This window comes from Budorcas taxicolor, chromosome 9, assembly GCF_023091745.1.
Source record: "Budorcas taxicolor isolate Tak-1 chromosome 9, Takin1.1, whole genome shotgun sequence".
Classification (NCBI taxonomy): domain Eukaryota; kingdom Metazoa; phylum Chordata; class Mammalia; order Artiodactyla; family Bovidae; genus Budorcas; species Budorcas taxicolor.
In genome coordinates this window covers 17710460-18863892 of record NC_068918.1, presented here as the reverse complement: position 1 = coordinate 18863892, position 1153433 = coordinate 17710460, and the positions used below count along the sequence as shown (strand labels likewise).

At 38.9% G+C, this 1153433-nt stretch overlaps 2 protein-coding genes, 1 non-coding gene and 1 pseudogene across 4 annotated transcripts; 2 read left to right on the top strand and 2 right to left on the bottom strand.

The window, feature by feature from the left end:
• The first annotated feature begins 253054 nt into the window (after window positions 1-253054).
• On the top strand, window positions 253055-897675 carry NKAIN2 (sodium/potassium transporting ATPase interacting 2). The gene is made up of 8 exons (XM_052646092.1): window positions 253055-253075; window positions 254037-254072; window positions 268965-269102; window positions 370169-370249; window positions 727524-727724; window positions 877161-877221; window positions 896962-897043; window positions 897651-897675. Exons 1-8 carry the CDS (start codon window positions 253055-253057, stop codon window positions 897673-897675), a joined length of 645 nt encoding a protein of 214 aa, XP_052502052.1.
• Window positions 897676-970266: 72591 nt separating this feature from the next.
• LOC128053573 (syncytin-A-like) lies at window positions 970267-973466 on the bottom strand (annotated as a pseudogene).
• Window positions 973467-1030605: 57139 nt separating this feature from the next.
• On the top strand, window positions 1030606-1149116 carry RNF217 (ring finger protein 217). Of its 2 annotated transcripts, XM_052645733.1 has the most exons (7): window positions 1030606-1031487; window positions 1108628-1108861; window positions 1123204-1123368; window positions 1142150-1142351; window positions 1146141-1146212; window positions 1147590-1147669; window positions 1148934-1149116. In XM_052645733.1, exons 1-6 carry the CDS (start codon window positions 1030606-1030608, stop codon window positions 1147661-1147663), a joined length of 1629 nt encoding a protein of 542 aa, XP_052501693.1. In that variant the 3' UTR covers window positions 1147664-1147669; window positions 1148934-1149116. The 2 variants fall into 2 exon arrangements, with proteins under 2 accessions (XP_052501693.1, XP_052501692.1); XM_052645732.1 differs by lacking the exon at window positions 1148934-1149116 and having other exon boundaries at window positions 1147590-1148299.
• TRNAG-GCC (transfer RNA glycine (anticodon GCC)) lies at window positions 1114814-1114885 on the bottom strand. The gene has a single exon. It is a non-coding gene; the product is annotated as a tRNA-Gly (tRNA).
• Window positions 1149117-1153433: the final 4317 nt, after the last annotated feature.

Below are 1153433 nucleotides of genomic sequence, written 5' to 3'. Positions count from 1 at the left end.
TATCAATCTCTGACCCTTTCAGTAAATATCCAATGTTTAACTTAATAGCTTAATGATATTTTGATATAGTATTATAGACTTGTGTGAGTTTAAATTGAAATAATTATGAAATCCACAAACGACTTAATAATTGGATCTGAAAATTGAAACTTGTTTTTGTGATCTCTATTTTTCCATTAAGTACAGGAAACATTAATTAGCAGGTGTTCTAATAACTACCCAGTTCCAAAGAGGGAAAAGAAGGGTATTTCACTTTTTTTCTCTGCAGGTTTTTAGGACTTTGGATTCAATAATAAGTCTAGTAAAACCAAATTTCAGTTGTGAGCTTATACCGATTAGAGTGAAGTTATCTTACAAGCAATCCTTTTACACATGTGTACAGTGTCCTAATCTACTAGTACAAATCATAATTCATAAAGAAATCACTTTCTTTATGAAGTGATTTAAAATAAAAATGACTCTGCCTATTTTAAATCAGTCATTTATCTGAGTGTTTTGGGGAAAAGTATACTATTTCACAAATTGTATTCCCAGAACACTGGTGTTCCACCCAGCAAGTATTCCCTAATGAATCAAGCTCTGTAAATGATTTAAGCAAAACAAGCTTCTTGGAGAGTCCTAATGCATATTAGCTCATTTAACACTCTGAATAGTTCTCCAACAAAGAAACTTTACATTTGCTTAACCCAGAGTTTCCCAAACCTCTCTGGATCACTTGATTGTGCGTTAGCCCCTTGACCATTTCATATGATAATAGGTTTCAGAGGAGGAGAATTCAAAGTAAATGATAAAGAATTCAGCTTACAAATTCATTTACTTTGTTTCCCCCTATTTGGTAGAGAAAAAAAATGCCCTTCAAATATAAGGGGGTATTTTATTTTTTTAGAGAACTTTTAGGTTTATAGCAAAATTGAGAGGCAAGGCAGAGCTTTCCCTGCTCCCTCCTTAATATGCAACCCTCCCCATCATCAGGCATCCCTCATTAGAGTAGTTACAGCTGGTTGAGATACCATAAGTATCCAAAGTCTGTAGCTTAGCTTAGAATTCACTCTTGGTGATATACTTTCTATGAGTTTGGACAAATGTATGAGTTGTTCGTTATTATGGTATCATAGGTTCTTCCCAGGTGGCATAGTGGTAAAGAAAATGTCTACCAGCACCGGAGACACAAGAGTCATGGGTTCAATCCGTGGATTGGGACGATCCCCTGGAGATGGAAATAGGAACCCACTCCAGTATTGCCTGGAAAATCCCCATGGACAGAGGAGCCTGGTGGGCTACGGTTAATAGAGTTGCAAAGAGTCAGACAGGACTGAGCACAGAACACAGGGTATTTTCATTGCACTAAAAGTAGAAAGATGTTTTTAATTCAACTTTGTTCCATGAACATAGCTTCCAAATAAAAACATATTTTATGCAGAGAGAGAAAGAGGAAAGGAAAGAAGAAATGGAGGTAAAAGTAAAGTGAGGGTCAGGTAGTCACTAAATCAGAAAATACATTTCAAACCCAGTCTCTAGCAGCACTTCTTAAGATCAGATCTCTGGACTAGCAGCAGGAGAATCACTGGGGATCTTGCTGAAAATTTAGAATCCCAGATCTACAGAATCAAACTCTGGGGATGTGCCCAATGAGCTGAGCTTTAATCTGTTGTCCAGGTGATTCTGGTGGGTGAACATGTGGAAGCTGGGAGAAGAGATTCCTCACCCTGAGCGTGGGAGTGTAGACTTTGAGATCTCAAGCTTCTCCTTGTGATGAGTGGGCTCTGCCACCTGATCTTTGAGGTGCTTGTTGAAAAGCTGTCAAGGAGTAGAGCAGGGTGATTCTGTGGTGTCTGTCATGATGATGAAGGGTGTATCAAGCGATTTAAAATGCCATCTGTGCTTACAAAAAGCGCCTATGTCCGACAAGAGCGCTAATATGACCAATCTTAGGTTCAGAGCAAAAGGTCAATATCTGTCCTTCTTCCACTTCCTCATGACATACTTTCTGGTTAACCCTGTACAATCTGGTTTCTGTCATGGAAGACCTTCAGATACATACAGTGTGTGAGTTGGGAGGTCTTTGCACTTGTCTTATGCCATATTTTGATTTTAGCAAGACTGAGAGTGCACCACTCAACAGTTAGATCCCTGTGTTCTCCTAACAGCAGGATATATTTGCAGCAACAGGGTATGTGGGTGTGGGGGTGGGTGTGTGTGTGTCTGTGTGTGTGTGTCTAAGTATCATCTCTAAATCCCATGGATTTGACCCTTTGCTGAAAGTTCATCTCAGCTTGTTTTTCATGTATGTACAGTGATGTGGGGAGAGTAAAATACAGATTGGAATAAAGTGTGGGGCGGGGGGAATCTAGTCTACAAATGTGTAATTAAAGGGCAAGTTTCACGATCTTAGTGGGGTAAAGGTGTTGTCACGTGTCCTGCAGTCTCACACTGAGGAAAGCAATATAGGAAATGAAGCTTCTTCCCCAGCAATCAGGCAGTGCTTTAAGAGGCTCTGCTGTAATTGCAGACACCCAGATTGTCATCCACTCTTAAAGACTCAGTGAATGATATTAGCTCTGGTACCCAAGGTATTTTGGTTAGAGACCAATTCCTTCCTTAAGCAGAGAGCAGGCCCAGTGTGTAAATTATCTGGCTAATTCTTGGCACTGGATTTAACAAAGGTAAAAGAGAGAGTGAAGACATTTGGTTAGTCTGTCTTTTAGCACCCAGCTAAATTTACTGTATTGCTATATAAAGGATCAGAGCAGTGGTCTTCCTAGGAAGGGGTGTTACTTCTCACTTTGGTAGACCCCCAGGACCCTTCTCCCAGACCTCAGGATCCCAGACCTGTGAATCCTCTCAGTGATATGGCCATGAATATCAGTCATCGATTATATTGCTTTAGTCTTGGGTATCCTTGATATCTTTGTAGGACTGGACATCAGACTTTCTGACACAGCTTGTCTCAATAGATTTCAGTGTCCTCTTCTGACCTTTCTGCCCCATTGGAGCACTTCTTTACCATCTGTCTGTGATTTATACATGCTTTTTTTTTTTGCTTTTAAAGGGGAATATTTCCTTAATTTAAGAATATTAAATATTAAGAATATCAAGCCACACTCTCCTAACTGTAGGAATAAAATTAATTTTGTGCCCTATACTGTCCTTATGTTTACCTCGTATTTTCATAAGCAAACCTGATTCTTCAATTGCTTCTTTTGCAGTTAGAGAAAATATCTTTTATAGCTTGTACTTTCATTGGCCAGTAATTAACACCATTTGTGCTGTTTTTCTGTTTTCCCATGTGCACACTAACACAATTTACATGTTTTAATAATATTCAGATGGGTATTCTACTAGTTTTGCCTAATATTATACATTGCTTGTTTTCTCATATATTGAAAAATCTCAGTGGTTGAAATCTTCACTGTCTCTATCATCCTCACCATATGGATGAATTTCAGTGTTAATTGATGCTCCTAATGATGTCTATGAAGTGCTGTGTGATCCTAAAGAACCTGCTAAATTATCAAAGAATAGATTGTATTTAATAATATCTGTGTTTTTACAATCTCTTTGTAAGTCATATTAAATGTACTAAGTTGCATATCTAAGTAGCATATTTGATAATTAAATGATACAACCATATACAATTAGAGACTCTGCCAAGTCCTCAGTTCCTATCGATGTTCAAAACATTTTGTGGATTTCTGTAGGTTTAATGACTACTTGGATTGTAAACACTTTAAAGATTTAACAACAATAAATTGTTTTTTTAAAAATATTAACACATTTTTGAAATCTTGAAATTCAATATGACTGATTTTCACTAAAGAAAATATCTAAAATTGATGTTTCCTTAAATTACCTCTAATTTTGCACTGACTGTAGAAAAGAAAATGGGACAGTCTCAAACTCTGTGGTACTTAATTCACTGTTACTTTGCAGAAAAAAAGAAACAGGTATATACAATTTAATAGATCTCTACTAATTAATTCCTGAACAAATAATGAATTTTCATTAATTTATGAAGACAAGAATACATAGGATAATAGATTGGTGCAAATGTAATTGCAATATTGGATAGTGAATTTTAAGTCATTATAACTAGGCTCAAACACGTCTTTATCAATCAAAATAGGAACCATTACAATCAACACATTTTTGCCATGAGAAATAAGTTTGTATATTACTATAGCATAAAAGTCTGTGCCTTGGGATTCGATGAAAAACATTTTCTGCCTCCTGCCAGTCGCGGAAGCATTTTCCCTGCAAAAGGTTGTTGAGATACTTGAAGTGGTAGTCAGTTGGTGAGAGGTCAGGTGAATATGGCGGGTGAGGTGAAACATCATAACTCAGTTCGTTTAACTTTTGAAGTATTGGTTGTGCGACGTGTGGTTGAGCGTTGTTGGACCCTTTCTGTTGACCAGTGCTGGCTGCAGGTGTTGCTGTTTTCTGTGCATCTTATTGATTTGCTGAGCATATTTCTCAGATGTAATGGTTTTGCTGGGATTCAGAAAGCTATGAGATGGTTGGATGGCATTACTGACTCGATGGACATGAGTTTGGGTAAACTTCAGGAGTTGGTGATGGACAGGGACGTCTGGTGTGCTGAGGTCCATGGAGTCACAAAGAGTCAGACACAACCGAGCAACTGAACTGAGAAAGCTGTAGTGTATCAGATGGGCAGCAGACCTCCAAGAAGTGACCATGACTGTTTTTTTGGTGCAAGTTTGGCTTTGGGAAGGGCTCTGGAGCTTATTCTCTGATCCACTGAGTTGGTAGCCATCAGTTGTCATATACAATCCACTTTTCATCGTACATCACAATCCGATCAAGAAATGGTTCATTGTGGTTGCCTAGAATAAGAGAAGATGATCCTTCTAAATGACAGTTATTTTAGATTTTCAGTTAGCTCATGAGGCACCCCCTTATTGTGCTTTTTCACCTTTCCAAATTGCTTCAAATGCTGAATGACCATAGAATGGCCGACGTTGAGTTCTTTGTCAGCTTTTCATGTAGTTGTAAGAGGTTCAGCTTCGATGATGCATTCAGTTGGTTGTTGTCAACTTCCAGTGGCCGGCCACTGTCATCCTCATCTTCAAGGCTCTCTTCTCCTTTGCAAAATTTCTTGAACCACCACTGCACTGTACATTTGTTAGCAGTTCCTGCGCCAGATGCGTTGTTGATGTTGTGAGTTGTACCCACTGCATTATGACCCATTTTGAACTCAAGTAAGAAAATCACTTGACTTTGCTTATAGTCTAACATCATTTCCATAGTCTACCATAAATATAAAACAAACATCAAGTAATAAGTGATTAGCGTAAAACATAAAGTGAGAAATGTACATTAAAATGATGTATAACATAACCACATTTATTTAAGATGATATTCCAATATTAAATGGCACAGTTCAGTAGTGCAAAACCATGATTACTTTTGCACCAACCTAATATATTTACATGGTAGGAACAGACAGATGTCTGAAACTTAGGAAAACATCAGCAGAAATGTCAAAAAAGATGTGCGAAATAGTCAGATTAACCTATGTGTACTTTTGTAGCTGAAAACAAAAATCTTTATGATGTTTTCAATCAATTTATGACAAAGTGAGATTTGTAAATCCAGGAAAATATATTGGAATAGTCATTCAAAATATTACAGAAAGAGGAAATTATTTACAGTTTATTTATTTTTTTAATTTACAGTTTTAGGACTTGAGTTTTGAGTGAAAAATTGATTGATTTTTTTCATCACTCCTTACACATTTTTAGAATTCCGATGGGCCCAACTTCCATTACAACTGCATCCACAAGCCCTTTTACTTCATGGCATGATAACATTCACTGAGGAGTATTGAAGGGATGTGAAGAAAGATGGAGGTGGGAAGGGAAAAATAGTATGATTGGCATGTATTTTCTGAGATGCAGGAAAGTGAAACTGAAGGGAGAAAGGATGTGTGATGAATGAAAACATTTGTATTATCTGGCATCTTGATGAAGAAATATAATGAAAAATTGACTATGTGAGTTGAGTTGCTGATTTAATCTTGATATGCTCATGAGGAGACCCTCCTTAGAAAAGGAAGTGACTCCTATAAAGATGAGTGTGTACATGCTAGTTGGATGGGGTGGGAGGATACATTCCAGGAGGGAACAATGCATGAGAAAAGCAAAGACATAGCAGCCTGTGTTTTATGGGAATTGGAAGCAGTTGAAATACCTCGATTTGGGAAGGTAAAGTAGGCATAGTGGTCATGCCCAGAAGCACCTGGACTCAGGTTAATAGTGGCTTTTACATGACATGGTATTGGAGGTATGCAGGAGATGTGAGTTCGATACCTGGGTTGGGAAGAACCCTTGAAGGAGAAATGGCAACCCACTCCAGTCTTCTTGCCTGTTAAATCCCATGGAGCCTGGTGGGCTACAGTCCTTAGGGCTGCAAAGAGCCAACAAAGGTCCATCTAATCAAAGCTATGGTTTTTCCAGTAGTCATGTATGGATGTGAGAGTTGGACTATAAAGAAAGCTGAGCACCAAAGAATTGATGCTTTTGAACTGTGGTGTTGGAGAAGGCTCTTGAGAGTCCCTTGGACTGCAAGGAGATCCAACCAGTCAATCCTAAAGATTAGTCCTGGGTGTTCATTGGAAGGACTGATGCTGAAGCTGAAACTCCAATACTTTGGCCACGTGATGTGAAGAACTGACTCATTGGAAAAGACCCTGATGCTGGGAAAGATTGAAGGCAGGAGGAGAAAGGATGGCATCACTGACTCAGTGGACATAAGTTTAAGTAAACTCCGGGAGTTGGTGATGGACAGGGAGGCCTGGAGTGCTGGAGTCCACGGGGTTGCAAAGAGTCAGACGTGAATGAGCAACTGAACTGAGCACAAAAGCAACAAACAACCTCATGGAGTTTGGATTTTCCAGTATTCAATGCGGAGCCAATGCAGGACTTTGAATAGGGGGGAAAATGTGGTCAGATTTTTGCTTGGAGACCATTTATTCTGATAGAATTATGTAGGGACGAGGAAGAGACCTGGGCTAGAGTTACAGCATTGAAAGTAATCATCTAGATGAGAGAAGAAGCTATTAGGGTGGCTGAGAACGGTTCCATTAATGTAGTAAATTAGAAGAGAGGCAAGACAGAGCTTGGAGATCACCTGATTTGTGTACAATTAAACAGTTAAATAGGCTTCTGTATAACTGATATAAAGACAGTGAGGAAGATTTAAATATTTCAGAAAAACTTTTCTGCACTGACTACTGTTAAGACAGTATCAGTAAACCTTCCTTTCTGACTGATCAATCTTTCCCTCTAGTAGGGGAAAATATGCCAGCATCTACACAAAACTGACAGTTACTTTTCAGAATGTGAAAGAGAATAAGATGCATTCTGGGCTCTAAATTGTAGGGGATATTTTTGAGTTTCTGTGATGTTTATCAATTAATTGAAAGTTATGTTCATGTTTGATATGAAGAATTGAAAAGTTCAGCTGTCAATAGGAAAATAAACAAAGGAAAAGCAATGTGTTTTAAGAGACACACGGAAACTGTTTAATGCTCTTAGGGTAATTTTCCTAAGTGTATCTCTCAATCACAGTAGGTCTCTATTCTGGACTTTATTGATCGTAAAAAGCTGAAACACTTAATGAACTGAGCATGACTTATAGTGTGAATTTAGCAAATGTTCTTGAAGAGCAGAAGTAGAATTTGTTTGAAAACGTATTTTTATTGTGCTTATTATTTAGGCCCTAGTTCCATTTATAAGATGAAAAAACTTTTAAAGCTCACTTAATTATATTCAATATTGACTTTTGAGTTGTCATGGCCTTGACAGTTTTTTAGTCAACTCTCATATTTTATTTTCATAACTATAGAAGTCCCAATATAAAATTGTATTTAAAATTAAAAGAAAGGACTTTTACATTGCTCATTTGAGTCATATGCTAATTCACACATGGCCCACCATAGTTTCTTGCATATAGCAGGTGTTACAAAATGAACAGTGAATGATTTTAAAAAGTAAGGCCTTCTGCATTCTCAACTGCAAACAATGTATGGGAATATTCCCCAATATATTCCCTAAAATACAAGAGAGGTTCAGGAGTTCCTATGACCGCTCCTCTCTGATTCTTCCAGATCTCTCCCAGGTATTTCAAAGCCCCACTGGGATTCAGAAGACCTACGGGATGTAGTCAATAAGTGTAGCTGCTTTATCTATCCATCAAAGCCTCCATCCATCCCTCAGTCAGAATATATTAAATAATATGCCAAACAGTGTGCTATATTGGGGCTCAAGAGTGAAGTGTTATCCTTGATTTCACTGAATATATGGATTTTTGGACCATTTATACATAGAAGCAGTGTAGCTATAAAGATGTTGAGTCTTGCCAGAGAAATTCATGGTGGTAGTTTACTAATGGAACATAGAACAAGGGGATTTCACTTAGTGTAACTGATCAGGGCAGGCTTCCCTGATAGCTCAGTTGGTTAAGGAATCTGCCTGCATTGCAGGAGACCCAGGTTTGATCCCTGGGTTGGGGAGATCCCCTGGAGAAGGAAACGGCTACCCACCCAATACTCTTGCCTGGAGAATCCCATGGACAGAGGAGACTGATGAGGTATAGTCCATGGAGCTGCAAAGGGTCAGATATGACTGAGTGACTTTCACTTTTCAACTGATCAGGGCACTGCTTGAGGTAGGTGTCTACAGAAGAAGGAAGATACATGATTTTGCCTTCAGCGAGGTTAAAGATCTTGGGTCACATCTCCTAGTTGCATGATCAAGCTGGTGAGTATCTGTATCACCCTACTCACTACATTAGGAAGGTACATGGGTCAGCCTGGTTTGGGGCTCAGTGAGTTTCCTTGAGAAACTCCACCAGACGAAGAGATTGACAAGCAAAGTCATTTGCGTTCTTTAGCCTGACTTGTTTCAGCCAGTGTGGTTAACTAAGTTAAATTACAGTCACTCTGTGTCCTTGTGCTTCACACAAAGAAGCCAAACTAAATTTATTTTCATAGTCATCTTTGTTCCTCAGTTTAGGTAGGGCTGTTCATCCACTTACACCCAATACTTAAATATACTTCATGAAAAAAAAAATTCAGTTTTTCCGATTTTTCTAAAAGTTGTGTTTCAAGTGACACAGAGTCTAAAAATTAATACCAGGGTTGTGTAAAATCAATTGTACCTATGAGTCAGCAAGACATTTTAGGAATTTTGGAGATGATTAAGGTCTTAAAATATTTATAGTTTTATCCTTTTTGTAGGGAGAAAGAGAAATACATGTGAGTCAAAATAACTTAAGGATATGCCTTTGAAGTAATCTGTTTTAACAGGTTAAGTTTATAGCACATAATACTTGTCAATAGAAATCCATTTTATTTTACAAGTAATTTAAATGAAGTGAATTCCTGTGGCTGAAGACTTGTGTTTTATACATGCATTTGAACAGATAATATTTTAATGATAGTTATGGTGAACTTTATAGACACTTTCTGTCTTCTGAAACACCCTGTCAGAGCCTCTCTGCATGCATTAGGGTTAATTAGATAATGTCTCCCAGGTGCTTAGAGCTTTTTGGAGAAAAGGAATGAAGCTTTGTGTTAAAATGATTATTAGTGACTTCAAAGACAGCTGTATGGGAGTTCAGAGAGAATAATTTTTTATTAATAGCAACTCATAAATGCCATTCAGAAATAGCATTGTGTGATGTTATAAATGGACATTTATTTATTAACAAGCCAGTCATCTTTTCCTTCTCCATTAGCTATTTTGGGGAAGAAACTTGGAGTTTGTGCTACTAAGACACTGAATGGGATGCTGTGAAGTGGACCAAAATTATTTGGTCACATTGGTTAAGTTCATTTAGGGGAACAGAATGACTTTAGCCTTGGCCTCCCTGGAAGCAGTGGTTTAGTGGCATTCAATAAAAGACTGAAAGAAGATAAAGCTTACATAAGTTAGCTTGTTACAGGTATAAGGGAAGTGGAAGTTGTGTCACTGAAGGAGAAAGTGCAAAACAGTCAAAAGTGGCCCATGACAATGTCACTCCCAGATCCTCCTGACTGCTTGGGGTGGGAAGCAGACAACCAGGTGGAACGGTGGTTGTAGTCCACATCGCTCTAAGGCATATTTAAAATGTGGCAGTAAAAACTATTTCAGTAATCTGTATAGTGCTTTGAACTTTACAGAACCTTCACACCTAATTTCAACATACAGAACAGCTCTGTGAAGGGGTACTGTTAGGTCAATTTTAAAGATGAATCTGAGCCTCAAATAATTTATATCTTTCCATATATAGGTGATTTGTAAGAGACTCAGGTGGGGTTGGAACCTAGCTTTTCTAATTCCAGTGGAGTGCTGCTGGGGTCCAGCCCTGGTGGATCCAAGGTAATTCGAAGCAGGGACGACATGGCGAGGAAAAACTTATTTATTTAGAAATATAAAGAGAGATTAGGAAGAAATAGTGTAGTAGGAAAATTTAGTGGAGAAAAGAGGCTGACTGAATAACTTGGTTTACGTGGAAAACCAATGAAGTTCCAGACAAGGAACTTGCACCATCTACGTTAGGCCACTGGTGCCCACTTGAATAGCAGAGGGTGCCCCACCTTAGGCTCCCTGTCTCATGGGTCTTAGAAGCCAGGGCAAGTAAGTAGACTCGGAGAGCCTCCACACCCCAGATGGGAATTCAGCCTGAAAATAGAGTAAAGAAGACACGGGGGAAACCAGTCTTTCCAGTGACTGGCCCATCCTCTATTGTCTGGAAAGGCCTTTTATACTTTTGATTTTACATAGAGATCAATGGATAATACAAAATTATGCAGCATCAGCAGCCCTGACTCTTATCGAGACCAGGCTTTCTCTCTGCATCCTAGTTGTATACACAAGTCTTAGGTGATTTACATCATCTTCTGGCCAGAAGGCCAATTAGCATTTTACAGCCCTTTTCTGATAAGGGTAATAGTGTTGTTCTTCCCAAAGTCTGGTGCCACTCTCAGAAAGCACTAAATAAAGTTAAATTCTTACATAGCAAGGACACAACAATTTATAACAAAGAAAAAGAAGTACAGTGATTTATAACAAATAGAAAGTTAATTAACTCAAAAGTCTAGTGTTGTTAACATCAAAACTACTATATTCCTATTTCTGCATCCCAATTACATTGATTAATATCCTCCCAGGTGCCTAAAAGATAAAGAATATGGAGGCCTGGTGGCAAACATTAACTCAACAAACTCTTCACCAAACTAATTCTTAACTCTAAAAGGCTCTATATCTTTAAGCTGTTTTAAGCTTCGTGCCTCTCACGGTTGGGGGGCTGTAAACAATTGCAAGTTGTAAAGTCCGGGCAGACCAGTCAGGTAAGTTAGAAAGCTATCAGAGGGGTTTAAACCGAGACATTCTTTTTATATGCAGGAGACTGTTAACTGTAGCCCTACGTTAATTCCTTTTAGAGGCAGAAGAGTGGAAAGCACAGTACAATAAGGCAGGGAGACTCTGGTTTTGGGGGGTAGATGTTCAGGAAGACCCAGGGGGAACCCCTGAAGCCAGATCACGCCTTTGTGTATGTCTGGCTTCCTTCCTCATGACCTTTGCCACGGGCGGGATTCCTCACGCTGGCTCCTGGCAGAGTGTTCATCCCAATGCTCTATAATAGGAGAGTCACTCACACTGGAACAAGTAGTAATGTGAGGCTTTTATCTAGCAACATTTTGTTGTTGTTCAGTTGCTAAGTGGGGTCCAGCTCTTCGCAACCCTATGGATGGCAGCATGCTAGGCTCCCCTTTCCTTCACTTTCTCCAAGAGTTTGCTCAAATTCTCGTTCATTGAGTTGATAATGCCATCCAACTATCTCATCCTCTGTCATCCCCTTCTCCTCTCCCCCTCAATCTTTCCCAGCATCAGGGTCTTTTCCAGGGAGCTGGCTCTCTTCATCAGGTGGCCAAAGTATTGGAGCTTCAGCATCAGTCCTTCCAATGAATATCTCAGGTTGATTCCCTCTAGGATTGATTGGTTTGATCTCCCTGCTGTCCAAGGGACTCTCAAGAGTCTTCTCCAGCACCAAAAATTAAAAGCATCAATTCTTCGGCACTCAGCCTTCTTTACGATCCAGTTCTCACATTAGTACATGACTACTGGATAAACCATAGCTTTGACTATACACACTTTTGTTCGCAAAGTGATGTCTTTATTTTTTAATATGCTGTCTAGGTTTGTCATAGCTTTCCTTTCAAGGTGTAAGCATATTTTAATTTAATGGCTACAGTCACCATCCACAGTGATTTAGTCATGCTTATTATCTGTTTATTTTCACCAACTTCCTCCTGATATTCATTTCCAAACCTGGAGTTTGCAAGAAAGCTTTACTTTCCAAGTGTAATCCATTACCTTTGAGACATATTGACTCGATGGTACCCCACTATTTTACTCTGAAAGTCATTCACAGAAAAAGGTTAAGTTATTTTATCTTGAAGATACCGCTGTGGCAAGTGTTAGATTATGTTTGTCTTGTGTTCTAAATGATTTACATCCTGTCACAAGATAGAAGATGCAATCAGGCTCTCTGAGGTAGTCCTTTTTCAGTGAAAAAAATTAATATTTCCCCCAGATGTATTTTCAGATGCTAAATGCTTTAAATATCAGTTTTATATAATGATAGGTAGCATTAGGTGGTGTATTCTCATTTTCACAGTTTAACTTGTATGAATATTTTGCCCTTTAGTGCATGAACTATTGTAGAAAAATAACCCTTAAATAAAAACTTGAAGCTGAATACAATTTCACAAAGAAAACATTATACACAAACCTATGCCACGGATGTTCACTTCAGGACCGTCTGTGACAGTGAAATGTCCACCCTCCATGTCATCCTTTGGTGAATGGAGTGGTAAAATGTGATAAATCATAATAACGTGCAACAGTAAAAAGAGACTCATGACAGCCAGATTTTGTCAGTATGCTTGGACGTTATATAAGTTTTAGTGAAAATAGAAAATTTCGCAAGAATATGTAAACTGCTAAACTCTGTAGTTTCAAAGATGTATACAAAAATACATATACCAAAAGCATATATAAAACAATATGCATATTTATAGGTAAATGTAAGTATACAAAGAAGGTGGTTTGGATGATACCAAGAACAGAAACTGTTTGTGGAACTGAGAATGCAGAGGTAAAGGAAAAGGAAGTGCTTATTTTAACATATGATGACATTGTGTCATTGAGTTTTTATTTGACTGAGTATACAGTGCTGTGTGTATAATTTGTGGGCAATACCCAAATCTAAACATGGATATTTGATTCATAAACAGTAAGGCTGAGTCTGTGTAACCATACTGATGGCCGCTTGGATAAGTATTTTTATCATCTGTTAAAACAAGTCTTTAACCAGAAAGTCGCAAGTCATAAGTATACTGATTTCAGAGAAAAGGGTTAATACTGTGTGTCTAACTCCCCAAACTACTTTATTTGTATTTGATTCTTACAGTCTATTTGTATTTGATGCTTGCAGTCAAATGACCCAGGTCCTTTGCCAGTACTTCACAAGTGTGAAAAAGCATGCCCTACTAAAAGAACAGTGTGGAGGAGCATAGATTATGTATAAAATGTCTAAGTGTTTTAACTTGAATGCTTTTTAATGTTAGAAAGCAAAAGTGCTTGGAGAGTGGAAACTAAATTTATTTGAACTGCTTATTGAATGATTAACCAAAAGAAATACAATTTCAATAAAGGATGGCCTAATACAAAAGTCACAGAAGTTATTAGAACATACTAATTAATAAAACACTTTTGCCTAAAAAATACAAAGATACCTGCTTTACAAGAGAAGCTGTAAAAAATTGATAAGCTGTTTACATGAGACATTGTAATAGATGGCAGACTATGGCAATTGTACAAAATGATCCACCAGAATGTATAGAGGCATCCAAGGAATGGAAAATATCATTTTCGGTTAACATGAGGATGAAGAAAGTCAGAAGACAAGTCCTACTGATAATAGAAGGCATGTGTGAGGTGGCCTTCATATCTGGGGCTTAACTCCTTTGATTAATCTCGGACTCCACTGGTCTGAATGTAGAAAAGAGAAAAGGCTAAACCAGGGAAGACTAGGAAATTAGGGAGACACATGAAAAAGAGATGAGGATGGGACAGGGGTTGGGGGAAGGTGGAGAGAGAGTGAGGGAGCAGGAGAAAGGACAGAAAGAAGAACTTGAAAGAAAGAGGTTTGGGAATGAGCAACAATGATTAGTGTCTTAAATTTAGCATCTGGGGCGCTGGCCAACATGTATATGATATCCAATAGCAGGTTAAAATGCCAAATCAGGGATCAATGCTGGTGGCTCATGTGAGGTGGAATAATGGTTGAAAGCCAGAGACTGAATCTTTTTAGTCCTAGCTCTTTTTTTTTTAAATCTCTGCTGTCAGCATTTCATTGGCCACTAAATATGCCTGTCCTAGACCAGAACTCTTGGCAATGAGCCATTTGCTGTACCTGCATAGGCGTAGGCAGGATTGTTACAGTGTTAAGTTCCTAAAGCCCTTATCAAAGACAGTTTATGATCCAGACAGTTCCCCAAGGACAGGCAGTGCTGTTATTTAAACAATGCTCACCACTTGATCCTTTGTGTGCTCTTAATGCATAATGAAGACCTGTTTTCTAAGGAGTGGATTCAGTCCACTTATTCATTAGCTTGTTTTTCATTTGAGAAGATGGTCTCCTGTCTATGGTAAGGATTGAAATACGTGCAGGGATGAGCTTATGAGGGTGTATCTTACTATAGGGCTTGAGGAGAAAAAATATGTCCAAGAATCATGAATGTTAACCTGGATTAATCTAGCAGTTACAAGATTCTAGGAACAGTGATTTTACTGTTAGGATTGTTATCCTTCCAGGTTTCAAAGTATGTAAAGATGAAGAAAACCACAGTGGGACTGATGCTTGCAAGTGTGAGAGTGTTGTAAGATGTTTCAGTGTGTTTAAAAGGAAAGAAAGTAGTGTAATTGATGCCATGAATAGAAATAGTATTGTTTTGACCAACCTAGATAGTATATTCAAAAGCAGAGACATTACTTTGCCAACTAAGGTCCGTCTAGCCAAGGCTATGGTTTTTCCTGTGGTCATGTATGGATGTGAGAGTTGGACTGTGAAGAAGGCTGAGTGCTGAAGAATTGATGCTTTTGAACTGTGGTGTTGGAGAAGACTCTTGAGAGTCCCTTGGACTGCAAGGAGATCCAACCAGTCCATTCTGAAGGAGACCAGCCCTGGGATTTCTTTGGAAGGAATGATGCTAAAGCTGAAACTTGAGTACTTTGGCCACCTCTTGTGAAGAGTTGACTCATTGGAAAAGACTCTGATGCTGGGAGGGATTGGGGGCAGGAGAAGGGGACAACAGAGGATGAGATGGCTGGATGGCATCACTGAGTCAATGGATGCGAGTCTGAGTGAACTCTGGGCGTTGGTGATGGACAGGGAGGCCTGGCGAGCTGTGATTCATGGGGTCGCAAAGAGTCGGACATGACTGAGCAACTGAACTGAACTGAAGGGAGCTTAGATATATTTGTCTGTCTTCACAAAAGTATTCTAAAGAGAAGTCAAACTTTGATAATTATTGGGATTTGGATAAAATCACGTCAAAGAAAGATGTAAAGATAAGTTTCAAGGCACTTTTGAGTCAAAGCTGGCTTTTCCTGTAATTTTACCTTGGTCTCTTAAAGAAAAGTTACAAAAAGAGCACAGATGAGAGATCAGTGAGAGATTTCTGCTCTGTCAGTGGACTGGTCTCTGGTAGAGGACACTGAGAGCATCAGGACAGAGTCAATGAAAATGAGTCCCTGGAAATGGTAGGGTTTGTGCCTAAGTGCTAACAACAGACAGAGAAACAGCATCGAGCTCGAGACCAAGGGGGCTTTGTAGTACAGGAGGAACATGGCCAGGCACACAGATTAATTTTATTAAACAGTGCTTGTTATAAATTGGTGACTGCTGCTGCTGCTGCTGCTGCTGCTAAGTCACTTCAGTTATGTCTGACTCTTCACAACCCCATGAACCGCAGCCTACCAGGCTCCTCCGTCCATGGGATTTTCCAAGCAAGAATACTGGAGTGGGGTGCCATTGCCTTCTCCAAATTGGTGACTGTGTTACAAGAATGTTCCTTGGTTCTTCTAATCATGTACTCAATGTTACTAGGATAAACAGTCCAGCTGCCACAGATAGCCTAGACATAGAAGTCTAAAATACCAGCATGGACTGCCTTTAGTCTTTTGGTGACATCTGGGAAACATTTCAGGTTGTGCTTTCTCTGCCCAAGACTTCTGGGAATACACTCTTTGAATTTTGGACAGTTTCCTCCCTCGCCCTCCCCTAGCCAAACGGTCAGAATGCCTGACTTCCTTTCTAAGCAAATATGATTCCCTATGACCCGGATCCCTGCTCACAGAGGTCAAGGAAGGAATAGGCTCTTGACTGCCAGTGGGCGCCTCCTGGAAACACACACTCACCCACACAACATACAGGGCTTTCCTTTCAGGCTCTGAGAAGTGGGGAGCAGGGGAGTGTGGAAAAGGGATCCTTACTGCATTCAGGACCCTGGTCCTTGGGTGAAGTGAGTGGCTCCATCACTGCCCTCCTTTATGCCTTAATTAGAAGAACCAGTGGTTTCCCTTCCTGTGTTGTTGTTCATCAGTTTTAATTTAAAATGTAAGATAGTAATCAAAGAATTTTCTTGATGGACTATTTCAATATAATTCAAAAGCAAATAATCTTTATTATATGTCATTGGACATTAGTTTTTTTTAGCTGGAATAAATAATTTACAAATTTAGTTTAAATTCAGGTGAAGTGTGTTTCAAATATGATTTCACCTGGATTATCTTGTGGTTGTTGTTTTAGTCATTAAGTGTTGTTTGACTCTTTTGCGACCCCATGGACTATAACCTGCCGGGCTCATCTGTCCATGGGATTTCCCAGGCAAGAATACTGGAGAGGGTTGCTAATTACTTCTCCAGTGATCTTCCCAACCCAGGGATTGAACACCTGTCTCTTATTCAGCAGACAGATTCTTTACCACTGAGCCAAATGAGGAGCCTTAGACTATTGTATATGTTGCCCATTTAAAAAATCCTGTCACCTGAACAGTTTACATAGGGAGGTGAATAAATAACTTGTCTCAATCTCACAAGGGTTTCAGTATGCTTTTTCCCCTTACAACTACATTTAGTTGCTATCTTATGAAATTCCAAAAAGCAGCATAAAAAGAATGCATAATTTAAAATATAACACATTGTGTCACTATCAAATGAATATGTTCTTTTCAGATACCAGCACTCTGGAAATCTTTTAAATAAAAAACAGTAATTGTATCACAGACTGAAAAACCTATAGTTTTTCAAGATTGCAGTTACAAATGGGCAGCTGACTTGGGATTTAGGTGGAGGATATTTAGTTGTTGTTCTAATTATCCACTGCTTTTTTACACCCAGAAAGACAATTCACCTTTGAATGAACCCGTCTCTCTAGTCCTCAGAGATTAGACATTTAGGAAAACTGGGAACAAGGGTCTCCTTAGTGTAGTCATGGGAGCTCTGGATGGAATCCCTGATTATTGGATAATTGTTCAACTCTAGAATAAGGCAGCCCAGTTGATCACTATGACCTTCACGCCTGGAACAATCTGAAAAATGTGGCAGTGTATAAGTCATGTTCTCTCATTTAGGCTGACTTAAAAAAAATGGCACTTTTGCTATTCTGCAGTTTGTTAAAATTAAAAATGTGAATCCTTTTCATCTATCTTAGAATATAAATGCCAGGAAAAGGGACATCCTAAAAACAAAAGCCATGAGAACATCCACAGTACTTTAAACCGTGTGATTGAATATGGCGAGGTTTGACTGCTATGGTTGAAACTGTCTGCCATTTTTCTCCTAACTCCTTTCCTGGTTAATACCTTTCTCCTCTCTGCATTCAGCAGAATAAGTATAGCATTTGCTATGCCCTGATTTTGCATGTCTGCTCTACTGGTTTCAGGTGAGCTGATACATTGCCCATGTTTCTGCAAGTACACAGCAGATCTTGTGTCTAAACACAGCCTTACTGTAGGTTTGGCTGAGCAATGCAGGATAATAAAAGTAATGAGCCCATTGAAATCCCTTTAGCTCTATGCTGAGGCCTGGAATCTGTCCTTTATTTTGTTGTGCCTTTAATTGAGGGTTTTTTTTTTAATTCTACACAGTAATTGGTACTCCAATTTTTTTCTCATGATAAAAAAATAATAAAGCTGTGTATCTTGTTTCCTGATGGCTAACAAGCATTGATAGTTTGTGATTTTATATAAAATTTTATTTTCATTCATTTCTTTTGATAAAATTGTCACACAAAGCTTAAAGAACCTCTGCGGTAGATAAAGGCCAGTTGTGACATTCGTGCGTGTGGAATATTGAAAACACCTCCTTCAACTCAGTGATGTTTCTCTCCCTCTTTTCAGTGCATAATACAGACTTTCCAAATATAGGTGAATAATAAATATGCGTCATCAATAATTAATAGGATTGCAACAAAACACAGTATCAGCATAATCCTCTTAAGACGTCGATGGGTACATGTTGCTGCTTTAAACACTGGCATGAAAGGCAGTGGTCTCTCTGATATGGATTTGCCATAGTAAATGGGTTTGTGTTACTGTATATATTTTGTTCTGCATACCCCGCTATCAATAATTGTCTTCATGCCTTTCAAAGGCAGCATAAGCAGGAAAAGAATAATTGCCACTCTTCGTGAAGCCAGCTTGTCGATGAGGTGGACATGATAATATTTTTAGCCTGCTGGCTGTCCATCTGTAAGCAGGTTCCTGGAGCTATCACTTCTCCTTTCTCTGGAAACTGTTATGGCTTTGTCTGCCCAAGGAAAATAATGAGATCCATCTATCAAGAAAAAAAAAACACCTTATACCTTCCAATTAATTTGTTTTCACCTATGTTTACCTATGTGGATTCAGTAAACGATCCATCATGTTATATGCATGTGGAAAAATACATTTTTCAAAAGGTTAAATCCATTAACCCTTTTGGTAACTAAATATATAGGCACCCCTTCCAGCTAAATCAGGGACTTGTAAAAATCAATCCTTTCTGAGAGCTCATAAACACTCGCTCTGTCTTTCCCATGTGTTCCCGGTGTTGATAAATCTGCAAGCTTAATGTGAACCAAACAGGTTGTACTTATTCATCCCTCCAAACTAAGTGTGTGTTTATCCTTAAATGCATCTTTGATTTTAATGCCATGCTTAACATTTTCAGAAATTGACATGAAGTGAGCAACTTAAATCAGCAGCTTCAACTTGATTTCTTAAAGTTGTTAACAACAATTTAGTGGAAAATGGTAGTGTATCTCAACAATCAAATTCATCTTCTCCTCCTCCCTTAAAAAGTATGTTTTTCCAAATAAAAGACACTAAAACAAAATGACTTGGGCAGTAATTTGTTCATAGGATTTTGCTGACATTTATAAACTATTTGAGTTTTACTGCTGCCTTATTGTTGGCAAGAAGCTTCAATAGTGAAAATGGTCCTGGAATTAAGTAACCTCCTTTGTTATCCATCTGTACTATCAAAACAGACAGTCACCATTAAATAAACACTTGCAAAATGCTTTAAAATCATGAAGGGTTTGGCAGCATGTCCTGAAAGCCCCCAATTCAAAGAACAACCTGTGTTCCAAAAATTCATTTGTAAAGAGAGTTGTTTGAAATATAGAACCACAAATCCTCAATATGGTGGCAAAATTCCTACCTTAAGGCATTAGGACTATGGTGTATCATAGATTTAAGAATGGAAGTAACTTATCTGGATCTTATTTAACTTGACACCGTTTTCTTACAGATACAAGGAAGTGAGAATTACGGATTTACTCATGAGACAGTTGCAAAGAAAAATACTGCTATCACTGTTATTTAACTGGTTGTTATAAGAGAAATACAATTAAATTAGATAATAGGTATATTTTACCTAGAAAGCTAGTGCTAAGGAGGAAAACTGATTTCTTTTTTAGGATTATAAAGGGAATATTTATGTTTAGAAAATTTTAGGAAACTAGAAATATTTGACTATAAAGGTTGAAAGGACTGTTCTTTGTTCTATGCAGTCTGATTTCTGGCTTCCCCCACACCCCCAGTCCTAGGAATATAAGTAGATTGTAATTATAATTTTGATAGACTATGGAAAAGAAGGCATGGACAAAGAAAGTGAAGGTGATTAGTGGATAAAAGGAGATAGAAACTAGGCAAGAAATAAAAAGATGATGGAGGAGAAATGTACATCAGGGGGGAGGAAATGAAAGTGCATTGTGATATTTAGCCATGTGGTTACCGATGTGGACCCTTCAGCTAAGCTTTCTGCCACTTCTTAGCATGGAGACTTTGGGTGGTGAGTTCCTTAGGCTTGCCTTTGTTTATAACTCTGTTTATTATTCAGTTCAGTTCAGTCGCTCAGTCGTGTCCGACTCTTTGCGACCCCATGAAATCGCAGCGCCCTGTCCATCACCATCTCCTGGAGTTCACTCAGACTCACGTCCATCAAGTCAGTGATGCCAGCCAGCCATCTCATCCTCTGTTGTCCCGGTCTCCTCCTGCCCCCAATCCCTCTGGGCATCAGAGTCTTTTCCAATGAGTCAACTCTTTGCATGAGGTGGTAGCCAAAGTACTGGAGCTTCAGCTTTAGCATCATTCCTTCCAAAGAAATCCCAGGGTTGATCTCCTTCAGAATGGACTGGTTGGATCTCCTTGCAGTCCAAGGGACTCTCAAGAGTCTTCTCCAACACCACAGTTCAAACGCATCAATTCTTCGGCGATCAGCTTTCTTCACAGTCCAACTCTTACATCCATACATGACGACAGGAAAAACCATAGCCTTGACTAGACGGATCTTAGTCGGCAAAGTAATAATGTCTTTGCTTTTGAATATACTATCTAGGTTGGTCATAACTTTTCGTCCAAAGAATAAGCGTCTTTTCATTTCATGGCTGCAGTCACCATCTGCAGTGATTTTGGAGGCCCCCAAAATAAAGTCTGACACTGTTTCCACTGTTTCCCCATCTATTTCCCACAAAGTGATGGACTGGATGCCATGATCTTCGTTTTCTGAATGTTGAGCTTCAAGCCAAATTTTTCACTCTCCTCTTTCACTTTCATCAAGAGGCTTTTTAGCTCCTCTTCACTTTCTGCCATAAGGGTGGTGTCATCTGCGTATCTGAGGTTATTGATATTTCTCCCGGCAATCTTGATTCCAGCTTGTGTTTCTTCCAGTCCAGTGTTTCTCATGATGTACTCTGCATAGAAGTTAAGTAAGCAGAGTGACAATATACAGCCTTGACGTACTCCTTTTCCTATTTGGAACCAGTCTTTTGTTCCATGTCCAGTTCTAACTGTTGCTTCCTGACGTGCATACAGATTTCTCAAGAGGCAGGTCAGGTGGTCTGGTATTCCCATCTCTTTCAGAATTTTCCACAGTTTATTGTGATCCACACAGTCAAAGTCTCTGGCATAGTCAATAAAGTAGAAATAGATGTTTTTCTGGAACTCTCTTGCTTTTTTGATGATCCAGCGGATGTTGGCAATTTGATCTCTGGTTCCTCTGCCTTTTCTAAAACCAGCTTGAACATCAGGAAGTTCACGGTTCACGTATTGCTGAAGCCTGGCTTGGAGAATTTTGAGCATTACTTTACTAGCATGTGAGATGAGTGCAATTGTGCAGTAGTTTGAGTATTCTTTGGCATTGCCTTTCTTTGGAATTGGAATGAAAACTGACCTTTTCCAGTCCTGTGGCCACTGCTGAGTTTTCCAATTTTGCTGGCATATTGAGTGCAGCATTTTCACAGCATCATCGTTCAGGATTTGAAATAGCTCAACTGGAATTCCATCACCTCCACTAGCTTTGTTCATAGTGATGCTTTCTAAGGCCCACTTGACTTCACATTCCAAGATGTCTGGCTCTAGATTAGTGATCACATCATCATGATTATCTGGGTCGTGAAGATCTCTTTTGTAGAGTTCTTCCGTGTATTCTTGCCACCTCTTCTTAATATCTTCTGCTTCTGTTAGGTCCATACCATTTCTGTCCTTTATTGAGCCCATCTTTGCATGAAATGTTCCCTTGGTATCTCTAATTTTCTTGAAGAGATCTCTAGTCTTTCTCATTCTGTTGTTTTCCTCTATTTCTTTGCATTGATTGCTAAAGAAGGCTTTCTTATCTTTTCTTGCTATTCTTTGGAACTCTGCATTCAGATGCTTATATCTTTCCTTTTCTCCTTTGCTTTTCGCTTCTCTTCTTTTCATAGCTATTTGTAAGGCCTCCCCAGAGAGCCATTTTGCTTTTTTGCATTTCTTTTCCATGGGGATGGTTTTGATCCCTGTCTCCTGTACAATGTCACAAACCTCATTCCATAGTTCATCAGGCACTCTATCTATCAGATCTAGGCCCTTAAATCTATTTCTCACTTCCACTGTATAATCATAAGGGATATGATTTAGGTCATACCTGAATGGTCTAGCAGTTTTCCCTACTTTCTTCAATTTGAGTCTGAATTTGGTAATAAGGAGTTCATGGTCTGAGCCACAGTCACACATTTACAGCTGGTATGTACCTCATAGGCTTGTTGTGATGACTGCCAGCACATAGTAGGCCCTCAATAAATGACAGTAAGGGTCACCATCTAATTTATAATCTTAAACAGGAGATTAGTGAACCCTTGGACTAAATTCACCCACCTGTTTTTATATGGCCCGTGAGCTAAAAATGGATTTTATATTTTTAAATAATTGGAAAAGTCAAAACTTATTTTATGATACTAAAACTGAACTTCATGTATAATTTTAATGTATCCATAAGTAAAGTTTTATTGGAATACAACCACCCCCGTTAGTTTATGTATTGTCTGTGGCTTGCTTTTGTGCTGTTGTGGCAGAGTTTCATTGCCCTCTGATCTACACAGCCAGAAATACTTGCACTTGGGCCCTTTACAGGAAAAGATTGACAACCCTGGTCTAAACCTAGACACTTTTCAGAGTAAATGAGGGTACTGTTAATAATAAGTTGGGGCAGCAGGCGTAAACTGAGCCAGCCAGTAAGTACAGTCCCCTTAATACATTTATTGTGTGCCATAGGAAATAAACATGAAAATTGTGAGTAGTGGAAAAAAAAAACTTGAAAGGAGATAGTATATTTTATGCAGGTTATTTCAACAAGGCTAAGTTATTAAAGTGTGAATCTTACTGTTTCTCTCCTTCTATTAAATCCATCAATTCTTCCAAGTAGAATATTATCCAAACTCAGTCTGTGCAAGGATTTATGTAATCTGGTCTCTACTTACCTCTTGGACATGTTAACTAAAATTTCAGAATGGGATATCTGATTGTAATAAAAGGGTGTTGATTTGGGATTTAAGACTAGTTTGGGAGACACAGATTTGAGAAGCACTTGAATCATGTTCCACCAGACTATGAAATGGAGATTTACAAAGGCAAAACCCTCAAAGCTGGTTAATAGTTCCATGGACTATTTATCAGGAATTATAGTTGAAGACGGCAAGAAGTATGGATGCATGTTAAGTAACGATTTCTTAAGGTCTGAAATGGTTGCATAGTTACAAAGAGGAGCAACCTATGTCTTCAACTTTTGAAGACATAAGGTTGCATCTTTGTTTTAAAAATGGCTGGGGTTAGGCACAGTTCACAGGAAGGTCAGGTTCTCAGTGGTGCAGGGGTATGTCTGAGATCAGGTCCTCAGTTGCCAGCAGACTTCATTTTTGTATGCTTGAACAATGATTGTTGCATTAGAATTTCAATTTGTCACCAGATGTTTTCCAACAGGTTCCCCCTTTGTTCACTGTACACTGGCCAGAGTCACTTTTCTCTTCCAATAAAATGATGAGTCAGTCACAATCTTAGGGCTTTCGCAATGCTCTCTGCCTGGAATACTGTCTCAAATTTTTGCAAATCTGGCCCTTCACCTGGCCATCTAACCTGACATCATCCTCCATTCCATAATTTCATTTCAGCTCCTCAGACAGACACTCACTGTCAGAAACCTGGGACAGGAGCTCCATGCTAGTAGGGATTTGTCCTGTCCTCCTGGCCTCTGTGGCCTGCTCCTGTGCCCTCCGCAGCTCCTGGCATACACTGGGCACTCTGTATGAAGGCATCCTTCTGGCCCTGCTTGCAGTGTTGCTACTGCTCCTGTGCTGAGCACATAAGTGGTTCCACCTGCTTCTTTTGCTCTTCCTGGTCTTTGGCTCTACATGAGTAGTTTGGAATTCACACAAGTTTAAGCCGAAGTCACTGGTTTAGATGCATTCTTTGGGCACAGAATACCTCTTTGATTGCTTTATTTTGGCCATTTTCATATCTTACTGTGTTATCTGTGCTAATTTATATATAGCTCTCATCAGCCCTTTTCTGTCATGGTATTTCCAGTTCAGTTCAGTTCAGTCGCTCAGTCGTGTCCGACTCTGCGACCCCATGAATCGCAGCACGCCAGGCCTCCCTGTCCATTACCAACTCCCAGAGTTCACTCAGACTCATGTCCATAGAGTCAGTGATGCCATCCAGCCATCTCATCCTCTGTTATCCCCTTCTCCTCCTGCCCCCAATCCCTCCCAGCATCAGAGTCTTTTCCAATGAGTCAACTCTTCCCATGAGGTGGCCAAAGTATTGGAGTTTCAGCTTTAGCATCATTCCTTCCAAAGAAATCCCAGGGCTGATCTCCTTCAGAATGGACTGGTTGGATCTCCTTGCAGTCCAAGGGACTCTCAAGAGTCTTCTCCAACACCATAGTTCAAAAGCATCAATTCTTCAGCACTCAGCTTTCTTCACAGTCCAACTCTCACATCCATACATGACCACAGGAAAAACCATAGCCTTGACTAGACAGACCTTTGTTGGCAAAGAAATGTCTCTGTTTTTGAATATGCTATCTAGGTTGGTCATAACTTTTCTTCCAAGGAGTGAACGTCTTTTAATTTCATGGCTGCAGTCATCATCTGCAGTGATTTTGGAGCCCCAAAAAATAAAGTCTGACACTGTTTCCCCATCTATTTCCCATGAAGTGATGGGACCAGATGCCATGATCTTAGTTTCCTGAATGTTGAGCTTTAAGCCAACTTTTTCACTCTCCTCTTTCACTTTCATCAAGAGGCTTTTTAGTTCCTCTTCACTTTCTGCCATAAGGGTGGTGTCATCTGCATGTCTGAGGTTATTGATACTTCTGGCAATCTTGATTCCAGCTTGTGCTTCTTCCAGTCCAGTGTTTCTCATGATGTGCTCTGCATAGAAGTTAAATAAGCAGCAGGGACAGCCCTTATTTGTTCATCATTTATATCCCTCACAGAGTAGAGAGAAGCCAGCACCTTATTTCTTGGTCTATGAAAGTTTCCAAGATTGGGATGTAAACTGCTTATAGGCAGAGGCTACAACTTTTCAACTGTATTTCTTTGTATCCATCACAATATTATCACAAGCAGGGGCATGTGTTCACGGATATATATATACATGAAGAGAATGGCTAACTCTCAGTTTACTCTCCTGCTGCTGCTGCTGCTAAGTCGCTTCAGTCGTGTCTGACTCTGTGCAACCCCATAGACGGTAGCCCACCAGGCTCCCCCGTCCCTGGGATTCTCCATGCAGGAACACTGGAGTGGGTTGCCATTTCCTTCTCCAATGCATGAAAGTGAAAAGAGAAAGTGAAGTCACTCAGTCGTGTCCGACGCTCAGCGACCCCATGGACTACAGCCTACCAGGCTTCTCCATCCATGGGATTTTCCAGGCGAGAGTACTGGAGTCGGGTGCCATTGCCTTCTCCATTACTCTCCTAGGCTAATGCAATAAGCATCAGTAAAAAGTCATAATAGATAATAGTATTGAAATAATGTGGCTTTCAGAGACTTTCTTTGACCCTGCTGACCCAGCCCTTGTGCCAATCACAAGTTTCTCTATATGCATTTTTTGTAGAGTTGGTGATCAGCTTGTAACTGTCTGAGTCATGGAAGTTAGCTTTACATCATAGAAGCCTCTATATGCAATTGAGCCTCACAGCAGTCAACTGTGGATTTTAAGAAAAAAGAGGGGGAAAATGTCCCCTGTTTCTTGATTTGCAAACTAGCCTCTGCACGCAGAGAGCTAAGGAGAGATCTGAGAAAGAGGGCGACCAGTCCACATTAGCAGGTGGCAGTTTCAATAAACAAGGGAATTTACTTGCAAGGCTTGTCTTGGGTAGCTGCAATGGGAGATCTCTGTATCCATCCATCAGAATCTTGAAACTGTATATAGGGGCCTTAACTGGGTTCAGTTCATATGGCATTCAGGTTGTGTGTGTGTGTGTGTGTGCATGCATGCACATGCTCAGCCGTGTCCAAATCTTTGCTACCCCGTGGACTATAGCCCACCAGCTCCTCTATCCATGTATTTTCCAGGCAAGAATACTAGAGTGGGTTGCCATTTCCTACTCCAGGGGGTCTTCCTGACCCATGTATCTAACCCACATCTCTTGCTCTGGCAGGCAGATTCTTTACCACTGTGCCATCAGGGAAGCCCAGGTGGTCTCTACAAAACATTATTTTTCTCAAGGCTATGTCCTTGAACAGTTTCTAAGGTGGGATTGGTGGGCAGAACATATGTTTCAACGACAAGGTTGGGGGTGAGGAGCCTCTGAATTGCTTGATTGTGCTCACAGGTCAACCAGAGATCCTCTTGATGATTTCCTTCAACACTGGCTTTCAACATTACCCCAAGTCCCTTCCCTTATTAAGGCTACATAGAAAAGAGGAAAAGCAGAGAGAAATGCACTTAGAATAGTGAGGTCTCCTCTAACTCAGGCAGAGGCGAGAAGAAAGCCTGTAGTTCATTTCCTAGACATCTAGAAGTACACCAAACTTTCCAGCTCCCCAAAGAGAACTGGACACCACTCACCAGAATGTAAGTTGCATGAGAGGAAGTATGTCTCCCTCATTTAACATATAATTTGTTATAACTCTAGTCCCTAAAACAATTGGGAAATCAATAAATATTTATTGCATTAAAGAATGGCTTTCCTTGCTGATTACTCATCTGGTTAAGTTTAGCAGACTGTGTAGGTAAAAATTAAAATTTTATCCTCAATGTTTAACTATAAAATTCTTCAATACTGAGTTTTAAAAATATGAAACTAAGCAATAGAAGAACCAGACAATATGAAACACAGGGTTCTCTCTGGGATGTTCAAATGCTTTGGCATGAAAATATCCATCCACTGAAAGCAAAATGTCATCCAGCAATGAAAAAATGTCGCAATACAGAAAAAACTTGCTAGAGAAAAAGAGCATTGCTATAATGATTAATGAAAATATGGCTTTTTTTATTGTAAGTCCATGCAGTTTAGGAGAAAGCTTTCAGCATATATAACATTTTGAAAATAAAAGTTCATGTGATTTGATTAAAGAGCTCCAACCTTTTAAAGATAGTAAATAATACAGTACTTAGAAAATTGCTTCAAATGTTTATTTCTCTGTTCACAAATTGCTACACCTTTTAGGTAGTGACACAACAAATCTGAATAACACACGCATCTTGAAGACTAGCAGAAATCCAATACTTTTTTTAATCCTAGAGATGAGGGCAGGGGGAAATAGTCTCAGTAGGTAATGACATTCTTGTAGATGTTATTATGGTTGGTTCTTAAATAGTTTAAAATGTTATTACATTTTCATTAACCTTCAGAGCTATTTTATGGGGAAGGTAGAAGCAAGACAGCCTTTCAAAACTTTTTCAAAAAGTCTTTAATCTTTCTCTGAAAAATTAGATAATGCAGGTGATTCTGTAGTGGGGGGGACTCCATTAACTGAGATGTAATTTAAATGAAGAAAACCTTTCTTACACTATTAATGTCTTTTATGAAAAGACAAGCAAGCTTGGTATTCAAAGAAAGTAAATGGAGAATTGTTTCAATATTCCTTCCCTTCCTACTCTTTGGATCCCTTTGTGTTTCAATAGTTTTTTTTTTTTTTTTTTTTTAAGGTGATTTAAGTGTTAGGAGATGTACTATCCCAAAACATGTGTACAGACTATTCATGTTCACACCACTTAGCAGCCTTCAGCAATAAGGGCTATTGCCAAAGAAGAAATCTATTGGAAAAATCTCAGAAGTAAGTTCATAAATACATAAAATATCAAAGATTGCTTTCAGATCTTTTACAAATAATATGCATTCAGTCAAAAAAAGATTTACAAATTTTGTGTGTAGTTAATCCAGGCCTTTAAAAAATATGTTCTTCACAATAATCACCCTGGTAAGGGAGGCAGGGCAAGTACTTTTATCACCATTCTCAAAGAAGCTCAGGGACCAGTCTGAGAAGGATCCACAAAGCTAGTAAATGGCAGAGCCATGTTCAAAAATGAAGTCTTCAGAGTCTGAATTCTTTGTATTGTTCCCCCTGTCTGACTGCCATGGAAATAAACATGCAGAAATAAACAAGGGGACACAGGTGAGAGTAAGCAAAGAACCAAATAAAAATCTATGTTGCCTGGAGAATACCAAAAACATACATCACCCCAATGTTCACTGCAATAGTATTTACAATAGCCAGGTCATGAAAGTAGCCTAAATATCCATCAGCAGATGAGTGGATAAAAAAGATGTAAGTACATGCATGCAATGGAACACTACTTCGTCATAAAAAGGAAGGGAATGATACCATTTGCTGAAACATGGATAGATCTAGAGATTGTCATACAGAGTGAAGTACCTCCAAAGGAGAAAAACAAAACCATAGAACACTGCTTACATATGAAGTCTAAAAAATTGATACAGGTGAACTTATTTGCAAAGCAGAAATAGAGACACAGATGTAGAGAACAGACTTACGGACACAGAGCGGTTAAGGAGGGGTTGAATGAACTGGGAGATTGGGATTAACATATATACATTGCTGCTGCTGCTGCTAAGTCGCTTCTGTCGTGTCCAACTCTGTGTGCCACCGTAGACGGCAGCCTACCAGACTCCCCCATCCCTGGGATCCTCCAGGCAAGAACACTGGAGTGGGTTGCCATTTCCTTCTCCAATGCATCAAAGTGAAAAGTGAAAGTGAAGTTGCTCAGTCGTGTCCGACTCTTAGCGACCCCATGGACTGCAGCCCACCAGGCTCCTCCAACCATGGGTTTCTCCAGGCAAGAGTACTGGAGTGGGGTGCCATTGCCTTCTCCGAACATATATACACTACTATGTATAAAGTAGATAGCTAATAAGAACATACAGTATAGTACAGGGAAGTCTACTTGGTGACGTAAATGGCAAGGAAAGCTAGAGAGAGAATATATGTATGCTGCTGCTGCTGCTAAGTCCCTTCTGCCATGTCTGACTTTGTGAGACGCCATAGATGGCAGCCCACCAGTCTCCTCCATCCCTGGGATTCTCCAGGCAAGGGTACTGGAGTGGGTTGCCAGTGCCTTCTCTGGAATATATGTATATGTATAACTGACTCACTTTGCTGTACAGCAGAAGCTAACACAACATTGTAACCAACTATATTTCAATAAAAATTAATTAAAAAATCAATTTGATTGGAATAATATGAAAAAAATAATAGAAAATGTTCTTCATTAGTTAATCAGAATTAAACTGAAGTAGGGCTAGAGACGAGAGTAGAGAAAATAAAGTATCAGTATATGTGTTTTGGGAAGATCTGCTGGACAAGGGACAGGCTACCCACTCCAGTATTCTTGGGCTTCCCTTATGGCTCAGCTGGTAAAGAATCCACCTGCAACGTGGGACACCTGGGTTCGATTCCTGGGTTGGGAAGATCCCCTGGAGAAGGGAAAGGCTACCCACTTGAGCATTCTGGCTTGGAGAACTCCATGGACTGTGTAGCCCGTGGGGTCATGAAGAAGTGGACACGGCTGAGCAACTTGCACTTTCACTTCACTTCACACATATGTGTTTCAGCATAAATAGTGCAGAGGCTGGAACACCTTTAGCAACAGAAAACGGTTACCCTTATACTACCAACCAAATAAAGCTACGGTTAAAATTTTAAAACCATTCTTTCCAACTTGTTACTCAAAATATTAATAGCTTTCTCCATTATCAGTTAAGTTCAATTGCTCAGTCGTGTCTAACTCTTTGCGACCCCATGAAACACAGCACTGCAGGCCTCCCTGTCCATCACCAACTCCTAGAGTCCACCCAAACCCATGTACATTGAGTCACTGATGCCATCCAGCCATCTCATCCTCTGTCGTCCCCTCCTCTTCCTGCCTCCAATCCCTTCCAGCATCAGGGTCTTTTCCAATGAGTCAACTCTTCGCATGAGGTGGCCAAAGTATTGGAGTTTCAGCTTCAGCATCAGTCCTTCCAAAGAATACCCAGGACTGATCTCCTTTAGGATGGACTGGTTGGATCTCCTTGTAGTCCAAGGGACTCTCAAGAGTCTTCTCCAACACCACGGTTCAAAAGCATCAATTCTTCGGCACTCAGCCTTCTTCACAGTCCAACTCTCACATCCATACATGACCACTGGAAAAACCATAGCCTTGACTAAATGGACCTTTGTTGACAAAGTAATGTCTCTGCTTTTGAATATGCTGTCTAGGTTGGTCATAACTTTCCTTCCAAGGAGTAAGCATGTTTTAATTTCATGGCTGCAATCACCATCTGCAATGATTTTGGAGCCCAAAAAAATAAAGTCTGACACTGTGTCCATTGTTTCCCCATCTATTTGCCATGAAGTGATGGGACCAGATGCCATGATCTTCGTTTTCTGAATGTTGAACTTTAAGCCAACTTTTTCACTCTCCTCTTTCACTTTCGTCAAGAGGCTTTTTAGTTCCTCTTCACTTTCTGCCATAAGGTTGGTGTCATCTGCATATCTGAGGTCACTGATATTTCTCCCAGCAATCTTGATTCCAGCTTGTGCTTCCTCCAGCCCAGCGTTTCTCATGATGTACTCTGCATAGAAGTTAAATAAGCAGGGTGGCAATATATAGCCTTGACGTACTCCTTTTCCTATTTGGAACCAGTCTGTTGTTCCATGTCCAGTTCTAACTATTGCTTCCTGACGTGCATACAGATTTCTCAAGAGGCAGGTCAGGTGGTCTGGTATTCCCAACTCTTTCAGAATTTTCCACAGTTTGTTGTGATCCACACAGTCAAAGGCTTCGGCATAGTCAATAAAGCAGAAATAGATGTTTTTCTGGAACTCTTGCTTTTTCGATGATCCAGCGGATGTTGGCAATTTGATCTCTGGTTCCTCTGCCTTTTCTAAAACCAGCTTGAACATCAGGAAGTTCACGGTTCACGTATTGCTGAAGCCTGGCTCGGAGAATTTTGAGCATTACTTTACTAGCGTGTAAGATGAGTACAATTGTGCAGTAGTTTGAGCATTCTTTGGCATTGCCTTTCTTTGGGATTGGAATGAAAACTGACCTTTTCCAGTCCTGTGGCCACTGCTGGGTTTTCCAATTTTGCTGCCATATTGAGTGCAGCATTTTCACAGCATCATGTTTCAGGATTTGAAACAGCTCAACTGGAATTCCATCACCTCCACTAGCTTTGTTCATAGTGATGCTTTCTAAGGCCCACTTGACTTCACATTCCAGGATGTCTGGCTCTAGGTGAGTTTCCATTATAGTGATAGTTAAATAAAAATAATAAACATACATGTGAAATTTGTTAAGCTTTTTTTTTTCAAATAAGATTGCGACAAAATGTTTCCATATTTTACATAGTCTTTAAGATCAAGACTTTAAGATCCTTTTAAAGTTTTAGTATATTCTTGTAATGGGAAACATATTATATATTGTTAGGCAGTCCTAGTGTAGGGCATTTCCTTTTTCCACATTTTATTTCTATTAAAAATACCTTGACAATGTGTAGCTTTGTGTCTATATGTTTGTATTGTTCCAAAATATTGTATATTTTCCTTAGGGTAGAATGAGTTTCAGGGGTGGCTTATTCTTAATGTTTCTCTCTATGGCTTTTGATACATAATCCCAATTCATATTCTAAAAGAACTTTTGTCATCAGCAATCTAGGATAGTTAACACTTATTGGGTTCTTATGTGCCAAGGACTCTTGTGAATAAACTTTTACATGAATTAGCATACTTAATTCTCACAACAGTCCTTAAGATATATGGTATTATTGTTCTCATTACACAAAAGAATTTGAAGAATTGAATTTGAAGAAATTGTACTCCTGAGATGTTAATTAACTTGCCCAAGGATCCAGTGTTAATAAGTAATAATAAGAATACTGGTTTCTATGTCTTCCTTGATATTGGGCAAAATATATTACAATCTATTTTTGCAAAGGTAATGGGCAAAATAATAGCGTTGTGTTGTTTGACTATCATTTATTTCCTTAGTGACAAGGCAACTAATTTTTTTCTTCCAGTTATCTTTCCTACTGGATTAGTCACTTATTTTGTGGGATTGTTGTGAAGAATAAAATTAACGTATATGAAGACTAGAGGGTGTCAAGCATGGTCATCGCTTTATTCAATGAACAGTGATTTCTAGTGCCAGTTTTAGCTAGCAACTGAGGGAAGTAGGACACAATTTCAGAACCATGTTATCTAGTTAACTATTTTTTTATATAACAGGTTTACTTATTAAAAGGAATTCAGTCTTAGTTTAGTATTTTATATACAATAGCTCCCAAAATTAAGATAATGTGTCAAGCGAAGGAAGCGAAGTTGCTCAGTTGTGTCTGACTCTTTGCGACCCTGTGGACTGTAGCCCACCAGGCTCCTCAATCCACGGAATTTTCCAGGCAAGAATACTGGAGTGGGTTGCCATTTTCTGCTCCAGGGATCTTCCCAACCCAGGGATCGAACCCGGGTCTCCCGCATTGCAGGCAGACACTTTACCATCCGACCCACTTACTGGAATAGAATAAAGTATTATAAACTTTTTTTGATCTTTCATCCCTAGCAATAAAATATATTTAGCACGTACTACAGATTTATTTGTAGTTTTTATACTGTGCTAGCATATTATATACTTATAAACACAAAAGGATTTATAATAAAGAGATTACATGTGAAATGCATAGAATTTCATATGTGAATTCATATTTTAAATCATTCTGTCTTTTCCAATGTCACAATATTTGTGTTGATAAAAATTATAAATATATTTTAAAAGAGCCATATTAGAAATGGTTATATATTATAAATTTTACCTCGTATTTGTATTCTCTCAAGCAAGAAACTCCTACCAGATTAATTATTGAAAATTACTTGCTTTTACTTGCTTTACCTTTATTGCTTTCAATCTGTGGGTCTCTTTTCTGAAGTAGTTGAGGCCATTTGAGTGTGGGGTTAGTTAAGCTGGAAAGTGAAATCTCCAAATTCATCTCTCCCAGCATTAGTGAATGGAAAGATGTCAAAATATTCTAGACTCTAGGAAACTCACTCTTCCCTCAAGATATCACTAGGAGGTGACATTTGACAGATGTACCAGTAAAATGATAATTTAGATATAGATATTTTAAATATAAGTGCATTTTTAAAAATGTTTTTATTTTTTATTTTTATTTATTTTTTTACTTTACAATACTGTATTCATTTTGCCATACATCAACATGAATCCACCATGGGTATACATAAGTTCCCACTCCTGAACCCCCCTCCCACCTCCCTCGCCATACCATCCCTCTGGGTTATCCCAGTGCACCAGCCCCAAGCATCCTGCATCCTACATCAAACCTAGACTGGCGATTCGTTTCTTATATGATATTATACATGTTTCAATGCCATTCTCCCAAATCATCCCACCTTCTCCCTCTCCCACAGAGTCAAAAAGTCTGTTCTGTGCATCTGCGTCTCTTTTGCTGTCTCGCATACAGGGTTATCGTTACCATCTTTCTAAATTCCATATATATGTATTTGTATACTGTATTGGTGTTTTTCTTTCTAGCTTACTTCACTCTGTATAAAAGTGGTCCACCTGGTCCTTGAACATATCACAGGCCAAGGTTTCAGTCTAATCTCTGGCATTTGGAAGATGTATATTACCTTGGCATGTTTTAAGCCTTAGTTTTCATATTTGTGCAGATGGGGGTCATGTGTGCTCACTTGCATCTGACTCTTTGACACCCCATGGACTGTAGCCCGCCAGGCTCCTCTGTCCATGGAACTTCCTAGGCAAGGAGACTGGGGCGGGTTGTCATTTCCTACTCCAGGGTATATTCCCAACGCAAGGATCAAACCCACATCTGCTGTGACTCCTGCATTGGCAGGCAGGTTCTTTACCTCTGAGCCACTGGGATGCCTAGCTTCCTCATGGGGCTACACAAAAACATTAAACTATATGAGTAGATTGTTTAGAGCAGAACCGAGGGCATAGTAAGTGCTCAGCCATCATTATTGTTGCCACAGGCAACGTAGCATGGGGTCAGACTGCCTGGGTTCAGATCCCTAACCCACAGGGAACACCTGTGAACCGGGAGCCCAGAACTTAACCTCTCAATGATTCATTTTCCACACCTATAAAGTGGCAATAATGATACCTACTCTACAGAGTTGTTTTGAGGGCAAATTTCAAGTAGAGTACTTAGAAATAACTGCCACCTGCCAGTCATTTAGTAAATGCTAACTACATGTTTTTTATTATATTACTAATGTTTTTAAAACCTCCAGTGTTACCAGCCTAGGAGGAAAAACATTCTTTTATGTGGTTTATCATAGTCTGTCTTCTCTCTCTTGAGTTACATACAGTGGTATTTGTGCTATTACACTTGGAACGTTGGTTGTGTCCAACTAGCGATCTCTGGGCATCAGTATGGAGGTCTGCTCATATCTTCAGTGCTGAGTAGCCCCTGGTCTTGAGTCATTTGTCCTCTTCAATGAATAGAAAAGTGACCCAGGTTTGGAAAGTGAACCAGAAAAATCCCACAGACTGACTTTGCTGCTGCTGCTAAGTCGCTTCAGTCATGTCCGACTCTGTGCAACCCCATAGATGGCAGCCCACCAGGCTCCCCTATTGCTGGGATTCTCCAGGCAAGAACACTAGAGTGGGTTGCCATTTCCTTCTCCAGTGCGTGAAAGTGAAGTCATGTCCGACGCTTCGCGACCTCATGGACTGCAGCATACCAGGCTCCTCCATCCATGGGATTTTCCAGGCAAGAGTACTGGAGTGGGGTGTCATTGCCTTCTCCCAGACTGACTTTAACGTATTCTTATTTTCAACCTTCCCTTAGACACTTTTGCTGAGGGAAGCATGTAGTATTTAAACATATGCCATTTAATAAAATAGCTGTATACCTTATTTCTTAAGATTAAACATATGAGCTTCAATAGGTATATGATTGGGGTGGCATAATCATTTGAATGGTGTGAGAGCTCAGGGTGGAGCCAAAGGCTTTACATGAGATTAAGAGGATGTCATTGGAAGGACTGATGTTGAGGCTGAAACTCCAATACTTTGGCTACCTGATGTGAAGCGCTGACTCATTGGAAAAGACCCAATCTTCCACAGCACACAGCCCCACACACTCGTATCTTTTACTGCTCTGCTGCTTCTTCACCTCTCATTGCCATCCGTCTCAGGTGGACATGCACACATACACACACATGAACCCTCAGACTGAGAAGCTCCGGGGAGTGTTCTGGGTCTGCTGAGATGACCAGTGTGCACACACACCAAGTACTTCTCTTGCTCTGGCCTCTGTCGTGGATATATTGCTAAATCGTTTCTGTCTGTCTTACATGTCATATTATACACAGTTGCCTATTTTTTCATTTGAAACCTATACTTTTAAGTTCTGAAATACTAAATGCAAAATTCAAAAAGTGTTCGTATTTTCTCTTGATACAACCAAGTCAATGTGTGTATGTATATATGAGGCTTCTTTGGTAGCTCAGTGGTAAAGAATCCGCGGGCCAGCGCAGGAGATGCAAGAGACAGATTTGATCCCTGGGTTGGGAAGATCCCCTGCAGAAGGAAACGGCAACCCACTCCAGTGTTCTTGCCTGGAAAATCTTGTGAAGAGAAACCTGGCTGGCTACAGTCCATGGGGTCACAAAGAGCTGGACATGACTGAGCATGTGTGTGTGTGTGTGTGTGTGTGTGTGTGTGTGTGTGTGTGTGTGTGTGTAATCTACATATACGCATGTCTGCATATATATAACTTCTTGAGCATTGTGAAAGTGAGTATGAGTGACTGTCTAGAGGGGAGGAGGACGGTGTAGGAAGCAAGGAAGAAGGAACTTCAGTAACAAAGGACTTAGCTCTAGACCTTTGCACCGTGTAGCGTCTCAGCTCTTTGTCTTCTCCAGGTCTGAGTACCCAGAAGTATGAAACAGTTGCCTCAGTGAGAACTATGTATAAGAGTGTGACCCTTTATTGTGTCTCTCACTTTCTAAGAATGTTATTTTTGAGTTTGGAGACCTTCAAATAATTATTTTTATTTTTCTCTGTCCTGAGCTGTGTTATCACCCTTTGGCTCTCCTCTGCCACTGCTGTATCTCCTCTCCTGTTTGGCTGTGGCTCTTGATTGCTCTGGCAGGAATATGTGCAGCTTTAGCTAATTAATTGCTTCGACAGAGCAGTAAAGTGTACTTACCTAGAGTGCACTTGCAGCAGGCACTATGGATTTATTAGCAAAGAGTTATGGATCTCGATTCATAGCTCATATATGCATATGCACATTTGAATTAGAATTTTTTATAAATAGTATGTTAATAACCCCTCAGCAATAACAGGTCTTAAGACCATTATGAATGTTGAGAACTAGATACAGAAAGGTTTAATTGTAAAAATGAAAGGATAACATATGATTTAGCCATATGTGTTTATATGTAAAACGATTGTTATTTAGCATGGGGTTTCTTTTTGCTTCTGTCACCACTTTAATAAGCAGGAAAGCATATCATCCTTTGAGTGCAGAGCACACTGTAAGGATCCTATCTCAAAACACACTGATGCAATCTTGAAAGTGCATTTCCACTGCACTCTATTTTTGTTGGTGTTAAAAGCAGCAAATAAACTCCCAACTTGAGAGCATCTTCAGTACAACATGCCCTTTATTTCTCCATACAAGCCAGATTTCTTGGCCCAGAAGAGAATGTCCTCTCTTTGGCCGATGTGAGAAGGTGATAGAGGCATCGTGTAACAGGCATTTTTCCATGACCATAATGTGGCAGGTTTTCTCCCTGTATTTTTAATCTGCTTTCTTGTCAGCTGTGCAGCTCCTTTCGGCCTCTTCCAAGTTCTTCTCTCTGGGGTCTCAGGCGGGCCGACAGAGCAGTTTGACTTCATTGTGACAGCTGGGAACAGACCCAGCATGGATACTATTATTTTTGAATCACAGCTCTCTCCCGCTCAAGCCTCTCTAAAGGGAAACATTAGGGTGGGTAGCATGATTCCTCACCACTTTGTGAAGACCATTTTCCCAAGTTTGTCTGTATTTTTGGCTCCTTTTTTTCCTGCCCTCCCTCTCCCATCCACAGTCTTTCCTTTTTTTTTTTTCAACCACAGTCCAGTTATGGGAAACCCTGATTCTCACCGTCCTTCATTCACTTGGATGTCCTCATTATAGCAACAGAACAGATGCTAGAAATAGAAGTCTGAGGATGAGATACCTAATTACCGAGTTACAATAAGAATCTCTAAAATGAAACAGAACACAAAGACACTTTGTACTGAGCTGTGTTTGTTGGACATTTACCCAAGTGAAGCTTTCATGCAGTTGTTTTTTGTATAGCAAAGCCTTGCATTTCTCTGTGTGGTGCAGTGGCAAAGTGTGCACACTTGATGTCAAATATCTGTTCTGCTGACTAGCTGCATTTCTTCTTCTTTTCTTTGACATGTACCTTCATATTAAAGTATACAACATAATGATTCGATATATGTATATATTTTGAAATGATTGCCAGAGTAAATTTAGTTAACATCCATCACTTTACATAGTTACCGACTATACCTTTTTTGTGATGAGAACCTTAAAATCTATTTTCTCAGCAGGAGTGTTAACTCTAGTCACCGTTCGGTACAGTAATTGCCAAAACTTGTATGTCTTGTGCCTGGAAGTTTTGCATCTTTGGTTTCTTCATCCACTTTCCCCACTGCCTCTGGCCACCTACCAATTTGTTCTATTTCTACAAGGAATTTATTTTTTACTCTTTGATTCCACATATACTTGAGTTCATACAGTGTGTGTCTTTCTCTGACTCATTTTACTTAGCATGATGCCCTTCAGGTTATCCATGTTGCTGCAAATGGCAGGATGCCCTTTCTCATGGCTGGGTAGTGTTTCTCTCTGTGTGTATTAGACACTTAGGTTCATATCTTCGGTCAGTCATGTCCAGCTCTTTGAAACCCCATGGACTGCAGCACGCCAGACTTCCCTGTCCATCACCAGCTCCTGGGGCTTGCTCAAACTCATGTCCATTAAGTTGGTGATGCCATCCAACCATCTCATCCTCTTACGTCCCCTACTCCTCCCACCTTCAATCTTTCCCAGCATCAGGGTCTTTCCCAATGAGTCAGTTCTTCAATAAGGCGGTCAAAGAATTGGAGTTTCAGCTTCAGCGTCAGTCCTTCCAATGAATATTTAGGACTGATTTCAAGATTGACTGGCTTGATCTCCTTGCAGTCCAAGGGACTCTCAAGAGTCTTCTCCAATGCCACAGTATGAAAGCATCAGTTCTTTGGTGCTTAGCTTTCTCTGTGGTCCAGCTCTCACATCCATACATTACTACTGGAAAAACCATAGCTTTGATTGGACAGACCTTTGTTGACAAAGTAATGTCTCTACTTTTTAATACACTGTCTAGATTTGTCATAGCTTTTCTTCCAAGGAGCAAGTGTGTTTTATTTTCATGGCTGCAGTCACCATCTACAGTGATTTCAGAGCCCAAGAAAATAAAATCTGTCACTGTTTTCATTGTTTCCCCATCTACTTGCCATGAAGTGATGGGACCAGATGCCATGATCTTAGTTTTCTGAATGTTGAGTTTTAAGCCAACTTTTTCACTCTCCTCTTTCACTTTCATCAAGAGGCTCTTCAGTTCCTCTTTGCTTTCTGCCATAAAGGTGGTGTCATCTTCATATCTGAGGTTGTTGATATTTCCACTGGCATTTTGATTCCAGCTTGTGTTTCATCCAGCCCAACATTTTGCATGATGTACTCTGCATATAAGTTAAAATAGCAGGGTGACAACATACAGCCTTGACATATTCCTTTTCCGATTTGGAACCAGTCTGTTGTTCCATGTCCAGTTCTAACTCTGGCTTCTTGACCTGCATACACAATTCTCTGGAGGAAGGTCAAGTGATCTGATATTCCCATCTCTTCAAGAATTTTCCAGAGTTTGTTGTGATCCACACAGTCAAAGGCTTTGCCATAGTCAATAAAGTAGAAGTAGATGTTTTTCTGGAACTCTCTTACTTTTTCTATGATCCACAGATGTTGGCAATTTAATGTCTGGTTCCTCTGCCTTTTCTTAATCAAGCTTGAACATCTGGAAGCTCTCTGTTGATATACTGCTGAAGCCTAGCTTGGAGAATTTTGAGCATTACTTTGCTACCGTGTGAGATGAGTGCAATTGTGAGGTAGTCTGAGCATTCTTTGTCGTTGCCTTTCCTTGGAACTGGAATGAAAACTGACCTTTTCCAGTCCTGTGCCCACTGCTGAGTTTTCCAAATTTGCTGGCATATTGAGTGCAGCACTTTTACAGGATTTGAATTTTGAAATCTCTTAAGTTTTGAAATAGGATTTGAAATATTTTAGGATTTGAAATAGCTCAACTAGAATTCTATCACCTCCACTAGCTTTGTTCATAATGATGCTTCCTAAGGCCCACTTGACTTCGCATTCCAGGATGTTTGGCTCTAGGTGAGTGATCACACCATCATGGTTATCTGGGACATTAAGATCTGTTTTGTATAGTTCTTCTGTGCATTCTTGCCACCTCTTCTTAATATCTTCTGCTTCTGTCAGGCCCATACCATTTCTGTCCTTTGTTGTGCTCATGTTTGCATGAAATGTTCCCTTGGTGTCTCTAATTTTCTTGAAGAGATCTCTAGTCTTTCCCATTCTATTGTTTTCCTCTATTTTCATTGTTCCCTTAGGAAGGCTCTCTTATCTCTCGTTGCTATTCTTGGGAACTCTACATTCAGATGGATATATCTTTCCTGTTCTTTTTTGCTTTTCGCTTCTCTTCTTTTCTTAGCTATTTGTAAGGCCTCCTTAGACAACCATTTTGCCTTTTCTGCATTTCTTTTTCTTGGCGATGCTCTTGATCACCACCTCCTATACAATATCACAAACCTCCATTAATAGTTCTTCAGGCATTCTATCAGATCTAATCCCTTGAATCTATTTGTAACTTCCACTGTATAATCAAAAGGGACTTGCTTTTCATTATATCTGAATAGCCTAGTGTTTTCCCTTACTTTCTTCAATTTAAGTCTGAATTTTGCAATAAGGAGTTCATGATCTGAGCCACCGTCAGTTCCTGGTCTTGGTTTTGCTGACCGTATAGAGCTTCTCCATCTTTGACTGCAAAGGCTATAATCAATTTGATTTTGGTATTGACCATCTGTTGATGACCATGTGTGGAGTCTTCTCTTGTGTTGTTGAAAGAGGGTGTTTGCTATGACCAGTGTGTTCTCTTGGCAAAACTCTGTTAGCTTTTTGCCCTGCTTCATTTTGTACTCCAAGGCCAATCTTGCCTATTACTCCAGGTATCTCTTGACTTCCTACTTTTGCATTCGAGTCCCCTATGATGAAAAGGACACCTTTTTTTTTTTTTTTTTTTGGTGTTAGTTCTAAAAGGTCTTATAGGTCTTCATAGAACTGTTCAACTTCAGCTTCTTCAACATTAGCTGTTGGGGCATAGACTTGGATTACTACGATACTGAATGGTTTGCCTAGGGAGATTATACCCAAGTACTGCATTTCAGTTGACCGTGAGGGCTACTTCATTTCTTCTAAGGGATTCTTGCCCACAGTAGTAGATATAATGGCCATCTGAATTAAAATCACCCATTCTGGTCCATTTTAGTTCACTGATTTCTAAAATGTCTATGTTCACTCTTGCCATCTCCTGTTTGACCACTTCCAATTTACCATGATTTATGGACCTAACATTCCAGGTTCCTATATTTTGTTCTTTGCAGCATCAAACTTTACTTCCATCACCGGTCACATCCACAGCTGGCTGCTGATTTTGCTTTGCCTCCATCTCCTCATTCTTCCTGGAGTCATTTCTCCACCCTTCTCCAGTAGCATATTGGGCCCCTACCAGCCTGAGGAGTTCATCTTTCAGCATCATATCTTTTTGCCTTTTCATACTGTTCATGGGGTTCTTAAGGTAAGAATACTAACGTGGTTTGCCATTCACTTCTCCAGTAGACCACATTTTGTCAGAACTCTTCACCATGACCTGTCTGTGTTGGGTACCCCTACATGAGCTAAGGTTCATGCCTTAGCTATTGTAAATATGTTTCAATTATTTTTTTTTTTGAGATAGTGATTTTGTTCTGTTTTTCAGCCATGTACCCTGAAGTAGAATTGCTGTATCACATGGTAGTTCAGTTTTTAATTTTTTGAGTAAACTCTGTAATGTTTTACATATATATTTCTTTTTGAAGGTGTTAATTCCTCATTTACCTTCAAAATGATAATAAAGTCCTACCTCACAAAGCTAGTATGTGGATTAAATTAAATCCATCCACTTACCCAAGTATTTATTGGGAACCTATTTTGTGACAGGCATACAAGAGTCAGATGTAATGATTAGGAACAAAAAAAATGTTTTGGGCAAAAAGATATGAGAGAACAGTAGCGATGTGTGCTCTACACTGTTCTGAATCCTTGTGTCCCAACTCATGCAATCCAGAATAATGCAGAACTTCAAGGCACAGGCATTATTCTCCTTAATCTATAAGGTGGTAAAACAGAGGCATATGGGGTCTTAGTGACTTAATCAAGATTATGCAGTTAGTAAGTGGAATTTTAGTATACAAACCTAAGCAGTCTGGCTCTACAACTCGACCTCTGAAACACTGTATTAATAATAAGGAAAATTATGCTAGAAGAAAATGAATAAGAAAGTAAGAGAAAGGAAGTTTCTTACAGCAGCACTTGAATTTGAGAGGATGGTGTAATTTCTAAGTTATATAGTAGGTGTTCAGTAAATTTTAGACTCTTTCCCTGATTTTCGGTAGGTTGAGTTTGGTAGGTTTTGAGCTTGAGTTTGAGATTCTATGCAACATTCCGTATGTCAACAAAACTAGAGTTGGCTGAGTTATTTTAAGTCTGTCTCAGCTGGTGAGCTGAGACCACTCAGTGAGTTTAACTTGCCTTCATTCATCACATTGGTGCCTGTATTGCACATTTCAGTCATGTACTCCAGGCCCATTCATGCTTCATCTTTGTTCATTTTGGGGGGTTCTTGAAGAGCCTGTAGGACTGGCAGGTCAATTAGTTGGTGGATATAGGCAATGATGAAGAATATTTTTCAGTCTGAGGAAACATTTTCTGGTTCACTGAGCTTTTGAACTTATTTTGAAGGATAACTTGATTTAATTATAACTTTGGAAGAGGAATAACATGAGCAAGTCACCTATTGTTTTCTGAGGGATAACTCAGGTGGCAGTCCAGAAAGGAAGAAAGATGGAAGCCTTCCCTGAGAAAGGGTCTTCTGAGAGATGAAAAGTGGGATGCTGGTTTCTCTTAACCATGTCATCTGGTCCCCAGAGTCTGGGGGTTAAGTGACACAACTTTGAAAATCATAGAGTCGAGTCAGTGATCAGTTAGTCACTTGCTCTTCCAACAACAACTCATTTATTTTAGCTCCTGTCAACCAAGACCACAACTTTTTGTTTGTTTGTTTCCTTTAAAATTTGGTTACATACAGGAAGCACTGCACTTTGAAAACAATATTGCTTATCTGTTTCTTACATCTCAGAGTTCTGAGGAAGCATTCTGCTTTTGACCGTCACCTCATCTGGCTCTATTTTACTGCATATGGAATTTCATCTTTACCACTTAGGTTCTATTATTGTCTTTAAAAAAAATATTTTACCTTAAAAATTTCTCACAGTCAGCCCAATTCCACGGAGCAGTGACCTGACAAAATTTTCACATATGAGCATATCTTCATTAGAATTGTTGGCTAAAAACTCCTGAGCTTCAGGAGAATTTTGAGTGTGAGGCTGTGATGCTGGCATCCTCCTTAATGAAGCTCATCCACCTGGGGCAACGGGCCAGGTAGTCCGGCTTCTGCAGTCACTCCAGTCAAGATCATGTGAAATCCACCTGGATCCTAGTCATTCAGGGAAGCGACTCCATTCCATTTTTATAACGGAGTGTGAATTTTCAATTGTGTGGACAGAAGGAAGACCGACTCTAGCACGAAAGCATCTCCTGGTGTCTGATTAGACAGGTGGTCTGCGGCACGTCCAGATTGAGTCTGTGGCTTGCTCAGTCCCAGCTTTCCTGTGGAGAGATGGCTCAGGTGTGGGGGAATAGAAGAGAGCCATGCGTAGAGGTGATGTTGCTATTTTTACTGAGCCCTGCTGGCCGATGCCTTCTGCCTCGACGAAGGGCGCCACGAATGGCTGTAGTACCGCGGAAGCCCACTAGGAGGCACCCTTCCCCTCCTGGGACTCATGCCAGATTCCAGATGGTCGCTTGTGAAACTGACCTGACTCCCTGCCCCACGAAGCTGTGACCAGTCATGGTTGCCTCTGTCAAATTTATAGCATTTTCTACGTATTAATGGGTGTTGATTCCTTGGTGAAAAAAAATGATATTGAGTTATTTTTAGTTTAACAATAAATCAGTTTCTACTTATATTTTACCTTCAGCCACACCATCGTGAGAACATGTCTTTCCTTTGAAGCTAAAAGTCTTCATCTGATCTCTGTCCTTTCACCTGTAGCAGCCACAAGGCTCACTGCTTTCCTTCAGCTTGGCCACGTATGGGCTTTCATTTTATTGACTTGTGTTGTCAAGGAGGGGAAATCTTACCCCTAACCCCTTCACATTCTTTTGTCTGGTCTAATAAATAAAGCGACACAAGAGACATTAACAGAAGGGGAAAAAAATGAATTTATGTGCATAGGGGTCTCTTAAAGATGGGACCCCAGAAGTGACCAAAGCAGGCTGTTTATATATTATTTTTCAACCAAGAAACAACTGTTTGTGAAGAGTTAACAAAGGGGCTTGTACCTGAGGTAACAGACTAATGAAGACATGTAACTAAGGTGGTTCATACCGCTTTTTTAGTCTTGAATTCTGTAACTCAGGCGATTCTGTCTTCCTGCTACAGAGACAATGCTTTCACATGGGAGAGTTATTTCCCACTTTGGGGGAAGACATGGGGGAGGGCGGGGGGAGTTCAGAATGTATTTTATGTGATTTTCCCCACCAGCCATTTCTCAAGTAACTTTAGTTTGAAATAATCAATATACCATTGTGGCATACATTGGAACGGCCTGTTCTGAGCCCTAACATTATATATACCGTTTTGATAACTAATGAACTTGTTTTTGTCCAGAGCATGACATCCGGTCCCTCATCCATCCCTAATTCTCCCATCCCATCATCTCTATTCTGGGCCCCAAAAGGGCCCCTGACCTGAACTGGAGACCGTGTGTAATCCTATATGTCATGCGTTGACCTCTAGCCTGTCCTAAACTCCTTGAACTTGTTTCCACTCCTGCTTTGTGTTGCTCAGACCTAGACAGGTTTCTTCATTCACGATCTGAGTGTGCTTCATATAGAGACACCACCAACCAGGAGGGATTGGTCCTCCTCCCATGCCCCACCCTAGCCTGCTGTTTTCAGCACTAAGAAACCTTGGCATTTGTCTCCTGGTTTCTTATCCCAAGTGGTGGACCTGGAATGGGTTAGCACTGGAGGAGGCTCTAGAGCCATGCTGCTCCAGCCTGGCTTCCAGCCTTGTCTCTTCCTCTCAGCCCAATCTGGGTGAATCACCCCCATGTTCAAACACCATGAATGACCATTAGAGATGTCATTTTCCTCTGGCGTTCACAAGTCTCCACAATGCCATCATTACCTTCTTCACTAGCCACATATACCCTTTCTTTTCCCACCTGCCCCTTATGTTTTCAGTGTGTCTCCTGCCTGAATGGCAAACACTGGCTCTATTAAAATGCCAGTAATTTCTAGATTTTCAAGGACTGTTTCAAAATATACCTATGAAATATCTCTATTCACCTAACAAAGTTTTACTTCTTCTTCATTTGACCTATAAACTACTATTGTCTCCAAGACTTTAGCCGCCTGATGCAAAGAGCTGGCTCATTGGAAAAGACCTTAATGCTAGGAAAGATTGAAGGCAGGAGGAGAAGGGGGTGACAGAGGATGAGATGGTTGGATGGCATCACTGACTCAATGGACATGAGTTTGAACAGACTCCAGGAGATGGTGAAGGACAGGGAAGCCTGATGTGCTGCTGTCCGTGGGGTCGCAAAGAGTTGGACATGTCGGAGCGACTGAACAACTACTGCCCTTGCACTCACCATAGGCTGCCTTGTTGTTCATTCATTTTGTTATCCACCCCTGCTTTTGCGGAGCAGACACTCTTGCCATACTTGGATCCCCATTAATTTGTAAAGTTCCTTAAGGTATGAGACAATGTCACTGTCATTTTTAGTCCATTTGTACTGACTGTCCTTAGTTAATTTCCCCTAGTAAGTGTGGAGAAGACAATGGCACCCCACTCCAGTACTCTTGCCTGGAAAATCCCATGGACGGAGGAGCCTGGTGGGCTACAGTCCATGGGGTCACTAAGAGTCGGACACGACTGAAGTGACTTAGCAGCAGTAAGTGTAGTCTGAAATGAGATATGCTCCAGGTGGGCTGCTGACTAGTCCTCTTGAAAACAACACTTGTGAGGGAATGTGGAGAGCAGGGCTGTGCAGAAGGAGAAGTGGAAAGCTTCAGCCGGGTCCACAAGGAGCTCTGAAGCTTGGACAATATACTGTTTTCCCCAGATTGAGGCAATGAGGCTGGACTTTCCTACCCCCGTGTGGGCCAGTCATTGGATGCAGCAGGCCTCCAGGAAGGAGAAAGCAGATCCCTTTCACCCACGTAGTTCCTAAGGGGGCCTTCACTCTTGGCTGTCAGCAGCCAACATGTCCAACAGCAGCTGGGGGAATGAGTGTTTTAGTCAGAGTCGGACACGACTGAAGCGACTTAGCAGCAGCAGCAGCAGCAGCGGCGGCGGCGGCGGCGGCGGCGGCGGCGGCGGCGGCTTCACAGGTGGCGCTAGTGGTAAAGAACCCGCTTGCCAATACTAGAGACATAAGAGGCACAGATTCAATCCTTGGGTCTGGAAGATCCCTTGAAGGAGGGCATGGCAGCCACTCCAGTATTCTTGCCTGAAGAATCCCATGGACAGAGGAGCCTGGTGGGCTACAGTCCCTGGGGTCACAAAGAGTCAGACACAGACACAACTGAGGCAACTTAGCACGCACGCATGTATGCGGGGGCCTTTGTAGCAAACAATAACAATCGCTGCGCTAGGATAGAACCTTGTGCATACAGAGCCAAGGATCAGTAAATATTTGCCAAATTGTGTTTAAAGTGATTCATAAAAGCCTCACATCTTCTAATAAAGTATATGTAAACAGCTACAGTAGTGGCGATTTTATTAATGCATCTAATTAGTGCAAGGGACAGTTTTGCTGAGCTGTGACTACTTGTTGAAATAACTCTAGGTCAGAGTTCTAAAAAGAGCCCCAGGCTTCTCTCCCAGGTTAGGAGCTGTAGCCAGCAGTTTTCAGGCTCTCACCTTCCCATGATAGGTATTTGAGCACCTATATTTTGTAAATTAAAGTCATTAATTTTATCTGCTTCACTTATATTGACAAGCTTCTGCCCTTCTGAGTTATTCTCAAGCTGGCTGATATAATGTGAATGAAAAAGAACAAATGCCCCTGAACTTCATAGCTCCAGAAGCTCTCGGACTTTATGAAGCAAACTTCATTTACACAAATTTGACCACGACCTACAGAGGCTGTAAAAAACCTCCTGTTACTCTGCCCTTCCTTCCCTCTCTCAAATAGTGATTTTCCTATGGGAAGTATTGTATCATTTTCCATGTAGAAGCAACAGTTCCTTGATTTCTAACTTAGGTCGCAAATCATACAGATACATCTACAGGGAAAGTGATACTTATTTCTACCATATGTTTTGATCTTTGCAGTGGCTATCCTGTTGCCTGTCTAACCGGATATCTGATTACACACCCCACTGGCACTGGTGTGCCCCACTCACCTATCCAGGGCAGGATCCAGATTTTGTGAGACTAAAAGACTAGAGAATTTGGGGTCCCTCTTTTTTTAAAAAAAGAATAAAAATCCATTTTATCTTTGATCATTTTATAAAACTTCTTGTGTTGGGGGTCTCCAAGAACTTCCAGGTTTGATGATATGCTAGAAGGACTTACAGCTTCACTGCTATGATTTATTATGGTGAAAGGATCCAAGGCGAAATCCAAGAAGGAGAAAGGTTCATGAGGCAAAATCCAAGGGAAACCAGGTGCAAACTTTCAAGAGTTCTCTCCCAGTAGAGTCACGCAGGACATGCTTAATTCTTCAAGGAACAGACTGTGACAAGTGGGAAGCATGCCCACCAGACAAGCTCCTTAGAGATTCAGTGCTGAGCTTTTTATTGGAAGCCGGTCATGTAGACATCCTCTGTCCAGCATGTACCCAAATCCCAAACTTGCAGGAGGAAAGCAAGTGTTCAGCACAAACTGTTTTGTTTCTATAAGGAATTTAGGTACAGTGAGTCACTCTTGTGTATGGGATGGTGGAAACCCTCCTGAAATCTGAGTTCCCAGATGTCAGCCAAAAGCCAACCTCGCAAGCAGGGCTTTCCAAGGAGAGGGGTCTCAGACCCACCAGGATAACTCTTTCTTGTACACATATAAACATTTGAACCCATTGGTAGGGTTCCTTCCAGGGTTTGGGGAAGGGCTGGTGCAAGAGAGGAGCCCTTGAAGCTGAAGCTGCATTATCTGCAGTGTAAGTGCTTGTCTGGTTTCAGCTTTACTTGAAATACTTTAAGTACCTAAACTCACCAAGTTCTTGCTCCGTGCTGGCCTTTGCATGTACTAGCATTTTATCCCGAATCACTGTTTCCCCTTTCTTCACCAAACTCCTGTTCCCTTTGGAGCTTTCAGTTTACGGGTCACCTTGTCCTGGAAGTTTGTAGACCCCATGTTCTGATTTACTTTGCCTTCCAGAGTGCCTTCCACAGTGAGCGAACTGTCCTCTCCTTAGCATAGTCCTTTGCATAGAGTAGGGCTTCCCTGGTGGTGCAGAGGGTAAAGCGTCTGCCTGCAATGTGGGAGACCTGGGTTCGATCCCTGGGTCAGGAAGATCCCCTGGAGAAGGAAATGGCAACCCACTCCAGTATTCTTGCCTGGAGAATCCCATGGGCAGAGGAGCTTGGTGGGCTACAGTCCACGGGTCAGACACGACTGAGCGACTTCACCTTGCATAGGGTATCGTAGTTACTTTATCACTTCCTTCGATGCCTTATGAGATTTTAGCTTCTTGAGAATAAAGCCTGTTTTTTGTTTTTTTTCATTTGTACTCCCATGCCTAGCACTGTACCTGGCATATAGTAGATTTATATTAATATTTGTTGAATGATATAGTTACTAATATTGATCATAGCAATGCAATCAGTCCTCCATTGGAGAGGTGTGTGTATATTTGGCTGTACTGGGTCTTCATTGCTGTGGGTTTTTTCTCGAGTTGTGACGAATAGGAGCTACTACTTTAGCTGCGGTGCACCAGCTTCTCTTGGTTGCTGAGCACAGGCTCTGGGGTGCGTGGACTCTGGTAGTTAAGATGTGAGGGCTCAGTTGCAGTTCCTGGGCTCTAGAGCACAGCCTCAATAGTTGCGGTGCCCAGACTCACAGACTTAGTTGCCCTACAGCATGTGGAATTGATGGATCAGGGATTGAACCCTGCATTGGCCGGTGAATTCTCTACCACTGAGACACTAGGGAAGTCCCCCTCCATTCGATATTAACCTAAATCTTTGGGTTAAATTTTGAGATGTATGTTCAACAGCAGTTCAGTGTAACTTCTAACTTCTGTCCTCAAGGCTCTAAACCTTTTGGAAAACCTCTAGGCACTCTTCCTTAGCAACAGATAATCAATTAGAAGCAAGAACAGAGTCAGGGGAGGGTTATAGGACCCATATAGACTTGCTAATGAAAAGCTTGGGTAGATATTTGTAACTTAAGTAGGCCATGGAAAGGAAGCCGCTTGATGTTTCTCTTTTTTGGTAACATTTATTCTTAATGTCTGTGCATATAAGCGTGATATCTTCATTGACATTAATCAGAGTTATGTTAATTTTATTAGATTTTCAGAAAGCTCTGAAGCCTGTTATTAAAATAGGCATTGCCAGCTTTGTTGTCATCCTTTTAAGACGCATTTCAACATCTGCTCTAAGTCTAGCAGACCTGCTGAGAATCCTATGACTCAAATATATGTCATGCGTTGCTTCTATAAAACTTAAGTGTGGTGATGGACTGGGAGGGCTGGCATGCTGCAGTCCATGGGGTCGCAAACTGGGCATGACTGAGCAACTGAACTGAACTGATGGCACTTTAAATCTGCCACTGTTGGCATATGGAATACATACACATACTTGTGTATTCATTCACATTCGTAAAAGACAGAGGTGGAAAGACAGACAGTTGCTTTGTTAGATACACCACAGGCAGACTCTGTGAGAGCTGCTGAGGATGGGGTTGCAGGTAGTAGTGTCTCTAACTCCCCAGATTTGCTGCCCCCAAACATTAGGACTGAAAATACATTTCTCGAATCTAGTGTTTATAGTTTCAGTTGGAAATGGTTCATCCTGAAAGGCTTTCTTACTGAAGGAGATGATGGAAAGATGGGGATTCAGGAGCAGCAGCACGAGAAAGTTCCCAGGAGCCGGGGTATTAGGAAGTTGAGGCAGTTGTCATGCATCTTAGCTGGAAGTGGTGCCTCCATCAAGGGGGGGCTGCGGTTATAAGCTGCCTGGCTGGAGAGGAATGGAAAGGAGAGTTGAGGTGGTTGACATTTCAGAGGGTCCTTTTCATCTGTGTTTGTTTCAAAGGCTTTTTCTGGTGGCATATTTACTGGATTGAAGGTCTCGCTAGGCTGTTTATGAGCAGATAACTAAACAAAAAAGAAAGGGAGAGGCGAAGGCAAATAAGTTAACCCACCCCATACTGCTCCCTGTATCGTATATGCTTTGGGCAGAACGTCCAAAGATGAAAAAATGGATCATTTAATGTAGTTGATGTTTGCAATATGGAATTAACAGATACTTTTCCTTTACAGATGTTTCTCGAGTACTTTAAGACCTCGCTTAGGTGGAGTTGTTCTCACATGTGAGATGGTAGTCCAGACAAACGAGCCTTCTGCCTTTAGGCCTGGCCCTTGAGATCTCTGTCAGTACAAGGGTAAATCTGGAATACAGAGATCTGAATTCACCCTTCGACTAGGCTCCAGCTTTGCAACGGCTAACAGCTTTGCAGCGTCATCCCACGCGCTTTGCACTCTTTCTCTTTTGGTGAGGTCCTTCTTAAATGGGGGATCACAAACCATATCTCTGATATGGTCATGCAAAGATTCAATGTGGTATGGGCCTAGTGGGCACCTTGTAACTATTTACTAATTGAGTGCCTTTAAAGCTCTTACCGCATAAGGCACTTAGTAAGTACAAAATTAATAGTAAGTTGTCTACTTTGTTAAATGGAGTGTACTTGAGACCTCTTAAGCCTTGATGACATGGAGCCATCATTTTGAGCGTCGGTTTCTGTTTTTGTGCTGTAACACAGTCAGGAGCCTTCTGTATTGCTAGAATACACTAGGACAATTTGTGTGAAGGCATAAGCATGCATGCACGCCCACACACACCCTGTGCTGTTTTCAATCTTTGAATCTTTCCAGTGATTATTCTGTCACACATGCATTTTTCTTTTGTCAAGGCCTTTGTATCCATCTTCTCATTCTTTCTATTTTGCTGCTTATAAGCCGCTTTTGGATCAGAAACCATGTAAGAGGCTTGGTAGAAATTTAGATCAGCTCAGCATGAGCAGTTTCAAAGGAAGGTTGAGCAGACCCTTGTAACTCAGGCTGTGCACGGTCCGTGCGATGCCTAGTGCATCTTCTCTGTGGCCTTTTAAAATAGATTCAAAACATCTCATTGATGCAGGAGCTAAGTGAAGTAAAATTACAGAGTTTGGTTTCCTTATTGCTAGTGTGATGAACGTCATATGCCATGTTTAAAAAGTCATAATTCAGTTACATTTCATTATAAAAGGAGTTTAATTATGGGACATAACTTAGCACTGAGACTAATTTTTATTTTGCATTTTTATCTATGTGGTCACCATTGCCCTGTCCTCTTTTTGCTTTAATTTATTTTTAACTGAAGGGTGATTGCTCTCCAGTGTTGTGTTGGTTTCTGCCAAGCATCTACACCAATCAGTATACAAGTGTGCCCTCCCTCTTGAGCCTTGCTCGCCGTCCTATCCTCTAGGTTGTTCCAGAGCCGCAGTTTGAGTTTTCCGAGTCACACGGCAAATCCCCACTGGCTGTCCGTTTCATGTCTGATAATGCGAGTCTCCATGCTGCTCCTTCCTTGCATCCCGCCCTCTCCTTCCTCCCCTGCTCCGATCGTGTCCGTACGTCTGTTCTCTTTGTCTGGGTCTCCATTGCTGCCCTGAAAATAGATTCATCAGCGTCATCTTTCAAATCCCATCTATATGTGTTAGCATATGATATTTGTTTTTCTCTTTCTGACTTAATTCACTCTGTATAATAGGTTCTGTGTTCGTCCACCTTGTTAGAACTGACTCAAATGTGTTCCTTTTGTTGGCTGGGTAATATTCCATTGTATATGTACCACAGCTACTTTATCCATTCATCTGTCAATGGACATGGAGGTTGCTTCCATGTGCTAGCTATTAGGAATAGTGCTGCAATGAACATTGGGGTACACGTGTCTTTTTCAATTTTGGTTGCCTCAGGGTATATGCCTAGGAGTGGGATTGCTGGGTCCTGTGGGGGTTTTATTCCTAGTTTTTCAAGGAATCTCCATACTGTCTTCCAAACTGGCTGTGTCAATTAACATTCCCACTAGCAATGCAAGAGGGTTCCCTTTTCTCCATGCTCTCTCCAGCATTTACTGTTTGTAGACATTTGATGATGACCATTCTGACTGGTTTGAGGTGATGTCTCATTGTAGTTTTGATTTGCATTTCTCTAATTATGAGTGATGTTGAGCATCTTTTCATGTGTTTATTAGCCATCTGTATGTCTTCTTTGGAGAAATGTCTATTTAGGTCTTTTTTCCACTTTTGGTTTGGGTTGTTTTTCTGGTATTGATTAGTATAAGCTACTTGTATATTTTGGAAATTAATCCTTTGTCAGTTGTTTCATTTACCATTATTTTATCCCATTCTGAGGATTGTCTTTTAACCTTGTTTATAGTTTCCTTTGCTGTGCAAATCTTTTAAATTTAATTAGGTCCCACTTGTTTCTTTTTGTTTTTATTTCCATTATTCTAGGAGGTGGCTCATAGAGGATCTTGCTGTAATTTATATCACTGTTCTGCCTATGTTTTCTTCTAAGAGTTTTATAGTTTCTGGTCTTAAATTTAGGTCTTTAATCCATTTTGAGTTTATCTTTGTGTATGGTGTTAGGAAGTGTTCTAATTTCATTCTCTTATACGTAGCTATCCAGTTTTCCCAGCACCACATCTTGAAGAGGCTGTCTTTGCCCCATTGTATATTCTTGCCTCTTTTGTCAAAAATAAGATACCCATAGATGCCCCATCTGGTTTATTGCTGTTGCCCCATCCTCTTAATTCCATTTCATAGGACGTATAATGTGAGAATATAATATATTGAAATAGAATAGAATAGAATATATATAGTTTGTTTCTTACTAAGTTTGTAAAGCAGTGACTTTTTAAAAGTTAAAATTTTAAAGTTTTGGGCTATGGGGCCAACCCTGAAGATGTGAAGCAACCATGCATTCCCATAGACAGCTAACCATTTTAGTATTTTTCTGCATGAATGGATTATTCTTTTCGTTATTAGACTTTTACACTTATTGCTTTTGATCATGATTTGGCCGAGCCAGAAATGATCTCTTAAGAATTCACTGCACAGTAGTGGAAGTTAAATCTATTTTTTAAATCAACAAGTACTTATTAAAATGTCATTCCCCTCCCAGAAACTATTGTTAACATGTCACTAATATTAACTCCTTGGAAGGAAAGTTATGACCAACCTAGATAGCATATTCAAAAGCAGAGACATTACTTTGCCGACTACGGTCCGTCTAGTCAAGGCTATGGCTTTTCCAGTGGTCATGTATAGATGTGAGAGTTGGACTGCGAAGAAGGCTGAGCACCGAAGAATTGATGCTTTTGAACTGTGATGTTGGAGAAGACTCTTGAGAGTCCCTTGGACTGCAAGGAGATCCAACCAGTCCATTCTAAAGGAGATCAGCCCTGGGATTTCTTTGGAAGGAAGGATGCTGAAGCTGAAACTCCAGTACTTTGGCCACCTCATGCAAAGAGTTGACTCATTGGAAAAGACTCTGATGCTGGGAGGGATTGGGGGCAGGAGGAAAAGGGGACGACAGAGGATGAGATGGCTGGATGGCATCACTAACTCGATGGACGTGAGTCTGAGTGAACTCCAGGAGTTGGTGATGGACGGGGAGTCGTGGAGTGCTGTGATTCACAGGGTCGCAGAGTCAGAGACGACTGAGTGACTGAACTAAACTGAACTGAACTGAATATTAACTCATTGAATCTTACAACCTTTGGGGGTAGATGCTACTGTTGAGCCCATTTTACAGACGAGAAACTTGCAGGACGGAGAAGTTAAGTAATTTGACCAAGGTCACACAGCTAATGGGCTTCCCTGGTGGCTCAGCTGGTAAAGAATCTGCCTGCAATGCAGGAGACCTCGGTTTGATCCCTGGCTTGGGAAGATCCCCTGGAGAAGGGAAAGGCTACCCACTTCAGTATTCTGGCCTGGAGAATTCCATGAACTGTATAGTCCACGGGGTTGCAAAGAGTCAGACACGACTGACTGGCTTTCGCTTCCACCACACAGCTAATAAATGTCAAACCCAGGTTTGAACACAGACAGTATAACACTATACACTTAATCAAATCTGAGAATTGAAGGGCTGTCTCTCAGGTGTTGTGATCTTAGTCTAAGGAAGTTCTTTTTTTTTTTTTTTTTTTAAGTTCCCATGATACTAAGTATTTTCACCAGGTTTGAAAGTAGTGTAATTAACTATGACACATTTAGTTAACAAACCAAAGATGACTATGTGGTATTTGCAGTTATGAACCAAGTGAAATGGAGAGTATAGGCTTAAATCTTGTGTTTCAAATATAATTAACCATTCATTTAAAAAAATCATTTCTTATTTGTGTTGTCATTTTTAACAACAGTGCATCCTGGATTATTTTCCTTCCTCCTCTTACTGTGTTAATTTCTCATTACTTGTCTTTTCCAGAAATTAACAGTGGGGGTAATCAAAATTGTTCAACTTCAAATTAGTCAATATTGACAGAACTTGGTGATGGAATTGGTGAAAGATTCTTCAGTATGAAGTAGATATGACTAGCAATTTTTAAATTTTGAATTCTATTCTGTCTTCCATGTGAAAATATAAATTAGAGTGTATTTTGCTCCCTGTGTGTATGTGTGTGTGTCAGGGGTGGGGGTATGTTTTCATCTTGAAAGTGTTTATAACTTTAGTTAGTAGTATGATCACTTGAAAAAACTGTATTCTAATTTTTCATGTAGCTGAAGCAGGATATGGCTTACTGATTTGTAACCATCCCCATTTCTCTCTGCTTAGCAATTCCTCTAAGTTGGCATATAAATAGATAACAGGCTGTGTCAGTTTAAAACTTCTTGTTCTGGGCATGCCATTTATTTTGCTAATCCTATACCACTGGAAAGTATTAACAAAAGCATAATTTACCCTGAATTGACAGCCTCTTGAGACACAGGAAACCTGCCTTTCTCCTGTCACTGGGAGAAGAAAATACTCAAGGCAAAATTAAAGGCAGTGGCCAGAGAGGAAATAATTAATATTCAGGTGGAAAGCACACACGCATGCAGTTTTGTCCTCAGCGAGAAATGGTAGTGGGGAGGAAGTATGGGATTACAGATCTAGAAGGGGAAGGAAGCTTGGGCATCAGAGTATTAAAGAGGTGTGAAACAGAGATTAACACCCACAGGAAACCTGCTTGAGAGAGAAGCTGGTCCAAGAGGTGTGTTCAGCAGTTCTCTGAGGAGTCAGGGCTCCAGGGCAGTTCCCTCCACTGGACATCTTATCTGAGTCAACCTAGGCTGATCTATTTTCCCATTTCTCCTTGGAGTTTTATTATCTACACATTGCAGGTACCATAAGATTTGGCGCAGGTATTTGCGAAATGCTTCAAGATCATTCATGAAAAGCTATCTTGTTCCTGGAAGTTTAGAAGCAAGTAGCTTGTCTCTTACAATTTCTTTTCGATCTGTCGGTCTCCATCCACTCAGGTTACACTATTCATTATTATTTTGATTAAACGTTTCTGATAGTGACATTTTTAAGAAATTTGAATATCACTTTTTATACCTATGCTTCTGATGATCAGTGCTTTTTAAAATGAAACTGAATATTACATTTTACTAAATTCTGCTTGTATATCTTAAATATTTGTTTTGTCAATTTCCAGTTTATATATGCAGGTAGACTGTTGGTAATGTTTGTTGTAATCTTCCAACAACTATAAAATACTTTCTTTGAATTTATATTGTACCGAAACTCATTATAACTACTAAAAGAAGAGGAAAAGGAAGAAAATAAACTGAAGATAATTAGCACTTGAACTTAACGGCTCTTCTTGATTGAACCTAGTTTTGCACAGGGGCACACAGACAGCAACTACCAAAACCATTTTACTTGGCCCATTAGAGCACAAATTTTTATCTACTTTTCCTCATTTATATAAATGAGAAAAAAATGTAAAATAAACATTCTGGGAATATGAGTTCTTAACATTTTTTTCTAATACCCTATTGTGAGGTATCTCATACTATCAGAAAGTTCAGAAAAATCAAGAGGCCTCATAGACTAAAATTTTTATCAAAAATCACCTTGCTGACATCAGTATAAATAACACCATAGTGTTAAAAATGGATTGCAGTGCAGTTGGTTTCAAAATTTTATTTATTCATTGGTATATCAAGTAAATTTTCTAGTCTTAAAAAATTATTTAGTCTAATATTAAAAAATTTGTACTGCATGTTGATGCTTCTGTGTGTTACTTCTACTCGGCAGCTCTATTTCAAAGATTTTTATATGCCAGAGCATTCTTGATGACTGAGAAATGTATTATATTTACCAATATAACTGCAGAAAATATAAGCTATGGTGTTTCTACATAGTAATGAAATCAATTTTATGTGTGATTGGTGGAATTAGACAAGATGCTCTGAAATAAGGTTATATTACTAGTTCACTAAAAGACCCTTATTTCATTTATATAGGTTTTACATAAGATTTGATTTGCTTTTATATAACACATTCTGCTTTTGCTTCTTATTAGAAATGAATGGTGTTATCTTTAGCATGTCTAAATATAGTCCTTATGTCTAGAATTTGGTAATTATTCATAAATCTGTTTCTTTTGCAGAAACATTTTACAAAAGAACCTAAGGGAAGGGGAAAATACTTTTAGTAAAATATGCTACATTTCAGTAAACTTGAGTTGAATTTTCTAGTAGAGTCATAGACTAAATCTTTATATTGTAGTGGTTACTGAATGCTGAGAATCAAAATTTTGACTCTTCAAGGCCAATTTGCAATGTGAAACCATAGGATCAGAATTTGCTTTAGAAAATCCAATCAAAATATGTCCCGTTGTCAGATGAAAAAATGTTGGATAATGTTACGATTATCTGATAATGTTGGATGATTTTTTTGTTGGATGAATGATGCTAAAGCTGAAACTCCAGTACTTTGGCCACCTCATGCAAAGAGTTGACTCATTGGAAAAGACTCTGATGCTGGGAGGGATTGGGGGCAGGAGGAGAAGGGGAAGACAGAGGATGAGATGGCTGGATGGCATCACTGACTGGATGGACATGAGTTTGAGTGAACTCCAGGAGAATGTGATGGACAGGGAGGCCTGGCGTGCGGAGATTCATGGGGTCGCAGAGAATCGGACACAACTGAGTGACTGAACTGAACTGACAATAACCAGTTGGATCAAATATAATTATTTTTGCGTTAAATACTTTTATTTTTTTTAATTGGCATATAATTGCTTTATAATACTGTGTTAGTTTCTGCTGTACAACACTGTGAATCAGCTATGTGTCTACATATATCCCCTCCCTCTTGAGCCTCCCTCCAACTGGCCCCCTCCCCTATCCCACCCCTCCAGGTCATCACAGAGCCCTGAACTGAACTCCCTGTGATATATAGCGGCTTCCCACGAGCTGTTTCACATATGGTAGTGTGTATATATGTCAGAGCTACTCTCTCAGTTTGCCCCACCCTCTCCTCCCCCATTCTGGGTGTATCAGTTCATTCTGGACATCTGTGTCTATTCCAGCCCTGCAGTTAGGTTCATCAGTACCATTTTTCTAGATTCCATATATATGCATTAATATAGGATATTTGTTTTTCTCTTTCTGACTTACTTCCCCCTGTATGACAGACTCTAGGTTCATCCCCATCACTACCCAATTTCATTCCTTTTAAATATTATTAACAGTTATCATTAACAATCTGACCTCTTCCACCTCGATAAGCTGTATAAGGATTGCAGCTAGACAGATACATCACACAGTTAAATATGATCCAGACCTTGGCTTCATGGGAGAGAATTAGCAGCAGTGTCTAGTGCAATTAAGGGTATGGAAAAAGAGTTTAGGCACTTGGAGAAACAGGGAAATAATCCAGCCTTAGACATCAGGGTGAACGTGAACGTGAAGTCACTTAGTCGTGTCCGACTCTTTGCGGCCCCACGGACACCAGGCTCCTCTGTCCATGGCATTTTCTAGGCAAGAGTGCTGGAGTGGGTTGCCATTTCCTTCTCCAGGAAATCTTCCCGACCCAGGGATCCAACCCAGGTCTCCTGCATGGTAGACAGACACTTTACTGTCTGAGCCACCAGGGAAGTCTTACCTGGAGGCTAGATATCAGGGTGGTAAGATGCAAACTGTGGCCTTGAGGGGTGAGAGAAAAAGGGAAGCTTGGGCTGGATTTTGGACTCTGACTGAGTGGCAAAGGACAGGATCCGAAACATTACTCAAACTCTGACATTATTGATTTTCTACTATATTCATATGCTAAATGCAGTGCAAATCAAAACATTATCCCATAAGACATTTACTAGGTCCTTTTCCCCCAGCTACTTCACAAGCTATTGACGTAAGTGTACAATTTAATTTCAGAATAATATAAATGCAAATACATCCTGTTGTATCTGATAAATTTACATAAAAGATATAATTGGTTCTAGTATGTATTTGTGTATAATTTAAATTGATAACTGTATGAGGTTTTGCTTGTTCATTTTTCCCTTATGGATTTCTTTTATTATTCATTTGTTGATAAATACAATGTTGGATAAAAAAAGCTATTTTATTAGAACTTAAAATGTTTAGAAGAATAAAACAAGTTCCATACCTGCTGCAAATACTTGCTCTTAGCAATGGCTGATATTAATAATTCATTAGAATTCTTCCAAGTTTAGGGATCCAGTGTCAGGAGTTTTTAGAATCCAAAAATTAAATGAATTCTTGTCAGCTAGCATATCTACTATATTTTCTATATTATTTGTATCTGAATAGGATCTTAACAAGATATAAATCAATCTGATTTTGTTGAAAATTGAAAAATTTATATCCACATACCTACACACCTCATTATACAACATATACAGCCCATATTAACAAGTAGTAAGTTATTTATACAAGTTAAGTTATTAATATAATTAGTTTTCATTTATTGTTATAATTAATAACTCTTATACCTTTCATATATATATATGAAATATATATCTTTCATATATATTCGCTATTTCATATATATCAAAGAGAAGATCTCCAAATGTGAAAAAAAAAATATTTGGAAGAAAGACTAGGTTTTTTTTAATTCCTAACAAATTCATACTAGAACATATAAACACTTGTATCCAAAAAGGAAGTTAATTTCATATATATTATATATGCTATTAACTAAACAATTCTTGCAAAACATATAATAGAGTTCCTGGCACAGAGTTATACTAAATAAGTGTTAACTGGTCTTTTATTGTTATCAGTCATCGTTACTTGTTTAAACATTAAAATGTCAGTAAATACTATAGAGAAGGAAATGGCAACCCTCTCCAGTATTCTTACCTAGAGAATCTCATGGACTAAGGAGCCTGGTGGGCTGCTGTCCACGGGGTCGCACAGAGTCGGACACGACTGAAGTGCCTTAGCATGCATGCATGCATTGGAGAAGGAAATGGCAGGCCACTCCAGTACTCTTGCTTGGAGAATCCCAGGGACGGGGGAGCCTGGCGGGCTGCTGTCTATGGGGGTCGCAGAGTCGGGCACGACGGAAGCGATTTAGCAGCAGCAGCAAATACTACATGTGTAAATATTTATATATGTATTTCAGTGGAAGACAATAATGGCTAATTTATTTTTCTCTATAGCCTATATTTTCCTAAATTTTCATGACATAAAATTTATTTTAGCACTGATTCTTTCATCAGTAAATACCCTTTGATTGTTGTTAATATGGATAAATTTCACATCAATCTAATAATGTTTATCAAAGCCTTTGACTCTTTCCTTCTTGTTCTAGGTCACATTCAAGTTGGGACCAGTTCTCAATTATCTGCAGCAATGAACGTAGTCTCTAAAATGAGAATATTTACAAAACTTCAGATCCTTTCTCAGCTGCGCTATGCTCAGTCACTCCAGTTCAGTTCAGTTCAGGCGCTGAGTCATGTCCGACTCTTTGTGACCCCATGAATCGCAGCATGCCAGGCCTCCCTGTCCATCACCATCTCCCAGAGTTCACTCAGACTTGCGTCCATCGCATCAGTGATGCCATCCAGCCATCTCATCCTGGGTCGTCCCCTTCTCTTCCTGCCCCCAATCCCTTCCAGCATCAGAGTCTTTTCCAATGAGTCAACTCTTCGCATGAGTTGACCGAAGTACTGGAGTTTCAGCTTTAGCATCATTCCTTCCACCTTAGAAAACATAATAAAGAGTTTGAATGTGATCCTGACAGCAGCAGGGATCCATTGAAGATTTTAAACAATGAAGGAATGAAGTTAGATTTTCCATTTAGGAAAGCCATTTTGGCTGCCATGGCATGGATCCCAGAAGGTAGATTACTATAGCCAATCTGCAGGAAAAATGAGGAAGGCAGAAATTAAAATAGTGACTATAAAGATACGTAAGAGAGCAGAAACATGGTAGCTGCTTATTGTTTTGTTGTTGTTGTTCAATCACTAAGTTTCGTCTGACTCTTTGTGACCCATGGACTGCAGCACACCAGGCTTCTCTGTCCTCCACTATCTCCTTGAGATTGCTCAAATTCATGTTCTTTGAGTTGGTGATGCTCTCTAACCATCTCATCCTCTGCCACCCCCTTCTTTTGCCATCAATCTTTCCCAGCATCAGTCTTTTCCAATGAGTCAGCCCTTTGCATCAGGTGGCCAAAGCATTGGAGCTTCAGCTTCAAATCAGTCCTTTTAATGAATATTCAGGGTTGATTTCCTTTAGGATTGATCTCATTGCAGTCCAAGGGACTCTCAAGGGTCTTCTCCAGCACCACACTCTAGAAGCACCAGCTCTTCGGCATTCATAATTGTTTATGGTCCAACTCTCATTTCCATACAGTACTACTGGAAAAACCATAGCTTTGACTATACGGATCTTTGTTGGCAAAGTGATATCTCTGGTTTTTAATACACTGTCTAGGTTTCGTCAAAGTTTTCCTTCCAGTGAACAACTGTCTTTGGATTTCATGGCTGCAGTCACCGTCCACAGTAGCTTGAGAGCCAACAAAACAAAATCTGCCGTTGTTTCCACTTTTCCCACTTCTATTTGCCATGAAAGGATGGTACTGGAAGCCATGATCTTAGTTTTCTGAATGTTGAGTTTTAGGCCAGCTTTTTCACTCTCCTCTTTGACCTTCATCAAGTCTCTTTGGTTCCTCTTCACTTTCTGCCATTAGGGTGATTTCACCCGTATATCTGAGGTTGTTGATATTCCTCCTGGCAATCTTGATTCCAACTTGTGATTCATCCAGCCTGGCATTTCATACGATGTACTCTGCATATACGTTAAATAAGCAGAGTGAGAATATACAGCCTCAACATACTCTTTTCCCAATTTTGAACCAGTCCATTTCTAACTGTTGCTTCTTGACCCACATACAGGTTTCCCAGGAGATAGGTAAGGTGATCTGGTATTCCCATCACTAAGAATTTTCCACACAAAGATTTTTGCCTGGTTGATGAAGCAGATTTTTTTTTTCCTGGAATTCATTTGCTTTCTCTATGATCCAACAACTAATATTGGCAATTTGATCTCTGGTTCCTATGCCTTTTCTAAACCCACCTTGTACATTTGAAGTTCTCGATTCCCAAACCACTGAAGCCTAACTTGAAGGATTTTGAGCATAACCTTACTAGCATGTGAAATGAGCACAACTGTACAGTACTTTGAACATTTTTTTGGCACTGCTCTTCTTTGGGATTGGAATGAAAACTGACCTTTTCCAGTCTGTGGCCACTGCTGAGTTTTTCAAATTTGCTGACATATTGAGTGCAGCACTTTGACAGCATCATCTTTTAGGATTTTCAGTAGCTCAAGTGTAATTTCATCACCTCGACTAGCTTTATTTATAATAATGCTTCCTAAGGCCCCTTCACTTCACACTCAGGGATATCTGGCGGTAAGTGGGTGACCACATCACTGTGGTTAAGCCAGTCATTAAGACCTTTCTTGTATAGTTCTTCTGTGGATTCTTGCCACCTCTTCTTGTCTAGAGTGAAGTAGATGTAGTGGGTTTAGATGAGCTCAGGTTTCTAGATTGAGTTGTGTAGAGGGTATATCCTATAGTAGAGAGGAAAAAGAATATTGAACATACTGGATCAGATGGAGGAAATGAATGCCCTCAATTTTGGATATTGTGGCTCTTATATCTCGGATCAAGATTGCATATTCTCTTGCACAACTTTTGTAGGTAGTATTTGTCTTATATTTCTACACAGTCTGATAGCTTTCCAAGTGCTTTCACTTGTGCCTCCTCATCTCCTCCTTGAGATTCTATGAGAAAAAGAGGAGCATTCACTCCCTATCCACTTGTAAAAATCAAGGCTCAGAGATCAAAACACATAGAAATTGGCATGTCTGGAATGAAAGTCAAAGTAATTGTACTGTAATCAACAAGAATATTTTTGCATCAAGAAAAGTTTACTTGAAGAGAATATAGCAAGATTTACACACATTTTCCCAATGTTCATAGAAAAAGAAATTTGCTAAAATTTTTGCTGAACTTGCTGAGAAACCCAAAGAGCATTTTTCACCAAAAAGCAGTGTGACAGCAGGTAAATGCTGTGATCAGAGTTCAAAATTTGTTAAAAGGAGACTCACACCAGGATCTGCTGTATCAATTTTCTCCATGCATTTTATAAGTGAATTAGAGATGCTGTAAATAGTGTATTTTATAGTGACCATCTGACACAGGGTCCTCCTCTATGATCAGAAAGCAAACTCAGGAAAAGGCTTAAAAAATAAGATTATGGTTACAGTTCAATAAGTTATATTCATTAGTTGGAAATCATATTTATGTGACAGTGGAGATTTTTAATGCAACTACAGAATTTAAAATCCACAAGTTTCCCATGGTTTACTTCTGACAGAACACTTGAGAATTATGATTTATGCTAAAGAGAAATAATCCTGAATTTGACCTTCAACAAAAATGTGTTAAATGACAAGCTAAGAAATAATTTATTAAATGATATACATGGTAAACATATTTACAGAATATATGTCTATTGCTGAACTGGCTGGAGGAGTAGGCAAGTTTGAAGAATAGGAGTGAGTGGCTTTGTGTATCTGGCAGGTGCATACTTGGGCCATAGTCTCAGATCTGCCCACGTCTGGCTTGGTATCCTTGGTGTGTGGTTTATTTTGTTGACCTCTACTCTTTATGTGTAAAGTAATGATAGTTATAAATATTGTGTATGGTTTTAAGAGAATTCAGTGCCAAAGGGCCAATATGTGTCAGGCACTACTTTAGGTGCCTTTAAGATGCTTAAAGGTACAAACAAGGATACCTGCTCTCCTGGAGGTTTTGTACATCAAGAATTCTACAAAGTGTCTAGCATGAATGCTTAATATGTTTTATTTGTGAATAGAGATTATGTTTAGCCAATCTGCTTTTCCTTTTATGGCGGGAAATGGTTATTTTATGTCCTCCAATGGAATTAATTTACATCTTCCAATTTTTTTTCTGGATGCAAGTACCAAACTAAAGGCGTTGTATTCTTTCTTCTAGGTAGTCTGCATTCATAACAAACACTCAGTGTCTTTGCATTTAAAGGGTAAAATAATTTTCAGACCCCCTCAGTTTTCAGATAGGATAAGAATTTTTATCATTATGGGTCAATAGTATTACGTTGGTGTAATCACCACTTCCAAATTTAGAGAAATATTTGCTCTCTAGACTCAATATTGCTCAAAAGACTCAATCAATTTTATTTTATTTATTTATTTTTATTTTTACTTTATTTTACCTTACAATACTGTATTGGTTTTGCCATACATTGACATGAATCTGCCATGGGTGTACATGAGTTCCCAAACATGAACCCCCCTCCCACCTCCCACCTCATATCATCTCTCTGGATCATCCCCTTGCACCAGCCCCAAGCATCCTGTATCCTGCATCGAACATAGACTGGTGATTCATTTCTTACATGATAGTGTACATGTTTCAATGCCATTCTCCCAAATCATCCCACCCTCTCCCTCTCCCTCTGAGTCCAAAAGTCTGCTCTACACATCTGTGTCTCTTGCTGTCTCGCGTATAGGGTCATCATTGCCATCTTTCTAAATTCCATATATATGTGTTAGTATACTGTATTGGTGTTTTTCTTTCTGGCTTACTTCACTCTGTATAATCGGCTCCAGTTTCATCCACCTCATTAGAACTGATTCAAATGTATTCTTTTTAATTGCTGAGTAATACTCCATTGTGTATATGTACCACAGCTTTCATATCCATTCATCTGCTGATGGACATCTAGGTTGTTTCCATGTCCTGGCTATTATAAACAGTGCTGCGATGAACATTGGGGTACATGTGTCTCTTTCAATTCTGGTTTCCTTGGTGTGTATGCCCAGCAGTGGGATTGCTGGGTCATAAGGGAGTTCTATTTGCAGTTTTTTAAGGAATCTCCACACTGTTCTCCATAGTGGCTGTACTAGTTTGCATTCCCAACAACAGTGTAAGAGGGTTCCCTTTTCTCCACACCATCTCCAGCATTTATTGCTTACAGACTTTTGGATCACAGCCATTTTGACTGGTGTGAAATGGTACCTCATTGTGGTTTTGATTTGCATTTCTCTGATAATGAGTGATGTTGAGCATCTTTTCATGTGTTTGTTAGCCATCCGTATGTCTTCTTTGGAGAAATGTCTATTTAGTTCTTTGGCCCATTTTTTGATTGGGTCGTTTATTTTTCTGGAATTGAGCTGCATAAGTTGCTTGTATATTTTTGAGATTAGTTGTTTGTCAGTTGCTTCATTTGCTATTATTTTCTCCCATTCAGAAGGCTGTCTTTTCAATCAATTTTAAATTACTGATCATCATAGGTATTTTCACATCTGTTCCACGTGTTGCCTTACCCCTCTCTAGCATGCAGCTCATGTAAAGATATCATGATAATGATTGGACTTTTGCTTTGAAAATCTGTGGAGTCAAATGGCAAAATATATAAATTTCACATGATTTTGGGGGGAATCTATATTCATGGGCATATTCCCTGATTTTCTGGAGAAGTCACTGGTATTAGACATGACAGTAAGGAGCTGGGGAGAGCTAAATAACTTCAAAACATACTGTAAACCATATGCCATTTTGGTATAAATATGCATTTTTTTTCTCCTTGTTTTGCTTCATGTGGATATTATAGATATTTTCCTTGTTTGTCTTTTACTGACTGTGCCTATTACCAAGTGTATGTAGCACAATTTAAGCTTTTTAAAGTAAATATAGGTGTATAGGTGCTGGACATCAGTACAGACAGATCCCATGGACATTAAAAGAATAACGAAGGGATACTGTAAACAACTCTGTACCCACAAATTTGATAACCTAGATGAAATGGACCAATTCCTTGAAAGACATAGTTTGCCAAAACTCACACAAAGAGAAAACAGACAACCTAAATAGGCATATATCTATAACAAAAATTGAATAAATAATTAATAACCCATCAAAACAGAAAGCATCAGGCCCAGGTGGGTTCACTGATGAATACTATAAAACACTGAAGGACAATGTTATTCTAATTCCCTACAGTCTCTTGAAAAGGTAGGAGCAGAGGGAATTCTTCCTAACTCATAATATGAGGCCAGCTTTACTCTAATACCAAAACCAAAGACATTATAAGAAAGCTATAGACTGATATCTTTCATGAACATAGATGTTAAAAATTTCAACAAAATACTAGGAAATCAAACCCAACAATATATTAAAAAAAATTACATGCCACAACCAAGTTGGATTTATTTCAGATATGCAAGAACATTTCAACATTTGAAAATCAGTTAATATAACCCATAAAATTAACAGGCAAAAGAAACACATAATCATATCAGTAGATGTAGTAAAAGCATTTAACAAATCCAACACTCATTCATGATTAAAAACTCTCAGCAAAAGAGGAACAGAGGGGAACTTCCTCAGCTTGATAAAGAACATCTACAAAATCCTTCCACTAATATTATACTTAATGGTGAAAAATTTGAAGCTTTCCCACTAAGCTCAGAACAAGGCCAAGATGCTCTCTCTCATCACTTCTAAACATCTTACTGGAAATTCTAATGAAGTGAGATAAGGGAAACAAAAAAGTGTACAGACTTGGAAGGAAGAAATAAGACAGTCTTATTTTCAGGTGACAGAATTGTCTGTGTAGAAAATTCAAAAGAAATGACCAAAATCCAAAAACCTCCTAGAACTTATTAGCAGTGGGTAGGGGAGGGAGGGATGAATAGGCATGGCACAGAGGATTTTCAGGGCAGTGAAACTGTTCTGCATGATACTGTAGTGGTAGATACATAGGATTATAAATTATCCAGATCGATAGAATGTCCAACACCAAGAGTGAACCCCAATATAAACCACAGACTTTGAGTGATAATGACATATGATTCATCAATACGAGTTCAGTGACTGTCACAAGTGTACCACTGTGGTTGGGGATGTTGATGATGGGAGTGATGGGGGAGGTGTACATGTGTTGGGGCAGTGGAGATATGGGAACTCTGGATTTTCAGTTCAGTTTTCCTGTGAATCTAAAACTCCTCTAAAGAATAATGTATTTATTTTAAAAAGCACAACTGCTTCTGTAATAGTAGTGGAAGAGTGCCATATAAAAATTCCATATGCTGTGTTTAACGAGTATCTTAGCCAAATCCGCATACCTTATTAGTCGCATTAGTCATGAAGAGTTGGCATGTGACTTCCTTTGGGGGAAATGCTTTAGTTACACAGCTGAGAATGTTAACACTCTTTGAAGATTTTATTATGGTGGAACTAGCTTCATTCTCCTATCCCAGTGGAATCCAAATCTGTGCAATTTAAGTATTTACCAGAGTTATTAGAGAGTGTTTATATTACGTGCATTTTAAGTTTCGCTTTCCAATTCCTTTCAGAATAAGCAGTGTATATTAGAGTCACATATCCTTAAAAGCAGTTGAAGTAAAGCAGGTGAGCCACATAAAGTTGCCAAAAGTCTCTGTGGCAAAAACATGTGTCCTGCAGAAAAATAAATTCAGTTATTTGTAAAGACAGTCTTTCAGATATGTCTGCTACAGATGGCAATTCAAAACACTGACAAGTAGCTCAACTTCAGGAAATGGGAAATTGACATTGATCACAGAACAATATTTATCAGTTTAATCACTTGTAAATCACCTACTACCAGTTTGGTTACTAAAGAGGTTTTCTTTCTTTGTTCCTAAAAAATGATTTAAGTCTCACCTGCTCAGTACAGTCATCTCTAGTCCCATTGTTTCCTGTAGCAAGTAATAGAACCTGATCAAAGCAGTTAATACAGAAAATACTCAATGATTTAAGCAGAATCCATAAGAAGAAAATGATATATTGATTGGCTACTTATGATAATAAGTTTACTTACATATGCTACATTATTTATTACCATTTTTTATTTATCAAAAGCATATTGTTATTGTTGAATTGCTCAGTCATGTCTGACTCCTTGGGACCCCACAGACTGTAGCCCTCCAGGGTCCTCTGTCCATGGAATTTCCCAGGCAAGAACACTAGTGTGTTGCCATTTCCTTCTCCAATCAAAAGCATATAGTTAGATTTAAATGGTAAAACCTTCTGAACTCACATGTATAATGTTCTTGAGTTTATAAAATTAACAAATACATACAAAATTACATTATTTATTTGTTTCATTAGCATTAGAAAAGTTTTTATATTTTAGTATAATGGTGGGAAATGTTGTCATAGATATTCCCTGTAGGACTTTTGCAAATACAGAACTTGAACCTTTTTAAAATATTTTCGATTTTGTCAAGAAATGTTAAATGTTTGAAGTAAGCTATGATATAATAATTTTCATTGAATATAAAACAAAATGAGTCACCATTGACTTCATTGATATATAGTATCTCTTTTGGGACTAATTTCTTTTGAAATTGACACTCAGATTAGCACTATACTTGATTAACTTTGGTACACAGTTGTAGCCTGCTTCTTCAGAATGGACTATCTATAATGATATGAATTACCTAGAAGTCACCTTGATTGTCAATGTCAATATAGAAGGACAGAGTTAATTTAAGACAGCATATATTATTTTTATTATAAAATTAATGGTGTACTTTATGTGTTGAATTTTAGCAGAATATATAGATTGATTTTTTTTTTTTGGAGGAGTGGGGATAAGTTCACATGAACTTAATTGGAATGAATGAAGTGATTGTCATACTTTCATAAGAAATGTGTAAACTCCCATCTCAAATGCAGAGTTTTGAAAAAATTCCCATGACATACTCCATGTTAATCTAATGAAATTTTTTAACTTATATATACTTATTGTACAATTGTGACGTTAGTGACAAAACTAATCAAATAAAGGTAGGATGTTATCACTCGGTTGTTACTTACAAAATGTATTCAGCAGGAGCTATATAACAAGTTAGGTCACTTCGTGGTTGTCTTCTTTTCCTTTTTCATTAATTCTACTCAACAGGCATTTACCAAGCACTAAATCTGAACAAGTCTCAGTTCTAACTTAGCAAATTAGTGAGTGGATCTTAGAGTTGTGGTCTGATATCTTGACTTCTTTTGCATTTGGTAACTCAGTTTGAGGATTCCTGCTGGCAGACAGTGATCTTTCTTGTTATGTGTCTTTATAATCTGTTCTTAGCTCTTCTTTCCTTTATCATTTTGCCCATGTCATTTCAGCCCAAACCTCATTTTCCACCATATTGAGAGCCCTCGTGCTCCACCAGTGTGTCATATATTCTTCCTGCTCTCTGTTCTTATTTTGGTGGTTCCCCCTTTCTAGAATATATCCTCTCTTGAGTATATTCTGTCTCCATACAACCAAATAAAGGCACAAGACAATCAAGGCAGAATTCTGCAAAGAATTCCTGAACACCAGCTGCCTGCCTTTCTTCCCTAGACCAAAGAGATTGGCCATTTATCAGGGTCCCCATATGACTTTAATTATATGCATTTAGCGCATTCTATGATCATAAAACATGTTAGCTATGTACTACTTGTCAGCCACTAGCTTCATCTTGGCTAATTCTCAATAACACCTTATGAAGTTAATACTCTTTAGCTTCTTTTTTATGCACTAGCAATATGAATTACACAGTTAGTCTAAATTCCCCAGACTTAGTCAACTCTTAAAGTGGCTGAGTCATCTTTCAAACCCAAGATTTTGCTTTCTGAATCAGCCCTTTTAACCGCTGTTCTCTTGTGTATCTGCAAGCTGTATTATAGGTAGTTACATATGTATATTCCCTTAACACCTTCCTTTCTCCACCTCAATATTGATTTTCTTAAGTTCAGAGACTGCATTTATATTCCTGGTGTTCAAACTATACTAACCAGTGTTTAATAGATGCTTTGTAAATACTTACAGAATGGTTGTCAAACAGGCAAGCTACAAGTGTGCCGGGTCTTATAAGGTTGCTTTCGTAATCTTGTTCTGAGAAGTTTATAGAAATTTTGCTTTTGCCTCTAGCTCTGCTAAGCATAACAGAAACATAAAACAGAAACTTAAGCTGCTAAAATTTTGATACAGGACAGAGAAGGAGGGTCAAAAGATCTTTAATCTGAAAAAAAGAAATAGCTTCAGGATATTAAATACTAGCAGCAAAAATTTAGCATGTGTGTGGTGGGGTATAAATTTTCTGACTGAAATAATTTTGGTATAATGGGATAATAGTTATAAGATGACATAGCACCTCTTGTGTAACTTTATAATGTAGCTTTCGCCCAGTTGCAGGTGGTCTGAGAATTGTCCATCAGGAAGCAGAAGACAGATTAAATGACCGTTGCTCCAGTGGTTGAACCAGAGCTTCCAAATCAACACCGCTCAAAATCTAAACTCTATTGTATATTTGGGCTTCCTTGGTGTCTCAGATGTTAAAGAATCTGCCTGTAATGTGGGAGACCAGGGTTTGATCCCTGGAGAAGGGAATGACTATCCACTCTTGTGAGCCAAGACCTGCCACTTACTAACTCTCCAAATTACTTATCTTCACCTCAGTGAAACCAGGGTAAAGATACAGCCTACTTCAGGGTTTTTTGTTAAGATAAAGTCATAGGACCCTCATAAAGTACTCAGCATATTGCCTGCACATATTACTTTCTAAACTATAATACTTAGCGTGCTGCTGCTGCTAAGTCACTTCAGTCGTGTCCAACTCTGTGCGACCCCATAGATGGCAGCCCACGAGGCTCCCCTGTCCCTGGAATTCTCCAGGCAAGAACACTGAAGTGGGTTGCCATTTCCTTCTCCAATGCATGAAAGTGAAAAGTGAAAGGGAAGATGCTCAGTTGTATCTGACACTTAGCGACCCCATGGACTGCAGCCCACCAGGCTCCTCCATCCGTGGGATTTTCCAGGCAAGAGTACTGGAGTGGGTTGCCATTGCCTTCTCTGAATACTTAGCGTATTTACCTGTAAAATATGAATAACAATATATACCTCATAGAGTTATTTGAAGAATTAAATGAGACAATGAACATAAGACATGTAAGACTATGCCTGGCATGTAAGCTGTAAACAAATGGTAGCTATAAACCATTATATTATCAGATAAACATTCATAAGTTCTTCCAATTGCACAGTCCTTTGAGTCATAACAATTTAATAGCCTATTACGTTTTAAATACAGTTTTGAACTGAAAATTAGTATAGCACATTACTATGAGTGTTGATATGGTTTATGTGTCCAAAACTAAAAATAAAAAGGCAAACAAATTGGATGTGAAATAAATATTAAATTGATTTTAAGTGAAATCTAAACAAAGCATTGTGAGGTCTAAGGAAGCTGTATGCTACATTAGAGTAACGAGACCACATTACAATACACGGGACCAAATGAGTAACCCCAAGCTATGAATTAGGAAGATTATTTTTCTTAAAAAAGCTTTTCAAGTTGTACACTTTATTTATTTTTTAATTTGCATTTTTTTTGTCACACGGAACATGAGATCTTAGTTTCCTGACCAGGAATCAAACCTCTGCCCCCTGCATTGGAAGTGCACAGTCTTAACCACAAGACCACCAAGGAAGTCCCAAATTAGGAAGATTATTATAGCAGGCACATAACACTTGCCTGAAAAATGTGAGATATGATAGCAGGAATCTTCCTTTAAGGATATAATCTAGTCTATCCATATGTGTGCATGCATCCGTATGTTTATCCCAAGGAATGTGAATGTTTAAGTGAAAGGGATGAGATTTGAAACTATATATGTTTTTAAATACATTATATATATCTACATATTAGTAGAACTACCTATATAGATAATGGGAAAACTGAGTTTTATATATATATACATACATATACACACACATACATGTGTATACATATATACACATTTATATATGCATATATACACATATACACATATATATACATGTATGCCTATAAATAAATATAGATAGATAGATAAATAGATATACACACATATTTATGTATGCTGTGCTGTGCTTAGTTGCCCAGTTGTATCTGACTCTCTGTGACCCCATGGACTGTAGCCTGCCAGGCTCCTCTGACCATGGAATTTTCCAGGCAACAATACTTGAGTGAGTTGCTGTACCCTCCTCCAGGGGATCTTCTTAACCCAGGGATGGAACCCAGGTCTCCCACATTGCAGGTAGATTCTTTGCCAGCTGAGCTCACAGGGAAGCCCATATTATATGTATGTATCAGTTCAGTTCAGTTCAGTCGCTCAGTCGTGTCCGACTCTTTGCGACCCCATGAATCACAGCATGCCAGGCCTCCCTGTTCATCACCATCTCTCGGAGTTCACTCAGACTCACGTCCATCGAGTCAGTGATGCCATCCAGCCATCTCATCCTCTGTCGTCCCCTTCTCCTCCTGCCCCCAATCCCTCCCAGCATCAGAGTCTTTTCCAATGAGTCAACTCTTCGCATGAGGTGGCCAAAGTACTGGAGCTTCAGCTTTAGCATCATTCCTTCCAAAGAAATCCCAGGGTTGATCTCCTTCAGAATGGACTGGTTGGATCTCCTTGCATTCCAAGGGACTCTCAAGAGTCTTCTCCAACACCACAGTTCAAAAGCATCAATTCTTCGGCGCTCAGCCTTCATGTGTATGTATATATGTATGTATGTCAGAGAAGGCAATGGCAACCCACTCCAGTATTCTTGCCTGGAGAATCCCATGGACGGAGGAGCCTGGTGGGCTGCAGTCCATGGGGTTGCTAAGAGTCGGACACGACTGAAGCGACTTAGCAGCAGCATGTAGGTATGTGTGTGTGTGTGTGTGTGTGTGTGTGTGTGTGTGTGTGTATAAAATTTCTGCATGTTGTTTTCCTATCAAAGGGGAGAATCTGAAACTGTCTTTTCTACAAATTGAATGTTTATAATAGAATGCCATTAAATTCTGAATCATTTATTGTATGCCAGTCATCTGCTGTCTTAGGGGGAGTGCCCCGCTGAGGCAGTTTCCCCCTGCTAAATGTCTTTCCACCCTGGAGCATCACCTCAGTAATCTGTTTAATATTAGATCGCTGACTCTCACAAGTAATGTTTACATCACTTATTTTCAGTGGCTCCTTTTTCATATGCATTGAAGTCTGTCTTTTCTGTCTTTGACACTTCCTCCGTCTCACTTGTTCTTTCCCATATCACAGCCAAATCTTAACATTTCTTCTCACCTTACACCTACTTCAGTCAATGATCTCATGTGTAAACTCCTTCAGGGCACCTTATTCCCTTCCACCTAACACTCTTCACATGTTTGCATTTTAATTTTACTAGTACTGTGTGCTTTGTTTTTCTTAAATGTCATAATCTTTTGCTTTTAAAAGAGTTAGCATACTTAGTCGCTCAGCTGAGTTTGGCTCTTTGCCACTTTGCATGTTGTGCCCACCAGGCTCCTCTGTCCATGGGATTCTGCAGGCGAGAATACTGGAGTGGGTTACCATTTCCTTCTCCAGGGGATCTTCTCAACCCAGAGACTGAACCCGTGTCTTCTGCGTTGCAAGCAGATTCTTTACTGGCTGAGCCAGCAGGAAAGCCCTGAAGAGTTTAGTCTTCATGTCTGCCTGCCACATGCCCTCTTACCTCAAGTGCTTTTTTGAAGGAATCAAAATAGGATTTACAAACTTTGAAGTTTGATTGCCCACATTTTACATTTATGTCTTGCCCAAGGTGAGAGAAATTGAAAAGACCATCTTTGTGGTTGGTTTCATCTCCAGACATAATGAGAACATGCAAAGATCATCAGAGGTTAGAAAATATATAAGGAACCATTTTCTGTAAAAGTACTTTAATGACTATTATAATTTACCATCTTTTATAATCCCTTTGCTGCTGATTTTCAAAAGACTTTAAAGACAGTATTAAAAGGAGTCCCTGCCACCCCCCCGGCCCCCACCCCCACCACCCCCGCCCGCCCGTGGTCTTTCCCTTCATGGAATACTATGTTAGGGTTTTGAAAGAATTGTATTACTATAAATTCTGCCACTGCATAACTATCTTATTCCAGCTTTACATTAATCAACTTTAGAGTGACCTTGAGTAAGTTTAATTAACCTCTTTTGGTCTCACATTTTTCCTGATGAGGTTGGATGATGTCTAAATTCCTTTCTAACTCTCATATCTTGAGCCTATTTACATAAAATTCTTTTCCACATGTGGAGTTAATTGCAGTCCTACCAGTCTGAACAATCTTGGTGTATCAGAGAAAGTTATTGAGAATTAGAAGAATTGAGAAAAACTCACCTGAATAGGGTTGATCTCAGTAGATATAAAACTGTTAACCATTTCCACATCATCAACCTCTATTGTCTTTAGCACTTTGGCTTGATTAAAGATCCCTGTCCCCCCACTGATTTTCTGCCTATTTAATCCACTTAAATTTGCATCATTTTGTTTTGCTTTATCATCACTGCTTGCAGCTTCCTGCCAGTATGAATTTTAAAGTCTTGTGGTTCCTAATTTTCATCTGCTTGATTCCCTCTGGATGTTTTTTAAAAGTTTCCTTGAAACCATTGAACTCCACTCCCTTCAAATCTACAAGTTCAAGTGTGATTCATTATACATGTTATGGAAATGTGGATGGATGTAAGGCTAGAAAAACACACTCTTGGTCCCAGGTCAAGAATAATTTGATAACATGAGCACAGCTTCAGATAAGCAGCTTATTGTTGTAATGATACTGCCCAAAAAATTAGGATAGATACAATTTTGTAAGTGTAGCACTCTAAAGCAAGGGTCCCTAACCTCTAGGATCTAATACCTGATGATCTGGGGTGGAACTGATGTAATAAAAATAGAAATAAAGCACACAATGAATGTAATATTCTTGAATTACCCCTGCTGTCTGTGGAAAAAATTGTCTTGCATGAAACCAGTCCCTGTTGCCAAACAGTTTGGGGATGGCTGCTCTCACGGCACACTACCTGGTTCACATTCAATATTCACTACTCGCAAGCTTTGTGACTTTGAGCAAGATGCTTAACCTCTGTCTCATAGGATTGTTGCTGCTGCTGCTGCTAAGTCGCTTTAGTCGTGTCCAACTCTGTGTGATCCCACAGACGGCAGCCCACCAGGCTCCCCCGTCCCTGGGATTCTCCAGACAAGAACACTGGAGTGGGTTGCCATTTCCTTCTCCAGTGCATGAAAGTGAAAAGTGAAAGGGAGGTCGCTCAGTCGTGTCCGACTCCTAGTGACCCCATGGACTGCAGCCCACCAGGCCCCTCCATCTCTGGGATTTTCCAGGCAAGAGTACTGGAGGGGGTGCCATTGCCTTCTCTGCATAGGATTGTTACAAAGGTTAAATAGTGACGTATGGTAAAGCAACTAAAGTTGCACCTTGTACATAGCACATCTTCTTCAACAAATGTTCACTTACTATTCTTAACAAATTCAGAGACTTTTAGAGTAGTTCTTTCTCAAATGGTAAAGAATCTGCCTGCATTGCAAGAGACCTGGGTTCAGTCCCTGGGTCGGGAAGAGTCCCTGGAGAAGAAATTAGCAACCCACTCCAGTATTCACGCCTGGAAAATTTCATGGATGCAGGAGCCTGGCAGGCTACAGTCCATGGGGCCACAAAGAGCTGGACATGACTGAGCGACTAATACTTTTATGTAGACAACATGGGAAAGATAGCATCCTTATTTCCCTAAGATTCAGAAATGTGCACTCTTTGGCATATCTGTCTAATATATGAGTTTAAATAAATGAAGGTTCATGTACATATTTTAAGCAAAATTTATAAAATGAGAATATTTATTATATTATTTTCCTTAGTCTATAGGTACCCTAAAGAATAGGGAGGTGCAAAACCATGTGAATCCCTGCCACCTCACTCCAGTTACATTGCAAAAAAAAAAGATAGATCAAAAGGAAAGAGCATGAAGGAAAAAGATTGTTTTTAGCATCATCTGTTTTCTAAGATTTGCTTTGCCTGAAAGAACAAAATTATAGAAATCAATATTCTTGTGATTTTAAGGGCCTGACTTTAACTGAGAAACAAGTCATTTGATATATGGAACTGGGTTTTTATCTTTCTCATGCTTCACTCTGTCTGGACAGAGCTGTAGATGATTTCAGCCCATCTCATTAAAGCTATGATGCAGGTTTGTCGCTTGGCGTGATCTACCAGCATAACCTAAAGAAATGTTTGCTTTCTCCTTTTGTGAATATTACGTTACTTTTTATTTCTACTAACGTTCTACGACTTAACGTTCTACTAGAGAACTAGAAATTTATTTTCTAGCTTTTTCATATACTCGAGGTTCTTTTCTTCATATATACTAAAAATTATTTGAGGATCTGAGCCTTATCTTGCATGTCCTTTGGGCTCAGTCACTTCAGTCACATCCAACTCTTTGGGACTCTATGGACTGTAGCCTGTCAGGCTCCTCTATCCATGGGATTCTCCAGGCAAGAATATAGGAGAGGGTTGCTGTGCCCTCCTCCAGGGGATCTTACCTGCCCAGGGATCAAACCCAGATCTCCAGTGTCTCCTGCATTGTAGGTAGATTCTTTACCTGCTGAGCCATCGTGGAAACCCACATATGCCTTTAAAACCTCTCTTATTTCTTCCCCAAATCCTATACTTTTTAGTTAACATTTAATTTTTTAAAAAATCGGCATAGTAATTATCTTTAATGTTTCTTATGTGTGTGGGCGTGTATGCACTCAGTTGTGTCTAACTCTTTGCAACCCCATGGACTATAGCCCGCCTGGTTCCTCTGTCCATGGAGTTTTCCAGGCAAAGATATTGGAGCAGGTTGCCATTTCCTCCTCCAGGAGATCTTCCTGACCCAGGCATCAAACCTACATTTCCTGCGTCTCCTGCATTGGCAGGAGGGTTCTTTACCACTGAGCCAACCAGAGTAAACTCTGTCTTTGCATTGATTCTCAGGACAGTCATGGGATTAAAAAGAAAGAAAGAAAGAAAATCTACAGGGCTCTACACGTCAGATAATCTTCCTTCCTTCCTAGCTAAGAGTGATGTCATATCACCTCAATATTTGAAACAGAGTCATAATAAACAAAACGTGTTGGCTAGATGATTCTGAGCTTTTTAACCTGCTTAGGTAATGTTGGCAGATTTATTTAATCTAATTTTATAGATATTGGGTGTTTTTCTTATTTTAGGCATACGCTTGTTAATAAGACTTATGCAGATCATGGGTTTCCCAGGTGGTGCTAGGAGTAAAGAACCTGCCTGTCAATGCAGAAGACAAAAGAGACGAGAGTTTGATCGCTCAGTGGGGAAGATCCCTTGGAGGAAGCCATAGCAACCCACTCCAGTATTCTTGCCTGGGAAAGTCCATGGACAGAGGAGCCTGGCAGGTCCATGAGGTCACAGCTGGACATGACTGAAGTGACTTAGCACACACATATGCATGCAAATCACAATATAGCAAGAGCCTACAATCTTGTAATGTATTTTGAATTCACATAAGTCTTAATAGTTCTGATTTTAAAAATTGTGCATTATTTACATGTAATTATTTTAAATTAAATGTTAGTATAATTATGTTATTATAAAAATGTGTATAGCACCTTTCAAAAGTATACATGAATAGAATCATTTAAGCAGAATGTACTCAAGTTACACTCAAATGTATGTTTCATTTTCTGCATAATTTTGATGAATATACTGGTGCTGCTGCTAAGTCACTTCAGTCGTGTCCAACTCTGTGTGACCCCATAGATGGCAGCCCACCAGGCTCCCCCGTCCCTGGGATTCTCCAGGCAAGAACACTGGACTAGACCTAGAGTTTTTCTGATAGTGTATTTCAGTTAGTAAGTATACAAACTTCTATTAGATAAACTCTATGTCTATATGTTAAATACCTCCCTGGGGCCTCTTTTTTAATTTTATTGCTTTGTAACATCATATGAAGTGATAATATTTTTCAACAAGCTGGTTTGCATTAAACATCAAGCTTACTCATTCCCCTGAGTCCTGTTAAATACACTGTTTTATTATAACAGCTGGGCTAATGGTTGAATATCAGAATCTAAAGTTACTTTATCTTGCTATCCATGTATGGATGTGATAGTGTCTATGTGTATATCCCTGGGCCCAGGGATGCCTTTGTTGTGATTGATTTGGGGGAATATCTTATTAACCTAAGAAAATCAGGTAAATTATTCCTCTGAGAGCAAGGAGTGAAGAGTGGCAAGCAAAACCGTAGGAAAATCTTGGAACAAGGAAACATTGATCTAATGAAGTGAATAATAGTTTTCACATGAATAAGTAATTGCAGCATGTAGTTACTACACCGTTTGATTGCACAGACTGAGGTAAAATTTTACAGCTACAGGATTTTCATTGCATTTCCTGTAATGTGATATTTTGCAAAATATTGTAGAGGACAGCCAAACATTATCAGTCAAATGGAATTGTTAAAGGATAGTCATTTCCTTCTCCCTTTATCTTGTTGAAATCTGGCCATTCTGTCTCCTAATTGGAAACATTTTTTCTCAAAGGAGCAGGCATCCGGAAACAATGCTGCCTTGATGTTTTGAGGCCAGAGTATAGGAATGCCTCTATGAACCTCCCTGCTCTGGGACTTTCACTTCTTACACTTATGTCTTTCTAATTCTCAGTCGTTTTTAGTTACAGTGAAACCCTGTGCTGTTCTACAGCTTCGATCATATTATTTCTGAAAATTCTTAGGAAAAATTTCTTAACCTTTTCAGGCTTATCCCATGTTCATCTTCCCCAGTAGTCCTTCAGTGGATTCCAGACTCAGCTGTAGATGCATTTTTTAACATTTCACTAATCTTGTTAAAATAATCTGTCATGTGTTTGCTTTCTTTACTAGGCTTTTTAGCCCAGCACCTAATACAGCAGTTTCTTATTCTTATTTAGACTTTCATAAATGTTTGTTGCTCTGAATGTGATTTAGGAAAATAAAGTTCCTGACAGGACAGCTAAATAATAAAGCATGTTTTTGTTACTAATACTTAGTTTATGCTTGAGATTGTAGAAGCCTTTAAGATCAAGGACAACAGAGAACTTTCAATGACGTTATCTTTAGTTTTTCTTGTAAAATATAAGTGATCGTTTAACTTAAACACCAACTGAAATAAATGTAAATTTCATATTTTTTCGATATTAAGCAATTGTTTTTCAAATTAGAATCTAGTAGGTATTTTTGCTATTTGCTGAAATTCAAGTTTATTCATAAGTGCCCCAATTGCTCAGTCTTTAGCTGTGTACAGTTGGCAAGTGTGTCTCTTTATACCAGACAGTGGGTAGTAATGCTAGGTGAGGCCAGCAGCCTGCCTGAACTTCAGAAAAAATGAGGAGTTGATAATCCTGCATGTGGAAATGCTGACACATAACTTATAGTCTTCTGCTTTAGACACTAATTTTTAAAACACTGGGCATGTTTTATTTGTATGAAGTTTATCCAAGACAACTATAGACTGAAAGAAGCCTTACTGCAGAAGGAACTCACCTAGTCTGGTTGGCAAGACGCGGAAAGTGGCTGAGCGGACCTTAAGCTGAGGTCTGACACCTGGGATATTATTTGGCACTTTCTCAATCCTGCTGAGGGATAGACTATACTGTATTCCACCACCTCCTCTCCTCCCCCCGCCCTGAGTTTGTTGCCTGGAAGTGAGAAATGAGTCATGGAGAGGGATGAGACCAAGGAGATTACGGAGCATATTAGCCTGTTGAAAGGAGAAGGGACTGTTGAGCAAAGTGAGGAGAAAGCGTACCCTGGAAAAGATGAATAGATTGTCTGTGTCGTTTCTATGTCGGTTATTTTCTATTTATATGCATTTGTTTGAGTTTCATCATTGTAATGCAAATTTAGAATTACACAACATAATTTCCCAGGTTACTTTATATGCAGTAAGTGTAAGCTCTTTGAGGGCAGGGACTATGCTTTATCCAAATTTCTTACACATGAGCAATGCCACAACAGATTCAACTGTTGTTCACAAAATAGTGTGTCCTTTGTGATTCCTGTTGGACTATAACACTGAGGAATATATAACACAATATATTTCTAGTTAGTCGTAACAGCATGGATTTCATGGGTTTCAGACAAAGTGCCTAGGAGGAAGGGTTCAGGATGGTCTTGTAAGACCTGGCAGTCCAGTTAATCCTTTAGTGAAGTTAAAGAAGATGAGTCTACGGAAAAAGAAATGTTCCCCCCTTAATTATTATTATGTTTGGAAATAATACATCCAGATCCTTTTGGTTTAAAATTTTTATTTTGTATTGGAGCATAGTCAACTAACAATGTTGTGCTAGTTTCAGATACACAGCAAATTGACTCAGTTATACGTACACATGTATCTCAATAGATAGGTCCTTATGTGTTAATTTTCAATACATGTCAATCCAAACCCCCAATCTACCACTTTCCGATGGGTAACCATAATTTCCCTGTCTAAGTCTGTGAGTCTGTTTTTGTTTTGGAAATGAGTTAATTTGTATCATCATTATTTTTAGATTCCACATATAAACATCATCATATAATACCTATCTTTTTGTCTGACTCATTTCACTTAGTAGGATAATATCCATGCCCATCTATGTTGCTGCAGATGGCATGATTTCCTTCTTTTTAATGGCTGAGTAATATTCCACTGTATATGTACCAAAACCTTATTCATTTATCTGTTGGTGGACATTTAAATTGCTTCCATGTCTTGGCTATTGCAGACAGTGAACACTGAATATTGAACATTGGGGTGCCTGTATCCTTTCAAGCCATGTTTTTCTCTGAATGTATGCTCAGGAGTGGGATTGTTGAATCGTATGGTAACTCTATTTTTAGTTTCTTAAGGAGCCTGCATACTGTTCTGTATCATGGCTATACCAGTACACATTCTTACCAACAATGTAGGAAGGCTCCCTTTTCTCCACACCCACTCCAGCACAGAGAAGATTGTTACAGATAAAAGATGAAACACCTGCCAAAGTCCTGCTTACCCTATTGCCTTGTCCTGTCATGAGAGCAAACAAAACTAAATGTGGTTTTTGTTTTTAGAAAGCTAGAGTATATACAAAATGATGCAGTAATAGTTGATTAAAAAACTAGGAAAAAAGTATGCTGCTTTGAAGAAAAACAGTCACATAATAAGCGATTTTGATTTATACTGCCATGGCCAGAGGCATGAGATAATGGAGCATCTATCTGTGGCACGCCCTTTAGAGATGTTATCCCATTTAATTCCTACAACAATGGGAAGTAGAGATATTATTGTTTTCTGCCTTTCTGATATTTAAAGATTAGAGATGTAAGGAATTTTAATATTTTATTCATGATCACACAGCTTCTAAATGTTAAAAGTTAAATTTGATTTTAGGTTGCCTAACTCCAAAGCCCAGGTAGCCCTTTAATCATCAAATTATACTCTCTTTAGGTGGAAAGAACCCCTCCTCCGCCTGAAAATCCATTGATTGGATTTGACACATTCCTCATTTATAGATAGCAAATTAAAGACATTGTTGAGCCTTTGCAGATTTTATTTTTATGAACATTAAAAGTTACCTTCTTTCTTACTCAACAAACAGTTGTATGGAAGTGATGCCATGAAGAAGCTAGTTCGAAGGGAATGAGATAGAAACAGTGGTTCTAGGAGAGGAGTGTGGAGAAGGAAACGGCAGCCCACTCCGGTGTTCTTGCCTGGAGAATCCCAGGGACGGGGGAGCCTGGTGGGCTGCCGTCTCTGGGGTCGCACGGAGTCGGACAGGACAGAAGCGACTTAGCAGCAGCAGCAGCAGCAGGAGAGGAGTGATAGTGGGCAGAATTTTGCCTCCCAGGAGACATCTGACAGTGTTTATTGACTGTCACAGTGTGGAGATGAGAGGGAGGGAAAGAGCAGAAAGGCAAGACGGAGAAGGTGCTGCTGGCATCTAGTGGGTAAAGCATCCTAAGATGCGTGTGTGTTGTCGCTAAGTTTCTTCAGTCATATCTGACTCTTTGCGACCCCATGGACTGTAGCCTGCCAGGCTCCTCTATCCGTGGGATTCTCCAGGCGAAAATACTGGAGTGGGCTGCCATGCCCTCTTCCGGGGGGTCTTGCCAACCTTGAGATGGAGCTGGAATCTTACATCTCCTGCGTTGGCAGGCAGGTTATTTACCTCTAGCGCCACCTGGAGAGGGGAAGGGCCCCTAAGATGCATGAGATGGGCCATAACAACAATGAATTATTCAGCTCAAAATGTCAATAGTCCTGATGTTGAAAACCCAGGTTAAAACCTTTGTATGGAACGTGCAGTTCCTAGATTCTTTTTTTGTCTGATTTGATTTGAATTTCTGCTGGGTGGAAAGATCAGTTGCTACCAGTATAGCCACCTTCCAGGATTCTAATAGTTCTCTAGAAGAGATGTCTTAATTTTTAAAGACCTTCATTCCTGTGATTGGATTTTAAATTAAGTGCATGGTAAAGAAGTGTTCTTTTACTTGTTAAAATTGAACATGGTTTATTCCTTAATGCAGAATTTTTTTCCTCATTCACTATCTGACAAAGGCGCTTATTGTTTCTCATAAGATTTCCTGATCCTTGAGACATAAAGGGATGCTTGAGTGCTTCCTTTGAATTAGCAGATTCTTGAGTGTATGCAGAACAAGTAATGAAGTTAGAAAGTAATTTAAATCTAAAAAGAACACTATTAATGAAGTTTATGTAGGAGGAAAATGGTTTGGAAGTTACTATCCTTTAGAAGAAATTAGTTTTATCATATTTGAAAAGCCAATACAGATATATAAAATTTATTTTTGCCTTCCAAATACATATGTGGAATTCCTCTCATTGATCTATATTGAATGTAACAAATGTTTCTGCAGTTCCAAAGGTTTATAAAGAGCCGACAGACATATATTTAACAACATCTTCTAATGGCAAAATAGCAGCAAATAGAATAGTTAATGTGAAATTTAATGTGATCTGTAAATAGAGGCAAAGCTCTTTAAGATGTGATTGTATCAATGTTGATATAAAAGAAGAGACTTTCTGTCATGTTTTACCTAATGTGCTGTTCCTAAAAAGTGACAATTAAAATCTCTTGCTGTTTTTTGCATGTTGACATCACAGCATGACAATTCACATTAGTTCCAGGAACCAGGAAACTCACTGCAGGCTTCTGACAGTTCCGGTGCCCCTTGGAATTCAGGCCCCTTCCTTGTCTTACAGAATTTTCCCTCTCTAAGCTCATTCACACCATCCCACCAAACACAGATATACACACACACTGTTCTCCAGCGTATTAATTGTGATTGTGCATTCTGCCCAGTGTCACAAAACTTCCCTGAGACAGAGGAGCACAAAGAAGCTGGCTGCCTACTTGGAATTTGGAGTGGGGGCAAAATATGGGAAGGAGACGACAAGGTTATTTCTGAATGAATATTTTAGAAATATTTCATAGGTGGTGAATTTACTGGTACAGTAGAATTGTTCATGTTGTTATCAGTTTTGTTTTTACACCATTGATTTTATAGTCCTACCTGATACCATCCAATTCTTGTATAATACCCCCAAAATGCAAAGTAAAGCCATGTGCGTGTATTTCAAAAAGCAACGAGTAGGCAATGCCAAGGTGTGAGAGAATTCATCTCATAATGATTGGCATTTTAGGGCCCTTAAGGGATGGTTCAGATAGTAAAGAATCTGCCTACAATGCGAGAGACCCAGGTTCAATCCCTGGGTTGAGGAGATCCCCTGGAGAAGGAAATGGCAACCCACTCCAGTATCCTTGCCTGGAGAATTTCTTGGAAAGAGGAGCCTGGCGGGCTACAATCCATAGGATCTCAGAGTCAGACACGACTGAGCAACTCACACTATTTTAAGACGGTCATCTAGACATTAATAAGACCAATGTAGCCATCAAGAAATATGAAGGAAAAATGATTATTACCGCTGAGAGTTAGTGAATCTCTGAAGTTCTGCCAAATGCCTGAGGAGAAGTACTGGAAGGATCTGGCCTCAAACTTAGACCCGGCCAGGATGTGTTGGTCACCATTCCATTTTAGGCCACAAGCTGGCAGAAGAAAGACTATCATTCAGGGATGAGGCCCCTTAAGAGCAAATCCTCCAGGAAGTCACAAACATCCAATTAGCTCTGTCTCTGCTGGCACAGTGTGTCAGAAACTCCTATGAATTTTGTGGTATGCTTTTTGACAAAGCATTTCTTTCTATCCACTTCACTTCGTTGCAACTAAGAATCAACCTGCCTTTTAGTTCATTGTGGTAGAGCTAAAAAGGGTACAAGTGCCCCGAGGTGAGGGCACTTGAGAATAGGACATGACCCAAGATGGGACTCAGTGTCCTGGGGCAGTAACTTTACTGAGTGGTGTGGTGGTGGGTGCCTGTATCAGAAAGTAAGTGACCAGCTTATGCTGGGTCAAGCTGACCTAAGCACAGGTGCCCAATGTGGACAGGTAAGTGGGGGTGGAAACCTACTCATCAAGGCAGGGCGAGGACTGAAGAAAGATGACGTGGCCACAGAGCCTTCAGCCACCATGGTCTTGGCACAGGTTCCGTGGGGCACACCTTCCTGAGTCCCACTTTCAGAAGCCGACAGTAACAAGATACTGGAATAGGCAGGGAGAGTGTTCAGAGGACGATTCTGCACTCAGGATGCAGTCAGGTACCAGACTTGTCCCAAGAGAACTGACCGTCTTAGTTCAGGATCCAGCTTCCTGAAATGTGCCAGGCAGACCCTCCCTAGAGAAGAGGTGACAGGTCGAGGGGAGAAGGAAGCAAGCTATCAGAACCCAAGGAATGGAGCTGATTAGGTACCGGATCAGAAAAACCCAACCCAGCAGAAGGGAGGGCTGCCAGTTCAGTGGTACAGGCCATCTGGGTCACCTGGACACTGGCTTCCAGGGTCCAGCTGGCCATGAAGAAGTCCAGCTCCAAGCTGGGTGCCAGTCATCATGGTTGAGAACTTCATGCCTGATTTTGGAAATCTCTGAGCTTATTCCAGGCCCCAGCTCCTATCAGAAATGAAGGGCCAGGAATTTGGCAGTGAACCTTTCAGGAGATGTTGGCTTTTCTTAGGAACTGGAAGTGATACAGTCTGAAAGGTGGATTAATGTGCGGTGCCTAAGGAAGACAGTTTGGAGTTGGGAGACTCTGTGAGAGCTGCAGGATGTCCCTGAGGGAAGACTGTGACTACAACCCTAGGCACTTCCTTACATCAGTTGGTGGGTTTAAGTTTTTGTTTTATATTCCTTTGTATTGATCCTTAGTGATGCTCAAATAAAGCATATATGACTTGGTGCACTGGACAGTTCTCTGAAGCATGTCCTTTTTTGTGAATATCTTCTGCCTCTTCGAAGATCCTTTTATAACTCTTCCACATTACATCGATTGCTTCCTTTTAAGAAAATCCTGTAATGCAACTGGAAAAATGTAATTGAGCATTGAAACAGTCCTTGCTTAATAAACACTAATTGTTTCAAATATGTAACTCTTGCTTTTCTAGATCACTGGAAAGGAAGGCGATCCTGTTGCTTTTGTTTTCTTATGAAAGCCTTTTTGGAAGGAGGGATTGTTTTTGTTTGCTTTTGCTTTTTTTTGTCAATTGATTATCTGCAGAATCCTCACGTTGCCGGAAACAATTATTAGACATGATACTGTGCTCTGAAAATAGTAGTTTGGAAAGGAAATTTCTAATTTTCTTTCTTTTTTCCTAAAATTTCTAATCCTAAAATTGTAAATGTGTACTCTTTGAAAAATGATGAAGATATATTATTTATCTATAAAGTAAAAAAAAAAAAAAACTGTAAAGGGTCAGTCAGTTCAGTCGCTCAGTCATGTCCGGCTCTTTGCGACCCCGTGAATCGCAGCACGCCAGGCCTCCCTGTCCATCATCAACTCCCGGAGTTCACTCAGACTCACGTCCATCGAGTCAGTGATGCCATCCAGCCATCTCATCCTCTGTCGTCCCCTTCTCCTCCTGCCCCCAATCCCTCCCAGCATCAGAGTCTTTTCCAATGAGTCAGTTCTTTGCGTGAGGTGGCCAAAGTACTGGAGTTTCAGCTTTAACATCACTCTCCCTGCCTATTCCAGGGCTGATCTCGTTCAGAATGGATTGGTGTAAAGGGTATGTCCTCAAAATTGCTCATGCACGGAACAGAACTAATTCAGATATCTAGACAGAACTAATTCAGATATCTAGATAGACTTAAATGAGAGAAGACTGGTCATTGCTTCTCATCCCACTTTAAGTACGGCTATGTAATGTAATCTGCACTGCAATCTGATTGCATGAAAATACATTGTGAATCCAAAGGATTTTCCTAAATATACCAATATGTGGGATTTGTTTTGAAGAGTTTATACATGTTCACATTCACTCTTCCGGAAAATTAATGGAAAGAGTGAGCTATGGAGCAGTCGTGTGCAGGATGAAGAGCTGCACCCTCCCTCATTGTCTTCTAGGGCCTATTAATTTAATATTTCATAGCATTTTACCATCAATATCTTTAGTATTATAAGCTAATTAAAAGTATCTGGGAGTGTTATTATAGAGCTAAAAAATATCTGACCTTGTAATTCTTGGAATTATTTTTCTAATAATGACTTCAAATTTGTTTCAATGGCAGCTGTTGTTAATACATGGAATCTTAGAATTATAGAAATCATTATATTTTAAAACAGTAGTCTCTGTGAGGCATAAAATATGGTTTCTTATTTTTAAAATGGTAAATAATGAAATAATAAAGGAAAAGGTAACCTAAGCGTCCTTCTTCTTCTCTCCAGAATTCCTAAACTCTGAGACTCTTCGCCCTTTGGCTCTCCTCTTTCCCTTCAGATGTAGTGATATCCAGCAGTGAAGGAATGCTTTCATTCTTGCCTGAGTTTAAGATTCATCGTCTTCATGGGAAAAAGCTTTACCAGTTTTTTAATGAAGCTGGAACTCTGATATGGTCGTTTCACCTGACCTGAGGTTTTCACAGGAGTCTTCTTTTTGTTGTCAGAGATAACGGTGATACGATATTTTGGTGTAATCAAGGTTAAAATTAAGCTCTCATTTGAAAAATTTTTCCTCAAAAATGCACATTTTTATTTTTCTATAAGTTTTCATTTTAATAATGAGATATTTTTCCAGTGATTATATATGGATTAGAGAATTATGACTGTTTTACATTTTATTCTTTAGGATATGTACTTTTTCTAAATTTCCAAAATTCACACACATATGTATGAATATAATATACATATTAAATGAATCCTAATAAAAATAAAGCAATGATTTCTAAAGGCATCAAAATAAAAGGAAGAAAATACAGTAGCGGAGTTTTGTGAGTGAAGGTAGTGCTCGTACTAAGGATCAACCTGAGAAATTCTGGTCTCAGTTCATTTCTTGTTCTTGCTTAGTTCCAATTATTGCCTAGCATTGATCTATACAAGCCAAGGGATGCCACTAGTACCTTTTCTGTTGTGAAAAGAACTGAATGGCCCGGGGCTGTGACACTTGTAGCTAACATGTAGGGCTAAACAACTCTACCTCCTCAAGACCCATTTAGGTGCACTGATAAAGACGGAGATGCTTCTGGCAGAGGAGGAGGCGTGACTTCTGTCCACAGTTGAAGTTTGGGTATATACAAACATATCCTATGACGTGTGATGAAAGCGAGCTTGCAGAGAAGCAAACACTCCCTGTAAAGAATGAAGCCTGTCCTGCTCAGCAGAGGTGTAGAGCTCTGTGTAGACACAGGTTCAGTGACCCAGACTAAGGCATAAGCAAAAAACAAAACAAAATGCACTTTCTGGGTATGAATCCACACAAACCTGCTCAGTCTTAGCATAGTGGGGGAACATTTTTCCCCCAGAAGGGCTCCTGTGGCACAGGTCTGTTAGCCCATTAACTCTGGGTCTAGTTGCTAGAGATCTGCACTTTACTGAGGGAGGAGGGACTCAAATAGAGCCATTGCTGACAGTGAAGGAGCCCTGACTTAACTAGAAGAGGATGATGGTAGGATCAGTGTTTTTACATAAACAATGATGATTATCCCTGCAGAGATAAGAGCCTACTATGCATCAGAGGTTCTCTGGCATTGTGGCTGACAAAGATCACCAAGATGCTAGTCAAGACTATAGTCTGCCCAGAAAGGTTGGCCAGAGGGAGGAATGCGGGAGAGACTTGACTCGGCCCTCTGGAGAGGCACGGGAACTTCTGTATTACAAGGTAGTAATGGTGCTTACTGAAGAGAAGGAAGGACTTCATGTGCTCACAGTCAAATTTCTTCAGTGTTAAAATTGGCAAGCAAATATTTAACACAAGTATAAACCCAATCACATGAAGAGTTGTTTAACTTATACAGTAATTTCATAGCATTTATTGTTTTCTTTTTTTGGCATTTTTAAAGCCAAGTTATCAGATTGCAGAGGGGGATTTATAAGGATAGAAAACATAAATCTGCTGTCTCCTTTACAATCACATATGATAGTAATAGCAAACGCTATTGAACCCTTTAGATTCAGTATCTCATTGTGTGATCTCCACAATCTATGAGGAAGGCATTATTTTATCTATATTTTATGAATGAGGAACTAAGGCAGAGGAAAGTTAAGTAACTTGCCCAAGATCCCACAGTTAGGAAAGCCTAGCAAAAGAATTGGAACCCAGTTAGCATGTGTTTAACCATCACATTAAGCTCACTACTGGGAGAAATATGAGACAGTAGAACCCATGTTATATGAGTATCTAATGGCTCATGGCTTTGAGCTTTAATAACAAATATACTGCCCTCCTTGAGAATGTTAAAGAGACTTACTTAAATCAAGATTCCATCTTAAGTTCGCTACTATCTAATATAGAGTTACCTTGACACAAGCTTTAATTGGTGGTTTCTGTTGGCAGGCCATTAATCCTATGACACCCTGGAATGAGCAGAAAGGTTGAAAGCTCTTTGAAAAAAAAATTTTTTTCTTCTTTAAGAGTTTGTGGTGTTGTTGTTGTTATAGTTGTTGAGGAAATTTATGTGCCTTTTATTGCAATGTGCTTTAATTAAAGACCAAATGAGACCAGTTATAGTTTGTATCTAAAGATCCTGAGAAAAAAACACTCATCTCCCTCACCTGAAAAGACCCTGATGATGGGATAGGTTGAGGGCAGGTGGAGAAGGGGACAACAGAGGATGAAATGGTTGGATAGCATCTCTGATGCGATGGACATGAGTTTGACCAAATTCCGGAAGTTGGTGATGGACAGGGAAGCCTGGTGTGTTGCAGTTCTTGGGGTCACAAAGAGTTGGACAGGACTGAGCGACTGAACTGAATGATGTCAACACGGCAACTGATAAATGTTTTGACTTTGTGTGTTGTACTACAGTAAAAATCGGATTTTGATAAAAACTTAGAGCATTGATTTTGTTATACTGGGAAAGGCAGAATGAGTGAAGCTTGGCAAATAAATCCAAAACCAATGTTAATTATTCTAATTAGGAGAAATTTCTCCGATGATCAGCTCTGTGACTATCCTTTGCTGCATCTCCATCTAGCTCAACATTTTAACAATAGAATGAGGACACTGGACAGAGAGTGATCACAGTTACAGATTTCTCCATTCACTCACTTATACATTAATTCACATTTACTGTGTACTTTCTATATGTTAGGTACTATTTTAGGCTGTGGAATATAACCGTGAATGAACAAAATGCTAAAATGTCATCACCTCCATAAAGTTTTACATTAAAATGTGGCATGGGAGGTTCAGAAAAACTCAAAGTAAACAAATAAACCATATGGTATATAAGTGATAGGTTCTATGAAAACACAGTGTAGGGAGTGGGATAGGAAGTGATGAGGACTTACAATATTACGTACAGAGGTCAAGTAGGACCTCCTGGAGTAACTGACACATGGTAAAAATTTCACAGCTAAAGGGAAAATACTCTGGTATGTGGGGAAAGAGAAGAAAGTGCAAAGACAAGCAACGTCAAGTGTGGCTAGATGTAATGGGGAACAGTCAGATGTGAGCTCAGGGAGCTATGAGGTGGAATCATCATTTGCAGAACCTCATCAATCAGGAAGGGATGTTGGCTTTACTTCTGAGTGGTAGAATCAAGGGAGGGTTTGGAGCACGGCTGCCACATGCCTTTGCTTGTTTCAGAAAAGCTATGATTCTGGCTCATAGGTAGAAAACATTGTAGGAACCATGGTGTAGAGCCGCAGAGACCAACGGCCCCAGTTCAGGCAAGAGGTTATGGTGGTAGTAATTATGATCCCTTTCAGTATCTGCAGCTTTATTTTTGAGGAAAAATTTAAACGCAATGTAGTACCTCTATCTTAACTGCATTATTTGGTAAGTTTTGTTGAATCTATACATTCGTACGAATAATAACCCAGTACAGTTGCAGGAGGTTACTGGGACTGCCATGCCTGCAGAGGCCGTTACTACCCTTTTTTGTCAATCCCCATATTGCCACAAGCAACCACTATTTCTTTCCCCATAGGTTAGTTTTGCCCATTCCTGTCTGTGTGTGTGTGTGTGTGTGTGTGTGTGTGTGTGTGTGCGCACATATGTGTGTGGGCGGAGGATACACTGTATGCTCACATATCTGGCTGCTTCTTTCAGCATCGTGTTTCCGAGGTGCATCTATATTTGTATGGATATTAGTAGTTCTGTCTTTTTATTGATGAGTGTTATTCCATTGCATGGAGAGGCCACGATTTGTTTATTCATACTCCTGTTGGTGGACATTTCAGTGTGTTCATAATTTGTGTTTACTGTGAATAAAGCTGCTAGAAATCTTGTATGATTATTTTTGTGGGCATGCTTTTCTTTCTTTTGGGTAAATAGTAGGAATATAATAGCTGGTACACAGGGTAAGTAAGTATTAGTTGCTCAGTCATGTCTGAATCTGTGTGACCCCACGGACTGTAGCCTGCCAGGCTCCTCTGTCCATGAGATTTCCCAGGCAAGAATACTGGAGTGGGTTGCCATTTCCTTCTCCAGGGGATCTTCCTGACCCAGGGACTGAACCCAAGTCTCCTACATTGCAGGCAGACTCTTTACCGTCTGAGGCACCAGGGAAGCCTCAAGGTAGGTATATATTTAACATTTTAAGAATCTTTACGTTTTTCTTTTTTTAAATTTATTTATTTTAATTGGAGGTTAATTACTTTACAATATTGTGTTGGTTTTGCCATACATCAGCAAGAATCCACCACAAGTATAATGTTTTAACATTTATACTCTCCTAAGCAATGTATTTCCAGGTACTCTGTATCCTTGTAATATGTTATCAGTCTTTTAATTTTAGTAATTGTAATAAATGTATAGGAGAATTTCATTGGAGTTTTAATTAGCATTTTCAAAGTTTTTTTTATGGAAGAATGAATAAGATTTCTGGATAATTTGGATGTGGTTATGAGAGAAAGAGTAGAAGAGAAGTGTAAGAATTTTTTAGCCTGATTAACTTAAAGTTGTATTGTCCATTTACTGAGGTGAGAAAGACTGAACTAAGAAATGGGAGGAGGGGCAAGAATATTGAAAATAGACTGGAATGTGTTATCCTATTAGATGAGTTCAAGTGGAGAGGTCAAGTGGAGAGTTTTTAAGTAGTTTTATTTGTTTATTAATTTTGGGCTGTCCTAGGTCTTCATTATTGGAGAAGGAAATGGCAACCCACTCCAGTGTTCTTGTCTGGAGGGTCCCGGGGACGGGGGAGCCTGGTGGGCTGCCGTCTCTGGGGTCACACAGAGTCGGACACGACTGAAGCGACTTAGCAGCAGCAGCAGCAGCGGCAGCGGCAGGTCTTCATTCCTGCACAGGCTTTTCTCTAGTTGCAACGACTGGGAGCCACTCTAGTTGTGATGTGGGGCTTATCGCAGTGGCCTCTCTTGTTGCAGAGCACCGCTCTAGGCATGTGAGCTTCCTGGATCTAGAGCACAGGCTCTGTTAGTTGGGACGCGCAGGCTTCGTTGCTCCAAGGCGCGTGGGATCTTCCTGGATCAGGGATTAAACCTGTGTCTCCTGCATTGGCAGGAAGAATCTTTACCACTGAGCCACCAGAAAAGTCAGTTCTGAGATTTTTAAACTCAGGGGAGATGTCTTTTGGGAGTCATCATGATTCTTGAGATTCTCACGATACCATGAGATTTCGTGGCATCGCTAGTGAGTAAGAGGAAGACAATAGATTTAGTCTAAGAGCTAAGCTGGGGTCCTCACAAACTAGATTCATTAGAATAAGCCAGCGAAGATTTTGAGGTGAGCTAGCTAGAGAGGAAAGAAGAAATGTATGAGAGTGTGGTGCTCCTAAACCCAGGAAAGGAGAGTTCTCAATAGAGAGGGAGTGATAAACTGTGCCCAGTGTTGTCTAAAGGAGTGATTATTGTTGCTAAGGTATTAGGTGGAGTAGGAGGTGGTGGTTAGAAAGCAAGATGCTCGAACCTGATAGTACTATATAGAATTCCAGTTCTAGGTTGTGGGGAATGATGGTTGAGACAATGATCTATTAGGATGAAGGACAGGATCACAGGAAGTAAGGAGTTGAAGGGACAGAAAGGCCAGTGTGTTTGGAAGCACACTGGAACAAATGATACACCATTTAGAAAAGTTGCATATATCAAACTAGAGTAATAGGCTAAATCTATCAACTTGTCAATTAACAATAAAAAAGAGGAAGTTCTAAATTTAGATCTAATATACTAGCTGCCCCAGGAAACTCATGATTTAACATTAGACCATAGATACAGAACATAATGGATTTAGTTGACTGTGTACTCAGTAAGGGTTTGCCAATTAGATTTTCAAGAATCTTTTCCAATAAAGTTTCTTGGAAACAATTTGCTAAAAAACTTTAATAATTTTCTGCTTAAAATAATAGCAGCCAAAAATAAGGAAGATGGTTCCAGTTTAAAATATGTAAGCAACATTTACATATGACATTCTTTCACATATTCTATGTAGAGCATATCAAAAGAAGAGGTCAGCATTATGAGAGAATTTCAAACCATGTCACATGATGACTGTGTTTACAGACATAGTTCCCTTAAGGAAAAGAAGTTAAGGAAAAACAAGTGAGAGGCATTTAATATTTTTCTTTGAAAATTAGTGAGGACAACATGTAGCAATACCCCTATTTGACACCAGTAAAAGAAAGTATATTTTCAGTAATTCATAGCATTGTTTCATTTGCAATGTGATCTTTGAACATTTTTGAAAATGAACAAACTAAAGTTAACCTTACAGAAAAGGCTTATATTGCATGGTTCTAAGACACCATCAGTTATATTATACCATTGTTTTATGCAGCAAGCTGCCAATGCAATTATAACATGACTTCACTTTTAAAACCCAGCTTGATTTCAGGGGCGTTAGAATCTGAAAAACATTTAATTTATATTGATGATATGCAGTAATTAAACACTACACTCCTTCAACTTCTGGTTTTTAATGATAGTGTTTTAGTGTTCTATGTATCTTTCAAATATCCCAAATTTGCATACAAATATATTACGGAAAGCATAGAATGTCAAGTTTTTGGTGTTCTATGGAACGTCAAATTTTTATACTATAGTCATATATGTATTAAACTTAAGAGTTGTGTTTTCCCTAACGTTTCCAACCATGTTTAGCTTTTAGAGATCAGTGACAAAATTCTTGCTGGAATGACTTCAATTATCCAGGCAAAATACTGTTCCTCACTTACTGCATTAAGGTCATTTCTTTTGATTATTAGTAAGAAAATGGAGATTCTGTAATGGGCATACCATGTATCCTTAATACTGCCATCTGTAGTATCTTCTGCAAGTTTGCACCAAGAAGCCCCTCTGGCTGTGTCTTAAAGCACTTTGAGTACTTCCTGCGCCTTCTGGTTTATGGATGCCTTTTGTCAGCACATTCCATCTTTATTAGATCTTCCTTGAGGTCATATTAGACTATCATGGGCACAGCAGGCTTCTAAGATGTTTGTGTAATGTTGATTAATATGGCATTGTCTTGTAACTTCTGTGGTAATGGTGCATTATCATTTAAAAAATAGCTGAATGAAGGGTGTTTTAACTTTAATTCAGGCTCTCTTCTGAGGAAACCTAAAATCTTGGCTGTAAAGAGACAGTTGGATGAACACTGCTTTTGTGTGAATAGCTAGAAGGAAGCTGGATTTGAGCCTTGAGTAATTTCAGTGGCGAATGAGGAAGTAGCATTTTAAGAAGGAGCTGTGAAGTAGATATTCCTCACCCTAAAATGTGTGGTAACTTGTAAGCTTGATGCTTTTCTAATTACAGAATGCCAACTATGTGTAACCATAGCAATTATATGTCCATGTTTAAAGATCAGACTGAAGGAAAATGATAAAGATCCAGGTATTATTTAATCTTATGACTTGCCACTTCTTATGAATGAAGTAGAAAATGACTTTTCTAAAAAAAAATTAGGATTTAAAAACAGACTTCCATCTGGAAGTATTCAGAAGGGTTTGTACAGAAGAATGTGGGTGCAGCAAGAAACTATTTTATTTCTTAAAGCGATGAAGTATACAAAATGCTTCTTTGGTGTGAACTACATATTTGCTTCCCTAATTCTTCACCTTTCCGTTATGATATACCAGTGGGAGATGGGCCTGGGTGAGTTAGTTGCTTTTCTCCAATACTGAATACAAATGAATGCAGTTTTGCTTCATGGAGAAAAACCTTTCATAGAAGTAATTCCCAGGGAGGTAGAGTGGGGAAAAAAATTAGTATCAATAGGTTTGTACACCTTAGTGAGACTTTCAGAATGAAGTTTAGCCATACTTCAGTTCAGTCGCTCAGTCGTGTCCGACTCTTTGCGACCCCATGAACTGCAGCATCCAAGGCCTCCCTGTCCATCGCCAACTCCTGGAGTCCACCCAAACCCATGTCCATTGAGTCACTGATGCCTTCCAACCATCTCATCCTCTACTGTCCCCTTCTCCTACCTTCAATCTTTCCCAACATCAGGGTCTTTTCAAATGAGTCAGCTCTTTGCATCAGGTGGCCAAAATATTGGAGTTTCAGCTTGAACATCAGTCCTTCCAATGAACACCCAGAACTGGTTTCCTTTAGGGTGGACTGGTTGGATCTCCTTGCAGTCCAAGGGACTCTCAAGAGTCTTCTCCAATACCACAGTTCAAAAGCATCAGTTCTTCGGTGCTCAGCTTTCTTCACAGTCCAACTCTCACATCCATACATGACTACTGGAAAAACCATAGCCTTGACTAGACAGACCTTTGTTGACAAAATAATGTCTCTGCTTTTTAATATGTTGTCTAAGTTGGTCATAACTTTCCTTCCAAGGAGTAAGCATCTTTTAATTTCATGGCTGCAGTCACCATCTGCAGTGATTTTGGAGCCCCCAAAAATGAAGTCTGACACTGTTCTCACTGTTTCCCATCTATTTCCCGTGAAGTGATGGGACCAGATGCCATGATCTTAATTTTCTGAATGATGAGCTTTAGGCCAACTTTTTCACTCTCTTCTTTCACTTTCATCAGGAGGGTCTTTAGTTCCTCTTCACTTTCTGCCATAACGGTGGTGTCATCTGCATATCTGAGGTTACTGATATTTCTCCTGGTAATCTCGATTCCAGCTTGTTTCCTCAAGCCCAGCATTTCTCATGATGTACTCTGCATATAAATTAAATAAGCAGGGTGACAGTATATAGCCTTGATGTACTCCTTTTCCTATTTGGAACCAGTCTGTTGTTCCATGTCCTCTTCTAACTGTTGCTTCCTGACCTGCATACAGATTTCTCAAGAGGCAGGTTAGGTGATCTGGCATTCCCATCTCTTTCAGAATTTTCCACAGTCGTGGTCTCTCTGAGGGATTTGATAGCATTTTCTCAATGCCTTGGATTGCCCAGGAAGCCAGCAGCAGGGTAGAATGGTCAGCACCAGTATTTTATTTGGCCATAAGATAAAAAGGTGACCTGAACATCTGCCCGTGTCCTACTCTATTCGCGTTTTAGTAGCATCGATATATTCCTGTATTGGTATCATCCCCCCATTCCACTTTCTACAGCTGCCATTACAACATGGATCCTGTCCTAAATCTCATTGGATATCTGTATAAAAATCCTTGAAACTATGAGGACGTGATGGTCATACTTAAGGAGATATTCTAACTCAGCAAGGGAATGTGATTCTCTTTCTCCTCAAGATACAACTGCAGAATTTTTCAGCTGAGGTCTTTGTGAGGTCAGGTTATTTTCTTTTTGAAAGTTTAAACTGAACCCTCATAGGAATAGATTCCTGTGACAGGAGGCCAAAGGAGCCAGCCTCTTGTCTTCAGGACTTTTTCCTGGTGGCTCAGATGGTAAATAATCTGCCTACGAGGCAGGAGACCTGAGGTTGGGAAGATCTTCTGGAAAAGGAAATGGAAATCCACTCCAGAATTGTTGGCTGGAGAATTCCATGGACAGAGGAGCCTGGTGGACTACAGCCCATGGGGTCACAAAGAGCTGGACAAGACTGAGAGACTAACACTTGTACTTTCAGTACTCTCATTATTTATGACAAACATTAATTTAAAAAAAGATGAGATATTGCTAAAATAATGATATATCCCAGTGACATAAAGTGAATAGAAATTGGAAAAAAAAAAAAGAAATAAAAAGGAAATGATAATAGAGAGCTAAAATGAAGCCCAGGGTATTTTTATAAAGTTGAAAGGAGTATTCAAGAATGTAAGTTAGAAGATTGCAGTTTTAGCTTACACATTTCTAGCTTCTAAAGGAAAGAAAAAAATTATTTACAAGATACGAAGTGGCCATGCTATTAATGCTAATTAATTTATCAAGAGGAAAAGATCTTGTGTTCCAACTATGTACATTGTTCTCACGGGGAGCACTGCGGTGAGGCTAACCTCCTCAACAAAACACCTTCAGTGAATACAGTAAGATATTATTGTAGGCATTTTTTTCATATTATCTACATTTAATATGAGCCTGTGGAAACATGGAACCTAGTAAAATGTAATTATATGAGGGTTGTAAAAAGTGATCTTAAGGACAAAGGGTTATGAAAGTCTGCTTTTGTTCCCAGTATAAAAAATCAGAAATCTGGAGCAGACGTTGGCAAACTTGTCCCTACAGGCCAGAGTAAATATTTTTGGTCATGTGTGTCCTCTGGTGTGCATCACAACTGATCAGTTCTGCTGTGCTCACATGAAACAACCACAGGTAATGTGTAAATGAATTGGTGTACCTGTGTATCAATAAAACTTGATTTACAAAATCAGGCAGTGAGCCAGATTGGGTTCTCAGATCACAGTTTGCCAACTCCAATCTGAAGAAATAAGGATTTTATTCATTTTGAAGTTTTCTTTGTATCTGTAATTCTTCAGAACTAAATTTTAATAAGCAGTAGAAAACAAGAATTAAAAGCTCAAATATATTTTTCAATTTGAGGACTGAAAATAAAAAAATTGATTACCATGTAAGGGTAATATTTGATACAGTCCCTCAACCAGAGTCTGGTTTGATATTTTCAAATGAAAAATAAGTCATTTAACCAGAGCTTCCTCACCTCTGAATAAGCGAAGTGGGATGAGGAGAAATAACCATCATCAACATTTTTTGCCCCAACTTCCACATTCTACCCCCCAAAATGAATGCTTTTAAATACTGTGCATGCAGGAATGGCCAGGTATGAATCTTGGCTCTTCTACCCGCCAGACCAGTGAACCTGAGCAAGTTATGTCACCTGTCTGTAACTTCATCTTATCAGAGAACTGGGCATAACAATTCCTTCTTTGCAGGGCTGCTGTGAGACAAACTACTTAGCCATTAGCTGAGTGATCCATATCCATTAATAGATGATAGTTTGGCCCCTGGAGTCTGTGCCGGAAGCCTCAAGCTGTTGGCCAGGGGGACTACATAAAACATATAGCCTGCTAGGCTCCTCTGTCCATGGGCTTTTCCAGGTAAGACTACTGGAGTGGGTAGCCATTCCCTTCACCAGGGGATCTTCCCCGACCCTGAGATTGTACTCCAGTCTCCCACATTGCAGGTGGATTCTTTATCATCTGAACCACCAAGGAAGCCCTATATAGAACTATAGGTCATGTAAAATTTGGGCTATATAAGCATCTGAGATGCCAATATGAGAGAATAGGACCATACATGAACATATGGATTTTAGGGAAAAGAAAAAGAGGAAGTAAAAAACCTCATCACCTCAAGCTTGCAGTGTTGAATGGAAGTGGCGTTGCTCCCACCTGCCCAGCCCACCTCCCTGGTGCTCAGGTTGGCCTCTGTGACATTCACAGGCCAGTTTGCCCCACTCCTTTTCTTTTGCAGTGCCCAGAAGGAATAGAAGTCCTCCTTGGTACCATGTCTGCAATTTTTTTTTTCTTTTCTATACTTGGTCCACTTGATTTTTTACATTATTTGCAGGGTTCTTGTCAGAACACCAGAGAGTAGTGGGTTAGAGAGTTTGTAAATCAAGATGTTAATAGGAGTTCTATGATAAAACAATTTCTGGTTAAATAAGCTTAGAGATGCTGAAAGAAGAAATGAAACCAGGTGTCTTTCCTTTGGGCCTCTCATTATCCTTTAATGTATTAATACTTCCAGGCTCCAAGATAGAAGTACATGCTACAGCTTTCTTGAATCAGTTTAAACAAAGAAAAAATGCAAGCAAGAATCCTTTAATTTTAATGCCTCATACATTTGTGGCCACTTCACCACTGACCACATTTCTCCAGTACAGTGTGATATGGGAAACACTGCCTTTACCATTCCAAAAGCCTCCACAGAATTTGTAATTTTAAGACAAACATTCTAGATGTATCTGTTGCAAATAGTATCTACTGATACTGTTTCTGGGAATATTGTTACCTGATTCCCTGATGATTGAGCCTATTTATAACATTGCTGGATAATAATAGTATTGATAGTGTAATAGTAGTATAGCAAAGACTAATTGAATACTTTTAGGCAGTGGTATTTTGTTGTTACTGGATTATCTCATATAATTGTCACAAAATACTGTGGTTTATCTTATCCCTATCCTACAAAGAATGGAAATGAAACAGAGAGGATAAATAAGTTGAAAGTCACACAGCTGCTAAGTGAGGCAATCTAAGATCCCACTCTAGCTACTGGACTCCACTGTGTTGGCTACATGCAGTGACAATTGGAAAACGTCTGCCCCAGATCATATCTAAATTAATAGATATTTGTTAATCTTAGATCATGTTTCTTTTAGTAAGTAACTGTGTATGAAAATTGAGAATAACACTAGCTTTTAAGCATAAAACTTCAATAAAAATAGAAAAATATGTTACTTTTAATTTTTTTTCCCAAGGTCATAGATCTTACTAATTCAGTAGGTTCATAGAATTGTGGTGAAACTTAATGAAGTCATGAAATACAACTACTTAACAGCTTTAAAATACTATATGATCTGACAAGGTCATTTCTAAAGACCCACCCATGGACTTCTTAAGACACAGATTTCTTATACCGATTCCTGTAGGTCCTGAGTAGCCCCATACTGCTCCCAATTTAAAGCAGTAAAAGCCAAGAAAGATCAACAAAAGCTACACATAAATTGATACTCCTGAATGAGGTGATAGAAATTTAATAGTGCTTAATAAAAAGACAGATATGCCTAAATTACCTTTGTCCTCATGTCATCACTAACCACCTTTCCCTGGAGTCTAGTGTATGGTTTTGCTCCAAGAGGTACAAACTTCCACTTTATTAGAAGCAAAAATATGACAGAGCATTGGAAAGAACAGTGGACCAACTATCATTGGACCCGAACCATGAGGTCCAACAATAGTTATTAAGTTAGAAGAAAACATTTGCTATTCAGTAAATTGGAAAACAAATACTCAAGATAATATATAATAAAACATTGTTAGTTCTAAGTGTGTGTGTGTATATATATATATACATGCCTTCTCCACACATATATATGTAAAAATATGCATATATACGTATTGCATTTCACTGATACCAAGATGCTATTGATTGTAACATACAGCATCAATATCAAAGCTTTTATCAGAAAATATAAACATTCTATCAAAAACGCAACATTTTATAAGATATATTCAGGTTTCAGGCATCATAAGAATTCAGATGTACCTTATGAAGGAGCCTGGCTGAGATGGAATTGATGGATTATTGACTGATCAGATGTGGAGGTTGGCAGGATGAGAAAAGTTGACATTGGTTCTAGTTGTCTGTAAGGGTAAGGGTTGGTGGATCTGGGTAGCTAATTCAAATCATAGCAAGGGTAAGGGTTGGTGGATCTGGGTAGCTAATTCAAATCATAGCACATTGAAGTTTATTATGACGTCCTTAAGTGTGAAGTTGAAAGTGTTGTTGTATTACTTGGGATTGCTTTTAAATGGATTACTGTGATATTGAATGGTTTGCTTTGGAAATGAACAGAGATCATTCTATAGTTTTTTCAGATTGCATCCAAGTACTGCACTTTGGACTCTTTTGTTGACCATGATGGCTACTCCATTTCTTTTAAGGGAGTCCTGCCCACAGTAGTAGATATACTGGTCATCTGAGTTAAATTCACCCATTCCAGTCCATTTTAGTTCGCTGATTCCTAGAATGTCGATGTTCACTCTTGCCATCTCTTATTTGACCACTTCCAATTTGCCTTGATTCATGGACCTAACATTCCAGGTTCCTATGCAATATTGCTCTTTACAGCATTGGACCTTGCTTCTATCACCAGTCACATCCACAACTGGGTATTGTTTTTGCTTTGGCTCCATCCCTTCATTCTTTCTGGAGTTATTTCTCCACTGACCTCCCGTAGCATATTGGATACCTACCGACCTGGGGAGTTCCTCTTTCAGTATCCTATCATTTTGTCTTTTCATACTGCTTATGGGGTTCTCAAGGCAAGAATACTGAAGTAGTTTGCCATTCCCTTCTCCAGTGGACCGTGGGAAATAGATGAGGAAACAGTGGAAACATTGTCAGACTTTATTTCTTGGGGCTCCAAAATCACTGCAGATGGTGATTGCAGCCATGAAATTAAAAGACGCTTACTCCTTGGAAGAAAAGTTATGACCAACCTAGATAGCATATTCAAAAGCAGAGACATTACTTTGCCAACAAAGGTCTGTCTAGTCAAGGCTATGATTTTTCCAGTGGTCATGTATGGATGTGAGAGTTGGACTGTGAAGAAGGCTGAGTGCCGAAGAATTGATGCTTTTGAACTGTGGTGTTGGAGAAGACTCTTGAGAGTCCCTTGGACTGCAAGGAGATCCAACCAGTCCACCCTAAAGGAGATCAGTCCTGGGTGTTCTTTGTAAGGAATGATGCTAAAGCTGAAACTCCAGTACTTTGGCTACCTCATGCTAAGAGTTGACTTACTGGGAAAGACTCTGATGCTGGGAGGGATTGGGGACAGGAGGAGAAGGGGATGACAGAGGATGAGATGGCTGGATGGCATCACCAACTTGATAGACATGAGTTTGAGTGAACTCTGGGGATTGGTGATAGACAGGGAGGCCTGGCGTGCTGCAGTTCATGGGGTTGCAAAGAGTCGGACACGACTGAGCCACTGAAATGAACTGAACTGAACCTTTAAATGGATCACCCTCTAATCATGCCTTATCTGTTGCTCTGGTATATTTAAAGGTACTGGTGGTGCATGGGCATCATTAGGTATCTCTTATTATATTGTCCTCCAAATATCTTAACTGTGAGTTTTTCAGAGTATTATTTTTCCTTTCATGTCTACTGGGTGATAACTATTTGAAGGTTTTATGACCATGCCTAAGTGCTCATGTTTCACTGATATTATTCCATTAATTCAAAACAGTTTCTTCAAGAAAATATTTTTCGTTTGTGTGCTAAGTCACTTAGTAGTGTCTGACGCTGCGTGACTCTGTGGAATGTAGCCCACCAGACTCCACTGTCCATGGGAATCTCTAGGCAAGGATACTGGAGTGGATTGCCATGCCCTCCTCCAGGGGATCTTCCTGACCAAGGGACTGAACCTGTGTCTGTTATGTCCCTTGCATTGGCAGGAAGGTTCTTTACCACTAGCATGACCTGGGAGGCCTTTTTTTTGGGGGGGGGGGGGGGGGAGCTTAAATGACACACATCTTTCTAGTTGTGAAGATAACTAGTAATCAAAGACAATTTGGAAAATGTTAGTTTAAAAAATGACTTGAAGACATCTATAATTGTACATCTGTGTGTGTGTGTGTGTGTGTGTGTGTGTGTGTGTGTGTGTGTGTGCACGTGCACTTAGTCGCTCAGTTGTGTCTGGCTCTTTGCAATCCCATGGACTATAGCTTGTCAGGCTCCTCTGTCCATGGGGATTCTCCAGGCAAGGATACTGGAGTGGGTTGCCATGCCCTCCTCCAGGGGATCTTCCCAACCCAGGCATCCAAACCAGGTCTCCTGCATTGCAGATAGATTCTTTACCATCTAAGCCACCAGGTTTCCCCAAGAATACTGGAGTGAGTAGCCTATCCCTTCTCTAGGGGATCTTCCTGACCCAGGAATCACACCAGGGTCTCTTGCCTTGCAGGCTGATTCTGAACTACCTGTGAAGCCCCCAATTATACCTCCACCTACCTATAAATACTTAATTTGAAATGTTTCTAGACTTTTATTTTTATAAATTCTTTCATGTATAATTGATACCAATTGTAGTTTTAATTCTTCCCCATTTAATATGGACATTGTGAGCATATCACTATTTTAAAAGCAGAGGTTTAGTCTTGGTAGATAAGAGAGCACATATTTAAGTTTGATTAAATTAAATATTTTATATAACAGAGTCATGTTTATTCATGTTATTTGATTGACTTCAGAGAGGGGGTTTTATAACATTTAGTTTAGTTTTTTTTTTGGGGGGGGAGCTGATGGCATATTTTTATTTATTTATTTATTCATTTTTTTACTTTATTTTACTTTACAATACTGTATTGGTTTTGCCATACATTGACATGAATCCACACGGGTATACATGCGTTCCCAAACATGAACGCCCCTCCCACCTCCCTCCCCATAACATCTCTCTGGGTCATCCCCGTGCACCAGCCCCAAGCATGCTGTATCCTGCATCAGACATAGACTGGCGATTCAATTCTTACATGATAGTATACATGTTTCAATGCCATTCTCCCAAATCATCCCACCCTCTCCCTCTCCCTCTGAGTCCAAAAGTCCGCTATACACATCTGTGTCTTTTTTGCTGTCTTGCATACAGGGTCATCATTGCCATCTTTCTAAATTCCATATGTATGTGTTAGTATACTGTATTGGTGTTTTTCTTTCTGGCTTACTTCACTCTGTATAATCGGCTCCAGTTTCATCCATCTCATCAGAACTGATTCAAATGTATTATTTTTAACTGCTGAGTAATACTCCATTGTGTATATGTACCACAGCTTTCTTATCCATTCATCTGCTGATGGACATCTAGGTTGTTTCCATGTCCTGGCTATTATAAACAGTGCTGCGATGAACAAAAGAATCAATATAGTGAAAATGAGTATACTACCCAAAGCAATTTACAAATTCAATGCAATCCCTATCAAGCTACCAGTGATATTTTTCATAGAACTAGAACAAATAATTTCAAGATTTGTATGGAAATACAAAAAACCTCCAATAGCCAAAGCAATCCTGAGAAAGAAGAGTGGAACTGGAGGAATCAACTTGCCTGACTTCAGGCTCTACTACAAAGCCACAGTCATCAAGACAGTATGGTACTGGCACAAAGACAGAAATATAGATCAATGGAACAAAATAGAAAGCCCAGAGATAAACCCACACACATATGGACACCTTATCTTTGACAAAGGAGGCAAGAATATACAATGGAGTAAAGACAATCTCTTTAACAAGTGGTGCTGGGAAAACTGGTCAACCACTTGTAAAAGAATGAAACTAGATCACTTTCTAACACCGCACATGAAAATAAACTCAAAATGGATTAAAGATCTAAATGTAAGACCAGAAATGATAAAACTCCTAAAGGAGAACATAGGCAAAACACTCTCCGGCATAAATCACAGCAGGATCCTCTATGATCCACCTCCCAGAATGCTGGAAATAAAAGCAAAAATAAACAAATGGGATCTAATTAAAATTAAAAGCTTCTGCACAACAAAGGAAAATATAAGCAAGGTGAAAAGACAGCCTTCTGAATGGGAGAAAATAATAGCAAATGAAACAACTGACAAACAACTAATCTTAAAAATGTACAAGCAATTCCTACAGCTCAACTCCAGAAAAATAAATGACCCAATCAAAAAATGGGCCAAAGAACTAAATAGACATTTCTCCAAAGAAGACATACGGATGGCTAACAAACACATGAAAAGATGCTCAACATAACTCATTATTAGAGAAATGCAAATCAAAACCACAATGAGGTACCACTTCACACCAGTCAGAATGTCTGCGATCCAAAAATCTGCAAGGAATAAATGCAGGAGAGGGTGTGGAGAAAAGGGAACCCTCCTACACTGTTTGTGGGAATGCAAACTAGTACAGCCACTATGGAGAACAGTGTGGAGATTCCTTAAAACCTGCAAATAGAACTGCCTTATGACCCAGCAATCCCACTGCTGGGCATACACACTGAGGAAACCAGAATATAACATTTAGTTTTAAGGAAAATCTGCTATATAAAAGCTCAGCAAGAGGAAAGGAGCCCTAATTATTATATCTCTAACCATCTGTATTTTGCAGTGTTACATAATACAGTGAGCTCAGGTGGTTCCAGACATGTATAAATTTGAACAAATTATACAAGTTGCAGTTGGCAATACCATAAATTCTATAATATTTCTGAGAAGCTAGTGACTCTTTATAATTTCAAATCATTGTCAGGTATCTCCTTAAACTTAACCTTTGCTGAAAAGTCTCTGGATCTTAAATATCAATAAGAATATTCCAAACTGATAAAATTCTTTAATTCCTAAGTTGACCATAATGAAAGAAGTTTTGATACCATCATAATTCATTATTCTCTTCCCAAAGTGTCTGATATCCACATTGATGTGAAAAATAGAATTGCATAGAACTTTTAGAAATGAATTTATAGTAATTTATAGTACTTATCATTGGGCTCATGATTTTAAACTCTATTTTGATAAATGTCAGATACTATATTTCAAAATAAGCTTTTTCTGAGTTTGACTATTTAGAGTTACACATAATATAAATGTAAACTGTTATCCACTGGCCTGGCTTGCTAGGGTGCCTTGAAATCAACTGCCTTTGACCATAAGATAAATGTGTTAAACGGTACTTTAAAATTCCTGGTGCTGGGCAAGGAACAGCTGCTCAGTAAACATATGACTGACTACCTACTGAAGGTTGTTCTAACAGACCTCTGAAGAATGGGGTATATAGAGCAAGGTGATGCAGTGGGGTAAAGAATTCGCCTGCCAATGTAGGAGACGCAAGAGACAAGGGTTTGATCCCTGGGGGGCAGGGGGACATGACCTGGAGTGGGAAATTGCAGCCTGCTCCAGTAGTCTTGCCTGGGAAATCCCATGGTCAGAGGAGGCTGGTGGGTTACAGTCCATGGGTGTCACTCACACAGGGTAGAAATAGAAAAGGCACTCAGGGCAACATGATTATGTTGGTGAGAGAGAAAGCAGCTGAAAAAGAATGAGGCAGACTCAGAAAGGAGCCAGAAAGAAATTCCATTATATTAAAAAATCTCATTTTTGTTTTTCCCAGAGATGGTCTTTTTAAAAATATTCTTTCCTTATGAATTTTCCATTTTCTCATATAGGCCCTACATTGATGTTCAGTCTCTTAGTCACGTCCGACTCTTTGTGACCCCATGGACTGCAGCACACCACGTTTCCCTGCCCTTCACTATCTCCCAGAATTTGCTCACAGTCACGTCCACTTAGCTAATAATGCCATTCAGCCATCTCATCCTCTGTCACCCATTCTCCTCTTGCCCTCAGTCTTTCTAGCATCAGGGTCTTTTCTGATGAGTCAGCTCTTCTTATCAGGTGGCCAAAGTATTGGAGCTTCAGCATCAGTATCAGTCTTCTAATGAATATTCAGGACTGATTTCCTTTAAGATTGACCGGTTTGATCTCCTTGCAGTCCAAGGGGCTCTCAAGGGTCTTCTCCAATACCACAGTTCAAAAGCATCAATTCTTCAATGCTCAGCTTTCTTTATGGTCCAACTCTCACATCCATACATGACTACTGGAAAAACCATAGCTTTAACTAGACAGAACTTTGTTGGCAAAGTAATGTCTCTGCTTTTTAATATGCTGTCTAGATTGGTAATAGCTTTTCTTTCAAGGAGCAAACATCTTTTAATTTCCTGGCTGCAGTCAACGTCTGCAGTGAAAATAAAGTCTATCACTGTTCTCATTTTTTTTTTTGCCCATCTATTTGCCATGAAGTTATGCAACCAGATGCTATGATCTTCGTTTTTTGAATGTTGAGTTTCAAACCAGCTTTTTCAGTCTCCTCTTTCACTTTCATCCAGAGGCTTTTTAGTTCCTCTTCACTTTCTGCCATAAGGGTGGTGTCATCTGCATATCTGAGGTTATTGATATTTCTCCCAGCAATCTTGATTCTAGCTTATGCCTCATCCAGTCTGGCATTTTGCATGATGTGCTCTGCTATAAGTTAAATAATCAAGGTGACAATATACAGCCTTGACATATTCCTTTCCTAATTTTTAACCAGTCTGTTGTTGCATGTCCAGTTCTAACTGTTGCTTCTTGACCTGCATATAGGTTTCTCAGGAGGCAGTTTAGGTGGTCTGGTATTCCTGTCTCTTTAAGAATTTTCCAGTTTTTTGTGATCCACACAGTCAAAGGCTTTAGCATAGTCAATAAAGCAGGATTGGATGTTGGCAATTTGCTCTCTGGTTCCTCTGCCTTTTCTAAATCCAGCTTGTATGTCTGGAAGTTCTCTTTTGAAGTACATTTGAAGCCTAGCTTGAAGGACTTTGAGCACTACATTGCTAGCATGTAGAATGTGTGCAATTGTGTGGTACTTTGAACATTCTTTGGCATTGCTCTTCTTTGGGATTGAAATGAAGACTGACCTTTTCCAGTCCTGTGGCCACTGCTGAGTTTTCCAAATTTGCTGGAATATTGGGTGCCTGCCTGCCACGTCGCTTCAGTCATGTCCAGTTCTTTGCGACCCCATGGACCATAGTCTACCACATTCCTCTATCCATGTGATTCTCCAGGCAAGAATACTGGAGGGGGTTTTCATTTCTTTCCCCAGAGGATCTTCCTGACCTAAGGATTGAGCCCACATCTTATTATATCTCGCTATTGCAGATGGGATTGTTGTAGCCACGCATTCCAGGAAACAAACTCGAAGAAGGATGATGCAGATAGTGAAGTGCAGTTTATTACACAGGAGGGCCCAAGGCAGAGTCTCCTCTTAGCCAAGGACTCTGACCAGTTTCTGTGAAAATCTTTTATACCCTATGTGTACAGTGCTCAAACCCATCTCCCCAAATTCCTTGAAACTTGCATAAACAAAGAAAGGTAGATACAATCACAATAGCTCCATCACTCATGTGTCATGTGCTTAAACAGTCAAACAATTGGTCATTAATCAAGAAGCCCAAGGTTACACTCTGATAAGCACAGAAAAAAAAATATGACCTGTCCAGAGACAGGGGTGATTAGTATATGTTTTCTCTTAGGTGATGAGTAACCTAGATGCGACACACAAGGTTCCTTTGTCCTTCAGGGGTCTTATCCTTCTGCTGGTGTGTCGTTTCCATTGCACTGAGCACAGGGTTCAGAATCCACAGAAAAGGCGGCCGCACGTGGCCAGCATTGAACAGGCCTAGGACGGAGTCCAGGCCCTAAAGTCTCCTCCTTCAGGATCTTTACCACTAGCACCATCTTGGAAACCCATGTTGAGCACAGTAGTTCCTTTTTCTTTTTCTTCTTTTTGAGCACAGCACATTAACAGCATCTTATTTTAGGATTTGAAATAGCTTAGCTGGAAATCCATCACCTCCACTAGCTTTGTTGGTTGCAATGCTTCCTAAGGCCCACTTGACTTCACACTCCATAATGTCTGGCTCTAGGTGAGTGATCACACCATGGTGGTTTTCTGGGTCATTAAGCCCTTATGTTGTACAATTCTTCTGTGTATTCTTGCCACCTCTCCTTATCTTCTCCCTCTGTTAGGTCCATACTGTTTCTGTCCTTTATCGCGTCCATCTTTGCATGAAATGTTCCCTTGTCATCTCTAATTTTCTTGAAAAGATCTCTAGTTTTCCCCATTCTATTGTTCTCCTCTGTTTCTTCTCATTGTTCACTTAAGAAGGCTTTCCCACCTCTCCATGCTATTCCTTGAAGCTCTGCATTCAGATCAGTATCTTTCCTTTTCTCCTTTGAGTTTTGCTTCTCTTTTCTCAGCTATTTGTAAGACCTCTTCAGACAATCATTTTGCCTTTTTGGTTTTCCCTTTTTGAGGAATGGTTTTGATCACTGCCTCCTGTACAGCGTTACAAACCTCCATCCATAGTTTTTCAGGCTCTCTGTCTATTAGATCTAATTCCTTGAATCTCTTTGTCACTTCCACTATACAACTCATAAGGGATTTGATTTAGGTTATACCTGAATGGCCTAGAGGTTTCCCCTCTATTCTTCAATTTAAGTCTGAATTTTGCAGTAAGGAATTTGCCCTACATATTTTGTGGAAATCAAGAGTTGTTTTTTTTTTTTTTTTGCACTCATGTGTATTTGTTGCATATTTACAATAAAATATCAGCCAGTCATTTCAGAGATTCTGTATCAGTTCATCAAGCAATTGATAAGACAAAATTATCTTAGATCTATTTCTGAAATTGGATGGGGCATATTAAAGGGAATAACTTCTTACTTTAGTTCTGATAATCACTTTGACATTGTGGTACTAGTTATGCTGTAAATTGAACTCATGGATTATATCCTATCTAATAGTTGGGGTTGGGCTCTTGAGCTTGTTATCCTTTTTTTGTGTGTAGCTGGGGCCTCAAAAACACTCAAAACTGAGAGGAGATGCCATTGTATTTTAAGACAAGATTGATCGCCCAATCAGTGTTAAGAGACACAGAGAGAGAAATCTAAGGCTTGACTTGGGTTAATTGGATTGTCTAGTTGTTATCACAATGCGGGACACTGATTCGTCAATATCACCGGCCACTCAGAGTGAACTGTCACAGCCCTCCCTATGCTCTGCTTTTCCACTGCATTTTACATTTAGTGGGTGAGGCTACGATGCTCTGATACCTGCTTGGCCTGAAAATGTTCATCATTTATTGATTTAAAAAAAAAATGGAATCTATTGTTCTCATCTTGATTTATTTCTAAGAAGGATGGATTTAATTAAAATATTACACAGGAAAAGGTGCTTTATTTTTGTTTATACCTGGGAAAAAAAAGATTTCACAGCATCTCCATTTGTCTATCACTATGTGCAGCTTCATTGTCTTTTCTTAATTCTAGTAGTCACCTCAATAAATCACTGGCTTTTAATGTCATTTATAAAGATTATATGTTATTGCATTTCCAGTTACAAAGCAGCATTAATGGGAAATTGTTAATGGAAACTTGAATCATCTAAATTATCTAGAATTTCAAAGTGACAAGTCTATTATTTATTGTGAATAATAATCCTACAGTTTAATATAGCTTCATTTTTTTTAAACAAATGATGATCATTCAGCCTGATTCTTTGCACAGTGCAGGAGAAGACAAATGTTAACCAAGATGGGAATGTAGATTTTCAAAGATGCCTTCTACTCCATTCTGCATATAGGCTCATTTCTTGCCTTGTGAATCATAAGAGAAAGCAGAATTAAAATAATTTTTAGTTTAGTGTCCTGATATCAGTTGTTTTCTTTATTTTCTTTATGCATCAGTGCATAAGTAACTGTTTTAGTTACTGTTGTTCTCCCAAGTTAAGATATGCGGGTGGTATTGGCTTTGCTGTGTCAGGAAGATGGAGGTTAATGGGTCTGGGCTTTTTCATCATTGTCTACAGTTTGCCGCTATCACCTTTTCCTCTCTGTACTGCCATCAATAATAGAGCTAATATCATGAGTCAATTTCTGCATTTATTCAAATATCAGATAATATGCACCTTGTATTGATCCCATTGTGTTACTAAAACATTCTTTTTCATTTATATTGATTTTTGGGACTAGAAGTCTGTACTTAGTGAACATCAACAGTAGTTAAGTCATCTCATCGTTTAGCTCTAACAGTGTGCTACCTGCTGGATTGTCAATTTTGAACATTTTCAAACATCAGAGACTATAGAAGATACAGATAAAGGTCTTTCCATAAAGAGACAAATTCTGTATAAAATACATTTGATTATTATAGGACCATTTTGCAACAGCTTTCTATGATTGAATCACAATTCAGTTTTCTCTGTGTGTATATACATGTGCACTCATACACGCTTTCAAGTGCATACTCTGTGTGGTTTATTTCATTTTGCTTGCCGGTTAGTATTGCCTACAGTGACCATTCCTCTGTTCCTCTTTATTCTCTTCTATAAATCTCAAATTACTCTTTAATATGTGTTTATGAGCTATCAATTTTTATCCCCTCCATATTTTAAGAAGGCAAACACAGTTAAGTCAAGATGACTAATGGGATGGTGGGGAGAAGCATGGGATGATAAAAATTAAATAGGGAACAAATGATTCCCCTTCAGAGCCATTCTTTTAAAATAGCCAGTTATTACTAATAAAAAGCAACATTATCAAACATTTCTTTTAATAACATTTTATAATAGAGATATGTATCCTCTGCTTTGTAAGGCACATGTTATCCATAGTATACTTTAGTAGGCCTTAAAAGTTTAAGAGAATCTTTAAATTCTAGGATCTTTTACAGAAAGGGGAGGAGTCTTACTTCATATGCTTTCAAAGGGTTAAATATAATTTGTTTTATCAAAAACACAAAAGATAATCATTAGTAAAAATCTACATCTTCATCACCTTCTAGGAGTGTTCTTTCATCTTCCCAGTCTCTTCTGATGATACTGGATTTTCAGAAGAATTCACATGTGGTGGCTCTTTTTCTCTCTTACCCCTGTCCTGCTAAGCCTCAGAAAAGGGTTGATATGATCCTTCTTTCATTGCCATTGGCTCTTTCAGACCTTTCTCCCTTCCTCTTCCACAAAGACATGCAGCTGTAGGTGACATCCTCATATTAAACCACCCATGAGCCTTTTTCTTCACCCCCAGGCCGCACACTCCCCCGTCGTCCATGCAGAGTTTAGTTTTTGGTTCAATGTCAGTCTCTTCAACACTGCTCTTGTAACTATTGGTGACTTCGGCATGAAGGTACAAGTGAAGTGAAAGGCACTCAGTCGTGTCCGACTCCTTGCAACCCCATGGACTATACAGTCCTTGGAATTCTCCAGGGCAGAAGACTGGAGTGGGTAGCCTTTCCCTTCTCCAGGGGATTTTCCCAACCCAGGAATCTAACTGGGGTCTCCTGCATTGAAGGCGGATTCTTTACCAACTGAGCTCTCAGGGAAGCCCATTTAGGTAGATCATCCACCCAGTTATTTAGCTTCACAGTTTGCTCTCACCCACCTACTTTCTTCCAATAATCTTGTCTCTATCCTAACCCAGCCTGTCACCCCAGGAACATATCATGCAACCGATCCAGATTCTCAATTCAGAATGGCCTCTTCTCCAGTCACAGTTCTCTCTTTCCACCGTGTTTCCTCCGGAACTCCATCTTCAAAAAGCTTCAGTCTCACTGGGAATCTGATCCTACCAGCTTTTCACTTCTCTCATCTTCCTCTTGTCCTCGCTTTACAGCAACGATGCCATAGTTCCCTGCTGCTGCTGCTGCTGCTGCTAAGTCTTCAGTCGTGTCCAACCCTGTGCGACCCCATGGATGGCAGCCCACCAGGCTGCCCCGTCCCTGGGATTCCCCAGGCAAGAACACTGGAGTGGGTTGCCATTTCCTTCTCTAATGCATGAAAGGGAAAAGTGACAGGGAAGTCACTCAGTCATGTCCAAATCTTCACAACACCATGGACCGGAGCCTACCAGGCTCTTCCGTCCATGGCATTTTCCAGGCAAGAGTACTGGAGTGGGGTGCCGTTGCCTTCTCCTGCCATAGTTCCCTAGCCCATTCTATTTCCTATTTATTAAAACAAAACAAAAAAACAAAGCAACTTAGGTTTCCTTGATCTTTTTTCATACCTCTACCATCTCCTCCTCTATCTACCCTCTTACCTAGCCAACTTGGTCCTTGCTTTTCTGAGAAAGCTGAATCTATCACAGATTTCCACAAGCTTCTATCACTGTATTTAAACACCTGTCTGTGGTTCATGTCTACCTACTATTCATGATTTGCCAATGCATTTATGGAAGGCTTTTCTCCAAATATCTGCTAGTACCAACCTTGCCTCTTCAAGGACACTGCTCCAGCAATCACTACCTGATCCTCCAACACAATGGAGCATATAATGCAATACATTTGTTCATGAGTTATTTTTTAAAAATCAAGATCACTTACCTACTATGAGAAATGATGCCAAGATCTATGTTTTTAAGTTAGAGGAATATATATTATCTATAGGAGATAATATGTGGGAAATTTTGGGCTTATACTTTTTTTTTTTTTTAGCATTAGTGGTGTGAGATCTAGTCACAAACGGCTTCAAAGAGGTAAGATTTGAGCTGGATATTGATGGATGGGGAGATTTGAATGAATGAAGCCACAATCATAACAGTATATCAGAGAAGAGATACCAAATGAGCAAGCGTGCAGACGTATGAATGAGTACAATGTAATCAAGGGCCAGAAAGGACATCGAACTAGAAGAAGAGCTCAGAAGGAGAAATGATAAGGAAGAAAGCTTGAATCCAACTTTGGAGTGGCCTTGAATTTCAGAATGAATACCAGATTAAAAGAGGAACAGCCACATGGAAATACCTACTCATTAATGTTGTATATTTTGTGCTGAGATTGGGTAATAGGGTACACTTAGATTTATATCTTCCCTAGTTTTCTACTTTATACCTTCCAACTGAGTTCATGTGTCATATTTTAGAACTGAGAATACAGACATCGCTGGCAGTTTGGTGAGCAGAGAGGAGAAGCCTGGGCTTCTCGAAGTTCTATTCACTCAGTACATGAGACGCATGAAGGACAGATGAAGCTGGCAAAGCAGGCTTTCGGATCCTTTCAGTTCAGTTTGCATTTCCATCTACCTGGGGTTCCAGGATGCCAAGAGGAAACAGCAGGCCCTTGAGAAAGGACTAAGCCCTCTAAGTAAGGAGGCCGACGGTTGTTGTTTCATGTGATGGCAGCATGGAGCTCTGATGGTCATTTTTCACTTAACCAAACAGGTTTCTATCTCCTCACCTCCTCTGACTCCATCATTAGCATGCAAATCTCACAGCCTCAGTGTCCAGTACAACTTCCTCTGATGATGAAAACAGTCTATAATACATATGGCTATGGAGCACTTGAAACGTGGCTCATGCAGCTAAGGAAGAAATCATTAAATTATTTAAATTTGAATTTAAATAGTCACTTGTAGCTGTTGGTTACTGAATATGATAGAGCAGGTAGAGAGCTAAGCTCTAGCTAATAGCCTTACAAGGACAGTTCATGTGCCTGACCTAATCTGAGAGCTTTACATATACTAACTCATTTAACCGCCATCAGAATCATAAGAAGTAAGCATTTTTATTTCCACCATTATAGAAATGAAAGAACTGGGCCAGAAGGAAGTTTAGCATAGGGAGGAAATGGCAAAGTCAGGATTTAAACCCTCGGCAGCGTATCCACTGTATTTTCTCTGCTTTCAACCCTAAGTTCATCTTGTTGTTCTTCAAGCTTTGCTCACATTCATTAGTTTGTGTGTGTGTAATAACTGTGTCTGTTTATCCATAAAATGTATCACTCATTCCTTGTGAGGCATTATATTCTTTTTGTTTTCCACTACCTCTAACATAGCACAGTAGTTTTCCACTACCACATAACATAACATTCTCTTATTGTGAGAATCAGTGGCTAGCTCCCTGGCCATCATGTCAGTCCTCCAAAGCAGTGCTTCTGAAACTTAAATGTGCACCAGAATCCCATGGAAAACAGGTGGTGGCTTCTGATTCAGGAGGCCCAGTGTAGGGCTTGAGAATCTGTAGTTTTAACAAATATCCAAATGATGCTGATGCTGTTCAATGGTCTAGTGGCCATGCTTGACCACTCACTGCTCTAAACCATGTCCAACTCTGCTGTTAGGTTAACTGACTTAAAGCATTAAGTCCCTGGTGAGTATTAAGTATTAAGCCACAGTCCCTGGTGGCTCAGATGGTAAAAAATCTGCCTGCAATGCAGGAGACCCAGGTTTGATCCTGGAGAAGGAAAATCTCCTGGAGAAGGAAATAGCAACCTGCTCCAGTATTTTTGCCTGGAGAATTTGACAGACAGGAGGAGCCTGGGCAGGCTACAGTCCATGGGGTCGCAAAGAGTCAGACGTGCCTGAACAACTACACTTTCACATTAACAGTTCTATTTTAAAAGTTCTTTTAGCAAAAAGCATAATCTTCCATCATTTTGTTTATATTGTGTGAATAGTATGTAGAGTCTCTCTTTTTGAGAGATGAAAAGCCAGCTGAAAATGCTGAAGGAGAGGGAAGAAGGAAGGGAAGAAAACGAGAGAAGTAAAAAGGAAAGAAAAGCAACCGTATAACTGAAAGGCCAGATGTAGGTCACATCACATCCTCTAGGATTCACACATACATCACCACCTGGAACCTAGGGACTGAACCCACATCTCTGGAGTCTCCTGCATTGGCAGGCAAGTTCCTTACCACTAGTGCCACCTGGGAAGCCCCTTTCCTCAACAGACCTAGTCAAGGTCCATTATTAGTTCTGACTGGCTCAGCTTTAGTAACATGCTCATCTTTCTAACTAGGGTGGCTAGGGGAAAGGAGTAGAACCTAGAGGGAGAGTGTGGGAGATTCTGTGAACCAAAACCGACTTTGGTAACGTTGGTAATACTGATTTTCTCACCTGAAAGACAGTGACCATATACTTTATCAGATAAACCTATCCATCATCCATGGTGTAGCTCAAAACCCTCCTCCATAAAACCTGTTATACCTCTGCCCGAAATTGTTTCCCCCCCTTTATTTATTGTGATGTCCTTGTCAAATCTCTCTCATGTGTATTAGATATAAAAATAACTTTATGTATTTAGTCTTTATTTCCTATTATATTTCTAGGTCTTTGTAAATAGGAATAGTATTAATGTATTACTGCATACTGTAGGTATGATACATGAATTAAATGTTTGTATTCATTTTCAGTTTTTGTAGAATACTGATTTCTGGTATGTAAGGGTAGGGCCCAGTGTCAATCTCCTTACCCATTTTCGCCTTCTTTGAATTATTATTTGAGGACAATAATCACTGACTTTATAGAGTGATTTTTTTTTTTTTTACAAAAAGATTAAGATTGAATATATTGAAATGTATAAAATGATTATCTGGTAGACAGACACAATGCAATGTGTGTGCTTCAGGTAATTGTGGTCCAAAAAAAAAAAAAAAAAAAAACTGATATAGGTGACCTTATCTGGGATGTGAAATCAGGATGATTTCCAAACTGCTAAACCATGCCACTTGTTCACTTAGGGATACTTGTGTACCAAGACTTACCAGTGTCCCATCTTGGCTTGATGTCTGTCCAGGTCTTATTACAGTTTGCTTAAGACCATCAGTATGATAAAGGCACACTAAGAACTGTACCAATTACGACTTTCCATTATTTTTATTTTTTTATTTTTATTTATTTATTTATTTTTTTACTTTCCATTATTTTTAGACTGTCTTAAATGTCTGAACCAGAATTCCATCAACTTTACCCTCCACAAGAAACTCTTATCTGAGTTGTTTGCAAATTATATCCTCCATCAAATTGTAAGTTGATAAAAATCAGAACTGCGTGAGGTATTTCTTACTGAAAAGCTAGTTTATGTTATTCAGTATCCCTTGTATAAGGATTCACATGATAAGTAACCTAGAAATCAAAAAGGCTGGGGAAAAATGGTCTGTCTTGAATAAACTGGTATAGATCTTTAATTTGGAAAATAAAACTTTCTATTACAGTTGGTGAAAAGTTCAAAAAATTAACATATAAATAAAATTACCAAATTACTGAGATATATAAATATCTTCCCGTTTATAATTTTTTATCAACTATTGAGGGTCTGTTTATAATTTTTTCTGAAAATTCCCTTGAGTGATTATTTTTACTTCATCCTTCCTTAAATAGACTGAAGAAACTAGAAGAGTAGAGAATATCATTATTTGGGAGGAGCAAGTGTTTCCATTCCCTTCCCTCCCTCTTGGAGAATATAAGTTGAAGTCCCAAGTAAAGTTCATTAAAATAAAATTTTTAGAGCCAAAAAATATGGTTTAATTTTAAGATCTACGTTTCATCAGATGACGGTTTCAAAAGTTAAGATCAATATACTATCTTAACACATATATGGAATTTAGAAAGATGATAACAACGATCCTATATGCAAGACAGCAAAAGAGACACAGATGTAAAGAACAGACTTTTGAACTGTGTAGAAGAGGAGGAAGATGCGATGGTTTGAGAGAATAGCATTGAAATATGTATATTAGCATATGTGAAAGAGATGACCAGTGCAAGTTGGATGCTTGAAGCAGGGCACTCAAAGGCGGTGTTCTGGGACAACCCAGAGGGATGGGATGGGGAGGGAGGTGGGAGGGGTGTTCAGAATGGGGGACGCATGTGCACCTGTGGGTGATTCATGTCAATGTGTGGCAAAAACCACCACAGTATTGTAAGGAAATTATCGTCCAATTAAACTAATTAGTTAATAAAAAAGTTACCCCAGCCACTAAATAAAATCTCATTAGCTTCCATTTTTTTTCACTGGAAAAAAACAGAATATGGGAGAAGATCAGCCGTGAGCTTCAGCCAACACTTCCTAGTTGATAGCCTAAGTAAAATTCACTGAAATAAGAAGTGGGAACTTTGGAAGGAAAGTGGCAATATGGAAATTCTTTAAACTGAAATTAATTCTTACAGCATTATAATGATGAAACATAGCAAAGCAGCATGTAACAGACATCAACCTTTACCCTTCAGATCTTCCTTTTGCATAGTCTAAAAAGTTTCTATGGTTTCAAGTATAATTTCTTTATTTTGGCACCAAGATTAATGTAAAATAAACTTACAATGTAAGTTGCAAAGTTGACGACAGTTCTCTGAATGGCTGAAAAGCATGAAGTCGTGATACACATCATAGTTATTCATCATTTGTAAAGTTGTTGACAATTCTTTTGGTGTGAGGGAGTTTGCTATCCATTATCAGGTGCTGGTAAAAACATTAAAAAGACATGACTTATGGAGTGGGTTTTATGAGCTGTGTCACTGAAGTGTTGTCTTCCATTTCAAGAATGATCCAAACAGTGTGCTTCCTTTTTCACTCCACCAGTTCCTGCCTAGAGTGGGTTGATGGACAGAACATTCAGGAATGAGTCTTTCTTTTCACTGACTAGTATTGTGACCTAGGGCCAGAACACTCTCTGGACTTTAATTAACTGGCTTCTAAAATGAGAATTTTGAGCTAGTTGGCCATTAAATTTGTATCCAGCTCTGGAAAAAGGGTGTTTATTTCTGTGTTATATTTTTATTATCCAAATAGTATGCATTCATTGGAGAAAAGGTTTTACATTACAAAAAACAAAATTTTAAAAAGGAAGTTTATCTGTAGTTCCATGCTTCAATACAAAATATTTTGATCCTATTATCATCCTTCTAGCTTGACCACAACCATAAAACATTTCTGTAATGAATTCGTTGCTGCCAACCAGAGCCTCATCTCTAGTCATTAAGAATATTTTTAACTGTATGGAGATATGAGTGTGACAGTTGAGCCTGAGACCTTTACTTGCTATAGCTTTTATTACAGAAAATAATAACCCTTCAGTTAGGACAAACCTTGTAGTGACCGCCACCATGAAAGATCATTGCCAATGTTGCACTGCTTTGACTGACCAAGGGATCCTTGAACTTTCAGCCACTAGGGAAGCTGGCTCCAGAATTTGTCACTGAGCTACAAGGAGGTATTAACCCTTATTGGATCAGAAACGGGAAAGAAATCAAGATATATGACTATAGTTTCCTGGAAACACTGAAGATTGCCTATGCTTATTTCAGGGATTTTTACAGTAAAAGAATATATGCACTAAATTTCTTGAACTGTTAGTTTAAAAAGTTTTGGCCAGTCAAACCCAAGCAAAACAAACAAACAATCCTCATAACCATTTATTTCATTTTGTAGTGGATTTGAATTTTAAAGTTATACAAAAATTCAAGTAGGAAAAAATAATATTAATTGTCAAGAAGCTCAATTTAGCTTATGAGTCCATTTTTCTACCCTGAAACCTTAATGTTGCCATTGATAGTAACTTAGTTGCTTCTGCTTTAAACATCCGTCAATTTTAGATTAACATGACCAGCTCATATCCCGCTTTCTTGCCCATTTTTTGCTACAACGTCCTGCCTCTTTTGGGAGATTCTGAGGTTAAGGAGAGTTTTACTAAATGGTGTAGGTATGGGAATGGGATTTCTAATTGACACATGGTTATCACATGGTCCACTGGAGAAGGGGATGGCAAACCACTTCAGTATTCTTGCCTTGAGAACCCCATGAACAGTATGAAAAGGCAAAATGATAGGACACTGAAAGATGAACTCCCCAGGTCAGTACGTGCCCAATATGCTACTGGAGATCAGTGGAGAAATAACTCCACAAAGAATGAAGAGATGGAGTCAAAGCAAAAACAACAACCAGTTGTAGATGAAACTGGTGATGGAAACAAGATTCGATGCTGTAAAGAGCAATATTGCATAGGAACCTGGAATGTTAGGTCCAAGAATCAAGGCAAACTGGAAGTGGTCAGAGATGGCAAGAGTGAACGTCGACATTTTAGGAATCAGCAAACTAATGTGGACAGAAATGGGTGAATTTAACTCAGATGACCATTATATCTACTACTGTGAGCAAGAATCCCTTAGAAGAAATGGAGTAGCCATCATAGTCAAGAAAAGAGTCAGAAATGCAGTACTTGGAAGCAATCTCAAAAATGACAGAATGATCTCTGTTTCCAAGGCAAACCATTCAGTATCATGGTAGTCCAGGTCTGTGCTCTGACCAGTAATGCTGAAGAACCTGAAGTTAAACAGTTCTGTGAAGACCAACAAGACTTTCTAGAACTAACAGACAAAAAAAGATGTCCTTTTCATTATAGGGGACTGAAATGCACAAGTGGGAAGTCAAGAAACATCTGGAGTAGCAGGCAAACTTGGCCTTGGAATACAAAATAAAGCAGGGCAAAGGCTAATAGAGTTTTGCCAAGAGAACGCACTGGTCATAGCAAACACCCTCTTCCAACAACACAAGAGAAGACTCTACACATGGACATCACCAGATGGTCAACAATGAAATCAGATTGATTGTATTCTTTGCAGCCAAAGAAGGAGAAACTCTATACAGTCAGCAAGAGCAAGACTGGGAGCTGACTGTGGCTCAGATCATGAACTCCTTATTGCCAAATTCAGACTTAAAATGAAGAAAGTAGGGAAAACCACTAGACTATTCAGGTATGACCTAAATCAAATCCCTAATGATCATACAGTGGAAGTGACAAATAGATTTAAGGGACAAGATCTGAAAGACAGAGTGCCTGATGAACTATGCACAGAGGTGCGTGATGTTGTACAGGAGACAAGAAGCAAGATCATCTCCAAGAAAAAGAAATGCAAAAAAGCAAAATGGCTCTCTGAGGAGGCCTTACAAATAGCTGTGAAAAGAAAAAGGCAACACAAAGGAGAAAAGAAAAGATATACTCATCTGAATGCAGAGTTCCAAAGAACAGCAAGGAGAAATAAGAAAGCCTTCTTCAGCGATCAATGCAAAGAAATAGAGGGGAACAATAGAATGGGAAAGAGAAGAGATCTCTTCAAGAAAAGTAGAGATACCAAGGGAACACTTCATGCAGAGATGGGCACAATAAAGGACAGAAATGGTATGAACCTAACAGAAGCAGAAGATATTAAGGAGTGGTGGCAAGAATACACAGAAGAACTATACAAAAAAGATCTTCATGATCCAGATAATCACTATGGTGTGATCACTCACCTAGAGCCAGACATCCTGGAATGTGAAGTCAAGTGGGCCTGAGAAAGCATCACTACGAACAAAGCTAGTGGAGGTGAAGGAATGCCAGTTGAGCTATTTAAAATCCTAAAAGATGATGCTGTGAAAGTGGTGTACTCAGTATGCCAGCAAATTTGGAAAACTCAGCAGTGGCCCCAGGACTGGAAAAGGTCAGTTTTCTTTCCAATCCCAAAGAAAGGCAATGCCAAAGAATGCTCAAACTACTACACGATTGCACTCATCTCATATTCTAGTAAAAATAATACTCAAAATTCTCCAAGCCAGGCTTCAACAATACATGAGCTGTGAACTTCCAGATGTTCAAGCTGGTTTTAGAAAAGGCAGAAGAACCAGAGATCAAATTGCCAATATCCACTGGATCATCAAAAAAGCAAGAGAGTTCCAGAATGGCATCTATTTCTGCTTATTGACTATGCCAAAGCCTTTGACTGTGTGGCTCACAATAAACTGTGGGAAATTCTGAAAGAGACGGGAATACCAGACCACCTGACCTGCCTGAGAAATCTGTATGCGTGTCAAGAAGCAACAGTTAGTACTGGACATGGAACAGACTGGTTCCAAATAGGAAAAGGAATATGTCAAGGCTGTATATTGTCACCCTGCTTATTTAACTTATATGTAGAGTACATCATGAGAAAGGCTGGGCTGGAAGAAGCACAAGCTGGAATCAAGATTGCCGGGAGAAATATCAGTAACCTCAGATATGCAGATAACACCACCCTGGATATACAGCCTTGATGTACTTCTTTTCCTATTTGGAACCAGTCTGTTGTTCTATGTCCAGTTCTAACTGTTGCTTCCTGACCTGCATATAGGTTTCTCAAGAGGCAAGTCAGGTGGTCTGGTATTCCCATCTCTTTCAGAATTTTCCACAGTTTATTGTGATCCACACAGTCAAAGGCTTTGGCATAGTCAAGAAAGCAGAAATAGATGTTTTTCTGGAACTCTCTTGCTTTTTCCATGATCCAGCGGATATTGGCTATTTGATCTCTGGTTCTTCTGCCTTTTCTAAAACCAGCTTGAACATCTGGAAGTTCACGGTTCATGTATTGCTGAAGCCTGGCTTGGAGAATTTTGAGCATTTCTTTACTAGCGTGTGAGGTGAGTGCAATTGTGCAGTAGTTTGAGCATTCTTTGGCATTGCCTTTCTTTGGGATTGGAATGAAAACTGACCTTTTCCAGTCCTGTGGCCACTGCTGAGTTTTCCAGATTTGCTGGCATATTGAGTGCAGTGCTTTCACAGCATCATCTTTCAGGTTTTGAAATAGCTCAACTGGCATTCCATCATCTCCACTAGCTTTGTTCATAGTGATGCTTTCTAAGGCCCACTTGACTTCACATTCCAGGATGTCTGGCTCCAGGTGAGTGATCACACCATCGTGATTATCTTGGTCTTGAAGATCTTAGATGATCATAAATCCCTTTCTACTGTTTTTTAAATGTAATTGTTTTAAGTCTTATAGGACTCAGAAATCAAACAAAAGCAAAACCTTTATTTTCTTTCAAGTTGTTTTCTTACATTGAAAACTGTGACATTCTGAAACATTTGTTGCTTCTAAGTACTTTCCCAAGTCCTTTATAAAGTAGAAAACCCCAAAGTGTTCTTACGTTATCAGATAATTCTAACTTTATCAGCTCTTTCTGAATGCAGTATAAATACTGAAAGAAGATGAGGGAAGGGAAGTATTAACTGAAAAACTGCATAGTTTTGTATATCAAAATGTTATGCCATTAGACTTAAATTTGCATGTTCAGTAAGTATTTGAAATATCTTTGTTTTAATTTTATTTTCATTAAGAATTAAATTTTTATGATTTTCAAGAATGGGAACTCAGTTTTTTTATGTTGTACCTGCTGCTGCTAAGTCACTTCAGTCGTGTCTGACTCCATGTGACCCCATAGACGGCAGCCCACTAGGCTCCTCTGTCTCTGGGATTTTCCAGGCAAGAACACTAGAGTGGGTTGCCATTTCCTTCTCCAGTGCATGAAAGTGAAAATCGAAAGCGAAGTTGCTCAGTCGTTCCTGACTCTTAGCGACCCCTTGGACTGCAGCCTACCAGGCTCCTCCTTCCATGAGATTTTCCAGGCAAGACTGCTGGAGTGGGGTGCCATTGCCTTCTCCTATGTTGTGCCTGCTAAGTCACTTCAGTCGTGTCCAACTTTGTGTGACCCCATAGATGGCATCCCACCAGGCTCTCTCGTCCCTGGGATTCTCCAGGCAAGAACACTGGAGTGGGTTGCCATTTCCTTCTCCAGTGCATGAAAGTGAAAAGTGAAAGCGAAGTCGCTCAGTTGTGTCCAACTCTTAGCGACTCCTTGGACTGCAGCCTACCAGGCTCCTCCATCCATGGGATTTTCCAGGCAAGAGTGCTGGAGTGGGGTGCCATTGCCTTCTCCAATGTTGTGCCTAAGGGAAAACAGATAATTTGTCTATTAGTTAGGGAATGCCTATATCCCTAAGTATAAAAAAAAAATTACCACTTGTAGAGTATACATTATTTTCTTAATTACTCTTTCTGCATTCTATAAGCATCATCACAATTACATAAAATTTTTTTCATTTTATTAAGAGATGGAGTTAGCTAAAGTGAATCAACAAATAAGGAAACAAGGGTTCAAATCCAGGTCTCTTGACTCCAAAATTCATGCACTTACCAACTTTGCTATATTTCAGGAAAATTGCTCAACCTCCTTAATCTCATTACAAACTTTCCATGGATCTTAGGAGCAAGGACAACGCAACACCTCACACCTTTAAAATCGCCACAGTACTTATCAAAGTTCTAAGCACAAAAATGAATATAAGTATGTGTGTTTCCAGAATGCACTGTTTTTAAGTTTAAAACATATACCCAACCACTCCTGATTAAAATACATTCTTCAGTTAAATAAATAGACTCAAATCTACATAGATGAATCTCACAAAAAGAATATTAATCCAAAATGCAAGTAAAATTTCTTTTGATTCACTTCAAAATTTTACTAGCATAATGAAATATACATTATTTAGGAATGCATACCTAACTTAAAAGAAAACTAGAAAATCTAGGAAGGATGATAAAATTCAAGAAAACGCTCTGGAGAAAAGAAAGAAATGTGATTGGGTGGAAAGAATTCAAAGATGTTAACATTTCATCTCTTCAATTAGATGATGGTTACAATGGTACTATTTATAGCCTTTAAATATCAAATATGTATTACATCTTTTCCTTGTTCCTAATGACCTATTTCACATTAAAAAGGACCATTGCCACCCAATTATTTGTCTGCTAGAAACATCTTTTGAGATTTTGTAGGATGATCATAGCTCTTGAGATGCACTAGCTATAGTTTAAATTTGGATTTCTCAACTTCAGTATTGCTGGTCTTTTGGACTGGACATGTTATTTTTATTGTTGTTGTTGTGGGAGGCGATGCTATACATTATGGTGTGCTTAGCAGCATCTTTACCCCCTGAATGTTCATAGTACCCCTCTTCTGAGTTTTGAAAACTGAAAATGTCTTCTAACATTGCCAAATGTACCTTGGTGGGGACCAGGAAAAATTCCCCTGGTTGAGAAGCACTGCTTCAAAGTCTTGGCTTCCCTGGTGATACTCATATTTTTCACTGACTTCAGTGCATTTGTACTGTACTTTCTCACGCTCTTCATTATGTGATCGTTACTTATTAGCACAGGATGGAACATGCTGGGAATTTTTAGAAAACATTCTTTCTAACCTTTTCCAGCACACTGTGTATTCAGGATACACTGGATAGTGTGACATTTGGATTCATCATTATGAGTGTTCAGGTCATCCTCACTAACCTGAGAACAGTAAGCAACAACAGTGATTGCACCTGTGGGTGGCTGCAGTTTCACTTTTGACCCAGGGTGCTGAAGGGTCACTTCTCAAGAACAAGCTCTACATGCATGAGCAAGTTGCAAATATGGAAGTGGAAGCAAAAAAAAAAAAAAAAAAAATACAAAGAATAATGATAGATTCAATGTCTGCCTAGAACAAAAGAGATAAAAAGACTAAAATAAATGCTTAGATGAAAGGTGTACCTTTCCCACAAGATTTTCAAAAGAACCTTGAGAGTTGATTACACAAACTCATGTGTTTTAAGATTTAATTAGGTAATGTCTAGGGAAAAAAAAAAAAGCTGAGCTCCTCAAAGAAAGAAGCTATCAAAGTGATTTTTTTTATTAACTCTGATAATTTTGCAACATCTTCAGCTGATGTGTATTTGCTGTTGAAGCTTGTTCATTTTGCCGCTACAAGTTAGTTATTTTAATCCTTCAGTTTAATTGGCCATTACTTGCACTAGTAAACCTATCACTAGGAAGATATTTTGAAGTAATAAAACACTTAAATTTCAGTTGTGTTTCTTTTTCATATAGAGGACATGGATATTTACATGTATAAAATCCTCCTCCTACCTCAGAATAAAAGCACATAACCCTATAATAACTATGCTGGACAGACCTTTTCTCCTCTCTGTAGTTTCTACTGTGATTTCCCCCCATATATTTGTTATGGTTACAGTATTTGATAACTGGCAACCCACTCCAGTGTGGGCTTCCCAGGTGGCGCAGTGGTAAAGAATCCACTTGCCAAATCAGAAGATGCAAGAGATATGGATTCGATCCCTGGGTTGGGAAGATTCCTTGGAGGAGGAAATGACAATCCACTCCAGTATTCTTGCCTGGAAAATCCCAAGGACCAGAGGAGCCTGGCAGGCTATAGTCCACTGGGTCACAAAAGTCAAGCATGACTGAGCATGCACACATACACAATATTTGATATAGATATTCTATAATCATTTATATTCAACTTTTAATTTCTGCTCTCTGAATAAGTATCCAGTCTCTCTCTCTCTATCTATCTATATATACACACATGTGAGTAAAGGTCATCATTTGTTCATTCATTTAGGTCTCATAAGGAGTTATGAAATTAATATTATACAAATTATATTTTTATGATTTGTAGAGAGGCACACAAATTACACTTGTGCATTTCAAAATGTATACATTTCCTTCACCTTCATTAACATTACATTGATAATTACAAATTAGTAGATAAAAATAAATTTCCACTGTTACCTAAATATAGATTTGATGGTGTATGAGTCTGAGAATTTTAAATTTATTTGTAAATGTCATTTGTAATTATTTTTCTGTGAAATCTCTATTTTTGCCCTCTACCCATATTTTTATTTTGTCAATGGCTTTATTGAGCTGAAATTGTTTTCGTATACTATTGAAATTAACCCTTTGTCAGGTGTTTCCCTTTGCTTGGGAAAAGTGGTAATTATTTCACTCCTCATGGCAACTTTATCAAGGAAATATTAATCCTATCCTGTTAAAAATGTGGAACCTGAGTGTTAACCTACATATGCTGCCAGAAACAAAGGAAGTCTACTTTGAATCTACACTTTGATGGGATACTGAATTACTTAGTAATATGTATGTCACCTTTTACTTTCTCAAGCCTGTTATCACCTTTAATTCTGAATTTGGGAAACAATATCATGTTGTGAAACAAATTTATTTTGGGGTGTCAAACTAAAGATGATATGTATCTCAGAATACTTTTCCTGAAAACTTTCCCTGTTTAGATTTCTCTTCATGGCCTTTTCATTATGGAGTAAGTAAAGAATAATCTGACTCCTAAAATAATTTAAATAAAGAAGTACACAGTGAGAACCAATCTGTTAGAAAATGAGAAATATAGTCTAGCACTTACTTAGCATAATTTCTCTAATGGAAACTTGATATCACCTCTCACAGAAGATCAATTATCCATTTATTTTTGACCAGAATTGAAGCAGAAGGGAAGGAGGGAGGAAAATCTTATCATTCATTATAACTAGCCAGAAGTAATAAAATTCATAAATATTCTTTTGATATTTACATGAATCATTTTTACCTGATTTTTAAAAAGTTTTTTATTGAGATATAATTTACATAGAGTATTGAAGACAAATCAGACTTTTACAGCTGGTCCATTTTTTCTCATATATCTTCCCATGTAACAACTTCCTACATCAATACTACTTTTCAGATCCCTCTTTAACCTTCTCATGTATATTGCTATTGGATATTTGCATTATTTTCAATATGGGGCTATGATGGAGACATATGCATTAATTTGTGATGGATTTCTGTGTAATTGGTGTTTTTGTTGTTGTTTAGTTGCTAAGTTGTATCCAACTCTGTGAACCCATGGACTGTAACCAACCAGGCTCCTCTGTCCATGGGATTTTCCAGGCAAGAGTACTGGAGTGGGTTGCCATTTCCTTCTCCAGGGGATTTTCCCTACAAGGGTAAATATATTTTGCTTTAGTAAATAATGCCAAAGAATTTCCCAAAGTTCACTGCCAACAGTTAATCATGGGATTGCCATGTGCACTGTGTTCTTTTGATTCTTACATTTGATGTTTATGCTCTTTACATTCCCCAGGTGGCTTTATACTTCCCTGGTGGCTCAAATGGTAAAGAATCCACCTGCAGTGCGGGAGAAGTAGGTTCAATCCCTGGGTTTGGAAGTGGATTCCATGGATAGAGGAGCCTGGCAGGTTACAGTCCATGGGGTCACATGGCTGAGTGACTCACTAGCCATTTGCACCCCATTCTTTTGATTCTTATGTTTGATGTTTATGCTCTTTACCTTTAAGTCATTCTAAATAGTGTGTCTTATCACACTATATTTTAATTTTTATTTCCTAAATGACTTATAATGTAAGCACTTTTAAATATACTATTTGGCATTCTGGATATTTCATATAGTATCTGATTAAGAGTTGCTAACTTAAAAACATGTTTGACTGCCTCCATATTGATTTCCAAGAATGATTAAATACATTTATATATGTGAGTCCTTTATATTTTGTCTTCTGTACTATTTGCCTTTTTTACATGATACCACTTAGATATTTTTTTAATTTTAATGAAATCTGATTAATTTGTTCTATTTATGAAATACTTGTTTACCCAAGGCCATCAAGATAGTTTCCTATAGTTTCTGCTGGAAGTTTCATTATTTTATCTTTCACATTTAGGTTTATGAACTGTCACATTATTTGTGTATGTATATGGTTCATTTCAAGGTAGAGTTTATTTTTTCCCAGATAATTGATCCAACAGTTTATTTTGAAAAGACCCTTTTGTTACTGAATTGCTGTGACAGTTCTGGGAAATTATAGGTGACTGTAAATGTAAAGGCCAACCTCTGATCTCTCTATTCTGTTCCAGTGGTCTAATTATTAATCTTTGCACCAAGACCGCATAACGTAATTAATATAACTTCTTGGTGAATCTTGAACTCTAGTAGTATAAGCCCCGCAGCTTTACAATGTAAAGAGATTTAAAGAAATCTCTTTAAAGATTTCTTCTCTGATAGGTAAACAATCTGCCTGCAATGCAGGAGACCCTGATTTGATTCCTGGGTAGGGAAGATCCGCTGGACAAGGGACAGGCTTCCCTGGTGGCTTGGCTGGTAAAGAATCTGCCTTCAGTGCGGGAGACCTGAGTTCGATCCTTGGATTGGGAAGACCCCCTGGAGAAGGAAAAGGCTATCCACCCCAATATTCCAACCTAGACAGTTCCACTGGACTGTATAGTCCAAAGAGTCAGAGAGTCCCTCCTAGTGACTTTCACTTTCACTTTAAAAATTTCAGTGGAACTCTAGGTACTTTGAATTTTCTCATTAATTTTAGAATTAGATTTTCAGTTTCCACATGAACAAGAACTGCAGCTACAAAATAAACAAAACAACTGACATTTTAATTGGGACTGCATTGAGTTTATACATCAGTTAAGAGAAAATTAACTTCTTACCATTATCCTGACTCATGAACATGCTCTATTTCTCTATTTTTGTTGTCTTTATTTTCCTGCAGTAATCATTTAGTAATTGTCATTTTTATACTCTTATAATATTCCATTGTACTTATTCCACAAACATTTGACACTTGTGTTATCTTTTATTTTGGTCTTTTCCCTTAATTTGCTGATGATTTGTTTCTGGAATATAAATATGTTCATTAGTTTTGTACTTTGACCTTGTTTCCAGTGAACTTGTTCACTTAGTTCTAATTGTTCATAGATTCTTTGGAAAATAAAATGTTTTGCTTTTTGTTTCAGATCCTTGCATTTTATATTTCTTTTTTTATTGCGCTGGCTAGAACCTTCAGCATGTTAAATAGATGTGGCTGTACTGCATATTCTTGTCTCATTTCCAACCTCAGAGGGAAAGCATTCAGTATTTCACCATTAAATACGGTATTACTTGTACATGTTTTAGTAGGTATATTCTATCATACTGAAGAAGCTCCTTTATATTCCTAGCATTTTAAAAGTTTTAGCATGATTAGGTATTAAATGTTATCAGATGATTTTTTGCACCTACTAAAATAATCATATGATTCTTCCTTTTTACTGTATTGATGTGATACTGTATCAATCAGTTATCTTGACTGATAATTTGTAAATCACATCCTTAACTGAAAAATCATCAAAGAGATTATAATATGCAAATAATATCTGTTAGATAATAGTTATAAAAAGCTAGAAAAATACTATTGTAAATTTCCATAAAATCCCCAGTGTTTTGTGACAGTGTTTTAGTCATGCAAGTATTAATTATTTGGGAGATAGTCATCTATGTGGGATTTTTAATCAGAACTGTAAATAATTTATATACAATACCTTGTCACATGGCAGGCCAGCAAAAAGTAGAAACTGTATAATGAGTTTCAGGCATAAGAAACGGTGGAAACTGCATGATGAGTTGTGAGGGCTGGCATTTTAAAACATACCGATTTTTCTAGATTAGAAGCCATTTGAATTTAAGCTGCAAGGGCATGACGTATTTTTGAAAATATGGACTTTACTTTTGCTTTTTGCTGCATTTGCATTGGCTAACCCAAATCCTAAGAGGGTGTCCAGAAGATTGCTCAAGAAAAGTACAGGGAATGACAGAATGAACAAATTGATGAAGGAAGTCCTTGAAAGGTATAATTGGGGAAATTAGGAAATGGCAACAATGTCTTATTCTAGATCAATGATGAAAGCATAGACATGTAATGTATGCTGTCTTTTTTGCTATGTTGTGTCAGAGAGGCAATTTTGGTATGATTTAACAATTGCATGACATGGAGATTAAATGGAAAAAAAAAACCAATTTGAAGGAAAGTGAAAAGCAGATTATGTTACTGCTTCTGAACTTGGGGAACTGATATATGAGGATAATAGAGAAGCAGGTAATTGATGTGTAGTGAATGAGAGATTATGAAATCTGGTATTTTAAAGTGTACAAGGTAATGAGCATAAATGAAAAGATAAAATGGCATGAACTCACTTCATATTACTGTATGTGCCTTTAGTTTTAAATTGCACCTTAAGGTCCCTTGCACAAGGCCCTAGTAACAATGAGAAGCCCAGAAATGCAAATATCGGGAAAGCAAGACAAAACTGATAGTAGGTCCCACTTTTCATAAACTTTACATCAACTATGATGGCCAAATGGAGTGAAGGGAGGTTGAGTTGCTTTAGGACAGAAATAAAAGGATGTTTTTGACAGTAGTGTATATTGTGAGCTAGGGGCTTGTATTTGAATACTAGAAGTATTTAATTCTAGGAATTTAGAGGGACTAGGATTGGGACCAGAGAAGGCGAAGTATGTCACTGGATACTGATGTTTGACTAAGGTATAAGGGAGAGAAACAAAGGGAAGGGACTTCATGTCAGTTCTTTCTAATTTATACATCTTTCTCTTTTCTTTTTGGAGTAGAGGAGGCAGGATTTAGAGTTGTTGTCCTTGATTCCTGAGCATATCAATATTTACTGAACACCTTCTCTGTACCAGAAACTGCTATAGATTCCAGGATTTTAGCAACGAGGAAGAGATACAAAGTCTCCTGTTTTTGAGAGACAAGAAAAAGTAAGAAATTCAAGATAAATACATGAGCAGGATAATTTCTGAGTGAAAGATGCTATAACAGGATTAACAGAGTGATGCCAGAGAGACTGACAGTTAAGGACTGCTTTAGTTTGGGTAATCAAGGGACGTTTTTCTGAAAATATGGCCTTTACAATGAAACACGAGTAGTCAACCATACAATGATTTGGGCAAAGAGTGTTCCAGGCAAAGCGAACAGTAAGTTCAAGAGCACTTAAGCATTGTTTAGGGACCAAAAGAAATCCATTGTATCTGGCAAAGCATGAAGTCAGCCAGTCAGCATGGAATGAATTTGTAAGATACAGACAGATCCCACAGGGCATTTAGAGTATTGGAAAGAGTTGGACTCCTAAGTTAAAGAGAAAATTGTTGGAAGGCTCTAATCCAGAAAGTGAAATAATGCCAGTTTATATTTTAGGAGGTATCTGACTACCTTGTGGAGAGTGCAGAAGTGGAAGTAGGGTACTTTAGGTAATCGTAATGGTGCGTGCGTCTGTGCTCAGTCATGTATAGCTATGCGACCCTATGGACTGTAGCCTGCCAGGCTCCTCTGTCCATGGGATTTTCCAGACAAGGATACTGGAGTGGATGCCATTTTCTCCTCCAGGGGATATTCCAGATCCAGGGATAGAATCCAAGACTCCTGTATCTGGCAGGTGGATTCTCTACTACTGAGCCACCTGATGAGACATAATGATGAATTGACTAAAGCAGTAACAAAGCATGCTGGTACTATTGTGATGTATATTAACAACTAGGAATTCAATTACCTATGAGGTAGGGTGGGAAGTGTTTACAAAAAGGAAAGTCTTTTTTTAATGACTGTGTATGTGTGTGTGTGTGTGTACACATGGGCTTCCCAGGTGGGACAGTGGTTAAAAAAAAAAAATTCACCTTCCAATGCAGGAGAGGCAAGAGATGTGGATTCAATCCCTGGATCAGGATGATTCCCTAGAGTAGGAAATGGCAACCTGCTCCAATAGTTTTACCTTGAAAATTCCATGGACAGAGGAGCATGGCATGCTAAGTCCATGAAGTCTCAAAGAGTCAGACAGAATTGGGAACTGAATACACACACACACACACACACACACACACACACACACACGTATATATCCCTGGTACAGATAGTTTGATTATATATTAAGAGTTTTAAAAGTAATTAAAAAAAATGAAAGAGCTAGCTTTGCTTTTACTTTTCTTGTGTGTGTAATACATTTTTGTCTGACATTGTTCATAAACGAAATAAGTAATCCTGCAAGAAATAAAAGTATTGTTTTCTTTTCAAGAGATTCGTGAAGTTGTTTTTACACTGACCTAGGGAGCCATTGTTGAAATTAAAAACCTCATTTTCTCATAACTGACGTCTCAGTGAAGGGCCAAGTGCTCCTGACATAAAATTAGATGAGTTTATTGAGCATTCTCCCTTTAGGGTCTTATTTATACCATTCTTGATTGTGTCTGTCTGCTTCTCAAACTTTCCCGTCAGTGGCCTTAAAATTCAGCCTCTTGAGATTTGTATTTATTGTATTTTTATGTTGATCTCTCTAATGAACATGAAATTAAACTAATCAGGATATGGGAGTTTGTTTCTTTTTACCTGTGATTTCCTTCTGGTAGTTACTTTTTATGTGAATGTGTATGACCTGCCTACCATTGTAAAGTGGGATAAACACTGAGAACACATTTAATTGGAGATGAAAGTGATCCATTTGTGTTCTCATTTACTCAGCCTGCCTACAATTTCGTGCAAAAGCTTGCACATCAAAATTCCTGCACATAATCCTGTATGAATAATCTATCTAGTTAATTTTCCTACTTTGTTAGTTTGCTAGGGTTTCCATAACAGAAACTAGAGACTGAGTGACTTCAACCACAGAGATTCATTTCCCAGCACCTTTGGAGGCTGTAACTTTCAGAGGCCAGCAGGCTTGGCTTCTCTCCTTGGCTTGCAGATGGCTACTCTTATGATGCCTCTTCACCTGGTCTTTTTTTCCTCTGAGCACAGGCATCCCTGGTGTCTCTGTGTGTCCTAATCTCTGTTGCATAAAGACAACAAGCCTCATTTAATTTAATCACCTCTTTAAAGGTGTAGTATTTAAATATGGTTGCACTCTGAAATACAGGGTTAAAGCTTTAGCAGATGAATTGCAGAGGGATACAATTTAGCCCATAATCCCACTGAAAATGGAATGAAACAAGTTGACATCGTAAAATCTCTAAAGTTCTAAAATCAGTAGGGTGAAGTTAGGCATTCAGCTTTAACAGAAAACAGTCACTATTTTGCTCTCTCCCTATCCACACACATAGAGCACCTCTGGATGTAACCCTAAGACTAGCCCATTTGACATTTAAATCTTTTCGACATATAAGAGCATGCAATACCCACGTGACTGGACAAGACAAAACTTAGTTTCACTGAGGATTTGTAGTCCAGAACCCTTTCTTACTTGGCAGATCCTTATATTACACTGAACTAGCTCATTAGATACAACTTTAATAGCTATTATAGTAAGTAATCAACACTGTCTTTGAAAGAAGCTTATGCTTTGGGGGTCATAGAGACCTGACCCCCATTTAGTTGATCTTAAGCATCAATTTGCTCATCTGTGTAATACAGTTATTAGTAGATACCTCATTGGGTTTTGATGGGGATTAATGGAGATGACATAGATGTCAATCCTGGCACACATGTGTATTCTTTTTCTTTTTTAATTTTTACTTTATTTCACTTTACAGTACTGTATTGGTTTTGCCATACATTGACATGAATCCACCATGGGTGTATACAAGCTCCCAATCCTGAATCCCCCTCCCACCTCCTACCCCATATCATCACTCTGGATCATCCCCATGCACCAGCCCCAAGCATCCTGTATCCTGTATCCTCTTCATAGATTTTAGGGCAATTAGGATGCAAAGATACGATACATTGCTATCTATTACTCACTCACTCACTCTTAATTTAGTTCCCCCTGTAGATGTTTCCATAATTTGTTTGCCCATTAAACTTAATAATCCAGAAGGATCTCATGTCTTCACTATGGGCTTCCCTGGTGGCTCAGACAGTAAAGAATCTTTCTGCAGTGCAGGAGACCTGGGTTCAATCCCTGGGTTGGGAAGATCCCCTGGAGAAGGGAATGGCTGCCCACGCCAGTATTCTTGCTTGGAAAATTCCGTGGTCAGAGGAGCCTGACAGGCTGCAGTCCATGGGGTCACAAAGAGTTGGACACAACTGAGCAAATGACACTTTCGTGTCTTTACTAGAAGATATAGCAAGATTTAGAGTAACAGAGGCCTTCAGAAGTTTGTTAAATTGGTCTTAAGTCCGCTGTGTACAAACAGTGGTGGATGAACATCCTCATATATTAATCATTCAGTGTCCAACCTGAAGAAAAAGTTTGATTGTTACAGGCAGTGATAAAATTGTTACAGGTTGGGTTTGAGGGACACTCAAACCCAAATCAACTAATATTTATAGTAGTGGCTTATACTGTGCATTGTTTTTGCCAGTTCTTAGAAATGCCTGCACTCAGAAAGTTGCACATATTTGGCAATTAAATGGATGGAAAAAACTGAGTCATGTCTAGTTTGGATAATGAACTCACCTGTTGGTCTTAGAATGATGACATCCTCAAAATTGAGGGACTAAGAAACAGAATTTGAAGTGAACTCAGAAAACTCAAGAGTAAGAGACTATATTTACTTCAGATTGTAGTTATTTGGACATTTCCAACAGCAAATCATGCCTGTGGAAGAAAAACATAAACAAATCTGGACCACGCGATATGCCTGAGCAGGCTCTGAAGCTGCAAATACTAAACCAGAGCCTTGATAATGGCGGGAGGGTGTTTTGTGGTCCTCGGCCAGCCAGTGTTTGCCTTCCCTCTATTCTCTCTTACTGCTTCATCTTGAAGCCATCATGGGAGTTGGGGCTTGGCAAAGATGCTCATTCTAACTAAGCAGTGAGTCTCATTTGGCAGGGGGAAGGGAACATAAACCCTAGATTGTGTATCCCATCAGAGTACAATCAGGAAAAGTGTCTTCCTTCAAGATAATATACCTAGTGGGAAATCCATTCAGTTGGGTGAGGTGATGTGCAGCGAAAATGGGACAGAGCTGTAGGGTAGGAAAAATAACCCCTCACTTTATCTGCACAGCAGGCTCTTCTCTTTCACTCTAAGCACTAGGAGCAGCAATCTATTCTCAATGCCACTCATGCTCAAGCCAAGACCCAATCGCTCCCAAGTGTACTTGCTGTATTGCAAGCTATCAAGAGGCTACAAGAGTAATTCTAGTGTAAAATATATTCAAGTTGTCTTTTAGAACAGCTATATTTGGGGATAATGCTATTTCTCACATGAAATGCATGCATCAGTACATGTTGCATGTATATGTGCATATATATTAAACTTGGCTTCTGAATACATTTCTAATTTATGTACAAGTTAAATGTTCATTTAAAACCAAAGTGTTTGTACATATCCTAGTCACCAGAATGACTATATTTGGTTAATTAAAACAAAGGATAGCAGTTTTATTTTGTTGATTCTAAACTAACAATACTAGGAATTGTTTCAGAAGAGAAATTTATAGAAGTATCTCTATTATGTATTAGAAATGTTCTTATGGGTGTTTCAGTCTGAAATTTCAAATTTATGATTCAAACTGCAACAAAATTTTAATTTGACCTATAAGGTATCTGCTTTCCCATGAGAGTTTCACGTGAACAGATAAAAGTTCCTTTTTTAAATTTCAAGTTCCAGTTGTTCTCTGATACAAGTGAGGCTGGCTTTCTTAAATTTAAAATTTCTATATATTGATTATTAATTGAACTCTTTATTCACAGTTTTAACTTACACTAAATGGGATTGTCTTTGAAAGGGCTGCTGAAAGTTGTTCTTATATTAAATTACAAATGATCACATTAATAGAAAATGAATCCAAAAGCAAGCGAACTTTATCTTTTAAAATGTCTGCTATTTTAATGACATTTTAAATGTATTTTAATGATAATACTCATGACATTAGGAATAGCAATGACACCAAGGTTTTCACTTTATAAATTGAAACCTAAAGTTTAAAGTAATTGAAATATTGAAAAGTAAGCATGCACAGGATATGTTTTATGCAAACACCAGCTTTCAGAACATATTGCTGTAATTTAGACTTTAAAATTCCTTGAAGTTTAAGAGGGACTTTGGTTTGTTGGGAAAGCCTTAGAAAATAAAAATCATATTTTAAATTTCTTTTATCTTGGGGGGTGGTCAGAGAGATCTGATGTTAGATCCTAGTTGTACAACTTACTTGATTTCAAGCAGGTCAGATAATGCTTTAGGCGTAGTGACACATTGATATTGGTCTAAGGTTATGGAGGGTTAGTTGAAATGACACTTATAAGGTACTGACAGACATAGTAAACTCACTGCAGGAATAAAGACGATTAGAATGGGATGGTGGAGAGCTGCTGTCTTTAATCTGATTTGTCACCCACTTATAATTCAACTTCTTTTGGATCTTTCTTTTATGACATCAAAAATTAGATACTCATTGAATGAGATTGTGTTAAACATGAATGGAGGATTTTGTTGCTTTTGTTGTTATTGTTCAGTCACTAAATCATGTCTGACTCTCTGACCCCATGAACAACAGCACTCCAGGCTCCTCTATCCTTCACCATCTCCTGGAATTTGCTCAGATGCATGTCCATTGAGTCAGTAATGATGTCTAACCATCTTATCCTCTATTGCCCCCTTCTCCTGTCCTCAGTCTTTCCCAGCATCAAGGTCTTTTCCAAAGAGCAGGCTCTTTCCATAAGATGGACAAAGTCTTGGAGCTTCAGCTTTAGCAACAGTCCTTCCAATGAGTATTTAGGGTTGATTTCCTTTAGGATTGACTAGTTTGATTTCCTTGCTGTCCAAGGGGTTCTCAAGAGTCTTCTACAGCACCACAATTTGAAAGCATCAATTCTTCAGTGCTCAGCCTTCTTTATGGACCAATTTTCCCATTGGTACATGACTACTAGGAAAAACCATGGATTTAAGTATACAGACCATTGTCTGAAAAGGGATGTCTCTGCTTTTTAATACTCTGTCTAGATTTGTCATAGCTTTCCTTCCAAGGAGCAAGTGTCTTTGGATATCATGGCTGCAGTCACCATCCACAGTGATTTGGGAGCCCAAGAAAGTAAAATCTGTCACTGTTTCCACTTTATCCCCATCTATTTGCCATGGAGTGATGGGACCAGATGCCATGATCTTAGTTTTGTTTTGTGTTTTGACTTTAAGCCAGCTTTTTCACTCGCCTCTTTCACCCTCATCAAGAGGCTCTTTAGTTCCTCCTCACTTTCTGCCATAAGGGTGGTGTCATCTGTATATCTGAGGTTATTGATATTTCTCACGGCAATCTTGATTCCAGCTTGTGATTCATCCAGCATGGCATTCTGCATGATGTGCTATGCATAGAAGTTAAATAAGCAGGGTGACAATGTTCAGCCTTGTTGTATTCCTTTCCTAGTTTTGAACCATCATTTGTTCCATGTCCAGTTCTAATTGTTGCTTCTTGACCTTCAAACAGGTTTCTCAGGAGACAGATAAGGTGGTCTGGTACTCCCATCTCTTTAAGAATTTTCCACAATTTTTTGTGCTCCACACAGTCAAAAACTTTAGGCAATAAAGCAGAAGTAGATGTGTTTTTTTGAAACTTCTTTGCTTTCCCCATGATCCAAAAATGTTGGCAATTGGGTCTCTGGTTCCTCTGCCTTTTCAACACCCAGTTTGTACATCTGGAATTTCTTGTATTGCTGAAGCCTAGCTTGAAGGATTTTGATGTTTTTACAACAAGAGGAACAGAAAAATGCTACAGATAAGGTAAAATATAGAGAAGTTGAACTGTGCATGTGTATTACATAAAAAGTAGAAATTATTCTGGATGCCAGCTGTAAATAATATCTCACTTTCCCACAATTATTCATACATTCTAGTTCCAGAGTGTTTATGACATTTGGAAGCCTAAAGTTCATTTCTGAGTAAAACAGGCGATGAATATTGATTACAAACTCAAAATCACTGTGGGCCAGATAGTTCACGTAAAGAAGTCCGCTGGAAGAAGCCATAGAAAGTAAAGGCCAAACCCTGGGCTAGCCATTGTCTGTGGCCTGCCAGTTTACAAGCTTCTGAGTGGCTTTTAGGAATCTAAGTAATGTAGTACCTTTTCTTAATAATCTGTTACATTTAATCAGCTAATATGGTAACACTTCCCTAGACATGAAATCCTTTTAGGCATAGTTCTAATGCATATGAAATTATTGTTTATGTAGGACTATTCTTAATCTAGTAGAAATTTCACTGTCCGAGGCTATGTTGCAGCTGCATACTGTCTAGATTATCCATTCAGTCACTCAGTCATGTCTGACTCTCTGCAAGCCTGTGAACTACCAGGCTTCCCTGTCTATCACCAACTCCCAGAGCTTGCTCAAACTCATGTCCATTGAGTCAGTGATGCTATCCAACCATCTCACCCACTATCATCCCTGTCTCCTCTGTCTAGGTTATAGTAGCCTGGTTTTCTGATTCCACCTGTGTTAAACAGTTGCTTCCTAAAATGTTGATCACATTTATATATCAAACAAGGCTTCCCTGGTGGCTCAGATGATAAAGAATCTGCCTGCAATGCGGGAAGCCTGGGTTCAATCCCTGGGTTGGGAAGTGCCCCTGGAGGAGGGCATGGCAACCCACTCCAGTATTCTTGCCTGGAGAATCCCCATGGACAGAGGAGCCTGGAGGGCTGCAGTCTATGGGGTCACAAAGAGTCGGACACAGCTGAGCGACTAAGCACATAGCACATACATCAGAGTATGCTGTCTTTGATCTTTACACTGTTAACATTGTAACACTGGTTGATGCTTAGAAATCACATATGTATTATACAAAATACTAATTAATCTGTTTAAATTAGAGTAGTTAGAATTTTGAGTCCTAAATATATTTAAAAAAAATAAAACAAGGAAATGATTCTCCCCTGTGCCCATCCAGGAAAGAAATGTACTATAGTTAGAAGTCCAGCTAAAATAAGTTTCTGGTAAACATGCTTGAAGTATAATGAACAGTGTTACTTGATATTTGTGAATCTAAAATGCATCCATAAGATATGTGTTAAACGCTCAGTTTTGCAAAAGGCCGACAAGAACGTCTCATTGCTATTCTTTTTATTTACTACTGTATATTTTTGTAAGTATAAAAGAGCCAAGAATTTTCACAACTATATTTCTAACTATGATACGCCAAAGATTTTCCATATGATTGTTTCTAAATAGCAAAATATTCTGATATAATAACTTTTCACATTTATAATGTGTTTAAATGGTAAGATACTTAATTGTCTTTTATGTTCAGTTTTTAAAGTTACTCTCATAAAGCTATGTTCTATATAACTACTATATCTAGTGAATTTTTTTTGAGGACCCATTACATTGAAGAAATTTGGTCATATTGAGGGTAATCTTAAAAGGAGAAACAAGTAATTAAAGGAATGGGAAGTAGAATCTGTGAGTGACGATGAAAGGGACAAAGAGTTTGGAGAGAGATGAAAATGATCCTCAGTTACAAGACAGCTTTAATACTAAACAGAAAAAAACAAAAAAGTCTCCACTTGTACAAATGATGAATTAAGGTAAAATGAGCTGGAAATCGAAGGGAAACAAATAGGATAACCAACTACTGTAAACAAACTCAGAATCACTAAGCATGAGTGACTCATTCTTTAGTCCTGCTTCTGCTTCTCTGACTCAAGCACCACCAGGCAGTACTTGGATTTTTTTTTTTTTCATTCCTTTCTACCTATACAAAATAATGGCTGTAAAAAGCTTTGTAAAGGGGTTTTCTGAAAACCCCCCCAAAGAGACGAAATAATAGAAAATGTTTTAACAGTTATTCTAGTGCATTTCTTTTCAGTACTTCCAATGAACTTTGCAAGTAAACTCTTGATACACATTCATGTTATACCATGAAATCAGAAACCCTAGGATAAAACAGTCTATGTCCCAGGGATACTACAGCAAACACACGGGATCACTCTAGATTTTAAACAAAATTTTCAAGGAAAATAGTTATGCTCAACACCTCTGAGAGGCCACCATCTCCAGAGTTCAGATTTAAACATAGGAACAGAATAATTCCTTTTGAAAATATTATGGTTTTGAGAAACTGGATTTTCAGTTGTCCTTGTGATAAAAGGGCTTCCCTGATAGCTCAGTTGGTAAAGAATCCACCTGCAATGCAGAAGACCCCGGTTTGATTCCTAGGTTGGGAAGATCCACTGGAAAAGGGCTAGGCTACCCATCCCAGTATTCTTGGGCTTCCCTGGTGGTTCAGCTGGTGAAGAATCCGCCTGCAATGTGGGAGACTGTGTTCCATCCCTGGGGTGGGAAGATCCCCTGGAGAAGGGAAAGGCTACCCACTCCAGTATTCTGGCTGGAGAATTCCATGGACTATACAGTCCTTGGGGTTGCAAAGAGTCGAACATGACTGAGCGACTTTCACTTAAATTCAGTGTGATGAAAAGCAAGTACCAAGGGAAAATGAGTGTGGAATGCACTATAATGCTGGTGTTGTCTAATCTGATTTCAAGGTTTAAGAAGTTACACAGCTCCCACCAGGCACACATATATTATTAGTGAACAGTTGTTGTTATTTAGGAACAAGGTAAAACATACTATTTTTTCTTTCATTCATGTGTGTGGTTTTTTTTTTCCCGAATGGCTGCCCATAATTATCTGTGATGTTAAGTTGTTAGGACATAACTTCTTCAACTGAATTGTTAGATATATTTTTTAATTTATGAGATGCAGTGAAAAAATTTATAAATCACAAAGGTCACTATGAAACCAGGAAATTGAGACTATTTAAATTTGCTTTTGTTTTAAAGATACAATGTACACCTTCTTCATAATTTGCCTACTTTAATCAAAAAGTAAGTTGAACTCACTTATCATCAATTGTGAAACAGTGTTAGATTTAAGGTGATGAATTAATTACTGTTCTAAATGAGTTCATGGTCATAATGTGCCCTTTCCCGGTCAGTTTGTAGAGTTTTGAAGGTGTCTCTTATTAATCATCATTAACGACTTGCAAACTCTGGATTCCTTTATTATTTCTTTAAGGCCAAGAACCTCATAAATGAAGAATAATACATCAGTGATAGTCCATGTCCTGTGTCCACAGCTCGTATCTTTATGCTATTGGCAAAAGAGCAGTTATTTTGGCCTTATAAACTCTTCAATAGTTGAAAATTCTTTAAAAAATGGGCTTTTAGATATATCAAGAAGCTTTGTTTAATATTTTTATTTTCAAGTTATGAATGGAATTTCCCTAGAGGAAAAACTAGAATCACTAACTATAGGTTTAATAAAATATTGCTAATAGGCAAGAATATTTAATTCTAAATTAAAATTTCCAATAGGGAAAAAATATGAAAGGATGCAATTCAACAGTTCATTCAGTCTGTTCTTTTGTTACATACTCCTAATAATGTTGGGGTGTTTGAAATTGTAAGCTAGTAAAATGTGGCCTCCAGCTCTCAAAGTCAGTTTGTGTGTTTTAACTTCAGTGATATGTTGCAGATTTATTTAGTTAATTTTGGCCTCCTGAAAGATTGCAGGGTAATATTAAAGTGCATGTGTCTATAGAGATGCCTTCCTAGGCATTTCTTTCTCTTTTGCGAATCATAGTTCTATATGGTGCTCGCAGGAAAATCAAGCATTTATTCTGCCTCAATTTCAAATTACTTGTCATTACATTTGATTTGGAGGTGAAGAGTTCAAATAGAAATGTAATTAGTATATGCCCTGTCTTATTTATGCAAATCAAACATTTAAAGATTTCGGTAATAACACATAAGATTGTATTATCTCATAGTCAGTCTAAGTCATTGTTGCCATGTATGCTGCCATAATTTTCTGTGAAACCTGATAGGGGAACTGGGAACCTAATTACCCAAAGTAGATCACAGGCAGCTGACTAGTACAGGTGCTGTCAGAATAATCCTGTTTTAAATTTCTCAAAGTGGTTCGACATTGTGGGTGTTGTGACTGCAATAGAATTATTTTAGCTTTCATTTATCCTAACTTAAATCAAGGTTCAGAATTACATAATAGTGTGGTTACGAATACAGTTGCATGTATACTGAATTTTAAAGAGAATTTTTTTCACTATATATGAAGTATTAAAAAATTAACATTATCTGTAACCCATTGATAATTATAATTTCTTACATAAAAATATTAAATACATATAACAGGGTAAGAGTCTGTTAAGTTTTTTAATTAATTAATTAATTTTAATGTGAGGCTTTACAATATTGTGATGATTTTTGCCATACGTTGACATGAACCAGCCATGGGTATACAATTTGTACACTCATGTACCTTTGTACACTTTGTACCTTAAGAATTGTATAGTTATTTATTATAAAACATTTTTGAATAATGTGGATTTCATAGATACTGCCTACTTGCTGACCAGTTAGATTTATTCAGATTTAAGTATTGTGAAATTAGCCCTGATTCAAACACTTTGAAATCAAAATGGAAAAAGTATTAACAGCTTCTTATAAATTTTATTCAGTGTGTTCAACGCAATTTCCTTTGTAGCCTTGTCATTTAAGGGTTGAAAGGTGGAGGGATTTCCTGGAAGAGTGGGGACTCAGCCAAATTAGTTTCAAAGTTTGAGCTTTTACCTTTTCTTCTTGAGTTACTGTTCTTCCTATAAAATCTCATTTGGTTTCTTTCCTCATTTCACTCAGATTTCCACTCAAATATGACCTTCTCCTACTTTATCATCTAATAGTTTCCACTCCTTTCTTTGCACCCCATCATTTTAAACTGCTTTATTGTTCCCTGATATAACTATTTGTTATGATTTAAATATTTTCTAGTTCTTGTTTATTTTCCTTTTGTGCAACTCTCCATAATCTCATAGGAACAAGAATTTTGTCTTGTTCAGTACACCTGGAACACTAGACTTTCTGAAATACTTTTTGAATGAATGCAAAAACGGGGGGATGCTCTGTCATTTCCATATATGCTCTCTTTACTTAGCCTAACTTGAATTTATCTCCATTAAGTAGAAAATGTGCAGGGAGAAATATCTCTGGTATGTGGCCGCAAAATGTCTGACCAGACAAAGCCATTGAATTTAATAGCTTGAGTTGGACAATGAAAGAACATTATAGAACATTTAGAACATTTATGAACATTATAGAACATTTTCTGTATCACATCTTGCTTACACAGTGAGCGGATTTTATCTTAAATGAGATCTGTGGGTTCTAGGATTCTATGAAATGCTTTGATATTTTCGTAAATAGAGTGAATTTGCCTGTAAAGAAGCCACAGATTATGAGCAATGTATGCATTTAGATCACAGGAATATGATTGCAAGAAAGCAATAAGAGTTTTAGTTCTATACCTTTAATATACCTAAGACTGTTAATGGGTTTCCATGGTGGTTCAGATGATAAAGAATCTGCTTGCAATGCAGGAGACCTGGGCTCAGTCCTTGGATTGAGAAGATCCACTGGATAAGGGAATGGCTACCCACTCCAGTGTTCTTGCCTGGAGATTTCCATGGACAGAGGAGCCTGGCTGGCAACAGTCCGTGGGGTTGCAAGAGTCGGACATGACTGAACCACTAACACTTACACTGTTTTTTCCCCCAGATTATTTATACCTAGCTAAACTAATTAAGTCACATATTTTGTCTCTTTCAATAAACCAAGCATTTGCTGATAGAACTAAGCACAATGAACTCATAAGTACTTCATAAGCTTCTCTTAACTCAAAGCTAAGCTTTGACAATGTTGAAGGAAATTTGGTGTAATTTCTTTGGAAGCTTTGTCAAATCTTAAAGAAAAATGCTATGTCAGACATATTTTTTTAAGGACTCTTGATTTATATCAGAAAGATAAAAATAATAAAATGACTACCACTAGATTAGAATTTTGCCGTTAAACGTAGGTCTTTCACATTTCCTACGACTTTATCTGTATCACTGATTATCATGCCTTTTTATAGGCATATTGTCTAGAAATTTTTGTTTATTCATTTATTTTATCTTGAGAGTTAATTCTGTTGTCAGAAGTCCACTGAGCTTTTCCCATGGACTCTGCTTTTTAGCATATCATTCCAATTTTAAAGTTTTAGCATAGGAGATTTTCATCTCTTCATTTTAGCCATGGTAATTTGAAGTGAAATGATGGGGGTTTGACATAAGAATAAAACAAAGGATTAGAAAGTTTATTTCCATAGTTTATTGAAGCCTTTCCTAGAGTAACTTTTTCCTTTTCCTAATAAGATGGATTTTTTTTTTCCAGGCAATTAGAACACTAAGATATTTGTCATAGTACTACTAATAAAACAATGTTAATTTTTTTTGACCAATGATAGGACCAATGTTACTCGAGAAATTGAACATACTTTTGGATTAGAGAACACAGATTTTAATATTTTCTGTTGAATACTTTAGTATGTACTGGGTTTTTAAAAATTGTGCTATGGAATCCATTAATGGATCTTGAAATTAATATACCAAAACCTATATTTTCTTAGGTGAAATAGAATGGAATGGAGAATATGATAGGAGACAATAGCATAGAGCAGAACACTGAAATAGGGTAAATAGAATATCCTGGTTGCTGCTGCTGCTAAGTCGCCTCAGTCATGTCTGACTCTGTGAGACCCCATAGACGGCACCCCACCAGGCTCCACCGCCCTTGGGATTCTCCAGGCAAGAACACTGGAGTGGGCTGCCATTTCCTTCTCCAGTGCATGAAAGTGAAAAGTGAAAGTGAAGTTGCTCAGTCTTGTCTGACTCTTCGCGATTCCATGGACTGCAGCCTACCAGGCTCCTCGGTCCATGGGATTTTCAAGGCAAGAGTGATGGAGTGGGTTGCCATTGCCTTCTCCGATCCTGGTTGCAGCCTACACCGTATTTTTTCTTGTGGGCAGGCGTCAAAACATTCAAAAGTCCATGAGAATCTGTACAAGTTTGTGGAATCATTGCTTGCTTTCCTTTTGGTACATTAGATTTGCCTTGAATTCAGTCCAAGTTTTTACTTGAGATTTGAAATGTATGTGTGTATAGCAATCTGTTTTTCACTTACTTGCTGGAGTTCAAAGCACTTATAAACATTGTCTTGATTTAAACATGCATAAGTCAGTTTCTGTTGTCTAATACGTAATATGGGAATGGTTTGAATGCAACAGAATTTGGCTGAACTTTGTCTTTATGTTACACACGTGAGCAAGATTGCTTCTTCTAAATACACTTTTGGAATTACCTCCACATACTCTCAAAACTTTTTGGTTAAATGATTAAGTGACAATTAATTTAGCTCAAACCATTAATTGATTTTATAACTAAGTTCAGTTCAGTTCAGTTCAGTCGCTCAGTCCTGTCCGACTGTTTGTGACCCCATGAATCGCAGCACGCCAGGCCTCCCTGTCCGTCACCAACTTCCGGAGTTCACTCAGATTCCCGTTCATCCAGTCAGTGATAACTAAAGTAGAATATTATTGGAACTTATGTAACATCTCCTCTAAAACTCTGTTTAAATTGATACCAGTCTAGTCCCACAGGACATATTTCCTGTTTTCTAATTGCGTGATGTAAAACACATATACAGTTGGGAATCTCTCGCTTTCATAAAAGCATGACTAGCCTATAAAATATAATAAATTAAACATTATTGGGTTGCTTCTTAATGTTATTTAACATCAACTGTGTTCTATGGATTCATTTTAACATGTATTATCATACATTACATTCATTTAGCATAACAGTTAGCATGCAAATGTTTATATTAGCATACACAATATAGTAAGTCCCCTATATAGGAACTTTCAAGTTGCAAACTTTCAAAGATATGAACAAGCTTTCCATGAACATCAGGCATGAGTGAAATTGCAGCTTGCCCTCTGTCTCCTTTTGCTAACAGTCCTTCAGCTCTGCCATCTCCCACCTCCTCTCTTTCCTCCAGTCAGGAACTCCTTTTGCCTCATCTTTTGATGCCAGCCCCTGTATGCCAATTGTTGTACTTTACAACTGTACTTGGCAAGGTACTATATTCTAAGGTTAAAAATGTTTTCTTGGTTTTGTTTTTATGTATTTGTGTGAAAAGGATTATAAACCTGGTGTAGTACAGTGGTATATAGCTGATTGTGTTAATTGGGTGCCTAGACTAATCATTCATATATAGGAGACTTAACGCATATGTTATGTATATTACATTTGATACATGACTTGGAGTTTCCCTGGAAATGCTTTTGTTTTTCACTCTCTAGTAACTTTAAGCTAATATTCTAATTGCAGTTATAAAGTGAGGTAAGCTAACCCTGCCTCAAGACCCCTGCTTACAAAGATTAAATGTCATAAAAAATTGAGCTAAGGTTTCTTTAACAAGAAGCAACAAAAAATGCTATGCATGCAAAACATCAAGTAGATTCTTAGCAAAATATTCATAGACCCTTTGGGAAAATTAAAATTGAAAGCTTCCAAGGGGCAAGGAGGGAGTTTATGTATGTCTAACTGCTAAAGAATCCTATTCTTTCTAAAATTATATTTACAGTTGAAAGTAAGTAAACATTGATTTTATAATAGTCATAGTATTGTTTCATCTTGTTTTCTCTGAAAGTATGGGAAAAGTTAAATAATTTGAATATTTATGATATTATATTTAAGTTTTCAAGATTAATGCAATAAAGTATAACAAGGAATATTAGCATCATAACTAATGGATGGTCCTCACTTTCCAGGTCTTTGAATTTCACCTGATAGTGACATCTTGATACCTACTGAGGTGATAGCTACTCCTGTGAATATAAGGGGTTACTGCTTACAGGTTTAAGAATTTGATTGTGTTTATATTTATTTCTAGCATGCAATAGAGATTTATCTGGTTAAGACAAAGAATGATTTATTGACATATTTATCCTTATTTCTACATTGCAGTATTGTTGCAGTCTACTCTGTGTTAAACAGAGAGAAGTTGAGTGTGTTTATAGAATTTAAAGAAATCTTTGATATGTGCAAAAGACATCTTTGCTGAATAAATAAAGTATGCTTTTAAAAGCTTCAGCAAAAGAGCTCCCACAAAGAAAGAGCTAATTAAAATCCTCAACTCATGGAATGTAAAAGAATCTTAGCTTTGGAAGGAAACTCAGGGACTGTCTATCCCAACTCTACAAAGATATTTTAGCTGAAAGAGTTAGTCAACATTTTAAACCAAACTTCATTAAGTACCTCTTTTAATCCAAGGTACACATCTAGATACAAGGGAAAAAAAGTAAAAAAAGATACACAGTCTATCTTATAGGAATATATTGATCAGAATAGGCTAGTAATATAAAAGACATCCCCATACTTTCAATGACTTAACACAGTACGTTTATTTTGTGTTATACCAGAGTAGGTGTAGTACTCTGCTCTATAGAACTGTTCTGGGATCCAGCATCCTTCTTGATCAGGAAGCACCCTTCTCTGATTCCATTCAGTCAGGGGATGGGCAAAGAGAATGAAGACAGGATTGTATTAGGAGATGTGTATGGGCCAAGTCTTCCATACTCTTCCCTGGTGGCTCAGACGGTAAAGCATCTGCCTACAATGTGGGAGACCTGGGTTCAAACCACGTGTCGGGAAGATCTCCTGGAGAAGGAAATGGCAACCCACTCCAGTATTCTTGCCTGGAAAATCCCATGGATGGAGGAGCCTGGTAGGCTACAGTCCATGGGGTCACAAAGAGTCAGACATGACTGAGCGACTTTACTCACATGGGCCAAGTCTAGAAGTAAGTAACACTTCTGCTCACATTTGATTGGCCAGAATACAGCCATATGTCCACACCAACGGGAAATGAAAGAAGAGATGTAGGCAAGTTTGGTGACCAGGTGGAAGAAAAAATGAATTTAGTGACAAATTAGTCTCTCCTACAAAGACTTTACAGATTATTAATACAGCTAAAAGATTATCCTTCTAGTTTCCTTTTAACCACTTACATGTCACCACTTAAATAAGAGTGAAGAGCCATGTATGTGTGATTTGCAATTAAATTTGAGGATTTTTAATAAGAATTCCAATTAGGAGAATGATTCTTCTCTTTGTGAGTATCTGTATCTGACTTATTAAAATAAGGGCATTGTCAGTTGAAGCAATAAATAGAAAATGTTTTAAAAGTGTCATTGTAACTTGGGTTATTAAAATATGTGGGCTGAATGGTTAACACAATTGATTTTCTTTGTACTTTGAATTCTATTAAGCAGCAGTTATTGCATGGTGCTCCTCTAATAGACATCTGTGAAGTGCTTGTATAAACCTATAGTTCACCCTGGGTGACAGATAATACACTCAGGTACTGGACAGCCCATCTATGAAGAAGCATCACCATTTGTAGAAAAAATAAAAATGTCATTGAGGCAAAGAATGTTTTAATTGCCGAAATCAATAGTAAGGCAGTTGAAATGATATTCCAAAACAAATTTGCATAGTTCATCTGTCGTAAGCTTAAACAGTTGAATTCTCCGAATGTGTTCAGAAGTTAAAACAAGCACTTAAAATACATGACTGGACTTACATATAGAAGGCTGTCTGTATCTAAAGGGAAAATGGCAATTGCATACCTTTGGGGTCTCATTGACCCCAAATGACCACCCACAGAGTAGGTACATATATTTTTGGTATATTGTTACCTTTATACAACGGCAAGTTAATAATAAGATTTATCCACAGGCCGGTAATCTTTCACTGTTTCCCTTCTGTTTATGGAACAAACTCTAAATTCATTAGCTTGTTTTTCCAGATTTCCTTCAATCTGGCCTCACTCAGTTTTCAACAGTGTTTTCCAATCTGCTGAATAAACTTGTTAGTCTACAAAACCTGTTCCTCCTGGTGTGAGTGTATATTCTAATTCTCACCTTCTCTCTCTCTCTCTTGTTTTTCACATGTGTAAATTTATGTTACCATAATCTGCTTTTAAAAATTTATCTTTGGTGCCAGGATTACTGCTTCATGTTCTTTTCTCACCAGAAATTCTACAGTTCATAGTTTGGGTTTCAGGACCAGCCAATCTTTAACAACTAGCTAAACTAGTTTTTGTTGTTGTTTTTTAATATATATTAAATTTAAAAAAATTATATATATGTGTGTGTGCATGTGTGTGTGTGTATAGATACATATATGCACACACATATATACACAGACACATACACACACATACGTATATGACTATGTTTTCTAAAAAAATCGATTGTTTTGCCTCTTCTATTTTGGATACCTTTCATTTCTTTTCTTGCTTCATTGTTTTGGCTATGATTTCCTGTACAATATCAAATAATAGAGATGAAAACAGACATCCTTTTCTTGTTTCTGGCCTTAGGGGGACACATGTAATGATTTTTTAAAAATGTGAACTGAAATGTTTTCCCTTCCTTATTCTAGATTCAGTGAAACTAAATAATACCTGTATAGGCAACAGTATAAGCATGATAATTTGGGAGCATGTTAATGCACAATCTAAAAACAAAATAGTGCATCTATGTCCTTTGGTATGATAGAAGAAAAATGACACTACATTATAATTTAACTAGAATTTGATTATTAGTGAGGTTGAGTATTTTTCATTTGTTTCCTGTATGTATTCTTGGTCAATTTATCATTCATATATTTGTGTATTTTTCAATTTTGTGCTTGTCTTTTTGCATTAGTATGCTCAATTTATTATTAAGACAAACTTTGTCTTGTATCATGTAAAGGTGTTTCCTAGTGTGAGTTACATTTTAGTTATTGTTTAAAAATGCTATTCTATATAGATTTTTAACTCTCTGGCATAAAGTTTATTCCTTGTTTTATTATTTTGACTCCACATTTTGTTTTAAGTGTTCTATCTTGGTAAACTAAAAAGTAAGTAATGTTAGATTGATCTCCCAAAATGGTTTTTTTTTTTATTTTTTTGAAATTTTACAAGCCTAAACCCAAATCTAGGAGAATTTTAGACAAATTACAATTTACTACATACACTGGCAGTGATATAATAAAAAACTGAAGCAAAACTAAACCAAATTGGTGACCTTTGGATATATTTAAATTTAAGAAGAATAGATAGAAATAATGTGAATTTCTTCTTGCATATGAAGTTTCCTAATAACGAAAAAATAAAGTATGGAGCATGAATTATGTAACCATGAATACAGAGTGTGGGCAGCTTCTGACTCAATGTGAATTCCCTAAGACTGATTTCCTTACTCCCTGGTGCGATGCTGCTGCAGCTCTGGAAGTGACTACCAATGGCATCAGATAATGTGGCTCCGACACTGATTTCAGACCCTCTGTTTAAAACAAAGAGGTATACCATGAACATATATCACATATCCCCTGATATACATCATTACAGGTATCTGAATAAAATGGGAAAGCTAATCCTTGCTTAGAGATCATTGCATATCAAGCATAATTTTAAACACGTCACATACATTGACGTTCATTGTCACATCATGCCTATGAAGCAGATGCCGTGAAATATCTCCATGCTGCGGATGAAGAAACTAAGGCATGGTATAGTTGAGTAACTTTCTCAAGGTCACAGAGCTAGTCCTTTAGAATGCCAGTATTCTTACCTAGGCAGTATGGCTCTAGACTTTTATGCTTTCCTGGTGACTGGTTAGTTTGGATTGGAAGAGTAATTTGGGAAATATTTTGAGCACAGTGTGCTCAGAAAAAAAGACCCAATTCTGGCTAGAATACAAAGAATGAATTCAAATTTTCAAATATGTTACAGAAGTAAGACCTTTAAATGACCTATACTGGGTATAATACTGTGTTTAATGAGGGAATGTGCATTTGCTTCAGATGCTGGTCATGGACCCAACACGTTTGGTACACCATACTAATACTATTGGGCTTCCCCAATAGTAGCCCAGTGGTAGAGAATCCACGTGCCAATTCAGGAGATGCAAGAAATGCGAGATTGATTCCCTGGGTTGAGAAGATCCCATGAAATACGAAGTGGAAACCCACTCCAGTATTCTTGCCTGCAAAACACCAGGGACAGAGGAACCTGGTGGACTGTAGTCCACGGGGTTGCAAAGAGAATTGACCGAGCATGCACACACACCCAACACATTAAAAGTGATTAAAATTAGCTAAGACGGTACGAATGTTAACTCAAAAATAAAAATAGCATAATAAAACAATAGGTTCCTAGATCAGGAATTCAAAATAAGACTTGTCTCAAATTATGATCAGATCTAAGCATAGCTCAGTAAGACCAGTGGGTTCACAGACACGAACATATCAAAAAGTGAATGGGGAAAATATCATTAATACAGGCTATGCCGACCTTGATTGTTTGTTTAAAACTAAACATTTTGTCTATCTATCCCACGTGCAAACAATGAGGAATTTGGAATCAGAAGTCAACTCCAATACAATGACATCAAATTAGCTAATGTCTTAAGGTGTTATGGCACCTTCCTTTCTTGGTGGGAACTGTGGACATAAAGGCATGCAAAAATAATTGACAGAAATGTAAAGCTCTATGAAACTTTAATGACTTTTGTAATTAAAGTTTAAATTGAGAACCAGAGAAGTTACAAGCGTGAAAAGGGGAAGGGAGTGGGGAAAGTATAAAGGCAGTGAAGAAAAGAGAGGGACCACAGGGAGAATGGATTGTTACTAAAGACATATTTTCTCCATTTCACAGATTACCCTAGGGTAGGCCCTGGATGTTGGGTCTTTTATCTGCAGTATTACTTCTGAGGGAAATTGTTACCATGACTATTATATTGGTTTCTTTTGTGAGAAGCAATGTACAAACATCAAAGAAGTTTTCTCTTAAAATATCAAAGTACTCTTCAACTGGAATCCTTCTTAAATAATGGATGACACTTGAAGATGTTAGTTGTCATTTTTAATAATTAACTATGTCTAATTTTGGCAGTAACTGAACTTTTATTTTCTGTAAGCGCTTGACACACTACTTGATTTAGAGGAGCAAGATATTTAAATAGTGCCCAGTGCTTAGAGTCACAAATTCTGATTAAAATTTTTCAGATAAATTTTTTATCCCTTTTATAGATAAATGGATAGATATGTATGGATATCCATTTATCTATGAAAGAAAAATAAAGTCCATCTGAAAAAATAGGGCAGTGGGAAATTTTTTTCAGATTTTTATTTTATACATATTTGATACATATTTTATATGTCCTTCCATAGTTAAATGGTTAGATTTGTATAGGTTCTTGGGTGGAAAATCCCATGGAGCGAGGAGCCTGGGGCTACAGTCCACGGGTTGCAAAGAGTCAGACACAACTAATGACTGAGCACATGTATAGGTAGGAGGTAGATAGGTTGTTAGACTGATTAATTGATAGATCAATCTAAATAAGATATAAATATATAACGACTGAAGTGACTTAGCAGCAGCAGCAGCAGCAGCAGCAGTGAATCATTTTATAATTGCAAATACTCTTTAAAGATCACTGTTTTCTGATGAATTACAAGAAATTACCTGCATTTGGTACCATGCTATACTTAAAAAGGAACTTCATCTTATTCAACTGTATATTCTTTGAAGTTATCAGTAAAATATTCTGAACATAGCTGATTCTCAATAAATATTTGGATTGCTATTTTTTACTGTTATTATCCAAATGATTTTTATGAAATGAAATTAGTTGTATTCCACATTTGGGAAATTTCAATTTTAGGTTGTTTGGCTTGATAAGAAGCCAATAAATTGCCCCAACTTTGCTCCCTGTAAGATCAGAAAGACTTGTCTTATCCATATTTTAATATTTTGAATTTGAACCTAATAGACCTGATTTAAAAATGACTCAGTTGGCAGGTGGTTATATATTTTATATAACACACGTTTTTAATGGACAGCTATGCCAGACACTGTTTTAAACACTTAAAAATTATTAGGAAAGTACAGATCAAACGAATACATGTATGGAAACATTTAGTTTATGAGAAGTTTGAAAATAGGCTCTATCATCTTAGTGTTTACAAAATAAACCTAATAGTAGATTGCATGGTATTTGTTACCACTATGAAATGTAGACATTCCTAGAATCAACGTGTTATATACGTAAAAGATAATTTTGCAAGATGAGGACTTATTCATTATTATTTTATCACCAGCCCACTAATTCATGACCTTTATCTGCCTTTGGAAAATATAGATTCAGATTTTTGAATGTTTATGCTTTGATTTCCCTATGGGACATGTCAATGTGAGAGTCTCCTGGTTAGATGTTCACATTGAAGTTAATCAATCAAAGATCCTACTTTTGCAGGTCTTGACATAAAAAGAGATGAAAAGGTTTATAATGATGGAGGGAGAAAGCAGATACCAGAACTTGAAATCTTAAGCAAAGTGAGAATTTAGGAGTACGGTAGTGGTGACACGTCAATGATCTTCAAATATGCACACACAGATATAAATATTTTCTTTATACATGTTACTAATTTAGTATTCATACTGGTTTATTCAATCAATCTATTATTAAACTGTTAACAGTAAAGCAACAAGTTGGCATAATTTATGTTAATGAGTCTCAGAAATTGGATCAGTTTAAGAGTAAGTTATTAGACAGAATAGTCTATGTATTGAGCATGTTAATTACATTTGAGAACTTAATCCTTAAATATATATGTCTTGCATGGCATAATTAACGGTTATGTTCTACAAAATAGCTCATTATTTTCTTGAGATATAAATTTAGTAATTGATGGATAATCATTAAGTTTCATATTAGTGTTTACTACAATTTCCATCTAAAGTTCCTTTTCTTAAACACTGCCTCTTTTTCATTAGAAGCTGTGAATTATTGATGTAGCATCTTTTGATGGTTTTCAAGAGTTCATTTTATATCCTTCCTAATTAACTGAGATGCTGAGTTTCATCTAGGAAGTTTCATGTCCTACAAGCTTTTTTGCATGACTATAAAATATCAGAATGTGGTAGATTATTTCATTTGCAGATTCATGTATCACATTAGAAAACCCTGTTACTTTGTCAAGATTGAAATTTTACACTGTCACCTTCAGTGCAGAAAATATTTTTTAAAGATGCATGTTTGATTGTCACTTAAAACTGCAGAAGTAGTGATGAATACAGACATCTGCCACCACACGTACAGATTGATAATGACTTTATTTGTACTTTGGCCTAATGCATATCCTGTCAGATCATCAAAACAAGAAGAAGAAGTGCATCAGACAAATAAGAAATGGCCAGATGCTCACAAAATGATGAAAAGTCACTGTCTTTTATCTTTTAATGCTCAAATGATGCAAAGAAGACACTATTTTATTTTGAATTTTAAAAAGAATATAACTTCTCAGATTTAACTGCTACTTCAGGGATATGTCAAACATCCTGGTCTCAAAAATATTTGCTTTTCTCCAGCTTCCATGCTCATTGTCTCCTCTTTACTGTCAACAAATGACGATATGTCTGTCTTGGAAACTGGAGGATTTCAAAGGTCCTCAAACCTTTCTTGGAGCCATTTCCCTACATTTGATTTTCCACCCATGCTTACTATTCTCAGACTCTTCCTTATGTCTTAGTCTATCAAATTCCTCCTGGCAACATTTTATTTTGTTTCTATGTCCTCCTAGGCCTCCTAATCAGCCATAATTAGCTTTGTTTTTACCACCGCTTGAAGGCTCCCTTGATCCACTGATCTTTCACCACTGGTGTCTTGGAGGAGAGCTCTGACTCTCTTGTGCTTCCTGTACTCTCCTTCCTGGAGAGAGCTTGCCCTGCTAGAGTGATGAGAGAAGCAATAAGACTACACTAATGGATTCAACATAAAAATCACTTATTTTATAATTACTTGATTAATTTCTGAAGGGAGAAATAGCTTATACAGGTCTGTACTTTAAACAGTTGAGTCTAAAGGAATGTCCTTTTAATTTGGGGGGAAAAAAATCTAAGCTCTGAAAAAACATCTTTTCTCAGTACCCAAAGGGATTGGGCAAACCTAAACTAAATTTTTGTTCAATACAGACTTTACTTAATGCTATTTCTTTAACAACTGTTGACCATGAATTTAAATGGACCATGCAGTAGACTGGGGACAAGGGAATTAATTAGTAGAAAGTTGAATTATTACACAATGTACATCTATTCCTGTCATTGGTTAGGAGAACAAATGAAAGCATTTTCTTCGTATTAAAAATAAAATTAAAATTTATAGCATACTAATTCCCCTGTCTTGAAATACATCATTTACTCTGTGTTTGTGTTCATTAGTTTCCAACATAACAATTTGAGTTTAAAACATATCTATGTTTGAGCTGTTTCAGGGCCCTTTGCCTTCTCAATGCAACTCACAGCAAAATGCTACTACATTTAATATCTTAAACTTGAATTGAACTCTTTCACATTACGGAGTTCTCAGATATATCATTATCCTACAATAGTTTTATGCAAGTAAATTATTCATTTCATTAGTGCTGCATCTAAAACAAAACATTTTCAATTTTCACATAATGTAGTTTAAAATGATGAGCTCTGGTTCTTTGGGGAGTTCTTTAAATTGTAGAAGTCATAGAAGTACTCTGTGTCAGCTACAAAACCCTTGGGATCTTAACAGAACAACGACAACAAAATCTGTATAGAAACATAAAAATAAATGCTGATACAAGGAATATCCTTTGTACTCAAAGAAAGATGGACTTTGTATAATGAACAATAAAAGATTGTAGCTAGTGTCTAATTTTCTTCTTCATTATGCTGTAACAAATCTGGAAAGTCTAATCTATATGCTTATTTCAATAACACATTGCTTAGAAAATTACTCTAGAAAATTCAAGAATGTAGCTATTCTTTCCCCTTGTTGTTGTTCAGTCACCCAGTCGTATCTAACTCTTTGTGACCCCATGGACTGCAGCACACCAGGCCCCCCTGTCCCTCCCCATCTCCTGGAGTTTTCCCAAGTTCATGTTCATTGCATTGATGATGCCATCTAGCCGTCTTATCCTCTGACACCCTCTCCTCCTTCTGCCCTCAGTCTTTCCAAGAATCAAGGACTTTTCCAATGAGCTGTGTGTTCACACCAGATGACCTAAATACTGGAGTGTCAGCTTCAGCATCAGTCCTTCCAGTGAATATTCAGGGTTGATCCTCCCTTAGCATTGACTGGCTTGATCTCCTTGCTGTCCAAGGGACTTTCGGCAATCTTCCCCAGCACTGCAGTTGGAAGGCATGTTCATTGGTGTTCTGCCTTCTTTATGGTCTAGACCTCACAACTGTACCCTGTGACCACTGGAAAGACCATAGCCTTGACTATACGGACATTTGTCAACAGAGTAATGTCTCTGCTTTTCAACGCACTGTAGGTTTGTCATAGCTTTCCTGCCAAGAAGCAATTATTTCCTGATTTCATGGCTGCAGTCACTGTCCTCAGTGATTTTGGAGCCCAAGAAGAGGAACTCTGTCACTACTTCCACCTTTTCCTCTTCTATTTGCCATGCAGTAATGGGGCCGGATGCCATGATCTTGGTTTTGTTTTATTTTATTTTTTTATGATTTAGTCTTACGCTGACTCTTTAACTCTTCTCCTCCACCCTCCTCAAGAGGCTCTTCAGTGCCTCTTCCCTTTCTGCCATTAGAGTGATATCATTCACATATCTGAGGTTGTTGATGTCTTTCCCACCTAACTTGCTTCCTCCTCGTAACTCAGCCAGCCCGGCATTTCTCATGATGTGCTCCGTGTATAGGTTAAACAAACAGGGTGACAGCAGACAGCCTTGTCGTACTCCTTTCTTATTTCCATAAGCACATTGCTTAGAAAATTACTCTAGAAAATGGAGGAATGCAGTAGTTCTTGGCCCTTAAAAGTCAAAGTGAAAGTGAAGTCGCTCAGTCGTGTCCGACTCTTTGGGACCCCAAGGACTGTAGCCTACCAGGCTCCTCCATCCACAGGATTTTCCAGGCAAGAGTACTTGAGTGGGTTGCCATTTCCTTCTCCAGGAGATCTTCCCGACCCAGGGATTGAACCCAGGTCTCCTGCATTGTAGGCAGACGCTTTACTGTCTGAGCCACCAGGGAAGTCTTGCCCCTAAATATGTTTCAAAAAATAAACATGCATGTGTATCAATGTACTTGTTCATATACAATTAATGATGGTTCGGAGTTTTACAGCTTTTTCTTTACATGGTTAGACGTATCCATTTGTTTACTGAAGCTTCTGTTGTTTAGAAATAAGTTTTGAGAGTTTCTTGCATGATAGTATTAGATATTTTATAGAAACAATAGCAACAATAAATAATTTAAGGAAAACACATGCTGTGCTGTGCTTAGGTGCTTACTGTGCCCAGCTTTTTGAGACCCCATGGACTGTAGCCTGCCAGGCTTCTCTATCCATGGGGGTTCTGCAGGCCAGAATATTGGAGTGGGTTGCCATGCCCTCCTTAAGGAAAACATGGAAAATCAAATGCAAATGGTAGCCTTTTTATTCTGTTGATGGTTTCCTTCACTATGCAGAAAAGCTTAAGTTTGATTAGGTTCCATTTGTTTATTTTTGCTTTTGTTTCCCTTGCCCAAGGAGACAGATGCAAAATACATACACACACACACACACACACACACACACACATATATATATATATAGCTAAGGTAAATGTCAAAGAGTGTACTGCCCATGTTTTCTTCTAGGAGTTGTATGATTTCAGGTCTTACATTTAGGTCTCTAATCCATTTTAAGTTTATTTTTATATGTGGTGTGAGAAAAAAATTCTAATTTCATTCTTTTATATGTAACTATCCAGTTTTCTCAATAACACTTATTTAAGAGACTGTATGTTCTCTATTATATACTCCTGCTTTCCTGGTGGCTCAGATAATAAAAAATTTGCCTGCAGTGCAGGAGACCCAGGTTTGATCCTTTGGTCTGGAAGAACCCCTGGAGAAGGGAATGGCTACTCACTCCAGTGTTCTTGCCTGGAAAATTCCATGGACAGAGGAGTCTGACAGGCTACAGTTCATGCCATCACAAAGAGTTGGACATGACTGAGCAACCAACATTTAACTTTATACTCTGGCTTGCTTTGTCAATTGACTATATGCGTGTGGATTTATTTCTGGGCTGTCCATTCTGATCCACTGATCTGAGTCTCTGGTTTTCTGCCAGTACCATCATGTTTTTGTTACTATAATTTTGTGGTATAGTCTGAAGTCAGGGACTCTGGTAGCTCAAGCTTTGTTCATTTTTCTCAGGATCGCTATTCAGGGCATTTTATAGTTCATAGTTCAGCAGCCCTGGGATTTCTTTGGAAGGAATGATGTTAAAGCTGAAACTCCAGTACTTTGGCCACCTCATGTGAAGAGTTGACTCATTGGAAAGGACTCTGATGCTGGGAGGGATTGGGGGCAGGAGGAGAAGGGGACGACCGAGGATGAGATGGCTGGATGGCATCACGGACTCAATGAACATGAATCTGAGTGGACTCCAGGAGTTGGTGATGGACAGGGAGGCCTGGCGTGCTGCGATTCATGGGGTCGCAAAGAGTCGGACGCAACACAAATGTTAGAATCGTTTCTTTTAGTTCTATGAATATACATATATGAAAAAAATGAAAGTGGCTCAGTCGTGTTCAACTCTTTGTGACCCCCATATATATATCTATATATACATATATATACACACACATGATGTTGCACATGTGTGTGTGTATATATATGTAAAGAAGATGTAGACACACAGGAATATTACTAAGCCACGAAAATGTAATACTGACATTTGTTATAACATAGGTGGTCCTGGAGGCTATTATTCTTAGTGAAATAAGTCAAAGAAAGAAAAACATTGTCTATCAGCACTTATATGTGGAACAGTAGTACAGTGTAGTACAGTGTTAGTTGCTCAATCATGTCCAACTTTTTGTGACCCTATGGACTACAGCTCACCAAGCTCCTCTGCCCATGAAATTCTCCAGGCAAGAATACTGGTGTGGATTGCCATTCCATTCTCCAGGGCATCTTCCTGACCCAGGGGTCGAGCCTGGGTCTCCCACACTGTAGGCAGATGCTTTATCGTCTGAGTCACCAGGGAAGCAATCTAAAAAATAAAATGAATGACTAGCAAAACAGAAAGAGAACACAGATGCAGAGAATAAAACTGTGGTTACCAGAGGGGAAGAGGTTGGGAGAAGAAAGAAATAGGAGAGGGAGATTAAAAAGTACACACTTCCAGTGAAAAATAAATGACTCCTGGATATGAAATGCACATTGTGGAGAATATAGTCAATAACCATGTAATAATGTCTTTTCATGGTGACATAACATAACTAGACTTATCCTAGTGATAATTTTGAACTGTTTAGAAATATCTAAACTCTGTATTGTGTAACAGGAACTGACGCAGTGTTGCAGCTCAATTATACTTCTTACATTTCAGTAAGAAAGAAATAGAAATAGAGATCAGATTTGTGGTTACTAGAAGTGGGGCAGCGGTGGGTGGGTGGGTGGAGAATAATTGGATAAAGGCAGTTAAAAGGTTTAAATTTCCAGTTGTAAAATAAATAAGTACTAGGAATATGCAATGTACAATGTAATAAATATAATTAACATTGCAGTATGTTATATATGAAAAATTTAAAGGAGTACATTCTGAGTTCTAATAAGGAAAAATACATTTTTATTTAATTTTCTATCTGTAGGAGATGATGAATATTCTCTATATATTTCATGAAATGGTTATCATATATCAGATCATTATTTTGTATACCTTAGATTTATGCATTGTTCTTTGTTATATCTTAGTGAAACTAGAAAAAATAATTCAGAAAATGATCTACTATGATCATTCTCTCTTTTTTCTTTATCCTTAAATATTATACTCTTACATTTATGGATAGGTAAAACCATCATATTACTTCATAAAGGATTATTTCATTTATAGTTCTTCTGTTTGTTGAAATTGCCACAGTCTGAATATGTAGGCAGGGCAGTTTATGATGAGACCAAAAAATTGCTTGTAGGAAAGTGAAGGAATATGAAAATAATGATCAAGAGTAATAATAATCCTATGAAAAAATATTGAAAGTTAAGTACAATCTGCACACTTTTCTTTATAACACAAATAAAAATAGATAGTTTGAAGCTGTGATTCCTCAAGTATAATCACTGTATCGTTCGCAGTAGAATCATTAATGGCATTTGCTTAAAAACTGAGGGTTTCTGGACTCTACCAGGTGCATGCTGATTAAGAATCTCTGGAGGCAGGGAACAGGAAACTGCATTTTTAACATTCTTTTCAAGGAAAGTTTGTGGATCACTTTTCAAAAGCATATTTTTGTGTACCAAACAGCTCAGTTGACCTTATATTTCTCTATCAACCATCTTACTGCCTACCCTCCATCCTTTTAAACCTCAATTTGCTGCTCATAGTACATGCTAGTGAAATCACTTACTATATCCCATGCAACAGTCATAATCAAGTTCAGTTTTCCTCTGTCCAAACTATGTTACTCCTTTTGACCCTCCTCGTAAGAATTTTCACTAAGCCATTTGGGATTCTTGCTCTGTAAAGGAATATCCACATGTCCTTTAACTATTTCCATGATTCTTTTAGTTACTTTCTTTCCTTGTGCTCAGTTGTGTATGACTCTTTGTGGCCCCTTGGACTGTAGCCCACCAGGCTCCTCTGTCACTGGAATTTTCCAGGAAGGGATATTGGAGGAGGTTGCCATTTCCTGCGTCAGCCGATCTTCCTGATGCAGGGATCGAACTCACGTCTATTGCATCTCCTGCCTTGACAGGCAGATTCTTTACCACTTGTACCACCTATCCAATAAGAATGAAAAAACATGATAAAATGATAAAACATTTGATCTAAAACATGCCCGAAATGAAATTGCATATTATTACCTGTCTCCTGTGTAATGGAACCAATAGATAATCATGGTTTTCTTTATCTCCCCACCGTAAGTTCTATAACCTTATTCTTCTACCACACTTCAAACAGCATACAAATAATCACTGAAGAAAATTTAAAATGCCTCATGATTATAAGGCTGAGAACTAAAAAAGTATCTTAAAACTCACTGATTTTACGTTTGGCCTGAATTTAGTCCTTTAGCGTTATATTAGGTTGAACCAGAAAAGCAAAACCAAGAGCCAGTGTATTAAGAGATTTATGGCAAATAATTGGCTCATCCACTTGGTCTCCTGGCTTGTTAAGTCCAGAATCTGTAGGCCATGATGTCAGGAAGGACAGACTAGAACTTGCGGGCACTGGCTGAAGCTAATGTCCACAAGGGAGATTCCTTTTCTCAGAGCATTCTCTGATTTAATCAAGGTAACTCAGATTATCTAAAATAATCTCCCAGCTCAAAGTCAACTGATCATAGATTTTAACCACATCTACACAGTAATTTCAGAGTAATGTCTTGATCAGTATTCGTTTAGTATCTTAGGACTATAGCCTAGCCAAGTTAACACATTTTTTTAAAAAATCCAAGCAATACATAAATTTTTACTTGACAGGGTACTTTCTGTATTGGTGTTTGTAGTAAATTGTTTATTAAATTGAAGTTTTTATGCATTTGCTATACCTGCTTAAGTTTATCTTTTTTCGGGAAACTGTTCCTCCAGAGAATACTATAAGCCCATAATATGCTGGCGAGCGTTATTGGTCAATAGTTTGATAGAATTTATAGCTCTGTTACCAGTCTTCTAATGGCTCTCTCCGAGTCATCAAAATCCATACTTAAATGCCATGTTCAATATAATTAAATATTTAACAGTTATAGGAAAGTCTCTTAAACTTTGTCCTGATTCTTCCTATAACAGCTTGATTAGGGGAAACACAAGTACTTACAAAGCACTCTGAACAGAACGTAAAAAGCATTATTTGTGAAATATTTATAATAATTTGAAGAAATGCTTTAACTAAATATCAGATTTCCAGGGTATCATTGATTCACATGACAGCCACATTATCATTTTTCTTGTCAGTGGAAAGTATTCACACTTAGGAATTCTTTTCATCAAGGTGCTTACAAGAAGGAGACAAAACAAATCCTACATACCAGCAGAAATCATGCAAGTAGAAAGACATGAAATTGTTGAGAGAAATATAATAAATTGCTAATATGTATCACATGATTATGATGTGGAAAATAGGAATGGCTTTTAAGGGGTTTGTTTCTGAACCAGCTGTGTCTTTTGACAATTTAAATAAATAGAAACACATAGAAAGGAACTCCATATTGGAGCAGATTCCTTTTGCTTGCTAATGCTGCAAAAACAATTGCTAACTGTGCAAATGTGGTTATCCTTTTTAAAAAAAGAACAGAAAGCACTTGACACAAAACTGTCCTGGGACAAATTAATAGTGGCAAAATGCCAGAAACAAGCATGCCTTTCCTCTCGTGGTAATTACTGCCCTTTTGAATGTTGCACATGGGGAGAGGGAAGCTTTTCATCATTGTTCTTCCAACTCATAGTAAAACAGAATGTCAGGAACACAATGAGCCTTCACATTATGGACACTTGGTACTTTGATGACTGTATTATCTTTCAGGGATGCTTCTTTTACAAAAACAGTGAGGCTCGGAGGGCATTTTTCCTAGAAGCAATAACTATGCTAAATGTATTAACTCCTGTTTCCTTATTCCCAAACTGCCTGGACAAACATACAGATACATACAAGTTTGTCTTTACTATTTTAACAGAGTAAGCGTCTGAGATCTTGGCTAGTAGGCCCACTGTGGGCTGTTCCTCTTGTGCCTGTTTATTCAAGGAGAACATCTCCAATTTATAAATTTAATGTTGAGTTAACAGACTCCCCTAGTCTTTCTAAGCTTCAGTTTCTTAGGGAAGAGGCTTAATTATTATCTATTGCAGGGTTATCCTGAGGTTCAGTGAGTTGAGGTATATAAAGCACTTTCTTGTTCAGTTGCTACGTCATATTTGACTCATTGCCACCCCACTGACCGCAGCAAGCCAGGCTTCTCTGGCCTCCACTGTCTGCTGTAGTTTGCTCAAATTCATGTCTGCTGAGTTAGTCATGCTATCTAACCATCTCATCCTCTTGATAGCTTACAGTGAATGGTGTTGTATTCCTGATCTCCAAAGAAGATTTAGCTTTGGGACCAGAGACCAGGCTTGATCACTCAAGAGCTTTTGTAGCAGAGTTTTATTAAAGGATGAAAGGGAAAGAGAAAGCTTCTGACATAGACATCAGAAGGGGGATGGAGAGTGCCCGCCTTGCTAGTTTAAGCAAGGGATCTATATACTTTTTAAATTAGTTGTTACAATAAATCAAAAGAATATCTCAAGGTTGTAAAGATCTTACTAGACCCACTCCCATAATTTACATTTTAAGATAACCAGATTAGCCAGAAGGTGAAAGAGAAACTGTCCTCAAGCAGGATACACTGTTGTTATATAATCCTTGCTGCTGCTACTGCTGCTAAATCGCTTCAGTCATGTCTGACTCTGTGCGACCCCAGAGACGGCAAACCACCAGGCTCCCCCGTCCCTGGGACTCTCCAGGCAAGAACACTGGAGTGGGTTGCCATTTCCTTCTCCATTAGTACAGAGTTTAAACTGAGCTGTTTAAACTGAGCTGTTTGTTGTGTAATCATCAGTTCTAGGCTTAAAGGAAAAAACATTTTGTGTGACTAAGACAAAGGAATGTAGAGAAAAAATGGACCTTTGTTCTTTCCTCTTCCTTGAGAATTCAAGACCCCTATCTCCTCTTCTAGAGCCCCAGACCCTTCTCTCCTCCTCCGGGACCCGGACTTCTTATCAACCTGCCTAGAACTTGACTCTCTCACTCTGCCACCCTCTTCTCCTCCTGCCTTCAATCTTTCCCAGCATCAGGGTCTTTTTCTAATGAGTCAGCTCTTCACAAAAGTAGCCAAAGTATTGGAGCTTTAGCTTCAGCATCAGTCCTTACCATGAATATTCAGGGTTGATTTCCTTTAGGATTGACTGGTTTGAGCTCCTTGCTGTCCAAGGGACTCTCAAGAGTCTTCTCCAGCACCATAAAGCACTTGGGGAATTATAAACCACAATCCAAGTGTTAATAATTGTGTTAGAGAATTTGAGACATTTGGTCCTGTATGAAAATATTTGGCATCTTGTAGACAAACCATTTAAATGATTGATTGTATTTCTCACTTGTCTTTGGAAAATTGACATCACATAACTATCTTGAACATACTGGAACATTTTGTCAAGTAGTAGCTAGTCTGGCGGGTTGTTCAAGGAAGACATTTGTGGGAAGAGTAAGTTCCTTTTATAATGGTCTTTATAAGTGACATTTTAAAACTTCCTCTTGCATTAAATATTTTTAGTATGCTGTGTTTTTTTGGAACTAAAACTTGTTAATAAACGTATACCCAGATTGCCAATAAGCATATACAGTGGTAAGTGATTCAGTGTAAAATTCAACCAGAAAATAACTATCTTGTCAGATGACAGGGCGAGAGACAAGAAAAATTACATGTAAGATTAAGACATTAATAGAGAGTTTATTTGTGACACTGCCTATCCTGCCAATTTCACTCCACTGCTTGTTAGATAAGTGATCTATTTTTTAAACTCATATTTTGTAGAGCAGTTTTAGGTTTACAACAAAATTGAGCAGAGAATAGAGATCTCATATACCCTCTTTTCTCTCAACATGAACAGCTTCCCAAACCATCAACAATCCCACACCACTGTTACAGTTAATGAACTGACACTGATGTATCCTTTTCACCCAAAGCCCACAATTTACATTAGGGTTCACCCTTGGGTGCTGTGCATTCTCTGTATACTAGAATTTATACATTGTTACAGTCTGATAGCATAGTTTTCACTGCCTTAAAATTCTCTGTGGTCTCCCTATTCCTTCCTCCGCCCTCCGCACATTGCTTGCAAACACTGGTCATCTTACTGTCTCTGTAGTTTTGCCGTTACCAAAACATCTTAGAGGTGGAATCATATTAGGCTTTTGGGATTCTGTTCCTGTTGAAATGGGTTTCTCTTACTTAGTGATATGCAGTTAAATGTCCTCCATGTCTTCACAGCTTGATAGCTTATTTATTTTTAGTGCTGATTAATATTTTGTTGTCTGGATGTACCTTGCCCACTGAAGGACATCATCTCTGTTTTAAGCTTTGGCGATTACAAATGAAACTCCTGTAAACATGGCAAGATTTTTGTGTGGATGTGAGTTTTCAGTATATTCTGATAAATACCATATCACCAGTTCATATTGTAAGACTATGTTTCATTTTGTAATAAACTGGCAAATTGTCTTCCAAAGTGACCATACCATTTTGCATTTCCATCAGCAGTAAATGAGAATTCCAGTTGCTTATCAGCATTTGGGATTGTCAGTGTTCTAAATTTTGGTATTTTTTAGTAGTTATGAATTGATATCTCACTGTTTTAGTTTTCATTTTCTAGATGGCATATAGTATAGAGCATCTTTTTATATTTGCCATCTGTATACCTTTTTCTGGTGAGGCAACTCTTAAGATCTTTGATGTTAAGTGTTAAGGATTCTTATATTTTCAATAACAGTCCTGATATGCCTTTTGCAAATATTATCTGCTAGTATGTGCCTTGTCTTTTAATTCCTTGACATTGTCTTTCACAGAACAGAATTTTTTTTTTTAATGTTATCAATTCTTTCTTTCATGGAGCATGTCTTTGGTCTTATATTTCAAAAGTCGTCACATATCCAAAGTCATCTAGGTGTTCTGCTATGTTATATTCTAGAAGATTTGTAGTTTTTGCATTTACATGTATGTTAACCCATTTTGAGTTAATTTTTGTGCGTGTGATAAGGTCTCTGTCTAGTTTTGTTTTTTTTCCCTCCCCCACTTTGGACTATTCCAGCATCATTTATTATGAAGACTATTTTCTTTCTATTGTATTTCCATTGTTTTTTTTGTCAAAGATCAGTTAACTGTAGTCTGTTTCCGGGCCCTCTATCATATTCCATTGATCTGCCTCTAAAGTTATGTAGTGCTGGTCCTCCAACTTTGTCCTTCTCCTTCATTATTATGTAGGCTACTCCAGATTTCTTGCCTCCTGATATGCTATGATCTGAATGTTTGTGTCTCCCTCAAATCTTTGTGTTGAAACCTAACCTCTAAGGTGATGGAATTAGAAGGTGGGGCATTTTACAGGCGATGAAGTCAACAGGGTACAGCCTTCGTGAGTGAGATTAGTGCCTTCATAAAAGAGACCCTCTTCTTGCTGCTTCTTACTATGTGAGGATGTGAGAAGTCTGTAACTCTGAAGAGCACACTCATCCATCTATGACAATAACCTGATCCTTGTCTAGTAGCCTCCAAACTGTGAGAAAAAAGTTTGTATTATTTGTAAGCCACCCATACCATAAAAACATTATAACCCCTTTGTTGACATGCACTAAACAATTTACTGGGATTTTTATGGCATCTGTATTGAATTTATTGATCAAGTTGGAGAGAACTAAATCTTGACAATATTGAATCTTCCTATCCATGAATAGGGAATATCTCTCCATTTATTCAATTATTTTTTTTAATTTCTTTCATCAGTGTTATTTTTTTATGCAGGTCTTGTAGTTGTGTCCATTTTTAAACTGTGTAAAAATTTAAAAAAAATAAATGTATAGCTAAGTTATTGCAAAAAGTCTTTCAAAATTAATTGTATAATCAAAGTTATATAAATCAATTATTTCACAAATTCTAAAACTATGCATAAAGTTACACCTTTCCTTGAAGATTCTGGTAAATGTATATAAAGTGAATTTTTGAATCTTTTAGTGTGTGTGCATGTGTGTGTGTGTTTGCCTTATGCCATATTTATTTATTGTTTCTCATCTAGTTCATTTCACCTGGTTTAATATATCATTGTCTTATATGATTAGTGTTTTTGGATGTTATTTGTAAAACTCTTTGCCTATCTCGAGGACACAGGCATTATCTTTCAGTCTGCGATGTATGTCTTGGTGTTGTTCATTTGCTAAGTTGTGTCTGACTCCCGGAGACCCCATGGTCTGCCGCATGCCAAGCTTCCCTGTCTTTCACTATCTCCTTGAGTCTGCTCAAACTCATGTTCCCTGAGTTGGTGCTGCCATCTAGCCATCTCATCCTCCTTTTGCCTTCAATCTTTCCCAGACTGCCTTCAGTCTTTTCTAATGAGTCGACTCTCTGCATCAGGTGGCCAAAGTATTGAAGCTTCATCATAAGTCTTTCCAATGAATATTCAGGGTTGATTTCCTTTAAGATTGAATGCCTTGATCCCCTTGCAGTCCAAGGGACTCTCAAAAGTCTTCTTTAACACCACAGTTCAAAAGCGTCAACTCTTTGACACTCAGCCTTCTTTATGGTCCGTCCAGCTCTCACATCCATACATGACTACTGGAAAAGCCATAGCTTTGACTATATGGACCTTTGTCAGCAAAGTGATGTCTTTGCTCTTTTAAATGATGTCTAGGTTTGTCATAACATTCTTTTCAAAGAGCAAGTGTCTTTTAATTTCATGGCTCCAGTCACTGTCTGTAGTAATTTTGGAGCCCAAGGAAAAAAATCTGTCACTGTTTCCACTTTTTCCCCTTTTATTTGCCATGAAATGATGGGACTTGATGCTGAGACCTTAATTTTTGAATGTTGAGTTTTAAACCAGCTTTTCTACTCTCCTCTTTCACCCTCATCAAGAGGCTCCTCTGTATATAAGTTAAATAAACAGGATGACAACATACAGCCTTGTTTATGCCTTTCCCAATTTTGAACCAGTCAATTGTTCCATGTCCAGTTCTAATTGTTGCTTCTTGACCTGCATACAGGTTTCTTAGGAGATAGGTAAGTTGGTCTGTGATACTCCCATCTTTTTAAGAATTTCCCACAATTCATTGTAATCCACACAAAGACTTTAGTGTAGTCAATGAAGCAGAAGTAGATGTTTTTCCGGAATTCACTTGCTTTCTCCATGATCCAACAAATATTGGTAATTTAATCTCTGGTTCCTCTGTCTTTTCTAAATCCATCATGTATACCTGAAAGTTCTGTGTTCAGGTACTGCTAATGCCTAGCTTGAAGAATTTTGAGCATAAACTTGATAGTATGTGAAATAAGCACAATTGTATGGTAGTCTGAACATTCTTTGGCATTGCCTTTCTTTGGGATTGGAATGAAAACTTACCTTTTCCAGTCCTGTGGCCACTGCTGAGTTTTCCAAATTTGCTGACCTATTGAATGCAGTACTTTAGCAGCAGCATCTTTTAGGATTTTAAATAGCTCAGCTGGATTTCCATCCTCTCATATATGGAATGTTTAGGGTTAAAGGTCAAAGTTCTCCCTCATTCCCCCATTGAATTATCTGGAGATTTTTATTGAAAATAAATCAACTGTATATGTATAGGTCTATTTCTTGGCTGTTTCTTCTTTTCTACTATCTTATGTTTATCCAAATGCCAACAGTAAGGTTTTAGTAAATCTCGAAATCAGGTAGGATGTCTCCTCATATATTTTTTGTTTTTTAAAATAGTATTGTTTATTAAAGGTCCTTTGGATTTTATATTAATTTAAAATTCTGATTGTTTACTTATTAAAAAAAAAATCCTGTGAATATTCTAATTGGAATTTCATTGAATCTAGAGGCTTCCAGTCCATGAGTGCAGTATAAATCTTTATTTATTTAGATCTTTTAAAATTTCTCTCAGAAATTATGTAATTTTCTGAGTTTGGTTATTTCACCTCTTTTGTTGAATTTATCATAAGTATTTTTAGTATTGTTATAAAAATTATATTTTTATTCAATTTTAAAATTTTCTATCAGTTTATAGAATGTAATTTTTTCCTATATATTACCTTTCCATTCTACAACCTAGCAAACATTAATTCCAGTTGTCAGTACTAAGAAGGATTTATGCTCCTTTATAGAGAAGATCATGTCACTGAAGAATAAAGTGTTGTGCCTTCTTTTTCAAAATTTATGCTTTTATTTCTCTTGCCTTACCACTCTGGCTAGAACCTCCAGTATATACTGAATTAACATTATGAGAGCAGACGCCGTTGTATCCAGCCCTGATATACATTCAGCCCATTACCATTATATTTGAGTTTAGCCCTTGGTCTTTTTTTAATATGTTTTTAAATACGGTTGATTTACCTTGTTGTGCCAGTCTCTGCTGTACAGCAAAGTGACTCAGTTATACAAATGTAGACCTTCTTATTTTAAATATTCTTTTTGTTATGGTTTATCACAGGATATTGAATATAGTTCCCTGTGCTACTCAGTAGGACTTTATTATTTATCCATCTTATGTATAATTGTTTGCATCTGCTAATCCCAAACTGCCAGTCTTACTCTCCCCAACTCCCCAAGGCCTTGGTCTTACAAATGGCTTTTATGAAATTCAGGAACTTCTTTGCTGAGATTTTTTGATGCATAGCTTTTAATTTTGTCAGATGCTTTTCTTGTGTCTATAACAATGAATATATTACTTTTCTATTTCATTCAGCTCTTTTGGTAAATTGCATTGATTTTTTTTTTTTTTTTTTTGTAGGGGGACAGTGCTTTAAGCCGACTTTGCATTCACACTATAAACCACACTCGGGCATGATGTATCGTCATTTTTTAGCATTGCTGGACTGTATTTAGCAATATTTTGTTGAGGATATTTCTATTTCGTAAGGAATATTGGACTATAATATTCTTTCCTTGTATTGTAATGTCTTAACAGGTACGGTGTCAAGATGAATATAGCATGACTCTCCTTTGTTTTCTGAAAGAGTTTGTGTAAGAATCATGTTGTTTTTTTCTTAAATATTCCATAGAATTTATAGGGGATATAATCTACAGCTTGAGTTTTATTTGTGTGAGGGTTTTGATTAAAAATTAAATTTTGGTCATATAGAGAGCTAATGAAATTTTCTTAGATATTTTCTTAAGTTGGAAACTTCTTAAATTGGAAATTTTCTTCAGTTAATTCTTAGCTTGGATAATTTGCATTCCCCCCACCCAGGTTATATTCCATTTTATCTAAGTTATCATATTTGTTGGCCTAAAGCTGTTGACAATATTTTTTATTATCCTTTTGATATCTGTAATATCTAAAGTAGATTCCCTCCTTTTTTGATATTTGTAATTTTTATTTTCTCTCTTACTAGGTGTTAATCAAATTCATTAATATTTCCAAAGGATTAACTTTTGCTATATTTCTCTATTGTTTGTCTGTTTTCTATTTATTTTTGCTCTTAATTGTTTATTTCTGTGTGTTTACCTTGGACTACTTTGTTCTTCTTTTGCTTTCTTCTTCAAGTGTTAAATTAGGCTTTTTTCTTTTTCCATTTTAGGCTTTTAATATTATAAACTTTCCTCTATTTAATACTGTGGATTCAAATACTTTAATGGTTTTCTGCATATTTTATCAGTGAGTTCTAATTAAATTCTGTTCTGAGCAAAGAAATATTTTGTCAGATATCAGTCTTTTGAAATTGTGCATTATTTTATGGTCAGGCTTATGCTCTATTTTGGTGAACAGTTTCTTTATGCTTGAAACTATCCTACTGTTGTTGCATGTAGTGTTCTATGAAGGTTAATTAGGGCAAGATGATTGATACTGTAGTTTAGATGTGATATATCCTTACTTATTTTTGTCTGTGTCTTCTGTCAGTGTCAGGGAGAGGTATTCTAATATCTCCATTTGTAATCATGATTTTTTTTCTATTTTTCTCATTAGTTCTATCAGGTTTTGCTTAATGCATTTTTGAAGCTCTATTCTTACTTAAATACATATTTAGTATTATGTCTTCATGATTAATTGCCACTTTTTCCCATTCTTTCTTCTTTCTTATTCTCTCATAATGTTTTTGTCTTGATTTTACTTAAATACAGTTTTAATATAGCCAGACCATGTTTTACACTTACTCTCTGCATTCTATACTACTTCCCCTTTTATTTCAACATATATGTTTCTTTATAGTTAATGTACATTTCTTGTCGAGAGCATAGTTTTATCTTTCTCTTTTATATACACTGGTGGTATTTGCCTTTTAATTAGAGTGTTGCTATATTTACGTTTAACTTAATGGTTGAAATTAAATCTGCCATCTTAGTATTTGACTTCCATATAGCCCTTCTCTTTTTTGTTTTTATTAGGTTGCTCCCTTCCTGCCATTTTTTGGGTTAATCAATATTTATTCTTATTTCATTTTATGTTCTCTATGTTGTAGGTCAAAAATGGCTTAAGTATTGATTAACGTTTTCATAACATACCATGTTATCTTCTTTTTATTTCTGTATGCACTATTACTAGCTTAATTTACAAGGTATTTCTTTTTTTCCCTTTTTTTTTTTTTTTTTTTTTTACTTTACAGTACTGTATTGGTTTTGCCATACATTAACATGAATCCACCACAGGTGTACATGAGTTCCCAACCCTGAACCCCCCTCCCACCACCCTCCCCATATCATCTCTCTGGGTCATCCCAGTGCACCAGCCCCAAGCATCCTGTATCCTGTATCGAACATAGACTGACGATTCATTTCTTAGATGATAGTATACATGTTTCAATGCCATTCTCCCAAATCATCCCACCCTCTCCCTCTCCCTCAGAGTCCAAAAGTCTGTTCTATACATCTGTGTCTCTTTTGCTGTCTCGCATACAGGGTTATCATTACCATCTTTCTAAATTCTATATATATGTGTTAGTATACTGTATTGGTGTTTTTCTTTCTGGCTTACTTCACTCTGTACAATCGGCTCCAGTTTCATCCACCTCATTAGAACTGATTCAAATGTATTCTTTTTAATGGAAGGAAAGAGAGAGTTAAGAATTACTTTCACATTTTTTATAAACTCTCATGCCACTTCCTAGAATAGGGTACACTGGAGCATGAGACGCAAGAATTCTTGGATTTAGTTTTGAACATATATAGCTTGAGATTCCTGTAAAATACTGAAAAGAATGTCAAGGAGTACCCTGAAAATAAGACTGGAGATTAGAAGTGAAAGTTTCATGTTATTTGTCTTAAAATATCATTGACTTTTTTTTTTTGAAACTTTATGTATACAAATACAAATAGATGGAATGCATTTGTATTATGTAGGTCATATTCTAAAATAATATTAAATATTTATAAAAATTAATGTATAATTAATACTAAATAAATATTTTCTATATTTATTCTTTTGAATAAATATATTTATTTCTATATTTATTTCTTCCTTTAAAAACATTTTCAAAGGTAAATCAACCTCTACAAATAAAATGCTCCTATTCTATAATGATCATAGAGAAAATCACTTCCATTTGCATTTTGTCTAATTTTGTGAGATCTCATTAAAATTAGAATACCCTTTCACAGAATGCACCTATTCTAAAGATTACTTTGTCATGTTTAAATGTGACAACTTGTATTATTTTCTTAAAAGTAGTTAACTTGATGAAGAGTATACAGGTTTGAATCTGTTTACAATGTGAAAGACATTCAGTTTTTTTTCTTCTCTCCTATTCAGTATCTTGCCTAAAAGATAGAGCAAATGTTCATTCAAACGCTTACTTGCTCAGCATTTGATTTAAGAATTCCTCATGCAAATACATATTTCTTGAAAAGAATCCTGAAGTTTTTCATTTGCTGAGTGAACTGAATCCCGAAAAGTTGAGTGATTTTTTTTTTTCCAGACAGTGAAGTCACTGATAGGATGAGACTTGGGTCAAACACGGTCTTCTCATTTTTCCTCTTCTATTTTATTTGCTGAACAGTTTCTCAATGGAGGTTACTTTTTGTATGATCTCAAAAGTTGTGACGCATCTGTGAGGTACTGAGTTGTATAGTTAATATTCCCTTTGTTAAATAACTTCAAACATCTGTTGTGGGTGTGCTTTATGTTCGTCTCCCTTTTCCGTCACTCTCACCCTCTTTTCCCACCTAATTTGCTACTTCCTATTTGCTTTAAAAACATTTATGTTAACCCTATCACCTCCAATATATAATATTCCTTTAATTTTGTATCATGTGTTCAGTGCTTAGTGAAGATATCTGCATATCTGTCATTGAAGATTATTCTGAATTTAAAGCTACTTTTCTCTAACAAACTGATGATTAAACCACATTCCCTGATTGGAGATTTCAGTTTTGTTTTATTCAAACATACTTTTGAAATACCAGCTTCTTCTCATTTATCAGGTGAAAAAATGAGGAGTTGTCATATAAATAAATTCTCCTTGAACAACAACACTTGACTGTCTTTCTGTATGTTAGCAAAATTATATGAGTTTTTGACAGTGTATTCAGTCAGGCAAAATCCACCACAGTCAAGGTAAGAAAAATATATTACCATCTTCCCCCAAAGTTCCTTTGTCCCCTTTGTAATCAGTACCCCTTCCTTTACCAATTTGGATGACCACCAATCAATTTTTTTTTGCATCTAGAGTTTTGCATTTCAGAATGACACCTGTGGTCTTCTATTTCTGGCTTTTTTCCACTTAGTACAATGCTTTTGAGACACACCATATTGCTATATTTATCAGCTCTTTCTTTTAATTAATGATGGCTAATGCATGGCTACTGACTTTTCTGTGGCTGTAGAAACTCAGCAGCTACTGATGTGTTTAGTATTTCTGTATGGGAATGGGCAGGTTTCAACATCTACCTGGCCACTAGCGTGGGGTGTTGAGTCACCCTGATCAGGAATTGCCTGGGTTGCCTGGGTTTGGTTTTGACATTGCTGTGTTTCCTGGTAGTACAGGAAATTCCTCTAGAGATGAATTTCCTCTAGGTTTGAAATTCTTCTAGAGATGGGTTATCTTTGACTTGTGCTTCAGATAAGAACTAGGATGATAGTGAGTTGTCCTCAGTATGAATTCTCCATCCTCAACGTTCTATCATCCTCATAAAGGCTGCACCACAGAGTCTGAGCTCCGTTAATGTTCTTATCTTTCCCCACCAGTAGATGGCTATTGCTTAGTACTCTATGATAGATCCATGGAGAAATGGGGGTTCTCTGATGTTCTGCCTCAGCTGTAGTTTGGAGGAGGCCTTGCACCCTGGGTTGCCAGTAGGGAAGTCTCAGGATGCCTACCACTCCTCCACTTGATGACCAAATTCTCCCTGCCTTGTATGTATCAGTTGTTGACCTTGACCTTGACCTTGAATAGGTGTTTATGTTCTTAGTGATGGGAGATACAAGCAATTATAGGATGTTAGGTCCAAGAGAATTTCCTGCCCTTGCCATAAGCCTAGTAGGCTTTGTTTTTCTACTCTTTGCCTAGCCACATGCTTCTTTGCTGCCTTTTGTGTAATACAGCTTTTTGCTTTGTATGGGAGAAGAGTCCAGAAAACGCTATGGCATTTGTGCTTGTACTCAGAGCTGTAATCTTCTCCACACTACCTGCCCCATGCACGGCATCTCTCTTTAGGCTGCTGCCCTGCCTCCAGTCTTCCTTCTTAGCATCAGTGAACACTACCACAGAGAGTATGCAGATGAAGTTGACTTATCCTTTTGTGTAGGCTCTGCAGTTGTTCCAAATGGATACACTAGGCCCAAACTTTTTGAGTGCCTTGTTAAAATTTTAGCGAATTTTTTTTTTTTTTAGTCTCATGGAGGCTCTTGCTTTATTTTCCATGTTCTTTGACTGGCAAGACAGTTTGTGAATCCTGTATCTCCTTGGAGGGGCTAGTCCCTCTTGGGAATTCAAATTTCTTGATTGCACAATAACTACAGCTTTCTAATGGATTCAAGAAAATATTTTTTGTAGAATATCTGGCCTAGTTTCCTTGTTTGGATAGTGGGGTCACTTTTGCAGCTCTCTATGTCCTAAGTAGGAATCTGCATCCTCCAGCTTGTATTATTTTATAATCTGCTTTTTACTTAAAATTTATTCTAAGTAATGTGTGATGTCCTACAATTTATTTCATCAATGTGCTATGTTTAGATTTATTTTTCAAAGCCTCCTACTAAAATTTTACTTAGATGGCAAGATTATACTTCGCACAAAATAGTAATAGTACTTCTAAAAAGTAGCTGGATGTAATCCTTGTTAACCAAAAAAAAAAAAAAAATAGCAAAGAAAGGGGAAAAAAATCCATTGCATTAGTTCAGAAGTTTCCTCCCAAATGAGTTGATACAGTGTGTTTTTTTTTCAAGAACTGTGAAAGGGGTAAGCCCTGGCTATAATCCCACATCTTTACCCTCTGCAGCAGATTTCTTATGTGAAATGCATAGAAAGATATCTGCTTCAAGGATAACCAGAGCTCAGGGATCCCATTCATTCTCACTCCTAAATTATACGATGCTGCTTTTCCTCCTTTGACATGTTCAAAGTGAAAAGTGTCACTGCCAGGCAAGCGTGAAGGCACAGTAGGTCCCAAAGGCTGTCTTGAAAAACCAACAGGAAGGCCTGGTCTTAATGCTACAAACAATAATGTAAGGAAAAGTATTAATTTGCATTTCTACATAAAGCATTTGCTTTTCTTAATTGTTTAAAGATCACATTTTGTAAAATTGTATAATATGGGATGAGGCTGTACCATTTTAGCATTTTGAATGCAATAACTAGAAAATAAATGATCTGAAAATTATCTTGGTGCTTGGAATATAATTAAGAAATAGGAGTTCTTTTAGATTTAATTACTAAGACACTATTTTAGCATAATGTACCAAAACATACTTCATAGTAATAGTGATGGTTCAACCAAAACAAATATGTGTTCAAGGAGAAGTAGTATCTTGAAAGAAATATTCCTCACATCAAATCTTGTATAAATATTATTGTTTTTAATATTCTGAAATCCACTTTTCAGTGATTTTTAAATTTTAATAAGGCTAGAATATATGAGAAGTTAGTTTTAAAAACTCAATAGAGACATGCTTCACCAATAGCCAAGATTTAAATGTTGCATGTTTTATACAAGCTCTATCAAGTTTTGATTATCCACATCCAGATGACAATTAGGTAAAGGAAATTAACTTGTCAGTGAACACTTACCTCCTCTTTATTTTTCCTTGCCTAAAGTAGCTTCTTGAGTAAGAAGCTCAAGAGAAAGCTTCTGAAACCATACCTGTAGTCATTTCCTTAAACTCAGGAATATATATTTTTTGTAAGAGAATAAATATGTAAATATTTCATAGCCATTCATCAGTTAGAAGAGAAATCCTATCTATCTCGGGTATGGAGTTAGTGCAGGAAATGTACTGCTCGAGGAAAGAGATTCCAGCTCTGTTTTGTTCAGTGTCTCTCATTCTCAGCAAGCCCTCCCATTTGAAGTCCTATTTTTTTTCTGTACTATTTTCAGATTTTACATTTGAACAGAACCCTCAAAATGCATTTTTAAAACAAGTGTATATGGTATTTCACCTCCTTTCCTTTAAAACGTGCTATATTTACATTGCTAACTGCTTGATCAGCATCTTAGATACATTTCATATATATATTTGCTTTTCTAAGAATTAAGAATTAAAGTATAAGAACAGCACAGTACATTGTGCCTCATCTTTTCTCAGTGAAGCTTGTCCAATTATTTGAGTGCACTGTACTTTGAAGTTCATAATCATTACCTTCTTTTCATTCTTACTTTCTAAAGTGAGGACCTGATTACTGCCATATGACTTGTGCAAATATTCCACTTTGCAATATGTGCTGCATATAAATGTGTGGTTTCTATAGTAGGGGGTAAAATGGGCAGCCTCCCTGCCATCTGTGTGCTAATTAACCAGTGTCGAACACAGCCTTGTCATAGGAAGAAGTCATCTTCGTTCCTACAGGGTGCAAATTATGTTGCCAAGAAGATCACAAGGACAGGGTCAAAGTTGGCTGTCAGCTGTGGTTCATGGTTTAGTGTGTGCTTTGAAAAGTTGCAGGAATTTTCAAATAAAAGACTCAAATGTACTTCTATGTGTATTTTGTACATCTATATAATAAAGTTGTAAGCATAAGTTATTTTTTAAAAAAAGAGCCTCTTTCCCCTACTCATTTATCCAAGAGATTTAAAACTGAGAACCTATACACCAAGCATTGTTTAAGATGTTGAGGATTCAGGGTGAACAAATTCCTAAAACAGGTGGTGCCTATGTTTATGTAAAAATGCCTTCCTTTATGTCTGCATATATACAAGTCTATGGAATTCCTTTTCTCTGCCCACATAGTGTTTCTTTTTATCTGTGCATATAGATAATATAGTATTAGAAGTGGTTCATATTGCTGGATACATACAGTGTTGCCAATATTTTGCTATTTCAAACAGTGCATAAATTGTTGTTCAGAGGCCAAGTCGTGTCTGACTCCTCACGACTTCATGAATGACGGCATGCCAGGCTTTCACTCTCTCTAGGAGTTGCCCCAAACTCATGTCCATTGAGTCAGTGATGCCATCCAACCATCTCATCCTCTGTCACTCACTTCTCCTGCCCTCAATCTTTCTCAGCACCAAGGTCTTTTCCAGTGAGTTGGCTCTTCTCATCAGGTGGACAAAGAATTGGAGCCTCAGCTTCCAATGAATATTCAGGATTGATTTCCTTTAGGATTGACAGGTTTGATCTCTTTGCAGTCCAAGGGACTCTCAAGAGTCTTCTCCAACACTACAGTTCAAAAGCATCAATTCTTCATCACTCAGCCTTCTTTATCATTCAACTGTCACATTCACACATCACTACTGGAAAAACCATAGCTTTGACTATACAGGCCTTTGTTGATGTCTCTGCTTTTTAATAGGTGGTCTATGTTTGTCATAGCTTCCCTTTCAAGGAGTAAGTGTCTTTTACTTTCATGGCTGCAGTCACCATCTACATTGATTTTGGAGCCCAGGAAAATAAAATCTGTCACTGTTTCTACTTTTTCCAGTTCTATTTGCCATGAAGTAATAGGACCAGATGCCATGATCTTAGTTGTTTGAACGCCGAATTTTAAGCCAGCTTTTTCACTCTCCTCTTTCATCCTCATTAAGAGGCTGTTTAGTTCCTCTTCACTTTCTGCCATTACAGTGGTGTCGTCTGTATAAACTGAGGTTGTTGATATTTCTTCTGGCAATTTGGTTCCATCTTGTGACTCACACAGCCTGGCATTTCACATGATGTACTCTGCATATAAGTGAAATAAGCAGGGTGACAATATACAGTCTTGACATACTCCTTTCCTAATTTTGAATTAGTCCATTGTCTCATGTCCAATTCTAACTGCTGCTTCTTGTCCTGCATACAGATAAGGTGGTCTAGTATTCCCATTTCTTTAAGAATTTTTCAGTTTGTTGTGATCCACACAGTCAAAGGCATTAGCATAGTCAATAAATCATAAGCAGATGTTTCTCTGGAATTCACCGTCTTTTTCTATGATCCAGCAGATGTCGGAAACTGGATCTCTGATTCCTCTGCCTTTTCCAAATCAAGCTCGTTCATCTAGAAGTTCTTAGTTCACACACTATTGAAGCCTAGCATGAAGGATTTTGAACATTACCTTGCTAGCATATGTAGTTGAAATGAGTGCCATTGTGTGGTAGTTTGAAAATTTTTTGGCATTGCCTTTCTTTGAGATTGGAATGGAAAATGACCTTTTTCCAGTCCTGTGGCAACTGCTGAGTTTTCCAATTTTGCTGGCATATTACGTGCAGCACTTTAACAGCATCATCTTTTAGGATTTGAAATGGCTCAGTTGGAGTTCCACCACCTTGACTAGCTTTGTTCATAATAATGCTTCCTAAGGCCCACTTGACTTTACACTCCAGGATATCTGGCTCTAGGGGAATGACCACACCATTGTGGTTATCTGGGCCACTAAAACCTTTTTTGTATGGTTCTTCTGTGCATTCTTGCCAACTCTTCTTAATATTGTCTTCTGTTAGATCCTTGCCCTTTCTGTCCTTTATTGAGCCCATCTTTGCATGAAATGTTCCCTTGGTATCTCCAATTTTCTTGAAGAGATCTCTAGTCTTTCCCATTCTATTGTTTTCCTCTATTTCTTTGCATTGATCACTTAAGAATGTTTTCTAATCTCTCCTGGCTATTCTCTGAAACTCTGCATTATCTTTCTCTTGTCTCCTTTGCATTTCACTTCTCTTCATTTCTCAGCTATTAGTAAGACCTCCTCAGACAACCACTCTACTTTTTTGCATTTCTTTTTCATGGAAATGATTTTGGGCACCATCTTCTGTACATTGTTACAAATCTCTATCCATAGTTCTTCAGGCAGTCTGTCTACCAGATCTAGTTCCTTGAATCTATTTGTCACCTCCACTGTGTAATCATAAGGGAGTTTATTTAGGTCACACTTGAATGGTCTAGTGGTTTTCCTTCAGTTCAGTTCAGTCGCTCAGTTGTGTCCGACTCTTCACGACCCCATGAATCGCAGCATGCAAGGCCTCCCTGTCACCAACACCCGGAGTTCACCCAGACTTACATCCATCGAGTTGGTGATGCCATCCAGCCATCTCATCCTCTGTCGTCCCCTTCTCCTCCTGCCCCCAATCCCTCCCAGCATCAGAGTCTTTTCCAATGAGTCAACTCTTCGCATGAGGTGGCCAAAGTACTGGAGTTTCAGCTTTAGCATCATTCCTCCCAAAGAAATCCCAGGGCTGATCTCCTTCAGAATGGACTGGTTGGATCTCCTTGCAGTCCAAGGGACTCTCAAGAGTCTTCTCCAACACCACAGTTCAAAAGCAGCAATTCTTCGGTGTTCAGCCTTCTTCACAGTCCAACTCTCACATCCGTACATGACCACTGGAAAAACCATAGCCTTGACTAGATGGACCTTAGTCGGCAAAGTAATGTCTCTGCTTTTGAATATGCCATCTAGGTTGGTCATAACTTTTCTTCCAAGGAGTAAGCGTCTTTTAATTTCATGGCTGCAATCAGCATCTGCAGTGATTTTGGAGCCCCCCAAAATAAAGTCTGACACTGTTTCCACTGTTTCCCTTACTTTCTTCAATTTGAGCCTGAATTTTGCAATACGAGTTTGATCATCTGAGCCACAGTCAACTCCCAGTCTTGTTTTTGCTGACTGTATAGAGCTTCTCCATCTTCAGCAGCAAAGGATATATTCAGTCTGGTTTTGGTATGGACCATCTGGTGATGTTCATGTATAGAGTTGTGTCTTGTGTTGTTGAAAGAGAGTGTTTTCTGTGACCAGTGTGTTCTCTTAGGCTAACTCTGTTAGCTTTTGCCCTGCTTCATTTTGTACTCCAAGGCCAAACTTTTTCCTGTTACTCCAGATATCTCTTGACTTCCAACTTTAGCATTCCAATTTCCTGTGATGAAAAGGATATCTTTTCTTGGTGTTAGTTTTAGAAGGTCTTGTAGGTCTTCATTAAACCATTTAACTTCAGCTTCTTCAGCATTAATAGCTGAGCCCTTGCCTTAGATTACTGTGGTGTAATGATGGACACGTGAATGTACATCCTCTTGGTAGGCCTCTTGCTGAAAATGAAAGAGGAGAGTGGAAAAGTTGGCGTAAAGCTCAACATTCAGAAAAGTAAGACCATGGAATCTGGTCCCATCACTTCATGGGGAAACAGTGAGAGACTTTATTTTGGGGGGCTCCAAAATCATTGCAGATGGGGACTGCAGCCATGAAATTAAAAGACGTGTGCTCCTTGAAAGGAAAGTTATGACCAATCTAGACAACATATTAAAAAGCAGAGACATTGCTTTCTCAACCAAGTCCATCTAGTCAAGGCTATGGTTTTTTCAGTAGTCATGTATGGATGTGAGAGTTGGACTATAAAGAAAGCTGAACACCGAAGAATTGATGCTTTTGAACTGTGGTGTTGGAGAAGACTATTGAAAGTCCCTTGGACTGCAGGGAGATCCAACCAGTCCATCCTAAAGGAGATCAGTCCTGGGTGTTCATTGGAAGGGCTGATGTTGAAGCTGAAATCCCAAAACTTTGGCCATCTGATGCAAAGAGCTGACTCATTTGAAAAGACTCTGATGCTGGGAAAGGTTGAAGGCAGGAGGAGAAGGGGACGACAGAGGATGAGATGGTTGGATGGCATCACCGACTCAATGGACATGAGTTTGGTTAAACTCTGGGAGTCGGTGATTGACAGGGAGGCCTGGCATGCATCCATGTGTCCATGGGGTTACAAAGAGTTGGACATGACTGAGCGACTGAACTGAACTGAATAAAAAGAGTGTTATTTTCTCTTAATAAAAATGCAAGAAGTATAACTGGGGAAAACTTCATTTTTTCATTTTAATACTGCCAAGTTGTCTTACCCAATTTACACTTCCATTAGCAACACAGGAAAAGCCTGTCCTTTGTCTCTACACTGAAGTTGATGTTCTAGGAGCAAAACTCTTCTTTCAGTTTACATTTCCCTCAGTAACTAATGAGGTTAAACATCTTTAATACATTTTTTCCAGTAAATTTTTTATTCTTATCCTTTTCTCATTGTATTTTTTTAATTTTCTAAATTAATTTTATTGTAGTATAGTTACTTTATAATGTGGCATTAGTTTCTACTCTACAAAAGAGTGAATCAGCTATATATATACATATATCCCCTCTTTGAATTTCCTTCCCATTAGGTCACCACAGAGCACTGAGTAGACTGCCCTGTGTTATACAGTAGGTTCTCATTAGTTATCTATTTTATGCATAATAAGCATAATGTATATATGTCGATCCCAATCTCCAAATTCATCCCACTCCACCTACCCCCATTGTTACCATGCATTTGTTCTCTATGTCTGTGTCTCTATTTCTGCTTTGGAAATATGATCATCTATGCCATTTTTTTTGATTCCACATATATGGGATATATGATATATATATACATATATTTTTTTTTTCTGACTTAGCTCACTCTGCATGACAGCCTCTAGGTCCATTCACACCTCTATAAATGACCCAATTTCATTCCTTTTATGGCTCAGTAATATTCCATTGCATGTATGTACCACTTCTTCTTTATGCATTTCTCTGTTGATGGCCATTTAGATTGTTTCCACGTCCTGGATATTATAAATAGTGCTACAGTGAACAAATGGGTGCGTGTGTCTTTTTGAGTTATGGTGTCTTCTTGGTATATGCTCAGTAGTGGGATTTCTGGGTCACATGGTAACTCTACTTTTAACTTTTTGAGGACCCCCCCCCCCCATTCTGTTCTCCATAGTGGCTGTATCAGTTTACATTCCCACCAACAGTGCATGAGAAGGATTCCCTTTTCTCTACACTGTCTTCAGGATTTATTATTCATAGATTTCTTGATGACAGCCATTCTGACTGATGTGAGGTGATACCTCATTGAAGTTTTGATTTGCATTTCTCTAATAATTAGTGGTGTTGAGCATCTTTTCACATGTTTGTTGGAAATTTGTATGCCTTCTTTGGAGAAATATCTATTTAGGTCTTCTGCCTATGTTTCAATTGGATTGTTATTTCATTAATATTGAACTGCATGAGCTATATATGTTGGAGATTAATCTTTTGTCAGTTCCTTCATTTGTTAATATTTTCTCCTATTCTGAGGGTTGTCTTTTCATCTTCTTTATGGTTTCCTTTGCTTTGCTAAAGTTTTCAGGCTTAATTAGGCCCCATTTATTTTTGTTTTCATTATTCTAAGAGGTGAGTCAAAAAAGAAAAACAGACTTTTTTGGGCTAATACATATTTTTAACTGGATCCTTTTTTTAGCATCTTATTTAATCTTAAGATTTCCATACCTTGGGAAAGGGTTAAAATATTACATTAAATATACATAGAAACATAATTACAATAAGCCTGTATTAATGGTTGTTTTGCTTTTTAACACTGGAATATAGATGAATCAAGTGCTGAACTACATAGAATTTACCTTAAAAAACAAAATATATGTAACTTTAAATGTAGTGACTCATGAATTAACTCTTGGTAAGAAAAATAATAAAGCTTAAACACTTTAAGGCATATATTAGTGTTAAAATTCAGGTCAGCTCCAATGATTTTAATTTGTAGGAATCCTAGCAGGAGAATTACTTAAGGGAAATTAGCTACCTATTGCTGGTAGCTATAATTTAAAAATGTAGTAATGTTTGACAATGGATTGTTAGCAAACATAGATGTATGCATATCTGTAATTTGTGCTGTCATTTGCCAATAGTAGTAAATAATTGAAAATGAAATATCACAATATTTTGCACATTATGTCAACATAATTACTCTCATAATTAAAACCTCAGAAGAATCAGAAGGATAACACTTTCCTCCTGTGGGCATACATAGGGCAACAATAGTATTCCTCACATATTTTCAAGCATGAGCTACAAAGATGGAGAATATAAAAGAAGGATCATCAAGTGGTAGCTAAGTGCTCTCCCCATATTGTTAGGTAATTTATTTTAACCAAAATGTTCTTAATTTAGAACTGAAAGTATTGACTTATTTTCTATGAATGGAAGAGAAGAATTACTTAAGACAGAATAACATATTATTTATTTTCTGTATGACAGTTGTCCTTTGGTACTTTTGTTGGAACAAATTTCCATTAACATTTGAGTTCTTAAAAGCATATTTTTATCAACAGATGCATTAGCTATAATTTTCGTACTACCCATAAGAAATATTTGAGGCTAGTTTTGCTCGTGGGCAAAGTGGCAATGAGTGGATATGACAGAAGAAACACTGAAACACGCTTTTCCATATGAATGTGTATTCCTGAAAAATATGAACCTTTTAACATGGAGGATCATTATTTTGGCTTAAGGAGCTCTAGAATGTCCCTGAAAAATGTTCTTATTTTTTGACATTTGATATTATGATAATTCCCAATATTACACTTTAATCCTTTAAGCTGATCACCCATTGATAAATTGCTTCATTCTAAAAAACTCACTTGAGATAGCCATTACTCTAACAAGCATCCTTCTTCCCAAGAGGTATAACTAAGTTGGCTTATAATCCTTAGAGGGCAGGGAAGGTTCAGTTCTCTTTTGCATGCAGTAGATTTAACAAAGACCATTTGGTATACCGAATCTTATTTAATGAGTGAATAAAGGAGCATATATCTGCTAAGCTATTAAATTGCCATTGTAACGTAGAGAAAAATCCTTGAGGGAACTGGATTTAAGAAAAGTTTTGGAGAGGAGCAAGGTCGTGAGGCAAGAAGCGGTAGTTTCGCAGCCGCCATTTCTTCCACCTCCGGTCTCTGTTGGGACAGAGCATCCGGAGGTTCACAACCTCTGTGATTCGTCGGAGCCACTATGAGGAGGGTCCAGGGAAGAATATACCATTTTCAGTGGAAAACAAGTGGAGGTTACTAGCTATGATGACTTTGTTCTTTGGGTCTGGATTTGCTGCACCTTTCTTTATCGTAAGACACCAACTGCTTAAAAAGTAATCCATGAGAAAGATAGGAAGAGGAGCATATTAAGAGGTGCAGTCTCTTAAAAGGATCAGTCCCTTGAACTCAGCATCCTAAATATGTTTGTAAATAAACTTATGGCATAAATCCTTAATGCCTCTTCTCTGAAATATGGAACATGATAATTGAACATGTGCTTACATTTTGTTTGGGTAATATTGCATTATTAGTTTCTTAATTAAATATGTATTTGATTTAAAAAAAAAAAGAAGGAAAAGTTTTGGGTGAAAGGTTTTATCCTGAGGGGAGAATATCCAGACTATGGAACTGGGCAGGCCTGCATTGGAATTTTGGTCCCATCATTTATTGGCTCTAAAATCTTAAGTCATTTAAGAACTCTGCATCTCAGTTTTGTCATTCTGCAGATTGGTGACAACTATGATGCTCTGCAAAATTGTTGGAAAAGTTTGAAACCTTGTTTTTACAGTGCCTGACAGTGCCTTCTTAGACACAATAGGCACTCAACAAATGATAACTCTTCTTTAATGAATGAAAAAGATATCCAGACCTAGCAAGGATCACAAGAGCTACAGGAAAAACTTATACATGGTTATATTTAGTGGTTATCTATAGTGTGGATTTTCTTACTGCTGAAGACATGGAGAGAATGAATTAATGGTAGTGATTTTGGCATCTACAAGAGGCATGGAGTAATATCGTGGTAGTATATCTGGAATAAAATTATGGGCATGCCATGTAGTTGTGGGCTTCCCAGGTGGTGCTAGTGGTAAAGAACCAGCTGCCAGTACAGGAGACCTAAGAGATGTGGGTTTAATCCCTGGGTGGAGAAGATCCTCTGGAGGTGGGCACAGCAATCCACTCAAGTATTCTTGCCTGTAGAATCCCATCAGCAGAGGAGCCTGGTGGGCTATGGTCCACAGGGTCACAAAGAGGCAGACATGACTGAAGCAACTTACAGCAGCCGATATTTTTGTTGGTTTGAGTTTTAAGTTAAGCTCCATCATGTAGTGTGTCATATCTGTTTAAGTGTTAAAAACAGAATATGAAAGTAGACTTTGCAGTCTGATTAAAAATTCCCCTTCCAACTCCACTTGTCTGGTATCTTGAGACATGTTAAAATGTATTTCCTATAGAATATGAATATTTAGAATTGTAAAGATTGCTAATTTGATTTGTTGAGGGATCATGTGGTGCTAGGTCATTATTCCTTAGTCTGGCCCTTCTATCCATGAGATTATCAGTGACATCCAATGCCTGATTCCCTAATAGAAAATAGATGAAGAGAGGAAAAACCATGTGTTGCCATTATAGGCTGTTGTCATTGAGAGTCAGAAAATCGTGTTATATGTTATTTCATGGGAGTATCAAAGAGGTCATTCAGTTCAGTTCAGTTGCTCAGTCGTGTCCGACTCTTTGCGACCCCATGAATCACAGCATGCCAGGCCTCCCTGTCCATCACCTACTCCCGGAGTTCACTTAGACTCACGTCCATCGAGTTGGTGATGCCATCTAGCCATCTCATCCTCTGTCGCCCCCTTCTCCTCCTGCCCCCAGTACCTCCCAGCATCAGAGTCTTTTCCAATGAGTCAACTCTTCACATGAGGTGGCCAAAGTACTGGAGTTTCAGCTTTAGCATCATTCCCTCCAAAGAAATCGCAGGGCTGATCTCCTTCAGAATGGACTGGTTGGATCTCCTTGCAGTCCAAGGGACTCTCAAGAGTCTTCTCCAACACCACAGTTCAAAAGCATCAATTCTTTGGCACTCAGCCTTCTTCACAGTCCAACTCTCACATCCATACATGACCACAGGAAAAACCATAGCCTTGACTAGAGGGACCTGAGTCAGCAAAGTAATGTCTCTGCTTTTGAATATGCTATCTAGGTTGGTCATAACTTTTCTTACAAGGAGTAAGCGTCTTTTAATTTCATGGCTGCAATCACCATCTGCAGTGATTTTGGAGCCCATAGGGTCCAAACTATAACCCCGCTAAAATTGAGGATCTCCAGGTGGCTCAGACGGTAAAGAATCTGCCTGCAATGCAGGAGCTGTTAAGTTAAAGTGAAAGTCGCTCAGTCGTGTCCGACTCTTTGCGACCCCATGGACTATACCTGGGTTCAATCCCTGAGGTGGGAAGATCCCCTGGAGAGGGAAATGGCAACCCGCTCAAGTATTCTTGCCTGGAGAATCCCATGGACAGAGGAGCCTGGTGGGCTATAGTCTATGAGGTTGCAAAGAGTAGGGCACAACTGAGCAACTGAGGACACACACAAAACTGTGTTCTCTGGGGGCTTTCAGGTGGCATTAAAAATATTAACTAGTAAATCATTGTATTTCTTTTTCTTCAGAAAATTTTAAGGCAAATTTTGCCCATCTAAGCCATGATAGGTAAATCTCATAATTGCACACAAGTAGAAAGGGCATTAAAACATAGACATGATATAGACTGGTTCAAAGAATACCTCATTTCCAAAGATACATCTGGAACTTTTCTATTACAGGGAGCATCCAAGATATTCCTGCTAACAGCAGTGAGGCAAGCATTTTCTGAAAAGGTCATAGTGAGAATTAGAAAAAGGATATGGTGTGAAGTCAGGGCATTTTATAATCACTCACGTTATGCCTTCTCTTTTTCTTTTTGAAGTACCAATTTACTGGGTTTGAGTACCATGAAAGATGAAATAGCCAAAAAGTAACAAATTAAGTCCACTTTAAAAATGGTAATAAGATCATTTAATAGATGTGTTAAAACCTCTAAAGGATTTTTCAGAAGGATCGCCTTACTTCTGAGTGAATCATAAACTCATAAGCAAGCATTCAACAGGAAATCAATACTGTTTTGTGTGTGCATACTATGGTAGCCTCAGCTCTAATACAAAGACAAATCCCACACAAACCATGTATTTAACTTTTGGCTTGTCATCCTTATCCTGCTGCTCTTATTATACCTAAACTAGAGGCTTCAACAATCCTGAGTCTGATTAAAGAGAAATCAGTTGCTGATGCACATGTTGTTTATATTTGTCTCAAGACAAATGAAGGCAAAAAGCTAAAACACAAGTTCTAAAGTAAGAGACACTTTGCATGTTGTAGAAGTTTACTGTAGGAAATCATTGAAATTTAGTGTAGGGAAAAATCAGGAAAAAAAACCACATAAAATAGCTTTATAGTAATTCATGATACGTTCGAGAAAAGATTTTAATACAGAAGGAAACAAATCGCACATATAAACAAATACTATTGAAGTTTCTATCTAGCCTCTTTTTCCATATCGATAATCTGCCCTCATTTGAAAGCACACACATCATGTAAATATTACCTTCAGTAGAATTTATAACATCATTTATGCCTTCCAAGGTTATAAGAGACCAATGTATAGAATAGGTTCATTTCAGTTCAGTCACTCAGTCATGTCCGACTCTTTGCGACCCCATGTACCACAGCACACCAGGCCGCCCTGTCCATCACCAACTCCAGGGTCCACCCAAACCCACGTCATTGAGTTGGTGATGCCATCCAACCATCTCATCCTCTGTCGTCCCCTTCTCCTCCTGCCCTCAATCTTTCCCAGCATCAGGGTCTTTTCCAAGGAGTCAGCTCTTCACATCAGGTGGCCAAAGTACTGGAGTTTCAGCTTCAACATCAGTCCTTCCAATGAACACGCAGGACTGATCTCCTTTAGGATGGACTGGTTGGATCTCCTTGCAGTCCAAGGGACTCTGAAGAGTCTTCTCCAATACCACAGTTCAAAAGCATCAGTTCTTCGGCACTCAGCTTTCTTCATAGTCCAACTCTCACATCCATACATGACCAGTGGAAAAACCATAGTCTTGACTAGATGGACCTTTGTTGACAAAGTAATGTCTCTGCTTTTTAATATGCTCTTTAGGTTGGTCATAACTTTCCTTCCAAGGAGTAAGCGTCTTTTAATTTCATGGCTGCAGTCACCGTCTGCAGTGATTTAGGAGCCCAAAAAAGTAAAATCAGCCACTGTTTCCACTGTTTCCCCATCTATTTGCCATGAAGTGATGGGACCAGATGCCATGGTCTTACTCTTCTGAATATTGAGCTATAAACCAACTTTTTCACTCTCCTCTTTTACTTTCATCAAGAGGCTTTTTAGTTCCTCTTCACTTTCTGCCATAAGGGTGGTGTCATCTGCATATCTGAGGTTATTGATATTTCTCCCAGCAATCTTGATTCCAGCTTGTGTTCCTTCCAGCCCAGCATTTCTCATGATGTACTCTGCATAGAAGTTAAATAAGCAGGGTGACAATATACAGCCTTGAGGTACTCCTCTTCCTATTTGGAATCAGTCTGTTGTTCCATGTCCAGTTCTAACTGTTGCTTCCTGACCTGCATACAGGTTTCTCAAGAGGCAGGTCAGGTGGTCTGGTATTCCCATCTCTTTCAGAATTTTCCAGTTTATTGTGTTCCACACAGTCAAAGGCTTTGGCATAGTCAATAAAGCAGAAATAAGTAGAGAGGAACATAAAAGCAAACAAATACATCAGCACTAAGTGAAGCCTGTTTGCCAGGAAGTGTAAATATCAGGTTATTTAATCTCTACAGCAGCCCAGTTATATGGATATTGTTAAGAAACATGAATGGGGAAAAAAAAGCAAAAAAATTATAAAAAATACCTGGTTATATATTAAAAATTTTATTAAAAGTCAAAGGCTTATAGATTGAGTCGAAAGATATTACCATTTATGCTATTTATACTTACATATTAAAGTAACATGTTATATATAAATTAGGAATATGTATATAGCAGATAAACATAAAATTAAGATTGGATTTGTTAATACCAGAATACATAGGATTCAAGTAGAACAGCATTAGGTGTCACAAAGAGGATACTTTTGTATTGACAAAGGAACCAACTACAGTGGAGAACAGTGAAGAATTTTCATACATATTAAAATATAATATTGTAATATATATTTAAAAATTGGATAGAAATGCAAGTCAAAATGCTCAGAAGTAGAGGGATTTTTATGCTCCACATTCAGACTTTTGAAAGATCAAGTTGACCAATTGGAAAAATAAACACTATAGAGCCTTTTGATGAAGTTGAAGGAGAGTGTAAAAGCTGGCTTAGAACTCAACATTCAAAAAAGTAAGATCATGGCATCTGGTCCTATCATTTCATGGCAAATAGATGGGGAAAATGTGGATACAGTGAAACATTTCATTTTCTTGGATTCCAAAATCAATGTAGACAGTGACTGTAGCCAGGAAATTAAAAGACTCTTGCTCCTTGAAAGAATAGCTATGACAAACCTAAGACAGTGTATTAAAAAACATACATATCATTTTGCCCACAAAGGTCTATTTAGTCAAAGCCATGGTTTTTCCAGTAGTCATGCATGGATGTGAGAGTTGGACAATAAAGAAGGCTGAGAACTGAAGAACTGATGCTTTTGAACTGTGGTGCTGGACAAGACTCTTGAGAGTCCCTTGGACTGCAAGATCAAACCAGTCAATCCTAAAGGACATCAAACCTGAATGGTCATTGGAAGGACTGATGTTGAAGCAGAAACTCCAATACTTTGGCCACCTGATGTGAAGAACTGACTCATTGAAAGACCGTGATGCTGGAAAAGATTGAGGGCAGGAGGACAAGGGGATGACAGAGGATGAGATGGTTGGATGGCATCACTGACTCAATGGATGTGAGTCTGAGCAAACTCAGGGGGATAGTGATGGACAGAGAAGCCTGGCGTGCTATATGTAGTTTATGAGGTCGCTTAGAGTCAGACATGATGGAGTGACTGAGCAACAACAATGAATAACTGTAATTATATAGTTAGTGAGCTTAATTATATAAATATATGTTAAGCTTTGTACTCTAAGTATGATCTTTTAAAGACTTTTCATGGAATAGTTGCAAAGATGTTTCTGTTCTTGAAACATAAGAAAATCTGAAAAGTTTCTGCAATGCCGAAACTATATAATTGCCTTCACTTTCAACCATAAATTAAAACTACAAATTTAAGAAGTAGATTTAAAATAAATATAACTAATAATTAAACATTTTTAAAATAATTAACATTTATCTTTGAGAATTATTAAAATTTAACAAATCTGTGATGTTAAACATTTTTGTATGTTAAGAATGGTGTTCAAATAGTCATATTTTTTTAAGTTTTAAGAGAATACAATCTAAATCAAAATTGGATATTTAAATTTTTCTATTAAATAGTTTAAAGCATAGAGTAGTCCAAATAATAACATTATCACAAATTCATCACTCAAGTTTCTGTAGTGATATTTTAATATAGTTGCTTCAAGTAACCTTATTTTTAAGAAATCAAAATTATAGATACATCTAAAACTGTCTCTTTAAGCTCTTTCTCTTCTCTCACTCCTCCATCGCTTAAGCAGAGTAGTATTGGTACACCATGAAACAGACTGAACATGAAGTCGCTCAGTCGTGTCCGACTCTTTGTGACCCCATGGACTGTAGCCTACAGGCTCCTCTGCCCATGGGATTTTCCAGGCAAAAATACTGAAGTGGGTTGCCATTTCCTTCTCCAGGAGATCTTCCCAACCCAGGGATTGAACCCAGGTCTCCCGCATTGTAGGCAGACCCTTTACCATCTGAGCCACCAGGGAAGTCCTCAACAGACTAGTTGATAGTTAATGTAACGTCTAGAAGTAAACCATTTATACACAAGGGCCAAGAATACGGAAGACCTTGGATTTTAAATCAGATGAACACTTTTAATAACTTGCTTTAGAGGCATGACTGACAAGAGGACTACGAAAAAGCAAAACACAGAATTTCCATTTGAGACCATAGTTCCAAAGAAATCAGGGCTTCTTCAGATTAGTTCGTTGCTGTTTAGTTGCTCAGTCATGCCCAACTCTGTGTGACCCCATGAACCACAGCACACCAGGCTTCCCTGTCCTTCAGTATCTCCTGGAGTTTGCTCAAACTCATGTCCATTGAGTTGATAATGCCATCCCACTATCTCATCCTCTGTTGCCCCCTTCTCTTTCTGCCTTCAATCTTTTCCAGCATCACGATCTTTTCTAATGAGTCAGATCTTCTCATCAGGTGGCCAAAGTATTGGAGTTTCAGCATCAGTCTTTCCAATGAATATTCAGGACTGATTTTCTTTAAGACTGACTGGTTTGATCCCCTCACTGTCCAAGGGACTCTCAAGAGTCTTCTCCAGCACTACAATTCGAAAACATCAGTTCTTTGGCTTTCAGACTTCTTTATGGTCCAAGTCTCACATCCATACATGACTACTGGAAAAACCATAGCTTTGACTAGATGGACCTTTGTCAGCAAAGTGATATCTCTGCTTTTAAATATGCTGTCCAGATTTTCCATAGCTTTTCTTCCAATGAACAAGTGTCTTTTAATTTCATGGCTGTAGTCACTGTCTGCTGTGATCTTTGGACACCCAAGAAAATTAAGTGCTTATTATTAAAGGTGGATAATAGGGATTCATGTTATACCTGTTGCTAAAAGCGGACCTGATCCTTGATCTTTTCCCCCCTTTATTTGGCATAAGTGGAAATATAAAGAATGGGAAAACTGTGTTAATAATGAGATGTGATGAAACTGTCAGAGTGCAGTTATTAATGAGGAAGTATTTCTAAAACCAGGTTGGATGTATAATATGACCTTGAAATACTTCATTATTAGAATGACCACATATTTCCATTATAAAAGTGAAATTTCTCCTGGACAAGGATAATCTGGAAATCATGAAGTTAAGATCTAGGTTATATCTAGTGCTTACCAATCAGAATTAATGTATAATATTCCGTAATCCTTCAGAAAGTAGAGTTCCTTAGCATTAACAGTATAATAATACAGACTGCTTGCTGAATCACTATAGGATATATTATAAAAGGGATTTTTAATAGTATTACCTCTACTTATATTAAGCATATAAAGCACATTTCCTCTATACCTAAAAAAAAGGCAAAAAATGACTATATGCCAAATTTTATCATTATTATGGCTTTGATTCATTATAGACAACAAAAACAAACAGACACAACCTAGTCAACCACTTTGCAGTTATACACTTCATTGCATTAGCTCAGGTGAATATTTTCCCAAAAGATATACTGAAACTATATAGACTATATAGACCAGATAACCATGCTGGAAGAAATTAGTTGTTAAGATGAATAGAACATGGACAGTACTGTGAAAATTGTCAGGGTTCATACTTGGTGATTTGCTTTTATAGAAATTTTCAGAATTGTAGTCGTCTGATTTTAAAATGTTGAAAGAAATTATAGGATACTCTGACATATTGTGCACTGTCCTGGGTCCTAAGAAACAAGGTTCCTTAATTGGCATCTCCATTTGCAAAGTCTTAAATAATTTTTATGTAATGCTCTGACAGTTATCTGTCTCATCCTTCAATGTCTAACTCCTAAATTTCAGAATACTTACTCTGTTGGTACTCTCCACTCCCATTATGCTTATCTCTCCAAAAAGTATCTTAAGTGTTTGGTGTTTTCACTAATTCATCCTTATCCTTTTACACAGTCATCAAAATGGACTGTTCCTCTCAATCCTAGAGTCTGCATATAAACTTATAAACTGAGCTGATCTTATGCACACTTGAGTGGCTACAGGGTTAACTTGTAACTCTTTTAAAGATTTTTAAAGGGGTTTCTTTGTGACATTATGTCTTAACTCAAGGACATAGATCTCACAATAAGAAAGTAACGAAGGAAGGCCATTAGAAAGATATCTTAGGGTTGAAGTCTTTGACAGTCTCTTGTACATAGCTCTCCTTGATACATGAATATGTCTAAATTTGCTCTACAAATTTGTTTATGTAATTAGGTATAACTGCTCTGATTAAGAAAAAGTGCCTTTAATGTCCCATACCTTTCTTTTTTTTAAAGAACAGAGTTAATGTTATTATCTATTAAATGCTTTAGTATGTGTGTAAATGCGTTCTACAAAGAAAACAAATGTTTGTGCTAAAACAAAATATTCATTGCTCCTCTAACTCCAATCTTCCTGGGGTAAATGGTCCTACATGGTTATAGTCTAGAAACCTTTCTGGAAACACACGCACACATTTGCCCAAGTGTGAACCTAAAATTCTTTTCCAACTACAATAATTAACAATACCTTTGGAATTGTGTCTGTGCACCTCCAGCACTCCTGAATGTAACAATTAAGTATGTTTTCTCTTTACTGTTCTCACACCCTTAAACACAAGTCCATGCCCAAGAAGTTATCCATATGCTGTGTTCATTGTATATTTGTTTCTTTTCATTTTTTAGTACAGTGCACTTTGATCTCATGGTATAAAAAACACAATCAGTTCAGTTCAGTCCCTCAGTCTTGTCCAACTCTTTGCGACCCCACGGACTGCAGCACACCAGGCTTCCCCTTCCATCACCAATTCCTAGAGCTCGCTCAAACTCATGTCCACCGAATCGGTGATGCCATCCAACCATCTCATCCTCTGTTGTCCCCTTCTCCTCCTGCCCTCAGTCTTTCACAATATATACAATAAGGATGTAGCAGTGGTCCCCAACCTTTTTGGCACCAGGGACTGATTTCCTAGAAGATAATTTTTCCATGGACCAGGAGTGGGAGGGAGATGGTTTCAGGATGATTCAAGTGCATTTCATTTATTGTGCACTTTATTTGAAATCAAATGCCACTGCCAATCTGCCATACAGGTCCATGGCCTGGAGATGGGGGACCCCTGATCTAGAGTATGAAACAAACATGAAAGTAGTTTTTTACTGAGGAAATGCAGCTCATTTTATAAACCATGACATTTTCCTGTTTAGAATACACCAAGTCTCAATTATGCCAAATTTAAGAGATTGTTCTTAAATATAATAAATTCTACCCATGTGTAATATGGTTGTGTTGTAGGGTTCCAGTAGAACTAAAAATTTTAAAACACTGCTTAGCATTATATTGTTTTTAGTTTCTTGTTTATCATTCTCTTTTTTCCTGAAACAGAATCATCACAATATCAGAAAAATTTTTTCTATGGATTCACATCCCCTACATTTTTGTCTTGTGAATCATGTTGCTACTTCTGCTCATAGTTTATATTTTTCTAACTTTTGTGTCTTCCCTTAGTTCTTTGTCTAATATACTCTCTTAAAGGGTCTAAGTGATGGGAAATGGAAATGAGCCACAAATATAGAATTAACTAAGCAAATACATGGAGAAGGTGATGGCACCCCACTCCAGTACTCTTGCCTGGAGAATCCCATGGATGGAGGAGCCTGGTGGGCTACAGTCCATGGGGTCTTGAAGAGTCGGACACGACTGAGCGACTTCCCTTTCAATTTGCACTTTCATGCATTGGAGAAGGAAATGGCAACCCACTCCAGTGTTCTTGCCTGGAGAATCCCAGGGATGGGAGAGCCTGGTGGGCTGCCGTCTGTGGGGCCGCACAGAGTCGGCCATGACTGAAGTGACTTAGCAGCAGCAGCAGCAAGCAAATACAGTCAATTGGCAAGACAAGCTTCTGTCCTCAAAAATGGTAGGGTCTCTACCTGATATTATGGTAATAGTTCCTTTATTACCATTAATCAGATAGTAATAAGATGGGATTAACATGTAAAATCTTTTCTCACAATTATGAAAAATGGTGAATTTGGAACTATTTCTCATGGCTTTGGCTTCTCTGACGACTCAGTGATAAAGAATCTGCCTGTCAGTGCGGGAAACCTGGGTTCCATCCCTGGGTCAAGAAAATATCCTGGAAAAGAAAATGGCAACCCAATCTAGTATTCTTGCCTGGGAAATTCCTTGGACAGAGGAGCCTAGTGGGCTACAGTCCATGGGATCACAAAAGAATTGGACATGACTTAGCAACTAAACAACTCTTGGATTGGTCAAATATGTGTGGTCAAGGAACACACTTTCAATTAAACAAAACATTTAACATAGCCTAGCTCACAACAGTGCTCCTAAAATGTTTTCTGATTAAACGAATAAGCAAATATTACTTTAAAATAATAAGGAACTTTGACATAAATTTGTTAAAAGGAATTTATTAGGAATTCTCAGTCTCATTAATTTTAAAGAGACTTAAACTTTAAGCGATTCTGTACTTGGAAAATGCTAACTAATTGGGGGAATTAATAAAGCATATGTTTCTAAAACATTGCACTCAGTTACACTAGATTCAGTTAATTGCATCCTTCTCTGTATTGCCATGCAGCATTTATATTTTTACTTGATTTAAAAGTGCTTCCTGAGTAGGGAGGGGCTCCATTTTATTTAAATTTTCTTTTTCCTGCCTGTATAGTGCTTGACAGACATTCTGTGCAAAAATATTTTAGGAATGAATGAGTAAATCAATTAAAAACTTTGACTTTTCTTAATTATATAATTTACCATTTTTCCTTTCTTTTTGGAAAGACATGTCAAGGACCACTTGTTTTACCCTTAATAAAAAAAACCCTTTTTTGTTTTGATTTTAGTAAAGTCAATACATGATTATTTGTTACCAAGACAGTAGGGTGAGCAACGTTGCTACTCTTATTGTTCAGCTGCTCAGTCATGTCCAACTCTTTGTGACTCCAGTGGACTGCAACACACCAGGCTTTCCTGTCCTTCGTTATCTTCCAGAGTTTGCTCAAACTCATGTCCATTGAGTCGATGATGCGATCTGGCCATCCTATCTTCTGTTATTCCATTCTCAGTCTTTCCCAACATCAGGGTCTTTTCCAATGAGTTGGCTCTTCACATCAGGTGACCAAAGTATTGGTGCTTTAGCATCAGTCCTTCCGATGAATATAAAAGGTTGATTACCTTTAGGATTGACTGGTTTGATCTCCTTGCAGTCCAAGGGACTCTCAAGAGTCTTCTCCAGCACCACAGTTCTAGAGCATCAATTATTCAGTGCCTTCTTTATGGTCCAACTCTCACATCTGTACATAACTACTGGAAAAACCATGGCTTTGACTATATGGACCTTTGTTGGCAAAGTGATGTTTCTGCTTTCTAATTCACTGTCTAGGTTTGTCATTGTTTTTCTTCCAAGGAGCAAGTGTCTTTTAATTTCCTGGCTTCAGTCACTGTCTGCAGTGATTTTAGAACCCAAGAAAATAAAGTCTGCCACTGTTTCCACATTTTCCCCATCTATTTGCCATGAAGTGATGGGACCATATTCCGTGATCTTAGTTTATTGAATGTTGAGTTTTAAGCCAGCTTTTTCACTCCTCTTTCACCTTCATCAAGAGGCTCTTTAGTTCCTCTTCACTTTCTGCATATCATCTGCATATCTGAAACTGCAGGTGGTATCATCTGCATATCTGAAACTATTGATATTTCTCCTAGCAATCTTGATTCCATTTTGTGCTTCATCCAGCCTGACATTTCACATGACTGCCTGTAAGTTATAAAGCAATGTGACCATACACATAATACAATACAAATAATCTACATGTTAGTTCCCTAATTTCAGTCATAAACAATGAATTATTAATCATATTAAATATAACAATTGTGTTATGTGCATTAGAAATCCATAATGTTGTTTTTCTATGGTTCATTGGTCTGTGAGCATTAGACTCGCTTTGGATGCTTACTTTTGGGTAATTTACTTAATTTATGGTTCAGTTTGGTTCAGTCACGCGACCCCATGAATCGCAGCATGCCAGGCCTCCCTGTCCATCACCATCTCCCTGAGTTCACTCAAACTCATGTCCATCGAGTTGGTGATGCCATCCAGCCATCTCATCCTCTGTCGTCCCCTCTTCCTCCTGCCCCCAATCCCTCAGAGCATCAAGGTCTTTTCCAATGAATCAACTCTTCACATGTGGTGGCCAAAGTATTGGAGTTTCAGCTTTAGCATCAGTCCTTCTGATGAACATGCAGGACTGATCTCCTTTAGAATGGACTGGTTGGATGTCCTCACAGTCCAAGGGACTCTCAAGAGTCTTCTCCAACACCACAGTTCAAAAGCATCAATTCTTCAGCGCTCAGCTTTCTTCACAGTCCTACTCTCACATCCATACATGACCACAGGAAAAACCATAGCCTTGACTAGACAGACCTTTGTTGGCAAAGTAATGTCTCTGCTTTTTAATATGCTATCTAAGTTGGTCATAATTTATGGTTAGAATACCAGAAAAACTTTTATAAACAGTTGTCTTGAAGGATGTTCCTGTATTAAATGTGGTGAGTACAATGTGGAAAACAGAAGTTCACGTTTTAGAGTGCGAAAGACTTGATTCAGATTTTCTCTCTATTATAGATTGCTTGCCGTGTGATCTGTTAGCTTGTTTAGGATCTCAGACTCAATTTTTTGGTCTGTAAAATATTTGAATATTAATAACACTTTCTGCATAAAATAGTTGTGTAGGTCCAAGATTTTTAGTCTAGCCCCTAAGTTGTATTAAATATTTAATATAACTCAGCTAATAGTACAGTTTGGTTCCTGTTAGTACATTCAGCTGTATTAGCAAATAGATGACATACATTCTTCAATAGAAATTTAGAATATCCATGTGATGCCAACTGACATAGTGAGATCTGAATAATAAAATACACGTTCCTATTTAGTGTAGTAGAAAGGTGAGTTATCAATAAGTTAGTCTTCATGTATTGATAGGTTTGTCTTGGTTATTTTGAGATTTAAACAGTCTTTCCAAAGACTTAGAGATGTGTATATGTGCATAACATGTAGAAAAGATGTTTATATAATTCCAATTAATAGATAATATCAATAACTCCAGATATATATCATGTTGTTTATGTTATACTACATGTAATTTATCCTACAGAATATTTAATTAAAATATGTATTTCTATTATCTTTTGGTGATTTCCTGAAGAATTATAGTTGAATGGATATTATTCCCCTACATGCATGGCAGAAATTATTTAGTATGGTTAGAATATGATACCATGATAAATAACACTATAATAATAGGAGTATTAGAGACTAATCAGTATTTATTGAATATTCCTTGATTCTTCCAAAAAAATCTCCTAATTTTGCCAATGAATGTCCTGTCTCACAAGATAACCTCTGAAATGGGGAATAAGTTTTTAAAAAATCTTTGAAAATAGTAAGTATTCAGAAAATGTTAAAGAACTAAAGTAGATTTAATGTTAAAGTCATTCATATCCATATATATATTTTTTAAATTGCTCTTTTCTTGACTTTATGTGGTCTCTTTTGGGATAAAAGAAATCATGGACACTTCAGAGAACTTGATATTTGCTGGATGCTATCACACACTGAGTTCAGCAGTGTAAAGGGTTTTATTGTGGTTTAGTTGCTAATTCATGTCCGACTCTAGCAACCTCATGGACAGCAGCCCACAAGCTTCCTCTGTCCATGAGATTTCCCCAGTAATACTGGAGTGGGTTGCCATTTCCTTCTCCAGGGGACCTCAATCTAGGCATTGAACCCTGGACTCCTATACTGCAGGTAGCCTCCTGTATTGCAAGCAGGTTCTTTTTTTTTTTCCATTTGGACTTTTTTTTTCAAATTAATTAATTTATTTTAATTGGAGACTAATTGCTTTACAGGACTGTAGTGGTTTTTGCCATACATTGACATGAACCAGCCATGGGTGTACATGTGTTGCCCATCCTGAACTCGCTTCCCACCTCTCTCCCCATCCCATCCCTCAGGGTTGTCCCAGTGCAACGGCTTTGAATGCCCTGTTTCATGCAGCAAACATGCACTGGTGATCTGTTTCACTTATTTTGATATACATGTCTCAGTGTTATTCTCTAAAATCATCCCACCCTCGCCTTCTCCCACAGAGTCCAAAAATCTGTTCTTTATATCTGTGTCTCTTTTGTATTTCAAATATGGAGTCAGCAGGCAGATTCTTTACCAACTGAGCTTTCAAGGAATCAAGACATTCTTAGTTAATTCACTTCAGTCTGAATTTAGCAATAAGGAGGTCATGATCTGAGGCACAGTCAGCTCCTGGTCTTGTTTTTGCCAACTGTATAGAGCTTCTCCATCTTTGGCTGCAAAGAATATAATCAGTCTGATTTTGGTGTTGACCATCTGGTGATGTCCATGTGTAGAGTCTTCTCTTGTGTTGTTGGAAGAGGGTGTTTGTTATGACCAGTGTGTTCTCTTGGCTAAACTCTACTAGCCTTTGCCCTGCTTTATTCTGTATTCCAGGGCCAAATTGGACTGTTACTCCAGGTATTTCTTGACTTCCTACTTTTGCATTCCAGTTCCCTATAATGAAAAGGACATTTTTGGGGCATTAGTTCTAGACATTCTTGTACATTTTCATAGAATGATTCAATTTCAGCTTCTTTAGCATTACTGGTTGGGGCATAGACTTGGATTACTGTGGTATTGTTGGTTTGCCTTGGAAACGAACAGAGATCATTCTGTCATTTTTGAGATTTCCATACAGTCAGGAAAAAAAAAAAAAAGACCGGGAGCTGACTGTGGCTCAGATCATGAACTCCTTATTGCCAAATCCAGATTTAAATTGAGGAAAGTAGGGAAAACCACTAGACCATTCAGGTATGACCTAAATCAAATCCCTTACGATTATACAGTGGAAGTGAGAAATAGATTCAAGGAATTAGATCTTACAGACAGAGTGCCTGAAGAACTATGGATGGAGCTTCATGACATTGTGTAGGAGGCAGAGATCAAGACAATCCCCAAGAAAAAGAAATGCAAAAGGACAAAATGGTTGCCTGAGGAGGCCTTACAAATAGCTGTGAAAAGAAGAGAAGCTAAAGGCAAAGGAGAAAAGGAGAGATATACCCATTTGAATGCAGAGTTCTAAAGAATAGTAAGGAGAGATAAGAAATGCTTCCTCAGTGACCAATGCAAATAAATAGAGGAAAACAATAGATGGGAAAGACTAGAGATCTCTTCAAGTAAACTAGATATACCAGGAGAACATTTCATCCAAAGATCAGCACTAATAAAGGACAGAAATGATATGGACCTAACAAAAGCAGAAGATATTAAGAAGTGGCAAGAATACACAGAAAAACTATACAAAAAAGATCTTAATGACCCAGTTAATCACAGTGGTGTAATTACTCACCTAGAGCCAAACATCCTGGAATGTGAAGTCAAGTGCGCCTTAGGAAGCATCACTACAAACAAAGCTAGTGGAGGTGATGGAATTCCAGTGGAGCTATTTCAAATCCTGAAAGGTGATGCTGTGAAAGTGCTACACTTAATATGCCAGCAAATTTGGAAAACTCAGCAGTGGCCACAGGACTGGAAAATGTCAGTTTTCATTCCAATCCCAAAGAAAGGCAATGCCAAAGAATGCTCAAACTACTGCACAATTGCACTCATCTCACACCCTAGCAAAGTAATGCTCAAAATTCTCCAAACCACGCTTCAACAGTACGTGAACCATGAACTTCCAGATGTTCAAGCTGCATTTAGAAAGGGCAGAGGAACCAGAGATCAAATTGCAAAAATCTGCTGGATTATCAAAAAAGCAAGAGAGCTCCAAAAAAATAATCTACTTCTGCTTTATTGACTATGCCAAAGCCTTTGACTGTTGCTCACAAAAAGCTGTGGAAATTTCTTCAAGAGATGAAAATACCAGACCACCTCACCCGCCTCCTGAGAAATGTGTATGCAAGTAAGGAAGCAACCGTTAGAAGTAGACATGAAATAACAAACTGGCTCCAAATCTGGAATGGAGTACCTCAAGGCTGTATATTGTCACCTTGCTTGTTTAACTTATATGCAGAGTACATCATGAGAAATGCTGGGCTGGATGGAGCACAAGCTGGAATCAAGATTACCAGGGGAAATATCAATAACCTCAGATATGCAGATGACACCACCCTTGTGGCAGAAATTGAAGAAGAACTAAACAGCCTCTTGATGAAAGTGAAAGAGGAGAGTGAAAAAGTTGGCTTAAAGCTCAACATTCAGAAAACAAAGATCATGGTATCTGGTCCCATCTCTTCGTGCAAAGAGATGGGGAAGCAATGGAAACAGTGAGAGGCTCTATTTATTTGGGCTCCGAAATCATTGCAGATGGTGACTGCAGCCACAAAATCAAAAGACTCTTACTCCTTGGAAGAAAAGTTATGACCAATCTAGACAAACTAAAGACCTATATATAGAAAACTATAAAACACTGATGAAAGAAATCAAAGAGGACACTAATAGATGGAGAAATATACCATGTTCATGGATCGGAAGAATCAATATAGTGAAAATGAGTATACTACCCAAAGAAATTTACAAATTCAATGCAATCCCTATCAAGCTACCAGCCATATTTTTCACAGAACTAGAACAAATAATTTCAAGATTTGTATGGAAATACAAAAAACCTCGAATTGCCAAAGCAATCTTGAGAAAGAAGAATGGAACTGGAGGAATCAACTTGCCTCACTTCAGGCTCTACTACAAAGCCACAGTCATCAAAACAGTATGGTACTGGCACAAAGACAGACATATAGATCAATGGAACAAAATAGAAAGCCCAGAGATAAATCCAAACACATATGGACACCTTATCTTTGACAAAGGAGGCAAGAATATACAATGGAGTAAAGACAATCTCTTTAACAAGTGGTGCTGGGAAAACTGGTCAACGACTTGTAAAAGAATGAAACTAGATCACTTTCTAACACCGCACACGAAAATAAACTCAAAATGGATTAAAGATCTAAATGTAAGACCAGAAACTATAAAACTCCTAGAGGAGAACATAGGCAAAACACTCTCAAACATAAATCACAGCAGGATCCTCTATGATCCACCTCCCAGAATCCTGGAAATAAAAGCAAAAATAAACAAATGGGATCTAATTAAAATTAAAAGCTTCTGCACAACAAAGGAAAATATCAGCAAGGTGAAAAGACAGCCTTCTGAATGGGAGCAAATAATAGCAAATGAAGCAACTGACAAACAACTAATCTCAAAAATATACAAGCAACTTATGCAGCTCAATTCCAGAAAAATAAACGACCCAATCAAAAAATGGACCAAAGAACTAAATAGACATTTCTCCAAAGAAGACATACGGATGGCTAACAAACACATGAAAAGATGCTCAACATCACTCATTATCAGAGAAATGCAAATCAAAACCACAATGAGGTACCACTTCACACCAGTCAGAATGGCTGCGATCCAAAAATCTGCAAGCAATAAATGCTGGAGAGGGTGTGGAGAAAAGGGAACCCTCCTACACTGTTGGTGGGAATGCAAACTAGTACAGCCACTATGGAGAACAGTGTGGAGATTCCTTAAAAAATTGCAAATAGAACTCCCTTATGACCCAGCAATCCCACTGCTGGGCATACACACCGAGGAAACCAGAATAGAAAGAGACACATGTACCCCAATGTTCATCGCAGCACTGTTTGTAATAGCCAGGACATGGAAACAACCTAGATGTCCATCAGCAGATGAATGGATAAGAAAGCTGTGGTACATATACACAATGGAGTATTACTCAGCCATTAAAAAGAATTCATTTGAATCAGTTCTGATGAGATGGATGAAACTGGAGCCGATTATACAGAGTGAAGTAAGCCAGAAAGAAAAACACCAATACAGTATACTAACACATATATATGGAATTTAGAAAGATGGCAATGACGACCCTGTATGCAAGACAGGAAAAAAGACGCAGCTGTGTATAATGGACTTTTGGACTCAGAGGGAGAGAGGGGGAGGGTGGGATGATATAGGAGAATGGCATTCTATCACGTATACTATCATGTAAGAATTGAATCACTAGTCTATGTCTGACGCAGGATACAGCATGCTTGGGGCTGGTGCATGGGGATGACCCACAGAGATGTTATGGGGAGGGAGGTGGGAGGGGGGTTCATGTTTGGGAACACATGTAAGAATTAAAGGTTTTAAAATTAAAAATAAAATAAAATAAAATAAAAATAAATTAAAAAAAAAAAAAAAGCAGACATTACCAACAAAGGTCCATCTCGTCAAACCTATGTTTTTTCCAGTAGTCATGTAACATGACTACACAGATGTCAGAGTTGGACTATAAAGAAAGCTGACCACTGAAGAATTGATGCTTTTGAACTGTGGTGTTGCAGAAGGCTCTTGAGAGTCCCTCGGACTGCAAGGAGTTTCAACCAATCAATCCTAAAGGAAATCAATCCTAAGTATTCTTTGGAAGGATCGATGCTGAACCTGAAACTCCAGTACTTTGGCCACCTGATGCTAAGAACTGACTCATTTAAAAAGATCCTGATGGAAGGATTGAAGGTGTGAGAAGAAGAGAGAGACAGAGGATGAGATGGTTAGATGGCATTCCCAATGCAATGGACGTGAGTTTGAGTAAACTCCAGGAAAAATAAGGGGATTGTTATTTGTCTTTGAATCTGTGATTGATCTTAGGTTTTTTGTCTGCACAGTGACCAAATATTACTATGGAAAATATAAAAACTTAATAAAATGTGAACTTGCTGAAAAAATGTTAAGTATACAAAGTTTCAGCATTTCTGATAATCAATTTGATATGTTCACTTTTCTTTAAATGGTTGGTATTCTTTAAATACCCTGTTACTCATGCTTAAAACATACTTAAGACAAAATGAACTTTCTTCTATTGTGGATTATTTTGTGTTCTTTTAACCTGGTTTTGTGAAATTAATGGTTTATTAATGGAAAATAGAATTTAGCCATTTGTTCTCAATAAGATATGAAAAATACACATGGGAACACAATGCTTTTAAAAAATAAATGTTGAATGGCTATTTAGACCTGGTCCATTTCTCTAGGGATATTTGCAGTAACTTGCCTAAACCATTCCTTCTAATCACTATCATTATGTGTAGTTTAATCACATTTTAAAAAATAACTATCTTTACTACTTTTATTTAAAAAGTAATATATGACTCTATTTTAAATTATTTTTAGTGATTTCACCTGAAACTACCAAATTAAGAGGATAAGGGAATGTTTTTAAAAGCAGTATACTGAGGCAAACATAAACAATAGTCGTTATAGAGAGTACAGTATAATTTGGTCAGTCTTGAATCATGTCTCAGTAATATTAATTAATGGAGCATTAGAGAGTTTTGTTTTATGACAGTCTTGTGGGGATGGGGAGGGGTGAGGGGAAGTTTCCTGGAAGCTACTGGGAGAACAGTATCAGAGTGAGACCCTATGGAGATCTGTTCAGTATCAGTGAACACAAATGTTATGTGTAACAAGCCATTTGTGTTCTCTCCAAGTCACGTTTTAGATCTCCTCAATTCTAAATCAGACTGCCTTGTCTTGTTGACTATTAAAATTTAGAATCCAAATACATTATTTTTAGAAAAATCTAGTATGAATATTGCTTCAAATTTTAACATTAGATTCTCTGCAAAAATCTTTTTCATATAATGAGAAGGATTGGGCCATGAATGTACATGGTCCTGGCAGTATTTAAAGTTATATTTAATTTTGTGATTGATTATTTTACTGAATACTCATTTGATTTCCTAATTATACTCAAAATCATGAAATTTAAACTTTAACTTTTCTTTAGTGTAGTAAAGATTTTAGGAATGGCATTCATGCAGAAAAGGAGAATGGAAATCAATTTATTAATAGCTCTCCTCTAGGCACACTCATGAAGAAAATTAAACTACTCAACATTTATATCAGTAGGTAACCATGCATATTTCTGTGCCTTTATTCATTTTCCTTGAAGTAATAATGCCTTCTGCCTATGGGGCTTCTGTCTTTGTATCCAAGTACTGCCTATCTTTTCAGATTCAGATCTTATAGCATATCAACTTTAATGATATGTTTAATGAGATCCCCAGCTGTTAATAATCACCTTCTGCTTTCTCACAGTATCTGTATCTCTTATGGCATGTATCAGTTTTTACTTTTCATTGTAGTAATTTATATACCTCTGTCCTTCCTCTGTTTTAGAATTCTTGTGGGCAGATTCTGTTTTAGAAGTCTACGTTGGGCACTCAGTATCTGTCAAGTAATTAAGTAAATCAATCAATGAGCTATACTAAAATTAAATTGTTTCAGGACTCAGTTAAATATAACTGTATACAAACATTTTTATTTTCCCTCATAAAACTCCATTAAAATTAGAGTAGAGAAATAAGAACCCTAACATTAACACCACACCCACTAGGATAAAGAGAATAAATATGAAAGGAAAGATTTCTAAAAGTTCTAAAGGTTTACATACAGTACATAATCTTGTAACTTCAGAGCCATTGGATCTTGAAAGCATCCGTAGGGAAAAAAACAAAGATTAAAACCGAAACCAGATGTGACTGGACATAAGAATAGAATTTAGTTTTTCTACTGGATATAACAAAAAGCATCACTAAACAAAAAATTTAAACTAAAGAAAAATTATTTTCAATACAGGATTTTATACCCAACTTAATCATCATTAAGAGAGTTTGATAAAGATCTTCTCACATGTTTAAGATCTGAATATCTTTACCCATACAGTGTTCTTTCTTAGGAAGCCAGTGGTGGATGTTTTCACCAAATCAGGCCCAATCACTTGAGATCAAGGAAGTAGATGGTCACCCCATTAGCTGATGAAAGACAGTCCCTAGACCACACCTGTAGTACTCATTCTAGATAGGAGCATGCCTGGGAGTTAGAGATGTTCAGAGATATGTGAAAGTTTGAAAAGATTTAGGGATGATAAACCAGTTAACTCTATGGGGAAGAAAAGCCTTCCAGGAAGAATTATACAGTCTGTCTTCAATATTCAATACTTCTGTATTTGGAAATTCACCTATCATTACAACTTATTTTAAGCCAAAATCAATACTCATACACATTTGAAGTCATTCACAGAGCAGCAAGTTTGAGTTGCTTGACATGCAGATCCCCATGTAAGTTCAAACAAGCTAACACTCTGACTTCCTCTTACTGCTCTCATAATTTAAATGTTTTCTCTGTCTATTTAATGCTATGTTCCTTGTTTGTTTTTTGCTCATTTTTTGTTTGAGATTTCACTGTTTCAAATGACCTCCAAATGTACTGCTGAATTGCTGTCTAGTTGTTCCTAAGTACAGAAAGTTTGGGCTGTGCTTTATGGAGAAAATGCAGATGTTAGATAAACTTCATTAAAGTATAAGCTCTAAGGCTGTTGGATGTGACTTCAGTGTTCATATTTCAACGGAACCTGTAATGGAAGCGCACATAAATAAGGTTCTAGACTGACTGACTGATGACTGTATTGTGATAAAAAGTGGCTAGAACCTAACCCTGTGTTCCACCTAGGAGCAATGGCTCAGTGTTCACTAATTCAGTGTTTTCAGCTACTTTGTAGAATGAAATTATGGTCAGTGGAAGGAATTGACTATATATTATTCCATTTTTGCCTGACAATGAATAATTTTTGTTAATAAATGTACAATTTGTAAATTTGTTATTAATATGACAAAAATGTTTCATGAAACAATAATGGTAAAGTGGTAGGAGTGAAGGCAAAGAGGAAATAAACAAGAAATAAATAGGCAATAAATAGATAGGAAATAAATTCCTAACATTGATATCTGTAAATATTAGTGTAAGCATATTCATTATAAACATGTGGCTAAATATCAGAAATAAAGACTTGAAAATGATGGTTTATGGGAGCAGAAAAGGATATGGGAAGAGTGAAGTAGGAGAATATGGTTTTTAACATACATTTTGATAATATGTGTAGTTTTAAATCACAGATAAGTATTTGCTTGAGAGAAATTAATATTTAAAAGAAAATAGTTTTAATGATATAATTAAAAGTACACAATGAAAGAACTTTAGAATTTAAGGTAATCCAGTTTAGTCCATGGTAGGTAGGAAAGAAAATGTGTGCAGGGATTTTCTTTGTTGTTTTGTTGTGTGATACTAAAAACCAACTGTAAGAAGCTACATGATTGCACTTTTAAAATTGAAGATTAAATATTGATAAAAATATATATTTCTGGGTTTCTTACATTTGCTTTGTTTATTTATCTAAAAGTATTTTAGACATTTGGTACTGTGAAAGCGTGACTAGTTAGATCACTTATCCTAGAATTCCAATTTACACATCCCACTGCATGAATAAATGATTCTACTGGATTTTGTCTTTCATTGTGTCACGTATTACAAAGCAACATTGCATCTTGGCAGAAAGTCTGCTGGCAGATGCAAAGCTCAAATTTACACGGAGATATTCCTGCCAATAGTTTCTAGATGTACATAAAACTAAATCAACTGAGCTTCACATAATAATGTTAGCACTATTTCTATGGAATAAGAGGAAAAAATAGCTTGGTTGAAAGTTTTGAAAGCTGAATTTTCAGAGAAACAAAAGGGAAAAGAGGAACTCTTCTAGTAAAAGATAATTGGCATAGAGAAATGTAAAACAAAAAATTGGAAAAGGCATTATTGACTTGCAGACTGTTCTAAAAATACCTCATTCAATAAGTACATCTTGCTAGTTGACACACAATTATGTTAATGCAGTTAGAGTTGAAGAGTAATTTAAATATAATTAGGGCTTAAAACATAAATGGCATAGAACGTGGAACTTGTTTTCCTATTTGTGCAGTTTTTTTACGCAAATGAAAAATAAAAATAAAAGTAATTTGTAAATGAAAATTCTTGCTATATTTTCTGTTTAGTTTGTATTCTTGCATGGATGATAAAGATGAAACAAATGAGTTTCATCTTGAATTTGTTCTCTAATAAAGGCACTTTTCAACAATTGGTTTTGCAAAAAGAATGAAAATTATTTCTTTATTCTTAATAAAACTACCTTGAAATACACATTTATTTTCATATAGTGTCCAGAGCTACATCTATAAACAACAAACTTATGAGAAAGGAGAAGTTTAGTCTACTACCAACAAATACCCATATAATGATATTAAAAATCAGTTTAATATTTATTTTCAGTTGATTTACTGACTGTTTTAGGGAGCTGACTTATTTTGACATAACCTGTGATCAATTTTAATATGACATAGATTGAATTAGTAAGATCTGTGAAAAATCATCTAGACAGACTTACTTTTGCTCTTGACAGTACAAAGAGATCAAATGTAACTCCTGGGGATAGGCATAAATTGGATAGACAAAGTGACCCTTTTCTATAATTGTTTCAGATTTTAAAAATAATATAAGGTCAGTTTATTAGCACATTCAGCAAACTTATTGAATATGCACTGCAATTCAAGAATCTGCTAGATGTGAAGGATGTAAGCAAGAGATAAATACATAAAAACATGAGAATACAGTGTTAATCTTGCTATGAAGTGGTACTGTGGGAACCTACAGGAAGGAGATAATGCCTGAGTCCTGAAGGTGGTCTTTCAAGTAGAGTACATTTCGAAGTTTTAGAAACACTACTGAAATGATTCAGGAGCAGGATACTCCTAATTATTCCTACATCCTACTTGCAACCTAAATTAAAAGACAAGAGATATATGAACAAGTTGCTGCTGCTGCTGCTGCTAAGTCGCTTCAGTCGTGTCCGACTCTGTGCGACCCCATAGACAGCAGCCCACCAGGCTCCCCCGTCCCTGGGATTCTCCAGGCAAGAACACTGGAGTGGGTTGCCATTTCCTTCTCCAATGCATGAAAGGGAAAAGTGAAAGTGAAGTCACTCAGTCATGTCTGACTCTTAGCGACCCCATGGACTGCAGCCTACCAGGCTCCTCTGTTCATGAGATTTTCCAGGCAAGATTATGGTGTGGGGTGCCATTGCCTTCTCTGATGAACAAGTTAAAGAACATAATAAATAAATGAGAGAATATGTAGAGTACATTTTAGACATAAAAGATAAAGGAATGCAAAAAAAAAGTGCTATCTTTTGTTTCCTGTAGCACTGTCTCATAAACATCTTTCCATGACTGTAAGTTTGCAGAGCACAAGGTTTAATTGCTTCCTACTCTATCATCTTACTTTGAATATACCCTCATGTATTTTTACCATTCCCTTTCTGTTAGTCATCTAAGTTATTTATAAAATGAGCTTCCCATGTGGTGCTAGTGGTAAAGAACCCCCCTGCTAGTGCAGGAGACATGTAACAGCCGTGGATTCAATCCCGGGGTTAGGAAAATCCCTTGTGGGAGGACAAAGCAACCCACTCCAGTCTTCTTGCCTGGAGAATTCCATGAACAGAGGAGTCTGGCAAGCTATAGACCATAGCGTTGCAAAGAGTTGCACATGACTGAAGCGACTTAGCACAGCACACACTAATATAAGTATTTTGTGGTGATCAACATATTTATATGTATGTACACGTATGATGCAGGTTCACCTCAGAGATATTGTAGATTTTGTTCTCGACCACTGCAATAAAGTAAAGACTGCAGCAAAGAGAGTGACACACGCTTGTTGGTTTCCCAATACCTATAAAAGTTAGTTTACACTATGTTCTAGTGTCTTAAGCGTGCAATGCCATAATGTCTAGGAAAATATGTATTAATACATACCTTAATTAAAATATTTCTAAAAAAGTGGTAACCATCAACGTATAGTTGCCACAAACCTTCAATTTGTTAAAAAAAAAGAAAAGAAAAAGCACAAATCTTCAAAGTATCTACAAAGCACAGTAAAACAAAATATGCCTGTGCATATCTTGTATAAATTCTTAATTTTTCCTAAAAACATAGAATTTTAATATCACCAAAAATATGGCATATTTAAGCCTCTTTGCATTAATGGACTAAATCTAGTAAGATTCAGTCCAGTTCAATTCAGTCACTCAGTCATGTCCGACTCTTTGCAACCCCATGAATCGCAGCACTCCAGGCCTCCCTGTCCATCACCAACTCCCAGAGTTCACTCAGACTCACGTCCATCGAGTTGCTGATGCCATACAGACATCTCATCCTCGGTCGTCCCCTTCTCCTCCTGCCCCCAATCCCTCCCAGCATCAGAGTCTTTTCCAATGAGTCAACTCTTTGCATGGGGTGGCCAAAGTACTGGAGTTTCAGCTTTAACATCATTCTTTCCAGAGAACACCCAGGGCTGATCTCCTTTAGAATGGACTGGTTGGATCTCCTTGCAGTCCATGGGACTCTCAAGAGTCTTCCCCAACACCACAGTTCAAAAGCATTAATTCTTCAGCACTCAGCTTTCTTCACAGTCCAACCCTCACATCCATACATGACCACAGGGAAAACCATACCCTTGACTAGATGGACCTTTGTTGGCAAAGTAATGTCTCTGCTTTTTAATTTACACCAGAACAACTAAATTTTGCCTGGCCCATAAATAATTATATGGATAGGTACCTTATGATGTATTTTTAAGTCCAGGAAGTTTTAATAAACCTGTTAGAAGATCTGAATTATGATGCAAGAGGGACAAGCAAAGACAAGTGCTTGTTACAGGGTGAATTATTTGCTGACAAGCTAATACATATGCAGTCATGATAGCAAGTTGTATCCTGCCAAAGTACAATAGTACTTACGTCTTTGAAACAGGCATTCCACCCTCATCAAATATGAAAAACATGCAAAGTGTAGAAGACTAGTTCTCCCTGATTGTTAAGGAACCTTTTTTGTTTTTAATAAGGAAAAGATGAATATACTCTAAAGGAATAAAACACTCTTATTTTATTTCCTTCTTTTATTAAATTCAGTTTTGCTCCATGTTAAAGGGGACAAGGTAAAGATTTCTGGAGGGCCCAGGATGGGGTGGGTTTGAATTCATGATTTACTAATGTCATTATCTCATTTCATTATTAGTTGCATTGGTCACTGAATATGTGTGTGTGTGTGTGTGTGTCTGTGTGTGTGTGTGTATATATATATATGTAACCACTTCAGTATTCTTGCCTGGAAAATCCCATGGACAGAGGAGCCTGGCAGGCTACAGTCCATGGGGTCACAGAGTCAAACACAACTGAACATTCATAAGAAAGGAAATAAATTTTCCTTATGGCTATTACATATTAGTTTGGGGAAAACAGACAATAAACTAGCTAAAAACTAAGTAAATTATTAACTAAATGCATAAATACATACACATATGTGTGTATGTATATATGTATATGTTTTCCAGGTGGTGCTAGTGGTAAAGAACCCACCTGCCAGTGCAGGAGACATAAGAGATGCAGGTTTGATCCCTGTGTCAGGAAGATCCCTTGAAGGAAGAAATGGCAACCCACTCTAGTATTCTGGCCTGGAGAATCCCATGGACAGAGGAGCCTGGTAGGCTATAGTCAATAGGGCTGCAAAGAATTGGACATGACTGAAGCAACTTAGCATGTGCATGCACACGCACACGCGCGCGCGCACACACACACACACACACACACACACACACATATAGTTGGTGGCATAGTGGTAAAGAATCTGCCTGCCAATATAGGATATGCCAGAAATGCAGGTCTGATCCCTGGGTTGGGAAGAGTCCCTGGCGCAGGAAATGGCAACCCACTCTGGTATTCTTGCCTGGAAAATTCCATGGACGGAGGAGCCTGGCAGGTTACAGACCATGGGGTGGCAAAGAGTTGGACATAACTGAGCACATATATGTACACTTGATAAGAGAAAATGGGTGGATGGTATTTAGTGTTATGGAGAAAAGGTAAAGAGTTGGATGTATTGATGGGAGTGAATGTAAATTTAAATTAAATAGTCAGGGAATGCCTGACTGTGAAAGAGACATTTGGTTAAAGACCTGAGGGGGAAAAGGGAATGAAGTGGATTAACACCAGGGCAAATAAAAATAGTGAGATGGCAGGACCAGGCAGAGAAGTCAGTGAGATCATCCAGAACTGAGCTCTGGTCAAGTTGATGAAGGAGAATCAGCATAGGAGGCAGATGAGGAGAGGCCAGTGAGGTGGGAAGAGACCCAGAGGAGTGAAGGGTCCAGAAAGCCAGCTGAAGATGGTGTGTCAAGGCAGAGTTGCTATGTCACTTGTTGTGAAGTCAAGTAAAATATAGACTAATTATTTTGGTGTGTGGCAATTATTAAATGATGGCAAGAGCACTTTTCGTTCTATGGTGGAAGGGGAAGTCCGACTGATACATTCAAAAGAGAGTAAGGAGGAAGAAATTGGAGACAGAGAATATGGAAAATTTTTAAAATTTTTATTTTATTATTGGAGAATAATTGTTTTATGATATTGTGTTAGCTGCTGCTGTGTAAGGAAATGAATCAGCTATACATACAAATAAGTCCCCTCTATCTTGAGCCCACCTCCCACCCCCTATCCCAACCCACTAGGTCATCACAGAGTGCCAAGCTGAGCTCTCTGCTATAGAGCAGCTGCCCGCGAGCTGGCTATGTTACACATGGTAATGTGTACATGTCAACACCACTCTCCCAATTTGTTGCACCCTCCCCTTCCCACTCTGTGTCCACATGTCCATCCTGCAGATAGGTTTCTCTGTACCCTTTTTCTAGATTTTACACACGCACACACACACACTCTCTATATTTGTGTGTCTCTTGGAATATTGTTTCAGAGAGAGAGTAATGATGTTGTGATTGGAGGGGAAAATGGTGACAAGAATGAGCATTGTTGTTTCATTTTGTATGAGAGATAAAGGTATATTTATGTGCTAATTGGAAAGGTCTAATAGAGAGGAAAATGATCGATGATGCAGGAGTCAGGGGAGGAATCACTAAATCAAGGTCCCAGAATACGTGAAATGGAGTAGAATCTAGGGTGCATATCTTTCAACCTTGGGTATCCTTTTCCTACCCTTCCTGAGCTCTTTTCTTTTGTCCCATTATTTACACAAGACAGTACCCTTGTAAAGGCTTGTACAAGAATTTCATTAAGTGTTTTTCTGTGATTTAATTCTACTTAGGCCTTGATGTTTATGAATAAATTGACATAAAACAATCTTCTATTTGGACCAGCCTGAGGGTTCTATACAACATTAAAGTTAGCTTTAGTTTCTTGTTTCTTTTGGCAACTTGTATGGGCAAATTGAACTCAGTATTGTATTTGTTTCCCCATTTGGACTCTGATGATTGTTTCTCTACTGAGATGTAGTTAGAACGTTGGCTTCCAGTGAATCATCAGCTGTCTTGGGATAATTACCACCTGTTAGTAGATGACACAGACACCGAAAATACTGAGATCTGTAGAGTAACACAGAATGCGAGTATCTACTACCTGTGTTTGTTCATATCTAGAAGAAAATGCAAAAGAAAAATGCTTAAAATGAGATGGTATATGGGGAGGATACAGTTTGGTTCATCTGAATTGAGTATAAATTTACAATTTTAGAAACATAAGATTTGGGGTTTTTTTGTTAATACTCTGTTCTATAAGAGTCAAGAATAAGACACTATTCTTGACTAACAAGAATAGTGTATTAGTCACTAATAGAGGGCTAACACTTCGTGTGTGTATATAAATACACACATACACACTACATGCATACATACATATATGTGCCTACATTAACACATGCATGTGTATTTATATTTTGAGTAAGGTTAATTTTTTTTAATTTTTATGATTATTTTTAGTTTAACTGTGATCCTTTGACAAATTTCAGTTCCAAAAATAAGTTGTGTAGGAAAAGTCACAATTTTACCAAACCTAGTCATACTTCATATGAATTACTTGACCTAAAGCCACTGTGGGAATGGTTCTGCTAATACACACACAAGACAAGTCATTTAAACATATATTGATTAATGAAGGCCACTTTTGTGTCTTTTTGAAATAACAGTTTAGGTAGCCTAAGACAATAGAATCCTCTGTCTGTAATGAGAATTACATATTTTCTCATTCTTGTGTTGTTTCTAAGTGCTAATAAGCAATGTTTAGCTCCCCAGAAATAGCCTAGATATATCTACTTGGAAGTAGTGTTCTGGAACAACAACAACAAAAATCATTGCAATTTTGATTCATGACCAGCATAGCAAGCAGTCTTTCAGATGCCTCCTTTTCAGCCCTGAATAAATATACCTAGAGAATGATTTTTGAATCCCTTTTCTGTCCAAAGGTTTTAAGGAATTTGTCTTTTCAAGTTATACAAAAAAATGTCCCTAAGACATTGATCACTGGCATTAATAGAAGTGGTGTTTTTCCCACTTTTCTGAAATCTTGATAAGCTTTCAATCCTTTCTGGATATTTAGTTTTGCACAAGTCCTTTTTAATATTTATGAATTTGTGAATGTTAGGTATAGTGTTTTAGGATGTGGACATTTCTTGAACAGGAATAAAGACTAACTTCAGAGTATAAGCCATTTTTCTCATTATACCCAGTCAAATACTACAGGCAAGTACTACATTGGGCCCTGAGGTAATTAAGAAAACAAAATCTTTCCCCCATGTATATGCACACCCAATAGTTAGAGCTACCAAATCATTCATTTATTCTTTCATTCTGTACATGTTTGTTGTGCATTCAATATGGACTTCTTTGTGTTGAGTTATTTATTCATAAAAATAGAGGTAAAATTAAAAGATACTCAACTAAAAAGTTTCCAATGCTTTGTCATGATAAAATTTCTCTTAATTAAAGCTTATAACTTTCAAAACTTTTTGTGTTTAGGAGGCCAGACTCCTCCAAAAGAATTGCTGAATTTACTTTAATGGTACTGTCTATTTTTTTAAGGATGGTATAAAACAGCAGCATCATTTTATTTCCATATCTATAAGTTTTCCTTTCCTAGTCATTTCTGATAGCATATCTGTATAACAGTTTCATTTTGTTTTGTTCTTGACCCTCTGAAATGCTAGAACTGTTTATAGTTTACTTGATAATTACTAACTGCTCCCATTTTCTAAAATAATCCAGTTTAAACATTATTTTTCCCCTACTATTCAAATAAAACCCTTTTGAATTATGATCAATTTTAACTAAAGGATCAGAAAGTAAGTTACTTTTTAATAACTTGTAATTTTGAACCTTAATGATATTACAAAGCATTTGATGTTGTCAAGAGTCATAATGTTTTTGCAATGAAGTTGCATGTGGAGAAATATTATATGTAAAATTTAAGATAATTATTGGTTATTTTCAAGTGTATATAACATCCCTATAAAATATAAGCCATCTACTAGTTTGTAGAGATTTTTTTTTTCCATTTCAGTTGAATAATTTCTTGTCCAGATGCCCAAATACCTCTGAGACAGAGGAAGAATTATGTCACACCATCCAGAAAAACCTTATCAAAACAAAGCTCTTTTCTCTGTGGTGTGCGGTATATAGTGTGATGAGTGGTTCTATTTTGCTGTTTGTACACTGGTCATTCTAGCAGAGGCTATTTATTAAGGAAACAGATGGGGAAACATCAGTTATATTTTGTGCCATCTTAACTATAAAATGTTTGGAGACTTGAAAAGCAGAACTAAAATAGCTGAAGATGTCAAAGAATAATTCAGGTATGAAAGAAGAGAATGGATATTCTCAATTCCAGTAGAGGCAGGATTTTTTTTCCCCCTACTATTGAGAGCTTTGGAATAACCTTCAATTTCTCTTTTTTCCTATGCAAGCTATTAGGTCCGTGGATATTTTGTGTTTTTTTTTTTTTTTTCCAAATTATTTTATATGAGCTTGACAGTTGAAGTCTTCCAGGACCTGTTTATTTGTTGAATATATTGGTAGGCTATAAAACAACCCCAAACCTAAGGTGTCTCTTAGCAGTAAGTCAGTGGAATTTGATATTATTTTCGGTCAGAGGCTTTCTTTTTGTTGTTGCTGTTCATAGCAATTTATGTAATATACAAATTTCCAAGAAGTATTGTTTCTTTAAAACAAGTTTATTTTCTGCATAAGTGCTTCAATTTTAAGCTTTGAACATGTGTTCTCTCACATTTTCAAGACCTGGGTCACCTAAAAATTCTATTGTGGAATCATTAACAACAGACAATGAAGTGAAGTGTTTGTTGCTCAGTCTTGTGCAACTCTTCGTGGCCCCATGGACTGTGGCCTGGCAGGCTCCTCTATACACGGAATTCTCCAGGCAAGAATACTGGAGTGGGTTGCCATTTTCTTCTCAGGGGATCTTCCCATCCCAGGGATCGAACCTGGGTCTCCTGCATTGCAGGCAGACTCTTTACCACTCTGAGCGAACGGGCTTCCCCATGTGGCACTACTGTTATCAAAGGCATGTTTTGATGGTATGTAATCTAATCGCAATTCTTAGATCTAATTCTTGCTCATATTGTTTTGAACCTCTGATGTTTCTCTTCTTCCTCTCCCTTCCCCTCCTCTTTGTATTCTATTTTATTAATTTTGGCTTGATGTTTTCCTGAATCTCTTTATTGGACAAACAGTTGTTTTAAGGTCCAGACTTTGGTAAGACAAAGGGCCTATCTCTTTACTTTGTTGACCATAAGAATATGTGATATCTTATTTTAACAAATATGAATTGTTTTCAGTAGTGTTAATAAATCTGCCAGGTAAGATGTTAGGAGGTATTTGGGGAGGAATTTCAATTTTATTTACCGTGTTATTACTTATGATGAATTTAGCACTTATACACAAGAGTCTTTTTTGTAAGAAGCACTTTACAAATATCTTTGAGTTCTGCCAGTGACCCCGTAAGAAATAGAGTATTTATAAACTCCATTTCACAGGTGAAGCTGCTGAAACCACACATTTTTATTCTTGTGTGTTTAACTCTTTGAAGGAAATGTCTCTTCAAACTGTAAAGATTCACCATTTCTTTTCTTCTGAAAGTCAAAAAACAGGCAAAAAGTACTCTGAATCTGGCAGCCTGAAGTCAAACCTCCTTTAAGTGTGTTTATGCCACTTAGAGGGAACAATCACATATTTCTTTTCAGATGTTTTCATGTTGATTATGAACTGATTTCCCCTGCATTTTAGATCCTGTGTAGCTGAGTGTTTTCCTATGAAATGGTTCATGTGTTTGACTTAAAAGAGGGCAGAACTGTAACTTCACTGTTTTGAAAACTATCCTAATACTGAAGCTGGCATTTACGGATACACACTTTCCTCCCAGATTTAGGTGCCTCTGTGTTTCTGTAAGCTTCATGACTAGTTTTTCTTTTAGTCTGCTTTTTATTGTAAAATACTTAGGATATTTGCAGATTCAGAAGCCCTTAAAGAAGGTATTAATACCAGTATTATCATTTTAGAAATAGAGAACATTCTTACTTCTAATAAATAGTCAAAAACCACCCAATTTTCCAAAGGGAAAATATTAGTCACTTACTCGTGTCCGACCCTTTGTGACTCCACGGACTCTGTCCTGCCAGGCTTCTCTGTCCATGGAATTCTCCAGGCAAGAACACTGGAGTAGGTAGCCATTTCCTTCTCTAGGGGGTCTACCTGGGATTGAGCACAGGTTTCCTACATTGCTGGCAGATTCTTTACCATCTGAACCACCAAGGAAGCCTTCAAAGATGCCACAAATTTCATTTGTTTCTGCTTTTCACAAACGACTTGCTGTTTTTTGGTACACTTAGTTTCTCATGCACTGATCTATCCCTGTAGTGACCAACCTAGACTTGATTATGATTTCCTAGGTCCTAGAAGATAATACCTTATAGTGCAAGGTAGGTGGACATATGGGCCAACATAGGATACACAAGTTATCCTGTGGTGGAAGGAGGCGAAGAAATGTTTATGAGACTGATCATGGTAGTGGCCAAATACCTGGCTCCCACTTTGCTCTAATCTTGCTGGTGATCTTCAATAAGCCTGTTATATAATCGACGGTCCTGTTGAGTGAGAGCTCATGCATTCATTCTAGAAAGCAACTCTTTTACCACTTTACCTTTGCGTTTGTTCTAGATCCACTGCCAGCCCTTACTATTTCACTGAAGTCACTCTTTAATATGCAACAAAATCATTTTACCATTAAATGGTATTTTATAACAAGTCAACACTGCAAAGAAACATACAAGAGAAAACTATAGTGTCTATATGGTGTTATTGTCTAATATTGTTTATTCTACAATGAACATCTTTTTCTCAAAAAACATAGAGAAAGACATTTTAATAAGCAAATCTCTGTATTACAAATTGAGTGACCATATAATACTATTAGTCAAGTAACAAATAGAGCACAATTGAAGGTATATTCGTTACATCATAGTGAGCACAGAGTCAGGAAAATGTATGCCATGTTAGGGAGGTATCCAGAATATTTCAACATATTTTATGTTCTAGCATAGTTCAGCTGAGAGTATTAAGGGTAGTAATCTTCTGATTACTCATAGTCAACAAAAAAGTCTGATATGCAGTTCTTGGATGCAGTCTCAAAAGCAGCAGAATGATCTCTGTTCATTTCCAAGGCAAACCATTCAATATTGCAGTAATTCAAGTCTATGCCCAAACCAGTAATGCTGAAGAATATGAAGTTGAATGGTTCTATGAAGACCTTCTAGAACTAACACTCAAAAAATATGTACTCCTCATTATAGGGGTTCAGTTCAGATCAGTCGCTCAGTTGTATCCGACTATTTGCGACCCCATGAACAGCAGCACGACAGGCCTCCCTGTCCATCACCAACTCCCAGAGTCCACCCAAACCCATGTCCATTGAGTCAGTGATGCCATTCAACCATCTCATCCTCTGTCATCCCCTTCTCCTTTTGCCCTCAATCTTTCCCAGCATCAGGATCTTTTCCAATGAGTCAGCTCTTCGTATCAGGTGGCCAAAGTATTGGAGGTTCAGCTTCAACATCAGTCCTTCCAATGAACACCCAGAACTGATCTCCTTTAGGATGGACTGCTTGGATCTCTTTGCAGTCCAATGGACTCTCAAGAGTCTTCTCCAACACCACAGTTCAAAAGCATCAATTCTTCGGTGCTCAGCTTTCTTCACAGTCCAACTCTCACAACCATACATGACCACTGGAAAAACCATAACCTTGACTAGATGGACCTTTGTTGACAAAGTAATGTCTCTGCTTTTCAATATGCTATCTAGGTTGGTCATAACTTTTTTCCAAGGAGTAAGCGTCTTTTAATTTCATGGCTGCAATCACCATCTGCAATGATTTTGCTACAGTCCATGGGGTTGCAAAGAGTCGTACAGGACTGAGCAGCTGAACAGAACTGAATTTTCTGATGGACAGATAAGACAGAATAAATTAACATAAGGTAAAAGAAATGGGGGAATGCAATTGTGACATAATAGCTCTTGAGAACAGGAAGCTATTCACTATCAAGCCCAGCAAACTGAAGATTCACTTTACATAGACTTCATAGTGTGTGAACTATCAAACATAGTCTTCATAGTATGTGGACTTTCTACCAGACAATCTCCTGTCTGGGGCCTCATTTCAAATATGTCATTAAGAAATTATCTCATAATATATAAAATCACAAAATTAGTTTTCTAATTATACATTGTCTTCATATTTTTCCAAGTATCTTCAAAGATATCTATAGATACATAGATACATGTAGATATATACACACATATATCTGGAGGGCATATTAGAAAATGCACAAACATTTATTAGTTCCTTAGTAGGCCCTACTTCTCTGTCTTCCCTCTTTTAATCTCCATAACTTGTTACAAAATAGCATTTTTGATAATCAAAATTATTTAGCTTTGCTATTTTAGGCAAATATGGTTCATGCAAGAGCTTTCCACCTCTTAAAAATTATCATTGTTCAGGAATTCTCTTCCCTTTCTGCCTGATTCCTCAGTGTAGCATTTAGACTTGCCAATTTTGAAGTCTTTAATTTCCAAGCTCTTCTTCTGGTTACGATTGATTAGACTTCTGTGGTTAGTAACTCAAGGCTGTTTCATCCTTAGGTTACTCAGTGACCTTACAAGATGACTTGGTCTGCAGTATTTGTTGGATGGACTAGAAAATGCCAAATAAATAAATGGTTATTAGTGGGAACTGAGGTTAAAAGGAAATATATAGAGAATAGCCATAATACAGCATACACCATGAAAAATCATGATAAGCCTACATTATAAAGAAGCCAGAACTGCAGACCAGCAGAATCTGAGAGATACAGTATGTCTATAAATTCACTGGAAAGAATAGTATGATCAAAATTAACAGAAAAGAACAGTTCCTTAGAGCACAATACAGAAAACATTATGTGATGATTAAAGGAGGAGACACTGATCTATAACCCAAGTCTGGTTAATAGTATTTTCCCTTCTTCTGATTAAATCTATGCATTTTCCTCTGAAATTTGCTTACATAAAATATTCCCCAGTACTACTATTTACGAATGTTATAATTCATGACATTGCAGGAATGTCATAATTTTTGAGGAATGATAATCATGTTTTGAGAAGACTGGAACTACTATTTTCTGGTATGTTTTGATGCTTTTAGGACTTACATCATTCCCATCATTGTACAAACTTAGGAAGCCATATAGACCCCTCCCCCTTGTAACTAATTTATGACAGTTGATGCTATATGGCACAAATAAGGAGATTACATTCTTTCCATGCTGATTCTTTAGAGAAGGAAATATGAGAAATAGACTAGGTGATTGCTTTGAATGGAAGAGGGCAGAAGTCTGAGTAACTAGGGTTCATGGTGAGAAGAAGTATTCAGTCTTAATAGTTGGAGGACTTACAAAGGCCCCTAGTATTAGCACAGATGTTCACATATAGAAATCTTTGTGTTATACATCACCTTGTAGCCTTTTATGTTGCTCCTCTAAATGATTCTTCTTGAGCTAATAATATAGGACAATGATGCCCTTTTAAGAGAAAATATAAGTTCTTTCTATATTTAATTTTAATCTTTGGAATTCTGTACAAATTATCATTACATAACATACCATTTTCTTCTCTAGCATTGAAACACAGTTGGCTAGATCAGTCGCCTCCTTGACAAGATCCATTGCCTCCTAGATACGCAGGTGTCCCAGCTCTGCAGTTCTGTCCCCTACAGTGAGTCCTGATGGTGACTGTGATGCTGCCAAGACAAGATGACAGAAATCTTGCCTGTGACCCGTCTTCCCTTTCCAGGGCTTTGGGAGGAGCTTAGGGATATGCTTGTTTCCTTTTATTTGTCTCTCTTTCCTCAGACTTCATGCTTACATGTAAGAACATTAGTGAAAACGGGTCCAAACATGCCATCTTCACTCTCTTCTTTTACAATATGATATGACTCTGTATAGGTTTTATTCTCCATATCCCAGGGCATTTGTAATCTATGACATTGTTATTTTAATGTGATGCCAGCTCTAAATACCTAGCTCCAAAAATTCTGAAATAACCTGATGAAATCTTCGAAAGCCTTTTTATCTATTTTTTGCTAAATTATGTATGCTTGTTATACTATGTTAACTTCCCCAGATCATTCTGATAGCATAGCCATTTGTCTTTAAACTGTTTTATTTATTAATCAACAAAGCTTTGCTTTGAATTGCTGGTTCTTAGTATCATTCATCTTTCCTTTGGTGTCTTAGGCTTTGCACATCATCTCTTTCTTCAGAGTTATCCTGAAATTTAGGTCATGTCTATATGTACTCAGAACTTCATGTGGCCAGCCTAACTCCCCCACTTTCTCTAGCCCTTCTACTCACATGGTTCCTTCCTCTCAGAAGTAGTTGTGTACTTACTTTTCAGCATCAGATTTGTTCAATCATTTCTGTTTCTCAAGCATCACTGAAGCTGATCGTGATACTCCAGTGCTATCATTCCCCACGTCTTAGTTCTTCCTCCCTTCACGCAAATCTTTTCTAAAATACTATTTCTTTCACAGTCCTTCTTCAGACAAGTAAGAATTCAACATGAACTTTATTAGTCATCTCTTTGGATTCAGCACAACACTAGCTGTACCCATAAAGTCACTAACCAGGAGGCACAGCTGGGAAAGAAAGAGTAATTCCAAATAAAACAATCATAGAGCTCCATTAGAGGTATATTATCAAGTACTCAATTCTGCTATGTATACCATATATTCCTTTAAAAAAGTGCTGTGTCCTCCTTCATCTATTCCTGTTTAACCAGTTACTCATTGTGACCCTAACCTTGCAGCCACCACACCATACAAACATAATGTATATTTCTAAATGTACTGATAACATTTTCATCACTTAATACTTCCTGCTCAATTTTGTTAGACATTTTTCTTCATCCTGCATCAATATGATCTGCCTGAGGCAGTAAACTTATGTGGGATCTCTTCATGTAAGCTTTACTAACTGTACATTTAGCTCAGTAGTCTCCATACGTTCCAAGACATAGTCTACAACTAACACAGAAGTTATAAACATTTTTCAGAATTTTATTGATTGAATGGAGAATGGTGAATTGCCAAGTTTTGACTACAAGTGCAGTCTGTGTTCTTGTATTTATTGCAAGCTTTAAGTATCATTAATTTCTAGTAGAGTGGTTCCTCAGTAGTGCCAGTCTTTCCATCATGAGACTAAATAAGGTAGAGTTGTAATGCTGGCTACCATTCAGATGGTGACAGGTGGCACGGAAAGCACACAATGGAATTTTCCATCTGTTCTTAACTTTCTATCCAAGGCTTAAAGGGCAGAGTGTACTTTGTTATATACTCATCAAACACTTTTCTTCATCTAAACACCACTTTATATATATACACATACATACACACACATACACACATACATACATACTTTAGCTTACAAGAGGCTTGCAAATCCTGAAGGTCAAAATCATATGTTCATTTTTCTTCACCTCTTTTGAGAAAGTACCCTGGTTTATCCCTTACAAAGAGCTGAATTCTGGCTTGGGCTTTTACACTTTATCTGAAGAAAATATCTCAGTTTCCGACAGCTTTACACAAAGCAGAGTGTATGTATCCATAAAGAGTAATACATTTAAGAAGATTGGTGTACTTCATACTAACCTACTTGTTAAAGGCATTAAAGATAATTTCACTTCAATATTAGTAATCGTTTTGTAAGTTTAGATTTTGATGATACTCATTATGGAAGCAAAATATGATACTAATAAAGAACTTAACTTATGATATATGGAGGACTGCCAGTTTTAATTTTAGCTTTCAAGGGGAAATATCTATTTTGGATGGAAATGGTGAGTTTTTGAATTAAAATTTTAGGGTTATTTTTTTTTCTATTTAATTTTCCTTGAGCCATTTTTTATATGGCCTCTTCTGTGCCATGATAATGCAGTAAAGTTTAAGGACCATAAAAGAGGCAGAAAATAAAATTGTTATAAAATTTTTGTAGGGAACATACCCTTCTTTTCCCTGAGTACTTAGGAAGTATGTTTGAATAGCAAATAGCTAAGAGTAATATTTTAATGTGGTTTATTGTAATGAATTTATCTGAGTGAATGGGTTAAATTTATTAATTCCATTTTTCTTGAACAATTAATAAATACTTAGTATAGATGAGGCACTGTACTATGTGCCATATAATGTGGAAATTTAAATATGCCCCTGTCTTTGAGGAACTTGCAGAGTTTCTAGAATGGAGGGATGAAGACAGAAATAACACGCATGGTGAAGGGAAGGTAGGTTTGGGTAAACTGTGCCCCAGTGTTTCCAAAACCTGGGCACCCAGAACGTTCACCCTGGGCTCTTAGCAAACTTACAGATATTTTGGTTTTGTCAAAGGCAGCTCTCATTCTAAAAGTCAAGGTTGCATGGGATTAGTTTTAAAAGGTGACCCAGAGGATGCTGAATAGAGCTCCATACAAAGGTTTTCAGAGATTCTGAATCTTAGGATGAGAAATTTAAAAAAAAAAAAAAAAAAAAAAAAAAAACTGTCTTTGATTTGTTAAACAATGGGGAGACAATAAAGGTTTTTGTAAAAGATAAACATTACCGGAAGAGTGCTTTTAGAAGATTCTCCTGATATGAGGAAAAATAGGTTTGTAGCATTGAAAATACAGTGGAAAAGAGGGACATTTGGAATGAACGTTAGACATGTCGAGTGCTTAGGGCTTGGCAACAAGTTGGGTGCATGGGAGAAAGGAAAATGGAGTATTTTTGACAACAATTTCTATTGGAAAAATAGTAATGTTTGAATTGGCAATAGAATAATAGATATGGGTAGTCAGTTGGCTACTGGGTTTAACCTAGAACCTAAAATTGGTTTTGCCTGTATGAATTTAAGACAGAGGTGCCTGTTAGGTACTTGTGATCACATCTCTGAGAATGAGAAATGAAAGATCTTTTGGATGATACACAAGTGTTTGCATTTAAAACTTAGAAACGTATGTGAGAGATGCTATAGAGAAACAATTTAAGAATGTTAATAACTTCTACAGTATGAGTCAGGAGAGAGTAATTTCTATATGGAGAGATATATTAGCCTAGTAGAATCAGTTTAGAAATGCATATGGTAGAGGCCAGTCTGTGCTATTTAGGGAACTGGGTGTAAGTGGCAATATGAAACACTGCAGAACAACTGAGAAAGGTGAGACTTGGGAAAGCTCAGACTCGCTGTGGCAAAAGTCAGTGATTTCTAGAATAAGGATACTTTGATTTGCAATCCCAGAACAGAACAAATTGCAATTGGTTAAGGAATGAGTGACTAGTTAATAGAGGCAGAGATGTATAAAGCATTTATTTTTTGTTTTATTTTATTGTGAAAAGGAACAGTAGAACAAAAATAAAATTCTAATGGGAGAAAACATAACTGAAAGAACTAAAAACAAGAAGGCTAGATGTGTAATAGTGTGTGTGTGCTTGTGTGCATGTGTGCGTGTGTGTGTGTGTGTGTGTGTGTGTGTGTGTAGACAGCTTTTTGGTGGAATATAGGAATGGCAAGATGGGAGTGATTCTTCTGCAGAAAAAAAACACTGAGTGAAGAAAGGAAATAAAAATACTAGGAAAGTGTGCCTAAAGTACATTAATCCTTATAGGGCTAGACTGATGGTATAGCAAATATCCTGAATGTATGGGGCAATAAAATAATATCACCCTGATATTTTGAGCTTGATTACTATCTAAAAAATAATGCTATTATAAGGGTAAGAAGCACAAAAGAGAGGTTGCATTGAGGAGAAAGATGATGTAATTTCTGGGTAGTAGGGTTTTTTAGGTGTCACAAGGATACCTATAAGATATGTCCAGCATACAATTGAATATATGTAGCTCAAGGGAACCAGCATGTTCACAGAGACTCATTTAACAGTCATTTGCAAAGAGGTGAGAGCTGAACTTAGGGAATATAATAAAACAAATGACAAAGTAGGGAAAAAGAGAGATGGAGAAAAGAAGTTCAGTGGTACTTATCAATTTCTGGCATCCAAGGACTAGCTAGATGGTTGGGCCAAAAAGAAATTGGGAAGGAGCAAGAAATAGAAAAATAGGAAAGCCTGGGAATGTATAAGACAGCTGAGAGAGGAGAGATTTCGAGGAGATGACAGTATTTAATTATAACAAAGCCAAGAAATTAAGAATAAAGGAAAATTTAAAATATATCTCATGGTTTTCATGTCATTGGATGCCTTTATGAGAGCTATTTTAATTAAGTAGAAAAAGGAAACAAAGCAAAGTTAGGTTGAAGGGTATCAGGCAAATAGTGAATGTGGAAGCTACTGAATAGACTATTTTTTTTTTTTTTTGAAGTTTTGATCATGGACAAATACAGGGTAAAATATTACAGGAAGGTTTTGAAATATAAAAGTATGTAAGCTGAAAAAGAGTTCAGAAATATAAAGAAAAATCGTTAATAATCCTACCCCTACAGTCATAATGCTCCATCACTACTAAGGGCTACATCTCCTGATATCTGTCATGTACATTTTCACTTTTTATTATGGTAGTGCTTCTTAACAGACAGTATTAAATAGATTTTACAAAAGAAGTTACCGTACAATGGAGGAATTTATAGTATTTTTCCCCATGGAAAGCTTTTTTAAAGACTAGGAAACATGAGAAGGAAAACTGAGAAGGAGAAATAGAAGATAAAAAGTGAAGAAAAGGACAGAGTTCCAGGAGCAGTTTGATGAAAGAGGTTCAAGGACAGAACTGGGTTTGCAAACAAGTGGAATATGTTCTGAAACAAAGGTAAAGGGGAGAAACTGGAGAGGAAGATGTTGGAATTGAGAAATATGAGGAATTTGGCAGTCAGGATATTGAGAGTGTCACCTGCATTGATCTTAAAATCAATAAGATTGTTTGCACCATGGCCTCCCGTAAATGTTGCAGTCATTTTATAATACTTGTTTGTGTGTGAAGAACTCCATGAATCCTTCAATCAAACTCTCAGCAATTATTGATTTGGCTCTTCCTACAATTACTCTGCTACTGAAGAACAGAATCCTAGATTATTGGATAAGGTGAATCTTTCAGTAATTCTAGCTTGACTGTTATTGCTTTTCTTCTCTAGTGCAGACTTTGTGCACACAGTAACCAAGTTATGTACAGGGAATTTTATGATCACTTGCCAGATTTTAGTGCCAAAATATTATTCATTTCACAAAACATTTTTTCATGTCTTTTGTGAGAATTAACAATATCTTGTTATTTACAGTAGTGAGAATATAAAAATAGCTTTAATATAACATAAACATAGCCAGTGCCTCCAAAACTTTTCTCCCATCGTCTTTATTATTTTGTGTGTGTGTGGCTCAGAGGGTAAAGCATCTGCCTGCATTGCAGGAGACCGGGGTTCGATCCCTGGGTTGGGAAGATCCCCTGGAGAAGGCAATGGCAACCCACTCCGGTATTCTTGCCTGGAAAATCCCATGGACGGAGGAGTCTGGCGAGCTACAGTCCATGGGGTCGCAAAGAGTTGGACACAACTAAATGACTTCACTTTCACTTTGTGTGTGTGTGTGAGATTACCTAACATCAGATTTGCCCTCTTAGCAAACATCTAAGTGTTTAGCACAATATTGTTAACCATGGGCTTTATGCAGTACAGCAGATCTCTAGGACTTAGTCATTACTAAAAGTTTATAACCTTTGACTAATATTCTCTACTTTCCTTCCTACCGCCAAGCCCATAACAACCACTGTCCCACTCTCCACGTGGATGAGTTTAACCATTTTAGATTCCTCATATAAGTGGTATGATGTAGCCTTTGTCCTCCTGTGTCTGGCTTATTTCACTTAAAGTAATGTCCTCCAGCAAGTGCCAGAATTGTCTTCTTTTATAAGGCTGAAAATATTCCATTATGTATATACATCACATTTAGTTTATCATCTGTACATAGACATTTAGGTTGCTTTCATGTCTTAATTCGGAGAAGGCAATGGCACCCCACTCCAGTACTCTTGCCTAGAGAATCCCAGGGGTGGGGGAGCCTGGTGGGCTGCCATCTATGGGGTCACACAGAGTCGGACACGACTGAAGCGACTTAGCAGCAGCAGCAGCATGTCTTAACTGTTGTGAATACTGCTGCAGTGAACACAGTAGTACAAATGTCTCTTTGAGATCTTGGTTTTAGTTTTTTTGGATATATATCCAGAAACATTGCATATAGACCCATTATACAAATTACAGAAACCAGAAATAAACCTATGCATTAATGACCAACTAATCCTTGGAGGAAAAGTTATGACCAATGTAGATAGCATATTGAAAAGCAGAGACATTACTTTGCCAACAAAGGTCCATCTAGTCAAGGCTATGGTTTTTCCTGTGGTCATGTATGGATGTGAGAGTTGGACTGTGAAGAAGGCTGAGCGCTGAAGAATTGCTGCTTTTGAACTGTGGTGTTGGAGAGGACTCTTGAGAGTCCCTTGGACTGCAAGGAGATCCAACCAGTCCATTCTGAAGGAGATAAGCCCTGGGATTTCTTTGGAGGGAATGATGCTGAAGCTGAAACTCCAGTACTTTGGCCACCTCATGCAAAGAGTTGACTCATTGGAAAAGACTCTGATGCTGGGAGGGGTTGGGGGCAGGAGGAGAAGGGGATGACAGAGGATGAGATGGCTGGATGGCATCACTGACTCGATGGACGTGAGTCTGAGTGAACTCCGGGGATGGACGTGAGTCTGAGAAAACTCCGGGATTTGGTGATGGACAGGGAGGCCTGGCATGCTGCGATACATGAGGTCGCAAAGAGTCAGATACGACTGAGCAACTGAACTGAACTGAACTGAATCTTCTTTAAGAGTGCCAAGAACACAGAGTAGAGGTAGTTTCTCTAGTAAATGGTACTGGGAAAAGAACATACCCACATGCCAAAGAACAAAGTTGGAAAGTTTATTTTACAACATACACAAAATTCAATTCAAAGTGGATTAAAGATTTGGATGCAAGAGCTTGAAACTATAAAACTTTAGGAGAAAAACTCCTTGAAATTAGTCTTAGCAATAATTTCTTGTATATGACACTTAATAGCACAGATAACAAAAGCAGAAAAAAGAAAAGTAGGACCATGTCAAAATAAAAAGTTCCTGCCCAATGAAGGAAATCATCAATAAAATGAAAAGTCGGCATATGAAATGGAAGAAAATCATTTCAGGCCATGTATGTAGAAAAGGGCTAGTACATAAAAAATATATGAGAAACTCCTACAACCTAATAAAGACAAGTAATTTTATTTTTAAAATAGGCAAAAACTGAATAGACATTTCTCCAAAAAAGACATGCAAAATATCCAACAAGTATATGAAAGTGTGTTTAACATCATTAATTATTACTAGTTATCGAAGGAATGCAAATCAAAATCACAAGATATCACTTCACCTGTTGGTGAGGATGTAAATTGGTATAGTCAATATGGAAAGCAGCATGGAGGATCCTCAAAAAATCAAAAATAGAACTGCTTGGTATTTTAAAAATCTACAACTTAACTATTCTCTATCCATTCCTGCTACATGTTTGCTCCATGCTCAAAATATGTTTTAATTAAAGTTGTACTTCTTCGGTGCATTAATTAGACAGAGATAAGCTAGGTATTTTCACTGTGGAAACATGACTCATGCTATTTCTCAGATGTTTGCTCTTGGTGAATTCTAGGGACATTTTCTTTCTTTCCTTTTTTGTTCATCTAAGTATGTTCTCTTTCGCTTTTAAACCTGATGGTATTTTGAGTGACACTTAATCCATGTGGTTTATTAGTTTAACTCTTACATATCCCATTTTATCACTTCAATATATTGTAAAAGTTCTTTGATTGAAAAGATACTAAGCAGCTTAGTGAGTATTTAAAGAGTCTCACTCTGGGAGAAATAAAACTTGGCGATTTATGCCATCTCTATAATTTTAGTGTTTTGACTTAATTTAGAACAGAATTTAGAATTCACAAGAGTGGTATATATATTTATTTATGGTTTCATTAGCTTCCAATCATGCAGTTTAGCTACTATGAGTCACTAGGCTGTTTTCATTTGTTAAAAATGAAGGAATTTGTATTATTCTCCAGCTTCAATTTGTGTTTTGCCCGGGTTGCAAGATTAACCAGGGTAAAAATTATTTCGATACTTCATTAATAGATATTCAGAAAACAATGAACTTCCCCTGAAATTGGAAGCTTTACTAAAATGTAATGCAATATTGTGTCAAGAGTTAGAAGACTATGTTTGCAGTTTTATGGTTGGGACTTTCCACTCAGATAGAGCTGAGTGTGAGTCCAATCTTTGTTGTTGACTAGTTTCGTAATCACGAGCATGCTTTGATTCATTACTGGACCTCGGTCAATCTTTGTGAAAGAGACGCAGGAGGAGTACCTCTCTCATAAATTGTCCTGAGGTGAATATGAGATAATACATTTACTTAACACAGAGTCCAACACATAGTGCTTAATGGAATGTTACTGATAGAACTTATAAAATCTGCTTAAAAGAGTACCTGGTAAATGCTCACAAAATAATAGTTGGTAAAGATCTCAGATTATGGAATGTCATTTCTCCACTGCATCCTGCATTCAGCTTTCCTCCTGAAACCATTTTGTTGTTGTTTTTTTGTGTCTGAAAACTGCCATTTCTCTATTTTAGTCATAGTCTCAGTTTTCATTGCAGTTCACTGGAGCCAATGAAATAGTGTTCCATTGTTTTGGAGTCTCTTATTTATCGTCTGTTCCTGATGCATTTCTTGTTCCACAGTGCCGCTAGGCCCATCATTTTAATGCATGTTTAAGAAGGCACATTCTTGTTTAAAAGCCACTGATGCCTCTCTGTTGTCTGTTGAATACAGCATATATGTTCACCGTGGTATTCGGTGTCACCCAGTCTGACACATACCAGCATCACCTATCCCTCCCCGGCCCCCATTTCTCAAGGACCAGGGACACTGGATCTCCTCCAGGTGTTCCTCCAAAACAGATGATTTTGCCCACTGCTGAGACTGGGCCCTGCCTGCTTCTACCATCTATAATTCACTAGCCCCCATCTCTGTGTTTCACAGCCTTGTTGTCTTTATGAGCTGATGTTCTGAGGGTCGTTCAACCTAGTCATCGTGGCCTCAACACTGCTTCCATAAAGGGATCCCTCTGTGGGGCAGTGCTGTGGATCTGGATTTAGGAGTCAGGACCTTACATGCTTACTGTTTAACAGAGGAAATTCTCTCTGCGCACTGGTTTTCTCAACTGTAAAAGACACTCTTTTCTCCCTTCTCACAAGATTGTTCTGGGGAAACATTTTTTTCTATTGCTGCTGTAATCAATTGTCACAAACTTACTGATTTAGAACAAGGTTTGTTATCTTATAGTATGGTAGATCAGAAGTTCAGCTGGGATTTCAGTGACCTAAAATCAAGGTTTGGCAGGGCTGTTTCTTTCTGGAGGATTAGGGGAACAGTCCATTTCTTTGCCTTTGCCATCTTCTAAAGGCCTCTCTGGGATCTTTGCACATAGCTTTACATTTCAGAATCAACAGGAGTGTCTTAGCATACCATCATCTCTCTCTGCCATCGTCTCATTCTGTCACATCTCTCTGACCTCAAATGGGTAAGGTTTTTCCAGTTTTAGAGACTCATGTGATTAGATTGAATCCGCTAGAATCCAGAGTAATCTCCCCATCTTGAGGTCCTTAATGTTAATTATATCTGCAGATCTTCTTTTGTGATAAAAGGCAGTATGTTCACAGATTCCAAGGATTGGGGCATGGACATTTTTGGAAGACATTATTCTATTCTACCTACCATAGGAGCAAAATTATGCATGGGTATGAGCAGTTATCAGTGACATAGTGAAGAGCCAAAATTTGCTTGAGAGGTTTATCTGTTCATCCTCTAAAATATCTGGCACTTCTTGCCACCTCACATGATTTTTCTTTTGAGGAATATGAAAGTTCAGAATTCTGTTTGTGTTTGTATGATTGTGCTTAGCCATTGAAAAGTTTTTATTTTTCCTCTGAAAATAATCTGAAAGATTTTAACTAATAGCCAGAGATGATAATGAATTGAAAAGGTAATTTTAATTATCTTATTTGCTTATTAACTTATATTCAACCTCATAAAGTAAAGAGTTTCATTTTGTTCTATTACTAAAAATAATTTGAGTGAGCAAGTGCTCAGATACGTATGATTGCTAGTTCAAGATATGGAAACACTTGGGGCTGTACTCATGTAAAGGGAGGGTTCTCCTGAAGGCTTGTGGAAGGTGAGTGGATGACGGCTGTTCTTTCTGTAAGAGTAGCCAAAGGAGGCTGTTGCTCCTGCTTTTAACTACAAGAATGCCTGAGGGTAGATTCTGAAATGTACATTTGTATGAAGGCTAGCTATTCCTTTTCCCATTGTGGGTTAAATTACAAATTAATGGGAAACTCACATAACTATGTTTTGTATGTATTCAATAGCCTGAATTTGATCACATTGGTTTTCCTTTCCTATAATGCATGCATCTTTAAAATAAGGAATTACCATAATAATTTTATTGAACGAAAAGTAAGAAGACTCTTCTAAGGTAAATTCAAGAAGTGTAAAGTGTTATTGAAATAATTAATGTACATAACATTTTAACAAAAATTAATTCTTTTTATGATACTAATTGTTTTTTAAATTATAGCCTTTGCTTCATTAGAAAGATGAAGAATTTTCTGTGAACATATGTAAGAGGGGGAAACAAAAAAGATGAACTCCAAAATACATTTTAGTTCATTGACCATTATGTTCACAAAATTCCAAGAGGGAGATTTTTTTCCCTTAGTATTTTGGTGCTCAAAATGATAGGTTAGGCTTTAAGTTTCATTTTTCCATCAATCTTCTCTTGACCCTAGTTTTTTCATTGGAGTGATCAGAAAAATGATTTTTAATTGACTTCCACATCTTTAATCCCTGGTGGCTCAAAGGTAAGGAATCCACCTGCAGTGCAGGAGACCCTGGTTTGAAAAGAGTCGGACACAACTGAGCGCCTTTCACTTTACCACTTTCCTTTCCACATCTTGGTACTTGGGCAGAGCTCATTTAGACCAGTTCTTGTACATGAATGTCTACTATTAAGCAGTTAATTAGTACATCTGTATTTTTTAAATAACTTGTGCTTTTTCAAGTACTTTGTTCATACAGTAATTTCAAAGGTGTGTTAAGTAATTATACTTATTACTTATAAGCACCAAGGATTTTGTTTCTTTTAAAGCATGCATTTATACCTCAAACGCTATCACAAATACTTAGTCCCTGTTGTACATTTATTATTAATTGAATATAAAGTGGCCTAACCTAGTGGCTCAATGGTAAAGAATCTACCTTCCAATGCAAGAGACACCAGTTTGATCCTTGGGTTGGGAGGATCCCCTGGAGAAGGAAATGGCAACTCATTTGAGTATTCTTGCCTGGAAAATCCCATAGACAGAGGAGCCTGGAAGGCTACAGTCCATGTGATTCCAAAAGAGTTGGACAAGACTAAACAACAACAACAATATATAAACAACTTTCTATCTATAATTCTATATGTGTCTTTTGTTCATAGTAGATTGAGGGGTGAGACTAGATTTAAGATATTCTAGCATAATTCTGCTGAACATCTAATAAGCACAACCAAATCTTAACTTACAATACATTGCTTGGCTCTTCAAGGTATGCTTTTTGTTATATGGGCTTGTGATCTAAGATCAATGTGGCAACATTGCACAAAGAAAGGGAAAAATGAAAGGAAATCTACTCCCATGCTAGACATTATATAACCTCAGAGCATAACTCTCCCTGCAAAGCATCCTATTCTATGTGAAGGTATTAGAAAATGAAGTGTGAATAACAGGCAAATTGATTAAATGTTCTGATGAGAAAATGAGGTACCAACTCAGGTTCTAAACTTCAGCAGATAGTGAAGGGATGGTGGTCTAGTTATTAAGGCAGGATATTGTGAAGAATAGAAGGTAAAATGGCCGAGCCCACTGATACACAGTTACTACTGTGTTTGAGTATCTATTGCATGGCTACTCATCCATCTATAAATGGATGAGTCTAATCTGAGAAAAATGTTTCAAACAAGAAGCAATAGTGCCAGGAGATGAGGTTTGCTTGACACTGAAGCACCTGCTCTTTCCTCTTTCAAAGTAAATGGATTTTGCAATGTAGAGGTCATTACAAAGAATCAAAGGATGTTCTTGAAACTCAAGATAGAAGAGGCTGCTGGTGGCACAAGACTCTTTTTAGGAGAGATGTGGGGTTAGATATAGAAGCACCATTGCAATGAATCAAAGCAAATGTTTTATGCATGTCTATCCATAGTCCAGGTTCTCTCACTAAGGAGATGGGATGAGGTTTCCATTTTCCGCTAGTATGATTGGTTTGATATCCTGAACAACTCTTCTTATTCATACAATAAGATGCTAGCTAGAAATATTTCTAAATATTTTTGAAATACACTGCTGGTACAATGCACATGTAGTCACACAAACGAAGTGAAGTGCATTAACATAAAATGGAACTTGTAAGCATGGGAGTTGCGTGAGCACCAAGATTGCTTTCATCCTGCAGGTTTATACAGAAAATAATGACCTGCAGTCTCTGAAGTCTGCATGAGGCACGGAGCATAGGAGTTAAGACCTAGAGCTGTACAGACATAGGGGAAGTAATAGGAGATCTCAACAAAAAGCTGAAGACCCAAAAGACCACTTTGCTATATGACAGTGAAGGGGAAACAAGCCCTGTTACGTAGCAGGTGATAACAAAGAAGCTTCCCTATCTCAGTCTTGAAGTAGGAAAAGGGAAACAGGTGCACTTTGAGAATCAAAACCACAAACTTTGTGTGGCTGAGAACTGTGATCACACAAAGCTTCATGTCACTTTCAAATCCAAATTACATGACCTATTTGAAGAGGGGAGCAAACTCTGAGGGGAAAATGTAATTTAAAAGTATCCTTGGTTTGGTGTCCCTGCCAGTCAACAAGAATAAAACATATAGTTCCTTCTGTAGAGATCCAGCTTTATCCAGGTTTCAAAGAATTTCTATAGATCCCCTTAAAGGAATAGGCAGTTTACAGAAAACACCAAGTAAGCAAAGCAACATAACTGAAAATGTACGGGAACAAACAAGAGAAGCAAATTGATAGAGACTTCAGATACTGGCAATAACAAAATATGAAATAGATATTGACTTTTCAAATGTTATTTTTGGCTGTGCTGGGTCTTCGTTACTGCTTAAGGGCTTTCTCTAGTTGCAGAGAGCAGGGCTGCTCTCTACTTGCAGTGTGAGGGCTCCCTGTTGTCTGGCTTCTCTTCTTGTTGAGCACAGGCTCTAGGGTGTGCTGGCTTCAGTAGCTGTGGCCCATGGGCTTGGTTGTGCTGTGGCATTTGGGATCTTCCTGGCACCCCACTCCAGTACTCTTGCCTGGAGAATCCCAGGGACAGGGGAGCCTGGTGGGCTGCAGTCCATGGGGTTGCTAAGAGTCGGACATGACTGAGCATCTTCACTTTCAGTTTTCACTTTCTTGCATTGGAGAAGGAAATGGCAACCCATTCCGATGTTCTTGCCTGGAGAATCCCATGGACGGAGGAGCCTGGTGGGCTGCCGTCTATGTGGTCGCACAGAGTTGGACACGACTGAAGTGACTTAGCAGCAGCAGCAGACCAGGATCGGAACCCGTGTCTTCTGCATGGGCAGGAGGATTCTTGATCACTGAGTCACCAGGGGAGCCCTGTTTTGACTTTTTTAACAAGAGAGAGGAAGCTATAAAGTACAACCAAGCAGACCAAAAAGGAGAAAAATTCAAATATAATAATTGGGGTTTAAACTGTAATAATGAATTACAGCAGCTTAGACAAAGATAAAGATATGAAATGGTGTCCAGGAATATTGTTTCAAAGTAATAATGCAAAATGAAGTCAAGAGATACAGGATGAAAAATAGGAAAGGAAGATGAAAAGAGAAGCAGGATCAAGTGAAAGCCTCTCTCCTATGATTGTTTCAGAGTTTTAAAGGCACTAATGGGGGGAAATGAATAAACTTTTAATAGAATGTTTGAAATACTTTTAATAGAATTTTTGAAATACTCTGATCCTAAAATCCACTATTCTAAAGAATTCCAATGTTAATAAACATATATTTCAACTAAATATGTCATAGTAAACCTACAGAATATAAGTACAAAGAGAAGCTCTTACAAACCTCCAGAAAAAAATCATATGATGTAAAAATAGTAATAACTGCAGTTCAGTTCAGTCACTCAGTCGTGTCCGACTCTTTGAACCCCATGAATTGCAGCACGCCAGGCCTCCCTGTCCATCACCAACTCCCTGAGTCCACTCAAACTCACGTTCATCAAGTCAGTGATGCCATCCAGCCATCTCATCCTCTGTTATCCCCTTCTCCTCCTGCCCTCAATCCGTCCCAGCATCAGAGTCTGCTCCAATGAGTCAACTCTTTGCATGAGGTGTCCAAAGTATTGGAGTTTCAGCTTTAGCATCAGTCCTTCCAATGAGCACCCAGGACTGATCTCCTTCAGAATGGACTGGTTGGATCTCCTTGCAGTCCAAGGGACTCTTGAGAGTCTTCTACAACTCCATAGTTCAAAAGCATCAATTCTTCAGTGCTCAGCTTTCTTCACGATCCAACTCTCACATCCATACATGACTACTGGAAAAACCATAGCCTTGACTAGACGGACATTTGTTGGCAAAGTAATGTCTCTGCTTTTTAATATGCTATCTAGGCTGGTCATAACTTTCCTTCCAAGAAGTAAGTATCTTTTAATTTCATGGCTGCAATCACCATCTGCAGTGATTTTGGAGACCCCAAAAATAAAGTCTGACACTGTTTCCACTGTTTCCCCATCTCTTTCCCATGAAGTGATGGGGCCAGATGCTATGATCTTAGTTTTCTGAATGTTGAGCTTTAAGCCAACTTTTTCACTCCCCTCTTACACTTTCATCAAGAGGCTTTTTAGTTCCTCTTCACTTTCTGCCATAAGGGTGGTGTCATCTGCATATCTGAGGTTATTGATATTTCTCCCGGCAATCTTGATTCCAGCTTGTGCTTCTTCCAGCCCAGTGTTTCTCGTGATATACTCTGCATAGAAGTTAAATAAGCAGGGTGACAATATACAGCCTTGATGTATTCCTTTTCCTATTTGGAACCAGTCTGTTGTTCCATGTCCAGTTCTAACTGTTGCTTCCTGACCTGCATATAGGTTTCTCAAGAGGCAGGTCAGGTGGTCTGGTATTTCCATCTCTTTCAGAATTTTCCACAGTTTATTGTGTTCCACACAGTCAAAGGCTTTGGCATAGTCAATAAAGCAGAAATAGATGTTTTTCTGGAAGTCTTTTGCTTTTTCAATGATCCAGCGGATGTTGGCAATTTGATCTCTAGTTCCTCTGCCTTTTCTAAAAACCAGCTTGAAGTGATGTTAAACTTTTCCATACAATAATGTAAACAAGAAGACAATGAAACTGTGCCTTCAGTCTACTGAGAAAGAATCATTATGTACCTATAATTCATTATCCACGAAAACTGTCTTGCTAGAATTAGGTCAAAATGAAGACCTTTTAAACAACCAAATGAGAGAATTTCTACTCACTCGGGGAAAGTGTGAAGGAGGTGCTTCAGATGGAAGGATTTTAATCACTATCATATGGTCTGAACTTTCAGAATAGTATGAATATGATATGTGTAAATATTGACTAAATTAATGCAATATTGCATAAACAAAAACTAGTACTATTCTCTAATTCATGAAGTGGGGAGAGTAAGAAAATGACAGAATTAGCACATTTGTTGGAACGAGGTGACAGGAGGTCTTGGTTACCTAAGGACTTGGCATCATCTGATGGAAGGTAAAGGTATTAATTAATTTTAAATGATGGCAAAAAAACTATGCATTATGAAACAGCAAAGGTAAGTTTTTAAAAGAATAAACTTTCTAAATAAAGAGAATTTAAAAATGGAATGGGGGAAACGCTAATTGTTTCCAAATAGGAACAATGATGAACTGTGGGTGCTATTTGAAAGACAGCAATGACGCACTGGTTTTCTTCTAGTGTATGTTGATTAGTCACTCTCTGAAATTTTCATTTCTCTCTGTATATTTTCTATAATATTTATTGTTCATGGACAGCTGTTATGTTATTAAGTGTTCTACTTTCACCTGAAGTAATTTCCCCAATCTAGAAAATCTTCACTCCTCATTTGTTATAATATAAAACAGATGTCAGAGGGCATCTCTCTGAGACGAACTTCCATCAATTGTTGAACCATTTTATAAAGATACTGCTTTTAGAAAATGGTGAAAGTCTTCTTATTTTTAGGGGACTGCAGAGTGTAGCAATGCTCTATATATTGATTTCTGCTTCTTCCTTTTCTTCTGTGGTGGGTTTTTATCTGTTTCCTTATAAAACACAAAACAGTGGGAGTTTTAAAAAATGAGAGGCTTTGACAAAAGTAGTTAGGGTGCAACGCAAGCTAATGATTATGAATGGGAAGAAGTCCTACAGAAAGAACTTGGAAGTATTTGTATATCACGCGTGTGTGTGTGCGTGCGTGCGTGCGCGCGTGCATGCGTGCGTGCATGCGCTCAGTTGTGTCTGACTCCTTACAGCCCCACAAACTGTAGCCCGCCAGGCTCCTCTGTCCATGGGATTATCCCAGGCAGGGATACTGGAGTGAGCTGCCTTTTCCTCCTCCAGGGGATTTTCCAGACCCAGAGACCAAACCCTCGGCTCCTCTGGCTCCTACATTGTTAGGCAGACTCTTTACCACTGAGTCACCTGGGAAGCATTTTATCTTGTTTCCTCATTAAATGGACATTGCAGTTCAATCCCATTTCCTGCTAAGCACTGCTTCTCTCTATCCTTAAATGTTGATATTTGAATGATTAAAAGTAGATAGTAAAATGTTGTGACAAAATAAGCACTGTAAGACAATAGTACAACCTAAAATAAGCCTCATCTCTTCATGAACATCCATCATCCCACTGTAGTCACCTCTATCTCTAGTCAGCTTTTGATTGTACTTAATATGATTGCTCGTTAGGTCCCCTGACTGCCTTCCTTCTCAGGTGAGTGGAATTCTCTCAAACGGAAGCCAGGTGATGAATTAGACCCCTTGGCTCTGATAGTGGACTAGTAGAGTCCAGCTGTCTAAACAGCTATTCCTGTTCACTGGAGTCATTGTGTGTTTCCCTCCAGGGTGATAATTGCTCAGACCACATTGTGGCTCAACAGTGCTTTGTCAGGGGAAGGAATTGCATATTTTAGTGTTGTGATAAAATGCAAGAAGGCATGCTACTGTAATGTGGTTGACCCCATCTTGTGTACAGCTATGAACATTTGTATTTATGACACCTATTTCGCACTTGTATATTTGGGAAATGGTGAAATGTTTATGTGCACATATACTAGAATTTGTGAATTTTCCATATTCTGTTAGAGAAAAAGGACACTTGTCTAATTTCAAACATTTGTTTGAACAGTGTCAACCTGAGGGGAAGGCAAAGTGATTGAATCCTCACTCTGCAAAGATAATATACATGTTAATTCATGCTGATATTTTGAACAAGGCACAGCTGCTAGATAACCACGTGATCCTTCTGTCTCACAGAGGGTGCTGCAATTTCATGCAGCCAGTCATGGAGCAATAGAAAGAAAGTTTCCATTTCAGAAATTCATAATGAATGGAAAATAAGGAAAAGGGCGACTCACTTATGAGTGCTAAAAGAAAGTCCATCACATTTGATGATCAAGATGTCCAGAGTTCTGTGTGTTTTTCATTGATACCCAAAGAATCTACATGGAACAGTATTTGCTCAAACTATCAAATCACAGCTATCACTGTAGCCATAGTCAGTCATAGGATGTTTGCATTAAAATTTACGTGTCCTTTACTTTAGAAATCCAGCAATCTCTCTTCTGTTTTCCCTTTATCTACCCATGTCACAAATAGCCCATGGTGCTGGTTTCTTTTGGACATCGTTTTCTTGTTCAGTCTGCCACTCTTCAAAGCCTTTAATACGCATAAAGGAGCATCTTTGGAAGCTCTTCTTCACTGAACAAATGGTATAGAAAAAAGTGTTCATTTCAGATATCTAATTAAGTTATCCTTTATAAGGGTACTTACACCTTGGAGTGTCAACAATGATACTCTGTTCTCAGCAAGCCCATTGGCAAGAAGGAAACTTTGGTCTTTAAGCTCTGAGTTGATCATTTGGGCAAAATATTTTGAAGGCAGTGAGATGTTGCTATGGTAAAAATCCAGAAGGTCTTCACCCACAGATACAGGTCACAGATTTGTCTTGGGAAAACTGCATTGGTTTCTGAAGAAGGGTAATTTTCTTCCACTTATTTCTGTGAAAAATGAAATAGCTTAGAGAGCCCGTTGCATGTCTACGTATAATTCATAGCCTGGTTAAAGAGTGCGAGGCACTTTGGTCAGTCTTAAATGTAACCAGCCACTTTGCCATTTCAGAGCCCATTTAAAGGTAACCCAGAAACCAGATGGAAACTGATAATCATTAACATTTTTGTGTAATTTCAACCCTAATACCAGAGAATTACAAAAGGAAAAAAAAAAAACCATAGAGTCCTAAATCGAACAGCTGCATACCAAAAACATTCCCCACCCCCACCAAGAGTTCAGCATGGATATTAAGAGTGTATCATCTTGGACTTCAGAAAACTTTGGTTGAAAAATCTCTCCTTTAATGTTTAGTCTTGTACAATTTACTTGAAATATCTGTGCCTCAGTTTCTTCCTCTAGACAACAGCTTAGTAGCGTGCATTTTAGGATTCTTTAGGAGTAAATTGAAGGTAAGTATTCCAAATTCCTGACACATTTTAAACACTAATAGCATTAGCAAACAGAATGTATGTGTGGATGTGTCAAGAGGATAGAATTCATCTTCACATAACTTTTGTCATAATGCCGTTCCTCCTGGGATAAGCGTGTCTCACTAGCATTCTTTTCTTGATGAAAGGTTGCATGAGAAACATACACAGCAGGGTATAAAAGCAACAGATTCTCTTAGAAATGAGCGATAAAATCTCGTGCCTGAGTTCTCCCATGCTTTTCTCTTAGGCCATAACTGAGTGGACTTCTTTTCCAAAGAATTATTTTCCATACGCCGATCAGGTTGGTCGTCCAGAAAATCCAGTTCATGATCAAGATGGAATTCTGAGCTCGTGTTTATTGCCTCAGTTACGCTATAGTCAACTAACCATAGGGACTAACACACTCTGTGAATCTCTGCCCTCAAGCCTGAGTTGCTCTTGCATACCCTTTTTGAAAATGCCCCATTGACAGAGACCTTAACTGATGGAGCCAGAGTCCAGGTCTGTGGTTGATGATTTGCTTTAGGAATCAGGCTGCCAGAACTTCCTTCAGCTCTTATGGTCTCAGTTTGGAACTCGCCTGGCATATCACCTAGAATTAATTTACTCATCCAGTATTTTCAAAACAGTGAGTTTACTCTTGGATGATACCAAGTTTAATTGAGATCTTCATGATTATAAAATTAGAAGTTATTAGGGTAACTGAAATTTCCTTAATTTTCCTGGGCCTTTAATGCCAGTCTCTTTGAGATAAATTGGGACAAAATGTGATTTATGTAAGGCCTAGAGAGTTCTCCTTTTATTTATTGGTTATGAGAGAAAATGATGTGCAATATTGTCAGTGTTAAAACCTAGCATTCACCTTAAAGCCCTTGCCTCTGTGAGCCTGACATAGGTTCACTCATTTAATTCTCAAACTGTCTTATGAAGCAGAGGCTGCTGTGATCATCTTCTTAAAGCTTATAAAAATCTAAGGATAGACAGAGGAATTAAAATGGTCGGTCACACAGTTGCTAAACAGCAAAGCTGGCAGCATATCCCCAGAGGCAGCCCTCACACAACTCTGCACATTTGCATATTTGCATTACTTAGTTGCTTCCCTGCTTCAAAAGGAAATGAGGGATCAGACCTTGTGACATGAGTTGGATCTTTATTCATTCTTTCATTTTTTTTGGTGGAAGCATCAGGTCAATGCAAAAATATCCAATGATTAAAGTCATGATTTTGTAAAAGGCTTTATTTTTTTTTTAGCTTCTTGTTTCATTGTATCCAGGGAACCATGGAAAACAAAATAATAACTCAAAACTAACAATATAAAATTAACAGACTGGAAGCTTATAGACATTAAGAACATAATCTTGAACCAGTTATACCTTTAAGCAAGCAACTTAACCTCTCTGGGCACCAATTTTCTCAACTGTAAACTAGAAAAAAAATAATAATTCCCCGTACATAGGATTGTTTCAAAATGGAAATGAAACCATGCAGATGCAGTAGGTATGAATCCCAGGAAGTGAAAGTGTTAGTCACTCAGTTGTGCCTCTGTCCATGGAATTCTCCAGGCAAGCTACGTGGGTAGTCATTCTGTTCTCCAGGGAATCATCCTGATCCAGGGATTAAACCCAAGTCTCCCCCATTGCGGGCAGATTCTTTACCGTCTGAGCCACCAGGGAAGCCCTAATCTTTCAGTTCAGTCACTCAGTTGTGTCCGACTCTTTGTGACCCCATGGACTGTCACACACCAGGCTTCCCTGTCCATTACCAACACCCGGAGTTTGCTCAAACTCATGTTTATCGAGTCAGTGATGCCATCCAACCATCTCATCCTCTGTTGTCCCCTTCTCCTCCTGCCTTCAGTCTTTCCTGGCGTCAGGGTCTTTTCCAGTGAGTCAGTTCTTCACATCCGGTGGCCAAAGTATTGGAGCTTCAGCATCAGTCCTTCCAGTGAGTATTCAGGACTGATTTCCTTTAGGATCAACTGATTTGATATCCTTGCTGTCCAAGGGACTCTCAAAAGTCTTCTCCAACACCGCAGTTCTAAAACATCAATTCTTTGGCACTCAGCTTTCTTTATAGTCCAGTTCTCACATCCATACATGACTACTGGACAAACCATAGCTTTGACTATATGGACCTTTGTTGGTAAGGTAACGCCTCTGCTTTTTTAATATGCTGTCTAGGTTTGTCATAGCTATTTTTCTAAGGAGCAAGTGTCTTTTAATTTCAAGGCTGAACTCACCATCTGCAGTGATTTTGGAGCCCAAGAAAATAAAGTCTGTCACTGATTCCATTGTTTCCCCATCTATTTGCCATGAAGTGATGGGACCAGATACCATAATCTTAGTTTTTCTGAATGTTGAGTTTTAAGCTGGCTTTTTCACTTTCATCAGGAGGCTCTTTAGTTCCTCTTCACTTCCTGCCATAAGCGTGGTGTCCTCTGCATATCTGAGGTTATTGATATTTCTCCCTGCAATCCTGATTTTAGATTGTGCTTCATCCAGCCCAGCATTTCCCATGATGTACTCTGCATATAAGTTAAATAAGCAAGGTGACAAGTATATCAAAAGACAAAACAAACCCAACAAAAACTTGAATTTCTGTTTTGAGTTTTTATTCTTCTCAACTAGTAGAAAATTTAATCATAGTCATTTGAGGAGTTCCCCCCCCCCCACCCCATGCATTCTAGCCAGGTTTGCAGTAAGTTTTGTGCATAGGATTATGGGCTAGTTTGCACTTTCTCAATTCTCTGTAAAGTACCTTGCAAACCTCGATGAACACTGAGCCTTTCATCCAGGTTAGGGCTCTTAAGCCCAACTACACGTGTTGTAGAGCCACTGGTGCGGGAATGGGGGTGGGGCAGAGAGGAAGGGTCACCTGCAGCCAGTGAGTCATCTGTTCACGCAGTGTACCCCTGAGACACCCATCATCCTTGTCCACCTGCCTCTTCAGGTCACCTTGTTCTTTCTGTCATTGCCTCTGCTAGTCTTAGTGTATTTCCCTTGTCATTGTGTGGCTTTCTCGCAGAGATTTCTCACATCCTGTGACTTCCCCCATCCTTGGATGAAAACACTTTCTAGTGGGTGGTGGTGGTGTATGTGTAGGGGAGTACATAGTCTCCCCAGTCTCCATGAACCCCCTGTCTTATCAGAATTTAACTTTTGAAAACAAAATCTCAACTCACTGCCTAATTTTAATCTTATCCTGAGGCAATGATGAAGGTACCCATTACCAAATGAATGGAGGAAGAAGGTGTTGAAAGAGGAAAATAAACTGAAGAAAGAAAAAAATGCAAAGAAGTATCTTAAAACATGCTATTAGTGAATATTGCTCAAAGAATTAGCCTAAATAGATCAATGCTCAGTAAATGATTGCTGTGGTTACTGCTACTTTTGCTGTCATTGTCATTGATAATAGGTATAAAACATGGGGAAAAAGAAAGCAGAGCCGCTAGACCAGAAGACGAAAACCATGTTCCCTTAAAATGAAACCTAAGGCAGAATGTGTGCTTAGTTGATCAGTTGTGTCCGACGCTGGGACCTAAGGACTCTAGCCCACCAGGCTCCTCAGTCCATGGGATTCTCCATGCAAGAATACTGGAGTGGGTTGCCTTTTCCTTCTCCAGGGGATCTCCTTGACCTAGGGATTGATTCTGTGTCTCCTGCATAGCAGGCCAAGTCTTGACCTGCTGAGTCACTGGGGAAGCTCCAAAATGCAGAGTGGGTCTGACCTAATGCTTCAAGGATAGCTTATGTCTGGAACACTGTTACAGGGATTTTTGACTATCCCACACCCATGCCTGAGGTGAGGTCTCCCTCTAGATACCTCTACCTTCTTCCTTTTTGCAATTCTTCAAGCTTATACTCAAAGACAGTTTTGTGGGTCCATTTTGTGGGTAAGACATCTGAATGCCAAGGGATTTCTGCTTTCTGACAAAGTACAGGATAGATTAGACTAATGGTTAATTAATCTTTAATTAGTCTTCATCAATTCTCATTGGTAACAATTTTGTTAAAGATAGCAAACCAAGTGATTAGTAATGATTACACAGCTAGTTAGAGATAGAACAGCATCCATAAATCACTATTGTAGCAAACAAGTATTCCTCCTGACTTCTGACACTTATTATTTCAAAAAAGTTTTATTTTCATTAGTGAGTTTTATTCAGTTTTCAGGAATATGTTTTGAACACGTGCAGTATATCAATCACTGTTTCAGGCAAAGAATGTATGCTAATAAACCAAAGAGAAAAATCCCACCCCTCATGGAACTTACATTCTGGTGAGGAAGAGAGGAAATAAGATAAAAAGGAGACATACAAAATATGTTAGAGAGTGGCAAGTGTGAAAGAGAGCTAATGAAGCAGAAGTGGGAAGTTTGGAACACATGGTAGGGGTGAAACTGTGAAGTTAGGCAAAGTGATCTTGCAGCTCTGAATTAGAAGATGGATTTTGAGTAAATGATTGAAGGAAGGAAGTGATTGAGTCAGGCAGAGAAGACAGAACACGTGAAAACACTGAGGCAGGAGAATCAGCACCGAGTCCAGTGTGCCTATAGCGCAGTGGGTTCGGGGAGAGTTCAGGACATGAAGTCAAAGAGGTAAGGAGTGGATAGTGAGCCAGATGATGGAGGGACTCAGGCCACTGCGTTTGTTCTCAGATGAAAAGCCAATGGAGAAATTTTGAGCAGAAGGTTGACATGACCTGGGTATATTTTAAGAGGATCACACTGGCTTTTGTCTTGAAAACAGACTGCAGGGGAACAAGGGCATGTAGAAATTCTCTAATTTATGAGCTATTACAGAGAACATTTTAATGTAGTGGAGATCCATTGAATTCCATTTCTATAAATTATCCTTTTATTTTACTGCAATCTGAGAATATGGTGAAGTGAAATTCTAACTGTACCTTTGTAACTACTCCCACTTAATACTCAGTGATTGTGTTGTGGGTAATGAGTGTGATATGCAGTTCTTGGCACTGAGAGGACTATACTGATGAACCCAAGAGGACTGCCCTCAAGAAATTCACATTTCAGAAGCCATGATAGAGCATGTCAACAGGCAGGCTTGTAGAACATTGCCAGAGAAGGAAAATTACAGGGATTGACTGCAGTGTTGTGGTTGTTTGGAACTCTGACAAAAACTCTCAGGCCCAAAATTTCACCTCCACGTATTGTAGATATAAGAAATATCCAAATCTGTGGCCCAACAGTCTTGTTGCATTTCTCTTGGCTTTCTTTTTTGCTGTTCACCCTCTCTCTTTCTTCATTGTGAGGAGAAATGAAGCATATTGACATCTATTGTTGACAGCAATAATTGTAGAGTGCCAGATCACTAAATTTGACTAACCATTTTCTATCCGGGATGATCAGAGCATGAACACTTTCAGCAGGGCTAGTTACAATGGCTTTACATCTTTGCACCTCTTAGACCATGATGGAGTTACATTAGTAACAACCTGTCTATCATAGTTATTACCAAATGGGTGGACTGCAGCTGTTAGATGGAAAATATTCCCCTTTATTAGTAATGCAGGGTTAAATGGCCATTTGAGGGGAGATAACCTTAATATCCATGGCCTTTTTTTCCTTCCTCTCTTAGCCTGCACTAAGTGTCCCTCTCCTGTGTTCATCTAATACCCTGTGAATAACTGGTAGTAGAAAATATCTAAATTAACTGGGAGGGAGCCCATGTTGTTTCACCAGCTCCTTTTGAGGGCAGGATATGTATGTTTCTTATCTGTGCATAGCCACCACAGAGCCTAACAAACAGAAAATAGTGTTCCATAAATATTTATTGAATTAAACTGTTGACTTGGATGCTAATATGGTACTTAAATGAGTTTCATATGGGAAACAAATTGCATTGGAATAAATGCTTTTGATAGCCAAATATTTTCCAGTTACCAGGCAATTATCACCCAAGGCTACATCAAATTCAACTCATCCTGGAGGAGCTCACAGTCCAATGAGGGGGAGAGACCTGAAAGCTCATCATTGGAACATAATGGGATGTGACCGTGATAAGTTTAGTCCAAGAAATAGCCCAGAGTAGAGCTGCTCAACTTTCTAGAGACTCACTAGAAAAGTTTGATCGATATCTTGAAAAGTGGCTGTTGCTTGTGTGGTAATGAGTAGGAAGTTCATTCCAACAAATGTACCTGGGACGTAGAAAGCTGTAGAGGAATGTGATAAAATGGATTGTCCATTCCTAAGATAATGTTTAGGCTGTATTTTTGAGTTTACTGGGCAAGTAGAATGAGAATTTCACTCGGAAGCCAAAGGGTATCATTAAATGGGAGAATGAATTTGATTGTATAGATTTAGTGAGAACAGATTGAAAGTTATAAAGAAATAATGTTATGATTGTGCTTTGGAAAGGTCATTTTGGTGATACAGAGGATGGCTTAGAAAAGACAGAATACGGAGAGACCAGTTACTAACAAGCTATGATGGGCTATCACACAGTGTGACACTGTGGTTGGAAAAGTGGACTCTGGATCTAAATATCTGGATTTCTCTGTGGTCTCCATGACTCTGTGCAAGTTACATAACTAGTCAGTGCTTCAGTTTTCTCATGTAATAGTGGGCATATAATGAATCTTACATATAGGGATGTTATAGGTATTAAATTAAGTAGAGTGCACAAAATGTAGTTACCTCTTAAAAAGTGTTATTTATTATCACATCCCATTCAAACACTGTAAAAACCCTGTAAGGGAAATGTGGTGCTTGTACCCATTTTACAGATATGGATACTAAGGATTCTAGAATTAGAGTTACAATAATGTTTCATTGCTGAATTTTATATGTTTGTGTATTAAGTATGTATAAAAGAGGTCATAAGCAATGGGTGAAATGAGAGTTTGCTATTAATGGATTTTTAATTTGATAAACTTACTAAAATCATGCAGTCATGAAACTCCCAGTCTCTCCAGGTTTGCTATGAGTTCAGGAGATTAGGAATTGAAGTGACCATATAGCATACGTAGAAAATAACATTTGGCACAGAAAGATGAAATATAGCCTATTTGTGTTGTTCAGTTACCAAGTCATACCTGACTCCTTGCAACCTCATGGACTGCAGCACACCAGGTTCCCCTGTCCTCCACAGTCTTCCAAAGTTTGCTCAAATTCACGTCCATTGAGTCAGTGATGCTTTCCAACCATCTCATCCTCTTTTGCCTTCAATTTTTCCTAGCATCAGGATTTTTTTTTCCAGTGAGTCAGCTCTACACATCAGGTTGCCAAAGTATTGGGGCTTCAGCATCAGTCCTTCCAATCCTTTCTAATCAGGATTGATTTCCTTTAGGATTGATCTCTTTAATCTTCTTGCTTTCCAAGGGACTCTCAAGAGTCTTCTCCAGCACCACAATATGCAGGCATCAGTTTCTTGGTGCTCAGCCTTGTTTATGATCCAACATTCACATCTGTACATAACTACTGGAAAAACCATAGCTTTAACTATATACTTACCTTTGTCAGCAATGTGATATCTCTGGTTTTTAATATGCTGTCTAGATTTGTCATAGCTTTCCTTCCAAAGAGCAAGCATCCTTGAATTTCATGGCTTCAGTCACTGTCCACAGTGATTTGGAGCCCAAGAAAATAAAGTCTGACACTCTTTCTACTTTTTCCCACCTATTTGCTATAAAGTGATGGAACCAGATGCCATTATCTTAGTTTTTTGAATGTTGAGTTTTAAGCCAGCTTTTTCACTCTCCTCTTTCACCCTCATTAAGGGGCTCTTTAGTTCCTCTGCCCTTTCTGCGTGGTATCATATGCATATCTGAGGTTGTTGATAATTCTCCCAGCAATCTTGATTCCAGCTTGTGATTCATCGAGCCTGGCATTTTACATGATGTACTCCACATGTAAGTTAAATAAATAAGGTGACGATATACAGCCTTGGCATACTCCTTTCCCAATTTGGAATCAGTCAGTTGTTCCATGTTGAGTTCTAACTGTTGCTTCTTAACCTGTATACATGTTTTTCAGGAGACAGGAACAGTGGTCTGGTACTCCCATCTCTAAGAATTTTCCACTGTTTGTTGTGATTCACACAATCAAAGCCCTTAATGTAGTCAGTGAAGCAGAGGTAGATTTTTTTTTTTCTGGAATTCTCTTGCTTTCTCCATAATCCCGTGAATGTTGGCAATTTGATTTCTGGTCCCTCTGCCTTTTTTAAACCTAGCTTGTACATCTGGAAGTTCTGTGTTCATGTACTGCTGAAGCCTAGCTTGACAGATTTTGAGCATAACCTTGCTAGTGTGTGAAATGAGTGCAGTTGAATGATAGTTTGAACATTTCTTGGCCTTGACTTTCTTTAAGGTTGGAATGAAAATCTACCATTTCCAGTCCTATGGACACTGCTGAGTTTTCCAAATTTGCTGGCGTATTTTGTACAACACATTAATTACAACATCTTTTAGGATTTTAAATAGCTCAGCTGGAATTCTATAACCTCCACTAGTTTTGTTCATGGTAATGCTTCTGAAGGCCCACATGACTTCACCGTTCAGATGTTCAGCTCTACATGAATGACCACACCATCATGGTTATCCAGATCATTAAAACCTTTTTTGTACAGTTCTTCTGAATAGTCTTGCCTTCTCTTCCTAATCTCTTCTGCTTCTGTTAGGTTCTTACTGTTTCTGTCCTTTGTCAAGCCCATCTTTGCATGAAATATCCCCTTTATATCTCCAATCTTTTGGTAGAGATCTCTAGTCTTTCCCATTCTATTGTTTTTCTTTATGTGTGTTATTCATTTAAGAAGGCCTTCTTATCTCTTCTTGCTATTCTCTAGAACTCTGCATTCAGTTGAGAATATCTTTCCCTTTCTCCCTTGCTTTCAGTTTCTCTTCTCTCAGCTAATTGTAAAGTCTCCTTAGACAACCCCTTTGCCTTCTTGCATTTCTTTTTCTTGGGGATGGTTTTGGTCACCACTTTCTGTACAGTGTTACAAACCTCCGTCCATAGTTCTTCAGGTTCTCTATCAAATCTAGTCCCGTGAATCTATTCATCACCTCCACTGTATAATCATAGATTTGATTCGGTCATACCTGGATGATTCATGGTCTTCCCTACTTTTTTTAAGCTTGAGTTTTGCAAAAAGAAGCTCATGATCTGAGCCACAGCTCCAGGTCTTGTTTTTGCTGTCTGTATAGCGCTTTTCCATCTTCGCCGTCAAAGAACATAATCAATCTGATTTCGGTATTGACCATCTGGTGATGCCCACGTGTTGAGTCATCTCTTTGGTTGTTGGAAAAGTGTGAGCACTTGTTCACTGGCTTTGCTCTGCAGAGACAACCCTCATCCCCCTGACTGAGCACTTGTGTTATACCTGTCCATTGAAATGGTGCTTTGTAGAGTCTTAGTTTCACAATATGGTTGTGTTCATACATTTTACAAAATGACTTTTCTTGTCAAAAAGTAAATACAATTCATCATGTGGTTAATTCCTAGCCTTCTATCAAACTAACAGCCCTGGTAAGAGCAACCTAACAACTGGTTTATAAATCATCTATCCTGCAAAGTGTGCTTGTTTTTTCATTTGTTTATAATAACAGGTGACAATACCATCTGCCAGCTTAACAAATGTTGTATATACCCCATGGTTCTTTTGAGATGTGTAACTCTTTATCATACTGGTCTTCAGATAAACACAGTAACACTCGGTCAATAATCAAATGCAAATTTGAGAAGCATCTGTGCTTGTCAAGTGGTCCATGGTGGGTGAGGTTTATTGTTTCTGATATGTACACAACAGAAAATGGCAATTTTGGAAGCAGCTATCAGTTGCATTCTCAGAAGTGTTTGGAAGGGGCTGATAACAACCTGTCTGAAGTGTACAGGATAAAGGAAATAGATCCCCTCATGAAGAGGACCCCACTACCTCTTAGTATTACTCATAGCCTTTGAAATTATAAGTTCAGCCTATTGCATTTCCCCAGATCATATGGGTTCAGGGCATCTGAGCTTCACAGAGTATAAATATCTTTAGGTTTTCACAAAACCAGTATATATGTGTAGCAGGGATAGGTGGGATGAGAAGCTTTTCAAAACTAGAAAATTTTCCATTAAATTATACATTCTAATTTATTCAGTAGCAACTTATTTAAACTCTCCTTTATGATTATAAATTTCAGTCTCTGGTATGAAGATACCACATCTCAGTAACCTCTCTTATATTCGCTGATACCACAGCCTCTGTCAGGGCCAAGTCTGAGAGAGCTCTTACTGAAGTCAAGCTCTAAAACATGATCTGGATACTGTGTACAATGATGGAAAATACACATCAAGCTTTGAATATCGATTAAAGATTATTAACTCTTACCCTGTATATTTCCAGAACCTAGTTTGATTTTTTGTGCAATCATAAATTCATTTTCTAATTTACAATAACACTAATATAGAAAAAAAAATCCATAGTTATTCCAACCAGCCATGTACTTCTGATGAAATTGCTCTGTAAAATAGATATAAAACCTCCTATATCACTAAATCTCAATTACACTGTGGAATGTGAAAACCAACAGAAGGCAGTAACCTCCGAATGAGATTGAACTCCAAGGAAAATGGAGGCTAAGAAGCAGATTGGGATGACTTAACATTTTTGTGCTTTTGAATGTTGATTGTTTGATTGTTGATTACTTTGTTGAAAGTAAATTGCTTTTACTTTTCATTTTCCTGCTTTATTGAAGTATGAATGACAAATAAAAAATTGTATATGTTTAAGGTGAATAGCATATTATTTTGATATAAGTATATGTTATACAATGATTACTACAGTCAAGCTATTTAAAATGTCTCTGGCATCACATTTGATCTCACATAGGTATCATTTTGTGAATTTTTGAATAGTCCCAGCATCAGAGTGTAGTGTTCATTTTCTGGTTGCTATTTTAAAAATGTATAATTTATATAATATTTTCCAATATTTAAAATTAGTAACGTTTGGACTTTTGTGTGGTAGCTCTACTACTGAGGTAAAAAACCCTGTTATATAGCCCTTAATATATTTAGAGTCTAGGTACATATTATGAGACAGTTATACCTTATAATTTGTGTGATCTATTTGTTGACAGAAGTCACTCCATAAGTATCGTTATTTTATATAGTCAAGTCCACACCCAAAATATGTGGGACATATAAATTGCATGTATATTATATATTAATGCATGGCCTTCCCTGGTGGCTCAGATGGTGAAGAATCCATCTACAGTGCTGACCTGGGTTTGATCCCTGGGTTGGGAAGATCCCCTGGAGAAGGAAATGGCAACCCACTCCAGTATTCTTGCCTGGAGAATCCCATGGAGGGAGGAGCCTGGTAGGCTACAGTCCATGGGGTCGCAAAGAGTCGGACATGACTGAGCGACTTCACTTCACTTGGTATTTACAAAACTACAGACACCTTTGATCATTTTATTGATAAAATTTAAAAAATTATCATTGTCTTAGATACATATGAATACAAGAACATTATTTTCTTATAGTTTGTTGCCAATACTATTATATACCAAATTAATTCAATGAGTTCCATGCAGGATTTCTAGCATATATCGTTACTGTAAATAAACACAATATTAGAGTATAATTCAAAGTTAGAACTTTCAGAAAGAATACAATGAAACAGTATCCTAAAATTGTCAACATATTTTAAAATAAGAAAACAGAGGAGAGTTCAGGCAATTTTGCTGCCTTTTATCGAAAGACCCATGATTATTGTCTTATAGAAAAGCCATCAGTGTAATTAGTAGATTCTGCTTTACTGACCAGGCTGCTTTCTAATTCCCACCATGGTATTGCTTGATTCTCTGTGCATTTACAGAACTATAATTACACCTGAAGGTTTAGACTTTGCTAGGCCAACAACACTCTTGAAACAACCCAAGATGGAAAAGTGGCAGGAGAGTGCAGCACCTTGGTGATATCATACCAGGAAAAGCTGCTCTGTCAATTAGCTGGTGAGATTGTAACTAATGGTGGGCTTGGCAGAGCTCAGCTGGAGACCAGGGACTGAGGTCTGGGGCCAACATTAAGTGTGGTTCTCAGTGAAGCAAATGAATTCAGAAAGAATTAAAAACCAAAACAAACAATAGCAACAACCCCAGAGACTAAAGGGTCAGTGTAGCAGGAAACAGCACTATTTTAAGAATTAGTTGTTTTTTGTCAGTTTGATTGTTGTTATATATATGTGTGTGTTGTGTGTGTGTGTGTGTATATATATAACTTGGATATTGTCTCTTGTTAAATGAGATAGATAGCTTTAGACTATTTTTCAACAATTTATAATACACATCAAATTCAACTGGACTTTTTTGCCTTTTCACCAATAACATTTGTACTACTTTGGGCAAACCTCTCCCCAAGACATGTGACTGGTTAAAACAGAGATAGATAAATATTAAAGGTGTCAAAGACTTTTGCACAAATCAAAGTTTCTTAAGCACTGTTTTGCATAGAGAGGTAATATAGGAGAGAGTGTATCAACTTCACTTATCAGATGTAGTTTCAAATTCCACAGCTGCTCTTTATTTTTCTTAAGCAACATATTTAACCTTCAGTTTAGTCAGTTACTCATCCATCAAATGGGGATTTTAATATCTTTCTTGTTTAGACAGTTAAATGAGATACAAACTAATAGTGTCTGATAGATGATATAAGCCAGCTTCTTCACTCTCCTCTTTCACCTTCATCAAGAGGCTCTTTAGTTCCCCTCTGCTTTCTGCCATGAGGGTGATGTCATCTGCATATCACAGATTATTAATATTTCTCTTGGTCATCTTGATTTCCACTTATGCTTCATCTAGCCAAACATTTCACATGATGTACTCTGCTTATAAGTTGAGTAAGAAGAATGACAATGTACAGCCTTGACATACTCCTTTCCCAATTTTGAACCAGTCAGTTGTTCCATGTGTAGTTCTAACTGTTGCTTCTTGACCTGCTTCAGTTTCTCAGGAGGCATGTCAGGTGGTCTGGTATTCTCATCTCTTTAAGAATTTTCCAATTTGTTGTGATCCACACAGTCAAAGGCTTTGGCATAGTCAATAAAGCAGAAATAGAAGTTTTTCTGAAACTCTCTTGCTTTTTCAATGATCCAGCGGATGTTGGCAATTTGATCTCTGGTTCCTCTGCCTTTTCTAAAACCAACTTGAACATCTGGAAGTTCACGGTTCACATATTGCTGAAGCCTGGCCTGGAGAATTTTGAGCATTACTTCACTAGCATGTGAGATGAGTGCAATTGTGCAGTAGTTTGAGCATTCTTTGGCATTGCCTTTCTTTGGGATTGGAATGAAAACTGACCTTTTCCAGTAACTATTAGGGAAATAAAAATCAAAACTACAAGTTATCGCCTGTTGAGATGACTGTTAAAAGGTTTGAAATACCAGTTGTTAGAATGGATGTGGGGAAAAGGGAACTATTACTGTTGTTGGGACTGCAAATTGGGCAGCCACTATCAAAAACTGTATGGAAATTCCTCAAAAAATTAAGAATAGAACTACAACGTGACTAGGCTTTTCCATTTCCACTCTTTATGATAAGAACAGGACAACAATAATTCAAAAGATTATATGCACCCCTGTTATTATCACAGCTTCATTTAAAATAGCCAGGAAATGGAAACAACCTAAGTGTCCATAGATAGAGGAATGGATAAAAAAGATGTGGTGGATATATGTGTGTGTGTGTGTGCATATACAATGTAGTACCACTCAGCCACAGAGAGGAATAAAATCCTGACATTTGCAACAACATGGATGGACCTTGAAAGTATTGATATCATGCTAATCAAAATAAGTCAGAGTTAGACAAAGATCAGATGATTTAACTCCTATATGAAATCTGAACAAAACAAATGATAAAATAAAAATAAATTTATAGATATAGAGAATATGTTAGTGGCTGCTAAAGGGGAAGAGGGTTGGTAGTAGGCAAAATGAGTGAAGGGCCATATATGGTTATGGATGATAACAGACTTAGGGCAGTGATCACTAGGTGCATGTAGAGGTGCCAAGTATAATACTGTACACCTGAAACATAGGGGGGAAAAAACAGTTTAACCTAATTATAAGGGGATTATATGAAGACAGCATGAATGTTTCAGCATTTCTTGAAATTTCCAACTATAGAAAAAGAAAATGCTTTTCAGAAAGCCTTGCCAACAAATAAATCTTTATGATACATTCTGAAAAGGTGAGAATTATTCTCAGAACTGGGTAAAACAATACAGCTCTAGCGCCTGATGGTTATTTCTGCTGAGATTGTAAAGCACTGAGCAAATGCATGTAGAGTTCTGATTAGTTATCTGTGGATCTGAGAAAATGAATTGATAGCTTTAAAAAGTTACAGCCATTTTCATGAAGGAAGGTAAGAATGTTTATTGTTTGCCTTTCTGGCTTTCCTTTGCTCCAAAGTATGAGATATTGGTCAAGGTTTATTTTTTCCTGAACAATATCAGGAACTAGGCTCTAGAGAATCACTTGAACATTCTCAACTATAATGTGATGCAGTGGATATGTTATTTATATTGTACCAAGAATTATCAGAAATATGTTGGGTTCCAGAATCATCAGATCAGTTTAGTTCATTCAGTCATGTTCAACTCTTTGCAACCTCATGGACTACAGCACACCAGGCTTCCCGGTCCATCATCAACTCCCGGAGCTTTGCTCACACTCATGTCCATCGAGTCAGTGATGCCATCCAACCGTCTCATCTTCTGTCATCCCCTGATCCTCCTGCCTTCAATCTTTCCAGCATCAGGGTACTTTCCAATGAGTCAACTCCTTGAGTCATGTGGCCAAAGTACTGGATCTTCAGCATCAGTCCTTCCAATGAAAAATCAGGATTGATTTCCTTTAGGATGAACTGGTTTGATCTCCTTGCAGTCCAGAATAATGACACAATATAACATTCTCTTTAGATATGGATTCAATTAAAACATTTTAAGGCAGTGACTTATAAAAGTGATACATATGTACCTGACACATTTCATCTTAACTCAAACTATAAAAACTCCTTTTGCTGTAAGACTAAGGATTCTTCTTTGTGTGTGGAATCAGTAGCTGACATTTTCTTTTTTACATTAAAAAATCTATACTTTATTTTTTATGGATTTTTATGTGTTGATTTCCTTACAGTAGAATAAGAACTTAAAGATATAAAATCATTTAGGAAAAGACTCCTTTAGATTTCATCATTGTTTTTTTCCAACTATCATTTAGAAATTTACTTTAATGTCTTTATGTGGACTTTATGTAGTCTTTCTAATATGTTAAATTTATTAATTTTTTAATGTATATTTTTGTACTCATTAACTGTATACATAATACTTGAGTTGCACAGTGATATACATTCGAAGTACAACTGATATAACCAGGTTTGAGTTTGTGTTTATGACAGGCACTCTATAAACACGTAAGTGATGGGAGCAAAAACACATGTAGCCACAACTTACATCATGCAATTCAACTAATCAGAACAAAAGCATGTGGGAGTAGCCCTAGAACCCTATTATTTATGACCGCATTTTACTGAAATTCTACTGCCTGACATTGAACTCAAGACATGAGTATAATATGCATATTTATAGTTAGTTCTGTACTTTGAAAAGCTCATAAATAAATTGGACCACTTAAAGAGATATAGCATCCCAAATTTATGTCCAGGTAATAGCAGCATTTCAGAGGTATTGTCTAGTTTATCCCCCGTTGCCAGTAGAATGAAACTATATCACTGGCAGAGAGATGACATAGCATTTCAGAAATATGGTTCCATGCTGAGGGCTACATTATGTGGGAACAAATACAAACAATGTGAATCAGGTAGTGTTTTGTATTATATACTCAGCTTATTCATGAACCCACTGAAATGATATGATGAGCTCATTACATTAAAGATTCTTGAAACAAAGCATAGTGAAGTATGTGTGTGTGTGTGTGTATATATATATATATGTTTATATCTACAAAAACATGCATGTAGCATATTTACCATCTGAGCCACCAAGGAAGCCCCTTATAAATATATACATATGTATTTTAGTATCACATGGAATGTGATATGATTATGGTCCAAAGCTTGGACTCGACAAATCATCTTTACTAATAGCCGTATGAACTTGGGCAAATTAACCTCTCTCTCTGCCTTGGTTTTCTCATCTTTAAAAGTGAACATAATATTATCTACCTCATTAGATAAGCTCCTGTGTGTAAAATACTTGGGATAGTGCTATGAATAGTATATGAAATATGTGTGCATACAGACAGGGAAACTATGCGTGTGATTTAGGAATGCCTGTAATGCTTTGAATTTTTAACTTTAAGGTATGAAATGCATTTCATAGCTTGACAGAATTTGTCATTTTAAGCCTGTACCAGTTATCTATGCTACATTAATGGAGTCTATGATAAAACTCCTAAAGCCAATAGAGAATATCGTGTCTTATTACATTCAACCATGGACAGCCACCGACACCTTCTGTCAATAGGAAAACAAATATTATGACTGCCTCTTATTCAGAACAGCATCTCCATATCTGTGTTGAATTCAATAAGATGGTTATTTTAAAGGGCACATGAAGACATGGTATTTACCATGCCAGAAATAGCAGACCTCATGACAAATTCTAAAATGTGCCTGTAGCTGTCTGCAGTGATATTCTCTTGTATTCCTACTAGCAATTTCTGATATAACCCACGGTGACTGCCAGTACATGGGAGTGATCTTGATAACATTTCTGCTTTCATTTCAACTCTTGATTGGCCTTTAGCAGCCAGAGTAAGTGAGGCTGTCATTCTATCTCCCATCCTTAGGAAATTGAATTTTATGAAAGAGACGTAACCTAGAGTTTGAGAGGTTTGATTGACATCTTCCATATGGCTGCCTCGCTGCAGTCAAAGAAACAGTGCCTTGAAGCCTCGGCTGCTGCCTTCCATAGAGTAGGAGAACAGCAAGCAGATGGGAGGGAAAGAGACAGGGAAGACACCAGAGTGCTGGACGCTGCGATATCTACTTCTGTTTCCTGAGACAGGAAGTGCAGTTACACCACCAATGCTGTTAAATATACGGCATCTGTTTAACAGGGAATGCTGATGACAGTAATTACAGTATATTAGTTCACTGCCTTAAATGGGGGTAAGGCCAGGAGGATTGGAGTGGCATTTTACCTTGTTCTAAATTCACAAAATAAAAATATTTACAAACATACACAAATACTTATTAGGACCAAACCTGAAAACTGCCTAGACGTTACTTCTCTGATAATGATATATTAGACATGTTTTTTTTGGACTCCTTATCTGCTTTTCAGAAAAAAAAAAGTGTGTTTGCATTTTTACCTTGTTGACAAATTTCAGATTCTCCAGATGGCAGCTTTAATATGTTTAATGTGATTGTGCTGTTAAAAAATAGCAATAGAGTTTTCTCTAGAGAAAGTCATTTGCTATGAAAGAGTGATATCATATGATACATGAAAATAAGAACATTGCAAGCTATTTTTGTTATTTGACTTTCTCTGAGCTCTTGATGAATAAAAAATCCATAGTAAAAAAATAAATGATACTGATGATGAATTTAGCAACTTATTCTACTCAAATCTGAAAGTCCCTTATTGAAATAGAGTCAACCCATCCTTCATTTGCTCTGTTGTGTATTGGTAATACTAGCCACCTTTTTTTTTAATGTTGTTTGTATATACTTGCTACATGAGCAATAGGGGGTTTGGCAATGGATCAGAACCAGATATATATCTCCACAGCAGGGATGTCATTTGAACACCTGGGCCCTCTTGAGAGTTTTGAGAATTTCTGTCTTAATAAGCATTTCAGATATTAGCATATCTCATGGTATAAGACTAATTCTGCCAGACAACATGAAGTCTGATTCGTCTCATTACCTGTTCCCAAACACACACCTCACTGGTACCTGAGACAATGCTTTGCATTGCTCAATACTTACATGATTTAAAAGTTTATGGTCAAGGTCTTCTACACAGTGGACATTACTATGTTATTAGTATTTAAACTATTTGTGCATTAGTTTCACCTTGAATCAGTTAAGACTTCGTTGTGGAGATACTAGAGATTCAAGGTCAAATAGTTACATTAAGCCATTAAGCTCCCTAATTCATACCTGTCAAGTACTTTGAGTGAGCTGTGAAAACTACCAAGAACAGCTGTCGTTTTGATGTATTCTGATTCTTCTGGGAAGTAGGGTTTCCAGTGAGGAAAATTATAGACTCAGTGGAAAAATCAAAACAATGATCCATCTACTCAGAGGACCTGGACTGTGATATTTTTAGCTTATTTCATATGAGCATAGGGAAACTTTAAATTTCATAAATGAGAGTTTGGCTACTAAGGTATGAAACCATTTCATAGCACAACTCCAGATAAATGTCATTTTGTTGTGACTTTGCCAGATTATTAGTCTGTTAACTGCATCGATAGGATAAAATTTGACCTTATTTTCAAAAGGTTCTGTCTTAATTGTAAACTCATCTGTAGACCATTACATAATTTGTAATGATAGAGTAATAATGATGGTGATTACATTGTGGGATAATCAATGACTGTGAGTTTTCAAACCATTGAGCTATATATAAAAATAGTTATAGTGTATTTTTTAATCTTTTATAGCCAAAACAGAAATCTCTCATGCTTACATGTTTAGAGCAGTATTTGTTAGTAAAGCAGAATTGGTGCCCCTAAAAATTTTAAAATCAAAATCATAGGTTCTAAATTTATATTGTTATAAATTGTTTGTGGTTATCAACATGAGCATTGATGTTAGAATGACTGGGGTTTGAGCCCAACTCTATAATCATGATCTTGAACATGGGATATATTTCCTAATCTGTACAATAAAGGTAATGATAGATAATCCTTGTAGAATGCATGATTTAAAATTAACCACTGACTTACTCACTGAAGTGCTTATCAGGTGGCATGGGATATAATAAATACTCAAAGAATTTTGAGTAATTATTGTAAAAATAGTGTTTAATTTGAAAAAATCCTGCTTCTAAAAATCAAATAATATTTAGTGTTTGTACACATGCACACATACTTTGACATAGGAGCACACCGATCAAGTGATCATCTGACTTAGTAAGCTCAATTCCCCAACAACCAAAAAAATTTTTCTGTGTTCTAGTGTTAACTTTTTGTACTACTTTTTTGTAAGACTGTTTTCTGTTTTTTTTTAAATCTAGTATAATATGCTAGTCATCAACTTGTCTTTTGATAGCATGAGTGTTCACTATAAAATGGTTATAAATTGCTATGCGGAATGAACAGCTGTGAGCAGTAATAAAGGATTCTGTTATCACAACAACTAGAATTTTAGCTAGCATACTTAGAATTATATATAAGTGGCATTGTTACACACAATAGCAGAGAAGGTCCTAAAATATGCTGTTTGATTCTTATGTAGGTCAATTAAATAACCCTATTAACTCAACCTCAGAAATAAGTGTCTCTGCATTTCAGTGAAGATTTGTTAAGAAATACCATGTATTGTGTTTCAGTAATGTTTGTAAGAAATGTAAACACTTGTTTTTATTTAGTTCCATTGAGCTTATGCCACGTCTTCACCAGAATTTGCTTGAAAATCATACTGTGATTAACTATATGGAGATAGTTTTTTTTTAAATACATGTTGATTCTTATCTCATCTGAAAAATGGGGAGAATGATGGAAAATGACAGAAGACTTGATGTTTCAAATCCTTCCTTTTTTAGCATAGTATTACAGAGATTGAGAGGAGGGCATAGGAGCCCACACCAGTATTCTTGCCTGGAGGATCCCCATGGACAGCAGAGCCTGGTGGGCTACAGTCTATGGGGTCGTAGAGTTGGACACAACTGAGCGACTAAGCACGGAACAGAAATTGAAGGCAAAAGGATCAGGGGGTAGCAGAGGATGAGAGGATTAGGTAGTCTTACAGACTCAGTGGACATGAATTTGAGCAAACTCTGGGAGATAGTGAAGGACAGAGGAGGCTGACTTGCTATAATCCATGGGGTCGCAAAGAGACGGACAACAACAAGACTACAGGAAAAGTGCTACAAAGGATTAGATACAATGGACTATTGAAATAGGCAGGAAAACATTCATTAAGAAAGATCCCTTTGAATAATCAAGGTTATTTATGACTGCCATGTTATTATTTGCACTGTGATCAATAGAATGAGAAATAGATGATCATTTCTAACCAAAAAATTCTACACAAGTGTTAGTCTGGAATAACATTTGTATTATAGTCCAGTATATAAACCTGTATTGTTGAAATACTAATCATAGCAGCTATTTTAGAAAACAGCCTAGGCATTTTAATGAGTATTCTATGTACTTTATTACTTTAATCTTCATGAAAATCCTAGGAGCTATGTAATACAATATCCCTAATCTATAGATTAAAAAAAACTGAGATTCATAGCAATTAGGTTACCTCTTGCGGTAACACAGCTAGTTAGAGTTCAAACTTGGCTTTCCAGTTCCAAAACTTGAATTCTGTACCACTATGACACGTTGATTTCTATTATAACCAGAGCCATTGGGGCCAGACATCTTTTGGTGATGTTTTTGTCATTTGTATTTGTGATTTAATTTTTTTCTTGCTTGTAAAGAAAGGCAATTAGGTGGAACGAGATAGAAAATACTTGTTTCAACTGAATTAAGATAAATTGCTATCTGTGAACCATTTATTATCAAACATCTTTCCATTTCATTTTACATCCTTTATTGAATACCAGTGTACACACCAATACACATGAACACCTACCTGCATATACAAATGTACACACATTCCCCCACACACTTGAATAATTTCAGTTACTTAAGAGTACCTAAAACTTCAGGTAAAGCTCTGTGCTTGGTTTTGTCCATATCTTACATGTGTAATCATTGCAGACCCTACTTTTAGTTTATTCTCTTCATTTCATATATGAATGAGGTCACTTGTTGAAATGAAAGAAATGTGCCTCTTCTATCACCTGCATGTAACATTTAAAAGATCACATAATGTTCTCACTTACCTTATCCATTTTGAACACAGAACCTTAAGTGGGGAGAGGGCGTCATCAGTCATAATTATATAGTTTTGCTTTATAATATTGATATTTTTATACAATATCACAAAGAATCCACCACCTCAACAATCTTATAAAGACCCAATACCTCTAGTCTTTACAGCCTTCTTGGGAATTGGCTTAAAAATGAGAGCAACTAATTTGTCTGATTCTGGAGGAGACAAATCTGAAACATGCTCAAAATTACGGTTCATTGTAGGAGACTTCAGGGGAGGGTAAGTAACCAGATTGTGGATGAGATCTAGCATGACAAGATGCAGCAAAGGGACAGAATAAACACAGACAGAATTAGCAGCTTTACCAACATAAGCAGACAGCAGTGACACAGAAAATTCTGCACCCGGGAGGCAGACACAGGAGAAACATAAATCCAAGGCAAGATCTCAGGGCAGGAGCTTCTTGCTGAAGGACCAGAATCCTATATGAATCAAGGAAACAGTACCAGACCTGTTTCCTCATTTCCTCTCGGGGTGTTTTATATTCTCTCTGCAGCAGGAAATTGTGGATAAAACTGGGAGCAATAAATTGGCCGTACTCTACTGGAATGCAGGAAGAAAATTTAGCAGCAATTCTGTTAACAAAATTTTGATAAATAGATAGCTATACTCTATGTCTGCTTGGAGGTTTATCTAAATTCCCACGGTCCTTATGGATGAAAGAGGAACTTTGAACCCATTCTGGGAACTGTTAAAGCCTATTTCAGTTTTCATCTTGATTTTCTCCCCTTTTTCCTACTCTTGATGCTAAAACAACAAGTTATCCTCTCCTGGAAAAAACTAAAATACTAATAATTTCTTTATTGAGTCCTGAATTTCCACAGTTTGTATGCTAACCAACTTTTGGCCGACTTTATTATTTCTTTGACATTGCAGATGAACTTTCATTGGAAGCACTTTATCTGCCTAACATCTGTGTTACCTTATTTATTTTACTCAGAGATTTGAGAGTTGAGATGATCTGAAATCTCAGGTTCCTTAAGGAGAGTAGAGATGCTTAAGGCAGATACGTACAAAGAGGAGAAAAGGATACTCGTGTATAAGTGCAATTTCAATTCAATTTCAGTTTATAATTTTGCTGTAGAAATTTAATTTGGTTGTTTCTAGCCTTTAACACCATTTTTTTTCCTCTAATAGAGGAACTCACGTTCTAACGTGATAGGAAAAAAAGCCTATTTTTCTATCAAAGGTCATGAATAAGTTTTATTTTAAATTATTTGTATAGCTGAAATTAAAATTTACAAATATAAGAAAATAATGTCAATATCTGGGAGAAAAATTTATTAAGAAATCTTTGTTATCATTAGCAAAATGCATTTGGAAGAAACTAGTTCCACACCCCACCAATTGAAAATAGCTAGCCCTAAGTGTACAATTTAAGTGTTAAAAATATATATTTTAATGTATCCATCGGTTTCCTCATAAAAAATTAAATGGAAATATCCAGCAAAGAAACAGAAACATTTTCCATTTGCCTTGCAAACACTGAAGCATATTTGTTTCAGACTGAATATTCTCCTATTAAGAGGTCAAACTTAGTTTAACAAACTATTAACATAAGGGAACCCAATTTTCTCATTTGTAAATTGACGTGGGTGGAATGAGTCTCTTCCAGCTTGAAAAGTCAGTTTATTTATCAGGAAGACATTGCACAGGTACTTTTTATGAACATTTATTGCCATTGAAATAAGATAAATATTACTTAATGGTAATTATCAGAAAGGTTTTTGAAAACTTTTCAGCATAAGCATACTTGATTAACAATACTATTAGAATTCACATTTAAAATCATGCAGAAGAGAAAAGTATTTTTCATGTCTATGTATTAGTACATACATACATGCCAAAGAATAACAGTTGTTATAATATTTGAAATTATACAACTAGAATTTGACCCACCATTTCCAATTTTATATATGTGGATATGTCAATACACATATACAGAGCTGTTTAATGCAACCTGTGTATGTTAAAGTCCAACATAATTTTAAAAACTATGAAAACGGAATGTCTAAATAAGGGTAAAATGAGGTAGAGCTATGAAAACAGAATGTGTTGATGTAAAGAAGCCTCTACAACACATTACTAAGTAGGAAGTGCAAGTGAAAGGTCATATTTACATTGCAATCTCATTTATATAAATAAAATGATAGAAAAGAATGTATGCACACACAGCAGATATTTGCCTGTATGCTGGCACCAACCTAACAATTTAGGAAAATCTATGAACTTTACCATTTTTCCCTAAGTTGACATAGGTTGCTTTTGGGAACATAGAATTGATTGGTTTCTTCAAAGTTTGTTAAGTGTCTAAATAAATGTTGAGCCTTACCTAGGTTTCAAGGCCAGTGCAATCTTCATAACAGGAGAATGAGAGAAAAAGAAAATTGAATTATACATCAGCTTGTAAATACAAAACTCTGAAATAAATTTGTATTTAACCCAAACTGAAAATGTGATAAAATCGTATTCCAATTCAATAAAGATTTTCCCAGGAAAAAAAATGTTAACTGAACCTGAGAAAACTTGTCAATATAATCAATCACATTGATGATCTAAAGGAAAAGACGAAAGTGATGATCTCAGATGCAGAGATAATAGTTGATAAAGAATAGCCCCAATTTATGTTTTTAAAAAGCCTCAAAAATAGTATTTGCATTTTTTGTGGCAATAAAAAAGTTTGTGCAAACTTTTTCTTTGTGAAAAGAAAAAAGTTATGCATTTATAATGGGTATTGTGCAGAAGCCAAATGACCAAACACCAGAATTTATATACAGCACAATAGACATAGGATCTGCCAACCCACTCCAGTGTTCTTGCCCTGGGAAATCCCATGAACAGAAGACAGAGGAGCCTGGCGGGCTACAGTCCATTGGGTTCCAAGAGTTGGAGACGACTTAGCGACTAAACCTCCACCACTACCAGGCAAACATGAAAGTTATTTATTCCCTAAAACATTTTTTAGATGAAAATGTCATACAGACACACAGACACACACACACACACACACCCCAATAATGTTTTTCAAGGCTATATGCATATATTTGTATGTCAGGTGTTTCAAAGAGTGTAAAGTAAGAAGAGTCCAGGGAACAAGAAAGGAGTAACATTGAGAGTGTGGGTTGAAGGAGACAATTTCAGTCAGTAGTCAGTCAGTTCAGTCACTCAGTCATGTACGACCCTTTGCAATCCCATGGACTGCAGGACGCCAGGCTTCCCTGTCCATCACCAACTCCCGGAGTTTATGCAAACTCGGGTCCATCACGTCAGTGATGCCATCCAACCATATCAGCCTCTGTTGTCCCCTTCTCCCACCTTCAGTCTTTCCCAGCATGAGGCTCTTTCCCAATGAGTCAGGTCTTCGCATCTGGTGGCCAAAGTACTGGAATTTCAGCTTCAGCATCAGTCCTTCCAATGAATATTCAGGACTGATTTCCTTAGAGATGGACTGGTTGGATCTCCTTGCAGTCCTAGGGATTCTCAAGAGTCTTCTCCAACACCACAGTTCAGAAGCATCAATTAAAATTTTTTTAAAAAGGCATCAATTCTTCAGTAGTCAGCTTTCTTGATAGTCCAAATCTCACATCCATCCATGACTACTGGAAAAACCATAGCTTTGACTAAACGGACCTTTATTGGTAAAGTGATGTCTCTGCTTTTTAATATGCTGTCTAGGTTGGTCATAGGTTTCCTTCCAAGGAGTAAGTGTCTTTTAATTTCATGGCTGCAGTCACCACCTACAGTGATTTTGGAGCCCCCCACGCCGGCCAAAAAACGTCTCTCACTGTTTCCATTGTTTTCCATCTATTTGCCATGAAGTAATGGGACTGGATGCCATGATCTTAGTTTTCTGAATGTTGGCTTTAAGCCACCTTTTTCACTCTCCTCTTTCACTTCATTAAGAGGCTCTTTAGTTCTTCTTCACTTTCTGCCATAAGGATGGTGTCATTTGCATATCTGAGGTTATTGACATTTCTCCCGGCAATCTTGATTCCTGCTTGTGCTTCTTCTAGCCCAGGATTTCTCATGATGTACTCAGCATATAAGTCAAATAATCAGGGTGACAATATGCAACCTAGACATACTCCTTTCCCGATCTGGAACAAATCTCTTGTTCCATGTCCAGTTCTAACTGTTGTTTCTTGACCTGCATACAGATTTCTCAGGAGGCAGGTCAGGCGGTCTGATATTCCCATCTCTTGAAGAATTTTCTATATTCTGTTGAATCCACACTGTCAAAGGCTTTGGTGTAGTCAATAAAGCAGAAGTAGATGTTTTTCTGGAAGTCTCTTGCTTTTTCGATGATCCAACAGATGTTGGCCATTTGATCTCTGGTTCCTCTGCCTTTTCTAAATCCAGCTTGAACATCTGGAAGTTCATGGTTCACATACTGTTGAAGCCTGGCTTGGAGAATTTTGAGCATTACTTTGCTAGTATGTGAGATGAGTGTAATTGTGTGGTAGTTTGAGCATTCTTTGGCATTGCCTTTCTTTGGGGTTGGAAAGAAAACTGACATTTTCCAGTCCTGTGGCCACTGCTGAGTTTTCCAAATTTGCTGGCACATTGAGTGCAGCACTTTCACAGCATAATCTTTAAGGATTTGGAATAGCTCAACTGGAATTCCATCACCTCTACTAGCTTTGTTCGTAGTGATGTTTCCTAAGGCCCATTTGACTTCACGTTCCAGGATGTCTGGCTCTAGGTGAGTGATCACACCATCGTGATTATCTGGGTCATGAAGATCTGTTTTGTACAGTTCTTCTGTGTATTCTTGCTACCTCTTCTTAGTATCTTCTTCTTCTGTTAGGTCCATATCATTTCTGTCCTTTATCGAGCCCATCTTTGCATGAAATGCTCCCTAGGTATCTCTAATTTTCTTGAAGAGATCTCTAGTCTTTCTCATTCTGTTGTTTTCCTCTATTTATTTGCATTGATCACTGAGGAAGGCTTTCTTATCTCTCCTTGGTATTCTTTGGGACTCCGCATTCGATGGATATATCTTTCCTTATCTACTTTGTCTTGTTTCCCTTCTTTATCAGCTACTTGTAAGGCCTCCTCAGACAACCATTTTGCCTTTTGCATTTCTTTTTCTTGGGGATGGTCTTGATCACTGCCTCCTGACAATGTCAGGAACCTCAGTCCGTAGTTCTTCAGGCACTCTGTCTATCAGATCTAATCCTTTGAATCTGTTTGTCACTTCCACTGATAATCATAAGGGACTTGATTTAGGTCATACCTAATGGTCTAGTGGTTTTCCCTACTTTCTTCAGTTTAAGTCTGAATTTGGCAATAAGGAGTTCATGATCTGAGCCACAGTCAGCTCCCGGTCTTGTTTTTGCTGACTCTATATATCTTCCCCATCTTTGGCTGCAAAGAATGGAATCAATCTGATTTCAATATTGAGCATCTGGTGATATCCATGTGTAGAGTCTTCTTAGAAAATAAAATAAGAAGGCGCTCTGCCTTGACCAATGATGAGAAATCTGATGTTGTAAGCTGATAGGCATGATCAAAGAAATTCTCTATGCTATTCTAAAATAAGGTGGAAAAGTCACATATATCTTGTACCCAGCATAGGCCTCCAACATAATATATGAAAGCATTTTCTTTTTGGACTAGGTGTAGAGAGTTCAAAAATAGAGACACCGCACTGGCCATGCCCATAGGCCTACATTCCTCTTGGACGATTTACCACTTCTGATACTATAGGAGAATCACTTAGACATAATACACCTTAGATTTCTTAGTCTGAAAAATAAGACAGTAATATTTATCTCTCTGGGTGTTGTGCAGATTCAGTGACGTGAAATATGACCAGGGACTAGTATGAATGCCTCACCTGTAGTAAGTGGTTTAAGGAATAGCACTCAGCCATAGAAAAGAATGAAATACTGCCATTTGTCGCAATGTAGATGGACCTAGAAATTATCATATTAAGTAAGCCAGACAAAGATATGATATTGCTTATGTGTGGAATCTGAAAAAGAGAGAGAGAGATACAGATGAACTTATTTACAAACAGAAAAAGACTCACAGACATAGAAAACAAATTTAGGTTATCAAAGGGGGTGAGGGAATAAATTAGGAGGTCAAGATGAACATACACACTAATAAATATAAAATAGATAATCAGCAAGGACCTATTGTATAGCACAGGGGATCATTCTCAATATTTTGTAATAACCTATACAGGAAAATAATATGTAAGAGAACATATATATCTTTGTGTATGTGTGTGCATAACTGAATCACTATGCTGTACACCTGAAATTAATGCAACATTAGAAATCAAGTATACTTAAACTTTAAAAAATTGAAAAAGAAAATATCCTCTTCCCTCTAGTGCCACAATTTCCCTGTAATTTCATAATTAATGCACTTCCTTTTGGAAGGAATTCTTAGGAAAGTCTGTACCCACTTTATAAATTGTTATTCCCTTTGTATGCACTGAAATCTTCAATTCTTTGGCCCTAGCTCTAAATAGTAGAACCTGTGATAGAGCTTCTTATGACGACTAAAGAGCCTATCAAAAAGAGGAGAAATACTATATAAGTGAAATACTGTAATAGCAGAAATGCTATATGTGAAAAACTGCACATTAGCTTGTTCAGTCTGCATAACCTCGTAAGTAATGTTTGATGGAACAATTAGTTCTGTCACAAAAAAGGCTGATAAATGTTGATGCAACTTCATTTTAGCTTTGCAGTCTTAGTGAGTATATTATCATCTATATATTTTTTATAATTAACAATGGTGCTTGCTCTTTTGTTCCATAATTGGAGCATTTATTGAGAGATTTCCCACTGTTTGAATGATGTGCTTCATCCTCTCTACTTTTTCCCTGCTGTGTCCCCACAGTTATGATGCTCAAAATTTATGGAGTTTAAATGCTTCTTGCTGCTGTTTCACATTTCTACTTACTGTTTATTCATAGGATAAGGATAAGAGAGTTCTGTGTTAGAAGGAGCTTTTATATAGACGATTAGCAATGCTGAGAACATCCACTTATCTTTTGGTAACATTGATGGATTCCAACAAGGCACATGTAATACTGCTTAACATCACAAATGGGCCTCTTCATAAGAAGTGTTGACTGCATGGAAACAGTTGAAGGAGTGTTTCATCAGGAGACATTTCAGAGTTTATGAAGCTTGGGTTATGTGCATATTCCATGACAGACTGTTAATCAATCAGAATATCATATTCCACTGCTGGGACTCTGGTAGGTATTTTGTATTTAGAATATGTAGGATAGAATATAAATCCGAGATCCTCCCTCTCTCTCTCTCTTTTTTTTTAATTCACTGCCAGGACTAAGTGAAACTTAAGATTTTCTTAGGCTGGACTATTACTGTTACAGCATAACATGGTACCTGGTGTGTCTTAGGAAATAGAGGTGTTATGCCAACAGTTGTCATGAGTTTATTTTCTCCTTCAATGCTTGATGAGAAAATGTGCTGCAGTTAAAGAAGTGCAGTGGGAATAATGATCATTCTAGAAGCCTTCAAACTAGGCTATAGGTATTTAATTTAAAACTAAATTGTCTGTTTGAAGAGTTAGGATGTCCTTTTGACAAGAAGTATTAAAGCAGAGTGATAAAGTATAGTTAGTGACTTAGGGGTTTTAAAATCATTTTCCTCTAAATGCTAGCTGAAAACCAATTGTTGAATATCTGTGCTTAACATCAGTTTTGTTTACAATGTTTTCAGTTCAGTTCAGTTCAGTTCAGTCGCTCAGTCGTGTCCGACTCTTTGCGACCCCATGAATCGCAGCACGCCAGGCCTCCCTGTCCATCACCATCTCCCGGAGTTCATTCAGACTCATGTCCATTGAGTCTGTGATGCCATCCATCCATCTCATCCTCTGTCATCCCCTTCTCCTCCTGCCCCCAATCCCTCCCAGCATCAGAATCTTTTCCAATGAGTCAACTCTTTGCATGAGGTGGCCAAAGTACTGGAGCTTCAGCTTTCGCATCATTCCTTCCAAAGAAATCCCAGGGTTGATCTCCTTCAGATGGACTGGTTGGATCTCCTTGCAGTCCAAGGGTATTTTAGTTTGTTATCATTCCACCTGAGGGTAGGCAGGAAACACAGCTGAGTTTAATTCACACCGTTCCCTTTGCTTTGGTAGATTTGAGGAGAGACTTGCTAGCCATTCCGGTTTCATTTGCTGATGTAAAACGGCACTTTTGGACGACTGGTCAGTCAGGGTTTTTGTTGTTGTTGTTGTTTGCTTTTTGGTGAGTTGGTTGGTTGATTGGTTTTGCTTTTCTCCTCCCATTGTTTAGTTTTTCACGTATGACTTAATTGTAAGTTTCAAAGCACAGATGAATATAGAAGGGTTTGAAATGCTTTGTGTCTTGTGTTTAAACAGTGATGCTTTATTTTTGTTTTCCATTGTTTGAAGTTTCTTTCAGGGCCTTCCTTTTTTCCTGGTTACTGTCAATAACTAGATATGATTTTTAAAAAGTCACATTTGATTTATAATCTAATCCTCTTAAGGTTAGAAGGATCCTAGACATTAGTCAAAGTCTTACATTTTACAAATAAGAAATCAGACCCCCAGAGAAAAGAAATGACTTCCTGGGGCACTACAGCTGTCTAGTGACAGATCAACATCCAAAGTCTGGTCTCTTGACTCGCTGAAGAGTTCTTTTTCCTCTCCATCAGCCCCATTTGTTCTATTCCCAACTTATACGATGACATCTGAGCATATTCTAACAACACACCCTTCATGTGGACGTCATTCCCCAAGCTTGCTGGTTGATGACTTCAAGTGTTTGACAGTGCATATGACAATATAATTTATCCTGTGACTGCACAGATGACATCCTGCGAATACTACTTGATGCCGCCACAAAATCATCCCTGAAAGGATTGCAGCTGTCTCTGGATTCGTAGCTCCCGTAGTCTTCCTTTGAAATATAACCCCCAAATGTCATTCTCACTGTTAAAGACAAATGCCAGATATGGTAACACAGTTATAGTTGCTAATTATCGTGTCAATGTGATTCTTTTTTTCTCTCATCATTGTGCTTATCTATATATCCTATTTTGCTATTCTAGGTTTGTGTGCTGGAGAGGCAAATATTTGACTTCCTTGGATATCAGTGGGCACCTATCCTGGCAAATTTTGTACATATTATTATCGTCATTCTTGGTTTATTTGGAACCATTCAATATAGACCTCGTTACATAACGGGAGTAAGTACCCTTCCTATTTTCTAAAAATTTTATTGAAATAGAGAAAAAATATGCAAACTATATATGTCTTGAAAATTATTTGTAAACTCTCTCTTTAAAGTACCCTGTGTTTGTTTATATAGTTTCATGCTATATCAAAGTAATTAAGGAACTGTCAAATTTAAAACACTTGGCAGTGAGTACCGATAAATGGTACTTTCTTAAAGTACCAATAAATGGTACTTTCAGCAAATATTCTTTTGTAAATACAAGGACAATAGAAAAGCTATGCGAAAAATTATAAAGTCATGTTTTCCAATCTAACAGATTCTAATGGGACTTTTTCCCATTTTAAATAATTATATTTTCTCAACTGAATAAAGGTAGTTTAGAATCAATACAAATGAACATGTAGTATTAATGTAAAACTGTTAATACATATTAGGGTGAATATTTGACATACTTGAAAGCCAGATCAATCTGGACCACTTTGTGTCTTTCACAATTCTTTTTTTGGCTTGGAAGAAGTATTTTGCATTCTCACTCGAGTTAAACTTACTTAACATAAAAGTGAAATCCAACTGTGTTGTAGTTGCTATGGGAACCATAACTTATGATTTTTTACTTTTGTGTGTATCTCAGATCTTAGCTATAGCTCTTCATTAATGTAGATTTTTTTTATTGCCATTATTTTTTTCAGCTTCTTCTGTTTTTTGACAAAGCAAAAAATGTATAGGATCTATATAAAATTGTAAAGCAAGCTTTTGATAAAGGCGTTTATATGAGACACTGTAGCTAAAGATCTGCCTTATTCAGTGCAAACCAGCAAGCCTTCTTGGGTCTTATGAAGCCTTGTTTACATAAAAGATGCCCTCCTGTTCCTTGTTCTCTCTGGCATCTGGAACCCAGATAAAGCTCATGGGTACTGAAACAGGCAATATGGTGGCATCTGGGACCAAGGGGTCCACTGGCTGGCTAAGGCTGAATTGGGAGCCCCATAGTCTTCTCTGGGAACACACCCAGATGAGCAAATGTCCTCTCTAAGGGTATGCTTCCATGTAAATCTTGTAATACTTTTTGCAAGATTACAAGTAGGATGTGTTCTGTTGCAGAGGGTTTTTCAGTGCATAAGATATGATAGTAGTGTTCACTGTCTTGTATAAATTGTAATTTGATCCGTTGTAAAGGAGGTGGTACAGTGCGTGGGAGTGGGTTTTCTGTAGTCGTAATTCCAGGGTTAACATCTGTAACCTACCAAATTCTGTGTGACTCTAGACAACATAACCTAACCAATCCTTAGTTTCTTACATTAACAGTGAAAGTAATGATTATATTGATTCAGTTCAGTTCCATTCAGTTGCTCAGTCATGTCCAACTCTTTGCGACCCCATGAACTGCAGCACACCAGGCCTCCCTGTCCATCACCAGCTCCCACAGCCCACCCAAACCCATGTCTAGGGAGTCAGTGATGCCATCCAACCATCTCATCCTCTGTCATCCCCTTCTCCTCCTGCCCTTAATCTTTCCCAGCTTCAGGGTCTTTTCCAGTGGGACAGCTCTTCGCATCAGGTGGCCACATTATTGGAGTTTCAGCTTCAACATCATTCCTTCCAAAGAACACCCAGGACTGATCTCCTTTAGGATGGACTGGTGGATCTCCTTGCAGTCCAAAGGACTCTCAAGAGTCTTCTCCAACATCATAGTTCAAAAGCACCAATTCTTTGGTGCTCAGCTTTCTTCATAGTCCAACTCTTACATCCATACACAACTACTGGAAAAACCGTATCCTTGACTAGATGGACCTTTGTTGGCAAAGTAATGTCTCTGCTTTTTAATATGCTGTCTAGGCTGGTCATAACTTTCCTTCCAAGGAGCAAGCATCTTTTAATTTCATGGTTGCAATCACCATCTGCAGTGATTTTGGAACCCAAAAAAATAAAGCCAGCCACATGCTTTAATTTAATTGTTACAGGCCATTACGTGAAACAGTCTCAATTTACCATTCCTCTTCCATTAGACTTTGAGGCTCCTTCATGATTTTATTCTAATAAATAGTGTTACTCTGAGTATCACCACCTAAGTATGTCATTTCCACTTGTGATAAAGTTCCTGGAATAAAAATCTAGATGTGGATCAAAATTTTTGTATGGCTTGAAAGTTTTTGGCTTCTTTGTTTTGAGGAGTGAGTGGGATATTATATTGGGTTGGCCCAAAAGTTCATAGGGTTTTTCTGTGCCATCTGCTTGACCAACTCAATATAAAACGATCTTGGCACAATGCTTGGTATTTAAAAGCTTAGCTTAAAAAAAAGTGTTTATTATCATTTGAAAGTAATACTGAGCTGTATAGACTAGTAAGAGCCTGTTGGGCAACTTGAAATAGAGTGTGGTAATCTAGGCTTCCCTGGTAGCTCAGAGGGTAATCTAAGTTACTGGCTGAACTCTCTACCACTTTTAAACTGCTACAGCCCTCAAAAATTTTTGTGAGATTTCTGTGTACCAAATTAAACTCATCTTCTTAAATTACATATGCACAAATCTTTTCAATATAGGATACAGTCTCTAGTGTTCCACAAGAGTTACAATGTCATGGCATGCCTTTAAGATTGTTAGAACTTTTATATAATTGAGAGGATCTCTGAAATCTTTCTGAAGTCTTAGCTGCATGTCTTAGCATTGCATCTTTGATTTGATCTTGACTTACAGACACCATTCTGAATTTGTTCTCTTTCTAGAGGCAACATCTTTACTTGAAAAGTCTTTTGCCAGCTGGAGATGCTGTAAATGTGCAATTTTTATTTTCCAACCTAGCAAGTCTTCAGTTAACAATGTACTGTCTAAATTGTACTTGAAAATGGGACTGTTCCTTTAGCTCATCTCTCATACTATCATGTTATGCATAGCTAAAAGATGACAAATAATGCTGTCAACTGTTTGCTTGGAAATCCCCTTAGCCAGATCCACAAGTCTGTAGATATATTTTCTATCTTCAAAGTTACTGCAGGCAGTATTTAGCCTTATTGTTCCCACAGTAATTGCCGTGAGTCTTCTTTTCTCCAGTCCTCAAAAGCCATTTCTTTACCGTTTTTCCTGTTTTCCCTGATAGTCTTCTCACTGTCCTTCTGGCCTCCATATGCCACCTTGTCTCAAAGTTAATGCTATGAATTTTAGGTTTGTGTTATAGTATCACTCAATTTCTGTACTAGTTACCTATTTCTATGTAATTTCTATATAACAAACCATTTCTATATATCAAATTAGTGGAATCTCATGGCTGTGATGCCATGTTGAAACTCAAAAGTTGATTCATGAAAATACAGAATTTGCCATAAAAATGGAATAAAGGATTTTCAGTTTGCCTAAAGATGATAAAAAGAATTTTAGTTAAATAAACTTGAATGGAATCACAGATGACAGAAATTCTGGTCAAAGAAGGATCTGGGTTTAGCAGGAAAATGCAAAATTGGCAACAAGCTGTAACTAACAACACGGTACTGCTGCAGTTTAGAAATATCCATAGTCTCTCTGTATTCTGGATATTGAGATATTAACGATGAAATTTCTTTTCCTTTCCCCTGAAAATGTAAGTTTTTATGATTTCTATATTTGTCACCTTACATCACAATATAAAACAACTCAATATAAAAATAAAGATAAGCACTTTCATTAGTTTACAGCTGAAACTTATTTATACTTTTGTACATTTTCTTCATCTATGTGCAACTGAAATGTATCTGATTATGCTTATCTCAAATATGTATATTAATTTTTATTTTAAGTGATATCAAATAATTTGGAATTCATATGGCTATTTCTTTGATTATGGTCCAGTCAAAGGTTTTAGCATAGTCAATGAAACAGAGATAGATGTTTTCTTCTGAAATTCCCTTGCTTTCTCTAGAATCCAGAAAACGTTGGCAATTTGGTCTCTAGTTCCTCTTCCTTTTCTAAACCCAGCTTGGACATCTGAACTTCTTGGTTTGCATAATGCTGAAGGCTAGCATGCAAGATTTTAAGCATGATCTTTTTTGCATGGGAGTTGAGTGTGATTGCCTGATGGTTAGCACATTGTTACTACTCTTCTTGGGAATTGGGATGAGGATTGACTTTGTCCAGTTCTGTGGCCACTGCTGGGTCTTCCAGATTTGCTGATATAATAGACACCTTGATGGCATCCAAGCTGGATGAGTTACAACCCAGAATCAAGATAGGCAGAAGAAACACCGACAACCTCAGATATGCAGATGATAGCACTCTAATGACAAAAAGTTAAGAGGAACTAAAGAGCCTCTTGATGAGAGTGAAGGAGGAGAGTGAAAGAGCTGGCTTAAGACTAAATATTAAAAAAAAAAAAAAAAAAAGATCATGGCATCTGGCCCCATTACTGCATGGCAAATAGAAGGGGAAAAGTGGAAGTAGTGACAGATTTCCTCTTCTTGGACTCCAAAATCACTGTGAATGGTGACTGCAGCCATGAAATCAGAAGATAATTGCTCCTTGGCAGGAAAGTGATGACAAACCTAGACAGTGTGTTGAAAAGCAGAAACATTACTCTGCTGACAAAGATCCATATAGTCAAGGCTATGGTTTCCCAGTGATCACGTATGGTTGTGAGATCTGGACCATAAAGACAGCAGAATGCCAAAGAATTGATGCCTTGGAACTGTGATGCTGGAGAAGACTCCTGAAAGTCTCTTGGACAGCAAGGAGATCACACCATTCAATCTTAAGGGAGATCAATTCTGAATATTCACTGGAAGAACTGATGCTGAAGCTGATGCTCCAGTATTTTGGTCATCTGATGCGAACAGACGACTCAGTGGAAAACTCCCTGATGCTGGGAAAAATTGAAGGAGAAGAATAAGAACGTGTCAGAGGAAAGATGGGTAGATGGCATCACCGATGCAATGAACACGAACTTGGGAAAACTCCAGGAGACGGTGATGGACAGGGAGGCCTGGTGTGCTGCAGTCCATGGGGTCTCAAAGAGTCAGACTTGACTGGGTGACTGAACAACAACAGCAATTTCATTGTTTATTTAACCCTTTACATATTATTATATATTATATAATATAATAAATATATTATGGTATGGTATATACTGGGGGCTTCCCTGGTGGCTCAATGGTAAAGAATCCACTTGCCAGTGTAGAAGATGCAGGTTTGATTCCTGGGTAGAGAAGATCCCTTGGAGAAGGAAATGGCAACCCACTCCAGTATTTTTGCCTGGGAAATCCCATGGACAGAGGAGTCTGGTGGGCAACAGGGACTGCAAAAGAGACACATGACTTAGCAACTAAACAACAAAAACAATGTTATATATTATTATACATTATACTGTTTTCATGTTTTTATGATAAATATTCCCCTATAATCATCTCCATAAAAAATACCCTCATCTTCATTTGTGATTTTGGTCCTTAAAAAAGATACCTAAATATAACTAAATAATATGAACAAGTTTAAATCTTTTAGTATATAGTTGACAATTATGCATCCAGAATCATTCTATTAAATTATCCTCCCACCAATGTAGAGCAGAGTGTTTGTCACTGCACCCTTCTAACCCTGGATACTACCTGTTCTCATATTTTTTTAACCTACTGAAAGAAAATGTGTCATTTTTATTGCATGTCTTATCTTACTGAATTGAACTTTTTCATATTTTTATTAGCCATTTTTATTTCCTTTTCAAGGGATTGTCTTGTTGTATTCATTGCTCATTTTTCTGTGGAGCCTTAGTGTTTATAATAACAATTTTTATATACGGATCACTTAGTAAAGATCCTTACCCTTTTAAATATCATACATTTTCATTTTGATATTTCTTGTTTTTCTCTTATTAAAATGAACTTTCCCTTTGTGATACCTTCTATTTATTTTTTTAAATTTCTTTTTAATTGGAGGCTAATTGCTTTACAATATTGTGTTGGTTTCTGCCATATAACTGTGAATCAGCCTTAAGTATACATGTATCCCCTTTCTCTTGAGCCTCCCTCCCATCCTACCCCCATCCCACCCCTCTAGGTTATCACAGAGTGTAATGATGTGTTCGTTACCTGTAGGCCTAATTTTGCTCAAACAAAAAGGCAGATGCCCAAAAATAGAGGCTAAGAAAAAAAGTGTCACTTTCCACATTTGCTATTTGTAGAGAGTTTCAACTTATTGATGGTACATATTATTCTATTAATCAAAAGCTTCCTCCCTCCTAAAATAAGCATGTGGGCATCCTTGAAACACTAAGCACAGTAGCAACAGATAAAATTTAGAGTATTGCTACTGAGTTTCATTTCCTTAACTAATTTTCTCTTTCATTAGAGCAAAGAAGAAAAATTTACAACAGTTAATTGGGACAAGAACTCATTAGTACCCTTTGAAGGCCTCTGGCATTTCAAAGAATATAATATGTTGAAGTAAAATTAAATGGATGATTTCAATTCCAAGCAAAGGACATTTGAAGCAAGAATCCATAAAAAGCATCTGTATTGCATAACTCCATAGCGTCAAGAGTCCCAAGGAAAAGCCCAGATTAACTTTGGTGGAATAATTCATACATAAATACATATAAATGGCTCCCATGAAAGAATTACCTTATGTCATAAATGAAATTGCCAAATACATCTTCATTTGGGCTAAAGACACTGGCAAGCAGAATATGATTTGAGATATCCAGTAGTTATTAGTTAATGACAAAAAAATGTTGATGAATTGCATGCTTTAAATTGTCTAAAATAATCTGAGGAGTATGTGGTTACTAACTGGGAAAGGCACAGCAATTTTTTTTGGTGATATTACCACAAGACATGTTGTCATAACTCTCATTATTTTTTCCTGTTTTTTTCTTTCTTCCCTCTCTTCTTTCATTCCTTCCTTTTCTTTCCTCTTTCCTTCTCCCTACCCCCCTTCCCTCCCTTTCTCTGTATTTAACCAAGTTATTTTGAAGGAAAGAAGAATACCTTGCAGAGTTTGGATCCACTGACTTGGTCAGTTAAACGCATCCCAATAGAAATGAATTCAAAATAGCTAAAAATCCATTATTCAGATTTCATAAAAACAACAGAAGAGAACAACATACCAAAATCACAGTAATAGGAATCATATATCTTCTTTTCTTACCATTTCCATTACCGTTCACAGATGCTACTAGATTGCTTCCTCTACAAATCCTACAAACCTCACATTAACTTTATAAATTTTCTGTTCAAACTCATGTAACTAGGAAATAGCAGAGTCAGGATATGGACCCATGCTCTTAGCCAAAGCCATACTCTTAACTACCATACTGAACTACCTTTTATGTGCACAGCTCAAAGGGCCATAATTTATCTGACAAATGAAAACAGGTTTTGTAAGATTTTGGCAAATCCAAAATCTGTCATGGCATTTGATGTTTGAAGAGCAGTTAGATTTTAAATTGCTCTCTGCAATTTTTATCATTCTTATATCAAGGTTAATGGTTTTTGCTATGTATTTAGTGAGGAAATAACCTTATGTCTCCAGAATTAAGAACACAAAACCCTAATGATGCACATTTTATTTTTGCAGAAGGATAGTATTATAGAGTATCCTTAATTTCCAGAAATAATGAATTAGAATGGTATTTAAAAATCATTTCTTGTGACAATCAACATTTGATAATGGTATGGATATGAGAGCTGGACTGTGAAGGAGGCTGAGCACCAAAGAATTGATGCTTTTGAAGTGTGGTGCTGGAGAAGACTCTTGAGAGTCCCTTGGACTGCAAGGAGATCCAACCAGTACATTCTGAAGGAGATCAACCCTGGGATTTCCTTGGAAGGAATGATGCTGAAGCTGAAACTCCAGTACTTTGGCCACCTCATGCGAAGAGTTGACTCATTGGAAAAGACTCTGATGCTGGGAGGGATTGGGGGCAGGACGAGAAGGGGACGACCGAGGATGAGATGGTTGGATGGCATCACAGACTCAATGGATGTGAGTCTGAGTGAACTCCAGGAGATGGTGATGGACAGGGAGGCCTGGCGTACTGCTATTCACGGGGTTGCAAAGAGTCGGACACAACTGAGCGGCTGAACTGAACTGAACTGCATTCATATATATATACACATATGTACATATATATGTATGTAAACATAATTTGTATATGATTTATAGTATATATTAATTAAGAACAAAATTATCTCCACATTTATTTGCAAGGAGCTTTAAATAGCTAGTGGGAGAATTCATTTCTATATAATTGAAAAAGTACCCTCATTATATACCAAAACATGCATGTATATATATTACTCTTCCTATAGAGGTTTTCTTTGACATCAGTTTAGGTTATAATAAGTAATCCAAATTAAACAAGTCAAGTGAGAAAAACTGGGATCAGTATCCTGTTTTGTTACCAAAATAATCAAGAGATTAAAATAGTATGTGATGTGATATAAAAGTTGCTCAGTTATGTCCAGCTCTTTGCATTATGGACAACAGTTATGTAGTTTACATTATGTACAATGACAATTATATACAACTCATGGATTGTAGCCTGCCAGGATCCCCTCTCCATGGAATTCTCCAGGCAAGAATACTGGAGTGGGTTGCCATTCCCTTCTCCAAGGGATCTTCCCAACCCAGGGATTGAACCTGGGTCTCCTGCGTTGCAGGCAGATTCTTTACTGTCTGAACCACCAGGGAAGTCCTTTAAAATAGTATGGTTACAGCTAATTTCAGGAAGCAGGAATATGATGTTTAGAAAGAGAAACCAATATTCATGAATTGTCATTCCTTGTTTTTTTTTTTTTTTAAATAATGAAGTTTTAGACTGTCATTAAACCTCTACTCATTCTTCTGAAATAATAAAGAATTCAATACTGCTTTCAGATTGCATATTAAAATTTTAGATGAATAATTTCACATTGTTGCTGAGTACTAAACTTTGGTTCGTCAATTTGAGACACTTTGTTTTTTCCTGCAATTATTATTTAACATATCAATACTGGTTTATCAATGAGTATTTCTTTGTGAATTGTGACACATCCTTCTCTCCTTTGAGGGAGAGCAGAGCATAAAAAGACATCAATGAGCCAGCTTCAGACAACATGTCATCTGTTTTGACTTCTTTGATTTTGCTTTTCCTTGAGCCAGTTTATTAAAAGAAAGGAAACCCGTGTCATCTGGGACAAGTCTTGAAGGCCACATGGAGTTATCAGAAAACAAAGCTAAGACCTATTTTATAAAAGCATTCTGTTTTGGCAGTTTGGGACATGTATAGACTCCTCAGAGGATGTGCAAAAGAAAATAGAAACTCAGTTTGTATTGGGGGGGGGCGGAAACTCCATGTTTTTGGAATTTACTATTTACTGATAATCAGCCATGATTTGGATTTTAAGTTTTTAAGGAGCTCAGATCCCCATGGAGACTATAACCAATAGCAATAAATGAGAAGTAAGTTCTGTGTCCTACTCCCAGGTCATGTGTTTCTTTCACTCTAGTAATATGACTGTCCTAAAAATTTGTGTACTCTATTTGGTCATTTCTAGGAAATTAATAATCTATGTTTAGGCAGTTGTTTTGAGTATTTGATTCATTTTTTGCAGGAAAAAATATCCAAAAGGAAATGTATTGCAGCTAAAGCATTAAAAATGCACACTTTCTGTTCAGGACAGAAAATCAATGTAGATTAGAGATGAAAAGACTTGAGATAGTAGTAAATTAACATTGCTTCTAATGACTTAGTAGTTGTGAAACTAAGTCTTTTCCCATAAGCCTGGGAGGGAGGAAAAAAACATCATTACAAGTTTTATGGATTTAGCCTCTAGTTCTAAAATAAACGTAATCATGCAACATGGTGAATGCAATTTATTCTCAAAAGGATGTATTCCCTTAGGGAATTGTGGGCCATTTATTCTACAAGAATATACTTGTGCTCACATTCTGTTGTTAGGCTGTGACTAAAGATTTATACAATGTGGCAAGTATAACTAATTACATTTTAACAGTCTAAATAATTCCTGTTCGTAAGTCATCAAATAATTTTTGGAAAAAAAATTCTGAGGAGAGATGTGAGATATTTCAGTTCAGTTCAGTTGCTCGGTTGTGTCTGACTCTTTGCAACACCATGGACTGCAGCACACCAGGCTTCCCTGTCCATCACCAACTCTCAGAGCTTGCTCAGGCTCATATCCATCGAGTCAGTGATGCCATCCAACCATCTCATCCTCTCGTCATCCCCTTCTCCTCCTGCCTTTAATCTTTCCCAGCATCAGGGTATTTTCTAATCAATCAGTTATTCTCATCAGGTGGTCAAAGTATTGGAGTTTCAGCTTCAGCATCAGTCCTTCCAAAGCATATTCAGGACTGATTTCCTTTAGGATTGACTGGTTTGGTCTCCTTGCAGTCCAAGGGACCCTCAAGAGTCTTGTCCAATACCACAGTTCAAAAGCATCAATTCTTCGACACTCTGCTTTCTTTACAGTACAGAATTCAGAAAACAAAATATAAAATTAGACTTATAATAAGATAAAAATCCTCTTCCTTGCCTTTCTCCAGCTGTTCCTAGTCTCTTTATAGTTCCTGAGTGGTCTATATATACACATGTCAGAGGGTCTGTAAAAGCAAAATCATTTTACTCTAATTTATTTTTGGATCACACTGTGTTGACAGTCCCCCTCCCAAATCTCCCCTTCCCACTGGAGTTTTTCTTTTATTCCTGAAAGTGAGAAAACAGGCTTAAAAAAAAAAAAAGTCCTATTTCCATTTCTTACTCATTCTGTTCATCTTTTGGAAACCCATTGCTTTCCTGTTTGAGTTTAGGCCATTTTCTTTTGACTTGACCATGATTTTATCAGCAACTCTTTTTTCAGGTTAGGCTCTTCTTCCCTGGAGATTTCCTGCTCTCCAGCCTAAATTGGTGGCTCTTCAGGCCTATTACACATCCATCTACCCTTCTCTGCACCCCCTGCGTTAGATTCACGCTTTCTTAGATCCTACCTATTTTCTCTCTAATATTCTTCACACAAATTTCTGAGAAAGCTTGTTCAGGAGATAAACTTTCTGAGTTTATTCTACCTTTACACTTGAGTGATAAGTTTACTAGAGGCAGAATTCACGGGTGAGAATCAATCTATCTTCCTTCGAGCACTGAAGTAATTTTCAATTGTATTCTAGGAAGCAAGGTTACTGATGGGAAGTCTGAATCAATCTGTTCTTCATTCTTTTGTAGATAACTTGAAAAAAAAAATCTTGCAATATTCATTTCATAAGGGTTGTCTTACCATTTCCAAAGGAGGTGTCTGAGTGTGGACCTAATTGAAAATTTTGTAGGCCTTTTTGATTTGAAAGCATGAATACCTTCAACTCTGAAGTGTTTATGTATCTATCATTTTGATGATTCTCTATGCTTTTGACCATTTGACTTTATCTTCAGATAATTTCATTTAACAGTTATATGTATTATAACTTTGTTTATTTACTTATTTTAAAAATATTGGGTTTTTTCCTCTAGAGGATTAAATGCTTCTGTGTTTCCAAAGGTGGTGGAGGGACTGTGCTTGTTTTCCAGCCCACTTTTACACTCACTCTTATACATACATTCCTTCCTCAAGTCTCCAGATCATAAAGAATTCTGCCTAGAAGTTAATCTTCCTCTGCATCTGTGGCTCACCCATACATACTGTGGACTGCCAGTTGCTCTGTTCTGCTAATTAATGAGCACTTAAATGTCCAGTCTTCCTTCTCTGGCAATTGATTGAAATAGCTTTATTTTGCTGCTCATAATTTTAGGGCTGTAGAGGTGGCATGCTGTTTGCCTTTTTGAATCAGAAATGGAACAGTAACGATTAAAGTCCATTAAAGGTGGTGCTAGTGGTAAAGAACCTGCCTGCCAAGGCAGGAGACATAAGAGACATGAGTTCAGTCCCTGGATCAGGAAGATCCCCTGGAGGAGGAAACAATATGCCATTCCATATTCTTGCCCAGAGAATCCCATGGGCAGAGGAGCCTGGTGGACTACAGTCCATGGGGTTGCAAAGACTTGGACACAATTGAAATGACTTAGCATGCACACACACACAACATATTTTACTTTGAAATTGTTTCCTTTTCTCAGGGAGATCTGAACAGGTGGCTTTGTTATACAAAGATATGGAAATGCAATGACTGTCGGAATTCCTTCACTCTTTAAAAAGTCCTTCACTGATTGTTTATTATATGGTAAGGACTATGCTATGTGTAAGTTATACCATAACAAACAAAGCCTCCAAATGTTTCCATTTTAAAGAGGGGAGAAGAAGCATGTAGCCATGGAAAAACAATGCTTATCATAAATTCTGTGAGAGATGTAAAGGATATCACAAGATTCCCAGAACAGATTCAATACATCAACCAGGGCCTGGAAAGATTCCGGAGATCCTTCATAGAGGAAATGACACATGAATTAACATTTAACATTTGAGTATGATGGGGAAGACAGGAAGAGGTGAGAATTTCAGGCAAAGATAACAGAAGTAAAAGCATAGAGGTGTTTAAAAATGTAATAGTATTTTTATTGATTTGTATTAGATCCACATGTCTGCTACACACAGGCTGGACTAGTTCAAAGTAAGGCTAACTTTGTAGCCTTTTTTCCCCCTCTGTCAGGCTCTCCCATCAGAAAGCTTCCATAAGCTTCTTATCCTCTCCATCAGAGGGCAGACAGACTGAAAACTGCAATCACAGAAAACTAACCAACCTAACCACATGGACCACAGTCTTGTCTAACTCAATGAAACTATAAGCCATGCCATGTAGGGCCATGCAGGACGGATGGGTCATGGTGAAGAGGTCTGACAAAATGTGGTCCACTGGAGAAGGGAATGGCAAACCACTTCAGCATTCTTGTCTAGAGAACCCCATGAATAGTATGAAAAGACAAAAAGACAGGACACTGAAAGATGAATTCCCCAGGTCGGTAGGTGCCCAATATGCCACTGGAGATCAGGGAGAAAAAACTCCAGAAAGAATGAAGAGATGAAGCTAAAGTAAAAACAACACCCAGTTGTGGATGTGACTGGTGATGGAAGTAAAGTCTGATGCTTTAAGAAGCACAATTGCATAAGAACCTGGAATTTTAGGTTCATGGATCAAGGCAAGTTGGAAGTGGTCAAACAGGAGACAGCAAGAGTGAACATCAACATTTTAGGAATCAGCAAACTAAAATGGATTGGAATGGGTGAATTTAACTCAGATGAGCATTATATCTACTACTGTAGGCAAGAATCCCTTCGAAGAAATGGAGTATCATCATAGTCAACAAAAGAGTCTGAAATGCAGTACTTGGATGCAGTCTCAAAAACAGCAGAATGATCTCTGTTTCCAAGGCATACCATTCAAGATCATGGTAATCCAAGTCTATGCCCCAACAGGGATGCTGAAGAAGCTGAAGCTGAATAGTTCTATGAAGACCTACAAGACCTTCTAGAACTAACACCCACAAAAGATGTCCTTTTCTTTATAGGGGACTGGAATGCAAAAGTAGGAAGTCAAGAAACACCTGGAATAACAGGGAAATTTGGCCTTGAAGTACAGAATTAAGCAGGGCAAAGGCTAACAGAGTTTTGCCAAGAGAACACACAGATCATAGCAAACATCCTCTTCCAACACAAGAGATGATTCTACACATGGCCATCACCAGATGGTCAACACCAAAATCAGATTTATTATATTCTTTGGAGCCAAAGATGGAGAAGCTGTATACAGTAAGCAAAAACAAGACCAGGAGCTGACTGTGGCTCAGAACATGAACTCTTTATTGTCAAATTCAGACTTAAATTGAAGAAAGTAGGGAAAACCACTAGACCATTCAGGTATGACCTAAATCAATCCCCTTACAATGATACAGTGGAATTGAAAAATAGATTCAAAGGATTAGATCTGATAGAGTGCATGATGAACTATGGACTGAGGTTCATAACACTGTATAGAAAACAGGGATTAAGACCATCCACAAGGAAAAGAAATGCAAAAAGGAAAAATGGCTGTCTGAGGAGTGCTTATAAATAGCTGTGAAAGAAAAGAAGCAAAAAGCAAAGGAGAAGAGGAACGATATACCCATTTGAATGCAACGTTCCAAAGAATAGCAAGGAGACATAAGAAAGACTTCCTCAGTGATCAGTGCAAAGAAATAGAGGAAAACAATAGAATGGGAAAGACTAGAGATCTCTTCAAGAAAATTAGAGATACCAAGGGAACATTTCATGCAAGATGGGCTCAATAAAGGACAGAAATGATATGAACCTGACAGAAGCAGAAGATATTAAGAAGAGGTGGCAAGAATACACAGAAGAACTGTACAAAAAAATATCTTCATGACCCAGATAATCACAATGGTGTGATCACTCACCTAGAGCCAGACATCCTGGAATGTGAAGTCAAGTGGGCCTTAGGAAGCATCACTATGAACAAAGCTAGTGGAGGTGATGGAATTCCAGTTGAGCTATTTCAAATCCTAAAAGATGATGCTGTGAAAGTGCTGCACTCAAAATGCCAGCAAATTTGGAAAACTCAATAGTGGCCACAGGACTGGAAAAGGTCAGTTTTTATCCCAATCCCAAACAAAGGCAATGCCAAAGAATGCTCAAACTACCACACAGTTGCACTCATCTCACATGGTAGTAAAGTACACCCCAAATTCTCCAAGCCAGGCTTCAACAGTATGTGAACCATGAAATTCCAGATTTTCAAGCTGGTTTCAGAAAAGGCAGAGGAACCAGAGATCAAATTGCCACATCTGCTGGATCATCAAAAAAGCAAGAGAGTTCCAGAAAAACATCTACTTTTGCTTTATTGACTATGCCAAAATCTTTGACTGTATGGATCACAAGAAACTGGAAGATTCTTAAAGCAATGGGAATACCAGACCACCTCATCTGCCTCTTCATAAACCTGTATACAGGTCAGGAAGCAACAGTTAGAACTGGACATGGAACAACAGACTGGTTCCAAATAGGAAAAGGGGTACATCAAGGCTGTATATTGTCACCCTGCTTGTTTAACTTTTATGCAGAGTTCAGTTCAGTTCAGTTCAGTCGCTCAGTCATGTCCGACTCTTTGCGACCCCATGAATCGCAGCACGCCAGGCCTCCCTGTCCATCAGTATCTCCCGGAGTTCACTCAGACTCACGACCATCGAGTCCGTGACGCCATCCAGCCATCTCATCCTCGGTCGTCCCCTTCTCCTCCTGCCCCCAATCTCTCCCAGCATCAGAGTCTTTTCCAATGAGTCAACTCTTCCCATGAGGTGGCCAAAGTACTGGAGCTTCAGCTTTAGCATCATTCCTTCCAAAGAAATCCCAGGGCTGATCTCCTTCAGAATGGACTGGTTGGATCTCTCTGCAGTCCAAGGGACCCTCAAGAGTCTTCTCCTACACCACAGTTCAAACACATCAATCTTCGGCACTCAGCCTTCTTCACAGTCCAACTCTCACATCCATACGTGACCACAGGAAAAACCAAAGCCTTGACTAGATGGACCTTAGTCGGCAAAGTAATGTCTGTGCTTTTGAATATGCTATCTAGGTGGTCATAACTTTTCTTCCAAGGAGTAACCATCTTTTAATTTCATGGCTGTAGTCACTATCTGCAGTGATTTTGGAGCCCCCCAAAATAAAGTCTGACAGTGTTTCCACTGTTTCCCCATCTATTTCCCATGAAGTGATGGGACCAGATGCCATGGTCTTTGTTTTCTGAATGTTGAGATTCAACCCAACTTTTTCAGATGCAGAGTACATCATGAGAAACGGTGGGCTGAATGAAGCACAAGCTGGAATTAAGATTGCCAGGAGAAATATCAATAATCTCAGATATGCAGATGACACCACCCTTATAGAAGAAAGTGAAGAAGAACTAAAGAGCCTCTTGAAGAAAGTGGAAGGGGAGAGTGAAAAGTTGGCTTAAAGCTCAACATCTAGAAAACTAAAATCATGGCATCTGGTCCCACTACTTCATGGCAAATAGATGGTGAAGCAGTGGAAACAGTGGCACACTTTATTTCTTCAGGCTCCAAAATCACCACAGATGGTGACTGCAGCCATGAAAGTAAAGGACGCTTAGTCTTTGGCAGGTAAGATATGACCAACCTAGCCAGCATATTCAAAAGCAGAGACATTGCTTTTCCAACAAAGGTCTGTCTAGTCCAGGCTATGGTTTTTCCAGTAGTCATGTATGGATGTGTGAGTTGTACTATAAAGAAAGCTGAGCACTGAAGAATTGATGCTTTTTAACTGTGGTGTTGGAGATGACTCTTGAGAATCCCTTGGACTGGAAGTCGATACAACTAGTACATCGTAAAGGAAATTAGTCCTGAGTATTCATTGGAAGGACTGATGTTGAAGCTGAAACTCCAATCCTTTGGCCACCTGACATGAAGAACTGACTCATTGGACAAGACCCTGATGTTGGGAAAAATTGAAGGTGGGGAGAGAAGGGGACGACAGAGGATGAGATGGTTATATGGCATCACCAACTCAATGGACATGAGATTGAGTAAATTCCCAGATGTGGTGATGGACAGGGAAGCCTGGCATGCTGCAGTCCATGGGGTCGCAGAGTCAGACATGACTGAGTGACTGGACTGAACTGAACATTTTAGATAGGGACCAGAATGTAAAGAAAATACTTGACCATCCTAAATTTTTATATAAGACATTCTCTGTATATTTAAGAGTTTTATATATGTAGGGGTCCTAAGTGGCTAGCAGCATGGCAGGGAAGAAGAAATTAAAAGATAAGTATGTTTCTAGATATTTTCAAGAAGAGGCTTGGAAGTGGTGGAGTCATTTCACAAGACAGTCATTAAAGTAAGATGAGTAATTTGGGGAAAAAATTTTTAAATTCAGTTCTAAACTTTCATTTTCTGATTTGTTATATGGATATTACCAAATATGGATGTCTCAGACCCTTTGTAAACTGTTTCCTAACAACTTGATACAACTTTTAGTTAAAAATAGTAAATATTCTGAAGTATGTAGATAACATGGTTTTATCATCCTAAAATAGAATATCTTTGTTGTTGTTTAGTCACCAAGTCATGTCCAACTCTTTTGAGAGCCCATGGACTGTAACCATCCAGGCTTCTCTGTCCATGGCATTTCCCAGGCAAAAATACTAGAGTGGGTTGCCATTTCCTTCTCCGGGGATCTTCCCAACCCAGGGATCGAACCTGCGTGTCCTGCATTGCAGGTGGATTCTTTACTGCTAAGCCACCAGAAGAGCCCGGAATGCCTTATTAAATACCGGGTAATTGGGTTTCCCAGGTGGCACTAGTGGTGAGGAACCCAATATTTTCAGTAGAGGGGAATTATGATTCTGCTGAACTCCTTTAGCCGGCCTGTGTGCCGTGGTGGGTGGTTTAGTCTGACTTATCCACTTCTGATATGATTCTAACCACCAGTTAACTGTCCATTAGAGTCTATGCACCTCCAGCTAGCCAGTATTTTATACTATCTACATGCCTACTGCTTTTCAGGAAAACCTCAATATCACTGCCACTCAATACCTACCAAGTGTTCGAATAAGAAAGCTGGTATTTATGGGGAATTGCTGAAGGAATAAGTGGTGCAAATATTCTGCCAAACCCTCTCTATCCTATCCTACACGAACAGGGCCTCATACCTGTGCTGGATCGGTTTAGAATTTTCAGTGTATTATTTCCTCCTGATTTGCATTTTAGCTATATGTCAATTAACCGACATTGAGTGATTTTATAAGAAACAAACTTATGACCTCTATTCATTGTCAAGGTTTCACAGCAAATATCTATCTCTTGTCTCTGTAGAGGAGGAAAACTTTTCCCTTCTTCCCTTCTAGGTTCTATGGCTAGTCTAATAATTAAATTGATGTAAGATAGATTAACAAGAGGAAACCAAATTTAATTTTCTATATGCAGAAATCCATTAAAATATGAGACTAAAAGAAGTGCCCAGAGCAAGCAGATTTTATGCCTTTTAGAGAAATAAATAACACATTTGTGAAGAATTGATAAGAGAAAGAAATTTTGGCTTGGAGTGGTAAATTAGTGAGAAAGTAACAAGGTTTATTTATACAGCCTTTTGGCTGTAAATTCCCTATCTCTGGTGATCAGATTATTTCTCTACATCTTGGAATAGGGATTACCTTCCACATGAGAGATTTATTTCCTGCTTTAAAGGGACAAAGGAGGGCTAGAATGCTTCTATTTCACCAGCCTTTCCTCAAATAACTTTAATTCACAATAATCAGTGTGCCAGACTTTCATATTGTGATCTCCTTCATCCAAATCCTGGGAATAGTAATGTTTTACTTATGTTATTAGGTTGTTTTTCCTTGAGATCCTGATAAACTTAAGCATTAGATACATATAATTTTAAGATTAAATATGTGACCTGTCAAAGATTTCCAAAACAAATACACAAAAAAGCTTTCTAGATCAAGTTTCTGATAAACTAATAAAAGTAATTCTTTTAGTATACATTTACTAACATTCTGTGCCAAACACTCTTCTAATCCCTGTTGATTCAACATTGAAAAGACCAAATTCAGGCTTTTATGGGCAAGACAGACAGTATACAGGTAGTGAGAAATAGGTCATAGAATGACATTACAATATGAAAGTTTGTCTCTCTGTCTCTCTCTTTTTTATGTGTGTGTGTGTGTGTGTGTGTGTGTGTGTGTGTGTGTGTAATTTGCTCAGTTGTATCCAACTCTTTCCAGGAGACCTTCTGACCCAGGGATCGAACCCAAGTCTCCTGCATTGCAGGCAGATTCTTTCTGGTATGAGCCACCGAGGAAGCCTATATATCTATTCCCTGGAGAAGGTAATGGCTACCCACTCCAGGATTCTTGCCTGGAAAATTCCATTGGCAGAGCAGCCTGGTGGGCTGCAGTCCCAGGGATCTTTTTGCCAGCTGCTGCAGATATGTGGTAGAAGCATAGTGTTAGTCGCTCAGTCATGTTTGACTCTGTGCAACCCCATGGACTGTAGCCTGCCAGGCTCCTCTGTCCATGGAATTCTCCAGGCAAGAATACTGTATCCTCCTCCAGGGGATCTTCCCAACCAAAGGATCGAGCCGAGGTCTCCTCCACTGGATTCTTACTACTGGACCACCAGGAAAGCTCTATTCTTTAAGGTTAACTTTAAAATTAATATATTCAATTAAAAAATTAAACCTGTTAGAACTATAATTGAAATTAACTTGATTTTATGTGAAACTTTATGAGATTAAGATCGCCGTTCAACAACTTGATATGCCTTTTCATTCTAATTTCTCTTGTATTAGTTTGATCAATATGATTTTGCAGGCTTTTTCATGTAGATTTAATACTTTCCTTGTGAAGTTTATTTCTGTATACTTTGTAGATTTTATAGCAATTGTGAATGGAATATTTTCCCCTTTCTAAGTACTTATTATTAAAATGGAGAAAATATGTTGCTTTTGTGTATTTATCTTGTTCAAATTTTCTTATTAATGAAGTTTTTCTAAAATCCTTTGGATTTTTTAGGTTATATCTTTAAAATAATAAACTTTTTTCATTTATGTGCAATAATAGTATTATATATTTTTATTGTATGCATAAGACTCTCTAATAGTTAAAAATATATGTGGCAATTATAGGAATCTCAGTCAAGTTCCTGAATTTTCATGTAAAGATTTTGGTGGCTTTGCATGCTTGCTCAGTCATGTCTGGATCTTTGGGACCCCCATGGACTGTAGCCTGCCAGGTTGTTCTGTCCATGAAGTTTTCCAGGCAAGAATACTGGAGGGGGTTGCCATTTCCCACACCAGGGTAAATATTTTAATATTTTGTTATTTATTTTATGATTGCTATTGGCATTTATTAAATAGTCTTTACCATATTTAAATTTTTGTTGTTTTTGTTCAATCACTAAGTCATGTACAGCTCTTTGAGACACCATGGACTACAGCACACCAGGCTCCCCGTCCTTCAGTGTTTCCCAGAGTTTGCGCAAATTCATGTCCATTGACTCAGTGATTCTATCTAACCATCTCATCCTCCGCTGCCCCCTTCTCCTTTTGCCTTCAGTCTTTTCCAGCATCAAGGTATTTTCCAATGAATTGGCTCTTTGTATTATGTGGCCAAAGAACTTAAATAGGTTCCTTCAATTATAAGAATGATAATGCACTTTGTTAAATGTTTTTAAACCTATATTAATATAGTAATATTACTTATTGTTTTAAATTTTGGATATATTCAGTTGAGTTGATAAGTGTTCTAATATTAACCCCATCTTCCTTTACTGGCTGCTAAATCACTTCAGTTGTCCGACTCTGTGCAACCCCATAGACGGCAGCCACCAGGCTCCCCCAGCCCTGGGACCCTCCAAACAAGAACACCAGAGTGGGTTGCCATTTCCTTCTTCAATGCATGCAAGTGAAAAGTGAAAGTGAAGTCACTCAGTCGTGTCTGACTCTTAGTGACCCCATGGACTGCAGCCTTCCAGGCTCCTCCGTCCATGGGATTTTCCAGGCAAGAGTACTGGAGTGGGGTGCCATTGTCTTCTCTGGTTCCTATACTAGACTATACCATATTTGTTTATAATATCTCATTCTTTGCTTCCATTACAAAATTCTAATATTTTTATTTCCGTATATCTTTACTCAAAAATGAGATTGATTCATAGCTTTTCAGTTATAGTATTTTGCAAGATATCCAAGCTTCATAAAATAAATAGCGGAGATTCCCTTCTGTGATCTGGAATAGCTCAAGCAGGATTGGAGCTATTAATGTTTCTAAGAGCACATCTATGAAATCATCTAATCCTAGTATTTTCATGAATGATAGCTATTTAATCATCTTTCCAATCAATTTTACAGTAATTGGTCTTTTCAAGTTTTCAATTTCTTACATGATTTTGGTAATCTAAATTTTGACAGAGCATCTATATTCTGAAGACTTTATTTTATGTTATTATCTTGGAATTCCAGTAATATTTGATTCATTTCTTTTTAAAATCTCTTCTCTATTCCTAGATTTATTTCTTTTCCCTGTTTTTTTTTTTTTAACTCCATCCATTATTACTTCAGAATCAAGAAAACAGCTCAAATCAGTGTCATTTCACTGTTGCTTTTGCTCTCCTCTCTTATCACAGTAATGAGAGGAGGCAGGATCTTGATGTAACCTGGGCATTGCCTCGAGGATGTTTACTAAATTTTATGGTAATAGTTGTGCCAAATTGATAAAGTAGCTTTATGACTTTCTTGCTCTGCGTTTTCTTAGTGTAGTTGGTGTGTCAAGTAACAATAGTAAACAGTTCCTTAAAAAGGGAAAAACAATGATGTAACTGAACAAAGGATTTCAATTTATTCAATTTTTAAATTCATTAATAATTTTCCTATTACTGAGTCAACCAAACTGAAGCTAAATGAAGAAATGGTCTCTGAGTGTAGCAATTATTTCAGAACTGCTTTTGTGTAGTATTCGCTATAGCATTTGTTTCAAAATAAATCTTTATTTGCAACAATATCACCAAATATTCTGGAGTTGACCCTTCAGTTATTTTGTGAACAGTTTTAGTTGTTGGGAGCTTTTTTGATTGCCCAGCTGTCTCCTTAATGGAATAGTTGTCGTTTTCTTGGTCATCTCTGTGCTGTGTTTGTAGACATCTTGTCAGTGGTTTTTGGAAACGTTGACTCATCTGGGGACTCCATGCACAAGAATATGTTATCTAAATTCCGCCATCAAACCTCTGTCTGCCTAGACCTGTCATTTTCTGAAATGCAATGGAATCAATTTTTCTGTCTTCTCTTTTTTTTCCTCTTAAAGGTACCACGTGTATTTAAGGAACTGTGTAACAGAAATGTTCACTGCACGTATGAAATTCATATAGTCTAGAATTCATTTTTATTGTATGGTGGTGTCATAGAGTGAAAAATTGGTATGTGTGTGCAGGAAGATGCCCCTTGGAAGTGAAGCTGCTGTTTTTTCACAGTCCAGTAAAATTTTAATTATCTTGTCATCATTTTGAAATGTTAGTGTTTGATGAAGGGCATAAATACTTTTATGTTTGGTTACTCAGCCATGCCCGACTCTTTGCGACCCCGTGGACTGCAGCCAGGTTTCCTGTCCTTCACCATCTCCCAGAGCTTGCTCAAACTCGTGTCCATTGAGTCAATAGTGCCATCCAACAATCTCATCCTCTGTTGTCCCCTTCTCCTCCTGCCTTCAATTTTTCCCAGCATCAGGATCTTTTCCAATGAGTTGGCTCTTCACATCAGGTGGCCAAAATATTGGAACTTCAGATTCAGCATCAGTCCTTCCAATGAATATCCAGGGTTGATTTCCTTAAGGACTGACTGGTTTGGTCTCTGCAGTCCAAGGGACTCTTGAGAGTCTTCTCCAATACCATAGTTGAAAGGCATCGATTCTACAGTGCTCAGCCTTCTTTATGGTCCAACTCTCACATCCATAGGTGACTACTGGAAAAATAATAGCTTTGACTCTACAGATCTTTGTCAGCAAAGTGATGTCTCTGCTTTTTAATACTCTGTCCAGGTTTGTCATAGCCTTGCTTCCAAAGAGCAAGATGCCATGATGTTAGTTTTCTGAATGTTGAGTTTAAAGCCAACTTTTTCACTCTCCTCTTTCACTCTCATCAAGAGGCTCTCTAGTTTCTCTTCACTTTCTGCCATTACCTGACCACTGAGTAAGAATGAAATAAACAGCCCGGTAGCTTTAAGTCAGTCTAGAGCAATGATATATCACTCCTGTGTATCAGTAAAGAGTGAGTGCTCATGCTATCTACTATGAAAATGAGATTTACTGATAAGAAAAGGTTAAAAAAATGTAACAGTCATTTTAGGAAGCCAATACATTTTTACTCAAGGGGAAAACTAGTATCATGTGAATGTCTTCCATTCCCCTGCAACTTTTTCTGCATTGGTGTTGAAAGTGAATGATTTCAGTGTGACAGATTGCACACTTGCTTTTGGATATCAGATACACCTATTCCCAAGGCATTATATCATTAAGACTTTTCTGCACCAAAAAAAAATATATTGAATTGGAAAAGGTTTCAAGAATGTTATTCCTTTCCCACCAGAGGCATTTTCCTGTTTGAGCTCACTTTCACTGTTACTAATTAAATAGTAAAAATAAACAGGACCTCAGGGAACATCCATCGTTTAACTGGTGATGTCTTCTCTCCTGTGCCATTGCCACGCATCTTGTTATGGTAAAAAGATTATCCGCTATTGTATTTATATAACCCTAACTCATTTTCAGCATGTAACATCACTGTTAATATGCAAAAAATAACATACTTATTTTTTTTTACATTTTTTAAAATTTAATCTTTCAGTGTTATTTAGATAATGCATCATCATTCCCCCCAACTACTTTTCTTTCACACTGATCACCTTGGGTTCAGATTTGTTTATGATTAAGTATTCATTCATGTTTTCATTTCTCTTTGTGTATCAGAGCATAATAAACTGAACTTCTTAGTGCTAGTTTTGTGTACAGAATAGAAATATTAATTTGAGGCTTATAAAGCAAGAAACAATGGCATAGAGTTGCTGTATGAAACAAAAGATCTTTAGTTTTCTTTTAAAATGTATTTGACCTTATTTGATAGTTCTTAAGTATACTTTATATTATTGTTTCCAATATTTTCCTTATTTTACCATTTTATGAAGCTAGGTATATATAAATAAATAACTAAATAGAAATTATTTATATCAGTTGGTAGGAATGCTGGAGAATTCAGATAGTCTCATGCAAAAACGAAACATGCAAAATTTTTGTTAACTGGTACAAAATTCTATAACTAAAAATTGCATGAGAATCAGGTTACATAAAAGAGATACACAAAATAATGGCAATGTTCTACAAAAATATAAGGATGAAGACTCTCAGAAAGATCACTTCAAATACCATTTTTCAAAAATTTTCTGATGTAACATCAATGTAATAGAGGGCAGTGAAATAATTTTTAATTGATATTTACTTTTGCTACAAATATTGGAAGGAATTAATTAAATTAGTAAAATAAGTATTGTTTAGGGGAAAAAAAGTTTTGAACTAACATCCAGGACTCTTTTGGAGCTTTTAAGTATACCATTTGCACTCATGCAAAAAGGAGCTGTCTCTGGTTATGCAAAGTCTTTTGGGCTTCTCTGGTGGTTCAGTGGTGGAGAAGTCAACTGGCAATGCAGGGGATGTAAGAGATGCAAGTTCCGTCCCTGGGTTGAGTGACCCACTCCAGTATTCCTGCGTGGAGAACCCCATGGACAGAGGAGCCTGGCAGAGTGTGGCCCATGTGGTCTCAGAAGTCTAGTACTTTGTACTGGATCAGTCACCCCAGTGCTAGGATAGCTTCTCCCCTTTTGCTTTCTCTCCTCTCCTTTCTCCCTCTCCTCCACTCTTATTCTTCCTCATCCCCCCTGTTTCCTTCCTCTTCTTCACCCCTCTTCTCTTATAAATTTGCATAAGTTTTGCTAGACAGTGATTGAACCAAAAATAATAATGAAATTAACAATTACCATGATATCTACTATGTGATACTATTCACTGTAATAGAATCTTTCATATATATATATGAATGTTTATACAAGTCACTCAAACTAGAATTTGAATTTTATAGAGGACAACTGGTGCTTGGGGAAATTATATAATATTCCCAGAACATCCTATTGCTATTAGATAGAACATATGGATTGGTCATTGATTTGTGTATCTTTATAATTTTTACATTTTCTTCTAAGTCACATGGCCTCTCCAAAGAATGAAAGGGCACACAACAGTGACTCATGCAGGTTATGACACAGAACAAACACAAACTACTGATGACATGCTAAAGTCATGAATATAGCCTGGTGTTAATTACCAGTTCCTACAAGCTAACATGTTACTGAAACCTTGAACCACAAAGAATGTCTGACCAAATTCTGCCTCCTGCTTTGCCATGTTTCAGCATGCTGTGTTTCTGTTCATATGTTGCTGAATTTTAGACTGATTACTTCTTATTTCAGAGCTGAAAGAGCAATAGTAAAGGATATCTTGCATTTAAATTTCCAATTCCTTAAAGTCTACAAAAATTCATTAGGAGATAGGTTCACAAAGTCTGTTTGTCCGGCTCTATTACTGCTCACATTTATCCCTGAACAGAACTTTATTGGCCTGTAGTATTATTGTGGTGTAGATAAATGCAGCTAATACATAGTATACATGCAGCTTTCACTGAGTTACAGATTTGAAAAGTCTTGCTGGCTCTGTAGCTGGGGAAGAAACAGCACCCCGATGAGAACTGGGGCCCTGTTTCTAAAAAATACTTGACTTTCTGTAGCTCGCTGTTAGATCCCATCTATGGCCCCCACTATGGCCAATCATTGACTTATTCTCCCTTCTAGAAGTTCACTGGGGCTTCCCAGAAGGTGCTGGGTGTGTTAGTCACTCAGTCGTGTCCAGCTCTTTGTGACCGCATGGACTGTAGCCCTCCAGGCTCTTTCGTTCATGGGATTTTCCAGGCAAGAATACTGGAGTGGGTTACCATTTCCTTCTCCTGGAGATCTTCCCAACCCAGAGATCGAACCTGGGTCTCCCACATTGCAGGGAGACTCTTTGCCATCTGAGCCACCAGGGAAGCTCCAAAGAATCCATCTGCCAATGCAGGAGATGCAAGAGATGCAGATTTCATCCCTGGGTCAGGAAGATTCTCTGGTGTAGGAAATGGCAACCCACTCCCGTATTCTAGTCTTGAAAACTCCATGGACAGAGGAACCTAGAGGGCTATAGTCCATGAGGTCACAGAGAATCAGACAGGACTGAGCACCACACAGAATGTTATTGATTGATACACATTTACACGTGGGTTGCATGCCAGCTACGTTCCTTCAGTCATGTGTAACTCTGTGCAACCCTGTAGACTGTGGCCTGTAGGAGCAAGATTAATGTATTTGAGTTTATTAATGTATAAAATGAGGATTCTGAGGCTTACTCTATCCACCGAGAGTAGGTAGAAAAAATACTTATAAAGTATAAAGCACAAATATTTGGAATGATACAATAGAAGGCTTATGCTACTATGATTTATGAATGTTATACCTATTAAATAAATTATATTTCTCTCTGTAGTCAAATTCCAGATAAATCAGCAGTTTCCTAGGGTGAGAACCTGAAGATGCAGCTAATGACTAGATGACTATTTTAAGTTCCACATATTGTTTTGGTTTGATATTCAAACTGCAATTTAAGGGCTACTTAAGACATGTTTTCTTCCATATTTCCACATAGCAAGTAATTACTTCTTTCTTCTTTTACTCACTGAATTGTTTCCTGCACTTCAGCCACTTTGTTGTACTATCTGAACATTTTCAACTCCTCCAAATATATTACTATAAAAGGCCACAGGTCTATTAAAAACATAAAAGACAATGTAGATTATGTTACAGCTGTCATATACCATTTACCCTGTATATTTCTGTGAATTGTCTATTCATTTAATGCTGCTCTTTATATCAACTAAATTATTTGATTTCATAACTTACTTACTCCTGCAGCCTATTGTTAATAACTGGAAACTTACAGGGGTTTGGTTATGACCTCCTTACATGGAGAGGAACAACTTTTTAAAAACACATCTTATAGGCTGGTATATAGGTACAGGTATATAGGAATATAAGGATGATATTCATCAGATACATACATGGATGGGAGATAATTATATTGACACTAAATTGGCTCCAGATTCACATTTATATCTGTATGTTTATTGTTCTGCTATTTGGAGAAAATAAACTATAGTAAATAAAGAACATGGAGAAGGAAATGGCAACCCACTCCAGTATTCTTGCCTAGAGAATCCTGTGGACAGAGTAGCCTGGTGGACTGCTGGCCATAGGGTCACACAGAGTCAGACCCGACTGAAGTGACTTAGCATGCATACATGCTCTCTAAAGGAGGAAATGGCAACCCACTCCAGTATTCTTGCCTGGAGAATCCCAGGGACAGAGGAGCCTGGTGGGCTGCTGTCTATGGTGGTCGCACAGAGTTGGACACGACTGAAGCGACTTAGCAGCAGCAGCAGCAAATAAAGAATGATATGGAGATCATTCTCAGAGGAATTAGGGTGGATGAGTGAAATCTTATGCATGTTAGATATAGTACGTTTTTTTTTGTTTTATCAATGTCTATCCATCTTTTCTCAAAAATTATAGATATATTTTCCAATATCTATCTTGATATGGAGTTGTGTGGCTTTTTTTAAATAACTGAAATCACTTTAAGATTGCTGTGTTTTGAATTATTTTGGAAGTAAAAAAACTTATAGGTTATTTTATTTCATTTGTGTTATTTAATAGTCTTTCAGTTTTTTAAAAATTTTGAAAGCCACTTTTATTAGATTATTTTTCACAGTGCAATGTTTTATTTATGTGATATTGGTAATGATTAAACTATTTGGCATATGAAGGCATTCACGTCCCCTTACTGCTTTTATTTTCTCTTTTTAAATAATCAAAAGTCATGGAAACTCTGATCTTTCTGTTATTATACTTAGATTTTCATCTAGCTAGCCTCTGTTTCATACCTTGATGTAGTGATATATAGTGAAAATGAACTTTTAATTCAATCTCATATTCAAAGAAATGGAAGTCAAGTCAAAATACACTTTTGGGAAGACATAAGTCTGCAGCTTATCACCATAAGAACAATAAAGCTCTAGTTCTTCCTATTTTTTGGCTTCCCATTTTTCCCTAAAGATACTTTCAAGGCTTTTCATTAATCATCATCATCATTTAGTGGGTCCATTATAACCAGAAGACCGAAGTTCAGAGCAGGTAATTCCCAAGCCATTCTTTTTGCTTCAGAGTTACTTGTATTGTTTCTTCTTTGGTCTTTGAAGGAATATGTCTGTATCTTTCTTAATTTCTTGATAAAGTAAAAAGATATTAAGTTTATGGTGTGAAAGTTGACTATACATAAATGAAAGAACACAATTTTTAAAATAAAGGAAACATTTAAGCTCCTTTCTAAGTAAGATAATGTGAAAGTAAATCATTTTTTTCTGTCTTTATAGGTTCATTTTCTTCAGAAAGTTTTTTTTTTTTTGGTACTTTTAATTCCTTCCAATTCCAGCATTGCTTTTGGTATTTATCTGTGTATGTATAAATTTATCTACTTATATTCTTACTCTGTTCCAAAATTAATAATGAGGACTTTCACAGTACAAATCAATATTTTCAATTAACTTGTCCTCTCTGAATTCTACTAAGACTACGAGCATGTATAGACCATGAAAGACAGCTTTTATGAGCTCTCAAACATCTGGCTTAAAAATGATGAGTCCTATATGAGTGATTTTCTAACACAGATTTTCCTAACTCCTAAAGTTGTGAAGAAATAGAGGAAAACAATAGAATGGGAAAGACTAGAGACCTCTTCAAGATAATTAGAGATACCAAGAGAACATTTCATGCAAAGATGGGCACAATAAAGGACAGAAATAGTATGGACCTAACAGAAGAGCATGTTAAAAAGCGGAGACATTACTTTGCTGACTAAGGTCCATCTAGTCAAGGCTATGGTTTTTCCAGTAGTCATGTATGGATGTGAGAGTTGGACTGTGAAGAAGGCTGAGCACTGAAGAATTGATGCTTTTGAACTGTGGTGTTGGAGAAGACTCTTGAGAATCCCTTGGACTGCAAGGAGATCCAACCAGTCCATTCTGAAGGAGATCATCCCTGGGATTTCTTTGGAAGAAATGATGCTAAAGCTGAAACTCCAGTACTTTGGCCACCTCATGTGAAGAGTTGACTCATTGGAAAAGACTTTGATGTTGGGAGGGATTGGGGCAGGAGAAGAAGGGGACGACCGAGGATGAGATGGCTGGATGGCATCATGGACTCGATGGACGTGAGTCTGAGTGAACTCCGGGAGTTGGTGATGGACAGGGAGGCCTGGCGTGCTGAGATTCATGGGGTCACAAAGAGTTGGACAGGACTGAGTGACTGAACTGACTGACTGACTGAACAGAAGCAGAAGATATTAAGAAGAGGTAGCAAGAATACTCAGAACTATACAAAAAAAGATCTTCATGACCCAGATAATCATAATGGTGTGATCACTCACCTAGAACCAGACATCCTGGAGTTAAGTGGGCCTTAGGAAGCATCACTATGAACAAAGCTAGTGGAGGTGATGGAATTCCAGCTGAGTTATTTCAAATCCTAAAAGATTACGCTGTTAAAGTGCTGCTATGGTTTTCCCAGTAGTCATGTATGGATGTAAAAGTTTGACCATAACGAAAGCTGAAAGCCAATGAATTGATGCTTTTGAACTGTGGTGTTAGAGAAGACTCTTGAGAGTCCCCTGGACAACAAGGAGATCCAACCAGTCGATCCTAAAGAAAATCAGTCCTGAATATTGATTGGAAGGATTGATGTTGAAGCTGAAACTCCAATACTTTGGTTACCTGATGCAAAGAGCTGACTACTGGAAAAGACCCTGATGCTGGGAAAGACAGAGGCAGGAAGAAAAGGGGACTACAGAGGTTGAAATGGTTGGATGGCATCACCGACTCAATGGACATGAATTTGAGCAAGCTCCAGGAATTGGTGATGGACTGGGAAGCCTAGTGTGCTGTAGTCTGTGGGATCGCAAAGAGTCGAATGTGAATGAGTGTCTGAACTGAACTGAACTGAAAGTTGTGAGACAGAATTATCATTCCTCAGAAAAAGAACTTAAGACTCCTTAAAGCAGTTGATTCTCAAAGCAACCCCTGACAACTGTTAGCAGTGAAAATTTTCTGAAAGCCCTACCTGCTGAAATAGTCATTCTGTATGGGCTAGGGACAGACTTCAGCTTTGAAATAAGCCCTCCAGGTATATCCAAAATATAAAGGTTTATGACATTATCCTTTGAGGTGTATGCATGTGGGGGGTGGCACAGGGGAATACTACTAAGATTTTTTGGTTTGTTTTGTTTTTCTTCAGTGTATTTCAGAAAATAGATTTTTTTAAAAATCTGTAAATTGATAAATAATTTGGTTAATTCTATCTACGTTTATAGTCTTTTGGCATGCTAGCTAAAACCAAGGTTCTTGTGGGCTTTTAAACAATTATTGAAGTTTAGTTAATGTATGATATGATATAAGCTACTGCTGCTGGTGCTGCTAAGACGCTTCAGTCGTGTCTGACTCTGTGCGACCCATAGACAGCACTGTACAATAAAGTGATTCACAGTTTTAAAGGTTATGTTCCATTTATAGTTATTCTAAAAATTGGCTATATTATTCATATTATATAATCCTTGTAACCTTTTTATTGGAGTATATTTGCTTTATACCGCTGTGTCAGTTTCTGCTGTACATAAAAGTGAATCAGTCATAAGTATATACATATCCTCTTTTTTGATTTCCTTCCCATTTAGGTCACCACAGAGCACTGAGTAGAGTTTTCTGTGCCATACAGTAGGTTCTCATTAGTTATCTTTTTTATACATGGTAGTGTAGATATGTCAATCCCAGTCTCCCAATTCATCCCACCTCCACTCCGTCCCCCTTGGTATCTATGTTTGTTCTCTAAATCTGTGTCTCTATTTCTGCTTTTCAAATAAGATCATCTATGCCATTTTTCTAGATCCCATGTTTATTTGTTTATATATGATATTTGTTTTTCTCTTTCTGACTTAACTTCACTCTTTATGATAATATCTGGTGCTGCTGCTGCTAAGTTGCTTCAGTCCTGTCTGACTCTGTGCGACCCCATAGATGGCAGTCCACCAGGCTCCCCTGTCCCTGGGATTCTCCAGGCAAGAATACTGGAGTGGGTTGCCATTTCCTTCTCCAATGCATGAAAGTGAAAAGTGAAAGTGAAGTCACTCAGTCGTGTCTGACTCTTTGCGACCCCATAGACTGTACCCTACCAGGTTCCTCCGTCCATGGGATTTTCCAGGCAAGAGTACTGGTGTGGGTTGCCATTTCCTTCTCCAATGATAATATCTAGGCCTATCCATATCTCTGCAAATGATCAAAGTTTTGTTCCTTTTTATGGCTGAGTAATAGTCTGTTGTATTGTGTACATATATATGGAGTTGAGCAAACTCTGAAAGATAGCAAAGGATAGCGAAGCCTGGCACGCTACAGTCTGTGAGGTCACAAAGAGTCAGACACAAAGTAGAGATTGAACAACAGTATGTGTTCTACATATTTATCCATTCTTCTGTTGATGGACATTTTAGTTACTTCCTTGTCCTCACTATTGTAAATAGTGTTGCAGTGAACATTAGGGTGCATGTACGTTTTTGACTTGTAGCTTCTTTTATACGTAATGGTTTGTAGCACTTAATCTCACAACAGTGAAGGGTGATTCCTATCATTGGAGTATAATTACGTGGAAGATCCCCTGGAGGAGGAAATGGCAACCCACTCCAGTATTCTTGCCTGAAGAATCCCATGGACAGAGGAGCCTGGCAAGCTACAGTTCATAGGGCTGCAAAGAGTCAGACACTACTAAAGCAGCTTAACATACATAGCACTCCTCTGCCACTCTAATGTCCCTCCTCTCTTCCCTCTCCCTCCTGGTTACCACTAGTTTATTCTTTATATCTGTGAGCCTACTTCTTTTTTGTCATATTCATGAGTTTGTTACGTTTTTTAGATTCCATGTGTAAGTGACATTGCACAGTATTTCTCATGAGATTTTTCTTTTTGTTAATTCTTTTTTTCCCCTCTGCTTCCCTAAGGAGGAAAAGGAGGAGAGTGTCTCACTGTTGTCCTGTACAATATTCATTAAGGTCAAAACCTTACATTGTGCCTAAAAGCAACCAACTGAGATTTCATTTGATTTTGTTACTTAAAAATTTAGTGTCTGTAAAAGCAATGCTAAGGGGAAGGTTCTTAGCAATACAGGCATACCTCAAGAAACAAGAAAAAAGTCAAATAAATAACCTAACTCTACACCTTAAGCAACTTGAAAAGGAAGAAATTATGAACCCCAGGGTTAGTAAAAGGAAATAAATCTTAAAAAATCGGGCAGAAATAAATGCAAAAGAAACAAAAGACACCATGGGAAAAATCAACAAAGCCAAAAGCTGGTTCTTTGAGAGGAGAAATAAAATTGACAAACCATTAGCCAGACTCATCAAGAAACAAAGGGAGAAAAATCAAATCAATAAAATTAGAAATGAAAATGGAGAGATTACAGCAGACAACACAGAAATACAAAGGATCATAAGAGACTGCTATCAGCAATTATATGGCAATAAAATAAAATGGACAACTTGGAAGAAATGGACAAATTTTTAGAAAAGTACAACTTTCCAAAACTGAACCAGGAAGAAATAGAAAATCTTAACAGACCCATCACAAGCACAGAAATTGAAACTGTAATTAGAAATCTTCAGCAAACAAAAGCCCAGGTCCAGATGGCTTCACAGCTGAATTCTACCAAAAATTTAGAGAAGAGCTAACACCTATCCTGCTCACACTCTTCCAGAAAATGGCAGAGGAAGGTAAACTTCCAAACTCATTCTATGAAGCTGCCATCACCCTAATACCAAAACCTGACAAAAGATGCCACAAAAAAATAAAACTACAGGCCAATATGACTGATGAACATAGATGCAAAAATCCTTAACAAAATTCTAGCAATCAGAATCCAACAACACATTAAAAAGATCATACACCATGACCAAGTGGGCTTTATCCCAGGGATGCAAGGATTCTTCAATATCCGCAAATCAATCAATGTAATTCACCACATTAACAAACTGAAAAATAAAAGCCATATGGTTATCTCAATAGATGCATACAAAGCCTTTGACAAAATTCAACATCCATTTATGATAAAAACTCTCCAGAAAGCAGGAATAGAAGGAACATACCTCAACATAACAAAAGTTATATATGACAAACCCAAAGCAAGCATCCTCAGTGGTGAAAAATTGAAAGCATTTCCCCTGAAGTCAGGAACAAGACAAGGGTGCCCACTTTCACTACTACTATTCAACACAGTTTTGGAAGTTTTGACCACAGCAATCAGAAGTAAAACCCTCACTGTTTGCAGATGACATGATCCTCTACATAGAAAGACTCCACCAGAAAATTACTAGAGCTAATCAATGAATATAGTAAAGTTGTAGGATATAAAATCAACACACAGAAATCCCTTGCATTCCTATACACTAATAATGAGAAAATAGAGAAATTAAGGAAACAATTCCATTCACCATTGCAACAAAAAGAATAAAACACTTAGGAATATATCTACCTAAAGAAACAAAAGACCTATATATAGAAAACTATAAAACACTGATGAAAGAAATCAAAGAGGACACTAATAGATGGAGAAATACACCATGTTCATGGATGAGAAGAATCAATATAGTGAAAATGAGTATACTATCCAAAGCAATCTATAGATTCAATGCAATCCCTATCAAGCTACCAGTGGTATTTTTCACAGAGCTAGAACAAATAATTTCACAATTTGTATGGAAATTCAAAAAACCTCGAATAGCCAAAGCAATCTTGAAAAAGAAGAATGGAACTGGAGGAATCAAACTGCCTGACTTCAGGCTCTACTACAAAGCCACAGTCATCAAGACAGTATTGTACTGGCACAAAGACAGAAATATAGATCAATGGAACAAAATAGAAATCCCAGAGATAAATCCATGCACCTATGGACAACTTGTCTTTGACAAAGGAGGCAAGAATATACAATGGAGAAAAGACAATCTCTTTAACAAGTGGTGCTGGGAAAACTGATCAACCACTTGTAAAAGAATGAAACTAGAACACTTTCTAACACTGTATACAAAAGTAAACTCAAAATGGATTAAAGATCTAAATGTAAGACCAGAAACTATAAAACTCCTAGAGGAGAACATAGGCAAAACACTCTCCGACATAAACCACGGCAGGATCCTCTATGACCCACCTCCCAGAATATTAAAATAAAAGCAAAAATAAATAAATGGGACCTAATTAAACTCAAAAGCTTCTGCACAACAAAGGAAACTATAAGCAAGGTGAAAAGACAGCCTTCAGAATGGGAGAAAATAATAGCAAATGAAGCAACTGACAAAACTACTAATCTCAAAAATATACAAGCAACTCCTGCAGCTCAATTCCAGAAAAATAAATGACCCAATCAAAAAATGGGCCAAAGAACTAAATAGACATTTCTCCAAAGAAGACATAGACGGCTAACAAACACATGAAAAGATGCTCAACATCACTCATTATTAGAGAAATGCAAATCAAAACCACAATGAGGTACCATTTCATGCCAGTCAGAATGGCTGCAATCCAAAAGTCTACAAGCAATAAATCTGGAGAGGGTGTGGAGAAAAGGGAACCCTCTTACACTGTTGGTGGGAATGCAAACTAGTACAGCCACTATGGAGAACAGTGTGGAGATTCCTTAAAAAACTGGAAATAGAACTGCCATATGACCCAGCCATCCCCCTGCTGGGCATACACACTGAGGAAGCTAGAATTGAAAGAGACACGTGTACCCCAATGTTCATTGCAGCACTGTTTATAATAGCCAGGACATGGAAGCAACCTAGATGTCCATCAGCAGATGAATGGATAAGAAAGCCGTGGTACATATACACAATGGAGTATTACTCAGCCATTAAAAAGAATACATTTGAATCAGTTCTAATGAGGTGGATGAAACTGGAGCCGATTATACAGAGTGAAGTAAACCAGAAAGAAAAACACCAATACAGTATGCTGCTGCTGCTGCTGCTAAGTCGCTTCAGTCATGACCAACTCTGTGAGACCCCATAGATGGCAGCCCACTAGGCTCCTCTGTCCCTGGTATTATCCAGGCAAGAATACTGGAGTGGGTTGCCATTTCCTTCTCCAGTGCATGAAAGTGAAAAGTGAAAGTGAAGTCACTCAGTCGTTCCCAACTCTTAGCAACCCCGTGGACTGCAGCCTACCAGGCTCCTCTGTCCATGGGATTTTCCAGGCAAAAGTACTGGAGGAGGTTGCCATCACCTACTAACACATATGTATGGAATTTAGAAAGATGGTAACAATAATCCTGTATACGAGACAGCAAAAGAGACACAGATGTCTAGAACAGTCTTTTGGACTCTGTGGTAGAGGGCAAGGGTGGGATGATTTGGGAGAATGGCATTGAAACATGTATAATATCATATGTGAAACAAATTGCCAGTCCAGGTTTGATGCATGATACAGGATGCTCGGGGCTGCAGCACTGGTATGGCCCAGAGGGATGGTATGGGGAGGGAAGTGGGAAGGGGATCAGGATGGGGAACTTGTGTGCACCCGTGGTGGATTCATGTTGATGTATGGCAAAACCAATACAATATTGTAATGTAATTAGCCTCCAATTAAAATAAGTAAATTTTTTAAAAATTTAGTGTCATCAGAGAAAAATTTTCAGTCAGGGACATGCACATTATGTATAAATGAAGACAGCCCTTGGTAATGTTAAAGGACCATAGGGACAAGCCTTCAGATGAAGCTTTCATTGCCACCATATTAGGGCTCAAAGTCCTCTAGTGTTTTACTCTTCATAGGCTTCAGGCTATCAGATCACTGGTGATAAGCTTTGGCTCCTGAATTTAGGATTTCAACTACAATTCAGCAGACTGTAGTGGATCATGGTTACCATGACTTCCATAATTTGCTTTCTACTTGTTTTTTTTTTTTTCAAGAGCAACACACCACCATCTGTGACAAATTCTTTCACTCTAATTCCACAGTAAGACAACATATTTTTGGTTTTAGGGAGAATGGATGTGTGAAATTGAAATATTATGGCTATTAATATTCCTATGGCAATAAACTCATATTTGTTTCATTATTTAAACTGACTCCTGTTCTGATGTTTTTGTCACTAGGATTTTTAATTTAAATAAAAATGTGAATATTCTGAAAAACAGGAAGTTCACTGCCATATTGAAAGGCAAGTTTTCATGACTTTCCACTTTACATCTGTCACAGGGACAATAATGTGTGATTGCCATTCCAGATAATTTCCTTATTGAGATATGTACACATCAGAAAAATAATTCATGTCAAAGTTTACATAAAAATATCCAGTGCATTTTGGTATATTCTTAAACTTGATCCAGGTTGTAGGGATATAACAAACAGGATGATGAATATCTGTCTTAATTCTGTCTAGTGTCTCACCTCTAAAATGTTGGTGAAGGTAGATCTGTTAGAGACACACTTCTAGTGATTTAACTTGGTTGGAAAGAAAAAAAAAAAACCGTTACTTATTAACTTGCCCTCAAAACAAATTATATTATACTGAACCAAATATTGTTAAAATAGCAATGCAGCTTATAGGGTTAAATCATAATCCTTTAAATATAGAATGCTCATGGGACCTCTGCCACTTGGCAAACCTGTCATGGTTTGCATTTACTTACCTTAACTGGGAACTTAATGCCCCCAGATCTATCAGCTTGCAGCAGAATAAGTCCTTCATATGCAAATTATGAAGACACTAAGTTCACATCTTCCTACATTATAGGATGCAATTTCCCATCTCCACCTTGCATGTTGTGTCCCAGCATGCCCAGTGCTTATCCATGCCCACGAAGTTAGTCCTGACTATTTACCTTACTGACAAAGTCAGTACTCAAATACAATATCACCTGGCTGAAAAGCACACAGTCTCTACCAGGAATACTGGATTCTTCATGAAATGCCACCACCTGCTGCAGTATAATGACTATAGCTAGACAGTTCAGTTAATTTGCCCTTTTCTAGCTGTGCTGCTGCCATAGCTACTAGGGGACAGAGTTTAGTATCCCCGATACCTGTTGTAATAGAATTAATCCAAGCCGCTACTGTTGGTCTCTGCTGACTGGTTCAAGCTTTGATGGCAACCCATCTTCAAAAGAGCCCCTTCCAGCTCTGTCATGTTTAGTCTGGGCTGGACAGGTCACTTGCCCGTCCCAAGTGTTAGAACTGTTACCATTCCCTCAGCTCCCTAAAGCTCCTCTAGAGTGCTTGAGTTGGATAGGGGTAGATCCAGGTCAATTATACTTTATTCTCATCCTTCTGATGTCCTAAGGCATAGTGTTAAACTTATTAATAGGTCGCTCATCCACATTTCCCTGATGTTGAGGTTCATCTTGGGACCCCTGTTTACCTTCCTGTCATTTAGTATCACCGGTGGATACCCTGGTATGTCAGATGGATTAAAACAATATTGATTTTCAGATGAAAAGGGAGTGGATGGGAACTGTTCAATCCCTGTCCTCTTAGGAATTATTTTAGTCTATGTCAGTGCAGAGACTCTTACAGATTCCTAGGGGAGGGATACTGACTAATTTACATGCTTGCCAGCAACACGTAAGCACTTGCCTTAGTTCCACCAAACCAGACCTTGCTATAGTTGCACTTTCTCCACTGATTATAAGTCAACTTACCTGTATGCTTGCCTTTTAGAACTAGAAGACAGTGTTCACAGAGCTAATGGAGGATCTGCATCAAGAATACAGACAGAGCCTTCCCCTCCACCCAGATAGCCATTTTCGTTCATCAGTAGTTGTAGTGCCTAGCCTCCTCTGGGTGGCATTTCACATAGTCAAGTGATCCAGTGATCCGTGTGAACTCTAACCATGTACCTCCTGAGTAGAGTCTTTGTTGTTGATATTCAATCACTAAGTCATGTCTGACTCTTTGTAACCCCATGGATTGCAGCATGCCAGGCCTCCGTTTCCCCCACCATCTCCCAGAGTTTGCCCAAGTTCATGTCCATTGAATTGGTGATGTGATCCAACCATCTCATTCTCTGTCACCCCCCTCCTCCACCTGCCCTCTGTCTTTCCCAGCATCAGGGTTTTTTTTTTCCAGTGAGTTGACTCTTCACATCAGGTGGCCAAAGGAGGAGCTTCAACTTCAGCATCAGTTCTTCCAATATTCAGGACTGATTTCCTTTAGGATTGCTGGTTTGATCTCCTTTGCTATCCAAGGGACTCTCAAGAGTCCTTCAGCACCACAGTTCAAAAGCTTCAATTCTTCAGCACTCAGTCTTCTTTATGGTCATCCATATATGACTACTAGAAAAGGCAGGAAAAAAGGCAGAATAGAGTCTTAATGCTCATAAGCCATGACTTTTCACCCACGTGGGACAGTATTGAACACTATTCTGGACATAACTAGTTACTCATACTTAATATTTTTCCTATAAAAACCATAAAACTTGGAATGTGAGGATAAGGACATGACTAAATCATTTCTGAAATGCACTGGCTTATCCACTCTTACCCAAGTCAGATAAATTCTTTAAGCCTTGGTTTCTTCTTCACATCAATTATCAGTTGGTGCAATATGAAGTTAAAGATTGATATTAAATTTGAGCATGTGTCTGGCACAGGTAGCTCTCAGATAATTATCATGGTTAAGAATTTCACTTCTTTGTGTATATCAACATCATCCTTGATCATACTTTACTGAGATTTAGAGAGCAACAAAGATACATCATCTAGGAGTCAAAAAGTTTCTAAACTGAGAGTTAATCAAAGTTAAGTCCTCTTTAAAATAGGGCTGCAACACTCTCCTACCGAAACTCTATTTTAAAATGTTCTTTGTGTATCTCCTTGTCATGAATCTATAACAAAAAGCTGAGTTGCAGTAGTCCAGTTTTCCTTTTTCTCTTTATCTTTTTCCATTTTTAATATTTCCATTATGATTTCCAACTTTTAGGACTCAGCAGGAAAAGAGCCACTATTTTTTTTCAAACCTTGCGTCTTGTCATGAGTACCATTACTCGGAATGAAATATTTTCCATCTGACACTGAAAAGCAAGATAAATAACATGTATGGTTGTTAACCGTCATACTAAACATGTTCCAAAATGTCCATTGCTCACTATTTCCATAATTTATCTGTCAACAACTCTATTTGAGGATTATTTTTGTGAGTTATTTTCTAGGCTCAGGCATATATGATAAGGTACACACATTTCTCTGGGATGAACAGAACTATAAATAATATATAATTTTAAATATAAAATGATAAAGATCCCAGAAAAACAGTTTTCTCTCCTTTTCTGTGAACTCAGCAGATCACGTTTGAATCAGTAGTGCTTAGAAATATCAAAAGCCTTGCCCACCACAGTGTACCTGCTGTCAGTAGAGATGTGGTCATTAAACCATTTTAGACTAACACAGCGAATAGTTCCATGTAATTCTGTGGTAAGGGCCATAGGAATCTAGTGAAGTCCTCAGAGAGTGAAGTGATTCTAGTATGCCCAGGACTAATGATATATCAGGGGTCTCTACAGAGTAATTATGTGTGGTAGCTTATGCATGAGCCTTGTGATCAGTAAAGAAATAATAGTCCCAGTTGCTAAATTCAGTGAATAAGTGTCTTAATCCACTTAACTCTTTTTATATCTAATTGAGTCTCAATCCTGAGAGAGGAGTTCCTTGACTTGTCAGGCACAAAGAGGTGTTGGCACTCTGTTAAGTCTGGAAAATGCTTGTGGATTGCCTACTACTACTTGGAGAGTAAAAGGCTTCTTTGGGAAGTGCTTTGATTGCATTAGTAGTAACAATAATAATAAGCACAAGAGAGCCCTGAAGACCTAGAACACATACATGAAGAAAGTAGGGAAACAAAATTGTAATAAATAACAATTTCTAAAATTCCCTTTGGGAATCTCATGGGTTACTGCAAATTGTTCATCACCTGTAATTTGAGTATTGAAACTGATAAAATACCTTTTAAACTGTTACTAGATTCTAGATAACTATTTCTCCACAAAATACATTTTCCTACGTTTTCTCCAAATCAGGTCTTTGCTTTGAAAAGATTTAAAAAAATTGATATTTTTAGAAGACTGATATTACTAAATCTAGCATTTACAGGAAACATTCATAATATACACTGTGTTTTGTCTGACAACAGTGAAGACAGTTCAGTTCAGTTCAGTCGCTCAGTCGTGTCCGACTCTTTGTGACCCCATGAATCACAGCACGCCAGGCCTCCCTGTCCATCACCAACTCCCAGAGTTCACTCAGACTCACGTCCATCGAGTCAGTGTGGCCATCCAGCCATCTCATCCTCTGTCGTCCCCTTCTCCTCCTGCCCCCAATCCCTCCCAGCATCAGAGTCTTTTCCAATGAGTCAACTCTTCGCATGAGGTAGCCAAAGTACTGGAGCTTCAGCTTTAGCATCATTCCTTCCAAAGAAATCCCAGGGCTAATAACCTTCAGAATAGACTGGTTGGATCTCCTTGCAGTCCAAGGGACTCTCAAGAGTCTTCTCCAACACCACAGTTCAAAAGCATCAATTCTTTGGCACTCAGCCTTCTTCACAGTCCAACTCTCACATCCATACATGACCACAGGAAAAACCATAGCCTTGACTAGACAGACCTTAGTCGGCGAAGTAATGTGTCTGCTTTTGAATATGCCATCTAGGTTGGTCATAACTTTTCTTCCAAGGAGTAAGCATCTTTTAATTTCATGGCTGCAGTCACCATCTGCAGTGATTTTGGAGCCCAGAATATAAAGTCTGAGAGTGTTTCCACTGTTTCCCCATCTATTTCCCATGAAGTGATGGGACCGCATGCCATGATCTTCGTTTTCTGAATGTAGAGCTTTAAGCCAACTTTTTCACTCTCCTCTTTCACTTTCATCAAGAGGCTTTTTAGTTCCTCTTCACTTTCTGCCATAAGGGTGGTGTCATCAGCATATATGAGGTTATTGATATTTCTCCTGGCACTCTTGATTCCAGCTTGTGTTTCTTCCAGTCCAGCATTTCTCATGATGTATGCTGCATATAAGTTAAATAAGCAGGGTGACAATATACAGCCTTGACGTACTCCTTTTCCTGTTTGGAACCAGTCTGTTGTTCCATGTCCAGTTCTAACTGTTGCTTCCTGACCTGCATACAGGTTTCTCAAGAGGCAGGTCAGATGGTCTGGTATTCCCATCTCTTTCAGAATTTTCCACAGTTTTTGTGATTGGAGAAGGCAATGGCATCCGACTCCAGTACTTTTGCCTGGAAAATCCCATGGACGGAGGAGCCTGGTAGGCTGCAGTCCATGGGGTCGCTAGAGTCAGACATGACTGAGCGACTTCACTTTCACTTTTCACTTTCATGCATTGGAGAAGGAAATGGCAACCCACTCCAGTGTTCTTGCCTGGAGAATCCCAGTGACGGGGAAGCCTGGTGGGCTGCTGTCTGTGGGGTCCCACAGATCGGACACGACTGAAGCCACCTAGCAGCAGTAGCAGCACACAGTCAAAGGCTTTGGTGTAGTCAATAAGGCAGAAATAGATGTTTTTCTGGAACTCTCGGTTTTTCCATGATCCAGTGGATGTTGGCAATTTGATCCCTGGTTCCTCTGCCTTTTCTAAAACCAGCTTGAACAGCAGGGAGTTCACGGTTCACATATTGCTGAAGCCTGGCTTGGAGAATTTTGAGCATTACTTTACTAGCATGTGAGATGAGTGCAATTGTGCGGTAGTTTGAGCATTCTTTGGCATTGCCTTTCTTTGGGTTTGGAATGAAAACTGACCTCTTCCAGTCCTGTGGCCACTGCTGAGTTTTCCAAATTTGCTGGCATATTGAGTGCAGCACTTTCACAGCATCATCTTTCAGGATTTGAAACAGCTCCACTGGAATTCCATCACCTCCACTAGCTTTGTTCGTAGTGATGCTTCCTAAGGCCCACTTGACTTCACATTCCAGGATGTCTGGCTATAGATGAAGACAAGTAGGTTTGTTTGAAATAGTAAGGAAAACATTGTTTTGATGTCATAAAGAATGGGGTCATCATAAATATCAGTGTACATATATCCAGAATTCCATGACCTTTCTTCAACATTACCAACAAGTACACATGACCACTATTGACTTGAAATAGATTGTCAGAGATTTTTCCAGTAAAGATGAGTTTATTGGGAATCAGAGAATTACAATTTGTGGTCTCAGCCATGATGAGTCACTTGTAGGTTCTGAACAGCCAGGGAAGGAGGATACTTTTATAGAGAGGAAAAGGAAGTTGGGAAGGCTAGAGAAAAACAGAGTCCATGGCTTTTCATTGGTTGAGTCCTTACCAGGATAGAAGAGACTTTCTTCTTCCTGTGGGCTCTGCTCTTGTAAAAGGCTGTGAAAGCTCCCCCTTCGGGTCTCTAAATTCTGTTTAGTTAAGGATTCTGTTTGTAAATTTTTTATACTACTTTTTTTCTAGTTCTGTTTCTTTTTTCTATTATCACCTATTTTTCTACTCTGAGTAAGGACTGAAGTTAATTTGGTTACATTTAATTATTCATTAAAAAGTGTCTTAAAGTTGTTTATGAAAATCTATACAAAATGTATGATTTAAAAATATAAGTCACCAATGAACAGTGTTGAATATTGTTAAATGATTTGTTTCACATTTTTTTCACAGTATGTGTGATGATTCACATTATTTCATATGAGAGGAAGAATTCAAAATTTGTTCTGATGTCGTTCTGTATATGACTGTGACATTTCTCAGGTTAGTCTCTAAGGGGAATAGCCAAGAGGCCCAGTATTGCCTGGATGTTCACTTGTCAGAAATGTAGACTAGGGGATTCACTTACTGGCAGGATGGTTGAATGAAATGATAGTATTCCTTCTAATCACAGATGCTCTGATTCCTAGATTTCTGGACTTTATGGTGACTTTTTACAAGTATTGAAAGTTTTCTTTACTAACACAGGCAATGGATTATAAATATTTTAATGAAGACTTATTTATTAATCATTCCTCATTGACAATATTGTTTTTATAATTTTTGACTACACTAATGTGTAATTACCCTATGTCAATATAGGAGATGCTTTAAAAAGTCATGTTATTTATGTAATATCCATTTCACTCAAACTAAAAATCTGTTTGATTTTGCTATTATCATCAGGTGAAAATTAAAACAATGCAAAAAATTTGTCTCAAAAAGTTAACAAAGACTGTAAAGAAGGGGAATGTGGACTGAAATTGGGAGAAAGAGTAATGTTTTGGCCAGACAGAAAAGAATCTAAGAAGGGAATTGAAATATGCAAAGTCAAAGAGGCAAGAAAGAACTTGTTCATTCATAATACTTTAAAGGGCTATCTGCCCAGGGCTTCGGAATGAAAGTAGCAGGAGTTCTATGAGCACGTTTCCCCTCTCTTCCTCCTGCTTCTCTTTTTAACATCCCATCAGTAATCTTAGGCCTTTGTGTATATTTATTTCCTCCCAATTATCTTGGCTCTTCAGGGTACTAATGGATGTTTTTCTACCATCACTGCTCCTACCACCAACAACACTGCCACTAGCAACTTCAGATTAGTTTACTTGATTTTCACATTCAAAATCCACAACCATTTATTGAGCAGAAGCGTTTTGAAATAGAGTATTATCTGTTTTCAGGAAGGTGGTCTCTAGTTTTTTTTTTAATATGGTAAATCAGTTCTTATAACTGAGGAGTTGATAGGCAAGATATTTAGGGAGGCAGGGACTTTTAAAAAGTAAATTTCTGCTCTATGTGTTTGTTAGCTGCTCAGTTGTGTCTGATTCTCTGTGACCGCATGGACTGTAGCAATCCAGGCTCCGCTATCCATGGAATTCTCCAGGCATGAATACTGGATTGAGTAGCCATTTCCTTCTTCTGGGGATCTTTCTGACCCAGGGATCGTACCCCATCTCCTGCATTGCAGGTGGATTCTTTATCATCTGAGCCACAAGAGAAGCCTAGTGGTAGATTCCAATTTCCAGTTGCCACAGATCCAGGGAAGACTAGGTAACATCTCAATAGCCTTTATAACTATAAACTGCAAAAGGCCTTTATAACATACTCCCATGTGAAGATACATATATTTGATGTATATAAAATAGGAGCATTGTAAAAATGAAAGCAAAAGTTGTTTGTCATTGAAAATCAAAATACGGACCTTAACTCCTCACGCACAAAGTAGATGTTTCAGAAATTTTAATGTGATCAAGTATTATTTCAATCAAAGCAACTGATTAAAGAAAAACAAAACTGCCATAACAGCATTTTTATTGACCAACTTAGTCCTGCCTTTGAATTCATATGCCAAGTGTTTAAATGTGCAAATAAAATAAGTTGTAGTTCACCGTAATACTTAGCCATGAAGCCATAGCATATGCATTCTGTATCACTGTTGTATTATCATAACTTCTATTTATTCCATATCTAACAAGTGTCAGGAGTTTTACATAGATCAAGCTCATCCTTATAATACACCACTGAGTTCTATCACAGTGAGAAACAGACATCCTGATTTATAGTATTACTTTACTAACATGTGAGATGAGTACAATTGCGCAGTAGTTTGAATGTTCTTTGGCATTGTCTTTCTTTGGAATTGGAATAAAAACTGACCTTTTCCAGTCCTGTGGCCACTGCTGAATTTTCCAAATTTGCTGGCATATTGAGTGCAGCACTTTCACAGCATCATCTTTTAGGATTTGAAAAAGCTTAACTGGAATTCCATCACCTCCACTAGTGTTGTTCATAGTGATGCTTCCTAAGGCCCACTTGACTTCCAATTTCAGGATGTCTGGCTCTAGGTGAGTGAACACACCATTGTGGATGTCTGAGTTATTAACGTCATTTTTGTACAGCTCTTCTGTGTATTCAAGCCACCTCTTCTTAATATCTTCTGCTTCTGTTAGGTCCAAACAGTTTTTGTCCTGTAGTGAGCCCATCTTTGCATGAAAAGTTCCCTTGGTATCTCTAATTTTCTTGAAGAGATCTCTAGTCTTTCCCATTCTGTTGTTTTCCTCTATTTCTTTGCATTGATTGCTGAAGAAGGCTTTCTTATCTCTCCTTGCTATTCTTTGGAAACCTGCACTCATGGGTATATCTTTCCTTTTCTGCTTTGCCTTTCACTTCTCATCTTTTCTCAGCTATTTGTAAGGCTTCCTCAGACAACCATTTTCTCTTTTTGCATTTCTTTTTCTTGGGGATGGTCTTGATCACTACCTCCTGTACAATGTCATGAACCTCTCTCCATAGTTCTTCAGGCACTCTGTCTATCAGATGTAACCCCTGGAATCTATGTGTCATTTCCACTGTATAATTGTAAGGGATTTGATTCAGGTCATACCTGAATGGCCTAGTGGTTTTTTCTACTTTCTTCAATTTAAGTCTGAATTTGGCAATAAGGAGCTCACAAACTGAGCCACTGTCAGCTTACAGTCTTGTTTTTGCTGACTGTATGGAGATTCTTCATCTTTGACTGCAAAGAATATAATTTGTCTGATTTCAGTACTGACCATCTGGTAACATCCATGTGTAGAGTCTTCACTTGTGTTGTTGGAAGAGGGTGTTTGCTATGACAAGTGCGTTCTCTTGGCAAAACTCTGTTAGCCTTTGACCTGCTTCATTTTGTACTCAAAGGCCAGGTTTGCCTGTTACTCCAGGTATGTCTTGATTTCCTACTTTTACATTCCTGTCCCCTATAATGAAAAGGACATCTTCTTGGGGTATTAGTTAGTTCTAGAAGGTCTTGTAGGTCTTCATAAAACCGTTCAGCTTTAACTTATTCAGCATTTCTGGTAGGGCATAGACTCGGGTTACTGTGATATTGAATGGTTTGCCTTGGAAATGAACAGAGATCATTCTGTCATTTTTGAGATTGCATCCAGGTACTGCATTTCGGAATCTTTCATTGACCATGATGGCTACTCCATTTCTTCTAAGGGGTTCTTGCCCACAGTAGTGTATATAATGGTTGTCTGAGTTAAATTCACCCATTCTAGTCCATTTTATTTCACTGACCCCTAAAATGTCAATGTTCACTCTTGCCATCTCCTGTTTGACCACTTCCAGTTTGCCTTGATTCATGAATCTAACATTCCAGGTCCTATGCAATATTGCTCTTTACAACATTGGACTTTACTTCCATCACCAGTCATATCCACAACTGGGTGTTGTTTTTGCTTTGGCTTTGTCTCTTCATTCTTTCTGGAGTTATTTCTCCACTGATCTCCAGTAGCATATTGGGCACCTACTGACCTGGGAAGTTCATCTTTTAGTGTCCTATCTTTTTTGCCTTTTCATCCTGTTCATGGGTTTCTCAAGGCAAGAATACTGAAGTGGTTTTCCATTCCCTTCTCCAGCGGACCACATTTTGTCAGAACTCTCCACCATGACTCATCCATCTTGGGTAGCCCTATAGGGCATGGCTTATAGTTTGCTTGAGTTAGACAAGGCTATGTTTCATGTAATCAGCTTGGTTAGTTTTTTGTGATTGTGGTTTTCATTCTATCTGCCCTCTGATGGATAAGGATAAGAGGCTTATGGAAGATTCCTGCTAGGAAAGACTAAGTAATAGGGAAACCAGTCTTGTTATGATGGGCATGGCCATGCTCAGTAAATCTTTAATCCAACCTGGATGTTCAAGCTGGATTTAGAAAAGGAAGAAGAACCAGAGATCAAGCTGCCAACTGCTGGATCAAACTGCTAGATCATCAAAAGAGCAAGAGACTTCCAGAAAAGCATCTATTTCTGCTTTCTTGACTACAGTGGCCCTAACAGAAGCAGAAGATATTAAGAAGAGGTGGCAAAAATACACAGAAGAGCTATACAAAAAAGATCTTCACAACCAAGATAATCATGATGGTGTGATCACTCGTCTAGAGCCAGACTTCCTGGAATATGAAGTCAAGTGGGCCTTAGGAAGCATAACTACGAACAAAGCTAGTGGAGGTGATGGAATTCCAGTTAAGCTATTTCAAATCCTGAAAGATAATGCTGTGAAAGTGCTGCATTCAATATGCCAGCAAATTTGGAAAACTCAGCAGTGGCCACAGGACTGGAAAAGGTCAGTTTTCATTCCAATCCCAAAGAAAGGCAATGCCAAAGAATGCTCAAACTACCACACAATTGCATTCATCTCACATGCTAGTAAAGTAATGCTCAAAATTCTCCAAGCCAGGCTTCAGAAATACGTGAACTGTGAACTTCCAGATGTTCAAGCTGGTTTTAGAAAAGGCAGAAGAACCAGGGATCAAATTGCCAACACCTGCTGGATCATGGAAAAACCAAGAGAGTTCCAGAAAAACATCTATTTCTGCTTTATTAACTATGTCAAAGCCTTTGACTGTGTGGATCACAATCAACTGTGGAAAATTCTGAAAGAGATGGGAATACCAGACCACCTGACCTGCCTCTTGAGAAATCTGTATGCAGCTCAGGAAGCAACAGTTAGAACTGGACATGGAACAACAGACTGGTTCCAAATAGGAAAAGGAGTACATCAAGGCTGCATATTGTCACCCTGCTTATTTAACTTCTATGCACAGTACATCATGAGAAACACTGGGCTGCAAGAAGCCCAAGCTGGAATCAAGATTGCCGGGAGAAACATCAATAACCTCAGATATGCAGATGACACCACTCTTATGGCAGAAAGTGAAGAGGAACTAAAAAGCCTCTTGATGAAAGTGAAAGAGGAGAGTGAAAAAGTTGGCTTAAAGCTCAACATTCAGAAAATGAAGATCATGGCATCTGGTCCCATCACTTCATGGGAAATAGATGGGGACACAGTGGAAACAGTGTCAGACTTTATTTTGGGGGGCTCCAAAATCACTGCAGATGGTGACTGCAGCCATAAAATTAAAAGACGCTTCCTCCTTGGAAGGAAAGTTGTGACCAACCTAGATGGCATATTCAAAAGCAGACACATTACTTTGCCAACAAGTGTCTGTCTAGTCAAGGCTATGATTTTTCCAGTGGTCATGTATAGATGTGAGAGTTGGACTGTGAAGAAAGCTGAGCACCGAAGAATTGATGCTTTTGAACTGTGCTGTTGGAGAAGACTCTTGAGAGTCCCTTGGACTGCAAGGAGATCCAACCAGTCCATTCTGAAGATCAGCCCTGGGTGTTCTTTGGAAGGAATGATGCTGAAGCTGAAACTTCAGTACTTTGGCTACCTCATGCGAAGAGTTGACTCATTGGAAAATCCCTTGATGCTGGGAGGGATTGGAGGCAGGAGGTGAAGGGGACAACAGAGGACCAAATGGCTGGATGGCATCACTGCCTTCATGGATGTGAGTCTGAGTCAACTCCGGAAGTTGGTGATGGACAGGGAGGCCTGGCGTGGTATGATTCATGGGGTCGCAAAGAGTCGGACACGACTGAGCGACTGAACTGAACTGAAGCCTTTGACTCTGTGGATCACAACAAGTTGTGGAAAATTCTTAAAGAGTTGGGAATACCAGACCTCCTGACCTGCCTCCTGAGAAATGCAGGTCTATATGCATTATATGTATATATAATCTATATGCAGGTCAAAAGCAACAGTCAGAACTGGACATGGAACAAAAGACTGGTTCCAAATCGGGAAAGGAGTGTGTCAAGGCTGTACTATTGTCACCCTGCTTGTTTAAGTTATATGCAGAGTACATCATGAGAAACACTGGGCTGGAGGAAGTGCAAGCTGGAATCAAGATTGCCGGGAGAAATATCAGTAACCTCAGATATGCAGATGACACCACCCTTATGGCAGAAAACAAAGAAGAGCTAAAAACCCTTTTGATGAAAGTGAAAGAGGAGAGTAAAAAACGTGGCTTAAAGCTCAACATTCAGAAAACTAAGATCATGATATCCGGTCCCTTCACTTCATGGCAAATAGACGGGGAAACAATGAAAACAATGGGATACTATTTTGGGGGGCTTCAAAATCACTGCAGATGGTGACTGCAGCCATAAAATTAAAAGACGCTTACTCCTTGGAAGAAAATCTATGACCAACCTAGATAGCATAGTAAAAGGCAAAGACATTACTTTGCCAACAAAGGTTCGTCCTATCAAAGCTATGGTTTTTCCAGTACTCATGAATGGATGTGAGTGTTAGACTGTAAGGAAAGCTGAGCACCGAAGAATTGATGCTTTTGAACTGTATAGTTGTAGCAGACTCTTGAGAGTCCCTTGGACTGCAAGGAGATCCATCCAGTCCATCCTAAAGGAAATCAGTCCTGAATATTCATTGGAAGGATTGATGCTAAAGCTGAAAAACCAATTCTTAATCCACCTGTTGTGAAGAACCGACTCATTGGAAAATACCCTGATGCTGGGAAAGATTGGTGGCATCACTGACTCGATGGGCATGAGTTTGAATAAGTTCCAGGAATTGGTGATAGAGGGAGGCCTGGCGTGCTACACTCCATGGGTCACAAAGAGTCGGACACAGCTTAGAAATTTAACTGAATTTATAGCAACTCGTTCAGAGTCACAGGATCAATAAGTACTATGATTATAAATACTGGAACAAGTCATTATTTTCTCAAGATATTTGTGAAAATGAAAGGCCCGTGGTTGACATTGTTTAAACAAAGTTTTGTCTAGTTTCAGGGGACTTGTTGGGCACATGAGTCCTCCAGTACCAGGAATGCTCTCAGATCTCAACCCAAGGTCAAGTCTGTGTTCTGCTTATGAACCTTTATGAGAAATAATTTTTAATTCTTGTCTTGTGCATCTTTGAATATCAATTTATATCTAAAATACATTAGTGAATATATTACATATGTTAATGTATGAGTATGTAAAAAAAAAAAAATTCAGCCAAGTAAATATGCAGCTCTAATTGGCTTTGTAAGTTGATTCACAAATTAGGCAGCATCTTATCTAGCAACTAGAAGGGTACTCAGAGGAGCAATACACAATGAAAGACTTTTATAGAAAGAGGGTGGGGTGAGGAAGGTGTATGAGCAAAAGAAAAGGAAGGGTTATTTTGAACCAAAACATCTTATTTTGGGGGGAGAGGAAATGGAGAGGATTTTTTCTTTCATTTTGTTTTTAATCATGTATATTGCCTTTTCTCCCTCTAGGGGATGGAGAGGTTCCAAGTGACAGATTACTTCCTTAGTGCTGACCAGAAAATTGGAATCTGGTTGATTAAGATTGCATATCTAGGGAAGGTAAAAACTGCCAGTAGATTAAGTATTAAAAATAGGTTTGGTATCATGGGCTTTAACACAAGTGACGCCATGTTGAGTTTGTGGCTTTTCCCCTATAACAAGCATATATTCACACATAGATCTATACATATATATATGTGTGTGTGTGTGTGTGTGTGTTTATATATGTCAAACTTTTGCTGCTAAATTAATCTAATATTTGTCATTAAATAGAAAATAAAAATCAGTAATTCATGTTTTGTTGTAAAAGGTCTAACACATGAAAGGATCTAAATAAATTTTTTTCTAACAAACTCAGTACATAGCTTAGTTAATATGGATAAGATTATTCATCTGATAGCAAATTATATACTGAGTAGGAGAAAAGGCAGATGAGTTGATTCTGCCCATGCTTATTTTAAGGCAGCCAGCAGATATTTTAACTTCACTAATAAAAGTAAACTATGAAATATTCTGGTTAAATAAAGGTCAATAAAATTATAAGTTATTGAACAACTCAGTTGTGTCAGGATGTGTAAAGTAATTAATATGCTTTTGTTTAAGTTATTGTTAATCAGTTTATTTCTTATTCCACAAGGAGCTATTTCAGGAATTCTCTGGGGAAGAGTGGTAGGTGGGTGAATGGAATTGGATCTTGTTAATGATTGTTTAAAAGTTTGAAGTTTTGATGAGCTTAGGTTGAAATATTTATATTTACGGGAGAAGAAAACATTAATCCATCTTGGACAAATAGCTTACAATCAATAACCATGTGTATCCTGTGGGCATCACTGATGGAAGTGGAAAGCTTTTAATATACATAAAGGTTGACAATTACAATTGAATTTCTTGCTCTTTATTACCACAATCCATAGGAAAATATCCTTTAAAGCAATGTAAATTACTGTATTTTGAAATTATTTGCTAAAATATGCTACAATTTTGTACTTTGTAAAATGAATGCATCATAAAGTTATTCAAAATGAACATTTCTTGGAAATTGTATATTATTCTTTAGCAAATTTAACAAGTTTGTTAAAATTAAATATTCATATTCTTTCTAAACATAATAATAAAGTACCAGAATTTATAATTTCAACATTTAAAATGTGAAGCATGGTAGAAAATTTATGTATAACTTTAGATAAAACTATAAGTAATTAGTTATAACAGTTATACACCAACATGTCATTGATAGAAGATTCATCAGATCCTATTACAACAATTTTCATATGTGTAAGAATATTATTTATCTGCTATTTATTTATCTGCTAAATCTGCCAAGTTTGCATGATACCCAAATATAATGAAATTTAATATTTGGCAAATAGATACAAAAATTCAAAGCTTAAATGTCTTTTGAATAATTATTGACCTGAGTCTGTTATTTGCCACAATGGTGAACGCTGGAATGAAAAGCGAAGACTTATTCTACTTTAGAAAGAGATTCATGTCCAATTGTTTAATTTTAGCACTCTCTTGCCTACTTGAGCAAAATATATCTACATTCTTTTCTTAAATGTTTTCACCCATGTTATGGTTATAACTGAACATTAGAGTGATATTTTTACCTATTATTTTTACACATTTAAACTCATTTATGGTGGCATAGTGGACAAATGAATCCAGAGTCAAAGCTTTACAACATGGAAAGGACCATACTTCAGTTTTTCATTCAAATCACAGAGGATTTAAGATATGATATAATTGAACCCATTATACCAACACACCCTTTTATTTGAAGAGTTGAAATATTACAGACTATTACAGGACTGTACTACCTTTTGACTTGGAAAATAGATGAGTTATTAGAAGCTGAGAAAGGTGTGCTTAGTGTTATATTTTAGCTTTAAAGTTTGAGTTGTTTTTTGGTTGTTTTTGTTGTTGTTGTTGTTTTTTCCTGGAAAGAAGAAATGCATTAAATCTCAAAGAATCAGAAGTTTACTTATATACTAATTTAATTTCTAGGAAGTAAAAGTGGAGGAGGAATTTAAAAGTCTGCTAACCCAAATCATTAATTTTAGATGTATTATTGGAAGCTGAGGAAGGATAAATCATTTTGCTTAAATGGTACAGATCTTAGACTCAAGTGTAGAATGTGTTCTCTGGTAGTTTTTCAATCATACCAGGCCGTGTGAAGTTGTAAATCACACCAAGAGCATTTTCTAAATTAAAAATCTGTTTTAGCTGACTTATTAATTTGCAATAATAGCATGTTTGCCTCTGAGATCAAGTTGTCATCCTAGCGAGTAATGAAATTGTAACTTTATGTTGTAGATGTCCTTTTATTGAGGTTTTTAATTTTCTATACCTGCTAATTTTTTTATATTCTTAGGACTTCCAACTATCATCCAACAGTTATTTAGCATATTTCTTTAAATAATCCAATATTACTTGCATCTCCTCTCCTTATATTTCTTGATTTTCAATCCAGAACCCTGAACTAGATGCCAAGAGTTTAGAGTTTCCAGCCCTGCTAATGATTGTTTGATCTCAGACAAAAGAACATTTTTCAGGGTCTTTGTTGTTTCAACTGTGAGTTGATTGTGTTGAACAGTGTGATTCTATAGACTCACTTCAGTCAAAATAATTGGCAGAATATTCTGTTATTCTTTGGCATTTTTATTGGACCTTTTTAATGATATGTTCCATGTTTCCTTGATCTATATACTTTATCCCAGAATGTTGATCAAATGACATTTCTTCTTTCTGACTTTCTCTTTTTGTTACTTGTGTTTCCTTCCTCCCTTCTCAGGTTTTACCTTTGATCCCTGTTCTCACTTTTATTTTCACTCTTGGGATTAACAATCTCAAACAACAGTGAAAGGTCAAACTACTTAGGTAACTTCTTTTGTATATAGTTGTCAGTTTTAAAATACCGTCGGTTCATGCAAACTTTTAATTCTTCCAGATTAATGGGATTTAGTGAAAAATCAAATCCCTAGCTTATTCATTATGGTAGCATGTAACCAATTAAATACTGAAATGAGATCAAACCACTAAGCCAAATGGAGAAAAATGCATTGAAACATATCTGTTTCACTAGGGTAGGCATGAGAATAGAATGTGGTTTTTCACTTATTCAGATAATTTTTGTTGTGATTTTAATTTTGCTGTTTGTTCAACTGCATTGGAAGTGTCTTGCATTCCCACCTCTGCTTATAATAGTTTTGCTGACATGTCATTAATGCTAAGGCTTTTAAACTGCATAAGACAACTAATTTATATGCCTTCTAAAATTGTGACTAGAAAGTTAATATTTGAAATACATTTAATGTTTTACCAAACAGATGGTGAGCTATAGATTCTTTTATGTTATCTCTACAATTCATAAAAACACCAAATGTATCTCCCTGAGTTATGGTTGTTAGAATTGATGGCAAAATATGATTGTCTCTTGGAAGACATTATAAACCTATAATGCAATTGGAAATAGACACATACCCTCACAATATAAATGCTTTCATTAGGAAATTGGCTGAAAGCTGAGAGTATCTGTTCTACCAATGTGAGCAAAGTCTCTACTGAAATCAGAGATGGTATTAGTGAGCAACTATGGCACACACCTCTCAGAATTACTTTGACCAGAAATATTCAGGATCCCAGACCTTGGAAGAAAGAGGTGATACTAACAATGAAGTCAGCAGTCAAAGAGAGGATTAGTGCCATAAAGTAGAACACGCTGATCTGAGGGTGAAATGCCTCAGACCTGGTATTGGTTTCTCCACCGTCTTTGGGCTTGAAGTCTTTGAACAAATCTCTCCAAAAAGAGCCTTTTTTTTTTTTTTTTTTTTCATTTTTGACATAAAGTTGTTTGATGTAAGACTTTTGAATTTCCTTTCATAAAAGTGTAAACAGTTGATTTCCCCTTTTCATCAACTTATTAAAAGAGATTTTAATACTAGATCCCAGAAAAGTGGTGTAGGAGAAGACTCTTGAGAGTCCCTTGGATTGCAAAGAGATCAAACCAGTCCATCCTAAAGGAAATCAGTCCTGAATATTTATTGGAACGACCAGTGCTGAAGCTGAAACTCCAATACTTTGGCCACCTTGATGTGAAGAGCTGACTCCTCTGAAAAGACCTTGATGCTGGGAAAGATTGAAGGCAGGAGGAGAAGGGGACGACAGAGGATGAGATGGTTGGATGGCAGCACCAACTCAATGCACATGAGTTTCAGTAAACTCTGGGAGTTGGTGATGGACAGGGAGGCCTGGTGTGCTTCCGTCCATGGGGTTGCAAAGAGTTGGGCACAACTGAGCAACTGAACTGAACTGAAGAAAAGTGGAGGCCCTGAAGTGCAAAGAGAGGGAAGGCGCAGGAGCCCACTCACTCTCGCTGTGCTGGGCTCAGTTAGTGCACAGCAATGGCACCAGAGCGCCTCTGCAGTGCCTGATAGTACTGGGAAGCCCTGATTTTGAACAAAGCCTTAGATTGACACTCACAGACAGATAAAACTATATCTGCTTTGAAAATTATACAGAGAAGAAAGTGCCACAAACTCTCTTTAGAGATTCTTTGTAGTAGAATTAAAGATCTAGCAAGAAAATGGCCCATTCATATAACCATGCTTCTGTCATTTTGTGCTCATGTACATCCAATATGGATATACTTCGGGGAGCCCTAGAGACATTTATATATCCACTGGGCTTCCCTGGTGGCTCAGATGGTAAAGAATCTGCCTGCAGGGCAGGAGATCTGGGTTGATATATCCACTACCACCATGGGAAATTATAGCATTGGTTTCATGTTTTAAAAATAGAGAATCCCGGATTAGCCAAAGATCACATCTACTACATTAATGTATGTGAACGCCAAATGTGAGCAGGAAGCAGGAAGCACATAGGAAGGAATTGGGCTGCTATGGGATTAATAAGGTGTCAGGCATGTTTTGTTATTGAATTTTTGTTTGTGTCTTTAGTGAGTGTGAAGTCATGACTTTCACCAGTGTCTGAAGAGACCTGCATGCAGAAGAGAGACCATTGCCTGAACAATGCCTTTGAGCTTATTTTTCTGTTTTTAAAAAAATACCCTTTTTTACTTTCAAAAAGTCATATGTTTGTGTTATGCAAAATGGAAACAACACATATAAAGCAAACATTCAGTATCCCTTCACTCCCACGTAATCCTAATAACCACTGTTAACCTCTAGCTTCAGACTTCTGAGCATGAGAGAGATAAATATAGAAAATGTATGCAAACATGTAATCATGCAGTTTTAGTTACATAAATAGGACCATTTCTTTGTGTGTGTGTGTGTGTGTGTGTGTGTGTGTGTGTGTGTGTGTGTTTTCACTCAGTGTTATGTTGTGGCCATGCTTCCTTCCATGTAAGTGTATAGAAATAAAACTAAAGTTGCAAAGCTGAAAATTCTTTGGTAAATAGAAGCAATTGTCCTTCATTAGTGTATCTTTGGATACTGTATCAGGCAGGACAGTAATGTTTTTAATTTAATCATTCTTCTCCAAAAAAATGTAACCGCTTCTTGAGCAATCTTAATCGAGTGAGTGGAAACATCATTAGTTTTCTATAGTCATTGCCTTTGACCATGTCTGACCCTCATTTCCCATTCTATGAAAACTTCTCAGATTGATCTTATAGATTCCCAAGCTCTTTCAGATATTAATATTTCAGTTCAGTACAGTTTAAAAGTTTAATCACTTTTCCAACATATTACTTATCCTCGCCATCAATTTCCATGGCTGATTCATCAACTTGCCCTGGAAAGTGGCCATAGCCTGGTTTTCTATTCTTTCTTTATGTCTCTGAACTCTTCCCTCCTCTTCTTGGAATCTTTCTTTTCCAGTGTATTGCTGGCCAGAGGGGAGAAAGGGATAAATGCCTCTTACTTAATTGATGGTGTTAAAGTTCTCCCATGTTGATTATTGAAATTTCTCCAGTTTCCACCCTTTGTGTGACTCAAATCCCCATGCTGGCTCTTTGGGAGAGAGGCATTTTCTTGAAGGATCTTTCAGCAGGATCACCATAGCAAAATCCATCTTCACTGCAGAAAATCCACTCTGGATCAGCCTCCTTGAACCTTTCACTTCTCCCAAACCCATGTTCAAGGCACTGAGGCCCCATTTCACAAGTCTGATACCAAAATGTCCTACTGAAGGAGAGAGTCAGCCTCTCTCTCTCATGATTAGCTCCTATCTCTACAAAGGATTCTCTTGTACTTCCCAGGGCAAGTGGAAGTTTGGGGAAAGCTCTGGCAGTCTCTAAACTAGACCAAGACTTATCTTTCAAACCTTCCAGCTGCTGCTTAAATAGGCTGGCTGCAGCCCTAAGGTCAAGGGTGAGGAAGCAGAGGTGGACTGGCTGCCAGGGGTGTAAAGTCCATTGCTTTTACTTTTAGGATGTGAAGTACTTTCCTCATGTCTTTGTTTCTGAGCAAAATCATGCAATTTAGACTATTGGAAAATCTTCCTCAGTATCCATTGTATAAGCAAAAATTAAAGAAAATCACACAATGGTTTGTTTTGCCTTTTAGATCAAAACAGATCATTAATGGGAAATGAGCCAATATTTAGGATATTTGTTTGTTTGTTTGTTTGATATTTTGTATTGGGTGATCTCTTTGAACTCATGTCCACTAAATATTACTCCTCTGAAGCTTTGTGGTAAGAATGGTTTCAAAATTGTCTTCAGTTGTGTTACTGGGAAACACTCTAAGGTGCAGAGGATGTATTGAGAACTGTTATGGGAGACATACGAAGGGAGGGAGCCAGGTTAGGACAGAGGAGAAGCTACAGTGCTTTTGTTAATGAAGCCTCAGCTCATCCTATGAGGACTATGGAGCCCAAGGACTATAGCCCTTCAGAGCTGTGCTAAATCCAGGCAGGGTAAGGCCAGGGCTTTCTCTCCCCACCTCTGCCAGTCAGTAGCTGAATCCTGTCCCCTGGAAAAGGATGCAGTCTTGGGCAAGTCAGCTCCCTAAGGCCTGGGGCATTGCTCAGTGAGAAACTCAATTGTGAGTCCCCAGTAGCTGGGATGAGTGTCTTCACCTAAAGAGAGATTATAGAAGGACAGGACCTCAGTGTCCATTATAGAACACATGTGAATTCATTCTAAATTTCCATTAGAATAAATTTCTTCTGCTTGGTACATACATTAATTAATGTCCTATCTCATGTGGGCTTGGCACATAGTGTGAATATTTCAACTAATAGATAGAAGTCTTGCCTTAGTTTCTCTAAGTATAAAAAGAGAATTCTAATGTGGGGAATTTAATCTAATAATCATATTATTTCTTTGTATTATTGTTGTTTAGTCACTAAGTCCTGTCTGACTCTTTTGCGACCCCGTGGACTGTAGCCCCCCAGGCTCCTCTGCCCCTGGAATTCTCCAGGCGAGAATACTAGAATGGGTTGCCATGCCCTCCTCCAGGGGATCTTCCCAACCCAGAGACTGAACCCAGGTCTTCTGCACTGGCAGGCTGATTGTTTACCACTGAGCCTCCAGGGAAGGCATTTCTTTGTATAGAGTATGATTAATTTAGGCTTGAAATAGTAATGTGCCTAATGTATTATTTTCAGTATGTTATTAACGAAAATTCCTAGAATTTAAATTTGAGGAAGGCTGTATTTCTCTTTTAGGTGATAAAGTAGAGGCACCTACATTTGTAAGATATTCAGTGCTTCCAGAATCACAATGTCTGGCATCTTGTACTTGTAAACTCATAAGCAAAGCCATCCAGGCTTCCCAGGGGCATGGCTACAAAGTGACAGGAATTCAGACAGAAGCTATGGATTTTTTCTAACAGGATCTTACAAAAAGCAAATGAGCAGGTATCATTTATAGAAAGGAATAGCTACATTGTCAGAGAAGGTATTGAAAGCGCTAAAATCTGATTTCTCTCAGGATAGCAGCACAAAAGTAAAACCTCATAAAAGTGAGGAAATGCTTACAATTTTGGAAGCAATTGACACATGTACAATTTTTCATGGATCAAAAGTTGCTAAGAGCCTAAAATCTTTTCTAGTTTCTAGAGAATCAACACATTGAAGACATGACTTCAGTTGTGAGGGCTTAGCGTAGGAATAGAACTGGCAGAGGACTAATGTTCCGAAGGGTTGAATCTCCAAATGTAAATTATATTGCCCTGGTCCTTTGTTCGCTGAATGCAGTAGAGAAAAGATACTATCCTGCTGGTTGTCCTTGCCCTTGTCTCCCAAAATACACATTTAGCGCAAGGTCCAGTCCTTTTTATATTCTAGAAAGAAATGGAGAAATGTACACATATATTACCATTAGCTCATATTGGCTTATATATCTCCTGGCCTGCTGCAGTTCACGGGGCTGCAAAGAGCTGGACATGACTTAGCTACTGAACAACAACTTCTTCTTCAAAACGAATCTTATTTTCCTCTTAAAACAGAAGCAACTATTAGAAACTCAGAATTGATGGGATCAACTTAAAATATTTCTGTCACAAGATGGCTTAACATTTTCCTTCAAATTTACTTCTAGGAAGCTCAGTGTCAAGAGAGAAAAATCAGAAGAGTTGAATTATAATAAACCATTAAATATCTTATTTACTCTCACAACTATTTGTATATCAGTGTAAGACAGAAATGAGCCTCAACATATAATAGAGAATATTGGTAGATGGATATAGTCAGTGTAATAAGTGTAAATTACACAGACTGTATGATATGTAAACATCTGATTCATTAATACAATAATCTTCATAGTTAATTTTGATATACTGAGTATCCAAAAGTCATAAGTTTAGAGAAGCAATTTTTTATATGCATAAAAACTATAAAGATAAATGAAAGTGGAAAAGAGGGCTATTGATATTTTTATAAAAATCACAAGAGAAAGTTAAAAAAGAAAAACTAGGAGAGATTAGGAATTTGGTTAAAACTTCCCGGTGCAATTATGACATTTTGGAAAAGTCTCTAAAGGTGAATAGCAGATTTGCTGCCAGAGAGATAAAGTACAGTAAGATGACTTACTCAACTCAGAGTACCTTGCAGAATTTAAAGATTCAGGTGAGCTGGGAAAGCACTGTTGTATTTGACATGGGCTAGGTGGCCCTGGGTTTTTCTATTGGCGGTCATGGAAGCCAAAGGTCATGGCTCATTGACAGCAGGGCTCTAACAGAAGTAAATTTAAGGAGACTTCTGTCAGGAATGATGGCTATAGCTAGAGAAGGCTGAATTCTGGTTAGCAGTATTTCAGAGCCTGTTGGATCAAGGTACTGTGGTCCTTTGTCAACTTTTGATTCTACTTTTCATATCAGTACATCCAGTACCTCTTAAGGCTTAACTGCATGTAAATCTTTGGACTGAAGTCTTTACCCTGAACAGAATCTTATACCGTATAGGAAAGAATTTTCTCTCTCTTGCTCTCTCTCTCTCTTTTTTTTTTTTTCTTTGTCCAATTCTTGGTGACCCTATGGACTTTAGCCCTCCAGGTTCCTCTGCCCATGGGATTCTCCAGGCAACAATACTGGAGTGGGTTGCCATTCCCTCCTCCAGAGGGTTTTTCTGACCCAGAGATTGAACTGAGTTTCTTAATGTGTCTTCTGCATTGGCAGATGGGTTTTTTAATCACTAGCGCCACATGGAAAGCCCTAAGAAACCCTGGGTGGTTCAGACAGTAAAGAATTCTGCTACTTGCTGCTGCTACTGCTAAGTTGCTTCAGTCGTGTCCAGCTCTTGCTACCCCATAGACGGCAGCCCACCAGCCTCTGCCATCCCTGGGATTCTCCAGGCAAGAACACTGGAGTGGGTTGCCATTTCCTTCTCCAGTGCATGAAAGTGAAAAGTGAAAGTGAAGTCACTGAGTTGTGTCCAACTCTCAGCGACCCCATGGACTGCAGCTCACCAGGCTCCTCCATCCATGGGATTTTCCAAGCAAGAGTACTGGAGTGGGGTGCCATTGCCTTCTTCAATTCTGCTACTTAGATGATGTTAGTAACAGGACAGGAGAAATGGCTAGTGCTGCATGAAACAGGCTGTTTTTGCTTTGAATGCATGCAGTGGCCTGTGAGTTCATAATCATTTGTAGTTCCTGTGATATTTCCTGGACTGACTAAATTCAGCCACTCAGTCATGTTTGACTCTTTGCGACCCCACGGACTGCAGCACGCCAGACTTCCCTTCCATCACCAACTCCCGGGGCTTGCTCAAACTCATGTCCATCGAGTCAGTGATGCTATCCAACCCTCTCATCCTCTGTTGTCCCCTTGTCCTCCTGCCTTCAATCTTTACCAACATCAGGATCTTTTCCAGTGAGTCAGTTCTTTGTATCAGGTGGTCAAAGTATTGGAATTTCAGCTTCAACATCAGTCCTTCCAATGAATATTCTGGACTGATTTCCTTTAGCATTGACTCGTTTTATCTCTTTGCAGTCCAAGGGACTCTCAAGAGTCTTCTTCAAAACACAATTCAAAAGCATCAATTCTTCGGCACATGACTAGTGGTAAAACCGTACTTTTGACTAGATGGACCTTCGTCAGCAAAGTAATGTCTCTGCCTTTTAATATGCTCTTGCCTGGAGAATCCCAGGGATGGGGGAGCCTGGCGGGCTGCCGTCTGTGGGATCACACAGAGTTGGACACGACTGAAGCAACTTAGCAGCAGCAGCAGCAGCTAGGTTGGTCATAGCTTTTCTTCCAAGGAGCAAGCGTTTTTAATTTCATGGCTGCAGTCACCATCTGCAGTGATTTTGGAGCCCCTAAAAATGAAGTCTCTCACTATTTCCAATGTTTCCTCATCTATTTGCCATGAAGTGATGGGACCAGATGCCATGATGTTTGTTTTTTGAATGTTGAATTTTAAGCCAACTTTTCACTCTCCTCTTTCACTTTCATCAAGAGTCTCTTTAGTTCTTCTTCAATTTCTACCATAAGGGTGGTGTCACCTGCATATCTGAGGTTATTGATATTTCTTCCAGTAATCTTTTTCCAGCTTGTACTTCATCCAGCCCAGCATTTCGCATGATGTACTCTGCATATAAGTTAAATAAGCAGGGTGACAGTATACAGCCTTGGCATACACTTTTCCCAGTTTGCAATCAGTCCATTATTTCATGTCCGGTTCTAACTATTGCTTCTTGACCTGCATACAGATTTCTCAGGAGGCAGTTTGGATGGTCTGGAATCTCCATCTCTAAGAATTTTCCACAGTTTTTTTTTTTTTTTGTGATCCACACAGTCAAAGGCTTTGGCATAGTCAATAAAGCAGAAGTAGATGTTTTTCTGGAACTCTCTTGCTTTTTCAATGATCCAAAGGCTATTGGCAATTTGATCTCTGGTTCCTCTGCCTTTTCTAAATCCAGCTTGAACATCGGGACATTTGCAGTTCATATACTATTGAAGCCTGGCCTGGAGAATTTTGAGCATTACTTTGCTAGCATGTGAGATGAGTGCAATTGTGTGGTAGTTTGAACATTCTTTGACATTGCCTTTTTTGGGGATTGGAGTGAAAATTGACCTTTTCCAGTCCTGTGGCCACTGCTGAGTTTTCCAAATTTACTGGCTTTTTGAGTGCAGCACTTTAGCACCAGCATCTTTTAGAATTTGAAATAGCTCAACTGGAATTCCATCACCTCCACTAGCTCTGTGGAGAGTGATACTTCCTAAGGCCCACTTGACTTTGCACTACAAGATGTCTGGCTCTAGGTGAGAGATCACACCATCATGGTTATCTGGGTCATGAAGATCTTTTTTGTATAGTTCTTTTGTGTATTCTTTCTACCTCTTCTTAATATCTTCTGCTTCTGTGACTAAGTTACAGTAAACATAATTCTTTATCATCTCATTAGGTACTATTTTTATACAAGCTAAAAAGAAGTGAGGAAAAATAACTGATTTTATTAAGTAATAGGTCCCTAAAATACATATATTTCATGGTCAGAGAAATAATAGAGCAAAATAGTCCTTTAAATATTTTAATCACCAATTTTCTAAGTTATTCACAATTTGTGGAACTTTGAAGAATTCTCCAACATTCTGCTCACAATCAGCATCAATAAATTTATGAGAACTTTTCTAAATATACCTGATATGTAGATCCATTTCTTATAACACTAGTAAATAGTACCTTTTATTTTTCCTATAACTTTCTTGGTTAATGAAGTTTGCTGGCAGGATTTATTCTGATCATCCTTAAATCCTTCCTTGCTGGCAGTTTTAATTAAAAGAAAAAGTTCCAATCATTTCTGTAATGCCAGAGAAATGCTAAGTACAAATCATTTCTCTTCAGAATTTCAATACCATCTCCTCTGTTAAAGCTTCGTGAAATAGTTTTGGCATTTATATAGTTTTTCATAGATTGCATAGTAAAGGCATGCAATGCTGCTTTACTTCTTATAAAAAATAATATCCAAGGTGTAAAGTGTTTAAAAATATAGTAGAAACTAGTACTGACTTTTTTTCTTTTGTTCTTATTATGGTTTTAAGTGAAGTAAAAGTCACTCAGTCATGTCCAACTCTTTGCGATCCCCTGGACTGTAGTCAATGGAATTCTCTAGGCCAGAATACTGGAGTGGGTAGCCTTTCTCTTCTCCAGGGGATCTTCCCAACCCAGGGATCAAACCCAGGTCTCCCACATTGCAGGTGGATTCTTTATCAGCTGAGCCACAAGTTTAGACCTGCCAATTTTGGAATTTTGTCAGATTTTCATGATTTCCCTCAGCAACTCAAATAATTATTTGTTGGTTGAGGTTTAAGTCTGTTTTTGACATTTACTCAAAATCATCTTTGGAGACAATGAAACAAATTATGGATTTTCTTTTAACATTTTCCTCACATTGTCAATAAATTATTCTCCATAATTCTTAAGGATAGGTTCTTGATAGGCCTTTGAGTGTTGTTTACATTTAGATCATATATGAGCATTATTATTTATCCTTCTCTATCACTGATTTCCTTTTTAAGTTTTTTACCTATCCCCTTAACATTTATTTTCTTCATTTCAATGTATTTTTCTTTGGCTTTCAACTTTTCAGCTTCACCAAGAATTTGATGACCTAATAAAAAGAAATATGTTTTCTAGACAAAATAAGTTGTGTTGAGATAAAATGACAGAATCTTAATGCTCAATGTAGAAACATAGAGGGTAGCACAATTATGGGAGCAGGAAGTTTAGTTCTGAATGATCAAAGCCTGACCCTAACATAAAAAAGGGAGATCATTGTGCCTCGTACTCAGACTTCAAGGAAAAGAGAGTCTCAGGCCCACAGTAAACAAATCTGGGGCTTACACTGAACCAAGAGATGTTAGTGAACATTCTCCTTCTTAGAGTTTTTTGTTGTTGTTGTTGTTGTTACTATAATTATACGTATTTAATACAGAATTATAATTAGAGGTAATTTGCTTTTTTTCACTTGGCTTCACAAGTGGCACTAGTGGTAAAGAACCCGCAGGCCAATGCAAGAGACGTAAGAGAATTGGGTTAAATCCCTGCTCAGGAAGATCCTGGAGGAGGGCATGGCAGCCCAGTCCAGTCTTCTTGCCTAGAGAATCCCATGGACAGAGGAGCCTGTTGCGCTATAGTCCATAGGGTCACAAACAAGCCTGGTGCTTACACAAAACTAATATGTTATTAGTGAAGCATTGTTAGAGTTTTTGTCTGTGTGTGTTTAATATAAATACAAGTATTTAATACAGAATTATGATTAGAGATACTTTGGTTCTTTTTTTTTTTTTTTTCACTTTGAGCAATGGTGAGTTATTGAAGCTGAGCTACTGGTGCTATTTAGGCCTCTGAGCCCTGTAGAGTTCGCATACATAGAAAGCTAAACCTGCAGTGTGTCTGCCCTGTCCGCAAAGGGAAACCTCAGTGAATCCACTTCACAAATAGGAAAACTGTGGTGCAGAGAATTTGTGACTCTCTTAAAATTATAAAATTAAGAAATAGAAGAACACACATTTAAATTAAAATCTAACTTCATGCCACTATTTCAGCATGTTTCATTTTGGTATTCAATTGTTTATTCCATACCCACTTTGCAACCCCCCTCCCCCGAAAAAATTATAGGGACATATTTTATTGGCTAACAAATCAGAGAGATCTAGTTACTTCTTCACTGAAAGCAACAGAAAATTCTGAAGACTTCAAAGACTTGTAGAGAATCCTTATTGTACTTATTGCTGATGGGGTGATTTTTGGTAGATGATTTATTTAACACTCCCTGAAGTATAGCAATATAATTAACTATGTCATTATCTTGGTCATAAATGTTTTCATTACTTAGAAAATTATTCCATTCTTTTCAAATTCCAGGTATTTTTATTTGTTTTCTATGACCTCTAGCAACTGAGGGTACTAAAATGTTATTATACATGCTGGGCAAATAAATTTGTCCATTCATTTTAAGTATCTTGCCCTTTAATTTCATTGAGCTTGTCCCCTCAGTCTCTTATTATGCATCAGGGTACAAGGGCAGAACAAACTCATTTTCATTCTGCCCTTTGTTATTTTGAAAAATCAAAGTCAACTCTTTTAATTTTCCATTTTTCTGCACTGATAATTCTGTATTTTTCACATTTAAGTTTTTATTTAGTGATGTCTAGATCATCAGGTCAAGAAATTTACAGGTATAAATTAAGCTACAGTTTTTAAAACAGGTGTTAAAAATATGATCAGATCTTTAAAAAAAAAAAAAAAAAAGTGACCAGATCTAATATGCTACATTTTCACTGCAGGATTTGTGGAGGATCCATTTGGCTCATGATTCTTCTACCCTTGACTTGAAATCTGGGTTAATTGAGGCAAAGCTGAACTTGCTCTTTTGCAAAATGTGTGGAAGGCCATTGCTCTTTTAATTGCTAAAATCATCAATATTGTCTTGATATTTGGATATATTCCCATTTTATTTAAAGTGCCAGCTATCTGCTCACATACTTAGCTGCCTCTTGCACTATCAGTTTGGATTTAAACTTTTATCTAAGATGGCATTTATCTCTAATGTTATACGAAATAAATTCTTGTAATTACTGACCAGTTCTACAAAATCAAGAAGCCAATTCAAATGACAGAATTCTTTAACTGTTCCTTCTTTGGAAGATCTTTGAAATTAAAAGAGATAAAAAGCAGTTGAGTGATGATATTCTGCAACCCTGCTCCTTCTTTGGAAGATCTTTGAAATTAAAAGAGATAAAAAGCAGTTGAGTGATGATATTCTGCAACCCTCCAAGCATTCCTAGGGATATGATTTATCCTAAACCAAGAGAGCTATTCCCTCTCTTCCTCATAACATGTTTCCTCATATGAAAAATCATTCATTCCCCTGCCCATCTCCCCCAGCAGACTGAGATATCTGAAAGCAAACTGCTTATTATTTATTGGTATATCTTAAGCTCCCAGCCCAATTTATGGACTCAATAAATGTTTGTTGTGAGAATAAATATTTAGCCAGAATGGTGAGACTGTAGCAAAAGTAGTTGACGATTTTGATTTAAAACATTTCATCGATGATACAACGAATACCCTGAGGTACAATGACTGCCTTATCTGTTGACTGAAGTGGTGAACTTGATCGAGTTGTGAAACTTTTAGGGCGTTTACAGGTTCTCAAACAGCTAATAGTTTCAACTATAAACCAGAACTGCTTTCTACAGAGGATGACAAGTGAGAACATTAAAGGCAACTTTAGCGAGGAAATAGAAATGTGTTGTCTCGCTGATTTTTGAGGCGCCCTGAGTGAGCCCTTGCACTGACAGCAGGCTCTAAGTGCTGCTAGTGTCCACTGAGCTAACTTCCATTGCACTAATCTAAATAACTCACTAATAACTGAATAATCACCACTCCAGTATTCTTACCCAGAAAATTCCAGGGACAGAGGAGCCTGGCAGGCTGCAGTCCATGGGGTCGAAAAGAGTCAGACACAACTGAGCGACTGAGTACATACTAAGTAATCTGTTTGCATGCCTGTTGTGGACTGTGAGTCACATGGGAGCAGGCAGTGTATGAGGTTTTGAATCCAAGTTAGCACCCACTAGGGTGCCTACGGCCAGTGTTCAATAATTCACTATTTCTTGGGCATTTAATGAAGTCCGGAATGGTTGGAATACATATTTTCACTGAAATCATTCAAACCATGTCAGTCTTGCCTTCCTTTTATCACTTTTGCATCTCTTCATTTGCTGTTTACTTTCCATTTTCTGTGACCCTGTAACTGTTTTCCTAAGAAACTCCTAAAAGACAGAATATGTGGCCAGATGACAGAATAGGAAGACTCTGACCTCACCTCCTCTCCCAGATACACCAAAATCACAACTGTTTATAGAGAGCGATTGTTAGTGAGGATGATGTGAAGATTAGCAGAAAAGATTTTCAACAATGAAAGCTATAAAGAAGGACTGTAATGAAACAGGTATCTGTGGGTAGAGATGTAATATGATAAAAACCTATACCCCCAGTGGGCAACCCACAAACAGGAGGGTAATTATAATTGCAGAGGTTAATCTCAAAGGTGAGGGGTCTGAGCCTCCCCAGCCCAGGGGTCATGCAACAGGAGGATGAGCCCCTAGAACATCTGGTTTTGAAGGTCAGCAGGGCTTCTGTGTGGGAGAGCTGGAGCACTGTTGAAAACAGAAACTCGTCTCTTAAAGGGTGTATGCAAAATCTCACACACTCTGAGTCCCAGGGCAAAGGCTGTAATTTGAAAGCAACCTAGGTCAGACCCACTTGCTGACCTTGGAGAGTCTCCCAGAGAGGCAGGAGGCAAGCAGGACTCGCTTTGGGAGCACAGATGCTGGCAGCAGCCGTTTTGGGGAGCTTACGCTACTGTAGAGAAACTGGCCCTGACAATGGTCATTTTGGAGTCCTCCCCCTAGCCTATCAGTGCCAGGGGTTACCTGCCAGCAGGACCGGTCCTAGGCTAATGAGGTTAGCCATGCGGGATCCAGCCCCCCTCACCAGTAGCCTGTCAGCCACCACCAAAGGCTGAGGCTGGCAGCCAAGTGGACCAGGGGGCCAGCTCTGCCTACCAGTGTACTCACAGAAGTCAGCCCATCAATAACAGAAGGTCCATGAAGCCCACAGGGAGGGCCCCACTAGAGCAGATAGCTCTGGTGGCTAGAAGTGAGCGTGCTGCTGAAAGCGTGTTTCTCCAAGATCAAGGAATTAGACAAAATGAGCAGATAGGGGAATATGTTCCAAATGAAGGAATAAAAGAAAACCTTAGAAAAAGAACCAAACAAAGTGAAGATAGGAAGTCTTCAGGGTAAAGAGTTTAATGTAATCATGATCATTAAGATCAAAGAAATCAGAAAAAAGATGGATGAACACAGTGAGAGTATTAACAAAGAAAAGAATATGAAGCTACCAAACTGAAGAATACAATAACTGAAATAAAAAGACACTAGAAAGAGTCAATAGTAGATTTGATGATACAGAGAAATAGATCAGTAAATTAGAAGACAGAGTAGTGGAAATCAGTGACTTCATCTGAATTAGATATTTTGTTCTGTGAAATACCCTGCCGAAAGGATGAAGAGACAATATAAACAGTGGGAGAAAATACTTCTAAACCACCTATCTGACAAGCAACTCATATTTAAGATATATTAAAAAATCAAAATGCAATAGTATAAGAACAAACAATACAATTATTAATAGAAAAAGGGCAAAAGACATGAGAGACATTTTACCCAAGAGAATATACAGATGGCAAAGAAAAACACATGAAATACGTTCCCAACATCACCACACATTAGCACATCATGTGTTTATATATTTGCCCATACTATACTGTCTTGAATACTGCAACTGTTATACCAGTAAAGCCATTCCTTCAACTTTATTCTTCTTTTTCAAGATTGCTTTAATTATTTTCATTTCTTTACCTTTTCATATACATTTTATGATCTTGTCTATTGCTAGAATTTGGGTAGTAATTATGTTAACTACATTTTAAACCTGTAATGAGCGTAATTTGGCTTCTTCACTATATTGAGTCTTCCAATTCATGAATATGGTATGTCTCTCCACCCACTTAGATCATCTTTGGTTTCTTTCATTAGCATTTTATAGTTTTCATTGTATAAATCTTATGTATGTTTTTCTAGATTTACACCTGAATATTTTGGGTCTTGCGTTATTTTAAATAGTATTATGTTTAAAATTTTTGTGTTTATTGCTACTATATAGAAATACAGTGGAGAAGGAAATGGCAACCCACTCCAGTATTCTAGCTGGGAGAATCCCATAGGCAGAGGAGCCTGGCTAGCTACTGTCCATGGGGTCGCAAGAGTCAGACACGACCTAGTGACTAAACACCACCACCACCAGAAATACAGTATATCGTTCTTGCGGCCTTCTACCTACCCTGACTCACTTAGCTCTAGAAGGAATTTTTAGAGTCCTTTTGAGTTCTGCATACAAAATCTTATCATTAATAATAGGAATAATTGTTTTCATTCATTTCTGATCATTATGCTTATTTATTTTTCTTGTATTATTTTTTTCTGGCTATAACCTCCAGACTTTTAACAGGAATGGTGGGAACAAATGTTCTTATCTTATTATCAATCTTAGGAGGCTTCCCTGGTGGCTCAGAAGGTAAAGAGTCTGCTTGCAATCTGGGAGACCTGGGTTTGGTCCCTGGGTCGAGAAAAACCCCTGAAGAAGGAAATTGAACCCACTCCAGTATTCTTGCCTGGAGAATCCCACGGACCAGGAGCCTGGTGGATTATAGTCCAGGGGGTATCAAAGAGTCGGACATGACTAAGTGACTAACACTATACTATACTGTAGGTGGAAAGCATTCAGTATTTCACCATAAAGTGTGACCTTACTTGTAGGCATTTTAGGGGCTTCCCAGGTGGCACTGCTGCTGCTGCTGCTGCTGCTGCTGCTGCTGCTGCTGCTAAGTCGCTTCTGTCGTGTCCGACTCTGTGCGACCCCATAGACGACAGCCCACCAGGCTCCCTGGGATTCTCCAGGCAAGAACACTGGAGTGGGTTGCCATTTCCTTCTCCAATACATGAAACTGAAGTTGCTCAGTCGTGTCCGACTCTTCGTGACCCCCATGGACTGTAGCCTACGAGGCTCCTCCGCCCATGGGATTCTCCAGGCAAGAGCACTGGAGTGGGGTGCCATTGGTAAAGAATTCCCCTGCCAATGCAGGAGATGCATGAGATGCAGGTTCCCTCCCTAGTTTGGGAAGATCCCCTGGAGTAGTAAATGGCAAGCCACTCCAGCATTCTTTCCTGGAAAATTCCATGGGCAGAAGAGCCTGGTGGGCTACAGTCCATTGGGCCACAAAGAGTCAAACATGACTGAGCAATGGAGCAGCAGCAGCAGGCAATTTTTAGATGATCTTTTTGACACTGAAGAAGTTCACCTCTGTTTCTATTTCTTAAATCATGGATTAGTGTCGAATTCTGCTAAGTGCTTTTCTGCATCAATTGACATAAGCATGTGTTTATTTTTTTAAACCTATTAATGTAATGGATTATATTGATTAATTTTTGAAAATTGAATAAGCCCTTGCATCGTTTAGACACTAATTGATCATAGTTGACTAATCTATGTGATATTGCTGAATTTCATGGACTAGCATTTTGTTAAGGATTTTTACATCTGTATTCATGATATTTGTATGTAATTTGTTTTTTTTCTTCTGCACTTTTGTCTGGGATTTTGTTTTCAGAATAATACTGACTTAATAATATGTATTAGAAAGCATTCTTGCATCTTCCATTTTCTCAAATAAATGTTGTAGAATTGTGGCATTAAATCTTTAAATATTTAGAAGAATTTTCCCACGTAGTCATTTAGGCTGAGAAATTTCCTTTTAGGAGTTTTTAATTTATGAATGTAATTTCTTTAATGGTGATAGAGATATTTGATCTATTTCTTATTAGTTAAATTGATCATCAGTTTAGTTCAGTTCAGTCACTCAGTCATGTCTGACTCTTTGCAACCCCATGAACTGCAGCACGCCAGGCCTCCCTGTCCATCACCAACTCCCAGAGTTTACCCAAACTCACATCCATTGAGTTGGTGATGCCATCCAGCCATCTCATCCTTTGTCGTCCCGTTTTCCTCCTGCCCCTGATCCCTTCCAGCATCAGAGTCTTTTCCAATGAGTCAATTCTTCTCATGAGGTGGTCAAAGTACTGGAGTTTCAGCTTCAGCATCCGTTCTTCCAATGAGCACCCAAGACTGATCTCGTTTAGAATGGACTGGTTGGATCTCCTTGCAGTTCAAGGGACTCTCAAGAATCTTCTCCAACACCACAGTTCAAAAGCATCAATTCTTCAGTGCTCAGCTTTCTTCACAGTCCAACTCTCACATCCATACATGACCACTGGAAAAACCATAGCCTTGACTAGACGGACATTTGTTGACAAAGTAATGTCTCTGCTTTTGAATATGCTATCTAGGTTGGTCATACTTTCCTTCCAAGGAAATTTGTTTATCATATGTGCCTCTTAAAGAATTGGTTCATTGCATTTAATTTGTCAAAGTTATTTGTGTAGAGTTGTTTGTAGTAGTCACTTATGAACATTTTGATTTTTGCAAATGTCTGAATACTGGACATTCTGTTCATTTCTGATACCAGTATTTCTCCATCCTTTTTTCTTAGTCCATCTTGATATCAATTTTATTATTGATCGTTTTTAAAATTATATATTTTGTTTTATTGATAATATCTGACTGATAAGCATATAAAAGATACATTCAACTTTAAGGAAATGCAAATTAAAACACTCTAACATTCTTCACAAACGAAAATAACTAAAATGAAAAAGATTGGCAATACTAATTGTTGGAGAGGCTTTGGAACAACTAGATTTCTTATACATTTCTTGTGGAAATGTAAAATGGTTCAAGCCTGTAGAAAATAGTTTAGCAATAGTTTAAAAAAAAAACACATTGACATACTCTATGATCTATCAGTCCCACTCCTTTAAGTATTTATCCCCCCAAAATAGAAAATTTATGTCTACTAAAAACCTTATACAATAGTCAAAAAGCTGAATATTGATAACAGTTTTACTCATAATATCTAAAAAGCAGGAAGAAAACAAATATTCATCAGTGGATTAATGGGTAAACACATGGGATGTATTTATAAAGTGTAATACAGTAAAAGAGAATAAGCTACTGCCACATGCAATAACATTTATTAATATCAGAAACACTATGTGAAATCAAACAAGGCAGACATTGTATACCTTGTGTTTCCATTTACATGAAATTCTAGAAAAGGGAACACTGTGCTAATAAAAAACAATAGAATCTTTTGTTAGGAATGGGCATTAGGTTTCTATAAATGCATATCTTAATTAGAGTGTTACTTACATAGGTTTATACAATTGTCAAAACTAACACAACTACACACTTAAAATTGATGCACTTTATCATATATTAATTATACCTCAGTTTTTAAAAAGCGATACTTTTACTGGCATGGGTCTCCTGGTGTTTTCAGTTGATTTTGTATTTTAGTACGTGGAATGAGTGCTTTTATTGCAGTTATCTGAATTAAGGGTTTAAATACTTTTCTGTCCCTTTTTTTGATTTCATTCTTTGGTGACTTCTGTCATGTGTGTGTGGGGGGGGTGGGATTTTCTTAAATCATTTTACTTTTTTTTTCTGTTTTATCCTTTACACTTTTCTGTACTTCAATTATTTACCTTACTGTCTATTTTTATTTGACTATGTATCTTTTAATTCCATCATCCTTTCTAAAGAGGTTTTCCCCCCGTTAATCTTCCTTGAAAACTGTCCGTTCTTTTATTTTTGTACTTTCTTTTTGTATAACCGTCCAATTTCTGAACTTCTCTGTTTGTTTGTGTTCTTTCAGTCATTTGTTTTCTTAATTTCTTTTAGCTCATTTTGAGATATTAGAAGTTAATTTTCATCTTTTTAGGCTACCTTTTTGATGGTGATCTTATTTTCTTCCCTAGTTTGATTAAAACAGAATTTCCAGGATGTTTAGGAAGAGGTTCCTGTGGAGAATGCAGAGGTGGATCAAAATAGCCTTCACTGCTTCACCACTTGCGGGGTGCCTCTTCTCAAATTATGGTCTTTTTGTATGTCTTTCTCTCTGTCTCTGAGCTGAGCCTAATTCAGGAAGGTTATCTTTTCAAGATAATCTTGTGTTTCAAGACAGTGTACCAATATTTAGATGATATATTTCAGAGTTAAAAGACTGGGGGTAATCTTCTGTACCTTAACCTGTTCAATCCCTCTAGCGCTCATCTACCGTTAACTCCCATTTTCTTGCTCTATTCAGTTTTATTTGACCTCCAATAATGTTAATTCAGAGTGAGAGTGTATGTTTCTAGATATTTCTGAAACCCTAAAGGTTCAGTTGCCAGTTAAGTATAGATGCTTGGCATAATTTGATGTTCCAATAAACAGCATTTTTTAAAATGTAAATGACTGAAGTGACTTAGCAGCAGCAGCATGTTCCAAACAATATTTTATTTTTTGAAACAAGTAATTCTACGTAGAAGGCATATATGACCACAGCTATTTCTCTCTCCCCTGCTTAATGACCTTAACCACTCATTTTTTGCACCCATATATGACTCCCCAACTTTAGTTGACCCTTCCAAGAATCTAAAGCCCAGGATTCTGTTCAATGTGAGGTCCCTGACTTCTAGTGGTAAGTTTTATTTGTGATTTAGAGGTTCTGTGGCTTATGGAACTCATCAGGTATTCCATTTACTGTAAATTCTATTGCTCAGATCTTCTAAGGATTTGGCTACATCCACCCTTATTTTGGGATTTATATATGCCCATTCTTTGTCAACAAGTGTTATTGAAGATACTATGTATTTTATTTCCCTACCCTAGTTGATATGTTTGGTTTCTAAAGAAAAGTTGAAATAACTTATTTATGATGTTCAGATTCTAATCTAATTTTTAAATTAATATTTATTGGAGTAAAGAATTTTAAAAATACATAATTACATCTTAAGTGTTCAGAAGCCAGATGTCCAGAACCAAGAAGGACATGGCAACCCACTCCCGTATTCTTGCCCAGAGAATCCCATGGACAGAGGAACCTGGCAGGCTACTGTCTGTGGAGTTCCAAAGAGTAGGACACAACTGAAATGATGTGGTATATTATTATCTTTAAATGTCAATACAATCATCCCATATTATACTCATAAATGTATAAAGTGGCAGAAAAAAATGAAAGGGCTTAGGAAATAATAATTGCAATATGTATGTAGATGCCTTTACAAATAAGCATATTATATGGGCTACTCTGCACTTACAGAGAAATATGTTTGGAATTAAAATAGATATGTAGTTATTTATTTAATGAGTTTTGGTTCTCCATACCATTCTCTTCAAAAATAAAAGACTAGATACATTTAAATATTTAAAATAATTAATTTACAAAGTACAGGATATTATCCCTTTTCTTACACTATAGGGTTAAGTGTATAATTTTACAAATGTGCATGGGGAATGAAAGAAGGAGAAAAAATCTAAATGGAAAGGAAGGCCCAGCTGAAGAAGCCAGAAGCAAATGGAAGGATATATTATTTAGGAATCGTCTGCCTGTAAAACACACTGGGGACAGCTTTATTGAGATTATAGTACAGACATTGTTAATATATTATCGAACATTTGGATGGTAAACATTTTAAAACAGCCATATCATGTGATTTTCCAAAAAATCTGTGATGTGTTTGTAAAATAATGCAGTGTTTCAGATACTGAGCCTGGCTTATAAATTTTCACATGGATTTGAGCCCTATTCTTGCTTATTTGTTATAGTGCTTTTAGTATTTCATTTATGCTTATGGTATTTCATCAAAGTGATTTATGAAATCTCATTTTTTCACTGAAGAAATTCAGGGGGGGTTTTCTTTTCTGTCATCTGCAGTGATTTCAATATATAGGTCAGCTTTCCCAGGATACCAACTCAGAGACAGAGATTTATATTCAGTAAGTTTATTGAAGAGTGATCTTAAGAACAAAAACAGGATTGGGTAGATGAAAAATTGGAACTACAATGCAGTTGCAACCCCTCGTGTTATGGGATGCTCCAAAACCATGATGGTCTTTCATATATGTCCAAGTTTGGGAGAATGATGGGCAGGCCTTAATATTCCCCAATGGACTTGTCACTGGCTGTATGCTGCCTGGAGGAATGAGACGTGACCTTGAGTGAGGCCTCTCCCTTTGACCAAGGGACAATTCCTTGAGAGGGACTTAGCTGCGAGACATTACAAGCCATGTTGGAAGAATAAAAATTTAATGCTACAAGGGGGGATCTAGATGGTACAGCGTGGATTCTCTTCAGTCCATACCTTTCACTCCGCAGATGACCATGCTCCACATAGTACAGTCATCTCAGCCGAAAACATCCCCTCTACCAGTTGGTGTTTTTTTTCAAGGTGAACTTACAAGATCAGTGGGACAAACTGCAGCCCCACCTCTGCAGCTCCTACTGGAACTTTCTGTACTGCCCATTTTGTCTGTATTCTCTGGACCCTCATTTGCCCATGTAGGCAGCTTGCCTACTGGGGTAACCCAAGCCATCAACCCTGAGGAGTATCAGTCACTATTCACCATGCTTGTCAAGCCATGGTTGCTTCTCTGATGCACTGCCATCAAAACTGGGTAGAGGATTAGCAAGAGATGCCCCACTCTTTCACTTGGGTGCCAAACAGATTCTTCCCTGGCCCCAGTACCTTGAATCTATTGCCCCTGTCAGGAGGGTGACAAAAGCCTCAGCGGGTCCCATGTAGAACCCTGAAACTGTGCTGGCCTTTCATGTATGTCCAGAATCGAGACAAGAGACTGGGAGTTTTGAACTTCAGCAGTAACCAGTCATGAGAAGAGGGTTGTTTCTGGATGTGAGTATAAATCATAAGCAAGGTAGCTTACAGTGACCAAGGGTAGTTCCTGAGAAGGGGCTTGGGTGTGATCTATCAATAGGCAATGCCTCTGGTCACTGGATTAGTACTTCAGACCCAAAAGGGCACCTGGAAGTACCCACCCACTGGATAGCATCTACTATAGTCTGAGTTTCAAAAATGCTTTATTTGAATTCTCTTTCAAGTACATTTTTGTTGCCATGAAACATTATACAGGAATAAGTTTGTACTGAGATAAATTGATGAAAGATTTTCTATTTTCATATATGATTTATTAGAAAAAATATAAATCCCTTATAAATATGATACAATCAATGAATCAACAGTAAGTAAAGCACATGATTCTACAGATAATTTGGATGAATTTTCAACATTCCTCACATTCACTTACCTTGTAACACCTTGTAGCCTTACATTTGCGAGGCATGTGTCTATTACATGTTCTATATATCACTTACATGTGAAATCTAAACTAGGACACAAATGAACCTATCTATGAAACAGAAACAGACTCAGAACAGACTTGTGGCTGTCAGGGAGTGGGAGGTTAAGGTTAGCCAATGTAAGCTGTTATATATAGAATGAATAAATAACAAGGTCCTACTGTATAGCACAGGAAAGTATATTCGATATCATATGATAACCAAATGGAAAAACATATATATATATATGTATAGGAATCATTTTGCTGTACAACAGAAATTAACATTGTAAATCAGCTATACTTCAATAAAAAATAAAAATCAGCAACTTTAAAAGATGTATGTTCTGTAGACAATGAACTGAAACATCCCTGAGGAGTTTCTTTGGGCATCCAGTCCAACACCATGGCCTTATTAATAGGGTACCCTTAACACTGAAGCTAAATAGTCATAGACTTGCACAGTAATGTGATGAAGACAGAAAAATTATTTTAGAGCCAAATATAAAAATTGATTTCTTTGAATAATTTGGACTAAACTCATTTTACTCTTGAATAGGATAAATATTTTTAAGAGGAAGATAATTTTTAAAACTTTTAACATTGAATCCCATGTTTAAGTTGAGTAATAGTCATTTTAGCCTTCAGTTCAGTTCAGTCGCTCAGTCGTATCCGACTCTGCAACCCCATGAATCGCAGCACGCCAGGCCTCCCTGTCCATCACCATCTCCCGGAGTTCACTCATTTTAGCCTTAGGGTGACTTAAAAAATGAAACATAAGTATCCATTATTGGAACTTGCAAATCATCATTATTTCACCTTGTTTTCATCTTTCTGAAAAATTAATATCGATTAAGTCCTCAGTCAAGGTCATTTTAGTACTAAATGCACATTAAGATGTACACATGTGGAGGCATTATTTTAACATATTCTCCAAGGCCCTGTCTGCTACCACCACCACTTTTGACCAAGTAATGTCAGTCTTACAAAGAATATGTCTACTTGACAGCCATTAAGAATGCTGATGGTGTCTTCTTAAGATACATTTCTTAAGAAATGATGAATACCTCCTTTATAAAAGAGTCCTTGTATGATGATACAAAAAGTGATTGCTGGTGCTAATACTTTTGGTGGATATCACTCTGCAATCATTATATCCAATAAAAATGATTGACTGTCTTAAGTGGCTGACATAAGGAGTGAAAGATTCTGTTTACTGTATCACCATTGTTGGACTAGCCCATGGGCACTTCAGCTAAAGCTTGTTATGTAAGAAAGTATATACTTCTCCAGAGAAATAATAATAAAATCACCTTGCACTCATCTAGGAATGTTAGGTTCAAAATTAGATAGAAATACCAACACTGTCCAAATTATAGAAGTGGACTCATTATGGAGTTAGAATTTAAACCCAAACCTCCTAATTTCTAAATATACCTTTCTATGAAATAACTGACTGATGAAATGACTAATAAATAATGATAATTTTATTTCTAGAAATCACTATAAGCAAATTGATGTAGTGTATAAAAATGTCTTAAAATTCAGAATGAATTACCTATACCAAAATTCAGCCTGAAAGATTCTGTTAAATCCAGTCTGTTTAATATACAATGGATTTATAGCACTTGACCCCTGTGGCAAATTACTTAACAGTTAAACATATTTTCTAAAAATGAAAATCTCGGTGTTGATATATTAGTTTCCCATTGCTGTATAACAAACTTCAAGGCTTAAAATAACACCCATTCATTTATTCTTTCACTTTTCTGTAGGTCAGAAGTCCAGGTGGACTTGGTTGAATACTATGAATACTGTACTTGGGGTCTAAGAAGACAGGTATCAAGATAGTAGCTATTTTGGGGCCCCTGGGGTACAGTCTTCACCCACCTCATTTAGGTTTTTGGCAGAATTCAATTACATTTGATTGTAGGAATGAGGTCCTCATTTTCTTGCTGGCTGCTTGCTGGGGATTGTTTTCAACTTCACATGCATTATATATCTCTTCAACGTCTGCTTCTGCCACCAACCAGAAAAAAAAAAAAAAAAAACTATCTGCTTTACAAGACTCATGTGATTAGATGAGGATCACTTGAATAATCTCCTTATTTTAGGTCAGTTCTGACAAAAGAATAATATAGTCAAAGGAGTGATAACTCATCATATTCACAGGTCCTAGCAATTCAGTTGAGATGCATTTGAGGGGTCATTATTATGTTTACCACAAATTCAAATAAAAATTAATAAATTTAAGAAAATTGCTAAATTGATTTTCAGAAACATATTTTGTTTAATAGTATTTCATTTATGAATCAAAGTTCACACATGAAGCCAAAGGCTGAATTAATAAAATAAGCCTATAATTTTACCTTTGTGTTCTTAAAAAAGCTAGAAATGAAATAAAAAAGCCATTTTTATTGGATACAATGATTGTTATTTTCAGAGTATCTTTCATAGAGTGAAAAGACGCATAACTTAAAACTGGATTATTGTCTGCATTGAACCAAGTAGTTTTAAGCAAATTTTCCCTTTTAAACCAACTGATAAAAATAGTTCTAATATTTCATGATTAGCTCCTCTGAGGGTAAACTTTCTATATTCAGTGCTTCTGTCTTATGCAGTGTGTGTTTCAATGTAGATAATTAATTAAAAGTCCCTTTTAAGTTTTCCTCTTTAACACAGAATTACTAATATTTAGATTTGAATGTATGGTTATCTCTTTCAGTCAGTCGGTTCAGTCACTCAGTCGTGTCTGACTCTTTGTGACCCCATGGACTGCAGCACTCCAGGCCTTCCTGTCCATCATCAACTCCTGGAGTTTACTCGAACTCATGCCCTTTGAGTCAGTGATGCCATCCAAACATGTCATCCTCTGTCGTTCCCTTCTCCTTCAGCCTTCAATCTTTGCCAGCATCCGGGTCTTTTCAAGTGAGTCAGTTCTTCGCATCACTGGCCAAATATTGGAGTTTCAGCTTCAGCGTCAGTCCTTCCAATGAATATTCATGACTGATTTCCTTTAGGATGGGCTGGTTTGATTTCTTTGCAGTCCAAGGGACTCTCATGAGTCATCTGCAACACCACAGTTGAAAAGCATGAATTCTTTGGCTCTCAGCTTTCTTTATAGTCCAATTCTCACATCCGTATATGACTGCTAGAAAAACCATAGATTTGACTAGACAGACCTTTGTTGGCAAAGTAATGTCTCTGCTTTTTAATTTATTTATTTTATTTATTTATTTTTAAATATAAATTTATTTATTTTAATTGGAGGTTAATTACTTTACAATATTGTATTGGTTTTGCCATACATCAACATGAATCCACCACAGGTATACACGTGTTCCCCATCCTGAACCCCCCTCCCTCCTCCCTCCCTGTACCATCCCTCTGGTTCGTCCCAATGCACCAGCCCCAAGCCTCCAGTATCATGCATCAAAACTGGACTGGAAATTTGTTTCATATATGATATTATACATGTTTCAATGCCATTCTCCCAAATCATCCTACCCTCTCCCTCTCCCACAGAGTCCAAATGACTGTTCTATATATCTGTGTCTCTTTTGCTGTCTCGCATACAGGGTAACTCTTCTTCCAAGGAGCAAGCGACTTGGCTGCAGTCACCATCTGCAGTGATTCTGCAGCGCCACCCCCCCCCCCCCCCCCGCCAAAAAAAAACTAAAAATAAAGTCTGTCCCTGTTTCCACTGTTTCCCCATCTATTTGCCATGAAGTGATGGGACCAGATGCCATGATCTTCGTTTTCTGAATGTTGAGCTTTAAGCCAACGTTTTCACTCTCCTCTTTCACTTTCATCAAGAGGCTTTTAGTTCCTCTTCACTTTCTGCCATAAGGGTGGTGTCATCTGCATACTTGAGGTTATTGATATTTCTCCCGGCAATCTTGATTCCAGCTTGCGCTTCTTCCAGCCCAGCATTTCTCATGATGTGCTCTGCATATAAGTTGAATAAGCAGGGTGACAATATACAGCCTTGATGTACTCCTTTCCCTATTTGGAACCAATCAGTTGATCCATGTTCAATTCTAACTGTTGCTTCCTGACCTGCATACAGATTTCTCAAGAGGCAGGTCAGGTGGTCTGGTACTCCTATCTCTTTAAGAATTTTCCAGAGTTTGCCATGGTCCACACAGTCAAAGGCTTTGCCATAGTCAATAAAGCAGAAGTAGATGTTTTTCTGGAACTCTCTTGCTTTTTCCATGATCCAGCGGATGTTGGTAATTTGATCTCTGGTTTCTCTGCCTTTTCTAAAACCAGCTTGAACATCTTGAGCCCAAAATATCAGTAGAGTTAACGATATTCACCAGATATGGTATGCCTTGTGCTTTCCTTGTCATACTAGTGGTAAACAACTCACTGCCAATGCAGGAGATGCAAGAGACCTGGGTTCCAATCCCTAGGTGGGAAGATCCCCTGAAAGAGGACATGGCAACCCACTCCTGTATTTTTGCCTGCAGAATCCCATGGACAGAGAAACTTGGAGGGCTACAGTGCATAGGGTCACAAAGAGTCAGACACGACTGAAGCAACTTAGCATGCGTATACACACAGACAAGCTTTTACTATTAACAGTATCCAACCAAGAAGACAGGTACTCAGAAGACACATACCACATGAAATACTGGTAGATGCTATCCTGTCACTTATGCAGGAAGAAAAAAATATTGACCCAGAAAAAATTTTGACAGAACTCTTATCCGAACACAAGTTAGTAAGTTGTATTGTTGTATCAAATTTAACTGTTTGGGAGAACTTTATGCTCACCCTATCCTTACAGTCTAATGTCATACAAAGCACCCAAGAAGAATGAAAGTGAAAGTTGCTCAGTCATGTCCAACTCTTTGCAACCCCATGGACTATATCCTGTCAAGCTCCTATGTCCATGGAATTCTCCAGGCCAGAATACTGGGGTGGGTAGCCATTCCTTTTTCAATATCACAGTTATCCAAGTCTATGCTGCAAACAGTAACACTGAAGAAGCTGAAGTTGAACGGTTCTATGAAGACCTACAAGACCTTTTAGAACTAACACCCAAAAAAGATGTCCTTTTCATTATAAGGGACTGGAGTGCAAAAGTAGGAAGTCAAGAAACACCTGGAGTAACAGGCAAATTGGCCATGGAATACAGAATTAAGCAGGGCAAAGGCTAATAGAATTTTGCCAAGAAAATGCACTGGTCATAGCAAACACCCTATTCCAGCAACACAGAAGACTCTACACATGGACATCACCAGATGGTCAACACTGAAATAAGATTGATTATATTCTTTGCAGCCAAAGATGGAGAAGCTCTATACAGTCAACAAAAACAAGACCAGGAGCTGACTGTGGCTCAGATCATGAACTCCTTATTGCCAAATTCAGACTCAAATTGAATAAAGTAGGGAAAACCACTAGACCATTCAGGTATGACCTAATTCAAATCCCTTATATTATACAGTGGAAGTGAGAAATAGATTTAACGGACTAAATCTGATACATAGAGTGCCTGACGAACTATGGACAGAGGTTCGTGACATTGACCAGCAGACAGGGATCAAGACTATCCCCATGGAAAAGAAATGCAAAAAAGCAAAATGACTGTCTGAGCAGGCCTTACAAATAGCTATGAAAAGAAGAGAAGTGAAAAGCAAAGAAGAAAAGGAAAGATAGAAGCATCTGAATGCAGAGTTCCAAAGAATACCAAGAAGAGATAAGAAAGCCTTCTTCAGTGATCAATACAAAGAAATAGAGGAAAACAACAGAATGGGAAAGACTAGAGATCTCTTCAAGAAAATGAGAGATACCAAGGGAACATTTCATGCAAAGATGGGCTCAATAAAGGACAGAAATGTTATGGATGTCACAGAAGCAGAAGATATTAAGAAGAGGTGGCAAGAATACACAGAAAAACTGTACAAAAAAGATCATGACCAAGATAATCATGATGGTGTGATCACTCACCTAGAGCCAGACATTTTGGAATGTGAAGTCAAGTAGGCCTTAGAAAATATCACTATGAAAAACGCTAATAGAGGTGATGGAATTCCAGTTGAGCAATTTCAAATCCTGAAAGATGATGCTGTGAAAGGGCTACACTCAATATGCCAGCAAATTTGGAAAACTCAGCAGTGGCCACAGGACTGGAAAAGGTCAGTTTTCATTCCAATCCCAAAAAAAGGCAATGCCAAAGAATGCTCAAGTTGAGTTCAGTTCAGTCTCTCCATCGTGTCCGACTCTGCAACTCCATGAATCGCAGCATGCCAGGCGTCCCTGTCCATCACCAACTCCCGGAGTTCACTCAGACTCGCATCCATCAAGTCAGTGATGCCACCCAACCATCTCGTCCTCTTTCGTCCCCTTCTCCTCCTGCCCCCAATCCCTCCCAGCATCAAAGTTTTTTCCAATGAGTCAACTCTTCCCATGAGGTGGCCAAAGTACTGGAGCTTCAGCTTTAGCATCATTTCTTACAAAGAATACCCAGGGTTGATCACCTTCAGAATGGACTGGTTGGATCTCCTTGCAGTCCAAGGGACTCTCAAGAGTCTTCTCCAACACCACAGTTCAAAAGCCTCAATTCTTCGGCGCTCAGCCTTCATCACAGTCCAACTCTCACATCCATACATTACTACTGGAAAAACCATAGCCTTGACTAGACGGACCTTAATTGGCAAAGTAATGTCTCTGCTTTTGAATATGCTATCTACGTTGGTCATAACTTTTCTTCCAAGGATTAAGTGTCTTTTAATTTCATGGCTGCAGTCACCATCTGCAGGGATTTTGGAGCCTCAAAATATAACGTCTGACACTGTTTCCACTGTTTCCCCATCTATTTCCCATGAAGTGATGGGACTGGATGCCATGATGTTCGTCTCCTGAATGTTGAGCTTTAAGCCAACTTTTTCAGTCTCCTCTTTCACTTTCATCAAGAGGCTTTTTAGTTCCTCTTCACTTTCTGCCATAAGGGTGGTGTCATCTGCACATCTGAGGTTATTGATGTTTCTCCTGGCAATCTTGATTCCAGCTTGTGTTTCTTCCAGTCCAGCATTTCTCATGATGTACTCTGTATATAAGTTAAATAAGCAGAGTGACAATATACAGCCTTGATGCACTCCTTTTCCTATTTGGAACCAGTAGCCATCATGGTCAAAAAAGAGTCTGAAATCCAGTAGTTGGATGCAGTCTCAAAAACAACAGAATGATCTTTGTTCGTTTCCAAGGCAAACCATTCAATATCACGGTAATTCAAGTCTATGTCCCAACCAGTAATGCTAAAGAAGCTGAAGTTGAACGGTGCTATGAAGACCTACAAGACCTTTTAGAACTAACACCCGAAAAAGATGTCCTTTTCATTATAGGGAACTGGAATGCAAAAGTAGGAAGTCAAGAAACACCTGGAGTAACAGGCAAATTTGGCCTTGGAATGTGGAATGAAGCAGGCAAAGACTAATAGAGTTTTGCCAAGAAAATGCACTGTTCATAGCAAACACCCTCTTCCAACAACACAAGAGAAGACTCTACACATGGACATCACCAGATGGTCAACACCGAAATCAGAATGATTATATTCCTTGCAGCCAAAGTTGGAGAAGCTCTATACAGTCAACAAAAACAAGACCAGGAGCTGACTGTGGCTCAGATCATGAACTCCTTATTACCAAATTCAGACTCAAATTGAAGAAAGGAGGGAGAAACGCTAGACCATTCAGGTATGACCTAAATCAAATCCCTTATGATTATACAGTGGAAGTGAGAAATAGATTTAAGGGCCTAGATCTGATAGATAGAGTGCCTGATGAACTATGGAATGAGGTTTGTGACACTGTACAGGAGACAGGGATCAAGACCATCCCCATGGAAAAGAAATGCAAAAAAGCAAATGGCTGTCTGGGGAGGCCTTACAAATAGCTGTGAAAAGAAGAGAGGCAAAAAGCAAAGGAGAAAAAGAAAGATGTAAGCATCTGAATGGAGAGTTCCAGAGAATAGCAAGAAGAGATAAGAAAGCCTTCTTCAGCGATCAATGCAAAGAAATAGAGGAAAACAACAGAATGGGAAAGACTCGAGATCTCTGCAAGAAAATTAGAGATACCAAGGGAACATTTCATGCAAAGATGGGCTCAATAAAGGACAGAAATAGTATGGACATCACAGAAGCAGAACATATTAAGAAGAGGTGGCAATAATACATGGAAGAACTGTACAAAAAGATCTTTACGACCCAGATAATCATGATGATGTGATCACTAATCTAGAGCCATACATCTTGAAATGTGAAGTCAAGTGGGCCTTAGAAAGCATCACTACGAAAAAAACTAGTGGAGGTGATGGGATTCCAGTGGAGCTGTTTCAAATCCTGAAAGATAATTCTGTGAAAGTGCTGCACTCAATATGCCAGCAAATTTGGAAAACTCAGCAGTGGCCACAGGACTGGAAATGTTCAGTTTTCATTCCAATTCCAAAGAAAGACAATGCCAAAGAATGCTCAAACTACCACACAATTGCACTCATCTCACATGCTAGTAAAGTAATGCTCAAAATTCTCCAAGCCAGGCTTCAGCAATACGTGAACCGTGAACTCCCTGATGTTCAAGCTGGTTTTAAACAAGGCAGAGGGACAGGAGGTCAAATTGCCAACATCCGCTGGATCATGGAAAAAGCAAGAGAGTTCCAGAAAAACATCTCTTTCTGCTTTATTGTCTATGTCAAAGCCTTTGACAGTGTGGATCACAATCAACTGTGGAAAATTCTGAAAGAGATGGGAATATCAGACCACCTAACGTGCCTCTTGAGAAATCTGTATGCAGGTCAGGAAGCAACAGTTAGAACTGGACATGAAACAACAGACTGGTTCCAAATAGGAAAAGGAGTACGTCAAGGCTGTATATCGTCACGCTGCTTATTTAACTTATATGCAGAGTACATCTTGAGAAACGCTGGACTGGAAGAAACACAAGCTGGAATCAAGATTGCCGGGAGAAATATCAATAACCTCAGATGTGCGGATGACACCACCCTTATGGCAGAAAGTGAAGAGGAGCTAAAAAGCCTCTTGATGAAAGTGAAAGAGGAGAGTGAAAAAGTTGGCTTAAAGCTCAACATTCAGAAAAGACGATCATGGCATCTGGTCCCATCACTTAATGGGAAATAGATGGGGAAACAGTGGAAACAGTGTCAGATTTTATTTTGGGGGGCTCCAAAATCCCTGCAGATGGTGACTGCAGCCATGAAATTAAAAGACACTTAATCCTTGGAAGAAAACTTATGACCAACCTGGATAGTACATTCAAAAGCAGAGACGTTACTTTGCCGACTAAGGTCCATCTAGTCAAGGCTATGGTTTTTCCTGTGGTCGTGTATGGATGTGAGTGTTGGACTGTGATGAAGGCTGAGTGCCGAAGAATTGAGGCTTTTGAACTGTGGTGTTGGAGAAGACTCTTGAGAGTCCCTTGGACTGCAAGAAGATCCAACCAGTCCATTCTGAAGGAGATCAGCCCTGGGATTTCTTTGGAAGGAATGATGCTAAAGCTGAAGCTCCAGTACTTTGGCCACCTCATGTGAAGAGTTGACTCATTGGAAAAGACTCTGATGCTGGAGGGATTGGGGGCAGGAGAAAGGGACAACAGAGGATGAGATGGCTGGATGGCATCACGGACTCGATGGACGTGAGTCTGAGTGAACTCCGAGAGATGGTGATAGACAGTGAGGCCTGGCGTGCTGCGATTCATGGGGTTGCAAAGAGTCAGACACGACTGAGCGACTGAACTGAACTGAACTGACCTGAGGGATCTTCCCAACCCATGGATTGAACCCATGTCCCCCATATGGCAGGTAGATTCTTTACCATCTGAGACATGAGGGAAGCCCCAAGAGAAATGAGGTTTCCTTAATTCATCAGCCTAAAATAAGATAAAATATATGTATTTTGACATGCATCTGTATTTGGATGTTTTTAAACAAAGCACAAAAAATAGTCATTTTTAAAGGTTGCATTATTAGATTTACCCAACTAGGGTAATTTACATATTTTAGAAGGTTGTTTACCTGACTATTAGACTAGGTTTGAATGTGATAGGCTTGGGGACTAATAAAGCTAAGAAGAGATTAAAACTTTTTTGGTTGGAAGAGACAAGATATTTTCTAATTTCAAAAGGAAAGTGGTAGATTATGCTTAATCAATATTCTCAACCATGACACACCCACCACATATGCTTAATGAAGCATATTTTCATAAATTTTGAAAATGCCATGGTTAACTTCCTACTTTTAACTCTTTAGAGGGCCTTGTTTTCCTTATATAACTATTATTAATATTTTCCATAACATTTTTCTTCCTTCTCAAGACATAGATGTTTTATATTTCTAGTGAGACAGCTAACACTCTGTATTTTTCCTCTTTGTGTGTCCCTTAAGTTAAGTCTTGCAGATTGCAAAAAGAAAAAAAAATAAAAAACTACATCTGATATGTGTGCTTCCTCCATGGATAGTCTGAAATATTTTACTTACTTTAGGTGTAATACTAAATTATGTCTCTGTTCAGTTGAATATGTACAGTCTTACCAAAGCAAATGGTTGAGTATTTCTCTAGAAAACAAGATATACTTGAAAAATGTTAAATAGTAATTATCCATTTTTGCATATTAAAGGAAACAAAAATTTCGAATGTGCACAGGTTAGAGTGGGACACAAATCTGCCTTCCCTTCATTTGCTGCTAACAGAATCCCAATATGTGTATGGTTGTCAGAAGTCGAAGTAGAGTCTGGCCCATGGGATGAATTAAAATTGGCATAAAACCACAACGATAACCCCAATTCTCTTTGCCAGTGATTGGGTTTAGGAAAGGAGGCAGGTGAGACAGTTCTACTTAATGAGATGTAAGGAAGTCTGCTGAGTGCATTTGGGAATTTTTTTCTTTTCTTTTCCAAAAGAATAAAATGTTACAGAAGGAAGGGATCTTTTCTGCCCAGCACTTTCTGCCTGTAAGTGTTAATTGTATGAGGATTTAAAAGAAAATCCAAAAAGGTATAGACCTAGAGCCACAGCAGCATTGTGCCTACCACACACCACTTCCAGACGTCATGTATAAAAAAAGAAAACCCTAGTCTGTAAACCACCTGTAGTTCAATATTTATTACTTGCAATCAAAAGCTTTCCGAACTGAAATGGTTGTTTTTTGTTTTGCTTTCATTTTTATCCATGTTACCACAGTGATTCTGAAATTAATAATTTCAGCCTTGCTTTTGAAATAGTAAATGAAAAGCTATTTGACAAAGTGAAAAACGAAGTGCTTCAATGATGAGAAAAATAGTATGTGGTTTTTCATGACTAACATGCACAGATATATTAACATCTATAAATTTGGAACTTCATTCTCCATATAAGCATTGCAATCTAAAAGGTATCCAAGCACCTACTTTAGAATACTATACTATCAATATATATTTATGTTTATTTGTGGCTACTGAGTTGAACTTTGCCTCACTGATGTGTCCCTATTTGCTGTAATTGCTACACAATTAATTGGATCATATGTGTGATATTCAGAATCACCCTCTAGATGACTATAAAGAATATAAAGACAAGTGGGGAACCAGCTACCCTGTTGAGCAGGCTGAGCAAGCCGACTTTATTTTTGATGCATTAGCATGATTTGTCCTTTTGAAGAGAAAGTTTGTACTGGGTACGAGTTTTCAGAGCAGAACTTCCCAAGAGTGTCACAGCTAATAGTTTGCAGATGTATTAGCATGTTGAGCTCTTCAGGAACCTGGGGTGATCAGAACCCCTGAGTTAGTCATGTTCAGTTGCATGCCATCTCCTTTGTTTATATCATTGAGCTTTCCAAACAGTGCCATTGTCTATGTGTGCTATGAATTCTTAAAGCACAGTTGAAAGGTTATAATTCAATATATGGTTAATCATATATCTTTTAAATCTTATTGCTTGTTAATAAGGAGAGGGGATTCAACATTTTTAGGTATGCTGCTGACGCTGCTTAGTCGCTCAGTCATCTCTGACTCTTCCTGACCCCATGAACTGTAGCCCGCCAGTCTCCTCTGTCGACGGGGATTCTCCAGGCAAGAATACTGGAGTGGATTGCCATCCCCTCTCCAAGGGAGCTTCCCAACCCAGGGATCGAATCCTGCCGGGGTCCAGCCGCGGTGGATCCAGGGTGATTTGAAGGTGGGGACAGAGTTGGCGTCTTTGGAAAAATACATATTTAATCACAGACATAGAGAGATTAGAAATGGATAGTGTAGTAGGAAGATTAGTGGAGAAAAGGAGGCTGAATAACTTGGATTACATGGAATAGCATCCATGCTCCAGATGGGAATTCAGCCAGAAAAACGGGAGCAAGAAAGAAGCGACATGGGGGAATCAGTCTTTCCGGAAACTGATCCGATGTCTTTATTTTTGGGTTAGCTTATATACCTTTTGTTCCACGTAGGAATGAATACAGAGTCACGTGGGGGTCAGCAGTCCTGACCTTTATCAAAATCAGGTGCTTCACATAAATGTATAAAAAAAGGTCTTAGGGATATTACATCATCTTCTGGCCATGAGTGAGACCTGCTGACATTTTATGATCCTTTCTTTCTGATAACCAAAAAACTTATTTTTTCCAAGTGTGTTTTTTCTTAAACCGGGCACCACCCTCCAAATAAAGTTGCATTCCTATAGGGTGAGGGTGTAGTGAGTTACAATCAAGAAAGGAATTTATTTAACCCAAGGTTAACATGATTAGTCTTAAAGGTTAATACTTATTTCTCCTATATGCTTAAAGGTTAATACTTATTTCTTCCTATATGCTAGTTATATTCATTATAAGGGTAGGGAACTATTATGCACCGAGCCCGTATCTCCGAACCGACCGAGAGAAAGCAAATCCTCCACAGTAATGCAAAAGGGAGTTTATTTCTAGCGCGCTAGGGTCCGAGTCTCATCCAACACAGCGGAATCCGACAGGGACCCCGAACAAAGGAATATGGCGGTTTATATACAGTCAGTTCTTTGTCTCAGTTACAGGAGTAGCTGGCGTTACATGATTGGCTAGACAGGATGAGCGCATGTCCTGTCTCTTTCTGGTTGGTGTGTATGGGAAGTCTTCCTAATTTGGTCAAGGAATGCTGTTTTTTTCTTCCCAGCTAACAGGAAACATGACTCAGGTCCCTGGTGCTATGCACCTCACTGAGCCGTCCGGCCTGCCTGCAGGAACATGGAGATTTAGCAGCAAACATCAGCCCAACAAATGAAAATCCTTTCACCAATGCTCCCCTTAAGATCTATTTAGTCTTAAGATATGATAAAGTTACATTTTTACATAGCAAGGACACAGTGATTTATAACAAAGTACAGCGATCTATTACAAAAGAGAAAATCCATTAACTCAAAAAGTCTAGTATTGCTAACATCAAAAACTACCATATTTCCTTTTCTATAGTCCAAATATATTGATTAATATATTCCCAGGTGCCTAAGGATATGGAGGCCTGGTGCCAATCATTGACTCAACAAGAAGAAAAAGCCCTATGCTAATTAAGACTCTCAAAATACTCCAGAACTCTCTGTGCTGTTTATGGTTAAGAGGTAGTAAACAATCATGTGCATAGTGGCAGGAGTATGGATAATCCTGTCACACAAGCTAGTCTGTCAGTAGAGAGGTTTGACCTGTAACATCCTTGTCCCACCCAGAGCAGGGAATTAGCAGCAATTATTGACACAACAAATGAAAAACCCTTCACCAATATAATTCCTAACCAACCCATTATACTAATAATTTCTAACTCCCCAAAAGAATTTGCCTTTAGTAAGTCTAAAACATCTCATGCCTCTCAGGTTGGGAGGCTGTAAACAATCACATGTGGCCGGACGAACCTATACAGGCGGGCTAGATAACCTTCAGAGGAGTCCGTAAGCTGAAACACTCTTGTCACACCCAAGAATTTTTATTGCCTTGGAGCTGCACGTTTACTCCTTCTCTGAGAGAAACGGTTATGGGGGAGAGCCCCCCGTAAAGTCAGAGGTGTAGGTGAGAGCATAAAACAGACTCTGGTGTTGGGGTTAGATGCTCGGGAACGGGGGGTTTCCTGAGGCTTGATCACGCCTTTGCGTATGCCAAACCTCCTTCCTCATGACCTTTGCCATGGGCGGAGTTCCTCACGCTGGCCCCTGGCAGAATTCAGGTCTCCCTCATTGCAGATGAATTCTTCACCATCTGAGTCACCAGGGAGGCCCAAGAATATTGAAGTGGGTAGCCTATTCCTTCTCCAGACGATCTTCCTGACCCAGGAATTGAGCTGGGGTCTCCTGCATTACAGGTGGATTCTTTACCATCTGAACTACCAGGGAAGCCCCTAGGTATGCTAGGATACATTAATAAACTAGAACCATATATGGTTTCAGAATAGCCATAACAGTCATAAAAATATATACATACAGCTAAAGGTAATGGTTTCCACTCAATCTGTGGGATCAAATATGGCAGTATTCACTAGGGGTTAAATGCTAAAAATTTCTAAATTACTAAAAAGTGATACTGAAGAATATTTGGATGGACATATTTTAAACAATTAATAATTTAAGACCTTTCTAAATTTTCAAGGTAATTGTGATGGCTGATAAATTTAGGACTGCTGTTTGTTTATTGGAATTCTTTTTTTTTTTTTTTTTGCCATACATTGACATGAATCCACCACGGGTGTACATGAGTTCCCAAACATGAACCCCCCCTCCCACCTCACACCCCATATCATCTCTCTGGATCATCCCCATGCACCAGCCCCAAGCATCCAGTATCCTGCATCAAACATAGACTGGCGATTCGTTTCTTACATGATAGTATACATGTTTCAATGCCATTCTCCCAAATCATCCCACCCTCTCCCTCTCCTTCAGAGTCTAAAAGTCCACTCTACACATCTGCATCTCTTTTGCTGTCTTGCATACAGGGTCATCATTACCATCTTTCTAAATTCCATGTATATGTGTTAGTATATTGTATTGGTGTTTTTCTTTCTGGCTTACTTCACTCTGTATAATCGGCTCCAGTTTCATCCACCTCATTAGAACTAATTCAAATGAATTCTTTTTAATGGCTGAGTAATACTCCATTGTGTATATGTACCACGGCTTTCTTATCCATTCATCTGCTGATGGACATCTAGGTTGCTTCCATGTCCTGGCAATTATAAACAGTGCTGCAATGAACATTGGGGTACATGTGTCTCTTTCAATTCTGGTTTCCTCAGTGTGTATGCCCAGCAGTGGGATTGCTGGGTCATAAGGCAGTTCTATTTGCAATTTTTTAAGGAATCTCCACACTGTTCTCCATAGTGGCTGTCCTAGTTTGCATTCCCACCAACAGTGTAAGAGGGTTCCCTTTTCTCCACACCCTCTCCAGCATTTATTGCTTGCAGATTTTTGGATCGCGGCCATTCTGACTGGTGTGAAGTGGTACCTCATTGTGGTCTTGATTTGCATTTCTCTAATAATGAGTGATGTTGAGCATCTTTTCATGTATTTGTTAGCCATCCATATGTCTTCTTTGGAGAAATGTCTATTTAGTTCTTTGGCCCATTTTTTGATTGGGTCATTTTTTCTGGACTTGAGCTGCATAAGTTGCTTGTATATTTTTGAGATTAGTTGTTTGTCAGTTGCTTCATTTGCTATTATTTTTTCCCATTCAGAAGGCAGAAGCTTTTAATTTTAATTAGATCTCATTTGTTTATTTTTGCTTTTATTTCCAGAATTCTGGGAGGTGGATCATAGAGGATCCTGCTGTGATTTATGTCGGAGAGTGTTTTGCCTATGTTCTCCTTTAGGAGTTTTATCGTTTCTGGTCTTACGTTTAGATCTTTAATCCATTTTGAATTTATTTTTGTGTGTGGTGTTAGAAAGTGATCTAGTTTCATTCTTTTACAAGTGGTTGACCAGTTTTCCCAGCACCACTTGTTAAAGAGATTGTCTTTACTCCATTGTATATTCTTGCCTCCTTTGTCAAAGATAAGGTGTCCATAGGTGTGTGGATTTATCTCTGGGCTTTCTATTTTGTTCCATTGATCTATATTTCTCTTTGTGCCAGTACCATACTGTCTTGATGACTGGGGCTTTGTAGTAGAGCCTGAAGTCAGGCAAGTTGATTCCTCCAGTTCCATCCTTCTTTCTCTAGATTGCTTTGGCTATTCGAGGTTTTTTGTATTTCCATACAAATTGTGAAATTATTTGTTCTAGCTCTGTGAAAAATACTGCTGGTAGCTTGATAGGGATTGCATTGAATCTGTAAATTGCCTTGGGTAGTATACTCATTTTCACTATATTGATTCTTCTAATCCATGAACATGGTATATTTCTCCATCTATTAGTGTCCTCTTTGATTTCTTTCATCAGTGTTTATAGTTTTCTATATATAGGTCTTTAGTTTCTTTAGGTAGATATATTCCGAAGTATTTTATTCTTTTTGTTGCAATGGTGAATGGAATTGCAGAATTGCAGAATCCAATAACACATTAAAAAGATCATACACCATGACCAAGTGGGCTTTACCCCAGGGATGCAAGGATTCTTCAGTATCCGCAAATCAATCAATGTAATTCACCACATTAACAAATTGAAAAATAAAAGCCATATGATTTTCTCAATAGATGCAGAGAAGGCCTTTGACAAAATTCAACATCCATTTATGAAAAAACTCTCCAGAAAGCAGGAATAGAAGGAACATACCTCAACATAATAAAAGCTATATATGACAACCCCCCCCCCCCCCACACACACACACACAGCAAACATTATCCTCAATGGTGAAAAATTGAAAGCATTTCCCCTAAAGTCAGGAACAAGACAAGGGTGCCCACTTTCATCGCTACTATTCAACATAGTTCTGGAAGTTTTGGCCACAGCAGTCAGAGCAGAAAAAGAAATAAAAGGAATCCAAATTGTTTATTGGAATTCTTAATATTTTAATGATATGATATAATTTTCCCAACTAAATATGATCAATCCATTATACTGATAATGACTATTACCTTCTTTTCCCCTTCCTTGCTTCCAGAGTTAGTTGCAATAAGAAGTTACTTGAATTGTATCTTTCTCTAGCTATTTAACCTATTTTGACATTTTTTAAACAAATCTGTAAATATTCTAAATGTGCCAATTTCTGTATCCTAGAACTTTATGCAATAGCTTTTTATTGTTAGAATGTTGGGAATACCCTAAGAACAGGTTGAGACTCATAAAACAAGAATGTTTTTTTCCAAAAGACTTTCACAGTAATTACTTAAGGCATATAAGTAAAGCAAGAGACCAACATGTCTGAGCAACTAAGCATAACACATGCCATTTAAGAGATCAGCAAAGGACTGATTCTGGAGCAGCAATGTAATTGCCCCCCCCCCCCCAAAAAGTGGATCTTAATTTTGAAGATAATTACATTTATTCACAAGTACTTAGGTATTATACTCCTCAGGGTTACATTTCATTGACAGCTCAGTGGAAGGGAGAAGAGAAGATTTGGATAGGTGTATTAGTTTCCTAGGGCTGCTGTAACAAATGCCCTCAGACTTTGTGAATTAAACCAACAGAAGTTCATTCGCTCTCGGTCTGGAGTCCAGATTCTGAAATCAGTATCACTGAGCCCAACTCAAGGCTGATACTATCTACAGAAGCTCTAAGGGGAGATCTAATCCCTGCCTCTTCCCGAGTCTGGGAGCTACAGGGTTCCTTGGCTTGTAACCATGTGAAAGTCATCTTTAAATCTGTTTTGTTCATCATGGAGCTTTCCTAGTAGCTCAGTTGGTAAAGAATCTACCTGAAGTGCAGAAGATCTGGGTTTGATCCCTCTTTTGGGAAGATCCCCTGGAAAAGGGAATGGCTACCCACGCCAGTATTCTTGCCAGGAGAATTACATCGACAGAGGAGCCTGCCCATGAAGTCCCAAAGAGTTGGACAAATGACTGAGAAACTAACATTTTCACTCTATTTATGTGTGTAAGATAACCATCTGCCTTCCATTTATGAGGATACCCATGATTTCTTTGAATATTCTACGAATTTTCCAATATTCATTGAAGGACTGATGTTGAAGCTGAAACTCCAATACTTTGGCCACCTGATTTTAAGAACTGACTCATTTGAAAAGACCCTGGTGCTGGGAAAGATTGAAGGTGAGAGGAGAAGGGGACAACAGAGGATGAGATGGTTGGATGGCATCACTGACTTGATGGACATGAGTCTGAGTAAACTCCAGGAGTTGGTGATGGACAAGGAGGCCTGGCATGCTGCAGTCCATGGGGTTGCAAGGAATCGGACACGACTGAGTGACTGAACTGAACTGATGATTTCTTTGGGGGCACCCATATAATCCAGGATAATCTCCCCATCTCAAAATATTTAACAGTTATATCCACAAAGACTATTTATTATTTATTTTTATTTTATTATTATTATTTATTTGGCTATATAAAGTAACAAGTAATATTAATAAATTCTGTCATATTTTTGCATGGGAAGTTGGGTACATCAGAGCAACATAAAACAGTATTAGATATATAATTTTTTTTGAATTCACATTTATAATAGTTATTTTTAAAATTCATTCTAATATCATCTTGACTGTGATTTTTAGGTTTCTAGATAACCAGAAACTGAGGCAATTTCATTTTCTTTGGTGTTACTGGGAAATTTCAACACAGGAAAAACCGCTGTTATTACAGTTCTTTAACTATGATTTCAAAAAGGAAGAATATCGAAAGAGATGAGTTTTAAATTGTTTGCTGACTGGAAAGAAGTGAATGCGCTTTTGTGATGCCATTTCTAGGCACAAGGTGTGATGAATATGTGACAATAAAACACAAGTTGCCTTTTAATAGATTGAAGATTTTTTTTCCTCACGTATCACTTTTAGCTCTACATATTACATCATAAAACTCCGCTATAAGAACAGATATACATGAATAGAATTACTATCTAATTCTTAAACTGCATGAATTCAGCTTTTAAAAGTGTAGGTTGGTATTTTCTCACTAATTCTTATGTTTTTTTAGCCTTTCAAACCTCTTATTTGCATATGTCAGTTAAGATGTTCCTATATAACTTGATTTATTATTATTTCGCTCAAAAGCTCTTTCAATGGAATCCTTCTAGCCTTTGGGCTATAAATATCCTTGTCTGAAATATGTTGCATGAATTGAAAGAAATTAGTTATATACAGGTGTCTTCATGGTGAATGAGTATCATTTTTTTTTCAATCTAAGAGAATTATTTTCCACTTTTTGCTTCAAGAATAGAATGCCTTTGGGGATTCTGTTTTTATTTCGAGTTGCATAAAATTTAATAGCCATGTTTATACGTTCATTAAAACGATGCCTGTTGGATATTCTAACATTTACAGTCTGTCTTAGAAATAGTCCATTTAAACAAAATATTTTCAGGTATGATTTAACATGTCAAACTGAACTGAAATTTTTTATGCAAAATCCAAATTTATAGGAATTGATCAAAATAGAATAAGAAAAGCACAAAAAGTTTAATGATATAATTAGTTGAATAACTTATAGTACATCATTGCATTGCAACATATGTTACAGAATATTCAATGAGATATTTTAATCAAGTGCAAAAAAATTCAGGTAACAGAATATAGAGAAAGATTCCTGTGGTAACATATATGGCTGAAAAATGCACTAATAGAAAAAGTACATATGAAACACACTAAAATGATACAAGTGATTATATCTAAGCATGGTATTTTTCTCAATTTGCTATATATGATCAAAACTTTAAATATTTTCTACAATAAGAAAATTCTAGAACTGAGGGGAAATGTAATCTTATAAAATAAACTGAAAATTATGCAGTCTTTAAAATGTGTCCATAGACATAAAATCATAAGGAAGTGTGAGTATGTAATAGCAGCCTTGGTAAAATAAGAAGGTAGAAACCTGCCTTTCTCTTTGATCTGCACTGTAATCTATGATTAAAATTGGATTTTTATCCGATTCTGGCTGATAATCAACTTAATTATAATAGCAGTATATTTTATTTAATGTATTTAGCATGTTTTATTTCTTATAATTGAACGTTTCTATAGCATGAAGTAGATGTAATAGGATTTATGAATTAGGAGAAAGGATTTATATCATAAAGCAGGCAATCCCTGGTCATAATATGATCAAGAATTAGGAAATAAGCTGCTTTATTTGGGCTGCTTTTGTTCTTTTGTATCGTAACAATGGATGAGAAAGTGATGAGAATGCCTAGGCAGAATAAATGATGCTATTGTTGAAGATGCAAAAATAAAGCTAAAATAAGGGCTTCTTTTGTGGCTCAGACAGTAAAGAATTTGCCTGTAATGCAGGAGACCTGGGTTCTGTCCCTGGGTCGGGACAATCCCCTGGAGAAGGGAATGGCAACCCCCGCCTGTATTCTTGCCTGGAGAATCCCATAAACTGAGGACCCTGGTGAGCTACAGTCCATGGGGTCACAAAGAGTTGGACACAACTGACAAACACTTTCATAATTAAGTTTGAGCAAAAGATGAATATAGTCCAATCATTTTTACCAGGGATATTTATTTTATGAGTATACATGTATCTATATCTATTAAAGATATTTTCATTGTTAATATTATAACACTTGACTGTTGATAATTCTAAACTGTCAAATAAATGAGCTGTCTTAAAGACATGATTCACTAATCTTAGGAATGCTTATAATGAACTATGATTATGTCACACCCCAGCCTGCTTACCTTACTCACTGTATTTCCAGTACCAAGCTTTCACTTCTCAAACCCTTTCTTTTGTGTTTGGCCATTTAGTTTTGCCCTTACTTTATTCTGAGCAATGAACATTTTCAGCAGTTAGATGAAAGCATCACTTGAAAAGCAGCCGAGTTATGATTTATGATTACATAGACTTATCATTTGGGATTCCCCAGTGGCTCAGGGGTAAAGAATCCATCTACAATACAGGAGTCATAGGAGGTGCTGGTTCGATCCGTGGTTTGGGAAAATCCCCTGGAGAAAGGCACGGCAACCCATTCCAATATTCTTTCCTGGAAAATCCCGTGGACAGAGGAAACTGGCAGTCCTAGTCCATAGGGTCGCAAAAGGTTAGAAACAAGTGAAGCTACTGAGCACTCAATCTTATCATTTAGGGCTCAGTCCTCACACTACATGAATGATCATAGTATTCTCATGAAAATCAAATCTGTAATGGGTATAAGAAGTTCTTCTGAAAATGAAGATTTTTCCCCCCATATTGCTGCTCATTCATTGATTGATTACAAAATATTTATTGAATACCTATTTTGTACCAAGAATTAACTTAGAAACTTACGGGTATAAGTATACATAGAAATAGTCTTTTCCCTCAAAGAACTTGTCATTGTGCAAAGGACAAAAAATATGCAAATAATTAGATATAAGACATTTGGAATGAAATTTGAGAAAGCCAGATCTTCAGTTCAGTTCAGTTTAGTCACTCAGTCGTGTCCGACTATTTGTGACCCCATGAATTGCAGCATGCTAGGCCTCCCTGTCCATCACCAACTCCCCAGGTTCACTCAAATTCATATCCATCAAGTCAATGATGCCATCCAGCCCTCTCATCCTGTCGTCCCCTTCTCCTCCTGCCCCCAATCCCTCCCAGAATCAGGGTCTTTTCTAATGAGTCAACTCTTGGCATGGGGTGCCGAAAGTATTGGAGCTTCAGCTTCAACATCAGTCCTTCCAATAGACACACAGGACTGATTTCCTTTAGAATGGACTGGATGGATCTCCTTGCAGTCCAAGGGACTCTCAAGAGTCTTCTCACACATCACGGTTCAAAAGCATCAGTTATTCAGCACTAAGCTTTCTTCACAGTACAACTCTCACATCCATACATGACCACTGGAAAAAAACATAGCCTTGACTAGATGGACCTTTGTTGGCAAAGTAATGTCTCTGCTTTTGAATATGCTATCTAGGTTGGTCATAACTTTCCTTGCAAGGAGTAAATGTCTTTTAATTTCATGGCTGCAATCACCATCTGCGGTGATTTTAGAGTCCCAAAAAATAAAGTCAGCCACTGTTTCCACTGTTCCCCCATCTATTTCCCATGAACAGATGGGACCAGATGCCATGATGTTTGTTTTCTGAATGTTGAGCTTTAGGCCAACTTTTTCACTCTCCTCTTTCACTTTCATCAAGAGGCTCTTTAGTTCTTCTTCAATTTCTGCCATAAGGGTGGTGTCATCTGCATATCTGAGGTTATTGATATTTCTACCGGCAATCTTGATTCCAGCTTGTGCTTCTTCCAGCCCAGCGTTTCTCATGATGTACTCTGCATATAAGTTAAATAAGCAGGGTGACAATATTCAGCCTTAGCATACTTCTTTTACTATCTAGAACCAGTCTGTTGTTCCACGTCCAGTTCTAACGGTTGCTCCTGACCTGCATATAGGTTTCTCAAGAGGCAGGTCATGTGGTCTGGTATTCTTATCTCTTTCAGAATTTTCCACAGTTTATTGTGATCCACGAAGTCAAAGGCTTTGGCATAGTCAGTAAAGCAGAAATAGATGTTTTTCTAGAACTCTCTTGCTTATTCTTGATCCAGTGGATGTTGGCAATTTGATCTCTGGTTCCTATGCCTTTTCTAAAACCAGTTTGAACATCTGGAAGTTTATGGTTCACGTATTGCTGAAGCCTGGCTTGGAGAATTTTGAGCATTACTTTACTAGCATGTGAGATGAGTGCAATTGTGTGGTAGTTTGAGCATTCTTTTCACAGCTATTTGTAAGGCCTCCCCAGACAGCCATTTTGCTTTTTTGCATTTCTTTTCCAAGGGGATGGTCTTGATCCCTGTCTCCTGTACAATGTCACGAACCTCATTCCATAGTTCATCAGGCACTCTATCTATCAGATCTAGGCCCTTAAATCTATTTCTCACTTCCACTGTATAATCATAAGGGATTTGATTTAGGTCATACCTGAATGGTCTAGCGGTTTTCCCTCCTTTCTTCAATTTGAGTCTGAATTTGGTAATAAGGAGCTCATGATCTGAGCCACAGTCAGCTCCTGGTCTTGTTTTTGTTAACTGTGTAGAGCTTCTCCATCTTTGGCTGCTAGGAATATAATCAATCTGATTTCGGTGTTGACCATCTGGTGATGTCCATGTGTAGAGTCTTCTGGAAGAGGGTGTTTGCTATGACCAGTGGATTCTCTTGGCAAAACTCTATTAGCCTTTGCCCTGCTTCATTCTGCATTCCAAGGCCAAATTTGCCTGTTACTCCAGGTGTTTCTTGACTTCCTACTTTTGCATTCCAGGCCCCTATAATGAAAAGGACATCGTTTTTGGGTGTTAGTTCTTAAAGGTCTTGTAGGTCTTCATAGCACCGTTCATCTTCAGCTTCTTCAGTGTTACTGTTTGCGGCATAGACTTGGATTACTGTGATATTGAATGGTTTGCCTTGGAAACGAACAAAGATCATTCTGTCATTTTTGAGATGGCATCCAAGTACTGCATTTTGGACTCTTTTGTTGACCATGATGGCTACTCCATTTCTTCTGAGAGATTCCTTCCCACAGTAGTAGATATAATGGTCATCTTAGTTAAATTCACCCATTCCAGTCCATTTTAGTTTGCTGATTCCTAGAATGTGAACCTTGACTCTTGCCATCTCCAATTTGCCTTGATTCATGGACCTAACACTCCAGGTTCCTATGCAATACTGCTCTTTACAACATCGGACCTTGCTTCTATCATCAGTCACATCCACAGCTGGGCATTGTTTTTGCTTTGGCTCCATCTCTTCATTCTTTCTGGAGTTGTTTCTCCACTGATCTCCAGTAGCATATTGGGCACCTACAGACCTGGGGAGTTCCTCTTTCAGTATCCTATCATTTTGCCTTTTCATACTATTCATGGGGTTCTCAAGGCAAGAATACTGAAGTAGTTTGCCATTCTCTTCTCCAGTGGACCACATTCTGTCAGAACTCTCCACCATGACCTGCTCGTCTTGGGTAGCTGATCTTACTGGATCATAAAGCAGGGATACACCATTTCCAACTGGGTATCACTCAAGAGATGATACTTATATTGACCTCTGAAGAAAAATAGAATATTGATATGTGGTAAGAGGAGTATTAGGAAAAAGAAAAATTACTGAAGGATAAAGAATAACATACAAAATGGCTCAGAGGTAAGAAATAACTCTCCACGTACATGGAAGAGTAGCAGTCCAATACATACGTAAGTCATAATGGCTTGAAGGATGAACTGAAACGTGTCTGAAAGACAACATGGTACAATATTCATGGAGGTCCTTGAACTGTAAAATAAAGATTTGGGAACTTACTGTATAAATAATGGGAGTCATTGGTATTTATTTAGCAGAAAAATGATGTAGAAGTCTCTTGTTTCATCTTTTTTTTTTTAAATCACACCTGCTGCTCTCTGTGTTTATAGTACCCTCCCATGGTAGTCCTTGCAAACTCTGATTCACTTATTTGGTAAAATCCATAAGTTATCTTGGTTCACCTCTAATGGAAGGTGTTTCAACTCTTCTGTTAAACTTCACAGGGCTACCTCTTCTCAGAATACTTTACACACTTTTGCTATCTTTCTTCCTTAAGTTCAGACTAGTCAGACTTTATTTTTGGGGGCTCCAAAATCACTGCAGATGGTGATTGAAGCTATGAAATTAAAAGACGCTTACTCCTTGGAAGAAAAGTTATGAACAACCTAGGTAGCATATTCAAAAGCAGAGACATTATTTTGCCGACTAAGGTCCTTCTAGTCAAGGCTATGGTTTTTCCAGTAGTCATGTATGGATGTGAGTGTTGGACTGTGAAGAAGGCTGAGCACTGAAGAATTGATGCTTTTGAACTGTGGTGTTGAAGAAGACTCTTGAGAGTCCCTTGGACTGCAAGGAGATCCAACCAGTCCATTCTGAAGGTGATCAGCCCCGGGATTTCTTTGGAAGGACTGATGCTAAAGCTGAAGCTCCAGTACTTTGGCTACCTCATGCGAAGAGTTGACTCATTGGAAAAGACTCTGATGCTGGGAGGGATTGGGGACAGGAGGAGAAGGGGACGACAAAGGATGAGGTGGCTGGATGGCATCACTGACTCAATGAATGCGAGTCTGAGTGAACTCCAGGAGTTGGTGATAGACAGGGAGGCCTTTCATGCTGCGATTCATGGGGTCGCAAAGAGTCGGACAGGACTGAGCGAATGAACTGAACTGAACTGAACTGATACATCTTTTTATGATTCTTGTATAAGAAGCATCTCTTCTGATCTGCTTCCTTTACTTGCCTTGAACTCAGGAAGAATGTATCGTTGGTCTTTTATCCCCATTGTCTTTCTAGCATGTTGCTAACGAGGGGCTTAATAAATGTTAGCTAACTGAATGCTCAGGACTGTGTCTTGGTAAGAAAATTTTGTCATTGACAAAGACAGTACCCTGAATATGACAACAGAATAGAATTAGAGATAATAACTAGATGGTCACTATAATGGGGGATCTCAAGAGGATAAACTAAGATGAAATGATAAACGGAAAAAAAGATACCAAAGAGAGAAAGATGATTAGATGGGACAAAGATATGAAAACTGATTTGAAGATGATGCTAGCTAACTTGGGGAAAGGTTACATGTTATCAAGCATTGAGTTGATCTTGCTAAATGAAAATAAGAGTTCTCTTTTTGAAGGATTGTAGTTGATACATCTATTCAGGCATTATTTTTTTAATGTCTAGAAACCATAACCATTCCCCCTGAAAACAGAAATGTGGGCTGCTATCTATTTTGTCTAAAAAAAAAATGAAGACGTTATCCCTAAGCTAGTTTGAGTTGTAACACTATAGTCCATAACAGTGAGGGGAAAAAAAAAATCAAACTAGAGATAAATGTACATCTCATCCTGTTTCTTAGAAAGAAGTGATATCTAATATTCCCCATTAATCTTTAAGATTTGGTGTTCAAAAGTTCAAGTTCTATTTAAATCTTACTCAGCTGATTCAAAATTAATTATGTTATTTCTCTCTTGCTTTTCTACAGTATGCTGTCTGGCTAGTCCTCTGGGTTACGTGGAATGTGTTTGTTATCTGCTTCTATTTGGAGGCTGGGGACCTCTCAAAGGTAATTTGCCATCTGATTTGCCTGAGTCATCAGTTGTGTGTTAACAAGCCTCTTCCTAAGTAAGGCAGGCTTACCCTGCTTTAGTCACTTAGATGCACCTCATACGAAGGTAAATTGAAAGCTGTCCTCATCTATCTCTCTGCATTTCTACAATCAAAGAAATATTTCAGTGTGTCACAAAAATGCCATTTATTACTTTAAGCAAGCTAAAGTAAAATATTGGTTACAATAAGAATGTGTACTTTTTAAAACATTGACTCATGAGCGAGTTCTGAAGCAGAGTAGGAATTTTATCAAAAGTAAGATCTTGAAGGTTTTCTGAAATCACTTAGTTTGCTTATTATTCTGCTGAAGACTTACCTAATTAGACCCCAATAGCAATGTAATAATTCAAATAATTAATGAGTTTTAGTTGAGTAAGATTGTTACCAGAGGGATATAATTTATCACATAAATGAATGAAATAGATATTTTGTTCTAAAACAGTCTCGGAAAGACTTAAAATACTTATATTTTCATCCAGGTTTCATTTTGTGCTGTACTTCTATGAGTGTGTGTATGTTTCTGTATTTGCATGTGTGTCTTGCTATTATATTTCTAACATAAATGCTTTTACTATTGAAATAGTGCAGTTTGTACATCTCCAAAACCATCATCCTTATTCTATTGAATGCAGTTAACAGCAAATAAGTCAAATAAGATCATCCATTCAAAACAGTAGCAAATCCTACTTGAGACACTGGAGAGAGTTGTAAACTTGTAAATTTTCATAATTATTTTAAAAGAGATTATAAAAATGTTCTTTTACTTCTCTATTGCTTAGAGCAGAAAGATGATGCAAAGATGTTGACACTTTTAAAACCCAGAGATGACAACCTGCTTTAAAAGGCTAAAAGAGCTGAAAGTGGCCAGGAACTCTGTTCACAGGGCTAGATAGCTTGATGCATGGGGGATGGGGTCATGGTAATTCACATTTCTAATCTCGCATACAGGCACTTCACAAAGCTCTTTGAGCATTTTCATTTTCAAGTCTGTTTGTTTATTATTTAACTATGATCCTGAGTATAAATAATCTTGTTTTTTTTTTTTTTTTTTTAACTAAAGCAAATGATGAAAGATAAGAGGGTGACACTATCATATGAGATAGACACCAGGCTTCTGGAACCTGTAGTTTTAGGATCACGTTTAGGACAAGTTCTCACTGGGACCCTCTGCTGTATCTGCCCTGGTGGATGGCGTTTCTGTGATTCTCACCAGGCATCATACTCCACACTCCTGGCAGCAGGCAGGCCTTTCCTGAACATGTCGTGACCAATGAAAACGAATTATTCAGGTGACTCTCAGAAGGACACTTAATTTTCTGCTTAAAGTTCACATTTCTTTCAGGCCAGAAAAGCATGCATGCTTCCCAGGACTTGAATTCCTTGCCCAATTTATACACATTGCTGTAAAATGTAATTTCTTCAAAGAGATTCCTCACTAAAATGACTTTCAATGACATTTTCAATGAAATAATCACCTTAATCATTGGAAGACAGGTAGTTAGGCGTATTGGCTAAGCAAGATGATCTCGCAGATTTGAGAGTTTGTTTAATATTAATAAAGGAGAGGTTTGAACCAGGCTGGCTGCACAAATGTTCTGTAATTTTGCTTCCCACTCCACATGATGACTGTAGGCACTGGATAAAGCTTGTGATCTCATGACCTTGGACATGGGCATTGGAATTGAAGTGAGGGTATATCTTAAAACAGCATTCGAGAGAGTTGAAACCCAAGTTATTAAGAATTCTGCTAACGCACACAGGCAGGTAACAGCTGTCCCTTGGCAGTGAAGCAGTTAATAATATTTCTTTTTCATCTTCTAAACCAAGGCTAGACTCTGCAGAGCACATGAAAATTTAATAATTTCCTTTTAACAAATAATCTAAAGAAAAACTATAAAGGGCACAGTTATATTGTTATCTGTTCTGAGTTTTTCCTCCCTTTTCCTGCTCAAAGGGTTTGAGAAAGATGTATTTATGCCATTTAATTCTTTAGCTTCTGCAACTGCCTCACATTCTTCAAGTAATAGAGTGCCAGAAGGAAGCAATGGTGATTGAAAAATGTACAGATATATGAAAGCTCAAAAATGGGGCTCCTGAAACTGCTGATAATACTTAGGTTACAGAATATAAATGGCTTTATTCCTTCACCTCCCCCCAAAAACTGTTTGACCATATGAATGGGTCAGATTGTTTGAGGCTGAAAGACAAACATGAGAAATAAAATCAGGGAGGACATTCTGTGGTCTTTATGTATGTGAGAGAGTGTGTTTATTTCCATAAAGCATTTTGTAAAGGAGTTAATTCTTCATAATGAATATTGACAAGAAATAATACAAAGTAGTACAGTATTAAGGCAAACTCGAGTTACCCATTAGAGTTTAGAATTTTGTGTTTTCTTATTCCAGTGTCTTTTCTACTTTTTATGCTAAACTCTCTGCCATGTACTTATGAGAGAAACAGATATTAGTGTCATTAATGAATAGCTTCAGGAATGAAATGACTTAATTATAATAATATGATACACACAGCTGAATGGGTTGATCTTCCATTTTCTTTGTATCCATAATTGTATAGACAATATTTTTCCCATCAAAAATTCTGTGTAAATCCAACATCATTATTACAATATGAATTAATATATTTTTATTATTATCCCCATGAGATATAAGCAAAAATAAAACAAATCAATCAGGGAAAGTTCTTTTTAAAAATTTTATCTCAATGATATTAATAAAACATTGTAAATGTCATATAAACCAACACTTAATATGGTAGGAACAAATAAACATATAGTTTACATAAAAACTATTTCTAAACATTTACATTGTATAATAACTGATTTCCACACTATTTATATTAATGGTTTAGGTATTAGTGTTGTGACTAAATATTCTAAGGGCTTCCCTGGTGGCTCAGATGGTAAAGCATCTGCCTGCAATGCAGGAGACCCAGGTTTGATTCCTGGGTCTTGAAGATCCCCTGGAAAAGGAAATGGCAACCCCCTGGGAAAGTCCCAAGGACAGAGAAGCCTGGCAGGCTACAGTCCATGGGGTCACAAAGAATCAGATACAACTCAGAGACTAAACCACCACCAAATATTCTGAAACGCCATACAGTTTGTTACTTCCTAGGATGATATTTTAATATATGCTCTATTAATGAGACAGAGATGGCATTAATTTTTAACCTAAAATGTTTGCTAACTTTGTAGGCAACTGCCTTTGAGCATTAAATGTGACCTGGACTATTAGACTAATAGTTTGGTCAATTCCTCAGGTAGCTTAGTCTGATTATTTTATGGGATTATTTTGGTCAGTTGTGATTTTCTTGCTCACATGTCAAATAGAAATGGAACTAATTCCAGTTGTTAACCAAATTGAGTTATTTTGAAAAAAGAGATCTGCTATTCTATAGTTAACTTCAAAGTGCCTTGTTAGAAGGAAAACACATAATATGTGTTCACTTACTAGCTTCATCACCTGGGAAAATGAAATTTATGAAATGATTTTCAAATAGTTATACTCAGGAAAACAATATTAGTGCTCTTCTGATACCTGCAAAGAAAACTGTATTCTGTTGGATGTGTCACAATTATAAATTATTCTTAGGCTGAAATTATATCTTAGCACTTTTATTTATGTGACTATCTTGAGATCTCAGTTTCTATTTTGGTCATTTATGGGCACCAGCAGTGAAAGATAAACCCTTTATCTTTAGAAATAAAATAATTTACTTACAGATCATGAAATGTAACCAAAGGATTATTTTACACTTAAAACAAGCCGATTTGTTTGTATTTAGCCCTTTGATAATATGGATGCAGGTATATATCTCATGTTTCATTATATTACCAGAAACTTATCTCGTTAGACATGACCAAAGCAATAAATTATACTTAATGAATGCTTTTAATTAGCAGTGTCTAGAAAGCTGTAATGTTTTAGTAATTCTGATAGTTGCTTTTGCTATTTAGGTGTAAATTTTCATTTAAAATGTCGATATATTAAAAAGCTATGTAAAAATATGGCCTATTTAAGCTTTGAAGAATAAAATTGCACTCCTGCAAACAAAAGCTATGGGAAGAGAATAAAACCTGTCATATACTGTAGGCAATAGGGAACAAATCCTAAAAACCAGTTGCAAGTGCTGTGTGAAATGAAGTGCTATTGCATCAATCCCAGGTTTATTCCTTTTATTAAAAAATGAATTATTCATTTAAAGAGGTATCTGATATTTGGATATTTTCTGCTGAATGAAATCAATGCTTGTATCAAGATTTGCTTTTATGATTTCATATGGGAAAAGGTGGTATGGAGAGTCTCATAATTATTTTTTAATTTGAATTAATGATATTCAAAAAGTAAAATACCTGTTCAATTACTAATAAAACAAGAATACCTCTGCTAATTGATTTAAGACTAAGTTTAACAAATATCAAGATGACAGTTAATTGGATTCATATTTTTATCTTGCTTTTCTTAAAATGCATACAGTCTAAGAAATCGTGAATTAAAGTGAAATATAAAAATTATTTCCCAAATCATCACAATAGATTTTGCTTTTAGATGTAGGATAAATGTCCTACATGTTATCAAGAATTGCATATCGTATAATTTTCGCCCAAATAGAAATGAACTAGCTGCCTCTGTTCTCTTGTTTCCTGTTGTAATTCATTAAATTAAGCTGCTTACTTTCCTAGTTCTACAATTCTTTTGTTTGCTTACTTGTTCCACTTCCTTTTAAGGCCCTAAAGCAAGGAATAAGGCCTTTGGATCTTTCTCCTTCTCTGTTTACTTTCTTTCACTTGAAAATGCAATTTACTGTCATAATTTAAAGTATCATCTCTACACATATATCTGCCAGATCTATATCTTCAGTCCTGACCTTGTTGCTAAGTTAAGGTCCCACATCTCCAACTTTCTGCTTGTGTCATGTCAATTCCATTGTCACCTTAAATTCAACATGTCCCAAAGGATTTATCATCATCCCCCCAAAATCCGACTTCCTTAATTCACTTCTTACTCGGAGAAGAAAAGCAAAGCAAATTGTTTTCCAAAATATGAATAAAAGAGGAAATGAATTGTTTTGTGTTGGGAGGGCTATAGCAATCTTTTTAGATTGACCATGAGATGAAGCAAGAAGTGCATGTTATTATTCTTCATATAGTCTTTGTGTGTGTGTGTGTGTGTGTGTGTGTATTGTAAACTTTGGACAATGACAATTCAAAAACAGTAGAGGGGTGCTGATGGAATGATACTTTGTATTGGTAACCACCCCTAAAGAGATGAATTGACCTTTAGAAGATGCTATATTCTCTGGGGGCATTTGCTAATTCTGGCTGGGGGAGAAGTGCTGAGTTCAGGCTTCAAACCCATAGAAGGCTGTTTCTGGGCTGTGTATAAATCAGCACAGCTTTAAAGGAGAGGACCTCAAGCACATGATCAATTTCCTTCTTTTCGGAAAAAACAATTTTCTTCTTTTCAGGCAATAAGAACTAAGATAATCCATTAGTAGCAAACATTCAATAACAAATTCCTATGCGATGATGTTCTTATTTGTTCATGGAACATGCTTTGCATTTACAGATTAGATTACCTTTAAGCAGAGCACAGAGAAGTTCCCTGGTTTCTGACTTCCTTTTAAGCAGGGATCCCAGTGTAGATTGTGATGTGTGTACATATGAAGATTTATTACTTAACAGTGACTCTACCCAAGGTGTCAAATGAAGCAAAAAACTGGATTACCAAGAGCTCTGGTGAGAATTTATACTTAACTTCATTTTTAATACCCGAAGTATATGTATTCATTTTATGGCAAAATTCTTTCCAAAACCTCCCTGTATCTTTGTCCATGGTTGAGATGACTAGACCATGAAAGGCCCTATATCTAATACTACTTTATTTGCATATTTATTTTAAAATTATAATTGAATTTCTAGAAGATGAGGAGCCTTATTCCCAGAGTATTGAAAAACTTATATGCTCCATGAGGCTCTCACTGAGAGCTACAAAAATATCTGAGAATTCCCACTTGGATTTCTACCTTCTTTACTCCTGTGGTTAAAACAATGTAAACCATTTCACAATTCTACCATTTTTTCTAATATCTGAGTTGCTTTTTGTTTCTCTGCAAGAACTAGATGGCTATATGGTTTTGATGGCTCCAGGAAGTTAACTGTTCTCATTTGTACTTCCTTACTTCGATGTCATTCCTCTTCAAGGCAAGAAGGATATCCCTGATTCACTAGGTGAAGTTTCCAAATGTTAAGTATGAAAAATAAAAGCACAGAGATTAATATTTCAAGATAGTATCCTGCTGGAAATAAAAGAAAGCAGATACAAATGTGGTCTAAGCAAGTGCCATTCTGTTTGTCTCAAAGCCTAATTAGAGATCATTCTAGAACATCAATTTTTATTCTATGCCAAATTAAAGCAACTCTGCTTTTTATAGATTTATTATTCACAGAGCCATGTAAAAAAGAAAAGAACATGCTTCCATTAAGAGTTCTAAGGCTTTACATTTAGAAATATTTAAAGTTAAAAAAAAAAAGAAAACAACTGTATTTTTTTTAAACCCTGGAATAACTTGTCTAGATTAGAATGACATCATAGGAAGTGGGCTCTCAGATCCTAAAGTAGTGACAGAATTGATTTGAGAATTATGTCCAGTTCAGCATGGTGCACACCAGCCCCTCATGTGCTCCCAGTCTGTGATAACCTTATCAAAGTCCCCTGATTCACTGTAAACCATCATCCTAACATAACCCTTGGAACACATTTGGCAGCTAAATTGGGATTGACGGTTGCCAAATTAGCTTTGGAGGGCAGAATGTCAATCGCTTTGTCTGTGAATTCACTCAGGGACAATGGATGCTTTGATGAACTGTGGGAAATTATATAAAAACACAACTCAAAGGATATTAAATAGTGAAATAAATCAATTTTTTCTGCTTCTAGCATCCAAGGTTATTGGCCAGAGAGAGCAGTAAGTGACTATTTTCCATGCCTTTCATATGGTAACAAATCTTCTCTATTCTGTCCTGTAGTTACAATTTACATGGAAAAGACAGTTGAAGTTTTGGCTTGTAGTTCAGTTCACTACAGGTAACCAACAAGCAATGCTTGGTAAACACTGTTATTAAATGTAAAGCAATATGAAGAAAGTAAGACTATTTAATAAATCTGTACTGTTTGAGAACTGCATGAAGAAATTTTGAAATATTGAAGTTGCTTTTCATTCCAACATAGCACTCAAAGTGTTACTCCCCCTCTTCCTCTTTATAGATTTGTTTTCCACACTTAAAAAAGCAAAATGTGTATACAGCCTGATGCATCCAGAAAAACAGCTTAGAAGGGTAAAAAGAGGAGGATGATTCACTAATAAACAGCCATTTATAGAATTATAATTAGATTTTTTTTCCCTTCATTAGCACGTGTAACCTGCTAGAGGAATGCACCTAATGGTAATTGGAGGACTCTAGGGTTTTCACACTCACAGGTAGTGTAATATATAAAACTGAAGTAATTAAGAGGTATTTCAAAAAATGTCATCTATTTCATAGTGCAAAAACTAGGCATTTTGTAGTGAAGTAGCTGCTGATACTGTAAAGACACTCTGTCCCTTTTCCACTCTGCCAGAAAAACCTCTAGTGACAGGTCCTCAGATCTTGTATTTGATGAATCACAAGTGAGAATGAGTTTGGTGCTCTCAATTAGTCCCAAGAGGGGAACCAATATCTCACAATTTGGCACACTCAACAATTGCTCTTGAAGAGAGCTGCGGCTAGCCGGATACTCCAAGGGGCTGCGGCCCTCCTGGGGGTGGGCCCAGTACCACAGATTCAGCAGGCAGCCTGCCGCTTGGAGGGACTCAAACTTTTGCACTGGATTTTATGAGCACTGAAATTAATCCATTAAGCATTTTGTACATCCAGACCCCCTTCTACTCACTTTTTAAAGCGTTTGTATTGTATGTTAACTGTGGCGTCATAGTGTGAGGCGTAATGAGTCCAATTCTTCTTGTCCTCTTGCTTCCTGTTTCTTTCTTCTCAATAGAAAAAAAGCTGAGTTTATTATTACCAAATAGCCAAATAATTAGGACTGCTGGGTCTTTTTTTCCCCCTAAGTTATTCTTCAGAAAATGTAAAGCCAGAAGCACAGCTTTGAAAGCAAAGATAGCAGAATATTATCTAATGAATGGGAATGAATACTGTAAAAACCATAAGGAATTAATGGCTTATGAAATAATGATGAGAGCACTTCACTGCAGTCTGCTAACCTTGGAAAGATGGGCCCTCAGTCTATGACTCATTCCGTCGTTTATTAAGAATGCATTAAGAACAGGATTCTTTCAGAAAAGTGAGAAAGGAAAAAAAGTAAACATGTCATAAGTGTGATATATCAGAGTTATAACACTTTCTGAGTTTAGATCTCTTTGCTGGTTGTAAGCATTTTATTTTCTAAATGATCCCATCCTTTTGAGTATTGCATAAGATCAAATCTCTCTACAGGGGCAAAAGTGTCATGATCCCATTTGGAAAACATTATCAAATAGTAAAGTGTAAATAAAAATGAAGCACAAACTCTAGTATTTTCCCTGATAACTATGGAATTACTAAATCTGAAGACATATGAAGATTGAAAAAGGAGGGGAAGAAGATCATTGCATATTTAACAAAGGAGAAACTGAAATTTATTGGTAGTGGCAAAGTAATGTAAATGATTATATAAAGTATTATTAATGAAAGAAATTTGGCTTCAGTATTTCATATTTTCACAGAGTATTTTGCAATCTAAAATTTTTATTTGACCATGTTTCAGAACAAATTTTAAGTTATGCTCTCTTAGAATGTGTTGGAAGAAAAACAACATGAAAAGACAAGACTTGGAGTAGCATATGCAGGCAGGCAGTCTGTGACATCTCTCACCTCTCAAATCTCCAGGGTCTGTTGAATCTGCGTTTATTTTTCCTGCAGCTGTCCACTCACTAGAGAGTTGCCCTTCCAAGAGAGAGAAAAACCAGTCTTTCAGACTCACTAGAATCGCTGTCCTCAGGATTTTTAATGATTTTTTGTTTTTCTTAATTGCTAAACTGCTTAAAAGAGAGGAAACTCAAGTTTACTTCAAGCTGAAATGAGGAAAAAACTTACATGTTTTAGAAAATATTTTAAAAATATGCTAATATGTATAAAAGACTTTGCATTATTTTTTTCTGTATTTTCAGCATAAAACCTCAATTTAGGTTTCAAAATTACACACATCTAAATCACTGGCAAATATTATTCTGTACCATTATTCTATTTTTATCCAGCCTTTATTTTAATTTCTATATCTTATTAATATACTCCCCTTAAAATTAAATAATAGATTTTTATTAAAATATTTGAGTGTCACAGGTTGATTTTTCTATTTGAACTTGAAACAGTATAAATATAAAATAACTCATTTTTCTCAGCTTTCTTAAAATGTATGAGGTTTGGACATTATTTTAAGCACAAAGAGACTTTGAATAGGCTAAGAATTATATGATCTAATTTCTATTTATGAAATGTCACCATGGATGTTGCAAAAATACTCTGTAAGGGGACAAGAGTGGCAAAATGGTAATCAGTTTGGATACTTTTACATGTAAGTTGCAGATGCTTTTGGACTGGATTGCCGAGATAGCAGTGGTGATAGTGGACATGTGTATGTGGGCGCCATTTAAGATGAGATCTAGTTATGTTCTTGATATGATACGAGGTTAAGATAACAGGATTTGCTAAAGCTCCTTTGCAGAGTGTAGGAAGAGAATGGTCAGGATTGGCTTTCAGGCTTGTAGTCTGAGCCATTTGGAGATTCTGGTATTTCCATTTATTGAGCTGGAAGCAGACAGAGGACAGATAGGAAAGGAGGAAGAATATGTGCAGAACCAGTTACTCTATTTTGTCCACATTATATCAGAACTTCCCATTAGACATCCTAAGTAAACAGTAAGATGTGAGTCTTGTACTCAAAAAAGGTACTGAATCATAGACATAAATTTGAGTCATCAGTATATAAATGAACTTTAAAGGCACAGGAAAGAATGAAATCTCTTGAAAAAGACAGAGAAAAGAAGAGAGCTAAACACTTAAAGACTGTTCTTCAGGGCTTTAAACTTCATAGCTCCAGCAGAGAAGGATCCAGAAAAAGAGACCAAGGGGAAATGGACTGTGAAGTAAGAGGTCAGGAGACTTTAGTGTCCTAGGGGTTAGGTTAAAAAAAAACAAGAAGGAGGGAAGACAAATTGTGATAAGAATGAGGATTGAAAACTGAATATGAAATATGGCAAGATGGAAGCTACTCTTGACTTTGCATACAGTGATTTTGGTGGACAAATAGTAAAGAAAGCTTTATGAAAGGCTGTGCGGGGAGGAATCAAAGACAGTAAAGCAACTACTTCAAGGACTTTTGGCTATGAGAAGCAGAGAAATAGAGCTACAGCAAAAGAAACAGGGTAGTCTAGGGTTTGTTTGTGTTTATATGTTTTGTTGAGTGCAGATATTGGAGAGTATTTGTATGCCAGTGGAAACAGTCTACTGAGAGAGAGAAACTCATTGATGTAAGAGCTATCGTACGTTCTTCAGCAGCTGAGAGAAGACAGGATCCAGGGCTGAAGTGAAGGACTTGACCTTACGTAGAACAGGGACAATGCATCCACTGCAAGGAGAAAATGTTAGCTGACAGGTATACATGCAGGCAATCTGGTAGATTTGGGGGTGAGACAGTAAATTCTCTTTTAATTGCTTCAGTATGCTTCAGTAAATAAGAGGCATGAGTCATCAATTTGATTAGTAAAGGGGTAAGGAGTCAGGTTTTTAGAAAAAAGGGGGAAATGTATATGAATGGAGTGACCCAGGAAAATGGACTTACCATTGATTTTCTAATAATAGTGATACAGATATGCTGAGCCATCAGCATGGGTGAAAAGGGTTACTGATGACCTACAGAACTTATAGATGCCTGCTAGTTAAGGTTTAACAGCAGTGCTGTAAGCCAACACCCATCTGCCTGTAACCGTTACTGATTTAACACTGTGCTCTTTGCACCAATTAAGCAAATGAGACTCAGAGAACTGACTACTTACTGAATAAGCTTTTTCAGCATCAGTTTTCTGTGTTCATTCTTTGCATCCGAGATTTTCTGTCATGTTTGTTTTTAAACAAGTTACTAGTAATTAAACAGCAAATTTAAAGTGTCCTAACATAGATACAAATTAGAAATTGGAACAACATGTTATGTGCAAAGATGCATTATATATATGTACATACACACACATCTATCTGAAAATATATATATATGGAAATACATGTATAGGGAAAATATATATAAAGAAAATATATATATAGGGAAAATATCTGATAACAACCTAAATATCCAACACTAAGAGAATATTTTAATGTTATGTATTACTTACATGTAGCTTATTTTACCATCTTCTCAAAATCAGAGAAATAATAATTCTAAAGTTATAATAATAAAGATATCCTGTAGGAAAGCATTTAACACAATGACGTGCAAGGCATCCTCTGAAAAGACTTCTGCTGGGTCCTCCCTGCTTCTGTGTGCCATACAGCCTCTTCTCCAGCCTGCTCCCTTCTCCTGTTCCTTAACCCTCCAGGCATATTTTTGTCTCAGTTCCTTATTCCATTGCATTTCCTCTGCCCAGAGCCTTGTTCCTCAGACTTTCTCATGGCCCACAGCTCCTTCTCTTCACAGACCTCCAGTTAAAGGCCACTTCTTCAAAAAGATCTTAAACTATTTTGCCTAAAATGACTCCTGCATTTCTCACACGGTTCCCTTTCTCCTAGTCACGGCACTTGCTGTGCACGCATGCATGCTAAATCACTTCGGTCGTGTCCAACTCTTTGTGACCCTAAGGACGGTAGCCCACCAATTTCCTCTGTCCATGAGATTCTCCAGGCAAGAATACTGAAGTGGGCTGCCGTGCCCTCCTCCGGGGGATCTTCCTGACCCAGAGATTGAACCCGCATCTCCTGTGGCTCCTGCATTGTAGGCAGATTCTTTATCACTGAGCCACTTGGGAAACCCAGCACTTATCATAGCCTGGCATTATTTCTTACATTTATTTGTTGACTTGTGTCATGTCTAAATCTCCTGTGACACCCGAGTATTCTAAGCACTGAGAATAGTGCCTATAGGTAACTCCTTATATATTTGTTACATATACAGGTTAACAAATGAATTAATTATAGGGATTAATTACATGAATAGTTCATTAACATGAACTAGTGAAGCAGTGCATTTTAATAAACTAAACTATGTAGAGATTTACTTTGAGATGTAGAGATCTACTTTGAGATCTACTCATGCTCATATCTAAAGATTTCATTTCATTTAGGGATCAGTAACTAACCAAAAAGGATCAGCACAGACTCTACTACATAGCAGAGGGAGAATCAAGCCAGAAAAAATACTGAGGGAGAAAAGATGAAAATTGGAAAAGTTGCTCCTCATTCATACAGAATAACGATATGCTCCTTTAGCTTGTATCAGTTCATGAGAAGATGTGGTTGATAACCATCATCTTCTCTAGGGAGTGAAAAGGATATAGAATTTAGAAAGAAAAAGACATTTTCTAAGTGAAGAAGCAGAGAAATTTCTGGTCAGAGTAAACACCTCTTTTTACAGAATATGACTGGCAGACCTCCATCAAGAACCTGATGACTCAAAAACTCTAACCTGTGACTGACTTGCATTTTATCTAGAGCTTAATCTCTAGGTTAAGCCTTTGCTTTCAGTTCAGATATAGACCCCTGAACGACACAATATCTGGGGCTGCCTGTGCATAGCTTATACTGCAGTATGAACGTAGGGTGTAAGAGAAGATTCTGATTGTAGGTAGCAGAGAAGGGCATACGAACAAACAAACATTTTTGTGATTGGAAGTGTTTATGTAGGGAGGAACCTGTAGAGGAAGTGAGATTTCAGGGACCCCTAGTTGGAGACGTAACGCTACTTTAAAAGAAAAAAGTTACAAATTCACAACTCTGACTAAAATTGTCCCTGCTAAATCACAAATCATATGCCATATCCACTTCCATTTAGCCACATGCACACATGCACACATGCAAAGCCATACAAAATGGTTTCTGTTTATCCAAGTGTGTGATTAAATGCGATTTGGAAAATGGCTTCTCAGTGAGATTATTGTAATACACGTGAGTCAACAACTTTTACAGTAAAGAACATAAGTTGTTTTTGAACCATTGTTTATCTTCTGGTTTGAATAATGCAAAATATTTTTATATTTAAAAAAGGGGGGGGCAAATGCTAAGCTCATAGCATGAAATATATTAGTACATTTAAATATTAAATATCTTCTCATAAGAATTAGCCCTGAATGTATGCACTATATATTTCCTCAAAACATATTTAATTTGCTCCATATTTTCAAACTTAAGTTTTCTCTCTTTATTAAATCAGAGAACATGACAGGTATAAATGTTCTTATGTCAGTGCCTTTGTTTAAATTTATACCACATTTAAAACCCTTCCTCAAAACCAACTCTAACCTTTCCAAGGTAATACCAGGCAAATAATGAAATGCTTCTTAGAACCATGCTTTTTTTTTTTTTTTAAATTATTTTTCTAATATTGTTAAGTATAATTTATCTTACTTTGATTTTTAGTCTTTCATGGGAAAATGACATAAAAATCTATGCCATTAATGATGTTTGTTTTTATCTAGAGGTGTTCTAATTTGTAAAAGAAGACGTGTTGCCCTTAGAATGGATCTATCTATCGGTTAAATTTGACCATGCTTCCCTACAAATTAACTTCTTGATCGACAAATTGTTCTCTGTGAAGGAACTTGGGTATTGTCAGCACTGCTGATGGATGTTTGCTAAACAGCATTATAATATGTCATTCATTTAATATGTGTTTCAGTTACAAATGAGCTTTCCTGATCTGTGTAGCCAGCAAAATGGTGCTTTAGCAAGAAATTTAATGTCAAGTCTTACAGATGGAAGAAATGTAGTATCACTGAAAACAGATTTCATTCAATGTCAATTCAGTCTTTGAAATTAGATACTTTGAAACAATATTTTGAATATCTTCAGATCTTGCCATTTATCAATATTGTATCATTAAAATCCTTCCTTGCTTCTCTCTCCAGAATCCTTCCTGTTTTTAAACAAATATTTGTGGGCATCAATTATGTGCCCTAGACCCAAGGGTGAGGGCAGTGGGCAAATGAGACCCAGGTCATCAGCTCATATTTTCTAAAGTCCAGCTGAGAAGATGGATAATTAAAATGTAATTGTAATGATATATGATGAGTATAATGACAAGCATGTACAACATAGAAACGACTTCAGGACCTCACTGAAGTTCAGGGAAAGACCCATATCTCTTTGCACAAGACTCCAGTCTCTTTTCTTTTATGTATCTGGCATCTCGGTGCCGTTTGGAATCTCAAGAGAGAAGAACTAGGCTTAGCTGAACCCTGCCACACTTGTCAACTACTCAGGGATCTGAATGATCTGAATCCCAGAGGCAAATGAAATTTTTAATTCTTTTGGACACCACCAATCACTGTAAGTTATACTCTCCAGAGGCACCCAGCTGGCCAGGCACATCAGGATCATTTTTTAGTTCATAACTGAAGCTGCTTGCACCAGCACAGACATCTTCCTCAACGTTGGAGATCGAAATGGTGAGGCAGCTGCGCAGCCCAGGGGATTGGAGTTCCGTTCAGTTAAAAATGAGGCCATCATGCTTCTCCAGCCAGGGGTAGGGAGGTAATGCTGCTTCATAGGACTAAAAGCACTTGGAAGGTCCTTTCCTGGAAAATGTGAAACCCTGAGTGAACCGGGCTACAGATGAGTCAACTCTGACTTTTCACAAGCTGCAGAGCAGGAATGCTTTACCCGATCTAGAAGGGTTACATCCACATCCCCATCAAGGTCAATTCTGGGGTGTAATGGAAAAGCTGAAGCCTCTGATCTAGCTAGCTCCCAGCATGTTGCTGGAGTGGACACACAGATTCTACAGGGAAAGCAGTATCTCAGTTGTGAGACTGTTAGTTGCTCAGTCGTGTCCGACTCTTTGCCACCCCATTGACTGTAACCCACCAGGCTCCTCTGTCCATGGAATTCTCAAGGCAAGGATCCTGGAGTGGCTTGCCATTTCCTTCTCCCGGGTATCTTCTCAATCCAGGGATTGAACCCAGGTCTCCAGCATTGCAGGCAGATTCTTAAACATCTGAGCCACTGGGGAAGTCACACCTAGAGGAAGTTCCTGATGCTCCAATAGGCCTAAGACCCAAACAATATAGCATTTATCAAACATCTTTTTTTTGCTAGTGGAGGCTGAACTCAGGAGGTATAGATCTCTTCACCTTTGACACTCAGACCTTCTTCCCCTCCCCTTCCTTTTCTCTCCCTGTTTTACTGTGTGTTCTCTCTTTCCAGCCTCATAGAATTTTATGTCAATGGCCCTGTGCCTGTCACTGGTCACTGGGCACTGGCTGGACTCACGCTGCTCTTCCCTGCCAGGTCTCCTGTCATTGTATCTCTGGGATCTAGGAACAGGACCTTGGCATATTAGTGCTCTGCTCTGAACCTCAAGAGAGCTGACCCTTTCAGGCTCCATGTTATCTGTCTTCTCTCTAAGTTAAGCCAATAGTACTCTTCAGATGAGGGTTTCCCTGGTGGCTCAGTGGTAAAGAATCTGCTTGCCAATGCAGGAGATGTGGGTTCAAACCGTGGTCAGGAAGGTCCCCTGGAGAAGGCAATGGCACCCCACTCCAGTACTCATGCCTGGAAAATCCCATGGATGGAGGAGCCTGGTAGGCTGCAGCCCATGGGGTCGCTAAGAGTCGGACACAACTGAGTGACTTCCCTTTCCCTTAAGACTGCTGGAAAATAGGCAAAAAGAAATAAGAATCCAGGTATTTCTTTTCCTCTTCCTGAGTGCCAGAGATTCCAGCCGTGACCACATCTCCTCCGTGTCCTACTGATTGTTTTTGCTGCACATCTAGATTCTAACAAGGGCCCCCAGTCAGGACGCCATCAGTACTGCCTGCTTCTGTCTCTCCACCCTAAGATCGGGGGTAGCTTGCTGCTGCAACTTCTAGTTTTGCTTTCCTTCGGTATTCGCCACTCAGCTTCTCCTTTCTGTCATCATGTATGTGGTCAATTCCCTGCTTCATAAATCCAGTTTCCAAAAATCTTAAAGTGCTTTCTTGTTTTATGATTGAACTCTAACCACTTGTATGGGTTTTATACGCAGTAAAGATTATGTCACAGCAGTTCAATGTAGGGAAAAAGGCAGGATATTACTTGTAGCCTTGGGAGAAATCTAGGCGTATAGAAGCTTAGCTCTGATTGAAGAATCAGTACGGTACTTGATTATGATTTCTATCTTGAGAAAAGACTTCTAAGAGAAGAGAGCATATCAGATGTCTTTTTGAAAAAGTCATCAAGAAATCCAGTGTTAGAGCTACAACGTCATTTGCACATCAGGAAAAACATTATGAAAGGAACCTGGCTTATCTTCGTGAAATATTGTTGTTGCCCCATTATCTTGTAAAATCCAAATGTCCCCTATTAAAGTAATTTTTTCTGTTAACCTGACTTTTTAAGTTTTAAAGAAAAAACCCCAAAATTCGAGGATAAAAATGCCCCAGTTTCCACTAAGCTTACCAAGAGGAAGAGTGGAGGATGAGTTACTGAAGAGGAGAGAAAATTTTGATCTTCAATTTATATATCTTTTGAAACTTTTTAAAATAGATTTTTACTACTTGCAATTACTACTTTTCTAACAGCATTGTAAGAAAGAAACCCTGAGAAATCAGCTGCATTGTTGGGAGATTAATATAAGGATGAACAGAAACCAGAGGAGCTACCGCAGCCTCCTGTGTCCCAGTGGCAGTGACGCAGCAGATATATAGCTTCGTCTCCTCTGTGAGGACCTTCCTACTCTGTGTTCAGGGTTTCTCTGTGGCTCAGTGATAAAGAACCTGCCTGCCAATGCAGGAGATGCAGATTTGATCCCTGGGCCTAGAAGATCCCCCGGAGAAGGAAATGGCAAACCACTCCAGTATTATTGTTTGGGAAATCCATGGACAGAGGAGCCTGGCGGGCCATAGTCCATAGGGTTGCAAGAGTCAGACATGACTTAGTGACTAAACCACCACCACCACCATGCAACATATTTACAGCTATAATATGAGAGCACTTTCAACCAGATGATGATACATTCCCCAGGGGCTACATTTCCTCTCCCCCTTCCTTACATATACATGTGACTGTATAAATAGTTTACACTAATGGAATACAAGCAGAAATAACGTGTGTTATTTCATGGAAGTGAACTTTTTTTTTAAGAATCAATTATGCTGAAACGGGGTACTCAAAACTGGTGCACTGGGACAACCCTGAGGGATGGGACGGGGAGGGAGGTGGGAGGGGGGTTCAGGATGGGGGACACATGTTGATCCCACATGTTGATCCCCCATGGCTGATTCATGTCAGTGTATGGCAGAAACCACCACAATATTTTAAAGTAATTAGCCTGCAATTAAAATAAATTAATTAATTAAAAAGAAATATGCTATTTACCTCCTTTCTTCTACTCTCTGAGTGTGGACAAAATGATGAGGTCTTTGTGAGAATAGTGAAGCCCCAAGCTGGGATCCTGGTTCTTTGAATCACTATATGGGACAGTGGTGCATTAAGTATCATTTGGGGGTTTCAGAGACCCTATTAAGAGGTCTGTGAACTAAATATTTTCACAATAACACTGAAGAAAATATAAGTGATGTTAGTAAATGTGACTTTTTGATATTGTAAAATTATGTAAGTTAACATTTGGGAGATCCATATAAGTCAGCAAACCAGTATCTCAAGTGACCCACACATGATGTTACGGATATAGGGGTAAAAGATCCAGTCAATGTGTAAGACATGCTGATGCATTTTAATACAAAAAAAGGATGAATGATCATTTATATGGCCCAGATTCCACAATGCAACTAAACTTTAGCAAACGACCCCTTGTCAAGTTTGGATATAGTTATCAAGAAGAATATCCACTTTCATTTGAAATATTCACAAACATCTGAAAGGGCTATGAAATTGTGCTTCCCTTTGTTTAGTACATTTCATTGTGAGACTATGTTCTTTTAAGATAATTACAACCAAAGCAACATGTCACAAAAGATTAAATGAAAAAGCACATATGAATTCCAGCTGTCTTCTATGAAGCCAGACATTAAAGAGAGTCACAAACATGGAAACCAGTGTCACTCTCCTGACCAAATTTTTGTTTGGGAAAGGAGTCTAAACAAGTCTTCAGATAAAAAGAAAACAATTGAGAACCTCTGTTGTGGAAGAAACCCACCTGCAGATCAGGAAATATTAAAGGTACAAGAAATAAACTCGTAAGGTCTGTGTGTTACATCACTTAACTGTATTCTAACTAAAGCACACCTTTGCATACTCTTGGGACCCTTGCCTCACATCTGCATTTAACTGAACTTTTCTGTATCAGCAGGTTGATGCAGACTTGAATAGCTTCGTGTCTACCATTAGGAGAATAGGTTGATGCTTGCTGAATAATAAAAATCAATCAGATAGAAAGTCTTGATAACTTTTAAAAATGCTAAATGTTCGTGTTCTTTAGGGACAAAAAAAAAAGAATTTAATTTCCACTTAATGCTGGTAAGGAATCTTCATTTGTAAATGTTATTTTTAAGTCAGACATGAGTATTTGTGTCTTTTACCATTTCCATTATTCTATTCTAAGCTTCTCAGTGCTTTAGTATGAACACACATATTTTGTGCTTATCTCCTAAATGTAAGGTAATGAACATTATGTCTTTTCTTTGTTTTCAAACACAAAAAATTAACTGATCACTTTATTTACAGTAATAAACAATGGTGTTAAAATGGTGCATTTACCTTCAAAGGTGTCTTAGACTGTAGATAGTTTTTAGGAACAGCATTTCCTTGTCAGATTTATGATTGAGGTAACGCAGCTACTTAATTGGAGAAGGCAATGGCACCCCACTCCAGTACTCTTGCCTGGAAAATCCCATGGACAGAGGAGCCTGGTAGGCTGCAGTCCATGGGGTCGCTAAGAGGCGGACATGACTGAGTGACTTCACTTTCACTTTTCACTTTCATGCATTGGAGAAGGAAATGGCAACCCACTCCAGTGTTCTTGCCTGGAGAATCCCAGGGATGGGGGAGCCTGGTGGGCTGCTGTCTATGGGGTCACACAGAGTTGGACACGACTGAAGCGACGTAGCAGCAGCAGCTACTTAATTCTTCTTGCATTCATATAAAAGGTATAAGACAAATGCTTTACTGTAATCCTATATGCAATCAATATGTTATTTAAAAGACTCCTGGCTGTGAGAAGAAGAAAGTGCAGTTTATATTGTTTATATCCTTGATGGATGCTTCCTCTGTAAGAGGAAAAAAGGGAAAAATTAATTTATGGGCAATCTATATTTTATTCATTTTCTGACTTTTCTCTTTCTATCAGTTGTAACTGAAATCATCAGCAGACAGGCACCTAGCCAAATTGAAACAAATGTGGGCTAAAACTCTGCTGTGTCTGAAAGGCCAGCCCCATTCTGGTACAGTTCTGGATAATGTGCTCATAGCTTGGAAGATTTATATTGAGAATATGCCCTGATAGGTCTTTTCAAATCTGCTCAAGCTACACAATATTGAGGTAGTTCAAGTCATAAGATTCTCTGTCAGAAGCTCATTGCTAGTATCACAGAATATCAAGCAGGCAGTTTCCTGGAGTTATGGGGTTTCTCTATCTTCAACTACACCCCACAAACAGAGTAAATAAATCATGCCTTAATATCTATTGTTGTTCAGTAGCTAAGTTACATCCTACTCTTTGCAATTCCATGCACTGCAGCACACCAGGCCTCCCTGTCTCCTCACTATCTCCCGGAATTTGCCCAAGTTCATGTCCATTGAGTTGATGATATTATCCAACCATCTCATCCTCTGCCACCCTCTTCTCCTTTTGCCTTCAGTCTTTCCCAGCATCAGGCTCTTTTCCAATCAGTTGGCTCTTCACAATAGGCTGCGAACAAATCAGAGCTTCAGCATCAGTCTTTCCAATGAATATTCAGGGTTGATTTCCTTTAGGATTGACTGGTTTGATCTCCTTGCTGTCCAAGAGACTCTCAAGAGTCTTCTCCAACACCACAGTGTGAAAGCATCAATTCTTTCACGCTCAGCCCTCCTTATGATCCAACTCTCCCATCCATGCATGACTAAAGAGACTACAGCTTGCTGTATAATGAGAGCAACACTTACTTCCCGTTACAAGTTTTGCGTTTCTTTGCTTAAATTTGCATTGCCAACTAGAGTTTATTTGGGGCAATAACTTTAATCATTGTGAGAGGGGAAAAAAGCAGGCAACAAAGTTATCTTAAATCCGTTGCTCATGATAGTGATATAGTGAATGGTTTTCTGGCATGTGCCCAGAAATATCCTAAATGGCTTAGATATTTTACAATTCATTAGCCCTCATCACAGTTAATGAGGTAAAAATTATTTTTTCTTTATTTACTGATGAAGAAACTGAAGCCTAGCAGTGAGCATTTTGTCTCATCTTCAGCACCCGATTCTGCTGTTCCCCCGGTAGTGTCGCCATTTGAGCCGGAAACAGTAATCCACACGACTTCTCCCCCAAGCTGCCTTTCCCTTCACAGTCACCTAGTCATGTGAATGTTGCCTTCGTCACATCATGTCTAATATGACATCCATCCCCACATGTGCTGGCTGGCGTAAATCATGACCTCTTGACTGGCCCAGAGATCAACTTTCCCAGACCGTCTCTTCTGGCTGCTTGCCTCACTCTCTCCAATGCACGTTGGACTCTGGCAAAAAGGGTGATCTTTCTAAAAGGGCAAATCAGATAAGGTCATTTACCTGCTTGAAACACTTCAGTGGCTCCCTGTCAGCTACAGAATAAAGCCAAACTCTCCAGCATGGCACGCAGGCCCTCCAAAGCTTGATCTCTGCCTGTCTCTACTTTTATCCCTCCCCATCCTTCCCTACCTCCCGCAGCTCCTTGTACTCACATTCCTGTCTCACTGGAGGCGCGAGCATCCTGTTACCATGCACATGCTTTTCCCTCTGTCTTCAGGGCCCCTTCATCCTTACCTCTCTTGGCTAAACTCTACTTAATTACGCACTCGCCTGCAGTGTCAGTTTCCAGGAGAGTTAATCTGATTAATTCCTCTGTGTGTCCACTCCTCTCCACTTCTGCACTTATCATATATTTTTTTCTCTCTCTCTCTGTTATTTTGCTGACATCACTCTGTCCTCTATGCATGGACTTGCATGAGAAGCTTGGACTAGCAGCTGACTTTTTTTTTTTCTTTAGTTGATCATTTATTTATTTATGTGTCTTGGAATATAGTTGTTATACAAGGTTGTGTTAGTTTCTGCTGTTCAGCAAAGTGAATTAGTCTTATGTTTACTTATATCCCATCCCTCTGGAACCTCCCTCCCACCACCCGCTTTCCCAAGGCTTTAAACTGTGGACATCTGTGCATGTGTTCAGTCATGTCTGACTCTTTGCAACCCCATGGGCTGTGGCCTGCCAGGCTCCTCTGTCCATGGGATTTACCAGGTGAGAATACTGCAGTGGGTTGCCATTTCCTTCTCCAGGGGATCTTCCCTACCCAGGTGTTGAACTCACATCTTTTATGTCTCCTACACTGGCAGGTGGATTCTTTACTAACTGCACCATCTGGGAAGCTTAAAGTGTGCCCTTTCTCCTTAATATCTGACTGACCTTAGGTAATTCTATTTCTCTAACTCTAGTCTCTCCATTAGTAAAATAAAAATATTCCTCATACTAACTTCAGAAAGTTTATGTAAATCTGGGAGTGAAATGGGAGAAGGGAATGGCAACCCACTCCAGTATTCTTCCCTGGAGACTTCCATGGACAGAGGAGCCTGGCAGGGCTATAGTCCATGGGGTCACAAAGGGTAGGACATGACTGAGCCACACACACACAATTCTTAGTTGTGGGCTCATACAGTAAGAATATTCAATAAACACAAAATATCAGTATTAGCTATTTTCTGAGAACATAACAGAAATACTTTTATCCCAATGAGTTTTCTTCATGGTACTTATTCTCTGAAATTGTCTATATATGCTACTGCTACTGCTGCTAAGTCATTTCAGTCGTGTCCGACTCTGTGCGACCCCATAGACGGCAGCCCACCAGGCTCCCCTGTCCTTGGGATTCTCCAGCAAGAACACTGGAGTGGATTGCCATTTCCTTCTCCAATGCATGAAAGTGAAAAGTGAAAGTGAAGCCGCTCAGTCGTGTCCAACTCTTAGCGACCCCATGGACTGCAGCCTACCAGGCTCCTCTGTCCATGGGATTTTCCAGGCGAGAGTACTGGAGTGGGGTGCCATTTGTCTCCCCAGGCATAGAAACTAAAATTCATGGAGTAGTGAACTTGCTAAACTATAAACTTGTGCACTGGTGTAACCTTATCACCGTGCATGCCGTGGGCAGTCGATATATTTCATTTGAGTAAATGAAAAACTAAGTATACCACAGCAGCAACCTAAAAAAGCTGACCTGAGCAGGGCATTAAGAAGTGTTCGCATTGTATTATATTAGAGACATATTCAAATATTGCACAGTGATTCTGGATCATCTTCACCAAGAATAAATGGTGCTGTGTACGACTATATAAGATTGTATTGCTAATTTGATCTCACTTGATTAAATTATGCGCCTCTCTATCAGGTACAATCAATAGTCCATTTTAATCACAAAATTTACTGAGATGAATGAGGGCACCATTTCCTTATGATACATAATTTCTTGAAGTGGTTTGACTCCTTTACTCACTTTTTAAGCTCCTTTTAACTTGATTTTTGACTATAAACCATTGATGTTACTGAATGACCAAGATATTAATTCAACTTTTGTTGACTGTTTAAAAATAACATCCCTGAAATTGTAAAGATAGCATCCAAGGGAAACAATTTCTGTATAAAATAAGATCATGGTGTCAAATATCTGGCCAAGTGACACTTCTGTCACAAGTGGAGAAGGCCCCACACCCAAATGTATACTCCTGCTGCCAGTTACAGGGTGTAAAAGTGTCCACTGGACATTTTCTAAAGGTCAGCTATAGGACAAGGCTACCAGCAGGGCTGAGCATATCGGATGGACCAGGCGCTTTGAGAAGCTGTGAAAGCAGGAGCAGGAGGCCCTGAGCCACTGACAGCCTTCCCCCAGTTCCTTGAGGCAGGGTAGTGACCTGCTGGCAGCCTTCCTCCCTCTAATGTTGCTCTGTACCCAAGCAGCCAGCCTCAGTGTCCACCATGCCGGATTATGCCATTCCTTCAGTTCAGTTCAGTTCAGTCGCTCAGTCGTGTCCGACTCTGCAACCTCATGAATCGCAGCACGCCAGGCCTCCCTGTCCACTCCTAGATCTTCTTACATATGAAGATTCCCAGGGTCTTGGCTGAACACACTGAATCGATATCTCCCCAAACTATGGGGTTGAATTTTTAATTCTCTGTAGCTAAAGTGGTCATAAATCCTTGCTTGCCCAGATCAGTCCTCACCTTCCCTTGCTATTCTGTTAATACTGTACTTCACTACAAAAATGACCTGGTTTGGATAAAAAATTATAAGTTCACAGCATCTACAGATCAAGATTTCCTAGCTACTACTGCTTTGCATATATGTGCTCTATATTTATGGAGCTCTTGCTAAAAACTTCCTTTGATATATATATTGATATATATATTGATATATATATACACACATATACACATGTAAAATATATGTGTGTATATATAAAATATATGTGTATGTGTGTGCATGCATGCACACATACATACGCAATTTTCAAACTCCAGTTTCACAGTAGAGACACCATAAGCAAGCAGTGCTATCTTTTGGGGTCCTCAGTTCAGTTCAGTCTCTCAGTCATGTCTGACTCTTTGCAGTCCCATGGACTGCAGCATGCCAGGCCTCCCTGTCCTTCGAAAACTTCCAGAGTTTACTCAAACTCATGTCCATTGAGTTGGTTATGCCATCCAACCATCTCATCCTCTGTTGTCCCCTTCTGCTCCTGCCTTCAATCTTTCCCAGCATCAGGGTTTTATTCTAACGAGTCAGTTCTTCGGGGTCCTCACTATTCCATAAAATGAAGTTTGGGTCTAATTAAATTTTTCAGTCACTGTGATTCTTGTACTTCAAAATGGATAGCACCAACCCCTAGTCATTTAAACAAGGCATCAGACCCAAAGACTTACAGTATGCTGGTGTCTGGCTGATTCCTTCTCCTCCTGTTTAACCATTGCATTGTGTTCAGTAACGGCAAGCATTCGCTGAAGCTTGAAATCACAAGACAGACTCCACAAAAACCAAACTATATCAACAACGAAGTTCTAGTCTAACGTTTGTGGACGGCCCTGTGGTATCAAAATTGGATTTTTCTCACATCCAAAGTGCCAACGACTAAATCTATAGGTTGATAGCTTAATCCATATAACATTGGAATAAGAACACTTATTTCTCACCTTTCAAAGACCGGTTAATTAGTTTCTAAATTTTAAGACTTTAGAAAAAAGTCCAAATAAACTGTGCCTTACCTCTGCATCTCTAACCTAAGCCCACTTTAAGACCTAGCTGGTGGTTAATTAATAAATAGTAGCTGACTTAAATTGAATAAATTAATATACAAATAAAAGAGCACCTCTAAATCAGTAGCTCTCAAACAGGGGCACTTTTGCCTCTCAGGGACACTTGGTAACGTCTGGAGACATTTTTGGCTGTTGTATTAAGGGGAGACACCACTAGCATCTAGTGGGTGAGGAGTTCTAGGATGCTACTAAATACCTCATCATGGCAGAAAAGCCCCTAACAACCCAAAAATAAGGTATCAACAGGGCCAATGTTGAGAGATCCTGCTTGAGGTCATTACTCCAGATCTAGATTACTTCTAGTATTTTGAAAACTTAATCATCAATTTTGCACACCTATTTTCCTCCTCTAAAGCAAAACCCCGAACTACTCACCCTCTTATTATTATTGGGTAAAGCCCAATTTTCTTGACTTTTTATCAGAACACTGACAAATTTTATTAAACCCCACCTACCTGCTGTTGGGCTTCCCTGGTGGCTCAGCTGGTAAAGGATCTGCCTGCAGTGCAGGAGACAAGGGTTTGATCCCTGGGTCAGAAAGATCCCCTGGAGAGGAGAATGGATACCCCAGTATTCTTGCCTGGAGAATCCCATGGACAGAAGAGCCTGGCAAGCAACAGTCCATGGAGGTCGCAAAGAGTCAGACATGACTGAGTGACTAATGTTTTCACTTTCACTTTTTTACCTGCTCTTATTTCCATTATTAGTCTTCAACTAGAACCATCCATAATGGTCATACTCACCTGAAAACCCTATTAAAACTCACATTGCTGAGGCTCTTCTCTAGAGAATTTGACTTAGCAGCCTGGGGTAGGACCTAAGAATTTGCATTTCTAAGGTATTTCCTGTTGTGTGATGCTTCTGGTCCAGGTACCACACTTTGAAAAAACTGACCTACAGCAAGATGATAGACTTCTTCACAAATTCCCAAAATTACTGTGCTCTTCATTTCTCTAGTTATTTTTAATAAAGACTATCTGTTTCCCTTATAAATACAATCAATCTTCATTATTAGTAGAGTCCATATTTTCAAATTTGCCCACTCACTAAAATTTCTTTAGAACCCTTGAATCAATACTCATGTGCTTTCATAGTTACTCATGGATGTATGCAGAGCAGTGAAAAATTTGAATTCCAAATGTACATGTTCTTAGCTGAGGTTGAACAAGATGATGTTCTGTCTTTTGCTTCTCATGCTGTAAATAAGTGTCCTTTTCACAGTCTATTTAGTGCCCCATTTTTCTGCATTTGGGTATGTTTGTTGGTGATTTTGCTGGTTAAGATGCCCCCTCTCCAGTACTCTTGCCTGGAAAATCTCATGGACGGAGGAGCCTGGTGGGCTGCAGTCCATGGGGTCGCTAAGAGTCGGACACGACTGAGCGACTTCCCTTTCATTTTTCACTTTCATGCATTGGAGAAGGAAATGGCAACCCACTCCAGTGTTCTTGCCTGGAGAATCCCAGGGACGGGGGAGCCTGATGGGCTGCCGTCTATGGGGTCGACTGAAGAGACTTAGCAGCAGCAGCAGCAAATAGTGCTGAAGTGCTGATAAGTGTTCCTAAGGACATGAACAGTGTGATGTGCCTTATAGAGAAAATGCATATATTAGATAAGCTTCCTTCAGACATGAACTATAGTGCTCTTGAATTTGAGTTCAAATGTTAATGAACAAAAATAAATTATTGAATAAGGTGATTTTAAACAGAAACAAGATTGTGTATTGATGGTTAGTGAAAATGTTGTGAGCAGAGGCTCACAGGAACCTACCCTTGTTTTTCCCGTAAGAACAATGATTCAGTATTCACTGTGTTTGCAGTGACTTTATAGAGCATTACCACTGCAGGTAACCAAATTCGACTGTAAATAAATCTTTTCCACCCACCTTTTCTACTACTTTTCAACTGTGCTGTATACAGAAATCTTCCTTTCTTTATATTTAAAAAGTTCTTCCATTTTATGAGACTCTAAGCAAAGAACTTCCCTGCAGCAATGCTGTTGTTATTTTTTATTTTATATTCATTTAGTTTCTTCTTTGTTAAGCATAGTGCTAGGTACCTAATGGGTGTTTACTAAATATCACTAAATAAATGAACTCAAAGGTCAATGTGTTGTCTCTGTAGAGGGACATTGCAATGTTAGCTTGGATTATTTTGCTTATTCTCTTAAACCTAATAAAACGCTGAGGAAAGAGACCACCTCACAAGTCAGTGTTAAAAAAGGATAAGTTACAGAATTTTCTCCCTTTGGCATCTTGTCAAAATCATTAAATCCTATATATACTTTTTTTTTTCTTCTTGGGTTCTCTCTCCCTCCTCCCTTTCTCCTTCCCTGCCTTCCTCTCTCTCTTCTCTTTATGGGTTGGAAAACAATTATATGGTCCAAGTGAACTGTATTCTTGCCTCAGTGAACCTTATTGGCATGTGAGAAAAAGGGGGAAGATCAACCTGACAGTAATTGTCCAATAGTGTATTCATTTTCCTCTCCTGTGCATTTCTGGATCTAGATTCTGCTGGAGCTGAACTTTTGGCCTCAGGGTAGAACACTCCCATAGGTAGATTTTGCTTACAGATGAGTTCATGGGAATGGTTATTCCTGGACTCTGGGCAAGCTACATATGGGTCTCCATCCTTCACCTCCTGAAAATATTTGAAGGCTTAGGTATTGACAGTGTCAGCCTGACAGGATGAATGTAAGACCAACTTCAGTATACCTGGTAGATATCCCAAAGGTGAAAATGTTCATCTTTACCATCATTGCAGAGATGTTTGGTTTAGTGATTTCCCTCCAAAGCTAGCATATCAGAACCTCAGAGGAGAATGGGTAGGGGAATTATCTTTCTAAGCTTATCTAATAAGTTATCTAGCTTATTCACATCTAAGACTGAAGCAGAGAATTTTAATAAATTTTTCTTACTTGAGATAAGCAGAGTTAAGGTTCAGAACATGTACTGGGTTGGCCAAAACGTATTTGGGGGTGGGGGGTAGTGGGGAGAGGTTTCATAAGTTGGTATGTAAAAACCCAAACAACCTTTTTGGCCAACCAATAAGTATGGGTACTGCTTGAGCACAAACCCATCAGAACTGATGCCAGACCTTAGCCCTGTGTTGTGCTAAGAGTGACATTGTGGTTGCAGGATCTTCAGGAGGATGGGGAGGAGACATCTTAGAAGAGGGGCCAGGGCAGTGGTATAGCACTCAGGGAGCCTGGACAGTGCTATTTACTAAGTGATTTGCAAGTGTTTCAGTGTTCAAACAGCCTGAAGCAAACAGGCTGAAGACCAGGTATGAAGACAGTCGGAACATTGTTCTGTCTGAGAGTGCTAAGCAGGAGAAAATTGACTTTTATTTTTTAAGATGCTATCTGACCGCTAGATTTGACTTCCATCTTTTCCAATTGGAGAAACACCATCTGCGGATGGAAATTTTCTGATACAGACAGAAACTTGCCTCATATTTTCTATCCCAATCCCAAGGTTAAATGAACAGAATTCTAAGATGAAAACTTTCAGAAATATTCACTACAGAATAGATTAGGAAAGGCCCACCTACCCCTATAATTTGCATGAAAGGTGAATATATCATTTGACCTTCTCCAGAAGATTGTGATATGTGCTTCTCTGTCTATTTCAGACCCCATCTTTGAACTGTTGGGAGGGGCCATATACATGGAAATGAGGGAGTCAAAGAAAGCATGAGAGTGGCAAATCCAGATTTGAGGTCTGTGGATGAAGGAAAGGGCTAGTCTGTTCCTAGGTTTATTCTGGTAAACTCTAGGAAGTCAAGGCATGTGGCACAAGGCCATTGCAGGTACTGTGGGGCACTAGTAAAAGAGAAACATAGAAGCATCTGAAAAATATGCTAAAAAGCCAAACTTCTGGGACTGTTGGGTATTGTGATGGAAAATTCTTCATAGTTGCTACAACATACTTGAAGGAAATTTCCACTTTCCGGCCCTGGTTTCCATGAGATAAATTACGGTATTGCAGTGACTCAGCATTGGGCTGTGCACAGGTGTGGATAGTCAATAAATCCACATTGAGCAATTACAGCCTTGCTATCCAGGATAAAACAATGCAAACATGAATGCTTACTGAGAAGTATCAGTTAAAGTTCCAAGTTAGACGCAGACTGCAGTGAGGGTTGATATTCTGAAAATTATTCTTGTCACAAACATACCTGTCGGCCGATTATGTGGTGTTTATATGTGTGAGCGAAAGGGGTTAGCAGGTATCTGTAAATCATTCTGTCCTTTTGGCCTTTTGTTTCTTTAATCTGTCAATGGCAATTTGGCATGATGTGACCTTTTAAAGTCCAGGACTCTGCCTGTCTTGTTCACCAGGGCCTGACACAGAGTAGCTACTCAATAAATATTTGTTCAGTGAATGAGGAACCCTTTAACAATTGGGAGCATATACCTCCACTGAGCAATAGACTCTGAACCCATTCTGAAATCACTTCTGCTTTCTTGCCTCTTTAAATCCAAGATCAGAACACAAAGAGGGAACTCTCCATCAAGTAAAAATTCCCCAGTGACTGTGGAGTCTAAGGTTAAATATAATTTTTTCAAGTTGTCTTAGAGTATTCAGAGTTCCTAGTTTTGATCAGTGGTCCCAAAGGAATCTCAAAGAACAGAAAAAAAATATGAAAAGACTAAGTCTATTTATAAGTTACTTTGGGTGCCGCACAAGAATGTGGTCAAAACTTGAACCTCTTGATATATGAATCTCCCAACAGCCATGTTCTCAACTCTGCTATCCTTCCACCCTTAAGTCAGTGAGAGGGTTTAACAGACTCTTGATTATTCATCTCTATTTAGTAATCATCTCTGTTTAGCACTGTGGTTGTTTCTATGAAAATAGAAACTCCAGGTAAAAAGTGATTTATTTGATTCTTTGGTGCCAGACACCCAATTCAACTTATCCATCAAATTAATTGACCTCCTATGAACGTTATGTTGTGCTTCTATGTAGGCAAAACTCAGGGCAGTGTGTCTATTATATGAATGATATTTGTGTCTCCTTTTCTAATTTTCTAATATCACTCTTACTTCTTTATTTTTCCCCCTGTATTGAAAACACTTAAAAAACTGGGTGATACATTTTGATATAATTTAAATTTCAAATTAAAGAGTTTGACACGACTGAGCGACTTAAATTTTAAAATAACTAGACTTAATTAAGGAAAACTGAATTCTTATAATAATAGTCCACAAAGACTTTAAGTCTTTTGAGCCCCCTATGTGTTGGTTTACTACAGATTCTAGTACCTTCCTACTCTAATGCTGTATACATAGTAGATCCTTGATGAGTATTTGCTAAATTAACAAATGAATGCCCTTATAATGCTTTTTGTTTCCCCATTGCTTCTTAGCTGTACACACAGAAAAATAAATGAACCAGAAATGACTCATAAGGTTATGAAATCATATGTAAAGCAGAGATTGAATTTTCAGTCCTAGAAAAGTCAAGTGAGAACTTTTTAAGCAAGAGGCATAGTGAGAAATACTGTTGTTGCCCTGAGCTAAAGAGTTTAGCACTGTGCTTGATTGCCACAGTCGCCATTGGATGAACTGTCAAAGCAGTACTGTAGTTGGTTATGTCATGACTTTGTCCCAATCACATAGAAAAAGTATATTTATCATAGAGAGAACACGATTCTTCCTTCTATTGAATTTTGAAGGGCAGAACAATTTAAAAGATGTTACATCTGACAGAAATGTCAGAGACTGAGCAGAATTTAAATGAAAGCCTAGAGGTCTTACCTCATGTGAAATAGGTTCTCTGGTCTAAGGTTAGTCAATTAGCTGGACACTAAGTTCCTACTCTTATGTTCTCCTTCTCTTAAAAGTTTGATTTGTGTCCCTTTTCTTTTGGGTTTTGCTCCCTGTATGATTGTCAATGAGTAAATAAAACCCTGAAGTCAGAAACAGCTGTGACTCAGTAGAACATTGTTGGGGCTAAAAGTAATGAAATCCAGGTTTAGTTTGACTCACTTGAGCAATAGGAAATACTTAAGGCACATGAAATTAATATACCTATAAATTAACTTATAAAGCACCACACTTTATACATTAAGGCATGCATTAGCATTATTGTTACAAAATGGTCTAATATGTGAGATGCAACTGATAACTGATGGGGATAAATGTTTATGTCACTTATAGACTATATTATATTTCTTTATGGAAATATACAATCTCCGTTAAGCAATATTTATATATTAATTTTAATAAGACTGTGGATAATAGAAAATTTAGAATCGGAAGATTTGATTTCTAATCTTGATTATAATATTTTACAGGTCTATAGTATGGGCAAGTTATTTTTCTTCTCTAAAGTCACAGATTCTTTAATAAAATTCAGACATACTCAAAGCATTGCTCAAATTTCACATATGAAACTAAGTGATAGTTGAAAAGAACTTCATTATTTAAATAAAGTAATGAATCATAATGAAATGCCAGGTACTGGTAGAAACTGGTGACACGTCTCCAAACTTCATCCCACTGCAAACACTCCACCCCCAGCAAAGAGCACTTGTAAGTTCTACCTGAAGCCCAGTGTTTGTCACACATTCATAGTGACTCTAAAATATAGTTGTATAATAACAATAGGAACCATGTTTTATGTGCCCTTTATATGCACTCAATGAGAATTTTGTGTATTATCTCATTTAATCCTCACTCCACACCTAAAACTGTGGTGTTGGAGAAGACTCTTGAGAGTCCCTTAGACTGCAAGGAGATCTAACCAGTCCGTCCTAAAGGAAATCGGTCCTGAATATTCATTGGAAGGACTGAAGCTGAAGCTGAAGCTCCAATACTTTGGCCACCTCATGCGAAGAGCTGACTCATTAGAAAAGACCCTGATGCTGGGAAAGATTGAGGGCAGGAGGAGAAAGGGACGACAGAGGATGAGATGGTTGGATGGCATCACCAAATCAATGGACATGGGTTTGGGTGGACTCCGGGTATTGGTGATGGACAGGGAGGCATGGTGTGCTACAGTTCATGGGGTCGCAAAGAGACAGACATGACTGAGTGACTGAACTGAACTGAACACACCTAAAAAATAGATGTTATTTCCCCACTTTATAAATTAGGGAATGAAGGTCAGAAGAGGCAAAATCAGTTGACTAAAGTTAGGCAGTTTCTATGCAGCAGAGAAAGCACTGAAGTCCAGGGTCATTAAGTCTTAAGTCTATGAAGTTTCTTAGTATACTCAGGGCCTAAGCACCTTAACTTCCCTACGAAGACCTAGATATTATATTCTAGGTATAACACTTGTATTGCCTAATATTTCAAGAGCCATACCTGTAATATGTAGATTACCTCTTTATTTTTGCTTTATTGTAATGATTCATTACTCTGTACAAATGATTTTGGAAAATCATATGAAGCAATTGGGCTTCATGAGGGCATCTGTAAATGACTTGGTTATATTCTCCCCAGCTTTTATAATTTTATAATTCTGCTAAAGGAATTTTATAAGCATATATTCTCAATCAATGTCTTAAGTTTGGCTTCTTTTAATAATATTATAGGGTCAAAAAATAAAATGAAACATGACCTTTTAATATAAATGCCCCTTATATTAGTCAGGGTACTCCAGAGAAACCAGGAAGTGAAAGTTTTAGTCACTCAGTAGTGTCCGACTCTTTGCGATCCCATGAACTGTAACCCTCCAGGCTCCTTTGTCCATAGACTTCTCTAGGCAAGAATATTGGAGGGGGTTGCCATTCCCTTCTCCAGGGGATTTCCTGACACAGGGATCAAACCTGGGTCTCCTGCATTGCAGGCAGATTCTTTACCATCTGAGCCACCAGGTAAGTCCAAGAAACCAGGCCCCAGAACCTACAGGAGATATATTTTAGTTATCTATCTACAAGCATATCTGTTTATCAGTCTATCTAATAGGTATTTATGATAACTAATTGGATTATGTATTATGGAGGCAGAAATCGCAAGATACGCAGTTGGCAAGCTGGACACCCAGGAGAGCTGATATATAGCTTCACTTTAAATCCAAAGGTCTGAGAACCACAGATTCTTATAGTATAAGTTCCAGTCCAAATGCCAGCAAACATGAGACTCAGGAATAGCGAGTGTTTTAATCTATGTGTAAAAGTCAGAAGAGATCAATGTCCCAGCTCAATAGTCAGGCAGGAGGAGTTTCCTCTAATTTAGCATTTTTGTTCAGTTCAGATCTTCAATTGATTGGATGATGCCCACTCACACCAAGGAGGGCAATCTGCTTTCTTTGGTCTACTGATTCAGGTGTTTCTTTTATCCAGAAACACTCTCACAGATACACTCAGAATGATGTCTGGGTACCTCGTGGTTTAGTCAAGTTGACATACAAAATCAACCATTACACCCCCAAAGTACAGTGCTAAATTGTTCAGCGAGGCTCTCTCTTTCCATGGCTTTGAAGGCATCAGGACAAAAAGTAACAATATAGGTTTGGCTTCCTGAGTATCAGTTTGGTGTCTCTCACCTCTCTCCAGAGGGTCAGAATAAGATCTTTAAATGAATTATCATTAAAGGCAATTTATAACACTTCTGTGGCAATTAAAGTACTAAAATGTAATTGAATTTCTTTAAATTCCTAAAACATAAAATAGGTACTGCTACTGCTAAGTCACTTCAGTCGTGTCCAACTCTGTGCGACCTAAGAGACGGCAGCCCACCAGGCTCCCCCGTCCCTGGGATTCTCCAGGCAAGAACACTGGAGTGGGTTGCCATTTCCTTTTCCAGTGCATGAAAGTGAAAGGTGAAAGTGAAGTCACTCAGTCGTGTCCGACTCTTAGCAACCCCATGGACTGCAGCCCACCAGGCTTCTCCGTCCATAGGATTTTCCAGGTGAAAGTACTGGAGTGGGGTGCCATTGCCTTCTCTGTAAAATAGGTACAAAGACATGGAAAGAATCTGATCTCATGAAACTATTTCAATGCTTAAAATTTGAGGGTACCCCCCACATTGTGTTGGGGCTTCACTAGTGGCTCACATAGTAAAGAATCTGCCCGCAATGTAGGAGACCCAGGTTTGATCCCTGGGTTGGGATGATCCCCTGGAGAAGAGAATGGCTACCCACTCCAGTATTCTTGCCTGGACAGTTCCATGGACAGAGGAACCTTGAGGGCTACAGTTCATGGGGCCACAAAGAGCTGGACATGACTGAAGCAACTAATACTTTCACTCTTCCCATTGTGCTCATAGTCTCAACATGCTTAGTCTGTTCTTTGGTAGTCAACACCGTATTCTGTTCCTACAGAATGACCACTGAGATCCAATTTGTCATTGGCAATTGAAGAAATTTTGTGTGAAATGTTTTCCTTTGTCATTTGTTGGATTCTTCATTTTTACATTATTTTGAAAAAATCTTTCTCTTTGTTTAAGAAATAATATGTGTTTTATTTATGGTTAATGACTGCTGTATCTATAATTTGTTTATTTCTAGTAACTACTAACAATATTATAAACCTGCAACTTTACCTGATGCAGTAGCAAACACGTAATTTGCATTCTAAGGTTCAAAAAAGCAGCTTGATAAATGTATGATGCTCATGGATGTCTCTAATACTGACCTGAGAAAATAAATATATTGACCACAACTGATACTTGGCTTGTGACTTATAGGAATGTAGAATTAAATCACTCTTTCAAACTTTAAAATAATATCCCTCATTTATGTCTAGGTGAAGAAACATCAGTGACATTTTCTTTTCATTTGACTATTCCCTTAATAAGTGCTAATTTTGTATCTCTCCAAAATTGACATGTTGAAATTCAACCCCTAATGTATTCGGAGGTAGGGCCTTTGGGAAGTGGCAGAACTCTTATGAATGGGATTAGTGCCTTTATGACAGAGACCCTAGAAAACACTTCTGCCCCTTGCACTGTGTTAAGACACAGCAAAATGTTACCTGTCTGTGAACCAGAAAGCAAACTTTTACTGGATGCTGAACCTGCCAAAGCCTTGATCTTGGAATTCCCACCCCCCAGAACTATGAGACATACATTTCTGTTGTGTATAACCTATCAGGTCCCTATGGTATTTAGTTAGAGAAACCCAACAGGACAAGATAATTAATTTCACTTATGGATTAATATATGGGCTTCCCAGGTGGTGCCAGTGGTAAAGAACCTGCCTGCCAATGCAGGAGACATAAGAGACTCCAGTTTGATCCCTGGGTTGGGAAAATCTGGAGGAGGGCATGGCAACCCATTCTAGTATTCTTACCTGGGGAATCCGTGCACAGAGGAGCCTGGAGGGCTACATACAGGCCATAGGGTCACAAAGAGTCAGGTAGAACTGAAGCAACTTAGTACAGAAGCACACACAGAATGGTAAGTGGAATGTATAAGTATTCAAATAGTTACTGACTTAACATTGCACAAAAATAGGTATAGTTACATTTCATGGTGAGAATATTATCATGTGATCTGTATAGTGTCTCTGCACTGTAAGTATGGATCCATCTTGTGGGAGTATAAACACGTTTATAGATCAGTGCCCTCAACAAATATTTATTGACTGACTAGTATAAGCTAAGCTTCTGTGTTCTGGAGCTATAGCAATGAGCAAAACAGCACTCAAATAAAAATGTGCATATGTGCATTAGATCCTCAGGAGTTATATTCTAGTTTGATTTCATGACCCTCTCTTAAGGTCTTTGCCTACATCTTCACATGCTCCCCATCCAGGAAGAAGGTAGTACTGTTTTGCTCTCTCAGATTTTATCTTATTAAGCTTAGGCCTTCTCAGGTGGGGCTAGTGGTAAAGAACCTGCCTGCCAGTGCAGGGGGCATAAGAGACACAAGTTCAATCCCTGGGTCAGGAAGACCCCTGGAGAAGGAACCCACTCCAGTATTCTTGCCTGGAGAATCCCATAGACAGAGAAGTCTGGCTGGCTATGGTCCATAGGGTTGCAGAAGGTCAGATGCAATTGGAGCAACCTAGCACAAAAACATAGGAGGTTAGAGGTAGTTTACCGTTCTAAAGAAAACACTGTATTCTCACAATAGTTTGTAAGATATACCATACACATCATGCAGAGACAAGAGGAATACTTTAACAAATTGCAAATACTGGATTGGAGTGTTAGAAGAAAATAGTACCAAGGTATAAAGAATATTTTTTGGAGCATAGAGGGTAGCTGAAGAATGAGAAGGAAACTGGAGAAAAATGATGCAATGACATGCTCTGAGCTTTGGATAAGGTTTGTTACCCAAATTTGATAGAAATGTATCAGCTGACTAGTGGAGAGATTTAAGGGGAGTAATTTTAATGAAATACAATAGTGAATCAGAAAAATGTGATTTTAGTCATGTCATTTTGGCTTAATTAGAGGGCAGCAGGTTTAGAAGCAGAGCCCCTGATAGGAAATATGTTTCAGCAATTCAGGTCAGCAATCATCAAGAATTTGTAGAGATGGAAAGGAAGAAATAACTAATAGAAGATGTTATTGAATTAAAATTATATGTGAGAAATACAAAGAATAAAAGGTAATATAGAAAGTTGTTCACTGAAGGGACAAAATAGATGGTGTCATCCCCCACAGAGATGAAAATGCTACATAGAAAAAGAGGAATTTCAATTTTTAGATTTATTTTTAGTTCTACGATGGGCATCCTTTAGAATTCTTTATGGAGAAGTGTTAGTTGCCATTAGAATTTTTTTAAGTTGTGAAAATACTGAAATGCATTATAGAATAATTTCATCCCCTATCTAGACTAGGAACAGTTGACATATTATTAAGAGTTTTGGTCGATAATGCAATATTGGATAGGGGGAAGAAAGGTTAACATTCCAAAAATATACAGCATTCCAAAAATACACAGCAAGTCTTGGCAAACTTTGCCACTTATCTAAGTGCATCTAACCGATGGGGATTCCTTAGTGAAGTAGAGGGCAGATTTAAAGGACAGCTTTGGCCAAGTATTAGACACAAGTATTTGTTTCCTCTTTATAAAAACTGTTCCTGACAATGCAGGTGAAGGAGACCATTGGAAAGACTCAAATAGCATGCTGGGGCCAAAGTAATAAGAACCTGCTAGCACAGGTCAGTGGATTTTTTTTTTTTTTTTGTCTTCCACATCCATCGCAGGCACATTCTTTACCAGTTGAGCCACAGGGAAGCCCATTTTTATGTATGAATGCTAAATATTCAGGAGAGACATTTTTATTTGTAAGCTTTAGAAAAATGCCATCTCATATTTAATACACTAACAACTATGTGAGAAATACCAATTTTTACCAAAACCATAATTTTTTTCTTCCTGACTATATTGAGGCAGATTGAACATTTCTGACTTAATTATGCACACTTCTCATTGGGGCCATCAAACAGTTCAGTGGTTCTCAAACCTACTACACATTAAATCTTTCTGGGGTACTTCAAAAACCCCTGGGCCACACCCCAAGAGAGCCTGATTTAATTAGTCTAAGCTAGATTTAAGCCATAGATTTTTTTTTTCCTTAAGTTGTCAACTGATTTTGATATGCAGCCAGGTCTGAGAACCAATGAGATGGATACATGTCAGAATATCAGTGCTAACTAGTACAAAACCATATTTTTCATAGGACAAGTAACTCCAAGCATTGAGTAAAATGCATAGACAGGATGGAAACATTGGAAAATGAACTACATTACAGATTTTTACTTGCAAGATTCTACTACTTGGCTTGATAATGGTCACAGGAGACGAGAAATACTGCTTGGCATGCTGTGAGTGTGACTCAGGGTGTTGTACTCAGTGTCCTTGTAGGGGAAGAAAGTTTCTTACTTGTGGGTCTGCTATCATCCAAGTCTGCTTTACATAGATATTCGTATTGCCTCCTCTCTCCCCAACCCCCACCCCCCCAAAACAAGGAAATCATAAACTTTCAGGAAATTGTTTTTTAAAAGTTTCTCTTTTAAGAATAGGTGAACATGTGGGAGCATGTGAGAGCACCTAGCCCACTGTGCTGCGCTGTGCTTAGTCACTCAGTCATGTCCAGCTCTTTGGGACCCCATGGACTGCAGCCTGCCAGGCTTCACTGTCCATGGGGATTCTCCAGGCAAGAATCCTGGACTGGGTTGCCATGCCCTCCTGCAAGGGGTCTTGCCAACCTTGTTGCTATACACGTGAAATATGCAAACTGTGGCTTGCTGGACAAGTCTGTCCTGCCACTGATATTGAAAAATAAAGTTTGGGGGGAACACAGCAATGCCCCATTCATTTACCAGTTGTTTGTGGCTGCTTTTGTGGTAAAAGTGTAGAGTATTTTCTTTTTGAAATTAGTTTGTTTACACTATTGTATTAATTTCAAACAAGAGTGATTAGTTATATATTCGCATGCTTGCTAAGTTGCTTCAGTCATGTCTGACTCTTTGCAACCCCATGGCTTGTACTCCACCAGGCTCCTCTGTCTGTGGGATTTTCCAGCTGAGAATACTGGGGTGTAGCCATTCCCTTCTCCAGGGGATCTTCTTGACCAGGGATTGAACCCAGGTCTCCTGCATTGCTGGCAAATTGTTTACCGTCTGAGCCACCAGGGAAGGCCATATACATATATATGTGTACATATATATATATTCTTTTTCAGATTCTTTTTCATTATCAGTTATTACAAGATATTGAGTATCTTGTAAAGTTCCCTGTGCTGTACAATAAGTCTGTGTTGTTTATTTTTATATGTTGTTTATCATAGTAGCATGTATCTGTTAAACCCAAACTCCAAATTTATCCCTCCTTTCCCTTTTGCCTTTGATAACTATCAGTTTGTTTCCTATGTTTGTGAGTCAATTTCGGTTTTGTAAATAAGTCTTTTTTTTTTCTTCCAGATCCCATATATGGTATCATGCGATACTTGTCTTTTTCTCTCTTAGTTTACTTAGCTTGGTACCCTCCAAGACCATCCACGTTGTTGCAATGGCATTATTTTGTTATTTTTTATAGCTGAGTAATCCATTGTGTATGTGTACCATATATTCTTTACCCATTCATCTGTGGATGGACGTTTAGTTTGCTTCCATGTCTTGGCTATTGTAAACAGTGCAACTATGAACATTGGGGTGCATGTACCTCTTCAAATTCAAGTTTGTGTCTTTTATAGATGTCCAGGGGAGGGGTTGATGGATTATAGGCCAACTCTATATTTTTAGTTTTTTTGAGGAAGCTCTGTACTGTTGTCCATAGTGGCTGCACCGATTTACATTCCTCCCAACAGTGTAGACAGGTTCCCTTTTCTCCACAGCCTTTCCAACACTTGTTATTTGTAGACTTTTTGATGATGGCCATTCTGACTGGTGTGAGGTGATACCTCAGTAAGTGCTTTGGACAGAGACCATAAAATGCTTAGTATTCATCCCTTGACAATTCACGCGTGCTGACTCCCACTGTGTATCTCCAGTCACTCTTGGTGTGGTCAGGATTCTCACTGTGCCATTTCTGATGGAGATCTAGAATTTTGTCCTGATTCACTTGCATTTTCCTCACAACTAGTGATTCTGAACACTATTCCATATCTTTTTTGGTCATTTTAACATATTCATTTGGTGAAGTCGCTTGATCATTTTTCTGTTGTTTTCATCATTTTCTCATTGAGTTCTTTACAAAATCTGGTTATAAGCCTCAGGCCAGTTAGACAGCTATTACTTTCTCCCTTTCTGTGCTTCTCTATTCATTCTCCTGATAATGTTTTCAATGAACAGATTTTTTTAAAATATATTTTAAAGTAGTCAAATTGAAAAGTTTTTACTTTCAGTTACATCATTTTGTGTCCTATTTAAGAGGTTGTTCTTTATCCCAAATAATAAGTAGTTTTTGACATCATCTCCTAGAATAGTGGTTCATCGCTGAAGGCAATTTAGCACAAGGAGACATTTGTCAATGTCTAGATATATTTTTGTTGTCATAACTGACAGTGTGTTACTGGCATTCAGTGCAGAGAGGCCAGGGATGCTGGTAGACATACCATAATGCACAGGACAGCTTCCCAAACAAAGAATTATCTGGCCCAAAAAGCAATACTGCTGCTGTTGAGAAACTCAGTCCAATAAGATGTATTCATTTAACCTTTCCCACTATCTATAATAGGGAATTGAACTTATGAATGTTGTGAAATAGGATTCAAGTTTCACTTTTTTCCATATGCATTTCTGATTGTCCCAGAACCATTTACTAAAATGACTGTCATCCTATCTGCTTTGTGATAAGTCAAGTGTTATGTCTACTAAACTGGGTTTCCCGAGCTATCCCATTAATCTATCCTTATACCAAAACACCCTCTCTGAAATATTACAGCTCTATCTAAACCCCAATATTAGTTGGAACTCCCAATACAGTCTTCCTATTTGGCAATTTATATAATTTATTTCCATTTTAATGTTTTTCTGTCGAGTACCCAATGCATTGTGTTTTCATTGAAAATACATTGTGTTTTCATATTTTTGATAGGAGTTTCACATTTTGATGCCATTAAAAGTGTTGTATCTTTTAAAATTCCATTCCTTAGTTAATTATTTCTAGCATGAATGTTTGAAAAAAAAAGATATTTTAAAAAATTAATACCGTAACATCTAGTCCCATCACTTGATAGCAAGTAGAAGGGGAGCAAATAGAGGCAGTGACAGATTTTATTTTCTTGGGCTCCAAAACCACTGTAGGTAGTGACTACAGGCATGAAATTAAAAGACTCTTGTTCCTTGGAAGGGAGACTATGACAAACCTAGACAGGGTATTTAAAAGCAGGGACATCATTTTGCCAACAAAGATTCAGGTAGTCAAAGCTATGAATTTTCCAGTAATTATGTTCAAATGTGAGAGTTGGACCATAAAGAAGGCTGAGTGCCAAAGAATCGACACTTTTGAATTGTGGTGCTAGAGAAGACTTTTGAGAATCCCTTGATTGCAAGGAGATCAAACCAGTCAATCCTAAAGGAAATCAACCCTGAATACTCAGTGGTAGGACTGATGCTGAAGCTGAAGCTCCATTGCTTTTGCCACCTGATGCAAAAAGAACCTGGTGCTGGGAAAGACTGAAGGCAGGAGATGAGGGCAGCATAGGTAGCCTTACCGAATCATTGGACATGAATTTGAGCGAACTCCAGGAGATAGTGGAGGACAGGGGAGCCTGGCATGCTGCAGACCATGGGGTCACAAAAGACTGGACACAACTTAGTGACTGAATAACAAAAAAGCATAAATATATGAATTTGGATTTTTGTGTGCATTGACTTTAAATATAGCAACATTTCCAAATTCACTTACTAATTCTAATAACTTATATGTACACCAGGGCACTCTTTCTGCCCCCTTCTGATGTATGTGTCAGAGGTTTTCTCTATCTCTTTTATACTTTAATAAAACTCTATTGCACAAAAGCTCCGAGTGATCAAGCCTTGTCTCTGGCCCCAGATTGAATTCTTCTCCTCTGGAGGCCAAGAAACTGGGCGTCTTTTTGTGGTTCAGCAACCACCTTTCATCTTGGGCTCATCCAGGATTCTTCAGGACAAGGTAAGGATGCTTGGAGCTCTAGTTCTTTGTTCTCCTAGCGAACATGTTTTCTGCTGTACTTTACTAACTCTACAGTGTGCTTTTGTGAATGAATGACATGCCCTGGGTGAAACTAGTGAGGAGCCCTGCTCTGCGGTTCAGTGGTGACCTCATATGGCTTATGGCAGAAACCCTGTTGGGGGTTCATACCGACCCGCCAATGGACTTCCCTAGTGGCTCAGACAGTAAAGCATCTGCCTACAGTGCGGAGACCCAGGTTCAATCCCTGGATCAGGACGATCTCCTGGAGAAGGAAATAGCAACCCACTCCAGTATTCTTTCCTGGGAAACCCCATGGATGGAGGAGCCTGGTAGGCTACAGCCCATGAAGTTGCAAAGAGTCAGACATAACAGCAATTTCACTCAAGCTTTCTATATGTGCACCATGTTGGATATCATACATTCACAATGATAGTATGTTTGAATAGCAACACTGGTCTCTACCATCCTTCCTGTCCAAGTCTGATAGCTTTTATTTCCTCTTTTCCCCTTACCTCACTACTCAGGAATTATCCTATTATTTTTTTTCAGTATAGCCAACCGTATTTAATTAGACACACTCTGTCTAAAGTATTGCCTTGGAAGTTATCATAGAAGTGAATTTTTCTAACCAAATATTTCTTTGATCAACAATTATTTAATGAATATCCATTATGAGTTAAGAATTCCATTAGGCACCAGTGAGCGAGCACAGTGAGCAAGATGTGGTCCTGGAACTCAGGGAGTTTACATTATGGTGTAATGTAAAGACTAAAAAGAAAGAAATGGGGGAGTGAATTGCTTCATTCTGTATGTATTCTTCTCCCTTAGCTTTTAGTTTACTAATTTGCATTTCCATATTGGATAATATGCTGTTAAACATATCTTTTGAGTTTTTAGTTTAGATAACTGTAATTTCCAGTTCTAGACTTTCAATTTGATTCTTTTTCAATCTACTCTGTCCTTTGTTAGTCTCTACTATGTTGTCAAAATTCTTAGTGTCGCATTTTATTTCTTGAATTATTTTGAAGTACATAGAGTGCTTTAATGTCTAGAGCACCTATGGAGTCTGTTATTTTCTGGGTAAGCTGTGGGACTGGGGTGTTATGATGCACTTTTGATGTTGCACATACTATGGTTTTGCATAAATGTATGATGTCATGTGCTGCTCTGTGGCTCAGACGGTAAAGCGTCTGCCTGCAGTGCAGGAGACCTGGGTTCAATTCCTGGGTTGGGAAGATCCCCTGGAGAATGAAATGGCAATCCGCTCCAGCACTCTTGCCTGGAAAATCCCATGGACGGTGGAGCCTGATAGGCTACAGTCCATGGGGTCGTAAACAGTCGGACATGACTGAGCGACTTCACTTTCACTTTCATGATGTCATGTATTCATCATTATGTCATCATCCAAGGTTTTTTTTTAATATGTACCAGATATTATATCTGAAAATATTTGCATAAGCAAGTTAGGGTCTAGGATGTTTCTATCATCCTTGATAGATGGTTTTTATTTGTTTCTGTTAGTTGTCTGGGTACTAGCTACCCTGGATCACCTTTACCCAATTTAAAAATGAAGATGATTAGATGATACATTACTATTCCTGGAAGGATTTCTCTACTTCTGGCTAGCTTTTATCCTTGCACGGGTGGGGAAAGGAGGTTGTGAGATTCTTTGATGTTTCAGTCTGAAGGATGGAGAGTTCACCAGGGAACTCTTCTTGGTGACCCCTGAACATCACAACTGTGCCCTAGCTAAGAGAGGCTGCCAGCAAATTCTCCAGCAGCCCTCTCAGGAATCAGCAAATACCTGCAGAGGAAGAGTGCCACCAAGTCCATGACTTTTGTTTTTTCTTTTCTAAATCCCGACTCAGTAATCCTTCCCTATCTGTCTGATCAGATCTCAGATTTCTTCAGAGGCGTTCATAACTTCTAAAAGTACTTAGAAGGAGAGTTGGTCAGAATTACCAAATTCACTGTAACTGAAAGGGAAGTCTCCAGGAATTGTTTATGCAAAGGACTAAGGAGTGCTGGAATGAAGTTTTCTCAAAAGCTTATTTTTTTTTAACATTTTATGTATTATTTCAGAAGTTGTAAATTAACTATGCACTTATACATATCTAATCTTGTTAAATTTTACATTAAATTAGAATGTATGACATGTTTACTGTTTTACTGTATAATTAAAATGTAGGCCCTACACCTTTATCAAAGGATTCTTTTAATTTCATTCTTAAATGAAATATGCTGCTGCTGCTAAGTCACTTCAGTCATGTCCGACTCTGTGCGACCCCATAGATGGCAATACAAAAATTATTATTTAGTCTAGATCCTCCCATTGCAATGTTAACAGCATGAAGTCCAGCATCATGTCTTTCTTGTTGACCCTTTAACCCCAGTACCTAGTGAAATGCCTGTTCTACATTGGAAACTCAAATGAGTATTTGTTGAATAAATGAATGCTGTTGTTCAAACTACTTGTTTCTGTAATCATGCCTATTGCAACACTTTTGACAGGTTGCATGCTCAATAAAAATGGTTGATGATCATACTGGAAGAATTTTCTAACATAAATTATAGGCATAGTGGAGTGTGAGGCCATTTTTCATGATTTACTGGGTTCTAAATGTATGCAAATATATATTTTTTTAGCTTAAGTTTTACAAAGTATGGTAAAAACCGCAGATAATCTCAATGATACTTGGATTCTTGATAGAAAATAATAAAAATGTTTCTGGGAAATTTATGGATACTTATCATGAATCTGAGAAACCCATGGGATTGTTATACAGTTTTTGTGGGACAATTTTCAGAACTTAAAACTTATTTTCTTCCTTATCTGGATATGTGGAAAGGAACATTGATTTTTACAGCATCAATATAGAAGTTGTTTCACCAAGATAAATATATAAACTTTTTAATTATCCTAAAATATGAGGAAACCCATATTAATTATTTCATTAGTGAAATAGTAGAAAATTTCCCTGAAAATATTATTTAAATCCAAACAGCATAAAGATTAATATATTTTACAATGCCAGGCCTGAGACTTCTAAGACAAGGTAATAAAAAACAACAACAACCAAAAATCAAATAATATTCATTATTAGGGCTTTAGAAAGAAATTATAGCTATTTAAAATAAGTATTTTTCTTAAGTTTAAGATAAGCCAGCTCCAACCTAGATGGATTTGTTGTAAACCTGTTCCTTTACCTCATTCATTCATTACTGTCAAGGTGTGTGTGTCTGATTCTATATAAATAGTTTAGTTATTTTTTTTTTACTTGAGGCATAATTAACATGCAATAAGCAGCCATATTTAAAATGTGCAATGTGGTATCTTTTGGACATATTTATAGACCTGAGAAGCCATCACCACAATCAAAAATGATATATCTATCTGTCACCACTGGAAAATTTGTACATACTCCTTGGTAATCTTCATTCCTGTACCTCCCCATGCTATATGAGTTATCTGAAAACAATCGTTAACTTTTTTTTCTTTACTATAAATTATTTTGGGCTTTCCTGGTGACTCAGATGGCAAAGAATCTGCCTGGAATGCAGGAGACCTGGGTTCAATCCCTGGGTTCGAAAGATCCCCTGGAGAAGGGAACATCTACCCACTCCACTATTCTTGCCTGGAGAATTCCATGGACAGAGGAGCCTGGCAGGCTACAGTCCATGGGGTCATAAAGGGTCAAACATGACTGAGTGACTTTCATATAAATTAATCTGCACTTTTCCATTTTAGGGATTGCATCAAATCTTTAGGCAAAGTTTGTGGGAATTGATATTCTCGTAATATTTAATGTTAGGAACTACAATGGCAATGTATCTCTCCATTTATATAGGTCATTTTCAATTTCTCTCAAGCAGTGTTTTGTACCTTTAAGTGTACAAGCCTTTCACATCATTTATCAAAATATAGTTAAGTATTTTGGTCATATTGTAAATAGTATTTTTATTTTAATATCTAATTATTCACTGCTAATATATAGAAATTCAGCTGATTTTTAATACTTTGTATTCTATTGTACAATAATAGTAAACTCATATGAGCTCTAGTAGTTATATTTTTTTTTGCAAATCCTGTGGATTTTACTTCTTCTCCAGTCTGCATGCTTTGTTGTTATTTTTTGTGTGTTTACTGCACTAAACACAGTGGGTTGAACCTCAGTACAACGTCGAATGAAAGTGCTGAGAGTCAACATTCTTATCTTACTCCTGATCCTAGGGGGAAAGTATTCAGTCCTTTACCATTAAATTTAATGTTAGCTGTAGGCTTTTGTTAAATGTTCTTAATCCAGTTGAAAAAGTTTTCATTTCTCCTTTGCCAGGAGTTTTTATCAAAATGTATAGACTTTATCAAAAACTTTTCTTTATCTACTGAAATGATCAAATGACTTCTTATTTTTGGTTTGATAATGACATAAATTAGTTTTATTTTAAACAAATGTTTCATTCTTGGGGAAATATCCATTATATATAGTGTTGGATTCTATGTTCATGAAGGGCAATGGTATGTAGCTTTCTTTTCTTGTATCACTGTTTGTCCATGTCTGAGCAATATAGGCCTCATAGAATGAACTAATTCCTACCTGTTAAATTTTCTAGAAGAGTTTTATTGGGTTTTTATGTTTCTTTTCTCTAAATGTTTGAAATAAATCACCAGTAAAGCCATATAGTCTTAGAGATACAAAGGTGGGAGATCTTGCAATATAATTTCAAGTTCTTAATAGCTAGATGTAGAATTATTTGATTTTCTGTCTCTTCTTGAATAAGTTTTGATGTCTTTAAAGGAATCATTATTTTATCTAAGTGTTTGAATATATTGGCATCAAGTTATTTTTAATATTCCCTTATTATCATTTTAATAGCTTTGAGATCTATGTGATAACATTTTTGACTTTGGTAATTTGTGTCTTTTTATTATTTATAATTATTCTGGCTAAAGGTTTACCAACAGTATTAGCTTTATCAAAGAACCAGCTTTAAGTTTCATTGATTTTTCTCTGTCTTTCTCTTTTCTATTTCATTGATTTCCACTGTAATCTTTATTGTTTCCGTTCTCTGTTCACTTAGAGTTTAATTTGCTCTTCTTTTACTAGTTTCTGATGATAAAAAGTAAAAGTCTTATCTTCTCCTTCTGGGACTCCAGGGACACAAATATTAGATCTTTGCTTGGAGTCCCACATATCCCTGAGGCTCTGTTCACTTTTTCAGTCTATTAGCACAGGACTTGTACTTCTGAAAAAGAGTAGACACACTTTTCCCTAATCCTCCTACTAAAAACAACTGAAAATTCTGGGTGTAATGTAAAGCAAACATAAGAAAATTTTAAAAGATGGAGAGAAAGACTTTTGATTTAAAAGAATGGATTGGCCAGGATGGTAGTGACTATCCTGGGCTTTCTTTTTGCCTCATAAATCCCAAACTGAGTAATTCTAACAGTTAACCTGGACCTTACAAAGAGATAGGAATCTCTTCACCTGAATTTTATGTACATTTCCACCCAATGGAGCAATGTCAGAAGAGGCCTGCTAAAACAGAAGATTAATCAGAATCAGAATTTTACAACATAACACCCTATAATCCAGGATTTAATAAAAAAAATCACCTCATAATAATAATTAGGAACATATCAAGCTGAATTAGAAAAAACAAATAACAAATTCCAATATGGAGCTGACACAGATGTTAGAATTATCTGACAGGAAATTTAAAGCAGTCACCAAGTGCTTCAGTGAGCCCCTATGAGCACATTTGAAACAAATGAAAAATAAAAAATAGAAAGTCTCAGCAAAATTTGGAAGTCTCACCCAAGATGTAGATGAGATCAAGACAAATCAAATGAAAACTGTACAACTAAAAAGCACATTAAAAGATTTCAAAGCACACTAAAAAACACATTAAAAGCAGAATAGATAAAAACAGAAGGAACAATCCATAAACTGATAGAATAGCAATTGCTTCATCTGATGAGAGAAAATAGACAGTATCTGATACACTTTTATCAATGTACATATTTGTTTCTTCCCAATCCAATGTATACATTTATTTCTTAACATTGAAGCGTATGATGTTTTTTGTCTGTACATGCTCTTTCCTCCTTAAAACGTTGTCAGTGCTGTATACCAGATGTCCTGATAGCATGGCAAAGATGCTGTAACTGACAAGTCTATGTTGCTATCACAAGTCGCCTGTGTCATGCACTGACTCGCCACTCTGGACACTCTACGTTGGACTCATAAGCATATCCCATATTTGAAGGGAAGGAGAGTAGACAAGACTAGTTCTTTTGTCTCAGGATTACTTTGGCCCAGGATTGTCAAGTAGAAATTTCAGAGACTCTTCCACATTCTTTATTTTGCTGTCTCTATGTGATTGTCTGATAGGTATCAGGGAATTAAAAGACACTCAGATAAGTCTTACCAGATTTCCCTTCCTTTATGTCAGTTGGTTTTTGGGAAAGTACTCTTTCCTGGAAGATCCCGTGGATGGAGGAGCCTGGTAGGCTGCAGTCCATGGGGTCACGAAGAGTCAGACATGACTTAGTGACTTCACTTTCACTTTTCACTTTCATGCATTGGAGAAGGAAATGGCAACCCACTCCAATGTTCTTGCCTGGAGAATCCCAGGGACGGGGGGAGCCTGTTGGCCTGCCGTCTATGGGGTCGCACAGAGTCGGACACGACTGAAGCGACTTAGCAGCAGCAGCAGCAGCATAGTGGTAATGAGGGAAATGAGATTCTCAGACAGTTTAAATTTCACCACTCTCACTTTCTAAACGTGTGACATTGAACAAGATAACTAACTACTTGCTGTGACTGACTCTTCCATGTATAAAATTACAGCCATTATGGAGAACAGTGAAGAGATTCCTTAAAAAACTGGAAATAGAACTGCCACATGACCCAGCAATCCCACTGCTGGGCAGACACACCGAGGAAACCAGAATTGAAAGAGGCATGTGTACCCCAATGTTCATCGCGACACAGTTTATAATAGCCAGGACATGGAAGCAACCTAGATGTCCATCAGCAGACGAATGGATAAGAAAGCAGTGATACATATACACAATGGAGTATTACTCAGCCATTAAAAAGAATTCATTTGAATCAGTTCTAATGAGGTGGATGAAACTGGAGCCGATTATACAGAGTGAAGTAAGCCAGAAAGAAAAACACCAATACAGTATACTAACGCATATATATGGAATTTAGAAAGATGGTAATGATAACCCTGTATGCGAGCCAGCAAAAGAGACACAGATGTAAAGAACAGACTTTTGGACTCTGTGAGAGAGGGAGAGAGTGGGATGATCTGAGAGAACAGCATTGAAACATGCATATTATCATATGTGAAACAGATCGCCAGTCCAGGTTCCATACATGAGACAGGGTGCTCAGGGCTGGTGCACTGGGATGACCCTGAGGGAAGAGATGGGGAGGGAGGTGGGAGGCAGGTAAAGGATGGGGATCTTCCTGACCCACATGTAAACCCATGGCTGATTCATATCAATGTATGACAAAAAAACAATACAATATTGTAAATTAATTATCCTCCAACTAAAATAAATAAATTTTTAAAAAGTCAAGCACATTGAGAAACATGTTAGTTATTTAATAGATGCCAACTTTATTTTCTATTTTATGAAAAAAAAAGGATAATGTTACAAATTTTAAGAGCCAGGGTGACGTATAAAGCAAAATCAGTTTGAAACTACATTAAGACAAAATGATATAAGACAACTATTTGCCTATTTTTTTTTTTATTTGAACATGAAATAATATGTTATCATTAAAAATAAGTAGGGTCTTCCAAGACTATTTTTCTATATCAATACCATGGGACTCTCTGAGGCTAATAGAGCATTTTGATAGAGTACCGCTACCCATTATGAGAATTTACCATTTTGTTAGAGTAACTTTCCAATAGGAATATACATACACGTTACTCTACTGTTAACTTGAACATTTGACATACAACAAACTAGAAGTATTATGTAGAGCATGCCAGTATTAATGTGTTATTTCTCCTCTTTCAGAAGCTGAGAAAAAGCTTCTTATCCTTTTGAGTCCAGATAATGAGTTATTGTGCTTATTTGAACTCCCAGAAAAATGTGCATAAGTGTTATATCATTTTTGTGCCCTTAACACTCTTATCCCATTTTGTCTTAGACAAGAATGGTGGGTTTTGTACTTGGTTCTTTTATGAGTGCTTAATCCTTTGCATATGTGAATTACTTACATTATACACAGGGCTACTTCAAATGATTTCTGAAGGGACTTTACATCTTTCCCATATGCTTAGCAAAAGTTTTCCTCTGTACTTTTGCTTGACTAAGGAGTGATTCTCTCTGAATGAGAATTCATTATCTGTTTTTTTCTATCTATTCTGTGATTAATATTCTCTCTACCCATTTAGTTGTGTTTTTTTTCCCCCTAAATCAACTTGGGACAAAATAAATGTTATCTTTAAGAGGAGTCACGTCTCATTAAGGAATATAGCCAATCATCGCTCACTTTCTCTCTTTCTTCTCAGCTTATCTCTATGCATCAACTTTATTCTTCTTTGTAATTCTCCATGTCCCAACCCTCAGAGCTCTGTGGTACTTGTAAAGGTCCTCCATTTACCTATGAAAGTTAGTTCTATTAGATGTGAAGTAAAAGTCACTCAGTTGTGTCTGACTCTTTGTGACCTCATGGACTATACAGTCCATGGAATTCTCTAGGCCAGAACACTGGAGTGGGTAGCCTTTCCCTTCTCCAGGGGATCTTCCCAACCCAGGAGTCAAACCCAGGTCTCCCACATTGCAGGTGGATTCTTTACCAGCTGAGCCACAAGGGAAGCCCAAGAATACTGGAGTCGGTAGCCTACCCCTTTTCTGGTGGATATTCCTGACCCAGGAATTGAACCAGGGTCTGCGGCATTGCAGGTGGATTCTTTACCAAATGAGCTAGAAGCCGTCTCTACATATAAACAATGACTCTGAAGTCACATCTGATCACCTGCCAAAGTATTTTATACCTCTAATATCAAATCAGTGTTGGGGAGGAAAAACTTTTGCTACTCTCTTAGATTCTATGCCAGGAACCAGGCTAATTGAACTAACAAATGTCGTATAAACAGGAGAACAGGCACACAATCTTTATCAAAATGTATGTGCACCAGAGGTTACAGAATAGAAATGCAACCAAAAGAAATGGTTAGATTTAGGGATTATGTACCTTTTATTTATTTTTTTCATAACATTAATATTTATTGCTTTATATGAATACTGTATTGAAAGCCCAAGCATTCAGTTTACACACAGAAATTTAGTTTATTATGTACCTTTAAAAAAAAAAAAGAGTAAGGAGGAGTTGAGTTTCAAAGGAGGGTAAATTGTCGAGAAATGATTAGGAAGTATATGGAGGGATCTAATGGAAGGTAGGGCTATTTTAGTAGGTTCTGTTTATGCGAACTCATCTTAGTATTGACTCCCTGTCTTCCAAGATAAGAGTTACTTTTCTCTCCCTGGTACAAAGTGGGGGTACCTTCTTCAAAAGGAAATATGTGTCCTGCTTTTAGGCAGATAAGGGGAAGAGCAGAGACCTAGTCCAACATCTTTTGATTTTAAATTGCCTTCACCTCAAAGCAGTCTTTATGCCAAAGTGGCATATTTTGGGGGGGCATATTCCAGTCCTTTAATAAGTCATGAAATGTTCCATAAAACTCCAGTGGCAAATGAAACTCAATAGCTAAGGGACTTTGTTTCCTGTGGTTTAGTTAAACCGTTAATAACCACGGTATTCTATCACTGAAAAGGAATGGGAACTTTTTTTGATTCAGTTAAACACACCTTAAATATTGCAGACACACAGTTACCTAAGACTGAAGGTTACTGAATTACAAATTTTATGGCAGAAATATACACGTACAATTTGGTTAAGGAGACTCCTATATTTTTCAATGACCCAGATTAAGTGTTGTTATCCTGAAATGATCCTTTCATTCAGATGAAGTAGAAGACACAAGATACTATTTCATTGCAAACAATAATCTACATTCTCTATTTGTTCCTTCTTGAATTACTTTCCTGGTCTAGCACTGCTTTAACCTCTCTGTTGTACAAATTAGTTTTTTTAAAGTCCCTCATCTTACTGTGGAGAGGAGCAAAAAATGACCTAAATTGTGATTTCCTTGTATTTCATAATAACTTTAATTGTAAATACAAAATCCTGAAGCCTGCTGATAGCGTAAAAGATTGCACACTGTCTTGTCAGCAAGATTTCTCTTTTTATGTCCTGATTATGCTAGAATATCATCATTTGAACAGTGTTCTTACAAAGGGAGCATGAACTGATGAAGAAGAATTTAAAAAACACTACTGTTAAATTAGCCAGGGTGAATTAAAGATACTTAAACTCTTTAATATACTGTTTTGTTTTAAGGAAGACAAATCAAACAATAACTTTAGAAAAATAGTTACTTGAAAAGACAGGCTTTTGATGATAGCATATGAAAAATTAAATCAAATACTCCACCAGTACCCTGGGCGTTAATGCATTATGAAGGAATCCCTTTTGTTCTGACAGCTGAAACAGGAAACTATTTCCTTTGTCTTGCCCTCAGTCTCTGCAGTGTTGCCTAGAAACCTAGTTTCCTAGAGGCATTTGCCCATCAAAGTGCAGTTAAGGTAACATATCTGGTTTTCAGATAGAAATGATGAGAAAGAAGTGGAATACAGGTAGATTAAACAAAATTATTTTTTGTGTGTTTGTTTGGTTTTGGTCTGTTTGTTTGTTTATATGTATGTAGGGCCTAAAATTGCTCACAATACCTGAGTACAAATACAGAAAAATTGAGTAGAATTACAAAGAGGAAAAAGCTATAAGTGTAATTTCTTTTTCAAGAGAACAAAAATATAGGCTTCTCAGTAGTTACAATTGGTAAGGAACAATGTGTAGAAGCTTATGATCTGCACAGTAAAACAATTAACAATTGACTATGTGCCAAGCACTTCCCTTTGACTGTTCCAAGATTAGCCCAGATTGGTTCAGATTGGCCAACTATATCGCTAATCCAAGTGCTTTGTGGAGTCACAACAAAGACACTTAAAGAGTGTGGACAAATGATGAGGTTGTGTTTGTATGTGGATTATCTTATGTTGTTTCTGCTGCATTTGGCTTTTTAATAGCTTTATCTTCGTTCCAATATTAGAGAAGAACTAATAAAGCACTGTGAAAATAAAATTATAGCTACAAATTCCACTGCCTGGGCTTACCAGATAGAGAAAAAAAAATAGTAAGTATCTTCAACAAATATTTCACTGCAAACGTACTTAGTATTATATTCACTTCCTAAAACTCCATTAGTTCTAGGAAATGAATGCATTTCAAAAAAAAAAATATATATATATAGGATCAGACAATGGCTGCCACTGTAAAAACCCAAAAGATTATATATTCTTTCACAATTGGTCCCATCATGCTTGAAAAAATTTTGTAAGTCATTAATCGACCTTATTGATTTGTTCTGTTCTCTTGTTTCTGTTCTCTTGAGAAAGCAGAAATTGCCTACTTCTTCCAGCTACTGCTCCCATGCTTTGTTCTTGAGGGCTCTTGCCGTTACTGACAACCAAAACAGTAATGGCCAAAAGAATACTGACTCTTGTAACTGCCCTCAAATTTTGGAGAAGGAGATGGTTTTTACTTCTAATGAATAATGTGTATTAAGATCCAAGTGGGACGGACATTAGTAGTGATTGAACATCCAGATGACTTCTGAGAGTTACAAGTCTATCACTATGAAAGTGTTCTTATGGGGCATTTGCCACCCATGGACATCAGAAACCTTCTAACTTCTCTTATAAAATTCTTTCTGTTGAATCCGATTGCATTTATCACAGTAACTCTGACATGGACTTCCCTGTAACATTTCTAACGAGTGCTGCAGCAAATGAGTTGCTGCTGTCTTCTGAGCATTGTTATGGACTTGTAGGGATAAATACTTGGCATTCAGTGCTGTAACTCATACCAGTGTTAAAGAACAACTAAGAAATGCAACCGTCCACTGTTGTCACATTGCACAAGATACATCGAAATATCCTATTCAGTGATAGGAAGATCAAAAGTATGACTAGATGTGATCCAATTGTTTTTAGTTTCCTTACTTCCGTCATTTGGCCCAAAACACACACTCAGTTTGAACTAGCTATGAAATGGCAGCTGAATAGGACACAGAAATGTCTGGCTTCTTTGAGGGCTGACTTAATCTTATTTTACCAAATGGAAAAGACAATAGTAAATAATGCATGTGCTTGGAAGGGCCAAAATAGAAGGATGGTGAAAACTCCAGATGCATTTCTACAGATAGAATATAGGAAGAAAGATTTAAATCATTGCCTGCATGACCTAACCAGAGTTAGGTTGCTTAGCAATTAATTCCCTTGTTCAAGTTAAATATTACTATGTGCTACGTCAGACAGAATAATTTTTTTTGTCTTTGTTTTGAACATATAAGTGAGATAACCACACTCAAATTATGCTTAATAGGTTATTCATGCTTAATTAATAAATGAACTTAAATTTGTCTTTGGTCTTTGCCTGCAAAGAAAATCAACACCCAAAAGAAAACAACAAGAAAAATAGCTCACTTGCAACCTAGATCAAATATCCTCTTTATTTTACTGTTCTCAGCAGGATCGGGACTGCATTGAGCCAAGACGGCCGTGCTGTGTTGAAGTTGTTTGTCTTTTAAGGTTCAGTGAAAACCCTGTGAGGTGCTGACCTTTCCTACAGACAGGATGCATTTGGGGCTGTTTTAGCATTTGCTGTGTGTTCCTCAGGATCCTGTTATAAATGGTTGAGCAAATCTCCAAACCCTCAACTTCATGACATACAAAAGAAAATTAGTTTCAAAATAATAATTCCCATATGAGAACACACACACATTTTAGCACACCAGTCCGGAGAAAATAGTTGAATTTAAATGCATTCTTTTTTTTTCTTTTTTTTTTTCATATCTAGAGTTTAAATATTTCTGTTGCCAATGCTGACGGTCAAGTAGAATACGCACCTGCGCTCTGTTTGGATGGACTATTACTATGAATACTGAATGACAAATAATGAGAAGGAGAATGTGCAGTCACTGATCTTATAGCTGGGCGAGCGTAGTGGGACAAGGGGGTACTCTGCAGTCAGAAAGACCTAGACTTTAAAATGAACTCAGTAGATATGTGAATTTGGTCAACATACACATCTTTATGAGATTCAGGCTCCTCACATGTCAAATGTACATAATCATTCCTCATGCAGTTTTCAAATAAGCACATAGCTAAGTGTCTACCACAAAACAGGGACTCAAAAATTCAACAATAAAATAAGGACAAAATTAAATTATATAAGTTAATATATAATAGTAGTATATTCCTATTTTATAAATACTTTGGCATTATTTACAATATTGTTTTCATGCTTTTATATTTGTGTGTGTGTAATGTATTTTTTATTTACACACTCTATAATTATTAGGAGGAAATTGCTCCGACCAAATATACCAGTGAAGACCTGATGACCAAATACAGTTGTCAGTTTTCAATTCTCCTCTAACTTGGGCTCTCTATAGTAATTAGCACTTGTGACTTTTTTCCTTCTTGACTGTCTTTTCCCCTGGAGTATGTGACAGAATGTATTTTCCAAGAATTCTTGCAGCAATCACTTCCATTCCTCATGCCATTTTTAACTACGACTTCATGTTCCATGGAGAAGTGGTGTCTATGTCCCTGCCTTTGAAATGGGGAGGGCTAATGTGATTGTTGTTAGGACTTCCTGGTGGCTCAGATGATAAAGTGTGTGCCTACAATGTGGGAGACCCAGGTTCGATCCCTGGGTTGGGAAGATCCTCTGGAGAAGGAAATGGCAACCCACTCCCGTACTCTTGCCTGGAATATCCCATGGACAGAGGAGCCTGGTAGGCTACAGTCCATGGGGTCGCAAAGAGTCAAATATGACTGAGCAACTTCACTAATGAGATTGTTTTGACCAATAGAGTATAGCAGTAGTACACTATGTGATTTCTTTTTGTTTAATTTAATTTATTTATTTTAATTGGAGGCTAATTACTTTACAATATTGTATTGGTTTTGCCATACATCAACATGAATCTGCCACGGGTGTACATGTGTTCCCCATCCTGAACCCCCTCACACCTCCCTCCCCGTACCATCCCTCTGGATCATCCCAATGCACCAGCCCCAAGCATCCTGTATCCAGCATCGAACCTGGACTGGCGATTCGTTTCATATATGATATTATACATGTTTCAATGCCATTCTCCCAAATCATCCCACCCTCTCCCTCTCCCACAGGGTCCAAAACTCCGTTCTATACATCTGTGTCTCTTTTGCTGTCTCGCATACAGGGTCATCATTACCATCTCTCTAAATTCCATATATATGTGTTAGTATACTGTATTGGTGTTTTTCTTTCTGGCTTACTTCACTCTGTATAATAGGCTCCAGTTTCATCCACCTCATTAGAACTGATTCAAATGAATTCTTTTTAATGGCTGAGTAGTACTCCATTGTATATATGTACCACAGCTTTCTTATCCATTCATCTGCTGATGGACATCTAGGTTGCTTCCATATCCTGGCTATTATAAATAGTGCTGCGATGAACATTGGGGTACACATGCCTCTTTCAATTCTGGTTTCCTCGATGTGTCTGCCCAGCAGTGGGATTGCTGGGTCATAAGGCAGTTCCATTTCCAGTTTTTTAAGGAATCTCCACACTCTTCTCCATAGTGGCTGTCCTAGTTTGCATTCCCACCAACAGTGTAAGAGGGTTCCCTTTTCTCCACACCCTCTCCAGCATTTATTGCTTGTAGACTTTTGGATCACAGCCATTCTGACTGGCATGAAATGGTACCTCATTGTGGTTTTGATCTGCATTTCTCTGATAATGAGTGATGTTGAGCATCTTTTCATGTGTTTGTTAGCCATCCGTATGTCTTCTTTGGAGAAATGTCTATTTAGTTCTTTGGCGCATTTATTTATTGGGTCGTTTATTTTTCTGGAATTGAGCTGCAGGAGTTGCTTGTATATTTTTGAGATTAGTTGTTTGTCAGTTGCTTCATTTGCTATTATTTTCTCCCATTCTGAAGGCTGTCTTTTCATCTTGCTTATAGTTTCCTTTGTTGTGCAGAAGCTTTTAATGCTATGTGATTTCTAAAGTGATACAGCTTCTGCTTACTCTATGGAATAAGTAACCTGAAAGCTATCCGTCAAGATTTATACCATCACTTATCCTAAACTACCATACTAGGCAAAAGCTAAGACTAGCTCTTTGGAGAAGCTCTGATAAGACTTGAGAAAACTGAAAGGACTCAACTAGCCTCAGTGACTGCAGCTCCCAGCTGCGCTTGTTCCGGCTGCCGTCTGACTGCAACCTCGTGAGAGATGCTAAACCAAAATGATGCTACTCATCCTTTTCCATGTTCCTGAATCACAGATACTGTGAGCTAGTAAACTGATTTTGTTACTTTAAGCCACTGAATTTGGGATGGATGCAGAAATGTAAAAGCAAAATAGACTCTTTGCTGTAAGAACTGGTCTTGCCCTGTGTCTCTGGCATGCCTCTTCTCTAGCATGATCACAAGTTTTAGTTTCCTCCTCCTGCTGCTGCTAAGTCGCTTCAGTTGTGTTCAACTCTGTGCGACCCCACAGATGGCAGCCAACCAGGCTCCCCCGTCCCTGGGATTCTCCAGGCAACACTGGAGTGCATTGCCATTTCCTTCTCCAATGCATGAAAGTGAAAAGTGAAAGTCAAGTCGCTCAGTCGTATCTGACTCTTAGCGACCCCATGGACTGCAGCCTACCAGGCTCCTCCGTCCATGGGATTTTCCAGGAAAGAGTACTGGAGTGGGGTGCCATTGCCTTCTCCGTCAGTTTCCTCCTGCTGCCATTTAAATATTGATGCCCTTTAGGGTTTTATTCACAGCCCTTACCTCTCTGCTTTCTACATATTCTTCTGCAGATGTTTCGTTTGCTGTCATGACTGCAAATATCACCTAAATTTCATTGAGTAACATACTAGGAGAAAAAAAGAGTAGACAGCAGAATTATTTGAATAAATCCTAGCAGAAAAATTTCCAACTTTGATGAAATCTCTATAAGCCTACAGATCCATGAAGCTCAATAACTTGAAGCATGAGACAGAGAAAAACAAAGTCTACCAAAGTACAACATAGTAAAATGTGGTAAAATCAGTGACAAAAGGAAACTCTTAAAGAAGTCACAGACTAAAAGACATCTTAGATACAGAGGAATAAAGTGGCATATTTCTCACTGGAAGCAATGCAAATGAGAGCTTAGCCCCAACTTTAAGGGATGGAAAGGAAATAACCTGACAACCTAGGTTCTCCATTCAGTGAAAATATCTTTTGGAACTGATGGCAAATTAAGGCTTTGTTTAAGAAACTCAAAACCTGAAAGAATTAATCACTTAGTATACTTGCAGTGCAAATGTTAAAGGAAGTCCTTCAGGCCAAATTAAAATGATATAAGATTGAATCTGGATCTGCACAAAGGACTAAAAAGAACTGGAAAAGGTAACTACATGACTAATTATACTTTCTTAATTTTCAAATCTAATTAAAAGATTACTGACTATTTAAAGCATTAATGATAACTATATTGTGGACTTTACAGAATATTTGAAATAAAATGTATACTATAATGCAGAGCCTAGAATTTAGTATGATATATAGTTCTTATAGCACATGTGAAATATTACAGTATTATGTAAAGACAGAATATGATAAGCTAAAGATGCACACTAATAGTGCACACTGAAGCAAGCTGTAGCATCTGTATTAATTAATATCTGTCAAAGTATATTTCAGAGCAAAAAATATTACTAGGGATAAAGGAAATTTTGTATTAATAAGGGGAGGTCAATTCATTAAGAGAATCTAAACTCATGAATGTTTATGGATCAATAGCAAAGCTTCAAAATATATAAAGCAAAAGCCAATGGAACTGAAAACCTCAAATCCACAAATATAGATAGAGATTTCAACACCTATCTCTCAATAAAATGAAAGTCAGTAATGTTGTGAAAGACGTTAACTATGCTACCAAATTTCTCACCTAATTGTTATTTTTATAATATGCCAATCAGCAATATCAAGATACAAATTATTTCTAGATACACATAGAATGTTTATCAAGACAGACCATCTTGATAAATTTAAAAGCATACAAATCTTATAAAATATATTCTCAGGATCCTATCATCCATTTTCTGAATATGATACAATAAAATTAGATAGAATATCAGAAAGGAATTTGGAAAAACATCAAATATTTGAAACCAAGATAACATACTTTAGGAATAGATAAAGGTTATCTGTTAGAGGGAAAAAAAAAAAAGAACACTACAGTTGACAGTATATTTATTGTGAAAGACTAATTGATTTGCCACTACAGTTAATAACAAGGCACAGATATCTGGTCTTACCGCATCTCATCAATGTGATACTAGAAATTCTGAAAAATGCCATCTGTATCTATACAAAGGACTGAAGAGCTCTAGAAATGATAATTATCTTAGAAAAGTCTTTTTTTTAATTCAATTGGATAGAAAAAATTAAAACTATGTACACTTGCATATAACACACCTTATATGTAGAAAGTCTGTGGAATATACGAAAAGCTAATAGAACTAACAAGTATATTTAGCTAGATTATAGGATATAAGCATGATTTATGTATAAATCAAAAAGACTTCCCTGGTGGCTCAGATGGTAAAGCATCTGTCTACAATGCGGGAGACCCAGGTTCGATCCCTGGGTGGGGAAGATCCACTGGAGAAGGAAATGGCAATCCACTCCAGTACTATTGCATGCAAAATCCCATGGACAGAGGAGCCTGGTAGGCTACAGTCCATGGGGTCGCAAAGAGTGGGACATGACTGAGCGACGTTCCTGTATGTATAAATCAAGTGTATTTTGTGTACTAGTAACAACCAGGACATGGATTTTTCCTTTTTTACTTTTTTAGGAAATGAAATTTTAAAGAAAATATGTAAAAGAACTGAAAATAGTCTCACAAATATACTAAATATCTGCACCCTGATAGACAGTTCCTGGGCTTCGCAGGTGGCTCTAGGGGTAAAGAGCTCACCTGCCAGTGCAGGAGACAAAGGAGACATGGGTTTGATCCCTGGGTCAGGAAGATACCCTGGAGAAGGAATCATATAAAAAATTGATACATCTGATCTTTTTGATATTAAAACTTAGAATCTTCAGAAGAGACTGTTAAGAGACAGAAAATATAGCCTGCAGAACAGGAGAAAATATTTGCCAGTCATGTCTGTCAAATGACCCATGTCTATCCAGAGTAAATAAAGAACACTCAAAATTCAAGAAAAAATAAAAAATCATGAATAAGAGACTTCAATAGACTCACTGCCAAAGAAAGTATGCAGTGGAAACTAAGCGCCTCAGTTAGTCATGAGAAAAATGCAACTTAAAACCACAATGACATGCCAGTACACATGGCTAAAATGGAAAAAAAAAAGCAAGTGTTAACAAGGATGCAGAGGTACTGGAACTATCATACACTCTTGATGAAACTACAGAATGTTACAATCATTTCAGAAAATTCATTAGTTTCTTTAAAAGTTAAATATACACCTGTTATAGCACAGCTGTTCTATGCCTAGATATTTAAACAAATGATGTTACAGTCTATGTCAATGCAAATAATTGTACTTGAATGTTCACAGAACTTTATTTGTAATGGCCTAATATGAAAAATGACCAAAAAGTCCATCAATATGGATGAACAAATTGTGGTATATCTATACAATGGAATATTATTAAACACTAAAAAGAATAAATGATTGATGCATACAATATAAATAAATCCTAAAATAATTATCCTGCATGAAATAACCCAGGCAAAAAATGCATACATATTGCATGACTTCATTTGCACAATATTCCAGAAAATTCAAACAAATATATAATGACAGAAAGCAAACTAGTAACTTCAGGAGGCATAGATACTGTAGGGTTCTAGAGGGTTGCAAAAGATTACAAGTACACTTTGAAGGGGGGATAGATATATTCCTGGGCTTCCCTGATGGCTCAGATGGTAAAGAACCTGCCTGCAATGCAGAAGACTCATGTTTGATCCCTGGGTCAGGAAGGTTCCCTGGAGTAGGAAATGGCAACCCACTCCTGTATTCTTGCCTGGAGAATTACATGGACAGAGGAGCCTAGCAGGCAATAGTCCACAAGTTGCAAAGGGTAGGATACAACTAAGTGATTAACACTTAAACTTTTAGGTGTATTCATTTTCCTGATGGTAATCCTGATTTCACACATGAACACATATGCCAAAATTTATCAAATTTTCACCTTAAATATAAGCAGTATTGTATGTCATTTATGCCTCAGTAAATCTGTGGACTGGAAGAAACACAGGCTGGAATCAAGATTGCCGGGAGAAATATCAATAACCTCAGATATGCAGATGACACCACCCTTATGGCAGAGAGTGAAGAGGAGCTAAAAAGCCTCTTGATGAAAGTGAAAGTGGAGAGTGAAAAAGTTGGCTTAAAGCTCAACATTCAGAAAACGAAGATCATGGCATCTGGTCCCATCACTTCATGGGAAATAGATGGGGAAACAGTGGAAACAGTGTCAGACTTTATTTGTTTGGGCTCCAAAATCACTGCTGATGGTGACTGCAGCCATGAAATTAAAAGACGCTTACTCCTTGGAAGAAAAGTTATGACCAACCTAGATAGCATATTCAAAAGCAGAGACATGATTTTGCTGACTAAGGTCCATCTAGTCAAGGCTATGGTTTTTCCAGTAGTCATGTATGGATGTGAGAGTTGGACTGTGAAGAAGGCTGAGTGCTGAAGAATTGATGCTTTTGAACTGTGGTGTCAGAGAAGACTCTTGAGAGTCCCTTGGACGGCAAGGAGATCCAACCAATCCATTCTGAAGGAGATTAGCCCTGGGATTTCTTTGGAAGGAATGATGCTGAAGCTGAAACTCCAGTACTTTGGCCACCTCATGCGAAGCGTTGACTCATTGGAAAAGACTCTGATGCTGGGAGCGATTGGGGGGCAAGAGGAGAAGGGGACGACCGAGGGTGAGATGGCTGGATGGCATCACCAACTCGATGGACGTGAGTCTGAGTGAACTCCAGGAGATGGTGATGGACAGGGAGGCCTGGCATGCTGCGATTCATGGGGTCGCAAAAAGTCGGACACCACTGAGTGCCTGAACTGAACTGAACTGAAATCTGTTTTAAAACCTGAAACTAAAACCTATAGGATAATCACATTATGTTATTTGACTTTAACTATGTGACTTTTTGGTGATGATGCTTTTGAACTGTGGTATTGGAGAAAACTCTCAAGAGTCCCTTGGACTGCAAGGAGATCAAACCAGTCAATCCTAAAGGAAATCATTCCTGAACATTCATTGGAAGGACTAATGCTGAAACTGAAACTCCAATACTTTGGCCACCTGATGCAAAGAGCTGACATTAGAAAAGACCCTGATGCTGGGAAAGACTGAAGGCAGAAGCAGAAGGGAATGACAGAGGATGAGATTGTTGGATGGCATAAGCAACTCAATGGTCATGAGTTTGGGCAAGCTCGGTGAGTTAATGATGGACAGGGAAGCCTGGCATGCTGCAGCATGTGGGGTTGCAAAGAGTCAGACACGACTGAGCCACCTGATTGAACTGAACTGATGTGACTTTTCAGCAATTATTTAATCTGTGTCCCTCTGTTTCCTTACCTGTAAATTTGGATAATTACATGTAGCTTGTTGTGTGCTTCAGTGTTTATTAAATGAGCTAATGTCCATAAACCTCTTAGGGTTCCTGGGATGCAATATAAGAATTAGTTATCAACTATATACTTATTTTGTAGGGAAATACAATATATTCCTCACAGCTCATAGATAACATATTTTCCTAATTTTATGGAAGTCTATTCCTTCCTCTATTTCCATGGAATAAAGCATAGCTACATGCTTGTAATTTAAGAATTTATTCAGAATACATTTTATTTAGGCTTTATTTCAAGAGAACTGAATATTAAAGACATACTTTTGTAGGTCTTCCTAAGACATTTTCCATATTTCTCATTTATTTTCTTCTAGATCGTATGCCAATATTGGTATGCTTGAGCTCAATAGAATGCCTCTCTATATCCCTATATCATGGATCCAGCAGTTTTTCCATTGCTAGTTATTATTCAGCAATTTTACTGTTTTTAAGAATTTTTCATTCTGAAATTCCACTTGTATCTGAAGTACCATAAACTATAAAGTTTGTAAACATAAATTACTATGGCCAGCACATCTTACAAAAATAGAAAATGGCTCAAAGAGCTAGAGACATGTTTCAGCCCAACCCCAGATTGCTGGCAATAACAAGGATTCTTCCGTGCTATCCACAAGGTTTTATTAACAGTATCACTGGGCCGAGATGCCGTATCTGAGAGACCAACTAAGTATGCCTGTTTTTTTTTTTTTTAAGTCGAACTGAAAGCAGCTGCATTTCTGTTTGAATTGCTCCCTGAGCTCTCCTGCAAATATATAAAAGGATGTTATAAATAAGTTAGGAGGCGATGATTCTCATTTGTCAGTGAAGGCAGGCAGCTAAGTGAAAGCTGCAGCAGGAAAGCACAGAGGCAAAATATTAGGAAATCCTTCATAATTGTAGACTGAGTTAATCATTCAGAGGGCATTCTCAGGGAACCTGAGGAAATACTTGAGGCCAAGACTAATATATTTTTGTTGGGAGAGATAGAAAGAAGGAGATACATCTTTTCTGAGATGAGGTGCAGGATGCTATAACTTGAATCTCTGATATTACTAAATCAATGAAAACGAACTGAATGATGCTTCAGCCCTAAAAGTATGCACATCTGTGAGGGTGCTCGTGTGTGCCTTTGTGCTGCTGTGGGGTTGTACATTATATACAGAGTGGAGAATCTGCATAGCTTGCAAGGCTTTTACTGTCCAGCCCTTACCCACCTGTTCTGCCAGAACATGGCTCCAACTCACCCTCATAAGTCCTTCAGTTTCAGCAGAAACTTCTATATCTCTATTTCCTAAACATGAACTTTTGACATCCATCTAGTTCTGCATGTGAGCTCCTAGTCTTCTCGATTGAATTTCCATTCTTTGCTTAATTATCTGTTCCAGTGTCGTACTACCTGTGATGCCTTCTCCGGTCTCTCTAGGGTGACATGGGAACTCCTGCCTCTCTATTCGCATAATATTTTATATGTGCTTCTATTGTGGCCAGCTCTTCACCAGAATCACTGGGGTTGGCTCTTTCCAGAAGGAAGCTTTTGAAGACATGGGTCACATTTTCTTTTTCTTTTTCTCATTGGTGCTAAACCAGTGTTTGGCATTGTAGTTAGTGTTCTTTATAGGCTTGTGGAATGAATGACTAAATAGACAAATGAACAACCATGGGACCTCAAGAGGCAGAAAACAAGTGTAACACTCCAGGAGACTTTAATGAGCTGGTGCTGGCACTGGCGACAGCCGTCCATTTACTGTGCTGGTCTCTAGCGGCTACTTCTGACCTTGCTTCCAGAGCTTCTCATGTCTCTCAGCCAATGCTGAATTACTGGGGAGCCTGGCCTTGTAATCATTTAAATATGTTTTTCAAAAAGTACTTGATATTTGAAAGAATCAGCGGCAGGAACTCAGCTAAAATAAGATGATTTACATGGTCAAAGAGACACTAAAATCAAGTCGATGAAATCAGGAAATGAAAAATTCAAGGTTGTAATAACCTCTAATGGAAAAGAATCTGAAAAAGTATGCATGTATAACTGAATCGCTTTGCTATACACCTGAAACTAACATAACATTGTACATCAACTATATTTCAATAAAAAATGTTATATAAATTCAAAGGAAAATATATTTTAAAAGAGACTATTCAATGAAGACAAATATTTTAATATTTTTTTAAATCTGTAGGTAAAATGTATAGTGTAAGTTGTGTACATACGTACTCAGTCACTTCAGTTGTGTCCAGTTATTTGTGATCCTGTAGACTGTAGCCCTCCAGGCTCCTCTGTCCATGGGATTCCCCAGGCAAGAATACTGGAGTAGGTTGCCATGCCATCCTCCAAGGGATCTTCCCATCCCAGGGATCAAACCCATGTCTCCTGCATTGCAGATGGTTTCTTTACCCACTGAACTACCTGGGAAGCCCATAATATAAGTTACCAAATTCAGTTATCTTTAAGGAAAATTTCTTTAAGGAAAATTAGAATAATTTTCCTTAGAATAATAATAATTTTCCTTAGAATAATTAGACTATTAGAATAATCTTTGATGAAATGTACAATATATAGAATTGTCCAGGTTTTTTTTAAAAACAACTTTCTTTTATACTGTAATATTCCAGAAAATAGCCCAAGCTATTTTGCAAAAGTTTCTATGGAAATATATGAGCATCATGGACTCATTCTCACATGGTATGCGCGATCACATGTTCCCAGTATCTGTCACTGTATAACAAACTAGCCCCAAATTCTGTACTTCAGTGACTTACAAAACCAGTCAGTTTATCATCATCTCTAATACAGATTGGCTCTGCTCAGGTGGGCTCTTCTTACTTGGATCTTTCATGTGGTTGCAGTCAGAAGGTGGCTCAGGTTGCAGTCCGGGCTCTTCAGTTGACATCCCCAAAATCTGCTTCTCCTGCATCTCTTTCTGTCTCTTTTTCGTATCTCCATGTGGTTTCTCCAGCGTAACAGACTCAGGTGATATTCTTACTTGGTGGCTTGGAGCTCCAAAGTTGTGTATCCCCAAAAAGGTGGAGGCCCATTTCTTTTGTGGCTTCAGAAGCCATGCAAAGTCACTTCCACCACATCTACTGGTCAGGACCATCACAAAAACTCTCAGGTTCAAGGGTAGGTGGCAGACTCTTCTGTTGATGGGCAGACATTTTGGAATCATCATACACTTTTCAAGTACAGGTCAAAACACACAGACACACACACAAACACGCATATACACAATTCCTTTCAAGCTTTCCATTACTGAGTGCCATGAATTTTCAGTATGATTCAAACACGCTTTTAGAACTGCTCTTGTCTTGCTAATATGCATGACCTCCATAGGTGTTTAAATGGAACTTTATCAAGTGAAAATGGCAATAAATTAGAATGAGATAATAACTTCTTTACTACCTATTTTTAGAGAGATCAATTCCTAGAGAGATTTTATAAAGTGAAAATGACTGCAGTGGGATTGAGATACTCTCTTTGACACTCTATCACAGGCAGAGGTTGCTTGGGAAACAGAAATTGCCAACTGTTTTGCATCCAGGGGCTTGTTTGATGGAATAACTGATTTCTCCTGGTCCCTGTTCTCTCTTTACTTGCTGCAATATCTCTGGCCAGATTCCCACATGTAGATTTTAGATTCATGCCTTATTTTCAGCTCTTTTCAGGAAAAAAAAAAGACTGAAGCTGCTATCACTCCACTGCAAATCAAAATGCAGCCACGAAAGCTGAAGCAGCCACTCAGATTACTGTACTTAAAATCAGTTTAGAAAGCAGTTACTGTTCATTGAGACCATCACAGACACCCTATGGCAGTGTCATCAATCCCCACCCCCAGCCCCTGAGAATTCCCTTTTTTACCACAAATACATCTGTTTATATTGTATTTATATCTGTGCATTATACATAAAAATAATATGATTTTTTTTCACCCTCCCACCCAGAACTAATTTTTCCACTTTGGAGGCAAGGCCATCTCTGGTGATATGCATGCCCTATAGGTTTATATTTAATCTAATTAAATTAATTAAAACAGCAAATTAGAGACACCACTGCTGTCTGAAATGTGTGCATTTACATATTAGCATCTTCAAAGTATTTGTATCCAATACATCTATATAACTGAGTTCATGTATCTAAGTATTGTACATAAGTTCTAACTCTACTGCAGCCAAAGAGAACGAGAGGAAGATGTCAGGTTACATAGTTTAGATGCTGAAGTTTATCAGTGAAGGTCATAATCAATGTTCAGAAAGAGTACTTTGAGAGATGTGAGAAAAAGAAATCATTGTTGGGCCATAGGATACAAAAACTCCTGTCAATTCCCTTCTTAATCTGAACAGTCATCTTTGAGAAGAGCAGATTTCAAAAGGAGATCTAGTAGGCTTCACAACTTTGTATATACTTTGAACGTTGCCATGATTCAGATCCAATCATGCTGTCGTTACGTGGAGCTGCGTTCCAGGTTAAATGGTCAAATCATTTTCAAGTCAGAATGTTATGGGATGTATCATTAGCAGTGAAGTGCGGTGAAGTTGCTCAGTCGTGTCCGACTCTTTGTGACCCCATGGACTGTAGCCTACCAGGCTCCTCTGTTCATGGGATTTTCCAGGCAGTAATACTGGAGTGGATTGCCATTTCCTTCTCCAGCGGATCTTCCTGACCCAGGGATTGAACCCGGGTCTCCCACATTGTAGACAGACACTTTACCGTCTGAGCCACCAGGGAAGTGAAAGCGAGTTTAATGTAGGCTTTCCCTTTCGTGTAAAGAGCAAGGGTTCTGGCTTGTGACTGTCACACTATATGTGTAGCATTTGCTATCTCATTACTAGGGTGTTCAGATGTGTGATATTATAGATTCTCAATATATGAATACAAGCCCGTTCAATCTTAGGTTGTGTTGAGCATTTTTGGAGGGCTCTATAAGTAAAATCACAAAATTTGAGTAACCATTGACTCAAGAAAGCCTTATGTTTAGATTAAAATGAAGGTGAGAGAAATTGGCTAGATTTCCAGCTTCACCACTGGAAGAGCCACTGGTCCTCTTAGTGGAAACACTGAATTCTCTCCCTGGATTGGACTTATAATCACTCCGTCTGTGAGGTCTCTCCTGACCCTTCCTTCCTCATCCCACGATTGCCCACTCCGTCCTGGGTCTCAAATGGGCCAGTGTGCCCTTTGCATGAAGCTACTGAAGATACCATCTTCCTTGTAGGTTTGCCTTCCTGGCTCCCCACTACACACTGATCAAATGAAGCCTCTAAATAGTCAGACACCACAGTTGTTTTTATATCCCCATTTGGCAGCCGAATGCTGCACAAGGAAAATTGTTTTGAAGAAAGGCAGGCACACTGTTCTAAATGAGTTTAACAGATTTTCTTTGCAGCAAACCTGGTAAGGTCTCAACGTCAGTTCCTGACACTCTGACCATTCTCACTCCAAAGACACCAGCATTAAACTGGACAGGGCCACTTTTCCCTGCTCATTAGAACAAAGGCATAATTATAATTCATAACTCCACTCTCCTTGTCTTTGTCATGCAGAAAACTCTGAAAGGAAAAAAAAGTAGTTGATGGGGTATCTGTCAAGGAGGAGAGAATTTGTATTTAGTTGAGTTGCGATTGTATTTTTATGGTCGTACTAATGCCTTTGGAGGGACAGTCCTCTTCAGCGACAGGATAGAAACTTGTCTCATTTTCTCTTACCAGCCCCTATGACTTCATATAGAATTCCAGAATTCTGATAAACTGTCATGTGGAAAAATGATAAAGTGATTTATGCTCAATTTTGCTGGAAGGGAAAAATGCAAGGGCTGTCAGTCTGGGTCTTGAGAACAAATGAGTTACAGTTCATGAGGCAGCTCAATAAGGCTATCATTTCCCATCAGCTCCCATCACTGACAGCCCAGATTTAGTAGCCGGAGAATGGAAAGGGGGCTGAGGTGTGGTGCCAGGTGAATCAGCACTGTTATTCTATCAGCCGGGTTCTTACAGACATGAGGCTACCATGAATATTTGATGGCAGTGTCTTCCCAGAATTGCTCATGAAACACAGCATTACTTTCCTTCCATTTGCTGGGAGCCTGTCCACTCTATCCATGTGCATCTTTTTGAAAAATGACCACTTGTAAACCACAGAGGCATTTGGGATTGTTTGTTTTTGCTGTTCCAGCTGGTGGCGTGTTCCTCTTGGCAGTCTGTGCAGGCAGTACACTAATTCATTGTCCTCCAGCCTCATAGGATGAGGTGAAAAATCCCCCATCTACTGAGATGCAATATACATCACATCTGTCATTATCCATCTGACACAGTGGCAGTGAGCGGACAGCCTTCAAGCCCCCTCTGTGCTCAAAGAAAACAGACTTTGATCTATGCCATTTGCTGTGTTCTCCAGGAAAACAAAAGGTGGAGGGGTGTAGATGGATTTAGATTAGGCCTAAAAATAGTTGCTGTCGATTTTCTTTGAGGTTGAAATACATAATTCTGTAAATTCTAAACCATCATAGGCCTCTTTTCCTGAGACATTTGGTTTCTGTGGGAGGGGGAGGCCTACCTCAGCATCTCATATGGGCTGGGTTACTTTTAAAGTACATTAAACTTTGGTCTCTCGAGCTAGGAAAATGTATTTCTAAAATCTTTAGGGGAAATTTTAGTGTTTGATTTCAAAATCATCTCTGGATGATTTCAAATAAACTTTATCTATTTCATCATTTCCCCAATTCTAATCTGTAGTATACTAACTCAAAAAGATCACGATAGGTATTTTGTGAACATTTGGGAAATTAGGGGCATACAGCAAGGGGGAAATTTTTGAGTTGCTGAATATTTTGTTAGCCTTTCTCCTGGTGCTACATATGCAGATCGTATCATTGCATCATGAAATTTTAACTTCTTTTAAGAAATTAAGTATTCAGTCTACTGAAATATCGACCAAAAATATGTTCTTTTATATGATTATGATGTTGGCTGCTGACCACCAGTCATTTCTGTACTGAGAATACTTTGATCTCTTAGGATAAGTTTTGAAGCACTTGCTTGGGGCAACATAAGTGTGTGAAATGCCATATAGAGTTGGGTATGCAAAGAGTGGGCAAAAAAATAAAAAGCTAAGGAAATAAGAATTTTGAATTTTCATTTGTGTGTTCATTTATTCAACAGTATTTATTCAGCAGGTCTTATATATAGGGAATCTCTTTGCTATTCTGAATCTCTGAATAGAGTTTTGAATTTTGTAGCTGGTAAATTAATCAGGAGAGACAAAAACAAAAACAAATTATCAGAAAAAGTTTCAGAAAGTCACAAACACTTGAAGACAACTAATCAGAGTGACTGCTTAACGAGTTTGCTTTTCGAGTCACGGATGTTTTCTGAGGCAGTGGCTTTTAAACTGAAATCTAAAGGACTGGAAGGAATACGGCATTTGAAAGTCTCCAGAACATTCCCAGAGGAGGAAATAGCTAGTACAGTAGCCTTAGGATAGGAACTGATTAGTATGTTTGAGAAATCAAAAGGAAGCCCCAGGTCAGACCACAGATGTCTTGGTAAGCCATTGAGTTGCTCTAGAGCAGAAGGCCTCCAGTCCTGTTTCTGGCCCCTGAGAGTCAGATACATTTAATAACCTTCTCTTAAAAAGGAAAAGGAACGTTTTGTTGATGGCTACTCTAAACAACCATGATAGCCGATATTAAAGCCGTGCTTATTATGTGTCAGATATGGTTCTAAGTCTTCTATATATACATTAAATATTTTAATCTTCACAACAGTTCTGTGAGGTCAGATATTTTTATTAACCTTCTTACTATATGAGAGGAAACAGAATCACAGAGATTTTAGATGTACTTTCCACAGTCTCACAGTAAGGAAATGGCTGAGTTGAAACTTGACCCCCAGTGGTTTGGCTCCAGCACTTATGTCCTTATTACAAGACTTGTCAGACTTAGAGGAAGACTTTCCTATATGTTTTTTCCTGAAGTGCGCGTGGATGTACAATTTTCACCACTGAGATCAAACAGTAACAAAGTGTTATTTTTTTCTCAAATGCTTCTTTCATAGGTTTAATGAATCTTTTATATTAAAAAGTTTCAAAGCTTAACATTCTTTAGTCCAGAGAGACCAGTTGGAAATCTGATCTTCAGAAATACAAATTATAAAATAAAAAACCCTAGACTATATTTGAGCATTTTCTTCATAATTCTTGAATTTAAAATCCCCAATGTAAAGTTCTCAAGGAAGAAATATTGGATTTTTTTTCACTTTTTAAACTTAAACATATGGCAGAAACAGAACATTATAAAGCACTTATATTCTAATAAAAATTAAAAATTAAATATTGATATAAAAAGTTTTTAAAATCTTCTGAACTTAATCTAGTCAGAATATTGAGGCATGTGATAGGCATTAAACTGGCAAAAAAATGTTAATCCATATAGTTTTACCTTTCTGCTTTATCAACAACTAAAATATTTTGTGCCTTAAGTATTTTTATTTGATACATTGATGGAAATGATATACTGAGCCTTGTTGGATTTATACTTTATATACCTTCATTTGATGACAAAATATCATTTATTAAAACTAGCCAAAAACAGTCCTCCACTTTATTCCCATAAGATTGTGTCAGATGCTTATCCTAGCCCCTCCTTAGAAGAAACTCAAATAAGAAACACCAGAAGCAAAGACTTTCCCAGTTAAAGCCATTCTTCCAAATCCATACATGCTTAATTTTTCTACCATTACAATATCTTAAAATATGGTATTTTAATTTGTTAAATTCAGTACTGATTTAATGCATAATACTCAATAAGAGGTGTCAATAAATAGAATTTAGTTTGTGTCCATTCATATAAACAAAGGACAGTTTTTGAGAAACTGAAACATATGTGAATAAAACTTTCATCCCCAGTACTGGAATTCAGTAAGGGTAAGATTTCTCTTGGTGCCCCTTTCTCTCTGATGTTGCTCCAGTGTACCCGCAGGGTATGTCCTGAATCCCGCCGTTTCCCTCACCTGCTCTGCTACCCCTCATTCCGAGCCATCAGCTCCTTCTCATCCTCTCACTGGGCCCTGCTTCTGTTCACAAGGCGGCGGCAAAGTGATCCCTTTAGAGTATTTACCCAATCACATCACTCCGCCAAATCCCGTCAGTGGCTTCCATCCCCCTCACGTACCTGCAGTGGCTGGAAGACTGTCCCGGGTCTGCTGCGCCTCCCCACCTTAGCTCCTTACTCTCTCCCCTTCTCCCTCCACATTACTTACACTGGCCTCCAAAGCTCCAGGCACACCGTGTCTTAGGAATTTCCACTTACTCTTTCCTCTCCTTGGGAAAGCCTTCTTCTAGGAAATATGCGTGACGGACTCTCTAAATCCTATATCTTTCCAGAGAATCTCACCCTAACTACCCACTTTAACATTTTCATCTCCTAACGGGTGCTTCTTTCACTCCAGTCCAGGTAGCTCTGTTCTATTTTTTTTTTTCCCCAAAGCATTTGACATACACTGTCATACTATATGGGACTGTCATACTATATGGGGCTTCCCGGGTAGCTCAGTTGGTAAAGAATCCGCCTGCAGTGCAAGAGAATCCAGTTCAATTCCTGGGACAGGAAGTTCCATTGGTGAGGGATAGGCTACCCACTCCAGTATTTTGGGCTTCCCTGGTGGCTCAGATGGTAAAGAATCCACCTGCAGTGTGAGAGACCTAGGTTCAATCTCTGGGTTGGGAAGATCCACTGGAGGAGGGCATGGTAACCCACTCCAGTATTCATGCCTGGAGAATTCCATGGACAGAGGAGCCTGGGGGCTACAGTCCATGGGATCACAGAGTGGGATGCTACTGAGAGACTCAGCACAGCGTAGTACAGTCGTACTATATGGTAATATATTATACAGCATACTGTGTACTAAATGATATATTAAAATCACTTTCCCTAGAATGTGAATACAAAAGGTCGGGGAATTTTTTTTCCATTGAGATAGCCTCCAGTACCCTCAGGCTTGATACCAAGTATTAATTACTTAGTCATATCTGACTGTTTACAACCCCATGGACTGTAGCCCACCAGGCTCCTCTGTCCATGGATTCTCCAGGCAAGAATACTGGAGTGAGTAGCCATCTCCTTCTCCATGGGATCTTCCTAACCCAGGGATCAAACCCAGGTCTCCTGCATTGCCCGCAGATTCTTTACCATCCAAGGTATCAGGAAACCCTTGATACAAAATAGATGCTCAATGTACGTTTACTGAATGAACACATCTTTGCCTTTTCTTTTAGAACATTTGTCAGTTTTATCAAGTATATAATTACAAGTTTTAACCTTATATTTTCTGCCAGGTATTTGATCACAAATTATATCCTGCGATGCTGCTTAACTGGTTTTTCTTTCTATTCTTCCTTCCTTCCCTTCCTCCTCTTTCTACTTTCCATCACTCCTTTTTCCTTTTCTTTCTTCTCTTCACCCCCTTCCTTCTTTTCTTTTTTCTTCCGTTTCCTCCTTTTCTCTTCTCCTGTTCCTCTTTCTTCTCTGTCTTGTCCATCTCCTTTTCTATTTATTTAATCAACAAGGAGCAAGAGTTATGTGCTGTGACTACAGAGGTGAATCAGAAGCTGTGCTTCCTCTCATAGAGCTCACAGTCTTTTCTTAAAACTTAAAAATTTGCAGCACATTGGGTTAAGTGCTCTGGAAGAGGCCTTGTGCAGAGTTGTTGGTGTGGTTAAGAGAGATCTTGTGTGATAAGGTTTGAGCTGAGCTGAGTTTTGGAGAAGAGGTATGACTTTCCCTAAGAAATAGAATGTAGTGGCTGAATTATAAGGATTACTTGCTGATCCATATGTTTTCTTTCTTAGTCATAATTAATAGTCCAAAGGAAAGCTCTGATTTTCTCAGTAGTTAATCAGATCTGTAAATACAGGGACATGTGGGTGTAGCAAGACTGTCCATTGGCATCATATTTAATGGGCACATTTAGGCCTGGCTTCATATATTATGGGGAGAAGGCAATGGCAACCCACTCCAGTACTCTTGCCTGGGAAATGCTATGGGCGGAGTAGCCTGGTAGGCTGCAGTCCATGGGGTCACTAAGAGTCGGACACGACTGAGCGACTTCACTTTCATATATTATGCAGTGAGTGAAAATGTTAAAGAAATAGATTTTCATACCTATAACTTGTCATTATTTATATCACTACTGTAAAATTTGATACAATCTGAAGGAATTGTATCAGGCATTATACCAGGTATTGTATTTGGACAGGAAGAAAGAAAAATAGACCTTGCCTAATCAGCATCAAGCTGCAATAATTGCCTGAGAATCTCCACAATTTTGCTTTTAATTTCTTTCTGATTCTATATCTTTTTTTCCTCAAATATTTTGCCTTATAAGCACTATGCCCACTCAGTTTTAGAGAAGAAAAAACAAACTATTTGTTCCAATACCATTTTCCACCATATAGAAAATAAAAAGTCACTCTAGCTAATTCAGGATTTTTATATTATATATTAATCTTTTTAAAAAAATCTTTGTATGTTCACCTCTAGCTCCAAATTCATTTCTCCTTATTGACTTAAATATGCTTAATTCTCTTGAAAGAGAGAGAGATAGACACAGAAAAACATTATGGACTGACTGTTTGTGTCTGTCCACAATTTATTTGTTGAAGCCCTCACCCCCAATGTAACAGTATTTGGAGACGGGACATTTGGGAGGCAAGTAGATTTAGTTGGGGCCATGAAGGTGAGGCCTCAATGATGGAATTAGTGTCCTTATATGAAGAGGAAGCAAGAAAAGAGCTCTCTTTCCCTCTGCCACATCAGAACACAGCGATAGGACAGTCATCGGCAAGGCAGGAAGATGGTTTTTACCAGGAACAAAATTGATTGGTCCCTTGATCCTGGACTTCCCAGCCTCCAGAACTATAAGGAAGAAATTCCTCTTGTTTAAGCCATTTATTCTATGGTATTTTCTTATGGGAGCCTGAGCCAGCTAAAACAGAATAGAAAGATGTAAGACTGGAAACTATGCAACTCTTGGAGGAAAACATAGGCAGAGCACTCGATGACATAAATCAAAGCAAGAGCCTCTATGACCCACCTCCTAGCGTAACAGATATAAAAACAAAAGGAAACAAGTGGGGACTGATTAAACTTAAAAGCTTTTGCACAGCGAAGGAAACTATAAGCAAGGTGAAAAGACAACCATCAGAATGGGAGGAAATAATAGCAAATGAAAAACTGACGAAGGATTAATTTCCAAAGTATACAAGCAGCTCATACAACTCAATACCAGAAATACAAACAACCCAATCAAAAAGTGGGGAAAAGACCCAAACAGACGTTTCTCCAAAAAAGACATACAAATGGCTAGTTCAGTTCAGTTGCTCAGTCGTGTCTGACTCTTTGCGACCCCATGAGTCGCAGCTTCCCTGTCCAAAACCAACTCCTGGAGTTCACCCAAACTCATGTCCATTGAGTCAATGATGCCATCCAGCCATCTCATCCTCTGTCGTCCCCTTCTCCTCCTGCCCCCAATCCCTCCCAGCATCAGAGTCTTTTCCAATGAGTCAACTCTTTGCATGAGGAGGCCAAAGTACTGGAGTTTCAGCTTTAGCATCATTCCTTCCAAAGAAATCCCAGGACTGATCCCCTTCAGAATGGACCGGTTGGATCTCCTTGCAGTCCAAGGGACTCTCAGGAGTCTTCTCCAACACCACAATTCAAAAGCATCAATTCTTTGGCACTCAGCTTTCTTCACAGTCCAACTCTCACATCCATACATGACCACTGGAAAAACCATAGCCTTGACTAGATGGACCTTTGTTGGCAAAGTAATGTCTCTGCTTTTTAATATGCTGTTTAGATTGGTCATAACTTTACTTCCCAGGAGTAAATATCTTTTAATTTTATGGCTGCAGTCACCATCTGCAGTGATTTTGGAGCCCCCCAAAATAAAATCTGACGCTGTTTCCACTGTTTCCCCATCTATTTCCCATAGTGATGGGACCAGATGCCATGATCTTCATTTTCTGAATGTTGAGCTTTAAGCCAACTTTTTTACTCCCCTCTTTCACTTTCATCAAGAGACTTTTTAGTTCCTCTTCACTTTCTGCCATAAGGGCTGCATAGTTCCACTTAATATCAACATTCAGTTCAGTACAGTTGCTCAGTCATGTCTATTTGCCACCCCACATAGTGCAGCACACCAGGCTTCCCTGTCCATCACCAACTCCCAGAGCTTGCTCAAATTCATGTCCATCGAGTTGGTGACAACATCCAACTATCTCATTAACACTGGGGAACTGAATACCATGAAATGTTCATCTGGATCACCTGACTTCTAAGTATATTATTCTAGGTTCTTTGTGTAACATCCATTGACCTGCTAATGGTGAGTGTCATAGGCCCTCTAGGATATAGGCTTTTCTCTTTTTTTGCCAGTCGTTTATAGAACAAGAGACCCTAAGTAACTGGGTAACATGTGAAGCTTTTAGGTGTTAGTGTAAGTGTCCCCGGGTGTAAGTGTACCCTCTCTGAGTCAGGACCTGGAAATCCGTGGAATCCAAAGTTGTGAGAGTGAGAGACAAAAGTCCCCATTCTCCAAAGAGTTCACTGGGAATGATGAGAAGTGGGTCCATTTCCACTTCAACTCTCTAGTTTCCAGATACATGTATTCTACTTAAAGGGGACACAGTACCATATACCAGTATTTGGGTATTGAGAATGCACATTGCATCCCTTCAGGGTATCATCTTCAAGATGACCTTTAATAAGCCACTTCTTCCCTCTGTAAAGCTGGCAGCTTCTTGATGGTCAGTGTGTGATATAACCAGTGTATCTGATGGTTTATAACTACTACCATCCCTCTGTTTCTGTAAAGTGAATCTGTTCATTCAACACAATTTTATGCAGGATCCTGTGTCAATGAGTCAAATACTAAAAATCTTCAGACAGCGATATACTCATATACTGAGCTGATCCATCATTGCTCTGAGGTACTACTGCAGTAATGATGGATGGCACTGCAGGATACCTGCTCATGAATCTCCTTGTAACCTCTAATCTTACTTATGCCCCTAAAATACCACTTTCATCTTACAATGGATTGTTACTGGGCCCGGCTAATTTATTACTTAGTAGTTCTGATAGAACCCAGATCACGATAGGCACTTTTAACTTAAAAAATTAAAAAAAAATTTTTTTTAATTACAGAATCAACTTTCTTAGAGTAAAAAGAATTGAGTCAGGCCTCCAGGATGAGAAACAAGATGGGAATTCAGGAGTTCCTTTTTCATATGAGGTGTGTCTCTCACATGTCCCCACTGTAAGAATAATTACATGTGTAAATCCAGGAGAGGGCACAGGGTTGCAGCTCCTCTTTCTCCAGATACACAATGGGTTCTGTTGTCTGCAGTGTCTAAATTATTCCCAGGTGATAAGTGAGGGCAGACATTTTCAATTTTCAGAGAGGAAGTAGGTAGAATTGAGATGATGGCTGTTTAGTAACAGTCCCTCAAGAGAGAGTTCCCTCCTCTCTTTTAGAGGGTCCTTGATATACAGACCACAGAAATCAGGGATTTTGTGTTAGATATGCTTTGTGATAGGCACTCTTGACACCATACTCACTTTATGTCCCATGTTCAGATACTTCATCTCTACCAGGTCCCCATAGCATGCCGGAGACATGGTCTTATATTTTGGCAGAGCCTTGCAAATAGCATAGTTTTGCTCCAGAAACCTATGGATCTATGGTATGATTTTTTTTTTTTCCTTGAAATTTGCCACAAGCTGCAACTGAGCTTTCTTACCACTGGTGTCTCTAATACCATAAGATCTTCTGGGTCCTAAGGTCCTAGGGACAGGACCTCTTACATAATTGTCTGGATCTGTTCCAGGCCCTCCTCAAAGCTGGAAGATTTTTTTTATGTTATATGGTAAATGGGTTTCAGTAGTATTTGCAGGCATGAGATATGCAACCTTTAGGTTGATAAGGGCCACAGGGTGGTGTTCTCTCTTCTTGGTAGTGACTGTTTTAAGAGAGAATAATTTGCCCCTTACTTTCAGAGAATGTTCCATTAAGCCATGGACCACTGGAGCCCTACAAACTTCACTTATATATAAGCCCCTCCATCTGTGCAGATATTGTTTCCTATCACACCACAGGTGCCTTCCTAAACCTCTGCTGTATTTGCTATTTTTGCTCATCTGTTTTAGTTGGCATGGTGTTCTTGATAGGGTCCCACATATATAGTGGATCAGTGTGATCGTCTATGGAATCTCCAGACAACCCACTTCCCTTCAGACTACATTTTGACAAATGGAGGAAGAGTTAATATAGCTCTGGAGCAAGATTAGAAATATATACTGTTTCTGATTCTTATTTCTGACAGGGATAGAAGAGAGTGTGTATGACATTCCAAAGGTAGTGTTAATCTACTGCAGCAAAGATACCATGTCTGGTATGGTGATTGCAGCTGGGGATACAATTTGTTTCCATTTTGAGTAATCTACTGTCATCATTCAGCATCCATATGGCTTTCACAGGGTTCAAACCCATGGATCATATGGAGGTATGATAGGTCCATCAGAATGGTGGCCCCAGCCTTTGCCATTCCCTGCAGGGAACGCTGTTTTTCACTTACTCCCTTAATACACTTGGGCTTCCTCGCACAGTAGTTCCTGCCCCACACACCAAGGAGCATGTTGAGAATTTCCCAATTACAAAGTATGTCCCTTCCCACTATATATTTGAGTCAGTGATCATGGTTGTGAGCATGCCCCTCCCAAGGTCTTTGCAGATGCTGTTTCTCCTCCAAGAATGCTGTCCATTTCCTTCTTTGATTTTTTGACTCTTATTTATACTTTAAATCTCAGTTCGTAGAAACCTTCCTTAACAGGTAATTTCTCACATCATATACTCTTATGTGACCTGTAACTCTCCTTTACAGTATATAGCAGAGTTTCAATTTTATCATTATTTGCATGATTAAGTAATATTTATTTTCCTGATTAAATTCTAACTTCCCTGAAATGCATAGAGAATAGTTGTATTTATAGCATCTACCATAGTATCTGGCATGTAATCGCTATTTAACATTGGCATTTATATAGCTTATATAAAAGAAATACATGAACACATTAATGTATCCATGAACACATAATGCACTAGAATTTTGATAAGAAACTTCAAATTCTAGATCACAAAAATTGATTCCTTAGACTCTCAAAATGAAAAAAAAAGAAGATAATTAGTACCTAAGACATAGAAACAAATTGTCAATATTTTTTTATAATTAATGGTGTCCAGATTTGAAATAGTCCACATATTTTTTCTAAACGCATGTATAACCAACCTGAATAACTCAGAATCATTTTAAATGCCTAACTGAATGTTGTTCTGTAATGGTTGATGCATTCAAAGTATCTTTCACCTTAAGACATACATATAACATGATTTGAAGGAAATAGGAGTAACCATGTTATATATGCTGTTAAGTCTTTCATTTGGTCAATATATTTGCTTTTGTTCAATATTAATTATTCTAATTTAACTACAAAACTTTTCTTATGTTAAACATTACATTGTTAAATTATGCCTTCATTCTATATATGGTATATTATGTAACATTTTAGAATATATAAAATGTAAGAATATGAATTTCCAGCTCCTGGCGTTTCATAGTCCAACAAAATTCCAAACTCAGAGTTTGACAGAAATGAATAACTTTTCATTGTGAGAAATATCTCATTCAAAGAGCTTTTGCAATATAAAGAAATTGAATAAATTTCATACTGGGAAAGAATCCTATAAAAATATTTATATTCAGGATTCTTTAAGGATGTACATACAAAATTCTGGGGCTTCCCTTGTGACTCAGATGGTAAAGAATTTGCCTGCAATGTAGGAGACCTGGCATCGATCCCTGGGTTGGGAAGTTCCCCTGGAGAAGGGAATAGCAACCCATGCCAGTATTTTTGTCTGAAAAATCCCATGGACAGAGGAGCCTGCTGGGCTACCGTCCATAGCGTCTCAAAGAGTCGGACATGACTGGTGGCTAACACACACACACAATTCATAGTGTAGAACTGTGTGTACACAAACTGTAAACCTGTACCTCTCCATAAAAGGGAATTGTTAAAAACAAATAGTATATATATGCAACAGAACATATGCAACATTTTACATTTTGCAGAGTATGGGGTCATTATAAAGAATACAGTAAATATGAGTTATAATATGGAAATTTTGCACATATGTTTTTAAGTAAAAAAAAGCAAGGTACAAAGCAACAGTATGTAGACTTGTCCCACCTGTGAGAATAAAAATTCCTGGAAGGCTATACAAAATTTATTAATATTTCGTGAGGGAAAGAATTTACGAGTTGGAAAAGAGAGGATACTATTCACTTTATCTTATCTTTTTTTTTTTTTTACTTTTTGCTTTTCTTTAGTGTTTGAAATTTTATGTTGTACATGTGCTACTCTTATTGTAAAACCTAATTAAAAATATTTTATCATCCCATTACCTTAGAAAATAAAAAATTTAGTATAAATGTCCCAATATGTGTTAAGGAATGAGATTCTAGAGTATTATCTAAAAATACTTTAAACTTTATAAGGTCATTCAATATTTGATTTTCTGTGGAAGAGCAACTTTCTAGAAGAATCAGTAAGACTCCACCATTGTTTCAATATTATACATGCAAACACATTTTTTTTTAATTCTCATACCACTGTTGGATCATGTTTCACCGTCTCATGCAACAACAATGTGTTTGTGATTAACACCTTTAATTTTTACCATAGCAACAGTGATATAATAAATGCTGAAAGAAGCATTGACTGAAACCAAGTATTACTGCCAAGTTTTGGAACATTAGGAAAAAAAACTAAAAAAAAAAAACCAACAGGAGCTATTACCCATGTTTGACATGCCATCAAAGGGTCCTCTGGCACCTGCTCTCTGTCTTTGTAGAAGATACACATAGGATTGCCAGTGAGTCATTCATTGGCAAATTCTTGTTATTATAGAACATCTTTTTGTTTGTAAGAGTTCATCAGAATCAAAACAAAGAGGCATCGTTTTCATTCAATTTTATATGCATTCAAGATAGGGGTGGAATTCTTATACAGTATATTGCTTACTTAAATGTGGACTTGTTGCAGAAATGAAGCACCACACTCGGAGAGCTGGAGAACTCAGGTTTATTCCACTGGTGGGCCCAGAGGAGTTAAAACTCTAAGCTCTGAGCCCTGAACAAAGGGGTTACAGAGTTTTTACAGACAGACTATAGTGGGCAACACTAGCTGTTAATAGGCTGGTTTAAACTAAGAGGTCTCACATGCACAGGAACAGCAATCAAGATGGGAGGGGGATGCCTGACCTTTACACGGACAGGTATGGTTAAGAAGGTTTGCAGGGGCTGGGCAGTTGCAAAGAGCAGGACAAGGGTGAGTGAGATAAGCTCCAGTTCCTAATATTGTAAGTCCCCACTTTCTGAGACTACGTGTCCTACATGAGCCAGACTTTGCAAGGAGCAAGCTGAGTTACAGAGGCAGAAGGAGCAGGAGGTTATGTAGAAGGAGCAGGAGGTTATGTAAAATTTTAACTTTTCCTCTTCAGACTAACTGCACTACTTTCATCTTGCTGAGTGTCTTACTCTGCCAAAGAGCTGCTCAGTAAGAAGCATCAGGACCCATATCTTTTTTTGTTATTATTTTAGTCCCTTTGTCTTGAAAGTTATGTTATTTTGTTTCTCTGTTTACTTCTATAAGAGGATTGGATATATAAGGAACATTCAATAATTATAGACATTTCTAGTTATTTCAAGTTAGCTTAGGAATTTAGATCCCTTTTGAAAGGGAAAAAGTTCAAGCATCCCTCTCCAAAACTGTATATATTCAAAATATACATGTTTTGTAAAATTTCAAAATATGTCAAGTGGTATATGAACTTGTACTGGAAAGACATATTCATCTCTATGATGTCTCGTTACTTCACTTACTATGCACGGCATGATCCTTATACTCCTATTCATGGCATATATGATGACTTTTGGTGACCTCGCTTCCACCAGTCATCCAGTTTTGTTTTCAACTATGAAAGATTCTGTTTACCAGGGAACATACAGAGAGGTCTGGAGACATTTCTCCTCATGACTGTTGTGGTGAGGAGAGGGGAGGAAATGTATGCTACTGGCCCCTAGTGGGTAGACACCAGGATGTCTCTTCAGTTCAGTTCAGTAGCTCAGTCACGTCCGACTCTTTGCGACCCCATGAATCGCAGCACGCCAGGCCTCCCTGTCCATCACCAACTCCCGGAGTTCACTCAGACTCATGTCCATCAAGTCAGTGATGCCATCCAGCCATCTCATCCTCAGTTGTCCCCTTCTCCTCCTGCCCCCAATCCCTCCCAGCATCAGAGTCTTTTCCAATGAGTCAAATCTTCCCATGAGGTGGCCAAAGTACTGGAGTTTCAGCTTTAGCATCATTCCTTCCAAAGAAATCCCAGGGCTGATCTCCTTCAGAATGGACTGATTGGATCTCCTTGCAGTCCAAGGGACTCTCAAGAGTCTTCTCCAACACCACAGTTCAAAAGCATCAATTCTTTGGTGCTCAGCTTTCTTCACAGTCCATCTCTCACATCCATACATAACCATTGGAAAAACCATAGCCTTGACTAGACGGACTTTTGTTGGCAAAGTAACGTCTCTGCTTTTCAATATGCTATCTAAGTTGGTCATAACTTTTCTTCCAAGGAGGAAGTGTCTTATAATTTCATGGCTGCAGTCACCATCTGCAGTGATTTTGGAGCCCCAAAAAATAAAGTCTGACACTGTTTCCACTGTTTCCCCATCTATTTGCCATGAAGTGATGGGACCAGATGCCATGATCTTCATTTTCTGAATGTTGAGCTTTAAGCCAACTTTTTCACTCTCCTCTTTCACTTTCATCAAGAGGCTTTTTAGTTCCTCTTCACTTTCTGCCATAAGGGTGGTGTCATCTGCATATCTGAGGTGATTGATATTTCTCCCGGCAATCTTGATTCCAGCTTGTGTTTCTTCCAGTCCAGCGTTTCTCATGATGTACTCTGCATAGAATTTAAATAAGCAGGGTGACAATATACAGCCTTGACTCTAAAACTCTGCTAAAAATGAACAGAACAGTCTCAGACACAAAATGATCAAGTCTAAAATGTCAGTAGTGCCAAGATTGAGAGGGCTTCCCAGGTGGCGCTAGTGATAAAGACCCTGCCTGCCAATGCAAGAGACATAAGAGGTGCAGGTTCAACCCTTGGGTCAGGAAGATCCCCTGGAGAAGGAAACAACAACCCCCTCCAATATTCTTGCCTGGAGAATCTCATGGGCAGAGGAGTCTGGCAGGCTACAGTCCATATGGTCACAGAGTCAGACACCCAGAAGTGACTTAGGACGTACACACACCAAGGTTGCAATATCCTGGACACATTTAACTCCTGCTACTTTCCACATCTCACCAGTCCCCTACCTACACAAAACCGTTTGCCATTCCCATGAAAATTCCCTCTTTCTAAACTGCCCTTCCCCTTTGACTACATAGTGACTTATGTTTAAAGTATGTCCTTTTGGATGACCCTTCAATACTGTTTGCATAAAACTCTTCTGCGAACACCTCAATGTAATATTGTATTGTAATATTTACTAGCATATAATTCTTGCCTACCAGACCTTGAGTACCTTCAGTTACATTGAAACCCTAGTGCCTGATAGATGGTAGCCACTCAACAACTATTTGTTGAAATCAAAATAAAGTTTTAAAGGTTAAATATATTTGAATTTTGTTTGATGCTTTCATGAAAAGGGATGAAAATGCCTTCAACCCGTTATTCTTATAATGGATCCAGGATGCTGACTATTATGAAATTGGATAGCAGTGGGGGAGATGACCTATTACAGGAAATAAAATTCCAGTCACAACAAAAAAGTACTCTATCTGCAAGTTAAGTCAGGGCCTATGAAGTTGCAGGTGTTTTCATTATGCACAAGATGTAAAATATGGTGATTGAATGGCACTTTGGTAGCCCAGAGAAGACACAAGACTAGGTCATAGAATCTTAATTGCCTTAAAGTGTTTTAAGCATTCTCCCATCCTGTAGTCATTACATCCTGACTTCTGCTTAATTGCCTCCCATTTCTGCAGGGCATAGTAACTCTGGCAGCTTCCCTAGGACTTAAAGTTTTTAAATTCCAGTGAGTTCATGGAGGTGTAACTGAAACTCCTTCTCTCCATTCCTCACCCCCATGGCACACATTAACACTGTGGCCCTCTGTTTCCGTGTTGCTCTGTGAAGTGCCATCACTCCTTCAAGCCATTAGGTTGCCCTTTGTACTAGAGTAAGTTCACTCCTATGATGTGTGAAGTGATGCAGTGCATCAGACTCTCCCGTTTCTCTGGTGCTGGGATCTATTTTCAGTTTTTATTGCAATGTTTTGTATACTTCACTTGTCAGAGTTCAGGCTCTGCCCTTTTGTCCATTGGATGGTTCTTTGCATATTGCTTGCTACCTTGGGCTTCAGTTTATCCTTAAAATGAAGCATTGAAATAAATGTGACCTAATGTTATTCACAAGTCAGACCTCCTTAAATTCTATGATTAGTATTGATAAAGGAAATATCTGCTCAAATTTTACATATGCACATGAGGGTTTGGTCATGGCTTGATTTTAAGCCTAACTGATCAAACAATTCATCATGAGATCTTTCTGAGAACCAGGCTAATTTAATACTCATTCAGTGAATTTGCACTCAAATAGCAACTCCTACCAGGAAAGACAGTCCCCTATAATTTGTTGTTGTTGTTCAGTTGCTAAGTCGTATTCTGACTCTTTGCAACCCCATGGACTGCAGCAGGCCAGCCTTCTCTGTCCTCCACTATCTCCTGCTGCTGCTGCTGCTGCTAAGTCGCTTCAGTCGTGTCCAACTCTGTGCGACCCCATAGACGGCAGCCCACCAGGCTCCGCCATCCCTGGGATTCTCCAGGCAAGAACACTGGAGTGGGTTGCCATTTCCTTCTCCAATGCATGAAAGTGAAAAGTGAAAGTGAAGTCGCTCAGTCGTGTCCAACTCTCAGCGACCCCATGGACTGCAGCCTACCAGGCTTCTCCATCCATGGGATTTTCCAGGCGAGAGTACTGGAGTGGGGTGCCATTGCCTCCTCCACTATCTCCTGAGGTTTACTCAAATTCATGTCCATTGAGTGGGTGATGCTATCTAACCTTCTCATGCTCTACTGCCCCCTTCTCCTTTTGCCTTCTAGTCTTTCTCAGCATCAAGGTATTTTCCAATGAGTCGACTCTTTGTTTCAGTCCTATAATAACCAATCAAAAATGCCTTTTCTCTATTTAGAAAGAATTTATTCCTTCTTACCCTATATCTAGTCTCTACAATTCACATTCAGGAAGAGTGCCTGACAAAAGAAGGATACTGACCTGTCTTAGCTGGCTGCTTAAGAAAGTCAACTTCCAGATGAGCCTATTTTGGCTTTGGTTATACTTCCACAGCACAGAGCTAGGAAATATGAAGTTCAGTGTATAGGAAGTTAAACATTTCTTTACTGAGATGTTTTTAATGCATCCTTAACCATTAGTTTCTACTAGCTGTCTTGACTTAGGAAAACAAACAACTTTGAGAGCAAGGTTGGAGCTCCTGGCATAGATCCTAACCTAAGGTTATTTTTTTAGAAAAGCAGATGCCTGCTAATTGTCCTTGAATACAATGAACAAAATTCATGATCAGAATTTAAAACATTAGTCTCTCCCTACCTACTCTATTGACTTTTACAAAAAGAATTTGGCCTCTTAAACTTAAAGATCAATGGTTTATGCCTTAACCCATGCCTTGTCAAGCTTTCCTTATATATGGAAAAATATGTATACTATTTTTGAGGGAGGTGGAATTGTTGAAGAACATCTTAAGTGAAAATAGATACATATGGTTACTTTACTGAATATGTTCCATAATACTCAAAAGACAGCCACATAAATATTTAGGGAACTCTCTTAAAGAATATTTTTATACTCAGACCTTTTAAAGAAACTCACAAGAATTCAAATAAAAGACCTACTTTTATAAGAAGAGGTATTGGAGTGTCTTTAGTGATAACTTGTAGTTTTATAAAGTAGCTATCTAAAGTGTGCTTTCAACATTGTTTTTCATAAAATATAATTTAATCTGACTTCTCCATATTTATAATGGCTATATTTGGGGAAAGAACTGTTTGAGACTTAAAGCCGTATCTAAGCAGGAATCAGCAGGCATCCTTGGAGTTGAATAATGTACACCAGCCAGAGCCCAGGGTATCTTTCAGATGTAACTAGCCAATACTGTGAATAAGTAGAAAGCAGCAGAAGACCATGTACCATTTTTACACATGACCAAAAATAAAGATAAATGTTAAGTTGAGAGATCAAAAAGTCAACAGGTCATTTTTCAAGCCAGGAAAAGCTGTGCATGAATTGGTGCAAAGGAACATTAAGTATTGTGGAAGTTGGAAGGACAATTCTATGCTTAGAATTTGTCAGCAATACATCCCTCAATTTCTAGAAACTTTTATTGCATAATCACACATCAGATTTCAAATTTGTGAATCATCATGCAGTTTTTATGAGGATATCCAATATAATATAATTGAGTTCAGTTCAGTTCAGTCGCGTCTGACTTTTTGCAACCCTGTGAATTGCAGCATGCCAGGCCTCCCTGTCCATCACCATCTCCGGAGTTCACTCAGATTCATGTCCATCGAATCAGTGATGCCATCCAGCCATCTCATCCTCAGTCTTCCCCTTCTCCTCCTGCCCCCAATCCCTCCCAGCATCAGAGTCTTTTCCAATGAGTCAACTCTTCACATGAGGTAGCCAAAGTACTGGAGTTTCAGCTTTAGCATCATTCCTTCCAAAGAAATCCCAGGGCTGATCTCCTTCAGAATGGACTGGTTGGATCTCCTTGCAGTCCAAAGGACTCTCAAGAGTCTTCTCCAACACCACAGTTCAAAAGCATCATTTCTTTGGTGCTCAGCTTTCTTCACAGTCCAACTCTCTCATCCATGCATGACTACTGGAAAAACTATAGCCTCGACTAGATGGACCATAGTCGGCAAGGTAATGTTTCTGCTTTTCAATATGCTATCTAGGTTGGTCATAACTTTTCTCCCAAGGAGTAAGCATCTTTTAATTTCATGGCTGCAGTCACCATCTGCACTGATTTTGGAGCCCCCAAAAATAAAGTCTGACCCTGTTTCCACTGTTTCCCCATCTATTTCCCTTGAAGTGATGGGACCGGATGCCATGATCTTCGTTTTCTGAATGTTGAGCTTTAAGCCAACTTTTTCACTCTCCTCTTTCACTTTCATCAAGAGGCTTTTTAGTTCCTCTTCGCTTTCTGCCATAAGGGTGATGTCATCTGCCTATCTGAGGTGATTGATATTTCTCCCGGCAATCTTGATTCCAGCTTGTGTTTCTTCCAGTCCAGCGTTTCTCATGATGTACTCTGCATATAAATTAAATAAGCAGGGTGACAATATACAGCCTTGATGAACTCCTTTTCCTATTTGGAACCAGTCTGTTGTTCCATGTCCAGTTCTAACTGTTGCTTCCTGACCTGCATATAGGTTTCTCAAGAGGCAGGTCAGGTGGTCTGGTATTGCCATCTCTTTCCGAATTTTCCACAGTTTATTATGATCCACACAGTCAAACGCTTTGGCATCGTTAATAAAGCAGAAATAGATGTTTTTCTGGAACTCTTGCTTTTTGCACGATCCAGCGCATGTTGGCAATTTGATCTCTGGTTCCTCTGCCTTTTCTAAAACCAGCTTGAACATCAGGAAGTTCACGGTTCACGTACTGCTGAAGCCTGGCTTGGAGAATTGAAGTAACTGCTAAAATAGTCATGATAGTCTGCAAGATTTTTATGACCAAATACATGGGACTATAGAGTATATTAAGAAGTGCTATTTGGAGTTGAGTTGTAAATTGGGTAAAAGTACTAGATTGACCATATGGTGTTACTTCTTCATTAGATTTTTTTTTTTCTTTCCCAATCCAATATAGTCAAAGACTAAAGTAATTTAAATTGAATAAATCTGACTTTACACTGGTACAGTCGGTAAATTATAATCTCCAGAATGAATCTTTAGCTTGCAGTGCTAATTTGGTATTATCTTATTGCAACTGAGGGACTTCCTGATGGCTCAGCAGGTAAAGAACCCACCTGCAGTACAGGAGATGCTGGAGACACAGGTTCAATCCCTAGGTTGAGAAGATCCCCTGGAGAAAGTCATGGCAATTCTTTCAGTATTCTTGCTGGGAAGATCTCACATGGACTGAGGAGCCTGGCGGGCTACAGTCCATGAGGTCACAAAGAGTCAGACATGACTGGAGCGACTGAGCACACTAATTGAAAGGAAGGGTTTCATTTTCAAATGGGAAGAAATAGGTATTTTCCAATATCAACTTTATACTCAGTTGTGTTTGTTTCCTCCATCTCTTGTTTAATCTTCATTATCACCTCTCTGAAAACATAGCATTTAATTTTTATGATCTAGTGAACCAACCCATTGGAAGGCTATCACATATTAACAGAATAAATTTTTGACCTATTTTCATTTTCTACATCATCTTCCATCACATGCAAAACTTTAGAATGTGTGTACATATATAATTTTATGTATTTTCTACTTGTTAAGAGTAGGCCATTTGCAATTCTTAAAACTTTGCTTATTTTAATATGAAAACTTCTTGTGTGTGCACATATACATTTTTATATCCAAGTTTTAAATGATTAAAGGTATTAATCTAAACATTAATAATCCATATAACACTGCCATATAATATGGCATTGTTATTAATAATAAAAGCCTACAGTTATAATTTTAACTCTCGGTTCTGTAAGGATGATGATTTTTTTCATAATGAAAATAAGTTCTTTACAGTGGAGGGCAAAAGAAGAGACACTTTCACTGAATAGATTTTATATACCTTCACAGAACTATTACTTGATTCTGAGCCTAGTCAATCATTTAAATGCACTAGAATACCAAGCTATCAATTTCATCCTCACATTTGAACCTGAGTTTGTTAAGACAATTGAGCAATTTTTTACAAAGCATAATTTTAAATTAATTTTGTCCAAAATAGTTTAACATTTCTACGTTTCTACTCTAGGAATGATTTTTTGTTTGAATTCCATCAGTTGCTTTCCTTCATGTAATTTAAATTTTGAACATATATGATTCAAATTGCTTTAGGTTTGTAAATTTGCTACCTAGGAAGAGAATGTAAGAGTCAGTAATGGTGCATAAAAAGTACTTAACCCAGCAATGCAGAGAATTTATATATATATATGGCTAAAACATACATCAATGAAACCAGAAATGGAAAGAATCTGTTAAAATAATGGAACATTTTAGCCCAGGCACACTTTCTATAGAGTAATTTTATCATCATTATTCTAGGCCTCTCCACATGGAATAACTTATCTATATTCATTGAAAGAAAAGTCAACTACATTATCTGTAGGACCCTAGTGGATTCATATTTATTTTTCCATTTTATTTTAGGTCCATTGATTTTTGTTCCTTGCATTTTTAAAAAAATAACGTAACAGAGCAGATGCTTAAAATGCAACATTATCATGTAGTAAATTTGCTGTTTTCCTTTTATACTCATGAAGACAAATAATTATATTTCTAAGAAAGAACTGCTCATTTAATTTAGCTGTATAAAATGGGTTATTGATTAATAGAGGTAATATTCCTTCTCTAGTTTCAGGGTGGTCAAACCCTATCTAGAGTGACATTTACATTTCTTGTTTCCCCATTTTCAAGGAGGTATGCCAAAGCTGGTGGTTCTCATAGAGAAAAAGGAAAGAGAAGTTGTGGCCTAGGAAACATACCTCTTAAGTATGAGTGAAGCAAGTGGATATGTGAAACTTCTGAGACAGTATCAATAAGAGGAACCAGCCTTACATAGGTTTCTTCAAATATATGAAAGGCTCCCATGAAAAAGAATGAGTAGATGTGTTTATTCATAGATAACCAAACTTATGATTGCTAAATGGACAGTGTGAAGTCCTAACTGGACACTTAAGTTCATCAGTATAATGTTGAGGATTCTAACAGTTGTGTCCAATTAAGAAGAGCACTTCAGGGGAAGGGATGGATTTATTTTTGTTTATGTCTTTCCCCATAGCTTTACTGAGATATAGTTGACAAATAATAATTATATTTATGGTACACAATGTGATGTTTTGATATATGTATATATACTTTGTGAAATGATTATACTTCCATGTTAATGTATCCATCACCTCACATAGTTATCATTAGTGTGTTTTTGTAGTGAAACATTTATGATCTATTCTCTTAGAAATTTCAAGTATAAATAAATCATGATATTATACTGAATTTCCATCTGTCATGGATGTGGTAAAAGAGATTTACTGGATGAACCCTTAAAAATCCCTTCTAACTCTTAACTTCATACATCTGAATTGTATTCAGATAAAATAATCTGTGTGTGCTGAATTTCTCTTTATGCAAACCTCTATCTGTTGACCAGAGCATTGGTCTCCAAAAGAAGTCAGCCCATCCCATTGCATATGCAAGATAATCCACTGGGATGGAGCAAGAAAGCATTAGAACTCCTAAGAGGGTTTATTTTATCTACTTTTCTACTTTTGTATATTTTAATAATAGTATTAGTACTGATACATGATTTATAAATGCTTAAAATTTATAAATGTCTAAAATAGAACTAAAATATTTTACTAGGGGTATGATAGCAAAAACAAATCACTTGGGGATCACTGAAATGAAGAAAAGTTAGTCCAGAATAATTGCACTGGAATTTCATACATCTATGACAGAAACAGAGTACAACTCGAAGACAACTTAACCTTTCGATTTCTGTAGTTTTCAAGTTCATGCCAACGAGGTTATGATGGGATTAAAAACTGAGAGTATACTGGAAGGACAGGCCTTGTTAGCCATATTAATGTTAATTAGTTCATGCGTTGTCACAAAGTTAATTGTGTATGTAAATTGGGATGCAGGGGTAACGGCATCATAGATGAAGCACTACCCTCTCTCATCTAGGGTCATTCTACATCTGACCCGAGGTTTTAACCACAATTAGTTTAGTGGTTTGGGGTTATTACCTGCTAGGCAGTAGTCCTCCACCAGAATGAATATAAAGCACATAATTTATCACAATTAGGCTTAATTGCCTATCTCAGTCTCTGTTCAGAAGATGCCAAGGCTGGAAACAACCTGGACAAGAATTCTCCTCTCAGTTCCCAAAAAGGACAATGTTAGGTCATTTCCTGCCAAGTTCAGTGATGAATGTGGTAGAATTTCGCCCTCAAGTACTTAGACAGAGGGTATCCATACCTTACAATATTGTATTTTGTCTTCCTGCGAGTTTGTTTGTCACTCCAGCTTCTTTTCTCCCTTATCCTATTTGTCTTGTCTCCCTTTCTCTTCCTCTTTCCTCCTTTAAACCGTTTTTTCTTTCACTCTCTCTCTCTCACACACACACACACACAGTTTCTGATGTCAGTCAAGAGGTTCAATCAAACAACGGATATACAAAAAGGAATATGGCTGTAAGAGTGTGATATAGACTACATAAATAAATGTTACTCTTTTTTTATATTGAATACTGAAAGAATTTCTACATGAGGATGAAAAGTGAACATTTTTAGAAAGCGCTTCAAAAACATCACTTCCAGTATTCAGAGTTGTTCATCTAGAGACTATTAAAAGAGAAAAAAATAATCACTTTTAGTTGTGAATACTGAGAGCCCTTGGAAAAGCTGTTAGAAGCAATGTTATCTACAGGGCAATTGACACTGACATTTCACATCATCTTTATGATCACCGAGTGTTTATAAAGTACTTAAAATCAAGAGAAATCAATGAACCAAATTATTGGATGAGGGAACGGATTTTCTTCAGCCACAGGGAAACAGATTTTTTAAGTCACACATTGCTTAAGAGAGCTAAGATTATCTGAGTTGAAGAAAGTGTTGCTTTCTCCTTCAGCCATCTGTAAGACAAAATGCTAACATTAAGTATATAAAAGTAACTTCATTGGGAATAAGCTAAAAAATAAAGGGCAAAATAACTTCCAAGTAAAAAAAAATCAGGATCAACATTATCTAGTAAATAGATATCCAGTGGGTTATCCAGTGGGTGTGCCAAAGATTATTCCCAAATGTACTAGAAGAGCCTAATTGTATCAATATTCTTAACTCAGTGTTTCAGAATTACTGACTTTTGTGGGCATGTGTAGACTAGACTGTGACTTAGATGAAGATTACATTGAGAACTGTGTATAGAGTGCATGGTGATTTTATTAATAAGATATTTGTATCTAGTTTTATTACAAAACTAAGTTTTACTTACTTGTGTTAATTTAGATTTAAATTCTCTTAATATAAATATGGCAGTAATATAAATAAAATTATAGAGCATAAAGTGAATTGGGAAAGACATTGCTTTATACAAAGAATATTGTTCCAAGTATTAAGTTTTCCTGTGTCTGTGGTATAAAATAGAAACATGTAAGTGTCTTGATTTAATGTGTGATATAATTGATAATTTTTGTATTGCTTGAGGTGAATGGCATTATATAGGTAAACAAAGAACCCTGATTCCTGGTTGTAGCTTAAAAATCTGAAAAATCTATTGATGTAGGCTAAAATAGCCTATTTTTTCAAATCTGAAAATCTTATGAATAGCAATACATTTTTCTGCTAGATAGAATTAGTGTAGTGGGGATCTTGTTTTCTGAAAACATGAACAGAGAATTATTGAATGATTGTAATTGATGGTTCTTCTGGTAGGACTAAAGTTATGAGTGGATGGGTGGAGTCTTGTCATGAATTGGAATGTATATGAGTAAAGCTGATTTTTCTATGACCATTCAGTTTCTTCCTGAATAATTGAATAGCTGTCAAAATAAACAGTGCTCGGCAATCCACTCCAGTATTCTTGCCTGGAGAATCCCTTGGACGGAGAAGCCTGGTAGGTTACAGTCCACGGGGTCGCAAAGAGTCGAACACGACTGAGCGACTTCACCTTCACCCTTTACCTCTGCAATTAGTGGACATTGCATTTAAGTATCTCCATAGATATAACCACCCCACCTTGACAGCACACAGGTTACCAGAAGAAGAGAATGAAACACAAGCAATCCAATTGTGCCTATTTATCAATCTCTGTCCACCTGTATCTATTTAGGTTGTTTTTAATACCGAAATTGAACACACACTAATCACTATTGTGTGTGTTGAAATGAGGTTTATAATGTTTTTAACCTTACCTTTACAGATTACTTAGTCATGTTCTGACAATGTGCAGATATTATATTCCTATTGAACGTCACTGAAAAACAATGAATATACAATTGTTAGTAAGCATGAATGTCCCTGGCTGCTGGAAATGGCCCCACTGAAAATGCTGGGAGCCTGTGAACAGGCTGACATTCAGCATGGACTGCTCAGCATTCACTGGTGTGTCCAAGACTCTTGTCAGTTAAGAAGGAATTTGAGATGAAACCCTTGAAAACAAAGGTACTACGAGCTGAAGTGCAAACACTTTTAGGAAATACAAATAATGTTCCAACTTTTTAAATGATACTTAGAGGAAATGAGTAAGTGAAATAACAGTATCCCCAACTTCACAGAAGTCCCGACTATTCTAAATAGTGTTCTTCGTGTCAATGTATGGCAAAACCAATACAATATTGTAAAGTAATTAGCCTCCGATTAAAATAAATAAATTTATATATATATAAAAAAAGAAAACACATGGGCAGAAACCATTGTGATGACAGTGGAGAAAACCCTGAGAGTTCCCTTTTGCAGTTTTGATTTTCTCTTTTAGAAATTACTAATGTTTATTTTAATTATAGTAGCAATAAATTTCCTACTACAAAAAAATAAAATAAGGAGAAAAATATCCCATTCACCCCAATTCTCAGAATTAACATTAAGTGAGCATGCCTCCTTGTAGACATTTATTTGTGTATATGTCTATATAAATATGTACACAAACATATAAGCAAATGTAGAATGTAACAGATATCTGTTCAGCCTGATTGGCCACATGGCTGAAAGCTTGCTGAGATTGCTTAATAACCACCCCCCCCCCAAAATTAAAGCCCTCTCTCTTTCAGTGCAGTCCAGACAGAACCATCACCAATTTTCTTTTTCTTTTTTTAAGTCAAGTGCAGTATGGCAGAGTGGTGGAGTTTGGTGAAGGGGTGGAGACACTGTAACAGATGCAGCTTCAGAGATAATATTTTCAGTTCAGTTCAGTTCAGTCGCTCAGTCGTGTCCGACTCTTTGCAACCCCATGAATCGCAGCACGCCAGGCCTCCCTGTCCATCACCATCTCCCGGAGTTCACTCAGACTCACATCCATCGCGACAGAGATGCCATTCAGCCATCTTATCCTCTGTCATCCCTTTCTCCTCCTGCCCCCAATCCCTCCCAGCATCAGAATCTTTTCCAATGAGTCAACTCTTCACATGAGGTGGCCAAAATACTGGAGTTTCAGCTTCAGCATCATTCCTTCCAAAGAAATCCCAGGGTTGATCTCCTTCAGAATGGACTGGTTGGATCTCCTTACAGTCCAAGGGACTCTCAAGAGTCTTCTCCAACACCACAGTTCAAAAGCATCAATTCTTTGGCACTCATCCTTCTTCACAGTCCAACTCTCACATCCGTATGACCACTGGAAAAACCATAGCCTTCACTAGACGGACCTTAGTCAGCAAAGTAATGTCTCTACTTTAGAACATGCTATCTACGTTGGTCATAACTTCTCTTCCAAGGAGTAAGCGTCTTTTAATTTCATGGCTGCAGTCACCATCTGCAGTGATTTTGGAGCCCCCAAAAATAAAGTCTGACACTGTTTCCACTGTTTCCCCATCTATTTGCCATGAAGTGATGGGACCAGATGCCATGATCTTCATTTTCTGAATGTTGAGCTGTAAGCCAACTTTTTCACTCTGCTCTTTCACTTTCATCAAGAGGCTTTTTAGTTCCTCTTCACTTTCTGCCATAAGGGTGGTGTCATCTGCATATCTGAGGTTATTGATATTTCTCCCAGCAATCTTGATTCCAGCTTGTGTTTCTTCCAGACCAGCGTTTCTCATGATGGACTCTGCATATAAGTTAAATAAGCAGGGTGACAATATACAGCCTTGATACACTCCTTTTCCTATTTGGAACCAGTCTGTTGTTCCATGTCCAGTTCTAACTGTTGCTTCCTGACCCACATACAGATTTCTCAAGAGGCAGGTCAGGTGGTATGGTATTGCCATCTCTTTCAGAATTTTCCACAGTTTATTGTGATCCACACAGTCAAAGGCTTTGGCATAGACAATGAAGCAGAAATAGATGTTTTTCTGGAACTCTCTTGCTTTTTCCATGGTCGAGCAGATGTTGCCAATTTGGTCTCTGGTTCCTCTGCCTTTTCTAAAACCAGCTTGAACATCTGGAAGTTCACGGTTCACATATTATTGAAGCCTGGCTTGGAGAATTTTGAGCATTACTTTACTAGCGTGTGAGATGAGTGCAATTGTGCGGTAATTTGAGCATTCTTTGGCATTGCCTTTCTTTGGAATTGGAATGAAAACTGACCTTTTCCAATCCTATGGCCACTGCTGAGTTTTCCAAATTTGCTGGCATATTGAGTGCAGCACTTTCACAGAATCATCTTTCAGGATTTGAAACAGCCCCACTGGAATTCCATCACCTCAACTAGCTTTGTTTGTAGTAATGCTTTCTAAGGCCCATTTGACTTCACATTCCAGGATGTCTGGCTCTAGATGAGTGATCACACCATTGTGATTATCCAGGTCATGAAGATCTTTTTTGTACAATTCTTCTGTGTATTCTTCTTAATATCTTCTGCTTCTGTTAGGTCCATACCATTTCTGTCCTTTATGGAGCCCATCTTTGCATGAAATGTTCCCTTGGTATCTCTCATTTTCTTGAAGAGATCTCTAGTCTTTCCCATTCTGTTGTTTTCCTCTATTTCTTTGCATTGATCACTGAAGAAGGCTTTCTTATCTCTTCTTGCTATTCTTTGGAACTCTGCATTCAGATGCTTATATCTTTCCTTTTCTCCTTTGCTTTTCACCTCTCTTCTTTTCACAGCTGTTTGTAAGGCCTCCCCAGACAGCCATTTTGCTTTTTTGCATTTCTTTTCCATGGGGATGGTCTTGATCCCTGTCTCCTGTACAATGTCACGAAGCTCATTCCATAGTTCATCAGGCACTCTATCTATCAGATCTAGGCCCTTAAATCTATTTCTCACTTCCACTGTATAATCATAAGGGATTTGATTTAGGTCATACATAAATAGTCTAGCGGTTTTCCCTACTTTCTTCAATTTAAGTCTGAATTTGGCAATAAGGAGTTCATGATCTGAGCCACAGTCAGCTCCTGGTCTTGTTTTTGCTGACTGTATAGAGCTTCTCCATCTTTGGCTGCAAAGAATATAGTCAGTCTGATTTCAGTGTTGACCATCTGGTGATGTCCATGTGTAGAGTCTTCTCTTGTGTTGTTGGAAGAGGGTGTTTGCTATGACAGCTTTTTTGCTTTCAGTATTACCCATATATATATATATATATATATATATATATATATATATATGGGTATATATATATATATATAGACTTCCCTGTTTGGCTCAGACAGTTAAGTGCCCAAGTGTCTCCAAACATACACAGTGTTTCTGCTTATTGCTTCTTGCCCTTAATACATTTTGGGCAGTTTTAATGTCAATGCATATAAAGCTCTTTCTCTGTGTGTTACCATAGTATTCCATGTGTCTTAATATACCAAACTGTATTTTTATTTTCCCTTTTTGGTGACCATTGCATTATTCTTAGGCTCTTTTTATTGAATACAGCTCTGCAACAAAAAAATCTCTTTATTTGCATATGAATTTTTAACACTTTAAAACTTGGTGATTAGGGATACCAACCCCCACAAATTTAAAATACATATGTAATTTTTGACTCCCCAATAGTTAACTTTCCTGTGCTATTATTTTCCTCTCTTTCTTTGCATTGTTCACTTAGGAAGGCTTTTTTACCTCTCCTTGCTATTCTTTGGAACCCTGCTTTCAAATGAGTATATCTTTTATTTTCTCCTTTGCCTTTCACTTCTCTTCTTTTCTCAGCTATTTGTAAGGCCTCCTTAGACAACCCTTTTGCCTTTTTGCATTTTTTTTCCTTGGGGATGGTTTTTGATCACCACCCCCTGTACACTGTTACAAACAAACCACTATCCATACTTCTTCAGGCCCTCTGTCTATCAGATCTAATCCCTTGAATCTATTTGTCACTTCCACTGTATAATCAGAAGGGATTTGAATTAGGTCATACCTGAATGGCCTAGTGGTTTTCCCTACTTTCTTCAATTTTAGTCTGAATTTGGAGATAAGGAATTCATGATCTGAGCCACAGTCGGCTCCTGGTCTTGTTTTTGCTGACGGTATAGAGCTTCTCCATCTTCGGCCACAAAGAATATAATGAATCTGATGTCAGTGTTGAGCATCTGGTGATGCCCATGTGTAGCATTGTCTCTTGTATTGTTGGAAGAGAGTGTTTGCTATGACCAGTGCGTTCTCTTGACAAAACTCTTAGCCTTTGCCCTGTTCATTTTGTAATCCAAGACCAAACTTGCCTGTTACTCCAGGTATCCTTGACTTCCTCTTTTTGTATTCCAGTCCCTTATGATGAAAAAGGCCCACTCCAGTGTTCCTGCCTGGAGAATCCCAGGAATGGCAGAGCCTGGTGGACTGTAGTCTATGGGGTCGCACAGAGTCAGACACGACTGAAGCAACTTAGCAGCAGCAGTAGCAGCAGCATGATGAAAGAGACCTTTTTTTTTTTTTGGTGTTCATTCTAGAAGGTCTTGTAGGTCTTCATAGAACTGTTCCACTTCAGCTTCTTCAGCTTTAGTGATTGCTGAATAGACTTGGAATATTGTGGTAATGAATGGTTTGCCTTGGAAAGGTACAAAGATCATTCTGTTGTTTTTGAGCCTGCACCTAAGTACTGCATTTCAGACTCTTTTGTTGACTATGGTGGCTACTCCATTTCTTCTAAGGGATTCTTGCCCACAGTAGTAGATATAATGGTCATGTGAATTAAATTCACCCATTCTGGTCCATTTTAGTTCACTAATTTCTAAAATCTCGATGCTCATTCTTGCCATCTCCTGTTTGACCACTTCCAATTTACCTTGATTCAAAGACCTGACATTCCAGGTTCCTAAGCAATATTGTTCTCTGTAGCATTGGATTATACTTTCATCACCAGACACATCCACAACTGGGCACTGTTTCCACTTTGGCTCAGCTTTTTCATTCCTTCTGGAGCTATTTCTTCACTCTTCACCAGTAGCATATTGGGCACCTACTGACCTGGAAAGTTCATCATTCAGTGTCATATCTTTTTGTCTTTTCATATTGTTCATGGGTTGCTGAAGTGTTTTGCCATTCCCTTCTCTAGGGGACCATGTTTTGTCAGAACTTTCCATCATGACATATCCATCTTGAAGGCCCTACATGGCATGGCTTATAGAATGAAAAGATTGGAGATCTCTTGAAGAAAATTAGAGATACCAAGGGAACATTTCATGCAAAGATGGGCACAATAAACAGAAGAAATGGTATGGACCTAACAGAAGCAGAAGAGATTAACAAGAGGTGACTAGAAAACACAGAAGAATTAACAAAAATGACATTAATGACCCAGACAATCACGATGGTTGATCACTCACCTAGAGCCAGATATCCTGGAGTGTGAACACAAGTGGGCCTTAGGAAGCATCTGTATGAATAAAACTAGTGGAGGTGATGGAATTCCAGCTGAGCTATGTCAAATCCTACAAGATGATGCTGTGAAAGTGCTGCACTCAATATGCCAGCAAATTTGGAAAACTCAGCAGTGGCCACAGGACTGGAAAAAGTCAGTTTTCATTCCAATCCCAAAGAAAGGCAGTGCCAAAGAATGTTCAAACTACTGCATAATTGTACTCATCTCACAGGCTAGCAGCATAATGCTCAAAATTCTCCAAGCAAGACTTCAACAGTATGTGAACCGATAACTTTCAGATGTTCAAGCTGGATTTAGTAAAGGCAGAGGAACCAGAGATCAAATTGCCAGCATCTGCTGGATCATAGAAAAAGCAAGATAATTCCATAAAAACATTTATTTCTTCTTTATTGACTACACTAAGCCTTTGTGTGGATCACAACAAACTGTGGAAATTTGTTAAAGTGATGGGAATTCCAGACCACCTTAGGTATGTCCTGAGAAATCTGTATGCAGGTTAAGAAGCAACCATTAGAACTGGACATGGAACAGTCTGAATCCAAATTGGGAAAGAAGTACATCAATGCTGTATATTGTCACCTTGCATATTTAACTTATATGTGGAATACATCATGTGAAATGCTGAATTGGATGAAGCAAAGCTGGAATTTTTGGGTGAAATATCAATAACCTCAGATATTTAGATGACACCGCCCTTATGGCAGAAAGCATAAGGACCTAAAGAGCTTCTTGATGAAGGTGAAAGAAGAGAGTGAAAAATCTGGCTTTCAAATCAACATTCAAAAAATGAAGATCATGGCATTCAGTCCCATCATTTCCTGGCATATGGATGGGAAAACAATGGAAACAGGGACAGACATTATTTTCTTAGGCTCCAAAATCACTGCTGATGGTAAGTGCAGCCATGAAATTAAAAGACTTGCTTCTTGGAATAAAAGCTATGACAAACCTAGATAGCATATTAAAAAGCAAAGACATTACTTTACTAACAAAAGTCCCTATAGTCAAAGCATTAGTTTTTCCAGTAGTCATGTATGGATGTGAGAGTTGGACCATAAAGAAAGCTGAGTGCTGAAGAATTGATGTTTCTGAACTGTGGTCTTTGAGGAGACTCTTGAGAGTCCCTTGGACAGTATGAAGATCAAACCAGTCAATCCTAAAGGAAATCAGTCCTGAATATTCATTGGAAGGACTGATTGTGAAGCTGAAGCTCTAATATTTTCACCACCTGATACAAAGAACTGACTCATCTGAAAAGACCCTGATGCTGGGAAAGATTGAAGGCAGGAGGAGAAGGGGACGACAGAGGATGAGATGGTTGGATGGCATCACTGACTCAATGGACATGAGATTGAGCAAGCTCTGGGAGATGCTGAAGGACAGGAAAGCCTGGTGTGCTGCAGTCCATGGGGTCACAAAGAGTCAGACAGGTCTGAGCCACTGAACAATAACAACAGTTGACTACTGAGAGCCTACTCTTGACACAGTTATGACAGAGAGGGGCATACTATATAGTAATGTAATTCTTTGAAAGCAAACTTATGAAACAGTAAGAAAATTAATACAGTACTAATTTTATATTAAATATCTCTCATCTCATACTGGAGAAGGAAATGGCACCGCACTCCAGTACTCTTGCTTGGAAAAATCCCATGGACGGAGGAGCCTGGTAGGCTGCAGTCCATGGCGTTGCTAAGAGTCGGACATGACTGAGCAACTTCACTTTCACTTTTCACGTTCATGCATTGGAGAAGGACATGGCAACCCACTCCAGTGTTCTTGCCTGGAGAATCCCAGGGATGGGAGAGTCTGGTGGGCTGCCGTCTATGGGGTCGCACAGAGTCAGACACGACTAAAGCAACTTAGCAGCAGCCGCAGCAGCACCTCATACCTGTGTAAGGATAGGTTCTCCACCTCAATAAAAGTCTTGCACATAACATTCCACTCGATGTATACTTAGGCATTAATGATGATGACACAAAAACTTCTCAAACAGTTAGAATTTCACACCTAGACACACACACACATAGCAGATAAGTTTATTAAGTGTAAAGCATGAGAATTATTTTTCATTACATGAAAATGAGTCATCATAAAATTCTTTATCTTAGTTTTCTTCATGTTGAGTTAGACTGAGAAGGAACAAAGATATGTGTCTTGCTGTGTCAAGGGTGGGAGAGGTGGGGAGGGATGAGGAGGGGCAGGCATGACTGGTATAACTTTATGGAGATGCACCTTAATTTCTCTCTGACTCTTCTGCTTTTCAGTCAGTCGGTTCAGTCACTCAGTCTTTGCAACTGCATGGACTGCAGCAAGCCAGGCTTCCCTGTCCATCACTAACTCCCAGAGCTTACTCAAACTCATGTCCATACAGTCAGTGATGCTATCTAACCATCTCATCCTCTGTCGTCCCCTTCTCCTGCCTTCAATTGTTCCCAACATCAGGGTCTTTTCCAATGATCACTTCTTTGCATCACGTGGTCAAAGTATTGGAGTTTAAGCTACGTCATCAGTCCTTCCAATGAATATTCAGAACTCATCTACTTTAGAATGAACTGATTGAATCTCCTTGCAGTCCAAGGCACTCTCAAGAGTCTTCTCCAATACCACACATCAAAAGCATCAGTTCTGCAGTGTTCAGCTTTCTTTATGGTCCAACTCTCACATCCATACATGACCACTGGAAAAATCATAGCCTTGACTAAATGGACCTTTGTTGGCAAAGTAATGTCTCTGCTTTTGAATATGCTATCTATGTTGGTTACAGATTTGCTTCCAAGGAGTAAGCATCTTTTAATTTCATGACTGTCGTCACCATCTACAGTGATTCTGGAGCCCAAAAAAATGAAGTCTGCCACTGTTTCCAATGTTTCCCCATCGATTTCCCATGAAGTGATGGGACCAGATGCCATAAATATGTTTTCTGAATGTTGAGCTTTAAGCCAACTTTTTCACTCTCCTCTTTCACTTTCATCAAGAGGCTCTTTAGTTCTTCTTCAATTTCTGCCATAAGGGTGGTGTCATCTGCATATCTGAGGTTATCAATATTTCTCCCAGCAATCTTGATTCCAGCTTGGGCTTCATCCAGTTTGGCATTTCTCATGATGTACTCTGCATATAAGTTAAATAAGCAGGGTAACAATATACAGCCTTGATGTACTCCTTTTCCTTTTTGGAACCAGTCGGGTGTTCCGTGTCCAGTTCTAACTGTTGCTTTCTGACCTGCATACAGATTTCTCAAGAGGCAGGTCAGATGGTCTGGTATTCCAATCTCTATCAGAATTTTCCACAATTTATTGTGATCCACACAGTCAAAGGCTTTGGCATAGTCAATAAAGCAGAAATAGATGTTTTTCTGGAACTCTCTTGCATTTTCCATGATCCAGCAGATGTTGGCAATTTGATCTCTGGTTCCTCTGCCTTTCCTAAAACCAGCTTGAACATCTGGAAGTTCACGGCTCACGTATTGCTGAAGGCTGGCTTGGAGAATTTTGAGCATTACTTTATTAGCATGTGAGATGAGTGCAATTGTGCGGTAGTTTGAGCATTCTTTGGCATTGCCTTTCTTTGAGATTAGAATGAAAACTAACCTTTTCCAGTCCTGTGGCCACTGCTGAGTTTTCCAAATTTGCTGGCATATTGAGTGCAGCACTTTCACAGCATCATCTTTTAGGATTTCAAATTGTTCAACTGGAATTCCATCAGCTCCACTAGCTTTCTTCGTAGTGATGCTTTCTAAGGCCCACTTGACTTCACATTCCAGGATGTCTGGCTCTAGGTGAGTGATCACACCATCATGATTATCTGGGTCATGAAGATCTTTTTTGTACAGTTCTTCTGTGTATTCTTGCCACCTCTTCTTAATATCTTCTGCTTCTGTTAATCTATATGATTTCTGTCCTTTATTAAGCCCATTTTGCATGAAATGTTCCCTTGGTATCTCTAATTTTCTTGAAGAGATCTCTAGTCTTTCTCATTCTATTGTTTTCCTCTCTATCTTTGCACTGATCACTGAGGAAGGCTCTCTTATCTCTTCTTGCTATTCTGTGGACCTCTGCATTCACATGGGTATATCTTTCCTTTTCTCCTTTGCTTTTCGCCTCATTCACAGCTATTTGTAAGGCCTACTCAGACAGGAATTTTTCTTTTTTGCATTTCTTTTTCTTGAGGATTGTCTTGATCCCTGTCTCCTCTACAGTGTCACAAACCTCTGTCCTTAGTTCTTTAGGCACTCTGTTTATCAGATCTAGTCCCTTAAATCTATTTCCCACTTCCACTGTATAACCATAAGGGATTTGATTTAGGTCATACCTGGATAGTCTAGTGGTTTTCCCTACTTTCTTCAATTTAAGTCTGAATTTGTAAATTTCCTTGATTAGCCCTTTTGTAAATCTTGTAAAGTCATGCACAACATTTAGTCACAGTTTTCCCCAGCAGTAATTTATTGTTTTTAAATGGTCTCTCTATTGTGGTTCTGCTTCATAGCATTGACAGTCCTTTCCATAGAGTACCAGGTATAATGAGCCTAAAAGGTCCTTATGACCCCCAGGTTAGAGGCTGAATTAGAGATGCTGTTTTGAGGGGAGGTAGACTAATTTGTGAAGAGGAACTAAAAAGCCTCTGGATGAAAATAAAAGAGGAGAGTGAGAAAGTTGGCTTAAAGCTCAACATTCAGAAAACAAAGATCATGGCATCTGGCCCCATCACTTCATGGGAAATAGATGGGGAAACAGTGGAAACAGTGTCAGACTTTATTTTGGGGGGCTCCAAAATCATGATCGCCGCCATGAAATTAAAAGATGCTTACTCCTTGGAAGGAAAGTTATGACCAACCTAGATAGCATATTCAAAAGCAGAGACATTAATTACTTTGCGAACTTAGGTCCGTCTAGTCAGGCTATGGTTTTTCCAGTTGTCATGTATGGATGTGAGAGTTGGGCTGTGAAGAAAGCTGAGTGCCGAAGAACTGATGCTTTCGAACTGTGGTGTTGGAGAAGACTCCTGAGAGTCCCTTGGACTGCAAGGAGATCCAACCAGTCCATCCTAAAGGAGATCAGTCCTGGGTGTTCATTGGAAGGACTGATGCTAAAGCTGAAATTCTAGTACTTTGGCCACCTCATGTGAAGAGTTGACTCACTGGAAAAGACTCTGATGCTGGGAGGGATTGGGGGCAGGAGGAGAAGGGGATGACAGAGGATGAGATGGCTGGATGGCATCACTGAATTGATGGATGTGAGTCTGAGTGAACTCCGGGAGTTGGTGATGGACAGGGAGGCCTGGCGTGCTGCGATTCATGGGGTCGCAAAGAGTCGGATACGACTGAGTGACTGAACTGAACTGAGACTACTTTGAGGGGCTTCTCAAATGGCACTAGTGTTAAAGAACCCACCTGCCAATGCAGAAGACATAAAAGACATGGTTTCGACCTGTGGATCGGGAAGATCACCTGAAGGAGGGCATGGCCACCCACTCTGGTATTCATGCCTGGAGAATCCCATGGACAGAGGAGCTTGGTGAGCTACAGTCCATAGGATCACAAAGAGTCAGACACCACTGAAGCGACTTAGCATGCACACACAGATTATTTTGTTGACTTAAGTGTTGAACTCTTGGAGTTCGTGCTAGCCAGGGGCATTGTCCCCTATCAGAAGAACATTAAAAGGCAGTCTCTTTTTGGCAAGACACTTTCTGATGTCATGAACAAAACATGGATGGAGCCAACGATCCAGAAAAAGAGTTCTCCATTATCCAGGCCTTCGTATACATCCAAAAGATTGGCATCTGGTGTTTATATTTTCCTTCAAGCCTCAGGGATAGATAAGGGCAAGTCCTCATCACAGACCTGACAGTGTGCCTCCGGCCTTAAATCCCTATGCTTGTTTCTCTTCCACACTAATAAATGTCCTTTGTAGCAGTGTTTTGCCAGAAAATACACTTTAATCTACATTAGAAACCTGTTCAGGCAGATATCCTTTCTCCAAGGTAGCTTTCTTAATGTCATCTGAGGACTCATCTGCTGCCTTTTGGTCTGCAGAAGCTGCTTCTCCTATTATCTTGACTTTTTTTTTTTAAGCCAAACCTCTTTCTAAAATTATCAAACCGTCCTTTATTGGCATTAAATTCCCCAGCTTAACTCTTTCACCTTTCTTTTGCTTTATCACTCAATGACTTTTGCTTTTTCTCATATCATGTTAGTCTATATGGAGGCCTTTCTTATAGCAATCCTGTACCCACATAAAAGTTGGATTTTTAATATGAGATAGAAAGATATCTTGCAAAAATTGCAAGGTTTTCTCATCTGCTGAGAAAACCATGTAGCTGCCTTGGTGGCTTCACAAATTTCCTTTTCTTTCTTTTTTTTTTTTTTTCTCTCTCTCTCTTTTTTTAAACAATAGTCCTTATGCTGGTTTCATTTATCTTGAAATGGCAGGTGACCACAGTTACAGACCTTGATCCATGATGCTTATCAAGCAATTCCACTTTTACTTGTAATGTCCTAACTTTTCTCTGTTTTCATGGAGCACTTCCATATCGCTAGTGGCACTTCATATGGGCCCCGCAGTGTTATTCAAGGTTTACAGTATTGCACTAAGCGCAATGAAGACTACATGAGGATCATAAGAGATCACCTTTTACTTTGATACAAAATTTAGTGGAGAGACGAACTGTTCACAAGGAAGTGACTAGCATCACAGGATGTTTTAAGCAGACAGTGGTGACACTGAAGCTCATCACAATAGCAGCAATGGTTATAAAGTTATTGCAGTAGTACCAGTTAATTTTATGCAGTTATTTAATGCTATATCCTTATATTTGCTTCTTTATGTTATTTATCTGGACTGCAATAGTACCCTGTATAATCTGTAAGTCTTTGTGTTCCTAGGCTTTGATTAGTTTTAACTTTTTATTATAGATTTGCATATATTTTATGGTAGTAAATGGAAAACTAAACTAGTATTTACATATGTTTTATGCATTCATGACATACCAAACTTCTAAGTTTTTTCAATATTTCTAAACAATGCAGTTTGTCTGTGAGGTTTTGGAAATTATTGCAAATCTCAAAAACATTTTCCAATATATATATATATTTTTAAAATCTGCTTATCAGTAGACCCATTCAGTGCAAACCTATGATGATTAAATGTAAACTATATAATGATATCTCTCAACCAAGTCACTTCCAGATCTCTACAGAGTACATTCCTAAAGTGGAATTTGACTCCCATGGAGAATGCACAGTTTAAAATTTTTAGGTATGAAGGGTGCCATATTTAGGTGCACTTGCCAACGGTGGGTTTTATCCATCTGGTTGATATAATACATGGACATATTAGTTTTACTTTAGAACTTGCAGTGAAAGAAAAAATAATTTGCCATGAATAGTGTTGCATATGATTACTGACTATTTGTCTGCACATTTTTTTTTTGCTCATTTCTCCTGCAAGTTGTCTTTTTCATTGATTTGTAAAACTATTTTATACATTATTCCTATTAGATGTTTATTTGAGTCTAAAATTTTGTTATTTTATTTTAACATCTATTCTTACTATAGCTTTTGTGATATAATTTATGTTTAGATATATTTTATCCACTGAAATATTGTAGAAAAATGTATCTTCGGTTTTTCTAGTACTTAACTGGTTTGTTGACTACTTCTTGGGTCCCTAATCTCTCTCATTTATTGTGGTATATGGTATAAAATAGAGATATACTTGAGTTAGTATATTTAAAATATTTAGATAGATACCTGGAACTTTAGAAACTCTTAATGAATTTATTTTAATTTGCATTATTTATCTTTTGGATTAAATTGCAACCCCTCAGAGTACTGCTCTGCATATCCTACCTCCATAGAAGGTAGGACTATAGACAAGAGTGAACACTGACTGAAACAAGTGCCTAGATTCAGGATCTTTCTCATCCAGTTGTTAGTAACCATGCTAAAATAACTTGATATCCTAGGCCTTAGTTTCCTTCCTGAGAAGCCAAGAATCAATCTCCTTGTCATTTCTCCAACTGTCTTCTCCCAAGCACTGATTGTAAGATTTTTGATTATTTTAAGAAAATAAAAGCGAATAAATTCACTTCTGATCAGTTAAAGAAAGATAAACAAGTAGGTATGAGAGAATTTTGCTTAACCATAAGGCTTCTGAAAGCCATTATGATTATATGTATTCTGAATCTATGTGCATTGTACAATATTTTCTATACTTGTCTAAGCACATATCCTTTTTTTAACCTCAGACACTTTCACACACATAAAAAAATAGTAATTTGTGAAATCATTTCTTTTTTTCCTCTAATGTTCTAAAAATGTCATATTTTGAGGCTAAGTCACACTATGATATGCAGAACTTGATTTTTCAAGCTATTCCACAGGACATATGTGTATACTGTTAACATCTACTTTCAACAGTTACCATGCTTCTTGCTATGGCCCTAGATATACATGAATTAATAGTGTTAATAACTTTAATTGCCAGTTGCCAAGCAAGACATTAAACATACAGAACAGACACATAAGACCTGGTGACTTCCTTTAGATCCCCTAGTGTATATACCGCTACAATGAGTGAGGAGAACACTTCATTTCTTAATTTTATCACCAAATCCATTTTGTTGAATCAGTTACTCAGTAAACTCTGTGCATGAAAGGTGCATAATTTTTTAATATTGTAAGATGCCAAAGAGATGTAGTTTGTTGATTTTTACCAAATTACTTTTTTGCACTATGAGAAGTATTTATGCTTCATCTTTTGATAGCCTTTAAATTGGAACACAAGTTGCTTCTGTGTCATATTTGCTTAAAAGAATTCTATTTTCAGAGCTCTGTATTTAGTATAGCTTATGTCAATTTATTGCCTACATTTGTATAAAATTTTATTGCAAAAATAAAGCACACAATTTATTGAAATACTACAGCGTCATTTAAAAAGTAAATAAGGCATACGAACAAGGATCCATTTTATAGAGCTATTTTGTGACTTAATTATTTTAAGGTAGATGTAAAATAACCAAAGTAAATCTGAATAAATTGGTACCAGATTTAACTCTGCTCTCTTCATTGAAATTCTGGCAGGATATTTAACAGTAGTCAGAATTAAAAAGTGTTCCATTGTTTGGTGCATTCTCAAAGGAAACCAAAGAAATGTACTGGATGAAAGAAGCAGCTGTAAGATTACAGCTTTTAACATGCATGGGGGTCTATACATCATTCATTGGAAACAAAATGACCCACTGAGAGAACAGTGTACTTAACCTGTTCATGTATGTACCATGCACATTACCACGAATGGGGTGCAATATGGTTCCATTTAAAACAACCTACTGTACAAGAAGAAAAATGAAAAACTATATAGAAAAAATGGGATAGAATTCTGATGTTATCAGATAGCAGGAGAAAAACTATAGGACTCTAATATCTTGAGTTTTCTCCTTTTATTTTTAACTTTTCTCAAGGTTTTTTTTTTTTTTTTTACTACTAATAATGGTATTGTAGTGAATACTGTTTTGAATTTGTATTTTGGAATATATCTTGATCCATAGGGAAAACTTCTAACTAGAGAGTTCCTAAGTCAAAGTACATGCTTATCAAAATGAACAAATACATATACAATGGAAAATCTCTGCCCCACCCCTTTCTCTAGCAATCCAGTTCTCTTCATAGGTAGCCAGTGTTACCTTTTCAGAAGTAAATACAATCCACACATGTACATTCATGGTCTTTTCCCTCTTTTAGTTTTTTTTTAAAATTATTACATATTTTATACAATGTTTGATATCCTAAATTTTCTGTTTAACTTGTTATTTTAAAAAATTGAGGTATTCTCTGTTAAGGGCTTCCCTGGTGACTCAAGTAAAGAATCCACCTATGATGCAGGAGACTGCCTGCAATGTAGGAGACGTGTTTTTGATCCCTAGGTTGGGAAGATCCCCTGGAGAAAAAAATGCAACCTGCTCCAGTATTCTTGCCTGGGAAATCCCACTGACAGAGGAACATGGGGTTGCAAGAATCAGACATGACTTAGCGACTAAAATAGCATCACCACATTGCCTTTTAAAACTGTGTATAAGCAATGCAGCATGGCCTATAAAATTGGAGATCTGCATACGACTCAAACTTCCTACCTTCAGAGTTGAGGACCAGAAAGAAATATGTGTTCTTGATCCACACAGCTGCCTGCTGGGAACATGTTTGGAGGTTTGAGCATAGTTTCAAGTGATCAGATGCAGAAAGGGGACCAGGCAGAGCCTTGATCCCTCCCACAGAGCTCCAGCTGTTGCAAGGACTGAATGACTTCCTTCCAGAAGCCCTCATGACTTCTGACTCAGACTCTGGGTCAGGCCACCAGACCAGTGGTCTCTGCAATTTAATCATCTGTAGTGAATGTTGACAGCCTTTCTCCACCAAAGGCAAATATAGCGTGGATACATTAATATCCCTCTGATAACATATTTTAGAAAATTTATTCTAAACATTACTACTGCTTTCTTGGCTACTGGGATGAAGGGAGAAAGAGTTCCCCAGAGATAAATAAAAGAACAAATTAACCTAGACCTGGGGAGACTGACTAACTTGTTCAGACCTATGTTTGTGACTTCAATAGTCTGAACAAAGTTCATAAAAAGCCAGTGCCTGACTCTGTAGTTCACTTGTGCCTGTGAACAAAGCAACTTGCTGATGCATTCAAACATGAGTTGCATTAGCATATTTACATTAAAAGGTGACATGATATCAAAAGATTGTAAGATTGCAAATTTTTGGCATACTATCTAGAGGAAGAAAACTGTGGATAAATATCATGTTAAAAATCTTGTTCTGTCATGATTATAAGTAGAGTAGTAATGGCAAATGACAGCTTAAAGAGAATAGAAAAAATCATCTTGACACCTAAGTGATGATATCATTATCTGTATTATGAATAATTTTACTCATAACAGATACTATTCTGAAAGTTTGTCTTATGATCCATGTTTTCATTATGGACAGAAAGCTTCCATGTTCCTTACAATTTATTTACCCTAATGTTAACATTGCTTCATTAGCTTTCATTTTGTTCATATAATACAACTTATTGTTATCCTTTTAATGTAAAATTTCCTAGTTCATTTTGTATATCTGTATTTTATTATTATTTTAAGGAACTCCATCTTCAAAGAGGCAAGTTTGTTTATATTTATTATAATTATTGATATAAAAGATAATTTATGTGAATCTGCATGTATATGTGTGTCGTTATGGTCTTTATATATTTGCTTTTATCCCTTGTCCTACTTCTTATTGGACTTGTGAGGTTTCTTAATTTCCCCTTTTCTTCTTCCAGTGATTTGGAAGCTGTATATTCTATTTCTAGTTTTTCCAGGTTTACTCTTAACACATTTTCTTTAGTTAAAAGACCTATTGATGTTCAATGAGACCTATTGATGTCCAATATCACTATGTTCTTCCCAAATAAAATGAGGAATGAAAATTCTCTAAGCTTTACTTTCAAGCACCCCACCCTATATTATCATTATTTAGTTTTCTAGGTTCACTTTTTCAAAACCCTCCCACTTAATCATTTGCTTTTGGCAATGTATGTTTATTTACATTAATCAATGTTAAATGATTTAATTGCTCAGAATTGTTTCTTTCATTCTATCCTGTCATTCTGAGTTCAAATTTCTTCTGTATAAAGTGAGTCCCTTAGTTCCTTAAGTGAAGGTCTATAAATGGTAATGTATATTTGTCTTTGAAAATGTTTTCAGTTAGTCCTCATTTTTTTCAGGGCTAGTTGTGCAGGGTATGGCAACTTCTCCCCTTTGGTAACCATAAGTTCATTTTCTATGTCTGTGTTTCTGTAAATAAGCTCAATTATATCCAATTTTTAGATTCCACATATAAGTGATATCATACAATATTTCTTTCTCTGACTTCACTTAATATGATAATCTCTAGGCAATCCATGTTATCACAAATGGCACTATTTCATCTTTTTTATGGCTGAATAATATTGCATTTGTATATACACTACATCTTCTTTATCCATTTATCTGTTGGTGGACACTTAAGTGGCTTCCATGTCTTGGCTATTGTAAATAGTGCAGCTGAGAATATTGAGGTGCATGTATCTTTTCAATATAGAGATTTCCCTGGAGTGGCATTGCAGGATCACATGGTAACTCTGTGTAGTTTTTAAAGGAACCTCCATACTGTTTTCCATAGTGGCTGCAGTAATTTACATTCCCACCAACAGCGTGGGAAGGTCCCATTCTCCACACTCTGTCAAGCATTTGTTATTTGCAGACTGCAATGATGGCCATCCTGACTGGTATGAGATAATACCTCACTGTAGTTATTATTGCTTATCTCTAATAATTAGCAATATTGATTATCTTTTCATTCGCTTTTGGCCATCTGTATGTCTTCTTTGGAGAAATGTCTATTTAGGTCTTGTGCTCTATTTTTGATTGGGCTGTTTGTTTTTTGAAGTATTTCTTTGTTTTACCACATGCTTATGTAGGACTTTAGGGAAGAGGACTTCATTGACAAAACATTTCTTAAAATATCTGCAATATTTTAATATGTATTAGGTTGAGGGAAAAGTAGTTATGGTTTCAGACCCTGAATTTTAAATCATTATAACTCAGCTCAAACACATCTTTATTAATAAAAATAGGAACCATTAAAATCAACACATTTTTGCCAATGAGAAATAAGTTTGTTTATTCTTGTAGAATAAAAATCTGTGCTTCAAGATTCAACAAACTCTTGGAAAGCATTTTCTGCCTCTTGCTGATTGTGGAAGGATTTTCCCTGCAAAAAGTTGTCAAGATGCTTGAAGAAGTGGTAGTCAGTTGGATATAAATCAAGTGAATATGGCAGATGAGGCAAAACTTTGTAGCCCAATTCATTCAACTTTTGAAGTGTTGGTTGTGTGACCATGCAGTCAGGCGTTGTCATGGAGAAGAATTGGGGCCTTTGTTGATCTGTGCTGGCTGCAGGCATTCCAGTTTTTGGTGCACCTCATTGATTTGCTGAGCATAGTTCTCAGATGTAATGGTTTCACTGGGATTCAGAAAGCTGTAGTCGATCAGACTGGTAGCAGACCTCCAGTGACAAAGACTCTTTTTTTGGTGCAAATTTGGCTTTGGGAAGTGCTTTGGAGCTTCTTTTCAGTCCAGTCACTGAGCTGGTCATCACTGGTTGTCATATAAAATCCACTTTTTGTTGTACATCACAAACTGATTAAGAAATGGTTCATTGTTGTATAGAATGAGAGAAGAAAATACTTAAAAAGGATGACTTTTTTCATTTGTGGTTACCTGATGAGGCACCCACTTATCAAGCTTTTTCACCTGTCCAATTTGCTTCAAATGCTGAATGACTTTAGAATAGTAGACACTGAGTTCTTGGGCAACTTCTCTTGTAGTTTTAAGAGGGTCAACTTCAATGATCCTCTCAGCTGGTTGTTGTCAACTTCCAATAGCCAGCCACTGCACTTCTCATTTTCAAGGCTCTAGTCTCCTTTGCAACACTTCTTTAACCATTTCCGCACTATAAGTTCATTAGCAGTTACTGGGCCAAATGCTTGATGTTGTGAGCTGTCTCTGCTGCTTTACAACCCATTTTGAAGTTGAATAAAAAATTCACTTGAATTTTCTTTTTGTCTAACATTGTTTGCCATAGTCTAAAATACATATAAAGGTAACATCAAGTAATAATTCATCAGTAAAAAAATATAAAGCAAGAAATGTACTTTAAAATTATGTATAACATTACCACATTAGAATGTATTCCAATATCAGATGGCAGTTCAACAATGCAAAACTATAGTTACTTTTGTACCAAACTAATACATTTATGCACTTATTAAAACACTGAGAATTACATTGGAGAAAGTATAGAATATGAATATGATGACTTGCAGGGATCATAGAATACTCTGACTTATGAATTAAATCTGCCTAATGGAAGTAAGGTGAACCTTAAAAAGAAAATCTTTATCATTTATTCCACAACTGTGCAAAACAGGTTTATGCTGAACCTCTGAGTCAGAAATGTGAGAAAATAAAGTGATTGAAGCCTGTAAGCAAAGAAAATCAGCCAGGAGAGTGATGATTCCTCATACAAGAGAAAGAATTTTATGAAAAGCTCACAGACATCAGTATTTCCTATATATTCTCTTTATTTCTAAATCATAAATCATACTTATTTAATTAAGGCTCTCCATCTTTACTGTTGGGATAAGTGTAATGTTTTACACGTGTGGGTGACAGTAATTGGCAATTGCATTAAGAATCCCAACTCACAAACAAATCCCTGATGGCACTCAGGAACTTTGATCCTGGATCTAAGGCAAATAAATTTTCCAAGTTTGATAAAGTGAGCATCACTTATAACTATGACAGTGATGCTCTCATAATATGGTGCTCAGTGAGATAAAAAGCTGCTCTAAGTGGCAAGGAGTTGAAAACTGAAGAGTGTATGAGAGAGAGTGTGTGTGTGTGTGTGTATAATATAAGCTACTTTTAGTATGCAGTTACAACGAGCTTCAAAAACACAGAAAACAACAGTAATTCAGTGTTAAAATTATAGCACTCAGTTGTTAAAAGGGGACCTGCCCTTGGCCTCATTACTGCTTAATTGGGACAGGTTAATCTTTTCTGTTGTTTTTTTTTTTTTCGATTTGAAATAAAACTGGGATCTCTGCTAGTACTCCTCATCCATCAAATTCTGTGACCTTGAAAGAAAATGATGACTCTCCTTCTCAAGAGAGAGTCTGAAAATGAGAATTAAAATAGGTCTTCTCAGTGGAGACCCACAGCAACATGTAATAAGACATGTAAGAAAAAGATCCTATCACTACAGGCATTCTGTAATATTTCTCTAACATATGGAGTCAAAATGAAAATTCATTTCAGCTCAGGGTTAAAAAAAAATCTGTAAGATGTTAAATCTTCTAAAAATCAACTAAAATTGTCTATGAAATGTGTTAATGGAAGTCAACAATTTTGTAATTTCTTTCAACTCTTACAAAAAGCTCTCTACCTAAAAGTGTAAAATATTTTTAATTTTGATTCTTTAGAAAGAATCCCCGCAAACAAAGAACAGAAATATTAGCAAAACGTATGAGTAATGATGTCATATTCATTATTACAATATTTTTTTAATTTAAAAAGGTAAAAGGACATCTTTAACCACAAGGCAGACTGCTTTTATGATAATATATGCAAAACTAGGATAAATATATAATAAGCACTGTCATAGCCGGAGAGGGCAATGGCACCCCACTCCAGTACTCTTGCCTGGAAAATCCCATGGATGGAGGAGCCTGGTAGGCTACAGTCCATGGGGTCGCGAAGAGTCGGGCACGACTGAGCGACTTCCCTTTCACTTTTCACTTTCATGCATTGGAGAAGGAAATGGCAACCTACTCCAGTGTTCTTGCCCGGTGAATTCCAGGGACAGAGGAGCCTGGTGGGCTGCCGTCTATGGGGTCACACACAGTCGGACACGACTGAAGCGACTTAGCAGCAGCAGTCATAGCAGCAGTATTCATTATCTGAGAGTCAACGTTATTTCACTATTTTAAGTGTGTTAAGAAAAACTTAAATGATCCCCAAACACTATGGGAAGTTTATAAAGTACCAGATATAGTGCTTTCTTTTGATTTTACAGTAAGCAACCTGAATGAAAATATATGATGACCATCAGGTAAACTCCTGTTCCTCTTCTAGAATTTTCGAACAACAACAGAAGGTCAGGACTGAGAATTAAGTTTCATTAGTTTAAGACTAAAGAGCTTTGATAGTTTAGAACTAAAGAGACTTAGTATGGCTAAATTAAAATAAAACAGTATTATTGTTATATTATTTAATACCAACTTCATACAAGACCATTATCTGTAAATAAAAAAAAATCTACCATGCCTTCCATGTTTCCTGTAACTAAAGCTATGTATATGTATCCTCATATCTCCAAATTCAGTGCTGTTGTCCATTTACAAGTGGCTCCTTTTACAAGGAAAAGACAGACAATGGTCTCTAAGAATGGCTCAGAGTCTAGGGAAATTTAATCATAATCCACTGCAAAATTATCTCTACATTAATATTTAGGAAAGCCAGTCTCACATATACTGATTTATTATTAACTATAAAATTATATGGGAATAACAAGTATATTCTTTTTCTTAATATATATTTTATTGAAGTAAGTTGCCTTCAATGTTTCAGGTGTACAGAATGGTGATACAGTTATACATATACACATATTATTTTTTAAATTATTTACCATTATAATTTATTACAGGATATTGACTATAGCTCCCTGTGCTATAAAGTAAACTTCATTTGCTTGTTGCATATCTATTATTTTTGCATTAGAAATCTAGCATTCTATTCATACTAAGTCAAACAAGTGGAATCAAAATGTCATAAATTTTTTAGGTAGGCAAAAATTCGTAAGTTTTCTATGATATATTTATATATATATGTATATAAATATAACCAGTATATTCTTAACCTGTGGTACAAATAAAACATCATAAGGGTAGTACTTAAAACATTTTATTTATTTTAAAAGGTAATGTTTACTGTGAGAATACTGTTAGGAATTTAATTAACCAAAGCTCAGACTGAGTCAACTCAGAAGGAATCCATATTCCTATTTCACTGCTTACTGGCTGGTAGCCATAAGGAAAGTATTTAATCTCTTTAAGCTTCAGTTTCCTCATGGATAAAACTGGGATAATAAAGCCCACTCATCATCAGGTTGTTGTAAGATTAAATTGGTTAGAGTAAAAAGTATAGTGCTAGGTGCATAGGAAGTGCTCAATAAATATAATCCAGGATTTTTTCTTTATTTTGGAACTTGCATTGAATAACATATGTGTATCTTATGAATCCAATATATAGATTTTATATCTTCCAATATTGATAAAGGAAGGAACCTATTTTATACTATTTAAAGCCTCAAAGGCATTGTCGAGATAAATTTGAGCAGGCTGATGTAGATCTGGGCGATCCCATAGCTCAGACCCAGTAGATGTTATAAATATCTACCAAAGGAAATGGAATGATAGCAAAATTCTAAAATCTTGATTTAGAATATTTCCCATCCAGCAGAGATTACTCTGATAGTAAAAGAAAAGGAGAGAATGCAACCGTGAACATGATAATCCAAAATTGAGGAAATGATAACAAAAATGTGACTAGCTAAATTTATTGAGCATTTACACTGGGCACCAGGAATTATGCTAAGTGCCTTACATATATTATCTTATTTAATCCTTGCAATAATCTTACTCTTTATTTCAGGGCAAAATAACTTTAGATATTTATATTACTATCTTCAAGGAAAATTTTTTTAATTGAAGTATATTTGACATAACCTCTAAATTTAGGGTGTGTATGTTAATTTGATACATTTATGTAATGTAATAATGTGACTACCATTGTAGTGATAATTAGCACCTCTATCACATAACATTACCAGTCTTTCTTTCTAGTGGTTGGAATAATTAAGTTCTAGGCTCTTAGCAAGTCTGATGATTATAATACAATATTGCTGTCTGTATTCACTATACTGTGAACTAGATTTTTAGGTTTTATTGTAAGTGTGGACCCTTAAGCATCTGTTCTAGTCCCCTACCCCTAATCCTGCCTTATCCCAGCCCCTGGTAACCACCATTTTATTCTGTTTTTAAAAACCTGATTGTATTCGACTCCACATATAAGTAATGCCATGCAGTACTTGTCTGTCTCTGATTTATCTCACTTCACCTAATGGGCTCAACGCCCATCCATGTTGTTGCAAATGGCAAAATGCCCTTCTTCCTTATTGGTGGAAAATATTCCATTGTACAAAAGGTTTTGCACAGCAAAAAAAAAGAATTTGCAAAATTAAAAAAACAATGTACAGAATGGGAGGAAAATTTTGTCAAACATATGTATCTAATAAGGGGTTAATATCCAGAATAAATAAAGAACTCATACAACCAAATAACAACAACAAAAAAACAATCCAACTAAAAGTGGAGCAGAGGAACCAAGTAGACATTTGTCCACGGAAGGTATCTAAACGGCTAATGCATGCATGCGTGCTACATTGCTGTGTCCGACTCTCTGCGACCCTGTGTAAACCTGTCCGGCTCCTCTGTCCCTCTGTTTCTCCCGGAAAGAATACTGGAGTGGGTGTCATGCCCTCCCCCAGAGGATCTTCCCCACTCAGGGATCGAACCCATGTCTCCTGAGGCTCCTGCATTGCAGGCGGATTCTTTACTGCACCAGGGAAGCCCATAATAGGTACATGAAAATATGCTAAACATCACTGATGATTGGGAAATGAAAATAAAAACCACAATGAGCTATCACCTCACACCTGATAGAATATTTAATCACCATGTGTACAAGAGATAAGAGATGTTGGCTAGGATGTGGAAAAAAGAGTCCTTGAATATTGTTGATGGAAAAGTAAGTATGGTGGTACCTCAAACAATTAAAAATAAATCTACCATATGACCCAGCAACTTCACATATGGATATATACCTTCAAAACAATGAAAACAGTGTATAAAAGAGATATATGCACTCCCATGTTTATTGCAGCATTATTTACAATAGCCAAGATATGAAAATAACTCAAGGATAATTTTTACACTAGTTCAACAAATACTTATTGAGAGCCTATATGTTTCAGAAACCCAGTTAGATATTAAAGTGAGTGGCACTAAATATCCAGCCTCTCCAGCCCTCAATACTGAGGTGCATAACATAACTGTTTATCTTAGTTAAAGTTTGCAAGTCAAACTCTTCTGATGCTTTTTTCGCTTCTCCAAATTCTTGGTGAAACATGATAGGAAAATAGAAATGCCATCACTTTAATTGTTTTAGCACAAATTGTATAAAAGTTCTGTTATTATTCAACCCTCTTTATCTGTGCATTTTACAAGATGTACAGATATTTAGACTTCTGCTCCACTGTCTTCATAATTTGAAAGGAAAATAAAAATGATAGCTCTATTAATTATTTACATTCTGCCTTTAGTTGTAACAGATACTAGAAAATATTATATAGGAAACACTGATCGATGAAACTTGTGTGAGCAAAGTTGCCTTTGGAGTGTAAAACTTGTGTCTTAAAGCAGAGTACAGTTGTATTGTAGGAATTGAGTACACTGACATTTTGAGCCAAACTAATTAGGAGACTAGAAATTGTTATGACATAGGAGCAGATCATTTTAGTAAAGCTGAAGAGTGGCTAGGTGTGTTTTTTTTTTTGATAATTTAATTTTTATATTTTATTTATACAGAAGCTAATATAAAGTTCTGTCTTCACAATAATGATATAACCTATTTAAAACAGTTGTGCCCTTCACGGCCAGTCACATCACAGAACTCCAAAGGCCAATATTCCCAGATTACAGTATCCCCCCCATCTTATCTGAGGGGGATAATTTCTAAGACAACTCCCTGCCCCTATAGTCTAAAACCATGGAGAATACTGAAACTCTATACAGTTGACCCTTGAATAACACTGGAGTTAGCAGCACCCACCCATCAAAAAGTCAAAAATCTATTTATAATTTAAAAAAACATTTTTTAATGTTGAAGTATAGTCCATTAACAATGTTGTGTTATCTTCAGGTGTACTTCAAAGTGATTCAGTTATATGCACATTTATAACTTTGACTACTAATAGATTACTGTCAACCAGAAGCCTTACCAATAGCAGTCAACTAACATATATTTTGTATGTTGTACATATTCTATACTGTATTCTTGCAATAAGGGGAGCTAAAGAAAAGATAATGTTATTAAGCAATCCTAAGGAAGAAATATATTTGCAGCACTGTACTTTTAGATTCTGCAAGTTCATATCATCAGTTTACAAGGTGAATCATCTGTCAGATTTACATCAATATACACAGAACACAGTAAATGTTATACATATTACTAGCATTAGACACTTAAAATGAGAAGATAATATGGAAAAGAAACATATTTATTTGCAGATATAGCAATTCAGGCATTGAGAATGCAGAGGCAGCGATATGACTGTTTTCTGGTTGTTGTTCAGTCGCTCAGTCGTGTCTGACTGTTTGTGACCCCATGGACTGCAGCATGCCAGGCGTCCCTGTCCTTCACCGTCTCCTGGAGCTTGCTCAAACTCATGTCCATTGAGTCAGTGATGCCATCCAACCATCTCATCCTTTATCATCCCCTTCTCCTCCTGTCTTCAATCTTTCCCAGTATCAGGATCTTTTCTAATGACTCAGCTCTTTGCATCAGGTGGCCAAAGTAGTGGAGTTTCAGCTTAGAATCAGTCCTTTCAATGAATATTCAGGATTGATTTCTTTTAGGATTGACTGGTTTGATCTCCTTGCTGTCCAAGGGACTCTTTAGAGTCTTTTCCAATACCACAGTTCAAAAGCATCAAGCCTTCGGCACTCAACCTTCTTTAAAATCCAAATTTCACATCTATTAGTGACTACGGGAAAAACCATAGCTTTGACTAGATGGACTTTGTTGGTAAAGTAATGTCTCTGCATTTTAATATGCTGTCTAGGTTGGTCATAGCTTTTCTTCCAAGGAGCAAGCGTCTTTTAATTTCATGGCTGCAGTCACCATCTGCAGTGATTTTGGAGCCCAAGAATATAAAGACTGTCACTGTTTCCATTGTCTCCCCATCTGTTTTCTAGGTGATGGAACTGGATTCCATAATCTTTGTTTTCTGAATGCTGAACTTTAAGCCAACTTTTTCACTTTCTCCTTTCACTTTCATTAAGAAGCTCTTAAGTCCCATAAGGGTGGTGTCATCTGCAAATCTGAGGTTGTTGATATTTCTCCCAGCAGTCTTGATTCTAGCTTGTGCTCCATCCAGCCCAGCATTTCGCATGACTGACTCTGCATACAAATTAAATTAGCACAGTGACAATAGACAGCCTTGACCCTTGACGTACTCCTTCCCCGATTTGGAACCAGTCTCCTGTTCCCTGTCTGGTTCTAACTATTGCTTCTTGACCTGCATACAGGTTTCTCAAGTAGTAGGTAATTCCCAAATCTGGTATTCCCATCTCTTTAAGAATTTTCCACAGTTTGTTGTGATCCACACAGTAAAAGACTTTAGCAAAGTGAATGAAGCTGAAGTAGATGTTTTTTTTGAAATTCTCTTGCTTTTTTATGATTCAACAGATATTGGCAATTTGATCTCTGGTTCCTCTACCTTTTCTAAATCCAGTTTGAACATTTGTAAGTTCTTGGTTCATAGACTTTTGAAGCCTAATTTGGAGAATTTTGAGCATTACTTTGCTAATGTATGAGATGAGTGCAATTGTGCAATAATTTGAACATTCTTTGGCATTGCCTTTCTTTGGGATTGGAATGAAAAACTGACCTTTTCCAGTCCTGTGGCCACTACTGAGTTTTCCAGATTTGCTGGCATATTGAGTGCAGCGCTTTCACAGCATCATCTTTTAGGATTTGAAATAGCTCACCTGGAATTCCATCAGCTCCACTAGCTTGGTTTGTAATGATCCTTCCTAAGGCCCACTTGACTTTTCACTCCAGGATGTCTGGCTCTAGGTGAGTGATCATATCATCATGGCTATCTGGGTCATTAGGGCAATTTTTGTGTAGCTTTTCGGTGTATTCTTCCCACCTCTTTTAATATCTTCTGCTTCTGTTAGGTCCTTACCTTTTCTGTCCTTTATTGTGCCCATCTTTGCATGAAACGCTTTGTGGTAGCCTAGTGTAATTGATACAGTTGCTCCAAGGTAGCCTGGCCTACGCATGAATTAATGAATCATTATAAAACTTTCATGATATATGTTATTGCAGTCGTATTCATAGTATAGTATTGGAAACATTGTTACATTAAATAATACACATTTACCTATAGTGATAGGCTGATAAGCAGTTTCTCCAATGACAATAGAGAGGCATACTGTCTGGTAATGTTATTCTTTGAAAGCAAAATTATAATACTGAAAGAAATCTAATACATTATTGATTATATATTAAATATTATTCACATTATACCTATATAAGTATAGACTAGTATCTACATATAATTTTACATCATGGCATACCTAACTTTGCCTTAATTTTTTCATATTTCTAAGTGATACGGTGTGCCTGCAAATTTTTTTTCAAATTATCTCAAATCTACCAGAATTTGGAATATATCTCTAATATATTCATTGGAAAACATCTGTGTGATCCATGCTGTTCAAATCTACATTGTTCAAGGGACAACTATATATTCTATATTTTTCCTACACATATATAACCTGCCACCAAGTTCAGTTCATATATTAGGCACAGTAAGAGAATGCCCAGATTTCCAGCATCACTACTCTTGCACTTTGTGGAATTATTTAAGTAAAAGAAGAGTCGACTGAGCACAGGTACTATGATTCTGCAATAGTCTGTTAAGATGTCTATTAAGTGACACATGGGTAGGATATACCAGCCCAAGGGATGTTTTACATTGACAGTCTGGACTGGAAAGAGTGGGAGGGCACAAAATTTCATCATGCTACTTAGAACAGCGAGAATTTAAAACTTATGAAATTTATTTCTGGAGTTTTCCATGTAATGTTTTCAGTTGTAGTAGAACTGCAGGGAGCTAAATGGTGGATAAGGGAAGACGACTGAATTCCATATGAATGGTGTCTCTGCTGCAGCTGCTGCTGTGGCGATTCAGTCGTGTCCGACTCTGTGCGACCCCAGAGACGGCAGCACACCAGGCTCCGCCATCCCTGGGATTCTCCAGGCAAGAACACTGGAGTGGGTTGCCATTTCCTTCTCCAATGCGTGAAAGTGAAAAATCAAAGTGAAGCCGCTCAGTTGTGTCCATCTGGTAGCGACCCCATGGACTGTAGCCCACCAGGCTCCTCCCTCCATGGGATTTTCCAGGCACAAGTACTGGAGTGGGGTGCCAGTGCCTTCTCTGAATGGTATCTCTGGAATTGCTCAATTCAACAGCCTTGCTTTTCATTCAGGTGCTGCTCGAGATATGTGATTCCATTTTTTCCATGATCTTAGTTATTTCTTAGAGTAACTGTTATTTACTCACTTTTCTCTAGATCTTTCTTTCTCTTTCTTTTTTATGGACCAGTGTGCAAAAGTTATGGTGTCATAAAGTTGTAATATTTTGGCAATAAATTTTAGAACAAAAAGATCAAACAACATGAACCTCAACTAGTCTATGAAAAATAATTCTGCTCAACAAGGTTTTCTTTTTCAAGATATCCAAGAATGTTTCTGATGAAATAGGTATATTAATAGACCATGGTCAATATAATTATATGACCCTTTAAAGAAATCAAATCTCTTCCAAATAGTTCATTTTAAAGAATTAACACATTTTTTATACTTGCATGTTTGGACTCTACTGTAAGACCAGATGGTGAACTTTATGTTTGCTGCCAAAATACAAGAGTATAAGATATACGTAGGTGTGCATATATGTGTATGGGTGAATATATTCAATCTATACATATTCAGGAAATGCTAAATAATATCTGTGGTTCTAAATCATCCCAGGTTTTAGTCTTACCTCAGTAATCGTTACATATAACAAAAGCCTCTTGTGGTCCTTTTTAAATTTTTTTTAATGTAAACTATAATATAATGCTACATACCTGCTTTAAAATATGTTTAAAATTGAGTACTGTTTTGCTGAAAGATGGGGCTCCCTTGGTGGCTCAAATAATAAAGAATTTGCCCGCAGTGCAGGAGATCTGGTTTCTATACCTGGGTTGGGAAGCTCCTCTGGAGAAAGGAATGGCAACCCACTCCAGTGTTCTTGCCTGGAGAATTCCATGGACAGAGGAGCCCAGCGGGCTACAGTCCGTAGGGTTGCAAAGAAAGATAGAAAAATCACTCCATTCAAACTCTGTACACAGTCTCCTTATAGATCTTATTTTGGCAGGTTCATAGAGATGGTTTTATAAAATAAGGATCCTAGAACCCCACACCAGAAAGAATATAAAATGTAAGTTTAAGATGAGAGAGGAGAATGATGCCTCTCGCTCATTGCCTTATGGTGGAACCTGAATTGGCCTGGAATTACATGAGATTAGATATTATGCTACTGGTCACCTCTTCTTATCTCCTTAAAGCCAATAACCCCATATTTACATAGCCTTTTAAAAGTAATACTGGAGTTGGAGGGTCCAGGAAAGAGGTGATGTGTTCCAATCAGGGGACTTTGCAGGAGTTTAGACAAAAGATGATGGAGTTAAAAACCGTGGAAGCTCTTTAGGAAGTAACTCAAGAGAAAGACTGGACTGCAGAAGAAGGGTGAAGAAGGTGGGAAGAGTAACTCCCAGATTTTATTGTCATTGTAATTAGGAGACACAGGTTAATATACTGAACACACATACACACAGAGAGAGAAATAGAAAATCTTTTCTCTGTTTAGAGAATGGCCATCCATCCATCATCATGTTTATACTCAGGAGAATAGAAACTCAATGATTCCCAAAATTTTAAGAGAATGAAGATATTTCTCCACACTGCAGATTATATATTCTCAGAATTTTAAATTATCAGCATAATATTAGTATAATGGATAGATGGATGAATTATATTACTATAAAACACAGTCACTTGATTAAGTCAATTTAAGTCAATTGATTAAGTCAATTTAAGCTCATTTAGCTTTACTAAAATTATGTCCTTTTGGCCTTTCTTCATTCTTTTTTTTTTTTTTTTTAATTTCAGATAGGAGTTGATTAAATACAGCCTAAGAGTCAAGACTGGCCTAAGACTTAAGACTGGCCCTCAGTCTCTGTTTGTAAACAAAGTTTTATTGGGACCCAGCCACATCCGTTCATTTGCCTCTATCCATGGTTTCCCATGGGCTTCCCTGGGGCTCAGATGGTAAAGAATCTGCCTGCAATGCAAGGTTCATTCCTTGGTGGTGCCAGTCAGGTGGCACTAGTGATAAATAATCTGTCTGCCAGTGCAGGAGACACAAGAGACATGGGTTGAATCCCAGGATCAGGAAGATCCCCTGGAGGAGAAAACCAGCAAGCCACTCCAGTATTCTAGACTGAAAAATTCCATGGACAAGAGGAGCCTGGTGGGCTAAAGTGCACGGGGTCAGAAAGAGTCGGACATGACTGAGTGACTGAGTGATGGAGCACACGTGCAAGGCTTCTCATAGGCTGCAAGGACACAGTGGGGTAGGTGCAACAGAAATTAGATGGCCCCGAAATTTAACACACGTGGCCTTGTGCACAGGACCTCACAACACTGGATTCTAAATGCATAATAGCAAAGAATAGTTTTGAAACACTGTATGTTCTGCCTTAATATGAATTTCTTATTTCTTTAGAACTAGCATATTTTATATATAATATTTTGAGCCTCAGGATAAATATATTTCTGGCCTCCCATTCTTAAATTATGCTTTCCGTTGTTTTTCTCTTCTTCTAACGTATATCTCATTAGTCAATCTCTGGCATATTCATAGGCAGGCAGACTCCCAAGACAATTACATATATAACTCTGTTTTTATTGCACGTATTCCATATTAATGCATCAGCTGCTTTATTAAAACATTTGGAAAATATTTATACACCAAAATGCATGCTGAATCTAAATACTTCACTGAGGAATAAATAAAAGTTGTCATCTAAAAGACAATTATAGCAAAGCATTGATACTCTTGAGATCCCACTCTCTTATACAGAGTATTCTGATAAGTCCACCGACCCATGGAACTCAATGAGAACTTCTATTTAATAATTTAGGTACAAAACGTAGGTAGAGAGAGATGGGAGGTGACCAGGGAATGAGAAGGATGAGGTGGTCAGGTTTCCATTAGTGCAGTACTCACAGGTAAAGAAGTAAGGTAAAGTTCTTTGTAAGAGTGACTTTGAAATAAAGTGTTCCTTCGCTTTAGAATTTGGAAAGCACTGCACTATTTAATAAGGCATACAAATTTCAGTTCCTAAATCCAAGAACATTTATGCTTTGAGGTTTATGTCATCCACTGTAGTAAGCAGTTTGAGTTTTTTTGCTTGTTTGGTTTTTGTTTTGAGATCTATGTGGGCAGATTCGTAGAGAGTAGATTCTTGTATTTATTGGTACTTTTTTAGATTAATGCTTCACAGATACACTAAGTAAAAAATGCTATTGGAAATGTCCTATGACAATTTTATGTTCTTCTGTATGCCTTACTGCTGAGGAATCAGGTGTGTCTCCTGAGAAAAACGTACCTTATGTCTAAGAGCATGGGACCTGTGATGTGCCAGTTCACCACCATTCCCACATCCAGCCTTTCATTTGGAACTCATCGAATGCACTGTATCAGTTCTGCCTTAAGATGTGTCAAAGCCTGGGGAAAAAAGCAAAACAAAGCAAAATGTCCTCAAGACACAGTGTATAAATAGTGTTTAGAAGCAGTAATTATAACCACAAATGTATAAAAGGACAAGAGCTAAATACTAACCAATAATGACTCTTTTCAACGATAGGTACCTGTATGGGTAAGCATCAAAGCCAGCATTCAGTTCAGCTCAGTTCAGTCGCTCAGTCGTGTCCGACTCTTTGCGACCCCATGAATCGCAGCACGCCAGGCCTCCCTGTCCATCACCAACTCCCGGAGTTCACTGAGATTCACGTCCATTGAATCAGTGATGCCATCCAGCCATCTCATCCTCTGTCGTCCCCTTCTCCTCCTGCCCCCAATCCCTCCCAGCATCAGAGTCTTTTCCAATGAGTCAACTCTTTGCATGAGGTGGCCAAAGTACGGGAGTTTCAGCTTTAGCATCATTCCTTCCAAAGAAATCCCAGGGTTGATCTCCTTCAGAATGGAGTGGTTGGATCTCCTTGCATTCCAAGCATTTACCATCTACTAATACAAATCTCTGCTGCCTATCAGTGAGAACCAAAATATAGTATCAGTAAATATCTATGCTTTAGATTTTCTTTGAGTTGTATTTAAGGGGAAAAAAATGACACCTGTTCAAGGTAGTAACTGCCAAGTTTCATTATTTCAGTGGTGCCTTTTCCCTTTCATAAGCCATTTTAAGTTCTTAACTACAAAGAAGGGAAAGGAAATAAATTTGGCAAAATCAGCACAGACTGTATTATAACAGACACAGTTATAATGAGCTTGCTTGCTTCTACTGGGATTTTGCTCTATTTTCCATGAACATGCCATACAAGTTGATTGATGCATCGCTTGTCCCATCTGGGAGGAATAAAGTGATTCTTCAGAGATTCTTCAGCATTCAAAAATGCCTGTTATATTTGTGCTAAGGATCTGTGTTCTAGTGGTTTAAGTGTGTATGTGTGTGCATGGGTGCACAAATTTTTATATTGTTGTTGATCAGTCTCTAAGTCACGTACGACTCTCTTGGTACCCCATGGACTGCAGCACACCAGGCTTCCCTGTCCTTCACTATTTCCTGAAGTTTTCTCAAATTCATGTCCATTGAGTCTGATGCCATCCAACCATCTCATCCTCTGTTGCAGCGTCCCCTTCTCTTCCACCCTCAATCCTTCACAACATCAGGGTCTTTTCCAGTGAGTCAGCTCTTTGCAACAGATGACCAAAGTATCAGAGCTTCAGCATCAGTCCTTAGAGTAAGTATTCAGGGTTGATTTCCTTTAGGATTGACTTATTTGACCTCCTTGCCATCCAGAGGACTCTCAAGAGTCTTCTCCAGCACCACAGTTTGAAAGTATCAATTATTTGGCACTCAGCCTTTTTTATGGTTCAACTCGCACATCTGTACATGATTACTAGAAAAACCATAGCTTCGACTCTCTGGACCTTTGTCGGCAAAGTGATGTCTTTGCTTTTTAATACACTGTCTAGGTTTGTCGTGGCTTTCATTCCAAGAAGCAGTGTCTTCTAATCTCATGGCTGAAGTCACCATCCACAGTGATTTTGGAGCCCAAGAAAAGAAAAGCTATCACTGCTTCTACTCTTTCTGCCTTCTATTTGCCATGAAGAATTGGGACCAGACGCCATGATCCTAGTTTCTTGAATGTTGAGTTTTAATACAGCTTTCTCACTCTCCTCTTCCACCTTTATCAAGAAGCTCTTTAGTTCCTCTTTGCTTTCTGCCATAAGGGTGGTGTCATCTCCATATTTGAGATTGCTGATATTTCTCCCGACAATCTTGATTCCAGCTTGTGCTTCATCCAGCCTGGCATTTCGCATGATGTACTTTGCATATAAGTTAAATAAGCAGGGTAATGATATACAGCCTTGTTGTACTCCTTTCTCATTTCTCAACCAGTCAGTTGTTCCATGTAAGGTTCTAACTATTGCTTCTTGACCGTATACAAGTTTCTCAGAGGACACGTAAGGTGGTCTGGTATTCCCATCTCCTTAAAAATTTTCCAGTTTGTTGTGATCCACACAAAGGCTTTACATAGTCAACGAAGCAGAAGTAGATGTTTTCCTGGAATCCCCTTGCTTTCTCTATGATCTAGCAAATGTTGGCAATTGGAACTCTAATTCCTCTGCCTTTCCTAAACCCAGCTTGTACATCTAGAAGTTCTCAATACATGTACTGCTGAAGCCTAGCTTGAGGGATTTTGAGCATAACCTTACTAGCATGGGAAATTTTTTCAATTAAAAATGAAAAATATACATATTTTAAAGAAGGCAAAAAAGGATACCATGACTAATACATACTAGGTGTTAAATATTGAATAAATGTTGTAGGTATCAAAGTAACTTTCTTCACCATAACTTGTGTCAGTAACTATGCTTGCAAATTGCAAGCAATAGAACTATTTGGAGACTTCCTCTTTGGCTTAGCTGGTTAAAGCACCTGTCCTAGTAAACAGGAGATCCTGGGTTCAAATCTCAGTGGGACCTTTTGTGATTTTCCTGCCTACAAAAAGGGAATAGGGAGATCAAAGATCCAGTCAATCTTAAGGCTTCCTTCATGGCTCAGACAGTAATGAACCACCTGCAGTGTGAGAGACCTGGGTTCGACCCCTCGGTTGGGAAGATTCCCCTGGAGGAGGCCATGGCAACCCACTCCAGTATTCTTGCCTGGAGAATTCCATAGACAGAAGAACCTGGTGGGCTACAGTCCAGTGGGCAAAGAGTCAAACGTGACTGGGTCACTAGGCACAGCACTATATAGGTTCCTGTACCTATGAACAAGAATATTTTATTATACATATAGACAGTTCACTCAAGAGTAAATGCAATGTTTTTTGATCCAGTTGGACATCAGGCAGCACACTAATCTAGAGCAGAATGTTCTAGAGCTATCCCAAAATAAGGTCTTTATACGAGTTTGTAGAGAAACTTCTCAAGCCATAGAAGTGGGTATTAGACATGCAACTCAGCTACTTTTGACATGAACTGAAGTCACCAAAATTCAAAGATGGATTTCATTAACGTGCATCTCAGTTTTGTGGGTCTGAGCAAGATGGCGTCACTTTATCTGTTTCTTTCTAATTATGAGTTATTTTCAGATCCAGGTTTTAGAGCACGTATCTCTAGTTTCTGCTAAGAATCACTCTCACAATTGATTCTTTGGTGCTTACACTTTAGTATATTATCACTTTCCAAAACAACATAACAGCTTTTTTAAGCCAAGCAAAATGGTTAAGCTTGCAAATTTAACAGAACTTAGAGACAGAAAATGTAAAAGACCTGTGGATTTTCTTCCATGAGTAGATGTAAATGCTAATGAAATGTTCCTTAAAACACATTTAAATTAAACCATGAGCTACCTTCAACGAATATATGAAAGTTCAAGAAGAATTGAAAATGTAACTGCCGTCAGGATAAGACAGAGTACCGATGGGCTGATGGGCCATGTGCTCAGGCGGAAGGTAGTTTTCCTTTCCCTACATATTAATAATGACAGGTGGTGCTGGAGATAATTTTAACCAGATTATGGTGAGCTGTAGTTCTGATTCTAAGACTTTTTTCCCACTGCTTTGCTTGAATAAAGTATGACTGAACACACTTTAAAATTCATTTCTTCCCCAAAAGCATTTGAAGATTTTTTTGTGAGAGAACTGATGAGGTACTTGCTTTTTTTTTTTCAAAACTAAATAAATAAATCTCTGAAAAACTTAAAGCACTGATTTTTAAAGGGCTTCACAGACATTTATGTGAAGATAGATTTTTCTAATTCCTTAATATGAAGATGCCTGTTCACAGAGCTTCCAGGCCTGAAGTGTACGGGTGCATGTGCATGCGTGTGTATAAAGAATGCACAGAAAAAGAATTTCTCATCCTTGGACTTTAAAACAAAGCTAATCCTAATTGGCAAGATATGGAAATCTTTTCAGCCCCAAAGTAAAAACGTCTATCTCTTTGGCGTTTACATCTTACAAGAAAAAAAATGTGTTTTTTCTAAGTAAGCCAAGCTCTGACTAGCATCTGCCTCTTGGTCAAATACTGAGCCATGTGAATCTCATTCAAAAGGCTTGAAGGAAGCTTTAAATCTATCAAACCTATTTCTTTAATGAACTCAGGCAGGCACCTGTATGCGAGTATGTATGTGTGTGCATGGTGTTTAAGAACAAAAGAAAAAAAATGCCTGATTTTTGACAGGCATGTTTAAGGCATAGTATTAGTTGCTAAAATAATCAAAAGCAAAAATATAATCAAAATTCTCAGATATAAAGTTTAGAAACCAGTTAGGTATTAGTGTTAGAACTTTAAATTATTCAGAGAGATTTCCTTTTTTAAAGCAATGTTACATGCACTGTGGTAACAAAGGAAGTATATATGAAGACAGCACCAAATCACTGTAGCTCAAGTAACTTATCTTTAGTCAATGATCACTTATATCTTGCTTACTATATTCCAACCTGTTTGCAAATAGGAACTCACTCCACTTAATACAATGAAGTGGAGACTATTTGTACCCCTGTTTTCCTTCTTTCAGAGAAGGCAATGGCACCCCACTCCAGTACTCTTGCCTGGAATGCAGACAACCAGAGGTCCTGAAACAATATCTCCTGAAAACAAGGAGCCCCAGATATAAATTTAGGCAGCCTTCTATTCATGGCAGTTATTTTGACAACATCAGAAACATCAAAATCTGTTTTTAACCACATACTCAACCTTCTTAATCAGTGTAACCCTTTGGGCTGGAAGCACTTTATTAATATGGGTCTCAGACTTCCAGCCAAAATTAAATAATCTTAAGGAAAGGAAAAGCTGTACCACTCTGCACTAATTCTTTCTGTCAAATATCCCAAGTACTTAAAAAGCATCCCTTATAAATCTCTTTCAAAGAGTGATAGATTTGTTCTAATCCTTAATCAAAGTAAGGAGAATAGAAGAGCTACTGTGGGTATAAGTCTTAGTCCACAAAGGCAAATGAACTAGAAATATGCCTTAGTGTTCCAAAGCCCAACTTAGTGTTTTAACTCTGAGCCTCCCTTTAAGGGCCCATCCCAGGTTTCTGCTGTATCCCCAATGTCTTCCACAGGGTCAGGATACTGAGGAAGAGGAGGAGGTTGGGCCATCTGCTCTGATGAATGGCCTATGCAGGTTAGCCATGACATGTCTATTTCACCAGTTCTGGAGGCCTGTTAGTTTTCTGCTGCTTGGTACTGCCTGTGAGAGCCAAGAACCTTTTGCCAGACGCATGTGATCCTGTCTGCCTCAGATTACCTGTCTGGCACTTCCCCGGTAGTGCTACCTCTGCCTAACCCTCTAAAATACTTTTCTCTGTCTTTTGTCTCTATCTCACTCTCATCCTCTTTGGATGCTTGGGAGAGGATTCCACAGTTTTCTTTCATGATATGGTCAAAACGCCTTGAAAATGTCAATAATTATCCTTTCACAAAGGTCTTCAGTGCTTTGAACACAAACCCAGGGAGACTGGCAAGTTATTTTGGGTTTCTGCTCTGCCATAGTTTCTCCCTGAGGCAATGAGCACAAAGCTTATTATCTGCTAACACAGGTGAAAGGTGAGAAGGACAATTCTAACCCAAGCAGCAAGTTTCCTCTTCTATCAGTAAACATTATGCTCATCTCACAGTGATTGCCCTCCTCTTAAATAAAGCACAGAAAGCTGTTTCCTCAAGTGTTTACAGGTTGAGTATATTCTGTATTAACAGGTATAAGGAAATGGCTTTTAAAAGAAGAGTATTTGTCTTAATATTAGTTATACTATTAGACCAGAAAACAATGTTGTTTGACAAACCTCACTATATTTATCAAATAAAAACTAGATGATGCATTCAGCATACCCATCTTTTTTTAATGCCACTCTCAAATAAAGGGAGCCAAGGGTTCCTTGAAATGACTGATTCTAGGGTTACAGCAAACAATATGCAAAATGAGTGTAGAATATCTGGTAACACAGAAAGCGCATGCACACACACACACACACACACACACACACACACACCCCAATGAGGGCATGCCAAAAGAATATAGGAGCCAATAGAAAGAGCTCCAAATGACCAAAGCTGGAACAACTTAGAAAAAATTAAATAAAAGTATTGGATTACAACTCAAATATGAGTCTATACTAATAGAAATATTATAAAAATTATTTAATAGGTAGATTGGAGAAATGCTCTCCTGTGCAGAAAATTTCAAATCACATTTATAGATACTATGCTTTCCAGAAAGTGGAGCATAACTATCCATTCCTTACGTGGAGACTACCCAGAGTGACTTCCTTCCAGAGAGTATAATATGGATATGGAAGGAAAAGTATCTTTACAGTGAAGAAACTTACAAACACCATCTCAGTCAGATGATCGAGGTGAAAATCACTAGTCATGTTGATAGCATGTAGTCTTGATAGGATGTGATAAGAATGGTGCTTTCCCTTTGTGGTCTTCTTTCCCCAAAACACATTATCCCAGTCGAATCCTAAGGATAATACACAAACAGAAATTGAGCAAAGTGCTGCAAATTGTCTGACCAGTATTCCTCGAAACTGTCAAGGTCATCCAAAGCAAGGAAAGTCTAAGAAGCCATCATAATCTAGAGGAGTATATGGAGATTTGATAGCTAAATATAATATGGTCCTCCACATGGGGTCCTGGAACAGAAAAAGGATATTAGGTAAACACTAAGGATATCTGAATAAAGTAGGGATATTGATTAATAATAATGTATTGAAGTGTATTTAGCAGTTGTGTCAAATGTACCATACATTACTTTGCCAACAAAGGTCCGTCTAGTCAAGGCTGTGGTTTTTCCAGTGGTCATGTATGGATGTGAGAGTTGGACTGTGAAGAAAGATGAGCACTGAAGAACTGATGCTTTTGAACTGTGGTGTTGGAGAAGACTCTTGAGAGTCCCTTGGACTGCAAGGAGATCTAACCAGTCCATTCTAAAGGAGATCATCCCTGGGTGTTCTTTGGAAGGAATGATGCTAAAGCTGAAACTCCAATACTTTGGCCACCTCATGCGAAGAGTTGACTCATTGGAAAAGACCCTGATGCTGGGAGGGATTGGGGGCAGGAGGAGAAGGGGACGACAGAGGATGAGATGGCTGGATGGCATCACCGACTCGATGGTCGTGAGTTTGAGTGAACTCCGGGAGTTGGTGATGGACAGGGAGGCCTGGCATGCTGCGATCCATGGGGTCGCAAAGAGTCGGACACGACTGAGCGACTGAACTGAACTGAATGTAAAATGTTAATAATAGGGGAACTGATTGTAAGGCATACAGGAACTCTTTGTACTATCTTCACAACGTTTTGGAAATTTAAAACTATTATAAAATAAAAATTTTGTTTTAGGAAATCACATGGTAACCTAACAATTTCTGGGATGAGATGGGTCATCACATTGAGTTTTCCCTACCATATTGTCTCAGCAAAAGTATGCCTACAGTGCATCCTATATATAGTGATATGGCAGAAAGCACAGAAGGCGATGGCATCCCACTCCAGTACTCTTGCTTGGAAAATACCATGGATGGAAAAGCCTGGTAGGCTACAGTCCATGGGGTCGCAAAGAGTCGGACATGACTGAGCGACCTCACTTTCACTTTTCATTTTCATGCATTGGAGAAGGAAATGGCAACCCACTCCAGTGTTCTTGCCTGGAGGATCCCAGGAACGGCGGAGCCTGGTGGGCTGTTGTCTATGGGGTGATGCAGAGTCAGACACGACTGAAGCAACTTAGCAGCATGGCAGAAAGAATTCTGTCAGTGTCGAAAATCATGGCATGGAAGTAGGTGAACAATTAAAAGCTTTAAATTTTTTATTTTTTTGAATTTTATTGAATCCCTTATTTGCTGAAATCAATATACAGCAAGACAGTTTTTTAACCTCAAAGCATTTGAATGCAGTTTAGAATTTGGCACCATTGCTCACGTTTTGAAGTCACTTGCTTTGTTCGTTCATCACAATGCATAGACCTTGCTAATACCTTGTTAAATGCTGACTCAGTGTAAGTGTGGTAATGAAGTTTTGTTTTGTTTTTTGGAAGTCTACACAGCATATTGAGATGCCTTTTATTTCAGGGCTTAAAATATTTAATGAACAGATGGCTTACTGCCAGCTACAACTTACTCTTCAGCTATAAAGAGAAAAAACTATAAAGTTCAGCATTGGCTACTATTACAGCACCTTCAGACCTTGATTTGTAGGTTTCCAAGTACATCAGAAGAAGCCTACAGTATGTGAAAAGAAAACAGTATGTGAAATATAAAGGAGAAGGTATTATTCAGATTATGTACAAGTATTTGACCTTTCATCTTATCTTTACTTTTCTTGATGATTATTAAAATCTGTAGTATTTTATAACTAAAAATGCAATTCTAGACTTGCTTTATTTCTAAGAAGTTGAGGTACCATCATCATCATTAATAGCTTGTTTTTATCATCAGCTTTACTCGGAGAAGGCAATGGCAACCCACTCCAGTACTCTTGCCTGGAAAATCCCATGGACAGAGGAGCCTGATAGGCTGCAGTCTATAGGGTCGCGAAGAGTTGGACACGACTGAGCGACTTCACTTTTCACTTTACTAGAAGTAGGACCTAAAGTTTCTCCACTTGAATTTGCTTTGAGAAATCATCTCTAAAGATATTTTTATTCCTAAAATTCCTTTGAAATTATTCTACTTTATTATAATTGATTTGCTGATAGAAACCTAATGTCTGCAATTGCCCTAGAGTGTATGAAATGGTTCTCAATAACAAATTTCTGAAATCTAGTAACTTTCACAAGAAGGAAGCTTTAAGTTGCCTTATAAATGATCAATTCAGTTCTGTTCAGTCTCTCAGTCATATCCAACTCTTTGCAACCCCAAGGACTGCAGCATGTCAGGCTTCCCTGTCTATCATCAACTCCTGGAGCTTGCTCAAACTCATGTCCATCGAGTCAGTGATGCCATCCAACCATCTCATCCTCTGTCGTTCCCTTCTCCTCCTGCCTTGCCTTCAATCTTTCCTAGCATTAGGGTCTTTTCCAATCAGTCAGTTCTTCGCATCAGGTAGCCAAAGTATTGGAGCTTCAGCTTCAGCATCCGTCCTTCCAATGAATATTCAGGACTGATTTCCTTTAGGATTGACTGGTTTGATCTCCTTGCTGTACAAGGGACTTTCAAGAGTCTTCTCCAACACCACAGTTTAAAAGCATCGATTCTTCAGTGCTCAGCTTTCTTTATGGTCCAACTCTCACATCTATACATGACTACTGGAAAAACCATAGCTTTGACTAGATGGATCTTTGTTGGCAAAGCAATTTCTCTGCTTTTTAATATGCTATATAGGTTGGTCATAGCTTTTCTTCCAAGGAGCAAATGTCTCTTAATTTCATGGCTGCAGTCCCCATTTGCAGTGATTTTGGAGCCCAAGAAAATAAAGTCTGTCACTGTTTCCATTGTTTTCCAGTCTCTTTGCTATGAAGTGATGGGACCAGGTGTTATCATCTTAGTTTTTTAAACGTTGAGTCAATGATTAATTGAACTGGTCAACTGAACTGATCAACTGAATATTAGACTCAATGCAATGATCATCTAGTATGACTCATATATGTCAAAGAAGAGATTGTTCAATCCAAAGAGAGTTCACAGAAGCTTATAAACTCTTGCTGGAGGTGGCACTAGACACCTAGAAGAACACTGTTTATAAGTGATTTATTTCCTGGGAAGTTAGAGATATCAAATTTTTATACAGTGGGACATTCCAAAGGAAAGACATTATCTTAAGAATTACGACAAGTACTCGGGGCTGTGAAGAAGAAAATCTTACTCCCAGCCTTGAGCTGGCATTATATGACTCTGATAATACACTTGGGTCTCAGATTCTACAGCATTGTAAAAGTATCAGGGAAGAATGGACCACAGTTCTCTTCCTGCTCTAAAACTGTTTTATTCTATAACTGCAGATATTTTTATCTTCTACAAAATAATTTATATTAGATATCAATTTGTAAAATTCCTGTTTAGGAGTAATTCAATCACATCTGCCAATATCAAGTAAAAATTGCAATTCATTTAAATCTCTGACAGTATTATCTTAATCAGCTGCTAATAAGTCAATTGTTCTAAATTCTATTTTCCAAATCGGATCCAGACTTTTAAATCTGTATTGAAAGGTAGGTACAGAAGTGTGTCCTACCTATTTGAAAGATTTAGTGAAGAATTATTTTGACAGGTTCTTATTACCAGGTCATTTTATATCAAAGCAGATGATAAGTGAACCTCATTCTTTTAGAATTTATTCTGACTTTCAGAAATTTCTTTATGTGTTCATTAATAAATAGAGAAATCTTGAAATCTGTGGATCCCAAAGATCAGCAGTGTTGCTATAGATCATGCATGTCTCAATGGGGGTGCAGTTTTCTCTTGGCAGCAAAAATTGGTTTATTGAGGTAAGAATTTTAAAAGATTAGTTAGGATATGTGTTTAAGGCCTTCCAAAGAGCTATACTACAGATATAGATGTAAGGATATCAGTGGGATTAAAATTTTTATGGGGAATGATTAGGAATAAAAATATAAATATATTGGTTGCTGCTGCTAAGTCATGTCAGTCGTGTCCAACTCTGCGACCTCATAGACGGCAGCCCACCAGGCTCCCCCATCCCTGGGTATCTCCAGGTGAGAACACTGGAGTGGGTTGCCATTTCCTTCTCCAATGCATGAAAGTGAAAAGTGAAAAATATTTGTTAGGGAGACAATAATAAAGAAAAGTTCACATCACTGAAAAGCCAAAGCAATTTAAATATATATATTTTAAACCCTCAAAAATGTATCTGGGTTAGAAAGCAGAGTGCTAAGTCTCTTCCCAAAGCAAATTAAACTGGCTGAGTTATAAACCTTTCAAAAATTAAACTTATAATGAGCATGCAGACAGATCTTGAACCATAGCAATTCCTTCAAGGACTGAGCCTCTCTGACATTCTTTGGGAGTCTAATTGAAACTGATTATGGTTGACATCTCATAATCGATGTCATTAGTTTAAATGATTTATTTTTGGATCTCAAAACAGTTTTGGTCTGATATATTTTCTAAAATGTGCAGCAAAATTCCTTCATAATTTAATAACAATATGATGTCTAAAATGTACAATTTCTCAGAGCATGTCCAACTGCACTTGAAAACAGAAACATACAGTAAACCAAAGTGTAAACCACGTGCGTCATGCTCCTCCATCTTTGTGTTTGTGTGGACTAGTGAATCCCTGGGAGTTTTACATGCTGACAGGTGGAATCTTTGAGAGAATCTTTTAAATTCTTTATTTAAGCAAAGAATAGGGAAAGTAACAGTTGCCATCACAGAACTGATTTTATTTTGTGCGTCTGTTTAAGAAAAATAAGACTGGCTTCTCTGATTCATAGTTACTAAGGAAGATGTGTGATTTTGATATAATATTTGACTCCACTGAAAATATGTGTGGGTGGTATATGATCAAATAGTTTTGTATGGCATCAATTTCCCTTTATGTTATTTATGTTAAAATATTCCTGCTAATAACAGGGGTAATCAGCTACACTGTATAAGACACACTGTATGCAAACTGTAATACCAGTCAGACTAACAAAGCATAAATCATAACTGCTTAATCATAAAATGCCTCTATTGCAGTGAATCTGTCAAGTTTTGATCATGTGAATTTTATTTTCGCCAACATCGCTTTATATGCCATAGCCATGAAAGAATAAAAGGAAAGAAAATGTGTTTTGCATCTATATGTCATATGCATTTCACTAAGAGATAATCACATCCAAGAAATGTGGGAATTGAGTCACAAAACAGTAAGTGCAGGTAACAGAGCAAATCAAGTCAGAAAATAGGGTGAAAATAGCATTACAGCTTATCTTTCCAACTCTGAGCATTAAGACTTATATTTCTTAGCACTTATATTTCCAATTTAAATGAAGGTAAATATATTTTAAACTTTTGACTTTCTAATTCAGACCCAGGAAAAAAAAAGGAACCTGTTTAGTCTATACTCAGAATTGGAAAAACGTGTAAAAAATGTCATGCAATAGAAAAAGGACAATAAATAAATATGAGTAATAAGATAAACTATGAATAACAATATATCTTCTATTTTCATTGGAGTTTATAAAATTGGATTTTTAATCTATATAAGGGCAGAATTGGAAACTGAATGAGAATCTTGAATTTTATAATCTCTAAGGAAATGAAAATTGTGTATAGTAGCAAAAATATAACATGTTACAAATAAATTATATTAAATATTATAAATAATACTGTATATAGATCACCTAAAATGAGATAAAGTGGCTTTTTAAAATTTTATAACCAATAGCCATGTTTAAAAAAACTCAAAATAATGGTTAAGATTATAGACAATTTCTCAGCACTCTGCTATGAAATCTTCTATAGCCCAAGGACTTAGCACAGACTATAGTTTTAGGTTGGAAGTCAACATAAGATATGTCAAGAGCACTAATCTAGAAACACTGAGCGTAAGTGCACTTCCCGACTACCTAAGTGACAACTCTGGCTACATTCCCTTTTTTTTTTTTTTAAAGGTAGTTGGACTGATACATGTTTCTAAAATCATTAGATCACGGCTAACTCAGAAAGTGATAGCAGCTATGGAATAGCTACTCAGAGAAATACACGTAGTTAGAAATAATTTCATTTCAGAAAGATCCTGTGTATCCTAGAAACCACTTTGGCACCCTCAGAAACCCGTTAGTTTCATGAACTCACAGTTCAGGAACCTTTAATTGGGATTATTTCAAGGTTTCCTTTCATCTATGATATTTATGGTCTGTGCTTCTAAACCAAGTTTATCCTAAGTACCAAGAATTCTATGAACTTATGTTTTGAAGCAGACATAAAATGGAATCTTTTTACTTAAATACATTTATGGAATACAGATAATTCCAAGATTTTTCAAGGAGAAAAGTCAACGAACCAAATTCAAGAGGAACATGAGAAGGTAATGGCAACCCACTCCAGAATTCTTGCCTGGAGAATTCCATGAACAGAGGAGCCTGGTGGGCTGTAGTCCTTGGTGTCACAGAGTTGGACACAACTGAGTGACTTAACACTTTTACATATGGAATTGGTTAAACCCTAAAACTCTTAGGTGATCCAGGATTACAATTCTGTTCCTAAGTCATTATCTACTATAATCAGAAAAATTATTTACTATTTTTTATTATTGTTGTCTCTATGTTTCAATCAGAATTTCTGGGCTTCCAATCCCCAAGGGAGCTGGAAAAGACAAATTACTGGTGGCTCACTGGTCAAGAATCCTCCTGCCAAAACAGGAGACATGGGAGACACGGGTTTGATCCCTGAGTCTGGAAGATGCTCTGGAGGAGGAAATGGCAACCCATTCCAGTATTCTTGCTTGGAAAATCCCATGGACAGAGAAGCCTGGTGAACTATAGCCCATGGGGTCACAGAGAGTACAACATGATTGAGTGACTGCACACACACACACACACACAGGATGGGTCTGAGATTCAGTCTCCTTAGGAACATAAGACAGTTTAAGAATTTCCTATGTCATAATACCTGTCCTGGTGGCTCAGATGATAAAGAATCCACCTGCAATGCAGGAGACCTGGGTTCAGTCCCTGGCTTGGGAAGATACCCAGGAGAAGGGAATGGCTACCCACTCCTATATTCCGGCATGGAGAATTCCATGGACAGAGGAGCCTGGCAGGCTACCCATGGGGTTGCAAAGAGTCAGACACGACTGAGCGACTTTCACTAGATGCTAATAAGAAAAGAGGTTTTGTGGCAGTCAAAGACTTGGGTCAGAATTCCATTGCTTTCTTCTATTTGTTGGGCAACTATGGAGATTTAACTTCTGACTCCAGACTTTCATTCCCTTTATTTGTAAAATAGAGTATAAAATCTCCAAGGAAGGTTTTTGTGAGATAACAGGTTACAGGCATACTTTGTTGTATTGTACTTCATAGATATTTCAACTTTAGCAGATTGGAAGTCTGTGACAACCTGGCATTGTCAGATGATGGTTAGCATTTTTTAGTAATAAAGTATTTTTAAGGAATGTACTTGTTTAGACTTAATGCTATTTTATACTTAATAGAATACAGTACTATGTGAACATAGCTTTTATTTTTATTGACATATATTTGATCTACAATATTCAGTTGGTTTCAAGTATACAACATAGTGATGCAATATTTTGTTGATTTTACTCCATTTAAAGTTATTATAAAGTTATGGTTGTATTTCCCCGTGCTGTACAATATATCCTTGTCTGACTCTTTTGAGACCCCCATGGATTGTAGCCCACCAGACTCCTCTGTCTATGGGATTCTCCAGGTAAGAATACTGGAGTGGGTTGCCATTTCCTTCTCCAGGGGATCAACCCAGTGATCAAACCCATGTCTCTTATATCTCCTGCATTGGCAGGTGAGTTCTTTACCATGAGGACCACCTGGGAAGCCCCTATATGTCTTTGTAACTTATTTGTTTTTTATATAGTAGTTTGTACCTCTTATTCTCCTATCCTTCTCCCTTCCCAGTTCCCACTGGTAACCACCAGTTTGTTCTCTATATCTGTTTGTTTTTGTTATACTCATTTAATTTCTTTAGAATCCAAATATAAGTGATAACATTTAGTACTGGCTTTCTCTATCTGACTTATTTTTCTGAGCACAATACCCTCTAGGTTCATACCTATTGTTGGTAATGGCAGAACTTCATTCTTTTTTGAGGCCGAGTACTATTCCATTGTACATCTATACCACATCTTGTTTCCATTCATCAGCTGATGGACTAGGTTGCTTCCGTATCGTGGCTATTGTAAATAATGCTGCTATGAACACCAGAGTGCATGTATGTTTTCAAGTTAGTGTATCATTTTCTTTGTCTGTATACCAGGAGTGGGATTATGGGATCATATATTTGTTTTTTTGTTTGTTTGTTTTCAGAAGAACCTACGTACTGTTTTCCATAGTGGCTGCACCAATTTACATTCCCACCAACAGTGTACAAGGGTTCCCTCTTCATTACATCCTTGCTTTCTGACAAGTGTGAGGTGACATCTCATTGTAGTTTTGATTTGTATCTCTCTGATGATTAGTCATGTTGAGTACCTTTTCATATGCCTATTGGCCTTCTGTAATATCTTCTTTGGGAGATGCCTATTCAGCTCTTTTACCCAATTTTTTATATTAAGTTGTATGAGCTGTTTTATATATTATGGATATAAACACTTTATTAGCCATATCATTTGCAAATATTTTCTTACATTCAGTCAGTTATCTTTTCATTTGTCCATGGTTAAACATAACTTTTAATGACTGGGAAACAAAAAAATTTGTGTGACTTACTTTATTGTGATATTTACTTTATTGCAATGGTCAGGAATTGAATCCTCAATATCTCTGAGATATGCCTATACATATGTGTACACACACTTACATGGACATATAAAAATCCTCCAAGGCAGGGTTGTACAGAGATAAGAACACACATATATACATATGTACCTGATACATACATGAATATACATAGGTGTGTCTATGAATACATTAGTATATATGAATGTATACATACATGTTGACATAGGCTCTGTGTATGTCTTCAAGCAGGGATCCCAGCGTATAACAATGCCCTAAATAAGAGCGCCTATATTGTTTTCAGCAAGACTCCTAGCAGCATAGAAAGTACCTTGTGTACATAAAAAAGGAGCTCCTTCTGAACAAGTACATAATCAAAAGATGCCTATGCCTCCTGGCTATCATACATCAGCCCCAGGGCTCAGAAATCTACTTCAACCATTACTCATGCCTTGAGCTGGGCATCAGAAATGGCTCTGCTAGTCATTAAGCTGTTCTCACTGTGGTTCTTGCCATTCCCTACAACAGTAACTCTCAAAGTATGATCGGGAGACCAGCAGCAGCATCTCTTAGAAACTTGTTAGAAATACATATTCGCAGGTTGCACTTTTGATCTCCTGAATCAGAAATCTATGTTTAATGCAAGTGATTCAGATGCTTCCTTAAAGAAGTTTGAGGGCCACTGCCCTACACCAGATTCCATTGCCCATTTCACCAACAAGTGATAAGTAGTTAGCATGAACAGACTCCATCCTCCCCTTCTTCCCTATGCTTCTCAACCGAAGAGAAGTGAGGACTTCATGTATTATAAGGAATGAAGGTTCCTTTGTCCTGGTATTATACATTTTATTTCTCCTAAGTGCTACATCTCCTACTGGCTACATCTCCTACTGGCCACATCAAAGTAGTGACGGTTTAGTAGTCACCTCCATTTAGTGACGGTTAAGTATGCTTTTCGAGGGTTCCCTCCAGTGACCTTCCAGCCCTGTGGTCTCAGTTTGCTTCTGCCTGAGCCCTCCTCTAGTAAAGCCCTGCCTGTGTGCAGGTTGGCAACTCAAATCCCCATCTATAAAGTGAGGTATTTGGGCAAACCGTATCTTCAAGTCAAGGTCAAGGCTCCTTCTTTATGCTCTAGTGTCCTACGAGTTTTGCAGGCAACGAGGTTGATGCTATGAAGACTCATAAAAGGTATAGTTACTTGGATGATAACTCTGACTCTTAAGTTTTAGGCATGTGGATTTCCTTCGTAAAGCTGAGTGGAAGAGTTTTGTCTTAGTTATTGTTCCTGACCCACCTTCTTCTTTAACATGCTGCCACTACAGATTGCTGAGTTTCTATTTTCATTCTTTATGTTAGCTCTTAACCCAGAGCTCTTTGCACTCATCCCTTACATGTTAGAAGAAATAGAAAGTAATAAGAGAGTAGGGACTTCAATAAAATAAAATGAAATAGGTTGAAACACAGGGAGCGTGCTGAATATTTCCCAAAATACTTTTGCTAGTCAGCTGAAAGAAATATGAAGTTTGTCTCCTCAACATTGGAATGTCACAACAGCAGGATTTCATAGGAACTCATTTGTGAAATATTTGGTATAATAAAAAAAGATAGTTTATGAAGTAGAAGTAGAAATGGAAAGTGGATAAATGTCTCGAAGAGAGAAATACTGAAAAAAACCTCTTATTACTCTTTCATTTTGAATATGTGTAATGTATCTTGTTTTGTTTGTTTCTAGTAAGAACCTTTTTCACATTTATTTGCTCTTCTCCTGTGTAAGTGAAAGTCACTCAGTCATGTCCGACTCTTTTCACCCCCATGGACTATGCAGTCCATGGAATTCGCCAGGCCAGAATACTGTATAGTTGTATATTGATTTTGGCTTTACCAATTCTCTCTATTGCTTTATACTAAAATAACATTTTTTAAAGCCAGGCAATACAATGTTATGAGCTACAAATCTATAGGTTAAGTGTGGTCCATTGTTAATTTTGTCTAACATTCTTGGAATTTTTGCTGCTTTTTATTACTATAATCAGTAAACATTTTTGAAGGGATTTGACAACCTATCCTTTATAGAATGTGAAATACAACAATTTATTCTTAGTTTGATCACTTTTCCTATTTCCTCATATCCCCATCCTCTTTATGCTGTTTCTTAGTTCCTCAGAGAACCAGCTGGGATACCTCATTGGATATGACCTTCAAGCCCAACTCTTGCTTTGCCCACCATCCAAAACTACATTTTATTAATCTTCTGTGTATTTCTTCACAAATCTTTTTTCTGACCTCTGTGATAATTTAAGCTAAGATAGTGGTTTTAAGTGTATGTTTTCCCAATATGATAGATGTCTTTGGTAGGTTATGCATGAAGTCTGCTCAAGACTGGAATCAAAGGAACCATGATTCCAGTGATTTATGGGGTCCCCCCAGGTACCTTTCAAGCAGTGTTTCTTACCATAACTTTGGAATTTAAAATGTCAATGATAAAGTATTTGATAAATCATCATAGAAAATTAATATCCCTTCCCACTCACAAACAGTTTTATTTGCCCATGTGTCCAGACGTATCTAAATTTCTCACTTAGAGTGTTGATATATTTAAATGATCTGCTTCCAAAGATTCTGTTCACTCAAGGTCTCGTCTCTAGCAGATGAGAGTTGTGTTTACTAAGGTCCGCTCACTGCAGGAAAAACAAAATAAAACGGAAGAAAGATGGTATTCCTGCCTTATTAGAGTAACCTCTATCTGATTACAGATTCAGATATTTGGCTCAAGAAAATCCTCCTTTGAGAAAATTTCTCAAGTATGAAAATATGTCCACTCTTAAAATGCCACCTGTTTAATTTACTAAGAATTTTAATATATTAATCTTCCCAAATGGCATGACCTTTTAACAAGGGATTTCAAAGGAGTGACTAATAGGAGACTTGCAGACCATGTGGCAAGTCCATGAGGAATATCTATTTGAACAGTTGGATTTGCTTATTTGCCAACACTTGCAGTAATGGTTAGACATTTAATACACCTTCTGATAAAACGGAAATTGCAGTATTCTTGTATATTGGAGAGAAGGCTCTTCTTACCTTTATGTTTCCACTTCATATTTAGAAGCAAACAGAGGAATGTTTTTTTATAAGACATTTATGCCTTCATGGTGTCTTGGAGTATTAAGACAAAGAGAGAGCTCAAGAGAATATCTGTCCCAGAAAGTGTACTTGACCAAGGTCACAGAGGAAACTCAGAATGTGCCAACATAAGACCTCTTGCTATGTCTACTTCTCTCTCCTTTCATTGTGACACCTTTCATGGAATTTTGTTTTCCTATCTTTCAAGAGTTAGTCACAGTGATGTTTGTTTATATTCTTGGTGTTAATGACAGTGTCAGCTAATACCCTGGAAATTTCCTTAAGTAACTTGACAACCATCTATGTGGCTCTGTACATCACTTAAATTGAAAGAAAAGTATGACTAATGCCGTGTGCATCAAAATTAATTCTGTCATGAACTGCTCTGTATGAGTCATAGAAGCCACAATACTGTATTTGGAATAATAATAAGACAAGGAATAATGGCATCCTAAAATTTAATGAGGTAGTTTAGTTTAAACGTACATTGTTAGTTTGTGTCAACCTACTGCCCATTGCAAGCAGCACATTTTTTTTTAACAACCTTGTGCAATGGGGCTGTAAATTACTATAATTAAATTAAGCCATAACCTTACCCAGGCAATATGAGGTATTTGTACTTTGTCTCTGTAATCATATTATCTGCTCAGAACAGAAACCACAGTGGAATAAAAAAAAATTAAACAGCACAATCAAGCATGTCACTTATAAGTTTTCTAAGGGGAAATAAAACTACTTGGGATTATCTATCCATTTTTCTAGGTATGACCACAACAGGTCTCTGATGTAAGCAGTTACCATTTAATGCAGCTTTGTTAACTGGTTGTTAAATTTGAAAGCAGAGCACAATGTGGAATCAAAAAGTTTGCCTCAAATAAGCATATCTGAATGCCTTTTGGTTTCTTTCCAATCTCATTTCAAGGTTATAAGCAGATGGAGAGAGATTACTAGTTTGATTTCATGGGATGGTATAGATTCTGAGAGACAACTCTGAACCATGGAAGCAATATAATATAATTAGCATTTTCTGATGATTACTGCATTATGGTTTGCATAAAATTTATGTTGTGCCAGGATTATTTTTCATGGATTGTTTTGGGGTTATGTACTATTTTCCCTTGGGCATGGTAACTGGAGTTAGAAGGAGGTGCTTGTTAATATAATACATAAAGGGATTATTTTCTCTTCTCTATTATTTCAATTGTTGGTAATATCTGATAGTACTCATCATACATTATAATCAGTATTGTTTTCAGGCCCAATTTCCCACTATACAATAAGTTTTTGAAGTTGGTACTGTAATTTATTCCAAGAATATAAGTGCCTAGCATAGTACACAGTACAAAATGGGGAGGGTCTCAATAAATGATTATTGAAAGAATATAAAATTAAGGAAAGAAATGGAATTGTTTCCATATATTATGGTTTATAAACCATAAACTTTATTTTTCACTTCTAAGTTCCTAGAAAACTTCTTTGTATGAGTTAAACATCTCAGTAGTGGGGATTGAATAGTCATCATTTGTACCTTCCGCAATCACTTTTATCTTTAAGAAAATTAGGACCTCAAATTACCACTTTCAAATGTTGATTTCTGATTTCACCACTGTTGCTTTGTCTAATTCACTCAAGGTGTTGAAAAAAATGTGGATGGAGAAGTCACTAAATTTATTCACAACATACTCACATTTTTAAGCATGGTGAAGAATAATAATCACTGTGATTATTACCATACTGTGTTCCCCACCCTCTTTATCTATAAGAAATACTGAGTGGAGCACAGGTTAGATCTTTTTAACCTCATCGTCTTTGTACTTTACCTTTTAAAACTACGTGTGGTGTTATAATCATAAAATAGCTAGATTTGACAACATAAAATAGGTGAACAGGTGTTTCTCAAAAGATTGAATGTGTGTGCGTGTGCATGCTGGGGGTGAGGGGGACTGTTTTTGATTAGTTTATATATATATATATATATATATATATATATATCACTCCTGAGGCCAGGGTTAGATTGTTACTTGGTCCTGGTTGTGCTTTGACCTTGTTCAGTAGAACTTCAAATGCATAGTATTAGTTGTTAAAAAAAAAAAAAAAATTTCAGCCAGAGTATTTACGTGTCAGTTTCTTAGAGTTCTTGGAGTTTCCTAGGAAAAAAGCAAAACAAAACAAGAAAGAAAACAGTCAGTTCTCAGTAGAATATGAATTGATGTATCATCATCACCAAGGAAGAGAGTGAGGCCAAATGAGTAGTTTCTAAATGAAGTTACAGGCATGTGGCAAGGAACTGTGGAATTTCTCTCAAAGGAAAAGAAATCATATAAAATCATAGATTGTTTTTTAAAATATCCTTTCTCATGGTTTACCATTTCCTTATTATCACATTATTAGCTAATAGTTCAAAATGTGAAAAATTGCATTTAAATACAAATATAATTATGTTGCTTTGTACAGTGGTATAACAGCAAGTAGTAATACCATTAATTTCAGTTATGTGAGTTTAAATCATGATGTACTATTTATTTTTCTTGTCATTGAGTATGTCAGACAGGAGGCTAATTAGTTTGAAAATCTCATTTAGAATATCTTCTACTTTATAATCCCTCTTCATGGAAATTGATAGTATTTAGTAAAAGAGAATGAAGTGCAATAGCATTAAGAAAAAAATTGTTCTTATATTTATCTTCCTGTAAATGAGAGCAAAGAGCTAGAGACCATTTTGTCTAATTGCTATATTATTCTAAATTGATGATGTTTTTTAAGTCCTGAAGATAATATCTAATTTTTAACTGAAGCTTTAGGAGGGAAGATCCTTTCTAGAAAGAGCTCATTTATTTTAGAAGCAACTTACTTGTTTTCTGTTATTATCATGAAGTACATGCCAAGTTGCAATACATAATTTTCCATATTTAGAAAGTTCTGACTGTAATATTTCTGTTAAATTCTTTTCAAATTAATATCTTCAGAGAAAATAAATATCAATTTTCAGAAAATGATGAGACTTCATTAGTGAGCCAAGCACTTGTTAAATGATGCACATGTGTTATCCATTCATTTTCAAAAATAATTTATAAATAGTTTTATGACCACTTTATAGATGAGGAGATCAGGGTCACATTCCCGTGAACCACAGGGAAGGGATTAGAACTCGTTAGTATAACTCAAGAACTTGAGCTATGCTGTATTCAGTTCAGTTCAGTTCAGTCGCTCGGTCGTGTCCGACTCTTTGCGACCCCAAGAATCACAGCACACCAGGCTTCCCTGTCCATCACCGTCTCTGGGAGTTCACTCAAACTCACATCCATCGAGTCCATGATGCCATCCAGCCATCTCATCCTGGGTCGTCCCCTTCTCCTCCTGCCCCCAATCCCTCCCAGCATCAGAGTCTTTTCCAATGAGTCAACTCTTCACACGAGGTGGCCAAAGTACTGGAATTTCAGCTTTAGCATCATTCTGTCCAAAGAACACCCACAGCTGATCTCCTTTAGACTGGACTGGCTGATCTTCCTGCAGTCCAAAGGACTCTCAAGAGTCTTCTCCAACACCACAGTGCAAAAGCGTAATTTCTTCTGCGCTCAGCTTTCTTCACAGTCTAGCTCTCGCATCCTACTATGCTGTACCTAAACCCTGAATTGTATGTTTTGTTTTCAAATCTACTACTAATTTATTCATTGAGCAATAGCTTAATCTTTATGAATTTCAATTCTCTGATTGATAAGATAGCTATCTTAGCACTTCAGAAAATAAACGCTATGGAACGTTTTTAAAATGCAGTGAGAAAGGCACTGCTATATACTACATTTTTGGAGTGCAGATTGGCACAATCTTTTACTCATTTTTTTTTAATTGGAGTAACTTGATTTCACTGCAGATGGTGATTGCAGCCATGAAATTAAAAGACACTTACTCCTTGGAAGAAAAGTTATGACCAACCTAGATAGCATATTGAAAAGCAGAGACATTACTTTGCCAACAAAGTTGCATCTAGTCAAGGCTATGGTTTTTCCAATAGTCATGTATGGATGTGAGAGTTGGACTGTGAAGAAAGCTGAGCGCCAAAGAATTGATGCTTTTGAACTGTGGTGTTGGAGAAGACTCTCGAGAGTCCCTTGGACTGCAAGGAGATCCAACCAGTCCATTACAAAGGAGATCAGCCCTCGGTATTCTTTGGAAGGAATGATGCTAAAGCTGAAGCTCCAGTACTTTGGCCGCCTCGTGTGAAGAGTTGACTCATTGGAAAAGACTCTGATGCTGGGAGGGATTGGGGGCGGGAGGAGAAGGGGATGGCAGAGGACGAGATGGCTGGATGGCATCACTGACTCAATGGATGTGAGTTTGGGTGAACTCCGGGAGTTGGTCATGGACAGGGAGGCCCGCCATGCTGCAGTTCATGGGGTTGCAAAGAGTTGGACACAACTGAGTGACTGAACTGAACTGAAGTTGATTTATAATATTGTGTTAATCTCAGGATAAATTAAACTGGGGTTAAAATATACACACTGCTATATATAAAATAGATCACTAATAAGGACCTACTATATAGCACAGAACACAGTCTTTTGAAGAGCAATTTGGAAATGTGACTCAAGGGCGTTAAAGGTTTCTGTACACTTATTTCACCCTGTACTTCCATAGCTAGTAATGTATCCTGAAGGAATAATCACAGATGTGGTTAATGATTCATGTCTAGTTTGTAACCATCTTTGAATAGAATACTCAATAATACCAATAAATTTAAAATTTGTAAATTACTAGATAAGTTGATATGGCAGAGAATATTCTAATTCCAAAACATGCAAGTTATAAAGTTTGTAACTGAGAGGATTGACAGCATATGAAAATCAAAACGAGTTGAATATATTGATTGGTTGTAACCAGTAAACTTAAAATATAACTTTAAAGAACAGAAACAAAAGAGTAGCAACTGCATAAAGCTGCTACTTTATAACATTTGTCTGAGAAAGTCCTCTAGAACTTAGATGAAATTTACAATAGAGAAGTAAGGGCAAAAGTCATGGTGCCTGGGGATTATGGAAGTCAATGAGAGTAAGTGATTTTAAAAGCCATATGATTATCTCAGTAGATGCAGAGAAAGCCTTTGACAAAATTCAACATTCATTTATGATAAAACTCTCCAGAAAGTAGGAATAGAAGGAACATACCTCAACATAATAAAAGCTATATATGACAAACCCACAGTAAACATTATCCTCAATGGTGAAAAATTGAAAGCATTTCCCCTAAAGTCAGGAACAAGACAAGGGTGCCCACTTTCACCACTGCTATTCAACAGAGTTTTGGAAGTTTTGGCCACAGCAATCAGAGCAGAAAAAGAAATAAAAGGAATCCAAATTGGAAAAGAAGAAGTAAAACTTTCACTGTTTGCAGATGACATGATCCTCTACATAGAAAACTCTAAAGACTCCACCAGAAAATTACTAGAGCTAATCAATAAATATAGTAAAGTTTCAGGATATAAAATCAACACACAGAAATCCCTTGCATTCCTATACACTAATAATGAGACAATAGAAAGAGAAATTAAGGAAACAATTCCATTCACCATTGCAATGAAAAGAATACAATACTTAGGAATATATGTACCTGAAGAAACTAAAGACCTACATATAGAAAAGTATAAAACACTGGTGAAAGAAATCAAAGAGGACACTAATAGATGGAGAAATATACCATGTTCATGGATCAGAAGAATCAACATATTGAAAATGAATATATACCCAAAACAATCTATAGATTCAGTGCAATCCCCATCAAGCTACCAACGGTGTTTTTCACAGAGCTAGAACAAATAATTTCAGAATTTGTATGGAAATACAAAAAAACCTCGAATAGCCAAAGCAATCTTGAGAAAGAAGAATGGAACTGGAGCAATCAACCAGCCTGACTTCAGGCTCTACTACAAAGCCACAGTCATCAAGACAGTATGGTACTGGCACAAAGACAGAAATATAGATCAATGGAATGAAATAGAAAGCCCAGAGATAAATCCATGCACCTATGGACACCTTATCTTTGACAAAGGAGGCAAGAATATACAATGGATTAAAGACAATCTCTTTAACAAGTGGCGCTGGGAAAACTGGTCAACCACTTGTAAAAGAATGAAACTAAAACACTTTCTAACACCATATGCAAAAATAAACTCAAAATGGATTAAATATCTAAATGTAAGACCAGAAACGATAAAACTCCTAGAAGAGAACATAGGCAAAACACTCTCCGATATATATCACAGCAGGATCCTCTATGACCCACCTCCCAGAATATTGGAAATAAAAGCAAAAAAAAACTAAAAAACAAAAAAAATAAAATAAAATAAACAAATGGGACCTAATTAAACTTAAAAACTTTTGCACAACAAAGGAAACTATAAGCAAGATGAAAAGACAGCCTTCAATGGGAGAAAATAATAGCAAAAGAAGCAACTGACAAACAGCTAATCTCAAAAATATACAAGCAACCCCTGCAGCTCAATTCCAGAAAAATAAATGACCCAATCAGAAAATGGGCCAAAGAACTAAATAGACATTTCTCCAAACAAGACATACAGATGGCTAACAAACACATGAGAAGATGCTCAACATCACTCATTATCAGAGAAATGCAAATCCAAACCACAATGAGGTACTATTTCACGCCAGTCAGAATGGCTACGATCCAAAAGTCTACAAGCAATAAATGCTGGAGAGGGTGTGGAGAAAAGGAAACCCTCTTACACTGTTGGTGGGAATGCAAACTAGTACAGTCACTATGGAGAACAGTGTGGAGATTCGTTAAAAAACTGGAAATAGAACTGCCTTATGACCCAGCAATACCACTTTTGGGCATACACACCGAGGAAACCAGAATTGAAAGAGACACGTACCCCAGTGTTCATCGCAGCACTGTTTATAATAGCCAGGATATGGAAGCCACCTAGATGTCCATCAGCAGATGAATGGGTAAGAAAGCTGTGGTACATATACACAATGGAGTATTACTCAGCCATTAAAAAGAATACATTTGAATCAGTTCTAATGAGGTGGATGAAACTGGAGCCTATTATACAGAGTGAAGTAAGCCAGAAAGAAAAACACCAATACAGTATACTAATGCATATATATGGGATTTAGAAAGATGGTAATGATAATCCTGTATGCGAGACAGCAAAAGAGACACAGATGTATAGAAAAGTCTTTTGGACTGTGTGGGAGAGGGAGAGGGTGGGATGATTTGGGAGAATGGCATTGAAACATGTCTAATATCATATATGAAACAAAAAAAATCAAAAAAGATTCAGATCAGTAACAGTATAAGAGAATAAACTATTCGATAAAGAAAGGGAAACCCTTTGGATTTGATTGTAATAGCTAACTTGCTACTGACATGTATAGCTTACATAGTTTAATATTTTAATACTAAAGTACAGTAGGTATTATCTCTAATATTAAAGTGCAATGGGTATTATCTCTAGAAGAATAGAGATCTAAAAGAATCAGAGGCATTAGAAAATTTCTAAGGACTTGGTAGGTAATTTTAATTGATAAATAATATGTCTTATTCATATGTCTTGGTATTATATTTTGTGGTAATTTTAATTGATAAATAATATGTTTATTCATGTGTCTTGGTATTATATTTTTGTTTATATCCTAGATTTTTTAACTCGTTTTCTGTATATATGTCTTTTGATCCTTACAACAGGTTGTCTTTACAACCTATGTGGTATTTTAGTGTAAAATAGGCTTATTTCATAGATGGCAGAGTCTAATAATTTAAGAAATATTTTAAAACATACACAGGTGTGTCAAATATAACATGAAACTTCCAACTGGAATAAAAATGAACATACTGAAGATGTTTGCCTTTGGTCAATTCCTGAACTTGAGTCCCTCTGGTTTCTTGGTAATAGTGCACCATGGTGGTCAACAGACACACCTGCACACCAGGGAGAGGGATTCAGATAAGTCACCGACTTCTGTAAGTTCATTTCTTGTTCAATAAAATGGAGTTTATTATGGTACCCAGTTATAAGGTTATTATAATGATTAAATTAGAAAATAAATGTAAAGAATTTAGTACTAGGCCTAACATAGTAAGCACATGCATAAAATAACAGCTGTTATTATTGAGACTGAGGGAGAGTTGAATCACACCTTCTCTTTTTACAATCTGGCTTTGTTTAAACATAATGAGCTAAATCAGAAACACATATAAGCATATTTAGCAGTAATGCTTGGCACATATTAAGGCTTCAGATGAATGAAATAAGTCAGTGAAGATGACAACTTTAACCTATGGAGATGTCAGAGTTATTGCTGCATTATAGAAATGATGCAAAGAAGAAATACACTTTAAGCATTATCTCATTTGAGAAATACTCCTGTGGATTCTGAGTAATATCAATTGAAATAGATTTTGCCTTGAACATCCAAACTGTATAGACGTGCTCTCATGTAATTGACTGATAATGATCAGAAAGTATGTCCTCTGGGCTTACCTACCCACATTACATGAACTAATTTCTATAGTTAATAGCTAATTGTCAGTTGGAACACTCTTTCCCTGTACTTTTTGAAAATCCCTTGATCATTACATATAGGGACTAATATTTCATACTCCTGAATCTTTACCTTATATTATCTCCTATGCTAAATATGTCTTCTTTCTTCCGCTTGATAAACTCTTAACATCATCAGTCCTGTAAATTCTCCTGGAGAGAACCTTTCACTGTCTCTTTCCTTCCCTAGTAGCTCATTACCAACGTCTGGTTGACAGAGCCCCTTTCTTCTGTGGGAACCAGTGTGAGAGCCTCCTCTGAGACCAGGCTGAAACTTTTCTTCATATGAGACCACATCCATATCTAGCTATCCCCCTCTTCTTCTGCTTTCTCCATCCCCCTTTCCCTGAGAACACTTTCTCTAGAGCTCATTTTCTCAAGAATCTCTGTCACAGGCTTTGCTTCTAGAAATTTTAACCAAAGCAACTTTTCTGATTTCTCTAGACCAATCCTTAGACAGCAAACTCCATTAAGGAAATGCCTAGTCCAATGCCTCTGTCATAAAGCAGAATGCATGGTATTGCATTGATTTAGCTGTCTTTCTTCCCTACCAAACTGAATTCCTTGAGAGAATGAACATTGTCATACAGTCTTTGGGTTCTTAATGCTTTGCGTAGTGCCTGGCATGGTCATTTGCGAAATAAATATGATCCCTCTCTGTTGGCACTGACATTGGATCTTTTTAAAAATATACTCATTCAAATGCACAAGAATATTCACAAACACCTTTAAATATAAGGAGCAATATTTCAAGTAGAATAAGATTCTAGATTTTTTAATCTTATACTGCTTTTAAAATTCAAAATATTTAGCTTTTATTAAACCTGTGACCTTTTAATAGGGATTCTCAGGAACTAGATATGATACTCAATGGGAAAATACCACACATAAATTTGAAACTATAATGTATAAATTTATGTTATTTTATTATATATTTACATGTTACATATATATATACCTAAAATAATGACAATATCTTAGTGAATGGTGAACTTCACTTAGGTTGAAATATAGAGTTCAGAATATATTAAATTTTGAACTGAAATTCCAAACAACATAAATAATGTGAGTTCATAAGTCATTTGATTGTCATCAAAAAGTATTTTGTTTATTTTAAGTTGGTATATGTTTATTTTTATGAGTGTTGCTTTGTTTGAGGAAAAACCTGATTTTGCAATCTATTTTAAGCTTTATTTGGAAAAAATAAAAAAAGCTATTAGCATTAGTAAAATAGGAAAGTAGAGAACTATTTTTATGGATACTTTTCTAAAGCCATTTTGTTCTTACTAATATTATGGAAAATACTGTACTTAGGAGTTTAAATATTTCTATATAATTACAATGGAATTAATATTCTATATTCATTGGTTAATTCTGTGGTTTATGATGATGTATAATAAATGCCTATTAACTATAATTGACTAGAAAGGACTAGGCAACCAGCATGCCTAATGACTAATTTGGGGTGTTCTCAGCAAGTGCTTATATATTTTCAGTAATGCTGTATTAAGATGACAACAACATTTTGGAAAGGAAATGAAGTACATTGATTATCACAAGAAATATCTCAGGGTAGAGTATATTTTCTCCTTCATTTCCATCTTGATAATACAGCTTTATTGTCCTTAGTTTTGAAAAGCATTCTTATATTAAAAATATCTTATATAAATAAATTGAATAGGCAATTTTGCATCTATACTGTTAAATTTTTTTTCTAATCACAATGAAGTACTAAAACTGTTTGGTTTTTTCTTGGCCATCCCCTGCCTTTGAGTGGAGCCTCTCAAAGTCTAATGAGTATGAATCACCTAGGATCTTCTTAAAATGCAACTTTGTACATGTGGGTGCTGGCCTGAGAGTCTGCATTGCTAAGTAACCCCAGAGTGATGCCAAGGCTGTGGGTCTGCTGGTCACACTTGAAGGAGCAAGGTCTGGGGTGCTTATCCTTTGGAGTCCCAGACTTAAGTCATGAATTCTTTTCATGAAATGTTGGATGACCCCAAGAGATGATGCCTCTGCCAGGCTACCGTGACCTTCTCTCCCTGACTTAGACCTCCAGCAGAGGCTTATCATCAGCATTTCAGGATTCATCACTGATTCCACTGACTCTCCTCCGGGGATGGTGCCAAACCATAGGCCACTTTAGCACTGATATGATAACATACTGGCTTGCAGCAGCGGCTTTATCAAACTTTAGTGAACTTTTGTGGCTAACCAGAAAGTGGAATTGGCACACAATGTATAGAAACTTTGCATGACAAGAAGGCAAGATAGTGGCAGTTTGACAAGTTTCTCTGCATGAAAACAAATTAAGATGCCTTAACAGCTCTGAAAAAGCTGTTCTTCTTGGCATTTTTACTTCTTCCGATGTTCTCCAAGCCTGTTATCTCAATTTCTTGTAAAGCTATACTTACAGCCCAGGAATTTCTTTAGTAGCCAAGTCACACTTCAGAGTTCTGTCAGTTGTGAATAACCCTCAGGATTTTTATTCCCTTGTCAAATGTGCCTGTATAGTATTCCAGCCATCACCCCCTTTCATGTCAATAAAACTTTTACTTTCTCAAGGCTTTCACAACTCTGATCTTATATCTTATCTTCCTACTGAATAAGATAGTACAGACAACCTTTTTTATATTCATTGACACAATAAACATTAATTATTAAATTCCCACTACAGGTATGATAGGTACCCAGGAAGATATCATGATTATTGTTCTGGCACTGCCCTCAGAGATCCTATAAGGTAGCAGAGAGGGAAAACCATATGTGTGAATTGAAAGGTGGAAAAGGAGACGTGCTTCCGTGAGTTACAGATCACATACTGGGAGAAGCTGGCAAAGCCTGTGATGATTCCCAGCCCAGTACAGGATATGGGAGGGACAGAGGCATTATAGCACAGTCGCTTAATAGCTGGACTTTGAAAATGAGTAGAATTTAGAGGTGGGGGAGGGGCAGGAGCTAGGGTAACACACCATGGAGCTGGGAAACAAGGAATGCTGCTTGGGGAATAGGTTGTGTACTGTTTTTTCTTTTTCTTTTCTTTTCTTTTTTTTTTTTTTTTTTTGCAGTGGTTATGGCTATTGTATTTGAAGTGTGGAGAAAATAGATTGACACTAGACTGTGAATGGGTTATACTGGAAAGATGAGGGTTTAGACTTGCACTCACATTCCTCAAAGTCTTCTTTTACAGCTGACTGCAGTGAGGTACAAGGAGATGAGAGGACTGGCATGGGGTAAGAAAGCTTGAAAATGGCAGTACTGTATTTTTTTTCCATTGGGAGTATAACTGCTTTACAATCTGTGTTAGTTTCTGCTGTACAATGAAGTGAATGCACTATAGGTATAAAATGTGTACATGTTATACACATGGACCTCCATCCCACCCCACCTGAGTCATCAGAGAGCAGCAAGCTGAGCCCCCTAAATACTGTATATTAACATATGTATGTGGAATCTAGAAAAGTATTACAGATAAACCTCATTCCAGGGCAGGAAGAGAGACACAGACATAGAGAATGGCCCTGTGCACAAGAGAGGGAAGGGGCGGGGTGCGTGTGAGTTGAGAGATTAGGTCTGACCGTACTGGACTTCGAACCTAGTACATGGGCTCACAGTCCTGCCCTCAAGGATGGTGACATGGCATTACCCCTTACCTGCAGCACAAAGGCCCCAGCCACTCCTGGGGCTCAGAGAGAAGTTGAGAAAGCCTTCATGCCCCAGGGAGGAAAGGGTAAAAGGCAACAGGTTTTTATCTGGAAACAAAAAAGGATACAGGGTATCATCTAACACTCCTTTGATTTTGTTTTAGGAGTTTTTCATCTTGAAATATCTGCATTTTGTGCAACTCTTTTTGATGTATTTCTGTTTGTGTACAACTGCAAACTTTTTTTCTCTACTCTTGCTTCAGGTGTATCCCTTTTTATAAGATATATGACTTCCCACCAAAAAACACAAATGAGTAAATTGCATTTGGCTAGCCATCATATTTAATTTTTTTTCTTAAACTGTGTTATTACCTCCTAGGCACTTTCTACAGCACATTTGTTCAAAATAGATAATACATCATCATGGCTTTTCACAGCAGAGAAGGGGATTTTAATGAAAATGCCACTTTTAATAAGAAACCTCAGTAAAACGTGGTCTTGGTAGTTCAGGCTGAGATATTAATGTCTGGCACTTTTTTCCCCAGAATTCAGTAACAAAAGAGTGAGGAGTTTGATCTGAAAAAACGCAAAAGATGTCAGGAAAATAATTGTCCTGAGATAGGATAGTGTATGCAAAGTAAAAGTTTCGGTGTTTACTGCATGGTATATACTATTTCTTCAAGGTGTTTTCTTTTTCTTATTGCTACCAAGCCTCAAAGTTAAAAATAAGATAAACAGCTCAAACTAATTAAGTCAAGCAAATCTGAATAAAGTCTTAGGAAATTTTAATGAAAAAAAAATCAAACTTTATGGTTTAGATTTGTTTCTAGAAAAAGAAAAATAGACAAATATTTAAAAACCCTCAGTGTTCTGTTCTAAGCAGGTTTCTCCCCACAGTAAAAGAAACCTGAGTATCTCAATTTTTAAATATAGGAAATCCTCCAAATATATATTTCCACATTTTTTCCCCCTGAAACCCAACCAAGTGGCCATATAGACTGTTCAGACTATATATAAGTAGTCTCCTGAATAGGATGAGTAATACCTTCCCATTTTCAGAAAACCTAAATGAGGAGGAAAAGCAAGAGAGTTTGAAGTAAAGTCATTTATTCATTCATGCAGTGTCGAGTGTGTCAGGTGACAATACTCTGTATCAGGTCATGCAAAGCAGAGACACAATATAGAAAGACCGACAGGGCCCATGCATGAAGGGTCTGGAAGTCAAGCAAACAGACTGGGTTGTATTCTCAGCCTAGAGCCTTCAGAGTAAAGACATGTCCTTATTCGCAGAGAAAAGCACCTGGCAGGAAAGGATGGGCAGATATAAGCACAGATATGCTGTAAAACCTGGAAAAACTAAGGTACAGAGCTCAGGGAGCACTTAGCATGCTGTTGGTCTGCACAGAGATTGCGAGTTTCACAAAGAAGCGGCTATGTCTGTCTTATGTACAGTTGCCTTATTCCCAGTTAAGCATGTGAAGATCTGGCTGGCTGGCACTTCTTATGTACTGACTGTCCCAACTCTCAGCTTGATAATTGGTAATAGTCATCCTGAAGCTTTTAAAAAATTTTCTATAAAAACATTTTAAATTCCTTGTTAAATATACTTTGTACTCCACTTGATGGCATCCGGTCCCATCACTTCAAGAGAAATAGATGGGGAAACAGTGGAAACAGTGTCAGACTTTATTTTTTGGGCTCCAAAATCACTGCAGATGGTGATTGCAGCCATGAAATTAAAAGACACTTACTCCTTGGAAGAAAAGTTATGACCAACTTAGATAGCATATTCAAAAGCAGAGACATTACTTTGCCAACTAAGGTCCGTCTAGTCAAGGCTATGGTCTTTCCAGTAGTCATGTATGGATGTGAGAGTTGGACTGTGAAGAAGGCTGAGTGCCGAAGAATTGATGCTTTTGAACTGTGGTGTTGGAGAAGACTCTTGAGAGTTTCTTGGACTGCAAGGAGATCCAACCAGTCCATTCTGAAGGAGATCAGCCCTGAGATTTCTTTGGAAGGAATGATGCTAAAGCTGAAACTCCAGTACTTTGGCCACCTCATGCGAAGAGATGACTCATTGAAAAAGACTCTGATGCTGGGAGGGATTGGGGTCAGGAGGAGGAGGTGAAGACAGAGGATGAGATGGCTGGATGGCATCACTGACTCGATGCACTTGAGTTTGGGTGAACTCCAGGAGTTGGTGATGGACAGGGAGGCCTGGCGTGCTGTGATTCATGGGGTCGCAAAGAGTCAGACACGACTGAACGGCTGAACTGAACTGAACTGATAGAATTGATAGCTATTACCGATTTTAAATGAGTTGTAGTAAATTACTACTAAATTATACCAACTAAAACAAACAAGAAAAAAACAGGCAAAAGAAGAAAGTAGGAAGTCTAATACTACTTTTTTATCAAAGTTGCACATCACAAATTCTCAAAAACATCTCTCTCCCAGGAGGGCAAGAATAGGGTTGTTTTGAATGATAGGACTTTTACAGCATCTCAATATACTGACCCAGAAGAGGGAATAAATATATTGTTTGGATTATGGTAGAATTCTCAAAAGTGCATGAAACCAGATTTATACATGGTGAAACCCATAGATCACAGTTATATTAGTGCTGTGATAGTGAAAACATAAATTTTTCATCAAGATAAAAATCAAAGAAAATCTGAATGTCTTCTTGGGGAAAGATTATTCTCCTGTGTCTGAGATCAGCTTATCCATTCTTACTGTCTTTTTCACTCTATGTCAGTGACAGTCATTGTCAGAGAGCTTGGTATTTCAAATGTGGTACGTTGTGCTTATAACATTTTTGGTAATTAATATATATTTTAAGATACCAATACAATATACTAACGCATATATATGGAATTTAGAAAGATGGTAACAATAACCCTGTATGCAAGGCAGCAAAAGAGACACAGATGTATAGGACAGTCTTTTGGACTCTGTGGGAGAGGGCGAAGGTGGGATGATTTGGGAGAATGGCATTGAAACATGTACAATATCATATAAGAAATGAATCGCCAGTCCAGGTTCAATGCAGGATACAGGATGCTTGGGGCTGGTGCACTGGGATGACCCAGAGGGATGGTACGGGGAGGGAGGTGGGAGAGGGGTTCAGGATGGGGAACACGTGTATACCTGTGGCAGATTCATGTTGATGTATGGTAAAACCAATACAATATTGTAAAGTAATTAGCCTCCAATTAAAATAAATAAATTTAAATTTTAAAATAAATAAATAAATAATTTCTTTATCATTAAAGTACTGACAAGGCAGACCGTTATGAAAAGGGCATTGGATAAACTACAAGGATAATAAGACACACCTATTGTGTCTGCTAGCTCACCATGTCATTAATTTATTCACAAAGAAATTGAATTAGATGATTATCACAAGTCCTTTTAAATGTAATATTTTTATAATCCTAGTTATCAATAGATGCTCTATTTCTGAATGCTTTTAGAACTTTTGGCTTTCTATTTTTCCAGGTGTGTGTGTGTGTGTGTGTATATATATATATATCCCTAATACTTATAAACAGGTCTTATTGAAAATTGTGGATCTTGTAGCCCATGCAAAGAGAAAACAAAAAATTACAAGTTTAGAGAGCTCCATATCCTAGTCTTTCTGGGCTTAAGAAAGTTCAAAAAAGAGTATGACAAATTATTGAATTAGCAAGACATTAAAATTATCTTTTCCTTTTTATTATCCCAGCTACCTGATTCCTCTTATTTTTCTGGCTGAAATGAAGACCATATTATCTTTCATCTAAGACACACAGATCAACCTATTATACCTAATAGCTTTTTCCTGTAGGTGAAAGGTAGACAACTTAGCTAAAGGCAGAAGAAAACCTTTGTGCCCCTTTACAAGGCTTTGAGATCCCAGAGGATCAAGAAGGTTAAAAAAATGGAAGGACCCTTGGTCTCGGTTAGATTTTAGAGTCTTTGTGATCATATCCAAAGCTCTGTGAAGGATTTAAGTAGCATTATATATATGGAAGAAAGAAAGACTTTCTAAGCTAAGAATTCCCAACACTGCAGTTTATTTAAAAATATACTTTGCTTTCAAGTTTGCGTGCATGCGTGCTAAGTCACTTCAGTCCTATCCAACTCTTTGTGACTCCATAGACTGCAGCCCACCAGGCTTCTCTGTCCATTAAATTCCCCAGGAAGGAATACTGGAGTGGGTTGCCATTTCCCACTTTCAAATTTGGGTCGGGCGTTAATGATTTTCCATGTTCTACTTACTTGGACAGAAAAAGAGTATGCAAATAGAAATCATGTATTTAGACATCTGAGTGTCTTCACTAATAGACATCTGAGTGTCTTCACAAATATATCTAGATGCGCTTTTTCCAAGCTATTTTCCTAAGAGTATTCCAGGAGATACAAAGAGTACTAAATGAGATGATGATAGGCATCAACTTACCACAGTGTCAGAAATATAGTCCATGTGCAATAAATGTTGTTCATCTTTATTGCCATTGATATACTGTGCTTTTGAAAAGGCAAGAGAGCTTTGTGGTGAAATCACCTACAATTTAGTTCATCTCCCACTTCATTATTAGCATGTAAGTTTCTGAATAATTTAAATATTTAACTAATTTTTTTAACAGAGTTGTTTTCATGGAATGAAATATCAGTTGGGAAATATCAATCTAGCAGTAGCTCTTGAATGAGAACATTTCCATTACCTGTGTGTGTACTGACTTCCCACTTCATGTCTGGGCTGCAGTAAATACAAAGAAATTAGAGATAGGACTAATGTTCACAAAATAAGCTAGTCTATAATCATATGGAACAACAGACTGGTTCCAAATAGGAAAAGGAGTACATCAAGGCTGTATATTGTCACCCTGCTTATTTAACTTCTATGCAGAGTACATCATGAGAAACGCTGGACTGGAAGAAACACAAGCTGGAATCAAGATTGCTGGGAGAAATATCAATAACCTCAAATATGCAGATGACACCACCCTTATGGCAGAAAGTGAAGAGGAGCTAAAAAGCCTCTTGATGAAAGTGAAAGAGCAGAGTGAAAAAGTTGGCTTAAGGCTCAACATTCAGAAAACGAAGATCATGGCATCCGGTACCATCACTTCAAGGGAAATAGATGGGGAAACAGTGGAAACAGTGTCAGACTTTATTTTGGGGGGCTCCAAAATCACTGCGGATGGTGACTGCAGCCATGAAATTAAAAGACGCTTACTCCTTGGAAGAAAAGTTATGACCAACCTAGATAGCATATTCAAAAGCAGAGACATTACTTTGCCGACTAAGGTCCATCTAGTCAAGGCTGTGGTTTTTCCAGTAGTCATGTATGGATGTGAGAGTTGGACTGTGAAGAAGGCTGAGTGCCAAAGAATTGATGCTTTTGAACTGTGGTGTTGGAGAAGACTCTTGAGAGTTTCTTGGACTGCAAGGAGATCCAACCAGTCCATTCTGAAGGAGATCAAGCCTGGGTTTTCTTTGGAAGGAATGATGCTAAAACTGAAACTCCAGTACTTTGGCCACCTCATGCGAAGAGTTGACTCATTGGAAAAGACTTTGATGTTGGGAGGGATTGGGGGCAGGAGGAGAAGGGGACAACAGAGAATGAGATGGCTGGCTGGCATCACTGACTCGTTGGAAGTGAATCTGAGTGAACTCCAGGAGTTGGTGATGGACAGGGAGGCCTGGCGTGCTGCAATTCATGGGGTCACAAAGAGTCGGACACGACTGAGCGACTGAAATGAACTGAACTGAACTGAACTGATAATCATATGCTGGAGTATTTAATACTGAATGCAGTTATTGGTGTGAGGTGAGAATGGATTTTAGACTAACAGTCTAATTTTCATGACATGAAAATGGGGGTCTTATAGGAGAGATTGAATTTAAGTGTGCCTCAAAGACTAAGAATTCCACCATATGCAAAGATACAGACATAGGAAAGATCCCCCAAAAAACAAGGAAAAACTTCAGTGATTAGCAGCAGTGTTTTCTACAATACAAAGCAGAAAGGTGAGGTGATGTAAGCAATGCTTTATCAAGATACCTTTGGAAAGAGACTGGCTGGTTGACTTGAAATTGGAAGACATGGGAGAAAGGGAAGGTCTTCAAGTTGTCATCACAGAAATCCTAGCCCACGGGAAACTAAAGCAGCTGAGTGGGGGTTGGAGTGTTTCTGGATCCGTGTGTTGTAGTCACATTCATCTTACCAGTTCCTGTCTGAACCTGGGCATGTTTGTGAACCTTCAGTGACAGATTTTCATCCACTGAATGAGCACAGGAATGTTGTCTATGCCATAAAGTTATTGGAAGGTATAAATGAAGTGCATGAAACTGCTGGAAGAGCGCCTGCTGCATAATTTATGTGCAGTAAATAAGTTAGCTCTGGTTAACTGTGATGGGAAGGAAAGAAAGAAACAACATTCCGAGATGTTAATTAAATAGAGTGTGTAACCAGTCCCGTTACTTCATGGCAAACAGAAGGGAAAAAAAATGGGAGCACTGACAGATTTTATTTTCCTGGGTTCCAAAATCACTGGGGATGGTGACTACAGCCACAAAATTAAAAGACACTTGCTCCTTGGAAGGAAAGCGATGACAAACCTAGACGGCATATCAAAAAGCAGACACGTCCCTTTGCTGACAAAGATCCATCTAGTCAATATGGTTTTTCCAATAGTCATATACAGATGTGAGAGTTGGATCCTAAAGAAGGTTGAGTGCTGAAGAATTGTTGCTTTCGAATTGTGGTGCTAGAGAAAACCCTTGAGGGTCCCTTGGATAGCAAGGAGATCAAACCAGTCAATCCTAAAGGAAATCAGTCCTGAATAGTCATTGGAAGGACTGATGTTTAAGCTCCAATGCTGTGGCCACCTGACATGCAAAGCTGATTCATTGGAAGAGACCCTGATGCTGGGATAGATTGAAAGCAAGGCAAAGGGAGAAGGGGGCAGCAGAGGATGAGATGGTTGGATAGCATCACTGACTCAATGGACGTGAATGTGAGCCAACTTTGGGAGATGGTGAAAGGCAAAGGAGCCTGGCATGCTGCGGTCCATGGGGTCACAAAGTAGGACACCACTTAGCCACTGAACAACAACAAGCCTACTGTAGTATGGGAGATAGCCCAGTCTATCCTCTGTCAGTCTCGTCCTCCCTCTGATATTGCTACCTCCCCTTCGCACTCCACACAATCAGTTTCTCCACTGCAGCCTGATTTGCTTTGCGAAAATGCAAATTGGTGCCTGCACTCCCCATGTCAGTGGCTCTTTACTACCCCCAGGATGAAATCCAACACCCTCGGCATAGATTTCAGGGCCCTGTTTGTCCTGACCCACCCATCCAGTTTTATCTCCCACCACTCCCTTCCCCACAGTCCACATGCCTGAAAGTGCCATGAACTCCTGCTATACTTGGGGGAATGCCCACATGTAGGAATATCCTCTTTCCCTTCTTTGTCTGGTTATACAGATTATCATAGGGCTGTAATATATATTGAAAGATGTGGAAACCTTTGTAATTGTATGTAAGGATACCAAAGAGTGACTTGAAAGAAGGTGATGCAGAGCAGCAAGCCAAAAGAAAGCTTTTTTTTTTGAGACCTGGGTTGTCTTCGTCACACTGTAGATTAAAGGTGTGATCACCCCATGCTCTTTCAGAGTTATATGTGCATTTTCCCTTACGTTTTGCTCTTTTAAAATAATAAGTGATATGTATTACAAGAATAAATGGATATATGGAAAAAAGTCTCCTTGCCAAGCCATTGAGTGTCCTGCAGCCACTCACTATCAGTGTATTGGGAATTTTTCCAGAAAAAGTTTGTACCTTCTGAGAGAACTATATGTATATGAAATTCCCACTTAAACAGAAATGTATGGCTAGTTATGGCATCAAATTTGTCAATGTTTTCTGAATTATGTTTCAGGATTATACTTTACTTACTCTAAGACGGCAGAAAAAAATTCTCATTTCAGCTATTACATATATGGATTCTTCTTATACTTAAAGTCCGATACTTTGGTATATAAGATAGGCGATGTTGGTCTAATCTAACTTTTCAGAACGTTTTTCTATTTCTTTAATAAATTCATTATTTTGCTACAGGTTTGCAATGTTCCCTGAACCTTAATTGTGGTCTTAAATGGGTTTGTATTTCTTATTACATTGATCAGTTTTTCTAGTCTTGGCCATTGTCATTCTTGCTATGACTTATGCATTATAAAATGTTTTAATATCTGCAAAGGACAGTCATTTCTTATTACAAGACTTTTTTTCAGACGTTTCCTAGCAATTCTTGCTTCTTATTTTTTTAATGAATTTTAGTATTATCTTGTCTGGATCAGAAAAAAAAAATCATGTGGCATTATGAAAATGGCATTAAATCTAAGGATTAACTTTTAGATAGTTAACACCTTTATAATGTTGCATCTTCTCCAAGAAAATAGTATATATTCCTATTTTTTTCATTGTTCATATTGTACATTTAAAGATTTCTACACATGAATGTTGTACATTCCTATATAGTTTGTCTTTTTACGGATTTTAATGAAGCATTTAATCAATAACTTTTAACTAGTGCTTGTCCATAAAACTGAGCTCTCTAGCCTAACCAAAATGCAAACAGTCAAGCCAAGTCTAAAAGGGAAATTAAAGGGATTTAATCAGTCCTGGGTGTTCTTTGGAAGGACTGATGCTAAAGCTGAAACTCCAATACTTTGGCCACCTCATGTGAAGAGTTGACTCATTGGAAAAGACTCTGATGCTGGGAGGAATTGGGGGCAGGAGGAGAAGAAATGGACAGGGAGGCCTGGTGTGCTGCAATTCATGGGGTTGCAAAGAGTCGGACTGAGCGACTGAACTGAATCAGAGACTGCCACTCTCAGAAAGTACCTGGGAAAAAGGTCCTCCAGATATATTCACATAAGCCCTCAGGGTATGATTTCTGTTTGTTGTATTTCTCAGTTCATAAGTTGTGTCTGACTCTTTCCTGCCCCACGGACTGCAGCACACCAAGCTTCCCTGTCCTCTACCATCTCCCTGAGTTCTCTCAAACTCATGTCCCTTAAGTTGGTGATGCCATCCAACCATCTCATCCTCTGTCACCCCCTTCTCCTCCTGCCTTCAACCATTCCCAGCATCAGGGTCTTTTCCAATGAGTTGGCTCTTGACATTAGTTGGCTAAAGTATTGAAGCTTCAACTTCAGCAGCAGTCCTTCCAATTAATATTTGGGACTGATTTCCTTTAGGATTGACTGGTTTGATCTCCTTGAGGTCCAAGGGACTCTCAAAAATCTTCTCCAACACCACAGTTCAAAAGTATCAATTCTTTGGGGCTCAGCTTTCTTAACAGTCCAACTCTCACATCCATACATGACCACTGGGAAAACCATAGCTTTGACTGTATGACCTCTCTGTTTTCATATTGTAAATAAGAGTGATTAGGCTAATTGTGCTGAGGTGAAAATAGCCCCAAAGTAGCCCCAAATATTTTCTACTTACACAATATTGAGTCATGTAAGAACACCCACAAAATAAGAACTAGGTGAGTGAAGCAGTGTGTATAAATTTAAAATGGTATTTGGTAAGGAAGGGGTACACTAATATTCAAGTGTTCTTCTGTACAATTTAATGCTAGTAAGGAAGTCCCCTTCACTGCTGTAAGAATTAGTAGATTTTCACTAAAAAAATGGGACCTTATGAATAGCTGAGAAAAGAAGAGAAGATAAAGGCAAAGGAGAAAGGGAAAGATATGCCAAACTGAATGCAGAGCTCCCGAGAATAACAGGAAAGGTAAGAATGTCTTCTTAGTGAACAATGCAAAGAAATAGAGGAAAACAATTGAATGGGAAAAACTAGAGATCTCTTCAAGAAATTTGGAGATACCAAGGGAATGTTTCATGCAAAAATGGGCACAATAAAGGACAGAAATGATAAGAACCTAAGAGAAGTGATCAAGAAAAAGTGGCAAGAATACAGAGAAGAACTATACAGAAAAGATCTTAATGACCCAGATACCCACAATGGTATAGTCACTCACCTATAGCCAGGCATCCTGGAGTGTGACCTCAGGTGGGCCTTAGGAAGCATTACTATAAACAAAGCTATTGGAGGTGATGTTTCAAATCCTAAAAGATGATGCTGTTAAAGTGCTGCACTCAATCTGCCAACAAATTTGGAAAACTCAGCAGTGGCCACAGGATTAGAAAATGTTTTCATTCCAATTTCAAAGAAAATCAGTGCTAAAGAATGTTCAAATACTGTATAGTGAAGTCACTCGGTCGTGTCTGACTCTTTGCAACCCCATGGACTGTAGCCTACCAGACTCCTCCCTCCTTGGGATTCTCCAGGCAAGAGTACTGGAGTGGGTTAGTTGCGCTCATTTCACATGCTGGTAAAGTTATGCTCAAAATCCTTCAAGCTAGTCTTCCCAGTACTTAAACTGAGAAATTCCAGATGTACAAACTGGATTTAGAAAAGACTGAGGAACCAGGGATCAAATTTCCAACATATGCTGGATCATAGAAAAAGCAAGGGAAATGCAGAAAAACATCTATTTCTGCCAAATTGACTACTCTAAATAATTTGACTGTGTGGATCACAACAAACTGGAAAATTCTGAAAGAGATGGGAATTCCAGACCACCTTACCTGTCTCCTGAGAAACCTGTGTGCAGGTCAAGAAGGAACAGTTAGAACTAGACTTGGAACAACAGACTGGTTCCAAATTCCTTGAGAAAGGAGTACATCAGGGCTGCATATTGTCATCCTAGTTATTTCATTTCTATACAAACTACATCACACAAAATCCTGGGCTCAATGAAATTGCAAGCTGGAATCAAGATTCCTGGGAGAAATATCAACCACCTCAGATATACAGATGTTATTACCCTAACTGCATAAAGTGAAGAGAAACTAAAGAGCCTCTTGAGGGTTAAAAAGGAGAGTGAAAAAGCTGGCCTAAAATTCAACATTCATAAAACTAAGGTCCTGTCATCCAATCTGATCACTGGATGACAAATAGATGGGAGAATATGAAAACAGTGACAGATTATGTTTTCTTGCGCTCCAAAAAAAAAATGTTGCAGATATTGACTGCAGCCATGAAATTAAAAGATGCTTGTGCCTTGGAAGAAAACCAATGACAAACCTAGACAGCGTATTACTCAATATCACCAAAACTACCATTTAATAGAAAAAAGCATCAGTTTTTAAAATCCAGATGCATATCAGCATTATCTTCACATTTTTTTGAAAAATACAAATGCCCAGGTATTGTTGTTGTTGTTGTTGTTTTCTCCAGAGCTCCAGAAACGTTTCTAATGAGTAGCCATGTTCAACAACTGGACTGTATCATGATCTTTTACTTGACTGTTTCATATTCTGGGCTCCCATTTAAGTTAGCTTATGTTTCCCAGCTTATCCATCTGTTTCTTTTGATATTCTTTCCCAAGCCTTTATCAAGCATAGTAGAAAAGCTTTTGTATACATATATGTAAATATTATATATAATATATATATTTTAGAAGACTTATGGATTTTTGCCTAATTAAAATAATTATGACACTTTGATTCTATTTGTTTGATTTTGTATAAATAGAATGCTAGATTTCTAAATTAAAAAAAATTTAACAAGCAACATAGGTTTACTGTATAGCACAGGGAATTCTAGTCAATATCTTATAATAACCTATAATAGAAAATAATTTCAAAAATAATTTATGTATATATGTATAACTGAATTACCTTGCTATATACCTGAGACATTGTAAGTCAACTATACTTCAAATATATATATATAAAGAAAAAAAGATTTAAAAATATAAGCAGAGACATCACCTTGCTGACAAATGTCTGTATAGTCAAAACTACGGTTTTTCCAGTAGTCACGTATGGATGTGAGAGTTGGACTGTAAAGAAGGCTGATCACCAAAGAATTGATGCTTTTGAACTGTGGTGTTGGAGAAGACTCTTGAGAGACCCTTGGACTGCAAGGAGATCCAACCAGTCCATCCTAAAGGAGATCAGTCCTGGGTGTTCACTGGAAGGACTGATGCTGAAGCTCCAATACTTTGGCTTCTTGATGCGAAGAGTCAACTGATTGGAAAAGACCCTGATGATGGGAAAGATTGAGGGCAAGGAGTAAGAGGGGTGGCAGAGGATGAGATGGTTGATGGCATCACCAATTAAATGGACATGAGTTTGAGCAAACTCCGGGAGACAGTGAAGGGCAGGGAAGCCTTGTGCACTGCAGTCCATGAGGTGGCAAAAAGTTGAACACAACATGGCAACTGAACAACTCACTAAAAAAAACAGTATTTACCAAATGCCCACTCTATATCAGTAACTGTCTTAGATGCTGAAGATACAGAAACTTGATTCAGTTATGGCCAACAAATATTTCATATTTTTAAGAACAGTAGTTTAAATCTTAGAAATTAGGCTACAGTATTTCTGTATGCCCTTTCAGTGTCACGGCAGAACATTCTGAGTAAAATGTGACATTTCAAATGGGAAAGTAAGTTTAATAAACTATTTACTATTGATTAGGGCACAGGCTCAAATAAATTACACATGAATTTGAGAAGAGTGATAAATATAAGTGAACTTTGGTGCAGTGTGTGTGTGCTAAGTCATTTCAGTTGTGTCTGACTCTTTGTGACACTATGGACATACCGCACCAGGCTCCTCTGTCCATGGGATTCTCTAGGCCAGAACACTGAAGTGGGTTGCCATGCCCTCCTCCAGGGGATCTTTCTGATCCAGGGATCAAACCCATGTCTTTGTGCAGTAGATATATAAATGAATTCTAATATTCATTTTAGAAGATATTTTATTATTGTCCAGTAGATCATTAACCTATTTTTATATAGGTTATTTATATTTTATATTCAACTTATTTCACTATTCCTTATTTTCCGCCTGCTACTATCCTCCTTTGAGCTAACTTTACCATTCTGCTGTTTCCTTCATTAATATACTACGCAACCTTTGACATATATGCTCACTGTATTTTTGCATGGGAATGATGTTTTTAACTTTATTAAAATTATACTTTAAAAACATCGATAAAGCTTCATTTACTTCTCTTTTTCATATTTGGGCTTATTTCCAATGCCATTGTGACAGAATGATGGCACTTTATTTAAGAAAACTTGACGTTAACTTTTGCTTTATAATGATTATAAAATTCTTTTACTGCTTTTTGAATACAAATAGATGGTAGAAGAATAACTCATCAACAGCATACTCATATTATTGTTTCTCAACACTGAATTGTAAATTTTAAAATGAGAACATTTTAAATTATTTTGAGCACAAGCTAGTCATTTTTATATAATCAACTATGCCTCATCATATTAGAATAAAAAACACAGAAGTGAAGTGAATTGATTTTAAAGTATCAGCAGGCATTGTACACAGCAAGAGCAAGGCTATATATCTGCAAAATGTAGCCAAAAGCAAAGGAGAAAAGGAAAGATATACCCATTTGAATGCAGACTTCCAAAGAATAGCAAGGAGAGATAAGAGAGCATTCCTCAGTGATCAGTGCAAAGAAATAGAGGAAAACAATAGAATGGGAAAGACTAGAGATCTCTTTAAGAAAATTAGAGATACCAAGGGAACATTTCATGCAAAGATGGGCTCAATAATGGACAGAAATGGTATGGACCTAACAGAAGCAGAAGATATTAAGAAGAGGTGACAAGAATACACGGAAGGACTGTACAAAAAGTTCTTCACGACCCAGATAATCATGATGGTGTGATCACTCACCTACAGCCAGACATCCTGGATTATGAACTCAAGTGAGCCTTAGGAAGCATCACTATGAACAAAGCTAGTGGAGGCAATGGAATTTCAGTTGAGCTATTTCAAATCCTGAAAGATGATGCTGTGAAAGTGCTGCACTCAATATGCCAGCAAATTTGGAAAACTCAGCAGTGGCCACAGGACTGGAAAAGGTCAGTTTTCATTCCAATCCCAAAGAAAGGCAATGTCAAAGAATGCTCAAGCTACCGCACAATTGTCCTCATCTCACACGCTAGCAAAGTAATGCTAAAAATTCTCCAAGCCAGGCTTCAACAATACGTGAATCATGAACTTCCAGATGTTCAAGCTGGTTTCAGAAAAGGCAGAGGAACCAGAGGTCAAATTACCAACATTTGTTGTATCATCAAAAAAGCAAGAGAGTTCCAGAAAAACATCTATTTCTGCTTTATTGACTATGCCAAAGCCTTTGACTGAGTGGATCACCATAAACAGTGAAAAATTCTGAAAGATATGGGAATATCAGACCACCTAACCTGCCTCTTGAGAAATCTGTATTCAGGTCAGGAGGCAACAGCTAGACCTGGAAATGGAACAACAGACTGGTTCCAAATAGGAAAAGGAGTATGTCAAGGCTGTATATTGTCACCCTGCTTATTTAACTTATAGGAAGAGTACATCATGAGAAATGCTGGGCTGGATGATGCACAAGCTGGAATCAAGATTGCTGGAAGAAATAGCAATAACCTCAGGTATGCAGAGGACACCACCCTTATGGCAGAAATTGAAGAAGAACTAAAGAGCCTCTTGATGAAAGTGAAAGAGGAGAGTGAAAAAGTTGGCTTAAAGCTCAACATTCAGAAAATGAAGATCATGGCATCCGGTCCCATCACTTCATGGCAAATAGATGGGGAAACAGTGGCTGACTTTATATTTTTGGGCTCCAAGATCATTGCAGATGGTGACTGCAGCCATGAAATTAAAAGGCACTTACTCCTTGGATGGAAAGTTATGACCAACCTAGACAGCATATTAAAAAGCAGAGACATTACTTTGCCAACATAGGTCCATCTAGTCAAGGCTATGGTTTTTCCAGTATGGATGAGAGTTGGACTATCAAGAAAGCTGAGCACTGAAGAATTGATGCTTTTGAACTGTCGTGTTGGAGAAGATTCTTGAGAGTCCCCTTGGACTGCAAGGAGATCCAACCAGTCCATTATAAAGGAGATCAGTCCTGGGTGTTCATTGGAAGGACTGATTTTGAAGCTGAAACTCCAATACTTGGGCCACCTCATGCTAAGAGCTGACTCATTTGAAAAGACCCTTATGGTGGAAAAGATTTAGACGGGAGGAGAAGGGGTCGACAGAGGATGAGATGGTTGGATGGCATCACTGACTTAATGGACAGGAGTTTGAGTAAACTCCAGGAGTTGGTGATGGACAGGGAGGCCTGGCGTGCTGAGGTTCATGGGGTCGCAAAGAGTCGGACACGACTGAGAGACTGAACTGAACTGATACTGGGATTAAAATGGAAAAAAAGTTTGAGAACCAGTGGTTTAAACATACTTTGCTCTAGCCTATTAAAAGGTATTGATTTTAGGCACATGGGTTGACTCTGGAAAGTCTAAACTACATGATCTTGCCCCGAGTCCTCTTCAGAGGACTTGGAGAAACCAGATAGTTGAAGTAGCAGCTGAGACAGTTGTGCTTTTGCCTACATTATTGAACGTCCTTCATGAAGATTCATTTCCCTATATGATGAACTAATACTGAAGGACTTGCTCATCAACTCTACTTTCTGCCCAGTAGTTAGATGCATTCATCATGGAAATGGAGGGAAAGGCTTTATAAAGTCATCCCTGAGCTATATCATTACATCTTAGCATACAACTCATAAAAGTGACAATTATATCTAAACTGAAAATGAAACCTATTCCAAAATGTTCTGAAATATTCATTAGAGAAAAAAAACTAAAAGAAATTCTGTTTCATGTTTGATATAAAAAAAAGATTGTGCTTATCTATATTTTCCTTTTATTGAAATATAGGCAATTTACAAATTGTATTAGTTTCAGGTGTATAGCAAGGTGATTCAGTTATACATACATGCCATCCAGTAGGTCCCTGTTTATCTATTTAATATATAGTAGTGTGTGTCTGTATATCCCAAACTCCTAATTTGTCTTTTCCCCTTTCTTTCTCCTTTGATAACCGTAACTTTGTTTTCCATATCCGTGGGTCTGTTTCAGTTTTGTAAATAATTCTTACATACCATTTTTTAGATTCCACATGTAAGTGATATCATATGATCTTTGTCTTTTTCTGTCTGGCTCACTTCACTTAGTATGATAATCTCCATGTCCATAAGTGTTGCTGCAAATGGTGATATTTCATTTTTTATGACTGAGTAATATTCCATTATATATATATACCACATCATCTCTATCCATTTATCTGTTGATGAACATTTAGGTTGCTTCCATGTTTCATGTCTTGACTATTATAAATACTGCCGCTATGAACATTGGGGTGCATGTTACTTTTCAATTTATGTTTTTCTCTGGATATATGTCCAGGAGTGGGATTGCAGGATCATATCTATAGTTTGTGTTCAGTGGAATATACTGCTTTATTTCACTTTCCTAATGCATCCTTGAAGTTCAAATTGCCTTGGCCCTCTTCAATAGAGAGAGCCCCATGTACCTGGTCTAACAAATATGGTGTATTTAAATGAAAATATTTTATAAAGCACACTAGGAAAAAGACATCAAATGTATTTTAACGTCAGAACCTCGTCTATCAAATTGCCAGTCACGATTGTGGCATAGATTCTTAGGTTTGTGTAGAAAGAAGAATCTTTTGCTGAAGTAATTCCATACTGAGACAACTCTTTATTTGGGAAGTTCTATTAGTCTAGAGATTGTATTCAAAGGCCAGCAAAAGATTCAGGAGGGTAAACAATATGCCTTTTTGTTCATGAACAAGTTCTATCACCATATTATACCTGTCAAATAATTTTAAATCCAAAAAAGGGAGGCAGAAGTTCAGATGTTCTTTTATCACAAAATGCAATTTTCCTTCCGTCTTCTTGCTTCAGGATAGTTACTCGGGACCCACAGGCAAGCACTGTGGGTGCCAGTGGATGGAGCATAGGTCTGAATCACCAGAGGTAGTTTTTAAATTATTTTGGCCTTCCCCAGAAATTTCTGCAGGCTCTTCCTTTTGCCAACTGCCTGCCCTGACACTTGACACCTCTAATGACAGCCTTAGTGAGCCTCTATGAGGGTTGTTACTCTCTGGTGTCTAGGTATAAAATAGAGCCTTTCATTTCTCTAGTATGAAAGGTATTGTATTCAAAAGTAACTCTTGCTTTTTTCTATTGCCTTATATCTGAACTACATCCTTGTCAAGTTCAAATTTGGAGATGGTCAGAGGAAGTGTTCTCTGAAGCTTTGCTTTTCAGAGTGCAGAGCAGTCAGGGCTGATCAAGTGCACCATAACGCGCAATCTCTCCCTAGGAATGAGAGTGGATTTAGTTCATTCCAAAAGGGGCAGTACATGGAAGAGCTGTTATATTTGCCAGAATGGCCCCAGTTGAGCTTTTTCTACCTTTCTCTTCTCTCAGACATTAGAGTTTAATTCAATGATGGAAGTCAGGTTTAAGAATGTTTTTAGGGCAGTTGCAAGTGGAAACTTTCCCAGGGCAAAGAAATAATTGAGCTCTAAAGCCCAGGAGACATTGTTTTAGTGGAACTATTTTTGCTGTAAACTAATGATCAGAGTTTCATGTAGGAGGAAGAAAGAGGAAAAGGGTTGAGACATAAATGTACTTCACTAGCTATTTAGATTTCATATGTATGTGTCTGAAGATGTAACTGAGGCCTGTGCAGGGTATTTTTGGTGGTAATCTAAAATAAATTGCTGCTAAAGCTGCCTCCCCCCAGACCAGATGCATAGGAATTACCTGGGAGCTAGACAAACATGCAAAGTCTCAGGCCCCACCCCAGGGCTCCTGAGTCAGCATCTGCAGTCTTAACAAGATCTCCAGGTGACTCATGTGCACGCTGAAGCCTTTGAATGTGTGGTTGAAGTGACATTGCTCTCCTGCTATTAGAATACTTGCTAAAGTGAATAGCTCCAAAGATGTAACAACTGAAGGAAAAAGGATGAATTCTTTGCACTCATGCCCAGATTGCACCTGGTAGTGCAGGACCTGAAGGTCTTCCTGCTATTTTCTTGCACCAACAGAGTAAGAAAGGATCTGTTTCCATTTCCTTCTTGTCAGTTCTGGGCATTATTATTTTTAGTGTGAAATACACAGATTTAACCCATGTGATGTGCAATTAGGTAAGAATATATCTTTCATAATTCTTAAATAGTTCAGCAGTTTTCCCATCATCAGGAAATGAATAAATCTCCCTTTCTGTTTTGAACTGAACTGCAAACTTTATCTTATATTTCTATTATATATCTTTTAAACTTCATATTTTTCCCATGGGTATGTCTTTTAATGCTGAAATCCGTATCACAGTTTAATTATGGTGGCTCTATGGTAGGTTTAAATATATGCTTTTGGTAGTTATCTTGTCCATCTTAACTGTGTCTAAGCATTTCTCTGTATCATATCCTCAGCTGAAATATAAGTCCCTACAGCATTCTATGTATATTTTCATGATGAATATAGGTAGAAAAGGGGTACAGCTTTCCATATCACTTATTTTATAAACGTAGAGTGAGGAAAGATAACCTTAACCCTCAAAATACAAGCATTTTTCTGTAATTCTACCTTATCCTCATTTCTCTTTACTGCATTTGTAATATGAGATTCAGGAGGAAAACAAAATCTGTTGAACCCCTGTATTCAACATAATACCAATGCGAGTGGCATGGTGAAAGGGGATTTGAAACGAGGAAAAACTTAAGGAGAGAGAATCCATGGGATTTGCTCTTAGGAAAGTTGCAATGTAACTGAGAATTTAAGTTGGGTTTAAGACACAGACTCAGATACATGGAAAAGCACCCAATTAGAGAAAATTAAGTGAAGTGGTATTAGAGTTCTAAGGCTGTTGTAACAAAGGATTAGAAACTTAAAGGAGAAGATTATTGTTGGACAGTTCTAGAAATTAGAAGTCTGAAATCAAGATGTCAGGAGAGTTGTGTTCTCTCTCTTTGGCTTCTGGGTGTCACAGGCAACTCACGGTGCTCCTTGGCTCCCAACTGCACAATTCCAGTCTCTGGCTTGGACATCAGGTCATCAGGGTCTTCTCTCTGTGCATCATCTTCCCAAGATGCTCTCCTCTCTGTGTCTCTTCTATTTTTATAATGACACCAGCCTTAGTAGATGAAGACCCCCTGACCCCCTGGTCTTCTCTCTGTGCATCATCTTCCCATGATCCTCTCCTCTCTGTGTCTCTTCTATTTTTATAATGACACCAGCCTTAGTAGATGAAGACCCCCTGACCCCCTGGCTCAAGTATGACCTCATCTTCATTAATTACATCTGCAGTAATTCTGACTATTCTAGGTACAGTCACATTCTCAGGTACCAGGGGTTAGTACTTAAACACATATGTTCAGGAGACGCAATTCAACCCCAAACAGAGCTCTTTAAGGCAAAGGGATGACTAAGATGAGATTGAAGTTGCTTTGAATTGCTTAACAGGGGAATCTTACCAGTGGTGAACACTATCATGGAAACCAGAGAAAAAGGATTTCCATGTCTTGTCCCACCCCAGCAGATGACTTCACACTCATTTTCATGATAGAGGAAGTATCTCTCACTGGACAGTGAGCATGGAGACAGTTGCACTGGTGATTAAGATTCAGGAGAACAGGCTAGTATCAACAGGAGTTAGAAAGGGTAGAGGAAGGAAGGTGTTCATGAATGACCACAAAGTTTATGATCCTAGAGAACTAAAAGGAGATGCCACCTCCATGGATGAGGAGCAAACTTTACCCATGACTTTGCTGAATGTGTCTCATTTGTTCTTCCATCAGTGAAATTACAGACTGCCTTTTTTAAAGACTGCCTTTCTATAGGTCATTGTTAGGCTATTGTTGCTTTTCCTGTGACTTATCTGGCTAAGTTAAAACTGTTTTGTTCCACTATGCTACTTGCATTTCTGAACAACAGTTTTTTCCTGAGCCCATGACTTGTCTACCCATCTGCCACTCACTCAGGAAATTACTGCATTTACATGTACACCCACCCAGTAATTTGTGAGCAAGAAGCCAAGGTGCTTGATTAAAGTAATTAATTTTCTCACATCATCCTTAAAATGAGCGAGATGCAGAGCCAGGTGGTTTGGCTGATGTCTTCTAAGGCTACCCTCAATTATTTTGTTGTTGCCATCATGTGATTGAATACAGTTCTAGAAAGCAGTGTATTAAAAGGCTACCTCCTAATAATATTGGACTTCAAGAGGCTGCTGCTGCTGCTGTTAAGTCGCTTCAGTTGTGTCTGACTCTGTGCGACCCTATAGACGGCAGCCCACCAGGCTCCTCCGTCCCTGGGATTCTCCAGGCAAGAACACTGGAGTGGGTTGCCATTTCCTTCTCCAATGAATGAAAGTGAAAACAGAAAGTGAAGTCGCTCAGTCGTGCCCGACTCTCAGCGACCCCATGGACTGCAGCCCGCCAGGCTCCTCCGTCCATGGGATTTTCCAGGCAAGAGTACTAGAGTGGGGTGCCATTGCTTTCTATAACCAAATAAATATAGATAGTAATTTTATGCTTATTTCAAAATGAACATCCAAGTAAATGGAAATTTGGGATTTGATATTCTTTAGAACAAATGTCAGAAGAAACATTACCTAACCACTGAGACATATACAAAGGGATGTTATTCCAAACCTATTCAAACCAAAGCTCCTTTAACACATGAACAATTCATTTAATCTGTCATTTTCCCACTGTTCCCTAACTAAGGACAATGTCCTTAGGGGGATAATTACCAAGATTTTTGAAATTTGGTAAAATTCTTAGTTCTTTGGTGAAAGAAATTATAATATTTAAAACTCTGTAGAATGCTGGATCTCACAGAACTTTAGAAATGACCAAGTGTAACACCTTTTAAAATTATGGAACAAAATGTCTTTATCTTAAAAAAGAGAATTTTATTTGTTGCCCTGGGAATTTGAATAAGAACTTATTTTCAATATATTTTTAATTACTATGAGAAGTCACTTGAGTCTTTTCTTCCAAGGTCTTTAACATCATGGTAGACTCTGATGTATTCCAGTTTGACAGGCATATAATTGATCAAGAGGGATCCAGTGTAATGCTTAAATGCATGCTTCTTCATAAATGTTAGTAAGTGACTTAATTTTCCCAAAATGTTAGAGTCCACATGCCATCTTTATAAAGTTTAAAAGATTCATGCTGTCCTTTATGCATTTGATATTTACAGTTGAAAGGCCTGTATCATAAGCAATCTGGTTCGCAGTTAGGCCTTTAACTTGACATTTTATAAAGCATGGACATTTGAGTCCTCAATCCTTTCAGCTTGTTTGGAGCTAATTGTGAATTAAATGGTAGGTACACAGGCTATGCATGAGATTTTAATTAATAGCTCTTCTTGTCATAATTGTTTTTATCTGACTACTCAAAATCTGTATTTTGTTGAACAACATTTCTGTGTTTTACCCATATCTAGAAAAATATTTCAGGTAATTCCTTCATATAAAATACTGAGAGAGAATTCAATATGCATTTTTCCAGCATTATGTGTTAAGTAAATGTATATACAACATTTTTAAAATATCCATTTTTGTTTGATGACAAAACAGTAATTTCATCTCAACATTGATATGTTGTTTGGAAAACCTGGAAGCAAGCTGATGCATATATTCTGATAACTCTGTGCAGCCAAGGACAGAACTGTCAGTACTAGTTTCAGATGAGTCACACCAGCAGTGATAAGATTTTAAAAAATGAAAACAGAGACCAATAATATATCCTTACTCCTCAGCAAGAAAAATATAGTTGACTTATGGGTTATTTCCTTACCAGAGATTGGTTTTTAAAATCTGAAAATTTATATGCATTACATATCTTGAGTATCTTGATTTAGAGATAAATGTATCTCTATGAATGCTGCTTTTGGTTACATAAAGGGAAAAACAGGCTAAAGTCTTTTAAACCTAAAGTCTAGCAAAAACATGATGAGTTCTACTCTAGAGCAGTTCTGAGAGCTGACTGTGCCCTGGGTTCAGGATGTTTTTCTTCAAACAGGACAGAAAATTCATAGGTGGCTTTGTTATTTTGAGAGACTGCCCACACATGCAAGCCCAAGGCAATTAAAAATAGAAAAAAGTGATCACCTTCATCCAGTTTGTGTGCAGTTTACTCAATTTCTCCTTTCTGCACATTTCTTATTCTATCCCAGTAAACTCTTATTTCCGTTGGCTACCATTTTTCCAAAAACTGTTCTCAGAAACTATCTGACAAAAATAATTTCAATAATAATATTAATATCAACACCTAAGTAACTGAAGTATGAAAGTCGCTCAGTCATGTCTGACTCTTTGTGACCCAAAAGACTATACAGTCCATGGAATTCTCCAGGCCAGGGGATCTTCCCTGCCCAGGAATCAAACCAGGTATCTTGCATTGCAGGTGAATTCTTTACCAGCTGACCACAAGGGAAGCCCAAGAATACTGGAGTGGGTAGCCTATCCCTTCTCCAGCGCATCTTCCTGACCCAGGAATCGAACTGGGGTCTCCTGCATTAAAGGCAGATTCTTTGCCAACTGAGCTATCGGGGAAGCCCTAAATAACTGAAAATATGTGTAAAATGAGTCATCACTTTCCTAGGTGATACTTTAAGAAGTGTCCGTCCTCTGGGTCAGGAGAGATTTCAGGATGAGCAAGCAGATTAAGGAAATATTTGGGATGATTAAGGATTTATGTGTGTGCTCTTCAAATTCTACCAAGTCAATTTACTTGTCAAAAATTTAAAAACAACAACAAACAAGCAAGGAATTGGTCACTCAATCTCACCTTACTGAACCTCCTTCCAAATTGCTGTCCCTTATAACCCAGCAGCCAAGTACAATTAAAGGAAAGGTGAAAACTCATTTCCTCAATTTGACAAACACAGCATGTTAACACATGCACTCTTGTTGACCCTCAAAAGGGCTCACCACATTTGAAATAATTCGTCAAATGTATTTATAAAGCTATCCATGTGCGCGAAAAAGCAAGAGTTCAAAAATAATTTCCTTTTGCTCCCTCTACTGATTTTATTCTTCAATAAGCCCTAGAGATGATTTATGCCAAGTTCTACTTTAATTTAAATGTGGCCTAAGTGATCCCTTGGCTAACCCAGTTACATAAAAACATTTTGTATACAGATCCATTACTGGAGTCATCCTTTGGAGCATAATGGAAAGGCTGTATATTTGACAACATCCACAAGTCATGTTACAATATTGTATTTACACAGGAAACAGAATTACCCCCATGCACACACCATGGGGTGATGCTCTTCCCATTTCATCCCACCAAGAGGCTCCGCTTCCTTCCACAGATTTTTCAAATCTGTCTCTCTTTGGCAGATCAGAGAAGAATTTAACCAAGAGTGCATGTCCTTTAAGTTCCACTAAGACTAAAAATACATGAAAATGGATGAGAGGCAAGGCTCGAATAAACTTCTGTGGAATGTTCTCCATTGCTTAAATTATCTGCATTTTACAAAGTAGTCAGAGAGAACAGGAAGCCAACAGTGAGTCACAGAGAAGTAGCCATGAAGAAAATTAAAATAGCTCTAAGAACATAAACACTCGAAGAGCATCCTCCTACTGAGTAACAGGTGCAGGACTCAACACAGAAGTCAGCTCGTTGCCATATGGCCTCCATTTCGAGCCACAGCCTGTCTGACCTGCAGCCCCGCAACACAGGGCGCAGCAACCTGCAGCCTCGACTAGAAAACGTGTCTGTGTCTCATTGTGGTGGAGGGGAGGGTGGAAATCTGTGAGAGGACTGTCAACAATGGATGGGAGTCGGCGGGTCACTCTGATAAGGTTGCTGCAGTTTGTCGTCCTATTTTTACTGGTAGGAGGGATATTTAGTTAGAAGGGTGGATAGATGAGCTTCTAGACTTGTAAATCTGTAAGATGTTAAAAAAAATCAATATATTTGAAAGGATCTAAAATGGAAAGGAAGAAAATATTTGTGGCATCCTGAGTCTCTTAAGAAAGTCAGCCCAGTGATGGACGTTTTTCCAGTCCTAGTTCAGCACCTGAGAATTCAGCAGTGTCTTCCAGGAGATAAAACCACTGTGCATCAGAAGAAATGAATGTGGACCCTTTAGTATTGTGGCATATAAACACTGTGTCAGTAACCTAAGTTTTATGAAAACTGTTAAACTGCATCATGTCAAAGTTTCTAAAATATGACTATGTATGAGGATGAGATGGTTGGATGGCATCACTGTCACGATGGACATGAGTTTGAGTCAACTCCTGGGAGTTGGTGATGGACAGGGAAGCCTGGCAAGTCGCAAAGAATTGGACATGACTGGGTGACTGAACTGAACTGATGTATGTTGGTTCATGAGCTTCACAGGTGACTCTAGTGGTAAAGACCCTACATGCCTATGCAGGGGACCCTGGTTTGACTCTTGGGTCAGGAAGATTCCCCAGAGGAGAACATCACAACCCACTCCAGTATCCTTGCCTAGAGAATCCCATGGACAAGAGCCTGGAGGGCTACAGTCCATGAGGTTTCAAAGAGTTGGACACGACTAAAGCATTGGTTCATACTATTAGAAATATTTGGAACTTTGATCTCATATTAATGTTACTTCATTTCTTAGTATTGGAAAAATGAGAATTTTTACTGGGCAAAAATCCTCTTTGGAACGTTTCCTTGCCAACAAGTTTCCTTACAGCAATTTTTCTGTAAGAAGGTGACTAATTTGGCAAATGTGACACTTACATAGCACATAACAAAGCCGCACTTTGCACCTACTGCCATTGAGTGGCAATATTATATCAAGAAGTTATTTTCCTGGTGTCACTGGGAACTTCTTTTAACTCCTCTCTTTAGCCTCAACACAGGATAATCCCATGGATAGAGGAGCCTGGTGGCCTACAGTCCATGGGGCTGCAAAGAGTCGGACACAACTGAGCAACTGAGCACACACAAATTAGCCTTGATGAAGGTTTCCTTTCTTTTCTGTTTGAAGATGGTCTTGTTCAAGACCATTCCAGTGTTAAGCAGAAGTGTCATCCCACATGGGTCATAGGAACTTGAACCATGCTTTCTAATGAATATATTTATGAAAACTACTTTGTACCCCCAATATTTTTGTAGGTTAAGTTGAAATGCAGTGAAGGAAATATTCAATAGGAACCTAATCTCGTCCTCCTACCTCCACATGTGCTCAGTGGTGTCTGACTCTTTGCAACCCCATGGACTGTATAGCCCACCAAGCTCTTCCATCCATGGGATTTTCCAGGCAAGAATACTGGAGTAGGTTGCCATTTCCCACTCCAGGGGATCTTCCTGACCAGAGACCTAAGCCGTGCCTCCTGTGTCTCCTGAATTGGCAGGAGGATTCTTTACCACTGAGCCACCAATCACAGAGGGTCAATCACAAAGAGGCACATGGAAAGCTGAGAATCATTTCTGCCTTAGTGAGCTAGTCAGTCGATTGTATAGTTATTGTTTTAACTAGTGTTAGTTTATAACCTTTTATCTCATCAGGTTCTACACTGAATCATAGTTAAAAACGTGGGAACAATGGAGAAGTCTATAGACCTATGTACTGTGCTCAATCGTGTCTAAGTCTTTGCGATCCCATGGACTGTAGCCCACAAAGCTCCTCTGTCCATGGGATTTCCCAGGCAAGAATACTGGAGTGGGTTGCCATTTCCTCCTCTAGGGGACCCTCCTGACCCAGGGATCGAACCTGCATCTCCTGTGTTGGCAGGCTGATTCTCTACTGTCTAAGCCACTGGGGAAGCTCCTATAGACCTATAATGTGTGCTTAATGTTCCACCAAGTGTGATTTTGAAGATGAACATGAAAGGCCCGGTTCCAAGCAGTGCAAAAACTAGCAAGGGTAAGAGATGCTAACTCATTTTTATTCCTGAAGTGCCTGGAGAGACATTTATGAGCCAAAATGTCACTGAAACATAGTGAGAACCAGTGAGCAGAAAAATATCACAGGAATTTGGAAATATATCCTACATGGGCATATAACTGACACGTTGTTCAGTTACTCAGTCATGTCCAACTCTTTGTCACCGCATGGACTGCAGCATACCAGGCTTCTCTGTCCTTCACCATCTCCCAGAGCTTGTTCAAATTCATGTCCATTGAGTTGGTGATGCCATCCAACCATCTCATCCTCTGTCGTCCCCTTCTCCTTCTGCCTTCTATCTTTCCCAGCATCAGGGGCTTTTCCAATGAGTTGGCTCTTTGTACCTCATGGCCAAAGTACTGGAGCTTCAGCTTTAGCATCAGTCCTTCCAATGAATATTCAGAGTTGATTACCTTTAGGATTGACTGGTTGGATCTTTTTGGGAGTCTAAGGGACTCTCAAGAGTCTTCTCCAGGATCACAGTTCAAAAGCATCAGTTCTTCCAAGGAGCAAGCATCTTTTAATTTCATGGCTGCAGTAACTGTCCACAGTGATTTTGGAGCCCAAGAAAATGAAATGTCACTATTTCCACTTTTTTTCCATTTGCCATGAAGTGATGGGAACAGATGTCATGATCTTTGTTTTTTGAATGTTGAGTTTTAAGCCAGCTTTTTCACTCTTCTCTTTCACATTCATCAAGAGGCTCTTTAGTTCTTCTTTGCTTTCTCCCATTAGTGTGGTACCATCTGCATATCTGAGGTTGTTAATATTTCTCCCAGAAATCTTGATTCCAGTTTGAGCTTCATCCAGCCAGGCATTTTGCATAATGTACTCTGCATATAAGTTAAATAAGCAGGGTGACAATATACAGCCTTGATGTAGTCCTTTCCCAATTTTGATCCAGCCCATTGTTCCATATGTGGTTCTAACTGTTGCTTCTGGACCTTCATACAGATTTCTCAGGAGGCAGGTAAAGTGGTCTGGTATTCCAGTCGCTTTAAGAATTTTCCACAGTTTGTTGTGATCCACACAGTCAAAGGCTTTAGCATAGCCAATGAAGCAGATGTTTTTCTATAATTCCCTTGCATTTTCTATGATCCAGCATATGTTGGCAATTTGATCTCTGGTTCCTTTGCCTTTTCTAAATCCAGCTTGTATATCTGGAAGTTCTCAGCTCACATACTGTTGAAGCCAAGCTTGGAGGATTTTGAGCATTACCTTGCTAGCCTGTGAAATGAATGCAATTGTTGCAGCCTATGGTTCTTTCAAACCACCCATTTTAGAACAGGACCAGCCTTGAAGAGTTTGAGTAACTGAGGATTTTGAGAAATCAGCTATTGAGGTTTAAGAAATCAGCTACTAGAAATTTGTCCTGAGAAGGTTGGATTGGGGATGTGAGAATATAACCCCCTGTTGGACTTCCCCAGGTCTCTCCCAGTGGCTTATAATCTCTGTCCTCAAATGCCCTTTGTCTAGAGCAGTGGCTTTCAAACTTTAGTTTGTGCATTGATCACCTGGAAAATCATTAGAAAAAAGGTTTCAGGTTCCTCTCCTCCCCCAGACCTACTGAATCAGAACTCTAGATCTAAGGCACAGGAATCCAGATTTGAATAAGCTGTCCATGTGATTCTAGGGTATGCTAAAGTTAGAGATACACTGCCAGTGTTTGTTTTTGCAGCCTTAGTTTGAGGTAGATGGCTGATTCGCATCCAGATTAGTGATTAGCCCCCAAAAGTTTCTCCAGCAAATGGAATTTCAAGGATTGACAGTTTCATGCAGTAAGTATTTAGGAAATCTTTAGTATAGTCAGCCCTGTGTCTGTGAGTTTCACATCCATGAATTCAACCTATGAATACAGAGAGTCAACTGCATCAGGTTATTTTATAGCAAGGTCCTGAGACCAATCCCTCTCAGATGCTGTAGCTGTCAAACTTGGCTGTGTATTGGAATCACTCAGGGAATTTGAAAAAATAAAAACCACCCATGCCTGGATCTCATCTGCAGAGTTCTCTTTCAACAATTCTGGTGCTTTCAGATGCTGCCCAGATTGTCCCATCTGCAATCAAGTTTGATACCATTGCATCAGAAAATGGTTCAGCAACCTCTTCCCACTAAGAGCCCATGGGAGCTGGCAAGGGAAACCATTTTTGACAGCAAAAGAAAACAAAGGGAAATATAGTTTTCAAACATAGCACACAAATTCTTGGGTTATATAGCCTTTTGAGACTTTTATCTAGAAACACATTCCTAAAGCATCTTACTCTATAATGACTTAGCAGCCTAGATATTTCAGAGAGATTATGGGTCAATCTAGAATCATTACTGACATCTGGCCAAGTATATCAAAACCTTGAGGCATCTGATTAAACTGTTTTTTCTCTGTTTTTCAAAGCACTCCCGCTTTTCATTTCTTCACTTGTCCCCTCATTCCTTTGTTCTCATTTTCCAACCCCTAACTGTCTCTTACTGCACCTTCAGCACCTGACTTTCTTCTTCCTCCATTACTAAATGATTTCTTTCAGAAGCCTCAGTATTCTACTGTTGCACTATTAAATATTTACTAAGCAACTGTTTTCAGAGTCGTGGTGATTTTCATAGTTATGTGATGATTTCTTCAAATTTCGTCAGGCACTGGGCACAGCTCTAGGTACTTAGAGCATATCAGGAAAAAAAAAAAAAATCCCTGAATCTTGCCTTTGAGGGAGCTTATCTCTAGTGGGCCAAGTGACAAATAGTAAACAATATACAAAACAGTAAAGTATAGACTAGGATCAGTGCTATAAAAATGAAAATAGAATAAATGAAGGGAAATTGATAGTACAGAGAAGGGGGAGAAGTTTTTACACGGGGTGGTTAGGGAAGGTCTCATGGAGAAGAGAAAATTTGAGTGAAGACTTAAAGAAGTACAACTATTTGAAGGAAGAACATGTTAGGCAATATATTTCATGAAAAACTGAGCAACAGTGTTTTTAATGTTTTGTTTATTACAGTAAAGAAAAAAAGCAGTGCTTCTCTGATCACTCTGGACTGCGCTGCTCCCATCTTTCAACTTGCTCCCTGTTAATAGGTTTTTTAAGCTAATGATTAATTCCTGCCTTAGGATATTCTTTCTTGTCCATTTTCCGTGGAGCATGAGGAAATCACGGAGTGCTCATGGCTGTTACTGCACTGTCACTGGCATGTCTCAGCGGGCACTTACATTGCCTTTCACCAAACGCATTTACATTTTTCAGCATCCTGAGGTTGTGTGCATGTGACTCTGTGTGTATATGTGTAGATGACTCAGTCACAAACAGTGCAAGGTATCCTAATAAGACCTGTATCACAATCAATTATACAACCACAGTTGAATCACATCATACCCTAAACTGCTCTTGTCCTCTGCTCCTTTGAATTCAAATCAAATCATCTTGCATCAATTCTAAAATCTAGAATTGCATAGGGCTTTACTCTTTGGCTCAAACCAACTTTTCTAAGCATTCAGATCAGTTCAGTTATGAGCTAGTCATGTCCAACTCCTTGCGACCCCATGAACCGTAGCACACCAGGCCTCCCTGTCCATCACCAACACCCGGAGTCCACCCAAACCCATGTCCATTGTGTCAGTGATGCCATCCAACCATCTCATCCTCTGTCGTCCCCTTCACCTCCTGGCCTCAATATTTTCCAGCATCAGGGTCTTTTAAAATGAGTCAACTCGCCACATCAAGTGGCCAAAGTATTTGAGTTTCAGCTTCAACATCAGTCCCTCCAATGAACACCCAGGACTGATCTCCTTTAGGATGGACTGGTTGGATCTCCTTGCAGTCCAAGGGACTCTCAAGAATCTTCTCCAACACCACAGTTCAAAAGCATCAATTCTTCAGTGCTCAGCTTTCTTTATAGTCCAACTCTCACATCCATACATGACTACTGGAAAAACCATAGCCTTGACTAGACAGAACTTTGTTAGCAATGTCTCTGCTTTTGAATATGCTATCTAAGTTGGTCATAACTTTCTTTCCAAGGAGTAAGCGTCTTTTAATTTCATGGCTGCAATCATCATCCACAGTGATTTTGGAGGCCAGAATAATAAAGTCAGCCACTGTTTCCCCATCTATTTGCCATGAAGTGATGGGACTGGATGCCATGATCTTCGTTTTCTGAATGTTGAGCTTTAAGCCAACTTTTTCACTCTCCTCTTTCACTTTCATCAAGAGGCTCTTTAGTTCTTCTTCAATTTCTGCCATAGAGTAGTGTCATCTGCACAGCTGAGGTTATTGATATTTCTCCCGGCAATCTTGATTCCAGCTTGTGGTTCTTCCAGTCCAACATTTCTCACGATGTACTCTGCATAGAAGTTAAATAAGCAGGGTGACAATATACAGCCTTGACGTACTCTTTTTCCTATTTGGAACCCGTCTGTTGTTCCATGTCCAGTTCTAATTGTTGCTTCCTGACCGGTATGTAGGTTTCTCAAAAAGCAGGTCAGGTGGTCTGGTATTCCCATCGCTTTAAGAATTTTCCTCAGCTTATTGTGATCCACACAGTCAAAGGCTTTGGCATAGTCAATAAAGCAGAAATAGATGTTTTACTGGAACTCTCTTGCTTTTTCAGTGATCCAGTGAATGTTGACAATTTGATCTCTGTTTCCTCTGCCTTTTCTAAAACCAGCTTGAACATCTGGAAGTTCATGGTTCATGTACTGATGAAGCCTGGCTTGGAGAATTTTGAGCATTACTTTACTAGCGTGTGAGATGAGTGCAATTGTGCGGTAGTTTGAGCATTCTTTGGCATTGCCTTTCTTTGGGATTGGAATGAAAACTGACCTTTTCCAGTTCTGTGGCCACTGCTGAGTTTTCCAAATTTGCTGGCATATTGAGTGCAGCACTTTCACAGCATCCTCTTTAGAATTTGAAAGTTCAACTGGAATTCCATCACCTCCACTAGCTTTGTTTGTAGTGATGCTTTCTAAGGCCCACTTGACTTCATATTCCAGGATGTCTGGCTCTAGATGAATGGGAGTGATCACACCTTCGTGATTATCTGGATCGTGAAGATATTTTTTGTACCGTTCTTCTGTATATTCTTGCCACCTCTTCTTAATATCTTCTGCTTCTGTTAGGTCCATACCATTTCTGTCCTTTATTGAGCCCATCTTTGCATGAAATGTTTCCTTGGTATGTCTAATTTTCTTGAAGAGATCTCTAGTCTTTCCCATTCTATTGTTTTCCTGTATTTCTTTGCATTGATTGCTGAGGAAGGCTTTCTAATCTCTCCTTGCTTTTCTTTGGAACGCTGCATTCAAATGGGTATATCTTTCCTTCTCTCCTTTGCTTTTCGCCTCTCTTCTTTTCACAGCTATTTGTAAGGCCTCCTCAGACAGCCATTTTGCTTTTTTGCATTTCTTTTTCTTGGAGATGATCTTGCTCCCTGTCTCCTGTACAGTGTCAAGAACCTCATTCCATAGTTCATCAGGCACTCTGTCTATCAGATCTAGTCCCTTAAATCTATTTCTCACTTCCACTGTATTGTCATAAGGATTTGATTTAGGTTATACCTGAATGGCCTAGTGGTTTTCCCCACTTTCTTCAATTTAAGTCTGAATTTGGCAATAAGGAGTTCATGATCTGAGCCACAGTCAGCTCCCTTTCTTGTTTTTGCTGACTGTATAGAGCTTCTCCATCTTTGGCTACAAAGGATATAATCAATCTGATTTCAGTGTTGACCATCTGGTGATGTCCATGTGTAAAGTCTTCTCCTGTGTTGTTGGAAGAGTGTGTTTTCTATGACCAGTGCGTTCTCTTGGCAGAACTCTGTTAGCCTTTTCCCTGCTTCATTCTGTATTCCAAGGCCAAATTTGCCTGCTATTCCAGGTGTTTCTTGACTTCCTACTTTTGCATTCCAGTCCCCTATAATGAAAAGAACATCTTTTTTGGGTGTTAGTTCTAGCAGGTCTTGTAGGTCTTCATAGAACTGTTCAGCTTCTTCAGCATTACTGATCAGGTCATAGACTTGGATTATCATGATACTGAATGCTTTGTCTTGGAAAAGAACAGATCATTGTATCATTTTTGAGATTGCATCCAAGTACTGCATTTCAGACTCTTTTGTTGACTATGATGCCTACTCCATTTCTTCTAAGGGATTCCTGGCCACAGTAGTAGATATAATGGTCATCTGAGTTAAATTCACCCATTCCAGTCCATCTTAGTTCACTGATTTCTATAATGTCGATGTTCACTCATGCCATCTCCTGTTTGACCACTTCCAATTTGCCTTGATTCATGGACCTAACATTCCAGGTTCATGTGCAGTATTGCTCTTGACAGCATTGGACCTTGCTTCTATCACCAGTCGCATCCACAACTGGGTGTTGTTTTTGCCTTGGCTCCATCCCTTCATTCTTTATGGAGTTATTTCTCCACTGATCTCCAGTAGCATACTGGGGACCTACTGACCTGGGGAGTTCATCTCTCAATGTCCTATCTTTTTGCCTTTTCATACTGTTCATATAAACATTGGGTACATAGAAATATCTTCAGATATACCTTTTAAGTAATCAATCTCACAGATTTATATTAAATCTACTCCGCAAGGGGCATTTTGGCTAGATTTTCCAACACAAAGGATACAATCTGAGTCAGAGTTACTTTCCTTGCACTGAAGAACAACTCCTACCCTCAGTTTTAGATGTGCCCTGGGAGGCTTATTGTGATTAGATTTTCACATTAGATTTTCTAGTAATTATATCTTAAAGCCCTTAAGTTCAAGTGAAATTCACAGAAGTCACAGGTGATGCAACTAAATTATTGGTCATGAGTGTATATATAACATTTGAAATAAATCTTGTTATATCTTCAGTAATTAGAAGTGGTTCTTTAGGGAGTCACTCAGAAATGAAAGAGGGAGCAATAACATAAAACCTTCTTTAGGGCAGAAGAATAGTTTAACTTATAGTTTTTTGTTTGTTTGATACAGTAACTGATGAGCTTTAAAATATCATTCATAAAAAACTCTGATCTGTATTCCCAGAATAGACTTATTTCTTGTTTCTCAGATTTATCCCCAAAGTACTCAAATAGCGATTTCCTAAGTAATGCCCTTCACCCACAGTGTTAATCAGTTCTGCTACTCAGGCTTTGAGGAACACTGACTGATGGCGGAGCAGACAGAAGGAGCAAGACCTGAGCTCTACTCCTTCCCCTTGGCCATCCTATCTTTTGTCTCCTAGACAGCCCTGACTTACTTTGTAATGTTCACCCAAAGAGGCTATGTAAAACAACTGTTCATAAGAAAAATAACCATATTGTGTTTGGTTCTCAATTTCAAATACAAGTAAGTATCAAATTAATTCTGCTTTATTATTTTGTTATATTTACAGGAGCGAGAATTCTAATATTTATCATTTTCCATTTTTTTTAATGTAAGGCTTTCTAGGAGATGCAGATAATACTTGATTTGAAAAAATTTAAATATTTATGTTCAACTGGTCACACTGAATATTTTTAGGGAGGAATGCAAAGAAAATATACTCAGACAAAAATTATTCTAGATTTTCAATGAATATGATCTCGAACATATTCTTTTTTAGATTTTTATTTCTTTACAAAATTTTTATGCGTCGTGTAGGGTAAGCTTTTTGTTTGTTTTTAAATAGAAGTTAATTTTATTATGATATTACACTGTTTACACTCTGTGTGAAAGCAGGCAAAGATTCTCTCTGAACATTTTGTTGAGCTGACAATATTTGTATAATTGACTATAATAATTCATAAAGCCTAGGCACAGCACTTCAGATTCTAATACAAAGGAAACCCAGGTTATTCCCAGTAGTATTATGCATATTTGCTTCTTTCTGCCACTGATCATCTTGACAATATTGATTCACTTGAAGGGATTCAAAAAGACTGAGGGGATATTAAGAGATTATCACTTGACTTAATTGAAATAAACATGTCCATCTCTGTGATCTTAGGTACTTTAAAATATGTTCTATTTGAAACACCATTCATTCAACAAATATTTAGGAATTTCTAAAAGATAATGAATTCTTCTTGGATGCTGAAGAATTAGAAGTACCAGCATGGAGTTAGCTGAGGTCATCAAAACAGATGTGGACAGATAGTTGACTGGAATCAAATTGGACAATACCAAGTAGAAAGTGAGAGAAGAAGGGGTTAAGTTTGTGAGATCAGTGAAGCAAAATTAGGAATGAACTGAATATCTTGACCAAATGAGCCAAAGACAGAACACCAGAAAAATCAAAGGACAGGTATGACAAAGAACCAAAAAGGTACAGAAGTTATAAGATTTTTGGTGGATGGACAATGTCAAGAACCTGGCTAGAATGTCTCTTAGCAGGGTGTGGTCTCCAGGAGGCAATCAAGGCTAAGTGACTGTGAATTCAGCCTTGTCTAAATTAATGAAACTAAGCCATACCCGCGGGGCAACCCAAGACGGGCGAGTCATGGTGGAGAGGCCTGACAGAATGTGGTCCACTGGAGAAGGGAATGGCAAGCCGCTTCAGTATTCTTGCCTTGAGAACCCCATGAACAGTATGAAAAGGCAAAGTGATAGGATACTGAAAGAGGAACTCCCCGGGTCAGAAGGTGCCCAACACGCTACTGGAGATCAGTGGAGAAATAACTCCAGAAAGAATGAATGGATGGAGCCAAAGCAAAAACAATACCCAGCTGTGGATGTGACTAGTGATAGAAGCAAGGTCCGATGCTGTAAAGAGCAATATTACATAGGAACCTAGAATGTCAGGTCCATGAATCAAGGCAAATTGGAAGTGGTCAAACAGGAGATGGCAAGAGTGAATGTCGACATTCTAGGAAACTAAAATGGACTGGAATGGGTGAATTTAACTCAGATGACCATTATATCTACTACTGCGGTCAGGAATCCCTTAGAAGAAATGGAGTAGCCATCATGGTCAACAAAAGAGTCCGAAATGCAGTACTTGGATGCAATCTCAAAAATGACAGAATTATCTCTGTTTGTTTCCAAGGCAAACCATCCAGTATCACAGTAATCCAAGTGTATGCCCCAACCAGTAATGCTGAAGAAGCTGAAGTTGAACGGTTTTATGAAGACCTACAAGACCTTTTAGAACTAACACCCAAAAAAGATGTCTTTTTCATTACAGGGGACTGGAATGCAAAAGTAGGAAGGCAAGAAACACCTGGAGTAACAGGCAAATTTGGCCTTGGAATGCAGAATGAAGCAAGGCAAAGACTAATAAGAGTTTTGCCAAGAAAATGCACTGGTCATAGCAAGCACTCTCTTCCAACAACACAAGAGAAGACTCTACACATGGACATCACCAGATGGTCAACACTGAAATCAGATTGATTATATTCTTTGCAGCCAAAGATGGAGAAGCTCTATACAGTCAACAAAAACAAGACCAGGAGCTGACTGTGGCTCAGATCATGAACTCCTTATTGCCAAATTCAACTTAAATTGAAGAAAGTAGGGAAAACCGCTAGACCATTCAGGTATGACCTAAATCATATCCCTTATGATTATACATTGGAAGTGAGAAATAGATTTAAGGACCTAGATCTGATAGACAGAGTGCCTGATGAACTATGGAATGAGGTTCTTGACACTGTACAGGAGACAGGGATCAAGACCATCCCCATGGAAAAGAAATGCAAAAGAGCAAAATGGCTGTCTGGGGAGGCCTTACAAATAGCTGTGAAAAGAAGAGAGGTGAAAAGCAAAGCAGAAAAGGAAAGATATAAGCATCTGAATGCAGAGTTCCAAAGAATAGCAAGAAGAAATAAGAAAGCCTTCTTCAGTGATCAATGCAAAGAAATAGAAGGAAAGAACAGAATGGGAAAGACTAGAGATCTCTTCAAGAAAATTAGAGATACCAAGGGAACATTTCATGCAAAGATGGGCTCGATAAAGGACAGAAATGGTATGGACCTAACAGAAGCAGAAGATATTAAGAAGAGGTGGCAAGAATACATGGAAGAACTGTACAGAAAAGATCTTCATGAGCAAGATAATCACGATGGTGTGATCACTCACCTAGAGCCAGACATCCTGGAACATGAAGTCAAGTGGGCCTTAGAAAGCATCACTACGAACAAAGCTAGTGGAGATGATGGAATTCCAGTTGAGCTATTTCAAATCCTGAAAGAGGATGCTGTGAAAGTGCTGCACTCAATCTGCCAGCAAATTTGGAAAACTCAGCAGTGGCCACAGGACTGGAAAAGGTCAGTTTTCATTCCAATCCCAAAGAAAGGCAATGCCAAAGAATGCTCAAACTACCACACAATTGCACTCATCTCACACACTGTGAAAGTAATGCTCAAAATTCTCCAAGCCAGGCTTCAGCAATACATGAATCATGAACTTCCAGATGTTCAAGCTGGTTTTAGAAAAGGCAGAGGAACCAGAGATCAAATTGCCAACATCCTCTGGATCATGGAAAAAGCAAGAGAGTTCCAGAAAAACATCTATTTCTGCTTATTGACTATGCCAAAGCCGTTGACTGTGTGGATCACAATAAACTGTGGAAAATTCGGAAAGGGATGGGAATACCAGACCACCTGACCTGCCTCTTGAGAAACCTGTATGCAGGTCAGGAAGCAACAGTTAGAACCGGACATGAACAACAGACTGGTTCCAAATAGGAAAAGGAGTACGTCAAGGCTGTATATTGTCACCCTTCTTATTTAACTTCTATGCAGAGTACATCATGAGAAACGCTGGACTGGAAGAAACACAAGCTAGAATCAAGATTGCCGGGAGAAATATCAATAACCTCAGATATGCAGATGACACCACCCTTATGGCAGAAAGTGAAGAGGATATAAAAAGCCTCTTGATGAAAGTGAAAGTGGAGAGTGAAAAAGTTGACTTAAAGCTCAACATTCAGGAAACTAAGATCATGGCATCCGGTCCCATCACTTCATGGGAAATAGATGGGGAAACAGTGGAAACAGTGTCAGACTTTATTTTTGGGGACTCCAAAATCACTGCGGATGGTGACTGCAGCCATGAAATTAAAAGACGCTTACTCCTTGGAAGAAAAGTTATGACCAACCTAGATAGCATATTTAAAAGCTGAGACATTACATTGCCGACTAAGGTCCATCTAGTCAAGGCTTTGGTTTTACTTCTGGTCATGTATGGATATGAGAGTTGTACTGTGAAGAAGCCTGAGTGCCAAAGAATTGATGTGTTTGAACTGTGGTGTTGGAGAAGATTCTTGAGAGTCCCTTGGACTGCAAGGAGATCCAACCAGTCCATTCTGAAGGAGATCAACCCTGGGATTTCTTTGGAAGGAATGATGCTAAAGCTGAAACTCCAGTACTTCAGCCACCTCATGTGAAGAGTTGACTCATTGGAAAAGACTCTGATGCTGGGAGGGATTGGGGGCAGGAGGAGAAGGGGACAACCGAGGTTGAGATGGCTGGATGGCATCACTGACTCGATGGACGTGAGTCTGAGTGAACTCCGGGAGTTGGTGATGGACAGGGAGGCCTGGCGTGCTGTGATTCATGGGGTCGCAAAGAGTCAGACACAACTGAGCGACTGAACTGACAGTGAAATGATAGAAAGGAATTAATGTGTGGGCTTAACAACTGGAGGGAGAATTCCAAGATAATGAAAACACCACACAAGAATTAAAATGTTACAGGGGATTTGTGTGATGTGTAGGTATAAAATCTGTGAGTCAGAACCTCATAGTTGAGATTGAAAAATCATAACTCACTTCTCTAGCATACTTCAAAGTTACTGTAGGTAAGCGACTTAAAATATCCACATAAGCATCATCATCCCTGCAGAGTTTGATAGCTTAACGCAAGTTTCTAGAGTCTAAATTAAGAATGGCTACTATCTTGAAGAATTACTCAGTACCTAGGCAGAAGATGAATTCCGTAACTACAAATAGGGTTAAGAATTTTAAAGAAACATAAGTGGTAAATTTGAAAGTCAGCAATTCTAGTTTACAAAAGTTATATAATAAGTGATCTGTATTTAATCTTAATACTTACATATCTTACTATTTATATATAGACCATCAAAAGAGGAGAAATAATATGTAAAATACTGTGTTTTTATTAGGACATCAGTACCATATCAGGCTCTTTATGGTCATGATCTCATTTAATCTATATAAAACTCAATTAGGATGACTACTCCTATACATTTTAGAGATAAGAAAACTGAGGCTAGAGAGTTTAAGCAAGGTCACAGGCTAGTGTCAGGGCACAGAGGTATTGCTGTCTGTATGTAGGCCTGAGATCCTAAACTGCCTAGCCAGACAGAAAAACAGAAAGGCCAACAAGAAAGGAGCCTTCCTTCTGTATTCTGAAAATGTGCAATTTATTTTCTAGTAAGGAATGGAAAAGTGAAAGTTTTAGACACTCGGTTGTGTCTGATTCTTTGTGACCCCATGAACTGTAACCACCAGGCTCCTCTGTCCATGGAATTCTCTAGGCAAGAATACTGGAGTGAGTTGCTATTTCTTTCTCCAGGGGATCTTCCTGACCCAGGGATTGAACCCAGGTCTCCCGCACTGCAGGCAGACTCTTTACTGACTGAAAAAAGAGGCTAAAAGACAAAGTGAGCCCTTTTTCATTTTTGTTTGTTTTTCCTCAGGGATACTTCTGTTCTTGTTAATATCATACTTGATTAAGATGTTTCTTCTAATGGTGTTTGTACTCAATGAGAAATAAATGTCCTCCTGTTGACTTCCAGGATGTCCCCAAAAACCACTGCATAGAGAAATTTCTTATTAAGAATTGTGAGTAGACTACTAATAATTTCTAGTAATTATAAAAATGTTTAACATTTATAATATTGAGGATTTGGTTTTAAAATTGTGATACTTTTGTCAACACTAATAACCAAATTTACAATTATTTTTAAAGATGACAGAGGAGAAGAAGACTTAAAATATTTTGGCACTTGTGCATGAGCATATCTGCCAACATCAACAAGTACCATAAGAATGGAAAACATCTGGAATAAGACAGAGACTCAGGATGTCCCTGGTGGTCCACGGGTTAAGACTTTGCCTTCCCTTGCAAGGGGTGTGGGTTTGATCCCCGGTCAAGGAACTAGGATCCCACATGCCTCGTGGCCAAAAAATCAAAACATAAAACAGAAGCAAGCCTGGCATCGCAAAGAGTTGAACAACATGCTATAACAAATTCAATAAAGTCTTTTAAAAGAAAAGAGACTCAAAAAAGATAAAATTTCAGTCTAGGCTCTAGCACTAGTTTTTGTGGGTTTGCTAAGTCACTTTACTTCTCTGAATTCTTATTCATTATTTACATAAATGGAAATCACTTCCATTTTCTGTGACTTGGTTATTTCCACAAAGAGGAAACTGGAAATTAAATAGTTTCAGCAATGAAGATATATTAATTGTTGAGCTGGCCTGAACAAAAGCATTTCAATTTCTCAGGAGGAGATAAAAGAATTATTTAAATCCAGATTCTTATATATTCAGTTTCCAATTATTCATTATTACCATATTAAAAAAAGACAATTGATTTCTGATGAACTCGTATTCTCGGTTATCACTAAACTGATTATTTCTAATGGCCTGTTTTTGTAGGTTCATAGCGATTTTTCCATATAGACAAATCATGGAGTCTACAAATAGAGTTTAATTTTCCCCTTCCCAACCTCTCTGACTTCTATTTCTTTTCCTAGCCTTATGGCACTGGGTAGGACTACTGGTACAATGTGAGACAGTAGGTGAGAGCCCACATAGGGCTTCCTAGTGGCTCAGTGGCAAGTAATCTGCCTGCAATGTAGGAGACACACGGGTTCAATTCCTGGGTCAGGAAGATCCTCTGGAGGAGGAAATGGCAACCCACTCTAGTATTCTCGCCTGGAAAATCCCTGGACAGAGGAGCCTGGCATGCTGTAGTCCTTGGGGTCACAAAAGAGTCAGACAGGACTAAGCACTGAGCACAGAGCAGACATACTTGCCTTGTTCCTGATCCCATCCCTGCTGTGTTCATCTTAAGAGAAAAACATTCAGTGTTTTGTTATTAAGTATGTTGTTGGCTGTGGGGTTTTTTTCCTAGATATTCTTTATTAGCTTAAGGAAGTTTCCATTTATTTCCAGTTTGCAGTAAATTGTTTTTATGAAAGGATGTGAATTTTGCCAAATGTTTTTTTTTTTCTGCATTTGTTAAAATTGTCATGTGTGTTTTATTCTTCAGTCATCATGTTGTATTTTAAACACTCATTTGCATCCATCTCCCTAAATGCTCCTTTATCATATACCCTGGTATTTAGCACAGGGTAAATTCTGTATTCTGCATTGAATACAGAATGCAGCTAATAGATGCCTATTCATATACATCATTTGGGTTTGACTTCCCTGGTAGCTCAGATGGTAAACAATCCGCTTGCAATGTGGGAGACCTGGGTTCGACCCATGGAGTGGGGAAGATCCCCTGGAGGAAGGCATGGCAACCCACTCCAGTATTCTTGCCTGGAGAATCTCCGTGGACAGAGGAGCCTGGCGGGCTACAGTCCACGGGGTCACAAAAGGAGTCGGACACGACTGAGCACAGCACGTACGTCATATACATGTGATGCTTCCCTGGTGGCTCAGATGATAAAGAATCTGCCTTTGATGCAGGAGACCTGGGTTCAATCCCTGGGTCAGGAACATTCCCTAGAGAAGGGCATGGCAACCCACTCCAGTATTCCTGCCTGGAGAATTCCATGGATAAAGGAGTGTGGTGGGCTATAGTCCACAGGGTCACAAGGAGTTGGACACAACTGAGCAACTAACACTTTCACTATTTATACATGAATGCGGATCCCTGTGTTAGGTACTTAGAATTCTCTAGGTTACATGCTGTGTTTCCCACTCTGTAAGTACATTTCTTATTTCTGTAATACATTTCAGATTTCAAATATATAAAAATTAGTTAAAATTAATCATGTCCATGAGTAATTAATAGTATGATTTCTCCATATAACTTTTGTAAAATTATAACTAGGTGTATATATCCTTACAACTAGGTAAAATATATTGTACACAGGCCCGAGTGTTTCCTCAAATGCTCAGGTAATATATGTGTGAATGCTGAAAACTACACAACCACGAAAGTATAATTCTTTTTAGCAAATTAATTATTTACAGGCATGCATATATTTATATGTGTGTCTCAATGTGTATATACACATTTTCCTATCCTTTAAAATCATGTTTATCCTCTTTAATGAGCCACCTTAAGTTTACTTTCCTAATCACTAATAGAAATGAAAACATATCTTGCTTAGTGACCCTTTATCAGTAACAACCCACCAGATATTTTAACTGCTTTTTGGCCTTCTGCTCTCTATATATTTTGCTTTCCCATACAACTTGCTTGCATGGTGGCTTTTATTAGGAATAACATATTATTTTGTTGAATTGCTATAAACCATTAAATGATATTTTTCTGACCCAGGGTTCAGTATATAAAGTCACTACCATATTATAGTGGAATATTTATAAAGTTATCTTATATTCTCTAATAAAAAGTGGTACTAAAGTAATATAAAACTGCTTTCATAGAATATAAAATGTTACTACTTAATCACACAGATGCTCTTCATTGTACATAGCACGGCATTTAGTGTAGCTGTAAGGGCTTCTCATAGCAGAATGTGATTAAACACATGTCCTGAAATGGTGAGCATTCTTTTGGGGTAGATGTATGAATAATATGGCTTGGGACGAGGTTGTGCCTAAGAATAAATATCAAATGTTCCCGTGAATGGAGTATTGCGATTGAGTTTATTCTCCAGCTAGGTACTGTAATTTTCTCGTCAGTTTATAGTGTCACCTGTTTAAGCGACAGAAAACCTGTGGTTTTCTCTTATTTTCTATTTCAAATAGAAATCTAGAAAGACACAAAGTATCCACAAATTTTACCTTGTGTATGAATTTGCAATTCTATAGGAACCCTTTGCTTCGTCCATATGCAGGGTTTTCTTTTGGTCCGTTAATTTAAATCGGTGCTTCTGTTTAAATCAAGACGGAAAATCTATTTCAGTAAAGCTCATTTCCTGTTATTAATTCAGGGGAGAAAAGGCATATCAGTTTTATGAGGGTGTTTGGGCTTCCCTGGTGGCTCAGCTGGTAAAGAATACACTTGCAGTGTGGGAAACCTGGGTTTGATCCCTGGATTGGAAAGATAATCTGGAGAATGGAAAGGCTACCCACTCCAGTATTCTGGCCTGGAGAATTCCATGGACTGTATAGTCCACACGGTTGTAAAGAGCTGGACACGGCTGAACAACTTTCAGTTTCACTTTTGTACGTTAACAAGAAATGACTCTAAAGCATTTTTTTTAACTATCTCACTATTCATTTACATAATCCTCTTTTTTTTTTTTTTAATTAAGAATAGCCAGCTTGTATATTTAAAAAAACAGCTCAGGATTATGTTCCTATGTTTTACCTGCCTTAAAGAAATGACTGGAATGGGTTCTTTCATATTGTCTTGTACATAAAATTGATGATCATTCTACTCCTTTGCTCCCAATTCTTAAACCATGAGTTTTTGTCAATAGCATTATCTTTTGGAGCCATAGAGTGTGACTATACTTATTAAGAATTTTTCCATGAAAGATATTATTTTCATACTTGTCCCTAGGGATTCAGTGACAATGAGAAACAAATGAGAGTCATAATGGAAAGTTAAGGTGGAACTGAAGTAAATATGGTAGCCACAAAGACTCTATTTAATCACCTTATCAGTAAGTTACTTACCGTGATTTGAAAGTTGGCAGAATTGAAAACACTTTAATAAAACGTTATCATGTTGATATATAAAAGAGAGATTACCTACCAGGACTATGTGGACAGGAGAAACTATGCCTCTGTCCTCTCTATACAAACCTTAACCAACTAACAAAAAACCCAGACCAGAGAAGGCCAGGAAAGGAAGAGGGGAAAAACAGTTTTCCTAAGGTTGTAAGCATGGATTCTGAACATATTATCCTGATCAGAAGGTCTTAGAAGAAGGCAGAAATCTTCATTTATTACATGTGTTTTAAAAACTCTTAATGTAGTGTGCCTGTAATATTATAAGTCATAGCAGGCAATAGTCTGGTTATCAGTGAATTAATTTCTTAGCTCCATGATAAACTAGTTTTGAATAAGTGGAACAAATAGAACTGTATGTATATAAAAGCTGGGAATAGCAGGTTTTGTTTAGAATGTTACATCAATGACTACTTATTTAAAGGAGATTAATAATATTTTCACTCAGCAGTTACTATTTATTTAGATGCTGTGTGTAGAAAAGCTGAGTCTGTCTTGACAATGTGGTATTGATCTGGATGAAACAAGATCAATAGGTATTATAGTTACTCAGTGACTAGGTTATTAGAAAAATAAATATGGAATTATCTTACTGGCAAATAAGGACAAACTTTATAAGAAATGCTCAAACTTGTTCACATGTTACTGTATTTATTGTTCATTTCCAAATAAAAAGAGGCCTTTTTTAATGTAAAATTTATCAAACGCTACAATTATGTGTTCGCTTGGAGAAATGTTACTGGTCTATGTAGTTTTATATAATTTACTGTGTAATTTAACATTGCTTAATGTATAAAAATTCACTCTATCATTTTACCAAAAATGATGAAAACAGTAATGTGTTCATACTATCTTTTTATCTAAAGCTCACTGCACATACATATCTCTATCCACAAATATGTTTCTCTGATATTTTCCACAAGCGTTGTTGATTTGTGCCCCAGAAAAATCACAAGAAATACATAGGACATATGTTGTTAGCCCCTTTGTTGATGAGTGCGTTTGAGTGACAAAAACTCAATTTCTTAATCTGACAGAGCCATTGGTAACAAAAGTAGACCCCTGATTCCATTTCTTAAATTTGCATGTGCCTGTCAGACTCACTAGCTTTTAATATCTGCTCTTTCCCCATGGCTCTCTGTTGTTAATTGAATAGGTTTACTTTTTTCATGTTTCAGTGATGACCATAGGCAATTTTGACATTATCACAGGTGGTCTATAGTGAAAGGTGCACAGAGCTAACGTCTGATTTGAGGCTCCGATGCCAAGGAATTTCAAAGGTATTATTCTTACCGACACATTTTCTGTACATGGACACAAGGTACAAACCCCACAGGAGCAAGACTGCCCTGGTGTACCACAGCACGGCGGGCAAACACTCCTAAGGGTGGAATTGCAAGCTTTCTAGACTTGGCGGATGAGAACCGCAGTTAAGGGACACAACTGGCGTCAAGAAAAAGGCTGAACTGCTTTTTACGCTCTGTGGGTATCTTTTGTAGCCCAGTGAACCATTGACAGAAAGTGAGACAACAGCTTAGAGGGAGACAGAAGGGGAATGTGAGGGAATATCTGAAAGGTCACCAGCAGGACCTTATACGCTGTATATGTGTGTCTCCCTGGGCTCAGAATTGATTCCTCTATTAATTAGAACTGTCGATTTAACTCACATATCAGTGGGAGTTTAACCTTTTTTTTTTTAGGTATTTTCAGATGAAATTTATATCTATTATTAATGGTAGAAATTGTTTATAAAGTGCTTTTTTTCATGGAACATATTAAATAAAGCCAGACTACGATCTAGTTAAAAAGTGAAATTAGCTCTTTGTAAACTTTTTAATTTCATGATTCTAGCTGTGGAAAGACACATACATGGCCCATGGCATCCTCCTTTCTTAAATATGTAATAGCATGTTGTCCTGTGTCATAATTATGTATAAATGGAGGTTATTTTTAATTTGTTGTTATTGTTACTCAGTTGTGTCCAAATCTTTGGGACCCCATGAACTACAGCATGCCAGGTTTCCCTGTCCTTTACTATCTCCCAGAATTTGATCAAACTCATGCCCATTAAGTTAGTGATGCTATATAACCATCTCATCCTCTGCAGCTCCCTTCTCCTCTTGACCTCAGTTTTTCTGAACATTAAGGTCTTTTCCGGTGAGGCGGCTTTTCCTATCAGGTAGCCAAAGTACTGGAGCTTCAGCTTCAGCATCAGTCCTTCCATTGAATATTCAGGGTTGATGTCCTTTAGGATTGACTAATTTGATCTCCTTGAAGTCCAAGGGACTCTCAAGAGTCTTCTCTAGCACCACAATTCTAAAACATCAATTCATTAGCACTCAGCCTTATTTATGGTCCAACTCTCACATCTGCACATGACTACTGGAAAAACCATAGCTTTGACTATCTGGACCTTTGTAGGCAAAGTGATGTCTCTTCTTTTTAATATGCTGTCCAGGTTTGTCACAGCATTTCTTCCAAGAAGCAAGCATCTTTTAATTTTATGGCTGCAGGCAGTGTCTACAGTGATTTTGGAGCCCAAGAAAATAAAATCTGTCACTGTTTCCACTCATTCCCCTTCAATTTGTCATAAGGTGGTGGGACCAGATATCATGATCTTAGTTTTTTCATGTTGAATATCAATCAGATTTTTCAGTCTTCCCTTTCACCCTCATCATGAGGCTCTTTAGTTCCTCTTCCCTTTCAACCATTAGAGTGATATCATCTGTATACCTGAGGTTGTTGATATTTCTCCTGGCAATCTTGATTCCAGCTTGTGAGTCATCCAGCCCTGCATTTCACATAATATACTTTGCATAGAAGTTAAATAAGCAGGGTGATAATATATAGCATTGACATAGTCCTTTCCCAATTTTGAACCAATTGATTGTTCCATTGTTCTAACTGCTGCTTCTTGACCTGCATACAGGTTTCTCAAGAGGCATGTAAGCTTGTCTGATATTCCCATCTAGGAATTTTCCACAGTTTGTTGTGATATATATAGTCAAAGGCTTTAGCATGGTCAATGAAGTAGAAGTAAATATTTTTCTGGAATTCCCTTGCTTTCTCTATGATCTTGAGTTGGTAATTTGATCTCTGGTTTCTCTGCCTCTTTGAAACCCTGTACACCTGAAAGTTCTCAGCTCACATACTGCTGAAGCCTAGCTTAAAGAATTTTGATAATAACCTTGCTAGAAAGTGAAATGAGCCCAATTGTATGATAGATTGAACATTCTTTGGCATTACCCTTCTTTGTGATTGGAATGAAAACTAACCTTTTCTAGTGCTGTGGTCACTGCTGAGTTTTCCAAATTTTCTGACATTGAGATAGCATCACTTTAGCAACAGCATTTTTTAGGATTTGAAATAGCTCAGCTGAAATCCCATCACCTCCACTAGCTTTGTTCATAGTGATGCTTCCTAAGGCCCACTTGACTTCACACTCCAGGATCTGGCTCTAGGTGAGTAAACACATTGCCATTTTTATCTGGCTCATTAAGATCTTTTTTGTATAGTTCTTGTACTCTTGCCCTTTCTTCTTAATCTCTTCTGCTTTTGCTAGGTCCTTACTCTTGGTGTCCTTTATTGTGCCCATCTTTAAATGAAATATATCTCCAATTTTCTCAAAGAGTTCTCTAGCCTTTCCCATCTTATTGTTTTCCTCTGTTTCTTTGCATTGTTCATATTTGAAGGCCTTCTTGTCTCTCCTTGCTATTCTCTGCAACTCTACATTCAGTTGGGTATATGTATGTGTGTTAGTTACTTGGTAGTGTCTGACTCTTTGAGACCCCATGGACTGTAGCATGCCAGACTCATTTGTCCATGGAATTCTTCAGGCAAGAGTACTGGAGGGGGTTGCCATTTCCTTTTCCAGTGGATCTTCCCAACCCAACAATCAAACATAGGTCTCCTAAATTGCAGGCAGGTTCTTTACCATCTGAGCCACCATGGAAGCACACTGCTGCTGCTAAGTCACTTCAGTCGTGTCCGACTCTGTGTGACCCCATAGACGGCAGCCCACCAGGCTCCCCCATCCCTGGGATTCTCCAGGCAGGAACACTGGAGTGGGTTGCCATTTCCTTCTCCAATAGGGAAGCACACAATGTGATGCAATTCCTTACATTTTATTTCTTCTTTTATATTTATATAGTATGAGCCACCAGGGAAGCCCAGTTGGGTATATCTTTCGCTTTTTCCCTAGCCTTCCCCTTCTCTTTCCCCAGCTATTTGTAAAGCCTCTTCAGACAACCACTATGCCTTCTTTCATTTCTTTTTCTTTGGGATGATTTTGGTCACTGCCTCCTGTTCATTGTTACGAACCTCTGTCCATAGTTCTTCAGGCACTCTGTCTACCAGATCTAATCCCTTGAATCTGTCCAACACCTCCACTGTATAATTATAAGTGACTTGATTTAGGTCATACCTGAATGGCCTAGTGGTTTTCCCTACTTTCTTCAATTTAAGCTTGAATTTTGCTATAAGGAGTTTGTGATCTGAACCACAGTCAGCTCCAGGTCTTTTTTTTTTTTTTTTTTTTTTAAATGACTGGATAAAAGCTTCTCCACCTTTGGTTGTAAAGAATGTAATCAATCTGATTTCAGTACTGACCGTCTGATGTCCATATGTAGAGTCATCCCAGGTTTTGTTGAAAAAGAGTGTTTGCTATGACCAGCATGTTCTCTTGACAAAGCTCTGTTAGCCTTTGCCATTCTTCATTTTGTACCCCAAGACCAAAGTTGCCTGTTATTCCGGGTATCTCTTGACTCCCTACTTTTGCATTCCAATCCCCTATGATGAAAAGAACATCTTTTTGGTGTTAGTTCTAGAAGGCATTGTAGGTGTTCACACAATCAGTCAACTTCTGCTTCTTTGGCATTAGTGGTTGGGGCACAGACTTGGCTTACAGTATGCTGAATGGTTTACCTTGGAAACAGCTAATTCTGTCATTTTTGAGATTGCACCCAAGTACTGCATTTCAGACTCTTTATTGACTTTGACTTTTAATTGCTATACCATAGATAGCAATAGATGTAGAAGTGGGGAAGGAATATAATTCAGACATTGTATTGTTGCTGTTTTAACATATTAAGTTACAAATGAAGAAAATACAGGGGTGAGAGTGAGGACTTTAGAAATAATTATTAAAGGTTCTCTGAGGGTAAAAGTGCTAAGAACCTGGAATCTGTGACTCCCAACCTGAGAAGCTTTCAAAAACGGTACACTGAGGAGACAAATAAGAAACAGCTTAAGGAAACTTAGCAAGTTGTATATCAGCAACTCAAGGGCAACATAGCACAGAATAAGTTCCAAGGTGCTCAGAGCATGCAGAGATACAGCAGAGCATGCAGATTCAAAATCTGAGGTAGGTGATGCATATGAAATAGATGTGGAGTGGGTACATTCTATTAGTAGATAGAAGGCATGATAAAATAGTACGTATAAAAGGTGCAAGAGCAGGACATGATAAGCAATGTAAATGAGAGAATTAAGAAACTGGGATGGAGGAGTGGTTCTGCAAGAGAGGTTAAAAACGCACAAGGCCAGAGCGTTTAGCACAACAGGAGATGGGGAGAATTAACAGTAGACAACATAAAAGGCTACGTAAAGAGTTTAGGGTGAATATGGTTAGCAAAAGGGAGCCCTGGAAAAGCAACGAACATGAAAATTACATGAGTTAAATAGATCTTTCAGGTTAAAAGATAAAGATTTTAGATAAACTGAATACCACATATATTCAAATTGCCAAAATCCTTGGATCATCGAAAAAGCAAGAGAGTTCCAGAAAAACATCTCTATTTCTGCTTTATTGACTATGCCAAAGCCTTTGACTGTGTGGATCACAATCAACTGTGGAAAATTCGGAAAGAGATGGGAATGCCAGACCACCTGACCAGCCTCTTGAGAAATCTGTATGCAGGTCAGGAAGCAACAGTTAGAACTGGACATGGAACAACAGACTGGTTCCAAATAGGAAAAGGAGTACGTCAAGGCTGTATACTGTCACCGTTCTTATTTAACTTACATGCAGAGTACATCATGAGAAACACTGGGCTGCATGACACACAAGCTGGAATCAAGATTGCCAGGAGAAATATCAATAACCTCCGATACACAGATGACACCACCCATATGGCAGAAAGTGAAGAGGAACTAAAGAGCCTCTCGATGAAAGTGAAAGAGGAGAATGAAAAAGTTGGTTTAAAACTCAGCATTCAGAAAACGAAGATCATGGCATCTGGTCCCAACACTTCATGGCAAATAGATGGGGAAACAGTGGCTGACTTTATTTTGGGGGGCTCCAAAATCACTGCAGATGGTGACTGCAGCCATGAAATTAAAAGATGTTTACTCCTTGGAAGAAAAGTTATGAACAACCTAGAGTTGACAACTGGACAGAGAAGGCAATGGCACCCCACTCCAGTACTCTTGCCGGGAAGGTCCCATGGATGGAGGAGCCTGGTAGGCTGCAGTCCACGGGATCGCTAAGAGTCGGACACGACTTCACTTTCACTTTCATGTGTTGGAGAAGGAAATGGCACCACACTCCAGTGTTCTTGCCTGGAGAATCCCAGGGACAGGAGAGCCAGGTGGGCTGCTGTCTATGGGGTCGCACAGAGTCGGACACAACTGAAGCGACTTAGCAGCAGCAGACAGCATATTAAAAAGCATAGACATTACTTTGCCAACAAAGGTCCATCTTGCCAAGACTATGGTTTTTCCAATAGTCATATATGGATATGAGAGTTGGACTATAAAGAAAGCTGAGCACCGAAGAACTGATGCTTTTGAACTGTCATGTTGGAGAAGACTCTTGAAAGTCCCTTGGACTGCAAAGAGATCCAACCAGTCCATCCTCAAGGAAATCAGTCCTGAATATTCATTAGAAGGATTGATGTTGAAGCTGAAACTCCAATACTTTGGCCACCTGATGCAAAGAGCTGACTCATTTGAAAAGACCCTGATGCTGGGAAAGATTGAAGGCAGGAGAAGGGAATGACTGGATAAGATGGTTGGATGGCATCACCAACTCAATGGACATGAGTTTGAGTAAACTCTGGGAGTTGGTGATGGACAGGGAAGCCTGGTGTGCCACAGTCCATGGGGTTGCAAAGAGTGGGACACAACTGAGGAACTAAACTGAACTGAATACCACATGAGTTTATTTCTTTCTGCCAAATATAATTGGTGAATTCTTCTAGGCCTTTTACATGATAATTGCTGCTGGGGTTTAAGAGGACTTACATAGAAAGAGATACATTTTAGAGACATTCCCTGGAATAAGATAATGGAACCAAGATAATGAGTTATCTCTGATGGAGTTGGAGAAAGGAGAACAGTTGAAAAACAAATTCGTGTTTTTTGAGCCCAGGGAATGAGGAGAAAGTACAACTGGAAATGAGAAAGTGTGACTCTTGTCAATGAATCAGATTTGTTGTTGTTGTTGTTTGGTTTTTTTTGAGCATCATCTTAGAGAAGGCACAGGCAAAGAAAGGTAGGGCCAAGTATCATTTTTTTGCATGATTATTGGCAAGGTGACAGGAGGGGTTGTGTGTGATGAGTTTATACATTAATGTGCAATATTATATTGTCAACACAATAACCACAAAGAGATATTTCCAGTACTAGTCTTCTGGTCTGATTTTTTTCATTATTAACTTCAGCTGTTGCAAGAATTGGTTTTGTATATTTTGTGTCTTCAATGAAGTACCACAGCACTTAACTACCATGTCACCTAGAAACATGGAAATACTTTAGCACTCGTTCCTTTAGAAAACTGGAAGCAAATAATCTACTCAGATCTATCTATTATATAACCCACACTTTAATGTAATTAGAACAAACAGGCAAATCAATACAAGGTCTTGTATTTACAAAATCACTGGATGTATAGTCAATATGGTTCCATGTGGACTAAGGGCAAACCACAATGAAGTTTTAGTTAGATATTTTTGTATAACTTGAATTATTATTCTTTTGCACTTATTCTCACAAAAAAATCACATAACATTTAAGAATGTCCAAAATAATATGATTTTTCCCTTGCCATTGTGTTCTTATACTTAGCCCCTGTTCCAAACAACTGCTCTAAAATACCTGAGGTGTCTAAAGTGTCACAAGCTCTACTTTCAGCAACACAGTATACTTTTCCTAAACTTCTCTAAATGGCCAACATGTCTGAATGTGTGTCACTCATACTAGAATTTGTCCTGACACTTGTTTCACATTATTGTTTCACAAACACACACACACACATATAAGTATGTATGTATTTTTAACATGGGGGTCAAATGATGGATTCTGCATTCATCTGTTCTATGAACAGCTTGCTTAGATAAAACTCTTCATTTACTCATATATTTAGCTAATAGTTGGTGAGCATATACAGTAACACACAATACACAGTCGTTTGGTCATACGGGGAAGACAAACAGGACGGAGCAAGGGTGCACAGGGCAAAAGAGTTAGAAAGGCTTTCCAGGCAAATAGTGAAGTTGGTGAGTCCATAGCCAGCAGATTATTAACTACCAAACAACTCATGCCAAGGAGTTTAAACTCCACCCGAAGGGCACTTGGAAAGGAGGAGTGTAGTATGATTAGCTTCATGCTGGGGAAGATCAGTGGCAATGTGAGATTTGCTTGGAGGGAAGAGAGGCTAGAGTAGCGAGATCCATAAAGAGGCTGTTTAGGCAACCCATTGAGAGATAGTGATAGCCTGAATAAAGATAGTACCACTGGGACAGAGATAGAAAGATGTGTTCAACAGCTGTGAAGAAATGAGAATAAAAGGAATCTAGACATTTCTGCCACAGAAAGCATTGTTCTTTATTTTACCTCGGTGCCTTGCTTTGCCCCCTATTTATCTGAGATTTCTTTTACATGTACTGATGGATGTATTTTTCATTTTTATTAAACACTGGGTCAAATACTGTGGTACAGTATTATTGCCTTTTTAAGTAAACATTCACAAGAGGTTTGACACCTTGTAAAAATGTGTTAAGTATTTGCTCACCCAACACAGTTCCTTAAATATAATTGATTTAAATTTAAATGTCACTGGATCATTTTAGCCAATTTGTCCTAAAAACCTGCTACTCTAATAGTTTCAATAATGGAGATTATACACGTAGAGAAATATTATCAAGTCCTTGGTGCTATAAGCTTATCTAAAATCAGTGCCTTGGGGAATATGAAACTAATTTTTGGAGGATTAATAACTTTTTGGATTCTTTTAAGGAAACCAAGTATACAACTGCACCTACTACTTAATTTAAAAAAAATAAGCTATTCTTTACTATGCAGAAACTAGCAATAAAAATCAACAGCCAGCAAAGATTATTTTAAAAACAACTAAGAGATGCAGGATAAACTAAGATTACAGATTCACAGGATTTTAGAGTTAGAAGAGATTTTTTAATTCAAGTTTTCAGATAGAAATATTTAGTTAGGAATACAGCTCAAACTTTATTTTGAAAAACAAGTTTGAATTTAAAACATCCAGATAACTCAGAAAACATTGCCCTCTAGCCTCAAGAATATGGCTTGGGGCATATTTCATGGTAAAATTATATTAATGTTTGACTCACTATAAATGATTGATTATCTTGGCAGTGGTCAATTATATGTTCCTGTATGGAAAAGAAATCATGTTACACCTTGATACTAATCTCAGTACCAAGCATCAGCTTCTGCTTTAACATATATACTACTATGGTGTATGTAACAGCAACTCAACTCAAGGATAAGCAACAAAACAAAATTATGGGCAAGGGGATAGAGGAGATGCTTATGTTACAAACAAACAAACAAAAAAAAAGGGCCCAGGGACATAGGAGCTTGAAGAATGTCACCAAGGCTGCACCTGACCTCTTAATCTCTCGGCACTGGCTTCCCTCTCAGGCAGGATTTCCCTTCAGTCAATCAGCAAAATAGCTCAGCAAATGGAAACCAGCATCTCTTACCCAAGCTTCCCTGATGGCTCAGCTGGCAAAGAATCCTTCTGCAAAGTGAGAGACCTGGGTTCGATATATATTGTCCACGGCGTCACAAAGGGTCAGACACGACTGAGCGACTTTCAGCTCGTGCCCAGTAGTGACGGAACACTCAGGATATGGTCTGCTTGACCCACCAGGGCCAACAGAGTCAGGTTTATTTTCGCTTTAGGCCGCTCCTCCGTCACCCTGCATGCTGGCGCCATGTCTGAGGAAAGGAACACTCTGACTGGCCAGCCCAGATCACATGCATACTCCTGGTCAGCGGACTAGACCCACCTGGACTGACTGATGTGAGGCGGTGGCTCCCCAAGAAAAACTCTGGGTAGAGAAAGGAAGGAGAGAGAGATTAACGGTCAAGTAAGAATATCAGATGTTCTCTACACTGCAAGTTTGTGACTTTCTTTCTTGTCTTTACTATGGATACTATCATTTTTCCTTGTCTCTGTGTCAACTCTCATGAAACTAAGCATCAAAGTAGTCTTTTTTTGGTTTTGCCTTTTTCTTTTTTTTTTTTCCTAATCGAATTCTTGATGAAGAAATGCCCCTCTCATCCTAATCCACATAGGTGCTTCTATTTTATTCTGCGTGCAAGCCCCAAGTCCTTGGGTAGCCAGACCTGGAGATGATTAGATGTGGCATAAAAGAGTGTTAGAGGCATAGGGAGGTAATGGCCAGTGCACTGATTCAGATTCCAGAGACTAGTTCTAGCACTCCCCACCATGGGTTTCCTCTTACCTACAGTGAGCAAACTGGGATTATCATGATCTCTTCCAGCTCTGATGCTTCCTGCAGAGAAGATAGGTATGCGTCTCCATGAAAAGAGCTGAAATTATATCAGGTTTCTTCTTAGTGTGAATATCCTTTACCCATGGTCTGTTCCCCTAATACATGATACCCACCCCCTTCTATGGTCTGTTCTTGCTTAATGCTCAGCCTGAGTGTGTTGTGTTAGTCACTCAGTCATGTCCGACTCTTTGTGACCCCATGGACTGCAAACCACCAGACTCCCCTGTCCATGGGATTCTCCAGGCAAGAATACTAAGAGTGGGTTGCCATTTCCTTCTCCAGGGGAATCTTCCCGATCCAGGGACTGAACCCAGGTCTCCCGCGTTGCAGGGAGATCCTATAACATCTGAGCCACCAGGGGAACCCAAATGCTCAGCCTGGGTCTCCTTCAAATGCAGAAAATGAACAAAGACACATGCAGGTAGTGACTTGGGAAGCAATTCCAGGGAACAGGAATAAGGGACAAGGAAAATGAAATAAAGAAGGAGAGAAGCTAATAAGACAGTGAATTATTGAGTCTACAGGGCAATTGGGACTAGATTTTACAGGACCTTCTGAGAAATCTATAGACTGCCTGAGAGGGACAGGAAGAAGCGTGTCCCTGTGGGTCTCTCCATCACTTCAGAGGATTTTCCTTGGGGGCACAGACATTCCTACTCAGTCAAAAGACTCCAAGCCAGAAAGCAAATGAAAGTAAATGCCTGTTTGAGAGGAGGTGATGTCAGCATACGGTGAAGCTTTATTGGAACTGCCTGCCGGAGCCAGTGCTGGAGTCAGAAATGAGGCCAAGAGGATGAGCGATAAAGACAAGAATTGTTCAGTGCACCTGCCTTGCTCCCTGGATTTTTCAAAGCTCTCCCTCACGTGCATGAACATCTAGTGCAGGCTGTCTGCTATGCTTGAACAAGTCCCTGACCCTGGACACCTAGCTCCTTAGTGACTGGCCTGCCTCCAGCTCTTTTGCCTCATCTTAACTTTTCATGATTGTTCCTGCCTTAGCCAATCCCTTGCACTTAAAATCTGATGCGGTTCTTGAAAGATGTGACTTGTCCCTAGTGAACAAAGCCCTTCCACTTTGATTAGTGTGGGTTACCTGTCATCTGCCAGTAACAATGCTTATTCTAAGAAACTGTTGTATAAATATTCTATGTTCATATTCTCTTCTGCTTCTATGGATCTTACCACTTAAATGATGGTCTCCATCAACTCTCCAAAGTATACACATCCTTCCAAATTTAAGTCACCTGAGTTTCATCTCTCTTATTAGAACCAGCATTGCTTCTCTCAGAGTTCCATCAAAATGTCTTGCCTGCCTTCATTACTAATACTTATTTATCCCTTGCTGTCTTGTATATTCATTTTAACTCAGGTAAATTATAAGAGGTTTGAGACATAGTAAAGTACAATATATTTTGTATTCACTAGCACACCTAGGTCAGTGTTGAAAAGATTATGGCAATTTTAAAGTTTCTGTTGATTAGTTGATATGGCTTTCATTAGTAGGGAGAGGCTAGGTTCCTGGCTAGGATTTATATCTTCTTCTACCACTACCGGTGTCTGATGACATCTATCAATATCTCAGGTTCTTTATCTGTGTGTCTTTATCTGTAAGTGGTTCTAACAGGAGTACTTTACTTAGAGTGTGAAAAATAACGTATGTGAAGTATTTAGCCCGGTGTTCACAGAGACGCTTGGTCCTGCATTTATTGGCTATTAAAATTGCCCTTGGGCTTCCCTTGTGTCTCAGACAGTAATGAATCAAATAATGGCTATCAGTGCTTCTGTGGTACATGGGTGTTTGGGGGCTGTTTTCCTTTCAATTTCAATTAAATTGAAACTAGTCAAAACAGCCCAGTGTTTCATGGAGATTCATACCTGGTTATGCCATGCATGTGATACCAAAAGTCGACGGCTATTTTTGGGAATGACGTATAGGTTGGTTCAGATTTCTGAGTACCTTAGTGTTTTGTTCAAGGAAGGAAACTTTGAAACTCGTAAGACAAACACTCAGGCTTCACTCTCACGGTTGCGTCTGCCTGGTGTCCACTCCCTTCTTTGCTTCACGGGTCTCATGGCCTTGAGTGGCACATTCCTCATGTGGTTTTCTCTTTTCCCCAACCCACACTGTCCTCTCTCAACTCTTACAGCATTTGACAATCTTACCATAACATTTGTGCTCATGTGTTCAGTCTGACTCTTTGCAACCCCATGGACTGTAACCCGTCAGGCTCTTCTGCCCATGAGATTTTCCAGGCAAGAATACTGGAGTGGGTTGCCATTTCCTCCTCCAGGGGATCTTCTGGATCCAGGGATTGAAACTGCATGTCCTATGGGTCTTGCATTGCAGGCAGATTCTTTTTTTCTCTAAGGCTTTACCCCAACTAATTGTAGTTTTCAACAAGACTTTAAGCTGCTTCAGGGCAAGGATCACATCCAATCCACTTTTTATCTAGGGCAGGAGTTAGCACACTGCTGAGTTCCCCAGAGACTGCAGAAAGACTGGTTGATTGGATTGGTAATTAAATCACACTGAATTTCTAAATTTGTAGTTCAGTTGACTAGTTTATCTGTAGTCAGTACTCCAGTCACTGGCTCTATTTCTTCTCAATGCTATATCACTGGCCTTTAAAGTGTGACAGTTGTATTACAGAATGTTAGCTGTGGTGAGGCATCTCTGAATCGTTTATTGGCGTGCAAAAGTAAACAAAGCCAATGACTTCCTCTAATGAGAAAAACCTTAGAAATTACAGTGCATGAATCACCAGGTTGCCCTTCAGAAATACTGGATTGGGGCTGTTTAAAAGCTCCAAAACCAATACTTCATTAGACTTACTGTCACTTCTACGTGTCTGTTTACACTGAAGGATACAATGATAATACCAGTGACCTGAAATAATTGCCATTGAAGTTTGGCTCTGATGAAAGTTCAATTTTTGCTGAAAGATGCCTGGAGCTCAGACTGCTGCATTGACAACAGCCTGCAAGTCTCTCTCTTTTTTTCTTTCCCCTGGTCTAGTGAGGAGGGAACGGGGGCAGCTCAGGAAGACAGGACTGTGAATGCCCGCCCTTCCTCCTCACTGCTTCCCTCTGGTGTGAAGCAACCTTTCTGGCTTATGGAAGAAATGAATCATTATTGTACTTGGGGATAAGGCAGAGGATGCTGACACACCACCTATTGATGGGCAGCTGGTCAGGGCAGGTCAGAGAGCAGGCCTGGGGAGACTGCCCTTCCACGGAGCCCCACAGCAGAGGGCAGGGCTAGACTTTACAAGTGGAGGGGAACCATTGAATGAGAAATCGCTCAATAAGAAATTCAAACTCCCAAGTAATGACTATCGAACGCCAGAAACACATATGAAACAAGGGAAATAAGAACTGTAAAACTGCAGACATGAAATGGTTTCTTTTTAGCAAGGCTCCCTAAATATCTTCTGCCCAGCAGCTCTTGGCAACAGAGTCTTTATTGTATATGATTTATTTATACGTCTGCACCTTAAGCAGGTCAGCCCTGGGCAAAGCTCCTAAACTAGAAATCATCACTGCAGTGTCCTCCCCCAGTCCTCTAGCGGGGTTCACTTTATGCCTCCTTGGTAGCCTCCTGCTGCCCACTGAATGCCCAGGTCTGGTGTGGGGATGCCCCAGAGGTAGGTGTGCCAGGTGACATGTGCCCTGACACCACCTCCTGAACCCTTCCATGCAGTCAGCCCCATTCCTTTCTGGCCTGGCCTGAATCACTTAGGACTCTCCCAATTGCTACTAACAGAAAAATGTATGAGCTAGCTAACCCAAAAGGAGAATTTATCATAATGACACACGGGTATTTCATGCACTTCAAGGGCTGGGGAAACTGCCAGGCTTCAAAGACTGGAATTGTAGATTATCAGACTCCTTCACTGCGTCTCATAGGATTTTGGCTTCATTTTTCCCCATGTTTCCATGAAATCCCTTCCCCTTTGGGATCCATGTAGCAAACAAACACACAAGTAAACAGAAAGGCAAAACAGATGTGAAATGAAAGCAAATAAGCATGGCTCACAGCAAGGCACACATTACATAGCTAGCATCCAGGGCAAACTCACTTATTTGACACTTGAGCTTTATGAAGAAAGACTGCTGCGGGTGAGCTGTAATCATAATGGCTGCCCCACCCCAACTTACAGAAACTTGGCTGCCACTTCTGGGACCATGTGGAAGGGAAAAAGCCGTTTCCATGAACGCAGGGCAAAAGTGATGGCTGTCTACTGTTGGGCTTTTGTCTGCAAAGCCACTGTGCTCTTCTGTCCCCATGTGTGGGTTCTGCAAGCTCACTGCGGCTTCATTCTTGTTAATTGTGTTTTAGAAGGAACATGGGAAAAATCTCACATTGAGATTAGAGCTGGTAGAAGAGGACATTAAAGTTCTTCAAGTCACAGCTAGTAGCTTGGGCATTCATCTGTTGAACCTGAGTTAGCTTGTTCCATGTGAGATATAATCAATTTAAACCATGAACATCGACAGACTCCTTACTGCCCTGTCTCTGGTTGAATCTGGTGCAGTACCCCTGGTTACAGCCCCACAAGTTTGTTTTTACTCCATGAACTCTGCTGCCTGCTTTAGTATATGCTTTATTGATACTTTTAAAAATACCCACTTTCACTTTATCGGGTGCAGTAATTTTATACACACAGGTGTATATAATGTATAACTACACGAGTGTCAAAACATTGATTTTTCAAATCTGTTTATCTTGTGCTTAATTTTTCAGTTTCTGACTCTAATTGTGGAATTGTCCATCACTTTATCAAATTCTGCTGGATTCTTTGTTCCTATTTCTCTGTCTCCCATCTATGTTCCACCATGTTAGCCACAAGTTCATGATTATTGTATCTGCCTTGTAAATATTCCCTTGTATTCATATGTACTGTGTCTTTTTATCCTGATTGATGCATTCTGCTTAAATTCTATACTGCCTGAGAATAATATGGCTGCATCTTGGTGGTAACTGTTGTGCTTGTTACTACTAATATTACCTGGTAAATCTTTTTAATTATTTTTAATGTGTGTTACTCGCTCAGTCGTGTCTGACTCTTTGCCACCCCATGAACTGTAGCCCTCCAGGCTCCTCTGTCTGTGGGGATTCTCCAGGTAATAATACTGGAATGGGTAGCCATTCCCCTTCTCCAGGGGATCTTCCCAACGTAGGGATCAAACCTGGATTTCCCACACTGCAGGCAGATTCTTTACCATCTGAGCCACTATACTTATGTAATTTTGACTTTTCAGAAATGTATCTTCTAAGCAGTGAGTGGAATAACAATATCCTGTTTATTTATTCACTTTTACAGTCTCATCACTTATTTCAAATATTTAGTGCTAACTTTTTCCCACCCCTTTGCACACCATAGTTGATTCAATCTAACGTGTAAGTTTAATTCTGAATGTGAGCTCTACTTTCTTACAGACCATCTTCTCTTCTGTCTGCTTTTCTTCTTGATAAGTTCATCTTTCAATAATTTTTTTGGCAGGGGAATGGTCTGTAGGGATGACTACCTTAGTTATTTTCTGAGATGTCTTTATTTTACCTTCATTCCAGTGACAGTTTAGCTGGGCACAAATGTCTAAGCTTACTTAGAATTATAAAGATATTATTCAGTTTTCTTCTAGCATGTGAAAAAAAAAATCTGTTCTTGGTCTGATTATTCCCTTTGCAAATAATTTTTGCTTTCCATCTTAAAACAGCCTTTTTTTTCTTCCTTTTTATACCAGAGATCATTATTATATGTAGCATCCATGTAATGTGTTCACATTTTTCTATTTGAAAACATATCCATTTGGAAAATTCTGTTTTTCAAGTATTCTTTCTCTGCCATTGCCTCCACTTTCTCCATTGAAAACTCAGTTTTGCCTTTGAAAATATGCTCATACTGTTAGTTGTGTCTCTTAACTTCTTTTTAGTGCAATTTTAATGATTGTGTCTCTTGTGTTGCATTCTGAATTAATTCGCCTGTGCTATATTCTAATACATTTATCTTCTCATTAGCTCAGTTAAACTAGATTTATCCATCTTTAGTTCTTATTCAATGAGCATTTTTTAATTTTCAAAATATTTAATTGCATACATACTTTATAGTCAATTGTCCTTATTTCTGCTTATGTTTTATAATATTGCTCTTCTGTAACAGAAGTTATTTCATTTGTCACATCGAGGTTCCTATACATGTGTTCTTTTAGCTAATTTCTATCAGACTTTTCCATGAAATTAATTTCATTTGGGATGAAGAGTAAGACAAGGGTCATATGTTTATGACCCTTATACATGTATGACCCTTACACATTCATAGGAATATAGTTCTAAATTCCTAATGCATAGTACAAGTTAGAAACTTCGTGGACATAGTTTACTGCTACTCTTGTTCAATGATGAGAAAACTGTGATTCAGAATAATCATATCACTTTGCTCAGTTAAATATTCTGGGTCAAAGCCATTAGCGAGGCCAATATCTGTCCCACTGTCTTTATTCTGGTCAGCCTCAAAAGACTGTTTTCATTCAGTCATGTATTCAAGAATGCATGTATTTTTGCATTCACTTTCAGGGCCTTCCTTTTGCATATATACAAATTAATTAAATTATCTGGAATAAATTCTCAACATAGGATATTTTATAACATGAATTAAATCTAGGTAATTTATTTGTTACTTTAAAACATCTTGTCAAATCCTGCAAGAACAATTTTAATTATGTTTTCATGTATTCAGTTTTAATAAATATACTTAATAGTGATTAAAGAAAGAAAATGGAAAATTTTCTTAGGTTGTTCAGCCATACTCTAGTCAGCCTTAAATTTTTTATTTAAACACCAAGGTTTTAACATATTTATGCATTAAATATTCTTAGTGTCTTCCATCACAAAAAGGATGTGGGTTTTATATTTGATTTCTGAGCAAATTAATGATGTAGCCAGAAAGCATAGCAGGATATACTGGACTATCAAGAAACCAATTTAACTAATTTGTGCAAATACTTAAAAGTTTTATGAATTAAATTTCAGACAGATTTCCTATGACAAGGCAACTTCTTCACAGAGCACAACTCCAGTCATTTTGATATACAGATAGGCAATTAAAAATTCAAATTAAGAAATTAATACTCATAAGTCTAAATCAACTAATTTTGTAATTTGCTTTTTTCTTTGAAAATTGTTTTCTTTAATTAAATATGCTAGCACTTACTTAGAAAGCTTTTTCTTCTTTGTCATCACTGATCATTTTTGCTTATCTATAATGATCCAGTTTCCTCTCTTCAAAGGAAAATAGTTCACTATAGTGCTTGAGAACAAAAGTATTACAGTCAAGCTGACCTAAGTTTTAATCCTAACTTAGGTGTGTACTAGCTGTGTGATAGCATGTAGATTTTATACTACTTCTTTAAGCCACAGTTACATGTCTGTGAAACTGGGATAAGCACATATACTCCACAGTGTTTTCATGAAAAGGAAATGGCATAATGTGTTAGAAAGTATTTTGAACTCAATAAATTTTACCTTGCTCTTCCTAGAGGTATTTCCACTTTTACAGACACACACCTAAACACCTTTGTTTGAACCTGTATTTCTAAAGTATGTTTACTATTGCTAATGATGATTTAAAAGCATGTCTTACTGACTTTTAAAAATCCTCTCCAGAGGACTCTACAGCATTTTAGCATGGCAGGCAGTTACCTTAGAGGTTAACATATTGAATATTTCAGTCAGACACATGAGAGGTAAGATAGAAGGCAAATGAGCAACTGATTTAACGTCTCAAAGCTCCAGTTTCCTCATTTTTACAAGTAAAAAAGAGAAGGGAATGATATATAAGTTGCTGCTGCTGCTGCTAAGTCGCTTCAGTTGTGTCCAACTCTGTGCGACCTCAGAGACGGCAGCCCACCAGGCTCCCCCGTCCCTGGTCCCTGGGATTCTCCAGGCAAGAACACTGGAGTGGGTTGCCATTTCCTTCTCCAGTGCATGAAAGTGAAAAGTGAAAGTGAAGTCGCTCAGTTGTGTTGGACTCTTCGCGACCCCATGGACTGCAGGCCACCAGGCTCCTCCGTCCATGGGATTCTCCAGGCAAGAGTACTGGAGTGGGTTGCCATTGCCTTCTCCAATATAAGTTGCTAAGTGGGTTAATTAATATAAAGGACTAGCCCAGTGCATGGAACATAGTAAGTATTCAGTTAACATAAACATCTATAATTCTGACCAATATTATAAAATATATTTAAGAAAAGTGTGTATAGAAAGATGCATTTGTGAGAAAGTATGTGTTTTGCATTTGAGAGAAAGTATGTGTTTTGCTTAGTGTTAGAGCTAATGTTAATACATTGGCAAATGTCTTGAATACTGTGACATTCAACTGTGAAAACCAATTATTACCCAATTAGAAGCCTCCTCAATTAGGGAAAGATTGGGTCATGTTTTTTAAACACCCACCAGTATTTTCTGCCAACCCCATCTGTGACACACACTGGGGAGACCCCAGTTAGCAGTTGTTTAAGTCATTTTCCTAATGCTGGCATCCGTCTCCTTGGAGACGTCCATCAGAGACTTGTGTTCACATCTTTCAAGTTGCATCTGGATAGGACCATTATGTGATCAGTCTGCTGCTGCATTTCATCGATGGACAGTTTAACATTTGCTTTGCATTATATGTTTAAGCTTGCTTGTAGTAAATAGTTCATGCAATGTATGATTTATTTTTTAAATGATGTAACCATAATGACTGAATATGTTGATTAACTAGAAAGGAGACAATTATATATTTAGCAATTTATCATCTAGGATTAAGAAAATGCATTTAAAACTTAAATTTTAGATAAATAAAAGTGACCATGAATTTCAAAAAATGAGGAAAACAAATAAACACTGCAACATAAATAGAAGGTAAAAGGAAAATGGGATCCTTTCAAAAAACCTATTAATTTATCTTTGATAGTCTTATTTTCATAATTTGAATAGCTATAGCAGCTTCATTCATTTCCAGTTAAATAAAACTGTGGGAATTTAACAGTCAAAATACTCTAAAATTTCCTGTTATCTTTTTTATGTGATTTTATTTATTTTTGGGTGTACTGGTTTTTCTTTTTTGCGCCAGCTTTTTTTTTTTAATTGGAGGCTAATTAATTGGAGGCTAATTACTTTACAATATTGTCATGGTTTTTGCTATACATTCACCTGAATCAACCATGGGTATTCATGTATTCCCCATCCTGACTCTCCCTCCCCATCCCATCCCCCAGGGTCATCCCAGTGCACCAGCCCCGAGCACGCTGCCTCATGTGTCGAACCTGGACTGGTGATCTACTTCACATATGATAATATACATGTTTCAATGCTATTCTATCAAATCATCCCACCCTCGCCTTCTCCCACCTAGTCCAAAAGTCTGTTCTTTACATCTGTGTCTCTTTTGTTGTCTCGCATCTAGGGTCATCGTTACCATCTTTCTAAATTCCATGTATATTTGTTAATATACTGCATTGCTGTTTTTCTTTCTGACTTAATTCACTCTGTATAATAGGCTCCAGTTTCATCCACCTCATTAGAACTGATTCAAATATATTCCTTTTAATGGCTGAGTAATATTCCATTGTGTATATGTACCACAGCTTTCTTATCCATTCGTCTGCTGATGGACATCTATGTTGCTTCCATGTCCTAGCTATTGTAAACAGTGCTGCAATGAACACTGGGGTACATGTGTCTCTTTCACTTGTGGTTTCCTAGAGGTGTCTGCCCAGCAGTGGGATTGCTGGGTCATATGGCAGTTTTATTTCCAGTTTTTTAAGGAATCTCCACACTGTTCTCCATAGTGTCTGTACTAGTTTGCATTCCCACCAACAGTGTAAGAGGGTTCCCTTTTCTCCACACCCTCTCCAGCATTTATTGCTTGTAGACTTTTGGACAGCAGCCATTCTGACTGGCATTAGATGGTACCTCGTTGTGGTTTTGATTTGCATTTCTCGGATAATGAGTGATGTTGAGCATCTTTTCATGTGTTTGTTAGCCATCTGTATGTCTTCTTTGGAGAAATGTCTGTTTAGTTCTTTGGCCCATTTTTTTATTGGGGCACTTATTTTTCTGGAATTGAGCTGCAGGAGTTGCCTGTATATTTTTGAGATGAATTCTTTGTCAGTTGCTTCATTTGCTATTATTTTCTCCCATTCCGAAGGCTGTCTTTTCACTGTGCTTAGTTTCCTTCGTTGTGCAAAAGCTTTTAAGCTTAATTAGGTCCCATTTGTTTAATTTTGCTTTTATTTCCATTACTCTGACTTCTCTCTAGTTTCAGCAAGTGAGGGCTCCTCTCCAGTTGCAGTGAGCTGGCTCCTCCTTGCCCAGTGGCTTCTCTTGTTGCAGAGCATGGGCTCTAGAGCAAGCAGGCTTCAGTAGCTGTGGTACATGGGCTCAGTAGCTCCAAGTCAGGCTTTAGAGCACAGGCTCAGTAGTTGTGGTGTAGGGACTTAGTTGCTCCATGGCACATGGGATCTTCCCAGATCAGGCATTGAACCCATGTCTCTGGCATTGGCAGGCAGAGTCTTTACCACTGAGCCACCAGGGAAGCCCTCCTGTTATCTATTAGGCTCAAGGAAAATAAAGTGTGGTAGTAGGCAAGTGGGAAAAAATTAAGATACTTAATATTAGTATATGATTTTATAGTTTTCATATAAATTATCTCAGGTTTCTGAAAGTTTGATATTTTTAACATCACATGCTAGTAAAGTAATGCTCAAAATTCTCCAAGCCAGGCTTCAGCAATACGTGAACCTTGAACTCCCTGATATTCAAGCTGGTTTCAGAAAGGGCAGAGGAACCAGAGATCAAATTGCCAACATCCGCTGGATCATGGAAAAAGCAAGAGAGTTCCAGAAAAACATCTATTTTTGCTTTATTGACTATGCCAAAGCCTTTGACTGTGTGGATCACAATAAACTGTGGAAAATTCGGAAAGGGATGGGAATACCAGACCACCTGACCTGCCTCTTGAGAAACCTATATGCAGGTTAGGAAGCAACAGTTAGAACTGGACATGGAACAACAGACTGGTTCCAAATAGGAAAAGGAATATGTCAAGGTTGTATATTGTCACCCTGCTTATTTAACATATATGCAGAGTACATCATGAGAAATGCTGGACTGGAAGAAGCCCAAGCTGGAATCAAGATTGCCGGGAGAAATATCAATCACCTCAGATATGCAGATGACACCACCCTTATGGCAGAAAGTGAAGAGGAACTAAAAAGCCTCTTGATGAAAGTGAAAGTGGAGAGTGAAAAAGTTGGCTTAAAGCTCAACATTCAGAAAACGAAGATCATGGCATCCAGTCCCATCACTTCATGGGAAACAGTAGAAACAGTGTCAGACTTTATTTTGGGGGGCTCCAAAATCACTGCAGATGGTGACTGCAGCCATGAAATTAAAAGATGCTTACTCCTTGGGAGAAAAGTTATGACCAACCTAGATAGTATATTCAAAAGCAGAGACATTACTTTGCCAACTAAGGTCCATCTAGTCAAGGCTATGGTTTTTCCTGTGGTCATGTATGGATGTGAGAGTTGGACTGTGAAGAAGGCTGAGCGCCGAAGAATTGATGCTTTTGAACTGTGGTGTTGGAGAAGACTCTTGAGAGTCCCTTGGACTGCAAGGAGATCCAATCAGTCCATTCTGAAGGAGATCAGCCGAGATTACTTTGGAAGGAATGATGCTAAAGCTGAAACTCCAGTACTTCGGCCACCTCATGCAAAGAGTTGACTCATTGAAAAAGACTCTGATGCGGGGAGGGATTGGGGGCAGGAAGAGAAGGGGACGACCGAGGATGAGATGGCTGGATGGCATCACGAACTCGATGGCCGTGAGTCTGAGTGAACTCTGGGAGATGGTGATGGACAGGGAGGCCTGGCGTGCTGCGATTCATGGGGTCACAGAGTCGGACACGACTGAGCGACTCAACTGAACTGACTGAAACAAAGAAACAGACTCTTGAATAGGTGTTTTGATCAACTGGTAACAAACAGGTAGAGCAGACACACAAACTCAGGTCTGATTCCAAGTTCTGTTTGAAGACCTTCATAACTGTCTAACAGAAAATAAAAAGCAATGCACAGACTATAAGTTTATATTAGATAAGGAAACTTCTCAGTCTTAAAATCCTCAGTGAAATAACAACACTGTATATCTAAAACACTAAAGACAGGAGAAAAGGTTGGATGACCTCAAAAGGGTCTTTATAAGCCCCAAATCACGTTTTATAGCTCCCCCACTTTGGCTTTGGTTATCATAAGTTCACGGTCATCAATATAATGCAACAGTTACTCAGGTTCTTATTTGACTAAAGAAAAAGCTGACTGTGAAAACATGACACTCATAATAATCAAACTTTTAAAAGAAGAATAAAAAAAGAAATATGTGTTCACCAAACATCTTGATGAATAGATAGTCTGAATTTCAAAATACAATAATCCTAGATTGGTCCTCTTTATCTCAGTACTTAACAGCACTTGATAAACATTAAATTAGAGCTTTGCTCAGCATGGTTGCTTGGTGAATATTAAATAATAATAAAAATAATCAAAATACCACTGTGAGTCAAAGGAATATTTCTTTTTACTAGATATGTTGCCCCATGTTTACAGCTTTAATAGAATTTAAATGGTATATGCCATGCATACCAACTGTTCCAAAAATTAAGAAACGTGGTAGATGTTTTGTCATCTTAATCACAGTTGGTATTCCATTTTCCTTGGGAAGGTCTACATGCTATTATACAACTAATTCTTTCACTACCTAACCAAATAATTAATATCTTTACAAGCACATCATAAACTATATATTAGTAATAACTCATTATGTACTTAATTTCAATACTAATTGCCCACAGGCTTAATGAGCTCTTCATTGTAATAAGAAAACTGATGTTTATTTTTATTAGATATAACTTCAGTTCAAGAAAACATACTTTTACCAATCTGTGACTCGATTTGATGTTTAATAAAAATTCCGCAGGAGAAAATATTGCCATTGATTGGTTTTAGATGGTTTAAATAAATACTATATGATAGAATATTAAATTAGAAATTCTGACTGATGAGCCAAAACAGAAAAGATGTTGAATTCTGAAACAGTACAAACCTATAGGTAGAATGTATGAAAGTAGTACAAAACTCCAAGTCCACATTAAGTGGACAGGGGTATGAGGTTATGGGATATGAGAAGAGAAGATGGAGGAGCTATTGGTGGAGAGCTCCAGGGAGGAGGAAAGCCCCTCTCCACCAGGGGAAGGGCTGTGCTGCCCCTGAAGACAAGAAGGGCCTTCAGCTGGCCCCTTGTAGAAGTTGAGCTGTGAGTTCTGCTATTCGTGGGCACTAGTGTCTAACCCTTGACTGGAAATCTCTAAGGTAAATACAGGCCAGGTAGGCCTGACCAAAGAGTGAGAAGAGTGGTTACTGCCTTTGTTTCAGCCTGTTCCCAATGTTTGTTGAGGTAAAATTCATCTTTGCTTTCCAAGGAACAGATGTGTTTTCCTTAGAGGGAGAGCCAGCTGAAGGTGGTTGTTTCTCAGTCGCTAAGTCATGTCCAACCCTTTGTGACCCCATGGATGGTAGCCCACCAGGCTCCTCTGCCCATGGAATTCTTCAGACAAGAATACTGGAGAGGGTTGCCATTTCCTTCTCCAGAGAATCTTCCCGACCAAGGGATCAAACCTCTGTCCCCTGCACTGGCAGTTGGCAGGCGGATTCTTTACCACTGAGCCGCCTAGGAAGCCTAAAGTTCACATTGCTGCTGCTGCTAAGTCGCTTCAGTCGTGTCCAACTCTGTGCGACCCCAGAGACGGCAGCCCACCAGGCTCTGCCATTCCTGGGATTCTCCAGGCAAAAACACTGGAGTGGGTTGCCATTTCCTTCTCCAATGCATGAAAGTGAAAAGTGAAAGTGAAGTCGCTCAGTCGTGTCCAACTCTTCGCAATCCCATGGACTACAGCCCACCAGGCTCCTCCGTCCATGGGATTTTCCAGGCAAGAGTACTGGAGTGGGGTGCCATTGCCTTCTCCGAGTCTATCAAATGAGGTTTTATGGAGGTTAACAGTTTTTTGTTTTAATTTTTATTGGGTGTGTTGTTTTACAATGTTGTATTAATTTCAGGTGTACAGCAGAGTGAATCTGTTACACGTATACATATATCCACTGGTTTTTAGATTCTTTCCCTTAGATTCTACTCATTATGTTACAGAGTAATGAGTAGAGTTCCCTGGCAGTACAGTAGGTATTGTTATCTGTTTTACATATAGTAGTGTAGGTGGCGGTAGTGGTATAAAGAATCTGCCTGCCATGTAGGAGACCCGGTTCGATCCCTAGGTTAGGAAGATCCCCGGGAGAAGAGCATGGCAACCCATTCCAGTATTCTTGCCTGGAGAATGCCATTTACAGAGGAGCCTAGCGGGCTACAGTCCATGGAGTCCCAAAGAGTCAGACATGACTGAGTGACTAACACTTTCACTTCCACAACATGTGTCAATCCCAGTACCAAACCAGCTTTATGACAAATGCTAAAGGGACTTCTCCAGGTGGGAAATACAAAAGGAAAAAGAAAACCTGCAAAAACAAACCCAAAGCAGTTCTTTGTAGAGAAGAACTACAGGTAGGCCCTTAGAATCCCAGGATGGAATTAGACTACATTTGCATTGGTCAAGGAAACTGCATTTTGAGAGACCCACCATGGACCAGTGTCCTGGAAGAACCCACAGAGACTCAGCTCCAAAGAGCTGCCAGACCCAAGGAACAGGAAGTCAGCCAGTGACGCTACAGTCAAGTGGGAACTTCTTAGCAACCCTACTTCTCCTCCTGAAACTTATCTTTCTTAGCTTTTAAACTAATGATTGGCGTTGATATAATCAATATTTCAAGTGCATTTTAAATCCTAGTACTTTCCAGAAGCCTTTTTGAGTATCTCTAGATTAAGATAAATATAATTTGATGGCCAAGAGTTACATAGGTAGATTCCTTTAAAGCTGTAAATGACACATCAAGCAAGACATGGAGGAATCAGTTTTTTTCCCTCTCTAGGCAGTGACTTAAAACTCTTCTATTAGGCCTTATCACTTTCTTTTTTTAAGGGGGAGAAGAAATACTGAAATATTTCATCAACTGAATCGCCTCCAGAGGTTTGGGACTGAATTCCACTCACTATGACACATATTGTATATGCAGAATTGTTCCAATGCCTGCCTTGAAAATAGCTTGAGTCACTTGCTCTTTTATATGGAAGCTGGAAACTGAGTTGAAAATAATCTCGAACACTTAGAAAGGAGAGCTGACTTCCTTTCAATAGAAGGGATAGAAATGATGAAAATTCTAGAATGTCATTCTCCTCTCCCTGATAAAACTATAGCCCTTTCCTATAAACATAAACAATGGATCAAGTCTATGGAAGAAGTAAGATGAGGGGTGGGATAGCATCAGATACATTTTAGCAACACAGCTAGTCACAGCTATCAGTCAAATCTTACGGTGATATTCTTTTGATGACTGAGACAATTTCCAGCACAGGCTATGTTTCTAAGTGTTTATTATTTGACAAACATCAGCTTATTTATTGTTTTCTCCATTTTTGAGTTATAATGAATAATTTGGAAAGAGTATATCTCAAAGATATACATATAAATACTATATAATCTTGTGTATATATATGTGTGTATAATTTATTATTATAGCTGATTTCCTGCCTTGGTGTGTACCCATCAATGCTACTACTTTACTTGATGACACTGATAAAGTTGTTTATGTGCAGTGTGCTAAATGATGGTAATATAATTGATAAAATTGGCTTTCACTTACCCGCAAAACAACTACAAAATGAAATGACACAAACATTAGTCTCAGGAATTCTGCCATGAAATTTGATTATTTGATCCTGTGTTAGTGACAGATACTGTATATTCTAATGACACATTAGAAATAAACAGCAACATTTAAAGCTGCTCTCTATTCTTCAACTATTTTTAATGTTCTATTTTGAACAAGGTTTCTCAGAAAAACAACAGCACATAGAAATACCAATTTGTTGCTTTCTGATTTCTTATATACTTTATTTCTGATCAGAGTTCTGTTGTTATATATAAAATGAAAGAATAGTATGGATAAAGAGTAGTATATGGATCAAGGTGCCAGTGATATTGTTAATCTCACACACATGCAATTTCAGACTGATTGAGCCAAGAACACAAAACTTAGTAGAAGTTAACAGGCAGAACAAGAATAGAAGAGCATACTGATGTGGTTTTGCTCCCTTATTTTGATACTTAATGTCCCACCATGGTTCTTTAGTTCCCAAACAAGACAAGCAGTTATTGGTGATACTCTCCATACAGATACTGTCCACCTAGAGTTATGAAAACTTCTGAGAATTCATTGAGAAACTAAATTTTATTCATCACCAGCAATGCTATGCCCTCAAACAAGGTCAGTACTCAGATGGACCTGATCAAAATCTCAAGTTATCTAGGATATATGTATATGTGTGTGTGTGCATGCATCTGTATTCTATCTCACCTAGTGTGTCTTTATTTATGGAACCTGTTGGGAGATGCAACAGAAGTAAATATGATTCTATCCCGTCATAGGCAGATGAGGCTGCGATGACAAATGTAGCCTCGATGAGTGGTTTAAACAACATTCATTAATATCTCACAGTAATGGAAGCTTGGAAATACAAAGATCAAGGTGCTGAAGATCTGGTGTCTGATGAGAACCTGCTTCCTGGTTTTCAGTGTTAGTTTTCTCCTTGTATCCTCATGTAGCAGAGAGAGTAGAGACAAAGTCTCTGCTGTTTCTTCTTATCAAAGGCACTCATTTATGAGGCCTCTGCCCTCATGAGCGACTCACCCCCCAGAAGCACCGCCTCCAAATACCATCGCATCTGGGGATTAGGCTTCAGCATATGAGTTTGATGGGGATACAATCAGTCCATAGCACACCCTCGAGACATTTGCAGCCTTATTCTAATAATGGTGGAATAGAGGAACTGTTTGTGGCTTGAGAACTTAAGTCATCAATGAGCAGGAAATATTTAAACTAGGCTTTAGAGCAGTGCTTTCATTTGAGAAAATGGAGATGGAGACAGAGGAGGCAATAGCGAGTAGAAAATTTCAGACAGAGAGGTGAGTGAAGAGAAAGTGGTAACTCATTTCAAAAACACCCAGAGGCGCATTCTCAGCATCACAGATTGGATGTGTAGAGCCCTGAGGTTTCTGAATGTGAAGTGCACAAAAGCCTTTCCTTTTCTGTTGCACAAGTGAGATGAACTGGCACACAGAATATCTGAATATAAAGGAATCACTAGCAAGTCACAGAACTATTGCATGTGAATATCAAGATTTTGTTTCACATTTTCATTTGGACACATAATATGGTTCGTTTTAGTATTAATTATGTGAAGAAAGAGATATTTTCCATTTTAAAGAGAAATCAAGTAAGAACAGGTTATACACTGCAAATGGTATTAGAGAAATGCCTTAAATGCAAGGGTTCCATAACTTGTTAGAATATGACCAGCTTTTGTCTTTGCTAAAATCTTTGATTTTTATATATTAGTAGTGCAAGTGGAAAGAGGGCATTCTATTGCTTTTTGATGTGATGTAAAAGTCACTGAGTCGTGTCCGACTCTACAACCCCATGGACTGTAGCCCACCAGGCTCCTCTATCCATGGAACTCTCCAGGCCAAGAATACTGGAGTGAATTGCCATCTGCTTCTCCAGGGGATCTTCCCAACCCAGGGATTAAACCCAGTTCTCCTGCATTGCAGGCAGATTCTTTACTGTCTGAACCACTAGGGAAATCCTGCTTTTTGATGGAAGTGTCTAATATACACAAACTAATTGAATACTATGAAGTATTCTTAGTTATTTTTACTGTAACATTTTAGATATATAAAAATATTTACAAGACCATTCAACTATAAATACATAGAGAAATTATTTTTAAAGTCTGGAACATTACAAAACAATTACACTTTACATTTGTTCAGTCAGTAGCTTAGGAACAAACCTATTTGGAACAGCTGGAGCCTAAAACTGACATTTGTTATACACAGAACCAGCTGTTTAAAAATTGTACTTAAACCCCAGTAGTATTCTGTTTGCCAACTGTCCTGTTACATTCTCCTGAAAATGTATTTCAAAAACAAAGAATCCAGAGAGGAGCGGAAATCATTTTGAGAACTTCATCTCTGCTGGTAAGAATATAAAGTTCAGTGTATCTGTAGCCCCTTTTCCTCTTTTCTTTCACTGTGCTTGCAGTCTTATTCCATCAGTATTGCCTGGGCTAAAGCATGGGGCCTTAGTTAATTGCTTTCCATTCTCTTTCCTCACTCCCCACTTCCCACACTTTCTCTACACACATCAGTACAAGCAAACTGATAGCCATTTAGGTCAGTGAAAAACCATGAATTTCTTTTGGAGAATGTTACAATCTCCTAACATTTCTTGGATTCAGCATTATTGTTCTATGACATTTGCTATAAACCCTCAAAAGCCCATGATGCTAAACAGGTGATATTTCCTTTTTCTTACGGAAGCAGAGGATATTAACATATCGCCATGTCTCCTAAGCAAAATATGCCAAGGAATCGATCCAGTGTAGTCTGTATTATACTGCTGAATCATCATTTGGGGGAATAAAATAGAAATAATCTCATCTCTGAAATAGAAATTCATTTGTATATGAATCTTACTAACTTGTGCTCTTATTATGTGTGGTCTATGAACGATATTAGGAAAGAAAATGTTTCTTTGAATTAGAAAGTAATAGGAAGCACTAATAGGATTGGTTTGGGCCAGGAATGGAATTAAATTCTTCCAGTGGTATATGGGTGGTCTCCCTAGAAAATACTGAATGGATCAGATCTTGCCTCCCCTTTTACTGAAATGGAGACTTGTGGAATATTCTAGAGACACAGCTACAAAATTCACGTGCCCCCTCTGTCTTTACCTGACCCTAACTACTGAAGAAGAAAACCAAAATCCAAAGGCAATCAAAGACTGTCACCTTCAGACAGAGGAAAGGGCAGAGCAGTAAGCATGTTTCAAGCTTTGCAAACCATGAAAGTGGATCAACAATGGGGGGAAGTGCAGAGAAAAGATGACCACCAAGGACTACATTTTGGAAGCTGCTGCATTTTCAGAGGAAGAGAGTGAATCAGAAGAGACTGAGGAGCACAGAATAAATGACAAAGGAAACCAGGAATGCGTGATGACATAGACGCCAAGAGATGACAATGTTTCAAGGCAGAGCATGTTATCGGCTTTGTAAACTACTTGCAACTGAGAGATGGAGGTAGATGAGAGTCAAGAAGGAACCACTGGTTTTGCCTGTACGGGACTGAATGGACACTGGGTCCACCCAAAGTCTGGCTGAAGGTGAGAAGAAAGAGTCAGGAGCCACTGGCCACTCTTTCAAGGAGCTCTGCTCTATGATAGCTGGAACGAGATATTAGGTCAAGAGTGGCTTTTTAATTTTTTATTTTGAGATAATTTTAGACTTTCTGAAGAATTACAGAAATAGGACAGAGTGCCCATATACCTTTCACCCATCTTCCCCTAATATGTTAATGTCTGATAGAACTAGAGTGTGTGCATGTTAAGTCGCTTCAGTTAAGACTCTTCGCGACACTATGCACTGTAGCCTGCCAGGTTCCTCTGCCCATGGGATTCTCCAGACAATTCTGGAGTGGGTTGCCATGCCCTCCTCCAGGGGATCTTCCCAACCCAGGGATCAAACCCACGTCTTTTATGTCCCCAGCATTGCAAGACAGGTTCTTTACCACTAGCGCCACCTGTAATAGAACTAGAAAGCATTTATCAAAACCAAAAAGTTACCCTTGGTGCAATACTATTAACTGAAGCACAGAACATATGGAGTATTCTGATCAATGCCTTTTTCTTTTCCAGGATCAAATCCAGGATCCCACTTTGCATCTAGCTGTCAATGCCTCCTTGGTCTCCTCCAATCTGTGACAGGCCCTCAGTCTTCCCTTGCCTTTCATGACCTTGACACTTTTTAGGAGTACAAGATGTATTTTGTAGAATGTCCCTCCTTTGGGGCTTGTCTGATATTTTCTCATGATTAGATTGAATATATGTATTACTGAAAAGGATACCACAGAGGCCATACGCCCTTCTCAGTGCTTCGAATCAGAGAATGCATTATGTCAAACTGTATCTCTGGTTATCTGAGCATAACCACAATGTTAAGGTGGTGTCTTCCGTGGCTTACCTCTGTAATGTGACTATTTTTCCCTTTGTAATTAGTAAATGTTTGGGGGAAGTTACTTTGAGTCCATGAAAGGATCCTGTTTCTCAAACTTCTGCTCAGAAATTTTAACTCCATTGGTGAATCTTGCTTATGGCAGGCATTACTGAGGCATTCCAATGGTACTTTTTATTTTCCTTGTCCATCCTGTATTTATTACGAGAAGTTCATTCTTCTTGAGGAAAGTGATGTCACTTCTTTCCCCATTTATTTAGCTACCTCAGTATTCAGTTATTTACATCAATATGAGCTCTTGGATATTTATTGTATTTTTTGCTTTTATTTGTATCTTTTTAATTCACTGCTATCATTTATTCTGTTGCTCAGGTTGTTTTAACTTCAGCCATTGAAGGCTTTTTCAGGTTGCCTCCTATGACCTTGTCCCAATCCTTATTTTTCTTTCCTTTTTAACAATTCTTTTCCGAGCATGTGTGTGTGTACCTGTATGTGTGTACATTTCCTTCTTTACTGGCACCACAAGAAGCTCATCATGTATTTTGACTAATTCAGCCATGGAATCAACCAGCTCTCCACAGAGTCCTGGTTCTTTTGATTGAAGAATGGTATTTAGAAACTCTCATCTGGCCCTAGGTGTGCTCATTGTTACCATAGTTTCAATGCTTCTAGCCTTCTAAAAGGATGACTTTTAAGATGAAAGATTTTAAAAGTTTTTAATATGTATCGTTTTGATCCAAAATCAAGCAAGAAATTGACTATGCAGGAGTGGTAAAACTTTTAGGAACAAAGTCATTGAGAAAGAAATGGTGATGAGCTTCGAAGCATAGGTGGAGGGATTGGCCTTTGATAGAAACTGGGGCACCATCCATTGTAAAAGAATGAAAGAGAAAACATGGGTTCAGAGTCAAACAGATTTTAATTTTGGGAGAAAATAGGAACATTCCCTTTTCTTGGTGTTGGTTAATGATATATTAGGCAAGGTCGTTAGCTAGCAGTAAAAGAGGAAAGTGAGGGAACATTGAGGAGAGAGGCGTTTAAGAGCATGAACCCTAATATATTCAAGAATTAAAGTAGAATTACAGAATAACATGGATTGCTATTTTGGAATTTGTGGTTATGAATATAAAATGTCACAGCATGGTTGTCTTGCAGGCATGGAGTAGGCAGATAAGCTTGATTAGTCTAGGTTTTTCCAGGTGTCCATAGTTGAGAAGGAAGTGGCAAGGGAAGCGGAGGTGTTTGTAAGTCAGTGCTTCAGGGCTGTAAAGGTGAGCCTGGAATTAAACTAGATAAGAAAATAAAAAGACAAAATGGTATTAGTACTATCAGTCTGTTGTCAGAGGAGAGGGAAATGGCTTTGTTTATAGCTATGAATTGCATTTACATAATATAGTTGAAGACTTTGTAACTGAAATTTGTATCAGGAGCTTTCCTTTGTTTTACAAATAGAGTCCACACTAGCAATGCTACTACCCACTCCAAGCTTTTACCCCTTGACCTTGTCTGTTGACGTCTGATCTCATTTGTCTTAGTCTCTGTCATTCCTTTTTTTTCTCATCATCCTTCTTTTCTGTCAGATTCCAGTATCTCAAGACTATTTCTCAGGTGAGAACATGATTATTTCCTAAAGAGTTGAAACAAGCAAAGAAAAGATACTTCCAAAGTCACAGACATCACACCTAAGTTCTTGTCAGGTGAAGGTGATATTTAGTATGGGGGATCACAGTGAGCTTCCACACGGTCACTAAAATAACAGGTTTGAGAACCACCGACAGCATCATTGCCAATATTCTATCTGAAATCCTCTCCTCTGTCCCAATCAAGGTCATATAAATGAAGCCAGAAAAGTAAAAATAAAACCTTTTCTGTAGGAGACTCCATTAACTGATCTGAAAACAAATTGATGAGAGGATGTGGTTTAATTTTTCACTGGTCAGAGTCATTACTTTGTGAGACATGTTTGGTCACCTTTGATGTGTCAGCTAAATGGCTGTTTCTAAAATTACCTTGACCATTATTCATGAGAGTGTTAGTAATTACTCAGTGGTTAATGAAGTTGGTTTCCAGTTGATGATCGTTAGAAACTGAGCGTGACCCGTTGCACAACAGCATACTGAGCAGAAATCTCAAAAATACCCACCCTCTGATCACTGGTCTCGGTTCTGCCCTGAAAACATTATTAATAGCTCTGGAAAGAGGAAATTGGCTAAAAGAAACATTTCTTGACATGCAGTAAGTCCAATTTCAGTTATTTGCTAGTGATACTATAGCTATTATTCTCTCTCTCTCTCCATTCAAACTAAATCCTATACGTACTATAGGTTATACATTAGCTTGATATCTGGCTCTGTCGACTAAACATCAAAGCCCATGAGGGCGGATATTGTTAGTTACGGATTCCTAGAGTCTGGCAAATGCTGGACGCACAGCAGCCCCTTAAATCAGAATGAGTCAGGCAAACACTCTGACAGCCAGAGTTAGAGAAGACAGAGCACTTTAGCCCACGTCCTGTTTAATCTAAGTCAGTTACCAACTCAGACCACTTCTTTCTACACACAGATAAGGTCTACATAGATTCACAGCATTTCAAACGCAGGAGAAACATGGAAGTTCATCTAATCTGGCATATTCTTTTATATAAAGGAATACGAAAGTATCCCAAAGGGTTAAATTAATTTCCCGATATTACAGCTAGTGTGGTCAAGGTAGTGAAGCCACTAAGTTGAATATTTATGGGGAAAAAAATATTGATGTTCACTCAGTCAACAAAAGGAAAGATGATCTCAGAAGGAGATTTGGAAAAAAAAAAAAAAATTACTTATTTCCCAATCTACAGATCAGAACCTAAACATCTTAGTGGTTTAAGTTTAGGCATAATAATTGGTCTAGAAATGTGTTTATACAACTAGGAATTCATAACAGTTTCAAAGAAATGCTGTTTTGGAACTATTATTTGAATAATTTTGTATCTTACTGTCATTTACTTCAAACTTCTCAATTAAAAATTATACTTTAGAAGGCAAACAGAGAGATTAAAAAAATTCAGTTCCTTTCCTCCCCTTGAATGGAAGACAAAAACAAAAGCTTTCTTCTGGAATTGTTTTTTTTTTTAGGAAACAGGAACATCTATGTAGCTCCTGGTCCTTTCTTTGTGCTCAAAAATGTTTAATAACAAGTGGAGGAGAAATTTTAAAATCAGAATTCCTTTGGCAGAATGCTTTTGAAATTCAGCAGTGAGACATGGTTGGGCAGAACCTCAAATGATTTCAGATCTTTTCTCAGAATTTGGGCAAGAATTATGTTGCTGCTGCTGCTGCTGCTGCTGCTGCTAAGTCTTAAGGACCCTAAATTATAATGAGAAGGATGGAGCTAACATTTATTGAATTTCTACTATGTGCCAGACACTTAGGGGTTTTGTATACTTTCTCACTTGATCTTCACAGAAATCCAGTGAAGTATATATTTGGGAACATTAGCCCCATTATTCCGGAGAAGGCAATGGCAACCCACTCTAGTACTCTTGCCTGGAAAATCCCATGGACGGAGGAGCCTGATGGGCTGCCGTCTATGGGGTCGCACAGAGTCGGATATGACTGAAGCGACTTGCTGCTGCAGCAGCAGCAGCAGCAGCAGCAGCAGCAGCAGCAGCAGCCACCCCATTATTCTGCTGCATTTGCATCAGAAGTAACTTGACCAATATCATTATCAGTTCAGTTCAGTTGCTCAGTCATGTCCGACTCTTTGCGACACCATGAATCGCAGCACACCAGGCCTCCCTGTCCATCACCAACTCCCAGAGTTCACTCAGGATTGAATTTTTTAAAAAGTTTTATTGGAGTATGTTTGATTTACAATGCTGTGTTAGTTTCAGGTGTGTAGCAAAGTGTGTCCAACTCCAAAAGTGTTACTTGATAGAAAGTATTTAGATTCAGCTAACATTGTTTTCTGCAGGAGGCTGGGGAGGGAGAACAATTTGAAAGGTACTTCTTAAAACATTATTCCATTAAATCACGAGAAGCCCATCTTCTCTTTATCTCATACATAATAAATAAACTGGTATTTTTCATGAGGCTGGAATATGCCCTTTTACAACAGGAAAGTGGAAAGATGAGTATTCCCCTTTATGCCAATGACAGAATTTCACTATCATGAACCAGGAGGATCCCGCAAGGCAGTTCAACTTGCTATATAGCTACAGACAGGAATGCCAAAGAAGGTCAAACTACTGCACAATTGCGCTCATCTCACACACTAGCAAAGTAATGCTCAAAATTCTCTAAGCTAGGCTTCAAGAGTACATGAACTGAGAACTTCCAGATGTTCAAGCCGGATTTAGAAAAGGCAGAAGAACCAGAGATCAAATTGCCAACATCGACTGGATTATTTAAAAAGTAAGAGAATTCCAGAAAAACATCTACTTCTGCATCACTGACTAAGCTAAAGCCTTTGACTATGTGAATCACAACAAACCTGGAAAATTTTTAAAGAGATGGGAATACCAAACAACCTTTACCTGTCTCCTGAGAAATCTGTAAGCAGGTCAAGAAATAACAGTTAGAAGTGGACATGGAACAACGGACTGGTTCAACACTGGGAATGGAGTACATCAAGGCTATATATCATCACCTTGCTTATTTAACTTATATGCAGAATACATCATACAAAATGCTAGACTGGAGGAAGCACAAGCTGGAATCAAGATTGCCAGGAGAAATATCAATAACCTCAGATATGCAGATGATACCACCCTTAAGGCAGAAAGTGAAGAGGAACTAAAGAGCCTCTTGATGAAAGTAAAAGAGGAGACTGAAAAAGTTGGCTTGAAATTCAACATTCAAAAAACAAAGATCACAGCATCAGTCCCATCACTTCATGGGAAACAGATGGGGAAACAATGGAAACAGTGACAGACTTTATTTTCTTGGGCTCCAAAATCACTGCAGATGGTGACTGCAGCCATGAAATTAAAAGACACTTGCTCCTTGGAAGAAAAGCTACTACAAACCTAGAAGGCATATTAAAAAGCAGAGACATTATTTTACTGATGAAGGTCCATATAGTCAAAGCTATGGTTTTTCCAGTACTCAAGTATGGATGTGAGAGTTGGACCATAAAGAAAGCTGAGTGCCAAAGAGTTGATGCTTTTGAACTGTGGTGTTGGAGAAGACTCTTGAGAGTCCCTTGGACTGCAAGGAGATCAAACCCATAAATCCTAAAGGAAATAAGTCTTGAATATTCATTGGAAGGACTGGTGCTGAAGCTGAAGCTCGAATACTTTGGCCATCTGATGCAAAGTACTGACTCATTAGAAAAGACCCTGATGCTGGGAAAGATTGAAAGCAGGAGGAGAAGGGGATGACAAAGGATGAGATGTTGGATGGTATCACCAACTCGATGGACATGAGTTTGAGCAAGCTCTGGGAGTTGGTGATGGACAGGGAAGCCTGGCGTGCTGCAGACCATGGGGTCCCAGAGAGTCAGATACGACTGAGCAACTAAACTGACAGAAAAAAAAATAGCTCAACTTTAATTATGTCAAAAACTCAAACTACTGTCTGTGCTAAACTTTCTGCAAAACTCATCTGGTCAGTTCTAAATCACTCTATTCTGCAAGTGCACTCACTGTCTTTCCTGGGGGTACATTTCATTGCTAACTCCTCCTGGCAGGCACACTGTGAATCCACGTGCTGTAAATCAAACATTTCATAGAAGCACTGCTGAAGCTTTTCAGCTACCAGTGTGGGGGACCGTCATCCCAGTGTGAAGCAGCTTTAAGCCAAAAGCATCTCTCGTGTGAGCATGGCTTTTCCCTCAAATGATTATCTAAGAGCCTGAACCCGATCTAAACTTTCTCCTAGAGCAGGACCACAGGCTGCCTCCATGTAGCCTGTCTGAGTGTGTCCGCACAGTGGAGCACCAGAATTGAGATCGCCTTGAGTTCTGAGAAAATATTTTATCCACACAACCTAGATGTTGTATGAAAATGGACACTTGTGTTTTCCACAGGTGATAACTAGCTTTTCCTCATGAGCCTCACCACAGTGGAAAACAAAGACATTTAATATTGCCAGTTAATGGCATCTCTTTGGGGCTAAAACAGTTTCAATTTGGTACAATTTTTGTCAAGTCAAGGTTCAAGTCAGGACCAGCACTGCTTCCTCCTTTTCCCTCTTCGCGAGATGAGTCCTGCACTTCCGGGAGAAGCAGTGGGAAGTTCTCAGCAACACAGGCAGACAAATGGGGAGTCTCTGCTCTGTCTGCTGGTCTCATCGGTGAGGTCATTGTGTGGTCTGTCTGTGCATCCTCCAGCCTCTACGGATGAAAATCCCTCAGGCTCACGTAACTGAGCTTAGTGTCTGCCTTTAGGACTTCGGCCATCACCTCTTGTCACCTGTACTCCCTGGGTCTGATTCTTGTTAGGCTCCTTGGGCAGTAATACCTTCATACCTAGGATGACTTCTCTTGCCCCTAGCACATCCTCCACCTGCAATCCCAGCTTCCTGCTAGGTTTAGGGGGTTACAGAGGAATCTCTAGATCGTTTGCCCTCTGTGCACAAGCTGTTGGTGCAGATTTAAGTATCTCAGGTAGTTGGTCCCTGGATGCCAAACAGAACATGGCAGAAGTCCCCCCTGCTTTCAGCTTTCCATTAAGCTTGCTAAACACCTATTGCCTTTGGGTTTGTGGACACTACTGATAGCCCATCCCTCCTAGGTTTTATGATCCCCAGAGGTGAAGTAGGGACATTATCCTCCTATACTATGTGACAAGGACTTAACCAAAATTCTGCCTCTGACAGGCAGCAAAATTCTCCTATGTACTCTCTACTTCTGCCACGTAAAGGTCTATAGTGCAGCTGCCAAGACCTCGCTCTTAATATAGAAACAGGTGATACAAACAAAAATACAAAATCATATTCTTTCCCTAAATCATGGACCCAGACTATGTATTCGCATGACTCAAGAATTCTCTGTTGTATATCAAACTCTTACTTCTGACTCTTTGTTTCCCTTTTCATTTTTGTTTCAATTCTTATAATTTTCCCAAAGTCAAATGAATGATCCTGGTTGAGTAGAAGGCAAATAAGTTATACGATGAAAAATATGTTAGAATTAGTCACTCAAACTTGTTCAATTCTTTGTGACCCCATGGACTTTAGCTCACCAGGCTCTTCCGTCCATGGAATTCTCCAGGCAAGAATGCTGGAGTGGCTAGCCATTCTTTTTTCCAGGGTATCTTTCTGACCCAGGGATTGAACCCAGGTATCCTGCATTGCAGGCGGATTCTCTACTATCTAAGCCACCAGGGAAGCCCCCAAAATATACTAAGGTGTTCAAAAATTTAATGTTACACTTTGATAATTCATACAACTTTAACCTGTTTTCCAAATTTTAAAGCTATATGGCCCAATCTGCTCTCACTAAAGGAAGGAAACTAAAGAGCAAAAATTATCTTCTATTTAGCTCCTGTTAAAACCAAACCAAGAAAAGAACTATTTATCAAAGTTAAGTGAAGCTTGTGTTGCCACACCTCAAGTACGAGTTGAGTTAAATCACCAGCCAGTTATATCACATACAGTTTGACCTTTGGAAAGCTGTTTAAATGGTGCCCGTGGCTTTTATCAATAGGAAAGTCATAAAAAACGTCTCCCAATTTTGCTTTATTTATTTTGTCCATTATATTATTGAGTTTGTTATGTGGAAATGTAGAATCTAATAATAGGAAAACATCTGTATCTTTTGAGAATTTAGCCTACTTTTACCCTACTTCATTTTTCTGTTCATTAGTCTGTGTATTTTTCAATTTTACTTTTATCCTGACTTGCAGTATATTCAGAGACCAATAGGATGCTTGATCATTTCCATATTTTTTTCTTGAGACCTGTTAATGTATTCCAGTATGTTCTTTTTAGCCACTGTGCACTTTGAGGTATAGATGAGGTATAATTAATGTAAAATTAACCTATACAGGACTCCATGCATTAGGTATTACATGTTTTATAGAGGAGGAAACTTTATGATGTTTCATAGTTGTTTACTAATTTTTGTTGGAGTATGGTTGCTTTAAAATGTGTTAGTTTCTGTTGTGCAGCAAAGTGAATCAGCTGTGTCTATACATATGTCAACTCCTTTTGGAATTTTCTCCCCATTTAGGTCACCACCGAGTACTGAGTAGAGAGTTCCCCGTGCTATACAGCAGCAGTATAGTAGGCTCTTATTAGCCATCTATCTTATACATAGTTTGCTAAGGTCCCACCCCTGGTCATTGGTAAGGCTGGGGTGATAAATCCAGTGTCAGGTTCTAAATCAAGTGCTCTTTCCACTCCACCAAGAATGTTTCCATTTTAAAATACACAAACATCCCCATTTAATCAACCAAACCTTGAATGTTTCAATTTGTAATTTGAAAAAGTATATGATAAATGATTTTAAAAGGATGTTTATATGTGTTTGGAAATTTTTTCTTTACCCTTATTTCAGAGTATTCTTCATGATATAAAGCTGTCTTAAAGAATTAATTAATAAGCATTGACAAACACCAGATCAAAGATCTGGTCACCATCGCTTCAGCTGCTGATGACCATACATGTATTACTGCACAGTAGATGCATAAGAATCGTACATAACATTTACATAAGCAAATATGGATGACTTTTCTTGGGCCACTATAGATTGGCTCCAGTAAACCATGGTAACAACAGTCCCGTTATAGAGAAATGTTTCTACTCCTTCACTCATCAACAGTACGTAGTGGAAACATGGGCTTAACATCTGAGAATTTAATACCCAGGATACAAAGAATAGAAATTTTTCTAAAGATGCCTTGCCTTCCCTAGAAAAATCTCTTTGGGTTATATCTGCTTTAGAGTTCCACATCAAAAAGGCACAGTTTTCCTTTTTCAAGGTAATCTTATGTTCCCAATTATATTTATAGATAAAGGCTTCCTTTTGATTCAAGTAACCGTGCTTATTAAAGAAAACAGAACAAAATAGAAGTCCCCAAAGTGCTATAATTGACTTTTTTAAACAAATTAGTATGGTCCCTAAAGACAAAATGAACCCTGAGAGGAAAAGAGGAGAATTAAGGAGCACATGATGCTGTGAAAGTGCTGCACTCAATATGGCAGCAAATTTGGAAACCTCAGCAGTGGCCACAGGACTGGAAAAGGTCAGTTTTCATTCCAATCCCAAAGAAAGGCAATGCCAAAAAATGATCAAACTACTGAACAGTTGCACTCATCTCACACGCTAGTAAAGTAATGTTCAAAATTCTCCAAGCCAGGCTTCAACAATATGTGAACCGTGAACTTCCTGATGTTCAAGCTGGTTTCAGAAAAGGCAGAGGAACCAGAGATCAAATTGCCAACATCCGCTGGATCATGGAAAAAGCAAGAGAGCTCCAGTAAAACATCTATTTCTGCTTTATTGACTATGCCAAAGCCTTTGACTGTGTGGATCACAATAAACTGTGGAAAATTCCGAGAGAGATGGGAATACCAGACCACCTGACCTGCCTCTTGAGAAATCTGTATGCAGGTCAGGAAGCAACAGTTAGAACTGGACATGAACAACAGACTGGTTCCAAATAGGAAAAAGAGTACGTCAAGGCTGTATATTGTCACCCTGCTTATTTAACTTCTATGCAGAGTACATCATGAGAAACGCTGGACTGGAAGAAACACAAGCTGGAATCAAGATTGCCAGGGGAATTATCAATAACCTCAGATATGCAGATGACACCACCCTTATGGCAGAAAGTGAAGAGGAACTAAAAAGCCTCTTGATGAAAGTGAAAGTGGAGAGTGAAAAAGTTGGCTTAAAGCTCAACATTCAGAAAACGAAGATCATGGCATCTGGTCCCATCACTTCATGGGAAAGAGATGGGGAAACAGTGGAAACAGTGTCAGACTTTATTTGGGGGGGCTCCAAAGTCACTGTGGATGGTGACTGCAGCCATGAAATTAAAAGATGCTTACTCCTTGGGAGAAAAGTTATGACCAACCTAGATAGTATATTCAAAAGCAGAGACATTACTTTGCCAACTAAGGTCCATCTAGTCAAGGCTATGGTTTTTCCTGTGGTCATGTATGGATGTGAGAGTTGGACTGTGAAGAAGGCTGAGCGCCGAAGAATTGATGCTTTTGAACTGTGGTGTTGGAGAAGACTCTTGAGAGTCCCTTGGACTGCAAGGAGATCCAACCAGTCCATTCTGAAGGAGATCAGCCCTGGGATTTCTTTGGAAGGAATGATGCTAAAGCTGAAACTCCAGTACTTCGGCCACCTCATGTGAAGAGTTGACTCATTGGAAAAGACTCTGATGCTGGGAGGGATTGGGGGCAGGAGGAGAAGGGGACGACAGAGAATGAGATGGCCGGATGGCATCACTGACTCGATGGACATAGGTCTAAGTGAACTCCGGGGGTTGGTGATGGACAGGGAGGCCTGGCATGCTGCAATTAATGGGGTCACGAAGAGTCGGCCACGACTGAGCGACTGAACTGAAACGGAACTGATCAGTGACTATTTCCCACCTAGGGACTTTCTGCAGGATTCTGTGTAATCTAAGCTTTTCAATGTTTATTTTGCTTTTCTTTAGAGATAATCCTGCTCTATTTGAGGTCAGACATGAATCATAATTTATGATGCCTGACTGCTTTAAGAAAACTGAAAGCTTCCTACATTATTCTTTAGGTACAACTAGTTTAAAGAAAAGGTTTTCTCACTAGAAAGGCTTTTCCCTTTGTTATTAACAATGTATCACTTTGACTTAATACTACTAGATTTCTAAAGTGACTCATTCTCATGAAAAATGAAGGTGCTATGATTTTAAATTATCACAAAAATGTGAGTTTAAATATTAGTAATTACCCCAAATTTGCACATGACCTAGTAACCCATGTATTACATGACAGAGAATGCATTGCTTAACAAAAAGGACAGTGTATTATGCTTGTGCTTCAAAATCTATTAACACTTCTTTCCCAGGTGAATATACTCTAAATCTGAACCTTTCTCCATGCAGTTTATGATGGTGATGAGGACTAATGGGGGGAAGCAACAGGTGATGTTGCTATTTAAAGATGCTCAGACATATAACTTTCATGCCTTTGCATCAAGTTCATCTTGGTCATTATGTATAGGCATTTCCCACGGTTCCCAGAGGTACTCAGATCACTGTGGGCATGGAATATGTAATTGAGATGTAACAAGATCCTTGGTTGAATAAGTAAATATAAGCTGAGACTTATGTCAACATTTAAATTTCAAATTAGTAGTCTCACCTCCACCAAAAGATGAGCCCCCAGGTTGAAAGGCATCCAATATGCTCCTGTGGAAGAGCAGAGGACAATTACTAATAGCTCCAGAGAGAAGGAAGCCACTGGGCCAAAGTGGAAATGACTCTCAGCTGTGCATGTGTCTGGTGATGAATGTAAATTCAGATGCTGTAAAGAACAATATTGCATAGGAACCCGGAATATTATGTCCACGAATCAAGGTAAATTGGACATGGTCAAGCAGGAGATGGCCAAGAATGAACATTAGCATCTTAGGAATCAGTGAACTCAATGGACAGGAATGGGTAAATTTAACTCAGATGACCATTCTATCTACTACTATGGGCAAGAATCCCTTAGGAAAAATGGAGTAGCCCTCACAGTCAAGAAGAGTCTGAAATGCAGTACTTGGATGCAATCTCAAAAACAACAGAATGATCTCGGTTCATTTCCAAGGCAAATCATTCAGCATCACAGTAATCCAAGTCTACGCCCGAACCAGTAATGCCAAAGAAGCTGAAGTTGAATGGTTCTATGAAGACCTATAAGACCTAGAACTTAACACCCAAAAAAGATGTCCTTTTCATCATAGGTGATTTGAATGCAAATGTAGGAAGTCAAGAGATACCTGGAATAACACAAGAGACCACTTTAAATGTGGACATTACCAAAAGTTCAATATCAAAATCAGATTGATTGATTACATTCTTTGCAACTAAGGATGGAGAAGCTCCATGCAATATGCAGAAACAAGATCTGGAGCTGACTGTGGCCCAGCTTCATCATCTCCTCATAGCAAAATTCAGGCTTAAAGTAAAGAAAGTGGGGAGAACCACTAGGCCATTCAGGCACAACCTAGATCAAATCCCCTATTGTTACACAGTGGATTCAAGGGATTAGATTCAGATGATTCAAGGGATTATATCTGACAGACAGAGTGCCTGAAGAACTACGGACAGAGGTTCGTAACACTGTACAGGAGGCAATGGCCAAATCATCTCAAAGAATAAGAAATGCAAGAAGGCAAAGTGGTTGTCTGAAGAGGCTTAACAAATAGCTGAGGAAAGAAGAGAAGCAAAAAGCAAGGGGGAAAAGTAAACCCAACTAAATGCAGAGTTCCAGAGAATAGCAAGGAGAGACAAAAAGGCCTTCAATGAACAATCCAAAGAAATAGAGGAAAACAACACAAGGGGAAAAACTAGACATATCTTCAAAACTGGAGATATCAAAGGAACATTTGATGCAAAGATGGGCACAATAAAGGACAGAAATGGTAAAGACCTAAGAGAAGCAGAAGAGATAAAGTAAAGATGGCAGGAATACACGGAAGAACCCTACAGAAAAGGTCTTAGTGATCTGGATAACCACAATGGTGTGATCACTCACCTAGAGCCAGAAATCCTGCAGTATGAAGTCAAGCAGGCCTTAGGAAGCATTGCTGCCAATAAAGCTAATGGAGGTGATGGAATCCTACTAAAAATCCTAAAAAAAAAAAAAAGCTTCACTAAATATGAGTAAATTTGGAAAACCCAGCATTGGCCATAGGACTGGAAAAGGCCAATCTTCATCCCATTTCCCAAGAAGAGCAGTAGTAAAGAATATTCAAACTACTGGACAGTTATGCACACTTCCCATGCTAGTGAAGTTATGCTCAAAACTCTTCAAGCCAGGCTTCAGCAGTACTTGAATCAAGAACTTCCAGATGTACAAGCTAAGCTTAGAAAAGGCAAAGGAACCAGAGATCAAATTGCCAACATTCACTGGACCACAGAGAAAGCAAGGGAATTCCAGAAAAACATCTACTTCTGTTTCATTGACTATGCCAAAACCTTTGACTGTGTGGATAACAACAATTTGTGGAAAACTCTGCAAGACATGGGAATACCAGAACATCTTTCCTGCCTCTTGAGAAACCTGTATGCGGGTCACAAAACAACAGTTAGAACCTTATATGGAACAACTGATTGTTCAAAATTGAGAAAAGAGTATGACAAGGCTATATACTGTCATCCTGTTCAACTTATACGCAGAGGACATCACAAAAAATGCTGGGCTGGAATCAAGATCGGCAGGAGAAATATCAGTAACATCAGATATGCAGATGATACCACTCTAACACCAGAAAGTAAAGAGGAACTAAAAAGCCTCTTGATGAGGGTGAAAGAGTAGAGTCAGCCGGCTTAAAACTCAATATTAAAAAACACTAAGATCATGGCATCTGCTTCACTTCATGGCAAATAGAAGAGGAAAAAGTGGAAGCAGTAAGAGATTTTCTTGGGCTCGAAAATCACTGCAGATAGTGACACAGCCATGAAATTAGATGATTACTTCTTGGAAGGAAAGCTATGACAAACCTAGACAGGGTATTAAAAAGCATAGATATCACTTTGCTAACAAAGGTCTATGGTCTTTCCAGTAGTCAAGTACAAATGTAAAAGCTGGACATAAAGAAGCCAGAGCACCAAGAATTGATGCCTCCAAACTGTGGTGCTGGAGAAGAGTCTCGAGAGTCCCTTTGACTGCAAGGCAATCAGACCAGTCAATCCTAAAGGAAATCAACCCTGAATACTCATTGGAAGGACTGATGCAGAAGCTGAAGCTCCAATACTTTGGCCACCTGATGCAAAGATCTGACTCATTGGAAAAGACCCTGATGCTCGGAAATATCGAAGGCAGGAGGAGAAGAGGATGACAGAGGCATGAGATGGTTGGATGGCATCACCAGTTCAATGGACATGAACCTGAGCAAACTCCGGGAGTTGGTGAGGATCAGGGAGGCCTGGCTTGCTGTAGTCCATGGGGTGACAAAGAGTTGGACATGACTTAAGAGACTGTGCAGCAACAACAATTCTCACCTCCAACAACAGATAAAAACAAAACAAACTAACAAACAAACTAAATCTCACCTCCAGACTCTTTCCACTTCAATTTTTTCCCCGTTCATTCATCTCCCCTGCCCTTTAAAAAGGTTATTCTCTTTGTTTTCTATGTCTCTATCCTTATCAGGAATTATCAGGAAAGTAATTACCTTGATCGTAATTCATGTTGATGTGGCAACTCATCCAGATACTTGCATTCTTACTCCTTAAAACTCTTTTTGAATAAAAACCCTGGCCTCCTATTTAAGATGCCCTAAGCGGTGGTGGTGCATGGGGTCACAAACGGTCAGACACGACTGAACACACACATAAACGGTGCTGGCAGGGAGGAGACAACCTTCTGTTTGCCTCAAAAATTGTGCTACAGTGTAAACTTACTAACTGAAAATGAAAGCATGGTTCTGTCTAATCATATGAAGTACTTATGTGAAACTGGCTCAAAAAAGCCAGTAGGTGCCAGGTATAAATTCTTATGTTTATTCTTCCTAGCTTAATACATATTTTCTGGTTTAATAATATTTATTGAGTAGATTTAAATCAGGAAATATCAGGGTGGCGGGGGGGAGGATGGTTGACTACAGCAATGACTAATACAGATTTATTCTCTGCCTTTATGGAATTTAAAATCTTAAGCCGAAGAGAATGAACAATTGCAGATATGATGAGTGAGATAAAGCAGCAGCAGGTGTCATGAGTGGGTAGCAGGGCTTCTAACCGAATGCTGACTAGTCATAAAATTGCCCCAAAGTGACAAGCTCAGAAGTAAGACGACTCTCAGGCATCATGGATCAATATTCCCTTTGGTGAGAGACCATCTCATGCTGCCTCAACTAACCCCCCTCAGCATGGTGGGCATGCTGTGATAGTCCTTAGGACTACTTATATACAGCCCAGCTTCCTCTCCATCAGAGCATATGAGAGGTGCTTCCCCTCAGAGTGAGGTGGGGTAATACGATCCTCTCAGTCTGATAGAATGTGAGGGAAAGTGACATGTGTTCAGCTCCAGGCAAAAGCTGTAGTGGTTGGAGAATGTTCTGTCACAAGCTCTCTGCCCCCAGCAATGCTTCTGTGGGGTGGGTGCCATGTCCTGAGTCATCTTGGGTTTTGGTGTGAGGACAGAGGCAGTATGGAGCAGAGCCCCCAGCGAGCCTGTGACGGACAGGAGCCAAGAGTGAGACACACATCTGTGTTTCCCTAGACCACTGAGACAGTGAGGTGGCGTGTCACCGCAGCATATCCGCCCCCACTTCAGTCTGCGCCATCCCAAGTCATTTAGAACAGCGTCAGCATCCACTCAAAGGGCTGTTAGGTCAGAAGCTGAGATCACTATGTGTGGTATTACAAATGGAGCGTTAATGTTTTTGAGTATTGTATTATTTGTTGACAAGGCAATGTGGCATCATAATTAAAAGCATGAAACCTTTGCCAGTCTGAGTTTGAATCCTGAATCTCATACTCACTAGCTGTGTGGACTTCATAAAGTTATTTAGCTTCTGTGTCTTGGTTTCCTCATATTTAAAAGGAATATAATAATGAGGCTACCCCTGTGTGTCTGTTGTAAGGATTAAATGAGAACAGGGCCTGGCACATAGTAATCATGATATAAAGATTGGCTAATACTGTCATAACACTAAATTCTATAAGATTAAAAAAAAATCCCACCTTCAAACTAAGAGGTGTGAACTGTAGTGAGGTTTATTGCTTATCACATTATATCTCAGTGGAAAAATTGGAATATTCTACTCTGAATAGTGTTCTTTGTTAAAATAAAGACCTGAAAAAATGATGAGGAATGAGTATTTCATTTAATTCCAAGACCATTCGAATGATTTCAGTGATTGAAAACTTTTACCACAGTAGGACACCGAAAGTGACTTGGAGGTATCAGGTACAAACATACCTAAGAAAGAAGAGAAACTGAAGGGGGAAAAAGTAAAAAGAAAAGATCATCTGAATACTTCCACATCCCAAATATGACTCTGCTTCTTGGAAGATGTTTCAGAAGCAAGCAGATGATTATGGCGTCAGGCAGGCCCAGCAACTTCCTAGACCCAAAAGTGACAGGAAAGCAAGGATTTCTGGGCAGGTCACCTACAAGCAGAGGCTGAATTCTCTGTAGTGCCCTCATCAGCCTTGATGTGAGGCACTGTCTTGCTTTGGGGCACAGAGCAACATTGAGGCAAGCAGAGTGATTACTGGAGAAGACTCTGGAGCAAAGAGACCATGCTCTAGGAGGCCTTGGGACCCCAGATGCCTGCAACACAAAACGCCATTTGGGGCCCAAATCTGCAACTGAAATAATCGGTTTTAACACATTTCCTTCAGCAGTTTAGCCAACATATCTATGTAGAGTATATAAATAACCCACAGCCATTCATCAGCTCTGTCCTGTGACATTTGCAATCTTATGTTTCACGCAGCCAGCTATTATGTTAAACCTGGCCAATTTTGCATTTAGGCGGCATTGTGAAGTGTCATAGCATTTGATAGAATGGCAAGGTTGTAAATTGCAATCTGGTATGTGGGAAAAAATATTTTAAAAACAATAAAGGTGTTTTTCTTGTTTAGCTGAGTCTCTCCCTCTCAGTATCATTCTCCACATAACAAGATTCAATGAGAAAAAGATCACTGTGATTAAAATGTACTATTTTGTATTTTTCTTAATCTCTGACTAGAAAAATAAAAGTTATAGATTTACCCTACAAGGTAGAGCAGGTGGGAGACAGTTTAGGGCTAACTTCATAGCATCATTTTAACAAGAAACAACTCTTATGTTCTTTTCTGCTGTAACAGCCCATGTTATTTAAAAAATATCCTGGGTACCTCCTTTGCACTTCGGACTATTAACAGCAAGGAGATGCTTCCATAGCTGTCAGCTTTCTGGATAGCAGCTGACAAATTCATGGCCATGAATTCTTCCTATAATAAGTCAAAGCAATGCACACAGTGCCCTAAATTCAAGGGGACAGACTTCAATCTGGGCAGATCTCATATTTTATCACTACACTGTTTTCCTGTCATTACAGAGAAATTTACCATTAAGATTGAAGTATCCTGGATCTGGTGTTTTTTGAGTTTTCTGAAAGCTCAGTTCATAGTCATGTAAATGTGCAGTGACTTTTCAAGTTACTTCTGAGAGTCGAACAATCAACGTAAATTCTTTTAAGTTTCAGCACTTAGAAATTCACATAATACTGTGGAATGGATGCTGGATATATGCTTAGTCATCAAAAACAGAAATTTACCATTGCGGAAAGAGTAAAAAGATTTTTTCCTCCATTCTAGTGCCATTGAGAGACTATCTTATTGGAATAAAAAATGAAGTGCAAATTTGCCGGTACCATCAGACCATCTCAGATCAACAGTCAGCCTGAAATAGAAGAGGCACGCACATGAAACTGATTTTCCCTGATGGTTTAGTTTATTTCAGAGAGAAGAAAACAAATGGGTAGTGTCAAATATGAAAAACTTTGTCTAGATGGAATATTCTCTAAGTTTTTTGGTGCCAAGACCTTTCTACGCTCCTAAAAATGATTTAGGACCTCAAAGAGCTGTACATTATGTGGTTACTGATTACCATATTTAAAACTAAAAATCTTTAAGACTTTTATCCATTTATTTTTCTCATTCCTCTTTATTTTTTAATTTTTATTTTGTTTTGAGGTATAGTTAATTTACAGTGTTATGTTAGTTTCAGATGGACAGCAAAGTGGTTCAGTTATACAGACACATATATCCATCCTTTTTTAGATTATTTTCCCATATAGGTGATTACAGACTATTGAGTTCCCTGTTGTATACACTAGGTCCTTGTTGATTATTTATTTTATGTAAAGCAGTGTATACATCTTAACCCCAAATGCCTAATTTATCCCCTTCCCCTCCTACTTTTCTACTTTGGTTACCATAAGTTTGTTTTCTAAGACTGAGTCTGTTATCTGTTTTGTAAATAAGTTCTTTTTGTACTATCTTTTTAGATTCCACATGTAAATACTATCATATATTTGTCTTTTTCTGTCTGACTTACTTCTCTTAGTATGATAATTTCTATGTCTCTCCATGTTGCTTCAAATGACATTATTCCATTCTTTTTTATCGCTAATATTCCATTGTATAAATGTATCATATCTTCTTCATCTATTCCTCTCTGCTGCTAAGTCACTTCAGTCATGTCCGACTCTGTGCGACCCCATAGATGGCAGCCCACCAGGCTCCCCTGTCCCTGGGATTCTCCAGGCAAGAACACTGGAGCGGGTTGCCATTTCCTTCTCCAATGCAGAAAGTGAAAAGTGAAAGTGAAGCCGCTTAGTTGTGTCCTCTCTAGATGGACATTTATGTTGCTATGTCTTGGCTACTATAAACAGAGTTGCTATGAACACTGGGCTGCATATATCTTTGTGAAGCATGGCTTTCTACTAATACATGCCCAGGAGTGGGATTGCAGAATCATATGGTTGATCTATTTTTAGTTTGTTAAGGAGCTTCCATACTGTTCTCCATAGTGGTTGTATCTAATTATATTCCCACTAACAGTGTAGGAGGGTTTCCTTTTCACCATACCATCTCCAGACTTTATTTTGTAGACTTTGTGAGATGGTCATTCTGACTGGTATGAGGTGATATCTCATTGTACTTTTGATTGGCATTTCTCTAATAATTAGCAATATGGAGCATCTTTTCATGAGCTTATTGGCTAGCTGTATATCTTCTTCAGAAAAAATGTCTTTTTTTTTTGATTGGGTTGTTTTTCTTTTATCTATTGAGCTGTATTCACTATTTGCATATTTTGGAGATAAATCCCTTGTCAGCTGCATTATTAAATATTTTCTCACCTTCTATAGGGTATCTTTTATTTTATTTATGGTCTCCTTGCTATGCAAAAGCTTTCAAGTTTAATTAGGTCCTGCTTGGCTCTTTTTTTTTTTCCTATTAATCAAGGAGGAAGATCCAAAAATTTATTGCTGCAATTTCAAAGAACCTGTGTTTTCCTATAAGAGTTTTATAGTATCTGGTCTACATTTAAGTCCTGAATCCCTTTTGAGTTAATTTTTGCATATGGTTTAAGAGAATGTTCTAATTTTCTTGCATACAGATATTTTCCATGCACCATTTATTGAAGAGAATATCTTCTCTCCTTTGTATAGTCTTTCCTCCTTTGTCAAAAATTAGGTGACCATGGGTGTGTGGGTTTCTCTCTACGCTTTCCATTCTGTTCTATTGATCTGTATTTCTATTTTCTGTGCTAGTATCATATTTTTTTGATTACTGTAGCTTTTTAATATAGTCTGAAGTCAGGAAACCCGATACTTCTAGCTCTAATTTTCTTTCTCAGGATTGCTTTTGCTATTCTAGATCTTTTGTGTCTCCAAACAAATTTTAAATTATTTTGTTCTACTTTTGTGAAAAATACCATTGGTAATTTCACAGGGACTGCACTGAATCTGTAGACTGACTTGACTAGTGTAATTAATTTGACAATATTAATTCTTCCAAATCAAGAACGTGATATATCTTTCCATCTATGTGTCATCTTCTATCTCTTCAACATCTTATCATTTTCAGAGTACAAGTCTTTTGCCTCCTTAGGTAGATTCATTCCTAGGTATTTTATTTTTGATGCAACAGTAAATGGTATTGTTTCCTTAATTTCCAGTCTGAACTTTCATTGTTAATGTACAGAAATGCAACAGATTTTGATACATTAATTTTGTATCCTGCAAACTTACAGAATTCACTGATAAGCTCTAGTAGTTTCCTGTAGTGTCCTTAGAATTTTCTATGTATAATATCATGCCATCTGCACACAGTGAGAGTTTTGCTTCTTCATTCTTGATTTAGATTCCATTTACTTCTTTTTCTTTTCTGACTGCTTGTGGCTAGGGCATCTTAAACTACGTTGAATAAAAATGGTGACAGTAGACATCCTTGTACTGTTCTTGATCTTAGAGGAATTTATTTCAGCTCCTTACCATTGAGTATGATGTTAGCTGTGGGTTTTTCATATGTGGCATTTATTAAGTTGGTTCCCTCTTCGCCCCTATTCTGCAAAATGTGTATTATAAATTTATGATGAATTGTGTCAAACGCTTTTTCTCCATCTATTGAGAGTTTATGTTTTTCATTCTTCAGTTCGTTAATGTGTTGTATCACACTGATTGATTTGTGGATATTGAAAACTTCTTGCATCCCTAGGATAAATCCCACTGGATATCAACCTTTTATTTTTTTTTTCAACCTTTTAATATATTGTTAGATTTGGTTTACAGCATTTTGCTGAGGATTTTTGTGTCTATCTTCATCAGTGATATTGGCCTGTAATTTTCTTTTCTTTTTTTGGGGGGGGGGAGGAGTATAATTTTTTTTTTTTTTAATTTTTATTTTTACTTTATTTTGCTTTACAATACTGTATTGGTTTTGCCATACATTGACATGAATCAGCCATGGGTATACATGAGTTCCCAATCCTGAACCCCCCTCCCACCTGCCACCCCATATATTTTTGTCATATATTTGTCTGGTTTTTGGTATCAGGGTGATGCTGTTCTCACTGAGTGACTTTGGAAATGTTCTCTCCTGTGCAGTTGTTTGGAATAGTTTCAGAAGTGTGTTAAATCTTCCCTAAAGGTTTGATAGACTGCCTGTGAAGTCTTCTGGTCCAGGACTCACAAATTTGATTTCAGTACTTGTGAACAGTCTGTTCGTATTATCTCTTTCTTCCTGTTCAGTCTTGGGAGACTAATTTTAAAGAAGTTTTCCCTTAATTCTAGGTTGTTCATTTGACTGACATATGGTTGCTAGTAGGAGTTACTTATGATCCTTGGTGGATCTGTGCTGCCTTTTGTAACTTCCCCTTTTCATTTCTAATTTTATCGTTCAATGCTCATTCCCTTTTTTTCTTGATGAGTTGGGGCTAAAGGTTTATCAATTTTTCTTATCTTTTCAAGGAACCAACACTTAGTTTCATTGGATCTTTTCTATTGTTTTTTCATCTCTATTCTGTTTATTTCTGCTCTAAACTTTATGATTCTTTCCTTCTGCTAAGTTTGGGTTTTGTTCGTCTTTTTCTAGTTGCTTTAGGTTTAAGCTTAGGTTGATCACTTATGACTTTTCTTGTTTCCTAAGGTAAAATTATATTTCTACAAACGCCCCCCTTAGAACAGCTTTTGTTACATTGCAAAGATTTTGAATCATTGTGCTGTTGTTTTCATATGTCTGGAGGTATTTTTCAGTTTCCTCTTTGATTTCTTCAATGATTCATTGGTTGTTTCATATCATATTATTTAACCTTCGTGTGTGTGTGTGTTTTACAGTTTGTTTGTTTTTTTCTTGTACTTGGTTTCTAATCTCATAGCATTGTGTCAGAAAAGATGTTTGATGTGACTTCAAATTTCTTATATTTATCAAGCTTTGCTTTGCGGCCCAGCAAGTAATCTATCCTAGAGTGTGTCCTATGTGTACTTGAAAAGAATGTGTATTCTGCTGCTTTCTGATGTTATACTCTATGGACATCAATTAAGTCCGTCTGGTCTAATGCGTCATTTGAAGCTTGTGTTTTCTTATTGATTTTCTGGATCATCTGTCCATTGATGAAGTGGGGTGTTGAAGTTCCCCACAAACAACTGTGTTACTGTTGCTGTCTCCTTTTATGACTATTAGCATTTGCCTTATGTGGTTAGGTGCTCCTGTGCTGGGTACATACATATTTACAATTGTTACATCTTCTTGTATTGATCCATTGATCATTACGTCCTTTGTCTCTTTAACAGTCTTCATTTTAAAATCTGATTTTTCTGATACGCATATTGCTACTCCAGCTTTCTTTTGTTTGATTTCCAGTTTGAATGGAATAACTTTTTATATCCCCTCACTTTCAGTCCATATGTGTTCCTAGATCTGAAGTGGGTCTCCTGTTGACAGCATAAATACAAGTATTGTTGTGTATCCATTTAGCCAGTCAGTCTATGTCTTTTGGTTGGAGCATTTAATCCATTTACATTTAAAGTAATTATGTTAAGTTCTCATAGCCATTTTTTTAGTTGTTTAGAGTTTTTGCAAAACCTTTTCTTTCCTTTCTCTTTTGTTTTCTTCTCTTGTGACTTGATAATCAGCTTTAGTAGGGTTTCAATTGATTTTTCATTTTTGTGAGTGTATCTGTTGCAGATTTTTGTATTGTGGTTACCATGAGATTCTGATATAGCCGTCTGTATATACAAGGTTGTTTAAAATTGCTGGTCTCTTAATTTCAAATGCATTTAGAATATCCTGCATTTAAATGTACTCGCCACTTCTCACAATTGCTAGTTTAGGTATCATATTTGGGTGTGGATGATTTCCTACTTTTACTGTATGTTTGCCTTTATTGGTGAGTTTTCCCATTCATAATTTTATTGTTTCTAGTTGTGGCCTTTTCCACTTAGCATTTGTTGTAGAGCTGGTTTGATGGTGAATTCTTTTTGCTTTTGCTTATCTGTAAGCTTCTGATTTATCCATCAAATGTGACTGAGAACCTTGCTGGGTAGAGTATTCTTGATTGTAGGTTTTTCCCCTTTCATCACTTTCAGTACTTCACATAAATTTCTTATTGTACTGTAATGTTTGTGAAAAGTTAGTTATGATTCTTGACCTTGGAGAAGTGGCCCTCTGCAGGACGTGTCCTGTGTTCCAGCAGTATACTTCCCACTCATCACCTGGTATCCAGGAACCAGCTGATCTCAGGGAAGGTTCTGATCTGTGTTTAGAGACTCAGTTCCACAGACTGTAGGACTGTATTTTTCTTGCTTCGAGTGTCTGCCCCCTGGTGGGTGAGGCTGGTCTAGGGGCTTGTGTAGGCTTCCTGATGGTAGAGGTCAGTGACTCCACTGTGAGTGGAGTTGGTTCATGGCCCTCTGATGGGCAATGCCTTGTTAAGGGACATGTTTAGAGGTTGTTGTGGACTTAGGAAGTTTATAAGCATCCTGTCAATGTGTTGGGCTATGTTCCCACCCTGTTGATTGTTTGGTCTGAGGCATCCCAACACTGGAGCCTGCAGGCTGTTGGGTGGAGCCAGATATTAGATACAATGTCCCCAGCAAGATGTCAGCCTTTAGATAAGTACTCCTGTATATGTTTTCCACCAGCTTTTATGTCCTAAAAAAAGAGCCACAAATACCCGCTACCTCCTCCGGAGACCTTCCAAAACCAGCAGGTAGGTCTGGCCCAGGCTCCTATGAAGTCATTGATCTTGCCCTGGGTCCCAGTGTACATGAGACCTTGTGTGCATCCTCCAAGAGTGGAGTCTCTGTTTCCCCCAGTCTTGTCAAGCTTCTGAGATCTGTTGGCCTTCAAAGCCAAATGCTCTAGGGGCTCCTCCTCCTGATGCTATACCCCCAGGATGAGGAGGCTGGCATGGGGCTCAGAACTCTCACTCCCAAGGGAGAACTTCTGGGATATAATTATTCTCCAGTTTGTGGGTTGCCCCCCACCCCCAATGAGGGGTGTGGGAATTAATTATATTGCCAGTGTGTCATTCCTACTGTCTTTGTGACATATTCTTTGTCGTGGGACATAGAAGATCTTTTCTTTGTAGGTTCCTGCCTTCTCTATCAATTGTTGTTCAGCAGTTAGTTGTGATTTTGGTGCTTTCACGGGAAGAGGTGAGCTCAGGTCTTCTGCTCCACTGTCTTGTCTTCTTAGTCTTGCTATGAGTTTTCCTGTCCTTCTACTACAGGCAAAGAGCACCTCCCCACATCCTGACTTGGTCTCAGCCACGTGGCTTGCTGGGCTAACCGAATGTGGGCTGAAAGTCTCAGTGAGCCAGTTCCTAGGTCTTAAGAGGCATCATGTGTCTTCACTGGCCCCCTTTTGCTTTTAACCTTTCCATGAGAAGAGCATCCTCACATCCTCAGAATGCATACCTATCAGGAAAAGCAGAGACCCACCCGCAGCACACAGGCACACAAGCTTAACTACACACACAGCTTGAAGCAAAGGTGCCCAAACACAGTCTGTATCAGGGCATGACATACTATGACCCAGGGGTCAAATCAGGCCTTTTGTTTGTTTTTGTAAGACTCACAGCTAAGAGTAGTTTTTGCATTTTTAAAGAATTCTTAAATAAAAAAATAAATCTGTGACAGACGCCATATCTGGCCTGCAAGTCTAACACTTAGCTTGCTTGCAAAGTCTAACATTTACTCTCTGACATCTAAGAAGTCTGCTGGCCCTTGATCTAGATCAACAGCATCCAGCCAACCAGCAGACCATGAGTGATCCCCACTCAGAGCAGCAGAGCTGGAAGTTAGGGGCAACCTCCAGTCATGTGGGAAATAGATGCTTGTGTTTATTTTACAGCTTTATTGTAACAAAAGCTAGTGATAGAAATGAAAATGTGCATGGTCCCTGCTTTCATACAGCTTGCTTACTGGTTAATGAGACAAAGCATTCTTAGATAATGAAAAGAACAAATACCAATTCTCATACATGTAAAGAACAGAGATATGGGAGATTAGAGGTTTGAAAATAGAAAGTAGGTGTTTAAGAAAGTGCCTGAGCAAGCAGAGAAATGATTAGCTGGGTGTTCAGGTCCCAACTAACAAGTGTTCATGAACTTAGAGTAATACCCATCTGCCCTGCATCTCATTTATTTATTTGTCTTAGTGAGTGTGTAAATGGCCTAAAACACATCGCTGGTTTGATCCAGGACTGAGTTTACAGCCAGGGTGTGATAAAAAGAGCCAAAAGTTACAGAACTCAATGTATTGCCAAGAGTTATTAACCTGAGAATGGAATCCAAACCCCAAGAAGAAAACTCGATAGATTGGGACCTTGCTAAAGTAGTAGCTTAAATATACTGAAGAATGTAAATGTCAGGTTGAATAAGTGCAGCTCACAATGAAGACAAAAACAAGGCTTTATAGCCAGAACACATGTTTTGCCTTGGTGACTGCTGAAGATATATTTCACAAACTTATTAGTCAAACGTTTCACTTTTCTTCTCCTCCTTTCCTTCCTTTCTCATTTTCACTTCCTTTCTGAACACTGCAGGACAATACTTCTTGGAAGACTTTTTTGTTTACGTGAAATATGTATTTATGGCTTTCTTTATATTTAACTATGTCCCTCTAAGAGTTTGCCCTGGTTTAATTATCTCAGATTTAAAATACATATTACTACGTTAAATCCTAAGAAGTCCTGTGTGAAAAAATATCGTAAAAGTTTAACTCAGCATTTCAGAGACTACCAAAATCTTCTATTGCTTAATTCCCATTAATATCCTGCTGAGGAAAACATTTTAGTAAACAATGGTGTCAGCTAATCAATTGAATTAATGTATCTGAGAAACAGTGTGTTAACAGGAGGAAAAGGTATTAATTCATGGAGTCAAAAAGATGAGTCGAAATTCATGGAATCAAAAAGATGAACCCCAAAACAATTAATTCAATGATTCATGCATTTAACAGTTTCTGAGTGCTTGCTACTACCACCACAGAACACGACAAACACAACACTGACTCTACCCACAAGCTAATTAGAGAGACACAGATGGCATGCCACTCCAGTACTCTTGCCTGGAAAATTCCATGGATGGAGGAGCCTGGTAGGCTGCGGTCCATGGGGTCACAAAGAGTCGGACACGACTGAGCGACTTCCCTTTCACTTTTCACTTTCACGCATTGGAGAAAAGAAATGGCAACCCACTCCAGTGTTCTTGCCTGGAGAATCCCAGGGACGGGGGAGCCTGATGGCCTGCCGTCTATGGGGTCACACAGAGTCGGACATGACTGAACTGACTTAGCAGCAGACACAGATAACTAGAGGAAGAGCTGAGACACACAATGGTGAGTACTTACAAAAGTCTATACTGAGTTGTGTTCAGGAGGAAGACCTGCCTCTCTACTGGACATGGTGGTTGAAGCTAAGAGGGGTTGAATGAAAGTTAAGAAAATGTTTTATAGCAGGAGGTAAAACTTGAACTGGGCTCCCATTCTTTACCCTAAATTAAACAAGTTAGGGTAAAATTCTTGAATACAGGGTAATACTAATTGCTAGTTGGTTTAAGGTTCAATTTGGGGGGCAATCCAGATTGGTGAGAATCTTCGCTACAGTGGAAGTTAGAGTTTATTAGAAAGGCCACCTCCAGAGATGGAACTAAAAAGTCTTCTATTATCCAGATCTTGATCAAGATTATAGACTTAGTGCAGCAAATATATTATTTACTGAATTTACTGGTTTTTATTATCACGAGGAGTATGAGAAAGAAGCTTTTCTTGGTAAAATTAAATGTAGTCCAGATTGGCTAAAACATGTTAGACATTCCTCCTCATTTTGTGAGTGGAATCTGAAGCATTTACCCTTTGGAATCGAGCTTCTAATACCCTCCCATAGAAATCTTGTATGCAGCCATTCTTAGGAAGACTTTCCATCTCACCTCAGGCCTCTTTATCCACTACCCAAAGCCACCAAAAAGAAACCTATGCAAGGCCAAATCATGCAAGGTCAGTGCCTAACAAACTCTGTAAAGATACAGAGGCATGAAACGGTTTTATTAATTCTAGGAACTCTAAGTGGTTTCATACAGAATGAAGGAGGAAATGGATATAAAGAAGAAGATTAAGTCTTTAGCACTATCCAGGGAAAACTGGGCCTTAATCACATGTTGAGATATATTATCATTTTAGATGTAATACCTTTTTAGAATGGCAATAGTCACATCAGATTACAGTAGCCTGATATAAACACCCATTTAGACAATCCCACTAATTTCCTTTGGTTTGATTATATATTGGCTTCTCATATAGATTGTATTAAGGTGAGTGAATGTACTAACCAGCTAATCCAATTACTGAAGTCACTTTGGAAGTCATATTACTCAGTAAAATGGGATGCATTGGCATTCTGGTATGCGCTTACTCTCTCTGAAGAGGATAATATCAAACATTCCATTGAGTATGGTCAATTCTGTCTGCACTCAAAGAATCAAGTTTCTGCACACATGAAGTGCAAGCTCAGAACCTTGACTATTGTACCTCACTGCCCTGCGTGACTCATCTTGAGTTCAGTGAGACTCCTGGCTCCCAACCCCAGAAAAATCTGCTCTTATGGTAACACAGGAGAAATGGAAAATGTGGGAGATTTGATAGAGATTGATAATATTTGGGTGGTGAAATGTGAGAAGTTTGTAGTCTGTTAGCAATAAAAGTCAGTTAGTGAAAATAGAAGGGTACTGTTGCTGCTGCTGCTGCTAAGTTGCTTCAGTCATGTCCGACTCTGTGCGACCCCATAGAAGGCAGCCCACCAGGCTCCCTCATCCCTGGGATTCTCCAGGCAAGAACACTGGAGTGGATTGCCATTTCCTTCTCCAGGGCATGAAAGTGAAGAGTGAGAGTGAAGTTGCTCAGCCGTGTCTGACTCTTAGCGACCCCATGGACTGCAGCCTACCAGGCTCCTCCATCCATGGGATTTTCCAGGCAAGAGTACTGGAGCAGGGTGCCGTTGCCTTCTCTGATTGAACGGTGGGGTGGTAGCAACTGGGATGAACTAGTTGTGTCCTGTGTACAATATATATGTTTAAACTGAAAAATCAGTTTCTTAAAAGATTCACATCTCACATTTTTACAACTATATAAACACACCAACCACCTTTCATCCTGCAAAGGGTGAGAAGTTATGAACCAGAGCAGATGCAATCTCTGAGCAGGTTCAGAGAGGTGATGTATTAGGGAAGTAGCAGTGGAAAACTGTGTGCAAATTCATTTTAAAAATAGATTATCTTGAAATATTTCAGGGGACATGATCACTTCTACTGTTGCTCTTGGTCTCAGTTTACAACTAGTCAAAGTAATACTAATATTCACAAATTAACCAGGGATTCAGATCTTTTTGGAAATCTCTAGAAAGTCAAGTGCAGAGGTCTCAAAGTGTGATCAGAGACTCTTTCTGCAAAAGTATTTACAAAATACTAAGACTTCAGATGCCTTTCTTTGTTCACTCCTGAAAAAAATAGAGGAATCTTCCAGAAACTACCTCATGTATGATAATACAATAGAATGAATGCAGAAACAAATACTAAAATGAACGATTTTCTAACAAAACAGAAAGTAAGGAGATCTGCAAAAGTTCAAGTAATATTACTATTTTCATAAATTTCTTTGTATAGGGAAATAATTATTTTTCACTGAAATATGGTTATAGTAAATTCTAATGAGTGAGGAAAGAAGATGTCAGAGTAGAAGGGCTTGAGTTCACTTCCTCTCATGCTGCTGCTGCTGCTAAGTCGTTTCAGTCGTGTTCAACTCTGTGCGACCCCATAGACGGCAGCCCACCAGGCTCTGCCATCCCTGGGATTCTCCAGGCAAGAACACTGGAGTGGGTTGCCATTTCCTTCTCCAATGCATGAATGTGAAAAGTGAAAGGGAAGTCAGTCAGTCGTGCCTGATTCTTAGCGACCCCCTGGACTGCAGCCCACCAGGCTCCTCCGTCCATGGGATTTTCCAGGCAAGGGTACTGGAGTGGGGTGCCATTGCCTTCTCCTCTCATGAAAACACCACAATTACAACTAATTGCTGAACAACTGTCAATAAAAGAGACTGGATAACACTAAAACCGATCTTCATCCAAAGACAAGAAACCGCAACAAAATGGTAGGAGGGCTGCTTTTACGATATAATCAAATCCCACAGCCGCTGGGTATGGGAAACCCAAAACTGGAAAATAATTATATCACAGAGGTTATCCCACAGGAGTGAGGGTTCTGAGCCCACCAGCAGGCTCCCCAGCTGGGGGTCTGGCATCAGGAGGAGCTGCCCCCAGAGCATTTGGCTTTGAAGGTTAGTGGGGCTTGAGCGCCGGAGTTTCACAGACAGGGGGACACAGAGCCTCGACTCTTGGAGGGTGCACACCAAGTTTAACATGCACGGGGACCCAGGGCAAAGAAGTAACTCCACAGGAGCCTGGACTGCACCTACTTGCTGGTCTTGGGGGGTCTCCCGGAAAGGTAGGGATTGGCTGTGGCTCACTGTGGGGGCAAGGACTATGGTGGCAGAAGCCCCAGGGATTATCACTCAGTGTTATCTCTCTGGAGGACTGCCACTTTGGCACCAAGACCTGGCCCCACTCAACATGCTATGGCTCCAGAGCTGGGTTGCCTCAGGTCAAACAACAACAGGGTGGGCACACAGCCATGTCCATCAGCAGACAGGCTGCCTCTAAACGCACCCTTTGGCATGGCCCTGCCCACCAGAGAGCCAAGAACCACCAGTGGGAAGGCACCAGTCTCTCCCACCCAGAAGTATGCCACAAGCCCCTGGACCAAGACCCACAAGGGGGCAGACACCGGAAGATATTCCACTTCCACAGAAACAGATTAAAGGGAAAAAAATGAAAAGAAATGAGGACCATTAGAGAGACGACTGTGACACCACCAAATGCAGCAACATCCACATTATAGTGGGTCCCAGAAGGAGAAGAGAGAGAGATTGGGCTTGAGAGGATATTGAAGAGATAACATCTGAAAATTCCCCTAACGTGGAAAAGGAAGCAGTCATACAAGTTCAGGAAGTGCAGAGAGTACCACAGAGGCCCACCCAAAGGGGGCAACACACCAAGACACATCATAATCAAATGGACAAAACTTAAAGAGAAAACCTTAAAAGCAACAAGGGAAAAGCAACAGATAACATACAAGAGAATCTCCGTAAGGTTATCTGCTGATTTTTCAACAGACACTCTGCAAACCAGAAAGGAATGGCACAATGTATTTAAAGTGGTGAAAAGGAAAAACATACAACCAAGAACACTCTACCCAGCAAGGTTCTCATTCACATTTGATAGAGAAATCAAAAGTTTACAAACAAAGAATTCAGCACCACCAAACAGCTTTACAACAAGTTCTAAAGGATCTTCACTAGGTGGGAAAGGTAAGAAAGTTCACCAGAAAGGCAAACATACAGTAAAGATAGGAAATCATCCGCACACAAATTTGATACCTAAAACAGTTGTGAGAGGAGGAGAGTACAAATGCAAGATAGCTGAAGTGCATACTTAAAACAATCATGTATATACAGACTGCTATATCAAAACTTCATGGTAATTGCAAACCAAAAATCACTCACTGAAGAAGGCAAAGAGGAAGTTAAAAAAAAAAAGGGGGGGGGGAGCTTAAGACAAATGAATATAAAAACGTGATGATCCAAAACTTATGGGATGTTTTGTTTTACCACAAGAGCAGTACTATGAGAGAAGTTTGTAGCAATACAAGCCTACTTCAGAATACAAGAAACATTTTTAACAACCTGACTTTACACCCAAAGCAAGTAAAAAAGAACAACAAAACTCAAAGTTAGTAGAAGGGAAGAAGCATAAAGATCAGAGTAGAAATAAACAAAATAGAGATGAAAAAAGGACAGAAAAGATCAATGAATCTGAAGCTGGTTCTTTGAAAAGATAAAGAAGATAAAGAAAACTGATAAACTTTTAGACAGGCTCATCAAGAAAAAACTGAAAGAGGCTCAGATCAATAAAATTATAAATGAAAAAGTAAAAGTTACAAAGGACACCACAGATATACCACAGATCCTAAGAAACTACTACTAGCAACCATATGGTAATCAAATGAACAGACCAATCGTTAAGTACTGAAATTGAATCTGTTGGTTAAAAAAAAAAAACACCAACAAAAGTCCTGGACCAGGTGACTTCACAGGTGACTTCTGTCAAACATTTAGAGGAGATTTAACAGCTATCCTTCTGAAAAATCGCACAGGGAACACTTCCTAACTCACTCTATGAAGCCACCATTACCCTGATACAAACACCAGACAAAGATTTGACAAAGAAAGAAAATTACAGCCCAGTATCACTGATGATACAAGCTCTACACAGGGACACCACCAGGCGGTTAATACTGAAATCAGACTGATTATATTCTTTGCTGCCAAAGATGGAGAAGCTCTATACAGTTAGCAAAAACAAGACCGGGAGCTGCTTGTGACTCATATCATCAGCTCCTATTGCAAAATTCAGACTCAAATTGAAGTAGGGAAAACCATTCAGGTATGCATGGGTGCTAAGTTGCTTCAGTCTTCTCTCTCTATGACCCTATGGACTATAGCTTGCCAGGCTCCTCTGTTCATGGGATTCTAAGGCAAGGATATTGGAGTGGGTTGCCATGCCCTCCTCCAGGGGATCTTCCTGACCCAAGGATCAAAGCCGCATCTCCTGTGTCTCCTTCATTGGCAAGTGGGTTCTTTACCACTAGCACCCAAATCCTTTATGATTATACAGTGTAGATGACAAATAGAATCATAGATAGATTAGATTTTGTAGACAGAGTGCCTAAAGAACTACGGGACTGATATTCATAACACTGTACAGGAGGTGGTGACCAAAACCCTTCCCAACGAAAAGAAATTCAAGAAGGCAAAGTGGTTTTCTGAGGAGGCCTTACAAATAGCTGAGAAAAGAAGAGAAGCAAAAGACAAAGGAGAAAGGGAAAGATATACCCATTTGAATACAGAGTTCCAGAGAATAGCAAGGAAAGATAAGAAAGCCTTCTTAATTGATCAGTGCAAAGAAATAGAAGAAAACAATAGAATGGGAAAGACGAGAGATCTCATCAAGAAAATTGGAAATACCAAGGGAACATTTCATACAAAGATGGGCACAAAGAGGACAGAAACAGCAAGGACCTAACAGAAGCAGAATACATTAAGAAGTGATGGCAAGAATATACAGAACTGTACAAAAAAGTCTTAATGACCCAGATAACCATGATGGTGTGGTCAGTCACCTAAAAGCAGATCTCCTGAAGGGTGAAGTCAAGTGGACCTTAGGAAGCTTTACTGTGAACAAAGCTAGTGGAGGTGATGGAATTCCACAGAGCTATTTTAAATCCTAAGAGATGATGCTGTGAAAGTGCTGCACTCAATGTGCCAGCAAATTTGGAAGACTCAGCAGTGGCCACAGAACTGGAAAAGGTCAGTTTTCATTCCAATCCCAAAGAAAGACAATGCTGAAGAATGCACAAACTATCATACAATTGTACTTATTTCACATGTTAGCAAGATTATGTTCAAAATCCTTCAAGCTAGGCTTCAGCAATATGTGAACCAAGAGCTTCAATATGCACAAACTGAATTTAGGAAAGGCAGAGGAACCAGAGATCAATTGCCAATATCTGCTAGATCATAGAAAAAGTAAGAAAAAAATTTAAAAGAAAAAAAATCCACTTCTACTTCATTGACTATGCTAAAGCCTCTGACTTTATGGATCACAACAAACTGTAGAAAGTTCTTAAAGAGAAGGGAATACCAGACCACCTTACCTGTCTCTTTAGAAACCTGTATGCAGGACAAAACAACAGTTAGAATCAGACACAGAACAACGAGTTTGAACAGACTAGTTCAAAACTGGGAAAAGAATCCATCAAAGCTGTATGTTGTCACCCTGCTTATTTAACTTCTATGCAGAGTACATCATGCAAAATTCCGGGCTGGATGAACACAAGCTGGAATCAAGATTGGTGGGAGAAATATCAACCACCTCAGATATGCAGATGATACCACCCTTATGGCAGAAAGTAAAGAGGAACTAAAGAGCCTCTTGATGGAGGTGAAAAAGGATCATGAAAAAGCTGGCTTAAATTTCAACAGTCAAAAAGCAAAAATCATGGCATATGGTCCCATCACATCATGGCAAATAGATGGGGAAAAAATGAAAGCACTGACAAATTTTATTTTCTTGGGTTCCAAAATCACTGTGGACAGTGACTGCAGCCACAAAATTAAAACATGTTTGCTCCTTGGAAGAAAATCTGTGACAAACCTAGATAGCATATTAAAAAGCAGAGACATCACTTTGCTGACAAAGATCCATATGGTCAAAGCTATGATTTTTCCAGTAGTTATGTATAGATGTGAGAGTTGGACTATGAAAAAGACTGAGCATCGTAGAACTGATGCTTTCGAACTGTGGTGCTGGAGAAAACTCTTGAGCATCTCTTGGACTGAAAGGAAATCAAACCAGTCAATCCTAAAGAAAATCAATGGTGAATATTTACTGGAAGAACTGATGCTGAAGCTCCAATACTTTGGCCATCTGATGCAAAGAGCTGACACTTTGGAAAAGACCTCAATGCTGAGAAGAATTGAGGGCAAGAAGGGAAGGGGTCAACAGAGGATGAGATGGTTGGATGGCATCACTGCCTCAATGGACATGAGTTTGAGCAAACTCATGAAGATAGTAAGGTACAGGGAAGCCTGGCGTGTTGCAGTCTATGGGGTCACAAAGAGACAGATACGACTTAGCAACCACAACAACATAAATCACTGATGAGGATACACGCAAAAATCCTCAACAAATTATAGCAAACCAAATCCAACAATACATTTAAAAGATTAAACACCATGATCAAGTGGGATTTATCCCAGGGATGCAAAGATTTTTCAGTATCAGCAATCAGTGTGATATACCACATCAGGTTGAAGAATAAAAACCGTATGATCATCTCAATAGATGGAGAAAAAGCTGTTGACAAAATTCAACACTCATTTTTTATAATAAATTCCATAAAGTGGGCACAGAGGGTATCTACTTCAACATAATAAAAGTCATAAATGACAAATTCACAGGAAACATCATTGTCAATGGTGAAAATCTGAAAACATTTCCCTAAGATTAGGAACCAGGACAAAGAAGCCCACTCTCACTACGTATATTCAACACAGTTTAAGAAGTCATGGCCATAGCAACCAGAGAAGAAATGGAAATCAATGGAATCAAGATTTTAACAGAAGCAAAGCTGTCACCGTGTGTAGATGACATGGTGCTCAACCTAGACACTCCTAATGATCCTACCAGAAAACTACCAGTGATCATCACTAAGTTGGTAAGGTTGCAAGATCCAAAATTAATACACAGAAACCTACTGCATTTCTATACACTAACAATGAATGATCATAAGGGAAATTAAGGAAACAATACCATCTACCATTGCATCTAAAAATATCAAGGAGTCAACCTAAAAAGGCAAAACCTGTACTTCAGAAACTAAGATGCTGCTGGAAAAAAAACAGATGATACAAACAGGAAAGATATACCATATTTGGGGATTGGAAGAAACAATATTGTCAAAGTGACTACACTATCCAAGGTAATCTACAGATTCAATGAGATTCCTTTAAAATTATCAGTGGCATTTTTCATAGAGCTAGAAGGAAACAATTTTTATTTGAAAACACAAGAGACCTTAATATCTAAAGCAATTTTGAAAAGAAAAAGGGAGCCTATGGAGTCAGACTCCCTGACTTCAGACTATACTATAACAATACAGTAATCAAAACAGTGTAGTACTGGCACAAAAACAGAAATATAGATCTATGGAACAGGATAAAATGTCCAGAAATAAACCCAAACACCTATAGTCAATCTATGACAAAGGAGGCAAAAGTATATAATGGAGAAAATAGTCTTTTCAATAAATGGTGCTAAGAAAACTGGACAGCGACATGGAAGAGAATGAAGTTAGAACATTCTCCAACACCATACACAAAAATAATGGATTAAAGACATAAATGCAAGACTAGATACTATAAAAGTCTTAGGGGAAAACAAGCACCCTCCCTCTTTAACATAAATTGCAATGATACCTTTTTTGGATCCACTTCCTACAGCAATGGAAATAAAAACAAACACAAATGGACCTAATTAAACTTTAAAACTTTTCCATAGCAAGGGAAACCATGAACAAAGAGACATCCTACAGAAGGGAAGAAAATATTTACAAATGATGTAATTAGTCCCGTTTCCATAGTGTAGCGGTTATCACATTTGCCTCACGAATGATGTAATTAACAAGGAATTTATCTCCAAAATATACAAACATCAAATTGAATTCAATACCAAAAAAACAACCCCCAAAATGGGCAGAAGATCTAACTAGACATTTCTCCAAAGAAGACATATTAATGGCCACAAAGCACATGAAAGGTGCTCAACATCACTAATTATTATAATGAGAGATGTATATCAAAACTAGAGTGAGATATCACTTCACACTGGTCAGAACGGCCAACAAAAACCATCTGTCCATAAAAACTGCTAGAGATGATATGGAGGAAAAGAACCCTTCTGCACTGTCGGTTGGAATGTAAATAGATACAATAGATATAGAGAACAATATATATAGGGTCCTTACACTAAAAATAGATCTACCACCCTGTGATTCTACAGTCCCACTCGTGGGCATGTTTCAGGAGAAAAACCATGCTTCAGAAAGATACACACACCCCAGTGTTCACTGCAGCACTCTTTACAACAGCCAAGATATGGAAGCAACCTAAATGCCCGTGGACAGAGGAATCGACAAAGAAGATGCAGTTCATATATGCAAGGAAATGTTACTCAGCCATAAAAAGAGCAAAATAATCCCCCTTGCAGTAACCTGGATGTACTCGGTATTATAATCTGAGTGAAGTTTTAGTCAGAGAAAGACAAACATCATTTGATATTGCTTAGATATGTAATCTAAAAAACTGATACAAATGAACTTGTTTACAAACAGAAATAGATTCACAGACATAGAAGACAATCTTGGTTACCAAAGGGGTGAAAATAAATTAGGAGTTTGGGATTAAAATATACACATTACTATATATAAAACAGATAACCAACAAAGACCTACCACACACCACAGGGAACTAGGCTCAATATTTTCTAATAACTTATAGTGGAAAAAATGTACATATTTACATATATAACTGAATCACTTTGCTGTACACCTGAAACTAACACTGAAAATCAACTATCCTTCAATAAAAGCAAAGTATAAGGATTCCAAGAAGGATAAAGAATTGGCTCAATAATTCAGTCTCTCCCATCATTTTATATTGAGTATGTAGAATATTGATTGACACACAGTAAGACCTGAAAAATTATTTAACAAATGAAAAAAAGTCTGCAATAACTATAAAATTAACCATGGGAAAGATACAGAGAACGTGTACTCAGTTCTAGGAGCCATGCTAGAGGTTTTACAAATATTATCTTTCCAATTCTTGCAATAGCTGTTGGGGATAGCTAACATACTTCCATTTACGGGTGAGAAAACTGATTCTCAGAAGTTACATAACTTCCTTGGAGTCGACTAATATTAACTTAGTTCGCTGTTCCTGTTCCACAATCTGGGCTTGGTTATTCTAATCCCTGAAATACTGAATTTATCATACTCATTATACATTAGTTTCGACTCCTTTTGATTAGCCTTGAAATCAATTCCTAAAGCACATTACAAATGAAAGGTGGTCATCCAGTGGTGAGAGATGATAGAGGCTATTTTCCAAGGAGAAAAATCAACCAAAAGGGGAAGAACAAGATCTCTGTTCAGCCTTTTTTCCCCACTATCACTGCCAGAAACACTGTGGCAAAAAGAATGAGTAACTGCCTGGAAACTCTTTATTAAAATAAACATATAAATATTTAAGCATCTTCAAAGGCGTGAATAAACACCCAGGACTCATTATTTGTGACCACAGGTTCTACATCTGTTCTAACATTTCCTAACATTGACGCAATATCCTGTTTTGGCCCTACTCTCATTTCTATCAAGTTTACAATCCAGGCTTGATCCTGTCAATACTATCCTCACTTACGGTCAAGAATCTCACACTCATTTGCTCATCCATACCAGTCTCCACCGCAATACCCAAGATGACAGAAGTGTTGGAAAATTTTAATCCACCACATCTGAGATCACAGTATACATTAACCACCCCAAAGTCGGCCCTGATTGCAGACTTGCATCTTACACTTTGTCCCTTGATTCGTTATGACATTCCCTCCCTGCTGTTCTAAACTCTGTATTCCACAGTCTCTCGTTTCACCCCAGCAACTCTACTCTGAGGATGCCTTCACTCCTCATTTATTGACACAGATGATATACGAAGCCAGCGCTCACAGATTTCTTTCTTCATAAAGACTAAATGAAAGTTTCCATTTCCCTATTTATCTTTGTTTTGACCTTAAAAACTCCTTTCCTCTTCCCTATCAGAATATGATAGGCTCTCTCTCCATCTTCTGTTCTCTCTCCTCACATTTCTTCAGTCTTATCTCCCCATCTCCAGCTTTACCACATTTGTTCAACTATCCTTTTTTTTTCTTCTATTCTATCCTTTGGTGTCTTTTATTTTGCCTATAAACATACACACATATTCCTTTTTAATTTTTATTGGAGTATAGTTGATTTACAACGTTGTGTGAGTTTCAGGTGTATGGACTTCTACATACGTCCACTCTTTCTTTCAGATTTTTTCTTATATAGGTTATCACAGAGTTTTGAGTAGAGTTCCTTGTGCTATACAGTAGATCCTTGTTGATTATCTTATATATATATTAGTTTGTGTACGTTAATCTCAAGCTCCTGATTTATCCCTTTCCCCTATCTCATTTCCCCTTTGGTAACCATAAGTTTCTCTCAATATCTGTAATTCTGTTTCTGCTTTGTAACTCAGTTTATTTGTATCATTTTTAAACATTAGATTCCACTTACGAGTGATATCATATATTTATCTTCCTCTGACTTCACTTCCCTTAGTATGATAATCTCTAGTTCCATCCATATTGTTGCAAATGGCATTTCATCCCTTGTTACAGCTGAGTAATACTCCATTGGATACGTGCTACATCGTCTTTATCCACTCCTCTGTTGATGTATATTCAGGTTGCTTCCACGTCCTGGCTATTGTAAATAGTGCCTCAGTGAACACTGGGGTGCATGTTATATTTTCAAATGTATTCCTAAACTAGACAAAATAACTCAAACTCGTAACTCCCACAAGCTGCTTACTCAAAATCTCTGCTCTAACCAATACACTTTCCAAAGCGAGTTTATCAGCCCCTTACTCGTCTACTCATCCTGCCCTTGCAATTTGGTTTCTGACTCAGTTACTCTGTTCTGCTGCTTTGAGAGTGATAAGTAACAAAACCATCACCGAGCCCAGGACCATTTTCCTAGTCTCCATCCTCCTGCGGCGCTCATTACTTCACCTTGTGTGGTTTTCTTCTCTTGATTCTTACACTTGCAGGCTCTTCTGTCACCTTGCAGCACTGTCTATACTCTACGTCCGGTGAAGTCTCTGTCTCCCAGCATACAAACATTTTCTGATCTCTTTGTTCTGCACGCTTTCTCTCAGCACTATATAGTGATTTTCGGTACAGCACCATTTTTTGAGGACGTCCTTTGTGCCAGCCATTGGATGTAGTGATGAACAGAGTATTACCCAGCCCTGGCAGACTCACAGTTACAGAAAAGTAAGCAATCACTGGATTCCACTTGATGACTGCAGTAAATGTATAAGCCACCGAGTATGGAGGAAGTACAGAGAAGTAATGACTTCCCTGGTGCCTACAGAGGATGAGAGGAGCAGGAGCAGGAAAATAGCAGTTTGGAGTAAAGAATGTCCAGGAAATGTTTCCCAAGAAATAATCAGGAAATGAGTCAAAGTGAAACTCAATAATGTGGCTGTGTAATGGGAGAAAATATTAGCAAATGATGCAACTGACAAGGGATCCATCTCCAATATATACAAACAGTTCATGTAGCTCTAGGTCAAAAAAACGAACAACCTGATCCAAAAAATGGGCAGATCTAAATGGACATTTCTCTAAATAAGACATGTTGTTGTTGTTCAGTGTCCCAGTTGTGTCTGACTCCTTGCAACCCCATGGACCGCAGCATGCCAGGCCTCACTGTCCCTCACCATCTCCTGAAGTTTGCCCGAGTTCATGCCCATTGCATTGGATGGAATACCACTGGCCAAAAAGCACATGAGAAGATGCTCAATATCACTAATAAAGAAATACAAATCAAAACTACAATGAAATATGACCTCACACCAGTCAGAATGGCCATTGTTAAGAAGTCTATACATATATGCTGGAGAGGATGTGGAGAAAAGGGAAGCCTCCTACACTGTTGGTGGAGATGTAAGTTGGTACAGCCACTATCGAGAAGAGTTGGGAAGTTCCTCAAAAAACTAAAAACAGAGTTTCCCTATGATCCAACAACCCCACTCCTGGGCATATATCTGGACAAAACTATAATTTGAAAAGATACATGCACCCCAGTGTTCAAAGCAGCACTATTCACAATAACTGAGACATGAAACAACCTAAATGTCTTTCAACAAAGGAATGGATAAAGAAGATGTAATTCATATATACAATGGAATTCTATGCAGTCATTAAAAAGAATGAAATAATGCCATTTGCAGCAACATGGATGAATCTAGAGATTATTCACTTAAGAAAGTCAAATATATATCACTCATATGTGGAATCTAATTTTTAAAAATTATACGAATGAGCTTATTTACAAAACAGACTTACAGGTATTAACAACAAACCTACGGTCACCAAAGGGGAAATGTAGGGGGGCGGATAAATCAGGATCTGGGGATTAAAATATATAAACTACTACATATAACATAGATAACCACAAAGATCTACTGTCTAGCACAGGGAACTCTACTCAATACTCTGTGATAACCTACATGAGAAAAGAATCTGAAAAAGAATGAGAATATGTAACTGAATCACTTTGCTAGATGCATGAAATACGACATTGTAATCAACTATACTCCCAATAAAATAATAATAATAATAAATAATGTGACTGTGTTAAAGGAATGGGATTCTAAAATCTGTGTTTCTCTCTCCCATTCCATAGTCTCAAGAGGCAGTCAGTCCTCCCAAGTATGTGCCACCAAGAAACATCTCCAGCTGAGGCGTTTTTACCCAGTGAAGTTCCTCCTCTTATTTACCCTTGTTGCCCGAGTTTCCTGGCCCTCATAATATGCATTTAGACCTCCTTATTTTGGTAGCTCTCCATCCTCCTTGCCAGCATGGGGTTTGCTGGAACCAGACAATAATCAGATAGTGGAGGAAAGTCTTGACCTCATAAAGGCTAAATGATTGCATTAACTTTGGAAACAAAAGTAGTCAAAGAAACCTAGAAAGTGAAGATTTAATTTTCCAAATAGGATTTTTGATCCCAAAATAGAGACCAGAATAAGGGAAGTGGGATAGGAAAGGCAAAATAAACTGTTCATCTTCCAGAAGTAGAACTTAAGTTCTTTTCTTTTCAAATCCTATAATTAAATATTGATTTAATAAGATTTATCAACACAATAGGGCTACCGTGGTGGCTCTGCGGTAAAGAATCTGCCTATCAATGCAGGAGTCACAGGTTTGATCTCTGGGTTGGGAAGATCCCCTGGAAAAGGAAACGGCAACTGCCTGCAATACAGGAGGACCTGGTTAGATTCCTGAATCAGGAAGATCTGCTGGAGAAGAGATAGGGTACCCACTCCATATTCTTGGGCTTCCCTGGTAGCTCAGCTAGTAAAGAATCCACCTGCAATGTGGGAGACCTGGGTTCCATCCCTAGGTTAGGAAGATCCCCCAGAGAAGGGAACAGCTACCCACTCCAGTATTTTGGCCTGGAGAATTCCATGAACTATATATGGAGTCGCAAAGAGTCGGACACAACTGAGCAACTAACATACATTAACACAATGAGTTCACAACTAGTATGGTTTTTTTCAATATAAATTTATTTTAATTGGAGGTTAATTACTTTACAATATTGTATTGGTTTTGCCATACATCAACATGAATCCGCCACAGGTATACACATGTTCCCCATCCTGAACCCCCCTCCCTCCTCCCTCCCTGTACCATCCCTCTGGGTCATCCCAGCCCCAAGCATCCAGTATCATGCATCGAACCTGGACTGGTGATTCGTTTCATATATGATATTGTACGTGTTTCAATGCCATTCTCCCAAATCATCCCACCCTCTCCCTCTTCCACAGAGTCCAAAAGACTGTTCTATACATCTGTCTCTTTTGCTGTCTTGCATACAGGGTTATCATTACCATCTTTCTAAATTCCATATATATGTGTTAGTATACTGTATTGGTGTTTTTCTTTCTGGCTTACTTCATTCTGTATAATAGGCTCCAGTTTCATCCACCTCATTAGAACTGATTCAAATGTATTCTTTTTAATGGCTGAGTAATACTCCATTGTGTATATGTACAACTAGTAAGTTTTAAAATGACTATCTACTTTCCAAATCATTGCAGGATAGAAAGCAAAACTTTTATCAGAAAGACAAAACAGGGAAAAATACAACTAAAAGTGCACAACAAAAAAGGACAAGTTAGATTATATTTATATAGTAAATGTGCAATTTAAACTTCCTTAGTAAAGGGTAAAAATCTTTGGATTTTTAACAATTTGGTTTTAATCATCTGTTCTTTACAAAAAATATAATTTATAAAAATGCATCAGTTCAGTTCAGTCGCTCAGTCGTGTCCGACTTCTTGCGACCCCATGAATTGCAGCACGCCAGGCCTCCCTGTCCATCACCAACTCCCAGAGTTCACTCAGAGTCGCATCCGTCGAGTCAGTATGAAGATTCTATAAACAGCCTAGGAAACTGGGTTTTAATAAAACATGAACAAAAAGGCCTAGGAAAAGTTCTAGCAAACAATGAAGAATTTAAGACCTAAAGATTTTATATTTTAAGACCTCAATGGCACAAGACAGACACAAAGACGTGAAACAACATACTGGGTGAGATATGCAATGTTGTTTGGGATATTCCGGCCCTAGCATATGCCCCTCCTCGGGATTTTCTGTTGGAACTGGAACCAAGAGCTAAAAGACCAGGACAGTTTCCTACATTGTTTCTTCCATATCCCATACACTGAGACCTATTGATTCCCTCTCTCCTGACCCTCTCAGTATTCACTTTGCTCACATCCCTACTCATTGAACTACTGAAACTGACTCCTCATACCTTACCCCTTTCGCAACTATGGCAAGAATCTTCCTACCTCTAGCCTTATCTCCATCTAATTATTATTTTAAATTCTTGACAAAATAATACTTTGAAAATGCAATGCTGCTCATATTTTTCTTCCTATTTTTAATCTTTTTCTTGTGTCATGCCAAGACGATTTTAAGATTCATTTTAAGAACCACCCAGAGGGATCCCCCTGGCAGATCTGAAGCTGAGACCTGACTTAATATATAGAGCACCCAGCCTAATATAATGAATATTAAATCTATAGATGGTGCACAATTCAGTATGTAATATATAGATATAGCAATAATGTTAAATTCTCCTCCCAAATGAAATACTTCTCTCAAATCCTTTTGACAGTGCAACTAATTTTATTCCAAGCCATGCTGGGTGGAAAGGCTCACTTGTGCCTTCCAGTGTGGATAACAAAGGGGATAGAGGCCTGTTTGCTCTGCTCACAGAGGCTTTTACACTCATGCACAGTTAAAGCTACAAGAGGTAGACATAACCAGAAGCACTTTCTTCAGCTTGGATGTAAATTGAAAAAGCTCCATGCATTGGCATGAACAATCTTAAGCATTAAGGGCAATTTAAAAAAAAAGAGAGAGAGCAGGAAAAAAAAAAAAAACAAGTAGCAGCTGTTGAACTAGAAACGGCAGGAGAGCAGGCAACTGCAGGGCAGCTGTTTTCTATCTGGAGAGCCCTTTGGAAGTGCTTTTGAGGTTCTTCAAATATTTGATGAGAATTTCATGGATGTTGATGCTGTATAAGAAGCTTTAACATTTTAGTGTCCTGCTTAAAGTTTTAAAATTCTGCTAAAACACAGCAAACCTGTTGAAAACTATGGGTGAAAATGGAAAATCCATGGGCTCTGGCGTCTGACTGACTAGGCTTAGTTCCAGGTTCCAGTGGCAAGTACCATCTTGGGCTCCTTAAGCTCTCAAAGCCAGAATTTCCTGATCCATAAAATTCGTCCCTTACCTCACAAGGTTATTGGAGTTACTAATATTTTGTAAAGTACACAAAATGCTTCCCGCATAGTGAGTTCAATCACTCAGTCGTGTCCGACTCTGTGTGACCCCATGGACAGCAGCACACTAGGCTTCCCTGTCCATCACCAACTCTCAAAGCTTGCTCCCTCTCATGCCCATTGAGTCGGTGATGCCATCCAAAAATCTCATCCTCTGTCTTCCCTTTTCCTCCTGCCTTAAATCTTTCCCAGCATCAGGGTCTTTTCCAGTGAGTCGATTCTTTGCATCAGGTGGACCAAGTATTGGAGCTTAAGCTTCAGCATGAGCCTTCCAATGAATATTCAGAACTGATTTCCTTTAGTATTGACTGATTTGATCTCCTTGCTGTCCAAGGGACTCTCAGGAATCTTCTCTAGGACCACAGTTCAAAAGCGTCAGTTCCTTGGGGCTCAGCTTTCTTTATGGTCCAATTCCGGTATCCATACATGATCACTGGAAAAAACATAGTTTTGACAATATGGACCTTTGTCAATAAAATAATGTCTCTGCTTTTTAATATGCTGTCTAGGTTGGTCATAGCTTTTCTTCCAAGGAGCACACATCTTTTAATTTCATGGCTGCAGTCACCATCTGCAGTGATTTTGGAGCCCAAGAAAATAAAGTCTGTCACTGTTTCCATTGTTTCCCCATCCATTTACCATGAACTGATGGGACCAGATGTTATGATCTTCATTTTTTGAATGTTGAGTTTTAAGCCAGCTTTTTCACTCTCCTCTTTCATTTTCATCAAGAGGCTCTTTAGTTCGTCTTCGCTTTCTGCTATAGGGTGGTGTTATCTGCATATCTGAGGTTACTGATATTTCTCCCTGAAATCTTGATTCCAGCTTGTGCCTCACCAGCCTGGCATTTTGCATGATGTACTCTGCATCTAAGTTAAATAAGCAAGGTGACAATATACAGCCTTGACATACTCCTTTCCCAATTTGGAACAGTCCATTGTGCTATGTCCAGTTCTAACTGTTGCTTCTTGACCTGCATACATGTTTTTCACAAGAGAGGTAAGGTGGTCTGGTACTCCCATCTCTTGAAGAATTTTCCAATGTTTGTTGTGATTCACACAATCAAAGGCTTTATTGTAGTCAGTGAAGCAGAAGTAGATGTTTTTTTCTAGAATTCTCTCACTTTTTCTATGACCTGACAAATGTTGGCAATTTGATCTCTGGTTCCTCTGCCTTTTCTAAAACCAGCTTGAACATCTGGAGGTTCTTGGCTCACATTCTGTTGAAGCCTGGCTTGCAGAATTTTGTGCATTACTTTGCTAGCACATAAAATGAGTGCAATTGTGCAGTAGTTTGAACATTCTTTGGCATTGCCTTTCTTTGGGATTGGAATGAAAACTGATCTTTTCCAGTCCTGCGGCCACTGCTGAGTTTTCCAAATTTGCTGGTATACTGAGTACAGCACTTTCACAGCAACATCTTTTAGGATTTGAAATCGCTCAGCTGGAATTCCATCACCTCCACTAGCTTTGTTCATAGTGATGCTTCCTAAGGCCTACTTGACTTCAGACTCCAGGATGTCTCAGTCTAGGTGAGTGATCACACCATTATGGTTATCTGGGTCATGAAGATCTTTTTGTACAGTTCTTTGGTGTATTCTTGCCACCTCTTCTTAATCTCTTCTGCTTCTGTTAGATCCATACCATTTCTGTCCTATTTTGTGCTCATCTTTGCATGAAATGTTCCCTTGGTATCTCTAATTTCTTGAAGAGATCTCTAGTATCTCCCATTCTATTTTTCTTTCCTCTATTTCTTTGCATTGATCACTTAGGAAGGCTTTCTTATCTCTCCTTGCTATTCTTTGGAACTCTGCATTCAAATGGATGTCTCTTTCCTTTGCTCCTTTGCCCTAAGCTTCTCTTCTTTTCTCAGTTATTTCTAAGAGCTCCACAGATAACTATTTGCCTTTGTTCTTGGGGATGGTTTTGATCACTGCCTCCTGTACAGTGTTACGATCCTCCATTCCACATAGTGAAGGGTGGATCAAACTCACATATTTTAAAGTACACAAAGTGCTTCACGCATAGTGAAGGGTGGATCAATGCCAGTTCTCACTATCTGTCTACCTGTCACCATTGTAAGACATACTGTGGTACAGATTTATTCCCAATGTCTCTCGAGGGCAAAAGGATTAGTTTCTTCAGTGATGTTGGAAGAACCTTAGTATCAGTGTATAAAAATCTGCTGGAAAAGGCAGTGGGATGAGTCGGGAGGTTGCAGATTGACACAGATAGTCTACTGACACTGTATATAAGACAGATAACTAAGGAGAACATACCATATAGCACAGGGAACTCTACGCAGTGCTCTGTGATGACCTAAATAGGAAGGAAATCCAAAAGGCAGGGGATGTATGTATACCTATAGGGGCATTAGAAACTAACAACATTGTAGAGCACCTATACTCCATAAAAATTAATTTTTTAAAAATCTGCTGCAGGTCTGTACTTAAGATACAAGATGTAAATGCCAGAGCATTTCTGTGCTTAACTCACGTAAACTGCAAAGCTCCTTTTCTGAGAAAATTGAAGGCAAACTTCCTTTTGTCAGCTTGTTTAAAACTGGACTTTTAAACCTTGGGTAAGACAGAAGCACTTAATCTCTCTTGGCTTCTGTGACCTACAGACCTCTGCAGTACTGGCAGGTTGTAAACCCCCAACCATTCTATTATTAGCTTTTCTTGGATCTGTGAAAATCACGTCTTTGCGCTGTATGTTACTTCAGGTGTATAAAATCACTATACCTTGGATAAAAAGGTAAAATCCCTCCCCTCCATTGAAACTGCCCCTTCTCTTAAAGTGGCATTTGCGAAGTTGCTGTCTGACTGCAATGCTTAGAAACCAGCAAGTGTGGAAGGGCTCATCCTTGGGCTACTTCTAAGATATGTCTTGCCTTGCGAAACCTCCTGACTTTCCATTTCCCTTTGAGCCACAACGTTCAGGCACCTGCTTCTTCAGGCAGTGTGTGCTCCATCCATAGACACAGCCCTGCTGTTGATCTGAGCAGGATTTTTCTGTCCACTGCCACTGGGTCTGCTTCCCGTGCCTCCTCCTGCTGCTGCTAAGTCACTTCAGTCGTGTCCAACTCTGTGCAACCCCCTAGATGGCAGTCCCCCAGGCTCCGCCTTCCCTGGGATTCTCCAGGCAAGAACACTGGAGTGGGTTGCCATTTCCTTCCCCAATCCATGAAAGTGAAAAGTGAAAATGAAGTCACTCAGTCGTGACCCCATTGACTGCAGCCCACCAGGCTCCTCCGTCCATGGGATTTTCCAGGCAAGAGTACTGGAGTGGGGTGCCATTGCCTTCTCCGGTGCCTCCTGCTAGGGAACTGCTTATACCTGTGAAACTTGCCTTCTGAGGAAGCGTCTTTTTCCACCTGTATTTGTTTTGGTAGAGTCCTGATATGAGGCCTCAGTTGATGTTTCTGAAGCCAGTACTGTTTCTCCCTTATTCTCCTCACTTTTCAATACTCTTGGCCAGTGGTTCCCCAAGTATATTTGGTAAACCCCTGGGAGTCCCTGGAAACCTTTTAGGGGGCACATCAGGTAAAAATTATTTTCTTTTTTGTGCTAGTATGTTAGGTACTTTTTTCAGTGTTGATATGTGCAGTGAAAAGGCAAAAGGAATAAAAAACTGCTGGCAAGATTTAAAATTTGTCAAAACAATTATACATTAACCCTAACACAAATAGAGCGTGGAACTAACTGTATTAGTAGATATTGTCTTCTTTATCACTTTGCATTCACAGAAAAGAATGTCACTTTCACTTAGTAATATCTTTGATAATGCAATAAAAATTATTAATTTTATTAAATTTTAGCCCCTAATGACACATGTTTTTAATATTCTGTGTGACAAAATGGAAATTCAGCATAAAACACTTGTGTTGCTCAGTGAAGTGTGATGGTTAACTGGAAGGAAAAGCGTGTGATTGAGAGCTGCAAACTGAACTAGCCACTCTTTTCGCACAACACAATATTTACTTTAAAGAACAACTCACTGATAAAACTTGGCTATACAAACCATATTCTGTATATTTGTCAGACATTTTTGTGAAAGTGAACAAAAACACCTGTCACTCCAATGCAAAAACCTTACATTTTTTGCCAATGATAACATTTGAATTTTCAAGCGAGCATTAAAAAATTTTTTTAAACATATCAACCAGTGAGCTTGATAGCTTGCCAATATATAAAGAAATTTTGATGAGATTCTTGGTAATATTAAAAGATACAATTGGTTGATATTTTGTAATGAAGTGTGTCCAGATTTTGGAAAATCTGAATGGTTCAGTAAACTAGTATTTTCCAGATGAATAATCTATGATTTTACAAAATCATGCATTGGTATGAAAGATCCATATAAAGTTTAAGATGGACCAACAAATTTTACTATAACCAACAAGAAGTTCATTAGCAGGGTTGCAAATATTGGTACATTACAAATAACCTTTAAGAAACTAACACTTATTTTTGCCACTTTATTTTTTTAATTGAAGGATAATTGCTTTACAAAATTTTGTGGTTTTCTGTCAAACCTCAACATGAATCAGCCATAGGTACACCCATGTCCCCTCTCTCACAAACCTCCCTCCCATCTCCCTCCCCATTCCCCACTTTTAGATTGTCAGAGCCCTTGTTTGAGTTCCCTAAGTTATACAGCAAATTCCCATTGGCTACCTATTTTACATATGGTATTGTAAATTTCCATGTCTCCATACATCTCACCCTCCCCTCCCCTCTCCCCATGTCTATGGGTCTGCTCTCTATTTCTGTTTCTCCATTGCTGCCCTGAAAATTAATTCATCAGTACCATGTTTCTAGAGTTCATATATATGCATCACTATGTATCTATATTTCTCTTTCTGACATAATTCACTCGTATAATAGACTCTAGGTTCGTCCACCTCATTAGAACTGACTCAAACGTGTCCCTTTGTATGGCTGAGTAATATTCTATAGTATATATGTACCACCACACATATATGGCATACACACACACACACACACACACACACACACACACACACCATAGTATATATGTACTACCATGAGGTGGTATCTCATTGTAGTTTTGATTTTCACTTCTCTAATAATGAGTGATATTGAGCATCTGTTGAGCATCTTTTCATGTGTTTGTTAGCCATCTATATGTCTTCTTTGGACATATGTCTTCTTTGTAATGGAGAAGGAAATGGCAACCCACTCCAGTGTTCTTGCCTTGAGAATCCCAGGGACGGGGGAGCCTGGTGGGCTTGCCGTCTACGGGGTCGCATAGAGTCAGACACGACTGAAGCGACTTAGCAGCAGCAGCAGCAGCTTCTATGTAAAATGTCTGTTTACATATTTTCCCACTTTTTGATGAGGTTGTTTATTTTTCTGGTATTGAGTTGTATGAGCTGCTTGTATATTTTGGAAATTCTTTGTCAGTTGTTTCATTTGCTATTATTTTCTCCCAACCTGAGGGTTTTCACCTTGCTTGTTAAGAAACTAATACTTATTGAGTACAGTATTGAGTCAAAGAAGAGCCATCCCTCAAACCATATATGAAAGTTAAATCAAAATGGATTTTAGACCTAACCGTAAAACCTGAACGTATAGAGACTTCCCTGGTGGTCCCGGAGCTAAGACTGCATTTTCCCAGTGCAGGCTGCTCCAATTCAGTCCCTGGTCAGGGAACTAGGCCCCACACGCCACAACTAAGAATTCACATGCCCCCAACTAAAGACTGTGTGTGCTGCAACTAAGACCCAACACAGCCAAATTAATTAATGTAAAAATAACTATATAAAACTTCCAGAAGACATGGGAGAAAAGCTTCGTGACTTTTAGTTAGGCAAAAATTTCTTAGGGAAGACACCAAAAACATAATCTATAAAAGAAAACTAGGATAAACTGAACTTTGTGAAATGAAAAGAGAAATATTTTCAAATTATATAGTTGGCAAGGGACTTATAGCCAGACAATACCTGGAATTCTTAAAACTAACAATTAAGAAAATGTCCAATTTTAAAAAATGAGCAACGTATCTGATCAGTCACTTGATCAAAGAAGCTACACATTTGGCAAATTATCGTATGAAAATGTTAATCATTAGAAAAATGCAAACTAAAAGCACAGTCAGCTATTAGTACTTACTCATTAAAACAGTTAAACTGTTTACAATAAAGAAGAAAACAGTAACAAGTACTAGCAAATATATAATGTGAATGGACTCTGACATTCCTGGTCAGAATGCCGATGTTCAGGCCCTTTGGACCACTTTGTCAGTGTCTAATAAAGTTCAGAATACAGTTACCATATGACCCAGCAATCCTACTCCTGAATACCGACCTAAGTGAACTTATGGGCACACAAAAAATATATACATAAATGTGGACAGAAGCTTAATTCATAATCATCAAAAGTGGAAAAAATACAAATTTCTTTTAATTTGTTATTAGACAAACTCTGATACCTCCGTGCAATGGAATTGTTACTCAACAATAAAACGGGACAAACTAGGACATGGATAACTCTCAAATGTACTGTGCCAAGTGAAAGAAGCCAAACAAACAAGGGCCCAATTCTGTTCATATGACTCCATTTATGTAACTTTCCAGAAAAGGCACAACTGCAGTGGCAGAGAACACATCTGTGGTTTCCAGGGGCTAGCATGAGAGGAGGAGTTGCCTACAAAAGGCCACAGGGGCATTAGGGGGTGTGATGGAACTCTTTTATCCACTGACTTGTCAAAACCCACAGAATTATACTAAAAAGGGCAAATTTTGCTATAGGTACATGATTTCATGATAATAACAATAATAGAATGAAAAGTTTTTCAAAAAGGAGGGGGGAAGGATAAGTAGAGGGAAGATCCCAATTCCGCTTATATTTCTACTAAGCTGATAGGGAATGGAGCGGTCATCTGTGGGCAAGTCACTGTGGTCACAGGCTTGTGGTTCACAAGGCCTCATGCCCAGGGCCAGGCCACCAAGCCTAAGTTCACAGAGTGACTCAGAGCACGCAGCACACTTGCTTTCTGCAGGCAGACTTCAAACACCAGGCTGGGGCAGAAGCAGAGTTGCAGGTGACCTGGTCCTCTCCCCATCCTCCAATCAGGCAACTCCCTCTCCAGCAGGAGTAAGGGGTAGGGAAAGAGGCTGGACTGCTTTCAGGAAAATCTCTCTTTGTAGAAAACAATAACAGAAAAGAAAACTTCTCTCCTCATTTTGTCAACCTTTTATGAAAATTTTAAATATACTGGAACCTAACAAAGCATAACTAGGAGGGCTTTTAAAGAGAGGATTTTTTTTTTTTGCATCAAGTGCCCAATCCTCTTAATAGGACTATCTCTAGAAAACTCCTTTTCCTGCAAGAAATCACTAAATGAGTATATTCCCTTGCTTATATGTGGCCCAAGGACATTATGTGGGTTCCATTATAACATCCCCTTTACTTCATGTCATGTAAGTCTCAATGATTTCTCATAGATACAAATTTTATAGCAGCCAGGGATGTCTAACTGTCAATGAATAGTGTGTTAACAGTATAATGGGGAGATAATTAAAAATTACTTCTATTAAATTGATAGTGTATACTATAGCTCCAAGCATGAATTTCCAATAATTTAGTTTCCTTCATCCATTTCATCCCTCTTCTCCCAAGAATTTGCTAAGATTCTTTACTAAGATTCTCATAATTTAAGAAACCCTTTTATTTTAAAAATATTTATGAACAATTTAGAACTTGGAAAAAAAACTGACCCAAAGAATTTAAAAACCTGACGCTTGTATTTATAACTGTTATAGTAATAATCAGACACTTATCACTGAACATATTTATGGTTTCTTTGGATTCACTATTTTTGAATTTTCACCACCAGTTGAAATGACATATCAGGTTCTGAAATGAACCTGTAGGACGGGTCAACTCAATAAATGAAATTCAGTTTCAATTATATATACTAATAATTGGGTGAGCTATGGTAAGTTATTTGGGACTTTGGGCCTATATATCCTTCTCAGGAAAGTCAGCCCAGAGATGCTCAGAGGTGCTACCAATTTGGGATTGTAATGGAGCTCTTGATTCTATTACATGCATCACAGACTTTCTAGGGTACCCCCAGCTGAAAGCTCCTTTAAAATAAGCCTCGGGGACCATAGAGAGATTGATCATGTATCTGAAAGAATGTTTTTTCTGTGGTTTAATCTGTTTGTGCAACCTCTGGAAAATATTTCCTATCTTGACTTATAATAAAAAAAAAGTATTGTTCACAATTCGAAGAACATACTTCAGTGACCTATTTTGGGTGTTTTCTCATTATGGTAAACAATATACTATACTTCATTAATGTCTTCTTATAATTATGCTATTACGTTCCTTATTCATCTATATGTGGAATAGATACAACTCTCTAGTATATAATCATTTAAAAGCAAAAGGCAAAAGACACACTTGTGAATCAGAGCAACAAATATTTATGTAGTTAAATATATCATGCTAATCTTTTATAAATCAATATGAAAGGAAGAGAAATTGTGCAGAACTGCTTTAGCAGAATATAGGTCATTTGTAGGGTTTTCTTTTCACTTCTTTAAAGGAGAATACTAGGTTCTGGAGCACTAGGTTTTATTTAGCATAAAGTATTTTCAGGTACTGCTGGAGAATTCAATAAGTGAATTTTCCAGGTAACTGAACGAAATTTTCATAATCTTTAAAGCTATTTAGTTAACCCCTTTGTCTCTGTGCGAGATATTCCAATATTTATTAAATACTGTAAGATCTTGCTAAGTAAAAAAAAAAAAATGTGAACACCATTTAAACTTTCCTTAATAATCTGCAGCCACTATTCATATTGCATTTCCTCAATTGTAAGAATTCTTCACATTAGGAAGTACCATTGCTACAAAAACAAGTCTTCTAGAAAAATAAACTGGTATTAAATATACTCTTTGATAAGATGCACATGTGTCAAATTCAAAACATTGAAACAGGGGAAAGTACATCAATTCCAGAAATTGTATTAAATCTGAAAATGTTCCCCAAGGGCAGCAAAACACTCTTGCTTCTGACCCTCCCCTCACTACTGGTCAGATTCTCAGCTGCCACTTCCCACCCACATTGCCTCCAGTGTAAACCCCTCTCCGTGCCCTTCTGTTTTGCTGCTGCCCTGAGCTGTTGGCTGTGAGTTGAGAAACACAGATAACAAACTAACCAAGAATCATCTGCTAAATTATAGCCATCAGGTTTTTCCCTGAGACTTTAAGGCCATATTTCAAGGCTGAAGTTTGTCACAACCGCTTCTGTGCTCAGAGTTTTGTGTCATATCCAGCGGCAGAACTGTCTTCCAATGAACTGGAATTGCCAGGAATCTGTACTTTGGCTGGCGTGTTAACTGCATTGTGAATTTTGAAATGTGTTTTATATAGACTACTCAAGTTTGAAGAATCCTGTCTTCTCACTGCTTAAAAGAAATAGATGAAGTGTTTGGCAAAGCAGAAATAGGGAAACAGACACAGAGAACAAATATGTGAATACCCAGGGGGCTTGGGGAGGAATTTGATTGACACATATACTGTTGACTCTATAGGAGATTGATATACACTATTGATACTATGTATAAAATAGAAAATTAATGAGAACACACTGTATAGTAACAGTACAGGGAATTCTATGTAATGCACTGTGGTGACCTGAATGAGAAGGAAGTCCAAAAGGGAGGTGATATATGTACGGCTGATTCATTTTTCAGTACAGGAGAAATGAATACAACATTGTAAAGTAACTATACTCCAATAAAAATCTTTTAAAAAGAAATATCTGAAGAATTAACACAATATACCTTCATTTCTGAACTGACTCAGGAGACACACTAGGCTCTCAGTGCAAAGATACGTAAGAGAGAGAGGGAAGCCACATTCACTGTGCCTTGAGGTCAGCGGTCAGTGGCCTTGAGGTCCCTGGCACAGTGCCCCATATCTGTGGCAAGCACTGTAGTGATATTTTCCAGGGGGTGTGAGAGACTGAGAAATTCAGTCATAAGAGAAATCCAAATCTTGGGTGACTATCAAAGTCATGGAGGAAGCACTGGCATGAGTTCATTGAGCTAGAAGCTTCTTAAGCTCCAGAGGAGCAGGCTGGGATTTCACCTAGGTGGCCAGGTAATTTAAGAATACCTGAAGGACAACTCTGCTAAGTCCCAGGTTTCTAACTGGATCAACAAGAGTAGAGAATAGAATCACTCAGGGATTGCGTGATGTTTGGATTTCTCTCTTCCAAGAGGCAGACACCAGGTATATCAGCAACAAAGAGCAGTCCCAGTCATCATGAATGAGGATGGTGGGGGAGGGGGTGTAGGTCCCCTGATTTGCTTCCTATTAGGGATCTGGTAAGTCCAAACCTGAGAGTCAGGAACACTTGTGCCCACTTCCCTTGTGAACATGTGGGAAATTCTAAAGAAGTCAAGAAATCACAAGCACATGATTGTTTTCAAAGTTTATAATGTCACAAATTGGAATGTACCATTACTATGCAGAGAAATATGGATTTAGCCAAAGGTCTACTTATAAGTCAATCGTTTATAACTCTAGAATCTCCTGGTCTGGGGCAATAAACTCTTGAGGAAAGAAAGATAGAAATGCACATGTGAGAAACAGGACAAGAAATTATTTGAGGAAGTGAGAAGGGTAGAGAAGAAAACTCTACAGAGAGTCTGAAATTGAATATGGAGAAAGCAAGAAGATGAAGCATTGAAGAACTGTGAGAGTCCAGCCCACAACCCACTATATGCTTTTGAGGATGTTTCACAGCCTTCGGCCACTTTCAAACTCTGCCTTTTCTTCCACTGAGATTGGTTTATCTGCTCCCTTTCCCTGTTTATACTTGCCTCTGTCCATTGCTCACGCAATTTTCTACCTCTCTTCTGTTACCAAAGCAGTTTGAAAGGGTTTTTGTCGTTCCTGTTGTTTTTCATACTGTTGCATTAAGGGTATCAGTAAAAATAACAGAGAACCAGAGAGGTAATAAATATTTTCCTCTTCTTTCTCTTTCTCACTGTTATTGTATATTCCACTGTCATTTCACATACTCTGTGAATAAGGAACTCTGCCAAGCTCTGAGGCTAAGAAACGAGGGAAAGTGATTGCAGTGGCCTCTTGAAGCATAGAGTCTGAAGAGAGACATGCACAGAATCACAATGAAATGCCCAATTGTTACAATATCAAGTATACATCAGAAATCTAGAAGAAGGTGGATTGGTCAAGGTCAAGGTATCAGCAGACTATTCACAGAAAAGGAACTTATTAGCTGAAAATCAGATCAAAACAAGCAAAAGTCCCCCCAGAGCCATCAACAACAGCAAAACAAGAGTAAGTGTACCAAATGTCTTAGGTCAAGTTCTCTAGAAGTAGAGTTTGAGACAAGGATTTGATTTGTGGGATTTATTCGGGGTGTATGCTTCAAGGAAAACCTATCACAGAGGGTAAAAAGCAAGAGAGATCAGGGCAAAGAGCTGAGCAAGTGTGTGGTCTCAGATAAAGTCCTAACCACTTAAGGAATTACAACTTAGAATTTTAGTGACCTGCCTAAGATAACATAGTTAATAAAGAGTAAAGCCAACATTAGGGCTTGATGAATTAAATACATATATATACACTTTCCACTATACCAGTATTTCTTCTACAAAGAATAGACCTAAAAGAGACAAGACTTTATGCCTGTTCAGCTTCAATGAGGATAAAGAAAAGTCACTCTAATGAAAATGTCCTTGACATTGAATTTGAGCTAAATCTGGAGTCTGACAAAGGTTGTATTCATTAGCCTTGAGGGCAAAGCAAAACAAAGCGAACAACAACAAAAATACTTTAGGAACTGGCCAGATTTCAGAATTCTAGAGAGTTGTTTTTAGATGATCATATTCTAATATGCATAATAATTTCTTCACTGCGATCTGTTACACCAGGAAAACATTTCAGTGAAGGTTTATATTAATACATGGATAGTGTCATTGGTAAAATGCAGGAACTGAGGAACCCCTGAACTCTGGAAATATACAAGTCACCATCTAAACCATAATAGAGTTATTTTGCATAATCTTCTGCATAATTTTTGATGCCTAAAACTTAACTGAGGAAAGGGCATAAACTGACTCTGCGGAAAGCTAAAGTTTGTATGAGATATAAAGCTCTGGAAACCACTGCTTTAGAGAACTTTAAAGACATCTAATTCAGCTTCTCTTTTTTACCGGGAATTAAGTTACAGGGGCAATGAAAATATTTACCAATACCTGGTCCCATGTTTTGGGCTTCCCTGGTGGCTCAGATGGTGAATAATCTGCCCACAATGCAGGAGACCTGGGTTCAATCCCTGGGTCAGGAAGATCCCCTGGAGAAGGGAATGGCTACCCGCTCCAGTATTCTTGCCTGGAGAATTCCATGGAAAGAGGAGGCTGGTGGGCTATACTCCATGGGGTCTCAAAGAGTCGGACACATCTGAGTGATTAACTCACGTGGTCCCAAGCCATGCTAGCAATACGCTCACATCACAGTTCGATTCTCTTATCATGCAGTGGTTAAGTTTGCTCCCAGAGTTGCCACTTTGTAACCATATAAAATTCAGGCACATTCATCTGCATTAGTGTTTTCTTGCCTTTAAAATGAAAGCAGAATAGTTCATGTAAGATGCTTGGAAAAATTCTGGACAACGTAACTCATAAAGGTTAGATATCGTTATTATCAATACTTTGAACTTCAGGCTAGCTAGTCCTCCACCAAGTCCAAATAGAAGTTCCTCCAGAGACCTCTACTTTCTCATATTCTATCAGCAAACCATTTGATTCTTCCTTTCACTGATACCTTCCCACTATTGCCCGTTCTCCACATCCTAGTCCTTGTACCCTCTGGAACTTCACTTTCACTGTAAACAAACACTTCTAAACCCTTAATCTCACCCCAAAAGAATTCTGCATCAATTTCTTAATTGAAATTTAGCTTTTCGCAAATTCAGATGTCCAAAGGAGATGACGGGGTTATTTGTTGCCTCACCTAGTAAAAGGCCTTAAAAGGTGAAAGTAGAATCAAGAGATTCTCAGCATTCTTCTTATCCTTCACGAACTTGCCCTGTCACCTTCTTCCCTAAAAAGTTTGTTCCCGAGATTTATGTCATCTGACTGTACCACTCTTCGTGGACCCTAATTGTTAACTTCTGAATTTTTTCCTCAGTCTTACCAGTTAGTTGGAGAAGGGGAAACAAAGGAGTTGGCAATGAAGGCAGAAACTTTCTTCCCATCACCTCCCAGAGGTGTATGGACCCCTAGGGAAGCAGAAAGAGAGAGAGGCACTTCCTTGCAAAGTGAGAAAATTATCGGAAAGATAGGATCACTCCTTGAAGAATCTAAGCTAAGAAATTTTAATTTTATTCTAAAAGGTATAGGGAGCTACTCCAGAGTTTTGAACATTGGGGAGAAATAATTATATTTGAATTTTAGATCACTGTGACCTTGCCGTGCAAGGTGTTCCAGAAACTATTGCTACCTGTGACTTATGGCTGTACTCAATTAGACTGCAGATAAGGGGAGAATTTGAGACACAGTATGGAAGTAGATTAACTAGTAAATGGGGAATGTTGAGGGTATAGGGCTTCAGTAGCCTGAAGTAACCTCCAAGTTTCTGTTTTAAGCAGGTAGATAAATATTAATACTTTATATTTTGTCATAATGAGAGTTCCTAATGTACAGGGTTATTGTAAACATTGAATGAGTTTATGCAGTTAAAGGGCTTTCAACCATTTCTGGCATGAAGTCTTTTATTTGCAGAGATCTTGTCTCTATAGAGGCAGTTACTACAGTGAGAGGGAGAAGAAAAGAGGTGAGCCCTCATGATCAATTGATTCTGGACATGACTTAGGAGTGGAAACCCTGCATGACCTCCAATCAGATAATACAGAACTCAACATTCAACTAAACACATTAACATGGAGCATAGATTGAGAAGTCTTAAGTATAGTGAAAGTCATTCATTTAAATCATTAAATCTACTTAAATGTAAATACAGTGAAATGATTACTGAACCAAGAACAAAGCCCCGAGCAAATCAATGTTTAGAGAGGAGGCAGAGAGAGAGAGGAACCTGAGATAAAATGCCGTAGACTGAAGTTCAGGGGATAACCACTGACAGCAAGAGAACAGAGTTCAAAGAAGGAAGTAAGGTCAGCACTGTAAAAATGTTGCAGAAATGTAATTAGAGTAAGAACTTAAGTGTGTATAATGAAGTAGGTCAAAAAGAGGATGCTCATCAATATACCGAGGGATATTTCCATAGAGTAGCAGGATTTGATACCTTGATTTCGGCATGTTGAGATCTGTGGACAAGAGGAAGTAAAAGAATGAAATTTATTTTTCCAACTTTTGCTTGAGAAAGGAATCAAGGAGAGATGAGTGTGGCTAGAGGGAAATGTGAGTTTTTGTTTTTTTAACTAGAGGGACTTTAACTCTCATACTTCTATTTTTGTGGAAGAGCAAGAGAGAGGAAAGTGGGAAGAGGCTGAGGACAGAGGAAAGGATGGAGATTGATAGAAAAGGAATGATTACCTTAGGAAAAAGAACACCTCCTCCCCTGGTACAGGGTGAAAGGTGAAAAGATAAGCACCAGCAGTGATATGAATATTATTGCCAAGGGATAAAACTGAGATACTTTTCTCCCAATGAGATCTTGGCTTCCCTTGCGGTGCAGAGGTTAAAGCATCTGCCTGCAATGTGGGAGACCTGGGTTCAATCCCTGGGTCAGGAAGATCCCCTGGAGAAGGAAATGGCAACCCACTCCAGTATTCTTGCCTGGAGAATCCCATGGACGGAGGAGCTTGGTGGGCTACAGTCCATGGGTCGCAAAGAGTCGGACACGACTCAGCGACTTCACTTTCTTTCTCCCAATGGGCTGAGTGAAGTGAGAACCAGAGTAATCTATTAGGACACAGTAAAAAGTATTGGACGTTTGAAGAGAAATCTAACAGTCTGAAATAAAAGCAGAACAAAAGAAAAGCTGGCTAGGTTTAGGTAAGAAGATTTTGAGGCCACCCTAAGGACACAACTGAAATCAGAAATCATGAATTTCTGGTGGCTTCTTTACACAAGGTCTACTGGTTTGGGTATGAAGGTTCTCTTCTTACTGCATACGCGCCATGATTATTGCTCAGACCCCTTGCCTAAGCTCTGATCTCTATGATTTTCCACTTTACCTGGATCTTTCTTGGATCCCATTACAGGACTTGACTCCTGATCCACCTGACATTCCTCAGGTGGTGCTAGTGGTCAAGAACCTGCCTGCCAATGCAGGAGACATAAGAGACACAGGTTCAATCCCTAGGTCAGGAAGATTCCCCCGGAGGAGGGCATGGCAACCCACTCCAGCATTCTTGCCTGGAGAATCCAATGGACAGAGGAGCCTGAGGGGGCTATAGTTCATGGGACTGCAAAGAGTCAGACATGCCTGAGCGACTTAGCACGCACGCACGATGTTCTGACAACCGCAAGATGGCTCCTGCTTAAAGCTAGGCTACCAGGCAAACCTCCCTTGAGGATCTGAGAACAACCATTTCACAAGCAAGTGATCGCTAACCCTGGTTTTGTGAAACCCCAGGGTATTTCTAGATATCTCAGGGAACTTCTTGAGATTATGTTTCCTAGCACTATGTTAAATTCACTTTAATAGATACACTTAGGGAAAAGGGAAGGAAAAGTAAAAATGAACATTAATAAGGAATGAAACTTCTAATACAATTTAGCCTATTTTGATAATAGGATGTTGTGTGTTGCTTACTAACATTTTTCCCCACCCAATTAAACAGTGAGCAGTGCAGAGACTACAGCAGAGCTTTGAGAAAGACAATGGCACTGACTTCTCCAGAACATTTCACAGAAGGCATGTGTCTTTATGTACAACTGCCAGGGTTCCTAGCAACTAGAGACACCAAACTGACTTGGTATCCTTGACCATTAGATATGTAAAGCAGGAGTGGTGATTAGGGTGGGGGAGAGGGTGGGGGGATAGGAAGAGGAGGGAGGTATGAAGAGTTTTCCACTTGGGAAAGCGCAGTATCCATGAAAAGTGGTTCTCATGTCACATGACTTCCCAGAGGCTAGACGAGTTGTTCTCCTGGGGAAAGTGAATGGGAACCTTAACAATTATGCAGCTTGTTCATTTGCGGGTAAGAGAGAAAGACTGATCCCCTGGTCTTCCAATTTGATGTCTGCTTAGCTTGGGCTTTGATGACTTGCCTGCTGCTGCTGCTGCTGCTAAGTCGCATCAGTCGTGTCCGACTCTGTGCGACCCCATAGACGGCAGCCCACCAGGCTCCCCCGTCCCTGGGATTCTCCAGGCAAGAACACTGGAGTGGGTTGCCATTTCCTTCTCCAATGCATGAAAGTGAAAAGTGAAAGTGAAGTCGCTCAGTCGTGTCCGACTCAGCGACCTCATGGACTGCCGCCTTCCAGGCTCCTCCGTCCATGGGATTTCCCAGGCAAGAGTACTGGAGTGGGGTGCCATTGCCTTCTCCGGATGACTTGCCTGTTGCTATCTAAATATGGGGAGGAATGTTGATTAAGGTAGGTAGAGGGCATCAAACATCTCCCGCTAGAGTCCCTAACTGCCTAAGTGTATGTGAGGTGAATATTGCCATGCGTTCCCAGATTTGGGTCCTAGAGTATAGATGAGATAGAAACTGCAGATTTACAGAGTAAAAAGAAAGACTTACACCTTTCTGTGTGAGATGAATGCTGTGTGAGAACTCCAAGTGGTGGCCAGCTGCTTGATATGACTGAAAGTCAGAAGATTTCCTAACCTGTGCTTTGGAAATCTGACTGAAACTGAGTCCCCTAGGAGTAGAATGGATTGAGGTCTCTGTCCACCCACAACAAGTTTATATACAATAAACAAAAGCAGCAGAGCAGACCAACAGAAGGCATGGAAAGTCTACTATCTTCAATTTACTATAAAGAGTGGGTATCTTTCTTTCCTCCTCCTTTTTGTGTTAGTGCTCCCCAGGGAAACATAACCAACAAAATGTGTGTATGTAAAGAGACTTATAAAGAATTGGCCCACACAAATATGGAGACTGAGGAGTCCAAACCCAAGTGTTATAGTTTCAGTCTGAGTCCAAAGTACTACACTATATAATAATAAAAAGACCATAAAGGAAGAAGATACCACTCTCATTAATATATATGCACCTACTATAGGAAGACTCAAGTACCTAAAACAACTGCCAACAGGCAGAAAGAGAAAAAAATGATGGGAATACCATAACAATCAGTTCAGTTCAGTCGCGTCCAACTCTTTGCGACCCCATTAATCACAGCACATCAGGCCTCTCTGTCCATCACCGACTCCCAGAGTTCACCCAAACTCATGTCCATTGAGTCGGTGATGCCATCCAGCCATCTCATCCTCGGTCGTCCCCTTCTCCTCCTTTCCCCAATCCCTCCCAGCATCAGAGTCTTTTCCATTGAGTCAACTCTTTGCATGAGGTGGCCAAAGTATTGGGAGTTTCAGCTTCAACATCAGTCCTTCCAATGATTACACAGGACTGGTTTCCTTTAGGATGGACTGGTTGGATCTCCTTGCAGTCCAAGGGACTCTCAAGAGTCTTCTCCAACACCACAGTTCAAAAGCATCAATTCTTCGGCGCTCAGCTTTCTTCACAATCCAACTCTCACATCCATACATGACCACTGGAAAAACTATAGCCTTGGCTAGACAGACCTTTGTTGGCAAAGTAATGTCTCTGCTTTTCAATATGCTATCTAGGTTGGTCATAACTTTTCTTCCAAGGAGTAAGCGTCTTTTAATTTCATGGCTGCAGTCACCATCTGCAGTGATTTTGGAGCCCCCAAAAATAAAGTCTGACACTGTTTCTACTGTTTCCCCATCTATTTCCCATGAAGTGATGGGACTGGATGCCATGATCTTCGTTTTCTGAATGTTGAGCTTTAAGCCAACTTTTTCACTCTCCTCTTTCACTTTCATCAAGAGGCTTTGTAGTTCCTCTTCACTTTTTGCAGTAAAGGTGGTGTCATCGGCATATCTGAGGTTATTGATATTTCTCAATGCAATAGAAATAAAGGCAAAAATAAACAAATGGGAACTAATAAACGCTTTTTCACAGTAAAGGAAAAAAACATAAACAAAATGAAAAGATAACCCATGGAATGGGAGAAAATAAATGCAAATGTTGCAACTGACAAGCACTTATTCCAAAGTAAGCAAACTATAAAATTATTCCAAACTATGCAAACAGCTCTTGCAACTCAACATCAGTTGAAAATGGGCAAAAGAACTAAACAGACATTTCTCCAAAAATGACATAAAGATGACAAACAGGCACATGAAAAGATACTCAACATCACTATCTATCAGAGAAAAGCATATCAGAACTACAATGAGGTACCACCTCACACTGATCAGAATGGCCATCATGAAGAAATCTACAAATTTCTTTGGAGAAAAGGGAACCCTCCTACACTGTTGATGGGAGTTTAAGTAGGTGCAGACACTATGGAAAACAGTATGGAGGTTCCTTAAAGAACTAACAGTAGTTTTCCTACGAGTCAGCAATCCTACTCCTAGGCATGAAAGTGAAAATGTTAGTCCCTCAGTTGTGTCTGATTCTTTGCGACTCCATGGACTGTAGCCCCCAGGCTCCTCTGTTCACAGAATTCTCTAGGCAAGAATACTAGAAGTGCGCTGCTATTTCCTTCTCCAAGGCATCTTCCCTACCCAAGGATCAAACCCAGGTCTCTTGCATTGCAGGCAGATGCTTTACTGTCTGAGCCACAAAACTATAATTTAAAAATTATACATGCACTCCAATATTCACAGAAGCACTATTCACAATAGCAAGATATGGAAACAAGAAACCAGAGATCAAATTGCCAACATCTGCTGGATCATAGAAAAAGCAAGGGAATTCCAAAAAAAATCTACTTCTGCTTTATTGACTATACTAACGCCTTTGACTGTGTGGACCACAACAAACTGGAAAATTCCTCAAGAGACGGGAATACCAGACCACCTTACCTATCTGCTGAGAAACCTATATGCAGGACAAGAAGCAACAGTTTGAACTGGCTATGGAACAAAGGACTGGTTCAAAATTGGGAAAGGAGCATGTCAACGCTGTGCATTGTCACTCTGCTTATTTAACTTATATGCAGAGTTGTTTTTCAGTTGCTCAGCTGTGTCTGACTCTTTGCGACCCCATGGACTGCAGCACATCAGGCTTCCCTGTCCTTCACCAGCGTCCACAGCTTGCTCAAACTCATGTCCATTGAGTCTGTGATGCCAATCAACCATCTTATCCTCGGTCATCCCCTTCTCCTGCCTTCAATTTTTCCCAGTATCAGGGTCTTTTCTAATGAGTCAGCTCTTCACATCAGGTGGCCAAAGTATTGGAGCTTCGGCATCAGTCCTTCCAATAAATTTTCAGGAATGATTTCCTTTAGGACTGACTGCTTTGATCTCCTTGCAGTCCAAAGGACTCTCAAGAGTCTTTTCCAACACCACAGTTATATGCAGAGTACCTCATGTGAAATGCCAGACTGGATGACTCACCAGCTGGAATCAATATTGCCAGGAGAAATATCAACAGCCTCAGAGATGCAGATGATAGCACTTCAATGGTAGAAAGTGAAGAACTAAAGAGCCTCTTGATGAAGGTGGAACAGGAGAGTGAAAAAGCTGGCTTACAACTCAACATTCAAAAAACTAAGACTGTAGCATCCAGTCTTATCACTTCATGGCAAATAAATGCGGATAAAGTGGAAACAGTGACAGATTTTATTTTCTTGGGATCCAAAATCCCTGCAGACAGTGACTGAAGCCACAAAATTAAAAGACATTGCTCCTTGGAAGAAAAGCTCTGACAAACACAGTGTATTAAAAAGACATCACTTTGCCTACAAAGGTCCATAGAGTCAAAGCTATGGCTTTCTAGTAGTCATGTAAGGACGTGAGAGTTGGACCATAAAGAAGGCCGATTGCCAAAATATTGATGCTTTGGAAAGGTGGTCCTGGAGAAGACTCTTGAGAGTCCACTGGACAACAAGGAGATCAAACCAATCAATCCTAAGGGAAATCAACCCTGAATATTCATTGGAAGGACAGAATGTGAAGCTGAAGCTCCAGTACTTTGGCCACCTGATGTGAGCAGCCAGCTCGCTGGAAAAGACCCTGATGCTGGGAAAGATTGAGGACAGGAGGAGAAGGAGGTAACAGAGGATGAAATGGCTGGATGACATCACCGACTCAATGGACACGGGATGTAGTGAAGGACAGAGGAGCCTGGCATGCTGCAGTTCATGGGGTCGCAAAGAGTAGGACATGACTTAGTGACTGAATAACAACAAATGTCCATCAACAAAGGAATGGAGAAGGAAGATGTGGTCCACACACAACTGAACACTAGCCAGCCATAAGAAAAGAAAGAATGACATTGGCAGCAATGTGAATGGAACTGGAGATTATCACACTAACTGAAGTCAGAAGAAGAAAGAAGTACCCTATGATATCACATATGTGGAATCTAAAATATGACACAACTGAGCTCTCATGAAACAGAAACAGACTGACAGATGGAGAGAACAGACGGCGCTGCCAAGGAGAAGGGGGTGGCAGAAGGATGCAGTGGGAGTTTGGCTTCCGCAGATGCAAACTGTTATATATAGAATCTATAAGCAACAGGGTCCTACTGTATAGCGCAGGAAACTATATTCAATATTTTATGATCAACTGTAATGGAAAAATATTTAAAAAGAATGTACGTATATAGGTATAACTGAGTCAGTCTGCTATACAGAAGAGGTTAACACAATAAAGCAACTATACGTCAATAAAACAATAGTAAAATCCTGAAAAGCAGGAGAGCCAATGATATAAACGTTTCTATTTGAGTCCCACTCCAAAGGCAGGACAGCTGTCTGCTGTCACTGTATTTGTTTAACCTATAAACTGAGCACGTCATGAGAAATGCCGGGCTGGATGCCTTACAAGCCAGAATCAAGATAACCAGGAGAAACATCAACAGCCTCAGATATGGGGATGATACCACTCTAAAGGCACTGGCGACCCATTCCAGTATTCTTGCCTGGAAAATCCCATGGAGGGAGGAGGAGCCTGGTAGGCTGCAGTCTATGGGGTCACAAAGAGTCGGCCATGACTGAGCGCCTTCACTTTCACCACTCTAAATGGCAGAAAGCGAAGAGGAACTAAAGAGCCTCTTGATGAGGGTGAAGGAGGACAGTAAAAGAGTTAGCTTAAGACTAAACATTAAAAAAACTGGATCATGGCATCCGGCCCCATTACTGCATGGCAAATAAAAGGGGAAAAGTTGGAAGCTGTGACAGATTTCCTCTTCTTGGGCTCCAAAATCACTGCAGACAGTGACTGCAGCCATGAAATCAGAAGATGTTTGCTTCTTGGCAGGAAAGCCATGACAAACCTAGACTGTGTGTTGAAAAGCAGAGAGATTACTCTGCCGACAAAGGTCTGTATAGTCAAGGCTATGGTTTCCCAGTGATCACATACAGTTGTGAGAGCTGGACCATAAAGAAGGCAGAAAGCCAAAGAATTGATGCCTTCGAACTGTGGTTCTGGAGTAGATTCCTAAAAGCAAGGAGATCCAACCAGTCATTCTTAAAGGAGATCAACCCTGAGTATTCACTGGAAGGACTGATGCTGAAGCTCCAGTATTTTCATCATCTGATGTGTACAGATGACTTGCTGGAAAAGTCCCTGCTGGGAAAGATTGAGGGAAGGAGAAGAGGGCATCAGAGGATGAGATGGCTGGATGCATCACTGATGCAATGAACGTGAACTTGGGCAAACTCTGGGAAATGGTGAGGGACAGAGAGGCCTGGTGTGCTGCAGTCCATGGGGTTGCAAAGAGTCGGACATGACTGGGTGACTGAACAACCACCACCACTAACACCAAAGGCAGGTGTAGACCAATGACCATTTTAAAGACAGTTCAGAGAGAGCAAAGTTTCCCACACTGGGTGTTTTGGTTCTATTTAGGTCCTCAACAGGTTGAATGAAACCTGTCCCCACTGAGAAGGGCAACCTGCTCACCCAGTCTAGCATCTCAAATGCTAATCTCATCCAGTATTACTCTCACAGACACACCCAGAAATAATGTCTAATAAAATATCAGGACACCCTGTGGCCCAGTTAAGTTGACACATAAAATTAACCATCACACCATCCAAATTCCAGAATCTTAAAGTGAACACAGTTTGTCTTCAGAATTAGTTAAAGTTCTTTTAACGGATAACAATGACTGAAAACCTATTTAGTCAGACCAAGATGTTAAAGTATCTGTGCAATAATTGGAACACACTTACCCTAAAATATTGAGTTGGCCAAAAAGTTCATTAGGGTTTTGGCATGAAAAACCCAAGCAAACTTTTTGGCCAACTCAATACTATTTATGGTTTATCTGAAATTCAAATTTAAAGGAGCGTCCTCTGTTGTATTGGGCAACCCTACTATTGTCATGCACAGCAGAATGAATGATAATTTGAGTTAGGAAATTAGATACTTTTTGATAGCCTATAGAGGAAAAATAATTTATATATATATATATATATATCTTGTGTTATGGTGGAAACGCACTGGGAATACCAAGCATTAATGCTTGTTGTCAATGAGTTAACATTTGAAAAGGAAGTTGAAAGATTATTCAATTCTCTACCTCAAAGGGACACTCAGAGTTCTAAGGGACTTTTGTTATCCAGACTTCCAAGTCAGAGGGACATAACAGAAGTGAAATTCTGGCTTCCTCTAACCCTGAACAAATGGTTTGAACTCATAAAATCATAACGTTTTAGAGATACAAAGCATATTAAGAACGATTATTTGATTAAAACTACTCTCGTGCTTTTAAATGACAAATTGCTGGTTTTAAAGAAGTTATTTGGCTGATCTTTCAGCTCTGCTGCCTGACATTCGATAAAGCAGACCGTCTCAGTCTTACTATCAAACAGCTATAACCACGCTGTCAAGTACGACTTTTTTAACCTGTCAAACAGTCATTAGTTTTCCCTTCCTAAAACATCTAACTTTGAAGCTGTCTAACTTGTCCTGAGAAAATTCACAGTGTAAGTTCATTTTATGAAAAATTACCTAGATAGAGTGACTTCCTCCTTAAAAAGTACTTCTGGGAAACTAGAGTTGGAACCATTTTAATCATTACATTTCTAGGAAAACCGTGTTGTGAATCTTGCCAATTGTAATGGCTCTATGTTTATCAGTTATATCTTCCTAAATACTTGAATGTTTAATATAAGTATCTTCTTCCTCATAAGGAATCAAGAGCATAACACTTCTTTGGTTTCATTATGATTCATGTAACTGTCAGTGTTCCATCACTTCTTGAATTAATACATGCCTTAGGATGGTGATACTTCTTGGGTTAGGGCTAAAAAATGCCTTAGGATGGTGATACTTCTTGGGTTAGGGCTAAAAATAAGAAAAGGCAGAGTAGTGGAAATGTCATTTTTCTAAAAGCCGCTCTTCGCTCTTCTTTGAATATGATTAAATGGCCAAGAGATAGTCCACAATGTATCAAGTAACCTCCTTTTGCAGTCAAAATGGAGCCCAGCTGTGAACAGCAGAGCCCATCTCCTCTCCTGTTCTTTCAGCTCTGCATGACCAAGGGTGATGATAAGTGACATCCTTAGGGTATGATGAAATAGAACACAAGGCTCTGGAATATATGAGGCATGCTCTGTTTTGTGTCAGAGGCCCTGTTTAAATCAAAGTGGAGCAGAGCATCAAATAGCCTGTTACGGGATCTGGCAGCGTGGCCTCTCAAATCTATGCTGGTTAAGGTTTCCAGAGCTCCCAAATGGCTTTCATTATCTTGGGGAATATATGTGAAAGCAGACGGACTGAGGCACTGTTTGAGTGAGCGCCATGTTACACTGAGTAAAAGACAGTGTTAATATTCACTTCAGCACACCAAGCAGCTGTGGTGTGACTACACACTATCACTACAGTAATTGGTATGGTTTATAGGAGGATGTAATAAGCAACTGCTTGTGGACACCCACATGTTAGCGAACAGAGGTTAGCATACGGCTAAGTTCTAAATGCCATCCATGTATGTAGTTTTTTTCAATTGGAAACAATTATTTTTCGAGGCAACCCATAAAAGCGTCAGAAACCAATGGCATATTTATATACTCCTATAATATAAAAGCAGTCTTTATTCAACCTGAATTTTATTTTTACAAAGGAAATTTATTTTTGAATCATGATTTAACTTATATTAATATAACATTCTATATGACAGTGAGCTGCCCCAGAACTGCACTAAAAATATTTTCAAGAATCCAAGTTTACATTGTTTTCATTTTCTCATTTTGTGTTCAGTCCTTTAAAACAAGATAATTTACTTTGATATTATTTCAGTATTTGAGGAATCCATGGGTAGTAGCAAGCAGAAATCAAAGGATTAAATTTGCCTAGCATATATTTGATATTTGAATTTTTAAAATCCAGAGTATTTTAATTCCTCTTATTTTAATTTGTCACAGAAAAAAATAATCCATGTAACCTCTTTATAGATAAGAGTTCAGTGACATGTTCCTGCAAAACAAGCATCTTCATGGGTAGAAGAGGAGAAGGCAATGGCACCCCGCTCCAGTACTCTTGCCTGGAAAATCCCATGGACGGAGGAGCCTGGTAGGCTGCAGTCCACGGGGGTCTCGAAGAGTCAGACACGACTGAGCAACTTCACTTTCACTTTTCACTTTCATGCATTGGAGAAGGAAATGGCAACCCACTCCAGTGTTCTTGCCTGGAGAATCCCAGGGATGGGGGAGCCTGGTAGGCTGCCATCTATGGGGTCACACAGAGTCAGACACGACTGAACTGACTTAGCAGCAGCAGCATGGGTAGAAGATTAAGAAATACTCTCTCAGTTTTGACTAGAAATATTTTTGTTAATAAATAACAGTGCCCTGCACTTCATAAGCCTTCTCTATATTTTTCTTAAATGAATCAGTGAAGAAGAAGAACCACCATCAGATGAAATGTGATATAAATAAAATCTCCAAAATGGCATTACTATAGATACATAAATCAATAATGAATGTGTTAGCTGCTCAGTTGTGTCCAATTCTTTGCGACCCAATGCAGCCTGCCAGGCTCCTCTGTCCATGGGATTTTCCAGGCAAGAGTACTGGAGTGGGCTGTATTTCCTTCTCCAGAGGATTTCTTCCCAATCCAGGGATCGAGCCCAGGTCTCCTGCACTGCAGGCAGATCTTTTACCATCTGAGTCACCAGGGAAGCCTTAACCTCCTGCCACAGATGGTATTTTTCGAGTCCGCATGGAGTTCCATTTTGAAAGTCCAAATCATTATCATATAGGTAGGGAGAATAATATGGTACTCAGTTTACAAAAGAGGAAAGAGAAGAAATTTAAGTCTCTCTGATCAATTCAAGCTCTGTGCATAATGCTCTGTCAATAGACCCTGCATGTGGCAGCTCCAGTTGAATGCTAATCCTTCCATTTTAAAAAGGTTACATGGCATGTTAGCTTCATGACTTCCATTAAAGCCAAAGGGAGTTATACCATTACCATACTTTGGAAAGAATGCTCTCTAATGCTATTGATTTTGATCTTTTGAACTCAAGCTCTGATGCCTGTGTCCATTGACAACTACCCTGCCTAGTTCTTACAGGATTCTGAAGTGCTGGATTAGCAAATAAGCCCCTTTTTCAAATTAATCAGCTTGCCTATCTGAGACAAATGTTTTTATCTTAATACTCTTAGCAATGCCACATTTCAAGCTTTTTTCCCATAGTTAGAGTATACAGTTCAGAACTGCCAAGCATGCATTTTGCAGCAGTAAATGGAAGGCTCACCTCAGGAAGCAGAAGCTACTGTGACATGGTCAGATCTGTATTGCAGGAAGTGCAGTCTATCTGCACAGTAGCTATTTGATTAGGAAATGTGGGTAGCAAGGAGAGACAGAAAGCAGAGGTACCCTTTGGAAGGCCACTGAGGATATCTAGGCTGTAGATAATCATAGTGGACTTGAGTATAGGGAATGGAGAGGCAGAAAAAAGGAAGGAATTCGCATGGTGCTTTCATCGTAGAATTGACATGGTTCAGGCTTGTAGAACAACTGAGTGAAAGGGGGGTGTCATTAACAGTAAGATAATGAGGACCCAACCAATGGAGACAGCGGCAACTGAGGTTCAGCCCTTTATTACCAAGCAGGAATTTAGAACCAGTGCTGCTATTCCATCCAATTTAAAAAAAAAAAAAACAAAGCTGTGCATTTGGATATTGATATGACTCATTGGAAAAGACCCTGATGCTGGGAAAGATTGAAGGCAAGAGGAGAAGGGGACGACAGAGGATGAGATGGTTGGATGCCATCACTGACTCAATGGACATGAGTTTACGTAAACTCCGGGAGTTGGTGATGGACAGTGAGGCCTGGCATGCTGCAGAGCATGGGGTCGCAAAGAGTCGGACACACGACTGAGCCACTGAACTGACTGACTGACTGATGAATCTCTCAGTTTTTACGTATTAGGGCCATTGTGTAGGTATCACAGAAATTACCTGGAGGCTAAATTGGCCAGTGGGCTGCCATTTGGGGTCCTCTACCTTTGCCCTCAGCACATGACTAGGACTCAGTAAATCTGAATGTACATTGATTGGACCGATGAATGAATAACTGAATGAATGGAGCACCACGGCTCTAAGGTTTTATGTGGCCCCCAGGTGTTTGCCATTTTAAAACTGAGCTTATATTTGTACTTGTTCCATATTAACTGCATTTGAGGAAAAAACTGCTACTTGATAGGGTGAAGGTTTAATAGTCTTAAAGATATCTTCACATAAAAATTATGTTTGTATTTTATATTTACCATCTTTTTATTCTGGCTTCCTGATGTGATTTTCTATTTGTAACAGGTATAAATGATGACTAACAGCTACTACCAGGGTTCTCTTAGAAATAACCTTTTAGGTAGTACATTTATAAGTCACTTTTAGAAAAACTTTCAGAATTGAAATAAAGGCATAAACTGCTCTGCACAAGAAAAAGAAAAAGGAAGACAAGATTTTGAGAAGAAGAAAGAAAAGAAAAAGCTAAGGAAAAGGCCAGAAACTATGATAGTGAGAAAATTTATCTTATTCAGAATTAAACTCAGGCATTGTTGATATACATTTCTTTTTCTAATATAAGTATCTGAGAATAAAAATGTTCCAATTCTTATTTCCTGAATCAACCACAGGTAGATTCATTCTGAGTAGGTAGAATGTGCATTATCTACAATCTCCATGAAACCACGCCCTTTGAATCCCCTCTAACTCTGCACTGTCCTCATCATGTCATATGTGTTTACTGCTAATGATATTTGATCTACAATCAGTACACTGTGTTCAATATTATGTAACAATCTAAATGGGAAAAGAATTTGAAAAAGAACAGATACATGTATATGTATGGGCTTCCCTGATGGCTTAGATGGTAAAGAATCTGCCTGTAATACAGGAGACCTAGGTTGGGAAGATCCCCTGGATCCAGAAAGGAATGGCTATCCATTCCAGCATTCTTGCCTGGAGAATCCCATGGACAGAGGAGTCTGGTGGCTACTGTTCACGTAGTCGCAAAGAGTCAGACACAGCTAAGCGACTATCACACTCTCATGTATACGTGTAACTGAATCACTTTGCTCTACACCTGAAACTGACCCAACATTGTGAATCACCTATATTTCAACATAAAAAGTTTAAAAATAAAATAAAATCAGTACACATGAAAAGAATCTTCAATTACTGACATACTTCATTAAAGGGTCTCATCTAGTGACAACAACACTTAACTATGGACAAGAAGAACATGAAGATTATTGAGGCTTATGCTTTCAACCAGAATTTATAAAGCATTTGTGATATGTACTTATTTCATCATTACAATTTAATCATCACAACAACCCTGTTAGGAAATATGATGCCATTTTACAGAATTAGGAAAGGACAATCATGAAAATGGCCCCAAACCCACAAAAGCCACATAGTTTTTAATATATAATATCTAATAATTCCATGTATCCTGATATTTTCCCTTCCCAGGTACAGAAAATGATTCTGAATGGCAATGTGTCATGTCTGCATTCAAAGCAAAATAGTGCTTTTATTTTTTTAAAAATGTAGTGTGTGTATATATATTTCAGTAAGAACAGCATTTTATATGTGTGTGTGTGTATATATATACACACACATATATATTACTACCGTAATTTGAAATGATTTTGTTGATACTCAGTTTTTATATTCATTTTCCTTAAGTTTCTGCATCTCAATTTTCATTACATACATTTTGGCTAAAAATTTAATTCTATTCAGAAAAATAAATCAATAATTACTTATTTCAACTGTCTCATGTATATGAAATTAAGAAGTTACTTCAATTTAACTCAAATTCTGTGTCTATATGTCAGCTCAAAATTATTAAGCCTATAAAATTATAGAATATTTGATTAACAGAAGTGCATCAAAATTTACTATTCCTCACTGAATTATTCTACAAATTTGGGTTTTCACAATTTCAGTTCCCTCTTCCTTTCTGTCCATTATATTTACATAAGATGACCATATATTTTACTGTCCAGACAGGTGCACTTTGAGAGTGAAAGGGACAAGAAAATGGGCCAACAGGGCTATGCAGACCATCCTGAGAAAACCAAGATATGTGATGATGACCCTAGGTTGAAGTCACATTAAAACAAATGAATATAATTGTTTCCCTTTACCTAAACTCAACAGGATTGATCCAAGATGGTTCTCAGCAACCAGAGACAGTGTCACAAAACTTTAACTTCACCGGGGTTAGTCTCCTCCCGAAGTCTCAGCTATCTGGGTACTGATGTCATTGGAGGACAGCAGTGTTGCGGTCACAGGTCTGAGCTATCAGCAGTATAAAACACAGTTTTCTTTGAGGATCAAGGCAGTTTTCTCCCAAGGGCTAAACCAGAGCAAAGATGTGAGCCATATTTCTTGTCGTTCATATAGCTGAGGACCAGTAGGTAATTTCCAGACTGCACCTCAGACTCACTGAATCAGAAACCCTAGGAAAAGGCCTGAGAACCTGAAATCTTGACTAAATTTGTATAGGATTCACAGTCACACTACCTTTTGAGAATCACTGATTTATATTAAATACAAATACTAAAATTATGTCATGTATCCTGAATTGCTATCCTCTTAGCCCTTTCCTCGGAGAAGGCAATGGCACCCCACTCCAGTACTCTTGCCTGGAAAATCCCATGGACGGAGGAGCCTGGTGGGCTGCAGTCCATGGAGTCACTAAGAGTTGGACATGACTGAGCGACTTCACTTTCACTTTTCACTTTCATGCACTGGAGAAGGAAATGACAACCCACTCCAGTGTTCTTGCCTGGAGAATCCCAGGGACGGGGGAGCCTGGTGGGCTATCATCTATGGGGTCACACAGAGTCGGACAGGACTGAAGCGACTTAGCAATAGCAGTAGCCCTTTCCTTGGAGCAGGGCATGGCTACCCACTCCAGTATTCCTGCCTGGAGAATCCCACAGACTGAGGAGGCTGGTGGGCTACAGTCCATAGGGTCGCAAAGAGTTGGATGTGACTGAGCAACTAATTCTTCATTTCATTTTAGCCCTTTTCTTGGCTTATATGTAATCTTAAAAAGTGTCAGAACTCTTCACCATTTAGCATTTTATCCATAAATTTGGGTGGAATTAAAGCATTCTCAGGCTTTCTAAAATTATTTCTTTCCCGGTGGCTCTGTCCCTCCTCTTTCTTTTCAGTTCTCCATGTCTTTTCCTGCTTTCTCTTTTGATAGGAAATAAGTATTTGGATCATCACTAGATTTTTCTCTCCATGTTTGATACTTTTTCTTCATTATCTCCACCAGAAAAAGAAATGTTTTTAATAAATGTTAACAAAAATGGAAAATGACTAGGTACTCCTTTCCCCAACTCAAAGGTGCTCCTCTAAGCATTTTCTCTACTTGAGTTGAAAAATGAAATCCGCTCTCCTGGTTACTTTATTCATTTGCATGTAATGCTGTAGGAAATCTGTCAGTTACAGATTTCAGGGCTCTAGTCTCTGGCCTTTTCACCTGGCTCTGACAGTATTCCTTACAACAAAGCATCATAAGACTTGAGGGCAAGATCTCTGCTGATTCATCATTGTATCCTGAATAGCTCCTAGCAGAATGTCTTGTACAGGGAAGACACCCATTAATATCTGTCAAATGAATGAACAGAGGAGAAGCAAAACCTGGACTTTTTCTTAACTTGTCACACTGGGCTTAGGAGTGAATCCGACATATAAAAAAACCCTTTCATGGTACAAATGAGAATAATAACCCCTGTTCTGTCTGGCTCTGTAACAATATTTTTAACAATGAGGTTCAATCTTTGTTTTATGACTTGGAAAATAAAAGAGAATGTTTTGAAATAATACGAAATACTGACAGGCAACTAATGGACTGCTTGTTGTTAATTTTAGTCCCTGAGAAGTTTGGTAGTATATACTTAGGGAGCTTTGAGAGGTATGATTAAGCAGTGTTTATTGAGTCCTTACTGTTTGCTAGGTATTATTTAAAAATGGCATTAGCTAATTTAAAAGAGATAAAGTACATGACATATTTCCTTTCTCTGGAGCATGCAACCTTGATGGAAGGCAAGATTCAGAGCGCAATTAGAGCCGACTATGTACCACAAAGTGCTAAATTGAATGTAATTAAGCACATTTTCCCTTAATAATTCAAACTACAAGAAGTCAGAGGGGAGGAAAATTGATGTTGGCTGCCAAAATAATGAAGCATGCCAAAATTAATTAAAGAAAGAATACACAAAATTTCAAATTGTATTATGGGGAATATCATAGGGGTTATTTCCCCAAAGATTTTTTTAGCTTAAATTTTTCCATGTAAAATCATGAGCAAATACGGTTCTAAATCACCTTTCTTTGAATGTTATTTTGAGGAACCCTCTATTTCATGAATTTAGGACAGGACCCCTGGAGAAGGAAATGGCAACCCACTCCAGTATTCTTGCCTGGAAAATCCCATGGATGGAGAAGCCTGGTAGGCTACAGTCCATGGGGTCGCAAAGAGTTGGACACGACTGAGCAACTTCACTTCACCATATCTATCTAAAGCAAACAAAATAACTGTATTATGCAATGTGATTTCCTTTAAAAATGTTTGTTTGCTGATGATATTTGTTCTGAATCCCTCTAAAGATATCAACAGAACAGAAGGTAGCCTTTTTAGAAGAGCTGTCAAGGCAGGAAGTGCCAGGCAAACTGTGCCTCCAATGGTTTTGTTTCTGAGCACTCCTGCTAGGGTCCACGTCTTTTCCTGAGATGAACTCTTTGAGGCTATACAATCTCTTGAAAGGTAAGAGTTTGGACACTACAAAGGAGTTTTTAAAAGTAAAAATCTCAGGTTAGGTTGGTGCTATATTTTTTTTTTATCATACAGATTCAAATTTCTATTTGGCCTCTATTTCAAATCTTCCCAAAGTGGTAGTACCTCTCCTAACCTCCTACAACTCTATATTCATAAATATTGTATTTCTTGGAAACACCTTGATTTCAGAGCAAAGAAAAGCAGATAGCATCCCAGGGCTGACTTTTCCCATAAGACTCCTGCTTTATTATTATTTTTTTAAATTTCATGCCAACCTTAACTTCATTTTATGTCCAAAGGAGAGTTTTGTTTTGGTTTTTAAACAGAGGAAAAGAGCAGAAGCGAAAAGTTGAATGAGTGCACAATCACATCTCTACCTGCCTTTTACGTTTAGTTAGTAATATCTGAGTGTTATGGTCTTCAACAGTGTAGATATTTAAAACTACAACTTTTTACCAATGTCATTTTTAACAGAATTAGAACAAAAAATTTTACAGTTTGCATGAAACAAAGAAGGCTCTGAGTAGCTAAAGCAATCTTGAGAAAGAAAAAACAATAACAACAACAACAGAGCTGGAGGAATCAGGCTCCCTGATTTCAGACTATAACATTAATACAAAGCTATAATAGTCAAGATAGCGTGGTACTGACACTAAAAAGAAATACAGATCAATGGTGCAGGATAGAAAGCCCAGAGATAAACACATGCACATATGGTCACCTAATCTATGACAAAGGATATAAGAACATACAGTGGAGAAAGGAAGTCTCTTCAATAAGTGGTGCTGGTATAACTGGACAGCTACATGTAAAAGAATAAAATTAGAACACTCCGTAACACCATACATAAAAATAAACTCAAAATGGATTAAATACTTAAATGAAAGACCAGATACTATAAAACTCTTAGAGGAAAACAGGCAGAACCCCCTTTGGTATAAATAGTAGCAACATCTTTTTGGATATTCCTCCCTGAGTAATAGAAATTTTATTTAAAAAAAGGGACCTAATTAAACTTAAAAGCTATTGCACAGCAAAGGAAACCACAAACAAAAAGACACTCTACAGAAGGGAAGAAAATATTTGCAAATGATGCAACTGACAAGGGGTTTATCTCCAAACTATACAAATAGCAAATACAGCTCAATATTAAAAACAAAAACTCAATCAGAACAATGAGTGGAAGACTTAAATAGATATTTCTGCAAAGAAGACATACACATGGCCAACAAGCACATGGAAAGATGCTCAACATCACTCATTATTAGACAAATACAAATTAAAACTACAATGAGGCATCACCTCACACCAGTCAGAATGGCCATCAACAAAAAATCTACAAACAATAAGTGTGCCAGAATGGCCATCATCAAAAAATCTACAAACAGTAAGTGCTGTAGGAGGTACGGACAAAAGGGAACCCTCCTACACTATTAGTGGGAATGTAAATTGATACAGCCACTATGGAGAACAATATGAAAGCTTCTTAGAAAACTAAAAATAGAACTACCACATGACCCAGCAATCCCACCACTGGGCATAAACCCTGAGAAAAACCAAAATTCAAAAAGACACATGCACCACAAAGTTCACTGCAACACTCTTTACAACAGCCAGGCCATGGAAACAAGCTAAGTGTCCATCAACAGATGAACGGATAAAGATGTGGTGCTTACACAGTGAGATATTACTCAGCCATAAAAAGGAACAAAATGAGATCATTTGTAGAGACAGGAATGAACCTAGAGTCTGTCATACAGTGTGAAATAATTCAGAAAGAGAAAAACAAATATCATATATTAATGCATGTATGTGGAATCTAGAAAACTGGTATAGAGGAGCCTATTTGCAGGTCAGGAATAGAGTCGCAGGAGGGAACAGACGTATGAACACAGGGATTTGGGGTGGGGGTGGGATGAACTGGGTGATACGAATTGGCATATGTGCAATGCCATGTGTAAAACAGACAGCTCAGGGGAGCCTGCTATAGAGCACAGGGTGCTTAGCTCAGTGCTCTGTAAGCTAGACGGATGGGATGAGAGGGTGGGATGGAGGTCCAAGAGGGAGAGGGTGCAAATGTCTTCACTGTACAGCAGAAATACCACATTGTAAAGCAAATATATCTCCTCCTCCACCCCCAAAAACCTAGCACACTATATCTAAAAAAAAAAAAAAGTCTTATCTAATACTGGGAGCAAAAGACACAGATTTGAATGAAATATTCAATACTTAAATCATCAAGGGAGCTTTTGAAGAAAAAACTATCACTAAATTATGAATATTTACTGTAAGTGACATATAATAACAAGTCAAGACTTTTACAACCTAAAACATTTAATCAATTGAAAATTCTAGGGGATTATTTCACAAAATTAAGATTTGTTTGGTTTCTATTAAGCCACATATGAAACTAACTTTCCATGGTAGCTCAGCAGTAAAGAATCCACCTGCAAAGCACGTGACCTGGGTTCGACCCCAGGAAGATCCTATACAGAAGGAAATGGCAACCCACTCCAGTATTCTTGCCTGGGAAATCCCGTGGATAGAGGAGCCTTGTGGGCTGAGGACCATGGGGTCTCAAAGAGTCAGACACGGCTGCTCGCTTTAAATGCTGATATTTCCTGGTGGCTCAGATGGTAAAGAATCTGCCTATAATGCAGGAGACCTGGGTCCAATCCCTGGGTCAGGAAGATCCTCTGCAGAAGAGAATGGCTACCCACTCCAGTACTCTAGCCCAGAGAATTCCATGGACAGGGGAGCCTGGTTAGCTACGGTCCATGGTGTTGCAGAGTCAGATGTGACCAATAAACCAACACTTTAATAGAAAGTATGATTTTACCATATACCTATGATCTTCAGCTTTGTTATTGTACCACTTGATTGCAAAACAATCTTTGCTATGCACACATGCATGCACATGTGTGTGTCTGTATGAATAAACAGATGTTTATATATATATATATATATATATATAAAGATAGATGTATAGATATAGATGCCTTTCTCACAAGCATAAGCTAAAGAGGGAGCTGACAATTATGGTTTCAATTCCAAATGAATCAGACTTTTTAGCTTGAGCATGATCTCTTGTCAATGTTGTCTGTTTTTCTTCTTCAATTAGTCCAAAAGCTCTTTAAGGGTAAAGACTGCATTTTACCCATGTCGATTTCCCCCTATCCTCAGCGCTAAACCCATCATTGGCATAGACCTCAGTTCAGCTGCTCAGTCGTGTCCAACTCTTTGCAACCCCAAGCACTGCAGCATGCCAGGCTTCCCTACCCATCACCAACTCCTGGAGCTTGCTCAAACTCATGTCCATCAAGTCAGTGATGGAATCCAACCATCTCATCCTCTGTTGTCCCCTTCTCCTGCCTTCAATCTTTCCCAGCATCAGGGTCATTTATAATGAGTCAGTTCTTTGCATCAGGTGGCCAAAGTATTGGGCATAGATGTGGCACTCAGTAAATGTTTCATGAACTGAACTAAACTGTCTTCTTTATCTTCCCCTGCAACAAGATGGAGATCATAAATGGTAATACATTGAGGGGAGGGAGGTATAACCATCTGAAGTTGCAGAAGCAACAGAAGACATTTAAAGATCTCCTAAAACTAAGCAGGCAAGCTGGCCATGAAGGAGGACAGTGGTGCGAGTGCGCCCTTACTCAAGGAGGCTGTGGCCAGAACCCAATGGTGTCAAATCTCCCAAGTTTTCCACGGAAGCTAACCATTCCCATGTTTATGTAGAAACTTCTGATTTTTAAATGTTGGTAAACAATTCAAAATATCTTTTAAAACACTGCATCTGACTAGTAAAATAGTTTTGTGTCTTACATGCCGCCTTGGGGCTGATGGTTTTTGACCTCACTTTGGGAAATGAAAAAAGCTGACCAAGGTCAAGAGGGTCACAAGGCAGCACAGTGGCCACAGTCCGGTGCCCCTAGACTATAATTCTTCCCCTTGCCGTCACCGGGCTAGATGGTGTTTACAGCATTAAGCAAGGAAATGCATATGTCCACGAAGATTTGTCAGTCTCTGTGTATTCTTATAATGGCTAAAAATCAGCTCTCTCTTATTTGTTCCTGTGGTTTGGTTGGGGAAACTCTGGTTTGGACCGTATTTGTGGTTTAAGAGCTTGGAAACCTCAATGTAAGTGAACATAGGAATTGCTCAAGGAGGAAACCAGAATGCCACCTCTCATTTCACTTGTCTGAAATGCAAACAATGCTCTTTGTTACCTGACCAATATTTCTCCTCAATTTCAAAGATTTGATGAAGGAAAATCCTGTTTCTCACAGCTCCAGGAGAAGGCAAAAATCCTGTTATGACCATTTTTAGACAGAAAAAATGTAAAAAGAAAAAAGGCAGTCAAAATAATCATTATAGAACTTGAGGCTAAAGTCAGTTTTACTTTATTCTTTCATTATTCACCCTGCAATGGCTTTATAGAATGTTTTGAAAGAATACGAGATGAAGAGAAATCATAGCATCTCCAAATGTTAGAAATTGTTTAATAGAATACTTCTCTAAAACTCATTCAGTTGCCAGCCCCTTAGAAGTCATGATATAGGGAAACTTTAAAAATACATCTAGAAAATCAGGCATAGAGTCTTAGGGGGAAGTGAAGATGATGACCTTGAGTCTCCAGTTCTATCCTCTACCAGGCTCCTGCTTCCTTCCCTGCCTCCAGGGGCCCAGGCAAGAGTACTGGAGTGGGTTGCCATTTCCTTCTCCAGGGGATCTTCCCGACCCAGGGATCGAACCCAGGTCTCCTGCAATGCAAGCAGACGCTTTACCCTCTGAGCCACCAGGGAAGCCCTCCACATGTCTTACTTTTCCATAAATGTAACACACCCCTTTTGAACTTGGCGTATATGTGTCTAAGACTCTTCTCTACCTGGAAGCTCCTTTCTTCATCATTCAAAACCCACATCCTACAAGCATGGAAAAGAGACAGAATGGGGTGGCGGTTGAGAGTTCAGACTCTAAGGTTAGACTGCCTAAGCTTCTCCTCCATCTGCCATCCCTTACTAGATGTCTGACCTCACTTCCCTGACTTTACAACAGGGATGGTCAGAGTAAACATAGCCTACAGGGTAAGTCTGAGCTTTACATTAATTACAAGATATAAAGGACTTGGAAAAGTTCTAGCCATTTAGTAAACACAGCACAGTGTTTTCTCTCTCCCCTCCCCTTCTCTGTGAAGCTGGCCCCAAGCCTACACCAAAGGAAGTTCTTAGTACTGGCAGATGCCTGCTCTCCAAAACAAACTTTTCCCGTTATTTGACCTTTTACTCACAAATACTTAACATGATACATTACAATTATTCATACATCCTCCTAAGCTGTGGGCTACTCAGGGCACAAACAAGATGATATTCCTTTGTTGTATTATCCAGAACTTATCTCTGTAACTAACATGTAGCAGTCACTCAAAATAGATTAGACTGTTGAATGAGTAAGTATGTGCAAAGGAGTTTGATCTTCACATTCTTTCATGCCAGGCATTTAACCTAAATACGTGCTGGAATGAGTACTGTTCAGTTCAGTTCATACTGTGGTTTTTTTGGTTTTGACTTGATATTTGTCATAGCATGGGGTGATCTTATCTTTTTTCCACAATTTCACACACTTCCATTAGTAAACTGACTTAATTTTACATATAATATTATCACATACTTTACTATAAGCTTATAATATTAATGTGATTGACACTACTTTTCCAGAGTACAAGAGTATCATTAGGGCCTTATCTCCCAAACACAACCTTGTTCTCTCTCAATTCAGACTGGCAGGGGAAGGAGATAGCAACTTTATGTACTTCACTTGCACAAGATCAGTAAACCTGACCACAATGCAAGTGAAATTTAAAAAGTGAATAAAATCCTCACAGCAAAGGGAACCATAAACGAAAAGACAAACCGCTGAACAGGAGAAAATATTTGAAAATCAAGCAACTGACAAGGGATTAATCTCCAAAATATATAAAAATATTCATACAGCTCAATATTTTAAAGAAGAACAATCAAAATGGGCAGATCTAAATAAACATTTTTCAAAGAACACATAGAGATGATCAAAAAGCACATGAAAAGATGCTCACCATGACTATTAAGAGAAATAGAAACCAAAACTACAGTGAGGTATCACCTCACACTGGTCAGAATGGCCATCATCAAAAGGTCTTCAAACAATAAATGCTGGAGAGGGTGAGGAGAAAAGGGAACTCTCCTACACTGTTGGTGGGAATGTAAGCTGGTACAGCCACTATGGAGAACAGCGTGGGAGTTCCCTAAAAAACCAAAAACAAACCTCCCTTATGATTCAGCCAATCCTATTGCTGGCCAAATATCCAGAGTTTACCTTAATTCAAAAAAATACATATACCGCTATGTTCATTGCAGCACTATTCACAATAGACAGGGCATGGAAAGAGCCTAAATGTCCATCAACATAGGAACAGATAAAGAAGATTTGGTACACAAAGGCAATGAAATATTACTCAGCCCTAAAAAAGAACAAAATAAGGCCATTTTCAGCAACATGGATGCACCTAGAGATTGTCATACTGAGTGAAATCAAACAAAGATAAACATGGTATCACTTCCATATGGAATCTAAAAATATGGTACTAGTGAAGCTATTAGAAAAGAAATAGAGTCACAGATGTAAAAAACAAGCTTATGGTTATCTAGAGGGAAGTCAGGAGGCAGGGGATAAATGGAGAGTTTGGGATTAAAATATACACATATATATAATATACATATATAAAATATATGAATAAAATAGACAACTAATAAGAACCTACTGTACAGCACAGGAACTCAATAGTACTCTGTAATGACCTGTATGGGAAAAGAATTTTTAGAAAGAGTAGGTACATGTATAACTGACTCACTTTGCTGTACAGCAGAAACAAAATGTAAATGAACTCTACTCCAATAAAAATTAACTTAACAAATAAGTCCATGGGAGGGTAGGAGGATGAATAAAATCTTCAGTGGCACTTCTCCTGATACAGTTTATTTTAAGGCTATATTTTATTCAAGGAAAATTCTTAGCCATCAATAGAAACTTTTAATACTGAAAAGATGACGCAGAACAAAGATATATTGTAGTCTTATATATCACTGGCTATTTTAATAAGTATACACATAAAGTATAGATTTATCTTAGAATTACTGAATTTCTGACTTAAACCTTAAAAAAAAAAAAAACAACTCTTACTAACATTAAATCAAAAGCCACTTATAAAAACTTAGAAATCACTATTTTATGCCAGAAAAAGTCTGAACCAAGCATCTTAAACTCTATTTTTAGTTAGAAATAGCTCAATTAATATTTATCCAAATTCTGCTTCTTTTAAAATCATTTTTTCATTAGTTTGTTATTAATCATTTGGTCATCTTTAGTGATATATAAGGGTACTGAGGTTAAGGAAGTAAAAATTTAGTCTAAGACATTAGTTAAAGGATTGTGAATCATTTACCTTGGAGAAGAAAGAGATTAGAGAGAAAATAAACAGTACTAAACCAAGAGATAAATACATTGTTTTAAATTATATATAGGATAGACTGAACAGAATGAAACAATCTTGAGTGTAGATGTATATATAACCAAAGAAATGCAATTGACCCTCCCTAGCCACAGTGGCACCCCACTCCAGTACTCTTGCCTGGAAAATCCCATGGATGGAGGAGCCTGGTGGGCTGTAGTCCATGGGGTCGCACAGAGTCGGACACGACTGAGCAACTTCACTTTCACTTTTCACTTTCATGCATTGGAGAAGGAAATGGCAACCCACTCCAGCGTTCTTGCCTGGAGAATCCCAGGGACGAGGGAGCCTGGTGGGCTGCTGTCTACGGGGTCGCACAGAGTCGGACACAACTGAAGCGATTTAGCAGCAGCAGCAGCCACAGGCTTTATACCCATAAATTCAACTAATCATGGATTGAAATTTCATGCTTTTGCGTTTGGTTGGTTGAATCCATGGATGTGAGACTCATGGATAGGGAGGGTCACTCTATCCATTGGGCCATACTATATAAGGGACTTAAGCATTTGCAGATTTTGGTATCCATGAAGTTCCTGGAAGCAATCCCCCATGGATACCAATGGACAACTGTATATAGACACAGTCTATACACTAACATAAATTCTGGTCTCCATTCCTCTGGATGTTTATAATATAGTGAATGTTGTTAAGACACCACCTTAAGTGGCTCTCTCTTATGGACCAAACCAGACCTGTTATTCTTTACTGAGATTCCCCATAATGTGACTAGAACACAAGGTGGGATGGGGGTGATTTTGGGTGTTTTAATGTAAATACAGTTTAGAAAATAAATTATTTCTTTATTAACTTTAATTTCTAGAGTATATGTTGGCATCATTGAATTTCAGCCTCATTTACAGCAGAAAAAACAAGCAGTGAATATTTCCACTAGTATTTTTTATTTTGTCTTACCTCTTAGAACTACCAGTCTCAAAGTTCACTAAAATTATTGTTTATAATTTTAAATAAATATTCACCTCCTTCCCACAATATATAGATATTTTGGTTTGATTACATAATTTGTGCTAAGTTTTCATTTGAATCAATCTATGCCATTGGAATGGATGAAGGTCTTATTTACAGGAATACAGTTTTTAACGTGAAAACTGCAAGGAGAAGAAATCCAGAATCAAATACTAAACATTTCTTTGCATTAATTAAAATAGGAAAAAAAAAAAAAAACCTTCCTTATCATTGGTAAAATAATAAAATACAGCAGAATTTTAAGAAATCACATACATATAGCAAACAGCAGTATTGCTTAAAGTTTTTTTATGTGCTTATCAGTTTTATTATTTACATCCTCAGCCATGTCTGACTCTTTGCAACCCCATGGACTTTAGCCCGTCAGGCTCCTCCGTCTATGGGGATTCTCCAGGCAAGAATACTGGAGTGGGTTGCCATGCCCTCCTCCAGGGGTCTTCCCAACCCTGGGATCAAACCCAGGTCTCTCACATTGCAGGTGGATTTTTTACCATCTGAGCCATGAGGGCAGCCCATGAATACTGGAATGGGTAGCCTGTCCCTTCTCCAGGGGATCTTCCCAACCTAGGAATCAAACTGGAGTCTCCTGCATTGCAGGCAGATTCTTTACCTGCTGAGCTATCTTGTGGTTAAAAATATTAAAAAATAAAAGTAATTCAAAAGATGGAGTTATCAGCCTGAAGATGACAGAGTAAAGCTCTATGGAAATCTAATGCTTGAAGTCTAATGTCCCTAAGGTAAAAAAGTCAGTGGACTTCGACTTCACTTTCCACTGTGTATAACTTACATATTATATAGCTTAAAAATCTCTGAAGCAGAATCTCTCTCCCCTATAAAGAGAAGCTATGAGGCATATGATCTCTTAATGTCACTTTTAAACTTTACAACTATATGGATTTAAAAAAAACATGTCTGGGAAAGATAATCACAATGCCCCAAAGCAAGTCTTAAAGAGAATTTGGCTTCAAACCATTTCCAAGTATGTATCTCTGATGAGCACCAATGTGATTTTTATCTATTATTTGCATAAGAGAGTCTGGAGGAACATCTGACTTTTTGGAGAACCAAGTCTAAAAATGAGAGAAATAGGATAATCTTTGGGGAATTATGCTGTCAAATCGACATGCTCAAGAGCTGAGAAATACAAAAGTCACCTAACAGAGAGCAGGTGGCTCTGATGTCAGCAGGACTGGAATGGAACTGTTTGAATGCTTCAGTATATCCAAAGCATGAATGTGCAGTTTTGGAATTAATCAGCCTTGGAAGCATAGAAAAAGAAGAGTTAGTGCACAAATGGTGGCCGGGCCCCTGCAAGCCTAATCCAGTGGGAAGTGCGAATGAGCACTTTAAGTAATTTCCATGTCAATAACAAGACCATTGTGAGATGAATACATCAGCTGATCTTACCCTGATGCTATTAGACCTTCTATTCATCTGACTCCCCTTTTCTGTTTTCCGGCTCATGAAGCTACCTTCTGATGATAGGCTAGCATTTCGTGCCCCTCTGCCCACTGGGAGAAACAGCACTGCATATTCACACTTCGAATATTTCCAGTGTCTAATACAATGGTTTCTTGTGGAAATCTAAAATGGGTTTCTGATTATTATTTGACTTCCCATATGCTTGTTCACAGAAAAGAGGTTATGCCGGTGTGACTATTCTATAACTCTATTTCTCATCGTAAATTAATAAATAAGTACTCTAATCTCATATGATGGTAGTTCCTATAAATTGACACTCAGGGCATAAAAAGTCATGGATGTCAAGAAATGTCTGGTTATTCAGAACAGAGGGCCAGATTTTGGAATGATGCAGTTAATCAAGGCATTACCTACTGAATTCTTAACCAGATCCAGCTTCCTTTTCTTTAGATGACACTCTATCTACAATTTATATCTAAATAGTAATTTATATTTTATATCTAAAATTCCACCAAGAGACTCTAAATAATCTTGTTTCATTAGGTCAGTACTTTGCTGGTTTTGAAGAAGGATGCCCAAATATGATAGTACATTGAACATTAATATCTTTCAAGCTATACTGACCCAATATAAGGATTTCGAACAGAATTACTAAATAATGAATATTTAATTTCTCTTTTATTCCCCACAAGAATATAAGAGGAAAGACTTCATTTTGTTCATTTTGTTTCATACTTACTACAGGGCCTCAAACATAGTCAATGTCATTAAATATCTGTGGACTAAATAAGTGAGGCTTATTCACACTTGCTACCCCTTCAGTCCCTTCATGGATCACAGCCTTGATATGGAGAAGGGACTTCTTTGCAGCCAAAGAGGAGGCAGCTCTATACAGTCGGCAGAAACAAGACCTGGAGCTAACTGTGGCTCAGATCATCAGCTCTTTGTTGCAAAATTCAGACTTAAAGAAAGTAGGGAAAACCACTAGACCATTCAGGTATGGGTTGCCATTTCCTTCTCCATATGATTATACAGTGGAGGTAAAAAAAATAGATTCAAGGGACTAGATCTGACAGACTGCCTGAAAAGCTATGGACAGAGGTTCATAACATTGTCCAGGAGGTGGTGACCAAAAGCATCCCCAAGAAAAAGAAATGTGAAGACAAATGGTTGTCTGAGAAGGCTTTACAAATAGCTGAAAAAGAAGAGAAGCGAAAGGCAAAAGAGAAAACGAGAGATATCCCCAACTGAATGCAGGGTTTCAGAGAATAGCAAAGAGAGAGAAGAAAGCCTTCTTAAGTGAACAGTGCAAATAATAGGGATTAACAACAGAATGGCTAAGACTTCAAGAAAATTGATGATACCAAAGATAGGCACAATAAAGGACAAAAACATCAAGGACCTAACAGAAGCAGAAAAGATTTAGAACATGTGGCAAGAATACACAGAAGAACTACACAAAAAATCTCTTAATGACCCATATAACCACAATGGTGTGTTCACTCACCTAGAGCCAGACATCCTCGAGTGTGAAGTCAAATGGGCCTTAGGAAGCATTATTACATACAAAACTGCTGGATGTGATGGAATTCTACCTGAGCTATTTCAGCTCCTAAAAGATGATGCTGTGAAAGTGCTGTACTCAATATGCCAGCAAATTTAGAAAACTGAGCAGTGGCCACTGGACTGGAAAAAGTCAGTTTTCATTCCAATCCCAAAGAAGGGCAATGCCAAAGAATATTCAGATTACCATACAATTGCACTTATTCCACATGCCAGTGAGACTATGCTCAAAATTCTGCAAATTAGGCTTTAGCAGTATATGACTTGAGAACTTCCAGATGTTCAAGCTGGATTTAGAAAAGGCAGAGGAACTGAGATCAAATTGCCAACATACACTGGATCACAGAAAAAGCAAGGGAATTTAAAAAAAATCTACTTCTGCTTCATTGACTACACTGAACCCTTTGACTGTGTGGATCACAACAAACTATGGAATATTCTTAATGAGGTGGGACTACCAGAACACGTCACCTACCTCCTAAGAAATCCGTATGCAGGACAAGAAGCAACAGTTAGAACTAGACATGGAACAACAAACTGGTTCCACACTGGGAAAGGAGTACGTCAAGGCTGTATATTGTCACCCTGTTTATTTAACTTCTGTGCAGAGTACATCATGTTAAATGCCAAGCTGGATGAATCACAAGCTGGAAACAAGATTGCCAAGAGAAATATCAACAACCTCAGGTATGCAGATGATACCACTTTAATGGCAGAGAGTGAAGAGGAACTAAAGAAACTCTTGAAGGTGAAAGAGGAGAGTGAAAAGGCTGGCTTAACACTCAACAGTCAAAAAATCTAAGACCATAGCATCCAGCCCTATCACTTCATGGCAAAAAGATGGTGAAAATGTGGGAAAGGGTCAGATTTTGTTTTCTTGGGCTCCACAATCAATGCAGATGATGACTGCATTACAAAATTAAAAGAAACTTGCTCCTTGGAAGAATAGCTTTGACAAACTTAAGTGAGAGAAAGTGAAGTCACTCAGACGTGTCCGACTCTTTGCGACCCCGGGGACTGTAGCCTACCGGGCTTCTCCATCCATGGGATTCTCCAGGCAAGAATACTGGAGTGGGTTGCCATTTCCTTCTCCAGGGTATCTTCCTGACCCAGGGATCAAACCCGGGTCTCCTGCATTGGAGGCAGACGCTTTAACCTCTGAGCCACCGGGGAAGCTGACCAACTTAAGTGCATATTAAAAAGCAGAGACGTCACTTTGCCAACAAAGGTCTGTATAGTCAAAGCTACGTTTTCTTCATGTATGGATGTGATAGTTAGACCATAAAGAGGCTGAGCACTAAAGAATTGATGCTTTCGAACTGTGATGCTGGAGAAGACTCTTGGGCATCCCTTTAGACATCGATGAGATCAAACCAATCAATCCTAAAGGAAATAAACCCTGAATATTCATTGGAAAGACTGGTACTGAAGCTGAAGCTCCAATACTTTGGCCACCTAATGGGAAGAGACGACTCATTAAACAGACCCTAATGCTGGAAAAGACTGAGGACAAGAGGAGAAGGGGGCGACAGAGTATGAGATGGTTGGATGGCATCACTGACTCAATGGACATGAGTTTGAGCAAACTCAGGGAGACAGTGAAGGACAGGGAAGCCTGGCATGCTACAGTCCATGGGAGTTGCAGAGTTAGACATGACTTTGGACTGAACAACACCAAGTGGATATTTTTCCCCACATATGGAAAAGGAAATGGCAACCCACTCTAATACTCTTGCATGGAAAATCCCATAGACGAAGGGCCTGGTAGGCTACAGTCCATAGGGTCGCAAAGAGTCAGACATGACTGAGCGACTTCACTTATTGTGTATTTTAGTTCTGGAATTTCTATTTACAGATAAATTTCTGTATATAAATATACTGTTTCCATTTTTCTGTTGAAATTTTCTATATCTTCATTCATTATGAGCATATTTTCATTTTCATAATTAACATGATTACAACAACTATGGGGCTTCCCAGGTGGTAAAGAACCCGCCTGCCAAGGCAGGAGACACATACAGATGCGAGTTCAATCTCTGCATCAGAAAGATCCCCTGGAGGAGGGCATGGCAACCCCCTCCATTATTTGTGCCTGGAGAATTCCATGAACAGAGAGGCCTGACAGGTTACTGTCCATAAGGTTGCAAAGAGTTGGGACATGACTGAAGCAACTAAACACAGCACATAATAGCTATATTAAAATCCTGTTAGTTGCAAAATTTGAGTTATCACCAAATTGACTTCAGTTGATCTTCTCTTCAGAATGAGTAACATTTTACTGAATCTTCATATGTGAGTTATTATGTATTTTAATCTGGATATTACCATTTTTATAATACAGTAATAAAAGTATTATCTATTTTATGTTATTCTGAAGAGTGCTGGCTTTTCTTTTCTTTAGTTTTAATAAGTAGTTGACTTAGCGGGATTCAAACTGCAAATCAAATTCTGCCCCTTGGGAAGTGGCTCAAATCTCCACTTGGTTTTCATAGTTCTCATTCTACAGCTTGGAGTCTGCCCTGTGCATCTTTTTTTCAGGGCACAGCCAGATATCTTGGCCAACTGATACACAGATTTGGGGCTTTTCCTCTCTGAGTATCTCCATTTTCATATTCTCCCCCTTATTTCCCAGCATCTGTGGTTGCCCTGCACTGGCATCTTGTTCTTTTGCTCAGAAACTGTGAGTTTTTATTAGCACTTACATCCTGCATGCAATATGCCGTTTCCTCCTTCCTAGTGTCAGACCTTCTCAATTTTTGACTATACTTTTCTCACTCTCCAGTGCCTTCGGGCTTTTTCTACTTTTGCCTAAAGTTTATAGCTGTTATTTGTAAAAGTGTTGATCTGGCAGAAGCTTACTTGGCTATTTCAGAAGACAAAAATCTACCTCTTGTTGTTTTAATTGAAAGTATTCAATGCATAAGTCCTATTTTATGTGAATGCCATTACTTCTATAATCTATTCTATGCTGCGTCCTTCTGGGTTAAAACTCTTCTTGCCTCATGCCTGTAGTATAAGCCTGGTTTTTATCCTATGTACCACCAGCAGATTATCCTCCCTGGTGCATAGCTGTGGCCATGTTATTTCCTAAAGATTCTGCAAGAGAATGATTCTGGTCATGGTATACCCTTCCTTAGTAGTGTTCAACATCTCTTCAGTTCCTAAAGAATAAAGTACAAGAGTGTGATGTGATGGATAGGACACCACCTTTTGAGTCAAGTAAGTCTGGCTTTGAGTTCAAGATCTATCACTGACTAGCTTTTTTGACCAAACTTAGGCAAAATATTTACCTGAATATCTAGTTTTAGCGTTTGTTAAACAGAGAGAATAATATCTATCCTAAAGAATCATTAAGAGAATTGATATGTGTAACAAATAAAATCTCTCTCTTAGTGCTTGGAACATGGGTGGGCTTCCCCAGTGACTCAGCGGTAAAGAAATCGCCTGCAATGCAGGAGATGCAGGTCAGAAGATCCTCTAGAGGAGGGCAAGGCAACCCAATCCAGTATTCTAGCCTGGAGAATCCCATGGACAAGAAGAGCGTGGCAGGCTACAGTCCACAGGGTTGCAAAGAGCCGTACGCAACTGAAGCTACTCAGCACACGATCAGTGCTCAGTGACTGGTAGCTACTTTAAAATAGGAGACATTAAAACACAATTGTTGCTCCGGATTCAAGGTATTTTTTCTTCTTGTTCCAAAGTAATTTCCTATCTATTTTCACATTCAAAAAAAATTCATCTACACAATTCAGACCACACTGTTCTCTATAACCCAAACATGTCTCACACTTGCCCAGCACAATAGCACTGTTCAAATCCTTTTTTCTTTTCTCCTATCTGCTTGATGAACTCCTAAATATCCCTCAAGGGCTACCTTACATGTTATATCTACACTGAATTCTTCTATGATATTCCTTCCTTAGAGATCTTTTCAGCATAATTTTTACTCCTTATGTACCTATCACGGTCTAGGTCATGTTCTAGTACTTCATAGGCTTATATTAACTGCCTTATTTGCAGAATTATTAGGTCCTTCGATGCCAGGACTCACTCATGTCCAGTATATTTGCTGGATGAGTCAACAAATAGGATGGATACTGGCAGGAGGATGACTCTGGTAGTAGGATGAAAAGTGAAAGTGAAGTCGCTCAGCCGTGTCTATTTGCTGATAGAAGTCATGACTGAGATTATAGATTCTAAAATCTTAGCTCGGTCATGCAAATGGTAACTATTGAGTACTATGAGTACTCGAAAGTTCAGTACTATGTTTTAGAAGAATTGTATTAAGCAGACACTAATATATATGAGCTCAATTAAAGATTAAGTTCTCTTCATATTTATAAATATTAACATCTCTGGATGATTCAAATTGCCAGCTGAACCTAAACATCCAAATGAAGAACTCTCATGGATACTTGGACTACAGGGACAGTCTTAAGACATCTCTGGAGTCGGGGAGGCAGAGAATGAAGCACTTGTTCCTTGCAGTTTGATAAATTAATACAAAGCAAATATCTGAGTCATAGTAATGAATGCAGTGAATAACACAGCACAATTTCTGTGCAACTTTCTATCAGCAATAATACCTGTTCATGGGCCACTGATTCTTCAGAAATACTCATAGAATGACTCTGCTTCAGTTCAGTTCAGTGCAGTCCCTCAGTCGTGTCTGACTCTTTGTAACGCCATGGACTGCAGCACACCAGGTCTCCCTGTCCAACACCAGCTCCCGGAGTTTACCCAAACTCATGTTCATTGAGTTAGTGATCACATCCAAGCATCTCATCCTCTGTTGTCCCCTTCTCTCATGCCCTCAATCTTTCCCAACATCAAGGTCTTTTCAAATCAGTTAGTTCTTCACATCAGGTGGCCAAAGTATTGGAGTTTCAGCTTCAACATCAGTCCTTCCAATGAACACTCAGGACTGATCTCCTTTAGGATGGACTGATTGGATCTCCTTGCAGTCCAAGGGACTCTCAGGAGTTTTCTCCAACACCACAGTTCAAAAGCATCAATTCTTCAGTGCTCAGCTTTCTTTATAGTCCAACTCTCACATCCATACATCTACTAGAAAAACCATAGCCTTCACTAGTAATGTCTCTGCTTTTTAATATGCTGTCTAGGTTGGTGATAACTTTCTTTCCAAGGAGTAAGCATCTTTTAATTCCATGGCTGCAGAACCATCTGCAGTGATTTTGGAGCCCCAAAAAATAAATAAATAAAGTCTGTGACTGTTTCCACTGTTTCTCCATCTATTTGCCATGAACTGATGGGACCAGATGCCATAATCTTAGTTTTCTGAATATTGAGCTTTAAGCCAACTTTTTCACTCTCCTCTTTTGCTTTCATTAAGAAGCTCTTTAGTTCTTCTTCACTTTCTGCCATAAGGGTGGTGTCATCTGCACATCTGATGTTATTGATATTTCTCCCGGCAACCTCGGTTCCAGCTTGTGCTTCCTCCAGCCCAAAGTTTCTCATGATGTACTCTGCATATAAGTTAAATAAGCAGGGTGACAATATACGGCCTTGACATACTCCTTTTCCTATTTGGAACCAGTTTGTTGCTCCACGTCCAGTTCTAACTGTTACTTCCTGACCTGCATACAGATTTCTCAAGAGGCAAGTCATATGGTCTGGTATTCCCATCCCTTTCAGAATTTTCCACAGTTTGTTGTAATCCACACAGTCAAAGGCTTTGGCATAGTCAATAAAGCAGAAATAGATGTTTTTTCTGGAACTCTCTTGCTTTTTCGATGATCCAGCAGATGTTGCTAACTTGATCTCTGGTTCGTCTGCCTTTTCTAAAACCAGCTTGAACATCTGGAAGTTCACAGTTCATGTATTGCTGAAGACTGGCTTGGAGAATTTTGAGCATTACTTTACTAACATGTGAGATGTGTGCAAATGTGCGGTAGTTTGAGCATTCTTTGGCGTTGCCTTTCTTTGGGATCGGAATGAAAACTGACCTTTTCCAGTCCTGTGGCCACTGCTGAGTTTTCCAAATTTGCTGGCATATTGGGTCCAGCACTTTCACAGCATCATCTTTCAGGATTTGAAACAGCTCAACTGGAATTCCATCACCTCCACTATGACTCTGGTATTAGGATGAAAAGTGAAAGTGAAGTTGCTCAGTCATGTCTGACTATTTGCAGCCCCATGGACTGTAGCCTGCCAGGCTCCTCCATCCATGGAATTTTCCAGGCAAGGATACTGGACTGGGTTGCAATTTCCTTCTCCAAGGGATGTTCCCGACTCAGGAATCAAACCCAGGTCTCCCACACTGCAGGCAGACTCTTTACCATCTGAGCCACATAGGATATTAATAATCTTACTTTGGATTGTTTGAACAAAGGACCAACTCTTTTTGCATTTCCCTACAAATCACTTTATGTCAATGGTTAGATACTTAAGACTTTCCTGCCAGTACACTCTGCTTTACAAAGTTTTTCTCCAAATAAAACAAGAGCCAACAAATCTGAAATCCTCTTAATCTAAATTTTGAAAGGAACAAACATACTAAAGTTCCAAAAGACAAAGCTAGAATTCTTGGCAGCTAAAAGGAACAATTCACAGGTTATTTTAATGCCTTGAGTCAGGGGAAAAAGCAGCTCATGCAAAGAGGTTTTGAGACTGTGGTAGGTCAAGATCACAGGCCCACTAAACATGGAATCTGAAATAAAAATGGTTTATATATTATATTTATAAAGCATTCCCTCTGAGTAGTTTGCTGTTAATACATTAATCATCTCCTGGGTCAGGGTCTTTGTGTTAAGGAGCACACCACCCCTATGTTCATAGCACTATTGGCAATAGCCAAGACATGGAAACCACCTAAATATCTATCAACAGATGAATGGATAAAGAAGAAGTAGGTACATATTTATAATGGAATATTACTTGGCCATAAAAAAGAATGAAATAATGCGATTTGCAGCAACATAGATGGACTCAGAGATTATCATACTGAGTGAAGCCAGAAAAAGACAGACAAATATCATATGATATAATTTATGTGTGGAACCTAATATGCAACACAAATGAACATTTCTACAAAACAAACACATTCACAGAGAACAGACTTGTGGTTGGTTGCCAAGGTGGAGGGGTTCGGCAGAGGGAAGAACTGGGAGATAGGGATGAGCAGATGTAAACTATCATGCCTAGAATGGATAAACAAGGCCCTACTGTATACAGAAAACTATGGTCAATATCCTGTGATAAAACATGATGAAAAAATATGAAAAAGAAATTGTTTATGTATTTACTGTATTACTGAATTACTTTACTGTACAGCAGAAATTAACACATTGTAAATCATACCTCAATAAAATTTTAAAAAATTAAAAGTAAAATACAATGCTGGCTTCCTCTTAATGAATTTAAAATTAAAAGGTACTGAATCTAAAGTTTCTATAATTTTTTTAAAATACAAAAAACTTCCTCTCTTCCCAAATGTTTCTGGAAAAGGTTTCCACATTAATCATCACATATAAAGAGAATTATATTGCATAAATAGAACATGAAGACAAAATTATTTTCAATTTTGATTCATTACCTAATGATCAAAGAGATATCACAGGTACCTGCGCTAGGGTTGGGTGAATTTCCTCAGGTTTGCAAATATTCTCAACTTGTTCCCTGTTAGCAATTATAATATTCTATTCCTGTTAAAAACAGAAGAAGTTTTCTATCAAATAAATTGTTTTTCTGTACTTCTGGAAACCAGTAGGACTTTTTGAAGATTATGGGTAAAGCGTGTTAACTAATTATGAGATATGTTTCTTCTATTTCTGCAAATTCCTAAGCCTCAAATATCTTTGTTGTGAAACAGACAGAATATTTCATTTTCACAGTATGTGCTCTAGAACAAATTTAGTAAGTATAGAAAGCATTCAGTAAAGCATTCAGTTCTTTGACCTGGTAATTTCACTTCACCTGAGGGAAAGAATCTAAAATTCCTAAGAAGTATTCATGCTTAGAAAATAGAATGCATAGATTTTGCAAAGTCCTGTCCTTTCGCAGAGGTCAGTATCTCTGAAAAGCACTACTGCTTTGGTGATGAGAGCATCAGAGAGATGTTAAGATGACAAACTAAAATCTGACACGTGGTTTGGGTAGGGGAACAAGGAATCTGTACCAGCACATTCTCTGCATTGAGTTGTACCTTCAAAACTTGCAGTACAAAAAATAATTGCTAGGAGAAAAATGTATGATAATTGTCAGTGTTTCCTATCCCTTTCTTGATGAAAAACTGCCTTTGTGCTAGAACTGGGAATCAGGGTGACATCATTATAAACAAATAGCTACAGAGTTAAGACCTGATTTTAAATTCTGATTCTGCTATTTAATTGTAATGTAGCCTTACATTTCTTAACATCCCTTGGGTTCCTAGACTACTTGTGAGAATTAACTGAGTCAGTGCCTGGTACATATCACTCAAATAATGTTAAATTAATAAATGATATTTTAAAGTTGGCCTGGTTAACTATAGATGCATACAAATATCAGAGACCTTTCCCTTTGATGTGACTGACATTGAACAAAGGACACAATACCATAGGCCCTCATGCATAGACCCAAGACGATTTCTTCAGGTTTTCACTTTTTCTCAGACCCACAAGACACAACTTTTTTGTTTAATATACTGCAATTTTATTTCAATCACACAAACGAAGTTAGCATACAGGAAATTTAAATGAAATGGTAAGGTAAAAATAGCAGAGAACCAAAAACTCCAAAAAGGAAGTACACCTAAAGCATGAGAATTCAACATTCACTAGTGTTTCACGTTCAGTTTTGATGGATACTTGATGCTTGCAAGTGAAAGTGAAAGTCGCTCAGTCGTGTCAGACTCTTTCTGACCCCATGGACCACACAATCCATAAAATTCTCCAGGCCAGAATACTGGAGTGGGTAGCCTATCCCTTCTCCAGCAGATCTTCCCGGCCCAGGAATCAAACCGAGTTACTTCATTGCAGGCGGATTCTTTACCAATTGAGCTATCAGGGATGCTTGCAAAGTTTGAAACAAACTTTGAGATCATGATGACTATTCTGAAGAGATTTCAGCACCAGCGTGAAGATTTGTATGTTCGGTTGGTTTGCAATTAAGATACAGCTTTTTGGATAAATATTATCTTAGTATTTATTGAATTGTCTTTATTATTCAAACCATGTAGGTACAATTCACACATATGGCAATTCTGATTTTCCAAAATGCCTAACTTCTACTTTATCCTTATTTTTGGTTTACAAATCTCATGCATGCAAACAACTATTTATCCTGTGAAATTTATAGGTGAAATATTATAGACTTCATTTAAAAAATGAGAAAAGCTGAAGCTGAAAACAGCAAACACAGCTACTTAATGCTTGCTCTTGTGCCACATGCTAGCTTCAAATTCCTGCTGTTCTAGAAGGATCTAGGCTTATCATAAGGATCTTCAGTTTTATAACCTCCATAGGGGGTGGGACCTAAAAAATGCATGATTTGCACACAATTTAACATCAGCTATTAATGTAAAACTGTGTGTGCTAAGTTGCTTCAGCCATGTCCAGTTCTTTGCAACACCATGGATTGTACCCTGCCAGGCTCCTCTGTCCATGAAATTTTCCAGGCAAGAATACTGGAGTGGGGTACCATTTCCTACTCCCAGGGATCTTCCCAACCCAGGGATAGAACCTGCATCTCTTATGTCTCCTGCATTGGCAGATCGGTTCTTTACCACTAGCACCACCTGGGAAGCCCACTACTGGGCTTTCATAAGCTAAGCTGAAGGGTTAAAAACACAGTCTGTTGGCCTGCCTCATATAGAAGACTAAGCTTTTTAGCTTAGTGTGTATGGTCAAGTTAAATTTATTAGTCCCTAATAAAATAACGAGCTCAAAAGCTTGGAGGGTTTTTCACAGAATAAAAATAAATGAGCATTACCTAGTGAGGCTAAAAGGATATTCTCTTAACTCCTGCTAAAGAAAACCAGCAACAATTTGCCAGAGGGAACAAAAACAAGATTAGAAGCTGTCGCCATAGAGGTAGTGAACTTCAAAATCTTGACACAATAAGTAGGCAATACTTAGGGTGGCTATTTAAAGTAAAAGCCTTTTTTTCCTTTCCCTATAAATCCTGTTTGTGAGTTAGCTGTAAAACAGTGGTTCTCAGCTTTGGCTGCGTACTCAAATCACCTGGGGAGCTTTAAGAACATAGTGAGGCCTGAATCCTACTCTCAGAGACTCTGGTTTAATCCACCTGGGATGCCACTGGGCATGGAGCCTTTCTAAAGCTGTTCAGGTAATTCTCATGTGTAGCCAAGGTTGGGGAAAAAAAAAAATCACTGCTCTAAGGCACGTTCTGTGGAAATACAGTGGTAGAATTTTAGGCAAATAGGGCACTGATATTTACAGTGTATATCCTACAGTTTAGGAATCATATCAAGTGACTGCACACAGTGTAAAATGCTCTGTGGCTTAAGTGTCTTAGACAAAATGTGATTTATTGGCTCTTGTAACTAAAATGTCTAGAGGATACAGCAGAGCTGAATTCGAAATCTTAAATCATTAAGTGATCAATGTCTCACTTCTCTCCCATCTTGGTTTCAGTTTTTCTAGTTGGCTCCCTTCTAAAACAAGGTGTCCCTTCAGAGCCAGAAGATAAGTCAGCAACTCTCAACCCTGCATTCTTCTCACATTTGAATTGATAAGAGGAGAGTAAGGGTTTCTTTCTCAGACTGAGCAGAAGTCTCATTTGCTCTGAGTGGATCAGAGACTGTTCAAGATCCCAGAAGCTGTAATTCACAGCCAGGCCATCTGTTTATAGGGCTCATGCACTTTTTTTTTGTTTGTTTTTTTTTTACTATACATCACTGTCTCAAGAAAAAATGAGCAACAATTTGATTAGGAGAGATCTCTCTCTCCAAATGAAGACTTTGAGAAACAAAGAGATTCCCTAAATAACACTCTGCTTATATATTTGAAAACATCTCCTAACTCTTGCTGGAGACAATTTCCTCTCTGCTGTGCTAAGTCACTTAAGTCATGTCCAACTCTCTGCGACCCTGTGGACCTTAGCCTGCCACGCTCCTCTGTCCTCTTCTCGCTGGTATGCGAATCCCTGTCCTTCCCCTTCTTGTTCCAGAGCCAGTTCTGTCCAAACACCGGTCAGGACTGTGTCTTCAGCTGAGAACCTCAGTGACAAAAATAAACACCTGTACATTCATTGGTTCTAAAGTAATAATTTTCACATTCGTGTTTGGTAATGCCTGTACTCGTTTCCTGTGGCTGCCATAAAAAATTTAAAAAAAGAAAAGAAAAAAAATGCCACAAACAATGGAAAAGGATTCTCTCACAGCTCTGGAGATCAGAAATCTGAAATCAAGGTATGGGCAGGGCCATGCTCCATCTAGGGACTCCAGGAAAGAATTCTTTCCTGCCTCTTTCCTCTCTGGGGGGCTCCAGGTTTCCTTGGCTTTAAGAAACATAACCCTAATCTCAGTCTTCATCTTCACATAGTCTTCTCCTCCACCTCTTATCTTCAAGCTCTTGTAAGGACAGCTACCCTTGGGTTTAGAGTATACCCAAATAATCCACAATGGCCTCAACTTGAAATGCCTTGATTACATCCACAAGAACCCTTACTCACAAGTTCTGGAGACACTGATGTATTTGGGGGTCCACCATTTAACCCACCACAATACTCACTACCCTTCAGCTTCTGGCAATTTTATCCTGGGAAGTAAAACATGCTCTATGTTTTCACTTGAGAACTGTTCTTTGGCTTGTCACATGCATGAGGGTACTGCAAGGGAAGGAGCAGAATGGACACCTCATCCATAGAGAAAGGGGACACGCTCAGCAATGAGGACAGGAAGATCCCTGGGCATATATGACTTATCAGAAGACTGAAATTCCTCAGGGCTCAATACGTATCACTGAACCAAAAAAAAAAGTAAGTATAAAAGGAAATATAAATGAAGAGACATAATTCTTTAGATCTTCATGGTGTAGAGGATAATAGCTGTGTAATAATTATTAAAGAAAATTTGAGGATGCAAATAAACACAAGAATGAAATTGTATTAAAACTCTAAGTCACAGAAACTCAACCCAAGCTGGTTTAAGAGAAAAAGAGGGAAGGTAAGGAAGGTATTAGGGAATCTCGCTGGTGGCTCAGATGGTAAAGAAACTTCCTGCCAGTACAGGAGATATGGGTTCGATTGATGGGTGAGGAAGATTCTCTGGAGAAGGAAATGGCAACCCACTCCGGTATTCTTGCCTGGAGAATTCCATGGACTGAGGAGCCTAACAGGCTACAGTCCATGGGGTCGCAAAAGAGTCAGACACGACTGACTAACACTGACTAGTACTAGGGAGGGTACTGACTCATGAACAAGAAAACCTAAAGAGGTGGTGCCATCTTCAGGGTCAGCAGAACCCAAGGACACAAGCGCCGCGAAGCTACCAGAAATGTGCTCTCATGTCTCTTCACTGTTACTCTCATCGGTTTTCTTCTGTGCTCTTGCTTCACTCTGAGACATGCTCCCCGATACGGTAGGAGAGATGGCGCTCGGCCTCTGCAAGCTCTCTCAGTCTTCGTTCTGTTCAACCACAGACAGAGACACTCTCTTCTGAGGTCCAGCCCAGTTCCCCAGCATGGACTCTTAATTGCTTCTACTTGAAATAGGGCCTTTGCCTTTTACAAATCACTGTGTTTAAGGGGTTGAAGTACTGTGATCAGTCCACTTAACATCACCAGGAAAGTCAGTTCCCGAAACAAAAGTGGTAATCTCGTTATCAGAAGCAGGAGAAACGGGTGTCAAACAGGTAAATATAAATACTTGGTTACATGCTTTTAAGAAGAGAAAACCTCCCTGGACTCTTAAGTAGAGACATCTGTCTAAGGAATCAATAGAAGTAATTAGCGAGCTTACTTACAGATAGCCAATTCCAGATGTTGAAGGAAAGAGAAAAAGGCATTTTGCTTAAATGATGATCCCTGTAAGGTCAATAGTGTAAGAGTGCATAATTTGTCCAATGTAGAAGAGCAGAAGTGTGAAAAAGAACACTGGAATAAGATTTAGGTGATCTGAGACTTCTACCTGGTTCTGCCACTTACCAGCAGATAATATAATTTCTTTGTGGCTTCAAGACTCTAAGGGTTACACAAATCAGAGAAGACAAAAATAAAGCAAGCTCATTCTAATGCTTAAATACCAATTTTCTTATGAGATGGCAGAATGGTTTGAAGTGAAAGGAATAAGTTTAACAAAAGATTTTTCTCATAGGCACAGCATTACTTTTTAAAAATCCCAACTGTGCAGAAGTCTTACAAATTATAGCCAGAATATTATTTATTTTATGCACTTTTCCAGAGGCAGGGAACAGAGCTTCACTTTTTAAAGCAAGGCCTTTTTTCTCACAAGATACTGTTCTCAAGAAGCTTGATTCCATTTGTGACACATGTCTGTCTTGAATCAGCTATACAGATCTTCAAATTAGAGGTCTGAATTCTGAAAAGATCACTTGAGCAAATGGTTGTAAGTTATTTAAATAAAAGATGAAATCCATCATTGCATTTCCTCACTAGTTCTTTCATATAGATTAAGTGGCTCATTTGTATGGCTTCATTTCTTAAAATTTTCCATTTTAACTTCTTAATTTCTGAAAGCCAGTTTTTCTATATTTATTTTGTCCTAAACTAAGAATTAAATCACTAAGATGCATCATGCACATATTAAAAATATTAAGTAAGAAGAAAAGCCATTTCCTTGAGTCTCCTCTGTAATATTGATCTGTGTTTGCCTCCTCCATCTTCCTGACACTAAAGTTTCCTTCATTCCACTAAGGCACTAAACACAATCATCAAAGTGTCTAAACATAAATCGCAAAGTCATAGCTGGGCATAATTTCTCTCTTGCCCTGGGACACATCTTCTCCTAAAAATCTAAGTTTTAAACTACACAGGCAGCAGTTCAATGGCAGATTTGACACCATGTCAGTTTCAGGGGTTTCCCTCACTGCCACAGCAGGGGGCCTGGGTACCTGGACCAGATTCTGCTCTTCACTAAGGCTATGACCCTAGTGACCAGGGAGGAAAAATGCTACTTCTCAGGATTCAGGAAGGTGGAATCCTAAATTATAGGCCTTTGCTTTATTTTGTATCTGGAGAGAGGCAGCTGTTCAAAATGAAAGCAAAGAGGAAATTATCTGGTTCATTTCAGAGTACCAAACAGTTGGGTAGGAACCAGTGATACATCAAAAGTATTTTCAGATTTCTATAGTTTATCTGACTTTGCTTTCAACTTTTTTTTACAATTTGAAGTTATAACAAAAGGAGAAAAATCATTTTCATTGAGCACCTATTTTGTGCTGCAGATACTTTATGTATTGTGATCTCAGAAAAACTTAGAAGTATTATCTACATTTTACAGGTTAATTAACTTGGCTAAGGTTAGACAGTTAGAAACCATCAAGGATCAGATTCAAAGTGTGTCTCATTCTAAAGCCCCTACTCTTTTTACACTGTCTTCAGTAAAATGTATATATAACCAGATTTACTGTGTATTACTACTTGAAATAGAAAAAAATATGTTTTGTGTTTTTTGCATATCTGCGTGTGCACATGCTCAATTGTGTCCGATTCTTTGCAACCCCATGGACTGGTGCTCACCAGGCTCCTCCTATCCATGGAATTTTCCAGGCAAGATGCTGGAGTGGGTTACCATTCCCCAGGGAATCTTCCCAACCCAGGGATTGAACCCGCACCTCTTATGTCTCCTGCACTGGCAGGCAGGTTCTTTACCACTAGCCCTACCTGGGAAGCCTAACTATCTAAAGAAAAAATAATTGCCAGGACTGAACTAAGTAGGAATATAGAAAGTAGACTAAAAGCAAGGGTGATGGGCCACATTCCAAAAGTTCCATTCAAAAAGCTCTTTTCCAAGTTTGTGGGCGTTCGTCGTGATCAGCTTTGAATTGATGAAATTCTGACACTTCTGAGAGAATATGCAGTAAATGAATCACTGAGAGATCATATCAAGAGGCAGGTCCTAGGTCACCTAAGCTGTTATCATCAGCTTTATAAAATGGAGATCCATGGGTCCAAGAGGCAACATTTACATATCTACATATATAAATTCATATATTTAGCACACATTTAAAGATGAGTCAGACATCCTGGAAACACATTCTGTGAAATGATTCATACTTCATTGAATGCTTCCTATACGTAAATAGTAGTCTAACAGAGGAATTCCTAAATATCAAGAACACTGACAGGCCTCTTATTCTGTGAAATGCCATATTTCACAAAGCATACTAGATTATGTCGAAGAACATGGCCAGGCGGATGTTTTTTTTCTTCTTTTAAGAGGTTCATAGCCACTACATACAGAATACCATGTTACAAAACAATTTCCACTTATATTAGAAATGTATAACCAGCTCAAATAGTGAAATTAATTTCCTTTTCAAAATGAGTTATGTATAACTAAATTACAAGAAAACATTCAGAAATTACAAGTAGTAATAGGGCAAACCAAGGAAGATAATATGTAAACAGCCAACATTTGAAAATCACTGTACCAGGGAGAAAACATCAGCTTTGGAATAAGATAAGTAGGAGCTAAGTCCAGGTCCTAGTTGTACTTTAGCAAGTCACTTAATCACTTAGCTTCCGTTTTGTCTCACTCTATATAAGAATGCTCTTGCCAAAGGACTGTAGTGAGGATGAGATGAGATAATGTCTATAAAGGTGTCAACAGATGTCGGTTTCCATCCATCACTTTTCTTTATTCAACACAAGTCCAAATCCTCAATCATCCAGGCTAGCACTCTAGGCTGTGTAAGCTAAAAACCCCAGGTACTTGTGGGTACCACTTTGCATAGGATGCTCCATCAGGACTCTTAGATCCTTCTGCTTTAGTGTTCGATGATCCTCATCTTTCCTGTATTACACTCCACTCACTGCCTCAGTACCCTTACAGTGCCTTTCCCCGGGGGCATGTGTGTATATTTGCCCACACACACACTCATGCTCACACATACATTCACACATTTACATTCATGTCACATGTGCACTTGGAGAAGGCAATGGCAACTCACTCCAGTATTCTTGCCTGGAGAATCCCATGGGCAGAGGAGCCTGGTGGGTTGCTGCCCATTGGGTCGCAGAGTCGGACACGACTGAAGCGGCAGCATGCATGCATGCATGCATTGGAGGAGGAAATGGCAACCCACTCCAGTGTTCTTGCCTGGGAAGTCTCATGGACAGAGGAGCCTGGCGGACTACAGTCTATGAGGCCACAAGGGTCGAATATGACTTAGCGACTAAACCCACCACGTGTACACTCACATACATTTTATACACTTGTGCCCACACATAATTGCACACATACACACATGCAGAAGAAAATGACTGTAGCCTCACAGACCAACTCACCATTTATTTCCTTTCTAAATTATCTTGTTCACGTTATACCTTTGCCCATAATTCCCTTCTTACTTTAATATTCTCTGTTCTTTAAGGTCTAAAGTACCAACTTCTCTATTAAGCCTTTCATGATAACTCAACCAGATGTGACCTTCTTAACTTCAAAAGTGTTTTTTTCTTCATCTTTCCTAAGGTTACAGCCATGTTCCACCTTATGATATAATTCCTCTTGTTGTTTGACTGGATATCAGGTCGTAGAGTCTTTGAAGGCTATAATCACGCCTTATTTATATTTTCTCCTTCACAGTGATGGCCTTCATTATCTTGAAGAACTGTAATCTTAGTTAATTTTCCGAAATAGGTCCTTTCAGGTTCCCAGGAAACAAGACGTATTTAGAATACAAGTAACTTGAGGATGGATATTTTAATGATATACAGCTAATTTTACCTCAATGCACTGTATTCAATCTAGGAAAGAGACAGGGTCTAACTAGTTCTCTTCTGTGTCTAGTATAAGACTTTCATTTGCAATCCAACTAAACAGAGGTTATGGGTTTGTGGTCCTAAACTCAGGATTCCTCAAAAGTGGGCTATGGGCCTTTCTAATACTTTATTGGGCTTCCTATATTCATGCGCCATTCTCTGGTATTGAATCATTCAACTTTCAGGCATACATACAGTTGACTTGCATATATTTATAAGGGAGAACAGTATGAAAGTGTTATTTCCATATGGATATTACTGTGAGGATACACCACATACCTCTGATTCCATTCTGTGGGTTTATAAAGACCGTATGCGTTCTGCAGACAGGCAGGCTCCAAATAAGAGTGATGTGACTAAACTGAGCATGCTCAGGCCGTTTTCCAAACTGGCCCATCAAATAAGTCACTCTTCATGAAGGTGGTGGGGCTAAGTGACAGGAAAGAGAGACATGAGAGAGAGATTTTTCCCATCCTTTTCCCTGAGGAGGAATAAAATGGAATTTTTTTTCCATTTGTGAAAACCTGAAGAATGGGAAATGAGTACTTTTCTAATTTACTGAGTCTAAAAAGTAAGTCCCAGAGATATAATAATTCTGAGAGGAGTGAGCATCAGAAGTCAATCAGAACAGTCCTCCACAAACTAATTTCCTCAGACACTGATAGACAGTTTATCCTTTATGTCTAGAGGCTCTGAAATGATTTCTCAGACTCCACTAGTCCCCAGATTCATAGTCTAGCCTATTTCCTATCTCAAATGGTGCCCACAAAATTAGTGTATCAAAATTTTTTAGAATTTATTTTGGCTCACAGCAAGAAATACCTTGCCCATGTGCACAGGAGAAATACTGTCTTCCGTTTACAATGAAGAAAAGTACCTTGGAGTGTAAGAAAAGCTATGCCTACTTGAGATCATTGATTGAACACAAGTTTCTTATTCATTTCCTTTAGCTGCTCTGCTTATGGTTTAAAAATGACAAACATCAAAACCTTTTGCAACATTAACATATTGCAACAAAATTATATACTATCCAGAAATCCATTTTAGTCAAAAGGAAAGGTTAAGCCAAATTATAGAGACAGAGCGCACATCGCCACATTCATTTTAAGTACATGAAACCTATTGACTCAATAAATGTCAATTCAGAAGCTGTATTTCTTGGATACTTGCCATATCTAAGAGACATTTATGCCAATTAGTTATTGAATATATTTAGACTCTAGGTTCTATGCTGATGTGCACTGCATACTGGGTCTCAGAAAGCAGTCAAGTACAGAAGGACTGTCAGGCCCAGGATGTCAATCCAGCCCATGCTGATGGGAAGTTACAGGCATGAATGCAACCAGCGTAGGAAGAGGTGCCATGTAGGTACCATGATTCTGTGTATAGAGTCTGAGGTGTTAGGTCAGAGTGGAGAGAAGGTTTAGAGCAGGGTGGATAAGCCAATATTGTGTTCAGAAATACATACAGGCAAATGTAGGCTCTTTACACAAAGGTAGAGGTCAGGATTGGGTGTAGGAGGCGTTCCATACACAAACTGAGTAACCAGGGAACAGAATCCGGGCACTGATACCGAAAGACCACATCAAGACCGTCCTTTACTGTAGAGGGAAACATCTTAAAGTGCTGGGACATTTTCTCAGCTATGTGTGAAACCACAGTTATTGGTAGGATTCTTCAGACAAAAAAGGGTTCATTATTACAAATTGTCAGAAATCTCATTATGTCAATATCCTACAAGTCTTACCACTAAGACCAAATTCATCCTCATTTAAGGTAACAATTCCCATTATACGTCTCTGGTCCTCAATTATCTGGAAAGAGAAGGTTGTTATCTCCTCTGTACTACAGAATGGGAAAGCAATGTAGAGAATGATGCCCACGGGCATGAGTTCAGTTTTTTTATTCACCATCTTTTACTTTTCCCACCAGCCCTGAAAGCTTAGTTCCCACTGGTAAACAGAGCAGAGAAATTACATAGTTACCTGGATAATTTAGACCAGGAGAAGAAAAAGCGATTGTCACGATGTGTATGAGCTCTTTCACATTTTCCTGAACATGAAATAATTTTACTCTTTACTTTTTTCTCATTCTCAGTGATCTCAGACAGACACATACATCTCTCTTTATGGAAAATGATTAACATAGACTCAACTAGGGAGAAATCAAATTATACAGTTAATAAAAACTAAAGCTTCAATTCATGCTAAGTGACAATACAGCACCAGGAAAAATTAATTACTGCATTTTAGAGTGAAAGGAGTCAGATATGTCAGGTTTGAATTTAGCCTTAGGATCTTACAGTAAATTTTAGTTCTTTTGTGACTGAATTTTTTAAAGTACAAAGTTACTGAAAACCATGTAGGTTTCCATGTTGGGGAACCAGAATGCTTCTGCATGTCATTTTGTGCATCCTAAGACATTTCAGTCGTGTCTGACTCTGCAACCCTATGGACTGCAATCCACCAGGCACCTCTGTCCATGGGAGTCTCCAGGCAAGAATACTGGAGTGGATTGCCATACCCCGCCCCCTTCCAGGGGACCTTCCTGACCCAGGAGTGTACCCTTGGCTCTTAGGTCTCTTGCACTAGCAGGTGGGTTCTTTACCACCAGCGCCACCTGGGAAGCCCTGGCATGCCAGTATGCTGTTTCCCAAACTCTGCAAGGACAGACGCTCCTGTCTTTGGGATCTCGTGCTACGTGTCTCTTCATTTCGCTGTTGGAAAACTGCTCTCTGGCAAGGGGTTTGCTCCATTCTGACCTATTGTAACTGATCAAAAATCTATTTCATCATTCAAGCCATCTAAAGAATTTCCTTTCTCAGACTTCAATTCATGATTTCTGGGAGAATTGTGGGAAAATAAAAGAGAACCTTGGACCTTCCATTTACTACTGACCCTGGAAGCTAGAGAGTGTGGAGCCACTCATCACTGCGGTTGCTGGCTCCAGCACACGAGGACTACCAAGATAACTGGAGCAAAGCTGCCATGTGACCCCGGAACTGCACTGTCAGGCAAGAAGCCTAGGTCATCGAGTCTGCTTCAGACTTTCCTGGAGAAATTACAAGAAACCTAAGGGAAAACAGGAAATGTGGGGCCCAGAGGGACAAGACAGCAGAGAAGGACCTTGAGCTCACTGCGCCCACAAAAACACCAAAATCACAAGTAACTGCTGAACAACCATCAACGAAAAAGATATTCTACATCCAAAGACACAAATGAGAAACCACAAGACAGTAGGAAAGGGAGTGCACTCACGATTTAATCAAATTCCATACCACCTAGGTGGACAACCCAAACTGGAGAACAATGGTTGGCAGAAGTTCTCCCACAAGAGTGAGAGTTCTGCGCCCCACGTCAAAATCCCTAGCCTAGGGGTCTGACTTTGGGAAGAGAAGCCTCCAGAGCAACTAGCTTGGGAGGCAATTGGGGCTTGAGTGCAAGAGCTACACAGGACTGGGGAAAAAGAAATTCTACTCTTGGAAAGTGTACACAAGGTCTCACGTGCACTGGCCCAGGGAACAAGCAGTGACTTCATAGAAGCCTGGGCCAGACCTACCTGCTGGTCTTGGAGGGTCTCCTGGGGAGACTGGGGACAGCTGTAGCTCACCCTGGGGACGTGGACACTGGTGGTAGTGTAGATATTGGCGAGTGTCATCTATATAAACTCTCACTGAAGGCAGACATCCTACCTGGGTCATAAGCACCAACACCTTGCCTCACCCAATAGGCCATAGGCTTCAGTGTTGGTAAGCCTCAGGCAAAAAACCCAAAAGGGCAGGAACACAGCCCCCTATCCCCACCCCCAATCAACAAACAAGCTGCCTAAAGACTTCCTGAACATACAGCCAACTCTAGGCATGCCTCTTAACATAGGCCTGGCCACTGGAGGGCCAAGACCCAGCTCCACCCACCAAAGGGCAGGCACTGGCCCCTCCCACCAAGAAACTGGCATAAGCCTCTTCAGTTCAGTTACTCAGTTGTGTCTGACTCTTTGCGACCCCATGAATCGCAGCACGCCAGGCCTCCCTGTCCATCACCAACTCCCAGAGTTCACTCAAACTCACGTCCATCGAGTCAGTGATGCCATCCGGCCATCTCATCCTCTGTCGTCCCCTTCTCCTCCTGCCCCCAATCCCTCCCAGCATCAGAGTCTTTTCCAATGAGTCAACTCTTCGCATGAGGTGGCCAAAGTACTGGAGTTTCAGCTTTAGCATCATTCCTTCCAAAGAAATCCCAGGGTTGATCTCCTTCAGAATGGACTGGTTGGATCTCCTTGCAGTCCAAGGGACTCTCAAGAGTCTTCTCCAACACCACAGTTCAAAAGCATCAATTCTTCGGCACTCAGCCTTCTTCACAGTCCAATTCTCACATCCATACCTGACCACAGGAGACTAGCCTTACTCACCAGGAGGGAGCAGAAACCAGAGGCCAGAAAGCTAAAATCTTGCAGCCTGCAGAACTGAGTTTGTAAATGCAAGTCAAAAGCTACCCTGATCCTGGCTCTTAAGTAACAAGAGGGCACTGTACTGCTGGGACTCACAGAATCCCCTAAGAGGGTCACTTGTCCAAGGAGGAGAAATGTAACTAACCAACCACAGAAAGAAAATACAAATAAAAATTTAAAGAAAATGAGATGGCAAAGGAAGATGATCCAGACAAAGGAACAAGATGAAACCTTGGAAGAACATCTAAGTGAAATGGAGATAGGCAGTTTATTTGGGAAAGGGTTCAGAATAATGACTGAAAAGATTATCCAATAACTCAGGAAATGAATGGATGCACAAAGTATTTAATAATTATAAAATAGAAAGAATAGAGTTGGAGAATACAATAACTGAAATGAAAAACGCATCAGAAGGAATTAATGGCAGAACTAAATGAGACAGAAGGATGAATGCGCTGAAGACAGACTGGAACAGAAGAAAAGGGAATGAAAAGAATTGAGGATAGTTCAAGAGACCTCTGGGACAAAGTCCAATGTACTAACATTTACATTATAGGAGTCCCATAGGGAGAAGCAAGAGAGAGCATGCCTAAGAAAACATGTGAAGAGATAATAGCTGAAAACTTCCCTAACATGGGAAAGAAAACAGTCATCCAAACCCAGGAAGCACAGAGAATCCAATAAAGGATTAACCCAAGGAGGAACACATTAAGATACATAGTAACCAATCTGACAAAAATTAAAGTTACAGAGAAAATTTTAAAAGCAACAAGAGAAAAGCAATAAATAATATACAAGGGAACTTCCATAAGGCTCTGCATGACAAAAGGGACAGCTACAATATATCTAAAGTTGTGAAAGGAATAAACCTACAACCAAGAAAGAAAAATGGAGCTGGAGAAATCATGCTCCCTGACTTCAGACTATACTACAAAACCACAGTAATCAAGACAGTATGTTACTGGCATTAAAAACAGAAATATAAATATATAGTACGGGACAGAAAACACAGATTAACCCAAGCACCTATAGCCACCTAATCTTTGACAGTGGAGCCAAGAACATACAATGGAAAAAAGACAGTCTTTTCAATAAGTGGTGCTAGAAAATCTGGATAGCTACATGTAAAGAATAAAACTTGAAGACTCCCTAAAACCACACACAGAAATAAACAAGATGGGCTAAAGAGCTAAATATAAGACCAGATACTATAAAACTCTTAGAGGAAAATACAGAACACTCTTTGACATAAATCATAGCAAGATCTTTTTTGATCCACCTCCTAGAGTGATAAGAATAAAAAGAAAAATTAAACAAATGGGACCTAGCTAAATTTAAAAGCTTTTTTGCACTGCAAAGGAAACCATAAGCAAGATGAAAACATAACCCTCAGAATGGAAGAAAAATATTTGCAAATGAAGCAACTGACAAAGGATTAATCTCCAAAATATACAAACAGCTCACCCACTCCAGTGTTCTTGCCTGGAGAATCCCAGGCACGGGGGAGCCTAGTGGGCTTCCATCTATGGGGTCGCACAGAGTCAGACATGACTGAAGTGACTTAGCAGCAGCAGCAGCAGCTCAATATTTAAAAAAAAAAAATCCAGTCAAAAAAATGGGCTGAAGATATAGATAAGCATTTCTCCAAAGACAACATAGGGCTTCCCAGGTGGTGCAGTGGTAAAGAATTTACCTGCCAATGCAGGAGACGCAGGTTCTATCCCTGGGTTGGGAAGATCCCCTGGAGAAGGAAATGGCAATCCATCCAGTATTTTTGCCTGGAAAATTCCATGGGGTTGCAAAGAGTCAGACATGACTGAGCACACACTTTAAAGAAGACATACAGATGGCCAACAAACATGAAAAGCGGCTCAACATCACTAATTACTAGAGAAATTCAAATCAAAACTACAATGAGATGTCATCTCACACTGGGCAGAATCGCTATTATCAAAAAGTCTACAAGCAATAAATGCTGGAGAGCGTGTGGACAAAAGGGAAGCCCCTTGCACTGTTGCTGGGAATGTAAATTGATACAGCCACTATGGAGAACAGTATGGAGGCTCTTTCAGTTCAGTTCAGTTCCTCAGTCATGTCCGACTCTTTGTGACCCCATGAATTGCAGCACGCCAGGCCTCCCTGTCCATCACCATCTCCCAGAGTTCACTCAGGCTCACGTCCATCAAGTCCGTGATGCCATCCAGCCATCTCATCCTCGGTCGTCCCCTTCTCCTCCTGCCCCCAATCCCTCCCAGCATCAGAGTCTTTTCCAATGAGTCAACTCTTCGCATGAGGTGGCCAAAGTACTGGAGCTTCAGCTTTAGCATCATTCCTTCCAAAGAAATCCCAGGGCTGATCTCCTTCAGAATGGACTGGTTGGATCTCCTTGCAGTCCAAGGGACTCTCAAGAGTCTTCTCCAACACCACAGTTCAAAAGCATCAATTCTTCAGCACTCAGCTTTCTTCACAGTCCAACTCTCACATCCATACATGACCACAGGAAAAACCATAGCCTTGACTAGATGGACCTTAGTCGGCAAAGTAATGTCTCTGCTTTTGAATATACTATCTAGGTTGGTCATAACTTTTCTTCCAAGGAGTAAGCATCTTTTAATTTCATGGCTGCAGTCACCATCTGCAGTGATTTTGGAGCCCCAAAAAATAAAGTCTGACACTGTTTCCACTGTTTCCCCATCTATTTCCCATGAAGTGATGGGACTGGATGCCATGATCTTCGTTTTCTGAATGTTGAGCTTTAAGCCAACTCTTTCACTCTCCTCTTTCACTTTCATCAACAGGCTTTTGAGTTCCTCTTCCCTTTCTGCCATAAGGGTGGTGTCATCGGCATATCTGAGGTTATTGATATTTCTCCCGGCAATCTTGATTCCAGCTTGTGTTTCTTCCAGTCCAGCGTTTCTTATGACGTACTCTGCATATAAGTTAAACAAGCAGGGTGACAATATACAGCCTTGACACACTCCTTAGAAAACTACAAATAGAACTGCTATGTGACCCAGCAATCCCACTCCTGGGTATATACCCAGAAAAACCCATAATTCAAAGACACATGCACCTCAGTGTTAACCGCAGCACTGTTTCCAATAGCCGGGCTGTGAACGCAATCTAAATGTCCATCAGCAGAGGAGTGGGTAAAGGTGTGGCACATATATACAGTGGGACACAACTCAGCCATAAATAGGAAAGAAACTGGGTCTTCTGTGCAGATATGGATGGACCTACAGACTGTCACACAAAGTGAAGTCAGAAAGAGAAAAAAACAAATATTGCATATTAATGCATATATGAGGAATCTGAAAAAATTAGTGTAGATCTTATTTACAAAGCAGAAATAGAAACCCAGATGTAGGGAACAAACGTATGGGTACCAAGGAGAAAACGGGGGATGGGATGAATTGGGAGACTGGGATTAACACGTATACACTACTATGTGATTAATTGATTGCGAGTGGGAATCACAAGGAGCTCAGCTCGATGTTCTGTGATGACCTATATGTGTGATCGGGCAGGGAGGGAAGTGTAAGAGGGAGGGGACATATGTGTACATGCAGGTGATTCACTTCGTTTTATGGCAGAAACTAACATTCTAAAGCAATTATACTCCAATAATAAGACTATTTCACCCTTTCAGATATGATGGAGAAATCAAAAGCTTTACAGACATGCAAAAGCTAAAAGAATTCAGCGCCACCGAACCAGCTGCACAACAAATGTTAAGGGAACTTCTTTAGGTGGGAAAGGTCACAACTAAAAACAAGAAAATTACAAAATGGGAATATTCATGTGTAAAGGCAAACCTATAGCAAAGGTAGGAAATCATCCACACACAAACCAGGAGGGAAGTTAAAAGACAAAAGTAATAAAATCATTTGTATTCACAATAAGCAGTTAAGGGATACACGAAACAATTAAATGTAAAATATCAAAACCAGCAATCATGAAAGGAGGAGAGGACACATGAAGAATACTTAGAATGCATTTGAAATTAAGCAATCAGCAACTTAAAACAATTACATATACATAGACTGATACACCAAAACCTCACTGTAACCATGAACCAAAAATCTATGATCAATATACACATAAAAAGGCATCCAAACACAACACTATAAGATAGTCATCAAATTACAAAGGAAAAGGGAAGGAAAATAGTCCTCCAAAACACCCAGCTAAGTTCTTGTGCTTTGAGCATACATGCTTCCTTCTGCTCAGATCCTGAATAAGGTACTACCCTAGCCACCCAACCCTCCAACCAATCTGGTCAGAATTCAAAGAACCTGGAGTAGCCCTGAGGTTCCTAGACTCACATTGAATATGATTTCGTCTATAATGAACATAATAGTATCGGCCACTGAATTAAGCATCTACTATATCTGTGTCCTCTATTAAACCCTGGACATGCACTTTAATTTGCCTAGGAAGACCATCTGAGGTTAGAGTTACTCAAGTTCACACAAACCCAACCTGGATTCTAGAACCCATGTTCTTTCTGTGGCACTGCTTATGAACAAGGGCTTGTCCACCTGTGTCTCCAGGTTAACACGGCCATTTCCTCCTCTTGGGTGTAGCCCTATCCTGAAGGTAGGCAGTCTTGACCGAGGCTCTGACACTCTCTGAACATTGTCTTATTAGCCTGGAGCGTTGCTCCTTCACGGATGGCTTCCTGGCAACAGGGCCATGTGTGGTCACCGTTCAGGCCAGCACCGCTGGCTCCATCCACACAGAAATGCTAGGTTATAGTTGGTTCACCCAGCCTGATCTACCTGCAATACCTCCTCCATAATAACTGCTGATGAGAGATGTTTGGATGGTCACCTGCTATCAGCCAGCATTACCTTAAGTACCTAAAATTTATGGTTGAACTTGACTGGTATTCATCCACCCTGGACCCTCAGGTTGCCTATCATCCAAGCCCACATCACACCATGGCCACAAGCATTAGCAAATATCCCTTTGGTATGCTGACATAGTAGAAAAGTCCTTATGCAAGAGAAATACCAAGAAACAACAAATGTCAGATGTACACAGAGAGACTCTAGGTTTCCACCGAATCCTGGGTTCACATTGTCAGCGGGAAATTCATCTATAACAGAGGTTTGTAAAATTACGTCAGTGTGATAAAGTTGAAAAAAGTCATGATTGGTGATGTTGAGACAATTAGTCTAAGGTGGTGGCAATTCATTCTATAGGTGCTATACCATACATCAGTTCTTCACCATGCGCATGAAAATCACCTGGGGTCTTGTTACACCATGGACTCTTAACTCTGGACATCTGAGGCAGAGCCTGAGGCTCTGCATTTATAACGAGCATCCCTAACAGGCTGAAAGCCACTGATTCTCAGACTACACTTTGCAGAAGCCCATAGACCTCCTTGATGCACGTTTAAAAAGGAAATAATACAACTAACTTACCAGAATCTAAGCCACACATGTAGGTGTCCATAAAGCTTCCAGCCAAGTCACAGGATCTTACCAGAAAAGCAGTTATTCATAGAGGTAGAAGACCAAGCCCGCACCGACTCTCAGAGCTAAGAGTGTGCAGGAGATGGGGTGGAGAGGACTGGAAACACAGTGAGGAATCCAGAGAGGGAAAGACTAGGCAGCAGTCACTGAAAGAGAAACGACGTTGTTCAATTGAATAAAAAACCCACATCTGAAAAGCAAAGAAGGCAGCCTGAGGGATTCAGCATCAGGACCAGAAATGCTACCTCCAGGACACCAGACTTACTGGCACAGAAAAGGCAAACTTCAACGTCTCAACAACAAGCAATGAAAAGAAATCAGTGCAGGCAAACCAAAAACGCCAGAGCAAGCACAGGGTCACACATGTCCAGAAGGCAAGCAGATAGATTCCCAGATATGGGAAGTGCACTTACCTACTGATCTTCAGCTTCCAGAAGGAACTGGCTGAGGGAAATCAAAGTGTCCTAGTCCCAGAAAAAGTAGCCTGTCCAGGAAGGAATGAAGTAAGGGAGCTGGAAAACTCAGTTAAAGGCTCAGCTTTACTGCCCACATCAAATCTGCTGTAACCTTACATATACTGAACCAAGGAAAAGCATGTATTCCTTCCTACGTGCACGAGGCACAGTCAACACGTATGAGTTAAATGGCTCTAGCTGTGAAAACTGACAAACAGTACGAGGCACGAGGCACGGCTGGTAGAGCTCTGAGTATCAGAGTTCTTGGATCAGCCCGTATCAGCATCACCTGGGAACATGTTAGGACGTGTAAATTCTCGGCCCTGCTCCAGACTTACCAATCAGAAACTGGGGGTGGTGCCTGCAGCCTGTGATTCGACCAGCCCTCCACGTGGTTCTGATGCGCCGCTCACTGCAGTGAAGTCTATCGAAGGCATGGTGGAGAGAGAGGGCAGCTGTGGCCAAGGACGATCATTATAAGTGGGCTTGATAGCGGTGGTTTTAAAGAGCCAGTGAAGACCAAAGCCTGTTTACAGAGAGAAGAAAATCCAGTAGAGATAATGTAAAATAATAAGTAATAAAACGTGCTCAGTGATCAACAGAGTTCCACGATGATATTCCGTGGTAGAGTTTTATCAATGTTGAGGAATCATTCAGCGTGTGTAGGATAATAATGTTTTGATACTGATAAGCAGAAATACCAGGAATGCCAGGAAGGGTCAGTTCACAATACGTGCTTGCAAATTCTCTCTGATGTATTTTCAAAAGATTCACCAAAAAGAAGTGCTACTTGGTGCCCTTGCTTGTGAAGAGATATTCTCCGAGGGGAAAAACAAAGTTGACAAAAGCAAAGCTGGTTGCCTAGTGGGGTCTGTTTGACAAAAAACAGAATTTTGTTTTAAATATGAACACAAGTGTAAGACACAAAACCGGCAAAACACATGGGGCTTTAATTACAGGCATACCTTGTTTTATTGTGCTTTGCTTTATGGTGCTTCAGAGATAGGGCATTATTTACAAATTGAACATTTGTGGCCAGCCTGTCGGCACCATTTTTGTAATGTCCTGTCTCTGAGAATTTTGGTAAGACTCACAATATTTCAAGCTTTTTCACTATGATGGTATCTTAGGTGGTGATCAGTGGTCTCTGATGTTACTACTGTAAAATGATTGCAACTTGCTGAAGGAGCAGATATTGGTGAGCATTTTTCAGTAATAATTTTTAATTAAAAAACCCATGTTGCTATATTCTATAACAGTGAGTAACCTTTATGATATTCTAACTAGGTTAAATTCTTAAATTGCTTCAATTTTGTAGGAACCTTTTCAGATTCATTGGGTAAATTCAAGCCATTCTCTCGGTTCTGTGAACAATCACTGATTGGTGAAAAATGATTAAAATTGCTCCTTTTCACAAGAGTGTTTAAGTGATTTTGATACTCCTAAAGAGATTCTCTAAGTGCCTGGTGCTGAGAATTTATATATAATCATTGTCAACTACAGCATAGTGCAGTATATTTAAGAGCTAAAATGAGTAGTTGTCAATAGAAGCAGATTATTAACAGTTGGGCATAAACTAGTCATTTATAGATTTTAAATTATAGCTTATTTTTCTAAGTCATTTCATATGAACTAGACTGAGTGATATGCTCTGTAGTTTACATTCCCTGTCTATTTCAGTGATACTGAGTAAACCTAGGTAATAGATATTCATGTCATATATGATCTTTAGTTTCTCTCTACTCACATAATCACAGAATCATTTTAAGGGAAGAGATTGTGCAGATTTTGAGTGTAACTCTCACTCTTGAAGGACCACCCAGCCTTTGCTTGGATACTAGAAGCTACAGGGATTCACTACTCACAATATCACCCCTACGGGAGCACTTCTAATCCTTTGAGCATTGTCTGCCTTACCTCCCAGATAAATTCATTGGCTTGAATCTTTGGCTTCTCCCTAAAGTTAAATATAAATGAGTCTGATCCCTCTGTTTTTCTTATATTTCTTTAAATATTTGAAGGCAATTATAAGTATCCCTTTTAGTCTTTTCCAAACAATTCAACGCAAATTCTCTCAAAATGCCTCATAAGACATTGTTTTTAGACCCTACAACTGCTTTAGACAAAGAACGTAGTTTTGTCAGTGTCTGTCTTCAGATGCAAACTCTAAAACAGTCTGACCAAGAGACTGCAAAAGATCCCTCAGGTGAATGAGAAGGTTGGGTGTCACATAATCCCTATGTCCATTGCAGGAAAATAGCAGTTACTTTATTATTCCTTTATTGAGGTAGCTTAACAAAATCCACCTATAACTTAAAATTGTTCACAACTGTTTTTCTCAATGAGATTTCCAACTTCATTTTGGACAAGCTAACGTGTACAATGTAAATTCAAATTGCCTCTTGGTTTATGAATCTGAGCTTTTGAATGGGGAATTATTAAGCTATTACTTTTCACAAGACTTCTCAGGTCACTTTTGATACTCTTGAGAAGAGAATCACCAATAAGTAGAAAAGAACATTTGACAGAGAATGATAGCTTTCTGTAGGAGCGTGAAGGAAAAGGGTGAGTTGGAAGGAAGCATCTTTTAAATAAGGACTAGGTTGTGACTCAATAACCTCAGATATGCAAATGACACCACCCTTATGGCAGAAAGTGAAGAGGAATTAAAAAGCCTCTTGATGAAAGTGAAAGTGGAGAGTGAAAAAGTTGGCTTAAAGCTCAACATTCAGAAAACGAAGATCATGGCATCCGGTCCCATCACTTCATGGGAAATAGATGGGGAAACGGTGTCAGACTTTATTTTTTTGGGCTCCAAAATCACTGCAGATGGTGACTGCAGCCATGAAATTAAAAGACGCTTACTCCTTGGAAGAAAAGTTATGACCAACCTAGATAGTATATTCAAAAGCAGAGACATTACTTTGCCGACTAAGGTCCATCTAGTCAAGGCTATGGTTTTTCCTGTGGTCATGTATGGATGTGAGAGTTGGACTGTGAAGAAGGCTGAGCACCGAAGAATTGATGCTTTTGAACTGTGGTGTTGGAGAAGACTCTTGAGAGTCCCTTGGACTGCAAGGAGATCCAACCAGTCCATCCTAAAGGAGATCAGCCCTGGGATTTCTTTGGAAGGACTGATGCTAAAGCTGAAACTCCAGTACTTTGGCCACCTCATGCAAAGAGTTGACTCACGGGAAAAAACTCTGATGCTGGGAGGGATTGGGGGCAGGAGGAGAAGGGGACGACAGAGAATGAGATGGCTGGATGGCATCACGGACTTGACGGACGTGAGCCTGAGTGAACTCCGGGAGATGGTGATGGACAGGGAGGCCTGGCGTGCTGCGATTCATGGGGTCGCAGAGAGTCGGACACGACTGAGCGACTGAACTGAACTGAACTGAGGTTGTGACTGACGCTGTGGCAATATCAGCACCATGTCTGGAACAAACTACTCTCTGGTCCTCTGCCTTACTTCTTCCTCATCTTTTCACTTCTGCAGCAAAATTACTGGGTCATTCCTTTCCTCATATTTGTGTCCCCAGCTTCCACTTCTATGTTCTCTCAGACCTTCTGGGAAGGATATCCCCTCTTTATAAAGGAGAGTAAGGAACTGCGTGCTTCCCTATAGGAAAGTACTGAGCCTTTCTGTTGTTTCTCAGTGTTTTCGTCTAGACCGTGACTTTCCCACCGGGAGCCTCTTGGTCTTGTCCATTATGAAAGCTGCAAAGACCTCTTTGGAAGCCATCCAAAGAGAATAGGTACATATACTTAAGAGGTGTTTTATTTAGACCTAGAGGGTTATTTATATTTGTCTCCACAAATTCTAGGCGGTATTGATCTATGTACTTGCCGGGGTAAAACAAGACAAGAGACAAATCTTACCACTTAAAAAAAAATTCTCTCATGTGAATAAAGTACAACTAAAATAGCTTTAAAAGCTTCTTCATCCAAATGCATGGCTGATATACCTCGACTGTAAATGCAGGGCACAATGAATTTTGGATCAGTGTTGGCAAACCACCTAAGAGGACATGTCAAGGTCTTTTATAGCACTGTGTAGGCTTCTGAACAGCATTTAGAAGTTTTTTCAATAAATGGTATATGAATTATGAGTCCACCGTTTTTTACTCTAAACTTTCTCCTGAAGAGTACCAAATATGGTGTTTTGGCAATGACTGATTTGGAGGTAAAAAAGAATTTCTTTAAGATGCAGAAAGGTCCAGGGGAAGGCATGAAGTTGGACAAAAATAGGTTTGAAACCTACTTTCATCTTTCATAAAAATAACTTCATGCAATTATATATGCCCTCCAGGCCTCATTTTTTTCTTCTGTTAAATAAAGGTGGTAATCTCTACTTCTAAATGTTGTTGAGGCATATACTAGGTAATAAATCCATAGTTTCCCTCTCTTTCTGCAGCATATATATTTTCTCAAACTTAACAATAAGCTGAAGAATTTATAATGAACTAGGAGATATTTATATTTGAAATGAACAGATTTACATAGATTTTACAAATTTTGTATTCATTAGTACTTCATTTCATTTCTAGTTATGGTCCTTCTCAGTAACTGAAAAAATGACTACATAAACTTAAGCATTAATAACATTAGCACTTGGCTCCTCTCCATCTTGCTACCATTCTTTGGTCATATTCCCATGATTTATTCTCTCCCAGAGAGTGAACAAAGAAAGGAAAGGACATAAAACTTTATTAGCATTTCTGGTAACAAATTTAACTAAGAGACACTTTGAACTGTGGATCAAAATGTGATTGTTCTCGCAATTCAATTCCATTGATAAGTTAAAATCTTTGGAGGCAAGCATAGATACTATCCATGCCAGCATTTCCAACTTTGGAAAAATGGTGATGTAAGTACTGGGGGTGGACTGTACATCTAGGTGGGATAATGACGGCCAGTGATGGTGGGGGACCACTGAGGAGGACATTTCAGTGTTCCTGAATGTCACCACGCCTTCAGGATCATCAGCCTCTGCGCCAATTAAAAATCCACATACAAGTGCTTTAAAAACAAAGAAAATGGTGGCCTTCAGATGAGTGCCAAAATGGCAGTGACATCTTTTGAAATAGCTAACCCGTCCTTTGCCTCCCTGATCCCCTAGAGTGAATGCAGATCACTTTACAAAGCTCTTAGACGGGAAAGGAACACTCACAAAAAGCGAAAAGATACCTGCAGGGAGGGAACAAACGAGAAAGTGAAAAAACAGCAGGAAAAGCTGCCTGAAGAGGTTTCAGTACATCGAAAACTATGAAGTCAGTGAGAAGTTGATCTTTCATTATGGTAACCAGCTGAGAAAATTCTGCCTCTAGCATCTGTTAGGAAGGGTGTGAAAGAGACAAGACTCATTTTGCCAAACTTAGATCCCACTCATTGCTGATAAGTCCTAACTTTGGAAGTAAAAAAATAATCAAGAATTCTGCGCCTGGAGGTTCAATTAACTTTAACATAGTATGGCAGCTTCCTTATTGAATTCTTTCTTTTCCTTGCAATCTTTTCTTTTCCTTTCCTTTCCCTCCCTCCTTCTCTCCCTTCCTTCTTTACAGCTCTCTCACAACATACAAGGATCACCTTGAAATGAAATTCCTTATATTCCAAATGCAGACTTTCTTCTCTAGCTAAGAGTTAATATGCATTTCTTGAGCAGGAACAGTGACTATATTGGGGTTTAACATACCCCTTTACTCACAAGAAGAAAACAATGGTCCAAGATGATTTTGTTCATCATATGTATATATATATATACACACACAGCAAGTATAACATTATGATCTTGAAAAAGGAAAGGAATTAATCAAGAAAAGCTGTTAGAAGGGGTAGCCCAAAGAATTAATTTAAATACATTATTGATACTATATGTAATATAGATAACTAACAAGGAGATGCTGTCTAGCACAGGGAACTCTATATAATCCACTGTGATGACCTGAATAGGAAGGAAATCCAAAAGAGAGGGGGTGTATATATATGCATGGCTCATTCATTTTGTTGTACAGTAGAAACTAAGACAACACTGCAAAGCAACTACACTCTAATAAAAAATAATTTAAAAGGGAAAAAATGCAGAGGTAAGTGCAGGATGTTAATAGGAAGTGAGTGAAAGTCGCCCAGTTGTGTCCGACTCTTTGTGACCCCATGGACTATACAATCCATGGAATTCTCCAGGCCAGAATGCTGGAGTGGGTAGCTATTCGCTTCTCCAGGGGATCTTCTGGACCCAGGAATCGAACTAGGGTCTCCTGCATTGCAGGCAGATTCTTTACCGGCAGGGAATCTCTAAAAGGAAGTACTGAAGAGGATCTCATTAAAATGTTTGCAACAATGCTCACACAATACGGAGGGTGCAGTCCAGTTGTGGGGGAACATAAAACATTTATCTGGACCAAGGTGGCAATTAGAATAAGATTTAGAAAAGTGAAATAATGGCCTTTATTGCAACACAGACATGAGAAACCTGTTTCCAGGCAAGAAACAATGAAAACATATAATGGCGATGAACTTTAAACATTCTATATTAGAAATCCAAATATCAGATTTTCCTCATTTGATTTTAGAGCGGTGTTTGTAATGTTTTTCATGCTCACAGGAAAATTCTTAATCTTTCCTTGAATAACTAAAGACAGGAACTGGAGCTAGCAATACCAACGGTATCATACTGAATTATGATCCATAATGGGGCACAGATGTACATTTGATGTTCCATCTACTTCAGTTTATCACAGTAGGATGAATTACATCTTTGGATTTTGGAGTTGGTTGATACAAACTTCCTTCTGTTCTGGGCTACATTCCTATGCGTGCAACATTCATTCAACTTGTTAATAAAGTGCATCTGTAATTTTGAGTATCTTCTCAAAACCATGTTTTCTTAGCTCCTTCTTCCTGGGATCTCGAACAATAATTATTTGTTTTCAGATTCTTGTGTTACCAGGATAAATTTAGCAATAGAGTTTTTATATGTATAAGCAGGTTTGCATAGATTTCAGTATATATTCACAGAAGAAAACAGCTATATTTAAGGGCTTCCCTGATAGCTCATTTGGTAAAAAATCTGCCTGCAATGCCGGAGACCCTGGTTCGATTCCTGGGTCAGGAAGATCTGCTGGAAAAGGGATAGGCTACCCACTCCAGTATTCTTGGGCTTCCCTTGTGTGGCTCAGCTGGTAAAGAATCTGCCTGCAATTGTGGGAAACCTGGGTTCAATTCCTGAGTTGGGAAGATCCCCTGGAGAAGGGAAAGGCCACCCACTTTAGTATTCTGGCTGAGAGAATTCTATGGACTATATATTTAACAAAAGAACAGAACAGACTGTATAACAGAAGAAAACAGTCATATTTAGGGTTAGAATATTCAGTTCACCAGCTGGAAATAAGCAATGAATGATCATAATTTGAATGAATTTTTTCAGTTTCCTATGAATTAGTATCCACATGTAGATACTGGCAATGAGATATAACACAGTGCTTTCTGATGATCTTATAAACTTTAACCCAGGGTGTATTGGTTGTGAAAAATGAGTTCATTGAGAATAAGTGATTCTTGGTGTCAAATATAGCCTTTCCCACTATCCCAACTCCATATCATCAGCTAATTACCAATGCCTTTCAAATCACAGGTTCAATCCTAACTACTTCTCTTAGCCCTAACGTCTAAATATATATGCTTTTATTAATATAAATATTTTGACCTTCCAGAGGATTTTTATTGTTGTTAAAGTTTGCTTCATATCATTAAATGTGCTTGTTTGGCATTCCTCTAATATCACCAGAAGTATGTTTTAATGTACTTTAGACTATTTCTCCGGAGAAGGCGATGGCACCCCACTCCAGTACTCTTGCCTGGAAAATCCCATGGATGGAGGAGCCTGGTAGGCTGCAGTCCATGGGGTCGCTACTAGTCGGACAAGACTGATTGACTTCACTTTCACTTTTCACTTTCATGCATTGGAGAAGGAAATGGCAACCCACTCCAGTGTTCTTGCCTGGAGAATCCCAGGGATGGGGGAGCCTGGTGGGCTGCCGTCTCTGGGGTCACACAGAGTCGGACACGACTGAAGTGACGCAGCAGCAGCAGCAGCAGCAGCAGCAGCAGCAGCAGCAGCAGCATGCTACCTAAAATGGTCTTTTTCCTCCAGGTTGTGGATCTTTCTAACCTGGATCCTGTTTCAGACCCCAGCTAGCATTCCCATCTCTGAAAGTCTGTCCCACCAGAGCCCACAGGCAACACACTCTCTGAGTTCCCAGACACAGATGGTCCCCATCTCTCACTTATCACATTATTCCTTTTATTGTTATATTTTATCCCCATATATCTCATCCTCCAAAATAAGCCCTGTAATGTTAGAGATTACAGTTTTATATCTCTTCTGTTTGTCATGGCCTGGTAGACTATTTTGCATATAGTATATGAACAATTAATATTTGTTAGTAACTATACTGACACTGACTCGATGGACATGAGTTTGAGTAAACTCCGGGAGTTGGTGATGGACAGGGAAGCCTGGCATGCTGCGATTCATGGGGTCCCAAAGAGTCAGACACGACTGAGCGACTGAACTGGAACTGGAACTGGAATACTGATAACTAGACTTCCAGACATTAACTAAGCAATCTACAGCAGGGAGAGAATCAAATCTCAATATTATTATTCAAAAAGAAGAACTAAGTAAGAAAATTCCAAAAATCTAAGAAAATATTTCTGGCTTTTTAAACTACAGCTCGAAGCTTATCACTCTGAACTTCTCCTTCTAACTCCTGCAATATAGAATCAGTTCCTTACAATTAGAATAGATTATGCATCAAATGCCATAAATTATGAAAGCAAATTTTAGCTTTACGTTGAAATTCTTAGACATTACTAGTAGCATTTTCTCATTTACTTGTCAAACTTTTTTTTTTTAATTATCAAATGCTTGCTTATTTTTTGTTGAGCAATTAGGCTTCTTACATTGCCCTGAATACATACAACCCCATCAGAAACAACTTTATAAGCCTAATAACAGCTTTCATGCAACACATCAGACCCTGCTATTTTGAAAAATGACATGACCATAATGAGGTCCTTTAATCTGAACTTTTTGAAGAGTTACTAAGAGAGATGAATAAATATACTGATAGAAATTTTTATCACTATACTGGTCTGAACATATAATTATTAAGTCTTTTTAGATTAAAAAAAAGTTTTTGAATCTTACAGTTCTGAACCTATCTTATATGTTTTTCAGTGTGAATCCATAGAAAATTTGGTTATATGGATTGGTTGTGATTTTATGCCTTATTTTGTGCTAACAAGACTCATTCTTTGTCTCAAAAGTCCTTATAATTTTGAACGCAAAATTACAAAGCATATGGGAATTGAATAATCTATCAATTATGCATGGAGCAGCAGTTCACACCTCAGGAATTTCTTTTGCACGTAAAGGGACTTCAAGGGGGCCTTTCTATTGTCTATTTTACAAGCAGGAATTTATATTTTGTGATAAAATAATGCACACACACACAAACACAGAGACCTTTTGTTTAAGTGTCTACATGAAAATGAATAAGAAAATAAGCTAATTCTAGAAACTATCCAATTAATGATTGCTGGTTGAATATATGCACTTACATTTCATCCTGAAACTCCACCAAATGATACTAAAGAATAAAAAAAAAAAAATAGATAAACACACAGTAAAAAGAGAATGGACAAGAAGTGTCGACAGTTTTTGGAAGACAGAAAGTAGACAGAGGATTAGCAAGTGATTTAGAAAAATGGAAAAACCTAAAACTTATGATCATGCAGTGGGTTCCAGTGTGCATGGAACCCTTTGGAAAGTCAGGATTTAGAAGGAGGAGGAGTATGTGAGGTCCAGGATTGAAAATGGGAAGAACTGAATGATCTGTTCAAGAGGAAGTTAGATTGTGCTGAGGCTCTTCCTTTAGTCTGTGCAACCATACTTCTCCTCTGAATAGGTTATACCTTTGAAGCACACGTTGCTGTTGTTTAGTTGCTAAGTCTTGTGGGACTCTATAGCCCACCAGGCTCCTCTGTCCATGAGATTTTCCAGGCGAGAATACTGGCGGTACAAGCTAAGTTTCTGAATTCATGAGCATTAAATTAAAGGCTGTATAGTGAAAAAAAAGCCTGCATATTATGTAGCAAAACCATCAGTTCCTCTCCATTCAACCCAGGAAGGCTGTGGTCTGGTGTGTAGCCATAGATTAGCTGGAAGACCCAGAACAAAGTTATACCAGTCTCTACAAATGGAGCACTTGGAAGGCGGTGCCCAGTAATCATGTGTGAAAGACACCAGCTGATTAGCCCACTGATGCATGACAAAATGCCAATCAAGTTTTAGTTTCTCTTTGGTAAGAACTTTCATGAGAGAGTTCTAAGGAACAGCTCAAATAGGAAAGTCAGAAAAAAAAATAAACATAATAGAAAGTCTTCAGGGTGTTCCCACTGGCTCTTCCCTCTGCTTGGAATGCTGTTCCCATACCTGCTCTCTTTACTCCTACACTTCATGCAGAGCCCTGTGCAAATACAAAATAATGAGACATCTTTTCTTACTAATATATGTAATATTGCATTACCCTCCCCCCAGCACCGAATTCTTTGTTACTCTATTTCTTTACTTGAGTTTATATCTCTGCATATATTAACCATTACATAGATATTTTCATACATTTATATATTTGTTATCCATTTCACCCACTGCAAAATTAACACTCATGAAGGTAGGAACATTGCCTAGGGCACATGATAGATCCTTAATAATTACTGTTAATATTCTTTATTTATCTGATTACTTATTTAGTAAAAATAAGTAACTTTGATAAATCTAAAACAATGTAGGAAACACAATTTAAAATATTAAGTATGCAGAAGATAAGAAAAGTTATAGCCAGGAAACAATTCAACAATGTTAACTATATAAAATCAATAATTGGAGAAGAATTAGCTCTTGAAAGTTCAAAGTATTAAAAATTAAAGATATAGTTCTATAAGTTTGAGAAGACTTGGTAAAGAAAATCTCCAAGAGACTAAAGAGAAATGTAAGATATGTAAGAGATCAATCCTGGAAGACGGATAGGAATTTGTCTGAAAGGAACTGACTGCAGTAACAGAAAAAGTCGAGGGGAGGGAACCACTAAAGGTATAATGTAGGTTGACTTCTAAAATGAAAGTAAATGGCTCTTGGATGGAAAGACCCTCCAGATGCTCTACAAACTAAGTGAAAAAGAAACCCATCAGGATACTGTCTTACTGAAGTTCAGAATTTGAAGCTAAAAATTTTTATATAAATAAACCTTTAAAATATAACAGGGAACCAAAATATATGACAGAGTACATAAACACTTTAAAACCTAAAAAACCTTCATATTATATTATTAATAAATAAGTAAATATTCAGTGAAACTACAAAAAACTTTCATGAGAATAATAACACTAAAATCAAGATACTAATTATCTGTGGAGAGAGAGAGAGGGAAATCATATTTAGGAAAACCTCAGATGAGGCATCATTTACATGTATAAAATTTTATTTAAAAATGTCTTAAAGCAAATATAACGTAAGATTTAATGAAACTGAGTGGTGGGTATAATGGTTTTTTCAGACTATCTTATGCACTTTTTGATGTTTTTGAACTATTTCACTTTTTGAAACAAAAAGACACAAGAGAACAAAAGAATGAAAGGTTACATAAAAAATACAGGGAACAAAATGACATCAGATTTATTAACTGTAATAACAGAAAGTAGAACATAACGGAGAAATGTCCACACAGTTCTGAGAGAAAATGATTTTCAACAAAAAAGAATATATCCAACCAAAATATCAGTCAATTAATATAAAGTTAAGGTAAAAACACTCCAGACTAAGTCATTCACCTATTCTTAAAAATAACTAGTGAATTATGTACTTTGTGAAATGAGAGCAAACCAAGTAAGAGAAAGGTATGAGAGGTGTTAAGAAAAAAATGCACCGGTCACTTATTAAAAATGGCAAGATAGATTTTATTTTAACTGCTACAGTAGAGAAGAGAGACTTAAGTATAGAGCTGAACTCCATGTCTGCAAAATTGATAATCTAGATGAAACGGACTGAAACAGACACATTGCTTTAAAGTCGCAAACTACCAAAAGTCACACAAGAAGAAATAGGCCTATATCCATTTAATATACTGAATGTAAATATGTATGTTCAATATTTATATCAATTAATAACTTTTCAAAACAGAAAGCCCCAGGCCCAGAGGGGTTCACTGGTGAATTCTACCAAGCATTTAAGAAATAAATTGTCTCAATTTTCTGCAGTCTGTTCTGGAAGATAGAAGCAAATGGAAAACTCCCTAACTGATTTTATGAGTTGGTGTTAATCTAGTGCCAAACCCACGTAACAACATTACAAAAAATTACGTATCAATACCTATACAAATATAGATGCAAATATCCTCAACAAAATGTTTTCAAACAAAATTCAACAATGTACAAAAATAACTACACAGCACAACCAAGTGGGATTTATACTACACTGATTCACCATCAAAAATCAACTAATGCAATAAAAACCAGACTCTTCGTTTGACCACTTAACGGTAGCTCCAGTCATAAGCTTTATTTCGAAATTCATCTTGCCAGTGCATGAAAGTGAAAAGTGAAAGTGAAGTTGCTCAGTTGTGTCCAACTCTTAGCGACCCCATGGACTGTAGCCCACCAGGCTCCTCCATGCATGGTATTTTCCAGGCAAGAGTACTGGAGTGGAGTGCCATTGCCTTCTCCGAGTCAGAAACCAGTCTCTTGTATATCCCAGGTTCCAAGGACATTTTGAAGCCTTTCTCAATAGGCTTGAAGAAAAAAGAAATTATCCCCTCCCCCACCACCACCACTCTATGGAGATGATGAGACTCATAACATAGTTCAGACTATAGTCTATAGGGTCACAGAGAGTCGGACACGACTGAAGTGACTTAGCACATTAAAAGGGGAATACTCTTTCCCCTCCCCAAATTCCCTGATCAGTTATGTTCAACGCTTTCGTAAGTTCAGTTTAAGTGGACATATCTTAATATTTTCTATTAAGCACTTCATTTTGGAATAAGAGTAGCTGGCATCTATGATTATCTTCCAGCTTTACCACTGAAATAATTCCATTTCCACCACTGAAACGCTCTGTTAGAAATCATCTTCCCTCATGACTTGTTAAATACTAAGATGTATCTGCGCATTTCTTCTAACCATTCTCTTGCTAGAAAACAACATTTGTCCCTGTGCTACTGATAGCTCCACATTTGTGTATGTGATTTCAAGCTCTGTAGCGCAGACACTACCTTCATTCCATTTGTAGCTACACATCACCTAACATGCTATACCTCATCTAAAGAGTTGTTGACTTAACTATCTTCACCCTTCAATAATTTGCTAAGGATATTTTCTAAGAAATATTATGACCAATCTTATAGTGGAAGTGGGCAAGATTGGAAAGATCCTGATTTTCTAAAATAACAATGGAGGGGCAAGCTACATTGTTTTATTAAGTAAAGGTCTTACATATTTTACCACTAACCACAATATTATGTTCAGTTCAGTTCAGTCGCTCAGTCGTGTCCGACTCTCTGCGACCCCATGAATTGCAGCACGCCAGGCCTACCTGTCCATCACCAACTCCCAGAGTTCACTCAGATTCACGTCCATCGAGTCCGTGATGCCATCCAGCCATATCCTCCTCAGTCGTCCCCTTCTCCTCCTGCCCCCAATCCCTCCCAACATCAAAGTATTTTCCAATGAGTCAACTCTTCGCATGAGGTGGCCAAAGTACTGGAGCTTCAGCTTTAGCATCATTCCTTCCAAAGAAATCCCAGGGTTGATCTCCTTCAGAATGGACTGGTTGGATCTCCTTGCAGTCCAAGGGACTCTCAAGAGTCTTCTCCAACACCACAGTTCAAAAGCATCAATTCTTCGGTGCTCAGCCTTCTTCACAGTCCAACTCTCACATCCATACATGACTACTGGAAAAACCATAGCCTTGACTAGATGGACCTTAGTCAGCAAAGTAATGTCTCTGCTTTTGAATATGCTATCTAGGTTGGTCACAACTTTCCTTCCAAGGAGTAAGCATCTTTTAATTTCATGGCTGCAGTCACCATCTGCAGTGATTTTGGAGCCCAAAAAAATAAAGTCTGACACTGTTTCCACTGTTTCCCCATCTATTTGCCATGAAGTGATGGGACCGGATGCCATGATCTTCATTTTCTGAATGTTGAGCTTTAAGCCAACTTTTTCACTTTCCTCTTTCACTTTCATCAAGAGGCTTTTTAGTTCCTCTTCACTTTCTGCCATAAGGGTGGTGTCATCTGCATATCTGAGGTGATTGATATTTCTCCCGGCAATCTTGATTCCAGCTTGTGTTTCTTCCAGTCCAGCGTTTTTCATGATGTACTCTGCATATAAGTTAAATAAGCAGGGTGTTTTGCCAGACTGATGTACAGTTTTAACATTTAAAATGTGTAATGCAAGTTAGTCACTTTAGTCGTGTCCAGCTGTCTGTGACCACATGGACTGTAACCTGCCAGGCTCTTCTCTCCATGGAACTCTCCAGGCAAGAATACTGGAGCAGAGAGCCATTCTCTTCTCCAGAAGATCTTCCCAACCCAGGGATCAAACCAGGATCTCCTGCATTTGCAGGCAGATTCTTTACACTCTGAGTCACCAGGTAAGCCCCTTAAAAAATGTACGAAAGGTAAATATTCTAAGGGAGAGGAAAATAGCACTTTTAAGATGAACTTCAGTTGACAAAATAGTTAAAACCACTCCCATTGTAATACTTACAAGTTCTAAAAGCTAAGATTTTTCAGTATAACAATGTAAGTCTGACAGTTTTACTAATAATACTCTTATTTATATTATTGTAGTCAGGCAAACCTTCATAAATGAAATTAACGGACACATATTTTCCGGGTGGAACTTTGACTTTAGATCTAGCTACTTTTCTCCCTATAAAATGACAACACACTCCCGTGTTCCTGCCGGGAAAATTCCATGGACAGAGGAGACTGGCAGGCTATAGTCCATGGGGTCTCAAAGAATTGGACACAACTGAGCACATTTGCTCTTTGTGTGTATAAAATACAGCAAGGGAAGGGGAAAAAAACACATTTCAAAATGGGAAACTAAAGCAAATCAGTCCAAATAAGCTAACATTTGTGAAGTAATTCTCATCCTTTTAAATTGTCTTCTTGCAGGAAACAGACCTTATCCTGACTTTTAATATTTCAATGCACCGATCTTGGTGGATGGAGAATGGACCAGGATGTACGGTGACATCAGTGACTCCTGCCCCAGACTGGGCGCCAGAAGACCATCGCTACATCACGGTCTCAGGGTGTTTTCTGGAGTACCAGTACATAGAAGTGGCTCACAGTTCCCTCCAGATTGTCCTCGCAGTAAGTGTTGACAGCCAACCACTCCTTCTAGTGTTTCCCGAATTGTTTTATTTCTGTGTATACTCAGCACACGCAGTTGGAACCTGTGGATAGAAGGTGGCTGTGTGCTTTTTCCTAATCACTGCCACTTTTAACAGGGATTTGTCAGGTTAAACCAGGCTATGTCATGGACCGAGTGATTCTTTCTGGGTATGCTGTTCATTCTGGGAATTCCCTTCTCCCTTAAAATCTTCTTCTTAGATTTCCCCCAGGTACCATCCATCATCTTTTATCACCGTCTCTCTTTTTCAAAACAATTCAGCTTTTCTATGAATTCTACTTCTAGATTATCACACCCCTATTTTTCATAGTATTCTGCCAATAAATAATGCTCCCTCTACAGGAAGAAAGTTGGAGTTATAAATAATTCCTTTGTTTTTGTATATTTATAGAACACATTTGTATAATATATTACTATGTTATATAAAACATTTTTTACATTATATTCCTATGATAAAGAGATTAACACCTCCGTTTCTTGAGAAGAACTTTCGCTAATACTAAATGTGTAATTTTGTGGGATTCATAAAGTTAAGGCAACTTTATTATACATGTCTCCATTTATTACAGATCATGTATGCAGATCTATGTGTATTTTCTTAGGCTCTATGTAGATCTTCAGTTGAGGTCCACAGTCTTAATTTTTAACAACAAATAATACAAATAGAATCTTTTTTTTACCTTTCTTTAGTTAATTACTTTGAGAATGACAGTAACTCACAATTCTTAAATAACAGGACATAAAATGTTCTGGGTAGAATGGTACCAGCTGGTTCATATAAAACTCTTCAGGAATTTTAAAAAAGTACATAAGTGTGTGTATTAGATTATATAACTAATAGATAGTTATTATATTGTTTAATGAGGAATATATCTAAACATACATATACACATATAATTATATACTATATATGCAGTGCTGTGAGCACTTCCCAAGCTTCTGTGACTGAAAACCACAGAGGTTTATTCTTATGGGTGAGCAAGAAGTTTGACCAATCACTGGTTGCTAAGGAAACAAGGATAGGAGACAGCCACCATCTCAGTCATCATGGCTGCCATGCCAGATGGCAGGAAGAGGTCTGAAGTGTCTACACTGGCACAAAAATGCTCCTGCTTGAGAGAGGGAGCTCACTGCCCACAGCTCATCGTCCAGAACTAGACCCAGATTCCTACCCAATCACAAATCAGCCAGAAAGGAGGAAGAACTGTAAATATTTGAGGAGCAGCATAAATTATTTCCACAATATTTGAATTACGTTCTTGGCTAAAGCACTGAGTGATCTCCCTTGAATGTGTCCAACCTGAAGCACTTCTTAATTTTAAAAAAAAAGCTTCCATGATAGTTTTAAATTCTATAACTGTTCATTTTTATCATATTTAAGTAAAGTGAGATTTGATGGAATGGAACTAGTCATTTCATTATGTAAAATTCATTTAGGTGAAGCATTCATTCTCATATGGGAAAAGTAAAATATTTCTGGTATTTAGTGACAGATAAAATGTCTTCCTACATGTTACAGAGGAATTTTAGAGAAAATGTTTCTTCCTTGTTCCTTCCTTGAAACTCCCTTTTTATCTTTTTTTTTAACTGTGTCCATAATTTTTGGAAAACTTCCATAGATGTGTCAAGGATGATGTAAATGTATAGTCTGTGTGCATGGATAGTTAAATATATGACTATTTTAGAGAGTTATTTGAATTAATGTGTGTATGAATAAACTATACTCACAGATTTATTAAACTGCCGTGAAATTCTGGTTCACAGATAATTTGCTGACATTTGGACATGGAAACATGTGTTGAGGCTAACATACTGCCCAAAGAAAAAAATATTTTTACATAAGTAAAAATCATCTGTAAAAGCAAAGTGGCTAGAGTGTAGAGAAGATGGATGGAGTGTCTCTAAGAGCAGATGAGACCAATATATCAAGCTGCTGGTTCTCCATCCTCCTGTCGACACTGCCCCCAGCTGAGTGGAGCAATAGTTTGCGCAGGTCATCACAGGATGCGGCATCTTCACCTCTGCCCTTTCCACCTGCTCTTCCTTCTGGGGGAGTTCTTTTGCTATGCTGACTGGATCACCTGAGAGAGTAAGTCAGCAGCCCAAGCCAGTTTTTTGGAAAAGTTTCCATACACTTTCTATCTTTGGGTTTGTTATTGTCTAGCCAGCCTTGGGCTGAAAGCATCTGCTATGTAGAAAACCTAGCTCATCTTAACTAGTTTTTTAGAATGCAAACCAAAACAGGGTTGATCTTGAACAATCTGCTCTGCCCAGTTAGCAGAAGCCTTCCAACTAAATATGTTCGTACAGTCATTCTGATCACTTCTTTTGCCCTGTTTAAGGCATGCTGCTTGCAGTCCATGGGATTGCTAAGAGTGGGACCCGACTTACTGACTCGACAACAACAAGGGATGAAACAGCGGCTTGAATCTCTGCTTCTCTGCTTCTCCCCTTCTCCTGTTACTCAAATCATCCTCCTGAAAACACAATGTTTAGTTCAGTCCAGTCCAGTGAACATTTCCTGAGTGATGTTCCCTGCTGGCATCTAGAGAAACAAATGACAGCATCTCTGACCTTGAGGCTGTCAAGGTCAGAAATGGGCATAGTTCCTCAGGGTACACACCCAGGGCAGACAGGCACACCTCGGGAACGTGGTACACAAACGTGGCTTGTGGTGTTTATGGCATCATCTTGGCTTCTTAGCTCTGTCCTGCTTTTTGTGGTCAGCTAAACTCCCACACTTCTCTTTCACCTGTCTTTGAAGCTACCCTCTCTTCCAGGATATCTGGCTTAGATCTGCTTTCATAAATGGCTGCTGTTCCAGCAACGGCTCTTGATTAACTCCAAATCTCTCCAGCTCTTTTTCTCCACCTTCACTCAGCCTCTCTTTCACAGATTCCTAACCCCTGGCACGCCTGTCACCCCATTGTTCGGTTTCCTGCCAATCAACTCCTAGCTGATTTTGAAATTAGCATTCACAAAGCCCACATTTGCATTGCACATTCATAAGATATCTCCCATCTCCAGCCAAAGGAAGAAGAGTATAATATCCACATAATTGGGAAGAGAGGCTATTAATCACACAGCCTCCAGCCGAGCAGAAAGGACTGCCACAGCATCATAATGATCAGCCAGGTGTGAGGTTTCCAGCGTTCTCCTTCTCCAGCAGCATTTTCTTCTAGTTAGGATCAGATATCACGTTCAAAGGGAATACAGGTGTGCACAGTTTTAATAAAATCCAATTTTTTTAAAAAACTGCACCTACAAAATAGATAAAATAAATATGTATGGAAAAAGCCCAGGAGGAGATGAACTAAAGAGATGATGCTGTTTACATTACAACACAATGAACCTGATTTCTTCAGAAAATGTGACTATAACTGTATGATTTACAAAATGCATTTATAGGAATTTAATCTTTTGATTTGTGTAACAGTCTTGGGAGAGCAGCAGGACAGACTCAAAGCCTTTCCCAAGATTTCTTACCTAGTACCTGTGGAGGGCGGACATACTAATCTAAGTTTTTCTCAGTACCAAGGATAGGAAGACAGGCTTAAACCAGCATGCCAGCATCAGCTGATGCGTAACAGATTCATGAAACTCCAAATTCAGACTTCTCTTCAGTAGCAAAGAATGCCATTATTAATTAGCTATGTCTTCCATGGGTGAGGGGAAGGGAGGTATATATATCTCACCTGTACTTGTCGTTGTTCGATCACCAAGTCGTTTCCGACTCTTCACAACCCCATGGACTGCAGCATGCAACAGTTCCCTGTCCCTCACCATCTCCCGGAGTTTGCCCAAGTTCATGGCCATTGAATCGGTAATGCCATCCAACCATCTCATCCTCTGTTGCCCTCTTCTCCTTCTGCCTTCAATCTTAGGCAGCATCAAGGTCTCTTCCAATGAGTCAGTTTTTAGCATCACGTCGTCAAATACTGGAGCTTCCGCATTCAGCATTAGTCCTTCCAAAGAATATTCAGGGTTGATTTCCTTTAGGACTGACTGGTTTGATCTCCTTGCTTTCCAAGGGACTCTCAAGAGTCTTCTCTAGCACGACAGTTCAAAAGCATCAGTTCTCTGGCACTCTGCCTTCTTTATCGTCCAGTTCTTACATCTGCACATGACTACTGGAAAGACCATAGCCTTGACTATATGGACCTTTGTCGGCAAAGTGATGTCTTTGGTTTTTAACACACTGTCTAGGTTTGTCATAGCTTTCCTGCCAAGAAGTAATCGTCTTCTAATTTCATGACTACAGTCACCATTCACAGTGATTTTAGAGCCCAAGAAGAGGAAATCTGCCACTGCTTGCACCTTTCCCCCTTCTATTTGTATTACACACACATACCTCACTTCCTGTAACCAACACAATGAAAAGGGAGTAGCTTTACAAACAAAGGTAAATAAATGAACCACTAAAGGAAACTTTTATCTTAATAACTGAAGTAACTTTTATTTTGAAACATATCCAGACAATTCATTGGAAAACAAAATCCCTTTCTTCTCTGCTGCTGCTAAGTCACTTGAGTCGTGTCCGACTCTGTGCGACCCCAAAGACGGCAGCCCACTAGGCTCCCCCATCCCTGGGATTCTCCAGGCAAGAACACTGGAGTGGGTTGCCATTTCCTTTGCCAATGCATAAAAGTGAAAAGTGAAAGTGAAGTCGCTCAGAGGACCAATGTCTCTAAATTTAACATGAAGTTCTCCAACCAAAATTGCTAGGCTACATTTTCCTCTATTTCTTTTACTTCTGACACACTTCTAAGCAAGTTGACTATTAATTTTTTAAGAGACCAGTAGAGGATATTGGTAAAAACATAAATAAGCTTACTATTTCCTGCAGCCATTAAAACTGGTTTAGAAACTGTCTACAAATTAGCAGGGAAGTCACAGAAAACTTTAGAAAAGGTTCCGGTACACTGTTCATAGCTAAAAAAAATAGGTTCACTGCCAAGTTTATCCCTCAGTTACATCTATTCTCTATAAAACTTTGTAGAGTGCGTGAAATGATGGAAATCATTGTTCAACATACTGTGCTGAAACAAATTTTGAAGGTAAAATATGTGCCTTTCAAATGGATAGAGTTTGGAGATGGCAACGGCAACCCACTCCAGTGTTCCTGCCTGGAGAATCCCAGGGACGGGGGCCTGGTGGGCTGCCATCTATGGGGTCCCACATGAGTTGGACAGGATTGAAGCGACTTAGCAGCAGCAGCAGCAGATGTTTCCAATTGTTTCCAGTTAATGATATACATTTGCTATCTGGCTTGCTAGGATTTGCCTAAGAATATAACTGGTAAAGAAATTTGCAAAATTCTGAATGCAAACTTTATCCAAGTTGACCTGGGGTTGCTCTGGTAATGGCACATGTTGTTTCTCTGAATGTTGCTGAAGGGTGTGGTGTATGCATGAGAGTAAAGGGCCTTACTGCTCCTGCTGGTTTTTTCCCTGTAATCTGGAAACACATCCATGGAAGCTTGATTTTCAAAGATTTGGATTCTGATTTTCACTTAGCCGTGGAAGTTGCTATTAAAATGGCAAATATTAAATCTAAGTTGTGAACTTGCACCATTTCAAACAGGTGAGTGGGAAAAATGGTGTGAGCAGATGATACCCAGCTATTGTTGTATTCAGAAGTGCAAGGATGACAATGTGGATGTCGTTTACTTGAGATGAAATATTTGAGCTGAAAAATAAAGACAGTGTTTTTAAGACAAAATGTAAATTTGATCTGGTATGTCTGTTATGCAATGAAAAATGATTTGGCCATTTATGTTACTGAAATTGTCATTTTACAAAAACTGATTAGCCAAACCTGCAGCTCCATCAGTTCAGTTCAGTTTAGTTCAGTCGCTCAGTCGTGTCCAACTCTTTGCCACCCCATGAATTGCGGCATGCCAGGCCTCCCTGTCCATCACCAACTCCCAGAGTTCACTCAGACTCACGTCCATCGCGTCAGTGATGCCATCCAGCCATCTCATCCTTGGTCGTCCCCTTCTCCTCCTGCCCCCAATCCCTCCCAGGATCAGAGTCTTTTCCAATGAGTCAACTCTTCACATGAGGTGGCCAAAGTACTGGAGCTTCAGCTTTAGCATCATTCCTTCCAAAGAACACCCAGGACTGATCTCCTTTAGAATGGACCAGTTGGATCTCCTTGCAGTCCAAGGGATTCTCAAGAGTCTTCTCCAACACCACAGTTCAAAAGCATCAATTCTTCAGCGCTCAGCCTTCTTCATAGTCCAACTCTCACATCCATACATGACTACTGGAAAAACCACAGCCTTGACTAGATGGATCTTTGTTGGCAAAGTAATGTCTCTGCTTTTCAATATGCTATCTAGGTTGGTCATAACTTTCCTTCCAAGGAGTAAGGAAAGGAAATTTCATGGCTGAAATCACCATCTGCAGTGATTTTGGAGCCCAAAAGAATAAAGTCTGACACTATTTCCACTGTTTCTCCATCTATTTGCCATGAAGTGATGGGACCAGATGCCATGATCTTCATTTTCTGAATGTTGAGCTTTAAGCCAACTTTTTCACTCTCCTCTTTCACTTTCATCAAGAGGCTTTTGAGTTCCTCTTCACTTTCTGCCATAAGGGTGGTGTCATCTGCATATCTGAGGTTATTGATATTTCTCTCGGCCATCTTGATTCCAGCTTCTGTTTCTTCCAGTCCAGCGTTTCTCATGATGTTCTCTGCATAGAAGTTAAATAAGCAGGGTGACAATATACAGCCTTGACGTACTCCTTTTCCTATTTGAAACCAGTCTGTTGTTCCATGTCCAGTTCTAACTGTTGCTTCCTGGCCTGCATACAGATTTCTCAAGAGGCAGCTCAGGTAATCTGGTATTCCCATCTCTCTTCAGAATTTTCCACAGTTTATTGTGATCCACACAGTCAACGGCTTTGGCATAGTCAATAAAGCAGAAATAGATGTTTTTCTGGAACTGTCTTGCTTTTTCGATGATCCAGCAGATGTTGGCAATTTGGTCTCTGCTTCGTCTGCCTTTTCTAAAACCAGCTTGAACATCAGGAAGTTCATGGTTCATGTATTGCTGAAGCCTGACCGCACAATTGTACTCATCTCACACGCTAGTAAAGTAATGCAGCTCCATAATTTGATTCAAATACACTTGAGGCACATACTTTTCATGGACAAAAATATTATATCAACAAATATATTGAAATTAAGTATTTCCCACAAATTTTATATGCATCAGATTAATCTAGGTGCCTTTATGAGAAAGAGTTATAAGTATAATTGTTGTTCATTTTATCTTGGTGGTGTTCTTTGTATACCTCCCAGAAATTGCTGCTGCAAATCGAGAACTTTCCAATTCTTTGCTTCCATTAAAACTGAAGGAAAACCTTATAGACTTACCAATTGGTAGACTACTTGAAATAATTCTTATGATAGGTAAATATGTAAATGTGGCACCCAATTTCAAGGAAGCTGCAGAAGTTGAGTGATGTAACAAAAAGCCTTCACTACTTCTCTATTTTTGAAAGAACAATATTTTTCCTAAATAAATATATACCTAATATATTATATATTTATAATATGTAATATATCACTTATAATATATTTGTATATTTATATTTGCTTCATATATTATTCATAAATATTTATATTTATATATAGTATTATATATAATATATATTTATTTATATTATATATTTATAATAAATAAATACCTATACAAAAACAACTAGAATAGAATTCATGCTAAACTCCATCCCATTCTAGTATTAATCAAAAATGTACATCAAATGAAATTTTATTTTTTACATAATGATCATTATAGAAGTATGTACATGTGTTCTTAAATGAAAGAAAGTGAACACATCATAGCAGTATTCAAATTCCACTGGATATATAAGAGCAAATAATATATCTTTAAAATATATTGACATGTATGCTATACCAAAATAAAGTGCTTTTGAAGCCATTTATACAAATGATGAAAAAAATCAAATATGAATTTCAAATGCAGACAGCTTCAAGCCCACATAGTTTCAAGTGGAATTTTAAAAAATTTATTTCAGGGTATGTAGGAGCCAAAATGTTCGGAGGCCATTAATCTAAAGCAGTGGTTTCTTCCTTCTTTCTTCCTGTTCCTTCTTTCCTTCCTTCCTTCCTCAGTCCCTACAGACTGAGCCAGAGCACAAGAAGCAGGCCTTTAATTCTCAGGTAGTGCTGAGAGGGCGGTCTTGGATCCCCCATGCTGCTGCTGCTGCTGCTGCTAAGTCGCTTCAGTCGTGTCCGACTCTGTGCGACCCCATAGATGGCAGCCCACCAGGCTTCCCCATCCCTGGGATTCTCTAGACATTAGCAATCTGGGCTTTAGGGGAATGTATGGATCCCCCATACATTCCCCTAAAGCCCAGATTGCTAATGTCAGCTGAGACTAGGAATTACTTACCTAGCTGTTTAAAAGATTACTATAAACATACTTCTAGAAATTTTTTGTCCTTTTATCTGAGATAGGGCAGAGGTGGGTATATTTTTCAAAAGTTTCTACAGAAATATCAGTCCCATCCCTTTCCTTTTATTGCTGATTCCTCAAATATGAATTGCATAGAAAAGCAAGGTGCTTGGTCAGGCAGATGATTTTATATGCCAAGATGGTACCACAGTTCTGGTTGTTCTACCAATTCCATTCCGGGCCTTAAGAGTCACTTCCCTTCCTGTATTGCAGGGTCAAACACATAAGTTATATGACTAGTTGCGTACGTGTGTGTTAGTCGCTCAGTTGTGTCTGACTCTTTGAGACCCCACGAACTGAAGCCCACCAGGCTTCTCTGTCCATGGACTTCTCCAAGCAAGAATACTGGAGTGGTGGCTGATTTATGTCAACGTATGGCAAAAACCACCATAATATTGTAAAGTAATTAGACTCCAGTTAAAATAAATTAATTAATTTTTAAAAAAAGAATACTGGAGTGGATTGCCATTCCCTTCTCCAGAGGATTTTCCTGACCCTGGGATCAAACCCTAGTCTCCTGCATCGCAGGCAGATTCTTACCATTTGAGCAACAGGGAAGAGTTACTCACATAACTAACCTATGGTCAAATAGTGAATTCATGTACTTAAACACTGTTTACCATACCTCCACACTGAACAGTGAGCTGGTGTAGAACTTCTGATTCTAGTCCAATGTCCAAAACTGTTCAAAAGTTTTTAGCACAAAACTGCTTGTTGCGTGTGATGGAAATGGACAGAATGGCAAGCATTCAGTTTTTTTCCTAGCTCCCATTATGGTTCAACAGCTTTGCTGCTTGGCTTCAAATACTAAACACACTGTTTCAACTCCTGTTCTCCCAGGTATTCAGATACAGAGACCTGCTTGTCAGTAAAGGAAATAAATGTGATTTATCTTTCTGTAACATCAGAATAGTTTATACAAATCATCACAGATATATGGGAAGAAGAATCAAATTTCAATTGTAAACAGGAGATTTTTTCCAATGGACAAAGTTGCTTAATTAGGAGAAAGAAGGTGGTAAATTGAATTGTGCTTAGTCACTCAGTTGTGTCCGGCTCTTTGCAACCCTATGGACTGCAGCCTGCCAGACTCCTCTATCCACGGGGATTCTCCAGGCAAGAATACTGGAGTGGGTTGCCATGCCCTCCTCCAGAGGATCTTCCCAACCCAGGGATCAGTCCCAGGTCTCTTCCACATTTCAGGCGGATTCCTTACCGTCTGAGCCACCAGGGAAGTCCTAAATAGAATTGGGAAAGGACATTTTTTGGTACAACTGAGTGTTCCAAAACACATAAATGATGTTCTACAAACCAAGTTTAGAACCCCAACTGGATTTACCCCTGATAGTAAGAAATATTGAGACCAATGGATACTTCTGAAATGGGCACATGTTTAAATTTCTAATCTACTCTCAATTTCTCTAGAAAATAACAAATTCATTTGAACATAATCACTTCAGAGTATAACACCTTCATGTCTTATCCACAGATGTCAATCAAGTTTTGGTAAAAATAAACCCTGAACAATCAGTTATCATGCCCTTTATTTTATTTTGCTTTATTCCTGAAAGGTGTCCTTGTATATTGGTGAGCAGTTTTGTGAGTCTGTGAACAAACAGAGCACAAGAACTTGAACAGTCTCTAAAGTCAAACTAAATCTAAGATTTTTTTTCTTGCCTTTAATATCCACTAGTATTCCCTACATGCAAGTTCAGAACTATCAGGTAAAATATTCACAGTCTGGGAGTAACAATCCTTAAATTTTACACCCAGCTGTATAATAAACTATTTTGTAATTATGAACTAGATGAGATAATGTCTAAGAAACTGCCTTGAAAACAATAAAGGTGGTATATTTATTTTCTCCTTAGCTCAGTTCCTTCCACTGCTCTGGAGAACATTACTATTTTGTCAGGTTCACTCGCAGTGGTGTGCAAAAATGAACTAAATCCCACTAAGCTTACTTACTCCCCGGACAGAACCATGATTCTTAAAGCCAGTGTGATACTATTTAGTGTAACAACACACCAGCCTACATGGGGCAAGTTTTATCCCATATCAACCATTATCATCAGATTACAGTATCTGCTTCTATATGTAATGTTTGAAGCACTTGCTTACTCCCAAAGCATAATATCACTTGATTTATCACATTATGCTTAGAAACACCATGGAATAAAAATACCAATACATTTAACATGGTAGAGAAGATTATAGCCTATGACAAACCAATAATAATTGGGTTTTCTTGAATAATATTAAAGTTGAAATTACCTCCATAGAGTATTATACAGTAGACCCAGTAGAATCCCATTTCTTGTATTTAACTTTATAGTCATAAATTATTTCAGAAAGAAAAAAGTATATAAAAATATAGTAAAATGGAGTATTTTTGAAAACATGACAAGCTGTTGAACTTCAACAAAGGCTACCATCTTCCTTGGTCATATATAATATCATTGCCTTTAAGATGTCTTTCCAGGCATGATCAATTATTATGATACACATTTTTGAGAAATACATCTTCGATGGAAATTTCTTCTTCACAGAAACTTCTACACACAGTGATAGAATTAATAATAGTAGAATGCATTATAGTTGTTAAATAACAGCAAGTCATCTCAAAAGAAGGATGTAAAAATGATTTATAATGATACCTATAATACAAGAGATAATTTATTGTTTAGTGTCTTATACTTGAGTGAAAAAGAATAAATATATGGGCAAACACACTTAAGCTAAATATTGTTTACACAGTAGAAAAAGAACCATCTGTGATAGTCTCTCCATACCGTTTGCTTTTACCAGTCCTACGAATGGGATTTTAAACCCTACTGTCCTCAGCCCACACAGTCCTCCACGCTGGGTATACAATTTCCAGTCATTATTTTCATGCCTAGGCCTGTCCTTAAGGCTCCATGGCTACATGTGTGCCAACTCCCACCCATTGTTAAATTTCTCTCGAGCAGTAGCCCGACGAGTCGAAACCAACTTCTCATGCAATATATTTCTCACTTCTATTCTTCTCCTAACTATTCATAGTATTGTATTATACTTAATGAAGGAGTTCTTTCCATGTGACTGTTTGGATTAATGCTAACTGCAAACATGGCTCCATCCCTGTTAATAATCCAGGGCGTTTCCATATCACTGAATTTTAGAGAAATATTTGATTGTTTAAGTCAATAGTTTTCAAGCTTTTTCTAGGAAATCCCTTCTAGTATAACATTTTACTTTATCATCCATCAGACTGTGCCAAAGTTGGATTGACATGACTCATTATCACCAGTGACCCCTCTATGCCAATTAATTCATGCAAACCTTGAAATTTTGGTGAATGTCTTTTTACAGTTTCATTCAATGGGGAAAGTCTGGAATAATATTAAGGAAAATATGATTTTGTGTATCATTATTTTAACTCTCACATATAAAACACTTTCAAATAGAAGTTATTGTGTTGTGTTCAACAACGGTAAACAGTAAACTGAGTGCCCTGTCAGTCTGGCTGTGACAATTATTTGATCATTTAAAATAATGAATAAAAAAGCACTGAAGGCTCAACTGAAAGGCATCTATGTGAACACTGACCTAAGATTAATCTGTGCTTTTATTTTCCTTTTGTGATCCATTACACGTTTTTCTTCCTTCCCTTTAGACCCATATGCTTACAGATATTAATTTCCAGAGAAATATAATGATTCTCCCAACAATGGTGGTGTGTTGCTTGGCCTTACTTCCCTGAAACCCAGTCAGAGCCTCTGATAACAGATAGTCTGCTTCTCAGCTTTGCTTCATGAATCCAAAGAAAATGGAACTTATCAGGAGCAGAGCCTCAGGCAGTACCTGTGCCTCTTATTTGGGTCCTTTCTTCTAGGTTGACAGGGGTCTTAGCCTTTCATCATTTGGTTCACTGACAGAAAGAGAAGGGAGCTGCTGCACTTTTAGGTACCACTCTGCAGACTGCTCTATTGCAAAATAAACAAACAATATATTTTTAGGGCACCACCTGCAGCAGGCAGCTGTACCAAACAGAGCAGAACCACGAAGGATGTGATTTGTTCCATTTAACATGAAGCCTTGAGGTTTGAGCAGAGAGGGAGGAGAAGGTTCTATGTATACAACCCACATATCCGCAATTTAAACTGAAGCTGATTTTCCTTTTTCGATTGGAATTGAGGTATCATTACCTCTTTCCTCCTGTCCCACCCCACAACCTCTGGTTGACAACAATTCTATTATTGGGGTTATAACTGTTAACTGAGAAAATCATTTTTCTCTGACAGTACACTTCCTCTTCCATTCAAGGGCAATTTTCTCTCAGAGCAACCTATACTTAAATGCCAACATCTGCTGTATCTAAGCTGTATATAAATGGTGTCTGGCATTTACATGATGCCAATGACATGATTAGAGAAACTCATACACTTAGCTAACACAGAATTTTCTTCTTATCCTCAGCTTTCGTCTATTCCAGCCGTTCTGCAGGGTCTCTCGGCTTCTCCTACTGCACCACACAAGTCTGAAACACTCTGAAAGCTGAACGTTAGCTCTTATTCTGACTGACAATCAGTTCGTGTATTAACTCCTATCTCTCCAGGCCTTAAAGCTGTATGTGTGCATGCTAAGTCGCTTCAGTCATGTCCAGCTCTTTGCGACCCTGTAGCCCACCAGGCTCCTCTGTCCATGGGATTCTCCAGGTAAGAACACCAGTGTGGGTTGCCAGTTCCTCCTCCAGGGGATCTTCCCAGCCCAGGGTCTGAACCCACGTCTCTTATAAGTCTCCTGAGTAGACAGGTGGCTTCTTTACCACCAGCACCACCTGGGAAGCCAAAAGCTGTTGCCTCTTGATGAAGTCTGCCATGTCTGCATTGTCTCAGTACCGAGAATTTTGAGGCTGATGCAAGGGATATTTTAAGTACTTGCTTTTCCCCTAGATTTAAAAATCTCCTCATTCTCTTAATGGCTATTGATTCTGACCTCACAAACCAAAGTCACCATTTCATTTTGAGTTCTTCTAGGTGAGCTGGGAAAAATAGAATTAAATTATAGATGATGCTGGAGGCAATCCAGGTAGTTACAAATGGAGGTCATTTTAAGTACAGAGAGCAACAGTTACCTTTAGTATTAGATTGGTCACCAAGAATTATACAACAATTTTGTTTTTATCTTGACGATGAACATATTTTTAAGGTGAGGGGGACTCCTAAATATTTAAGAGGTGAACTAGAATACCATTCTTAACTCATCTACCACTGACTAGTTCCTTAATCTGTAGGAGAAAAGTTTGTTAACCATCTTTTTGTGGCTCATTAGGACTCTTTGGTAAGACTGCTAACTATTGCATCAGGATTCAGAGAAGCAAGATGAAGGAACTACAGATTTGCAATGATGCATGCTTCCAGCTAATAGAGGAAATCAGATCTTGTGAGTCAGGAAACTTCCATTTCCTTTGTTATCTCCACCTTCATCATTAAGATGATGACAGGGCACAAAATAAATTCCTGCCCAATAGTGTCTCTAAGAATGTTTAATGTAGGAACTGCTCCATCTCGTTCACATTTCTAACATATTAAAGATAATTTTCTGGAAAATAACTCCCAGGCTGGATTTTATTCAATTATCTCAACTTCTGAATCCTTTTCAGTCAACTTTATAATTTCTGACTATGGGACAGTGCTTTTAACTCTATATCCTTGAAACTTTGGAAGAAGGAAGGAAAATATCTCTAGTTCCAAAGAATAAAAGAGGCTCTTTAGTTGGAGCATACTTACATGCTACAGAACTAAGAGTCAGTTAGACTTATCTTTAATGAGTTGTTACAATATACCAATATTCTTCAGGGCTATCTGGGGAATATTAAAAGAAAAGAGCATAAGCCTTCATGACTGCTGAGTCTTGTCTCTGTACAGTCAGCAGTTTAAATATGACAGTGTTATCCAATAATAAATACAACTCTGCAAGTGTGTCCAACTAACTGGATTTTAGTCTGCCAATCTTAAAAAGGCCTCTCTGCATCAGACAGTACTTAGATTATAATTGAAAATCTATGGACATTGCAAAACACCAAAAACAGAGACTAGCTGAAGAGTTCAACACATTCAATAGTTACTTTTATCATAATGTCTCAGGCCAAACTTCAGTTTAGTTTAGTTTAGTCGCTGTCCATCACCAACTCCCGGAGTTCACTCAGACTCACGTCCACAGAGTCCGTGATGCCATCCAGCCATCTCATCTTCTGTCATCCCCTTCTCCTCCTGCCCCCAATCCCTCCCAGCATCAGAGTCTTTTCCAATGAGTCAACTCTTCACATGAGGTGGCCAGACTACTGGAGTTTCAGCTTCAGCATCATTCCCTCCAAAGAACACCCAGGGTTGATCTCCTTCAGAATGGACTGGTTGGATCTCCTTGCAGTCCAAGGGACTCTCAAGTATCTCCATTTGGCTAAGGGCTTTGCTCCCACAGTCCAGAGATGGAACTGTTCACTCTGACTGGAAGAAAATTGAAGATTATTTCCTCAACCCCTCTCTCAGCAGGTTTGCCCAAGCTCCAACTCAGCAAAAGGGAAAACGACAATGATCCTTTATATCTCTGTCTAAGGTGAGATTGAAGGCCCATGATACAAATTTGACTACAAATTCCACCTCTGATGTAATCCCAATTCACTTTCATTTTGCTTTACTTTGTAATCAAAGAGCAAGTTTTTAAATAGGTAAGAAACAAGAGTCAAAAGCAATTTTTAAAAGTGACCTCCAACTAGAAGAAGCTCTCTATATTAATCATTTGTTTTCAGTATGTAGGGATCTTGGGAAGAATTCAGCAAGATCTGAGTGTTGTTGCTCAGTTGCCCAGTCGTGCCCAACTCTTTGCGGCCCAATGGACTGCAGCACGCCAGGCCTCCCTGTCCCTCACCATTTCTCAAAGTTTGCCCAAGTTCATGTCCACCACATTGGTGATGCCATCCAGCCACCTCATCCTCTGTTGTCCTCTCCTTCTGCCCTCAATCTTTCCCAGCATCAGGGACTTCTCCAGTGAGTTGGAGGTTCACATCAGGTGAACGAAATATTAGAGCTTCAGCTTCAACATCAGTCCTGCCAGTGAATATTCAGGGTTGATCTCCCTTAAGATTGACTGGTTTGATCTCCTTGCTGACCAAGGGCCTCTTAGGAGTCTTCTCCAGCACCACAGTTAGAATTCCTTGGCACTCTGCCTTCTAGACAGTCCAGCTCTCACAATCATCCCTGACCACTGGGGAGACTATAGCCTTGACTGTACCGACCTTTGTTGGCAGAGTAACGGCTCTGCTTTTCAACACACTGTCTAAGTTTGTCATAGCTTTCCTGCCAAGAACCAATTGTCTTCTGATTTCATGGCTACAGTCACCATCACCACTCCCATCTTCTCTTTCCATTTTTCCTTTTACCCTCAGCCCCTAACTTGTACTGCCGCTGGCAGATGCCTCTAAATGCCTACCAGTCAATTAGGAAATGATCAAAACCAAGGTGAATCCTAATATAGCTCTCTTCCTGTCAAGAACCTCAAAAACTAAGAAAAGTTAGACTTTCAGATTTTTCAGTAGTCTGGGGGTAGGCATTGTCACCCTGTTTCAATGTGTATTTCCTTCAGTTCAGTTCAGTTCAGTTCAGTTGTTCAGTCGTGTCCGACTCTTTGCGACCCCATGAATCGCAGCACGCCAGGCCTCCCTGTCCATCACCAACTCCCAGAGTTCACTCAGACTCACGTCCATCGCGTCAGTGATGCCATCCAGCCATCTCATCCTCGGTCGCCCCCTTCTCCTCCTGCCCCCAATCCCTCCCAGCATCAGAATCTTTTCCAAGGAGTCAACTCTTCTCATGAGGTGGACAAAGTACTGGAGTTTCAGCTTTAGCATCAATCCTTCCAATGAACACCCAGGACTGATTTCCTTCAGAATGGACTGGTTGGATCTCCTTGCAGTCCAAGGGACTCTCAAGAGTCTTCTCCAACACCACAGTTCAAAAGCATCAATTCTTCAGTGCTCAGCCTTCTTCACAGTCCAACTCTCACATCCATACATGACCACAGGAAAAACCATAGCCTTGACTAGATGGACCTTTGTTGGCAAAGTAATGTCTCTGCTTGTTAATATGCTATCTAGGTTGGTCATAACTTTCTTTCCAAGGAGTATTTCCTTAATTACTCAGAAACATGGGGATCTTTCCATGTGCTTTGCAGAAATTTAAGTTTTACTTCCTATGAACTCTCTAGTCTTACCTTTGTTTTTCAAATTTTGAGAAATATTTGCTAGTTTAAAAATATTCTGAAAAGCATTTTTTTAAGGTTATTGTTACTCCAACCTTGCCCTTCTCTTTTAGCTTTGTTTTGATTTCCATCATGGCTTCCCAGGTGGTGCAAGCATGGTGAAGAACCCGCTTGCCAAAGCAGGAGATATGCGATATGGGTTCGATCCCTGGGTCGGGAAGATCCCCTGGAGAAGGAAATGGCAACCCACTCCAGTATTCTTGCCTGGAAAATCCCATGGACAGAGGAGCCTGGTGCACTATAGTCCATAGGGTTGCAAAAAGTCAGACACTACTGAGCCACTGACACTATTTTCCATCATGAAAAATATATCATCTTGATACAAATTTTCTCAAATATATTCCTTTAAGAGATGTGTTTTTAAAACTTTTTTAAGGAAGATTTTACCCACCTAGGTATCTCAATAACACAACTCATATTTGTTCTAAAACAAATATTCTAAGCATTTGCTTTTCACATTTACCTCTTTATTTTACATTTACTTTTCTTTATTAGTGTGATGTTTGAACAATACCTAATTGATTTTTTCCCATAAGAATGGAAACCTGTCCTCACATCATTTAGTGAACAATCCTTTATTTCTCCACTAGTCATTAATTCTGTTGTTTTCGTTTACCTATATGCCTGGTCTTTCAGGCTCTCTATGCTGTTCTACTGATTCTTTGACTATTCTTGTATTTATGCCTGACTTCTTTAATTATTACAGCTTTGTAACATGCTTTGATATCTGGTCAAGGAAGTGCTCACTTCTGTTTCTTCTTCAGAATCGAGTGTCTCTTCATAGGCTTTAATTCCTCCATATGAATTTTAAATTAGTGATCAAGTTCTATGAAAAACACAGTTGTAAATGGAACTAACTTTAAAAATTAATTAAGGAATAAACAATATCTTACAATGTGGAGCAGAGAGAAATTATTTTTGTCATTTTGATTATTCCAACTGAAAATGTCACAGGTCTATACTTTTCAATTCTTCTTATATATTATACAATAAATTTAATAATTATCTCCATTAAAGGCTAGCACAGCTCTTACTGTACCTAGAAAACATCTCTAGGTACTTGAAGTATTATTACAACTATGAGCTTGATTTTTTAAAAAAAATTCTATTACTTTCTCCAACCATATATACTGAGATTTAGGGATAATTTTTATTTTGTGTCCAGCAACCTTGCTGAACTCAGTTGTTCTGAAAGCATGCCTGTAAGTTTTCTTGGATTTTCAATGCAGGTGGATTATCATATGCAAATTGTGATAATGTCTCCTACCTTTTCCTTTGACCTTATATCTTTGTGATCTTCTTGTATCTGCTAACATGATAATAAATTATACATCTAAGAGCAGGAATCTGGCATGTTCATCTTGTTGTGGATTTAAGTGTAAATGCTCTATATTTTAATATTAAGGGTGATATTTGCTGGGCTTGTTTTGCTTTTGTTTTATATTATACATCAAGTTTCCTTCTCTTCCTTCTTTGTGAAGAGTATACAGAAAATTATTAAACATTTTCCATTTATTTTGATGATCATATAATTTTTTCCTTGAATCTTTAATGTGGCTAATTAGGACAAACTTTCTAAATTGAACTCTCCTTGCATTCCTCAGAAGAATCATATGTTTTCATATTGTTGTTCTCTTGTTATCAATAAATAGATTAACTTTGATGCTTTACTTGGGATATTTAATCTGTTTATAAATTAAACTATGATTTTCTATAATTGTACAATTTGTCATTACTCTTAGCATTAAAGGCTTCCCAGCTGGCACTAGTGGTTAGGCCATACTAGAGTCTCAAAAAGCATTAGACTGCACTTCTTCTTTTTCAATAACCTGGAAGAGTTCATATCACAGAGACAACTTCTGTATATTCAAAGTTTATTGAAATCACCTGAAAAAAATTTTGACCCACTACCTGTGTTGGAAATGAAATAAAGACACAGATTTCTGACTATGAATTTAATATGTCTAGGTAGTGGTCAAGCAGGAAGTGCAGGTTTGATACCTGGCTCGAGAAGATGGCAACCCATTCCAATATTCTTGCCTGGGAAATCCCATGGACAGAGGAGCCTGGTGGGCTACAGGCCATAGGATCACAAAAGAGACGGACATGGCTTAGTGACTAAACAACAACAACAACTGTTATATAGACTGTCATATTTTCTACTGCTTCTTGAGATTACAGAAATTGATAATTTCTATTTTTCTAAAAATTGTTTGGGCTTCCCTGGTGGCTCAGAGGTTAAAGCGTCTGCCTGCAAGACGGGAGACCCGAGTTCAATCCCTGGGTCGGTTACTTACATTCTGAAAATATGTGTTCTCTCATGGTGACTGGCTTCATCTACCTATAATTCAAGGACACTCTTTCAGTCAGTTCCCATTCATGATCAAAACTGCCACTTTCCATTTCCTTTCTCTTTTTGGAAGAAAGCACATATCTGAGTCTTCTGATCCCAGTTCCCATTGCATAGTAAAACTCTGCTTCTTAGGGTGCATATTAAATATCTATACATCGAAAGATTACAATTTCAGCTCCATTCGTTATCTTGATTTTAATTCCATTTTGTTCATTGGAGGTGAAGTTTTCTCTTTGTCTTTTAAACTTAGCAATGACTTTCATTTTAATTATACTTTGCCTGAGGGAATTCCTGTTTATGTTCCATTTACCATACTGACTAGAAGACTCTTATAAGTGACCGTAATGATTTTGGTAGGAATGGTTCTAAAATACGTGACATATGAAAAGTGGATATAATTCTTATCTTTCAAAAAAGATTGTTTTCAAGCCAGATAAAGGAGAAAAGTGCTGTTTTTGAGACCACTAAGTTCATCTCTGCCTCTTGCCTCTCGCCACTTGAGCAAACTGCACAGTTCCCAGTTTCTGCATCTTCAATATGAACTTTATTATATTAACCTTAAAATATTTATATTCTATTCATAAATATTATTTAATAATTAAAAGTAACATTTATTAAGCAACTAAATACTACATAGTAGACCTTCAATAAAGACATTAGTTATTTAGTGAATCATTTTAAAATATGACAACATAATCAAGACCTATTGAAAATGTGTTGAAATATTTTTTCTTAAATCACATAGATATAGATAAAAATTTTTGTTTTCTTATATATGCTATCTATATTTTTGTCTGTTCTTTTCCAATGGTTTGGTCATAATTCATTTTTTTGTCTTTTGACTTATGTCTGCTTCATTTGATCAAAATTATCTTTTACTGTTTCTCCAGCTTCTATATCTTATTTTCAGTCTTCTGTGGATAGGAAAACTGAGACTATTAGAATTATTTTAAAAAGCAGTAGTTCATTTCTGGGTCACAGAATGAAGGCTTCCCCCATGAACAAAGTACATGAGACTGGTAAAATGTTTTAGATGCTGAAGTGTTTTTGCAGGTTTTCTGATTTGTGACTATATTTTAGTTAATAACTTTGACTAAGAAGCAATTTAAGAGTAAGCTGGGAAGGATTGGGGGCAGGAGGAGAAGGGGACGACAGAGGATGAGATGGCTGGATGGCATCACTGACTCGATGGACGTGAGTCTGAGTAAATTCCAGGAGCTGGTGATGGACAGGGAGGCCTAGCGTGCTGCGACTCATGGGGTCACAAAGAGTAGAACGTGACTGAACGACTGAACTGGACTGAGGTGTTTATGTATAGAAATAAGAACCCAACAGTACATATATCCTTGCTGCACATCTATGAGAAACCTTCATTTTGCTGGCCCATCAGTTAGTGGTTGAGACTAAGCTAGAACTCAGTCATATTCTGAGCCCTACATGCTTTCCAAATCATTGCACTGTCTCCATTATTCACTTGCTATTCTATTAACACCATAAGAAATAAGACCTAGAGCCCTATTTACATATTATTTATTTTCAAGACCAACTATAAAGCAGTAACAATTTAACATCCTTTTTCCACCTCCCACTAATATCATCTTGTTTAATAAAGATCACATCACTGAACTGTCTTCTACTTCCTTTCTGGGAAAATGTTATTTAGGAAAAAAAAATTTCTGAATGAATATAGACTATCTGTGGTTCAAATCTTCTAAGTTCACAGAATAACTTGATGTATCATGTTGATTTATTGTTAATTTGGTAATTTAAATTGGTATTTTCAGATAAAGATCTTCGCAGCCTCTGACCGATGGCAGCTGTGTAGAATGATGTCATTTTCAGAGGGGTGGTTACGTTACTGATGTTGTTCCTTTCTGGTTACTTTGCATATGGCCATGGTATATGCATAGTGTATGTTCTGCTGCTATAGATGGGAAGCAAGAGAGGATATTGAGACATATGGGGATAGAGAAAATGAATGCTTAGAAAGTCTATAATTGGAGAAAATGTAGACTCCCCTGACTTCCTTTCCATGTGCGAAAAGCTTCTATTTTTCTTGTAATTCTATCCTTCTAAGCACCCTCACCTATAAACAGGTGAGGAGCCAGAAATAGAAATAAAAGCTTGAAAGATCATTGAAATTCAGCCTTGATGTCTTGAGCACCAGTGAAGCTGACAAACTTGCAGGAAAGAGAAACACAGTGAAAGAAAGAAACAGAGAGAGGAGAACAATGACAGGTAAGGCAAGGGAAATGTCACAAAAAAAAAAAAAATGCAAAGAGAAGAGCAAACACTGACAAAGAACACCACGTGCATATCCTACAAGAAAGCTACGATTTATACTTCAATCCCCAAAGCACTGACATATGTGTATTAATCCAAGTTTTCTTTTAGAAATAAAAATGATCAGTGACCCACTTAAGCAAAATGGGGAACAGATTCAAAAGACAAATTATCAAGAGATGGCTAATCATTAAATATCCAGAGAGCGATGATCACAGAGATACCACGAATGTTATGGATTTGTTAGAAAACTTTGAAAAAGGTTATTTGAAAGGATGCTGATACCATCCACATGAAAGTGGTCACAGTATTAATTTGTTTATGACTTATAAAAGGGTCACAATGTTTGACTAGAGGTGTAAATATTTAAAACCTTTTATTAGTTGAAATTTTTTAACTTTACGCTTATGCAACACAAAGTTCTTATAAGCAGAGGCCGATATCTTTGTAAGAGCTCCCAACCATAGGACATTATTGTGTCAAATCAGAACTAAGTCTTTAAAGAATTGTGTATGCCAAACAGTATATAAAGTCATGTCAATCCAGAGGGAAAAAGACTCCCACAACACCTGTGATAAAATATAAACACAATTTGCTGGCTTAAATGAAATTTCTCCTCTTAAGCTACATTTTAAGGACAACATAAATCAGTGTTCTCTAACATAAAGACTGATATGCTCCCACTTGAAAGTATGACTGATTCTCATCAGAGAACTATGAACTGGATAAAATAATGCTTTTTTAAAAAATTTTATGAAGCAAGATTAATAAAGCTTCTCCATTCAGAGAGCTTCTCCAATCAAAGCTTCTTCCACACACAGAAGACCAGCTAAATGTATTTCCTCCATTTTACTGAGGTCCTGCACTTGACATATCAAACTGCATCTGCCAAGGAAGCAGCCTGCCACAAAGCTATCCTGTCGTGCTTCTGAAGTTGTGGGTGGTGATAAGTTTTGACTGTGCAGCCGGCATGTGTCATGATAAGCGTTCCGGTCTGAGCAGGAAATACACACTGTTCTCTGATCAACATCAGCCTTGATTCCCCACTCACCTTCTTCCTCACACGCATTTTAGAACAAACATCAGTAAACACTTGACAGGTGACATATCATCTCTGCCATTTACTGAATCCGAACGCAGCGTAAGAAGGTAGCATTAATTCACTACTGCAGTCACATTCCATTAGCAAAAAAAGGATCATACGTTCCTGTCCCATTTAATGTCATCGTGGCAAACAGAAACTTCTGTGCCTGTAGGTGACAGGATGCTGACGTTGCTGTTTAAGTCAGTAAATTGTGTCTGACTCTTTGCAACCCCATGGACTATAGCCCGCCAGGCTTCTCTGTCCATGGAATTTTCCAGGCAAGAATATTGGAGTGGGTTGCCATAGTCTTCTCCAGGGGGTCTTCCTGACCCAGGGATCAAACCTTCATCTCCTGCATTGCCAGGTGGATTCTTTACTGCTGAGCCACCAGGATAAATCCAGGTATTTCAGTGTGGACTTTTTAATGAGACTACTTTATTTTACCTATATATGTTTGAATTATCTCTTTGTCTAGATCTGAATCTCTGTCATTCCTGTACTGCCCACAGGTCATTATTTCCCGCATTCAGAGAAGCTATTTTCCTTTTTATTCTTTTTTTTTTTTTTTTTTTTTTTGGCATAGAGTTCACTGGAAGAAAGGAATTTGGTGATGCATCTACCAAACGGGTTCCACATGAAAGGCTCAGAGAGCTAGGAACCCCATCTAGAGGATGGTGTCAGAGAGAGCAAGGTGGCAGCCCATCACACACTATAATCAGCCTTGTAGGAGGCGGTGCTTGACCAGAGGGTATGCATCAGATTTGATCTCCCTCCTGTTTTAGCACAAAAAGAGCCAAAATGGGCCTCTGTTCAACCACTCAAGCATATGCACTGGCTTCAAGAGCAAAGACAAAAAGGGCAGCTGTCTGCTTCACAGCAAGTGGGAAAAATAGTCACTGTACAGAAAGGTCTGGGACTTGGCAGGAAATGATGAAGCCCACAAGGTTCTGGCTCCTGTATGTGGGATTCTGAGAGTTTTACAGAAAGTTGGGGACCCCTGTGATACAACAGAAATCACTGCACTTCTAAAGAAGAATGGGCTCTTTATAGGTGTGTATGCGTAGGCATGCGTGCTCTGTCATGTCCAACTCTTTGCAACCCCATGGACCATAGCCCTCCAGGCTCCTCTGTCTGAGGGATTTTTCATGCAAGAATACTGGGGTGGGTTGCCATTTCCTTAGTTCCCATGTAAGAAGCCATTAAGTTTCAAAATGATGAAAACATACAAACCAGTAAATTAGGGATTTGTATTTATATCATAAAATATTTTTTCTCTCTTGAGGATTCAACCAGTTTTATTTTCTTAATGATGTGTAATGGGATTCAACATATGAATAAAGTTTTAGGAATGTATCAGTTTTTTCATAAAATTGGTTAAACTTGCAATCTGGTATCTTCAAAGGTAATAAGATAATAAGTATAATTCTGCTTGATGGATCACAGCCTTGTCTAGCTCAATGAAACTATGAGCTATGCCATGTAGGACCACTCAAGACAGCTGGGTCATGGTGGAGAGTTCTGACCAAATGGGATCCACTGGAGAAGGGAATGGCAGACCATTTCAACATTCTTGCCTTGAGAACCCCATGAACAGTATGAAAAGGCTTGCTCAATGGACATGAGTTTGAGCAAGCTCAGGGAGATAGTGAAGGGTTGGGAAGCCTGGCATGCTACAGTCCATGGGGTCACAAAGAATTGGACATGGCTGAGTGACTGAACTACAACAACATAAGTCTGCTTGAAATTTTATATTTGCATAAATCTACTGAAAATATTTTACATTTTAAAAACCACAGAATTGCAATCAACAGTCTTACAACTTGTAGCGGAGCATCCTTTTTAGTCGCCAAATAGTGTCTGACTCTTTTGCCATCCTGTGGACTGTAGCCCTCCAGCCTCCTCTGTCCATGGAATTCTCCAGGCAAGAATACTAGAGTGGGTTGTCATTTCCTTCTCCAGAGGATCTTCCTCTGCCCAGGGATCAAATCCACATCCCCTGCATTGGCAGGAAGATTCTTTACCACTGAGCCACCAGGGAAGCCCTCAGCAGCACATGGGAACTTGTTAAAAATGCAAATTCTCAGAACCCTCCCCAGACCATTAATCAGAAATGGTGTGACAGGGCCCAGCAACCGTCTTTAACAACTCCTTCAGGCAATGCTGCTGCACAGTACAGTCTGACACCCACTGCCCTAGCAAAATCAAAACAGTTCCTATTGTATTTTGTTTTGAAACATCTGGGGGAGGAGTGACTAGAAAGAAATTTCATAAAAATATTCAAAACCCTTCAAAGAGAAACCAGAAAGAAAATCTGACAAATTTAATCCTTGCCATGGGTTTCTTCTAGCCAAGAGGGTGAAAATACAAGTTCCTTAGTCAGACACAGAACCGTCTTCACAATATGCTCCCTATCTATCTATTCAATCTTTTTCATCAGCCAATCATTTAACCATGTTTCTGAGTTCCTGATATGCTTGGACACATCTGTTTAGAGGTTTAAAATCCACTGTGTTGCAGGGCTTCTGAAGATGATAGACTGGCAAATTAAGTCAATAATTAGGTACTTGGAATATTTCTCATGTCACACAAGTGACTTGAAGGTTTAAACATATGGAAGGCTGCTATAGAGAGCTAAGCAACAGAAAAGTTCTGCCTATTTTGGGTCCTGTGGGAAAGTGAAGGATTTTACTTTTTGCTAAAAGGCAAAGAACAGTTATAATTAGCAGTAAAACATACATTAAATACGAAAGGTGATTGTTTAATGCAGTGGTTTCTCAAAGTATGGTCAATTTGTTATTGTTCAAAACTGAACACTAAAGAACTGTAAATCATTTTATATTTGAAATTGTTTACAAGATGTTATGCAAGCCAAATCAACTGAATCATACAACATAAGCCATAAAAATTGAGAGATTTTAGAGAATTTTCTGGTCAACTCACTATGGAAGTGAAGTGATTTCAAAAAGGATACCTTTCAAAAAAAGCCAAAATAAGGAGAATAAACTGGTACGTTTACCATCTCCTAAACTGAGATGACGTAAAGACTTACTCGAGGGGATTCCCTGCCATTCCAGTGGTTAGGATTCTGTAGCCTTACTGCAGAGAGCCTGGGTTCAATTCCTGGTCAGAGAACTAAGATCCCTCAAGCCACATAGCCACATAACAACAACAACAACAACTAAAGCATCACTAGAGCCTTGATCAAATAAACTAGAAACAGGTGTAGGAGATATACGTGAGTTCAGTGTCCTCTAGGAATTTCAATATTTCACACTGATTACATGTGAAATTCATAGACTCTATCCTCAGGTCGACTTGGCTCTGGATTCCTCAGGAATTTATGAAGGCAAAGTTTACTGGAGCCTGAACTATTCTCCAGTCACAGTATCTTCGTATAGAAAGAAAAGAAAGAAACTGAAGTTGCTCACTGGTGTCCGAGTCTTTGCAACTCCATGGACTGTAACCTACCAGGCTCCTCTGTCCGTGGGATTTTCCAGGCAAGAGCACTGGAATGGGGTGCCATTTCCTTCTCCAGGGGATCTTCCCAACCCAGGGATCAAACCAGGGTCTTGCGCATTGCAGGCAGAAGCTTTACCATCTGAGCCACCAGGGAATCATAGAGGCTGTCAGTTAATAGTATGGACTTTGTAATCAGACAAATCTGGATACAAATCATAGCTCTGAAATGCACTAGCTCTGTATATTTGTTAAATATGAATATCCTCTAACATTAGCATTCTCATTTGTTAGAATGGGGGTAATAATAAAGAATTAAGGGAAATCAAAGTGAAAAATGCATGGAAAGTGATTATCATTGTGCCTAGTAAAAGATACAAATAAACAATTTTTTAAAATTCTTATATGGATTATTATTATAAAAGTTCCTTACCCTGAAAATTCTCTTTTTTTAACCAGTAAGTGTACAAATACCCGCTTCCTTCTTAGACCTCTCTCCCATCCGCCACTCATCCCACCTCTTTCAGTTCAGTTCAGTTCAGTCGCTCAGCCATGTCCGACTCTTTGTGACCCCATGAACTGCAGCATGCCAGGCCTCCCTGTCCATCACCAACTCCCGGAGTTCACTCAAACTCACGTCCATCATCCATCGAGTCGGTGATGCCATCCAGCCATCTCATCCTCTGCCGTCCCCTTCTCCTCCTGCTCCCAACCCCTCCCAGCATCAGTCTCTTTTCCAATGAGTCAACTCTTCGCACGAGGTGGCCAAATTATTGGAGTTTCAGCTTCAGCATCATTCCTTCCAAAGAACACCCAGGACTGATCTCCTTTAGAATGGACTGGTTGGATCTCCTTGCAGTCCACGGGACTCTCAAGAGTCTTCTCCAACACCACAGTTCAAAAGCATCAATTCTTCGGCGCTCAGCTTTCTTCACAGTCCAACTCTCTCATCCATACATGACCACTGGAAAAACCATAGCCTTGACTAGATGGACCTTTGTTGGCAAAATAACGTCTCTGCTTTTGAATATGCTATCTAGGTTGATCATAACTTTCCTTCCAAGGAATAAGCCCATCTCTTTGCTGCTGCTGCTGCTAAGTCATGTCAGTCGTGTCCAACCCCACAGACAGCACCCAACAGGCTCCCCCGTCCCTGGGATTCTCCAGACGAGAATACTGAAGTGGGCTGCCATTTCCTTCTCCAAGCCCACTTCTTTAGGTCATCGCAAATCGCCGAGCTGAGCTGTCCATGCTTTATGGCAGGTTCCCAACAGCTATCTATTTTACAGTATATGGTAGTGTATATATGTCAGTGCCACTCTCCCAAGTCATCTCACCCCCCTACCCCAAATTCAGGTTGTGTTTTACAAGCTGCTAAATTTCCAGGAAAGTAACAAAGCAAGAATAGATGATTATTACAGACAACACCAAGTTATAATGAAGTTTCTAACCTGGTGAGAAGAGAATTGTATTTTGGCAGTCAAGGTCCTTTACATTTCCAAGTCATGGTTTGTCTTTCATATTTACATGAAGATGTGAAAATTCTTCACTTAAATCAAATTCAGGCTGGAAAGGACATGAGAGATAGTCTAGGCCAACTCCCTCACTTCGTGAATAAGACAAGCCACGACCTGGAAAGGTTAAGTACCCTGACCACCAACATGCAATTTTGTTCTCATCAGGCCAGAAACTCCTTCATCCGATCCTGGTGTCTATAATAATCATCTATTGTTGCTATGTCACTTTCCCACAAATTCAGCAGCTTAAAACAACATGCATTTATTATCTAACAGTATCTGTGGGGAAGAATTATGGTACAGTTTCACTGCATCCTCCACTTCACTCTCTCACAAGGTGACAAACAAGGATTTGGCCAGGGCTGTGGTCTCATCTGAAGATGGGCTGGGGAAGGATTCACTTACAAGCTGAGCGAGGCTGCTGGCAGAATTCAGTTCTGTGTGAAGAATTCAGTTCTGTGTGAAGAATTCAGTTCTGTGTGAACATAGGACCGAGGGCTTCCGTTTTTTGCTTTAATGATGTCACGGACTTTCTGGGTATTTTTTTCCTGCTATTTTCCAAATGTTAATAAAAATAACAATATAGCCGAGTGTCATTCTTTTACCATCTCCAGCGCTTTACCTCAACAGATTTTTATATTTATATCCTTTACATTTCTGTATCTTTACATTCGAATGTGTCTTTTTGAGCCCCCCCTTTTTCTGATTCCTCGGGCCCTCTTAAACTTAAGAGAATTCCTCCCTGTCCCTTTTTGCCCCAGCTGGGCTCCTCCTACCTCTTCTTCATCTACAATGCATCTCAGGTTGTGCCTTCCTCCCTGTTGCCACGCTTTCTGTCTCATCACATCTCACTTGGGTGGTTTTACCAGCTTTCTTTTCCAAGTTACTGACTCCAGCACCTCCCTCTTCTGTTCTGTTATTCTATACATTGTAGTTGCCCTTTTCCTCCTAAGAACTATGTTCTTATTGTCACATAACTTCCTTTTGCCCGTCATTTCAGAATCAAATATTCAAGATGCCCTATCTATTTACCTCATCCTCCTGTCTCAATTTCTTACAAAGGAAAAGAATGCATAAAAGGCTGTAGATTAACTTCTAATGTTTTATATTTCTCTTTAAACCTCCTCCCTTTCCAAATTGCACTCTAGGAAATTCCAGCGTGGAATTATGCTTGTCTTTACTTCCATATTTTTGTACTTCAGATTGTCCCAAAATCCCAAATGACTTTTACCAGTTGGTAGACATATACCCTCCCATCCCCACTGATCAGATGGTGATCTTCACTCTCACCGTTACACTCCTCAACTACTTCAACTTAATTTCTATTTAATCTCACTGCTCTCAATCTATCTCCTTCCCAATCAGTAGAAAATACTGCTGCCAAAACCAGCTTTATTGCCTGCCAGTCCTCAGATTCTGTGTTTGCTCTCTGCCAGTCCTGTACAGAATTCAAATTTTTCACAATTCATCTTTTTGGCCTTTCAGATGAATGTCTACCCTGGAAGTTCAGGCAAACCCTGGGCCCTGGCCTCTTAGAGTGTTTCCATCTTTGTCCCTTCTTTTCAGGTTGTGTAGACACTGGTTCCCACATCAGCTCCCTAAACGTTACAATTCTTTTTTCCTTCTGCATTATACAAGCTTCCTTTTCATGTCTAGCCCTTCAGAACGTCCACCCTGACCACACAAGGAATGGGGAAAATTACACACTCCGCATTATCCATCAAAAAATTTGACCTATCTGATTTTTTAACTGAGATATTCACCTCCTCTTGTAACATGGAACAAGAACAGTCAGGAAACACAGAGTGGAAAAAAGCACATGGTTAAAATTCAAGTGTGCTTTACAGTTTTCCCTTTTGAATATAAATCTTCAAGGACGCAGGTCACTCCTTTATAACCTGCTTTCTGTGTCTGGTCTATTATGATTGCGCATGAGTCATCAGATGATCAGAATGAAGTTAGTTATATTTTGAAATTTAAATGTCCAGGATAAACATTTGCAAAGTGTTATTTGGACAAAACTGAGTATTTACCTGTTACTAAAGAGATCTAAAACCACCTCTGATATAAAATGTAATACATATACTAATACATTTGGCTTTCTTTGAAATACTGGCTTAACTCCTATTACAACTAGTAAACTATAATTTACTAATCCATCAGACAATATTCCATGCCTGCTTTACTTTTCACTATTTTCATGAGGCATAAAAGTAGAGTGGAAGGAATACGCAAAAATATATTTTCTATTTTTCTTAGATTTTTAAGTAAAGAACTTCAAATTTGCAGATGACATATCAGCCACTGAGTTAAAGTATACATATTCTCATAAAGGTGCTATTCGACCCACTCCCATATTATAATCTAAAAAAAAAATAAAGTAAACATAAAGTTTACTTATGTAAACTTTACATAAGTGAATTAAGTGGGAATGAAATAAAGTAATTTTTTTTTAAAGGTGGAAATTTTTCTCATAGAAACTAAGATTTTTAATGATTATGATGAAGGCCCCGGGGACTTCATATATTCTAATCACTAATTATGAAAAAGTCAGTCATGTGGAGCAGACTCCAGTGATAAGACAAGATAAATCATGCCTTTGATATGAGAACCATTATTATTTTATGGTTTTAAATAGCCATCCTATAAGTTGGAGACCTTAGTGTAATTTGAAATCATTACAATGAGGGGTCCATTTCACAATCCAGGTCCATTTCACAGGTGGCCATCTAGCCTCTACTTTACACTATACATCTCTCTAAGTCACATTCATAGAGAAGCATCCATTTGTGACTCTTCAAGGTCAGGGCAGCCTCATTTTGTATATGAATATACTGCCCTCAGGAGTATATTCCAGGTTGAAGGTAAATATATCACAAGACGATGTGATAAACAGAGGTATCAGAGAAACAGAGAAAAGCCCAGGAAACAGAGGAACCCAGATAAGGAAGAGTTAGCCCACTTGAGATTAGGGAAGCAGGGGGAAGGCCCCCCTGACTTGGTCTTGAAGATGAGAAGGGTTACCCAAGAGCAGCAAGTCGAGGGGGAAGAGAAAGGCCAGCGTTTGTGTGACAGGAGCATAGGACCTGCTCTGAGGGGGGGGCACCAGGAGAAGCCAGAGGGGTCCAGAGACACTGAGCCTGGATGCACGGGCACGTCACTCCTTGCAATACCCATTATTTGTGCACTTCCGGTCTCAGGCCCTGCAGGATGAGCCTGTTGGGAGAAATAATGTCCCCAGGTTGCGTCGGTTTCAGTCCTACTTATTTCCTTGTAAACCACATGAATAAAGGCACATTTTAAAAGCCATTTTTAGAACACCTTGAAGAAACAAAAGGGGGGGCATATACTATAGCCATAAAGTCAGTAATCTAAAACGTAAATCTGCATCTCACACACATCATTCTATCAAGTGTTTTAAGCATTTGCTTAAAAGCACTTCTATTTGCATATAGGAACACTTAATATATGATATGTAGTTAAAGAATGTGTGTGATTTTATATATATATATAATATTTATTGAGCATTATCTGCAGCAAAAAATTATGAAATGTTCTGTACCCTGGCATCCACGATTCTGTCCTGGCACACATAAGGAGTAGGAATAGTAGTTGAAGCTCACTCATGCAATCATTTAAATGAAAGCATCACAATCAGGCATTCTGCAGAGCAATACTCTATTCTTCTGTCCATTAACTATATCTCGCATCCCTTTCATCTCTGAATAAATTGCATAGGCAGGGTTATTTACCAATTGGAACTGGCAGCGTTAAATTAGCACCGGCTGATGACTAGACTTTCACCCAATGAACTTCATGTCCCCCCACTGAATCCGTTTATTGTTGCTGTTCTTACTTTGGAACATGACTTCCCTAGAAAGCACTTCTTCATTCAGCCTCTGTGCTGGAAACAGACAACAGCTTGAAGCCAGCAGCTGCTCTTGAACAAAGCAGGCAGAGAGGCGAGAAAGGCTGTTGAATCCATAACAATAAGCACATCATGACATAATTACAGTAAATCTCCAGAGTGACCTGCACACACTCAATGCCATATGGTTATTTTTGGTGCTGGAAACGTGTAGCCGGGAGCCAAAGCTTAATCTAACCACTTTCCACTGTATTCCTGCTAGCATGAAACTGATTTTTTTACCCAGAAAATTAACATGAATATTTATTGACAGAAGTGAAGACTATATTTGCGCAGTCAGCTAAGAGTGCTAGTAGTTTTAAGAAAAACATTTGAATTTTGTTTCACTTGAAATATATGAATAGGTGAATGGAACTTTCATCTTTCTTTTGTCTTTTGAGTTGGGTTTGTTTACTTTGTTCTTACGCCAGTAGTACTTTGTAACATACAGTACATGCCTTTGAACCTCTCTACCCACTTCCAATTTTGGATGGTGTTCTTTCAGTGATGCGCAGAAGGACTGTTCTCTGTTTCTCTTAATGTGTTGACTTGACTTTGACCAGATTAATAAGATTTACTGCTACCATAGCCTGCCCAGGAAAAAAAGATTGTTAATATGGTTAATAACTTGTGGTCTGTCAAAAATTAATAAACTGCCCTCTTTACTCTTGCTTCTCAAAATAATTTATCCTGCAGAAGATTGAGATACATATATATGCTGTCAGCCCAGCATCCCAGCTTCCTAAACTCACTACAGGGTTTTCTGGAGCAAGTCTAGTCTTATTTGCACAATGGGATAAATCTCAGATAAACATAAATATTCCATCACTCACCTATAAATATTTTTAATGCAGTCCCACCTATTGGTGTGATTTGTGAAAAGTTCAGGAAGGTTAAATGTTGTTCTGCTCATTTATGAAGTACAGTAGTCCCATCTTGATGAACAAATTCTAGACCATGTCCATCTTAAACCAAAGGTCCTAGAGGATACTAGGCAATATGCCTTGTGACTTTAGGGGAAATTTATTTCCAGAAGATGATGATGCATACAAAATATCCCATTGTAGAGTCATATTAAAAGAAAATAAAAATGGAGGGCAAATGTTGATAAAGTAGGAGGGCTCAAAGAACACATGGGCTCATATAGGAAAGCGAGCCAAAGACAAATTGATTTTCTTCAGAGTTTTCTCCCTATATGGTGTGGAAGCAAGTTTTCTCCCCACACTGTGTTGAAGGCATGAGCTATCTCCAGTGCCCTATGGGATTGAAAATATGCCCCCAGATGTTCTGTCTTCCAGAAAACATAATGGGGGTTCTTCACTCCTACCTAATACCAGGGCTTTCTTAGGCCATCATGCGGGGGTGTGTGTGTGTGTGTGTGTGTGTGTGTGTGTGTGTGTGTTAATCGCTCAGTCCTGTCCGACTCTTTGCAACCCTATGGACTGTAGCCTGCTAGGCTCCTCTGTCCATGGAATCATCCTCTGTCCATGGAGTTATCCAAGCAGGAATACTGGAGTGGGTTGCCATTTCCTGCTCCAGGGGATCTTCCTGACTCAGGGATCAAACCCAGGTCTCCTGCACTGCAGGCAGATCCTTTACTGTCTGATCCAAGCCCATCATGGGAAACCAAATAAATCCCTGCCAACAGAGGCAAACATTTAACTCTCTCTGCCACCTCTCCACTTTAAACTGCTGAAACTGCAACCACGCTTAGGTCCCTTCCAGAGAATCAAAGAAGCTCTCATGTTATCTCAAGGGCTCAATTATACATATATATGTGGATGTGCTACTCACTGAGTCATGTCCAACTCTTTGCGACCCCATGGACTGCAGCCCACCAGGATCCACTGTCCCTGGAATTCTCCAGGCAAGAATACTGCTGTGGATTGCTGTTCCCTTCTCCAGGGGATCCTCCCAACCCAGGGATTGAACCCAGACCTCCTGGATTGGAGGCAGATTCTTTATGGTCTGAGCGACCAGGCAAGTGTGTGTTTGTGTGTGTGTGTGTGTGTGTGTGTGTGTGTAAAAGGGTCTATTCTATTCAGGAAGAAAACTAGCAATAGCTGTACCAATCAAGAAGACTGAAATAAAACAACACAGCTAACTTGTTCAACAGCAGAGAGAAGCAGGACTTCTTTAGGCCACTGTTTTTTCATTGTCACTTTTATGAATGTGGGTTCCAAATAAGTTAACTTGGGACTTAGTAAGTGTCTCAGTAAGCAAACAAGGCTTTAAAGAAAAAGAAAAGGAATCTTTTCTACTGACACAGTACACAACCTTCAGTGAGTTATTTCCACATCACCTCTGTCACCTCCATTATAAACTAGAAATAATACTGATCAGTTTTCTCCCAGAGCTTTCATAAGTCTTGAAAATCATTTTAAAATTAAAGTAAAGTAAAATAACTAAGTCTAATAGTCAGAACATGTAACTTGAGCTTCTGAGGAATCCCCAGGCCTTATAATGACCAAAGCAAATCAACTAGATTTCAGAATGCACACAAAGGTAGCTGTTCAAAGGCAATAAATGATTTAAAAAAAATTGTGGCAGAATGTGTGGGAATCAGAAGGAAAATAAGGAAAAAATGCCTTGCATTGATAAATATCATTAAATTAATTAGATAATGTCTTTGGCTTACTCCTTGATTATTGAATAGATTTTTAATCTAATGGCTCATTAGCCATCTAATACCTAACATAGATCCTGAGTTTTTAGCTCATAATTTGTTCCATCATATGAAATATTTATTATTTTTTATATTACACTAGTTGTAAGTACACTTATGTGTCTCTATTACACTAGAGCTCTTCTAAATGGTAAGCATTATGACGCTTTAATACTTACTCTGCATAAACAATACTTTTATGAGCCCACACCATTGGCAAAAGCCAATGTGGGATTTCAGACCCACGAAATAAATGTAGATTAAGAAGCATTTGTTATTTACAGCCCTTAAGCTAACTTTTCCTACCTGTATTGTTTCTACCCCAAATTGCTAAATTTTATTATTCCTATAAAGTATAGAGATAGCATGGGAAAGGCTGAAAGCAAAAGAAGAACGGGGTGGCAGAGGATGAGATGGTTAAATAGCATCACCAAATGGACATGAATTTGAGCAAATTCCAGGAGACAGTGCAGGACAGCGAAGCCTGGCATGCTACAGTTCATGGGGCTGCAAAGAGTCAGACACAGCTTAAGTGACTGAACAACCGTGCAGATAGTTCTATCTGTACTAACAGAAATCAGAACAAGATTATTTCAAAAAATACTTCCTTGGGGAAGAGCCCAGGCCCTCAGTTTGTCCTGCCCTTTGAATTCCTGTATCTTACACCCTGACAGCGCGTGGACTTGTAACCCAGCTCTGCAACTGAACAATCTAAACGGGCCAGAAATGACATCTGTGTGTCCTACACTCAGAAGCCTTAGTGTGGTGGGGTTGTGCCATCTCTGATTTGATTAAAAGTACACCTGTGACCAAACAGGTGATGAAACATGACGCAAATACACAGTGACAGATGGATTAAGACTGTCATAACTGTAAGTTTTACTCGATTATAATTTTCACAGGTTCCAGGTGGTTTCTATTTTTTTTCAATGGCTTCACTCATCTCGCTCATCCCAGTGGACCTTGAAACAGAAGCGAGATACTTCCTGGTGTCTGTCTAGGCCAGTCTGCAGTGTGGGCACTTGAGAGACTTGTGCTGTGAAAAAGCAATTAGCTTCTTGAGTCTAGGGTGCCATTTAGAATATCTAAGCGGCTGTGCTTCATCATAAAATTGACCTTTTTAATTTTTTATGCCAGAAATTTCCACTAAGTGTTAGCATAAAAAAAAAAAAGTACAGCTTCGGGGAAAATAGGAAAGGCATGGGAAGGAGGCATGAACGACTGCACTACCCTGAAGAAAAGTTGAAATCACCTCCGCTTGGATCTAATAAATACCATGTCATGAAGGATCCTGTGCTTAATTTTTAAATAATTGGTACCATTAAGTAACATAACAATGACATAGAAACACCAGATCTGTGTTAAGAAATAGGCAGGCAGTGTATCTTAGATTTACAACCAACTTATAGTCGTGCAGGATAATTGCTTTGCTCTCTAGAAAAGAGGTCCTTTTCTCATTACTTTTGACTGTCATTTCTACGCTGTAATCATCTTAATGTGATAGTAATTTATGTACTGTATTTTTCAAAGCTGTATCAAATTTGCCATTTTAATTTCCCTGTCCAACTCCAATGTTTCAGCAGGAAAAAAAAAAAGTCATTGTTGGTAGAAAAGAGGAAGGGACATTATTTCGGAACAGAAGAATTGCCACAAAAGGTCATCAGAGTCATCCATGCAGTCCATAGCTCTGTCACGGCCAGGAAAATACAGAGTATTTTCTAGACTAGTGTAGGGGCAGTATAGGATAAAGATTACGTGTTGTTACCTACATTTCAGTCCTAGCAACTCCACTTTTTAACTATGGGATATTGGGTAACTTTTTAAACATTTTTTGGTGCTTCAGCTTCCCTGTTTGTAAAATGGGAGTACAATCTAGTTGATTGTTATTATATGTGGACCGTCAAGGCTAGGGGTTTACAGAACAATTTTCTATCTCTCAGGGTCCTGTGGGGTGCCCGAGCTCAGCCACATGGGCCTGGTTTGGGGAGCTCCGGCAGATGATGGCAAGGGCTGCGGCTGGAGTTGTCCGAACTGGGCATCCAGGATGGCTCATTCTCCCGGGCAGCAGTTGATGCCAGCTGCCCCGGGGGCTCACTCACTCCAGGGTGAGCCAGAATGCCTACCCATGTACCCTGGACCACGCACCTCTCCATGTCCCTGGACTTCTAGCATGGAAGTTTACTGTGGAGGGCAAGAGTTTTCCAGGAGGCTTCCTCCTGTGAGACCCAAGAGAAAGCTGAGAGGCTTTTATGAACTAGACTTAGGAGTCCCAGCTTCATGAAGTGAAGAATTAGACTCCCTATCCTGATGGTGTGCATGCCAAGTCATGGCCGACTCTTTGTGACCTCATAGACTGCAACCTACCAGGCTCCTCTGTCCCTGGATTCTCCAGGCAAGAATACTGGAGTGGGTTGCCATGCCCTCCTCTGGGGGATCTTCCTGACCCAGGGACTAAATCCACAGTCTCTTTCATCTCCAGCACTGGCAGGTGAGTTCTTTACCACTAGCCACCTGGGAAGCCCCATCCTGATAGAGAGAGTGACAAAGCACCTTGTGGAAGAGCATGTGGGCTGAGAGAGGTCACTGCAATCATATCTGGGCAATAAGATCTTCCACAGGATAATAATTATAGTGTCTACCTCATAAGGTTTAAGGGAGGACTATATGAGTTAACAAAACTAAGCAAATATTTAGAACAGTGCCTGACATATCTTAAGCCCTCAATAAATGTTGTCTATTAATATGATCCCCCAGAACCTGGAATGTTTGGCATTGTGTCCTGGTATCTTTATCCTTTATTTGTAACTATGATCTTGTTTTTCCAATATTTGAAAATTAACATTTACAACATGTACCTACTCTTGCAGATAGGGGAAAAGAAATATTTACTGATTTTTCAGGCCTGAGTGAATATGTAATTATTCACTCTGTTTGTATTCTTCATAGTTTATGGGTTGTAGAATACTTCCTCTTAAGGAGCTGCTTTCTACATTGCTGAGTCAATGCCATCCTTCTGTGCCCTTCTGGCTGTAGTTCGTTGCCTCTAGCTGTGACGACTGGTGACAGTGTGTAGGGTCCATTCTGCAAAGGGTCAATTCCAGGGGTGGATAAAATCTCATAAGTGATGACAAGATGATCAGATTTTTAAAAATTGAAACAGCTCTCAGCCCAAAGCATAGTATTTTTATCTTGAACTTCACATTGCTATAAAAAGAAAGAATTCAATGTAATATGCAAAATCTTAGTCTTATAGTCAAAAACACTGGAAAAATAAATGAAGATAAACAATACCAGTAGAGTACAGTTTTATTGGTATTAGATCTAAAAACAAATAGAGGGAACTTCTAAGTTTTCTTTTCTTTTTCTTGCCCCTTGCTACTTAAGATTTAGAATCTAGCAGGATTCTTTGCTTGCAGCAAATACTAAAAGGAACGTGAGTTTATAAAGATGACTCACTGATATATTTTTAATTTCACATTTTGATGGCTTCTAACACATCTCATTACTAATATTCAGAATAACCTATTTTCACTCTTTTATGTGAGTGATTTTAATCATTGTTCTACAGATGAACATTATGGGAAATAGATGAAAAATCAGGCGAAATCATGGATCACAAGGGAAAATAACCTATGCATTAAGTATTTTTAAAGGATCTCACCAAGATGCGGGAAAGAACACTTAAAAATATACTTCCATCTGAATTGATTAGTATTACTTTTGTTCACTCAGCATCTCATTAATAAAAACCCAAGGTGTTGAGTTACATCAGTAACTCTCTTCCAAAAGCAAGAGGTTTGTCACAGCTTAGAAATTATAGTCACAAGGTGGAGGACTTTATATCCAATACACAGTTCAGCCTCTTGTAAATGTCAGATAATTACGGCCTCAGTTTGCAAACGGTTGGCATGATATTCTTCTTTTTATCTGACTTCTTCAAAGATGAACTAATAATTTAGGTAAATGATAGTGCCTCCTAAAACCATTACAAGTCAGCTCAGTGACGTTTACCTAGAAGCTGGCTTACAGACATTTAGAGTAAGTGAAACATTAGATACCTGACAGAAACTAAATCTAGAGGAAAAAAATGCACCTTAAAAAAATGTTGGTGTCCTAACACAGAAGTTCATTTCCCAACCTCAGACAATGCAATATTAGGGTGATTTCCTTGGATTCCAAGGAAAAGTGATACACTAGATCAGGCTCTTCTCGAAATCATCTCTTTTCTGATATTATAAATACTGAAATTAGAATACTTTTTAAATCATGTTTTAGAATTTTGAAACTGTGAAGAGTATAATTCTTGTAAAGCTTTCAAAACTAAGCTTATTGTAAATTATTTTATTTACTCATAGAGTATTGTAATCTAGAATTTTTGGCATAGAAAATAATAACCTGGTTGATTAAGGACATACACATGTATCAACCAAACCATATACTTATTTAAAAAAAAAATCTGGGCAACAAGATTTCTGAAGGTCAATTCACTGACTATGACTTCCTTTGTTTGAGGGGCTTAAGTTCAAACACCTATCCATATGGGTTTTATAAATAAGTTGAAATATACTCAGGTTATTTATGTATGTACTTATTTATGATTTGTTCTCTGTCTACTAAAAATCTGAGAAAGCTTTATAAAAATCAAATAACACAACATAATGTGCTTAGTCACTTAGTTGCGTCCGACTCTTTGCAACCCCATGGACTGTAGCCCGCAAGGCTCCTCTGTCCATGGGATTCTCCAGGCAAGAATATTGAAGTGGGTTGCCATGCCTTCCTCCAGGGGAATATTCCCAACCCAGGAATCAAACTCAGGTCTCCCACATTGCAGGCAGATTCCTAAATGGCTGAGACACCAGGGAAGTCACACAACATAATACCATCAAAAAATAAATGGAAAAGCAGCTAATTAAAGGAAACAGAGAAGTAAATAGATGTAATTTGTTAAGTGGAATCTATTACCTATATCACTGATTTAATAATAGTTTCTTGGGGGGAAAAGAAACAAGAAATGTAAACAAACTTTTCTTCTAATCAGTATTAACATAGATTCATGCGTGTTGGTTTTTGTGTGTCATTACCAAAGTCTGAATCTTTGCATTTTTCACATTAACAATCTAAACACTTTTGGAATTGTTTTTGACCCATCAGCAGTTCTGCCATGAGGGTCATTTAGTTTTACATATTTATCAGAACTATAACTCTGATATGCAAAAACAGAACATATCCAAATAAAGATGTCACACCATTTTAGGATGCTTTGGAAATGATATTAGCTCTGTCCCTCCATCCTCAATTGGGCGAGAGAGTCATACTGACCTCTGGAACTAAAGTGAACCCACACAGGACAGCCATAGAAATTCAAAGACCCTGGACATGGCTATACAATTTGATCGGTCCATATCTTTAAAGCATTCCAACTCAGAGAATAGTTTAAAATTGGGTTACATTTAACTGACAGATACAAACAGATGCAAGTATAGCTATATATTCATATTTGCCTATAGACCAAATAAACATGATTAAAATGCCATAAAATATCAAAATCAGACAAACAAAACATTCTGAACTGCTTCAGAATCCTTTCTGAATATTTAATATTTATTTCTGGTAGATAACCAAAAATATATGCATGGAATTTCATTAAAATATTCACCTTATAAATCATAGATATGGAAGTTCAAAGTTTTGGAGTGTGACATATTTGCACTTAAATATATAAGGACAAACAACAAAAAGACCCCTTCTGTTGACTTGAATGATTAGTAAGCACTCTGAACTTCATGAATCTCATATCTGGCTAACATGAAGAGCCAGCAAATTCCTGCCAACATTGTTTTCATTTTCTTTCACAATGTGACTTCTTTAGATACATTACAGAATTTAAGTCAAATGTCAGAAAAAGGCAGTATGTAGCCAAGAAATGTATCAGTCAGTTCAGTTCATTTCAGTTCAGTGCTCAGTCCTGTCTGCGACCCCATGAATTGCAGCACGCCAGGCCTCCCTGTTCATCACCATCTCCCGGAGTTCACTCAGACTCACGTCCATTGAGTCCGTGATGCCATCCAGCCATCTCATCCTCTGTCATCCCCTTCTCCTCCTGCCCTCAATCCCTCCCAGCATCAGTCTTTTCCAATGAGTCAACTCTTCGCATGAGGTGCCCAAAGTACTGGAGTTTTAGCTCATCATTCCTTCCAAAGAAATCCCAGGGCTGATCTCCTTCAGAATGGACTGGTTGGATCTCCTTGCAGTCCAAGGGACTCTCAAGAGTCTTCTCCAACACCACAGTTCAAAAGCATCAATTCTTCGGTGCTCAGCCTTCTTCACAGTCCAACTCTCACATCCATACATGACCACAGGAAAAACCATAGCCTTGACTAGATGGACCTTAGTTGGCAAAGTAATGTCTGCTTTTGAATATATTATCTATAGAAGGAGTAAAAATTAAACTCATGATGCTTTCTGACTTCCATGTTCGTCAAACTCCCTGTTTACCTGCCTTAATGCTCTGTTAACTTACCAATGCTTATCAGCTTTCTGGGAGCAACAAAATGTAAAATTTTAACAGCTAACCTGACACACAAATGCTGTGATACTGGTCACTATATCTTGTACCCCAAAGATAGACAGTCTCTTTAGTCATTAAAAATGTAAACACGGGACTGAAAATACAGTTAGATTATTTCTATGTTATGAGGTTAATTTTCCAAATCGAATATATTCCTTAAATGTATGATTTCATAAAGTTGAATCTGGCTCACTGCTTTACTCACATGATAACATTTTTATTTAAAAATTAAATAAAAATAAACTCTGTGGGTTAGAAGTCATCTCAAGCTCCTGTGCTGGGTAGGGTAAATGTTGCATCAAGAAAAGGGCATTACTATCTGTTTCCATCATTCTGCTGGGTGCATTTAAATTCAGATTCAGCCAGTACTCTGTCAGCAAAGTCAGAAGCCTTTCCCAAATGTACTGTCACAAAAAGACAAAAACTGCTTTCTGGAACAAAGCAATGATCCTTCAAGACTGTGGGAATATCCAAAGGTAGTTATAACTCTTCCAGAGTGAGAACCAAAAAAAAAGGGAAAAAGAGAGGAAAATTTCTGTGTGGGAAAGTTTCTTCCAGACCTCAAAAAATCAGCATAATTCTTGAACCACAAGCACCAAAGGTTCCTCATCATCCTTTTCTTTCTTGGACAACTTTGGAAGTTATTTGCCTATGATGATTTTGTATAGCGGAAAATTCATTTTGTTGGGTTAACACATATTTCTTTTACTTTTCACATCATGTTTTCATAACTACATTAATTCATGCACTCAACTCTACCTTAACCTGTGGTACTGTAGTGAGATAAAAACACTAGAAGATTGTACACCCTAAAACTGGCTGCTCTGACAAATGCACAGAAAATAGTTATTAGTGCCAAGAGCACAAGACTAGTCATGAAGGTTTATGCCTTTAGCTGAGGAGTAAGGAGGTGACCCCACACTAGCTCTGACATGTCTATTGGGAGATAAGCTATCGTGCCAGGATACAAATGTGAGACATAATTGAGAATCTGCCAAGAAGTATAAGATTCACTAACAAATATTTACTTCTGATAGTTTGCAGGGAAATCTGGAAAATGCCAAAACATATCTGGATTTGTAAATTCAGTGTCACATAGGAAAGAAAAAGACTTTGGAGTACATAAGTACAATTCTTATCTCTACCATTTTAAAGTAGAATCTCTGCACCAAAAAAAAAAAAGATTTAAAAAGTAAGAAACAAAGAACTGAGTATTCATGCATATGTGTATGCATGTGTGTATATATATATATACATATCTTAATTCTGACAGCATTTCATTATCTGGACAGCTACTATGGCTTATATCCTGATTGAATCAGGGCATCTGAGAAATCCTCTATTTACCTTCCTGATGATTTTGCTTCCTAGCAGAAAGAGGAATCAATACGGGGACTGAGTTTTATCTGCACTTAATTTTAACCACCCAAGAAGAACTAATTAACAGTAAAATGGAAGCATGGCAACTCTCTGCAAATGTGATAATATTATCTTAATGTTTATAACAGTCATGGAAAGAAATGCTAGATTTAATCATAAATATGTTCTCTAGTCTTAAAAATAAAACGTTTCTGTTAAAAGATAGAGAGGAGTCAATGGCCAAAATCTCTCAAACAAATACTGCTCAGAAAGAAACTATTATAATAGATGTACCTCAGAACAAAATCCTAATCATACAAAAACAAATTTGATAACAGCAGGAAGAGTCAACTTAGAAGATGATTGAATCTGGATGCAGACAGTTCCCTATGAGCTCTCACTGAAAAGGAATACATATATAAAAGAGTGGAAGTACTTTAGTTATGATTAACTAGAGCAAGTGAAGACTTTGAAGGATAAATAGAATAGTAAAAAATAAATTTTAGTATGTTTAGAATAAGATACAGATAAGAGAGGAATAACCTGATGTTAAGATTGTTGACAAAATGGTAGCAGATGACATAGAATACGCTGAAGTTCCCAGCTGCATTGTTTGTCCATTTCTTCTTTGTCATGGACTGTTATGAGGACAAAGAACATTGGTAAGACAGAATGGAACCTTAAGTCGAAAAAAGAATACCTAGAAACTATACACAGATTCAAGTTTCTTACTTAGCAAAATTGCATCCCAGGGTATTGGGAAAGTTTGTGAATAAGATTTCTGAGATGCTCTCAGTAACTTTGGGGGGAATTACAAAGATGTAAGCATTGGACAAATAGAAACAGGCAAATTATATACTGATTTTCAAAAGGTATATAAAGATTTCTCAAGGGGGAAAAAAAGACAAATAAGCTTTAGAGTCACAGTAAAGTCATAAGACATACTATTAAACCTAAAATGTTGAACACCTAATGGAGACAGAAATGACTAAGGCTCAAAATAGGAGGGCTGGAAAATAGTTAATGGAAATAAGTTAAATGTGTATTACGTATAAGAAGCCTTCCCTCATATCTCAGTTGGTAAAGGATCCATCTGCAATGCAAGAGACTCAGGTTCAGTTCCTGGGTCAGGAAGATTCCCCACTCCAGTATTCTTGCCTAGAGAATTCCATGGACAGAAGAGCCTGGTGGGCTACAGCCCATGGGGTCGCAAAAGAGTAGGACACAACTGAGCAACTAAACACACATGTAAAAGAAAAAAAGAAAAAAGTCAAAATAGCATTAGAAACTGTGAAGCAAAAGAAGAAAGCATAGAGAGAATGTGGATTCAATAAATTAAGGTACCTACAGATTCTTCCATGGGTACTGCTGATGGCCCTTGGGTCTTTAGAGAGATTAAGGATGATAACAAACACAAGGCAAAAATAACCATGACAACAATGATGATGATGACGACAGTGATAGCATCATTATCCATGAGTTCCTGAGGCCAGGGACCATTTTTTTGTCCACTGGTGTGGTCTAGTACCTGGTACTTAGTGGGACATCAATATATTTTAACTTAATTGAATGGTAGCTAATAACAACTCGGCTCAAGAACTGTCTAAACATCTCACAATGCTTTATGTCACTTCATCATCAAAACAAGCCTTTAACATTGAGGCAATACTGTTATCCCTACTTCATGGATGAGGAAAAGAGGCTTAGTCATGTCCTTAGCCAAGTGTGTTGGTGTGCTCTCGTCTCTGTGACCCCATGGTCTGTAGCCCACCAGACTATTCTGTCTGTGGAATATTCTAAGCAAGAATACTGGAATGGGTTGCCATTTCCTACTCCAGAGGATCTTCCTGATCCAGGACTCAAACCTGTATCTCTTGCATCACCTTCACTGCCAGGCGGATTCTTTATCAACTGGGCCACCTAGGAAGTCCAAGGCTACTCCTAAAAGTGGTGATGTTCTAACTCAAATTCAAAGCTGTCTGAATAGAAGGCTTAAGCTTTTAATATCAACAACCTCAGATATGCAAATAACACCACTCTAGTGGCAGAAAGGGAAGAGGAACCAATAAGACTCTTGATAAGGGTGACAGAGGAGAGTGAAAAAGCTAGCTTAAAACTCAACATTGAAAAAAATGAAGATCATGCACCTGGTCCCATCACTTCCTGGCAAATAGAAAGGAAAAAAGTGGAAGCTATGACATGTTTTATTGTCTTGGGCTCCAAAATCACTGCTGACAGTGATTAAGCCAAAAAATTAAAAGATGTGCTTGCTCCTTGGAAGGAAAGCTAAGACAAATCTAGACAGTGTATTAAAAAGTAGAGACATCACTTGGATGGCAAAGGTCTATATAGGTGCAGCTATATTTTCCCAGTAGTCATATATGGATATGAGAGTGGGACCATAAAGAGGGCTGGGCACTGAAAAATGGATGTTTTTGAATTGTGGTGTTGGAGAAGACTCTTGAGAGTCTCCTGAACTGTTAGGATCAAACCAGTCAATCCCAAAGAAAATCAACACTGATTATGCATTGAAAGGACTGATGCTGAAGCTCACCTGATACTTTGGCCATACTTCGCATACTCTGATGCGAAGAGCTGACTCATTAAAAAAGACCCTGATGCTGGGAAAGATTGAAGGCCAAAGGAGAAGGGGACAGCAGAGGATGAAATGGTTAGATAGCATCCCCAACTCAAAAGGACGTGAATTTGAACCAACTCTAGAAGATAGTGAAGGACAGAGGAGCCTGGCATGCTGCGGTCCATGCAGCTGCAGAGAGTCAAACAAGACTTAGCAACTGAACAACAAAACTGTATCTTATATGCTATTGAACAATATTCCATTCTAACTGAAGCCTGATTACAGGGCAGCTGAGCTAGTTGGTTTTTTGTTTTGGTTTTGTGTGTGTGTGTGTGTGTGTATTTTGTCTCTATGGGGGCTTCCCTGGTAGCTCAGCTGGTAAAGAATCCATGAAAGTCCCACGGAAAAAAGAATGAATGGCAGGAAATTCAGGTAGAGATATCGGAAGATATCAAATTCTAGAGAACAAAATGAATAAACAGACAAGGCCAAAGAAATTCAGACCTAAAGAAGCCGGATGCAGGAATAAGGATAGTGGAAGAAGTTAGAAAATCATCAATATAACTGAGTGGCGAAAGAGCATCAAGGCACTCCATGTAGCTACCACAACCATGTGGCAATAGCTCTTCAGCTGGTTCTAGCGCTTTACCTCGGAACTGATGAGTTCCCAACTGAAAAAAAAAGTTCAATTCAATTCAACTAATAAAATAACTGAACTTATTAAAGGAAGTTTTTTATACCTTGTTTTATTTCAAGTAGCTCTACTTGTTACACAGAATAGCATTGTATCTAACCGTATAAGAGGAGAGATCAGGTTTTATTGTAAAAAAAGAGGCTTAGATCTTAACTTATAGTGTTTTTGTCTTAGTTATATTTAAAACTACTCATCTCAGCTTTATATAAAGAAATAGTAATGATAGGAGGGAAAAAACCCCAATATGATACATAACAGAGGGAATATTTATAATAATAACAATAGTGCACATTTTATGGAATGATTCTTGTGTATTAAGCACTCCAAAGAAACACTTTATAAAGCTCATTTAATCTCACAGCAATCTTTAGATATAGGTGTTATTGTGATTCCTATTATATGTTAGAAATTGAGGCTCAGAAAGATTTAATTCCTTGTATCCGGTCGTGGCTATTAAGCAGAGGAGCAAATTTTCAAATCCGGAAACCTCTTTCCTTTAATCACCATAATAAACTGGCATTAAGCTTTTATTCCCTCCTAAGAAAATCTGAAGGATAGCCTCAAATAGAGTTCAGGATAGGATGTACATGATTTAGCAGAGATCACAGGAAAATGACTCACAATTTTTTAATTGACAATCAGCTCATCAGGAGTCAGTGAAGTGCGCAAAGTTTCAAATAAAGACAAAACAGGCTTAAGTTGCATTAAAAGGGTTCAGAATTTCAAACAATGGGGCTGGTTAGAACTCACGCCTCCACACTGGAGTACTGTGGTCACTTCTGAACATCGTGTGCCAGGTGAAACTTTACAAAATGGAAATGCATCTAAAAAATGTAGACATGGATAATATTTTAGAGCCATCATACATGGAAAATCACATTCTTGAGCCAAATAAACTCAAGAGGGTAGGATGGCTATTTTCAACTATTAGAGTGGCTGTCACCTGAAAGAAATATAAGGTTTACTCTGTGTAGTTCCAGAGGTAGTTGGTAAAATTTTACTCTGAATGAAAAATAGTTCTGATAATCAAAACTATTCCAAAATATAATGCCAATGAACACGCCATCAATATAGAAATTCAAGGAAATGTTAGCAGAGATAAGAAGGGTGAGTAAGTGACCTTGAGTAGTTTATATCTCCAAGAATCCTTTTTTGCTCATTTAGCAACTTCAGAATTGGCTTGGACAAGGTCTAGTTGTTCCTAGGGCCCAGCTGCATTGTCCTCAAGACATTCCCCCCAAGTAAGTCCTTTCTGTCAATGTCGCTTCTTCCCCTGAAGGATGTATGCTGCTGCTGCTGCTGCTGCTGCTGCTGCTGCTGCTGCTGCTGCTGATGCTGATGCTGCTGCTGCTGCTTGTCTGCTTTGTGAATCCCTCCTATTGCAGTAGTTGTTCTACCTTCAAGGGACCGAGGTGTAGTCTATATAGCTACTAAGACTGAAGGATCTAAATTGAGCTAAAGCCTTTTGGTTTCCTTTAAAAAAACAGACCAGAATTATGAATAGAGCCATAAGCACAGTCATGAGTTATTCAACCAGGGGTAGCTATTTGATTGATAAATCAATTTGCAGGAATATATGAAATGATTAATGAGTCTGTCATATCAACTAGGACACTTGCTAATTGTTTTCAAGGTTCCAATAAATGTAGTGGCAATTAATTGCACCTGCTATAATCCACTGCCTGCTTGGAGCTGACATGCAAGTTTAACGTTCATTTTTCACCGATGAAAAGACTTTTGTCTGTTCTGTGGCTTTCTCCACACCTGCCTGATATAGGAAAACAATAATTGCGTTAGTCAGACTCCAGCTTATTAATGGCTATAAATTTAAAGCCCTTGCAGTTCTCCCTACAAACAAAGGTGAGAACTTTTGCAAGCCACCCAGGGAAGAAAGCAGTGTACTTACAAATCTAATTTTCATCTGAGTATAGAATATTGTGCTTCCCCGAGGCAGGCCTTGGTATCACAAAAGCAATTTCTGGCAGACGGGAAGGATTATTCCCTTCTGGGTTTCCAGCATGTGACAGGAGAGCAGGGTGGAGGTCCTCCTCTCGGGGGACTGGCAGCTTCATGAAGCAGATGGGACCTGACAGGTTATTTCCACGAAACGGAGGCTCTGAAGCAGGAAGTGGGTATGGCTGACTGAGTAATGGGAGGCTCCTCATTTCAACGGGGAGAGCCAGAACCCAGGTGTGGCAGGCAGCATTTATTCATGTCGGAGGAGCACTGCCGGCCAGCCATCCATTCCAAGAACCTTGAGAAAACAGAACAGTGCAGGGGGCTGAGCGCCCAGGCGACCGAATCCACGAGGCAGTTTAACCCTGTGAAGGCCATCCACTTCCTGCAAAGTAAGTGGAAGAGTGGATTTCAGTCCAGCCCGCCTTGTGCTCTTCACGTGTGGAGCCCTCCAGAGCACATTTTCCATGCTCTTTTCTCTTAGCCGGGTCACACGTGCTGCTCTCTCTAGTTGGTACTTGTGAAGAATGAGAATCAGCTGTAGAGTCTAGCCCTCCACACTCTAGAACAAGGTGTGACAGGTTTGGGTTGGGGTGAAGAGGTGAGCGTGCGTCATGTGATGCCATCCCATAGACGCCTGCCCTGCTCTTTGAGTAAGGGAGTGGGGCAGGAGATGAAAGGTCAAAGGGTCAAAGGTCAAAGTAGAGTGGGCTGCCCCACCACCTTGCCCACTCTCACTCTGATGTTCCATCCCTTCTCCCTTCCCTGTACTGTCAGAGCCAGAAGGTCCGTCTTGAGCTATGATCACCTTCTATTGCCATGAATCCCTCACCCCCCACCACTACCATCAGTACTCTGTAGGCAAATCTAGAAGAATCCAAGAAGAGGCCTTAAATGTGCCCTTTCCTAAATCAGGCTGTTTTGACACCACTGGGCCACGGTCACACCCAAGGCAGCCAGCAGAATGATCACGTAAGAGGCACTGAGCAGGATCTGTCCAAAGAATCAAGTCATAACACATATTCCTAGTCACCCATACAGGCGACAGCCCATTGCCATCAATCCCTGCCCCTCGTCACTGCTTCCCAACTTCACAAAGCTGCCACCTGGTTTCCTTCCCTCTCTCTCTTCTGTACCCCTCAACCCTCCCCCACCAACATACATGAACCAGAGGCAAAATATAATTGATTCTGGCTAAATCTAGGTTCTGGCTAAATCTGTTGTCCCAGTGCTAAACATTTGGCTAGGTTAAGGGATTGCAGTTTTTAAAGGATATGTGCCCTAAAATAATTCCACTACAGATTTGTTTCCTTAGAAAACGAGCAATGTCTACAAGGAGGTTGCTTGTTTGAGCTATTCTTTGGTTTTTTCGTTTTTTTTTTTTTTTGATCACCCTGATGAAGTTTCTTTTTGTTCGCTCTTTTCATGGCAATGGGCTATGACACCAGGGATCTGGGGTCTACTGGTAAACCAGGGTTATTTTCTAAACCACAAACACAGAGATAACATTAAGATAATAAAAGAGTCTAGAAACCTGTCTAATTAATATTTCATCTTGCTTTGTGACCAGAGTTCAAGGTTCAGGACTAATATTTAGGTAATAGACATTATTTTGACTTCTGTTCATATCTACTGTAGCCACAAGGTATAGGAATTACAGGGTAGTTTCCACCTTGGGTTTCCTATGCAATCTTTTTTATACTATTCCCCACAGTAAGGAAGCTGGAGACGAGCTTTCTGAATGGGCAAAGCAAAAGACACGTTTCCAAGCTGTGGTGTGAAGAACACTAACGATGCCAAGTCTGAGAATATCTGTTGTGAGTCTAGAGTAGTGAGATGGGTCCTTCAGAAACACGCCTTTGCCCCAGTTCAGTCTAAACACAACAGCATGGGCATCCTTTTAAAACAAGAGTTTTATTATATCACTCCTCTCCTCAAAAGCTTCAGTGGCTCCCCCTTGTCATTTAGTTCAGCGTAGGATCTCCATCGCCATCATCATCTGGGCTTGTCTCCTTGACCACTTCTCCACGATCACACAGAGAAAACTCCAGTCGTCCTAGGCTCTTCCTAGAACTTCCGAGAGTTCTGCCTAGAGCTCTTCTGGAAGCCCCCAGGGCTTTCTCCCTCACATCTTGCTTTATTTTTCTCCACAGCACCTGTGCCATCTAACATACTACACGTTTTGCTAATTTATCTTGTGTGCGGTCATCTTCTCTGTTTGGTGATAAACCTCCATGAAAGCAGGAAGTCTGGGTTGTCTTTATTCTTGGCTTAGAAGAGTGCCTGCCTCACAGCAGACCTTCAATAAATGTTTTCTGTGCAAGTGAATGAATGAATGGGTGAATACCATTATATGTGTGTGTGTGTTAGCTAAATAAGTGTTTTAAAACTGTAATGCAACATCCTAATTAAAAAGGAAGGTCCAGAACTATTGTATACACATCTAGTTTTGATTCCTGCTCTATCGCTTTCTCATTATTATTTAATTTCCTCGGATTCAGTTAGAACAGGACAGAAAACTTGCAGCTGTTCTTCAAATTTTTGAGCTAAATTGTGAAAATCATTTCATAAATTGCAGAGATAGTAAATGTTCATTACTCGTCTCTTCATTGATGCCACCTTATATAACAGACATTTTCCCAGTGTTTAAGGAAACTGTTGAGATTCAATAAATACATGTAATGTATCAAATGAATTGCACAGCAATTACTCAAAATAATTTGAAATTCATCTTTTGGAGAAGCAAGATGGATATTGATTTTTGAAGTCCCCCATGGCATTACTCAATGTGATTGCTGGTCATATTAAATTTGCTTTGTCGTATCTCAAAAATAAAATTCAGCCCCAAAGAATTAATTTCCACTGTTGAAGAGAAGGTGTCACAATTTTCTAAAATAATTCCAGGGTGACAATAACAAGCGCTGTAATAAAAATAAGCATTTAAGTCAATAAACATTCAGAGCATGTAGTGATCCACTCTTGGTAACTGCTTTGAAAGAAATAGCACTAATTCAGCCACATTATATTAATATTAAAAAGTATCTCTCTCTCACCAAGATAACTGGAATTCTACCATTAAAAGCCTATATTTATGAATTAATTGTGTGCTCTGGGATTTGTATGTATCATTAATATGCTCCTATTCTGGCCACTGATGAAGCAATGTGCCTGTTCTACTGACAGAGGGTTAAGCTGGGATTTTTTCTGTAAAATGAAAGAGTAAAGGGGAGTGAGGAGATATGCTGACGGTGCAGAATTCTAGGAGAGGTGTGACTTCCAGGCATATTCAAAATGATCTCTGAGTTACATGATTTTATCTCTGAGGACACATCCATTGAGCATTGTAAAATGAAGAAAAAGCATGGGATCATTGTGACATTGAATAAACAAATAAATTGAGACATAATTCATATACCAGGAACTTAATCCATTTCGAGGATACTTCAATGACTTTTAGTCTAATCACAGTTGTGCAACCCTAAAACAATTTAAGCTTAGAACACTGTTACCACTCTAAATAGAGGCCTGGAACCTCTTAGCAGCCACTCCCCAACCCAGCCTCCTCCAGCCCCTGCAAACTGGACGTCTACATTCTATCTCTACAGGTTTGCCTATTCTGGATATTTCATGTAAGAGTGGTCATAGAATATGTGGTCTTTTGTGACTGACTTATTTTTCTTAGCATAAAGTTTTTAAGGGTTCATCCATGTTGTAGCATGCATCATTACTTCACTTTTATGGTCAACTATGTTGCATGGTAGAATGTGCCACATTTTGTTTTTCATTCCTCAGTTGATGGACATTTGGGTGGTCCTACTTTTTGGCTACTATGAACAATGCAGCTATGAACTGTTATGTATACTTTTTGCTCGTCTTTTTAATATATCGAGAAAATTCATAAACTTGGCAACTATACCATCTAGCATTCAGACTCCAATGTGCTGTATGGTTTAGCACATGTTTAACTTCTCTAGCCCCTGTTTCCTCATCTGCAACATGTCTTAGCAGAAAATAAGTGCTCAAAAGTGATATTAATGCAAGAAACAAAAAAGTTCCAAACATTGTATCCTGCCTGTCTTCACAACTACCTTCACAGGTGTGGTTGGAAAGTGTGCTCTTTCGAAGTCAATTTATATCATCTAATTTTTGCAGGTACAAAAGAATAAAAAATAATAACCCTCAATCCACAATATTTGTTAATGGAGTAAAAATTCAATTGAATGTGCCCTTTTTGATGGGCAAAAATGACTGCCTAGTAAAGAAGATTTAAATAATACTTATGAGTTTAAATGTAATTTTATTGATTTTGTGTGTGTGTGCTAATTTATCAGCATAGAAGGAAAAAGAAGAAATAGTAGTGTGCTTTATCATCTGTCATTAACCAAATAGACTATTTTTTTCAATAACATTCTTGGGATAAATTACTAATTTCCATTTTGTGTAAAAATCAATTTTTATGTAACAGTCTTGGTCACAACCTATTCCATAAAACTGGAATTTACTACATTCAAGTGCTGACAATCATTCAAACTTTAATAGGAGAGTATATGAAGAGTATTTCTCTCTTTTTTCCTGACTATGGTACATTAAGTCTCCAGAGGGGGCAAATGTTTAGCAACACATTACTTATCACTATGTGATTGTATTTGAATCTAACTCAGAAATGTCTCTTGCAATCAGTAACGACTTCTTCCTGAATTGCTCCTACTGGGCAATCATTAGCGAATTCTGTACCTTTCAAGACAATCTGTAGACAAATAGTTTTCTCTATTTATGATCTGCTTTACTAAGATAAAATCAGTTCAAGAGGATTTTTGTTACTTTTCCAAGGACACCATCACTTTTTTCTCTCTTTCGTACCCTAAAGAGCTTTCTCTGCCTAGAAAGTAAACACCACAGTTGACCAATAAGCTTATAAACCTGTTTATTAAACCCATCCAGCTAATCAAGAGAAATAGAGAAGTCTTGTGCACTGGCGTACTATTAATGTTGGGACTTATTCCTTCTCATTCACAATGTAATGGAATTTTTCCCCTACGGTTCATTCATCACTTAAAAAAATTAAGCCAATTTAGAAATATAATTTGAATGTATAATTGAATTTGTCAGTTGATCTTAGCCTTTACAAGTTAATCAAATAACAGAGACTTAAGCAAGTTTCCCACACACACTCTGGTCTGTGGGCAGCCAATCATCTCCTAAAGAGAATGTCAGATTCTTTCAGGACTTTTTGCTGATTAGATCCTCATTTTTACTTTAGAGGACTGGATTATTTTTTTCCTGGCAATCAAAATTCCTGCTATCAGTCAAACTGAAAGGAAGAAAATGGCATAATTTTAGCTAAAATATTAGAAATGACAAATAAGTGAAATATGTTAACTGGAGTGGAAAAGAAATGTGTAATTAAGCAGCACAAGGACCATGTGTCAGAGTCTTCTATAGTAATAGATGGGTGGAGCGTTTCGACTTTTTGCAAAGACCAACACAGCTGTCAGGAAATTTTAGTCCTCTTGACGATTCACAGCACTCACTTGGGGCTCTCTCACCTCGACCAACAACTGACAAGTTCATTGTTGTTGCTTCCCATTAAGTACAGGAAGGTAGATTGATTAATTGTAAGCTATGGCAAATTAAGTGGAACAAATTATAATGAGAAAAAGATATATGCATGGTTTAAATAATTTAAACGTGTGCCAAAACAGGCTTATTTGGAATCTTAAAATATCTAAATTGCTACCTTTCAAACACTCCTCAGCTCTGTGTCAAACATATTTTGAAATTTGTAGTGGAATTAGCATGTATTTCCCAGTGTTCCAATGGAGCTCTAGGCACCATTAGTAAAGGCCTGAGAGGCTGGCCATTCAGATTAAAAAATGGATGTTTGGTCCTGCTTTGTGTTGGCAGAGAAGCACCACAGCACGAGGTGACCTCACGTCCTTGGAGCCCAGTGCAGCCCAGGGCTAGGTTGCTCCACTTGGAGAAAAGAAAGGCAGGGTCTACAAGCTTTGGGATGAGAATATTTCTAGACTCTGGAGGAGACAAGATTAAATCCAGGTCCCAATATTGAAGTTTCTATTCTTTGTTCTCCTCCACATATAGTAGAACTGCCAACATTATTATGTTAAGGAATATTATTCACCATTTGGTTCAAAGAATCAATATCATCAAAGCATTTTTATGAACAGGAGTAAGCATGGGGCTTCCCTGGTGGCTCAAAGGGTAAAGCATCTACGTGCAAGGTGGGAGACCCAGGTTTGATCCCTGGGTCAGGAAGATTCCCTGGAGAAGGAAATGGCAACCCACTCCAGTATTCTTGCCTGGAAAATCCCATGGACGGAGGAGCCTGGTAGGCTACAGTCCACGAGGTCCCAAAGAGTCGGATACAACTGAGCGACTTCACTGTCACTTTCAAGCATGGAAAGCACAATGAACTGAACTTCCTTCTACGTTTGGCATATCTGAAATTGATAATAAACTATTTAGTATTTCAATGTTAGCACAGTTCCAGTCGGTTAAGTAGGAGGATTTTTACTATGATTCCTGCCCACTTTCTCTTATGTCTTGGAATTATAGAAAGTTAGAGTCCCTCAACATTTTACCTAATTCACTCTCTGATGCAAGGTATACCTGGAAAGATTAAGGATACTGCAAACCTTCTAGGTGCCAAATTTTACTTGTGAATTACAAATATATTTTACATATGTTAAATTGTATTTAATGTCCTTGCATTATCAACATTTCTCCCTCCACTGAGTCCTTTCTTTCAGTTTTTTCTTTTTCAAGACACTTCCACTCAAGGAATCTTTTATCTTTGTTCACCTTCAAACTGCTATCCATTTTCACTTTTCTTTCACAGCCAATACAAGAGAATATGTACCCTCTTAACTGCTTTAAGTATATAGTTCAGCAGTGCTAACTACATTCACAGCATTGTGTAACCAATCTCCAGGACTCTTTTCATCTGTAAAATTAAAACTCTGTGTACCCCCCAAAAAAAATTCTGGAGAAGGAAATGGCAACCCACTCTAGTATTCTTGCCTGGAGAATCCCATAGACAGAGGAGCCTGGTAGGCTGCAGTCCATGGGGTCACAAAGAGTCGGATACGACTGAGTGACTTCACTTCACCCCAAAAATAACTTCTTATTCCACTCCCAACCAGCTCCTGGCAACCACCATTCTACTTCCTGTCTCTATGAATTTGATTCCTTTAGGTCCCTCATATAAGTGGGATCATATAGTATTTGTCCATTTGTGTGGCTTGTTTTACTTGGCATAATGTCCTCAAGGCTTATCTAAGTTGTAGTATATGTCAGAATTTCCTCTCTTTTTAAGACTGAATACTCACTGTATGTATATACCACAGTTTGTTTATCCATTTATCCATTTCATGGTCAACAGACACTGGAGTTGCTTCCACCTTTTGGTTACTGTGAATAATTCTACTATGGACACAGGTATATAGATATCTGTTTAAGATTCTGTCTTCAATTCTTGTGAATATATACCCCCAAGTGGAATTACTATATCATATTCTTAATTCTATTGTTAATTTTTTAAGTAATCGCCACACGTTTCCAAACCATTTTACATTCCCATCAAGAATGTACCAGGATTCCAATTTCTCCACATCCTCAACATCCTTATCAATATTTGTTATTTTCTTTCTTCCATGTTTTATAGTAGTCATCCTAATAGGTGTGAAACAGCATTTTTATACTTGAAATTTTAGACACTCTTTCAAAGTGTGGTTTGCACATGACATACATTAGAATCATCTCATCCTCATATTATTAGTAGAAACATTCAGAATACTGAATCAAATATCAAATCAAACTGGGCCTGAGCAACATTAACAAGTTCCTCAGCTGATTCTCTTGAGGACTTTTGGCAGACCATTCACTATTTTGGATGGATGTGGTGTAAAAGGACCTCAGTGTAGGAAGAAAACACCTAGCCCATCCTACAGATATTGTGTAGCATAGAATGCTTGCTATTCACCTGCAGTCTGAATAAGGTAAGTTGACACAGAAACAACTAATAACTCTGCAAACACAATGAAGCCCCTGAGCCACACAGCAATACTTTACAGTGTGCTGCTGAATGTTACTGTATCATCACTGAATTCATGGAGAACTATAAGCAACTTCATTATGGTCATCTGATGTGTGTGTGTGTGTGTGTGTGTGTGTGTGTGACATATATAAAGATCTCTGACTGTTGCACCTGCAGACATTTTTATTTTCATTTTCATTTTCCATTTCCCTTCTTTCGAGCAGCAATAAATAGGGTTGAAATTTCAGTTCTTTTATGATTATTTGAGTCCTTCACGCTGACTGTGCTAGGCACTGTTTGTTTTCTACAAGCAGAGTAGATAGTGCCTTAGACCTTAGCTGTTTGGGAAGGTACTTGTTTATTATGAGAGACCTTACGGACTAAAATGAGTAGATACAAGCAGAGCAGATAGTGCCTTAGACCTTAGCTGTTTGGGAAGGTACTTGTTTATTATGAGAGACCTTACAGACTAAAATGAAATTGTGTCCAAAATGACAGCAGGTAGGATCATGGGCTGAACAGGAATAAAGTCAGTTTTCACTGTAAGGGAAAAATAAGTTAAAAGCTGTTTAATGTCCAGATTTGAATTAAGAAGCTTTAGTTTACGCCAAGGAATTTCTTAAAATTAAACTACTCGTACTGATTTTGCATCAGCAAAATTACATTTATGAAATCATGTATACGCAGACCCTTCACTTCCAAAACACTGGGCATCTTTCCAAACCTAGCCTTCAGATTTATTGTGTTTCTATAGTTCTGTGCTGGTACTTTTGTGCTTCTGAAACCCTGTCTGCTTTCAGCAATTAATAAAAATGTTACGGGTTTTGATTTGCATCACTGCAGCATATGAACTAAATTACTTTTCATCTGCAGGCTTAAAGCAGAATAAAACTCTTTGTGATAAAGTTTCATACTGTTCAGATATGAGTCGCTGAACCATGGAATCCAATGAGCCAACACCAAGGCAGCCAGAAAGACTGCTGCCTTTTGTTCCCATTTATATCATTTCCAGCTAAACAGTCTGCTGTTCTAGAGGTTTTCAATGTTAAGCCCCTAGGTGGCTTTTAGAAATTGATGAAGAATTTTCTGATCGGAGTAACCACTGAAATAAACCAGAGCATAACCCGGGAAGGCACCACAACTTGTCCATCATGGTTTAACAACTGCAATTGCCAATTGGGTGTGGAAAACTTTGCTCTCAGAGATAGTCAAAGAACAGATATTAGAAGTGATTATATCTTTACTAGAATATAGTTCATATTCTCTATTCAGTGCCTTCACAAAAGGGTAAAATGCAAGTTATTTCTCCTTCTACTGGGTGTCCCTGCCTTTCTTCAATGCTTCTTCCCTTTGCTCATTTTATTTCAATTTTATTTAGATAATAATTGCAACACTGTTACAGAGATAGGGTATAGTTCATTAATAATATAATAAGCATAGGGATTATGTTTTATTTATATGCATATCTCTCGGTGTTTAACACAGTTTGTTGCATGTAATAAAGAATCAAACTCTAAATGCATGAATTAATTAAGCCGAGTTTGCTGGGTTAGTTTCTTCTAGGTTTAAATAGTCCCCTTGGGACCATAAATCCTTCCACAGACTCTGGCTTTAGCTTAGCTTTCTTGTTCTTCTGGATAATCTTCCCTAAATTCCTCCTGTTCCAAGCTGAGTTACTCCCTTTTCACAACTATGCTCTTCTAGGGCTGAGGATCTCATAAAACTGGAATGATTTTTGGTGCAACTGACAAACTCTGCCACCATTTGCCTGAAGTCTTCTCTCTTTCTTCTCTCTATAGTGTTTGACTTAGACCCCCTTACTGGTACATGCATTTTTCTGAATGAGTCATTATGTTCAGTCATTATGTAATTCAGTTTGAATTACCCAGAGTGCCCTCCCATCACAACTACCACAAATAGCCGACTCTTGGTCACAATTCAGATACTGGCAAACTGACTTGAGCCTCTGATGTTAAGCTTTGAGTGCTTTCCCTTACTTAGGCTTCACCATCCTAGAATATTTCTGTTCCCTGTTCTAGTCTAGCTTCCTTTTAAAGAAAGGACTTCTTGGTTTTCCTATATCTCCCTGGGTATCATATGCCAAGTTGATTTTCCTTTTTTATCCAAACCTGGCTATGACAGTTCCTTTAAAGCAGGAGTATTCCAAAGGGTACAAGGGGTCTACATTTTGAAAGCTTAAGCAGTTGTTTGCACCCTAGAACACTTGGTCAAGTAAAAACTAAGAAGCTTCATGAGGGTAGGAACTTTTTTTACCACTTTATTCCAGCTGTTGCTAATCATCTGTCTGCGTTTCTTCTAGGAAGCTATCTTGAATCACTGCTTACTCTGTGTCTGTATAACAATATAAATATATCACTAGATAATGCCTATATAACTATGAGCAGTATCTACATAACAGTGTCTATAAAGTCCACATACAATGAACACACAGGAAGTATTAAATTAGTATTGTTGTTAGAATCAATATAATAAATGGATCTCGGGCAACACTTTAAAAAATGTACTACTTATTCCACATACATTACCATTCTAATAGTATGGTATCATTGCTCTAACCTACATTTATCAGTGTATTTCTCTATAGAACTTCAAAACAGAGAAGAAAGATACACATCTTCCTCTGCTGTCTTTAGCACGATAAGGGGCCACCTTCTCCAGCCCTCACTTTACTTTTTGAGTGTGAACAGGCTTCTAGTTCAGCTCTAGGGGTTCCAGACAGGAAGGGATCATTGAAACATATTGGGCACCACAGAAATAAAGAGTAAAGACTGGAGATTTAGGCTTATGCAGGGAGGTGAGGAACAGGACAGAGTTTGGTGAAGTAAGAAATAGGAGGGAGTTAAGCACAAGGCTAAGAGGGCAATAAAAACAGAGGGTTGGGTCATGATGAAGATGGATGGAAGAGGGGATAGTTGAATGGTCATTGTGTACCAAGACTGCAGGAAGCATGGTATGTGATTAGCTCATTTTATCCCTACAAGAGCCTAGCAAAGTTTGCATTATTATTCCCCATTTTATAGATGAGGAGACTGAGACTCAAAAATTTCATTTTCCTGTAGTTCTCTGTTAAAAAAAGAAATGGCACAAATGAGTACAAGTAAAACTGATGAGATCTGAATCAGATCAGTTGATTGTATCAATGTCAATATCCTGGTTGTGATATTTTACTGCAGTTTTGCAAGATGTTACCTTTGGGGTAATAATATAAACAATAAAACTCTTTACAATATAAAGAGTATGCCCTCTATTTTTAGGAATTTTTTATGTTATAAGGGACCCCTGGTGGCTCAGATGGTAAAGTGTCTGCCTACAATGCAAGAGACCCAGGTACTGGGTCAGATAGAGCCCCTGGAGAAGGAAATGACAACCCACTCCCAGTACTCTTGCCTGGAAAATCCCATGGATGGAGGAACCTGGTAGGCTATAGCCCATGGGGTCGCAAAGAGTCGGACACGACTGAGCAACTTCACTTTTATGTTATAAATATTACCCTTTTGTCTGTTGTGTATGTCGTGAATGTTTTCACTGTTTTTCATGGTGATAGGAAAAAATTAATTTTGTATGGCCAAGTTATTAACAGTTTTTTATTCTTCCTTCTGTAATTTTGAGTCAGAGAAAGCCTTTCTTTACACCTATGTTAAAGAACAATTTACCCATGTCTTCTTTCAGTGCTGATGTCGATTCATTTCTTACATTTAGACACTTACGTGCATTTCTTAAGATACAGTGCAAGCTCTTTCTGTTACGAAAACTGCTGAGAGGTTTCAAAATGACATTTTTTACTCATTAGTCATGAAAGGTTTTCTTAGCACATTGATCTATGCACATTTTTTCCCTGCATGATAAGTACCAGATAACTAATGGTATTTGATTATTGCTCCTGCAATCTTTACACACACACACACACACACACACACAAAATGCAATCAGGAGCAAACTTTCAATGACCAGTAAAAGTATCATGAGTTCCTTAGACTCATAGGATCTTTGTCAGAACTGTCTGTGTTAGGATGTGGTTTTCAATTCACATGAATTTCTAATATAGACAAAGAGTTTATCAACTGGCTGCCTTTAAAAGATCTTAAGGCATTTTTACACTGGAAGTATAGATTATACTTTTATGGTTGTTTTCAGTGTGTGGCTTGGAAATATGGAGCAGACAACAGTCACGGCAAAGTAGACCATAATGTCAAGAACCTTGTGAGCACCCAATAAGCATTTGGCTCACCATGGATGAGACGTGAGCATTTTGCTAGCTACTTTAAACCCTAATTACTGATTTCTACTCTATGTGTACTGCCACTTTATCTACAGCATCTCTTTAAAAACTGTAATTCGTATTATTTGTCACCACTTCTGGATGGTGTAGAACAACACTTAGTAGTTACAGTAATAGGTGCATTATTAGCAAATTGCCATTATTTAAATCACACCTTTCTCATAAAGAACAGCTATATGAGGTAGAAATAAGGCTCTGAGTTGAAGCAGAAGGAAAGCACCATAAAAAATACCATAAAATAAGTTAAAATCAATTTCAATTTCTAATGAATCAACTGGGGATCTTCCAACTTAAATACTTAATTTACTTTTCCAAGTGAGTAGAGCTAAATACAGGGAATTATTTATATAATTTTCCTGTTCTTGTGAAGTTCACATTGTGTAACAATGAAAATTGTTATGTAAGGAATATTATTTTCATAAAAATATATACATACATAGATATAAAATATTCAAAAGAACATTAAATGTCTACTATCCTAAATTTTAAGACTATGGAAAAAAATTATTGAGGTCAAACACTTCTATCATCAAAGATCATCATTGCGGATTAAAACAGTGTATCATAGAATTATTTATATCATAAACAAAGGTAACTCTTGCACGTCACCAGTATGTGCACACAACAGGAATTTCAGTTCTTCAGCATCTAGTTGTTTTACCTTTTTATTAGTGTATTTCCATAAGAAATTTAACATAGCCAACTCTTGCCTCTTGCATATTATAGTATCTTTGGAGCTGTTTAATCCAAGGTAGTTCCTGGAACAATCACTCCATCACCTCTTGTTAGTTGATGTGTAAAAAATAATGTAAAAAACTTGATTTTACCAAAACTTGAAGCTGTGTATATATATGCTCAGTCCCTCGGTTATGTCCAACTCTTTGAGACTCTGTGGACTGTAGCCTGCCAGGCTCCTCTGTCCATGGAATTTTCCAGACAAGAATACTGGAGTGAGTTGCCATGGCCTCCTCCAGGGAACCTTCCTGACCCAGGGATTGAATGTTCATCTCCTGCATCTCTTGCATTGGCAGGCAGATTACCACTGTGCCAGTTGGGCAGCCAAAACTATCCTTTATGATATATTAATGACAGATACATGAAATTACACATTTATTGAAACCCATACCACATTAGAGCATAAAGAGTAAACCTCAGTGTACGAAAAAATATTTTGAAGGTTCCATGATCCCAGAAATGAATGCAGCTTGTGAGAAGAGATATGAACTCCATTACAAATGTATGAAAGAACTTCACTGAAGGGGATGGGGGAAGGTGCTGACCTAAGTAACTTTGCAAATGAGTAACTTTGAAAATGAATCTGCAAGACTGAAAGAAAAAGAAACTGCACATAAGCATTGTACTTTAGTTGATAAAGCTGCTTCCCATGGGAGCACAGGTTCATAATTCTAATACTGCTACTCATGTATACTGGAAATGAACAATTAAGTAAAAGGCTATAGATGGTGGAAGCCATCTGCATTTCTCACTGCTGTAGTGGGAGATTCCAGATTAATGAGAAAAGAAGGCTAGAATGATCTAATAGAACAGAGTTGCAGACATCAGGATGAATTCATGTTTAGCTTAATATAGATACACACATATATAAATATATATATAGTTACACATATATACATACATAGGTACATATACACAGTTACTACATACACATATATTTCCTTGCTGCCAGCTAAGAGGACCTGAAGCAATGACACCCCCATAGAAATGAGTATATTTAATGCCCAAATACTGGCTTCTAATCACTTCTCCAATAAGCAGAACCAGGGGTCCTGGAAAAAAACAGTACATTTCTAGGAATGAGGCAGGATATACAAATTGAGCCTGGAATACTTATAATACCAGAAAATAAGGAAATATGTCCATAGATTTAAACCAACAATGTTGAGGTGTATGTCAAAAAACAAGAGAGCCAACCATTAATGGCTAAAGTTGGAACGATTTGTGCACTAAAACATAATTGTATTAGTCTGTTCTAGCTGCCATAATAAAATATCAAACGGGTGGCTGAATCAACACTTATTTTCTCACAGTTCTGGAGGCTGGAAGGCTGAGCTCAGGGTACCAGCATGGCCAGGTTCTGACGCAAGCGCTCTTCCTGGCTTGCAGATGGCCGCCATCTTGCCGTGTGCTCCCACGGCTTCTGCTCAGAGCGCACGCACAACAGAAAGCGCCAACTCTCTGGTGTCTCTGCTTAAAGGGCACTTCTCCCAACAAACCTGGTTCTCACCCTCATGACTTCATCTAACTGTATTACTTGCTAAAAGCACTGGAGGTTAGAGCATCAACATACTAATTCCGGGAGCAGGGGACACATTCAGTCTCTAACAGCAGTGTTAGACTACAACCCTCACTTCCCATATCCAACAGGTGTGTCAGATCCACTCTAAGTATACATCTCTCTTGATTCTTGGTCCTGTTTGCTGTTATCTCTGCTAGGTTTTATTATCTCCCTCTGAACTGCTATCACAGCCTCATCCCTGGAACCCCTGCCTCTAGCCTCATTCACTGTATTTTATACAAAGTGACTCAGAGTATAAGTATATGCTGAAGTATAGCTCTCACAAGGCTGTGTCCTTTGCTTGAAATCCTTAAATGGTTCCTCACTACCCAAATTCCTTAGTATGGCCCTTTAAAATCTAACCTCAGGTTACCTTATCAGTGCTTTCCACCATTTCTCCCTGCCAGAAGCCAGGTATCCTACAGACCAGAACAGGGAATTCCCTGATGGTCCAATGGTTAGGACGCTGCAACTCCACTTCAGGGAGCACAGGTTCCATCTCCTGTTAGGAAACTAAGATCCCACATGCTGAGCATGTGGTGAGACAAAAAAAAAAAAAAAGGACAAACACAGCTTACATCCAAAAAGAACTTTCAGAAGAGACCTTCTAACCAACCTTGACTGCCTTGATTGACACTCCAAGAGCAGGTAGTGGAAAGAAAGGAGGAAAGTTGATGGAATGTCAAGAAAATTTGTAGCTGGCAAGTGATAGACACCACCTAGTTCAAAGCACAGAGTTAAATGGGTAATTTTCATCAACATTTACTGAAAAGAACTGAAATCAATTCAAAAATGGTAGATAAAGGCTATAAGAGCATTTCTGCTTATGTCACCATTCACAGAAAGGGTAATAATGTACTTTACACATAGGATGCACTTTATACATTTTGCACAGAAATTCTCTTTCAGACTTTTGAAAATACTTCACATGATGTATTTAATATCTGTGAAGTTTCCTCCACTGTTATTCCTCTTGCCTTCTCCACTGTTTCTTGTAAGGCTGACTGGAACAGTCAATATAGTACAGAATTTAATCTGATGGCATATACTCACAGTTTTTGGCCACCAAGACGTTTAAATAATAAAAATTTAAACATTTTTAAAATGGAAAACTCACATTTAAATCTGGATTTCTGGCTTCCTTTGAAAAACCTTATGTTCTGTGATTCAGAGCTTTTATTTCTACACAGCAACATTCTGTGAAATAGAGTGGCACTTGCAGTTGGCCAAACCCGCTCAAGTATTTCCCTCTCTCACTTTTGCAGGCATCTGAGTTTGAGTCTGACAGACTTTCATGAGTCTTGGTTCTGACAGGGAAGACCTAATATTATACTCTCTGTACCCCACTATCCTCAGCTATGAAGTGAGGATAATAATAATCTGTCAACAATTGTGTCAATGTGATGAATAATGAAATAATTTGTGTAAAGCATTTTAGTACATAGGACTCACTATAGAAATTTTAGCTATTTAAAAATAATGCCACTGTCCTTTTGTTTTCTTACTACTAATAGGTATAGAACTAAAAAGAAAAGTAATAGCATGTTGGAAAAACAAATAGTAGATCAGTTTTTCTAAGGAGCGCAGCTGTACTGTTGATATTTGATATAAATAAGCAATAAAAGAGAGGAGGTCTAAATCATCCTCTTAAAAATATTTCTTATGATTGTCTTCATGATAATTCACCATCCTAGTCTTAATGCCTGTCTAGCCACTTTATTATCTCGTCCAGTGATACCATTTCTTCCATATGTGCCCTAAATATGAACATACCACAGCAGTGGTATGCTGGAAAATAACTCATACCAGTTCATAAGGAGTCAACTGTTAAATTTTTGTGAAGTTTTCAACCAGTAACATCAGCCATGATGGGAATATTTACACAGTGGAATAAGAAAATGCTGAATATTAGGCCTTTTTTCTTGAAGAATTTCCACACACCACTGACCAAAGCCTTGACTGTGGTTCTGTGTCAGCTTTCTCCTTTAAGAAACTCATTCATCTCCCTGGTTTCAACTCTCACTTAAACTCAGACTTCATGCATATCTGAAACTAAACAGCTTCTGCACAGCAAAGGAAACAATCAACAAGGTGAAAAGGCAACCTACAGAATGGAAGAAAATATTTGCAAACTGTCTATCTGATAAGAATTAATTTTCAAGGAATATAAGGAACTCATACAATTCAATAGCAAATGATAATGATCCAATTTTTAAAAATAGGCAAAGGACTTGATTAGCATTTCTCCAAAGAAGACATATAGTTGACCAACAAATATATTTGTCAATGTTACCAGTCATCAGGAAAATGTAAATGAAAATCACAGTAAGGTATCACATCATACCTATTAGCATGGCTATTATTTTAGAAAGAAAAAGATAAATGTTGGCAAGGATGTGGAGAAAAGGGAGCCCTTGTACACTATTACTGGAAATGTAAACTGGTACAGCCGTGATGGACAACAGTATAGAGGTTTCTTAAAAAATTTAACAATAGAACTACCATACAATTTAGTAATCCCATTTCTTGGTATAAAGAAACTGAAACTAGGATCTCAAAGAGAAACCTGCAGAGTTATTGTTCACTGTTACACAATTGACAACTGCTACTGTATGAAACAACCTAAATGTCCATTGACAGATAAATGGATAAAGAAAACGTGATACACACACAAATGAAGGGAGTGTTATTCAGCCTCTAAAGAGCAGGAAATTCTTCCATTTGTGATAACATGGATGGAATGGAGGGCGTTACATTAAGTGAAGTAAGCCACAACCAGAAAGACAAACACTCCATGATGTCATTTTCGTGTGGAGCCTAAAATAGCCAAATTCAGAGAAGACAAAAGTAAAATGGTGATTACCAGAGGCTGGGATGGAGGACATTGGAAGGTGATGGTCACAGTGTACAAAGTTTTGGTTATGTAACATAAATAATTTCTGGAGATTTATTATACATACAGTACCAATAGCTTACAATGCTATACTAGTATAATTGAAATTTTCTAAGATGGTAAATCTTTTGTTGTGTTCTTACCACAACATACTACTAGTTATTATATACATACTTACTTATTACATACTACTAGTTCAGTTTAGTTCAGGCGCTCAGTCATGTCCAACTCTTTGCGACCCCATGAACCGCAGCACGCCAGGCCTCTCTGTCCATCACCAACTCCCGGAGTCCACCCAAACCCATGTCCATCGAGTCAATGATGCCATCCAACCATCTCATCCTCCGTCATCCCCTTCTCTTCCTGCCCTCAATCTTTCCCAGCATCAGGGTCTCTTCAAATGGGTCAGCTCTTCACATCAGGTGCCCAAAGTATTAAATAATAATAATAAGGATAGGAGGAAATTTGAGGAGGAGATAGATAGAACTTTGACCTTGGTAATGATGATGGTTTTACAAATATATATTTATTCCCAAACTTACTAAGTTGTATATATTAAATACATAGAGCTTTTAAAAAGTCAACCTCAATTAAGTGGCTTAAAAACTTCTAGCCTTAAACCCATTTATTAATTTCATTATTGTCTTTAATAACCTGATAAATGTTTCCAAATAAATATCCTGCACAGGCTCAGCATTACTGTTCATATTTCTTAGGGCTGCCATAACAAAGTGTCACAAACTGGATGGCTTAAAACAACAATATCAACAAAAATATATTCTCCCATAATTCTAAAGGGGGTTTCCCTGATGGCTCATGAGGGTAAAGAATTAACCTGCAATTCAGGAGGCACAGGAAATGTGGGTTTGATTCCAGGGTCAAGTAAGTGGGAACTGGCTCCAGTAATTCTTTTTTTTTTCTTACTTGAAAAGTCCCATGGACAGCAGAGCCTGGTAGGCTATAATACAAAGGGTTACCAAGAGTCAGATACAACTGAGTGACTGAGCAGCAGTATAGGTTTAGAGGTTAAAATCTGAAATCAAGGTGTCAGCAGGGTCATGCTCCCTCTGAAACCTAAGGGCAGAACCCTTCACTTGCTTCTTCCTGCCTTCTGGTTGTGTGCATGCGTACTAGGTAGCTTCAGTCGTGTCCAACTCTTTCTGATACTATGGACCTTAACTCGCCAGGCTCCTCTGTTCATGGGATTCTCCAGGCAAGAATACTGGAGTGGGTTGCCATTTCCTTTTACAGGAAATCTTCCTAACCAAGGGATCGAACCCATGTCTCTTAATCTCCTGCATGGGCAGTTGGGTTCCTTACCACCTAGAAAGGATGGCCCTCGAGTCTTTGTAACCCTTGGCTTGCAGCTGCTTCTCTCCAATGTCTGCTTCTTTGTTATGGGGCCTTCTCATCTCTGCGTTCAAATTTCCTTTTTCTTTTGAGGACACCAGTCATATTGGATTAGGACTCACCCTACTGACCTCACCTAAACTTTATTATACAAAGAAACCCTATTTCCTAATAAGGTCCCATTCACAAGTGTTGGGGGTTAGGGTTTTAACATATCTTTTGAGGGGACATAATTTAGCCTGTAACAATTATTAAAATCAAACATTCAATCAAATAATCTCCTTCACCAGATTTACTCAGTTCTTTCACTTTATACACCTTGGTCACATTTCTGAAGTCTCCATATCCCTTCAGATCCCTGGGTCTCCACTGTCTACACCCATTCATCAGATCCTTTGTAATGTGTAGTTTATGCTGCTATTTTAACTATTGCAATAATTCCCTATGGCTCTTTCCATCTACCATCATCTATCTTTCCTTCCAAGGCAAACTTCATTGCAATTTTACCAGCTATCCTACCCCAAAAAAATTTAGTGTCCTCTCATTGCCCATATAAAATTTAAATGCCATGGCCTGTTTTGAAATGCTTTCCACACCAGAGTCTTGGTTTAGATTTACTTAGTCATGTTTTTTCCAGATTCACTCAAGGCATCCCACTCCTTAGCCAAAAGTATTGGATTTCTTCTATGAAGCTTCACCAACACCTGCAAACCTCTTACTCTGAATATGTGTGTTACTTCTTTTCCAATTCACTCACTTGGTTCATACAACATACGATTTGATTATTTCTTGTTTATGGCTTATTCCCCATTTTCTCACACAAAACTATAGGAACTCTAAGGAAAGGCCTTTGTTCCTCTACCCTGGCATATTTCCTTGTTCTTGGTAAACATTCATAGATGTTATTTGATTCTCATATTATGACTGTCATCAATGAGGATGTCAGTGGGAGATTGGATGGGTGACATTAGGGTCAAAATGTTAAATGACCTTACAGGATATCACAACTATTTCAAAATGAAAAACTTGAGAATTGCTAAAATGCCGTAACGTAGTAATTTTTTAAAGATTAGATTAGGCAGTTAGTCACTCATTATTCATTCACTAAACATTTATTTTTCCCTACTATGGGCCTAGTACTATATTCAACAATCAGAATATATATGGTATGAATTCTTTCCTCAGTTATCTATCTATAAAAATAGTTATCTATCTATAAAAATTAAGAATGTACACATACATATATAAAATATGTATTAAATATGTGTATATATACATGTGTGTTTATAAATGTGTGTGTATATACATACAGAGGGAGATAAAGAGAGAGAAATAATGTTATTAAACTTTCAAAGAAGGAGGAATAGATACACTTTTCCCCTTTATATAATCAATGCAGTTGCTATATAGCACTCTTTGAAATATATGCAAATAAAATTTTACAAAGAGTCAAATCAGATAGATGCTGCACTGTTTAGTAGTATTGCAATTTATAAGAGAACAGGCTCTGGAGATTCATATTCTATTTGTTTCCCCCTTCTAGGAAAAATACACAAACATTTTACTGTTCTTCAGAGAAAAATATCCCATTCAAGATTAAGATAGTTTAAATTCACAAGCAAAATGAAAGTAAAGCATGAGATTTCTTTGTAATAGGCCAAGAAAAACTCCTAAAACCACAATAGGAACATATTTTAGAGGGCATAATTCAGGATAGAACTGCAGAGAGGTTATTAAAAGTGAACAAAAAGATTATAAAAGTGCAAATGTACCGTACAGAAAGTATTCAGAGAGCATAAAATATGCATTGCTACAGAAACATAACAGTGGTGTGAATGTGGAGGTTATATAGGGCATTATATTAAAGAAAGATCATGGGACAACAAAGTCAAAACAGGAAAGACATCTATAATACACAACCTTTCAACAACCATGAGCTCTCTACATACATTGAAAGAGAGAGATGACCACCATGAGGAACATGAGATCAGGAGCCAAGTGCATATTCTCTTATTACCAGCTAAAAGTTAGGTAGGTTGGCCTTAAGCTGACAGCTCTCTATGCTCCCTGTAGTGAGTTTCTTACTTTTAATAATACCATCATTTTGAAAGAAACAAGACTGCTATTTTCTGTTCTTCCTGAGAGAAAAATAACAAAACTTTACACATATAAAAACCTAACACATCTAATTTAATTTTCTCATGACACACATGAGGAAATAACTGGGAAAGAGATGTGCCTAAAATCATAGAGCTCTTAGCTAGAGTGATGTGATGACTGGATTCACCCTAAGACATGAGGAAGGGCGGGAGGAAGGAAAAGAGAGAAACAGAACCAATTACCTTTACTTTGTGTGTATATATGGAGATATATATATATATATATATTGAACATATAGGTATATGAAAAATAAATGTAAATAATATAAGTAGAGCTAATACATAATTATACAATTATTTAATGTGGCTTATATGCCTTACTCATTAGAAAAATATAATGATGATATAGTATATCAGTTTGTCTAAATCCTCTTTTTTAACCACTGTAGTTCTCACTTATTCTTTCATATATTATCAGTGTATATACACATCATCTGTGTTAAAATAATTATTTTCTTGAAACTTGGGTTTTGTTTTAATTGCCCAGCATTTTCTGTCCTGCCTTCTGCCGTGGCTCAGAATTGCAGGCATGAAGTACCGGTTCTTCCTCAACTATGTTTCAATATATCTGGTTGTCTCTTCCCACTAACTACTGTCAGGGCTTGTACAGATGCTCAACTGTGCAGAGTATACCCTGCAAAATGTCTGGCACCTGCTACAGTCTAGACAGACTTCCAGAGCTGATCTGTGTCTGCTCTCATTATTCTCTCATCCCTGTTCAATCCCACTGTGACCTGCAAGGAAGACTGGCTACCTCATTTGTGAGGCCCCATGCAAAATGGAAATGCAAAGTTCCTCATTTTAAAATTATTAAGAATGTCAAGATGGGGACAAGTATTGGGCCCTTCTGAACATCCGGCCCTGTGGGACAGCATGGATCTCATGGCCGTGAAGCTAGCCCTGCCTGCAAGAGTAAATGGAAGGACTGGAGTGCTATAATGGACAGTGACAGACTTTCTTACCTTGGGCTTCAGAATCACTGCAGATGATGACTGCAGCCATGAAATTAAAAGATGCTTGGTCCTTAAAGAAAAACTATGACCAACCTAGATAGCATCTTAAAAAGCAGAGACATTACTTTACTGACAAAGATCCATACAGTTAAAGTTATGGTTTTTCCAGTAGTCATGTATGGATGTGAGAGTTGGACCATAAAGAAAGCTGAGCACTGAAGAATTGATGCTTTTCAACTGTGGTGTTGGAGAAGACTCTTAAGAGTCCCTTGGACTGCAGGGAGATCAAACCAGTCAATCCTAAAGGAAATCAGTCCTGAATATTCATAGCAAGGACTGATGCTGAAGCTGAAGCACCAATACTTTGGCCACCTGATGCAAAGAACTGACTCATTGGAGAAGACCCTGATGCTGGGAAAGACTGAAGGCAGGAGAAGGGGACAACAGAGGATGAGACAATTGGATGGCATCACCAACTCAGTGGACATGAGTTTGAACAAGCTCTGGGAGTTGCTGATGGACAGGGAAGCCTGGTGTGCTGCAGTCCCTGGGGTCTCAAAGAGTCAGACACAACTGAGCAACTGAACTGAACCGAACTGAATATGGCTTTTGGCAAGAACAGAATTGTTTCCAAGCTAAATACAGGGCTTCCCTGGTGGCTCAGATGGTAAAACAAATAAATAAATAAAACTGCCTACAATGCAGGAGACACAAGGTTGATGCCTGGGTTGAAAAAATCTCCTGAATAAGGGAATGGCTACCCACTCCAGGCCACCTGTGACAAGAGCAGTGGCAAGAAGGACTTGCTGGGAACCACAGGCTTGCCAGTGCACCTCATTATCAAGGATCTTGGAGAAATTCATTCAAGTCTATTAGATCATAAACTAGTTATCCAAGGCAAAACTCATTATTTTGTGATAGAATTTGAAGAAAAATGTGGCCTTCAAAAAATGCAATTTCTTGAAAAATTGAAGAATATGACCTATGAGACAAATGAACATACTCTTCTGAAGTGTAGGAAAACAATGCAAGATAACTTAAACCAAGTTCTCCAGAGACTGCAAGCAGCTACTGACTCAGTCTGTAAACTCCAACAGAGGGAACAGGAGAGAAAAAAGAAAATTTAACATCCTGCAAAAATATGTCTTAAAGAAAACTTATCAGGCTCAGTCAAGATGGCGGAGTAGCAGGACATGCACTCACCTTCCCCTGTGAGACACCAAACTCGGAACTAGCTGCTGGACAATCAGCAACAGGAGGATGTTGGAACCCACTAATGAAAGATACCCCACCTCCAAGGACAAAGAAGAAGCCACAAAAAGATGGTAGGAGGAGTGTAATTACGTTAAAATCAAATCGACCAACAAACTGGAGAAATTAATACCAAAGAAGTTCTCTCACTGTTGAGAAGTTTCTAGGCCCCACATGAGGCTTCCCAACCTTGGGATCCAGCGAAGGGACTGGGAATCCCCAGGGAATCTGATTTTGAAGGACAGCAGGACTGATTACAGAAATTCCACAGGACTAGGGGAAACAGAGACTCTTGGAGGGCACAATAAAACATTTTGTGTACCAGGAACCAGGTAAAATGACCAGTGACCCCACAAGAGACTGAGCCAGACCTGCTTGTGAGTATTTGAGGCTCTCCTGTGGAGACCTGGGTTGGCAGTGGCCTACTGCATGGACAGGGGCATGGGCAGTAGCAATCCTAGGAGATGTGTATTAGAATAATTCCTTCTGAAGGTCATCCCAGGTCTACCATAGCCTGTAGACTCCAGGATAGGGCTGTCCTAGGTCAAACAACAAACAGCCCGACCCATCAGCAGAAAATTGGATTAAAGATTTACTGAACATGGCCCTGCCCACCAGAGCAAGACCCAGGTTTCCCAAATCCACTCCCTCCCATCAGGAAGCTTGTACAAACCTCTTAACCTCATCCATTAGAAGCCAGACAGAAGAAAGAAGAACTACAATCCCACAGATTTCAGAACAAAAAACACAATCCCAGGAAGCTAACAAAAATGATCACATGGATCACAGTCTGGTGTAACTCAAATATGAGCCATGCTGTGCAAGGCCACTGAAGATGGATGGGTCATCATGGAGAGTTCTGACAAAAAGTGGTCCACTGGAAAAGGCAATGGCAAACCACTGCAGTATTCTTACCTTGAGAACCCCATGAATGGTATGAGAATGCAAAAAGATATAACACAGGAAGATGAGCCCTCCAAGTCAGTAGGTTTCCAATATGCTACTGGAGAAGAACGAAGAAATAGCTCCAGAAAGAACGAAGAGGCTGGGTCAAAGCAGAAACAATGCTCAGTTGCGGATGTAGCTGATCACGACAATAAAGTTCAATGCTGTTAAAAAAACAATACTGCAGAGGAACCTGGAATGTTAGGTCCATGAATCACGGTAAACTGGACATGGTCAAACAGGAGAATGTAAGAGTGAACATCAACATTTTAAGAAACAGTGAACTAAAATGAACAGGAATGCGTGAATTCAATTCATATGACCATTATATCTACTACTGTGGGCAAGAATCCCTTAGAGGAAATGAAGGAGCCCTCATAGTCAACAAAAGAGTCCAAAATGCAGTATTTGGGTGCAATCTCAGAAAAACACAGAATTGTCTTGGCTCATTTCCAAAGCAAACCATTCAGCATCACAGTAATCCAAGTCTATGCCCCAACCACTAATGCCAAAGAAGCTGAAGTTGAATGGCTCTATGATGACCTACAACACCTTCTAGTACAAACATCAAAAAAGATGTCCTCTTCATCAAAGAGGATTGGAATGCAAAAGTAGAAAGTCAAGAGATACCTGGAGTAACAGGCAAGATTGGTCTTGGAGTACAAAATAAAGCTGTGCAAAGGATAACAAAGTTTTACCAAGGGAAAACATTAGTCACAGGAAACACCCTATTCCAACAACACAAGAGATGACTCTACACATGGACATCACCAGATGGTCAATACTGAAATCAGACTCATTATATTCTTCATAGTCAAAGAAAAAGAAGATACAGTCAACAAAGACAATACCTAGAGCTGACTGTGGCTCATATCATGAGCTACTTATTGCACTTCCAAACTCATTCTATGAGGCCACCATCACCCTAATACCAAAACCTGACAAAGATGCCACAAAAAAAGAAAACTACAGGCCAATATTACTGATGAACATAGATGCAAAAATCCTTAATATAATTCTAGCAATCAGAATCCAACAGCACATTAAAAAGATCATACACCAAGACCAAGTGGGCTTTATCCCAGGGATGCAAGTATTCTTCAATATCCTCAAATCAATCACATTAACAAATTGAAAAATAAAAGCCATCTCAATAGATGCAGGGAAAGCCTTTGACAGAATTCAAAATCCATTTATGATAAAAACTCTCCAGAAAGCAGGAATAGAAGGAACATACCTCAACATAATAAAAGCTATATATGACAAACCCACAGCAAACATTATCCTCAATGGTGAAAAATTGAAAGCATTTCCCCTAAAGTCAGGAACAAGACAACGGTGCCCACTTTCACCACTACTATTCAACGTAGTTCTGGAAGTTTTGGCCACAGCAATCAGAGCAGAAAAAGAAATAAAAGGAACCCAAATTGGAAAAGAAGAAGTAAAACTTTCACTGTTTGCAGATGACATGATCCTCTACATAGAAAACCTTAAAGACTCCACCAGAAAATTACTAGAGCTAATCAATGAATATAGTAAAGTGGCAGGATATAAAATCAACACACAGAAATCCCTTGCATTCCTACACACTAATAATGAGAAAGTAGAAAAAGAAATTAAGGAAACAATTCCATTCACCATTGCAATGAAAAGAATAAAATACTTAGGAATATATCTACCTAAAGAAACTAAAGACCTATATATAGAAAAGTATAAAACAATGGTGAAAGAAATCAAAGAGGACACTAATAAATGGAGAAATATAGCATGTTCATGGATCAGAAGAATCAATATAGTGAAAATGAGTATACTACCCAAAGCAATCTATAGATTCAATGCAATCCCTATCAAGCTATCAGCGGTATTTTTCACAGAGCTAGAACAAATAATTTCACAATTTGTATGGAAATACAAAAAACCTTGAATAGCCAAAGCAATCTTGAGAAAGAAGAATGGAACTGGAAGAATCAACCTGCCTGACTTCAGGCTCTACTACAAAGCCCCAGTCGTCAAGACAGTATGGTACTGGCACAAAGACAGAAATATAGATCAATGGAACAAAATAGAAAGCCCAGAGATAAATCCATGCACCTATGGACACCTTATCTTTGACAAAGGGGGCAAGAATATACAATGGAGAAAAGATAATCTCTTTAACAAGTGGTGCTGGGAAAACTGGTCCACCACTTGTAAAAAAGAATGAAATTAGAACACTTTCTAACACCATACACAAAAAATAAACTCAAAATGGATTAAAAATCTAAATGTAAGACCAGAAACTATAAAACTCCTAGAAGAGAACATAGGCAAAACACTCTCCGACATAAATCACAGCAGGATCCTCTATGATCCACCTCCCAGTAAATTGAAAATAAAAGCAAAAATAAACAAATGGGACCTAATTAAAATTAAAAGCTTCTGCACAACAAAGGAAACTATAAGCAAGGTGAAAAGACAGCCTTCAGAATGGGAGAAAATAATAGCAAATGAAGCAACTGACAAACAACTAATCTCAAAAATATACAAGCAACTCCTGCAGCTCAATTCCAGAAAAATAAATGACCCAATCAAAAAAACGGGCCAAAGAACTAAACAGACATTTCTTCAAAGAAGACACACAGATGGCTAACAAACACATGAAAAGATGCTCAACATCACTCATTATCAGAGAAATGAAAATCAAAATCACAATGAGATACCACTTCACACCAGTCAGAATGGATGCAATCCAAAAGTCTACAAGCAATAAAGGCTGGAGAGGGTGTGGAGAAAAGGGAACCCTCTTACACTGTTGGTGGGAAGGCAAACTAGTACAGCCACTATGGAGAACAATGTGGAGATTCCTTAAAAAACTGGAAACAGAACTGCCTTATGACCTAGCAACCCCACTACTGGGCGTACACACTGAGGAAGCCAGAATTGAAAGAGACACGTGTACCCCAATGTTCATCACAGCACTGTTTATAATAGCCAGGACATGGAAGCAACCTAGATGTCCATCAGCAGATGAATGGATAAGAAAGCTGTGGTACATATACACAATGGAGTATTACTCAGCCATTAAAAAGAATACATTTGAATCAGTTCTATGAGGCGGATGAAACTGGAGCCGATTACACAGAGTGAAGTAAGCCAGAAAGAAAAACACCAATACAGTATACTAATGCATATATATGGAATTTACAAAGATGGTAACGATAACCCTATATGTGAGACAGCAAAAGAGACACAGATGTATAGAACAGTATTTTGGACTCTGTGGGAGAGGGAGAGGGTGGGATGATTTGGGAGAATGGGATTGAAACATATATAATATCATATATGAAACGAATTGCCAGTCCAGGTTTGATGCAGGATACAGGATGCTTTGGGCTGGTGCACTGGGATGACCCAGAGGGATGGTACAGGGAGGGCGGTAGGAGGGGGGTTCAGGTTGGGGAACACATGTACACCTCTGGCGGATTCATTTTGATGTATGGCAAAACCAATACAATATTGTAAAGTGAAAAAAAGAAGTTAATGTCAATAAAAGGATGGTATTTTAAAAAATAAATCAGACTTAAATTGAAGAAAATAGGGAAAACCACTAGGCCATTCAAATATTACCTAAACCAAATCCCTTATGATTATACAGTAGAGGTGACAAATAGATTCAGGAGATTAGATGTGGGAGACAGAGTGCCTGAAAAACTATAGATAGAGGTTCATAACACTGTACAGGAGACACTAAACAAAACTATCACAAAGAAAAAGAAATGCAAGAAGGCAAAATCGTTGTCTGAGAAGGCCTTACAAATAGCTGAGAAAGAGAAGTGAAAGGCAAAGGAGAAAGGGAACAATACACCCAACTGAATGCAGGCTTCCAGAGAATAGCAAAGAGAGATAAGAAAGTTTTCTTAAGCAAACAATGTAAAGAAATAGAGGAAAACAATAGAATGGGAAAGACTAGAGATCTCTTCAAGAAAATTGGAGATACCAAGGTAACATTTCATGCAAAGATGGGCACAATAAAGGAGAGAAATGGCAAGGACCTATGAGAAGCAAAGAGAATAAGAAGAGGTAGCAAGAATACACGGAAGAACTGTACAAAAAAAAAAAAAAAAAGATCTTAAAGACCTGGGTAACCACAATGGTGTGGTCCCTCACCTAGAACCAAACACCCTGGAGTATGAAGTCAAGTGGGACTTAGAAAGCATTACAATGAACAAAGCTAGTCAAAGTGATGGAATTCCAGCTGAGCTATTTAAAATTCTAAAAGATGATGCTGTTAAGTGCCATATTCAATATGTCAGCAAATTTGGAAAACTCAGCAATGGCTACAGGACTGGAAAAAGTCAAATTTCATTCCAGTCCCAAGAAAGGCAATGCAAAGAATGTTCAAACTGCCATAGAATTGTGCTCACTGCACATGCTTACAAGGTAATGCTCTAAATCCTTCAAGCTAGGCTTCAATGGTACATGAAGCAAGAACTTCCAGATGTACAAGCTGGATTTAGAAAAGGCAGAGAAACCTGAGATCAAATCGCCAACATCTGTTTGATCATAGAAAAAGCAAGGAAATTCCAGAAAAAACATCTACTTTTGTTTCATTGACTATGCCAACATCTTTGACTGTGTAGATCAGAAGAAACTGCTGAAAATTCTGAAAGAGATGGGAATACCAGACCACCTTACCTGCCTCATGAGAAACCTATATGCAGGTCAAGAAGCAATAGTTAGAACTGGATATGGAACAATGGACTGGTTCAAAATTGGTAAAGGAATACAACAAGGCTGTATGTCACCCTGCTTATTTAACATATATGCAGAGTACCTGATGCTAAATGCCAGGCTGGATGAATCACAAGATGGAATCAAGATTGCCAGGAGAAATATCAACAACCTCAGATATGCCGATGATACCATTTTAATGGCAGAAAGCAAAGAGGAACTAAAAAGCCTCTTGACAAGGGTGAAAGAGGGGAGTGAAAAATCTGGCTTAAAGCTTAGCATTAAAAAAACTAAGATCATGGCATCCAGTCCCAATCTCTTCATGGCAAACAGATGGGAAAAAAGTGGAAACAGTGGCAGATTTTATTTTCTTGGACTCCAAAATCACTGGGGATGGTGACTGCAGCCATGAGATAAAAGACATTTGCTCCTTGGAACAAAAGCTATGACAAACCTAGACAGTGTATTAAAAAGCAGACATATTACTTTGCTGACAAAGGTCTATATGATCAAAGCTATAGTTTTTCCAGTTGTCAAGTATGCATATGAGAGGTGGAGCATAAAGAAGGCTGAGTGCAAGATAACTGATGATTTTGAATTGTGGTGCTGGAGAAGACTCTTGTAGTTCTTTGGACAGTAAGAAGACCAAACCAGTCAATCCTAAAGGAAATCAATCCTAAATATTCATTGGACAGACTGATGCTGAAGCTGAAGCTCCAATACCTTGGCCACCTGATGTGAAGAGCCCACTCACTGGAAAAGACCTTGATGCTGGGAAAGATTTAAGGCAAAAGGAGAAGCAGGTGACATAGGTCGAAGTGGTTGGATGGCATCACCAACTCAGTGGACATGAGTTTGAGCAAACTCCAGGAGATAATGAAGGATAGGGAAGCCTGGTGTGTTGCAGTCCATCAGGTTGCTGAGTCAGACACTAATTAGCAACCGAACACCCAGAAGCTAAATACAGCCTAGTGTGCAGAAGTCATTGACTGAATGATGCTTCCTATCTCACCCTACTGCACATCCCCTCTCCCTCCCCGAGTTGTCCTGTCATCTGGGGTATTGCTCTTTAGCTGTTTCCTATGCATTTTCACATGGGAATCTCTGAAACCAGAACTGAATTTGCCTGAATAATTCCATGTTTTCAGGAATTTTAACTCTTTTCAACTCTGTTACCTTTCTTCTGATTTTTATTGACCTTGAGATAACGTCTGTGAAAGTCTCTGCCACAGTCCATGGCATAGAAGAGATACACAGTATGACATTTCTATTAAAATACACACTGATTCATAGACAGGGCTGAAAGGAACCTAAATAAACCTCCTGACTTTCCAGAGGCACAAATCCCATGGAATCTGTATCTGAATTGCTGAATCTCAGACAAAGATGTTGTGATCTCAAGATCACAAAGAGTTCCTAACACACCCACCCCTATTTCTCTTTCCTTTTGCCAAATGCTGACCTTCAGGGAACTCTGTCCCTGCTTGATTTTCTTATCTGAATCATAAGCCCATTTTCTTTGGAATTATGAGATACTTATTTTCCTTTCCATTATTACTTATCTTAAACATAAGAAACAGTAAACATTATAATTTCATTTACTCAGCAAGTGGTAACTGAGCAATTACTAAGCATTATGCTAAGGGCCGGTGTAAGAACATGAAAAGCATAAAAAGGGTTCATGATCTTCAAAAGCATAATCTAGGCATGAGCAGCTAGTAACCCTAGAAGGCAGGAGATAATTGCATGCCAAATGCTTGTTAGAGAAAATTACAGGGGTTCACTGAAGGGGGGAATCAGATGAGGTGATTCTGAGGAGGACCTGATGGACTCCCAAAGAACAGGAAGTATACATCAAGGTGGTGGGGAGGGGTTAGTTACACGAATAAGGGCCTGGAGACCACAGTCCAGCATGATTTTTCCATCGACAATGTAGCTGTTTAGTATTTTTCTCCTATTAGGCTTAAATGTACTTTGCAAACTAGTATGCTGCTGCTGCTGCTAAGTATAATGAAGCACTAAAAAAAAAAAGAGAGAAATCAAAATCTTTTGAAAAAAAAGTAGAATTATAAAACAGTCAATAATAAAAGGACTCTATAACATGTCCTTCTAATTTCTGAGTCCTAAGAAATTGCTACCTTCCAGTCTCGGTGGAAGTTAACCAAACACATCATTAACCTTGGTAAGAAGTAGCCAAAACTGTATACCAATACATTCACAGCTATCTTTGCTCAAAAATTCCAAAATTGTTAGAGCTGTGTGAAAATGTATAAGAAAGAGCAGGTAAGAGGAGCCCTCCTGAGAAAAGAATTCTTATTTTCACCTATAACCCACATTTATAACAGCAGCAAACCAATTGTCTGAGCTTAACAGCATGATGCATTCTCAGTTACAGTTATCCACACACATCAACCAGTGATAGTTTCTCTGTCAGATACTATCTTCCCATCTGAGTTAGCTAGGAAGCGATTATAATATGTCATCTTGTCATGGTTAAAAATAAACCCTTGGAATTTAGAACTTCATACAGCTTGTCAGATATATTTAATTGCATTAAGAAGCCATTCCACAGATCAAATCCCACCAGCCTTATGATAACATAATAAGTAACAATATGCACAAACATAGAGGAAGTGCAGGGTAATGGAAATATATGAGGACATAAATACTTCAAGGGAAGGAGTAACAGTAAAATAAAATGTGATTTAAGGTTCAAATGGTCTATGAGGTCTAATGAATGTTACCATGTGTGGTCTAATCCTGAGCTTGGATTCTGTAGAACAATAATCTTGGTTACACATTATCTCCATCTGTACCCTATTTGATATTGACATCACATCAATTAGCATCAAACCCTGAATGCTAAAAAATAAGTAATAATATTGGCTATGACATTAATAAACAACAAGTGCAACCATTTTTTAACTGTTTTTACTATACTTGGCAAAATGCCTGCCATTTAAAAGCTGTTACATAAGCAATCTAATTAAGATAGTATTAATGTAGTCCTTACACTTGGGTAATAAAATATAACCAGGAAGAAAATGAAAATAAACTTTGAAGTAAAATAGGTTTAAATGTCTAAGGAGTGGTTCAATAATGTACAATTTGTTTTTTTTTAAAGTGCATTCTCTGTATTTATTCCACAGGACAAAATCATAATATTAACTTGTAAATGCAACCTTTTGGGGTCTAAAAATGGGAAAACAATGGAAATTATTGCTACACCATTTAGCAAAAATTGTACTGTTATTTATTATCAATCATGAATTTTTTTTTATTATGTGTGCAACATATCTCCAGAGGAGCCTGGTGAGCTGCCGTCTATGGGGTCGCACAGAATCGGACACGACTGAAGCGACTTAGCAGCAGCAGCAGCAGCATATCTTCACCTTGTCATTTAGTTGTTAAGTTGTATCTGACCGTTTTGCAACCCTATGGACTGTAGCTCGCCAGGCTCCTCTGTCCATGGCAAGAGTACTGGAGTGGGTTGCCATGCCCTCCTCCAGGGGATCTTCCCGGACCAGGTATCGAACCTGAGTCTCTTACACTGGCAGGCAGATTCTTCACCACTGAGCCACCAGGGAGTACTATGTTCACCTAGACTGCGCATCTATGACGAGCAGTTACCAGAAGACCATGATTGGTATTCTAAGAGTCATTTTGGGAAAATCACTTAATTGCTTTCAATCTCATTTTCTTCATAACAAAATGGAGCACAATATCTGTGTTATAGCATTGTTATAAGAGATAAATTGTATGAGAAAATGATTTGTAACTTGCAATGTATTACACACATTAGTGATTATTATATTTCTTTGTTTATTTTTAATGGAGTTTTTCACAATGATTCCCAATTAGTTTTTTTGTTTGTTTGTTTGTTTTTTAATTTTTATTTTTACTTTATTTTACTTTACAATACTGTATTGGTTTTGCCATACATTGACATGAATCCACCACGGGTGTACATGCGTTCCCAAACATGAACCCCCCTCCCACCTCCCTCCCCATAACATCTCTCTGGGTCATCACCATGCACCAGCCCCAAGCATGCTGTATCCTGCGTCGGACATAGACTTGCGATTCGATTCTTACATGATAGTATACGTGTTAGAATGCCATTCTCGCAAATCATCCCACCCTCTCCCTCTCCCTCTGAGTCCAAAAGTCCGTTATACACATCTGTGTCCTTTTTGCTGTCTTGCATACAGGGTCGTCATTGCCATCTTTCTAAATTCCATATATATGTGTTAGTATACTGTATTGGTGTTTTTCTTTCTGGCTTACTTCACTCTGTATAATCGGCTCCAGTTTCATCCATCTCATCAGAACTGATTCAAATGTATTCTTTATAACAGCTGAGTAATACTCCATTGTGTATATGTACCACGGCTTTCTTATCCATTCATCTGCTGATGGACAGCTAGGTTGTTTCCATGTCCTGGCTATTATAAACAGTGCTGTGATGAACATTGGGGTACATGTGTCTCTTTCAATTCTGGTTTCCTCTGTGTGTATGCCCAGCAGTGGGATTGCTGGGTCATAAGGTAGTTCTATTTGCAATTTTTTAAGGAATCTCCACACTGTTCTCCAAAGTGGCTGTACTAGTTTGCCTTCCCACCAACAGTGTAGGAGGGTTCCCTTTTCTCCACACCCTCTCCAGCCTTTATTGCTTGCAGATTTTTGGATCGCAGACATTCTGACTGGTGTGAAGTGGTACCTCATTGTGGTTTTGATTTGCATTTCTCTAATAATGAGTGATGTTGAGCATCTTTTCATGTGTTTGTTAGCCATCCATATGTCTTCTTTGGAGAAATGTCTGTTTAGTTCTTTGGCCCATTTTTTGACTGGGTCGTTTATTTTTCTGGAATTGAGTGGCATAAGTTGCTTGTATATTTTTAAGATTAGTTGTTTGTCAGTTGCTTCATTTGCTATTATTTTCTCCCATTCAGAAGGCTGTCTTTTCACCTTGCTTATATTTTCCTTTGTTGTGCAGAAGCTTTTAATTTTAATTAGATCCCATTTGTTTATTTTTGCTTTCATTTCCAGTATTCTGAGAGGTGGATCATAGAGGATCCTGCTGTGATTTATGTCAGAGAGTGTTTTACCTATGTTCTCCTCTAGGAGTTTTATAGTTTCTGGTCTTACATTTAGATCTTTAATCCATTTTGAGTTTATTTTTGTGTGCGGTGTTAGAAAGTGATCTAGTTTCATTCTTTTACAAGTGGTTGACCAGTTTTCCCAGCACCACTTGTTAAAGAGATTGTCTTTACTCCATTGTATATCCTTGCCTACTTTGTCAGAGATAAGGTGTCCATATGTGTGTGGATTTATCTCTGGGCTTTCTATTTTGTTCCATTGATCTATATTTCTGTCTTTGTGCCAGTACCATACTGTCTTGATGACTGTGGCTTTGTAGTAGAGCCTGAAGTCAGGCAAGTTGATTCCTCCAGTTCCATTCTTATTTCTCAAGATTGCTTTGGCTATTCGAGGTTTTTTGTATTTCCATACAAATCTTGAAATTATTTGTTCTAGTTCTGTGAAAAATATGGCTGGTAGCTTGATAGGGATTGCATTGAATTTGTAAATTGCTTTGGGTAGTATACTCATTTTCACTATACTGATTCTTCTGATCCATGAACATGCTATATTTCTCCATTTATTAGTGTCCTCTTTGATTTCTTTCATCAGTGTTTTATAGTTTTCTATATATAGGTCTTTAGTTTCTTTAGGTAGATATATTCCTAAGTATTTTATTCTTTTTGTTGCAATGGTGAATGGAATTGTTTCCTTAATTTCTTTTTCTACTTTCTCATTATTAGTGTATAGGAATGCAAGGGATTTCTGTGTGTTGATTTTATATCCTGCCACTTTACTATACTCATTGATTAGCTCTAGTAATTTTCTGGTGGAGTCTTTAAGGTTTTCTATGTAGAGGATCATGTCATCTGCAAACAGTGAAAGTTTTACTTCTTCTTTTCCAATTTGAGTTCCTTTTATTTCTTTTTCTGCTCTGATTGCTGTGGCCAAAACTTCCAGAACTATGTTGAATAGTAGCGGTGAAAGTGGGCACCCTTGTCTTGTTCCTGACTTTAGGGGAAATGCTTTCAATTTTTCACCATTGAGGATAATGTTTGCTGTGGGTTTGTCATATATAGCTTTTATTATGTTGAGGTATGTTCCTTCTATTCCTGCTTTCTGGAGAGTTTTTATCATAAATGGATGTTGAATTTTGTCAAAGGCCTTCTCTGCATCTATTGAGATAATCATATGGTTTTTATTTTTCAGTTTGTTAATGTGGTGAATTACATTGATTGATTTGCGGATATTGAAGAATCCTTGCATCCCTGGGATAAAGCCCATGAGTTTTAACTCAAAGCTATGTTCATTAACTCCAGTTCATCTATCAGTTTATCTAATACTTATGTTAAATTTTTATTTCTACATAATGCCTATGACTACCAAAAATAATTATTGAGAAATTTGTAAAGAATTAGCATCACCTGTTCAGATTTCAATTCTTGAGCTAATGGCAGCCAAGGTCAGCGGAGGCTAAATTTAATCTTGAAGATTCTGTTACCTTCCCTGTGTGTGTGTCTGTGTGTGTCATCCTTCACAAATAACTGTTAAGTGAATTAAACAGTGGTGGCTTATACAGAACTGTGGACAAAGGCCCTTCTACACTTTAATTGAGAGACATTGCTGGTAATTATTGGGGCCAGCACAGAGCTAGACCATCTGTGGTCATCAGAGCAAATCTCTGGGGGTACCAGGGGGAAGTGGAAGGCATGGAGTCTTAATTGACAATGTTCATGGAAAGAAGTGAAGATGCACCATTTACATCTTGAAGATGGTTTGGGCTTATGATCTTTTTAAATATATGGCAAACAGGATCAGAGTTAGTATTACAAGCAACCTGTGGCCAGCAGAAAAACGAAATGCTTCATGATCCTTTTTGAGTCATGAGAAGAGCCTGTGTTCCTGCTGCCTGTCTATGAGATGGTTAGGTCTCCTAAAGAGGCCCTGTGATGTTTAGCCCCTCACAATTAGTGTGTTCTGGCAGAAGAAGGGGGACAGGGTGCAGGTGGCTCCAGGTGGCAAGCAAAGCACGGGGAAGGTGTGAGTGTTCTGCGGTCTTGGAGGAGCCCCTCCAGCTTTGTTTCATCTGAGACAAAGGGGCCTAGAGAGGAACCTCGTTAACAACTGGTACTTCCATTATGCTCAGATATCTGTCAGTCACATTTCCTCCAGACTTCCCTCAATGGTTCTCACCCAAAATAACCAAACGTTGGTTACCTATCTTTCTCTCCTCCCATAATCTCAGTATTCTGACCGAAATGTGGATTTTAAGTATAATAACTAGGGAAGAAAGAGTAACTGGGGAGCAAGTAGGGGAAGCAAGTTGGCTTGATTAATTCATAGCACAGAAAATCTATGCATGTTAGTATTTTTAATTCCAACAAATATTTGCTGAATACTTACTAAGGACCAATTGCTAATCCCAAAGAATACTTTAGAAAACAAGACAGACAACGACCCTACCCTCTGGGGCTCACATTCCAGTGAAGGAGATAAAATAAACATATACATCATATAATGGCAGGCAGTGACAGGTGTTATGAAGGAAAATAGAGCAAGGTACAGGAAACAAGGCGAATGGTGGGAGGGGTAGATCTGGAATGGCAAGGAAGGCATCTCTGATGACATCTGAGTAAGAACCTGGGTAAAGTGGAAGTGAGCCATGTCAATAGCTACGGGAAGAAAATTCCAAAGTGAGAGGGTAGCAAGAGTAGAGTCCAAAGATGACAATGAGTTTGCCTTCTCAAGAAACTTCCAGAGAGCGAGCCAGTGTCTCTGAAAAGGTATGAGTGAAAAGGAAGACCACAGAAGAGTAACTTGGAGAAGGAGCCAGATCAAGTGAGATGTAAAAACTGTGAAAAAGACTTTGGATTTGATCTAATTCTGTTTTTAAAGATCTAATTATAGTTTTAAAGATTTTGAACTCCAGTACAAAGAATTCATTGCAGGAAGAGTGAAATTCCATAGAGAGACCAGTTTGGAGGCAACCAAAGTAAGTGAGATGAGAAAAGTTGGTGGCTTAGACTAGAGGAAGTGGGAATTTTTTTTCAGATTCTGGCTATGTTTTGGGGTCTGCCCAAAATGTATACATGAGAAGAAGAAAAATCATAGATAACTCCTAAATGGATGACATTTGAATAGTGATGCTATATAGTCAGATAGGGGAAATGTGAAGGACTAGAGTCAGAAGAAGAGAATAATTCTGGACTGAACATAAACTGAGATGTCTGTTGTACAAGCAAGCCAAGATACTGACCTGGTAGGTAGATGTAGCAACCTGAGCTCAGTAGAGAAGTCAATACTGGAAATAAAATTTCAGATACATCAGTATTTAGATATTTTTTGCTGTTGTTATTCAGTCACTAAGTCTAATTCTTTGTGACCCCGTGGACTATAGGGCATTGGGCTCCTCTGTCCTCCACTGTCCCAGAGTTTGCCCAAATTCATGGCCACTGAGCTGGTGATACTACCTAACAATCTCATCCTCTGCTGCCCACTTCTCCTTTTGTCTCCAGTCTTTCCCAGCATCAGGGTCTTTCCCAATGAGTCAGCTCTTCGCATCAGGTGGACAAAGTATTAGAGTTTCAGCTTCAGCATCAGTTCTTCCAATTAATATTCAGGGTTGATTTCCTTTTGGATTGACTGGTTTGATGCTCTTGCAGTCCAAGGGATTCTCAAGAGTCTTTCCAACACCACAGTTCAAAAGCATCAATTCTTCCATGCTCAACCTTGTTTATGGTCGAACTCTCACAACTGTACATGACTACTGGAAAAACCATAGCTTTGACTATAGGGGCCTTTGCAATCCATGGAGGAAACTTTAGATATTCAGTTCAGTTCAGTTCAGTTGCTCAGTCGTGTCTGACTCTTTGCGATCCCATGAATCACAGCACACCAGGCCTCCCTGTCCATCACCATCTCTGGAGTACACTCAGACTCACATCCATCGAGTCAGTGATGCCATCCAGCCATCTCACCCTCTGTCGTCCCCTTCCCCTCCTACCCCCAATCCCTCCCAGCATCAGAGTCTTTTCCAATGAGTCAACTCTTCGCATGAGGTGGCCAAAGTACTGGAGTTTCAGCTTTAGCATCATTCCTTCCAAAGAAATCCCAGGGCTGATCTCCTTCAGAATGGACTGGTTGGATCTCCTTGCAGTCCAAGGGACTCTCAAGAGTCTTCTCCAACACCACAGTTCAAAAGCATCAATTCTTCAGCGCTCAGCCTTCTTCATAGTCCAACTCTCACATCCATACATGACCACAGGAAAAACCATAGCCTTGACTAGATGGACCTTAGTCGGCAAAGTAATGTCTCTGCTTTTGAATATGCTATCTAGGTTGGTCATAACTTTTCCGCCAAGGAGTAAGCATCTTTTAATTTCATGGCTGCAGTCACCATCTGCAGTGATTCTGGAGCCCAAAGAAATAAAGTCTGACACTGTTTCCACCGTTTCCCCATCTATTTCCCATGAAGTGATGGGACCAGATGCCATGATCTTCATTTTCTGAATGTTGAGCTTTAAGCCAACTTTTTCACTCTCCTCTTTCACTTTCATCAAGAGGCTTTTGAGTTCCTCTTCACTTTCTGTCATAAGGGTGGTGTCATCTGCATATCTGAGGTTATTGATATTTCTCCTGGAAATCTTGATTCCAGTTTGTGTTTCTTCCAGTCCAGCGTTTCTCATGCTGTACTCTGCATAGAAGTTAAATAAGCAGGGTGACAATATACAGCCTTGACGTACTCCTTTTCCTATTTGGAACCAGTCTGTTGTTCCATGTCCAGTTCTAACTGTTGCTTCCTGACCTGCGTACAGGTCTCTCAAGAGGCAGGTCAGATGGTCTGGCATTCCTGTCTCTTTCAGAATTTTCCACAGTTTATTGTGATCCACACAGTCAAACGCTTTGGCATAGTCCATAAAGCAGAAATAGATGTTTTTCTGGAACTCTCTTGCTTTTCCCATGATCCAGTGGATGTTGGCAACTTGATCTCTGGTTCCTCTGCCTTTTCTAAAACCAGCTTGAACATCAGATATTACCTAGATCCAAAAGATAGAATATTACATACTCAGCTATAAAAAAGAACACATTTGAGTCAGTTCTAATGAGGTGGACAAAACTGGAGCCTATTATACAGAATGAAGTAAGTCAGAAAGAAAAACACCAATACACTATATTAACACATATATATAGAATTTAGAAAGATGGTAGACCCTATATGCAAGACAGCAAAAGAGACACAGATGTAAAAAACAGACTTTTGGACTATGTGCGAGAGGCCAAGGGTGGGACAATATGAGAGAGGAGCACTGAAACATGTATATTACCATATGTAAGACAGATGACCAGTGCAAGTTCAATGCATTAAGCAGGGCACCCAAAGCTGGTGTTCTGCAACGACCCAGAGGGATGGGGTGGGGAGGGAGATGGGAGTGAAGTTCAGGATGGGGGACACATGTACACCCATGGCTGTTTCATGTCAATGTATGCCCAAACCACCACAATACTGTAAAGTAATTAGCCTTCAATTAAAATAAATGAATAATTTTTTAAGATAATGACTCAATTTTTCCATTATAATTTATTTAAGATGAAAGTAGAATTTGTCCCCTGATTTTACAGGAACTACAACTGAGGATTTTTAAGTATTGAAAATGAATGCTGAAAATAATACCAGTGTGAATCACAAATACTACACAGGCTCTGACTAATCCGCTATGGAAATGTAAGGCCCCTCAGACAGAAAGGCAGTGTGTGCTTATCTCTGACTAGATACAGTAAGTCAGGTGAGAACAGAAAATGAGGAGCTGAACTTGCCCTGAACCCCAGGGCAAAAGCAGCTGAAGATGGCTATTATCATTTATTGTGATTATGATCGTGTATTGTACCCTCATCTTGCAATTTGTGAAGGCAAACTGCTTTATAATTGATTTTACTAATCCATCACAGCCTATCTATTTATGTGCCTTCTGGTCTTTTTTATTTTCCTAATTCACATGCATTTTAGCATGTAAGCCTCTTTGATCCTCCTTAGCATACAAATCACAAAAAGAAATGCTTTATAATAAACAAGTTGAGTCATGAGTCACTTAGTAGGTAAATGGTACAAGTTTAACTTTATCAGAGAAGAGTAGAGGCCTAGGGAGATTCATTGACTTGCGTTATCAGCAAGCCAACAACAAGAAAAGAACACCTAGGGTTCAACGCAATCAATGTCCAAGCTGAGATGTTGCTCTCTTGGACTCCTCACTGTTCGTATCCCAGACCACAGCCACGCTACAAGATGAAGCAAACAATGCCCCCTGGGGATCCCAGGTGCCTCTCTCTCTGATCGTATCTAGGCAGGTTGCCTTGATCTGAGTTCCTCTATTACAAACACGTGGTATCCTCCCCTCCCTGGCAAATTCTACTGCAGATGCCTAGCGTGTGCGATTTCACCCCCTCCTTCGTAGCCTCACTCAGAACAGCACCACAGCCTATGTGTGCCTGGGGCTCTGCTCCCTAAAAGCACATGGCTTTGCAGAGGCAGGGAGACAACAAGGACTTTATACCATGATCAAAACATTATAATTATTATTTGTTCAAAAATTAATTCCTTCAGAATTCAGAAGTATTAGCCTGAGCCTGTAAGAGGGGAGACCTCCTGAGTCTTGTCCACTGCTTCCATGCTTCTGGCATGACGCCCGGCACACTGTGGGCCGTCCATAAACAGACACTGTGGCATCATGGATGCAGGCTTTCGTAGAGGTTCAAAGTACAGACTTTGGCATCAGATCTGCTGGGACAAATCTGCTTCTTACTAGCCTTGTGACCTTGGCAAATTACCTAACCTCTCCATACCTCAACACCCTGGTCTGTGAAAGCAAACAGCACCTGCCCCAGAAGATTTTTGTGAGATTCAATGATTCACTATTTAGATCAGAGTTCATGGTTCCCAGACATTCAAGTTTGCCAGAGGAAATCAGGGTCAGGAGACTCACTGAATTCACTGGCAGAGACTACAGTGAAAAATAAAACTGCCCAGCAAATAATTTTTATCATTTGGTTTTATTAGAAAAATTACATTAAAAAGCAAGTTATAGTAAGAAAAAAATTTGGTTTTTTCTTTTTTTTTTCTTTATGAGAATGAGCTTGGAAATAAAGCACAGTGAGTATTTTGATTAATGGCTGATGGAATTGAAACAGGGTAGCCTGATACATCCCATGCTACCATAGGAATAAGCCAAAATAGTATTTTTGGTTCCACTGTACATACATTTTCCTGGTTTGTGTACTTCTGTGCTGGGGAGACACAGACATATCCTTCCTCTCTGGGCTTTTATTATTATTAACTTGGTGGGGAGAGGGGAGAGTCTGGATTACAAGAAGACCATCTGAGTCACTTAGTTTAGTGACTGTGTATATCTTTTCTGGTTATTCATACTATATTACTGCCTCCATCATACTTTATTCAAATAATTTTGTTTGAACTTTTGAACTCCCAAATTTCTTCTGCTACTCTGTTTTAAAAAATTAGAAATTAGTAGGTCTGCATCTATTTATAATTTTTTCTGGTTTCTCACCAATTTAGGGGGGGTAGGGAGAGGCCTTACTTTATACCCATGTGACCATCTGATGTTTCCAGAAACCTTATAATTTAAAAATTAAATCCCAACCATTTTGAAACCAAATAGCGTAACATCTCTTCCATTTTATGCATTTGGGGTCACAAAGAGGGCCCATCAATTGATTAAACAATGATGCATATCCTTTCTACTAAATTAACAGTGGTCATGATCAGAGAATACACAGATTTTAGCAGAGCTACTTTCCAACATATCTATCAGCATTTTCCTATCACCACTAAAGAGATAGATGCTGCCCATTTAGAAGTATATAAAACTCAAATGTTTTCTAAGAAGTGTCCTTAAGATGGTGAAGTTCAAACAGGGGAGAGGAGATGTCATCCTTGGCTACATGTTAACTCCATTTTCCAGTAAAGGGCAAATTGTCTCCCACAATTAACAAATATTCTCTCAGCCCATAACATGCCTGGCTTGAATGCCAATTGCTGTGAGAGCTTTGGGTTCTCTTCTGATTATTTTCCCAATTAGTTTTCTTCAGACACCTATTACTGTAGTGGAGAAGATAAATTAGTCTAATGCAGGACACTGTAAAATGTTCAATTACTGCAAAAGATATGGCCAGTTCCCAAAGGAAGGAATTTAATCCAAACTAGATCAAAATGGAAAAGTGAATGACAGAATATGTAAATATTCTCACACACCTAAAGTTAAAGATGATTTTACAAAAAGGCTTAAACTATGAATATTTCAAAGTAGATGTACAAACACTTAGAGGCATTCAATTTGTCCATCACCTGGTGGGATTTTAACATTTAATGTGACAAAATTTCTGAGACTTAAATTTAAAGGTGAAACTAACATTTAGAATATTCCCTGTTGGTGGAAATTTTATAGGTATCAGAATTTTCCTTAAATCTCCTTATATTTTGAACTATGAATCTGCAGTACTTTTCAATTTGTCTCTATTTTTCAAAACAAAAATTATTATGGAATAAAATATATAACATTACAAATTACAGCTATTTCACATGTTCTTTCTTTTAAATATTATTTTTTAAACTGTCTACTGAGATCTGTGACTAAATATCAAATTTAAAACAATCATAGATACTGAAATAAGAGAAACACTCAAGTCTCCAAAAAGGATATGAATGATTTGTTATTTCTCAATTATATTTCTGTATATTCTTTACCTAGACATTGCTCTATTCAAAATATCAGACAAATCATTAATGCACAGATCCATATAAAAATTCTCTTTCTATAAGACTGCTTGGTTATAAAAATAATAATAATAAATAGGTTATGAAGTTGTTCATTAATCTTGAGACATTCTATGGCATAAATGGAAAAGAAGAGTCATTAGTCAAATGCCAATCTTAAGATTGAATAGCATGGGTATGTTTTCAGTTCCAAGTATCAAAGAGAATCAAAATGAAAAACGAAAGATATAGGATATTGATTTGCTAGTTACTTCTTGGCAGACTGGTTTACCAATTGTAATTCTCTCATTAACTGTATAGTAGTTTGGGTATAACCCCTGCTTTTTAGGTCTCAACTGTACAGAAAAGCAGTGTGGTGTATTGGGAAAGAGCTAAATTTTTGTAAGACACATTAGTTTTATAATGACAGGTCTGTCTCTCACAGTTGTGTGACCTTCTCAAATTACTTAACCTGTAATACAGCCCATGGTAAGAGCTGAAATTCAAAATTATAACCTTGAGTCATAATAAAAATTAAAATGTTTTAATACTGCATTTATGAAAGTAGGAGGAAAGAGAATCAGTGTCCTTAATAGGTAAAGAACATTTAAAAATCACTGAGGAATAATGATATGCTCAAAAATGGGGGGGAAATGGACAAAGCAAAGAAATAAGGCTAGTTTTTAAAAACTACATAGAGTTAAGATTCTTCCCGTTCAACAATGACCAAAGATATTTATACTTGTTGGGCTATGCTGACAATGAATATTATTTGGTTATTAAAAACATAGCCTAGAGAATATTTTTAATGACAGTGAAAAAAGTTTGATATATTAATATTGAATGAAAGAGGGGGATACCAAACTATGCAATTAAATTCCAATTTCAGAGAAAAAATTTATATCTGTACACAGTAAGAAATTAATAAGGATGCAAATCTCTGAACTGTGGAATTACACAGAATTTTAATTTGTTTTTATACCTCCTGTATGCCCTAAGTTTTCTACAATGAGTACTTATTACTTTTATAATCATACAAAGAAAATTTTCAGGTCAAGAAATAGGGAAACATCTAGACCTGCTCCTACCATTAATAAGCTAAGTGACCTAGGGGAAGTCACTTAATCTCACTGAGTCTCAGCTCTCTCATCCATGAAATAAAAAAAATTGAACTACATCGCCTCCTAAGGACACATTCACTTCTATAATTCTGTGAATCTGTAACATATTATGTGTGATATCCAAAGAAAACAAAGACTAATTGAAGTCTTATTAGCAACAAATGTTATCTTACATGCATTAAGCCTAATTGGCATTTTTAGCAAGCCAAAACTCAAGGGCTATTTCTCTCTATGAATAATATGTTTTATCTATTTATAATAACATTAAATTCCCAAAATAATCCAAGACAACATTCAGTATTTTAAAATAATGGTTGTAAGATTTGTAGGACAAAGATACCCAAAGTGGAGAGATGCTGTGTAAGATTAGAATTGAGGGGACTCTTACTACCTGATCACGACCTCTATCAGGACTCTCTCACTTCTAAAAATCCCATCAGGTTGTGTGTTGCATTTTCACTGTGGCATTTTCATAACCAATGAATCAGAAAATGCTGTTTTTCTATGATTTGGGGGATTCTTCCAGTAATGACTTTGCAGCCATAATTAAGAAATATGTTAAGCCTTCTGTCAATTAACTTAACTGATGTGAAACCCTGACTGGTCCAGAGAGCAATGGATTTCCCCAGCTGCACCTTATCAGAGAACAGCTTAGTGTGGAGGAGAGAAGTTATGCTGAAGCCAGAGCTGTGAAAACGCCAAGAAAATTAGCACAAGCTCCTAGTATGGAGTGTGAAGAGGGAAACTTGCTCAGCTACTATGTGGTTGTAACTTAAACAGAAATTACTTCACAATTTTTTATTGATGGGATGAATAGTTGCATAAAATTTTAATATGTGAAAGGTTCTCAAAAGAACTAGGCCAACAGGAGAAATGGTGGAGAGGGACTTATAAGCAAACTGGAGGGATGCTGGCTTCTGCAAAGTTATTCCTTGTATTTTCCATAATGTGGCTTCTTGAAAATACAAAAAACTCAAGCCAAAGAAAAACTGAGACAGGACACCCCCAAATTCCCCTTCTTCCCTCTATGTTCACCAGGTCTAGTCTTGTTATCTCTTTCAAATGCTCAGTTCAGTCACTCAGTTGTATCCGACTCTTTGTGACCCCATGAACCAGGTTCCCTGTCCATCTAACTCCTGCAGCTTACTTAAACTCATGTCCATCAGTCGGTGATGCCATCCAACCATCTCATCCTGTGTCGTTCCCTTCTCCTCCTGCCCTCAATCTTTCCCAGCATCAGGGTCTTTTTCAATGAGTCAGTTCTTCCCATCAGGTGGCCAAAGTATTGGAGCTTCAGCTTCAGCATCAGTCCTTCCAATGAATATTCAGGACAGATTTCCTTTAGGACTGACTGGTTTGATCTCCTTGCAGTCCAAGGGAAAGCCTGGAGTCCTGGAGAAAGGAAAGTCATGGAGAAGGGAAAAGCTGCCCACTCCAGTATTCTGGCCTGGAGAATTCCATGGAGTGTACAGTCCATGGGGTCGCAAAGAGTTGGACACGACTGAGTGACTTTCACTTTTAACTTGTAGACCAGTACTTTTCAAACTCTGATTGTTTTTCCCCAATCCACTGCAGTGAGTGCTTTTTATAATGTATAGAAAAAATAAATTACTACAAAAATTAAATGTTAAAACAAGTTTATTTTATTATTATATTCAACAGCTATAAAATCACTTTTGATTTACTATAAAGTTTCTTAACATTTAACTCTGCACATTATCATCACAGGCCAGTAAGCTCAACTCCCAGACAGGCACTTTTGAATAGAGCTGTCATTAACAATTTCCCTGTAAACACTTAGCTATTTCCACACTGCAACTGTTTATAGATTGACCCCTCTCCCTCTGTATTACACTGGGAGGTTCTGGGCAGGTATATATTGAATGAATGGATGAATGAATGAATGACACAGAAGGAGCAAAATCATTTCAGCTATCACCTATGACACTCTTCCACCACCCACAATATCCCCCATGCTCTCTTCACTTCCTTTAGAAGCCTGCAGAATAAAACACAGTAGTAGCCTCTTGGTTCCCACTTTTCCAAGATCATAAAATGCTGGAATCCTCTACTTTTATCTTTGGTTTTGGTATTTTCTAACTTGGTTTACTGCACATCTGTAAAAAATATCTATTATATCTTTTCTTAGCACCATTTGATGCTTCCCTCAGCTCTGACATTAAGTACACAAGTGTATTAGTTTCCCATTACTGCTGTCACAAATCACCATAAACCTAATGCTTTAAAACAACAAAATTTTATTATCTTACAGCTTCTGTAAGTCAGAAGTGCAACATGGTCTCACTGAGTTGAAACCATACTATTAGCAGGGCTACACTCTTTTCTAGAGGTTCTAGGGGAGAATTTGTGCTTTTTCTTATTCAGGTTGTTGGAAGAATTCAGTTCTTGAAGGTTACATGAGTGACATCCCTATTTCTTTGCTGTCAGCTTAAGGCTGTTCCCAGCTTTTAAAGGCAGCCAATTCCCTTGGCTTGTAGCCTCCTCCCACCATCTTCAAATCCAGCAATGGCGGGTAGAGTTCTTCCATGCTGCATCTTTCTAAACCTCATTCTAAAAGGCTTTCTGCTTTTAAGGGGCTGTGTGATGAAATGGGGCTAATCTGGATAATACAAGCTTCTCTTCCCATCTCCAGATTTATAACTGTGATCATACCAATAGAGATGCTTTAGTCACATAAAAGCGTTTTCACAGGTATGGTGAATAGGAGGTGGCATACTTAGGATTCTCACTCTTACTACCACAACAAGAAATCCATGAGTTCATGCTAGATTAAAAGAAAAGAAAATTTAAAATATACATCAGTAACTTTTGTTGTGTTCAGTCGCTCAGTAATGTCCACTTTTTGTGACCCCTTGGGCTGCAGCACACTAGGCTCTCCTGTCCTTCACTATCTGCCAGAGTTTGCTCAAACTCATGCACACTGAGTTGATGATGCCATCCAACCATCTCATCTTCAGTCACCCCCTTCCCTCCTGCCCTCAATCTTTTCCAGCATCAGGGTCTTTTCCAGTGAGTCAGATCATCACATCAGGTGGCCAAAGTACTGGAGCTTCAGCTTTAGCATCAGTCCTTCCAATGAATATTCAGGGTTGATTTAATTGACTGATTTGATCTCCTTTTTGTCCAAGGGACTCTCAAGAGTCTTCTCCAACACCACAGGTTGAAAGCATCGATTCTCTGGCACTCAGCCTTCTCTACGGCCCAACTCTCACAACCATACACAACTACTGGAAAAACCATAGCTTTGACTATATGGACCTTTGCTGGCAAAGTGATGTCTCTGTTTTTTAATAGGATATCTAGGTTTGTCATAGCTTTCCTTCCAAGGGGCAAGCATCTTTTTATTTCATATCAGTCATCGTCCACAGTGATGTTGGAGCCCAAGAAAATAAAGTCTGTCACTGTTTCCATTGTTTCCCCATCTATTTGCCATGAAGTGATAAGACGGGAGGCCATGATCTTAGTTTTTTGAGTGTTGAGTTTTAAGCCAGATTTTTCACTCTCCTCTGTCACCCTCATCAAGAGGCTCTTTAGTTTCTCTTCACTTTCTGCTATTAGGGTGGTGTTATCTGCATATCTGAGGTTATAGATATTTCTCCTGGCAATCTCAATTCCAGCTTGAGCTTCATCCAGCCCAGCATTTCACATCACGTACTCTGCATGTTAGTTAAGTAAGCATGGTGACAACATACAGCCTAACGTACTCCTTTCCCAACTGGGAACCAGTCTGTTGTTCCATATCCCATTCTAACTATTGCTTCTTGACCTGTTTCTCAGGAAGCAGGTAAGAAGGTCTGGTATTCCCATCTCTTTAACAATTTTCCACTGTTTGTTGTGATCCATAGAGTGAAAGGCTTTAGCATAGTCATTGAATGTAGATTTTTTCTGGAATTCTCTTACTTTTTCTATGGTCAAATGGATGTTGGCAATTTGATCTTTGGTTCCTCTGCCTTTTCTAAATCCAGCTGTACATCTGGAAGTTCTCAATTCATGTACTGTTGAAGCCTAGCTCAGAGGATTTTGAGCACTATCTTTCTAGCATGTGAAATGAGTACAATTGTGCAACAGCTTGAACATTCTTTGGCATTGCCCTCCTTTGAGATTGGAATGAAAAATGACTTTTTCCAGTCCTGTGGCCAATGCTGAGTTTTCCAAATTTGCTGGTGTACTGAGTGCAGCACTTTGAAAGCCTCATCTTGTAGCACTTGAAATAGGTCACCTGGAATCCCATCACCTCTACCAGCTTTGTTCATAGTAATGCTTCCTAGGGCCCACTCGACTTCACCCTCCAGCATGGTCTGGCTCTAGGTGAGTGACCACACCCATTGTAGTTATCTGTGTCATTCAGACTATTTTGGTATAGTTCTGTATATTCTTGCCACCTCTTCCTAATACCTTCTGCTTCTGTTATGTTCATACCGTTTCTGTCCTTTGTTGTGCCCATCTTTGCATGAAATGTTACCTTGGTCTCTTCTAGTTTTCTGTAACTTTACACCCTTGGATAAGGTCCTAATTATACAATGATTCCTAATAAGTCTCAAAGAGCCTTTATGGTAGGTGGGCATCTGTGCTGTGCTCATCTTTGTGTATCAGGTCTTTTGAACTGTTCTCCAAGTACTCTCCCAGCTCCAATGCAACCTTCAGATAGCTACCATAGTTAACTTGCCCCCTAGTCCTCTGTCGAGAATCATTTGTTTTAGATCCAAATTCAGTACTGCAAAATTCATTTACCCCCAAATCTGATTCTTCATAATTTAGGCCCACTCTTCAGCCCCATTTCTCACAATTCCCTACTACATGCCAAAACACTTGCAGACTTCTGAGCCATGCTTCTCCTTGCCCATGTTCTTCTTTCTGTGTGAGTGGAAACTGCCCCGTCCTTCTTTCAGGGAGATGTGGTCTGACTAAAATAGGATAAACTTGAAAAACACTTTGATTTGAATTTGAACTACTCACCCCCTCTACTTACTAGGCTGGAAGCTACTAGATGCCTCCTTGGCCTAGGGAATAAGATGTAATTAAAATCTGCTTTGCAAGGATGTTCTGAGGTTTTGAAATAATAACACAAAAGCATGTAACACAAGGTCATACAAGAATCACTAAACGTCAGTTCTTCTTTTGCCCTAGAGAACCTCGTTTTTCCTTCAGGCCTTAGCTCACCACATCTTCTGTCAAGTTACCCCTGACCACGTGTGTCAAGCCTTGGCTGTTCCATCGTCATGTGCGTTTAGTGTGGCATTTTAAGGATAATATCTACACTTATCTGTGCCCTATACCACATCACAATCTTCTTGAGTGTAAAAATGTCTTATGTTATCCACAGCACTTAACAAAATGGACAAATTAATCATTCCTAAAAGGCTTGGAGGGAAGGATAGATGGACAGATAGAAGGGTGGAAAATAGTAAAATAAAACACAGTACGTATTTAATAAATACAAAAATTTAAATTAAATATATCTGTTTTAAAAGTATGCCATGGTTTCCTGGTGGTTCATATGACAAAGAATCCACCTGCAATGCAGGAGACCTGGGTTCGATCCCTGGGTTGGAAAAATCCCCTGGAGGAGGGCACGGCAACCCACTCCAGTATTCTTGCCTGGAGACTCCCCATGGACAGAGGAGCCTGGCGGGCTACAGTCCATGGCATCACAAAGAGTAGGACATGACTGAGTAACTAACCACAGCACAGCACATTCTGACTGGGTCTTATTTTATCTCTTTATCTTTTTAGCTGTCCTGCTTACCAAATGGCAATGCTTTGTGTGTCTATATTTTGTCCCTGTAATGACAGTAAATTCCTCAAAGACTATCTTTTTTTAATCTTTGTTACCTTCATTCAAGCAAACTTCTGTATTCTATACATAGTAAGTGTTCAGAGTAGTCAGAAAAGATACTATGATTTTAAAAACACTAGTTATCTATGCTTTCAAGGTAGACATGAGCTGATTCTTAAGCCAATGGCATACTTATAAAGGCTGACCTAATATGATGAAAAATAGTTGGAAATTAGATAATATAAAGTGTGTTTGCTAATTGACATTAGCTAAAGGAGAAGTATAGAAGGCAATAGCACCCCACTCCAGTACTCTTGCCTGGAAAGTCCCAAGGACGGAGGAGCCTGGCAGGCTGCAGTCCATGGGGTCGCTAAGAGTCGGCCACAACTGAGCGACTTCACTTTCCCTTTTCACTTTCGTGCATTGGAGAAGGAAATGGCAACCCACTCCATGTTCTTGCCTGGAGAATCCCAAGGACGGGGGAGCCTGGTGGGCTGCCATCTATGGGGTCGCACAGAGTCGGACATGACTGGAGTGACGCAGCAGCAGCAAAGGAGAAGTAAACCTTCCAGCATCTTCAGACCGGAGACAGTTTTACAACTTGGAGGAAAGTGCCCTACAAAGTTAAGCGCTTCTATTTCCCCAGAAACTAGGATATAGGGTGCTATCTTCCTTGATGATTACTCTTCTAAGGGATGGCTCCCAAGACCTTGAGGAAGATATTGCTGGGTTATGAAATTGTAAAGAAGCTTTGGAAAAGATATACATCCCAAAGAGACAGAGAAAGAATTTACAAACACAAGTTTTCTGAAGTAAGTACTCTAAGAAAAGGGAGGTGGGGGGGGGGGGGGGGGTGGTGGGGGGGGGGGGGGGTGGTTGGTGCACAGAGTCTGGAAAAAGTGTGTCTCAAGTTCAGTCAAGCTGAGGGAAATGTTAAGCCCCGCTTGGTCAGTGGGAAGCTAAATGTGTATTTCTGGAGGGATGAGTTAGAAATGTCCCTTGAAAAACAGGCTAGGCATGGGTGAATGAATTCCTTAATGGGATCTATCCATCATGGTTTTACGTCAGCAGGTCTGTTGACATGCAAATTGAACCCAGCAAGCCCTTGGCTGAGGTAGAGGTGTGTGCCCAAGTTTTTAGGTGGAAAGGAATCCATGGGTTAAAGTGTAAATTTTTAAATCTGGCTTTATATGAACATATATGCAAAAGTGTCTATATTTCAGAAAATACTACTGCTTCAAAAAATGTTATACAGCTTTACTTTTCAACTCCTATTTTTCAGTTAAAAGACAGTGGAGGTCACAATGCCACTACATGGTCCATGTCCTAAAATCACTCCTATTCTTCTAATAACGGAGATGAGACACAAGGGAAAACTCCGAATTTTCTCCTAGGGGAGCACTGTGATCATCCTCAGGCATCCTACAGAAAAGTTTCTCAATCATAACGTACTAGGCATTTTCCCCTTTACTCTTCACATTTACTCAAAGCTCTTGAAAACAAAATTCCCTAAAACATACTCTGGGCATTAAATAAAAGTGGAAACTAATGGGAAAGAAGTTATTTGCTTCTTTTCTTCCCAGTGCACCTTCTTTTATTAATAATGTATTTGGGTATTCATTTTTCTCTTCATTCTTATTCCCATCCACTTCTTATTTTCTCCATTCTGAACATGATCAAATTTCATGACTATCAAAATGATACACTAATATATATTGTATTGTGTGTGCAAGCCTGCATATTTGGGGAGTGTTATATACTGGGCTTCCCAGCAATGCAGTGGTAAAAAACCCACCTGCCAATGCAGGAGACACAAAAGACACAGATTTGATCCCTGGGTTGGGAAGATCCCCTAGAGAAGGAAATGGCAACCTGCCCCAGTATTCTTGCCTGGAAACTTGCATGGACAGAGGAGCCCGGTGGGCTACCATCCATGGGGTTGCAAGGAGTCAGACATAACTGAGCGACTGAACACACACATATGGCTTATACTAACCAACCAATTTTATAGGGGAGTAATTCAACAATTATCTGATTACTATTTCATGACTGCTTGCCAGAGCTTGGCCAGAGCTCTTGTTAGGTCAACAGAACTTACAGATACAGCCCTATGCTCAGGTTACAATGACAGATTCAACAAATATATATGTTATACATAAAACACAGGTTCTCTAAAGGTAGAAGTGAATTCTGTTGATGAAATGAATGAATTCTACTTATGCAATTATGAGATGAATTCTGACATACAGGCTAGAAATATTTCAAGCATCTCCCAGACTATACATCAACAGACTGAACAAAAAACTATCCAAATTACTCTTTTCTCTCTCTCTACTGTCCTCTTGGCTCCTAAGGCCCATGTTCAGGCATAATCTTTAAACACTACTTTTTAGCCAGTTTTCACTGAAAAGGTCAGTTGAGGTTAGGGTCTTTACAGTAAGTCACATGCTATCAGTGGGAAATTCTGTTGTACCCATCATTTCTCAGTTAATTAAGCTGGCTATCTCCTTAGAGATCTCTCTCATGTGAAATTGGAAACTGGCTTCATGTTAGTGATTGTACAAAAATGTTCTTTAAAATGTAAAGTCTCTAATCCTTTTAGAAGGGCAAGTGTTTCCTGTCACCTTGTCTGTAGAACAAAATCTCCTTCTGAATGAAGGGTGCAGATCTGCTAAACTCCACACTCTGATTATAAATCAACTGGTACAATAACAGTACTGCAGATACAACCTCCTAAGATAATCTCTTTAGCACAGAATTGTATTCAGCAAGATGAAAATCCTAACAAGAATGTGATTTCTGTCGGTTCAGCTTTTCATACGTGCCATTTACACTCAGCTTTTTTTTTTTTCTCCCCACATTCCTACTACCAGTAGCTCAACCTAGAGAAAAATGCCTTATTATATGATCCGGGTTTATATGCATGGACCACAGTGGGTATAAAGCACATAAGGATTTCTATCTAGAGTCAAAATTGCCAGAGATTAGAGGGTATTCAAAAATAAAGGAGATAAAAGTGGTTAGAAGGCCACAGTTGGCCCTTGAGTGAGGTACACAGTCAGACTCCATCATGTCGGGAAAGAATGGGGAATCTCTGAAGAGTGCAACTTCAGAGGAGAAGCTGAAATTTTTTATTGTTGCCCCAGGGAGGTGTAATTGGGGTTAATGGGATGAAATTAAGCAAAGAAAAATTCAGGATGTGTATGAGGAAATATTTCTTAATAATGAGATCTTTTATAATATTGTCCCAATGGAAGTATTAGAAACCCTTTTGTTTGAGTCATTCAAACTTCAAGTAGAAAAATATATGGAAAAAATAGGCTGTAAAAAGACAATCGCATACCAGTCCTCAAGGGATGAATTACATAGCACAATCAGATCTTTCTCAGCTCTAATTTCCATGACTCTTTTAGTAAGTTCCTCAAAGGCTTAATTTTCAAAGTGCTTGTTCAATTGCTTCTCCTATGCACCTGCATCAGTCGCAGGTTCCAATTAACTGAGCTTGCAAATTGTTCACTGCTGTGACTGAGCGGTTTGCCAGAGAACTTTGGAAACCTGAAGTCATTTGGGATGACCTCAGTCACTATTTACGGTTGTAAGTGTAGTTGATATAAAACTTAAGATAATAAACCAAGTTCTGAAGAATGCCATCAGCAAACCGAACTAATTGCCACACTGAATTCCTTTGTCTCATTTGATTCCTCACCACATCCTTTAATTCATTAAGTTGGAATTTATTCACAATCTCCTACTATCTGCTGGTCACTGAGTAAATGCTGGAGATAAAAACTGAAAATATTAAATAAGGTTTTCTTTATTTGATTTTCCATCCTCTTTGACATGCTTTCTGGCTACAGATCGTGTCTTTTCTGCCATTTCATGCTCTGATCCCTAAGATAATATTTGATGCATGTATATTTATTGAATTAATTAAATAAATAACTAACACCCACATGTGAGATGAACACATTTGGGAGGTGGCGTGCCTCTTTTTTCATGTAGTCATTACAAAAGATAGACATATGACCCTTGAACAACATGGCTTTGAATTTCTAGGACTCACTTACAGGTGGAATTTTTTCATTAGTAAATCCACAATGCTGCACAATCCACTGTTGGTTGAATCCAGATGCTGAACCTGGATACAGAAGAACCATGAATACAAAGGGCTGATTATAAATTATACACAAATTTTCAACTGTGGGGTAGGGGAGGGTGAGGCTGGCTTAACTTCCTGCCATTGTTCAAAGGTCAACTGTATCTTTAATTAATTAAATAAATAAAATAAGCAAGCAAGCAAAGAAAGTGATGGTTTAGGTGTGTTACCCAAGATCTTCCACCTTGTTATATTCCAAAATTTCTGAACTGAAGGCCCACAATAACTAAAAGTAGGGTTGGTTGCCAGAGGCCCTCTTTTCCTCATTGTTTTACATGACAGTGAGACAGTAATGTCAGGAAAAGTTCCTTTCTCTGCTTTCAACACTGAGCATTTTAAAGTCACTGTGGTAAACCCACTGTTTTTTTTTTTTTTGGAAAAGCCAGGAAAGATTACAATTTAGAACTTAAACTACTCTGCCACTAGACCAGCTCTGCAAATTCCAAAACTCAAGAAAGCTAGTCCTCTATCCTAATGTTTGCAAGCAGATACTAAAAAAACATTTAAATGAGAAAAAGGTAACTTACAATAAAGAAAATCCAGAAGCTGAATGACAGAATTTATAGTAGATTAGCGAGGCGACATGGATTCAACCATGTTGTCGCTATTCAGTCACTAAGTCCTGTCCAGCTCTTTGAGACCCCATGGACTGCAACACGCCAGGCTTCCCTGTCCTTCATTATTTCCTGGAGTTTGTTCAAACTCATGTCCATTGAGTCAGTAATGCCATCCAACCATTTCATCCTCTGTCGCCCCCTTCTCCTTCCCTCATTCTTTCCAAGCATCAGGGTCTTTTCCAAAGAGTAAGCTCTTTGCATCAGGTGGTCATAGTATTGGAATTTGAGCTTCAGCATCAGTCCTTCCAGTGAATATTCAGGACTGATTTCCTTTAGGATTGACTGGTTTGATCTCCTTGCTGTCCAAGGGACTCTCAAGAGTTTTCTCCAGCACCACAGTTCAAAAGCATCAATTCTTCTACACTAAGCCTTCTTCGTGCTCCAATTCTCATATCTGTACATGACCACTGGAAAAACCATAGCTTTGACTAGACCAACCTTTGTTGGCAAAGTGATGTCTCTGCTTTTAAATATGCTGTCTAGGTTTGTTATAGCTATTTTTCCAAGGAGCAAGCATCTTTTAATTCCATGGCTGCAGTCACCATCCACAGTGATTTTGGAGCCCAAGAAAATAAAATTCTGGCACGGTTTCCATTGTTTCCCTATTTATTTGCCATGAAGTGATGGGACCGGATGCCATGATCTTAGTTTTTTGAATGTTGAGTTTTAAGCCAGCTTTATCACTCTCGTCTTTCACCCTCATCAAGAGGCTCCTTAGTTCCTCTTCACTTTCTGCCATTAGAGTGGTATCATCTGCATATCTGAGGTTGTTGATATTTCTTCAGGCAATCTTGATTTCAGCTTGTGATTCATCCAGCCTGGCATTTCCCATGATGTACTTTGCATGGAAGTTAAATAAGCACTATATACAGCCTTGATGTACTTCTTTCCTGATTTTGAACCAGTCCATATCTGGTTCTAACTATTGCTTCTTGTGCTGAATACAGGTTTCTCAGGAGGCAGGTAAGGTGGTCTGGTATTCCCATCTCTTTCAGAATTTTCCATGTTTGGAAAATTTGTTTGTGGTGATCCACACACTCAAAGACTTTAGCACAGTCAATGAAACAGAAGTAGTCTTTTTTTTTCCCCCCTGGAATTCCCTTGCTTTTTCTGTGATCCAATAGATGTTGGTGATTTGACCTCTGGTTCAACCATGAACTGGTGATTTTCAGGCTAATGAAAGCTTTTCCTATTTTTTCTTTCATCTTTGTTCCTTGATTCATATCATTGGTCTTCCCTCATATTGTATATTATAGAAGCATCTTATTTATTTTTGTTTCTTTGATCTGTGGTTGCAAAACATAGTTTAAAGGTTTAAAATATTTGCTCTACTTTTAACGGCTGAGTAATACTCCATTGTGTGTATGTACCACAGTTGAATCAGTTCTGATGAGATGGATGAAACTGGAGCCGATTACACAGAGTGAAGTAAGCCAGAAAGAAAAACACCAGTACAGTATACTAACACATATATATGGAATTTAGAAAGATGGCAATGATGACCCTGTATGTAAGACAGCAAAAAAGACACAGATGTGTATAACGGACTTTTGGACTCAGAGGGAGAGGGAGAGGGTGGGATGATTTGGGAGAATGGCATCCTAACATGTATACTATCGTGTAAGAATCGAATCGCCAGTCTATGTCTGACGCAGGATACAGCATGCTAGGGGTTGGTGCATGGGGATGACCCAGAGAGATGTTATGGGGAGGGAGGTGGGAGGGGGTTTCATGTTTGGGAACTCATGTAAGAATTAAAGATTTTAAAATTAAAGGAAAAAAGAAAACAAGAAAAATAAATAAATAAATAAAATAAAATATTTGCTCTACTTTTAAAATTTAATATGGCTCTCTTATTAAACTTTTCAATACTTTTATACAGGTGTTCAAAAACAATGGTCTTTATTTTTGTTTTCCCTACTTTGTATCTGTGTGTGTGTGTGTTCGCACACGCATACACGCCCTCAGTTGCATCCAACTCTTTGTGGCCCCATGGACTGTAGTCCACAAGGTTCCTCTGCCCATAGAATTTTCCAGGCAAGAATGCTGGAGTGGGATACCATTTCTTCCTCCAGGAGATCTTCCCCACCCACAGATCAAACCCTCTTACTTCTCCTGCATTGGCAGGCGGATTCTTTACCACCAGCGCCACCTGGGAAGTCCACACTTTACGTCTATATTTTTCATGAAATCAGCATGAAGAAAAATTCAGTGACATTGTTAGAACTCTATGTATTCATTTGTAATCTTTTTTAAAATTCCTTCTGCTGTCCTTTTTATTGGCAAAGAGCAACTGTGCTGCTAATAAATTGGAATTTTATATTAGAGGTTGTTTTACTCCTTACTATACTGGTTGGATCTCCTTGCAGTCCAAGGGACCCTCAAGAGCCTTCTCCAACACCACAGTTCAAACGCATCAATTCTTCGGCTCTCAGCCTTCTTCACAGCCCAACTCTCACATCCATACATGACCACAGGAAAAACCATAGCCTTGACTAGACGGACCTTAGTCAGCAATGTCTCTGCTTTTGAATATACTGTCTAGGTTGGTCATAACTTTTCTTCCAAGGAGTAAGCGTCTTTTAATTTCATGGCTGCAATCACCAAATCACTGCAAATGGTGACTGCAGCCATGAAATTAAAAGACGCTTACTCCTCGCAAGGAAAGTTATGACCAACCTAGATAGTATATTCAAAAGCAGAGACATTACTTTGCCACCTAAGGTCGGTCTAGTCAAGGCTATTGCTTTTCCATTGGTCATGTATGAATGTGAGAGTTGGGCTGTGAAGAAGGCTGAGCGCTGAAGAATTGATGCTTTTGAACTGTGGTGTTGGAGAAGACTCTTGAGAGTCCCTTGGAATGCAAGGAGATCCAACCAGTCCATTCTGAAGGAGATCAGCCCTGGGATTTCTTTGGAAGGAATGATGCTAAAGCTGAAGCTCCAGTACTTTGGCCACCTCATGCGAAGAGCTGACTCCTTGGAAAAGACTCTGATGCTGGGAGGGATCGGGGGCAGGAGGAGAAGGGGACGACAGAGGATGAGATGGCTGGATGGCATCACTGACTCGATGGATGTGAGTCTGAGTGAACTCCGGGAGTTGGTGATGGACAGGGAGGCCTGGCGTGCTGCGATTCATGGGGTCGCAAAGAGTCGGACACGACTGAGGGACTGAACTGGACTGATACTGTCTGAGCCACCAGGGAAGCCCCATTTTACTTCTTACTAGCTTTAAAATATGTATTTGAAACATCATTTATTTATCTGGCCTCTGATGTGAGCGTCCTCTCATTTTCTACATTTGTTTTTCCTGAATTTCCTTTGTTCAAAGGACTATAGATTCGTTGGGGGCGTTTAGAGACTTCATTTGCTTTGCCATTATATTACTCTGCACAATATTCCTATCACTATCATATACTGATTGCTATTGTTATCTACTGGGATGTCTGTCTTTATTTTTTCCCAAATTTCCAAGATGTGTGTACTGTGCGCAAGAGTCACAAGATACCATTTACACTTTATTCAGCTAAACACAATCAGAAATCAAACCAGATACAACTACATATAAAAGTGTACTTCATCTGTGAGAAGAGTAAATATGACAGTGTTGGGATGTTTCATTTAAGTTTTAGACCAACCTATATATGGATGCATAGCTGTAGAATTATAACAAGCTTCTCTAGGATACATGCTATGTTTTTCAAAGCAACAAGGCATGACAGGGCATAGTCATTAAAAGGTAAGCATCCCCATAAACAGCGAGCATGCTGGGGTACACAAGTGTATGCAGGATAATCCAGAAATTAGCCAATCTAATGAGGAGTGACTTGTTATCTTGGAACTATAAAATATGCCAGCACACTAAATTAAAGAGACCCAAACAGTTTTAAAACAGCATGGGTTCAAATTCAAATGTTATATGAAAGTTGACGTTTTTGAGATTACGCATAAAATAACTCAGACTCCAGTATGAGCATCAATATGTTATATATTGAATTTTTAACAAATAAGGCATTGTGGCTTTTTAAAATTCTCTTTATTAGGGGAAGATAGAAACACATCAAAGAGAACAACACCTACAGTCTCTGAGTTCTTTATTGCCGTAGGCATTCCAGATCAGTAAGTTAAATTGGTAAAGGAATATTATGGTATAATTCCAATATTTCATTTGTTGTGTTAGCAGTGTATTATATAAGCCTTGATTTTAAAAAAAAAAAAAATGTTTTGAAAGAAGACATCTTCAGGATCCATTCTAAGAGAGAAGTATCCAAATAGCCAAGTAGCTTCAGCCAACACAAATCCCCTTCCCGCCACTGCACACCAGCCTCCCTCTGACTTTCTTGTGACGGGCAGAAGCATTGCAGAAGTTACCCCCTCGGATTCCAGGATCTCCTCATCCCTATGGCAGAGGCTCACCGACTAACCGGTTTCCTGAGCCAGCCAACCTGCCAGAGAATTATGCTTAAATCACAGCTCAGATTGGCTTATTTTTCTCTCCTTGCAAAAATGTTCAGTGACTCCTTTTTGCTGCTAAATGAACTACAAATGCCTCAACCCAGAATTCAAACGTTATACAACATGCCTCCAGCCTGTCTCCCAGGCTGACCACCATCTGCTCTGTGACTCTAGCTCTGTATTCCAGTAGAGCTTAACATCGTGTAGCTTCTCACGCTTTCTAGTATTTTCTCTCCTCCAGGGTGTCATTGCTATTTTTCTTTGTTAGGAGCCTATCCTAATTTTAGACATCATGCAATTTTGGATATCATCTCCTGCAAAAACAACTTCTCTAATTTTTAAAGTCACATATTATCGGCCGCTTAACATATCACTCATGTTTGCCTTTTGTATTGTACCTTGAATCATGGCCGTTGTTTATTTGCCAGTTCCCTGGTGTTAGCCCTTCTGCTCTGGGAGAGCAGATATAGCACCTCACTCCTAGGAGACGTCTCCCACAGCAACAGCAACAGCACCCTGCAAGTGATGGCTGATCATCTATCTATACAGGTATCCAACAAAAACTCACCCAGCAGTCAATATGTGCCAAGCATGATGCCATTTACATGACAATAAAATTTCACAGGTAAGATCAAAAAATTTCCTCAGTCTCCCAACATGCTTTGAACAAAAAATATTTTTACACCATCCATTCCTAGCAGTAGTTCAGAAAATTATTCTAATTTAGTAAATACCAACCAAAGAATCTAGGCATAATGGGCTTCCCAGGTGGCACTAGAGGTAAAGAACCTGCCTGCCAATGCAGAAGATGTAAGAATCCCTCCTGGGTCAGGAAGATCCCCTGGATAAGGGCATGGCAACCCACTGCAGGATTCTTACCTGGAGAATCCCCATAGACAGAGGAGCCTGGCAGGCTGCAGTCCATAGGGCCGCACAAAGTCTTGACACACCTGAAGCAACTTAGCACACATGCACACTAACCCCTAAATAGTTATATAAGATATTAATCGAACATTTAGTATTTCAAATGATCTATGCCTGGAATGCTTATCCTTCTTTCAAAAATTCCCTTGGTTCTCTCTTTACTTTCTCCAGTGTGTGTGTGCATGCTAAGTCACTTCAGTCATGTCCAACTCTTTGCCACCCCATGGTCAGGTCTTTGCCCCAGTGACGCATTCTCAATGAGATCTGCTCTGGGAACCTTATCTAACATTGCAACACACACACACACAAACACACACATCCCTTTTCTGCTTTATTTTTCTCCCTAGAACTTAACACTATCTAACAAGTAAATATTTTATGTATTTATGTTTTATTGTCTATTTCCCACACTAGAATATAAATTCCATGAGAGCAGTTCATTCAAAGAGGATATGACTCTTCACAGAAATACTGTACCACGGTAAATTAAAACAGTGCCTTCTAAAGAGGAGATTCACAGATTTACAAGCTAAGAAGGGACAGAACACTCTTGATCCCATATATCCTCCTTAGCCCATAGAGAGGCAAGCTTAGATGACCATGGACTGGATGCACGGGCTAAAAAGGGATACCGTCCTTGAGCCATTTTATCTAATCTTGAGTGGCAGAGGGAACAGGGAACACCCATTTGACATTGTTAACAGTAAGAGTTTCCTGGGCAGAGAACGGTCTTGTTATAAATGGGCAGCTTCCACTCAGCCAGATTCCTATTACTCTACTGAAAAGAGAGGTGCTTTAGGAATATCCAAATCTGATTTTTCTCAGTCCACCCTCAGGTATGTGGGACCTTGGTGTATATAAGTGTATTCATCAACTGTGACTGCACTAAATTGTTCATTGTTTAGAAGCTGAGTGTTCATAACTATCCCCGGCAGCTGAGTCAGGTAAAGAATGATATATCCAATCCTACAAGTTCGTACTAAGAACCACTGTTTGGGACAATCTCAGAAGGTGCTTGAGGCTGCATGTCCACATCTACAATAAAAATGAGTTCTTCAAATCACCTTTGCCACCTTAAAATCTTCATTCAGTTCCCAAGATTGTATGAGATTATGTCCAATGAAATGAGGGTTATCAACATTTCTTGAAAATGAGTGAATAACTTTTCTCTGCTTTTTTCACTGCTATATCCAAGTAGTTGAACGGTTCTTGGCACACAGCTGTTGTTATCGTTCAGTCGCTAAGTTGTATCCAACTTTTTGCAGTCTCATGGACTGCAGCCTGCCAGGCTTTCTTTTCTTTCACTGTCTCCTGAAGTTTGCTCAAATGCATGTGCATTAAGTCAGTGATGTTATCTAACCATCTCACCCTCTGCCACTCCCTTCTGCTTTTGTCTTCAATCTTTCCCAGCATCAGGGTCATGTCTATTAGCCTTCTGAATGGGATAAAAGAATCAAAATCTTAAATTAGTAATTAATTCTGCATTTTTCATTATCAATCAAGTTGACTAAGGCATCATGAATTCTGGAGAAACAGAAATGAGAAGGGGGGACGTCTCCAAAAGGAGCAAAGACATACCTTCTTATCTCCACTTCATGGTCCTTCATACCTCTCTTTCTCTCCTCTCCTCTATTTTTAAATTTACAAAGCATCCACAGACATAGAGTGTACAAGCATTCCGAACTTGTAATAGTTTACGAAGTCTCCTATAACAAAATACTACAGACACGGTAGCTTAAACAACAGATTTTTATTTTCTCTTGGTTCTGGAGTTTACAAGTCCAAAATCCAGGAGTCAGGAAGCCTGGTTTCTCCTGGGGCCCCTCACCTTGGCATGCAGATGAAGATGGCACACACACATGACCTTTCCTCTGTGCACAGAGGGCTTCCCTGTAGCTCAAACAGTAAAGAATCTCCCTGCAATGCAGGAGGCCAGGGTTCAGCCCCTGGGTCAGGAAGCTCCTCTGGAGAAGGGACCGGCAATCCACTCCAGTATTCTAGCCTAGAGAATTCCATGGACAGAGAAGCCTGGCAGGCTACAGTCCGTGGGGTCACAAAGAGTCGGACATGACAGAGAGACTAACGCAAACAGTGCAGGCACAGCTCTGATGTCTCTATGTGTGCCCAAATTTCCTCTTCCTAGATGAACACTTATAGATTGGATTAGGGCCCACCCTAAGGCTTATTTTAATTTAATCACTTATTTAAAGGTCCTGTCTCCAAACACAATTACATTCTCGGGTACTGGGGGTCAGGGCTTCAACACAGAAATTTGGGGAGGACACAGGTGAGCTTATAACAAAGCTCACGGGAGAGAAAAACCCAACAGTAAATGTATACAGTTCAAAGTAAGTTATTATATAGATGGTGAATTCTAACGAAAGGTTATGATAAGTATATGAAAAATAAACATGGTGCATTTTTGGCCTGGTTGTTTGATGTTGATTGTTCTGTATTTGAGAAAACTAGGGTATGAGCTAACCTACAAGATGATACTACTTGGCAAAGAATAGGACTTGTGTGGTAGAAAAGGAAATAGATGAAAGGAATAAATGGTGAATATCCACAATGGCAGGGAAATATCTTATCTCTTCTTGCTATTCTTTGGAACTCTGCATTCAGATGCTTTTATCTTTCCTTTTCTCCTTTGTTTTTTGCTTCTCTTCTTTTCAACGCTATTTGTAAGGCCTCCCCAGACAGCCATTTTGCTTTTTTGCATGTTTTTCCCATGGGGATGGTCTTGATCCCTGTCTCCTATACAATGTCATGAACCTCCATCCATAGTTCATCAGGCACTCTATCTATCAGATCTAGTCCCTTAAATCTATTTCTCACTTCCACTGTATAATCATAAGGGATTTGATTTAGGTCATATCTTAATGGTCTAATGGTTTTCCCTACTTTCTTCAATTTAAGTCTGAACTTGGCAATAAGGAGTTTATGATCTGAGCCACAGTCAGCTCCCGGTCTTGTTTTTGCTGAGTGTATAGAGCTTCTCCATCTTTGGCTGCAAAGAATATAATCAATCTGATTTCGGTGTTGACCATCTGGTGATGTCCATGTGTAGAGTCTTCTCTTGTGTTGTTCGAAGAGGGTGTTTGCTATGACCAGTGCATTTTCTTGGCAAAACTCTATTACTCTTTGCCCTGCTTCATTCCATATTCCAAGGCCAAATTTGCCTGTTACTCCAGGTGTTTCTTGACTTCCTACTTTTGCATTCCAGTCCCCTATAATGAAAAGGACATCTTTTTGAGGTGTTAGTTCTAAAAGGTCTTGTAGGTCTTCATAGAACCGTTCAACTTCAGCTTCTTTAGAGTTACTGGTTGGGGCATAGACTTGGATTACTGTAATATTGAATGGTTTGCCTTGGAAACGAACAGAGATCATTCTGTCATTTTTGACATTGCATCCAAGTACTGCATTTCAGACTCTTTTGTTGACCATGATGGCTACTCCATTTCTTCTAAGGGGTTTCTGTCTGCAGTAGTAGATATAATGGTCATCTGAGTTAAATTCACCCATTTCAGTCCATTTTAGTTTGCTGATTCCTAGAATGTCAACGTCCACTCTTGCTATCTCTTATTTGACCACTTCCAATTTCAAATCCTGAAAGATGATGCTGTGAAAGTGCTGCAATCAATATGCCAGTAAATTTGGAAAACTCAGCAGTGGCAACGGGACTGGAAAAGGTCAGTTTTCATTCCAATCTCAAAGAAAGGCAATGCCAAAGAATGCTCAAACTACCACACAATTGCACTCATCTCACACGCTGGGAAAGTAATGCTCAAAATTCTCCAAGCCAGGCTTCAGCAGTACGTGAACTATGAATTTCCAGATGTTCAAGCTGCTTTTGGAAAAGGCAGAGGAACCAGAGATCAAATTGCCAACATCTGCTGGATCATGGAAAAAGCAAGAGAGTTCCAGAGAAACATCTATTTCTGCTTTATTGACTATGCCAAAGCCTTTGACTGTGTGGATCACAATCAACTGTGGAAAATTCTGAAAGGGATGGGAATACCAGACACCTGACCTGCCTCTTGAGAAACCTATATGCAGGTCAGGAAGCAACAGTTAGAACTGGACATGGAACAACAGACTGGTTCCAAATAGGGAAAGGAGTACATCAAGGCTGCATACTGTCACCCTGCTTATTTAACTTTTATGCAGAGTACATCATAAGAAACACTGGGCTGGAAGAAGCACAAACTGGAATCAAGATTGCCTTGAGAAATGTCAATAACCTCAGATATGCAGATGACACCACCCTTATGGCAGAAAGTGAAGAGGAACTAAAAAGCCTCTTGATGAAAGTGAAAGAGGAGAGTGAAAAAGTTGGCCTAAAGCTCAACATTCAGAAAACGAAGATCATGGCATCTGGTCCCTTCACTTCATGGCAAATAGATGGGGAAACAGTGAAAACAATGTCAGACTTTATTTTTGGGGGCTCCAAAATCACTGCAGATGGTGACTGCAGTCATGAAATTAAAGACACTTACTCCTTGGAAGGAAAGTTATGACCAACCTAGATAGCATATTCAAAAGCAGAGACATTACTTTGCCAACAAAGGTCCGTCTAGTCAAGGCTATGGTTTTTCCTGTGGTCATGTATAGATGCGAGAGTTGGACTGTGAAGAAGGCTGAGCACCGAAGAATTGATGCTTTTGAACTGTGGTGTTGGAGAAGACTCCTGAGAGTCCCTTGGACTGTTAGGAGATCCATCCAGTCCATTCTAAAGGAGATCAGTCCTGGGTGTTCTTTGGAAGGACTGATGCTAAAGCTGAAACTCCAGTACTTTGGCCACCTCATGCAAAGGGTTGACTCATTGGAAAAGACTCTGATGCTGGGAGGGATTGGGGGCAGGAGGAGAAGGGGACAACAGAGGATGAGATGGCTGGATGGCATCACTGATTCGATGGACGTGAGTGAACTCCGGGAGTTGGTGATGGACAGGGAGGCCTGGCGTGCTGCAATTCATGGGGTCGCAAAGAGTCGGACACGACTGAGTGACTGAACTGAACTGAACTGATCATTCAGTTTTCAAAATTCTATATTAGCAAAAATTTAAATTACAAAGCATTTAGGTTTGCTCAAATGCCCGAACACTTCTGACATTGTACCCCAAACTCAGTTTCAATTTTTATATATTAATCCTTAAGAGTCCAAACCAATAAAATACTTTGGTCACATAATCAAGCTTCGTAAATTCTAACACTGGCATTCTTACATCAGTGTTTCTGAAACTATGGTCTTTAGCTCCCTAGGCATCCACAGATCTATTCTCAGGAGTTGAAGAAAATAATTGTTCTTTAACTTACAGGTTTTAACATAACATTGTTAAAGACTGAGAATAAATATTTACGTATTTTATTTTCACTAACTTCTAACTGGATTATTACATTCCTTTCTACAATAAATATTTGTGACAAAAGATATTTTCATAGGGCATTACAGTTATTGTGAAAATCTTGAATATTTTTTATGTTCATCACTAATTCAAAACTACAGAAATTATCAAACCTGATGGTAGATCTTATTATTTATTGTGTTAGTGAAGGTTCACCAATATTAAATATTATGATTTTTAATATTTTGATTATTGTAATTCTGTATAATTGGTTTTCTCTGTAACTCTTCAATATTAATTTTTATGCACTTAAGAACATTATTCTGAGAAGAGGTGCATAAACTACAACAGATTGCCACAGGGGGTTATGGGATTAAAATGGTTAATCCAAGCTTTAGAAGGAGCCTGTACATTACTCAAATTTGGGAGGTAGAAGCAGAAAGAATTCCCTGTCTTATTCCTTCTTCTTGCTGTAAGAAACCTGTATTTAGGCTTTTGCTTTGACTACCAAATCATCTATTTCTGTATTTATCAGACTTCTTTGAGTAGATACCTCTGAGCTTTCCTAGACAGCTTCTTATCACTTGAAAGTTGACTGTAAATGGATTCTTTTATTTAGTTTACCCTCGAGTCAGAATAGGCAGGAAGAAATCAGGCTGAGAGGAGTAAAGCATACTAAGGAAAATTCTATCCATTAAATGGTAAATGCAAAAAAAACCCCTGTATTTATTCTCTTGATTTTTATTACTTTCAGGGGAGATTCATCATGTTCAATAAACTTATCACAAAGTTGCCTAAATGCAACTTTTTGGCACTGCCTTTAACTGAGTTCCACTAGGGATAAAATGTAAATATACAGTTTCCACTTAACCACCTCCAGATAATATTTTGAAAGGTAATGAAATAATATCTGAGCACTTCAGATGGAAGCGGCTATTTAAGTACAAGGTACGATCATTATTATTTTCATAAATATTTGGATATTCGGATTCACTGAAACATTTAATATTCTTTTCAAATGACCTGAGCAGAGAAAAATGCAATCAAAGCACGTTGCAGTGGAAATACCTGCTCCTCTGCCTTTGTCTGAGAAGTAACAGTCTCAGGGAATAGCTTGCTGAAATCCCAATGGCTTTACCCAATGAGACCCCGACCAGTCTGTTCAACAATATTTAAAGCCTCCCTTAGTGATTTCACTGCATTTACAGAGAGGCCTCACCAACCAAGAAGGAAATGTGTGTTCTGCTGTTTCTTGGCTCACTTTAGCGCCTGGTTTTATCAAGCTGCTGCACAGCACTTCTGTCCTGAAAGACGCCTGTGTGAATTGGATACCATTTCCTGGAGTCACACTGGATCCTCTTATGTCTTGCCAATTAAATTATCTTCTCCAGCCTTTATTCCTGCCAAAGAGGTTCAGGCTGAGATTAGGTCACACTCCTCTTAAGTTGTTCTTTGAAATACTGTGGAAGGCCTCCTGGAGGATATAAGCATGCACGAGCGTTAATGCCTAGTCTTCCCAGCCTCTGTGGTCGATAACTGAACTTCTCTGCAGAATTTCCTCCCTTTGTGTACCACCACCTGGATCTCTAAAAACTGAAGAGTTCTCTCTAATGTTTTAAATTAAATTATAGTGCTACCAAAAACAGGTGGTAAATGTGGGATTCGACTATCACTGTGCCAATTGAATTACAGATCAGGCATTATAGGAGCTGAAAGGGAGTTCTTAAATTGGTCCTCCTGGGGGACTCTGGGGACCAATAATTGATTCTATCTTGTGTTTTTATAAAACTGTCTCTATCCTGCTACACATCTAAAACAAAATTAAATTTCTGTGAGCCATCCAGATATTTGCTGTTTTGTGTTCTGTCTTCTGCCCTTTGCCTCAACTTTTTCTTTTCCCATCAGAATGTTTTATAAGACATGACTAAGATAACAGGTGTTTATTTTAAAGAAAACATCAGGGTATAATAATGGGCTTTTAGTTGATTGCATGTTATCACCAAGGTACTAGCTTTCCATAAAGAGCCAGCTGAAGCCCCAAGCTCTAGGTTTGCAGGAAAAGGAGAGCATTCTCCGAAGCACTTGTTTTCAAGTGCCTCTTACAACTGTTGAGGCTGTTGAGATGAATTTTACTTTTCTTGCCCAAAATGTGAAGAAGAGGACCCAAGGTTGCCCTGTAAGAGTAAACTCAAAAACAAGATGTTCTGGGGGGGAGTGATGTGCTTGGTTCCACACTCAAACACACCTTCTGAAACCTAATCAGTCTTAGCCATTTGTCCCTCCTTGCACATCCCCTCCTCTGCCAACTAACAAAATTAGTCGTGTATTGTAGATGTGCCTATATTACTTTCCATTTCTGCTGAAATAGTCTTTTGTACCCTTAGCTCTCCATACCCTTCCCCGCCGCAGGTGACCTTAATGAGAACCGAAGACCGTAGACCACTTTGCTTCAAAGTTTGCTTACAAAAATTCTGGCAAGGGAGAATATTATTATATGGACAAGAGAGACTCTGGATTACATGCTTTTCCAGAATTGTCTTTATCGAGTGCTCTCCATCCAGAGAGTGATTTTAATATAGGTTACAGAATAAAGGGTTTAAAAGTTTCAGGTAAAGTATCAAAAAACAGAGATAACTCAAAAGCCTTCTTCATCTTTGACTGTTTTCCTTTGATGTGTCTTTTTTAAATATGGGATACACTTTGTGTTCCACATGTCTCAAACTCCTTCAAGCCAACTTCCTATGTTAACTCCAGGTGTTGAGGGAGAAGGAAAAGGAGGAACACTGTTCACTTTCCTGTTTGGGGGCACTGCTGTTCCAAAACACTTCTCAACATAAAATAGATTTTTGCTGTGCCATTCCACAGGGTCGTATCCACCAAAGAAATACTCAGGGTGAGAAGGTAACAGCGTGCTTTTGCTTTCATGCTTAAGAACATTGTAATATTCAAATTTTTGAATTTTGAATATATTCAATGTTTTGTTGTACTTCTAAATATTGAAGACGGGGTAAGTGAGATGTTAAATGTGCAAAGATGCTTCCTTTTTCCCCTTGACAGTCCCTCTGCACACATCTCCTGCACACACACATTGCTTAAGAAAGATTCTGCAACAGTGTTCTTCCCACCCATTTCTTCTGAAGCCCCATCTTTCTCCTATGTGTTCCCTTTCCTTGCTTCCTTCATCTCTTCTCTATATTCTGTCATTCTAGCCAACCAGGCAACTTTACAAAATGTTTCCCTATGTAAGTCCCAAGGGTTTATTTGCTAGTTTTATTTATTCTAGGAAAAAATATAAAGTGAAACCTCAGCTATGTTCAGAAATATATGAAAGAGAGATTGCCAAAGACTAGTAGAACTAAGTACTGATGTCATTCTATAGATTTGAAATTCATATTCTTATAGAAATCCTACATGTTTTGTTTTTTCAAATTCCTAACTGGTCCCTGCCTCCTCTAACCTCAGCTCCCACCACACACAGGCTCAAGAAGTTCTGTGAGTGCGAGTGTGCTAAGCTGCTTTAGTCCTGTCCGACTCTTTGCGACCCTACGGACTGTGGCCCACCAGGCTCCTCTGTCCATGGGATTCTCCAGGCAAGAGTACTGGAGTGGGTTGCCAGGTCCTCCTGGAAGGGATCTTCCCGACCCAGGGATCAAACCACACCTCCTTTGTCTCCTGCATTGGCAGGTGAGTTCTTTATCACTCGTGCAACCTAGAAAGCCCCAGGAAGTTCTAACCCCACCGATTTTCTGTCTGGTGCCCCAGTAAATAATGCCAGACTTTCTCCTACCTCGGGGCCTTTGCACATGCTGAGCCCTATACCTAGAAAATATCAGATTTTCAATTGTCTGGTTCCTTGTAAGGTCTTGGTTCAAAAGGTATCATTTCAGGAAAGTCTTTAATGACACCTAACTTAAATCCAATTCTTCTTGCTCTTATAGTCAACCTGCCCACTTGAGTTTTCCCATATTTATCACTATCCGAAATATCATGTCTACTTATATTTTTAATTGAAGTATAATTTAAATAAAATAAAATGGACATATTTCATGCACTCTTTTCAGTCAGTTTCTGTTAGCCCACCACCAGAAGCAACTGCCGCTCTAACTTGCTTCAGTACACTTTAGTTTGCCAGGGTCACTGCTGCTAAGTCGCCTCAGTCGTGTCCGACTCTGTCCGACCCCATAGACGGCAGCCCACCAGGCTCCGCCGTCCCTGGGATTCTCCAGGCATGAACACTGGAGTGGGCTGCCATTTCCTTCTCCAATGCATGAAAATGAAAAGTGAAAGTGAAGCCACTCAGTCGTGTCCGACTCTTCGTGACCCCATGGACTGTAGCCTACCAGGCTCCTACGTCCATGGGATTTTCCAGGCAAGAGTACTGGAGCCAGGGTTACTACTGTGATATAAATAGACTCAAAGAACATGTTTGTTCATATTTGCCTTCTTTTATCCAGCATAATGTCCTGTGAGTATTGGTAAACTATTTTTCAAGGACTTTTATCCTTTTATCTAAGTTGTCAAATTTATCAGCATAATAACCTCTCATTAGTCTTTCAATAAAAGCATGAACTATATTGACGTTTCCTCTGTCATTTGTGATGAAGGCAAGAAAAATCTTTATTTTCCTGTTTTGGTTCATTTTTTAGGGGTTTTTCAATTTTATACATAATAACTTTAATAATCTTCCCAGCAATATTTGTCTTTGATTTTCTCTATTTTTGTGACGTTTTCTGTTGCACTGACTGTCATTTTTATCTATACTATTTCTTCTGTTTTCTTTGGGCTTATTGCTCTTCTTTTTGAAAAAATATTATAGTGAAAATCTAAACTATTGACCTTAACCCTCTCTTCTTGAGAGCTATAAAATTTCCCTGAATTATAGCTGCAGTTGCATCTCATAAACTTTAATATTCTGTGATCTCATCAACATTAAAATGCTATCTAGTTTACCTTGTGATTTCTTCTCTTACTCATGGGCTATTTGGAAGTGTAGTGCTTAATTTCTAAAGATTTATTAATTCTCTAGCTATCTTATTCTTATTAACTTATGATTTAATTATATTGTGGTCAGAGAACATACTCTGGATGATTTCCAGATAAGGGTTCAATTTTACTGCTTGGATGTGTCAATCTATTGTCTTTTAAAATATGAAAGAAAAAACATTACATATTTATCTACATTTTTAACATTCCCAGTGCTCTTTTTTCTTAATGTATTACATATCCTACTATAATTTCTCATCAAGCCTAAGAACTTCCGTTAATATTTTTAATAGTGAAGGTCTGTTGCAACAATTTTACTCAGAATTTATTGCCTTCCTTATTAGAAAAAAAGTTTTCCCTGGGTATAGAATTCTGGGTTGACAAACTGTGGGGTTTGTGGATTCTTTCAATACTTTAAAAATGACATTCTATTGTCTTCTAGCCTCCATTTTCTGATGAAAAGCCATGAATTTTTCTTAGCATTTTCACCCTGGCATCTTTTAAGATTTCCTCTTTATCTTTAGTTTTCAGCAGTTTGACTATAATGTTCCAAAGCACTTCTCAAAGCCAGATTTCACTTTCATTGCATTTTTAATATTTGATACATATTGAAATTATTTGATTTGTGAGTTTTTTAAATCAAATTTATAAATACTTTAGCCAATGGTTCTTTAACTTTTCAGTTTCATTCCTCATATCTTCTCTCAGACTCCAATAATGATAGATTTATAAATACTTTATATTTGATACATATTGAAATTATTTGATTTGTGAGTTTTTTTAATCAAATTTATAAATACTTTAGCCAATGGTTCTTTAACTTTTCAGTTTCATTCCTCATATCTTCTCTCAGACTCCAATAATGATAGATTTATAAATACTTTAGCCAATGGTTCTTTAACTTTTCAGTTTCATTCCTCATATCTTCTCTCAGACTCCAATAATGATAGATTTATACTCATCCAAGCATCACTGAATCACTCTGTTTTCCATTTTATTCTCTCTGTACTTCAACTGGATGGTATATATAACGTTCTATCTACAAGTTTTTTTTTTTTTTTTGAATTTTAAAATCTTTAATTCTTACATGTGTTCCCAAACATGAACCCCCCTCCCACCTCCCTCCCCATAACATCTCTGTGGGTCATCCCCATGCACCAGCCCCAAGCATGCTGTATCGTGCGTCAGACATAGACTGGCAATTGAATTCTTACATGATAGTATACATGATAGAATGCCATTCTCCCAAATCATCCCACCCTCTCCCTCTCCTTCTGAGTCCAAAAGTCCGTTATACACAGCTGTGTCTTTTTTCCTGTCTTGCATACAGGGTCGTCATTGCCATCTTTCTAAATTCCATATATATGTGTTAGTATACTGTATTGGTGTTTTTCTTTCTGGCTTACTTCACTCTGTATAATTGGCTCCAGTTTCATCCATCTCATCAGAACTGAATCAAATGAATTCTTTTTAACGGCTGAGTAATACTCCATTGTGTATATGTACCACAGCTTTCTTATCCATTCATCTGCTGATGGACATCTAGGTTGTTTCCATGTCCTGGCTATTATAAACAGTGCTGCGATGAACATTGCGGTACATGTGTCTCTTTCAATTCTGGTTTCCTCGGTGTGTATGCCCAGCAGTGGGATTGCTGGGTCATAAGGGAGTTCTATTTGCAATTTTTTAAGGAATCTCCACACTGTTCTCCATAGTGGCTGTACTAGTTTGCATTCCCACCAACAGTGTAGGAGGGTTCCCTTTTCTCCACACCCTCTCCAGCATTTATTGCTTGCAGATTTTTGGATAGCAGCCATTCTGACTGGTGTGAAGTGGTACCTCATTGTGGTTTTGATTTGCATTTCTCTAATAATGAGTGATGTTGACATGATCCTCTACATGGAAAACCCTAAAGACTCCACCAGAAAATTACTAGAGCTCATCAATGAATATAGTAAAGTTGCAGGATATAAAATCAACACACAGAAATCCCTTGCATTCCTATACACTAATAATGAGAAAGTAGAAAAAGAAATTAAGGAAACAATTCCATTCACCATTGCAACGAAAAGAATACAATACTTAGGAATATATCTACCCAAAGAAACTAAAGACCTATATATAGAAAACTATAAAACACTGATGAAAGAAATCAAAGAGGACACTAATAGATGGAGAAATATACCATGTTCATGGATTGGAAGAATCAATATAGTGAAAATGAGTATACTACCCAAAGCAATTTACAAATTCAATGCAATCCCTATCAAGCTACCAGCCATATTTTTCACAGAACTAGAACAAATAATTTCAAGATTTGTATGGAAATACAAAAAAACCTCGAATTGCCAAAGCAATCTTGAGAAAGAAGAATGGAACTGGAGGAATCAACTTGCCTGACTTCAGGCTCTACTACAAAGCCACAGTCATCAAAACAGTATGGTACTGGCACAAAGACAGAAATATAGATCAATGGAACAAAATAGAAAGCCCAGAGATAAATCCACACACCTATGGACACCTTATCTTTGACAAAGGAGGCAAGAATATACAATGGAGTAAAGACAATCTCTTTAACAAGTGGTGCTGGGAAAACTGGTCAACCACTTGTAAAAGAATGAAACTAGAATACTTTCTAACACCGCACACAAAAATAAACTCAAAATGGATTAAAGGTCTAAATGTAAGACCAGAAACTATAAAACTCCTAGAGGAGAACATAGGCAAAACACTCTCTGACATAAATCACAGCAGGATCCTCTATGATCCACCTCCCAGAATTCTGGAAATAAAAGAAAAAATAAACAAATGGGATCTAATTAAAATTAAAAGCTTCTGCACAACAAAGGAAAATATAAGCAAGGTGAAAAGACAGCCTTCTGAATGGGAGAAAATAATAGCAAATGAAGCAACTGACAAACAACTAATCTCAAAAATATACAAGCAACTTATGCAGCTCAATTCCAGAAAAATAAATGACCCAATCAAAAAATGGGCCAAAGAACTAAATAGACATTTCTCCAAAGAAGACATACGGATGGCTAACAAACACATGAAAAGATGCTCTATCTACAAGTTTAATGATCCTTTCTTCTGTTATATATAGTAGGTTTGATCTCATCCAATAAATATTTGATTTCAGATATTGTGTTTTTTGGCTATAAAGTTTCTATTTGGTTCTTTTTGTAAATCTCTTCTGAAATTCTCCCATCTCTTCATCTATTATAACAGTCTTTCTCTATAGTCTTTAACATATTACTAATAGCTTTAATTTTTTTTTACAAAATTTCAAAATCTTCAGTTCAGTTCAGTCGCTCAGTCGTGTCCAACTCTTTGCAACCCCATGAATCGCAGCACACCAGGCCTCCCTGTCCATCACCAACTCCCAGAGTTCACTCAAACTCACATCCATCGAGGTGGTGATGCCATCCAGCCATCTCATCCTCTGTCGTCCCCTTCTCCTCCTGGCCCCCAACGCTCCTCCCCCCAAGCATCAGAGTTTTTTCCAATGAGTCAACTCTTCGCATGAGGTGGCCAAAGTACTGGAGTTTCACTTCAGCATCATTCCTTTCAAAGAACACCCAGGGCCGATCTCCTTCAGAATGGACTGGTTGGATCTCCTTGCAGTCCAAGGGACTCTCAAGAGTCTTCTCCAACACCACAGTTCAAAAGCATCAATTTGGCACTCAGCTTTCTTCACAGTCCAACTCTCACATCCATACATGACTACTGGAAAAACCATAGCCTTGACTAGATGGACCTTTGTTGGCAAAGTAATGTCTCTGCTTTTGAATATGCTATCTAGGTTGGTCATAACTTTCCTTGCAAGGAGTAAGCGTCTTTTAATTTCATGGCTGCAGTCACCATCTGCAGTGATTTTGGAGCCCAAAAAAATGAAGTCTGACACTGTTTCCACTGTTTCCCCATCTATTTCCCATGAAGTGATGGGACCAGATGCCATGATCTTCATAAATCTTGGTCATATGCTATTTAATTTCTATTTTCTTCTTTCTCATATTTTCCTACTTCTTCAAAAGCCTAATAATTCCTTATGTATGCTAGACATTGTAAGTAATATGCATAGCTTCTTAAGATTTTGTTCCTTTCTCCTGAAGATTCAGTTCTTTCCTACCAGGGAGTTAAATGTCTGGCAGAGTATTTTAAATTTGTAGAAGTTTGATTCTATGAGTGGGACTAGGTTGGTTTGTCTCCTAATTCAAAGAAATCACTTCATCCTAGACATAACATTTACTATTTAATTATTACTTTGTGTGGAAAGTAAGTATTTCCCAAACCCTTTTATTAGGTTGGTGCAAAAGTAATTGTGGTTTTATATTGTTGAACTTTGCCATTTGATATTGGAATACATTCTTAAATAAACATGGTTATGTTACACATCACTTTAATGTACATTTCTCACTTTATGTTACTTTGCTAATGACTTATTACTTGCTGCTTATTTTATATTTAGACCATATAAATGATGTTAGACAAAAAGCAAATTCAAGCGATTGTTTTATTCATGTTCAAAGTGGGTCGTAAAGCAGTGGAGACAACTTGCAACGTCAACAATGCATTTGGCCCAGGAACTACTAACAAACAGTGCAGTGGTCATTCAAGCAGTTTTGGAGAGCCTTGAAGATGAGGAGCACAGTGGTCAGCCATCAGAGAGCAATCACTGAAGCTGATTCTCTTAAAACTACCCGAGAAGTTGCCAAAGAACTCAGTGTCAACCATTCTATGGTCATTCAGCATTTGAAGCAAACTGTAAAGGTGAGAAAGCTTGATAAGTTGGTGCCTCATGAACTGACCGAACATCAAAAAAATCAACATTCTGAAGAGTCATCTTCTCTTATTCTGTGCAACAACAATGAACCATCTCTCCATTTGATTGTGACATGTGATGAAAAGTGGATTTTATATGACAACCAGTGATGACCAGCTCAGTGGTTGAACTGAGAAGTTCCAAAGCACTTCTCAAAGCCAGACTTGCACCAAGAAAAGGTCATGTCACTGTTTGGTGGTCTGCTGCCCATCTGACCCGCTACAGCTTTCAGAATCCCAGTGAGACCATTACATCTGAGAAGTATGCTCAGCAAATCAATGAGATGCACAGAAAACTACAGCTTGCAGCTGGCATTGGTCAGCAGAATGGACCTAACTGTTCTCTCTGATAACTGCAAGTCACACAACCAACACTTCAAAAGGTGAACTAATTGGTCTACAAAGTGTTGCTTCATCCGCCATATTCACCTGACCTCTCTCCAACCAGCTACCACTTCTCCAAGCATCTCGACAATTTTGTGCAGGGGAAAATGCTTCCCCAACCAGAAGGAGCCAGAAAATGCTTTCCAATGGAACCTTGAACCATGGATTTTCATGCTACAGGAATAAACTTATTTCTCATTGGCAAAATTGTGTTGACTGTAATGGTTCCTATTTTGATTAATAAAGATGCATGCTTGACCCTAGATATAATGATTTAAAATTCACAGTCTAAAACTTTTGTACCAACTTAAATAGCTTGGCTGGAATTGAACTCCAAATTTTCTTACCTCTGCATGTGAAATCTTATCTCAGTCCATTTAGCTTTCCAGCTATTGTTTTCTCTGGAACATTGTATGCAGCATATATGAAGGAAAAGGGCTAGTTATGGATTTAAAAGACATGTAGATTTTGGTATCTTTCACTGCTTCTCTCTCCTTTCTGACACTCTGGAGATCCTAAACCCATCGTCTGATCCCTGAGGCAAATAAGGCTGTGGTTTTCTGCTTCAGTTTTAGCTTTTCCACACTGTTCTTGCCCATTTTCTTATTGGACCGTTCATATTTTACTTTTGTTCTTGTCTGGCTTTTCCAACTAAACATATAATCTCTGGAAGAACATATTCCCTTTCACTACTGTATTTCAGCACATGATGCTATGTATAACACCTAGTAGATTTTCAAGAAATAATTACCTATCAATGGTTTACATTATACCATATGACAAATGCTTTATATTAGTTAAAATCATAATCACATTCATCTGTGCAATACTATTAAAAGTAAAACAAACAGAACATTTGTGTTCCCATTCCACAGGTAACCAAAAGTCCAAAACATTTAAAGTAAAATGCTAATCATTTAGATTCAAGAGGATGTCTAAAAAAAACTGAGTATGTTTATTTATATTATTTTTAGATGTGTGAAGTATTGAATACAACAGGCCAGGATAGAATTAATTCTTTATTAAGGTTCTGTATCCAATCTTATTGCAAAGGAAAGCACAGACAAAGTCAACACTTTTGTCAGTGTGGAGACATAATAAATTTTCCCTCTGAGAATGCTGAACAGCCATCTCAGCTAAGTTCTTTCCTATCCATCAAGACATCAGTCTAACCTGTCATCTGAGCAGCACTCACTCACCGTTCTATGAAACATCCTTCCATCTTAGCCATCTGAGAGCCTAGACTCCTAACCTTCACTATCAGAACAATAACAAATCAGCCCATCCTGATCCAACAGGGCTTCTTAAAAAAAAAAAAAAAAAAGGCAATATCATAAAACCTTCACACACAACAGTTTTGAGTTAACTACAAACTGATTTCAATCACATACTCCTTCTCAGTCCCTTTCCACATATAGGAATTGTCTAATTACTCATAATTCAAATTTTTCCTACCTAGGGTTAAAAAAAACCTTCTGTTTGATTTTCTCCACCTTATTTGCATTATTTCAATAACTGGTATGGTATACGAATTACAAATGTATACCCAGTCCTTTACTGGGTTATACTCCTTTCAGAGACAGAAATATTAAATGTTATTTAAATATCCATGTAATAGCGTCACACTTACAAAGATGTTTTGAGTTACCAAAATCACTGGAATCCACTCACTCCTCAGGAAATATTTCATTCTGGTCATAACATCACCTTTTTCTTCTCATGCAAAATGAACAATCCATAGTCATATGTTGTTTCTTTCTTTAAGCCACAGTTTCTAAATTGAGTGTCTAGCATTTATAATCAACTGCTTCATTTAATTCAGGTCGATTTTAAATGCTAGGCATTCATTTGGTGGGTTGTGAGCAGCCTGTGGTTTTGTTAGATCTACAGCATAAAGAAACAATTTTTCTTATCCTGATCCTATAGCTGTCTGGGAAAGGTGACACATGGTGAAACATAATGATAAGAAAGGCTACAGCTGCCCGAGGCAGTCAGTTACCAAAGCCAGATGATTAAACCATGCTGTAGCAAAGAAAAACAAAACTCTCCAGACATGAACTCACGTATGCTACATGTGGTTTTGTCCCTCTAAACCCCACCTCTGCTTCTACAGCTCCTCCCATTATATTAATAAAGAGTTCAGAAAGGCAGGAATGATTATTTTTTAAATGTATGTTTCCTGAGGAACTCTTTTCTTCATCTGTTGGGTGGAAATATGACCTAGATTAACTTCAAAATATTACAAAAGGGCTTAGAATTTCCCACATTGCCCCATGAGGAAGAGTGTTTTCCCTCTTTCAAGCCACATGCCTAAAAGACACACTCATTTTATTGATTCTTCTTACTTATTATTCTAACTCAGGCACATTAAACAGTGAAGGAACTGAAATTATACTGAAGATGTTGAGATTGCTAGATTAATTAGAAGTGATTGCTGGGTTTACCTGGCAACTTTAGGACCTATTTGCTTATTTAAAAGAATCAGTTCAATTCAGTCGCTCAGTCATGTCAGACTCTTTGCAACCCCATGGACTGCAGCACACCAGGCTTCCCTGTCCATGGCCATTTAAAAAGAATGGACACACGTACACGTATGGCTGAGCTCCTTCGCTGCTCACCTGAAACTATCACAACACTGTTCATCGGCTACGTGCGAGCGTGCTAAGTTGCTTCAGTCGTTGCCCGATTAAGTTGACCTATTCTTTGCAACCCTATGGACTGTAGCCCACCAGGCCCCTCTGTCCATAGGATTCTCCAGGCAAGAATATTGGAGTGGGTTGCCAGGCCCTCCTCCAGGGGATCTTCCGGACCCAGGACTGAACCCGCGTCTCCTGAACTGCAGGTGGATTCTTCACCACTGAGTCACTGGGGAGGCCCCCTCAGCTATACCCAAATACAAAATAAAAAGTTCAAAAGAAAAAAAAGCAAACCTTTAATTCTAAACCTAAGGTGAACCTTTCACAGTTTGGGGAGGCATTTTAGGTCCCTGGAGCACACTCTAAGTAAATGACACTCGTGTTTTGCATTAAGGAGTGGGGAAGGCGGAGTGATGGTAAATGGACCTCACCTTCTTCTGGAAATTCAGAAGTTAATTCCTTTGCTTTATTATCTTCAACCTGGCTGAAGGCAGGTCGCAGCCCTCTCTAGAGACTGAATCTGTCAGCGCTTCAAGAGCTCCCTCACAGGAGAGCAGTCACATTCAACAGGGGTGAGAGAAAACAGAGTATATACTTGCTTTCCCGGGAGAAGAGGAGAACATTAACAAACTAACGTGCTCCTTTAGACACATGAAAACATCAAGTTTAAAGGTTAAAATGCCTGCCTCTACCTTGCGGTAAGATGCTGGTATAGTCTGTACCTAGGGCAACCTCCGCCCTCCTCCCCCGGGCTCACTCCAGCTTCTCTCCTGCCAGACATTCTTTCCCTTGGGGATTTCCTGCTTCCTGCTTATTCGTCTCCTTTCACAGGCTCAAACTCATTTTAGTCTTTCTGAGAAGAGGTGATAAAATTTCACTAATCTCTTAGCAAAATTCTAGCTGGGTCTCTATGAACAGTGTGCTGATAAACACCTTAAAATCCCATCCCATTTTCCTACAGAATTGGACCTCCTGAAGTGAGGGCTGTAGCTTTCAATTTTCCAAGAGACAATATCTTTTATTTTAACTGACTCTGCATGTCATCCATTTCAAGATTTCATTGTGCAACTTACACATTTTAATTTCCTTTCTTTTCTCCATTCTATTTCCCGCTCCCCTCCCCGCCCTTTTTTTTTTTACTGCCTAAAATCTGCCTTCACTTGTTAACCACTCTGATTCATTATTTCACCTCTTTTCATCTGTTTTAAGTCCACCAGAGGCTACTTAAAAGACTCCAGCAGACTGGTACTGATTGGTACTCTCTCATGAGGCCAGTGATTCTTGTTTTCTAGCTAATGCCCTCATACACTGTGTCATGCCTATGACTAAAATGATGCCAAAAATAAAAATCTTATTCACAGTTGTTCTTCTTTTGACACATTAGGAGAACCACTGAGTTTTGAAGAAAACAGAACAAAAGGAAATCTAAGTATGGCACTCCTCACCATTCGTTAACAGGCACTGGTTATTCTGAAAGACTGGGCTTCAAGGATCATATATAATATGATGGTATTTAACATTTTTAAAAATTGTGGTTTTATATGTATATTTTAGATACATTTTATGAGATAGATACAATAGGGTAGACAAGATTATGTTAACAGAGATTAATGGCAGAATTAAGAGTAATTCCTATTTTTCTTTTTCTAGTTTCATTTAGTGAGCATAGTTTAATTTTGAACTTAATGAAACAAATTTAAATTTTAAAAAGAAGGGTTTATCTCCTAAAGTAAGGCCCAAACAAAGACTGAGGGGATGACTTCTAAGCTGATTTTTTAAGAAATAAGAAGATTCTCAAGTTGAATACAATAATTCCCTTTCATCTAGAAGGAAGAATAGGGTCAAGGGGCTATCAGAGGTTGGGAGAGCTGTGAGAGAGAATGGCGTTTATGAATAACTGCAAGTTTGGTATGGCTAGAACATATAGAGTTTTCTATAAAGGAAATCAAGCTGGTGTGACAGGCAGGAGGCAAATCTTAAAATACAATATATGCCAGGTGAAAGAGTTTGAATTTTGTCCTGAAGGTATACGAACAGGTTTTTTAGAGCAGACTGTATGATACAACTGCATTTGTAAAAAGATCACTCTGTCCACACTGTGGAAAATGAATTGGCAACCTATTACAGTAAACTCTGCAAGAAATGGCAAAGTCCCAGACTAAAGCAGTGGCAATGTGCTTGGGAAAAAAAGAACCACGTTTATAGATCCTTAGTAAGTAGAAACTCAGGACTTAGTAGAGTGGAAGTAAGGATGCAGGTGTCAGTGATAAAGTCTGAAATTCAGGCTAATGCAACAGTAACAGTGCTATTCGCTGAGACAGGGTGCAAGAGAGGAGGGCCAGAGCTGAAGGCAAAGAGGACTCAGTGCTGAACAAGATGCGTCTGCGATACCCCAGCTTATCCAAGTGTTGATGTCCATGGGCTGCTACACAGTAGAGTCTGGCATCCTGGATGGAGGTCAGGCAGCAGATACAAATTTGGAATCTTATTCCTGTACGCAGCCACTTTTATGAAGGATTATTCTATACTTGCTTCTTCATAGGATTTTCATTTCACAACCCAATCAGGCTTTATATAATACTGCTCTCATTAAAATTATATTCTAAGTCCATAAACAATACTTATTCTGAAAGCGAAAACAGAAGTATGTGAAATGAGAAGCAAAGAAGATCCAGGAAGCAACTTTGGAATCATAATTACTCAATGTTTTGTTAAAAAGAACCCAAAAAGAATATTGAAAAGTATCAACAGATGGAAGAAAGGTCAAAAGAGACCCTTATCATTAAGGTGAAGGGATGTGAGATTTTCAAGACATTGAGCATTTTTCAGTGGTGTTGGAACTGAAACCAAGCCGAGTAATCAAAATTTGTCCATGACAAATATTAAATATTGTCCACAGAGTTAGCATCCTGAAATCTATGATTTCATCTTAGTGAGAAGAGTTTTACAACAGAGAAGATGGAAGTCTGATTTCTCTGGGTTGTGGGATGAAAGACATGAAGAACTAGTGTAGAAAATTTCTTCAAAATTCTGGTTGCAAATGGGACGGAGAGATAGAAAGACAGACAGACATAGGTCAGTGAAGGGCATTTTACAATTTCAGGGGCTTTTTCCTTAGAGGATAAAGAACAGTAGGGTGAGAACATTTAAGGGTAGAGGTGGAGGTAAAAGGAGATGATAAAGAAAGGAAACAGGGGATGTAGCATCTAAACCGCAGCGAAGGGATGAATTACGGCTCAGAGGATGATGACACCCCCCTTAGAAATGGGATTACGGGCTTTCAGGGTGGGTAGGGATGGAGGTAAATTTGAATCTGGAAGAAATCCTGTGGAAATTTTCTCAAGGTAGGCTACCAGGATCAAATTACAACTTATTGTCAGTTTCACCAAGTGGAATCAGACCTAGCAATTTCTGCCTAGATCATTAGTGCCAAAATAACCCAGGTTAACCACACAATTAACTATAGAAATGGAATAAAAAGGACCTGTTCGTACATCTGATGAAATTACTCTGGAACAATAATAGAGCAGAATTAGAGGTATTGAGAGTGCCAAGGAAGGTGCAATTTGAAACAGACAGTGAAGATAAAAAGGCAACCTTGAGAAAGTGACATTTGAACAAAACTTGAAAGAGGTACAGAGAGAATATCCAAAGCTTAAAGGCTACTTTTCGCCTATTTATTCAAGAAATAGCAAAAAAAAAAAAAAAAAAATTAATGGTGCTAAGGGAATAGTAAGCAAAGGGAAGAAGAGGAAAGGGTGAGGTCAGAGAGGTAATACCAGACAGATTATGTTACATTTGGGCCCCACTGTAACAACTCCGGCCTTTACTCTGAGCAAACTGGAGAGCCAGGGAGGGTTTTGTTCAAAGAAGGTTCATGATCTGACTTACATCCGTAAGTGGTCACTTTGGCTGCTGTGTTGCAAGTAGATTATAAATAGAAATGGGGAGATGAATTAGGGGACCATAATAGCAATCCAGGTGAGAGAAGGGGCAACTTGGGACTGGGAGACGGCAGACATTAAAAGTGATCAGATTAAGTTATACTTTAGAAGCAAATCCTACAGTATTTCATGACAGCTGGGTTGTGCAGTGTGACAGGAGTGGCCAGGAGGTCTCCAGTAGCTTTGATATTTAACATCTCAAAGGATGCCACTGTCATCTCCTGAGACAGAAAGGCTATGGGGTATACTCAGGTGTTAAAAAAAAGAGCAGAAATGTAGTTTGGGGCATGGAAAGTTTACAGTGTCCGCTAGGACACCCAAGGGGAGATGCCTGGTGTGCAGCTGGAAAGACCACCAGGGCTCCAGAGGCTGTCCAAGAATGTGATGACTAAGTCTAAAAGTGAATTTACCAACTCTAGATGGAACTGAAGAGAAATTTTCATTTCCTGATCTCTCAGTTCTTAGTACCCCCACTACACTTGGGCATAGCATGTGGAAAGGGCTGTCTATATTTTATAAATAAATGATCTGGGTACTTTTTACTTCCATGAAGAGAAAACCCTTCATCACTTTTAACTACAGGATTCGGGAATATTAAGTCTGATGGATTGAGTGGTAAAAGCAAAAGCAAGTATTTGACAGTGTTTGAGACAGGCAAAAATGGAACTCAGAAGTGAGTTCTGCAGCTGCCAATTTTCCAGGAGACTAATTGGGCCAAGCCACCCTGAACCTTCTTTTGTAGCTTTCTTGGTATGAAGCCAGCCTTTCATCTTCTCAAAGGAACTTCTATTTTTCACCCATTGGATTAATGGTTTAAATAAGAAATTGACACACGAAAGATTTTTTTTAAAACCTACATTATAAATTGAAGTCATCTCCAAACAATATATTTAAGTTCTAAAGTATTTAGGAAACTTTGCCCAGAAAACAATACATTATTCTGTTTGTTTAATCCCATTTAATTCCCAGCCCCCTCCACCAAAAGAACTCTTTGCATACAGGTAAAACTTGGCAATTTATCATGAAAATGTATTATAATTCCATGTGAACACAAAGAGACATCCTCTCTGAAGTTGGAAAATGTTTCAATCTTACATTCATCTTGAGCACTGACTAACATCTTAGCTGAGATAACCCTGTGAGGAGCCAAGCTGGTATCAGTCAAAGTGACTGCAATAGGCAGGGTCAGAACACTGTTGACACTGATTTAATTAAAATAAAGATTTTTTTTTTTTAACTTTTATCATCCTGAACATTTCCATCTTCTTAGAAAGATCAAGTTGCTGAAATACAGAAAGTATCCAAAGACTCAGGGTCAAGAGAACCAAAAAAGAAATCGGAAGTTGTCTAGCCCACCAAGATGCAGTAACCAACTCAGAAGTGTCCTGCTTTCTATGCCAGCTTCAATTCTCTGCTGCTTTTAACCAAAGCTGGCATCTCTGGCAAGAAAGAAAAATCAAACCTCTCCCTGCTGAGTCCATTCGCGGTTTGGTTTGGGGGAATTTTTTTCAGAGATGATATGCAGAAATTTCTGTTTACAATCGGACCACCCTGTGAGAAATGATTAAACCTAACTTTTCTTTGGTTGTTCATGAATGCCCCACGGATATATTTGCCTAACTCTGGAACCTATATTTCTACCCAATAGTGTAGCACAGGATTTTCTCTGAGAATGCCAGTGCCCTGGGGTTTACTGCACATAGTATGTGTATGTTCAGTCGCTCAGTCGTGTCTGACTCTTGGTGGCCCAATAGACTGTAGCCTGCAGGCTCCTCTGCCCATTGAATTTAGCATGGTGCTTGATTTTTACTGAACATTATACTTGAGACATTACTGGGGTTGAAATAGAGCTGCAATTCTAGGACAGAAGAACTGAGAAAAGGAAGCAGATTAATTCACCTCTCTTTTTCATCCACCCTCCACTCAGTATACCCCTTTAGAGTGGAAAAAGGAATCAGAGCTATAGAACGGTAGTGAAAAAAGTACATCATCCCTTCAGGCCTCTTATCTACCCGATTCAAGCAGTGTGTGATGTTACTGTGTGTCTGTTTCCCTTACCTCCCAAATAATACAAGTTCTTGAGGGTGTAGCTGTGCATTTTATTTCTATGATAGCCTCATATTCCTTTGCACTTGTACTTTAAAAAAGCCTGAACTATGCTTTTATACACCGTAACTTTTAAACATCTATTATACCATATTGGAGAAGGAAATGGCAACCCACTCCAGTGTTCTTGCCTGGAGAATCCCAGGGATGAGGGAGCCTGGTGGGCTGCTGTCTATGGGGTCGCACAGAGTCGGACACAACTGAAGTGACTTAGCATTATACCATATATTCTAACAGATAAAACTGTGTTTTTCAAAAAATTTCTCCAACAATAGCTAGAGTACCAAACTTCAAATTATAGGAACATTGTATTAACAATTATTCATGTTATGTTTGTGCCCAGTATTTTTCTGTTACTTTCAGTTCAGTTCTGTTCAGTTGTTCAGTCATGAATGACTCTTTGTGACCCCATGGACTGCACCACACCAGGCTTCCCTGTCCATTGCTAACTTCCGGAGCTTACTTCAACTCATGTCCATCAAGTCAGGTGATGCCATCCCACCATCTCATCTTCTGTTGTCCCCTTTTCCTCCAGCCTTCAATCTTTCCTAGCATCAAGGACTTTTCCAATGAGTCAGTTCTTCTCATCAGGTGGCCAAAGTATTGGAGTTTCAATTTCAGCATCAGTCCTTCCAATGAATATTCAAGACTGATGTCCTTTAGGATTGACTGGTTGGATCTCCTTGCAGTCCAAGGGACTTTAGAAAATTTAGGAGTTTCCTTCTTTCTATTGCTGGGTTCTATATTTCATCTTTATCACAGTTTATTTCATCTTACATGTAGATAGGCAACTTAGGTTAGAGGCTTAAGTGTTTAGTCTATTAATTGTGATTAAGAAATAGAAATAGTTCATTTGAGCCTGATATTTTTACCTCTGTAAAATAAAATGTAATCAATGAAATATATTACCATGCAATCAGATTTTCTAATTGCCTAAGGATTTAAATATAATAAAATGTCTTCCCTTTACTTTGGGTTTTTTAAGAAATAAATGTGTTAAAGACCAGGGTGAAAGTAATGCTTTTTGATACTTATTTATGCTTACTTTCCTAACTAGCTGCATTTCATGGGACACACCTTCGTACATAAAACAGGCATTCCAAAAACACATAATGCCAAGAAGAACGCAGTTTTTAGGGTCCTAGCAGGAAATGGCAGTGTAGAATAGTGGTCAAGAACATGTATTCTAGAGCCAGCTTGCCCAGATTAAAATCCCAGCCCCACAGCTCGATAGCAGGTGATTTCAAAGCAGTCATTTAACTTCTCTATAACCCCAAATCCTCATCTACAAAGAGAATATAATTATACCTACACCTCATAAGAAGACTGTGAGGAATAAAAGACTTTGTGTATGAGCATAGTAAAATGCTAATTTTATTATTTTCTAATTCTCTCAGATTGAATATGTTCATCAGAGATGAGGAACAGCAAAGTCTACCTGCTTTTCCGGAAGCTGTAAGATGGAGTGTCATATACTGGAATGATGAGGTTGCAAATAGTTGGGAATCAGCTATCTGAACAAGGGGATTTAGAAGGAAGCAAACTTAGTCACAAACAAATTCTAGATGGGGACTTAAGAACTGGAGGGGGAAATTAGGTGTAGAAAAAAGCTTAGACTTGTCTGAATTTTAGAAAATTTATCGGCAGAAGCAGATGGGGGCCAATTTTAGAACTGAGTCAACCTTCATAAAAGACCATGAAAACCAATGGAATGCCATCACTTACTCAGTATTTCTTGCTCTCTTAAGACCCACATTCATATACACAAGCACACACACGCACAGCAACAACATTCAGTAGTAAGGTTTCAACAATTTTTTTAAGTCATTAAGGTAAAGTGAGAAGAAGAATGTCATCAAGCGCCACTTTTCTGGGAGAACTGATCATGATAGCATCTTTAAGGAAAGAAAAAAGCAGACAGCTCTCTCTCCCTTTGAGCTGATGCTGTGGCTATGAAGAGCATGGTCCTTTGTGCATTCTCAAGTATAGTAAATAATATAATGGAATGAAAAACATATTTTCCCAGATTAGGGGCAAGAAAAACAAGTCAGTATAAATATTAATATGCTGAATTAAAGAAACAAAAACATGGTTCTTACAGCATTTGAATCATGATTTGTAAATACTAATTTTTTTAAAAAATCCTTACATGGGGGCCATTCTCAGCAGTCTTTTTTTTTTCATATCTTTACAAACTTATCAAATTCTTGTTTCCCCTCTTTTGTTTTCTCTCCCCTTATTTCTTTAATGGAGTCATCAATGCTGTACTCTCTTTGATAATTTTTGACAAGTGTATAATGAGAAAACTTTAATGACATAATAATTAGAGGGAGAAAATAAGAACCTGCAATACAGATAAAATTAGTTTTATAAGAAACTAATAGGAAAACTCCAAGCTCAGAAATATGAATGATAATTTACTAAGAAAGAATAAATATTGTTTAAGGACTTGTAAAATTTGTGTAAGATAAATGTTCTAATGCTTATGTTAAAACTTCAATTTTAGAAGTTGAAAATCAAAAACATAACATTTTTATGAAAACATAAAAATCTCTAAAGTAGCTGACAGTTCTCAACTTGTGCATCCTTAAAGTTCAAAAAGGTAGGAAGCAGAAACAGAAACCACTTGAGACAATCAATACATCTGGGAACATAAAAGAAATAAAAAGCCCTCCTTCCTTCTTAAGGAGGATGGTTGAATAGAATCTGAGTCTGATGAACATCTAGAGATGATGTGAATGACTAAAGCATAGAATATTTCTCCTAGGAACTCAAAGTACATTCATAGTTATGACTTTTTTTTATCTTCATATTGACTTGTAACCTATACAAAACATAACTTCTTGTCACTATTTAATCAGGAAACCCTAAAGTATAATTATTTGACTAAGCGCAAGATACAGAATTGGAACTAAGTGGAAATAGAAACTAGCTAATGTTTGAGCGCTAAGTGCTAGGCATGATGCTTATTCATTTGCCAATAAAAGCCTTCCATCTAATGGAACCAACTTGTTCTTCAGGATTAAAAGGTAATCCAAACTTCTACTCCATACACAATGTATTCAGAAGTATCACTGGGAGAATCTTGAGGTCTTGACACCTTTACTCCACTCTTTTAGCTGAATTCTCAATTGTCTCCTTATATCTCATCTTTGTACATCGTCACCTTGATACCTTTAGTTCCCCAAAAGACTGCTAATGTAAGAATGCATAACAAAACTTCACTGAAGTTTAGGGTATAATCAGATACTAAGAAGATGATCACATTGCTCAAACATACCAAAAAGTAAGACAAAAGTTGGGTACTAACAATCTATATTCTTGAAGAATCCACAGTCTGTTCTCTCTGCTAATTATTTCCAGAGAACCAGACCACTTCCATTCAGCCAAGCTCCTACCCTACAATGACCCAGCAATTCCACTAGTTGGTATCACTTCAAGATAAAGGAAAATACAGCTTCACAAAATTATCTGTAGAAAATGTTTAGGATAGCTTAATTCATAGCACCCCAAATCTGGAGACAACTAGAGTTTCCCTCAACAGATTAATAGATAAGTAAATTGGAGTATCATGGGAGATTTTTGCTATAATGGCAACCCATTCATTTTGACATTGGGATGATAGCAAAAATAATACAAACAGAGATTTGAAAAGTTCAACCTATCATTACTGCTCTGGGAATATGCCACACCAGTTTGCACAAGCCAGATTTCCCTGATAGATGATTAAATATGTGAGACCACAAGTAAGTGGTACATTTGTCCTCATCACCTCAACTAATAATCAGCCAACCCTGGAGAAAAGAGCTGCCTAGATGACTGACAATCAACTACAGATGCAAGCGTGAACTCAACCAAGTTTAGCAAAAGAACTGCCCATCTGAACTCAGCCCAAATTGCCAAACCACAGTACAATGGGCAAAAAATGAATGGTTGCTGTTTCAAACCCTAAATTTTGGGGTGGTTTGTTATGTAGCTAAAGTTAACTAACTGATATATGAATATTCATACAAGCGAATGCCAGTTGAAAATAAAACAGATTAAATTACAGATGCATGCAATATCTTGGGATTAATCTCAAAAATAGCATGCTCAATGGAAGAAACCATACACAAAGCAGTATGATTCTGCTTTGTGTATGAAGACTCCACAAAATTATTATATGGTTGCACGTGTGCTTAGCTGCTCAGTCGTGTCTGACTCTTTGCAATCCCATGGACTGTAGTCCACCAGGTTCCTCTGTCCATGGGATTCTTCAGGCAAGATTACTGGAGTGGGTGGCTGTTCTCTTCTCCAGGGAATTGTCCCAACTCAGGGACCAAACCCAGGTCTACTGCATTGTAGGCACATCCTTTCCTATCTGAGCCACCAGAGAAGCCCCATTATATGGTTACTAAATTCCAAACAGTGGTTGCCTAGTAAGTGGGGTGGGAGTGGGAGAAATGATGATAAGAAAGGGGCAAGAGGGAACTTTCTGGGATCAGAAACATATTCTTGGGTGGTCTTGAGAATCCTCATAGCCGAGTTTAAGAGTTAATAGGCGAAAAAAAAAAAAAAAGAATTACAATAAGATGAATGAAGTTGTATAATAAAGGTATTTAACAGGGTGCTATATGAGTACAGAGCAGAAAGTACCTATCTGTGCCTTTTGACATTTAGGAAACACTTCTCTGAAAAGCAGTCTTGAAGTAACCCATGCTGCACATAGACACTCACTATATGGTGTTAAATTTTATTTCTTGGCTAGAGAAATGCCATATTTAAAAGCATGAAGGTATCAGACATACTGTTTGATAGATGGGGGTAATTGCTTGGACATATAATATGAAAAGGTAAAGGGAAGCCATAAGAGTTGGTGCTGGAAGGATAAGCTTGAACCAAACCAGGCAAGTTCTTGAATGTCTGGTATTGATTCTTTATCATATGAGCAAGGAAAGCCACTGATTAGATTTTCAGACTCTTAGAACCATATGGCCCCTATGACTATTCACGTAATGTGACACGTGCTTTGTTCACCAGCAGTAAACTGATGGTAATTAGTGGCTCACCAATAAATTCTAATATAAGCAGCCCACTCTGGTGTGTAGAAAGTGAATGTCACTCAGTCATGTCCAACTTTTTGTGACCCCCACGGACTGTACAGTACAGTCCATGGAATTCTCAGGCCAGAGTACTGACTGGGTAGCCTTTCCCTTCCCCAGGGGATCTTCCCAACCCAGGGATTGAACCCAGGTCTCCCACATTGCAGGTAGATTCTTTACCAGCTGAGCCACAAGGGAAGCCCAACAATACTGGAATGAGTAGCCCATCCCTTCTGCAGAGGATCTTCCTGACCCAGGAATCGAACTGGGGTCTCCTGCATTGTAGGCAGATTCTTTACCAACTAAGCTATCAGGGAAGCCCCAGTGTGTAGAAGCATCTATAAACAATTCTGAGGACTAGAAAATCATGATGAGTTGGAACTACTGAAAAAGAACTGAAATAGTAATTAAATGAGTGGGAGGAACATTCCAGTTCTCCTACACACCCCAGGCTCCCCATGAGTGGCATTAACTCTTCTGTGGTTTCTCTGGTAGCTGAGCCAGTTTTTTTCTTGCTGATTTCCAACCTCCATTAGTCCAAAGCTCAATATTATCCTCTATGTTCAAATTTCCAACTTGGAAAAGTAGGTGAACTTAATTTTAGGATTTGTCTGCATATGAATTCACTCAGAGTTTTAGAATCTTATGCTCCCCTTGTGTGAGAGGAGTCAGTTTTGCCTATTAGGTAAATTAACAATACCATGCAAGAGTGACACACACAGTACTTCGGGTTTATAGACCTGGGTTCAAGTCCTCTCCTTACCATCTCTTAATCGTGAAGCATCATTTAATTTCCCCCAGGCCTTGGCTTTCTCTTTGTAAATTACAGGTAATGATGGAAAATCTCTCATTGGTTCTGGAAAGAACAGATAAGACAATAGCTATAAAGATGTGAACATATGCCCAGAATATAGTGAACACTTCAACAATGTTAGCTATTGCTGTGAATTGTAATCACTAGCCTTTCCTTTTCTATCTCCCAGGACATGACAGGCTCGTTAGATGATTGGTTGTTTGAAATTAAAACACTGAAAAATGAAGACGTAAAACACACTAATACAGTTGCCATTTTTCCTAGTTTATATATTCCCAAGTGGTAACAATTGTATTACCATTAATTAATGAAGCCCTTCTATTCTGACGGATCATCTTCAGTATCTTTCACCCTCATACTGGCCACATGTTTTGCAGAAAGAAGGTAATCTAGGATTTATGTTGAAGAAGGTAACTCAGATAGAAACGAAGAGAGGCACAGTGAAGAACACCAATCATAGCCAAGTTCTGACTCTGAAGTTATTCAATCCAACTAGATTACTCTGCTAGCCAAGGAAGAGCTGACGGGTCTTTTAAATGACACTTTAATTCAGTTTTGTGCTTTTTAAAATTGCTTTGGGAAGAACTGGTCTTCAAATTTGTGTCTTCCACAATCCACATCTTATTCCCCTTGGGGGTTCTTTTTCTGTTACTACCTTCATTCCCATTCATCTTCCTCAGCCACATGTTACAGCAAGTACTCTGCTTCAAAAGCAAGCTTCATTGAATGCTACATAAAATACCTTTTCATAAAGCATAAAGCTTATTCCCACAGATGTCATGGTCAAGCCACTGATTGCTCTAAGCTTCCTATTTAACCATTTTCAAAACCCTAAAAAATACATCTAAGTTTACTGTAACATTCTGAAGCAACTTTTCTCTCTAGCTGGTATGCCCTGTTTCCTTTTTCTTTTTTCTTTTTTTAGTACAATGAGAGCACTCTTCTTGTTGATATTATTTTTATACAATGTTAATCAGTAATCTTTTAATATAATAGTGAGACTGTCATTTAACACTTTTTCTGATACTCATTATCTTCCAAAAGAAGAAATGATTCATGAAAAGTCAAAGTTGGACAACATTAACCCTTTCTCACCTCCTACCACGTAACCGGTCAGCCTGGGCTGAAACTCTGGGCTATGAGAGGACAGTGTGTGCCTCCGAGCCATGGGGACATTCCAGCTGGCTCAACAGAGCCAGAAAGGAGTGAGAAGTCAAGCTTACAGTGTGCCCAGTGAGATTTTTTTTTTTTTTTTGCCCAGTGAGATTTACGCTGCTGCTGCTGCTAAGTCACTTCAGTCGTGTCGGATTCTGTGTGACCCACAGACGGCAGCCCACCAGTCTCTGCCATCCCTGGGATTTTCCAGGCAAGAGTACTGGAGTGGGTTGCCATTGCCTTCTCCATGAGATTTATGAGTCCCAGCTATATTTCTTGACTCAGCTCCTGATTCTGGAAAGAAACAGTTCAATGGAAATCAACTTCTAGACTGGAAGATGATAACTGGTCAATTCCAGAAAGGTCTCTTGTGAAGTCCAATCTCCTGAGTATTCTCAGATGAAATTGGAAGGAATGACTTCTGCCTAAGCAGAGGCCTTGTGCCAACACGTTTGCAGTGATCTTGTTGTAAGGATCTTAGATTCTCCTAGAAATGTGAACCAGACAGAATCTTAGAGACCAAGGATAATGTCTTATTCACCACCCCCCAAATATGTAATGGGCAGAGGTGCTCACTTTGCTCTTTGTTAAATGTTAATTATACTGAAATGTTATGCTTACAGAAAACATATGAACGGGCCTACCGTTTCCAAATTTTCATTTCTAAACAGTGATAATTTATTCACTAAATACTTTTAAAATCTCTGACAGGAAGTGATCACAGAGATCATGTGGTTTTCAGTGATGGTTCCAGAAAACAGTCCACCATCAAATTACACAGAAAATTCTCTGTCCTCCTCCTCCTCCTCACAATGTTCACAGGGACCTTTCTATGAGCCAGAACGTTTACTCATCATCTCTCACCCCACTGTCTCGCTTCACAGGGTGGGTACAAGTCTGTCGAGTATCTCTCTTCAGCTGTGGTACCAGCATCAAACACTGTCAGTGTTCTGACTGATGAGACCAGAAGGAAGTAGGGCTATTCACCTCCTTTGTTTTACATAGGAGGTGTAAAACATGCTTTGTTTGTAAAAATACTTTGTTTACACAGTATTCTCTTCCTCTAGCCAAGGACCACACCACTAGTTTAGGAACGCTGCATCTAATTACAGAATTTGATCACTAGATCCTTGTTGTTCTTTCTCAAGAATTTTAAAAAGACATACAGACTAAGACTTAAGGCGGGACACCTGAAGCATGCTACTGAAACTGCCCTCCAATTCTAAGCTGATCTCTTCATCACGGTTCTTTTCAGAGTCCGGGTCTTTAACCAGATACAGATCCAGGGTATAGTCTTCACGTACATCCTATACATTTACATATGTATATTCTCATGACGTCATCTTAGTCACGATTTCTTGAAATATCATGGTACAATGTGTGCTGAAGCCCCAGGTACGTTATATATTCTGCATTTCCCTTATGTTCTAACCTAGCACCTCTGGAAAGGAAATGTTAATTTAGTTTGAGCACCTTTTTTAAACAAACAGGTCATTTTTGCAACTACTATTTCAGTACGATTCTCCTAGTCTCTTCAGAAGAATCTGGCCTTGTACTCCCACTGTCATCTCTGGAACAGCACACTTCCCTCAGTGACACACACTGAACACCTTTATCCTTGTCTGCTAATGCTGACATAACCTAAGATGAGCTCATTTATGTTTACATATGCCTAACTTTTTGTACAATTAATTTTGCTTTGCTGCTGCTGCTGCTAAGTCGCTTCAGTTGTGTCCGACTCTGTGCAACCCCATAGACGGCAGCCCAACAGGCTCCCCCATCCCTGGGATTCTCTAGGCAAGAATACTGGAGTGGGTTGCCATTTCCTTCTCCAATACATGAAAGTGAAAAGTCAAAGTGAAGTCACTCAGTCGTGTCCGACTCTTAGCGACCCCATGGACTGCAGCCTACCAGGCTCCTCCGTCCATGGGATTTTCCAGGCAATAGTACTGGAGTGGGGTGCCGTTGGTAGGTTCCCCCTATTACCTCTGAGCAAAAAAAAATGATGCTGTTTGTACCATTGCTCACAAAAGCATTATGTACTTCTTTTGTTCAAAGTTGCCACTGGACAGTGTCGATTTTTCACGTTTTATAGAGCACTGCAACACTGCACTTTCTCAAATGCTTCACTGTGAATAAATCAGGGTCCCTATTACATGTGACATGTATACAATCTTAAACTTAGTTTTATTATCAAAATAGTAGAGGGTTATTCTTAGCCTTTTGCATTTTCCAATCCTTTTTTAAAAAATTGAGATACAACTGACACATAACATTGCATTAGTTTTAGGTGTATAATATAATGCCAGTTATTTTCAGTGAACAGTTTTGGTCACAAACGCCTACTATGGGTCCTCTTTCAAAAACTAAAGGTGTGCTGTGGCAGTTCTATTGAACTAGACCAGCCATTTCTTTGATCTCCTCCCAACTGGCAGATGGGCTTCCCTGTAGGCTCCATGGTAAAGAATCTGCCTCCAATGCAGAAGACGCAGGTTTGATCCCCAGGCTGGGAAGATCCCCTGGAGAAGGGAATGGCCACCCACTCCAGTATTCTTGCCTGCTGCTGCTGCTGCTGCTAAGTCACTTCAGTTGTGTTCGACTCTGTGCAACCCCGTCGACGGCAGCCCACCAGGCTCCTTCTTGCCCAGAGAGTTGCATAAACAGAGGAGCCTGACGAACTACAGTCTGCGGGATCTCAAAGAGACTGCCACGACTGAGTGACCAACACGCAACACACACCTACCAGATACATAGAATGCATGAACTACTGCTCTCAATACAGTTTTTAAACTAATGTGATACTTAAACTTTGAGAGAGGTTATTAGCCATGATGACATTTGAGTTTTATTAGTGGTCTTTTACCCTGCCTGAGAATCTCCTGCTCTTCCAACTTTACTAATACATTAGACTCATTTGAACTCGGGTAACCTTTTGGTAACATTGGCCTGAAGAAATCTACCAGTCTCCAGAGGCCAATTTAGAACAGGAATTATTGGTTAAGCCAGCATTGGCATTTGGTTCAGTCCATTTCCTAGCCTTAAGTAGATAATGCAAGTTTGCATGTATGTCTACTTTTATTTAATCTTTTAAAAAGTGTTTAATACAGTCATGCTTGGTGTTGTGGCACAATACCTAAAGGCTGGTGTTAAGATATGTTTCTGATCCTCTGGAAAGCTTTTCTGACTCAGTGGGCTGTGAACTTTCACAATAGCCCTAAAGGCAATCCTCTGTGAGTTACTGTAGGTTGGTAACTGCACCTGGATTATCTGTAGCAAAGAAAACTTGCAGTGTGCTGCTTAACAGCACAACCACTGGAATAGTTCAAGATAAGAATAATCTGGTGGACAGCTGAAACGGTACACCAGTCCACATAAAAAATATTTCATATGAAAGACCTTCATTAATGACACTGGTATTAATTATATCATATTAGAATACTTGGCTAAAGTAATCTCAAAATACCTAAATGGAATAACATGCAAAGAAGTAAAATGATTTGCAACTTAAAGGTATATTTTGTGAGGGGATAATATCCTTCAGTTCAAAGTCATGTTTGAACCAAAAGCATGGGCTTATAACATCTGAGTTATAAATTCAGAACAAAAATAGATGATGTAATTTAAATGAAACACAGAAACAGTCGAGAATGAGATAATTGCAAATACAAAAAAAAAAAAAAGTGTTTGCTACCCCCATTTCCACTCCCAGTCTAAAAAACGAGTGTTGAATAATAATTCCATATTGTATCAGTATAAATAACTATTGTGAATTTCTATGTTGATCTAAGAGATCAGAATTAAAATGTGTCATTGTACTTAAGAAAACAAGTACATCCACCTTGTTTAAATATATTTATAAATTTAGAAATTATAACATAAAAGGTCTTTTAACATAAATGACAGTTACCTAGAATGTAGTGTTTTTAAATTAATCTTTTTGTGAAATAATTGTAGAAACACCTAGAAAACAGTGGTGAAATACTGCGAAATAATAGTGAAATACATACTGCAATTCTATGAAACAATACAGAGAGGTCTTGTGTACCCTTTAGCCCAATAGTAATGATCGGGATGCTGACGTAGGTACAGTCAAGGACCCCTCCTGTTGCCTTTGTATGGTCACATCCATTCCCTGTGACACGCCACCTTCCTTAGTCCTGGCAATCACTAACTTATTTTCCATTTCTCTGACTTTGTCACATCAAGAATGTTATTTATATGGAATCACACAGGATATAACTTTTGGAGTTGGCTTTATCATTCAGCTAAATTCTATGAAAATTTATACAGGTCGAGGCATGTATCACTAGTCCCTTTCTTGTACGGCTGAGTACTATTCCATAATACCGGCATGCCAATTCATTCTATGAAGAACATCGGGATTGCATCCAGGTTGGGATTATCATGGGTAAAGCTGCTATACGCTTTCGTGTACGGTTTATTGTGTGATCACATCTTCCTTTCTCTGGCATAAATGGCCAGGAGTATGTTGCTGGGTTATACTGTAGTTGCATTTTAGTTTTTTTAAGAAAACTTCAAACTGTTTTCCAAAGTAGCTATACATAAGTATTTCCATTTTCCTTCTTCCAAGATTTCTATAGTTAGTTTTCTAAATTTTGACCATCGTGTATCTTGGTATGAATTTCTGTGGGTTTTTCCTATTTGGGCTTCAATCAGCTTCTTGACTATGTAAGTCCAATTTGGGAAATTTGCAGTCACTATTTCTTCGAGCACTTTTTCAGTAGGGCTCTTTTTTATCTTTCCTTTCAGAACTCCAATGATACAAATGTTAGATTTCTTTTTTAACAGTCTCATGGCTGTATGAGACTGTGTCCATTTTTTTTAGTCTACTGTTTTTCTCTCTTGTTTTTACATTGGGTAATTTCTATTGTTCTATCTTCAAGCTCACATTTTTAGTTCTGTCTCCTCCATTCTGCAGCTGAGCTTAATTTTGGATATTTCATTTTTTTCAATTCTATATTTTCAATCTGGGTCTTCTTTACATCTTCTATTTCTTTGCTGACACTTTTTTCTCCCATTCAAGTGTGTTCATAATTTCTTGTTCAAGCATTTTCTTTTTTTGCTCTAAAATGTCTGCCAGATAATTCTAACATTTCTGTCACACTATGTTAGCTTCACACTATGTTAGCTTCCATCCGTCGCCTGTTTTCATTCATGTTGAGAACGTTATCCTTATTGCTATAGTGAGGAATTTTGGACTGAAACATGGGCATTTGGGTATTACATTATGAGACTGTATCTTTCTTTCTTAAACCTTCTGATTAGCTGGTTTTCTCTGGTGCTACTTTGGCAGGAGAAGGAGAGATACCAACCTACTCATTACTTCTAAGTAGGGGTTAGAAGTCCAGCTTCCCCACTCAAACTCAACTGAAACTCAAGAGAGGAAGGGCTTCTCATTAACGCTTGGAGATAGTGGAAGCTCCTTTCCACTCAGCCTTCACTGGTACCTCCATAGCTAGGAGGGGTAGGAGGGCCTTGTTACTGATCCCATTTGGCTTCATCTGACCCCATGGGCCAGGGGATTGACCTCCCTGCTGCTGGGCATTGGTGAAAGACCTGTTACCCACTAAGCGCCTCTGACAAGGCACTGTTGGGAAGCGAGGGGTGCTCCTTACTCAAGAGAGAGGCTAGAAGTCCAGACTCCCTCTGTGATCTCTGCAGACACTACAGAGGGGGATTTCCTCCTTCCTGGAAGAAATGAAAGTCCAGGCTCCCTTTCTGACTTCTCAGATATCACAGCCTAGACAGAGGCGAGGACTTGGCTCCACACTCTTTGCTGCTGTGGTTGGGCAGTGGGGCTATAGTTTTTTCTGTGTTGTTAGTTAAAGAAGGGCTATTTAGTTCAGTTCAGTTCAGTTCAGTCGCTCAGTTAGTCTGACTCTTTGTGACCCCAAAAATTATTGTCTTTAATTTTTTTTGTCTTGCTAGGCTTTCCCTTCCCTGGTCCTTTGGTCAGACAGCAGGCTTCTGTTGTGGCTTTTTTCCTATGTGTGTCCATTGGCATTTCTGGGCTGTGGGCTTCTTCAGCTCCAAGCATGGTATACATGAGACAAAAAAAAAAGAAAGCAGGAAATTCACTCCCATGTCCTTCCTTGGGTCCCAAGATTCCTGGTCAGTCTACCTTCTTTCCGCCTCTCAGAGCCTTCCTACATGTGTTTTATATATTTATATATATATGGCTTCATATATATTTATATATATATGGCTTCCCAGGTGGTTCAATGGAAAAGAATCCACCTGCCAGTGCAAGAGCCACAGGAGACATGGTTTCAGTTCCTGGGTCAGAAAGATCCCCTGGAGGAGGATCCGCTATTCCTGCCTGGGAAACTCCATGGACAGAGGAGCCTTGCAGACTACAGTCCATGGGGTCACAAAGAGCTGGACGTGACTGAGTGACTAAGCGCACACACATATATAATGTCCAGGGTTTTCAGCTCTACTTAAGGGGAGGGTTAGGAAAAAGTACGTCTAGTACAACTTCCTGAAAAAAAAAAAAAGTCCAAAAGATAATATTTGAAACACTAAAGTTGTTACATTGTCAATTATTACAATTAAATCTTTTTAAATACTTACCAAAGATTTTAGTTTCTACTTACCTATTAGCTTCTAAGTGAATTTCTGGGACATAGAGTCATAATTTGGTTTGTTGATACAAAAAAGAATTTTAATCTGATTTAGTTATAAAGTATCATTTCCTTTCAGCCAGTAATGATATCAAGATGATATATAATTCCCTATAAGGTGAATTAGAAGTGAACAAATCATATTAAATGTGTCAAGGTGAAAAGATGAATAAAAATAAAAAGATTTAGGCTTAGCTCTGCTCTGCATGCCAAAGACTAAGACAGCTGTAATATTTTGATTTTCTACAAGCGGATGATTATATGTTTGCCTAGCATTAATACAGTATGACCAGTATCTAGCCATTGTTATTCCAGCCATCTTTATGTAAGGAACAAAATAAAATAATTTTATTTTAATTCCAGGTATTCAGACCTACTATGACAATGTCAGTCACTGTCTCTTGCTTTGGGCACCATCACTCCCCTTCACATGACCCAGACTCCTCGGAAGTGGGGCCATCTTGCTCCTCCCTGAATGAAATCCACATCATCCCACAGGCTGTCTGAGTTCTGCTGGGAAGGTGTTCTCACCTTTCCTCTGGTTATTCCCTCTCAAAGCCCCCTCTCCCGTTTCTCAAGATCTATCTCCAAAAACGCCAGCCTGTCACTTACAATCTACCCAGGGGATGGATTCCCAGTTCTTCGGGGAGGCAACACTTCCGTTCAGTCTTAAAGGATGAGTCAGAACTACTCAAAGGTGCAGGACTGAGTGAGGAAGAAAGGGAGCAGATGCAGAGCGGCTGGGCACTTTGTTGGCAGAAGGGGTTAATGAGTTAAAGAGCAGAGGGCAACCATCTGATATATGTCAGCAAACTGCCAACAGCTTCATACCGGTGTCAGTTCTGTGACAAGGAGTGGTGAGAAGTGAGGCCATAAAGGGACCAACGTATCACATTAGGAAGGATTTGTATTTCACAAAAAATTTATACATTTTTGGTTGAAGACAGGGCGCTCCTTAAGTGTATTGTGTAGAAAATGACACAGAATTGCAATTTGATTCATACTCAAAGCCTTCTGATTATAGCCCTAATCTGCCTTCACAGCTTTTATTTCCCTTGTTTTAACATGAGGTCCACACACACCCATCAGATGAAAGGACTGGCTCTTCCTTGAACACAGCTGTAAGTTCCCCACTTGAACTCAGGCAAAGCAAGGCCCGTTTTACCACTCCTCTGCAAAAATACGTATGATGCTCTTCCAAAGGCAGTTGTGAGGATTTAATGAGCTAACCGCAAAAGCAGGCCGTTTACTGTTTGTCATTTAGGAGACAATCAATTTTCTTCCTTCCTCCTGACACTTATCCTAATCTACTTTGAATTACAATTATATGTGTATCCCTGCCACAAGATTGCAAGATCCTTTAGACTGGGTCTATAACAGTGGCTCTAACGAGCGGCAGTTTTGCCTTTGAAGGATGTATGGTAAGGTCTGGAGACATTTTGTACTTAGTCGCTCAGTCGTATCCGACTCTTTGCGACCCCATGAACTACCTCCAGGCTCCTCTATCCATGGGACTTTCCAGGCAAGAATACTGGAGTGGGTTGCCAGTTCCTTCTCCAAGATATTCTGGATTATCTCAGTTGTCAAACTGTCTTGATCATAGGGTGTTAGTAGTTATACATCCTATAAGGTACAACGGAGCCCACAGAAAAAGAAGCACTCAACCCAAAACATCAGTGGTGCCAAGGTTGGGAAACCCAGCCGGGTTCATCTTTGTGGCCCGAGCACAGTTAACAGAGTTGCATGTTATAGGAAGTATTCAGAGCTGTAAGAAATCCTTTGAAACTGCTCTTCAGAAGGTAAATTTATAAATTGCTGCGAGGGAGTGAAAATTAAATTAGAAATTTATTCAGTGTAGGAAAATTGAAAGGTAACAGAGGTTTATGAATCCTGACTAATTTGGGGGAAACTCATTTCCATTTGTATTTAGAGGTGACCAATTTAAAAGCTGAAGTTCTCTTAATCAGCAAGCTTTTGTAATGAAATGCAGCAGGATTTACTTTTATATCAAAGTCGCTCCCCTGATAGTTAAAGAATGCAACTGAATACAATTAAAAGCTCACTGGTAAGCACAATACAGTGCCACGGCTGCATCCTGGGAGAGAAATACTCTTAATAATCTAGATTCTAGTGACACTTTAATGAGAAGTTTAAACTCACTGGCCCTGAATCTCAGAATTCATCTGTGCTCTTTACCTAGATTTGCATTTCAAAGTAATTAAGTGATGAGTGAAAATCAAGAGAAAAGCTTGTGATTGGGAAAAAATGCTGCCTGTAGTATTCTAACCTGAAGAGAGGAACTATGGATAAATCTACGGCATTAGCCACAGTGGTAACACCTTCCCGCAGAGGAAGAAGAGACACAAGCAGTACCCAGGGGATCTAACCAAACCCACAGCTTCTTTGCCTAGCAAGTGTCAGATCCGGCACCCATGACAAAACACCAGTGGGCCTGGGTCACTCAGTGAAGAGGGCATTTTCATGGGTCCTGGTAGATAAAAAATTAAAAAGTGTTAGTATAATCTGTTTTCCCCACTATCCGTGAAAATGCTCAAATCACTGTGTGATTTTGCTTGGTCATATCAAAATCCTTGCTGAAGCCAAACAGGACACACTGGTTTTTTTAACAGTACCTAGCACTTCAAAAGTAAATCTCATACAAACAGTAACTCTGATGATTCCATTATATAAGGAAATAGTTATTATTATCACAATTTCATTGCCAATACCCACAAAGAGAAAAATGGTTATTTGGTAACTTTTCTAACACATTTTTTAAAAACCTAAGGGCTAACGTAACATCAGTGGTATGTTATCTGCACTATATGCCAAGTCGCTTCAGTCGTGTCCAACTCTTTGCAACCCTATGGACTGTAGCCCACCGGTTCCCTCTGTCCATGGGATTCTCCAGGCATGAGTACTAGAGTGGGTTGCCATGCCCTCGTCCAGGGGATCTTTCCAACCCAGAAATCAAACCTGTGTCTCTTACGTCTCCTGCACTGTCAGGCAGGTTCTTTACCACTAGCACCATCTGGGAAGCCCCAGTATGCTTTCTATCTATTACTATGTGTAACAGTTTAGATAACCCACTTGGTGTGGGAGGGCAGGGGGGCTCCACTGTTCCTCTCATTCAGGATCTGAAAACAGAAGCTGGTAAAGAATATTCTGCACAAGTTTTCCTCATCCACTTCTCACTCTTAAGCAGGGTCACTGCTTCTGTGCTGGGAAAACCACCACTTTTTCTCATGCCAGTTCTCTCTGAAAAAGAACTAGAATCTGCCAGAACATGCTTTCCTTCTCAAATTAAAATCAGAGATTTTCTAAAGTTCCTTTGAACTGGACCTCTCTCTATCTCCAAATAGTTCCCATTAAATCTCTCAGTGTACCCTCTGACTTAAACTGTTTCACTCGTGTCTTCCAGAAATATTGCAATCTGTCAGATAACGGAAAAACAATTTCATTAGACTTCTCACAGCAGCAACTCTCTGCTCTGTACCTTAGCTTCCTAATTGAAGACGGTAGCCTTTTTTCCAAGGTTCCCTTCCCCGATGCCAAATACTCAGCGGATCAATGCCTGTCTGAAATGTCATTGTGAATAATGTTCATCACTATCCTGAGCATATGCTTTTCAGGATTCCTCCAGATTGGATTTGGAGGGAAAAATTTTTCCACAAATCAGGAAATTAGTTTCCTTCCTTCCACCAGTGCTCATTATTGGACTCAATAATTATATGAAGGAATACAAAACTGTGACATCTGAGGGGCTATACATCAAGAGCTTTGCTGTGCTCCTTCACAGACACTTGTTTCAGTGAGCAAAGGCTTCCCTGACGACAGGGACCTCTGCCACATTTCGGTAAAGACGCTCTGATGTGTGCGATCCCAGTTCAGAGCATACTGGTTATCTACCCTGTTGCTCTTCTGTAGCACGTCATCTTGATTATACCTGGTAAGCTGTGTTCCTGGTCTTGGTTCCTGAAACTGGTCTAAACAAGTTTTACTTACAAAGTGTTCATGCAACTTTCCATGGAATCTCCTCAAAATTTTTCCCTTGAAACATTTTTCTGCTAGTCAGCAGGAATCCAATTTTAGAATCTTAGGCTCTGGGCTAATGAAAAGTGAATTAGAAGTTGATTGGCACAAATGCAAATGTTATTCCATTAATGAATGGCCATAGTTCTTTTTCAAGACCTAAAATAATTTGTTGTAGAATGCCTGGCAATTAACAAATCTCATACATAAATGCAGAACAAAGGAAAACAGAGTAATGTAATCATTTGTAAGGCACATTATATGAATCAAGACTCCACACTGGAATCTGGAACCAGTCTGATGAACCATTTTGGAACACCAAATCTAGTCAAAACTGCCTGCCTTTGAAAGGCCATTCCCCCAGTGAGGTCCAGGACTGTTGCCTTTGCCTCATGTCTAAATCATCTTTATTTTGTTTCAGCTGGCAGGGTTCATCTACGCCTGTTATGTTGTGAAATGTATAACTGAAGAAGAGGACAGCTGTAAGTATAAAAGCTCTATCCTGTTTCTTTGAAGTTCAGAGCATCGTCTGTACTGCCTCTTAGCTAGATTATCTGCTTGTCAGACGATATCCCTTAACGCATCGTTAGAACCAGGGACTAAGCCCTTTGCACACATCAGGTTAAAGTGTTTTTCATAAAAGTATCCACCATACAGATAACTAATGGGTGTCACCCAGGACTACAAATGACTACAATCAACAATTTGCAGTAAGTTTCAAAAATTCTCACAAGAACCAACTTCAGATTAAATCAAGAAATCATGAAACCAAATATTGATAGTTCCTTTTTGTTCCTGTGTGCGTGCTAAGTTGCTTCAGTCGTGCCCAACTCTCTGCGACCCTATGAATTTAGCCCACCAGGCTCCTCTGTCCATGGGGATTCTCCAGGCAAGAACACTGGAGTGGGTTGCCATGCCCTCCTCCAGGGGATCTTCCCAACCCAGGGATCGAAGCCACACCTCTTATGTCTCCTGCACGGGCAGGCAGGTTCTTTACCACTAGCACCACCCGCGAAGCCCAGTTTTGTTGTTATAATTTGATACAAATGGCAAGAATGTTACCTCAGAGTCTCAGCATTTAGCACTACTGCTTAATCCAAAGTATAGACCTCAGGGCCGTCTCACAAGCCTTGAAGCGGCTCCACTGTCCTCTACTCTTCTGAAAATCGGCAGATAGAAAGGTTCACTCTTCCTCGCCCCCACTAAGGATCTGAAAGAGGAGGACTGGAAGAAGTCCTTCCGGGATCTCTGGGTACTTGCGCATCCAGCTATATTTACTCAGGAAAAATCAGAGGTGGAGATCATTTTTCTTGGTTTTCAAACATGTTCACAATGACTGGGGTATTGAGACAGTGGGGGGAAAAATGATAATCCACTGCTGTTACAGGATGATCCAAGGAAAACGCTCAGAGAAACATGTGTTTCTGCTTCACTTTCCAATCATACTAGAAAGGAGGAGGCTGCATCAGATGCTTCATTTAGAGAACACACGTTTTCAATCATACTTGCACGCTATGTAAAATCAGGACTACACAGTGTATAGTTTATAGTATGCTGTGTGCAAAAGGAAATGATAGTCATTTACAAATAAGCATTTACAAAATACTCCTCAATGTATGAAGCGCTGTGTCAGTCTCTGGATGTTTTTAGAGGAATGATATGCAGTCTTTTACCTCTAAGAATTAAGGATTCTGTAGGGAAAAAAACATGTGAACAAATAAGTGTAATAAAACTCTGTACAGTGTATAGTGTGGGGAGATAAGAATAGGAATCAGGAATGGTTTCATAGAGAAGAGTTCTCTTGAGTTTCATCTTGGAAAATAAATTAGTATTTGCTGGGTAGCCAATGTGGGAGTAAGGTGATCCCAGGCAAAAGGTGAAAAAGCATCAAGACATATCACAGCCTGCCAAGCTGGGGGCAGAGGAGCCAGGATAATATGACTGAATTACACCCTATGCTAGAAGTGGGCACCCAGAGATGATTGGAGGCAGATGAGACAGCATAAAAAACGGTTATAACAAAGAAAGGAGTCTGCACTTTATTTTGTATTGCATGATGGCAAATCAATTGGCAGTTAATAGAAAGAGAATGAGATAATCAGAAACGCAAACATATGCAAACAAAACATTATGAAGCAAAGACTTGGATGAATGGATCAAAATTAAGGAAAGGGAGACAAATTAGGACACCATGACAAGGACTGAGATGAGAAGATGAGGGTCTGGCCTACGACCAGTGATGGAGAGGGAAAGGATATGTATGTTATTAAACATAAATACTCAATGATGGGTTAAAAAGAGATTGATGGATTTCCGGGTTTCTGACATGAATGAACAGGTAGATGGAAATGTCAGCTGAGGAAACTAGAACAGGAATCCCAGGGAACTCTTTTAGGGAATTCATCCCAAAGTCAAGTTTTAGTCAAAGCCATATAAATGAAAGTGGGTGTGAAGTTACAAGTATCTTTTGGAAGACAAGGCGTACCTTTAAAACGTCTGGAAAGCTTTTCCATAATGCTTATTCTTTATATATATTTTGACCACAGCTCCTTATAACCACAACTCACAACTTCTTGTTTTTATTGGAATATAATTGCTTTACAATGTTGTATTAGTTTCTGTTGTACAATGAAGTGAATCAGCTGTGTGTGTGTGTGTGTGTGTGTATGTGTCTGACTCCCCCCTACATCCCACCCATATGGGTCACCACACAGCATCGAGCTGAGCTGTCTGCCCTATACAGTTTTACACATGGCAGCATACATGCATAAATCCAATCTCCCAATTCAGACCCCCACTGCACCCACCCATTCATTCTGTCTGTGTCTCTATTCCCCCTTTGCAAACAAGTTCATCAGAATCATTTCTCTAGGTTCCACATATAACGATTAGTACACAATATTTGTTTTTCTTTCTGATTTACTTCACTCAACTTAAGCGCCTATATTAATCTAAAATGCAAGCAGCCTTATCATAGATAATTTTTCTACTTGTGGTCTTTTTGCTTAGTAAGATATAAACTACTTTGTTTTATATTCAAGTAGTCTCATGTTTATCTTGGACATTCATGGGACCGCTGAAGTCCTGAGATATGAGGCAACTTCAACGTATATATAAACAGAGAAGGGATCTGTGTGTGACTGTCCTTACCTGCTATGGATTTGTGATGAAGCATCCTAAAGGGAGTGTAGGGCAGGAGGAGGTGCCAGCTCCCTAACTGCCAGATTAGTTAAGTCTCCATTCCTAAGGGTCTCAGAAGGGACAGAGGACAGTTTGGGGTCCTGTAGCTGCGCTGGGACCGGACTGTACAGATAAGAGCCTAATCATGCACCTGGGAGACTGCAGTGTCCGTGACGTCAGGAGGATACTGACCAGTCTGCCCTCGGTTTTAATATCTGAGGCTCAGCAGCAATTGCAGCCAGCCAGCCTCAGAAGCACCAACCTCGAGGGAGCTGAGGTGAGGGTTCAGGCTCCACAACGGAAGATTCAAGACTCCACAAAATAGACTAAACCTTTGCTGAACGAAAGGGAGTCACTGCAGGCACATCAAACGCCGAAGATTTTCTTCCTTATTTCTCCTTTTAAACGGTATCCCATGTACTTCTCTAGCGGCCAGTTTGATAAGTATTTATCGAGACACTTTAATGCAAAGTTGTTGTCATTTCCCCAATGAGAACCTAGGGCCTTGAAGCTGACATCTCTGACCCTTCGGCGATCTAAGCTGGAGCCACAGCCTGGCAGGACAGCTGGCGGTGCAAACTCACAGGACACCACTGCCATCTGCTGAGCCTGCCGGGGGATGACGACTGCCCTTGGAGCAAAGATTTCAAACAGGAAGATGTGGCACTTCCGCCCCCGTGGACCAGCCCCCTAGGGCTGCAGTGACAACAGCGTAACAGACGGGGCGGCTTAACCAGCGGATCCCCGTGATCTCACAGTTCTGGAGGCTAGAAGTCCAAGTTCAAGGTGTTGGCAGGCTTGGTTTCCCCTGAAGGCTCTCTCCTTGGCTTCCGGAAGGCTGAATTCTCGCGTCCTTCTCACGTGCCCCCTTTTCTCTGTGCGTGTGCCCGTGTCTCTTCCTAGGCTTTAAGGGCACCAGTTTTATCAAATGAGGGCCACACGTCCTTACGGCCTCTTTAACCTTGTGATGTGATAGTCGCTCAGTCATGTCGGACTCTCTGTGACCCGTGGACGGTAGCCTGCCAGCTCCTCTTTTAACCTTGATTACCTCTTTGAAGGCCCCTCTCCAAATACAATCCACCTAGGGGGTTCAGCCTTTAAAAGATAAATCTGGAAGGGGACACCATTCAGTCCCGAACATCCCATATCTAAAGATTAAACACATACACACAGAGGCACACAGCGTGAGGCTATTTGAAAACATCTACTGGGAAGAGAGTGGGGCTAGCTTCCACTCACTGGCGCCTCAAAGGCCTGCGCGTAAGAGGCTCCAGGCGTAACAGCGGCCTCCCCGCCCCTGGCTCGCCGCCGGCAGGCAGCGGTCCTGCTTAGCATCCCCCACCGGGGGGTAGGGGCGATCTGCCTTCAGATGAGAAGCTCCTGGCCAGAAAAGCTGGGACCTGCTCCAGAGGGTGCGCCCTGACGCTTGAACCTTATGTGACTGGGGCAACCATCATATCGTACTTTGCTACATTTGTTAGTGAAAAGGCAGTGGTATGTCTTAGGAGAAAATTCTTTCTCCAGGGGAGTGGTCGTCCCTCACTGAGCTGTCTTTGTGGTTGGGCTCTTCACTCTATCATGCGTTGCCAACCAGGCTGTTTTTCCTTAAAACCTCCAGTGTTTTCCATGCCTCTCTACTTGTTCTCTTGGACAATATTCTGTGAAATAAATAAAAGGTTCCGAGACTTCTGGTCTGTTGCCTTTTATGATACTTGTAACTCTTCTCTCCCTTAATCTTCAGCTTCTCTGCACCAGAGTCCGATGTCCACTTAGAATGACAGAACTAAGAAACGACCTGCTACGTTAGCGCTGTTAGATGGGACAATTAAAAGGAAAACACGCAGCTGTGGGAAATATCACCGATCCATAAGAGGGAAAAAAAAAAGGCCAACATGATTTCTAAATTTTTATTATGTGTTCTTATAAACCTTTGCCTTAATAGTTAAACTAGAACTAAAAATAAACATCAGTCCTCTGGAAAATGGATCCATTTTTCTAAGTGCATACTAAGTCGCTTCAGTCGTGTCTGACTCTTCGTGACCCCATGGACTGTGGCCCACCAGAATCCTCTGTCCATGGGATTCCGCAGGCAAGAATACTGGAGGGGTTGCCATTTCCTCCTCCAGGGGATCTTCCTGACCCAGGGGTCAAAACCTGTGTCTCTTTCCGTCTCTTGTTTTGACAGGAGGGTTCTTTACCACTAGCACCACCTGGGAAGGCGACATTTTTCTAAGTACTCACTATCTTTCCTAAAAGAGATTCAGTGTGTTTGCAAATGTTATTAAATATTCAAATCATCTGGGAAAATATGCAGAATGCCATTTTAAAATATCCTAAGGAGGCTTATTTTGAAAAAATATTTAAAAAATTAATTCTAGATTTTTAAACTTGTAGATACACACGTGCATGAACCTGCCAACCAAGCACAGATGCATAAAATCCTGTCCTGAATTCTCCAAAACAAACTGGCCTTGGGATAAAAGTCATAATCAATTTATGGAACCTTTCATTTGAAAAGCAAACCACAGGAAATTATTCACTTCTCTGAGGCTAATAATTTTCTGTTATTTTTGTTTGATTTTTCTTCTAAAGCTTGCTGGCCTACACTTCTGTGTATTGAACTCTGTTCTGCACACTTTGATCATTTTTCTAGTTTGACAGGATCACTGAGTTTGGATGCTATTCTTTGAGCACAAGGACACGTTCTCCCACCTCTGAGGGTGGGTGGAGGTGGCAAGAGAGGAGTACTCAGCCATTAAAAAAAAAAAAAATGGTGCTTTCTGTTTATAAAAGGATGTAAGTTACTGCAAAATGTAGAGAACCTACAGATGAAAGAAAAAGAAAGTTAGAATGCTTTCACAATTTCAAATTCTAGTTCTCAGTTAACATTTGGGTATATGTCTCCTTTCTTCCTATCTTTTTCTGTCTCTCTATCTGGTTGTCAGGGCCATTTTATACATTCTGCTTGGTAACCTCAGCTTTCTTTCTTATTATTTATAAATCACTCACCAAACATAACCCAAGGGGTAGGCAATTAGCAGTTCAAAAAAGGTGCGAAGTTCCTGAGTGCCAGGTTGACAGGTAGAGTTATGAGAATGATTTGCCTATGTTACTTCACAAATATCATACTCAGTCAAATGAAAGTATAATATATTATTGTTTTCTTTACAACATTTGTTTTGCAATTCTGAAGGTGACTGACTGAAGTAATCTTGTTTATATCTGCCAGCCTACCACAAAACCAAAATTCGTCTCTTCTCTCCCCGTCTCTGAACAGCATCACTCATTATTAGGGTCTGGAGCCCCAGACTTCGGATGCTGCTAATCTCTAGCTGGTGCTCTGCAGAGCCACAGAGGGCCAGAGTAGAAGGTGTCACTTTGCTCCTCTCCCAGCCTTCCAGAGCAGGAGCTCGGCATTTGTTAAAGTTTACAGCTCCCGATTTGGCTTCAGACTTCTTATGAACTGAGAACACTGCGGAGTTTGAAATGATGGAAAACTACCGCCTACTGCTCTATTTCAACACTTTAATTTTACAGGCCCATAAAGATTAAACAACTTGCCCAAGGTCACGGAGTGTTCCCGGTGAACTTCTGACATCACACAGGACATACTGACTCCCTCAAGGGAAGACAGTGTTCGGCGATGTCACTGGGGACCACACCTATCTTGACCACTGCTATAGCCTCTGCATCTAACCTATCCCTCAATAAGTATATGGGAAATAAATGAATCAACCAGTTAGCTCTCCACTAACATCTCCTGGACTATATGGAAACTCCAAACGAATGCGACACTTTGGTAGACCCCAGTTTATTCTAAGTAAGAGAATAATGAATAAATAAATAAATAAATAACGAATTTATAAGAAATAAATAATGAATTTATAAGAAATAAATGAATAAATAAAGCAGATTTCCTCATTTTCTACAAATGGAAGAAAGCTGGGGGGAGAAAGATATGCTGCCATAAGTAAAAACAAAAGCCAGACTAGATGATCAAAGCCTAAAACAAATACATACACGTGTGCCTCCCGTCAGTAACACGTGAGCTCCTGTCGGTGACAGCAGCCTTCCCTAATTGTGAGACAATTTTTACAGTTCCATCTCCCGAAATTAGTACTGGTCTTTTCAGCCAGCTGTTAAATTGCTCCCTCTTGTGGTCACGGAAGAGAAAACATGAGTGCTTCATTTTTAAATTTGGATATTCAGGTCCAACACCCAAGAAGAGCCAATTAAAGAATGCGCTAACCGTCAGACAGTTGCACTCATCCTCCAAGCTAGTGAGGTCATGCTTAAAATCTCCCATGCTAGGCTTTAGTGTTTCACAAACCAAGAACTTCCAGACTGGGTCTCAAAATCCAAACCTGGTTTAAAGCTGGGTTTGAAAAAGGCAGAGGAACCAGAGATCAAATTGCCAACATTCGCTGGATCACAGAGAAAGCAAGGGAATTCCAGATAAGTATCTACCTCTGGTTCATCAACTACGCTAAAGCCTTTGACTTTGTGGATCACGACAAACTGTGGAGAGCTCTTAAAGAGATGAGAATACCAGACCACCTTAGCTGTCTCCTGAGAAACCTGTATGTGAGTCAAGAAGCAACAGTTAGCATCTAGTATGGAACAACTGATTGTTCAGGACTGAGAAAGGAGCACAACAGGACTGTCTGCCGCCACCATGCTTTATCTAACCTATATGCTGATGATACACCTATCATCAGAAATGACGGGCTGGATGACCTGCAAGCTGGAATCAAAAGACAGGTGGGAGAAACATCAACAACCTCAGATATGCAGACGATACCTCTCTAATGGCAGAAAGCGAATGGGAACTGAAGGCCTCTTGATGAGGGTGAAGGAGGAGAGTTCATGAGGCAGCTTAAAACTAAATACTTTAAAAAACTAAGATCATGGCACCTAGACCCATTACTCCACGACAAATAGGGGAAAAGGTGGAAGCAGTGACAGATTTTCTCTTCTTCGTCTCTAAAGTCACTGCAGATGGAGACTGCACAATGAAATCAGAAGACAATTGCTTCTCAGCAGGAAAGCTATGACAAACCTAGACCCCAGGTTGAAAAGTAGAGACATTACTCTGCTGACAAAGGTCCATACAGTCGAGAATATATAGTCTTCCCAGTGGTCATGTATGGTTGTGAGAGCTGGACTGTAAACAGAATGTCAAAGAGCGCTAAAGAACTGATGCCTTCAAACTGGAGGTGGTGCTGGAGAAAACTCCTGAGAGTCCCTTGGGCAGCAAGGAGATCAAACCAGTCAATCTTAAGCAAAATCAACCCCGAATACTCACTGGAAAGACTAAAGCTGAAGGTGAAGCTGCAGTATTTTGGTCCCCTAAGGCTAACAGCTAACTCACTGGAAAAGTCCCTGATGCTGGGAAAGATTAGAGAAGAGGGCTTCAGAGGATGAGATGGCTGGATGGCATCACCGATGCAATGTACATGAACTTGGGCAAACTTCGGGAGACAGTGAGGGACAGCGAGGCCTGGTGTGCTTTAGTCCATGGGGCCACAAAGAGTCGGACATGACTGGGCGACTGAACAATCAACATTCAGGGCCAAGTTGAGTCTTCTTGAACAGTTACTTCTCATTTTCTCCCTCTTCTCCTAGCGGCTATTCCGTTATACTTCATAGCTTTTTATACACAAACATACACACACATACATGCACACTAGGACCATCCTTAAATAAATCTAATGTTCCCAAGGGAATCCCAGGTGGTAAAGAATCTGCCTGCCAATGCAGGAGACGCAGGAAACACCAGTCGGATCCCTGGGTCAGAAGATCCCCTGGAGAAGGAAATGGCAAACCACTCCAGTATCCAGTATTCTTGCCCGGGAAATTCCATGGACAGAGAAGCCTGGCAGGCTACGTTCTATAGGGTCGCAGGGAGTCAGACACAGACACAACTGAGTGACTGAGCATGCATACCATGTTCCCAAGTCAAAAATATGGGGGAAGAAATTGATCCGTTCTCTACCCTTTGTTGATTCGAAGCATTCAGGCCCATGTTTCTAAACAGTCAATGCTGAGGTTAACAATATTCAGAGCAGCAGAGGAGGCCCTTTAACTGGGGTGTTTAAAGGAGGTATGTAATGCAGAAAACCAACATAACGCAGTCAATAAATAACATCCAAGTTGTTTTAATCCGCCTCAATGGAAGAGAAAGCCAGCGCTTGTGAAAGGCAGGAGAAGTAGTGGTATTTACAGAAAGGATTAAAAGAAACATCTCCCACTGTGATTATTTTGCCTCTTCCCATCCTCTAACACGTGTTCTGTACCTGTTTCCTCACCATCTCTCTCTTTACTCACATTGATAATGACTTAAGAAGGAAAGCAGCTAAGTGGCAGAAAGATAGGATGCTTTCAGCGCCAACATACACACTCACAAATAAAGTAGATGGGATCCTTTAGCCCCGTCTTGAAAGAACAAACGAGAGCAAGACAAAGAGCTGGCACAGGAAACAGGCGTCTGAGAGCCCTCCAACGCTGAGACGCGCTGAGAAAGAGGACGGTACACTCAAAGTCGGGCTTTTGATAGAGGATGCTGGCAGTTGCCAAATTCATTACGACCAGTTTTGCTTTAGCGGTAGCAACGGCATCTAACAGGAACAGAAAGCCAGGCATGGCTATCTCCTTCTTAACAGCAGGGGGACTGAAAGCACTGCCTCTCTGAAGACAGGACGGCCACCAGGTACACGGAGCGAAAACATCGGAGCCGAGCTGCCTTACGCAGAGCAGTTAAGAGTGCATTGCAAAGAAGCAGCGCAGGGCAAACCCTCCATCCTGCGCGACCTTTAAACGAGGCTGCTCCAGCGGCAGAGAGCCAGGCAGGCCTCCACGGGGGTGGGTTGGCATTGTGCGGCAGGGAGTGAAGGAGAAACAAACTTAAAACTCACAGGAGGTGAGGTTTGTTTAAATAATAGAAAGTAATTAGGCTGAAGACAAAAATCAGTGATGGCATTTTATAATTACAATTAATTTAAAGGTTAATTTCCTTTGGCGCTAAAATCTTTATTTAAAACATTTACCAGGAAAGGATATGAGGATGTTACTATCAAGAGGCATAGAGTGCTTCTGGGAATCCATGCCTATTATCACTGGAAAATTAGGTTAGGCCCAAAGTGGGAATTTCAATTCATTTCTGTGTATAATAGATGGCGGTCTGGCCTCAGAGTCAGCAGGGCTGCCTCAGGGCAGAGTGAGATTTGCATTTTTTGTTTGTTTGTTTGCTTGTTTAGGGGATTAATTGCAAATGTTTCCTACAAAGAATCCTGGTTTATACATGAACAATCCTGACACAAAAAGAAAATTGGATATGGATTGCTGCCTTTGTAACTAATGGAGTTGATGCGAAAGGAATTCCCAAGAGCACAGAGGCAAAGGGATGCTCACAGTCAGGCATCCACATACATTCATCACGGAAATAAACTGAATGAGGACGGCAGTATTTCTGTGGGCTCCAAGCCCGTCCACCCTACTTTTCTCTCCCGGCTCCCACTCTTTGTCATCACTCTGTTCCCCAGTTGGGAACAGTCACGTCTTGAGTCTCAGGTTCCAACAGACCTATTCTTCAGTTCATCTCCCTAGAAACGTGCTCAGTAAAACTGACGCACAACAGCAGCAACAGCCAGAGGGGGAACAACTCCTTCACACGAATTTCTCCCACTTATTATGTCTTCACAGGTTGGTTCATTTTAAATGCTCCACTGCTATTATCAGTATGTAAAACAATCCCACAAATATGGAATCGTGCAGAGCATAGAGCACTGAACAATATTCGCCATCACCTGCTTTAGTCCCTTGATTTTACAGCTGAGGAAAGGAACACTGACTTGCTCCAAGTTAATCATTTAGAGGCGGTGCTGGGAGCCGAACTTGCCTCCCAGGTCAAGGTATACTTTACACATCACTTCACCGTGAAACTCGACACAGGTTCTTCTGACACCTTTGTCAAGTAGCCACTCCACATGGAAGGCTGTGTGCTACTCACTAGGGATGAAGCAGACACTGTCTTTGCCCCCCTGATGCCTACAACCCAGCACACAATTCACACGAGGATATAGACCAAAGTGTGATGAGTGTTCAGATAAGGAGAGTGGGGATGGGAGGACTTACCCCCAGTGGTGCCTCATGCAGTTAAGAGGACTAGGAAATTCTTCCCTGAAGAAATGACATCCCCACTGAAACCTAAAGGATAAATCAGAGGGATGTGCAGAATTTAACAAAAATAGATGCGCCTTTTCTTAAAAGGATAGCTTTTCCACCCATATTGACCAAATGGACCCCATAATTCACACAGGAATCATCTTACATGTTTTTAATGAACCCCACATGGAAAACCTAGTTTCACCTATCCCAAATAGCTAAGAAAACACTAGTGACCACTGGGCATCCTCATGCCTGAAATGCTCTCATTGTCCTATAAAGATGATCACTTTAGGTTTAGTTGTCCTTTCTGGAGGCTGAAAAATAATGCAAAAATTGTGCAACCAAAAAGTACAAGGGGAGAAACAGTTTTCTCCCGGGGATTTTAGCATCCATGCTTTATTTTTCATTTTCCTAAATATGGATACATCGATGTCCGACACCCTAATTAAAACCTGCATTTAAGTGGGCTGTGCCTTCTAAATATATCCCAGATGTCAGCTGTGAAGACACAGCCAATCATGTCTAACTAGCCTGCCTAGAGCCTATAATAACTGTTCTCTCCAATTTCGACTGAGAGACACGTCACATATAATTGAAAGCCATTCTCTAGGGGAAGAACAAAACAGAGACTGGTGTTATCTAATCCACCCAAATGCCATGGCACAAAGTGATGCCAGGAAGCTTGAAAATAAAGGTCATTTGATCACACTCTGCACGTGATTCCACATCTATTCAAAGTATTAAACCTATCTGAATACAGAGTTTTCCGACTCGCGCTGTACAATTTCTTGACCATCTCACTTCTTAACCGCATGTGTCACCACTCACTTTGCCGCCCCCCATAGTTCCCTTCACCAAGGAGAGATGTGGATCACCTGCACTACGGAGGAAAAAGGCATCTCTAAAACCACCAGTTCTAGCACTCTCTGCCTGACTGTAAACTCCTATTTTTACTCCTTTTGTTCTCCTGCCTCCCTCCTGGAGGACTGTGTCTTCATCTTTACTCAGGAGCTTCCCTCCACTGGAAGTTTTATCTTTCTACTCATCATCTCTCTCCCGGATGCATAAGAACAGTGATGCTCTTACAGGCACCCTTGGTCTTCGTTCCCTGCATTCTCCTCCATCAGGCTTGGATTTCCAATATCCCTGCCTGACGCAGCTCAGATGCAGCGTCTCTACTTGTAATCCAGGGCTGCTGCACAACAGCCGGAGAGAGCCCCGAAGCCCACCTGGGTGCTCCCTCTTCTCAACACAGCTTTCCCTCCTCTCCCACTGACGGTGTGACACAGTGGCCACGGGACCTGCTGCAAAGCCTTCCAAGCACCTTACGCCTAGTACCCAAACCTGAGAAAAACCAAAGCTACCAGACATAACGCGTCCCATTTCCCCCTTAGAACCTCGAGGGTTCTCCATACCAGCAATTATCCTTCTGTCTTCTAGAAAAGTGAAAGCATTAGTCACTCAGTTGTGTCCGACTCTTTGTGGTCCTACAGACTCTGGCCCGCCAGGCTCCTCTGTCCGTGGGATTTTCCAGGCAAGAATGCTGGAGTGGGTTGCCATTTCCTTCTCCAGGGCATCTTCCCGACCCAGGGATCAAACCCAGGTCTCCCGCATTGCAGGGAGATTCTTAACCATCTGAGCCACATATTCTCGAAACCCCGCCTAAATCTGAGAGGAATGGTTTAGCTTTTCTTCTTCCACCTAGCCTTGGCCTCATTCCCTCAGCCCAACCCAGGAGACAAGCTCTTGGTGTCTTCACCTTCACTCACTCCACTCGAAATTTCTTTTGACACTCATGGGTCAAAGCCTCACAGACCACAAACCAAATCAGGTCCAGCCTCTCTCCATCCTTTAGGATAAGATACGAAGTGATTTCCAAAAATATTTGAAAAGCGGAAACTCAGTTCTAGGTAGTTTTGTTTTTTTTTAATATATACAATATCTTTCCTTTTTATCTACAATATGTCACATGGCTTACTCCTATCACTTGCCAGACTATAGTTAACCAACCAAGTGGGCGCTTGCCAGACTATAGTTAACCAACCAAGTGGGCATGAGAAGGGTTTCCATAAACCTACCTCAGCTTCTGCTGATGACTTCCACACTTTCATTATTCCACACTAACTTCAAGTAAATTCTAACACAAAGTTCTCTTTTCTGACCCTTACTTATCTCCATCTACTTTCCTGGCCTGAAAAATTCTCATCCTCTCAGTAAAGAAACTAAACGTGTAAAGCATACTTCAAATCATTCTTTTTGTACAAATCCCTTGCTAAGAGAGATGAAACCCCACATTCACCTGCAGTGTATCCATAAAACACGTGCATCCAGTCACACACGTACATAACCCTGTGCAGTTGGGACTGTTTTATCTCCACTTCACAGAGGAAGAAGAAAGTCAGGCTCAGAGCAGTTGTGACCTGCTTGTGGGTACAATGCTAGTAAGAAGGGAAGGCACGGCTGAGCCCCGTTCTTCTGACTCCCAAGCCCTCAGTCTTCCCACTACTTCACACTCTCCCTGCGATGCAGCCAGTGGTGGCATTACACTATCAGAAGATGATTCAACAGCAAGACCCTTGTCTCAGCAGAAAACCAACATGTGTTTCTTCAAATCTCACCTAAGGTACTGGCCACACTGGGAATCAGCCAAAATAGGCAACAGTGAAAAGACCAAACAGTTTATCAAGTGGAAATGTGTATAGCATTTTCATTACCTTTTTAAAACCAACAGCTTAAAGTAGTTACTCAAATGATCTCTAAAGAAATATTTCCTTCGCAGTTTTTAGTATACTTAAATGTGTCTACCGAGTTAAAATCCTGAAGATCTGACTGCGATACAACTAAGAGAGAAACAGAGAAAACACAACCCTAAGATCCTGAGAAAAGGTTACTTTCTGAACAAGGTTAGGAAGTGAAGCATCTGCTGTGATTTAGCTAAGAAGTCTCATTCCATTCAATGCATGTTTCGCCTGCTGGAAGCTCTCTGTAGTATCACACTTTAGTGACTTTCCGGGCAACGGTGGAGTAAAACAGCCCTACCTACAAAGAATGTGTTTTCCTAATCAGAAAAAATAAACCGTCCACTCAGAGATGTAAGTCCAGACTGAGTACATCAAGCTCACAGAAGCAGCTGAATTGCTGCCTCCAAGTAAGTCTGCGTGGGAGCAACAAGGGGTTTTTTGGACTTCGACTTTTATGCTCTGAAATTCCTTTTGTGCCACTGGAGATAAGTACCCTTGGAATCCTTACCTGCAGAGATAATGGATTTACACTCTATTTTCATAGGCCCACGGAAATTCTTCAACATCTTTCAGTGAGTGCTTCCAAATATTTGGGCTTGGCTTTCTGTGAGCTGCCTTTTAAAATTTCCCCCCATGATATTTTCCAGCTCTATCTCCAAAAGAGTGTGTTGACTAGTAGCTTTTGTCATTAATAACCAAGGTACAATTTTATATTACAATACCTCCCTGCCAACATGTATTTTTAAAAAGCAGCTTTAAGTTTGCTGAACTCACTGTTCATGATTAAAAGGTTTAAATAAAAGGGAAGCTCACAACAGGGGACCTATTTGATTGAAGAATATTCCTTCAAAGAGCATTTTTCTCTTACTTGGTAATTTCTAAATTCCACTATTATTACTGTTATCAAATCATAGTTATTAAACTGATATGGCACTTTACTAATTTAAAATAACTCGGCATCCCTGTGCCTCCACGGGTCAGTAGATTAAAAGCATACCCATACTGCAGATAGGAAAACTAAGGCAAAGAAAAAACCAACTGCAAAGAAAATAACATTCATGAGTTGTTTCAAGAGAACCAAAACCAAACTGCTCCAAAGAGGCAAAGATCAAACAAGTACAAATTTTCTTTTATTTTGTCACCTTCTACCTAGTCATGTACCTCTACTTAGAATGCTATGAACTTGCCAGAAAGAAACCAATATTTTCTCTACCAGTTATCAACATTTTTGCAACATGTGATAGCAACCATCAATGGACGATCCCTCTCACCCTAGTTATGTTGATGCTAAAGCAAGTCCTAGCTTTCTTCCTTCCATTCATATCCACCAAAGAAACTAGAATGGTGCCTTCTTTCCATTGATATCCAAAAGATTTCTTTTGTCTCGCAGGATCCAAGCAAGTACTGACATTCTAGATCTTCTATAAAAGGTCTTCTCTTAATTATCATTCAAGGCCTTCTGAAGAAAGGGTAAATGCACTTAAATTTCACTTAGAAATTTTCCCAGCATCTTCCATACTTAAATCACCTGCCTTTTTTCAAAACAGCCTAAAGAGTTTATTCAGTAAATATGGTTTCCATGAGCCAGACATTGTTCTGGGTTCTGGGGCCACCGTAGTGAACAGTAAATCTCATGCAGCTTATGTTACCGTGCTGAGATCAACAACAAATAAGGTAGATTCATAATATGTCAGGTGGAGATAGGTTTCAATGAAACACAATAAAGCTGAATGAATAAAAAGAAAATTCACCTCTCCAGTCCCAGCAAGTCTCCAATTTGTCTCCCACCAATTACAATTATAATTCCTGTTTCCCAAATGTTTTCTAGTCCTTGCTGCTCATATATGCCATGTATATACCACATTTTCTAATGAAGCCAAACACAAGCTCCCTTCTCTCAATTCTTTTGTTTCTGTTAAAGGCAGCAACACCTCCTAGACAACAAATTTTGAGCTCTAAGCCAAACATCTAGTTGCCATTATTTGCTCACCAAGTCATGTCTGACTCGTTTGCAACCCCATGGACTGTAGCCCAGCAGGCTCTTCTGACCATGAAATTCTCCAGGCCAGAATACTGGAGTGGGTAGCCTTTCTCTTCTCCAGGGGATCTTCCCAACCCAGGTCTCCTGCATCACAGGCAGATTCTTTATCATCTGAGCCACCAGGGAAGCCCTGTATTCCTATAGTTGTTCCAAATTAAACACTTCCTTTCTCCCACACTGCAAAGTTTAGAAGAATTATAAAGAAAATCTTGAATTCTTAAGGGTTTTTAGTTTTCTTCTTCCACACCTCATGTCTCACCCAGGGCTCTACACCCCTCATTTTATCCTCCCACTAATAAAATGCGTTGTAATTCTTGTGTAAGAGAAGTTCAGTGATTTGTCTAAGGTCACACAGCCAGCAACTGGTCAAAACAGTGTTTGAATCCCGATGCTTCTAACATCAGACCTCTGGTCTTTTCATCGCACTCTAGGTCTCCGGATCATGGTTTCAGCTGCCTGCCGTCATCTGCAGTCTGAAAAGAATAAGCGATTCCTAAGTTTTAAATCCTGAGCCATTCTGAGTACTGTGATGAAATTTCACACCATCCTGCTCGGTCCCGCCAGTAACATAAATCATCACTTTCTCCAGCATATTCATGCTGTGCGTGCTACCTACCCATTAGTAGCATCCATTAGTACAGGGAGGGGAAAAAGCGAAGTATTGTGTAGATACAGGGTTCAGCACTGTTCATGGTTCAGGAACCCATTAAGGACCTTGAACTGTATTCTGTGGATAAGGAAGGACTGTTGTACTACTCCACTTCTGACCAGAAGAGAAATTCTGCCTCAGTAAAAGGGTTTTAATGATAAAAAAAAAAAGAGAGAGAGAGAGAGAGAGATTAAATCATAAGAGGATACAGAGGCACCTTCAAAGCATATGACTAACTGAAAGAAACCAATCAGAAAAGGCTATAAACCATAGGAGTCCAGGTATGTGACATTCTAGAAAAAGCAGGCTGACTCAACAGCTTGGAGCTGGGATCATTTGAAGGTACCTGTCTGGGTGTTGATGCTGATTGTCAGCTGGGACCTCAGCCACCCTGTTGGCCAAAATCATATCCAAGGGTCCTTTGTTGATCTCTTCACGTGGGCTAGTTTGGCCTTCCCAGTTTGGGCATGACGGTTGTATTCCTGAAGAGCAAAGGGAAGTGCGTGACATTTACTGGAGACAGTAAAAAGATCAATGGTTGCTAGAGTTTAAGGGAGAGGGTGGGATTAAAGGGCTTCCCTGGTGGCTCAGAGGGTAAAGAATCTGCAGGTCTCTGCAGTGTGGGAGACCTGGGTTTGACCCCTGAGTCGGGAAGATCCCCTGGAGAAAGAAATGGCAACCCATTCCAGTATTCTTGCCTGGAGAATCCCATGGACAGAACAGTCTAACTGGCTACGGTCCACAGGATTGCCAACAGTCACACACGACTGAAGCGACGCAGCAGGCGTGCAATGCCGGGATTAAAAAGGTAGAACAAGGGAATTCCCTGGTGGTCCAGTGGTTGGGACTCTGTGCTGTCACTGTCAAGGGCCTTCCTGGTTCAATCCCTGGTCAAGGAACTAAGATCCTACAGGCAGCATGGCCAAAAACAAACAAAAAAGAAACCCTAAAAAGGCAGAACACAGATTTTTAGGGCAGTGAAACCATTCTGTATGATACCAAAATTGTGGATACATGTCATTACAAGTCTGTTGAAACCTACAGAATTTAAAAGCAAAGTGAACCCCAATGCAAACTCTGGACTTTGAGTGCTAAGGATGTGTCAAGGTAGGTTCTTCAGTTGTAACAAGTGCACCACGCTGGTGTGGGATGCTGACAGGAGGGGAGGTCGTGCACATACTGGGGGTGGGATAGGGCACAACTCTCAGTACTTCTCAATTTTGCTGTGGACCTAAAACTGCTCTAAAAAAATGAAATGCTTTTTAAAAATAAAAAGATTTCCCCACTAAACAGACATCATGGATTTTATGTCCCTTGTTCCAATTTCTACCTGTAACACTTTGAGATATTAAAAAGAGAATAAAAACTAGCCAAACTTCAACCACCAGAATAAGACATTAGAAAAAAGTAAAGATATCCTCACACATCTTAATTCAGTCTCTAGGTTCCTCTCTTTCCCCTTCCTGTCATCTATCTTGTCAGCTTTTTTTGTCGTCTTGCCTCTTTGGGCCCCACCACAGGACCTCCACGACCAGGAATGAAAAAGAAAACACAAAGGAAAAGTTTCCCACAGCACTCTTAGCAGGAATGTTTGCGTCACAGCTACCGCTGCTTGCAAAATGCAGTGGTATAAAACAGCCGCGATTACACTCGTGGGCTGCGGGCTAAGAGTCCAGACAAGGCACTGCGAGGACAGCTGGTCTGCAACCCCCAGCGTCAGAGGCCTCAGCTGGGGACACTCCAGCGCTGGGCTGACTCAGCAGCTTGCAGCTGGGATCATTTGGAGGCACGTGTCTGGGTGTTGACGCTGACTGTCAGCTGGGACCTCAGCCACCCTGTTAGCCAAAATCATATCCAAGGGTTCTTTGTTGATCTCTCCATGTGTTGCCCTTCCCAGTTTGGGCATGACGGCTGTGTTCCTGAAGAGAATCCCTGAAGAGCAAAGGGAAGGAAGTGCATGACATTTTTTTGATCTAGCCTTAGAAGTCACAGAGTGTCACCTTTACCACGCTCCGTGGGTCCAAGTAGCCACAAAGTTCCTCCCAGGTTCAACAGGAAAGGATAAAGACCCAAACCACAGGACAGGTGGAGTGTCAAGATCACACTGTAAGCAGACACGGGATTCAGGAGATCTTGCTGCAGCCATTCTGGATAATATAATCTACCGTAGTAACTCTTGTTGTATCTCACTGTACCTCCAACATCTAGGTGTGTATGGCATTTGAATGTGGCGGTTTTTTTTTTGCTTATAAATATGTTTAATGCTTTTATAATGCAGCAAAATTCACATAATATAAAACATACTATTGTCACCATATTTAACTCTACAATTCAGTGGAACTAAGTGCATGCACAATGCTGTGCAACTCTCGTGATCATCCATCTCCCGACTTTTTCACCTTTCTAAAATGAACCTCTGTCGCCATTAAGCACGAACTCCCCATCCATCCCCCGCCCCACCCCACCCCACCCCACCCCGCCATCCCTGGCATCTATCAACGTACTTTCTGACTCTCTGAACTTGACTGTTCTAGGTGTAATATAATATGTATAATACTATACATATTTTATAATGCTCTTGTATAATATGTCTGCACCAAACGTATATCGGATGCATCTGAATCCTTGGTTAGAATTTCTTCCATATCTTTATTCCTGACTGTCTTTTTGAGATTGCTGCTAAGTCATGTCAGTTGTGTCCGACTCTCTGCGACGCCATAGACAGCAACCCACCAGGCTCCCCCGTCCGTGGGATTCACCAGGCAAGAACACTAGAGTGGGTTGCCATTTCCTTCTCCAATGCATGAAAGTGAAAAGTGAAAGTGAGTCGCTCAGTCGTGTCTGTCTGACCCTCAGTGACCCCATGGACCGCAGCCCACCAGGCTCCTCTGTCCATGAGATTTTCTATAAAGACCACTGGAGTGGGGTGCCATCACCTTCTATTTGAGATTATGAACCACATAATGGCAGGGACACCTGTGCTGAGCTAATTTACATCACCTTCATCACAGTACCTTGAACCTGACAATGAGGATATAACATTATTACTAATAATAATTGCTGATAGATACATGCACTTGAGCTATCGTCGATTTTTTTACATTTGCAAGGTGTTACAGAAAATCTCCACACTAACCACAAAGACATATGGCATCTTAATTGTGCAAGTGAATTTTATTGCTCCAATTAAGTCTTGGTTGCTTCAAAGGAGTATATAATTTCTTCTCCCAAGTTAATAGATTCGTGTAAAGCAATAATTGAATCTCACAGTTGGGGGTGGGGGAATCACTGCCTTGAAGGAACTATCTTTTTATCTCCACAATTAGCTACTTCTGGTCTAATAGATTATTAAAAAGGTTTATATTAGTAATCTGTATAAGACCTTGAACATGAGTATGCATCTCTTCTGAAAAGTTGACTAATTATAGCAATTGTCCCTTTCTAGTTGATTTCATAGGTGGCTTTGATTCTTACGGCTATCAGGGGCCTCAGAAGACGTCTCATTTACAGCTGCAGCCCATGTACATGTGAGTGCTTTACTTTGCAGTATTCTTCTGGGATACTAAAAGGTGATTAAGCAAATGTTTTTGTCACACACAAGAGATGGCATGTGGCTTTCCTTCAGTCATGACTTACCTCCAATACTTTCTCCTCTATTAACATTGTTTTGACTGAGATAACTCTAATAACATTTTGTTCATAATTTTTACAAAACTTATCAGGAAAGCCATCTCTAAAGTTACCTTTAAAAGTATTCTTACATGTGTAGCAACTACATAGCTAAAAATTCAATATATAATTTCTTTGAATTGCCCAAAAGTTGTATATTTTGATGATGATATAACATTGTAGGTAGTTGTACGTAACAATATATAAGCTGTATGTCCTGATTTTCCCAGTACAGTCACAGTTTACATGCGTTGTCCTGGTATACTTATTACCAGCACTCCCTATGAGACTTATAAGTGTTCTCTTTTGGATGATAAATGAAGTAATAATGCTCTTTAACATTTTTCTGGTGTGAAAAGTGAAAATGAAACCAGAGTATTAAGACTTAAACTTATCAGATCCTTTACTCTAGCACTCAAGAGAGCAGACATACAATCGGAGCCTGATTTTTATATCTGTGTTTAGGCAAATTCCCTTGGATAACAACTGATAACAAATTCTATATATCAGCATCAGGTGATATGCTGAATTGCAAGCGAAGATCAAAATAGAAAGTAAGATTCCAATTCATTTCGAAATGTGAGCTTCTCTCTTTGAAGAGTCGTGTTTGTTGTCCTTGTCCTCCACCATCCAGTCATTTTGCCTTCTAATATTGTTAGTGTGCAGGATGCTAACACACTTGGGGGAGCATTTCTCCTCCGGAGAGATTAAGGTAATCCTTATACATACCCTTTTCAGCTTCTTTTCACAAAGGGCATGATCTGTGCACCATGCTGCATTTTGTGTGTGTCTCTTGTAGTTCCCCAAAAGCATTCAGAACACCACTCATAAAACAGACTTCATCAAGTTCAGAAGGCAGTCAATACTACATGGCATCCCTTCTGTAAACAGGATCTCACACAACCCCTCTTTTACATCCCCAAAACCACTGCCCAATTCAGCTATTCATTAACTGAAGTTTTACAGTCTCTTTATTTTATAACCCCTACTCCCATTCTTCTATGTAACTATCAATTTAATCTTCTTAAAGTATCACTCCAATTGTTAGACCTTTGCCCAGAAACTATCAAAAACCTCCGTATTGCCTACTAAACAAAAAGTCCAAAATCCATATCAGAACTTGCCGCTCTACTATGGCCCAGCCCCAAAATTTTATGGAAATATTATCTCTGTTCTTCAACTTAAAAACCTCTGAGTCTCAACTGGATGCAGATAATGCTGAGAGACACCAGGAAAATGCAACGATTTCACATTTTACGATGGTTAAGAACTGCTTCCTGACCTTACCTTCTCTGATGTCTCACACATACTCTGATGTTTCCCCTTATCTACTTCTAACAGCCCAACTAAAACTCTCGCCATCCACAAACACGATGTGGATTTTTTCAGCTGTCGATGCTATTCTCTTGACACCAAATGTCTTTTCCCAAATTCTACTTTTCAAATCCCACTCTCCTTCAAATTGTATCTTAAAATATACTTCCTTTATGAAACGTCTCTAAATCTTTTTCCTTTGATATTTCTTTTTGCTTCTTCCCCATAACATAGTTGTATTTCTATTTATACCATAAGGTTCCCAGCCTCCCAGAAGATTTGATAGTTTAAATAAAAAATAAGTCCTTTATGTTCTTTACCATTCTTCTTGATATTATATCAATAATATACCCTTGTGTAAAGTGTTCTATTAAAAACTAAAAGCAAAGCAGCGAGAGGCAGTGGTTAAGATGAGCTATGGAAGGTAGACTGCATGCGATACAATTCTTTATGACCTTGGACCTGTAACTTTATTTGAATAACTTTATTCTCACCAAGCCTGAAAATGGAAGTGTTAGTCACTCAGTCATGTCCAACTCTTTGTGACCCCATGGACTGTAGACAGCCAGGCTCCTCTGTCCATGGAATTCTCTAGAAAAGAATACTGGAGTGGGTTGCCATTCCCTTCTCTGGGGGATCTTCCCTCCCCAGGGATCAAACCTGGGTCTCTGCACTGCAGCCAGATTCTTTACCATCTGAGCCATCAAGGGCCTAAGTTTCCTCAACTGCAAAACAGAGACAATAGCCCATGTACTTCATACAGCTGCTCTGAATTTATATAAAACAATGCTGTAGAGAGTTACAATAGAGGACATGTCACATACAAGACACTTAATAAGCAATTTATTACTTGTAGGAACAATGCTTATGTTACCCAATATTACTCAGGAAAAGACTTCATGAACTCAAATTAACATACACTGTATTTTCATTCCCAAAAGGTTTCCTCTGTAAATAATGTATCACATCTTATCAGCCCAAGTAACATGTAACAATATGCTTGTGCTCAAAAGTAGACCAGAATATCTGTAAGTCCTGCAATTTCTTGCTTCTAACAATATCATACATTTTTATCACATAACATTACACTGTGCTGGTCAGTATGAATGATCAATAAAGATGATAAAAATATAATAAATTGGATATAATCATTATTTAAGGATAAGCTCTGATGATAACATGAGAATGCTAATTATATGTAATCAAGAATATACTTTCAAATCAGGCATTTATAATTCTGTTTTCTTTAAAGAGAGGACTCTTCAAATTTAATGTCCAGAATGAAATTCCTTGAAAACAGAAACGTCTCATGATTTTATTAAATACTTTTAGTAGCAAACCAAAAGTAATAAAAATATTATTTTTTTCCTTACTGCCTGAAAATGGTTACATTATATCAGAGGCTTCAAGTCCCACTGCTCATGAAATAAATGTTTAACAAATCACCAGTCAAAACACTGCTACCATCACTTCTACAAAGCATCCTCTAGCAGACCTCAAGTCCTAGAACACTAAGCTTTTATTCTACAGATGAGGAAACTGGATGAAAGGAAAGAAAAACACAGGTCACACATCTTGTTAGTTATGTGGCCCATTATCGGGCAGTTTTCCTGATCCCTTAGTTTTGTTTTGTTTTTTCCAAATTCTCATGTGGACTGTGAGTTTGCCCTGACATGTCATTCCCTGATCTTAAATTCATTTACCTTTACGTCCTCACACTAACGCAGCTGCCGTAGCTCCATACCTGCCTGCACCCTCCCCTTTTAGCGTATTCCCTTATATTCCATTTTGGTTTCACGTTATGTGGTGTTGGATGAAGAGCTTTTTCAACTGTGTAGCCCTCAAAAACAATCACTGGAGAGTCACTGCCTATTAGAATCCCATGAAAAACTAAAACTGATTCACGCATGAACTCCATTCCCTGCTGGGAGGCAGAGACCTGAGCCCCTCCCATGTCTTTGTCCTGTGCGGTGGACTGTCTCCTGTCAACCTGCCGTAAACAAGTCTCATAAAGTAAGAGTAATTTAACATCATGGGCCAGCTCAAGCACCCCCATGATATTATATAGCAACCGGAAATAAAAGCAGTTCCTCAGGAGGAAAATAGATGCTTAAAAGCAATGCGCAATTTTAGCTGTGGGGTTTCCACTATACCCAGCAAATCTTCAATGGCTCAGAGCCTGGACAAGGCTTTGGAAACACTACCCCTAACCGGCCTCCATTCATAGCTGTGTTTTAGTTTCTATAGTCAATGAATAAACAGTCTTCTTTTTAAAAAGTTAGGTTGGGTGAATATTCTTGATGTATAATTCTTTGGATTATCTATAATCCATCTAAAAGGGGAAAGTTTTCATTAATTTTTCTCTTACAGTTTGGAGGACTCTTTGAAACCAACAATGGCTATGAACTTGCTCCACTTAACATTCCCATGTTTGCAGGTTAATTTTCTAACAAAGCAGCTGCTTTGACTACCACTGACCTAATGTGCCGAAGCAGGTCCACATCTATTGGGCTCCCTGCGGCATAATGTGGGAATATCCCACGCAGTAACAGGCCACCATTTGAAACCGCTGCATTCTTTTTGGCAGCCTAACTGTACAGCAATACATATACATTTGCCCCCAGAAAATGGATTTTAAATTACCATAGCTGGCCTCTCTATCCAGAAGGTTGCACTGAGGAAAAAGTTGAGAGGAGGAAAACTGTCTATTTAAAGCATAATTTGGGCTTTGGACTTTTTTTTTTTTTGGCTTACTCTTGTGCTTGGAGAGGTGAGAAAAGGGTACTGAGCTCTTGCCCTTGATTAAAAACATCTTCTTTCTCTCTCTCAGGTCAAAATAACACAAATGGCTTCAGTACATCAGCTCCTGGACCTTTCAAAGAACTTGTTTCGTGGTGGCCTCCTGCATTTTTTGAAGAGAAAGAAGCAACTAAGTTTAATACATACTAACGAAACATAAAGCCTCCACATGCACTGGAAGAGACACGCACACTCACACACACACACACACACACGCACGCACGCACACGCACACACTGGCACACACCAATTCTACTTGGCCTCCTCTTTCTATCTGAAACAGAGAAATATGCAGGACACGCCCCTCGTGGATTTCCGGAATGCAGGCTGCTTTCTCCCAGGTCTTTGCAAAGTTCACGAGGAGACGTGTTGGCGCCCCCTGCTGGCCATTACTAACTCCTCTACAGCCCAGCCAGGCGGCCTCTGCCAGCTGCAAAGTCATCCAGGGCACAGTAATTTGAGAGCCCTGTCTTCTGCCCCCCATATGTCTTGATAGCACCACGGCTATGTAGGCAATGTAACTGCAAAAACAAACACACAAAACATACCATGATGACCTTGTAACCGAAGTCTGAAATGGCAGGTTGTTTGCCCTAAAGGCTGTACCGTACATACTTGCCTTAACCCACCTAAGTTGTGCGCCTGAGAGTCCTCAGTGCAGACATCCCCAAGTCACTTCCTTTAGGCTAACACACTGCTGTTAATTCCGAATGAGTTCAAGTCTGTGTGTGTGTCATGTCAAGAAACAAGACTGCATAGCTCTGCAGCTCCAGTGTGTCTGTGTATGAAAACTGCCAGCTGTCAGCCAAGTGCTTTTACCATTGAGCCTCCACGGTGGCCAAAAAGAGACAAGTAATAGTAACAAAGTAATAATCGTCATCTTTATAATTCTTCAATAAGGTCTTCTGGGGGGGTTGGGTGGGACAAAGCATATTAATCTACTAAACTCATCAATCTATGGGGAAGCAGAGAGCAGAGATGGCTTAACTCACTGATTTTATTTATTGCACTCTAGGTGCTTTTATAAGTATCTACAAATGTCTTTTACTAACACAGAAACAGCTGTGGATTTCTATCAACAGAGGCCAACTGAATATGTATTAGCTATGTTTACTCTTTTATATCTAATTCAAATGGAAGCCCCTATGTAGGTGAACTTCTTTTCCTAACTTCAGCGTACGAGATTATTTTTTGGGTGGGCGGGGGGAACAATAGTTACCTTGGTAAAATATTTGAGATCTCTTTGTGGTAATTGGGGGATCTGTTGTGTGTTAGAGTGTATTTTAACCCTCCTGTATTATTGTGGCAGAAAAACTGTGCTGTTAACGTAGTTGGCAACAAGATGCCTTTGGAAACTTAATAGTAGGTCAATGTGTTTATGGAATATTCTGAATTCCTAGGAAATTTTGTTCTATATATTCAGGCATTATTTGATTTTCATTAGTGAAAAACATAATTAGCTCAGGCTTATCAGGAACTCAGATGAGTCATTTTCTTTTTGATCCACCTGAGACACTAAAATCAATTTCTTAGGACTATTAATAATACACCATCTTTAAATGCAGTGAAATTTGGGCTTGAAACGTTATAAATTGGCATGGAGCAACTTTTTCTCTTGGTTTCTATGAAGTTTCAGTTATTGGGTTAGCCTACTTTGAACGTTAGCCCATCCAAAGCTACATAAACCCGTCCCATTACTGTGCCTGCATGGATGTCTGTGATCTACACACATACGCACTTGAAGATAACAAAGGAACAAAGGTTACTAGTAGAACATAAACTACAAAAAAAAAAAAGTTCCAGCACTTGTGCTTGAATTTCCTCAGTGGTTTGTATATGTTTGTCCATATATACATGCATAAAATATACAGTCACAAACATGTCAGTGAAACCTCATATGATGATTTTATAGTGACATGCATGTTTAACATATGAGAAAAATACTTACCAATGTATCATCCTTTGATTCTTAAAATATAAATACTACACATGCCAGAAATTATTCTAATGTGACTATCAATGTGACTATTAACATGAGGTTTCACTGTACATTCATGCTGTGATGAGATTCCACCCTAAGACATGTATATGGATAGAGATTCAAATGCACAGAGAACAAAACCCTCATATTCCTGCTTTACGTTGCAGCCAAGTTACCATCTAATCACTACGATCATCACCACCAAAATTTTCAAAACCAGTTGTTGACTACTAAACAGGAATCAGTAAACAGGGAGCACAGTAGTGTGATTCTATCTGGAAAAACATCTAAGTTGTACAGCTGTATCCTCCTCAAACTCCGGTGAAGAATGCTATTTTTCTAGGCTGAGCTTTTGTTATAAACCTAATATTCAGAAGGCAAGAGTTACAATCCTGATGTGTCTTTCTTTCTTTTGCATTTGTTAATTATGAATGTATTTTTAACAGAGTGATTTTTTTGACTTACTAGTGTAATTTGCATTTTAAAAATAAATGGAAAAACAACCAAGTTTCTGAGCCATCCCTGAAAGTCCGTGTTCCTTCGCAAAGTGTACCTGGTGACATCACTGACAGGGAAACCCTATTTCAGTGACATGGAGACAGGGCTGATGTTCTACACAGTACGGCAGTAAAAAGGAATTGCCAGGTCTTGGCACCATTTCAGCTCAGTCACAGGTAACATGCACTTTCATTATCTCCTGACACTAAGGGTTCTTTTACAAGACCTTCTGGAATAGACTTGCTGTCATTTGGAGAACTTTTTTTATTTCTGTCCCTCCTCTATTTGGAATTTAGAGTTAGCATCCAGCTAATAGCTGGATTATAGAGCACTATATTTAAAAAACCTTACATTAACATAGGGAGGCTTTTTCATTTTTGCATGTCAAATTATTTAAAATAAAATAATTTATTCATTTACTGCCCTTCTGATAATGAAGATTTGATGACAATTTTAATGAACATGTTGAAACAGGATAGGCAAGGTGAGACTTCCCTGGTGGCTCAGACGGTAAAGCATCTGCCTACAATGCAGGAAACCCGGGTTCAATCCCTGGGTTGGGAAGATCTCCTGAAGAAGGCAATGGCACCCCACTCCAGTATTTGTGCCTGGAAAATCCCATGGATGGAGGAGCCTGGTGGGCTACAGTCCATGGGGTCGCAAAGAGTTGGACACGCCTGAGCGACTTCACTATCACTTTTCACTTTAGCACTTGTGAGCACAGGGTCACAATTTCAGCTGAGGTTTACCATACGTACTCAAGGGACTGAGGGCTTGGGCTGCTCCAGGCTGCTGGGGGTGCATCCTTGCTCTCACCGCACACAGACACACAACAGCCCCCAGAAGCTGAAATGCCACAACTGACTGAAAACAAGGAAGGCTGTGAGGCAGCATTCCAGGAAGCTGAAGATCAGCTTATAGTATTTCGCTTCTGGGCCACATGGTGAGAGCCTTGTAGATGACCAAGGCTGCTCTCACTGACACTCCCGGTGTGGAAGTATGCTGATGTGTGTTCATCAAAGTAGGGTGGATGACTGTTAGGATGTTGCTTCTCACCATGAGGGCTCGTGCACACCAGACCTCGGTTGCATAAAAAGAGTTAATAGATTAAAAGTTAATAGATCAACCCTAAGTAAAGATCACATATGTATATATGATGTAAAGAAAAGATTCGTTAGTCTAGAGTTCTCCATTAAATAAGATGTGCATTTGGTAAATAACAGGGGGTACCAAGATCTTCTTCGTCTGGTAGCTACTATAAAACATAACCTCTGAAACGGTGAAGCAAAACTCCAGCATTCCATTGTACCATAACAAGTGGACAATTTGAACTCAGATATAAAAACCTTTTAAATAGACCACATTGTGGGACAAACTTTGGAGATACATACACACAGGCATTAGAAAAACAGTTAAACTAAGGTTAAGAGACTACTCAAGATTCCTATTTATTCTGAAAATGCAAACATGTCGCCATTCTACCACAAATTCCAGTTTGTGCACTCTGGTCAAAACAGAATAAACTACACCCAGCCAACGGGGATTTGTCAAGTGGCTTTGGACTGTGTAAACCACAATGAACACTGATAAGGAAGACTTCCTAAGGCAGTATAAGATCAGAAAATGCTTCTGAATTATTGTACATTAAATTCAGTATAGTTTCATGTTAAATATGCCTTTATATTTTGTATACTGCAGAAAATGCACAACCTAAGAGTCGAGAATTATGTTTTACTTGGCAAACAACTGAGAACTTAAGCCTGGAAGACAGCCTCTCAGACAGCTCCGAGAGACTGCTCCCAAGAGGTAATGGAAGAGCCAGGGGATTTAGGAGGTTTGCACCAACAATCAGGTAATCAGAACATCAAAAGACTATTATTAAAGAAAACCAGACATCTCAAGTTAATAAATTTAGTGCTTTTCTATGTATGGGAAGATGGAAGAGTCTGGGTTCATTACAAAAATTCCTTTGATACGCACCTCAGCTATCTAGGGCCAGTATCCTCCTTTTCTCCAGCCTGAGTTCCCTTCCAGGTACACAGTCAGGGGCAGCTGCAATGGCAGCTGGCTTGATGGCCGTAGCATCCTTTGTTTACTGATATGGTAGGCAACACTTTTCATCCACATGTTAGAGTTCTCTTAAATATCAATAACATGATCCCATATGTTAACATGTATGTATGATACGTTCTTATATATTAACCAATTACATTCAGTTTCAGAGCTAGAAGTTTTTCAATTTCTTTCATAATACATTCATCAGTAGCTAATATTAGAGAGATTAAGATTACTCAAACTGTCTCATTTTTTAATACTTCCTAAGAGTCGGACACGACTGAGCGACTTCACTTTCACTTTCGCTTTCTTGCATTGGAGAAGGAAATGGCAACCCACTCCAGTGTTCTTGCCTGGAGAATCCCAGGGACGGGGGAGCCTGGTGGGCTTCCGTCTATGGGGTCGCACAGAGTCGGACACGACTGAAGCGACTTAGCAGCAGCAGCATGGTTGTCAAGATAAATCTTCCCTCAGACATTTAATGAGCCTTGGGTAAAATTATGGCACTTAATGCTTGTACTCAGGAAGCTTTGACATCAAAATCCTTATATTATAAAAAAAAAAAAATAAAGCCCAAATTATTCTCCTCACATGTCAGTCTTTGCTTAGGACCCACGATCAATCCCCTTTTCATTGTATTACATCCACCTTTCACACACTCCCAAGAAAGGGAAAGACAGAATTTGTGACTGATACATTATGTCCAATTTAAAACATGCTAGTGTCTTGAAACAATCATTTTTACTAGGTATGAGAGCAAAATCTCCAAGACGTGTATATACTCTATTCCTTTTAATTCAATGAAAGCTCAACTCCAGAATACACTCACAGGTCTCATTAACCACTGAAATCTACACAAGTATCACAAACTATGGTTGCCAAAGACCACGAAGAAAACAAAGGTGAGTTCCTCCTAAAAAGGATAAAGATAGATCTTTGTATAGTCCCCAGAAATACAAAAAAAAAGATTGTTCTTCAAAAATTCTTAAACAGAAGATGCAGTTTAGAAGCAAATAGATGAGTTTAAATTTTTGATGGGTATTAATAGCTGATTTCTGTAAGATAAATTCAGAGGAAAAATCCGTATATAAGACACATGTTGATGTTCTGACATTTTAAACCGTTATTAAAATCAATGTAAATCATTTCTATAATAAGAGCACACAATTGTGGTAGTCTAATAACCGACTCAATGGACATGAGTTTGAGTGAACTCCAGGGGCTGGTGATGGACAGGGAGGCCTGGCATGCTGCGATTCATGGGGTCGCAAAGAGTCGGACATGACTGAGCGACTGAACTGAATAATAAAACAGGTATATTTTTTAACCTCTCATTCTACCCTCACATGAATTTAAGCTATAACAGCAATGAAATGAAACAACTCCCCCAAAAGATTGCAAATGATGCTGTCACCCAAAGGATGATGGATTGATTCAATTAATCAGTAAGTCTTTTCTAAGAGTCCTTCAGGGAGTTATTTACCAGAGGCATACCCTGTTTGTTCCCCTTCCACGTGCCTGTCATTTTTCTTCATTATTCTTCTAGTTTTACTCATTATATCCTTTGGGGATACGTGGATCTCCATGTGCAGAGAGGTTTTTGCACACAGCTGTCTAGGCATAAATCTTTCCAGCCTCACTGTGGAGGCCATCAGAACACCTGAACCTCTTGTCACTGTAATGTCAGGCTGACCAATACTCTTAGGATGAAGTCAAACAAATGGACACTGAGTTATGACTGGTAAGTCAATGGGGAAATGTCAAACTGAGTTAAAACTATAAAAAAGTTTCCATTGCTAAGGATCGAACAACATTGTGCTCCACACACCACAGAACTAGCCTTCCTATCTTCAAAAGCAGGTAGGAGGGAAGAGCCAGATGGCTGAGAGGCTGAGGGTGAGGCTAATAATTCATGGAAAAATAAAGCATATTCATTAAGTATGCTGTTTTGAGTGCTGAAAGGCAAATATTTTTAAACATGAAGCATTTCTATTCCTAATGGACAAAAGCTTCTATCAGTTCAAACTGTAAAGAATAAGAGTGTAAGCAGAAGATGTCTGGAAGGGAGCATCAGTGCTAAACCTTGCCATCAGGGTTGACTGCACAGTTTGTGGGGCTTGGTGCAAAATGAATATGTGGGGCATCTTTTACAAAGAATAGGAAAAAAGTGTTGTTAAAAGGGGCTTTTCCTTAAAATACTTTATTACTTACAAAACATTACTATTACCCATAAGGGTAAAAGTAATATAAATAACAATATAAAAATTATAAAACATAATATTTTGATATTATCATTTTAAAAACAATAAATGTAGTATTCTATTAAGTGGGATATTCTGATTCATCATAAGATGTGGGTCTTATGATCAAAATCACTGCAGATGGTGACTGCAGCCATGACATTAAAAGACACTTGCTCTTTGGAAGAAAAGCTATGACCAACGTAGACAGCATATTAAAAAGCAGAGACATTACTTTGCCAACAAAGGTCCATCTAGTCAAAGCTATGGTTTTTCTAGTAGTCATGTATGAATATGAGAGTTGGACCATAAAGAAAGCTGAGTGTCAAAGCATTGATGCTTTTGAACTGTAGTGTTGGAGAAGACTCTTGAGAGTCCCTTGGACTGCAAGGAGATCCAACCAGTCAATCCTCAAGGAAATCAGTCCTGAATATTCATTGGAAGGACTGACGCTGAAGCTGAAACTCCAATACTTTGGCCATCTGATGTGAAGAACTGCCTCACTGTAAAAGATGCTGATGCTGGGAAAGATTGAAGGCAGGAGCAGAAGGGGATGACAAGGATGAGATGGTTGGATGGCATCACCGACTCGATGGACATGAATTTGAGTAAGCTCTGGGAGATGGTGATGGACAGGGAAGCCTGGCGTGCTGCAGTCCATGGGGTCGCAAAGAGTCAGACATGACTGAATGCCTGAACTGAACTGAAGATGTGACTCACCTTTCCACAGTTTATTAAGTCATCAAAATCTATACTCTTAGCCAATTCATATGCAATCAATATAAATGAACATAAAAATTTGCAAATTTGCATCAATGGCTTTATCATTTTTAACTTTGAGAAGAATCTTTCTGATATAACTATGACTAGAGCTATGAAGAATATTTTGTAAGCAGTGACAATATTGGATACATTTCTGATAAATCATTTTGAAATACAAATTTCAGTCATTTGAGCTTATGGTTCACAGAACAATTTTTCTTAAAAGATTTAACTCTTCATAAATATGTTTCATGTAATCTGAATTGAATTTTAAATAAAAAATGAACCATGGCATTTTAGTATTTTCTGATATTTCCTATAACTTGAAGAGGTTATCTAAGAAACTGAAAATGGCTTCATGATTTCTATATAATTGAAAACACCTATTCACGTATTTAGGGCTTCCCTAGAGGCTCAGATAGTAAAAAATCTGCCGGCAATGTGGGAGACCTGGGTTAGATCCCTGGGTTGGGAAGATCCCCTGGAGAAGGGAACAGCAACCCACTCCAATTGCCTAGAGAATCCCATGGACAGAGGAGCCTGGTAGGCTACAGTCCATGGGGTCACAAAGAGTTGGACACAACAGAGCAACTTTCACTTCACTTCTCATTCACGAATTTCACTGTTCAGTCTTCAACAACTAGAAAGACAATTTTTTAAAAAATTGTCTCCCTAGTTAGAAATCTGTTCATTTGAAGTTCATAGGAAAAGAGCTCTTTTATGTCCACTGCTAACTACATTTAATTTCTACAGGTAAGCCTGCAGATATTTGTTTACAATGTTGCAGCAGTTTTCACAACCAGAGACTCTAAACTCTCTGAATAATTCTAATAACTCTCTGACATGCCTTTTTGCAGTATCCATGTGTATGCTTTTACCTTGTAATAATTTATCGACGAAAGTTTACTCCTGCAGAACCAGCAATTCCTGTCCCAGGGTAAACCAGAGTTAAGTATTTGTGCGGGAGCTGCAGGGACCAGCTCTCCTGGTGAATGAATGGGCCAGCTGGCCCCCCAACCCCCAGTTCCCAGGGTTGCCTGGGGCCTCTGCTTTCCCCAGGCACACAGCAGTCATTTTCCTGCTGCTAACACTGTCATCACTGACAATCCGGCCCCAGGTCCCTTCTCAATCACCCACTTAGCCCAGGGGCTCCTTGAATTGCCCTGGGGGCTGGCCAGGCCAATTGCTCTGCACTCCTTGCCCAGGGGCCTGAGTCAGAGCCTTCAGGTACTGCTGTGAGATCACAAAATGGCAGGGGCTCTCCCCCAAGGGCACCTCCCCTGCTCACCACCTGCTCACTAATAATCTAGTACGCATTTCCTGAAGAGGACAGTAGAGCACTAAGCCAGGCACCGGGTTCCTCTGAGCAAGCGGGTCATGTGTGATACACACCCCCATGCCCATAAAGCTGGCCCTGCTCGCTAGAGCAGCCAAGAGTAAAATTTCACCTGCTTCTACTGCCTTCAAATTTACCCTCATTTTGTTACTGAAATAGATAGAATTAGGATATATTTCATTTATTATGAAAAATATTCCTGGGTTTTTTATCTGAATAAAAAAAGATGTTTCAAAAAAGAATTAGAACAATAAATTGATACTAAGCCTTGGATACCGAGGCTGGTATTTTTCAAAACTTCTAGTGAATTGGGTCAAATACTGGTTACATGTATGATTAGTCAGGTTTTTATTGCACTTCTGTTAGAGAAAGATTTTGAATGGGTCACTGAAATCCATTGCAGTGCAGGGGCACTACAACATTTCATGGCTGTAAGTCAATCAAGTAACGACTTGAAGAATAAATTTCAATGGCAACAAGGGTTATTTCTCTATCACTCCCACTAAAATTCTAAGATACTAATTGTTGAGGTTGGTCATAGAACATATCTAACACTTATGGGTGGCGGGGAGGTGTAGATGAAAGCAAGGACTTGGGCTGCAACGGAGTTCACGCTGTTGACTAAAATATATAGTCACAACCCGAAAGTAGTTATTTTTTGGTGGGAATGTTTAGGACTCCGAGCCTAGGAGACAGCATCTCAGTAGCTCTGAGAAAACTGCTGCAAGGCGGCAGGAGCAGGGGAGTCAGGCCATATACAACTTTGCAACAAAGGAGCAGGCAGCCTGAACATCACAGATCAGGTGTCAAGTTAAGGAATTTAGCATTCTATGTATGGGAAGATGCAAACCTCTGGGCCCACTGAATTCATTCCTTTCATATGCAACTCAGCTGTCTGGGACCAAATTCTGTTTCCTTGTTCACCTTAAGGAGCGGCAGATGGCTGCTTCCCGCAGTCCCCCAGCTCCTCAGCAGTCATGGTGGATCCAGCAGCATCTGCTGGATCACAGTTTGGGGAGCCCTCACTCACATTTGGAGACCAAAATCACTGATGGCTGTGACACTTCTTGTTTATTGATATGGCAGGAGATATTTTCATTTCACAACGTCATTCCCAGCATGAAGGAATAGAAGCCAGCTGACTGGGTGGGACTGGGCCTAAATCTTTTCTCCACCAATAACCAGTTATGTTGCTTTGAGAAAGGCCCAACCCACAAGACACTGCTTAAAATGGGATGACGTGTCCTGTAGGAGAGAACAAGGCAAGCGTGGATGCGTGTCACCATGAAACACGAGAACTGGGTTCAGGCTCATTTCCTCTTGGTGACATGAATGCCTACCTGAGAAGTACTGGGATTGATAAGGGGTGTTGAATCCCTGCCAGGTTAAGAAAAGAGATGATTGGGTTCAATTAAGCTTAGTTCACAATGTGCTGAGTTTTAGCGGAGTGATGTTTAAACCTGCACAAATAGCCAAGCTCTGCAGCTCACAACGTGCTGACAGTCTGGAAGACATGGAGCACGTTGATGGCAGGACGCAGCATGCCCTGTACTTCGTAAGTTACAGAGACACGGTCCTAAGGGTTTCTAGTGGTCAGCTATGCCATAACCTCTTGCTCCTCCTCAGCTCTCTGGATCCACATTCAGTCTGATCTAATTACTAAAAAGAGGTCTAAGAGAAAACAGACTCGTGGTTTCCAAGGTAGGGTGGGGTGGGGAAGGGATGGACTGGGGAGACTGGGGCCAGCAGGTGCAAACCATGAAGTACAATGGATCAACAACAAGGTCCCACTGTAGGGCACAAGGAACAGCACTCAGCATCCTGCAATAAAACAATGGAAGAGAATACAAATATATATCCATATAACCGAATCCCCCTGCTGTACGGCAGAAACCAAACAGCACTGCAGATCAACTATTCGCCAATAAAATAAAACTTTAAAAGTTATTAAAAGGGCTCTAAGGACAAGAGGCTCCATTTCAGTCGCCCATTGCCGAGAGCAGGGACCAGCCTCCTAACCTTCAGACAGAGCCCTGGTAAGATCTGCCCATCTCAGCTCTGCAAAGTACCTTCTTCCTGAGGCTGAGCACCTGGATGGACAGCTCAGAGAGGGACTAAATCGGGGAGTCCCTGGTTATCAGTTCAGGTCTGGGGAGCCACTCAGCCCTCCAAACCCCCAAGAGGAGCTGATGAGATGGCACCTGGGAGACAATGTCTGGTGCTCAGGGGTGCTGGAACAAAAGCTGTTAGCACCTGTTTCAGGGCAGGGACCTAGCCTGGGCACGGGAAGGCCCACAGTTTGGTGTAGGGTCTCAAGTTCATCCATTTACATCCACCCACCATGTTTCCCTTGACCTGACATTTCTAACAGGGTTAGGCTGGCCTGATTCTCATGGAAGGCTGAGATGATAGCCCCAGTCCCTCAAAGTTCCCCATTTTTCAACTCACTAGCTCGACAGAGGCCCTGCCCAGGGCTCTCAGCCAGCACCAGTTTTCATGGTGCTGTCAGGAGTCAGGGGGCAGGGAGGAAGGGAGCTTTTAACACCCAGCTCTACTATTCTCTTTGAGGTTGGGCCATAGGGCCCTAGCCAACTCCTCCTGTCCTGATCTCCTGAATAAACTAACCAAGCTTCGCCTCAGCACCCTGGACCAAGGATGTGTGGTTCCTAGTCCTGTTCTGAGGATGAAGCAAAGGCCTAGAGACAAAGAAGGTTCTTGGTACAAAGAGGTGGCCAGAAGGCGCCAGTGGAGATACACCAAGGAAGCTTTTGTTGGTTGCCACTTCTTTACGCTTTAGCTGGAGAAAGAAAGAAAGGCAGGCAGGAAGCAAGGCAAGCTTGAAAAATGAATGCTGAGCAACCCCACCACCACAGCCATCAAGGAACAGCCAGAGCCCCAGGGCAGCCTCCAAAGGAGTGGAGCAACCCTCCTCTTTATAGCCTGCTTTCTCCCAGCCCTCCTAGTTCACAGGAACTCCAGCACCGGTGCCTACAGAACCTCACCTGACCCACCCTCATCAGCCTCTGTGGGGTTAGGCTTGGGGGGCTGAGGAGGGATAGCTGGGGTCTTCAGGGCAGAATCTGTGAACATGGCCAAGTAGGGTAGAGGCAGGAAGCTTGGAAACTGCACTCTGAGGCTCAGCAGCTTCCTCTGAACAAGAGAACCACTCATGGGAGATCTTCCCAGCCTTGGCAACAGTGAGGCAGGATCCTTCTAGGAGAGGGGGGGTTCAAGTGGGCTGAGAGACTTGGGCCTGCTGCCTGAGACTGTCTTTGTTTTAGCACCGAGAGTTCTCCATCCTGGAAGACCCCTCAGACCTGGGCAAACAGAGGCTGGTCATCCAAGTACAGGAAGATGTGGCCACTTTCTTTCCAACCCCAATGCCCAGGATTTAGAGAGAAACTCCACAGTGCAGGGGTGCCTAGACTGGCCTCCCACAACTGGCAGGGGCTGGACTGGGAGCTGTAAACAACCAGTTCGCTTTAATTAATTGCTTTTGAGTTTTTCCAAACTACTCCGATCATGAGTGGTTTAAACTAAGATCAGAGCATCTGGTCCCATCACTTCAGGGCAAATAGATGGGAAAACAATGCAAACAGTGACAGACTTTATTTTCTTGGGCTCCAAAATCACTGCAGATGGTGACTGCGGCCATGAAGTTAAAAGATGCTTGCTCCTTGGAAGAAAAGCTATGACCAACCTAAATAGCATGTTAAAAAGCAGAGATATTACTTTGCCAACAAAGGTCCATCTAGTCAAGGCTATGGTTTTTACAGTAGTCATGTATGGATGTGAGAGTTGGACCATGAAGAAGGCTAAGCATCAAAGAATGGATGCTTTTGAACTGTGGTGTTGGAGAAGACTCTTGAGAGTCCCTTGGACTGCAAGGAGATCCAACCAGTCAATCCTCAAGGAAATCAGTCCTGAATACTCATTGGAAAGACTGATGCTGAAGCTGAAACTCCAATACTTTGGCTACCTGATGCGAAGAACTGACTCACTGGAAAAGACGCTCATGCTGGGAAAGATTGAAGGCAGGAGGAGAAGGGGACAACAGAGGATGAGATGGTTGGATGGCATCACCGACTCGAAGGACATGAGTTTGAGCAAGCTCTGCGAATTGGTGATAGACAGGTAAGCCTGGCATGCTACAGTCCATGGGGTCACAAAAAGTCAGACACGACTGAGCTACTGAACTGAACTGAAACCACTCAGATTTATAAACTACATTAGACATCTCTCGGCCCTGCCTAAGGACAGGAAGCTTTCTCAGTTTCTCACAGTTTAAACTGTTTTAAAGTTTGACGACTGAGCGACTTCACTTTCACTTTTCACTTTCATGCATTGGAGAGGGAAATGGCAACCCACTCCAGTGTTCTTGCCTGGAGAATCCCAGGGACGGGGGAGCCTGGTGGGCTGCCGTCTATGTGGTCACACAGAGTTGGACATGACTGAAGCGACTTAGCAGCAGCAGCAGCAGAAAGGCTGAGAGTTCTGTGAGATTTGTTCAACAGATTTAAGTTGTGAACAAACTTCCCAATTGTGTCTCAAACTTACCAACTGTGTATTTTAAAGAAGTGTGATTATTCCCTATTTGAGGCATTCAGTGTCAAGTGCTTAGTGTTAGGGTTCAGTTCACATGAAAGATGACAGGAATTTCCCAAGGCGAAGACCCAACAAACAATTTGGAATTTTAACTCTGCAATGGTTGTAGGTTTCTTCATTTCATTTGTCCTCAGGACTGGGAAATAAAGTGAGTTCAATGAATTAAATGGCTTTTGTTTCTCTGCCAGCTTTGGTGTTAAAGCAAAGTATCTTGAAACTAATTCACTTGCGAAGTTTTACTTTAATTGATATGCACATATTAAAAGACAATTATTTTATTGTTTATGGGTAGTTTAGATAAAAATATTTCAGTATAAAGTGTTGAATACCTTTAGTCCAGGGGTCCCCCAACCTCTGGGCCACAGATTGGCACCTCCTGTCTGACTGTTGTTGTTGTTCAAGCACTCAGTTGTGTCTGACAGTTTGCAGCCCCATAAACTGCACCCAACCAGGCTTCCCTGTCCATCACTATATCCCTGAGTTTGCTCAAATTCATGTCCATTGAGTCAATGATGCCATCCAACCATCTCCTCCTCTTTTGGCCCCTTCTCTTGCCCTCAATCTTCCCCAGCATCAAGGTCTTTTCCAATGAGTCAGCTCTTCACATCAGGTGGCCAAAGTATTAGAACTTCAGCTTCAGCATCAGTCCTTCTAATGAATATTCAGGGTTGATTTCCTTTAGCATTGACTGGCTTGATCTCCTTACTGGCCAAGGGAATCTCAAGAGCCTTCTCCAGCACCACAGTTCAAAAGTGACAGTTCTTTGGCGCTCAGCTTTCTTTATAGTCCAACTCTCACATCCATACATGACTACTGGATAAACCACAGCTTTGACTATCAGACTGTTGTTGGCAAAGTGATGTCTTTGCTTTTTAATATGCTGTCTAGGTTTGTCACACCTTTTCTTCCAAGGAGCAAGAGTCTTTTGATTTCATGGCTGCAGTCACTGTCTGCATCGATTTTGGAGTCCAAGAAAATGAAATCTGACACTGTTTCCATATTTACCCCATCTATTTGCCATGAAGTGATAAGATTAGATGTCATGATCATAGTTTTTTGAATGTTGAGTTCTAAGCCAGCTTTTTCACTCTCCACTTTCACCTTCATCAAGAGGCTCTTTAGTTACTCTTCACTTTCTGCCATTAAAGTGATATCATCTGCATATCTGAGGTTGTTGATATTTCTCCCAGCAATCTTGACCAGCTTGTGATTCATTTAGCCTGGCATTTGACATGATGTACTCTGCTCAGAAGTTAAATACACAGGGTGACAATATACAGCCTTGACGTACTCCTTTCCCAATTTGGAAGCAACCCAATGTTGCATGGTCAGTTCTAGCTGTTGCTTCTTCCTTGCAAACAGGTTTCTCAGAAGGTAGGTAAGGTGGTCTGGTATTCCCACCACTTTAAGAATATTCCACAGTTTGTTGTGATCCACACAGTCAAAGGCTTTAGCACAGTCAATAAAACAGAAGGAGATGTTTCTCTGGAATTCCCTTGCTTTTTCTATGATCCAGCGGATGTTGCCAACTTGATCTCTGGTTCCTCAACCTCTTCTAAATGTAGCTTGTACATTTGAAAGTTCTCAGTTCACATATTGCAGAGGCCTAACCTTGAAGGATTTTGAGCATAACCTTGCCGGCATGTGAAAATGAGAGCAATTGTACAGTAATTTGAACATTGTTTGACATTACCTTTCATTGGGATTGGAATGAAAACTGACCTTTTCCAGTCCTATGGACACTGCTGAGTTTTGCAAATGTGTTAGCATAATGAGTGCAGCACTTTCACAGCATCACATTTTAGGATTTGAAATAGCTCAGCTGGAATTCCATCACCTCCACTAGCTTTGTTTGTAGTGATGCTTCCTAAGGTCCACTTGGCTTCACATTCCAGGATGTCTGGCTCTAGGTGAGTAACCACATCATCGTGGTTATCTCAATCATTAGCTTTTTTGTACAGTTCTGTTTATTCCTGCTACCTCTTCTTAATCTCTTCTGCTTCTGTTAGGTCCTTGCTGTTTTTGTCCTTTATTGTGCCTTTCTTTGTATGAAATACTTCCTTGGAATCTCCAATTTTCTTAAACAGATCTCTAGTCTTTCCCATTCTATTGTTTTCCTCTATTTCTTTGCATTAGGCACTTAAGGCTTTCCTATCTTTCTTTGCTATTCTCTGGAACTCTGCAGTCAGTTCGGTATATCTTTCCCTTTCTCCGCTGCCTTTTACTTCTTTCCTCAGTTTTTGTAAGGGCTCCTTAGACAACCACATTGCCTGCCATCTTGCATTTCTTTTTCTTTCTGTATGATTCAGTTCAGTCACTCAGTCGTGTCCAACTCTTTGTGACCCTATGAATCGCAGCACTCCAGGTATCTCTGTCCATCACCAACTCCCGGAGTTCACCCAAACTCATGTCCATTGAGTTGGGGATGCCATCCAGCCATCTCACTCTCTGTTGTCCCCTTCTCCTCCTATCCCCAATCCCTCCCAGCATCAGGATCTTTTACAATGAGTCAACTCTTCGCATGAGGTGGCCAAAGTACTGGAGTTTCAGCTTTAGCATCATTCCTTCCAATGAATACTAAGGACTGATCTCCTTTAGGATGGACTGGTTGGGTCTTCTTGCAGTGCAAGGGACTCTAGAGAGTCTTCTCCAACATCACAGTTCAAAGGCATCAATTCTTTGGTGCTCAGCTTTCTTCACAGTCCAACTCTCACATCTATACATGACCACTGGAGAAACCATAGCCTTGACTAGACAGACCTTTGTTGGCAAAGTAATGTCTCTGCTTTTGAATATGCCATCTAGGTTGGTCATAACTTTCCTTCCAAAGAGGAAGCGTCTTTTAATTTCATGGCTGCAATCACCATCTGCAGTGATTTTGGAGCCCCAAAAAATAAAGTCTGACACTGTTTCCACTCTTTCCTCATCTATCTCCCATGAAGTGATGGGACCAGATGCCATGATCTTCATTTTCTGAATGTTGAGTTTTAAGCCAACTTTTTCACTCTCCTCTTTCACTTTCATCAGGAGACTTTTGAGTTCCTCTTCACTTTCTGCCATAAGAGTGACGACAGAGGATGAGATGGCTGGATGGTATCACTGACTCGATGGACATGAGTCTGAGTGAACTCCAGGAGTTGGTGATGGACAGGGAGGCCTGGTGTGCTGCAATTCATGGGGTCGCAAAGAGTCGGACACGACTGAGCGACTGAACTGAACTGAATTGAATGGTCTAGTGGCTTTCCCTACTTTATTCAATTTAAGTCTGAATTTGGCAATAAGGAGTTCATGATCTGAGCCACAGTCAGCTCCCGGTCTTGTTTTTGCTGACTGTATAGAGCTTCTCCATCTTTGGCTGCAAAGAATATAATCAATCTGATTTCGGTGTTGACCATCTGGCGATGTCATGTGTAGAGTCTTCTCTTGTGTTGTTGGAAGAGGGTGTTTGCTATGACCAGTGTATTCTCTTGGCAAGTCTGTTAGCCTTTGCCCTGCTCCATTCCATACTTCAAAGCCAAATTTGCCTGTTACTCCAGGTGTTTCTTGACTTCCTACTTTTGCATTCCAGTCCCCTAGAATGAAAAGGACATCTTTTTGAGGTGTTAGTTCTAAAAGGTCTTGTGGGTCTTCATAGAACCATTCAACTTCAGCTTCTTCAGCATTACTGGTTGGGGCATAGGCTTGGATCACCGTGATATTGAATGGTTTGCCTTGGAGACGAACAGAGATCATTCTGTCATTTTTGAGACTGCATCCAAGTACTGCATTTCGAACTCTTTCGTTGACCATGATGGCCACTCCATTTCTTCTAAGGGATTCCTGCACACAGTAGTAGATATAATGGTCATTTGAGTTAAATTCACCCATTCCAGTCCATTTTAGTTCACTGATTCCTAGAATGTCGACGTTCACTCTTGCCATCTCCTGTCTGATCACTTCCAATTTGCCTTGATTCATGGACCTGACACAGGTTCCTGTGCAATATTGCTCTTGACAGCATCAGACCTTGCTTCTATCACCAGTCACATCCACAGCTGGGTATTGTTTTTGCTTTGGCTCCATTAGCAGTGGCATTAGATTAGAAATAAAGTGCACACTAAATGTACTGTGCTTGAATCATCCCGAAACCATCCACCTGCTCTCATTCTGTGGAAAATTGTCTTCCACAAAACCAGTCTGTGGTGCCAGAAATGTTGGGGACCGCTCACTGTTTTAGTCTGCATCCTAGGGACCTTTAGTTAACTTTGAATTAACTTAAATATGAATCTGTACCTAGAGAAGACTACCAAGTATTTTAAATACCTTCCCCTGCTTCCAGAAAATTAGAAGTGATTTCTCTTTGGCACAATGAGCAATGACTGAGCCATTTTCAATGACTACCTTGAAAACTGCACAGATGCCACCACCCTTGGGTGGACAGGATGTAGGGACCGAGGAGCTCATCAGCCCAGCAACTTCCCCTGTATCCTGTACTGAGACCCACTTGTGGGGCTGGGTTCCTCCTCTTCATGTGCTCTGCCTTCACAGATGGCTCAAATCCCTGAAGAGATGAAAGGTTTGACTGGTTCTGCACTTTGGATATCATTGCATTTGCCCTAGGGTGAAATTCTCACCCTATTTTTGGTATGCTTGAGGACAAAGTGCAGGAGACTCTCTGAACTTACATATAGAGAGAATATGTGATTGCTAAGGACGCTTGTATGTTTATTAGAATAGGCTGTAGCCTCATCTTGATTGTGATACACTTTGGCTACAGGGTTGTGGAGGGAGTTTATACCTTTCACCTGCCTCTGTTGCCTGATAGACTGCTGCCGCTGTTCAGTCGCTCAGTCATATCCAACTCTTTGTAACCCCGTGGACTGCAGCACGTCAGTCTTCTCTGTCTGTCAACATCTCCTGGGCTTGCTCAAACTCATGCCCATTGAGTCGGTGATGCCATCCAACCATCTCATCCTCTGTCATCCCCCTCTCCTCCTGCCTTCAATCTTTCCCAGCATCAGGGTCTTTTCTAATGAGTTGGCTCTTCATATCAGGTGGCCAACGTACTAGAGTTTCAGCTTCAGCATCAGTCTTTCCAACGAATATACAGAGTTGATTAATTTCCTTTAGGATTGACTGGCTGGATCTCCTTGTAGTCCAAGGGACTCTCAAGAGTCTTCTCCAACACCACAGTTCAAAAGCATCAGTTCTTCGTCCCTCACCCTTCTTCGTGGTTAATTTTCACATCAATACATGACTACTAGAAAAACCATAGCTTTGACTAGATGGACTTTTGTTGGCAGAGTAATGTGTCTGCTTTTTAACATGCTGTCTAGGTTTGTCATTACCTTTCTTCAAAGGAGCAAGCATCTTTTAATATCAGGGCTGCAGTCACCAACTGCAGTGATTCTGAAGCCCAAGAAAATAAAGTCTGTCACTGTTTGCATTGTTTCCCCATCTATTTCCCATGAAGTGATGGGACAAGATGCCAAGATCTTCATTTTCTGAATGTTGAGTTTTAACCCAGCTTTTTCACTCTCCTCTTTCACTTTCATCAAGAGGCTCTTTAGTTCCTCTTTGCTTTCTGCCATAAGGGTGGTGTCATCTGCTTATGTGAGGTTATTGATATTTCTCCAGGAAGTCTTTTTTTTTTTTTTTTGTTCTACCAGTTTTATTGCTACCAACCCATCTACCTCCACCCTCATGCACACATGCTCAGTCATGTAATGCCATGGACTGCAGCCCGCCAGGCTCCTCTGTCCATGGACTTTTCCAGGCAAGAATACTGGAGTGTCCCGGCAGTCTTGATTCCAGCTTGTGCTTCAACCAGCCTGGCATTTCTGCATAGAAGCTAAATAAGCAAGGTGACATTATACAGCCTTGATGTACTCCTTTCCCAATTTGTAACCAGTCTGTTGCTCCATGTCCGGTTCTAACTGTTGCTTCTTAATCTGCATACAGGATTCTCAGCAGGTAGGTAAGATGGTCTGGTATTCCCATCTCTTGAAGAATTTTCCACACTTCATTGTCCACACAGTTAAAGGTTTTGGTGTAGTCAATAAAGCAGAAGTAGATATCTCTTCTGGAATTCTCTGGCTTTTTCGATGATCCAACGAATGTTGGCAATTTGATCTCTGGTTCCTCTGCCTTTTCTAAATGCAGCCTGTACATCTGGAAGTTCTTAGTTCATGTACCATTGAAACCTAGCTTGGAGAATTTGGAGCATTACTTTGCTAGCGTGTGAGATGAGGGCAATTGTGCGGTCATTTAAACATTCTTTGGCATTGCCTTTCTTTGGGATTGGAATAAAAACTGACCTTTTCCTGTCCTGTGGCCACTGCTGAGTTTTCCAAATTTGCTGACAGATTGAATGCAGCACTTTCACAGCATCATACTTTCGGATTTTAAACAGCTCAGCTGGAATTCTATCACCTCCACTAGCTTTGTTTGTAGTGATGCTTCCTAAGGCCCACTTGACTTCACACTCTAGGATGTCTGGCTTTAGGTGAGTGATCACACCATCATGATTATCTGGGTCATGAAGTTGTTTTTTTGTATAGCTCTTCTGTGTATTCTTGCCACCTCTTCTTAACATCTTCTGCTTCTGTGAGGTCCATACTGTTTCTGTCCTTTACTGTGTATATCTTTGCATGAAATGTTTCCTTGGTATCTCTAATTTTCTTGAAGAGATCTCTAGTCTTTTCCATTCTATTGTTTTCCTCTGTTTCTTTGCATTGATCATTTAGGAAGGATTTCTAATTTCTCCTTGCTATTCTTTGGACTTCTGCATTTAGATGGATATATCTTCCTTTTTCTCCTTTGCCTTTCACTTCTCTTCTTTTCTCAGCTCCTTGCAAGGCCTCCTCAGACAACCATTTTTCCTTTTTGCATTTCTTTTTCTTAAGGATGGTTTTTTATCATTGCCTCCTGTACAACTTTACAAACCTCCATCTATAGTCTTCAGACACTCTATCAGATCTAATCCCTTGAATCTATTTGCCACTTCCACTGTATAATCAAAGGGATTTGATTTAGGTCCTATCTAAATGGTTTAGTGGTTTTCCGTACTTTCTTCAACTTAAGTCTAAATTTTGCAGTCAGGAGTTCATGATCTGAGCCACAGTCAGCTCCTGGTCTTGTTTTTGCTGACTGTATACAGCTTCTCCATCTTTGTTTGCAAAGAATATAATCAATCTGATTTTGGTGTTGATCATCCAGTGATATCCATGTGTAGAGTCGTCTCTTGTGTTGTTGGAAAAGCGTGTCTGCTATGACCAGTGTATTCTCTTGGCAAAAGTCTGCTAGCCTTTGCCCTACTCCATTCGGTACTCCAAGGCCAAACTTGCCTGTCACTCCAGGTGTCTCTTGACTTCTTGCTTTCGCATTCCAGTCCCCCATGATGAGAAGGACCTATTTTTCTGGTGCTGGTTCTAGAGAGTGTCAAGGTTCACACTTGCCATCTCTCTTATTCTTTTTAAAGCCTGAGTAATGTTCCACTGTATACACTCACCACACCTTCTTTATCCAGGCACCTGCTGATGAACATTTAGCTTATTTCCATGTCTTGACTATTGTAAATAGTGTGGCAGTGAACCTCAGGGTGCATGTATCTTTTTGAATTATAGTTTTCTCCAGATATATCATAGGAATGGGATTACTGAATCACATGGTAGCTCTATTTTTAGTTTTTTAAGAAATCTCCAGACTGATCTCCATAGTGACTGTACCAATTTCCTTTCCCACCAACAGTGTAGGAAGGTTCGCTTTTCTCCAAATCGTCTCTAGCATTTATTGTTAGGCTTTCTGGTGATAGCCGTTCCTGTAAGGGGTGATACCTCATTGTAGTTTTGGTTTGCATTTCTCTAACACTTAGACATGCTGAGCATCTTTTCTTCTGTTTTTTGGCCATCTGTACGTATTCTTCGGAGAAATGTCTACTTAGATCTTCTGCTCATTTTTTATTGGGATTTTATTATATTGATCTGCATGACTTATCTGTATATTTTAGAGATTAATCTCTTGCTGGTTAAATCCTTTGCAAATATTTTCTCCGATTCTGTGGGTTGTCTTTTCATTTGTTTATGGTTTCCTCTGTCATCAAAAGCATTTAAGTTTAATTAGGTCACATTTGCTTTTATTTATGCTACTCCAGGAGATGAATCAAAAAAGATATTGCTGCTATTTATGTCTCAGAGTTCTACCTATGTCCTCCTCTAAGAGTTTTATATTATCTGGTCTTACATTGAGGTCTTTGATCCATGTTGTGTTTATTTTTGTGTGTGGTATTAGAGAACACTCTAATTTCATTCTTTTATATGCAAATGTCCAGTTCTCCTGGCACCTCTTATTGAAGACTGTGCTTTCTCCATTGTATATTCTTGCCTCCTTTGTTGTAGATTAATTGGCCATAGATTTGTGGGTTTATTTCTGAGCTTTCTATCCTGTTCCATTAATCTATCTTTCTGTTTTTGTGCTACTACTATACTGTTTTGATTACTGTAGCTTTATATTATAGTCTGAAGTCAGGAAGCCTGATTCCTCCATGCCCATTTTTCTTTCTCAAGATTGCTTTGGATATTTGACGTCTTTTGTGTTTCCATAAAGATTCTTTTTTTCTAGATCTGCAAAATTAGCCATTGGTAATTCAATAGGGATTGCACTGAATCCCAAGACTGCATTGCCTTGGGTAGTATAGATATTTTGAGAAAATTGAGTCTTCCAATCCAAGACCATGGTATAGCTTTCCATTTCTTTGTGTCACCTTTGATTTTTTTCATCAGTGTCTTACAATTTTCAGAGTACAGGTCTTTTAGCTCCTTGTTGTTGTAGAGTCACTAAGTTACATCAGACTCTTTACAACCCCACGGACTGTAACACACCAGGCTTCCCTGTCCTTCACTATCTCCTGCATCATGAAACAAGACACTGTGTCAAAAGAGGCAACTGAGATGACATATTTTATGTAATTGAGAGATAGTATATTTTCTTCTTATCTTGGAGGAGGGGTATCTCCTCACCACCGCCTCCTGACCTTGAACGTGGAAGAGCTCCTCTAGGCCCTTCCATGCACCCACCGTTCCTTGGACATGGGGTTGCTCCTCCCAGCTGCCGCCCCTGACCTCAGACGTGGGGTAACTTCTCTTGGCTGCTTCTGCGCTGTCGCAACCAGGCACTCTTGGCCGCTGCCCCTGACCTCAGACGCGGGGTAGCTCCTCTCAGCCATTCCTGTGCCATCGCAGCCTGGCACTCTCGGCCACTGCCCCTGACCTCGGATTTGGGGTAACTCCTGTTGGCCACTGCCCCGGGCATGGGGTCCTCCAGGCTTCTGCCCCTGGCCTCGGACGTGGGGTAGCTCCTCTCTGCCACAACAGTTAGAACTGGACATGGAACAACAGACTGGTTCCAAATAGGAAAAGGAGTACGTCAAGGCTGTATATTGTCACCCTGCTTATTTAACTTCTATGCAGAGTACATCATGAGAAACACTGGGCTGAAAGAAGCACAAGCTGGAATCAAGATGCTGGGAGAAATATCAATAGCCTTAGATATGCAGATGACACCACCCTTATGGCAGAAAGTGAAGAAGAACTAAAAAGCCTCTTGATGGAAGTGAAAGAGAGTGAAAAACTTGGCTTAAAGCTCAACTTTCAGAAAATGAAGATCATGGCATCTGGTCCCATCACTTCATGGCAAATAGATGGGGAAACAGTGGAAAGAGTGTCAGACTTTATTTTGGGGGGCTCCAAAATCACTGCAGATGGTGACTGCAGCCATGAAATTAAAAGACGCTTACTCCTTGCAAGGAAAGTTATGACCAACCTAGATAGCATATTCAAAAGCAGAGACATTACTTTGCCAACAAAGGTCCATCTAGTTAAGGCTATGGTTTTTCCAGTAGTCATGCATGGATGTGAGAGTTGGACTGTGAAGAAAGCTGAGTGCTGAAGAATTGATGCTTTTGAACTGTGGTGTTGGAGAAGACTCTTGAGAGTCCCTTGGACTGCAAGGAGATCCAACCAGTCCATTCTGAAGGAGATCAGCCCTGGGATTTCTTTGGAAGGAATGATGCTAAAGCTGAAGCTCCAGTACTTTGGCCACCTCATGAGAAGAGTTGACTCACTGGAAAAGACTCTGATGCTGGGAGGGATTGAGGGCAGGAGGAGAAGGGGACGACAGAGGATGAGATAGCTGGATGGCATCACTGACTTGATGGAAGTGAGTCTGAGTGAACTCCAGGAGTTGGTGATGGACAGGGAGGCCTGGCGTGCTGCGACTCTTGGGGTCGCAAAGAGTCGGACACGACTGAGCGACTGAACTGAACTGACTGATATTTTCTTCTCTCACAGTTCTCTACATGGGCATATATCAAAAGCATTAGAATAGCAAAGTTACCTCTCTTACTCTTTTTTCTGTTATAAACAGTCTGAAATGTAAGATAATATTAAGGATAAGTGCCACACAGTTCAGTTCAGTTCAGTCGCTCAGTCGTGTGCCACACAGTATTCTATATTGCCAGTGAAAGTTGACAAATTCAAATTTCAAACCCAGAGTCTGTCAACAGAGCGCACAGTTCTAATAAAGTTCCGAGACAGCAGAAGTAAATAGCTTGCTATGTTCTTCTGTGACATCAAAGAAGACGTGTCTCTCTGATTATACTCGATTCTAACTCATTCACTCACTGAATTTGCAGTTCTGTCCCTATTCAAGGAATTCACTTCTTTGCACCCACCCTTCCTCCCTAAAAACATTTCACTGAATTTGAAATAAAATAGGATTTCCTGATAATAAAGGCCATCAGGCAGAAGATGGACTTCAGGGGGAAATCCTGAAATGCAGAGTTCCAAAGAATAGCAAGAAGAGATAAGAAAGCCTTCCTCAGTGATCAATGCAAAGAAAGAGAGGGAAATAAATTAAAGATACCAAGGGAACATTTCATGCAAAGATGGGCTCAATAAAGGACAGAAATGGTCTGGACCTAACAGAAGCAGAAGATATTAAGAAGAGGTGGCAAGAATACACAGAAGAACTGTACAAAAAAGATCTTCACGACCAGGATAATCACGATGGTGTGATCACTCACCTAGAGCCAGACATTCTGGAATGTGAAGTCAAGTGGGCCTTAGAAAGCATCACTACAAACAAAGCTAGTGGAGGTGATAGAATTCCAGTTGAACTATTTCAAATCCTGAAAGATGATGCTGTGAAAGTGCTGCACTCAATATGCCAGCACATTTGGAAAACTCAGCAGTAGCCACAGGACTGGAAAAGGTCAGTTTTCATTTCAATCCCAAAGAAAGGCAATGCCAAAGAGTGCTCAAACTACTGCACAATTGCACTCATCTCACACGCTAGTAAAGTAATGCTCAAAATCCTCCAAGCCAGGCTTCAGCAATACATGAACCCTGAACTTCCTAATGTTCAAGCTGGTTTTAGAAAAGGCAGAGGAACCAGAGATCAAATTGACAACATCCGCTGGATCATGGAAAAAGCAAGAGAGTTCCAGAGAAACATCTATTTCTGCTTTATTGACTATGCCAAAGCCTTTGACTGTGTGGATCACAACAAACTGTGGAAAATTCTGAAAGAGATGGGAATACCAGACCACCTTATCTACCTCTTGAGAAACCTATATGCAGGTCAGCAAGCAACAGTTGGAACTGGACATGGAACAACAGACTGGTTCCAAATAGGAAAAGGAGTACATCAAGGCTGTATACTGTCACCCTGCTTATTTAACTTCTATGCAGAGTACATCATGAGAAACGCTGGGCTGGAAGAAGCACAAGCTGGAATCAAGATTGCCGGGAGAAATATCAATAACCTCAGATATGCCGATGAGACCACTCTTATGGCAGAAAGTGAAGAGGAACTCAAAAGTCTCCTGATGAAAGTGAAAGAGGAGAGTGAAAAAGTTGGCTTAAAGCTCAACTTTGAGAAAATGAAGATCATGGCATCTGGTCCCATCACTTCATGGCAAATAGATGGGGAAACAGTGGAAACAGTGTCAGACTTTATTTTGGGGGGCTCCAAAATCACTGCAGATGGTGACTGCAGCCATGAAATTAAAAGACACTTACTCCTTGGAAGGAAAGTTATGACCAACCTAGATGGCATATTAAAAAGCAGAGACATTACTTTGCCAACAAAGGTCCATCTAGTCAAGGCTATGGTTTTTCCTGTGGTCATGCATGGATGTGAGAGTTGGACTGTGAAGAAAGCTGAGTGCCTAAGAATTGATGCTTTTGAACTGTGGTGTTGGAGAAGACTCTTGAGAGTCCCTTGCACTGCAAGAAGATCCAACCAGTCCATTCTAAAGGAGATCAGCCCTGGTTGTTCTTTAGAAGGAATGATGCTGAAGCTGAAACTCCAGTACTTTGGCCACCTCATGCAAAGAGCTGACTCATTGGAAAAGACTCTGATGCTGGGAGGGATTGGGGGCAGGAGGAGAAGGGGACGACAGAGGATGAGATGGCTGGATGGCATCACTGACTTGATGGAAGTGAGTTTGAGTGAACTCCAGGAGTTGGTGATAGACAGGGATGCCTGGCATGCTGCGATTCATGGGGTCACAAAGAGTTGGACACGACTGAGCGACTGAATTGAACTGAACTGAAAGGTCACTACGGCTTCAAAGTGACCTATCACTGCCACAGGATGTCTCTCATCAACATTCTCTCTCTCTCTCTCTCTGTACAGGTAGGGGAAAAAGCACAGTGAGGGAAAAAAAAAAAAGCGCAGTAAATCTTGCTAAACATGGTCAATTCTGAAGGAAAACAAGACACCTGTACTACATTATGCTTACAAATTCCCTTCTCTGTGAGTCCCACTTGAGTTGTGCTTGACATTTAAAACTGTAACTGACAGAGAAGTGCTGAGCTAAAGTAAAATGGATGCAGATGGACGGTGAACCAGGACTTGAGTATCTGTTGCCATTGTTAATCACTCTTACAGGCAGGATTTGATACCACTACAAAAATGTCACCTTTTCCAAAAGAGCTAGTTACGTTAGAAGGCTAGGGGAAAAACTGAAACAGTCCCATACAGTTTTCCACCATCCACGCCACGCACAACAGTATTCCTTCATTCTTAGTCTCCTCAAATGACTATTGGCAACTTATCCTTCTGAAATAGTGTACATTTACATTTAAATGTCAGGGAAGTTCCTCAAACTTACCTATTGGTTTATCTTTTCCTATATTTTGTCTATAAAAGTCAACAACATTTTACATGTATTATTGATTGATAGTGAGTGGTCACAAGTTTTCCTCAATCTTGCTTTGGTTGACAATTTCTACTTGTATTAAAGAAGTGGAAACGTGTACAACAACTGATATGATCTTTAAATTTTGATTCTACATGTATGTCACAGCATTAGTTTCCTACTGCTGCTGTAACGAATTATCATGACTTAGTGATTTAAAGCAATATAAACTTATTAAGACACTAAGATACCATTCTGGAGATCAGAAGTACAAAATGGGTTTCATTGGGCTAAAATCGAGATGTCAGGAGGATTTTGTTCCTTCTGGAGTTTCAAGAGAAAAGTCTATTCCTTTGCCTTTTCCAGCTTCTGGAGATCTCCTGCGTTCCTTGGCCTAGGTCCTTCAAAATCACAAGTATACCATCCTTCAATCTCTTTCTGATTCGATGACCTCTAATGTCATCTTTACCTCTCCCAGCCCTGATACTAACCCTCCTGCCTCCCTCTTACAAAGATCATGATATTATAATATTTCAGGATAATCTTCCTACCTCATAAATCATTAAATTAATCACAACTACAAAACGGACTCTGGTCCCATGGCATCTGGTCCCATCACTTCATGGCAAACAGATGGGGAAACAATGGAAACAGTGACAGACTTTATTTTCTTGGGCTCCAAAATCACTGCAGATGGTGACTGCAGCCATGAAATTAAAAGACGCTTGCTCCTTGGAAGACAATCTATGACCAACCTAGACAGCATATAAAAAAGCAGAGATATTACTATGCCAACAAAGGTCCATCTAGTCAAACCTATGGTTTTTCCAGTAGTCATGTATGGATGTGAAAGTTGGACTATAAAGAAATTTGAGCACCAAAGAATTGATGCTTTTGAACTGTGGTGTTGGAGAAGACTCTTGAGAGTCCCTTGGACAGCAAAGAGATCAAACCAGTCAATCCTCCAGGAAATCAGTCCTGAATATTCATTGGAAGGACTGATGCTGAAGCTGAAACTCCAATACTTTGGCCACCTGATGCAAAGAACTGACTTACTGGGAAAGATCCTGATGCTGGGAAAGAAGGCAGGAGGAGAGGGGAACGACAGAGAATGAGATGGTTGGATGGCATCACTGACACGATGGACTTGAGTTTGAGCAAGCTCTGGGAGTTGGTGATGGACAGGGAAGCCTGGCGTGCTGCAGTCCATGGGGTCACAAAGAATCAGACATGACTGAGCAACCTAACTGAACTGAACAAAAGGGACTACAAAAATCCCTTTGTTACTTTAGGCAACGTGTACATACAGGACGTACAGGTTTCAGGGGTTAAAGCATAGCCATCTTTGAAGGGTCATTATTATACCAACCATAATCACCAAGCCTCTACCAAGGTACTAACCTACACACACTGGTGTAAGAGCCAGCATTCCTAATTGGTGATATATAATATCACATAGGATGCTAAAAATCTTTAAACCACAGATTTAAAGCTTTAAATTCAGTGTTACCAAAATCAGCGTTGAATTCTCTGCTTTCTTAGCAGTAAGAGAATCCTGGGATTCTAAGGTGGGACAGAATCTTCAAGATGAACTAGTCACCTCTCTCTTTGAACACAGAAATTTGCTGGGTCTTAGGCTGAAGGGGTCCAAGCGGAAGTCCTAGTGAGACTCTCAGGCTACTACTATCTCCACTGCATCATATTGTTGCTAATAATTTGGAAAATCCAACCATTTTTAATAAATCACTTCTAAAGAAAGAGTGTGACTGCAAAAAAGAAAATGTCTAGAACAGATTAGCTGCTATCTACTTGTGAAAGTTTTACAGATGTTTTCTATAATATTATGTAACTTATCTACTTGGATACACATCAGCTTAGGAAAATGTGGAATGTGACACTGAACTTTTTCACAAAGGCATAATATCATTTTAAGCATTCATTAAAGTAATATACACACATATTATAAAAACTCAGAAATTTATGACAAATAAAACTATCCTCCCCATTCTTTACCCTCTGTTCTCTCCCCATGGGAAAACCCTATTCATCCTTCCATGTGTGTCCTTCCAGAAAACAAACTGGAACACAGAAGAGTTTATTTATACAAAGCTCTTAGACTGACCTTTAAAAATGTACAGATGTGAAACTTTGTACATACTGCATTTTGCTTTTGTTCACTTACTATGTTCTCTAAGCCTATCTCATTCTTTTTAACAGGTGCAGTTTATTCCATTAGATGGAGCATTGTGATTTATCTAACTACATCCCTGTTGGTCAACATTAAATGAATTCAGGGTGCCGTTGCTTTTGTTGTTCACGAATTAAGAGTTTTTTGAATTTTATTATTTTATTTGTTTCAGAATAGGCAATATATGCACTTAAAAAAGTGAAAAATCGCTCAGTCATGTCTGACTCTTTGAGGCCCCATGGACTGGGCCCCGCCAGGCTCCCCTGCCCATGGAATTCTCTAGGCAAGAATACTGGAGTCAGTTGCCATGCCCTCCTCCAGGGAATCTTCCCAACTGCTGCTAAGTCAGTTCAGTCATGTCCAAGTCTGTGTGACCCCACAATCGGCATCCCACCAGGCTCCCCCATCCCTGGGATTCTCCAGGCAAGAACACTGGAGTGGGTTGCCATTTCCTTCTCCAATGCATGAAAGTGAAAAGTGAAAGTGAAGTCGCTTAGTCGTGTCCAACTCTTAGCGACCCCACAGACTGCAGCCCACCAGGCTCCTCCGCCCATGGGATTTTCCAGGCAAGAGTACTGGGGTGGGGTGCCAAACCAGGGATCAAACCCAGGTCTCCTGCATTGCAGGCAGATTCTTTACAGTCTAAGCCACTACGGAAGCCCAAGAAGACTGGAGTGGGTAGCCTACCCCTTCTCCAGGAGTTCTTCCCAACCCAGGAATCAAATCAGGGACTCCAGCATTGCAGGTGGATTCTTTACCAGCTGAGCTACCAAGGTTGGTTCACTGTAAGAACAGTCCCTCTCACACTCCTGTTTGCTAACACCATGCTTGCCTTTTTGAAGGCAGCCATAGTTATACATGCCCTAAGAGCATCTTGCTTTTTCACACTTAATAAAACTCCTCAAATACTTTTCTACAGCAGCACTCATAATCTTCAGTGAAATCTTCCATAGTCTATCCATTATCACTAGCTCTAGAAAGAACTGAGACCTTAAAGAAAGAACATTTTGGTGGGAATTTTGGGTTTTGCTTATTTCCAAAGTAAAAGAAATGTACTAGAATTCAAAATTCTAGAATTCAGATCTTAGTAAGATACCAAAGAGTTAATAATGAAAATCAAAGTGATCTATCTCCTATGTCACCCATTCAAGGACCTAACAACACTCCCTACAGAGAAACTCTTCCTTGCATCTATGCTCAGTACACTTTCCAGCAATTTAAGCATATTGACAATTACTTTTTCCTCAGTGAAGATAGAATAGCTTCCTTATCACTCCCCAAATGGTGATACACGTCTTTAAAAAAATCTCTGCCATATGGGTTTCCATTTGTTTCTTAATATTTCAAAATAGCCCCAACCTTTGATATAACAAATTGGAAAGAGAAATGTTTACACCTAGAAATGAGGCAAAGAGTATCACATGTGGGTACTTTCTAGGATGGGGCACACCGAAGATGAACAGTGTTCCTGACAGATGCAGTATATGTATAAGGTGTGGTCAGCAAGGGAGGCAAAACCTGCTCCGTCTTTATCAAAAAGAAGAAACTGATAACCAAGGGTCTCTGGAGGGTACCTATGTAAGCAAATTGCAATAACGATTCCAAAAAGGATTTATAATATCTTTTTCTCTAACTTTGGAAAATGGTTAAGGGTGCAAATCTTATACACAAGCTTTGCAATATATCACTATTCTTTTGTAAATTTCTCAGTGCATCAAGAATTACCCACCTTTCACAAATAATGCTTGCTAGAGTATTCTCCGGAGAAGGCAATGGCACCCCACTCCAGTACTGTTGCCTGGAAAATCCCATGAACGGAGGAGCCTGGTAGGCTGCAGTCCATGGGGTCACGAAGAGTCAGACATGACTGAGTGACTTCACTTTCACTTTTCACTTTCATGCATTGGAGAAGGAAATGGCAACCCACTCCAGTGTTCTTGCCTGGAGAATCCCAGGGATGGCGGAGCCTGGTGGGCTGCCGTCTATGGGGTCACACAGAGTCGGCCACGACTGAAGCGACTTAGCAGGAGCAGCAGCAGAGCATTCTCACATTATCCACCATACATTTCACCTATAAATGTTCATCCACGTGCAGTTGTACAGATTGCAAATTTTCCAACTGGCATTATCAATGACTTTGAACCTATCTTTTTTCCCAGCTGTATAAATCAATTCATATGTATTGAGGATTTACTATGTACCATAAATCTGATGGAATACAAAGGAACTTTAAGACTGAGAGATATGCCTTAGTGAACACAAAGAATTAATAATCCATGGTAAATATGCAGTGAGTGACACAGATATGCATGCTTATCAGAACCATTTATGGCTAAAAATAGTCTGAATTTCAGTGATTTGTGTCTTTTGCACGTTCCTGTGATTTCACTCTGCAAATAAGAGTGAATGGTCTTAGTGAGGAAAAACTACCCCTGATGAAGATAGGCACTTACATTATGAAAAAAACTTACAAACTGTTCATACTCTGGTACCATTAAGTAGTAGAAAGAACAAAGCAGTCAAATGCAGAAAATGTAAAATTCATTTGCTCTGATTTTTTTTCTACCTCCCTTTATATCTATCCTCTGAGCCTACAGGAGGGGGGCAGGAGGAGGAAAGAGGGCATAGACCAATATAAGTTGCAACTAAGTATGCAGATGATTTTATCTTTTTGTACTGTCTTACTTTCAAAATAGTTGAAGAGTCAGAAACCCCTATCCTGGCTCCAGCAGGATCACGCAAGAGGTCTTCGCACAAGCATGTATTAAGCAGTCCTAGAAGGCTTGGACCAAAGGGGCCTGAACAGTCAGAATGAAAAAAACATTGTCTATTTCAAGCATTAGAAAAAAATTCATTCACATTCATGTTAGACACACTTGAAAGATGAGGCTGAGAAGCTAAGGTGAGTGCTCCTCAGGCAGTAAAAGGAGTGACTGCCATTTTGGTGCTACTGCAATGAGACCTGGGTGGAAACTAGTAAATCTAAAATTATGACTGGATCTTGAATAAACTGCACAGCCAAGTGCAATTTTCTTCTCTTTTCAATTATTTCAGACACCTCACCTCTAACAGTTTCTGAGATTCTTCCTAAGCCCAGCAGGCCCAAAGTCTACCCTTCCAGAGCCGGTCAGAGTCCAGATGCCAAATATCTGATGCCTTGCCCATCACCCAGCCCAATCTCAAATCCCCATTCCGTGAGCACTTCCCGGAACCTGTGCAGTGTGTACTTCGGAAGCCGCAGGGCTATCATAAGCAAGTTTTCGTATGTGCTTATACACTTTCTTTAAACCTGCTCCTCATTCTCTTGGTCTATCTAAATCATGATTCTCAAATGCTGGTGTCATAAGCATCACCTGGGGTATGAGAGCAGCTGCAGCAGCCTCTTCTCCCACCTTCTTGCCTCTGGACTCGCAGAGGGGCACCAACTGCCTAATCAGGAGCTCAACTGACCACCATGGTCTCCAGGTCAGGCCAGCAGTTTGCAGGTGGCTGCGCCAACATGCCAGAGCACATGGCCCAGATGGCAAAGCTGCAGCTGCAGTACCATGCCAGCACCTGTAAGTGGGTCCCAGCAGGAACATGGGTCAGGCTTCCTGTTCATGAACGACAGCACCAAGCTTGTGCCGCACTTTGTGCCCCAGAGTGAAAGACACACGGAGGGTTTCCAGGGCCTGAAGGAAGGTGGGGCACTGGGCTTCACCTTTGAGAAGTCCCCTTAGGGACTGGAATCTCTCAGTGTCACTGGCCCTGCTGGGTGTTCTGTATTGGGAGTGAGAGGTGGCCAAAGGGGAACCACATGCAGAAGAAAGATGAAAGGGAGATAGATGCTACGACTGTGAAGATTTAGACCAACCAACCAAGAATGCAAGGAGCCTGTGAAGATTTAGACCAACCAACCAAGAATGCAAGGAGCCACCCCAGGTCCAGACATGCTGCATCTGCCAGGGCATCAGCTACACGTGGCGTCCTGTCCACTGAAAGTCCCCAGCTCACCAGGAAGGCTAGCATATGCTGGGGAGAATGATGAGATTCAGGGCCCTGCCCTGCTTCAGAGAGTGAGAATTGAGCCCCAGTGTGGGGATATACTTTTGCCATCAGGAAAGTTTCCAGGTGCAGACATCAATCTGCAGAGTGGCAAAGTGGGGACAGGGTGGGTAGGGGCAGCTGGCACTGCCATGTATTTCCGGCCAGGTCCACACCGTTGGCCCCTCTTCCCATGTGGGTTGGGGTGGTGTTGAAAGGAACTCCATCGGTGCTCTGCTCACATGCACAGGAGGGCTTTGGAAGAAATTCCCTCTAGGGCCTGCAAGCTTTATCAAAGTCTCTGCCCCCAGAATCTCCAGCCTTTGAAAGTGGCCAGGGTAGAGAAGGTGTTTTCCTTTTAAAGAGGGATATGTAATAATAATATTTGCCATGCCCGAATAAAAAGACAAGGCATGAGATCAGGTTGATGGGTGCAACCCACCAGTCACTATATTCCATAGGATGGAATCTCTCCAAGGAAAGGTCAGATTTTTTCCACGGCGTCTCCACTCCTGAAATAGGGTGCCAGGAACCCTATTCCCAAGAAATGTATTGTGATGAGCAGCTAAAGGGCTGCTCAGAGAAACAGCTGCAGACCTGCTGCACAGCTGCTCAGTCCCACCCACACCTGCTGAGCCAACACACTCATTATGTATTTGCTCCCTTAGAAAACCGTACCTTGGGTCCTGCTTTCAGGATGCCAACTGGACTAGTTGTGTGCAGGTGGTGTATCATGAATATTTTAACTTTTTTAATATAAATATTATGGCTTTGTGTTTTCATCTAAGGCGCTCATTCCTACATGGTAGTCTCAGGAATAAGAAGGCAGTGGCCCTGGGTCTGCTCACCAGGTCCCTTTATTGCTCTCATCACAGAGAACAACTTTCTGGAGTATACAGCCTGTTGACCCGCCTCATTTTTGCCAAGCAGAGCTGGCTTTTCTGCAATGGTGACCTCTTTTTTTTTTCTTTATTTATTGATGTATTTATTTTGGCTGTGCTGGGTCTTTGTTATTGTGGGGGCTGCTCTCCAGCTGCAGTGTGCGGGCTTCTCATTGCAGTGGCTTCTATTAGTGAGGAGGACAGGCTCTAGGCACCGGGGCCTCTCTGCTGGCACTCCCGACTCTAGAGCGCAGGCTTAGCTGCTCCACAGAGTGCGATCTTCCCAGATCAAGGCCTGAACCACCTCAGCAGGCGAATTCTTTACCACGAAGCCACCAGGGAAGCCCCTCAAGCGCCCTCTTGAAATCTCTCCACCTTCACTGTTTCCTGAGAGGCTAGGTTTTAACTCGGTTGCCCCATGACTTGATGTCCTACTTTTGGAAGACTGGAAAATGGTCTGAACAGGAAAAGGTAGGGCAGAGAGGTTAGGAGAAACCGAGGCAGGTGAAAGGCACCGAGAAAAAGCAGAGACCGGATGCGATAAAGGCCTCCTGTTCCAGGGCCTCTCATTGCAGGACACAGCCCTCACTCTGCACACCAAATCCATGCTTCACTGGATGGAGCCAGGCCTACTGTACACAATAGGGAGTGTGAGTATGAGTGTGTAGTGTGTGTGTGTGTGCGTATTTTAATAAGACCTGAGAAGGGCAGATTCTAAGAATTATACCTTTGCACCCATCCCGTAAGAACAGTATGAAAAGGCAAAAAGATAGGACACTGAAAGCTGAACTCCCCACGTCGGTAGGTGCCCAATATGCTACTGGAGATCAGGGGAGAAATAACTTGAGAGGTTGAAGAGACAGAGCCAGAGCAAAAACAACACCTAGTTGTGGATGTGACTGGTGATGGAAGTAAAGTCCGATGCTGTGAAGAGCAAAATGGCATAGGAGCCTGGAATGTTAGGTCCATGAATCAAGGCAGATTGGAAGTGGTCAGACAGGAGATGGCTAGAGTGAACGGCAACATTCTAGGAATCAGCAAACTAAAATGGACTGGAATGGGTGAATTTAACTCAGATGACCATTATATCTACTACTGTGGTCAAGAATCCCTTAGAAGAAATGGAGGAGCCGTCACAGAAAACAAAAGAGTCTGAAATGCAGTCCTTGGATGCAATCTCAAAAATGACAGAATGATCTCTGTTTCCAAGGCAAACCTTTCAATATCACAGTAATCCAAGCCTATGCCCCAACCAGTAATGCTGAAGAAGCCAAAGTTGAAGGGTTCTATGAAGACCCACAAGACCTTCTAGAACTAACACCCAAAAAGATGTCCTTTTCATTCTAGGGGACTGGAATGCAAAAGTAGGAAGTCAAGAAACACTTGGAGTAACAGGCAAATTTGGCCTTGGAGTACAGATGAAGCAGGGCAAAGGCTAATAGAGTTTTGCCAAGAGAACACACTGGTCATAGCAGACACCCTCTTCCAACAACACAAGAGAAGACTCTGCACATGGACATCACCAGATGGTCAACACCAAAATCAGACCGATTATATTCTCTGCAGCCAAAGATGGAGAAGCTCGATACAGTCAGCAAAAACAAGACCAGGAGCTGACTGCGCCTCAGATCATGAACTCCTTATTGCCAAATTCAGACTTAAATTCAAGAAAGTAGGGAAAACCACTAGACCATTCAGGTAGACCTAAGTTAAATCCCTTACGATTATACAGTGAAAGTGACAAATAGATTCAAGGGATTAAATCTGATAGACAGAGTGCCTGATGAACTATGGACTGAGGTCCATGACATTGTACAGGAGGCTGGGATCAAGGCCAATCCCAAGAAAAAGAAATGCAAAAAGGCAAAATGGTTGTCTGAGGAGGCCTTACAAATAGCTAAGAAAAGAAGAGAACCAAAAGGCAAAGGAGAAAAGGAAAGATATACCCAATTGAATGCAAAGTTCCAAAGAATAGCAAGGAGAGATAAGAAAGCCTTCCTCAGCAATCAATGCAAAGAAATAGAGGAAAACAACAGAATGGGGAAGACTAGAGATCTGTTCAAGAAAATTAGAGATACCAAGGGAACATTTCATGCAAAGATGGGCTCAATAAAGGACAGAAATGGTATGGACCTAACAGAAGCAGAAGATATTAAGAAGTGGCAAAAATACACAGAAGAACTGTACAAAAAATGTCTTCACGACCCAGATAATCATGATGATATGATCACTCACCTAGAGGCAGACATCCTGGAATGTGAAGTCAAGTGGGCCTTTGAAAGCATCACTAAGAACAAAGCTAGTGGAGGTGATGGAATTCCAGCTGAGCTATTTCAAATCTTAAAAGATGATGCTGTGAAAGTGCTGCACTCAATATGCCAGCAAATTTGGAAAACTCAGCAGTGGTCTGGAAATGGTCAGTTTTCATTTCAATCCCAAACAAAGGCTATGCCAAAGAATGCTCAAACTACCGCACAATTGCACTCATCTCACACATTAGCAAAGTAATCCTCAGAATTCTCCAAGCCAGGCTTCAACAGTACATGAACTGTGAACTTCCAGATGTTAAAGATGGATTTAGAAAAGGCAGAGGAACCAGAGATCAAATTGCCAATATCTGCTGGATCACTGAAAAAGCAAAACAGTTCCAGAAAAACATCTACTTCTGCTTTATTGACAATACCAAAGCCTTTGACTGTGTGGATCACAGCAAACTGTGGAAAATTCTTCAAGAGATGGGAACACCAGACCACCTGACCTGCCTTTTGAGAAATCTGTATCCAGGTTAGGAAGCAACAGTTAGAACTGGACATGAAACAACAGACTGGTTCCAAATTGGGAAAGGAGTACGTCAAGGCTGTATACTGTCACCCTGCTTATTTAACTTCTATGCAGAGTACATCATGAGAAATGCTGGGCTGGAAGAAGCACAAGCTGGAATCAAGATTGCCTGGAGAAATACCAATAACCTCACATATGTAGAAGACACCACCCTTATGGCAGAAAGCAAAAAAGAACTAAAGAGCCTCTTGATGAAAGTGAAAAAGGAGAGTGAAAAAGCTGGCTTAAAACTCAAAATTCAGAAAACTAAGATCACAGCATCTGGTTCCATCACTTCATGGCAAATAGATGGGAAAACAGTGGAAACAGTGTGAGACTTTATTTTTGGGGGCTCCGAAATCACTGCAGATGGTGACTACAGCCATGAAATTAAAAGATGCTTGCTCCTTGGAAAGAAAGCTATGACCAACCTAGACAGCATATTAAAAAGCAGAGACATTACTTTGCCAACAAAAGTCTGTCTAGTCAAAGCTAAGGTTTTTCCAGTAGTCATGTATGGATGTGAGAGTTGGACTGTGAAGAAAGCTGAGAGCCAAAGAATTGATGCTTTTTTTTTCCCCCAACAACTGTAGTGTTGGAAAAGACTCTTGAGAGTCCATCGGACTGCAAGGGTATCCAACCAGTCTATCCTAATGGAAATCAATCCTGAATATTCATTGGAAGGACTGATGCTGAAGCTGAAACTCTAATACCCTGGCCACTGACTCATTTGAAAAAACCCTGATCCTGGGAAAAATTGAAGTGGGGAGGAAAAGGGGATGACAGAGGATGAGATGGTTGGATGGCATCACTGACTCAGTGGAAGTGAGTTTGAGCAAGCTACGGGAGTTTGTGATGGACAGGGAAGCTCCACGTGCTGCAGTCCATGGGTTTGCAAAGAGTCAGAAATGACAGTGAGTGAACTGAACTGAACTGCAGGACTTCACAAGTTACTGATTTGGTGACTACTGGCTGGCCCACTTAGTGCGGCAAACCACACTAAGTTCCACCTCTTTGTGTGGAACTGAGATGTGTTGGTCTTTCTCCACTATGCAAATTTCTATGGAGTAGTTCCTACTACCCAATGGGGTGTATATGTTCCAAGAGAAAACTAACCTTTAAAACACTCTGAAAAAGTGTTAACTCCAAAGCTAAAATTTTAGTAGTTCTCTTATTCCCAACTCATTTTTTAAAAGGAAAGCTTTGGATTCTCCTATACAGTTATCTAGCTACCTAACTACCAACAAGATTCATATCAGAGGACAGCAAAATTTTCTTGTTAAAGGATCAGATGGTAAAGATTTTAGGCTCTGCTCACTATTACAGTCTATCAAAACAACTCAAATGTGCTTTTGTGACTTGAAAACAAGTCACAAAATGATAAAAATGAATCAGTTGTGTTTCAGTAAAACATTATTTACAAAATCAGGCAGCTGACCGGAGTTAGCCCATGGGCTATAGTTTGCTGCCTTCTGATACAGACTAAATATATGCTGGAAGAGGGATCTGTGGTCTTGTAATGTTGCTGATATCGAGATGGGACCATGATTTCTTGTAAATGTAAAAACCTCTCCTTTATTTTCTCCAAGAGTCTGGTTGTTGCATATTTTATTTTAAATACAAGTATACACCTAAAACCAAAATATTCAGAGTTTGAATAAATAGGCAGAGAAAAACGTTATGTTGTGACCTTCAGATCAAACAATGTTCACGCCTTCATTAATTTTACACATATTTAGGGGATACCTAGGATATAAATTACTGTGCTAAGTATTACACAGGATGCATATGGGTAAGATTTAGATTCTTCCATCAGAAAGTTAAGACCCCAACAGGGAAAAATAACACAGTCATAAGTATATATAATGTAAGATATACAAAGTAACATGTCACAAAAGAAATAAAAATACATTTTTCTAGATGATGGAGAAATTATTCTTGATTGACTTGAGGAAATGTAGAGCTTTGAGAGAGATCAAAGTCCTTTTCATGAAGGAAATATGATATATGTACCAGGTCTTTTAGTCCTAGGCAAGTAGAAATTAGAAAGGCAATATTGAGAGGACATAAAAAACAAAGAAAACAACATAAACAAAAGTCCAATAGTGAAAAGAAAGCAGAGACTGTATGGGCTAAAAATGAATAATTTTTGCGATCTGAAGCTTATACCGTTTTTGAACCCTATTTAGGAAAAAAATACAATATTATACACAAAAATGAATAACATGTCTGTAATGAGAAGTCACAACAAATGAGAAACTTTTTAAAGCAAGCAAATCCTACAAATATCACAAGATTCAGACACTATGGAACACTTGAATTATGATACCACCTAACACACCTCTCCCTGGTGACTGGCTATCCTCATCAATCCTGTCTCCACAGGACAAAGAAGATAACTCGGGCTTTCCTCTAGCACAGTTGATCTTACTGTGTTTACTTGCAATAGTATATAAAAGTTTCTTTCAGCTTCACAAATTATCTAATAATAATAGGTAAAATTTTAGGACAGCTGTCAAATTTAGGAACCTCTTTCTGTGATATTTCGGGTCATTTCAAAGCTTTCTGTGCAGTGATTAACTGGAAATATTCCTTGGACTGATGATATATCTATCGTGACTCACTGATGTCCTCATGTAGTGGTATATCACTAATTTTATGTTATTTTTGTTAGAGGAAGTATTACATGTCAAGAATTTCAATCTTTTATCAATGTGCTCATACGTCATGCTTCATCATAATCAGATTATCAAACAGTTTAAGAACATATTCTTTGAGGAATTTGCTGGTGGTCCAGGGGCTGAGACTCTGCACTCCCAATACAGGGGGTCCCAGTTCAATTCCTGATCAGGGAACTAGATCCCACATGCCACAATACAGAGCTCAGATGCCACCACAATGGAGATTAAAGATACCAAGTGCCGCAATTAAGATCTAGCGCAGCCAAGCAAATAAAAAGGACCTCTCCATTAAGTTCATTTGCAAAGTAGTGCTTTCCCTTAGTGAATTTAGGGAGCAAACACATATGATGAAAAAGCCTTCAGAAAGGTAATATCTGTTGTCCACTGAACACTGAATAGCTTTAATTACAAATTATGTATTTCTGCAGTTTGGTAATTTTATTACCTCTTTCAATAATCAACTGCACTAGTAGCACTTCAGTTGTTTTAAATGTTTAAAAAATTTAAACAAAGTACGTACCAACTTACTAGCTCATAAAATTAATACTACATCCGCCTGATGAATAACAAAATTTATCATGATATATTTTTAGTGCCATCTAGTGTTTAAAGGGCTTCATAGAATAAAGTGAAAGTTGCTCAGCTGCATCTGACTCTTTGCGACTCCATGGATTTATACAGCCCATGGAATTCTCCAGGCCAGAATACTGGAGTGGGTAGCCTTTCCCTTCTCCAGAGGATCTTCCCAACCCAGGGGTGAAACCCAGGTCTCCTGCATTGCAGGAGGATTCTCTACCAGCTGAGCTACCAGGAAAGCCCTCACAGAGTAAATATTTATCAATTTATCATAGAGTAAGTAAACATGCAAACAATTTAGTTTTAAAATTTGTGTCAACATATATTCTTCAATTCTATATCCCAGTCATTCCATCTAAGATTTTATATTAAATCTGACAATAAAAGAATTGTAAGATTATGTGAGCTTACAGAAACTGTCATGAAATAAAAGGAATTAAGTCATCCCTTCACTAATTTTATAGGAGATATCAGTCAGGACATCAGCTATGTAAGACAGACAGGCAAGAATATCCAATGAAGAAAAGACAACCTCTTCAATAAATGGTGCTGGAAGAACTAGACAGCTACATGTAAAAAAAAAAATGAAATTAGAATGTTCCCTAACACCATACACAAAAATAAACTCAAATGGATTAAAGACCTAAATGTAAGGCCAGAAGCTATAAAACTCCTAGAGAAAATCATAGGAAAACACTCTTTGACATAAATCACAGCAAGATCCTCTTTGACCCACCTCCTAGAGTAATGGAAATAAAAACAAAAGGGACCTAATTAAAATTAAAAGCTTTTACACAGCAAAGGAAGCTATTAATGAGGTTAAAAGCCAATCCTCAGAATAGGAGTTGCAAGCAAAGCAACTGACAAAAGATTAATCTCCAAAATATACAAGCGGCTCATGCGGCTCAATATCAGAAAAACAAACAACCAATCAAAAAATGGGCAGATCTAAACAGACATTTCTCCAAAGACATACAGATGGCTAACAAACACGAAAAGATGCTCTACATCACTCATTCTTAGAGAAATGCAAATCAGAACTACATGAGGTACCACTTCACACCAGTCAGAATGGCCATCACCAAAAAATCTACAAACAATAAATACTGGAGAGGATGTGGAGGAAAGGGAACCCTCTGGCACTGTTGGTGGGAATGCAAACTGATACAACCACTATGGAAAATAACATGGAGATTTCTTTAAAAACTAGAAATAAAACTACCTTATGACCCAGCAATCCCATTACGGGGCATATACCCTGAGAAAACCATAATTCAAAAAGACACGCGTACCAAAATGTTCACTGCAGCACTATTTACAACTGCCAGGACATGAAAGCGCCCTACATGTCCATCGACAGATGAATGGACAGATGTGGTACAAATGTACAGCAGGATATTACTCAGCTGTAAAAAGAAAGGCAATTGAGTCAGGTGAACTGAGGTGGATGAACCTAGGGCATGTTACATAGAGTGAAGTTAAGTCAGAAAGAGAGAAACAAATATCCTATATTAACACATATATATGGAATCTAGAAAAATGGGACTGATGAACCTATTTGCAGGGAAGGAATGGACCCAAAGATGAGGACAGTCTTGTGAACAAGGAGGGGAAGGAGAGGGTGGGACACATCCAGAGAGTGGCACCAACATGTACACACCAGCACGTGTACAACAGCTAGCTAGTGGGAAGCAGCTGTGCGGCACAGGCAGCTTACCCGGGTGCTCTTGTGATGACCTAGAGAGGTGGGGTGGGGCGAGGTGGGAGGAAGGCCCAGGAGGGAGGGGATATATGTATACTTAGGGCTAATCCGCATTTTGTGCAGCAGAAACCAACACAACATTGTAAAGCAATTATCCTCCAATTTAAACACACACACACATACAGACACAGGGACTCGTTTTCATTGAAATCTCCAGATAAAATGTTTCATACAGTCTTAGGTCTAGAAGGATATGTTTGAATCAAACCAAGTTGAACTTAAACTGTTATGTGTTATCTCCTTAAATTAAAAAAAAAAAATTACGATTAACTTTATACCTGTATTAAAAGTTTTATAAAAAGTTTTACTTAGCCACCTGCTGCTGTCCCTGCCGACTCCGCACCATTCCTCGTGATGGATGAAAACCGAGTTCACGGTTGAGAGCCCGCTGCGGTCTACAGCCGGACGCCAAGGACTTATATTAAGTACTGGATCACACTTGTCAACAGCGAAGCCAGGTCCACGTGCTTCACCCTCCAGGCCGCCCAGCAGCTGCCCCAGCTTGGGGTCCTGCTCCGCCGGGACAGGAACAACCACTCCAGGCTGAGCCCTGCCATGCTGGACTGCACCTGTCCTGGGCCACGTGCACCCGCCGCAAGGCCAGCTCCAACCACTGGCTGACGCCCACGGCCCTCATTAGCCTGAGCCTGGACAACAAGGGCCAGGAGCAATTCGTGACTTCAGCTCACCGCCCATGGTGGTCTCGACGACCGCCTGTTCTCCGATCATCTCTGAAGCTGCAGGAGGTGACACGCACTCACAGGCTCTGCGGGAGCTATTGCGGCCACTCTTGGGAACTCCGTGCCCTCTCTGCGCTGTTTGTATCCCCCGAGTTCCTCACAACGAACTAACCAGAGCGCGCACGCCGACGACGTCCTCCCGGGCACGCGCACGCACACGCAGCAGCCGGAGGAGACATCCTCACGGTGTGGACCGCCAACCTTGAGCGCTTCTGCAAAGTGCTCGCGGGTCTCAGTGACACCGCTGAGAGCCTGCTGCGCACCGTCCAGCTGGGCCTGGAAGTGTTGCCCTCCACGCTCTCCAGGGTGGCCAGCATCTTGAAGGGCTGCGCTTTCCTTGGTGGGTACTCACAGACCACGCCAGTGCCTGGTACCCTGGAGCTCACGTGGCAGTGCTGTGTTTTTGTGGGTGGAGACGACTATCAGTCGGGCCAGACCAAGGTCAGGTTCGTGCTCACGGACTTCCTTATTGTCTCTGGCCTCAAGACCTTGTCCATCTTGAGCTACAGCCACCTGGCAACAATGACGGGCAGAACCCGTCGGCGCCAACACAGTTCCGCTCCAAGGAGGTGTCCAAGAGCAGCGAGGTATACGATGTGCTGGTACACAGCGACGCAGCGCTCTACTTGCAGAGCGAGGAGCCAGGTCACTGCATGGTCATCAGGCACGTGGGCAACAGCAAGCGTGTCCTGGATTAGTACACAGCAGAGCGGATGCTGGGCGGTACCAACAGGCTGGAACTGCAAAACACTTTCGAGGACTCACTCCTGGCCAATACCCTCACGCCGGACCTGGAGCTGCTGCCAAACCATGCCAGCGTGTGATCCTCTGCACAAATGTCAACCCAGAGCTACAGAGCTTCCAACCGGTGCTGTCGCTGCTCGGTTTGGCTTCCTCTTGCAAGCACAGCTTGGACGATGGGGCAGCCCGGTAGCTAACCCACTCTTCCGCCAGCACCAACTGCGTTGAACGCACCTTCAGAGTCTGCACATGCTTCTGGCTTTACTGGTGACACCAAATGGGCACTCGCAAGCTGAGGCACCCCAGATGCCCACCACCTAAGGCCGTGACCATACAGCTCCCCCATAACTACTCCTGTCCCCAGGGCTCCTCAGGCCCCCGGAAGAAATAAAGCTAGTGCCATCCCAGGGACAGAGGAGCCTGGCCTGTTACAGTCGGTCACAAAGAGTCGGGCACGACTGAATTGACCTAGCACCTATTATCAAAAAAAAAATTTTTTTAATAAAAAGGTTTACTTAGTAGATCAGTAGGTTTATGATAACCAAAACCAAATGCTTAAGTTCTTTAATCAAAACACAACTTGCTTGATTTTAGTATTTTATCCATAACAAATAATACCAGGTTAACAAAACAGAAGTTTATTTCAGCTATGTTGTTATGTGTGTGTGTGAAACATATAAAAAACTAAAAAAAAAAAAAAAAATTCTGCAGTCACAATGAGAAAAAACAAGGGATACAGGTAGCAAATTTGTTCTTTCCCTTCTTTTTACTATTAATTGATTGTCTATCTAAAGCAGCTGGATTTACATGCTATTAAATTCATGTTGCTCTTAGAATTAGAGGTTAAGACTGAGACAAAACAAGTTACAGCTTTTGAAAAACCATGCATACTACAGGTACCACAAGATCCAGAAAATATCATCATTTTATCCTCAGCTAATTAAAAAAAAAAAAACATCAGAGTAGGAAACTGCACTCCCTTAGGCTCACACCGGCCTTTGTAAGGGTGCAGCAATGCCCCGAAACAAGGATTCTCACGGGACTAAAGTTAGTGCTTTTACGTTGAAGTCATGCTCCCACCTGGGTCCTAGGAGACTCAGGCACATGTAACCCATGTCTCAATTTGCTTGTGTCTGCAGAGGCAGTCATTCCCAGAATGCTCAATCTAGGCCAAGCCTGCACAGGCCAGGAGCCACTCTATCAGAGCCACTCTTATCAAAGTATGATAAGACTCTGTCTTTATGGCCCCCCAGGAAGTTATGGAAACAACGGATACGTTATTTCAAGAAGTTAACAATCAACAGTGTGACATGCTGAACGCCAGTCAATCTGAAGGGAGGAGAAAGAAATGGGGTAAAGGCCAAGTGAGTGGTGTCTGGCTGGAAATTCCCTTGCTTGACACTGAATCTTGGAGAGTAGCAGTGGCAGTAGGTGTGTGTGGGTGTATGTGCGAATCTGTGTGTGTTGACTGGCAAGCAGCACAGATAAGCCAGTTCAACTGGTAGCTGAATAGAGTACGTTTTGCTGTGAATTCCTCTCTGATCCAAAAGTATATGTATCTTTTCTCTCATGTGAGAGGCTCTCAACTAACTTGCTATACCTTCCAGGTACTCAAAAAATATACTCTGAATGATTTTTCCCTTCAAAAATTCTTAGTGCAAAGGAGAAATTTTTTATGGGTAGAGAGGAAGTAATTTTTACCTCATTGGTTTCTGCTTAATCCAGGTGCTATTAAATTCCGCCTACCGATTAGAGTTTCAATGTGAAAAGAGCTCCCCCCAAATATTTCTCGAATTATTCATCCTTAACCCTAATAGCAATGTGTAATCTGGTTTCAGTGAATGGTTGAATCAGGTCTGGCAATTCTAACCTACAATCAATTAAAGCACTAGTCCTCAAACTGACTGTCGAAGCACAAACAAGAAAAAATATCACAAATTTGATCTACTATTGTGATTTGCCCATAAGTCATCATTTTTGCCTCTAATTAGCTCATTTAAAATTGTTTCAAATTCGATACAGTGCATTATAAAGCCCAAAGTTTTCATTAAAATATTTTAAAGCTACATGCTATTTTAAAATTTTTTTCCAAAAATAAGTTTGTTGGAAAGCTACATAGTGTATTTTTTTACTTGTAAGAATTACTTTTTATTTAACCCATCTATTCTATCTTCTTTTCTGTGTAGTACTTCTCAAGCAGAAGAAAACACTTTTTTAGAGAATTATCTAAAAAGCCCCAATCATAACTACTTTCATTAATTCTTCCCAATATTTCACAATTTTCTTTGGACAGAAAGTCTTCCTAGTAAACACATATTCTAGCGTGTTCAATCCCTCAGTAGGGAAGATGCCCTAGAGAAGGGAATGGCAACCCACTCCAGTATTCTTGCCTGGAAAATCCCATGGACAGAGGAACCTGGAGAGCTACAGTCCATAGAGTCGCAAAGAGTCGGACATGACTGGGCAACACAGCACGCACACACGCTTTAAATTTGCACAGTGTTATATGTCAAATTCATTGCAATTTGAAAAAATACCTGAGATCATTTTCTAAAGTCCTGTACTCAAAGAAATTCAATATTAGTTAATCATTGCCTTTCATACATGTGAAAATGTGAAAAATAAGCTTTAAGATGCCTTGTGAAGCTTTTCTCTATTTGGTAAATAAGTCTTTTTTCCCCCCCAGGTCTTCACTGTAAGCTGTCTAAGACAACGTATTTTATTTACTTAAATATTCATTCATTTGTTCATTTATTTAACATTGAAATCCTTTCTTGATTCCAGAACAGCTTAAAAGCTTATCCCTCAACTTACAGATTTAAGGAATAATTTTCAGGATAAAGCACAAAGGAAATCAAAGATAAGAAAATATTTAAAAATTAAATAAGTGAGTGGCATTATAAGAGGAAGAACAAGTGCTTTCAAATATAAGAGTGAATGCTATTGTTCGATTCACCATAAGCTGGTTTCATGATTTGAAGTTCTAACATTCCTACAATGGTGAAAATCATTAACTGATATACTAGAGCTTAAAGATGGCTGTACCACACAGAGTCTTAATGTTCTCCTGCCCACAGTACTTCAGGGACTCTTGAGGAGACTGTCATTGGGTAGTGCCTCGATTGGACACACCCAGTACTGCCTGGAGAGCAGAGGAATGGGATCAACAGGGTCTTTTTGCTTGAGAGATCAAGAAGCATCATGCAGGGGAAAGTCACTCTGGAGAAACAGAGAAGGCACACATGCTGTGATCAAGCACCGTGAGTCACATCAGAGGCGCAGGAAGCATGCTCTCCCCATGGGTGATATGACTGGAAAGGACATTTTATGGACCCAGTGAGCGATAGGAGTACAATAGCCTGGAAAATGAACCAAACCAGCTCATGTGGGCTGGGGAATGGAAACTGTATGCTACAGGATGACCTGCAGGAGACAGCATATTTTATAGGCTTTGCCTTTAAACTTACCCCAAACCTGACTGCTCTCAGTTTCTCTGTCTCCATCACCCTGGTCTAAGCCACTGTTTTCTCTTTCTGGATCACTGCAATAACTTCCTACCCAACTTCCTGCTCCCACTCTTAAACCCTTCTTGATTATTTTCACACTGCAGCCAGACAGATCTATTTAAAATATAATTAAGGTCATGCCACTCTTCTACCTAAAATTATTGATAGCTTCCTATTACATTTAGAATAAAGTCAACCTTCCTTATGTTGACATAAGCGGCCCTCCATGTGCTCATCCCTGGATACATCGGCAACCTCATCTACCACTTTCTCTCCAAACTGGCCACCCTGTTCTTAAATATATCCAGGATAAATAAATAAACCTAACTTGACTTAGCAGCAGCAGCAGCAGGCTTTTACAGTTGCCTTACCCTTTGCCTCAAACATCCTTCTCATTGATACCTGCTTGCTGGAACTCCACTTGATTGACTCATCAGATATTTACTGTATCTGATTGAGGAACTGAGCAACCAACAGGATGAAGCTCTTACCTGTGGAATCATGACGGAACACTTGCAAGTCAGAATTGTACTCAGGTGGATCTATACAGCAGCTCAGTTAGACTCAGGTAATCATTTCCCTGCCATCCCCGGCAGGCCACCATTATCAATCACCTTACACCTTATTAATGTCTTCTTTTCAATGTCTGATATGACTGCCACGACTGCCACCTATCACGGTCTTCTACCACACATGCCTTACTTTCGTTCTTCATAGCACTTACAGTTATAATTTATACAGTCAACTCTCCTAATCTGTAAGTTCTACATCCAAGGATTCAACCAATGTGGATCAAAAATCTTTGAAAAAAAAAGTTCCAAAGAGCAAAACTTGAATTTGTAGCATGCTGACAATTATTTACATAGCATTTGCATTGTATTGGGTATTCTATGTAATCGGAGATGATTTAAAATATACAGGAAGATGTGCACAGGTTATACACAAATACTATACCATCTTATGGTCTTCCCCGGTAGCTCGGATGGTAAAGAATCACCCTGCAATGCAGGAGACCTGTGTATGATCCCTGGGTTGGGAAGATGCCCTGGAGAAGGGCATGGCAACCCACTCCAGTATTCCTCCCTGGAGAATCCCCATGGACAGAGGAGCCTGGCCAGCCACAGTCCATGGGGTCACAAAGAGTTGGACATGACTGAGCGACTAAGCACAATAATACCATCTTATATAAGAGACTTGAGCATCTGATGATATAGGTATTTGGGGTGGGAGATGTTGGAATTAATACCCTGCAGATGCCAAGGGATGGCTGTACTTATCTGTCTGGGGGTTGACTATCTATGATGGAACTTACATCACTGAAATGCAGGTTCTATGTGGGCAGAAACTTTGATTTCTTCCCAGCAGCACCACCCCTTGTGCTTAGAACAGTAATTGGTACTTAGGGTGATCAATATATACTTCTTGGTTAAAGGAATGACTAAATGAGAAGCTCTCAATATGACAGAGTAATTTAAGGAAGGCTAGAGTTTCCAGGTCATAAGAGGAGACTGAACCATGGGAAAATCTATTTGATATAGTCTGATGAAACGCTTCACACCTGGAATGTGAAGTCAAGTGGGCCTTAGAAAGCGTCACTATGAACAAAGCTAGTGGAGGTGATGGAATTCCAGTTGAGCTATTTCAAATCCTGAAAGATGATGCTGTGAAAGTGCTGCACTCAATATGCCAGCACATTTGGAAAACTCAGCAGTGGCCACAGGACTGGAAAAGGTCAGTTTTCATTTCAATCCCAAAGAAAGGCAATGCCAAAGAGTGCTCAAACTACCGCACAATTGCACTCATCTCACACGCTAGTAAAGTAATGCTCAAAATCCTCTAAGCCAGGCTTCAGCAATACGTGAACCGTGAACTTCCTGATGTTCAAGTTGTTTTTAGAAAAGGCAGAGGAACCAGAGATCAAATTGCCAACATCTGCTGGATCATGGAAAAAGCAAGAGAGTTCCAGAAAAACATCTATTTCTGCTTTATTGACTATGCCAAAGCCTTTGACTGTGTGGATCGCAATAAACTGTGGAAAATTCTGAAAGAGATGGGAATACCAGAGCACCTGACCTGCCTCTTGAGAAACCTATATGCAGGTCAGGAAGCAACAGTTGGAACTGGACATGGAACAACAGACTGGTTCCAAATAGGAAAAGGAGTACGTCAAGGCTGTATATTGTCACCCTGCTTATTTAACTTCTATGCAGAGTACATCATGAGAAACGCTGGGCTGGAAGAAGCACAAGTTGGAATCAAGATTGCTGGGAGAAACATCAATAACCTCAGATATGCAGATGACACCACCCTTATGGCAGAAAGTGAAGAGGAGCTAAAAAGCCTCTTGATGAAAGTGAAAGTGGAGAGTGAAAAAGTTGGCTTAAAGCTCAACATTCAAAAAATGAAGATCATGGCATCTGGTCCCATCACTTCATGGGAAATAGATGGGGAAACAGTGGAAACAGTGTCAGACTTTATTTTGGGGGGCTCCAAAATCACTGCAGATGGTGATTGTAGCCATGAAATTAAAAGACGCTTACTCCTTGGAAGAAAAGTTATGACCAACCTGGATGGCATATTCAAAAGCAGAGACACTACTTTGCCAACAAAGGTCCGTCTAGTCAAGGCTACGGTTTTTCCAGTGGTCATGTATGGATGTGAGAGTTGGACTGTGAAGAAAGCTGAGTGCCGAAGAATTGATGCTTGTGAACCATGGTGTTGGAGAAGACTCTTGAGAGTCCCTTGCACTGCAAGGAGATCCAACCAGTCCATTCTGAAGGAGATCAGTCCTGTGATTTCTTTGGAAGGAATGATGCTGAAGCTGAAACTCCAGTACTTTGGCCACTTCATGCGAAGAGTTGACTCATTGGAAAAGACTCTGATGCTGGGAGGGATTGGGGGCAGGAGGAGAAGGGGACGACAGAAGATGAGATGGCTAGATGGCATCACTGACTCAATGGACATGAGTCTGAGTGAACTCCAGGAGTTGGTGATGGAAAGGGAGGCCTGGCGGGCTGCGATTCATGGGGTTGCAAAGGGTCGGACACGACTGAGCGACTGAACCATAACTGTAACTGATGAAACACTTTGAGTTCCTGGCACTGCAAACTGACAGTTGAATTTGAATGTTTAAAAGTCATCTCAAAGCAAAAGTCTACACTTGATCTTCTCCCAGGACTGGTGTTTCCTGTCTCGTTAAATGGTACCACTCCTCTCTCCAGGTATCCACGTTCCCTGTGGTCCTCTTTGCTTCCATTAGAATGCTGTTCTTCTTCATCTTGTCGCACGCTCACTCATTAGCTCAGTTAATTTCTACTCATTTTTCAGGTCTGTGATAGGTTATCTTTTACAGAAACGAGAATACTTCCTGTCCCTTGTAACCTTCCGCAGAACCTTGCCTCTTGCTGTAAAGAAGCGGAGCCGCTGTCCCCTTCCTTTGAACCTGGGCTGGCCTTTGTGGCTGCTTTGAGAACAGAATGCAGGAGAAGCAACACCACGCTACAGCTTCTGGCTGGCTCTGTCCCTCTGACAATGCTTGGGCTGGGAACCCACCCATTCATTGTTAGTGGCGAAGTCCTGGCTGTAAGGAGAGACTACCGAGGGGTGTTCTGGTCAGAAGTCCCTGCCTACAGGCAGCTGAGTGAGCACTCAGAAGACTCTGATTCTGACCTTAGAAGCCACCTCCCCACGTGCCTCCAACACAGACACGGGGCCTTTGGATCGTCCATTGGAGCCTCCAGACACTTATGGAGCAGACAATAAAATACATCTGCTGTGTCCTGACCACACCCATCACCTGCACACAGACCTTATGACCAACATAAAGGTTTGTTTCATGCCACCAAACTGGGCCAACTCTTCACCTAATAACAGGTAACTCACAGAGATCTCATTCAAAGTTCCAGCCCAAAGGAAACCTCCTCCAGATGGGGCAGAACCTTCTTTCAGAACTCCATATCCCTCTCTCTCAAAGTAAAGTTTTATGTTTGCTTTTGTGATTATTCGACTCTAAATTCTAAAGTATGGTAAGTCTATCTGTTGCTCACTGATTTCCGTCTTTTAGCTTGATTCCCTAAGTCAAATAAAATCAGAAAGCATGATGTTGAATTTCTATTATTTTAATGTGAGTGCCAAGCCTAGATCTATGACTTTCTTTGGGTGAAAGTCTACTATTCATATACCATTTCTCTTTATTACATTTGCATATTCTTTTATCTCACTAAGTGACTCCATGTAAAATTTTAAAATACTACTTAGCATGTTAATATCTACTTTTATTAGTTAATATCTGGATATTAATATTTTAATGCCTTCAGTTACCTGGTAGAGATTAAATTACTTAATGATCTCTAATTTCTTATTCATATCCCAAATTTTGCTTCTGTAATTGCTCTGATTTTGTTAGAAACTACAGGATCTGATTATACATATTCCAGGCATTTTGAGCATTCATTTCAAGGTTTCCTGAGGACCTCTTTTAAGATATGACAGTAAGAACATGGACATCAGAGGTGGAAATTCCTAGGTTTAAATGCTTTTTGAGCCATTCAACCATTCAGTTGTGTGATCTTGGGAAAGAAACTTACAGCAATTCTATTGCCTTGTGAAAGAGGGCAGATTGATTATCCTTGCCAGTACAGCATTCCTTTGTATGCCCCCTCATCCCTCGGCATGAGAACCTCTAAGTGACCAGGTGGCAGTTTATAGTTGCAGGTTCAATGGATCACTTCCTGTTATCCTTTGGAGGGCACCCCCCCCCTTTCCCTCCATCGCCCAGGAACCAGGATCTCCATCCAGCCTAGCAGAGCCTACAGGAATGAGAACCATGAGGTCTATAAGTGACTCACTGGAAGTGGTGGGGAGAGCATCACTTGGCTAGTAAGGAGTCCAGAAAGAAAAAGGGTTTCTTAGCTTATCTTGACCTGCAAGAGTCCTAAAATTCTTATCTTGGGAGAAAAGTTATGGCCAACCTAGATAGCATATTCAAAAGCAGAGACATTACTTTGCCAACAAAGGTCCGTCTAGTCAAGGCTATGGTTTTTCCTGTGGTCATGTATGGATGTGAGAGTTGGACTGTGAAGAAAGCTGAGCGCCGAAGAATTGATGCTTGTGTACTGTGGTGTTGGAGAAGACTCTTGAGAGTCCCTTGAACTGCAAGGAGATCCAACCAATCCATTCTAAAAGAGATCAGCCCTGGGATTTCTTTGGAAGGACTGATGCTAAAGCTGAAACTCCAGTACTTTGGCCACCTCATGTGAAGAGATGACTCATTGGAAAAGACTGATGCTGGGAGAGATTGGGGGCAGGAGGAGAAGGGGACGACAGAGGATGAGATGGCTGGATGGCATCACGGACTCGATGGACATGAGTCTGAGTGAACTCCAGGAATTGGTGATGGACAGGGAGGCCTGGCGTGCTGCGATTCATGGGATCGCAAAGAGTCAGACACAACTGAGCGACTGAACTGAACTGAACTGAATGAAAAGTCACGTTAGTGACTATAACTATAAAGACAGTGAAAGATGCTACTCGCTAATATTATAAAGTGTTATACCTTACAGTATAAAGTTTTTCACTATAAAGATAGTGAAAATGTTAGTCTCTCAGTCATATCCGACTCTCTGTGACCCCATGGACTGTAGCTCGCCAGGCTCCTCTGTCCATGGGATTCTACAGGCAAGAATACTGGAGTGGGTAGCCATGCCCTCCTCCAGGGGAATCTCTCCAACCCAGATATCGAACCTGCTTCTCTTAGGTCTCCTGTATTGGCAGGTGGCAGCAGTAGCAGCACCAGCGCCACCTAGGAAGCCCAGAAATCTACCTACTACTTGTTAAAAACCTTGCTGAATGCTTACCATACATTATGATATCTAATTATACTAAAATAATATAACCAAAGGATAGGTACTATTATCACTTACAACAACAACAATTTTGTTGTTTCCAGACTTGCCAACAATGGCTATCAGGATTCTTTAAAATATCTATAACAGTATATTTTTAAGTTATGAAAAATAAATTCTTTAAAGGACATATCTGTTGCACAAGCAAGGGATGAATATAACTGGGGTTATTTTAAATTCTTTTAAAGAAAATCTCAGCTTGTCTTCTCTCTATGCTTATTTCTACAATGTGGCCAAAAATCCTAATGCCGAATCAGTGCTTGTGGCATTTCCATGGCAACACATCAAGGTACCTTCACCGTAAGGCTGTCTTCACTTAATAGCATCATAAACAATTCACCTGATTATGGGCTATTAAGAGGCTAGACACAAGCATATGAGAGTGGAAAAAAGAAAGGGAAGCTTCTTTTAATGTTCTTTGGAATACATTTTGGCAATCCCTAATAAGCCAAGATAAGAAAGAAGATGCTGTAAAATGCTAAATTATTCTTGCTGTTGGATTTTGCAAACCTTCAAGAGCATCCCAGCTCACTGACTTTGCAGAAGTGCTTGTGCAAAATCCAGGGTGTTTTTTCTCTGTACAATGTAGGTTTTGAATTATTTTTCTTCCTTATTCCCTCATTATCCAGCAAAAAATTCTTTTCTCCCCACATTAAACACAAAGTGTTTCTCACACAAAAGTGAGAAAGTTTATGACACACTTGTATTATGTATATGTTATTTTAAGCCAAGAGAGAGATAAATAGAGTATATAATTGGGAATTTTATGTTGGGGACAGAGCCCAGAAAGGGAACAGCTTTTTAAAATTGTCATTCACAATATTTCTTTAAGTCCACCTAAACACATGTGCTATGCTGAGAGGCACCCTAGCAACTTACAGAGTAGACTGACCTCACCTCTGCATTGAGACTTTCCAAGTAGAACCCTCACTGAAGTGTGTCTAGGCTGTCAGTCGATGTTGAAATCTCTGTCTATATTCTCATTTTTTTAATTTCTAGGAGGAAAAAAATAAAGTACTCCTGTGAGAAGACGTGTTAAGTCACGTTAAAGTTAATGTGCTTTATCAAACATGGTATTTTACTGTCTAGCTGTTTAGATCGCCCACCCTCAACTATCTTTAAGCAAAGGGGGGTAAAACCACTTCCATTTAGGTATACACTTATATGCCTGCAAGCTGACTTTTTGTAAGTTCTTCCCCCACAGGCCTCCTTGCTGTGCATTTCACGTTTTGACTGCAACTTACTCCCCACCCTCTAGTTCTGCCCCTATGTTCATACAGTATGTCTCACCCATGGACAGCTTTCCAGAGGATCAATTTCAAGCATCTGGTTTAATTGACATTTGAAAGTTTTCATTCAAAGGAGTCTCTCTTCTCTGACAATGACACAGTTTTACCAGGAACTCATTAGCAAAATGATCGTTCAACAAGGTTAACACTTTGATCTGACAGAGCACCACAGAAAGGGCAGAATATTAAATAAAGATAATACAGCCTTTCAGTATCACAAGAACCTTTTGATATGACTGAGTTAAGCACTGTATGGAGATCAGTTGACAAAGCAACCGGGGACTGCAGTTAAGAAGGCTGTTAGCATTCATGAGTGGTTCTATCAGCAAGATCTGTGTTTCCTTTTGAAAATGAAATTATATTTTACACAGAGAATTTAATCGCAGTTATGACTTAGCCTATAAAGCCTGCAAGATAAGCAATAAATCACATTACCTCAAGAGGCAAGGGAGAGTCAAAAAGGCTCTGAAGAAATTCTGAAGGTGTGACAGATAGAACCTTGGCACAGCAAGAAGAGTCTGGGCTTTAGGGTTAGGCGGAGTTTTCTCCCAGTCCTCACAGGGCAGCTCGCAAACTGATCACCTTGGGCAAGTTGCTTAACTTGTCTGGGCCTTGGTTTGTATAAAACAGATCATTAAAAGGACATATAATACATTGTCCAAATTAGGATATTTTGGTAGCTCAGGTGGTAAAGAATCTGCGTGCAATGCAGGAGACCAGAGTTCAATACCTGGGTCAGGAAGATGCCCTGGAGAAAGGAATGGCCACCCACTCCAGTATTCTTGCCTGGAGAATTCCGTGGATAGAGGAGCCTGGTGGGCTACAGTCCATGGGATGGCGAAGAGTCAGACACGACTGGGTGACTAACACACACACACACACACCAAATTAGGATATTTTGAAGAGTGAAAGAAGGTGCTATTAATAATTATCCCAGGATGGCAGAAGTAAACCAGGACAATCTGGCAAGCCAGGATATATGGCTATCTTATAATTAAAAAGCAGTGCCTCACATCACAGGTTTATTGAGACAATTAATAAAAACAAAATATATAAAACACTTACGCGTAGTCAGCCCTAGGTAAAAATCACCGTCCTTCTATCCTGTCTCTTTTTTCCCTTTCTCTCTGGGGGATAAGAAAAACACAGCTTTTGTGTGTTTGTTAAAATAAAGAAGAAGAAGAATGCAATTTGCTCTCAATTGCTCGTATTCATTACTCATTACTTCATGTTATCACTGCATAATGAAGAGATTATCTGACATCTGACAATATTTATAGGTCAGTCTGTCCACAAAAATACTGTAAATTAAAATAGATTTAAATTATTTTAACAGTATGTACTTTACAATCCACAAATCAAATCATGCTTGTTAAATGAATAATTGAATGAATAAATCACAAACTTTTCTGTGCTGTGCATTACTTTTTTCCTGCCGCTCTGCCTTTTATTATGTATTAATGAAGATAGTGGAGTGTTACTTGCTCATTTGTGTCTAACTCTTCATGACCCCATGGGCTGTAGTGGGCTCCTCTGTCCATGGAATTCTCTGGGCAAGAATACTGGATTCAGTAGTCTTTCCCCTCTCCAGGGTATCTTCCGAACCCAGGGATCGAACCCAAGTCTCTCTCATCGCAGGCAGATTCTTTACTGTCTGAGGCACCAGTGAAGCCCATTAATGAAGAGAGAACAGGACTTAAGTCAAGAAGGTGTCAGATGTCTGGCTTTACCAGTTATGTAATCTTGGGAAAATCACTTGGGCATTTTGTGCCTCAATTTCCTTCTTGTCAAAACAGCAACTATTGATCTCTTTGAGATGATGGCTCGGAAATACCTAGAACTTCACTTTACATATAACAACGGCCTAATTACGTCTGTTTTCTTCCTTCTTTCTTCCTCTTCCCATATGGTGTTCCCATTTGACCCCTGAGATTCAAAGCATCTTGGCTCCCAGAAGTAAGCCTCTTAGAGGTCCCTGGGGCATACAGATCGTTTCTGATCATCATACACTGTATTTAAGGTCAAATGGTCAATCACCAACTATCAGAAGTGGTGATTTACTGTCACATTTCAGAAATTTAAGTATAAAAATATAAAAATGTTGATACAAATCTTGGAATCCATTGAGAAAATTCAGAATTTTATATACTTGCCAGTAACCAGAAGAGGGCGTACAAAGATTGGAATACAAACTTCAGCCTTAGAGCTAAAACTATCAAATTTTTCAATATGAGAATATTGAAATATCAATATTTTTAATATGCAATATCAAATTTTCAATATGAAATAGCAAATTTTAATATGCAAATGCAAAATCCAAAATACCTAAATTATATAATAAATCCAGAAAAATATCAAACACTGTCTTCACTCAAATATTTAAATATTGAATGATTTATTTTTTCAAATGCAATATAAACTCTAATTTTCTTAACATGAAACGTTTTCTTTCAATGCATGTTTATAAAACAACGTGTTCACTCATATATTTAAAAAATAAACGCTTAAAAGATTTCAGTATATTATGATACGTCATTTTTGTTGTTTAAAAATGTTTGAGAGTTGTGGATAAGGGTATCATTTTCCCCTCTGTTTCATCCTTCTAGTTTCACTTCTCCTGGTTGCTAAAGTTTAGGGGCACTTTCCTGAGGCTTTACAAATGCCCAGGTTCCTTGATTCTTAGCAAAATGAGTCTTTTACCCATTTATGATAAAGCCAGACTGCCTCTTACTTTTCCTAGTAGCTGTATCTATCTGTCTATCCATCTATCATATAATTTCATCAGTCAGACCTTGTAACCTATATATGGACAATTTATCACAAATCAACTAAAAACTATGAATAATTATTTTATGACGTTTTATGACAATAGTTATTTTATGACATTTCCAGCATAGTCAGACACCTACACAATAGCAGGAGTAGAAGATTGCGTCATGACCTGCTTCAATCAGTTAAACAAGCAGAAGTATCAAAGTTACTCTCCATTCAGTCAGTATTATGGCTTAATCATGTTTTCTACAAGACAGTAAAACTAGGGACTTAGGATATTTGAATATGATTTTGTGGCTATATATCTGTGACTCTCGAAACAGAAATTTTCTTATCTCAATTCTGAAATGAAAAGAATATTGCTATCCTACATGGCTCTTCTGCACACAAAGTGAGATAATACATGTGAAATATGAAATAAAATATGTGAAAATTCTTCACCAGTGCCTGTAACAAATGGCTGTCTTATTTTCTAATTTTACAACAACTTCATCATTAAAGTCTTACATACACATACATATAGAAAACTCTATTAATCAGATTTCCATGTAAAAGCTTTCTCATATGTAGAATCAATAGTTGACAGTATTATGATACCAAGGCAATGATAAATTCCAGTAAAACCTAACACTGTTTGAGTAGTTTATCAGGCACTGTATATCACTAGCTGGACTTAATTCAATTATCAGAATTTTTTAAGACAAATTCCTCCTCCTGTTTTCTTTGTACCTAGGAAGGTCTGCTTTGTCCTGCTTTGTACCCAGAAAAGTCTACTTTGACTCAAAACCACACAACTAGTGATCACAGAGCAGATATGTTTGACCACAAAAGCCAGAATTCTTAACCATTGCCCTTTACTGCTCAAATATGTTCCAAAGCAGAAAGTTTGCTTAAACATTTTTTGCAGTAGAGTTCCAACTCTTAATACATTTTAACAAATTGGTAAATGAATTGATTTTACATATGTGCCAACTCTGTTAATTTGAGTAATATCTAAGCATCGCATTTTTTTTTTTTTTAAGATTAGTCAAATTACTGCAATGGGGTTTCCCTGGTGGTTCAGTAGTAAAGAATCTGCCTGCCAATACAGGAGATGCAGGTTCTATCCCTGGTCTGGGAAGATCCCCTGGAGAAGGGAATGGCCCCTCACTCCAGTATTCTTGCCTGGAAAATCCCATGGATAGAGGAGACTGGTGGGTTACAGTTCATGAGATCACAAAAGAGTCAGACATGACTTAGCAACAAAAACAAGTATCACAATTTCTAATTCTATTATTTCAGACAGGTTTCTATACTATGATTACAATTTTGTCCTGCTGCTGCTGTCATTTCGGTCGTGCCCAACTCTGTGCGACCCCAGAGACAGCAGCCCACCAGGCTTCCCCATCCCTAGTTTTGTCCTAGAAAATAGAAAATCTGGTAAATAGTAAACTAATAGTGAAGTTATAATTTTATCGACACTGACATAGTATATTAATGTGTAAATAAGTGAGGACATCCCCTTCATTCATTACTGGTTAAAATTCAGTAGAAACAACCCATTTTGTTTGAGCAAAACTGAAAAGGAAAATAAACTGACCAGTGATTGCTTCCTTACCATCAGCTATTACGAACCCTAGTAATGTGCTCTACTCTATTGAGAATAAGTTAGTAGCTACCTAAAAGAAACTAACTTATTTCTTCTAGTCTCTAAAAATAATTTCTTTCTAAGATCTACTTGTCAGGATAAAATACTCACTTATTGCAGTGTAATCAAGAGCTTTTATGTGACTAAACGATTATGCCACAGTTTACCATATGATCCTATAGGAGTCTGTACAAAAACAAAAACTTTTAACTCTTAAGATTGGTCTTCCTCTACTCCACACGAAAGTCAAGTTAGGCAGATTCTTTACCACTGATCCACCAGGGAAGCCTGCTAGAGGTTTATCCATTTTATTTTTATTTGTTTGCTTGTTTTGAACAAGCAACTTCTTGTTTCACTAATTTTTTCTATCGTTTTCCTATTTTCAATTTTATTTATTTATGCTCTGTATTATGTTACTTCTGCTGCTGCTTTGGTCTTCTTTGTCTAGTTTCTTGATGTAGAAACTTAAGTTACTAACTTGAAAACTTTCTTCGTTTCTCAGGCAAGCATTTAATGCTATAAATTCCCCTCTCAGGACTTCTTTCATGACATTTCATATAGCATTTTGATATGCTGTATTTTCATTGTCATTCTGTTCTTTTTGTTGTTGTTTCTGTTGAGACTTCCTCTTTGATACATGAATTTTTAGAAGCGTGTTTTTTGATTTCTGTGTTTGAATGTATTTCTACTGTCTTTCTGTTTTTGATCTTTAGTTTGATTTCATTACGGTCAGAAAACATACTCTATATGATTTTAATTTGGTGTTTTATACCCCAAGATATAGTCTGTCTTAGCTACTTTCCATAGAGGCTTGATTTTTAAAAAAATACATACTCTGCTATTGCTGAGTTAAATGCTCTATATATGTCAATTAGATGTGCTGGTTTGATTATATTGTTCAGCTATTTATGAACAAATTTTGGATTTGTCTACTTTTCAGTCTATTTTTGTTTCATGACTTTTTTTCTTCATATGTATTGTTTGGTATGTACACAATTCAATTTGTTATGTCTTCCTGGTGAATTTATCCTTTTATCATTACATAATGTCCCTCCTTTTCTCTAGCAATTTTTATTGTTCTGAAATATACTTTATCAGATATGAATAGAACCACTCCTTTTTAATAAATGAATATTGGCGTGGAATACCTTTATCTATCTTTTTACTTTCAAACTACCCATGGCATTGAATTTGAAGTGTGTGTCTTATGTAATACATAGTTGGGTTGTTCATCAACATTTTTATATTCATTTCATTAGAATAAAATCTCTATACATTGTAGGCAATATTCATTAGTACCTCACAGCTGTGTTGCATACCTTTTTGTTTTACATGCAGCACTTTTTTCCATCTATAGAACTATACAGAATATTTTTGTCACATCCTCCAGGCCATAGATAGATTTTTCTGGCCCCATGTTCATATTAATATCTTAGACCTCTCTTCAGTGCTTCTAGCTTTATAGCGATAGCTTAAATTCAGCTCTCTGTGTACTTATGTCCGCTTCTCCACCTCAGTCTGGTCCCAGTCCCCAGCAGTAGGACCTAGATCAAATTGGAAAATTACACCAGGTTTTTGTGTATTAGCCCCCAATCAATGGTTTCAAGTACATCTTTGTTTTAAGAATATTGTTGTTTTATTCAAATTTCTCTATGTTTTGGACCAGACAAGTTTTCTTCTGCACTGAAATGACTGAGTATGAGAGCTGATCCTCACCAGCATCCCACCTGGGTTTAATTCATTCATTCACTGCTTTCATTCTCTCTTTCTATTTTATGTTATTGTTTAACCAGCATTTATTTATAATGCTTATTACACGCCAGGCACTATTCTAATCATAGCTTAACTCATACCTCACAATAACTTTGTAAAGCATGTATTTTCACTATCCCCATGTTATATCCGGGAAAACTGAGGCACACAGAGTTGCTGTAACTTGCCCTAAAGTCATGAACTAGTAAAGAGTAGAGGCAAGATTTCAATCCAAGCCATCTAGCTCTAAATTGGGCTTCCCTGGTGGCTCAGATGGTTAAGAATCTGCCTGCAATGCAGGTGACCTAGGTTTGATCCCTGGGTCAGGACGATCCCCTGGAGGAGGGCATGGCAACACTCTCCAATATTCTTGCCTGGAGAATCCCATGGACAGAGGACCTTGGTGGGTTACAGTCCATGGGGTCGCAAAGAGTCCAACAGGACTGAGTGACTGACTTCCTCTTCATCTAACTCTAGATTCTGTCCTTTTTTTTTTTTTTAGCTTATAAAGGACAGAAATTTATTTCTCACAGTTCTGAGAGCTGGAAGTCCTAGATTAGGGTACCATTATTGTAGAGCCTCTTGATGAGCGTGAAAGAGGAGAGTGAAAAAGTTAGCTTAAAGCTCAACATTCAGAAAACGAATATCATGGCATCTGGTCCCATCACTTCATGAGAAATAGATGGGGAAACAGTGGAAAAAGTATCAGACTTTATTTTGGGGGGCTCCAAAATCACTGCAGATGGTGACTGCAGGCATGAAATTAAAAGATGCTTACTCTTTGGAAGAAAAGTTATGACCAACCTAGATAGCATATTGAAAAGCAGAGACATTACTTTGCCAACAAAGTTCCGTCTAGTCAAGGCTATGGTTTTTCCAGTGGTCATGTATGGATGGGAGAGTTGGACTGTGAAGAAAGCTGAGCACCAAAGAATTGATGCTTTTGAACTATGGTGTTGGAGAAGACTCTTGAGAGTCCCTTGAACTGCAAGGAGATCCAACCAGTCCATCCTAAAGGAGATCAGTCCTGGTTGTTCTTTGGAAGGAACCATGTTGAAGCTGAAACTCCAGTACTTTGGCCACTTCATGCGAAGAGTTGACTCATTGGAAAAGACTCTGATGCTGGGAGGGATTGGGGGCAGGAGGAGAAGGGGACGACAGAAGATGAGATGGCTGGATGGAATCACTGACTCGATGGACGTGAGTCTGAGTGAACTCCAGGAGATGGTGATGGACAGGGAGGCCTGGCGTGCTGCGATTCATGGGGTCACAAAGAGTCAGACACGACTGAGCGACTGACCTGATCTGATGGTAGAGGAAGTTCCCTGGTGACTCAGATGGTAACCACTGTACTATCATTCATACTACCTCTTGGAGTTAATTTTCTAAAACATAGATCTAATTACAGAAAATTAAATCAAATTCCTTCCTTACCATACAAGTTCCTTCATATCTGTCTTCAACAAGTTTTTCTCACTTCTTCAACCACCTCTCTCCAAACTCCACTTTGATGGAATCATCATTGAAGGTTCTGGTCATTCTGAACTTCTATTTCAGGTATATTCACTCCCTAAAATGATGCCCTTTTCTTCTCCTGATACATTTATACCCATTTTGCAAGTTTGAAATAAAATTCCATTCTGTAGGAAGTCTTCCTGGTGTATCCTAGGATGAAGTCAATCACTATGTTCCTAAGCACTTTATTCGTTTATTATTATCACAGGTTTGCATTGTGATTCATGTATTTAGGTGCTGGGACTGTTTCTACTTGAGAGCAAAGTCAATGTATTGTTCATTTGCAGTCTCTCTGTCATTTGTGCCCCGTATAAATGCATGCGTGCTAAGTCACTTCAGTCCTGTCCAACTCTTTGCGACCCCATGGACTATAGCCTGCCAAGCTCCATCTGTCCATGGGATTCTCCAGGCAAGAATACTGGAGTGGGTTTGCCATGCCCTGCTTCAGGGGATCTTCCTGACCCAGGGATCGAACACTCATTTAATTATTAAAATCAAATACAGTACTAAAAATTGGCAACTTTGGGCAGAGTACTTAAAATGTGTGGAAATTTTCAGTGTTTTTATATAGGTTCTCTTAAAATTACTAACTCTTCAAAAGGTAAATATCATCTCCATTTTCTACATGAGAAAACTGAGGGTCAGTAAAAGACACACAGCAACTAAGCTTGAGAGTCAAAATAAATATACAGTTGGGACACATTATTAACATCCATGTAAAAGAGTTCAATGATAAGGAACTTTCTGGAATGCTCTAAACATCTTTTTTTTTAGCAAAAAGTAATGAAAAAGCTATTTATAATCTAGAAAAATTACTGAAACTGTCTTTAAAAATATGCTTTTGAAATTTAATAATTCAGTTCAACAACAATGCTAATAGAACACCAGGTAGGCAGAAAAAATTGGAGCTGAAGGAAACTCCAAATAAAAAATGATGATGCAAGGTGCAAAGTTCATGTTTTCTGAATCTTGAAAACAGCATACAAGAATATTTACTAAGGAATAGTGGTATAGCTCTAACCTTAGGACTGAGGCCCTAAAGCCAGTTGTTTTTACCAGAATCAGTAACTGTTATGAAAATGGCTTGAGAGCAGAGACCTTATCTTAACCCCTCTATTGCAGGCAATATACATTGATGTTAATAAAAGAGAGGAAAAATGAAATCACTGAGTTTGCCCAGTCTTCTTTTTTCTTCCCAGAATAACATCAAAAACTCCTCTTAAAAGTCTGCAATGTATTCATCTGTTCATTCATTCATTCATGCTTTCCTTTGATAAATATATAATAAATTTTATTATTACTTAGGCCTTACTTCAGGCCAGGCACTGCTGCATGTGCCAGAGATACAGTGAAAATGGGAAAACATGGAAAACAGCATCCTTGCTTATGCAACAGGCCCATGTTCTCTTCCTTAAAGTAGAATTTCTCTCCTATAGTAGAAGTTCATCAAATTAGGTCTTCAATTTCTCCTGCTTGTGCTTTTGCTTAATGAGAATCCTTAATGATCAAAGAATGCAACAAAGTTCCCAAAGGATCAAATATCTCTTAGGTTGAGAATCAACCAGTCAATAGAGCAAAAAAGAAATATGGCTCTTAAAGCTGTCAACTGTGATATAATCTTAAAATTGTCATGCTCACACTTTCTAAAGTGACAAAAAAAAAAACCAGCAAATTTGGGGAAACAGCTACAGGAAGAGAAAATCTCATCAGGAAAGTGCAAAATCTGCCTTCTTTACAAAGCAAGGGAATGTGAGAGTGTGTTACCCGATATTGACCACAGACAAATATATGTAATAGAAAAGGTGTGGTTTTGTCTCTGAATTGCGATAATAGTGCTTCCTTCCAAATAAAATGTGCTTAGAGCAAGTGATTTAACTTGCTAATTCTTCATTCCCAGGTGGTAACAAATGGCCCCCATCCCTCCCGGGATAGAATGTGTTACACGGAGAACACAAACGGTTGAAAGTTACAGGAGAACCGATACGCTGCCAGATGACCATTTATAGAACTGACTCACCATGTGTCCTTAGCAATGCTGGGAGTTTCCCTATTTATAACATGGGGTTCATAGAACTTGTCAGTAAGAATGTGTGAACTCTCAAGTAAAATTTAGTACCTAGCACCCAGTGCTCAGAGTTATCACATTATTACCCAAATTGGAATTGGCTTTGTGACAGATTTCAAATACCAGAATTCTGCAAAACAACTACAACAAGTCTGTACATTCCCAGCAAATCTGATAGCACATTCAAAATATTGGTGCATCTGGTTTTCCCTCAGGCGGCAGCTGCAGCTGCTCAAGTTGCTGTGGAATCTGAAGTGACAGCCCCCTCCTGGCTGGCAGCGTCGCTGTCACTCAGGAGAGAGATCACAGAGCCTAGATCCTTTCGGCCTCTGACGCACAGCTCACAGACGTCAGCGGGAGACCTGATGGCATGTCAGGAGAGAGATTAGAAACCTGCAAAGCTGGAATGCCTTCTCCTGCCCACAGACATTCAGCCATCCCTGATGAGACTGGACAGATCTAGAAATGAGGCAAAATTGCATCTGAATCCTCCACTTTCTTAGCTTTTCAACAACAAGAGAGAAGCAAACTCAGAAGTATGAATTTTGGTGTTGACTGACATCTATGGTTCAAAAAAAAAAGTGAGACTGTATTTTTTTTTTAACAGCAAAAATATTTTGTATTGGGGTGTAGCAGATTAACAGTTTTGTGATGGTTTCAAGTGAACAGTGAAGAGATTCAGCCATACACACACATGTGACCATTCTTGTATTTTGAATGGCTCCAGGGGTGGGGCAGGAGAAGTTTAAGAAAACATCAGCAGACTACATTTTTTTCCTTCCTTTTTCTGCAACTTTTTTTCTGCAACAGGATTTCCTGATCACATCATGAGGAACTATGTAAATACGCCTCCTTTGACTTTACTGGTAAGAATCATTTCCTGTCAGGTTCTTTCAAGGAAGAAAAAAAGACCAGACCCCCGCCCCCCACCCACAAACAGCCAAAAATAGAAAGGTAGAAATTGTCATATGAAATTGGATCAGGAAAATTTTTTAAGAGAAACGAGCATTATTGTGTAATTTGTTCTTGGTTGCTTTTGCTTTGATGTCTGTTGTTTTGTATTGTTCTTTTGGTCGAACACATGACTTACATTGTGATACACTGGTATTCCCATCTTCCAAGCAGTGTTCAAAATAAACTTCACTCCTTAAAAGATTTAGGGTTTATATCAAGCCCAGGGCGATTTATTGTGAATAAAGAATGAATAATAAAACTTTCTCTCTCCATTCTCATTCCCACCTTGTTTTTGTTCATAGTGAAAAGTAGGAAATCTTTAGTTGGCGCAGATATGGGCATTTAGTGTAAGACAGAAAAATGTTCCAAAATGTTTTTCCACACAATAACAGAAAAAAAATAATAAATTCATGGAGCCGGATGGATCATTTGCCTTCTTGTCTAGATGATTCTGTCTCTCTCCCTCTGTCTTGAACTTGCAACGTTTAATACTTCCACATTAGTACCGTTCAGATCCTTTAAGCAGTAGCCTGAAGGTTTCAGCCATTTCTGCCTACTTGAGGTGTTGCTGGTATTTACCTAGCTCAAAAACTCCTTACAATTGTTCAGTCGTTCCCTCCCTCCCCAGCTTTCTCCTACCCTTTCTCTCTCTCAGTATATCTAGGGAGTCCTACTGCTAAATGAAACACTCGGGAAAACTCGTGGAAATATGGGTGGAGGGAGGAGCAAGATCAGGGCAGGAGATTAAGAAGCACAAGCTACAACATAGAAAAATAATGTGCCAGACTATATCAAATAAGACAGGGAATAAAGCCATTATTTATAGTATCTTTAAGTAGACTATAATTTATAAAAATTATAATATTACATATTATGTTGTTCAGTCATTAAGTCATGTCCAACTCTTTGTGATCCCATGGACTGCAACATGCCAGGCTTCCCTGTCCTTCATTATCTCCCAGAGTTTGCTCAAACTCATGTCCATTGAATTGGTGATGCCACCCAACTATCTCATCCTCTGTCTTCCCCTTCTCCTCCTGCCTTTCAGTCTTTCCCAACATCAGGGTCTATTTTAATGAGTCAGTGCTTCGCACCAGGTGGCCAAAGTATTGGAGCTTCAACTTCAGCATCAGTCCTTCCAATGAATAGTCAAGGTTGATTTCCTTTAGGAATGACTGGTTGGATCTCCTTGCAGTCCAAGGGACTCTCAAGAGCCTTCTCTAGCACCACAGTTCGAAAGCATCAATTATAACATTATAAACCAGCTACACCTTAATAAAAAAGAAATATACTTTTCTCAAAGGGTTTTATGTGGAAACTACTAGCAAAGTGTACCTTCATCTACACGAAGTCTCCATTATTACTGCAAAGTCTGCTGCTGTCAAGTGGAATCCAAAATCTTCCTTTCCTTCTGTAGTAAAACAGCCTCTTTAAGATTAGAGAAACACAAAATCTACACTAGGAATAAGGCATAAGGTTTGCTGCAGAAAATAATTTTCTGACTTGGGAACACAGTCAGGAAAGCGCATTTGAAAACTCTTCTCTTTCTATTCTTTTCTGGTCAATGGTGAACTTTTAAAGCATTACATACTCCTAGGGCAATTAGATTCACTTCGACAAAATTTGATAGTGGGTTAAAAAAAAAAAAAAGCAAGTGAAACCTGGTTATAACTGGAAGGGAAATCGGGGGCAAAGCCTTGCATGCAGCCTTAGGAATGTGAAGAGACGTAGTAGTAGGGCCACAATAGATTGAGCTGACAGCCCCAGACAGACAATCATCTTCTTATTTCAGCTACTTCATTATCAATGCACCAAATGAAAGAGCAGAGTCGCCTTTACAGGAGACACATCGGAGCTTAGACGAGTTCGCGGGCTTCCCAGTTCTTTACTACTAGAACCCGCCTGACAATGCGGGAGGCATAAGAGACACGGGTTTGATCCGTGGGTCAAGAAGGTCCCCTGCAGGAGGAAACGGTAACCCACTGTAGTATTTTTGCCTGGAGAATCCCAAGGGCAGAGGAGCCTGGGAGCCTGGCCGGCTACAGTCCATGGGGTTGCGAAGAATCAGATGCAACTGCAACTACGAGATACTTATGCTCAAGAGGTATGCTCAGGAAACAAGACTGTGTTCTACAGGTCGTAGTTGTTCTTATTAACTGTAGATATATGCCTCTGCCTTTTAAATACTGGCTTACAGAATCATATCCCCTCTGCTGTCACCCCATAAATCAGTGTGCACATCCTTTTTTGCAACGAAAAGCCCTAATTCTAGAATTTTCTATGTGGTTCATCATGCCCTTGGGTTAAGACATTTTCTTGCCCTCATATTCAAGCACTATGAGATGGGTTTTCAGTGATATAGGTCTAAGTCTGTTCATTTTCATTCTAATCTCAAAGTTTTTCCTACCTGTGGTTCTCTATGTCATTCCTTTACCCTAAGATCTCCCTGCTGGCCTTTAGAACTGTTCCTCTTCTGGACTGTTACCTTTACTGACTGTTTATTACACATTCCTTTTGGCATGGCTTTTCCTTCCTTTTACTGAGCTGAGTACCCTCCAAACAAGGAATACTGGTTTCACTTTTTTTTCTTCTTCTTCTTCCTTCCTTGAGAAAGCCCATCTGCTTCAGGTCTGCAACCATCGTTTTTTTTGGTCAATGATTTACCCACTGACCCCCAGCCCCATCAAGTCCCACATTTCTTCCTGTTTTCTGATGGTGACACTCTCTGCCGACCCTCTCAGTTGAAAAGAATAAACACTCAAGTCTCCATTTCCTCCCAAGGGTTGTCCAGTCTCACAGACAGGACCCTTCTCAATTGCACTAACTCTGTAGAATCATCTCTCTTCCGTCTCCCAGAAGCCTTTTTTTTTCTCTATCACACTTAATCCGTTGCCAGATTCTGCGGTTGTTTCCTCTGCATTATCTTGGAGAGATCTGCTCCTTCCTCTCAGCGCAGCAGACAGACACCTGAATTGGAGTTTCTAGTCTTTGACTAAATCGGCTCTCATTTTTCTGCATGTCACATGTTCTCAAAGTCCTGTTTTGTTTTTTTTTAATCAGTTAGTATCACCATTTCTACCCACTTTTCTTCGCATTTTCTTCCGGCCTTTCTTTGACTTTGCACTCAGTTCTGTTTCATTTGTACTTGGTTTGGAGACCTTCCTCCAATACAGTCTGCAAGCATTTTCTGTCTCTTTCACACTCCTTTCCTTTACAAGCCAGTTGAGAGAATTTCCAACCCTTTATAGATAACTTGATTTATAGTCTGAAGATAGCTCAGTGTCTGCACTTCCAGGACAGTGATTGACCTGGATCAGCATCATCCTAGAAACCTGAAGTATGGCTAGTGCATCTGAGGACTTGAATTTTCCATTTTACTTTTAATTTAAAAAGCACATCTGTCTAGTGACTACTGTACTGGACAACACAGTCTAATTCTAGGACCTCAGCTATCAAGTAATGCTATGAGAGTTCAAACTATTAAACACAATAAGCTTTTCCAAGGACCTAAGAAAATATATAAAACCTGGAAATATTATTAGAAAATAATAGAAATATTATTAGAAAATAACAGAAAACCTCAAATTCAAAATAAATGTTTAAATATTGTAAAACATATGATGTCAGTTTTTTAAAAATCTTATTTCAGGAATCAAAGAAAATTGCATTGTGTTTCCACATAATTTGTTTATTTTTCCTCTTCACAAGAATTCCAAGTATACATAATAATTGCCAAGAAATGAAATCATAGCCAATTGCAAATTAAGTGAGTTTCTCATGGTCAAATTCTATGATAAACAAAACTGTAAAAACCTCTAAAAATATTTTTAAAATTTTGCTGGCTGCGTCAGGTCTTAGTTGCAACATGCCAGATCTTTGTTTTGTGCACAGGCTCTCTAGTTGCGGTACACAGACTTTGTTGCTCTGGGCATATGGTATCTCAGTTCCCTTGTCATAGTCATGCGTTCTGGGAAACAAACTCACTCAGAAGGACAGTGCAGATAGTGGAATGCAGTTTATTACACCAGCGGGCCCAAGGCAGAGTCTCCTCTTAGCCAAGGACCCCGACCAGCATTTGTGAAAATCTTTTATACCCCATGTGTACGTGTCTGAACCCACCACTCCAAATTCCTTGAGACTTACATAAACCAAGGAAAATACAATCCCAGTAACCCCATCATTCACGTGCTATGTGCGTCTATGCTCAAACAGTCAAACAATTAGCCAATAATCAATAAGCCCAAGGTTATACTCCAATTGATAAAGAAAAATGTATGGCCTGTCTGGAGGAAGGGGTGATTAGTGTATGTTTTCTCTTAGGTGATGAGTAACCTAGATACGATCTTCAAGGTTCCCCTGTCTGGAGGGGGTCTTATCCTTCTGTTGTTGTTTTCATAGGCACTAAACACAGAGTTCAGAGTCCGTTGGAAAGGTGGCTGAGCATGATCACCATGAACAAGCCTAAGATGGAGTCAGGCCCTATGAATTCCTTCTTCATTCGCCCCTCTTGATGGTCTTAACTTATATTATGAACATCATTCATAGGGATATGTTGCACCCTGGGTCTCCGACTGCCAGTTTGGGAGAATGACATCAACTTTCAGGTTACAAAGTTCATAATACATTATAAAATTCAGGGTCCACAAAGCAGAACTATCAAGGCAACTATAACAGTGGTAAATATAGTTTTCCAGCAATTACCTTTCACCCAAGATAGGACCAAAGTCCAGCAAGGAATGTTTTCATTTGACGTTGCTTTTACTTGGTTTTTCGTGTCATCTAAAGCAGTCGATACATTGCCAGATAAGTCAGGAATGTATGCACAACATTCAACCTTAATTATAGCACAGGTCCCTCCTTGAGCAGCTGTGAGTATGTCCACAGCCATGCTATTACGAATTACCGCTTTTCTCATTTGGATTTGCTCTTCATTTAAGGCTTGGATGGCTTTTGTTCTATCTAGGAGGGCCTGTTTTGTGAAATTAGTCAAGGCTTCTACTTTAATCATGATATCTGTTGTCCCTGTAGAGGATACGAATAAGGCAACAATATACTCATATCACTGACACACGGATCTTGTCCACGTAGCATGTAAATAAGGTAGATTTACCGGGGCTACCGGGGTAGATTTACAAGTAGGTTGGGCTTTTGTTACACTGGCATTTATATCAAATGTAACCCCATGACCCGAGTCTATTGACTGTAGGTCTTACACCAAGAGAGCAAGGAGAGGTTATGATTGACAAGAGAGAGCAAAGTCTCTTTTTGTCATCCCAGAAAAGAGCAGAGTGGTTTAAAATCTCCTTGGCAGAGCAGAGACACCCACCAAGGAAGTCCGTCCATCACTGACAGAGGCACAGTCCTACCTACCCAGCAGCAGGAAGTGCTGTGGAAGTCTGCGTAGGAACATGCCCATGAGATGAAAACATCGTCCTGAGTTGAAACGGAAGTTAAATTCAAAATCACGTTGATGAGGCCAAGCAGCAGGAGTTGATTGTGCCGCTTCATCCTGAAGGGGCTCGTCCAGGATCTTCTTTTCCTTCTTCTTAAGGATGGTCTTAGTCTCTCAAGGGTCAGCGGGGGCCCTCTGTGCAGCCCACTCAGTGTTTTTTGGGTCTGTGTGGTATGTTCTCTTCACCCTCGTATGATGGATCCAAGGGACAATACCTGCAACTTTAACTGCAGTAGGTGTAGTTAGAATAACATAAGGGCCCTTTCACCAAGGGACTAGCAAATCATGTTTCCAATCTTTGACCCATACTTGGTCACCAAGCATAAACTCATGAATCTCTTCCCCAAGGGGGAACGGCACCCTTTCTTGTACAAACTTGGTTACCTGATTTATTACCTTACCCAGTTCCATCTGTGGTGAAATCCTATTCCCCCTTACCTGAGGCAAATTTGTTGACACCTGTTTTATTATGGGAGGGGGTCTCCCATTCACAATTTCATATGGAGAATAGCCTTGGGACTGTGGGGTCATCCTGAGTCTGAGCAGAGCCATCAGAAGCAAGTCCACCCAGGAGCAGTCAGTCTCTATGATCCGCTTGGAGAGTCTCTTTAATGTCCGGTTGGTTCATTCCACCATCTGAGAACTCTGGCCTATATGCAGTGTGCAGCTTCCATTTGATGTCTTAAGTTTTGCTTACTTGTTGTACTAGATCAGCTACAAAAGCCGGGTCATTGTCTGAACCAATGCTGGTAAGAAGTCCAAATCTGGGAACTATTTCCCTAAGCAGGCACTGGGCTACTTCTGATTGCTCTTTCAGTCCAAGTAGGAAAAGCTTCTACCCATCCTGAGAACGTACATACCATGATCAGCAGGTAACGGTAGTGTCGGTGAGGTTTCATTTTAGTGAAGTCCACTACCAGGTGTTCAAAGGGCAGTATGCCTTTCAGCTGAATAACTGGAGGTTTTTGTCTGAATACCCGAGAGGCAGCATTAACCTGTGAGCAGGCAGCATGGCCTAGGTGGGTCGCTTGGTGTGTTTGGCTTACCAGAGTGTGTGCCAGCTCCTCCAGTACCAATAATTTGCCTCTTGGCAATACCCACCATCCCTTTTCAGTCTTGATGGCCCCTTCCACTTTGGCTAACCTGACAGCCGTTGTCCTTGTTTTATCAGGCTGGTGCCATCAATATACAGGACCCAACTAGGGTCTGGACCCTTGTGTCCTTCTTTAAAACAAACCCCAGATACCTTACCTCCTCCTTGCAGCTCTGTGCCTTCTACTTTGACACCCGGTAGCCTGCTTCCATCAGCAGCTGGAGAGTGCTTTTGTCCATTCCCAGCATTTTTCCTTGGTCTCAACGGCCAGCAGCAGGTCATCCCCATATTGTAGGAGCCAACATCCATACACTTCTGGATGGAATGAGTTCAGGTCAGAAGCCACGGCTTCCCCAAAGATGGCTGGAGAGTTCTTAAACCCTTGTGGGGGAGTCCAGATGAGTTGTTGCTTGGTGCCCCCGACTGGATCTTCCCATTTAAAGGCAAAGATGGGCTGCGACGCTTGGGTGAGGCGTACGCAGAAGGCATCCTTGAAATCTAGGCGGGTATAAACTTTAGTCCTAGGCAGCAGGAGGCTAAGTAAGATATAGGGGTTTGGAACTGCTGCTACTTCTGCTAAGTCGCTTCAGTCGTGTCCGACTCTGTGCGACCCCAAGGACGGCAGCCCACCAGGCTCCCCCATCCCTGGGATTCTCCAGGCAAGAACACTGGAGTGGGTTGCCCTTTCCTTCTCCAATGCATGAAAGTGAAAAGTGAAAGTGAAGTCGCTCAGTCGTGTCCGACTCTTAGCGACCCCATGGACTGCATCCTACCAGGCTCCTCCATCCATGGGATTTTCCAGGCAAGTGTACTGGAGGGGGGTGCCATTGCCTTCTCTGAGATCTAGGTGAGTATAAACTTTAGTCCTTGGCGGGAGGAGGCTAAGTAAGATATAGGGGTTTGGAACAGTGGGGTGTAAAGTCACAGTAGCCTGGCTGACTAGCCTGAGATCCTGTATAGGCGTATAGTTCTGTCCTCCTTCCTTTTTGACTGATAGGATCGGCGTATTCCAAGCCGACTGGCACTCTACTAGAATGCCCGCTTTTTTCAATCTATTGATGTGGGGCAGTATGCCGGCCCAGGCCTCTATCGGTAGCGGGTACTGGAGCTTTCTAACCGGGATGGTGCCTGGTTTGAGTTCTATTATCGCTGGAGCTTGATGTTTAGCCATCCTGGTGGGAGAGGGGGGTTGTCTTTCACCCAGACCTCAGGGAATAACTGAATTAGCTCTCTCTCATGCTCTTCTGGCCCTCAGAGGCTCATGCAACCTCCACTTATCTTGGCGGTGGTGGGGGGGTGGGGGCGGGTCTTGAGAGAGAGAGCAAATAAGTCATAGTGCCCATCTGGAAGGTAGGCCTCTCCTCAGGGGAGAAAGTCACTTGTGCTCCTAGGTTGGAGAGCAAGTCTCTTCCCAACAGGGGTACTGGGCACTCAGGAATGTAGAGGAATTCATGAATCACTTGGTGCCCCCCCATCTGACATTTTCTGGGCTGGCAAAACGATTTAATCATCTCTTCTCCGATACCCCAGTTACAGCGGTAGTCTTTTTGGACAGTGGTGCCACAGGTTTTGTTACTACCGACAGTTCTGCTCCTGTATCCACCATTAAGTCAGTGTTCTGGTCCCCCACTTCTAAGGTTACCATGGGTTCTTGGGGACCTGATATCTCTGAGCTCAGGCAGCCCTATTTAATTTCCAAGCCAGCAAGCCCCACAACCGCGGGAGCTTCCTCTTCCTTCCTTACCTTAGGCATTCATTCTTCCAGTGGCCAAAAGCTTGGCACCATCACACTGGTTTGGCCGTAACAGGGCCCAGGGCCTCCGCTGGGACTGGTTGAAGGACTGTCCTGTCCCTGGGGCAGAGGAGGTTTTCAGGAGGGCCCGAGATAGACTTTCCCAGAGCAGCAGTTAGCACTGCAAATCTCTTGTCTGTTTTCTTTCATTCCCTCCGACTCTCTGGCAGAGCGCAGTTTCTGCTTAATTCCAACGTCTCCCTCCCCTTCTTGTCAGTACTCACCGGGAGAGGCACATACAGCTTGGGCGGTTCGGCTGGAGCCGGATCCTGGAAGCGTTGGCCAGAGGCCTCTGTCCCAGGATCGGAGCCTCCCGAGGCGGTGGCTCTACAACCCCGGGGAGGGCTGGCGGAGGAGCAGCGGCTGCTGCAGGACTTCACCTGGCCCTGGATGGAGCAGTAAGGCGGCCTCCGGTTCTGGTGGAGCATGAGGCAGGAGCGTCATTATCCATTATGGGGGAGGGGTCAGGTCGACCCATCCAAATCCTGTAGAATTTCCTTTTTTATCATCAGTCATTTTTTGTGCCATTAATATTTTTCCCTTTCCCTTCTGGATACAGAAGCTTGTCCAAGTAGGAGCGTCTTGAGCTAACCCTAGCCATGAGTCAATATACGGATATTGATCCAGGTGCCCCGGCTCTCCTGTGAATAGACTGCTTCCACTATTTTTAAGTTCATGGTGTCCTCTGGTGGCCATCCTACTCCCATAGGGGGCCATTCGACCTCACAGAGTATGTGGAGGTGGTTAGGCTTCATCTTCACCCCATAGTCTCCTCCTAATCCCTTCTTAAAATTTTTAATCATGCACTCCAATACGGTTGCCTTAGATTCACTTTCCCCCATCTTGCTTACCTTCTCAGACCTTCTACTTTTCCTTTTCATTCTGTCTACGAAGTTCTCAGTACCCTATGTACTTCCGATGTTTCCACTCAATGACACTTAAATTGCCATTCTGCCTCCTTCCTATTTGCGGTGAGAAGAGCCTTACCTGCCAGATCCCAGAGGGAGAAGGGGGATCGGCATGCCTTCACCTGCCCGTCAGCACAGCCGAACCAGAAACCACGTGGTCTAAGACTGTTTCTCCCTTAAAGTCCGTTCTGCCTTGGTGCGCTTGATCAGGTGCGGATCAAAATACAGATGGGTTAAATATCCCATGTCCCAGGCCATCCCCGGGAAATCCAATTCATACGCACTTATGTATCCCCTTCCTTCTAGCCTAACAATTCCGAGGGGGTCAAGAATTTCACAGCAGACGGGACACCTCCTGGGGGAGGGCAAAATACGAGCATACAAGGACCAGTTTCCTATCCTAAAATCCCCTGGCGATCGGTTGGTAATAATTTTCCCTGAGACAGCGTGGACACACCTCCTAAATGACGTTCACAAATTTCCCTCCTAAACCATAGCATGCTCCTCGACCTGTGTACCAAGCAATCGCCGCCTGCCTATTCCAGGCCCCTGTGGGTCCATGCCCCTTCTAATCCCTCCCAGGGGGGTGATCAGGCCCCCTCTTCCACCCTGCCAGGTGGGTTCCTCCCCACCTGAGCGCTCAGTTCCCTTGCTGCCGTTCACGACCTGCCAAAGCGAAGAAACTGGGCGTTGAAAGGCTGAATTCTTCCAGATGGGCGAGGTGCCTTCCCCGCTCTAGGAGATTCAAGCCACAAAGCCTCGGGGTGGCCTCAAATGAGACCTGTCTCCTCAAAGTGAGGAGTTCCCCGGCCAATGCACCAAATGTTGTAGCCACATGTCCCGGGAAACAAACTCACTCAGAAGGACAATGCAGACAGTGGAGTGCAGTTTACTACACCGGCGGGCCCAAGGCAGAGTCTCCTCTTAGCTAAGGACCCTGACCAGCATTTATGAAAATCTTTTATACCCCTTGTATACGTATCTGAACCCACCACTCCAAATTCCTTGAGACTTACATAAACCAAGGAAAACACAATCCCAATAACTCCATCATTCACGTGCTATGTGCTCATATGCTCAAACAGTCAAACAATTAGCCAATAATCAATAAACCTGAGGTTACACTCCGATAGACACAGAAAAATTTACGGCCTGTCTGGAGGAAGAGGTGATTAGTGTATGTATTCTCTTAGGCGATGAGTAACCTAGATACGATCTTCAAGGTTCCCCTGTCTGGAGGGGTCTTATCCTTCTGTTGTTGTTTTCATAGGCACTAAACACAGAGTTCAGAGTCCATTGGAAAGGTGGCTGAGCATGATCACCATGAACAAGCCTAAGATGGAGTCAGGCCCTATGAATTCCTTCTTCACCCTGACCTGGGATTAAACCCATATCCCCTGCACTGCAAGGCAGATTCTTAACCACTAGACCAACACTTAGGGACTTTTTAGGGAAGTCCCTAAAAACCTCTAAAAATTTTGTAGAAAAAATTAATATTTAATGTGTAGTCTTTAAATGTGTTTGGTATGATATGAGATAGGGCCTCTGCAAGTGTGTCTAGTCTATGTTCAAAAGTAACCTAACTGACCCACCTGACTACAAGTAGGTTCCAAACCATGCACCCGGTCTCTTCTATCCCTTTATTCAGACCCATCCCTAACCTTTACAGGACAAAGCAGAATTTAAATGGAATCTCTTGCCACATGCCCAGCTTCCTCCCCATTCTACTTCATCCTGCACCAAAAAAGATCTCATGCTCTGATGGACAGCCCAGTACAGCCTCCTTGCTTCCAGAAATCGTCCTAGGAATGTTCACAACTGCAGCCAGGGATTGAACCTGCATCTCTTGTGTCTCCTCCATTGACAGGTAGATTCCTTACCACTAGCATCACCAGAGATAGGGCTAAAGAGCCTTTACTTTAAAAGTGAAGGCCTTTAAAGCATGGGCTCTGGATAACACTGCGCTTACTTTTCCATACTCCCATCATAGACTTCAATACTACCTAAAATATTTTATTGTTTGTTTTTTATCTATTAAAAAAAATATATATATATTGCTACCACTGGACTCTCTTCTCCTAGGTAGCACAGTAATAAAGAATCCACCTAGCAATGACTAGCAGAGTCAGGGTTTGATCCCTGACTCAGGAAGATCCCCCGGAGGAGGAACCCACTCCAGTATTCTTGCCTGGAGAATTCCATAGACAAAGGAAACTGGTGGGATACAGTCCATGGGGTCACAAAGAGTCGGACATGACTGAGAACACAGCGCACCAGAGGACTAATAGCAGATTTTGCCTGTTATGATACCTAGAATAAGAAGAATCCCAATAATAAAATAGCTTCTGGCTTATGGCAGATACTAAGTAAATATTTGTTGAAAAAAAATGATTTTTTCCACAACAATTTCCTGTACAAGGATGGCGTTTACATTAGAAAAAACATGGTCTTTGAAACTGGATAAACTTAAATCGAATTCCCTCTCATTCAATTATTAGCCGTGACCTTGGTTGGTGGGGATAAAACTAAAATCTAGTTTAATGATATTTCCTTCATTTCCTTCAGATTTCTTGCTTTTTAAATTTTTCCTGCATTAGCATGTTCTCTGTGTAAAACTGGTTTGCTACCTGTTAGTGGGTTGCCAAACCAGCTTAGCATTGTAGTTCCCAAAGTGTGATCTGTGGAACCCTGGCAGAAGAGGGGTCCCAAGATATTTTCAGGAGATCCACAAGGCCAGCACTGATTTTCTGATAAAAATAGACGGTGATATTAACAAATACAATTTTCAGATATTATATAATGAAATATATAAACCATCTGGAAAATCTTTATAACTCAGTGAACCAGTATTTTCCAAATGACTAATGCATAACATTCCAAAATCAAGCATGGGTAAAAGAGCCATTTAAAGTGCAAGACAAGCCAGTGGATGTAAATGAAAATGTACTAAAAGTTCACTGACACAGTTTCAGATTTCATGATTCAAGTAAACTTTAAGAAACTATTAATATCAACCATTGAATTTTGGTGTAGTAACAAAACGTAATCATGATTACTTTTAAAAGGCCGTTAAAATGCTCCTCCCTTTTCTAGTTACATATCTGTATAAGGCCAGACTTTCTTCATATACATATATTTCTTCATATACATAGCTGCATTTGAACAACACAGGTTTGAACTTCGAGGATTCAATTATATACATATTTTTCAACAGTAAAGACAATACTACTAAATGGTGCATGGATGACTGAATCCACGGATGCAGAAGAACTGCAAATAAGGAGGGCTGACTGCAAGCTAAGTGCAGATTACCTCCGCATTGTACTTCAATTCAAATAACATGTCTCAACCAGCTGAACACAGAAACAGATATGAAAATCTAGCTGTCTTATACATTAACAGGATTTTCAAAAATGTAAAACAATGTCTCTCTTTTCATTTATTTTTGCATAAGTTTCCTTAAGAATATTTTCCATGAAAAATAAACTATGTCGAACTATATTAGGCTTATTATTGTCATTTTAGACCAAGTAAATATTTTTTAGTTATCCATTGTAATTTACAGTATAGCAAATCAATAGATGTAGCCATGTAAACAAAAGCTTTTTCGGATGTTGTTAGTGTTTAAGAGTGTAAAGTGTTCCTGAGACCAAAGTGTCTGAGAACCACTGATTTAATGGATTGTGATCAGTATTATTTTTTAGTTAAATAGAATATAAAAGAATGCTATTTTTATATTATTAAAATTATGTTTTATATTAATTTTAAGTTTTTCATTACATGGATAAATATAGTTTATTGAAACCTCATTTCAGTTATGTTGATGTATATAGATGCATACTGGATCACAAGATGAAATTTGTTTTTTACTGTTGCAGTCAAAATGTGTGGGGAAAAAATGTACTAGGTCATCTTCTCCTTAAGAGCAGGAACTGTGCTTTTTTATATTTCTAGGCCAAACTACTTAGCTCAATGTCTGACATATACTGACTCAATAAATAAAGAATAGATTCTCTATTTCTTTCCATTTCCACACGTTATGTATCAGCAAATCCTGTTGGCTCTGCTTTGAAACTCTACTCAGTATCTGACCACTTACCCCAAATTCATGCCACTCTCATTTCTGCCCTGCATTATTGCAATGTACTGTTTATCCTTGATTCAGCTTTTTTGCCAATAGCCTATTTTTCATACAGACACTAGAATGATCCTGTTGCCTGTCTCTGGTGTCAACTCTTATTATTCTTCCCTTTTGCTCTTTCCCCTAAAGCTACCCGGGCCTCCTGCTCGTTCTTAAAACATGCTGGCCTCTCACTAAGAGATTTCATCATCATAAATTCTCCATCTGCATCTCCAAGGACAATCAATTAGCACCCTCCACAGTCGCCTTTTGCCACCTGCTTCCCTACATCACATTTTCCACATCTTTGGATGAATTTCTCCACTCTCCCCTTGAATTGCCTCCATTGCCAATTGCACTCATCTTCTTAGTACTGTGTAAATGGTAATGGCCATGCATTACCTTAACTAAATGCTAATGAGAACTTGGAAGAAAGCAGTTGAGAAATTAGCAGCACTTGCATCTGGCTATTGCCCATAAATCAGATGTGAACACAAACCAAAGGGGAACTTGCCTGAGATAATAAATTCAGTAATAACCAAATAATGTTTTCTGGAACAAAAAGTAAAATTCTTCAAATGAACCAGATCTAAATTAGACAATTGGAAAGTTAGAAAACAGAAATATAAAGAAATATTTCAAAGAAGTAATTTCAGTAAACTAATCCATGTCTTAAGAGAGAGCTATGAGTTTATCTATGAAGCGATATTAGAGAAAGACACGTGACTAGGGTCACAGAGGTACTGACTCTCTACCTTTTCCTGAATATCAAACAAATTCTTAAAGTTCTTGTTTTAAAAATGATATGTGTCTTGCAGTCCATGGGATCACAAAGAGTCGGACATGACTGAGCAACTGAATTGAACTGAACTGAAGGGTTTAGACGTTCAATTGTTTGAGCAACTAGGCTCTTAGAAATTTTTTATTTCACTATGCTTCTGTGTTTTCTGAACATACACAGAGCCTCCTGTCAAATGGAGGTAATAATTATTTTTTCTAGAAGTAATATAAGACCATACACTCAGTTTCTTGAAAAGGGCTTCCCTGATGGGTCAGTTGGTAAAGAATCCACCTGCAGTTCAAGAGACCCCAGTTTGATTCCTGGGTTGGGAAGATCCGCTGGAGAAGGGATAGGCTACCCACTCCAGTATTCTTGGGCTTCTCTTGTGGCTTAGCTGGTAAAGAATCCACCTGCAATGCAGGAGACCTGGGTTCGATCCCTGGGTTGGGAAGATCCCCTGGAGAAGGGAAAAGCTACCCACTCCATTATTCTGGCCTGGAGAATTCCATGGGCTGTATAGTCCATGGGGTTACAAAGAGTCAGACACAACTGAGCGACTTCCACTTACTTTTCTTGGAAAAATCACAGGGAACAGTACACTTAGTAGTTATTTCTCAGATAGCAGTAAATAAACTTTCTTTTCTATACATGACTAACTCTTGGTCCTACTCCAGATCCAAAATGATTGTAAACCCCATTTGATTTTTGCAACATTTCTTTCACAAAGTAATCGTATTTTGTGAATATTCTTATGGGCTTTAAGGGACAGAAAACAAAGCTGGAAGAAACTTTTATCAAGTGTATGATAAAGGAAAAGACCAAAACAGAAAGTGAGGGGCAAAAAGAAAAACAATGAATATTCAGACAAATATAAAGTTTAAAAATGCATTAATTAAGATGGCTAAGGATAAAAAGGAAGCAAATTCACAGTTAGAAAGAAAACCAGTTGGCGGCTTTTTTAGACCAGTCCACACTGGAGTCTGACACTCACTGATGTCCCCTCAAGCCTGAGACCTAGTCCTACGTACTTGGCGAGTTTATGGTTTCAGCTCACTCTGGGATGTCTCTAATCTGCTTTTTTCCCAACTCCAATGCCCGGGATGACCCACGCTCTTAATCAAGACAGGATGTGAGACTGTAGCCAGCATAAATCTATTCTGGTAGAACAGAGATATTTAGTCCAGGGATTAAGAGTGTCCAACATTGTAGCATCATTGCCTTAACTAATTTTTTAATGAAAGAAGTGAACCAAAATGATGGTACATAGAAGACGAATGGAAAATATAGACCAGAAAAAAAATAAGACTATATCAATATTAATGAGTAATAAACAGGTAGTTAATTACTTCTCCATTCATTCTATTACTTATTCAACGATCATCTATTACAGGCCTCCAGCTACTGTGAGAAAAGCATAGAAGGGATATTCTTTTCCTTAAAGATTTTACAGCCTACCATCTGATTGTACCTGCAAACCTCAAGTTACAAAAGCTAATAAGTTTAATAAGTTACTAAGAAGTATAAATAATTATGAACAAGTTTACAATTTAATACCTCTTAAATCTTCCAAATACTGCAGTGAACATGTAAGAATAATGTCTGATCAGAACTTTCCAGACAGAGAAGGCAGCAAATGGGTGAACAAAATTCATGAATAAAGCGGGGAAAAGCACAAGATTAGAGCACAAGAATTTTACAGTTTTGGGGGTTGTGAAATCATAGCTGGTCTGTGAATTTGGGTTGCTCCATTTTTAGAATAAAAGAATCGGAAGCAACAGGAATAGAACATAGAAACAACAGGAACAGCGAATTCCGTAGAGCCATCTAAAAGTACAATCTCATCTAAAAGCAGGATCGCGTTTAATCTTACAGGAGCTCTATGATGGCTGCCCTGCAATTAAGCTCAGTTTGCAGCAGAGCGAAGTGAGCAGTTGAGTGCCCCTGGTCATGCAACCGCTGAGTATGCGACTGGGGATCAAAGACTCTAACATCCTCTCACATCATAAAATGTACTGCCCCTAGGCTTCTTTGAGCCCTGGCCTAATCCTGTTTTCCTAATGGCTGTTTTGTTTACTGAATTTGTCAGTACTTTGTTTTCCCAGCTAATATGATTTGCACCACAAGAAGCACACAGCCTGTAAACCTGGCTTCTGTTATAGCCATAATGCCAGCGGACCCACAGCATCAGAGACCAGCTGTGTTATCTCCCCAAGTCACGAAATCCCCCCAGGTCTCAGCATCCTTGTCTGCAAAACTCAGGGGTTAGATTAGATTATCTTTCAGCTCAAGGGTTCTGTTGTTGATTTTCCATTCTGGGAAAAAAATTATAGAATTCACAGATGCTTGTAGCAGATAATTGATTAAATCTTACTAGATCACTTTTATTCAAGAACAAGGTCCAGAAAGATGCTAGTAAACATGAAAAGAAGAAGAAAAAAAAATATTCCCTTTGTTTCTTATCCTCTAAAAGTACTATCTGCTTTTAGACAGCTAGAAAAAGAAAACATGCAAGTCTGAAGAGCGGAAATTAGAATTTTGTGGTAATATATAGATAACATAAAATTTAAGCTTTGACCATTTGAGTGCGTACAGTCCTGTGGCATTCGCTGTATTCACATTCTTGTGCAATCACCGTCACCACCCATTTCCCCCCCAACTGAAGCTCTTTAAACATTAACTCCACATTCCTCTTATCCCCAGGCCCTGGCAGCCATCATTCCACTTTCTGTCTACGAATCTGACTACCCTAGGAACTTCATTGAACTGAGATCGTATAGTTCATGTCTTTTGGTTACTGGCTTTATCATGTATAATGATTTCAAGTTCCTTCATGTTATGAGACGAGTCACATTTTCCTTCCATTTTAAGACCGAATAATATTCTATTGTATGTAGGCACCACGTTTTGTCTATCCATCCATTTTTTGATGAAGACGGTTGCTTCCAACTTTGCGCTGTTGTGAATAACGCTGTCCTGAGAAGGAGTGTACTCAGTTTGAGACCTCACTTTTATTTCTTTGAGGTATATACCCAGAAGTGGAATATCTGGATCGTATGCTAATTCTATGATTAATTTCTTAGGGAACTGCCAGCAGTTGCACCATTTTATATTCCCACTAGCAACACACGAAGATTCTAATTACTCCATATCCTCCCCAAAACTTGTCATTTTTCTGTTGCTGTGTTTTTCAGCTATCCTAATGGATGTGAAGTGGTATCTCATTGTGGTTTTGATTTGCATGTCCCTATGGCACCCCCACTCCAGTACTCCTGCCTGGAAAATCCTGTGGAAGGAGGAGCCTGGAAAGCTGTAGTCCATGAGGTCGCTAAGAGTCGGAAACGACTGAGCTACCTCACTTTCACTTTTCACTTTCATGCACTGGAGAAGGAAATGGCAACCCACTCCAGTGTTCTTGCCTGGAGAATCCCAGGGACGGCTGAGCCTGGTGGGCTGCCGTCTATGGGGTCACACAGAGTCGGACACGACTGAAGTGACTTAGCAGCAGCAGCAGCAATGACTAGCAATGTTGAGCATCTTTGCATGGGCTTGTTGGCTGTTTGTATATCTCCTTTGAAGAAATATTTATTCAAATCCTTTGCCCATTTTAAAATCAGATTGATTGGTTTTTTGTTGTTGTTGAGTTATTGGAGTTCTTTATATATATTCTATTATCAATCCCTTAACAGTTATAGGATTTGCAAATTTTTTCTCCTACTCTGTAGGCTGTGTTTGTACTCTGTTGCTATTGTCCTTTGACCCACAAAAATTCTTAATTTTGATGAGATCCAATGTATATTTTTTCTTTGATTTCCCAGGCTTTTAATGTCATGTCCAAGAAATCATTGCAAACTCAATATCACGAAGGTTTTCTGAAACCATTAGGTGTCATTTCCAGGGTTCCGAAGAGCTCTGCTAGCACAGTCCTTTATGTCTGCTTGCAGAAAGGAATTAAGTGAAAGGCAAAAGGATAGATAAGTGATTTATTACAATAGGACACTTACAAGGTTCACATGCTGGCAGGCAAGAGTCGCACTCCCTGAAGTACTCAGTGGGATACATTTTTTATAATCAAACGAAGAGAGGGGAGGGGAAGGAGACCTTCTTCGTCTTTTCTTGAGTAGACATTGTGTTTCCATCATGAGTTCCTCCCCCAGGTTGGACAGGGGAGTTTTCTTGTTCCTATACAGTCAGGCCAGGATTGTCATAGCACTTTGGAAAAATTATTTTTCCAAATAATTGGTCTCATACAATGAAAAAACTGAACGGAAACTTTTGAGCACTTAAACTTAAAACTTTCTAGGATCATATAAATATTCTATTAGTATGTACTCATGCTCAGTTGCTCAATTGGGTTCATCTCTTTGCGACCCCATGGACTATAGCCCAGCAGGCTCCTCTGTCCATAGGATTTTTCCGGCAAGAATATTGGGGTGGGTTGCCACTTCCTCTCCCAGGGAATCTTCCTGAGCCAGGGATAGAACCTGAGTCTCCTGTATATCCTGCACTGTAGGCAGATTCTTTATCGCTGAGCCCCTGGGGAAGCCTTCAGTACAATAAGCATCTTTCATTTAGAAAAAGTCACCTTTCCACAAATGATTGTTTTTTGTATGAACAGAGCATGTCCCGGGGTCACTAACTTGATGACACCACTGGGCAGGCTGTAGGCCTTATTCTCTACTATTGTTTTATTGTCTGAGGGACATTGTGCAAAGAACATATCTTACGGGTCAAGAGCATGTTTGGGGTTCATTAACTCACTGAGCTCACTGGGAAGGATATAGCTCTCATGTCCCCATGGGTTCACTGTCTGGGGCATGTCTCATGTTTCTGTTTTATGGTTTTGGTTAGCTTGATTTTATTGTTAGGCAAGCCAACCTGGCTTTGATGCTAAGTGATTTGTTCTGCTTTATGAGTTAAGCAAGCCCACATTGTTTCAGAATTTCCCTTTACTTTCTTGAGTGATCATTAATCTTACTGTGGTCTCCCAAACCCCTTAAAGTTCCTCTTTATCTCTGGTTCCCTAATGGGGTTTCTAAGCTAACTAGAGTACATCATGAGAAACGCTGGGCTGGAAGAAGCACAAGCTGGAATCAAGATTGCCAGAAAAAATATCAAAATGCAGATGACACCATCCTAATGGCAGAAAGTGTAGAGGAACTAAAAAGCCTCTTGATGAAAGTGAAAGAGGAGAGGGAAAAAGTTGGCTTAAAGCTCAACATTCAGAAAACGAAGATCATGGTATCTGGTCCCATCACTTCATGGCAAATAGATGGGGAAACAGTGGAAACAGTGTCAGACTTTTTGGGGGGGCTCCAAAATCACTGCAGATGGTGATTGCAGCCATGAAATTAAAAGACACTTACTCCTTGGAAGGAAAGTTATGACCAAACTAGATAGCATATTCAAAAGCAGAGACATTACTTTGCCAACAAAGGACCGTCTAGTCAAGGCTATGGTTTCTCCAGTGGTCATGTATGGATGTGAGAGTTGGACTGTGAAGAAAGCTGAGCGCAAAAGAATTGATGCTTTTGAACTGTGGTGTTGGAGAAGACTCTTGAGAGTCCCTTGGACTGCAAGGAGATCCAACCAGTCCATTCTGAAGGAGGTCAGTCCTGGGTGTTCTTTGGAAGGAATGATGCTGAAGCTGAAACTCCAGTACTTTGGCCACCTCATGTGAAGAGTTGACTCATTGGAAAAGCCTCTGATGCTGGGAGGGATTGGGGGCAGGAGGAGAAGGGGACGACAGAGGATGAGATGGCTGGATGGCATCACCGACTTGATGGACGTGGGTCTGAGTGAACTCCAGGAGATGGGGATGGACAGGGAGGCCTGGCGTGCTGCAATTCATGGGGTCACAAAGAGTCAGACATGACTGAGCGACTGAACTGAACTGACTCTGTCCCTATCATGTCCCTATGTCTTCTAAGAAACTTATAATTGCAGCTGTTATGTTTAAGTCTTTGATCTATGTTATGTTACTTTTGTATATGGTACAATGTGGCTCAGAGGGTAAGGAATCTATGCAGAATGCAGGAAATGCAGCAGACACGTGTCCAACCCCTGGGTCAAGAAGGTTCCCCTGGAAGAGGGCATGGCAACCCGCTCTAGCATTCTTACCTGGAGAATCCCACGGACAGAGGAGCCCAGTGGGCTACAGCCCATAGGGTCAAAAAGAGTCGGACATGACTGAAGCAACTGAGCATCCACCTAAGGTAAAAATACAACTTCATCTTTTTGCATGTATATATTCAATTTTCCTAATATCATTTGTTGAAAAGGCTATCCTTTCTCCATTAAGTAATCTTGGCACTTTTGTATAGTTTTTTGACTTGGGCACTTGTTTCTAGGCTCTTTATTGTATTTCATTGATCTATATGTCTGTCTTTATGCCAGTACCACACTGTTTTGATTTCTGTGCCTTTGCAGTAATTTTGAAATCAGGAAGTATGACACTTCTAAGTTGTTTCTTTTATAGAAGACTATTTTGGCTATTTGGGAAAAACTAATTTTAATGAGGAAGTAAGATAAGATTAAGATAATGATTTTTATCATAGACATACAATAAATTATTCTATTCATGAATGAATGGGAACTTGTTCTCAAGGAGCCAGTTTTCTGCTGGGAGAGATGTGTTCTAAATAAGATTCAAAATAAAAGTTTAATGAAACAAAGTAATAACTAAGAAATGAGGGAAATTTGAAAGAAATAAGAAACTATTTCTGGTGAAGATTAAAGGAGAAGACTTCCTTGAGGAAATACAATTTGAACTAGTTCTAAAAAAATAGGAGACCAAGATGAAGCAAGGCATTTTTGTTGATTAACTGGTTCTTCTACAGCTGTTTCTACCTTGCTTCTATATGCAACGAATGGTGTTTTCAACCTGTTTTTACACTATCTTAAAAGCTGTGATTAAAAAGTAAACACACATAACTGGTTAGATAATATCCTATATATTGTCTCTTCATATTCTTTCCCAATTTTGAGGATAAATTGCATGAGTTTTTTCAAATGCTTTCTAAATTAGTGATTTTTTTTTTAAAAAAAACAACCTTATTTTAAAAGTCTGTCATAACACATCATCAAAGAAAATATATAGATGGCAAATAAGCTCCAAATCATATGTTATTAGGGAAATGGAAATTTAAACAAAAAAATTCAACTACACAACTATTAGAATGGCCCACATCCCAAATTCTGGCAAGGATATGAAACAACAGAAACTCTCATTGCCAATAGGAATGCAAACTAGTACTGCCACTTTAGAAGACGGTTTGATGGTTTTTAAAAACCTTATATTCTTTCCATATGACTCAGCAATCATGTTCCTTGGTATTTACCCAAAGGAGGTAAAACCTCTGTCTACACAAAAACCTACATGTGGATGTTATAGAAACTATTCATAATTACCAAACCTTGGAAGCAATCAAGATGTCCTTCAGTAGATGAATAGATAAATAATTTGTAGTATAGCCAGATAATGGAATATAATTCAGCACTAAAAATAAATAAATCTGAGAAGATAATCTGAAAAAACTGCATAGTTGGAGTCATATGACACTCTGGAAAAGGCAAACCTATGGAGACAGTAAAGAGATCAGTGTTTGCCAGGTATTGAGAGGGTGGGGGAAATGAATAGGTTGAGCACAGAGAATTTTCAGAGCAGCGAAAATACTCTGCATGATATCATAATGACAGATACATGTTAGTACATTTTGTCCAAACCCATACAATACACAGGAACAAGAGTGAACCCTAATGTAAACTCTGGACCTTGGGTGGTTATGATGTACCAGTGTAGATTCATCAGTTGTAAAAAATGTACCTCTCTGGTGGGAAATATTTATCACTGGGGAGGCTACACATATGTGGGAGAATTTGTAGGTAGATGGGAAATCTCTGTACTTTCCACACAATTTTGCTGTGAACTTAAAACCACACACACAAAATAAAGTCTTTCTTTTAATGCCTGTTTTACGTTTCTGTTTAAGATAACAAAACCTTTCTGGACATAGTGGTGATGGTTATATAACATTATGAGTGTACTTAATGCCACTGTATTGTACATTTAAAGATGGTTAAAATGGTAAAATTTATGTTATGTATATTTCTCACTAGTTTTTAAATCCTGTTTATTGTCTCAAATACAAAATTTTGCTAAATGGAAACTTCCTACAGATGTACAGAATAAAAAATATTATGTGTAACTGAAGACCTGTGGGAAATATGAAGGATATTATAGCAGACCTAGAAATATTGGAAATAGCTGCTGGTACAAGTGACTTTATGTTCCAGGGCAGTAAACTGATAATGTGTCATTCAAAGAAACAGAAGGGTTTCCAAGAAATTCAGGGACGTTTCCTAGAAGATTTTAATTTAAATGATATGTTTAAAATCAATTAAAGAAAAAGATAATTATCCAATTCCTCAGGATAAATCCCAGGGATAGATACCCAGAAAGTCACATAGGTGAAACAATTTTTTTTTTAACTTTTTATTTTTACTTTATTTTACTTTATAATACTGTATTGGTTTTGCCATACATTGACATGAATCCACCACGGGTGTACATGCGATCCCAAACATGAACCCCCCTCCCACCTCCCTCCCCACAACAACCCTCCGGGTCATCCCCGTGCACCAGCCCCAAGCATGCTGTATCCTGCATCAGACATAGACTGGTGATTCGATTCTTACATGATAGTATACATGTTTCAATGCCATTCTCCCAAATCATCCCACCCTCTCCCTCTCCCTCTGAGTCCAAAAGTCCGCTATACACATCTGTGTCTTTTTTGCTGTCTTGCATACAAGGTCATCATTGCCATCTTTCTAAATTCCATATATATGTGTTAGTATACTGTATTGGTGTTTTTCTTTCTGGCTTACTTCACTCTGTATAATCGGCTCCAGTTTCATCCATCTCATCAGAACTGGAAACAATTTTTGATATGAAAATAAAGAGATAGAGCCTTGTGCTTAGTTAAGGTTTTTTTCTCCAAGAATCCAGAGGACTAGAAGAGAGGATGCAATTCAGGCCTGGGGATCACCAGAAAGGACCCCAGAAGCATTTGGCCGTCTCTTATCCGTGAATGAATTCTCCCTCCCTTGTGACTTCTCTCAAAGATGAGTCATGAGTCCAGTCTTCAGCTCTCCCTGTCCTAAAAGTCCTCAAACAAACATTGTCAGTCCAAAAGAAAGGACTATCTGCACTTATAATGATGACCACCAACCGGAGAGAAACAAGGCTGTGAGGTTCTCAGTTCACCCATAGTAGGCATCCAGTATTTGCAAGTTCCAGGGCCAGGCAGTGGAGGAGGGGAAATATCACAATGGGTCAAAAAAGAAAGGTGGGTCATGATGGTTATATTCACTAATCTGACTGAGGGGAAGGTTTCAGTGATATATACATATGTCAGTTTCATCGAATTGTTCTACTTAAGTATGTGAGGTTTCAGTTCAGTTCAGTTCAGTCGCACAGTCATGTCCGACTCTTTGCGACCCCATGAATCGCAGCACGCCAGGCCTCCCTGTCCATCACCATCTCCCGGAGTTCACTCACACTCACGTCCATCGAGTCAGTGATGCCATCCAGCCATCTCATCCTCTGTCGTCCCCTTCTCCTCCTGCCCCCAATCCCTCCCAGCATCAGAGTCTTTTCCAATGAGTCAACTCTTCACATGAGATGGCCAAAGTACAGGAGCTTCAGCTTTAGCATCATTCCTTCCAAAGAACACCCAGGACTGATCTCCTTCAGAATGGACTGGTTGGATCCCTTTGCAGTCCAGGGGACTCTCAAGAGTCTTCTCCAACACCACAGTTCAAAAGCATCAATTCTTCGGTGCTCAGCCATGTGAGGTTTAATGTATGACAAAAAATTCTTCAGTGAACCTCTAAAAATAAATGTAAATAAAGTTGTTTTTTTTTTAAGTTGCTCTTTCAGATTCCTTCCCACTGAAGTATAGATTAGCTTGATTAGGCTTGACTAGGCTTGCTAGATTAGGAGCACGCTTACACATTTACCAAGTATCAGCTAAGACCCACTTTGTGTGGTAAAGAGAAGAAAATGTACAGGACAATGTCTTTGAAGAGCTTTTAGCATAAAAAAAACTTGACACACTCGGTCATTGCAAAACAATTCAGTAAGTATAAGACTTGCAGTGTTTTCATTCACTGGGTAACCACAGATGAAGCAACTTCCATAAACCCATTCTAGGATTTGGAAGGGTATAAGTGAGCAACATGCTTTGTGCCACTGTGGGACCCCAGAAGTGAAGTGCAACCAGGTGACAGACAGTGAGAATATGTGTGTATAACACTCAGTGTCACTGAGCCCTTCCCGTATCTCAGTCTCTCCCTGCAGCACCTGGCTTCTGTGCACTCACTGAATCCTCATCAAACTTCTTTGAAATAGGAATTAACATTCTCATTTTAAAACGGAGGACTCTTATGGCAAGAGGTTAAGTAGTTCACCCATCTAGTTACATCATTTTCAGTAGAAGAATCTCTGTCAGATAAATAAAATCCTTTTTTGTTGTTGCTTAAAAAAATAACATCCACATGACAGAGAAAGGTTATGTACAGAAAGCAGTCCCTGTGGACATACTACAAGTATGATTTCCTCTGAATGATCAGAGCAAGAGAAAAAAAGAAATGATTGATTTTTACCCTGCATTTGTTAGATACAGTTTGAATATTTTGATTACAGCTGCCATGCATTGTTTTGCAGCAAAAAACAAAGGAATTTTCTAAGGTCACGCAGCGAGAATAATTCAAATTCTTGAGTCTTCTTACTACAAATGTTATACCCTTAAGCATCATATTGCTTTCTGTCCCAACTCCAGTATAACATATGTAGAAGACAAGTCTTTGCCCCCTTTCAAGTCTCAACCCCCTTTTAAGTAATTCATCAGAAGACATTCTTGAGCCCCTGTTGAGCCATAATGAAATCCTGTTTACTGAAAGAAATGTAAGAAGTGCCAGTGATATTCAAACATGTTCCAGTGCTCCTCCAGAGTCTTCTGAGAATGATGCTAGCAGTCCCTCAGGAGATCTGGGTTGCATGGGAAGATCTTGCCTTGTGACTAGACTCACTGGGGAAATTGAGCTCTGAGAGCACTTAAGCAGAAGATCTACATTGTTCTTTGGTTTGTTGTTTGCTCTGGGATTTATTTCCTTGATAGTTGGAAGCAGCTTATCTACACAGCTCTCCAAGATTTATTTACCACCGTTTCAGTAATAAAAGAGACTTAAAAGAAAAGGAAACAAATACGGCAAATCTGCATTTGCAGAATTCGTTTTCTCTGCATGGAAACAGAAGGCTCTTTCTGTAGTCTCCTCCATCTAAGTGGGGTTAGAATTGTCTTCCCTTATAAAACAAAATACTGGAAAGAAAATATAAACGATGCACATATAATTAAAGAGAACAGTAAATACATAAACATAAAATTTGGGAAGCCCATTCGACGGTTCCAACCACAAAGTCATTCTCTTTCTATATTTAGTTATCAGAACAGGGATTTTCACGGCATACACATAAGAAAGACTTTTGAACAGGAAAGGTCAAACTGGAAATGTCAGAGAATTGAGATATGACTTTAAAACAGCAGTAATAATAGTTTTTAAATGGTAAACTTTGTAATGCATGAATGAGCTTAGAAGTAGAATATTGTAGTCTAACTTCCCTTGAGTGTCCTTGCTCTGCTTAAGTAAAAGCAAGCGCACCGGATCCATTTTCTTTTTCCCACGAGCTTGCCTTCTCTAATTAAGGGAGATAGTAATGGCACTTAGATTTCATCTGATCTGACTTTAGGTAATTATGGTTCATTGCAGCAATTACAAGTTACATTTATAATGAACAATAAAGGGAGAAAACCTTTCAAATTCAGTTTATTAAGCTTTGGAAACCTTCAACAGAATGAGCAGTCAAGATATATTTACTGGACCATCAAATATTCAATGAGAATGTCGAACTAAGTCTAAGAAATTCATGCCAAAGGCTCTCTTTATACTGTAACTCTAAACCCATTTTCTCCACAATCCTCCCCTAATTTAACCCAGAATAATTCTGCCATTCTAATGCTTCCTCAGTATATATAGTTCACAATATTAGTTTGAGTTGTCCATAAAATATGGCTCTTTTAAATAATTTCATGGGATATTTTTTCTGTGTGAATAATCTTTCATGTATACGTACATTCTATAAGGGCAGAAATCACCATCTCTATTTCTTCTGTTTCTTTTTGTAGTTTCCATGCAAAGTCTTCTCTTGTCCACATGTCTCAGTTAAATTCCTTCTCTCTGAGGCCTCTCCATCAGCTCAAGATCCAGCTGGGACCCTAGCTCATTTCAGAACTTTTTCCTAACCATTCCAGAACTAGACCCTTCCCCACCACACTTCCTGCGTCTACCACTTACTTCACTCCTATAGCATAGTGTCTCACATTATTAAGACTGTTAGTTCCTTAAAAACAAAAAAACAAACAAAATTGGCCCATCTGCCTGCCACATATTATCAAAACTCACCCATGCAGCCAAACGGTATTTATCAACTTCACTTAAAAAAATGAACACACACCTAAAAAAAAAAAAGAACACACAGAACGATAGCTCTTACAAGTTCATTCAACCAAACATTGTCACTTCTTGAAGAATTAATGTCTTCAAATCTTCTATCTGTAGATGGAAGATTGATTGCTCATGGGATGATTTTTTGTTAAGTTTTCTCTAAATCCTGATATTTTAAACAAATTTTTGAGTCATATTTGTTAACTCCAAGTGAAGCACACATGAATAGAAATTCATTTGAATTTTTTTCTCCTATTATTTTTCAGATGCTGTTTATAAATGATGTGGTAAATTTTAAAATTTTGACTAGAGTTTTTGTTCAATATTTTAATATTTAGATCATTGTGCTATCACGAGAAGTGAAGTGAGGTCGCTCAGTCATGTCTGACTCTTTGCAACCCCGTGGACTGTAGCCTGCCAGGCTCCTCTGTCCATGGGATTCTCCAGGCAAGAATACTGGAGTGGGTTACCATTTCCTTCTCCAGGGGATCTTCCCAACCCAGGGATCAGACCCGGGTCTCCCACATTGGAGGCAGACGCTTTAACCTCTGAGCCACCAAGGAAGCATGTTCTGCCTCTGATATAGGTTCTTTTGCTACGAAATTCTATTTTTAAAGTTATGTAACCTTTAAGGAATAGCGGTTTTAGGCCCTATTTGTTTGGGGAGGGGGGAATCTGGTGAGATTTTGGAAATTGAAAATAAGATAAATTATTATCTTTTATACCCTCACATGCCAAGAACTCACTAAAGTCTTCTCTTGGCATAAAGGTTTTCACCACTTTTCAAAGATGTTAAATTTATATTTAAAATACAGTCTTATTATGGCAGCTGGCTATAGAGCTTAAACTGTAAATTCCCAAATAATAAAACAAAACAGTGGACTTGTAATTGTGCTGACCTTTAAATCTTTGCAACATGTCTCCCTTTTGAGAGAAATCACTTAAAAACCAAATTAATCTCTTTGATACATCTACAGAGTACTTTCTTGGATAAGGCCCAATATTGATTGGAGTGAAACCAAGTCTGTTCTGTAGAAGGAAGAGTCATCATGAGGTCCTAAAGTCTCCTTTAGAAATATAATGCTGAGTTCAGGACAGTCCCCCATGTCAGTGATGCTCCTGGCCCTGTTAAGGGAGTCTGCCTGGCTATCAGCCCTTACTGTTAGTGCAGCCTATGGCCAATCACGGTTTTATTATGTTTGGCCACCCTCCAGACACAGCTTCCAATGTTCTATGTTTATTCTCAACTACATATATTCTTTTACATGTTTTGGGACCTGCAGACACAATCCCAGAAACTCAATGCATGAAACACAGCCTTCATACATGTTTAATTTTCGACTCATCTAGGCTCTAAAGCAAGTTAATAGTGTGAAGGATTTTACAAATGGATCAGGTAAAACTGTTTTCTTTCCAGTTGTAAAGTTTTCCATTCTATTCCTGTCTGAAAGGGAAAATCTGTAGCAATAATCAAGTTAGCCATTGTCCTTGTCCCTTAGGTCTTTCTTGGTCTATGAAATTAATGTTTTAAACACTAAGTATTTAGGTTTGGAGAGAGCTGGATTGTTCTGGTTCAACATGGCAATGTAGAAAGAACCTGAACTCACCTCCTTCCAGAGAAACACTGAATCAACAGCTATGAATAGAACAATTTCCTATGGGGGAAAAAACCCTACAAACAGGCAGAGAGACACCTTCGCATTGGGCAAACAAGAGGGAAGCCACAATAAAGCAGTTGCTGCTGGGACCACCGCTATATTGCATAGCTCTGTGGGCCAGCGGGGCTTATGTTCATGGGTCCTAGGGGCTGCGCCCAATGAAGAAAGTGTTCTTAAACAGTTATCACCCCTAGTGCACTAGAGATGACTGTAAGAGGGACAGATTCAGGAGCTCAGTCTTCCTGTGGAAGAAATCTATTAGCTTATTATCATAACTGCAGCCTGAGGGGCAGGCTTCAAATTAAACACATATCTAAGGACTGACTGTAAAGCCTTTCTGAGACCTGGGAGGACGGGCACTATCTTAACATTCACCCTCTGCCACACTCTCGAGCACCAGCCTCTCTCATTCACCTCACTTCATCTCATCCTGTAGGCATCTTATCAGGATAGTACAATGGGATATTCTGAGAGAGGGAACCACATTCACACAACTGTTATTACAATAGATGGTTATATTTGTCCTGTTTTATTTTTATAGTCATTAATTCTTACAGTGCCTAATTTATAAATTAAACTTTATCATTGGTGTGTATTAAGGGAAAAACACAGTATATACAGGGTTCAGAACTATCTGCAGTTCCAGGCATCCACTGAGGGTCTTAGAATGTATGCTCTGTGGATAAGAGAGGACTACTGGACTCTATCAAGCAAAACTATCATTTAGAGTTGAAGGAGAGGTTTAAAGTTTTCCAGACAAGTGAAAACTAAAGCAGTTCAGCACCACTAAATTGATCTAGCAAGAAATGTTACAGGAAACTGTTTTAAGCTGAAAAAGAAAGATGTTAATTAGTAACAAGAAAGCATATGAAAGCCTAAGTCTCACTGGTAAACGTAAATATATAGTAAAACAGTAGTAGGTTAATCACTTATAAAGCTAGCCTGAAGGTGGTTAAAAGACAAAGGTAGTAAAAATAGCTGTCTGCATGCATGCTAAGTCATGTCCAACTCTTTGCGACCCCATGGACTGCAGTCCACCAGGCTCCTCTGTCCATGGGATTTTCCAGGCAAGAATACTAAAATGGGTTGCCATTTCCTACTCCAGGGGATCTTCCCAACCCAGGGATGTAACCCATGTCTCTTGCATTGCAGACGGATTCTTTACCACTGAGCCACCAGGGAAACACAAATGATAGGAAAAATGGACCAGATGGAAAAATAGCTTAACTTGTAATATTAAACGGGTAGAAGCAAAATTGTGTGAGTTGTTACCAAACAGCTCCTAAAGAGCAACAAGGACTTCTTATTCCATTAAATTCCAACAGTATGATGCTTTGAAACTGCAGTTGTTGATATGAGTCCAATAGGACTTAACTGATACGCAAATTATGTTAAAGAATGCACGCACACACATGACTTTAATAAATGGTGCATTCTTTAAACCTATTCGTTGCTTGTTTAATTTGTCTAGAAGCAGCAAAATTATAACCAAAATTACATGGCAGTTTTGCTCACTCTTCTATTACTCGTCTTTCAACCTAACGTCCTTCAGTTTCAGGATTACAAGCAATTATTTCAAGAGAAGCTGCTTCTCCAATCACCATCATTTTATGTACAGCTGAGCTGGTAGTGTTCGAAATCATTCCTTATGGGCGTGACTCCAGTCCTACAGAGAGGGTCACTCAGTTGAATGGTATGCTCACCCAGCCCTTGTTTCATCCCCAGCGCTCCCTATGAATCAAGGTCCCCGGGAAGAGTCATTAGTCGTCCTAGCCTCTCACATGCACTTTGCTGGATACGCTGATGCACACTCCATTCTGGAAAACACCCCAGCTTCTGCAAAACACCGTCTTATCTAACATTTACATAATCTACCTACATATGCCTTTAAATCCACCGGCTTTTATATAGTTCCACTTAAGAGCCACAGAATTGGGATCTTTTAAATAAAGCATCCCTGAAGTAAATGTTGTAGCAATAAAATAAACAGGTCACACACATGACGGCCACCATGCTATCATGCAGAGCAGTGAAGGAGGGCATTCCTGGCAGAGCTGAGGTATAGCCAAGCTCACAATGGCGTTTCTTTTGAAAATGTGTGGGCTGCTTCTTGCTCTGCACTCTAAAATACTCTACAGAAGGTCAGGATTTAATTTGCCAGCCTTCCATTTCAGGGTAATTTGAAGCATGCATGCTTCTTCTGCTCCTCCCCTCCCCCAGCGTGATGAAATGAAGTCCATGGAGCATATTTCCACGAGAAAGAGACATCTGTAGTTGTGCCATTACACTGGCGTCACCTCAGCATTCCTTTCTACCTACCAAAACCTTTTCGAAAAAGGGATTCATTTAATCTCCTTTTTTTAATGTGACCCAATATGTTTTCACAAATGGGAGGTTTTCTCAAATGTGGCATTCATAACAGTCTGCGTGGGTTTGTGGGGCATGAGTAAATCAAACAGGGAACCTCACCGTTTTGACAGTCTGATTTAACTGGACCATTTTAAATCACTGTGAGCAGCAAAAGCAAATACAGAGAAGCCGACCAAGGAATTTTTAAGCAGGTCCAATTGAACCGCATGTTTATTCACACAGACAACCTCAATCACCTGAAAAACTCTGAATTTAATAATATTTCATGCTTTTAGGGATTTCATTGGTGATGTGAAAGACAAAAATTACACTGTGCCTCACAAAAAGAAATATTTGTGGTTAGCATAGAGATGCTTGCATGGGGTCTAGCTCCATCACTCCCAGCCTTAATCACCCTATCCAAAAATCCCTGAGAGTATGTTTGGGCCACGACTAGATTCAGTCGTTTGATTAACTCCGTTGGAAGCTTGATTCACTGAAGTTCATTTTGTTGCAGGAAGGGAGACCCCTTCCAGGGCCCAAAACTGGCCTCTTGTCTAACACTCAGAAATGAATTGTCCGAGGAGACACAAGGGCACCCAGGTGGAGAGCAGTAGGGTAAGGGAACCCAGGAGAACTGCTCTGCTGCGTGGCTCGCAGTCTCAGGCTTTATGGTGATGGGATTAGTTTCCGGGTGGTCTTTGGCCAATCATTCTAATACAGAATCTTTCCTGGTGCCGCATGCCTCGCTCAGCCAAGATGGATGTTAGCAAGAGGGATTCTGGGAAGTGGATGGACACGCGGTGTCTCCTTTCTACCTTTCCCGAACTCTTCCAGTTGGTGGTGGCTTATTAGTTCTGTATTCCTTATTAGGATCTCCTGTCATAAAACAACTCATGCAAATGGTTACTATGGTGCCTGGCCAGGGTGGGCGGTTTCAATCTGTGTGCTTCCCCTAACAATTTGAGTCAGTCTACACTACTGATTTTCTATTTAAGCATCAAAAGGCAAATAATTCAATTGTGCTTCATGCAGAATAATTAGCTTGTAATCTGTGCGTTTGGGCTTCCCTGTTGGCTCAGATGGTAAAAAATCTGCCTGCAATGCAGGAGACCCAGGTTCGATCCCTGGGTCGGGAAGATCTCCTGGACAAGGGAATGGTTGCCCGCTCCAATATTCTTGCCTGGAGATGCCCCATGGGGTCATGAAGAGTCAGACATGACTGAGTGACTTTTACAGTCACATTCAATCTGTGCATTTAAACAGAAGACTGACTTGGAGGAACTAGCTTTGATCAGACCTATTCAACCAAAACTGATTCAGTTTCCATCCTAGTCCTATAATTTGGTGATGTCGGTAGTTGATACTTCAGTCTTGTGTTGCCAGGACTTGGTCTTCTGAAGATGTATCCCAGAATACCTGAGGATCCCAAAGGAATAACCCAGCAAATGTGCTTACTCCAGAAACTCGTTAGGAATTTCCCAACCGCTCCAGAGAAAAAGAGACATTCTCTCACATTTTGCAGCCAGCTCTTAAGACTTAATGGTTCATGTAAAGAGAGGAATTGGTTACCAAGTAATCAGAGTCTCTTTACTGTCAATAGAAATGGATAGAAGGTCTAAGAGTTAGAAGGACAGCTATAACCAAGATGACTATGATAAGGAAACACAGATCTATTGTTCTCCCAATTCCACAAAGTCACCAAAAGAAAAGAACCTTGTTCAGAAAAAGTAAGTACAGGTAAAAAGAGAGAAGAATCTATTTGATAGAAAGAAAAGAAAAAATCCACTTCAGGAATCTTTAATATATCAAGAAAGTCTCTCTAATGTTTTAGAAACTAGACTCAATGAGACAGGAAGCCCAGGCATGAGATCTTAAAACATTGTCCATGTCTAAGAATTCATAATTTTATATTCAGACATTGTACTGTAGCTGATTTCATACTAGCATGAATAATTTTTGCATCAAGTTAGCAAATATTTTTAAAAGCTTACTGTGTTTTCAGCTTTGCTTATCTTAGAGCGTGTAATATTTTTTCTTTGAAGTCTATATAAGTTTCTCTTTGTGATTCTATTTCCTGAGAGTCACCCTGTCTATGTCCTGCTTTAGCTCTATCACTTTGTGTATACAAGAGTGATTATGTCACTTACCTGCCTTGAAACTCCCTTTCTCTCATCGTTTTCAGCTCAGAATTCAAAGCCAAAAAGACCGAAGTTTGACGCTCGTCCAAAATAGTTAATACTCACGTGACTTAAGGCAAATTGTTTGATGTCTGCAAACTTTGACTTCCCTACCTGCAAATGATGACCATAATATTTTTCTAGTAAGGTTACTATGAAGACAAAATAAGAAACCTAATGTAAACCACTTAGAAGGCAAGAATAACAAAAATGCAAAAGAAACCCTACTATTCTTACATAAGCAGAAACATATTATGTTCTTATAAAGTGTCCATTTCTGCCTTTATGGAGGTTATATTCTCCTGAGAGAAACAGGCAATAGATAACTTAATTCCAGATAGTGATAAGAGCTGAGTAGCCTGGTGGGCTGCCGTCTCTGGGGTTGCACAGAGTCGGACACAACTGAAGCGACTTAGCAGCAGCAGAGTATAAAAACAGGATAAAGATACCAGAGTTGTGAGGGAGGCTGTTTTAGATAGTAGGGAAGTCTTCTCTGCAGGTGTGATATCTGTCACGAGATCTAAATGGTGTGAAGTCAACCATGCTGTTATCTGGGGGCAAGAAAGGCACCAGGACGAGAAGGAAAAAGGCCCAGAGGAGGAACTGACTTTGGGGGAAAAGAGCCAAGGTATGCGTCGTGGAGGAGCGGGAGAGAAGGGTCATCTTGGAGGCAGGCTGATTTTCGTTTACTTACCTCAGAGAAGCCAATGAACGGTCTTGAGCAAAAGCAAGACTTCGTCTGATTTGTTTTTAAAAATCACTCCAGTAACTTCCTTAAACTATTCAATTACCAAGAATAACAACGCTTTTCTGTTTTCTTTGTATCTTTCCTGTGCCGTTATGAGCCTTTTCCCAAGCACCTATTTTACTTCCTTTCAAAAGACTCCTGTTTCTGTTTCAAAACAACTTTGAGAGAAAATACTCATATTTTGGATGGGGAAATAGTTGTGGCTTCAGTATCTTGGGAAGAAATGGCGTTTTTTGCCATCAAATATGCTATATTAACATTTTAAAATGAAACTGATATTTTAGTTATCCTAATAAAGTGTTTGGTGTGTTTCTTTGTTCAAATATTCATATGAATGTATTGATTAGGATGTTATTGGAAGCTAATTACTATCATCGTAGCTGTGAAAAATATGTTCTCTCATCAAAATGTTGCAAACTTATAACTCTCATAGCTGTTTTTTTAACATTATTAAAGAATTTTTTTATGTATAACTTTTTATTAGCTACTCTACTTAGCATTAGATCAGGGGCCAAGAAATCAATTCAAGCATTCAACCATACCAGATGTGTGAAAGCAAGTGAACCTCTTACCACTTACTATCTGGATTTCCTCATCTTCAAAACGAAGATGCTAGATAGACAAGTTGCAAACATTCAACTTAGCATATGCAGCATGTCATTTATTATCTAATCTTTTCATTTAGTCTGACATTTCAAGGTATCCCTTAAGTTAATTTTTTTGACTTTTTATATAAGATCTTCTTTCTTAGGTAACACCTGACTATTTCCATGTAGACTAAAAATGAATTTTTAGTATTAATATTATCTGTTTAATGATCTTTATTACATTCCACATAAATTAACCTTTCTTGATTTTTCTATGTGACAACATGCTGCTTTTAAATTCTCAATGGAAAATTATATTTTGAACAAGACCCTGGGAATTGAGGTAATGGTATTTTATGAATATTAATTACACAAACTTCGCCTGAACCTAAAATTTTCTTTATACTCCAACCTAGTGTTCCTTATATCAAACTACAAAATAGCTTATATTTTTTTAAAAGTTGAAACTTACTTTAATTCCTCATATTGTAAGCACATACTGAACATCCAAATCCTGTCTTGAAAACTTGAGCTTGGAAAATTCTTACTGCTGAATTTCTTCTGGAAATCTGGCCTTAATTTGCATTGAATTTCAATGACTTCCTTAAGCAAACACCTGGAGGGCCTCCAGTCTAATGGAAATGTGGGTCCACAGACACAATTCTGCAAAAACAGTGAGCTTCTTGGCAGTTTTAGAAAGGTTGAAAGCTGGCCATTCTTCAGACCTCAAGCTGTTCACACTGTTTTTTTCCATACAGTCAATGCAAACAAAGTACACTATTGCCCTTGCTTGAGCAAGAGAATTAAAGCTCAGATACTGCTGGTATTTTCGTGGAGGAGCAGTTTCATTGTCAAGATGAGTCATACCGTGACTGAAGATGCTCCTAAACCTGTGGTTTTGGATGCTTGCCAAGTCTCCCAGCCCTAAAATGGCACTCCCTCCAGAGTCACTCCAATGGTCTAGATTTTAGACTGTGACAAGAATGGGGGAGACGAGCATAACCCAAACATTGCTATATTTCTCTGCCTCTACCCTAGGAGCCTAGTCTCACGGATTTCTTGATTTCCCTTCTACCTCTTTTATAAACTACAACAGTTGGAATTAGTCCAAAGAAAAGTAACCATTGGTAGTGGATTTAGAAAAATGAGAATTAAAAAGGCAACTGCTCAACAGCAACAGAAAAGAGGAAATGAAACAAAGTTCACTACTTGCCTGGAAAATACTAAATGATGCAGAACAATAGAAAATGTAGATAGAGTATAAAAGCATAAATCAGGAGAAAAGGAAATGGACTCATAAGCAGACAAGATTCTAGAAGGGTGTTTCTCAACCATACATGGTGTCACTGGGAACTTCAAAGTGCTTTACAAAGCACTGTGAAATTTTTTATAATGTGGAAAATCATTTCTGTTAAAAATGAAACTACATAATATTACAGTGTGAACACTTAGATAAGTAAGTTTGAGAAAATGAGATCAAGCTGGCTGTAAAGAAAGCATATCATAATATCCAACTGGTTTTAAGGAAAAATCACATATTTACAAGGATGGCCATGAAATTTGCTTTGTGTGTATATGAGAGCTTAGAGCAGTAATTTTCCTCAAAGGCATATTTCAGGAAGCTGTCAAAGACATAATGTAATTCTATCCATGCCTTTTCTAAAGCCTGTAGGATCTTGTTACATACAGGATACTTTAATGTAAAGTTTGCTGATTTGTTTTGAGAATTTTAACTGTTCCAAATTTTCAACAAGTTTGTATTCAAAAGGGTGTCTCAAATACAAAAACTTTATGAAGCAATGACCAACAAGAAGTGTTATTTTGAGGTGGAGGAGATGAATATCACCCTTAGCCTGATTCCTGATACTTTCTCCAGCACACCAGGCCACCAAGACCCTCCCAGAACTGATTATAAGGGCTGGAGACAAAAATTGTTTGAGAAAATTCTTAACTAGAAGTTATTTCTAACATTGAAATTAATCTGACTGCAATTACCTGGTCAGTTTTAAAGATATCCTTGGATTACTTTAAATGAAATGTAAATGATATGTTGACAGTATGTCCTGACAGCTCTTCATAAGAAATAGAAGTGAGTACATAAGTTACAATTATTTTATTTTTCAAAGATAATTTCTTTGGATTTGTATTACATGAGGTATGAACTTCAAATTTATTGAAGTTTAGCTATACCTCATTTGAATATTTATACTGTGAAAGTGAAAGTTAAGTCGCTCAGTCATGTCCGACTCTTTGCAACCCTGTGGACTGTAGCCCACCAGGCTCCTCCGTCCATGGAATTTTCCAGGCAAGAATACTGGAGTGGGTTACCATTTCCTTCTCCAGGGGATCTTCCCAACCCAGGGATCAAACCCAAGTCTCCTGCATTACAGGTAGACGCTTTAACCTCTGAGCCACCAGGGAATCTTTCTGAATAAAATGAATTTCTTTTGCGAAACAAGTAGATTATGTGAAGTCAGGCATTAAAGGAAATTTTATTTCATCTACTCTTGTAAGTATAAAGACTTAAAAAAAACAAACACAAATTCTCAAATTTTTCCCCAAAAGAAAAGTGTAAATACATGGCAAATTTGTGACATGTCATGTATCCATACAGATTGATCAAATTCAATTGCTTAATTTGATTATCTTCTAGAATATTTTAAAATTATTAAAAATGTCAAACTCATATTCTGAATGGAGTTTTGTGATACGACCACTCTAAATTATTTTCTTACCAATGCTCAATGCTAAATAAGGCTCCAAGTAAGAAAAAAAGAAATAAAAGAGGGAAATGATAAGCTGTTCTGTTGAGAATTATACATGATCTAATTGGGTAATACAATGACTTAGTCTTAATTTATTCCAACCTTCACTTTTCTATTAGAATGAACAGCTGTTTAATTTAATAATTTCTGCTGTAATTCATTTGCTTCCTGGTTACAGTTTTCATCTGCCTCTTATTTGTCATGTAATACTATCAAAATATTTCTTAATTTCAATATAGCATAAAAGACTATTGCCCAATGTTTCTCTATGAAACAAAACATTGCTCTTGGTATGCCCATTCTTCTCATGTGATTGCAACTCTCAGTAAATTAGATTTTCAATTTAGATTTCTCCAAAACGTTCCCAAAGAACGTAAGACTAAGCAAGTCTCTTCATTCTGATTTTATATAATTCTAGTTCTAAAACTATGCTCTCATTTTATTGGACTATTTTAGAGGTGACATAAAGTCAAGACAATGCATCTGTAGAAGTGTCTTCAATTTCTTTGCTCTCATTGTCAATAATGGTTCCTCTCTTTCATTTACTTTTCTCAGGTCCTTGTTGAAATTCTGGCACTTTTCAGTTCAGTTCAGCTCAGCTGTGTCCGACTCTTTGCGACCCCATGAATCGCAGCACGCCAGGCCTCCCTGTCCATCACCATCTCCCGGAGTTCACTCAGACTCACGTCCATCGAGTCCGTGATGCCATCCAGCCATCCCATCCTCGGTCGTCCTCTTCTCCTCCTGCCCCCAATCCCTCCCAGCATCAGAGTCTTCTCCAATGAGTCAACTCTTTGCATGAGGTGGCCAAAGTACTGGAGTTTCAGCTTCAGCATCATTCCCTCCAAAGAAATCCCAGGGTTGATCTCCTTCAGAATGGACTTTTACTATTTCTAAACTCTTGAAGGGTAAAGTTATGAATGCTGGAGAGTTTTCACAGAGTAAATATAACACATCAAAGTTGATTATTTAGAAAGATGCCATGAGGTATACAGAGGCAGAAGAATGAACACTGTGTAATCCCACTGACTCAAGTTAGTAATGGGACGCTTTGAAAACTAACTTAAGAGACAATGCCGAGATTTCGTATGACTCCCGACCTATAGGGGCTTCTCTCTTGTCTCAGATGGGAAAGAATCCGCCCGCAATGCGGGAGACCTAGGTTCGATCCTCGGGTTGGGAAGATCCCCTGGCGAAGGGAGCGGCTACCCACTGCAGTATTCTGGCCTGGAGAATTCCATCCTGGTAGGCTACAGTCTATGGGGTCGCAGAGTCAGACACGACTGACGGACTTTCACTTTCGGTGACCTATAGACTGACATCTGATTTGTTGCACCATTGAGATCATGGGTGCCTACAGGAAATAATTGCTTTTTTAAATATTTTAAAAGTTTATTTAGTTATCTATTTTTGGCTGCACTGAGCCTTCATTGCTTCACGGGCTTTTCTCTAGTTACAGCGAGCGGGATCTACTCGGTAGTTGCAGCGAGCGGGGTCTACTCTGTAGCTGCGGTAGGAGGGATTCTCACTGGGGCGGCTTCCCTTGTTGCAGAGGACGGGCTCGGGTGTGTGGGTTCGGTAGCTGTAGCTCCCGGGCTCTAGAGCACAGCCTCAATAATTGTAGTGCACAGGCTTAGTTGCTCCACAGCAGGTGGGATCTTCCCAGATCAGGGCTTGAGCCTGTGTCTCTTGCACTGGCAGGCGGATTCTTTACTACCAAACCAACATGGAAACCCGGAAATAATTGTTGAATAAAATAAAATGTGATTAGCTATCATTACATTGCTGACCAACAAGGCAACTTAATATATTTATAGTCAACAACAGTTTGATATCTTTGAAATACATAAATCGAAAATAGACAAAAAGGTTATGACAGGAGAGCTAAAAATAGTGAATAGATATGTTAAGATGTTCAGTGTTACTAGTAATCAAAGAATTGCAAGCTACTTAGGGAAGGAAGGTGGGGTTCAGTAAATTAAAAAGGCAGGCACGTCGTTCTCTCAGAGTTCGTGGGCCTAGACAAAAGAAGCGTGTATCTCTTTATACTATGTCACATCAGTTGCAGAATTTTTTTCTTCTTATCCTTCAGTTCAGTTCAGTTTAGTCGCTCAGTCGTGTCCGACTCTTTGCGACCCCATGAATCGCAGCACGCCAGGCCTCCCTGTCCATCACCAACTCCCCGAGTTCACTCAGACTCACGTCCATCGAATCGATGATGCCATCCAGCCATCTCATCGTCTGCCATCCCCTTCTCCTCCTGCCCCCAATCCCTCCCAGCATCAGAGTCTTTTCCAATGAGTCAACTCTTCACATGAGGTGGCCAAAGTACTGGAACTTCAGCTTTAGCATCATTCCTTCCAAAGAACACCCAGGGCTGATCTCCTTTAGAATGGATTGGTTGGATCTCCTTGCAGTCCATGGGACTCTCAGGAGTCTTCTCCAACACCACAGTTCACAAGCATCAATTCTTCGGCACTCAGCTTTCTTCACAGTCCAACTCTCACATCCATACATGACCACTGGAAAAACCATAGCCTTGACTAGGTGGACCTTTGTTGGCAAAGTAATGTCTCTGCTTTTGAATATACTATCTAGGTTGGTCATAACTTTCCTTTCAAGGAGTAAGCGTCTTTTAATTTCATGGCGGCAATCACCATCTGCCCAAATCAGTTCTTGCCTCAATTCTCCCTTTTGTTTTGACTGTGAAGTTTTGGCCTTAAACAATATAACTTATGAGTAAACTTGGAAAATTTTATTCAGCATTTATCATCTCCTTGTGTTTTTGAGGTTTCTTTTTAGCGTGTTATGAGTTTTATTAATCTGGCAGAAAAGAGGAGAAATATCAAACTTCTCCATGAAAATAATTGAGAAATTAAGAAATTATTAAGGGCTATAGAAATCTGGAAATTAAATTAAAAAAAGATTGTCACTGGGCTCTTTATCTGTTAGCAGGCTGATTTTTCCACATATTTATTATTTATTTTGCCATATTCCAACTTTCTTCTCCAAGGAATCACCCAATGTTAGATCTCAATGAGACCTTAGAGGTCACCTTGTCCAACCTCTCTCCACTCAAACTCGAGAGCTGAAGATGTAAAAGTTTAAGGATAGGTCTAAATCCTCTAACCAGTGCATGATGGCTTTTGCACTAGAATTCCAAACTTGATTGGACTGTTAAATTAATTGCTTTGAAGAAAGGTACAAAATTTTTTCACTCTAATTTCAAGAATCCAATGCTCCTGGAAAGCTTTACCTCCCTCTCAGTCACTTTCTCAAGGACATTCCAACATACCTTGAGTAACTCTTCAATAGACACATCCTTCTTTCCTTCTTAAGGTGAGAGTGGAGCTATGTTACCTACTATATCTTATCTCCTTCTCTATGGATATTAAGTATCTTCCCTGTGATTTCTTCAGTATCTCCCAAGGAATCATCAACACTTGATATTGTATTTATTTATTTTTACTGAAGTATAGTTGACTTACAATGTTGTGTTAGTTTCAACTGTACAGCAAAGTGATTATATATATTATATATAATAAAAATATATATATACTTTTTCACATTCTTTTCCTTAAAGGTTATTACGAAAGATTGAGTATAGTTCCCTGTGCTAAACAGTAGGTTCTGTAGTTTTGATTGGCATTTCTCTAATAATTAGCTATGTTGAGCATCTTTTCACATGCTTTTTGGCCATCAGTATTTCTTCTTTGGAGAAATGCTTATTTAGATCTTCTGTTTATTTATTTACTGAGCTCTATGAGCTGTTTGTGTGTTTCGGGGACTAATTCTTGTCAGTTGCATCATTTGCAAATATTTTCTCTCATTCTGTAGATTGTCCCCCCTTTGCATTTTAAAATGACTTCAGGAACGGTCTAGAGGCAAAAAGAAAGGCAGTAAAAAGTAAGGCTATCAAGAAAGGAAATGAATAAAGCACAGATAAATGGAGAACATCCAGATACAATTACAGTTGAAACCAATAAATCTAAGGCAATAGAAATACGTTTGTGTGAATGTTCCTTCTGGAAAAGCAGGTCAGACAACTTAGTCCATAAAATTACAATAATTTATTCAATATTTTGTTTGCTGAAGAACTAAAGAAGGAATTTTTAAGGCCAAATATGTGGCTAAACACTCTCCCTGTTCCAGAACTCTTTGTAATCATGTTTGATCCCACAGCTTTAGTGAAACTATTTCTTCTGGCCAAGTCACTGTTAATTACTCTGTTAAAATTCTAGCTTCCTTTATATGCTACCTCCCCACTTTCCACTTTTCTCTTCTAAAAGGTGACTTTTCTTCTATTTTACCTCTTACCTCTCCTACTTTACCTCCACAGAGTTCCTCACTAGGATTCTCTGCTCTTTCCGCTCTGCATTCAACTGTTTATGAATAGGGTTTTGCCCCATGGCTTCATCTCTGTCTTGATAATCCCAATCTGAACGCCCTGTTCCCTACTGCGGAGTAGTTCCATATGTCCAGCTAGAGGGCATCTCTCCTTGCATGGACCACCATCAAATAATCACCATGCATTCACTACTGAGGGGGCAATACAGGCATACCTCAAGACAACTGAATATTTCCAATTCAGTTCCAGACCACTACAATTAAGCAGTATCACAATAAAGTGAATCTACTAATTTTTTGGCTTCTCAGTACATTTAAAATTATGCATATTAGACTATACTGTAATCTATAATATGCAATGGCATTATGTCTTAAAAAAAGTATGTGCCTAAATTTAAAAATACTGTATTGCTAAAAAATTGCTAACCATTATTTCAGTCTGTAGTGAGTCATAATCTTTTTGCTGTGAAAGTAAATATTAATAAAATCCAAGAATAACTTCAAATCAAGTCAGAGAGGCAGGAAAAATAGGAGGACTCTTTGTGTTGTTAAAAGAACTATTAATCCAACTCATTAAACTTTTCCTTCCCTGAAACCAGGGATAGTATTGATAAATAACAAAATGCAATGTAATACAATTTAAAAATTTCTAGGAAATATACATTTGGAGGAGAAAAATGCATATAAAGTCAGCAGCAGCATCATGGTGAATGTCAGTCTGATTCCTAAAAATGCTTCATGAAAAAGACTGTTCATCCTGTGACTGCTCAGGCTTTGGAGATATGTTGTAAGCCTGTGCCATCTGTTTAGCAGATCATTTACTGTCTTCTGGTTCAAGCTAATTGTAAGATCATTTAGTAATAGCTGGAAATTTTCTTTTTCCTGAGAGTGGTCAAAGGAGCTACACAGATGCAATTACTAACATTTATATTTTTTAAAAAAGAATATGTTCCATGCTTTCATGTCTAAATTCCTGTAGATAGCCAAATGCAGCAAGAATACATTTGTTATTGGGCAATGCCTTTCAGGCACTCCGCGCTTTCTTTTCTTAGGGGTCTCTTTCTGACCGCATTTCTCCCAGAGCTCATGTTCTCAAGTTTTCTTAAATTTCTGGATTAAAGCTAAATTTGTGTACAAAGCAATTAAGCCTAGTGTCTTAGTCCATTCAGACTATTACAGCAGAATATCGTAGATCATAAACAATGGAAATTGTTTCTCACATTTCCAGAGAAGGAGAAGTCCAAGATCAAGGCACTAGCAGATTCTGTGTCTGGTGAGAGCCTGCTGCCTGGCTCTTACAGATGGCTGCCTTCACACTATAACAGGTGGTGGAAGGTGCCAGGCAGCTCTCTAGAGTCTCTTTCATGAGGGTACTAATCCCATTCATGAGGGCTCCTAGAGGCCACACCTCCAAATCCCACCACACTAGGAGAACAGATTTCAGCACAGGAATTTGGGGGAGGCATAAACAGTCAGTGTACAGCACCTTATTTGTACTTAGTACTTAGTACCTTTTATAAAGCATTCATTCTGTTTTTACCTGTACATTATTAAGGAGTTTGTTGATACTTTAAAAAAAAAAACATTAGAATTAACTTCAAGTTTTCTGCAGTTAACATGGAATTTTCCTCAAGTGCTCAAGTAGATGCCTGGGATACAAGGAGACTTTCCAAAATACCTTCAAGTAAACTCAAGAATTTTAAATAAATTGAACTTTTAGTCATTCCCACAATATAATTCCTGGTTATGATTTTTTCTAAATTTTATTGTGAAAATTTTCTAATATACAGAAAATTTGAAAGAATATTATAATGAACACTCACATACCCACCACCTGGATTCTATCATTAATATTTTACTGTGGTTGTTTTATCACAAAACTGTAATTTTCAGTGTAAGTTCTTGGACATATTTTGTTAAATTTACTGCCACATATTTTCTGTTGAGACTATTTTAAATGATTTTTTTAAATGTTTTAAATTCCATTTTCTAATTCCTGCTAATGCAGAAAAATATAATAACATTTTATATAGTAACTGTATTTGGTGGCATTGCTACATAAGTTCATTACCTCTAAAACCTTTTTTCAGATTTTGTAGAATTTTCTTTGTAAACAATTGTGTCATGTGTGAGTAAAGGAAAACTGACTTCTTCTATCCCCTTAATATCCCTTCTTTTCTTCTTGAACTAGCTAGGACTTCCAATAAAATGAGTAGAAATGGTAAAGGTGGCTACTCTTTCCTTACAAGCCATTTTAACACTAAAAATGAAAAAGAGCTCAGAATAGAAATTATTTCCCAGAAAGCAGTGTCATATTTTTTGCCTTATTCAAATGAAGCTTAAAGAAATTAAAAAGAAAAATATTTTATACTTAAATTACATAATACTTCACATTTTTTGATACTCTTAATTTCATCATTAGTATAGATTTTGTTCTAGCATAATTTCCCTTCAGCCTAAAGAAATTTCTTTACCACTGCTTGTATTACAGGAAGGTTTGCTGGTAAGTATTTCTGTTTTTCTTTTATCTGAAATGTCTTTATTTCACATTTATTCCCAAAGGATCTTTTCATTGGCAATACACTTCTGGGTTGGCAGTTTTATTGTTGTTATTGTTGTTTTCACACTTTAAGAAGGTCCTTCCAGTACCTCCATAGTTTCAGATAAATCAGTGATCATTTGAAGCCATGTTTTTCTGTACGTAAAGTGTCGTTTTTCTCTGGTTGCTTGGAATTTTTCCTCTTATAATTGGCTTTCAGCAACTTGACTATGATGAGCAGATGTTCTTATTTACCCTGTTTGAGGAATGTTGAAATATTTGAGTACTAAATCAGGGACATTTTTGGATACAATTTCCTCAAGTATTTTTCATCCTCAAACCTCTCTTCTTCTGAGACTTAAGTTACCTATAAATTAGATATTTTGCTACTGTCCCATAGGTACCTGAGTTTCTTGCTATTAAAAAAAATGCTTTCCTTTTTTTTCAGATTAAATAATTTTATTCATTTACCTTCAAGTTTTACTGACTCTTTCCTCTATCATTTCCATTCTGTAATTGTGCCAATAAAATGAATTTTAAATTTTCACATATTGTATTTTTCAGCTAGTATTTTCATTGGGTTCTATTTTGTAGTTTCCATAATTTTGCAGAGATTTAAAATCATTGTGAGAAGATTTTCCTTTACCTCATTGAGCAGAATTATAATATCCATTTTAATTATCCTTGTCTGCTAATTCCAACATCTGGGTTATTTTATGTTTGCTCTTTGTTGATGTTTTGTGTTCTGAAAATGGGTCACGTTTTCCTTGTCATTCAAGTCAAATAATTTTGAATTGTGTCCTGGACATTGGCATTGATACGTTGTACAATTCTCAGTCCTCTATATGTCTTCAAATTGTTGATATGTAAAGATATTTGGATTTAGCTATTTATTAATTCCCCTTCATGGATTGAAGGGGCTTGAGTGACTCAGTGAAGCTACAAGCCATGCCGTGTAGGGCTACCCAAGACAGACGGGTCATAGTGAAGAGTTCTGACAAACGTGGTCCACTGGAGAAGGAGATGGTAAACCACTCCAGTTTTCTTGCCAGGAGAACCCTGTGAACAGAATGAAAAGGTAGAGATATGATACCAGAAGATGAGCACCTCAGGCTAGAAGGAGACCAGTATGTTACTGGGGAAGAGTGGAGGGCCATTACTAACAGCTCCAGAAAGAATGATGTGGCTGGTCAAAGTGGGAATGATACTCAGTTGTGGATGTGTCTGGTGGTAAAAGTAATCTAAAGTGCTGTAAAGAATAATATTATATAGGAACCTGGAAGCAGTGACAGATTTTGTTTTCGTGGGCTCCAAAATCACTGCAGACAGTGACTGCCGCCATGAAATTAAAAGACGCTTGTTCCTTGGAAGGAACTTGGTCTTTGGAAGGAACTTGGTCTTTGGAAGGAAAGCTGTGACAAACCTAGACAGCATATTAAAAAGTAGAAACATCACTTTGCTGACAAAAGCCCACATTGTCAAAGCTATGGTTTTTCCAGTAGTTAAGTATAAATGTGGGGCTTCCCTCATAGCTCAGTTGGTAAAGAATCCTCCTGCAATGCAGGAGATCCCAGTTTGATTTCTGGGTCGGGAAGATCTGCTAGAGAGGGGATAGGCTACCCACTCCAGTATTCTTGGGCTTCCCTTGTGGCTCAGCTGGTAAAGAATCCGCCTGCAATGTGGGATACCTGGGTTTGATCCCTGGGTTGGGAAGATCCCCTGGAGAAAGGAAAGGCTACCCACTCCAGTGTTCTGGCCCAGAGAACTCCATGGACTGTATAGTCCATGGACTCGCAACAAGTCAGACACAACTGAGCGACTTTCTCTTTCATGTATGGATGTGAGAGCTGGACCATAAAGAAGGTTCAGTGCTGAAGAATTGATGCTTTCAAGTTGTGGTACTAGAGAAGACTCTTGAGAATTTCTTGGATTGCAAGGAGATAAAATTAGTCAATCTTAAAGGAAATCAACCCTGAATATTCACTGATGCTGAAACTGAAGCTCCAATACTTTGACCACATGATGCGAAGAGCCGACTCATTGGAAAAGACCTGATGTTGGGAAAGATTGAAGACAAAATGAGACGGGGGTGGCAGAGATTGAGACAGATAGCATTAGCGACTCAAAGGACACGAGTCTGAGCAAACTCCAGGTGATAGGGAAGGACAGGAGCCTGGCATACTGTAGTCCATGGGGTTGCGAAGAGTCAGACATGACTTAAAGACTGAACAACAAAAATTAATTAATTGCTTATTGATTTTCTTTGAATAAGGAATTAACTTGGCTGGATTTAAACTGTAAATATTATCTCTGTGTACCAGCTTTCATTTCATTTTATCTATTTTATCCTTAGCTGAATGCTCACAGTCTGCCCCAAGAATGTGTGTTTCAGGGTCAGCCAGAGATTTTGGCAGAATTAATATTTACTGTTTGCAGCTTAGCCTTCTGGTTCTCTCATTATGAGATTCACCCTCACTTTCTGGTAGCTGATGTTGCCCAAACTGTCTTCCATTCACTCACAATTCTGAGTTTCATTCAAACTTTGAGTTTTCTATTTTCTGCCGCCCTGTGTAGCACAAACCACAGTGGGTCCTAGGGGTCAAGCTATACAAACAGGAGACTTGTCCCGAGCCAGTTCCTTCTTTAGAGATTGACTCTTTCAGAATCTGCCTGCTTTTACTCCCTCTCCAGGGCTTTCAGTAGTTGTTTTTTGGTCTGTGTATTGTTTGTTTTATTTCTGGTTTTGATTCAGAGTTTATAGCTGTTATACGAGGAAGGATCATTTCCCTAAGAATTTGTATGACTGTAGAAGCATAACTTGAGTGTCAGTTTTTGAAATTTTAAAATCCTACAGAACTGTTGAGTCTCTAGGAGAAAAGGTCCAGTAATAGTGTCTAAAAGGTCAAAGAAAGTAGGTAAGTATTTCCAAAAGTTGTATTTTCTATTGAATTCAATCTATTTATTATTTTCAGCTCTCTAGTTGATTCAGTGGTCAAGAATCTGCCTGCCAATGCAGGAGATGAAAAAGACGTGGATTCAATCCTGGGTCTGGAAGATTCCCTGGGAAAAGAAATGGCAACCAGTTCCAGTATTTTTGTCTAGGAAATCCCATAGACAGAGGAGCCTGGTGGGCTATAGTCCGTGGGGTCACAAAAGAGTCGGACAGGTGGATGAACCTAGAACCTATTATACAGAGTGAAGTAAGTCAGAAAGAAAAAAATAAATATCATATTCTAATGCTTATATACTGAATCTAGAAAAATGGTACTGAAGAATTTATTTACAGGGCAGCAATGGAGAAACAGACATAGAGAATAGATTTATGGACACGGGGAGAGGGGAGGAGAGGGTGAGATGCATGCAGAGAGTAACATGGAAACTTACATTCAGTTCAGTTCAGTTCAGTCACTCAGTCGTGTCTGACTCTTGGCGATCCCGTGAATCGCAGCATGCCAGGCTTCTCTGTCCATCACCAGCTCCCGGAGTTCACTCAGAGTTGCGTCCATCAAGTCAGTGATGCCATTTAGCCGTCTCATCCTCGGTCATCCCCGTCTTCTCCTGCCCCTAATCCCTAGATAGCCAAGGGGAATTTGCTGTATGGCTCAGGAAATTCAAACAGGGGCTCTGTAGCAACCTAGCGGGGTGGGATGGGGAGGGAGATAGGAGGGAGGTCCAAAAGGGAGGGGATATATGTATACCTATGGCTGATTCATGTTGAGGTTTGACAGAAAACAACAAAATTCTGTAAAGCAATTATCTTTCAATAAAAAAATAAATAAATTTTTTTTAAAAGCAAAAAAAAAAAAGAGTTGGATAAGACTTGGCAACTAAACAACAATAAAAGAATCAAAGTCATGATACAATTCCTTTGCAACATTTAATTGTTTTAATTGTTTGTATATTTTTGACTTAGAAGGATGGAATTCTCTCCAGTTTAACCAGTGGAGGCATTTCAGACTTACAGTGCTTAGGGATGGAACAGATTCAAGTATCCAGATAAAACCTCTAATTTTGCAGATGAGAAATTGGAGACCAAAGGATTATGTGATTTAAACATTAGCACAAATGGTCATGAGACAAAATTTCCTGATGTTGTATGTCCAATAAGAGCTATTTGTATCATACCCTAGGGATTTTATTTCTGTGGTATGTCACTACATATTATTAACTCTATGTACTCTACCCTTCTGTTGGCTATCTTTAGGGATGTATTATTTCCTGAGCTGCTAAGAATCAGAGAGGGTTCTTGAGTAGCTGTTATACATAGGATAATACTGGATACATTAAGAATTAAGTTAGATGATGTTTTAAAAAGCATGTCCTAAAGTTCTTGGTATAAAATAAGTGTCAGTAAGTATCTATTCTTCATCTTCTACCTACTTCTCCTCTTTCCTATTATTAACTGCCCATGCTTTCAGAAGAAAGCATTTGAATTTAAGGAGAGCAAAGGAAAGCGGCACTCCTGTTTGGAATTTTTATTTTATTCCTGTTCTAAAATAATACAAGTCTTCCATAGATGCAGTCTTTCTTCTCCCTTCATCTTGTTTATCCCTATTCTTTCATTGCCTTCACAAGACTACAGGTTCAAAGAGACAGATAAGTAAGCAGGCTGAGGTCAGCAGGGTCGCAGGCTGTGATTAGTGAGAAGTGGGTATTTTTCTCACTCCTTCTCTCTCAGCAAAAGAAATTGAGAGAGAGAAAGAGAGACAGAGCACACTAGTTTCTGGGCATTGTTAAAAATAAAGCCAAAGGCTTCTAGCTCTTAACCCATCTGTAGCTTTGCCTCTGTTTGGTCATCTCTTAATGAACATTAAAAGACTGATCCAGAGAAACTTTGTCTGTAAAGTGACTGTAGACACTGTACACTTTGTGGGCAACTTTTTGTTTCATGGTCCCTTTTATTTACTTATTTTTTCTATAGCTCCTTAAAAATATAAAAACCATTCTCAGCTGGAAGGTTGTACAAATGAACTGTACTTTGCCGATTTATGTATATTAGACAACATTGTTTTTCCTATTGCACAATGTTGAAGAATCAGATGAGACAATGCACATGAAAGTATGTTGTAAACCATGCTATAGATATGTGCTATTATTATTAATGATAATAATTACCTGTTGTCATTTTGAGTGCAGCACAAAGGTCTGAGGGAATTGGACAACCAGTCCATTCTGAAGGAGATCAACCCTGGGATTTCTTTGGAAGAAATGACGCTAAAGCTGAAGCTCCAGTACTTTGGCCACCTCATGCGAAGAGTTGACTCATTGGAAAAGACTCTGATGCTGGGAGAGATTGGGGGCAGGAGAAGAAGGGGACGACAGAGGATGAGATGGCTGGATGGCATCACGAACTCGATGGACGTGAGTCTGAGTGAACTCCAGGAGATGGTGATGGACAGGGAGGCCTGGCATGCTGCGATTCATGGGGTCGCAAAGAGTCGGACACGACTGAGCGACCGAACTGAACTGAAGGGAAGTTTTGATGAAAGGAATAATAAAGGAATATTTTGAGTCTTACCAGTATGAATTTGACAGGCAACATTATTGTTTAGGTATTGCCAGCATAAGATCCTACCACTTACACCACGAGCCAGGCAAGGTAGAGGGAACACCAATACACACATTGTTTATTTCACAATATTTTCCCAAGTCTAACCTTAGCAAAAATAATCTGGCTGCTTTGGAATTAGAGAAAAATGGCATATAATCAACAGTCATGGGCTTCCCTAGTAGCTCAGCTGGTAAAGAATCCACCTGCAATGCAGGAGACCCTGGTTTGATTCCTGGGTTGGGAAGATCTGCTGGAGAAGGGATAGGCTACCCACTCCAGTATCCTTCGGCTTCTCTGGTGGCTCAGCTGGTAGAGTGCGGGGGACCTGGGTTCGATCCCTGGGTTGGGAGGATCCCCTGGCAAAGGGAGTCAGACATGACTGAGTGACTTTCACTTTCAATCAACAGTCATAACCCTCTGTAGCCAGGAAGGCAATACACTTTGATGTTTTCATAATTTGATTTTAACTTAGGTGTTCAGTAAACAATTGAACTAAACTTGAATTTCCAAGCTCCTACTTTTAAATTTTGTCTCTCAAATGCATGTTATATATTAAAACATGAATGATCATATGCTCTAAGTTTTCACTGCTCCATTTTCATAGACGTGACAAGCTACTTTATTAATCTTAATATTTTATAGGGGAAAAAAAGAAGGTCTTTTGCTGACTCAAGTCTTGTTGGATTCAAATGCCTTGAGAGTTATTTATCACTGGTAACATTTAAATTTACCCTAATTTTATTACTTCATATTCCCCATGAATTTAAAAGGATTATTCTTAAAATAATAGCATAAGTAGTCTCTAGAGCCCAGGACCTGAGGGGTTTTGCAGATTCATGACTCAGCTGGACGGTTGGAAGTCAACAGGTCTTGTCTCCCTCTGCCTGCAGAATTTCATCCATAGACACCATTTTGAGAAGTGTTCGCTCAATGCTGAACAGTTTCTTAGGTGTGGGAACGCCTGTCCCATAAAGCAATGTTGAGTTGTAGTTTCACAATATCTCTTAGTCATGCCTAAAGCTGGAAGCGAGAAGTTAAGTAATAAATATCATGCATCACAGAACAAGCGGGATGATCATGTTAAACACACTGACTTGTTCTTTAACGTAACTATTTGATGTAAAGAGGAAAGTGTTGAGTCAGCTGGTGAGGCATAGATGTAATAACTGTTACATGAAGTTAAAGGAATGGGGGGAAAAGTGCTAGACTTCCTACCAAAACCCACAGACCGAATCATATCAATAGAATCTGATAATAGAGTAACAGCATACAAATCGGAAGCACACTCTTAAAAATGTATTTTATGAGTCACAACCTACTCACATTTCTCATAGGAATTACTGATTTCTATGACTAACATTAGAACTTTAAAAGGACACTGAACATAAAAGAAATGTTTCTGTGAAATGTAAAATGAAAAAAATAACTAAACCGGGTTGCCACACACAAAAATATATATATTAAAATCATATTTACCTAAGAGGAAAAAATCCTTTAGCTTCTTTTTTTTTTTTTTTCCTCCTTTTTATCACCTTTTCCACCATGTTACCTCTATTACCATATCCCACAGATTCTATCTCTAATGGTGGTGGTGGTGTTTAGTTGCTGAGTTGCGTCTGACTCTTTGCTACCCCATGAACTGTAGCCCACCAGGCTCCTCTGCCCGTGGGATTTTTCCAGGCAAGATTACTGGAGTGGGTTGCCTACCATTTAATGAATGTTTGTTGAACATTTTCTATTTATCAGGTACAATTATATTCACTGGGACAGAATAGCAGATAAACAAAATATCTCTGTTCTCTTGGCTCTTAAATTCTAAGGAAAGTGAAAGTGAAGTCGCTCAGTCGTGTCCGACTCTTTGCGACCCCATGGACTATTGCCCACCTGGCTATTCTGTCCTTGGGGATTCTTCAGGCAAGAAATACTGGATTGGGTTGCTGTTCCCTTCTCCAGGGGTCTTCCTAATCCAGGGATCCAACCTGGGCCTCCTGCATTGCAGGCAGATTCTTTACCACTGAGTCAGCAGGGAAGCCCAAGTAACATAACAGAGCTTGGTAATTACCTATTACAAAAGTGTGGATAGGATTTAGGTCTTGCATGAGAGATAGCACAGTACCTGAGGATTAGCAACTGTGGGGAGCCTTACCTCCTGTCATGAGGTTAACTGTATCCCTCAAACAGATCTGTAAAGTCCTAACCCGTAGTATTTCAGAATGTTATCTTATGATAGACGTTAACGATGCTCCTACAAACCAAGGAATGCCAAGAATTGCTGAAAGTGAAAGTGAAGTCACTCAGTCGTGTCCGACTCTTTGCCACCCCATGGACTGTAGCCTACCAGGCTCCTCTGTCCATGGGATTTTCCAGGCAACAGTACTGGAGTGGATTGCCATTTCCTTCTCCAGGGGAACTTCCCGACCCAGGGATCGAACCCAGGTCTCCCGCATTGTAGACAGGCACTTTACCGTCTGAGCCACCAGGGAAGTGATTGCTAGCAAACTCAAAAAGCTAGAAAAGGTGAAGAAGGAGTCTCCCCTACAGATTTCAGAGGGAGCATAGCCCTGCTGACACCTTTATTTCAGACTTCTAGCCATCACAGCTAGGAGACAAACATTTTGTTTTTTTTAAGTCTTCCTGTTTGCAGTATTTTGTTACAGCGGCCTTGGGAAACTAACATACCTCCTTTTTCCCTGAAGGAAGAAATTCTCAGAAGCCAGAGATGATAGCATTTATGGCTTGCGCTAGAGGGGCACAGACATCAGAGAGGGGCCTGGCAGATTGAGAGCCAGAAAAATAAACACAGCAACCTTCTGATCACCTGCCCGTGCCTTCCCTTGGCTGACCTGCTTTGGAAGCAGAGGGTAATTGAGGCCATTGATGTGTGCCCCTGTGAGTCAGCTTCCAGAGGCAGAGAAAAGCAAAGAGGGGATCTAAGTACAAAGTCCTAAACTTATCTTTCCTGTCTCTTCTCCTGTCCTTTCTCCACGCATCCCATAGGACCAGACACCCAGGGCCACGAGCTGCCAACCAAAGTACCATGTGTTTGCTCATCTAGTCTCCCGATAGGAAAATTTACTATCCTCACCACCTTCTCCATTTGTAAAAATCTAATTTACTTTCTAGGCTCTTCATGAAACTTTCTATGATCCCCCTAGGCGGAAATCCCCCCTGAATTATGGCTCGACACCATCCACAAAAAGCTGTCTGCTATTACAGCTAAGCACAGGTTTTCTCTATTTAATTGCAAGATTCTTCAGAATACAAATTGAGTAATATTCACCATTTATATGCCCTATACATTTCACAACAATGTGTACAACATAGGGATTAATGTCTATTGGTTAAATTGAAAATGATAGTTTTAATATTGAAATGAATCTTAGGGTCATCCAGTTAAATCTGCCCATTTTACAGAGTAAAAACTGAAGCCTGGAAATAGACAGTTAGTGGCAAAATTAAGACTAGGATACAGATATTAATTTACCCAGGCTTGTGCTTTTTCTATTATATAATTATGGAATAAATCATCATTCTCATAAAGGTTATAATAACAACTTCAAAGTCCAATAAAGATAAGGAAAAAAATGTAAGTGAGTTAGGAATTTGTGAAGAAAAAGCTTTTTCAGATACTTGCATACTGAGAAATTTCAAAGAGATATTTGAGAAAATATTTTGAGCTTTATTGATTTCACAGTATTTGAGAAACAGCTTGTGATATTTAATATCCTCCAAAGGCATCTTGGGTGCTCCCATTCCAACTTGGTAGCAAATGTGTTGAGATAAATAGATAAAATTATTTGCCATAATTTAAAAATAAATATAATCCAATGACGTATCAGCTGAGAAAATTTCAGCATCATTTAATCTTTTGCTAGATTATGTCAAGGAAAATGTCATAACCAATTTCAAGCAGTTCATAAATTAGAAGGGTCAGTTACTTATCTATATTATCTGAGAAAATCAACTTTCTTGAGTGATAAGAACAAGATAATGCATTTTCTCCTTTTTTTATATTAAACTTGTCATATTCTTGCATTAGTGGATACCATACCTTCTTAATGACATCTTTCTGCTTGGGAAAATAAAGAAAATGAAAACCCATAAAAGTTGATCAATTTCCATTTTGCAGTGACATAGTTCAGTAAGTTCTCAGGACCACCCTCAGATTCAATAATTCCCTAGAAGGACTTTCAGAACTCAGGAAAAATGTCTGCTCACAGTTATGGTTTACTACCACGAGCAGACACAGATTGAAATCACCGGCAGGCAATGCTACATAGAGCAGGGCACAGGAGAGGCAGGGCAGCGGGCTCCTTCCAGCAGAGCTGAATGCTATGCCGTGTGCTCAGCCGCTCAGTCGTGTCCGACTGTTCGCGACCCAGTGAACTGGAGCCCACCAGGCTCCTCGGTCCATGGGATTCTCCAGGCAAGAACGCTGGAATGGGCTGCCAGTGTGGACAGTGCTGCCAGTGTGGACAGTGCTTATTCCTCCCAGCAGTGATGTGTGACAACATGCATGGAATATTGCCAACCACAGAAGCTCATCAAGCCTTGGTGTCCAGGGTTTTTATGCGAAGTCAGTGATATAGACACGGCAGACCACACCAGCGACTCAGGTTAGTTTCCTGCCCCTCCAGAGGTCAAGCTGATACCATGTGACCCAAAGACCACCTCTCTCTCTGCGTACATGATGTTGTTAGCATAGACTGTGTGACATGGTGAAAGGTCCTCATATAAACAGAAAGACCCATTTCTGTAGTCAGGCCCTATACTTACCTTCCAGGAGCTGACAGCAAGGACCAGGCCTTTTGTTAGGTAAGGTTAATTCTTTATGACATAGGTACGTTTAAAGCACATTTAAAATATAAACCTGTAAGAAGTTAGGATCCTGCTCATGTTGCTTCTGCTCTGTCTATACCTGTGGTTTCCAACCTTAAGTTCCAAACGTCCTCAGCTTATGGCACCCTTGTGTCTCAGGTGTTTTCCATGATGCCCTTCATGCATGTGTGCTCACTCGCTTCAGTCGTGTCTGACCGTAGCCCACCAGGCTCCTCTGTCCATGGGATTCTCCAGGCAAGAATACTGGAGTAGGTTGCCATGCCCTCTTCTGGGGGATCTTCCTGACTCAGGGATGGAACTCCAATCTCCTGCAGCTCCCGCACTGCAGGTGAATTCCTTACTGCTGAGTCACCGGGGAAGCCCCGCCCTTTAACTGAGGCCAAAAGAAATTCCTAATAGTAACTAGGTCCGAACAACTCAATATCAGTAGTTTACATGGTATCCAACAGGTGATGCTGTGATTCCCTGAAGAGTTTTAAATACACAGAGTTTTAAAAAGAAAAAATTATTTATTTTTGATAGGAAGATAATTGCTTTACAATATTGTGTTAGTTTCTGCCATATATCAACATGAATCAATTATAGGTGTATGCATGTCCCTTCCCTCTTGTGGGAGGGAGGGCCAAGAGTTTTAATCAATTAGAAACTGGGAGTTTACTCTTATGCCTTAGGGCCCCTTGGCATACAGTTTAAGAACCATAGTTCTGTATAATGATTGTCACTACAGAAGAGCATTCTTTCGTTATCCTTACTTTCCTTTAAAATGTTTTGTTGACTTGCTGGGTCATAAGGCAGTTCTATTTCTAGCTTTTTAAGGAATCTCCGCACTGTTCTCCATAGTGGCTGTACTAGTTTGCATTACCACCAACAGTGTAGGAGGGTTCCCTTTTCTCCACACCCTCTCCAGCATTTATTGCTTGTAGACTTTTGGATAGCAGCCATTCTGACATGTGTGAAATGGTACCTCATTGTGGTTTTGATTTGCATTGCTCTGATAATGAGTGATGTTGAGCATCTTTTCACGTGTTTGTTACCATCTGTATGTCTTCTTTGGAGAAATGTCTATTTAGTTCTTTGGCCCATTTTTTGATTGGGTGGTTTATTTTTCTGGAATTGAGCTGCAGGAGTTGCTTGTACATTTTTGAGATTAGTTGTTTGTCAGTTGCTTCATTTGCTATTATTTTCTCCCATTCTGAAGGCTGTCTTTTCACCTTGCTTATAGTTTCCTTCGTTGTGCAGAAGCTTTTAAGTTTAATTAGATCCCATTTGTTTATTTTTGCTTTTATTTATACTCCAATGTTCATCACAGCACTGTTTATAATAGCCAGGACATGGAAGCAACCTAGATGTCCATCAGCAGATGAATGGATAAGAAAGCTGTGGTACATATACACAATGGAGTATTACCCAGCCATTAAAAAGAATACATTTGAATCAGTTCTAATGAGGTGGATGAAACTGGAGCCTATTATACAGAGTGAAGTAAGCCAGAAAGAAAAACACTAATACAGTGAGTGAGTGAGTGAAGTCGCTCAGTCGTTTCCGACTCTTTGTGACCCCATGGACTGTAGCTTACCAGGCTTCTCCGTCCATGGGATTCTCCAGGCAAGAATACTGGAGTGGGTTACCATTTCCTTCTCCAGGGGATCTTCCTGACCCAGGGATCGAACCTGGGTCTCCTGCATTAGAGGCAGACGCTTTACCCTCTGAGCCACCAGGGAAGCCAAATATATGAAATTTAGAAAGCTGGTAATGATAACCCTGTATGCGAGACAGCCAAAGAGACACAGATGTATAGAACAGTCTTTTGGACTCTGTGGGAGAGGGAGAGGGTGGGACGATTTGGGAGAATGGCATTGAAACGTGTAATATCATATATGAAACGAATCGCCAGTCCAGGTTCGATGCAGGATACAGGATGCTTGGGGCTGGTGCACTGGGATGACCCAGAGGGATGGTACGGGGAGGGAGGTGGGAGAGGGGTTCAAGATGGGGAACTCGTGTATACCTGTGGTGGATTCATGTTGATGTATGGCAAAACCAATACAATACTGTAAAGTAATTAGCCTCTAATTAAAATTTAAAAAATTATATATATATAAAAAAATAAAAACAGCAAAAAAAATGTTTTGTTGAAAACTAAATATGTGCAGAATGCTAGGTACTGGACTTCTGTGTATAGCTAAGATATGTTCTTGCTCAGGACAGCTTAAAGTGTATCATGGATGTCAGGAAGTTAAAAATAAAGGAAAATTTGGGGAACAAATTAGCAAATTGAGTTTGACACAGGATCTAATAGACTTTCAGGAAATGATTGTTGAATTGAATTGTAACACAAACAGGAGGGCTTGCATACTGTAACTTTCACGGGTGTGCAGGCAAATAACATCTATTAACACCAGCTTTATTTCCCCATTCATTAGGATGAAACTGTTTCATTCTTTAAAAAAAAATCTTGTTTTCTCTCTTGTCCATTTTTAAAACAATATAAAATTTTAGAAATCTTCAGAAATGAGGAAAAAAATCATCACCCTTATACAGTAACTCCCATTACTTTTGTCCTTATCTTATCACATACATGCCTACCCAGTTGTAATCATATCCATTAGATTTTCCGGTCTTTCTTCATTTTAACCCTGTTTTGTAAGCACTTCTCCATTGTTCTAAATAAATCTTCTTTAAATTACCTTTACTTCTTCCGTAACTTGGAAGAGATTTGCTTTTCCTTTTGCTAAGAAAATCTCTGTGCTTTTCAGAATTAAAGCGTTGTTTCGTACAAACGCATCTTCAGCTCTGTTGCACTGATGCCTGATTATCCCTTAGTTTGGACAAAATGATTTCCTTAACTGTGAATTACCCAGCAATGAGGCACTGGGTACCGAGAACTATATAAGAAGAGATGTATTTCACTCTTTGCTTACCAAACCAACGAGGCATTCCAGTCTCAGGGCCAGGGAGGGGCCAGGCTGTAAATTTTTCTGACTCCTGCTATAAACATAGCCTGTCAGGAGGAGGCGGTGACTTGACACCCTTTTCACAAAGGGAAGCTGGGGAACAGAAAGACAGAGCATGTCTCTCTCTCTATGTCATCTTATCCCTTGAGAAGAGGAGATTAGAGATTTCTGCTTGCAGAGCCAGGGTTGACATCTTTATGGTAAACCAAACTCGCCAGAGTAGAGTTGCTCTTAGTTGCTCTTAAACTCCAAGGTGACTTTTTCTGTGAGGGCAGAACTGGCTTCTCTCAGGTCGAGAAGAGTTGATCTTGTACTATGTCCCATCTCAGTTCCAAGAGCTTCCACAGTGTAGGCTGAAAGATGGGGTTTTTTTGGCATGGTATTCATTTGAGAATGAATTCAGGCACTCAAATAGGTGCACCTGTATTTAGGAAATGAGGAATTAATATCACAGACTTGAAAGTATTACTTATGTCTGGGTCTGGGGTTATCTCCAAGCATTTTTAGAGCATTGGGAAGAGGTGTTGAAGAAATTTTTAAAAAGATGAGGAAGGGAAGCCACAACCTCAGGAACAGAAAACATACAGGCCATGCTAAATTATGTATATACAAAGAGAATCGACAATTAATATTTGATTTTCCCTTTTAATTTAAAAGAATGTGCTCATTAATTAAAAATAAAATTTTATTTATAGTATCTTTAATTTTTAAAAATCTCCTCAGAAATATTAGGGATGTAGACTCTCTCATGGGACAAGGAGATGGCAACACACTCCAGCATTCTTGCCTGAAAAATCCCACAGACAGGGAAGCCTGGCAGGCTGCAGTCCAAAGGGTCACAAAGAGTCGGACACGACTGAGTGACTGAACAGAACAGAGAGGCTCTCTCATACCCTGTTAATGGTGTTATGAGTTGGTGCTAAATTTCCGTGATAATGTGTGCCAAAAGCCTCAAAATTACATCTTGTTTCAACAGCAATTTAATTTCTAGGACCTTATGATATGGTGAGGAATGTACACAAAAATTATACTACATATTCATACATATTAAAGTTTATACATTTTAAAAAATTTATTTTTAAAAACTGATTTTTAAAATAAGATGGAATTAGTTCAATAAATTGTGATGCATTTATAAAGTAAAATTCTATATGGTCATAAATCATGATGATGTATAGATATTTTGTGTGAAAAATGGTCAGGATATATGATTCAGTTTTTTTTTTTTAAAAGAGCATATGCCGTTTGATATTTTTTATACACACAGATGTAAACACTAGAATAAAATTTATCAAGGTATTAAAGTAGTTTATGTGGTTATTTTGGGTAGTGGATAATAAAGTTCTTCCTTTCCTTCCCTTCTTCCTTCTGCCCTCTCCTTCCTTTTTTCCCCCCTTTCTCCCTTCTATTTGTCATCTTTTTTCTTGCTCATCTTCCTTGTTATTCTTAGTTTCCTATGTTTTCCAAGCATTTGGGCTCTACTTTTATAATTTGAAGGAATATACTGTTTTGCTTTATTTTTAACTTTGTCTCATAAAGTCTGTTATTTGGATTTTCCTTAAGGAATTTAGGTAGAAAAACAAAATATTCCTCTCAGGTATACTAAATGCCTCTTTTCCATAATGATTCCAAGTTCTCTTTCTCTATGGGTGAAGAAGATAGAAAATTGGAGTACGAGGAACAACATTCCACTGTGTCTTTCAGAAGCAGACCTAGAAAACCATTCCACCATGTTCATTCCTCTTTACGAAATGAATTATATATATATATATGTGTGTGTGTGTGTGTGTGTGTGTGTGTGTATTAAGATGATGCTGTGAAAGTGCTGCACTCAATATGCCAGCACATTTGGAAAACTCAGCAGTGGCCACAGGACTGGAAAAGGTCAGTTTTCATTCCAATCCCAAAGAAAGGCAATGCCAAAGAATGCTCAAACTACCACACAATTGCACTCATCTCACACGCTAGTAAAGGAATGCTCAAAATTCTCCAAGCCAGGCTTCAGCAATACATGAATTGTGAACTTTCAGATGTTCAAGCTGGTTTTAGAAAAGGCAGAGGAACCAGAGATCAAATTGCCAACATCCGCTCATCATAGAAAAAGCAAGAGAGTTCCAGAAAAATATCTATTTCTGGTTTAATGACTATGTCAAAGCCTTTGACTGTGTGGATCACAATAAACTGTGGAAAATTCTGAAAGAGATGGGAATACCACACCACCTGATCTGTCTCTTGAGCAACTTATATACAGGTCAGGAAGCAACAGTTAGAACTGAACATGGAACAACAGACTGGTTCCAATAGGAAAAGGAGTACGTCAAGGCTGTATACTGTCACCCTGCTTATTTAACTTCTATGCAGAGTACATCATGAGAAATGTTGGGCTGGAAGAAGCACAAGCTGGAATCAAGATTGCCAGGAGAAATATCAATAACCTCAGATATGCAGATGACACCACCCTTATGGCAGAAAGTGAAGAGGAACTAAAAAGCCTCTTGATGAAAGTGAAAGAGGAGAGTGAGAAAGTTGGTTTAAAGCTCAACATTCAGAAAACAAAGATCATGGCATCTGGTCCCATCACTTCATGGCAAATAGATGGGGAAACAGTAGAAACAGTGTCAGACTTTATATTTCTGGGCTCCAAAATCACTGCAGATGGTGACTGCAGCCATGAAATTAAAAGACACTTACTCCTTGGAAGGAAAGTTATGACCAACCTAGATGGCATATTCAAAAGCGGAGACATTACTTTGCCAACAAAGGACGGTCTAGTCAAGGCTATGGTTTTTCCTGTGGTCATGTATGGACGTGAGAGTTGGACTGTGAAGAAGGCTGAGCGCCGAAGAACTGATGCTTTTGAACTGTGGTGTTGGAGAAGACTCTTGAGAGTCCCTTGGACTGCAAGGAGATCCAACCAGTCCATTCTGAAGAAGATCAACCCTGGGATTTCTTTGGAAGGAATGATGCTAAAGCTGAAACTCCAGTCCTTTGGCCACCTCATGCGAAGAGTTGACTCATTGGAGAAGACTCTGATGCTGGGAGGGATTGGGGGCAGGAGGAGAAGGGGACGACAGAAGATGAGACGGCTGGATGGCATACTGACTCAATGGACATGAGTTTGGGAAAACTCCGGAAGTTGGTGATGGACAGGGAGGCCTGGCGTGCTGCGATTCATGGGGTCACAAAGAGTCAGACACGACTGAGCGACTGAACTGAAGTTACTTTAGTCATTTTGGACTCTGTGACCCTATGGATTGTAGCCAGGCCAAGTCCCTCTGCCCATGGGATTCTCCAGGCAAGAACAGTGGAGTGGATTGCCATGCCCTCCTCCAGGGAATCTTCCTGATCCAGGGATCAAACCCATGTCTCTTATGTCTCCTGCTTTGGCAGGTAGATTCTTTATCACTCGTGCCGCCTGGGAAGCCCATATATGCACGTGTACATGTGAAGTCACTTCAGTTGTGTCCAGCTCTTTGTGACCCTATGGACTCTAGCCTGCCAGGCTTCTCTGTCCATGGGATTCTCCAGGCAAGAATATTGGAGTAGGCTGCCATGCCAACCTCCAGGGAACCTTCCTAACCCATATCTGTCTCTTACCTCTCCTATATTGGCAAGCGATTTCTTTACCACTAGCAGCCTTTGTAAAGCCCACATATATTATATATATATATATATATATATATATATATATATATACACACACACACATATGAAAGTGAAAGTCTCTCAGTCATGTCTGATTCTTTGTGACCCTATGGACTACACAGTCCATGGAATATAGATGTATATGTGTATATATATATATATATATAATATATACATGTATCAGGTGGTGCTAGTGGTAAAGAACTCTCCTGCTAACGCTGAAGACATAAAAAATGTGGGTTCGATGCCTGGGTCCGGAAGATCCCCTGTAGGAGGACATGGCAACCCACTCCAGTAATTCTTGCCTGGGCAATCTCAGGGACAGAGGAGCCTGTCGGGCTATAATCCATAGGGTTGGAAAGAGTCAGACATGACTGAAGTGACTTAGCATGTATGCACGTATATATATAAATATATACAGACACATATGAGTTGAAGGACTGATAGAAAAACAAGTTAGATACTTGCTGTATAATTATTTAATGGTATTTAAACATTATATGGTTTTTTTTCCCACAACAGTTAGGCAGAAATTAATTTTGCCTTTAGTGTGTAAAATTTAAATGATTCACAGCTTTTTGTATTTTTCATAACATTTTCTAATAAATTAACAAAACTAGCTCTTTGATTATCAAACTATAGCCTGAAAAAATGTTTCCAAGGAAGCAGAAGCAAGTCATGTTTAAAAGCCAGGACAGAAAAGGTGGTAATAGAAAAAATAACGCTCAATAATGATCAAAAGCATTTGACTATGTCAGTACTGTGTCCCAATAATCAAGTGCTGGTTTTAGGAAAGGTGCACAGCTCATTGCAAACTACAAAACATTGAAAGCAGAACCTGGTAGTGGCAGAATACAGGTGATAGTGTTCATATTGTGCCTACAACTGTATACAGCCTGATATGGAGCAGGTAGTCTGAGTCTGAGAATACTAAGCTTGCCTTAGACAAGTGAAATTTTCACAATGGTAGCTATATTTTCAACCTATATATATACACACACACACACACACATATATTTAATGAATCCTATCAGCACAATTATCATAGCTGCTTCATGTGTTTTATTTCAGGGGAAATCAATAGTAGGATCATCATACTAACTTTGCATTTTAACTCCATGCTGCTCGTGTCCCATGGGTCCCAGACTGAAAACCAGGGGTGCTGGGCCCAGGTCTGATTAAAGTTTGAGTCTGTCTAGAGGCTGGTATGCCATGGTTCTATTTTCACAAAACACCACAGATGAATCTCATGGGAGGAAGTCATGGTAAGGAGAAGGGCTGAAGAGCTGCCAGGCAGCCTTCAAGATTCAGTGTCAAGGAGAGCCACTTTCAGTGAACTGAATCTGAGGAATAAGGAACGACATGGTGGACACTGCAGGAACATGTTTTTGGAACACCTATGACAAATATGTGTAGGAGAGGGGGGTCCCAAAGTTATGGGAAGATTGTGAGGGGTTTGATTCCTGTAGACACTGTAGAGATACACTTTTTTTTGTACCCATTATTGTTACTTTGGTCTTACCCTCAGACTACTGTCATCTAGAAAACATGGATTACTCTTATATCCATTTAGAAAGAACAGAAAAGTAGTTATCAGATGGCATACATATATGTGGGCCTTTTGTCCTTGCCTGTAAAGCAATAAACACTAGAATCATTTGGAAAAAACAGCAGTTATCAGGAAATCAATGAGCCACGATGAAAAAAACCCCTAAATAACATTTAATCTTTCAAATAAGAATTCTTCATTCCTTTTTAAAACAATACTTATTTTTATTTATTTATTTGGCTGTGCAGGGTCTTAGTTGTGACATGTTGTATCTAGTTCCACAACCAGGGATCAAACCCAGGGCCCCAGCACTGAGAGCTCAGTCTTAGCCACTGGACCACTAGGGGAGTTCCAAATTCTTCATTCTCGAGTTCAACTGACAAATGAGGTGGCATTTAGACCGACTGATTAGGCTTACACCTTTGTGGTGCCGCTGAACATCAGACATGTTTGATAGAGGCGTTCTTTAGTGTTACTCTGCTTTCTTGGTCCTGCAAGTTTATGTTTGCTCAATTATGGCTGAGTTGCACTAGTTTTTCAAAGAATTAGCTTCTTCCAAACTGTCAAATTTATGAGCATATTATTGTCTGTAGTACTTTATTATCCTTTTAACAACTGCTGCATAAGGAGTGATGTCACCTATCTCATTCTTGATGTTATTGATGGTTGTTTTTCACTTTCTATTTTTATCACTCTTGCCAGAGTTTTGTTGTTGTTGTTGTTGAATTACTAACTCATGTCCAGCTCTTTTGAGACTCTATGGACTATAGCCTACCAGCCTCCTCTGTCCATGGCATTTCCCAGGCAAGAATACTGGAGTTGCCATTTCTTCTCCACCCAGGAATTGAACCTGCCTCTTGTGTCTCCTGCATTGGCAGGTGGATTCTTTACCACTGAGCCACCCGGGAAACCCTTAGTCCTGGGTACCTAATCACATTTCTATCATTTGTGTCTGATTTGGAAAATATTTTAGAACAATCCGATAACAATGTCAAGACAAAAAATTCTACACACTTCATAGCTCCTTCCTATTACATGAATGTGTAAATTGAATTCCCTCTCAAGATGAAAAAAAACAAAGGTTGGCTTCCCAAAAATGTTTTCATTGGCTTTAGGGAACTAAAACGCACCAGTCTGGGTGACTAATACTTCCTGGAAAATAAAGATAGATCAACACATAATTAAGTTCTGGCTCAAATATAACTGTTGTCTTGGAAACAGTTTTGGGGATAAATATGTTTATGCTAATAAAACTTTTCATGATTTCCACCAGTGATCTGGTTTATTAATTAGGCCAGACCATCTCACTATCTTAATTAAGGCTACCCGTTTTGGACTATTCAAAGGGTTAAAAAAAAGTTCCTAAGAGGACATTGAGAAGGAGGAAAAGGGGATAAACCTGGTTATTTACCAGCGCTCAAGGTTAAACGTACTTTTTGGCACATGTGTGGGTTTCAAACATCTTTTCTACTTCATTAAGCAGAAAGCAGAGTTGTATATACAGCATTCTGAACTAAGAATTCCTAGCATTGTTTTTCTGAACCCCATCTTCGGTGGATTTCAAATCAGACCAACTCAAGAGAAACAAGCGAAAGCAAAATCCTAAGTAGCCAGGATTTTTCTGGTTCCCGCTTTCAGAAAAGAGTTTTGTAGGAAGTTCTCCTCCGAGCGTAGCCGGAGGGGCAGCCTGTGGGCTCCGGAGGGTGTCTGGTGGAGGCCGAGTGTGAACTCCGGGCGCGGGAGCGCATCCCGGTCTGAGATCACACCCACTCGGGGTGTGCGTGAGTGAGCGCGCGGTGGCCGCGCGCGTGTGTACGTGTGGGGAGGTGTGCGCCAAAGGGGTGGGGTGAGGGGCGGCGAGGAGGGCTCTAGGTGAAGCACGAGGCGCGGGAGCGGGAGGTCGCGCGCTCCGGCCTCTCCCCCAGGGGCCGCGGCGGCTGGCTCGCGCTCGGGCTGCCCCTCCCGGTGCGCGCCGCTGCGGCGCCACAGGCCCCTCGACCCTGTGACCACCGCCCTCCGGCCGCCTGGCCCGCAGCGGGGACCGGCGATGGCGCGGGACTGACGGTCTCCTCCCTCCGGACCCTTCTGTCCCGCCCGGGGGCTCCCGGGGGCCGCGGCGGCGCCCCGATCTGCATGTGGGGCGCGCGCGCCGGCGGCCGGAGCGAGCGGCCCTCGGTGCCCCCGAGGCGGTGCCCGGCCGCGCGGGCGGACCGGGAGGAGGAGCAGCAGCAGGCCGGGCCGGGCTCCCCGCGCGCCGCCGCCCGGGAGCACGGGCTCCCTGGAGGGAGCTCGGGGCGTCCCAGCCTCGGAGGAGGGACCCGGAAGCAGAAGCGGAGCCCCGAGTCGAGCCGAGCCGCTGCCCCCGCTGCCCGCCGGCGCCGGGTGGGGGTCCCGGCGGCTGGATGGGCAGCGGCGGCTCGGGCCGCGGGCGGCGATGGGCGAGGAGCAGAGCACGGTGAGCGGCGCCGGCGGGCCCCTGGAGGCGCGGACCCCCGCTGGCGGCGCCGCGGGCCCCCCGGAGACCCCGAGGCCGCCGGGGCACAGCGCCGGGGCGCCCGGGCCGCGCGCCGCCTCCGCCGAGCCGAGCGGCGGCGGCTGCGGAAGCGACTCCGGCTGCGCGGACGCCGGAGCCCCAGAGCCCGCGGGGAGCCGGGGGTCCCCGAGCTGGAGCAAGAGCCGGGCACCCGGGCAGCCCGCGGGACTCGCCCTCCCCGGGCCCCTCAACCCCCAGGCTTTGCAAAAGCAGCTGGCCGAGGAGGAGGAGGAAACGGGGGAGCGAAACGAGAGCGGGGATGAACAGCAGGAGGCGCCCCCCGGCGAGGAGCTTGAGCCCCCGACCCGTGTCCGCGTCGGGGCCCCCGACGGACTGGTCTTGGACGTGCTGGGCCCGCGGCGCCCGCCCCCGGCCAAGAGACAAGTGTTCTGCTCCGTGTTCTGCGTGGAGAACGACCTGTCCGAGGTCCCCTCGGCGGAGCGGCTCTCGCTGCCCGCGTCGCCACCTCGGGCTCCGCCGGTGACCAACCCTCCCAGCACCCCCTCCTCCTTCCCCAGCCCCCAGCTGTCGCTCCCAGCGGACCCCTTGTCCCCCGACGGCGGCAGTATCGAGCTGGAGTTCTACCTGGCGCCGGAGCCGTTCTCCGTGCCCAGCCTGCTGGGAGCCCCACCCTACTCCGACCTGGGTGGGGTCGGGGATCCCTATGCGCCCCTCATGGTGCTGATGTGCCGGGTGTGCCTGGAAGACAAGCCCATCAAGCCCCTGCCCTGCTGCAAGAAGGCCGTGTGCGAGGAGTGCCTCAGAGTCTACCTGAGCTCCCAGGTAACCTCAGCCCCTCCGACCCTCCTCTGTTCCCCATTCAGCTTTCAAAATCCGTGGCCAGGAAATCCCGCTCGCCAGCTCCCTGCTCACCGGAAGAGGTGATGAGCACCCTTGCCAAGGACTTCTATCAGTGTCTTACATCTCGGTTGTTGCCCTTAGAATATTTAAGTGTGTTTGTCTTCGTGGGTTAGCTCGACTGGAATTTAACTCTGGGTGAGCTTTGGGCTTTGATTGGCCGCCATAGAAGGAACAGGGTATGAATGCATTGCCCTCTTCTGTTTATTTTATTAGATTGCGAGCAAGGAGCTTGCTCAAAGAGGAGGGCAGTTGAGCGTGCTTCAGAGGCCTGGTATTCCAGAAACTGACAAATAGTGGGCATAAAATAAATATGTATTGAGTTAGTGGAGAGAAGGCTTGCAATGAGTGATTCCTGAATTTGAAATTTTGCTACTTTAAGATAATCCAGAGAAAAGTGTTATTAATTATGTATTCCTTGCCCCTGGGTCACTTTCCAGTTTCCTTTTCCACAGTAAAGTTGACGTACTTTTTCTCACTGAAGTTTTAAGCCGGCAGAATGCTTTATTTCTTTAAGAGGGAGCAAAACAGAGAAAGCAAAACAAAGCAAAGCAAGGCTAAGAGGCTTAACAAAACAAGCACTGGTGAAACTTTCCTCCTCAGTTGCTTATTTGAAAGCTTTTTTTTTTCTTGGAAAGTTGAAGAGTGCAGCTGACCTGCTTTCCTTCCCTGGTGGTGAATGCGTCCTTCTAGCAGTTTTCTGACTGTTAGATTTCTGCCAGTGTTTTGCACAATCCAGAATGCCCTTTGACCCCGTGTCTGATTGTCCTGGGCCTATTCATCTTTCAAAACCCTGGGCTGTTCAGGTGCCAACTTCTCTGTGAAGCCTTCCCTCACCCTCCAGGCCACAGCTTATATACTTTGAAACACTTCTGCGTGTCTTGCATGCACTGAAGTTGTCGGTATGTCTGTTTGTGTGACTAGAAAGTGTCTTTCTTAGAGCCCCTGTGTCTGGTAGATTCATGTTGGTATCCTTCCTCGTAACAGTGTTTAATAACTTTGGCGGAAGGGAACTGAACAGGATTTCACACCGTGCAGTTCCTCTGTGTATTGTGGCTAATCTGTGCTTGTGTCTAGACTGAAAGTGTGTACCCTGCCCAATGGAAAACGCAAAGGGGAATTTAGACAGAATGGAATGTTACACAAGCAGTGACTTGGCCAAGATGGTTGAGATTATCCAAGCGCCTGTGAGAGACTGTGATGTCTCTTTCGTGCTTTATCTGCAAACAGATACTTCAAACAGGAGGAAAGCCTGCTATCTCACTGTAGCCGTTTCTAGGATGTCACTGTCAGTCAAGCAGATAGCCATGGGCAAAGCCCTGTGGTGGGATTCAGACATTCCCAAACTATGGGCTCTACTCCAAGGAAGCTCCCTTGTGAGTATGCAAGATGTGTACACGTGAACAATACAAGGTAGCATATGATGAGGTGTAAACGGAGTGACAATATCATGTAGCACTGAAGCACTGAATATAAATACAGTGTAGGTTTAGAGGTTCAAGGGAGGTGGTCATTAGAAGTTGGGGTACTCTGCTTTGCAGTTTGATTTCCTTAAGCATTTCCGTTTCCTGAAAGCAAAATTTTTTTTGCCTCCAAAATCAGATCTGTGTTAATTCTAAGGTCCCTTCTATGCAAAGACTCTTGTTTCCATGTCATTTAACCTTTCTGTGTCTTAATTTCCTCATCAATGAAATGGAATTACAGACCACGCTCTCTAATGACACATCAATTCTAAGCAAAACAAAAACTGCAGAGTTGTGTTGTTGCCTTACTGAACCAGATCAAAAGGGTATAAAGCGTGCCCTCTTTCTTATTTTCTAAGGTTTCATGGTTTTGACAGTAGTAAATCTGTCAAGCTTGAACTTGCAGGCGTCTTAAGGCTTTTTAAGTGATATATTTGAAATAAAAAGTTAATAGTGATTTTTGTCATCATCTTTTAGATTTGTGCCAAATACTTAGTGGATTAGTTAATATCATTTAAGAAAATAAAATAGAGCCCCTATTAAGCATTTTATGCAGTCATTAAAAATGCATACTAAATGTGAGTTGGAATATTGCCTGGTTAAATAATATTCTTCTAAAAGGAGCTGATGAATTCTTTAGAAGAAGGTACATAGTTGGAAGACAGGAATGCAAATTTTTAGATGATAAGTCTTATTTCCGTTAGTGTCATGAACTGAATATGTGGCGACGGCCAGTGGGTAGGTGTCTTCATTATTTCAGTGTACACATGGGAGAGTAGGTGGTGACTTAAATATCTCTCTGCATGCTCAGTTCATCAGTTGTGTCCGACTCTTTGCCACCTCGTGGAGTGTAGCCTGCCAGAGTCCTCTGCCCCTGGAATTCTTAAAGCAAGGATACTGGAGTGGGTTGTCATGCCCTCTCCAAGGGATCTTCCCAACCCAAGGATTGAACCCATGTTGCCTTTGTCTCCTGCATTGGCAGATGGATTCTTTACCCCTGAGCCACCTGGGAAACCCAAATACCGCTATGTGCATGCATGCATGCTCAATCTTTTAAGTCATGTCTGACTCTTTGTAACTCTGTGGACCATAGCCCACCAGAGTCCTCTATCCCTGGGATTCTCCAGGCAAGAATATTGGAATGGGTTGCCATGCCTTCCTCCAGGGGATCTTCTGGACCCAGGGGTTGAACCAGCGTCTCTTATGTCTCCTGCATTGGCAGGTGGGTTGTTTACCACTAGCATCACCTGGGAAGCCCAAATTCCTCTATATTGTGGTTTAAATGTAATAGTTTTAGTTTTTCAAAACAGTGATTTGAAAAACTAAAACTAGTTTTTCTTCAGTGATAAGAATTCTTCAGTTATCACTGAGCCTGGGGACTATGCAGGATCCTTCTTAGTGGAATGACTTTACCGGCCGACAGGTATCAGTTGCTGTGATGAAGGATTGAACTGGTACATTATAATCTTTGGCGCACATACATAGGGGTCGACGTAGAGGCATTAGAGCACCATGACACAGACAGTGGGAGTCTACCTGGTTTGTGTTGCACGAGTACATAAATCTTTGGTGTATAAACTTCGGAAGTCCATTTCCAATGGCCTGTGTGCACACGTATGACTGTGGCTTAGAGCATGCAATGCCAGGGATGTCTGCAGTCTCCTTCAGGGCACTGAGCCATTCTGAGAACTGACCTTCTCAGCTGGTTTGGCCTCTACCCCATTTTCCTAGGAGAAAGGGTTGGTACTTTCCTCGTTTCATGGAATGATAACCACATTCATTTCAAAAATTCTCCTCAGGTATCTTTCCTTTATGATTTTGATTTGAAACGATAAAATCCAGTAGGATGTGAAATACTAATATGTAGCACTTTATATAAAGAAAAGAGAATTGGACATGCTAAGGGCTTTCTAAAGGTAACAGCTGTTGTGACTTTCATCACTCTGCTTCAAAGTGCTTGTGATGGCACATGCATATGAATCGGAATGTATACACCTGTCAAGTGAGTATTAATAGAGACAGGCAACGCATTTCTTCGGCACTTTGTGAACAAAACAGCTGCTAGATGATAATGTCCTGAAATGACTGTCTACTATAGTCATCCTAGAACCGGTGACCTAGGGGTGAAAGCTTCTAGATCCTTTTATTAAACTCTGAGTCATCCAGACCTTTATGGGTAAAAGTGTAGCCTGCTTTTTCCCTTTAAACCTTAAAGCAACCTGCATACTTTTAGGAACTGGCCTGTTCAAGATGGAGTTTACAGGCAGCCGCCTTCACACAGGTGAATTTACGGATCCTCTCACACCAGCTATGATTCTGGTACTCTTGAAAACGTGAAGAATAAAAGAGACTGAACTCTGTTAAATCACTGTGCGAATTTCAAAAGTGAGGATTCCGGCATATGTAAACTTACTCTTCTGTGTACAGTGTGCGTGCATGGTGTGTATTTTGGAGCTGTGGTTAACATGCGCTTTCACACCTTCCTGACTCACGCACTTCTTTTCCTCTTCTGATTCTTTAATGCTATCTCTTTTAATAATTTCCTCATTTCCCCTTAATCATTTCTTTCTTTTTCCTCTTACTTTTCACAATTTGATTTTAAATAGCACTTGAGTACTGCCGAGGAGTCAGTGCCCTGTCCGGGGCTGTTCTCCGGGCCCTCGGGACCTGGTGCAGATGGTGTCTGGGTGTCTGCCTTCCCGCGTCCTCCGGCGTCTAGAGATGACAGCGCTCCGCCGAGCAACCCTGCACTGCCTACGGATCTCAAATGACTTGACTAGTACTACTTCCCTTGGTTGTCACCTTTAGAGTGGTGATTTTTTTTTTTCTCCTAGAGTAGAGCTCAGCTTTTTATAGTTGAAGGCTGTTCCTTACTCACGTGAGAGACACAAAAAGAACATTAGACTTAAGCTCCCAGCCTTTCCTTAAGCATTGGTGATGGGGATGTGGACAGATACCTGAGCCATAATTTCTTATAATTGACATTTTCATTTGTTAATGTGCCACTTACACACATAACAGACATTTATTGGCTACCTCTATGTCAGGGACCTTGAGAGACTTTTTAAATGTATTAAATGCCCGCAAGGAGCTGGCTTAGAGCCTTGCTTTCCTCAAAGCTTTATCTGGTGGCATAAATAAGCTTTCCTTCAAGTTCTCAGACAAGTGTGCCTCTCCTCTTTCCTTCCTGGGAGGATTTTATTAAGCCAGTTCTGGAACACCAGCTAACCTTTTAGTAAGCATATTACTATTCCTCCTCTTATGTTTATTTCAAAGTAATAAGAAACAGTATCGGAATAAGTTATTACTATAATTAAATTTTCTTAATGAACATTTCTTAGAGCTCTTTGTAATTGTTGTAAATAGAATATTAGTTAATGCTTTGCTTCTTTCAACACTTTTATTACTTTTGCGCTTTTGCAAAAAAAAAAACCACTCAAAAGAAAACATTTTGCTAACTGTGCTTGGATCATTCATAAAAATATGGCCAATCTTTAAAGTTATGACACTTTCAAAGAATTGTTTCTTTGTTCAACTTCACTTTGTCAGCCGAGTTTTATATGATAAACTCATTGAACCTTCCCAAATCAAGTTCTGTCTAAAAAATTCAGTATCTTCAGGACAATAATTCCTAGAAGAACATTCTCTTTCAAAGTGATCACTACTATTTGCCCCACCAGTTTTGGGTAATTACACTTGAGCTTTGAAGTTTCCATAAATAACAACAACCATTAATTGAACACCTATATTTGAAGCATTTTTTTACATTTATTCTGTTTCAGTTTCTGTTAATATGTTATTATGTTTCCATTTAGTATATTTTATTATTTAATTTTAATTCCCTGACATATTAAATACTTATTACATACCAAGCACTGTTGTTGGTGTTGGAAACACAGAGAAGTGAAACAGATAAAACCCCTTACTCTATGGAGTTTATTTATTAGGCTGGGGGGAGATTGATAATAAGTCAGTTATTTAGTATGCTAGATATTATTTCGTATACTATAGTATATTATAAAGAAAGGAAAACAAGGGAAGCGTGGTGAGATATATTGGGAAGGAGGTTTTCTTTATGTATTTATAGTGTTTTTAGGAGTTGTCAGGGAGGGTTTGTTTTAGATGGTGACTTCTGAGCAGAGATCTTCATGACGGCAGTGAGAGAGCAAATGAAGAGAATATCTGAGGAAAGAGTAAGTATAAAGTTCCAGGGACAGGAGCATGCTTGGGGGGGGGGGGGGGGAGGGGTTTCCAGGAATGACAGAGAGCTTCATATGGGTGAAGCATATGGAATGAGGTGGGAAGCACTAAGAAGAAACCAGAAGAAGTGGGGAAAGCTGCCAGAAAGGGCTTTAAGGCCACAGAGAACTTGCAGTTCCTCCGAATGAGCTGGAAAGCTGGTTTTTGGGTTAATCAGATGTGACTTTACCTTTAAGACAGAGGATTCTGGCTCTCTGTGGAGAATAGATCAAGGGAGTCAAGAGTGGAAGTAAAGGGACTTCCCTGGCTGTCCATGGTTAAGACTCTGGGCTTCCAACGCAGGGGGCACAGGTTTGAATCCTAGTCAGGGAACGAAGATTTCACATGCAACCTAGCCAAATAAAAGCCATTTAGGGAAAAAAAAAAAAACTTGGGGGAAAAAAAGAATGGAAGTGATCAGTTAGAAGAATTTGGCAATAAGCCAGAGAAGGGATGTCATAGTTCAGACTAGGGTGATTAGAGGTAGATACGGTTTGAACTGGTGGAATTTTGAATGTATTGTGACAGTAGAGCTGATGGAATGTGCTGATGACTTGGTGTGGGGATAAGAGGGAAAGAGAGTCCAGAATGACTCAGGTTTTGAGCCCAAGCAGTTAGAAGAATGGGTTTGCCATTTAACAAGGTGAGGAATGCTGTAGGCGGACTTACTTTAAGGAGAATCAGGAGTTTATGCAAAGTTCCAAAAGGTTGTGTAGACATTCATGAAAGAATGGCAGCTGGCATGTGGCATTCAGCAAAGAGACCTTCATAGGAGATGTAAATTTGAATCTTTCTGATATAGAGAAGATGTTTAAAGCCATGAGACCAGAGGAGGATTGAGGACTGGGTCTGGACATGCCAGGGCTTGCGGATACAGAGCCTGGGACGTGTGAAGGAATAGGAAGGAGTCTGAAAGGGAGAGGGCAAGAAGGAAAACCAAGGCAGAGTGGTTAACCAGAAGCCAAACAAAGACGATGTTTTATAAAGGAAGGAAAAGTCATTTTTGTCTAATGTTTCTGATAGTTTCAGCAGGATAAGGGTTTAAATTGACCATTGGATTTCCCAACAAGGAGATTATTTCTAAGTGTGAATAGTGCTGTTTTCATTGGCACTGGTGGAGTTGACTTTCTGATTATAATGGGTTCAAGAAAACAGGAACAGCTCAATTTCTGTACTAAAGGTAGTAGAATGTTCCATGAGGAAACTCAAGGTTAGCAAGGTTAAAGAACTTGTCCTAAATCACATAGCTAGGAAATGGCAATGGTGGGATTTCAGTTCCATTTGGCTCTAAAGCCCAAGGTCTTTTAATAGTCTTTGCATTTATTATCTTATTTATAAGTTAAATATGTTGATTTTTCGTTAAAGTTTATATCTGTATTGTACAAAGTCACAAGGCTTGCAGTCCAAGAAGAAACTTAATTACATGTTTTGAGGAAGTAGAAGTCTCTTGCCCAAATTTAGATCCAGAGAAAGATTTCAACCAAAGTCAGCTTCATCTTCGTGTAAGAAAATCAAGAGGAATTGAGTTGAGAAGAGCTATGATTTAACTTACTATTAAGTTTTAATGGCAGCATACTCTCCTGTTTTCTTCCTAACTCTTGACCATGCCTTTTGTTTCCATTTGAACTTTTTCTCATGTTATCATCTCTTAATGTTGATATCTGCATGGTCATATATTAAATGCCCTCCCTCCTCACATTGAAGTCAAAAAGAGAAGGGGGCAGCAGAGGATGAGATGATTAGATAGCATCACCGACTTGATGGACACAAATTTTTGCAAACTCCGAGAGATGGGGGTGGGGTACAGAGGAACCTAGCTTACTGTAGTCCTTGGGATTGCAAAGAGTCAGACACAGCCTAGTGACTGAACAACAGCTCCTCACATTGTGTATTAGTAGTGGGACCATGTATTTCACTCCCATGGTTTCAAGTAACACCTATATGCTCTTGACTTCCAAATCTTTGCTTCTAGCCCAGATGACTTTTTCTCACCTATAGTACCATATTGCTGCCTCTGTCTTTGACATTTCCACCTGTATGTTCCATCCACAGCCACCTTAAACCTCTCAGAACTAACCTCCCTCTCCTCCTCTTCCTTCCCCCATCCCGAAAGCTTTGCTCTTCCTTTGGGGTTCTATGTTTCCATCAGTTATACCCAGGCCAGAAGCTTGGGCGTCGTCTTCGAGTTCTTTTCCTCCCTCACCTCTCACATCTCATTAATCACCAGTCACTAATCACTTTCAGTCCTACCTCCTAAAATTATTTATGTAGTCTTCTCAGCATTTCCCTTGCTCAGGCCTCTACCATTTCTCTCCTGGATTCCAAGCACAGCTTCCTCCTTTGTCCAAGTGTTCCAATCTTGGCCACTTCCAGTCTCTTCTTCACACTGCCACCAAAGTTGTCTTGTAGGATACAAGACTGGTCTTGGCACTTCCCCTTCTTTACGTTTCAGTCTGCTTCTTGCCTTTACAATAGACTCTGAACATGGTTTACATGTGCCTGGGTGAGCTAACTCCTGTTTACCACTCTTGTTTCTCATCAACCCTACCCCCATCTATCCCTGTAGCCGTATTAAACTTCTTTTTGTTCACTGAGTACTCTATGACTCTCTTAATCATGAATCTTTAGTTTAGTGACATGTGATTCTATGTTAGCGGGATCTGCTTTTTTCCCTTAATCCCCATCTCTGCCTCTTTCACACTGATTCATTCTAGTCTCAACTTAGACATTTCTTCTTTTGTGAATTCTTCTTGACCCCCTCTTATCTGAATTAAGCATCCTTCCTATGGTCTTTGACAACCCTTTGACTCACTGTAAGATTCTTATATTTCACTGTATTTAAATTGCCTGTTTCCTGCTCCATGCTCCCATTAGACTATAAAGCTTGATGCATGTAGAGACCTTATTCATTTTTTTTTCTGATTGATTTCTTAGCTCTTGGCATACTGTCCACGTGAAATGAGTATTTGTGTAGTGGATTTATGTAGTTAGATTATAAATTAACTAATACATTGAGGCTAGTTGTCAACATACAGAGTATTGGGATAGATAGCCAAGATGGTTTTTAACAGGAAAATCTCAACATTTCATTACCTTGCTTAAAATCCTACAAACCCTTTCCCATTGCTGTAATGAAAAGATTCTGGTTCATGACATTGCTGATGAGGTTTGGTCCCTGCTGCTTCAGTCTCTTCTCCATCCCTCCAGCTCCAGTACTTTCCAGGCATGGATCCTTCCCTTTGTTAATTTCTCCTCATCCTTCAGATCTCAGCCGGCCTTGGTCTCCGGACTGAATCCGTCTCACCGCTTACGCTTTTAGAGTCCTTTTTACCCTGCAGTCATTTTTTTAAATCCCCTTTTGTAAGTATATGTTTGTGAGATGATTTGATATTTGATTAATTCTCTCTCCCTCCCCATATTATTTGAGCTGCTTCTATACTAGCAGTTAGCACAGAGCCCAGTTCAGCACCAACATTTGGTGCTGAACAAATGTTTGTTAAAAGACTGAATGAATGATTGAGAGTAAATTATACTATGTTCAGGTTGGTAGGAAAATTAAGGTAGATTTTGAACCTAGTATGTTTCAGTTCAGAATGTTTAGGTTGGTAGAAAAATTAAGGTAGATTTTGAACCTGAATTTTTGATATTTTATTCCAGAGTAAATTTACATTTTTAATGCAATGGAATGCTATGACCTGAGTTTTTATCTTGGCAACCAGTTTATCACTGAGACGCTTCTTTAAGTATGAAACCTATTCTGTTTTCTGCTTAACAGATTGCTCCAGAACCTGGGCACTTAGAAACAGCCGTTTTATTTTGATCACGGCATGTAGGTCAGGAATTTGGGAAGGGCTCAGCTGGTGGTTCACACTTGGGCTTCTGCTGCCTTGGTGGTCAGGTGTCAGCTCTCTTGCTTGGCTGGCAGCTGATGCTAGCTGGTGACAGTATGCTTGGCTGTGGCTGTTCACAGCAGTGCTGGCGTGTAGCCTTGATAGCACTGTAGTCTCAGGGCACTGGGCTTCTTACATGGAGGCTGGCCTCCCCAGGCCCAGAGTCTCCAGGAAGCCACGTGGAAGCTGTCTTAACTTGGGAAGTCATTCAGTGTCACCTGGGCCTCCCCAGTGGCTCAGATGGTAAAGAATCTGCCTGCAATGCAGGAGCCCCAGGTTCCATCCCTGGACGGGGAGGATCCCCTGGAGGAGGAAATGGCAGCTCACTCCCGTATGGGTTGTCTGGAGAATCCCGTGGACAGAGGAGCCTGGCAGGCTACAGTCTATGGGGTCACAAAGAGTCGGACGGGACTGAGCGACTAACACTTTCACTTTTTTACTTTCAGTAGAAAGACACTTAGACCCAACCCTTCATTTTTTGTGAATACGTAAAAGAATTTGGGGCCATATTTTTAAACCACCACACTACTTCAAACAAAAATCAGGAATGTTGTAAATTTAGGTAGTAAAGCTTTTGAGCCTGAATTTTAACTTGTCTTTATTTAAAGTTTCATGTCTTATCAGTTATTTAATTACATATTTCCTATTCATATCACTGGGAGAAGGGCATGGCAACCCACTCCAGTATTTAGAGACTCCCACGGACGGAGAAGCCTGGCAGGCTACAGTCCATGGGGTTGCAAAGAGTCGGACACGCCTGAGCGGCTAACACATTCATATTGTTATGAAGATTAATGTACTTTGGTATTGTGGGAGTTCTGTGCTTTATCTTTGAATAATTTAATAATAAAGCTTTAAGCAAACTTATATGCAAGTTGTTCCCTTTTATTAATATTTATTTTTGATTATTTGTTTGGCTAGGCTGGATCTTAGTGGCAGTGCGCTTGGTTTTCTAGCTGCAGAGAGCAGGGGCTACTGTCTGGCTGTGCTGCTCAGGCTTCCCATTGTGGTGGCTTCTCGTTGCAGACCACAGGCTCTAGGGCACGCGGGCATCCGTAGTTGCAGTACAAGGGCTTAGTTGCTTCATGGCACGTGGAATCCCCTAGGACCCGATCAAACCCATGTCCCCTGCACTGGCAGGCAAATTCCTATCCACTGTCCACCAAGGAAGTCCAAAAGTTGTTCCCTTTTAAGCTGAAGTATTTTAGGTAATTTCATTGTAACTGAATATCTTGAGATCAGGGTCAACTTCTGATTATATCTGATTAATACCACTTATGTTAATTATCATAACATAATATTATGTTAATTATTAATGAATGATTATTAAGACCACTTATTCTACATATTGTAACTTCTATCTATCATATCAAAATTTTAGCTTCAAGAGTCGGACAGGACTGAGCAACTTCACTTTCACTTTTCACTTTCGTGCTTTGGAGAAGGAAATGGCAACCTACTCCAGTGTTCTTGCCTGGAGAATCCCAGGGACGGGGGAGCCTGGTGGGCTGCTGTGGGCTGCTGTCCATGGGATTGCACAGAGTCGGACATGACTAAAGCAACTTAGCAGCAGCAGCAGTGATTAAAATGTCATTTGAAAAAGGTGAATACCTTGCTGGATAAAAAGAATTGATGTAACGGATAGTTTTTGTGGTGCAGGGATATTCTGTACAGAAATTGTTGTATTTAATGATACCTGAGAATTAACCACTCTAGTTAATGTTTGTTAAATTGGCTCACTGTTGGGTTTTTATTGTTACGATATTCTAGTTTGGCTGATTCTATCATTCGGCTAGTGTCCTCTCACATAGGTAGCCCTTACATTTGCAGAAGCAAGTGTGTTGTGCTCAGAAATCTCCTGGTTGAGGATCCGTGCCCCCTGAAGAGGAGGAGGCGTATTGCTTTCATGATGTGCCTTTTTCCCCAGCTCAGGTAACTAAATTCTGCACTTATTCATTCATGTGCATGACTAATCCCTTTTTAAATCTTCCAGAGCTGTTTGCCTCAATGGTATTCTCTACTGTAAGATTCAGAGGCTAATTATAGGCTACCTAGCAAATTACTTCCCCTTTTGTGGTGTTGATTCTTGCCTGATTTCCTCACTCAGTTATTGGCCATACTCAGCATTCCTGAACCTCTGAGACGTAAGTGGCCAGTTAAATCACCAGGGCTTTTCCCTCTGGTTGCTTAACCAGCTTAATTTTAAACAGCAGGTAAAATAAAACACTTGGTTATAGTGTTTCCCTAGCGTTTTGTTCGGAGAAGACAATGGCACCCCACTCCAGTACTCTTGCCTGGAAAATCCCATGGATGGAAGAGCCTGGTAGGCTGCAGTCCATGGGGTCGCCAAGAGTCGGACACGACTGAGTGACTTCTCTTTCACTTTTCACTTATCATGCATTGGAGAAGGAAATGGCAACCCACTCCAGTGTTCTTGCCTGGAGAATCCCAGGGACGGGGGAGCCTGGTGGGCTGCCGTCTCTGGGGTCGCACAGAGTCGGACACAACTGAAGCGACTTAGCAGCAGCAGCAGCAGCACCATTAACTTCAGTGTTGTTTTTCCCCTTATGTTACCATTTTTCCTCAAGATTGTGAAAGAAACACTTTGAAAATAATGGGCTCCTGAAAAGAAAAGAAATATTCTGTGTGTCCCATGTTCTGGTATTTTATGCTAAGACTCTGTGTGTGTGTGTGTGTGTGTGTGTGTGTGTAGGTCTCAAGTTTGTGTGTTACAAGAAGATTTTGCTCATTTTAATTTATAAAAATCTCAGTTTAGTCATTTTCAGGTGAATTCACATATCTCGGGTTTAGTTGGAGTCAACCTAAGTCCCTTGGGTTCACCTTTTTCCTGCTGTTGGTTTTTAATATGTCACAGTGTGAGTCACTGAGGGCTTCAGTCTTAAGATTAAGGGAGAGTTTAGAGGAATGCTTGAAAAGAAAACATCTGAAACAATAGTAAGTCTTTTCCCAAGAGTTTGAATTTGCTTTTTTTCTGAAAAATACTGTTTGTCCAGATATGTTCTTCTCTTCAAAAATCACTACAGACTTAGAAAATTTGGAAACAGAACTTTCAATTTTGCTTACAAATCATCCAAATGAGCTGCTTTCACAGAGTTCTGACCCATTTGTTTAAAAAATAGCACTTTATGGTTAGCTCTAAGAATAGTTGATTGACGCTAAAGTTAGGAAAGATATACCTCGCTAGCTGAATTTCATCAGCAATCTTTGAATGCTTGGTAGATGAAACATAAAAAGAAGTGTAATGATTTAGTAAGCACAGGCAGCAGGGTATTTTTTTTTGCCTCTCTGTGTCTCTGTGCAGTGCTTTTTCAGTTAAATACCATCATTAAAACAGTGTATCAAAACTGAACATGGACCTTGGAGACGCAGTGTCACTGAATGTCAAAGATTTCTAAAATTAAGAATGCTGTTTCTAAGTCATTGCTTTCACAATTACTAATGATTCTATTAGTGATGATAAGACATTTTGTATCAATAAATAATAAAATTGAGACTCAGATGTTAAAAAAAATCACTGGAACTTTTGGATTCTTTTTACAATCTAGATGGGTTGGCCAGAACCCTGTTGATTTGCTCAGGGTGCTAATAAAGAAAGGTCAGGCAGGCAGTCCTATCACAGGCTGGCTAATGACACACTGATCTGGGGCCATAAATTACCCTTAACCCCACATGGTCAGGTCATAAAGTGTCTGCTTCTGATCAGACGACACGATGGAAGAATTACTATTAATCTCTTCACCACTTCTGGAAAAACAAATGGAGACACACATACTGCTAGTCAGTTGCAGAGACTTTTACACAGAGAAATCTTTTCCAGTGCATAAGACTTTCCTCTCTTTTACTGTGGTCACGCTGCAGAAGGTCAGTTCTCTAGTAACTCAGCTGACTTGAGGCAATCAAAAGTGAGGGGAAGCTAGAGCTTTCTTATTAAAAACATTCTCTGAGCACAGACTATTTGTTTCACAGTGTGCTGATCACTTGAGAAGAGAAGATGTAGCCTATGATCCATCCTCTTACCAAGTGTAGAGATTCAGAAAGTGAAAAGTAAGGTGTCCAAGCAAAAGATTAAGGAAAGTTTATAACTACATTGTGTGATGCTGGTTGTTGACTTAAGTGGTTCTAGGAAGAAGCTGTGTTTATGGGAGTAGAAAAAGTTGAAGCTTGGCTAGTTTATACAAAGTACTTGTTGATACACAGGAAACATAGGAGAAGGGAGTTCGAGGTGGGGTGTGTCTTCAAGTGAGACGGAGTGAGCAAGCACACAGGTGAATGTGTACAGGCTCAGTTGCTCGGTTGTGTCTGACTCTCTGACCCCATGGACTGTAGCCCGCCAGACTTCTCTGTCCGTGGAATTCTCCAGGCAAGAGTACTGGAGTGGGTGGTCATTCCCTTCTCTAGGGGATCTTCCTGACCCAGGGATTTAACCCACATCTCCCGCATCTCTTGTATCGTCAGGCGGATTTATTACCACTGTGCCACCTGGGAAGCCCAAGCACACATATGCGCTCACAAATGCATTTGTGGAAATAAAGAAAAGAAAGTCAGTTGCACAGTCGTGTCCGACTCTTTGTGACCCCATGGACTGTACCCTACCAGGCTCCTCAGTCCATGGAATTTTCCAGGCAAGAGTACTGGAGTGGGTTGCCATTTCCTTCTCCAGGGGATCTTCCTGACCCAGGGATCGAACCTGGGTCTCCCGCATTGCAGACAGATGCTTTTATCGGCTGAGCCACCAGGGAAGTCCCAAAATAAAGAGGGAGGGTAAAAGTGATCATGGCTAGAGAGAGGGGCTTAGAAGGGCAGTACGGCAAATAGGAGTGGAGAGGTGAAGCTGTATGGTGAGGAGGAGTCCGTGGAACAGATGTTTCAGTACAGAGCAGAGGATACGGGCGGGTGGGCGGGCAGCCAGACCCCCAGGTGTCCTGTGTCTCAAGGTTAGGGGCAGAGGGAGCCGGGTCATGGCTTACAGAGCAGGATGAGATCGCAGAGAGCTCTGAGACCCCTCTGTGGAACTGGTACTTTGTTCTGTGATACGAAGTCATCGGAAAGCTGAGTGGAGCTGTCAGATTATAGTTAGTGCTTCAAAAAGAGCCTGGCTTCCTTGTGGAGAATAAACTGTGTTTGAGGGTGGGGTGTGGCGGAAGAGAACCAGGGAAATGGGTTAGGAGGCCGCTGCAGCAGTCCAGGGCAGAGGTGAGAGTGGCGTGGGCTACCGTGGAAATGGTTCCATCTCTTGTCCCATCACTTACCCGGCTTTTGGTTTTCAAAGGTGTAGGGAGTTCTTCGCCTTTGGTCCAGCAGGATGTCCTGCCAGTCTTTGTAGCCTTTAATGTTCAGAGGTCCATGTTGTATTGGCTTGGCCAAAAAGTTCATTCGGGTGGATTTCCCTGAAGATCTTCTAGGAAAACTCCAGTGAACTTTTTGGCCAACCCAGTATAACTGCAGCTGACATCTTTATCTTTTCAAATCACATGTGATTAACGGCTATTCAGCTTGATCCCCTCTCACATCTTGCTTGTCTGCAGTGTGTTTTTTGTCTGTTTTTTTATTATTTGGTCCAGAGACACCAGGAGAAAATCACTGACTGAAAAAGGATTTGGATACCTGTCCATTGTTGCTATTTTACTGATTGTCAGAATCAGTTTATCAAAGAATTTGAGCTTTCTTCTGCTACCTCGTCTTTTGCAATTTGCTGTTCTCCGGCTTTCCTCACTTTATACTCAACAGTTCGCTTACCTTACTTTTTAAAACAGGAACTCCCACCCTCTCCTCCTCACAGATAGCAAAGGTCTTACAGGCCCACCTTCAGTGCTGAGAGGAAGTTAGAATTATTTTGTAATTCTACTTAGTTCTTGTCCTTTAGCGGTTTTGAATTGTTTCGAATGGCTGTCCTTTGCTTCAGTGAATTCCTGTCTAATTACACCTGTTCATCTCTTACTCCTAATTCTTGTTTTTGTAACAGAGTTCCCTTTAGGTGTCTGTTCCATTTCCTCTACCTTAAATGGCAAAGGCCCTGGGGTCATGACTTCACTGTACAGTGGCTGTTTTATTTTGATTTTGGTTGTTCTTTTCTTTGTTTTTAATAAAGGTACATGATAAAGTAATTACTTAAACAGAGATTTACTTAGCTGATTTTATGCTGAGTAACTGAGCAAAACCCTCCCTTTTGTATGAACCTTCATTTGTTTATTTCAGAGTTCTAAAGTGTTTCTTCTCATTACATTCTGTTATTCATCATGGAACCAGTACTATTTCAATTGGAAGCAATAAAATATTGATGTGGTTTTAAAATTATTTTTGAGAAAGCCTCAAGTATTTATCTTTAAAATAGATTTGTCCCATGTGTGGGTTGTATAAATTTTAGAAGAATATGAACCTTATGCATTGGTACCATGACAGATTTTAGTTATCTTGCTGTATAACAATTACCACTGGGTGAAAGTTTACTCAGTTTAAAATATTTTCAACTGGATAGTGTGAGCAATCACAGATACCAGGTAGCATCTTAGAGTACTTTAATGTTTATAAAACAATTTGAGAAAAATTTAAGTAGTTAGAAACATTGGACTTTATATTTTATGTTTAGAACATCCATTAAGTGTCTAATACCCCATTTCTATTTGTTGTGAGGAATTTAGCTCTTTTTTTCTCTATATTAATCTTCTTGTCAAGAGCAACTCATTTCAAGGTGGATTCATTGATTTTCCTCTATAAATATGAATGAGTTTTAATTTTGGATCTCAGCGCTTTAACATTTTTCCTTAGAAGTACCTATTTTATTGAAAAATGAAAGCTAGTTCATAAAGTGATACATGATAAACTTTAATATTTATCTCACTTTATAGATACTTCTATAGCAAAAATGTGGTTGATACCTCAAAAATTCCATAGTCAAAACCCTATCCCCAAACACACAAAAAACCCTATCACACACACACAAATTCCTGCATTGCATTTTGTATATATTGATTACATACTGTGTCATTATATATTTCACGTAATAGTTTGTAACCATTGCCATCTTATAGACATTAATAATCCATTAATAGTTATGTAAGATGTTATGGTAGATTCTGCTTGAAGACAAAAATTATTTTACCTACTTGCCTACTCTCTCAAGGCTTTAAAATTTTCTATATGATACGTAAACACATGTTTACCAGTCATCTTGTGTAGACCATTGATAAAGTTGTAAAGATAAAATGTCAAAAGTTAATGACATTATAGTATGTGAAAGTTATTTACTTAGTTTCTGATGAGCAGAATGAAAATGGGTTTGTATTACTCAGTTGTTTTCTTTGCATAAGATTTAAGAACTGTGAAGGGAAGTCATTCATCCTTCCTTGGCTTGCAGGTTTATTGTCTGGTGAGGAAAGGGAAGAAACATATAACTGTCAGAGTGGAAGGACCACTTTAGAAAGACTTTGTTTTAAAGGAAAACACAAGCTTTCTATATAACGTCTGTTCATCATCACCTCGGCAACCCCCGTTTCCAAATAGGGTGTCCTAAGTTGGCAGACTTAATAGTTCATGGATTATCTTCAGAAGGGTTCTAAGTGCCATTCATTAAAGTGAAAAGGAAGAAGTTCCTTAGGCTTATAAGGATACATCAAAAACTTATAGTAAATATCAGCTTAGCGGTGAGACCTTAGAAGCATTTTCACTAAATTAGAAAAATGCACTGATTCTTGTTGTCACTGTTACTGTTTAGCTTTATTGTGTAGGTCATAGCAGGTGTAATATGAAACAGACAAATATATAATCTGAAAAAAATAAAATACTGATCATTTTTAGACAATAAGATTACGTACATAAAATGTCCAGGAGAATCTGGAGATAAAATGTTAGAACCAACAAGAGAATTATTTTTGCTGGATATAGGAGTAGACCATGGAAATCTTGGTGTACTATTTACCAGCCAGAACCAGTGAGAAAAAGAAATTACATTCAAATAGATACCTAGAAGTAAATCTGAAGACATGCATGATCTTGACAGAGAAAATTATTAATACTTGAGGGATATAAAAGAACAAGTGAATTAAGACAGAGATATGCCCCATTGAATGGGAAGATAGAATGTCATAAAGATGTCTGTTTTCCTGAATTAGTCTATAAATTTAAGGCATATCAAGAGATTTATTTAGTATGTGTAGAAGAATAAATGTCCAAGATGAACAAAGAAAATTTTGAATAAGTAGGAAGGGCACATTTGCCCCAGTAAATAACATTGAGTATTTTAAAGAAAAGTTGATTAAGACAGTGGGGTGTTTTTATCAGTTCAGTTCAGTCACTCAGTCATGTCCGACTCTGTGACCCCATGAACGCAGCACGCCAGGCCTCCCTGTCCATCACCAACTCCCAGAGTCCACCCAAACCCATGTCCATTGTGTCGGTGATGCCATCCAACCATCTCATCCTCTGTTGTGCCCTTCTCCTCCTGCCATCAGTCTTTCCCAGCATCAGGGTCTTTTCAAATGAGTCAGCTCTTCGCATCAGGTGGCCAAAGTAGTTTCAACTACTTTGGAGTTTCAGCTTCAACATCAGTCCCTCCAATGAACACCCAGGACTGATCTCCGTTAGGATGGACTGATTGGATCTCCTTGCAGTCCAGGGGACTCTCAAGAGTCTCCTCCAACACCACAGTTCAAAAGCGTCAGTTCTTTGGCGCTTAGCTTTCTTCACAGTCCAACTTTCACATCCATACATGACTACTGGAAAAACCATAGCCTTGACTAGACAGACCTTTGTTGGCAAAGTAATGTCTCTGCTTTTGAATATGCTATCTAGGTTGGTCATAACTTTCCTTCCAAGGAGCAGGCATCTTTTAATTTCATGGCTGCAGTCATCATCCACAGTGATTTTGGAGCCCCCAAAATAAAGTCAGCCACTGTTTCCACTGTTTCCCCATCTATTTGCTATGAAGTGATGGGACTGGATGCCATGATCTTAGTTTTCTGAATGTTGAGCTTTAAGCCAACTTTTCCACTTTCTTCTTTTACTTTCATCAAGAGGCTCTTTAGTTCTTCACTTTATGCCGTTAAGGTGGTGTCATCTGCATATCTGAGGTTATTGATATTTCTCCCGGCAATCTTGGTTCCAGCTTGTGTTTCTTCCAGCCCAGCATTTCTCGTGATGTACTCTGCATGTAAGTTAAATAAACAGGGTAACAATATACAGCCTTGATGTACTCCTTTTCCTATTTGGAACCAGTTTTTCCAATGTCCCGGTGTTTTTATAGATAGAGTCAAATCCATGAAACAGAAAAAAGAGCTTAGAATGAAACCCAGTTGTATATGGCGACTTGGGACGTAATGAGATTGCCCTATGAGTCAATGAGGACAGAATAGATATTTCAGTAAATGTGCAAGGATGGTTGGCTTTCCACTTAAAAATTAAGTAAGATTCTTTATCTCAACACATGAAGAAATGAAGTCTGATATGTTAAAGCTCTATATGTGTAAATAAAATTTAAAGTCTACTTTAAATTTTGAAGTCGCTCAGTCATGCCTGACTCTTTACGGCCCCATGGACAGTAGCCTGCACCAAGCTCCTCCGTCCTTGGGATTTTCCAGGCAAGAATACTGGAGTGGGTTGCCATTTCCTTCTCCAGGGAATCTTCCCAACCCAGGGATCGAACCCAGGTCTCCCCCATTGTAGGCAGACGCTTTACCATCTGAGCCACCAGGGAAGTCCATTTTTAAAGTCTACTTTAGTAGAATAGATTTACAGATGTCTCTATAACCTTATAGGAAAAGATTTTTCAGGCAGCATCTGAAAAACACAACTCTAAATGAAAATTACTGTTTGATTCCATCTATATGAAGACTCTCTGAGGGAGGAAAATGTTACTATAGATTAGGGTAAAGGTTAATTCACACCCTGGGAAAATCATTTTCTAAAATACACAACTCAAGAATTATTATCCGTTATATATCCATTATGTAGAAAAACTTACCAATCAATTTTAAAAAGACTAATTATTCATTGGAAAAATACAAAATTTAATGACATAAGTGGCCAGTAAATGTATATTAGAAAGTTCATTTTCATGGTTAGGATACACTATGATTCATACTAATGGGGAAAGCACAAATTAGCAACGACGAAACAAGACAATGTTTGGGTCTTAAAAGTGGCAAGATCAAAAAGTCTGATGTAAACCGAGTGCTGGTTAGTATATGGGGTGATGGGATGTTTGTGTCGTGTACTGCGCTACTTCACTTCAGTCGTGTCTGACTCTTTGGGACGCCAGGGCCTGGAGCCTGCCAGGCTCCTCTGTCCATGGGGTTCTCCAGGCAAGAACACTGGAATGGGTTGCCATTGCCTTTTCCAGGGGATCTTCCCAAACCAGGGATTGAATCCACATCTCTAGCATTGACCCGTGGGTTCTTTACCCCAAGCACCACCTGGAAATTTAGACACTACTTGCTCCCAGCAGACTCCTGTCATTACATCGCGAATTGATCGCTTCCAATTGAAGGTTAGGTGGAAGCTCCTCAATGCACAGTTAAATGGATTTTTAACATTTTTATTAAAATATGCTTCACATATCATACAGTTCACCTATTTAAAATATATAATGAAATGTTATTTAGTATAGTCACAGGGTGGTAAAACCATTGCCAGTCTAATTTTAGAACATTTTAGTTCTCTGTTAAAGAAATCCCATACCCATGAGCACTCACTCCTTGCCCCCTCCAAATCCCTCCCAGTCCTGAGAAACCATTGATAAAAAACTTCTCTCCATATAGATTTGCTTATTCTGGACATTTCATGTAAATGGGATTCTGTAATATGTGGTCTTTTGTGGCTGACGGATGAATTTTGAAATACAAAATGTCTATTGTGCTGCAATCAGGGTCCAAAAAATGCTGATAGAATTGTAGTTTGAGCTTAGAAAGTATATCAGCTGAAGAACTGTGTGGAAATGGGCATTTTGCTTCTAGTTTTAATTTTTAGCAATATAAGAAGTTTATAGAGCAACTTGACATGACTTGTTATTCCAATGGTGATGGTCAAAATCATTTTACTGTAGAGTAACTCTTGAATACAGGTACTGTGGTTAGTGTGATTTTAGGTTGAATTCATTGGTAAACGCTAAGTCGTGTCCAATTCTTTGCAACCCCAGGTACTGTAACCCACCAGCCCCCTCTGTCCATGGGATTTCCCAGGCAAGCATACTGGAGTGGGTTGACGTTTCCTCCTTCAGGGGATCTTCCCCACCCAGGGATGGAAACTGGGTCTCCTGCATTGCAGGCGGATTCTTTACCTCTGAGCCACAGGGAAGCACTTAGTAAACATCAGGTTTTCAGCAAAATCTAATTTCTGATGGTGGTTGAAGGTGGTTCTTGTCATTCAAAAAAAAAAAAAAAATTCAGCCTAATCAGAGCTAAAAAAAGTTGCAATTAAATTTTACCACTGTTAGTCCATTACAGTACTGTGTGGCAAGTCAGGATATTCAGCTTCTTTATCTGACAAAATGATGCACAGAGCTAACCATAGTCAACTTCATGAAAGCAAATTAATTCCACTGTTAACACTGCTGGTTTCATAACATAATGCTGTTGTTGTTCAGTTACTAAGTCGTATCTGACTCTTTCGACCTGGTGCAGCACACCAGGCTTCCCTGTCCTTCACTATCTCCCTGAGTTTGCTGAAACTCATGTCCATTGAGTCAGTGATACCATCCAACCATGTCATCCTCTGTCTCCCTCTTCTCCTCTTGCCTTCAGTCTTTCCCAGCATCCGGGTCTTTTCCAATGAGTCAGCTGTTGGCATCAGGTGGCTAAAGTATTTGAGCTTCAGTTTGAGCATCAGCCCTTCCCAATGAATATTCAGGACTGATTTCCTTTTTTTGAATTTTTTCACGAAGTACCTGCTAATGAATAAAACAGTGAGTAATCCTAGCCTTTAAATGCATTACATTTTCACTAGCTTTGTAAATTTGACAAACTAAACCTTTTTTTATTTATGTGTATTTTGGGGACAAATCCGTTGTGTTACATATTAGCAGGTTCCACTTCAGATGTTACTGAATTTATGTTTTCTCAGCTTCTTTAAAAATATCCTTGCCTATCGTTTATTTCATGCATATTGTTCATACAAGGCTACTTTTCCTATCACTTCGAGGAGCACTGACTCCTCTGAAAAACAGTAAGTGGTGTCTGTACACCTATTGACATGTAAGGAGATAAGGAAAATGACTTGAAATCATTTGGTTTTGTTTTTAATCATTTGTTTTTAAATTGACTGTTGACATCGCATCCTATTTCTTCAACTCTTGTGAGTAGTGTTCTTACCAAAAGGCTTAGTTTTAAATAAATTTACTTTTCCTAGAAACATACCTTTGGCAGCTACCACATAATGTAATTTATTTAATATGCAGTTGGTAAAAAGCTTTCTTTGCTTGTCTAACAAATATACCATTTGCCCACTTAACTTTGGTGGCAGCCTCATTTTATTTTTATATTTTGTGAGGAAATTTTTCTGTAATAGGACATTCTGTTTAGAATTTTCTGGTTTTTCTGACACTTCTGTATGAGTTGGAGAAATTGTGATGAGTGTGTAGGCTGGGGTTATGTTGACACATAATGTATTTTTTTGTTATGTTTTGCTACATAACAAACAAAATGTGTTGCCATCTAATTCAGTAACAAAAGAAATCAACTCTGTGCCTTCTGTTCCAAGTCCATTTAATCTCTTTTTGCATTGATAATTAGAAAATTAAATGCATAGTATAGTGATACACACGTGGCACTTGAAATATTGTCAAGTTATAACTATCATTGTGATTCATAGAGCTCTGTGCAACAGTGGGAATCAATAAAATGTCACATATAATCTCTTACCACAGCAACTCAACTCAGTCATTGTTGAGCAAAAGCAGTCATACACAGGGAGGATATGCTGAGTATGGTTAGATTCCCATAAAGCTTTATTTGTGGACACTGAAATTTGAACTTGGCATAATTTTCTTATTTCATGAAATACTATTTTTCTTTTGATTTTTTGCAATCATTTAGATATGTAGAAATCACTGTTCACTCATGGGCTATAAAAACAGTCAACAGTTAAAAAAAAAAAAAAGAAAAAAAAACAGTCAACAGGCCAGACCTGGCCCATGCATCAAATAGTTCTTTGAACTCTGTCCTACATCATTGATTTTTCCCTTTATTGGATCTTTCTCATCTGCATACTCTGTTATTGTTCTTTTCTTTAAAAACAACAACAGCAGAAAATAAGTAAATAGAATAGCCCTCCTGTGGCTGCATTGTCCTTTGCAGCTAGTATTCCTTTCCTCCACTCTCCTCACAGTCGGTTCTTGGCCAAGGTTGTCTATACTCCTTCTCTCATGTTTCCTTTCTTTTCATTTTTTCTTGAACACACTCCAGACAAGCTTTGCCTCTCCCTCTCCGCTATAACTGCTCTTGTAAAGGTCACCATTGGCCTTGAAATTGCTTAATCTTATGGCCGTTTTTTCACTGTAACATTACTTAGTTTCTTCATGGTATTTGACGTAACCGATCATTCCCTCCCTTTTGAAACATTTTCTTCACTTTACCTGAAGGACCCCCGTATCTTGATTTTTTTTTTTTCCCTTCTGCTCTGGATATTTCTTTTATAATTCTTTCTTAGCTCTTTCTCATCTACGTTAGTAGAAGCAGGAGACACAGTGGGTCTGCGATGGGGGAGTCAGTCACAAAGAGCTCCGTCTGTCATCAAGGGCAGGGGACTTGAGCCTTTATCCTGCAGGCAGTGAGTGTCACTGAAGCAACAATGTTCTACATTTTAGAAAATAAATTACTGTCCTTGGAGTGTAAAGAGTTGAAGGGTAGGGGAGCCTGATGGGGGAGGAGGAAAAAGTGAAGCTAGAAGAGATGATGATTTTTAAGTGTTACCTAGAAAACAATTATGTAAGGAATATGTGTATGTTATAAATATGTATATGCATCTTTTTATTATGGAAAAATTCATACATAAAATATGGACAAAGTCGTGTGGTTCCCCATGTATCCGTCACCCAACTTCAATAGTTAGTGACTCGTGACCAATTTTTTTCCATCTCTATTCCCACTAACTTCCCCTCCTTTTATTATTTTGAAGCAAATTCCAGACATAATTTCATCTTAAGATGTCTCAGTATATATCTCTATAAAAACTTTCTTTTAAACATAACCAGAATATATTATTATACCTAAACCATGAACAACAATTTCTTAATGTCATCATATATCTAGTCCATGCTCAGACTTCCAGTTGTCTCATAAGTGCCGTGGACTTCCCTGGTGGCTCGGACGGTAAAGTGTCTGTCTACAATGCAGGAGACCTGGGTTCCATCCCTGGGTCGGGAAGATCCGCTGGAGGAGGAAATGGCAATCCACTCCAGTACTATTGCCTGGAAAATCTCATGGACGGAGGAGCCTGGTAGGCTGCAGTCCATGGGGTTGCAAAGAGTTGGACACGACTGAGCGACTTCATTTTCCTTTCCTTTCTGTAAGTGCCATAATTCACAAACTTGTAAGTGAAATAACCAAGATTGCCCAGGCTTCTGGCCCCAAATTTCCCTCAGTTACAGTTGCTGCTTCCAGTTTAGAGAAAGATTTAGTTACTAGCATGACTGTAATAGGTAACCAAAAATTTCTACAACCTACTTTTACATGTGTTTTGAAGCTAATGTATCCTGAGCTGCCTGGTGTTTTCATCAATGCTCGCGATGCTATGGTAGGCAGTTGCGCGGCATTATATTTCTACTTATGCTTTCAGCTTTTTAGGAATAAGAATTATACTTGAAAATTTATACTTGACTCTGAATTTTATAGCTCTGTGGCTGACTGTTGGCAGCCTCAGGGATTTAGAGCTCACCATCTGAAAGAGTTAGCATTGAGATAGTCAAGGATACAGTATGAGAATTTCTCATGGTCTGCTGCTGCTGCTGCTAAGTCCCTTCGGTCGTGTCCGACTCTGTGCGACCCCATAGACGGCCTCCTACCAGGCTCCTCTGTCCCTGGGATTCTCCAGGCAAGAACACTGGAGTGGGTTGCCATTGCCTTCTCCAATGCATGAAGGTGAAAAGTGATAGTGAAGTTGCTCAGTCGTGGCTGCCTCTTCGCGACCTCATGGACTGCAGCCTACCAGACTCTTCCGTCCATGGGATTTTGCCAGGCAAGAGTACTGGAATGGGGTGCCATTGCCTTCTCCATCTGATGGTCTAGGGGTATAAAATGTTATTTGTAAATCCAGGCTGCTAGCGTTATGCAAAACCGTGATGTTAAGTACTCAGATATTACCTAAGGAAAACTTAGATTTCCATTAAGAAATAATTGAAATAAGATTACTGTTAATTCTGGATTGTATTTAGAACCTTGAGTAGGAAGATGTTTGTGACTTGTTATTTGTACGTTTATTTTCCTGACACGATTCTTTAAGTTAATGTGGTTTTATTGCCTTGTAGTACCCATCCAAAACATTCTGCACTCTTTCCTTGAGAAATAATTAATTCTTAGATTTTATTGAATCATTTATCAATATAGTTTCACCACAAACACATTTGAAAAAATTCACCTAAACACTATTGCTTATTTTTGCCTAATTCACCTTTATGTAAATGCAAACATTTATATATTCTTTAATGCCATGCTTTTTATTTTTTTAATTTATTTTATTTTTTTTTATGCCATGCTTTTTAAATTCAAAGTTAAATTCCTGAGGTTCAACCATACTGAAGTGTGTGACAGCAATTTGCTTGATCTCATTGCTTTTCGTAGTTCATTGTCTGAATAAATCCCAGTTTACTCAGACGATTTACTGTTGATAAACATCTGAACTATGTCTGGTGTTGTGGTTTACTGTTTCTATTACAGACCACACACCCATACAGGAATTTCTCCAGAGTTTATGTCCAGGAAAGGTATTGATGCTGCTTCGTAAGAGTGGACATCTTTAGCTTGGCTTGCTGTTGCCAGATTGTTTGCCAAGGTTGTTGTACCAGTTTTACTTACTCTCACAACTGATGAAGGTTCTTACTGCTTCATAACCTCAACAGCACTTTGTAGCATCATACTTTAAGTTTTCAACCAGTCTCATGGGTATGAAAAAAAACTTCACAGTTTAATGTGTGCGTGACATTGAACTTTTTTTTTTAACTTTATGGTTCATTCATGTTTTCCTTGAGGTGCCTTTTTACATTTAGCACATTTTTCTCTGTCTCTTGGGTTCCTTACTGATTCACAGGAGTTCTATTTTTATACCGAGAGTATCAATCCTTTGTTAGTTATGTGTATGACCAATATCTTTCCCTAGTTCATCCATGGTTTTCCTTTTGTTATTTTTATGATTTTTTTATGAAGAATTTAAAAATTTTCTTTAATCTGTTGCAATCTGATTTCTGCCCCCACCATTGTACTGATACTGCTCTGTTGAAAGTAAGATCTGTTGTCAAGGGTAGATCCAGGTTTTTGGAATCTAAAGCTTATGGGTGTACTCTTCAAGACAAAGAACTGTAAGTTGTGAATACAAAATTAGATACAGAAGAAAATGTTAGGAGAATCAGAACACATATGCAGTACTATGTATAAAACAGATAACTAATGAGAGCCTACTGTATAGCACCAGAAAAAAAGAAGGTGTAATCTGTTTGTAAGGACATATATTTGCATGTGTGCTCAGCTGTGTTGACTCTCTGGGACCCCATGGGCTGTAGTCCCCCAGGCTCCTCTGTCCGTGGGATTATCCAGCAAGAATACTGGAGTAGGTTGCCATTTCCTTCTTCAGGGGATCTTCCTGACCCAGGGATCAAACCCATCTCTCCTGAGGCTCTTGCATCGGCAGTTAGATTCTTTACCACTGAGCCACCTGGGGAGCCCTAGGGCATATATTAAGTTAACCTTAAAAAATGCATTCCAAGGGAAAGACAGAAATATAGACCAATGGAATAAAATAGAAAGCCCAGAGGTAAATCCACACACCTATGGACACCTTATCTTTGACAGAGGAGGCAGGAATATACAGTGGATTAAAGACAATCTCTTTAACAAGTGGTGGTGGGAAAACTGGTCAACCACTTGTAAAAGAATGAAAGTAGAACACATTCTAACACCATACACAAAAATAAACTCGAAATGGATTAAAGATCTAAATGTAAGACCAGAAACTATAAAACTCCTAGAGGAGAACATAGGCAAAACACTCTCCGACATAAATCACAATAGGATCCTCTATGACCCACCTCCCAGAATATTGGAAATAAAAGCAAAAATAAACAAATGGGATCTAATTAAACTTAAAAGCTTCTGCACAGCAAAGGAAACTATAAGCAAGGTGAAAAGACAGCCTTCAGAATGGGAGAAAATAATAGCAAATGAGGCAACTGACAAACAACTAATCTCAAAAATATACAAGCAACTCCTGCAGCTCAATTCCAGAAAAATAAATGACCCAATCAAAAAATGGGCCAAAGAACTAAATAGACATTTCTCCAAAGAAGACAACGGATGGCTAACAAACACATGAAAAGATGCTCAACATCACTCATTATCAGAGAACTGCAAATCAAAACCACAATGAGGTACCATTTCACACATGTCAGAATAGCTGCGATCCAAAAGTCTACAAGCAATAAATGCTGGAGAGGGTGTGGAGAAAAGGGAACCCTCTTACACTGTTGGTGCGAATGCAAACTAGTACAGTCACTATGGAGAACAGTGTGGAGATTCGTCAAAAAACTGGAAATAGAACTGCCTTATGACCCAGCAATCCCACTGCTGGGCATACACACCGAGGAAACCAGAAATGAAAGAGACATGTGTACCCCAATGTTCATTGCAGCACTGTTTATAATAGCCAGGACATGGAAGCAACCTAGATGTCCATCAGCAGATGAATGGATAAGAAAGCTGTGGTACATATACACAATGGAGTATTACTCAGCCATTAAAAAGAATTCATTTGAATCAGTTCTAATGAGGTGGATGAAACTGGAGCCGATTATACAGAGTGAAGTAAGCCAGAAAGAAAAACACCAATACAGTATACTAATGCATACATACGGAATTTAGAAAGATGGTAACGATAACCCTGTATGCGAGACAGCAAAAGAGACACAGATGTAAAGTTTGGACTCTGTGGGAGAAGGAGAGGGTGGGATGATTTGAGAGAATAGCATTGAAACATGTATAATATCATATATGAAACGAATTACCAGTCCAGGCTCGATGCATGATACTGGATGCTCGGGGCTGGTGCACTGGGACGACCCAGAGGGATGGTACGGGGAGGGAGGAGGGAGGGGGGTTCAGGATGGGGAACATGTGTACACTTGTGTCAGATTCATGTTGATGTATGGCAAAACCAATACAATATTGTAAAGTAATTAGCCTCCAATTAAAATAAATAAATTTATATTAAAAAATGCATTCCAGTATACAGTGAGTGAGTGAATGTTCGCTCAGTCGTGTCAAACTCTTTGCGACCCCATGGACTGTAGCCCACCAGGCTCCTCTGTCCATGGGATTCTCCAGGCAGGAATACTGGAGTGGGTTGCCATTTCCTTAACCAGTATAGAGTAGGTGCTGACAAATACTGTTTGATTCCTCTTACATGAGGAACCTAGAACAGTCAAATTCGTAGAGTCAGAAAGTGCATTGGTATGTGCCAGGGGTCATGGGGTAGGAGGATGGGGCAGGGGGGAGTAGGGAGTTAGTGTTTAGTGGGGACAGAATTTCAGTTAAGAGGTGAGAAACTCAGGAGAGGGATGGCGGTGAGAGTTGCCCAACAATGTGAATGAGTGCCACTGAACTGTACAGTTAAATATGGTTAAAATACTTTGTGTTATATTATGTGGCTTTTACTACAATAAAAAATTAAAAAAAAATTCAGATTTAAAAAGTTTAAAAATACTACAAAAATCACACAGTTTTAAGATATAATATGGTTTATCTGCTTCATACATCTGTCATACATCTGTTGGGAGGCATGAAACACATCTCTCCTCATGCAGACTTGCTCACAGTACCCCTACAAGTTTGTGTCCTATAGACACAGGTATGCTGATAAATTCTATGTCATAGTTCTATAAAAAAAGAAGAAAAGATCGTATGTGTCTTAATTGTTAAACTGATTGGAGAGAAACTCCGTTTTGACCTAGGCATAGCAAATAAGATCCCTGCTTAAATGCTTTGTGTTTGATGATGAGGAGTTTGCCACAGATACATGTCTGCTTCCCTGTATTTCGAACCTCTTTTCTCCTGTACCGCCTGTGTATTTCCTGCCCTGAGCTCTGTAGGACACGACAGTGTGTGATACAGTGCTGGCACCTTCACTGAGTCATTACAGAAGGGGGTAAGACGTTCCTGGAAGTTGTTCCTACCCTGGGGCCCAACCAGTTAGTTAACTATACTCATGAGTGGCTGCAAATCACATAGACACAGTCCCCAGACTCAGACTTTTTGTGTCAGTTCTCCTTGGGCAGATTTAAAAAATGTTCACTCATAGCTGCAGTAACAACAGGTCAGAGTAGAAGGGGACAAGAGTATTAACAGTTGCAGTCAAAAGATCTTATTTCTGCAGAAACATGACCCCATGAGTACATTCCTAGGACCTTAAAGGGGGCCGCTGCACATGAGAGACCCTGACATTGGTTTCAGAGTAATGCTGTATCTTCTGTCTGCAGCCCTGAGCACTGCTGTCTTTCCTTTCCGTTCATCCCTGTCTTTATTGCTGTCCCGTCCCTACCCCTGCACCCCATCCATGGCGTCTCGTGACCCTGTCTTCTCAGTTACCGTATTTCTCCATGATCTGCCTTCAGACTTTTGTTTTCCACCTTGTTCGTGCTCCTTTGACCTCGTCATTCCTGTCCCTTCAGCTGCTCTTATTGCAGGGATGACCAGAAGTTCTGTGTTTAGCCCTGATCCCTTTTGCAGGTTCCGGAGTCCCTTTTCTGATTGTGAGCTGAGGACATTTCCTAAGAGATATTCCTCCAGACATAACTCACATTAACCATATCCAAAGAGAAAGTTTGTGTTTTCTCCAAAACATTCACTACTTTATCTTCCTAGCTTCCTGTCTCAGTTACTGTTATCTCCGTATCGGTCATCTCTGACTATTACCTAGTGTTGGTTATACACTTTGTTTCCCTCTTTGCCCCTTTTGTTATCCCACCCTGTGGATGACATCTCATGTGTCACTTACATCTGCCTTTTCTACTCTGTTCCTCTACCCGGTTTCAGACTCTCTAACAGCTACAAACTGCTGTGGGGTATGGACAAAGGCTAGCTAAGACTAATTTCACTGGAGGTTTCTTAAATGCTAATGTAAACCCATAAGCTTACCTGGATCCAGTTTGCCCAACATCCCCAGATTCTAAATTCTCGAAATACCATTTTCTGTACACATTATGTTTAGATTGGTCATAGCCATTATCAGATTTATAGTAATTATTTGTCAACATAAGATTATAAGCACCTATAAGATTATAAACTTGTAGTTGACAAGAAATCTATTTTCTCATTTCGGTTAAGAACAATACCTTGTGTATAGTGGACACTAAATAAGTCTATGGGGCTTCCCTGGTAGCTCAGTGATAAAAAATCCACGTGCAAATGCAGAAGCTGCAGGAGATTTGGGTTCGATCCCTGGGTCAGGAAGATCCCCTGGAGAAGGAAATGGCAACCCACTCCAGTATTCTTGCCTGGGGAATCCCATGAACAGAGGAGCCTGATGGGCTATAGTCCATGGGATCGAAAAGAGTCAGACACAACTTTGTGGCTAAACCACCACCAAATACGTATAACACATGCTGAGTTGAGTCCTTCAAAAGTGCTTTTTGCGGCCACTTTTTGTTTTCCAGTATCAGTATGTCTCCTTACACCTTTACCTGTGGTCTCGAACCTGCAGTTGATGTATAGCAGAATTTGACATCAAACACGCCTTCATGTTTCAAGGGGACTTAGGTCCTCTGATGAACAGACAAGGAGAAGCACAGTGCACCTGACAGGGAGGGTAGGCAGGGCCTGCCGGCTCCTGCTAGCTCCGGTTCTGAGTCTTCTCGTTGAGTCCTCAGAGTGGTTGGTCTCGGGATATTTTATTTTAAATTTCCTCTTGTAGAAACGCCATTCCATTTTTAGCCTGCTCGTGACATCAGTGGCTAATCGCAGGTGCACGGGGAAGTTGGCGCTTGGAGCTGGCAGGGATTCATCGCTTCCTCAGCTGACGGCCCTGCGGAGCTCTTCTCCAGTTTCACTGGAGGCTTTCTGCCTTGTGAATACCCATAAGTGTGTCTCTTCTCTCATCTCTCCCACTTCTCGTAGAAAAATAGCAAGTACAAATGGTCTCTCTTTTTTTATTTCTTCCCCCAAGGTTTAAAATTATAGTTTAAACTCACGGATATGTGTGTGGTATTACGGGCGAAGCACTGTACTTAGCCAGAGCTGAAAGCATAGTTACAGGCTGGACAGATAACCCAACTGTGGTGCCACATTTGCCTAATGGTGACAATGTTGAGCATACGCCTGGTAGGGCGGCTCAAGGATCAGATGAAATGATACTTGAGGATCAGATGAAACGATAAAGACTGCTCTGGAAAGTGGGCAACAGTATCTCTTAAAATTGAGAAATATTCAGACCGCTTTTAAAAAGGGGGAAAAAATGGTCATGGACTCCCTGCTGTTGACTTAACATTCGGTTCAGTTCAGTCGCTTAGTCGTGTCCGACTTAACATTAACATATATGCAAACATCCAGTTACACTTTCCGCGTACTTTGTACTTACTCCTCTCATACAGTCCTACAGCTATAAAATGGAAACAGATTCTAATGAAGGTCCCGACAGTTACACAAACAATAACCAAATTTATAAGATCAGTTTAATATAATAAGTTTTTTCCTGAAACTAGATCAGTGTAGATGAATGTTATTCTTATTAACCTGCCATTGGTCATGTAATGACCAAATTCTCTCAAGCCTTTCTTCATTCAGACTACTGAGAAACCCTGGTTTATATAATGGAGTCTCATCATTTAATACTTACTTTCTGCATTAATATCTCTGTTCTTTTTCCTTTAGTCCTTGGCAATTGGTGATACAAAATCTTGCCATGTTGTACCCTTAATTTAAGAATCTAGAAGTTATAGACATATTCTTTTTAAATGGTGTAAGATATAATCACTCAAAAATGAGTTTTCTTTTTAAAAAAAAAAACCCAGTATGGTGAGGATCACTGTATATTGAATTCCAGTTTGAGAAAAACTAACACATAATGTTATAATATATGAAGTGTTATATATAAACAATATACAGATTCAAGGGATGAGTATTAGAGGTGTCAGACAACAGTTATAATTTGTTTGCTGCCATTTTATATGAAAATAAATGCTGTAAATAAAACTTTTATAATTTTTAAAAAAATAACAACTTGATTCTCTCACTGAAAGTATATTCTTTCATGATTTCCTAAGGAAATTTTGGCTCTCATGTTAATTAAGTATTCTAGGAAAACATAATGCATTTCTGATTTGTAACCTTTTGAGAAATAGACATTCTAGAATATATTTTATCTAAATATATTGACTGAAATATGGGAGTAGCTGCATGTCTTTAAGGGAATGGAAATAACTTTCTGACCCAATCCAGTCTGAGAAAGTTTTCCATTATTTGAATTTGAATCAGGCTTTGTAGTCCAGCAGCACGTGCCAGTAATGGGAAGAGTCCTGAATGGACTACTATGTAAAAAGATTTTTAAAACATAGAATAAGCTTAAATCTTAAATTTGAAAGGTAACATACTCTTATTAAGCAATTTTTTGTTCTTTTATTTGTAATGTTAGGGTGTTTCATACTATATAAGAACTATACTTCAGTTATACAGAATTTAAAAATTCCAAACAAATCTTTGGAAATTTTGTCCAAAAGCCTCAAATTTTCACTCATCGACTTACCTTTTACTTATTGATTACTAGAGATTACCTTTTACTTAATGATTTGGTACTTTGCAGAATATTATTTTTTAATTGTCCTTTGATTTCCTTATTGATTAATATGGACTTGTTGCTTATTTATGAGATTTTTCCCACATGGAAAATAAAAGAAGGCAATAGTATTCAGAAGATTAGAGTTCTCTTAGGGAACACCGAGTCCAGTATTTATGTAACATTTAAAATAAATTTTCCGGTATTCTTACTGTGGTTTTTCTTGTTATTGGTCTTCATTTGTGTTTATTCTCCTCCTATACTCCATTTTTGCTACCATCTATTTTGGGGGGCTATGTCCTTGAGGTCAGTAATCAGTAGCATTGTGCTTTTAGGCTTGTAGGACTTAATCTGGGAACTGTAGAACGAAGCATGTAGTGAAGGCTGAGGTATGTAAACTCCTATCACCCATTACTATCTTATGATAAAGATGTACTAACACATTTTCAACTAGTAATTAAACATGACCGTAGAAATAAACTGAAATAAGTTAGTTTCTTTTGAATTATAAATACACTCTTTTAATGTTAAAATGTTAGTGGCTCAGTCGTGTCTGACTCTTTGCAAACTCAGGGACTGTAGCCCACCAGGCTCCTCTGTCCATGGGATTCTCCAGGCAAGAATACTGGAGTGGGTTGCCATTCCCTTCTCCAGGGGATCCTCCCAACCCAGAGACTGAACCTGGGTCTCCTGCATTGCAGGCAGATTCTTTACCGTCTGAGCCACCAAGTGTTAAAACATGAAGTTAAAAATTGAATCACAGTTGTTAAATTTAGGGATCATTTGCTTTCAAGTCCAGAATTGAGACACTTGCCTTGGTTTTTCTCCTTTAATTTTATAGTTCTGAGCGAAGTATAGCATTTCTTCCTTGTGTGATAGGAGTACACTGTAATGGAATCTTGCATGCATCACTGCGTGGATTCCGTATTATTTGTGCTGAGAGAGGGAAACAAAGTGATTATCTTTTAATCCTCACTGGTGTGATCCAAAGCAGTGATAAGTGAAAAAATGCACAGCAGGTGAAGAACAAATGTCCGTGCCATCAATTATCCCTGACAGATGAGGGAGTGTTCTGCAGCAGAGCTTCTACAGCTCCTGTTTCCCTCTGGGCTGGGCATACTAAAATAATTTATGCAGGTATATTTTTAAAGTGCTTTTGTATTCTTAATATGAAATAGGATCTTTAGTGACAAGTTTTTTTGTTTTTTGTTTATAAACTCCGAGCTAAGGGATGGTATACATTGAATTATTTCCGTATTGTTAGTAAAATACTGAAAAGAATAACAGTCCTCACAGTGGCCTACTTTGATTTTCCCAACTGCAACATCTTTGTCTAGTCGTGAGCGTCTAAATGAAGTGTCTCTGTGTCTGGTCTGTTGCATCTGAGCGCGAGGAAGCCTGCTTGGCTGCCGAGAAATGTAGCTGCCGCTTTCCAGGCACCAAAACAATGTGCTCGTTTGTGGATTAAGTCAACTGTGACCTTAAGTCTTTTAATCGTCCTCATCGTGGGCTTCATGGTTTCAAACTGGCCCTGCTGGCTCAGAATCACCGTCCTACTTCTGCGTGCATCCCAATGCCTAAAATGCTCTCCTGGCCAGTCCTCACCTCCCTGTGGGACTTAGAAGAATCGCTTGCTTCTCTGTGTTTTGTTTTGGTTTCATTTCCTCGGTTACTTCCAATCTGGATCCCCTCCCTGACTTGCATCCCGCAAGTTATTATTTCTTTCGACATTCTTATTGACTCCTACCTGCCGCTGCCCCCGTGTTCCTCTGTTGTCTTCCGTTACCAGCTTAACTCTGGCCCTGTGCTTTCCTGCCAGCAGCCTCCCTCATCTTCTCTGCTTTCTGCCAGTGTCCATGTGACTTTTATGCTGGCTTATGAAACTTTATATCCCTCACTAGAGTAGAATCTTCCCTATGATGTTATTTTGTAGCTAGGTATTTTGATGTATTTACAATGGAATCTGTTGGGTTCTGTTATATGCAGTTGGAGGAATCTTGCTGACTCTGTCAGAGGCAGCTGCTTGTATTGTCATCGTTCTGGAGTTGTGGTGTAAGGCAGTTATGTCAGATGAGTAAGAGCAACCAGCGTGCCATGGAGTCTGGAAACCTTTATAGTAGGATAAGGAGAAAGTGAAAAAACATGGTTGTATATTGGAAAGATTGATTTAGTACCAGCATTGGCCAAAGAGTGATTGGTCTACATACACACACACTCGTGCATTTTCAGACATGTACAGGTGGCTGAGAATCAGATGACATGTACAGGTGGCTAAGAATCAGATGTGTGGAGGTGAGGTTTAAAGCCTTGACTTGCCGTGCTGAGAAGATATGATTTAGCTGTTAGCATTGGTATGTACTTTAAGATGCATTGGTGGGAATGAAACAGAATTCATTTTTCATCTTTTCCTCTTGTTTGAATATTTTTCTGTATTTGTTATCAAAGTGTGGCATGCATAGTGGTGAGTGGCAATCCAGGATTTATACTTTTAAAATCAAACTAAAATGCATCGTTACATCTGATAGGTTTATTCAAGGTCAGATCAGGAAGCAGCAGAAATGGAGAGACTACACGTGTCTATAATGACTGATATGATAAGGGACTAAAGTATAATGCTGGCAAACGGGACTGGCTCTGGAGTCAGGCAGGTATGGATTAGTCTCCCCACACTGCTGCTTGTGGGCTTGTGACCTTAAAAAAGGTATTTAACTTCCCCAGGTCTCCTGGTCCTCATGTTACAATGGAGATACAGTAGCCAGTACAAAATAAACACCCAGAGATTAGTAGACAGTAACATCGTCATCAGTATCATTATCGAAAGGTAATTGTAGCAAAGGAAAAGCTAAATGTTTATTGTCTAAGGAAATATCAATAACCTCACATATGCAGATGACACCGCCCTTATGTCAGAAAGTGAAGAAGAACTAAAGAGCCTCTTGATGAGCGTGAAAGAGGAGAGTGAAAAGTTGGCTTAAAGCTCAACATTCAGAAAACGAAAATAATGGCATCGAGTCCCATCACTTCATGGCAAATAGATGGGGAAACAGTGGAAACAGTGTTAGACTTTATTTTTTGGGCTCCAAAATCACCGCAGATGGTGACTGCAGCCATGAAATTAAAAGATGCTTATTCCTTGGAAGGAAAGTTATGACCAACCCAGACAGCATATTAAAAAGTAGAGACATTACATTGTCAGCAAAGGTCCGTCTAGTCAAGGCTATGGTTTTTCCTGTAGTCATGTATGGATGTGAGAGTTGGACTATAAAGAAAGCTGAGTGCCAAATAATTGATGCTTTTGAACTGTGGTGAAGACTCTTGAGAGGCCGTTGGACTGCAAGGAGGTCCACACAATCCATTCTAAAGGAGATCAGTCCTGGGTGTTCATTGGAAGGACTGATGTTGAAGCTGAAACTCCAATACTTTGGCCACCTCAGGCGAAGAGCTGACTCATTTGAACAGACCCTGATGCTGGGAAAGATTGAGGGCAGGAGAAGGGGACTACAGAGGAAGAGATGGTTGGATGGCATCACCGACTCAATGGACATAAGTCTGGGTAAACTCCGGTAGTTGGTGATGGACAGGGAGGCCTGGTATGCTGCAGTTCATGGGGTCGCAAAGAGTCGGACACGACTGAGCGACTAAACTGAACTGAACTTGGTATTGAAGATCTCATACTGTGCCTCTTCATTTATGCTACCCTTTTTAGTCCTCAAAATCCCCTTGTGAAGTGAATAGTTTGGGGGAGGGGTGAAGAAGTTGAGGTTCAGAGAAGTTACGGAAGGACTGTGGTGGAAACTAAGAACTAATTGATCCCAGCATCTATGTTTAATTTTGTTGTCCAGCAGCCAAATGATGTCAGACTCTGCAAAACTCTGCACTTGAAATGCATGTTTTGAAATTGCATCTGATCTTTTTTCTTTAATGATAAAAGTTAAGGTGTTTTTTGTTTTACTTTAAAATTCAGCAATCAAACAAGGTGACCTTTCTCACCTTGGGGAAAAAAATCCAGTGGGAGAGTTTCAGAGAAATATATATGTAAGATCTAAAACCAATTATTAAAAGAAACAAGGCACAGCACTGATATTATTTTGCTTTTGACTCAGGGTCCACATTCTATCTTACGCTTGTTACTGAGGTGCAGCCCGGGTGTTTATCTCAGAGTAGGAAGCAGTTGGTGCAGGACTGGCTGTCATCTGACAGCAGTGTGAGCCTGCGTCCTGGTCTCTTCCTCTGCCCTCAATTCAACATCCAGCTAGGATAGTCTTTCTGTGCTGGTGAATCACAGGTAACAGGTATGGGGGTGGAAGTTGAGGGAGGTAAGCAGGGCAGTCAAGGCCTTAGCCCTCGGGAGAATAAATGCCTGGTAGATGTAAGATAATGAGAATGATTTTCTTGCCTGGCTAGGAAGTTATCCCCAAAGGCAGGTTACAGAAGTGTTCTGAGGCTTGATAGCTTCGTTGGAAAAAGAACAAAGCTCTTGCCAAGGTTCTGTGAGGGTCTGCATCTTTTTTAATGATCCTCTGTTGAGTTCGTTAACAAGCCTTTGGTGTGGACGGAAAGGTAGAATTGTAAATGCGAAAGACGACAAGGGACACACTCACTTTGAAAGGTTAATGCTGACTTGTTCCTTTGAAAGTTATTCTCCTATCTTTTATTTTTTTTATATAAACTTTTATTTAGGACAGAATTATTACATAGATGGTGAAAGCAAAAGTGAAGTTGCTCAGTCGTGTCCGACTCTCTGCGATCACATGGACTATCGCCTACTAGGTTCCTCCATCCATGGGATTTTCCAGGCAAGAGTACTGGAGTGGGTTGCCATTTCCTTCTCCAGGGGATCTTCCCAATCCAGGGATTGAACCCAGATCTCCCGCATTGTAGGCAGACGCTTTACCGTCTGAGCCACACAGTTTCTTTATACTCCATACCCAGTACCCCCTATTATTGACACCTTATATTAGTATAGTGCACTGGTCACATTAACCAATATTGATGCATCCTTATTTACCAAAGTATGTACTTTATTCAGATTTCCTCAGTTTTTCCCTGATGTCCCCTTTCTCTTCCAGGATGCTATCCAGGTTACCACCTAACATTTAGTCATCATGTCTCCTTAGGTTTCTCTTGTCTGTGACAGTTTTTAGACTTTCCCTGTTTTGCTTTTTAGTAAAACTTGGTTATGATTGTGTGTATAGTATTGTATTTCAACTTCTGTATGCACAACAGTGGTCTCACTACTTTACAGTCACATGTATATTCAGGTTTTTTCAATAGTTGGCCAAAGGAAGAAACATAAAAGGTATTTTCTAAGGGCCTCTATGTAGGATTTGTAACCACAACAGAAAGGATTGATTTTGTAAACTCAGCCTCAAGCATGGTGCTTCAGGCCATTCAGGGAAGGATCTGAAGCTTTATGACTTTGAAATATCAGCATATTGAGACATCAAAGGATAAAAAATTCCATGCAACAATGTTGACTCCGCAACTTAAAGACAGATCTTGCATAACATAAGGGTATAAGGTGAAACTTCTTAAAGATGATGACAAAGCAGAAAGACCTTCTGTTTTGCAGGCAAGATAATGAGAAACTTGATCTTTGCAAGAAAATCTTTCTTGATAAAAGCAGATATCCGGATAGGATTTTTAGTCATCAAGTGGTATCACCTATGCTTCCAATAACAGATCTTCAAAGCTTCCTTTGGAAATCTTTTGAAAAGAGTTTTTTCCTTAAATCTGAATCTTTGCAATCTTGAGGAGACATTTAATATCTCAGAATTTTCAGGATATGATGGTTGAAATTCATGTATCATGTTATATTCTAAAAATACAAATTTATGCCATTCTTTTTGATTGAACTGTATGAAGTAGCATACTTTCAAGTATAGAGTGCTAGTTGATTAAATATGGTTTTCTCTAGAGGATAAGGAATTCGAGCATAATTAGGAATTATGGGAAATTATTTATGTAGCAAATTCAGGCTTGATTTGTATCATAATTTCTAGGAATAATATTTAAACTGCAGGTAAAGATTTATGGGGCTTGCCTAGTGGTCAGTGGTAAAGAACTCACCTGCCAATGCAGGAGATGTGGGTTCAGTCCCTGGAAGATTCCCTGAAGAAGGAAGTGGCCATGCATTCCAGTATTCTTCCCTGGAGAATCCCATGGACAGAGGAGCCTGGTGGGCTACAGTCCATGTGGTTGCAAAAGCGTCTGACATGACTTAGCAACTAAGCAACAACAACAGCAACAACAAAGACGATTTATGCTGTGTCTACAGCCGGTAAGAAACGGTGTCCATTTCTAATGACTTGGTAATGGGCTATGGACTCAATAGATACTTTTTGAGGCACTCTTCCAGGCCCAGGAAAGAACTGTCGAAGTCTTCATCGTCTCTGGCAGTTCCTGCAAGGGATCAGAGGTCTGAGAGAAAACTTCTCCGGGAGCTCTTGCTTCCTCACAGGGGACTTTTGCTCATAAGGGTGTCATTTAAAAGGTGAATGAAGAATGGAATATAGAAGTAGAGCATTGCTTTTGTTGAAGATGTCAAGTTGTATTTAAGGAAAAGAAAAGAGGCCTGAACTTTTTTCTCTAGATTCTAAAATTTACGTTGTAGCTGTGATGTGGGAGAAATTTTAGTTAGAGGACTTATCTAATACAGGTGATTGTAATACTCAGGTCCTAACTACAGGGCTACACGTGGTACTAAGGTGCTTTAATGGTGTCTGACTCTTTGCGACCCTATAGGCTGTAGTCCACGCGGCTTCTCTGTCCATGGGATTCTCGAATGCTGGAGTGGGTTGCCATGCCCTCCTCCAGGGGATCTTCCTGACCCAGGAATTAAACCCATCTCTACTGCTGCTCCTGCATAACAGGCAGATTCTTTGATTCTTTACTGCTGAGCCCCCGGGGAAGCCCACAGGGCTACAGAAGAGATTAAATATGTGACCTCACTTCCCTAGTGTAGTCACTAGAACAGTGTTGTTCTGCAGTATGTTATTCTTCTGTGTATGTTACATAGGTGTAATTATTGCATAGAAATTGCTATCCATTTTTTCCATTTAGATTTCTTTCATATGAATTACCAGTTTGCTCCACAGACTTTATAACTGATTTTAATGAATGCATGTGATTCCACTAAATGAATTTATAACAACCTCATAGTCTTATCAGTGTATGTTAAAATTATTTTGCGGCTTTTGTTTTTATTACTGAAACTGAATTCCCTGATGAACATCTTTGTATATATAACTTTATCAGTATTTTGGATTTGATTGACAAATACAATTATTGAATACATACATGTATTTGTATATATTCAACACATATATAAAATTAAAGTTTAGATAATTTTCTGGGGTCTGTCATCTAATTGTCTAATTTTGTCATCAACTCTGTTGAGCCTAATAAATCAACTTGTTGGCTGAGTTACTGCAGTGACTGTGCTTCTTATGTAGAATTTCTGTCTACTTCGTTTTGACCTCTTTTACTCTTTTTTTTCCTTGCAGCAACCCTAGCCTAGAAATTTCTACTCTTTCCTTACTCAATTTGAAGGTTTTAAACCTACTTACCTTAAAGTCTTTTTTCACTTGTTCTGCGTCATTCCATTGCTTGGGACACAGGAATTTCTTGTTTGTGGTGACTGTTGCTTCATGAAAGCATGTTTCCTTGTTCCTAAACCTTCCACACTTTTACAGTTATGTACATCGTTACTGGGATGGTGTTCAACAAACATCCCTTCTGCAGGTTAGAGAGCCAAATTTACAAAGAAGTTGAGCGTTAACTAATCCCAGACCATTCATCCAGTTTCTGGTTGGGGTCCATGAATCACAGAAGGCTGTGATCTGGACGTCCCAGTCTTGAGCACAGTTCATGCCTTTGTTCCCAGTTTTTTGGAATGACTCTCTTTCTACCGTCAGTCAAGCCCGATGGGAAGCCTCTTGCCCTGGTGGGGTGTTGGCTCGTCCTGCAAATGGAGCAGCCCTCTGTGGCCGTGTGCATTTAGCTCAGGTCAGGATCTGCTTGTGGCTGGATCCTTTCTCCTCCCTTGCTTGCCCTCAGCTGTCGCCTGTAGTTGCCCCCTTCCTTGGAGACTCCTCTTTTTCTGGATCCTGGTGATTTCCCTCTCTTGGTGTCAAGTTTAATTAAATAGTGAAAATGTTTACTTTATTCAGGATTTTTTGTGTGTGTGATAAAATTTTCATATCATCTAAATTTATCATATTGAAATCACTGAATTATTTGCCCCAAAAGCTTATATTTATTATGCCACTAGCAATATTTGAGAGTGTTAGTTTCTTCATACTTACATGAGCATTCACAGTTATCATTTTAAAAGTTTTTTCTTGACTTAATGGTTGAAAATAATACCTTATTATGTGTATTTTTATACCACATTGCATGTAATTTTATATAAGTAATTCATAAAGAACAAAAAAGTAGGTAGAGTGAGCTTCCCTGAGTAGGTATCAGAAATGCATGCATAAGAATATATGTTCTTCTTGCACCATTTTATTCTCTACTCATTTTCATGAGTCTGTTGGTAGAACTTGGAAAAAGGCATGGGATGAAAATCAAGTCTCTTGTATATTGAGATTTTTTTTTCTTTTCTCATCCACCCTTCCAAGTTCAAGAAAGGGATGAAGATAGGTATGTAGACAAAGAGCACATTTATTTGTGCTATAGGAGCCCGTGTGATTTCTGTAAAACACCTCCTGTCAAGCCCTGTCCCAGACATGGCACCTGCACAGTAGATTTTTTTCACTTTCTTAGAAGCAGAAGTGATTGTCTTTCAAATGATGCTGTGTCTTTCTAGGAAGAGGGAGAAGTAGGCAAGAGAGAGAGAGAACGAATATGAATATATGCCATGGAGAGCTGCTGCTGCTGCTGCTGCTGCTGCTGCTAAGTCACTTCAACCTGTCCGACTCTGTGTGACCCCATAGATGGCAGCCCACCAGGCTGCCCCGTCCCTGGGATTCTCCAGGCAAGAACACTGGAGTGGGTTGCCCTTTCCTTCTCCAGTGCATGAAAGTGAAAGTGAAGTCGCTCAGTCATGTCTGACTCTTAGCGACCCCATGGACTGCAGCCCACCAGGCTCCTCTGTCATGGGATTTTCCAGGCAAGAGTACTGGAGTGGGGTGCCAGGGCCTTCTTCCATGGAGAGCTGTATCCGTGTAATTATGTGTCATGATGCCATAGGACTTTGGTTCATGGCAGCTGACTACTGTACTGGCATAATAATTTGAGATAGACTCTTTTTCTTACTCTCTAAAGAATTTCTGTCTTCCCTTCTTCCTTCCGTCTTTCCCTTCCTGCCTCCCTCGCTCTCCTTCCTTTCTCTTCTATTGTATTATTTTTCTGAAAGATACAGACAAATATCAAAGCCTTTGTTTTCCTAATTAGTAGGCATAAACTCCTGACAAGCTGCATTCTTTCTCTGCACATTCATTGGGAGAAATTTCTGGGAAAAAAACAAAAACAAAAACTGTTTATATCCTTGCAATTTTATTTCCAGGTGATCTTACCCATGTTATATTACAGAATATTTTTAAATGATGAGATATCTCTATTGCTTCAGTTACTTTAGACTAGTTTCAGTAAATAGTTTTTTTGGTTCATGCTTGTCTTCTTCCACTTCCCATTTGCTGATGCAAAAACAGCTCAGCATTTTTTTTTAACTCAGAGTCAGACTGGAGAAGGAAATGGCAACCCACTCCAGTACTCTTGTCTGAAAAATTCCATGGATGAAGGAGCCTGGTAGGCTACAGTTCATGGGATCACAGAGTCAGACACGACTGAGCAACTTCACTCACTCAGTCAAGAGTCAGACAGGTTTTCAGACTGGCAGGTATGGCTTTGACAGAGAACGGAAGAAAGGCCAGGAGTTGCCCTCCAGGTGTACTGTCTGTTTTCATTGTGTCTCGTACATTTCACGTAATTGAAATGAGCAGCATTTTCTTAAATTATTTTTCTTGAGTATTTGCTCTAAAGGAATGAGGACGGTGTTCAAGTAACAACCCAAAGCTGCTAGTGTGACTAGAAATTATTTTCTCTTAAGATGGATACTGCCAGGACATAATGATTTACCATATTTTTGTTGATTTTATTCTTGGTTTATTCGTGATCGTGTATCTTTAACTTTAGTTTCAACTGAGCTTCCTTGTCATAGTGTGCTAATGAAGTATAATGTATGAACTGATTTGATATTGAATATTTAATTTAGTATCTGTATTATTTTAACTGCCTTCTTAATAAGCAGTTCACGGAGTAGCTCCAGGGAGAATTGCATTTTGCATATTTGAATGCTTGTACCTCTTTCTGTTTTTCCTGACACAAACTATTTCATGTTGAATCTCTAGGAAATGTTTAAAATTTTTACAGTTGAGGTTTTTCTAACTCAATAAAAAGTTGGTTGTATAAAAAATAGCATACCTTTTCAAATGTAGGAAAAAATGCAACTGCTTTGTTTTAAATGTATTCTGCCTCTTAGACCCAGGTATGTAATACCTTAAGCAGCAACATTTACAGAAAGAGTGCCTTCTTTTTTTTTTTTTTTTTTTTTGCTTCTTTGCTCCTGTCCACCACATGACATCCCAGTTAAACCAGAGACTTCAGAGTCTTAAGTGCCTTTAGTAGTCTCCCCTAGCTACTGTGTTGGGTGCAGCAGGCAGAGATCTGAGCTACGACCTGAGGTCTGCCAGCTGCCAAGTCCAACTGTCCTCAGTCTGCCATGGAACCTAAAATTCTGCTGTTAGATTTATGATTTCAGTTAAGATGTGTCTCCAGAAAGACTGGGAGTGAAATTCAGTAAAAACCTGGGAATGCTAACCCATTAAACTTTTCACATATCAGACACATTAGCACAGGCTCTTTAAACTTAAATCACTCTCGAAAGCGATAATTGTGAAGGTATACTGGTGGTAGTGATAAAAGGGAACCAGGAATTCAAGAAATGACATGGAAAAGGTAAAAGGAAAGGAAGCAGAACATATAAGACAATTTTTTTCTTATTTTAAAGTTTACCTAGGTTTTGCTCCACAAAAATTTTAATCTTCAGAGACAATGGACAGCTAAAGTCTAATTAAATGGGCTCTCACCTTTGATTTTACAATTTATAGTAATAGCCACTGTTTATTAAGTAACTACTGTGTCAGTTTCTTGGTCTGATTACCGTAGCCTTGTTAACAGTTTTCTTCATGTAATTACTCAAAAATCACTTGGTTAGGTAGTGTCTTAAAGCGTCTGCCAACATTCGTTAGCGTGAATGTATCCTTCTTTGAATTAGATCCAAAAGTTTTACATGAGACAACAAGGAAATGTTAGATTCTGGAAAAGTCACGTTTAACTTAAAAATGAGAGCTTCATCGGAACCAGTATTCATGGTATTTCTCCATAGTTCTCTATTTGCCATTGCATCTTGTTTTTTCTTTACTCTTCCTTCTCTGTATCTCCTTCCATCAGCTGTGATGTTGCAAGAAATTCTTCCTAGCAGGATACTAACTGGCAGCTCTAGGTTTTTTTTTGTGCTGCATTTTCTTGTCTTTTTCCTTTGTCTTCATATGCATTTTAGTGGGTGTTGAAGGAGTCCCATCAGGAGGTACTGGCCAGATATCAATTTAAAATCAAAAGCCATTTTCCTCTTTTAAAAGGAAACTTATTGAACAAATATATGTTGAATAAGATGAAAGGCCTTGATCAAATAAAAAGATAATCAAAGGCAGTTTGGTATCTAGTTCTTTGTAAGAGAAAACAGCCTTAAAAAGAAGCAATAAGAAATTTCCAAGGAATAAAGTAAATCAGCCTTTCTAGATGTTTCTAAATATTTAAACTACATTGAAATATAGTTTAAATATATATTATATTTTAAATATATAATACTAAAATAGCATTACAAAGACCTATCCTCATAAGCGTTGCAGATTGGAGAGTTTTAAGTTGAGTAACTCACATAACAGAATTTGGGAAATTTTTGTAAATTAACATTCACTGATAAATATAAGGTAGCTATAATGAATGTAACATTTTAAATGTATCCCGTCATATCCGCATTGTATTTTTATATATTAATTGTATTAATACCACATATATCCACTGTGTGTAGTGGTTCACAGTTACATATACTGCTTTTGAGCTTCTATTCAGAATATATTTTGATAATTACTGTAATTTAACACAAGCTTTACTGATAAAGGTGAATTTATAACTCAAGATTTTATATATTCTTGGAAAGCATTAGTTTTGTGTTTTACAGAAATGTTTTTCTATTTGAAATTTTCCAAGAATTTGTCCTGTGTGTTCCCTTAGTGTTCTTTAGCAAAATGATGGCAACAGGCAGCCTATGGGATTTAAAGTTATATTTTACTTTTGTAGTGTGCTTGTGCCCTTTATATTTGAATAAATTAGAAATAATGACGTAGTTTAATTTGAGTTTTGTCTTTATTGGCAAATCTGGGATCATCTTGGAATTTCTTATTCATGTTCATTATATTTTGATGATTATATTCCATGTCCTTTTAAAATACCTATTTCATACCTCAAATTGAAAGTATCCTTTCAGAGCTTAAGAGTAAAATATCTTTGTGCAGTGGATTCATTTGTCATGGTGGTTTTCATATATAGAATATTAAATGGTTGTTTCCTGAAAGTTAGTGTTTCTTAAAAATTATTCTTAAAGGCCTGTTGGGGGAAAAAGTATTTGAAAAACTGATATTTAATTTTGATTTTTCATTGATTCAGCGTTATTGTATTATCGAGCACCTGCTATGTAGAACATAGACTAGGGAGATAGTTGTAGGGATATGATAGTTTTTGAAGCTACATGCTAGTGACAAGAAAGAGATAATACATATCCGTAGGAAGACAGTGGTGATAATGGTTATTGCCAGAGGTACAGAACCAAGGTGAGAGGACAGGTGGATGTAGGTAGGGTAGGGGTGTGTGTGTGTGTGCATGCGCGCGCGCACACGCACGTGCTCATATGCTGGTTTTGGAAGGCTTCCTGGGTGATAGGATGGTTCAGAAGAGCCCTGAGTGAAGCAAGGAAATGAGGCATGTGAACACCCAGTGAAGGAGCCTTCCAGGGAGAAAGGTGACCAGGCACAAAAGTGCTGAGGCCAGAGTATACTTGCGCTGAAACCAAAGTCTGTAAGCTTTGGGTGTATTTAATGTCAGTTTATTCATTGCACAGTTCTTATTCATCTGCTGCTACTGCTGCTGCTAAGTCGCTTCAGCCATGTCCGACTCTGTGCAACCCCACAGACAGCCCACGAGGCTCCCCCGTCCCTGGGATTCTCCAGGCAAGAACACTGGAGTAGGTTGCCATTTCCTTCTCCAGTGCATGAAAGTGAAAAGTCAAAGTGAAGACGCTCAGTCGTATCCGACTCTTAGCGACCCCATGGACTGCAGTCTACCAGGCTCCTCCGTCCATGGGACCTTCCAGCCAAGAGCACTGGAGTGGGAGAAGGAAATGGCAACCCACTCCAGTGTTCTTGCCTGGAGAATCCCAGGGACTGAGGAACGTGGTGGGCTGCCGTCTATGGGGTCGCACAGAGTCGGACACGACCGAAGCGACTTAGCAGCAGCAGCAGTAAAAAACGAAGTATGTGGATTCTGAAAGAAGGGACATAGGAAGAATACTCCATGTATACTCACTGTATATTAATAATTCAGTGTGTCGTCTCACTGAGTGGCAACTGGAAAGAGCATAATATTTTTCCTCCAGCGGATCAAGGTCCAAACCACCGCTTGGCTATTATTTACCTACTGGATAATGTTTATAATGTAAATGACATATGACGGCACCAATAAGTAAAAGCAGCGATTATTTGTTGTTCTAGGATAGAAAATTAACTTGTGAAATGTTAGGATAAATCCTAGAAATATAATCCCCTCTGAGCTATGTATACAGGTTTTACTAAATCAGCCAGCCCTTTTCACTCATCAACTTGTTACTCTCTTAAATGGGAACTGTCTCTGAACCAAATTCAGGGCCAACATGTTACACAACTCCAGATGGCGCTGTTTAGGTAGACAGCCCCAGGTAGTACCATTCATATTATATTAGCCGGTTTGGGGCAGAATGAATGGCCCTGACTAAGCTAGGTGATCCCAGGATAGATTAGAATCTCTTCTGTGCTTTTAACAAAATAACACTGTAGAGTAAATAGGAAAAGATTTTGAATAATGATGGTAATCACTAACACTTCCTGAGTTAAGACTGCATTCTAAGCTCTACTATAAATGCCTGGCATGGATTAGCTCACTAAATCCTTGGAAAAACTCTATAAGGTACATATAGATGATAAAATTAAGGAACATATAGAAAAATTATAATGGCTATAAAGCTTTGCTTTCCTCTAGTTAATATTATGATTAAATTATTTTGCATAGCTAGTGAAAGGGTTTCTCTGGTGGCTCAGCTGATAAAGAATCCGCCTGCAACGTGGGAGACTTGGGTTGGGAAGATCCTCTGGAGATGTAATTCAATTTCTGATGGTGGAAATAGGATATGAATTCTTCTCTATAATTAGCCTTGAGAGATAACTGACTCATTTAGTCAATTATTGTCAGAAACAGTTAAAAAATCAAACAAGCCAAAACCAAGCTTTTGGTATTGACTAAATGCTTGGAATTCTGATGGACAGTAATCAAGACTTCCAGTCTTCCAATGACTCTTTCATTTACCTGGGGTACAATTTTCTGAAGACTCCATTTTTTTAATGAAGGGAAATTATTTTAATTAAAAATGAATACTATTTCAGGTTAAGGTCATCTCTTGACGTATGTTGTAGTATAGTATTAATGAGAAATTATTAGTCATTTGCTTGATTGAGCAAATCCAAAGCTGCTTCCAGCTGAATCATACTGACCCTGCTCGTGATATTATTTAGGCCACCTGTGCCCTGAGATGAACTGGCTCTGGGACTGTATATGTTTATTTTTAGATTTATGAAAAATTAATTGTGGTTTCTGACCATGAATTTTAAATCATCATAACTAGGCTCAAACACATCTTTATTAAATCAAAATAGGAACCATTACAATTAACTCATTTTTGTCAATAAGAAATGTTTGTTTATTCCTGTAGAGTAAAAATCCCTGCTTCACAATTCGCAAACTCTTGGAAAGCATCTTCTGCCTCCTGCTGGTTGTGGAAGCATTTTCCCTGGAGAAAAATGTCGAGATGCTTGTAGAAATGGTAGTCGGTTGGTGAGAGGTCAAGTGAATATGGTGGATGAGGCAAAACTTCATAGCCCAGTTTGTTTAACTTTTGAAGTGTTGGTTGTGTGACTTGCAGTTGGGTGTTGTGGAGAAGAATTGGGCCCATTCTGTTGACCAATGACAGAGGCAGGCATGGCAGATTTTGGTGCATCTGATTGATTTGCTGAGCACACTTCTCAGATGTAATGGTTCTGCCAGTGTTTAGAAAGCTGTAGTGGATCAGATCAGATCAGTGGACCAGACCGCCAAACAGAGACCATGACCCTTTTTTTGATGCAAGTTTGGCTTTGGGAAGAGCTTTGGAGCTTCTTCTCGGTCCAACCACTGAGCTGGTCATCACCATTGTATAAAATCCACTTTTCATCTCATGTCACAATCCAATTGAGAAATGGTTCATTGTTGTGTAGAATAAAAGAAGATAATATTTCAAAACAATGTTTTTTTTTTTCGATTTTCGGTCAGCTCATGAGGCCACCCACTTATCGAGCTTTTTCGCCTTTCCAATTTGCTTCAAAGCCAAATGACCATAGAATAATCAATGTTGAGTTCTTGGGCAACTACTTCTGTAGTTTTAACAGGATCAGCTTCGATGTTGGCTCTCAATTGGTTGTTGTCAACTTCTGATATTTGGCCACTGTGCTCCTTATCTTCAAGTCTCTTGTCTCCTTTGCAAAACTTCTTGAACCACCATTACACTGTATGTTCGTTAGCAGTTCCTGGGCCAGATGCATTGTTGATGTTTTAAGTTGTCTCCACTGCTTTACAACTCATTTTGAACTTGAATTTAAAAACTGCTTAAATTTGCTTTATGTCTATACTTTCTGTCGTATAAAATAAATATAAAATAAACAGCAAGTAATATCATTAGGAAAAAGCATTAAGTGAGAAATGCACATTAAAATGATGTGTAACATAGGTGCATTTATTTAAGAATATATTCCCATATCAAATGGCAAAGTTCAGCAATGCAAAACCACATTTCTTTTTGCACCAACCTAATTAAATATGGATACTATAAAATTATAAATATAGATATGACTTTGTATAATTTTTTGTATTTTCACATTATTGTAAAGAAAATAGTAATGTAAAAAGAGACATACTTCCACCAAGACCCAAGAATTTTACTTCTGAAGATACTTATTCACACATATATTAACACGTATAAGCATTTTTATTGCTATACTATTTCTAAGAACTAACCTCGGAAACAACATCAAGTTCATAAAAAACATATTGGATTAATATAATATAACATATTCATATGATAAAATATTACATAGTATTTCAACCCAAAATTTAAATCTTTATATACCAACATAAGTGGAGAAGGGAATGGCACCCCACTCTTGCCTAGAAAATCCCATGGACGGAGGAGCCTGGTAGGCTGCAGTCTGTGGGGTCGCTAAGTCGGACACAACTGAACAACTTCACTTTCACTTTCCACTTTCATGCATTGGAGAAGGAAATGGCAACCCATTCCAGTGTTCTTGCCTGGAGAATCCCATGGACGGAGGAGCCTGGTGGGCTGCCGTCTATGGGGTCGCACAGAGTCGGACACGACTGAAGTGACTTAGCAGCAGCATACCAACATAAGTAGGTCTCAAAACTCGTGAGTGAAGAAAGGTACAATAGAGAACAATATATGCTGATTATATAGGCAAATGATACACTTTTACATAAAACTGTAAAGATAACTTGCAGGAGGCCTGCCAGTCTATTGATAGTTGATGAACTGGAAGAAGAAATAAGAAGATGGGGCTAGTTAAAAATGACTAAATAGTATTTATACTATTTAATTTCTTTAAGTAGTTACATAAATCATACATGCACACATAAACGAAAGTCTAAGCAAATATAACACCTTAGTAGTTATTACTAAATGATACGAATATTTTTCTTTCATTATTCTTTATACCTTTCTAGATTTTAAAATATTTACCATGAAAGAAAGCAGAGAAAAAAAATCAGAAGGTTTCAGGGAATGTGGTGTCAAGAAAGGGATGTTTTTGTTTCTGTGTTTAAGATGAGAAATATTGATATTAAAGATGTATTTTCAAACGGGCATGGCTCATTAATAGGTAACCAGTGCGTTATTTTCATGGAATCTGTGCAGAAAGGAGTTAGCTTAGCAGACTTGAGCCCACTCTCCTTAGAAGGTGCTACTTGCAAGTTGGACCGTTGGCTGGGGACTTGAGTGGGAAACATTTTCCTACACTGATGTAAAACTTTCCCCTAAATGGTAAGAATGGGTCACTGCCCCTAAATTATTTTTACACAGAATACAGTTTATCCTGAAAAGCTACCCATCTCCCCAGAGTCTGGAATTTGGGTGTGTGCTAGGCAAAGGGAGCTCACGAGTGGTCCCCCGTGAACCCTGGGCCGTGGTCTCTAATGGACTGTGATCCTTCACATGCCTTGTCTGTGCTAAAGGGACTGCGTGCCCTCTGGGTGACTTCACTGGGAGAGAACTCTTGGAAACTTGTACCGGGTTTCTCTGGATTTCACTCTGTGTGCCTTTTCCCTTTGCTCATTTTTCCTTTTGCTGAAATGTCTTAGCTATGAATACAACTAAAAAGAAAAAAATACATCGCCATATGAAAGCATCTTTCAAAAAATAATTCTGGTGACTTTGCCTTTCATGGTATTCAGTGTTTATATGAAGAGCCACACAAATTTTCTTAGAGTTTCATGTAGGAAAAGTTTCTCTCCCAGTGAGTTGGTGTGCTTTTCTTTATTGGACACTAACAGACTTTCACTCCATCGCTTTTCACATTTGTCTTTGCACTGGGAAACAGAGTTAAATTTGGGGATTAATGAGAGTTGTCCTTAGCAAGGTTTTTGAGTCAATAATAGCAGCTCTTTGATGAACAGGCAGGGGTTGTTTTCCCTTTATTCGTCTGTCTTATCACAGGCTATAAATTAACTATAGAATATGTACATGGAGGCATAAAATGATAAAAATAGCCTACACAGAATAAAAAGATTTCTGGGTAGGTAATGTTTTAGGGAGTATACACATTTCTCTCTACTTGGTATTAGGATCAGGTGTTTCATAAGCCTTTAAGTTCAAGTATATAATCTTATGATTAAAATAGGGATAAATTATTTACTTAGTTGTATAGATTTAAGTGCCATTGACTTTTGGGGAAGTTATTATTTCAACTGAGTGTATATTTTTACAGTGTGGGCACCAACCACATTAATCTTTCTGTTCAAACTGTGTTCACTGGTTATTTTGGCACAAGCAAAGCATTATAAATAGATTAACACATTCAGTGGTGAAGATTTAGATAAAACATCGAATTACAAAGCCAGTGATACAGAGAAGTATGTATTCACTTTAAAGAAGAGGTTACCACACATTTCTTTTAATCAGATTTTCTGATGCATTTCTACTATTTGTTTACACTCAACTTCCTAGTAGTACACAGTAGAATTAGACTTTGTATCAGTATAAACACTAGTCATTTCTAATGCTGACTATTCAAGATTTGTGATAGAACAACTTGTAAGTATTAAAAGCTTTATGTTCTTTACAGAATCATGGTAAGAGGGCTCCCTTCTTTGGCATTAGCATCAATTATGGAAGAAGCAGGAGAGTTCCAGAAAAACATCTATTTCTGCTTTATTGACTATGCCAAAGCCTTTGACTGTGTGGATCACAATAAACTGTGGAAAATTCTGAAAGAGATGGGAATACCAGACCACCTGACCTGCCTCTTGAGAAATCTGTATGTAGGTCAGGAAGCAACAGTTAGAACTGGACATGGAACAACAGACTGGTTCCAGATAGGAAAAGGAGTCATCAAGGCTGTATATTGTTCCCCTGCTTATTTAACTTCTATGCAGAGTACATCATGAGAAACGCTGGACTGGAAGAAGCACAAGCTGGAATCAAGATTGCCGGGAGAAATATCAATAACCTCAGATATGCAGATGACACCACCCTTATGGCAGAAAGTGAAGAGGAGCTAAAAAGCCTCTTGATGAAAGTGAAAGAGGAGAGTGAAAAAGTTGGTTTAAAGCTCAACATTCAGAAAATGAAGATCATGGCATCCGGTCCCATCACTTCATGGGAAAAAGATGGGAAACAGTAGAAACAGTGTCAGACTTTATTTTTTGGGCTCCAAAATCACTGCAGATGGTGACTGCAGCCATGAAATTAAAAGATGCTTACTCTTTGGAAGAAAAGTTATGACCAACCTAGATAGTATATTCATAAGCAGAAACATTACTTTGCCGACTAAGGTCCATCTAGTCAAGGCTATGGTTTTTCCTGTGGTCATGTATGGATGTGAGAGTTGGACTGTGAAGAAGGCTGAGTGCCGAAGAGTTGATGCTTTTGAACTGTGGTGTTGGAGAAGGCTCTTGAGAGTCCCTTGAACTGCAAGGAGATCCAACCAGTCCATTCTGAAGGAGATCAGCCCTGGGATTTCTTTGGAAGGAATGATGCTAAAGCTGAAACTCCAGTACTTTGGCCACCTCATGCGAAGAGTTGACTCATTGGAAAAGACTCTGATGCTGGGAGGGATTGGGGGCAGGAGGAGAGGGGGATGACAGAGGATGGGATGGCTGTATGGCATCACGGACTCGATGGACGTGAGTCTGAATGAACTCCCGGAGATGGTGATGGACAGGGAGGCCTGGCGTGCTGCCATTCATCGGGTCACAAAGAGTCAGACACGACTGAGCGACTGAACTGAACTGAATGAAGTACAGAACCAAAAAGTGCTACCACATTATATCTGTGTTTTTTTACAGTATTTTAAATAACTTCTCAGTTAAGCTTTTCATTTTACATCTGAGGAAAGTTTATAATTAGTTTTATTTTCATAAGATCAAGTGACTTGCTGGAAATGCAGGGGTCACTGGTATTGTATAAAAAATTAGAATTATTTACCCTTTTTTCCCCAAAGCTTGATCTAATTCATACCTCATTTTGATACAACAGAATGAGCTCATTGTATTATTTCAAGGTCACATCTACTTGAATACAAGAATTTTCATTGAAAACATTACATCTTGTTTGTTTTAGTTGAAAGCATTCCAAACATATTAGCATTCACCAAACTTGGGTTTCAGCTCAGGAGGACAATGAGAATGAGGGATAAGACAACTGTGGACCTGAAATCCAGACCCATTTTTAGAAAGAGAAAGTGGATGAAGACATACCTGACTTAGAACTTGTTGAAACTTTAGATGGTTAAAAAAGGAAAAAGGTTAGTCTGCACCAGCTAATCTCAGAAAGTCTTTAGAATAGAAAGCCTCAGGATACTTTAAGATGGTGGTGCGTTGTGGGGCTGAAGGTGGTGGGAGTAGTTGAGGATCTGAATAAAGAGTAGGAATCCCCCCCCCCCCCGCCCCACCTTTCTGAACCTTGCACAGCGAGGTGATTACCCCTCTCCCAGAGTGATCAGAGGTCTGACAGGGGTGCTGCAGACCCAGTGTGATAAGAGAGAGGCACTGCACTGAGAGTAGAGATCTGCATTCATGTCCAGATAAAGGGCATCAAATCCCCCACACCTCGTTTGGCCACATGTTCCAGCTCTGACTGTTGGACATACGCTTCCAGGCAAAAAGCCAGAGAGTTCTTCTCTAAAGAAAGGGCATAGCTCCAGGGAAGATACCTAAGCCTACAGGTACATGGTGATTTCCCAGCAAAAAGGCAGCTTGCCACCTGATTACAGCAGTGCAGTCTGCCAGTGAGGCGGCTCAGGGATGCCCCCATCAGCTTCTTCCTCTCTCACTCTGACATGTGGATGGCATAACTCCTCCATGGAGGTGTTCTTCAGTGAAACAGGGGAAAATGAAGCAAGAGAGTGGTGACATGGACTCCAGGAAGCTATAGCTCCAACATAAGGGGAAAGTGGCAAGCTTAGCAAGAGTCCATATTGGAGAAGCACAAAGGGCTTCAGAAAGCATGCTCTGAGAAAGAAGAAATGGAACCTGATAAAGTGGCTCGTCTGATGATGTGCAAAAGAATCTTCCAGGGAAGTTTGTAAGAGTGGAGAGTTTTCAGAAACGTTAGCAATGGGGATATAAAAAGGTTAAAAATATAAATAAAGATGATAAGCCCTAGAAATGGAATAGTTACGTGAAAAATGAAATGACATTGTAATAAAATATTAGGGTCAGTTGTAAATAGTATCACATATAGTTACATATTTTTTAATGAATTTTTAATTAACAAAAACTTGTGTTATAACCTGACAGGAAGGACGGAAATAAGTAAAATGATGAGAAAAGTAGGGAAGTTCTGAATTCTAATCTTTGAATATTAGGAGCATAAACATATTTTCTAGGAACAAAAAAGTAAAAACAAAAGAAAGACTTATGTTAAAAACGATATGCCTCCCAGGCATAAAGATTAGAGTTGGATTTCTGTTTTTATTTACTTCGTAAGAATTGTTTGATTTTTTTAAAAAACAACACACAAGTATAATGTGATGTAAAAAGAGTGGGCAGACACACACAAGTGACTTACCTAACTCTAATTTTTCAGTTGCAAAGACAGTATTGTATTCCTCTCTGACCCTGGGAAAGCTACTTAACTTTTAAGAAGATTTAGTTTCATCATTTGCAAAATGGAGATGATGATTGTAACAATAAAATAACCTTCTATGAATGTTAGAGAACAAAAGGATGCATCCAAAGCATTTGGTAGAGTGCTTGGTACATATTATTGATGATGGGTATTATTAATGCTACTTTAGTACAGGTGTATTTGGCTCTCTAATCCATTAAATTTTTGATAAGCTATGGGAAAGCAGATTGCATCTGAATAACACTTTGGCTTTACTTAATTAAGCTTACTTAAACTAACCTTTAAAGCCAGAAATGATTGTGTCTGGATAGTTAATCAATTTCCAGTTAAGGTCATGGCACTAATAATGCTTTTTACTTCTAAGGCCAGTTAGAGTTACTTATGAGAACTCTTTAAGTTTTCAATTTTAAAGTAAAAAATTAGCTTGTGCATTCTATTTTAAAATAAGCTGTTAGCATATATATGCTTAGATGCATCTGACTCTTTGTGGCCCCATGGACTGTAACCTGCCAGGGTCCTCTGTCCATAAAATTTTCCAAGCAAAAATACTGGAGTGAATTGCCATTTCCTACTCCAAGGGATCTTCCCAAACCAGAGATTGAACCCACATCTCTTGCATCTCCTGCATTGGCAGGTGGATTCTTTACTACTGCATTACCTGGGAAACCCATGAAGGGGGAAAAATTATATATATATACATATATATATACACACACACACATATATACACACACAGTCCAGTTAGTCACTCAGTCATGTCTGACTCTTTATGACCCCATGGACTGTAGCACACCAGGCTTCCCTGTACATCACCAACTCCCAGAGCTTACCCAAACTCATGTCCATTAGTAGGTGATATAATCCAACCATCTTATCCTCTGCCATCCCCTTCTCCTCCTGCCTTCAGTCTTTCCCAGCATCAGGGTCTTTTCCAGTGAGTCAGTTCTTTGCATCAGGTGGCCAAAGTATTGGAGTTTCAGCTTCAGCATCAGTCCTTCCAGTGAATATTCAGGACTGATTTCCTTTAGGATTGACTGGTTGGATCTCCTTGCAGTCCAAGGGACTTTGAAGAGTCTTCTCCAACACCAAAGTTCAAAAGCATCAGTTCTTTGGCACTCAGTTTTCTTTATAGTCCAACTCTCACATCCATACATGACTATTGGAAAAGCCATAGCTTTGACTGGATGGACCTTTGTTGGCAAAGTAATGTCTCTGCTTTATAATATGCTGTCTAGGTTGTTCATAACTTTCCTTCCAAGGAGTAAGCGTCTTTTAATTTCATGGCTGCAGTCACCTTCTGTGACATCATATACCATGTGTATGTACATACATACACACATAAATATTTTATATATGGAGACGTGTACTTGCTCAGTTGTTCAGTGGTATCTGCCTCTTTGCGTGCCTATGGATTGTAGTCCGCCAGGCTCGTCTGTCCATGAGATTTTCCAGGCAAGAATACTGGAGTGAGTTGCCATTTCCTACTCTGGAGAATTTTTCCACCCCAGGGATTGAGCCCACATCTCTTGCTGTCTCCTGTTTTGGTAGGCAGATCTTTACCACTGGGGCCACCTGGGAAGCCCCCTTAGCATGTATCTCCTTCTATTGCTAAATGTCTAAAAAATTCTGAGGTGGGTTTTCATGATTTCCAGTGTCTTTTGTATAATAACTGTTCCTTCTTGTTGTGTGCATGACACATTGTTAGTGCTCATTTGATGATTAAGAATAAGTGCAAATAATGGCAAAAACTTGCTTTAGCTAATTTTGAAAACGTTATTCTTACTGTACTATGTCTTTGGTGATACAAGGCTCTGGATGTTGATAGCTTTTTAAATACTTGCAGAAGTAAACTGATCATTGAAATCTGCCGTGGAATACCTCTTAGAGATGCACTAAAGAAAACCACCAGAGCATTTAGTACTAGTGCATGTATTTTCTGGATTATTTTGCCACCACTATTCTGCCTTGTATTCTTTAGTTAACGTTTTATGTGGGAATGTTCTGTCTCCCCAACTAGACTGAAAATACTTTAGGGAAAAATACAGAAAGAAACTTGTGATATGTGACTGTATCTGCCTGTTTTTGCATAAAGAAACGTAAGAAGGATACACGAGACACAGTGAGATGGTTACCTCTGGAGAATCCCAGGGACGGGGGAATCTGGTGGGCTGCCGTCTATGGGCTACACAGAGTCGGACACGACTGAAGCGACTTAGCAGCAGTAGCCGCAGCAGAGGTGGGCAGGAGTGGGGTGGAAGGTGGTAGAGTAGGTGTGTGCCTCTCCATATAGCTTTGACTTGTGAACCATGTTAATGTTTACTTATCAAAAATAAAATTAAATTTAAAAGAATTTTTTTAAAGCAAGCTTGAAGATAGAATATGAACAGAAGCAAAGGGGATAACTATCTATCAAATAGCATAAAGATACAGAAGAAATATTAATCCACTTGGTGCTCTGAGTGTGTGGTTAGTAGGATATATTATGAGTAGAAGGAGAATTTCAAATAAATCCTGCTCTTTCTGTAGTGGTTTGTTGTTGCTAATTTGTTGATATTGTAATTGTGGATGCTAAGTCGCTTCAGAAGTGTCTCTTTTGCAACCCTATGGACTGTAGCCTGCCAGGCTCCTCTGTCCATGGGATTCTGCAGGCAGGAATGCTGGAGTGGGTTGATACTGTAATTAGGAAATTCTTATTTATGTATTAGAAGATAAAGCATGTAAATAAATGTTATATCAGTGTTCTGACCAGAAGAGAGTTACAAGTATGGAATGAGAGAAAGTGAGAAAGACCCCTTGTAGCATTGGGTTAGAAGGGGAGACATCAGTATGAAATACTGATTTAAAATAAAGAAAAACTCAATAATATGTATTTTAAAATATATAAAATTATATATGTATGTATATTTAACAACTCTGATGACTGAAAGAGTCTGGAGACAGTGATACCTTAGGAGAAATGAGAGTATCTGAAGCTTGGATCTTGATCTCAAGATAAATATTTCCCACTAAAAGAACAGGGTTCTTTGGAGAGTTATCTCATTCCAGCTCTAAAACAAGGAATTAATTCAAGACTAATGCAGGCTTCTCAAAAGGACACTAACTTAAAGAGGTCCCCAATGGCCAAATTTGGAACTATTTGAATGATGGAAATTCCCTGGTGGTTCAGACGGTAAAGAATCTGCATGCAATGCGTGAGACCTGGGTTTGATCCCTGTGTTGGGGCGATTCCTTGGAGGAGGGCATGGCAACCCACTCCAGTATTCTTGCCTAGAGAATCCCCCTGTACAGAGGAGCCTGGTGGGCTACAGTCCATGGTGTCGCAGAGTCGGATACCACTTGAGTGTCTAAGCACAGCACAATGGATTATAACACAATGAATTAAAAAATCTGTAATTTATAAATCTATAGGTCTATATTATGTTTTAACTAGTGTGAAGGATTCTTTTTAAGAAAAATGCCAGCGGAATCCTAGAAAAACTACCATTTTGCAGTCCCCAAGACAATACTGATTCAATACCATCAATGGATGGTAAAACTATTGAGTAAACTGCTTGAGGGGGAATAAAATAGTCTTATGGTCAGGTACCAATCAGAGAGTTGATTAATTACAAGGGGGAAAAGAACTTTTAAAGAAAGCTGGCATAGGCGTCACCATAACCAAGTGGTTAAACACGTCACCACCAACAACGGTGTAAACTGAAAGTATGTGCGTCTCACCTGACTCCATGGGAAGGACGCATCACCCAAAATGTTTAAGTCACATTTGCTTATGGGGAAATAGTAAACAATGCCAGATTGTGAGACGTTCTGCAAAACAATTGGCCTGAATTTCTCAGTGTGTTAATAACAAATTGTCTTATTTAAAAAACGGTAGGATTAAAACAGAAAGAGAAATGACAGCAGAATGGACTGTATGATCCTTGCCTGGATCCTCAGTGATTTTTTTGTAATTGCATTTGGGGGACAATTAGGGAAATATGAATATAGAATATGTGTTGGGTAGGAATATTTTATCTGTGCATCTTTCCCTGTGAAATGATTATATTTCGACTAAGTAAAAATAATGTCCCTATTCTCTTAGGTGGTTAAGCAAAAAAAAAAAAAGAGATGAAACATATATGTGTGTGTGAGAGAGAGAGAGAGAAAAAAAGAGAGGAAGCAAGAAAGACAGACTTGGAAATGTTTCATAATTGAAAGCTGGAAAGAAGTCATTTGAAGCACAGATGATGCCGTGCATTCTTTTTTTTAACAAGTGCCTTAGCAAGCTTTTCGCCAGTACAGACTGAGTGAAGGTTTTGATTTTGCAAGAGAAATGGTGTGGATTGGAGGCAATTAGCATATTTCCTAAAATGTGGGATAGATGTTAGTTAAATGTTTTGAAAATACGTGATCAAAGAATATTGAGACATTAAAATGAAAATCTGTCTAGGTTGCTGATTCAGGTGGACGCCTGTCTCTCTTTCTCTTTGACAATTGCCTGTCACCATTGCTTTATTGGGAAAATGAGTAATCCTTAGCTAAAATAATATATATTAAGTTAATAGTATGTTTCCATTTTGCGCAAGAAATAGAAGTCCCTGTTTGCCTGCTAGCTCAGTCAGCTTTATGGAGAACCAGCAAACCTGGGCAAGCACCATATGTGCTGTGAAGGTGTTCCACCTGCCTCGGAAGCCAAGGGCTGTTCCCTCTTTATGCTGTTCTTCACAAGCAACGCTGCTGTGTGTTTCCCGTGCCAGACTTCTCACCCTCAGCAGGACTTTCGTCAGAGCTGTTTATCGTGACGATAAACAACTACCAGCGCAATTAAGAGACACCCTCTGGCTTGGAGTCAGACATCTGCCAAGGCTTTGATTATTCTATCTCAGTTTATTTCAATAAACAAAGTGCTTACTGTATACGAGGCAGGGTCCTGGTTCTCCCTAGGCTACCGAGATAAATAAAATGTGGTATGTGCCTAGGAGAAGTATATAATCCAGGGAGAGAGGGCTTGAGACAGTTACATCAGTATCTATTATTAAAAGGCAGAGGATGAGGAGTGAATTAGGGGACAACCAACAATATCCTAAGAGCATTTGGTGTTCAGAGGCCTCTTGTCAAAATGGAGGCTTACAGCCCAGGCATCCAGATGGTTTGGGACATTTACAGAACCATGATTCATAGATGTGAGATCTGGTTGTATGTGTTTTTTTTTTAATTGCCCTGTTTTCCGATGTTAATTATTGTAGCTAGGCTGCCAAGCAAACATCTGTTCAGAGTTGCATTCTGGATACAGGCTTGTTGCTTTGGCCCCTCTTGGTGGAAACTATTCTTACTTCACATGGAGTATTATATAATCTCCGTGAATGCTGAGTAGTATGTACAGATCATCAACCTACTACAGGTCAGCACCTGGCCAGAAGATTCACAGGAAAGGAGAAAACAACACATAAATATACAGATGTGTATCTTAAAGATTATAATTAGTAAAAAAAAAAAAAAAAGCTTAAACCACAAACACGGAAAGAAAAATATTGCCATTTTTTTGCTTATCACATTAAAGGTGAAAGTATCAGAGGTCTTCAAATGCTGTTTACTTTGCAAGCTTGTTTTTTTAAACTATGGTACTCATTAGAGCATGTTGTGGAAAAATGGTTACTATCGTGGACTGTAAATAAATACAGCTTTTGGAGAGCAGTTTGGCAATATGTGTCAAAGAGTCATAGTCATCATGTTCTTTGACCCAGTAATTCCAATCTGGGAATCTCTCCTACAGAAATACTCTGAAGAAGCTTCATGCATAAAGTTATTCATCACCACAGTACTTATAATAGTGTAAAATTGGAAACAGCCTCTGCAGGTTAACTGTGGGTTTTCTACTTTCTGAAATATTATACAGCATTTCGAAATGATGATTATAACTGATAATAACACGGAAAATGCTCCTGTTGTGTTATGTGGAAAGGCAAGACACCAAATTGAATTTAGAGTGCATATAGAATTTTTAAAATTACAGAAATTAGATGATGTATTTGAAATGAACCTTTCTCAATTAGTAGATGTTGTTTTTAAAGTATCCAACAACAGGGAACAACGGCAGAAGCAAGGAGATGTGAAACAATGCAATTTTTCTGGTAGCAGCGCTGAAAGCAAGTAACTTACCAGGTGGCTCGGTGGTGGTAAAGAATCCACCCACCAATGTGGGAGACGCCAGAGATGCAGATTCGATCCCTGGGTTGGGAAAATCCCCTGGAGAAGAAAATGGCAACCCATTCCAGTACTCTTGCCTGGAAAATTCCATGGGCAAAGGAGCCTGGTGGGTTACAGTTCATAGGGTTTCAAAGGATTGAACACGACTGAGCGACTGAACACAGAATAAATTTGGTTTCTTTACCAGCTGAGCCATAAGGGAAGCCCAAGAACACTGGAGTGGGTAGCTGATCCCTTCTCCAGCGGATCTTCCCGACCCAGGAGTCGAACTGGGGTCTCCTGCACTGCAGGTGGATTCTTTAGCTATCAGGGAAGGCTTGCAGTGCATTCTAGAAGGTTGTATATGAAAATGTTTATATTGTTCACATTTGGATAAGACAAAATCTTATTTTCCCCCTTTTTCTGTTTTCCCCATTTCCTCTATAAAGGAAACAAACACTTCTCCATGCTCCAGCCCCCAGTATGATTGATACCTCTTTTCCACTTGGTTCTATAAAGTGAGGAATGAAGCAGACTTGTTGGGTTTAGAGAGAAAAAGTATGTTTCTGTTCTGTCTCAAAATGATGAGATTCTTCAACAATTAGATAAAACGTGTGTGTTAGTCTGGAGCCCGCCAGGCTTTTCAATCCATGGAATTCTCCAGGCAAGACTACTGGAATGGGTTGCCATTCCCTTCTCCAGGCGATCTTCCTGACCCAGGGATCGAACCCAGGTCTCCTGCATTGGAGGCAGATTCTTTACCATCTGAGCCACCAGGGAAGCTCAGATAAAACTTAGTTCCATTTTATGTAGTAAGAGTCCAGTGAAATTTTGGTCAGCTAAAAAGTTTTGGCAACTGGAGCTTGAAAGCACATTCAAGAGCCAAAAAACGAAACACTCATTGCCCTTTAATCAGAGGAGCCTAGGATCACTTTAGAGACGTTGGACTAGGAAGGATGGGCTGACCAACAGAGAGGCCCCGAAGTGTTTCCTTCCCTACATCCCAGCCCTTTTTCTTTCCATTAACATGCTGGGTACAATAGCTGAGCCTGTGACCCGTCAAGGATGTGTCTGTTCCCCATAAGGAAGGCTGTGCTTTCAGCCCACCTGAGTTCTCTGCCCTGATAGTTACAACCAATCACTTGTATGTTCTTAGAACTACTGATGAAGGCTAATCTGACTGTCAACCCCCTCCCTCACTCCCAGAGTCCCTTAGAATGATCTAGAACAGGACATTAATTATTCTACCTCCAAGGCTATGTTATACACTAGACAGAGCAAACAAAATCACCTTTCCTCCCCTATAATTGAGGCTGCACCCATGCTCTGTATTGTCGTCTCTGTCTTTGTTCCCTCCTGGATCCTTACCTTTGTGTCGTTGGAGATCTGAATACTACCTAGAAAACCAACACTAGCTATATTAATCTCTTTTTGAATTTTAGCAAATATTTATTAAGCACCTACCCTGTGCTAGGTAGTGAGTGAGGTATGTGAGATGTAAGAATAAATGCATAATCCCTACCCTCAAAAAATTTTATAGGATAATGGAAAATACCAAGCAGTCACTCTAGGATAGATAAAATGACAGGAATGAGCACAGGCTGTTACAGATTTGACAAATAAGCTAAGACCTGCAGAATTTAGGCAAGACACATGTGTATAAATCATGTCCCAAGTAAAAGGAGCAGCAGGTGCTAGAGGCAAACCAGTGTATGATAGACAGAGGCTGTGATGGGGCAATGGCAACAGAGAATCCAGAAAAATCAAATCATTAATTGAATCTTTATTTCACATACTAGGGTTTTTTTTTGTTTTTTTACTTCATCCTAGGCACAAAGGTATTATTAAAATTTTAATTATTGGAGTGCCATGACTGTGGCGTGGAGTGTCGTGGAATGTCATTAGTGGAGTGTGTTTTAAAAAGGGTGTTCCAGAGCCAGGGCAAACTTAGTGGCAGTGGAGATCCAGAGACATAAATGGTTCTTTAAAGTGTGAGTATCATCTCTCTGGGCCATCCCAGTGTACCAGCCCCAAGCATCCTGTATCCTGTATCGAACCTAGACTAGCGAGATGATATGGGGAGGGTGGTGGGAGTGGGGTTCAGGGTTGGGAACTCATGTACACCTGTGGAGGACTGATGTCAATGTATGGCAAAACCAATACAGTATTGTAAAGTAAAAAAATAAAATTTAAATTAAAAAAAAATAAAGTGAATAAAATGGAATTTTGTTGACTGATTGGTAGGGGGAGAGATGAGGCAAAGAAAAGTCAGAAGAGAGAATACTTTGTTTTCCGGTTTCTGCCCCACTCACTGTGATAAGCAAATGAAGGACGGTGGTCTGTCAGGGAGAGATGGATGGGGAGGTGATGAGTTTGGCTTTAGGCTGAGTTTGAGGTGTATGAGTGGAGACATCAAGTAGGGGATTGCATGTGGTTATCAGAAGCTCAGTAGAGAAATCTGGGCTGGAGGTTTATGGGGTGGGGGGATCCGTCAGCATTTGTATGGAGTTGAAACAATGGGAGTGGAGGAAAGACACTCAGAGGACCATCTGTAATAAATGGAACCTTGGAAACTCGGGAAGTTTTAAGAGACAGAAATAGGAAGAATTCACCAAAGGGACAGAAGGAAGTACCAAGAACCTGAGAACGTGGTGTCCTAGGGGTCAAGAAAGAAGCAGAGGTCAGCAGGGACCGTGCTGCAGAGGTGAGTAAATAAATAATCCTTATTCACTAGGGCAGTTAGGAACGAGAAGGTCACTGGTACTTTTGTTTGTAGAGAGAGACCTAAAGTGGAGGAGTGAGCCAGATAATAGTGAGTTTTTAAATGTGGACAGGGAGACAAAAACCTTAGACAGTCTTTCAGTTAGCTTGGTTGAAAATGGAGGGAGACCGAGATGTAGAGACTGACGCATGTAGGGTCCTAAGGCGTTTTTATTTCGTTTTGCTTTTATGATGGGAGAAACTTGACCATGTGCATATGCTCGACTGTCTTAAGTTTCCAGAGAGAGGAGAGATCCTGACAAGGCAGGCACTAATACTGATCTTGGGACGCTCAGCAGGTCCTTCTTTCTACCAAAGAGGAAGAAAGGTTAGAGGACAGCTGATGGGGAACTGAAAGTTGAAGGGGTTCTCATCTGACCACATTAGATTTTACTGTGTCACGTGGGAGTGAGGTTATGGATTGCATGTGGGTCAGTTGCAAAGAGAAAGTTGGAGTGAGGCCTTGAGGAGGAGGTGGACGTTGGCAATGGTTCATAGGTGAGGAAGGCGTGACCTCGAGGGACCCCGAGAGGGGCTGCCGCTTAGTGATGACAACCCAGACACACATGGGGACCATCTGCTTGTCTACCGGACTGTGTGAGGGGGGAGATGAGGGGTACAGCTAACCCTTATGCTCGTCCAAGTATCATGTTTAGAAAGGCATGTACTGCGTCTGATTAAGCATTTAAGAATTCTCAGTGGGCACTAGCAACATGGTGTTATTATTCTGAGTGACTGATTTTGCCAAGTCTGGATCAGCATCAGCAGGGGCTTAATGACAATGTGTACAGGCTCTGACAGTGATTAGGTTTGGATTAAAGCGTCAATAAAAGTTAGCTGCTGCTATCGTCATCACCATCATTCAGTTCACTCTGACAATACCAGAAGTTTCTGGAAGGTTTACAGTTTAAGGCTTTACTGTAGAGCGTGAACATGCCATCAGTGCTCCACTTTCCTGTGTTAGAAAGAATGACAGAAGGCACTGGGCATTCCTGTGCGGAGAGCACAAGACTAAAACAAATACTAAACAGCATTCTCAAAGTGAAAAAAAAGAAAGTTCAGTGTTTATCCATTGAGTCTTTTTAGGAAGTAGGTTTCCTTGTGCAGCCCCTAAACTTGTCTAGGAATTTCATTGCTTCCCTGGGTGACCTTTTACTTCATAGAACAGAGTGGGATTGGGGTGGGTGCAAGTGGGAAATGATGATCCTTGCCTAAATCTATCTCCTTTATTGGATGAAAAACTTTAAATACGAAAAACCATATTCATAGTACAGTAGCCTTGTTTTCACAGAGTAATAATAAAGTAAGAGTAAAAGATAATCTCAGGACCCCAGGCTAAGATTCCTTGATATATATGCAATCTGTGTAGTTCCTAGAGGATTTAATTTCTAGAATATGTGTAATGGCAAAATTTATTGTTACTCCATGTAAAACTGAGGTAAGAATGTATAATAAAACTGAAAATAATACTAATACAGAAGTGTTAATATATATACATAAAGAGCTTCCCTGATAGCTCAGTTGGTAAAGAATCCGTTTACAATGCAGGAGACCCCTGTTCAATTCCTGGGTTGGGAAGATCTCCTGGAGAAGGGATAGGCTACCCACTCCTGTATTCTTCGGCTTCCCTTGTGGCTCAGCTGGTAAAGAAACCACCTGCAATATGGGAGACCTGGGTTTGATTCTTGGGGTGGATGCCTGAAGAAGGGAATGGCTACCCACTCCAGTTCTCTGGCCTGGAGAATTCCATGGACTGTATAGTCCATGGGGTCACAAAGAGTCAGACACGACTGAGCGACTTTCCCTTTCACTTTAGTATAATATATGGTGTGTATAAAAGCTTTCTAAAATGTGTAAATTGTATTATTATTCTCCCTTTACACTTTTTCCTATGTTTGGCTTACAAGAGAGAGGAGTAAGGGTTTTAAAAACAACTTGTCTTTCATTTTTACTTAGGATTATTTTCTCTGTAAAAATGTGGTGATGTGTTCTATTCTTTCCGTACAGCTTACAGTCTTTTGATGTGGTCTCTATTTTTACCATCTTCCTCTATAAACGTTATCTTAGCTAATTTTCTTAAGTGAATGTTATTTCAATCAAAGACCCTCTCTCATTTGAGCTGTCTCAGTGCTAATGCATGAGCAATATTGACCTTGTTGGCTGGCAGCAAAGTCAAGAGGTTTTTATCCTTGTGTTAGCGTCTCCTAAAGAAGTGAAGAAGCTCAGTTGAAGCAGGGTGGGATTTTATAAGATACACTTGAAGTAAATCAAGGCATTTAACACTGGGTATTTCAGGTATTCCAACCCTTTTTCAGTCTAACCACAAAACTTTTCTATGAGAGGTTATAGTATATTCATTCACCAGGCTGGTTTTTGTGGTTACGTCTCTAGCCAATCACATTTTTAAAAAGAGATTTCTATACTCCTAGGATGAGATTTTCCCCTATTTTGGAGGTATTAAAACTCAAACATCAGAAGAGTTTTTAAAAAATACATATGTTTTTTCTCTTTTCATATTCTTAGACACTTTAACTTTGTTCCTGAGAGATAAAGGAAAATTTGGTCACTCTACACTTAGCAGTATTTTATATCTGAAAATGATGAATAGAAACCAGGAAAGGAACTATATTTTTCTTTATCGAATCTAGAAACTCCAGGTAGTTAACAGACTATTCCTAGAACTGAGTGAGTGGTGCACAAAGATACTTTGTTTTGGCATGAAAAAGCTCTGTTGAAATTGCTCCTTTTAAGTTAAAAAACTATGTTAACATGGTTTAACGTCTAGGAAAGCATTGATGCTTGCCAATACTGAAAGCCCAAAACCTGTAGGGGGGGAAAAAAAATCCAAGCATTAAAATGACTGTGAATAAAGCTACAGAACATGTATTTTTAAAGTTTGTGAAACTTGGACTTCTTCCAGGTTTACAAGTAATATCGTAAGGAGTGGTTTTTGTTGTTCTATTTGTTACACAATTTTCAGGAGGAAAGGTTTCTAGATATTTTAAAAAACTATCTTGATGTGAGCTCCATGAAAGGAATGTTCCTTTCTGTGAACTAGCTGTGGTGACGTCAGCACCGTGTGGGATAAGATTCCCACAGGGTTTAGTTGACCGAGGAAATGTCTGCTTTCTCCACTGCATGCGGCGGAGGGTAAGGACAGAGCCCAGAATTCAGTGCAGTGGGAGAGGCTGTACAGTTAGATTACCAAATGTGTGCAGAAACAAAAATGGTCTTCATAACTCAGTTTTGATAAGTAAAATCCTGTACCCATAATTCTCAGTGCTCTGTCTTGTTTTCAGGACCAATGCAAAGTTTAACTTTACTGGTGTTGCAGTCCACTCTGTAACTATCACCGATTGGAGTACAGAAAACACATAGGCAAACATAAAAAACTACTGAATAATAAAAACTGTAACAAATATACTATAATATCAAATAAGAAAAAATAATTCCACCGCCTGAGAAATCCATTTTTAGCAATTCTGTCTTCTTCCCTCTCAGCTTGTATTTTTTTGCATATGCTTTTACATTTTTATAATATATAAATTCAATGTTTATTCTGTTTTCTTACCTAACATTATCAGATATGTGTTTCATATTATTTTTCAATGTAAGAAATAAGGCATAGTCAAAACTACTCACTGTGATCCTTTCCATTCTTCATGGTTTAACTAAAATGCCTTCCTTTCCATGAGCAGTCAAAATTGTTTCTCCTTTGTGCTTCTCTGCCTGAACCATGGTTATGTATGCCCATGTTGTCTCCCCTAATAAACTGAGAATTACTGGAAGGTAGTTTATTCAGCTTTAAATTCCCCCTAGTAGCTAGTAGACTGCCTTGTTCATGGTAGGCACAGAATAAATACTTGAATATTGAATTAATCTATAGAATCATTTACAATAAAGTGACTTAAAATGAAGTTAAGGTGAGAAGAAAAGAGCAGAGCCATAGGAGGAAAATTACAAAAGAAGGAGGAAGTGATAGTATTAATTTCTGATGAGGTAGAGGGAGAATTTAAATGTAAAAACATTAAATACAGAGACCATTATTTATGAAGATATGTCATAAGTCTATATGTACCACACAACATTTCGGTCAAATATAAAACCTAGAAGTGCAAAGGTAATTTGAAAAAAAAAAATATAGTAAGCAATTTCAGTATTCCTGTTTTAGAATCAGATTGAGGAGATAAATGAGCCCGTAGAAATCTATATAGAATGTTACTTTTCTTGATTAAATATTTTAATGTCCAAAACACATTTTAAAAGATTATTTAATTGGCTAGAAAAAATATTCCAAATTTAAGATTTTTATAGTTTACCTTTTTCATAATCAAGTAGAGTTGAAAATAAATTTAGAAAAAAGTTACTGAAAAAACTACATAGAAATTAAAAAAAAGACTTAAAGAGGGAGTAAAAAAGGATTAAAAACTGCCTAGAAAATAATGAAGAGAGAACATTTCATACCAGAATTTTTGGAATCTAGCAAAAACTCTATTCATTACTAAAGAGTAAAAGAAAAAAAACAGAGTGATCAGAAGAAGCTAGGAAAAGAATAACAAAGTGAAACAAATAAAAGCAGGAAGAGCATAATAGTAATGTAAAAATCAAAAGAAAGGAAAACTAAAAGGGGAAAAAAGCAATATAAAGGACAAGAAAGCCAAAGCTAATAATTTTAAAAAACAAAATAAAATGTCATTTTGAGAGCCTGATTTAGGGACCAAAGTAAAAGTAATGAAAATGAGAAAGAAACAAGATGAGAAAGGAGGTAAAAACTACAGAGAGACTATTTCTCAACAAGAATATTCTCAATAAGAGAATACTCAGTTGCAACAAAGGTAAAAATCTAGGAAACAGATTTCCTAGTTTTCTTCCTGCACACACCTAGGTAAACACATTTTCCAGGAGAGAATGAAAGTTACTTGGTGTTTGCAGGAAGAAAACTGGGAAGCTACTACACTGCCCTTCTGAGCTGACATGTCTGTTTTGCAATAATTTTCCTTGACCGTCTCTATGTGTGCTCAGTCGTGTCTGGCTCTTTGTGTCTCCGTGGACTGTAGCCCGCCAGGCTTCTCTGTCCATGGGATTTCCCAGGCGAGGATACTGGAGTGGGTTGCCGTTTCCATCTCCAGGGAAATCTTCCCGACCCAGGGACCAAACTAGCATTTCTTGTGTCCCCTGAATTGGCAGGCAGATTCTCTACCATCTGCACCATCTAGAAAGCCTTTCCTTGGATCTTTTACCTTAAATATGCCCTTACTTGAGTTAGTGGCTCTAGTTGGGCACTAATATACATAAATCCTCAAAGTCACCTGTATTTGCAAAATTTTACTTATTTCACTTTTCAGAAAAGCGTTAAACTTGTTAAACGAATTTGTGAAGGGCAAAATAGTTTTCCATAACTAAACCACCAGCTTTTGGTTTTGTTTGCTTTTGACATTTTTAGGATATTTAAGCATATTTTGAAAGTCAGGGAAAAGATACCAATGAAGAGGAGGGAAAGAAGTTATAAAAGGTCTCTTGTGAGCTCTGTAAGTTCTTTGTTAAAGTTTAAAGTTGTTTCTGAAATTTTCACTTACCCCTTTTAATTGAAATTAAACCTCAGAGTAAAACAAAATTTAAGCCTTCCTTCTCCCACTAGAGTAATACTGATTATTAATCTTTGGTACGGGATTGACTGAATTTACCAAGTCAGTTCAGTTGTGTCTGACTCTTTGCGACCCTATGGACTGTAGCCTACCAGTCTCCTCTGCCCGTGAGGATTCTCCAGACAAGAATACTAGGGTTGCCGTGCCTTCCTCCAGGGGATCTTCCCAATCTAAGGTTCAAACTTGTGTCTTTTACATCTACCTGCATTGGCAGGCGGATTCTTGATCACTGATGCCACCTGGGCAGCCCCAAAAATAAACTCATAGAGTCCTCTAAACAACCAAATGCTATTGGTAAATTCCAGCTTTTACAGATGCTGGGCAAGGGAAACATGTAGCAACTAGTAAATCACTGCAGATGGTGACTGCAGCCATGAAATTAAAAGACGCTTACTCCTTGGAAGAAAAGTTATGACCAACCTAGATAGCATATTCAAAAGCAGAGACATTACTTTGCCGACTAGGGTCCATCTAGTCAAGGCTATGGTTTTTCCAGTGGTCATGTATGGACGTGAGAGTTGGACTGTGAAGAAGGCTGAGCGCCGAAGAATTGATGCTTTTGAACTGTGGTGTTCGAGAAGACTCTTGAGAGTCCCTTGGACTGCAAGGAGATCCAACCAGTCCATTCTGAAGGAGATCACCCTGGGATTTCTTTGGAGAGAATGATGCTAAAGCTGAAACTCCAGTACTTTGGCCACCTCATGCGAAGAGTTGACTCATTGGAAAAGACTCTGATGCTGGGAGGGATTGAGGGCAGGAGGAGAAGGGGATGACAAAGGATGAGATGGCTGGATGGCATCACGGACTCGATGGACATGAGTCTGAGTGAACTCCAGAAATTGGTGATGGACAGGGAGGCCTGGCGTGCTGCGATTCATGGGGTCGCAAAGAGTCGGACACGACTGAGTGACTGAACTGAACTGAACTAAAGTGAAAGGTCCAGAGGGCTTCCCAGGTGGCACAGTGGGAAAGAACCTGCCTGCAGTTATTCAATCTGGAAGAAATGGGGGATTTTATGTCTTTATTTCTTACTATTTTATTTTCAGCTTTCTTTTTCTCCTCTTGCATTGGCTAGCTCTAGTCAGTGTTTAGTAATGGTGGCAGTACATACTCACTCCACTTCCATTCTTAAGAAAAAACTTTGAATATTTCATCATGGAGTATTACGTTTACTGTAGGTTTTCTTATATATACTCTTTATTAGATTAAGGAAGTTTTCATCTCTTCCTAGTTTGCTAAGATTTTAGCATAACTGAATGTTGAATTTATCAAATAACCTTTCCTCTTTCTATTGAGAAAATCATATGATATTTCTCTCTTATTTTATTAATGTGTGAGTTAATGGTAATGGGTTTTTGAATGTTGTCATCCTTGCATTCTTGGAATAAACCCGCTTTGATTATATTATCTGTTTCATGCATTATCTGGATTGGTTTGTTAATGTTTTGTTTAGAATTTTTGTGTCTGTGTTTACAAAGAGATCAGTCAGTAGTTTTTCTTGGTTGCAATATCCTTATCAGATTTTGGTATCATGAGTATGCTGGCCTGATAAAACAACCCAAGTAGTGATCTCTCCCCCTCTTTCTATAATTATTCACTAGGAGTAGTTGGGTAGTGTCAGTGTTATTTCATCCTTAAGTTCTTGGTAGAATTTACCAGCAAGTCACCTGGGGCTGAAGCTTTCTGTGTGGGGATATCTTTTTCCTCTGTTGCTTTTTAAGTTACTTTCTTTGTATTCGCTACTTGGCATTTTTACCTAATGTGTCTAAGTGTGATTTTTATCAAAGGCAGCTAGCACAAATCTGTAATATCTGCTGAGCCAGCTAAAGAGCATACTTGTCAGTAAAGCAGCCACCTTCCTCTCATTAAGGATAAAATTATGGAGAAATCCATGAACCTAAAAATGAATCTGCCTTTATGGTGTTCCACAAAGTAATTAATGCACAGAAAGTGAAAGTCGCTCAGTTGTGGCTGACTCTTTGCGACCCCAAGGACTGTAGAATTCTCCAAGCCAGCATACTGGAATGGGTAGCCTTTCCCTTCTCAGGAGGATCTTCCCAACCGAGGGATCAAACCCAGGTCTCCTGCATTGCAGGCGGATTCTTTCCCAGCTGAGCCACCGGAGAAGCCCAGTGCACAGAAAGTGCTTCTAACAATGCCTGGCACAGACGAGGTGCTGCGTACATTTCATGACTGTTGTTACTGCGTTCGTTGTTGTATTCTCTTCTCCTCTGCCACATTAAGGGACTTCCCTGGTGGCTCAGACGGTAAAAGCGTCTGCCTGCAATGCAGGAGACCCGGGTTCGATCCCTGTGTCGGGAAGATCCCCTGGAGAAGGAAATGGCAACCCACTGCAGTACTCTTGCCTGGAAAATCGCATGGACGGAGGAGCCTGATGGGCTGCAGTTCGTGGGGTCTCAAAGAGTCGGACACGACTGAGTGACTTCGCTTTCTTTTTTTCAGCCTTCAGCCACATTAATGTGCTTCTTTTTAATGATAGAGGAAATCTGAAATCACTTGGTCTTAGGTGAACAAAAGACTGTATAAAGCACGCCGTATACTATCATGACCAACCAAAACCAAGATCGAAACATGTAAGCCATGCGTTTGATAAACTGAGCCTTGAGTCCAAGGTTTATGTTTTCTCTGTCTTTTTCTTTGGAAGAGTTAATTAATTAATCTGTCACTTTTCCAGTTGTCTCCCTCACCTGTGTCACTGAATTACTTTTGAGTTCTCCCAAGTGGCACATTAGCCATCTAACTTGAACATTAAGTGGGTAACTGTGTCTCTTACTAAGGCCCTTGGAGACTGTTGTAGAATTAAATAATTTTGTCTTCAAGAATGGACATGCTTTTGTTCAGATTTGGAGAGCCTATTTTTCAGTGATATAAATAGTAGCATTAGCATTGAACACAACAGAAATTTTGGCCTTTGTTTTAATTATACTAAGTACAAAAAAATCCTATAAATAGAAGTTAGATGACATTACTGAAACTAAGTTGATATTAAAGAATTATTGTCACTTTAAAAAATATTTTGTATAGTGATTATATATTTTTTAAAGATTTCTTATTTTCTTTAGACTTATATTGAAATATTTGTGAGTGAAATGACATGATGTCTGGTATTTGGACTAAATAATATGGGAAGACTGTAGAAGGTCAGGGCAGAGAAAAAATAAAATTGACCAAGCTGAAGCATGGGTACTTAAGGCCTCATAATACCAATCTGAAGATTTGTGCATATGTATATGTGTTCCTAATAATTTTTAAATTTGGGGATAGAATATTAAAATGAATTGAAGAAGAAGAAGAGAAGTCACTCAGTCGTGTCCGACTCTTGTGACCCCATGGACTGTAACCTACCACGCTCCTCTGTCCATGGGATTTTCCAGGCAAGAGTACTGGAGTGGGTTGCCATTTCCTTCTCCAATTAAATACCACTAAATTCCAAATTACTAGAAGAGGCTATCAACACAAATTTAATTACTATATTCTCAAGTTCCATGAGAGTAGGATTCATGGTTTAAGCTACTTTATATCCTGGACTTCTATGTTCTTTACCTGTAATATTATAGGAATTTAATCTATGTTTTGTGGATGAATTAATCTTTACTAAATTTGCAGTGAGTCATTTCCAGCAAGTATCACATATCCATGTAAACTGCGTTTTATTAGAAATTCTCAGTGAGTATTAATAGCACCCACCAATCATCAGGTTATTTCAAGCCAACAACCTGGAATTCTTGACTCCTGCCTTTACTTCATCCTCCGTATCTGGTTCATCACCAGACCCCATTGGTTCCATTTCCAAAATGCATCTCATGTCCGGCTACCTGTTGCTGCCTAGTTCAGTCACCTGCCGTGTGCTGCCTGGATAACTGTAGTAGTCCAGTGCCACTGGTGGAGAGAACCAGAGGACATACTGCTGCCCTCTCTGGTCCGGTGTATTCTCTGGGAAGAGCCAGGATGACGTCTTCGTAAGATGTAAGTCAGGGGATGTCACTGCTCCTCACAGAACCAGTCAGGGATTCATAGTGGACCTAGGGCAGGATCCACACTCCCGGTCACAGCCGGCGAGGCCCGCGCTTCTGGCTCACTGCGTGCGAGTTCAGTTGCTCGGTTCTGTTCCCTGCACACAGGCGCGGCAGCATGTGCCCTGCAGCCATGTCCTTGTTCCCTCGGCCATTCAGTCCCTCCTGCAAGTTCTCTGCGTGACCGGCCCTTTCGTTCTTAGCCGTCACCTCTTCGGAGATACCTCCTTTGATGTGTCGTTGCTTCATAGGTAGACGGATTCCAGTCCACCTGATCCATTTACTTGTTTACCATGTGTTTCCTCCAATAGAAGCCCTGTATCTCTTTCTCGCTCTGTCTTCTCATTTCCCCAGAATCCATCATAACAAGCCAAACCTGTAAAAACCACTTTCAGTTGAAATCTAAGATGTGATACAGTTGTAGGATGCAGTGTTATATTATGTGTCTCTAAGAAAATTAAAATGATACTAATTAAACTATGGCACAATGTTAAATACTATCAATTATAAGATAGTCTTGCCTTTTGAAATATTAAAATGTTGAAAAAATGCATCTTTGAATTGATGAATTATGTACCTTGTTGAATAAATAAATGAATGTACTTTACTCAATGATAATTATTATTTTTTAGTGATCTTTTGAGGAAATAATTCTGAAAAAAATAGACATGTACAGGCCCGAGATTGCCTAGTTCATGAGTAGTGTTTTATTATGAAAAAGGGGATGTTAGTATGAAGAAGTATGAATAATACTTGTATGAGTAATTGCTCCAATTATTACCTTGCCAGCAATAATTCACATTTTATAGGCCTCGAGTGGGCCCGGAAACTTGAATTCTCAATAGACACTTTGAGAGACTCATGCAGTCTGGAAGTAGATTCAGGCTCTGTGCTGTAAAAGGAGGGAAGACAGATAAAATAGGTTGGGATTAACATATACATACTACTATATATGAAATAGTCAGCAAGGGCCTACTGTATAACACAGTGAATTCTACTCAATACTGTAATAACCTACATGGGAAAATAATCTGGAAAAGAACAGATGTTTGCTGCTGCTGCTGCTAAGTCGCTTCAGTCGTGTCCGACTCCGTGCGACCCCAGAGACGGCAGCCCACCAGGCTGTACCATCCCTGGGATTCTCCAGGCAAGAACACTGGAGGTGGGTGCCATTTCTTTCTCCAGTGCATGAAAGTGAAAAGTGAAAGTGAAGTCGCTCAGTCCTGTCCGACTCTTAGCGACCCCATGGACTGGAGCCTACCAGGCTCCTCCGTCCATGGGATTTTCCAGGCGAGAGTGCTGGAGTGGGGTGCCATTGCCTTCTCCGAGATGTATGTACGTGTATAACTAAATTATTTTGCTCTACACCTGAAACGAACACTACACTGTAAATCAGCTATTCTTCTTGCTGCATGCTCAGTCGTGTCCTACTCTTTGTGACTCCATGGGCTGTAGCCCACCAGGCTCCTCTGTCCATGAAATTTTCCAGACAAGAATACTGGAGTGGGTTGCCATTTCCTACTGCAGGGGACCTTCCCAACTCAGGATCAAACCTGCATCTCTTGCGTCTCCTGCATTAGCAGGTGGACTCTTTACCACTGTGCCACCTGGGAAGCCCAAATCAACTATATGCCAATATAAAATTAAAATTAAAATAAAGAAAAACATAAAAGCTAATAAAAAGGGAAGAATACAAAAGAAAAAGGGAAGACAGAAAAGATGGGGACAGGCATTGGAGAGTTGGTAGTGGGAGGGTCATGGGACATTATCATATTGCTTCTGTTTAATAAAATATGAGATCATTTGGCTCAGTGTAGCAGGGTAGAGATTTTGGAGCTTTCAGAGAGAAGAGAAGGTATGAAGTAGGCAAAATGCAGAGGGTGCGCAGCAAAAGGAAACGGTTCTTTGGGAATGGAGTAGACTTGCAGGCAGATATCTGAGAAGCGTGAAGAAGACGAGGCTTTGTTTGGACCTCAGACAGTAAGGTGTCCCAGTGTGATATGAGCTCCTGCTGCTGGCAGAGGGACAAGACGACCCACTCCGTCGAGCTGCGTGGATCGTCTGGCCCCTGTACTGCATGCTTTAAGACCTGACTACCGGGGTGGCTGTGAAATTACTACTTCCATCGTTACTATTTATTTACTTAAATAAACTTAGAGGCAAGGGAAGGGAGGTTAAACATTGACCTGGGAGTAAAATATTCCAGCTTTTACTCCCCCCAAGTATGCAGCTCCCCAGTAAGCAGGAGTCACTTGAGATGTACCAAGTGAACTCTTCTGTGTAGAATGAAAAGAAATTGTCTTTTCACATGCAGAAAACAGAAGTTTTCAATTTTCATAGGTGTCTACTTCAGACTCCTAAGGTGGCTTCATACTCTGCCCTCTTGTTCGGATCCCAGTTTATCTGCACAGCCTCTGACTTCGGCTATAACTGAAAATAATTTAATATAAAACATAATTTGGGTTGTAATAACTAACAAGTATAATAATAAGATCTGATTGTAACTATAAGCAGACTCATCAAAAAAGTAGAAAAAATTGCTTTGGGCTAATACTTGAAAAGCATCTCTGGACTATCTTTATACAATAGTAGCAGAAGATAATATGGAAACTTACATTTCAATAGGTCAGTACTAATAAGGTGGCTTATCCAAAGTTAGATTTTTTTTGATTATCAGTCTGGCTTATGTTCTTTACTGGTGTTAAATATGTTGTTCCCAGGCATCCTATAGAGTGTAGCTTCTTACCTACCTTTCCTTGAGATAAACAGCAAAGTTCAAAGTTACTATGAACTTAGGGTCCTTGTTAATTGCTCATTATAGATGTTTTCTTTCCCCAGATCAGGTGACTTTTTCGCATTCCTCTCTCCATCTTAATAGTGGGCTTTTCTCATTAAGGTCAATGAGTTTCACCTCAAAATGTCAAGTTCACCAAGTGAGAAAGAAATGGTTTGGGGTTGTTTTCCATTTAGAGCTTTTACTGCCTCCCTTTGCTACCCTAAGATGGGCAAAAAGAGACTATGATGCCAGGACTGTGAAGGGTTTTTGTTACTCTTTATGGAAAACAAGCCCAAGTCATCCTTAAAAAGTAGTTTATTTCTTTAAATCCTTTGAAACTTAATTCTGTCCATGCTTTGTACTTGAATCTTATACTGTAATTTTTAATGCTAGCCATTTCTTGAGTTCTCTATCAAATAAATAGTAAATGTGTCATTCCAGTACATTCCCTCTCCCCTCTGCTAATCTAACTCTGTAGTTCTTTGAAGGAGTTCATTTTATAAATTACTTCAGAAGCAGCCAGATCTCAGAGGGATTTTTTTACAGTTTTATGATTGGTTTAATTTTCTTACTTGTTCGTATGATTCTCATGACATGGAAACAGTTATATGTTCTTTACCTGGGAAAGTCAGGGGAAAGGGTTTTTTCTTTTTCGCAATAATTTTTAGACTATTGGATGTTGCATATAGAAGTAAAAGCCTATTTTATTTTGGTCATCATAAAGTTAAATGTGCCCTAAGTCTAGTGCTGAGTAAGGCTATGGTGAGAAAAATTTGAGCTTCCCTGGTGGCTCAGATGATGAAGAATCTGCCTGCAATGCAGGAGACTGAGTTTGATCCCTGGGTCTGGAATCAGTATCCCTGGAGAAGTAAATGGCAACCCACTCCAGGATTCTTGCCTGGGAAATCCTGTGGACAGAGGAGCCTGGCAGGAACTTTGTAGTAAGGTTGAAAAATCTGAAACACCTTTTCATGCAAGCTGTTCTTTTATGTGGCTCATTGTCTGAATGCTGTCTCATCCTGCAGGTTGCAGAGGATTGAATGATAATTTGCTTCCCGGGTGAGCCTGTAATGTAGGCCCATTCCAGTTCTCATATTTCATAATCATTATATTTAATGATAGAGAATGCTTAAATACCCTATCAGTCATTTTGGAAATGTTATATAGTAATTATTTGGTATCACCTGACATGGGTACCAAAGTGATTATCATTTATTATGTATGCTACAGAGTCATGAAAAGTGACAGATAATCCTTTGCTATAATTATGAAGTAAGCATTACCATATGAAAAAGGAAGAGAAATGTAGTAACCAGTGCCTTTTTTTTCTCTCCCGTTTGTTCTTTCACACAGGTACAGCTTGGCCAAGTGGAAATCAAATGCCCTATCACTGAGTGCTTTGAATTCCTGGAAGAAACGATGGTTGTCTATAACCTGACACATGAAGACTCCATCAAATACAAGTACTTCTTGGAACTTGGCCGTATTGATGCCAGCACCAAGCCATGTCCTCAGTGCAAGCACTTTACAACCTTCAAGAAAAAAGGACATATTCCCACCCCTTCCAGATCAGAAAGCAAATACAAAGTAAGCATGTTCACCAGAGTTGTGGGTTAGATGTCACATAGTGAGAGCAGCCAAGTTAGGCCAACTTGTGGTAGGCATTGAGTGGGCTTCCTTCCCTTATCGGAGTCCAAGGTGAGTATACAACGGCTGTAATTCTGAAAATGTGTGGTTTGGGGATGCTGCTAATAGGAGAGTACGCGTGAGGATTTAATTAAAGTTCTCCTTTGGCTTTAACCCGTTTAAAATTCACTCATAGCCAAATTAAAAGACTAGTTTTTAAAGTAATTATCACTGCTGTTACTAAATATTAAATAAATGTATGTTAGTTGCTCAGTCATGTCCAACTCTTTGTGACCCCATGGACTGGAGCCCGCCAGGCTCCTCCATCCATGGAATTTTCTAGGTAAGAGTCCTGGGGTGGGTTGCCATGCTCTTCTCCAGGGGATCTTCCCAACCCAGGGATCAAACCCAGGTCTCCTGCATTGCAGGCAGATGCTTTACTGTCTGAAATTTTTTTCAGTGGACCCAATAAGTAAAATAGTATAATATGCTATTTATTCATTTATTCAGCACATACAAAATGCCAGTATATGCTGGGCAGTGTGCTAAGTTTGGGGGATTCAGTGGCAAACGTGACATAGTCCTTGCTCAAAAGATGTCTAATGAAGGTGAGAGTCATATGTTCTAAAATGATAGTGCAGTATGAGCAGTCATAAGGGGGAAAGGCGGGGATGGGATGCATTGGGAGACTGGGATTAGCATGTGTGCACTACTGATACTATGTACAGAATGGGTAACTAACGTGATACTGTGTAGCACAGACAAGTCTATTCAGTGCTCTGTGATGACCTACATGGGAAGGAAATGCAACAAAGGAGGGGATGTACGTATATGTATAGCGGATGCACTTTGCTGTACAGTATAAACTAACGCAACTCTCGTCCAATGAAAACCTAAAAAAAATGATATGAGTAGTCATAAAACAAAAGCCCGGTAGACTTGTGCTTTGCGAACACTGACAGAAGAGAGGGGCTGGCAGGCCAGGAAAGGCTTCCTGGAGAAGATGCAGCTCTCCAGGCAGATACACAGGGGGGTTCATTTCAGAGCAAGGGAGGAGTGAGTGCCAGGCCCAGAGGCGGAGGCAGGCTTGCTGAAAGCAAGTGCTTGGTAGAACTAGTGGAAAGAGAACAAAGAGGCAGCAGGTCAGGTATTTAAGAGCAGATCATGTTGAGTCTTTCACCCCATAACTCAGGCTTGAATTTAAGTCTGCTGGCGTTACAGAAAGGTCATTCTGGCAGCATATGGAAGATATCAGAGGAAGGCAAGACTGAAGGCAGGGAAACACAGCAACAACAGCAGGGGCAACCCTTGCTTCACTGCCCTGACTGTACATTGGAATCCCCTGGGGAGCTTTCAGGCACACCAGTTCTCAGTCCCTAAGCCCTCCCTACCAACTATCTTCCGAATTTTTGAACCTCACCAAGTGGCTCTAATAGGCAGCAGAACTGGGAACCTTGGCAAGAAATGAAGCAGAAGTAAATACAAACTAAATGTTGTTGATCAGGAAGCAGTTAAAAGTCTTGGTAATAGGTGAGAGATGAAAATCTCAAAATAAAGTGAAACTTATTTTTTTTCTATTTTATATTTTTTATATTTATTTGATTAAACAACTCAAGAAAAATAAAACTAGTACAGATTTGGGGGATGGTTATTACTGTTTTCCTTAATTACTTTTCTAGAAGAGACGACGTACAACATAAGTGGTAAATAATCTCCGTGTTCTGTACTCTGCAGAGTTTTAGGGATAATTCAGATAATTTCTGAAGCAGTGACTTTTTACTGCTTGGTACAGTGTTTTATACGGAGAAGGAAATGGCAGCCCACTCCAGAATTCTTGCTTGGGAAATCCCACGGATAGAAGAGGCTGCGGGGCTACAGGCCGTGAGGTCTCAAGCGTCAGACACGACTTAGTGACTAAACCAGCACCACCCACAGTGTTCACATAGCATTTTCATCATTAAATTCCAAGTTCTCACATTAGCATTAACTACCTGATTTACATGCCCATACCTGTCTGGATCTTATGAGTAAAGAGAACACAGACATGGATACTCTAGCAAAGAAACTGTGACATTCATAATCACAGTATGGCACCCTAAGCTGATCCCATTTTGGGGGATTAGCCAATGCTTATTTGTTAGGTTGACTGTATTTTTTAAAATTCAGTTTGCCCAATAACAGAATCCAAATTGGTATAATTTGTCATAATTTTAAGAGTAGTGAATTCAAGTACTTGAATGCAATGAATTGAATCATGAGGCAACAGAAACAGAGAAAAGTTTACTGCTAATATCTAACATGTTTGAGCAATGTAAAATCTCTTCATGATATTCCTTAGAGTCTATATTGTGTTTTGTATATATTGATGAAACCCTTAGAATAGATATTTCAATATTCTTTCTGAGTCAAGTCATATTAATAATATCCTGATCCAAGATGTCATTCTTTGAGGATTGATTGTGGTTTCTGCTGTCAGTTCAGAGGCACTTAACATCCAAGGTTAAAATTGCTTCAAAATATTATAGCTATTTTATACCAGGAAATACTTTTAGTGGATTCCCACATGGCTCAGTGGTAAAGAATCCGCCTGCCATTGCAGGAGACAGATTTGATCCCTGGGTCGGGAAGATCACTTGGAGTAGGAAATGGCAACCCACTCCAGCATTCTTGCCTGGAAAATTCCATGGATAGAGGAACCTGGCGGGCTATAGTCTGTGGGGTCACAAAGAGTCAGACACGATTGAGTATGCATGCATATACTTTTAGTATATCACACATGTTATATCATATTTGAATATTCCATTTAAATAGGTTTTTGTAACTTTTTTGTACTCTTCATATGGAAAAAGGATAAACAGACTGTATCAACAAGCAGGAACAAGAATTCTTAAGAGCCAGCTTATCTTTCCAGGACCTCATTCAACATCTTTTGGCAACAGTTCAGGAAATAGAGCTTTTCATTATGTTCTGAACTCCACAAAATTCTAATATGAAATAGAACAAGCACATTCCTGAATTGAGAAACTTATGTTGAGACAACCTTGCCTGTGGACAAATCCAGTCTTTCTCATTCCTAACATTTGTCTTCTGAAACTCATGAGGCCAAGAAGTTTCACCATTCCACTTCTATGAGATTGATTTCACTTGCCATTTAGAAATCTAATTTCTAACCTAAAGAGTTTCTATAATTCATTAATGCAGCTCCAAATGCATGTTAATACAGAGAACTAGTTAGCTTGGAGAAAATAAAAATGGCTGGGCTGTAATGGTGCTCAGGTGACGCCTGGAGACAGGCACATCACCAGCACCTGAAGGTTTTCTCCATAGCAATTATCATCTGGGATTTTATGGTGTATTTGTGTGGTTATTTGCTTAAAGTCTCTCCCACTGGTCTCTAGGAGACCAGGTCCAGACTTGCTTACTGCTGATAACCTGTGTCAAGCACTCTGTCTGATAGAGTCTTGTCTCAAAATACATTTCATGAGGGAACTAATCAATGGGCCAGTGCATAAATAATAATTTGTACTGTAATACATGTGGGTGGAAAATGCTGAGCGCATAGGAGAAGAAAGGGCAGGAGAGGTTGGGAAAGCTTCATTAAAGGGCAAATGCATTAAGCTAAACCTTGAAATGGTGAATTTGCTATGCTGGAAAAGGTGGGTCAGAGCACAGGCTTCAAACCAGATTTAAATTTTCAGCCTGCCATATGCTAGCTCTGTAACCCTAAGAACAGCTTGTGCATCTTTTACTGGTGGTAGAAATAATACCTGTCATAAGAGTGTAATAAGGATTAAGTAAGATCACACATATAAAGTGCATAGCACCATGTCTGATATATCCTAAGTGCTCAACACATGCTAGAAATTAGTATGCTTATTATCATTATTAGGAAAAGTCAACAGAATGAACAACCTGGGTTATTAGGGAGGGGATGGAGGAATCAAAAAGAATAGAGGTGGAATAAAAGATTGGGTGACTGATGGATGGTCAGAGTGAAACAGACTTCAAGTTCTTTGAGTTTAAAGAACCTTTTGGAGCATCAAAGAGAAGTCTAGGAGGCTTGGATCTAATGCTAGGAGTGATCTGATGGAAATCATTAATATTTGGGAAGAGGAGGAGGTCACTGAATTCACAGAAATGAAAACTATGTGTTTGGGAGGTAGGAAAAGTTAGTTTCTCGTGGGAAAGAATAGAGGACTGCTAATAATTTAAATATACTTATTTTACTCCTAGGAGTTTTACTGAGGTACAGGCAATTCTGGGTTTCCTTCTTATTTCCAAGGGTAGACCAAGAAATGATCCCCCTTTTCACATTATTTGGAGTAAGTTGAAGAACATGCATAAATCAACAAGGGAACATGTTGGAAATAACCCTTTTTATGGTTTCCTTGAGGCAAAACTCACAGTCATCCCCACTCTTCTTCCCACAAATATTAAGCTGAACCTTGATAATTCACAGAATGGTGCTTTGACTCATCATAAGGTGAAAAAAGCCAATAAAACACCCTGGGGAAACTCCCTCTGTGTTCTTACCTTATGTCTTATGTATTGCTTTCCCTCTTGTAACTATAAATCTTCTAGTTAGAAGTCACAGTTTATAAAGCTGCACAAATGCATTATTTCTTCATGTGAGAGAGAACTTTTCTAAGGTCTGTAAGAATGTAATCAAGTCAACGGGTCTGTTGCTCCTAACTGATAGACTTTAAAATATGCTTAAGTGAAAGGCTGGAATTCTGGTACTACCCAACTTAATTTCTTCCTGTGTCTGTCATTCAATCTCCAATGACCTGTCCTATACTCCAGAAAGATGCCTCTTTGGCATCTTTTGGACTGCTTCTCCACGCTTCCTTAGCATCTCAATTCCTGTTTGGGTTCAGCTGAGGGTTGGCATTGGCAAGGAAGGAGAGAGTGGAAAGAGAGCATCGTGCGTGCATTATTCTGTCCATGGGATTTCCCCGGCAAGAATACTGGAGTGGGCTGCCTTTTCCTTCTCCAGAGGATCTTTCCAACCCAGGGATGGAACCCGAATCTCCTGCAGTGCAGACAAGTCGCCTGCATTGTAGGTGGATTCTTTACCAATGGAGCCAGCAGGGAAGGCCCATTCCCTTCCTACTTCAGTGCAAAGCTCTAGCAGTAGCTGTGTCCCTCCGCGACTGTGGCTTCCCTCTAGAGGGCCCTCCCCTGCCCCCGCCCATGTTTCTAACGCTCACTAGGCTCCAGAAAGTTCATCCCTTGCCTCTTTGGCCTTAGGAGTGGCAATGACTTCCTACTACTTCTGCTTCTAGGGACCTGCCAGTCTTTTGTTCAAATCACCTGCACCTCTCCAGTCATACTTCTAATAAACAGTTTTCATTTATAGAAACATAGGCTAAAAAGTCAATAAAATGTGCTTAAGCTTCCTTCTAGTAAAGACAATTTGAGGATTTTTTTTTCCATCTATAAAAATGTTTGCAGCTTTCCCGTGGAAGTGCAGTTAGCGTGCTGCTCTGCTCTTCAGTTTTCCCTCGACACCATCACTTTAAGTTGACAGTGTTTACAAATTGAGAGTCAGCTTGTGCATCAGCCTGGCAAGATCAGTTTAGCTCATGACACGCACTGAATTCTCTTGGCAGCAATGCATCATGAATCTCAGGAGCTGAGAGAAAACAAGTGTAGTTTCTTAAATGATTGTTGCTAGCATAGATTTGTGAGGGAGATAGATGGAATTCTTGATTCTGGTTTGAAGAAGCCACTTGTGGGGAGGGATCAGTTAGGAGGTTGGGAGTAACATAGACACACTGAGTGAGTGAAGTCGCTTAGTCGTGTCCGACTCTTTGTGACCCCATGGACTGTAACCTTATCAGGCTCCTCCGCCCATGGGATTTTCCAGGCAAGAATACTGGAGTGGGTTGTCTTTTCCTTCTCCAGGGGATCTTCCCGACCCAGGGATCGAACCTGGGTCTCCTGCATGGCAGGCAGACGCTTTGCCGTCTGAGCCACCAGGGAAGCTGGTATAGACACACTACTATATATAAAGTAGATAATTAACAAGGACCTACTGTATAGCATAGGGAACTCTACTTAGTATTCTGTAGTAACCTAAATGGCAAAAGAGTCGGAAGAACAATGTGTGTGTGCTCAGTCACTTGAGTCGTGTCCAAGTCTTTGCAACCCAGTAGACAGTAGCCCACAAGGCTCCTCCATCCATGGGATTCTCCAGGTGTGAATACTGGAGTGGGTTGCCGTGCCCTCCTCCAGGGGATCTTCCCGACGCAGGGATCAAACTTGTCTCTCCTGTGTCTCCTACGTTGGCAGGTGGGTTCATTACCTGGGATACCCCTTAAGAAGAACAGTTGTATACGTATAACTGAATCACTTTGCTGTACACCTGAAATTAATACAGTATTGTAAGTCAACTAAATTTTTTAAAACAGGAAAGCCATCGTAAACAGAGGATGTTATGTATGTGTCCACTGAAAAAAATGTGTCATGCTCAATTATGATGCACGGCCTAATAATTTTATTAGAATGCATTTGTACCTCTAGTTTCTAACGAGATGCTCTGCTGAAATTGGTCTTTGTTTCCTTTCTTGATGCATAAATTAGCCATAATATTTTACAGAGCCTTTCCTTGTGCATGAAACTTCTAACAACAAAAGCCAAATATTGAAATTCACTCGAAATTTTAGCCTACATCTAACCTTAATAAAGAAAAAAAACCTACAATAATTTTAACATTAGAGGCTCATGGCTCCTGTGAATTGACCTGCCACAGGATTGAGAACTGTTTGTTTTTTTCACTTTATCATGTCATCCCTGGGATCTTTAGCACATGAGGCACGTGAAGAATCACTTCTTTTTGATGACCTGCTGGATAGTGGGTGAAAGCAAGCCAGGTGTGGTGTTCATTGTAAAAAGTTCTGTAAGATGTTAGGACTGTGCATTTCTCACCTACCTTACTCTGTATTCCTACCTTGCCATAGTTACCCATTCAGAACTGTAAGGCAGTGGTCCCCAACCTTTTTGGCACCACGGACTGATTTCGTGGAAGACAATTTTTCCATGGACCAGGGGGAGGTGGATGTTTCAAGGGCATTACATTTATGTGCAACTCCGCTTCAAGTCATCAGGATTTAGGTCCCAGAGGCTGGTAGCCTTTGCTATAAGGGAATCTCATGCATTAAGTCTGTGTGTGTGTGAAGGTGTAAAAGTGTTAGTCGTTCAGTCATGTCTGATTCTTTGTGACCCCATGGACTGTAGCCCACGAGTCTCCTCTGTCCATGGAATTCTCCAGGCAAGAATACTGGAGTGGGTGGCCATTCCCTTCTCCATGGGATCTTCCCCATCCAGGGATCAAACCCAGGTTGCCTGCATTGCAGGTAATTCTTAACCATCTGAGCCACCCTGTGCAGCTCCACCTCAGATCATCAGACATTAGATCCCAGAGACAGGGGGCCTTTGCTGTAATGGAATCCCATGCATTCGTCTACGTGTGCATAAATCCTCTCCACAAAATGCCTACCAAGTGACCCTTCAGACACTGAAGGCTTTCATTGTCAGGGAACCTGCTACTTATAGAATCATTCCCTTCCGTTTTGAAAGAGTCATTGTTACCTTCAGACTGAGATCTCTTTCTCCTGCTTCACCTGTTGGTCACAGAGAGAACTCTCACTTTCTCACGTACACTCTGTGCTTAGATGGCCCTCTTGCTGCTTCCGCTGTATCTCTGTGAGAGGTTAGTCTTTTGTGTTGTCTTCCGAGTAGGGTGTCCTTTTGAAAACTGGATGATGTCATCCTGCCGTGGCTAGGGAGTTGGGGTTTATATAAATTGGAGCAGAATCTTCCAGGACTTTATATTCATCTGTGAAGAGGTGAGTCCTCATAGACTCACATACTCCACTGGCTCTTGCTTTCTAGGTTTAGAGGAGGAGTCTATAAATGCTTAAAGATGTTTCCAGGCAAGAGGGATTAGTATAGAACAGTGATTCTCAAAGAAGGGAGGAAGGACTCTCTTCAAAGGACAGAATCCCTGTTCCCAAGTTCCAACATACTGTCCTAGAAAAGCTTGCCTCTCAGTTAAAAGTTAGTATTGAAGTGAATGTGTATACATGCATGCTAAGTCACTTCAGCTGTGTCCAATTCTTTGTGACCTTTGGACCATAGCCCATCAGGCTCCTCTGTCTGTAGGATTTTTCCAGGCAAGGATACTGGAGTGAGTTGCTATACCCTCCTCCAGGGGATCTTCCCCACCCAGGGATTGAACCTGAGTCTTCTGTCTGTCTGCATTGGTAGGCAGGTTCTTTACCATTAGCTCCACCTATTGTGCAATAAATTTGTGTGTTGCTTATGTAAAAGGAGCCTGGAAACCAATAAGGGGAAGGTGGGTAAGGTGATTTATATGAATAAACACCATCTCCGTTTAGGTTATCTTGTCATGTGTTATTCTGCATTTTTGTCCTTATTTGGTCCCCAACCTTCAGGAAAGTTTCCCTTTCATTTTCCCATTTAGTTTAAGCTATACTGTGAGAAATTAAGGGAAGGGTCACTTGGCCACGTTTGGACCGTGTTCAAGGAGCAGTGCCTCATGGACCTATGTATTATTGGCACTGCATTCAGGGTGAGAATCCCAAGTAGCAGGTAAAATCTTAGGAATTAAAAATCAAAGCAAGAATTCAAGTCATCTTCCCATGTGGAGACCCTTCCCCCACTGCCACTCCTTCTGTTAGATTTGATCTTAAAAGGGAGCAGATTGTGCTTCCTTGAAAGTATTTAAAGCCATGCGTTGGAGACTTCTTTTCTTCTCTGTAATACTCAGCACTTCCTCACAATCTCCTCCTCTTTGAGAAAACCACTTTAAGCTGTTACGAAACTTTCTCACTAGTGGTAAAGAACACGCCTGTAAATACAGGAGACTCAAGAGTTGTGGATTCAATCCCTGGCTTGGGGAGATCCCCTGAAGAAGGGCATGGCCACCCGCTCCAGTATTCTTGTCTGGAGAATCCCATGGACAGAGGAGCCTGGCAGGCTATGGTCCATGGGGTCACAGAGAGTTGGACACTACTGAAGGACTTTTATAATTATGAGATGTCACAATTATTTACATATATATTGATTAGTTTCTTTCAGATGCCCTAGTCTGACATCCATAAGTTGTATATGGTTCATCTGAGAAGTTTCTGGACCACAGTATGCTTTGAAAAACATGTCAGGAGTATAGGAACCTTAATGTAAAATGGTTGAACTCTGTTTCTTGGGCGCATTGGCGAGATTCAGAGCTGACCCAGATGAAGTGGTTCTTCTTTCCAGGTCCCACGCAAGCACTTGCTGCTCCCCTGGTGCACTGTGTTTGCTCAGGCCTCAGTGGCAGCTTGGGTTGGGCTCTGCACTGTGATCCCATGACTTTTCCCAGTGACACCCTACTCGTCTTTCAAGGCCTTATTCTTTCTGACTTCTGCCCTTTGGCCCTTCCTTGAGGCAGTTTTCCCATGGCTCCCACTTGTCCAGGCTTCCACTTCAGTAGTTATCACATGGTTTTATAGCTCTTCAGGTTGATATTTTTCTGCGTTCAGTAATTTGAGGACAATATTCCCATTCTTTCTGATGTGTCTAAAATTAGTGCACTCAGTATCTGTTATTTCAAGGTGCTTATAAGTATTTGTTGAATGGAAAATGAATTTTGGAGTATTTTTTTTATTATTTGTCTTAATCTGAAGTTCTTTTAATAATAAAGCAAATTCTTCTTGGAAAACCAACTTAATTCATATTGGCCATGCTACATTTATACATGGATGTTGTCTAATATTTTGAGTTTGATAAGTAAAGATTTTGTGATTTACTTAAAATAATTATGTACATAGGACTGTGTAGTATTTCATGAAGAAAAAACTTTCCTAGGATGTTCTTTGGTTTTTAATTTTGTATTTATTTTGTGGGTTATTTCTTTATTGGCATGACGAACTGTTAAGAGAAAATACAGTTTGCTTACGACAAGTGGGTTGGTTTAATTTGTCCTCAGAGAGTCACTGTAGCCCAGGATTCTAGAAAAGCTAAGGAAATTCAAAAGTAAAAAATGTAATATAAGGTTCTTTTATATTTCATGGATTATGGAACAAGTTACTGAAGATTCCTATCTCTGATAACTTTATTTTTGAAACTCTTGTAGCCTTGCCTGTTGTAGAAGAGTTACACATTAATCATGATGTTTTGTAAAATATCATGTGAATATAATATTTAGTAAACATCATCCGGTAATGTAAGACACAATAATACCATCTCAGCCACTTTTTGTAAATTAGACATGTTGGTTTTTCTTGGAAATTCATGTGATGTTAGCCAATGTGCAATACTTGCTGTGTGCAAAATCATTCATTTTACAAAGAACTTACTCAAGTGTCTACCATGTGCCAGAAATTCTGTGTTACTTAACTCAGGAAATACAGAATGAATGAGAAGCCAGCCTTTGCCTTCTGTGAACTTGTAGCCTGTTAGGGAGATTAGACAGCTACATGTCTAATGCAAATTCTACAAGATACCAAAACTGGTTGGGAGAAATAGGGAAGACAGCCTGAAGCAAGTAGCATTTGATCTAGTAAAGGTTTCAATAGATTGTGTTCATTGGACTTTTTCCAGTTACGAGAAGCAGGGCTATGCTCCCTCTTAAGCTCCATCATGTAATGTATTTTAGTATAAAGCTGCAGGGAAATAGGAAGGGCAAGAAAGCCATCCCAGCTGCCACCCATGGGGCCTCATGGAGAACTGGACCCTAGCTCTGGGAGCGTGAGAGCCCCTCAGTTGTGTTACTCGAAGTGAATGTCTGTTGTTCCCTTCTCCAGCGGTCTGTGCTGCGGTCACTCAGCTTTTCTCTGTCTTTGCCTGCATAGCAAAGGTAGAGTGCTTGTGTATGTATCCCTGTTTTGCTCCTCAAGATAAAAAAAAATCTGTCTTGGCTCATCTCTGTTCACCAAGGAGCATGCTCTGCACAGAGCTCCTGCCAGCAGCCTCATAGGCTGCTTGCCATCAAGCAGCTCCCTGCTTTTAGCCTAGGGACTCATTCCTGGTGTGATCAGGTGTGGCCACTGCGATGGGGTCATGTCCTCTAGAGCTGTGCTTCTAAAACTTTAGCGTGGGGACCTTGTGAAACCACAGGTAGTGGTTTAGTAGGTCTGGGGTGGGACATGAATTTTTGTCGGCAACAAGCTCCCAAGTGATGCTGCACTACACTCTGAGTAGCATGGATACAGCAGGGTACCCTGTGTGTGAGTATAATTACTCAGAAGGCAGGCACTCCATGTGGGAAGTCTGTGATTATGGGATGGCATTTCGTATGGAGGAAGATACAGTGTTAATGTCTACAGGTGTTTCGTATGAGTCCAACTTTGAGTACGGTTAAGGAAGACCCTGCTGCTGGGAGGGATTGGGGGCAGGAGGAGAAGGGGACGACAGAGGATGAGATGGCTGGATGGCATCAGCGACTCGATCGACATGAGTTTGAGTGAACTCCGGGAGTTGGTGATGGACAGGGAGGTCTGGCGTGCTGTGACTCACGCACAAAGAGTCGGACACGACTGAGCGACTGAACTGAACTGAACTGAACTGAAGGTTGGAGTGAATAAGTAAGTCATCGTCAAATGAAAAAGTCAGTCTTCAAACAATTTAGGTGCAGTCTTTGAATAACAAGGTGGTTGGGATTGCCTGTTAGTCCTTGTATTATTTTAATCCAAAGTGAAGTGAAAGTCACTTAGTTGTGTCCAACTCTTTATGACCCTATGGACTCAAGTCCATGGAATTCTCCAGGCCAGAATACTAGAGTCGGTAGCCTTTCCCTTCTCTAAGGGATCTTCCCAACCCAGGGATCGAACCGGGGTCTCCTGAATTGCAGGCAGATTCTTTGCCAACTGAGCTATGAGGGAATCCAGAGTAAGGCGATATTTATTTTCCTGTTTTCAGTGAGAGACAGTAAGCAGGCGGGTCTGAATTTAAGTTATTTATCTTCACTTGAGAACTTGGTGCAAAACTCCTCTCACAGTTTCCTGCCAAGTCTGTGTTGTCAGTGAGGACTGGCCGTAGGATCTGCAGTGAAACTTAGTTGTTTATTTTGTGATGTTGGAAGCCAGAATCCTGGCATGGATACCAAATACCTGATTCCTTATCATTCTGGTACCTTAGGAGAACCACATATTTCCGATTGTCTTCATTAGACATCTGTAGATAAGATAGTTCAGCATTAGTCACAAAAATCCTTGAGCCATTATAGTGTCTGACATTCTTTGAGTTAATCCCAGTTTCAAGGCACATGTTATAGTTATTCTTTGGCTATTCATTGCATAAATATAATCTAAGACTGGCATTAAAAACCAATGAGGTTTTTTTTTTTTTTAATTTAACAATGGTAGAGTTAATTTAGAATTGTGTATAATGTCTAATAGAAGAGAACTGAATTAAATATTCAAGCCCTCTGTCATAGTGGCAGAAGCAAGAGGTAAAGTGAGTCTTTTTTATTTCCCCATTTCATTCATTATATTAAAAAATTATATTCATATAGGCCCCATATGATATTTACATGGTGTTCTTCATTGTTTTCAGTGATCATTTTACATTGTTTTATTACCTGGAATTTACCTACTTTGACTCATTCTTCTTACTTTAAGAATAAATTAATTTAACTTTAATGATCAGAAAAGGCAAAAATGGTTATTTTAAATGACCTAAAAAATCATCTTTTTAAAAAACACAAGAGATTTCCTAGTTTATCTGAGTAAAATCTTGAAAGAGATTTTCAAAGTTAACCTTATATTTTTAGTGTTATAGAATTCTAATTCACTGATTAGATTAACCACATGACTTTCTTTGACCTTGACATTTTACTTTTGAATCATCAAAGTAAGAATGCAGTTTAGTATGAGGAAATGTTTTAACACAATAGAAAGAATGCTGGCCTTGGAGTCACAAGTTTACTTGCTATGTTTCTCTGGGCAAGTTATTTAATCTCTGTGAGCATTAGTGTCCTCACCTGTAAACGTATGTTGTTCATACTGACTTTGGAGCATTAGTTTGTTGATAAAAATAAAGAATGCGTGTAATGCAACAGTATAAACATTATTGTATAACAGCATTTTAATAAATATACATGAAGATTTTAAAAAATTGATGACAAAATGCTGTTTTGTTTTGCCATCAAGTTAAAGCAAAAGTATTTTTGTTACTCATATTTGCACAGCAAGAACATTATCTGTTCTTGACATAGGTGCATGCTGCAGTGCTTAGAGTTATAACAGAAGAGTTGACTGTAATTGCCATTCAGTTAGCCTATAGATTGGAACCACTGTTTTCAAAAAAGAAAGTAGTGGCCTTGTGTACAGCTTACCAAAAGACTTGCTAACTCATCTTCAAAGCATGGTCAGTAAAATCACTCATGCCGAGTGAGGTAAGAAGCAGGAGCACAGAGGAGAATAGTCACTTATCATTGTTTGTAGTGACATATTTTATTAATCACTTTAATCAAACAGATAGAAAAGTCAAGTTATGCCCATATGTTTCTAGAGTGAGGACCAGAAATATGGTTTGAGAGTGGGATACTCCATTGTTATTCAAAATGCAGGAAGTCAGATAAAATGTCTTTCTTGTCAAGAGGAAGACAGATATTTTTAAAACATACACATGCATTCTGTACACCTCTGCACAGTGACCATACAGAGACATCTTCTGATAGTTTCCTAGGTACAGGCCACAAGACCACCATACATACAGTTTTCTAATAAGATCCTTTGTATTATTTTTTTAATTAATCTCCCTCATATGAGTAGCAAACCAGGGGTATCCATTATCATAGCAAATGCTGGTGTAGTGGTTCATCTGCTGGTGTGTTTTTTATTTGATGAAACATCTTGTGGCGGGCGGGCTTTGATTTTATAAAAGTGAATGAAGCCAAGAGCAATGGAAATGCCTGGGAAACTGGTTCAAGGGCCAGACAAGTTCCAGGGTGGTAGCCTGAGTGGGGATTCGGGGCATTTTGACCTTCAGATTTTACCTCTGTGCTTCAATTTGAGGGCTTTTCTTAAGGCCAAATTTATTTCCAAAACATCCCAAGTGTTTAATTCTGCTGTGGTCTACAGACAGCCAGATCATCCAGGCCAAAGCCGTTCTTTCCTCCTTTAATATAAGAGTAGTCATATCTTACCTGTAGTTTTGGTTTTATCCATGGGGAGGTATTTTAAATTTGGACCAATTACAGCCTTTCAGCTAATTTCTCCAAGCATCACCATTCTTATCTTCTTAGACACTTTAAATATATCCACTAGTACTTAACATTACTTTTCCTTACACAGATCCAGTGCCCCACTTGCCAATTCGTCTGGTGTTTTAAGTGCCACTCTCCTTGGCATGAAGGTGTTAACTGCAAGGAGTACAAAAAAGGAGACAAACTGTTGCGTCACTGGGCCAGCGAAATTGAGCATGGGCAGCGGAATGCCCAGAAGTGTCCAAAGTGCAAGGTGAGACCACCTTTAGGAGGAAGGGGGTCACTGAACAATAATATTTACAATGTTGAAGTGATTCTATGTGTAACTTTCCTAATGCAGGCATGGAGAAAAAGAATACTTGCTGTTTCATTTTAGAAGAGTAATTATATAGCTAAAAGGAAGATTTTATATAGAAAAATATATAGAAAAAATATATAGTGTATATTTTTATTCACCTTATATTTCAAAATTTAAATTTAAGTCTACATGTAGACTCCTTAAATTTTGAGGATGGGTCTTAAACTTCAAAATCCTGATTTTCCATTTAAAAATGGAAATTTATATATAGGAAAAAACTCATATGAAAAGTCTATAAAGTATTATTTCGAGTCTACATTAGCAAACTGTGTTATAATCACTTCTCAATTAGGTAGGCTGTGAATCCTTGTAAGCCTTTGCTTGTTTCTCTCTGCCATTGCTTGTCATTTTAGGATCACATTAAACTGGCCGTTTCCTTTTTTAGACTGGTGAAGGAGAAACTAAAAGCTCAGGTCTTTATGGATCCCATTTTTCAATTTTCTGTTGATAATCATACAGATAATCAAGAGTTGGCAGGCATTTGAGCGGAGACCTAGATGTTGGATGTCAACTGTGCAGACAGCCAGGGAAAGGAATTTCTCCTATAGAGAAATCAGCACATAAATCCAGCCAGAAAACTTTGGATTTGGTGCTTACCAGGCAGGGATCTGTTGAAGTTTTTCTCTTTCTAAAGCTCACTGCAGAAAATTATATGTGTATATATGTATATGTATACTCCACCATGTGTGGTTTTCAGTTTTTGCCAAATTTATTTTTGAAAATCATGTCTCAGTTCAGTTCAGTCAGTTCAGTGTAAACTGGGCCAGATTTTCTTTTAAGAATAATTTTGCCATTTCTTTCAGGAGAACTTAGCACCAAGGTAAAAGAAATTTGAATTATCAGAAAAAATTTAAAAATTAATCATGTGAACCCAACTTGAAGTAGTATAAGTATATTCTGAAGCTTATAGATGAAAAAATATATATGTATGCACAGATTGACTACACCAACATCATATACTAGTTAATACGTATATTAATAGTCAGTAAAGCATTGCCTAAAATATCATGTTGTGTTCTTAGTAACTGGAAGAAAATTTTGAAATAGTTTGCATGGCCTGGCCCTGTTAAAAGTGGTATCTATGGATGTCTGAGTTAAAAAGCTTCCTTTGTTTGTCTGTAGAAGGCAACTCCATCTACAGTTATCCCTTTGGTTTTAAGACTCTTTCAGATTGCTGCATCGATTGCTCTGTACACTTATTTTTCACCCGTTGAAGAACAATGAGAGAATGAGGCCTTTCCCCCTTCCTCCTGCCTTTTCAGTTTACTCAGAGCTACTGCTCGCTTTCAAACTAAATAAAGGCCAGCAGGAGTTCGGGAGCCCTGTTTAAGTCATTCTACTTGACACTTTGCTCATAATACTGTATATTTCTCTCTGAAAAGCTGTGAAACAGTTGCCAGTTGGCCTGGCTGGCAGAACCTGTTCTCAGTGAAGAATACTGCAACATTTCATGTTAGGGATATTCTGAATGAGTTGAGGTAGTACATAAAAACATACATTTGTTACTGTAATCCTTTAATCTAACATTAAATGGACTCTGATTCATTGAAAGAAAAAGCACCCAGCTGTAATGAAATTTACTGAATGCACTGACAGTTCCCCACAGTTTTAACAAATATAAACAGTTAAGAGAAAACATACATGCTGGTTTTCTTTTGAAATAATAGCTAAAAAGTTGAGGTTTTAAAAGGAATTACCTTTTGATTAGAAGGGAACGGGGCCGAGGAACCATGGAATGCGTTTACATTCATTCCATGTGGAGCAGAGAACCCACTTTCTAGTGAGATTCAGGTTCCATGAAATTTGTGTCAGGTTACATCATATTTTATGACTTGTTTTGAATACAGATTGTTTTAGGGTTTTTTTAAGCCTGTGACTTTAAAATTTTGTATTTTCTTAATTCTGATTTTGTTGTTGTTGGGCCATAAAATTTTATTTTTGCCCATGAAACCTCCTGAAGAGTAGGAATCCACAGGGAGATATTACTCAGTGAATTAATACTTTTTTTTAATGGGCCAAGGCTTTATTTTCCTAAATACTCTTTTAAGATTTATAAGTAAGAAAGGAAGATGCTAGGAGCTTATGAAAAAAAATTTTCAGATAGTGCTTCCAGGTGAACAAAACAATTATCATATATTTTTATATAAATATGTTTTTATTAATGATAATCAAATGTGTTTAAAATTTTGTTGGGACCAAAGTATATTTATGTACCCTGCATGGGTATATTAGATTGATCCATAATTATAATAATTATTTTGATTTTTAAGTGATTTTTTTTTCATAAAATCATGTAACATATGATAGAAATTCAGAAAATAGAGAAAAAGAATTCACCACTCTAATATACTCACTATTAACATATCAGTGTCTTGTTGCTCTTTGATCTTTTCCCTATTTAAGTAACTTTAAAAAAAATGGTAATATGGGGATAATTTGATATCCCGTATTTCTTCCATTTAACTTTTCAAACCATTCTTAAGTTACTAAGTGGTTTTATAGCATGTATTAAGTGAAAGAAAGTGAAAGTGTTAGTTGTTCAGTCATGTCCAACTCTTTGCAACTCGTGGACTATAGCCTGCCAAGCTCCTCTGTCCACGGAATTCTCCAGGCAAGAATACTGAAGTGGGTTCCCATTCCCTTCTCCAGGGGAATCTTCCTGACCCAGGGATCAAACCCAGGTCTTCTGCATTGCAGGCAGATTCTTTACCATCTGAGCCACCAGGGAAGCCCAACATTTATTAACTATGTAATGTTTGCTTAAATATCCTCCACCTATTAGATACCAAAACTGGTTTTGTTTGGGATTGGAATTCTTTAAAAATATATCCCTATATTATAATTTGTTAATGATACTCATCTGGAATATATATTTTTCCATATTTTAGACCTTTTCTGAAGATAGAATCACTAGGTTAAAAGGATATCAATATATTCAATATTTAGTACATATTGCCAATTTGTTTTCTAAAAAGATTGAAACAATTTATCACCAGAATAGCTTAAAAAACTATTGCTGTATGATCATTTCTTATTATTTAGCATTTCAAGTATTTTTAAATGCTTATTTAATAATTTAAAAATACTTTGTTCTTATATTTTGAATTGAGTATATTTTTAAAAATATGTACTTTAAAAGAGAGCTGGACACATTTTCAGTCCCTTTTACCCAATACTTTGAGGCAAGCCAGTATAAAGCCAGCAGGAAGTTAAAATAAAGAAACAATTACATTAAAAATGTATATATAAAGTAAGTATCATCTCTTCAAAAATATTTCTTAAATATTGTAAAATGTTAATGTTATTAAAAATGGGTGATAAATTCATACATGTCTATTACACCATTATCTTTAATTTTTAAATGTTGAAAATCGTTCATGATTAAAAGTAAATAAAACCTAACAAGGGAACAGAAGGACTCTAACATCAGATTTCTGGAGCTGCTTACCCATCTATATTTGCCCCTGCAATCTCTAAGGATGTGACTGTTGCATTTTCATTTTTATCCTCACATAAAAGTTAAACTTTGAATACTTGGTTTACTTAAGTGAAGTTTGGTTACTATTTCTCAAAATGGTTAGCTTTTTTAAATTGGAAAATTGAAACATCCCTGCTGCAAATTACCTTCTTCCTTAATGTCAGATAAGAGAAATATTTATGTAATCATTTATATAATGTGGAACAAATACAGTCATAGCCAACAAGATGACAGGCAGCTGACCACTTGAATTTTTCTCTTACATAAATAACCACATATCACTATTTAGAACATTTTACAAAGCACTGAAGAGAGAATTAATTAGAAAGTTATACACTTCATAGGCTAATATTTAAGTAATGTGATTTATGAATTAAGGGTAATTAAGTCATTTATTTTATTTCAGTTCAGTTCAGTCACTCAGTTTTGTCTGACTCTTTGCAACCCCATGGACTGCAGCATGCTAGGCCTCCCTGTCCATCACCAACTCCCAGAGTTTACCCAAACTCATGTCCATTGAGTCGGTGATGCCATCCAACCATCTTATCCTCTGTCGTCCCCTTCTCCTCTTGCCCTCAATCTTTCACAGCATCAGAGTCTTTTCCAGTGAGTCAGCTCTTCACATCAGGTGGCCAAAGTATTGGAGTTTCAGCTTCAACATCAGTCCTTCCAGTGAACACTCAGGACTGATCTCCTTTAGGATGGACTGGTTGGATCTCCATGCAGTCCAAGGGACTCTCAAGAGTCTTCTCCAACACCAAAAAGCATCAGTTCTTGGGCGTTCAGCTTTCTTTATAGTCCAACTCTCAAATCTATATATGACTAATGGAAAAACCATAGCCTTGACTAGATGGACTTTTGATGGCAAAGTAATGTCTCCGCTTTTTAATATGCTATCTAGGTTGGTCATAACTTTCCTTCCAAGAAGTAAGCATCTTTTAATTTCATGGCTGCAGTCACCATCTGCAGTGATTTTGAAGCCCCCCAAAGTAAAGTCAGCCACTGTTTCCACTGTTTCACCATCTATTTGCCATGAAGTGATGGGACCAGATGCCATGATATTCGTTTTCTGAATGTTGAGCTTTAAGCCAACTTTCTCACTCTCCTCTTTCACTTTCATCAAGAGGCTCTTTAGTTCTTCTTCACTTTCTGCCATAAGGGTGGTATCATCTGCATATCTGAGGTTATTGATATTTCTCCCGTCATACTTGATTCCTGCTTCAAGATGATGTACTCTGTACTCTTGATTCCAGTTTCTCATGATGTACTCTGCATATAAGTTAAATAAGCAGGGTGACAATATACAGCCTTGATGTACTCCTTTCCCTATTTGGAACCAGTCTGTTGTTTCATGTCCAGTTCTAACTGTTGCTTCCTGACCTGCATACAAGTTTCTCAAGAGGCAGGTCAGGTGGTCTGGTATTCCCATCTCTTTCAGAATTTTCCACAGTTTATAGTGATCCACACTGTCAAGGCTTTGGCATAGTCAATAAAGCAGAAATAGATGTTTTTGCACAGAGTCAGACATGACTGAAGTGACTTAGCAGCAGCAGCAGCAGATGTTTTTCTGGAACTCTCTTGCTTTTTCGATGATCCCGCGGATGTTGGCAATTTGATCTCTGGTTCCTCTGCCTTTTCTAAAACCAGCTTGAACATCTGGAAGTTCACAGTTCACATATTGCTGAAGCCTTGCTTGGAGAATTTTGAGCATTACTTTGCTAGCGTGTGAGATGAGTGCAATTGTGCGGTAGTTTGAGCATTCTTTGGCATTGCCTTTCTTTGGGATTGGAATGAAAACTGACCTTTTCCAGTCCTGTGGCTACTGCTGAGTTTTCCAGATTTGCTGGCATATTGAGTGTAGTGCTTTCACAGCAGCATCTTTTAGGATTTGAAATAGCTCAATTGGAATTCCATCACCTCCACTAGCTTTGTTCATAGTGATGCTTTCTAAGGCCCACTTGACTTCACATTCCAGGATGTCTGGCTCTAGATGAGTGATCACACCATCGTGATTATCTGGGTCGTGAAGATCTTTTTTGTACAGTTCTTCCATGTATTCTTGCCACCTCATCTTAATATCTTCTGCTTCTGTTAGGTCCAAACCATTTCTGTCCTTTATCGAGCCCATCTGTGCATGAAATGTTCCCTTGGTATCTCTAATTTTCTTGAAGAGATCTCTAGTCTTTCACATTCTATTATTTTCCTCTGTTTCTTTGCGCTGATCACTGAGAAAGGCTTTCTTATCTCTCCTTGCTATTTTTTGGAACTCTGCATTCAAATGGGTATATCTTTCCTTTTCTCCTTTGCTTTTCGCTTCTCTTTTCTTAGCTATTTGTAAGGCCTCCTCAGACAGCCATTTTGCTGTTTTGCATTCTTTTTTCTTGGGGATGGTCTTGATCCCTGTCTCTTATACAATGTCACGCACCTCCATCCATAGTTCAACAGGCACTCTATCAGATCCAGTCCCTTAAATCTATTTCTCACTTCCACTGTATAATCATAAAGGATTTGATTTAGGTCATACCTGAATGCTCAGTGGTTTTCCCCACTTTCTTCAATTTAAGTCTGAAATTGGCAGTAAGGAGTTCATGATCCGAGCCATAGTCCGCTCCCGGACTTGTTTTTGCTGACTGTATAGAGCTTCTCCATCTTTGGCTACAAAGAATGTAATCAGTCTGATTTCGGTGTTGGCCATCTGGTGATGTCCATGTGTAGAGTCTTCTCTTGTTTGTTATTTCAGTGTCAACATATTTCCTATTTGTAGGAGGCAGGACACTTCTCTCTCTTTTTTTTTAAAGAAATGCCAAGACATGAACAGGGAGTGCTGAGTTCTAATATGCCATCTTGTTTTATTCATAAAATGCATTGGCATAGAGTGCTCTGTCTTTCTTTGTGGTGTTTGCACAGCAATAATGCTAGCAATACTATCTACAGGTACTGATATTAATTACATATTACTCTCCATTGTTGTTATACAGTTTTATTAGTTATCTCATCAAATCCTCACCTGTGATACTAAGATGCTAAGTTCCAGTGTGCTATCTAGATCTTAATTATTAAATGCTTTTTGATGACGCTAAGATGTTTCACAGGAAGAGAAGGGGGTGGCAGAGGATGAGATGGTTGGATGGCATCATTGACTCAGTGAACATGAGTTTGAGCAAACTCCAGGAGATAGTGAAGGACAGGGAAGCCTGACATGCTGCAGTTCATGGAGTCACAAAGAGTTGAATGCGACTTAGTGATGGAACAATAGCATCAAATTTCAAATTAATAGGTACCATGGCATTAAAAGACAATAATAATAAAATGATAGGTTCAATAGTATGTGAGTTACATTTATGTCTCATTTAAATCTCTAAGGAAAGTTGTGAGAAAGATACAGAAACAGCTTCAGAGAGGCTAAGTAACTGGCCGAAAAGGCAGACAGAGAAAAGTGAATTATATTCATCCACAATTTATTATGAATTTCAAATTAAAGAAATTTACTCGTCAAGATATTTCCCTTCAGATATTTTATTCTCTTAAATCCTATAAAAGCTGCTCTGGGAAAAAAATGTATTGATTCATGGAAATGATTAATTTCCTCCTGTTCATATCAAATTAGCACAAATCTCTGTCTATGAGTTCTTATATCTGAGCAACAGCTGTGTAGCTTATGGTTGCTAAGGAAAGAATTTAGAATATTAATGTTGGATTTTTTTAGATAATCCTGCAGTTCTCTGGCACTTCACGTGCCACTGCAAAAGTATGCTCAGGGGCTGGTGACTGCTTTTAGATAGTACCTGTTATAGAGGATAAAATAGCTTTTCCTTGACCACTGACCACCCACTTTAACCCTCCAGATTGCTTGACATCACTACGTTTGATTCAGTAGTTATCACTGCTACTGTTTTCTTGAAGTGCCAAAATCTAGACATTAGTTGTGAGAAGAGCCTGATTGTTTGGTGGCAGATATTTTCTAGGATATAAACTGTATTGCATCCATGACCCATTTTTTATGACTAAAAACTTTGATGTTGATTAGCTGCCCGAGATTAAATGTATAATGTTAGTACATACAGCATTTCATTGAAATCAGTATATTGTCTTAATTTTAATATGCGACGGTTTAGTTGCTAAGTCGTTTCTGACTCTTGCGACCCCATGGATTATAGCCTGCCAGGCTCCTCTGTCCATGGGATTCTCCAGGCAAGAATACTGGAGTGGGTTGCCATTTCCTTCTCCAGGGGATCTTCCTGACCCAGGAATCAAACCCAGGTCTCCTGAATTGCAGGCAGGCTCTTTCCTGACTGAGCTACGAGGGAATCCCCATTTAAAAAAAATATAGAATAATAAACAAATATATATAAACAAAATAATATAGAATATCAGATAGTCTGTATTCACCTGTTGTTATTCTTATAGAATAGTAGAATAGAATAACAATAAGTGAATATTTCAACATGTAAATGTTCAGGTACCATGGCATTAAAAGACAAGAAGCAGCAATCAGATTTTTGAACCCATTTAAAATGGGTTCACAAATTTGGATTTAAGAAACCATGAAGGAAAGCTTAAATATTATCAATACCTATCCTTTTATTTGAAGACAATATAGTATATTTATCTGTATGTATCTATGCTTATAAATATATGTGTATATACATATGAATACATGTGATTATATTGCTAGAAAATTCAGGATACATTAAAACCACACATACATCTTTGAAACATATATAAAATGGAGTTAGAGTCTAAATCAAGCAATCTTTCTCAGTTTATTCTGTAGTTATATAGTAATTAGAAAATTATCTATTAAAACCGTACAAACAATATTTTGTGTTTATATGTAAGATGAAGTTAGGTTCCGTGTTCATATATTTATAAATAGACTCTCTTATGGTCCTAGTGTATTAGAAAATAATATGGATGGAACTTAATCCTCTTCTGAGCAAAATGTCTGAAACATTGAAGAACAACCTAAAACGCCAGCATCAGCCACCTTTGTGACTGCCAAACATCTCCTTACCAAAGAAATTCTGAAACATCTCCAAGGGGCTGAGAGTCCATGTGGAGAGCCTCTGATAGAGATGCGGGCTTCTGAGAGGATTTCTAGTGAGCTGTGTGGGCACGGAAGAATGGGGTAAAAATCTGCCCATTTTCTGTGTGGATACCGACGGGGCCAGTTTTTCTAAAGGATTTAAAACTTTCTGTGATGGTTCATTTCCTTTCCTTTTCATTTCATTTCCAGCTTTAAAAATTGCTTTTTATTTCTTCAGTCAACTCAACTTGGAATTCCAGACAGGGTGCACGTTTTGCTGGTAGCAGCAGTCAGTAGGCAAATAGTTTGGAGAGGTACGAGGAAAGATCTGCATCCAGAGGAATAAACAGCATCTTCACCTGCTTGCCTTCATGGACTTCTCCAACATAGATCCCTCTGCTGTCCCCAAGATGGGCCTTCTCATAGTCTCTCCATCTCAGTGAATGGCAGCACCAGCCTTCTAGCTGCTCAAGTCAAGAATCTGACCTCATTCTCTCACACCCCACGTACCATCAGTCATCAACTTCTGTAGATCATACTATCAAAATACATTCAGAATTTGACTAAATCTCAGCACCCCCACTGTCACTAATCTGGTTCAGGGCACCAACATCTTTTTCTCTCAAAGACTTTTGCCACAACCTCCTGATGGTTTCTTACTCTTCGCAGTGTCTTAACCCAGCAGCCAGAAGGAGCCTGTTTAAACATAAGGAAGATTACATACTCCCTGCTCAAAATCCTCCATGTCTCCCTTCTCACACAGAGCAAAAGCTAGTCCTTACAGTGACTATAAGACACATCACACTCTGCTCACACTTCCACCCCATTATCCCTCTGACCTCATTTTCCACTTCCTTCGCCCTCCACCAGCCACCCTGCCCTCCTTGCTGTGCTTCAGAAGGACCAGGCGTGTTCCCTTCTCAGGGTCTCCATACCTGTTCTTCCTTTTGCATTCCCCAGATACCTACACACCCAGCTCTCTCCCTTCATGTCTTCGAACAAAATTCAGCTTCTCAGTAATCACTTTCTCCTACCTTATGCCCTTTATAGGCTTTGTTTGTTTGTTTGTTTGTTTTCCTCCCTAGCACCATAGTGCTATCACTATTTAAAATAGTGGATATATTTTGCATCTTGAGAGCAGGGGTTTTGATCTGTTTTTATCCTTGAGATACCTTGAACATTTAAAAGCAATGCTGGGCACTGTTCAGGACTGAATGGACAGTTGATGAATGAATGTATGTCATTTTACTTTACTCCTTACCTGCACTTTTAGTGAGACTCCATCACGGGCTCTGTACAACATGGTTGTTTTTCTTATGAAACCCACATAAGGGAACACACAGAGGTTACGCAGGAAGATGACAAAACACTGTTGCACTTCAGTAGGGCTTTGCATAGAAGTATTATAGATGAGTTCATGGTAAAGGGGGTATCTCCATTCATCTTGCAGAAACCAGGGAGAGCTATGTTATTGAGAATTCCTGGGTGGATTTTGACATAATGAAAGGTATCCAGGGGTGAGAGTATAACACTTAAAGCACAGGACACAGGGCCAGGAAATGAGTGTTGTGTAGTGGAGCCACAAGTATTTTGTGGTTCCTTTAGAGTAAGGTTCACAGAAGGAAGTGGTGAAAGGTGGGGGTAACAGATACAAACAGAAGCCTGGGCCTTGCATGCAATGTTAAGAAATTTGGATTTCATCCTCCAGACTGAAAGTTGTAAACAAGGGAATGGTGTGGTATCCAATTTATATCAGTATTTTAGGTTGGTTGCTGTTGATCATATGAAGGTAGTTGTAGACTTCTAGAAGGAAATGCTGATTGTATGAGCTAAGGTAATGGTCAGAGGCTGGAGAAGAGGAGAATAGCTCGATAAATATCCTGGGGCTGAAACTGTCTGATCTTGATAGATAGCTGGAAGTGAGAAGAGGATAATAGCTAGATATTTAGCTGACGTATCTAAATGGATGGTGATGATACCATAGAAAGTGCAAGTGTTAGCTGCTCAGTCATGTCTGACTCAGCGACCCCATAGACTGTAGCCTGCCAGGCTCCTCTGTCCATGGGATTTTCCAGGCAAGAATACTGGAGTGGGTTGCCATTCCCTTCTCCAGAGGACCTTCCTGACCAAGAGATTGAGCCCGGGTCTCCTGCATCACAGGCAAATTCTTTACCATCTGGATCATGGTACCCAGATATCATAAACTGAGATAAAGTTACTGAGATAGAGTTACTTTTGTTGTTGGGCTAGGGAACCTTGCAGGGATTATGAGTTTGGTTTTGCTTATTTGACTTGGAGATGGCTGTAAGGCATGCAGGTGTATATGACCCCCAAACAGTTGCTGTATGACTCTGCAGCTCAGGAGCGAGGTCTGCAGTGGTGATTTAAGAATGAAATCCAGTGGAGGGAAGTTGAGGCCATTTGAGTATGGAAGAGACTACACAAAGAGTGTATGCAAAGTGGTGATTCATGGATGGAATTAAGAGATAAGTGAAGAAATAGGAACCTAAGAGAGATAGGAGCATCTGGGAAAGAAAAAAGGTGTCATTGAAGCAAAAGTACATCAAAGGTCAGAGGGAAGTAGTGCCCAACTGATTAAATGACACTGAGAAATACAATCATGTAAGAATTAAAAATGTATTCATTGGATTTGGCGATTAGAGGGCATGAATAGTACTCACTTGTTCTTTTAATAAATAAGGCATATTGAGAACAGGCTATGTGACAGGGTCTGTGCAGCTGCCTCTGATAAAATAACAAACAAGATGTGTGTGATATGGACCCTTTCAGACCTTGTCAACTGGGAGAGTAGAGAGTTTGAGCAGAGAGATACATGTAAGTAACGAGGCTTACAATAGAGACTGAGAAATACTGTGATAGGGCTGGTATAGGGTGCTTCTCACTTTATGGATGATGATGTTGTTCAGTCGCTCAGTTGTGTCCGACTCTTTGCGACTGCATGGATTGCAGCATGCCAAGCTTCTCTGTCCTTCACTATCTTCCGAAGTTTGTTCAAATTCATGTCCACTGAGGCGGCGATGTTATCTAATCATCTCACTTCGTGTATCATTTCATGGATACAGTGCCCTGAATACACTGTTCTGGGAATGGTCTCCCGACCTCTGAGTCTTCTTAACTGGTGAACTTCACTTGTCCTTTCTCAAATCAACGGACACTTCCTCAGACAAGCCTTTTCTGACCCTTAGATCAGATCAAGCTCCTTCTGTCAAGTACTCTTCAGCCCTTCTCCTTCATAGCATTTATCATAGCTTATGAGTCTCTATTTATTTGTACAATTTATCACGTCCATCAGTTGGACCATAAAGAAGGCAGAGTGCCAAAGAATCGATGCCTTCGAACTAATACTGGAGACGACTCCTGAGAGTCCCCTGGACAGCATGGAGATCAAACCAGTCAATCCTAAAGGAAATCTACCTTGAATATTCATTGGAAGGACTGATGCTAAAGCTGAGACTCCAATAGTTTGGTCACCTGATGCGAACAGCTGACTCATTGAAAAAGTCCCTGATGCTGGGAAACATTGAGGGCAGGAGAAGAGGGCATCAGAGGATGAGATGGCTGGATGGCATCACCAGTGAACATGAACTTGGGCAAACTTTAGGAGATAGTGAGGGACAGGAAGGCCTGTGGTGCTGCAGTCCATGGGGTCGAAAAGAGCTGGGCACGACAGGGCGACTGAACAACAGCAACAGCATCAATACGTTAGACTGAGAGCTCCTTAAGGGCAGAAGCCATGTTGGCTTTTATCAGTGAGCAAATAAATATTTATTGAATTAATGAGTGAATAACTATTTCCTGGAGAAACACAGTTGATCTGGATGTTTCAGTAACATGGGATTGCAGTCGACTGAGGAAGAATTAAGAAATGAGTAAGAAAAGCAGTGAGAATAGCCTGTTCTTTTAAGAAGCTTAGTTAAAATGGAAAGGTGAGGGTAATCATTGGCTAGAAGGTCATGTGGAATTAAAGGAAGGATTTATTAGGATGGGGAGACTTGGGAACTATTAGCAGGCTACGTGGTGCACAGCCACAGAAGGGAAGGGGTAAAGATGAATGAGAAGGAGGGGAAAACAGACATCTGGAAATTTCTGAGGACATGGGTTATGGAAGCAAGGGAAGTATGGTCAAGAAGAAGGAAGAAACTTAGGGGCTAATTTGTAGCACAGTTCTGCTCTGAGGAATAAGAACTGGGCAGTCTTCTCACTCTTCGTCAAAGAATGTGCCATCATAAATCAATCATAAGACTGAATTGTATATGAAATTCTCTGTAAGAAAGAAAACCAGTACACTCAGTTCAGTTCAGTCGCTCAGTCACGTCTGACTCTTTGCGACCCCATGGACTGCAGCACACCAGGCCTCCCTGTCCATCACCCGGAGTTCACGCAAACTCACATCCATCGAGTCGGTGATGCCATCCAACCATCTCATCCTCTGTCGCCCCCTTCTCCTCCTGCCTTCAGTCTTTCCCAGCATCAGGGTCTTTTCCAGTGAGTCAGCTCTTCGCATCAGGTGGCCAAAGTACATTACATTAGAGGACAATTGAGGTTAGAGTATGGCTTTAAAAAACCAACATAGCAGGAGACACCAAACAGTTTTGAAATCAACATCTTATTTTATTTTTTACAGAATAGTTTACTAGGATAGAGGCAACCAGAGTTGACACTACGGGATTCCTGCTGCTTCGCTACCCTTTCCCTGTCTTCTAGTCCAGTTTTTGATGGTTACTATTTTAGTTCCTTTGATTATCTTTCACCTTTAAATACTGTCGAGAGACTTCTGTCCAGTGTCTAACAGTTTAGGCATAGATGAGGATCTAGTCCCCCTGCAATTCTTGCTACCTCTCTGTTTCCCATTTTCTGTAAGCTGTGACTTTCTTTTTATATTGTCAAATTTAATAACCTCCACACTATTCTGACGTTTACTACTTTTTTCCCTAAAGAACGATTCTAATATTTGAAAACCAGTTGAGTCTTTACGTATCAAGAACATATAACTATGGAACAAGGATTACATTTCCCTGTCTATGGAATCCCAGCTTCTAGGAAACATGCCCCCTTGCATCTTTGTGCACTCTGTTTCTCAGTTATGCTCTAGTTTGTTATGCCTCATATTTGAACCTTACATGCCCTTTATTTTGTTTTGCTTTTCCTGAAAGTCTTTATTGTATTTCTTCCTTCCATATTGGGAATAGAAATACCCACTTTATTTATCATGTCATTTAATATTTAGTTCCTTATAAATTTTATTGCTTGTTGTATATTCCATTGTTATTTTTTGAAGACATGCTTGAAGCCAGCTGACTTCCTGCTCTAGATTGGACTGGCTGCTTTGGAGCCCATTCGCTGGGATTTCTCACGCCTTTTTTTATATGTGGTTGCGTTGTCCTTCTTGCACATTCACTCGATGAAGTGCTTCCTTAGGTCATGGCCCCAGAAAGGGCACAGAGGGGTCTTAGCATCTCTAGAATTGTTTCATTTTTGCCCTTATTATTGTGTGTTTCACAATTGGGCAAGGAATTCTAGGTACATGTTTTTGATCAGGTCTTTGAAGGCTCTGCATATATGTTTGCTCTTAAAATATCCCTGTGTTGGGGTGTCTTTGCTGGCTCAACGTTAGAGAATCTGCCTGCCAGTTCAGGAGACGTGGGTTCCATCCCTGGTCCAGGAAGATCCCGCATGCCACGTAACAGCTAAGCTCGTGTGCCACAACTCTTGATCCTGTGCTCTGGAGCCCGGGAGCTGCAGTTCCTGAGCCCACGTGCTGCAGCTACGAAGCCTGTGCCCTGGAGCCCATGCCCTTCTCCCCAACAAGAGAAGCTGCTGCAGTGAGAAGCCCGCACACTGCACCTAGAGGGTAGCCCCCACGCACCACAGCGGAAGCAAAGCCCGCACGGCAGTGAAGACCCAGCACGGCCAAAGAAAGAATTACCAAAGAAAAATCCCTGGGTTGTGGAGAATTAGCATAGTGAGATCAGTTAGGATCTAAGAGTAGGTCATCGGATCTCCAAAACCTTCTCTCATAATTATTGTTTCTAATTCATCCCTCCCAATATCAAAGCCACTGAGGCAAATGCATATATTAAAATCATTTTATACATAGACTGAATCTCACTGGGAACAGTAATAAATAACAGTTAATTTAGTTATCATTTCCCACTTAAAGGATAAAATAAATCTTCAATTCTTGGTGAAAGTGGAGATAAAGACTTGTAGGCAGATGTGTACTGATTTAGTTATAAAACAGTTTGGATATTTAGCAGTACATTTATTGTTATTTTTCCGCCTTAGAATTAAGCAGAATCTGTATGAAAATAAACAGCTGAATTCTAGCTCAGTAGAACTAGAATTTAAGATAGTTTGTGGGCATTTTATTAAACTAAGTGTAAACAGCTCCCCTCTGGGAGTAGATACATTGATAATCTCTTCTTACAGTGTTCATACGTCCTGTAAAGAATGTCATCGGCTCCGAGGTGGCCCATGCTGTCATTTCGATCTACTGCTACTGTGTGGACTTAATATCAAACTCATACTAAAGAAATATCTGGCATATCCTGAACATTTTATCTTATGACTTGTAAATATAGAGATATATAAGCAACATGTAGTGTTTAATATTCAGCTCCTTATGTATCAGCCATCTTTATTTGATATAGATGGAGAGAAGAAACCCTGTCCGTGGTAACAAATCAAATGATGTTTGTGGCTTATGGGCAGTCAGTTTAATCTAGTGCATTAGAAATATCTCATCTGTCTTAACTCTGTCTCCATCTCTTAATTAAATACAGAATTTTGATGCTGAATTACACTTGGGCAATTAGTTTATTTTTTAGCAGAGATGAACTGATGAATGTTTTGAAGCTATAATAATGTTTTTAAAGCTTCACTGAGAAATAAAATGGACTTTACATAAATGTAATTTATTTATTTATAGCATAGTTTAAAGGTTTATTGAAAATTTTAATAGCAAGCCTTCATTCCAAAGGATAAGGAAGTCAAAGAAAAAATATCAATTTGCTTTCTCAGAAAAAGTGACCTTTTTTTCTTAATTTAGTTTATTATTTTTTAATATAAATTTATTTATTTTAATTGGAGGTTAATTACTTTACAATATTGTATTGGTTTGGTACATCAACATGAATCCGCCACAGATATACACGTGTTCCCCATCCTGAACCCCCCTCCCTCCTCCCTCCCCGTACCATCCCTCTTTAAACCGACTTTAAAAGCTTTGATGTTTTGAAAAAGTGACCTTGAATATTCAGGGAACTCATTTAGCACATGAAATTTGTCATCCTCTGGGTGTCAGAAGTTCAAAATTATAACTTGCTTATTAGCAAATGTGAAAAGTCATGTCTCTTGTTACAAGTTAACTTGGATTATGTCAGTTCATTTCTCTTTTAGCCTGAAGTTATAAAATATTCATATATAATCAAGATATATTTGCAATAGTATTAAAGGATTCACTATGTACCTGACAGAAGTTCTGAAACCATTTTTCATGATTAAATCATTGCTGTTATGTGTGTAAAATATTCACATTACTCTATGGAACCATATAACCTGCAACATATAGGGTTCCTATAGAGTATTATCAGAGCTTAGAATTTTATCACTTCCTGTGTAGACATATTATTGGACTAACAGTACTTTAGTAGCCTGCTATGTTTTGAGTGTTGTTTTTGAAATAAGGAAAGACTTAAAATAGGCTAGAAATTACAGTCTTTGGTATTTAAATGAATAATGAATATACCACATAAAGATTTTAGAACACAATAAAAAGTATTACAAACAGATGTAAAACAACAGTGTAAATTGAATATGAAATTTTGAGGCAAATGAACTGTCAGCGACAAGTTTAATTTCTTAGAACAAGTTTCCTGTTGGAAAAAGTTTGAATATTATTTTAAAGGAAGAATGTGGATTCGTCCGGAGAGCAGCTAAGCCAAGCAGAAAGACTCAGACATGCCTCGTGCAGGAGGCAGACAGGATGACATTGTCAGCAAAGAATACGATTGACCCTCTGGTTTTATCTTTAAGTTTATGATAAGAGGGTGCTTACCTTCCTGGGTAGCTTGAATGGTAAAGACCCTGCCTGCAATTCGAGAGACCTGGGTTCAATCCCTGGGTTGCAAAGAATCCCCTGGAGAAGGCATGGCAACCCACTCCAGTATTCTTGCCTGGAGAAGTCCATGGACAGAGGAGCCTGACGGGCTACAGTCCATGGGGTCACACAGAGTCAACACAACTGAGCAACAAACACTTGCTTTCATGTTAGCATAATAACAAAATAGACATGAATCAGAATCCTTTCTCCATTCATTCAAGCAGAGTACTCTTCTAAGCTCTGGTTATGAATAAACATGCCAGTCTTATGGTTGGTCATGAGGGTAAAGATGCTATGTATGTGCAAAGTTTGGTATATAATAGGCTCCAAGCAAGTATTAGCCCTTCTCCCTTTATAGGTCACATACAACACTATGGTATGTGGCTAGGAAACCTGTTAAGATTTATTTTCTCCATATCAAGATCAAATACAACATACAGTGCAAAGGTTGAGGATATGAAGAAGTAACCTTTATTTTGGATGCTTAGCAGTTGTCTCTGAACATGTTTTCTCCTAATGCTCAGGTGGTTTAAAGGATGAGAAATAATTCAAGGGTTAAATAGGGCCTTGCCCTACATCATTCCTAAATGCCATCTGCTCTGCTAAGTGGATGCAGTCACAGCAGTTGTTCGTCAGGCTTATTCATGGAAACAGGCCCTATGGGTCCATCAGGGGAGAAGTGACCAGGAAGCTGCAGAGCTTAAGCTGCCAGAGATGCTCACCTGCATGGGACCCTTTGTAGGCATCCAGTTTGTAATTTGCATGCTTTTCCTTTAAGCATATGTGTGCTCAGTCATCTACAACTCTGCGACTTCATGGACTGTAGCCCACCAGTCTCCTCTGTCCGTGGCATTTTCCAGGCAAGAATACTGGAGTGGGTTGCCATTTTCTTCTAGAGATCCTCACGACCCAGGATTGGGTTCCTGCATTGACAGGCGGACTCTTTACCACTGTACCCCCAAGCCCCTCTAATTAGATAACCTTCAGGCTCCACAAAACCTGGGTCTACTCTCAAGGGACTGTCAGATAAAAGGGGAAAAAAAATCAATACAATTGAAAAAGATGAGGTGGCCAATAGCAGGAAAAGCAAGTTTGGCTTCTATTGACCAAATAATGATTGGTAGTTACCTTTGAACACTGATGCCCATATGCCCTTGACCATAGCTAGTCCTTGCCTGTCCAGGAAGGTACTCTCTAGTCTAGCATCAGTCTAAGAATCATGCATATGAAGAAGTGATAAAAGAGGTCACCTGGCAATCAGGGAATGTCAGTTATACTGCCCAGTCTTTGGTTCCTCACAGTTTTAGGTGAGTGAAGGGGGAGGGATAAATGGAACCAGTATTGTACTGATCTGACTCAGTATGTGCGTCCAAAATGGGTTAGTCCCTCTATGTATATTATCACATTTTTATTCTCATAAGTAATCTAATATAAGTAAGTAGTATCATCTAAATTGTAGCCTGGGAGATAAGAAGTAACCTCAGCTATTACCTGTAACTTGACAGCAACAACTTCTGTATTTTCCTGTTAACTTGACAACGACAACAGTTATGCAGGTAGCATTGTATACACAGTCCTGTACAGGCATTTGCAACTAACATTAGAGCTAGGAACTAAAATGGTATTGCAGATACACTTATACCTACTGGGGCTTTACTGGTGGCTCAGCTGGTAAAGAGTCCACCCAACTGGGTTCAGTCCCTGGGTTAGGAAGATCCCCTGGAGAAGGGAAAGTCTACCCACTTAAATTGCCTCCTAATCATTGAGTAAGATGTATGTTTAGAAAGATAAGTGAATTTTCTTCAGGATGTGTTTGTTTATATTAGTCAAAATAGGCCAACAGCTTCAGCATCTGAAATGTTAATGAGCTTTACCCATCGAAAGGGTTTGATATAAAGATGGCCTTAAAGGATGTGATTATAAGCAAACTCACAGCTTCAGGAATGCTATCTAAGGCTTTTATTTTGGTGAAACTTGTATCTTTGGTTCCATACATCCTTTATTAAACATTCAATAACCTTGTTCTTCTTTCTCTCTTTCTCTGTCACAGATCCACATCCAGAGAACTGAAGGGTGTGACCATATGACCTGTTCCCAGTGTAACACTAATTTTTGTTATCGCTGTGGGGAGAGATACCGCCAGCTCCGTTTCTTTGGAGACCACACCTCAAACCTCAGTATATTTGGATGCAAATACCGCTACCTCCCGGAGAGACCTCACCTAAGGAGATTAGTGCGAGGGTCAGTCTGTGGTGAGTGTCCAACATTATTTATAGGGGTCTTCCTCAGGAAGTACGCGGTGATGATGATAGAGCTTAGAAATGTAATCCGACAGCTATGATAAATCTCTGCACCTGGCATGCATTCTAGCAGAGCCTTTAGCTGAAAATAGGAGGAAGACATTTTTCTCTCCTTTTGTGTTTAAAATAAAAAAAAAAGTTTGTTAGCAGGACACTACCTATATGAGCAAGTGGCTTTTGTTCAAAAAATGAATAATTGAGTATACCGCAGAAATGTGAAGTCATTAGTCTTCTGAAACCCTATTGTAAGTGATTTGATAAAAGGGAACACTGTCACATTTATTTTTGTAGTGATGATACCTAGCAACGGGTCTTAACATATCGCCTCTGTTTATTCACGGAAGACATAACAGTACAAGTTTTAAAACCCCTGTGTTTCCTTTTGGGGCCTATTTTCATGTGTGTGTACGTGTGTACTCGTGTGTCAGGATGTACCTGACAAAGCAGGGAGCAGCTGGCCTTATAAGTTCTCTCTCCTACACGTATTTTTCCACCTTCAGGACAGCTGTCAGACCATCTCAAACTGCTGTCAGACCATCACAAGTATGGCAGGAAAATGTGGACTTTTCTCCTGTGGACAAACAGGGAAGAATACAATAATCCATGTTACCCATTCCATTTTACAAAATGGAATAAAATGATTTTGTAAGCAGTGTTTTTAAATAAAAGAGCAGTTCAGTTTCAAACATCTCATCCCTACAAAAGGCAGGACAAAGAGTTACTCTGTCAGTCCCAAGCTTGCTTCCTCCCTGCCGTGGAAGAGAGTGGATGGATGACAGCAAAGCCCTGCTGACCTCTGTGTTTCCCTGATCTACAGTTTGGGAAGTCTGCACATGTCCTTGGATAGAGACAGGAAAAGGGCCTGCCCTCCACTGATACCTGGAGGATGAGAAACAAGGTCTTCATTTCATGTCACCATCTGCCCAGCTACAGATCAGAGGTTCTGCCTCTAGAGAATAAGGCAGAACAGCAATTGGAGGGTAATTAGCGTCCTCTGACATGGAAGTATCTCCCTAGTAGGGAGTAGGCAGATTTTTCAGTGAATGGCTTCCTGGGTAGCTCAAACAGTAAAGAATCTGCCCACAATGCGGGGGACCTAGGTTCAGTTCCTGGATCAGGACGATCCCCTGGAGAAGGGCATGGCAACCCACTCTAGTATCCTTGCCTGGAGAATCCCATGGACAGAGGAGCTTGGCGGGCCACAGTGCATGGGTTTGCAAAGAGTCAGACATGACTGAGTGAATAATACTTTCACTTTCACTTTTTCAGGGAGTAGGCGGATTTTTCAGTGAATCGTATTGGGAATAAAAGTGACAGAAAAATGCTTAGTTCTCATATTATTCCATACAAATATTCAAAGTATTAAAGCATACATTGGTGAAGAAAATACAGGTCTTTAATTGATTTCTTGTTGGCAAGTAGCTTATATACAAAAATGGCTTATGCAAAAGAAATGGAGGCCCCCGAAAAATAAATATCAATTTTTTTTAAAAAAAGAAAAGAAGTCTGGAACCAGAATTGAAGAAATAAAGATAGCCAATAAACATGTTTTAAAAGATTCAGCATTATTAGTAGTCAGAAAAATGTAAATTAAAATAAAATGAGGTTTCTTTGGATTATTGATTAGCAAATATTTTGTCAAGTTAATACTCTGTGCTGAATTTCCATGTTCTATTGAATGAATTGGAAATTTTGTGCAGTTCTTTTACAAATAAGTTTGATGGTAACGTGATAGACATTTTAAAATATAATAAATCTAGGCTGACAATAGTGTACTTGCAAGTATAATTTAAACTAGCAGAAAAGGGAACAAAAAAATAAGTACTAAAATATTTAAATAGGATAGGATATATGGATATGATAGAATATTGTTTCAGCTATTGAGAATAGTATTTTAAAAGAATTATTATTGATCTAGGAATAACAGAATCTGAGCTTAACTGTCCTCAAGACAGTTTTAAAAATAGACTTAAACATGTATCAAATGGTGATTGCATGATTATAATAAGTTTATTGCTTCCCAGAGAGAAAGAGAGCACATATCTGGTTCTTTGAGTCCTGTGATGTTTGAAAACAATAGTGCTGTTACTTTGCAGTCATGTTTTATCACTCTTATGAAAATATCACTCTTATGAAAATTGATAATTACTTAAAAAAGAAATATGAATGAGCACACACTGAGCTACATGTACAGGAGAAAACGGATTCACTTAAAATATGCATGTCAATATATTCTAAACTCAAGCATAGCTTTATGAGTGTACAAAATAAAATTGTTCAATGGGAGTTAGTATTGCTTGATAGATTATATCATTGGTGAAAAATGTAAGTAAACCTCATGGTTAGACATTTTGTCAACTGAATGGCAATTTTTTCAAAATTAGATATTAAAAAATATATTTCCTAAAAAAAATATTTTCTATCTATATATTTTCTGTGGTTCCAAAGACCCTTTCTTAAGAATAAAAAATGTTAACATTTTTCTGACAAATTTCCAACAAACGGCAGCGTTATGTTTCTGTTTTCTAATGTAGTTGAAGTGAAGTGAAGTTGCTCAGTCGTGTCCGACTTTTTGCAACCCCATGGACTGTAGCCCACCAGGCTCCTCCATCCATGGAATTTTCTAGGCAAGAGTACTGGAGTGGGTTGCCATTTCCTTCTCCAGGGGATCTTCCCAACCCAGGGATCGAACCCAGGTCTCCCACATTGCAGGCAGATGCTTTACCGTCTGAGCCACCAGGGAGTTGGTTAATCCAAATTACCATCCTTATTTATAGAATGGTGTTGCTGCTTGATTCTTAAATAGCAGTGTCATTCTACTGCAAAGTCCCTGCATTCCTTCCTCTTCTCTTGTGTTTGGGTTCTGTAGCTGTTGCTACGTCACATGCTTTGAGATCAAGATTACCATGTAATGATAAAGATTACGATCTAAAGACATTAACTATTAGCCTCTATTTTTGTGCTAGTGCCTTTTAACACCAGCAGGATTCCGGTTGTGACCTCTGTGCTGTAACTAGAGTTTATTGTAATCACTGCTCAGTTATTCATTCAGAAGAGAAAATGCTGGTTGATGCCACTGGCATCCTTACCAGTGTTTAGCCTTCTTATAAGTGCTTCCTTTTTAAGTTTGCTAAAATGATTTATTTGAATAACCTTCAGTATATTGTGTGTCTACTGGTAATTTTCTCTAACAACAGTATTGAAACATCCCATTTGTCATTCAGTATATTAGATGTTCGTGTTATTAGTTTTCTTTGGACCCAGGAAATAAATAAATCACATTTTCAGATGTGGGCTTGGGCACTACTAGCGCTCCGTTTTGTGAGCTAATTAGATTTTCTTTTGCCGGCTCAGGATGTGTCACTGCCTTTTTAATCTTTCAGAATATTAAAAAAAAAAATGAAAGTGGAAGAGATCTAAAGGAAAAGCATAAAGCTGAATGGTTCTGGTGGAGTGAGTGAGTCAGTAGCTTTAGAATTTTCCTGGTTAAAAAAAAAAAAAAGAATTTTCTTGGTTGTATAAGGTAAGTAATTTATGAGATGGATGACTCATGTGCTCAGGACTTGAGTGAAGTTACTGAATTGTACATATTTGTTCTACACCTGATACATTTCCAGAGAAATATTGCCTTAATTATAACGACTCCTTAAAAATACACACTGTGATATTTAAAAGCGTTGCTGAATTTGTATTTTGGTTTTAGTTTAAGACTCTCTAAATGGTTTGCCTTTTGTTTTCCAGCTGGAAAATTGTTCGTTGCACCTCTAATTCTGGTCTTGGGATTAGCACTAGGGGCCATAGCAGTTGTCATCGGTAAGAAACACTTAATGTATTTGAGATAAGAATTCTCTGGGTGCCGTAGAGAAAACACGCGTGTAAATGTAATAGTGATTCAGTTAGTAAGCAGGGGAGATACCTGTCCCGTGCTTGCTCTAGATAAGCCATCAGCACATGATTTATAGAATCAGAGGGGTGTGTTTCATATAGGATGTATTTGTGTGGCACTTTTTCAGTCCAGGAATACTCTCATTCATATTTCTTATAAAGCATTATTAACCCTCTTTTAATACAAAAATTAATGTAACTAGAATTTTACTGAAAGATTCCAGTGGACAAGAACCCAGATTTTCCAATTCTGAGTTCAGTTTAGAGCATCCAAGGAAAGAGGCTCTGGTTCAGTTTGGTTAGTTCTAATAAAAGGATTCCCTGGGTCAAAAATACATTTGATGTGTGTAGGAACACATGCCCAACATAAAATTGAGCACTGACAAATAGAAAATGTATCAGTGATAAATATAGTCATACAGGTATATTAAAATGCACATTTCAAGCAGTGATTCTGAGACTCGGGAGTGCTTTATAAGAACCATGAAGGCTGGTTAAAACACAAGTTAATGGGTCCTTGCCCTAGTTTCTGATTCACTATAGAGATAGGACCCATGCATTTCTAGTTCTAAAAGGTTAGGTGACACTTATGCTGATAGTTCACGGACCACACTTTGAGTACCATTGCTTTAGAGAATTTAAAAGCAAACATGATAGCTAAAGGCTGCTTGGATAATTGTTCCACGTAATAGATAGGATTTCTCTTTTTTCCTAAGTAAATTGATTTTATATGTAAAGTTCTGTATAGCGAGTAATTCGTATTTGAATTATAAAGTAACTGACATTTATAAGTTCTTACAATGAGTGAGGCTTTATGAAGTAGATGCTATTTCTGCATTTTACAATTCAGGAAATTAAAGCTAGTCACTAGGACCTCACAAATGGTAGAATTGGGCATCAAAGCTGACATTTGCTCCACCACCCATCTTCTTGAGTAACATGTTAAATGGCCTGAAACCAAAGCATGAATATCAGTGTGAAAGATATAACCAGGGTTAATAAAGAAGACTTAAACTTAAGTTTTGATATTTTGATTTTAAAAAATTCATATCAAAACTGGTGTCACAGACTCTGTTAAAAGGTGAAGAGAGAGTTTAAAAAACAAAAAAAGAATGAAGAAGAGAATCTTGAGAATCTAAGTACATTTCATAGCATAGGTATCTTCCCTCTTCTCATGTATTACTAAATAATGATTATTAATAAATAGCTTGCAAAATGAACATTTGAAAATAGAAACGTTACAAATCTATAGTACAAAAAGCCTGTTCTTTTAATTAGCTTTCATCTTTTTCTTTTAATCCCCAGGTTTATTTGTATTTCCTATCTATTGCCTTTGTAAAAAACAGAGAAAACGATCACGGACAGGAATGCACTGGTAAATTCAGGTGAGGTCACGTGATAGCGCTGGTCTGGGTAAGAACCGCACAGGATGATACACGCGTCAGAGGGCTGCACCTTGCGACCGCCTGGAGGAACCTCCTGCCTCCTCTTCCCCGTGTTCTCTGCAGGCCACAAAGCCTCTAGCTCCAGTGCATTCCCAACATGGAATCCTGTCCTTTCCGTATACAGATTGCTGCTTTTACGAAACGGTCACTTTCATAGACTAAAAACATCTATATCATAGACTCTTCATGGTTCTTGGAAGACAATACTTTAATTAGAACCAGTTATCCTCAAAACTGTCTGAGCATGTGTCTCCTGAGCATTGCTTAGACTGTCTTTGTCCCTGACTCTCCCTCCAGGCCTTCTTCTGAGACTTGGGGTGAATAACTCAAGTGCCACCTGCACACCAAGCAAGGCCACCTTTCAGAAGATGGAGGCTTACCACGTGCACCTGTTTTCATCTGTGTCCCAAGCATATAATTCCTTCCTCCTCCAGATGCTCTAATTGTTACAAATCTCAATGCCCGAAAAGGAACTAATGAAACTAAATGAGAAGACTCTGAAGTGTATACGTGTAGGGGTGTGAATGTGTGTGTATATACATATCTGTATTAAAACTAGGTCCATACCTTGTTCTTGTCGACTTCCATGCCTCTACACTATTTTTCCACATTTTTGTAGACGTATTTAAAGACGATCGTTCCTTTGTGGGCATAATTTGGTAATGTACTGAATTAAAGTCAGTGTAGACAGCAGGCGATTTTGATGTTGACCCTTTCTGTTTCTTGCTGTTTTTCTGTGTGTCTCAGATGCAGACACGGAAATTTGTGCAGGGTCACGTCAAGGATTATCAAACTTTATAAACTGACAAAATGGAGAGGCTGCTTCTGGGAAATTCTCGAGACCTAAACATTTAGTCTTCTTTTCAGATTTCTTACATGTTGGCATACTTGCTTCACTCTATAGTTAATTTAAATGAGTTTGCTGTAGAGAGAACTGCTGAGGCCTTTGAACATATCCCCATTCTGCTAATTGTTTAACCAATTTGTGATGATAATAATTATGCTTTAGATTAAGCATATGGTATTATTTAAAACCCCACCCTCTCACCTCTCTTTTCTCTCTCTCTATTTGTCCCCAAGTTTTTCATAAACACAAATACTGTTTTTGAAGGATTTTTCTTACGTTTACTGCTTCAGTGCATAATAATGTGTTGGTATCTTCTTATGTACGGTTGATTTGAAACAAAACTTTCTGTGTTCACAGGTTTATCTAAAACATAAACTGCTTTTAGAGAAGGAAGCAGAAAATGAAAAAAAAAATTTTTTTTCAGAACATTTTACCAAACTGAGAAGTCTTTAAAAGTAAGAAAAGGACGAGTAACTAAATTGTGTTTTATTTTGTTTTCATTATGAGTGTTCATCATTAAAGACCCCTAAGAAGCCTAAAGTTTCCACTTGTCTACAAATCCTTAACATTAGTTATTGGCATTGATGTAGCCGTTTACTTGTCAGCTGCCTTTTCTTAATTGAAATAGATTATGTGATAAAACATGCATTAACATGGATAGTTTGTCTTGTTGGGCTTCAGAGTATAACATTTATCATTTTTATTTGATCTAAAAAGTCCATGATAGTGAAGTTTATGTGCACAGATAACAAGCCAGCACTTCCATTCTCTCTCAGTAACACTCAGAAAAACTTTACTGCTGGACTCGTCTGTTTCCAGTTAGAGGAGGCTGTGTCCATTTATGGTCCTAGAATAGCATATTTCAAAAGCATAGCATGATACAAGAAGTCATGCTGTAGCTTCACAAATTCTTCCGTGCCTCTACACTGTTTTTCCGTTCACCCAGCTATCTATCAGTCCAACAAATATTGATCGAGTGCCTAGTCTGCATCCTTTAGTATGAGAACTGAGAGAATGGAAAGTTCTAGCCCTAAATCCACATAGTTTTGTCATAAAAGTGCTTAATTTTTGTAAATTAGTCTTTCCCTTCCTGGACTTAGGTGTTAGTTTAATGACGTGTGCATGTGATGAATTCTGAATCTAGTGGATGTGTCTATGTATGATATGTGTATGTATATATATTTGGATATATACATGGCTGCATACGAATACATATATACCAACTAGCTAAATAATATACTCTCTGGTCCTGGATAATCTGTTTCCTTAGGTTATTGTATCTGTGTGTCTGTTGTCTTTGGCCTACTCAGGGATTTTTTATTCCTTTCTTTGAATAACTTATCTTTTGGAGATATTTTTATATTATTTGGAAATGTTCCAGTTTTCCACTTAGAGAGCAGTGTCTATTATCAGTGAAGGCTCTTTCATCAACACTTGTGATAGTGTGCACAGCATTGCACAGGATTTTCATTTTTATATTTCATGGACTTTTTAAAATTAATGTGTGCATTTTTCACTTTCAGAGTTGCTATATATCTGGCCTTTCCCTGCTAGTGACTTATAGTAGGTATTTGTGAATTTTTTTGCTAAGTGTCATTAAGATCTTAAAAAGGAAGGAGAAAGATAAAAGAGATTATTTATATGTTAGTGCCAACATTGAAGGTAAAACAACCTTACCTTTTGGAGGAAATTTTAGAAATGCCTTTAGAAAAAGAAGTATGTGCATAAGATGAATATCTTTTTATCCAAGGCTTATCATTTTAGTATTTTTTATTATAAATGCAATATATGCTCCTTTAAAAAAATCAGCTATAAGGAATTATAAAACACAAATTCTTCTGCTTTTCCCCACCCCTTATTTTCTAGGGGTAACCACTCTTAATGGTTTGGTATAGGTCTTTCCAGATACTATCTAAAAATATACAAATAAGTAAATATGTGTGTGTGTGTGTATCTGTGTATTCGTTTTATACAAATAGAATAATAATATGCTTACTGTCCTGTGACTATTTTTCATTTTACTATGTATGGGTAGACATATTTCCATAAGTGTTTAAATATAGTTACCTCATTCTTTTGTAAATTACTACATATTCCATTGAGGGGCATACATTAATTTATTTAATCAGTCCCCTATTAAATGGACATCAAGATTGTTTTCACTTCTCTGTTACAAAACATTGGTGAAGACCCTTTACATATATTTTTGTTACTGTGTGAACATTTTCATAAGTTTTAAAATTTGGTTTTTATATTTGTAATAAAATTTTAATGCATTTTGGATGAATGAAGATCATAGAGATAATATATTTAAGACCCTTTTCTTGGAGAAAAAGTTGTGTAAAAGTGCACCATTTTTAAAGAAAAGCATATTTTGCAGGATAAGTTGTCCTCATGCTTGATTAGCCAAATAAATATCTTGCCAACACAAAAGAAAATTCATCTTATTCCAATAAAAATAAAATGCAATGAGATGTCTATAATATAATGAGAGAAAGATACATTGATGTTTGGATTGCCTAGTTTTAAAACTTGAGGAAATTAAGTGAAGTGGCTAAAGTGATCGTATCTGTCACATTTTAAAAACACTATCCATGTTCATGCATGTTGTTCCACAGAGGAACTTAATCATGCCATTGTGAAAAGCAGGAAGCAATATGTTGGTAATCTTGAATGACCACAATATCCACAGGAAAATAACTTCGAGTGTACATGAAGTTGATGGTGTGCTGGGGTGCTTACAAACAGAACAGTATGGCATGTACTTTACTATGATTCCCAGCATCTCCTGAAGGACTTCTGTGTGTGGAGTTAAGAAGAAAAGAGCAATCACACCTTTTGGCACAAACAGCATTCTCTTGCCACCACCCTGATTTTCTGATAGGTGCTATTGTTTCCTAAAGGTAGGGCAGACTGGAAAACAATCAAAGATAATTAAACACTGGTCAGGTTACAACCTGGGATCTTTAATTGTGCTGTCCTTTCTGGGATATCGGATTCCTGAGTGCCTATCAGGAAATTCCCTGTCTTGTGTGACCCATCATCTCTTGAGTCCCAAGGCCACAGGTGAGTCTTTATCTTTTGATCCTATCACCCAAATAGATGGCCCAAGGCTCCCCTACAGTACCTTCAAACAGTTTTCCAGTCCCCAAACAACCCAACCTCATTTTCTCCACTCCTCTGAGACTCTAACTGGCTCCTCTGCAGTAGAAAAGAGGAGGGAAGGAGTGGGTTAAAAACTCACTTAGGAACCTGCAAGGCAGTTTCATTCCTCCTGGACCTTCGTCAAATTACAGTACATCTGCCAACGCATCGATCTAGTTTCTCCCTTATTAAACAATGCAGTTGTTTTTAACACTACAATTTTATAAGCTCTATTGAATTCATGATTATAATAGTGGCCTAAGTAATATTAATTGGTATACTTCATTAAGTACCAAGATAAAAATTCATACCAAATGCCATTTTATATTTGAATTTTTTATGCAAGCTGCACATATGCCTTAATGTCAGTCTTCCCGTTGGATTGTGTGCTTAACCTTTCATATTTGTGGCTGAGATCTGTCTCAGCTCTTGAAAGTAATCTTTCCTGTGGTCAGCTTTATTGTTTTCTGTTAATGCCTATTATAAATATAGCCTTAAGGTCCAATAATGCACTTTAAAATACTTGTGTCATTTTAAGTAATCTGACAGAGTTGAAGAAACTGATTGCAATGTTTTGATGGAGACAGTAGAATAACAGTGTTAGCAAATAGATGTCACCTCTTTAAATCTGACAGGCGAGCAGGGATGAGGGTAGAATCAGAAGCTGAAAATTTAAACCAAGTAAAACATACCTGAAAAAGATATAGCCAAGATTCCGAAGCATATAGTAATTCTAAAAGTTGGTATTAGGAGCTTGAACCTAGCAAGCAATTAATACATGTTACATAATAACCTCATTGGAATATTTGGTTAAAATATTCAATTAATTTCCACTGCATGTTTTAGCTGCATTTTTTATTTTTCATGAAATCTATAAAAGAAATTCTACCAACTAGTACCATAGTAAATCAAAACTACCATTAATAGCCAGTGTAAGCATATTTTGTTTGTTCAAATCATTGTATTTTAATTATGACATCTTCCTCTGGAAAATAAGTTGCAAATCCCATTTTAATATGAATATCCATAATGATTGTTTTAATAATTATGAAATAATTATAAATTTGGTCTGAATGAAATTAGAGTCCAAATTTGGGGAGTATTCAAGATTGTGAAATGCTGCCTTTCCAATGCAAACCTTTAAAGAGAAAGACACTTCTTTGTAAATCATAGAGGGGTTTCGCTGGTGGCTCAGATGGTAAAGAATCCACCTGCAATGCGGGAGACCTGGGTTCGATCCCTGGACTGGGAAGATCCCCCGAAGGAGGGCAGGGCTACCCACTGCAGTATTCTTGCTTGGAGAATCTCCATGGACAGAGGAGCCTGTAGGCTACAGTCTATGGGGGCCTCGAAGAGTCGGACGCGACTGAGGGACTAAGCACAGCACAGAGGGTAAAGCTATACTCATTTCAGAGCCAACTGTTGTGTGGGGCTTGTACTGTACATCGCTGTTCTGGGGCTGGAACTTTAGTCACTTAATCAGAATCCAAGAAACAGAGTCTCAGTAGTGTGAGAGTTGCAGTCGTCTTTTCGGATCATTAGCTGAAGCCTTCAAATATCACATAGTTTACATTTCCTCATGAAAAAAAACGTATTAGTCACTCAGTCATGTCTGACTCTGCAACCCTATGGACTATATAACCTCTTGGTGCCAATTTAGCAGCATGTAACTTTCCATGTTAGAAATTATGTTCTTTTTTGGCTAAAGAAGTG

Bases quoted from the DNA above. Each gene is read 5' to 3' on its own strand.
- NKAIN2 (XM_052646092.1), top strand. From the start codon at position 253,055: ATGGTTATTTCTGCTGAGATT. The intron at 727,725-877,160 runs GTAAGTGTTGAC...ATTTTGTTTCAG, and splicing joins CCCTCCAGATTGTCCTCGCA to CTGGCAGGGTTCATCTACGC. The intron at 877,222-896,961 runs GTAAGTATAAAA...GTCCCTTTCTAG, and splicing joins AACTGAAGAAGAGGACAGCT to TTGATTTCATAGGTGGCTTT.
- RNF217 (XM_052645733.1), top strand. From the start codon at position 1,030,606: ATGGGCGAGGAGCAGAGCACGGTGAGCGGCGCCGGCGGGCCCCTGGAG. The intron at 1,031,488-1,108,627 runs GTAACCTCAGCC...TCTTTCACACAG, and splicing joins GAGTCTACCTGAGCTCCCAG to GTACAGCTTGGCCAAGTGGA. The intron at 1,108,862-1,123,203 runs GTAAGCATGTTC...TTCCTTACACAG, and splicing joins GATCAGAAAGCAAATACAAA to ATCCAGTGCCCCACTTGCCA.